This window comes from Mobula birostris, chromosome 30 (assembly GCF_030028105.1).
Source record: "Mobula birostris isolate sMobBir1 chromosome 30, sMobBir1.hap1, whole genome shotgun sequence".
Taxonomy (NCBI): domain Eukaryota; kingdom Metazoa; phylum Chordata; class Chondrichthyes; order Myliobatiformes; family Myliobatidae; genus Mobula; species Mobula birostris.
This window is the reverse complement of record NC_092399.1, coordinates 28,562,551-29,592,880: the sequence shown is the minus strand read 5'-3', so window position 1 is coordinate 29,592,880 and position 1,030,330 is coordinate 28,562,551. Positions and strand designations below refer to the sequence as shown.

General features: G+C 43.6%; 2 protein-coding genes across 2 annotated transcripts; one reads left to right on the top strand and one right to left on the bottom strand.

Annotated features, from left to right (window-relative positions):
- Positions 1–59,167: 59,167 nt before the first annotated feature.
- On the top strand, positions 59,168–886,248 carry LOC140190419 (ephrin type-A receptor 7-like). The gene is made up of 17 exons (XM_072246980.1): positions 59,168–59,364; positions 197,456–197,520; positions 211,060–211,729; positions 491,328–491,483; positions 503,642–503,977; positions 716,735–716,859; positions 739,672–739,834; positions 780,906–781,014; positions 790,463–790,518; positions 823,017–823,142; positions 827,442–827,627; positions 833,293–833,354; positions 853,433–853,636; positions 863,512–863,661; positions 864,035–864,228; positions 872,530–872,697; positions 886,134–886,248. Exons 1-17 carry the CDS (start codon positions 59,274–59,276, stop codon positions 886,246–886,248), a joined length of 2,976 nt encoding a protein of 991 aa, XP_072103081.1. The 5' UTR covers positions 59,168–59,273.
- A 32,711-nt stretch (positions 886,249–918,959) lies between these two features.
- LOC140190582 (zona pellucida-binding protein 1-like) lies at positions 918,960–919,985 on the bottom strand. Its single transcript, XM_072247267.1, has one exon. The coding sequence runs from the start codon at positions 919,983–919,985 to the stop codon at positions 918,960–918,962; it is 1,026 nt and encodes a 341-aa protein (XP_072103368.1).
- Positions 919,986–1,030,330: the final 110,345 nt, after the last annotated feature.

Here is a 1,030,330-nt window from a genome sequence, read left to right as displayed (position 1 = left end):
GATAAAGGTACAGGAGCCTCAGAACCCGCTCCAGAAGGTTCAGGAACGGCTATTACCTCCCAGCCATCAGGACCAGTGGGGATAACTACATTCAACTTCACTTGCCCCATCGCTAAAATGCTCCCACAAGCTATGGATCCACTTCATCTCACGTTCTCGATATTTATTGCCTCTTTATTTACAATTATAATTTTTTTCTCATTTATACTTGCACAGTCTGTTGGCTTTTGCACATTGGTTGTTTGTGTGCCCTGCTGGATGCAGTCTTTCATTGATTCCATTATGGTTCTTGAATTTACTGAAACTCCTGCAGGAAAGTGAATCTCAAGATTGTATATGGTGACATACAGTATACGTGCTGTGATAACAAATTTACTTTGAACTTTGTACTTGGAACCTACAATATGTTTCTTGAACATTGTGTATGTATTGCTTGATGCTATGGTTATATTTATCCACCTTGTCCTTGATAGCTTTTTTTTAACTTTGTACAAGGATTTTGACATTTTAGTTATTACAAAGTCTAAGTTACTCTTTGACCTCCTGCTTTGAGTATGCAGTCATTGTAAACACAATCTCTTTTCACTTTCATTCAGAGACAGAAAGACTGAATTTCTCTGTGGCTTTACCTGAAGTAATTTCTTCTGACCTCTAGTGTATAGTGGCTTACCGCTCAGAGCTAGTGGCACACTAGGTCAGAGAGTATTGGAGTTATAGATCATACAGCACAGATTCAGACCCTTTGGCATATCACATACACGCCGCAACAGGAATTCTGCAGATGCTGGAAATTCAAGCAACACACATCAAAGTTGCTGGTGAACGCAGCAGGCCAGGCAGTATCTCTAGGAAGAGGTACAGTCGATGTTTCAGGCCGAGACCTTTCGTCAGGACTCAAGTGACGAAGGGTCTCAGCCTGAATCGTCGACTGTACCTCTTCCTAGAGATGCTGCCTGGCCTGCTGCGTTCACCAGCAACTTCGATGTGTGTTGCTCACATACACGCCCTTTTCTTTGCCGATTTATGCAAATTCCATTTGCCACCATTAGGTCCCAGCCTTGTTTGTCTTGCTAATTTGCGTGTACCTAAATGTCTCTTAAAAGCAGCAATTGTATTTGTTTCTGCCATTTCCGCCACCAATCTCTGTGTGAAAAAAACCTCCTCTTTTCCCCTTTAAAACACCTTCCTCTTACCTTAAGCCAAAGTCCTCTTGCTCTTTATACCCTCAACATGAGAAAAGGATTCTGACTCTTTACCCTATCTATACCTCTTAGAAATATAGAAATCTACAGCACAGTACAGGCCCTTCAGCCCACAATGTTGTGCTAACCATGTAACCTACTCTAGAAGCTGTCTAGAATTTCCCTACTGCATAGCCCTCTATTTTCCTAAGCTCCATGTACCTATCTAAGAGTCTCTTAAAAGACCCTATTGTATCTGCTTACACCACCGCCACCAACAGTGCTTTCAACACACCCACCACTCTCTGAGTGAAAAACTTACCACTGACATCCCTTCAGTACCTACTTCCAAGCACCTTTAAACTATGCCCCCTTGTGTTAACCATTTCAGCCCTGGGAAAAAGCCTCTGGCTAACCACATTATCAATCTTATACACCTCTATCAGGACACCTCTCATCATCCGTCACTCCAAGCAGAAAAGGTCAAGTTCACTCAACCTATGTTCAAAGGCATGCTCCAATCCAGGCAACATCCTTGTAATTCTCCTCTGCATTCTCTCTATAGTATCCACATCCTTCTTGTAGTGAGGTGACCAGAACTGAACACAGTACTCTAAGTGGGATATAACGAAGGTCTTATACAGCTGTAATACTACCTCACGGCTCTTGAATTCAACCTCTAATCTTACATTCTTCAACAGGTCACTCCTCAGCCTCCTTCCCACCAGGGAAAACAAGCATAGTCTGCTCTATCACTCTTCAAAAATAACATTCTTCAATCCAGTCAACACCACCGGTGAATCTTATCTACACTTTCTCCGACCCAAGGAGCTGTTCTCCAAGGCCATACTAAGGACAGGCGCAATGGTCTATGATATCCCCATTTTCTTTCTAAATCACTTTTGTTGAGGTTGGTGACTCTGGATTTACACCATAATTAAAATCTTCAGATACGTTGGCTAATGATAAGAACAGGGATTAATATGCTGGAAACATTCAGCACATCAGGTGCCATGGGTGGAAAGAGAAACAGAGTGAACTTCTCTGGTCAAAGACTCTTCATCAGATCAGATGCAAGTAGCAATCTCACTCTCAAACTCTCAAATTCTGGTGCAATGGAACAGAAGTAGCAGCTGTGGTAACCAGAGGACTTATAATATTCACAATAGAACATGGTAAAGATTGAGTACCAGAGCTAAAGAGATACAAAGGAATTTGTCTCTGGAAATGTCAGTTTCTCTGAAGAATAGAAATTGTTCTTAAGCCTCTCGTTATCCAAACCAAATCTACTTGTCTTCTTTCATCTCATTTGCAGTCTTGGAATTCAAACCATGAACAAACTAGTTTTGTACAGCTTGGTTAAAATTTATATCCATCACAGGTTAAAATAGCTCTATGTGTCTGTGTTAACTCTCCAGAAAGAAAAGGAACAAATGTGCACTTGCAAAGCGAAAATTAAGATATGTTTGAGGCACAGTGACTTCTTAAAAGAAGGCACATAGAAATGACTTTGACAAAGCAATCTAGCTTCCATGTAATAAAGATGGGATCATTCCTTTTAGTGATTCTGACTGATCAGCATCAGGTGTGGTTATCTGGTTTTTCATGAAATAGTGGATTAGGATTATTCATAATGGTTCCACACAATGATGAAGTTCTCCATCACTGTGGTGTTGTATCAGCCTAGAAACCACTTACAAATCCCTAGAGTGTGACTTAAATACCTAACCTGTGACTCATTGGCAAGCATGCTATCACTTGACCTCAGATGTATCTATCCACATTTCAATTAACACCTGCGCTTTCAAATCTGACCCTTTACGTTCTCAACCGATCATGAAAGCAACAGCTGAAGTGTTTTATCTTAATACAAAGGTAATCCATTTTGCTTCCTTAAGGCACTTCAGACAACCTTCGTGCTTCAAATTAAAATAATCGTCAAACCTTTAAATACAATACCATTAGTCAGATAATCAATGTTTATTTTAAATGCTGCCTACCTTGGAAAAATGACAACATCTGACTGTCAGTACATTTCTCTGTCACCTCCAATACAGATTTTGCATTAAAATTGAGAATTATAGAGGATTTCCGAGTTGGGCTTGTAGAGAGATGTTATGAGGTAATAAAAGGGTATAATTGAGACACATAAATGGAGACACTGTTAAAACTCCCAATGAGTCTATTGTCAACATCTGCTGGTTAAGGAAGTTGGAGCAGTAGTCACTGTCAAAAGTAATTGAACTCAGTACTGAGCTCAGTACTGGAAGGTTGTCAAGTGTCTAATGGCTGTTCCTGTGAGTGAAGTTATCTGTTGCTTCTCTTTTAGGATTTAATAGCTGTTTGTGTTAGAAATGTGAAGTAAAATGCATCCAGCTATTGAAGCCAAGGCAGTCTGTTACAGATGGTTTGATTTTTTTTGTGTTAACTGTGTTTTTCTCTGTCAGCTGCTGACTTCCCTTCTGCAAAGCCACATTTATTGTTGAATGAATGCATTGGGATAAGCCTATGATTCCCAACTGACTGTCAACAGGGATTTTGAAGAATCAGGGTGAGCAGAACTTTATAATGAATAAATTCTACAAATAACACAAACAAAGCACAACTCTCACAACTTCTTGCTTTTAAAATTCTCATTCCTGTTTATAATCCCATTCATGTCCCTGCCTCCAGTCTAATGCTTTTATTACCTCTCACTATACAATCATATTTTCCAGCTCTCTGCAATAACCACTGTTAGGTAGTTAATCTCAGGAATTTCCATTGCTCTGTGCTTTCAACCTCCTTTTTTTAAAATTAATTTTTATTCTCCCTCTCAGCTTTATGCTTCCCCTTAACGCTTCCACAATGTGCTTGGAAGCTTCCAACAGGTTCTTCTTAACTGGCTCAGTTTAGAATTAAGTTTTGATAAAGGCCCCTGTAAGGTGCCTTGAAACATTAACAAAAGGTTGAAACATTGATGTACCTTCATTATGATTTATTTATAGGCATCCGTTAGTCTCGTGAGACCATGGATTTGCGCCTTGGAAGGTTTCCAGGGCGCAGGCCTGGGCAAGGTTGTATGAAAGACTGGCAGTTGCCCATGCTGCAAGTCTCCCCTCTCCACGCCACCAATGTTGTCCAAGGGAAGGGCATTAGGACCCATACAGCTTGGCACCAGTGTCGTCGCAGAGTAATGTGTGGTTAAGTGCCTTGCTCAAGGACACGCACGCTGCTTCAGCCAAGGCTCGAACTAATGACCTTCAGATCACTAGACGAACGCCTTAACCACTTGGCCACGCGCCAACACCTTCATATGATATAAGCCAATATTAATTAGAACTCCAGTTCATTGTTAGATTCCAACCATAACAAAGATATTGACTTTTCAAACCAATTAGATACCAAATACACTACCTGGCTCCTGTGTCGTTGAGTTAAGGGCAATCTAAGAGGTACTGTTATTAAATAGGATGGGGCTGAAAAGGCCAAAGTTAGCAATTTGGAATTGTAATGTGGGAGGTGAAATTGGGTTTGGTCTGCTTGTGGTGGTCTCAAAGTCAGTGAGCCCTGAATAGTTCTGCATGGGACATCTTTGAGCTACTAAAAGGTAGCCTCATCTGACAGAATTGCCCGCCCTCAGCAGAGGAGTTAACCCATTCAAGCTACTTTTTGAGAGGGGTGTAGATGGTGCTGCATTAGAGTAGGAAAGGTGGACAAGATGGAAAGATGACAGGTGAAAGAATGAAGGAAAAGTACCTCCCACATTAAAACTGACTGTGGAAGCATCTATGTTCAAGCATCATCCAAAACTGATCGTATACAGAGTCTTAGCCAAGCTGATGACAATAACGAGCAACTGCTTTAAACCATCACTGGTGACCCATTCCAGTACTGGGCACTGTTGCAAACTTGATTCACTTGAGATTATGTGAAACACCTTGGATGTTTTGTGACCTTATATCAAGCTCTTGCTTCAGTATTAAAAGATTAGAGAATTATTGACAGGTATGTGGGAGGAGTGGTTAAAGGTGACTGGGAATGGTCAGTTGGCAATATTATAAGAAAGACTGGCTTTCTTGCTTGGTTTGTGCTTGCCATCATTCTGTTGCAACAGAAAGTAGATCAACAGGTAAAGAAGCGTCTTGATTTCATTGAGACTCGCATACAAAGCTGAATGCCCAGATATTAACAGAAGTGTATACTTAGACCATGCAAAGGAGAATAGAGATTCCAAACTGGGAACAGGGATGTATAGTTTGACACAGCCTTTATATTTTGCCTGCAGCCTTTACATGTTCCTCAACAATTCCATCCATTGGCATCCAGTTTGACAGAATGGCTTTCTGCAAGAAAGGAAGGCCTTTGAACAGAACGTGTCTGGAGTTTGGAAGTAGTTTGGGTGGTGACAGGATATCTAATGAAGGTGGAGAAGTCTCAGGGTAATCAGACTGTGTTCTTAGCATCAGATGAAAGGAATAGATAGAGTAGATCATGGGGTGCTTTGCTGTGTAGCTTGCTGGCTGTTTCTGGCTCACAACCATTCCTATAAGACCGGAGATAATGACGAACATTCTAGCTGGAAAACTAAACTGCGTCACCAGAGGTCTGCCCTTTTATACCCGTGGTGAACATGTCATCACGTGACCTCACATCGGTGGGAAAATTACATCAGGTGACCTCCAAAAGATCATTACATCATTCTCACAAGATCTCCTTGAGGTATGTAACACATGTAATTGTCATTAATATATTCCCCCTTAAAAGTCCTCTCTCTCATTTTATGGAGATCAGCATTTACTTTTGCAGATCTTTCCCCTTTTCACACTTTGATGCTGTTTCAAATTATTCACTGATTTCATATTTTATTTTATCCACCTTTGTCAATTTTAATCACCTGTTGCTGGTTTATATAATTTTCTCAATTCGCAGATCAGCAGCTATTCTTGCAACTTTAAAAATGTTCCCTTTCATTCTTAACTTCTTGATTCAGGATTGGAAGAATAATTCCTTTGGTATTATTTCTCAGTAGATTGTGATTTAATTGAGAGTTACTATAATACTTTTGAAGTGTTTTCCACTACTTACCTACATTTGAATACCTTTTAATAAAATTCCCCATCTACATTCACACAATTAGCCCTCATATGCATGCCATTTCGTTGAGATAATTTTAAAACTAATTTCAGACATCAATTTATGACATTTAAACTGAATGTAAGATACTGTCATATTATGGGGGTTACTCTCCTCCTTAAGAAAGTTAAGAAACTTAAAGTAATCCAGTTCTGTTCATCCGAAACATAAAACTTATGGAAAGGAGATCACACAGCCGGGAATACATGTCTACACTTTTTTCCTTACTTTTAGTGAGGCTTGCACTTATGACATAGTGACCCAGGAACAGCATAGCTTCTGATTTGTTGGTTGTGGAGTGTGTTGCATTGCGATATGCAAGGAGTAAGTTGGCGAACTTCTGATTCAGTGTTAGTGTGGTGTGTTTTGCTGATACTGCTCACAGTGCCTTCTTTAGACTCTGGATAAATTTTTTCCGTTAAGCCACTTGTAGCTGAGTGGTACCGTGCAGATGTAATAGATCTAAATCCATTCATTCTCAGGAATGACTGAAACTTTTCCACAACGAACTGTGGTTCACTGTCACTGACTAAGTGTTCTGGAACACCAGTCCTTGAAAAGAAGCTTTCTAGCTCACCAACCGTGTGCAAGCCTGCAGTGGAAGCTATTGGTAACACTTCTGGCTACAGTGCAGCTGCATCTGCTACCACCAAGAAATTTGTGCCCGTGAATAGTCTGGCAAAATATACATGAATCCTCTGCCAGGGAAATGAAGGCTGTTTCCAAGGATGGCGAGGCGCTGCTCTTGGCATCACCTGGACCTGTTGGCATCCTGAGCAGTGCACGGCGAGCTGCTCAATCTACTGATCTATCCCAGGCCACCAGATAAATCTTTGAGCTATCACTTTCATTTTGATGACCAGCATGTAGCTCACCCAACACTTTAGCTCTCAGCTTGGATGGTACAACTATTTGCAATCCCCATATAAGGCAATCGCTGTCAACAGCAAGTTTATCCTGGTCCTGGTAAAAATGGGGGAGCTGGAATTTCTGATGCACATTCCATATTAGGTTGCCATGTAGACCTGAGACTGTGTGGAGCCTTTTCTGGTTTCCCTTTGTGTCATTTCTGCCATAATAAGGAGGCATTCAGTTTGCATTAGGGAAACTACGTTAAGAAGAGAATCCTCTTTTATAAATTTTCATGTATTCCCTTTTCCAAGAGTAAGCAGGACAATCCATTAGTATTTCCATTATTAGTCATCCTCTGGAATTTGATCTTGTAATTGTGTACTCCAAGAAATAGAGGCCCTTTGTGTTTGTGCTGCCTCTATTAGTACACCACCCTGCTATGGATTGAAAATAAACACTAGTGGTTGATGATCAGTCATGGGGGTAAATCCCCTCCCAAGCAAGTACTGGTTGAAACGTTTTACACCCCAAACCAGAATCAAGGCCTCTCTGCCAATCTGTGCATAATTTTTCTCTGCAGCAGTAATGAAACATAACGCAAAGAGTATGAGGCATTCACTTCCATCACTCACAACATGTGACAAGCAAGCTTCACTGGACAAAGTCGAACATAATGTGTGAGTACAGTGTCTGGCATCATCATTTCCTTTGTCTTTTGGAAAGTCAACCTCACATTGCTTTGCCCATTGGCATTTCTTCCTGATCTGTAGTAATGAGTTCAAGGGGTAGTCAGATTTGGCAGAAACCTGATACAGCAATTGACAAATCCTAAAAAGGATCTCTACTATGACACATCCTTTAACCTCAGGACAAAAACCACTGTTTGAAATTTCTCAGCACACCTGAAAAATCCTTGTGTGTCAATAGAGTGCCCATAGTTGGTAATGCTTGATTTAAAGAATTCACACTTGTTGCGTTGTGCTCTGAGCCTATAATCTACTAATCTTTTTAACACTGACTGAAGTTTTGGAGATGTTCCTTGTCATCCCTACCAGTAACAATGATGTCACTCAGGTAACACTGAGTGTCTGGGTAGTCCTTTAGCACTGGTTCATACTTTCTGCCAAAATGCAGGTGCAGCAGTGATTCCAAAAGTAAGGCTACGTCCACACTACACCGGATAATTTTGAAAACAAAGCTTTTTCTCTTCGTTTTGACCTTCTGTCCACACTGAAACAGCGTTTTCAGTGAATAAATCTGAAAACGCCTAATATCCGTTGCAGTGTGTACGGGGTAACCGGAGCTTTTTAAAACCGCTGTCATGACGTGCCGGAACAGATGGCGACAGCACGGCATTTCATTGTTTTCTTCTTATTATTCTTATTATTATTACTACTTTATTGTCGCCAAAGAATTGATACTAGAGTGTACAATCATCACAGCGATATTTGATTCTGCGCTTCACAGAACCTGACAATTTCAGAACAGACAGCAACGAGACTGAAGCCAGAAGAGTTAGAAATGTACTCACCAAATACTTTGACCCATAGCTTACTGAATAAATAAGTATACTCACTTTGCCCCGTTTTCTGTCCTTGCTTGTATGAAGGTGGTTTACCTATTTTTGCAAGTACTTCTCTGACAATAAATGTGTAACAGCCTAATGTAACATTGTATGGAAATACAAGATAACACTGATGCAGGCATGTTTTATACATTTAACAAGGTGCTTTATTAATTCAACAGAGTTAGTCAGTTTTTCAATGTTCGTCATCAGCCGGGTCATACTGTCTGTGAACTCCCTGTCAGTTGCCTCCATACGCTCCAGTATTTGTTTTTTTTTCAGTTTTAAGTCCTCCTGCGCGAGAGCCAAGAGCAATTTCTTTAAAGTTTTTCTACTCTGGAACTGGGCAAACGCGCACCAAGTATACAGTTTCCTCTTTGCTTGTTTTCTGTGTGTCCTGCGTGTGCCCAGTAGGAGGAGATTCACCCAAGTATTTGTGTTAGTGTGGACAGAGATATTTTGAAAAACACTGAGTGTGTACGCCTGTCGTTTTTACTCGAAACCAGCGTTTTCAAAATTATCCGGCGTACTGTGGACGCTACGTCTATTATGGTGAAAAAGCCCTCTTTGAGTGTTTATGGTGAGAAACAATTTGGACTCTTCTTCCAACTCCATCTTCAGATAAGCCTCAGCTAAACCTACTTTGCTGAAGTATTTTCACTTAAGAAAGGTTTGCAAAAATATCTGCTACCCTGGGCAGAGGGTATTGATCTACTTTCAATATCAGGTTTATGGTGACCTTAAAATCACCACAGATCCTGAGAGACCCATCTGTCTTGGCGATTCGGACCACTGGCATTGCCCATGAACTTCAACTATTCTTTGAAAGAATTCCTCCAGCCTCCATGTGGTCTTGCTCACTGGCTCCTTTATCATGGATGGTACAAGGAATTGGGCAGGTTTTGTAAACTCATTTAATACTATTTTACCCTTGATATGTTTGAGCTTTCCGATGCCATCCTTGAACACTACTGTGGCATCATCCAGTACCTGAGACCTCACTTGGAGTACTGTGGGCAGTTTTGGGCTCGTTATTTAAGAAAAGATGTGCTGACGTTGGAGAGGGTTCAGAGAAGATTCACTACAATGATTCTGGGAATGAGAGGGTTAACGTATGAGGAACGTTTGTCCGCTCTTGGACTGTGTTCCTTGGAGTTTAGAAGAATGAGGGGGGACCTCATAGAAACATTTTGAATGTTGAAAGGCACGGACAGAGTGGATGTGGCAAAGTTGTTTCCCATGATGGGGGAGTCTAGTACGAGAGGGCATGACTTAAGGATTGAAGGGCACCCATTCAGAACAGAGATGCGAAGAAATTTTTTTAGCCAGAGGCTGGTGAATCTGTGGAATTTGTTGCCACGGGCGGCAGCGGAGTTCAAGTCATTGGGTGTATTTAAGGCAGAGATTGATAGGTATCTGAGTAGCCAGGGCATCAAAGGTCATGGTGAGAAGGCGGGGGAGTGGGACTAAATAGGAGAATGAATCAGCTCATGATAAAATGGCAGAGAAGACTAGATGGGCCAAATGGCCGACTTCTGTTCCTTTGTCTTATGGTCTTATTGTCACAATGGCGGGGCATTGGAAGCAAGGGTAGACCCAAATGCAAGACACATCTTGTGAGGTTACTTCGATTTAGTTTATTGTTTGATACCAGGAGAGCAAGGCAGGAGCAGGAAATAGCGAACTGGACAAGGACTCAGGACTACGACTAGGCTGGGACCAAGGGTCTGGTCTTGGACTCGGAATCGGCTCCCAGAACTAGAGGAGACATGAAGAGGCTAGGGTATGGACTCCGAGCCAGAGACTGGGCAAGGACCCAGTACCTGGGTCTTGCCTCAGGCTCGGACCCCAGACCCAGGCAAGGACATGACATGGGCTAGGGAGAGAAGGAACATGGGAATACAGAGCCTCAGTCTCGGGGAGCAGGTACATGGAACCATGGACACATACACAGAACACAGAGTCAGGACCCCTCCTTGGGTACAGGACATAGGGCCGGGACTCACACACAGAGCAGAGAGCTGGGACCCCTCCTTGGGTACAGGACATAGGGCCGGGATTCATGACCCTCCGTGGAGCAATGACAAGACGGCCTGACTTACCCCCACAGAGGCAAGGACCAGACAAGACAAGACATGATCCCCCACGGGGCAACGACAAGACAGCCTGACTTACCCCATGGAGGTGAGGACAAGACAAGACAAGACCAACACGAATGAACACCAGACACCTGTCTAGCTCCGGTGATGGAACTAGGCCGAACTGCAGGCGGGGGCTGCAGACGAGGGCTAGAGGCGAGAGGGGCAGAGAAGGGATTCAGACAAGAGGGTAGGACAGGAATCACAGACCGCCAGGGCCAGGACTTGACTTGGCGCTTGAATGCCGCCAGAGCCAGGACTTGACTTGGAGCCTCCGGGTAGTGACGAGCTCTCGACTTGACCCGGGAACAGTAGACAGCGGCTCCTGATTCTCTCCGGTGGGTTAACTGTCGGACCCACCGTGATGAGGAAATTCTGCAGGCTCGCTTCGGCGAGGTAACTGGACAGGGTTGCTCCGGTGAGGAGAGACGAATTACTGACACTCGCTTCGGCAGAGACTAGGCTTGCTCTGGCCAGATGATATCAGCACACCGTGCCTTTGATGACTTTGCAGACGCTCCCGCGCCGAACGGCTGAAAGCCGGAGACTATAAACTACCGGTTCAGCTGAGCGTTAATTCCCTCTAATCACCAAAGTCGAAGGACACGGGAAAACAGGGAATCAACGGTCTGGATCGTAACATAAACAAGGTAAATTTAAAGGGACCCCGATCCGGACCATGACAGTATCCCCCTCCCAATGGGAGCCTCCAGGCGACCAACAGAATTGCCTGTATTATCGATGACCCGGGTGGGTGGGGGGGATTTGGCCGGCAGGCAAAACAGAACAACAACACCTTGACTTTCAGGCTGACAAGAGTTTGGAAAAACAGTTTGTGTCTGCTGAGTCCATGTTTGGTGAGAGCGTTCTGTCACATTGGCGGAGGCATTGGGCGCAAGGGTGGACCCAAATGCAAGACACATCTTGTGAGGTTACTTCGATTTAGTTTATTGTTTGATACCAGGAGAACTAGGCAGGAGCAGGAAATAGCGAACTGGACAAGGACTCAGGACTACGACTAGGTTGGGAACAAAAGTCTGGGCTTGGACTCGGAATCGACTCCCAGAACTAGAGGAGACATGAAGAGGCTAGGGTATGGACTCCGAGCCCGAGACTGGACAAGGACCCAGTACCTGGGTCTTGCCTTGGGCTTGAACCTCAGAACTAGGCATGGACGTGACATGGGCTAGGGAGAGGAGGAACAAGGGAACACAAAGCCTCAGTCTCGGGGAACAGGTACATGGAACTATGGACACATACACAGAACACAGAGTCAGGACCCGCCTTGGGTACAGGACATAGGGCTGGGACTCACACACAGAGCAGAGAGCCGGGACCCCTCCTTAGGTACAGGACATAGGGCCAGGGCTCATGACCCTCTGCGGGGCAACGGCAAGGCAGCCTGACTTACCCCACGGAGGTGATTACAAGACAGGACAAGACACGACTCCCCGCGGGGCAATGGCAAGATGGCCAGACTTACCCCCACGGAGGCGAGGACCAGACAAGACGAGACATGATCCCCTGCAGAGCAACGGCAAGATGGCCTGATTTACCCCACGGAGGCGAGGACAAGACAAGACAAGACAAGACCAACATGAATGAACACCAGACAGTACCTATCTAGCTCCGGTGATGGAATTGGACCGAAGTGCAGGCGGGGGCTGCAGACGAGGGCTAGAGGTGAGAGGGGCAGAGAAGGGATTCAGACAAGGGGACAGGAATCATGGCCCACCAGGGCCAGGACTCAGCTTGAATGTTGCCAGGGCCGGGACTCGACTTGGTGCTTGAATGCCGCCAGGGCCAGGACTCAACTTGGCGCTAGAATGTCACCGGAGCTAGGACTTGACTTGGAGCCTCTGGGTAGTGACGAGCTCTCGACTCGGCCCGGGAACAGTAGACAGCGGCTTCTGATTCTCTCCGGCGGATTAACTGACAGACCAATGGTGATGAGGAAACTTTGCAGACTCACTTCGGCAAGGTAACTGGACAGGGTTGCTCCGGTGAGGAAGGGCGAATTACCGGCTCTCGCTTCGGCAGAGACTAGGCTTGCTCCTGCCAGATGACATCGGCACACCGTGCCTTTGATGACTTTGCAGGCACTCCCGCGCCGAACGGCTGAAAGCCGGAGACTATAAACTACCGGTTCAGCTGAGCGTTAATTGCCTCTAATCACCAAAGCCGAGGGACACGGGAAAACAGGGAATCAACGGTCTGGATCGTAACATAAACAAGCTAAATTTAAAGGGACCCCAGTCCGGACCATGACACTTATGGTCTTATGGACTCAATTTCAGGGCATGTGACATGTAAATAGAGGATAAACCTCCAATCAAGTTGTAGTGGTCTCGGGCAATCAAAACCCCACTATGTTTGCCATTCTAATTTACCACATACTAGCCCAATGTTGCTTGTTGGTTATTGTATTTCACTGTTATTATTGTCATTTCCATAGAAGTTATCTTTTCTCCAGCATAAATTCTTAATTGGATATCTGCAGGCTTCAGTTTAGAATCTTTGTAATGCCATTCAAGCTCGTTTTGTGGAATGATGAAATATCCAAGCCAGTGTCAGAATCCATTTTAATTAATTTGCTGTTCACTTCTGGTGTCTCATGTTATTTTTCACATGGTAAATCTCAAGGTTTTCAGTCCTGGGTCACCCTCATCATAATTTTTTTCCCCTCAACAGTACGCAGATTAGTGCTCTTTTTGAAACTGCATCTTGACTTTAAACCTTCTTCTCTTTGCTGTGCAGTCCATTTATTTTTGTGTGGCAATCATGCTTTTTATACGTGTCCTAGTTGGTTACATTTTCTGCAAGATCCACCCTTAAACCTGCATTGGTCTGGTGTATGTGAGCCCCTGCCACAATGGTAACACAATTTGTTTGGCAAGGCAGTTTTCAGTTTGGACATTGCAATTTTGTTCACACTCACTTTCACTCCTGACTACAATTCAATTGAGTCTCTGCCTGCAGTTTCCATTGATACAGTGATTTCAACTGCTCTTTTAAATCTGAGTTGAGCTTCAGTTAAGAGCCATTTGTGAATGCTTTCTCTTAAGAGTCCACAAATTAAACAAACCCTCAGTGCATCATTAAGCCCATCACTGAACTGACAATGCTCAGCAATTTCTTCAATTCTGCCACATAAACTGAAATGGACACCCCTTCCTTTTGATTCTGCAAATGAAATCTAAAGTGTCTACAATCAACAATGGTTTTGATTCTAAATGCCCCTGCATAACTTTCATGATATTAGCAAAGCTCATTTCGGCTGGTTTGGTTGGAGCAATTAAACTTCTAAGCAAACTGTATGCTCTTCCACCAATTACACTCAGTAACACTGTCACTCATTTTGTATTGGCTATTTCGGTTGCTTCAAAGTATTGCTCAATTCGTTCAGTATATATATTCAAGTTGTGTGTTGTGCAATTGAATGCACTGGTCTTTCTGATGTAGCCAGCCATGTCCGCTTTTTTCAAATTTTAAATATATTATTATTATCATCCAGTATTCACTGTTTATGAACCTGTGAATTTCATCTGCTTTCTCTCTTTTTCTTTAACTTGATTGTCTCTCTCTTTTTCAGAAGAAACCCCATGCTATGTTTTTATAAAAATGGCAATTCTCACTGTACTTTATCAGGAACGCTGTTATCTTAGGTTTGTTTTAAATCTTACTCATCACTACTGTAATGTCTTGTAACTCCAAAACATAAATCTAATTGAAGGAAAACACAGAGCCAGGAATATGTGCTTACTCTTCATTGTTACTTTTAGTGAGATGTGTACTTATGATGTAGTGGTGTAATGATGAATACCATTCATGTACCTCTTAAAAATAACACATAATGAATCATGTAAACAAACAGCGAATGCTTAATCAAACAACATATTTACAATATTACCCCAGCATTATTTAAATGTTAAATACACAACAAGCTGCGCATGACCACATCCTGTATTCCATGCTTGTATGGCGTCAAAACATTTGTTGCGATGCACCTAGTGTGGCAGTGTAGTGGGTAGTGTGTGTCACTCTCACTGGCTAGCAGTCATGTGAAAAGTAGGGCTGAATGTGTAAGTCCTCCCTGCAGGACTCTCCAATGACAAGCCTCATGTCGTGCTTCCTCACTGGCAAAACATGGAAACTGAACTCCTTTTGGACTCAGGCTGAACTAAAGAGGACAGGGAGGAGGTTTGGCCTCTGCACACATAGCACGGAGGCCCACCAGTGTGTGGGCATGTCCTGGTGCTCGTGAACTAGATCCCCAGTAAATAGCCCCACTGCCTTGTGGCAGCCTCAGGAGAGATGAAGGCTATGTGTCATAAGGGGGCGCTGATTGAGGACCCAAATGCAAGACACAGACACTGAAGTACTAGGAACAGGACTAGGTGAGTCAAGCAAGCAAGATAAGTGGGGAAGAAACGATGCTGGACAAGACACAGGCCCTGGACGAGGCTAGTATACAGGGCCTGGGCTAGGACTAGACTAGGAAAGCGGGACCTGGACAAGGAACTAGTAACTTGGAACCTGGACAAGGACTTCGAGCCAGAGACTGGGCAGGGACCCAGAACATGGGTCTTGAATTGAGCTCGGACCCTGGATCTAGGCAAGGACAGGACGTGGCAAGGCAATAGGACTGGACGTGGTGGCAGAACGCAGGACCAGAAATGGATGAGGACACGAAGTTAAGACTTGGACTTGGGAGACTGGAACACAGAGCCTTGGTCTTGGGAGACAGGAATGCAGAACACAGAGCTAGGACCCTACTTGGGAACAGGATGTAGGGCCGGGTCTCATATACAGAATGCTGGATATGACAAGATGGTTCCAAACACAAGGTAGCGGCAAACGGCTAGACCCACCTAGCGAAGGTGTGAACACAGAGGCAGTTCCCAACACAAGGTAGTGGCAAATGGCCAGACCTACTCAGCAAAGGCACGGCCACAGAGACAGTTCCAACTCAAGGTAGCGGCAAACAGCCGGACCTACCTAGTGAAGGCGAGAACAGAGAGAGACAATTCTAAACAACGAAAGACAGTTCCTCATCTAGACACAGCAAGGCTGTAATTTTGCTCTGGCAGTAGAACTTGACAGCGATACAGATGAGGATGCAGATGAGGTTGCAGGCAAGGCTTGAGGCCAAGGCTTCAGGCAGAGGCTTCAGGTGAGGCTTCAGGTGAAGGTAGCAGGCGAGGGCTACAGAAGGAAGGGGAAGGGAAGGGAAGGGAACAGTCCCACCCAAAATGGGAATCATGTGCCTCAATTAAGCCACACAACAGGACAAGGGAAAACTGGAAAACCTGGAATAAGGAACGATGGACCGGATCGTGAACCGGAATGCGAACTTCGCAGACCAGACCATGACACTACAGGAGTAAATCCAGACAGAAAATCCGAAGTGGAGCCCCTACGGTGGCTGGATGTCATTGAACATCCTTTTGGCAGCTCCTGCAGCCAAGCTGGTGCCAAATGTATTGCGTCATAAGCTTTCCTTCGGATGACACTGGTGAGGCTGAGAGGGGAATCTTGATGACCGGGCATCTCAGTATCTCCATACCTTCCACCCAGGCTTGTGATGATGATCATCATCACCAATTGTCCTTTGAGACAGACGGATGCCAACCAGTTAAAACAAAGGCATTGCCTCTTATAAGCTATTTCAACAGAATGCAGGCTGAAGAGTGGGTTGATTATCATGCCTTAAATAAACAGAAAATGCTGGAAAAACTCAGTAGGACAAGTCAGGTCATTTTATGGAGAAAGAAAAGCAGATAATGTCTCAGATAAATGAGCATTATTTATGTTACCTCTTAACTCATTACAAATAGTAGAGGATCTTTTTGTGGTTTGTTGACTTTGTTTTTTTTTTAATTTTAACCACTGAAGTTATAAGGTACTTGTTTTAGATATTAAATTATTTTCAAGGAATCATTTAAAGAAAATCAGTTTATACAGGAGCAGCACAACCAAAGATCACACTTGAAGGTACCTGCAAGGCTTCCATCTAGCACAGCCCTCCATTTTGTTTCACAGCTACTTTCTGTGGTCAAAGATAGCAGCTAATCTTTCAGACTGACATCAGACAAGCCTCGAAGGAGGAAACGTTATCAGCAAATCTGATGAGACTGAGTGTAGGATAAATGGGTCAGTGTACTGAAAAATCTCTCTTGCTCTTGAACTTGTAATGGTAGGCCAAAATTTACATTTACTGTACCTGAGCAGGCCCCTGAACTGGCTTAGTGTCTCAGTATCAACACAGTACACGTCCTGTCCCCAAAGACATCAAGGAGCAAGCTCTCAAAGAATATTTTCCATTAGGTCACAATGTTCCTAAAGAAGAATTTAACGTGTTCACTGTTGAAGTGTTTGGAAAGGAGACCATGTAGAGAGTGAGCATGCGTGAAGTGAAATAGGCATGCTCCTTAGTCCTGAGATGCTGGAGGAATCCAGCGCAGAGTTGGATCTGGTGGGAAATGACTGTGGAGATCACATCCCAGAGTGACTAATCTGGGAAGAGCAGAGAAAGTACACGCTGTGACTTGATATGATAAGTCATTCATAACAAAGGTTCTACTGTTTTCCTGGCATACATGGCGAATAAACTCTTCTCGGGCTTCAATTCGAGAACCGGTTTCATCTTTAACCGATGTTTCCATGACAAACTCCACCACGTTCATATGGGATGATGCCTAGGCACGTCTAGTCCGGTGGTATACATACTAAACTCCCGTCGACCGTCCCTCCTTGTTGGTTAGTCCTCAACCAATCAGGTTCCCATGGTCCCTCTGATTCCAGTTCTTACTTAGAGCGAGACCTTCGTCTTTGTTAAAATGCTCATTCGCTCGTCTTATTTCAATGGCCTCATTCACCAGGAGGTCCCAAAAGCCAGCGGCGCGGCACAGCAGTTTTGTGCCGTCGAAGTCAATTCTGTGCTCATTGTATACGCAATGTTATGATAGCACCGATTTCTCCGAGTAACCCGAACCGGTTCACCTCCTTGTACTCTTTGATGTGGGGTTCCGGTGTACAAAGCCCGCTATACTGGGCTGCTGTAAACTGCTCCGCGTTCCTCACGGGGTTTCCCGTAAGGAAGCTCAAATCCCAGGTTATGCGGGTCAAAGGTGACCCGGGACTCAGGACGGCTGGCGTATACAGGCTTCCCTGTGAATGCGGAGCGGCGTATATTGTCAGGGAAACGTCATTTGAAATACCCGGCGGGAAGCCCGATAAGAGTTCATGCGTCGGGGATAACCTTCTGGTTCAGAACTGTACTTCTCATGTGTAGCCACAAAACAGGCACGTCAGCGCCACTCACATCCTCAGAAGCCTCGCCACACTTAAACACACACACACACACACACACACACACACACACACACACAGACACGCACCCAGAACGCATGCCTGCGCTCAGACACATACCCCGCTCACCCCGCTGCCGCTGCTATTTGCCCAGCTTCCCGTTTACACCACTCACCTCACCACCCTGTTTCTTCAGGGAGGATGCCACCTCTCTCCAACAATGACAGCTCTGCTACTGAACCATTAAAATCAACTTACAAGAACAAAGCTGCAACATCCCAAAAGACCCACCGGGAGAGAGGGGTCTTCCTTATGGGTTACCAAGACCATTCCGCACCTCCAGCTGAGCATGTAAAAGCTGGCATGTGAAAATCTTGAACACACTTTAATTGATTACAGCAATGAAAGTTACATATATTATACAACACAGTGGATTCCAGTTAATTGGGACACATAGGAACCAGTACATTTTAGTCCAATTAAGCAGCTGCCCCAATGGGCCAAAGTTTCATGGAAATAGTGTACAAAGGTATAAAATAACTCAGTAACACATTATGTATTTAAATGAAATAAAACACTCAGAAACCTTCCTGAATGTTTTGCAGCAGACTGCAATAAGCAGAACTAAATGGACAGAAGCACTTTTGGAAATCCATGTTCACTCCTGGCTTTAGCTTGATGAAGTCTGCGCGCCCTCTCCGTGACTGTGTGCATTTCATCAGCCACTCCTGTTTCCTTCCACATGCCACAGTCAGCGGATTGGTAAGTTAGCTGGCTTCTGAAAATTACATGAATGAGTTAGTGGAAGGTAGAGTCTGGGGGGAATTGATGGGAGCATGGGGAAAATAAAATAATATTGGATTAATGTAAATGAAAACTTGATGGTCAGCACAGCCAGTACATTGAGGGGTATATTTCTGTGCTAGAGATATCTGTGAGATTGAATGGAATATTCGAAAACAGGCTGTTAAGCTGACAAATTTTCTTCCCGATATGCCACCTGCTAATGTGGACATCCTTAACTTGCTTGCTGCCCTCCGTAAAGATTTTGTCAACTGTACTCCGGTGTTAGACTCCTCAGGGGTTCTTGTATCAAAGTATAAACTTGCAGTGGTTACCCAGCTCTTACACGGGACGGGCAAAAAGCACAAATAATAAACAGGTTTCATTTGATTAAGTAAGCTCATTTAAATGTTTATAATTGTTTAAGACAGAGTTTATGTGTTAGAGTTTAATATTCAAAAACTGAAAATGTTAAATTGTTTCAAAAGTGTTAGCATTATTTGAATGCAAAGGTACTTCTGGTTGAACGTTTGTTGAGCCTTGGGTGTGGCTTACTTGGCTGTCCGAGAATATAGAACTTACAAGATAGAACAGTATAACACAGTACAGTCTCTTTGGCCCAAGATACTGTGCCAACCCTTTAGTCTACTCTAAAATCAATCTAACTCTTCCTTCCCACATAGCCCTCCATTTTCCTACCATCCATGTACCTATCTAAGAGTCTCATTAATGTCCCCAGCGGTTCTGCCTTGATCACTGTGCATTCCTCATAGCTACCACTCTCTATGTAAAAAAAACTAACATGTCAGCAGCTTCATGGCAGGGCTCCTTCTATCCCACCAACACTTCTCTACATCTAGACTGCTATGACAACAAGTAGTAAGGTGACACCAGCAAATTTTTTTTTAGATTATGAGAACACTCAGTCCTCTTTTATTGTCATTTAGAAATGCATACATGCATTAAGAAATGATACAATGTTTCTCCGGAGTGATATCACAGAAAACAGGACAGACCAAAGACCAACACTGACAAAACCACATAATGATAACATATAGTTACAAAGCAATACCATAATTTGATAAAGAACAGACCATAGGCACAGTAAAAAAAAGTTCTCGAAGTCCCGAGTCGATCGACTCCCGAATCCCCGATAGCAGGCGGCAAAAGGGAGAAATTGGAAAGTGTTCAGTGTATAGCTACAACATGGTTCAGTGTTGAGTTTGGAAAACTCACTGCTGGAAACAAGTTGTGAGCACTCTGTCCCCTTGACTTCCCAATTATTTTTTCTAAAGCAGGAAACCTTTTGCTCTCAACGTAACCTAGCATTGAATGATAAATGACAATACCTAGCAAGACCTACAAGTGAATACACTCAATGACCACTTTATTGTGCACCTCTGGTACATAATAAAGTAGCCAGTGAGTGTATGCTTGTGGTTTTCGGCTTCTGCAGCCCATCCACTTCAAGGTTCAATGTGTTGTGCATTCAGAGATGCTCTTCTGCACGCCGATGTTATAATGCATGTTTATTTGAGTTACAGTCGCTTTCCTGTCAGCTTAAACCAATCTGTACATTCTCCTCTGACGTCTCTCATTAACAAGGCGTGTTTGCCTACAGAACGTGTTTTTCACACCATTCTCTGTAAACTCTAGAGACTGTTGTCCATGAAAATCCCAAGAGATTAGCAGTTCCTGAAATACTTAAACCACCCCATCTGGCACCAGCAATCACTTCATGGTCAAAGTCACTGAAATCACATTTCCTCCCCATTCTGATGCTTCATTTGAAAAACAACTAAACCTTTTGACCATGTCTGCACGCTTTCATGCATTGACTTGCTGCCACATGACTGGCTGATTAGTTGTTTGCATTAATGAGCAGATGTACAGGTGTACTTAATGAAGTGGTCACTGAGTGTTACTTAACAGTTGTAGCATTTTCTAAAGTGTGCAACTCTCACCAAATAGCCCTGTTTTTAGTGATTTCATCTCAAGATCATTCCAGGTTCAATTGCGTTAAGACAAGGGTGATTAAACTTGTCGGCAAGCACCGATAATCATGCATAACATTCTCAGTGCTACATTGCAATAGCAGCCAAGATTATGCCTGTAATGGGGATTGAATTGATTCAGATATGAGAGTATTACCACTGAGTTAAACCATCACTTATTACTTCTCAGTATGTCTGTATGATGCTGGTGGGTTGTGGTAGCAGATGGATTTCATGCTTCACAGTCATTCTGTTCGATTTTAGGTGGAATAATCTCACTGTTAATTTAATTACTGCAAAATAATTCTATTCGATATTTCACAGGAGGATGTAATGAGGATAGTGCTTTGAAGTGTTAAAGTAAAACTGAACATGATTTAAGAGGCTTTTTATATGTTTTACATTTAATAACCAAGAGAGTGGAAGCAGCAGGTCTCTTCTCCATCCAGCCAAAAACCCATTGCCGCTCGCTCACACCCACTGAGCTCCTGAATCATATGTCTTTTATTACTTGTGAAGAGAACCACAGTGAGTCACTATCATAGGTGATACAGCCTCTATTTTTCCCCAACAGAGCGATTGATATGTTCATTGTGTGGGAAGGTGGGAAGGTGATTGGGTGAAAAGTACAAAAGCTGAAGCAACAAATGGAATGAAATAAAAATTATGAAAGCAGGAGATCATAACTAAATGCACACTCTGTGTCAGCAGGATCTCCTCATCTTCTCCCTAATGCTTTGTTCCATCTCCCCAGCATTATTTAGTTCTGCCCATCTCCCTCTGAAGCACTAATCAGCTTTTTAATCATCCTCACCCTTGACCGCTCAGTGCTCTTCTGGTTCACATTTCACACCGAAGACCTTAGTGTGTAAAGCCAGCTAACACAGCAGTGCCTTCCTGATGGACTAGAGCTCTCTCAGAAATGCTTTCTTCTGGGCTCTGTTCATCTCCCTGTGGATAAAACTTTCCTTGTAGTGTTTTATAGAATAATGTGAGATTTGTCCTTAATCTTGGTTGACATGCGTCATACAATTGATATTACAAGAAACCGATTGTTTTTCAGAGTTTGCTACGCACAAACTATATCCAACTGTGCTGACAGTCGACACTGGTGCACCTCAGGGATGTGTGCTTAGCTCACAGCTCTACTCTCTCTACACCCTTGAACATGTGACCAGGCACAGCCCAAATGCCATCTATAAATTTGCTGATGGTACAACCATTGCTGGCAGAGTCTCAGATGGTGATGGGCGGGCGTACAGGAGTGAGATATACCAGCTAGCTGAGCGGTGCCACAGAAATAACGTTGCACTCAACGTCAGTAAGATCACTGTGGACTTCAGAAAGGGTAATACGAGGGAACACACACCAATCCTCATAGAGGGATCAGTAATGGAGAGTTGCTGCTGTAATGCAAGTGGAGAGTAGTGAAGTTCCTGGGTGACGAGATCTCTGAGGATGTAACCTGGACCCAATACACCAATGCAGTCATAAAGGAGGCAAGACAGAGACTATACTTTATTTGGAGTTTGAGAAGATTTGGTATGTCACCAAAAACACTTGCAAATTTCATATGGATATACCATGGAGAGCATTCTAAGTGGCTGGATCATGTCCGTTATGTGGGTGCTACTGCACAAGATCAAAGTAAACTGCGGAGAGTTGTAAAATAAGTTAGCTCCATCATAGGCATTAGCTTCCATAGTATCCTGGTCATCTTCCAGGAGCAGTGCCTCAAAAAGATGGCGTCCGCCACCCAGAGCATGTCCTCATCCCATTCCCATCATCAGGAAGGAGGTACAGAAGCCTGAAGGCACACACTCAGTAATTCAGGAACAGCTTCTTGCCCTCTGCCATCCAATTTCTGAATGGGCATTGAACCCATAAACACTACCTTACTGCTTTTTTTATTCCCATTTTTTTGCACTACGTACGTAATTTAACTATTTTATATATATATATATTTATATACTTACAATATTCAATGTTTTTTCTCTCTATTATGTGTTGTATTGTACTGCTATTGCAAAGTTGACAAATTTCATGACATATGCAGATGATATTAAACCTGATACTGATTCTACAATGCATTTGCCCAATCTCTCATTGCCCACCCCCCTCTTTTCAATGTCGTAGTATCCAGCAGAACCCCTTCTCTTGCCTTGTTTACAACTATTCCCGTTTCTCCTGTGTTCATTTTCGTTTGCCCATTTTCAAAGGGATGTTTTATGACATTGAAAAAGTCTATATAAATACAAGCTGTCATTATGCAGAAGGTAGCTAAAGGTTAATCTGAAAGTTCAGGTAAAGATGTCTTTTCACACTCAAGGTTTATTTAATAAATTGCTCCATAGTTCCATCAATAGATGAGAAATCATGCCTTCGCTACTTTGTAGGTTCTGCCTCTTCAGGCAAAGGCTGCACCCTACGAGGACGCCGGCAGCAGGGGGTCCGATGGTGTCTGTGGCAGATGAATCTGAAAGGGTCGATGGTACAGCCATTTTGGTGGGGTGCGGAGGAACCAGAGTGCTGGTCAACAGATGGTATCACTAGACTAGTTAGTTGTCACTGCGGGGCAATTTCCTTATCCGCTAAGTCTGTTGCACTCCTGTGTACCACTTAGCAGCCAGAGAGACTGCATGGTGGGGGCACAACACCGTCTGTCTTATTACTGTGCAAGGCATCAGTCAGCATCGAAATCGATGGACAGCCGAAGAAGAAGAAGAAGAAGATTAGATGAGTAGCTGCACATTAAGCTTGTGACAGGTGGTGAAGGGCTTGCATTACAGGAGCAACTGAAATCTATTGTTAAAAGAATTAATAGCAAAACAAATTTAAATTTCCATCTCAGAATTATACAGGGACTGCTTTTGCAGACCAATCTCTTCTTTGGGATTCACTGGTTACTCTCACTCTGTTCGAGCTTCATTTTAACCTGAATCCCTGTTGAGATCATCATCATTTAATTATCGATAACTGTTACTAATTCTATTAGTAACCTCTATTAATGAACAATCAATTGACCTTCTCACTGTGTTGATCAGTGGGAGTGGGTAAAAGGGAAGTCAATGGAGTATGCTGTTGTTCTTCTAGGGTGTAGCTGAAGAACTTCATCTTGAATCTAATTCCACAAGATCTATACTTAAGCATGTTTAACAGTGATAGTGGGACCGGACGTGGTCCAGCCATCAGCAACTGCTTCTCTTGTTTCCCTTTCATTATAATTTCTTTCAGCTCTGCAGCCATGTTGCCCTCCTTCAGAAGACGAGGTGAACATTCAGAGTATAATCCCAGCAAAAGTGGACAGTTAATAAAAGAGAAATTTTGTCAGATATATTTCAAAGAGAGGCAGCTTCAATAGAATGGAGTTAAAGCACAATAGATATATTTTCAAAAGTGAATGTCAGCATCCCGTTCTCCCTCTCTGCAGCTCCCCAAGGTGAAGATGTATTGTAACAAAGATTAATGACCATCTGGATGTATCTTCAATTGATCTGTGCAATCTCTCATCCCCAGTTTTCAATGCTGTGGTACCCAATGGAACCCTTTTTCTTGGCTTGCTTACAATTCTTCCCTTATCCCGCTGTGCTGTCCATTTTGTCTGATCGTGTTCAGGAAAGTTTTATGGTGTTTGAGGCTATATACCTATAAGTACAAGCTGTCTTCATGCAGAAGGCAGCTGAAGTTTAATCTGAAGATTCACACAAAATGACTTTGCACTCTCAGTAAATTTTCCATCTTTCCTGATCAAATAGGAGGAGATCATTTGGCCTTTCAAGTCTATACATTAATTATTTCTGTCCTATATGGGGGGGAATGTTCGCAGTTAGCGATCATAAGGTCAGGTGTCACGGTGTCAGGTGCCAGAGGACTTGACCCAAGGGCAGAGGAATGGCAGGCTTTCTCTATCACGGGGGTCACTGGCACTGGCTCCACGCAGGAAGAGCAGACAGCAGGTTTGTAACTCAACCCAAGAGCAGGCATGACAGAATACAAGATGGAAACAAGAGATTATAGGAACAGTAACACCAAAAGAGCTCTGGACGAATGTCTGAGTGAAACTGTGAGACTAACCATTCTCTCCAACACAATGACTCTGCTAAGGAAACCAAACAGGAGTCCTTTTTAATTAATCATAGAATGCAGGAAACACATGCCAGTCACAATTAACTTGACAAGATTAAAGCAAAAAGACAAGGGCTTAACCGCTCCAGTTAAGGTTGTGATTAGCAAATACAGGTGCTCAGGAACCGTGGAAGCTGAGCGCTCTACAGGAAGCCACAGAGGTTGCAGGGCTCGTGACATTGGGATTTAATTTCTGCCACGATCTATAGGAGTTTGTACATTCCGACCATGTGACCATGTGGGTTTTCTCTGAATGCTTTAGCTTCCTTCCATGTTCTAAAGACGTACGGGTTAGGGTCACTAAGTTGTGTGGCCATGCTGTGTGGGCACTGGAAGCATGGCGACTCAAGCAATTGCCTCCAGCGCAACCTCGGACTGTGTTGGTCATTGACGCAAATGATGCATTTCACTGTGTGTTTCAATGCTAATGTTTATATTTATCGTTATAAAACTGCCTTTGCACTCTCAAGGTTTATTACATGAGTTGTTCCATCTTTTCAGTTCACATGGAAGGAGACCATTTGGCCTAGACTGGCTTACAAAGCAATTACCTTTTTTTCTGAAACATATTCTCCCTTTCTCCATCTATTAACCCCACCTACACACTTTGGGAAATTTACAGGAGGAGATAACCAATCAATTCACAGCTTTTTGGGACGTGAGAGGAATAACCAATTAATTCACAATTTTTCGGAATGTAAGCGAAGTAACCAATCAATTCACAGCTTCTTGGGATGTGAGCGGAAGCCACAACACCTGGAGGCAACTCTTGCAGCTAAAGAGAGAAGATGAAAATTGTGATCTGAGAGAACTTGAAGTCAGGATTGAACTGGGCTGACTGGAGCTGGGAGATACCACTCTAACTGTAAACAGATCAAAGCTCTCAGCTGAATTGCATGCTCAGAGTTTGATGCCGGGTAATGGGTCCGACTCACTTTTGCATATTTAGGTACAGGGAACTTTATCTATTATGTATAAATTGTCAAATTAAACAATAATATTAAATTTGACATTGAGCCACACAGGGGATATTTGGGTAGATAAACACAAAAATAGATTTATCTGTCACATGTACACTGAAACCTACAGTGAAATGCATAATTTTGCGTTAAATAACATCAGCGAGAATTGTGCTGGGCAGCCCGCAGGTGTTGGCACGCTTCCGCATGCACACCACTCACTAGCCTTAACCTTACATCCTTGGAATGTGGGAGGAAATCTCAGCACACAGGAGGAAATCCACTTGGTAATGGGAAGAACATACAAACTCCTTCCAGACAGCGGCCAGAACGGAACCCCGATCAGTGAAAACTGACATTGTAAAGGGATGTGCTGGTAGATTTCAAGGAATGTTTTAAAAAAAGATGTGGAGTGGTGTCAACATTATCAGAGGTTGAGACAGAAGCAGCTGAAAGCACAGCTACCCTTGTGGGATTGCAGAACGCTGCTCCTGCTTTTCAGTTCGGCATCCAACACGATCGTCCCACAGACCCTGGTCCACTCCTACTCCACAGTCCAAATACTCTACTGTGCAACTGGGTGTTGGACTTCCTAACCAACAGATCTCATATAAGTCAGGATGTGGGACCACTTCTCTCATCATCCTCAACACAGGTGCCCTCCAGGGCTCTTTGTGCCCAGCCCCCTGCTGTACACTCTGCCCACACACAACTACACGGCCAAACACCCGAGTAATCACATTGTCAAGTTTGCCAATGACATGGCAGTGGTGGGGATCATCACCAACAACGATGAGATGGCCTGGGGAGAGGAGGTGGTAGAGCTCGAGCCTGGGTGCCAGGCAAATAACATCTTCCCTGATGTCAACAAGACAAAGCAGATGGTATTCAGCTTCAGGACAAGTCGCACCACTTACACACCTCTTTATATTGGGGGCACAGCAGTGGAAACTGCAAACATGAGGAATTCTGCAGATGCTGGAAATCCAAGCAACACACATCAAAGTGGCTGGTGAACGCAGCAGGCCAGGCAGCATCTCTAGGAAGAGGTACAGCCGACGTTTTGGGCTGAGACCCTTCGTCAGGACTAACTGAAGGAAGAGCTAGTAAGAGATTTGAAAGTGGGAGGGGGAGGGGGAGATCCAAAATGATGGGAGAAGACAGGAGGGGGAGGGATGGAGCCAAGAGCTGGACAGGTGATTGGCAAAAGGAATATGAGAGGATCATGGGACAGGAGGCCTATGGAGAAAGAAAAGGCGGAGGGGGGAAACCCAGAGGATGGGCAAGGGGTATAGTGAGAGGGACAGAGGGAGAAAAAGGAGAGAGAGAAAAAGAATGTGTGTACGTAAATAAATAACAGATGGGGTATGAAGGGGAGGTGGGGCATTAGTGGAAGTTTGAGAAGTCAATGTTCATGCCATCAGGTTGGAGGCTACCCAGACGGAATATAAGGTGTTGTTTCTCTAACCCGAGTGTGGCTTCATCTTTACAGTAGAGGAGGCCATGGAGGCCCAGTGGCCACACATTTTAATTCCACGTCCCATTCCCATTCTGATATGTCTAACCACGGCCTCCTCTACTCCCCCTTTTCTTTCTCCCTGGGTCTCCTGTCCCATGATCCTCTCATATCCCTTTTGCCAATCAACTGTCCAGCTCTTGGCTCCATCCCTCCCCCTCCTGTCTTCTCCTATCATTTCAGATCTCCCCCTCCCCCTCCCACTTTCAAATCTTTTACTAGCTCTTCCTTCAGTTAGTCCTGACGAAAGGTCTCTTCCTGAACCGTCGACTGTACCTCTTCCTATAGATGCTGCCTGGCCTGCTGCGTTCACCAGCAACTTTGATGTGTGTTGCTGGAAACTGCAAGCAGCTTTAATCTCCTGGGACTGCACATCACGCACAACCTCTCATGGTCTTGGAACACATCCCACACAATTAAGAAAGCTATGTTTTCTGAGGAGGCTGAGGAAAGCTGGACTAAGCATATCAATCTTCACTTTCTTCTACCAGATGTATCCTGACAAGCTGCATCACTGCATGGTACGGAAATTGCACTGTGGCGGACAGGAAGGCACCAAAACGAGGAGACGAAACTGCCCAGTGTATCACAGGCTCCAGCCTACCTGCCATTAAGGACTTATATACAGAGAAATGCCAGTAATATCATAAAGGATACCTCCCACCCTGCCCACGGACTGTTTGCCCCACTCCCATCAGGGAGGAGGCTCTGCAGCATCTACGCCAGAACCATGCTTTGTAAGATGCGCTGATTTAATCAATTCATCAATGACCTGAGTCTCTGTACAAGAAGATGCATCAAAATGGCAGCAGGAGAAGGAAGTGGGGTGGGGAGAGAGCGGGACCGGAATAGACCTGATTTGTAACCGTGTTGGCAACTGAAGCAGGATGCTCCACTGGCAGTGAGCCCCCAAGTAAGCAGGGTAATTAAGTGTTCATTCCGGTGAAACATCTAACTAACTCATTAAATGATGCCTATACTCACCGCAGAGTATTTCCAAGGATATTATGGCTTAATTCCCAGAGAATTTGGTGGCAAGTTTTGCAATTGATTGCCAGTTGCTGAAGCTGCTCCAGCAAATAGCCTAAATTCCCATCTTTGCAGCCGCATGTCAATAAGCGCGCACACAACGTTAACCTGCTTGTCTTTAGGCATACCCCTCTAATCATGCTCACACCACTAAACAAACATCACTAAATATACTGACATCACTGAATATACTCACACCACTAAACTTACACCACTGGACTTCCCACACCATCAGATACACTCATACCACCAAACATACATCACTAAAGATACCCACATTGCTGAACATACATCAGTGGCCACTTTATTAAGTACCTCCTATACTGTATGTTCATACCTTCTACTGCTGGAGACCAACCACTTCAAGATTCAGCGACGCTGCACTTCATGTCACTGTTGTAACACCCATTTGAGTAACTGTCACCTTCCAGTCTGGCTATTTTCCTCCGACCTCTCTCATTAACAAGGCCCTTTTGCCCACGGAAATGACGCTTGCTGGACGAGTTTTGTTTCTGGCACCATTCTCTCGAGAGACTGCTTTACGTGAAAATCCCAGGAGATCTGCAGTTTGTGTGACACTCAAACCTCCCCATCTGACACCAACAATCATTCCACGGCCAAAGTCACTCAGATCACATTTACTCCCCATTCTGATGTTTGGTCTGAACCTCTTGACCATGTCTGCATGCTTTTATGCATTGAGCTGCTGCCGTACAATTGATTGATTAGTTATTTGCGTTAACGAGTAGGTGTACAGATCTACCTAATAAAGTGGCCACTGAGCACAGATTCAGGTCTCACAAAGGACACTTATAAATCTTGAACAGCATCTTTCACTAAATACACGTGCAAAATAAACATACTGAAATGAACATATTCAAGAAATACTGAACGCTTACAAATCACTGAACACATTCACATGTATCAACTTCATTTCACACAACACTGCCGGATGTGCTCATTTATCACAAATACTCACAAGTAACTGAACAACAATGTGCATCTCTAGTTGTAGACTATTGCAACGAAGCACTCACTCAGGGCTAAATATACCGGCATGTCATAAAGCATGCACCACAAAATATAATAACAATAAAACTCATGTATACATTTCCAAAAAAGACTTTAAAAAATCATTACATGCACAGAGCTGAGCATATTCAGATTAAATGCAGCCATCCATGTTTAGACTGACCATATTCTGCTTACTCCAGCACAAGTAAGATGGTGCTGGATCGTGGTATCTCATTGCAAGCTGGTTGCTACAGATCTACTCACGTTCACACACGACAAGGTCAGCCAAATTACACCCGCTATCTCACACCAAGCACCCTCACTCAATACCATACACACTCAAATTCATTAAATATACTGACACAACCAATAACCTCACACACACATTGGAAAGTACACTCGCGTCTCACAAAACATACAAAGAAATAAGAATGCACGTTCTGACTGGGTAAGAAAGTCCTCTCCTTAATGCGGTTCACAAATCTGGCACATTGGTAGGTCAACTGCTCCTGTGCAGAGACAGGAGAAACTGCAGATGCTGGGAGCTAGAGCAATGCAAAAGAGGCACTGCAGGAACTTAACAGGTCAGGTACCATCAATAGGGGGAAGTGGACAGTCACTGTTTCAGGTGGAGATCTTATAGTGCAGATGAAATTCTCAACATTGATGGCCCATTTCCCTGCATAGATGCTACCTGACTTGTTCTATTCCTCCAGCATCTCTTTTAAGATCTTAATACCGTAAGACATAGGAGCAGAATTAGACTATTTGCCGACTTATTCTGGCCTACCATTAATCGTCAATTTATTTTTCCTCTCACTCAATTCTCCTGCCTTTTGTATTGCCACTGATGTTCATCCTGGTCTCACTGATTGTCATCACATTCCCAGTTTTAACCTGGGTGTGCATATTCCTTGAGCAGTAAATGCTTTGTCTATTACCAGATGTTGAATACCTGTTGGTGAGTTAACACTGTACATGCATGAATCCTGTTATATCTCAGCAGGATCTGTTATATTTTTAATTATGCTCTATATTTATTGCTATTTATTTATATCTTCATTAGCACCATTTGTTTACAGTTTACAGTTATTGCTCTATAGATTTGTTAAGTATACCCGCAAAAAAAGAAAGAAACTCAGGGTTGTATGTGGCGACATATATGTACTCTATTAATAAATTTTACTATGTACTTTGTGCTAATTGACTCTGCAGTGTTACTAATGAGGGGAAGAGTCAGAATACCCTTTACTAAAGTCAGTATATCTATTTTAATGGCAGTGCCTGGTACGATAATTTATCAAAGATCACATCTTAGTTTAGTCAGGTCTTAACGAACCACTTAAAGGTTGTCCCAGTTTGTGACCATATTCCGTTTTAACAGATGTCCATATCGACTTTGTCCGTAAGTGAGAGAATGCACAAATGATACAGTGATAAAGTTTTGCTGTGAATGGTGCTGATGAGAGTCAACTAATATGAATATTTATTTACTGCATTGTCCTGTTCTGCCTCATTACAGTTGTACGGAATCAGGATGTTCCACGCTCACAGGATGGGCTTGAGATATCAGAGCATGCTAGAAACATAGAAACATCGAAAACCTACAGTGCAATACAGGCCTTTCAGCCCACAAAGCTGTGCTGAACATGACCTTACCTGAGAAATTACCTAGGGTTACACATAGCCCTCTATTTTTCTGAGCTCCATATTATTTGCCCAGAAATCATACAGGGTAGCAGGAATATAGGGTAGGAATATAAGCTAGCAAGAAAGGAGCTTAAGGAGGGGCTGAGGAGAACAAGAAGGGGGATGAGAAGGCCTTGGCGAGTAGGGTAAAGGAAAACCCCAAGGCATTCTTCAATTATGTGAAGAACAAAAGGATGACAGGAGTGAAGGTAGGACCGATTAGAGATAAAGGTGGGAAAATGAGCCTAAAGGCTGTGGAAGTGAGCGAGGTCCTCAATGAATACTTCTCTTCGGTATTCACCAATGAGAGGGAACTTGATGAAGGTGAGGACAATATGAGTGAGGTTGATGTTCTGGAGCATGCTGATATTAAGAGAGAGGAGGTGTTGGAGTTGTTAAGATACATTAGGATGGATAAGTCGCCGGGGCCTGATGGAATATTCCCCAGGCTGCTTCATGAGGTGAGGGAAGAGATTGCTGAGCCCCTGGCTAGGATCTTTATGTCTTCGTTGTCCATGGGAATGGTACCGGAGGATTGTAGGGAGGCGAATGTTGTCCCCTTGTTCAAAAAAGGTAGTAGGGATAGTCCGGGTAGTTATAGACCAGTGAGCCTTACATCTGTGGTGAGAAAGCTGTTGGAAAAGATTCTTAGAAATAGGATCTCTGGGCATTTAGAGAAACATGGTCTGATCAGGGACAGTCAGCATGGTTTTGTGAAGGGCAGAACATGTATAACAAGCCTGATAGAGTTCCTTCAGGAGGTGATCAGGCATATAGATGAGGGTAGTGCAGTGGATGTGATCTACATGGATTTTAGTAAGGCATTTGACAAGGTTCCACATGGTAGAATTATTCAGAAAGTCAGAAGGCATGGGATCCAGGGAAGTTTGGCCAGATGGATTCAGAATTGGCTTGCCTGCAGAAAGCAAAGGGTCATGGTGGAGGGAATACATTCGGATTGGAGGATTGTGACTAGTGGTGTCCCACAAGGATCGGTTCTGGGACCTCTACGTTTCATGATTTTATTAATGACCTCGATGTGGGGGTAGAAGGGTGGGTTGGCAAGTTTGCAGGTTGGTGGTGTTGTGGATAGTGTAGAGGATTGTGGAAGATTGCAGAGAGACATTGATGGGATGCAGAAGTGGGCTGAGAATTGGCAGATGGAGTTCAACCCGGAGAAGTGTGAGATGGTACATTTTGGAAGGACAAACTCGGGGTAAGGCAGAGTACAAAGTAAATGGCAGGATACTTGGTAGTGTGGAGGAGCAGAGGGATCTGGGGGTACATGTCCACAGATCCCTGAAAGTTGCCTCACAGGTGGATAGGGTAGTTAAGAAGCCTTATGGGGTGTTAGCTTTCATAAGTCGAGGGATAGCATTTAGGAATCATGAGGTAATGATGCCGCTCTATAAAACTCTGGTTAGGCCACACTTGGAGTACTGTGTCCAGTTCTGGTCACCTCACTATAGGAAGGATGTGGAAGCATTGGAAAGGGTACAGATGAGATTTTTCCAGGATGCTGCCTGGTTTAGAGAGTATGCATTATGATCAGAGATTAAGGAAGCAAGGGCTTTACTCTTTGGAGAGAAGGAGGATGAGAGGAGACATGATAGAGGTGTACAAGATAATAAGAGGAATAGATAGAGTGGATAGCCAGCGCCTCTTCCCCAGGGCACCACTGCTCAATACAAGAGGACATGGCTTTAAGGTAAGGGGTGGGAAGTTCAAGGGGGATATTAGAGGAAGGTTTTTTACTCAGTGAGTGGTTGGTGCGTGGAATGCACTGCCTGAGTCAGTGGTGGAGGCAGATACACTAGTGAAATTTAAGAGACTACTAGACAGGTATACAGAGGAATTTAAGGTGGGGGGTTATATGGGAGGCAGGGTTTAAGGGTCGGCACAACATTGTGGGCTGAAGGGCCAGTATTTTGCTGTACTATTCAATGTTCTATATTCTATGAGTCTCTTAAAAGACCCCATCGTATTCGCCTTCACCACCGTTGCCAGCAGCCCGTTCCATGCACTCACCACTCTCTGCATAAAAAACTTACCCCGACATCTCCTCTGTACCTACTTCCAAGCACCTTAAAATTGTGCCCTTTCATGCTAGCCATTTCAAGCCTGGGGAAAAGCCTCTGACTGTCCACACAATCAATGCCTTTCATCATCTTATACACCTCTATCAGGTCACCTCTCATCCTCCGTCGTTCCAAGGAGAAAAGGCCAAGTTCACTCAATCTGTTTTCATAAGGCATGCACCCCAATCCAGGCAACATCCTTGTAAACCTCCTCCGTACCCTTTCTATGGTTTCCACATCCTTCCTGATGTGAGGCGACCAGAACTGAGCACAGTACTCTGGGTGGGGTCTGACTAGGGCCCTATATAGCTGCAACATTACCTCTTGGTTCCTAAACTCAATCCCACGATTGATGAAACAACGTTACATTGTTCAATAGAGTATTTGTTGCACAAGCAGCAATAGTAGCAATGGCTTGTTAATTTCTAAAGCAGCTCTCTTAACTGGTCCCTGTGGTGAAATTGGCTGCCTGTGTTCTTAAGAGATAATGGTGCCTGATTACTGCAGGCAGGTTACACGTAAAAGTTTTTGTTCCAGGCTGGTTCTTGTTTAAATTTAATAATAATTACAGGACCTCATTGTTAATTTAGCTATTTGTAACTCAGGAAGGGCATGTATATAGCTTTGCCTTCAAAACAAAAACTTATACAAATTAATTATCTACCATTTGAGATTAGGCAGTCAACTGTTCACATTAGAACTTCAGTAATCATGGACACTTGAGACTTTGGTTCTGCTGGATGTGCAAATTTTCCAAATTGCTGAATACCCCAACACATTTTCGATTCAGTTTTCGTTGGGTGCTGCATAGCATTATAATAAGTTTCCCAGCGAGCTACACAAGATGAAAGGAAGCACAGGAAACAGTATGCTGTCAGTTGAACTGAAAACCCAGTGACCTGTAAGTGAAGGTGGGAGCCAGGGCCGGTGTGTGGGAAAGGAGCACAGGAACTAGAGCCCTAGAAAGTTGGAAGGGAAAGAAAGAGCCCGGGCCTTGGTGAGTGGAAACGATCACAACTACCACTACCTGGTGATATGGATGCCAAAGCACCAGGGCTTCTCAATGGCCAGGTAGTAGGAGAGTTTTACTGTCTGCACCTCCGTTGGTTAGGGTCGGCCATAGACGTTGTGCCCTAGATCCACAAGCCCGGCCAGTGCAATACAGAGAGCAAGTGGTTGCCCACGAAGCAAGCTCCTCCTCTCCACACTTCGGATGAACCCAAAGGACCGGCAGAGCCCAATACATTTTTGGCACCAGCAGCGTTGCAAGAGTTGCCAGTTAGCATTGAACTCAACGTAGGACTGCTTTAGGGACTCCAGCTCTGGATTTTTCCCTCAGGGTTTATGCCCAGAGCCTTCCTCATGAATGGGTACAGGAGCAAGGCAGTGGAGGTTTGAGATCAGAGTTTCCCTTCTCCAAGATGAGCTTCCAACATAGCTGAAAACCCTATCTACCCAAAGCGACTGGCTTAAAGGCACCAGTAACCCGTCTTTGCCCCTTCTTATCTCAGTAGAAATGGTTCTTGTGTGCTTAGTAGCTAAGCCACATGTGAAGGAAAGGAGCTGGACTTGGTTTTTAGAGGCTATTTGAGGCATACATCATCGGGAGCATTTAATAGGTAGTGGGAGCTTGTCCCCATTACCACCCCCCGACTATAACAACCATAGTAACTAGTTCTACTGTACATCTTGTAATAATCATAAATTCAATTAATTCAATTACTTGATTTCTTTGTCCATTTAATTCTTCAAAGAGAACTAAAAGGTCAAATGGAACGTCGACGCAGACCATGAGAGCCCTGCATCGGGCATTTTCATGCTTTACAGGGCGCAGATTGGAAGTCTGTGTGGGGCGCCACTCCTCACACAGACACTAGAGCAAGGTGTGGTTAAGTGCCTTGCTCCAGGACACAAACATACTGCCCCAGCTGAGGCTCGAACTAGCGACCTTCAGATCACTGGATGAACGCCTTAACCACTTGGCCATGTGCCCAACACAAAGGTCAAATGTCAAGTTTATTCTCATTACTGGGGATTTCATAAAACCCTTACGTTGTGGTTAGTTTCTGACACCTAGTTAATGTAAAGTGAATAATATTGTATGATATTAATAAGGTACAGGTAACACAGTTATAACACAGGTCTGATAGTCATGGGTACTTCTCAAAGAAACTTACAAAAGATATCCTGAATATCAAATTCTCTCTTAGTCAGGCAAAGATAATGCAAATAATGACTCACATCTCATTTAAGGGTTCAAGCTATGGCTAAGGCTGTAAGAATCAAGGGTGAGAGTGAAGTGTTTTGTGAATGGAATGTTGAAAAGAAGGTCCATCTGAAAAGACGAAGTCAGAGAGACATTTACTGCCACGTACGCAAGTACATGTTTGCACAGGTGCAATGAAAAACTTACCTGAAGCAGCATCACAGGAAAATACATCATATAAGCTGCATTCACATCAAAGGTTTCAAAGGTGCATTTAATGTCAGAGAAATATACTGTAGACAATATACATCCTGAAATGCTTGTTCTTCACAACCATCCATGAAAAACAGAGAAGTGCCCCCAAAGAATGAATGATAGTTAAATGTTCGAACCTCAAAGTCACCCCCAGCTCCCCTCTCTCCCACACGTAAGCAGCAGCAAGCAACAATCCCCCCTCCCCCCCACCGGCAAAAAAAAGCATCGACACCCACCACCCAGCACTCAAGAGTGAAGCAAAGCAACAGCAAAGACACAGACTTGCAGTACCCCAAAGACTACTCATTCACCCGGTATTCAACATACCACAGGCTCTCTAATAAGGGAGAAAGAGGTGTCTCTGTTTCACAGCGAGAGGGGAGACATAACAAACAACTCGCTGGTTTACGATGTTAAAACTCCGTTGTGTCACTTTTTCCGAGCTCTGTGCCCAAAGGTCTCAGGTCTCTGGGCACACAGCCGTAGATCTTCTGACTCCCATGACACACTGATCTCCTGCTGGGACACTGACCTATGATCCAACCGTCTGCAGAAAGAACCCTTAAAGGGAAAAATAGAGATATTAAAGATGGAAATAGAGCTGTTTCCAAAGTTGCAAGCAAAAGAGTCGCCATTTAGAGCCTTCATGACTAAGTTCTGATTACAAGTTCACAATTATACACATTTTTACAAGAAAGAACACAATTAGAATGAAAATCACATAAAGTCCATTTCAATGCAAAGTAACCTAAGTGGCCATGGTGTTGCTAAACTGTAGTCATTAGGGATATCACCAACAATTATCATCTCCAAAGTATCCACCCCTTTGATAATTCCTGTGATTCACTTTTCCAAATAGACACCATACATGCCTGTTCTGCAATTCTAATTCAATATTTAATGTCTTCATAGCTATGTAAAAATATAATCTGCATTACATTACATATTCATACAGCTCTGGACATCTTAAATGCAGACATGATGTTCCCAATGGAGGGGGAGGTCCCAAACCAGATGTATTTCTCTATGGACAAGGAGCAAGCCATCTAAGAATGAAATCAGGAGAAACTTTCAACCAGGGAAAGCAGAATGTAAGTTCAAAAATTAGTAGATTGAAGTACACATATGCCACCACAAACAATCCTGAAATTCATTTTCTTGTGGGCATTCGCAGCAAATACAAAGAAACACAATAAAATCAGTGAAAGACTACACCCAACAAGGCAGACAAATAACAATGCACAAAAGACAGAAAAACTTTGCCAATACAGAAAGATAAAATAATAATAATGCTAATAAACAAATAAGCAATAAATATTCCTTAAACAAATTTGGGATACTTAGAGGCACATGATAAAGCAAGCCACAGCCAACATGGTTTCATCAAGAGAAAATCCTGCCAGACAAATCTGTTGGAATTCTTTGAAGAAATAATGAGTGGGATAGACAAAGGAAAATCGATGGTTGTGTACTTAGATTTTCAGAGGGCCTTTGACAAGATGCAACACATGAGACTGCTTAACAAGCCACGAGCCAATGGTTTTACAGGAGAGATCCTGGCATGGATAAAGCAGTGGCAGATTGGCAGGAAGCAAGGAGTGGGAATAAAGGAAGACTGGTGTTGCACAGAGTTCTGGATTGGGATCAATACTTTTTAGGTTATATGTCAATGATTGGATGATAGAATTGATGGCTTTGTTGCAAAGTTTACAAATGATATGGAGATAGGTGGAAGGGCAGGTAGTTTTAAGGAAGTAGAGAGGCTACAGAAGGGCTCAGACAGATTAGGAGAATGGACAATGAGGTGGCAGATAGAATACAGTGTCGGGAAGTGTATAGGCATGCCCCCTGGTAGAAAAAAATGAAAGGGTTGACTATTTTCTAAATGGAGAGAAAATACAAAAAAACTGAAGAGCATAAGGATTTGAGAGTCCTTGTGCAGGATTCCCAAAGATTAATTTGCAATTTGAGTCTGCGGTGAGGAAGGCAAACACAATTTTAGCATTCATTTCAAGAGCACTAAAATATAAAAACAAGGATGTAATGTTGAAACTTTATAAGCCACTGGTGAGGTCTCACTTGGAGTATTGACAGCAGCTTTGAGCTCCTTATCTGAAAAAGGATATGCTGAAACAGGAGAAGGTTCAAAGGAGGTTTATGAAAATGATTTCAGGATTAAATGGCTTGACATATGAAGGGCATTTGATGACTCTGAGCCTGTATTCACTAGAACTCAGAAGAATGAGGGGTGACATCATTGAAACCTATCGAATGCTGAAAGGCCTTTATAGAGTGGATGTTGAGAGGATGCTTTGTGTGATGGGAGGGGCATCCTTTTATAATAGAGATGAGGAGGAATTTCTTTAGCCAAAGAGTGGTGAATCTGTGGAATTCTTTGCCACAGGCAGCTGTGGAGCCCAAGTCCTTATGTATATTTAAGGCAGAGGTTGATAGATTCTTGATTGGTCAGGGCATGAAGGGATATGGGGGAAAGACAGGAGATTGGGGCTGAGAGAAAAAAATGGATCAGCCACGATGAAATGGCAGAGCAGACTCGATGGGCCAAATGGCCTAATTCTGCTTCTATATCTTATGGTCTTATTGTTTAAGTATCAAGAACATGTGTTGAAGTGTCCTTGAAAGTAAGTCCATAGGTTGAGGGAACAATTCAGGTTGAGGTGAGTGAAGTTGAACCTCTGATTCAAGAACCTAATGGCTGAGGAGTTATAACTCTTCCTGAACCTGGTGGTGTGGGTCTTGTGGCTCCTATACTTTCTTCCTGATGGTAACAGCAAGAAGAGAGCATGCCCTGCATGATAGGGGTCCTTGATGATGGATGCTGCTTTCTGGCGACAGCACTCCATGTGAGTGGTGGAGAGGGCTTCACCCATGATGGACCAGGCTATAACCATTACCTTTCGTAGGTTTTTGTGTTCAAAGGTATTAGTGTTCCTATTCCTATTGAATTCTCTACCACAGAAAGCAGTTTTTAAAAAGTGATTAAACAACTCAAAGAAAAATTTGTTCTTGTGTCAGAGGGATCAAGGAATATGGGGAGACAGCTAAAACAGGCCGCTGATTTTGGATGATCAGCCGTGATGATGTTGAATGGTGGAGCAAGCTCCAAGGGCCAAATTGACTCCTTTTTGCTGTGTTCCAATGTTTTTAGTGACCAAGAGTGAGTATTATGAGCAGTTTTGGGCCCATTATCTAAGAAAGCTATTTCTTAGATTGGAGAGCACCCAGAGGAGGTTTACGAGAATGAACCCAGAAATGAAATTTGAAGGCTCTGGGCCTGTACTGCCTCGAGTTAAGAAGAATGAGAAGAGTGTTCATTGAAACCTGCTGAATATTGAAATGACTAGGTAGAGTGGAGGAACAGATGTTTCCAATAGTGGGGGAGTCTTGTACCAGAGGACACAACCTCAGAATAGAAGGACGTCCCTTTAAAACAGAGACGAAAGGGAATATTAAAAGTCAGAAGGTGATGAATCTGTGGAATTCATTGCCTCAGATGGCAGTGAAGACTAAATCATTTGGTATACTTAAAGCGGAAATTGATAGGTTCTTGATTGATAAGGACATCAGAGGTTATGAGGAGAAGGCAAGAGAAAGGGTTTGAGAAAGAAAGTTAATCAGCCATGAGTTAACGGCAGTGTAGATTCAATGGGCTGATTAGCCTAAATTCTGCTCTTACACCTTATAGTCTTATTGTCTTATTATCACCATAAGCTATTGGAACCGAATTAAACCATTTGGCCCATCGAGTCTGCACCTCCATTTGCTTATGGCTGATCCATTTTCCTTGATAAGTTCATAAGACATAACGGTCTTTGACTCAACTCATCCTGACCAACCAAGGTGGCTACCTAAGCTAGACCAATATGCCTGCTGACATCCCATAAACTTTTCCTATTCACTTACCTGTCAAAATGCCTTTTAAATGTTGTAGTGGTACCTGCCTCTGCCTCTGGCAGCTCATTCATCACCCATGATCCTGCCCCTCAGACTCTTTTTAAATCCCCTTTCTATCATTCTTTTCTCAACTTACATCTATGCCTTCTAATTTTAGACTTCCCCAACCAGGGGAAAAAGACTGTGGCCATTCACCTTATCCACACTCCACTTGATTTTAAAAATCCCTCTCAGGTCACTACTCGGCCTCCTTCACTCCCAGCCTATCCAGTCTTTATAACTCAAGACCTCCAGTCCATTCAATATCCTCAGGAATCGTTACTGCACCCACTCCAGTGTAATCACAGTGTAAGTTCATGTCGTTCCCTTAGATCATCTTGTAAGTTTTGGGATTGCAAAAGCGTCTCTTTCACCTAATTGATGATTTTCCAGCAGCACAATATAGTCATAGTCATAGTCATACTTTATTGATCCTGGGGGAAATTGGTTTTCGTTACAGTTGCACCATAAATAATAAATAGTAATAAAACCATAACTCACAACACGCTGGAGGAACTCAGCAGGTCAGGCAGCATCAGTGGAAAAGATCGGTTGACGTTTCGGGCTGGAACCCTTCGTCAGGACTGTTGTGTGCTGGGACAGCAGGCTGGGGCAGCAGACACTAACAGAATCAACAAACTCATTCGTAAGGCCAGTGATGTTGTGAGGATGGAACTGGACTCTCTTCCGGCCTGAAACATCGACTGATCTTTTCCACTGATGCTGCCCGACCTGCTGAGTTCCTCCAGTGTGTTGTGAGTGTTGCTTTGACCCCAGCATCTGCAGATTATTTTGTGTTTAATAAAACCATAAATAGTTAAATAGTTAAATATTAATATGTAAATTATTTATGCAGGAATTAAGTCCAGGACCAGCCTATTGGCTCAGGGTGTCTGACCCTCCAAGGGAGGAGTTGTAAAGTTTGATGGCCACAGGCAGGAATGACTTCCTATGACGCTCTGTTTTGCATCTCAGTAGAATGAGTCTCTGGCTGGATGTACTCCTGTGCCCAACCAGTACATTATGTAGTGGATGGGAGACATTGTCCAAGATGGCATGCAACTTGGACAGCATCCTCTTTTCACACACCACCGTCAGAGAGTCCAGTTCCATCCCCACAACATCACTGGCCTTACGAATGAGTTTGTTGATTCTGTTGGTGTCTGCTACCCTCAGCCTGCTGCCCCAGCACACAGCAGCAAACATGATAGCACTGGCAACCACAGATTCCTAGAACATCCTCAGCATCATCCGGCAGATGTTAAAGGACCTCAGTCTCCTCAGGAAATAGAGATGGCTCTGACCCTTCTTGTAGGCAGCCTCAGTGTTCTTTGACCAGTCCAGCTTATTGTCAATTCGTATTCGTATCCCCAGGTATTTGTAATCCTCCACCATGATATATTTGTCTCAGGATATGTCCTTGGGAACAACCGATAAATTATGGATCTCTTCATGGTCCTTAGCACCCTTTTCTACAACTCCTTGGCAAACACGGTCCACAAAGAGATGGATGGTTGTCTCATTACCATCTTGAGGCCAGTGCTTGTGGGAGTAAAAATCCAAATATGCACAAAGGATCTGACGGGGAATGCAACTCTCACTGCCAGCCAAAAGACGTGTTAGTACTCATCCATAAATTCTGGCAATGGCACTTTTTATTTAAAAAATAGATTTTATTCATAGTAAAAAAAAACTTTATATTAAGGAAGAAAAGTGCAAAGGAAAGCTTCTATATTCATGGTCGATACATACAGAATGGATTCAGGTGGGTGGGAGGGAGGGAAGGGTCTTGTTTTGTTGCTTGCTCTGTTCTGTTTTCTTGACGAACATTGTGTGTTTGCTATGTTGGTGCTGGAATGCGTGCCGACACTCATGGGGTTCCTCCAGCACATTCCCCAGGTATGTTGGCTGTTGAAACAAATGATGCTTTTCACCGTATGTTTCCATTTTCATGTGGCAAATAAATATGAATCTGAATATGAATTGGTGGTGCAACTTATTTTTTAGAAGGGAAAAAAATGCGTAAACATAGCACCATGCCATTCATGAGTCCCCCGGGAGTGATACGCCCTTTGCAGCGTTCAAGGTCTCTCGAAACATCGCTGCTCCTCCATGTCTGGTGGTGGTAGTCTTTCCCCACGGAGCCTTTCCATTGGCTGCACAAAGCTTTAGTGCCCCTCTCAGCAGGTGCTCCTGCAGCCTGGATTGTCCCAGTTGGCAGCATTCCCTGATGGACATCTTGTTATGTTGGAAGACCAGTAAGTCTTGGGTAGACCAAAGGGTTTCTATCACCATGTTGAAGACCTTCCAGCAGCACCTGAAGTTTGTCCTTGTGTGTTTCTCTGGGAACAGCTCTTGAAATAGTGTGGCTGCTGGAGATGAACTGGGACATGGGCTTTTGCATCCTTCTCCACAGCTTCTAGACAAACCCACAATCTGCAAGGAGATGAGTCACTATCCCTTCCCCACCCCAACCTTCCTGATGACAATGGACAATGAGGTGATATGTCTCCTGAAGAGAAAGGCTCTGACTGGGAGGGTACCTCTCACTGCCAGTCAAGTGCTCGATGGTCAGATCTGTCGATGAGGCATTCTCCCAGGTGGTTTGGATGATTTTCTCAATGAACAAACACACAGATTCAATAGTGTTCCTACCACACAGTATATACAGTAGGTTTCACACTGACCACTGCCTGATATATTTGTGGTCAGAAGTGTTTAATGAAGAACTCTTCCACAAAGGATAGATACTGAGGCGACACCAGATGACAGGGGCATTGCATGGCAGAAAGACAAGGTCTATCTTCCACAACATCAGGGACAGGTAGAAACTCAGTATGCAGTGACACCTTTTGCCCATGTACTCTATTTTTAGTCCATACATCGTCTGATATATCCACACACAAAGATGATCATCAGGATGAGGGCAGTGTTGGGTATGGTTTAACCCCTCATTTTCTAAGGACTTGTACAATATAACCTGATGGACTCCCTCTATCCTGGACCCCTAGATAAACTGGAAGACATATTACCAAGCTAGGGGAGCAAGGGGTACAGGCCCCACCTGCACCAAGTACAACGTCCCCAAGATCACATTGCACCTGATGATAAAGTTCTCCCAGTTTACGCCAGAAATCAGCGTTTCCACAGACCCAGGTTTTGTTTTACCTTCCCAATCTGCTCCGGTTCATTCTCTTACACACCTTAGCCCCTCAGAACCAGCTCCCCAGCACCTGTTTATAGCAGAACATGATGGTAAAGAAGACATTGGATCATTCCTGTCAGTTACCAAAGAGCAAACTCCTCACGCTCCTTGCAGCTGACTCTGGTTTCCATTCCCAACTCAAACTGGTTATAGATGCTGATCACTCTGTGAACTGACCATGGATCCAGGCAGAAGACAGTGACATTGTCCATGTCGAGCAGGTGCCCCCAACCTTGCCTCCCCAGACCCCTCGGTTAATGGTAGGGGTCCACGGGATAAAAAAGGGTGTAGAGGAAGATTTTGACCTGGGTGCTTCCACCACTTGATATCATCACCCTTCTTATGTCTCATCCTTCCTGATGAATGTGGCAAAAGATTTACTGCAACACAAAAGAAAGGCAGGGGAGAGTAGATAACCCTGTCTGATACCAGACTTGATGAGGAATCTATGTGTTCTCCACCCATTGATTGGGACTGCACTATCAATATTAGTGTACAGCAGTTTACTCCAATTCCTGATTCCCTCCCAAAAGCCTTTTTGGAGACCATGTCCATCATGTATATCTGTGATGTCCTGTCAAAAGACTTCTTCTGGTCCAAGCTGACCAAGCAGACATCCACTTCTCTGAACATAGAGGGATGATATCCCAGAGCTTAGTACAGCACAGGTTTGATCTACGTGGATCACTGATCCCAGAGGGGACTAGACCCAGATGGTAGTGGCCTCAAACATTTGACATAGAAGTGAGTCTTCAATTCCTGAAGTCCCCCCTCTCCCCCTTTGCTTGTTGATGAGGATGATTGTGCCCTTCCTCATGGAGTTGACATATCACCTACCAGAAGCAGAGCATTGGCCACTTCCAGCAGATCCATGCCCATCCAATTCCACAGATCTGAGTTCAACTCTGTCGGTAAGCAGTGCTCCCAGGAGTTTTATTTGTGCAAAGAGAGTGGATGGAGCCTCCTGGCTCAGCATTAGATCAAGGTTATCTTGCTTGCTATTGTCTAAGACCTCTGTGACAGAAGACAGGAAATCCTCAGAGGCTGTTCTGGTTATGGACTTCCTGCCATTTTTTTTAATGGTACATTATGGAGTAGGTCCTTCCAGCTCTTTGAGCCACACTGCCCCAGCAACCCCACAACCCTAATGAAATCATGGGGCAATTTTCAGTGACCAGTTAACCTATGCAGTAGGTGTTTGGACTGTGAGAGGAAATCGGAGGACCCGGACAAAATCTACACATTCCACTGGGAGAGCAGATAGAGACTCCTCACAGGACGGTGCCAGAATTGAACTCGGAGCACTGGAATGGCCCCGAGCTGTAACAGCACCGCTCCAACCGCTACGCTACCGCGGTGCGCCAACACAGATCGGCACAGAGGGACCTGCCGGTTCTCAGCACTTCTGTCTGTGAGGATACTGAGATATCCTCTTCCTTCAGGCTGTGGAATACAGGGCTCCCCATGTGAACGCAACAACACACCTTACAGCATTTGTGCTGGTCCACCTACCCTTAGGTCATGCTGGGCTAAATTGCATAGCGGTCCCCATTGAAGAAACCGAGAGACATCAGCTCTGCTGAAATTGGTGGGTAGTTATACACTTTCTGTTTAATTAAGATTGATTCAATGATGCTAAACGAACTCAAGTGTCTGAGTGTGCTTTTTAACTTATCAAATGTACAAAACTGCTTTAATGATATTTAGGTACTGTATCTCTCGAATGTTAGCAAGTGGGAATAGCAAAGCTTCACAAACTCTCTTTGGCAGCAACTTCTCCGGCTCCTTTGAAGCAAGGGATGGAGCCTCAATGGTTATTAATGCAGCTGCATGTCCTCTGACAGTGCCTATGCTGTGCGCAGCCTACCAGCATTGGAAGGCTCCACTGGCAAACACACAGGAGCAATATTTCATGTGAGATTCAGGCAGCATCTTTGAGACAATGGGAGGGTTCACATAACTTTTTATATAACTAGGCATCATGAGCTCAGTCACAGCAACTTGTACCTTAAATTCTTCTTGTGGCTCTCCATCTTTGTGCCTGTGCTTTTAGATTAGATTAGATTAGATTATGAGAACACTTAGTCCTCTTTTATTGTCATTTAGAAATACATACATGCATTAAGAAATGATACAATGTTTCTCCGGAGTGATACCACAGAAAACAGGACAAATCAAAGACTAAAAATGACAGAACCACATAATTATAACATATAGTTACAGCAGTGCAAAGCAATACCATAATTTGATGAAGAACAAACCATGGGCACAGTAAAAAAAAGTCTCAAAGTCCCCGAGACGATCGACTCCCGAGTCCCCCATAGCAGGTGGCAAAAGGGAGAAACTCCCTGCCACAAACCTCCAGGCACCGTCAACTTGCCGATGCCTTGGAAGCAGCCGACCACAGCCGACGCTGAGTCCGTCCATCCAAAAACTTCCAGCCTCCGACCAGCCTCTCTGATACGGACTCTGGAGCACCATCCTCTGCTGAGCGCCTTCGACCTCGGCTGGCCGCCAAAACAAGCAAAGTCGAGGATTTGGGGCCTTCTGCTCCAGAGATTCCAGTTACCACACAGTAGCAGTGGCAGTGAAGCAGGCATTTCAGAAGTTTTCCAGATGTTCCTCCATACTCTCATGTCTGTCTCCATCAAATCAGAATTGTGCACGGTCCCCTACTTGACAGATTACAGATATCATTCAGCAGAGAGGCCGCGCACGCTGCCGTTGCGCCGCCATGTTCTCCTCCTATCTTGAAATTTTGACTCGTACCCTGCACATTTCTTCCTTCCTGCTGCCCCTTCCGGTCACCAAGTTATCGTGCCTGTCTTTCCCTTTTACATTACTTCTAAAGTTTAGTTCGGCCACGGCTACCTGCGGTCTTTTAATACTCTGTAAATTCACACCTCCTCTGCAGTTCCTGAGATCGTCAGAGCTTCGACCTACCTCCACGTTTCAACACAGTCCTTTCTTAATGCATTCAAATCAATATGGGTTCAGTCAGTATTTCTTTTAAACAGCTGAAGGGTCGGAGCTCCACCCCAACATAGTCTCAGCTTCTCCATTAGTGTTGTCTGTGCCATCTCCAACTCATATTACCACATTGCAACTAAACTTTTTGTTTCTTGACTAGCTTGCTGATCCTTATAATCATACGGCCATTGTCTTGAAACTACAGTGAACTGGCTGTCGCATATTGCTCATCCTCACTGAGGATGGCCACCTTGTCATAGTGGAGAGACTTGTGAGTTCCTGAAATCCCAGGAGTGATGATGCCCAGAGTTTAGCTATCTGGTGCTTAGTTCCTGTTAGGATTATCCATGGTGGTAAGGTCAAGGGAGAGCTTCCAGACAAAGAGAGGTCCAACTAAGAACCCAACGGTGAAGCATCACAATGGCAATGACAGCAGAGGAAGGCTACAGCAGAGAAGGGTCACCAGTCATCTTGCATTGATGCCACTGCATCCTGACCCTGATATCAAGGCCTGTGCATCAGGCTCCCCACACTGAACAAAGTCACGTACCAGCATTGTCCATTGATGGAATCCACCCTAACACCCTAGATTAAATCCCAAATGTGGACCAAGCTGGACTGTGAGGTCTGGAAAGCTCTTTCCCACACTGCTTCAGGAGATGTGGATCCTAGACTGGCTTCTACAAACACCTGAGGATTCACCAATAGACAACCCCCTGAGGAGAATACCGTACTCGACTCGAGTGATTGCACTACGACTACTACACTCTTTCTCTAAGTTGCTTGTCATCAATGTTATTGAATAGTCCCACTCTTCTGAAAATGCTGTCAACTGTACAGGTGATGCTCTCAACAGATTGAACTTCAGTCAAGGGGTCTTACTCGAGTCTAATTCTGTGACCAGCTCATTATTTTGCGTTGTGGGTCTGTTTCTCAGCCTTGATGCTTGGGGTTTTGTAATTGACCCTTTCAGCTCTATATGCCCCAGCATTGTGACGCAACATCTGCTTCGCTCCTAACCTGTTGGGAAATAGGCAAGTGTTGAGTCCTTACTACCATGGGCCAAATGATCAGTATTGTGAGTCCATCACTCTCAGAGAATGTTCCTCATATTCTCGTTATTTCCTTATGAAATAGAAAGAAGACATTCAGCCCATCAAGTGTGTATGGGCTCACAGAGTAATCCCCATAACCCCATTAATTTTCCTTGTAACCTTGCATTCCCTTCAGTCCAATCACTCACCTACAGTACTGTGCAAAAGTCTTAGGCACTTGTAAAAATGTCTGTAAAGCAAAGATGCTTTCAAAAATAATGAAATGAAAAGTTTCAAAATATCAAAAAAAAAATTACTACAGAATTAGTAAACAGTAAATCGCATCAATATTTGGTGCAACCACCCTTTGCCTTTAAGGTTGTATCAATTCTCTTAGTACACCGTTGTGCAGTTTTATAAGAAAATCAGCTGGTAGGCTTTCTCAAGCATCTTGAAGAACTTGCCACAGTTCTTCTGCTGACATTGGCTGTTTTGGTTGCTTCTGTCTCTTCAGCAATTCCCAGACAGGTTTTATGATGTTGAGATCAGGGCTGTGCGGAAGGCAAACCATTTGAAGCTATACAAGGGGTGGTTGATAAGTTTGTGGCCTAAGGTAGAAGGAGTCGGTTTTCGAAAACCTAGCACATTTATTTTTCAACATAGTCCCCTCCTGCGTGTACACGCTTAGTCCAGCAGTCGTGGAGCATACTTTGTATGCTTAGTCCAGCAGTCGTGGACTCCTTCTTTGTAGAAGTGGTCCACAGCAGGGGTGATTGATAATTTTGTGGCCTAAGGTAGAAGGAGATGAGTTATACAGCTCTTGTTACAACACACATGCAGTTCAACTCTTTGAGTGAAAATGCAGAAAGTTTGAAGTTAATAACTTATCTCCTTTTACCTTTGGCCACGAACTTATCAACCACCCCTGCTGTGGACCACTGCTGGAAGTTCAAGATGCCGACTTCTACAAAGAAGGGATCTGTGTGCTCCACAACCGCTGGACTGAGTGTGCAAATGTAGGAAAAATAAATGTGCTAGGTTTTCTAAAATTGACTCCTTCTACCTTAGGCTACAAACTTATCGATCACCCCTCATACATGAAGTCCAGGGTGCCTAAGACTTTTGCACAGTACGGTATACCATGGGCAATTTATATTGGCTAATTAATTTAACAACTAAAATATATAGATATTTTAGAAGAAGAGGCACCAGGAGAAGAATGACACGGTCAGAAGAAGAACGTAGAAACAACATACAACACCGTTTGAATTTGATTGAGGCAGTGGCCCAAGCAGTGATATCTCTTTGCATCTGTAAAGCCCTGGTTAAGATTTTTACTGTTATGCTGTAGGTGTTTCATTTTAGCAGTTCTGTAAGAGCAGTCTGTTCTGCTTTCAGCTTGTTTGAGTTTGAGCTAAAGATAAGAGGCTTGTTATTCGATTTAGAAATGTGTTGTCAGCCAATCAGGGTAGTGGAATTGGGAGAAGGTTCTGCAGAATGCTGGGTTGGAGGTCTTGGTTGGCAGGATCTGGAAGAAGACAGGGGGAAAAGGTGGCTGATGAGGCCATTCCTGTTCCACAAGGTACTTTTTGCAGATAAATGGCTTCAAGAAGGAAGAACCAATACTCCCGTGGGTGACCCGTTTGTTCGAGATGGATTTCAAGCGACACTCGGAAGGTGGTGTGTGCTTTCCTGCAGACAAAGGGTCCACTGTGTGAGTGACAGACAAGTTCAAGATGAGCTCCAATTTAAGTGCACATTTGATTGTGAAAACCCAGTTTCCTTGGGCTGCGTACGTCTAGGGAATACACACTCCGGTCCTCCTAATCTGTGAGATTGGAATGACCTCTCCCGCCCCAAACCCCAGCTTCTGCGAATGCTGTGTAATTTACTAGCCTTTTGCAACTCGGTGCCAAGAAATGACAGACAGCACACTGCGTGCGACTAAAGGAATAGACAGCACACTGCATGTGACTGAAGGAATTATAGTTATGAGCGTTAATTTAGCTAAAGGGTTAGTAAAGAAAAGAAGTGGGGGGGGGAACAGAAAAGGCCGCATTATAATTAAACAGTCAAAAATATGCACAAGTTGGAGCTCAACTGTTCCAAAAGTCATATTCTCAAAAGTAGACCTCTGCTTGCTCCTTTGAATCGCGGTCCCCCGCTGGGTTGAATCCTACAATCAATTTTCTCCACAGTCTTCTCTCGTCATCTTTTGCCAAACAAAGACCCCAACTCACACTGGTGTCAGGCACGCAGAAAAAAATCTCACCTGACAGGATGGTCCACATTCTAAAACACCCGATATCTCTAACCATAACCTAAAGGCTGCTTCTACAGGAAGACCATTACGTTCTCAGTGAAACCTTTACCAGGGCATTACAACTGTTTAAAAGTACTTGGCCCTTTTTGTTTTTTCTTTCATTTACTAACTGTTTGCTTAAATTAACTTTCTTAAATATACTTCTTTTTAATTGCATGCAGTGTACGATCTGTTAATCCGTGCTAGGGCCAGTAAATCACACAGCATTCACACAAACCAGGGTTTGGGTGGACAAGATATCCCAACGCCACAGATTTGGCAGGCCCAAAGTTGCATACACCCTGGATGTACGAAGCTGGAGGAAGGTGGGTTTATCACTGCTGTTAGTGAAAGGGTTTCCTGTGTGAGGGGGTTTTACATTTTATCTATGTCACAGAAATTATTTTTCTTTGTGTGGATGTTGCTCATTCTCCGTATCTCAGGGAATGCCTTCTTTCTCATTCACTACCATTTGCCTTTACCAGTGGCCTTTTTCCTCAGTTTTCTCAGGAAAAATCATCATTAGAACCCCCAAAAAATCCTCCTTTGCATTCTTTGGTATCCTAGGATCGATCCCATTCAGTCCTAGGGATTATCCAGGTTGATCTGCTCCAAAATTCCCAGCACTTTTCTGTCCTGATACAGACATACTCCAGAATATAGAATACCTTTCCTTGAACTCTCCAATCTCCACATCTTTCTCCATGGTGAACACAGATGAGAAGTATTGGATGAAAGAAAAATAGAGGGCTACGTAGGAAGGAAGGGTTAGATTAATCTTAAAGTAGGCTATAGGGTTGACTATTCTGTTATCTGTCTTCTGGTGCCCATTATCTATGAGCTGAAGACACATGGTCTCTCATGTTTGTCCAGCGGCTTGTTTGGGTGCTGCTGGAAGTTTTTCCCAGCAGCACCCAAACAAGCTGCTGGACAAACATGAGAGACCATGTGTCTTCAGCTCATAGATAATTTTTCATAGAACTTAGAATAGTACAGTACAGGCCTTTTGGCCCACAATGTTGTGCAGACCTTTTAACCTACTTTAAGATTAATGTAACTAACCCTTCGCTCCTATATAGCCCACCATTTTTTCTATCATCCGCGTGCCTAAGACTTTCTGAAATGCCTCTAATGTATCTGCCTCTACCACTGTCCCTGGCAGGGTGTTCCATGCACTCACTACTCTGTGTGTACAAAGAAACAGACCTCTCACATCCCCCTTGTACTTTCTTCCAACCACCTTAAAATTATGGCCCTTCATAATATAAATTTCAGTCATCGAGGAATGTCTCATTGCACCCATGCAGACATGTGCTTGGTGCATATGACAATAAACTTGACTTTGACGTTGCAATATCCTTCATGCTAGAATTTCCACTGATCTACTGGTTAATGCAGAGACCTCCAGCACTTCAAAAACTCTACAATTAGTGCAGTTGTAGAAGAACTCCAGCAGTCCAACGCTGTGACTTCTGCAGTTTCCCAGTCCAGTGTACCTGGGTAGCAATTGAAAGTGGTAACATGTAGTACTTTTAGTTCTTAAAGACACACTTACACCTGGGGACACCACATTTTTTGTGCAAATCAGATCTTCAGCTCCTGCCTCAAGTTGTTCTGGCTTGTTATGGTGTAACATCTATGAGGAAAATTCAGTTCAGCAAATATCAGACCCCCCCCCCCGCCCCCGCAATATGTGGGCTGCATAAAAGAGCATAGTTTTACTGTGTTTATGCAATTTACTCATAGAAATATTAAAATCCTCACATCACATAAATGGACTTTTAGCCCAATATGTCTCCAGTGGGCTAAAAATAATTGGTTCTCAGAAGACATAAATTTATGGTAATTAGAGAGAAAAAACCTGAAGTGACAGGAGGAAAGAAAAATTATAGGGCGAGTTATTTTGAACAGGAAGGGCTGCCTGGAAGTACAACGGATATTTCAATAACATTTTTCAAACAGTAATTTAAACATTTGGAAAGGGGATGTTTGCTTGTTTCTGTCTGTTTAAAGATTTGGAGAGAGCTGGTAACATGATGGTGCATTAACAAACTAACCCCTGGTGCATGGGCTCTCTCTGTGCCGTATTAGAACAATATCACAAACAAAATCACAAGCATAGAGGCACAGGCAATCCATTATTTTCACACACCACTAAACTCCCTCTTACACAGGTTTAATATATTCACATGCTGATAAACACGCACGTTATTTATTATACTCCATTAAACATACACAGATAATTTACTGACACAGATTTTTGGAGGAAAACATCAGTAATTCTTGGAGTAACTGCCAATATTTTCTCCTGAACAATGTGCAATTTTAGAATTTCCACTCAAGCACAAAGGTTCCAGAGACGTAGTTAATAGTTCGCCAGTGTTTCTTTTATAGCTTACAGTCATTTGTGTGGGAGCAACAAGGTGATCACTTCACTTAGCCCTTGAGTTCCCCTCAAAACACTTGTGCCAGGATGAATTTTACACCAGGAGGTACTTGGGCTAGGATGAATTTTACACCCTGAGATGATACTTGCAGTGGGATGAATTTTACACCGGGAGATACTTGCATTTGCATGTGAACTTTACACTGGGAGAGATTGGCATGAGGATGAGATTTGCGTTGGCTGCTGGTTTTTTAACCCCAATGATGGGCAAAGGTTAAAACACCAATGTAATTTATGACTTTTGAATTTATTTAAAGTTCCTAAAATGTATTTGAAAATTTGAACTGAGAAAAGGGCAATGACCCAGATGCACAGGAACTGCCAGAACTTTCTCCTCCCCGCACTCCCACAACTGTTCCCTCTAAGCTGCGCGGGTATGCGGCCGCGCAGTAACTGAAATACTCCGCACACATAGCCTTTGTTGCATCGCAGCTGGAACTTTCTTAATGTTTAAACATTTGAAGTGCTGCACTGTTTTCAGTCCGTGAGAGAGGAACGTTCATTCCCAGCTCTGCCGTTTCGCCGTTATATATTGTCGCACGGCTTTCAGTCCTTGATATAACCGTGAGAAGTTCAGGGATGTTTGTGGATGTTGGAAACATTGAGCATGATCTTAGTGTTGTCCCTGGCCGTCAGTCTGCCGGAGGTGTGGTGGATATTTTGCAGTACTGCCCATGCTCTCATGGCGATGAGGAAAGAGAAGATCCCACCACAGTGCATGAGTAGAGCCACCTCTCCCTGTGTTCTTTTGAGGGAACCACATGAGGCAATTTTGGACCTATTTTGGAGACCAGCAACTGTGACGGATCTTGCCTTCGAACTCCACGAAATACACACACAGGTGATTATATGCATATTTCATGACATACAGGCTGCTGTGTTGAAGGCTGTGCAAGAATCCTTGAACCTAGTTGCACGCCATTCTCCGTTTCCTGCACTAATTGTAGAGTTTTCGAAGTGCGGGTGATGATATTGGAGGTATCTGCATTAACTAGTTTTGCAGTGTGAAAATGAGAGAAGATTCTGGGATGAGAGACATTTCAATGTCGAAGTCAAATTTATTGTGCGTGTCTACACAGGTGCAATGGAAAGTTTACCTGCAGCAGCATTTCGGGCACATAGCATTAGAGACAAGTTATTCACCAGAAAAACATAAATTAAACATAAACTGCACAAAATTACACAGGGAGAAACATATTAAGATGGAAAGAATGCAAAGGAGATCCAGGAGCATGTTGCAGGAGCTCAGTGCTCAAAGTAATAGAGAAAAGTGAAGAAGCGAGACTTTATTCTTTGGACCATAGAAAACTGAGGGGGGTGAAAAAGTCATAAAGAGCATAGGTAGGTGGAATGCACATAGTCTTTTACAAAGGGAAAGGGAGTCAAAAATAACCACTTTTATTACCTCTTATCACGGCCCCTTGAATTCCTGCCTGTGGAAGGAGGACCACTCCCCTCCTTCCCGACCTGTTTAATAAAGCCTCTAAAGTGGTGCCTGATCTTACCCTTGATCAGTCAGGTCTCTATACAAACTCGAGTCAGGGGCTTTACTTGCACAAATAATTTCAGCCACAGCATCTCTTCTTTACGAGTCACCAGTTTGGCTTGAGTCAGTGCCCATGACTTGAACTGGTGCGATCTGCTCACAAAAATAGGCCTTGTGGATATAGGTTGCTTGCTTGCTGAACAAACCCAAATGAAGTCTCAACATGAATTTTGTCTTAGCTGCCCCAAATTAAGTGTGGAGCTTATTCTCAATAGAATATTATGGCTCACACTTTACAGCACTATCGCATTTTGCCCCTCAGAAATGCCACTAAATATATAACACACATGGAAGTACAGTTATAGAGCACTACAGCACAGAAACAGACCCTTTGGCCCATCTAGTCCATACTAAACTATTATACTGCTTGGTCCCATTGACCTACACCTGGAACACAATCCTCCATACCCCTTCCATCCATGTACTTATCTAAACTTCTCTCAAATGTTGAAAGTGAACCTACATTCACCACATCTGCCAGTGGCTCATTCCACACTCACACCACCCTCGAAGTAAAGAATTCATGATATTAACAAGAAACTAACAACAAATTAGTATATTCACGTAACTCCAAGCACATACTTTCACAATGTATTAAATTCAGAATACTAAAATTTATTATAATCATGTGCTAAATGTACACTCAGTGACCACTTTACCAGGTACATCTGTACACCTGCTCATTAATGTGAATATCTAATCAGCCAATCATGTGGCAGCAGCTCAATACATAAAATCATGCAGACACAGTCATGGTTCATTTGTTGTTTATGCCAAACATCAGAACGGGGAAGAAATGTGATCTAAGTGACTTTGATTGTGGAATGATTGTTGGTGCCAGATGGGGTGGTTTGAGTATCTCAGAAACTGCTGATCTCCTGGGACTTTCATGTACAATAGTCTCTAGAGTTTAAGGGAATGGTGTGAATAATAAAAAAAGAACCTCCAGTGAACAGGTGTTCTGTAGGAGTTCTGAGGGGTCAGGAGAGAATGGCCAGGCTGGTTGAAGCTGACATCAAATAAGCACGCATTACAACAGTGGTGCGCAGAAAAGCATCTCTGAATGCACAACATGTTGAACCTTGAAGTGGATGGGCGACAGCAGCAGAAAACCACAAATATGCACTCAGTGGCAACTTTATTAGGTACATGAGATACCGATTAAAGTGGCCACTGACTGTATGAGGTCACACAGCACTATTATTCTGTTACAACCGAAGCAATCATGTGTTGAACATATATCACTAAGTAAACAGTATGCTTAACTATAACAAAAATATATTCAATGTTCAACAGTTTAATACACTAATACTTCACACATAATTAAAACAAAATCACCTTTAGCTATATCGATCCTTGGACAAGATGACAAATTAAGGTAAATGCTTAGATGTGCTTAAATATAAACACACACTTGTTTAAATGTGTGCACACACTATCAGAACTAGTCGAGTTTATTCCACTGCAAATATGTGGCATAGCAAAGCAAACAAAGCCACTTTTGAAAGATGTTAGCCTAACGTTAATCAGACAGAAGCTTTCTGGACATTTTACCTCTTTCTTAAGCTAAATAACTAGCTCAAAACCACATGAGTACTTCATTACGCTCTGTATTTAGAAAGCTGTCACATAGCTATTAAAAAAGAGCGGTGAATAGAAAACACAGCTTGAGAGCGTTGGGCCATTTTTGTAGTAGGGGTTCTGAATGTCATTTATCACAATGCCAATTTCATGTGACAGCATCAGCAATCGTTCTGTGCCTGGGGGGTACGGCCACACCTGCTTCACCCCTAATTCCTGCACCTATGACACAGCTTGCCACAATTTAGCAAGTGATACATCAAGCTATCAGTGTGGAGCCGACAGAGTGGAAATCTGATAAAACAGCTCTTTATGGGCTATGTTAATTAACCACTACCCCAAGCAGTGAACGCCTTTACTCTGGCCCCGTTCCTTCAGTGACTCCAAATCTATTTACATTGGCCTTTAGCCTTTTGATCTTCTGCTGCTTTGAATATTTTATTTAGAAGATTAATGTCTGTAAAGGTAAACAGAAAAGATTCTGCAGATGCTGGAGATCCAGAGCAGCACATACGAAATGCCGGAAGAACTCGTAGTAACTAGTCCGACACTATGACAGCTCAGGGCATTGGAGTTTGGAGTTCAATTCTGACACCATCTGTAAGGAGTTTGTATGTCCTCCCCACACAATGCGCGGGCTTTCATCTGAGTGCTCCAGCTTCCTCCCACAGTCCACAGACATACCGGTTAGTAGGTTAATTGGTGATTGTAAATTGCCCCGTGATTAGGCTAAAGTTAAATCGGGGGTTGCTGGGCGGAATGGCTCAATGGGCCAGAAGGGCCTGTTCAGCACTCTATCTCAATAAAATCCGGTAAATAAATAAGCTTAGCCACCCAAATATATTGTCGACATTCTGTGCCGAGGCCCTTCGGAAAGCTAGTGGGAAGAAGCCAGAATAAGGAAGTGGGGGGAGGGGAAGGAGTACAAGCTGCAACGTGATGGGTGGAAAAGGTAAGGGGCTGGAGAAGACGGAATCTGAGAGGAGAAGAGGGCGGATTATGGGAGAAAGGGAAGTGGGGGTGGCGCCAGGAGGAGGAGATTGGCAGATGAGGAGAAGAGAACGGGTGAGAGGGAGACCAGGGTGGAGAATTGAAGAAGAGGGAAGGGGGAAGGGGAAATCTTCCAGAAGTTACAGAAATCAGTGTTCAGATTGGAGGCTACCCGGCCGGAATATGAGGCATTGCTCCTCCAATCAGAGTGGCTTCATCGTGGCAGTGGAGGAAGCTGTGGACCAGCAGGTCGGAATGGCAACGAGGGCTGGAATTAAAATTGTTGGCCACCAGGAAATCCTGCTTTTTGTGGATGGAATGTGCTCCACAAAGTGGTTCCCCAATCTATGTGGAGACTCACCAATGTAGAAGAGGCTGCACTGTGAGCACCGGAAACAGCAGACGACCTCAACGGATTCGTAGATTGCTTCACCTACCATCTTCTATCTTACACTATTTCCCCTCCCAGGGTCTCGGCGTGAAATGTCAACTGTGTATTCAATTCCATAGGTGCTGCCTGACCTGCTGAGTTCCTCCAGCATTTTGTATCTAGAAAGATCATTTTGGTTTTTGGAGCATCCTATTCTTTAGATTGGCTTTTACATTTCCTACCTGTTATCTGACAATTAGCTCCAAATTTTGGAAGAAGAGAACAACTCATTGCTAATATGAAACACTTACTTATCACTATTGGGTGGCCATGAAATTATCGGCAATATTCTTTCCCTAGTCATTCCCTAAAATAGTTATTTCTAGTTATATTAAAAACTTCTGTGAATTGTTGCTTTCAAATCACAGCTATATCTCATCTTTCAAAACAAATAACTAATACAAAATAAGTATTTATAATATTACATCACTGGTGTAATTCTGCATGCTGTCAAATATGTAAAGACAAACATGCATCACTATAGCAATATAAGATGTCCCTAAATGCAACTAATGAAGAACCAATATCAAAATGTTGGAAACAAGAAAACATTCACAGCAGAATTCCAAAGAAGGCTATGTGATAATGAGTGATTTTGTTTGTTATGAGATTGTCAGAGAAATAGTTCAGACTATTCAAAATAACTCTTGATTTTATTTCAATTGAAATTCAGCACCTTTAACGATTTAGTACTTTCTAATTGTGGACTTTAGATGTCAGCCAATGTTGTGTTTTGAAAGTGCATTTGAAGCTTGAAACTTCCAGTTTAGAGGTGAGAGTGTTCCAAACTGGTCCAGAGCTAAGGCAAAAACTTTTAAAGTGCAGTCATTGCCGTTGTGGTTCTGATTCCACTTTAAAGATTTGAGAATCAGAATCAGGTTTAATGTCTCCTGACATATGTCATGAAGTTTGTTAACTTGGCGGCAGCGGTACAATGAAACAGAGAAAAAGGAAACATTGAATTACAGTATATATATATAGTAGTGCAAAACAAAGGAAATAAAAAAAGTAGTGAGGTAGTGTTCATGGGTTCAATGTCCATTCAGAAATCGGATGGTAGAGAGGAAGAAGTTGTTACTGAGTAATCGAGAGTGTCTTCAGGCTTGTGTACTACCTTCCTAAAGGTAGGAATGAGAAGAGCGTGGTGGGGTTCCTTAATGATGGATACCGCCTTTCTGAGCACTGCTCCTTGAGGATGACCTGGATACTACGGAGGCTAGTGCCCATGATGGAGCTGGCTAAGTTTACAACTCTCTAAACTCTCTAAGTTTACAAGCCTCTTAATCTAGGTTATACTGACATCGGTGATATAATTCTGCATTCTGTCAAAAGAGTTAAAACAAACATACATCAATATAGCATTATTCATAATCTAAGATTGTCACTAACTGCAGCTAACGAAAAATCAATGTTAAAATGTAGGAAAGAAAACTAATATTCACAGCGAACTTACATCGGTGGTATAATGGAAGTAGAGCTTTGCTGGTCATACCTTTTTTAAGATAGGATGAAAAGCTATGGCTTAATCCGTTCCTTAAAGTGGACACGAAATACCCCAGGCTAACAGTTTAAAGAGCAAAGATATTACCAAATTTCAGTCTCTCAATCATTGTTACCGGGCCATTGTCATATGGTACTTGTGAGAGTTTATTATGTACAAATTGCTTTCCATGTTGCTAACATTTCAGCAGTAGGAATTTAATTCACCTTCAAGCTTTTGTGAAAGACATATAAAAGTACAAGCGTTTCTGTTCCTATTTTAAGTCACTTTTCGAAAACCTATTTGCCAAGCGTTTAGTCAACCTCGCTTTGCTTACAGTCAGTTACTTTCCTGCATCCATCCATGACATTTCACTCAGCTAAAACACAATATAAGCTTGTTGTTAATCAGCTCCCTTCAATGTCTTTTCATGTATCCCTTCTTCTAAATCACAGCTGCCAACAAAACGTTGCTTGCTTTCTTATTGCATTTTATTGCCAACTCTTTATCAAATGCCGATTTCACCCATTCCAAACGCTAAACGCCGATTCACCAAAGTCGAAAGCACCTCACACTTGACCAGTTTTTCGCCATATCCCATTTACCACAACTTCCCAAGCCGTCAGCTAAATTTCCATTCACTCTGTTCCATTTTTCTAATGCGTTCTGGCCTTTTCAAGCAATCCTGTTGTGAAATACTTTACGGAACCGTTTCGAGAATTTATTTATTCTAGATCTACTGATTTCTCTTTATATATTCGATTGAAAACCCTCAATTAGCAAAACCTAGTTGTTTTTAAGAGGTGGGAGCTTTTAAATATTTACAGTCCATGCACCGAGAATCTTCAACATGAGTGTGACATAATATTACTCTTTCTGCAACCGTGATCTTCATTTATCTGAGTTCGACTCATATATTTTCCATTTAATCCGCGTGAAGTGTTGCAGTTTCCTAACGTTTGTATTAAACTGTGAAATGACAGTTTTCCCAACTCATTTTTTTTTGTTATTTGAAGATTGCATGGTGTAAATTAGCTGGATGGAATTAAATTCAACAGCTTGAATGCAAAGCGGTTAACAGCAATCATAATAATAATTATTATCAATTTGTGCTCCTGGGGTGGCTAAAATCACTACGAAAGGGGCGAGCCCGGCTGTCAAACTTCCCACACCCACTGTGAATTATTGGCCGGGTAAGCTGGAGGCCCCGCCTTAATTAACACAGAGAGCTGTATCATTGGATAATATGGTGTCAATCAAAGTTCCAGTGGCCTCGGCGACCGCCTTCTTTAGGTTACAATTGGCCAAAAGAGCTGCCAATCAGGTCCCGACGCCCTTTCTCCGGGGCGCCAGGCATCCACCTGGGTTGATGATATGGGAGCAGAAGCCGGAATATAATAAAAGATAGGATCAAGGAAAGAGAGAGGGGTAACTGTGGCGATCCCGAGTTACCAGCATCAAGTACAGCAAGTCATTAGACTGGCGGGAGCTGGCGAAGGAGACAAGGGTCCGGGCAGGAATTTAGAATGACTTTTGTGTGGAGCGCTCGCCTGCGCTTCAGCCGGCTCGTCCTGCTCAACTTTCTCCTGCATAGTGGCCACAGCGCCGCGAACGAAGGTGAGCGACCGGCCGGGAGTGTGAACAGAGGGGAGGGGAAGACAAGGAAAGAGCGGGCGGGGGTGGCAGGGCCGGCAGAGCGGACAGAACCTGTGCCCTCTCCGGTCGCCCAGGTTAGGCACTCACTTACCTGCCCAGGGTGGGCTGACAGAGTGTGAGAGGGTGGGAGAGGGTCCGAATGTCCAGTATCAAGTCTGTGCGGTCCAAGATCCGACAGAGAGAGAGAGAGAGAGAGAGAGAGAGAGAGAGAGAGAGAGAGAGAGAGAGAGAGAGAGTGAGAGAGAGTGAGTGAGAGAGAGAGAGTGTGTGTGAAGGGAGAGAGATGTACATTGTGGTATGCGTGTGAGTGTCAATTTTGTCTGAGAGAACGTGAAAGAACAGTCAGTTTATGGGTGAATGGTGTGTATGCGAGCGTGCAAATTTGATTTTGTTTGTACGAGGGAATAAGAGAGAATGAATCTTGTGAATCTGTGTGTGTTTGTGTGTGAGAATGATGTTTCTATGTTAGAGAGTGAATGGTAGGTTTGTGTGTGAGAGCGGATAGAGTGGGATGCGCGCGTGTGGGAGAGAGGGAGTTGGTGATGTACACTGTGCGAAGGGAAAGCGTGTAATGTGTGCGTGAGAGAGCATGAATGGTCTGTACAGTGTGTGTGAGAGAGGGAGTGTGGGGATGGTATTGTGTTTGAGATGGGGAATGAAAGGTGTGTGAGGGAGAATGAATGGCGTGTATAGTCTGTGCCAGAGAGGAGAATGCATGGTGCAAACAGTGTAAGAGAGAGTGAATGAATGGGGCGTACTGTGTGTATGGAAGGAAGGAGAATGCATAGCGTGTGCAGTGTGTGAAATTAGTGTCAATTACAAGGTTTATTTTTCTCAATCTTTAAAAAAATAAATGCCGGACAGATGGGGAATGGAGTTGCTTAGAACACATTCTCTTAGTATATATAGAATGAAACTTTTTGGATTTGTGAATACTGTACTCCAATTAACTGCTGGTCAGAATCCAGCCCAGACAGAAGTGCACCTGACAGTTCTTCTTCGGTTTCTCTTTGCCAACATGCTCATTTCCACAGATTGCTTTTGATATATATCGCAGGCGAGAATCTTTTTTTTTACACGCTGTCCAAGAATTGTATCGCTATCTGTGTTGGCTTGATGGAATATTTTCAGCTTGTAAAATAAAACTGAGTGAGAGATGGACAGAGGTGCGATGGTCGGAGAGGTGGTAATGAGAAGGATTACATCGGAAACTTCACCTGTCTCTCTCCGGTCAGAGGTTACCTTGTATCCTGTCAAAAGCAACGTGATGTAAATAAGTTGTCCTTTGTCTCTGAACACCCATTATAATTGAGTCATGATAGATGAACAGGTGAGAAGGGAAACGTTAGTCGTTTTTTTCTCTCCGCAGCTTATATACAGTACTCGTTTTTATCAATATAACGGTTTCTTTAACAATTCTCATTACTCTGCAATGCGAGCAAGTCCTCCTCACAAAGGCAGATGCCCTGTCGATTCGGTACTTTATTAAGACGTCATATTCTGAATATAGTTGCTGATTTTGCCCGACATCTCTGTGATGTTTGGGTTAAGCCTTTCGTCCCATGGCGATTGGAAGCTGTTATTGACAATAGCGGCGATCAGTCAGTGTGCTCAGAGAAGGCGCGGAATGAGGAACAACCCTGAAGATTGTTGCCGGGGATGCTTTAGGAACAATCGGCGAAAGAGGTTCGAGAACGGTTTTCCCAACAAAACCAGAAAATGCTGGAAATGGTCAGTGGGTCAGGCAGCGTCCGTGGGCCATCAACCTGAAATGTTAACGATGTTTTATTTTTCTCTGCCGCTGCTGCCTAACCTGCTAAATTATTTCCAACATATTCTATTTCTTTCAGGTTTCCAGCATCAGCAGTTTTGTTCTAAATGTCCCTCACTACCTTTCGAAGATAATTTTCTGTTCATTATTATTGAAGTGCAGGATAGGCTGCTGAGGGTATCTTCCAGGAAACAACGATTTGAGAAGGAGGGAGGAAAGTGAGTTTCCTTCAGATCTTGGTTATTGCAGTAAACAACCTGTAAGCCTCATTGTCTTGTCTCGATCTTACAGTTGGAAGAATACCCTGTGAAACACAACATAAACCTATTCCAGTTTAGGCTCACATTGCGTGCTTCCCATTTGATGCACCTGGCTGTGTTTCTGACCTGCACTTCCTGAAGATTTGGAGAACCTTATTGCAGGCTACTTTTCTGCACAGGTGCCATGAAAGGATTATGCTCCTGACTTGTAAGAAGACCACAACCTTGTTGTGGGGTTTGGAGTCTTGCGTGCCTCAATGATCTGGAAGTCTATTTTGGCTGGAGTTGGGCCCTTGTGCTTTGGCTTTTGGTGTGATCACCCATGCCAAACAGGTCAAAATGTAGGGGCCAGTCTAAGAGTGGTCTACTAGTCCTCCAGGTTCAAGGGCTCAGCTCAGGGCTAACAACCCTGACTGGTCAAAAAACAATCGTTACAGAAACAGCAATGAAGAATCCTTCTACACAGAAAGAAATGAAGACTTTCATTGCTGACCTAAACACCAGCAGTGTAATGGGCAGTAAGTAAGAAGCGTTAGATATGCTGGTCAAAATATGGACGCTTTATCATAAAAAAGGTGAGCCCTAATATCTCTTCAGGTGTCACAGATGATAAACACTTAGTAGATGTGACCATTACACATTTCCATACCTTTAGCTATACACTGTGCTAGAGGAACCATTGTGTTGGGTTGCATCTGTGGGAGGAAAGGAACTGTTAATGTTTTGGGTCAAAATCCTGCATTACAACTGCAATAGAATGTCCTGATACAGAGTTTCGAAACAAAACATCAAAAACTCCTTTCCTGCCACAGATGCAGCCTGACACAATGAATTCCTCCAATAGCTTGTTGCTCAATATTCCAGCGTCTGCAGTCTCTAGTGTCTTCTGCAGCTCTATAGTTTGACTACAGTAGAACAGGAATGTTTTGAAGGTAGTGCTGGTGCCATGGAGATACACAGCCTGCAGCCATTTTAAGGCATACAGGAGTCTTGCACCAGAATACCCACTGCCCCAGCCATATCTGTGAGTTTGCACTCACAGCCATGTTCAGAAGCTTTGAAACTCCAATGCCTCCTGCCCACCTTAGTTACCAGTCTCCAACTGTGGGTTATGTTTTTTCCATTAGGAATGGGTTGATTTTCCCTTCAGCTCCTAACAATCTTTACCCATGAAACAAAGAGAAAATACTCTTCCATATTTAGTTTCATGCTCACTTTCAACCATGTTAATCTGACAAAATATAAATTCAGTTATGAAATGTTTCATCATTATAGTATTTACATTAGATTAGTATTAGCCAGCCTTTGCCCACTGTTAATGCACCTTGAATTGTAGATAGGGCGTTTATTCTTTACTGCACAAGAACCTCTTCCATCTTGCTTTGTTGGTTCACCTTCATGGTAAATCCACCTGCTTCTTCAACATATCTTTAGTTGGATGAGTAAAGTAACAGTGTGCATATAGAGACCATTTTCTGAGTTAATGACATTTCTTCTGAATACTTTATCACATTCATTAGTGATCATCTGTTTTTATGTTCTCCCCACAATGAGCAACATCACTACTACATTTACCTTATCCAACAACACATTATTATCTTGAAGACACTTATTAGAAGTAAATGACTAAGCATGAAAGTTATAACCTCTTTGACTTGATGTTACTGGAGAGCAAACACAGATAGATTACATTACTCCTTGTTTCTGTGGATGATATTAGTTTATAATAATCTTTTTACTTTCGACCAGATGGTCTTAATAGACCTTAAATCTCCGCTGATTCATACTCACATCATTCGGTTCCTGATGGGTTGATGCTGACTGAACCTTACAACCCAATGGCTGCCTTTCCTTGCTTGCAGCTTCCTTCTAAATATACACAACACTTACTCTGAATCATTATTCTGAGCATTGCATGTTTGAGACTGCTTTGCATCTGTGATATTTACTCATTGTTCCAATAATGTGTTCCTTTATCCCATCAGGCAGTGTTTATACAAATTGTCAGCTCTGCTTGCATAGTTTATTTTCATATGAAATTTATATCTTCCTTCAATCTTGTATTTTAAGCTGTTTGCTCTTTGCAAGTAATTACAGTGAATAAATGATACATAACCTGCTGGAATATTGTCATTGTGTCACCACCAGTAATGCTTCTGAGCTGGCCATTTTTCTAAACCCAGTTTTTCTGCCATTTCCACGTCCTTAAACAAATCAACAGAGAGAGAGAGAGATGTTACTCTGAATTCTCATTCAGTGTTGAAGATGGCTGGACTGGTACCATTCCTGTTACTGAATCAAAAGATCAGGAGTTCAAGTTCCATTCCAGAAACGCGAATATTAAATCTCATAAATTCATATGTAGTGTTGCTTATTGGACAAATCGTAAGCCTGGTATTTGAGTGAATGTTAATTTTCCCAATGCAATACTTAAAGAAGAGCAGCAACCTGAAATCCTCTATTTCTTAATGAATGTGTTTATTGTATCTCTGTAGGTCGCTGATCAGTGAGCATGCTGTGTTTCTTACTTAGTCACTATGCTTAAAGTACCTCATTAGCTATTAGATCCATTGGAAGGTCCTGAAGTTTCTCAATAGCTGCTTTGGACATAATCAAAATCCAATATTCAGTTAAATGTTATTATTCAAGGCAGAAATGCAATAAATAATTGAATTTTAACCTACGTCATGTCTCTGGTGACCCAGGTTTGATCCTGACCTTTGGTGCTGTTTGTGCAGAGTTGTACCTTCTCTCTGTGATGCGTGAGCTTCTCCTGGGTGTTACTCCCACATCTCAAAGATGGACAGTTTAATAGAGCACCCCTAATCTGGGTAGAGTTAAATGAATCAGAGTGAAGTTGCGAAACATAAGAGGGAATGGGTTGCAGGGAATAGTATTGATGGGCATGCTGTGAGAGCCAGTGCAGAGCTGATGGGCAGAATAGCCTCCTTCTATGTTTGAATGAGATTTCAAAGCAATCCCTGTGACAGTTGAAAGAGATACTTAAAACACAGGAAGAGGATATTCAGCTGATCTGGCCCATGCCATCTCCCAGCAGAAAATTCCATCAATCCCTTTCACCCAATCAATTTCCCTGTAGTTTGTGAATTTATTTTCTTTTACATGTGTGTAAACTTCTCTTTGCTTCCCAATGGTATTTCTCAGAGTTTGGGTTCCCGTGTGTGGATTTTGTTTTGATGGATATCAGTACAAGAGGGCGAGAGTATAACTACATTATAAGTCCCGCTGACATATTCAGCAATTGCCCTGATGAGTGTGGACTCATTCAGTGCAAATCATGACAATGTTATCTGATTCCTAGTAACTGTGGTTCACACTGATCTGTGCCAGAGTACTAGTTATGCCTCTCTGGTGGAAAGTTTTTGTCCTTGATCTTTACCAAACAACTGTGGGTTACTTGGAGAAGTAACTCTTTGAGGGCAGGAACACTCACACTTGGCTTAACACCTTCAACTGAGTATTCTGCCAGAAGTGACAGGCAAGCTTGCATAACGGTCAAGGAATGATACACTGTAATTAGGTTTCTTCTAGTGGAAGAGTGGTTTCAGCCGTGGTCTGCCGGATGAAAATAAGAATCACGTAATTCTTAAGTTGCTCTATAATATAGGGATATTTAATTAATGTGTGTAATCCATTTTGTAACATAACGCTCATGAAATTGCTGCAGATGTTGCAAATCTGAAATTCAAATGGACGGTTGAAAGCATACAGCAAGTCAGCAAGCATCAGGGGGAGGAAAGATTCATGGCCAATGGCAAACAAATAGTGCTCGCTCTTCACTGCCTTTGCCCACAAACTCTCCGTGGAACTTTTGTCCACATTTCACCAAAGCACCTGTCCTCCTCTATATGGGACTGGGACAAGAAACACAGTGACTGTGTCCCTCTTAACTAATCGGAATGACAAATCCTTTTAGATAATGTAGTATGCAGAAAGTATAAGTTAGAATATTTAACTCTGATGTTAAGTTGGTGATCAAAAACATAAGAGAGGAAAAGATGTGATTGAAGTAGAGAAGAGGCAGACAGATGGTTAAATCTTCAACAGTAGTTTGTCTGAAGGTACAATATTCTTATAAAGTTAAGCTTCCTGTGCAGCGGAGGTGGATCATAATTTTTAGCAAGCAGCTATAAGTTTTCTCCAGAATAAGTGGACAAGCACCAAGATTTTCTGCCGGTTAACTAATCCAATTTCATGCTCTTCCTATATTTGAACGTTGAATCTGTGTATGCGAGCTCATGGAAGAGCTTGGCAAACTGAGTATCAAACCTCTCAATTTCCTTGCTTAGCTGTTCAATTTCAGTCATCAGAAGGCGCTGCACGGTTAATTCTTCCGTGACAGTAAGGGCTGATTGTCTCGCGATTGTTGTGACTGCAGAATCCAGTCTGGCATTCTCTCAGGATGACCTTTTTTTTTATCAAAACCATCAGGCAGACACTGTGCCATGGTGCCAGTGGGCGTATAATTGCCCTCCTGCCCTCTGTCAGTGCCAGTTTGCTGTCAGATGCTCCGTGAGGTGCGAGAGTGAATTGGCAGCTGGCTGTCTTTTAACCACCACGCCAAAGATTGAGCAAAGTGACAGTGTGAGGCGATTTCTGTCTTAACTGATGCTGCATTACACCATGTCATTGCACTGCCCTGAGGAGACATTTAAGTGCACATTAAAGTCACAAGTTCTGGCATTTTATTTTGCCACATAGTGGAGGACAGCAGCTTTAACTTTATTGTGACTTTTAATTGAATATTTAAAGTTTAATTCTGTAAATTTGACTAACAAAATCTTTAGGAAACCTCTCATAATCATAAAAGGTACATCGGGTGGACGTAAGTTTTAAGATTTTAAGTTATGTTCATTTTACTACAGATTAGTTTGCACTATTGAGACTGTCCTGACAAGCTGCATCACCATCTGGTATGGGAGCAGCCGAGCACCAGACTGGAGGCCCCTGCAAAAGAGTGCGAGAGTGGCTGAGAGGATCATAGTGGCTCCCTATCACCCATTGGAGACTTTTATCAGAAGCGTTGCACACACAGGGCCCTTAGTGTTATCAAGAGTCCTACATACCCATTCAGCATTCTTTTTGACTTTCTACCATCAGGCAGGAGATTCTGACGGATAAAAACAAGGAGATTCAGTATGGGAAACAATTTCTTCCCTCAGCCCATAAGGCTTCTGAACTCCCTGCCACATCATATTCAAAAGGTCACCGGTAAATCTGTTATGTACTTTACAATATTTAATTTATGCACTTTAACTTGTTTATTAATGCGAAATTCATCTGTAGATTTTATCCTTACTTTCTTAAATTATCGTGTGCTATGTGTACTACTGTGCGTTATACCCTGGTTCGGAGATACATTGTCTCATTTGATGGTATACATATATGTAGTTAGGTGACGATAATCTTGACAAAAGCAAAATATATGCTTTAAGCACCGTGTTGAAGAGTTCATGATCAAGTTTATCGAAAAAATTAAAACGCTACTTTAGATTGTGAATTAAATGCACTGACGTAAATTGTAAAATAAAAATATATCTGAGTGTGATTCCGTCTCACAGAACCCCAAGTAACTTATCAACACAATCACCTTGCATCGTGGTTTGTCAGATGTCAACCTATCACCTTAGACTTCAGTGTTCAATTTAAAATGTTGATTGAAAATAAATACTCATTTGGACAGCATGTTATAAAACGAAGGCATTGCCAGGTTTCATTATGTTGTATTGACAGTGAACCCTCGAATAAGGTTGTGTTGGGGATTTATTAGGATGTAATTTCTGCCATCCTTGCACTGCAGTAATCCTGCCAGGAATGTTAGCATAAAATTAACTCCCAGTGCAATGGGATACACTTCTTCGTTTTGAAAGTTACGATGGTCAGGTAGAATCTACTTGAGCCATGTGGCCTGAATTACTTCTGAGGGTCACCACCACGTCCTCAGCTGTTGCTATCGATGAAGTCACAGTTTAAAACTCTATATTATTTTACTGTGGATTCTGTGTACTCGGGTGTGGTTGGCTATTTAGTCACTGGCTGCTTCAAATCTATTTCCTCGGTAAGAGTTCCTATTCTTCGCTACACAGTTCAAGAGGAAAAAGGGCAGCGAGACAATAAAATCTATCTGTTTTTTTTAAAATTCTTCACCAGCACAGCACACGTCCCTCATTTGGATTTGAAACCAAAATCTGATTTGATCATGGCTGCAGATGGAATCAGGCTGAGGATGATTCAAAGCCTTGGATTAGATACCGGTGACCAGACCTTTTTTGCTTGTTATTGAGCAGTGAGATAGGCTGAAGGGCCTGAACTGCCTGTCACTGTTCATACGTTGAATTGCAAGAGGGATTGTTAAAATTTATTTTATGTTAGAGATACAATGCGGAACAGCCTCACCTATTTAACCCTAGCCTAGTTGTAAGACAATTTATAATGACCAATTAACCTACTAAATGTTACGGCTTTGGACTGTGGGAGGAATCCCACCCATTCATGGGGAGATGGTACAAACTCCTTACAGAGGACGCCAGAATTGAACTCCAAACTCTGACGCCCCCGAGCTGCAAACACGCCCTCTAACTGCTGTTCTATTGTGGCACCCCATGATGCCACTTTCCCTGTGCTCCTTAGGAAATGTGCTTATTCCATATGGCCACCACTGCCTGGAGTGCAATTCCACACACTTGCTTTATAGTCATCTGTTTGTTGTTGTTACTGATGGCCTGTGCACGTGTTTGTTTTTGGGCATGATTTCGGCTGAATGCTGAATGGAGGAAGAGGACTCAGAGTGCTTGTGTAACCCACCAACTGTTCTTCAATAAGTCAAGGAATTAATTACTTTATTCAGAATTAATCTGTGCAACATCTTTCCATAAGCGCTGCTTGAAAGAACCTGATCTTCCTATTGAGAACTGTGATCCATTCTGGGTTGAGAGGCATACTAAATGATACAGCAGTAAGTAAGAGGCTGTAGGAAGTTGCTGACCCCTGTTAAGAAAGTCTAGTCCCAAGGTGGGAGCACTCAGTGCAATAGGTGTTGCTATGTTACATGGCAGAGCCGTAGGGTGAAGGTTGGTCCAGATAACTGCCATGAGGGTCAGGCCATTGTGAGAGAGTCTTCATTCCCTATGCAGGGAAGGAAGGTCAACATGAGAAACACTGTCTGCTCCATCATCACCTGCTGGGCATTACCGTGATAATCCAAGATTTTACTCATCTTGTATCTTCCTGGACAAACTCTGCAGAAGTTATAGTCACTTTGTGTTTTTGGTTCTGCCATTCCTCTGCCATTCACGTCTCTCCTGTTGCACAGCCGAGGCTGCACATGACTTCTTCCCAGGTCACGGGCCTTCTCTCAGCCCCTTTCCACCACATTCTCTTCTGCTGTCCCTTTCCATTAGCTGCCTTCTCAGATCCAGTACAACCCAGAGATCCTTCTGTGTGAGCACTCCGTTCTGATGTCCTACCCCACCCAGCTCCTTGGGCATCTAATTTTTTTTATATATGCTGAATACCCACCCATTCTATCATTTCCTGCCAGTCTATACAACAGAATCAAAGCCAATTATCACTGCTTTTCCATTTCCTTTGTCTTCCATGAGAGGCTATTGAAGTTCAATGTGTTTCACAAATATGAAGAGAAGAAAAGCTTCTAGCTTTCTCTAACTCCTTTCCTTCATTTTGCTCATTGATCCCCTGTCTGACTGGTTGTGTCCATCACCTCTCTCTTTCTCTATTGGCCTCTTTCCAAAACTTTGCATCATGATCAGCCGGTCAGCTGTGCCAATTTCCACCAAGCCAAGCCTCTTTACAACACAGTGCTGCTGCTTCTATTCTCCATCACAGATCCGACCTCTGACCTCTGGATAAGCTCACCTAGGAGCTTCAACTTTTGGGTCTCTATCTCCACATTTGTTGACTTCAGTCATCAACCTTCCTGCTTTTACCTCCAGACTCGCCGACCTCTGGATGATGACCTTTGGCCTTCCCTCTGGTCCTCACTGACCTCTGGATATCAAATCCAGGACTCACTAATCAAGGTACTTTGAACTTTGGGCCTTGATCCCAGGACTCACCAGTCATGGTTTTGAGATTCAACTTCCAAATTCACACAGACTGGCAAACCTGATGTCTCCCACCCCACTTATTGACCTTTCTCCCAGGACTCTTCAACCTTGAGGTGACTGGTCTCCTCAGCACCTGCCTACCCCATATTTGGGATCACTGACCTTTGACCATGGAGCACTGCAACCTGGACTCCAAACACAAACTCTTGACCCTGACTCTTCATACACTGCCCCTGATCTCTCACTCGCCTCATCCCTGTCCCAAAAGCCTAACCTAACCCCTAACTCCCTGCACCCCAAAATCATCCCTACAAACCTAAATATCAACTGTCTGAGTCACAACCTCAATGGGCATTACAGCTCGGTGCCATCTTGTCCTCTGGGACTTTAACACAACCCCATTTCATATTCATCATGAACAGCCAACCTTTCTACATCTCAGTTCCCCACCAAGACAGCACAAGCCTTTATTCCTTCCTTGACTTGGGTCTGAACCTGTCCTGTTCTCTTCCCCCACCCTCCTTTGCCACCATCCCTGCTCTTCACCACTGCTTCTCATTATCACCACCCCTGCTCTCCAGCTCCCTCTTCACCCTATCTCCCTCCTCCCTGTCCTCCTCCAGCTGACCAAGCATGTTCTCACATTGATCTGCTTCTCCTTTGACTGACTTTTATTACATTGCTTTCTCATCCTTTAATCTTGCTCGCCTTCCATCCAATCATGGCTTCCTTTTCTTCCCTCCATTCTCTCCTTTCTCTGATCCTTAAACCCAATTGTTATCTCCAGTTTTCCCAGTTCAGGTATCAGATCAGAGAGTTGAATGATAATTTCCCCTCTGCCTAACATGAGTATTCCCAGTGTATTTTTGTATTTCTCTGGGTTACTAGTACCGACAGTATTTTCAATATGTACACTTCATAAAGAACACTGAGAGAAGTTACATTTGAGTACTCAGGACACTTGTGCACTTTCACCTACTTTTAAAGTGGTCAAGATAATCTCGGTAGGGCTTTTGAAATATGGTCCTTTTGTATTTTTGTTGGAAGACAGTTGTAAAGCAGATGTTTTCTGGCATGGATAGTGGCTTCTGGAAATTAGGGAAACTGAACCTATCAGATCTGCGGAATCTAAAATTCAGCTTAAGGGCTATCTAACTCCATGGCTGGTGGGATAAAACATGGGCAATAATGGGGCCATCCACTTGAAACCTGGAAGCATAAATTCTCAAATATAATAGAGGCACTTGTCCCAGGGAGGCTGCCGAGTCTAGATCAATTAAACCTTTCAGCACAGAACTCTTAAAAGGCAAGGATAAGAAGAGATATGGAACAAGCAAAAATGGTCCAGATGAAGTGTGAGAGGAAAAATAGCATTAACAGTTTATATAAACAAATTTTAGAATGTATATAAAAATATATTCTAGTTAAAATCCCACCCCGACCACTTTTGTAGCAAATTGAAGCATTTTCAGAATGTGTTTTTTACAGAGGTCAACTAGCATTATCTGATATGCTGTAGTTATAAAAGAGATGTGTGTGGCATCTTTATAATGAAATTATCTATTGTGGCACCACCTAAAGGAGCAATAGGTATTGCAGGCACAGTTGTTAAATGTATTTTAAATACCCTTAAAGAGTTAAACTGGAAGCTACCCTCTATGGAATGAAGGCAAGGTTAAGAATGTAATGGATATCATTATGCAGAACTACAATAGATTCAGTTGATTCAATGGCATAATTGAAATGTTAGTGTTTGCAAGTTGGCAGATTAACCTGAGCTATTCCATTCATTTGAAACATTAAACATCAAATGCCTTCAAAGGTATCTCCATCATGCCGAGGCAGAATAAGTTCTGATAGTACCAGTTAGCAGAAGACGCAAGAAATGCCAAACTGTTTGTCACATAACAGTAATGTCCAGGACATAACATGTTAGCCAGTTTTTAAAGTACAGTACTGCATGGCTAAATTGGGGTATGGAATTCGGGAACCAAACCTCTGATTACTCAGCTCAGAATCAGAATCGGGTTTATTAACACTGACCTGTGTCGTGAAATGTGCTGTTTGTTGGAAGCAGGAGACATAAAATGTACAATAAATTGCAACACGTATACTGTATGCGTGGTGCAAAAAGGAGGAAAAATAGTGAGATTGTGTTCAATATCTGTTCAGAGATCTGATGGCAGATGGGATAAAGCTACTCCTAAAAAGGTTGAGTGTGTGTATTCAGGATCGTGTACTTCCCCTCTGGTAGTAATCAGAGAGGTAATCACCTAAAGGTTAGTAATAAGATCGTATTATCCATCGTTAATTACTTGCTTATAATAATTGCCCCCTCACAGAGCAAACATTAAATCCTTATAGATGAATATTTTTAAATGCGTGTAGTCGGGTTATCTTGCCTGTAAGATGCAGATAAAAATTTTTAAATATGTTCTCCCTCCCTGTTGTTGCCGTGGGTCATTTTCTGCTTTTCCACAAGTGATGGGCTGAATGGGGTAAAAGGGTTTTCAAGGACTGGAATCAAATAGAAAGTCACAGAGTTGGAAGTCTAAAGGTGGGGAACTCCAGAATGTAAAGTGGATTAATTAACATGTAGGAGAGTTAACACAATGGAGCAGATTCACGACTGATTGCCATCTGATTCCTGTTTCTCCTTTTAGGTTTTGACTGTTTTTGCACCTTTCTCCTATCTCCTCCCTCACTCTATCGTAAGTCTGCACTGATTTAATACCTGCTTCAGTTCAGTTCATTTTAAGCTGAATCTGGCAGAAATGGAAATTCTGGTTCCTTCCAACATTCTGTTGGGAACAAGCTGGTGGTGGGTATCTCGTTCCACAGCTAACATAAGAAGGAGAGGATGTGTTTCTGAAGCCAATCTATTTTGTGCAAAAGTAGGAGATTTTTTGGTGGGACGCTATGACAATAAGCTTCAAAAGGCTTTTCGGTGTAGAGGAAGCAAACTTACCTAGTATTTGCTTAACTGGCCTTATCAAGGGAGGAATTTTCAGTACGTGAAATAAGTGAAGGAAGAGTGAGACATTTTAGGTCTGAAAGCAAAATACCGCAGACGCTGTAACTCAGACATAAAAAAGCTCCTAATAACTAGTGGGTCAAGCAGCATCGATTGCAGGACAAAGATAGTTGGCCTGTCTACCTGAAACATTAACTGTTCCACCACAGATACAGCCCTACCTGCTGAGACATTTTGAGTAGCTATTTCTGATTGATCTCATCAGCTTAAGCTTCAGAGGTTTCTGTGGTACTGTCAAAAAGACAAACCCTTTTAAAGGTCCTACTGGCCTTGTTGATTGAGACCATGTGTTCCTGCTCCACGTGGGGAATCATATGTCTTTAACAAGCAACTCATTTCTTATTTCTACAACTCCTCTTCCTACCACCTCATACCAAAGAAACTGTGCAATCTATAGCTTAATCATCTCCTGCTCTTGGTTTTATTTGGGGGAGAAAATTTAGCAACTCCCCATTCCAGTACCTGGATCATTCCTTTGAAATCCCCAGGAAAAGGAGTGTGCAGACATTGAACCAGAACCAGATGGTTGTAATGTACTCTTTCATGGTGTTGTAGCCTACTGACATTTTCCTTTGGGGATTCAAGGTGATTAATGGTTTCGCGAATAACAAGTGGACAATAATTCTGCAAGGGTTAGAGGCAAAAGCAATATTGGCTGACCTGAGTAGCTTTCCTCATTTTAAATTAGAAATGCTAAATATAATTGCCTGACCTGCTGCATTCCTCCAGCATTTTGTGTGTGTTGCTTTGGATTACCAGCATCTGCAGGACCTTTTGTGTTTAGGGGGAATGAAGTTTAAGGAGAGGTTGGACAACATTTGGGTTGTTTTCTCTGGTGTGTTAGAACCTAAGGGGGAAACTTGATAGAAGTTTATATAATCAAGGGAGGCATAGATAGAGTTAACATTCAAAACTTTCTTCCCAGAGAGAAAGGCCAAATGCTGGGGTACGTTTAAGATAATAGAGCAAGGGTTTAAATGCGATATGTGGGACAAGTTTTTAAACACCTACTGGTTGGTGTCTGGAACATGCTGCCAGGAGAGGTCATAGAATCGTAGACTAATAGAGCACTGAAAAAGGCTCATTGGCTAGTCCTATTTGCCTTTATTTGGCCCATATCCCTCCAAGTCTTTCCTATGCATTCACTTAGCCAAATATCTTTTGAAGGTGGTAGATGCAGATAGGAAGATAGTGTTCAAGGAAAAGGTTCGAAGGTTCATTTATTATCAAAGAACGTATACAGTAAACAACTCTGAGATTCTTCTTCTCCAGATAGCCATGAAGCTTAGAAAACCATGGAGGTCATTCAAAGAGAAACAATAAACCCATCCCCACCCGTGGTCTGCCCAAAGAGAACGGCAATACGATTAGCAAACCCCAATCCCCCCTCTTCCTGCATGAAATGTAACAAGAACATTGGCCCCCAAATCCCCCTCTCCTGGTATAAAAAAAAACAACACAAAATGCAACAAGAGCATCGACCCAGGACCCTCCCTGCCACCCCTGAACAAATGCCACAAGAACAGTGATCCCTAAATCCCCCTCCCCGCTGCGCACAAAAAAATGAGAAAGTACAACTGAAAACACAAAGTGTAAAAACTATGAATCTGAATAGAAAAGTTCTTTCCAAGAATCTTTCAGAAAGACAGATGAATATGCAGGGAATGGAGGGATCTGATCATGCACAGGCTGAGGAGATTTCGTTTGACTGAACAGCGTGTTTGGCACAAACTTTGTGGGCCAAGTACCGATCCTATTCTGTACCATGCACTATGTTCTTTCTTGGAGGGAATATTGCTCTCAGAACCTTAATGAGTTTATTAATTAATCATTTTTTTTGTGAACAGTAGTTGAATGTTAATATTTGGGGAAGTTACTGAACATATTGCAAGGAAGCTAGAATAGCAGGTGTGACAGGAATACACATAGATTAAGATGTTAGCTGTCCTGTGTGATCAGCAGTTGGTCTGCCACCTGTCTTCAGGAGAGAGAGAGATAAGGAAAACAATGGAGCAGCATTTGGAGATGTGTAATGAAGGGACGGGAGAGAGAGCTGTCAAGAGCGGCTCCTCCTTTGAACCCTGAACTGTTTGAAGTGATGGACAGGCGATACCCCAGCAGGGGGATAAAAAGGGACAGGTTCGCTAAGGCAGGACACACATGACACCCGAGGTAACAAGACCCTGGAAGCGGTGCGTCTCTCACAAGTCAGTGGGAAGTACCGGGCCATAAACGCACAGGGTGGAAAGGCACGATCAGCGGGAACCTAGTGTGTGTCCACCCTTGCTGGGTGCCAGGTTCAGCGCAGGGAAATGATCGTATCTGGAAACGGAGGGGTCACGGTCCTTGACCTCAGATGACATCACAAAGGACTCGCCCGAAAGCTGACTGCGAAGGTCTGTCTGGAAGCCTTGAATATTCATTCGTTTTTGCTCTCTCTCTCCCCCCCCCCCCACTGTCCATCGCCACAGCAGCGATTACTGTGAACTGAACTGAACTAAATTGAACTGAACTTTGCGTCACTTTGAAACTGGTCATTTACCCCTAGACAACGATAGAGCTTGATTAATTCTGTTATCTTAATTCTGTGTACATGTGTGTTTATCATTGCTGAACTGTTGCATTTATTATCCTTTTTGATTAGAGTACTGTGTTGCTTGTTTCTTTAATAAAACTTTCTTAGTTCTAGTAATCCAGACTCCAACTGAGTGATCCATTTCTGCTGGTTTGGCAACCCAGTTATGGGGTACGTAACATAAGTGGGGGCTCGTCCGAGATTTTGAATGTTAAATTTGGGACGGAGTAAATTGATTGGGACAAAATTCCCGAAAGAAAGAAAAGACAAACAGCAAAAATGGAGGCTGAGGAATTTATAAAGGTGCCGACCTTGGAGGCATTAGAGGATGCCAGGAAATCGGAATTGGTAGCTGTGGCCAAACTGTTGAATCTTGCTAAGGGGAAGTCGACAATGAGGAGAGAGCAGATACACAGAGCTATCGCAGAGCACTATGTATCTAAAGGTGTGTTTCCCCAAGGCGAGCTGGAGGTGGTGTCTATTGAAAAACCTGCTGGAGACGCGGTACAGGTACAGCTTGAAAAACTGAGATTCGAGCACGAGTTCCGGGTACGGCAGTTGGAGCGAGAAGAGAAAGAGAGGGACAGACAGTTGGAGCGAGAAGAGAGAGAGAGGGACAGACAGTTGGAGAGAGAAGAGTTAGAAAGGCGGGAGAGAGAGAGAGACAGCTGGAGCGAGAGGAGAAACAGAGGGAAAGGGAATTTGAGCTGGAGAAGTTAAGGATAAGGGCAGAGCAGGGGCTTGTGCCGAACCAAGGTGGTGGGTTCTGGGCGACCCAGGAGGTTAGGCTGGTTCCTCCATTTGATGATACCGACGTGGATCAGTACTTTCTCCATTTCGAAAAAGTGGCTATAAGTCAGGACTGGCCGAGGGATAAGTGGGCTGTTTTGCTTCAGAGTGTACTGAAAGGCAAAGTCCAAGAAGCTTACTCAGCTTTGTCCGCGGAAGATGCCCAGAGGTATGAGGTGGTGAAAGAGGCCATCCTCAGGATTTAACAGTTGGTCCCGGAGGCATACCGGCAGAGGTTCTGGAATGCAAGGAAGCAGTGGGACTGCACGTATTTAGAGTTTGCCCGTGAGATGCAGACATATTGTGAACGTTGGTGCGCCTCGAAGAGAGTAGAGGGGGATTATGACAGACTGCTATAGCTGATCCTGATTGAGCAGTTTAAAGGTTGTGTCCCTGAGGGTATGAGACCCTACCTAGATGAGAAAGAGGCAGCCACGTTAGCCGCAACTGCTAAGTTAGCGGATGAGTATGCGTTGACGCATAAAATGAAGTTTGCCCCGAGTAAAGGCTACCAGAAGGGTAGTCAGGACGGCGGGGAGAGTCCGCCAGAAAAGTCAGAAAGTAAGCCGGGGACTAACGAGAAGGATAAGGTAGACCGGGAGCAGTCTGGTAGGAAGTCTCCTGGGGTCGTCCGTTATAATTGCGGGAAAGTCGGACACTTTGCGTCCAGGTGCTTTGCCCCAAAGAAGGAGACGGGAAAAGGAAAAACGGCGATTTTGACTGGCTGTATTGAGCTGGTAAACGAACCGCTAGGGAAGGACAGGTCTGCCAAAGTTCAGGAAGGGCGCGAGAGGTTTATCTCGGCCGGATTGGTGTCAGTGAAGGAGGGGTTCAAACCAGTTCCAGTGCGGATCTGGAGAGACACGGGAGCGTGTCAGTCACTAATACTGAAGAGTGTATTAGAGTTTAGCTCAGAGACCCAGACTGGGGAGGTCAAGGTCTAAGGTGTTGGGGAAGGGACAGAGTCAGTCCCTTTGCACCAGATACACTTACAAAGCAACCTGGTCTCTGGACTAGTCACGATCGGGGTGAGGTCCGAATTACCGATGAAAGGTGTGGAAGTCTTGCTTGGTAATGACATCACCGGGGGAATCGTGTTCCCAGCAGTGAGATTGACAGGTCAGCCTGCCAGCATTGAGGCCCCGCCCATGGACTCACAGGTTCATCACGGGACCGCGGTAGTAAATTTAGCTGAGACGTTTCTGCCAGCCTTGTACGAGAAGGGGGTAGAAAGTGAAAAGAAAGAGTGTAGTGAGGCAAGAGGTAGTGAGGGAGCTGGGACAGACGTAGCATTAGCCAGGAAAGAATTTGTGCAGACGCAGGAGCGAGACGAGGGGCTGATGGTTTTGGCAGAGACAGCTCTCTCTGACACAGACTTGACAAGGGAACTAGTAGGCTATTGTGTGGAGGAGGAAGTGCTAAGGAAGCAAGGGAGACCAAGTACCGTGCCCGCAGATGAGGAATGGGGGGTGGTGCAAAAGAGTTATGGGGATGAGGTTTTTAACCTGGCCCACAAGGTACCCCCCAGTGGACATTTTGCGGTACTGGAGGGAACAGTTGGTGGAACCATGAAAGAGGTTTACCGGCTGCCCAGGGGGAAGGATGTTATTGATTAAGACCGACGCGAACTGAGACGGTCACACGCTTTTGATATGCTAACAAACCTAGTCGTGTTAGCACGGAAATCAATGAAGCTAGGGTCCCCCCGATAAGAGAAAAAAAACATTTTGAAAAGATGAGTATGGTATCGACCAGATGGGAGAAGGCTATTGTTTTGGCCAGCTCTGCTGATAAGGTCTCTCCCTTAATCTCCGAACAAAGCGACTCTTTAGGAGAAGTAATTAAACAACTTGCACCCGTGTGTTTGGTTGTCCCGAGGCGATGCAAAGAACTGGGATGTTGGGTGGTGTCAGGTACAATCGGTCAGCCTAGCAAGCAACATCCATATAGAATGAGTAATTCAGTGACTAAAGGGCTGACGAACACAGAGGTGTGTATTGGCAATTTAATACGGCTGTCTGAAGCCAGCTTGATAGTGAACCTTGAAAAAAATGAGTTTGGCCACACGAAGGTCACTTACCTGGGAATTGTGGTGACACAGGGGCAGCTGGCAGTGATACAAGCTACAGAGCAGGCTATCTCTGACCTCCCAACCCCGACAGACAAGAGGGCCCTCAGAAGGCCCTTGGAGATGGTGGAGTACTATAGGAAGTTTTGCAATAACTCTGCGGTCACTACCCCTCCCCCTCCTACTAAGCCCTTGCGAGAGAAAACTAAGTCGGAATGGGACGACCCTTGTTATTGTGGTCCAGGACAAAACCAAGTGAGAGGTTACATTGATCGCAATTCATCAGTGTTTTTGGCCACTATGAAGTTTGCTAAGTTGGAGCCTGGTCTAAGGGATTATTAATAACACATATAAAAGGAACAGAAAATGTGATGGCTGACTGTCTGTCAGGTGTTGACAACTTCAAACTTGCTGTATTAACCAAATAGCTGATAAAGATGTATATTTGTGTGTGTATCAAATAATGTATTCATGTTTGTAATTTTTACACCCCGGTAAAAATCCTTAAAGGGGGGAAGTGTGACAAGAATACACATAGATTAAGATGTAGCTGTCCTGTGTGATCAGCAGTTGGTCTGCCACCTGTCTTCAGGAGAGAGAGAGATAAGGAAAACAATGGAGCAGCATTTGGAGATGTGTAATGAAGGGACGGGAGAGAGAGCTGTCAAGAGCGGCTCCTCCTTTGAACCCTGAACTGTTTGAAGTGATGGACAGGCGATACCCCAGCAGGGGAATAAAAAGGGATAGGTTCGCTAAGGTAGGGCACACACATGACACCTGAGGTAACAAGACCCTGGAAGCGGTGCGTCTCTCACAAGTCGGTGGGAAGTACCGGGCCATAAACGCACAGGGTGGAAAGGCACGATCGGCGGGAACCTGGTGTGTGTCCACCCTTGCCTGGGTGCCAGGTTCAGCGCAGGGCAACGATCGTATCTGGAAACGGAGGGGTCACGGTCGGTGACCTCAGATGACATCACAAAGGACTCGCCGGAAAGCTGACTGCGAAGTCTGTCTGGAAGCCTTGAATATTCATTCGTTTTTGCTCTCTCTCTCCTCCCCTCCACTGTCCATCGCCACAGCAGCGATTACTGCGAACTGAACTGAACTAAATTGAACTGAACTTTGCGTCACTTTGAAACTGGTCATTTACCCCTAGACAACGATAGAGCTTGATTGATCCTGTTATCTTAATTCTGTGTACATGTGTGTTTATCATTGCTGAACTGTTGCATTTATTATCCTTTTTGATTAGAGTACTGTGTTGCTTGTTTCTTTAATAAAACTTTCTTAGTTCTAGTAATCCAGACTCCAACTGAGTGATCCACTTCTGCTGGTTTGGCAACCCAGTTACGGGGTACATAACATAAGCGTTTAATATAGAAGAGATAATCATTGAAATTTAACGCCTCCCCTCTGCCAAGCTCGTTAATAACCAACTACATTAAGCAAGTGCACAACCAGTTTCTCTGAAACTGTCATCAATTAACATTTAGCAATGTTCTCATTGTATGTGTTATTAATTATACACCTCTTGAGACCCAAGTGCAGTCCTGAAGCTTTGGGAATTAAAATGCAGTTCAGAGATGACAGAACTTGCTTCAAAATTCCCCACCTTTGGCTGGGATTGCCATTCCTCAGACATTCCTGATGGGAGGACATACCATGGACTCAGAGTTCTCTCCGGGATAGAACATAGAGCATAGGATAGTACAGCACAGTACAGGCCCTTCGGCCCACAATGTTGTGCCGACCCTCAGACCCTGCCTCCCATATAACCCCCCTCCTTAAATTCCTCCATATACCTGTCTAGTAATCTCTTAAACTTCACTAGTGTATCTGCCTCCACCACTGACTCAGGCACAGCATTCCACGCACCAACCACTCTCTGAATAAATAACCTTCCTCTAATATCCCCCTTGAACTTCCCACCCCATACCTTAAAGCCATGTCCTCTTGTATTGAGCAGTGGTGCCCTGGGGAAGAGGCACTGGCTATCCATTCTGTCTATTCCTCTCATTATCTTGTACACCTCTATCATGTCTCCTCTCATCCTCCTTCTCTCCAAAGAGTAAAGCCCTAGCTCCCTTAATCTCTGATCGGGATAGCTTGCTATTTCTGATAGTAGCAAGCGAGAGACTATTTATAAAGAGGACATCAGTTCTGTTCTCTCATACATTTTCAGGATCTGTTTCTGTCTGTATAGAGGTTAATTTACTGGACTGATATACAAACTATTGATCTGAAAATGAATTTAAATCCACAATGGCAACAAGGGAATTCAAATACAAGTGGCTAAATAAAACTAGAATGAAAAGTTAGTCTGTGCGATGATGATCGTGGAATGACTGGAGTGTTGTAAAAAGTGCATCTGGTTCAAATAACATTGTAGGAAGAGCTGTTGCTCCTACTCAGTAGGGGCAGTTTGTATTCATTCCTTTATTTGATGTTACTTGATGAGATGGGCCCGCTTATGGTGACCACATCTTGTGAGTAAGGAATATTGTCATTTACTAACATGACTTTCCGGCAGGATTTTCTGGCAAGCTATTGGAAAAGGATGCTGACAGTTCTTTTCTTTACCCTACCCACAAGGTACTGAGGCCAATTAGAGAGGAGGAAGGTAAGCATAGGTAACTTGAGAAAAATTAGCGCTAGAAATCATCGAATTCCTGGTTGCCGATGCCAGACACCAGATGTGGGATGTGCTTACCCGCTGAGCCACTAGAGGGGCCAAGTGGTTGGTTCTTTGCTGGCTTGTGTTAATCTTCACAGTACCTCAGGCACAGTGGGTGTGCTCTTTGTGGATTTAAATCAGGGTGTTATGTAAAGAACCGACATATCTTTCAGTCTGAAATGCTTTTTGCAAACATTCCATTTATTGAAGGTCACTTGCTTCCAAGCATACCCCAGGACACAGATAGACAATGATGTGCTTCTCCCATCACTCCTACTGGGAAAGTACTGAGATTCTGCTCATCATCCCTGATGAACCTGCTGTTTGCTCTCAGTGCCACTGCAGATCCTGTGTGTTTTAAGAACGTAAGAAACAGGAGCAGAGGTAAACCATCTGGCCCACTGAACCTGCTCCACCAGCCAATAAGATCACGACTCACTTCCTACCTCTCTTTTCCCCATAACCTTCATATATCCTACTATATAAAAATCTATCTAACTGTATCTTAAATGTATTTAATGAGGTAGCCTTCACTGCTTGCCTGGACAGAGAATTTCATAGTGTCATCATTCCTTGGGAGAAGCCATTTCTTCTCATCTTCATCCTAAAAGTCCTCCCCAAAACTTGCGGCTATGTTCCCTAGTTCCCTAGTGGAAATAACTTTTCTGCCTCTATCTTATCTATCTCCTTCTAAAAGATCCCTTCTCATTCTTCTGAATTCCAGCAAGTATACAGTAGTACAAGGCGATTTGATCTCTCCTCATAAGCTAACCCTCTCATCTCCAGAATCAAACTGGTAAACCTTCTCTGAACAACCTCCAAGTCCAGTATATCTTTCCTCAAGTAAGGAAACCAGAATAGCACGCAATATTCCAGGTGCAACCTCAGTAGAACTTTGCAGCACCTTTCTATAAGATTCTATAAGATTCTTCTGAAAATCTACCATTATTTTTTTAAAACAATACTCTTTTGTTTCTGAATTATGAAAAAATCAGAGGTTGGGGACAGGGGAGAAAGATATATTTCCTTCAACCCATATTATGTTTGTGCTCAAGCAACAAACAAGAAGCTGGAGGAAAATAGATAGTTGATGTTTGGAGTTAAGACACTTCATCTGGATTGAAAATGTCAGTTGTTCATTTATCCCCACAGATGCTAGCTGAACTTTTGCATTTCTACAACATATTGTTTTGTTGCTCCAGATTACAGTATCAGCCTTCTCTTGTTCTTGTTTATGTTTGTACTTGAAAAATCTTCCTGGTTACAGCCTGAGCTGTGTTAAATACAACTTCTAGTAAAATGCAGCAATGTTCATCATCTTCTGGTTCATACGCAATGAACTGGAATTGTGCAATGAACCAGAATTGATTAGAGAGCTTAAGGTAAAAGAACCCTAAGGGGACAAGTGATCATAATATGATCAAATTCACCCTGAAGTTTAAGAAGAAGCTAAAGTCAAAGGTATCAGTATTACAGTGGGGTAAAGGAAATTACAGAGGCATGAGAGACGAGTTCGCCAGAATTGATTGGAAAAGAACATTGGCAGGGATAATGGCAGAGCAGCAATGGCTGAAATTTCTGGAAGCAACTTGGAAGGCACAGGATATATACATCCCAAAGGTGAAGAAGTATTCTAAAGAAAAGATGACACAACTATGGCTAACAAGAGAAGTCAAAGCTGACATAAAAGCCAAAGAGAGGGCATATAACAGCACAAAAGTTAGTGGGAAGTTAGAGGATTAGGAAGCTTTTAAATACCAACAGAAGGCAACTAAACAAGTCATTAAGAAGGTAAAGATGAAATATGAAAGTAAGCTAGCAATAATATTAAAGAGGATACCAAAACTTTCTTCAGATACATAAAGTGTATAAGAGATGCGAGAGTGGATATCAGATGCTGGAAAAGTATGCTGGAGAGGTAGACAAGGAAATGGCGGACGAATTGAATAAGTATATTGCATCAGTCTTCACTGTGGAAGACACTAGCAGTATGCTGGAAGTTCCAGGTCTCGGGGGTCATGAAGTGTGGGAAGTTACCATTACTATGGAGAAGGTTCTTGGGAAACTGAAAAGTCTGATGGTAAGTAACACACCTGGACCAAATGGTGTACACCAAGGGTTCAGAAACAGGTGACTGAAGAGATTGTGGAAGCATTAGTAATGATCTTTCAAGAATCATTTGATTCCAGAACGGTTCCAGAAAACAGGAAAATTGCAAATTTTGTTCCACTCTTCAAGAAGGGAGAGAGACAGAAGAAAGGAAATTCCAGGCCTGTTAGTCTGACCTTAGTGGTTGGGAAGATGTCGGAGTTGATCCTTAAGGATATAGTTTCAAGGCACTTGGAGGCACATGCAGGACAAAAGGAAAACCTTGCCTGATATATATGTTGGAATACTTTGAAGAAATAACAAGCAGGATGGACAAAGGAGATTTGCTTGATGTTGTGTACTTGGATTTTCAGAAGGTCTTTGACAAGGTGCCACACACGAGGCTGTCTAATAAGCTATGAGTCCATAGTATAACAGGGAAGATTCTCGTATGGATAAAGCAGTGGTTGATTTGCAGGAGGCAACGAGTAGGAATAAAGGGAACCTTTTCTAATTGGCTCCCAGTGACTAATGGTGTTCCACAGGGTTATGTGTTCGGACCGCTTCTTTTTGCGTTATATGTCAATACTTTGAATGATGGAATTGATAGCATTGTTGCAAAGTTTGCAGATGATACAAAGTTAAGTGGAGGAGCAGGTAGTTTTGGAGAAGAAGAGAGGCTACTGAAGGATTTAGACAGATTAGGAGAATGGGCAGATGGAATATAGTGATGGGAAGTGTATGGTCATGAACTTTGGTAGAAGAAGTGAAAGGGTTGACTATTTTCTAAATGGAGAGAAAATGCAAAAATCTGAGGCAGGATTCCCTAAAAGTTAATTTGAAGGATGAGTCTGTGGTGAGGAAAACAAATGCGATGTTAGCATTGATTTCAAGAGGACTAGAATATAAAAGCAAGATCGTTATGTTGAGACTTTATAAAGCACTGGTAAGGCCTCACTTGGAGAACTGAGAGCAGTTTTGGGACACTAATCTGAGCAAGGATGTGCTGAAATTGGAGAGAGTTCAAAGGAAGATCATGAAAATGATTCAAGAATTGAATGGCTTGTCATATGAAGAGCATTTAATGATTCTGTGACTGTATTCACTGGAATTCAGAAGAATGCGGGATGACCTCATTGAAACCTATCAAATGGTGAAAGGACTTGATACAGTGGATGTGGAGAGGATGTTTCCTATGGTGGAAGAGTGTAAGACCAGAGGACACAGCCTCAGAATAGAGGAGTGTCCTTTCAGAATAGAGATGAGAAAGAATTTCTTTAGCCAGAGAGTTGTGAACCTGTGGAATTCTTTGCCACAGGCAGCTGTGGAGGCCAAGTCTTTATGTATATTTAAGGCAGAGTCTGATAGATTCTTGATTGGTCAGGGCATAAATGGATATGGGGAGAAGGCAGGCAATTGGGGCTGAGAGGGAAAACGGAACAGCCATGATGAAATTTTGATCTAAATCTGCTCCTATATCTTATGGTCTTATCTTTCTCCTCTTCCATGTCCCAAAATTTAGCTCAAGACTGGCTCCAAAAACAAAGTTTAAAAATGAGCCAACAAAATAACTTGCAAACCACAACGCTTCCAGCTTCCTGTTACCTTAAGTTTCTGCCCCACTCCCAGTTTCAGATCAGGCTCAGGCTTGCTACTTTATGCGAGATGTCTCTAGCAGAAGCCTACAATGTGTTGGAGGTATTCAACAGGCCACTGAGCATCTATGGAGAGAAATGGACATTCTCGATGCAGGGTCTTGATCCAAAATGTTGACCGTTCAACTTCCCTCTGTGCAAGCTGCCTGACCCACTGAAGTGTTGGTACAGGTTCTATAATCTGCAGTCTCTTTTGTCTGCAGCAGAAGCTCCGCGTGTTCTGGTTGGGCACTTAGAACCTTCGTGTTTAACAATGACAGGTAAATGTGTCACCTGGTTTGGATATGGCCCAATTGCAGAGTGTCTCTCAATTGCGAGAGACACTGAAGCAGGTCGATAGTTCACAGACTTTAATGCAAACGTGTTAATAATAATAAACGCTAGGCTGAACAGGGCCATTAACTAAAACACTCAAATGGAAAATGAAGCCTGCACTGCGGCTAAAAAGAGCAGCTAACAATAAAACGAATACTGCTAGTCTTCACAGGCAGTTGACTTGACAGTCCAATTTCTCATGCAAGGCAGAATGCAAGCAAGCAGCGAAGCGTTGCTGTGTCCAAGTCTCGACAGAATTTATGGAGTTGAATGTTATCGCAATGTTATTATAATTCGCTGACATGTGCATATTCACGAGTGCAATTGCCGAATCTAATGCGCTGCTGAATCTGTGGTTGTGACAAAATGTCTCTTAAATTTACTTGTGTGGCTGAACCTTCCTGTTTCAATTTTTTAAAAGGCTATTCATAACCATCCATCGACACCAGTCCTACATAGATCCAGATGTTTATATTCCCCACAATCTCGTCAACTACTTGAATCTACCACTCGCCTATACACTATGGGAAATGTATAGAAGTCTATCAATTCACACATTTCTGGGATGTGGGAGTAAAACATGTGCACTTGGAGGAATCCCACTCAGTCACAGGGAGAACATGTAAACTCCAGACCTGGTTGAACCCAGGTCTCTGGCGCAGTGAGGCAGCAACTCTGTTAGTTGTGCCACTGTGCAACCAAATTTTGTTAGGTTTATAGAAGTTTCTGCATCATTTTGTTCCAACTATTGGCCATTTAAAGTAAATTTTACCTTGACTACTTTGGTTTGCAACTACCCTGTGTTCTCTCCACCTCCCCTGCTCTGCATCTTCAGTAATCCTTGTCTTCTCACTTCCACAGTTGTGATGAGAGGTCACTGATGTGAAATGGTGACTTCTTCCCATGTACACTGCATGACCTGCTGTGCATTTCCATCATTCCTTGATTTTGTTTCAGGGAGAAATTTACCTGCTTGTGCCTGGACTCCTTTACCACTGACCTGTTGCTTTAACCTCTCAAAAACCATATACAAAGATCCCTGCATGCAGCATCAGTTTTAAAAATATATATAGTTCAGTCCTTCATGAAGTTATTTTTCGTGCAACCCTTAAGAATGCCACCATACTGTTACTCATACGGATTTTGAAAGAGTGAGTTCCCTACAGTTACTGATTTATTGGACAAACTTAAACACCTTCCATTACTTACTTGCCCAGTTTCAGTTGCGGGAATAAGGTTAAAATTTCCTGCTAACTTCAATGCAAGTTGTAGACCCTCTTGAAAACCAGAAGGATCTAGACTGCCGCTCACAATTGCTGCTGCAGTTACTAATGAATACTTAGGGGAACCACAAGTCCTGCAGATTTAAACAACTTCTCAAAGCAGGGCACAATTTAAGTGCTGATGTGTTGTCTTGTACTGTTGTTAATGTTTGAGTGTGGACTGATCTAAGTCGAGCTGTGCAAATGTAATGGAAAAAAATCTTTGTATAGAGTATCTCAAGCAAGGGGAATTGCTGCAGGGTGAAGAACTCTTTACTGTTTATGCAGTCAGTGCTGGTGTCAGCAGCTCCTGCCCAGTTGCAACATAAGTAAATTGAAGGTGAATTTTGAGTGTCTGCCTCAACCACAATCTCAGGACCAGGACCACCATTGAGACGTGGCTAAAGGATGCATGTCTCTGGGAGCTGAATGTCCAAGGATACACGGTGTATCGGAAGGATAGAAAGGTAGGCAGAGGGGGAGGCATGGCTTTATTGGTAAGAAATGATATTAAATCATTAGAAAGAGGTGATATAGGATCAGAAGGTGCAGAATCTTTATGGGTTGAGCTAAGAAATTGCTGGGGTAAAAGGACCCTGACAGCAGTTATTTATAGGCCTCCAAACAGCTGCAGGGATGTGGACTACAAATTACAACTGGAAGTAGAAAAGGCTTGTCAGAAGGGCAGTGTTATGATAATTGTGGGGGATTTTAAAATGCAAGTGGATTGGGAAAATCAGGTCGGCACTGGATCTCAAGAGAGAGAATTTGTAGAATGCCTGCAAGATAACTTTGTAGAATAGCTTGTTGTTGAGCCCACTAGGGGATCGGCTGTACTGAATTGGGTATTGTGTAATGCACCGGAGGTGATTAGAGAGATTGAGGTGAAGGAACCCTTAGGAGGCAGTGATCATAACATGATTGAGTTCACTGTGAAATTTGAAAAAGAGAAGCCGAAATCTGATATGTCGTTATTTCAGTGGAGTAAAGGAAATTACAGTGGCATGAGAGAGGAACTGGCCAAAGTTGACTGGAAAGAGACACTGGCGGGAAAGACGGCAGAGCAGCAGTGGCTGGAGTTTATGCGAGAAGTGAGGAAGGTGCAAGACAGGTATATTCCAAAAAAGAAGAAATTTTTGAACGGAAAAAGGATGCAACCGTGGTTGACAAGAGAAGTCAAAGCCAAGGTTAAAGCAAAGGAGAGGGCATACAAGGAAGCAAAAATTAGTGGGAAGACAGAGGATTGGGAAGTTTTTAAAAGCTTACAAAAGGAAACTAAGAAGGTCATTAAGAGGGAAAAGATTAACTATGAAAAGAAGCTAACAAATAATATCAAAGAGGATACTAAAAGCTTTTTCAAGTATATAAAGAGTAAAAGACAGGTAAGAGTAGATATAGGACCCATAGAAAAAGATGCTGGAGAAATTGTAATGGGAGATAGGAAGATGGCAGAGGAACTGAACAAGTATTTTGCATCAGTCTTCACTAAGGAAGGCATCAGCGGTATACAGGACACTCAAGGGTGGCAGGGAAGAGAAGTGTGCGCAGTCACAATTACGACAGAGAAAGTACTCAGAAAGCTGGATAGGCTAAAGGTAGATAAATCACTTGGACCAGATGGAATGCACCCTCGTGTTCTGAAGTAAGTAGCTGTGGAGATTGCAGAGGCATTAGCGATGATCTTTCAAAAGTCGATAGATCCTGGCATGGTTCTGGAGGACTGGAAAATTGCAAATGTCACTCCGTTATTTAAGAAGGGGGCAAGGAAGCAAAAAGGAAATTATAGACCTGTTAGCTTGACATTGGTGGTTGGGAAGTTGTTGGAGTTGATTGTCAAGGATGAGGTTACAGAGTACCTGGAGGCATATGACAAGATAGTCAGAACTCAGCATGGATTCCTTAAAGGAAAATCCTGCCTGACAAACCTATTACAATTTTTTGAGGAAATTACCAGTAGGCTAGACAAGGGAGATGCAGTGGATTTCGATTTTCAGAAGGCCTTTGACAAGGTGCACACATGGGGCTACTTAGCAAGATAAGAGCCCATGGAATTACGGGAAAGTTACATACGTGGATAGAGCGTTGGCTGATTGGCAGGAAGCAGAGAGTGGGAATAAAGGGATCCTATTCTGGTTGGCTGCCGGTTACCAGTGGTGTTCCACAGAGATCCGTGTTGGGGCCGCTTCTTTTTACATTGTACATCAACGATTTGGATTATGGAATACACAAGATCACAAGACAAAGGAGCAGAAGTAGGCCATTCGGCCCATCAAGTCTTCTCCGCAGCTCCCCCATAAGCTAAACTATTCACCCATCTAGTTCCACTCTTCGGCTTTTTCCCCATATCCCTTGATACCCTGACTAATTAGATACTTGTCAATCTCCTCCTTAAACACCCTCAATGATTGGGCCTCCACAGCTGTATGTGGCAACGAATTCCACAAATCCACGACCCTCTGGCTAAAAAAATTTCTCCTCATCTCTGTTTTAACTGGGTACCCTCTAATTCTAAGACTATGGCCTCTTGTCCCGGACTCACCCACCAAGGGAAACAACCTTTCCACATCTACTCTGTTCAACCCTTTCAACATTCGAAACGTTTCTATGAGATCCCCTCTCATTCTTCTATACTCTAATGAATACAATCCAAGAGCCGACAGACTCTCCTCATATGTTAGCCCCTGCATTCCAGGAATCATCTTCGTAAATCTTCTCTGAACTCTGTCCAACATCAGTATATCCTTTCTAAGGTAGGGGGCCCAAAACTGCACACAGTATTCCAAATGAGGTCTCACTAATGCCCCATAGAGCCTCATCAACACCTCCTTACTCTTATACACTATTCCTCTTGAAATGAATGCCAACATAGCATTTGCTTTCCTTACCGCCAATCCAACTTGGTGGTTAACCTTTAGGGTATCCTGCACGAGGACCCCCAAGTCCCTTTGCACTTCCGATTTTTGAATTTTCTCCCCATCTAAATAATAATCTGCCCGATTATTTCTTCTTCCGAAATGTACAACCGTACATTTGTCAACGTTGTATCTCATCTGCCATTTCTTTGCTCACTCTCCTAAACTGACTAAGTCTCTCTGCAACCTTTCCGTTTCTTCAACATTTCCTGCTCCTCCACCTATCTTGGTGTCATCCGCAAGCTTGGCCACAAAACCATTTAATCCATAATCCAAATCATCGATATACATTGTAAAAAGAAGTGGCCCCAACACCGACCCCTGCGGAACACCACTAGTAACCGGCAACCAATCAGAATAAGATCCCTTTATTCCCACCCTTTGCTTTCTGCCTATCAGCCAATGCTCCACCCATTTCAATATCTTTCCTATAATTCCATGGGCTCTCATCTTATTAAGCAGCCTCATATGCGGCACCTTATCAAAGGCCTTTTGAAAATCCAAATACACAGCATCCACAGCCTCTCCCTTGTCAATCTTATTCGAGATTACCTCAAAAGATTCCAATAATTTGGTAAGGCAGGATCTTCCCTTCATGAAACCATGTTGGCTTCGGCCTATCTTGTCTTGCACCTCGAGGTATTTCATAACCTTGTCCTTGAGGATTGACTCCAATATCTTTCCAACCACCGATGTCAGACTAATAGGTCTGTAATTTTCTTTTTGCTGCCTCCTTCCTTTCTTAAATAGCAGAACTACATTTGCGACCTTCCAGTCCTCCGGAACCATGCCAGAGTCTATTGATTCCTGGAAGATCATTTCCAATGCTTCCACAATCTCCAAAGCCACCTCCTTCAGAACCCTTGGGTGCACCTCATCCGGACCGGGAGACTTATCTATTCTTAGTCCACTTAGCTTTCCAAGCACTTTCTCCCTAGTTATCTTGACTGTACCTAATTCTATTCCCTGATACCTCCGGCTATCAGGTATATTGCTCATGTCTTCCACTGTGAAGACTGATGCAAAATACTCATTCAGTTCCTCCGTCATCTCTTTGTTATCCATTATAATTACTCCGGCATCATTTTCAATCCGTCCCATATCTACCCTTGTCACTCTTTTACTCTTCATATATTTAAAAAAAACTCTTAGTATCCTTTTTTATGTTAATCGCCAACTTCCTTTCATAATTCATCTTTTCTTTCCTAATGACTTTCTTAGTTTCTTTCTGTAAGTTTTTAAAGGTCTTCCAGTCCTCATTTTTCCCACTAATTTTTGCTTCCTTGTACGCCGTTCCTTTAGGTTTTATTTTTGCCTTAACCTCTCTCGTTAGCCACATTTGTGCCATTTTTCCATTCACGATTTTCTTTTTTCTTGGAATATATTTTTCCTGCATTTTCCTTATTTCTTGTAGGAACTTCATCCAATTCTGCTCTGCCGTCCCTCCACTTAGTTTACTTTTCCGACTGACTTGGGCCAGTTCCTCTCTCATACCACTGTAATTTCCTCTGTTCTACTGAAATATCGGTATACCTGATACCAGCTTCTCCTTTTCAATTTTGAAACTGAACTCAGTCATATTATGATCACTACTTCCAAGAGGTTCCTTTACCTCCAGCTCCCTAATCGCCTCAGGTTCATTACACAGCACCCAATCCAAAACAGCCGGTCCCCTGGTGGGCTTCTGGACAAGCTGCTCCAAAAAGCCATCCCATAGGCATTCTACAAACTCCCTCTCCTGAGATCCATTACCTTCCCGACTTTCCCAATCCACTTTCATATTAAAATCCCCCATAATTATCTTGACATTGTCCTTCTGACATGCTTTTTCTATTTCCAGCTGCAAATTGTAGTCCACATCCCGACTGCTGTTTGGAGGCCTGTATATAACTGCTATTAGTGTCTTTTTACCCTTGCCATTTCTTAATTCTACCCATAAGGATTCTACCCCTTCTGATCCTATGTCCCTTCTTTCTATTGATTTGATATTGTTACTTACCATCAGGGCCACGCCACCCCCTTTACCTACCTTCCTATCTTTCCTATACACTGTGTATCCTGATATATTGAACTCCCAATCACATCCATCATTTAGCCATGACTCGGTGATGGCCACAATGTCATACCTTTTAACCTGCAGCTGTGCAGCAAGGTCAGATGGCTTTGTGGCTAAGTTTGCTGATGATACGAAGATAGGTGGAGGGGCTGGTAGTGCTGAGGAAATGGAGGGTCTGCAGAGAGACTTGGATAGATTGGAAGAATGGGAAAAGAAGTGGCAAATGAAATACAATGTTGGAAAGTGTATGGTTATGCACTTTTGCAGAAGAAATAAACGGGCAGACTATTATTTAAATGGGGAAAGCATTCAAAGTTCTCAGATGCAACGGGACTTGGGAGTCCTCGTACAGGATACCCTTAAGGTTAACCTTCAGGTTGAGTCGGTAGTGAAGAAGGCGAATGCAATGTTGGCATTCATTTCTAGAGGAATAGAGTATAGGAGCAGGGATGTGATGTTGAGGCTCTATAAGGTGCTGGTGAGACCTCACTTGGAGTACTGTGGGCAGTTTTGGTTATTTAAGAAAGGACGTGCTGACATTGGAGAAGGTACAGAAAAAATTCACTAGAATGATTCCGGGAATGAGAGGGTTAACATGTGAGGAACGTTTGTCCGCTCTTGGACTGTGTGCCTTGGAGTTTAGAAGAATGAGGGGAAACCTCATAGAAACATTTCGAATGTTGAAAGGCATGGACAGAGTGGACGTGGCAAAGTTGTTTCCCATGATGAGGGAGTCTAGTACGAGAGGGCATGACTTAAGGATTGAAGGGCGCCCATTCATTATTATGAGAAGATTATGAGAGAAAACTGGCAGGGAACATAAAAACTGACTGTAAAAGCTTTTATAGGTATGTAAAAAGGAAAAGACTGGTAAAGACAAATGTAGGTCCCCTACAGACAGAAACAGGTGAATTGATTATGGGGAGCAAGGACATGGCAGACCAATTGAATAATTACTTTGGTTCAGTCTTCACTAAGGAGGACATAAATAATCTTCCAGAAATAGTAGGGGACAGAGGGTCCAGTGAGATGGAGGAATTGAGCGAAATACTTGTTAGTAGGGAAGTGGTGTTAGGTAAATTGAAGGGATTGAAGGCAGATAAATCCCCAGGGCCAGATGGTCTGCATCCTAGAATGCTTAAGGAAGTAGCCCAAGAAATAGTGGATGCATTAGTGATAATTTTTCAAAACTTGTTAGATTCTGGACTAGTTCCTGAGGATTGGAGGGTGGCTAATGTAACCCCACTTTTTAAAAAAGGAGGGAGAGAGAAACCGGGGAATTATAGACTGGTTAGCCTAACGTCGGTGGTGGGGAAACTGCTGGAGTCAGTTATCAAGGATGTGATAACAGCACATTTGGAAAGCGGTGAAATCATCGGACAAAGTCAACAAGGATTTGTGAAGGGAAAATCATGTCTGACGAATCTCATTGAATTTTTTGAGGATGTAACTAGTAGAGTGGATAGGGGAGAACCAGTGGATGTGGTATATTTGGATTTTCAAAAGGCTTTTGACAAGGTCCCACAGAGGAGATTAGTGTGCAAACTTAAAGCACATGGTATTGGGGGTAAGGTATTGATGTGGATGGAGAATTGGTTAGCAGACAGGAAGCAAAGAGTGGGAATAAACGGGACCTTTTCAGAATGGCAGGCGGTGACTAGTGGGGTACCGCAAGGCTCAGTGCTGGGACCCCAGTTGTTTACAATATATATTAATGACTTGGATGAGGGAATTAAATGCAGCATCTCCAAGTTTGCGGATGACACGAAGCTGGGTGGCAGTGTTAGCTGTGAGGAGGATGCTAAGAGGATGCAGAGTGACTTGGATAGGTTGGGTGAGTGGGCAAATTCATGGCAGATGCAATTTAATGTGGATAAATGTGAAGTTATCCACTTTGGTAGCAAAAATAGGAAAACAGATTATTATCTGAATGGTGGCCGATTAGGAAAAGGGGAGATGCAACGGGACCTGGGTGTCATTATACACCAGTCATTGAAAGTGGGCATGCAGGTACAGCAGGCGGTGAAAAAGGCGAATGGTATGCTGGCATTTATAGTGAGAGGATTTGAGTACAGGAGCAGGGAGGTACTACTGCAGTTGTACAAGGCCTTGGTGAGACCACATCTGGAGAATTGTGTGCAGTTTTGGTCCCCTAATCTGAGGAAAGACATCCTTGCCATAGAGGGAGTACAAAGAAGGTTCACCAGATTGATTCCTGGGATGGCAGGACTTTCATATGAAGAAAGACTGGATGAACTGGGCTTGTACTCGTTGGAATTTAGAAAATTGAGGGGGGATCTGATTGAAACGTATAAAATCCGAAAGGGATTGGACAGGCTAGATGCAGGAAGATTGTTCCCGATGTTGGGGAAGTCCAGAATGAGGAGTCACAGTTTGAGGATAAAGGGGAAGCCTTTTAGGTCCGAGATTAGGAAAAACTTCTTCACTCAGAGAGTGGTGAATCTGTGGAATTCTCTGCCACAGGAAGCAGTTGAGGCCAGTACATTGGCTATATTTAAGAGGGAGTTAGATATGGCCCTTGTGGCTACGGGGATCAGGGCGTATGGAGGGAAAGCTGGGGCGGGGTTCTGAGTTGGATGATCAGCCATGATCATAATAAATGGCGGTGCAGGCTCGAAGGGCCGAATGGCCTACTCCTGCACCTATTTTCTATGTTTCTATGTTTCATTCAGAACAGAAATGCGAAGAAATTTTTTTAGTCAGAGGGTGGTGAATCTATGGAATTTGTTGCCACGGGCAGCAGTGGAGGCCAAGTCATTGGGTGTATTTAAGGCAGAGATTGATAGGTATCTGAGTAGCCAGGGCATCAAAGGTTATGGTGAGAAGGCGGGGGATTGGGACTAAATGGGAGAATGGATCAGCTCATGATAAAATGGCGACGCAGACTCGATGGGCCAAACCGCCTACTTCTGCTCCTTTGTCGTATGGTCTATGACATTTATCTTTCACACACGGGTAAAACAGATTGTTTTATTTTTCAACACGGTTTGATTATTTATTTAATACCTGTTCTGATGAATTCTAAGCCAACATTGATGAGCCAGTTCTTGGTGGTCTGCATCAGATGCAAGAAGGTTGGGTTTCAAGTCCAAATCTAGTGACTTGCACACAAAATCTGGGCAGTGCAGGAGGAGGTGACTGAACTGTGGGTCCAGATGTCATAGAGTCATCGAGTTATAGAAAAGTATAGCACAGAAATAGGCCGTCGAGTCCATGCTGAACCATTTACATAGCCTAGTTCCATTGACCTGTAACCAGACCATAGCCTTCCGTACCCAGGCCATCCATGCATCTATCGCATGTACCATGTTCTCATAGATAGTGAAACAATCCTGTAATGTAATTTCAAACTAATATAGAAACCTGACCAAATTCTTAAGAGGATTTTTTTGCCTCCTAAATAATTTGATATCTATAGAAACCAGTTATGAGCAAATTAGTGCCATGCTTAAACCATTGAGCACACTCCCAAAACACTTCGTTGTCTTTGGAGTGACTTGGAATACCATGAAAGGCGTTATATAGAATACAATTGTTTATTTACTAGCTTGTAACATCTTACTGACTGGTGTCTTAACGCACAACTTTTGTAGAACTAGGGTTTTCATTTAATGAAGTTGGTTGTTTTGAAGAAGGGATGGTGTGGGAACCAGTCTGACACAAAGTTGATACTTGGATGTGCACTTCTGCCCTTGAGAAACAGATTTCAATTGCATATTACCAAAACAGTGTATTCTTGATGTTCCCTGGAGCAGGGCATCATAGCTGAGGCTTTTCAGGATTGGTTATTTTCTGCATATCCTTTGCCTTGGGAACTGTCCAGGCTGACGAACAAAAGCAGCAAGAAACCGATATGTCCTCAGTCTGTTGGGTTAAGGAGAAAAGGAACCATATTTTCCAATAGAGTTTTAAATTGTACTTCCTCCACCACTTTGTAGGAGCGTGGTGTAGTCTGAACCATTCAGAAGATAAACCTGTCCAGAAGCTCTATGTTGTACATAGTTAAAGTATCTAAGTGTTCAGTGTTGTTGCTCCTTGCAATTCAAAACTTGGATATCTTGTGATGAGTTCTGGACCAATTCCACTCACCATAAAAGCTGCTGATTCTCTCCTCCCCTCCCTTACCTAAACTTGCCTGCTTCTAAAACCCACATCCAACATTTCTCTGCTCATTTTTGGCCTTCCTCAGGCTCTCATTATCTCAGTCTATCCCACTCACACATCATATTGGTTCCTGCTTAAAATAAGTAAACTTATAAATCTCATACCTATTTAAATCCCTCCACTGCCCTACTTTCAGTATCTCTGTAACCTCCCCTGATCATGCTACTCTCCAGGATACCTGTGCTCCTCTAATCCACCATTTTATACCCCCTGGCTTCAAATTTCATTTCCATCTACAACATTGAAGATCCCTCTTCAAACATTCAATGTCTCTAAGTTCCTCTAAAATGCTCATTAAAGCCTTAATGCTCTACCACATTTTAGGACATCTTCAGATTCAGGTTTATTTTTCACATGTACATGGAAATACACAGTGAAATGCTTTGTTTGTGTTAACAACCAAAACACCTAAGGATGTGCAGGAGGCAGCCCTCAAGTATCATCACACATTCTGACTCCAACATAACATGCCCCCGATGCTCAGCAGAATAGCATAGAACACGAAAGGGCAGAACACAGCGAGCAATAAGACGTCAGCAGAAAAACAAACCCCCTCCCTCCTACCCACCACCCACACACACACACACACACACACACATACACACACACACACACACACACACACACACACACACACACACACACACACACACACACACACATACACAGGACTCCAACTCCAGGATAGGCTTCTGGGCCTCCACTCTCCATTCTCTGGCTTCATCCAGTCTCCAGTCTCCAGGCTTTCACTTCCCGACTTCCAATTTGTCCCAATTGCTTTTTTAATACTCATTTTAAAGGCTGGCCCCTGCCAGCATTGTCTGATTTCCCTGGAGGGGATTGTGATGGGATGCCTTATTGAACTCCTGCAGTCCTTCTGGTGACCATTCTCTTCAGAATATTGGTGTGGAAGGTGTTCTGGTTGAGATCCAGTAATGATGGAGAACTAGCAATATATTCCCAAGACAGGATGGTGTGTGATTTGGTGTAGGGGAAGGTGGAGAAAGAACCAGAAACCCGTTGCTTCTGTTCTTACTGTTAGAGGTGTTGTGATAGGCAGGTGGCTTTGGAGAAGCCTGGGCAAGTAAGGACAATACATTTTGTAGCTAATGCACACTAGGGTCCGTATGTTGGTGGTGAAAGGAATAAATGTTTTAGGGTAGCTTTACTTAATTAGATTAGATTAAATTAGATTCAACTTTATTGTCATTGTGCCGAGTACAGATACAAAGCCAATGAAATGCATTCAGCATCTGACCAGAAATGCAAAGAATAGTGTTATTTACAAATTAACTGCGAATAAAGAAGTGCTACAGCACACAAATATAAAAGTACTGAGACAGTACAATACGGATGCAGTACTGCTTAGCGCTGTGATGAGAAGTTCAGCAGCGTCAACTTAAGTGGCTGTGTCCAACTTTGCTTAACACCACCCCTGTGTTTCAACTTGGAAGGTCTTACTATACTGAAAATGCTGAATGAATACAGATCATCACTCTCACTACTGCCCCATTTTTCATTTCTGACAGTGTCACGTCTCCCTTAATACACAAATGTGTGGGTGACTGCCTGAGGATATGATCAAGTTTGATAGTGAAGCCCTCCTTCATTTAATAGCTTGCTGGGCTTGAATTTCAAGGGACAAACCTAGATCCTAGGAGGATCTGAGAGCTGTTGTTTTCGCTCATGCAGTGATAGCACAGTGACCTGAGCTACCATTCATGAGGAGACATTATTGTGGCTTCCAGCTTCCTCCCAATCTATCCCAATTAATTTCTATTTAGAATTAAAAGTCTTGCATCTAACATCAATGCAAAAACTTTTGGAAATGTTATCTTGGGTATACCATATGTGAAATGGGATAGCCCTGGATGTAAATATGCACCATATTGGGAGTTATCCAATTTGTAGATGTTTGGTTTACAAATGTTTAATATAACACCAGAGACTCTTCGCTAAATGTCCCCTCAAATGTGGCACAGCCTCAGTCAATGCCAGTGACTCACTGCTCCAGCGACCTGGGTTGACTCTGACCTCTAACGCTGTCTGTGTTCTGTCCCTGCAACTGTGTGGGTGTCCTTTAGGTGCTGTGCTTTCCTCCACATTCCTAAGACATGATGATCAGTGAGTTAATGGTTAACGTGACACTGTAAGTTATCGCTGATGTAGCTGGAGAGAAAGTTGATGGGCACATGACAGAGAGTGCATTGCAGGGAAATGGAATGGGTGGGGAGCAAGATTACTCTGAAAGCTGGCAAACTCATAATGGACTGAATAATTTGTTATGTCATCAGGAAATCTTAAAATTTGCACTTTTTTTGTAATAAATAGCAAGCCATTTCTGCAACACACATCAAAGTTGCTGGTGAACGTAGCAGGTCAGGCAGCATCTCTAGGAAGAGGTACAGTCGACATTTCAGGCCGAGACCCTTCGTCAGGACTAACTGAAGGAAGAGCTAGTAAGAGATTTGAAAGTGGGAGTGGGAGGGGGAGATCCAAAATGATAGAAGACAGGAGGGGGAGGGATGGAGCCAAGAACTGGACAGGTGAATGGCAAAGGGGATATGAGAGGGTCATGGGACAGGTGGCCCAGGGAGAAGGAAAAGGGAGTGGGGGGAAAAACCCAGAGGATGGGCAAGGGGTATAGTCAGAGGGACAGAGGGAGAAAAAGGAGAGAGAGAGAAAGAATATGTGTATATAAATAAATAACGGATGGGGTACGAGGGGGAGATGGGACAGTAACGGAAGTTAGAGAAGTCAATGTTCATGCCATCAGGTTGGAGGCTACCCAGACGGAATATAAGGTGTTGTTCCTCCAACCTGAGTGTGGCTTCATCTTTACAGTAGAGGAGGCCGTGGATAGACATATCAGAATGGGAATGGGACGTGGAACTAAAATGTGTGACATATCAGAATGGGAATGGATTTTAATTCACAATTTACGACAACTCAAACACGGTTAAATGCTTTTATTAGTAAGAATATAATTTCCTTTTAAAAAGTATTTACAAACGGTTAATATAAACTATGCCAAGTCATTGAAAGGCATTTGATAAATTCTTCATTTCTTCACTGATGTTGCTCACAGTGTGTCCTTTCAGTCTTTAAATTTTGTTCTTCACAGAGGCATCTGGTAAAGCCTCTTCACCACTCTCGTTACCTTGACTCGATGCACATAACGTCGGAGAAGCTCACCAGCTGCTGCTTTTCAAAGTAAACACTCTCCAATGAATTGGGTAGTGGATTTTGAGTGGAGCTGTACTGTTCAGTACCTGTACGATAATATCTCAGAACCTGCGATCCATCCTTGACACAGGTGTATGGGCTGCCATTCTCTATTCCAAAAAATTGATGGTCTAGGAGAACACAGATTATCTTCTGCACCATCATGAACACCAACCAACCTGGAACTCTCATGGTGTTGATTTCCAGCACTCAGGAGTGATATTGCTGAGTCTGACTGCAGAAACTGGAGTTGTTGCTGCTATTTATAGGGGGAAGATAAACACCGTGCTCAAATATGGTCGTTGTAACGATGGCTTCATCATATTAGGACATGAACATTATATCTGCCCATATTTAGTCATTTGGTTCATCTAGTTGTCAACCATTGTTGATGTGTAACTATGTCACACAATTTATCTTTCCCCTATAAATAGCAGTAACAACTCCAGTTTCTGTAGTCAGACTCAGCAATACCACTCCTGAGTGCTAGAAATCAACACCATGAGAGTTCCAGGTTGGTTGGTGTTCATGATGGTGCAGAAGACAATCTGTGTTCTCCCAGACCTTCATCAATTTTCTGGAATAGAGAATGGCAGCCCATACACCTGTGTCAAGGATGGATCGCAGGTTCTGAGATATTATCGTACAGGTACTGAACAGTACCACTCCAATCAAAATCCACTACCCAATTCATTGGAGAGTGTTTACTTTGAAAAGCAGCAGCTGGTGAGCTTCTCCGACGTTATGTGCATCGAGTCAAGGTGACGAGAGTGGTGAAGAGGCTTTACCAGATGCCTCTGTGAAGAACAAAATTTAAAGACTGAAAGGACACACTGTGAGCAACTTCAGTGAAGAAATGAAGAATTTATCAAGTGCCTTTCAATGACTTGGCATAGTTTATATTAACCATTTGTAAATACTTTTTAAAAGGAAATTATATTCTTACAATAAAAGCATTTAACCGTGCTTGAGTTGTCGTAATGTGTGAATTAAAATCCATTCCCATTCTGATATGTCACACATTTTAATTCCATGTCTCATTCCCATTCTGAATATGTCTATCCACGGCCTCCTCTAGTGTCAAGATGAAGCCACACTCAGGTTGGACGAACAACACCTTATATTCCATCTGGGTAGCCTCCAACCTGATGGCATGAACATTGACTTCTCTAACTTCCGCTACTGCCCCACCTCCCCCTCGTACCCCATCCATTATTTATTTATATACACACATTCTTTCTCTCTCTCTCCTTTTCTCCCTCTGTCCCTCTGACTGTACCCCTTGCCCATCTGGGTTTTCCCCCTCTTCCCCTTTTCCTTCTCCCTGGGATCCTGTCCCATGATCCTCTCATATCCCTTTTGCCAATCACCTGTCCAGCTCTTGGCTGCATCCCTCCCCCTCCTGTCTTCTCCTATCATTTTGGATCTCCCCCTCCCTCTCCCACTTTCAAATCTCTTACTAGCTCTTCCTTCAGTTAGTCCTGACAAGGAGTCTCGGCCCGAAACGTCGACTGTACCTCTTCCTAGAGATGCTGCCTGGCCTGCTGCGTTCACCAGCAACTTTGATGTGTGTTGTTTGAATTCCTAGCACCTGCAGAATTCCTCGTGTTTAAGCCATTTCTGCCGTTAGTTCATCTTTGTCCACCTCTGCCCGTTTCACCTATCGTATACAACCTTGTACTTCTTCCTCTTCTGCCCCCACCTTCTTACTCTGAGTTGTCATCTCTCTCTTTTCCAGTCCTGCCGAAGAGTCTTGGCCCAAAACATTGACTGCTTATGATTTTCCACAGATGCTTCCTTGCCTGCTTAGTTCCTTCATCCCTTTGGGTGTACAATTACAGCCTTCACACTTCATGGAATGTGAATGAAGTTCTTAAAATACTTTGTCCCCACTGTACAGTACACAATGCCTCTAGATGTAATATTAAACTGTCATGATCACACGAAAGTCCTGAACATGTCAGGCCAAATCTGGAGCTGGAATTATTATAAGTAGTTGAGATGCATTTGACTTAATGCACAGCAGTAGAAGCCCTCTCAGGTCATGCTCTCTTCTCACTGCTGCCATCAGGTAGAAGGCACAAGAACCTAAGGGCTCGCACCACCCGGTTCTAGAACAGTTACTACCCCTTAACCATCAGGCTCTTGAATGAAAGGGGATTACTACATTCATTTGCCCCATCATTGAAATGTTCCCACAGCAATTACCTCACTTTAAGTACTCTTTATCTCATTATCTCATGTCCTCATTATTTATTGCTAGTTATTTATATTTGCATTTGCGCACTTTGCTGTCATCTGCACTCTTGTTGATCTTTCATTGATTCTGTTATAATTACTATTCTATAGATTTGCTGAACATGCCCACAGGAAATTAAATCTCAGGGTTGTATATGGTGACATATATGTACTTAGATGATAAATATACATTGAACTTTTAAATTTGAACTTTAGAAAAGATCAAAAAAGCTCAGATGCAGGGCAATGTGTCTGACATACTTGGGCCTGATGTACTTAAGTCCTTTAGTGTCTGGGTGCAGGAGGTTTCTGCCCCTTCAAACTCAGTTTGCACAAATGACAGAAATAATGAAACTATAAGACCATAAGATATAGGATTAGGATTAAGCCATTTGGCCCATTGAGTCTGCTCTGCCATTTCATTGTGGCTGATCCAATTTTCCTCTCAGCCCCAATCTCGTGCCTTCTCTCCACTTCTCTTCATGCTCTGACCTATCAAGAATCTATCAATCTCTGCCTTAAATATACATAAAGACTTGGACACCGCAGCTGTCTGTGGCAACACATTCCACAGATTCACCTCTCTGGCTAAAGAAATTCCTCCTTATCTCCATTCTAAAAGGATACCCCTCTATTCTGAGGCTGTGTCCTCTGGTCTTAGATTCTCCCACCATAGGAAGCATCCTCTCCACATCCACTCTGTCAAGGCCTTTCACCATTCCATAGGTTTCAATTCATTCTTCTGAATTCTAGTGAATACAGGTCCAGAGTTATCCAATGGTCTTCATATGACAAACCATTCAAACCTGGAATCATTTTCATGAACCTCCTTTGAACCCTCTCCAGTTTCAGCACACCCTTCCTAAGGTAAGGGGCCCAAAACTGCTCACGCTACTCCAAGTGGGGCCTCACTGGTGTTTTATAAAGTCTCAACATTACATCCTTGCTTTTATATTCTAGTCCTCTTGAAATGAGTGCTAACATCACATTTGCCTTCTTTACCACAGGCTCAACCTGCAAATTAACCTTTAGGGAACCTTGCACAAGGACTCCCAAATCGTATTGCACCTTATTTTTTCATATTTTCTCTCCATTTAGAAAATGATTAATCCTTCCATTTCTTCTATCAAAGTGCATGACCATACACTTCCCAACATTATAGTCCATCTGTCACTTCATTGCCCAATCTCCTAATCTAAGTCCTTCTTTAGCCCCTCTACTTTCTCAAAACTATTGCCACTCCACCTACCTTCATGTTATCTGCAAACTTTGCACCAAAGTCATCAATGACTATAAAGCGATTCTTTATGATATAATGATTATAAAGAGGGTAGCATAGTTTAACCATCTATAGTTTGGCTTGAAGAGCTTTTGTGCACAGCAACTAAGGTTGGAATGCTGTGTGATAAGTTAACATTGGATGGCAGTTTAGAAGCTGAGGCATTTGGACCCTGATGTCTTTTGGCTTTGATGAAAAAATTACACATTGTGTGTTCCTGAATGGTACCAGGATGGACTTGGGAAATTCTGAGCTGCGCTAGGAGGTTCCTGACATCTATAGTCTGCTGGCAATCAGTCCAAGTAACTGGTTGCAGAACCAGTGAAGGATATCAGACTTGAAAGATGAAAAGGAATCTGTTTTGTGGGGGTGGTGGAGGATCTAATCCATGGGTGTAGGACAAATGGAATCTTTTGGTTGTTTAGAGCGACACATACAAAAAGCTGGAGTAACTCAGCAGGTCTGGCAGTATCCATAGAAATGAATAAACAGTTGTTTTTAATGGACCAAATCCCTTCATCAGGATTTGCGAGTCTTGATGAAGGGTCTCAGCCCAAAACATTAACTTTTATTCCCCTCGATAAATGCTTACTGTCCTGAGGCGCTCATCCAGCATTTTGTGTGTGTGTGCTCTGGATTTCCAGTATCTGCAGAAACTTGTTTGTGTAGGTTTGGCTTGGGGTAGCTGTGCCTTTAAATCCACTCTACACCCATAAATAATTTAAAACCTGTTATGACTTCTTTTGAAAAAAAATCAAACTTGCTACCCTAGTTAATTTTATCTTTACATGTGCCATGAACAGTTTAATCTCTGTTTTTGAACCAAGAACTGAAGGAGTAGAATCGAAGCTCTTTGCAGCAGATAGAGCCAGTATGATTTGTTCAGTTCAATGTACTGAAGGGAGAAAGGAAGTAGGAAAGTAAAAATGTATTTCAGAATCTCCTAATGTCAGAAAGGATTCCACAGCCAATTTATAATTTTTTGAAATTATGATGTTGGAAGGTACACCCTCCAATTTGCACATAAATTAAAGTGGGATAAATGATCAGTTATGATATCACAGAGATACTGGATAAAGGATATACCTTGGAAGGATACCAGAACAAAGCCTTGGCCTATTGAAGTGATGTTGTGTGGATATTTACACTACACCTCCCACCCCCCTGAGAAGGCAGAGGGGCCTTGAATTTACATTTCATTCAAGGGAAGGCATCTCCAGCTTGATAGCTCAGGGTTGGAAAAGCTATAAAAGCATCTACCCAACATGTCGGAGCCATCATGAACTGGGCTGTACTTGTTGGCGGATGTTTCAGCTCCTTTTTGTTGTACAACCGAGTTTCAGGTGTGGATTCACTCAGTGCTACATCCTGGGTATGTCTGGGTTTATTACAATCACTTACTTCTTGACAGTTATATTAAGTACAAGTACCACTTCTGGTGAAAATGACTTCTGTATTTGATTGAAAATAAAATGAAATAGAGATTGAAAAACATCTGGGTGCCTATTTGGAGAACCAACTAATGTCTTCTATTAGAACCCACTGTGGCAAAATGGAGTAAGAGCCAAAGTTCAAGAGTCACGATAAGATTTGACATCTGAAAGGGCTCCTCTGGAGGCTCACTCAAAGAGGGAGAGAGTCTGAGTATAACAGTAGAAGCTGATTGCTGCCATTTCTAGTAATTTTATTGGACAATGATTAGAAAGAAGCTGTTTTCTTTTCTCTCGGTCTCTCTTACACTACAGAATCAAAGGCAATTGTACTGACTGAATATCCAATTTCCCTTGTGTGTATTTCCGGGATTTTTCTTTTCTCTGCATTGATGCAGTAAGACCGCCCTCAAACATATGGGGATTGAAGCAAAACAATTTACCTGGTTTAACTTGTTGGGACAAAATCAGAATTCCAGGTTTGACAAGCAATTCAGATCATGAAGTATATTGGGCATCGAGAGATACAGCATGGAAATAGTCTTTTAGTTCACCAGCTCCATGCTGAGCATCCAGAATTAGAATCAGAATCAGGTTTATTATCAGGGGCATGTGTCATGAATTTTGTTAACTTAGTAGCAGCAGTTCAATGCAATACATGATAACATAGAAGGGAAAAAATAAATAAATAAATCAATTACAGTAAGTATATATACATTTGTATTTCAAATAGTTAGATTAAAAATAGTGCAAAACAGAAATTATATAGCTTCTGTACCTGCTTCCTGATGGTAACAATGAGAAGAGGGTATGTCCTGGGTGATGGGGGTCCTTAATGATGGATGCCACCTTTCTGAGGCACTGGTCCTTGAAGATGTCTTGGATACTATGGAGGCTAGTACTCAAGATGGAGCTGACTAATTTGACAACTTTCTGTAGCTTCTTTTGGTCCTGTGCAGTAGCCCCACCCCCATACCAGACAGTGATGCAGCCTGTCAGAATGTCTCTGTGGTACATGTATAGAAGTTTTTGACTGTTTTAGGTAAGGAACCAACTCTCTTCAAACACTTCATGAAATGTAGCCGCTGCCTTGCCTCCCTTATAGCTGCTTCGATATGTTGAGACCAGATTAGATCCTCAGAGACGTTGACACACAGAAACATGAAATTGCTCACTCTCTCCACTACTGATCCCTCTGTGAGGACTAGTTCATGTTCCCTCGTCTCACCCTTTCTTGAAGTCCACAATCAGCTCTTTCTCTTACTGATGCTGAATGCGAGGTTGTTGTTGCGACACCACATAAGTAACTGGTATATCTCACTCCTGTACGCCCTCTCACCTCCATCTGAGATTCTACCAATAATGGTTTTATCATTAGTAAAACTTATAGATGATGTTTGAGCAGAACCAAGCCGCATAGTCATGGGTATAGAGAGAATGGAGCAGTGGGCTAAGCACACACCCCTGAGGTGTGCCACTGTTGATCATCAGCGAGAAGGAGATATTATTACCAATCCGCACAGATTGTGGTCTTCCAGTTAGGAAGTTGAAGATCCAGTTGCAGAGGGAAGTACAGAGGCCCAGATTCTGTAGCTTATTGATCAGGACTGTAGGAATGATGGTGTTAAACACTGCGCTATAGTCAATGAACAGCATCCTGACATAGTTGTTTGTGTTGTCCAGGTGATCTAAGGCCATGTGAAGAGCCATTGAGATTGCATCTCAATAATCCACCACCCATTTGCATTAATTCTACTCTAATTCCATTTTATTCTCAGCCTCACTACTTTTAGACCAACTCTCCCCAGCACAAACATTGGGCAAGTTACACTGATCACTTAATTTACCTTTGGACAAGTCTTTGGGATGCGAGAGGATACTAGAGCACCTCGAATAAACCACTCAGTCGCACACCATCAAAGTCAGGAATTCCTAGTGGCCACCCATTTTATTTTGACTTCACATTCCTAGTTGGACATGTCTGTCCACAGCCTCCTTTAAAGCTATGATGAGACCTCACTCAGGTTGGAGGAGCAACACCTCATATTCTATTTGGGTCGTCTCCAATCTGATGGCATGAACTTCAATTTCTCCAATTTCCTCTAATTTCTTCACTCACTTTCCTTCTCTTGTTTTCCATTCCTCATTCTGGTTACCCTCTCATTCTTTTTTCTCTTCTCCCTATCGTTCCTCTCCTCCTTCATTTCCCACCATGGTCCACTAACCTCTCCTGTTAAATTATTTCTTCCTCATCCCTGTGCTTCACCACATACTTCAGGCTTCTTTATCACCCCTCCCCTCCCATCTACCTTCCTCACCTATCACCTGCAATCTTGTACTAACTCCATCTACAATATCTTTCTCAAGGTTCTGCCCTCTTCCTTTTCAGTTCTGAAGAAGGGCCTCGGCCATTGATCGACTGTTTATTCCCCTCCATAGAAGCTGCCTGACTTGCTTAGTTGCTCCTGAATTTTGTGCGTGTTTCTCAGTCGGAAGAGTAAGCTGCAAACTCCACGCAGACAGCAATTGAGACAAGAACCAAACCCAGGTCTCTGGAGCTCAGAATCAGGATTATTAGCACTGATATATGTTGTAAAATTTGTTATTTTGTGGCGACAGTGCAGTGCAATACATTAAAGTTACTATAAATTACAGTAAGATTATATATAGCAAAATATTAGTGCAAAAAAGAGTGAAATAGTGTTCAAGGGTTGATGGACCATTCAGACATCAGATGGCAGGGGAAAGAAGCTGTTTCTAAAACTTTAAGTGTGCATCTTGAACTTCCTGTAACTCATTGAAGGTAGCAATGAGAAAAGGGCAAGTCTTGGATGGGGAGGGTCCTAAATGTGAATGCCTTGAGACATCACTTTTTGAAGACGTTCTCGATCGTGGGAGGCTTAGCGCCCATGATGGAGCTGAGTTGGCAGCCCTCTGCAGCTTTTCCTGATCCTGTGTGTTGGTGCCTCTAGAACAGACAGTGATGCAACCAGTCAGAATGCTCTCCACAGTACATGTGAAGAAATTTGCCAGAGTCTCTGGTGACATACCAAATCTCCTCAAGCCTCTAATGAAATATAGTTGCTGATGTGCCTTCTTCATAATTGTATCAATACGTTGAGCCATGAGTAGGTCTTCAGAGGTGTTGACCCTCAGGAACTTGAAGCTGCTCACTCTTTCCACTGCTGACCCTCAATAAAGACTATTGTGTGTTCCCTCAACTTCCCCTTTATAAAGACCAAAATGGATTGGTCTGCTGCTTGTTGTTATTGTGATTCCGTTCAACCAGCCAATCTTTCTCACTCCTGTATGCATCCTTGTCACCAACTGAAATTCTGCCGACAGACGTTGTGTCATCAGAGAATTTATAGATGCCTTTCGTGCCACAGTCATGAATGCAAAGAGAGCGGGCCGGTGGACTGAGGCCTTGAGGTGCACCTGCGTTGATTGTCAGTGAGGAAGAGAGGTGTTACTTACAATTTGCAATGCCTGTGATCTCCCAACGAGGAAGTCAAGGATTCAGTTCCAGAAGGAGGTACAGAGGCCCAGGTTTTGAAGCTTACTGATAAGTACAGAGGGGATGGTGGTGTTGGATGTTGAGCTATAATCAATAAGTAGCAGCCTGGTGTAGGTATTGCTGTTTTCCAGATGGTTCAAAGCCGACAGGAGAGCCGATGAAATTGCATCCACTGTAGATCTGTTGTGGCAGGAGGCAAATTACAGTGGATACAGGCCCTTGCTCAGGCAGGAGTTAATTCTAGCCATGAACAACCTCTCAAACCACCTAATCACAATAGCTGTAAGCATTCGTCCTGACGAAGGGTCTCGGTCCGAAACATCGACTGTACGTCTTCCTAGAGATGCTGCCTGGCCTACTGCATTCACCAGGAACTTTTATGTGTGTTGCTTGACATTCCAGCATCTGAAGGTTTCCTTGTGTTTGAGCTGTAAGCATTACCTGGCGATAGTCATGCAGAGAGCTCACCTTGTTCATCCGGGCTCTAATATAATTGACATCAAAGTTGCTGGTGAACGCAGCAGGCCAGGCAGCATCTCTTGGAAGAGGTACAGTCGACATTTCAGGCCGAGACCCTTCGTCAGGACTAACTGAAGGAAGAGTTAGTAAGAGGTTTGAAAGTGGGAGGGGGAGGGGGAGATCCAAAATAATAGGAGAAGACAGGAGGGGGAGGGATGGAGCCAAGAGCTGGACAGGTGATTGGCAAAAGGGATAGGAGAGTATCATGGGACAGGAGGCCCGGGGAGAAAGACAAGGGGAGGGGAACCCAGAGGATGGGCAAGGGGTATAGTCAGAGGGACAGAGAGAGAAAAAGGAGAGTGAGAGAAAGAATGTGTGTATAAAAATAAATAACGGATGGGGTACAACGGGGAGGTGGGGCATTAGCGGAAGTTAGAGAAGTTGATGTTCATGCCATCAGGTTGGAGGCTACCCAGACGGAATATAAGGTGTTGTTCCTCCAACCTGAGTGTGGCTTCATCTTTACAGTAGAGGAGGCCATGGATAGACATGTCAGAATGGGAATGGGATGTGGAATTAAAATGTGTGGCCACTGGGAGATCCTGCTTTCTCTGGCGGACAGAGCGTAGATGTTCAGCAAAGCGGTCTCCCAGTCTGCGTCGGGTCTCGCCAATATATAAAAGGCCACATCGGGAGCACTGGACGCAGTGTATCACCCCAGCCGACTCACAGGTGAAGTGTCGCCTCACCTGGAAGGACTGTCTGGGGCCCTGAATGGTGGTAAGGGAGGAAGTGTAAGGGCATGTGTAGCACTTGTTCCGCTTACAAGGATAAGTGCCAGGAGGGAGATCAGTGGGGAGGGATGGGGGGGATGAATGGACGAGGGAGTCGTGTAGGGAGCGATCCCTGCGGAAAGCAGAGGGGGGGGAGGGAAAGATGTGCTTAGTTGTGAGATCCCATTGGAGGAGGTGGAAGTTACGAAGAATAATACGTTGGACCCGAAGGCTGGTGGGGTGGTAGGTGAGGACCAGGGGATCCCTATTCCTAGTGGGGTGGAGGGAGGATGGAGTGAGAGCAGACGTGCGTGAAATGGGGGAGATGCGTTTGAGAGCAGAGTTGATAGTGGAGGAAGGGAAGCCCCTTTCTTTAAAAAAGGAGGACATCTCCCTCATCCTGGAATGAAAAGCCTCATCCTGAGAGCAGATGCCGCGGAGATGGAGGAATTGTGAGAAGGGGATGGCGTTTTTGCAAGAGACAGGGTGAGAAGAGGAATAGTCCAGATAGCTGTGAGAGTCAGTAGGCTTATAGTAGACATCAGTGGATAAGCTGTCTCCAGAGACAGAGACAGAAAGATCTAGAAAGGGGAGGGAGGTGTCGGAAATGGACCAGGTAAACTTGAGGGCAGGGTGAAAATTGGAGGCAAAGTTAATAAAGTCAACGAGCTCAGCATGCGTGCAGGAAGCAGCGCCAATGCAGTCGTCGATGTAGCGAAGGAAAAGTGGGGGACAGATACCAGAATAGGTTTGGAGCATAGATTGTTCCACAAAGCCAACAAAAAGGCAGGCATAGCTAGGATCCATACGGGTACCCATAGCTACACCTTTAGTTTGGAGGAAGTGGGAGGAGCCAAAGGAGAAATTATTAAGAGTAAGGACTAATTCCGCTAGACGGAGCAGGGTGGTGGTAGAGGGGAGCTGATTAGTTCTGGAATCCTGAGATCCTATCGTCAGCTCCTGGGTCCTCAGAGGCTCCATCTTCCTCTCACCCCAACCCTCCCCTCTCCATTGACACCCCCAGCCTCCCCCCTCCCCCCTCTGATCCCAGCTCTCATCCATGCCGGGTCTTTACCATCCCCTCTGACCTTCAACTGTTGGAGGCAGAACGCTCTGTCCTCAGTAAGGGCCTCACCTTAGTCCCCCTTCGCCCACACCTCAGCGAGTTCCGTGTTCGCCATGATGCAGAACTCTTCTTCCGCCGTCTCCGTCTCCGAGCCTACTTCTTCGGCAAGGACTCTTCCACCCCCACCGATGACCCCTTCTCCCGTCTTTAACCCTCCTCTTCTTCATGGACACCCCGCTCTGGTCTTCTGCCTGCTCTGGATCTCTTTATCGCTAACTGCTGACGGGACATCAACCGTCTCGACTTCACCGCACCTTGTTCCCATTCCAACCTCACTCTTTCGGAACACTCTGCTCTCCACTCCCTCCGCACTAATCCTAACCTTACTGTTAAACCCGCCGATAAGGGGGGTGCTGTTGTAGTTTGGCGTACTGACCTCTACCTTGCTGAGGCACAGCGACAACTCACGGATACCTCTTCTTATTTACCCCTCGATCGTGACCCCACTAAGGAGCACCAGGCCATTGTCTCCCACACCATCACCGACTTTATCCGCTCAGAGGATCTCCCATCCACTGCTACCAACCTTATAGTTCCCACACCTCGCACTTCCCGTTTGTACCTCCTACCCAAGATCCACAAACCTGCCTGTCCTTGCCGACCTATTGTCTCAGCTTGCTCCTGCCCCACTGAACTCGTTTCTGCATACCTTGACACGGTTTTATCCCTCCTTGTTCAATCCCTTCCTACCTATGTTCGTGATACTTCTCATGCTCTTAAACTTTTCGATGATTTTAAATTCCCTGGCTCCCACCGCTTTATTTTCACCATGGATGTCCAGTCCCTATATACTTCCATCCCCCACCAGGAAGGTCTTGAAATTCTCCGCTTCTTTTTGGATTCCAGACTTAATCAGTTCCCCTCTACCACCACTCTGCTCCGTCTAGCGGAATTAGTCCTTAATCTTAATAATTTCTCCCTTGGCTCCTCCCACTTCCTCCAAACTAAAGGTGTAGCTATGGGCACCCGTATGGGTCCTAGCTATGCCTGCCTTTTTGTTGGCTTTGTGGAACAATCTATGTTCCATGCCTATTCTGGTATCTGTCCCCTACTTTTCCTTCGCCACATCGACGACTGCATTGGCGCTGCTTCCTGCACGCATGCTGAGCTTGTTGACTTTACTAACTTTGCCTCCAACTTTCACCCTGCCCTCATGTTTACCTGGTCCATTTCCGACACCTCCCTCCCCTTTCTAGATCTTTCTGTCTCTGTCTCTGGAGACAGCTTATCCACTGATGTCTACTATAAGCCTACTAACTCACAGCTATCTGGACTATTCCCCTCCTCACCCTGTCTCTTGCAAAAATGCCATCCCCTTCTCACAATTCCTCCGTCTCTGCCGCATCTGCTCTCAGGATGAGGCTTTTCATTCCAGGACGAGAGAAATGTCCTTTTTTAAAGAAAGAGGCTTCTCTTCCTCCACTATCAACTCTGCTCTCAAATGCATCTCCCCCATTTCACGCACACCTGCTTTCACTCCATCATCCCACCACCCCACTAGTAATAGGGTTCCCCTGTTCCTCACCTACCACCCCACCAGCCTCCGGGTCCAACGTATTATTCTCCGTAACTTATGCCAACTCCAACAGGATCCCACCACTAAGCACATCTTTCCCTCCCCCCTCTCTCTGCATTCCGCAAGGATCGCTCCCTACGCGACTCTCTCGTCCATTCGTCCCCCCCATCCCTCCTCACTGATCTCCCTCCTGGCACTTATCCTTGTAAGCGGAACAAGTGCTACACATGCCCTTACACTTCCTCCCTTACCACCATTCAGGGCCCTAGACAGTCCTTCCAGGTGAGGCGACACTTCACCTGTGAGTCGGCTGGGGTGATATACTGCGTCCGGTGCTCCTGATGTGGCCTTCTATATATTGGCGAGACCCAACACAGACTGGGGGATCATTTTGCTGAACATCTACGCTCTGTCCGCCAGAGAAAGCAGGATCTCCCAGTGGCCACACATTTTAATTCCACATCCCATTCCCAATCTGACATGTCTATTCACGGCCTCCTCTACTGTAAAGATGAAGCCACACCCAGGTTGGAGGAACAACACCTTATATTCCGTCTGGGTAGCCTCCAACCTGATGGCATGAACATCGACTTCTCTAACTTCCGCTAATGCCCCACCTCCCCGTTGTACCCCATCCGTTATTTATTTTTATACACACATTCTTTCTCTCACTCTCCTTTTTCTCCCTCTGTCCCTCTGACTATACCCCTTGCCCATCCTCTGGGATCCCCCCCCCCGCTTGTCTTTCTCCCCAGATCTCCTGTCCCATGATCCTCTCATATCCTCTTTGCCAATCACCTGTCCAGCTCTTGGCTCCATCCCTCCCCCTTGGACAGGTATAATAGGGTCACTAGATACTGCAGGGATTTTCACAAGTATTATTCTCCCTTTCAAAACATTCACAAAAGGCATTGAGCTCATCTGGGAATGAAGCATCACAGCTGTTTGGTTTTGCCCTGTAGAACAAGATGGCCTGCAAACCTTACCAGGGTTGACATATATCCAAATCCTTTTCTAACTTCCCTCTGAACTGCATTATTGTTCTTAACAGAGCTTACCATACGTCATACCTAAACTTCTTGTAGAGTTCCGGGTCCTCAGTCTTAAATACCACAGATTTATCCCGCAGTAGACTGTGAATATCCTGATTCTTACATGGCTTCTCTTTGGGCATATGTGGTATGTTCTGGAGGCCACATATTCATCCGCATAGGCTCAGGCAGTGTGCGGTACCCACTTGCTTCATACCGGTGCCCAAGAAGAATGTGGTAACCTGCCTCAGTGACTATCACCCAGTGGCATTTACATCCACAGTGATGAAGTGTTTTGAGAGGCTGGTGTTGAAGCAGATCAGCTCCTATCTGAGCGACAACTTGGATCCGCTCCAGTTTGCCTACCGAAGCAATAGGGCTGCAGCAAATGCCATCTCATTGGCTCTTCACACAACCCTAGAACATCTGGACAGCAAAGATGCTCACATCAGGGTGCTCCTTATGAATTACAGCTCAACATTTAAGACCATCATCTCCTCGAAACTAATCAGTAAACTCCAAGACCTGGGCCTCAATACCCCCTTGTGCAATTGGATCCTGGATGTTCCACTTGCAGACCCCAGTCAAAAACTGGCAAAAACATCTCCTCCACAATCTCTATCAGCACAGGAGCACCACAGGGATGTGTGCTTAGCCCCCTGCTCTACTCTACTCGCTTCACACCTGTGACTGTATGGCTAAGTACAGCTCTAACACCATAGGCAAGTTAGCTGATGACACCACTGTTATTGGCGGCTGTATCGCAGTTAGAGAGAGACTGAAAATCTGGCTGAGTGGTGTAAGAACAATAACCTCCCACTCAATTTCCATATGACCAAGGAACTGCTTGTAGACTTCCAGAGATCCATGAGCCAGTAATCATTGGAGTATCAGAAGTGGAGAGGGTCAGTACCGTTAAATTCCTGTGTGTCACTATTTCAGAGGACTTGTCCTGGACCCGTCATATAAATATAATTGCAAAGAAAACACAACAGAACCTCTACTTCGACAGGAGTCTGCAGAGATTCAGCATGTCATCAAGAACCTTGGTAAACTTCTTTTAGATGTGTGGTGGAAAGTGTGCCAGCCTGGCATGGGAACACCAATGTCTTTGAGCGGAAATCCTACAAAAGGTGGTGGATTTGGCCCAGTGCATCATGGGTAAAACCCTCCCAACTATTGAGCACATCTGTATGAAACATTGCCATAGAACAGCAGTATCCACCATCAAAGATCTTCACCACCCAGACCATGCTCTTTTCTCACTAGTGTATCAGATAGAAGGTCCAGGTATCTCAGGACTTGCACCACCATGTTCAAGACTAGTTACTGCCCCTCAACCATCAGGCTCTTGAACAATAGGGGATAACTACTCTCATTCTACTTTTGGTGTTCTCACAACTGATGGTCTCACTTTAAAGACTCCTTACCTTGTTATTTCATTCTCTCGTTATTTATTGCTATTTATTTATATTTGCATTTGCACAGTTCTTCATTGATCCTGTTTACAGTTACTGTTCTATAGATTTGCTAAGTATGCCCACAGAGAAAAAAAAATCTCAGGGGATAAGGCAGGAACTGGATACTAATAGTAGATGATCAACCATGATCACAGTGAATGGTGGTGCTGGCTCGAAGGGCCGAATGGCCTACTCCTGCACCTATTGTCTATTGTGTGGTGGACTGTATGTACTTTGATAAATTTTACTTTGAACTTTGATGAAGTCGGTGCCATCTGTGGCATGTTCATTCAAATCTGAAGATGAATCACTGAATATGGTCCGGTCCACCATTTTGAAGCATTCCTGTAAGGCTCCTCCACCTCACTAGACCATACCTTTGTGGCCCTCATCACTTTTGCTGTAGCATTCAGTCTCTGCCTATACTCTGGAAGTAGAAGTACAGCCAGCTGATTGGACTTGCCTATGTGCAGTTGTGGAATGGCGTGGAAAGCATTCTTGATGGTGGTGTAAGAGTGTGTTGGTTCATTGGGTTCCACAGCTGTCATGTTGGTGGTAGTTGGTCAGAGAATTTTTCCAGGGTGTGCTCTTCAGAGTTCAGGAAGGCATCAGGTTGTGCTGTCTTGTGACAGCTGATCATGGTGCTTAGCTACTCTGATGTCAGTATGACATTGTCCAGGGGTTGAATATACACTCATAACCAGGATGATGGCAGAAAATTCCCTCAGGGGGTAGAATGGGTGACATTTGATCACCAGATCACTGTTTGGGGGAACTGGAACATTTGAGATAGACCCACCATATCTGTGCACCGTCTTGAGTTAGCCATGAAGCAAGCATCACTTCACTGCCTCTGTTTTTACCTGACACCACTGTCCATTCCATGTGGTGTAAGGTGAGGCTCTCAGGCTGAAGCACTGAGTCCAAGGTGCTGGGGATGAAACATATCTCTGTGAAGCAAAGTACACAGCCATTCCTGATGTCCTTCTGATACTGCAATCTTGTTCTAACATCTTCAATTTTTAACTTCCAGAGATTTTCCAAAGGCATAGTTTGAACTTCAAGGTACTGTTGAATATTTAGGAATCTCAAGGTGATGTGGTGCTGCCAATGAATTGGTACTCTACAAATTCATCAATAAAATATATTTAGTAGTCTGAGAAGTATTTTCCATATTTAATATTTTTTAAGAATTGGGGCAGAATGTGAAAGAATGAATATATTATGTCACGTTTCTGTAAAATTTTAAACATACTAGTAATCTTGTGTGGTGAAAATTAACATGGATTTTTATTTCTTACACTTCAATGTAAATAGCAAAGAGGGTTTTAGCCAGAGGGTGTATTTAGGGCAGAGATTGATAGGTATCTGAGTAGCCAGGGCTTCAAAGGTTATGGTGAGAAGGAGGGGGAGTGGGACTAAATGGGAGAATGGATCAGCTCATGATAAAATGGCGGAGCAGATTCGATGGGCCAAATGGCCGACTTCTGCTCCTTTGTCTTATGGTCTTAAACAAATCACACTTCAAACATTAATGTTGCTTTTGTTATCTTTTTCATTTATAGCTCTTCGTCTATTAGGTACACCTGTACACTTGCTCATTAGGGCAAGTATCTAATCAGCCAATCACATGGCAGCAGCTCAATGCATAAAATCATACAGACATGGTCAAGAGGTTTCCTTGTTATTCAGACCAAACATCAGAATGGGGAAGAACTACGATCCATGTGACTTTGACTGTTGGTGCCAGATGGGGTAGTTTGTGTATCTTAGAAACTCTTAATCTCCTGAAGTTTTCACACACAGCTATCTCCAGAGTTTACAGAGGAGAGTGTGAAAGACAAGAATCATCTGTGCACATTGTTCATGAGTGAGGTCACAGGGGAATTGCCAGACTGGTTCAAGCTGATGAGAAGGCGCCAGTAACTCAAATAACCACATGTTACAACGGTGGTGTGCAGAAGAGCATCGCTGAATACACAACATGTTGAATCTTGATGTGGATGGGGTACAGCTGCAGCAGATCACTGGCTTCTTTATCAGGTACATGAGGTACATAATAAAGTGGCTGCTGAGTGCCTGTTTCAAGACAAGGATTTGATCATTTATCTTTTGGTATTTTTCTCACTCCGCAAGGACCAGGACAATTCCGGTACTTCCCTTTTTTAAAGATAAATACTGGATAAATCATCATGCTAATTTATGGGCAGATTTCACTGACTTCCCATCATTATATCTGCAGGTTTGATTTAACATTGTGCAAATAAATTTCTGCTGTTATTTTAGTGCATTCCAAAAAATTGTGGTAGTAACTTAGAGACTCAGGATGAGAACAGGGGAGGGGAAACGAAGTTGAATGAGGGCTCTGGCATAAAGCAGTCAGAGTGACTTTTACCAGCTGTTATCTAACAAGCTTGCATTTCATCTCAATGGAGCTAAATATTTGGCAGATATGTAAGTGTGAGTCATGTAACATATAACAGTGACTTGGGCATCACTGCCTGTGGCTGCTGTTCGGTTTCATTCCTGGCATCTTGCATTTCTCCCCGGCAAGTGCAGCTCTGCTTTGAGCTGTCAAATTGCCGTGTCTCCAGCCTTCAGAAAATGTTGCTTTCCATTTGTCCTGGGAGATTTGCAGAGTATTCTGCCAGAGCAAAACAAACACAATTCAAAATTCACTCAATTATACGCAGGCTGCTCTACCTTCTAGGAACTACTTGTCTTGAGATTTTCATTCTCCATACCCTTTGGTTCCTTCCATTAATCAGCTCCATTTTTGTCAGTGTCTCATCATAATCACTTCTTGTTTTGCAGCCTTTATATTTCTGAAAGAGCTATTGATTATCGATGTTTGTACTGCTTCAACAATTTTTCTATTGCACTATTGTAATTTCTGAGTTGAATCAAACATATAGTTTTTATGTCCTTTGTGTGATGATAACCCCTATTAAATCTGGTGACTTCTCTTCACTCTGATTCTCTTGGCTGTCAATTAGTAGCTTTAAGGACGAGGATTTAACGTTCTTTTCTAATTTTCGAAGGCCAAACTTATTTGGAACCAGAATTGAATGCAGACTGAACTACAAGGTGGAATACAAAGTAAATTGAGATGCAAGTGATCCCAAAGTACATCTTGGAAAGTCAGGAATATGTGGGATTTTCTCCACTTGCTGGTTGGGTACAGCTTCAACAGCATTTAGGAGGATCAGTACCATTCACCCTATCCACCCTCAGTGATTGTGAACTACCTATTGCACATTGTACTGAAATTATTCACCTACGTTTCTTTGACGGCTGCACCCAAATCGAAGATCTCTAACACAGAGGAAGCCAGTATTTGGAAATAGCACTGTCTACCATTTCCCCTCCAAGTCACCAGCCAACCTATCTTGGACAAGTATCACCAGTCTGTCATTTTAAATCCTTAAAATCTCTCACTGGCAGCTTTGTAGAAGCATTTCAGCTGAGCGACTACGGTGGTTCAAGATGGTGACTCATCTTTGACATCTCAGAGATACTTATGGTTAAGCATAAGTGCCGTGTAAGGAGTTTGTACGTTCTCCCCTTGATTGCATAAGTTTCCTCCAGGTACTCTGCTTTCCTCCCACATTCCAAAGATGTAGGTTAACAGAATAATTGGTCACATGGGTGTAACTGGGTGGTGGGAACTCGTTGGCGCAGAACAGCCTGTGACTGCGCTGCATCTCTAAATAAATAAAATAGAGTGGTAGAGAAGTTAGCACAGGAACAGGCCCTTCAGCCCATCTAGTCCATGCCAAAACCATTTAAACTGCCTACTCCCATCGACTTGCACCAGGAATATAGCCCTCCATATCTCCACTATCTATGTACTTATCCAAACTTCTCTTAAACATTGGAGAGTGAATATTCACTGATGGAGAGTGAATACGTGTTAACATCTCAACTCAATGGCTTTCCATCTGTCTGACTTTCCAGCTGTTCTGACATAGCATTGAAACATTAACTCTCACTTCAGATGCTGCCTGATCTGCTGTGAATCATATCCATCATCTGTTTTTGTTTTAGATATGCAGCATTTGTTGCCCTTCATTTATCACTTGAGGATAATTTGGTTCTTCAAAACACTCATGCAAATATCTGCTTATTCTGAAAGACTGAAATAAATTGGAAAGTTACGATTATTTGGCAAGCCGTGTAACATCGGCTAGAGAGGGAAATAGAGCTATGTTTGAGGTTATTATCTTTTCATCAGGATGTTTTGCATTGGTTCTACAAATTACTGCAACTAGTTGAAATGCTGGCTCACTCTACCTATTCTGCTGGACAGCAGAGTCCATTGAGGCATGTTATAATGCCCACTGGATCAGAAAGGATCTCTGCAGCACTGAGACACTAGAGCGCACCTGTTGCTCTGAGTGTGTGCTGAGAAGATGTGTAATTTTCTGGAGGTGATTCAACATAAATTAACCTGTACAGATCAGGAATCTAATCTCAGTCCCACACAAACTGTGTAAGGTAGGTTCCACAGGCAAGCTCCCTAGAAAAGGCTTAAGAGACATGTTGTCCTTTTCATTCCTGGTACAGGGCTCAGATTGGGTAAGCGCTTTTTCTGCTGTCATTTAGAATCACTGGTTGGCTACTTCATGCACTGATTACAAAATCTAAGACCTCAAATCAAATTTTCTTCTAAATTGCCTCTGTTCTTGGCAATATAGCAGTTTGGCAATCACTGGTTTATTTTAGAAAGAACATTTTGAACATTTAACCTGTCTGTGCAGAACCTAATTTTATTTGTGTTTCACCTGCCTTATATCACGATTATAGTGGGATGTTAAAAGCTTAAATGCTATTAATAATAATGGTGTGAATCTCACATCTGCTCAAATTTCTTTGCTGCCAGCGCTGGTGAATAGTTCATATTTGTTTGCCTTGATGCTGAATCTTGCACTTTGGCAGAAATTCCACAACATCATGTGGAGAGAATACTAATGAGACGATCTGTATATCCACATATTATTATCAACTGGTTCAGTATTGTGTAATTCTTCACTGTCTTCTGCATCTGATTTTTATTAAAGCAGATTTCTTGGTCGCATTTTTCAAAGCAGCATTTATGAACTGCTTTTAAAACTCTATCAGGAGATGAGCTTAACTGAATTTTGTTCCATAAAGCTGGCAATTTTTCATGTGATGTTTGATTTTCTCTATATGGATATTATAGGGAGAAGAACTATAGTGAAAGTAAGTACAAGAAAAGAATCCAGACTTTTGGGTGGGTTTTATTGCAGAATAGCCTAGAAAGGACAGCAGTTGCGTGGAACCATAAACCCTTCCAAGTCACTCACTATCCTGGATTGGATTAACGTTGCTTCTCTTCATAAGACCATAGGATATAGGAGCAGAACTAGGCTACTTGGTCCCTCAAGTTTGTTCCTCCATTTCATCATGGCTGGTCCAATTTTCCTCTCAGCCCAATCTCCGGCCTTCTCCCCTTTGCTGAAATGTGTGGATGAAAAGCAAAGCTGTGGCTGTAGTTCAGTCACCCAGTAGTCCACGTGGCGCAAGATGCCAGGAGCCATCTTATACCCTTTTATTCAGCAACCTTTTGCACATTTAAGGGGGAAAGACAGGGGATCTATTTTAGAAACATTGTTGGTTATCAGATGTTGGGTAACGGATGGGAAAATGATTTTGCCTCAGACATCCAGAGAAGAATGAATCACATTCATTCTCTCTCTCTTTTTCAGAGACACTCATAATTTACAAAACTTTTCCAGTGGATTATGTTTGTTGTTTCATTAGTTGCTCACCCATGTATTATATTGGGGGGGGGTGTTTTGATAATTAGATTGTTAACTTTTTCAAATAATGGAATTACAGTACTGTGCGAAAGCCTTTGGTGTGTGTGTGTGTGTGTATAATATATATATATAAAATATGGAATATATCTAGGGTGCCCAAGACTTTGCACAGTACTGTAGTAATTTTATATATTGCACTGAACTGTTGCCACATAAAAAACAAAACTTCTGACTTACGTGCATGATAGTTCTGATATTAGTCTCTGTTGTGAAATGAGACTAGGAAGAGGGCAGGGAGAGGGGAGTCATGGTCGGGAAAAGGGAAAGAAAGGGGAGGGTGCAATCTGTAATCATCAATAAACCAATTGTTTGGAATCAAATGACCTTACTTGGTGCCTTAGGGTGGGTGTGTCTGCACCCATGCCAACCCCCACCCCAGCACTCATTTTCTGCCACCTGTTGGACACCCCATACCCCCCCCCCCGGCACTCCACTCACACCATTCCCAACATCCTTTATTCCCACTAGATTTACAAACTCGCTCCTCATTCCACATTGACAAATACAGTACTGTGCTAAGCTCTTAAACATCCTAGTTATATATATGAGCCTAAGACTTTTGCATAGTATTGTATGTGTCTTCATATTCAAAACCTGAGTTATCTGCAATAAAAAAAGTATTGTTAGTTGGATGACTGGAGGTACTCTGTCCCTTCTCCTGTTGATATGGTGATTCAGATTTGAAGTAGTCTAAGAGTGAGAAAGTACATCACAATTTCAGCTTGCACCAGGTCAGAGGATCTGGTTGACAAGGGAATGAGATGAACAAGGTGCGGTATGAAGACATTATTTGCTTATGCTCACTGGTTGAGCTGGCAGGGCTTCTTTTTCAAATGTTTTTACATAAAATTATAATTGATTAATAAGGAAGTGGCTTGATGCGAACACTGGGCCACTTCAGAAGTCAAGTGAGAATCAGCTCAGTGGTGAATGAAGCAGTTTGTATTTTATATGCATCAAGACTGGCCTTGGGCTGAGAAACAGTCAGTGATATTTGTATAATGCAATTCCCAGACACTAACCTTCTCCAGATAATAGAAGTACTTTAGAACTGGGGACACAGGGGAGGGAGACTAGAATAAAAATCTCCATTAACAAAGCAACTTACTAGGTTGAATGTCCTGCAATGTAATTAACAAAAAAATATTGAATTATAGAAAAGGTATGGTTGAGGTACGGAATAATAACTTGCAGTCAGGGCCGGGAAAATATAAAGGAGAGGTGGAGACTGCATTTGCTGAACTTAAAGGACTTTCTCTTTTGGGAAGTTTGTGGGGGAATGGTGGAAATGTAAATGTATTGGAAATGCAAAGTAGCCCACCAAAGAGAAGAATATGTTCCAAAACCTGGTGGACTTGGCATCTGTGCCGGAACCCTAGGGAGGTTACACACAGATGCCTAACTGCCATTTCTTCAGAGCTGCGTCCCCAGCATTGCCCGTACTCCCTACATCTTGATGTAACTACTTCACAGTGTTGCAATGTAGGTTAATGCTAAGGCATTCCACATGTCCTATTGCAGAGTCCGAAAGGAACGATAATCCTGTTAAACTCTAGTTTGTAAGAGCTTCAGATTAAATCATTTACATTAATCACTAACAAATAAGTCATCGTTGTGGCTATCCCTCGGGGTCGAGGATAATGGTCTTTGTTCTGAAGTGGGCCACAGAGTGAAGACGCCTGTGCGTGTATTTGTTTAATGTGTACTTGATGTTGCACTCCAAGAAGCACACGATACTTCACAAATCAACCAACTGATTCCAATGGCATGGAAACCACGACGATTGGAGCTGATGGATTTGTTGCAGCCTTCATCCGCCTTCACAGCCGTTGAGTTCGAAGTAACTTTGTTCACCTGTTCCACCGTTGAGGTCTTGGTTGGATTGTTCTTTGTCAGGGACCTCACCCTTGACCATGGATGACCCTACCAGAAGCATAGCTCCAGAGGGCATTGCTCTCAGGGATCACAGGACTACTCAAGCTTCTCCACTGCGACAAGGTGACAATCCACGGAGAAGTCACAAGTAAGTACAACACGTTCGGACATAGTTTTTTTCTTAAATGGAAGTAAATAAAAATAAGAGTTCTTAAAGCTTGTTGGTTGAGTAGCATACCAGCTTTGCACTTTCCTTTCCCTTCAATCAGAGGTCATTGATTGTTTTTCTATCAACCTGCTGGAGGATGGCTGGTGAGGGAGGGGAGAGGTGGAAGATGGTAGCTCCAGTAACACACGTTTTATAGTGTACTTTTCTTGTGTAGCCTCTACTTTTAGAATAGTGTATTAGTCAGGCAACCTGGCTGCAATTCTTATCTGGAGAAACTTGCCTGGAAACACAACTAAATCTTTTGGGAAGGGGTTGACTGCTCAATCAGACCACCTGTGTGCTTCAGAAATAACTCCAGGCAAAATGAGGTAGATTTTGGACATCTGAAATAAAATGGAAAATGCTGGATATGATCAGTTCAGGCAGCATCTGGGGAGAGAGAAAAAAATGTTAACATATAATTACTTTGAAATTTTAACTCTTTCTCTTTCTCCAGAGATTTGGCATGACTTGCTCTTTCATTGAAATATGGAAACATAGCTAGATAGACCATTCACCACCCCAGGCCTGTGCCATCAAGTGAGGCAATCAAGGGGTATCTTCATTCTAAATACTGTATTGCTGTTCCTTCCCCATGCCCCTTGGTACTATCCTGTGTCAGTAGATCTACCTACCTCCTTCGTAAATACATTCAACGTCTTGGCCTCAAACTTTAAAGATTAAAGAATCAGAATCAGGTTTAATATCACTGCCAGGTGTCGTGAAATTTGTTAACTTTGAGGCAGCCGTACAATGCAATATGTAATAGTAGAAAAGGAGAAAAAAATCTGTGAAATATATTAATTAAATAGTTAAATAACTAGTGCATAAATAGAAATTTTTAAAAAAGTAGTGAGGTAGTGTTCAGTGTCAATTCAGGATGGCAGAAGGGAAGAAGCTGTTCCTGAATCGTTGAGTGTGTGCCTTCACACTTTTGTACCTCCCTCCTGATGGTAGCAATGAGAAGAGGGCATGTCCTGGGTAATGTGTGACCTTAACGATGGATGCTACCTACTTGATGTATCGCTGCCTGAAGATGTCCTGGATACTGCAGAGGCTAGCTCCCATGATGGAGCCGGCTAAGTTTCCAGCTCTCTGCGGATTACTTTGGCCCTATGCAGTAACAACACCCCCAACTCCCCATACCAGGTGGTGATGCAGCCAGTTAGAATGCTCTTCACGGTACATCTGTAGAAATTTGCAAGCGTTATAGATGGCATACCAAAACTCCTCAAACTTTATTCATTACATATACATGAAAGCATTAAAACATACAGTGTGCGCATCATCTGCGTCATTGACCAACGCATTCTGAGGATGTGCTAGGGACAGCCTGTAAATGCTGCCATGCTTCCAGTGCCAACATAACATGCCCCTCGTCCCATTGACTAACTGCTTGGCACTGCCTTAGCTCAATGGTTGCTTGCTGGCTGCAGGAGTTTCTGTCCGCCAGTCAATATTAACAACATTTGTTCATCTGACTCAAAGTAGTAGCAAGTTTTCCTGTGGCAACGTGCCAGTGGTCTCCCGTGTGTGAGATTTTGCTGAAAACTAGATCCCCTCCCATTGTTAATGAGTGGAATCACATATGACTAGAGTTCACTTTATCTGAGTGTAATCATCTCAAATTGTTTTCATAAATTGAACTGAATTGTTGAGGTAGAGTTGTAGTCATTGTATCAAATGCCTGTTTGGTTTGTAGCGTATTGGGACTCTTGCCCTCTTGTGAATCATTATTGGACCTAATTGGTGTCATTAGGGTCAAGCAGAAGGAAGCTGTCACATCTGCACGGCTGTTAATCACTTTATCTGTAATATGTAATGAAAGCACTTAATCTACAGGCAGAATGAGCTTATTTAGCAGTTGGGTGGTAAAATTCATGTTGCAGCGTAATAAGAGGATAGCCAATTCAGTCACAAATAATCTTTTCATTTCTGTTCTCACAGCTTTGGTTCAGACGACAAGTGTTCGGTGGGCTCTCCACGTTTACATTGTTTAAACCCAGTCATTCAGTGGACAGCAAAGGTAGCACAGCAGCTAGTGTAACGCCTTACAGTGCCAAGTACAGTATCAGAGTAAAGTTCTGCCATTATGTGTAAGAAGTTTGTCTGTTCTTCCTGTGGACCATGTGGATGCTTTGGTTTCCTCCCACGTTCCAATGGCGTACATATTAGTAAGATGTGGGCATGCTATGTTGCCACCAGATTGTGTTGGCTGTTGGCACAAAACAATGCATCTCTCCATACTTCAACATTATGATTCAGATTTAATATCACCGGCACATGTCATAAAATTTGTTAACTTTACAGCAGCAAGACATGATAATATAGAAAAAAGATCTGAATTACAGTAAAGTATATATTAGTTAAAGTAAATAAGTAGTGCAAAACTAAAAATAAAAAAGTAGTGAGGTAGTGTTCATGGGTTCAATGTCCATTCAGAAATTGGATAGCTGGGTGGGGGATGGGAGAAGCAGTTCCTGTATCGTTGAGTGTGTGTCTTCAAACCTCTGTACCTCCTTCCTGATGAGGTGAGAGCATGTCCTCGGTGGAGGGGTTATGAAATTACCTTTTCTCTTCTCCCATTTTAGATGTAACTATAGACCAAGTTGCATGCGATTCCAAAATACAGTGCTGTATATCACCAATGATTCCTGGTTGTTGGGTCGAAATCTCGGAACAACCTCACTAGCAACGGTAACTTCACCAGAAGGACTACAGAGATTTGAAAAGGCAGTGTACCCCTATTTCTCAAGGTCAGTTAAGAATGAGAAATAACCACCAGTTTGTCAGCGTCAACCACATTCAGAAAAATGAATAAATGAGAAAAATCCTCCTTACGCTCTCTTAATTCCAGCCTCCTATGTATTGCTCCACCATCAGCAAACTTGTTTTGATAAGATGGACCTTTGGAACTGCAGTTTCATCTTAAGTACCACTTACTTTTCTTTTCCATGAGATGTACTGTAAAACCTACCACGTGTTTAAGGTCAGGAGCTGAAATATCACCCAAATTTAATTCAATGCGCACATAGTGCTGGAAGAACTCAACGAGTCGTGCAACATCTATGGAGGAAAATGAACATTTCAGACTGAAGCCTTTCATTATTCTTGCACTGACAAAGGGTGTTGAGACTGATTCAGGATATTCAGTGATGAGAGGTCTTAACTTGAACCATTGACTTTTCGTTTTGTGTGTGTTTATTTAAAATAACGCGCAACAAGCCCTTCTGGCCCAAAATTTAAAATAACCAACTTACTAATCAGTACTTCTTTGGAATGTGGGAAGAAACCGAAGCACCCGAAGAAATCCCACACATTCACAGGGAGGACGTACAAACTCTTTACAGATGCCATTGGATTTTAACTCTGATCTCTGACTCCTTGGGCTATAATAACATCACACTGAACACTATTGGAGTACTGTGCTCAGTTCTGGTCACTGAATTATAGGAAAGATGTCAATAAAATTGAGAGAGTACAGAGGGGATTGACTAAAATGTTGCCTGGGTTTCATCTCCTAAGTTACAGAGAAAGGTTGAACAAGTTAGGTCTTTATTCTTTGGAGCGTAGAAGGTTGAGGGGGGACTTGATAGAGGTGTTTAAATTTATGATGGGGATAGATAGAGTTGACGTGGATAGGCTTTTTCCATTGAGAATGGGGGAGATTCAAACAAGAGGACATGAGTTAAGAGTTAAAGGGCAAAATTTAGGGGTAACACGAGGGGAAACTTCTTTACTCAGAGAGTGGTAGCTGTGTGGAACGAGCTTCCAGCAGAAGTGGTTGAGGCAGGTTTAATGTTGTTTAAAGTTAAATTGGATAGATGTATGGACAGCAAATGAATGGAGGGTTATGGGCTGAGTGCAAGTCAGTGGGACTAGGTGAGAGTAAGAGTTCGGCAGGGACTAGAAGGGCCGAGATGGCCTGTTTCAGTTCTGTAATTGTTATGTGGTTATATGTTACATGGTTACTCTGCTACTGAGGTGCCCAGATCTGATGTTAATCCAGATTTCCAGCAACTATAGAATCTCTAGTGCCAACTTCTTTTGATTGGCGCTTTGGTGAAGCACCTTGCGATATGTGGGTGCATAAAAGGGACAAGTTGTTGCAGTGCCTGTCTACTTATTACTCTCCTTTCACCGTTTCACAGGAGATGTTCCAGAGACTACATTTCATGCTGAGGTTTTTTTACAGCCACCTCCTGCAAGGATTATTGCTCATGTAGATGTTTTAACAGAGTATGTCAGTGCACTGCTCAATTACTGAAACAGTGAGATTCAATTACTATCTTGTAGAGAAATTAATTGTGATAGCATTAATTACATGACAGAACACTATTCTGCAAGCAGCGTGTGTGTTAAAGTACGAATAAACTTAGACATTAAGGGAATTGAGGAATGTGTCAGATTTACTTGGTCTATTCTGATGCCTCTCTCCCCTTTCTCAATTTCTTCATAACTGGGGAAAGACTATTTGACAGCATGGTGGTATAGCGGTTAGTGCAGTCACTTTATAATATAGGACATAGAATAGTACAGCACAATACAGGCCCTTCGGCCCACAATGTTGTGCCGACTCTCAAACCCTGCCTCCCATATAAGCCCCCACCTTAAATTCCTCCATATACCTTTCTAGTAGTCACTTAAACTTCACTAGTGTATCTGCCTCCACCACTGACTTGGGCAGTGCATTCCACGCACCAACCACTCTCTGAGTAAAAAACCTTCCTCTAATATCCCCCTTGAACTCCCCACCCCTTACCTTAAAGCCATGTCCTCTTGTATTGAGCAGTGGTGCCCTGGGGAAGAGGCGCTGGCTATCCACTCTATCTATTCCTCTTAATATCTTGTACACCTCTATCATGTCTCCTCTCATCCTCCTTCTCTCCAAAGAGTAAAGCCCTAGCTCCCTTAATCTCTGATCATAATGTATACTTTCTAAACCAGGCAGCATCCTGGTAAATCTCCTCTGTACCCTTTCCAATGCTTCCACATCTTTCCTATAGTGAGGTGACCAGAACTGGACACAGTACTCCAAGTGTGGCCTAACCAGAGTTTTATAGAGCTGCATCGTTACATCGCGACTCTTAAACTCTATCCCTCAACTTATGAAAGCTAACACCCCATAAGCTTTCTTAACTACCCTATCCAACTGTGAGGCAACTTTTAGGGATCTGTGGACATGTACCCCGAGATCCCTCTGCTCCTCTACACTGCCAAGTATCCTGCCATTTACTTTGTACTCTGCCTTGGAGTTTGTCCTTCCAAAGTGTACCACCTCACACTTCTCCGGGTTGAACTCCATCTGCCACATATCAGCCCACTCTTGCATCCTACCAATGTCTCTCTGCAATCTTTGACAATCCTCTACACTATCTACAACACCATCAACCTTTATGTCGTCTGCAAACTTGCCAACCCACCTTTCTACCCCAACATCCAGGTCGTTAATAAAAATCACGAAAAGTAGAGGTCCTAGAACAGATCCTTGTAGGATGCCACTGGTCACAATCCTCCAATCTGAATGTACTCCCTCCACCACCACCCTCTGCCTTCTGCAGGCAAGCCAATTCTGAATCCACCTGGCCAAACTTCCCTGGATCCTATGCCTTCTAACTTTCTGAATAAGCCTACCATGTGGAACCTTGTCAAATGCCTTACTAAAATCCATATAGATCATATCCACTGCACTACCCTCATCTATATGTCTGGTCACCTCCTCAAAGAACTCTATCAGGCTTGTTAGACACAATCTGCCCTTCACAAAGCCATGCTGACTGTCCCTGATCATGATTCTCTAAATGCCTATAGATCCTATCTCTAAGAATCTTTTCCAACAGCTTTCCCACCACAGATGTAAGGCTCACTGGTCTATAATTACCTGGACTATCCCTACTACCTTTTTCGAACAAGGGAACAACATTCGCCTCCCTCCAATCCTCCGGTACCATTCCCATGGACAACGAGGACATAAAGATCCTAGCCAGAGGCTCAGCAATCTCTTCTCTCACCTCGTGGAGCAGCCTGGGGAATATTCCGTCAGGCCCCGGGGACTTATCTGTCCTAATGTATTTTAACAACTCCAACACCTCCTCTCCCTTAATATCAACATGCTCCAGAACATCAACCTCACTCATATTGTCCTCACCATCATCAAGTTCCCTCTCATTGGTGAATACCGAAGAGAAGTATTCATTGAGGACCTCACTCACTTCCACAGCCTCCAGGCACATCTTCCCATCTTTATCTCTAACCGGTCCTACCTTCACTCCTGTCATCCTTTTTTTCTTCACATAATTGAAGAATGCCTTGGGGTTTTCCTTTACCCTACTCGCCAAGGCCTTCTCATGCCCCCTTCTTGCTCTTCTCAGCCCCTTCTTAAGCTCCTTTCTTGCTTCCCTATATTCCTCAATAGACCCATCTGATCCTTGCTTCCTAAACCTCATGTATGCTGCCTTCTTCCACCTGACTAGATTTTCCACCTCACTTGTCACCCATGGTTCCTTTCACCCTACCATTCTTTATCTTCCTCACCGGGACAAATTTATCCCTAACATCCCGCAAGAGGTCTCTAAACATTGACCACATGTCCATAGTACATTTCCCTGCAAAAACATCATCCCAATTCACACCCGCAAGTTCTCGCCTTATAGCCTCATAATTTGTCCTTTCCCAATTAAAAATTTTCCTGTCCTCTCTGATTCGATCCTTTTCCATGATAATGCTAAAGGCCAGGGAGCGGTGGTCACTGTCCCCCAGATGCTCACACACTGAGAGATCTGTGACCTGACCCGGTTCATTACCTAGTACTAGATCTAGTATGGCATTCCTCCTGGTCGGCCTGTCCACATACTGTGACAGGAATCCATCCTGGACAAACTCTGCCCCATCTGAACCCTTGGAACTAATCAGGTGCCAATCAATATTAGGGAAGTTAAAGTCACCCATGATAACAACCCTGTTATCTTTGCACCTTTCCAAAATCTGCCTCCCAATCTTCTCCTCTGTATCTCTGCTGCTACCAGGGGGCCTATAAAATACCCCCAATAGAGTAACTGCTCCCTTCCTGTTCCCGACTTCCACCCATATTGACTCAAAAGAGGATCCTGCTACATTACCTACCCTTTCTGTAGCTGTAATAGTATCTCTAATAGTATCTCTAATAATAATCTCTAATAGTATCTCAGTAATGCCACCCCTCCTCCCCTTTTTCCGCCCTGTCTATCCCTTTTAAAGCACTGAAATCCAGGAATATTGAGAATCCATTCCAGCAATCATCGAGCGGCATTTGATTCTTGCTGCTGTCTGTAATGAGTTTGTCTATTCTCCCTATGATCATGTGGGTTTCTTCTTGGTGCTCCAGGTTGCTCCCATATTCCAAAGGTATATGGTTAGGGTGGGTTTATTAAGTGGGCATGCTATGTTGGCACTGAAAAAATGCTGACACTTGTGGGCTGCCCCTCGCAAAATCCTCACTGATTTGATGCAAGCAAAGCTTTTCACAACATGTTTCAATGTTTTGATGTACATGTTGCAAACAGAGTCATTCTTTTCCTTATCTTTGACTTCTTCTACAAGCCTACTGGCTCTCATAACTATCTTAACTATTTATCTTTCTACCCTGTCATTTGTAAAAATGCTATTCCTTCTCTCAGTTCATCTGTCTCTGTCGCATCAGTTCTTAGGATGAGGCATCTGAGAAGTTATCTTTTCTCAAAGTATGGGGTTTCTCTTCCACTACCATTGATGCTGCCCTCACCTGTATCCCCTTCATTTCCTGCGCATCTGCTTTCACCCCATCCTCCATCAGAGCGGGGACAATCCTTACCTACCACCATACAAGCCTTTATATCCATCATAAGATCTGCCATCTCCAGTGGGATTCCACCACCAACATGCCCTTTTCCCACCTCCACCCTCCCTGTCTGTAAGTGACCCACTTTTCCACTCGTCTTTCCCACTGATCTCTTTGCTGGTACTTATCCCTGTAAGCAGGACAAATGCTACACCTGCTCCTACACAGCCCCCTTCACCCCCAATAAGGGCTCCAAACAGGCTTTCCCAGTGAGATGGCACCTCACCTGCGAGTTTCGCAGTGCCATCTATGTACCTGGTGTCCTTAGTGAGACCAGATGCAGACTGGGGGACCACTCAGTTGAGCACTTTTGTTTTGTCTGCCGCAAAAGACAAGATCTCCCAGTAGCGACCCATTCCAATTCAATTTCTCATTCTTGTTCTACGGCCTCTTCTATTACCATGATCAGGCCAAATTCAAATTGGAGGATCAACACCTCATTCCATCTGGGTACCTCCAGCATGATGGTATAAACATTTATTTCTCTAACTTATGGTAATTACTCCATCTCCACTTCCTCTCTTTTTTTCATTCCTAAATTGCCTCTCATCCCTTCTCTTCTCCTCACCCATGCATCATGTCCTGCTGGTTCCCTTCCTCCCGCCATTTCTTCTCTGGTCCACTGTCCACTCCTCTCAGATTCCTTCATCTTCGGCCCCTTACCTCTTCCACCTATCACCCCCCCCCCCAGCTTTTTACTTCATCCTCCCTTTCCCTACCCACCCACCTTCCCACTTACCTGGTCATATCTATCAGCTGCCAGCATGTACTCCTTCCCCTCCGCCAAGCTTCTGTTTGGCTTCTGCCCACTTCCTTTCCAGTCCTGATGAAGGGTCCAGCCTGAAACGCTGGCAGTTTATCCTCCTCCATAGATGCTGCCTGACTTACTGAGTTCCTCCAGCATGTCAAGGAATATGTGGTCAGGAAAGAAAGCAACAGCAAGATAAAAGATCAACCATGTTCTTAATAAATGGCAGAGCAGCCAAGAACATATTCTGGCTTTTATTTCTAGTTCTTTAATAAATCTCTAGTAAAACTAAAAAGCTGACTGTTAACTTCAGGAAAGGTGTAGAAGGGTGAGCATGAACAGTCTACATTGGTCATGGAGTGGATAAACACTGTAAATTCCTGTAAATTACCAGCTCCAATATCCTGTCCTGAAGCCAGCATATAGATGCAATTACAAAGAAGGCATGACAATATCCTTACTTTCTTCAGAAGTTGAGGGGTTTCAGCTTATCGCTAAGCTCTCTAACAAACTTCTACAGGTAACCTATTCAAAGTATTGTGACTGGTTGCATAGCTTTTTTTTCTGGTGTGGCAATTTAAATGAGCAGACTCAACCCAGTACATAATAGTGGACACAGCCCAATACGTCAGGCCCTCATCTTTCTCCATGATTTAAGATGCCTATAGGAGGTGCTGTGTCATGAAAGGAACATCCATCCTCAAAGTTCCCCACAATCCAGGTCATACCATCTTCTCAAAGCTACATCAAGGACGAAGTACAGAAGCCCGAATTCCCCACAACCAGGTTCAACAATAGGTACTTCCCTTCAATTATTTGGTTCTTGAACCAATCTGCATAACTCTATTCATTGCCTCAGTTATAGCAAGGCTATGACCACTTTGAATACTTTGCACCGCAAATGGACTTTTACTTTCTTCTGATTGTGTTCTTTCTTGTAAAAATTGTGTACAAATTATGTTTCATTTATGCTTTTTTTTTAATGCTGCTTATCTGATGCCGTGACCCAATTACGTTTTTAAGCTGCAATTAAGTTTTCCATTGCATCTGTGCATGCATGCAGTTGTGCATATTACCACGAACTTGACTAGACAATGTCTCTAATCTAGAGTTTTGCATCAGATTTTTGTTCTTTTAACCTATAATGCTATGTTGATTTGTTTATTTATTCTTTATTGGGAGATACAGTGCAGAACAGGCACTTCCAGCTCAATGAACCGCATCACACAGCAACCCATCTATTTAACCTTAATCTAATCACAGGACAATATACAATGGCCAATTAACCTGCCTACCGATATGTCTTTGGCATGTGGGAGGAAACAGGAGCATCTGGAGGAAACCTACATGTTCATGGGGACAAACAAGCTTCTTATAGACGGTGTCAGAATTGAGCTCCGATCTCCGCGGCCCCTGAGCTGTAAAAGCATCGAGCTGCCCTCTGCGCTATCATTGTGCTCTTGTTCGCTGTCCGTGGTACCCAGTGTACATCTTGTTCTCTGTAGAATGAGGTCCTCCCATTGACCTTCAAAATGTGCCTTTTAGCCTGAGCTGTTAAATCATGGAGAAAGCAATTGTGAGCTTGTAAAGAAGGTTCCTTGTTGCATACTGGAGTTAATGGTTCTGTAAAGACCTGCTCCCAACATGTAGCATGAACAGGTGGTTTCATATATTTGAGACTAGTGTCCAAATATATGATCATGTAAAACTTTATGGCATGTTGCCAGTAAAAACTGTGAATATATACAGATTAACTATTCAGCCACAGTTTAACAGTTTCTCCAGTCCTGCCGAAGGGTTTCAGCTCATATGTTTCTCTTTTCCCTCCCCCACCTTTTAAAGCTACTCCTCTTCTGTTTATTCTCCAGTCCTGCTGAAACGTCAACTGGACTTTATTCCATTGATGCTGTCTGGCCTGCTGAGTCCCACCAGCGGTATGTGTGTGTTGCTCAGATTTCCAGCCTCTGCAGACTTTCCCTTGTTAGCTACAGTTTAACAGAGGCTTCTTTTGAATGAAAAATGATAAAGCAAATAAGCATTTAAAGAACATGCCACATTAAGCCTTTGAGAATAATACCTGCTGATGGAGAAGCAGAGTAACCCAGCATAGGGATGTGGTGAGAGCACAGTTTAAATCTGCTTTGCTGACTTCTGAACGTTTGCTACTTTTGTGGATGTTCTGTTGTTCACCCTAAGGAGATAGTCACGATTACTTAGAAGAAGTTGCCTCAGAAGCTGGAGAGTCAATGTCACCTGGGCCAGATGGCCTACACCCCAGGGTTCTGAAAGAGGTAGCTGACGAGATTGTGGAGGCTTCAGCAGTGATCTTTCAAGAATCACTAGATTCTGGAATGATTCCAGAGGACTGGAAAATTATAAATATATCTCTCTGTACTTTGAGGAGTGAGGGAGGCAAAAGCCAGTTAATCTGACTTCAGTGGTTGGCAAGATACTAGAGTCCATTATTAAGGATGAGTTTTTTGGCTGCTTGAAGGCACACGATAAAGCAGGCCAAAGCCAGCATGGTTTACTTAAGGGGAATTCTTGCCCGACAAATCTGTTGAAGTTCTCTGAGGAGGAAATAGGCAGGATAGGCAGGAAAGGCAGGAAAGGTCAGGTAATAGGGAGTACCCCGGTGGCTGTGCCCCTTAACAACAGGTACTCCTGTTTGAGTACTGTTGGGGGGGACGGCTTACCCGGGGAAAGCGACAGTGGCCGTGCCTCCGGCACAGAGTCCGGCCCTGTAGTTCAGAAGGGTAGGGCAAGGAAGAGGAGGGCAGTTGTGATAGGGGACTCGATAGTAAGGGGGTCAGATAGGCCATTCTGTGGACGCAGTCCAGAGACCCGGATGGTAGTTTGCCTCCCTGGTGCCAGGGTCCGGGATATTTCTGATCGTGTCCAAGATATCCTGAAGTGGGAGGGTGAGGAGCCAGAGGTCGTGGTACATATAGGTACCAATGACATAGGTAGGAAAAGGGATGAGGTCCTGAAAGGAGAATATAGGGAGCTAGGAAGGGAGTTGAGAAAAAGGACCGCAAAGGTAGTAATCTCGGGATTGCTGCCTGTGCCACGCGACAGTGAGAGTAGGAATGAGATGAGGTGGAGGATAAATGCATGGCTGAGGGATTGGAGCAGGGGGCAGGGATTCAAGTTTTTGGATCATTGGGACCTCTTTTGGCGCAGGCGTGACCTGTACAAAAAGGACGGGTTGCACTTGAATCCTAGGGGTACCAATATCCTGGCAGGGAGATTAGCGGGGGCTACTGAGGTGACTTTAAACTAGAATGGTTGGGGGGTGGGAATCAAATTAAAGAGGCTAGGCGTGAGGAGGTTAGTTCACTACAGGGGGATGGGAACCAGTGCAGAGAGACAGAGGGGTGTAAAGTGAGGGTAGAAACTAAAAGTACTATGGAGAAAAGTAAAAGTGGCAGGCCGACAAATCCAGGGCAAGCATTAAAAAGGGCCACTTTTCAGCATAATTGTATAAGGACTAAGAGAATTGTGAAAGAGCGCCTGAAGGCTTTGTGTGTCAATGCAAGGAGCATTCGTAATAAGGTGGATGAATTGAAAGTGCAGATTGTTGTTAATGATTATGATATAGTTGGGATCACAGAGACATGGCTCCAGGGTGACCAGGGATGGGAGCTCAACGTTCAGGGATATTCAATATTCAGGAGGGATAGACATGGAGGAAGGGGAGGTGGGGTGGCATTGCTGGTTAAAGAAGAGATTAACACAATAGAAAGGAAGGACATAAGCCAGGAAGATGTGGAATCGATATGGGTAGAGCTGCGTAACACTAAGGGGCAGAAGACGCTGGTGGGAGTTGTGTACATGCCACCTAACAGTAGTAGTGAGGTTGGGGATGGTATTAAACAGGAAATTAGAAATGTGTGCAATAAAGTAACAGCAGTTATAATGGGTGACTTCAATCTACATGTAGATTGGGTGAACCAAATTGGTAAAGGTGCTGAGGAAGAGGATTTCTTGGAATGTATGCGGGATGGTTTTTTGAACCAACATGTCGAGGAACCAACTAGAGAGCAGGCTATTCTAGACTGGGTTTTGAGCAATGAGGAAGGGTTAATTAGCAATCTTGTCGTGAGAGGCCCCTTGGGTAAGAGTGACCATAATATGGTGGAATTCTTCATTAAGATAGAGAGTGACATAGTTAATTCAGAAACAAAAGTTCTGAACTTAAAGAGGGGTAACTTTGAAGGTATGAGACGTGAATTAGCTAAGATAGACTGGCAAATGACACTTAAAGGATTGACGGTGGATATGCAATGGCAAGCATTTAAAGGTTGCATGGATGAATTACAACAATTGTTCATCCCAGTTTGGCAAAAGAATAAATCAAGGAAGGTAGTGCACTCGTGGCTGACAAGAGAAATTAGGGATAGTATCAATTCCAAAGAAGAAGCATACAAATTAGCCAGAGAAAGTGGCTCACCTGAGGACTGGGAGAAATTCAGAGTTCAGCAGAGGAGGACAAAGGGCTTAATTAGGAAGGGGAAAAAAGATTATGAGAGAAAACTGGCAGGGAACATAAAAACGGACTGTAAAAGCTTTTATAGATATGTAAAAAGGAAAAGACTGGTAAAGACAAATGTAGGTCCCCTGCAGACAGAAACAGGTGAATTGATTATGGGGAGCAAGGACATGGCAGACCAATTGAATAATTACTTTGGTTCTGTCTTCACTAAGGAGGACATAAATAATCTTCCAGAAATAGTAGGGGACAGAGGGTCCAATGAGATGGAGGAACTGAGCGAAATACATGTTAGTAGGGAAGTGGTGTTAGGTAAATTGAAGGGATTGAAGGCAGATAAATCCCCAGGGCCAGATGGTCTGCATCCCAGGGTGCTTAAGGAAGTAGCCCAGGAAATAGTGGATGCATTAGTGATAATTTTTCAAAACTCGTTAGATTCTGGACTAGTTCCTGAGGATTGGAGGGTGGCTAATGTAACTCCACTTTTTAAAAAAGGAGGGAGAGAGAAACCGGGGACCGGATAGCCTAACGTCGGTGGTGGGGAAACTGCTGGAGTCAGTTATCAAGGATGTGATAACAGCACATTTGGAAAGCGGTGAAATGATCGGACAAAGTCAGCCTGGATTTGTGAAAGGAAAATCATGTCTGACGAATCTCATAGAATTTTTTGAGGATGTAACTAGTAGAGTGGATAGGGGAGAACCAGTGGATGTGGTATATTTGGATTTTCAGAAGGCTTTTGACAAGGTCCCACACAGGAGATTAGTGTGCAAACTTAAAGCACACGGTATTGGGGGTAAGGTATTGGTGTGGGTGGAGAGTTGGTTAGCAGACAGGAAGCAAAGAGTGGGAATAAACGGGACCTTTTCAGAATGGCAGGTGGTGACTAGTGGGGTACTGCAAGGCTCAGTGCTGGGACCCCAGTTGTTTACAATATATATTAATGACTTGGATGAGGGAATTAAATGCAGCATCTCCGAGTTTGCGGATGACACGAAGCTGGGCGGCAGTGTTAGCTGTGAGGAGGATGCTAAGAGGATGCAGGGTGACTTGGATAGGTTGGGTGAGTGGGCAAATTCATGGCAGATGCAATTTAATGTGGATAAATGTGAAGTTATCCACTTTGGTGGCAAAAATAGGAAAACAGATTATTATCTGAATGGTGGCCGATTAGGAAAAGGGGAGGTGCAACGAGACCTGGGTGTCATTATACACCAGTCATTGAAAGTGGGCATGCAGGTACAGCAGGCGGTGAAAAAGGCAAATGGTATGCTGGCATTTATAGCAAGAGGATTCGAGTACAGGAGCAGGGAGGTACTACTGCAGTTGTACAAGGCCTTGGTGAGACCACACCTGGAGTATTGTGTGCAGTTTTGGTCCCCTAATCTGAGGAAAGACATCCTTGCCATAGAGGGAGTACAAAGAAGGTTCACCAGATTGATTCCTGGGATGGCAGGACTTTCATATGAAGAAAGACTGGATGAACTGGGCTTGTACTCGTTGGAATTCAGAAGATTGAGGGGGGATCTGATTGAAACGTATAAGATCCTAAAGGGATTGGACAGGCTAGATGCAGGAAGATTGTTCCCGATGTTGGGGAAGTCCAGAACGAGGGGCCACAGTTTGAGGATAGAGGGGAAGCCTTTTAGGACCGAGATTAGGAAAAACTTCTTCACACAGAGAGTGGTGAATCTGTGGAATTCTCTGCCACAGGAAACAGTTGAGGGCAGTTCATTGGCTATATTTACGAGGGAGTTAGATATGGCCCTTGTGGCTACGGGGGTCAGGGGGTATGGAGGGAAGGCTGGGGCGGGGTTCTGAGTTGGATGATCAGCCATGATCATAATAAATGGCGGTGCAGGCTCGAAGGGACGACTGGCCTACTCCTGCACCTATTTTCTATGTTTCTATGTTTCTAAGAGTCTGTGGGTGTTGTTTACTTGGATTTCCAGAAGCCTTTGACAATGTGCCACACAAAGCTACTAAATAAGACATGAGCCACTGGCATTACACAAAATATACCAGCGTGGCAGGAGTTTGGCTGACCAGCAGGAGGCAGAGAGGGGATAAAGGGGCCTCTTTCTGGTTGGCTGCCAGTGACTACTGGTGCTCTGCAGAGGCTGGTGTTGGTTCTGCTACTTATCATGTTAAATTGTGGCGACCCACTTTCTGCACAAGCGAACCGGCTCACAAAATAGCCCGTGTGTGGGGAGAGACCTTTGTAATGCACCTCTGACGAGATTTCCGCCCGGAGAGGGCTGGAAGGGAACTGCTTAAAAGCCAGTGCTGTGAAGTTTGAATAAACGAGTCTCCAGTGCGACTTACAGACTGTGTGTCGTTATTTCTAGCTCTGTGTGTAGCACATTGCTACATTGGTGACCCCGACGGTCCAAACGAGATTTGGACCAAAGATGATCGACTCATCTGTTCACGCAGTTTCGCTAAAACTGCCAACTTTCTGGACGCTGCGACCATGTGTGTGGTTTGACCAAGCAGAAGCCCAGTTCCAGATTCAGGGGATATCTTTGGATTCCACACGTTACTATTACGTGGACCAGGAGACAGCCGCATGGGTTGGGGATTTCATACAGTCACCCCCGAAGAAGGCAAATATTCAGCATTCAAAGCGCTGCTCGTAGAGACCTTTGGCCTCTCACGGCGTGAGTGAGGTGCCCGTTTGCTGCACCTGGACGGTTTGGGAGACAGGCCACCGTCAGAGCTGCTGGCCCTGGCTGAAGGACACAAGCCCTGCCTCATGTTTGAGCAGGAGTTCCTAGAACAACTGCCCGAGGACATACATCTGCTGCTGACCGACGCAGATTTCAGTGACACCCGGAAGGTGGTGGCCCAGGCAGACATGCTCTGGAAAACCAAGAAGGAGAGAGGGGCATCCGTCGGACAGATTACCAAGCCACATGCCCAACAGCAGCCCAGACCAGGCCCGGCAATGGAGCGCACACAACCCAGAGGCAGGAGTGAGGAGGCCAATGAACAGTGGTGTTTCTACCACCAGCGGTGGGGCACAGAAACCCGCCGTTGTCGCCCGCGCTGCAAGTTCCCGGGAAACGCCAGGGCGAGCTGACGCTAATGGCTACGGCGGCTGGCCACCAGGACAGCCTCCTGTACGTCTGGGACAAACAGTCGGGATGCCACTTCTTGGTCGACACCTGAGCGGAGATCAGCGTCTTACTCCCGACGGGGTATGACACCTGCAACAGGGAGACGGGACCAACCCTGTGGTCCGCAAACAGCAGCACGATTCGGACCTACGGCACCCGCACAGTGCAGCTACAGTTCGGCGCCAGCTGGTTCACGTGGGACTTCACACTGGCCACCGTGGCCCAACCGCTCCTGGGGGCGGACTTCTTGCGAGCCCACAGCCTGCTGGTTGACTTGCAAGGGAAAAGACTGGTCCATGCCAAGACTTTACAGACATTCTCCCTGGGTGAAGCCAAGTTTCCGGCCCCACACCCGGACTCCATCACGCTGTCTGACAACAAATTCACCAGAATCCTGGTGGACTTTTCATTGGCTCTGCCACCGCAGTTCATGGCAGCCATGCCTAGACACCGAGCACAGCACCACATTCTGACCCAGGGATCACCCCTCCATGCCCGCGCACGAAGGCTCCCCCCGGACAAGCTCCGCCTGGCGAAGGAGGAGTTCAAGAGGATGGAGGAATTAGGGATTGTACGGCAGTCCGACAGCCAATGGGCCTCCCCCTTGCACATGGTGCCCAAAGCAGCCGGGGGCTGGAGACCATGCGGTGACTACCGTAGACCGAACGAGGCTACAACGCCAGACCGCTACCCCGTGCCACACATACAGGACTTTGCAGCAAACCTGCATGGTGCAAGCATCTTTACCAAAGTAGACCTCGTCCGGGGGTACCATCAAATTCCGGTACACCCTGAAGACATCCGCAAAACAGCACTCATCACCCCGTTTGGCCTGTTCGAATTCCTCTGAATGTCATTCGGCCTGAAGAATGCCGCACAGATGTTCCAGCGACTAATGGATGCAGTGGGACGCGACCTGGACTTTGCGTTCATCTATTTGGACAGCATCCTCATAGCCAACAGTAGTCGTCAGGAGCATCTGTCCCACCTCCGCCAGCTCTACTCCCGCCTGAGTGATCTCGGCCTCACGATCAACCCAGCGAAATGTCAGTTCGGACTCGACACCATCGACTTCTGGGCCACAGGATTACCAAAGACGGGCAACACCTCTGCCTGCCAAGGTAGACACGATCCGCTACTTCGCCCGGCCCAACACAGTCAAAGGCCTGTAGGAGTTCATTGGTATGGTGAACTTCTACCACCGCTTCCTCCCCTCAGCAGCTCGTATCATGCGCCCATTGTTCACTCTGATGTCGGGTAAAGGCAAGGACATTACTTGGGACAAAGAGGCCTCGGCTGCTTTCATTAAAGCCAAGGAAACCTTGGCAGGCGCCACGATTCTGGTGCACCCTAGAATGGATGTTCCAACCACCCTCACAGTGGACGCATCCAACACAGCAGTCGGTGGGGTACTGGAGCAACTCATTGAGGGGCGCTGGCAACCCTGGTGTTCTTCAGCAGGCACCTACGGCCATCCGAACTCAAATACAGTGCCTTCGAACGGGAGCTGTTGGCACTATATCTGGCAATCTGGCATTTCAGGTACTTCTTAGAAGGCAGGCCGTTTACCGCGTTCACGGACCACAAACCGTTGACCTTCGCATTCACGAAGGTGTCCGATCCCTGGTCGGCCCACCAGCAGCGACATCTGTCCTATATCTCCAAGTACACGACAGACATCCAGCATGTCTCGGGAAAGGACAACATCGTGGTGGACGTACTCTCCAGACCAGCTATCCAGGCCCTGTCCCAGGGGGTGGACTATGCAGCACTGGCAGAGGCGCAGCAGGCAGACGTCGAGATGCCCAGCTACAGGACCGCAGTCTCCGGTTTGCAGCTGCAAGACTTCCTCGTAGGCCCAGGTGAGAGGACCCTCCTGTGTGACGTGGCTATCGGCCAACCTCGCCCCATCGTCCCGGCAGCCTGGCGGCGGCGAGTTTTCAACTCCATACATGGCTTGGTGCACCCATCTATCAGGACAACTGTCCGGATGGTCTCCAGCAAGTTCGTGTGGCATGGGCTTCGTAAGCAGGTCAGTGAATGGGCCAAAACGTGCATGTAGTGCCAAACAGCCAAGGTGCAGCGGCACACCAAAGCCCCGCCGCAGCAGTTCGAACCCACCCGCCGGAGGTTTGACCACATTCATGTGGATATCGTGGGGCACCTGCCAGTGTTGCAAGGAGTGCGATACCTCCTAACTATGGTAGACCGGTTCATGAGATGGCCAGAGTTGGTCCCGCTTAATGAAACAACTGCCGATTCCTGCGCCCGAGCGCTGATTGCAACCTGGGTAGCACACTTCAGGGTACCAGCCCACATTACCTCCGACAGAGGCACCCAGTTCACCTCCAGCCTGTGGTCGGCTGTGGCCATCCTGTTGGGAACGTAATTACACCACACAACTGCCTACCACCCACAGTCGAACGCACTAGTGGAACGCTCCCACCGTCATTAACGTCGGCTCTTGTGGTCCACCTGAAAGGGCCTAACTGGGTGGACGAGCTTCTCTGGGTCCTGCTTGGAATCCGCAGAGCACCCAAAGAGGATCTGCACACCTCGTTGGCCAAGCTGGTTAAAGGCATACCCCTGGTTGTCCCAGGAGAGTTCATACCAGCCTCAAGGGGGCAAGAGGAAGAACCCGCAGCAGTCCTGGACAGACTACGTGAGAGGCTCGGCAACCTGGCCCCTGTACCGACTTCACAGCACGGACAGATCCCGACCTGCGTACTCAAAGACCTGCAGAATTGTAAGTTTATATTCATACGAAGGGGTGCACAGTGGCCGTACGAGGGGCCGTTCAAGGTGATCAGTAACAACGGGTCCATGTACATTCTGGACATTGGGGGGAAAGAGGTTTTCATGGTGGACCGACTCAAACCGGGCCACGTGGACTTGACGCAGCCGGTTGAGGTTCAGGCACCGCGGCGCAGAGGCAGACCGCCCAAACAGAGACTGATCCAGACTGTGGACGTTGGGGGTGTATCGCCGGTTCTGGCGGGGGGTGGGTGTTATGTGGCAACGCACTTTCTACATAAGCGAACCAGCTCACAAAATAGCTCGCGCATGGGGAGAGACTTTTGTAATGCACCTCTGACGTCATTGCTGCCCGGAGAGTGTTGGAAGGGAACTGCTTAAAAGCCAGTGCCGCGAGGTTTGAATAAACGAGTCTCGAGTGCGACTTACCAACTGTGCGTCGTTATTTCTAGCTCTGTGTGTAGCACATCGCTGCAATGGGCTAATAAACCGGATGATGGAATTAATGGTTCTGTGACCAGGTTTGAAGATGATACAAAGGGAGGTGGAAGAGCAATAGTGTTCAGGAAATAGCGAGCATTCAGGAGGACAAATTAGGACAGTGGGCAAAGGAGTGGCAGATGGATGCCAGTGTCAGAAAGTGAAAACCTAATGCCCTCACACTGCATTGTGCGCAAAGCTAGTCAGGGAGTTAAGCACCTTCTTAAAAGTCACACGAGCTGGAATCTTTCTTCAGCATTCTTAATGAGAAAACTTTGTGAAACTGTGGAAAGTTAAGTACTAGATTCAATGCAGAATCATTGCGCACCTGAATATACTAATATTATCGATTATTCTCATGATAAGCGTAAACAAGGTATACACACATGCAACATTTTATAGCTTCGCTATTCAGGACATGCCCTCCTTTCATTTCTACCATCAGGGAGGAGGTGTGAAAGCCTGAAGACCTATACTCAACATTCTATGAACAACATCTTCCCCTCCGCCATCTAGTTTCTGATGGACAATGAATACTTCTTCACTTTTTTTTGCACTCTTTTTGCACTACTTTTTTTTTATATTTCTTCTTGTAACTTACAGTAATCATTTATGTGTTGAATTGTATTACTGCTGCGAAACAACTTTCATAAACCTAACTGATTCTGACTTTGCTTCAACAAGCACTCCTTTCTGGATCTGAACTGGCAATATCTTCTTTGTTAGTGCAGCACTAGAAACAGCTGGACTCGTACACTTTTGTATAGCAAAGGAAATCCAACACCCTTTCCCAGTATAGATTTTATGCGTCCTCAGCCCCACACTGGTGATGCCTCCAAAGTATCCTTCGAGAAGCAAGGGCAGGCAATATATGCCATGTTTCCAGTGATGTCAGACCCCAGGGAATTATTTTGGCCTTGGCCAACAACTGTGCAAATTTGACTCAAGCTTATTCTCAGTGAACATCACAATGGAAGGCAAGGACAAGATTGCTGGTGCATCTGCAGAAACTGCAGATTATTGTTGACAGGTCACTTCATCAACCAGGTATAAATTAATATTTAATGTACATCCTTGCCATGTTAAATAATTGAAGCTGGAACTCCGAGAATTTCAATGAACCTCACTTCCTGCACCCAATTTTGCATTTGAATCTGCAACAAAGCTATTACTAGCCTTTGTCATTACAAATATGCACAGTTTCTGAAGAAATTACAATATAAATTTTTTTTTGCTCATTTTTGAAAGCCTCAGTCTCTATGCAGATAAACAATTAGCATTTGGACCTCGAACAAAGTAATAAAATAAATGAATCACGGTGTCTGACAGTGAGGATTCATTATGTTGGATACAATGATGACATAATACAAATAGGATGTCAAATATCTGGTAAATATTGTTCTCTGCTTCTCCTTCTGTACAAGACCATGTTATCTTCCTTACCATGTCAGGAAATGATGACTGACTGTCAGGAGCTCTAGTTCTCATTCAGAATGTCTGAGCTTTCCAAAAGCCTGCCGAAGAAGATGTCTAGTAGTCCAACTGTTACAGTAGTGCTCAAACAAAGAATTCATTGTCAGTTCTTGTCATAAGGGGGGTGCTGAGAGCAGACCCAAATGCAAGGCACAGACACTGAAGTTCTAGGAACAGGACTAGGACTAGAGTTTGGGATGCAACAGGACACAGACTTGGGCTAGAACTTGGCTAGGCAAGCAGGACATGGACGAGGTACTAGGAACTAGGAGCCTGGGCTTGGACTCCGAGCCAGAGACTGGACAAGGACCCAGAACCTGGGTCTTGACTCGGGCTCGGACTCCAGACCTAGGTGAGGACAAGACATGACTATAGGACTGGACGTGGAACTCCTGCACAGGACGAGAACACAAAGCCTGGGCTTGAACTAGTTGAGGTACTCCTGGGCTGGATGAGGCACAAGGACGGGATGAGATCCCGAAGCCTTGACTTGGTCTTGAGAGACAGGAACGCAGAACACAGAGCTGAGACCCCTCCTTGGGAACAGGACGTAGGGTTGGGACTCATACACAGAACACAGAGAGACAGTTCCCAACACAAAGTAGCGGCAAACGGCTGGACCTACCTAGCAAAGGCGTGGACACAGAGACAGTTTCCAGCACAAGGTAGTGGCAAATGACTGGACCTACCTAGCAAAGGCATGGACTCCGAATCAGTTCCCAACACAAGGTAGCGGCAAACGGCCGGACCTACCTAACGAAGGTGTGGACACAGAGATGGTTCCCAACACAAGGTAGCGGGAAATGGCCAGACCTACCTAGCAAAGGCATGGACACAGAGACAGTTCCAAACAACAATAGACAGTTCCTTATCTAGACACAGCAAGGCTCCGGTCTCACTCCAGTGGTAGAACTTGACAGCGATACAGGCGAGGACGCACCTGAGGTTGCAGGCAAGGCTTCAGGCCAAGGCTTCAGGCAGAGGTTGCAGCCAAGGCTTCAGGAGGAAGGGGAAGGGAACAGTCCAGCAACTGAAGCTGAACCAAGGAGCTATTTATGTAGCCAGCCCAAAATGTGAATCATATGCCTCAATTAGAGCACCCAACAGAACAAGGGAAAACCGGAAAACCTGGAATAAGGAGCGATGGACTGGACTGTGAAATGGAATGCGGACTTCACGGACTGGACCATGACAGTTCTAGTCCAACCAGGACTATTGTGGAACTAGTTTGGAATAAACACATGTTGTGTTTAAAAATAAAACCCACCAAATCTGTCAGGAAACCTGTCTTATGAACCCTGTTCACTCATTACTGATTTTGCCTCCTACATCCTCATCCAAAACATTCAGATGTTACAGTAAAGGCTCCCAGCAAAATTTCTTGAGGAACAGCACGAGTCACAGGTATCCAAAAATATAAGCAACCCTCTATCGTCATTTTATGTCTTCTCTTATCAAGCCAGTTTTTGAATCCAGTTTCGATCTTACAGGTGCTAACCTTTACGATCAAATATCCCGTATAGGACCTTGTCAAAGACCTTATTAAGTCCATGTGAACCACATTCATTGCATTGCCCTCATTAATACACTTCCCCACTTCATTGTATATCAATATCATGATTCAAATGGGATGCCTCTCTTTGCCTTTTGACAGAACTTACTTGCTCACTATTAACATTAAGCAGATCCTTGTCAGGTGACTTAAGGAAACTCTGTGTTATTTATCTATGCCTTTAGAACAGGCCTAAATATTATCACACATTAAACACTGCAACCAAAACTGCAACAAGACTGTGACTTTTTTGCCTCTAATGTATGTTTATTTTATGTTTTGCTTTCTCTTCTCTGACGCTATGTGCCTGTGACGCTGCTACAACTGTCCATGCATGTGCTTCTGCATTTGACAATAAATTCATCTTTGACTTTAACTTTAACACTTAAAACACTCGGTACTAGATTATATTTAACTTCTGACCCTTCAATAATAAATTAGTCTGAAAACTGTTCAGGGAAAGGATCTTAAATACAAACAAAAGCAGAGTGTACTAGGTAATGTTCAAACAGACACTACATCCAGGCAAGTCCAGCCATTCTCGATCCATCACAGTTATTTATGCAAGATCTTGTTTAGCATTAAGTGAGCTTCTGAATATATGGATCTGGTGTTTCTTTCCTCTAACTGCACCGGAGAGATTAAGGTGACAACAAGGGACCAATAGGCTTTCCTGAACTCGGCTACAGATCTTGGCTGCACTGTAATAATCAGAGTACTGTAAATGCTAAAGACATAAAGATTAGCTTTATTTGTCCCTGACCTCCATGTATTTGGAATGTGTGTGGAAGCTGGAGCACCCAGAGTGAACCCATGTAGTTTAGAGAGATTGTACGAACTTACAGATGGCAGAGAGAGTCGAATCCTGATCAGTGATCACAGGCATTGTAATGTGATTGTGTTCATCTCTATGCCAGCATGTCACCCCAAAATATCAAGAGCTCCCCATTGGGACATTGAACTCCTGCATGACAGGTGGGGATACTAACAACTATACCAACAAGGAAGAATATGACATAAATGGAAGTTATGCAGAGCAAGTTAGGGAGATGCATGAAGGAAAAGAAGATTAAATGCAATCTTCCCATCTACAAGAAGACTGGGATATTATTTAGCTGACTCATGACTAATTTACTGCAACTTCTGAAATCAGTAATAGTGTAGAGACGTCACTGGCCAACCTTGTCGATCCATTGACTACTCTGTTAGCAGCATGCAATGTTTAAAAGAGGGGAAAGTAAGTATATTTACTCATACTGAACAGTACTCAGAAATCAAGTATTCATGATGTTTGCAATGTTGTTTTGCCAAAATATCAATGGTCAGTGTATATAAAACAGGGTGGCCTGCAAAGTTGATTGAGTGACATTCTTTTTCTGTGTTCTACACATGAACTTCTGGTGTGGGATGTGATTAAAACCATGTCTAGGTTGAATTACAATGTGCTGGAAGTCTGCCAGTGATGAATTATACTTCTGCAGAGGTCCTGTCATCTACTTCAATTGATGTTAGGTGCTTCTCCTAGTTGGCCCACGTGGTTGTGATGTACACCTTTGTCAACACTTCAGGTTGTGGAGGTGCAGCCACTTACATTTCTAAGATCTACTCTCTCCACCATTCCGGAGCAGGTCCTACCCAGTCACCAGAAGCCTCAATTAATTTGCCCATATGCTGATGTTGAGGCTTCCCATCTGCAGCTCGCCACCCTGGCTATCAAACCCCTGCTCAGTGACTAGTTCCCGGACCCGACCCCAACTCATAACCCAGGACTTCTCCTGTGCCCCAAGTGCCCATCAGTTTTTGTGTCAATGATCTCCTCCTTCCCCCCACCCCTGACTCCGTGCACTATTTCAGCCCCAACCAGCAATCTCCTGCCATTACCAGCAGTCGACTCTTTCCCCCGTTGACCCACAGCACCTCACAGGACCGCCTCCACTCCTAGCCCATCACTCATCTCTTTCCCTCAAAAATAAAAGAAGAAGAGTATGAATGGAAACATCTTCCAGCCATTGAGGTCTCAGTCCTTGGACACACTGAACTTTTAAGTGGCATCTCTGTTAGATGAATGAGTCTCTTTTACCGATCCTGGCAGATGATAGATTTCCGGGTATTAAGGGATATAGATTTAGTGCAGGAAATTGGTTTCAATGTGTTTCATCAGCCATGACCTTATTGAATGATCAAACGGAGATGAAGGATCAAATAGCTGACAAGTATTTTTCAACTTACGACAGTTCCATTTTAAAATCTTTGCTGTGACTTTGTTGACTGTTTAAGGTGTATATCTTTGACTTATAAGTCTATTTTTCACTAAAATGAATAACATCCTACCCTTTATCCATGAAGAAGTGCCATACTGAAATACCCACAATGCATTTCTCTCAGTTCTTTTCTACTGGCTTTTTGAAATATTCCAGGAATGCATCCCTTTCATAAGTCAAGGAATGTATGTTTTTGTTTCTCTGATCTTGAAGCTCTCTGTAGTCTTTCTCCAGTGAAGGGTTGTGCGGTTTCTGTGCTGTAGCACACCATAAGGTACTGGCCTTTACTTTCCACCAGCTCAGCCTTCTGTTGTCATTAACTGTTTGATGTGAAGTTTCCTCACTCACCCTCTTGTCTTGGTCCCACTCATTGATTTCAGCCTTCTCCCTGAAAACTAGCCGAAACTGAACCTGACAACGTTTGGTTTTGGCCTTGTACTTGACCTCTGTGGTGTTCAGCTGGAACATCCACACTGACACTACTAATGCCTCTTTCTACTTTGTCACACTGTCTGACTCTGCTCAAGTATTGCTGCCACATATTCATGTCCCTGTTATCTCTGGCTGTTGTTGATGGTCGTCCTCCTTCCCAGTTTAATTAAATAAACTCAGCCGTCTATTTCCCAACTCTCACAGACTCTCAGCCGATGTCCAGTGGTTCCTGGTTTCTAATTCCTCTGATACATTTGCTGTAGTATCTCTATACACTTCTCTGGCTGTACCAGAGCTTCACTCTGCCAGTTTGGACCTCCTGATTGTCACTGAATTAAGCTGCTCAGACCTTGGCAACCTTACCTACTGTAACCTAAACATCTCTCTATTGCCATCTCTCACCCCTCCTTGTAAGGTGCTCCATAAATGCTATTAATCAAGCATTTAGTTATCCACTGGACTATTTCCTTCTGTGGATCAAAATCAGATTTTGAAAGATAATGTTAGTGTGCAACATCTTTTGCGATATCTTTGCCTGTTATTGGGAAAACTTAATAAAAGTGATTTTATGAACTTTTCTGTAACCTTCAGATGGGTCCAGTCCCTTACTGCATAACCAAGCCTATGTATATTTGTGACCCAAAACACATAGATTCATGATAGTAGAGTCACATGTTGGAAAGTTACTGGACTAGTATTCAGAAGTATGAATCATTGTTTAGAAATGGGAAGTTATTCACTCCTGTGGCACCTGGAAATCTCCTCAATTACCACATTACCATAATTTCATACAACAGACAGTCACAGTATACTCTCAGAGAACTGTACTCAAGTGTGGAGGAACAACAGGCTTTCTCTGTCACGGGAGGTCGCTGGCTCTGACTCAATGAAGAATTAGCAGGTGGCAGGCTCACGACTCAACCCAGGAGCGGAGGGCAGCAGATTCCCCATGAAGAGACAAGAAACAAGAGATTTGATACAGGAATACCAACAGACTCTCGGAGGAGTGACTACGCAATACTACAAGACAACTTCTTCTCCAACACAATGACTCTGCTCGTGCACTAAACGAGAGTCCTCTTCAAATATCATAGAATGCAGGAAACAGGTGGCAGTCACAATTAGCTTGATAAGATTAAACCAAGAGTACAGCTCTCGTTAAGATAACGATTAGAAAATACAGGTGCTCAAGAACCCTAGAAGCTCAATGCTCTATTCAAACCACAGAGGCCGCTGGGGTCAGGACACTGAGAAGGAAGCTATTTTGATCCCTTGAGTCTGTACTGGTTAACAGATCAATCCTAATTTTCCCTGCAACTAGTTTTCCTCAGTTTTCCATCTGCACATCCCTACCACTCACCTACATATTTAAACAATTTACTGTGGACAATTAAACCACAAACCAGCACGTCTTTACGATGTGGTGGGGGGGGAGCAGAGCATCTGAAAGACATTCATGTTGTTACAGGAAGAACATACAAACTTCACACAGACAGCACTGGAGGTCGGAATTGAACGCAGGTCACTGGAGCTGTGAGACACCAGCACTGAGTGACATTGTGCCAGCCGAGAGGATACATTTAGCAGAGTCGTTGGTGTTATAGAAACCCAGCCTGCCCGTATGTGGCTTCAGAACCACCAATGTGATTGACTCTTAATTGCCTCTCCTGCTGAGGACCATTAGGAATGAATAATAAATGCTGCCATTTACAGTGGTGTCCACATCTTATAAAAGAACAAATAAAGCAAGAAAATAATAAAGCAACTGCAATCCCCCAATGTACAATGCACTCAATATTCCCACAGTATTGAAATAATTTGTTCCATGTTGTTTTAAACAAAGGACATATTTTTGCAATGTTTATTCTCAGGAAGTTTCCATTCCTAGAAAACCTGAAAGGTTGATGTCTCCATCCAGTTTCTCTTGAACAACATTGTAGTCTGTTAAGGAGCTCTGTCTAGATGAGGGCACACACTGTAGATTATGACCAAAGGGGAAAAAAAAATGGCTGGAGTCACTTAGCATTGTTTTGCAAGACTGTTTATTAGGTGTGTCAAAAGTCAAACTTTCAAAAATTGGTGAAAATAGTGAAAAGAAAACTGCCAATATTTACAAAAAGATATCTAGCAGAAAACACAATAATAGCTTTGTACTTTGTTGGAGGAAGGAGGAGAAGATGGTGGCGTGATGCAGCGCACACGGCCGTTCTGAATGAATATCAATATGTGTAACTAAGGGTGCCATGCACAATCCGGATTTGATAGGGACAGCTGTGAAGCGCAGAGGAACATCTGGAGAAACTTCTGAAATGCCTGCTTCGCTGCTGCTGCTACTGTGTGATCGAGAATCTCCAGAGATGAAGGCCCCAAATCCTCGGCTTCGCATATCACCTGTTGCCGAGGCTGGCGTCGAAACGCTCGGTATAGATGGTGCTTGGTGCTCGGAGGCTCGGAGTTTTTTGGACGGACTCGGAGTCGGACTGTGGTCGGATGCTTCAGGGATGCTGCATCGGCAAGTTGGCGGCGCTGGAGGTTTGCCGTCTGCGTGAGATGATGGGACTTTCGAGAGACTTTGAGACTTTTACTGTGTCATGGTCTGTTCTTATCAAATTACGGTATTGCTTTGCACTGTTGTAACTATATGTTATAATTATGTGGTTTTTGTTAGTTTTTAAGTCGGTTTGTCATGAGTTTTGGTGATATCATTCTGGAAAACATTTTTATCATTTCTTAATGCATGCATTACTAAATAACAATAAAAGGGGACTGCGTGTCCTCACAATCATAATCATAATCATGGTTAACTTAAGACTGTACAAGCATTAGAATATGATGCACCCCACAGTGTAGTTACAATCATATTACAAAATAAACAGAGGTATCGACCTTAAATCCCGTATACAAACAACATTTATGTATTTATACAACCTCATTACTAAAGGAATGGAATATTCTGCTGGGTATGACAGGAAAGGCACCATAGAGCCAACCTGAGCATGTCAGCTCATTTTAGAGCCCTTTGTGAGAATATAGTGGGGAAGATATTGAAGTGCGTGCACTCACCGCAATGACAGCAGGATGACAAGATAATGTCTGTGTGTGTATGTACCAAGTGCTGTCCATTACAGGTTGAATTCTGAATATCCACATGTGTGAACTTTCAGTGAACCCATTGAATGTTATGTGGCCGCTCTGTAATACCAACTGGAATACCCGATCTGTAGCAGGAGCTAAAAACTGGAAAAAAGAAATATATATCTATATCTGTCTGTCTCTATATATAATCTCCCTAATTTCCTGCCTCAGTGCATTTGTCAAGGATTTAGACCCAGTAACAATGAAGGAAAGTTAAGTGTAGTCTCAGTCTGCACCTTTTCCTGTGAATGGAAGGGAACATGGTGAATGAGGTACTCTGTCAATGTGCTCCTTAATTTTATTATTAGGCAGACAGGATTACAATGCTTCTGGGGGAGAAATGGATAAGAAATAGGAACAAGTAAGAATATCCTCTCCAGGAAACAGAGCAGTTTGAAGACTCTACCACAAATGTCCATTTCCACAATGGGGTGTCACTATATTTATCTGGAGCCAGACTCTTTATACTTCCTTATGCCGTAGAATGATGCCATTAGGTCTATACACACAAAATGCTGGAGGAACTCTGCGGGCCAGGGTTGATCACTTTCCTCCATAGATGCTGCCTAACCTTCCGAGTTCCTCCAGCATTTTGAGTGCTGATCCAGATTTACAGCAACTCTCAGTAGTCTCTCTTATGTCTTGGCCATTAGATTAAGCCCATTCTAGCTCGCTAAGCAATCTAATGACGATTCTCCCACTTATTTCCTCATGAGCTGGTCTCCCTCACATGCTCACTCAGAAGGCATTATTTACACTGGCCTGCACGTCTTTGATATGGGAGGGAACCAGAGCACCCAAAGGAGATTCATGCAGTCATAGGGAGAACCTGCAAAGTCTATGCAGCTGGAACCCATGGTCAGGATTGGCCCTGTGACACTAGAGCTATGAGGCAACCTCCAGCGACAATGGTAGAGGTGGATACAATAGGGTCTTTAAAGAGACTCTTAAATAGATACTTGGAATTTGGAAAAATAGAGGGCTCTGCGGTAGGGTAACTCTAGCGTAGGTTACATGGTTGGCACAATATTGTGGATCAAAGGGCCTGTTATGAGCTGTAGGTTTCTGTGTTTCTATGTAAATGCAGTATCGGTTTGTCTTGCTTCTAAGTGAACTTCCTGTCACAATCAGCGGGTAGTTGCACTGGGTATTCCCATATCAACTTAAAATCCGAAAACAGTCTTCTCTGCATGATCTTATAGCATGTTGTTATGACTGTATCAAACCAGTAAGCTGCACTACCTTGGGTCTAGCTTAATTTTACTGGAAAATATTGCCTAGAGAGAAACTTCGCTCCTAGTTGTAACTTGGGTTCGGTGCTTCAGATTACAAAGCACATTCTCTCATGTCCAGCATTTAAAGAAATTGCCTTCTGAGGTTTTAATTTATGCAAAGAGAGATTCAGTTGTCAATCCTGATGAGAGAAAGTTAACTCACTCATCAAGAGAGATCTTCTAGGGGTTTGTGTAAGAACCAGGAGAAGGTTCTTCTTTGGGGATATGTTGAGTTAGAGTGACGTAAGAAGAAAAATAAATAATGACCTGGAACAATACACACAAAATGCTGGAGGAACTCAGCAGGTCGGGCAGCATCCATGGAGATGAATAAACAATCAATTTTTCAGGCCGAGACCGTCATCTGGAATGGAAAAGAAGAGGGAAGATGGCAGAATAACAAGTTGTGGGGAGGGGAAGGAGGACAATCCAGAAGGTGATAGGTAAAGCCAGGAGGGGCAGGGGTGGTAGAGGACATGAAGTAAGAAACTGGGAGATGATAACCGGAAAAGTCACGTGGAGAAGAAAGAAATCTGACTGGACCATGAGTGGAAAGGGAAGGATGAGAGGCACCAGGGGGAGGTGATAGGCACGTGAAAAGAAAAGGTGAGATGCCAGAGTGCGGATAGAAGAAGAAGAAAGGGGGATGAGGGAAAATTACTGGAAGGAGAAATCAATCTTCATGCCATCAGACTGGGGGCTACTTAGACAGAATATGAGGTTTCTCTCCTCCACCCCAAGAGTGGCTCCATCATAGCAGAAGAGGAGGCCATGGACTGACTTGTCAGAATGGGAATGGGGATAGGAATTAAAATGGTTGGCTTCTGGGAAATTTCACCTTTTGCAGATTGACAAAGAGTGATCTGGAAAGGTTATGGCCAATTTAATTTCAATTTAATGGCTCTTTCTGTTATCCCAGCTTGCAGAAAACTACTGTTCATTCGACTCTTTGATACTATAGTGCAGGGGTTATCTGATATAGTTTTGTGTTCAGTAGTATTTATTAACTACATTGTACTTTCCCAGGCAACCTGATTTCCAGTAGTGATTTGCAGAAATGATAATTAGAAATATTGGTCACCTGGTCATGTTGATGTCCCTGAAGATGGTAAGCAGATCTCTCAGCTTGAATTTGCTGCTTTTGAGGTAAAAAAACAATTCCCATTTCTGCAAGAGTAGTACCAGGTGATTGGAGGATGGCAAAAGTTATTTCTTCATTCAGAAAGGGAGTTGGGATAACCCTGGGAATTAAAGACTAGTGATTCTTACTTCAGTGGTGGGAAAATTATTGGAGAAGATTCTTAGAAAGAGAATTCATGAGCATTTGGAGAAGCATAGTCTGATTAGGAAGTTATGGCTTTGAAGGAGGCAGATCATGCTTCATAAACCTGATCGAACTGAAGACATGACAAGGCACATTGATGAAATTAGAGCAGCGGATGTGGTATATATGGATTTTAGTAAGCCATTTGATAAAGTTTCCCATTGTATACTCATTCAGAAATTCAGGAGTCATGGGATCTAGGGAAACCTGACTTTGTGGCTTCAGAATTATCTTGCCCTTAGAGGGCAGTTGGGGGATATTCTGCCCAGAGGTCAGTGACCAGTGGTATTTTGCAGAAGCCTGTTCTGAGTCCCCTGCTCTTGGTGATTTTTATAAATGACTCGAATTAAGAAATGTAAGGGCGGGCTAGTAACATTGCAGATGACATGGAAGTTGGTGGAGCTGTAGATAGTGTAGAAGGACATTGTATGAAACAATGGGCTATTGGCAGAATCCAGAGCTGTGCTGAGAAGTGGCAGATGGAGTTCAATTTGGAGAAGTTTGAAGTGATTCTCTTAGGTAGGTTGAATTTGAAGGCAAAATACAGGGTTAATGGCAGGATTCCTGGCAGGGTAACCTGCTTGAATCCACATGCACAGATCCCTTAAAGTTGTGTGCAAATGGATCGGGTGGTTCAGAAAGTGTATGGTGTGCTGTCCTTCATTAGTTGGGGGATTGAGTTCAAAAGCCACAAGGTAATATGCAGCTCTCTCGAACCCAGGTTAGACCACAGATACAATATTGGTCCTGGTCACCTCATTTTAGGAAGGATGTAGAAGTTTTAGAGAGCATGCAGAGGAGATTTACCAGGATGCTGCCTGGATTAGAGAGAGAGCGTCTCTAATAGGTTGAGACAGCTGAGGCTTTTCTCTTTGGAGTGAAGGAGGATGAGAGGTGACTTGATGGAGGTGTACAAGATGGGAAGAAGCATAGATTGAGTGGATAGTCACAAACTTTTTCCCAGGGTGGAAATGGGTAATACCAGGGGGCATAATTTTATGGTGACTGGAGGAACGTATAGGGGGATGTCAGAGGTTAAGTTTTCTTTTCCACACAGAGGGATAAGTATATAGAACAGACTGTCAAGAGTTGTGTTAGAGTCAGATAGATTAGGCCTATTTAAGAAACTCTTTAATAGGCACATGAATGATAGAAAAATAGAGGCCTTTGTAGAAGGGAAGGTCTAGGTTAATCTGAGAGTAGGTTGAGAGTCAGCACAATGCTTTGGGACAAAGGGCTTGTACTATGCTCTAGTGTTCTATGTTCTATATACAGAAAACTCCCAAGTGTCTTCTGAGTTTGTAGAGTGAGATTATGTTCTTAATTGGTTTCCCAGTCCTGTAGATGTTTGCATCCTCATTTGGATTGTAAGTACATATGATATAGTGGGGTCCAGCAGTGTAATGAAGAAAATGTAGCCTGATGTTATTCCTGACATCTTGGAGGAAAGTGGCACATTGGTTAATAACAGGGACTTGACTGGATTCAGCTCAGACATGAAGTATTGTGGCCCTGAGCTACATTTCAACACTTGGGTTAGTCTTCAGACTGGCAACAAACGGGCAGCATTTTCTCCCAGGATTATTTATGGTCTGAGCAAGCTAATAGGGTGAGGAAGCCAGGAGAACGTCCCCACCCTTGGTGATAACAGGGCCTAACATGTAAGTACTGAAGTCAAGAATGAAGTACTGACAGTCATGTTTTCCTTGAAGTGCAGAAGCAAAGCCAGGACTATTTCAGCTTCCTTCGAAGGTCCTACCATCATAGAAGCTGGTCTACAACAAATTTGACTTATATCACATACAGTACCTTCAAAGCAAGGGCAGAGAGCAGTGGACTTGCATTTTGTACTAATTATTCCCCTAACCTGTCCCAGAACAGTTGCACCCTAGCATCTACCCAGCTAAGTGGAACATTGCCCAGGAGTGCCATGTCCACATTAAGCAGGGAAAATCCAATCTAGCTAATCATCTGAAAATTAGTCTAACCTCAAATATTAGCAAAGTGATGAAAGTGTTGTTACTGGAGCAATCATATGGAATGTACTCACTCTTGTGAAGTGACAAGAATAAAATGGATTGGGTTTAGTAATTTGACTCATCAGACAGCCAAGACAGTAACTCAGGGGCATACTCCCAGCTGTCATCATCAGTGCACTCTTTCTGAAATGAAATTGCAAAGAAAGTTCTTTGAAATTTGAAAAAAGTGTACAATTACTTGCAAAAGAGTTGTTTTCAGATATCAGATGTCTAAATTGGTAGCAATTAGAGATGAGGCAGAGTTGGATGCTCCATTTTACTGAGAAAAGCAGCATCCATGTACAAATGCCCAGATACTGTAAAATAAGTATTTTTAAGTAACACAAACACAAAATGCTTCTGCAGGGTCTCAGCCTGAAATGTTGACTGTACTTCTTTCCATAGAGGCTGCCTGGCCTGCTGAGTTCCTCCAGCATTTTGTGTATATTGCCTAGATTTCCAGCATCTGCAGGTTCTCTCTTGTTTGTGATTTTTAAGTAGGTAATTGAATACGAGCCGGACATTTTTTGACCTGTGTGTTGTTTTCCCTGTGATATCTTTTCAATGTATACAGAATGTGACATTAATTTTTTTATCTTCCTAATGTCAACTGTTCATTCCCCTGCATAGATGCTGCTTGACCTGCTGAGTTTCTCCATCATTTTTTTTTTTAGATTGTGAGGACGCTCAGTCCTTGTTTATTGTCATTTAGAAATGCATGCATTAGAAAATGATACAATGTTCCTCCGGTATGCTATCACAGAAACACAAGACAGACCAAGACTAAAACTGACAAAGACCACATAATTATAACATATAGTTACAACAGTGCAAAGCAATACCGTAATTTGATAAGAGCAGACCATGGGCACGGTAAAAAAAAAAGTCTCAAAGGCCCTATAGCCCCAACATCTCACGCAGACGGTAGAAGAGAGAAACTCTCCCTGCCATGAGCTTCCAGAGCCGCAAACTTGCTGATGCAGCACCATTGGAAGCACCCGACGGCAGCGGACTCTAAGTCCGTCCGAAAACTTCGAGCCTCCGACACCGAGCACTGAGCACCATCCTCTGCCGAGCGCTTCGAACCCACCCCGGCCGCCGAGCAACAAGCAAAGCCGAGGATTCAGGGCCTTCTCCTTTAGAGATTTCGGATCACACAGTAGCAGCAGCAGCGAAACTGGGATTTCAGAAGTTTCTCCAGATGTCCCTCCGTGCTCTCACGTCTGCCTCCATCAAATCAGAATTGTGCACGGCATCCTACTTGACAAATAACAGATATTCATCACCGGAGAGGCCCCACGCGCTGTGTCTCATCGCCATCTTCTCCTCCTCCATTTTGTGTATGTTGCTCTGGATTTCCAGCATCTGAAGAATGTGTTTGCTTATTTAGCCAGCATTTTAATAAACACACCTTATTAAAGAAAAATCCTTCACAAACGCTTGTCTATGTTGGAGCGAGCACAGAAATCAAACACTGAGCTGCACTGAGATTAACTGTGAGTGGTGAGAGGTAGCGAGTGGTCTATGTGTGGATGCCTGTTTTCTCAAAATTGTAACATCTAATTTTGTCTCATCTCTAAGTGTGACTGTTAGACATTCAATTTCTGCCAATAACTCTTCCAAATAATTGGACATTTTTAAAAGTTCAAAAGATTTTGTGTGCAACATTTGTTTGTAGAAAATGTGCACTGTTGATGCCAGTGGGGTATATGCCCCTGCGTTACTGTCTCTGCTGTCTGATGAGTCTAATTGCTATTTGCCAATTCATGTTGCTCTCTACTTGTCATGTAACTCTAGCTCATGCTACTAGAAACCATGACTCCTTCAAGCAGATTTCTCTGATATTGTTGTGAATGATTACAGGAATACACAGAGATGAAGCCCTTGTGTCATGTTATTTTTAGATTTAAAATGTCCATTGGGTGAGCAGTACTGATCAAAAGTAATCCCATTTCTTGCACATCACCAAAGCATTAGAAAAAGCACCATCAGCCACTAGCAAAAAGAAATGTCCCAGAGCATGTTCTCAGATAAAAGTCAAGCCTGATTAAGGCAGATGATCATGAGGTTGATCAAAAAGGTAAGCTGGGAGGCATATTTTAATGGTAGAAAAAGAGGTTCAGAGTCTTGGAGAGGGGAATTAGAGAGTTTGAGGTCTTGGCATGAGCACCTGTGCAGAAATAATACCTCTGGGAATTTTTAAGCTTAAATATTGCAGATATTTCAGAGAATAGTGGTGCTGATTTAGATCTCGGAGGCGAAACTGTGGGGAGTTTGAGAGCTCTGAAGTTCAAGGTTGTGCTTAAAATCAGACTCATTGTCACTTACAGAGTGCAGGAGTGACAGGGGAATTGTTCTCTTCTGAGAGAATCTCTAACATTCTATCACGAAATGGGCCATGGTTAAACAACAAATCCATTGAATGAATGACTGAGCTGAGTTTTCCAGGTAATTAGCTTTTAACCTCTTGTATGGGTATAGATGATCCCAAATTAAAAGTTGTGTAAAACGCTAGTTTTCCTCAGACCATCTGCTGCTTATGCCTCAACTAAGGACCGATTATCTACTCATTATCTTACCGTTGCTCCAACCTCATGTGGCATGTAATTAGGCTGCTCTCTTTTTCTATATTGTAACAATGACTTCAGATGTCTTTAGTTGTGAAGCACTCGGAGTGTCTGGTGACTGTGCAGGGGTTGTTGTGTAAGGTCAGGTCTTCACCTACTTATGAATATGAAGGGGAACATAAAGGGATGCCAAACGCAAAGAAGTGTTGATTCCTTCGATGGACATTTGCAGATGAAGATTACCCATTTTGATTTTGTTCTTCAGTACAGGCATCTATTCTTTTTCTTCACTGGGTTGTTTGCTTCTCCGTCAGAAGCAGATGGTGATGTGCCGTGCCACACGGTGAAAACTATGACATGTAACCCCAGCACATATACACAAACCTACAATGCAGTGCATACCAGCTACTCTATCATTAGCTCCAACCCAGATTTAGTGTCCCAGTTGGCAGCAAGCTTGCATGTTGCTGAACATGTTGCTTGCAACCATCTGGAACAGGGTGTGAGAAAAATTGCACCATTACCATGTGAACAAGTGTTGCTCAAAATGCTTGGTTTCTGCGTCTGTCTCCCCTAACTCTACATTGCTTTAAACACAAGGAAGTCTACAGGTGCTGCAAATCCAAAGCAACACGTGCAAAATGCTGGAAGAACTCAGCAGGTCAGGCAGCATCTGTGGAAAAAAAGTGAACTGTCAAAGTTTCAGGCCGAGACCCTTCTTCAGGAATGAGAAGGAAGGGAGGAGATGCCAGAATAAAGAAGTGGGGGAAGGGGAAGGAGGCTAACTGGAAGGTGGTAGGTGAAGCCAGGTGGATGGGAAAGGTCAAGGGCTGGAGGAGAAAGAATCTGATAGCAGAGGAGAGTGGACCATAGGAGAAGCAGAAGCAGAAGGAAGAGGGGACTCGGGGGAAGTAATAGACAGGTGAGCAGAAGTGAAAGGTCAGAGTGGAGAGTAGAGGAAGGGGTGGGGAAATTTGTTCACCAGAAGTAAAAATCGATATTCATGCCATCTTGTTTGATTTCCCAAAGCAACACGTGCAAAATTCTGTCCATCATTCACCTTCAAGTTTTGACTTGCCCTTTTAGACTCTCCTTCTGTATTTCAAGCCATTATTTCCACCATTGACCTGGCTGGTGGCGTAGTGGCATCGACGTCGGACTTCGGGACAAAAGGTCCCGAGTTCAAATCCAGCCGGCTCCCCAGCACGCTTTCCATCCGTGCTGGGTTACGAGCTGGTGATCTCGCTGGAAACTCACCCGGCAGAAGGCAATGGCAAACCACTGCTGTAACTTGCCTTGTACGTGGTTCCCCACTACGTCAGAGAGGCGTGGAGGGAAATCTTCTGCTAACCGGAGAAACTCCGAATGCAACGTACCTTTCCTTTCCTTTTCCACCATTGCTCTGTGACAGTTTAAACGATTAAAGGTTCCACAAAAACACACGTTGTTTCTATCAGTGATGGCACTTCAAATTAATATGTATCCATGTGTGCCCGTCTCATTGCCATGCACACAGCTAGCAATTCATTCAATTAGAGGAGCACCCAACACCTTTTATTTGTAACATATCACAGTTGTCGTCTTCCTGAGTCAACAAGCAAAGTCATATTTCAAGGGGCAATGCTCTGTAGTTGTTAGCGGACTTATTCTGCTTTTACTGATCTGCTCCATAGTTCCAGTGATACCACCTGTGAATATTCAGGATGGAACTCAATATGGTAGTATACAGGATAAAAATTGAACTAAATTTTATTGTCTTTTTATCTTGATTATCCTTTAATGTGTTTGATTCAGGCATTAGGTACTGCCCTGAAATATCCACCCAGATTATTATTTTATAATTGTTCAAGAGTTTGAAATAACTGTAAAAAAACCTGTACGTTATCTACCGTACAAATAAAATATTGGCAGTGAAGACACAAAACCGAATTTGTCCTGAAGAAGCTTCTTGGCTTGAAATGTCAACTGTTTGTTCCTCTCCGTAAATGCTACATGGCCTGCTGAATTCCTCCAACACCTTGTGTGTGTTGCAACTGATTTTGGAAATTTCTTCCATTGTTCATGAAGATTCATTGAATATTCTTCATTTTATAACTTTCCAAACGGGAGTTTCCAAGTGAAGAAATTACTTTCTGAATACTCTGCATGCGGGTGATGAAAGCCAGATTGATTCACTCTTGTTATTAATGGTGTCATTTATAAACTCCCATTTATTAATGGCTCTATTAATCAGTTTGATTAGCTGGACGCTTAACAGCAGGAGCTGTCACTGATTACATTGTGGAATCTACAAGAGGGCACAGGTACAGATTTCTTGGAGTGTGAAAGGGCTGGATGAGATTAGACAAAGAAAAGTAAGATGGCTTTGAAAAGACATGGAAATTTCAAAACTGAGGCTTTGCTTAAATGGAAACCAACGCACACACAGTGGCCACTTTATTAGGTACATCTGTACACCTGCTCATTAATGCAAATATCTAATCAGCCAATCATGTGTTGGGTCAAGAGATTCAGTTGCTGTTCAGACCAAACATCAGAATGGGGAAGAAATGTGATCCAAGTGACTTTGACTGTGGAATGATTGCTGGTGCCAGACAGGGTGGTTTGAGTGTCTCAGAGACTGCTGATCTCCTGGGATTTTCATGCACAACAGTCTCTAGAGATTACAGAGAGTGGCACACAAGACAAAAAAAAAGACAGCCAGTGGGCAGCAGTTCTGTGGCTGCAAATGCCTTGTTAATGAGACAAGTCAGAGGAGAATGGCCAGACTGATTCAAACTGACAGGAAGGTGACAGTAACTCAAATCACCATGCATTACAACAGAATACACAACACTTTGAACCTTGAAGTAGATGAACTACAGTAACAAAAGAACACAAACATCGATTCAGTTGGCATTGCATTAGGTACCTAATAAAATAGCCGCTGAGTGTATATTCACAATTACATGGGAGGCGGGCAAGCAGACTTAATGAGTTATGTAGTGGGCAGCAGAGTTTTAGATGAGCTAAAGTTTACAGTGTGAAACACTTCGAGGCTAGTCATGTATGCTTTGAAATATGCAAAACTGTAGGAAACTGATTTGCAGGTAACTGTCAGGTTGGTTGGAACTAGACCATGTCTTTGATGGGGGTGATGTGGTCTGTGATTCATCATGGTGTCAAATATGACTCAGTTGTTGCAAACAGTCCATTTCAGACATGTTGTCAGAAATTGAAATGAATCAGCAGAAAGAAAGGCAAATTGGGTGACCAGGGAATGGAATTCGTGACTGGATCTGAAGGTGATGGTGATGGCTTTCATCTTCTCATCATTGACTTTTCAAATTCCACTTCAATCAAATAATGACTAGTTAGAGATGGAAGAGTCAAAAGAAGTGATTGTGAGATTAAGCAGGGGGTTCCTCAGTGCTCATATAGAAATTAACATTATGTTCATGGTCGATGTTGGTAACGTAGCTACACTGTAAGAAGGAGTAGATAAAGATAGTAGTGACAGTGGGCACTGAAGGGGGTGATCTCGGAATGGGGTGGGAAGCTGGGGATGTGTCTTATGTAAATGTATAGACTGTTGGAAATGATTGGACTAATTTGAACAAATTTGCTCTGACCTGCATGCTTACCAATGGAATGTGAAGGAAATGCCAAAACTATCTACATATTGCAAATTGGATCTCAATACAGTGTTCTGAATTTGGGGAACAAAACATTTCACTGTATGTTTTGATGTACATGTGATAAATAACATGAATCTTTAAACACGAAGAGTCAACATTTGTTGGTATTTGTGAGGGGAGGAATGAGAATAGAAGGGATGGGATGTTAGAGAAAGGAAATTAGGCTATTCTGGGGATAATTTGAGAGAATGGAGAAGCATTCAGATCATGACCGAGGGTCCAGAGCAGTAGATGAGGCATTGAATGTAAGATGAGAGGCTGGGATAGGTTTGAGTTAGTAGGGAACTTGGGAGTGAGTGCCATTTGATGAAGCAGAGGGTGAAGCTTGAGCAAGAGGAATCTGGTAGTAATGGCTGAGGTAACTAGAGGTGAAATCAGGCGGCTCTTCACAATATTTTATGAAAAATACAAAGCAATGTTATAGAACTAGTCAGTCATAGTTACTTACTGGTAAAACATATACAGTGGGTTCAGGTTAATTGGGTAATCGGGTTAATCAGAACAGCCACTTATTAGGATCATCCTTAAAGAAAAAAACTAAATTGTTAAGATATCTGGGAGATGCTTCATTTACTTGGGGCACTACGCACTTAATTGGGGCAGGACACTGCTTCTGAACGTATTCTAACTCGTGTCACTTGCGTGTAGTTGTGTGCCTATTAGATCCTACAGATTTTCTCGTGTTTGTACTTCACTGTGCTAAGTGCGAATAATTTTTAAATGGCATCAATCTTGTGTGTTTGTGTTCAAAGACAGTGATTTTTGTCACCGTTAGTTGGCAAGAAACAAACAGTAAGACAATTCAGAACCGTTTTGCTCACTGTGGTTTCAAGCATTCAGGCTTAGAATTGCCAGAAATCACCAGGAATGAAAATTAAACTATTTCACTACTTCAAAAAGTTCGGAACTACAAGGAATTTGAAGGTGTCAACAATCATCTCGAATGTTACCATGAAAATGAAGATTTGGAAGATGCAATCGTCTAAAGCATTCTATGAAGGCAGTCCATTATCAGCACTGATTTTGTTCATTATAGTCAAGCAAAACAACACAACAAGTGAATTCCTCTATTGATAACTACTTGGAACCAATGCACAGTTTTAAAGTTATGTAAAGTTATTGCAAGTGATCTAATTTGTTCTGTGTTTCATTTAAGTACCTAATTCTCAGTGAAATGGTAGTTTGTCTTTTTTACACCTTTTAACTATTTCCGTGAAATTTCAACCAGTTGGAGCATCCGCTTAATTGGGCCAAAGTGTACTTGTTCTGGTGTGTCCCAATTAATCGGAATCCACCATACGTTCTGAATTTCAGAGGATCAGAGTGTGAAGTTCAAAGTAAATTTATTATCAAAGTGTATATATATGTCACTGAGATTCTCTTTTACTTGTGGGCATACTCAGTAAATCTCGCAATCTTAATAGAGTCAATGAAAGAACACATCCAACAGCGCAGACAAAAAAAAACAATGTGCAGAAGACAACAAACCATGCAAACAGAAAAGAGAAAAAAAGATATAAATAAATAAGCAATAATTATGAGATGAAAAGCCCTTGAAAGTGAGTCTATAGGTTGTGGAAACAGTGCAGTGATGGGGCAAATGAATTTGAGTGAAGAACCTGATAGTTGAGGGGTAATAACTGTCCCTGAACTTGGTAGTGCGAACCATGAGGCTCTCTTACCTCCTTCCTGATGGCATCAGCAAGAAGAGAGCATAACCTGGATGGTGGGGGTCCCTGATGATGGATGTTGCTTTCCTGTGATGTCGATCCATTCGCTCAATGGAGGGGAGGGCTTTACCAGTGATAGAGTGGGCCACATCCATTACTTTCTGCAAAATATTCCATTCTAGGGGATTGTTGTTCCCTATACTAGGCTGTGATGTAACCAGTCAATATACTTTCCTCCACATGTGTACAGAAGTTTGCCATTGTCACTAGATTACTGAACCATTGTTCCATGCTGGTAAAATGTACTTAACAAACTTAATGGGAGCTCACAACTTCCATATTTTTGTGACTGAACAAATTGGTCCCCAGAACACCAAATCTTCAGTTCTATATCATTTTATGATGTGTGTATCTTACCATGTGAATTTGGCTTTTATGAACTTAAAGACTATTTAATTCAGCATGATGCGTATCAGACGATTTATGTGCAGTGTAATTATTGAGGCTGTCTCTGTAATTGGCTTTGAAACCCAGCTGTGTGTCATCCATTTCTCATTAAAGTCTCCTTAAATTTATAAGGCACTTACAAATTAGTTAAAGAAATAATGGTATTAGAGACTGATGACTTGCTAACCGTTCAGAGATTTACCTAATTCCAAATGTTGGTTTATACATCAGTGTATTTAAATTTGGATTATTTCTTCTGTTTACCGTTTGCTTCTGTCTCATTGTCACTGCAATACGTTGAGCAGAGATATTAGTTTCCTAGATCAGTATTTTGGTATTTCAGTGGTGTTCTTGGAGTCACATTCCACAATAGTATATGTCATACTGAATGTATATCTGCTTCTGTCCTGTATGAAGTACCATGTGCTAGTGAGTCCAGAAGTAGGAAGACTATAAAGTTTAGCACATGGCTAAGGAGTTGGTGTAGGAGGGAGGGCATTAGATTTTTGTACCACTGGGCTCTGTTCCAGGGAAGGTGGGGCCTGTAAGGAAGAGATGGTTTGCACCCGAACTGGAAGGGGACTAATATCCTAGCGGGAAGGTTTGCTGGTGCTGCACGTTGGGGTTCAAACTAGAGTTGCAGGGGGATGGGAACCAAAGTGCCAGAACAGATAGTGGATGGGCTGTAGATACAGATGTTGTCAGACAACGTTAGGAATCAAAAGGTTGAGCATGGTGCGACTAATGTCCTGAGCTGCGTATATTTCAATGCAAGAAGTAATGGAGGAAAGGCAGATGAGCTGAGGGCATGGATCAACACCTGGAGTTATGATATTGTAGCCATTAGTGAGAGTTTGTTGCAGGAGGGGCAGGGCTAGCAGCTCAATATTCTGGGCTTCCGAAGTTTTAAGCATTGCAGAGCAGGAGGGATTAAAGGAGGAGTGGAGTTACTAGTCAGGGAAAATGCTCAGTCGGGACAGACTGGAGAACTCACCTAGTGAGGCATTATAGGTTGGACTGAGTAATAAGAAAGCCTTGACCACATTAACAGCTCTATATAATAGACCACCCAACAGTCCTAAGGATTTGGAGGAACAAATTTATAGAGAGCTCGCAGACTGTTACAAGAAATGTAAAGTTATTATAGTCGCTGATTTTAACTTTCCATATTGATTGGGAATCCAATACTGTAAAAGAACTAGATGGGATGGAGTTTGTCAAATGTGTTCAGGGAAGTTTTCTTAATTAGTACGTAGATGTCCCCATGAGAAGCTGTGTGATACTTGATCTGCTATTAGGGAATGAGACAGGGAAGGTGACAGAAGTTTGTGTAGGGAAATACTTTGCATCTAGTGATCATAATGCCATTAGTTTCAAAGTAAATATGGAAAAAGGTAAGTCTGGTCTGCAGATTCAGATTCTAAATTGGAGAAAGACCAATTTTGATTGTATCAGAAAGGACCTGGTAAGTGTGGATTGAGACAGGCTGTTTTCTGGCAAAGGTGTACTTGGTAAGATGGGAGGCCTTCAAAAGTGAAGTTTTGAAAGTACAAAGCCTGTCAGAATAAAAGATAACGATAACAAGTGTAGGGAACCTTGGTGTTCAAGAGATATTGAGGCCGTGGTTAAGGAAAAAAAAGGTGACATAGGCAGGTGGGAACAAATGAGGTGCTTATGGTGTATAAGAGATACAAGAGAACACTTAAGAAAGATATCAGGAGGGCTAAAAGAAGACATGAAGTTGCCTTAGCAGACAAAGTGAAGGAGAATCATAAGGGATTCTACCAATATGTAAAGAGCAAGAGGATTGCAAAGGAGAAAATTGGTCTTCTAGAAAATCAGAATGGTAATCCATGTGTGGAACAAAGAAAGAGATAAAGGAGATCTAAAATGATTATTTTTTGCATAGGTGTTTACTCAGGAGATGGATACAGAGTGTATAGAAGTGAGGCAAGATGGCATCAACTTCATAGATCCTATACAGATTACAAAGGAGGAGTTATTTGCTGTCTTAAGGCAAATTATGGTGGATAAATCCCTTCGACCCTGTGAGAGGCAAATGTAGAAATTGCCAGGACACAAGCAGAGATATTTAAATCATCCTTCGCAACAGGTGAGGCACCAAAAGTTGTCCTGCTGTCTAAGAAATGCTCTAAAAATAAACCAGGAAAGTATAGGTCGGTGAGCTTAACATCACAGTGGGAAAGTTATTGAAATATATTCTAAGGGACTGGATATATGAGATTTTGGATAGACATGGACTGATTAAAGATATTTAGCATGGCTTTGTGCATAGTAGGTCATGTCTAACCAATTTTATAGAGCTTTTGAGGAAGTTACCAGGATAATTGAAGAAGGCAAGATAGTGGATGTTATCTATATGGACTTTAGCAAGGCAGTTGACAAGGACCAGCATGGGAGATTGGTCAGCAAGGTTCAGTTGCTCAGCATTCAAGATGAGGTAGTAAATTAGATTAGACATTGGCTTCGTGAGAGAAGTCAGAGAGCAGTAGTATATGTTTGTATCTCTGACTGGAGACCTGTGACTAGTGGTGTGCCACGTAGATTGGTGCTGGACCCATTGTTGTTTGTCATTTATATCAACGATCTGGATGACAATGTGGTTAATTGAATCAGCAAATTTGTGGATGACACCAAGACTGGGGGTGTAATGAACAGCGAAGAAGGCTATCACAGCTTGCAGCAGGATCTGGGCCAGCTGGAAAAATGGCAGATGGAATTTAATTCAGACAAGTGCGAGGTCTTGCACTTCAGTAGAACCAACCAGTCAGTCTCACACAGTGAACGGTAGGGCACTGAGGAATGTAGTAGAACAAATGGATCTAGGAATACAGGTCCATAATTCATTGAAATTACAGATTGATAAGGTGGTAAAGAAAACTTGAATTGAATTGAATTGACTTTATTTCTTACATCTTTCACATACATGAGGAATAAAAATCTTCATGTTACATCTCTGTATAATTGTGCAATGTACAATCACAGTAATTTATAATAATTTATAGTAAATAGAGCAGTCAATGTAACATAGAAATACACTCAAATCAGTGTGAGTTAATCGGTCTGGTGGCCTGGTGGAAGAAGCTGTCCCAGGCCTGTTGGTTCTGGCTTTTATGCTGCGGTACTGTTTCCCTGATAGTAGCCGCTGGAACAGCTTGTGGTTGGGGTGACTCGGATCCCCAATAATCCTTCAGACCCTTTTTACACACCTGTCTTTGTAAGTGTCCTGAATCATGGGAAGTTCACAACTACATATGCACTGGGTGGTCCGCACCACTCTCTGCAGAGTCCTGTGATTAAGGGAGGTATAGTTCCCGTACCAGGCAATGATGCAACCAGTAAGGATGCTCTCAATTATGACCCAGTAGGATCTGGGGGTCCACACCAAACTTCCTCAACCGTCTGAAGTGAAAGAGGCGCTGTTGTGCCTTTTTCACCACACAGCTGGTGTGTACAGACCATGTGAGGTCTTCGGTGATGTGGATGCTGAGGAACTTGAAGCTGTTTACCCTCTCAACCCCGGATCCATTGCTGTCAATAGGGGTTAGCCAATCTCCATTCCTCCTGTAACCCACAACCAGCTCCTTTGTTTTTGCAACATTGAGGGAGAAGTTGTTTTCTTGACCCCACTGTGTCAGAGAGATATGACTTCTTCCCTGTAGGCCACCTCGTTATTGTTTGAGATAAGGCCAATCAATGTAGTGTCGTCGGCAAATTTAATTAGCAGATTAGAGCTGTGGGTGGCGACACAGTCATGGGTATACAGGGGGTAAAGGAGGGGACTTCATACACAGGCCTGAGGGGCTCCTGTGTTGAGAGTCAAAAGGGTGAAGGTGAGGAAGTCCACTCTTACCACCTACTGGCGATCTGACAGGAAGTCCAGGATCCAGCTGCACAAGACAGCGTCAAGGCCGAGGTCTCTGAGCTTCCTGTCAAGCCTGGATGGAATTATGGGGTTGAATGCTGAACTGTAGTCCAAGAATAGCATTCTCACATAAGCATTCTTCTTCTCCAGATGTGTAAGGATGCTATGTAGAGCAGTGGCTATTGCGTCATCTGTCAATCGGTTGTGTCGGTGGGTGAATTGTAGGCGGTCCAGTTTAGGTGGTAGCAAGCTACAGATGTTGTCCTTGACCAGCTTCTCAAAACATTTGCTTATTATTGAGGTGAGTGTGACAGGACGCCAGTCATTCTGGCATGTCACCTTGGTTTTATTTGGTACAGGGACAATGGTGGATAATTTGAAGCAGGAGGGCATATGTAGGTCCCCTACAGACAGAAACAGGTGAATTGATTATGGGGAGCAAGGACATGGCAGACCAATTGAATAATTACTTTGGTTCTGTCTTCACTAAGGAGGACATAAATAATCTTCCAGAAATAGTAGGGGACAGAGGGTCCAGTGAGATGGAGGAACTGAGCAAAATACATGTTAGTAGGGAAGTGGTGTTAGGTAAATTGAAGGGATTAAAGGCAGATAAATCCCCAGGGCCAGATGGTCTGCATCCCAGAGTGCTTAAGGAAAGAAATAGTGGATGCATTAGTGATAATTTTTCAAAACTTGTTAGATTCTGGACTAGTTCCTGAGGATTGGAGGGTGGCTAATGTAACCCCACTTTTTAAAAAAGGAGGGAGAGAGAAACCGGGTAATTATAGACCGGTTAGCCTAACGTTGGTGGTGGGGAAACTGCTGGAGTCAGTTATCAAAGATGTGATAACAGCACATTTGGAAAGCGGTGAAATCATCGGACAAAGTCAGCATGGATTTGTGAAAGGAAAATCATGTCTGACGAATCTCATAGAATTTTTTGAGGATGTAACTAGTAGAGTGGATAGGGGAGAACCAGTGGATGTGGTATATTTGGATTTTCAAAAGGCTTTTGACAAGGTCCCACACAGGAGATTAGTGTGCAAACTTAAAGCACACGGTATTGGGGGTAAGGTATTGATGTGGATAGAGAATTGGTTAGCAGACAGGAAGCAAAGAGTGGGAATAAAAGGGACCTTTTCAGAATGGCAGGCGGTGACTAGTGGGGTACCGCAAGGCTCCGTGCTGGGACCCCAGTTGTTTACAATATATATTAATGACTTGGATGAGGGAATTAAATGCAGCATCTCCAGGTTTGCGGATGACACGAAGCTGGGTGGCAGTGTTAGCTGTGAGGAGGATGCTAAGAGGATGCAGGGTGACTTGGATAGGTTGGGTGAGTGGGCAAATTCATGGCAGATGCAATTTAATGTGGATAAATGTGAAGTTATCCACTTTGGTGGCAAAAACAGGAAAACAGATTATTATCTGAATGGTGGCCGATTAGGAAAAGGGGAGGTGCAACGAGACCTGGGTGTCATTATACACCAGTCATTGAAAGTGGGCATGCAGGTACAGCAGGCGGTGAAAAAGGCGAATGGTATGCTGGCATTTATAGCGAGAGGATTCGAGTACAGGAACAGGGAGGTACTACTGCAGTTGTACAAGGCCTTGGTGAGACCACACCTGGAGTATTGTGTGCAGTTTTGGTCCCCTAATCTGAGGAATGACATCCTTGCCATAGAGGGAGTACAAAGAAGGCTCACCAGATTTATTCCTGGGATGGCAGGACTTTCATATGAAGAAAGACTGGATGAACTAGGCTTGTACTCGTTGGAATTTAGAAGATTGAGGGGGGATCTGATTGAGACGTATAAAATCCTAAAGGGATTGGACAGGCTAGATGCAGGAAGATTGTTCCCGATGTTGGGGAAGTCCAGAACGAGAGGTCACAGTTTGAGGATAAGGGGGAAGCCTATTAGGACTGAGATTAGGAAAAACTTCTTCACACAGAGAGTGGTGAATCTGTGGAATTCTCTGCCACAGGAAACAGTTGAGGCCAGTTCATTGGCTATATTTAAGAGGGAGTTAGATATGGCCCTTGTGGCTACAGGGATCAGGGGGTATGGAGGGAAGGCTGGTGCAGGGTTCTGAGTTGGATGATCGGCCATGATCATAATAAATGGCGGTGCAGGCTCGAAGAGCCGAATGGCCTACTCCTGCACCTATTTTCTATGTTTCTATGTTTCTATGTTTCTATACCGGTAGTGGGAGAGATTAAAAATGTCTGTAAACACACCTGCCAGTTGTGCTGTGCACATCCTAAGTACTCGCCTTGGGATGCCATCCGGTCCCGCAGCCTTGTGACTGTCCACTCGTTGGAAACATCTGTGTACCTCAGCCTCAGAGATGACCAGGTTGCAGGTTGTAGACATGGCTTTCCTTGGAGGCTCAGAGTTAGCGACATTGAATTGAGCATAAAAGCGATTGTGCTCATCTGGGAGAGGGGCCGCGATGTTGATGGTACCACTACGTTTGGCTTTGAAGTCTGCGATGGTATGCATCCCTTGCCGTATTGGCATTCATAAATCTATGTATTAATTACAGGAGATGGGATGCTATGTTGAAGTTGTGTAAGACATTGCTGAATTCTAATTTGGAGTATTGTGTGCAGTAGGGTTAGTAAAAATGTAAATAATGTTGAAAGAGTACAGAGAAGATTTACAAGTTTGTTGCCAGGTCTGGAGGACCTGAATCATAAGGGAAGACTGAATGGGTTAGGACTTTATTCCTTGGAACATAGAGAGGAGATTTGATAGAGGTATACAACATTATTGAAGGGTATCGATTGGCTAAATACAAGCAGGCTTTTCCACTAAGGTTGGATGGTAATACAACTAGAGATTGCGGTTTAGGGATGAAAGGTGAAATGTTTAAGGGAACATGAGGGGAAACTTCTTTACTCAGAGGGTCGTGGGAGGGTGGAATGAGCTGCCAGCATAAATAGTGCATGGGGGCTCAATTTCAAAGTTTAAGGAGAGGCTTGGATAGTTGCATGAATGGTAAGGGATATGGAGGGCTATGGTCCCAGTACAGGTCGATGGCAGTAGGCAATTTAAATGGTTTGGCTAAATGGGCTAAGGGCCTGTTTCTGTAAGTGAGTCTGGAGGTTGTTGTAGTTCAGAGTCGAGGTGAGTGAAGTTATCCATGCTGATTCAGGAGCCTGGTGGTTGTAGGATAATAACCTAGTGATGTGGGACCTAAGACTTCAGTATCTCCTTGGTACTGATGGTAGCAGTGAGAAGAGAGTATGTCCTGGATGGTAGGGGGCTTTCATGATATATGCTGCTTTCCTGTGACAATGCTCTGTGTAGATGTGCTCAATGCATTGCATACTTTTTAAGTTTTGAAACTTGTGCCAATAAATTTTAGTCCCTTGAATATAAAGTCAATCCTTTAAATAGTAGTGATTATGAAATAGAATTGGAGATTGGAACGTAGCGTACATTTTAAAGTTTACATTGCAAATAGTACATGACTATACTCCCATTGTACATGGATGCTCCTTCCTTCCCATCATCCTCAACACAGATGCCCTCGAGGGCTGTGAGCTGAGTCTAGCATCACTTTATGGAGCAACACCAACCTGTGTGTATAAGCTGCCTTATGTCTATCTATTGATGTGTTTATTCTTCTGTCTTATTGTGGCTTTTTGTGCTGCGTCAATTCCAAAGTAACAATTATTTCATCCTCCTTTATACTCCTGTGCTGAAAATGACATTAAATCACCTTGAATTTTGAATCTCGAAATGGTACTCTCCTGTTAGAATATGTCAGCATGCATTCCACTCTAACAGAGGTTGTGTCAGTTTTAATGTGGATTTCTTGTGGAATGCAGCACAATGTTTGAATTTTGGATTTAGATTTATTGCTGCTGTGATTGTTTTCTCATATATCAATCAGAATGAGAACGAGAATGAAAATCAGAGTCAGGTTGAAGATCACTGGCATATGTCGTGAAATTTATTACCTTTGCAGCAACAGTACAATGAAATACATGATGAAGAAAAACTGTGAAGTACAGGAAGTATGTACGTGTGTGTGTGTGTGTGTGTGTGTGTGTGTGTATACGCACACATACAGTATATATATATAAAATAGTTTAACTCAATAAGTAGTGCAAAAATGTAGTGAAGTAGTGTTGGTGGGTCTAATATCCGTTCAGTTATCTGATGGCAGAGGGGAAGAAGCAGTTCTTGAAATGCTGAGTGTATGTTTCCCAGCTCCTGTACCTCCTCCTTGAGGATAGCAATGAGAAGAGGGCATGTCCTGGGTGATGGGGCCTTGAATGATGGATGCTGCCTTTCTGAGGCATTGGCCTTTTGAAGGTTTCCTTGATGCTGGGGAGGCCAGTGCCCACGATGGAGCTGGCTGAGTTTGCAACTTTCTGCAGCTCATTCTGATCCTATGCAGTCATCCCTCCATTCCAGACTGGGAAAGCAGGGAGGTGATAGGTGGAAAAGGTCAGGGGCGGAAGAGGGAGGAATCTGAAAGTAGAGCAGGGTGGATCAAGGAAGGGAGAAAAGGAAGGAGGAGGGGAACTGATGGGCAGGTGAGGAGGAGAGAAGCGGGGAGAGGGGAACCAGAATGGGGAGTGGAAGAAGAGGGAAGATGATGTTGTACGGTGATTATTCTAACTTCTCTACTACCGTACTGTCCCACCAAAATGTGTCTCAGTGTCAGAAAACTAGCTGAGCCCAGTGACAGACAGCAGCCTGCTAATCTCCTACCTCCCTGTGCACAAATCAGGAAACGCTACAGAGATGGTCAATTCCACTTCAATTTTAAATCACAGTGAACAATTGAAACAATATTGTGGGTGACGTGTTCTGTGATCACTCTCTCCGTCGGTGCTCAGGGTCTGGTCTCAATGGTCTCCAGTCCCATCCCTCGATCAGCAACCAGACAGAACCTTGACACTCATCGATGGCCTGAACCCTCCCTCATCCTGTCCTACAGTGCTAACTGTGACAGCCGGTGATTGGCTGAGAGCTGATGCCATTCCTTTAGGGCAGGATACTCTGATTGGAATGGAACTCCAGGGCCAGCTCTGATTGGATGAAATATCAGCCCTCAGTGATTGGTGGGTGGGATGGTGGGGGAAGGGAAGCATCGGCACAGTTTGTGGAAAATGTCTTCAGGTATGACCTCCATGTGTTCTTCCTTTGGAGGCCATGCCCTGGTGGTTTCCCCCTCCCTCCCCAACTCTTGTCAGCTCAGCTTGTTGACACCCAAAGACAACTCAGAAAGAGGAACAAACAGACCAATCACTCTCCAGTCTCCACAGTAACCCAGGGGACAGACAGGGGGTGGAAAATGTCACATTGCCTGATGAATGAAGAGGAGCTCACAGGGGAACAGCAAACAAAGGACCAGATTACAATGGAGCTGATCTTCACCCCAGACATTCTCCACACAGTTCTGGTGACTAACCAAGCAGCCCGGAGGATGAGGAAAGAGGAGGGGCTTGGCTGAGAAGAGAAGCTTAGAGTGCCCTGGACAGACACAATGAAAGTGAGCGTTTCCCATGAACATCACACAGCTGGATACCCGATCTGATGAACATTCTGTCTGCAAACACCCAGAGCAACAGTCAGAAGCTGGAAGGTCCAGGTCCACATCCTGACCGTTTGGTTTCTGTTTGGATCTGGCGATGGTACTCTGGAATAACCCTCTCATTGACCAATTTGTCCCAGGAGCTGGAATCCGTTGCCTCACAGGGTCCACCCTCCTCATTCTGAGGTCCAGTTAGACAGAGTCCAGCAGTGTGTGGATGTAATCATGACCACCATTGGCTGCAACTTTCAGCAGCTTCTCAGAGATTAGGCAACCCTGAGCAGCAGGAGCATGTAGAGAACCTCAGGAGCTAGAGAAGTGCCTCCATCCCATCTGCCCAAGTTCCAGGCGGAGTGATGGTTGTCCAGTGATGCGAGCAGCTCGCTCGGCCTGGTAACCCTTCCCGAGTCCAGAGAGGATCTGGACTGTCTCCGTGTGGATCATCCACTCACGAGGGTGGAGCTCAGAGCAGATGAGGGAGCCACTATTGGATTGTCCGACCCCAGCAAAGGGTCACCCTGTCATGCGAGCACTAATGGGAAACAGTGTGTTACTGAGATTGACAGACCCAGGAGAAGGTCCAAGTCTCTCTGCAGAGCCCCGGACTCTGGATATTCTGTCTCACAGTTCTGTAACTGGACAATGTATATTGTACCCTTCAATCTCCGAGCCCGTGGAAGTGCCAGGAGAACATATCCATGTCCAGTAGCCCAGAAGACCATTGGTCCTGAATGTGGACCGCTATGCCCAGGTGTCAGAGCATAAGGGGGGGCACTGAGGGCCACAGTACTGAGCCCAGAAAAGGCTGGGCACCCGGGACTCTGGCTCATTCAGATCCATGGATACCATCCTGGTGGAGGGAAGGGCATCCCAAGACCTCAGGATGACTCCCATTGGGTGTGGATGGTCAGAGACGATCACCTCTCCTGTTGGAGTGTGCACCAGAAGGGGGTCTTGCTTTGGGCAACATGGGAGAGTGAGGGCACAAAACCAGAGGTCCTCACTACCTTAGATCTCCTCAACCCAAGCGCTGGACCGTGCCACCACTAGTGCTTCCGCATAGGACCACCAGCAGTAGCCCACTCCGCTTGCTCGGTGCTGGGTGACCAAGGCTGGATCAGTGCTTGGGTAGGTGCAACAGACAGGGTTTTGGAGGAGACTGGCTGCAAAAGTTTGCCCCTCATTCCAGCGTGGCACAAAGGATATTGGGGTTCAGACAGAGCCTCAGGGAGGCTGGTGGAGGGGTCATGGATAGGGGTCAAAGCTACAGGTACGCCATCTCCCCGCTCCTTCAGAACCAGTGAGGGATCTTTTGAAAGTTCTGCTGCTGCACCCGTGACCCGGAGGAGACCCAAGGTGGAAGGGCAGGAGGAGTGGAGACCTTGTTCATTCACCGAGGCTCCCACAGCCTGCTGCCGCAGCGAATGCTCTCCATACGTGGACCTCACTCTGGCAGCAGTTGTTGCCTCAATTTACCTGTAAGGTATGAGCTGCTGAAGGATGCAGACCTGGCGGGGGGGGAGGTGAGAGAAAGAAACATTGGGAGGACGGTTGGAAGGACTTCTGGACCCTCAGTTCCAGACTCGTATCACCCTTATGTTCAATATATCAGCCAAAATGATAGTAGGTCATGACCGACTCAGGCTATCACTGGGCTTTCGGAGACAGAGAGCCCCCAGAATGCTTCCTTTGGGTGAACCAGTAGGGAGGTTAAAAGGAATCCATAAGAACAGGAATCAGGGTGTCTATCCAGTTCCAAGCTCATAGCCACAGGGGCTGAAGGAGTTCAACACTTGCCGTGAGCCCCTGCCAGTCTGCTGAGGTGCCACTGGGGCCCATATACCCTCCCTGGGTGTGCGAGCCTTAGAACCCCATAGGAATTGTGGAGAGCGGCTGGGAGTGGGTCTATGTTGGGGAGGGGGTAGTTCCATATAGTGCCAATCGAGATCTGTGACTGCCCTCCCTCACAGCCTAACCCACACACAACAGAGTTCTGCTGAGTGGGGTGCTGTCCAAGAGGATGGTTCCTCCAAATAATCTGGTGCAAACTGAAGGCCAGGGTCTCGGGGTTGGGCTGATGCCACCAGAGAGCATGACGTGTGGCCTTGGTGAAGGTAGCTGTTGGTGCTTGGGGGAACCAGCATAATACTGGTACCAGTGGGCTGAGACTCCTCAGAGACAGCTGCTGCTGGACAAGGACGCTTCCCCGGAAAAAGTGGGATCTCCCAGTGGCCACCCATTTTAATTCTGCTTCCCTCCCATTTCCATTCCGATATGTCCATTCATGGCCCCCTCCACTGTTGTGATGAGGCCACACTAAGGTTGAACAGCGCCTTATATTCCGCCTGGGTAGCTTCCAACCTGATGGCATGAACATCGATTTCACTAGCCTCCGGTAAAGCCCCCTCCCCCTTCACCATTCCCTATCCCCTTTTCCCACTCTCACCTTATCTCCTTGTCTGCCCATCACCTCACCCTGCTGCTCCTCCCCCCTTTTTCTTTCTTCCATGGCCTTCTGTCCTCTTCTATCAGACTCCCCCCTTCTCCAGCCCAGTATATCTTTCCCCAATCAGCTTCCCTGCTCTTTACTTCATCCCTCCCCCTTCAGATTTCGCCTAAAATCGCCTCCTGCTTCTCTCTCCCCCCCAACCTTTCCCCAGTCCTGCTGAAGAGTCTTGGCCCCAAACGTCAACTGTACTCTTTTCCATAGATGCTGCCTGGTTTGCTGAGTTCCTCCAGCATTTTGTGTGTGTTCTCTATCATTCACTCAATGGTTTAACTTCCCAAAATCTATCATGTCACACTTGTCGCAGTTAAGTTCCACCTGGCATTCCTTGGCCCACTTTCCCAACCCGCCTCCATCCCATTGTAACCATAGACAACCCTCACTTTCACCACACACCAACGTGGATGTCATTCACTAACTCCTTTATTAGGCCGCCTATATTCTCCTACAAGTCATTAACATATGGCAAACAACAGATTGTGGCCAGACGACTACAAGACCGTAATGCAACGGATTTCCCAGTCTCCAGTTGGACATTGGGTATCATCTGACATCTCAGAAGGGCCTTTGTTGACATCACTCTGGCTGGATGAGCTGGAGCATGGACATACAGAAATGGCAACTTTTAAAATTAGAGCAACATACACAAAATGCTGGAGGAACTCAGCAGGTCAGGGAGCTTCTACGGAAAAAAGTACAGTCGATGTTTCATCCCATCATGGCATCACAGTCCGAGGATCAGTGAAATATGCTGGCCAGAAGTAGGGATTTGAATGCACCTGCCTCCAGATCAGCAAAAGATCTTCAAGCCACACTGAGGGAGGTCGTTTTGCCCCTGGTCCCCTGTTGACCAGAGTGTAAATTCTGTAATGATGCTGCATCTCATGGTGATGTGTCTTCCTGGTGTCCCAATGGCTTTATGTTGTTAGTGTTTGACCTCTTTTTGAGTGGGGGGCGGGGGGTCACACCTCGACATCTCGATATTGTGAATCAGAGTCAGGCTATATCATTGGTAGCTTTTGACACAAAGTTTGTTGTTTTGCTCCAGCAGTATGTTGCATAATAATAAAAAAATCTATAAATTACAATAATAAATATACGTTTTAAAGATTAAATGAAATAAATAGTGCAAACAGAATAAAGAAAATAGTGAGGTAGTGTACATTGGCTCCCTGTCCATTCAGAAATCTGATGACAGAGGGGAAGAAGCTGTTCCTAAAAAGTTCCTAAATGACTCTATGAGTCTAAGTTGGAATTTCCAGTACAGGCGCTGGTAAATCTATTTGTTTGTTTTCTTGACAACCTCAAAGCATCACCTTGATTACGAATGATCTTGACAAGGTGGATGCTGAGAGCAGTTTTCTCCCGGTAGGTGTTTCTAGAAGGAGAGCACATTCAGAATCAGAGGTCTCTCTGCTAAGAGGAAGCTGAGGAGGAATTCCTTTCCTCAAAGTATTGTCACCCTTTGGGATTCCCCTCCCCAGAAAGCCATAAAGGTGAAGGTATTGAATAATCTCACAGTCAGACTGGCTGACATTTGAGTACAAGGGTGCCATGGGGCATAGGAAGTGAGCAGATAGCGGTGTTGAGGCCAAGATGAGAAAAGTCATGGTACTATTGCATGCAGAGTAGGGTCAAGGGGCTGATTGGCCCATCCCTGCTCTTATTTTTCTGATGTATATATATTCTTGGCTATTCAAAACCCCATTAGCTCAGCACTGATCAGTGTAAACTGCAACTGTTTAATGGGTGAGAGATGATCTTATCTGGGACAAAATCAGGTCATGTGTTCCCTTCATGGACTGGACACCAACAAGAAAATCTGGATAAATGTGTTCATACGATGACTCCCACTAAGATGATCCTTCATATCACAATGATGTCAAAGTGAAATAAATTTTGGCTTTTCGTCTCTCCCCCCAAAACCCCTATTCGACTCCCCCCCCCACACACCACTACTTCCTCATGTTTCAGATGGAAAGGATTTGAAAGGATATGTCAGGCTTAGTTTTATGCCAAGAATGTTTTGAATGGGAGTCTTACAACTGCAAAGAATGGTTGTGCTGAATGCTCTAAGTCCAAAAGGGTTAGTTACAGGTGTTTGGGGGAGAAAGCAGAAAACACTTGAGGTAGGAATAGCTGGATTAAGTTAGGTAGAGACTTGTGCGGTGTGTAAATATCAGCAAGAAACAAGAATCTAGAAGCTGCAGATGCTGACAATCTGAAATAAAAACAGGAAATGCGGGAACCACACAGCATATTGGGCAGCAGCTGTGGGAAGAATGTTTCAAGAAGAAAACCCTTTGTCGTGATAAAGGGCCGTGGAGTTGGAGAGTAATACAGCAAAGAAATAGTCCGGATAGCACAATGATCCGAGCCAAACAATTGTCACGCTGAGTTAGGTGCACTTGCCTGCATTTACCAATTATTTCTTTCCAAATTTCAAATCCGCAAACGCATCGAAGTCTCTTTCAAATGTTGCAACTGTGCCCATCCGTAGCAGGTTGTTCCTTACACTCATCATCCTCCGTGTGAAAAACCTGCCTCTCAGGTCTCCTTTAAACCTTCCCCTTTTAAGTTGCAATGTTAGATCTGTTTCTCTTTCCACACTCTGCTGAATGTCTTCAGCATTTTCAAAGTTCAAAGTAAATTTTATTATCAAAGTACATAGATGTCACAATATACAAACCTGAGATTCATTTTCTTGTGGGCATACTCAGCAAATTTATGGAATGACAATCATAACAGGATCAATAAAAGAACAACCAGAGTGCAGAAGACAACAAACTATGCAAACACAAATATAAATAAATAGCAATGAATAATGAGGACATGCGATAAAGAGTCCTTGAAAGTGAGATCATTGGCTATGGGGACGTTTCAGTGATGGCAAGTGAATTTGAGTGCAGTTATCCCCATTTATCCAATAGTCTAATGTCCGAGGGTTAGTAACTGTTCCTGAACCTGCTGGTGTGTGTCCTGAGATGTTGCACTTTCTACCTGATGGCAGCAGCGAGAAGAGAGGATCTTTGATGATGATGCTGCTTTCCTACAACAGTGTTTCACGTAGATGTGTTCAGTGATTGGCAGGGCTTTACTGTGATGTATTGGGCTGAATCCACTACCTTTTGTTGGATTTTCTGTTCAAAGACATTGGTGTTCCCATACCAGGCTGTAATGGAGCCAGTCAATATACTCGTCAATATTTTCTGTCAGCAAGAAGTAGCTGGGCTGAATAGCCCATTCCTGTGCTATAAGTTGTATGCAAATACTCAGAATAAATCATTTGTCTTTCATGGTAATGTTTCTGCTCTGGTGTAAACTCTACACCATTCACTGCATTACAATGCACAGGAAAACCCGGGATAACACACAGATGAAAAGGTCTCTTCAATCGTCCGCTCCGCTCCTGTATTATTCACTCTCTTAATCCATTGCCAAACATCTCCACATCAGGAAATGCACACTGAGCTCATGGTGCAGAGTTGGAATCAGTTTGTGGTAGATCAGAACACTGCTCAAACTCGTGGCTTATTATGATGTTACAGGATCTGTTTCTGGATCGGTAAGTTCTCAGTGCAATGTGATTGAGTTTTTTCCAAAACATTATTGAGTTAATGACACGTTAAGAACATAATGCACACTTGCTGGAAAATAGTAATTCATGTTAATGTCTTCTACATTTTCTTCTTACGTTATTAGAATCATGAACAGATACAGTATGGGAACAAATCCCACTAAGTTCACACTGACGAACAGGCACCCAGTTTTACACTAATCCAGCCCAAACTTATTTTATTCTCCCCTACATTTCCATTAGAGCTTTTGAGGTTCCAGCTCATCTGTACACTGGATTCAACTTACAATGGCCAGTTAACCAACTAAACAGCAAGTCTTTGCAATATGGACGGAGACCAGAAAGCCCAGAGAAATCTCATATGGTCACAGGGAGAAAGTGTAAATTTCACACACGTCGCTGCATCATAGCCTGGTATGAAAACCCCAATGCTCAGGAATGGAAAAGCCGACAAGAAGTGGAGTATACCTCCCAGTCCATCACAAGAAAAGCTCTCCCCATCACTGAGCTCGTCTACAAGTGAGTGCTGCCACAAAAAAGCAACATCCATCTTCCGGGACCCCCAGCAACCAGGCCATGCTCTCTTCTCTCTGCTGCCTTCAGGAAGGACGTACAGGTGCTTGAAGTCCCACACCACCAGGTTCAGGAACGTTTACTACCTTTCAGCCATCAGGGTACTGAACCAGCATAGATAACGTCACTCTCCTCAAACAATCTGATTCCAGAACCTGTGAACTCACTTTCAAGGATTCTGGAACTCTTGTTCTCAGTGTTATTTAGATTACGAGGACTCGCAGTCCTCTTTTATTGTCATTTAGTAATGCATGCATTAAGAAATGATATAATGTTCCTCCAGAAAGATTTCACAGAAACACAAGACAAACCAAGACTAAAATAACTGACAAAGGCCACATAATTATAACATATAGTTACAACAGTGCAACGCAATACCGTAATTTGATGAAGAACAGACCATGGGCACAGTAAAAAAAAGTCTCAAAGTCTCTCGAAAGTCCCATCATCTCACACAGATGGTAGAAGGAAGAGAAACTCTCTTCCTGCCATGAGCTTGCAGCGCCGCAAACTTGCCAATGCAGCATCCTGGAAGCACCCGACCACAGCCGACTCTTGAGTCCGCCTGAAAACTTCGAGCCTCCGACCAGCCCTCCGACACAGAGCACCGAGCACTTCAACCCTGGCCCCGGCAACAGGCAATAGGCAAAGCCGAGGATTTGGGGCCTTCCCTTCCGGAGATTCTCGATCACATAGTAGCAGTGGCAGCGAAGCGGGCATTTCAGAAGTTTCTCCAGATGTTCCTCTGTGCTTCTCACGTCCGTCTCTATCAAATCAGGATTGTGCACAGCATCTTACTTCACAAATACGATATCATTTCGGAGTGGCCGCGTATTGTGCGTCGCGATGCCATCTTCTCCTCCCGCTTATTTTCCCCCCTTACTTATTTATGTTTACTTTTGTATTTGCTCAATTTGCTCTCTTTTGCTCACCGGTTGTTTGCCAGTCTTAGAGTGTCGTTTTTCATTGATTCTATTGTATTTCTTTGTTCTACTGTGGATGCCTGCAGGAAAATGAATCAGGGTAGTATATGATGATATATGCAACACACATCAAGGTTGCTGGTGAACACAGCAGGCCAGACAGCATCTCTAGGAAGAGGTACAGTCCATGTTTCGGGCCGAGACCCTTCGTCAGGACTAACTGAAAGAAGAGTTAGTAAGAGTTTGAAAGTGGGGGGGGAGGGGGAGATCCAAAATGATAGGAGAAGACAGGAGGGGGAGGGATAGAGCCAAGAGCTGGACAGGTGATTGGCAAAAGGGATACGAGAGGATCATGGGACAGGAGGCCCAGGGAGAAGGAAAAGGGGGAGGGGAGGATGGGCAAGGGGTATAGTCAGAGGGACAGAGGGAGAAAATGGAGAGAGAGAGAAAGAATGTGTGTATATAAATAAGTAACAGATGGGGTACGAGGAGGAGGTGGGGCATTAGTGGAAGTTAGAGAAGTCAATGTTCATGCCATCAGGTTGGAGGCTACCCAGATGGAATATAAGGTGTTGTTCCTCCAACCTGAGTGTGGCTTCATCTTTACAGTAGAGGAGGCCGTGGATAGACATATCAGAATGGGAATGGGATGTGGAATTAAAATGTGTGGCCACTAGAAGATCCTGCTTTCTCTGGTGGACAGAGCGTAGGTGTTGAGCAAAACAATCTCCCAGTCTGCGTTGGGTCTCGCCAATATATAGAAGGCCACATCGGGAGCACCAGACACAGTATATCACCCCAGCCGACTCACAGGTGAAGGGTCGTCTCACCTGGAAGAACTGTCTGGGGCTCTGAATGGTGGAGGAAGTGTAAGGGCATGTGTAGCACTTGTTCCGCTTACAAGGATAAGTGCCAGGAGGGAGATTATTGGGGAGGGATTGGGGGGACGAATGGACAAGGGAGTCGCATAGGGAGCAATCCCTGCAGAAAGCAGGGGTGGTGAGGGAAAGATGTGCTTAGTGGTGGGATCCCGTTGGAGGTGGTGGAAGTTACGTAGGATAATACGTTGGACCCGGAGGCTGGTGGGGTGGTAGGTGAGGACCAGGGGAACCCTATTCCTAGTGGGGTGGCGGGAGGGTGGATTGAGGGCAGATGTCCATGAAATGGGGGAGATGCATTTGAGAGCAGGGTTGATGGTGAAGGAAAGGAAGCCCCTTTCTTTAAAAAACGTGGACATCTCCCTCGTCCCGGAATGAAAAGCCTCATCCTGAGAGCAGATGCGGCGGAGACGGAGGGATTGCAAGAAGGGGATGGCATTTTTGCAAGAGACAGGGTGAGAAGAGGAATAATCCAGATAGCTGTGAGAGTCAGTTGGCTTATAGTAGACATCAGTAGATAAGCTGTCTCCAGAGATAGAGACAGAAAGATCTAGAAAGGGGAGGGAGGTGTCGGAAATGGACCAGGTAAACTTGAGGGCAGGGTGAAAGTTGGAGACAAAGTTAATGAAGTCAACGAGCTCAGCATGCGTGCAGGAAGCAGCACCAATGCAGTCGTCGATGTAGCGAAGGAAAAGTCGGGGATGGACACCATAATAGGTACGGAACATAGATTGTTCCACAAAGCCAACAAAAAGACAGGCATAGCTGGGACCCATACGGGTGCCCATGGCTACACCTTTAGTTTGGAGGAAGTGGGAGGAGCCAAAGGAGAAATTATTAAGGGTAAAGGCCAAAGGAGAAATTATTAAGAGTAAGGACTTCTCTAACTTCCGCTAATGCCCCACCTCCCCCTCGTATCCCATCCATTATTTATTTATGTACAAACATTCTTTCTCTCTCTCTCCTTTTTCTCCCTCTGCCCCTCTGACTATACCCCTTGCCCATCCTCTGGGTTTTTCCCCCCTTCCCCTTTTCCTTCTCCCTGGGCCTCCTGTCCCATGATCCTCTCATATCCCTTTTGCCAATCAACTGTCCAGCTCTTGGCTCCATCCCTCCCCCTCCTGTCTTCTCCTATCATTTTGGATCTCCCCCTGCCCCTCCCACTTTCAAATCTTTTACTAGCTCTTCTTTCAGTTAGTGCTGACGAAGGGTCTCAGCCTGAAAAGTCGACTGTACCTTTTCCTAGAGATGCTGCCTGGCCTGTTGCGTTCACTAGCAACTTTGATGTGCGTTGCTTGAATTTCCAGCATCTGCACAATTCCTCGTGTATATGATGATATATACCTACTGTGACAGTAAATTTACTTTAGCTTTAAACTTTGGTGATACCCAAGGTCAGGGTTCAACCAAGAACACTGGAACTATGATGCATCACCTCTATTAACTGCACAGTGTACTGGCCTGTAATGTGAATAAACTGATCATTCTCCGTCACTGGGCACAGTCACTATTTTATCTGAGACTTGTTTAATTTTAGATGCTACCGAAAAGATTGGCTGTAATGTTGGATATTATCTTTTGCCAATTTGAGTTCCTTCATGCGATTTTTAATCTGTCCCATCTTGATAAAAGTGCGCAATAAATTATGAATTATCTTATAAATAGTGGGGATACTAACAATGGCAGCTCAAAGTTAGGACACTTGATTGGTTCCATCCAAGATATAACTGCAGAAATCTTCATTCTATTTACTTTTCAATTGAACTGGGAAGATTTGCTGGTTTAAAGATAAACTGTCTTCACAGCTGTTCGTGTACAGGATACATCCCACAGTCAGTCACACAGGAAGCAATGTGCCTCTTCAATGCAACAAGGCCATTGAGCAAATATTTAAACTGAGTCCATTTTATTTTCTAGAAATCCCTATCAACTCCATCCGCCCGAGTTGTCAATAGTGGAGTGCGGTTGACAACTAACAAACTAACTTGGAAGTCTTTGTGAGCTGGGAAGTATCAGAACACACGGGGAAAATCCTTGTGATTATAAATAGAAAGTGCCTTAAAGAGGTTAGGATTGCCAGATCTGCGGGACAGTGGCTGTGGGTGTGGGACAGACAGCTGGCTACTAGCTGTGCTGTTTCCATTTCACAGGCTCTGCCCGTGACGCAAGGTAACTAATTATTTAGTGTTAGTGAACAGTGAAAGGAAAACGCAGGGTGATTTTGGCGGGAAGTTCCTTGTGACTCATTAACCCGCTCCTGCAGATCAAAGGCATCATACTTGGAAATGAGTGATAGTATCTGGGTGGAGTTGTTCAGCATAAGATGGGTGCTCAATGGTCAAGGTGGGGGCTTACATGTTAAGTAACTCTTTGTCTGTAGTATGCGTTACCTGTGACTGAATTTAATGCCTCTTGAAAAGAAGATATCCCAAGGTTCATTCCTCCATTTCTAGAGGTCAATGTCATTGGATACGAAATACTGACTAGCCATGGCAATCAGTTATTGGCCAATAATATCTCCATATGTCAAATCAAAATAATCTCTGTGTCTAGTTTACTAACATTTAAAATCTTCCAATGATCTAGACAACAAAATTTCTAACAATCAAAAACAGTCACAAGCTTTATAATTCATGGTGCCAATAATTGATTTAGTCAGGTTGTGACAAGCTCTCTGAAGCCATCCTTAATAGTCCTGCTGAAGGATCTCAGTCTGAAACGTCGACTGTACTCTTTTCCATAGATGCTGCCTGGCCTGCTGAGTTCCTCCAGCATTCTGTGTGCGTTGCTTGGATTTCCAGCATCTGCAGATTTCCTCTTGTGTGTGAAGCCATCCCTTGACAGTGTTTATAATGATTTTGGTATGATGCCACTTAATGTTAGGAGCAGAGTTTCTGGTGGCAATGAGCAACTTGGGCGAGAAGCAGAAGACCATCACCAGATGTATGTGCATTGCCCATAAAGAAATATGTTCTTATCCTCTCTACCCAATGTTTGATGATGTCACTGCAATCAGCCAGAGCTACCCTCTGGTAAAAAGAATAAGAAAAGCTGGATTTCAAGGCTAGCAAATGAGCAGGTGAGGAGTCAATGCCTCCCCTCTCACCCTGCTCCATTAGCATTTGGAAGCTGGAACATATGGAACATGAGCTTAATTCAGCAGCTGAGGCTTTCCCATTAAATTCTGGGATTTTAGAACATAGAACAGTACAGCACAGTACAAGCTCTTCAGCCCACAATGTTGTGTCAATCCAGTAATCTTCTCCAAGCTCAATCTAACCCACATAGCCCTCCCTTTTCATTTCATCCATGGGCCTAACTCGGAGTCTCTTAAACATCCCATATATCAGATGGCAGTCATCTGCTTCTTGCCAAAGTTGGTCATTACCACCGAAGCTTTCCTCCTAATTTTTGGTGGAATCATACCAGAGTGGTTACAATTAATGCATCTGGTTTCTGTGTTGTGTCAGGAGAAGTAACTAATGGGCCTTGACTGTAAATACTTTGCAGCACATTATGCCCTGCATGAGTTTTGGCAACACTACGCACTAAGGCAGTGCGTAAGACTTGAAAAAATATTTGGAGAAGATTAGAGGGAAAGGTTGGGGGTGGTGTAGAACACATGACAAAGAAGCAGAAATATTCAAAGATTCAAAGTACATTTTTTATTAAAATATGCATACAGTGTACAACCCTAAAATTCATCTTCCCACAGAGAGCCACAAAACAAAGAAAACCATGGATCCCAAAGAAAAACATCAAACTACCAATGTGCAAATAAAAGAACACATTTTGCAAATGGCAAAATAAATGAGGAAAAAAGACACAGAATATTAAATACCAAAACAGAAAGTCTTCAAAAGAGTCCAGATATATTCAGTTCAGTTCAATCTATTCTGTGTCATTCATTATCTGCAGGCTACAGAGCTAATCTGCCCCGATCAAAATCACTCAAAATAGCAGCTAAAAAAAAGGAGTGAACAGAAACCAAAAACACATCATAAAATATACTACAGAAACCAGAATAAAGAAAAGCACGTGAAGAATATATGTGCGTGCATAGAAAAGAGCATTATGATTACATGCACAACAATGTCTTTCGGACTCCATAATGGTGCTGATTCAAAACATGAGGGAAGAAAACTTGCAAGAGTGGGAGTTGTCAGTAAGTGCGAAGCATTAATCATACTGTGGAAGTCATTTGGCAAACAATAAGAGTTGTAGCTTACTGGAACAAATTATGAAATTTAAAGCAGTTTTGCACATTAAAGACCTGAACATAAGATGGATAAGAGTAAATTTTGATACTTTTAGGGAGCAGGAATACCAAAAAGAAATGTGGGCTCTTTGTAGCCAGCCTGATTTTGCATTGTTAAGAAATGCATCCTGCTCTGTGTTCGAAGTCTTAATGGGTGGTGCGGAAATCAAATTTCATCAAAATTGAAGAGTTTGTTGAATACTTCTGAAATCCATTGAAAATTTGATCAGTGTTTTGAAAGTGCGGTGTTCTGTTCAGCTGCACATCGTACTTTTCAAGTTTGATTAGGAAGAACCTATCTTGATTTGAGCAGACTGAACAAGAAGCTGACTGTGAATCGTTAGTCAAAGAAATGTGGAAACGTACAATCTGTGTGGATTGTTTAAAAGGGCAAATTGAGACTGATTTTGAAGGATGCTTTCCAAGTGAACACAGGAAAATAAGAGCGGGGTAGACTACCTAGTCCCTCAAGCCTGCCCCACCATTCAAAATTATCATGGTTGATTTGCCCCAGGCCTTAACTCCTCTACTCTGCAAGTTTCACAGAATTATCAGTTCACTGCTTTTTAAATAATTTACTTCAACCCTCTCCAATGATATCATTTTCATTATCTTCTGAGTACTTCATTCCAGAGTTTCATTATGGGACCTCTTTTCCACATCACTGAGGACATCTTCAAAAGGCAATGGCTCAAGAAGACGACACCCATTGTTAAGGACCTTCATCATCCAGGATTTGCCCTCTTCTCATTACTACCATTAGTGAGGAGGTAGTGGAGTTTGAAGACACACACTCAACATTTTACAAACAGCTTCTTCCCCTCTGTCATCAGATTTCTGAGGGGACCATGAGCCCATGAACATGACTTCTATATTTTGTTCTTCTTGCACTACCTTTTTATATTCCTTATTGTAACATAGATTTTTTGTATGTATTGTACTGTACTGCTGATGTAAAACAACAGTTTTCATGATATGCCAGTGATAATTAGCCTGATTGTTTTCTGAGATTCATAGCCCTCTGTATGAAGAAATATTTCTACAACTCAAGTTTTACATTGCTGTTCTTATCTTAGAATTACGTCCTGGCATACCAGTTTCTTCCAACGGAGGAAACAAATGGAAGAAATCAAGAAAAATGCATATTTTGCTCAAGCAAAGGCCACAAGTGTGGACTGGGGCAACACTACAACAGAAATGGAAATTGTAATTACATCCCACGGCTACCCAGTTTGGGATTTGTAGTATACAGTTAGATCAGGAACACTGAGTGCAGCGAATTACACATTCCAACATCACCCAGGCATAATGACCTGGAACGTTATGGTTACACTGATGGCAAAATGGCTAACGATTGTTAATGTTACTGAACAAAACTAGCAGTTAAGTACAATAACACCTTTTAATGACAGTTGGATATACACGGATTAGTTTTATGTAGAAGTTGTGAAACTGCTGTGAGTGGTTGTGTTGTTCAAAACCTTTTGCATCCGTCTGTAAAAATCCTGCTCTTTCTTCCTTGAGGTCTCTGTGAGATTTTTAATGTTCCTCTAAGTGCAATTTAACAAAGATATCAATCATAAAACAAAACTAATTCCATTCAAGAGGAATTCTGCAGATGCTGGAAATTCAAGCAACCTGACGAAGGATCTCAGCCTGAAATGTCGACTGTACCTCTTCCTAGAGATGCTGCCTGGCCTGCTAATTCCATTCATTTATGTAACCCTCAGGCTCGGCCAGCACATGTTTGTCTAGGGGAAAACAGCCTCTGGCCCAACCAAACTGAGAAATCTCGTTTGTGTGGATGCTGCGTGATGTGTTGCCTGGTTACAAATCCGAACTGCAAAATATCAGACGATTGAACTTCATAAATCTTAATTTGACTATAGGGTTAGTAAAGAAAATAAAAAAGAAAAAAAGGGCCCATTTTAATGAAACAGTCTAATGTGCATGTTGGAGCTCACAGATTCGTCCATTCATTCCCCATCGACTTCTTCCGAGCGTCACTGACCTTCAGACCCTCGCTCCCGGTCCACTCCGTCCAGCGGTCTACTAACTCTCTCCACTCGCGTCTTCCCTCTTCATCTCTCGCCGACAAAAGACTGCGAAATCCCTGCTCCCAGACCCACGAGAAAGAACAACATGCCTCTCATTGGTTAGCTCACATTCCAAAGCCTCCGTTATCTCTAGTCATAACCCAAACATTGATGCTACAGAGAAACTATTACCTTAGCAGTGAAACCTCACAGCGTGTTACATGTATATTATAGTTCACTTAAACTAGTATTTCAATATGAGCAAGTTTTAAATATAACAATCCATCTCAACCTTTGCCTTCTTCATCTGCTTTTATGATTTTTAAAGTTAAATAAAAATTGATTTTTTTGCTTCCTGGTTTGCTGTTTGCATGAGCTCTTGAGTATTGTTGCTAAATATTTTGGAGGAGTCAAAGTTCAAAGTAAATCTTATTATCAGAGTACATCTATGTCATCACATACAACTCTGAGTCTTATTTGAGGTCATCAGTTACTTACTGAAAGAAAGAGAACAAGTATATGCAAAAGTTTAGGAATTTGATCGTCGCTGGATTTGTTGCTAAGGAAGCAGTGATTTGCATTGGTTTCACTGTTCAGTTTACCAATGCCAGTGAATAAAAAAGCTGAAGTTCAGGGCATAGTAGCCAAGCAAAGCAGATAATACAGATTCAAAGTACGGGATCACTATCAAAGAAATGTTAAATTAATTATATTTCAGGCAAACATATAGATATTTTCTAGTAAATGTACACAGGAAAATGAATCTCAATGTAGTATATGGTGATATACACGTACTTTGATAATAAATTTACTTTGACCTTCTTATTGGAATCTTTGATGCACTTATGTATAAGTTAATATATTTAAATACACGAGAATAAATAATTCTGTTTGCAGTTTTATGTAATTTACCCCCGTTGAAATCGAACTTTTCTTAAATGAACAAAAATAGGTGAAGAATAAATCCGAATCTTATAAGGGTTAATGTCACCTGTGGGATGGAATTGATAAGCTTTGAAATATTGCCTATATTTGCCTGTTGCCTGTCATCTCCCCAGATTTAGGGAATCAAAAACCTGAGGGCATAGGTTTAAAATGAGCAAGGAGAGATTTAAAAGGAACTTGAGAGGCAACTTTTTTATACCTTGATTGGTGTGGGTGTGGAATGTGCTGCCAGTGGAATTGGTTGTGGCAGGTACAATAACAACTTTTAAAGGCAGTTGGATATACATTGATTAGAAAGATTCAGAAGATTATAGACCAAACTTTAGCTTGGACGGGGCATCTTAGAAATGACCAATAAGGCCAAAAGGCCTGATTCTGTTCTGTGTAACTCTATGGATCTCTATGTAGTTGGCAACAAATTTGGGGAAAATGTTGTTACTTTACACTTCTAAAGGAGAAAAACAGTGCTCTAGATATTGAAGTCAATTGATTATTTGTCCCATTTTGCTGGAGAGATTGTAAACCAGAGCTCCTTCTGTTTTCTTGTGAGTACACAAAATATCACAATAGATTTTAAAGAAAACAAGGGTGTTTAGTCAGATAGTTACATAGTCAGATTTTTCTCTTCAGCTAAAGCAGTTTTATGGAACAGTTTTCTGAACAGAGGAATCTTTCCCACATTCGAATAATGGCCATAACACAAATATACCTGTTTTAAATGCTCATTGCCTCCCGAGGTCATAGAATTCTTTGTACTGATATAAATTTGAACATCAAACTTTATAATGAAGATATAAAAGTAGGATTCTTTGAACTTCAATTTGACCCTGAATTGCATTTGATCTGCACTCTGTTAATATATTATTTACAGTTTGCTCAATGTAACTAGACTTTATCTTCACTGTGGGCTGTGCCTTAACATGTACGGTATAACTGATGCACCTTCCACAATTGGCGGACACTTTCTTCATCAACGGAGATTTAGATCTCCTTTTCCACACTGGGAGGCTCGAGCAGTTTTTTAAAATTTTGGCCAGGTGTTTACCAGAAAGGCTTCAGGAGATCCACCAGGAGGTTAGAGCAGTTCCTCGCCTAACTTGCCTTGCATCACTCGAGACTGTGCATTCTTCACTGTACATTTTGCCTAAGACTCGAGGAGATACAGTAGGCTTAGCTGAGGGGATCTGAGAGAACTTTTTCACCAAGAGCGTGGTTGAAATCTGGAATGTGCCGCACGAGGTGGTGGAGGAGGCAGCTGCTTTCATAACATATTAAAACATTCAAATACCACTTGAATCAGCACAACATTGCAGGCTAGGGTTGACGTGCTGTTGAATAGAATTGGTAGAGCTACATTTTTGATTGTTGCTCGCCATAATGGGCTGAGAGCCCTGCTTTAGTAATGTATGACCCTGTGACTCCATGACTTTATTTTCAAATATGTTCTCCCCAAGTGCAAAGTCCTGCTATTACTGAGCTCAGTCTAGTTGCTCCAGACTGACTGTTGAATGGGGACTGTCAAGTTGTCTTGATTATGAGTGACAATGATTAAGTATATCTTTCCTGTGTAAAGTGCAGGTTAGAACACGCTTTAACATTGAGGTGTACCTTAAATTGGCTGTTGAATTGCTCATCCCAACTGATTATGGTTTCCATTGGAGTGAATTTAGAGGCAAACTGGCTGAGAGATATCAAACTGGATATCTGCACAGTATAGTAGCAGTTAGCACAAAAATTTACAGAAATGCCACTATCTGTGAAGTGTTTATACCTTCTCTACATGGATTTCCTCCGGGTGCTCCGGTTTCCTCATACATTCCAAAGCCACACGGTTAGGGTTTGTGCATTGTGGGCATGTTATGTTGGTGTCAGAATCACAGCAATACTTGCAGACTGCCTCACGCAGTCCTTACTGATTTGATTTGATGTAAATGATGCATTTCATTGAATGCTTCAACGTTTGCTCGGTATGTGCCGTGTCGTATGATGTGGGCAATCATGGCCTTTCCATGACCATGATTGTTCTTGGCAAATTTTTCTACAGAAGTGGTTTGCCATTGCCTTTTCTGGGCGGTGTCTTTAAAAGACAGGTGACCCCAGCCATTATCAGTACATTTCAGAGACTGTCTGCCTGGTGTCGGTGGTCAAATAACCAGGACTTGTGATATGCACCAGCTGCTCGACGACCATTCACCACCTGCTCCCATGGCTTCATGTGACCCTGATCTGCGGTGGAGGGTTAAGTGGGTGCGACATTTTACCTTACCTGAAGGCTAGCGGAGGAAAGGAGATTTCCCTTCACCCCGCTCCCCCCTACCCAGGTAGAGATTTTTCTCTACCCTGCCATCCAGATGTTTCAATGTACATGTGGCACATAAAGCTAATCTAATCTGAGAGTTCAACACTGACCATCTTGGTCATTACATAGTGGTTAGTCATGTGTTTAGGATTCTGCCAGAAAAATGCACTATCTGGTGTTCGCAATGCAAATGCGAAATGTTCATGCTCTATATCAGCCTCCCTAGCCGGGATGCAGCTTTATGTCCAACAACATAGGTATGGAGCTCATGCCTTACGCAAAAAATGCTCAGAATTTTACTTTGTCATAGGAAATGCTTATAAGGCTGCTCTATGGCGGTGGATACGTGAGCATGTTCCTAGGTGCTGGGAGTAGCATGAATAGTCAATAGACAATAGGTGGAGGAGTAGGCCATTTGGCCCTTCGAGCCAGCACCGCCATTCACTGTGATCATGGCTGATCATCCACAATCAGTATCCAGTTCCTGCCTTATCCCCATAACCTTTGATTCCGCTATCTTTAAGAGCTCTAACCATCTCTTTCTTGAAAGCATCCAGAGACTTGGCCTCCACAGCCTACTGGGGCAGAGCATTCCATATATCCACCACTCTCTGGGTGAAAAAGTTTTTCCTCAACTCTGTTCTAAATGGCCTACCCCTTATTCTTATACTGTGGCCTCTGGTTCTGGATTCACCCATCAGCGGGAACATGCTTCCTGCCTCCAGTGTGTCCAATCCCTTAATAATCTTATATATTTCAATAAGATACCCTCTCAGCCTCCTAAATTCCAGAGTATACAAGCCCAGTCGCTCCAATCTTTCAAGATATGACAGTCCCGCCATCCCGGGAATTAACCTTGTGAACCTATGCTGCACTCCCTCAATAGCAAGAATGTCCTTCCTCAAATTTGGAGACCAAAACTGCACACAGTACTCCAGGTGTGGTCTCACCAGGGCCCTGTACAGCTGCAGAAGGACCTCTTTGCTCTTATACTCAATTCTCCTTGTTATGAAGGCCAGCATGCCATTAGCTTTCTTCGCTGCCTGCTGTACTTGCATGCTTGCTTTCAGTGGCAGATGTAACAAGAACACCTAGATCTAGAATGTAAAATTATTACCCAAAATGCCAGAAGTGAGGAGCAACATTTGACCCATTACCAGCAAATTCACTTCTCTCTTCTCCAGCAATCCTCCTCCTGATCCCTAGCCATCAAGCCCATCCAAATCCCAATTCTGAAAAGCAGAAGGACTCTCCTTTAAGGAGAGATTGAAAGTTAAACTTCACCCTTCCCCATGATTACAAAACATACTGTGTTAGATGATTGGTGTGTCCTCACTTGGAGGTTGTACTGTGATGGGGTTTACACTGTGGTCGCACCATCAGCATGTTTGTGTGTGTGCATCTCTGCGGAATGACCCACCTGGTACATCAGTTAACCAGATACCTGCCACCTAACCAGATACAGGAATGTTACAGTCTTGCTCAGTGCAGGTGTCAGACCTGACCAACTCTACTGCGTTCATCTCTTGGTCAGAAGCTCGTGGCTTCATTCCGTCCAAGAAAGACAGAAGCATAGAAACATGTGAACTATGAGCTGGAATAGACTGTCAGTCCCTTCAACTCTGCTCTGACAATCAATTACAACCCTGGCTGATTCTCAGTCTCAATACTAGATCCTTACACTCTCTCCATACCACAGGATGCCTTTTGAATCTAGAAATCTATTGATTCCTTGTTAATATATTCAGTGACTTGGTTATTACAGCCTTCTGGGAGTACATTCACCCTCTTCTCAATTAGCACCAGTGAATAAATATCTCCTCCTAAATGCCTCAGGGTTACCCAAACTTTATTATGCCATAGGCCAATACGGTTAAGCAAGGGATCTGTAGACCTCAGGTTGGGAATCCCCACCCCTGTATCATGAAACTATAACTCCTCATTCAAGACATGCCAGCCGGGAAAAAGATCCTCTCCAAATCCAGTCCCTCATTCTCTCAGAATTACACAAGTTTTCATGTGGATCCCCTCACGTTCTCACAGCTGATGAGGAGCCGCGCTATTATGGACACCTTCTTTGAGATGAGGCATTAACTCAAAGTCCTGTCTGCCCTTTGCTTGAGTCAACAGGTCACACGACATGTTGGAAGAGCAGCAGGGAGGCTTGGCCTTGTACCCTGGCCAAGTTTTACCTTGTAATCAGCACTTAAGCAGACCATCTGCTCATTATCTCATTGTTGATTGTGGAGTTTACTCCATGCAAGCTGGCAAGTTCACTTTATTACAACCGCAATTACACCTCCAAAGTATTTAATTGACTTTGGGAAATCCCAGGGTATTGAAAGGTAATTTATAAATATAAAGCAGTACAGTGCAGGAAGAGGCCCTCAAGCCCATGATGGCTGGCCTGACGAGCTTTGCCAAATCAAACTAATTCCATCTGCATGCACATGATCCATGTCCTTCATAGTCGTGCGTCTGCCTGCCCAAGTTCCCTTTAAATACCACAATCATTTCCATTTCCACAGGCACTCACCAGTCGCAGGGTTAAAAAAAAACTTGCCCTGCACATCTCCTTTAGCAAACCCCCTTTCACCTTAAACCACCTCACCACATGTTCCCTAGTATTTGACGTATTACTTTCAGAAGGAGACTCTGACTGTCTGCCCTATGTATGTCTCTCATAATTTTATAATCTTTTAAACTCCAGCAGTCTGGAGGAATCAGTTGAAGCTTATCCAAGCTCTCCTTATAACCGACATAAACTCTTCTTGGGCTTCCTGCCAGATCCAGGCGTCAATTTTAACCGATGTTTCGATGACAAACTCCACCATCTTCATCACTAGGTGTGTCTAGTCCAATGGTATACGTACTCACCTCCTGTCGTCCATCTCTCCTGATTGTCAAGTCCTCAACCAATTAGGTTTCCATTGTCCCACTTTATTTAAAATCATATTTGAGTCTTACTTAGAGCAAAACATTCATCCTTGTTGAAATCCTTATTCTCTAATCTTATTTCAGTATCCTCCTTCACCAGATGGTCCCTAAAGCCGATGGCGCGGCACAGTAGTTTGGCATTGTCGAAGTCAATCCCGTGGTCATTGCCGGTTTCTCCGGGTAACCCAAACAGATACACCTCCTGTGCTCCTCAATGCGGGTTTCTACCGTGCGCCCCATCTTGCCGATGCGTGCTGCTCTGCATTCACGGGGAATCCTGTAAACACCAGCCACCCTGAGTAAAAGGTTATCTTTGACCCGCATAAACTGGGATTCGAGCTTCCTTACATGTTAGTGGATGGTATTTATCTGCTATTTCTTCAGGATCCTGGCGATTCTTGCAGAAACTGTGGAAATATAGGGAAGACAGGCAGTGGCTACGGGTTCCTCCTCATTGTTAGATTTCCTGGTTTTCTCATTGGCCATTTCAAGGGCCCAATTGATTTCCTTCACCTTGTAACCATTCTGTAGGATCATCATGCATAATCTTCTTATTTCCTTGTGGAGACCGTCCAGATGCAAAATAGTTTTTGCACAGTTAATCAAAGTAGGCGGTATGGTGTGTGGCCAAGTGGTTAGGGCGTTGGACTAGTGATCTGAAGGTCGTGGGTTTGAGCCTCGGCCGAGGCAGCGTGTGTGTCCTTGAGCAAGACACGTAAGCACACAATGTTCCAGTCTGCCCAGCTGAGAACGGGTACCGGCAAAAATACTGGGGGTTAACCTCGTGATAGACTGGTGTCCTATCCGGGGAGGAGTCTCGTACTCTCAGTCGCTTCACGCCACGGAAACCGGCATAAGCACCGGTCTGATGGGCCACGAGGCTCGTGACAGACCTTAATCTTTTAATCAAAGTAGACGTAACGTTGAGGTATAAGTCCATGGTGAGTGGGCTTCTGATAGGTGCCATTCAGTTTCTGTCGTATTAGAATGTCCAGGAATGGTAGGCAACCGTACTTCTCCATCTCCATCATCAATTGAATGTTTGGATGTATGCTGTTCAGATGATTGTGAAGCTGTAGATGATTGGGAAACTGTTGGAGCGCCTGGACTCCGTGTGGCCACACTACAAAGGTGTCATTGACACATCTGAAGAAGCGTTTGGGACATAAGGGCAAAGAGCTCAACACCGTCTCCTCAAAGTCCTCCATGTAGATCCTTCTCCCCTTTAGCTAATAATCTCTGATCCAGGCAGCATCCTGGTAAACCTCCACATCCTTACTGTAACTGGGTGAGCAGAACAGCACTCAGCATTCTAAATGTGATCAACCAGAGTTTTATACAGCTGCAACATTACTTCCTGGCTCTTATACTCATTGCCCTGACCGATGAAGGCTAGCTGCCATTTACCTTCTTTACCACCTTTAGATCCTTCAGGAGGCAATGGATATAAATGCTCTGAAGGATTCTCTGATTTACTATATATTTTCCCTTACACTTGACCTCCTAAAATAGAACTCTTCACATTTATCTGGATTAAACTCCATTTACCATTTCTGTGCCCCTACATACAACTGATCAATATTCTGCTGTATAATTCTTCAACATATACTTCCTACAATTTTTGTGTCATCCGCAATCTTATTATTCAGCCTATGTACATTCTGTTATGTACAGTCAGTAGCTACTTTACAGGTACAGGATTGGACCCAGTGTAGTCTTCTGCTGCTGTAGCGCATCCACTTCAAGGTTCGACGTGCTGTGGATTCAGAGAAGCTCTTCTGCACACTACTGTTGCAATGTGTGGTTATTTGAGCCACTGACGCTTTCCTGTCAGCTTGAATCGGTCTGGACATCCTCCTCTGACCCCTGTCTGGCAAGGCATCTTCGCTCACCAAACTGCTGCTGACTGGATGTTTTGTTTTGTTATGCGCAGCTTTTTCTGAAAATTCTAGAGAATGAAAATCAGCAGAGATCAGCAGTTTCTGAGATACACAGACAACCCGACCTGGCAGCAGCAATCATTCCACGGTCAAAGTCACTTTGATCATATTTCTACCCCATTCTGATGTTTAGTATGAATAACTGAACTTCTTGATCTTCTTCTCCTTCTTCTGACTTCTAATAGCGATTGGCAGTCCAACTTAAAGGTGCATTACTGCCACCAACTGGACTGGAGTGTAGTGTAGAGATTTGGGAAATAAAACTCTTACCAGAACTTAATCAAATGAGAACTAAATTACCCCAAAAGCCCTATAGATTGTAAATAATGAAAGACAATATTGTGAATTAAAGTCACTTCTATAAATTAGTAAAGTTTTTAAATGAAAACTATTAATCATGAAAGATAGTGGTGTAGCCTGAATTTGCTTTCTTTCAAACTTATATGCTTCGCATTGTGAAACGATGTGTTCAACTGCTTCATAATGATGACAGCTACACACCCCAGAGTAATTTTATCCAACAAGGTAGAAGGAATAATTAAGAACACACATAAAAGTTGCAGGTGTACGCAGCATCTCTAGGAAGAGGCACAGTCGACGTTTCGGGCCGAGACCCTTCGTCAGGACTAACTGCTTCTTTCAGTTAGTCCTGTCGAAGGGTCTGGGCCCGAAACGTCGACTGTACCTCTTCCTATAGATGCTGCTTGGCCTGCTGAGTACACCAGCAACTTTTATCTGTGTTGCTTGAAATTCCAGCATCTGCAGATTTCCTCGTGTTTGAGGAATAATTAAGTATAGTATGCCCAGGTCTAAGTTGATTCAATATAATTCCTTCCCTTCTTGTTTTACCCCCTTCTCCTATCGATGCAATGGTTTTATGTACTCCGTAAAGGTGCTTCTCCTTTTGCAATGCTTGACCTTGACTGCATGCTTTCATGCATTGTGCTGCTGCCACATGATTGACTGATTAGATATTTAGGTCAATGAGCAGATGTACAGGTCTACCTAATAAAGTAGCCACATATACATGCACACCACAGACATGCATGGCTTCTCTGATTTTGCCTTTCCTGCCTTCGTTCCCTGTTTAATCTCTTGCCTTCTACCTTTGTCACACTTCTATCCCCTCGCACTCACTCACTCTGTGAAGAGGATGGCTTCTCTATACAGAATGTCATTAGCTCTCATTTTACGGACGTCTGTAACTTAGTTCCACGTCAGCTGGGCCAACTTAAACTTTAAAAAAAAACTTTAACTGTTTGCTGTGCCTTTTTTTACCGGCATTCCGACACGGTCTTGGAAGGTGCATGAGTGCAGCTGTAACTTCCCAGCTATGCCTCTAATAGAGACTGAGAAGCTGCTTCGATTTATTTCGCCCTGCTTAAAGTCCAACTGCATCTGCTGCTATAGGCTGTTTTTCAAACGGATTTTAAATTTGGGAGGTAGTGGAGAGAAATCACTCACCACACCGCACATTGGGCTTGAGCACACATTTACTACCCTATTGCCACTGGTGCTTGATTCTGTCTGAAGCTGAAACACAGTGTGGTATCTCAGCAGCAGTTTGACCCTGCTAGAATGAATGGCTGCCGTTACAAAATCCTTTTTCAGAAATTGTTCCAAACTGTCTCCTTGCATATCGTTTTGCCATGAAGTGCTTACACTTACAGACCTGTGGACAATATGCGAAAAGGCTCTTGTTGCAATAATATCACTCCACGTATTCATTCATATATTACACAGTTAAGGCAAAGTGCCTACTCCATTTGGATAGCAATATAATTCCTGAAATACATTCTCAGTGTTCTTATATAGGTGGAGCAAGCCATAAACAGAACAAAGCTGCAGAGTTTATATTGCCAGGAATTATTTCTCAAGTCTAAGCCAGTATGATGATTTGTACAAGGGAATTACACTTGGGAGTAATTTTGAGCAGGCAATTAGTCACCAGCTGCAGTACTGTGCAAAAGATTTTGGCTCCTACAATCTATATAGCTAGGGTGCCTAGTACTTTTGCACAGTACTGTAGTAATTTTATGTATTGCAGTGTACTGCTGCCACAAAAAAAAGTAGCAAATTTCATGACACATGTGAATGATGGTAAACCTGATTGTATTGTGGGTCTCTGTTGTGGACTGAGAATGAGAATGGGGCAGGGAGAGGGGAAACATGGTGAGATAGAAAGAGAAGTGAATGGGAAGCACCAGAGGTATATTGTGTAATGATCAATCAACCAGTTGTTTGGAATGAAATGGCCTTGCCAGGTGTCTCAGGGTTGGGTGTGTCTGTCCTGAGACACCAGCCCCTGACATTCCTTCCCTGCCACCTGTCCCGCAACTCTCCTGCGGTGCTCCATTCCCTACATCCTTTGTTCCCACCCGATCTGCAAACTCTCTCTCTGCTCCATGTCAACAAATACAGTACTGTGCAAAAGTCCTAGGCACCCTAGCTATATATATGCACCTAAGACTTTTGCACAGTACTCTATATACCACACTGTTCCAATATTTCTGTGTGTTGAACTACAGTTTAGCAACTGGAGCATTGTTAAGGAAAATAAAAACACTCAAATTACCGTCTCTCCTACCCGCTCTTTTCCCCTTTGTCTTATTCCTACTCTCAAATTGTGGAAGTCCTCCATGATGTGATTAAGTGTTAGAAGGCCATTTCAATATATAAAAAAACAATCGATTGACTTTTGTGGGTTTTACTAATTTTTCTTTTTTTTTCTATGTTTAAACTTTAGTTGTTTTGTTGGATTCTAAGGAGTCACAAGCTGAACTGGGATGGACGGCTCACCCATCTGATGGCGTAAGTAATGAACTATTTCCTTCGTAGTTTCCTGGTTTGACGACCTTGCACTTTGGTATCTCCTGAAAGACAAAATCTTACAAGCTGCTATCATCACCATCAACCCTGGAAAAGTAAACAGGGTTATTAATTACTGACTGAAGCCAGAGGCACCCCGTGCCCTTCTGATAGGATAGCAAGTCCTATATGACCAATGTAACACATACATAATGCTGGGGAAACTCAACAAGTCAGGCCACATCTATGGAAAGGAATAACCATTCGACGTATTGGAGCGAGACCCTTCATCAGGATTGGAGAGGAAGGGGGAAGAAACCAGAATAAGAAAGGTAATAAGCTAGAAGGTGATAGATAAAGCCAGAGGGTTGGGGGAGGGGGTGGTAATGAAGTGAAAAGGTAATGGGCTGAAGAAGAAGGAATCTGATAGGACAGGAGAGTGGACCATGGGAGAAAGGGAAGAATGAAGGGCACCAGTGTGAGGTGATAGGCAGGCGAGGGGAAGAGGTAAGGGGGAGCCAGAGTAGGGAATTAAAGAAGAGGGAAGGAGAAGGGACGAAAATTACTGGAAGTTAGAGAAACCTATGTTTTTGCCATCAGGTTGGAGGATACCCAGACGGAATATGAGGTGTTCCCCCTCCAACCTGAGAGTGGCGTCGTCACAGCAGTAGAGGAGGCCATTAACTGACATGTCAGGATGGGAATGGGGTTTGGAATAAACACGGTGGGCTACTAGAAAACCCTACTTGTTTTGGATAGAGGGAAGGTGCTCGACGAAGTTGTCCTCCAATCTTCATTGGGTCTCTCCAATGTTGGGGAGGTGCCATTGGGAACACTGGATACAGTTGATGACCCTAACAGATTTGCAGCTGACGTGTTACCTGGAAGGATTGTCTGGGGCCGTGAATGGACGCAAGATGCAGGAGGTGAATAAGCAGGTACACTTCCTCTGCTTGCAAGGATAACTCCCAGGAAGGAGAAAAGTGAGAATGGATGAATTGACAAGGGAATTATGGAGAGACCAACGCCTGCAGAAGGCAGAGAGTGGGGAGGGAAGGTAAAGGTGTGCTTGGTGGTATGATCCCATTAAAGCTGGTGGAAGATGCACAGAAACTATATGACCAACGATATGTGTCAATTTTTGTGTTCTTCAGTTAATTTAAATCAAGTTTTTTAGTGGGCAAAATAAAGCTTACTAGCTAATGTTGTCATGCTATGATTTATTGCGACAGTTTATTAATGCTTGAGGCCATATGTGTTGCAAACCAATAGTCCAGTAAGTAAGTTTAAAATGAAACAAAAGCTGCTGAAAATGGAGTCAATGTTTTGGCTCAATGACCTTTCATCTGAGATAGAAACATCAGGAGATAAAAATGGATTAATGAGTAGAGAAAGTTAGAGTAGGGGAGTTTTTGATGAAAGGAATCTACCTGAGATGTTATCTTAACTCTGTAACTCTCTTCACGGATGCTACCAATCTGATGAATATTTTATTTTAGAATTCCAGCATCCATATCATTTTCCTTTTGGAAATAGGAAATAGTGAATGCTGGGAATATTATGTCACACAGGACTCATACCAGGATTCAGATTCTGAGAATTCACATTTACAGTACAGTGTCTTCGACAAATGTTTATATTCAATTTAGAAACTCTTGCCATTCTTGGTATCCATGGACTGAAATGATGCAAGTACTCTTATAACAATATAGTTTAGTAGTACATTTTAACAGCTTTTCACAAGAATATAATCAAGCCGCACACACAAGATGCTGGAAGAACTCAGCAGGCCAGTCAGCATCCATGGAAAAAAGTAAACAGGCGACGTTTTGGGCTGAGACACTTCATCACTCCTGATGACAATAATGAACCACAATACTACAGGGCTGCAGGTGTAGGTATCCGTATTAATATGGCACATTTCTTTCTTGCAGAACATAATTAAACCAGGTGGGGTTTTACTACTTTGGTAGATTAGTGGTCATGTAATCATAGAGGTCTACAGCGCAGGTTCACAACATTCAGCCCAACTCTTCATGCCAACCAAAATGTCTATCTGAGCATTTACCATTTGCTTGCAATTGGTACATATCCCTTTAATCTTTCTATCCATGTGCTTATCTAAATATCCTATAAACTGTGTGATTGTACTCACTTCTACAGCTTTGACCATAACCACCACCCTCTAGGTGAAGGAGTTTTGCCTCAGATCCTTTTTGAATATCTTTCTTACCTTGAGCATTTGTTGACTGTTCTATCATCCTCATGATATTATATACCTCTATAATGTCTCCCAAATTATAAATCATTACCCCAAAATCCAAGACAGGGAATAAAATTTGCACTTGTGGAATTTAGCTGGGGAAAATGAGACAATTAACTTTGTATATATGTACATATATATTTTTCAATTTACATTTCTTGAGGCATGCTCAGATAAGGTGGTGTTACTTAGCATAATCAGTTAATTTTGCTCTCCAGCAGTTTTTTTTAAAGTTTTCCCTATTATTTATCCTCAAAATATCTGAAATAAGCCCCAGTAAGTTTAAGTGCACATTGAAAACCTAAACAATCACCGTTATTTGTCGCGTTATATCATTAAACTAACTTACCTGCATTTGGTTTGCAATTAAAAGTGTACATCACCATTTAAGGTGCAGGCTGGAAGACAATAAGCATCCACTGTACTTTGTGCCTCCAACCTCAGCTACCGGCCACTGAAGAGATTTGCTTTGGAAATTGACAATGCAATCTCTAAAGTGGCCCATGCCATGACCAGCCGTCATTACTGTTGAGAGGACTATGGGAACAATTCTCTCCTTGTATTACTGTGATGTCATGGTGATACTTGAATTGTCTCTGTGTTATTGTGCAAATTTCTGTATCACTCATCATATAAGATAATCATCCGCTACTTTACCACATGAATATATCTCATCCACAATCCATTTTTCCATTTGTCACTCAGAAACCTTGAATCCTCTCTCACATATGAGCCGTTTCTATATTGTAGCTCCATTTCTGTTATCATTTGTTCAACCTATTGCAGAGGCCTTTCAATAGCACCATAATTACTTTTTTTTTAAACAACCTCCTTGAATTTTCTGAGAAATCTTTGCCATAATAATTACTTATCACCTTTATACATTTACTTTTAAGGATTACATTTTTATTGATTTTCACATCATTAAATAAATCCTGTTGTTTACTTAGGTATCCTGTTTGATTGAATAGTTTTGACCTGGGCACTAATGGCAAGAATAATGTTGTGGTTAAGCTAGAGCTGTTTAATGTCTCTTTGTAATGTGGTTGACAAACCCATTTAAGCTGCACATAAAAGCTACAAGCCATTGTCCTCAAGCCTATTTTGCTAGCAGTGTAAAACAGATGAACCAAATCCATTTTACTGTATCTCACTCAGTTTAATAGCAAATTTACAAATGCACCATCAGTGGGCCACCCCTGCTGATCGGTGGGATTTCTTTTTTTTTTGGCGTGTGCGTGCGTGCACGATGTTGGCGGGGCGATATCTTTTCTCATGCCTTTACGAGAGAGAGAGACTGTGTGGGGCACCACTCCTCATACGGTCATTTCGCAGTATTTTTCCCTTTATTTTTACGAGGTTGAGCTACGATCTCGACACTCGACCCGGCACGGCTGGAAAGCGTGCTCGGGAGCGGCCCCGGCTGGATTCGACCCGGGAACCTCCGTTCCAGAGTCCGGCGCTGATGTCCTTGTGCCACCAGCCACCAGATTGGTGGGATTTCTAAGGCAGGAGGTGGAGCAGGGCATTGCAGCAATTGGATTTGCTAATTGGGAGATCCAACTGAGATGTTGGATCCGGATACTCCTGTGATCCAAAAGTTTTGCAGAAGACAAGACTTGGCATAAGACTCAACGCTTGCGATTATTTTGTTAAGTGTTACAAGAATGAAGAATGAAAAAGGAAAGAGCTGAGAGAACAAAGAAAATGAAAGGCAAAAGCAATCATGATCATCTCATGCTCAGACTGGAAATAAAAGAAAATCCATTGAAAATCCATTGTATGAGGTGTGATTGATAAGTTTGTGGCCTTAGGTAGAAGGAGTCAATTTTAGAAAACCTAGCATATTTATCTTTCAACATAGTCCCTCTTACATTTACACACTTAGTCCAGCAGTCGTGGAGCATACAGATCCCTAGGTCGGCGTCTTGGACCTCCAGAAAGTGGTCCACGGCAGGGGTGATTGATAAGTTCGTGGCCTAATGTAAAAGGAGATGTTACTAACTTCAAAATTTCTGCATAATCACTCAAAGAGTTGAACTGCACTTTCATGTAACGAGAGCTGTATAACTGATCTGTGTAAATGTAGGAGGGGACTATGTTGAAAAATAAATGTGCTAGGTTTTCTAAAATTGACTCCTTCTACCTTAGGCCACGAACTTTTCAATCACCCCTCGTATAAAATGGCCTGATTCAGGTAGCAGAACATTTAGAAGGAGATAAGAATTTAACTTCCTGCGGGATACGGATGACTTTGAGAAGGGAGGCAATGGATATATTGACTGATGGTGTATATGAATATGTGCAGTAGACACTATAAGGTAAATTATCTGGCAGTTTAGATTGAAATTGGTGAGTACGATTTTGTGGGCATTACCGATGCACGGCTACAAGATGATCAGAGCTGGGAGCTAAATAGTCAAGGATAAGACAGGCAGGTGGGCAGAGAAAGTGTGGTAATCTTGCTGGTAAAACATGAAAGTAAATCGATAGCAAGAAGTGATATGCAGTCAGAAGTTGTTGAATCTTTGGGGGTGGACTTGAGGAACTGCAAAAGTAAAGACTACTTTGGGAGTTCTGGACAGACACCTGAATGGTACTCAGGGTATGGAGAACAAAATACACCAGGAGGTAGAAAAGGCTTTTGAGCAAGGAAATGTTTCAGCGATTATGGTGGAACTTTCGACTATATGTGGAACAGTGGGCTCTCGTGTTCAGCAGCCTCCTTTGAAATTCCCTCCATCCCCTCCCCACCCTGCTGCTCTCAATCCCTGGGAAACCTAGACTCTCTACTGCTCCAATAGTGCTTTTATACACTGAGTCCCTGCTTGTGGTGTTCCATGGATAAAACCCAGCCAGACGAGACTTTGTTCGAAGGAGTCAGTGGGGTGGGGTTGTACAGATGGCAGAGCCGCTGCGTCACTAAATTCAATTCTCATCTCGGATGCTGCCAGAGAGGAGGTTGTACATTCATATGTGTTTTCCTTTGGTTGATACAGTTTCTTCCCACTTTCCCAAAGACATTATTGGTGGTTTAATTAGCTGCTGTAAATTACTCCTAGTGTGCCGGTGAGTGATTGAACCTGACAGACCCCCCTGGGCGAGGGGTGGTTGGGGAAGTGGGGTTTGCTAGGAATATATGGAGAATAGGTTACGTTGAAAATCACTGGAGTAAAGCCCTGCTTTGAGCTGGCATAAACTCCAGCAGCCAAAGTAACGTTTTTCTATATTTTCAGGTAATTGAGAAACTGGAGCTCCAATGGTGCTTTTGCAAATTCAGAATAGTCTGGTACTCTGCAGACTACAAGACTGCATCCCAGAGCATTAACACATTAATGTATTAACACTCCCGAAGTAGACAAGAATTAACAGATAGACCATTGATACTGCCCTTAGTTTAGACACTTTCGATTTCGCCAAATTTAGTGACCAAAGAACAGTTAAAATTTAATGAAATCGGAGCCTACTTTCACCAGCAGTTAGACTTTCTTAACTGATGGCAATATAGCTGGACCATAGTTGAATAACATAATCCATTATACAGTGTCAAATAATTTATTTCTGTTTCAATGTATCATCTGACTCAATCTTGAAAAGTGAATACAATGTAAGAAAGTTCATTGAATACATTATTGTCATAGTTAAAGCTACTTTGAAGTTGTAAATTTGTAATGGAAGAAAAAACTAATTTCATGGAGGGAGAATAGAAGTGCTTCAGTGAAGCAAAGTACCACAAAACCTTTGTAACTATCATTCTATGACAATGGTCTGTTTTTGTGATTTACTTCTCAAGCAACTTGGTGAAAGAAATTGCCACTAAGTAAGTTGTGAAATAATGGGTGAGGAACTAACAAAGGGAACTTTTAGAAGTGAGCCATTAGCAGAAGAGAATTTTAGAGTTCATGGTCATGATAGTAGTCGATTTTGGTTTTGCTGTGATTGAGGCTTCACAGACTGATTATAGGGAAAAGCATTTACAGCCAGTAAAACTTTATTTCATTTGATTGTAATCACACTTTTTCCACACCGGAGCACAGAATGGGTAGGTGCAATGTCATGCTCCCTCCACTCAATCCTAATAATGCTTCTCATGGGATTCAGACTCTAATGCAATACCCTGCCCAAGTCCCAATATGTAAAAATTACAGAGCTTATCCATCTGAGTATCAAATAAGAAAATTTTGCATGGAAAAAAATGAAAACAAAAAAAAATAACTAACAATGTAGAAAATGTGGACAAAAGGAATTTGAATACAGAGCACTCTATCTCATGGAAAGTTTATTGGAGGAATTCTGTAGTAAGTATACACAGAGATGAGATTAGAGACATGATTTTGGGGGGAGAGGGGAGGGGAATAGTTCTTGACTCCAGTTTCCCCCATAATGAGATTATGCTCATTCTACTGTATAAATGTAGCTTCATCAATTTTCCCCATTCCATAATCCTAATTGACCTTGCAGAACAACAACCTGTCAATTGTGTTTGAGCTTATCAATTGGTTTATGCTCTGAGTGAAATCCTTTCCCACATCGTCTCTTCAATTCTTTGCCTCCCTCCTCCACTTACAGCAGTAATTGCTCCCAATGTGATTCCATCATCCGTTCGTCCCTGTCCACTAATCTCCCTCCCAGTGCTTAACCCCTGCAAGCGCTACACCTGCCCACACACCTCCTCCCTCACCTCCATTCAGACCCCAAACAATCTTTCCAGGTGAGGCAACACTTCACCTGCAAACCTGCTGGGGCTGTCTGTTGTGTGCACTTTTCCCGATGTGATCTCCTCCACATTGGTGAGACCCGTTGTAAACTGGGAGACCACCTCGTTGAGCAAGTCCGCACCGTATGCCAAAAGTGGACCTTCTTGGTGGCCGTAATTTTAATTCTGATTCCCATCCCTGTTCCAACATGTCAGTCCATAGCCTCCTCATGCACCATGGTGGACGAGCAACAACCTTATATTCCATCTGGGTACCCTCCAACCTGATGGCATGAATATCAAATTTTCCTTCTGGTAAACAAGTTCTACTTCTCCCCTACTTCCTCTATTCCCCACTCTGACTTCTTACTTCTTATCAGCCTATTTCTTTCCCCAGGTCCCCTCCTCTTTCCCTTCTTCCTATGGTCCAGTCTCCTCTTCTCCAGCCCCTGACCTTTCCCACCCACCTGAGTTCACCTATCACCTTCCAGCTAGCCTCCTTCCCCTTTCCCCCACCTTTTGATTTTGGAAGCTTCCCCCTTCCTTCTCACTCCTGAAGAAGGGTCTTGGCCCATTCATTTCCACAGATGTTGCCTGACCTGCTGAGTTCCTCCAGTCTTTTATGTGTGTCACCTCTTCAGAGGCTAGCTCTAATATTAACGATTTGTCTAACTGCTTTACTCTCCCTGGTCAAAGTAAAACATTCCCTGCAGACCTAACAAAACCTTTCATTGAAAGTGTTTTCATTGGATCATTCCTTCAATCCTGGACATGTGTCTCAATGTGGACACAAGAATATGATAGCAATATCCAGGGCTTGAATCTTTCAGTTCTTATTATTGAATTGCATTTATTGTTTTATATTAGTGTTCACAAAGTTAGATATTATTGGTTACTTAAACCAAAAACAGATGCATTAACCTTTGGTCTCTATAAAGCACTATTACATTGAAATTCAAGTTAAAATGAATTTGGGCTTTATATTTATTATTATTTTGATAAGACCTTCATTTTTGTTCATGTGATCATGTACTCTTTTGCCTTGTGTCTTAATGGCAACCATACCTTCTCTCCTTGATTTGATTATACATCTGTTAAACAACAGAGCAGCTCATCCGACAAACCAATGAGGTCAGTTATCAGTCTAAAGAAACATTTTGAATGCCATATGCTGCGTTATCAAAAGAAAATCAATGGGACTGTCTGATTGAGCAGAAGGCCTAAAAATAAGAACTGCAGATGCAGGAAATCTGAAATAAAAATAGAAAATGCTGGAAGCACTCAGTTGGTCAGGCAGCATCTGTGGAGAGAGAAACAGAGTTAACATTTTTGGTTAACTCTGTTTCTTCATCGTGTCTTTGACCTGAAAATTTCATTCCTTTCCTGCAGATGCTGACTGACTTGCGGTGTTTCTCAGACATTTTCTGTTTCTATACAAAGTTCCACACAGCTTTATCATTAAAAAATGACGGTTTTACAGACATTGCTCTATGTTTTTTTTGTTAGCTAAAACACAAATACTTGACTATGATGCTCTGTTAAAAACTTTAAGTGTGACAAAGGAGGCAGGAGAATTGCTGATGATTAGGTGAGCACTTGCTGAGCACGTGCAATCTGTCTACAATGACAATCTGGACCTTCAGCTTGCTAATCAATGTAATTTCCCTTCCCATTCCTACACTAACCCGCCTGTCCTCGGCCTCCTCTACTTCCAGTGTGAGGCCAAATGCAAGCTAGAAGAACAGCGCCTCTATACTGCTTGGGTAGTCTGTAACCTAATTAATTCTCCAACTTAAATTAACCTGCTCTGCCTCTGTCCCTCTTTCCTTCCTTCTGATTTGCCCAGGCCCTCTCATACACACCCTTCCTCCTGCCACCACCCCCTCCCCCTCTAAATTTCCCCGTTTCTTAATTTATTTTTCTTGCAACAACGGCTCAATCTACCATCACCCGCACAATCCTTTGACTGTGCCCCCTCCCCTTCCATTCCCAGCTGCCCACCATACCTTCATTATTTAGTTCCAATTGTCAACTTCCTTTCTTAGCAGATTGCATCATCTGCAGCCCTTTACCACCTACACCTCTCATCTCTAAGCCTCTGTCTCTATCTTCACTTGTTTGCTCCTACCTGACTTCATCCTCACCTGGATCCATCATCACTTGTTAGCTCTTACACCTTAAGACATAGGAGCAGAAGCAAGTTATTCAGCCCGTCAAGTATGTTCTACCATTTGCTTATTATTCCCTCTCACCCCCATTCGGTCCCTACTCCCCATAACCTATAACTTCTTGCTAATCAAGAAGTTATCGACCTCTGCTTTCAATATATTCAATGACAGCCTCCATAACGTCTGTGGCAATGAGCTCCACGGATTCACTATCTTTAGCTAAAGCAATTCCTCCTCAGCTCTGTGCTAAAGGGATGTCCCTGTGTTCTCTGGTCCTAAACTTCTCCAATGTAGGAAGCATCTGTCCCATGCCCACTCTATCTAGGTTGTTTTAATATTTGATAAGCTTCAATGAGATACCCTCTCATTCTTCTAAACTGCTGTGAATATCGGCCCAGAGCCATCAAATGCTCCTCATACGTTAACAATTTCATTCCCAGGAACATTCTCCTTAGCCCTGACTGGACCCTCTACAATGCCAGCACATCCTTTCTTAGATAAGGGACCCAAAACTGCTCACAATACTCCATGTGTGGCCTGACTAATGCCTTATAAGTCCTCAGCATTACAAAATTGCTCTTATACTCTAGTCCCCACAAAATGGAGGCCAGTGTTGTATTTGCCTTCCTGGCTATCAACTCAACCTGCAAGCTAACCTATAGAGAATCCTGCACTGCGACTCCTAAGTCTCCTTGCACTCTAACTTCTGAATTTGCTCCCTGTTTAGAAAATAGCTTACACCTTCATTCCTTCTGTTGAAGTTCATCATACATTTCCCTAAGATGCATTCCATCTGCCGTTTCTTTGCCCGCTCTCCCAGCTTGTCCAACTCCTGCAGACTCCCTGCTTCCTCACACTACCTGCCCCTCCATCTAATTTTGTATCTAACGTATCATCAATTCTGTCATCCAGATTATTAACATATCCTTTTGGTTTGCACCTGAGCTGGATGAGGGCTTATATCCTAGCAGAGAGATTTGTTAGTAGGGCGTAGGGGTGTTTAAACTACAGTTGAAGGAGGATGAGAACCACAGCATCAGACAGATAGTGGAGAGAGGCTGCATACAAAGTCAGGAATGAAAAGATTGAGCATAGTAGGACTAATGTTCAAAGATATATACCTTTTAATGCAAGGAGTATTGTAGGAAAATCAGATGAGCTTAGGGCATCGATCAGCACATGGAATTATGACATTGTGGGCGTTCGTGAGACGTGGTTGCAGGAGGAGCAGGACAGGCAGCTCAGTGTTCCAGGGTTCCATTGTTTTAGATGTGATTGAACGGCAGGGATTAAAAGGGGAGGGGTGACATTACTAGCCAGGGAAAATTTCACGCCCGTAGTCAGAAAGGACAGACAGGAGAGCCCACTTAATGAGGCTGTATGGGTAGAGCTGATAAGTAAGAAAATTAAGACCATGTTAATGGGATTATATTATAGATCACCCAACAGACTGTGAGATTTAAAGCAGCAAATTTCTAGAGATCACAGACTGCAGTAAGAAACATAAGGTTGTGATAGTAGGTGATTTTAACATTCCACGTATTGACTGGGACTCCCATACCATAAAAAGACTGAATGGGAAAGACTTGTCAAATGTGCCATGGGGAGTTTCCTTAATCAGTACACAGAAGTTCTAATGAGAGAGAATGTGATACTAGATCTCTTATTAGGGAATGAGACTGAGCAGGTGACAGAAGTTTGTATAGGGCAACACTTGCACCCAGTGACCATAATGCCATTAGTTTCAAAGTAATTATGGAAAAGGATAGGTCTGGTCCTTGGTTTGAGATTCTGTATTGGAGAAAGGCCAATTTTGATGGTATTAGCAATGATCTGGCATGTGAGAATTGGGAGAGGTTGCTTTCTGGCAAAGGTGTGAGCCCTTGAAAAGTGAATTTTGAGGGAATAGAGCTTATATGTTTCTATTAGAATAAAAGGCAAGGATAACAGGTTTAGGGAACATTGGGTTTTGAGAGATATGAGGCCCTGGTTAAAAAAAAGGAGATGCATGGTAGGTGAGAACAAATGAGGTACTTGAGGAGTATAAGAAATGCAAGAAAACATAGAAGGAAATCAGAAGGGATAAAACAAGGCATCAGGTTGCTCCAGCAGACAAGGTGAAGGAGAATCCGAAGGGCTTCTACAGGTATATTAACATCAAATGGATACCAGAGGACAAAATTGGTCCTCTGGAAGTTCAAAATGGTAAATTGTGTGTCGAGCCAAAAAGCGATCTTAAATGGATTTTTGCAGCTATATTTACCCGGGCCATGGACATGGAGTCTATAGAAGTGAGGCAAAGCAACAGGGGCCGATACAGATTACAGAGGAGGAGGTGTTTGCAGTTCTGAGGCAAATTAGGGTGGATAAATCGCCAGGGTCTCACAAGATGTTCCCTTGGACCCTGTGTGAGACTAGTGCGGAAATAGCAAGGGCCCAAGCAAAGATATTCAAAACACCCTTCACTATGGCTGAGATGCTGGAGGATTGGAGGATAGATAATGTTGTTCCATTGTTTAAGAAAGACTCTAGGAATAAATCAGCAAATTATAGGCTGATCAGACTGATGTCAGTAGTGGGAAAATTATTAGAAGGTATTCTTTAGGACGGGATATATAAGTTATTGGAGAGACAGGGTCTGATTAGGGATAGTCGATGTTACTTTGTGCATGGGTAGGCTATACCTACCCAACCTTATAGAGTTTTTGAGAAAGTTACCAGGAAAGTTGATGAAGGCAAGGCAGTGGGTGTTGTCTACATGGACCTTACCAAGGCCTTTTATAAGGTCTCGCATGGGAAGTTGCTTGAGAAGTTTCAACCTCCTGGCAGTCAAGATGAGGTAGTAAATTGGATTAGGCTTTGGCAGTGCAGGAGATGCCAGAGAGTGGTAGTAGATGTTTGCCTCTCTGGCTCAACGCCTGTGACTAGTGGTGTTCCGCAGGGATTGGTGCAGTGCCGTTGTTGTTTGACATCTATGTCAACGATCTGGATTATAATGTGGAAAACGACCGGTAAATTTGTAGATAAGACTAAGAATGGGATTTGTACAAGAAAGATGATCAAAGCTTGCTGTGGGATTTGAACCAGCTGGGGAAATGGGCTGAAAAATGACAAATGGAATTTAATGTAGACAGTTGTAAAATGTTGCACTTTGGAAGGACCAGCTAGAGTAGGGCTTACATGGTGAATAACAGGACACTAAGGAGCGGAGTAGAGCAGAGGGATCTAGGAATACAGATCCATAATTCCTTGAAAGTGGTGTCACAGGTAGATAGGGGTGTAAAGAAATCTTTTGGCACATTGGCCTTCATGTATCAAGGAAATGAATGCAGGATTTGGGATGTATTGTTGAAATTGGATGAGATGTTGGTGAGTCCTAATTTGGAGTATCGTGTACCGTTTTAGTGACTTACCTACATGAAATATGTAAATAAAATTGAAGAAGTTTAGATGAAATTTACAAGGATGTAGCAGGACTTGAGAACCTGAGTTATAAGAAAAGATTGAACTGCTAAGGGCTTAATTCCCTCAAACATAGAAGATTGAGGGGAATTTTGATGGAGGTATACAAAATTATTAGTGGTATGGATAGGGTAAGTACAAGCAGGCCTTTTCCACTGAGATAGGGTGAGACTACAAGTAGAGATCATGGTTTAATGGTGAAAGGTGAAATGTATAAGGGGAACATGAGAGGGAACTTCTTCACTCAGAGGGTGGTAAGAGTATGTAATGTGGTGGATGAGGGTTCAATTTCAAGAGAAATTTGAATGGTATGTGGATGGGAGGGATATGGAGGACTATGGTCCAGGTGCAGGTTGATGGTACTAGGCAAGTTAATGGTTTAGCACAGACTAGATGGGCCAACAGGCTTGTTTCTGTGTTGCAGCTTTTAAAAACTCCATGACTCTATACAACATGAAAAGTAGTGGACCCAACACTGATACTTTTGGAACACAATTAGTCACCAGCAGTCAACCAGACAAGGCCCCTTTTATTCCCAATTTACCTTCTGCCAATCATCTATCCATTTGCTCCACCTCTCCCCCTTACCTCTTTATACAGGCTATTTCCCCTCTACCTCTTCCATCCAGGTGAAGGATGCTGATTGGTCATGTCAACTGTCCATGTCTTTCCGTACTTGCTCCTCAACCAGCTGAGTTCCTTCAGCAGCTCGTTCCTGCTGCAGATTCTAGCATCTGGTTGTTTGTCAGCCTTTCTCTGTGTATAGTTTTTTTATTGATTCTATTGTATTTATTTCCTGCAAGTAAATTAATCTCAAGTAGTTTATGGTGAGATTTGCGTACTTTGATAATAAATCGACTTTGAACTTTAAACTTTGACCTGCAGCCTCTTGTGTCTTCAAACTGCTGATTGTCTTGTTTCATGAGAATTATTTGTTTGTCTTCTCTCCTCAGTGGGAAGAGATCAGTGGGGTAGATGAAAATTATAAACCAATTCGCACTTATCAAGTCTGTAATGTCATGTCTTCCAATCAAAACAACTGGCTTCAGACGGGATGGATTACACGGCGGAACGGACAGAGGATCTTCATTGAACTGAAGTTCACTTTGAGAGACTGCAACAGCATCCCAGGCGTGGTTGGGACATGCAAAGAGACATTCAATCTCTACTATATTGAGTCAGACAAGGACATTGGCAGAAACATTATGGAGACCAAGTATGTGAAAATTGACACCATAGCCGCAGATGAGAGCTTCACACAAGGAGACCTCGGCGAACGCAAAATGAAACTTAATACTGAAGTTCGAGAGATAGAGCACCTTGTTAGGAAAGGATTTCATCTCGGGTTCCAGGACGTGGGAGCTTGTGTGGCCCTCGTTTCAGTGAGAGTCTATTACAAAACCTGTCTCTCTACAGTGCAAAGTTTGGCTGTCTTCCCAGACACTGTGGCAGAAGCTGCCTTTTCGACCCTGGTTGAGGTGCGAGGATCATGTATCAATGACTCTGAAGCGGAAATGGATAACCCTCCGAGGATGCACTGCAGTGCAGAAGGCGACTGGCTGGTACCGATTGGGAAATGTACTTGCAGTGCTGGGTATCAGGAGAAAGCTGGCAGGTGTGAAGGTAAGCTCCGCTGGTGTCTGTCATGGTGACCATCTCAGAGCATGCAAGCTTTGAATTAATAACGTAGAAATTTAGCAATTAAACCTGTCCAACTAGGATTTGTGGTAACACTGCTAGATCTGTTTTAATGCTGGATTCGAATACAGTTAAAGCTGTGTTTATTGTGCGTTTCCAGCTGCCTAAGTCTGCTCTGGTGGAACGTGGTCTTATGGGACTGAAGCTCTCTGAATGTTGAACACACAACCCTGCTTGAGTGGCAAGGAACACAGAAGAGATGCTGATGTAGCAATGGTGCTTTTGGGTCCTTGACAGTAGAAATGTAACAAATTTGGAACATAAAACCTGTTGGTCCTCACCTTGTATTTGAGTCTCCAATGTATTTGAGACCATCATAGTCTCATTCTGCTGGCCACTTAAGTTCAAAACATCAAAGTATGCTGGCTTTAGAGGTTACGTGATAAGCTAGCAAAGACTGACGGAGTTGTACTGTGGTTTATAATGTAGTTCACTTCCTGCTTTCTAGTCCACAGGTGTACGTGAGAGAAGGTTTAACTTTCCACTGGTTGAGAAGGTGGCATTCGCTTCCGTGGGATTCACATGTTGCCATTTTCACTGTGTCAGGGTGGGTCTGAGACTGGAGACAGTTCTGTGCGATCAGTTGTGAGCTTCTTCCTTGGGTCATTCCAAGTATTCCTTCTGTAGGATCACCATTGAAAACTGGAGGATATGCACCATCAACTCAAACCCTATATGGATTCTCATTTATGTCAAAGCTGCAGAGGCCTATTGATAGATAATGTTGTGAATGTGGAGGGCCAGATTCTCTCATGAATTTCATTATTCAGACTCTGTGGGTCTCTGCAGACCTGTTAAAGTACAATATTTTGCAGGCTGGTCGCTACTCAGTGAGGTCAGTTTCAGTATTCTCCCATAGAAGAAAAACAAAAAATCCACAGACACCTGAAATGCGAGGTAAAAGCAGAAAATGCTGTGAACATAGAGCAGGTCCGAAAACATCTGTGGAAAGATAAGCAGTTAATGAATTGCTTCTGGATCCTTTGTCAGAAACTGCTTCCTGTTGCTATTTGCTCAAGGATTAAGCAATGGATAAGGCACCTCACCAATTGTACAAACAGTAAGGTAGGCAAATGAGAGTGATTTTTCCCCCTCAGTGGTCTGATATGGTCTTCAGTCAGTGAGGTACCATTATACCTCCCCACTCCGTATGGGAGATAGATTTGTCTTTGTCTGCTTCTCGAGCAGTAAACAGCATATCAAAAAGAGATGTTACAGCTAACTCGTCCCAATATCATCATTAATTACACACTGGGGAGTGTTGGAGAAAACAGCATTGTTGTTATTTTTCCTTTCTTTTATTGCTCCAGTGTGCTTCCAGGTGAATTCAAAGAATACAACTATGATATTCTATATCCCCAGCCTATTGAATCAAAGGAAATACATAAACATATATTCATTATTCACCACTTGGAACCAATGCACACAAAATCAAATTCTACAAAAAAAAGCAGAAACCGTAAATGAATGAACAGTGAACCCTTTTTGATGTTACCTCTGTGGAAAATGCTGAACTGGAATCTCTTAACATCTTATTTAGCTATTTTAAGGAGAGACTGGATAGGCTGGGACTCTTTTTCCCCTGAAGCAAAGGAAGCTGATGGGGTGAACTTATATAGAAAATGACAAAGAGCAAGGATAATATGGATGGTAGCAGTCTTTTCTCTGAAGAAGGGGAGGCTAAACCTGGAGGGCATAGATTTATGCTTCGAGGTGAATGATGTAAAGGAACTTGAAAGTCAGTTTTATTTCCCAGAAGTTGGTGGGTTTACGGAGAACAGGCTACCAGAGGCGGTAATAGAGGTGGGTGCAATTACAACACTTTAAGGACGTTTGGACAGGCACGTGGATGGGAAAGTCTTAGAAGGATATTGGCCAAAATATTGCAGGCAAACCAGACTAGCTCAAGAAGGCACCTTCACGGCATGGATGAGCTGGGCCAAAAGACCTGTTTCTGTGTTTATGTCCTTGTGACTTTATTAACCAAAAACTTTTACTGCCAACATGTTTGAACAAAGTGGGCAAAAGCAGTTTGGCTAGGACTACTGGAAAATTCATCAGATTAATGCACTTCAGGCCACTTTGGTGTCATAATCTCTGGGATCATCACATGTTCTTTGAAGAGGTGATGGATATGTAGAAAATGGGTTGCATCTTGTTCTCACCAGTTTCGTTCTTGTGTTCCAAGCCAGAATTTATGTGCACAGCCTTCGTTCACTCAGAGATGATATGTTTTTTGTAACTCCAGAAGCAAATTGAAAGAAAAACACAGGAGGAGGGCGATAGTCGTGTACATAATTCATTTTACTTCAGTGAGGTATGCATATATGAAACATCCGGTGCCAAGCTGTATGGGACCTAATACCCTCCCTTGGACAAAATCGGTGGCGTGGAGAGGGGAGACTTGCAGCATGGGCAACTGCTGGTCTTCCATACAACCTTGCCCAGGCCTGCACCCTGGAAACTTTCCAAGGCACAAATCCATGGTCTCATGAGACTAACGGATGCCTATAATAATGACACATGCTATTTACATACTTCCTACATATGACCATAATGAATTATGTAAGCAAATGAGGAATGCCATTCAAACAATATATTTACAAGATTACTCATATATTATTGTAAAATTAAATACACAACATTCCTCCCTTCTTAGCTATAAATTCCAACTCAATATAGAATGTATCTCAACTCAAATATATAACCAATTACTCACACAGGTACACACACATACACACATATGTATGTTTGTGTATGTATGTACGTTTGTATATATGTATGTGTGTGCGTGTGTGTGTGTGTAATATTATATATTATTATATATTATATAGTAGTGCCTTTGCTGGCAAGGAGGGGGATGGGGTCACTCTGCTTGGCAGGTGAGACTTGTGACCGTGAAACAATCTGAGGTTCTGGGACCTACTCCGTGGTGGTTGTAGGAGCTGACTCTAAGACTGCAGGAGGTGGTTCTGACAGCTCTGGATGTCTTTATTGCCCAACAATTGACACTTCTCTCCTCATCTGATCTTTGTGTCATCTCCAGATGACATCAAACTCAATCTCCACTGTGTAGGAGAGTGGTTCAGTTCAGACTTTAATCTTTCTGGTACCCAATTTTGATCACCTCTTGGTCCCTTGCGAGGACTGTCAGGAGTGAAACATTGAAACCCCTTACTTGAGGAGCCCTCAGTTTCTCTCAGCTGTTTGTCTGGAAGACTCCTTCTGAGATTGGGTTTGAGCAGATCATTTGCCCGAGAGGGGTAACACAGGAACGGCATAGCTGGTGAGTTGGTGGTTACGGAGAGTGCCACATTGTCATATGCAAGGAAGAAATTGGCGAGATTCCGATTCAGTGTTAGTGTTGTGTGTTTCGTTGATGTAGTTCGCAGTGTGTTGCTTTGACTCTGGACAAACATTTCCAACAAGCCATTCATAGCTGGATGGTACAGTGCTGATATAATATGTTTAATCCATGCATTTTCAGGGATGACTGAAACTGTTCTGCAACAAACTATCGTCCATTGTCACTAACTAATTGTTCTGGAAAACTGCTTCTTAAGAAGAGTTTTCTCAACACTTCAACAGTGTGCAAGGCTATAGTGGAGGCTATTGGGAACACTTTTGGCCACTTTAGCTGCACCCACCACTACTAAGAAATTTGTGCCCATGAATGGTCCAGCAAAATCTACGTGAATCCTCTGCCAGGGCAATGCAGGCCATTCCCAGGGTTGGAGATGCTCTTGGCATCTTCTAGACTTGCAGGAATCTCAAACAGTGCATGGCAAGCTGCTTGATCTGCAGATCTATCCCAATTAATCAGACAAACTTCAAGCCAAACCTTTCATTCAGACCACTCCTACACTACCAGCATGTAGCTCCTCCAATACTTTAGCTATCAGTTTGGATGGTACAACAGCTCTCAATCTACACATAAGGCAACCCCTGTCAAAGACAAGTTCATCCGAGTGATGCTAAAAATGGTTGAACTGGAGTTTCTATTGAACATTCCAGCTATTTTAGTTGACCATGTAGACTTGAGACAGTATGGGATCTTTTCTGGTTTCCCTTTGGATCATCTCTGTTGTAAGAGGGAGACTTTTGATTTGTTTTAAGGAGAATACATCAAGAGGAGGGTCTTTGTTTTGTAATTTTTTCCAGTACATCCCTTTCCAAAGGTAAATGGGACAATCAATCAGCTTTTCCATGATTAGTTGTCCTCTTGAATTTGATCTTGTAATTGTGTCCTGCAAGAAACAGAGCCCATTTCTACGTTCATATTGTTGCTTTTAATAGAACACCCTTCTGTAGATTGAAAATAGACACTAGTGGATGATGATCAGTAACAAGAGTAAACTCTTTCCCATACAAGCCAGGAAAGTTTCTGTTTAGATGTTGCAATTTTGTTTTGCCTTTCATTCCTGACTGCGCTTCTGGCTGCTGTTTCCATTGATACAGCAATTTCAACTGTTCTTTTAAATGTGAATTGTGCTTCAGTTGGGATCCATTTTTGAATGCTTTCTTGTAAGATTCCACAACTAAACAATCTCTCAATGCATCATTATGTCCATTACTGAACTGACAATGCTCAAGCAATCTCTTCAATTTAGCCACATATGTTGAAATGGACTCCCTTTTCTTTTGATTCTGCTTATGAAATCTAAAACATTCAGCAATCAACAATGATTTTTGTTCTAATTGTTCCTGCATTACTTTCATGATATCAGAAAAGCTCATTTCTGCTTGCTTGGTTGGTGCAGTTAACTTTCTATGCAAACTGTATGTTTTTCCACCAACTGCACTCAGTATTATTGACACTTGTTTTGCATTGGCTAGTTAATTTGCTTCAAAATACTGCTCAATGTGTTCAGTGTCCATCATCCAGTTATCTGTTTGCAATCAATAACATCTATCTCTCTGATGTAGCCAGTGTTTTCTTAAATTTATTATTATCACCTGATACTCACTGTTTATTAACCTGTGAACTTAGTTTGTTTTCTGCCTTTTTTATCTCAACTGTCTTTCTTCCCTTTCGAAGAAACATGCGCAGTACTTTTTTTTAACTTGATGGTCTCTCACCCCTTCCTGAAGAAAAATCGTGCTGCACTTCAGCAGGTAGGTAGTCATCTCAGGTTCATTTTAAAACTACCTCATCATTACTGCTATGTTTTATAACTCAGGAAACTAATTGAAAGAAAAACGGGAAGAGCCGGGAGATATTTGTGCACTTAGTTCATTTTACTTTAGTGAGGTGCTCATATGTGACCTGGTGGCATAATGACACATGTCATTCTTATAACCATAACAAATTATGTAAACAAACAAAGAATGCTCAGTCAAACAATATTACTCAATTATTACAGAAATATTAAATACGCAAGAGTCAGAACTTTTCTGGGTGTTCTAGGTATTGTTCTTTTTTCACTCAGGATACCAAACCCAGATAAGCAGCACATTTACTCTGAGTAAGGTTGCCTTCACAACTCAGTTTCCTTCCCTAATTTATAAGTGAGGAACTTGGGTATCTTATTCCTGTGAAAAGGCACGACGTGATGCAAGTTTTACAACGGAATATCAGTGAGAATTTATCATTTTAATTAACTGGCACCCCACTCCTTTACCGTAGTAGCTTGTCTGGTCTGTACAATCTTTGGGATGGATGAATGCGGCAGACTGGGGTTTGATACTCATTGGATACACCTCTGACTGTACACTTCTCAAGGTCACAGACATTCAGGTTAAAATTCCTACTGTGCATGATCCTGGTGAATTCAAAGAATGCAAATTAAAATTTCAAACTGCCAGCCTACTATTTTGTACCCATGGGAATATATACATTTGCAGTTTTCACAAACTGTAATATCTAACTCTTTATGAATTGGAAGTCATTCTGCTTTGATGCTATTTTTGGCCATGCAGAATACTTAATCTCCATCTTTTGTGTATTTTTGATAACGTGTAATTCTTTTGTATGATGAGTTTGGTGGTTCCAGGGCAGACTGTTGCAACTGCAGAGATGAAAGAACAAACTAGAACAAACTATTGTGTCTCTTACAGTCATGGATATCTCAGTGCTTTCAAGTCAATTACGCAGCTTTGACTTCTAGTAAATGTAAAGCAGGATGCAATTGAAATAAATGAAAGGCCACTTCTTTTAGGCTTTAACTAACGTTGTTTGGATAAATGTTGTTCTTTTCTTCTCCAGAACTTCTGAAGGGTCTTGGCCCAAAACATCGACTGTACCCTTCTCTATAGACACTGCCTGGCCTGTTAAGTTACTCCAGCATTTTGTGTGTGTTGCTTGGATTTCCAGTGTCTGCAGATTTTCTCTTGTAAATGTTGAACATGACACTGGTCACAACTTTCCTGTTCTTAGAAATAAAGTCACAGGATTTTTGCATCCTCCAATGAATGGAAGTTGGTTTCTCCAATTAAGAAGTTGGCTCTTCAGACAGTGCATTTTCTGCACGATACTGAAATTTTGGTCTGGAGTACCAACTCACCTGCGTACTAAGGATTAAACCCATGATCTTCAGACCCTAGGAAGAATGTTACTCTGATGACTGTATCCTAATATTTAAATGTTAACTCGAGTCAGCACATTCCAAGGTGCTGTGGGTGCCTATCTCTATGAAAGCCCCTTGAGGAGCTGATTATTCCACAATTCCATACACTACTCAGTTTTTCCATTGGTTCACTGGAGGCTGACTTCGTCTTCAGTGTTCACTCTGAGGTGACTTACTTCTCTTGTAGTACTATCGACTCCAAGGTGAGTGACAAGGCAAATTTTGGCACCACTGATGCTTCTATTGAGGAAGGATGAGGTTGATTCAGATTCAGACTAGTTTATCATATACACGAGGGTGTAGTGAAACTCCGTACATGTGTGCTGACAGAATAAACAGTATATACAGTAATAATAGACTAATATTGGTTGTGTAAGCAACAGTCCCTACTCAACAGTACTGACAGAGCGTTTTCAAGGCCTCAACATTGAAAGTTCTGGCCTGGGCGAGAATATTGACACTGGTTCCTTATCCTTCCAGTGGAATTTGAGTATGTTGTGGAAATAGTGCTTTGAAATGCCTGTCGTAGGTACATCAGAAGAACATAGGAAGGCAGAAATCACCGCTGCCTGGCAGATCAAGAGTCTTGCCAGGTTTACCAGCTTTCAAGTTTCCTTTTCCTCAGACGGCTAAAGGCACTCTGATATCCCATAAGTTGCATTTGGATCTTTGAATGATATGGAAAACTTTGCTCAATTTAATGACAGATTTTTTTTGAGTATAATGAATATGAATTCACACAATTTCAGTTAAGACAGAAAATAGGGATTTCAGCAGTAGTATTTGATGCTGTTGCTCCAGTGTGTCTGCTCAAGTGCTCCCAACTGGTTTTCTTCAATATTTACTGATTACAGGCAATGCAAAACTCACACCGGATCACAATCTATTTCAGAACCATTGATCTTTCAAATAGAGCAGTTGCAATAATGTTATCAAATTGTTTTTCCAGTTTCTTCTGGACTATGAGTAATTGAATCTTTCACCAATCAATATAGTGGAGAATTAAGCATGATGCTCTAAAAATTGTGAAGTTCACCCCTGCTTAATGTTTTGGGAACCTTCCCCTTTGTTCCATGCAGCAAAGTAGGTTTTATTTCGTAAGACTTAAGTCTGTGTCTTTATAAGATTATTTACTCCATTTATATAGTGTATGAAACCATATTTCCACAGGCTGAATTGGGAGACTGTAGTTCACTTTCTTCTGCTGTTTTTGATTAATTGAGTTATTCAAACACTTGGTGTCGGCTGTATGCAGAACTGCATATAGTCTGTAGTGTCCTTCAACAGATACAATACTGGCATTGAAATGCTGTTGAGTAACTTGACTGGAACCTCTCAGTTTTAAAAATCCTCAACTTTAAGGGAGTCATTAGATTGTGAAATCTGCCTCTACATTTCTATCATAAACAATCCTTATCCTTCTATGCCCCAAGGATACAGATGTTGAACTGAATTCCAGCTTGAGTTGAGCATTTGTTGAAACTCGCTATTGCTATCTATGTTATTCTGCAAGTTTTGTGTTAGCCCTGAAATGTGCTGGAGGAATCAGTTAGGACCTAATGTTGAGAACAACTTTTCTGTTAAGAGTTTAATTTACTTTGTAACTGTACTAGAAATTAAAAAAGATCAATAGTTCTTGCAAGCAGTAAGCAAATATTTTGTTGCAAATGCCTTCTAGTCTCCAAAAACTAATTTGTAAAACAAAGTGAGTTCACTTAAAATATTCTTTAGTACGAAGCGCGAAGTGTTGTTATTTGGATTTGTTTTACACTCAGTGGCCACTTTATTAGGTTCAGGATTTACCTAAAATAGTGGCCACTGAGTGTACAATCAAGAAGATCAGTAGCTTTGAATTCCTTGGTGTTATATGTCAGAGGATCTGTCTGGGGACCAGCACATAAGCACCTTCACAAAGTGTGGAACAACAGTGTCTCTACTTTGCGTAGATTCAGTTATCACTTAGAACTTAGACAGACCTCTATAGATGCACAGTGGAGGGTATCCTGACTGGTTGCACCATAGACTGGTATGGAAACACCAATGCCCAGGAATAGAAAAATCTCCAGAAAGTGGTGGATACAGTTCCAGTTCATCACAGGCAAAGCCATCTGCACCATTGAGCACATTTACAAGGAGTGCTGTCACAAGAAAGCAGCATTCACCCCTTGCCATTGGGCAGGGAGTACAAAAGCCTTATGTCTCCCACCACCAGTTTCAGGAACAGTTATTATCCTAGAACCATGAGGCTCCTAAACCGGCAGGGATAACTTCACTCACTACAACTCCAAACCGATGCCACAACCTATAGACTCACGTTCAAGGACTCCATAAATCATGTTCTCAGTACTTTTATTTAATTTGTAAATTTTTTCTTCGTTTGCATGTTGTTTTTTAGTTATGCATAGATCTTCATATATTCTATTGTATTATCTATTTTCCTGTAAATGCCTGCAAGAAAATGAATCTCAAGGTAATATGTGGTGACATATGTGTCCTTTGATAATAAATTTACTTTGACTTAACTTTGATTAAAACACAATGTACTTTAAACTCTGATATGGGTGCAGAGTGTCTATTCATCCCAGTAAGATTGTTATAGTTTCTGAGGATAATAACCCTTGACTCTTTCAATTTCAATCAAGGGAATCTCCTTACTTTCATTTAGTTCATTCCTCACACCACTCCTAGAGTGAGAAATGGGGAGAGTGGAGAAGATTGTACTGCTGCTGAAGGCTCGGATATTTAGAACCATTCCCCTGTCCATTTTGTCAGCATTTGTCTGTATTTTTGCTAGTCATTGAAATTGAAGAGACATTCACAAGCATTAGGAGCTCTCAACTAGACCTCTGTTCCCCAGATGAAAGCACAATAAGTACAAACTATTGGCAGTACATTGTCAGTCTTCGGTAGATGGCATTAAGGAAATTGTGAAGTTTTTCTTCCTCATGTCAAGTGGTTGAGGCAGATTGTGCATTTTGCAGCGTGGTAAATTGCTGGAGCCTCTGTTGCAATTATCCAGTTTTGATAATACAAAGCAAAAAATACCACATATGAAAGATGCCAAAATCAATGATTGCATTCATTGAAACCTGCTCAGTTCCTCAAAGTTGTACTGTCAAGCTAAACTACACAATCAATTGCAGTAACAATGGGAGAGTCTGATTACCTCTCCCTGACAAGCTCTGAGTCCCTTATCATCACCATCTCTGAGCAAACACTCACACAGACCAACACATAAATACTGTGACTGCAAAAGACTTCATCATGATCATTACGACTCCAGCATTTCTACTATTTTTTAATGTTTCTTAATTGTACGTATGATTTTTTTGTGTTCTATCGCCGAGCAGCGGTGAACCATCTGATTGGCCTATCAGAGTTCTCTTTGGGAACTAGTTGACTTGATCAGCATTTCTGATCTGGCTATTGTTCACGATTTCACTTAATAAAAAAAGCAGTTCAGAGGCCGGATATCCTGCTAAAAAGTGAAACAGCTCCTAACCCTGAGGTCTTTTCCTATCCGTAAGACATGGGTCAGGAGTACGATAGAATACTTCCAACTTGCCTTAATGTGTTCAATTCCAGGAACACTTATGGAGCCTTGGCACCATTTGGGACAAAGCAATCCCTTTGATGTGCACTCAACCACCCTATTCTTCCCCTCCTCCACTGTAGCATCATGGCTGCAGTGTGTCGTTTACAGAATGTAGTGTAGTTACTCTGGTAAGCTACACCAAAAATTACCTTCCAAACCCCTGAACTCAACATAGATGATCTTGGACAGTGGGCACATTGGGAACATCACCATATACAGAATCCCCCCTAAGCTACCTACTATCCTGACTTAGAATATATTGTCAGCCATTGACTGTTACTGAATCCCAATCCTGGAATTCCCTCCCCAGCAGGTGTGTAGGAATATCTTCACTAGAAGGACTGCGCAGTTCAAAAAGGCAGCTCCCTGTCAACTTCTAAAAGGACAACTAGGAATGGACAAAAAATATTAACAATGCCCTAAACCTTAGAAATGAAAGGAATAGCTTAGCCTGCTCTTTACTCACAATTCTTAAATAGAGCTCTTGACAAAATACATGTCCCTAATCACAATCCTGAAGTTCCACACCAGCAGTTTCGAAAATGGTGACTTCCCTTTTGAGATCCAACTCTCAAACTATTCTGTAAAACCCTAATCACTACCTCAGTATAGCAAAACTATGAGCACTTTGCACTTCAATGGACTTTGTCGCCATTGGTTCTAATTGTGCTCCGTTTTGCATAATCTTGTGTAATCTCTGTTTAACTTATATTTCTCTTGTGAGTGTTGTGCCTGTAATACCAAACGCCAGTGTTGCTACTGCAGATAACTTTTTAACTCTATATCTTAAACTCGACTTTAATGCCACTAAAAATAAAGCCAGATCTATCTTTTGAGAAAATGTCATTCAAACAATCATGAGTTCATAGTTGAGAAAAAAATGCATTACTAAGTGTTTTCTGTTGGTTTAAAAATATAAATTCCCCAAGCAGTTCTGTAAGGGTGCTTTCCATTGTGTTTCACTTCGTTTGAAGAATCCGGAGTTTGTCTCAAGAAAACAGCTTGGTTATTTAGGGCTGAGGTGAGAAGAAGCTCCTTCGTGCAGAGGTTTATAAATTATTGTAACCCTCTCAGTCAGAGGGTTGTGAATGCTCCAGCTGAGACTGTTTCTTGGACACAAAGCCATCAGGGGTACGGAGATCAGGCAGGAAAGTGCACTTGAGATGCAGGATCAGTGAGGATTCTACTGAATCATTTTTAGATTATGAGGACACTCAGTCCTCATTTATTGTCATTTAGTATTGTCATTTAGTTTGTGTTGGCGCGTGGCCAAGTGATTAAGGCACTCATCTAGTGATTTGAAGGTCGCTAGTTCGAGCCTCAGCTGAGGCAGCCAGTGTGTCCTTGAACAAGGCACTTAACCACACATTGCTCTGCGATGACACCGGTGCCAAGCTGTATGGGTCCTAATACCCTTCCCTTGGACAACATCGGTGGTGTGGAGAGGGGAGACTTGCAGCATGGGCAACTGCTAGTCTTCCATACAACCTTGCCCAGACCTGCACCCCGGAAACCTTTCAAGATGCAAATCCATGGTCTCATGAGACTAAGGAATGCCTATTATTAGTAATGCATGCATTAAGAAATGGTACAATATTCCTCCAGTATGATATCACAGAAACACAAGACAGACCTAGACTAAAACTGACAAAAACCACATAATTATAACATGTAGTTACAACAGTGCAAAGCAATACCGTAATTTGATAAAGAACAGACCATGGGCACGGTACAAAAAAAGTCTCAAAGTCCCGATAGCCCCATCATCTCACGCAGACGGTAGAAGGAAGAAAAACTCTCCCTGCCATGAACTTCCAGCGCCGCAAACTTGCCAATGCAGCACCCTGGAAGCACTCGACTATAGCCGACTCTGAGTCCATCCGAAAACTTCGAGCCTCCGACCAGCCCTCCGACACCGAGCACCGAGCACCATCCTCTGCCGAGTGCAAGCTAAGAGGGCCTTCTCCTTTTATTTCATATGTTCTGTGTCTTTTACATATATATGTTGATTGGTACCCAGATTGTTTCACTTAGCTTGTAAATTCTGTGCACGATCACATGATAGTATTTTAACCCCAGCCTCTGATGGGCTGTCTTTGCCAGCTATTGTACCTACTGCCCTTCATAGGCCATCTGCTGCTGTGTTCTGTGCTTTAAACTCTCAGTCTGGTGTATTAGTTTAAACTGATTAATGAATAAGAGATTTTGAATAGCTTTGAGCAATTAATGAGCTCATTCTTTATTCTACTTTTGGATTTTGTTTCTAAATTATGAATGATGATAAATTACTTAGGTAGAAACCTGGTCAGTGATATTAAATTGTAAGTGTTTTGAAATAACACTCCAATTCATTCATTTGGAGAGGGGTACGTTTAATTGGCTGGCATTCTTATTATACCCTCTAACTTTTCACAACATTCTTCAAAATGAACATTGCTACCAGATATTGGAAAACCATACTATTATCTAAGCTACCTTTGCAGATACCCACGGATCTGAAGCCAACAGTAATGCAAATTATAGTCCGATAATACACAGACTGTCTTGTTTAGGTCTTGTGCAATTTGAAGGAACAAGCCAGAGCTGCTGTTCACTGACATTGCTTGTTCACAAGTAATGAAGGACAGAAAGAGACCTCCAAATCGGGGGACATTGAGAGGCAATCAATCATAAAGATAGATTTACATTTATAGTGCCTTTCTCGACCTCAGGGGGTCACCTGAAATACTTCAGTCAATGAAATAATTTCAACTCATTGTCTGTATTACAACAGTGACAATTTGTACATGGCAAACACCTACAAATACATTGCAATAATGGCTAGATTATCTGTTTTTGTGGTGCTCTTCATGAGGTAATTATTTGCCTGGACACCAGAAGGCACTCCTCTGTACTTGTTCAAAATAATGCTGTTCAATTTTTATTTGTCCAGCCAAGATGGCATAGAGAGCCTTGATAAATTTTTGACTACACTGCAACACTTTCTTGATCCTCCAGTGTAACATCAGTCTGTCTTTTTGCCCTTGGATCTCAAATAGGATTTTAATCAAAAGTTTCTGAATTGAAATTGTGTGTTTATTGTCTGAACACAAGAAGTCTTCAATGTCTCTTGCCTTGTCCAAAAAGGTTGTTTGTATGATGTGAGGTGTTGTATTCTGTTTCTTGGCAAAAAAAAAACACTTTCAGTGTCTGCATTTTGTCTACCATTTCTTCTGAATGAAGATCCCTACAGGTTCAGTGTTAAAGACTTTACCTGATGTGATCTGCTTTCCTGATATTGTCAAACCTTCCTGCTGCTCTGCAGTTTCTTCAATACCCACTATCACTGCATTCACAGCTGATGGAATAGTTGTAAAATTTGTCAATACATGAACATGTTAATCCCAGGAAACATTTTATAACTGTTCCTGGAATTCTCATTCATGTAAACCAAAGCACTTTATACATTTTCCTGACTTGCCTAGTAGGGCTGCATCAGAAAAAATAGGAAGTTTATCTCCCAGTTCCTTAAGTTTCCCATATAAACCTTATTGATTTTGAGTATGAATCACCAAGCCTAATCAATACAGAATCCACAGAACTTCAAGGGAATGCAGATGCTGGAAACTGGAACAACACACAAAATGCTGGAGGAGCACAGCGGGGCAGGAGGGAAATAGACATTCAGCATTTCGGCTGGAGACTCTTCATCCGGACTGATAGATAGAGGGGAGATAATGGTATTAAAGAGGTGAGGGGAAGGGATGGAACAAGAGCTGACAGATGATGTAGAGGACACTACATGGAGGACAGAAAAGTAGAATTAGCCACAGTGGCTAGGAGGTGATAGGTAAAGGCGACAAAGAGCCACATATCTGATAGGAAAGAAAGGTGGAGCAAATTTGGAAGGTGCAGAAGGCAGATGGAAACAGCAGGAAAAGGATGTGCGGGTGAAAGAGTTGGAGTGGATGGAGATGGGGAGAAAACAGATAATGGTGGTTCTAAGAGGAACAGGCAATCTCAGGAGAAGAGAAGAGCATTTTCTCTGAAATTGGAGAATTCTAACATTGTTAATAACCTCCTGGTGAGGATGCAAGGAGGCTGCAGGAGCTGGAAAGTGGAGCAACTAGTGAGATCAGAAAACTGACCTCCCCCCCCCCCCACCACTCAGCCTTCAACGGAAGGTCAAAACTCCACCGATATCTGAGTTAAGGCACACATGGTACCGCTCCATTTTAGGTTCATGACATTTTTATAGGACTTGTTTCTAATAAAATGGAATATTATATAGCAGGGAAGGATTATATTGATCTCAGAGAAGGTTAAATGGTCAGTACAGCATCGTGGGCTGAAGGACCTGTACTGTGCCGTAATGTTCTATGTTCTATGTTCCTGATTAGTGCGCCAGTTCTTTGGACTATATGGAATACTTTTGGTAGCACGTTCCCTTAACTTGACTGATGTAGTAACAGATTATAGATTTATACATGTGGTGGCTTAATGAGTTTGCAAGAGGGTAAGCATGAGTTCATAGAGACTTGTAGGACAGAAACAGTCCTTTCAGCCCACTATGTCAATCTGTCATCAAGTATCATCAATCTATCATCAAGTATCATCAATCTGTCATCAAGTATCATCAATCTATCATCAAGTATCATCAAGTATCATCATTCTATCACCAAGTATCAATCTATTTGGCAGCTTTGGACCAAGGCAAGGCATGTATGTTCCTTCTTTCTCTAACCATTCCATTGGAAAGATGATGAAGTCAGTTGTAATATCGCTACCATCTACTGCACTGCGTCAGTATGATTTAGGCCTTGAGCATTCCGCCTGCCTGGGATGGTATTTCACAAACCTATACAGCTATCCACTCAGTAACTCAACTAGACCTCTTGTTGCATCTCATTGTACCTTGCAAACTGAGAATTCAAAAAAACTCTGAGATTCCTGATTTAATTTGTCTGTTTATGTTATTGCATGTGTTACCTTATTGAACTCTCTTGTGCACAATGCACCGTAATAGTATTTATTTAATAAATAAAAACAGCTTTCTATCTTGTTATCATTTTCAACAGCCAACACTCGCTTGGCAGGCAGCCTTCGGCAGCCATCTGTTTCAGAAGGATTTATGTGTTGTCCCTTGAGACCTTCTGTAATGCTTCCACAGCTCTTTGTATTGGATGTAAATAATCATATTCTCCTGAGGAAAATATTAGCAATAATTTATTTGATATAATTAACTTTTCTGCTTTAAAGGAGCTATGTTTACCTATGGGGACTAAAATTCAGAAGCAATCAGGTTAGAAATGTCTTGCCAAAATGTTTGACACATCTTTTGAAATGAACAATTTGGGATGGGATCTTTTCTTTAAAATTATATTCTGTACTTAAATCGTGGTTGAAATTCATCCCAAACTGAAGTAAAAAGGTTCTTGTTTTCATTGGATTCCAAACCAGCATTCACTTGGGTATTGGCAGAATATTTGCCCATGGGTATGTGTCAGCAGCACTGAGTATATCCACCATTTGTTACGAATTTGGCAGAAAAAAGCATGCCAGTCTGCCAGTGAGAATTATTGGAGTTTTACACAATTGTAGCTTAGAAAGATCCAAACCAAAAACTTGATTGTAGATGTGCTGTATCTTCGTTTTGTACGTTAGGAAAACAGATTTTTATTTGCATTTCTTTTTGTTTTCGCCCTACGAGAAGTATGTCTGCGTGAAAATCTTGAGTCTTGGCACTGGTTGGTACCTCAGGCTGGTGCCTCGCCTGGTGGCAGTTGTTTATGTGTGAACAATGACACTGACTGTCAACAGCGTTTTTGATCAGTGTCGTTGCCAAGTTCTCTCTGTCACCATCTTCTGTCTGTGTGTGTATGCTTTCAAAATGACAGTGGCTACAGGTCAAGGTGGAACTCTAGGAGCACTGAGGTCTGCTGTGGTTCTCCAGCACCGTCCTGGCAGAGAACAACTAACTCAGAGCAGATGGGGAATTTTACCTGGTGCCATACTATGTTGTCTGCTTCACTGGATAAACCTGCTGAGCCTTTGGGAGAGGTTTGCATTTCCTAATTGTTCTCTGTTTGTTTTGTCTGCTCGCTAATCTTCCTCCATTTGGAGAAAAAAAACTGATACGGGCTAAGCCTGTGCAGTGGAGTTGTTTGGCTAACACCTTTTCCAAGATCTATATATAGACCTTGTAACAGTGAGGAACTTTGGGAGCTGCATTCATTGGGCTGCATTGATGGATAAAAGCCTTGAGACTTGATCATGTCTGCCGGCTACTTAGAAGTTAAATTGGCAAAATCTATTCTACCTGGAGAAATTGCTGATCATTTACAGGTGAAATCATGCCAATTTTGATAGTGAACTGCTGTCAGTGTGCCTTATCATTGCCTGACATCAGGCACACACTTACTGGCATCAGTATTCATACAGCACCCATTTCTGCTCAAATGTTGTCAGCTGGAGTGAATAGTGTGGCATTGAAAATTCTCATCTGAACTAGGAGCACATTGTTGCTTTTCCAGTGGGTTAAAGTGGGTGCCATGGTGACCAGGTGGTCAGCATGATGCAATTACAGGTCAGGCCTTCCAGAGTTCAGAGTTCAGTCCTGGTGTCCTCTGTAAGGAGTCTGTACGTCCTCCCCACGAAACGTGTGGGTTTTCTCCAGGTGTTCCAGTTTCTTCTTGTATTGGTTAGTAGGTTAATTGGCCATTGCTAATTGTCCTGTGATTAGGCTGGGATTAACTGAGGTGGGAGTTGTTGCTAGGCAGCTCGAAAGGCTGGAAGGGGCCTATTTCATGCGATGTCTCCAGATAAATAAATAAAGCTACACTCAGCCAATTGTAGAAAATTCCTGATTGGTCAGCTTCAGAACTCAGAACCTGATTGGTCAGCTACCTCAACAATTACTAAAGCTAAGCTAACAGGGGACTGCTTCTCCATGGTTGAGCTGCAGACATAACCATCTCGTGGGCTGCTCACTGGAGGAATATATTGCACCGGAGTTGCCAGCTGCAGCCCTGGAACAGAAAACCGGTTCTCTAACTGGCTCAGTGCAAGACCACGTCGAAACAAGAAGACTCAGGGTGACCTTCATCGGCAGAATAGTCACCTGCAGCAGTGGATTCAGTGTGATTATTGCCAAAGTGCCCGCAAGGAAGTCTGCATCAATTCCAGACTGAAAGTCAATGTCTCCTGGCTCCACGCAACATCCTGTGAGAGCTTGGGGATAGATTCCTCCCTCCTCTCCTCCTCTGGGGTTCTCAAGAGGCGAAGAATTTTTATCCCTATGCCAGCTCTCAGATTAATCCTATCAATCCCATCCCATCCAATCATTTCCTTATATCCTATTTCTCCAAGCACTTTACTCACCTTCACTTAGGGTAACTTAATGTAACCGATTACCCTACCAGCCAGAGTATTGAAACCCTGAGCAGTCACAACTCAACTTGCAATGAAGTCACAGTGCATTAAAAACTGGTGAAATCCAGGACTTTTAAAAGATATTTTGAGATATATCAGTGTAACTTTCCCTTCTGGCACAGTGAGCCTGTGTCACCCAATTCCACCCATGTGTCTCTTTAACTACTACCTGTAAACCTTTGGAATGTGGGGTCTTTGGAATTTGAAGGTTTATGACTGAAGTTTTGTGCTTAAGAAGTCATCTTAAAATAGCACAGATACTCATGGCGTTGGCCATTGACACACTTTTGGGTGCATGGTTTAGCTTGGTAATCCTGATTTGCTTGTGGGAACTATTTATGACTTTCGAAAGCAGCCTTCTCAGACATGTTCAGGGAAAATCCATTGAACTGGTGTGGATTTAAACTCCATACAAACCAAACCTGTAGTAAAGTGCCCTGAAAATTTTACACTTTGTCATGTGAGATGTGTGCATTTTTATTAATTTACTTAGCCATGATTATAGCTGAGTAAATGACCCGTCTATTCAAGAGCAGCACTGTAGCACAATGGTTAGCACTGCTGTCTCACAGCTTTAGCGCCTTGGTTTGTTCCAGCCCTTGGTCATATGCACACTTTCCTTGTGATCATGTCGACTTCTACTGGATCCTCTGTTTTTCTCCCATGTCCCAGAAATGAACGGCTGTAAATTGTCTGTTGTGTCAGTCAGCGGCTTGAGAATCGAAAGAGTAAAATTGTGCGGGACTAGAGGGGAATAAGATTAGGGGGAATGGAATTGAGAGGTTTCTTCTGATAGGGGCCAAATATTAGATGCATTGGAAGTTGCTGTTAATCCCACTGATTGTCTGAGTCTCCCCAACACGTGTCTATGTGACAACAAGTTTGTCAGTTGGCACATCTTCCATCACATTCAGGAGGAAGTGGTTAGGAGCAAGTTCTGCCAGTCCTCAACCATGGTCCACACTCACCGTGCAGTCAGGAGACAGCCCTGAACCCCTCACCTAGGTGCTGAGCATCCACACCACCCACCACAACCAAAACCAACCCTCATAGACGGCTTCTCCACAGAAGGCCTTGGTAATGGGGAGGGGGTGGAGTTCAACTGAAGGCTGATATTCATGTGAGGTTCCCAGCACAGCACCTCAGAGCCTTTTGAAAGTATAGGCTAGTACATTCCTGTGAGTGTAGAGGATCAAGTGTAGAGATCCAAGAGGATCAAGAGTGTTGTAATGAATTGTGGGGTGTCAATTGATGGGACCAACTTCATCTTGCTGGGCCAAGGCAAAATGCGGTGAATTTCTGCAGGCCGTTGGTCACAGAATACAGTAGTCAATGGTCTGAGCCCAAAATATCGACTCTTTCTTCCTCTCCACAGTTCTGCCTGGTCTGCTGAGTTCCTCCAGCACTTTCTGCATGCTCCACTGCACTTAGCTGTGTGGCCATGAAGAGGGAGACAAAGGAGATTGATTCTATTCAAACTGTTTAATCAGTTTAGTAGCTGACACTGACAATGATCAATGAATTTTAATATTGATATGTGTTAAAATTTTCTGCACAGTATTTTAATCTGTGAGGAACGGGGATAGAAATAAAATGTTTTCAATGACTGAGCCTCTTCAGCCCTCCAGAAAAGTCGAATGATTCACACCTTCTGATTAAAGAAATTTCTTCTCACACTAGCCCTGAATATCCTACTTTTTATTCTAAGACCATAATCTTTGGTTCAAGACTCCTAAACAGGGAAGCATCATACCTGTATCCACCATGTTGAGCCCTGTGAGAATTTTTTTACCTTTCATTGAGGTTAGATTTCATTCTTATGTAAGGGGGTTTCGACTTTTATGTTACTGCGGAGGCTAATTAAAATGGCGTTTTTGTTATGTTAATCTGGGGAATGGGGCTTTGTTGTGTTAAACGCTGAGAAAGTTTGCGCTAGCAGCTTGTTGTGGTTTAGAGGGTGATAAGAGGGTGCTATTAACCAATTGGGATAGTTGTTATGGTTTTGGTGTATTTGAAGATACTGTATGCGCGGGGTTTTGGGGCAGAAGGCGGGAGAGCGAGACAGAGGATGGACCAGGTGCTGTGAGTCCGCTAACGGGGTCGGACCCCGAGCGGGACGTTCGGCGAGGAGACGGAGACGGACTCGCGTGGAGCGTCTGGTCGACCACCATTGTTGGTCCCAGGCGGCCGGTCGAGGTGGTCCGAGGGGGTCACAGGGTGAAGAAGAAGGTCCTTGAGCTCCAACGGTTTTTGTGCACGAAGAGATTGAACTTTGATAAGTGTGGCGCCTTTTATTTTCCTTTTATATTTTATTCTCTTTTAATTATATAGTTCCAGTTATATCTATAAACTGTAAATCATTTAATTGCATCTGGTGTATTGTCTGTTATTTGGGCGGGGTGGGGTACTTCACACAGCATCCACACAAACGAATTACCCAGTTTGGCGGGGCCGAGGCTGTTTCCCTAGACGACAGTGAGCCGAGCGACCCTGAGGGTGGCCAGGGGGGCTACATTGATAAAGCCTGGGCAATTCAGTCCCAATCTTCTTAATCTCTCTTCATTAGGCTTACCATCTGTCCTCAGAACCAGTCTGGTGAAACATTGCCGTACTCTCTTTGTGGCAAGTACATCCTTTCTAATGAAACCATTACTTCAAGGCTGATATGGAATGAACTTACCCAGCGCCATCATGGGCTCCAGCCTCCCCACCATCGAGGACTTCTGCAAAAAGGTGATGCTTCAAAAAGGTGGCATCCATCATTAAGGACCCCCACCACCCAAGACATGCCCACTCCTCATTACTACCATCAGAGAGGAGGTATAGGAGCCTAAAGACACACATGTAATGTTTCAGGAACAACTTCTTCCCATCCACCATCAGATTTCTGAAGGATAATGAACCCATGGACACTACCTCACAATTTTTGCTATCTTTTTATTCACTGCGTTGGTGCGTGTCCAGGTGGATAAGGCATTGGTCTAGTGATCTGAAGATCACTAGTTCGAGCATCAGCTGAGGCAGCGTGTTGTGTCCTTGAGCAAGGCACTTAACCACACATTGCTCTGTGACAACACTGGTGCCAAGCTGTATTAGCCCTTGTGCCCTTCCCTTGGACAACATCGGTGGCATGGAGAGGGGAGACTTGCAGCATGGGCAACTGCCGGTCCTCCATACAACCTTGCCCAGGCCTGCACCTTGGAAAGTTTCCAGGGCTCAAATCCATGGTCTCATGAGACTAACGGATGCCTATATATATAATTATTCACTATTTATTTATCTTTTTAATATAATTCTTACTATAATTTATAGTATATCTTATGTATTGCACTGTACTGCTGCAGCAAGACAACAAATTTTGTGACATTCTGGATGTTAATGAGAATAAACCTGAATCTGATGTTTATAAGACAGCTGAATGGTTACAGAGGTTATTGGTAATTGAAGTAATGGTGCATTGCTGCTGTATTCAGGAGTTGTGCTTGCCGATTCCTTTATGACAGTACCTAACTGCAATCCAATATTGGGGTCTGGGCCCACCAGTGGAGCAGAGTGCAGCACCTCATCTGCACTTAATGCTGGGCCATCTGCTGACTGCTCCTGTGCCAGGTTAAATCTGCTGCAGGAGCAATTCAGACAAAGAGACATAGGCTAATGTACGAGCATGGTATGAAGTATTTTTACATCATCAATTTTGGTTCATTTTTAATTTCTTAAAAGTGCTTTAAGTTTTAGGCTTCAGTCATTTTAATATTTTAACTTATGTAAGTTTATGAGCTAGAAAGAGGACATTCAGCCCATAGTCTTTGCAGTTCACTAAAACCACTAGCATATTTATCCCACTGACCAATGACCCCGACTAGGGGACATTGCCTCAAGATTCAGGGGAGAAGGTTTAGGACGGAGATGAGGCGAAACTGTTTTTCCCAGGGAGTGGTGAATCTGTGGAATTCTCTGCCCAGGGAAGCAGTTGAGGCTGCCTCACTAAATATAGTTAAGATATAGTTAGATAGGTTTTTACATAGTAGGGGAATTAAGGGTTATGGGGAAAAGACAGGTAGATGGAACTGAGTTTATGGACAGATCAGCCATGATCTTATTGAATAGCGGGGCAGGCTCGATGGGCCAGATGGCCTACTCCTGCTTCTATTTCTTATGTTCTTATGTTCTTATGACCAACAATATGTCCTTAATCCTGCAGGTCATTGTTCACCAAGTCTACATCCAGGTACTGTTTAAATATGATGAGTTCTATTTCCCACATCTCTCTGGGAGAAAAAAGTTTTCCCTCACTTCTCCATTAATCTTTCTTCACTCAATCTGTCCCCCCCACCGCCGAGCTTTTTGAACCCTCTGTTAAGGGAAATACTCAAACTGTATTTGGAGTATTATGAGCAGTTTTGGACCCCATATCTAAGGAAGGTTTCAGAAGAGGTTTACGAGAATAATTGAGGGAACAAAAAGATAATGTATGAGGAGAACTTGATGGCTCTGGGTTGGTACTCACTGGAGTTTAGAAGAATGAGGACAGATTTCATTGAAACCTATCAAATATTAAAAGGCAGAGTGGATGTAGAGAGGGTGATTCCAACAGTGGGGAACTTAGGACCAGAGGTAACAGCCTCAGAACAGAAGGATATCTGGGGTTGAGAGGGAAAATAAATCAGCCATGATTAAATTATAGAGTAGCCTCAATGGCCAAATGCCCTAATTCTGCTCCTATATCTCATGATATTATGATCTTCTTTACTGTGTTGAGGCTTCATCATTTTATGCAGCTCATTTAAAGCTCCCTTCAGCCTCTGTTGAAGAGAAACTCAGCATGTTAAATCTTTGCTCATCAGCTATGATTTTCTATTTAGTGTGACAATGTCACTGTGAGATACAGCAGCAAAATTATATTCAGTGGCTCATTGAATCTGTGCTGGCCATCAACCACTAATCACACTCGAACCTATTTTAATATCCTCATATTCCAGGCCTGAGGTACAAAGAGAAGTCCGCTAGAATGGGATGTTCCTCCTGGAGCTTAGTAACCTGAGGGGTGACCTCAGAGGAGTATATAAAATTATGAGGGTCAAAGATAAGGTGGATGGTCACCCTATATTTTTTCCAGAGTGGAGGCACCTAAAACTAGACAGTACGGGCTTAATCTGAGGGAGGAAAGATCTGAGGCACATTCTTTTCACACAGGTGGCGGTGGGTATGTGAAACAAGCTACCAGACGCAGTGATAGAGGCAGGTGCAATTGCTCACTTTACAAGACATTCATGCTGGTTTGTGTAGGAATGGTACAGAGCAATGTTGGCTAAACACAGGGGAAAGAAAGTAGGCAACTTCAGCAGAGTGGGGTGGAGGACTGAGCTTTGTGGCTCTTAACCTATGAACTCCTCTGCTGCCCACCTTTGGCCTCCCCCTACCACTCATCTGCACACCCGAGGAAATTTATCTTGGGCAATTAGTCGACCACTTTGGGATGAGGGAGGAAATCGGAGCATTTGGGACAGACCTGCACAGTCACGAGGGGATTGTGCTTCGACAGCAACCAAGGACAGGATTGAACATGGATGTCTGGAGTTGCATGGGAGCCATTCGACTAACTCTGCCACACCTGGTAAATCCACGTAACCTGCCTTTGCACCCTCTCCTGTCCATCACACCGCTCCTGTATTTAAAAAGTTCCACACTGAGCCAAAACGGGCAAACTATTTTTGATGGCTGTTGAACATACTACATACTTAGAACATAGAACAGCACAGCACTGTACAAGCCCCTTGACCCATGATGTGCTGACATTTCAATTTAACGCTTTCTTCCCACATAGCCCTTTGTTTTCCTTTCATCCATGTGCCTATCTAAAGTTTCTTAAATGTCCCTAATGTATCTGCCTTTGCCACCGCTCTAGCAACACATTCCGTGCACCACTACTCTCCCTGTGTAAAAAAAACCTCGAACACCTCCTTTATATTTCCCTCCAGTGACCCTACAATGATGCTCTCTCGTATTAGCCATTTGCTCCCTGAGATATGGCTAAATATTTAGGGGTGCTTTGTGTTATTGTAAGGACAACTACCTGAATAGTTTTGACAGTAATATTAAATGTCTGGAAGGGGAGGCAATCAGAGAGTTGTGATGAGGAGTGTGGTAGTTCTGACTCAATGAATAGTTTTATTAAATGGGCTGAATGGCCTCTCTGGTGAACATTCTCTAACACGACACAGTGAGGGAAGCCGGAGTCTAATAAAACTTCCATTTTAGTCGCATTTATGCACAGCAAAACACAGAGAATTCTTCAGGATAAGCACTGCGTGAGAAGTCGATAATTCCTTTCCCATTTCACCACAGAACAGCAGAGTAAAATTTGCCATAATGTTAAGAGGATTATGGCATGGTTTCTTAAACTCTGGAATAAGAGAGAGAAAGCTCTTTAAATGTTGCTATTATCCTTCTTTGACAAAAAAAGGAAATATTCCCCAGAAGTATAGGAAGGAGTTTAGGGCGCTCTCTCATTTTCTATCTTCATTGGCTTGTAGCCTGTGTCACCCTGTGAGTGTGAGGAATTGCCAAATGTGCTATAGGTCAGGCTATGCTATGCTCTGTTTAACTTGCAAGGATTAAGGACACAGTGCAGCTGGTGTGACGCTTATCTGTGCAATAGATTTCTCGGATATGCTGTCCCAGCAATTATCTAACTACCTTCTTTAGCATAATGTGAAATCCATTTTATATTTGCATAGCTGTAATTTAACAATATGGGTGCAGTTTAAACCAGCGGATGGCTGGAAGTGTGCAGCTTGTGAAGAGTTTCAGATGATTAATTCATGGTCACAATTATGAATGTCTCCAGGTGCAGGCTTGAATGAGTTCCCAGAGCAGGCCAGTGGTGGAGAGGAAGCTAAATGTAAGTGAGCTCCAACGGGGAGTGGTGCCAGTGAAGTAGAACAAATTGCAAAGCCTTGGAGAGGGGAAAACAAAAGCTCAAAAGGTGTCACAGTCCATTAGAATCTTTCAGCAGAGCCAAAAGTGCAGGCCATGAAACGGCAAGAATTGCCCAAAGCCTGTTAGTGTGGAGATTCAGGAGGAAAGGCTGCCGTATGAGAAAGGTCACATGCTCGGCTACACTTTGCCAGTTACCATTGGGACCACAGTGACCTTTCAGAGTACAGCTGACCATTGCAGTTCATTGATGTACCAGTCCTGTACCTCAACATAATTTCAGATGTCCTTGTCGTGATTGCAACTAATTGGCATTTCTCTGATAGTTTGGACACTGATTGAAAGCTCCGTGCAATCATTGCTAACCGAGCTTCCAAAAACCTGCACTTCTAGAGTTAGACCCGTCAGTCTGTGCTGTTATTAGTCCCTCTGAGAGCCTTGCTTCACACAATGGCTGTGAATATGACTTTCTGACTCTTGCATTTATATTTTAATATATAAGGAGGAGACTCCCTACACTTAATAATTTGTTCAGAGAAACAGAGTAAGTTGATATTTTGATATAACCATATAACAATTAAGGCACGGAAACAGGCCTTCTCGGCCCTTCTAGTCCATGCCGAGCTCTTACTCTCACCTAGTCCCACCGCCCTGCACTCAGCCCATAACCCTCCATTCCTTTCCTGTCCGTATATCTATCCAATTTAACTTTAAATGACAACATCGAACCTGCCTCAACCACTTCTGCTGGAAGCTCGTTCCACACAGCCACCACTCTCTGAGTAAAGAAGTTCCCCCTCATGTTACCCCTAAACTTTTGCCCTTTAACTCTCAACTCATGGCCTCTTATTTGAATTTCCCCCACTCTCAATGGAAAAAGCCTATCTATCCCCCTCATAATTTTAAATACCTCTATCAAGTTCCCCCTCAACCTACTACGCTCCAAAGAATAAAGACCCAACTTGTTCAACCTTTCTCTGTAACTTAGGAGATGAAACCCAGGCAACATTCTAGTAAATCTCCTCTGTACTCTCTCAATTTTATTGACATCTTTCCTATAATTCGGTGACCAGAACTGTACACAATACTCCAAATGATAATACAGAGTTTCCACCACTGACAACCTAGACTTTGGAACAATTATGTAGTGATGAACAGTTTGAGGGTGATGTTGAAATAAACAGAAATTGATGCATTTACCAGTTGTGGGAGAATTGAATTGCTTAATTTAGACACTTTGAATAAAATGCCCTCCTTGTTGCTGTCAATAAAACTGCAATGATATTGGGATCACTGTCCACAAAAACCCTGAACTCAAATGGAGATTGTAAATTCAAGTTCGTTTGCTATTCAACCAGACACGTGAATACAGCCAGACAAAACAGTGTTTCTCCGGGGCCATGGTACAAAAACACAGTCCCAACAGTCACACACAACACAAGCAATGTAGCACATATAATTAGGAGAGCAGTAAAACATGCACTCACAAGAAGGAAATAATATCACCCAAGTCCCGGAGTGTCATGGCCTATGGATTGATGGTGCATGGGATATTTTCCAAGAGTTACGTTTCTGCAAGAACAAGCATGCAACAGTTCTTCATCACATGCCAGTGCAGTCACAGATGAGCATGATCCAGCTTGTCTTCTACCAAGTGAACATTGGAGGGTAGCAATGACAGGAGGGGAAAAATCCCAACCCAGCCATGCCACACCGCCTCCGGCAGGTGCAACAAGCGAATCTCCTCCCCCCCCCCCCCCCCGCCCCGCCACAACCCCCGGCGAGGGTGCCTGGTCCACGCAACAACCAATGCCACACAGCCCCCTTGCCGTCGGTCTCAGTAATGAACTGGTGAACCTGGCTTGCAGTATTCTACATGACCAATGTCTGACAGGGTCTTGCGATCACAAGAAAAGCACACCAGAGAATCATTTGTTGGACTGCACACGACCACTGATGCTTTCCTCCTTGGGTGGCTGTAGCAGGCGACAGGGTATAGGACAAGTCCAAATCCACTGCTATCAAGCAGCAGGCTGATGGTGTAGACCTGCAGTACCTGGTGTCCTTAATATCCAGCAGTACCTTGCGATCATTCAAAAGACATAAAGGATGAAAAATTGCACCTTTGTTTTGCACCCCAAGAAGCCACTGCAATTAAGTGTACCACTGTAACCAATATAGCCCTATTCGAAATAGATATCTAAGGGTACCCTCACGATAGAAATGTGATCCTGTATCCACGTACACTTCAAGGGCAAGTTTACTTGCCTGTCTGGTTTCTGCAATGAGGTCTAGCTGCCCACACCCACTGCTTGAGTGGTGGGTCCCCTCTACGTTCCTAAGGAGAACATACTTCCAGCTAACAAAGTAGTTTAAATGCAGTTTGTTTTATTTTTAATGATACACATTTAAATTTTATCACACATTTACAACTCACAGAGGAATTCTGATTTATAAAAGATTTTTGAGTTACAAAAGATTTATGAACTGCAAAGGAGTTCCAGACTCAAGTGCAATTCTTACAAACTAAAATATACTAATGAGTTGCAGATGAACGAGTCATCCATTGTAGAAACTGAATGTTGAGGAATGAATTCTAGTTCTTCTTTCTGTCATCCCATCTTTCTGTCATTCTCCTTGTCATCCCTAACAATCCCCAATGCATCTAACATTTATACCGTTTTGCTACTAGTTGACATTATCTGCAAGTGATGTTTTTCAGATACCTTTGCTATGACAAAGTAATTCTCGATGATGCTCTAAAAGCTTCTGGGGATAGAGATCCCAAACACCCAAAATTAATTCTGTTAGAGCTAACTCTCTGGGTAAACAAAAATCCCAACCATTGTTTAATCTTAACTGTGGCCATGTTTGATGTGCTAAATAATGTGTATCTCATGTTCTCGATATATATTGCTTATTTATCTATTATTGTTATTACTATTTCTTTTTTCTCTCTTTTTGTCTTTGCACAGTGCATTATTTTTGCACACTGGCTGTTTGTCTGTCCTGTTGGGTGTGGTCTTTCATTGATTCTATTGTGTTTCTTGTACTTACTGTGATTGCTGGCAAGAAAATGAATCTCAGGGTTGTATATGGTGACATATATGTGCTTTGATAATAAATTTATTTTGAACTTTGAACTTTGACACAACCCAATTGCCTTGATTTGGATAATGCATACAAGAAGTCTCACGCTCATGTCACTTTGCAAACCACATCTCTTAGCAGCCATCCCCTGCTGTTGGCCAGCATCCTGTGCATTGAAACAAGGCAAAATTGTGCTTTTATCATTGAACTAACTGACATTAAGTACTGAAGACTGCTTCTTGTTTACAACAAGAAGCTGATTAAGGAATACTTGTTAGAAGTTTTACTTTGTCATGATAATAAACTTTGATCCTTTAGAAAGGTAATGCTGCTCGCCTAGAAAGCTTGGCTAGTAATAAACCTCTCAGGCCCTGTAAAGGGTTAATATCAGCCACAAAGCTTGCATCCTAAGTACTTGTTGCATCAATATTCAAAGTATAGGGAACATAAAAAGATATGACAATGATGTAGTTATTGTTTAATTGCTGAATTCTCTCCCATAAACCATGAATTTATGTTGGTAAAGGTACAGTGAAATAGCTATTTCTGATTTCTTGAGGGTTAACTTTAAGAATATGTTGAAACCTGTGTCACCGAGTCTGAAAGAAAGTGTGCCAGCCGACTGCATTTGATTCATTCTAACACATCAGAAATTACGATCTGGACTAGAATCATAGACAATTACATCAAGAAATAGGTCATTCAGGCCATTTTGCATTTGCATGCTGTCTGCAATCTCCTCTTCAATGACAAGTTGATTTCATTTTGAAAATGAAGATTAATTTGGGTGTATCACTTCAACAAGTTTCCTACATCACTGCGTAAATTCCTTCAACACTTTTACTACAAATTGGGAATTGAAATCTTGTTAACAGTCTCCTTATTTAGATTCCCTCCATGGCCAGCATATTGAATGCTATTTCACCCGATAGGCATGAGTTAACGAGAAATTAGCTCACTAATTCACATGTGCCTGCTGTGTTTCCCAAGTCATCAGAAAGCACACTTAGAGATTGTGCAAGTTAAAAGCATAAAGTGTGAAATTCTCACTTGGTTTCAGAAATTCTTTTCTTGGGTCCCAAAATAATGAGACATCACAGGTCGCTCTTATCAAAACAAAGCGTGGGCTGTTTGCTGCCATGCAGTTTATCTGAGAGACCAACACAATCTCCACTTCATGCACTTGAAAGAAATGGTATCTGGGAGCACACAGCTTTGCCCTGACTCCTTTAACCTTTCACATAATCACAAGATGTTGAACAAAATATCAAATGGATGGTTTCCTAAACTCCACCCAGAACTCAGGCAAAACTCATTTGCATGAAAGACCAGGCTTTTCACCTTCAATTGATTGATTTCAGAATAAAGTGGGAAGTCAGAGTTAAGTGGTTTCTACTTGATTTACAATCAAAGGATAATTGCATATGAATTATACTTTGTCTCTTGAGTGAATAAGGAAGCCCATTTATTGAGACAGTGATTTCTATCTGTTGTTGAAGAGACAGTTCCATATTAGACAGCATTGCCTATCTACTCTGACATAAACAGATCACTTCCAAGAAAGAGAAGTACAGGTTGCTAAGTATTCTCCAGTGATACTAACCAAATTTAAAAGTGATTAGACAAATTTGATAAATAAAGTCAAAAATTAGAAAGATCTTATAAAAATCCAAAATGTAAGTGAGCTCTCTACTTATCACTGTTTGTTTGTGGTTAAATGATAAACAAGGGCAATAAGCTTTCTTGTTAACGTTTGATGAATACTGATCGAGATGTAGAAGTACAGCTCAGAAACAGCTCCTTCGGCCCATCTAGTCTAGTCAATGCCGAAAAACCTTTTAAACTGCCTACTCCTGACGTCAGAATGTTTATCAGCATCTAAAATTCTCTGGTGTGTTGGCTGTAGTTTCTGCTCTCCATGCTTCCTATCACTGATACAATGTGCTAAGCTGCTACAGTGAAAAGCACTGGCGTATAAAAATACCATTGAATGCCAATCTTGATGTAAACTTATCAAAAGGATTCCAACTTATCTTCTTCGATGTGGATGAGTAAGTATTAAAGGATGTTTTTTAAGAAAAATCCAATTGATCATGATAGCCAGAAGGTTTTGTTCTTTGATTTAAGAGACTTGATATTGATGTGTGTGGAATTCATTGTACTCAGAATCTCCACATCAAGATATAAAGAAATTAACACACACTTTTGGTTTTCTGTATATTGGGAAATTCTTACAGAAGCTTAAAGCTTTCAGTGGGAAGAAATTCACGAAATTAACTAATATTGTATTTTCTACTGACCTCAAAGAAACCGAGATAATTCCTCTTTTTATCTCTGGAAATGCCTCTGGACTGCGTATATGGGTATTGTTTGTATTGATTCAGTAAAGTCCCTTTGAGTATAAATTGGGTCAGTCTTACCTCACAACTCCACTAACCCAGGTTCAATTTTGACCTTGGGTGCCATAGGAATGGAGTACATGCTCTCCCTGTGACCATGTTGGTTTCCCCAAGTTCTCCAGTTTCTTCCCACATCCCAACGGTGTAGGTCGTTTAGTTAATTGATCACTGTAAATTGCCAATAGCACGTAAGTGAATGGTAAAAACCGGGTGGAGTCAATGGAAACAGAGGGAGAGCAAATAGGATTAGTATCATTGTAAGATCAGTGTAAATGGATTCTTGGAGTGGGACATGTATTTATTTGTTGAGTTACAGCGTCGAGTAGGCCTGTCTGGCTCTTTGAGCTACGCCTCTCAGCAATCCCCCAATTTTTAATCCTAGCCTAATCACAAGACAATCTACAATGACCAATTATCCTACCATCTGGAATGCCTTTGGACTGTAGGAGGAAACCAGAGCACCTGGACGAAACCCCCGCGGACACGGGACAAATGTCCAATCTTCTTATAAACAGTGGTGGGAACTGAACCCAGGTGGCTGGTACTGTAAAGCATTGTGCTAACCACTACACGACGGTGCCGCCCAGAGTTTCCATGCTCGATAAAGTATAGCTCACTTCAAGGTACGGGTTAAGCTCCTGGTTCAATGCAATGTCTTCAGTGCAACATTGAGGGAGTACTGCATTTCTGAAGGTTCCATCTTTAAGGTGTGACATTAATACATAATGGTATTAATACACTTATGCACACTTTTATTTCATATCCATGCTTTAACCTCTAACTTTTTAATATAATTCATTATTCCTATAATTGTTGACCACCGTTGTTTTTAGTTGCATGTCGCACCAACATAAGACAGAAAACTCCTAACACATTTAAATATATGTCATAAACACATAAAATTCTGCAGACGCTGGAAACATAAAGCAACACAAGCAAAACGCTGAGGGAAGACTTCTTCCCCTTCTTTTCCAGTCCTGAAGAAGGGTCTCGGCCCGAAACGTGGACTGCTTATTAATTTCCACAGATGCCACTTGACCTGCTGAGTTCCTCCAGCATTTTGCGGTGCGTTGCTTTAAGTGTGTATGGTCAAAAAAGTTGATCCTTGATCCTTGTAACTGTGAGCCCACATGTAGCACCATTCTCTACGACACATTAAATCTCTGTCTCATCCTCTAACCACCTTTGATCTAATTACTATTACTTTTGGAAATGTACAGAAGCAAGAGCAAATCTGTTTATATTTTTCATTTTTTTCTTTCTCTGTTGTATTATTTTTGGACATCCTCAGTTTTTTTTCTTGAAAACCCTCCCAGTGATTGTGCTCTCTTCTCTTTCTTTTTGGCAACATTGTAAGGCTTTCCCGTCCACTGTTTTTTTTTAACTCCATTAGCAAGTGATTGCTTTTCTCTTGCTTTTATTTCTCAGAGGATTGCATATTCTTGATGGATTTGTTGATCAAGTGATTTACCTTTTAATCTGCAGAAAGTGCTGGGAACACTCAGCAGGCCAGGCAGCAATCTGTGAAATGAGAAACGGAGTTAATATTTCAGGTCAGTGACCCTTTGGATCTGGAGAAGTGAGAATAGAAGTGTGAATTCTCATGCAGAGAGGTGGGGGAATAAGGCAAGGAAAGAAAATGTTTTCCTAGAGCAGAATCCATCACTGTAAGCGTTAAGGGACAGAGTAGTAGTGTAGTGGTTAGCACAGTGTTTTACAGTACCAGTGACCCAGGTTCAATTCCCATTGCTGTCTATAAGGAGTTTGAATCTTCTCCCCGTGGCAGCATGGGTTTCCTCCGAGTGCTCCGGTTTCCTCCCATAGCCCAAAGACGTTCCAGTTGGTAGCTTAATTGGTCTTTGTAAATTGTCACGTGATTAGGCAGGGTTAAATCAGGGGTTTGCTGGGCAGAGTGGCTCAAAGGGCCAGAAGGACCTGTTCTTTACCTTATCTCAACAGCAAACAAAATGCTCAACACACACAAGATGTTCTGCAGATGCTGGAAATCTCGAGCAACACACACAAGATGCTGGAGGAGCTCAGCAAGTTAAGCAACCTCTGTGGAGTAGAACAGAACTAATGAAGGGTCTCAGCCTGAAATATTGACTGTTCCCTCCATAGATGTTGCCTAACCTGCTGAGTTCCTCCAGAATTTTGTGTATGTTACCCACTATGCTGAATATACAATCTAATGGAGGACATCAGCAGGTCCAGCAGCATCTGTGGAGAAAAGGTATTCCTGATATTTATTACAAACAAGAGAAAATCTGCAGATGCTGGAAATCCAAGCAACGTGCACAAAATGCTGCAGAAACTCAGCAGGCCAGGCAGCGTCTATGGAAAAGAGTACTTAAGGCATCCGTTAGTCTTGCGAGACCATGGATCTGCGCTTGGAAAGTCTTCACTCTCCAGGGCGCAGGCCTGGGCAAGGTTGTATGGAAGACCAGCAGTTGCCCATGCTGCAAGTCTCCTCTCTCCACGCTACCGATGTTGTCCAAGGGAAGGACAAGGGCCGATACAGCTTGGCACCAGTGTCGTCGCAGAGCACTCTGTGGTTAAGTGCCTTGCTCAAGGACACAACACGTTGCCTCGGCTGGGGCTTGAACTCATGACCTTCAGGTCGCTAGTCCAGTGCCTTAACCACTTGGCCACGTGCCCACACGTTGGAAAAGAGTACTGTTGCCATTTCAGGCTGAGATCTTTCAGTAGGACTGGAGAAAAAAAAACTGAGGAATAGATTTAAAAGGAGGGGGAAGGGGAGAGAGAGAAAAACACAAGGTGATAGGTGAAACCTGAAGGGGGAAGGATGAAGTAAAGAACCGGGAAATTGATTGGTGAAAGAGATACAGGGCTGGAGAAGGAGGAGTCTGATAGAAGAGGTCAGAAGGTCATAGAGAAAAGAGAAGGAGGAGGAACATCAGAGAGAGGCAAGTGTGTTTGAAAAATCGATGGTCATGCCATCAGGTTGGAGGCTACCCAGACAGAGAATAAGGTGTTGTTCCCCCAACTTGAGTATGGCCTCATCATGACAGTGGAGGAGGCCATGGACAGACATATTGGAATTGGAATGGGAAGTGGAATTAAAATAGGTGGCCACTGGGAGATCCCACTTTTTTGGGGGGACCGAGTGTAAGTTTGCACCGAAGCAGTCTCCCAGTCTACATCCGATCTATACATCCCTTCCCTCCACAAATATTGCTTGACTCATTGAGTTCATCCAGAATATTGTTTGTTGCTCCAGGTTTTCAACGTCAGCAGTCTCTTGTGTGCCAACTATACTCACTTACCTGGCTGAACTCTTCTTTGCATTAAATGCCTTCTTCAGTTTCTCCAAATCAATAAGTGTAGTTACAGGAACTTGCATCGCGTGAATTATACCTGTCTCCTTCTGGGATATGTGAAGCAGTTCTTGATTTATTCACACTCAGAGCCCCTTCCCCAATTGGTTTTCCTGGTAGATTGATCTCGGAAATGGAGCAGTTGTGTCATCACTTTTGCTTTCAGTTTCTACCCTGCTCTTACCTCCACATGTGAGACCTTCTAGATGTTACATTGGAAGTGCCATAAAAGAGAAGTAGCCAATGGAGATGGTTGCTGCTGAGTTCCTTCAGCATTTTGTCTGTGTTGCTCTGGAGTTCCAGCTTTTGCAGAATCCCTTGTGTTTGAGACTCTTCCTTTTTGTCTTCCATCTTCATCGTTGGGCATAGCCATGAGACCATCCATTATGAACACTCCAATATGCATGGCTCGGATAGCTTTTCCCACCCTGCACCCTGTAAGGACCCATATTCTTTTCCACTTGAACTTGTGCCTCTGTCCTATCTCCATGACTTTCTACACCAGTTCATTTAAGATGTGTATATTTTTCCTTAATCAGGCTATCCCCTCTGCCATAGTTGATTGGGCTTTCTTGTTTTTCTTGCACTTTTGATCTCCTCCACACAGAGTAAGGATAAAATTCCCATGTCCTCTCCTTAAAAGTCATAGAGAGATACAGTATGGGATCAGGCACTTTAGCTCACCAAGTCTGTATCGATCTCCAATTTACACTAATCTTATACCAATCCCATTTCTTATTCTTCCCACATTCTCTACCGCTGCCCCCCACCCCCAAATTCTATCGCTCACCTACATGCTAGGAGCAATTTGTAGTGGCCAGTCAACCTACCATCCTACCAACCTGCACATTTTTAGGATGTGAGAGGAAGTAGTTCATCTGGAGGAAGCCCACAAGGTCACAGGGAGAAAGTCTAAGCTCCATACAGACAGTACTGAAGGACAGGATATAACCCAGGATTCAACAAGCCTGGCCAGCACAATTATACAGCTATCTTTAATTTCCATCTCCTGCAACAGATTGCACCGGAGAGATCTTCTCCTTCTGTCCCTCTCAATGATTCCCTGTATCACTCTTCCATCTCCACTAGCTACTCCCTTTCATGACATGTTCCACTGCAACATTTGTCCTTTCACCTCTTCCTTTTCCATCAAGCAGGGATCCAAACAGCCCCTCCAGGTGAAGGCAGCAAGTCATTTTCATTACTTGCAATCCAGTGTGATAGTACTCATTATGTGGTACCTTTCACCCTCGTACTTCACGTTATCGTGTACCCTCTTGTGACAAAGAAGGGGGCCATTTGGCCCATTGTCCATGCTGATTCTCAGATTCTCAATCCCATTACCCACCCCAACCTAATTCTCTACAATTTCACCTCTGCTGCTCACCACTGGAGTAATGCGCTGTAGGCAATCAACTCACCAGCATGTCTTTGAGGCGTGGAAGAAAACCAAAATGTCCAGTGGAGGCCCACACAGTCACAGGGAGTACAATGGTCAAGATGTAACCAAGTTAGTAGAATTGGGAGGTATATTGAAGAAACTAAATATAAACTGGGTTGCTATTTCATCTTGTTCAGTATGCAAGGGTGACCCAGAGCTTCCAGTTACTTTAATTCTCCATCTCATTCACACCCTGATGTTCTGTCCTTGTCCTCCTACACTGTTCCAGTGAAGTCCGAAGTAAGCTTGAGGAACACATCCACTCACCCACAGTCTTTCATTTATATGCAAATAACTGAGCTATTTCAAACCACTAGCCTTTCCTGTTTATGTCTGAATTGGCCATTAACGCATTCTCTCTCTGCAGATGCTGGTTGACGTGGAATTTTTCCAGCATTCCCTTTTATTTTATATTTCCTGTGGCTCACAGCTCCAGCACGTTCTCTTATTTTCTCATCTCTCATTAATTGCCCCATTTATCTATTGACTAGACGGCTTGTATAACCTGTATGTTCTTGGTCTCCAGCCCTTTGTTCTCTCCACTTCTCCCCATCTCTGCAACTTAAATGTTTTCCCACTCCTCAGTTCTATCTTTGACCTTTGTGTCTCCCTCCAGTGATGCTGCCTGAAGTGTTGATACTTCCTAGAATCTCTGCAGCCTTTGCTATATTTTCAAGTACCTTTAACTTTCCCAATCTAAGCAATTTGCAATTTGTACATGCGTAGCTGTCTTTATTTAATATCTAATTTCAAACACCATCAAGTTTAAGGTAACATTCTGCCTACCTTGATGAAAGTTTCCTCGTAATGAGCTCACTTATTAATCAAGTACATCACACACTAAAAGATCTGGATCCCTGATCGGCTTTCTCCTATATTGTAGTGCAGCAACTTTTCAACAATTCTTTATATTTTTTTTCTCCAAACTATGTTGCCAACAAGTTGTTTCTCTACGTTTTCCCCATTTCATTCTTGGTTGAAGTTCCCCATATGGAGCATTTATCATTCAAAAGCTGTGTCCACAATTATTTCAATCCCTTGTCTATTATCTCCATCTATTTTGAGCAGAGAACCATAGGGCACTGCTGCACAGAAGCAGCTCGTTTGACCCAACTAGTCAGTGCCAAATTGTCATTCTGCCTATTCCCATCCACTCACACCTTTACCATAGCCCTCCATATTTCTCCTCCCCTTTCATCCATATACGTATGTACTGATCCGCCATCCTTACTCTGTCCATCCGCACTGAGAGCGGTAAGCGTAAAGGAGCTGGGGGTTTCCTGTTCTGGTTAACAACGGATGGTGCAATCCTGGTCATATTACGATCGAGGAACGTGTTTGTAGCCCGGATATTGAACTTTTTACTGTTGGACTCTGGCCATATTCCACCGAGATACAACACTGGGCGTCACGGGAGGTTGTTCCTGCCTGTGGCCATCGAACTTTGCAGCTCCTCCTGTGGAGGGTCAGGCACCCTGAGCCAATAGGCTGGTCCTGGACTTATTTCCATCTGGCATAGTTTGCATATTGTTGTTTGATTGTTTGTGGTTTTTGTATTGCTATATTTATGCTCTATTATAGGTTGGTGCAGCTGTACCGAAACCCAATTTCCCTCGGGATCAATAAAGTATATCTATCTATCTATCTAACTTCTGAGCCTGCATCCTTCAACATTACAGCCTCTATATTATCCAGTATTACGAAGGCACTTACTGTGTTTTTTTCCTTCATTTTTCATCATTCTGGATTTAGTTTCCAAACTAATCTGCAATTCAAACATATCTCTGTAATGGCTTTTAGATGAAACCAATTCATTTGTATTTGTTCCTTACAATGATCTGTCTTGTAATGAATGTTTCATGAAGCTCCTGTAACATCAGCCTTTTGACATTTTGACTTGGTTTTAAGTTTTTCTCTGATGCACTGTTGCCATAATACTGCTTCGTTCTCTTTGTTTGGACTCTACTTACAATAATGTGAATTCCTGCAAGTGGTGGTCTTCTTGGGCATCCGTTGCCCTTGTCCCTGGTGGGTTTGGGAGTACCCTAGATGAGTAACTGTGGTGCATGTTGTACACTGCAGCCATAGTTGTGTGCTGGTGGCGAAGAGGCCGGTGTTTCTGGTCGCCGTGGAATGAGTTGCTTTGACGTGGTTGGTGTTGAGCACCTTGAGAGTGGTGAACAACAGGAATTCGGCAGAAGGACACAAGTGGTTGTGGTGCAAACTGAATTGATTTTTAATGAGTACTGGGTAGAGTACGGCTCCAATAACTGGGCAACAGTAGGTTTTACGGACTATTAGATCCCTTCAATTTCTTTTACGTGTAGCCTGGGGAAAAATACACACGCAGGACAACAAATACTTTTTCAGGTCCTAAATTCCTTTATCTGTTTTAGATGTTTTATTTCAGAAAGAGGGAATCAAAATAAAAATGACAAAATAAATTAAAAGAAGTTTCCGCTATTACAAATCTCAGCTTAGCTTCAGACCATACTCTTGTTACGTATGCAGTATGAAAAAAAATAAAACAATATATACAAAATCAATACGGTAGTGACAATTCTAAAAAAAACAATACAAACAATGTTAGAATCCCACCAACCCTGTACCTTATAAACAACATCGAAAATATGAATAAATACAACTCACCTTAACTAAGAGATATGCTCACATTTGGCACACATGTGCTTAACTTCCAAACATATACAGGCTCGAACTTGAAATGAGTTCTCCTAGTTCACGCTAGTAGGCTGATTAAGGAACTTCGTAATCACGCTATTCCAGCACCGATCAATTTTACTTGCGAAAATCTTTCCTCACCAAATCTGAGAAAATCATTGGAATGTTGTTCTTTCTAGAACATGACAACTCTTTGTTCTACTCCACCCATGCAAATTGACATCACTGTTTTCCCTTAAAGGCAGGCAGCTATTTTAGCGTTACCAAGGTGAATATATAAGTGCACTCGAACAATAAAAAAAATGATATTCAATAGTTACCTGGTTACATATGATAATGAAATTTCCGATGAATTAGTTAAGTTTAAATAGAGTCCAGGAACTGGGGCTTTGGTGACCTTAAAGGGAGCCCAGTAACTGAGGCTCCTGTGTTTAGAGGAATGTAGGAACCAGGGCCTGCTAAACCAGAAAGGCTTGTGGTAACCAAAGACCTGGTGAATGAGAAGGGAGAGCTTGACAAGAGTCATTTGGTGAGCCAGATGCTAAACCAACAGAATTTGTCGGATGGCAGAATATTGGAGTTTTACTGTATTCTGTAAACTTTATATGCACCAAAGACCAGCTAATGCTCTGTTTTACTCGTCTCCATAAGAAAGTAATAAACAGTGAGGCAGGGCTGAACATGCTGGCTCTGCACCTTCATCTATTGCATCCTAATCTTTACATCTGGAATTTAGCAGCTTGTTTTTATGATTCCATTCATTTAGTTAAGTGAAATCAAAACTTGCCACAAATCAATAAAATGTCTTCTTTAAGATATGTCAGCATTTCCATCGCTGCAATGAAAAATATTTTCTTTTACAACTGTCAATTCACAATGAATTGTTTTGCTGAAAAATAATTTTTGTTAAGTAGAGATGCTTGCTAGAGTGACCACAGAGCTAAACGCTCCATTCATTCGTACAAACTAGCGAACATGATCGATACCGACTAACTTATAAACAACTAATTTACACTTGTAGCTACTGTGTGGATGAGACTATCTAATTAACCCTTGCCCTGACATTTACGCGACCCAACCCCAAGTGGCACCAAACTTCAGGGCCTGGAACAGAAGAGTTTGTAAGGTGCTAAAGATACCTGTAATAATCAAAATATTACCATTTTTTGAAGAATTCCAATTGGTTGATTTTATGAAGTTCTACGGAAAAAATCACAGATAAGATTCCAAACTATTTCTTCATTTGAATGTCCCTCATTGGTGCCAGCTGGGCTTCAATCAGAATAAAGCTACTGGTTATTCTTGTAGAGTGGAGTGAGACAAGAGGGAGTAGGTCACATTGCCGCTGATGTTATTGGTGTCATGGTCTCCCTTACCACTCATTTTTATTCAAACGCTTAAAGCTGAAATTATTCCACTTAAGCAGGCAGTCACATTCATGAAAGCCACATAATAACAGGTGATGCCAATAACGCACCTTTTATGGAGCCATCGGATCATTCAGTAAGAAGACAGGTCCTTTGGCTCAACTCATCCATGCTGACCAAGATGGCTTCCTGAGCTGGTCACACTTGCCTAAATTTGGCCCATGTTCCTCTAAACCAGGGGTTCCTAACCTTTTCTATGCCATGGACCAATACTATTAAGCCAGGGGTCTGTGAACCCCAGGATGGAAACCCCTGAAAAGCCTTTCCTATACATGAACCCATCTTTTAAATGTTGCAACTGTGCATGCCACAGCTGTTCCCTCCAGCACCTGGGTAACATAGTCTATTTAATCCAGTAATATTGACTGCAGCTGATTTCCTGTGGGGATCCTGTGATTAGGAATTGAGCTAGAATTATAGCCCACTTTACCTATGTCATCAGAAATTATTTCACTTTAATCGATCTACAGACATGGCCATACACCCTTTGACCCATCATGTTCATGTCAACCATCAAGCATCCATCTGCACTAACCCCATTTACTTGGTCCATAGTTTCCTACTCCTTCGTGGTTCAACTGTTCATTAAGGAAATTTATTTTCCTTTTTAAATCTTTTTATTAATTTTCCAAAATTATAAACAGAATAACAATGTTGATACAGAGAGATTGGAATAATCTTATTGTTGATAAGCATATATAAAAAGGATTTCAAATAATACAAGTATAATAGACTTCCAAACTCTTAATATAATTAATCATAGAGAAAAAAGAAATAAAAAGAAAAAAAAAACAAAGAAGAACCCCAAAAGAAACAAAAAAAACCTAAATGCTAAACCCAAAAAAAAGCAAATGGAGCAAAACAAGGCTAGACCATTATCTTAAATTGAACACGTTCAGTAATGTCGTCAACTCTGCTCCTCTATTCATATATTTTAAGTTAATAAGAAGGATTCGGAAAGGTCAAATTACATCATATGAAAATGTTGAATAAATGGTTTCCAAGTCTCTTCAAATTTAGCCGAAGGATCAAAAACGTCACTTCTGATTTTTTCTAAATTTAAACATAATATAGTTTGGAAAAACCACTGAAATGTAGTAGGAGGATTGGTCTCTTTCCAGTTCAATAAAATGGATCTCCTGGCCATTAAAGTAACAAATGCGATCATCCGACAGGCTGAAGAGAATAAAAATCTATGTTCTACCATTGGCGAACCAAAGATTGCCATAATAGGATGGGGTTGTAAATCAAAACGCAAAACTGTTGAGATAATATCAAAAATATCTTTCCAGAATTTTTCCAAAAGAGGACAGGACCAAAACATATGAGTTAAAGAAGCCTCCTCAGAGTGACATCTGTCACAAATAGGGTTTATATGGGAATAAAAATGGGCTAATTTATCTTTAGACATATGGGCCCTGTGCACTACTTTAAATTGTGTTAGTGTATGTTTAGCACATATAGAGGAAGAACTAACTAATTGAAAAATTTTAGGAACTTTCTAAATGCTGTGAGAGTCACTGCCGCCAACACCCTCTCAGGCAATGCTTTCCAGACTGCAGCCACCCTTGGAATATAAAATGTCTGTCCTTATACCCCTCAAAACATCTGATTCCTTAGTAGTAGTGCGATCACTCAAATCCAGTGTGATGTTCTCTTCAGGGGGTTGTGTTTCGGTAGGTCACCTGTCGAGGCCAATCCACGATTGACATATTCTGGTGCGGTGTGGGCAGGTGGTGGTTGGTTCGCGGTCGGGTCCTTTGGTGGTTCAGCCTCTCCTTTCACAGCTGCTGCTTGCTCTCCGCGGCACAATGGAGGTTGCTGTCCCCTGGCGCAGCTCCTTGTGAACAGATTTTCTCCAGGTGCATCTATTAAGTGCAGTTTTTAGATGTAATGTTGAGCTAATTCAGGCTGATTTTGATGTTGTCTTTGAAACGTTTCATTTTCCCACCAAGGGCTCACTGACCTTCCTTCCACTGGGAGTAAAATCTGCTTGGGGATACTCCTTACCCTCATCTTATACCCAAAAGCTGCCTGGCCTGCTGAGTTCCTCCAGCATTTTGTGTGCGTCATGTGGTATTAGTATTCTTTGGAGTTAAGATCCCAAGTGTGATGTAGCAGGTTTACGATTCAGTCCCAAATTAACACTTCTTGCTTTAACCTACATTGTCAACTGCTTAGATGCTGCACTAAAATGTCTGCAGACTGTGTTACCTGTCACCGTGATCTTGTTACATTCCTTGACTACAATCCCTGACATATCTCAGAGTGCCAAATGTCTAAGGATGTGCTTTCTCGGCAATAAGCTGTAATCAATATAATTTGAAAGAGATTGAAAACAGAATTTGTATTCACCTGCCTTACACTAGCATAATGTCAACTCCACTTGTGTTGACTAAAGGTCATGAGGTGTTTCTGTAATAATATCTTTGGTTTCAGTTTCTCTCCACTAATCTTTTGCATTCTCGTTCACACGCATTTGCCATTAATTTGGAGTAGAGGCACCAGTGTCTCCCCCTAGTGGTCAGGATTCATGGAGGAGTCTGAACCAGTCAGTTGCCAACAACCTATGCTCTTTTGATGGATGGTGAGAAGAAATAACATTGTGCCACAGTAACTGCAAGATGACCACCTTCAAGAAAGGAGACAAATGTGATAGGGCCAACTACAGAGGGGTCTTCCCTGCTGTCTGCTATCTAAAAATGTCATTGCCAGAGTCCTCCTCAATTGTATGCTCCCAGTATTGTGTGGAATACACTTTCTGCGGTGTTACCACATAACAATGCCAATGAAAATCTGTGAACAACACCAATCATTGTCCATGGCAATTTTCAAACTCACTAAAATCATTTATTCTATCAGCTAGGGATTAATGGAGTGCCAACTTCAAGTTTGATTTGTCTCTTTATAGTGGTTACTTCGTGAACTATGACCCTAATCAGTGGTTAATAATACAGCCAAGCTCAGTAGCAACCTGAGTCAATCATTCTTCCAACACTTCAAGTCTTCTGCTGTACAACGTTCAGCCTCACTTTCAACAAGGTTTTTGCTGGAGTGAAGCGAATCTATAGAACTAACAGAAAAATTTTCAGAATGTATCACCTTCAATTCAGAATCGAGGTTCACTGAGAAAATGAAAGCTGTGCTTAACATGCTCAAAATAAAGATCCTCTCTCATCCTGGCTACACGGTCCAACAATAAGACACAGGAACCTAATGTGTCTGCATTTGGCCCATATCGCTCTAAACCCATTCCCTCCACCTATCTGTCCAAATGTCCTCTAAATGTTGTTATTGTGGCTGCTTCTTCTGCCAGCTCGTTCCATGTACAGACACCCTTTGTGTGAAGAAGTTGCCTTTTAAGTCTTTCCCCTCTCATCTCAGACTTGTGAACTCTAGTTCTTGGTTTCCTTTCCCTGGGAGAAAGTGTGTGCATTCACCCTATCTATGCCCCTGATGACTTCATACACCTCATTTTCTTTTGTTCCAAGGAATAAGCCCTAGCCTGCCCAATCTCTCCCTATAATTCAGGCTCTCGGGTCCAGACAACCAGGGCTGTAGAGAGTGGGTATTGCTCGTCGTCCTGGTTTCATTTTGCTGTTGATAATTGCTGGGATGTGACGGTAGCATAGTCGTTAGCACGATGATGTTACAGCTCGGAGCATCAGAGTTCAGAGTTCAGAGTTCAGGAGTCCATACATCCTGCCCGTAGAATGTGTGGGTTTACTCCGGGTGCTCCGATTCCTCCTACAGTCCAAAGACATACAGATCAGTAGGTTAGTTGGTCGTTGTAAATTGTCCTGTGATTAGGCTAGGGTTAAATCGTGGCTTGCTGGCACCGCGGCTCGGAGGGCCTATTCCACAGTTATAATGGCATCTGTTAGTCTGGTGAGACCATGGATCTGCGCCTGGAAAGTCTTCACTCTCCAGGGCGCAGGCCTGGGCAAGGTTGTTCCTGGATACTGATGAGTATTGTTGACCCAGCTAACTTTTTTGCCTTTTCATCACCTAAATCCTGGGCTAATTTTAAGCATCTTCCTTTGGGTTTCAACATCAAGTTTATTTTCACGGGCATGTATGATGCCTGTCCACTGTGTCTGATGATGATGGTTGTTTCTGTGCGGCTCAGCTATATGGACCCGGAGGTGGCTGTGGAGTCCAAGTCTTGAGCGCAAACTCGGTTGCACTGAGGGCAGGGGAACTATCTTGAGTCAGCTGGAGGAATTCCTGCTGTAGCTATATATACTCAGGGTATAAGGCAATGAAAAATTAGCTTTTCATAGCAGCTGCACAGTGTGTAATTGTCCATCCTTAGTAAGGTCAGTGGACGTAACCCAGACAACAAAATTAATGAGTTTCCTGTTTTGCACGTCTCATTGGCCCAATCTTAAATGGTGTCTCTCTGATTTTCAATCTGATACTGATTGTTCTCCTGGTCATCAGATGCTTATTAACAGATAGAAACAAAGACGGAAAAGGTTGAGAGTACTGGAAAGAATTGTCTGTTCATTTAACAGTTTCTTGCGGTAGTAGCTTGTGAATTTTGAAAACTACCTGTTTTGCCCGTCTCCTGTATTCAAGAGCTTTGCCTTCATTTTCTCCACCTCTACACCCATTCCTAAATGGGTGTCCTTAACTGAACTTCATTAGAGTAATCCAGGGGTCAGTACTTTTAGTGAGCTGTGAGCAAATATGAGTATGGGATCTTGGCTGTATCAGTAAAATTATGCTGTTTCGAAGGCAGCTCCATTTAACCACTACTCAGTGAGACAAGTTGGTTTGGGCTATTGAAAGATAGTAATGTAACTGCAAGAAAAGCTTTTGTACTTGTTCGTTTCATAAACGGCGATTACAGCATCAGAGAAATGGGGAGACCAGTTAATACAGAGATAAAGAGAAAGTTCCCCACACAAAGGGTAATGAATTCAGCGGACTCCATCAGGTGATTAAGTTGTCAGGATGTCAAACATCAGCCTCTCTTCTGAACTTTAGCAGGAACACTGAGGAAAGGATTCAGGAATGTTCTCGAAGGTTTTTTTTTTGACTTCTTGACTTGTAGGACTCTGATGTCAAAATGGAGGTCACTAGATTTTTAGATATTAAGGAAACTGATGAATAGGTGAATTATATAGGGAAATGGTAGAAGATCAGCAATGATCTAGATGAATGGTGGGATTTTAGACTTGCTGTGTTATTCTAGCGTCTCCTTAAATTAATGATTAATCCTTGCTGACAGGAACTTGAGGTGGATGAACACATAAAACAAAAGACATTGTAACCATGTATCAACGATCCTGCATTCATCACCATCATCATTACGCGCCGTGTCGTGTGACATAGGTGACCATGGTCTATCCATGACCATGATTGTTCTTTGCAAACTTTTCTCCAGAAGTGGGTTGCCATTACCTTCTTCTGGGTGTTGTCCTTACAGGATGAGAGACCCCAGCAGTTATCAACACTCTCTGGAGATTGTCTGCCTGGCGTCAATGGTCTTATAACCAGCTGCTTATCTAACCATTTACCACCTGCTCCCATGGCTTTACATGACCCTGATCAGGGGGAGGGGGCGAAGCAGGTGTATGACCTGCAAGCTAGTGGAGGGTAGAGATGTATCTCTACCCCACAACCCAATTGTCTCATGTGTTAGAAGGTGAGGTACTTAATAGTAACCAAGGCACCGGGCCATCTAAAACTGACTGGCATTTCCAGTGCCCCTTACACCTGGTTTGTTCCAACAGTGCACTGGCACATCACTATTTTCAGCAACAGTTTGACTTCAACTCTTCCCTGATTCTCAGCAATGTGCTTCCTGCTTAGGAGTGCTTCTAGGCAACAGTTGATAGGTTTACAATCATGAGTGGGTTGGTGGCCAGTGATCTGCTTTTAGCGTACTTTCATATCATGCACCTGTCACACAGCTCCAACAGCTGGGGTTTGATCCTGACCTCAGATGCTGGTGTATTGCCCCTATGACCACATGGATTTCCTCCAAGAGGTCTCTCAAAGACGCTCTACTTAGTAGGTTAATTGGCCGCTGTAAATTGTTCTTAATGAAGGTGATGAGACAGGATCGGGGGTGTGTTATGGGACATGCATAGAGAAATAGAAGGCCAGGAAAGGGATTGTAAGGACAGTTGGCATTGCCTCAAGAGGATTTGTCAAAAGGAAATGGGAGACATAAGAAATTACAGCCACTAAAAAATTACAATAGATTTACATAGTTGGATTCAATATCATATGGTTCTTCCGTTCTACCTTTTTGATCAATGTATCTGCAAACTGAGTCATTAAGGTTGATTAGTTGTTGTGTCAGACCTGCACTAGAGCCTAGTGTTTAGCCAAGACCTTTCTGTCATCCATTGAGAAGCGCCTCTCTCTCACCAGTGTAAAGGTTTCCTTCTTCAGACAAACGATGTTTTATCATTTCTTTGTTTGCCTCAGTTGGGGACCCCTTTGTGCTCTGCATCTACTCAGTAAGAAGAGAAACAATCCACCCCTATCAGGCCTAGCTACATTCTACAACAAGGGCAGGTCATAGATCAAAAGCAACCTATGGTTTGAGCCCAAACAACAGGAATCCTGCAGATGCTGGAAATTCAAGCAACACACATCAAAGTTGCTGGTGAACGCAGCAGGCCAGGCAGCATCTCTAGGAAGAGGTACAGTCAATGTTTCGGGCCGAGACCCTTCGTCAGGACTAACTGAAGGAAGAGTTAGTAAGAGATTTGAAAGTGGGAGGGGGAGGGGGAGATCCAAAATGATAGGAGAAGACAGGAGGGGGAGGAATGGTTTGAGTCGATAGAGAGAAAGTTGGTAATCTGGGCTCTGGCATTGGTGCAACGGACATGCAAATTTGTTCTTTCAGAGTCATAGTAAATTTAATGCAAAAATTAGAATATGTGAAAAGAAAACTTATTCGGCAGAAATTGTCAAGTATTGGAGTATTGTGCTCCGTTCTGGTCTCCACATTATAGGAAGGATATGAAAGCTTTAGAGGGGGTGCAGAGGAGATGTAGCAGTATGATGCCTGGATTAGAAGGCATGTCTTATGAGAATTGGTTGAATGAGATAGTGCTTTTTTGGAGAGAAGGAGGATGAAAGATGACTTTGATGAAGGTGCATGAGATGATAAGAGGCATAGATCGAGTGGACAGCCAGAGACCTTTTTCCCAGTGTGGAAATGAGGAGGCATACTCTTAATGTGTTGGAAGGAATGTATAGGGAGGTGTCAGAGATAAAAATCTACACAGAAAGTATTAGGTACATAGAATGCGCTGCTAGGGGTGATGGGGGCAGATACATGAGGGACAGTTAAGAGACTCTTAGATGGGCACATAGGTGATAGAAAAATGGAAGGCTATGTGATAGGAAAGGGTTGGATTGATCTTGAATTAGGTTAGAGGGTCAGCACTACATTGTAAGGCCTGAAAGGCCTGTACTGCCCTGTACTGTTCAATTGTCCATGTTCTATTTCCAGCTGTGAACTCATCCTCTTGCGTGAGTGGACTGGTGTCAGCCGTTTGATTGTATTTGTACATCCTAACTCTCCAGCATTGCCTCAGAGTCTTTAGGAAATCTCCTGGGCCTACTGCAAGCTGCAGGGAGAAAAATCAAAAATGAAAGCAAAAATATTTAATTTTGTTATGATGTTAAACAGATTCATTGGTCATTAAAATATTAGATGAGAGTAAAGTCATCTTCTGATATGTATTACTTCATGAACATAGAACCATTCGGCTCATGAACAGGCCACTCTGCCCACCATTTCAACCTAAACTAATCCTACCTGTCTAGGCATGGTTCAATCCCCTCTGATTGTTCTTGAGTTTGTTTAAATGTTTCTAAAACAATGTTTTTGTACCTGTTTCCATCACCTCAGAAGGCCAGTGGAGGCCAATTCTCTGGATGCTTTCAAGAAAGAGTTAGATAGAGCTCTTAAAGATAGTGGAGTCAAGGGATATGGGGAGAAGGCAGGAACAGGGTGCTGATTGTGGATGATCGGCCATGATCACGTGGATGGTGGTGCTGGCTCGAAGGGCTGAATGGCCTACTCCTGTACCTATTGTCTATTGTCTATTGTCTCTCCTGACAGTGCATTCCAGGCACAGGTCATGTTAAAAATAACACGTCCCTCCAATGTTCCAGACTAAACAATGCAAGATTGGACAACCTCTACTTATAGTTCATACTTTCTAATTCAGGCGATGTCCTGGTGAACCGGTTCTGTGCCCTCTCCAAAGCCTCTAAATCCTTCCCATGATGTGGCAATCAGAACTGAATGTGCTCTAATTCAAAGTTTTACGCAGCTGCAGCGTGACATCCCACTTTACATTCAATGCCCTGCCTTGCTTTTTGACAAGAATGAATTGCAGATGTCAAACTCTGGAAAGCTGCTGATGTTATGTGGTGCATACATTCTTTGAGCACTTTAATATAGGTATACAAAGCCCTAACCTTCCAAAGCTTTTGGCCTTTCAGTGGTGCAATTCTAGATGTGGAAACCGGTCTGATGATCTCTTTCTGTGGCAAAGGTGAATAGAACACAAAGAGACTGACCTATTGACCAGTGTTATCCTTATTGCAAGCATTTTAATCTTCAGTACTAGATCACATTTTGCAATATGTGGTGACCTCAGCCCCAGCGGTTTATATGGCATAGTGTGATATTTATAAGCCTGGTTCTTTATCGGTTGTCAGCTTGTCTTTGTTTATTCACGTTGAAGATTCACTCCTGTCCTTAACCTTGTGCAGTTCCAAGCCAATCAGTTCCATGACAGGCTAACCAGTTTCAGGTGATGATAGTATTGCCATTAGATTAGATTATGAGAACACTCAGTCCTCTTTTATTGTCATTTAAAAATGCATACATGCATTAAGAAATGATACAATGTTCCTCCAGAGTTATATCACAGAAAACAGGACAAACCAAAGACTAACACTGACAGAACCACATGATTATAACATATAGTTACAGCAGTGCAAAGCAATGCCATAATTTGAAAAAGAACAGACCATGGGCACGGTAAAAAAAAGTCTCAAGTCCCGATCGACTGCCGGGTCCCCGATAGCAGGCGGCAAAAGGGAGAAACTCTCTGCCATAAACCTCCAAGGCATCGGCAACTGCTGATGAATTGGAAGGAGCCGACCACAGCCGACACCGAGTCCGTCCATCCGAAAACTTCGAGCCTCCGACCAGCCCCTCTGGTACAGCCTCCCGAGCGCCTTCGACCTCGCCCCAGCTGCCGAAACAAGCAAAGCCGAGGATTCAGGGCCTTCTGCTCTGGAGATTCCGGTTACCACACAGTAGCAGCGGCAGCGAAGTGGGCATTCCAGAAGTTTCTCCAGATGTTCCTCCGTACTCTCATGTATGTCTCCATCAAATCAGAAATGTGCACGGTCCCCTACTTGACAGATTACAGATATCATTCACCCGAGAGGCCGCGTGCGCTGCCACCTTCTCCTCCTCCCATTGCCATGAAATGATCATCTCAACAACAGTCTTGAGACTGAATGGCATTGCCATCACAACCCACATCCTGAGGGACAGAGGTTACTATTGACCAGAAACTCAGCTGGACCAGCCACATCTGCACTACAGCTACAAGAGCAGGTCAATGTCTGGATATTGTGACTTACCTCTTGCCACCATCATCATGCTGGAATCATCGCTCTTTGCCGACAACTCTCGGGAAGCTCAGCACCGTCAATGCTAAAATAATCCACTTGATTGGGTCCATATCAACACCTCAATAACCTGCTTAAGCATACTCTTTACTGACGGTGTACAGTGACTGCAATGTTCAGCATCTACAGATTAACTGCTGCTTCTCATCCAGGCTTTTCCAAAAGCATCTTCCAAGCCCACAGCCTATACCACCAAGGACATGAGCAGTAGTTTCACAGAAACACCAACACTTGTAGGTGGTGTTCCCTTCTGTCTAATTAGCCTGACTTGGAAACACCGTATACCATCAGTTCCTTGTCATTGCTGGATCAAAATTCTGGAACGCACTGCCCAGCCGTTCTGTCAGAGAGGCTTCGCTGGAAGGAATGCTACAGTTCAAGATGGAAGTTCTCCAACACGTTCTCAAGGGCAATTAGAAACAGTCAAAAGATGCTGGCATCGCAGTACTGACCAGCTTCTGAAGAAAGTATGGTCGGGGATGCATGATGTAACCTGCCATCAAGGACCTGATTGATGATTGTCACCTCTGAATACTCAGAGCTAATAAAGAGTTCATTTGCATTAATACAGCACCTTTCATAACTTTAGCATTTTCATCCAATGACGTCCTTGGAAAAGCAGTCTTTCTTGTCAAGGAGGAGACATAGCAAACAATTTGCATTCAGTAAGTGCCCCTAGATAGTGAGATGATGTGTTTTAGGAGTCAATTGGCCAATCTAGGAGCTCTGGGGAAAATTCATCTCTAAACCAAGGATAATAAAAAGGATAACTTGCAAGGAAGTCAGAATGATTTCAACAATACACTTCTAAGTCCTGCAGTTCACAAATTTTGCTTGGGTTAAAGTACAACATGTTAGTGACTCCAGAGTCAGGTGTATTTGTTTTCTTACTCTTTTTGCTGCCTGGGCTGCTGGATCACACAGAGCACCATTTATTCTTTGAGTTGTGTCCATTCATTCAAACTGCTTTGACTGGATTTCTTACTGATCTACAATCTGAGTGCAAATTGTGGCAGCTTTATTCAGTGGGAAATGAATTTGAAGATTCTTTTCTAATTCCTGTCTCCAGATACGACACTCAACGGCCGCCTTATTAGATACCAATGGTCACCGAGTGTATGATTGTGGTCTTCTGCTGCTGCGGACCACCCACTTCTAGCTTCGACATGTCGTGCATTCAGAGTTGCTCTTCTGCACAGCACCTTTGGAACACGTGGTTATTTGAGTTACTGCCACTTTCCTGTCAGCTTGTCACTCAGGTCAAGTTCTCTTCTCGCTGCTGCCATCAGGAAGATGGTACAGGAGCTTCAGGACTCACACTAACAAGTTCAGGAACAATTATTACCCCTCAACTATCAGACTCCTGAACCAGAGGAGATAACCTGCCTCCTGCCCCATCACTAATCTGGTCACACTTTCAAAGACTCTTCATCTCATGTTGATATTTATTTTTTTATTATTATTATTATTATTTTATTTTTGTATTTAAACAGCTTATTCCCTTCTGCACACTTGGTGTCAGCCCTGTTGGTGCCATCTTTCATTGATTCTGTTATGCTTATTGGATTTATTGAGTATGCCCGCAAGAAAATGAATCACATGGTTGTTTGTATATAGTGACATAGCATCTTCTTTGATAATAAATTGACTTTCAACTTTGAACCAGTCTTTTCAGGTAAGGACATGTTTGGCACAGCTTTGTGGGCCGAAGGGCCTGTGCTGTAGGTTTTCTATGTTCTATGTTCCATGGCCATACTTTTCTGACCTCTCTCATTAGCAAGGCATTTTTGCTCACAGAAATGCCGCTCATTGGATGTTTAAAAAATTTTTCACACCGTTCTCTGTAAATTCTAGAGACTGTTGTGTGTGAAAATCCCAAGAGATCAGCAGTTTCTGAGATACTCAAATCACCCCATCTGGCACCAACAATCATTGCACAGTTAAAGTCACTTAGTTCACATTTCTTCCCCATTCTGACATGCGGTCTGAACAACTACTGAACCTCTTGACCAAGTCTGCTTTTATATATTAAGTTGCTGCCACATGATTGGCTGATTAGATATTTGCATTAATAAGCAGGTGTAATGCAGGTGTAGCTAATAAAGTGGCCACTGAGTGTATATTGCTACACAGACCGCTATTGCCCACATGCCTGGAGATTTTTTCTCTAGACAGCAGGGAGATTCTCCTCCAGTGACTAACAGACTCTTAAAATGGCTACTACCCTTTTTCCCCCAAGATTCATTTTTAAATCTGACCATCACCAATAATTGCCCTTGGGCAGAGATGAAGAGCTTCTAGTGAAAGTATCTCCCGACAGTAAATGCTTCTGGTTCGGGAGTTCCACGTCTTAGGCCTAATAACAATGAAGGATCAGTGAGTGATATACTTCTGAGTCAGGGTGGTGTGTGACTTAGAGGGGAACGTGAGGGAGCCAATGTTCCTGTTGCCTTGGTCTATCTAGGTGATTGAGGTTGTAGGTATAGGGGGTGCTGTTAGAGTACATGCAGTGTATTTTGTAGATGGTACAGACTATGGCTTTTGTGTACTACTGGTGGAAGGATGAATTTTAGGGTTATGTGTGTGGGGGAGGGGGGCAGTCAAATGAACTACGTTGTCCTGGAAGGTGTAAAGTTTCTCCAGAGTTATTGGAGCTGGACTCCTCCAGGTAAGTAGAGAATATTCCTGCACATTACTGACTTGTGCCTTGCAGATCTTGGAAAGGATTTAAGGTGTCAGCATATAGATTTCTGTTGCAGGATACCCAGTGTCTTGTAGCTTTGTGTTTATGCATTATCCCCATGGTGTTGATGGTGAAGGACTTGATGCTAACAATGCCTTTGGGTGTGAAGTGTAGGTATTCAGACTCTTTCTTGTTGGAAATTACCATTGCCTGGCATGAAACTTACTTGCCACTTGTCCATACATGTCCAGGATTTGCTGGGTACAGTTGTCATTTCTTCATTTGATGAAGGGTTAATTAGCAATCTTGTCGTGAGGGGCCCCTTGGATAAGAGTGACCATAATATGGTGGAATTCTTCATTAAGATGGAGAGTGACATAGTTAATTCAGAAACAAAGGTTCTGAACTTAAAGAAGGGTAACTTTGAAGGTATGAGACGTGAATTAGCTAAAATAGACTGGCAAATGACACTTAAAGGATTGACGGTGGATATGCAATGGCAAGCATTTAAAGGTTGCATGGATGAACTACAACAATTGTTCATCCCAGTTTGGCAAAAGAATAAATCAAGGAAGGTAGTGCATCCGTGGCTGAAAAGGGAAATTAGGGATAGTATCAATTCCAAAGAAGAAGCATACAAATTAGCCAGAAAATGTGGCTCACCTGAGGACTGGGAGAAATTCAGAGTTCAGCAGAGGAGGACAAAGGGCTTAATTAGGAAGGGGAAAAAAGATTATGAGAGAAAACTGGCAAGGAACATAAAAGCTGACTGTAAAAGCTTTTATAGATATGTGAAAAGAAAAAGATTGGTTAAGACAAATGTAGGTCCCCTACAGACAGAAACAGGTGAATTGATGATTGGGAGCAAGGACATGGCAGACCAATTGAATAATTACTTTGGTTCTGTCTTCACTAAGGAGGACATAAATAATCTTCCAGAAATAGTAGGGGACAGAGGGTCCAGTGAGATGGAGGAACTGAGGGAAATACATGTTAGCAGGGAAGTGGTGTTAGGTAAATTGAAGGGATTAAAGGTGGATAAATCCCCAGGGCCAGATGGTCTGCATCTCAGAGTGCTTAAGGATTAGCCCAAGAAATAGTGGATGCATTAGTGATAATTTTTCAAAACTCTTTAGATTCTGGACTAGTTCCTGAGAATTGGAGGGTGGCTAATATAACCCCACTTTTTAAAAAAGGAAGGAGAGAGAAACCAGGGAATTATAGACCGGTTAGCCTAACATCGGCGGTGGGGAAACTGCTAGAGTCAGTTTTCAAAGATGTGATAACAGCACATTTGGAAAGTGGTGTAATCATCGGACAAAGTCAGCATGGATTTGTGAAAGGAAAATCATGTCTGACGAATCTCATAGAATTTTTTGAGGATATAACTAGTAGAGTGGATAGGGGAGAACCGGTGGATGTGGTATATTTGGATTTTCAAAAGGCTTTTGACGAGGTCCCACACAGGAGATTAGTGTGCAAACTTAAAGCACACGGTATTGGGGGTAAGGTATTGATGTGGATAGAGAATTGGTTGGCAGACAGGAAGCAAAGAGTGGGAATAAATGGGACCTTTTCAGAATGGCAGGCAGTGACTAGTGGGGTACCGCAAGGCTCAGTGCTGGGGCCCCAGTTGTTTACAATATATATTAATGACTTGGATAAGGGAATTAAATGCAGCATCTCCAAGTTTGCGGATGACACGAAGCTGGGCGGCAGTGTTAGCTGTGAGGAGGATGCTAAGAGGATGCAGGATGACTTGGATAGGTTAGGTGAGTGGGCAAATTCATGGCAGATGCAATTTAATGTGGATAAATGTGAAGTTATCCACTTTGGTGGCAAAAACAGGAAAACAGATTATTATCTGAATGGTGGCCGATTAGGAAAAGGGGAGATGCAACGAGACTGGTGTCATTATACACCAGTCATTGAAAGTGGGCATGCAGGTGCAGCAGGCGGTGAAAAAGGGGAATGGTATGCTGGCATTTATAGCAAGAAGATTCGAGTACAGGAGCAGGGAGGTACTACTGCAGTTGTACAAGGCCTTGGTGAGACCACACCTGGAGTATTATGTGCAGTTTTGGTCCGCTAATCTGAGGAAAGACATCCTTGCCATAGAGGGAGTACTAAGAAGGCTCACCAGATTGATTCCTGGGATGGCAGGACTTTCATATGATGAAAGACTGGATGAACTAGGCTTATACTCGTTGGAATTTAGAAGATTGAGGGGGGATCTGATTGAAACGTATAAAATCCTAAAAGGATTGGACAGGCTAGATGCAGAAAGATTGTTCCTGATGTTGGGAAGTCCAGAACGAGGGGTCACAGTTTAACGATAAGGGGGAAGCCTTTTAGGACCGAGATTAGGAAAAACTTCTTCACACAGAGAGTGGTGAATCTGTGGAATTCTCTGCCACAGGAAACAGTTGAGGCCAGTTCATTGGCTATATTTAAGAGGGAGTTAGATATGGCCCTTGTAGCTAAAGGGATCTGTGGGTATGGAGGGAAGGCTGGTGCAGGGTTCTGAGTTGGATGATCAGCCATGATCATACTGAATGGTGGTGCAGGCTCGAAGGGCCGAATGGCCTACTCCTGCACCTATTTTCTATGTTTCTATGTTTCTAGAACTGAACATTGTGTTATAATCAGTGAGCATTATTGCTTTGAAACTTTCTGACGGAAGGAAGCCTAGCACACTGCTCTAAGCTACTTGTACGTTGGTGTCTGAATATTGGGGTGATGACCTCCAATAACTACCTCTATATTCTACTGTGTGAGTTTTGACTCCAGCCATCGGAAGTGGTATATGGTAGAACTTTGATCTGATATATTGATGGACGAGTGTGTTCGCACACAGTCATTCGGAGTCTCCCCCAATAACATCTCCATTTTGCTGACAATTAACACCGGCGCACCTCAAGGATGCATGCTTAGCCCAGTGCTCTACCCTCTTTACACCCATGACTGTGTGGCTTGGCACAGCTCAAACATCATCTGCAAAATTGCCGATGACACAACTGTTGGCAGAATTTCGGATGGTGACGGAGAGGCATACAGGAGCAAAACAGATCAGCTGGTCGAGTGGTGTCACATCAACAGTCTTGCACTCAACATCAGTAAGACCAAGCAATTGATTGTGAACTTCAGGAAAAGGAAGTCGTGGGAACTCACACCATTCCTCGTCGAGTGATCAGCAGTGGAAAGGCTGAGTAGCTTCTAGTTCCTCGGTGTCAACATCTCTGAAGGTTTATCCTGAGCTCAACATATTGATGCAATTACGAAGAAGGCACAACAGCAGCTATATTTCATTAGGAGTTTGAGGAGACTTGGTATTGTATGTCACCAAAGACTCTCCCAACTTTCTACAGATGTACTGTGGAGAACAATCTTATTGATTGCATCACCATCTGGTATGGAGGGGCCACTGCACAGCATGGACAAAACTGCAGAAATTTATAAACTCAGCCAGTTCCATCATGGGCACTAGCCTTCCCAGCATCGAGGCAATGCCCCAAGAAAGGAGGATCCATAATTAAGGGTCCCCATCACCCAGGACATGCCGTCTTCTCATTGCCACCACTGAGGAAGAGGTACAGGAGTCTGAGGACACACACTCAATGTTTCAGGAACAGCTTCTTCCCACCCTCCCTCAGATTTGTGAATGGACAATAAACACCTCCTCACTACTTTTTTTTCTCATTTTGCACTATTTACTTTATTTATTTATATATTTCTTATTGTATTTTCTTATCATGTATTGCAATGTACTGCTGCTGCGAAACAACAAGTTTCATGACATAGGCCAATGACATTAAACCTCATTCTGACTGTGAACCAGAAGTCCTACTGTATATGAACCAAAAGATCTGCAACCTGCTGTGGACTAGGTCAGCGGCATTCAGGATTGGTGACTCAGTGAAGTACAGCAGGTCCAGGTATGGCCTCCACAAAGCCACCTCACATGTGAAGTGGCAATTCCAGACCAAACTTGAATCACAGAAAGATGCTCGACAGCTGTGTCAAGGCTCGGAAGCTAGCATCTCCTACAAAGCAACAATAAGCAAATATAGTAGGTGACAGATTCACACCCGGATGAGCTCAAAGCCTTTTATGCTCACTTTGACTGACAGAACATGGACGCAACTTCATGAACTCCCACAGCCCCCGACAACCCGGTGATTCTGTCTCTGAGGCTAATTGAGAGCATCCTTCACAAGAGTAACCCACAGAAACCATCTGGCCCAGATTGTGTGCCTGGCCAAGTACTGCAGACCTGTGCTAATCAACTGGCTGCAGTGTTTGCTGAAATCTTTAACCTCTCTTTTTCTGACAGGCTTCAGTCATACCATTGTCCAAGAACAACATGGCAACCTGCCTCCATGATTACCATCTAGTGGCATTTACATCCACTGTGATGAAGTGCTTTGAGAAGCTGGTCATGTAGTGTATGAACTCCTGCTTGGATCCACTCCAATTCAGCTATCACCACCACAAGGAAGAAAGCAGCTTCCATCATCAAGGACCCCCACTATCCAGGCCATGCTCTCCTCTCACTGCTGCCATCGGGAAAGGGGTCCAGAAACCTTAGGTCCCACACCGCCTGGTTCAAGAAAAGTTATTACCCTTCAAGCATCAGACTTCTGAACCAGTGTGGATAACTTCACTCACCTCAACTCTAAACTGATTCCACAACCGATGGACTAACTTTCAAGGACTGACCAGCTCATGTTCTCAGTGTTATCTATCTGCCTGCCTGCCTGTCTATGTATGCACCTACACAGCTTGTCTTCGTTTGCACATTGGTTGTCACCCAGTCTTTGCGTATAGTTTTTCATTAATTCTATTGCACCTCTGTTCTACGGTGAATGCTTGCAAGAAATTAATCTCAGGCAGCATATTGTAACATTTATGTATTTTGATAATAAATTTATTTCAAGCTTTGAACTTTGTAAGATCGCAGATCAGTTTATTGTATACTATTTTTGCTGTTTCATATTAATATAACCCTATATTCAGCATTAATTGGCTGGTATCTCATCTTTTTTAGATATTCTAGGTGCTGCTTTCAGCATGCTAATCAAAGCACTCAATGAATGAAGGTTGCTCCCCTCGCTCAGTATTAATAGTGGAGAGAGAAATATCCTGGTACATGAGATTGTGCTGGTGGACGTTGTGGGCCATCTGCTGCACCTGACAGGTGATGGTGAGTTCAGTGGTGAGGAGATTATTTCTTGTATTGGTTCACTCACTGCCTGCCACAGATCTAGACTGGCAGCTATGTTCTTCAGGAATCAGCCAGCTTGGTTCGTGCTGGTGCTACCAAGTCTCTGCTGGTAAATGACACTGAAGCCTGTCCACAGTCTATTCTCTGCTTTTTCTACTTCTGTTGCTTCTTCCAGGCATTTTTCAGTATCATGGAGTGCTGGTTCATCAGTTGAAGAAGTTGATAATCAGGAGAATTCTTTGCCATGTTTGACTTGATGCCATGGAAGTTCTGGGTTTGCAGTCACCGTTGAGAAGCCAATCTCCAAATTCCTCTACATTTCTGTTTTTCACTCTTCTTCTAATATCGACCTTAACACCCACCAGTCTGACCGAGCTTTTAGCCACCAACCACAGCTTTTCTTCTGCCAGCAATTACTTTTTACACTTTGAAACTTCGTGAAGTACAAACTTTGTTGCCGATATCTGTGGGACCATGTTTCAGAGCCAGCTGTGTGATGTTAATAAATTTGAAATTTTTTAAAATTTTGTTTTCATTTCTGTACTCTTTACAGCTTTATGATGCCATTAAGCTGTAAAGAGTAGAGAATCTTATCGTGTGAACAATGTTACCAGAGAGATGTAGGTGGTAGATATCATGTAGTCTCTTTATTTGACAAAATGAGACATAGCAGGCATCGTACTGAGACCTTTTGGGAGGAAGAGGCCTGCTTGACCCAATATTACATGATACGTTATGTGCTAAAGATCAGAGGACAACTCTATATTTACAATACATCTACATTGTTTCCCTTGAAATGTGTGTAACTTTCACACCTCCTTCTTTGCACTCACACTACAGACACCCAAACATTGTCTGGTCTTTCAGTTAACTGTGGTTCACGGCTCTTAGGAACCTAATGTCCAGAGCTGCATTTTCAATTTAACCTACAGTACATATTCAGATCTGAATATTGGTGGCTGAAGTTATTTGCTGAAGTTAAGTGTTTTCCTAGACACCCTAAATCCAAAATACGTTCTGAAAACATAGGGAATTTAGGAGGATGTTTCTGGGTCTCCAGGGATTGAATGATGGAGAGAGGTCGATCAGGTTGGGACGTTATCCGTTGGAGCATAGGAGAAAGAGGGGTGATATTATTGAGGTGTACATAATCATGAAGGGCAACATGCACAGTGTGGTAGTCAGCCTGGTGAGATTTGAAATCATTCTTTTCAGGCAGCATTGGAGCAAAAAATGGAATTGGTATACATGCATAGGAAATGGCTGCTATGAGCAGAGGGAAGGGTTAATGCCATTGCTTCTGTCCTTGGGTTTCTCTTCTTACTGCAGCCATTGCTAAATTGAAGGTGGTCCAGTCCAAGTTAACATCAGCATTAAGCTCAGACAGTGTACCATTTGTCAACACACTGAAGCTATCTTTGTTGCATTTTTTATTTGTTTTAATGAATGTTAACGCTGAACCGTGGTTGAGATGTCAAGGTCTAGGTACAATGTCATTTTGATTTGGTTGTGTTTTGTTTTAAAAACAAAATTTAACATTTAGGCATCAAACTTCTCATGAAGCCAAATTGTGCAACTGCTGTGCAGTGTTTTACGGCCACCATTGAAACAAGATGCAGTTATCACTGAGCATCTGTCCAGCATTGAGTGTGATGCCTTGGGTTTCACATTGCTTCGGAATTTCTTGTTAATGAGATCACTAACAAAATTGCCATTAAAGTCTATCCTTTTAAGTAGTGGTGAGCCATCTTCCTTGACATTTGCAGTTGGGATGATCAAGGTCTTGGTGTTTAAGCCCAAAAGAATGATGTGATAGACTATCTTAATGAGCAATTAGAAACAAATTATTGTGGATCTGGAATCATATATCGCCCTAACATAGTGAGGATAGATACTTTTCCCCTTCAGGGGCAATAGTGAACTGGATGGGTTACTATGGCAATTCTATCCATTCGTTAGCAGTGATATCAACCTAATAAGGACATAAGAACGTAAGAAATAGGAGCAGGAGCGGGCCATCCGGCCCATCGAGTCTTCTCCACCATTCAATAAGATCATGGCTGATCTGTCCATAAACTCAGCCCCATCTACCTGCCTTTTCCCCAGAACCCTTAATTCCCTTACTATGTAAAAACCTATCTAACTGTATCTTAAATATACTTACTGAGGAAGCCTCAACTGCTTCCCTGGGCAGAGAATTCCACAAATTCAGCACTCTCTGGGGAAAAACAGTTTCTCCTCATCTCTGTCCTAAATCTTCTCTCCTGAATCTTGAGGCAATGTCCCCTAGTTCTAGTCTCACCTACCAATGGAAACAACTTTCCTACTTCTATCTTGTCTATTCCTTTCAAAATTTTGTATATTTCTGACCTTCTGGTGGCAGATTATTTAACCTACTGAATTTAAGTTCCTTAGGTGCTGTTGCGGGACTTAAACTTGCATCTCCAGAATCTTAATCTGGCTGCAATATTGTTACTCAATTTACTTTACCGTTGGAGGAGCTCAGCCGTATCGGTGGAGGTGCGGAGGAAGATGTTGCCGACAATTCATGTTGAAACCCGTCCTGATGCAGGCAATTGACCTGAAACATCAATAATTCCATTCCCCCCACCGCACATCCCACAAAACACCCCCCCCCCACATAACCTTCACCACCCCACAGTTGTTGTCCAACCCACCTGTGTCCCTCCAACAGAATGTTTTAAATACTGGGAGTATTTCTCTAAGTAAAGTCATTTTGATGTCTACTGTGATACAGCTGTTCCTCTTCTTTGTGGTGGATGTAACGAGAGATGTTAGTGGTGGGTGTGCATTTGTTTTTGCAGGGGTGAAAGTTTATCACAGGACAGCTGCTGCTGTAAACTCTCCGTAGTTCTGTGTACATTTTGACCTTGGCGATTGTGTTGAGTCAGCAGACCCTCAATTTGCATATTTAATTTTGGAGTCGCATTTACACCGATTAAATGACAAAACAGCTGTTTTATTGTTGCGCAATGATGTCTGGAGACATTCAATGTGTTTGGCAGATATCACATCTCTCTTTAGAGCACTGCAATCTTTATATTCATGAATAGAACAATGTAATCAGGTACAATAAATAACTATAATTATAATATTTCACCCCAAAGTGACTGAAGTTTGTAAGGAGCTTCAGTTTATCTGTTCAGGTGACTTGCTTGCACATAACTGTCGTACAATTAAATAGAGATGAAATGACTGAACTCGTCAGAGTAAATGCTCAGGATGTTTCCTTTGTGTTCCCCCGGCACCTCTTCTCATTAACACCGTTTGTATTGTTGTGAAATATGAGTCTTTTTTTCATTTGCAAGGAGAATTTCAATGAGGCACAAGGTTAATATTTGCAGACCTGCCATTTTGTAAATGAGAGGACTGGAAGCAGACCTTGAATTAATGTGATGGAAGCTTTATTGGTTTCTGACAACCGTACTTTTGACAGCAACATATGGATTTCTTTTAACATCTGCCTTCACAGGTATGCAATTCTAAAGCATAATCTTTTCTTTCTCTTTTACAGTATTGAAGCAAGCCAAGTACTTTCCAAGTGGCATGTATTATTTAGTGGTTGAATAAACAATCGTTCTTCTGTTATTCATGATGACTTCTCCTGCAACCTGGCAAAACGCTGTCCTTATTAATCCTTATCCAGAAATCACTTCCCCTTGTGCTTTTTTTTATTTGTGAGCATTAAAGGAATTCAATGCACTTGTCAGGGAAAATGCCAGAAATTCTCCAAAGGTCAGGCGGCATCTGTGAAGAAAGTGACTGAACGTTTTTGGTCAAGGACCCATCATAAGAATGGGGTAACTTCAGAGAGATACTGGGTTTAAAGGAGAAAAAGTGAGGTGGAAGGGAGGAGAGAATGGTGGGGAAGGTATGATTCAGTCAGGGTCAGGAAAGGTTAATAGGCAAGGAATGACTGCAGAAGGTGAAAAAAAGGAACAGCAACACAGTCACAGGAAAAGTTAATGGAGAGTAATTATCTGCAGTTTCCAGAGTAATGTTGAAAATCTGAAATATAAAATAACAGAGCTGTTGGATATCTATAATTTATGAATTTGGTATTGCATCTGGAAGATTACAATGTGCCCATCTGGAATGTAAGGTTCTATTTACAGAACTAAAATTGAAATTCACTAGATATCAGGGGAAGCAGAGGGTGAAGAGGCTGCAATGGGACTGTGGCAGAGGATTATGGTAATGGACAAATGGAAACTTGGGGTAAAACTTGCACCTGAATTGATGGAGGATGGAGTCTGCTCCGTCTGCAAATGTGAACAAACAAATAAAAAACAAAAAAAAATGTTGGAAATATTCAGCAGGTCAGGCTGCTTCTGTGGGAAGAGAAACAGTCGATATTTCAGGTTGATGACACATGTGGTCATCAATGCAAAATGTATTAATCTGCAGGGAAAAACTGAGCTATAAACAAGGTTATCCAGTCAGTGAGTGAATGGGAGTAGTCAGGAAGTAAGAACATGAACAGAAGAATGAGGGGCTTGTGAAACACAGAGCAGGAAGACACACCCAGCAGATTGGATTTGGCATGACCTCCATTCCCAGAGAGAAATATAGGCAACGTGTGATCTATGCTAATACCACAGATAGACAACTGATAGAGACCAAGAAATCAAGTTGTCAAGTGCTGTAGAATTCAGTACTGAGATCAGAAGGCTGCAATGTTCCCAGATGGAAGGCAAGATGTTGTCCCTCAAGCTTGCATTGGGACTGACTATGACAGTACAGGAGGTGACAGACTGACGGGTCAGAATGGGAGTGGGATGGAGAATTACAGTGGCAGGGAACACAGGACACTAGATTAATAGAAGTGGACTCATTGACCAGGTGACCTTATCCCATGGTCTCCCCAGTTTTGCTCGATCAGGGACATTCTCCTCCTCATTGCCCTCACCTGAAGCTTTACAACCTCCTTTTGACTCCTTCCCATTCCTGAAATATTTCCCTTCTCACAGATGTGATCCGACCTGCTACGTATTTCCAGCAGGTTGAGTTTTATTTCATATTTCCAGCATCTGCACTTTTCTAACCTTCCAATGGCCATGCTAAACATCTGTCTCAGTCCTGCCTGATCTCATTGACTTTACCCTATACCTATTTCACAATTCAGCCTCTCATTCTCCAGTCTATCACGGACATACACTTTGGTTTCCTCTTCCCACTCTCCACACCTTAAAACAAATCTAGCTAGTCGCAGTTCAGCAGCCTGAAATGTTAACTCCACTTCCCCTCCCACCTCTGCTGCCTGTCCTGAATGTCTTCAGGATTTTCTGTCTGTATTTCGCATTTTCAGCAGCTGCAATATTTTACTTTGCAGCCAATTTAATGCCCGCCTTGAGAATTCATACCTGCTACAGGGAACTGAGCGCCAACATATGGAACAGTACAATACAGTACGGGCCCTCCAGCCCCCAAAGTTGTGCTGATCTTTTAACCTGCTCTAAGATCAGTCTAACCCTGCTCTCCTACATAGTTCCATATTTTTCTTTCATCCATGTCCCCCTAATATATCTGCCACTACCACCTCCACTGACAACATTTTCCACACATCTACCACTTGCTGTATAAAATAAAAACCTACCTCATATACTTCCCTCCAACCGCATTAAAATTACACTCCCTCATATTAACTGTTTCCACTCTGGGGGGTGGGTGGGGGAGTCTCTGGTTGCCCATTCTATCTCTGCTTCTTCTCACCTTGTATACCCCTATCAAGTAAATTCTCATTGTCCTTTGCTGAAAGAGAATAGTCCTAGCTCACTCAACCTACCCTAATAAGACATCCTCTGGATCCAAGCTGCATCCTTGTCAATTTCCTCTGCAGCCGTTCAAAATCTTCCACATCCTTCCTATAATGAGTTGGCCAGAACTCCAAGCATTGTCTAACCAGAGATACAGTATATGGAGATATAACTGCTATCAACTTGCCAATCACCATTCCATTGTCCAGCCATTAGAGAGCCGTACAACATGGAGAAAGGTTATTCAGCTCAACCTAGACAGAACTGATTCTACAGATGCTGGAAGTGATTTGGGAACAGCTTCTTTTCAACTGTGGTAAGACTGCTGAACGGATCCTGACCCGGATCTGGGCCGTATCCTCCAAACATCCAGACCTGCCTCTCGGTTTTTTTTTTTGCACTACCTTACTTACCCTTTTCTATTTTCTATTTATGATATATAATTTAAATTTTTAATATTCACTATTGATTTATACTCCAGGGAGCACGAAGCGCAGAATCGAATATCGCTGTAATGATTGTACGCTCTAGTATCAATTGTTTGGTGACAATAAAGTAAAGTAAATGTTGAGCAACACACACAAAATGCTGGAGGAACTCGACGAGTCAAGCAGCATCTATGAGCTGTGGACATTTCAGGCCAAGGCCCTTCATCAGGGCTGGAAACAAAGAGAACAGAAGCTAAAATAAGAAGGCGGTGGGAGCGGTAAGAATACGAGCTGGCAGGCGTTAGGTGAAACGAGATGACGGGAGAGTTGTGTGTGTGGAGAGGGGGCGTGAATTAAGAAGCTGGAAGGTAATATTGTAACGATAAAAAGGCTAAAGCAGAAGGAATCTGATTGGAGGAGACAGTGAACCAGGGAAGAAATGAAGGGAGGAGGAGCACCAATGGAGGTAATGCGCAGGTGAGAAGAAAAGGGGTGAGAGTGTAACCAGAATGGGGAATGGAAAAAAGAGAGATGGAAGGAGGGAGTAGTAATTACAGGACGTTAGAAAAATCGATGTTCCTACCATCAGGTTGGAGGTTACCCAGATGGAATATGAGGTGCTACTCCTTCACTCCGAGTTTGTCCTCATCACGGTGTCCAAGAGGGCATGTTCGGCACGGCTTTGTGGGCTGAAGGGCCTGTATTGTGCTGTGGGTTTTCTATGTTTCCATGCCGACACTTACACATTAATTTCATCGCCCAGCATTGGTCCATGGCCCGCTATGCCCTAACCCAGGGGTTCCCAACCTGGGGTCCATGGATCTCTTGCTTAATGGTACTGGTCCATGGTATAAAAGAGATTGGAAACTCATTCAATTGATCCCCTGGGCACTTCAGCAATGCTGTCGGTGATCCAGGGTGGAACAGGTCTTGTTTTATTGTGCTCTCTGTTGTCCTGCCAAACATGCTGGGCATGCTTTGCTGGTGCCAGAATGTCTGGTGACACTTGCGGGCTGACCTATCATGTCCTTAAGTGTGCTGATTGTTAACATGAGCAACATGTGTCACTGTACATGGGATAAGTAAATCTGAACCTAAATCTGGCCACAACTCACTAACCCTAACCATACTTCTTAGGAATGAGGGAAGAAATCAGAGCACCCGAAGGAAACCCACACAGTCACGGGGAGAACATATAAACTCCTTACGGACTGCTGCAGTAATTGAATCCCAATCAGTGATCACTGGCACTGCAATAGTGTTAGCTAACCGCTATGCTACTGTGTTGCCCTGTGGTATGGAGAGAAAGATGATACACAGAGCTAGAACAGAAGTCTCCAAAGAGGGGACAACTTTGCCACTCCACAATCCTTTAAGTTAACACTTCCTGTTTATATTTAGCCTTTTTTTGATCTGGACATTTATTAGCCATCTCATATTGCCTAGATGAACCTGTTGCTCTACTTGTCCCTGAGAACCTATTGGTGGTTGTTATCTGGTGAAGGTACTTGCACAGAGCTGTTAGGGAGGGAGTTCCAAGATTTACATCCAGCCAGAATGAAGGAATTTGACATGTTCGTTAGAGGAGAAAACAAAATGCAGGTAATCCTTTCTCCTGGCTAACTGTATGGCTTATCTTGCTGTAGCCAGAATATTAGCATTAAGTTTCAAAAACAGAAAATCCGGAGGAACTCAGGTAATCAGGCAGCATGTGTAGAAAGAGGAACCAATCAATATTTACTTCTTTCAGTGTTCATAATGTAGCCTCCTCTACATTGAAGAAAGGAATTGCAGTTTGGCTGATCTCTTTGAGGGGCACTTGTACCCAATCCACTTTCTGTTGCATGCCACTGTAACTCTGAGTCATAGTCCCAACCACTATGTCTGCAGTCTCTGCCACTGCCATAGTGAAGGCCAACCTCAGTGAGACAAACAATAGCTTAACTTCCATTTAGCACTCCAACCCTCTGAAATGAACATTGAATTTTCCAACTTCCAACAGAAAGCCTCTGGCTCAGATGCCATACCTGGCCAAGTAGTGAAGACCTGTGCTAATCAACTGGCTGGAGTGTTTATAGATATCTTCAAACTCTCGATTTGTCAGTCTGAGGTACTCGCCTGCTTCAAACAGGCTTCAATCATACTGGTGCCCAAGAAGAACATGGTAACCTTCCTCAATGACTATCGACCAGTATCACTTATATCTACTGCGATGTTCATGATTGTTCATGATTGTTCAGAGATTGTTCATGAAGTAGATCATCTCCTGCCCGAGTAGTGGCTTGGATCTACTCCAATCTGCCTACCATCACAACAGGTCAACAGCGGACACCATCTTCTTGGCCCTTCACTCCGCTCTGGACAATGAAGATACATACATCAGGATGCTCTTCACTGACTGCAGCTCAGCCTTCAACATGATCATCCCCTTGAAACTAATCACTAAGCTCCAAGAACTGAGCCCCAGTACGTCCCTGTGCACCTGGATCCTCAATTTCCTCACATGAAGACCCTAGTCAGTTCAGATTGGCACCCACATCTCCTCCACAATCACTATCAGCACGGGTGTATCACAAGGTTGTGAGCTTAGCCCCCTGCTCTACTCACTTTATACTTGTGATTGTGAGGCTAAGCACAGCTCCAATGCTATATTTAACTTTGCTGATGACAACATTCTTGTAGGCCAAATCAGAGGTGGTGACAAATCGGCATACAGGAGGGAGATTGAAAATCTAGTTGAACAACTTCATCTGCAAAACCAAAGAGCTGATTGTTGGCTGCAGGAGAGGAAACCGGAGATCCCTGAGCCAGTCCTCACTGGGGGAATCAAAGGCGGAGAGGGTCAGAAACTTTAAATTCCTTTTTGTTATCTGTCCTAGAACCAGTGCATGAATTCCATCACAAAGAAGGCATGACAACACCTCTACCTACTAGAAGATTGCTTAGATCTGACATGTTATCTAAAACATTGATGAACTTCTATGGATGCAGAGTGAAGAGTGTATTAACTGGTAGCATCAAGGCTGGTATGGAAACACCAATGCCCAGATAGGCTACAGAAAGTGGTAAATTTTGCCCAGTCCATCACAAGCAAATCCTTCTGCACCATTGAATACAATAACGTTGAACCTTGCTGCAAGAAAGCAGTATTCTCCATCAAAGACCCTCACCATCCAAGTCATGCTCTCTTCTCACTATAAACATTGGGCAAGAGTTACAGAAGGCTCAGGTCCCACACCAGCAGAGTCAGAAACAGATTTTACTCATCAGCCATCAGGCGCCTGAACTGTTACGCATAAGTTCACTCACCTCAACTCGGAGAAACCTATGAACTCTTTCAAGGACTCTTGGTATTATTATTTTTATTTCCACAATTTGTCCTCTTTGTCAGGTTGTTTTAAAAATTGACTGTTTGTCAGTTTTTATTTGTGTATAGGTTTTCTTAAATGATATTCTACTTCTTTATACTCCTGTAAATATCTGCTAGAAAATGTATCTCAAAGTATTATGTGGTGAAATATACGTACTTTGATAATAAATTTACTTTGACTGTAAATATTCTCTCACCAATTACCAATCATACTTGTGTTTCTTTCTCATTGCTTCTTTAAAATACCTCACTAACAGACAGTTACCCTGCTCCATATCATGTAACATGTCTTAACCTATCACCATATAGATTTTTGTCTTCTACCACGCTTCTCCGCTACACCTCTCCCTAGTTCTGAGGAAGGGGAGCTGACCTGAAACATTAATTGGTTTTTCTTTCTACAGATGCTGCTAACTGGCTGAGTTCCTCCTGCATTTGTGTTTTGACCTCAGGTTCCTGCATCTGCACTTTTGTTTGTTTCACATTAACTTAGGTTTGTTGTCTTCATCCTTCCCTATCTTCTGGTTAAATGGGGGGAGGTGGAATTGGTTTATACATCCAGATAATCAACAGCATAAGCTTCACAATGAAATAATGAGCCATTACACCTCGCAAATGTTTCTTTCTCTATTAGCCACAGTTCCAGTGCAGACAGTGGGTTGTGCAAGAGCCTCTTACTTTCTTCCTACTCAAAATTATGTGTTATTATGGATTATTAATTGGAAAGCGTGCATGAAATTGAGAGTGTCTGTAATTTAGCCAGCATGTAGAGAGGAGCAATATTTCAGAAGGCAATCCATCTAACTAAACGATCTTACAGGGTTTTGGATGTGAGAGCCATGGGCAGAACTCCACCAGAGAGAGTTTTAAAATACTGTCTCAGCCCTACAAAGAATTTTATATCCTTGTTTTACTTAGTGTCGGAAAAGGAACCGTTTAAGAATTTTAGTGGTCAAGTTTTTAGGGACAATTTAGCGTTTCCATCTGAAGCACTGAAAATTCTTTTCCTCCCACAGATGCTGCTTGACCTGCTGGGTTTTTCCAGCAGATTTTCCATTGCTACTAAAGATTAGTCACAGATTTCCTTTCTTCAACGCACTCGGGTCAATTATATTCTTTAAAAAATGTGATCTTCTGCTTGCTAATGACTTACTTATCCACCAGAAGATTATTTTAGGTCAGGTGTGCTGTTTTGGTCTGCTTTTGGTTGCTGTTGATGAAAAAAATAAGCAAGCAGTTCAAACAGATCCATGCGGCCCATCCCACAAAACTGGAGTCCGAGCATTGGCAGGTTGGAACAATATGAACATCAAAGCTGAAAGGAATTTCTTTATTCAGCCCTGCTAAGATAAATACCTGAGTGGGCAGGCTAATTCATTGCTCTAAACTATTTATTGTAAATTACAGGTTAATAGTAGAGTGGTTCCCACTCCACACTTCTCACTCAGCTTCCTGCAGTGGCACTCAGCATGGCTGTGTTTCTTTGTTACTCTGAGTGCTATTGTTTCCCGGTTCACAAGTTCACCAGCCAAACATCCCCCCTTTGTCGAGGGACAAGTCTGCAAGTGGCAATATCGTGCCTGTCAATAAAAATCGAATCAGGCAGAGCCCCTTCGTGGTGCATATTACAGTTCTGGGGATTTAATGCGATCTTGATAGCGCTGAAGTGTTTTGGATTCTAATTACAGTGTAACAAGGAATTGTAAAGGTGAAAGGGGCAAATGGAGATTATAGGCTGTGATTTTTTTTCTTAATCTTCATCTTGAAAATGGAACATTTGCATGGTTATTCACAAGTTTCAGCAGCTGTCTCATTAGCCTGGGAATTGCTACATCTGTAGCTGTGCAAGTAACTAAAGTACTTGAGCTGATTTGCAAAGATTTTGTGTTGTTTTTGCTGTTTGAAATATTCAGTGGCACATGACTACTATTAGTTCCAGAAAGCAAAGAAATTTGATGCAAAATTGTTGCTTTAAGCGAAAGATCTCTAAGACATATCATTCCCATTTACTTATCAGACAAGCAATATCTAAGGATGCAAGGATGCAGTTGATTTAGTTAACAATAACAATGTTTAGAATCCACAGGTGTTTGGTTGAAGAGTCTGCATTGGACATCAAGAAGATGGTCGATCTTGCCATTCTGTGCCTTGGTTCGTTTTTTGCATCTTTTTCTTGGTTTGGAGAAGGGGATCTGTATTGGTTTCTACAGCAGTTATTGTTTCATGGCAAGCCAGTAAGATATCTGTGAACACGAGGAAATCTGCAGATGCTGGAATTTCAAGCAACACACATAAAAGTTGCTGGTGAACGCAGCAGGCCAGGCAGCATCTATTGGAAGAGGTACAGTCGAAGTTTCAGGTCGAGACCCTTCGTCAGGACTACGAAGAAGAGCTAGTAAGAGATTTGAAAGTGGGAGGGGGAGGGGGAGATCCAAAATGATAGGAGAAGACAGGAGGGGGAGGGATGGAGCTAAGAGCTGTACAGATGATTGGCAAAGGGATATGAGAGGATCATGGGACAGGATCTGTGAACATTTGAGCTAGACCATCCTTGCAGTTTTCCGATCTGAAGAGCTAAAATGCACTCTGCCCCAGAATGTAAAACTTTTTCAATTGTGAAGCACCAGGAGAAAAAAAAATGAAACATGAGGTAATCTTCGATTTTATTTCCTCTTGAAATAAAGTGCCAGTGTCAAAGTCTGTGCTCTAAATGTAATTGGAAATGAATTTAGAGATGAATAGTAGATTGTTTAAGTACTAGCCACCTACAGCCATCAAGCCCCTGAACTGCAGGAATAACTTCACTCACCTCAAATCTGAGCTGATTCCACAACTGAGGGACTCACTCTCAAGGATTCTACAACTCGTTGTCGCAGTATCGTTTATTTACTTATTTTTATTTCACAATTTGTCTTCTTTTGCACATTGATTTTTTTTCAGTCTTTATGTACAGTTTTTCACAAATTCTATTGTATTTCTTTATTTTCCTGTAAGTGCCTGCAACATAATAAATTTCCAGGTAGTATATTTAATTATTTATCGAAATACAGTGGAAAATAAGCCCTTCCGGCTCTTCGAGCCATGCTGCCCAGCAATCTCCTGATTTAAACCAAGCCTAATCACAGGACGATTGACAATGACCAACTAACCTGCCAACCCGTACGTCTTTGGACTGTGGGAGGAAACTGGAGCAGCTAGAGGAAAGCCATGCGATCATGGGGAGAATGTGCAAATTCCTCACAGGCTGCAGTGTATAGTGACATATAGTTATTTTGATAATAAATTTATTTTGACTTCGAGCTAAGCTTGTGGAATGGCCAACATCATGTACAGTGGGAAACAGTGGAGCAAGTAAGTCTGATCCTGTTATCACCATGCGCTCATTACTTTTAAGGGTTGAAATAGGAATAACATCACTTGTGGGAGGTTGTTGTGGACGAATAAGAAGACAATAATATTACAATTCTTTCCTGGGAGTTTTGACAAAGCCTCTAACTGGAAAACCTCGACTACACCACCTACAATGTTATATTCATGATTGTCAAAAATGTTAATGTGTTTTGTTTTTGTCTTTCTTACTATCCACAATCATCCACATTGTGTACTGTTGCTCCATTACAATTTGTTTAAAATTATACACACAGCTGGTTTCTATTCCATGGATAATATGTTTAAGCATGTCAATTTAATAATGTAAATTTACTATAAAGACCAATTTATTGTAATTTTGTTTTAAGACCATAAGACGTAGGAGCAGAGTTAGGCCATTCAGCCCATCGATTCCACTCTGCTATTTCATCATGGCTGATCCCGGATCCTATTCAACCCCAAACACCTGCCCCCTCACCATGTACCCCAACCGATCAGGAATCCATCAACTTCTGCTTTGAATATGTCCACAGACTTGGCCTCCACTGCAGACTGTGGCAGAGCATTCCACAGATTCACCACTCTTTGTCTAAACAAAATTCCTCCTTACTTCTGTTCTAAAAGATCGCCCCTCAGTTTTGAGGCTGTACCCTCTAGTTCTGAATACCCCCACCACAGAAAACATCCTCTCCACATCCACCCTATCTAGCCCTTTAAACATTCGGTAGGTTTCAATGAGAATACCCTGTATTCTTCTAATTTCTAGTGAGTGCAGGCCCAAAGCTGCTAAACGCTCCTCATATGCTAACCACTACATTCCTGGAGTCATCCTCATGAACCGCCTCTGGAATCTCTCCAATGACAATACATCCTTTCTGAGATAAAGGGATGAAAACTGGTCCAAGTGCAGCCTGACCAGTGTCTTATAAAGCTTCAGCATTATCTCCTTGATTTTATATTCTATTCCCCTTGAAATACATGCCAACATTGCATTTGCCTTCTTTACCACAGACTCAATCTGTGAATTAACCTTCTGGGAGTGTTGCACGAGGGCTCCTAAGTCCCTTTGCACCTCTGATGCTTGAATTTTCTCCCCATTTAGGAAATAATCTGCACTATTGTTCCTTTTACCAAAATGCATTATCATGCATTTCCCAACGCTGTATTCCACCTGCCACTTTTTTGCCCATTCTTCCAATTTGTCGAAGTCCTGTGACAATCAGATTGCTTCCTCAGCACTACCTACCCCTCCACCGATCTTCATATCATCCGCAAGCTTTGCCAGAAAGCCATCAATTCCACTATCTAAATCACTGACAAACAATGTGAAAAGGAGCAGTCCCAATACTGACCCCTGCGGAACACCATAGTCTCTGGTTTTCTTCTGGTTGTGTGCATGACTCTAATTGCACGAAAATTTGTTGTTCCTGTCCACGATTGTGGCACATCGGGAGGCAACCTTACCACTTCTTTAGCATTTGTCTGTCTTTATGAGGTTGAATTGCTAACTCGATGCTCAACCCTGCACCGATGCAAAGCATGCAAGGAGGGGGCTAGGTTCGGACCCAGGATCATTTGCCTCAAAGTCTAGTGCAGATGCCACTACACCACTGGCAGGCAATTGCACTAAAAGCACAAGCAGAAATCCTGGCTTTGGCAGGAAACAGACTTGGGATTCACTATCAAGTATACAAGCTGCTATTTCATCTCCTGTTTACTCTGTGGGTTAATATTAGTTCTGAGAGGGTGCAGAGGATTTTTACCGAGATGTTGCTTGCGATGGTGTGTCTCACTTATAACAAAAGTCTGAAACGTCTAGGTTTGCTTTCCTTCAGGCAGAAGAGGCTGAAGGGTAGACCGAATGCAATGAGAAGCTTATGTAAGGAAGACCGTGATAACTTTTCTCCATAGCAGCGGTCTCTATAAGTAGAAGGCATTGGTTTAAGAAGTAAGGGATTGAGAGGGGATACAAGGAAGAATTATTTCACCCAGAGGGTGTTTGGAGTTTGAAATTTGGAATGCAGTGCCCGAGAGGATGGTGGGGACAGGCACTGTCACAACATTTAAGAAATATCTAAATGAACACTTGAATCATTAAGGTATAAAAGGCTGCAGACCACATGGGATTAACATGGTTGGTACTTGATGGTCTGTGTGAGCTCAAGGGCTCATTTTTATGCTCTATGACACCAGGCTTTGTAGTCAAATTGGAAGAGCTGATCCTAATTGTGGCCTACACAATAAAAATCTGAACAAACAACTTATCAAGTGAGGTTTCATGGAATATTTGAGGAGGAGAAGATGATGACGCCATGGCAGCGCGCGTGGCCTCTCCGGTGAATGATATCTGTAATCTGTCAAGTAGGGTACGGTGCACAATTCTGATTTGATGGAGACAGATGTGAGAATACGGAGGAACATCAGGAGAAACTTCTGAAATGCCCATTTTGCTGCCGCTGCTACTGTGTGGTAACCGGATTCTCCAGAGCAGAAGGCCCGAATCCTCAGCTTTGCTTGTTTCAGCGGCTGGGGCGAGGTCAAAGGCGCTCGGCAGAGGATGGCGCTCAGGAGGCTGTATCGGAGGGGCTGATCGGAGGCTCGAAGTTTTTGGACAGATGGGCTCAGTGTCGGCTGTGGCCGGCTGCTTCCAAGGCATCGGCAAGTTGAAGGTGCCTGGAGGTTTATGGCAGGGAGTTTCTCCCTTTTACTGCCTGCTATCAGGGACTCGGGAGTTGATCGTCTCGGGGACTTTTGGTTTGTTCTTCATCAAATTATGGTATTGCTTTGCACTGCTGTAACTATATGTTATAATTATATGGTTCTGTCAGTGTTAGTCTTTGGTTTGTCCTGTTTTTCTGTGATATCACACTGGAGAAACATTGTATCATTTCTTAACGCATGTATGCATTTCTAAATGGCAATAAAAGAGGACTGAGTGTTCTCATAATCTAAATCTAAAATGTAACTCAGTCATATAACCAAATTGAGAGAATGATGTGGTAGAGAAATAACAGAAACTAAGTTTCCAGGTTAACATTTCCGGCTAATGAACCTTTGTCAGAACTGAAGAAGTGAGAAAATAAGCACATTGTACTTTATGTTGTGAGAAAGGAAGGAGTGGAGAGAACCAAGGGAATGTTTGTGACAGAATAGAGATCAAGGGTCTCCAGCAATCACAAGTTATTGACTCTCTTTCAATCATCATTTGGGAGAGAGAGATAAACACTTGTACATCATAGTAGATTAGTCTGGAGTAGAAAAAAAGTAAGATGATGGTCATTAGGGAGAGAGAAAATAATGTTCTGGCAACGTGAGGTATAGGACATAACTGTTGCTGTAAATATGAAATAAAAGAAATGCAAATAATCTGCAGGATGAACTTAGCATCTCGAGCAGCATCCATGTGGGGAAGGAATTGCTGGCATTTGGGTCAAAACCCTGCATCAAGTCTGCTGGAAATACCCAGCAGACTGAGCAGCATCTGTGCAGAGAGAAGAACAAAGTGATTGTTACAGTTGATGACTTTGTATCATTACTCTCCTCCAGCCACATCAGGTCCTACAATTTAAAACCATTCATTTTCCTCTCCTAGACAGCTATCAAACATTAGCATATCACCTCAGCAATCTTGATCACCCTGTCATATACGTTCCCTTTGTCCTCGTCATCCCTTCCCCTCTCTGCACCTTAAAACATGCTTGTATACTCATTTCATTTCATCTCTTCTCTTTCATACTTGTATACTCTTCTGATAAAGAGTCACTGACCTGAAACATTAACACGGTTTCTGTCAAGGCAATTTCTGCCTAATCCACTGAGTATCTCCAGCATGTTCTGCTTTTATTCCCAGCAAATATTGACTTTATAAGCTTGTTCACAAGGTTAGCTTATAGCTGCAATACTTAATGTTCTAATTTTTTATTCTAGTTTCCTTTTGTTATATAGACATTTCTCAAGGGTTAAATGATACCAAAAGATACCACGAGCAGAAGGTACGAACTTTCTGACACCTGCTGTTGGTGACGTATAAAAAGCCCAGATGCTTGAGACAAGCCAAAGATCCACTGTGAGTTGTGAATCAGCACACAGCTGAATGCACTGCGCCACTCCAGCGTTAGCCCTGTAAAAACAGCAGCTAAATGCCAGCTCCTCCCTTGAGCTTCAAGAAATCTCTGGATTTGCTTTGTAATTTCAACTGAATCCCACCGCAGATATTTACTGCTGCTTCTCCATGTTGTAAGAAGTCTATTAATGACCTGATTTATGGTCTTGACATGAAACACAACCTCGCTGACCCAGGAAAGTAATAGTTCTGACTGCGGAATGTCAGACCTGCAGGCAGTAATTTTTCTTCCTGGAGGTTTTAAAAAATGTTATTTGTTTTGTCTCTTGCTTTCTCTTTACATTCGATCTGTGTCGATTTGCCTAATTTCTGCCTCACTCCCTTTTCTGTCCGCAGTGTCCGTTCCTTTATCATTGGAGTGTTATTGGCAAAGGAAACTGGTTATTCGTCCTCATTGTGGCATTTACTAATTCACAATAAATTTATGACATGGAAGTAATAGGGCCTGCGGGCAAAGTGAAAGATGAAACTCATTGTATGTTTGGACGATCGTATTGGATGTTCTATACTGCAAGTACTAACATTGTGAATATGTACAAAGAGATACAGCTTTAATGTTCTTCCCTGCTCTAACTTCAAACATGGCTTTGCGTTCATTGTGCAATTACTCTTCACTTGCCCACACACATTTTACTGCTATGACATATTAGGTATCGCACTCTTGTATTAACAGGTTGCATGTAGTTTGGCAATTTGCATTTTGGCAGGTTTTTATTGTTAAGCTACAGCACGATATTAAATTTTATTGCAGTCTTCTTGGAAAATTATTGCAGGTCCTCAGTCCCCAGCAGAAAATAATACTTCATGTTGAAGTTCAAGCTTAATGCATGTAGTGTGCAGCACAGGTAAACAGTAAACCATAAAACAGAGCAGGAAACTGCTCATTGTCCTAGTGATGAGATCTCAGTGTATTCATTAGTCTCACACCCTGAGGAAAGAAGCTGTTTCTCAGTCTGGCAGTCCAAATCCTGATGCTCCTGTACCTCCTTCCACATGGTAGTGAGGCAATGAGATGTTGGGATGGGTGGTAGGGTGCCTCAACAATGCTTTGTGCCCTTTGTCCACAACAGTAAGTGCGACAAATAGGAGGGGAGGGAGGCCCTATTGATTGGTCTCGGTAGTTGTTATTTATTAGTATTGAAAATTAATGATTGATTAGTACATAGAAGAATGCAGGATAGGAACAGGCTATTCAGTCCATCTTTTCTGTGCCAAACATGATGCCAATCTAACTACCCCATCTCCGTTCTTCCTCTACCTGTTCCTGTGTCTAACGATATGCCCCTTACTATTGTATCTGCTTCTACACCTACCCTGGCAGTGCACTTCAGGTACCTAATACATTCAACGTAAAACAAAACTTGCCTGCTACATTTCCATGAATTCCCCCCACCCCCATTTCACCATGAGGAAAAAAACACTATCGGCCCTATCTCTGCCTCTCATGATTTAATATTCTTCAAGTTAACCACTCAGCCTCTGATAGATTCATGGAGTCACAGAACACTACAGCTCAGAGTCAGACCCTCTGGTCCATCTAGTTCATGCTGAACCATTAGTCTCTCTAGTCCCATCAACCCACAACTGGACTATAATACTCCATAACCCATGTACCTATCCAAATTTCTTTTTTTTAATATAATTTTTATTAAGTTTTCAAAATGAATACATGGAAAGATAATATCTACCCTCCCCGCTCCCCTTAACCCTCCCCCCCATATATAGTCCTACCTAAAAAAGAAAAGAAAGAAAGAAAAAAAGAAGAACTGCCTGGGTGTTGGAAGGTTTCCACATGCTTCATGGGATTCAAAATAAATTTAATATACTTATTCGTTAGTTTCCCCAAGGGACCAAGATCTTTATCGAAGCAATTAAATATGCCATCCTATCTTTTGTAAATAAGGGTGCCAAATATTCAAAAATGTTTCATATTTATCTCTTAAATTATAAGTAAATTTTTCAAGTGGAATAGAACTAGCCATTTCATTGTTCCAACAATTCATACTTAAATACGAATCAGATTTCCAAGTAACTGCTATAGTCTTCTCAGCTACTGCCAATGCAATTTTTATAAATTCTTTCTGATATTTATTCAATTTAAGTTTCGGCTTTATCCCTTCAATATCATCTAGTAGAAATAATACAGGGTTATGTGGAAGTTGAGTTCCAGTAATTCTATCCAAATTTCTTGAAATCAACCCCACATCCGCCACTTACAGTGGCAACTTGTTCAACGTTCCCACCACACTCTGAGTGAAGAAGTCCCCCCTCATGTTCCCATTAAACATCTCACCTTTCACCCTTAACCCATGACCTCTACTTGAAGTCTTACCCAACCTCAGTGCAAAACGCCTGCTTACATTTCCTTTATCCATACCTCTCATAATCTTGTATACTTCTATCAGATCTCCCCTCAACTTCTACATTCTAGAGACTTGAGTCTGAACCTATTCAACCTATTTCTATAGCTCAGGTCATCAAGTCCTGGCCACATTCTTGTAAATTTTCCCTGCGCTCCTTCAATCTTATTGACATCTTTCCTGTAGGTAGGTGACCAAAACTGCACACAATACTCCAAATTAGACCTCACTAATGTCTTGTACAGCTTCAACATAACATCCCAACTCAGTATATTGTTTTATGAAGGCCAATGTGCCTAAAGCTTTCTTTATGACCCTATCTACCTGTGACACCACTTTAAAGGAATGATGGATCTATATTGCCTGATCCCTCTGTTCTACCACACTCCTCAGTATCCTACTGCTTTGGATGGTCCTCCCAAAGTACCACACCTCACAGATGTCAGCATTAAATTCCATCTGCCATTTTTTCAGCTGGTCCAGATACCCCTGCAAGGTTTGATAGTCTTCCTTGCTGTTCACTACATCCCTAATCTTAGTGTCATTTGGACATTTGCTGATCCAGTTTACAACATTATCATCTAGGTCATTGATATAGATGACAAACAGCAATGGATCAAACACCAATCCCTGCGGCACACCACTCATCACAGGCCGCCAGTCAGGGAGGCAACCATTTACAACCACTCTGTCTTCACCCGCGAAGCCAATATCCAATCCAATTTACTACTTCATCTTGAATGTCAAGTGACTGGACCTTCTTGACCAACCTCCCATGCGGGACCTTGTCAAAGGCATTGCTGAGGTCCATGTGGACAACATCCACTGCCTTGCCTTCATCAACTTTCCTGATAACTTACTGGAAAAAACTCTATAAGTGTGGTTAAACATGACTTACCATACACAAAGTCATGTTGACTATCCCTAATCAGTCCCTGTCTATCCAAATACTTATATATATATATTCAGTCCCTTTGAACACCTTCCAATAACTTTACCACTAGAGATGTCTGGTTCAGAAGCCTATAATTTCCTGGCTTATTCTGAGAACCTTTCTTAAACAATGGAACAAGACAAGCCATCCTTCAATCCTCCCATCCCTCTCCTGTGGATAAGGATTTTTTAAATATCTCAGCTAGGTCCCCTGCAATTTCTACACCAGTCTCTCACAGTTCCTGAGGGAACATCTTGTCAGGCCCAAGGGATTTATCCATCTTAATTTGCCTTGAGACAGCAAAAGTCTCCTCCTCTGCAATCTGTATAGAGTCCATGACCTCACTGCTGCTTTGCCTGATATCTGTAGAGTCTGTGTCTCCCGAGTAAACACAGATACAAACATCCATTTAAGATCTCCTCCATCTCTTTCAGCTCCACCCTCATCTTCCAGAAAACCAGTTTTGTCTATTGCTATCCTTTCGCTCTTAACATTTCTGTAAAAGCTCTTAGGTTCTCCCTCACCTTGACCGATACCTTCTTTCAGCCCTCCTGATTTCTTTCTTAAGTGTTCTCCTGTATTTCTTAAACTCCTCCAATACCTCCTTTGTTCCTACCTGCCCATACCAGTTGTGCAGCTCCTTCGTTTTCCTAACCAGGGCCTTAATATCTCTCGAAAACTAATGTACCCTGAAACTATTATCCTTGCCTTTTATTCTGATGGGAACATACAAACACAGTATTCTCAAAATTTCAATTCTGAAGGCCTCCCACTTACCTAATACATCTTAGCCAGAAAACAACTGGTCTCAATCCACACTTGCCAGATCCTTTCTGATACCATCAAAATAGGCTTTTCTCCAGTTTAGAATTTTAACCCAAGGACCAGGCTTATCCTTTTCCATAATTACTTTGAAACTAATGGCATTATGATCACTCAATGCAAAGTGCTCCCCTACACAAACTTCTGTCACCAGGGTGCCTCATTCCCTGATAGGTGATCTAGTATGGCACGCTCTCTAGTTGGAATGTCTATGAACTGATTAAGGAAACCTTCCTGAACACATTTGACAAATTCTTTCCCATCCAGCCCTTTCACAGTATGGGAGTCCCAGTCAGTATGTGGAAAGTTAAATCACCTACAATTACAATCTTATGTTTCTTGCAACAGTCTGCATTCTCCCTACAATTTTGCTCCTCTAAATTCCTGCAGTCTGTTGGGTTATCTATGATATAATCCATTAATATGGCCATACCTTTCTTATATCTGAGTTCTACCCGTAAAGCCTCATTTCACAAGCTCTCCAGTTTGTTCTGACTGAGCACTGCTATGGCCTGACCAGTAATGCCATTCCTCCCCTTCATTCCCTTCCGTTCTATCACATCTAAAACAACGGAATCATTGAGCTGCCAGTCCTGCCCCTCCTGCAGCCAAGTCTCACTCTTGGCTACAATGTCATAGTTCCCAATGCTGGTCCATGCTCTAAGCTCATCCGCCTGTCCTATAATAAAGTACCGTTTGCATTGCAATATACAGAACGTTAGCCCCACCTTGCTCAGCCTTTTGATTCCTGACTTTGTACATAGGCTTAACAAGATCTTTCTCCACAGCCACTCCACGATCTGTCCTGGCAGTTTGGTTCCCATCCCCCTGAAACTCACCATTCAGATATTTCAGAGAAAACAACCCAAGTTTGTCCAGCCTCTCTTTGTAGCTAGTACTCTCCAGTCCAGGCAGCATCCTGGCAGACCTGCACCTTCTCATATGTGGAAATGACTTTGGTCTGTTGTTTCAATGTGTTCTGTGTGCTCAATACCAGAGTATATATTAGTAGCCTCTCAATGAAAATACTTCAATATTTATTAATGACTAACGGGGAATTTGAAACTTGTATCTTCTGCTTTCATCTTCTTATGATTGTTTATAAAATTACCTGGAGCTGTCAAATCATGATGTAGGAATAACTACACACTGAGCAATGAGAAGAAAACTTAATTTTACTGCTGCTTGCTTCAAACACTGAGAAACTAGTTTTTAGAATTCTAAAATTTTTGTCATCATCCCTTTAATAAATCATTGTTATGTTTATTCTCTTAAAAGAGTTACTAAAACCCAACAAGTGAGTTCCAGCGGGTTGCTGCTTCCGAGCTCCCAGATCCCAGCTCATCCACACTCTGATTGTGAGGAAGCAGGTTGACGCTGTTAAAGGGAACTCTTTGTGGCAATCATGCCGTGGAGATGGGAAGAAGTGGGGCAGGGAGATAGTGATGGTGGAGGAAGGCAGGAGGAGGGAAATCAATGTAGGGAGGGGCGCCTTGACAATGGTGGCCCCACCCTTTTTACTGGAGCAGTTCAATGCCATGACCTAGCACCACTGCACTATCAGAGACATCAGAAAATCTGCAGACACTAGAAATCTTGAGCAATGCACATAACAACAACTTGCTGTAGGAACTCAGCAGGTCAGCCAGCATCTATGGAGGGGAATAGTCGACATTCCTGGATGAACCCTTCAACCAGTCCTGATGAAGATGAAGGTCCTTGGCCCAAAATATTTCTCTCCATAGATGCTGCTGTAGATGGTGTCTGTTGTAGATAGTGTAGAGGATTGTCGAAGATTGCAGAGAGACATTGATAGGATGCAGAAGTGGGCTGAGAAGTGGCAGATGGAGTTCAACCCGGAGAAGTGTGAGGTGGTACACGGTAGATGGGGTAGTTAAGAAGGCTTATGGGGTGTTAGCTTTCATAAGTCGAGGGATAGAGTTTAAGAGTCGCGATGTAATGATGCAGCTCTTTAAAACTCTGGTTAGGCCACATGGAGTACTGTGTTCAGTTCTGGTTGCCTCACTATAGGAAGGATGTGGAAGCATTGGAAAGGGTACAGAGGAGATTTACCAGGATGCTTCCTGGTTTAGAGAGCATGCATTACAATCAGAGATTAAGGGAGTTAGGGCTTTACTCTTTGGAGAGAAGGAGGATGAGATGAGACATGATAGAGGTGTACAAGATAATAAGAGGAATAGATAGAGTGGATAGCCAGCGCCTTTTCCCCAGGACACCACTGCTCAATACAAGAGGACATGGCTTTAAGGTAAGGGGTGGGAAGTTCAAGGGGGATATTAGAGAAAGGTTTTTTATTCAGAGAGTGGTTGGTGCGTGGAATGCACTGCCTGAGTCAGTGGTGGAGGCAGATACACTTGTGAAGTTTAAGAGACTGCTAGACAGGCATATGGAGCAATTTAAGGTGGGGGATTATATGGGAGGCAGGGTTTGAGGGTTGGCACAACATTGTGGGCCGAAGGGCCTGTAATGTGCTGTACTATTCTATGTTCTATGTTCTATGCCGCCTGACCTGCTGAGTTCCTCCAGCATTTTGTGTGTGTTATCACTGTAGTGTCATCCTGTCACACTACTGCACAACATCATTGGTGCTACAAATCTGGCTGTCTATGGCTGAAGTAAAATAGTGAGCTCAAACCACCCTGGCTAGCAACTTTTGCAGATTTGTTGCTTGTCAGACTTTGCTTGTGTGTAGTTTTTCATTGATTTTAATTCATTCAATGATTTTCATTCATTCTTTGCAGTTCTTTGTTCTATTGTGAGTGTCGGCAGGAAAATTAATCTCAGGGTGATAAATACTTACATCGATAATTAACTTACATTGAACTTTGAACAAAATCAGAGCTAAGACAACAGTGCATTTAAGATATCAGTGGCATTCCAATGCCCAGCCCAGCATGCAGTGAAGTTTAATGTGCTTCAAAGTCAAAGTAAAAATGATTATCAAAATATGTGTATGTTAACACTAACTACTTTGAGATTTGTTTTCTTGCAACCATTTACAGGGAATTAAAGAAATACAATAGAATTTACACAAAAGCTATATAAAAACAAAGACTGACAGATAACCAATGTGCAAAAGAAGAACAATTTTCGCAAATACAGTATATAGAAAACAGTTGTCAGAACATGAGTTGTAAAAAGTCCTTGAAAGTGAGTCAGTAGGTTGTAGAATCAGTTCAGAGTGGTGGTGAGTGTAGTAATCTACTCCGGTTCAAGAGTAGGTTAATAACTTTTCCTGATCCTGGTAATGTGGGATCTAAGACTCCTGTACATCCTGCCCAATGGAAGTTGTGAAATGACCTGGGTTATGGAGTTGGCGGGGAAGTATTTATAAACTGTTAAATGATGTCTCACACATGACAGTGTAAATCAAGTATGATTCATTATATTCAGCTTGACAAGTTCCTAGGTTCATGAAAGTTAAAAATCATGGTCTGGTTATCCTCTCCTGTTGTTAATTATTTCATGAACTCGTTGGAGATGTCATCGCCCACAGGAAATGCAGTGGAGAGCAGACACCCGTGCTGCCTGCCCAAACTAATAACAGGTAACACCAACAGAAATGAGTGCAACTAGTTCAAATTCATGATATTTCCAAAGCAGCCTGTGCATTTAAAAACAGCGCCAATGTGCTCATTTGCAGGAAATGATTTGGATACCATAAATTTCAATATGCAAGGAAACTTCATCTAATTATCATTAATCACAATAAAATGGACCCTTGGCCTCACAACCAGCTGTATGTCCTTGCAATTTAATATTTTCCTGCACTGCACTTTTTCAGTAGCTTTTACACTTCATTCTGCACTGGGACACATATCACTCCTCACAGAGGGATCAGAAGTGGAGAGAGTGAGCAGTTTCAAGTTCCTGGGTGTCAGGATCTCTGTGGATCTAACCCGATCCCAACACATTAATGCAGTCATAAAGAAGGCAAGACAGCGGCTATACTTTATTAGGAGTTTGAAGAGATTTGGCATGTCAACAAATATACGTACTCAAAAACTTCTATAGTTGTAAACACAAAATACTCTGCAGATGCTGGGGTCAAAGCAACACTCACAACAAGCTGGAGGAACTCAGCAGGTCGGGCAGCATCCATGGGAAAGATCGGCCTGACGAAGGGTTCCAGCCCGAAACTTCGACCGATCTTTTCCACGGATGCTGCCCGACCTGCTGAGTTCCTCCAGCTTGTTGTGAGTGTTGCTTCTATGGTTGTACCTTGGAGAGCATTCTGACAGACTGCATCACGGTCTGGTATGGAGGGGCTACTGCACAGGACCAAAAGAAGCTGCAGAAAGTTGTAAATCTAGTCAGCTCCATCTTGGGTACTAGCCTACAAAGTACCCAGGACATCTCCAGGAAGCAGTGTCTCAGAAAGGCAGCGTCCATTATTAAGGATCTCCAGCACCCAGGACATGCCCTTTTCTCACTGTTACCATCAGGGAGGAGGTACAGAAGCCTGAAGGCACTCACTCAGTGATTCAGGAACAGCTTCTTCCCCTCTGCCATCCGATTCCTAAATGGACATTGAACTCTTGGACACCACCTCACTTTTTTTTAATATACAGTATTTCTGTTTTTGCACTTTTTTAAATCTATTCAATGTACGTAATTGATTTACTTGTTTATTTATTATTATTATTATTTTCATTTTATTTATTATATTTTTCTCTGCTAGATTATGTATTGCATTGAACTGCTGCTGCTAAGTTAACAAATTTCACGTTACATGCTGGTGATAGTAAACCTGATTCTGATTCTGATTTTTGTGTTACCTTAATCTAGCTCTGTGATCTAGAGAGATAGAAATCTCTTGCAAGAAACAGATTGTTATAGAAGGTGATTTTTAAATTTCCACATATTGACTGGGACACCCATACTGCAAAAGGGCTGGATGGGATGGAGCTTTTCGAATGTGTTCAGGCAAGTTTCCTTAATCAGTACATAGATGTTCCAATGAGAGTGAGTGCAATACTCAATACTCCATTAGGAAGTGAGACAAGGCAGGTGACAGAAGCTTAAGTAGGAGCACACTTTGAAAACTCATGATCTTGATGCCATTAGTTTCAAGATAATTATGGAGAGGGATAGATCTGGTCCTTGGGTTGGAGAAAGGCCAATTTTTATCATTTGAGAAAAGCTGTGGCAAATGTAGATTGGGTTGTTTTCTGGAAAAGGCCTTCAAAATTGAAATTTTGATAGTACAGAGTTTATACATTCCTTTCAGAATAAAAGACAACGATAACAGGTTGAGGGAACTTTGGTTTTCAAGAGGTTTCAAGGCCCTGGATAAGAAAAAGAAGGAGGTGCACAACAGATATAGGCAGGAAAGAGCATATGAGGTACTTGAGGAATATAAGCATTGCAAGTTAACATTTAAGAAAGAACTTGGCGGAGGAAAAAGAAGGTTGCTTTAGCATACAAAATGAAGGAGAATCCCAAGGATTTCTACAAATGTATTAAGAGCAAAAGAGATCAGAGTGGTCATCCATGCATGGAGTTGAAAGAGATGGGGTGATTTTAAATGATTTTTTTTTGCATCTAGATTGGAATGCTGCACCTTGGAAGGACAAACAAGAGTAGGTCTTACACAGTTAACAGTAGGGCATTGAGGATGTGGTACAATGGAGGGATCTGGGAATACAGAGCCATAATTCCTTGAAAGTAGCGTCACTGGTAGAAAGGGTCATAAAGAGAACTTTCAAAGTTTCAAAGGTTCATTTTATTGTAAAAGTATGCATGTACAATACAACTCTGATACTCGTCTTCTCCAGATAGCCATACATCAAATCACCCCGCACAAAAAAGAAAAATAAACAAAACTCGCAGACCCCAAAATCCCCCACCGCTCCACCACTGAAAAAACAGCAACAATAGCAACAAACCTCCATCCCCTCCCCCGCAGAAAAAAAACAGCGACAATAACAAACTCCAAACCCGTCACCTGCAGAGAAAACGATCAGTGACAATACAATCCCCGATCCCGTCAATCGCAGAAAAAAAGACAGTGACAATAGCAACACACCCCAAACCTTTTCCCCTCAAAAAAAAACAGCAACAGTGACAGTAACCCCAACCCTCCCCCGAGCATTCACACACAAGGAACAGATTGCCCACCCGCCAATCGGCCTCAAGAAAAGAAAGCTGAAAATCTTAAGGAAAACAATATAAAGTACATCCTAATCACATAAATCTCAGAACACCGAATAGTCCTTCCGTGACTCAGAACTCCCAGCTAGTACGAACGCTCTGGTGGCCTCCATTGGGAGTGATCACTGACTGGGTCTGAACACTGCAGTTGTGTATGTGGCCTGGTTACACAACAATGCTATTAATAAAAATGATGGAGACGGGAGCTAAGGTTTATGGTTCTTTACTGGCATAATCCAAACTCGGCACTCACGTACAGATTAATATGTGCATAATAGCGCATTCAACGACGTGTTACTAAAACATAAAGTAGTCCCTTATTATACTGTAGGCTATACGGTACACTCCTCCTCTTTTATTTTAATAGTGTATCAACTGTTTTTTTTCTGCTGGGATACTATGCTAAACAAATATATTTACCCTTAACGTACAAATGCCTACCATTTGTTTATTTAGTAACCTAATAATATCAAATTATAACAAAGTAACAAAATAATATCAGACTATAACAGCCCTTTTTTTTACTTTTGGTCTAAGACCCATTTATAACTCAATTTTCTGGGGGGGGGGGAGTCTTCTCTAGATTGTCCAACACTGAATAGGCAAATAGGCCTTCACTCTGGAATAGGTCTGGAATAAATTGAACAATCCACAAAATGGCAGGTTCCAGCCATAAAGAATAGTCACCTCCATCTTGCAAAGATGGTGAAAGCAAAGAGAAATCCGTGAAAAGGTGAATGTTATTCTTAAAAATATGTACAATCATCAAAACTGAGATGGCATTGGAAAGTGTCTTCAAATAGTGTGTTCTTCAGTCTGTCAATAAACTTGTTTGTTTTAATACAGATTTCCATATAAAAGTCATGAAAAGTTGACCTCTGAGCATAGGGAGTTAAGAAGATGTGCGCCTCCAGCTTGCTAAGAGTTCTAGGCAGCAGATTGCCTCTGTATAATGAAGACTCCTCTGTGCATCTGTCCTAGATATATACGCATCTTTGTGCTATCACTTGTCTTCCTTACCCATATCTCATTTATTCCAGCTGACCTAATTACACAGCCAATCTTCGTATTCTGCTTAGATTCCAAGTAGGTAGCCTGACCTTTATGATACCATCTCTTATCGTAATATAACTTTCCATCTTCTATCCATGCTTCTTATCTTTTGTTGGTGATTCAGCAGGAGTGTTGGGAAGTTGCTCAGGAGAAGATGGAGATGCTGGCCTTTTCGGAGATTTAAGCTTATTGAGAGTTCGCCGATCTTTCATTATCTGTTCATCTGTTAACAAGTATTTTAACTGCGCAGGTTCAGGTCTTTGTCTTTTGTCTGTAATTGGAACAAGGTCATTAGGTCTCCTCCTTAGTTTCCTAGTCATTATTGGCTTTACCTCCATAGAATCTCCTGGGAGTTCCATTGTTAGCCTCTCATTCTCAATCATCTTTTTCTTTTCTTCTAACTCAATCTTTTTATCTTCAAATTCCTTCACTGCTGCTTTCTTCTCTTTAATATAATTCCTTTCCACTTGTTCTGTCTCCAGTTTCAGAAAAAGCTCTGCATTTCATATTCCTTCCTTGTATTGTTGATCTCGTTTCTTCATCCTTTTCTGATACTCCTGCAAAGTGCCTTCCTGTAACTGCTGTAGCTGTCTTTCGAGAGATGTCAATTTCTTCTGGTACGTCTGCTCTTTTACTTCACCATCCTGCTTATTGGCAATATCTGTCTCCCTTGCATCCTCTGTATCTTCATCCAAGTTGTGCCCACGGATACTGCATTCGTCCTCATCGTCGACGCTGTCTAGCTCCTCCTCATCATTGTAATAGTCGACAATGAGTGAGAGGAGAGCTGCAGACGTCTTCCCCGTCGAGCTGCCCTCCTTTGTTGACACATCCAGTGCCCTGATGGTGTGCCAATCCAACTGGATTTTCCTTAGCCATTCACGTCCCGGCAACAGTGGTCCTCCATTTTTCAGTACATAGAGGTTCAACTGCTGTGTTTTGTCTCCATGGGTCACTGTCACTTTAATTTTACCTTTGGGATGCACTTTCTGTCCTGTGTAAGTCTTCAGCAGTAGTTTAGTTCGTTTCAGAGGTAAGTGAGAAAACAGTCGTTTGTAGTCGTGTACAGAGATCACTGTTAAAGCTGAGCCTGTGTCCAACTCCATTTTCAGTCTCATGCCTGCCACTTGTGGAGTGATCCATATTACTCTTCGATCATCTGCCTCTTTCACCCTGTTAAGTTGCAGACAAGTCGTTTTCATCAGAACTGCTTTCTTCCATTTTGTGTACATTGTTGTATTTTCCATTCTGAGGTTTCTTGTTTCTCTGTATTTTGTCCTTTTTCTGCTGTTTACTAGCTTTGCATACTCTGCCAATATGGCCCTGTTTGCCACAGTTTTTGCATTCTTCGTCTTTAAACCAACAGTCATCAGGGTCACGTGACATGTTCCTACCACAGTAACATTTCTTTCCTTCATTTCTGTTCAGTGGCATTTTATTCATAGCATATTCCAGAGATTTTTGTTGTATCTCTGAAGCACCTCGTGCTGCTGTCTCCGTTGATATTGCAATGTTCAGCACCTTCTCTAATGTAAGTTCTTTTTCACCCAGGAGCTTCTTCTGTGTGATTTCGCAGTACATGTCACACACTAACCTGTCCCTCAATGCGTCCGATAGACCAGCTCCAAATTGACAATGTTCTGATAATTTGCGCAATTCAGCACAATATTCAGAAATGCTTTCATTTTTGCTCTGATTCCGATTGTGAAATTTTAATCTTTCAGCAATGACCAGTGTTTTGGGGTTTAAATGCTGTTGGAGAGTGTCTACTATTTGCTTGAACGTTTTGTCAGCTGGTTTTTCAGGGGTTAACAAGCTCCATAGCAGACCGTATGTTTTTGCTCCCATAATACTGAATTAGACGCTGGCTTTCTTTTCATCAATAACACTATTAGCCTCACAATATAACTCCACTCTCAATGTAAGCTGCCCAGTCTTCAATGCCACTATCAAATGCTGTAATGGTTCCAATCATTGCCATCTTTTTTATGTTAATTAAGCTCTGTTCTCCTTTTATTTTCCTTTTTGACTCATGTGTCCTTTTGGTAGCGCCACGAGCGCACTCCATCTGGATGTGTGTGTGTGTGTGTGTGTGTCGCTCTTTTTTATTTCCCTTCTGGGGCAGTCAGACCCTCAGCCCCTGAGGGTCAGCGCCAGCTGTGGTCTCGGCTGGATGTGCTGCAGCTCTGACTGTGTCTCTTGGTCTTCCGACGTTCCCGACCCCTTTCAGACTCGCGGCCTCGCTCTGCCTCCTTCTCCCGCTCCTTGGCTCATTCCTTGTGCTCTTCTTCCGAGTGTCGTCATCGATTAAAACATGACGTCCTAATATGATGTAGGTTCATTAACCTCGTCACCAATTTGTTGTGTATGTGGCCTGGTTACACAACAACGCTATTAATAAAAACGCTGGAGACAGGAGCTAAGGTTCATGGTTCCTTACTGGCATAATCTGAACTCGGCACACACGTACAGATCAATACGTGCATAATAGCACATTCAACGACGTGTTACTGAAACATAAAGTAGTCCCCTATTATACTGTAGGCTATACGGTACACTCCTCCTCTTTTATTTTAATAGTGTATCAACTTCTTGTTTTGCTGGGGCACAATGCTAAACAAATATATTTACCCTCAACATACAAACACCTACCATTTGTTTCTTAGTAACTTAATAATATCAAATTATTACAAAGTAATGTAATAATATCAAATTATAGCAGCCTTTTTTTAAACTTTTGGTCTAAGACCCATTTATATCTCAATTCTCGGCGGGGGAGTCTTCTCTAGATTGTCCAGCACTGAATAGGCAAATAGGGCTAGATGTTAATAAAGATTGATAAGTGTGTAGAAAAAAATTTACAAGACTGTTGCCAGGGAAAGGCAAAATAGACCAGGACTTTATTCTCTAGACTGTAAATGAATGAGGTATGATTTGATAGAAGTATACAAAATTAGACAGGGAAAATACATTCATTCTTTTTCCACTGAGGGTGGGTGAGATTACAACTAGAGGTCATGGGTTAGGGGTGAAAGGTGAAATGTTTTTCAGTAAAATATGAGTAGAAACTTCACTCAGCATGTGGTGAGGTTGTGGAATGAACGGTGGGCAGAAATGGTGGATGTGGGTTCACTTTTAACACAAGAAATTTGCATAGGTACATGGATGAGAGGCATACGGAGGGCTATGGTCTGGATGGAGATTGAATGGACTTAGGCAGATTAATAGTTTGGCATGGACTAGATGGGCTGAAGGGCCTGTTTTTTTGTCCTGTAGTGTTTTATGACTCAATGACTCTATCTCAACGCATTGCATAATGATTTGATCCATATAAAAAGTATGCCAGCCAAGCTTTACGGTGTATCAATAATGAACCAATACCAATAATCAGGAAAGGTTCACCCTCAACACACTCGGTATGAACAAGCCAGAGGGAAGCCTTTGATTTCCACTGGCTCACAAAGCAGGAGGGGAGGGAATCTCCTCTTGAGCACTGGAGTAACACAGATAACTCCCTTGCAGGAACTATGAACGTCATGAATGCAGAAGGTGTGTGAGTTTCTACAGACTCTTCAGAATCAGGTTTAATATCATCGGCATATGTTGTGAAGTTTGATAACTTTATGGCAGCAGTACAATGAATTACATAATAATAAAGCGGTGAAATGATCGGACAAAGTCAGCATGGATTTGTGAAAGGAAAATCATGTCTGACGAATCTCATAGAATTTTTTGAGGATGTAACTAGTAGAGTGGATAGGGGAGAACCAGTGGATGTGGTATATTTGGATTTTCAGAAGGCTTTTGACAAGGTCCCACACAGGAGATTAGTGTGCAAACTTAAAGCACACGGTATTGGGGGTAAGGTATTGGTGTGGGTGGAGAGTTGGTTAGCAGACAGGAAGCAAAGAGTGGGAATAAACGGGACCTTTTCAGAATGGCAGGCGGTGACTAGTGGGGTACCGCAAGGCTCAGTGCTGGGACCCCAGTTGTTTACAATATATATTAATGACTTGGATGAGGGAATTAAATGCAGCATCTCCAAGTTTGTGGATGACACGAAGCTGGATGGCAGTGTTAGCTGTGAGGAGGATGCTAAGAGGATGCAGGATGACTTGGATAGGTTGGGTGAGTGGGCAAATTCATGGCAGATGCAATTTAATGTGGATAAATGTGAAGTTATCCACTTTGGTGGCAAAAATAGGAAAACAGATTATTATCTGAATGGTGGCCGATTAGGAAAAGGGGAGGTGCAACGTGACCTGGGTGTCATTATACACCAGTCATTGAAAGTGGGCATGCAGGTACAGCAGGTGGTGAAAAAGGCAAATGGAATGCTGGCATTTATAGCGAGAAGATTTGAGTACAGGAACAGGGAGGTACTACTGCAGTTGTACAAGGCCTTGGTGAGACCACACCTGGAGTATTGTGTGCAGTTTTGGTCCCCTAATCTGAGGAAAGACATCCTTGCCATAGAGGGAGTATAGAGGAGGTTCACCAGATTGATTCCTGGGATGGCAGGACTTTCATATGAAGAAAGAATGGATGAACTGGGCTTGTACTCATTGGAATTTAGAAGATTGAGGGGGGATCTGATTGAAACGTATAAGATCCTAAAGGGATTGGACAGGCTAGATGCAGGAAGATTGTTCCCGATGTTGGGGAAGTCCAGAACGAGGGGTCACAGTTTGAGGATAGAGGGGAAGCCTTTTAGGACCGAGATTAGGAAAAACTTCTTCACACAGAGAGTGGTGAATCTGTGGAATTCTCTGCCACAGGAAACAGTTGAGGCCAGTTCATTGGCTATATTTAAGAGGGAGTTAGATATGGCCCTTGTGGCTACGGGGGTCAGGGGGTATGGAGGAAAGGCTGGGGCGGTGTTCTGAGTTGGATGATCAGACATGATCATAATAAATGGTGGTGCAGGTTCGAAGGGCCGAATGGCCTACTCCTGCACCTATTTTCTATGTTTCTATAATAAATAAATATAGAGAAAAAAACTGAATTACAATGAGTACATTCGTCTATAACTTTTTCACCCAGAGAGTGGTGGATATATGGAATGCTCCTGCACCTATTGTCTATTAAATAGTTACGTTATAATAAATAGTGCAAAAAAAAACAGAAATAAAATTTAGTCACCTATTGTCTATTAAATAGTTACGTTACAACAAATAGTGCAAAAAAAACAGAAATAAAAATTAGTGAGGTGGTGTTCATGGGTTCAGTGTCCATTTAAAAATCGGATGGCAGAGGGAAGAAGCTGTTTCTAAATTGTCGAGTGTATGCCTTCAGGCTTCTGTACCTCCTTCCCAGCAACGGGAAGAGGGCACGTCCTGGGTGGTGAGGGTCCTTAATGATGGACGCCACCTTCCTAAGTCACCGCTCCTTGAAGATGTCTTGGATACTATGGAAGCTAGTACCCATGATGGAGCTGACTAATTTTACAACTTTCTGCAACTTACTTCGATTTTGTGCAGTAGCCCCCTACCTCACCCCCCCCATACTAGACAGTGATGCAGCCAATCAGAATGCTCTCCACGGTCTTGAGCAAGCTTTCCCTGAATTTCAGTGAACAGTTTGTTTTTATGTATCTACATGTCTGCTAGGTATCCTTCCTCCCAGCATCAAGTGCTCACTGTCAGAAGGTACTTACCTAAGGAAACGTTAAGGATCTGATGCTCGCCAGCATCGTCAAGTTGCTGTAGATGGTATAAACTGCTGCTACTGTACGTTGATGGTGGAGTGAATGAATGGTTGCGGTGAGATTGCTATCAGGTCCGCTGCCAAGTCCTGTATGGCACCAAATTCCTTGAGCATTATTAGTGTTTCCTTTTTGATGTTAATGCTCTGACATTGATTTTCATGTCAGCCTTTACTCTAAATCTCTCCTTTGATGAAACATATGCGTCTGGTAGGGAGGAAAGTGTAAGAACGATTGAGTATCATATTGTGGAATGATCATTTATCTGCATTCTTTTGCATTTATGCAAGATCAGATGGGGCATGGAGGCAAGTGTCATGCTAGATGTTCAAATGGCAGATAGATCTTCGAAGTACGCGTAGGCCACCATATATTGAGATTCATTTTCTTGCAAACATTTACAGGAAAATAAAGAAATACAATAGAATTTATGATAAACATTACATAATGACTAACAACCAATGTTAGTGCATGGGGTGCATGGGGTGCATGGGAGGGGTAGCACCTCCAGATGGGGGACTTGTCACACTCCTTGGAGCGGCTCGTCATCTATTGGTCCCTACCAACGCCCAGCTCTCACCTGTGGCTCCTCGTAGCTGTTTGCATGCGACAGCGGCCACACCCTGGGCAACGGCTTCGATAGGCCGGCTAAACCAGGTGAGGGTAGCCAACGGGTCTGAAACCCTTGGTGAGATAGGAATTTGCTCATCCCAGCATGTGAAGACTGCTTCGGTGGATCAAGCGGAGCAAACCCCGGGGGTTCAAAGCTGAGAAGACGTTGCAGTAGCGCATTGTGGAGTGCGTAGGGCGCGGCAGAGCACTTAAGAAGACGTGGCCATCCAATGCAGCCAAGGAAGTTGCCAGAGGTAACAATCCTTTGTGCCACTGGATCCTGACTTCTGAGGCTGAGAGAGTGGGATCTTCTCTGTGCAAGGCTCTTCCACTTTAATATCTTTCACGCACTGGTTACATTGTGCAAAGGTTGGCTGGTGGCGCAGTGAGATCAGTGCTGGTCTCGAGAACGGAGGTTCCCGAGTTCGATCCAGTGACAGACCGCCCCCGAGCGTGCTCTCCATCCGTGATGGGTGGATGTCGAGCTCGCAACTCGGCCTCATAAAATAAAACACTGCCACTCTGCACAATGTAGTCTTCCTCAGACCCTGAGAGACAACCAATGTGCAAAGGGAGACAAGTTGTACAAATAAAAAATAATACTGGGAACAATGAATTGTGGAGTCCTTGAAATGGAGACTACAGTTTGTGGCATAGGTTATCGTTAAGGTGAATGAATTTAACCACACTGGTCCATGAGCCTGATGGTTGTAGGGTAAGTTTGTTTACCAACATACTTAGCATTCCCCTTTAACTAGAATGGACGCTGGAGTTAAATTAGTTCTCCGGTAGTTGTGTGAGGTGGTCACTGTTGGGAAGCATTACACTGAGTGGCCACTTTATTTGGTAACTGCTGTACCTAATACTTTATACTTTATTGTCGCCAAGCAATTGATACTAGAACGTACAATCATCACAGTGATATTTGATTCTGCACTTCCCGTTCCCTGGAGCACAAATCAATAGTAAATATTAAAAATTGAGATCATAAATCATAAATAGAAAATAGAAATGGAAAGTAAGGTAGTGCAAAAAAACCGAGAGGCAGGTCCGGATATTTGGAAGGTACGGCCCAGATCCGGGTCAGGATCCGTTCAGCAGTCTTATCACAGTTGGAAAGAAGCTGTTCCCAAATCTGGCCGTACGAGTCTTCAAGCCCCTGAGCCTTCTCCCTGAGGGAAGAGCGACGAAAAGTGTGTTGGCTGAGTGGGTTGTGTCCTTGATTATCCTGGCAGCACTGCTCTGACAGCGTGCGGTGTAAAGCGAGTCCAAGGACGAAAGATTGGTTTGTGTGATGTGCTGCGCCGTGTTCATGATCTTCTGCAGCTTCTTCCAGTCTTGGACAGGACAACTTCTATACCAGGTTGTGATGCACCCTGGAAGAATGCTTTCTACGATGCATCTATAAAAATTAGTGAGGGTTTCAGTGGACAGGCCAAATTTCTTTAGCTTTCTCAGGAAGCAAAGGCGCTGGTGGGCCTTCCTGGCAGTGAACTCTGCTTGGTTGGACCAAGTCAAGTCATTTGTGATAAAATGCCCACTGAGCATATGTTTGCGGCCTTCTGCGGCTGTGCACTATACATCTAAAGGTTCGACATGTTGTGCATTCAGAGTTGCTCTAGTGGCGTAATGCATGATTATTTGAGCAATACACACAAAATGCTGGAGGAACTCGGCAGGCCAGGTAGCATCTATGATGAAGGGGCTCGGCCTGAAATGGCAACTGTACTCTTTTCCATAGATGCTGCCTGGCCTGCTGAGTTCCTCCAGCATTTTGTGCGTGTTGCTTGGATTTCCAGCCTCTGCAGATTTTCTCTTGTACATGATTGTTTGAGCTACTGTCACCTTTCTGTCAGCTTGAACCAGCCTGGCCATTCCCTTCCAACCCCTCTCACTAACAAGGTACTTTTGCCTTCATAACTCCTGCTCACTGGATGTCTTTTTATTTTTTTGCACCACTCACTGTAATCTCTAGCGACTGTTGTAGATGAAAATCCCAGGAAGTCAGAAGTTTCTAAAACATATTCAAACCACACCATCTGGCACCAACAATCATCCCACAGTCAAAGTCACTTAGATCACATTTCTTCCCCATTTTGATGCTTGGTCTGAGCAATATCTGAACCTGTTTACCATATATGGGTGCTGTTATGCACTGAGTTGCTGCATGATTGGATGATTAGATATTTGCATTAACAGGCAGGTGTACAGATGACCTAATGTAGTGGACACCGAGTGTAACACGGTAGTTAAAAACAAAGAATGCTGGAAGCACTCAACTGGTCAAGAAGTGTCAGTCAGGAAAGAAATAGAGTTGTCAACCGGGCCACAGGTCTTCAGTTCTTTGGCCTGACATTCGGAAGTAATGGACAGACTTTCCTCCTATCCTTAAGGGGCAGAATTCTCAGCATCTGTCGAACGAAATGCATGTTGTAAATGGTCCAGATGACAGATGACGTTATTGCAAACCAGACTGACGTGCATTAATGCAAACCAAGGCCAGACGTACCCTGACAAATGTTGTAAGCTCTGTTACTGCTTACACATAAAGCACTGAAGTTTAATAGCAAGGCACAATAAAACACAATCATTCAGTCGGTAATCTGAAAGTAATATTGGAAGCCGTTCATACATTAAACTAAATATGCCTTATATCAAATCAATTTTACTTTTGCCTTGTCTGTGCAAAGTCAATGAAGGACCACTATGGGAAATGGGTTGCTCCATTGCCATGTTAAGCAGGCTTCTATACAATACCCCATTGACCTTTTCTGTGTAGTAATTATCACTTGGTTTTTGGAAAACAACATATTAATGGATTCTCACTCAGGCTGTAATATGGGTTGGCATGTTACCATAGTTGGAGGGACTGATGCTTCTGTGTTCAACCCTGAACTCAGGTGAAGTCTGTGAGAAATTTACACTTTCTCCCTGGGATTGACTAGAGCTAAAGGTTCAAAGGTGGTGTAGTGGCATCAGCACTGGACTTCAAGGCAGATGGTCGTGAGTTCAAACCCAGGTGGGTCCCAACCTGCGTGGAAGAAAGGCCTAGCCATCTGCTTCCGTATCTTGCCATGTGGACCCTATGGTCCATGAGGTCACGAAGAGTCGGACTCAACCTAACGACTAAACAACAAAGGTTCAAAATTCAAAGTAAATTTATTATCAAACTACATATATATTACCATATACACCTCTGAGATTCATTTTCTTGTGGGCATACTCAATAAATCCAATACCCATAACAGAATCAATGAAAGACCACACCAACAGGATGGAAACCAGTGTACAAAAAAACAACAAACTATGCAAATACAAAAAGAAAAGAAAATAATAAATAAGAAAGCAATAAATATCGAGAACATGAGATAAGTGCCCTTGAAATGAATCGATAGGATGAGGGAACAGTTCAGTGATAGGGCAAGTGAAGTTGAGTGAAGTTATCCCCTATGGTTCAAGAGCCTGATAATTGAGGGGTAGTAACTGTTCCTGAACCTGTTGAGTCTTGAGGCTCCTGTACTTTCTTCCCAATGACAGCAGTGAGAACAGAGCATGATCTGGCTGGTGGAGGTCCCTGATGATGGATGCTGCTTTCCTATGACACGCTCCATGTAGATGTGCTCAATAATGGGGAGGGCTTCACCCGTGATGGGCCCTATCTACTACTTTTGTAGGATTTTATGTTCACGGGCATTGGTGCTTCCTTATCAGGCTGTGATGCAGCCAGTCAATACACTCTCCACCAAACATCCAGAGGTTTTCAAAGTTTTAGATGTTACGCCAAATCTTTGCAAACTTCTAAGGAAGTAGAGGTGCTGCTGTGCTTTCTACATAATTGCACTTATGTGATGAGCCCAAGACAGATCCTCTGAAATGATAACACTAAGGAATTTAAAGTTGTGACTCTCTCCACCTCAGACCCCTGATGAGGACTGGGTTATAGACGTCTGGTTTCCTCCTCCTGAAGATAATAATCATCTCCTTGGTGCTGCTGACACTGAGTAAGAGGTTGTTGTTGTTGAACCAATGCAACCAGATTTTCAATCTCCCTCTTGTATGTTGATTCATCACTATTTTGATTCAGCCTATAACAACGTTGTTGTCAGCAAACTTAAATATAGCACTGAAGCTGTGCTTAGCCATACAGTTGTAAGTGTAAAGTGAGTAGAGCAGGGCATTAATCACACAGCATCGTGGTGTACTGGTGCTGATGGAGATTGTGGAGGAGATGGTGTTGCCAATCCGAAATGACTGGGGTCTGCAAGTGAGGGAATTGAGGGTCCAATTGCACAAGGAGGTTTTGAGGTCAAGATCTTGAAGCTTATTGATTAGTTTTGAGGGGATGATGACTTTGAATGCCAAGCTGTAGTCGACAGAGCATCCTGATGCATGCATTTTCACTGTCCAGATGTTTCAGGGTTGAATGAAGAGTAAATGAACTGGCATCTGCTGTAGACCTGTTGTGCCAGTAGGCAAAATGAAGGTAATCCAAATCACTGCTCAAGCAGGAGCTCGTATGTTTCATCATCAACTTCTCAAAACTCTTCATCCCTCTGGGTGTAAGTGCTACTGAACGATAGTCATTATCACATTCTTCTTAGGCACAGATATAATTGAAGTCTGCTTGAAGCAGGTAGGTACCTCATCTTCTTGCAGGCAACCAAAATTCAAAAAAGCACAATAGAATTCACAAGAAACCTCACACTCCTGAATTTAACAATCAGTTCCTTGGTCTTATTGACATTGAGTGAGAGGTTGCTGTAATTACACCACTCAGCTGGATTTCCCATCTCCCTCCTGTATGCTGATGCATCACCACCTTTGATACAGCCCACAACAGTGGTGTCATCCGCAAATCTGAATATGGTACTGGAGCTTTACTTAGCCACACAGTCATCGGTGTAAAGCAAGCAGAGCAGGGGGCTAAGTACACTTCCCTGTGGTGCTCCTGTGCTGATGGAGATTGTGGAGGAGATGTCAACTTTATTCACAACCACACGATAACTTGTAGTCTCTTGCCACCCTAATACTTGCAGCGAAGCATCTGACAACATCTTGCCACCCTGTGAACTGTCCATTAATTGGCTTTGTGGTTGTAGCACCCCTGAACAGGGGAGACAAATGAAACATAAACGCTGTAATATTCATGCATCAGTAACTTTTGTAAACCAAAATAAATTACAGCACATCCAGTTAACTGTATAACAATAGACAATGAGACGAGCATTAAATCAAATTCAATCCTTTTCCCGTTTATTCTGTTTAACATTCAGGCCTTTTTTTGGTTTAACTATCATTTCTGTTATTCCATGGGAACGTATCACTTTAATTCTAATTGATCAAAAACATAACACAAAATAGAGAAGTACTCCAATACGCTATCATCTTCTCAGAATCAGAATCAGGATCAGGTTGATTATCACCGGTCGTGTGGTATGAAATTTGTTGACTTAGCAGTTCAATGCAATACGTAATATAGAAGAAGAAGAAGAAAAAAATAAACAAGTAAATCAATTACAGTATACGTATATCGAATAGATTAAAAATCGTGCAAAAAGCAGAAATACTATATATATTAAAAAAGTGAGGTAGTGTTCATGGGTTCAATATTCATTTAGGAATTGGATTCCTGAAAGCTGTTCCTGAATCACTGACTGTGTGCCTTCAGGCTTCTGTACCTCCTACCTGATGGTAACAGTGAGAAAAGGGCATGCCCTGGGTGCTGGAGGCCCCTAGTAATAGATGCTGCCCTTCTGAGACACTGCTCCTTGAAGATGTCCTGGGTCCTTTGTAGGCTAGTACCCAAGATGGAGCTAACTAGATTACAACCCTCTCCTGTGCAGTAACATGCGCCCCCCCCCCCACACCAGACAGTGATGCAACCTCCATGGTACATCTATAGAATTTATTGAGTATATTTGTTGAATACAAAATCTCTTCAAACTCCTAATGAAGTATAGATGCTGTCTTGCCTTCCTTACAACTACATCGATATGTTGGAACCAGACTAGGTCCTCAGAGATCTTGACACCCAGGAACTTGAAACTGCTCACTCTCTCCCCTTCTAAACCCTCAATGAGAATTGGTATGTGTTCCTTTGTCTTACCCATCCTGAAGTCCACAATCAGCTCTTTCGTTTTACTGACATTGAGTGCCAGGTTGTTGCTGTGGCACCATTCCACTAGTTGGCCTATCTCGCTCCTGTACGCCCTCTCGATACCACCTGAGATTCTACCAACAATGGTTGTATCGTCTGCAAATTTATAGATGGCATTTGAGCTATGCCTAGCCACACAGTCACGGGTACAGAGAGAGTAGAGCAGTGAGCTCAGCACTCACAGCAATACTATGCATCCGAACAGTTACATTGCCTGCTTATGGCACTGTCTCCTTGCAAATTAAACGCTTCACTCATACAAGCCACGTGGGTGAAAACAGTCTTTTTCCCACGGTTTCAAACAAACATACAACTCAAAGAATTATACAAAACTTGGAGAAAAAAGTAATTAAGATACTTAACAATGTCTCAGTTCGCTTAAAATTCTGATTATTTTCTATATTTCTTTCCCAACCTGAAAAGGGGAGACAAATGGAACAGAAACACTGTCATGTTCAATCATCGGTCACTTTGTGGTGAATGAGTACGTACGGCGTGGACTGCCCCTCCGCGTTCTGGCAGGCATGAACAATCCATCACGATTGAATTTGAGCCCTTACAAGTCAATTGTGGAGTCAGTGCTCAATACTAAAAGTGAATACCTTGCACACAGATTCTCAGAATTTTCAACTAAACACATTTTCATGTCTTTAAAGTAATATCTAACTTTTCCTCAACATGAAATGATATTCACATTCAATGAATTAATTTAACTCTTTATAAAGATTATTTGAACAACTATTTATAACTAAATTGAACAGATTTCAGCCTTGCTACATAGGCATCATTAAGTTTCCAGCAGTCTGGACATCTGAGGCTTGAGGAAGGTACATTCTCATCCATTTACATCTTCACTGTACTGCATCAGACTCGAGGGACCCTCCGCTGCCGATTCTAACACTTGAATTGTACAGCCGAAACCCTGACAAAGCTTGGCTCTGCTTCCATTTGTTTATCTTAACCAGCTTACATCCTGTAATGGATGAAGAAGGTGCTAAGTGCCATATCATTCCTCTCCCCAACAGCACCTGCCCCTTATTCCTCCTCACTTCCATTGGATTAACCATCCAGCGTCAAGGTCCGGAGGTGAAAATGTTACCCGAGGTGAAGAGCCTTGAACATCTCACCTCTTGTGCCTCATTCTAATTTCAACAGCAAGAAAAATAAAGGAACAATGTTTATTGCTATTTTGAAGGAACAGGGATCACCATTCTGTAGTTTTGACATGTGGTAGAAAAATAGGCTTTTACTTCAAATGCAAACTATTGTGGATAGAACATAGAGCAGCACAATACAGACTCATTGGCTCATGGCACTGTGCCAATCTTTCAATCTACTTAAAGATCAATCTAACCTTCCCTTCTATGTGGAACTCCATTTTCCTTTCATCTATGTCCCCATATAAGACTGACTTAAATGCCCATAATGTATCTGCCTCTACCACCACTCCTGACAGCACGTTCCATTCGCTTACCCCCCTCTGTGTAAAAAACCTTCCTCTGATATCCCCGCTGTACTTTCCTCCAATCATCTTAAAATTATGCTCTTTCATATTAGCCATTTCTGCCCTGGGAACAAAAGTCGCTGGCTGTCCACAATATCCTCACCTCTTATCATCTTCTAAACCTCCATCACGTTACCTCTCATCCTCCTCCATTCCATAGTCAAGAGCCGTAGTTCACTCACTTATCCTCATAGGACAGGCTGTCTAATCCAGGCAGCATCCTGGTGAAACTCTTCTGCAACTTCTTTAAAGTTCATATTAAGAGGGAACCAGAAGTGAACACAATATTCCAAAGTATGGTTTAACCAGAATTTTATCGAACCATGAGATTACCTCGCAGCTGTTGAACTCAACCCACTGCCTGATGAAGGACAATGCATATGCCACCTTAACCACCCTAGTGTTGGCACATGGCCAAGTGGTTAAGGCGTTCGTCTAGTGATTTAAAGGTCGCTAGTTCGAGCCTTGGCTGAGGCAGCCTGTGTGTCCTTGAGCAAGGCACTTAACCACACATTGCTCTGCGACGACACCGGTGCCAAGCTGTATGGGTCCTAATGCCCTTCCCTTGGACAACATCAGTGGCATGGAGAGGGGAGACTTGCAACATGGGCAACTGCTGATCTTCCATACAACCTTGCCCAGGCCTGCGCCCTGGAAACCTTCCAAGGCACAAATCCATGGTCTCATGAGACTAACGGATGCCTAGAAATCACCCTATCAACTTGCGTGACAACTTTGAGTGGTCGATGGACTTAGTCCCCAACGTACCTCTATTTCTCACACTGCCAAGCATCCTGCCATTAAACTTGTACCCTGCCTTCAATTTCAACCTTCCAATTTGCATCACCATACCTTTACAGTAAAATAAAGTTCTAAGAATACTCAATGCTATATCCTAAATGCCATATACTGGAGGACATAATCTAAAGGCGAGAGGGGAAAAGCTTAAGGGGAATATTTTTTTTAAGTTTTAGGTGCCAGGAACACAGTACCAGGGGTGGGTGTAGAGCAGATACTGCAGGGGCGTTTAAGGTGCACGTCGACATGAAGGGAGTTGGTGATATGATGTACAGACAGATGGAATTAGCTTCAGTTGACATTGTGGTCAACGTAGCCTCTATGGGACAAAGGGCCTGTTCCTGGGCTATACAGTTCTATTTTTCCAAGTTCAACTACAACAGCTTCTATGAAAAGAGGGAGGGGGATCCTTTAGCAGAAGTAACACCATCACGTTCTGATTTATACAGAAATTGAACTCCCCTGTGACTGGATTGAAGTTGGGGTTGCGTTCTCTCCTGATAAGTGTGTTACCGCGCTCGTCTAAAACATGTTTAGTAGTATTGATTCTGCTTATAGTCTAAAGCTGTGAAGTATTAGTTGTGAAAGTTATTGTGCACATACTGAGGAGACCAGTTTTCTATAGCTCCAGGCTATAAGCTGAAATAAAGAGGCATAGCGCCTGGAAATACAACTATTATTTACTTGGCACTGCGTGTGTGATCAGAGAAAGTTATTTGTGAAAGGCTCCACGAAATTCAGCCGGCTATAACTGTTCAATTAGTGACATTAAATCTGTGAAATAACTTCCTTTCTTTTCAAAACTTCGTGAAATTGCTTTGGTGCTCAGTGGGTTGCTAAAGAGAAATTGCCTTTTAAAGGGAGCTGGGCATCCCAGCAAGTGGTAGGGAATAGATTGAGGATTAGGTGGGATTACTTGGACTGACATTTCCAATCAGGCCTGGCCTGCTATTTACTTATTTATAGTTTAGAACTTTTGATGCCAACAGAGTCTACTGTTGTTCAGGGAGACAGTGTGACAGATACTGGGTATCATGGTGAATATCATTAACCCTCTAATTACTGATACAAGTTCACTCGCTGCATCAGAGATATAGGTTAATCTGCCTGATACCAGAGTTACCAACTTTATACATAAAACACCATTACCTTAACAGCCTGGAGATAGTTTTACACTGGCAAAATTCAGACATGAGTCCTATACTTATACCAGACCAATTTTAATTCCACCTTTTAATACGTTAAGTGCTTTCTTTTAAGGTGTTAGGAGGGCAGTGATTTTATTTTTTCAAGTGGGTTTAGAGGGAATGTGGGAAGTGGATCCCTAGTGGATTTAAAGGGAGAATAGGAAACATCACGCCAAGTCATTCGGACTTCGTAATCATTGGACAGCAAAATGTCAAGTACTGTTTGGTTCACTCAGGAGAAGGAACTTTTCTCTGTCAGTTAGAAAAATGTCAGATGAGGTGAAGGGGGTTTACAGAGTTGTTCAAAGAAAATCTAATTTGGTTATTATATCCTTCTCTTTCTCTTACGTTCCACTCTTCTCTCCTATCCTACCAAATTCTGTCTTCTCCAGCCCTTGATCTTTCCCACACATCGGGCTTCACCTGTCACCTATCACCTCCCAGCTAGCCTCTTTCCTCTCCCCCAACCTTTTTATTCTGGCGTCTTCCCCCTTCTTTCTCAGTCCTGAAGAAGGGTGCCTGTCCGAAACGTCGACTATCTATTCATTTCCATAGATGCTGCCTGAACTGTTGTGTTCTTCCAGCATTTGGTCTGTATTAAGAGTGTTTCCTTTCTGATTGGTTAGGAGGATGATGCATCATGATGACTGAAATCTCAAATGACCAATGATGAGTGGGGGAGGGGGCAATTTTTTTTCACTTCCAGGAAGTGATGATCACTGAGTGGGTTGCTGGATCACTTTAGGGAATAGTTTTACTCCTGTGGGTCAGGAGGTATGTGAAGGCAAGACCACTAGAGACTTCATCTTGAAGGATTTTGGCGTTATTTATAGCAACCCAATGGATTGATATTTGCCAGTTCAGCCTGTAAAAGCTAGCTCAATAACATAACCACTGTGCTGCTATTATCCCCTCAGATTAGTAGCCTAAAAGTGTACCTCCAGGTGTAGGTCTAGTCATGGCAATGTTCCATCAGAAACCCAGTGCATCCGTCTAACCTTCAATCTGTTAGAACATCACTGAATATCCTTAAAACCACCAGAGCTTACTAAAATAATGTTTTCACTCAACACTGCGAGCCTATAATTTATTGCCAAGGCCCCTGTGGAGTTTTTTTCCTGGCGGTAGCAAGTTGATTTTATTTTTGATTAGACGAGAATCAGTCCGTGTTTCTTTATCAGTGGAGTTGCAGGCAACACAGTAATGAAAGACGACCTGAAGTAATTCCACCCTAATTCCCCACTGAAATAATATTAAACATTTAGCTAGTAATAAAATGAAGATTTCTGGAGTCCTAAATGGCAGAATGAGGTGTTTAAGCAATTGTACAATGTTTGATGAAGTCATTACAAGATTAAAAGTATTATTTAAACCTGTAACGGGCATCTTTAAATGCAAATAAAGACTTTTTAATTGAGCTGTAGTTTCAAAGTACTGCCAATGAGTCATAAAGTACTTGAACCTAGCGGGTAAATAAAACCCAGAACCAGGTTATCTTCATCCATGATGATCATATGTGTAAATTTTATTTCTTCAGTGATCACTCAGTGGGATTGTGTGCAAGTAGATTCCAGAGATTTTGTTTGCAGTCAACAGGAATTCTGCAGATGCTGGAGTTTCAAGCAACACACATAAAAGTTGCTGGTGAATGCAGCAGGCCATTCGCAGTAGTGAATTTAAATGCAAACAACAGGTTTGGCCTGCTGCATTCACCATCAACTTTTATGTGTGTTGCTTGATTTTGTTTGCAGTTTAGTGTTTTGGCATTTGTTCCCTGCCAGTGCATCATTATGCTGATAGTGCCGTGTCCATTAAGTAATTTGTTTCTGCCAAGCCCTTGCTGAGTTTCTTCGAGTGATTTTGTGTGCTCAGGTTGCACGCAGTGTTAGAGGATGCTGAGGATCGACGGGGTGAATTCACTTGAAGATGTCAGGGCTTGCAAAAAGGAAAGGATGTGCTGGTGGGGTGAAGTGAACATGGGTGTGACGCGGGCCATAGAACATAGAACAGTACAGCACAGGGGACGAGCCCTTTGGTCCAAAATGTTGTGCCAAACCCGCTAAAAAGTAAATCAAAAACGCCCAAAAACTAATATCTATATCTGTTCACCTTCCTCACGTTCATGTGCCTATCAAAACGTCTCTTAAAAGCCCCTAATGTATTTTTGCCTCTACCACCATACCTGGCAGTGTATTCCAGGCATCCACCACTCTTTGAATGAAAAAAAAAACTCCATAGACCAGTTGGACCAAGCTCTAAGCTACAGACTCTGTAATTCTGTATAAGAATTAGATGCCGTTATCTAGGCCTGTGGTTGGAGCCCAAAGAATGCCACTGACCTGCTGCAAGGAAGTTTTTCACTGCACCTGTGCGTACATATGCTTGTGCACGTGGCAATAAATTTGATATTGACGTTGACTTTTCTTGGCTCATTAGTCACTCTCTTAAATGCTTCTGGGGCCTGCCCAGACCTACCTATTTCTGCAGCAAACAGGCAATGGGCATAGCGGGTGTTACTGCGGGCGTAGCTCCATTAACCCAGGTTCAGTCTCGACCTCGGGTGGTGCCTTTGTGAAGTTTGTACATTACCTCTGAGACTGAGTGATCTTTCTCTGTCTCCCACCTACGTGCTCCTGCTCCCTTCCATAATCCAAGGGGACTCGCATTGGTACGTTAGTTAGCCTCTGTAAGTATAGGTAATTGGTAGAATTGGAGATGGGGAGTTGATAGGAATGTTGAGGGACTGATCGGTGTAAATGGGTTATGACAGTCGGCATGGACATGAGGAGCCAAGGGGACTGTACCACTCTGATTTAGATAAACGTCAGCTTCAAAAAAACTATTCAGATTGTAGTCATGAACCACAATTCATTTTGGGATCTGCAGAGGAAAAGTAACAGCATTATTCATGAAATAGATGAAATATTGCACATATTGTAGTTATTGAATAGGGAGCTGTCTGTGTCATCTTATAACTTTCAAGTGCTTTAATTCAGTCCGTTTTGATGAGAGCAGGATGCACTTGTGGCCCTGGAGAAAATCCTCCTATTCTTATTAGTTCTCTGTTTTACGAAGTATCTGTCATCATGTTTATGAGCTTTGAAAGCCACGAAACCAGCAGTAAGAGCAAAGCTAACAGTATCTACATAGAATGTACTTTGTCCAGCCACTTCAACATCCCCTGTGGTACTGAGGCTCACACACTCACCACCCAAGGGTAAGTTCGTTTCTCCTAAATGGTGTCTCAGTGACTTAGCCGTAATTTTAGCCAATACTTTTTCTTCTTTATGAAAATGGGAACGTGTTCCATTTGTTTGCAAAATGTGCAGCTTTCTCCGTTATGTCATTCCTTGCAAAATTGTGGGAATATGGGGCGTAGGGAGAATCATTCTGCCTATCTTTTTCATGCCTTTTCATGAAAAAATATCAGCTATGAATGCTGTTTGGACAGAAATCAAGACCAAATGTGATTATTACACCTGGTTAGTATGGAGATCTGTATTCTCAGTTGCCATCTCATCGAGTGCATTTTTTTGTGTGTAGGAGAGCTCATTTGAATGCATTTCTTGACTGGTGTGTCTTTTGACAAAAATTAGAGGTGTGCACAAATACTATGAGAACAGGAAGGTTCGCTTGATGGAGGAGACTTGTCCCCGACCAGCCAAATTTGAGAGCTTCAAAACTGGCTCAGTTTGCTGATTCTGCAATGTGTTGTCCAGCCTCTCTCCCCCATTCCCAGTCACCATTCTCCCTTGCAACAGTTTCTATGGTCTTTGCCCTCCTCCCAGCATTTTTCACAGTTTTAGCCTTTCCTCTCCTCAGTTCTCAAGGCTTGATGTTTATCCATCCAATCAGGTTTTACAATTAATCCCATCAGCCAAACCAGTCTCATCCCTCAATAGGAGGAATGAATCAATCAAGTTCTGTGCAATGAAACATAAACATTAGCTGCTGAAATAGACTGTTATTGTTTGATGGCATAGCTTAAAGGTTTTAAAGAAGAAGCTTTTTATATAAAGTTTAAACTGTTCTCCTCCCCAGAAATGAATATGCTTAATAACTTCTGAAAATTACTGTATTTTGTAATAAGGCTATTATCTGTAATGTTGCTTGTCTTGTCCACTATCCAGCCATGATATTTTGAAGTTTATCTCACTGTTCAGGTAGTTCCTTAGCCATCTTGAAATGTGAGGGCATGAATGAGGGAAGCAGCAGTGACCATGTGAAAAAAAATTGTTTAGTAACTACCATCTCTTCCTGAACTCAAATGCTAGATTGATAACTCATAATAAGGATGCTGTTATTTACTTAGCTGATGTAGTCAAATTCACATCCACAGTAATGACACAGAGATTTGGATGGAAAGTCAACACATTTTTAAACTTTATCTGCACTGCAGTTTGGGATTGGTTAACTAAAACCTCAGCTGTTTGGACCAAGGTAGGACAAGTTTCAGCTGGATGAATGGATACCAAGGCACTCATTCTCTCGTAACCATGACAACTGTTATAGATCCAGATACATTGAAATATCGCAGATAAGTGAATAATCCAAAACATTAGAAGGAGGATCAACTAGTGTAGTTAAAGGATTTAAGACTAAGATAGATAGATTGATTCTTTATAAATTGCAAAGGAAATTAGTGTCACAGTAGCATTACAAGTGTACAGATATATGAATATTAGAAGAGAAGTAAAAAGAGTAAAAGTTGTTACCTCTAACAGGAGGGGGGTTATCACTTTCCCTGCTATTGGTTGACTCATTATAGAGCCTCATGGCCGAAGGAAAGAATGACCTCTTACAGCACTCTTTGGAGCAGCAGTAGGTTAGCAGTGGTATTGAGGATGTTGCAGACTTCCCAGCTCTGATTGTTCCTCCTTCCTGAAGGGCTGCTACTGTGTTAATTCTGGAGTTTCTGGCCACTGTTCCCGCTGTCATTGCATGGAGTCTGAGTTGAGATGGACCACAGTCCAAAGATCGGCAAGGTGGATTTCCATCGACTGGCAGATTCCATCAGCACCTACCTCAGAGTGTGCACTTCTTGGAGTTAGTGCTCAGGTGCTTTCATCTGGATGGCTGCCTGCTCAGCTATTCAAGAAAAAACAGTTGATGGACATGGGAGAGGGCACATTTTGAAAAAATTAGATTCACATAGACAGATTTGTACAGCATAGAAACAGGCCTTTGGCTCATTGTATCCATGCTGATCTTTTTTTCCCATCTACACTAATCCCATTTGCTCACATCAGGCCTAAGTACCTAAATATTGTCTAAATGACTTTAAAACATAGTTCACCACCTCTTCTGATATAAACCACCTTTAAAAAAAAAGAAACATTCTTCCATTTAGAACACCTTTAAAACTCTTTCCTCTCGCCTTAAACCTATGCTGTCTTGATTTTGATGCTCCTATCATGTGAAAAAAAGTTTTGAATACAACTTGAACAGTGTCTCTCTAATCAGGTTGCCTTTTGGCTCCTTTGCTCTATGTAAACACGCCTAACCTATCCGATCTCTCTCTATAACTCCTGCAATGCAGGCAACAGCCTGGTAAATGTGCAGTGTCCTTTATAGTGTAATAACATCCTCCTTATAGTGTGGCACCAGCAACCACAGACAATACTCTGCATGTTTTGTAAAGTTACAATATACTGTTGATTGCTTATATTTTAGGTTCTGACCTAAGAAGCCAAGTATGATGCATGAGGCCAAACCAAGTGCAATCACTCATGTAAGGTACAATGTTCTCGTAAGAGATTGTCTATTAGTGAGTCTTCAGGTGGCTTTAAAGTCTGATCTGGGCAAGTGGTTGGGTCTTTTGGTTGTTCAGTTCCTCTTTTGCATCTGCTGCTTGTTCCCTGTGGCATAGCAGAGGTCGTTGTCATGTAGCACAGTTTGCTCTTGAATAGCTTTCTTCCAGGTGTACTTACTGAGTGCAGTGTACAACATTCTACTGACCGGTGTCGTCACTTTCACCATTGGTTAGACCTCTAGCTCACTCATAAGATGATGACAGTGGCTGGCAAAGAACAATCATCCCAGCCTTGGGATATCATTGCAGGAGTTCCTCGTGGCCATTTTTTTGGCCCAACTTTCTTGAACCGTTTCAATATTTACTTTCCTCAAGACCAGATTTTGGAATGTTCACTGATTGCACAATGTTCAACTCAATTTCTAACTCCCCAGCAAATAAAATAGCCAGACGTACACAACTTTCAGACGTGGGCTGATGAGGGGTGCTTATATTTAGTGCTATACAGTAAGTTGCCAGGCAATGACCATCTCCATCAAATGAAAGTCTAACTATCTACTCTGGTCATGAAATGGAATCATTATTGCTGAGTCCTTGACTGTTGACCAGAAACTCATTTGAACAGACACGTAAAGACCATGGCCACGTGAGCATCTCAATAGCTTGGTGTCCTGTGATGAGTGACTCCTCTGCTGGCACCAGGTGTTTTCACTATCTTCCAGGCACAAATCAGGAGCATGACAGCACGGTCTTCACATGTGTGGATGAGAGCAGCTTCAATGTCTTCCAAAAAGCTGGACACCATCTGGGACAAAGCAGCAGGTTTGCTTGGTGTCCCATTGATTGCCCTAAACATTCATTCTTTTCATACCAGCACACAGTGATTGCAATGTGTATCAGTAAAGGCACTAGATCCTTTTTTTTAAAAAAACTTTGTAGTTACTCAGTGATGGTCCACCAATATCACCTTCCCTACTCATCAAAAAGGACAAAGGCAGAAGGCATACGGGCACACCGTCACTTGGAGATCCCCTTCCATGTCACACAGCACCTTGACTTGGAAATATGTCTTTAGGTCTCCAGTGTTGCTCTGTCTAAATCCTGGAGCTTGTGACCTAACAGTAATGTGGGAGCATCGTCACCAAAGGACTATAGTAGTTCAGGAAGATGCTGGTCTCACCAGTGATACCCAGATCCTGACATTGAATTCCTTTAAAAAAAAACAAAAATCCTTTGTAAAGCAGGGTACCATTAAACGTAAGTGAGAGGCTCTGAGCACCCATTCCATACCTTGGGATTGGCTGGACTACTGCTAAGTCTCATCCAAATGCCAGAGATGTCATTGTGATTATCTGCAACATTAGCTAACTTTCCATAGCACTCAAAGTAAATTCAGCATTACTCTTATTAATAAAACATACAAATGTGCAATTCGAAAACATAATAAAGACAATTATTACACACTTAAATCAATAGTTAAACTCAGAAGGAAGTTACCTAGTACCTGCCCTTCTTCCCCCATAACCATTTCAATCAATAGCCCTCTGGATATGAGCCAGCTTAATCTAAAGCGAGATCAGAAGTTTATTTCCCAGGTTAAATGGTGGTATTCTGAGGAATTTGTCTTGTTGAGTTCACCTATGCAGCACACATGCCCTGGGATCACCAAACAGCTGAGTAAAATGTAGAATTTAATCCTTGGACCTGGAATACTAAATGTGCACTTAATTAAGAAGGGGAAACAACCGTCAGATCAGTTTTTGTGGCGTAAAATGCAAATTCTAATCATCGCTCTTTTACAAACAAGGAGTAGGAAGGTGCATAGAGCTGAAAATGAAGAGAGCTGTTGTGACTTTGGATGTAACTTGAAGGCGCGAGCAGCTTCGGAGAATAGTTAATAACATACTAAACATCAACAAAGCTGTCAAATTCAGCTGCCCTTCTCCAGACACATCCGTTAACACATTTCAACACTGGTCGTTGGAGTATCTTGTTTTTCTCTTTCTGCAATCAGGTTTGGACTTGGGAATAAAACCAAATGCAAAAATTTCAGATTGATTTATTTATTTATGGTAGTAATTTTTTTTAAAAATTCCAACTTAGTGCTTTATGTTTTAAAGTTGGTACAGACCGAGCTATTGGATTTAATTCAAAATTTAAATAAAACAAAATATGCTTGCAGTCTGAAACGAAATAGATGCTAGAAATCCGTGGGATGCATATGAGGATAAAATTGATGTATTTCATCAGAACTGGTAAAAGCTTGGAGATAAACCAGGAATTACGATCCTGTGAAAGGGTGGCATGTAGAGGTGGGTAAAAGCATCTTGGAGGGTGGAAGCCGGAAACGATTAAATTGGAAAGGGCTAAGGCTGTACAAGCCAAAGGCTTTGTAATGGGATGAGAATCAAAGTAACTTGGTGTGGAGGAGATGTAAATGGGAAAAGTAGCATCATTAACCAGAATGTTTGAATGTAGAAAACTGAAACAATTTGATGCTTGTTCCTGAACTTGCATTGGAACAGGGCACATAGGAATATAAGAAATTATGGTACTGTGGCAGCACAGTAGCTTAGCGGTTAGCGTTAACACCACTACTCTGCCAGCGACACAGGTTCAATTCCGTGGCTGTCTATGAGAAGTTTGCATGTAAGAAAGTACAAACGAATAGCTAACTCAGCCCCTCAGTCCCACCCTACCACTTAATATGATCTGTCACAAGCCTTAGCTTCTCCTCGGTGCTTGTTCTCCACAGCCCTCAATCCTTGATCTTTCAAGAGTGTATTCCCCTATTCAAATACTGCTGATAGTCCAGCACCATCTCGGATGGAGGATTCCAAATGTTGCTCCCTTCTGTGTGTAAGAGGCTGAAGTTAGGGTGGCATAAAGAAGATAACAATGTTATGAAGATCCCACCACTAAGCACATCTTTCCCTCCCCCCCCCCGCTTTCCACAGGGATCGCTCCCTACGCGACTCCCTTGTCCATTCGTCCCCCCCCATCCCTCCCCACTGATCTCCCTCCTGGCACTTATCCTCGGAAGCAGAACAAGTGCTACACATGCCCTTACACTTCCTCCCTCACTGCCATTCAGGGCCCCAGACAGTCCTTCCCGGTGAGGCGACACTTCACCTATGAGTTGGCTGGGGTGATATACTGCGTCCGGTGCTCCCGATGCGGCCTTTTATATATTGGCGAGACCCGACGCAGACTGGGAGACCGTTTCGCTGAACACCTACGCTCTGTCCACCAGAGAAAGCAGGATCTCCCAGTGGCCACACATTTTAATTCCATGTCCCATTCCCATTCTGATATGTCTATCCACGGCCTCCTCTACTGTCAAGATGAAACCACTCTCAGGTTGGAGGAACAACATCTTATATTCCGTCTGGGTAGCCTCCAACCTGATGGCATGAACATTGACTTCTCTAACTTTTGCTAATGCCCCACCTCCCCCTTGTACCCCATCCAGTATTTATTTATTTATATACACACATTATTTTTCTCTCTCTCCTTTTTCTCTCTCTGTCCCTCTCAACCCCTTGCCCAACCTGTGGGCTTCCCCCCCTCCCCCTTTTCCTTCTCCCTGGGCCTCCTGTCCCATGATCCTCTCATACCCCTTTTGCCAATCAACTGTCCAGCTCTTGGCTCCATCCCTCCCCCTCCTGTCTTCTCCTATCATTTTGGATCTCCCCCTCCCCCTCCCACTTTCAAATCTCTTACTAGCTCTTCTTTCAGTTAGTCCTGACGAAGGGTCTCGGCCCGAAACGTCGACTGTACCTCTTCATAGAGATGCTGCCTGGCCTGCTGCGTTCACCAGCAACTTTGATGTGTGTTGCTTGAAATTCCAGCATCTGCAGATTTCCTCGTGTTAACAATGTGGCTGGAAGCTTGGTGAGAAAAGAAGCATTATAAGAGCAGATTTTTTCAAGAGATGGTTCTTCAGCCTACTGAATACCCTCTACAGTGGAATTGCCAATAGATTGTAAGGAGCTATTTGTGTTTTAATGGAGAAACAGCTGAACTATCTGAGGGCAAAAAGGAAAATCCCTGGCTCACAACTTTCTTGGCCCATTGCACCAACTGTAAAGGTGGAATCCCACGCCAAGAGAGGAACAGTAAGCTGAATTTAGAGTTGGTTGAGAGAACAGAGATCCTTGAGCGTGAGAGATAATGGAAACTGGGTGGGCAATGATTCCCCCACTAGGGTGTCTTAAATCAGCTCATTGAGACACAACCCATACTCTAGGCTACAATTTCCTGGCAATAGCATAGTGATTGACTGGGTTCCGGACGTGATCTAACACAGCAATCACTGGCGTTTAATGCTGGCCAGAGAACTATAGTGGTAGAAAGAATTCAAGGTACATTTATTATCAAATTATGTATACATTATACAACCCGGAGATTCATCTCCTAACAGGCAGCCACAAACAGTCCTGTCCGTGGACCCTTACTCCAGAGCAGAGTGGTTCAGGGAGCTGAACCAGTCTCTTTCTCACCTTCGGTCCCGGCACCCTGACCTTTTCATTCTGGCCCAATGTCTAAATTGTTCAAATATCGGGTTCAGTTGCTTCAATACTCTCTGGGATCAGGACCCCACCACCTTAATTTGGCCTTTCCCCCGACACTTTCCGATCCGGCCCAGTGCTTAAATCAATCAAACCTTGGGCCTTCCTTGCCCTCAGCAACAGATCCCCAGCCTCGCCTCGGTTCTCCCTCATCGAGTTACCTCCAAGCCTGAAGGGACGTTGCAGACTATTGTTTGTGGTGACTGTTTGCCAGAAAAAAGATAAAGTTAACTAAGTATTTAATTGTTTTCCTTGCCTCATCAGCCAGCAGCTAAAAGCCACTGAGATTCACCAGCGCTGTCTTAAACAGGAAGGAGGGAAGGGAGGGTGAGAAAAGGGATCTTTGGAAGGCAAGTGCAGTGTAAAAGTGAAGAACTCTGCCTCAATGTTAGTGATGTCTTGCCTGGAGCACTTCGTACAGTTTTGGGCTTCTTACTTAAGAAAGGATATACCTGCAGTGATAACAGTCCAAAGAAGATTAATTTGGTTGATTCCTGGAATAAAGGGACTAAAGGGAAGTTTGAAGGGGCTGGGCATTTACTCATTTGGAGTTCAGCTGATCCTGTTGAAGCCTTTGAAATGCTCAGGGGGAATGAACAGAGAGGATGCTCTGATCATGTTTCCCTTTCTTGTAGGGGAAGGGGTAGAATTTAGAACAAGGACATTCACCCAGTGGCCACTTTATTAGGTACACTTGTACACCTATTCGTTAATGTAAATATCTAATTAGCCAAACATGTGGCAGTAACCCAATGCATTAAAAGCACACAGACGTTGTCAAGAGGTTCAATAATTGTTCAGATTGGGGGAAGAAATGAGATCTAAGTGGTTTTGACTGTGGAATGATTGTTGGTGCCAGACGGGGTGGTTTGAGTATCTCAGAAACCGCTGATCTCCTGGAATTTCCCACCTAACAGTGTCTAGAGTTTACAGAAATGGTACAAAAAACAAACAAAAAAACAATGAGTAGCAGTTCCATGGGCAAGAACAGGTAGTTATTGAGAGAGGTCAGAGGAGAATGGCCAGTCTGGTTCAAGTTGACAGGAAAGCAACAGTAACTCAAGTGACCATGCAGAAGAGCATCTCTGAATGTACGTCATGTCGAAAGTCGAAGTGACTGAGCAACAGCAGCAGACCACAATGGATTCCACTCCTTTTAGCTAAGGACAGGAAACTGAGGGCTGCAGTGGGCACAGACTCACCAAAAACTGAACAGTTGAAGATCGGGGTCCGGTGTGACAAATCTCGATTTCTGCTGCGATATGCAAATAGTAGAGTTGGAATTTGGCATAAGCAGTATGGATCTATGAACCTAATAAATTGTTCTCGGAGTGTATATTCAGAGTGAGGGGATCACTCATGAGGGATGGTGGTGAAGACGAACTTCCTCTCTGAGGGTCTCACATCTTTGGAGTCATTGATCCAAGGGAGTTGTGGAGACTGAGTCATCAAATGCTTGGACAGAGATGTGGGTTGCAGGAGAGGGCACATAATAGGGAGCAGGGAGGAGAGCAGACCTTAGTCACGATTTGATTAAATGGCAGAGCAGACTTGAATGTTTGTGCTTTTGTACTCTTGTGGGAGAGAAGAGGAAACAAGAAATGTGGGATTGGAGAGATAAGATGGGTAAGAGTTGCATGATTGGCATATTTGGGGTTCCCTGTTCAAGACCAAATGGCTGCTGTGCACAATGTACAACAAATGTATTTAGCTATACATAAACAATATGTATAAAATGAATATTATAAAGGAAATGTTTTCAAACTGGGAATATAATGTACAAGAATCACGTTCCCAGATTATTCTGAGCAGAAGTTCTGTGGGGTGCAACCAACAGCACCAGAGTGGTTACAATCAGCAACAAGCCCCACTGGTCAACTGCTGAGTTTGAGTTAATTAAAAATTAGCTGGGAGCATGCCTACCACCGGGTTGCAGGACCTGCTACAATCCTTCCTCGTTGAGGCAGAAGAACACCTGTCCATGGCAGCAGACCCCACCCGCATCCTACCCCTGATGTATTACACACCCTGTAGGCAGCCTTAGGCTTGCTTTCTTTCCCACTGATTGATGGTTTCTCAAAGTTCTCCACAGAGCTGCTCACATGATTATCCTCTCACTTCAGAGTCTAGTGGCCAATTCAGCAAGGTATTAAGGTCCCCAGTATTTAACGGGAATGCTTAATACAGCTTGTAACTGTAAGACAAATTATGATGATGGATCTCCAGATTACAAAAGTATTTCAGAAATTATAATATAATTTATAATTTACTCCTGAACTCGCCCTATGTATTTACCTTAATTTTCTTTTGGAAAAGACATGCTGCTAATCGTAGAATAGCTGTAAAAAAAATTAAAAGACATGGAAAGAAAGCAAATTAAGTGGAAAAGGAATCATAGGATCTTGTGGCACTGAGGGTCAACCAACCCTTAGTGTCTGGTCTTGATACCATTACAGAAAACTACTTGACAATGTTTAACTTGCAAGTTAAATAAGCTTTGGATTTACATTAGCAAAAGATAAATGTAGGATTGAGAACAATAAGTGATTCTTCACTTTGGAGTGAATATGAAGATAAGTATGGATTAAAATCATGGCAAAATGACTTGATACCATGCTGGCGGAAATCGGTGTATTTGTGAATGAGCTCAAGTGTATTAAATAGGGCATTGATGGTGAAATCATTAACGAAAATGTCTAGTTATGAATGTTAAACTGTGGGTTAAGCTGCCTGGAAGATTAACAATGCTCATTGTCCCAATGATCTGCAGTGATATTTGAGCAGGAAGCTATATAAAAAAAGTCAGAACAGGCATTGTCACTCCCAAGAGACCAGTGTCTTAAGGGAGATTACAATTAATATTTATTCATAGCATCCATACATTCATCTAGTGTGACTGCTGAAGCTCTGATTACATTTTATGTAAGCTAATGACTTCAAGGTAATATTTATTTAGTGTGTTCAAACTTACAGTATGTTGTCCTAATCACATTGAATTTAATGGAACTCCATTTTCAGAGTGTTGATTGAAGGGCTTGTGTGAAATCAGTGTCAGGATGACTTATCGTTTAGTAAATATTTTCCTTTGTATTCTAACATGTAGGATTCTAGTTTTCCTAGCAAAACAGTCATCACGTCTACGGTTCATTTCCCCTCCATAAATTGCAGTTGTTTTAACGGTATGGAACCCGGTGTCAGTGGCAAGTCTAGTGCGTAATGTGCATCTCTGATGATCCTTAAGAAGGTGACTCACCTCTTTGAATATATTTTTCAAATAAATTAAATTATTCATAAAAACTGTGGCTTTAAAACAGCACCTATATTATCACTCTCACTACAAGCGATTTAATTCTTTGATATTACATCAGCATGACATCAGTTTTCATTTGCATAAACAGTCCAAGGTATCTTGTATTGGGTTCCACCACCTCAATTTCCTTTGGTGGGAGGGCTTTCCAGTGGAGCTTTAGTAGTAACTGCATCAATCTTCAGTGTGTTCCTCTGCCTTATAGAACGTGCTCACCTATAATTCTTCCAATATGGTTTGCTCACTGAATGAAAAACCACTGCGTTTTGGCAGCTGTCAGTGTACTTAATTTTTATTGAGTTGATGATCCACCAGCTGCTGATGGGGTCCACTTTGCTGAGGGTCCGTAGAGCAGAGTCCTGATTACACAACTATTCAGGGTGAACCTCAACAATACCACTGCTTCACTCCTCAGCTCATATTGAATACACATTCCGGAAGAACTCAGCTAACCAGCATAGCAATTAGCGTAATAGTAAGCTGACCAACAATATTACAGTTCCAGTAACCCAAAATCAATTCTACCACAGTCTGTAAGGAGTTTGTACATCCTCCCTTTGACTATATGGGTTTCCTCCTTTATTCCAAAGAAATACAGGTTAGTAGTTTAATTAGTCTTATGGGGATAATTGGGTGGTGTGGACTTGCTGGGTCAGCAGGGCCTGTTACTCTGCTGTATGTCTAAATAAATAGAATTTTACAGTTACCACAGCTGGACTGATGGTAGAATGTGATAACACTGTGTCTCTGTTTATACTTTATACTTTATTGTCGCCAAACAATTGGTACTAGAACATACAATCATCACAGCAATATTTGATTCTGCACTTCACACTCCCTGGATTACAAATATTAAATATTAAAAATGTTAAAAATAGTTAAAATTAGTAAATATTAAAAAAATAAATTATAAATCATAAATAGAAAATAGAAAAATGGGAAGTAAGGTAGTGCAAAAAAACTGAGAGGCAGATCCGGGTCAGGATCTGTTCAGCAGTCTTATCACAGTTTGAAAGAAGCTGTTCCCAAATCTGGCTGTGCGAGTCTTCAAGCTCCTGAGCCTTCTCCCGGAGGGAAGAGGGACGAAAAGTCTGTTGGCTGGGTGGGTCGTGTCCTTGATTATCCTGGCAGCACTGCTCCGACAGTGTGTGGTGTTAAGTGAGTCCACGGATGGAAGATCGGTTTGTGTGATGTGCTGTGCCGTGTTCACGATCTTCTGCAGCTTCTTTCGGTCTTGGACAGGACAACTTCCATATGTTTGTGTATGAATGGAGGTCCCTGCCTATCACCAGTGATACCAGGGCTTGGTGCTTTTTTGAAAGCACTGGATATAGGGCGTTTTGTGTAATTTTGTACGATCTGCTTAGAGAACTACCCGATAGGACACATTGTCTCCTTTCCCCTCAGGTTGGTGGCTTGGCTAGGCAGTAGACAACAGAGCGTATTGGCAGACGGTTGTGATGTTATTGGATGTCTCTAACTTGTGGTGTTCCTCAGTGGTCAGTGCTCAGACTCTTGATGTTTGATGTGGATTTGGGACGCAACATCAGTAAGTTTGGAAATGGTATAAACATTGGCAGAACTGTTGATGGTGTCAGGGTTGTTTGGAGAGAGTTCAATGTTTGTGTTTAATGAGTTTAAAATGGCTGATGGAGTTTGATCCATAAAAATGTGGGGTGATGCAGTTTGGGAGTACTAAAAAGGCTAGGACATACACCATCAATGTTAGGGTCTTGGGGAGAACCTTGGAGTGGAGTACATTGATCCTTGAAATGGGAATGCAGGCATACTACATGGTTATGGCGACAGAATATGAGCTACTGGACTTCAGGAGTCAGTACATTGAATACAGGAGTAGGGAGATCATGCTCCAGCTTTATAAAACCCTGGTCAGGCTTCAGCCGGAATACTGGTTACAGTTCTGGTCACCAAGATACCAGAAGCACGTGATAGCTCTGGAGGGAGTGAGAGGTGATTCACCGGGATATTGACTGGGGAAGCCGTTCAGTTATGAGAGAGTGGACAATCTAGGTCTGTTCACCCTAAGTGAGGGAGCTTAAGGGATGGACACAATTAGGCTTTAAAAAATTATGAGGGATTAGATAGGGAAAACCGTTCTTCTTATACAAGGTAACTAAAACCAGAGGACATTGTTTTAAAGGAAGAGATTAAGAGCGAACGTAAGGGGGGTCACCTTCACGTAGAACATGCCTGAGAATGCCTGAGAAGAGTGGTTGAAGCTGGACAGCATTTAAGTGACTAGATCAGGGGTTCCCAACCTTTTTTATACCTTGACCAATACTGTCAAGGGTCTGTGGACCCCAGGTTGGCAACCCCTGGTTTGGATGAGCACATGAATCACTTATGTCTAGAACGTTATTAACCAAATGCTGTGTGATGGGTTTATTAGGATTAGGTGCTCACTGGTTAGTGTGAATGAATGGGACGAAGTAATTCAAGGGCTGTATGTAGTGTTACAGCTTTTAACATACGCGACTAATGCACATATGGCCTGGTACATTATGGTATGTTATTGTCATGCTGTACAATTCTATGATCGAGCACGTTCTGTTCAGACCACTGCCTGGTTGACATGGTCAAAGGTGCTTCTCTGCACGAGTTTTCCTGAGGCTTGAGGTGAAGAGTATGCCACAGTGCAACTGAAGGGAGGTTCCACCAAATCTTGTCTTTGAAAAGATGGAGGTATACAGGACCTCAACACGCTGCCGCACCTGGTGTTTCTGTACCCGTGGTCCTGCACAGTTTGGTGAAATCACACATAATAACAGGATGAGGTCAAGTTGTCTTCACTTGCTCCTCTTTTAGATAGGCGAAGATTTCCACACTGTGTATCTGCAGGCATGTCTCATTATTGACCTCCAGACAGTGGAGTTTGGCTCTGGTAGCCAGCAGTTCAGGTAGGCCACACCAGTTCTAAATCCCTGAGCACTTCAAGCCGAGCGACCAGGTCTTTTCTGCAAGCTGGAGAGGCTTTGCATCCACAATCCCGGTTTCTACCTCATCCTGGCACCATACTCCATCTTGACTTCTCGAAAATAACTTCACAACTGCTTCGCAAGATTGGATCTGACACAAAGGAATTAAAAGACCAGTCTGCTCAGTCGCAAATGAGCACGTTCTCCCTTTTGGAGTGAGACCCCCAGCTCCGAGGTAGCAAAGTGCAAATGGTAGATATAGTGCAGAGTGAGCCACGAGTTACTCAATGATGCATTTTTATACATAATTTTCCCAGAATTGTCTGCATAATGAATCAGCAGATGGTATCTCGTCCGCAAGAAACCGCCCTCCTCTGTACACACCTCTGACTTTTGATTTTACTTAAGGCTCCTTTGTGTCCTGGTGGAACTGTGGTAGAAGTTTGTGTCCTTTCATATAGTGACTGTAACTTAATATTTTGCATTTACCCTATGTCCCTCAAATAAAAAAAAAATGCAAGTAGGTTTTTTCTCACTGAGGGAGCTACGGTCCAGGTACAGGTTTGGATAACTGTGTGGATGAGAGGGATATGGGAGGGTGGGATACGGTCCAGGTGCAGGTTTGGATAATTGTGTGGATGAGAGGGATATGGGAGGGTGGGATACGGTCCAGATGCAGGTTTGGATAATTGTGTGGATGACAGGGATATGGGAGGGTGGGATACGGTCCAGGTACAGGTTTGGATAACTGTGTGGATGAGAGGGATATGGGAGGGTGGGATACGGTCCAGGTGCAGGTTTGGATAACTGTGTGGATGAGAGGGATATGGGAGGGTGGGATACGGTCCAGGTGCAGGTTTGGATAATTGTGTGGATGAGAGGGATATGGGAGGGTGGGATACGGTCCAGGTACAGGTTTGGATAACTGTGTGGATGAGAGGGATATGGGAGGGTGGGATACGGTCCAGGTGCAGGTTTGGATAACTGTGTGGATGAGAGGGATATGGGAGGGTGGGATACGGTCCAGGTACAGGTTTGGATAACTGTGTGGATGAGAGGGATATGGGAGGGTGGGATACGGTCCAGGTGCAGGTTTGGATAATTGTGTGGATGAGAGGGATATGGGAGGGTGGGATACGGTCCAGGTGCAGGTTTGGATAACTGTGTGGATGAGAGGGATATGGGAGGGTGGGATACGGTCCAGGTGCAGGTTTGGATAACTGTGTGGATGAGAGGGATATGGGAGGGTGGGATACGGTCCAGGTGCAGGTTTGGATAACTGTGTGGATGAGAGGGATATGGGAGGGTGGGATACGGTCCAGGTGCAGGTTTGGATAATTGTGTGGATGAGAGGGATATGGGAGGGTGGGATACGGTCCAGGTGCAGGTTTGGATAACTGTGTGGATGAGAGGGATATGGGAGGGTGGGATACGGTCCAGGTGCAGGTTTGGATAACTGTGTGGATGAGAGGGAAATGGGAGGGTGGGATACGGTCCAGGTACAGGTTTGGATAACTGTGTGGATGAGAGGGATATGGGAGGGTGGGATACGGTCCAGGTGCAGGTTTGGATAATTGTGTGGATGAGAGGGATATGGGAGGGTGGGATACGGTCCAGGTGCAGGTTTGGATAACTGTGTGGATGAGAGGGATATGGGAGGGTGGGATACGGTCCAGGTGCAGGTTTGGATAACTGTGTGGATGAGAGGGATATGGGAGGGTGGGATACGGTCCAGGTGCAGGTTTGGATAACTGTGTGGATGAGAGGGATATGGGAGGGTGGGATACGGTCCAGGTGCAGGTTTGGATAATTGTGTGGATGAGAGGGATATGGGAGGGTGGGATACGGTCCAGGTACAGGTTTGGATAACTGTGTGGATGAGAGGGGTATGGGAGGGTGGGATACGGTCCAGGTACAGGTTTGGATAACTGTGTGGATGAGAGGGATATGGGAGGGTGGGATACGGTCCAGGTACAGGTTTGGATAACTGTGTGGATGAGAGGGATATGGGAGGGGGGAATATGGTCCAGGTGCAGGTTTGGATAATTGTGTGGATGAGAGGGGTATGGGAGGGGGGAATACGGTCCAGGTACAGGTTTGGATAATTGTGTGGATGAGAGGGATATGGGAGGGTGGGATACGGTCCAGGTGCAGGTTTGGATAATTGTGTGGATGAGAGGGATATGGGAGGGTGGGATACGGTCCAGGTACAGGTTTGGATAACTGTGTGGATGAGAGGGATATGGGAGGGTGGGATACGGTCCAGGTGCAGGTTTGGATAATTGTGTGGATGAGAGGGGTATGGGAGGGTGGGATACGGTCCAGGTACAGGTTTGGATAACTGTGTGGATGAGAGGGATATGGGAGGGTGGGATACGGTCCAGGTACAGGTTTGGATAACTGTGTGGATGAGAGGGATATGGGAGGGTGGGATACGGTCCAGGTACAGGTTTGGATAATTGTGTGGATGAGAGGGATATGGGAGGGTGGGATACGGTCCAGGTGCAGGTTTGGATAACTGTGTGGATGAGAGGGATATGGGAGGGTGGGATACGGTCCAGGTGCAGGTTTGGATAATTGTGTGGATGAGAGGGATATGGGAGGGTGGGATACGGTCCAGGTGCAGGTTTGGATAATTGTGTGGATGAGAGGGATATGGGAGGGTGGGATACGGTCCAGGTGCAGGTTTGGATAATTGTGTGGATGAGAGGGATATGGGAGGGTGGGATACGGTCCAGGTACAGATTTGGATAACTGTGTGGATGAGAGGGGTATGGGAGGGTGGGATACGGTCCAGGTGCAGGTTTGGATAACTGTGTGGATGAGAGGGATATGGGAGGGTGGGATACGGTCCAGGTGCAGGTTTGGATAACTGTGTGGATGAGAGGGATATGGGAGGGTGGGATACGGTCCAGGTACAGGTTTGGATAATTGTGTGGATGAGAGGGATATGGGAGGGTGGGATACGGTCCAGGTACAGGTTTGGATAATTGTGTGGATGAGAGGGATATGGGAGGGTGGGATACGGTCCAGGTGCAGGTTTGGATAATTGTGTGGATGAGAGGGATATGGGAGGGTGGGATACGGTCCAGGTGCAGGTTTGGATAATTGTGTGGATGAGAGGGATATGGGAGGGTGGGATACGGTCCAGGTGCAGGTTTGGATAATTGTGTGGATGAGAGGGATATGGGAGGGTGGGATACGGTCCAGGTGCAGGTTTGGATAACTGTGTGGATGAGAGGGATATGGGAGGGTGGGATACGGTCCAGATGCAGGTTTGGATAACTGTGTGGATGAGAGGGATATGGGAGGGTGGGATACGGTCCAGGTGCAGGTTTGGATAATTGTGTGGATGAGAGGGATATGGGAGGGTGGGATACGGTCCAGGTACAGGTTTGGATAACTGTGTGGATGAGAGGGATATGGGAGGGTGGGATACGGTCCAGGTACAGGTTTGGATAACTGTGTGGATGAGAGGGATATGGGAGGGTGGGATACGGTCCAGGTGCAGGTTTGGATAATTGTGTGGATGAGAGGGATATGGGAGGGTGGGATACGGTCCAGGTGCAGGTTTGGATAATTGTGTGGATGAGAGGGGTATGGGAGGGGGGAATACGGTCCAGGTACAGGTTTGGATAACTGTGTGGATGAGAGGGATATGGGAGGGTGGGATACGGTCCAGGTGCAGGTTTGGATAATTGTGTGGATGAGAGGGATATGGGAGGGGGGAATACGGTCCAGGTACAGGTTTGGATAACTGTGTGGATGAGAGGGATATGGGAGGGTGGGATACGGTCCAGGTGCAGGTTTGGATAATTGTGTGGATGAGAGGGATATGGGAGGGTGGGATACGGTCCAGGTACAGGTTTGGATAACTGTGTGGATGAGAGGGGTATGGGAGGGTGGGATACGGTCCAGGTGCAGGTTTGGATAACTGTGTGGATGAGAGGGATATGGGAGGGTGGGATACGGTCCAGGTGCAGGTTTGGATAACTGTATGGATGAGAGGGATATGGGAGGGTGGGATACGGTCCAGGTGCAGGTTTGGATAATTGTGTGGATGAGAGGGATATGGGAGGGTGGGATACGGTCCAGGTGCAGGTTTGGATAACTGTGTGGATGAGAGGGATATGGGAGGGTGGGATACGGTCCAGGTGCAGGTTTGGATAACTGTGTGGATGAGAGGGAAATGGGAGGGTGGGATACGGTCCAGGTACAGGTTTGGATAACTGTGTGGATGAGAGGGATATGGGAGGGTGGGATACGGTCCAGGTGCAGGTTTGGATAATTGTGTGGATGAGAGGGATATGGGAGGGTGGGATACGGTCCAGGTGCAGGTTTGGATAACTGTGTGGATGAGAGGGATATGGGAGGGTGGGATACGGTCCAGGTGCAGGTTTGGATAACTGTGTGGATGAGAGGGATATGGGAGGGTGGGATACGGTCCAGGTGCAGGTTTGGATAACTGTGTGGATGAGAGGGATATGGGAGGGTGGGATACGGTCCAGGTGCAGGTTTGGATAATTGTGTGGATGAGAGGGATATGGGAGGGTGGGATACGGTCCAGGTACAGGTTTGGATAACTGTGTGGATGAGAGGGGTATGGGAGGGTGGGATACGGTCCAGGTACAGGTTTGGATAACTGTGTGGATGAGAGGGATATGGGAGGGTGGGATACGGTCCAGGTACAGGTTTGGATAACTGTGTGGATGAGAGGGATATGGGAGGGGGGAATATGGTCCAGGTGCAGGTTTGGATAATTGTGTGGATGAGAGGGGTATGGGAGGGGGGAATACGGTCCAGGTACAGGTTTGGATAATTGTGTGGATGAGAGGGATATGGGAGGGTGGGATACGGTCCAGGTGCAGGTTTGGATAATTGTGTGGATGAGAGGGATATGGGAGGGTGGGATACGGTCCAGGTGCAGGTTTGGATAACTGTGTGGATGAGAGGGATATGGGAGGGTGGGATACGGTCCAGATGCAGGTTTGGATAACTGTGTGGATGAGAGGGATATGGGAGGGTGGGATACGGTCCAGGTGCAGGTTTGGATAATTGTGTGGATGAGAGGGATATGGGAGGGTGGGATACGGTCCAGGTGCAGGTTTGGATAATTGTGTGGATGAGAGGGATATGGGAGGGTGGGATACGGTCCAGGTGCAGGTTTGGATAACTGTGTGGATGAGAGGGATATGGGAGGGTGGGATACGGTCCAGGTACAGGTTTGGATAACTGTGTGGATGAGAGGGATATGGGAGGGTGGGATACGGTCCAGGTGCAGGTTTGGATAATTGTGTGGATGAGAGGGATATGGGAGGGTGGGATACGGTCCAGGTACAGGTTTGGATAACTGTGTGGATGAGAGGGGTATGGGAGGGTGGGATACGGTCCAGGTACAGGTTTGGATAATTGTGTGGATGAGAGGGATATGGGAGGGTGGGATACGGTCCAGGTGCAGGTTTGGATAATTGTGTGGATGAGAGGGATATGGGAGGGTGGGATACGGTCCAGGTGCAGGTTTGGATAATTGTGTGGATGAGAGGGATATGGGAGGGTGGGATACGGTCCAGGTGCAGGTTTGGATAACTGTGTGGATGAGAGGGGTATGGGAGGGTGGGATACGGTCCAGGTGCAGGTTTGGATAACTGTGTGGATGAGAGGGATATGGGAGGGTGGGATACGGTCCAGGTACAGGTTTGGATAACTGTGTGGATGAGAGGGGTATGGGAGGGTGGGATACCGTCCAGGTGCAGGTTTGGATAATTGTGTGGATGAGAGGGATATGGGAGGGTGGGATACGGTCCAGGTACAGGTTTGGATAACTGTGTGGATGAGAGGGATATGGGAGGGTGGGATACGGTCCAGGTACAGGTTTGGATAACTGTGTGGATGAGAGGGATATGGGAGGGTGGGATACGGTCCAGGTACAGGTTTGGATAACTGTGTGGATGAGAGGGGTATGGGAGGGTGGGATACGGTCCAGGTGCAGGTTTGGATAACTGTGTGGATGAGAGGGATATGGGAGGGTGGGATACGGTCCAGGTACAGGTTTGGATAACTGTGTGGATGAGAGGGATATGGGAGGGTGGGATACGGTCCAGGTACAGGTTTGGATAACTGTGTGGATGAGAGGGATATGGGAGGGTGGGATACGGTCCAGGTGCAGGTTTGGATAATTGTGTGGATGAGAGGGATATGGGAGGGTGGGATACGGTCCAGGTACATGTTTGGATAACTGTGTGGATGAGAGGGATATGGGAGGGTGGGATACGGTCCAGGTGCAGGTTTGGATAATTGTGTGGATGAGAGGGGTATGGGAGGGTGGGATACCGTCCAGGTGCAGGTTTGGATAACTGTGTGGATGAGAGGGATATGGGAGGGTGGGATACGGTCCAGGTACAGGTTTGGATAACTGTGTGGATGAGAGGGATATGGGAGGGGGGAATATGGTCCAGGTGCAGGTTTGGATAATTGTGTGGATGAGAGGGGTATGGGAGGGTGGGATACGGTCCAGGTACAGGTTTGGATAACTGTGTGGATGAGAGGGATATGGGAGGGTGGGATACGGTCCAGGTACAGGTTTGGATAACTGTGTGGATGAGAGGGATATGGGAGGGTGGGATACGGTCCAGGTGCAGGTTTGGATAATTGTGTGGATGAGAGGGGTATGGGAGGGTGGGATTCGGTCCAGGTACAGGTTTGGATAACTGTGTGGATGAGAGGGATATGGGAGGGTGGGATACGGTCCAGATGCAGGTTTGGATAATTGTGTGGATGAGAGGGATATGGGAGGGTGGGATACGGTCCAGGTACAGGTTTGGATAATTGTGTGGATGAGAGGGATATGGGAGGGGGGAATACGGTCCAGGTACAGGTTTGGATAACTGTGTGGATGAGAGGGATATGGGAGGGTGGGATACGGTCCAGGTGCAGGTTTGGATAATTGTGTGGATGAGAGGGATATGGGAGGGTGGGATACGGTCCAGGTACAGGTTTGGATAACTGTGTGGATGAGAGGGGTATGGGAGGGTGGGATACGGTCCAGGTGCAGGTTTGGATAACTGTGTGGATGAGAGGGATATGGGAGGGTGGGATACGGTCCAGGTGCAGGTTTGGATATCTGTGTGGATGAGAGGGATATGGGAGGGTGGGATACGGTCCAGGTACAGGTTTGGATAACTGTGTGGATGAGAGGGATATGGGAGGGTGGGATACGGTCCAGATGCAGGTTTGGATAACTGTGTGGATGAGAGGGATATGGGAGGGTGGGATACGGTCCAGGTGCAGGTTTGGATAATTGTGTGGATGAGAGGGATATGGGAGGGTGGGATACGGTCCAGGTGCAGGTTTGGATAATTGTGTGGATGAGAGGGATATGGGAGGGTGGGATACGGTCCAGGTGCAGGTTTGGATAATTGTGTGGATGAGAGGGATATGGGAGGGTGGGATATGGTCCAGGTGCAGGTTTGGATAATTGTGTGGATGAGAGGGGTATGGGAGGGTGGGATACGGTCCAGGTACAGGTTTGGATAATTGTGTGGATGAGAGGGATATGGGAGGGTGGGATATGGTCCAGGTGCAGGTTTGGATAATTGTGTGGATGAGAGGGGTATGGGAGGGTGGGATACGGTCCAGGTGCAGGTTTGGATAACTGTGTGGATGAGAGGGATATGGGAGGGTGGGATACGGTCCAGGTACAGGTTTGGATAACTGTGTGGATGAGAGGGATATGGGAGGGTGGGATACGGTCCAGGTACAGGTTTGGATAACTGTGTGGATGAGAGGGATATGGGAGGGTGGGATACGGTCCAGGTGCAGGTTTGGATAACTGTGTGGATGAGAGGGGTATGGGAGGGTGGGATACGGTCCAGGTACAGGTTTGGATAATTGTGTGGATGAGAGGGATATGGGAGGGTGGGATACGGTCCAGGTGCAGGTTTGGATAACTGTGTGGATGAGAGGGATATGGGAGGGTGGGATACGGTCCAGGTGCAGGTTTGGATAACTGTGTGGATGAGAGGGATATGGGAGGGTGGGATACGGTCCAGGTGCAGGTTTGGATAATTGTGTGGATGAGAGGGATATGGGAGGGTGGGATACGGTCCAGGTACAGGTTTGGATAACTGTGTGGATGAGAGGGGTATGGGAGGGTGGGATACCGTCCAGGTACAGGTTTGGATAACTGTGTGGATGAGAGGGATATGGGAGGGTGGGATACGGTCCAGGTACAGGTTTGGATAACTGTGTGGATGAGAGGGGTATGGGAGGGTGGGATACGGTCCAGGTACAGGTTTGGATAACTGTGTGGATGAGAGGGGTATGGGAGGGTGGGATACGGTCCAGGTACAGGTTTGGATAACTGTGTGGATGAGAGGGATATGGGAGGGTGGGATACGGTCCAGGTACAGGTTTGGATAATTGTGTGGATGAGAGGGATATGGGAGGGTGGGATACGGTCCAGGTACAGGTTTGGATAATTGTGTGGATGAGAGGGATATGGGAGGGTGGGATACGGTCCAGGTGCAGGTTTGGATAATTGTGTGGATGAGAGGGATATGGGAGGGGGGAATACGGTCCAGGTGCAGGTTTGGATAACTGTGTGGATGAGAGGGATATGGGAGGGTGGGATACGGTCCAGGTGCAGGTTTGGATAATTGTGTGGATGAGAGGGATATGGGAGGGTGGGATACGGTCCAGGTGCAGGTTTGGATAACTGTGTGGATGAGAGGGATATGGGAGGGTTGGATACGGTCCAGGTGCAGGTTTGGATAATTGTGTGGATGAGAGGGATATGGGAGGGGGGAATACGGTCCAGGTACAGGTTTGGATAACTGTGTGGATGAGAGGGATATGGGAGGGTGGGATACGGTCCAGGTGCAGGTTTGGATAATTGTGTGGATGAGAGGGATATGGGAGGGTGGGATACGGTCCAGGTGCAGGTTTGGATAACTGTGTGGATGAGAGGGATATGGGAGGGTGGGATACGGTCCAGGTGCAGGTTTGGATAACTGTGTGGATGAGAGGGATATGGGAGGGTGGGATACGGTCCAGGTGCAGGTTTGGATAACTGTGTGGATGAGAGGGATATGGGAGGGTGGGATACGGTCCAGGTGCAGGTTTGGATAATTGTGTGGATGAGAGGGATATGGGAGGGTGGGATACGGTCCAGGTACAGGTTTGGATAACTGTGTGGATGAGAGGGGTATGGGAGGGTGGGATGCGGTCCAGGTACAGGTTTGGATAACTGTGTGGATGAGAGGGATATGGGAGGGGGGAATATGGTCCAGGTGCAGGTTTGGATAATTGTGTGGATGAGAGGGGTATGGGAGGGGGGAATACGGTCCAGGTACAGGTTTGGATAATTGTGTGGATGAGAGGGATATGGGAGGGTGGGATACGGTCCAGGTGCAGGTTTGGATAACTGTGTGGATGAGAGGGATATGGGAGGGTGGGATACGGTCCAGGTACAGGTTTGGATAACTGTGTGGATGAGAGGGATATGGGAGGGTGGGATACGGTCCAGGTACAGGTTTGGATAACTGTGTGGATGAGAGGGATATGGGAGGGGGGAATACGGTCCAGGTGCAGGTTTGGATAATTGTGTGGATGAGAGGGATATGGGAGGGTGGGATACGGTCCAGGTGCAGGTTTGGATAACTGTGTGGATGAGAGGGATATGGGAGGGTGGGATACGGTCCAGGTACATGTTTGGATAATTGTGTGGATGAGAGGGATATGGGAGGGTGGGATACGGTCCAGGTGCAGGTTTGGATAATTGTGTGGATGAGAGGGATATGGGAGGGTGGGATACGGTCCAGGTACAGGTTTGGATAACTGTGTGGATGAGAGGGATATGGGAGGGTGGGATACGGTCCAGGTGCAGGTTTGGATAATTGTGTGGATGAGAGGGGTATGGGAGGGTGGGATACGGTCCAGGTGCAGGTTTGGATAACTGTGTGGATGAGAGGGATATGGGAGGGTGGGATACGGTCCAGGTACAGGTTTGGATAATTGTGTGGATGAGAGGGATATGGGAGGGTGGGATATGGTCCAGGTGCAGGTTTGGATAATTGTGTGGATGAGAGGGATATGGGAGGGTGGGATACGGTCCAGGTGCAGGTTTGGATAATTGTGTGGATGAGAGGGATATGGGAGGGTGGGATACGGTCCAGGTACAGGTTTGGATAACTGTGTGGATGAGAGGGGTATGGGAGGGTGGGATACGGTCCAGGTGCAGGTTTGGATAACTGTGTGGATGAGAGGGATATGGGAGGGTGGGATACGGTCCAGGTGCAGGTTTGGATAACTGTGTGGATGAGAGGGATATGGGAGGGTGGGATACGGTCCAGGTGCAGGTTTGGATAACTGTGTGGATGAGAGGGGTATGGGAGGGTGGGATACGGTCCAGGTGCAGGTTTGGATAACTGTGTGGATGAGAGGGATATGGGAGGGTGGGATACGGTCCAGGTGCAGGTTTGGATAACTGTGTGGATGAGAGGGATATGGGAGGGTGGGATACGGTCCAGGTGCAGGTTTGGATAATTGTGTGGATGAGAGGGATATGGGAGGGTGGGATACGGTCCAGGTGCAGGTTTGGATAACTGTGTGGATGAGAGGGATATGGGAGGGGGGAATATGGTCCAGGTGCAGGTTTGGATAATTGTGTGGATGAGAGGGATATGGGAGGGTGGGATACGGTCCAGGTACAGGTTTGGATAACTGTGTGGATGAGAGGGATATGGGAGGGTGGGATACGGTCCAGGTGCAGGTTTGGATAATTGTGTGGATGAGAGGGATATGGGAGGGTGGGATACGGTCCAGGTGCAGGTTTGGATAACTGTGTGGATGAGAGGGATATGGAGGGTGGGATATGGTCCAGGTGCAGGTTTGGATAACTGTGTGGATGAGAGGGGTATGGGAGGGTGGGATACCGTCCAGGTGCAGGTTTGGATAACTGTGTGGATGAGAGGGATATGGGAGGGTGGGATACGGTCCAGGTGCAGGTTTGGATAATTGTGTGGATGAGAGGGGTATGGGAGGGTGGGATACGGTCCAGGTGCAGGTTTGGATAATTGTGTGGATGAGAGGGATATGGGAGGGTGGGATACGGTCCAGGTGCAGGTTTGGATACTGTGTGGATGAGAGGGATATGGGAGGGGGGAATACGGTCCAGGTACAGGTTTGGATAATTGTGTGGATGAGAGGGATATGGGAGGGTGGGATACGGTCCAGGTACAGGTTTGGATAATTGTGTGGATGAGAGGGATATGGGAGGGTGGGATACGGTCAGGTGCAGGTTTGGATAATTGTGTGGATGAGAGGGATATGGGAGGGTGGGATACGGTCCAGGTACAGGTTTGGATAATTGTGTGGATGAGAGGGATATGGGAGGGGGGAATACGGTCCAGGTACAGGTTTGGATAACTGTGTGGATGAGAGGGATATGGGAGGGTGGGATACGGTCCAGGTGCAGGTTTGGATAATTGTGTGGATGAGAGGGATATGGGAGGGTGGGATACGGTCCAGGTGCAGGTTTGGATAATTGTGTGGATGAGAGGGATATGGAGGGTGGGATACGGTCCAGGTACAGGTTTGGATAACTGTGTGGATGAGAGGGATATGGGAGGGGGGATACGGTCCAGGTACAGGTTTGGATAACTGTGTGGATGAGAGGGATATGGGAGGGTGGGATACGGTCCAGGTACAGGTTTGGATAACTGTGTGGATGAGAGGGGTATGGGAGGGTGGGATACGGTCCAGGTGCAGGTTTGGATAACTGTGTGGATGAGAGGGATATGGGAGGGTGGGATACGGTCCAGTGCAGGTTTGGATAACTGTGTGGATGAGAGGGGTATGGGAGGGTGGGATACGGTCCAGGTACAGGTTTGGATAATTGTGTGGATGAGAGGGATATGGGAGGGGGGATACGGTCCAGGTACAGGTTTGGATAATTGTGTGGATGAGAGGGATATGGGAGGGTGGGATACGGTCCAGGTGCAGGTTTGGATAACTGTGTGGATGAGAGGGATATGGGAGGGTGGGATACGGTCCAGGTGCAGGTTTGGATAACTGTGTGGATGAGAGGGATATGGGAGGGTGGGATACGGTCCAGGTGCAGGTTTGGATAACTGTGTGGATGAGAGGGAGATGGGAGGGTGGGATACGGTCCAGGTACAGGTTTGGATAACTGTGTGGATGAGAGGGATATGGGAGGGGTGGGATACGGTCCAGGTGCAGGTTTGGATAATTGTGTGGATGAGAGGGATATGGGAGGGTGGGATACGGTCCAGGTACAGGTTTGGATAACTGTGTGGATGAGAGGGATATGGGAGGGTGGGATACGGTCCAGGTGCAGGTTTGGATAATTGTGTGGATGAGAGGGATATGGGAGGGTGGGATACGGTCCAGATGCAGGTTGGATAACTGTGTGGATGAGAGGGATATGGGAGGGGGGAATACGGTCCAGGTTACAGGTTTGGATAACTGTGTGGATGAGAGGGATATGGGAGGGTGGGATACGGTCCAGGTGCAGGTTTGGATAACTGTGTGGATGAGAGGGATATGGGAGGGTGGGATACGGTCCAGGTGCAGGTTTGGATAACTGTGTGGATGAGAGGGATATGGGAGGGTGGGATACGGTCCAGGTGCAGGTTTGGATAACTGTGTGGATGAGAGGGATATGGGAGGGTGGGATACGGTCCAGGTGCAGGTTTGGATAATTGTGTGGATGAGAGGGATATGGGAGGGTGGGATACGGTCCAGGTACAGGTTTGGATAATTGTGTGGATGAGAGGGATATGGGAGGGGGGAATACGGTCCAGGTACAGGTTTGGATAATTGTGTGGATGAGAGGGATATGGGAGGGTGGGATACGGTCCAGGTGCAGGTTTGGATAACTGTGTGGATGAGAGGGATATGGGAGGGTGGGATACGGTCCAGGTGCAGGTTTGGATAATTGTGTGGATGAGAGGGATATGGGAGGGTGGGATACGGTCCAGGTACAGGTTTGGATAACTGTGTGGATGAGAGGGATATGGGAGGGTGGGATACGGTCCAGGTGCAGGTTTGGATAATTGTGTGGATGAGAGGGATATGGGAGGGTGGGATACGGTCCAGGTACAGGTTTGGATAACTGTGTGGATGAGAGGGATATGGGAGGGTGGGATACGGTCCAGGTGCAGGTTTGGATAATTGTGTGGATGAGAGGGATATGGGAGGGTGGGATACGGTCCAGATGCAGGTTTGGATAACTGTGTGGATGAGAGGGATATGGGAGGGGGGAATACGGTCCAGGTACAGGTTTGGATAACTGTGTGGATGAGAGGGATATGGGAGGGTGGGATACGGTCCAGATGCAGGTTTGGATAACTGTGTGGATGAGAGGGGTATGGGAGGGTGGGATACGGTCCAGGTGCAGGTTTGGATAACTGTGTGGATGAGAGGGATATGGGAGGGTGGGATACGGTCCAGGTGCAGGTTTGGATAACTGTGTGGATGAGAGGGATATGGGAGGGTGGGATACGGTCCAGGTGCAGGTTTGGATAACTGTGTGGATGAGAGGGATATGGGAGGGTGGGATACGGTCCAGGTGCAGGTTTGGATAATTGTGTGGATGAGAGGGATATGGGAGGGTGGGATACGGTCCAGGTACAGGTTTGGATAACTGTGTGGATGAGAGGGGTATGGGAGGGTGGGATACGGTCCAGGTACAGGTTTGGATAACTGTGTGGATGAGAGGGATATGGGAGGGTGGGATACGGTCCAGATGCAGGTTTGGATAACTGTGTGGATGAGAGGGGTATGGGAGGGTGGGATACGGTCCAGGTGCAGGTTTGGATAACTGTGTGGATGAGAGGGATATGGGAGGGTGGGATACGGTCCAGGTGCAGGTTTGGATAACTGTGTGGATGAGAGGGATATGGGAGGGGGGAATACGGTCCAGGTGCAGGTTTGGATAACTGTGTGGATGAGAGGGGTATGGGAGGGTGGGATACGGTCCAGGTACAGGTTTGGATAATTGTGTGGATGAGAGGGGTATGGGAGGGTGGGATACGGTCCAGGTGCAGGTTTGGATAACTGTGTGGATGAGAGGGATATGGGAGGGTGGGATACGGTCCAGGTGCAGGTTTGGATAACTGTGTGGATGAGAGGGATATGGGAGGGTGGGATACGGTCCAGGTGCAGGTTTGGATAACTGTGTGGATGAGAGGGATATGGGAGGGTGGGATACGGTCCAGGTGCAGGTTTGGATAATTGTGTGGATGAGAGGGATATGGGAGGGTGGGATACGGTCCAGGTACAGGTTTGGATAATTGTGTGGATGAGAGGGATATGGGAGGGGGGAATACGGTCCAGGTACAGGTTTGGATAATTGTGTGGATGAGAGGGATATGGGAGGGTGGGATACGGTCCAGGTGCAGGTTTGGATAACTGTGTGGATGAGAGGGATATGGGAGGGTGGGATACGGTCCAGGTGCAGGTTTGGATAATTGTGTGGATGAGAGGGATATGGGAGGGTGGGATACGGTCCAGGTACAGGTTTGGATAACTGTGTGGATGAGAGGGATATGGGAGGGTGGGATACGGTCCAGGTGCAGGTTTGGATAATTGTGTGGATGAGAGGGATATGGGAGGGTGGGATACGGTCCAGGTACAGGTTTGGATAACTGTGTGGATGAGAGGGATATGGGAGGGTGGGATACGGTCCAGGTGCAGGTTTGGATAATTGTGTGGATGAGAGGGATATGGGAGGGTGGGATACGGTCCAGATGCAGGTTTGGATAACTGTGTGGATGAGAGGGATATGGGAGGGGGGAATACGGTCCAGGTACAGGTTTGGATAACTGTGTGGATGAGAGGGATATGGGAGGGTGGGATACGGTCCAGATGCAGGTTTGGATAACTGTGTGGATGAGAGGGGTATGGGAGGGTGGGATACGGTCCAGGTGCAGGTTTGGATAACTGTGTGGATGAGAGGGATATGGGAGGGTGGGATACGGTCCAGGTGCAGGTTTGGATAACTGTGTGGATGAGAGGGATATGGGAGGGTGGGATACGGTCCAGGTGCAGGTTTGGATAACTGTGTGGATGAGAGGGATATGGGAGGGTGGGATACGGTCCAGGTGCAGGTTTGGATAATTGTGTGGATGAGAGGGATATGGGAGGGTGGGATACGGTCCAGGTACAGGTTTGGATAACTGTGTGGATGAGAGGGGTATGGGAGGGTGGGATACGGTCCAGGTACAGGTTTGGATAACTGTGTGGATGAGTGGGATATGGGAGGGTGGGATACGGTCCAGGTACAGGTTTGGATAACTGTGTGGATGAGAGGGATATGGGAGGGGGGAATATGGTCCAGGTGCAGGTTTGGATAATTGTGTGGATGAGAGGGGTATGGGAGGGGGGAATACGGTCCAGGTACAGGTTTGGATAATTGTGTGGATGAGAGGGATATGGGAGGGTGGGATACGGTCCAGGTGCAGGTTTGGATAATTGTGTGGATGAGAGGGATATGGGAGGGTGGGATACGGTCCAGGTGCAGGTTTGGATAACTGTGTGGATGAGAGGGATATGGGAGGGTGGGATACGGTCCAGATGCAGGTTTGGATAACTGTGTGGATGAGAGGGATATGGGAGGGTGGGATACGGTCCAGGTGCAGGTTTGGATAATTGTGTGGATGAGAGGGATATGGGAGGGTGGGATACGGTCCAGGTGCAGGTTTGGATAATTGTGTGGATGAGAGGGATATGGGAGGGTGGGATACGGTCCAGGTGCAGGTTTGGATAACTGTGTGGATGAGAGGGATATGGGAGGGTGGGATACGGTCCAGGTACAGGTTTGGATAACTGTGTGGATGAGAGGGATATGGGAGGGTGGGATACGGTCCAGGTGCAGGTTTGGATAATTGTGTGGATGAGAGGGATATGGGAGGGTGGGATACGGTCCAGGTACAGGTTTGGATAACTGTGTGGATGAGAGGGGTATGGGAGGGTGGGATACGGTCCAGGTACAGGTTTGGATAATTGTGTGGATGAGAGGGATATGGGAGGGTGGGATACGGTCCAGGTGCAGGTTTGGATAATTGTGTGGATGAGAGGGATATGGGAGGGTGGGATACGGTCCAGGTGCAGGTTTGGATAATTGTGTGGATGAGAGGGATATGGGAGGGTGGGATACGGTCCAGGTGCAGGTTTGGATAACTGTGTGGATGAGAGGGATATGGGAGGGTGGGATACGGTCCAGGTACAGGTTTGGATAACTGTGTGGATGAGAGGGATATGGGAGGGTGGGATACGGTCCAGGTGCAGGTTTGGATAACTGTGTGGATGAGAGGGATATGGGAGGGTGGGATACGGTCCAGGTACAGGTTTGGATAACTGTGTGGATGAGAGGGGTATGGGAGGGTGGGATACCGTCCAGGTGCAGGTTTGGATAATTGTGTGGATGAGAGGGATATGGGAGGGTGGGATACGGTCCAGGTACAGGTTTGGATAACTGTGTGGATGAGAGGGATATGGGAGGGTGGGATACGGTCCAGGTACAGGTTTGGATAACTGTGTGGATGAGAGGGATATGGGAGGGTGGGATACGGTCCAGGTACAGGTTTGGATAACTGTGTGGATGAGAGGGGTATGGGAGGGTGGGATACCGTCCAGGTGCAGGTTTGGATAACTGTGTGGATGAGAGGGATATGGGAGGGTGGGATACGGTCCAGGTACAGGTTTGGATAACTGTGTGGATGAGAGGGATATGGGAGGGGGGAATATGGTCCAGGTGCAGGTTTGGATAATTGTGTGGATGAGAGGGGTATGGGAGGGTGGGATACGGTCCAGGTACAGGTTTGGATAACTGTGTGGATGAGAGGGATATGGGAGGGTGGGATACGGTCCAGGTACAGGTTTGGATAACTGTGTGGATGAGAGGGATATGGGAGGGTGGGATACGGTCCAGGTGCAGGTTTGGATAATTGTGTGGATGAGAGGGGTATGGGAGGGTGGGATACGGTCCAGGTACAGGTTTGGATAACTGTGTGGATGAGAGGGATATGGGAGGGTGGGATACGGTCCAGATGCAGGTTTGGATAATTGTGTGGATGAGAGGGATATGGGAGGGTGGGATACGGTCCAGGTACAGGTTTGGATAATTGTGTGGATGAGAGGGATATGGGAGGGGGGAATACGGTCCAGGTACAGGTTTGGATAACTGTGTGGATGAGAGGGATATGGGAGGGTGGGATACGGTCCAGGTGCAGGTTTGGATAATTGTGTGGATGAGAGGGATATGGGAGGGTGGGATACGGTCCAGGTACAGGTTTGGATAACTGTGTGGATGAGAGGGGTATGGGAGGGTGGGATACGGTCCAGGTGCAGGTTTGGATAACTGTGTGGATGAGAGGGATATGGGAGGGTGGGATACGGTCCAGGTGCAGGTTTGGATATCTGTGTGGATGAGAGGGATATGGGAGGGTGGGATACGGTCCAGGTACAGGTTTGGATAACTGTGTGGATGAGAGGGATATGGGAGGGTGGGATACGGTCCAGATGCAGGTTTGGATAACTGTGTGGATGAGAGGGATATGGGAGGGTGGGATACGGTCCAGGTGCAGGTTTGGATAATTGTGTGGATGAGAGGGATATGGGAGGGTGGGATACGGTCCAGGTGCAGGTTTGGATAATTGTGTGGATGAGAGGGATATGGGAGGGTGGGATACGGTCCAGGTGCAGGTTTGGATAATTGTGTGGATGAGAGGGATATGGGAGGGTGGGATATGGTCCAGGTGCAGGTTTGGATAATTGTGTGGATGAGAGGGGTATGGGAGGGTGGGATACGGTCCAGGTGCAGGTTTGGATAACTGTGTGGATGAGAGGGATATGGGAGGGTGGGATACGGTCCAGGTACAGGTTTGGATAACTGTGTGGATGAGAGGGATATGGGAGGGTGGGATACGGTCCAGGTACAGGTTTGGATAACTGTGTGGATGAGAGGGATATGGGAGGGTGGGATACGGTCCAGGTGCAGGTTTGGATAACTGTGTGGATGAGAGGGATATGGGAGGGTGGGATACGGTCCAGGTACAGGTTTGGATAACTGTGTGGATGAGAGGGGTATGGGAGGGTGGGATACGGTCCAGGTACAGGTTTGGATAATTGTGTGGATGAGAGGGATATGGGAGGGTGGGATACGGTCCAGGTGCAGGTTTGGATAACTGTGTGGATGAGAGGGATATGGGAGGGTGGGATACGGTCCAGGTGCAGGTTTGGATAACTGTGTGGATGAGAGGGATATGGGAGGGTGGGATACGGTCCAGGTGCAGGTTTGGATAATTGTGTGGATGAGAGGGATATGGGAGGGTGGGATACGGTCCAGGTACAGGTTTGGATAACTGTGTGGATGAGAGGGGTATGGGAGGGTGGGATACCGTCCAGGTACAGGTTTGGATAATTGTGTGGATGAGAGGGATATGGGAGGGTGGGATACGGTCCAGGTACAGGTTTGGATAACTGTGTGGATGAGAGGGGTATGGGAGGGTGGGATACGGTCCAGGTACAGGTTTGGATAACTGTGTGGATGAGAGGGGTATGGGAGGGTGGGATACGGTCCAGGTACAGGTTTGGATAACTGTGTGGATGAGAGGGATATGGGAGGGTGGGATACGGTCCAGGTACAGGTTTGGATAATTGTGTGGATGAGAGGGATATGGGAGGGTGGGATACGGTCCAGGTGCAGGTTTGGATAACTGTGTGGATGAGAGGGATATGGGAGGGTGGGATACGGTCCAGGTGCAGGTTTGGATAATTGTGTGGATGAGAGGGATATGGGAGGGTGGGATACGGTCCAGGTGCAGGTTTGGATAACTGTGTGGATGAGAGGGATATGGGAGGGTGGGATACGGTCCAGGTGCAGGTTTGGATAATTGTGTGGATGAGAGGGATATGGGAGGGGGGAATACGGTCCAGGTACAGGTTTGGATAACTGTGTGGATGAGAGGGATATGGGAGGGTGGGATACGGTCCAGGTGCAGGTTTGGATAATTGTGTGGATGAGAGGGATATGGGAGGGTGGGATACGGTCCAGGTGCAGGTTTGGATAACTGTGTGGATGAGAGGGATATGGGAGGGTGGGATACGGTCCAGGTGCAGGTTTGGATAACTGTGTGGATGAGAGGGATATGGGAGGGTGGGATACGGTCCAGGTGCAGGTTTGGATAACTGTGTGGATGAGAGGGATATGGGAGGGTGGGATACGGTCCAGGTGCAGGTTTGGATAATTGTGTGGATGAGAGGGATATGGGAGGGTGGGATACGGTCCAGGTACAGGTTTGGATAACTGTGTGGATGAGAGGGGTATGGGAGGGTGGGATACGGTCCAGGTACAGGTTTGGATAACTGTGTGGATGAGAGGGATATGGGAGGGGGGAATATGGTCCAGGTGCAGGTTTGGATAATTGTGTGGATGAGAGGGGTATGGGAGGGGGGAATACGGTCCAGGTACAGGTTTGGATAATTGTGTGGATGAGAGGGATATGGGAGGGTGGGATACGGTCCAGGTGCAGGTTTGGATAACTGTGTGGATGAGAGGGATATGGGAGGGTGGGATACGGTCCAGGTACAGGTTTGGATAACTGTGTGGATGAGAGGGATATGGGAGGGTGGGATACGGTCCAGGTACAGGTTTGGATAACTGTGTGGATGAGAGGGATATGGGAGGGGGGAATACGGTCCAGGTGCAGGTTTGGATAATTGTGTGGATGAGAGGGATATGGGAGGGTGGGATACGGTCCAGGTGCAGGTTTGGATAACTGTGTGGATGAGAGGGATATGGGAGGGTGGGATACGGTCCAGGTACATGTTTGGATAATTGTGTGGATGAGAGGGATATGGGAGGGTGGGATACGGTCCAGGTGCAGGTTTGGATAATTGTGTGGATGAGAGGGATATGGGAGGGTGGGATACGGTCCAGGTACAGGTTTGGATAACTGTGTGGATGAGAGGGATATGGGAGGGTGGGATACGGTCCAGGTGCAGGTTTGGATAACTGTGTGGATGAGAGGGGTATGGGAGGGTGGGATACGGTCCAGGTGCAGGTTTGGATAACTGTGTGGATGAGAGGGATATGGGAGGGTGGGATACGGTCCAGGTGCAGGTTTGGATAACTGTGTGGATGAGAGGGATATGGGAGGGTGGGATACGGTCCAGGTGCAGGTTTGGATAACTGTGTGGATGAGAGGGGTATGGGAGGGTGGGATACGGTCCAGGTGCAGGTTTGGATAACTGTGTGGATGAGAGGGGTATGGGAGGGTGGGATACGGTCCAGGTGCAGGTTTGGATAACTGTGTGGATGAGAGGGATATGGGAGGGTGGGATACGGTCCAGGTACAGGTTTGGATAATTGTGTGGATGAGAGGGATATGGGAGGGTGGGATATGGTCCAGGTGCAGGTTTGGATAATTGTGTGGATGAGAGGGATATGGGAGGGTGGGATACGGTCCAGGTGCAGGTTTGGATAATTGTGTGGATGAGAGGGATATGGGAGGGTGGGATACGGTCCAGGTACAGGTTTGGATAACTGTGTGGATGAGAGGGGTATGGGAGGGTGGGATACGGTCCAGGTGCAGGTTTGGATAACTGTGTGGATGAGAGGGATATGGGAGGGTGGGATACGGTCCAGGTGCAGGTTTGGATAACTGTGTGGATGAGAGGGGTATGGGAGGGTGGGATACGGTCCAGGTGCAGGTTTGGATAACTGTGTGGATGAGAGGGATATGGGAGGGTGGGATACGGTCCAGGTGCAGGTTTGGATAACTGTGTGGATGAGAGGGATATGGGAGGGTGGGATACGGTCCAGGTGCAGGTTTGGATAATTGTGTGGATGAGAGGGGTATGGGAGGGTGGGATACCGTCCAGGTGCAGGTTTGGATAACTGTGTGGATGAGAGGGATATGGGAGGGTGGGATACGGTCCAGGTGCAGGTTTGGATAATTGTGTGGATGAGAGGGGTATGGGAGGGTGGGATACGGTCCAGGTGCAGGTTTGGATAATTGTGTGGATGAGAGGGATATGGGAGGGTGGGATACGGTCCAGGTGCAGGTTTGGATAACTGTGTGGATGAGAGGGATATGGGAGGGGGGAATACGGTCCAGGTACAGGTTTGGATAATTGTGTGGATGAGAGGGATATGGGAGGGTGGGATACGGTCCAGGTGCAGGTTTGGATAATTGTGTGGATGAGAGGGATATGGGAGGGTGGGATACGGTCCAGGTGCAGGTTTGGATAATTGTGTGGATGAGAGGGATATGGGAGGGGGGAATACGGTCCAGGTGCAGGTTTGGATAACTGTGTGGATGAGAGGGATATGGGAGGGTGGGATACGGTCCAGGTGCAGGTTTGGATAACTGTGTGGATGAGAGGGATATGGGAGGGTGGGATACGGTCCAGGTGCAGGTTTGGATAACTGTGTGGATGAGAGGGATATGGGAGGGTGGGATACGGTCCAGATGGAGGTTTGGATAACTGTGTGGATGAGAGGGGTATGGGAGGGTGGGATACGGTCCAGGTACAGGTTTGGATAATTGTGTGGATGAGAGGGATATGGGAGGGGGGAATACGGTCCAGGTACAGGTTTGGATAATTGTGTGGATGAGAGGGATATGGGAGGGTGGGATACGGTCCAGGTGCAGGTTTGGATAACTGTGTGGATGAGAGGGATATGGGAGGGTGGGATACGGTCCAGGTGCAGGTTTGGATAATTGTGTGGATGAGAGGGATATGGGAGGGTGGGATACGGTCCAGGTACAGGTTTGGATAACTGTGTGGATGAGAGGGATATGGGAGGGTGGGATACGGTCCAGGTGCAGGTTTGGATAATTGTGTGGATGAGAGGGATATGGGAGGGTGGGATACGGTCCAGGTACAGGTTTGGATAACTGTGTGGATGAGAGGGATATGGGAGGGTGGGATACGGTCCAGGTGCAGGTTTGGATAATTGTGTGGATGAGAGGGATATGGGAGGGTGGGATACGGTCCAGATGCAGGTTTGGATAACTGTGTGGATGAGAGGGATATGGGAGGGGGGAATACGGTCCAGGTACAGGTTTGGATAACTGTGTGGATGAGAGGGATATGGGAGGGTGGGATACGGTCCAGATGCAGGTTTGGATAACTGTGTGGATGAGAGGGGTATGGGAGGGTGGGATACGGTCCAGGTGCAGGTTTGGATAACTGTGTGGATGAGAGGGATATGGGAGGGTGGGATACGGTCCAGGTACAGGTTTGGATAACTGTGTGGATGAGAGGGATATGGGAGGGTGGGATACGGTCCAGGTGCAGGTTTGGATAATTGTGTGGATGAGAGGGATATGGGAGGGTGGGATACGGTCCAGATGCAGGTTTGGATAACTGTGTGGATGAGAGGGATATGGGAGGGTGGGATACGGTCCAGGTACAGGTTTGGATAATTGTGTGGATGAGAGGGATATGGGAGGGTGGGATACGGTCCAGGTGCAGGTTTGGATAATTGTGTGGATGAGAGGGATATGGGAGGGTGGGATACGGTCCAGGTACAGGTTTGGATAACTGTGTGGATGAGAGGGATATGGGAGGGTGGGATACGGTCCAGATGCAGGTTTGGATAACTGTGTGGATGAGAGGGGTATGGGAGGGTGGGATACGGTCCAGGTGCAGGTTTGGATAATTGTGTGGATGAGAGGGATATGGGAGGGTGGGATACGGTCCAGGTACAGGTTTGGATAATTGTGTGGATGAGAGGGATATGGGAGGGTGGGATATGGTCCAGGTGCAGGTTTGGATAACTGTGTGGATGAGAGGGATATGGGAGGGTGGGATACGGTCCAGGTGCAGGTTTGGATAACTGTGTGGATGAGAGGGATATGGGAGGGTGGGATACGGTCCAGGTGCAGGTTTGGATAACTGTATGGATGAGAGGGATATGGGAGGGTGGGATACGGTCCAGGTACAGGTTTGGATAACTGTGTGGATGAGAGGGGTATGGGAGGGTGGGATACGGTCCAGGTGCAGGTTTGGATAATTGTGTGGATGAGAGGGATATGGGAGGGTGGGATACGGTCCAGGTGCAGGTTTGGATAATTGTGTGGATGAGAGGGATATGGGAAGGGGGTCTATGGTCCAGGTGCAGGTTTGGATAATTGTGTGGATGAGAGGGATATGGGAGGGTGGGATACCGTCCAGGTACAGGTTTGGATAACTGTGTGGATGAGAGGGATATGGGAGGGTGGGATACGGTCCAGGTGCAGGTTTGGATAACTGTGTGGATGAGAGGGATATGGGAGGGTGGGATACGGTCCAGGTGCAGGTTTGGATAACTGTGTGGATGAGAGGGATATGGGAGGGTGGGATACGGTCCAGGTGCAGGTTTGGATAATTGTGTGGATGAGAGGGATATGGGAGGGTGGGATACGGTCCAGGTGCAGGTTTGGATAACTGTGTGGATGAGAGGGATATGGGAGGGTGGGATACGGTCCAGGTGCAGGTTTGGATAACTGTGTGGATGAGAGGGATATGGGAGGGTGGGATACGGTCCAGGTGCAGGTTTGGATAATTGTGTGGATGAGAGGGATATGGGAGGGTGGGATACGGTCCAGGTGCAGGTTTGGATAACTGCGTGGATGAGAGGGATATGGGAGGGTGGGATACGGTCCAGATGCAGGTTTGGATAACTGTGTGGATGAGAGGGATATGGGAGGGTGGGATACGGTCCAGATGCAGGTTTGGATAACTGTGTGGATGAGAGGGGCATGGGAAGGGGGTCTATGGTCCAGGTGCAGACCAATGGGATGAGGCAGAATTATAGCTTGCACAGACTAGATGGGCTGGAGGGCCTATTTCTGTGCTGTAGTGCTCTCTGACTCTATTAAGAAATGCTTCCAGTTAGCATTCACTAAGTCATACCTGTTGTGTTTAAAAATGTTATTAATTAGTAAGCCGGCTAAGAGTCTTTGTTATTTTGTATAATATCAGTTCAGCATTTACTTTTTAATCAAACTTTGTGGTTCAGTGTTGAGAATATCTCAGTTGTGAGGAATACCGTCGATATTAATATAGAAGCCGGCTTTGCAGCTGCTCTTTCGATCAAAGTGAAGATGCTTCTCTCTCTCCCGAGCTTTCTCTCGAAGTATAATAGGAATTGACTTCCTGCTGACCAATCCATTAACTACAGCAACCTGAATCGAACACATTTCAGCTTCTATTTTCTGGAGTTTGCTTTTTCTTTGGCTGACCTTCTCTCCTTTTATAAAGCTGTTGATTCCTTTCAGAGGTCCACTTCACTGTGAACAATATGGCACCCTTATGCAACCGGTATATTATTAAATGTGTATGTGTTAATGACAAGAGTTAGGAAACTAACTTATAGCAGCGGGTCAATCTCCTGTAAACCTTAATGTTTGCCAACCAAAAGCGAAACCTTTTATTCAATGTTTCCTCAGAGCCTTGTGAGACCCCAAACTGTATCTGCAAACATCTAACTCGGGCCAGAACTGTGATCAAATTGGGGTCTAACCTGGTCAGTTGGTTAAGCAAATTTTCAGGTAAATTTAACAGAAGGGAGCTGTATCCCTTCAAGTGAATGGAGACACAGTACCATTACAGGTGCTTGGGTTGATCCGTCATGTTGGGTATAGTTCCCACAGAAGGAACTGTGCCCAATATGACAGATTGATTGGATAGAATGCGATATGACTCTAATGAATGCTTCAATTTAGTATTCTCATAATGCTACCTGTTGTGTTTAATAATTTTATTAGTCATTCCAATGGTTTTTGTTATTTTCTATAATATCATTTGTTAAGTTGGATATTTGCTTTCTGCAAAAGCAAAGGAACAAAATGAAAAGCAAAGGGCGGAGGCATGATTTACAATTTTAAATAGATAAAAAGTTATCTTTATTTGTCATACTGTATGTACATTGAATCGTACAGTGAAGTGTGTTGTTCTGCTTTAACGGACAACACAGTCCAAAGATTGTGCTGGATGTCTTCACGCTTTTGTGCCTTTTCTAAATAAGCAAATAAGAAGCACTGGGTCATCTTAATGCCGTTAAACAAAAAGCCATAAAACTGGTGCCTGTTTTTAAGAGCAGCACACGATTATAAGAACAAAAGCATTTTTTAAAGAAAGAAAGATATTAAAATGAATAAATGTTGTTGGTTTTCCACGTGCTCTCTTGTACTTCTCTGTTCACTGGTCTCACAAGACTTCAGGCATATTCAAGGACAGACTGTGCTCCTTCAGGCCCACCTGTCTGGAGAAGAGGCAGCCAAGTGTCCAACTCCATGGCTGCTTTCAGTCTTTGCCTCTGCTGAAGAATAGACCTATGGTGAGTCCTTCAACATGTCCTGCAGCTATTTAACATGGAATGTGAAGTGTTACTCCTCCAACCTGAGTGTGGTGTCATTGTGGCAATAGAAGAGGCCATGGACCGACATGTCGGAATGGGAATGGAAATCGAATTGAAATGAGTGGCAGAAAGGAAATCGCCCCTTTTGTAGCAGACTGAGTGAATTTACTAAATGAAGCAGTCCCCCAATCTATGTCGGGTCTCACCGATGTAGAGGAGACTGCATTGGGAACTCTGGATACAGTAGCCGACCCCGACATTGCCTTGAAGGTCAAGATCCTTCACCTACAGCAAATGATGAAAGGTCCGATGTTTGTGCACAAAATATTTAATTTTGTTTAACTTCCAAAACTGACTGACCATGGATTTACAATCTTGACTTTGAAAGAATTAAGGAATTCCGCTGGGCGGGCAGATGCAACCAATGTAGGTTTTATGCAAGACAGTCCAGTGGATGTACATCCTGAACTGCTAATGACTGGAAGAATTTCAATTATTCAGTCATTTGGCAAAAGTTATTTATTCATTACATCTGTTCTTTTTACCACTTCCCTTTCCAACACTTGGGGACCCAAACTGTCTTTCCAGATGAAACAGTGACTCACTTCAAATCTAGTGTGCTGTATTCATGTGATCTCCTCTGCAATAGCAAAATGGATCACTGTTGCTTTGCAAAATGTTCAATTCACAGGGTTGACCTTGGCCTTCAGTTGACTTTCAGTTTTGCTACACCATCCCATTTCAACTCTCACCTGTTCCTCTGTGGGCTCCTCTGCTGTTGAAAGGCTCAATGTTAGCTTGAGAAACAATAACTCATCTTCCATCTGTGCACATTGCAGCCTTTCTGATTCTATATTCAATTCATCTCCTGCAGGTAATGTAATTCATCTTTTTTTATGAGAACAGTACAGAAGATGAACTATGTATAAAACTGGCTCAACTTTGCTTTTGCTCTCCATTAACACAACATGATATGCCAGGCACTTCATAACTCATATAACGTTGTGTGTGTGTGTGTGTGTGTGTGTGTGTGCAGCTCTCTGCCTCTCTCATAGTTTCTTTTGTTTGTGTTTTCCCCCATAGCTTCATCAAAACTTATGCCTTCTTCACTTTCAGAGAAAAGCCCTTGTCCTGTCCACCACTCCCATGCCCTCTTAAAACTAACTTATTGTCTTGCTTCCCCAATTCTGCAAAGGGTTTTTATTTTACATGGAACGTTGTCACTGTTTCTTTCTGCAGATGTTGCCTGACCAGAGTTAACAGCACTTGCTGTTTTTATTCCAGATTTCCGGCATCTGTAGGTTTTTATTTTTCATTCTCAGCTTTCAGCCTTCCTGAACTGAGCTGTGGAATTACATTAATGTGCAGTGGGAATGTCCAGCTTCTAATTTTTATTATTTGTTATAAAATGTGCAGGAACAGGTGATAGACTTGTTGGTCAATGTAAATGTGGTCCTGGTAAGGATGTATCCTCTCATCTTAAACTAGTCAAGATGGCATGAGCTGAAATCTCATTCCTGTTGTGGCTCAGGTGTAATTGTCTTTTAGGTTTGTAGGAATGCTTTTGGGGACAGGAGGTGATTTTGGGGTCAGGTCAGGGTTTAGGGACAGTGATGTAGAGGAGTTTGAATTCAGGCTGGAGTCTAGGCCTCCGATCTGTGTTCAAAGGCTAGTGATGTCGATATGTAATGAAGGACATCTGTTGGGTCAGCAGTCCAATGAGGACAAGCGCTGGCAGCCCTCAGGTCAATGAGTCACTGGCGGGTTCCGGGATTGGAGTTCCTTGCGGGAAGAAAGCATGAGAGATGGTGTCCCTCTACGTACGCGAATCAGTAGAGACTGCTGTTCGTGGCCAAGTGTTTGGAGACCCAGTCACTGAAAAGCCTGATGTTTGAGGCCTGGACTTCAGGATGCTAATCCAGGGTTCTAATCTGGCATCATTAGTGTGTCCTGGATTGACACCAAAGATCAAAAATCAACCGGGTAGCAAGGCCCGACGCTGGAATCCTGGAACTGCAAAGTCCGCCAGAAAAGATAAAGGCCAAAAGTCTGTGAATGTGAGTCTACTGGAGCCCCAAAACAGCCTGTCCTGGGGTTGGAGGATGGTCTATGTGTGTGAGTGGGTGGGAGGGAGGAATGGGGCTTGTTTTACTGCTGTTTGTTGTCCTGGTGAACATGGTGGACATGCTATGTTGGCACTGGAATTTGCACAACACTTGTGCACATCCTTAGGTTGTGTTGATTGTTAACTCAAATGATACATTTCACTATATGTTCCAATGTACATATGATGAATAAATGAATCTGAATCTTTAATGACCGATCGGTGAAGACCAGACTACTTCACGGTGTGACATGGTGCTGAAGAGAATAAGATGCTGTTGAAATTCAGGTTCTTGGCGCTAATCCAATATTAAAGGACAAGAAGTAAAATTCACCATTTTGGTGCACTGACCAACACTCCGTTTGTTAATCCACAAAAGAACTTGCAGTAAAAAAAGCAAGGCTGACACGCTCTGTGAAAACTTTTTATTTACTTCTTTTCTGAGGGCAGCAACCAATTATTGCCCACTGGGAGATAAGTCTTAACAAGGTCTCAACATTGACAGCCACAGGAGGAGGTGATAGGAGATGAGGCAGGGGAGGGAGGGAGGGGGAAGTGGTTTAGAAGGAGCTAGAAGTGATGGGGTGTAAGCAAGTCATAGGACTGAAAATGGTATAAATTTCTCTGCACTATGGTGACCGTTTAACTTGCAGCTTTACCAACTGCTTGTTCTGTACCCTATTTTATCAGGTGGAAAGTGCAGGTCATGGGGCACATGTTCAGCAGCTTCTTCCATTGCATGTGCTGGACAAAGTCACGAAACGCATCATTGTGATGAAAGATCATTAAACTGAAATATTAACTTCATGACTCATAGAACATAGAATAGTACAGCACAGTACAGGCCCTTCGGCCCACAATGTTGTGCCGACCCTTAAACCCTGCCTCCCATATAACCCCCCACCTTAAATTCCTCTATATACCTGTCTAGTCATCTCTTAAATTTCACTTGTGTATCTGCCTCCACCACTGACTCAGGCAGTGCATTCCACGCACCAACCACTCTCTGACTCTTTCCATAGATGCTGCCTGACCTTGCTAGGTGTTTCCATCACCTCCGTTGTTGATTTCTCATTAAACACATGTTTGTCAACAGGTAACTTGCACACTCAGGTGAACTCTGCTTGATTTAAAAAAAAATCAAAAATAGACTTTATTCCTAATAAGAAGATACAGAAAAAGAAGAAACAGTGCAAAAAAAAACATTTTGTATTCATTGTTCTCACATTCATTGGAGTAAACTTTTAAAGAGAAAATAACAAAAGCAAACACAACACCCCTGCCACTCATGCGGCTCTCTGAGGTGAAACTCTTTTTTGTTAAAAACAATTCAGTTCAAAGTACATTTATTATCAAAGTATGTATACTATATACCACCTTGAGGTTTATCCCCTTACAAGCGGCCACAAAACAAAGAAACCCAACAGAATCCATCAAAAAAGAAGATTGTCAAACATCCAAAAAAAGAGCAAATCATGCAAATAATAAAAGGTAACAAATAATATTCAGAATTAAAGTTCACAAAATTGAGTTCACAGCCATGAAGCCAGTTGACACTGCCATCTGATCGGTCCAGGAGCCTGTTAGTCTCCATTCAGTACGGAGATGAGTAAACCCTGCAGAGCAGTGAACAGAATGCCAGCCCATCCCCTCGACTCTGGCCCGACACGCTGACTTTTACAATCTGGCCCCACCCAAACACAAGAGGTTCTGCCATTGAAGCTGCCCGTCTTGCTGAGTTCCTCCAGCATTTTGTGTGTGCGCTTCCTACCCAAGTCTGCCCCTCCTTGTGCAGTGCAGGGAGAAGCCTATGCTGTGGTCCTTTCCCACAGAGACCTCACAGAGGATGCATCGAGCTTCAGTGCATCCTTCGGTATGTACTCCTGCAGCCTGGATTGTGTCAGTCTGTGCATTCCCTCACAGACACCTGGCTTTACCAGAGGACCAAGTTCTGGGTGGACCAAAGGGCATTCTTCACCGAGTTGATGACCTTCCAGTAGCATCTGATGTTTGTCACGGTGTGTGTCCTCCGGGTACGGCCGGCAGATCAGAGAGGTGCGTGCTACGTAGCTGCTGCTGGTGAACTGTGATGTGGACTCTTACACCTGTCTTCATATCCAGTCTGAAAAACTGATGGTAACAAGCTCTTTCCCACCACAGCCACCCTGAGGGCAATATTCACTGCATCACCAAGAGAGGAAGACACTGGTTCACTGACAGCCGAGCGAGGTTCTGGTGGTTATTAATCAGGTCAATGTCTGGCATTGAGGCACTCTGCCAGATGGTTTGGAATGGTTTGCCCAGGGAACAAACCCACAGAATCCAGAGTGCTCCTCTCCCGCTGTATCCGCAGGATGTCCCTACGGACCACTGATTGACGGATTTGCAGTCAAAGATGACTACTTGGAAGAACTCTTCCATAGAGGACAGGTAGTGAGGCAACATCCAGCTGACTGGAGCTTTGCATGGTGGAAGGCCAGCCCTATCATCCAAAGCACCACAGCCAGGTAGAATCACAGCAGGCTGTGACACATGCTCCCCATGTACTTTGAGTCCACACATCGACTAATGGGTCGACACATCAATTGATACGGCCACACACAAGGCTGAATACACTTTTGCCCCCATTTTCTGAGGACTCACAGTATGCATCATGACCCATCGGATTTGCCCTGTCTTGGACCAGCAGGTGAACCGGAAGATGGCTTAAATGATTACTGAGGTGAGGAAGCAGAGGGTAGCCCTGATGGCATATCACACCCAATGATTGAATTATTCCCAGTTGATTACAGAGAAAGCTGTTCCCACAGACCTAGGTTTTTGTTTCCTCTTCCCAGTGCTCTCCAGTCAATTTTTGTTACACATCTCAGTATCTTCACGTGGTCTGACCACACGGCGAAGGGGGCATTAGATTGGTCAGGCCAGTAACCGAAGAATATGACCTCACATCCTTCCTGCTGTTGACTCTGGCCCCCGATGCCAATTCCGATTAGTCACAGATACTGACCTGTCTGAGAATTGTCCACGGATTTAAGCAGACAATGGTAACATTGTCCACGTACAGGGAGGTTTTGACTTGAGTGTCTACACTGCCTGGAAACAACACCCGTCTTCTCCTCTCATCCTACCTAATGATGTGGCAAAGGATTCTGTGCAACACACGAACAGGATGGGAGAGTGGGCAACCTCTGCCCAAACGCAGATTTGATGGGAGAATTTGTTTGGTTTCACCCATTGATTCAGGCTGCACTGTTTGGAGATTACGTCCAACAAATTGTTGTTGTTGGCGCTCGTCTGTCTCGAAGGACAATGGGTGATGATCATCATTGTCACAAGCCCGGGCGGAAAGTGTGGAGATCCTGAGATACCCGGTTATCAAGATCCCCTTTTTGGCCTCAACAGTGTAGTCCAAAGGAAAGCTTATGAAGCAATACATCTGGCACCAGCTCAGCTTCAGGAGCTGCCGGAAGGATGTTTGATGACATCCAGCTGCCGTAGGGGCTCCACTCCGGATTTGCTGTCTGGGTTTACTCCTGTAGCCTTCGTCTCTCCTGAGGCTGCCCACAAGGCAGTGGGGTTATTTACCTATAGTTAGGAATCTGATTCACAAGCACCAGGGCACGTCCACACACCGGTGGGCCTGCGTACTACCTGTGCAGGGGCCAGACTTCCTCCCCGTCCTCTGTAGTTCACCCTGAATCCAAAGGAGTTCAGTTTCTGTGTGTCACCAGCAAGGAGGCCCGACACGAGGCTTGCTGTTGGAGAGGCTCTGTACTGGCAGGGAGAGACTCACACATTCAGCTCTCCTTTTCGCAAGACTGCTAGCCAGTGGTGGAAGCTGTAAGTGAGAGCGACAAGCACTACCCACTACACTACCACGCTAGGTGATTCACAACAGCCATTTTGACATCAACACCCAACAAGTACATGTGTGATATCCTGCCAAAGGCCTTTTCCTGGTCCAAGCTGACCAGTCAGGCATTAACTCCTCTATCCTGTGCGTAGGCGACAGTAATTGGTGGTCGTCGATCCCAGGGGATTATCGGTTTGTGCCTCTGGTGGACTGTGTCCTCTCCAGGACGCAAGCCTGGGTGGGAAGATTTGAAGAACTGGCTGTTGCCCATGCAGCGAATTCCCCCTCTCCACGTCACTGATGTAGTCCAAGGGATGGGCAAGTGCCGATACAGCTTGGCACCAGTGTCATCGCAGAGGTTGCCAGAGTGAAGTTGTAAACATCAAACTGCCTTAGGGAATCCAGCTCTGGATTTCTTCCTCGGGGTTTGCTCCCAAAGTCTTTCCCATGGATGGGTATGGCTGCAAGGCAGTGGAGGTTTAAAATCAGAGTTTTCCTTCGCCTAGACGGGCTGCCGTTCAAGGCTGACGAGCCCCACCTGCCTGAAAGGCATCCCAGAGCAAAGCTTGCTGCCTGGTACCCCACAGGTTTGACCCAAGCAGATCACCAATCCCAGAGCAGACTTGGCCCGGCTGGACAGGATCTTATTCAACATTCAACAGTGAAATGGGTCCCCAGTTCCTGATGTCATCCATCACTCCTTCTGCTTGTTCAGAAGGAGGGAGAAGATGGCCTTCAGCATGGAGTTTGAGATACTGCCACAGCCAGAAGCACAATGTTGTGCAGTCCCAGCAGGTCTGGGCTCATCCAATCCCACAGAGCTGAGTACAACTCTGTTGGTATGCTACTGCTGGGAGTTTCATTTGTGCCAAGGGAAAGGGTAGATGCAGCTATCTCTTCCAGGGTGTGACGACAATACACATAAATTAAGATGTTTGCTGGCCTGGGCTAGCACCAGTGGCATCAGCAGTTGGTCTGCCACCTGTCCTCAGGGGAAGGAGAGATAAGGAACAATGAAGCAGCATCTGGAGATGTGTAATGAAGGGACGAGAGAGAGAGCTGTCTAGAGCGGCTCCCCCTTTGAACCCTGAACTGTTTGAAGTGATGGACAGGCGACCTGGAGATGTGTAATGAAGGGATGGGAGAGAGAACTGTCTACAGCGGCTCCCCCTTTGAACCCTGAACTCTTTGAAGTGATGGACAGGCGATACCCCAGCAGGGGGATAAAAAGGGACAGGTTCGCTAAGGCAGGACACACACGACACTCGAGGTAACGAGACCCTGGAAGCGGTGCACCTCTCCCGAGTCGGTGGGAAGCTCTTGGACGGCTGATCGGGGGATCAGCCTTAAACGCACAGGGTGGAAAGATACGATCAGCGGGAACCCGGTGTGTGTTCGCCCTTGCTTGGGTGCCGGGTTCACTGCAGAGGATCGACCGCACCTGGAGGAGGGGTCACAGTCGGTGACCTCAGGTGACATCACCAAGGACCTGCCCGAAAGCTGCTTGTGAGCAATATCGCCAGTCTGTGAGTGGAAGCTGTTTCTGAATGATCAGTCGTTCCTGTTCTCTCTCTCCCTCCCCCCCCCGACGTTGTCCATCGCCATGGCAACGATTACTGCGAACTGAACTAAATCGAACTGAACTTTTGTGTCACTTTGAAACTGGTCATTTACCCCTATACAACGATAGAGCTTGATTGATGCTGTTATCTTAATTCTGTGCACATGTGTGTTTATCATTGCTGAACTGTTGCATTTATTATCCTTTCGATTACTGCGTTGCTTGTTTCTTTAATAAAACTTTCTTAGTTCTAGTAATCCAGACTCCAACTGAGTGATCCATTTCTGCTGGTTTGGCAACCCAGTTACAGGGTACGTAACAAGGGTCAGTGGCTGATCCAGACACACCCGCTTGCTGTCATTTAACACCTTTGTGATGCAAGCTGGGAGGCTGTGTTTATCTGTAGGCTTTCTTTCAAACAGTCCTGCATGGAAGGACCCGCAGAGCCTTAGTATATCTGTCTCCGAGAATGTTACGGAGCCAGTCTGTTCCTTGAGACTGTGGATCACAAAGCTCTGCGAACCCTTTGGAAGAAACAGCATGAACCCACCTTGATCTGCTCCACAAAGCAAACTCCAGATTTGAACAAAGACAAGAAAATCTTCAGATGTTAGAAATCTAAGCAACACCCACACACAAAACACTGGAGGAACTCAGCAGGCCAGGCAGCATCTATGAAAAGAGCAAACAATTGACATTTTAGGCCGCTAAATTTAAAGATGATTTTGGATCTTCTCCACTTGATTGTTCTCTCTCAGATCCACCTCCTCTAAATGCAGAAGGGGAGGTTTTCTGGAGTTCACACAATTCTCCTCAATATTTTCTGAATATCTTTGCTGATGAAGTCCTGTTGATGTTCTCCTTGGGTTGCTTCCCATCAGTGAATCAGAGGGTCAAAGAGGGGCTTCTGTTCTTGGGCAGGTTTCCCAAAGGTTTCAAATCAGTCTGGAAATGAACACATGGCTGACCCAGTGAGTGCTGAACACTCTTGTACATGTCATACACCAGATTCCAATCTGCAGCCCAGCCACAACTACTTTTATCCAACCCCACATCACGAGCGTTTTGTTCGTGATAACCTTCAACACAGCAGATTACTGAATGATTCAATGAAAAATATATACTTGTTTGCAAAATAACAGAAAACAGCATCATGCAATTGAATTTCTAAGCGTATATCACGCCCTCAGTGGAGGAGGAAATCAATGCTTGCAGTTCATCTCATGGAGGATTGGTGACATCTTGTTAAGTGCTAAATCAGATATAGTACTGTGCAAAAGTCTTAGCTGGGGTACCTGGGACTTTTGTGTAGTACTCTGCAGTAATTTTATGTATTGCACTGTACTGCTGCCACAAAAAAAAGCAAATTTCATGACTTATGTGAGTGACGATAAACCAGATTCTGATATGGGTCTCTGTTGTGGGAAGGGGAGCAGAGAGAGGGGAATCATGGTTGGGAAAAGGGGAAGGAACAAGCAAAAGAGTGCCAAGAGAACAATGAAAAGAAGAAAGCAGTTGTGCCCATTACATACTCAGACTATGGATAAACAAAAATTCCACAGATAACAATTAACCTATAAAATAGTTAGATTAAAGTGCCACTGTGCCCCCTCCCCCAGCTGCCTCTCACCTCCCTCATGGTTCCGCCTCCTTCTACTACCCATTGTGTTTTCCCCTATTCCTTCTTCACCTTTCCTGCCTATCCCCTCCCTGCTCCCCCTCCCCCACCCCTTTATCTTTCCCCTTACTGGTTTTTAACCTGGAACCTACCAGCCTTCTCCTTCCCGCCCTCCCCCCACCTCCTTTATCGGGCCTCTGCCCCTTCCCTCTTCAGTCCTGACGAAGGGTTCCGGCCCAAAACATAGACTGATCGTTTCCAAGGATGCTGCCCGACCTGCTGAGTTCCTCCAGCGTGTTGTGAGTGTTGCTTTGACCCCAGCATCTGCAGAGTATTTTGTGTTCAGATTAAAGTGGTATGATACCTGCTTAAGAAAATTAAGAAATTTCGAGAAAAAAATACAGAAGCAACTCTTACCATAATGGCCAGAAAATTCACTGAGCCTTTACACGTATATAGGTAATTTTATAAAACTACAAGTGAGCAAAGGAAAGTTAAACTCTATGGAAAATACAAGACAAATAACAATTTCACTCCCTCATCCAGGGAGATAATTACCAAATTTGTAAATGTGGTAATATGTGTAATTAGGATAGGGTGTGGTGCCGTGTCTAGGTAACAGAGGCTCTGATCTAATGATCCAGGGATTGGAAATCAAATCCTCCATTGCAGCCATGAAAAATGAACTAGTCTCAGTGACTGTTGTGGTGATCCATGTGGCTCACTCACCTTCAGCGAAGGAAATCCGATATCCAGTCTGGCCTATAACTCTAGCCTCCCGATGTAGCAGGCCACGCAGTTCAAGGGCAATCCGCAGGGTGTGATAAGTGAATGCTAGAGGGAAAAAAACAGCGTTTGTTTCCTTGGCGGGATACCTCTGGCTAATGTTGACGTTAATTAAATCCTGCTGGTGCAGCAGTATATATCTCAGAGCCACTCTCTCCCAACAATGAGGAAGGTAACGGGGAGTTCTGGTCCAAATTCCCTCCCCAGGGTGCGTCACCCTTTGTGCTGCACTGCTCTGTCAATCTGGCCTGGGTGCACATATATTCTACTGGGCCTTGACCCTATTACTATTTGACTGAGATGAAGAAATGCTACTGTTTGAGCCTAGCATGAGCCCAAACACAAAGGGAGCAGATTGCTTTCCTCCTGATATCATTGTTGGCTCACTATCATATATAACCATATAACAATTACAGCACGGAAACAGGCCATCTCGGCCCTTCTAGTCCGTGCCGAACTCTTACCCTATCCTAGTCCCACCGACCTGCACTCAGCCCATAACCCTCCATTCCTTTCCTGTCCATATATCTACCCTATTTAACTTTAAGCAACAACATAGAACCTGCCTCAAACTATCATCAACACTATTAAAGGAGAAGGGCACTTGCTCAGAGAGTGCTGGCTGAAAAATATGGGTGTCACTCCTGTATTCACCATAATTCATCGTAAACTGAAGGATACTTTTATAATTGTTTAAAATTCACTGCCTTTCTCAAAAGTTGTATAAGTTGGCAGGGAGTAAAAGTATGTGTTCTAAATAATCCAGCCAGAGCTAACATGGCAGTGGTCAGTTTAAATTATATATTTTGATTTCTTTTTACAGCTATTTGGAGGGTATTGCACAAATTAAACTCAAAAAGGTTCTCTTCTCCTCTTTGTCTTCTCACCAAGCTGTTGACGTTTTACGGCTCCAGGATGAAACAATGTGAGACCGTTTGCCAAAGGATATTTCTTTGACCTCATGGCATTTGAATTATTCCCAATGTAAATTTTGCTGTCAGTGCAAAACAGCACAACATATGGGAACTCAGTTCATTTTTTAAGCAACCTGTATCAAGTCATGTGTAATTGAATAAGTATTGGCTTCACAAGGTAGGTATATACAGTCTGCTGTATATGTTAACTATATACATAGCATTAACAATATACGAAGTTTAGAATTATGCTTTACTGATGTTGCTTACTGAAATTTAATCCCATATTTTCCATCAGTATTCTAACTGTGATAAGACTGCTGAACAGATCCTGACCTGGATCTGGGCCGTACCCTCCAAATATCCGGACCTGCCTCTCGGTTTTTTTGCACTACCTTACTTTCCATTTTTCTATTTTCTATTTATGATTTATAATTTAAATTTTTAATATTTACTATCAACTTGTAATCCAGGGAGCGGGAAGCGCAGAATCAAATATCACTGTGATGATTGTACGCTCTAGTATCAATTGTTTGACGACAATAAAGTATAAAGTATTCATATTTATTTTGTGGATGAGTAGTATGGATTGTGATCTGTCCCAGTCAGGAGGAAATCACGCTTGATTTTCCTGGCATGATATCAGGTGTGGAGATCAAGAATGAGTAATCAGATTGACTCTCATTTTGGTTGAATGGTAACTTAATCAAAATTTCAAAAGTTATGAAGATTTTTGATGGAGTACTTCTGAAAAACAGCTGTGGGACATGAACAACTCACTATCAATGCAAGTCCGTCACTCTTGTGTATCTGTAGATGAAAGAGCCTTCCACAGATTGTTGGGCTGTTGGAAAGAAACAACATATCATAGTACATAGAACATAGAAATCTACAGCACATTACAGGACCTTTGGCTCACAATGTTGTGCTGACCATGTAACCTACTCTAGAAACTGCCTAGGAATAGGAATTCGAGAAAAAAGTATTCTCTAGGTTATGAATCACCTGACTTATGGAAATCTGACTTTACACAGATTTTCCCAGACTTTTTAAATGTATTTGTTAGTAATAATGAGACGTTTTGTGTTATAGATTAAGGACCAGATCCAATATATATTCCATTATGTTTCATTATGGACAGTGTTCAGCAGATTATTCAATAAAATTAATGAATCAGACTGATATGATATGGGTTACTGTGGAAAATAGAGTTCAGACTCGCAGGGAAATCACCCTTGAGACACCTCTCAGGAATGGAGCCCTTACATAATCAAACTCCTTATCTTAACTTCTTTGCTACAAATGAATGAGATGAAAGGAAGGTACAGTCTGTGATTTCTACAGGACTGACATGTATTTCACAGTTCTGAACTTCAAACTAATTATTTCCAAAGTCACTGTTGTTATCGCTGTGAAGTTCTGCTGTTGATTCAGTGACTCACTTTGTACAGTGTTCTGAACAAAACCCTGTTTGAGTGAGCATAATTATTTTATACCTGGATTGGCAATGATAGATCCTAAGCCGTTCACTAGCCCAGTGCTTGTTTGAGGCTTTGAGGGTGCAGAGAGTTACATGGGGCTGAGTATGCCAGTACACATCAGAAGTTCCCAGATGAAGTTGTCCAATCTTATTCAATATCACCTATCGGGACAGACCTGCTATATATTTCTTACTTGCTATAGGACATAGAACATTGCAGCACAGTGCAGGACTTCCGAATCACGATGTTGTGCTGATCTTTTAATCTACTCTGAGGATCAATCTAAACCTTCCTTCTGCATAGCCCTCCATGTTTTTATCATTCATGTGGTTATCAAAGAGTTTTTTAATTGCCCCTAATGTATCTGCTCTACTACCAACCCTGGCAGGGCCTCCCATGTGCCCATCACTGTCTGCATAAAGATCTTACCTCTGATATATTCCCAACAGGTTTCGCCAATTACCCAAAAAAATATGCCCCCTTGTATTAGCCATTTTCACTTAGGGAAAAAGCCTCTGGCTTATCCACTGGATCTATGCCTCTTATCATCTTGCACACCTCCACCAAGTCACCTCTCATTCTCTTTGGCTCCAGAGACTAAAGCTCATACTCAGTCAGTCTATCTTCATAAGACATGTCCTCTAGTTCTGGCAGCAACTTGGTGGAGGGAGGAGAAGATGGCGGCGCGACGCAGCACGCACAGCTGTTCCAAATGATATCGATATGTGTTAACTAGGGGGCCATGCACAATCCTGATTTGATGGAGACAGCTGTGAGAAGCACGGAGGAACACCTGGGGAAACTTCTGAAATGCCCACTTCGCTGCCGCTGCTACTGTGCGATCGAGAATCTCCAGAGGGGAAGGCCCCCAGTCCTCGGCTTTGCCTATTGCCTGTTGCCGGGGCCGGGGTCGAAGCGCTCGGCAGGGGTGGTGCTCGGTGCTCGGTGTCGGAGAGCTGGTCGGAGGCTCGGAGTTTTCGGACGGACTTGGAGTCGGACTGTGGTCAGATGCTTCCAGGATGCTGCATCGGCAAGTTTGCGGCGCTGGAGGTTCACCGCCTGCGTGAGATGATGGGACTTTCGAGAGACTTTGAGACTTTTACCATGCCATGGTCTGTTCTTATCGAATTACGGTATTGCTTTGCACTGTTGTAACTATATGTTATAATTATGTGTTTTTTTATTCGTTTTTCAGTTGGTTTGTCATGTGTTTCTGTGATATCATTCTGGAAAAACATTGTATCATTTCTTCATGCATGCATTACTAAATGACAATAAAAGAGGACTGCGTGTCCTCATAATCTAATCTAATCTAATCCCCTTTGAGTATTCTCTAAAGTTTCCAGTATTGGGTAATATTGTTATATCGGACAATTTCACCTTGTAATGTTCGGCTTTCTCTGCACTATGGATGCCAAAAGTATGTGTTTTGTAGCAGTTCACATAAATGAAGGCTGCAAATGTGAACAGAGAATACTGTTAACTGAGCAGCGACAGCTATTATCCGTATGAGCTGACGCAGAAATCAGTTAGGGGTGAGTCGGTGGTTCAGTAGGATTATGGACATGATGCAGTTGGTCAAATGGGTTCTGACAGACAATGGCAGCAGAGTGGCACACAGAGCCTCTCAGCTCTAGAGATCCGGGTTCAGTCCTGATCCTGGGTGCGGTCTGCACGGAATTTGTGACCGAGTGGATTTCCTCTCGGCACTCTAGTTCCCTCCTATGTCCTAAAGACTCGGGGTTTTAGTGGATTAATTGTCACTGTAAAATTTCCCCAATATGTAGCAGGGGAGGGGTAGAATCAAGGTGTAGTTGAAGAGAACGTGAGGAGAATAAAGTTTGTGAGGGTTGGTGTCACAAGGCTCAATGTCAGCTTATATCCCGCTGTTATCAGAATCTTCAACAGCCTTCTTATTGATAAGTTGACCTCACAACCTACCTTATCAAGATCTTGTATTTTAGCTTCATTGTTAATATTTCACCTTATTCTGCCTCAATGCACTGTGTAATGATTTGATCTCGATGAACAGCATGCAAGTCAAGCTTTCCACTGTATCTTGCTATATGTGACAGTATTAAACCAGAAGAGTAAAAGAGCATAACGGCAGAGAAAGAGGCCCTTCAGCCCATTCAATCCATGCTGACCTTATTTTCTGGCTTGTCATAGAGTCATACCAAGACCTTTAGTATGAAATGGGTGGGTTGGAGGATAATGGTCAAAGAGCCTGCTTCCAAGCTGTATCTCTCTCTGACCCTATGACAAACACAAGCTGAATTTGGAGAGGGCTTAACTTAGTACTTATTTTTAATTTAGAGCTGAAGCTCGGAATAAGCCCTTCCAGCCATTCGAGCCGCACCGCTAGCGACCCCTGATTTAACCCTAGCCTAATCATGGGACAATTAACCCACTGATCGCTACGTCTTTGAACTGTGGAGGGGGAACCAGAGCACTTGGAGGAAACCCACACATTCTGCAGGGAGGACATAAAAGCTCCTTACAAGTGACATCAGGATTGAACTCCAAACTTCAGTTCCCAAGCTGTAATGGCGTTGCGCTCACTGCTACATGACCATGGCTCGGTGGTTATGGAAGAGAAGTAAGAAAGATGCTGGCGAAAATGGTGAGGCAGCTGGTGGCTGTAGAAGGGAGATAAGTTTTAGTCCGTCCGCATCCTGATAACACACCAGCAGCTCCAGCCTTGGGTGGGTGAAGGTAGGGAGGTGAATTCAATTTTGAAAGTTCAGTCTTTTGATTTAATGACAGCTCTGAATCTCCAGGTTTCTAGGATTGTGTTTATGTCGGAAGCTGGCCATCAGGGCAGACGGTAATTGTTGAATGAGGTACATGGATTTTTATAATGACAATGGATTGTGACCCTCTGTTCTGTGATTCCTGAAGGTCTAATGATCTGCTTAATCAGCTTTATTTATGTCCTAGGAGCATTTTTGGTCATTGCTGAATGAAGATTGTACTCCTCTGAGGACTGAGTAAGAAAGTAACTAATGCTCAGTAAATAATTTAGACGCAAATTAATTGATGACTTAGAACGTATGTTTTAAGTACAGGGAGATACTCTTGCTGACTGTTTCTTGATGTAATCATTCAAAGGAGCATTAATTAACAGAGGGCAATTGCTAATAGACCAAAACATTCATCACTGGCTTGTTAATGCTTCTGTTTAGCAATACGGTTGTTAGAAACTCACAGTGAAGTGTCTCTGTTCTGTAGCTGAGTCTTAGTAGTTACAATTAGTCTAGGCTCATATGTTCAGTATTGCCTGTATACAATGGGCGCAGGTAAAAATGCTTTGCATTCATTTGCAGTGGCTGCACATAATCATATTGTGAGCTCCGCATCACCACTTCAGATCTGCTGCAGAGCACTCTACATAAATTTAGAAACTTACTTGGGTCCTTACCTCCCATCATCAATGACCTCCCAACTCCATCATCCCCTGAGGTCGATGGTATGGTTGGAGTTCATTAACACTTTTGCAGTCCATTGTATCCCCTGTACAGCTTCACCAGAGCCCTGTTGGCTGGCCTCACCCATTCCCACCTCTTACAAAGTTGGACTTTGAGAGGCTGGAGACTTAGAAAGCAGTGGAATTTTCCCATGCACCCAAACCCCCCATGCTTTGTTGATAGACATCCAAAAGTTCAACAATTATCTCTCTTTTCTCTGATAAATTCATGAATGTTTAGGACTTCGCAAGAGTCCTCCCAGAATCCTATTGTACCATAGATCCAGCAAGCAACTTGAAATTTAATTTTCTGTGCCGTGAGTCTTCATGAAGACAAAAACGGTAGGAGTATTCCTCACTCCAAAGCAAAATTAATTGAACACCATGCCTAAACCCTTTAAGAAAAGAGCAGGGCCTGAGGCTCACCCAGTGAACACATGTTGATGGCTGTATGATCTTAGTCGTGTTTGATGTCAGACTTAGGCTAATGGCCAATGTTAGAAGAAATGGAAACCAAGTTTACATCTGAATATTGGTAGCTAATGAGGAGGAGAAGATAGCAGCACGACGGCAGCCACTTTGGTGCTGATGTCTGTTATCTGTCAAGTAGGGGACCGTGCACAATCCTGATTTGATGGAGACGGACGTGAGAGTACGGAGGAACATCTGAAAAACTTCTGAAATGCCTGCTTCGCTGCTGCTGCTACTGTGTGGTAACTGGAATCTCTGGAGCAGAAGGCCCAAAAATCCTCAGCTTTGTGTGTTTCAGCGGCCGGCCCGAGGTCGAAGGCGCTCGGCAGAGGATGGCACTCGGGAGGCTGTATCGGAGAGGCTGGTCGGAAGCTCTACGTTTTTGGACGGATGGACTCAGTGTCGGCTGTGGTCGGCTGCTTTTGAGGCATCAGGAAGTTGACGGTGCCTAGAGGTTTATGGCAAGGAGTTTCTCCCTTTTGCCGCTGCTATCAGGGACTCGGGAGTCGATCGACTTGGGGACTTTTGAGACTTTATTTACCGTGCCCATAGTTTGCTCTTCATCAAATTATGGTATTGCTTTGCACTGCTGTAACTATTTGTTATAATTATATGGTTCTGACAGTGTTAGTCTTTGGTTTGTCCTGTTTTCTGTGATATCACTCCGGAGAAACATTGTATCATTTTTTAATGCATGTATGCATTTCTAAATGACAATAAAAGAGGACTGAGTGTTCTCATAATCTAAGGATGGGGGAAACAGAGACAGGAGTGGGTTATTTAACTGTTTCTGGTGTCTCCCCTCTTCCATTTCAGTCTTGAAGAAGGATCTCAGCCCGAAAATTCGATTGATTATTCATTTCCATAGATGTGCCTGACCTGCTGAGTTCCTCCAGCATTTGTGCCTGTTGCTTTGGATTTCCTACATCTGCAGTCTTTCTTGTGTTTATATTTAATCACTCACGCCTGCTTCATAATTCAACCAAATGATGGCTGATATTTTATCTCAATGCCACTTTCCTGGTCTACAATACATCTATTGATTCTCTGAATATCTAATATCATCACCTCTGACAGCTCTGAAGACTAAATGGGGGCCACATTTTACAGTAATAAAAACTTCTGTTCAAAAATTCAATTAAGCACAATTACCATTTCATGCTTACGTCTTTTATTCAGCAGCACAGTGAATCATCTTTGATAGGCTACCACAGGGATCAATTATAGTGCAAAGCTCCAAACAATTGCTGTGAAAAGCAGTAGTCACAGAAACATTTTCATGTTACTAACCTTAGGATAACTGTCCAATTCAGACCAAATTGTGTTCTGTCCTGTATGATTGACTTATTTCTATTGGGATCTAAGCCAATGTGTTTTTCCAAGACTTGTTTAGTTTGTTGCTTACAATGGCCTTTGGTGGGAGATGTCTCTTACCCTGTCCAAAATGTCTAGATCCAATCATTAGCGACTGAACTCATTCATTTCCTATATTCCATCTCGTTCAATTAAATTACCTGTTGGCCTGGTTGAAATGTGCACTGGTTGGCAAAAATTGGGCTTGAAGGTGCAAATATTGAAACTTCTGACACGGCTGTGGAGATTCATTTATTTAGTTCCTCCAGCATTTAGTGTTTAGCCTTGGAATTCCATCATCTGCAGTATTTCTCGTGTTTGTGAGGATTCATAATAACTGGCGCTTGTTATCATTGATCCTATTCTAAGTCACAAATAGCCTCCAAAGGATGTGTGGTTTGTTTACATTTTGTTTCTCCAGAAATATTGATTTTAAAGCAGTTTAAATCAATATTTGAAATCCACAAATTCTTCTTTTGTATTTTGACGTGCTGATTTTCATTAGCAAAGCATCGACATTCAAACTTTTTAACAAAAATTAATTCATGCAACTAGCTCCTTAATTATTAACTGCAAACTATTTAGGAAACAGGTACTCCAGCTATTTTAAACTGAGAGGCAGTAATTCGACCAGATTGTTGTATTCAATATTTCAATGATATTTGAGTAATCTTGCAAACATTTTGATTAATTGTTCTTGTTTGTTTAAATAATTAGTTAAGAGTATTATGTAAAAATGCGTTAAATTTTATGCATCATTGCATTACCACATGATACATGTACGCCAACCACCGGGCCGCAAAGCATGTGCTACCGGGCCACGAGGAAAAGATATGATTTGGTGATACGAAGCGATATGAATCAGCTGCACCTTTCCTCATTCCCTGTCACGAACTGTTGAACTTGAAATAACCTACCAAATCATACCAAGTAACACATAAAACCTAAAATAGCATTAACATATAGTAAAAGCAGGAATGATATGATAAATACACAGCCTATATGAAGTAGAAATAATGTATGTACGGTGCAGTTTCACTTAACAGAATCGGGAAGATTAAGCCAAAACCGATTTGTAGAAATAAAATCGGCACGTACATGTATGCGCACGTCACGCATGCGCACACAGGTGCCCGTGCAAGGCTTCATGGTCATGGTAGTCTTTCTCGGGGTAAACACAAGTGTCCCGTATTTGACTGCTACTTTTGTCCCTTATTTGGGAGTAATAAAGTTGGCAACCCTACTTGAACACCACCCCCCACCCCCTGTAGCCGGTCCACAAGAACGTTGTCAATATTAAACCGGTCCGCGGTGCAAAAAGGGTTGGGGACCCCTGATGTACGCCAAGTTAAACCTCCATCATCACAGCAGCCGTGGTCTAAGTGGATCAAGTCAGAGTGCTGATCTTGAGGCTTTAGCTCTTCAAGGCTTCAATGAAGAAAGGCTTCAGTCAGAGAAATCAAAGAAAAGGGAAGCTTTAGGTGAAGTTCCTTTTCCCCTCCTTTCTTCATCTCTGCTCAGCTAGGACAGTAGAGCTGCCAGGCAGGAGAGTGGAATGCTCCTCTTGCGGGATGTGGGAAAGCAAGGAGACCGCCGGTGTCCTTGACGACTACAACTGTGAGAAGTGCATCCAGCTGCAGCTTCTAACAATCTGCATTAAGGAGTTGGAGCTGGAAGTGGATGAACTCTGGATCATTTGGGAGGCTGAAGGGGTGATAGGTATGACAGATAGAGAGTTAGTTACACCTAAGGAGCAGAACACAGGAAAAGGGAAAGGATTAAGGAACCATTGCAGAGTACTTCTGTGGCCATCCCCTCAACAGGTATATCACTTTGGATACTATTTGGAGGGGGCTGGGGTGGTGTTGACCTAACAGAACAAATTCACAGAGGTCGTGTTTCTGGCACAGAATCTTGCTCTGTGACTCGGAAGGGAAGGTGGGGAGAATAGGCACGCCGTGATGATGGGGGGGGGGGAGGGCGGGTTCATTAGTTAGGGGAACGGACAGGAGGGTCTGTGGGCGAGAACAAGATTGCCGGATGGTGTGTTGCCTCCCAGGTGCCAGGGTCTGGCCTATCTCAGATCGAGTCCCCAGCATTCTTAAGTGGGAATGTGAACAGCCAGAAGTCATGGTCCATGTAGACACCAATGACAGAGATAGGATGAGTGACAAGGTTCTGCATAGGAAGTTCAGGGAGTTAGGTTCTCTGTTAAAGGACAGGACCTCGAGGGTTGAGATCCCAGGATTTCTACTCATTCCGCATGTTAGTGAGGCCAGAACCTGGAAGTTTAACACATGGCTAAGGAGTGGTATAGGGGGGAGGGCACAAGATTTTTGGATCATTGGGCTCTCTTTAAGGGAAAGTGGGACCTGTACAGAAGGGACAGTTTGTACCTGAACTGGAGGAGGACTAATATCCTGGTGAGAAGGTTTGTAAATGCTGCACGGTGGGGTTTAAATGATAGTTTCAGGGTGATGGGAACCAGAGTGCCAGAACAGCTAGTGGAGGCAGATGATGGTAAGACCTCAGACAAAGTTAGAAATCGAATGGTTGAGCATGGTGTGGCTGGTATCCGAAGCTGCGTATATTTCAATGCAAGAAGTATCGTAAGAAAGGCAGATGAGCTCAGGGCATGAATCAACACCTGGAATTCTCATGTTGTAGCCATTAGTGAGATGTGGTTGCAGGAGGAGCAGGACTGGGAACTCAGTATTGCAGGGTTCTATTGCTTTCGTCGTGACAGAGCGGGAGGGACTAAAGGAGGAGGGGTGACATTACTAGACAGGGAAACCGTCACGGCAGTACTCCATCAGGATATACTGGAGAACTCAACTAGTGAGGTGTTATGGATGGAACTGAGAAATAAGAAAGGTATGATCATGATAATGAGGTTATATTATAGACACCCAACAGTCCTAGGCATATAGAGGAACACATTTGTAAAAAGGTCACAGGCTGTTGCAGGAAACATAAGGTTGTTATAGTAGGTGATTTTAGATTTCCACATAATTGACTGGGAATCCCATGTTGTAAAAGGAAAGATGGGAAACAGGTTTTCAAATATGTTCAGGAAAGTTTCCTTAATCAGTACGTACAAGCTCCAATGAGAGAGCGTGTGATACTGGATCTGTTATTAGGGAAGGAGACAAGGCAGGTGACAAAAGTTTGTCTAGGGGAAAACTTTACATCTAGTGACCACAATGCCATTAGTTTCAAAGTAAATATGGAGATGGGTCTGGTCTGTGGGTTGAGATTCTAAATTGGAGAAGGGCCAATGTTGATGGTATCAGAAATGGCAAATGTGGATTGGGACAGGCTGCTTTTTGGCAAGGTATACTTGGAAAGTGGGAGGCCTTCAAAATGAAATTTTGAGAGTACAAAGCTTGTATGTGCCTGTCAGAATAAAAGGTAAAGATAACAGTTTAAGAAGCCTCAGTTTTCAAGAGATTTTGAGGCCCTGTTTAAGAGAGAGAAGGAGGTACATAGCAGATATAGACAAGTAGGAACAAATGATGTGCTTATGGTGTACAAGAAATGCAAGAGAACACTTAAGAAAGAGATCAGGAAGGCTAAAGGAAGAAATGAAGTTGCACCAGCAGACAACATAAAGGAGAATCCCAAAGGATTCTGCAGATATGTTAAGAGCAAAAGGATTGCTAGGAACAAAATTGGTTCTCTGGAAGACCAGAATGGTAATCCATGTGTGGAACTAAAAAAGATGGGGGAGATCTTAAATGCATTCTTTGCATCTGTATTTACCCGGGAGATGGATACTGGGTATATAGAAGTGAAGCAAAATGGCATCAACAGCATGGATCCTGTACAGATTACAAAGGAGGAAGTGTTTGCTACCCTGACAAGGTGCTCCTCCCTTGGATCCTACAGGAGGCAAGTGCAAAAATTGCGGGGTTTCTAGCAGAGATATTTAAAACATATTTAGCGACAGGTGAGGAAGCAGAGGATTGGAGGATAGCCAATGTTGTTCTGCTGTTTAAAAAAGATTCTAAACATAAACCAATAAATTATAGGTCGGCAAGTCTGACATCAGTTGTGGGAAAGTTATTGGAAGGTATTCTAAGGGACTGTATAGATAAGTATTTGGATAGGGACATGGACTGATTAAGTATAGTTAGCATGGTTTTGTTCATGGTAGGTCATGTCTAACCAGTCTTATAGAGCTTTTTCCAGGAAGTTGATGAAGACAAGACAGTGGATGTTGTGTACATGGACTTTAGCAAGGCATTTGACAAGGACCTGTGTGGGCGGCTGATCAAAAGGTTCAGTCACTCAGCATTCAAGATGAGGTAGTAATCTTGACTAGATATTGGCTTTGTGTGAGAAGCCAAAGAGTAGTAGTAGAGGGTTGCATCTCTTACTGGAGGCCTGTGACTGGTGGTGTACTTCAGGGATGAGTGTTGGGTCTTTTGTTCTTTAGTCATCTATATCAATGATTTGGATGATAATGTGGTCAACTGGATCTGCAAATTTGCAGGTGACACAAAGTGTAGGAGCGTAGCGGACAGTGGGAAAGGCTGTCTGCATCAGCTGAAAAAATTACTTAAAAATGGCGGATGGAATTTAATGAAGACAAGTGCAAGGTTTTGCACTTCGGTAGGACTGACAAGGGTAGGTCTTACACAGTGAACGGTAGGGCACTGAGGAGTGTGATTAAACAAAGGGATCTGGGAATGCAGGTACATAATTAATTGAAAGTGGTGTCACAGGTAGACAGGCTCATAAAGAAATCTTTTGGCACGTTGGCCTTCATAAATCAATGTATTGAGTACAGGAGATGAGATGTTATGCTGAGGTTGTATAAGATGGTGAGGCATAATTGGGAGTATTGTGTGCAGTTTTGGTCACCTACCTACAAGAAAGATGTAAACAAGGTTGGACGAGTACGGAGAAAATTTACAAGGATTCTCTCAGGTCTAGAGGACCTGAGTTATAAGGAAAGATTGAATAGCTCAGGACTGTATTCATTAGAATGTAGAAGATAGAGAGGAGATTTGGTAGAAGTATACAAAATTATAAGGGGTATACCAGGTATTTTCCACTGAACTTGGGTGGAACTGCAATCAGAGGCCATGGGTTAAGGGTGAAAGGTGAGAAATTTAAAGGGAACATGAGGGGAGACTTCTTTTCTCATAGGGCAGTGGCAGTCGTTCAATTCTGCAAACCTTCCCTTTGCTCTCTTCACTCTTCTGCTGTAAAACAAGCTTGTTCTCCATTTTTCCCCCTTGTTCTGATGTGAGGGCTTTATATGAAATGTTCCCTCTGTTTCTTTGCAAACATACTGCCTGATCTGATGAGTATTTCTAGCACTCTCCGTTTTTAACTTGGACATTGGAAGTAGCTGTTCAAGAACAGCTTCTTCCCTTCAACTATTCAGTTCCTGAAAGAACTGGCACAACCTTAATCGCTAGAAAAATAATCACCAGTCCCGATGAAGGCTCTCAGCCCAAAGCATCAACTATTTATTCATTTCCTTTGATGCTACCTGACCTGCTGAGTTCCTCCAGCATTCTGTGTGTGTTGCTTAATCACTAGAGTTTTACAGTCATTTCAGAATTTGCTTTTCTGTCTTGTTAAAGATTTTTAATTTATACTTAAGTTGTTATTCTTCTGAATGCTGATTATTTGATGCTGTGTTCCTGCGCCAATACAGCACGTGCATACACATACTTCTGCAGAAGACAGGAAACTTAAACTTTTCTGTTTAAAGTCCGAACCACAAAACACTAGCTGTAGTTGATACAATCTTAGCTAGAGCTTATATGTTTAGGTAAGATGAGAGTTATATTTTGCGTTAGTTTTGCCTCACTAACTGAAAATTCAATATTCAGGATGTCCCTCATGGGCGTTTGTTCCTGATTCTTTGAGAAGTACTCATGAGTAAGACCTGTGTTATACAGGCTCTCCCAGTCTGTACCTCATTAACATTGCACAATATGAAACACAACTCTTCGTGTTAACTAGATGTCAGAAATTAAATCCTTTTAACTACAGCACAAAGTTCTAGTGAAATCCTCAATAATTATCAACATTAATTATGTTCCTGCGCTATGGGCCATCAGAAGAAATACAATAAAAGAAGACTTGTTTGTGTGCTGAAATCACATGCCTTCAACTGCCCAGGGGGCCTGTTAGAAGACCTTTTGGCTTTATCCTATATTAGTAGAATTGTTTCAATTATACTGACAATAATAGCTGTACAGTGCTTTGCACCAGAGGCACTTTACAACCAATGTATTGGTTCATTTTTGTCTTGTCACATAAAGGAAAAATGACTCTTATTGATGATAGCTAATTTAAGCTTGTTAAAAGTGAAGCCTGAGAAATATCTAGAATGGAGATCAGACTTTCCGGAGAATTCTAGCTTCTTTCTCTTTCCAATTTGTCTGTGAGTCAACCATGCAGAAAGCACAAGGCAGCTTGCTTTTGTTTCCACCGAGTGAAATTGGTTTAATGTACAGAATGGGAGAAATGTTTTTCCACAGCAAGATCCTTGGTACCTTCTAAGGACATTCAGTTGTACAGCACAGAGGTTTGTGATTCTGGTTTTATAACTCAATGCTATGTGCCTGTCAATAATGGTTATATAACACTCTTCAGCTAAGTTACATTTGAACTGGAATGCAAGGAGATCTTGGACTGAAAAACAATTATGCTTCAAGGGTTGGAAACAAACAGATTGACGGGTATCTGAATAGCAATAAAGACCAGAGCAGGCAATCGCTCAGAAGGGTAGGGAAAAAGAGAGGGTGGCAGCAGTGATAGGGGACTCTATAGTTAGGGGGTCGGACAGGCGATTCTGTGGACTCAGGAAAGAAACACGGATGGTAGTTTGCTTCCCAGGTGCCAGGGTCCAGGATGTTTCTGATCATGTCCACGATATCCTGAAGTGGAAAAGAGAACAGCCAGCGGTCGTATTACATATTGATACCAACGACATATGCAGGAAAAGGGAGGAGGCCCTGAAAGCAGACTACAAGGAGCTAGGAAGGAAGTTGAGAAGCAGGACCACAAAGGTAGTCATCTTGGGATTGCTGCCCATGCCACGTGACAGTGAGTATAGGAATACAGTGAGGTGGAGGATAAATGCGTGGCTAAGGGATTGGAGCAGGGGGCAAGGATTTAGATTTCTGGATCACTGGGACCTCTTTTGGGGCAGGAGTGACCTGTACAAAAAGGACGGGTTGCACTTGAATCCCAGGGGGGCCAATATCCTGGCGGGGAAGTTTGCTAAGGCTACTTGGGAGAGTTTAAACCAGGATTTCTGGGGGGTGGGAACCAAACTGAAGAGACGGAGGAAGAGGCAGTTGGATCACAAATAGAGAAGGCTTGGAGACAGTGCGAGAGGGAGGATAGGCAAGTGATAGAGAAAGAACGCGCTCAGACCGATGGTTTGAGATGTGTCTATTTTAATGCAAGAAGTATTATGAACAAAGCAGGTGAGCTTAGAGCATGGATCAGTACTTGGAGCTATGATGTTGTGGCCATTACAGAGACTTGGATGGCTCAGGGGCAGGAATGGTTACTTTGAGTGCCAGGCTTTAGATATTCCAGAAAGGACAGGGAGGGAGGCAAAAGAGGTGGGGGTGTGGCACTGTTGATCAGAGATAGTGTCAGGGCTACAGAAAAGGAGGAAGACATGGAGGGATTGTCTATGGAGTCTCTGTGGGTGGAAGTTAGAAACAGGAAGAGGTCAATAACTCCACTGGGTGTTTTTTATAGACCACCCAATAGTAACAGGGTCATTGAGGAACAGATAGGGAGACAGATTTTGGAAAGGGGTAATAATAACAGGGTTGTTGTGGTGGGAGATTTTAACTTCCCAAATATCAATGGACATGTCCCTAGAGCATGGGGTTTAGATAGGGTGCAGTTTGTTAGGTGTGTTAGAAGGTTTCTTGATACAATATGCAGATAAGCCTACAAGAAGAGAGGCTGTACTTGATCTGGTATTGGGAAATGAACCTGGTCAGGTGTCAGATCTCTCAGTGGGAGAGCATTTTGAGATAGTGATCACAACTCTATCTCCTTTACCATAGCATTGGAGAGGGATAGGAACAGACAAGTTCGGAAAGTGTTTAATTGGAGTAAGGGGAAATATGAGGCTATCAAGCAGGAACTTGGAATCATAAATTGGAAACAGATGTTCTGAGGGAAATATACGGAAGGAATGTGGCAAATATTCAGGGGATATTTGCGTGGAGTTCTGCATAGGTACATTCCAATGAGACGGGAAGGATGGTAGGGTACAGGAACCATGGTGTACAAAGGCTGTTGTAAATCTAGTCAAGAAGAAAAGAAGAGCTTATAAAAGATTCAAAAATGTAGGTCATGATAGAGATCTAGAACATTATAAGGCCAGCAGGCGGGAGTTCACAAAAGAAATTAGGAGAGCCAGAAGGAGCCATGAGAAGGCTTTGGTGGACAGGATTAAGGGAAATCCCAAGGCATCCTACAAGTATGTGAAGAGCAAGAGGATAAGACATGAGAGGATAGGACCAATCAAGTGTGACAGTGGAAAAGTGTGTATGGAACCGGAGGAGATAGCAGAGGTACTTAATGAGTACTTTGCTTCAGTATTCAGTATGGAAAAAGATCATGGTGTTTCTAGGGATGACTTACAGTGGACTGAAAAAATTGAGTATGTAGATATTAAGGAAGAGGATGTGATGGAGCTTTTGGAAAGCATCAAGTTGGATAAGTCACCGGGACTGGACGAGATATGTACCCCAAGCTACTGAGGGAGGCGAGGGGGGAGATTGCTGAGCCTCTGGCGATGATCTTTGCATCATCAATGGGGACGGGAGAGGTTCCAGAGGATTGGAGGGTTGTGAATGTTGTTCCATTATTCAAGAAAGGGAGTGGAGATAGCCCAGGAAATTATAGACCAGTGAGTCTTACTTCAGTGGTTGGTAAGTTGATGGAAAAGATCCTGAGAGGCAGGATTTATGAACATTTGGAGAGGCATAATATGATCACGAATAGTCAGCATGGCTTTGAGAAAGGCAGGTCATGTCTTACGAGCATGATTGAATTTTTTGAGGATGTGACTAAACACATTGATGAAGGAAGAGCAGTAGATGTAGTGTATATGGATTTCAGCAAGGCATTTGATAAGGTACCCCATGCAAGGTTCATTGAGAAAGTAAGGAGGCATGGGATCCAAGGGGACCTTGCTTTGTTGATCCAGAACTGGCTTTCCCACAGCAGGCAAAATGTGGTTGTAGACGGGTCATATTCTGCATGGAGGTTGGTGACCAGTGGTGTGCCTCAGGGATCTGTTCTGGGACCCCTACTCTTTGTGATTTTTATAAATGACCTGGATAAGGAAGTGGAGGGATGGGTTAGTAAATTTGCTGATGACACAAAGGTTGGAGGTGTTGTGGATAGTGTGGATGGCTGTCAGAGGTTACAAGAGGACATTGATAGGATGCAAAACTGGGCTGAGAAGTGGCAGATCGAGTTCAGCCCAGGTAAGTGTGAGGTAGTTCATTTTGGTAGGTCAAATATGATGGCAGAATATATTATTAATGGTAAGACCCCTGGCAGTGTGGAGGATCAGAGGGATCTTGGGGTCCAAATCCATAGGACACTCAAAGCTGCTGCACAGGTTGACTCTGTGGTTATGAAAGCATACGGTGCATTGGCCTTCATAGATCATGGGATTGAGTTTAAGAGCTGAGAGGTAATGTTGCAGCTATATAGGACCCTGGTCAGACCCCACTTGGAGTACTGTGCTCAGTTCTGGACGCCTCACTATAGGAAGGATGTGGAAACCATAGTAAAGGTGCGGAGGAGATTTACAAGGATGTTGCCTGGATTGGGGAGCATGCCTTATAAGAATAGGTTGAGTGAACTCAGTAGTTTTTTCCTTGGAGCGACAGAGGATGAGAACTGACCTGATACAGGTGTATAAGATGATGAGAGACATTGATCGTGTGGATAGTCAGAGGCTTTTTCCCAGGGTTGAAATAACAATCATGAGAGGGCATAGTTTTAAGATGCTAGGAAGTAGGTACAGAGGAAATATCAGGGGTAAGTTTTTTATGCAGAGAGTGGTAAGTGCGTAGAATGGGCTGCCGGCGACAGTGGTGGAGGCGGATACGATAGGATCTTTTAAGGTACTCCTGGACAGATACATGGAGTTCAGAAAAATAGAGGGCTATGGGTAACCCTAAGTAATTTCTAAGGTAAGGACATGTTCGGCACAGCTTTGTGGGCCAAAGGGCCTGTATTGTGCTGTAGGTTTTCTATGTTTCTGAGTTTCTATTCAACATCTCACTAGTGATCATGACAACCACATGAACCATCAAAACAATCTATGTCCTGAATGACTCATGTTCCTCTTCTGTTATTAGGCAAGAATTGGAGGACAGCTTATCAAGGACAGAGATACCGTCAATGGCTTTCTTAATTGAGCAATCTGTGTGAGTGTCCTTGATTCGATCTCAAAACATACCGTTCACCTTCATTCAGCAGGCAGTTGTAAAAGCTGAGATTTCTGTGAAAAAGTAAGGCCACTGGACCAGGAAAGATTCTAGATGAGTTAATATAATGTGGCAGAAATATGCATTTGCATGAATCTACTTCTTTCATTCTGGAAGAAAGTATGCCAGGAGTGCTCAGAGAAAGTGTGATGATGACCATCATCAAGGATCCTTCCTGCGCCTTGTAGAACTATCATCACTCTAATCCTCCTCTGTCACAGCAATGCAAGGTGAATTCAACCCCTCCAAGCTCAGAATGAACGTGGCAACTCGTGGCAAAAGGTATGGCGTACTATATGCTATATGCGTACTGCTATCCTCACACAAGTTTACGACTCTATCAACAGGAAGGTGCTATGGAGAATTCTTTTTTTCTTTTTTTTTTCAAATTTGTCTCTCTCTCTGTTCCTCATTATCATTCTCTACTTGTTACTCCGTGACCTGAACTGATCGCAGGACAAATTGGGAAGTTGTGGTGCTTTTGTCGCTGAACCACAATTGAGCCAGTTTCAGTCACTGAATTATATGTGCGCACACAGAAAGAGCTTCAGATTGCTTTTGACTCCCTCACTGAAGCCAGGGTTTTGGTGAACCTGTTGCTGCTTGATGTTTTGAGGATCTCCAGATCCACAGCGGAAGATCTGGGGAAATTGTGAACTCCTTTTCTTATCTCAGGAGCCAACTCCCGGCCAATGGAACATCAGTAAAATACTCAACATCACCTCTGGTGGAAGCTAGTGTGTGAAAATCAAGATGTGCAAAACTCAGCATCCTCAAGTCAGTACTGGTCCTCAATGTGCTAGGTGGTTTGCAGTCATTGTCTTTCATAGGCAGTTCTTTGGGATTTAGTGACTTGGCTTAACTCCGGTTCTGTGGAGTCTGAGGTGACTGAGGTCTCTGTGAGAACCTTGGTGGTCCCAGAGGTGGAGAGAGGAAGTGCCAAACAGGGTGTGAAGGTGTGTTGTGTAGTTATGACAGGCTGTGCTTCTTCTGCTGTTCATGCAGGGCATCCCAACTTCACTTTGAGTGGCCGACAGTTTCAAGAGTTAGTGGGAATGTTGCATTTTCTCAGTGAAGCACCTGAAGATATCAACATGACATTTGTGCCAAGGCAATCAAACTTCTGTTCCCAGGATGTGGTATGCCTTTCTAGGACATCAGTGATGTCCTCCTTCTTCAAAGAATTAAGTTAACCTTCATCCACCATTGATGCTACCCTCAACTGCATCTCCTCCATTTCCTGAACATCCATGCTCACCCCATCTCCCCACCACCTTAACAGAGATCGAGTTCCTCTTGTCCTTACCTACCACCCCATGAGTCTCAGCATCCAACACAATGTTTTCTACAACATCTGCCATCTCCAAAGTGATGCTACCACCAAACATAACTATACCTCCCGCTTTCCTCTCTCTGCTTTCCGCAAGGGTCGCTCCCTCCGTAATTCCTTTGTCTATTAATCCGTCCCCACTAATCTCCCTCCAGGATCTAATCCCTGCAAGTGGCCAAACTGCTATGTCTGCTCATTCACCTCCTCCCTCATTAACATTTGGAGCTTATAAACAGTCCTTCCAGGTGAGGCAACATTTCACCTGTGAACATGCTGGGGTAATTCATTGTTTCCAGCTCTCCCAATACATTGGTGAGAACAGTCAGAAATTGGGGGACTGCTTCGTCGAGTGCCTCCTCTCCAACAACTAAAAACAGAACTTCCCAGTGGCCAAACATTTTGATTCCAATTTCCATTTCCGTTCTGACATGTCGGTCCATAGCCTCCTTTTATGCTTCAATAAGGCCACCCTCAGTAGAGGAGCAACACCTCGTATTCAGTATGGATAACCTCCAACTTGATGGCATGGATATTGATTTCTCCTTCCAGTAAAAATTTTCCCTTCACCTCTGCTCATCTTCTATTCCCCACTCTGGCCTCTTACCTCTTCTCACCTGCCTATCACCTCCCCCAAGGTCCTCTTTTCCTTCCCATTCTCCTATAGTCCACTCTGCTCTCCTAACAGATTCCTTCCTCTCCAGCTCTTCACAGTTCCTACCCTCTTATCTTCACCTATCACCTTCCCGCCAGCCTCCTTCCACTCCCCCCACCTTTTTATTCTGACATCTTCCCCCTTCCTTTTCAGTACTGATGAAGGGTCCTGTCCCGAAATATTGACTGTTTATTAATCTCCATAGACGCTGCCTGACCTGTTGAGTTCCTTCAGCATTTTGTATGTGAAACTTCTTCTGGTAATCTGTTCCGAAGAAGGGCCTGCAATTACATGACTATTTGGGATTCTGACATTGAACATACAGCAAGGCACTGAACTCCTTGAGTTCCCTACAGTAGACACATAGCAGGAAACAGTTGCCCACCTGCCTAAACAATCAGACATTTGTCCTACAAGTGGCAGAAACTGAGATTCTTACACTGTTTTTTTTTTCCCAGCCATTTTTGGAACCCCAGAATTAGAGTTGAAGCAAGTCATCCTCTATCCCTAAGGACAGCCGAAGAATTCGATGAAATCTGAGCATAAAGCAGTTCACATCTGGCGGGCATAGTAGGTGAAAGTACAACTCCAACCCTTCCTTCCAGAGCTAGAGATCTTATATCACCTTACTGTCTGTTTGTCATGCTTGCAATGTACTTCGCCGCTGCTGCAAAGAAGATATTTTTTATGGTATTTACAGTACTGTGCAAAAGTCTTGGGTATCCTAGCTAAGACTTTTGCACAGTACTGTAAATGCCATAAAAAATATCTTCTTTGCAGCAGCCTTGCGGAAGTCTTGGGCTAGAATATATATAGCTCGAGTGCCTAAGGTTTTGCACAGTACTGCATTTGTCATCGTGGAGCACAGAGTGGGTTTGTAAGTCTGGCGGGAGCAAAGGATATTGGGAATGCAAGATGGATCGCTGTGTGAGGAGTGTGGGACAGGCGGCAGGGAAAGTGTGCCAGGGGCTGAGTACAGACTCACGCTGCCTTGAGACTCCAGGCAAGGTCATGTGATTCCAAACAATTGGTTTATTGATCATTACAGAATGTATCTCCGGTGATTCCCACTCCGCCCCTTTCCCTTCTCCATTTCCCAACCATAATTCCACTCTCCCGGTCCCCTTTCCACTCTCAGTCCACAACAGAGACCCTATCAGAATCAGGTTTATCATCACTCACATAGGTCATGAAATTTGTTATATTTTGTCACAACAATAGAGTGTAATATGTAAAATTACTACAGTACCGTGCGTAAGTCTTGAGGCACTCTAACAATATATATGTGCCTAAGATTTTTGCACAATACTGTATATACACTGTGTATGTTTGCATGTGACAATAAACTTTAACCTTAGAATAAAATTGGATTAAAGTTTAGGATTGAATCTTGACATGTTTAGACCATTGTGTTCAATTGGTATTTAAAGCTGTGCTTCCCAACAAAGCAATTTTGGATTTGTACTCATACAAACTATGGAGCAAGAATTTTCCTGATCCAATTCACACCGTAAGACATAGTTGCTGAATGAGGCCGTTCAGCCTATTGAGTCTGCTCAACCACTCTATCGTTGCTGATTTATTATCCCCCTCAACCCCTTCTCCTGCCTTCTCCCGGTAATCTTTGTCATCCTTACCAATCAAGAACCTATCAACTTCAGCAATAAATATACCCAATGACTTGGCTTCCACATTCATTCGTTGCTGTGTCTGCCACAGAATCACTCCTCTCTGGCTAAAGAAATTCCCCCTTATCTCTGTTCAAAAGTGACGACCTTGTAATCTGAGGCTGTGCCCTCCGGTCGTAGACTCCTGCACAATAAGAAACATCCACCCCACATCCACTCCATCCAGGCCTTTCACCATTCGGTAGGTCTCAGTGAGGTCACCCTCATTTTACTAAACTCCAGTCAGTCTAGGCCTACAGACATCAAATCCTCCTCATATGTTAACCCTTTCGTTCCTGGGATCATTCTTGTGAACCTTCTCTATAGCCTCTGCAATGGCAGCACATCCTTTCTTCAATAAGGGGCCAAAACTACTTTACACTGCAAAGAGTAAGAGTGGTACATCTAACAGAGCCACTGTGTTCTTAAATTCCTTGGAGTTACCATATCAGAGGATCTGACCACATCACTCACCATATCCCTGAACTCATTCCACAACTACAGATTCACTTTCAAGTGTAATGCCCTGGTTAAGAACATGTTTAATTGTGTTCCTACTGCTATACTGTTAGGTATTTTATTTCTGCAAAACACAGTGTGTTCATAGTCTAGTGTTTTGGTTTCTGCTAAAACAAGGGGTCCTTTGCTCAGCTTAAGAATGTTGTGTAAGCCAGTCGGGTTGGGCCTCATTACATTCTGTCCAGTCGGAGACCATGGAACATTCGGGAGAGATCGGCAGGATCGGATTTCTAAGGGACAGTGGGTTGGTATTGGGTCTTTGGTTCGCAGGTCTTGAATGAAAGAGAGGGTGCAGAGAAGAGCATGGGGGAAGATGCTTGCCGTCTCCCGCTCGGAGGAGAGACCCCGTTGTAAGAAGTGTTTTGTGCAGACAAATGGTTCCAAGGAGGAAGTGCCAGTACTCCTGAGTTAGCCAGTTTGTTCATGGCAGTCTTTGAGGAAAGTTGGGACTCTGGGTTCAGCACAATGAGTAATTAAAGCAAAGCACCTGACTATTCAGAAATGAGCTCCAAAGCTTATGTGCACATTTAGACTGGTTTAACTGTAACTGGGCCTTTTCTTTTTCTATTATCTGTTTGTTAAAATTGAAATATCTGTAAATATCATCATCATCGTCATCAGGTTCCATGCCCAGTTTGAGCTTTGACTGCCATGGCCCATGCACTCTTTTTTCGAGTCAAGTGGATCAACCTTTGGTATTCATTTCCAGTTCTCTGGCTGCTGTCTCCATTATCATTTGTCTTTGTCTTCCTCTTGCTTTCTTCCCTTCAATCTTTCCCATAATTACCGTGCATTCTAACTCCTCTTTCCTAATCACATGTCCAATGAAGTTACGTTGCCTTTTCTTTTTTTTGCCATGTGCTTGCGTGTGTGCAAGTCTATGCATGCGTCCATGCGTGTATCCGTGATGATGTCTTTTTCATGGCTTTTTTACAAGGCGCCGAGCAAGAGAGAGACTGTGTGGCGCGCCACTCCTCACACAGACATTCTCGCAGTATTTTTCTCTTTATTTTACAAGGTCGAGTTGCGATCTCGACACTCAACCTGGCATGGATGGAAAGTGTACTCGGGAGTGGAGCCGACTGGTTTCGAACCCAGGAACCTCCGCTCCCGGGTCCCGCACCGATGTCATTGCGCCACCAGCTGGCCCCCACATTGCCTTTTCATGATCTCATGCATTATTTCTCTTTTTGTATCTGAAAATGTACTTCCTCTTAAAGTTTCTGCCAGTGTAAGTTGTGTTATTACCTGTTGAATGATAATTTCACATGGGACAGTATTTGTACAACATTTATTATAGTCTCCATTCTCTCAACGGAACATTCCAACTTTCCTGTTTGGTTGAACCTGAATCATACCGACCCTAGACGTGTGTTGCTTATTGAAGATGGCTTTCTCACTGTTGCCCATGCAATGCTGAGTCACATGGCTGTTAGCCAGAGTTAGCAAGTGAGCCTAGTTTATTACGAGCCACGGTGAGAGAGTTACACAAGGACTCTACAACTCATGTTCTCTGTATTAATTATTTACTTATTTATTTTATTTGCACAGTTTGTCTTCTTTTGCTCATTGGTTGATTGTCAGTCTTTGTTTATGTTTTATCGATGAATCCAATTATATTTCTTTTTTCTTGTAAATGTCTGCAAGGAAATGAATCTCAGTAGATATGTAGAGCTACTAGGACTTGATGTTTCAATCCCTATGGTAAGTCGGCACTCTCGATGTTGGCAGTGGGTTTGCAGTGGTGACAAGGAGGGAGGGTAGGTACGTCATCGAGGTCATCAGGTGGGCACCCTCCTTCTTTGACGTTTCGTTGATAAGCCCATGACGTCTCCAGAGAGCTCAACGGTGCTACCTGGCATCCTAGATACACCCCCCTCGGTTCCATACCCTCCTGTCTTCATCTTGCAGCCCAGTTGTTGTCTTTCCTTTTAATCCAAATCCAATTGCTGCTTTCTTCTGCTGCATTTGACAAGGACTTAATTGCTTGTTGGAGGGAGTGACAAGATAGTACACAGCAGCATATGTGTACTTTGATGATAAATTTACTTTGGCTTTTCTCATTTCAGTAATAAGCAAACTGCAGGGCGAGCTCCTGAGATCAGGTAGCATCTGTGGGGAAACGGGATGTAAGTGTTTCGGGTTTAGGCTAGTCCAGATGTGAAGTCCCAACTACCCATTTCTTTCTAATGATTCTGCCTAATCCACTGAGATCCTCTAGCAATTTGTTATTTTATATTTATCATCCAACATCTACAGCCTCTTATGACTCCATAATAGTCCCAGCAGCCTGTCTTTAATCCTAGTCTAACATACAAAATGCTGGAGGAGCTCAACAGGTCAGGCAGCATCTATGGAAATAAAAAGAAATAGCCAATGTTTCGGGCTGAGACCTTTCATCAATTCTGCAAAGGAAGGGGAAAGGTGTCAGAATAAGAAGGTTGGGAGAAGGAAAGGAGTGCAAACTAAAGGGCAATAGGTGAAATCAGGGGGGTGGGGAGCAGGTAAGAAGCAGGGAGGATATAGGGTGAAATATAAAGAATTGGAGAAGATGGAATCTGATAGGAGAAGAGTGGATCATAAGACATAGGGGCAGAATTAGGCCATTCAGCCCATTGAGTCTGCTCCACCATTCCTTCATGGCTGATCTGGATCCCACTCAGCTTCATACACCTGCCTTCTTGCCATATCCTTTGATGCCCTGACCAATCAAGAAACTATCAACTTCCGCTTTAAGTATACCCACGGACTTTGCCTCCAACCCAATCCATGGCAGAGCATAACTTGCATTAGCGATGAACCAATCGATTCAGAGAGAGAGAGGGAGCTTTGCACAGGTCGGGGAGAAATTTAATCAATGAGCATTATGCAGGGCTCAGCGCATTAGCAGTGGGCCGATCGATTCGAAGAGAGTGAGAGCTTCGCACACGATGGGGAGAAGAGTTTAAATCAGGAGCGTTTTGCGGGGATCGGCCCATTAGAGGCAGACCAATCGATTTGTGATTCCTTAAGAGGAGCAAATAAAAGTAAAGCAGGGTCAAGGCAGAGCAGCCATTGTGTGAGGGGAACAGAGTAGGAGTGGGAACTTGAGGCTTTGGCGAGGAGGCACAGGTAAGTAGCAGGTAAGGCTTTAGTAGTGGTTGAATAAAAAGTCACTAAATTACAGCTAATTAAATAAAGTTGGGATAATGCAGGATCAGGTGATGCGCTGTAGCTACATGATGTTTGAACTAGTGGACCCCAATGTGGTTCCTGGTGATCACATCTGCAGCAAGTGTTGGCTACTCGAGGAACTCAGGCTCAAAGTTAATGACCTGGAGTCTGAGCTTCAAACTTTGTGACACATCAGGGAAGAGGAGAGTTACCTGTATTCTCTGTTTCAGGAGGTAGTCACAGCCATTGGATTAGCTGCCTCAAATTCGGTCTGTGGTCAGGGACAAGAGGCAGATAGTGGGATCCAAGAGAGGTGGGTACTGTGATCCAAGAGACAGTGCTGGAGGAGCCTCAGCCCTTGAGCTTGTCCAACAAGTCTGAAATTCTTGCTCCCTGTGTGGATGAGAGTGGGGGCTCTCAGAAAGATGAACAAACTAACTGTGGGACTGTAGTTCAGGGAGCCATTTAGGAGGTGGGGCAGGGGAAGAAGAGAAATGTAGTGATAATTGGGCATAGATAGTCAGGAGAATAGACAGAGTTCTCTGTCATAGGGATAGAGTGTCCTGAAGGCTGTTTTGCCTGCCTGGTGTCTGAGCTTGGGACATCTTATCTGACTTGCAGAGAATTTGCTGTGGTAGGGGAATGATCTAGTTGTCATGGCCCATGTGGGTACCAACAACATAGATGGAAAGAGAATCATCTGAGGGAATTTGAATGGCTAGGAACTAAATTAAAAAGCTGAACCAAAAAGGTAGTAATCTCTGGATTACCACCTGAACTAAATGCAAAATGGCATAGGGTTAAGAGGTTAGAGAGTTAAATGCCTGGCTCAAGGATTGGTTGGGAGAGGTGTTTGGATTCATGGGAAATTGGCACCATTAATGGGGAAGGAGGGAGCTGTACCAATGGGACGGGCTCCACTTGAACCCTGATCCTAGTGAATCACACAACTAGGACTGTGGATAGGGCTTTAAACTAAATAGTCGGGGGGTGGGTTCAACAGATTGGAGAAGTACGGATAAAGTAAAAAAGAAAAGTGTGGATAAAGAAAAAGCAAAAGATAAAAAAGAGAAACATAAGAGTGGAGTGAAGAAAAGTCAAGTGCAGAAGAGTAAAAGATTACAAGATTTTAAAAGCACAATGAGTGTAAGGGCACTTTATTTGAATGCCCGTAGTATTCAAAACAAGGTTAGTGAACTTGTGGCACAAATCTGTACAAAGAGCTATGGTTTGGTGGCCATTATAGAGACGTGGTTGCCGGGTGGAGAAGATTGAGAATTAAATATCCAAGGATATCGGGTAACACAGAACGACAGGCAGGAAGGTGAGGGAAGTGGGGTAGTGCTCTTAATTAAAGATGAGTTCAGGGCGATAGTGAGAGACGATGTAAGATCTAAGGAGCAGAATGTTGAATCCATCTGGGTAGAGATTAAGAATAGTAAATGGAAAAAATCACTGGTGGGAGTTGTCTATCGGCCATCGAATAATAATATTACAGTGGCACAGGCAATAAACAGAGAAATCCTTGAGGCATGTAAGAATGGAACAGCAGTTATCATGGCAGACATTGACCTGAATCACGTTGGTCGAGGCAGTCTCAAGGAGGACTTCATAGAATGCATCCATGATGGCTTTCTTGAACAGCATGTTACTAAACCTACAAGGGAACGTGTTACCTTGGATCTGGTCCTGTGCAATGAGACAGCTAAAATCAGTGATCTTGTAGTTGGGATCCTATTGGAAAGAGTGATCACAGTATGACTGAGTTTCTCATACAAATGGAGGGTGCAATCGTTTGATCTAGAACCAGTGTATTATGCCTAAACAGTGGAGACTACAATGGGATGAGGGAGGATTTGGCTAGTGTAGTCTGGGAACACAGGCTACATGGTGAGACAGTTGAGGAACAGTGGAAGACTTTCATAGAGATTTTTCACAGTGCTCAACAAAAGTATATTCCAGTTAAAAGCAAGGACAGTAAGGGTGGGAAGAGCCAGCTTTGGATAACTAAGGAAATAAAAGAAAGTATCAAACTAAAAGCTCATGCATACAGAGAACCTATCTATCTCTGCCTTAAGTGTACCCAATGACTTGGCCTCCACAGTAACAAACTTAATGGAGTTCTTTGAGGATATAACAAGCGCAGTGGATAGAGGGGAACAGATAGAGATTATTTACTTGGATTTTTAGAAGGCGTTTGATAAGATGCCACATAAAAGACTTATCCATAAGATAAAGATGCATAGAGTTGGGGGTGATATAGCATGGATAGAGGATTGGTTAACTAATAGAAAGCAGAGAGTTGGGATACATGGGTGTTACTCTTGTTGGCAATCAGTGGAGAGCGTTGTGCTGCTGGAGTTGCTGCTGGGCCTGCAACTGTTCACAATATACATTAACGATCTGGAAGAGGGGACCAAGTGCAGTGTATCTAAGTTTGCTGATAATACCAAATTGAATGGAAAAGCAAATTGTGCAGAAAATATGGAGAGTCTGCAGAAAGATATAGATAAGTTAAGTGAGTGGGCAAGAGGCTGGCAGATGGAGTACAATGTTGGTAAATGCAAGGTCATCCGCTTTGGAAGGAATAATGAAAGAGCAGATTATTAATTAAATGGTAAAAAATTACAGCATGCTGCTGTGCAGAGGGACTTGGGAGAGCTTGTGCATGAATCACAAAAGGTTGGTGTGCAGGTTCAGCAGGCTATCAAGAAGGCAAATGGAATGTTGGCCGTCATTGCTAAGGGATTGAATTTAAGAGCAGGGAGGTTATGCTGCAACTGTACAGGGTACTGGTGAGGCCACACATGGAGTACTGCGTGCAGTTCTGGTGTCCTTACTTAAGAAAGGATAGATTGGCTTTGGAGGCATTGCGTAAGAGGTTCACCAGGTTGATTCCGGAGATGAGGGTGTTAGACTATGAGGAGAGATTGAGCTTGGGACTGTACTCACTGGAATTCAGAAGAATGAGAGGAGATATTATAGAAACATATAAAATTATGAAAGGGATAGATAAGATAGAGGCAGAAAAGTTGTTTCCACTGGTAGGTGAGACTAGAACTAGGGGACATAGCCTCAAGATTTGGGAAAGTAGATTTGAGATAGCAATGAGGAGGAACTGCTTCTTCCAGAAAGTGGTAAATCTCTGGAATTCTCAGCCCAATGAAGCAGTGGAGGCTACCTCAGTAAATATACTTAAAATAAGGTTGGATAGATTGGAGGAGGGGAGGAGAAGATGGCGGCGCGATGCAGTGCGTGTGGCTGCTCCGAATTGATATCGTATTTGTTAAATAGGGGCTGTGCACAATCCTGATTTGATGGAGATGGACTTGAGAAGCATTGAGGAAAATCTGGAGAAACTTCTGAAATGCCTGCTTCGCTGCCGTTGCTACTGTGTGATCGAGAATCTCCAGAGGGGAAGGCCCCCAGTCCTCGGCTTTGCCTATTGCCTGTTGCTGGGATCGGAGTCAAAGCAGTCGGCAGAGATGGTGCTCGGTGCTCGGTGTCAGAGGGCTGATCGGAGGCTCGAAGTTTTCGGACGGACTCGGAGTGGGACTGTGGTCGGGTGCTTCCAGGATGCTGCATCGGCAAGTTTCTGGCGCTGGAAGCTCATGGCAGGGAGAGTTTCTCCCTTCAACCATCTGCGTGAGATGATGGGACTTTCGAGAGACTTTGAGACTATTTTTTTTTACCGTGCCCATAGTCTGTTCTTCATCAAATTACGGTATTGCTTTACACTGTTGTAACTATATGTTACAATTATGTGGTTTTTGTCAGTTTTTTTTTAGTCTTGGTTTGTCTTGTGTTTCTGTGATATCATTCTGGAGGAACAAATTGTATCATTTCTTAATGCATGCATTACTAAATGACAATAAAAGAGGACTGCGTGTCCTCATAATCTAATCTAATCTAATCTAATTTTTTCATAGTAGGAGAATTAAGGGTTATGGGGAAAAGGCAGATAAGTGGCAATGAGTCCATTGCCAGATCAGCCATGATCTTATTGAATGGCAGAGCAGGCTCGACGGGCCAGATGGCTGACTCCTGCTCCTATTCCTTATGTTCTTATGTTCTTATTTCACAGACTCACTACCCTCTGACTGAAAAAATCCTCCTTACCTCTGTTCTAAAGGATCACCCCTCATTTTTAAGGTTGTGCTCTCCAGTTCTGGATACCCCCACCATAGGAAATATCCTCTCCACATCCACCCTATCTATTCCTGTCAACATTTCAACAATTGGTAGATTTCAATTAGACCCCCGCACAGTCTTCTAAATTCCAATGAGTACAGGCCCTAAGCTGCCAAATTCTCCTCATATGTTACCCCTTTATTCTCGGAATCATCCTCGTGAACCTCCTCTGGACTCTCTCCAATGACAACATATCCTTTCTGAGATATGGAGCCCAAAACTGTTGACAATATTCCAAGTGTGGGGAAAGGGAAGGAGGAGGTGGACCAGAGGAGGTTATAGCAGCTGAAGATTTGAGGTAAGGGGGGGGGGTAGAGAGTAGGGAATTGAAGAAGAGCAAAGAGAGAGGGGAAAAGAATTACTAGAAGTCAGAAAATTTGATGTTCATGCCATCCATCAGGTTGTAAGCTACCTAAATGGAATATGAGGTGAGAATAGCCTCATTGCGGCAGTACAGGAGACCATGGACTGATATGTTAGAATGGAAATTGAAACTAAAATGGTTTGCAACTGGAAAATGCTGCTTTTGCAGATGGAGCGAAGGTACTCGATGAAGAGGTCCCCCAATCTACATCAGTTCTCATCAGCATTGAGGAGGCAGCATCGGGAGCTTTGGGCAGAATAGATGACCCCAACAGATTTGCGGGTGACATGTTGGCTAACCTGGGAAGACTGGTTGGTTCCCTGAACAGAAGTGAGGGAGGAGGTGAACGGGCAGATGTAGCACCACTTCTGCTTGCAGGGATAAGTGTCAGGAGGGAGATTAGAGGCGACGGATGAACAGATGGTCCACTCCGAAATGTCGGCTGTTTAAAAATTTCCATAGATGCTGCCTGACCTGCTAAAGTCCCTCCAACATTTTGTGTGTGTTGCTCCAGATTTCAAGCGTCTGCTAAATCTCTAGAGTTCAATATTGTGTGGAGTTTGCTGATTTTCCTGGTGAATATATGAGTCTTTAGGGACTCCAGTTTCTTCCCACATCCCAAAAGCCATGGAGATTGGTGGATTAGTTGGCCATTGTTAGTTGCCTCGAGGATGGAGGGAGTAGTCAAATCTGGGGAAGTTGAGAGAATAAATGTATATTTGGTGGCCAGTACAGACCATAGACCAAAGGGCCTATTTTCATGTTGTAGGACGCGCTATGAAATGATACCACTGCTAATCCCATCACCAGCAGCTGGTGCCAAAATTTACCATTAGCCTACATGGAAATTGGTGTGAAGCATGCAAAAATGGTAAATAAATCATGAGGGTTATAGTGAAGTACAGCACAATGCCAACTTACTGATGCTAAGAAATATGGTTTAAGACCATCTTTTAGTCACTTGATGAATTGTGTGTTTACTAAAAAAAAGTAAACATTATGGAAGATTATCTCCTTATTAGGATGTAAATAAGCTTGCTAAATACAGCATCTCTGCAAACGTGCTTTTAAAAACCACTCTACATCACCAACAACAGTGACCTCAAATCCTGCTGTGCCTGAAACATTAGGAGTAATTAGCATCTGTTCAGATCTGGTGTTGGAGGAGTTGGCAGGGCTGTATAATGAGGCCAGTAGGATTATGATGTATATTAATGTAAATTTTTCATGCATTACTTTCCTCCAGGACACGGTGGGGGAGGAAGGGGGACCCGGGGGGAGGTGGAGGAAGAAACTCTTCTTTTTAATCGGAGCAGTTCCAAAGCATCCTCGGAAGCTGCAGCCACGAACGCAGTGTAAAGGATCAATGACTTTATTTTCGATGCAACTCTCAGTTAGTTGCAGACTGTGCACAGTGTGACTGTTCATGTCTCTCAGTCTGTCAGCCACAACTGTGATGTCTTCACTTGAGGACTCGTGCACAAGTAATTATTGTCCTCTTATATGCTGTTCCTCAAATGTTAGAGGATCGTTTCCTTTTTTCTGTTTGAAATTGCAGTTTGCTAGAGTCCCAGCACTTAGAGAAACTAAACTGATGACTTGGAAATTGACCTCCCCATCTGGTCGCTTGGGTTCCTGGGGCTTCATGGAATTGCACCAGCTGTCAAATAGGTCTGAATTTACAAGAACTATTGGGCTTTCCTGCAATGCTTGGGGGCAGTCATCTAGTGGCCAAGGGTGGAAGAAGACTTGACTCTTGAGACGCCATAAGTCTGAGACAAATAAGTGCTTTCAGTATCTTCTTCCTTCCCACCCTTAATGTCCAACCACCTTAACAGACACATTAGGAAGCGGACAAAATTTTGAGGCTTTATTTTGACGTGACATTACTCTGAAAGCTTTTGCAGTAGCACAGGAGTGGAGGGATATGGATCACCTGCAAGCCAAAGAGATTCAATTTATTTTGGCACTGTGTTTGGCACAGACATTGTGTGCTGAAGGCTTGTTCCTGTGCTGTACTGCTCTACATAAATGTTTTCTTCCCATGACAGTGAAAGTATTTATATCCTACCACTTTTAATAGTTGGGTTTTCATAATTATGAAGTTACTCTTGGAAAAGATCTTAAACTATAGCACCGTTGTCTTACTGAACTGTAAATTTTTGCCGTAATTAATCCAATAATGGTAAGTGAGACAAGGTGACCTTCATACAATTAACTATTGATTTCATCTGCTTTATTTTGTGTCTGTACACCTGCCGTAATGCTCTATGACTCCACCACTGTTGACGTCAGACTGGATAAAGTCTGCCTGCAGTTTCATTCTTAATAGAGGTGGGAGGAGAAGATGGCAGCGCGACGCAGCGCACGCAGCGCTCCAGTGAAATGATATCGTATCTGTTAAATAGGGGCCGTGGACAATTCTGATTTGATGGAGACAGATGTGAAAGCACAGAGGAACGTCTGGAGAAATTTCTGAAATGCCGGTTCGCTGCTGCTGTTACTGTGCGATCGAGAATCTCCGGAGGGAAGGCCTCAAAATCCCCGGCTTTGCCTGCTGCTGGCGACTGAGGTCGAAGCATTCAGATAGACATGGTGCTCGGTACTCGGTGTCAGAGGGCTGATCAGAGCTCAAAGTTTTCGGACGACTCAGAGTCAGACTGTGGTCAGGCATGACATGGAGAGTTTTTCTTCCTTCTCCCGTCTGTGTGAGATGTGGGACATTCAAGAGACTTTGAACTTTTTTACTGTGCCATGGCCTGTTCTTCATCAAGTTATGATATTGTTGCACAGTTGTAACTATATGTTATAATTATGTGGTTTTTGTTAGTTTTTCAGTCTTGGTCTGTTCTGTGTTTCTGTGATATCGCACCGGAGGAATATTGTATCATTTCTTAATGCATGTATTACTAAATCACAGTAAAAGAGGACTGAGTGTCCTCATAATCTAATCTAATCTAATATTTACACTTAACATCCACCTTCCACCCAGTTTTCGGTCACGGGCTTCACTGCAGTGAAGCTTCATGACTGGTGAAGCTACTTCCTCATGGCTCCACAAATCCAAGTTCAATTTTGCCCTCTGTCTGTGTGGAGACTGCAGCTTCCCCTACATCTGTGTGGGTTTCCTCCAGGTGCTCTGATTTCCTACCACATCACAAAGGTGGAAGATGGTGCTGTGCAATGGTCTCTGTTGAGATCGTTAATCAGACTGAGTTGATTTTTTAGGTATGTGGGAATAGTTTTGGGAACAGGAGGGTTTGTTAGAGGTAAGATTATAGGGTTTGGGGACAGAGACGTGGAGGAGTTAGAGGTCCAGCCTCCGCTTCGCACTCCGCATTCAAAGTCCAGTGATGTGGATGAGATCACGGTAGACACCCATGGTGTCGAGATGTCCCAGGTTAGTGGGTTCTGAGAAGCTGGGAGGCCGATGAGTTGGCGGGCCCAGAGTTCGAGCCTGGAGATCGGGGTCCCATTGTTGGCTAGTCTGAGGGCGAATACCAAAGATCGAAGCTTGAAAGTCCATAAGATCATAAGACATAGAAACAGAATCAGGCCATTCAGCCCATCTAGTTTTCTCCACAATTCCATCATGGCTGATCCATTGGAAGTCAAAGCTCAGTCGCTGAAGCACGGAGACTGGAGGCTGGACTCCTATCCTGGAGGTGGAGGACTGTCCGTGTGGGTGGGAGGGAGCGAGAGGAGTTTATTTTGCTGTTGCTTTGTTCCTTGTTGTGTTCTGTGTCGTCCAGCCGAGGATCGTGGGCGTGCTCTGTTGGCACCATAATGTGTGGCGACACTTGCGGGCTGCCCCCAGCACATCCTTAAGTGTGCTGGCTGTTAACACAAATGATGCATTTCACTGTATGTTTTAATGCACATGTGGTAAATAAATCCGGATGTCAGTCTGACAGTGTGGGTCTGCAGATTAATGCGCCCACAGTTTGTAGATGAGTGATTAAAATATGGGGGGAGTATCAGGAATGTTGGCACACTAAGTTACAGGGTAAAGTAGGAACAAGATTGTTCTGTGAGCTGGCACAGACTCAATCGGCCAGGATTGCTTCCTCCTCCACAGAGAGCTGCTCTCTCTACTGGTTGACAGTGGAGCATATCACGTTAGAACGCAGGATGATCACAAAACCTTGATATTTTCTTTTCCCTAAATTTGCAAGTTTTGAGGATTGTAAAGCAGGGAAGCAACAATGAAACTAGGAACTACTCAGGGAATTTACTACTCCTGGTAATCAAATGTGTTTTGGGGAGAGGTGGGAGTATGGATCATTGTGTTGGTAGCTCTTCCCAATATCTGTGATGTGTTCTTGGTGGGGGAAAGTTTATCGAGAAATAGAGCAGCACAGTTCAGAACACTTTTTGAAACTTAGTGACATTGTACTAATATAATAATATACGTATTCTACAAATATAGCATCAATAGATTAGGTTTGTAAAGGCAAATGAGAAGCAATCCAATGTAAGGAAAAGAATTAAAGGAAGTTGAGTCTCAATGGGATGGGAGTGAATCTAGAGCAACACACACAAAATGCTGGAGGAAATCAGCAGGTCAGGCAGCACCTAAGGGGAAGAATGAACAATTGATATTTTGGGCCGAGACCTTTCATCCAAATCTCAACTATTATGTCAACTGTTGAATTGTGCAACAACTGCCCATTCACCTCCTTCTTCACCTCCATACAAGGCCCTAATTGAGGCAACACTTCACCTGTGAATCTGCTGGTGTCACCTATCGTGTCCTGTGCTCCCGAGTTGGCCTCTTCTACATTGGTAAGACCCATCATAAATTCATCAAGCATCTCTGCTTCAACCGCCAAAAACAGAACTTTGCAGTGGATATTTTAATTCTGATTCCCATTCCTGTTCTGACATGTTGGTCCATGGTCTCCTCTTATGACACAATGAAACCATGGAACCAACATGTTGGAATATTCCATCTGGGTAGCCTCCAACCTGATGGTGTGAGTATTGATTTCTCCTTCTGGTAAAAAAAAATGTTTCTCTCCCCTTCCCCCCATCATTTGTTCCCCACTCTTACCTCTTCTCACCTCTCCTAGGTCCCCTCCTCCTCCTCTTTCTCCTATGGTCCACTCTCCTCTCTTATCAGATTCTTTCCTCGCCAGCCCTTGACCTTTCCCACCCACCTGGGCTTCACCTATCACCTTCTAGCTAGTCTTCTTCCCCTCCTCTGACTTTTATATTCTGGCATTTTTCCCCTTCCTTTCCAGTGCTGAAGAAGGGTCTTTGCCTGAAACATCAACTGTTCATTCATCTCCACAGATGCTGCCTGACCTGTTGAGTTCCATCAACATTTTGAGTGTCGACGTGCAGAATCATTTGTGTCCATGGGAGTGAATCTAGTCCAGGATTGGAACTGGAACCGAAAGCTGACTGGCAAAACTGAAGCGGATCAATGGGCTGCCTTTAAGAAATAGCTGATTCAGATAGAGTTTACAGTTCCATGTGGGGCAAAGGAAGAACAAGCAATGATTTTTCTTGTGGTTTCTTCAAATTACAGCCTACTTCTTTTCATATCACCTCACTTAGAGCCTTCATAAATTTCTGTCCAGCAGAATATATTTCTTCCTTCAGGTTTTGCCAACTCATGTTTTAACAGGAAGGAATGAGAGAGAAAAATTCTGGGGAACAGCAAACACAAAATAATCTGCAGATGCTGGGGTCGGAGCAACACTCACAACACGCTGGAGGTGCTCAGCAGGTCGGGCAGCATCCGTGGAAAAGATCGGTCGACATTTCGGGCCGGAACCCTTTGTCTGGACTGAAGAAGGAAGGGGCAGAGACCCTATAAAGAAGGTGGGGGGAGGGTGGGAAGGAGAAGGCTGGTAGGTTCCAGGTGAAAAACCAGTAAGGGGAAAGATAAAGGGGTGAGGGAGGGGAGGCAGGGAGGTGATAGGCAGGAAAGGTGAAGAAAGAATAGGGGAAAACACAATGGGTAGTAGAAGGAGGTGGAACCATGAGGGAGGTGATAGGCAGCTGGGAGAGGGGGCAGAGTGAAATAGGGATAGGGGAAAGGAGGGGGAGGGAGTTACCGTAAGTTGGAGAATTCTATGTTCATACCAAGGATCTGGAGACTACCTAGACTCGAGGAAGGAGAAGAAACAATGGTTGGAGGTGTGAATCCAGCGGAAAATGAAGTGTAGGAGAGATCCATGGCAGACGGTAGAGAGTGCGACCTGGGGTGGTGGCAGAGAGAGGGACAGGGCCCGTAGGTATCTCCGCTTGGCAGCGAGTGTGGCGCGATCTTTTCCACGGATGCTGCCTGACCTGCTGAGTTCCTCCAGCGTGTTGTGAGTATTGCTGGCGAACAGCAGTTTTTTAGAAGCTGCTGTAGCAAGAACTGGTTGATCATATTCAACCCAATGATTCTCTTTGTTCCAGGTGCCTCTGGTAATGAACTGTTTGCTAACTTCAGATCACACAGCAAGAATCCTGCAGACTTTGTACTGTTCAGCAGGCATTGAATCTCCCACTAGCTATTTATTGACCACTTTGATTACATGGCAGTAGGAAGCAAGATGTAAGATCTCTCCGAGTTCTCCCCAGTCTGGTGCTAGTGCATTTGTTTCCAGTTGTAATTCCTACATTTTACAAATGTAAGGATAGAGCCCCCCAGAATCAGTATATCTTAATTAAGTCTTCATTGACTTCAAGAGAACTGTATGTCCGAAGTGGATTACCAAACCCATCAATTAGCGCAAGAGGCTGAGATGTATTTTTACGCTATGGACATGCTGTAAACTTTCCAAATCAGAGGCTGCGTGAAGATCAGTGACTTTTGCAGTGGGGAGTGAAATCATTATTTCACCTGCTTGCTCCAGACAAACTTCCTAGTGTTGGAACCTTGGTGGGCTCTTGCTTATAGGGTTTAAATAATGACAGAAAATGCTGAAGAGACTCAGCATATGCGGCAGCATCTATGGAGAGACAGAAAACCAGAAATGATGACCTTCCTTTGGAACTGGGGAAAGACAGAAATACAGCATACTTTTACTTGTTGGAAAGGGTGGTGGAGGGATGCGAATATCTCTGACGGGGTACAAGAGACTAAAGGTGATAAGCAATGGTGTGGCCTGCAGTGACTAGGTAGGAAAGACGTTAAATGTATTCTGCTGTTAAAATCCTATCTGGATCAGTATGGCAACTGCTTGGCAGGAGACTACACAAAATTACTGAAAGTAATGGTCGCAGCTGAGCATATCACGGAACTAAGCCTCCCCTCCATGAACTCTGTCTACACTTCTCACTGCCCTAGCAAAGCAGCCAACATAGTCAAAGGCCCCACACAGCCTGGGCATTCTCTCTTCCCCCTTCTCCCAGCGGGCAGAAGATAGAAAAGTCTGAAACACGTACACACGAGATTCTGCACATGCTGAAATTCCAGTGCAACACGCACAAAACGCTGGAGGAACTCAAAAGGTCAGGCAGCATCAATGGAAAAGAATAAACAGTTGACTTGTTGGGCTGAGACCCTTCTTCAGGACTGGAAAGGAAGGGGAAAGACAGCAAAATAAGAAGATGGAGGAGGAGAAGGAGGGCTAGCTAGAAAGTGATAGGTGAAGCCAGCTGGATGGGAAAGATTAAGGGCTGGTGAAGAAGGTATCTGATAGGAGGGCAGAGTGGACCATGGGAGAAAGGGAGGAAGGAGGGGCACATGGAGGAGGAGATGGGCAGGTGAGGAGAAGAGCTAAGAGGCCAGAGTGGGGAGTAGAAAAAGCAGGACGAGGGAAGAAAAAATACTGGAAGGAGAAATCAATGTTCATGCCAATAGGTTGCAGGCTAACCAGATGGAATATGAGGTGTTGGTGCTCCATCCGAGAATGGCTTCATCATGGAAAAGAGGAGGCCGTATCAGAATGGAAATGGATACAGGAATTAAAATGGTTGATCACCAGGAAATTCCGCTTTGGGCAGATGGAGCAGAGGTTCTCAATGAAGCGGTCACCCAACTTACGCCGGATCTCACCAGTGTAGAGGAGTCCACATCAGGAGCACCGGATACAAGAAGCAACTCCAACAGATACGCAGGTGAAGTGTTGCCTTACCTGGAAGGACTGTTTGAGACCCTGAGTAGAGGTAAGCGGGGGAGGTGTAGCATTTGTGTCACGCAGTGATATGTGCCAGGAGGGGGATTAATCGGGAGGAATAAATAGACAAGGGAACCATGGAGGGAGTGATCACTGCAGAAAGCAGTGAGTAGAGGGGAGGTAAGGATGTGTTTGGTGGTAAGATCCCATTGGAGGTGATGGAAGATGTGGAGGCCCATGGCATGGTACGTGAGCACAAGACGAACATTATCCCTGTTAAGGCAATGGGAAGATGAGGTGAGTGAGGATGACCAGAAAATGGAGGAGAAATGGGTGAAGGCAGCATCAATAGTGAAGGAAGGGAAGCCCTGTTCTTTGAAGAAGGAGGGCACCTCTAATGTCCTGGAAAGGAAAGCCTCATCTTGGAACAGATGCAGGCACAAAGGAACTGAGAAAAGGGAATAGCATTTTTACAGGAGACTGAGTGTGATGAGGTATGGTCAAGATAGCTGTGGGAATTGGTAGGTTTATAAAAGATATGTGTAGAGAGATCGAGAAAGGGGAGAAAGGTGTCAGAAATGGACCAAGTGAATTTAGGGGCAGGATGGAGGTTGATGGCATTGATTAGTCATCATGGGTACACGTAGCAGCACCAATGCAGTCAGCAATATAGCACAGGATGAGTTGGGGAGCATTACCAGGGATGGCATGGAACATGGACAGTTCTGCATAGCCAGTGAAAAGGCAGGCATAGCTGGGCCCTCTGTAGGTGTCCATGGCTACCCCTTGAGTTTGAAGAAAGTGGAATGAGCCAAAGGAGAAATATTGAGGGTGAGGATCAGTTCTGACAGATGGAGGAGAGTGGTATTTGAGAGGGGTTCTGCTTGGATCTTTTGTTGAGAAAGAAGCAGGCTCGAGAATAGCTTCTGATATCAGAGTACTGAACAATCGACTAGTACAAGATAGGCTCTTGATCTCATAACCTACCTTAATATAGCCGAGTTTGGCTTGAACCCTCAGATTTTTACTCTATTCTCTAAGTGTAGCAAACTCCATTCGGAAACACATCTACTGCTCCATGTGTGTGAGAGGGTGGATCTGTGAGGGAATTTGGTGGGAATGGGGTTGCCATACAAAATTGCTTGAACTACCTACATCAGTGGTTTTCAACCATTTTTATGCCATGGACCAATACCATTAAGCAAGGGGTCTGTGGACCCCTGATCTGGACGGTAGGTGGCATGTGGATCTTTGATTCCTCCCTTCCATCAATGCTGATAATTGGTAGGCCATTCATTTACCAGGCTCTGATTTACAACTGTCTGATTAGCTAATACAGTACATCATCAAATGCCCCTGCTGGTCTCTGGACAGGCTGATCCACTAGTTGAATACAGTCGGAAGGGAAAGGGTGGGGGTTGTGGTCTGTGTGTACACAGGAATAAGTTTGTTGGCAGATCTGTTACCTAAATCCAAGTTTTCCAATGGTTGAGAAGGAAGGGATGTCTTCTGGACAATATTACACCCTTGCTCAGAGCTGTATTCCATGCCATGATTATCTGATGTGAAGTAAAAGTTTAAAGAAATAAATCTTACTATTTTCTTGCTTTTATGACTTTTTAAAGTGTTTTTTTTATTGCATTTGATACTTCGGAAATGCTTAATGTTTCTCATTAAACGAATGGAAGCTGACTGTGAAGATCAAGGTCAACAGGATCCGGTTTCTTTCACATCATAATAATCTGAGCAGGAGGAACAGCTGTTTGCTGTCCTTGATTTTTCGTGTGACTGCTTGAGCAATCTTCTTGCGTGATTCAGACTGAATAAAAATTCAAGATCACTCAAATGAAACGAATTCCTGGTAGGGCTGAGGGAGTGTGAAACTATTACAAGTTTGAGCCTCTTTAACAAAAGTTAATCTGGCTTCATGCAACAAGACAATTTCTCCCGCTTTTAACCAAATTGATTAATACCCTTGCTTTATGCTTTCAAATAGTACATTCCAATAAACATTCAGATCATTCTCAAGTTTATTGATCAAATGTATAACATTTTATTCATATTATTCATTGATACACATTTCTTTGAGCTTTACACATCATTTTATTTATATTGATTATTTCAAAATGTAAGATGATTGATGTTGCTTTGGAGATAATTGATGATGAGGATGGGAGAGAACCTTCTCAACTGTTACCTGGTGATAGTTTTCACAATAAATCTTAACTTTGCAACATAGCGCTAGTGAATCATGGTAATGTTCTGAGGGCTACGTACAATACTTCTCAGTATTCCTCTTTTGAATTACTCTCACTGCAATCTGTAGCGTATAATTTATCTTTAAGCAATGTACTTTTAAATATACTTATTTTACTCACTTTACACTTATGAGTGACTATGTGGACTTGCTTTACACAAATAAGTGTGGTTTAGCACAGCTCCAATGCCAAACTTAAGTTTGCTGACGACACCACTGTCGTAGGCTGAATCAAAGGTAGTGATAAATCAGCACCGAGGAGGGAGGTTGAAAATCTGGTTGAGTAGAGTCACAATAAGAACCTGTCACTCAATGTTAACAAGATCCAGAAGCTGATTATTGACCTCAGGAGGTGGAAATCAGAGGCCCATGAGCCAGTCCTCATTGGGGGATCAGGTGGAGAGGATTAGTAATTTTAAATTCCTCGTTGATATCATTTCAAAGGACCTGTCCTGAGCCCAGCACATAAGTTCAATTGTGAAGAAAGGAACATAGAGCGTCTATATCATTAGGAATTTGCGAAAGTTTGGCATGACATCTAAAACTTTGAAAGACTTTTATAGATGTATAGTGGAGAGTACGAGGGGTGATTAATAAGTTTGTGGCCTAAGGTAGAAGGAGTCAATTTTAGAAAACCTAGCACATTTATTTTTCAACATAGTCCCCTCCTACATGTACACACTTAGTCTAGCTGTCTTTGTAGAAGTCATCCACAGCAGGTGTGATTGATAAGTTCGTGGCCTAAGGTAGAAGGGGATGAGTTATTAACTTCAAACTTTCTGCTTTATCACTCAAAGAGTTGAACTGCATGTGTATGTAACGAGAGCATTTTGGACCTCCAGGTGCTCCACAGCAGAGGTGTTTGATAAGTTTGTGGCCTAAGGTAGAAAGAGATACAGCTTTTGTTACACGCACGCACAGTTCAACTCTTTGAGTGAAAATGCAGAAAGTTTGAAGTTAATAACTCATGCCCTTCTACTTTAGGCCTCAAACTTATCAAGCACCCCTGCTGTGGACCACTTCTGGAGGTCCAAGACACCGACTTCTACAAAGAAGGGATCCGTATGCTCCACGACAGCTGGACTAAGTGTGTAAATGTAGCAAAAATAAATGTACTAGGTTTTCTAAAATTGACTCCTTCTACCTTAGGTCACGAACTTCTCTATCACCCCTCGTATATTGACTGAATCACAACCTAGTATGGAAACACCAATGTCCTTGAATGAAGAATCTTACAGAAAGTCATGGTTATGGACACAGGTAAATTCCCCCCTCCCCCACCATTGAGCAGATCTACTTGGAGCGTTGTCACAGGAAAGCGGCATCCATCATCAGGGAGCCCCACCGTCTTGCTGCTACTATCAGGCGGAAGGTACAGTCGCCTCAGGACTCACACCAGCTGGTTCAGAAACAGTTATTACCCCTCAACCATCAGGCTCCTTAACCAGAGGCCTAACTTTGCTCAGCTTCACTTGCGCTTTGACTGAACTGTTCCTACGCTTATGGATCCACCTTCAAGGACTCTGCATCTCTTTGCTATCAATATTTATTGCTTATTGGTTTATTAATTATTATTATTTCCTTTTCCTTTCTTTCTTTTTGTATTTGCACAGTTTGTTGGTTTTTGCACACTAGTTGACTGCACTGTTGGTCTGGTCTTTCACTGATTCTTTCTTGGTTGTTGGATTTATTAAGTATGCCCATGCGAACAGTTACACTACCATTTGCCACAGTAGTGCAACGCTGTTAGGGCTTGGGGCATCCTGGAGCTTGGAGTTCAAGGAGTTTGTACATTCTCCTATGAGTGCGTGGGTTTCCTCCAGGTGCTCTGGTTTCCTCCCACAGTCCGAAGACGTACCAGTTAGTAGGTTAATTGGTCATTGTAAAATGTCCTGTGATGAAGCTGCTGTTCAATGCATGGGTTGCTGGGTACTATGATTTATTGGGCTGGAAGCACCTGTTCTGCACTGAATCTCGAACTAAAATAAGACTGAATCTCAGGGCTGCATATGGTGACATGTATGTACTTTGATAATAAACTTACTTAGAACGTTGAACTCAGCTTTGGCTGCTGTTGGTTTACTCTTTATGTTTGACACCTCACATCAGGTTTCATTTGGTTTCTTTCACATTTTTAACCCTCTGCTTTTGCTCGACTGGCTTGACTTATTGGGTTCCATTGTGAGAGTCCCACTGACTTGTTATGAGGCTGGAGCTGAACTGAACATAGAACATTGAACATTACAGCACAGTGCAGCCACTTTGGCCCAGGATGTTGTCCTGACATTTTAACCTCCTTTGAGATCAGCGTAAACATTTCCTCACACACTGCCCTCCATTTTTATATCAATCATGTGCCTATCTAAGGGTCTCTTAAATGGCCCCTAATGTATATGCTCCTACCACCACCCCTGGCCATATGATCCACACACCCATTACTTCTGATATAAAAACAGTGCTTAGATTTATTTCTCCAGCTGGAGTACGTTAAATCAATTTGTGCTGACATTGGAGTATCTACACTCTAGATGTATGGCTGATTCAAGGAGGCTTTACTGAATACTTTGATTTCTTTATTAGGTCTGTTCTACAATTCTATCATTACTGGATGTCACTTCTCTACTTCTAAAGAGGCAAAAGTACTGAGTTCAGTTTTGAGTGCAGAATCAGGTTAATATTCGCATACCGCCTTTGCTCGCAGTGTTAACCCTTTCCACAACTACCATCCAATCTGCTGAAGCATGAAGCATTTTTGCTTCAAATTTCCTTTCTTCTTTTTAAATCTTTTTATTAATTTTTCCAAGATTATAAGCAAAATAACAATGTTGATACAAAGAGAATGGAATAATCTTATTGTTAATAAACATATACAGAAAAAATTTCAGATAACACAGGTAGACTTCCAAACTCACGATATAATTAATCATTAAAAAAAAGAAATAAAAAGAAAGAAAATACAAAGAAAAACCCCCCAAAAAACAAAAAAAAGAACTAAGTACTAAACCCCCCCTAAAAAGAAAACAAATGGAACAAAACAAGGCTAGACAAATATCTTAAATTGAACAGGTTCAGTAATGTCGTCAACTCTGCTCCTCTATTCATATATTTTAAGTTAATACAAAGGATTCGGAAAGGTCAAATTACATCATATGGAAGTGTTGAATAAATGATTTCCAAGTCTCTTCAAACTTAACCGAAGGATCGAAAATATCACTTCTAATTTTTTCTAAATTTAAACATAATATAGTTTGGGAAAACCATTGGAATGTAGTAGGAGGATTGGTCTCCTTCCAGTTCAATAAAATAGATCTTCTGGCCATTAAAGTAACAAATGCAATCATCTGACAGGCTGACGAAGATAAAGATCTATGTTCTACCACTGGCAATCCAAAAATTGTCGTAATAGGATGAGGTTGTAAATCAAAACGCAGAACTGTTGAGATAATATCAAAAATATCTTTCCAATATTTTTCCAAAAGAGGACAGGACCAAAACATATGAGTTAAAGAAGCCACCTCAGAGTGACATCTGTCACAAATAGGGTTTATATGGGAATAAAAACAGGCTAATTTATCTTTAGACATATGGGCTCTGTGCACTACTTTAAATTGTATTAGTGTATGTTTAGCACATATAGAGGAAGAACTGACTAATTGAAAAATTTTATCCCATTTCTCTATAGGTAGGCAAAGTTGAAATTCCCTTTCCCATTCATTTTTAATTTTATCAGATATATCCGGCTGTAATTTCATAATTATATCACAGATAGATGCTATTAATCCCTACTGAAGAGGGTTTAAACCTAAAATTTTATCGATAATATCAGTAGGGTATGAGGTCGGAAAGGTAGGCAACATAGTATTTAAAAAATTTCTTATTTGTAAATATCTAAAAAATGGAATCTAGGCAAATCAAATTTCTTAGATAACTGCTCAAAAGACATGAAACAGTTATCCAGAAATAAGTCATGAAAACATGTTAGACTTTTCGTTTTCCATATCAAAAAGACTTGGTCCATAACCGAGGGTTGAAAAAAAATTAGATATAATAGGGCTTGGTAATATAAATTTGTTCAAACCAAAAAAATTATGAAATTGAAGCCATATTCGCAATGTATGTTTAATTATTGGATTATTGAGGAACAGATTAACTTTTTTTTCAAAACAAATTCTACAGAGGATATTTCCAGTGGGACACTATGGGATACTTTTAAAGCATATATTTGTGGACAAATTATTTCATATACTGCTGGATTAAAAAAGCGGACTAATAATGAAATACTTAAACTGGTTGACAAGATTAAAGAAATTGACAAGAAGTATTCTATAGCCCCTAATCAGGAGCTTTACAAACAGAGAGTTGAACTTCAAATGAAATATAATCTATTACTATCATCTTCGATTGAAAGTCAATTAACCATAACTAAGAGTCAATTCTATATACATGGTGATAAAACTGGGAAACTATTGGCTAATCTATTGAAATCGGCCTCGGTTAAGCGACAGATTGTTAAAATTCGTAAACAAGATGGCACTTTGATGGTTGACCATGATGAGATAAATAAATTCTTTCAAGAATTTTATACCTCCTTATATCAATCCGAATTTCCTGATGACTCCACTATAATGCATGAATTTTTAAAGAAATTGAATATTCCAGAATTATCATCTAATGAATGTTTAAAACTAGATGTACCTATTACGGTAGAGGAAATAAAAAATGCTATTCTTTTGATGAACTCAGGTAAAGCACCTGGCCCAGATGGATATACAGTAGAATTTTTTTAAATTTTTCTCTACTACACTGACTCCTTGGCTATGTGGAATTTTTAGGGATGCAGTATCTATAGGTAAATTACCACAATCTTTTTATTGAGCTTCTATTTCCCTAATTCTCAAAAAAGATAAGGATCCTACTGAATGTGCATCTTATAGGCTTATTTCTTTGTTGAATGTGGATTCTAAGATTTTTTCTAAAATATTGGGAATGAAATTGGAGAATGTATTACCTCAAATTATTTCTGCTGATTAGACTGGATTTATTAAAAATCTTTGCTCTTTTTGTAATATTAGGAGATTAATGAATATTGTTTATACTCCTTCACCCAGAATTCCAGAACGTGTTATTTCATTGGATGCTGAGAAAGCCTTTGACAGAGTTGAATGGACATATTTATTTAATACCCTTGAGAAATTTAATTTTAGTCCGATATTTATATCTTGGATTAAACTGATATATCTTACTCCTTTGGCTTCAGTATTTACTAATAATCAAAGATCTCCCCTTTTCCATCTATTCTGTGGTACTAGGCAGGGCTGCCCTCTTAGTCCACTACTATTCGATATTGTCTTGGAACCGCTAGCTATTGCTATTCGTGACTCCCCTAATATATTTGGCATTACCCGTGGAAATGAGACTCATAAACTATCATTATATGCAGATGATTTACTATTATATATTTCTAACCTGGGGAAATCCATTCCGGCAATATTAACTTTGCTTGCTCAGTTTAGTAGTTTCTGTGGTTATAAGTTGAATCTAGGTAAGAATGAACTTTTTCCATTAAATACGCAGGTTCCTATTTATAGATATTCTCCATTCAGAGTGACTACTGACTATTTTACTTATTTGGGAGTTAAAATTACTAAGAGACATAAAGATCTATTCAAGTTCAACCTTTTACCGTTAATTAATCAGGTTAAACAACTGATTACTAAGTGATCCCCACTGTCTCTATCACTGATTGGCTGAATTAATGCTATTAAGATTATTATTTTACCTAATTTTTTATATTTATTTCAAACGATACCAATTTTTATTCCTAAATCCTTTTTTGATACTATTGATTCTAAAATTTCCTTTTATATATGGCAGAAGAAAAATCTCAGGTTAAGTAAAAAAATATTTACAGAAGTCCAAGAAAGATGGTGGTTTAGCACTGCCTAACCTAACGTTTTACTATTGGGTAATTAATATTCAACATTTAATATTTTGGACACAAGATTGGAATATAATTCCAAGCCCATATTGGGTAAACCTTGAAGGCTACTCTGTACAAGTGTTCTCTTTAGCTTCCATTTTAGGAACTTCACTTCCTTTTGTATTATCTAAATTGAACAAATGGTTAATCCAATAGTTAAACAGACATTGCCTCAGATTTCCATCTTCTGCCATGTTTTAACTAACATTCCTGTGAGGAACCCATTTTATGACAACAGTTGATGGCTTCACAGGGATACATGCTCATCTCTAATGTCCACTGTAATTCCATTCACACAGGGTGGTAAATACTCCAGTTCTCCACATGTAAATCACAACAAGAAACACTAAACATACTTACTAATTAAGCACGTGGGAACTATACCACATATTTATAGAAACACACAGAAAATACCCAAGGAACTCAGCAGACCAGGCAGCATTTATGGAAAAAAGTACTTGCTGAAGGGTCAACTGCACTTTTTCCAATAACTCTTGTTAAATGTCCCCGATGGATGGTAGGGAGACCCCTATGATCCTCTCAACTGTTCTCACAGCCCTTTGTAAGGACTTACAGTCTGATGCTTGTCAGCTCCCATTCCAGATGGAAATGCAACTTGTCAGCGCGTTCTCAATGATGCTCCTGTAAAATACAGTTAAGATGGCGGTATGGGGGAGCCTTGCTTGTCTCAATCTCCTTAGGAAGTGGAGGTGCTGCTTTGCCTTCTTGTTCAGGGAGATGATATTAAGGCACAACTATTGTGATTATGATTAAACATATCTTGTAAAATGCGGCAATTATAAGTACCCAGATCAAATAAAGCTCTTGCAAGTCTCAGAGGGATCCAATAAAAATAGAAAATGCTAAAAGCACTCATCAGATCAGACAGCATCTGTAGAAAGAGAAATGGAGTTATCGTATCAATTCATAAAGAATCTCAAATCTGTTATAGTTAACTCTGTTTTTCTTTCTACGGATGCTGCCTGATCCAAGAAGTGCTTCCAGCACTTTTGTTTTATTTCTGATTTCTAATCTCAGCAGTATTTTTCATTTTTTTGCTCAATGGACTGCAAGTTAGCTTCATGAATTGTAGTCTCATTTGTACGTAAATGGTAGTGATTCAGTTTTCCTTTGTTTGCAATTTGCTGCAAACATTGCCAGGAGTACTGCATGCTTCGGACTCAGGAACGTTATTAGCAATCGTAACTGTTATATTGTGAAAGAATCTGCTGAGTGGGTATGAGCAATGTCATTAATTTTATAAATGCCACAATGACTAATGTTTATATAAACACATGCAAAATTTTTTGTGTGAACATTGTGACATATCAAGTAATATTTGACAACTGAAAGGTTTTTGCTGCAGGAAATGATTTGATTTTTATTGTGGCTGAACACCTGAAATCAATATTTCAATCATAAATGTTTTAGCAGAACTCATTATGTAATAATCTGCCATGCCGTTGCTTGGCAACAAGAATTTTATATTGGAAGGGGTGGACGGGGTAGGGCATTGGGCAGCTATTGCTTTCTTCTAATTGAGTGAAATAATTCTGCTATCAAATTGGAACCTTTGGATGTTTGCAATGTACTGAATGTAACAGGTACCACCTTAAGCTTGGTTACCCTTACCTGAGAAAGAAATTTGTGGAATTAAATCCCATTCCGAAGATAAGAATGCCAAATCTCTGCCAACATGTTATAAGAAAGGACAGCATTGTCAGTGAGGTGCTCTTAAGTGAATGAGTTGTTAAAATGAGTCTTTCAATTTGTCCTGTTGAGTGAACGGAAAAGCATCCATCGGACAAAATGAATTACAACAGGGGAGCTCTTCTCATTACCTGAGCCAATATATATCTCACGAGCACCCTCTTTAAAGTACGTTTTACCTGCAATATGCAATTCCTTTCCCATATCCAATAAAGGAAGGGATTCTGCTCAAAGTTCTGAGTACATTTTATCATCAGAGTACATATATGTCACCACATCCAGCCCTGAGGTTCTTTCTCCTGCGGGCATACTCAGCAAATCTTAGAATAGAAACTATAACAAGATTTAATGAGAGATCAAGTAGAGTGCAGATGGAAATGTCAATCAATAACAATAAATAACGAGTACATAAAATAATAAGATAATAAGTCCTTAAAGTGAGATCACTTGTTATGGGAACATCTCAATAGATGAGCTGGTGAGTGTAGATAACCCCTTTGGTTCACGAGTTTGATGGTTGAGGGTGTAGTAACTGTCCTTGAACCTGGTGGTGTGAGTCCTGAAGCACTGGTACCTTCCACCTAATGACAGCTGTGAGAAAAGAGCATTGCCTGGGTGGTGAGGGTCTTTGATGATGGATGTTGCTTTCCCATGGCGGGATTTCATGTGGATGTCTGAAACCTTTCATTGACTTTAAAATGCTTCGGGACAACCAGAGAGTGGGCTTTATTTATTAATTATAGTTATCGAAGTTCCGCTGACTAAGGAAGCAAATTTGCAGGTCCAGGTATAGACCAGTTAGCTTATCACCTTTGTATTCATGGAGGCTCCATGGATTCACAGCCACATTAACCTGGCACGCTGGAATATTAACTGAGCTCAGGTTTATCTGTAGAACATAACACCTGAGGGGTGGAGTCGGGATCTCCACTCAGTTGGTTAGCACGTAGACTCCCTGTCTTGTGTAGGGGAGGCTGTGCCGTTGAGATCTTTTGTTATCCTGTAGGTGCTTCAGATTTTGAACATAAAACAATCCAATCCAACTCCAACAGCAGAGAAGCCGCCAAGAGGACTGAACCTATCAATGCCGATGAAGGGTCATAGCCTGAAACATCATGTGTTTATTCCCTTCCATAGATGCTGCCTGGCCTGTGGAGTTCCTTCAGCATTTTGTGTGAGTTCCTCTGGATTTCCAGCATTTGCAGAATCTCTTCTGGTTATGAACCCATTCGATATGTTATTCAAAAAGAGGCGGGAAGAGAGAGAGCAGTGCGCCTGCGCGTGCGCAGCCCTCCGGTGAAAAATGATATCGTATCTGTTAAATAGGGGCCGTGGACAATTCTGATTTGATGGAGAATGGACGTGAAAGCACAGAGGAATATCTGGAGAAACTTCTGAAACGCTCGTTCGCTGCTGTTGTTACTGTGTGGAAGGGAATCTTTCGGAGGGTAGACCTCAAAATCCCCGGCTTTTCCTGCTGTTGGCGACGGAGGTTGAGGTCGAATCGTTTGGACAGAGATGGCGCTCAGTACTCCGTGTTGGAGAGCTGATCAGAGCTCGAAGTTTTCGGATGACTCAGAGTTGGACTGTAGTTGGCATGGCAGGGAGAGTTTTTCTTCCTTCTCCCGTCTGCATGAGATTGGGGACATTTGAGAGACTTTGAACTTTTACTGTGCTCACGGACTTCTTCATCAAGTTATGGTATTGTTGCACTGTTGTAACTGTATGTTATAATTATGTGGTTTTGTCAGTTTTTTCAGTCTTGGTCTGTCCTGTGTTTTGTGATATCACACCAGAGGAAATATTGTATCGTTTCTTAATGCATGCATTACTAAATGACAATAAAAAGAGGACTACGTGTCTTCATAATCTAAAAAAAATATCTTGGGAATGTTCGCAAGAGTACAATAATGCTAACCCCCTATATAGTCCCAGCTGATTTTGTATATCTGTTAAATAGGGAATGAACTGCAAACTCCACACTATCCCCTGTGCATGCCAGATCCCACCACCCCAGTTTGCTCTGCCCCTCCACACATTTGCAATACAGTGGGCTGGGACTGTATGAGTCGGCTGTAAATGCAACAAGTTTACATGTTGGGGATTGAGGGATTTTAAATTCTGGGTCTCAATGAAGTATCCAGGATCAAACTGAGCTCAACATAATCTGCAGATGGCTGGGTCATGAACTAGATTCGGGGCACACGCAGCTGGAGCAAGGATCTGAGACCATCTTTCCCACCTCAGAAGTTACACCTTAGTTTCTTATGTTCAAGTTTATTTGTCATTCAACCATATGCGTGTATACAGCTGAAAGAAACAGAGTTCTTCCAGGGCCAATGTGTAAAACACAAAGTTCAAAGTTCAAAGTACATTTGTTATCAAAGTTTATGTATCTTATACAACCTTGAGATTCTGATCCTTTCAGGAAACCATGGTAAAAATACACCCAATAAAACCTGTTAAAAACAAAAGGCAAATACCCATTGTGCAGAGAGAGAGGTAACAATAAAAATAAGCAAATAGCATTCATAACTGAAGTTTCTCAAAGCCAGGCACCACTGCAATCACACACAAACAGACAAAATACATACAATCACACAAAACACAGCACATGTACTTATAACAGCATATACAGTCACAAAAATCATTAGCCTAAGTTACAGAGTGGCATGGCCTTTAGATTAATGGTGCAGGGTATATTGTCCTGTAGCCATGTTTCCGCAAGAATAAATACGCAGCAGTTCCTCATCATGCACCAGTGCAGTTGCAGGTGAACACTATCCAGCTTGTTCTTCTTCTGAGTGAACACTAGAGAGCAGCACCAACAGGAGAGGCCCACTCTCAACCCGGCAAGGATTCTAGCATGCCCACTGTGCCTCTGTACTTTCCTGCGTTACCTCTAGTGCCTCCTCCCTTGGATGATGCGTCATGAAGGCTTGGTCTGCGTAACAACTGAGGCCATGCAGTTTTTGGGCCTTTGGGTTTGCTAATGAATCTCTGAACTGGACTTGCCCAATGTCCAACGGGGTCAGGCAATCACAAGAATAATATCCAAGTCTTTCTATGCACTGTTTGTAGACTTTTTGATCAGCTTAAGGCAGAGATTTCCTTTTGTGGAGGCCATCTGGTTCTCTTCATGGGCCTCATATTAAGATAGGACATGTTGCCCAGTGATGTAATAATCTTTCTTTTAGAGGAAATTGGCCTATTAACATCTTACAAAGTGAACTTGATACCTTCAAATTAAAGATATCTGATGTCAAGTCAGCATCATACAGGAATGCCTCATCTCATTGGTACCAATTTCTCCAGCCTGGCTTCGGCCAAGTGAAAGGAACTAGAAACTGAATATGTGAAAACTACAGATGGTGCAAATCTAATATAAAAGCAGGAGGTACTGGAAATATTCAACCATTCAGACATTAGCCCTCTCTTTTCATCAGAACTGAAGAAAGGGAAGCAGTGCCTAATAAACTGAATTGGAAGCTGTCAGTTGTGCTCAGTGTGAAGATGGTCACATTGGTGAGCTGTTTTGAGTTATACTGACGGACATTGCATGAGGTGCTACTCCTTGTTCAAGACACTTATTAAAGTCTTGCTTTATTCCGTTAGTGTTTTTTTTAATTATGGAAGGATCTGGAGTTGTATTCCTGCAGTTTTATGAATTCCTCCTCTTTCATGTTTTGCAGAATTAAAAGCTGACTGATTGCTAGCTGGCTTTCTCTCTTCCTCTTCTTGAATAGTATAGGAGCCAAATATTATGAAAAAGAAGCAAGAGAATAGGGTTTAGAGGGATAATAAATCAGCTATGATCAAATGCCGGCTGGTGGCACAGAGATATCAGAACCGGACTCCGAAGCGAAGGCTCCCGAGTTCAAATCCAGTCGGGCCGCTCCCGGGCACGCTTTCTATCCGTGCCGGGTTGAGTGTCGAGCTCGGAACTCGGCCTCGTGAAAAAAACTGTGCTGTGAGAAGGACGTGGGGGACCACTCACAGAATCTTTCCTCCAAGACAACCACTTGAAAAGTAGTCGCCAAGGCTCCGGAAGAGTATGGCACACAAAAAAAAAGATCAAATGGTAGAGCAGATTTGATGGTCCAAGTGGCCTAATTCTGTGCCCGTGTCTTATGATTTTAAATTCCAATTCCCCAAGAGCTCAATCTGGTTTGCCTTCACTTTTACCATTTCTGCACCTACACTGTAATGAAAGACATTAGCATCAACCCTGCAAAAGAAGGAGCAACACCTTGTATTCTGTCTGGGTAACCTCCAACCTGATGAACATCGATTTCTCTTTCCAGTAGAAATAATTCCTTCCCCTTCTCCTCTTCTTCTGTTCCCCACTCTGGCTTCTTAACTCTTCTCACTTGCCGATCGTCTCCCCCGGCCGTCACTCTTTTCCTTTCTCCTATGATCCACTATCCTGTTAGATTTGTTCCTCTCCAGCTGTTCACCTTTCCCACCCACCTGGCTTCACCTTGCCCCTTCGAACTATCCTCCTTCCCCTCCCCCCAACTTTTTGTTCTGGTGTCTTCCCCTTCCTTTCCAGCCTTGAAGGAAGGGTCTCAGCCTGAAAGATCGACTGTTCATTTCCATGACTGAGTTCCTCCAGCACTTTCTGTGTGTTGCTTTGGATTTTGGCCATCTGCAGAATTTGTGTTCATTTTTTATTATTTTTATCTTGTCCTAAAACAAAATTTTGGGTATAAAATAATGGAAAAAAATAGTGACTGGAGTGATTGGGTCCTGCAGTACTGGAAGAGGAAGCAAACAATACAATTGCTGGCTATTTGTTTGGATTGAATTAGGTGACTTTGACAGGGGAGTATGCCTGAGGGTTTATGCTGGCCACAGTCCAGGTAACTGGGAACCATCCTCTGCTGAGTTTCAGACACAATACGTAGTAAACAGGTGCATCAGATAGCCTTTTTACTGCCATATCTCAATATAGATAATCTCAAATCAAATCCATTAAAATCGCACTGAGTACTATTCATAATCACGTCATCCATTTTTTGGTAATTATTTTGTTTGTTAACTTGTTATTTGAGGTTATTAATTACCTGACCAATTTAGATGAATATTTCAAATAAATAATTCATCTGTTTAGATGTGCAAAGCAATACCGTAATTTGATGAAGAGCAGACCAAGGGCGCAGTAAAAGAAGTCTCAAAGTCCCGATAGCCCCATCATCTCATGCAGACGGTAGAAGGAAGAAAAACTCTCCCTGCCATGAACCTCCAGCACCACAAACTTGCCGATGCAGCACCCTGGAAGCACCCGACCACAGCCGACTCTGAGTCCGTCCGAAAACTTCGAGCCTCTGACCAGTCCTCCGACACTGAGCACCGAGCACCATCTCTGCCGAGCACTTCGACCCTGGCCCCGGCTGCCAAGCCACAGGCAAAGCCGAGGATTTGGGGTCTTCCCCTCCGGAGATTCTGGATCGCACAGTAGCAGCGGCAGCAAAACAGGCATTTCAGAAGTTTCACCAGATATTCCTCCGTGCTTCTCACGTCCGTGTCCATCAAATCAGGATTGTGCATGGCATCCTACTTGACAGATAACAGATATTCATTCCAGAGTGGTCGCTGCGCGCTGCGTCGCGCCACCATCTTCTCTTCTTGAAAAGAAGATGGCATTTATAATTGTGTTTATAACTCAACACAATTATTAGATAATTTGGGGCCGATATTCACCCTTAATTGTATGTGGAATGTACACTTTTACAGGAAAGGTGTGAACTTCAAGCTGATTCTAAAATCCTGTTCCTTTGACTTCTTTGGAAATGAAGTCTGCAACCAGTGTATGACACGCAGCTGCTTGATCTCAAACTCATAACAATTGCTGCAGCTGCACTTGTCCTGGCAAGTGGAGAGTATTCCGTTACCCTCCGAGCTTGCGCCTTGTAGATTCTACAAAGGCTTTTAGCATGTCAAGGGGTGAAACACTTGTCTTGCATTTGTAGCTGGTCCACTTGAGCCCTGGTCAAAAATGAGTCCCAGTCAAAAAGGATGGTGGCCAATTCAGTGAATGTAGGTGGTTAGACCTTCTCTTGGCCAGTGTCTGGCACATTTCTGGCATGAATTTCAATTGCCCCTTGTCAGCCCATGCCAGAATGCAACTTAGGTCCCGCTACATGCAGGCATTGGCTGATAGACAAATACCTTTATGCAGGTGATAATTCAGATGGATATTCCACTGATATGCTGGGAACCACTTATCTAAGTTCTCAGGCTGTTTATCCAGCATCAGGTCTTGGATTGGCAATGGGCACATTGACTTTGATTCCTTGCTTTTAGTTCATCCCACTTCATGGTCATTTTCTCGGATGGATTGCTTCCCATTGATGCAGATCTGTGAGGATCAGTACAACGTTGTGGGCCGAAGGTCACTGTGCTCTACTGTTCTGTCATATCCTGGGGGCTCATTATTGACCCAAATCCAAATAGACCGGTTAAAAAGCAAGTCAGAGAGAAGGTACTGGGGCAAGACTCCGCTTCTGACATACCAAAACCTCCCTATGAAAAGTAGGCACAAGTCAGGAAGCTGATGGAATACTTCCGACTTCCGAGAGGACCTTGTTGCGGTTTGGTGGCTTGCATACCTCAATGACCCGGATAGCAATGTTGGCCGGAGTCGGGGTTTTATGCCCTTGGTAGGGTCACCCATGTCAAACAGGTCAAAGGGTAGACGCTAGTGTAAGACTGGTCCACTGGTCCTCAAGGTTCAGGGTTCAGGGCTAACAACCCTGACTGTTAAAGCAAAATTGTTACGGAAGCAGCAATGAAGAATCCTTCTACATCCGAGTGCCATGTCTCCACCCAGGACTTGCATGACTGACAGAAGTGAAAACCAAGCTACTGACATGATGAAGGAAGCCCTGAACACCACCAGAGATGAAGGACCTTCATTGCCATGTTAAACGCAAGCAGCACACTGTTTCCCTTGATGAATGCAGCTACAACAACTTACAAGAAGTTTTGTACCATCAGCACAAATCAGTTTGTTTGATTGACACTCCATCAACCTTTCTAAACATTCATTCTCTTCACCATTAGTAGACAATAGTTTCACTGTGTACAATTTATAAAGTGCACTGTAGTTACTTGTTCAGGTTGTTCTAACAGCACCTCCTAAACCTACAATTTTTGCTGCCAACTAGGAAGAGTTGCAGGTGTATGGGAACACCGCTCTCAAGAGATTCTCCTGACCTTTTAAAAAAATATATCTGGTCTTTCATTGTGGCAGGGCTTAAATCCTGGAATTTCCTCCTCCCCACCGTCCCAAAGGTACTGTGGGAGTGCCTTCACCACAGGGAATGCAGAAAGCATATCACTGCCAGTTGAAGGTAATTAAGGATAGGCAAAAATAATAGTTTGTAATTGGCTTATTATTGTCACATGTTCTAGGAAACAGTGGTGACACTCAGATCCTGCAAGTTAATTTAATAAGCTTTTCAAGGTTCTTAGATGTGCTGTATGGGACGTATTGAAATTAGGTATGACAGAAGTTGGAGATTTTTCAGCAGGGTTAGGCTTCAGCAGCCCACAGGAAGGTTTTGGATCTATTTAGAAATTCCCATCCTTTCCTGGGAGGGTTGATATCAATATGTTTAATATTTCAGAATCATAATCAAAGTCAAGTTTATTTTCACTGATACGCATTGTGAAATTTGTTGTTTTGCGGTGGCAGTACATTGCAATACATAAAAAATATATAAATCACAATCAGAATAAATAAAATAAATCAAATGCTATAAAATGACAATTAAATCTGTGGCACAACGTTTATTTTAAATGGTTGCAAGACCACGCATGATGTGATGAACAAAATAAATTGGAGGGAGAAACAGCTGAGATGATGGTCATTCAAGGAAAAAATGCCAATTGAAGCAGAGAAAACTGAGAAATATACATTAGCTCTGTCCTTGAAAAGATTAAAGGAACCGTGGTGAAGGTTGGGATGATTCTAGGTTCCGATCTAAACATCCGCACTAAGCTCCTGATATGGAATCCTTTCCTATACTCTGATCAATCTACCCAACAACTAGAGAAGCCAGAAGAAAATCAGAAGTTATTAAGGTTAAATTTAAGAGCAGCTAGGGGGTATCAAGGCATGAGATTAGCTATTACCCCACTAGCAGGAAAATAAGAATGCATTTGGACATCCAATAGGAATGTGTAGTAGAAAAGTTCTACTGTACTTTTGAATATGAATCCTGAATAAAGTTCTCTGGAGGGTCTGGCTTGTAGCTTAGTGGTTGGAGAATACTGAAATTAGAGGCAGAAGGGATATAGCTTAATGTAAGAGGGGTCACTGTGACAGTGGCAAAGCATTGAAGAGTGGAGCACAGAAACAGACCCTATGTCTCTGCCAACCATGATGTCAATATAAACTCCACTCAAAGCTTTTAAATGGTGCATTCACAATTTGTAACGGTACACCATGAAGATCATGTGACTTTCCCATTCGTGTCCCTCTAGCTGCAAAGATAATTTTCTTTGTTGCTGGGATTCTTGAGGTCTGCATTACGATTTGTTGTTACAGATGATCGGAGCCTGTTATTGTTCCAACTTGGCCTCACACTTCCAAAAGGATCAGTGTGATGGTAAATACAACACAACTTCCTTAAAATAACATTACAGAAAACTGAATTATAAATCATAGAGAAACAAGCAATACCCTTGAGTGCGATAGACTGTCATGTATTTTTGGAAGTCCTGTGATGATACGTCACTTACACTTTTCATTTTTGTGATCCTTGATGATATTTGAACCCCTGGAGTCCATTGTTCCTGTGTAATCACTTCCAGCTGCTGTTCATTTTCTATAATGGTGATAGGATTTCTGAGTAATTGATTGGAAATTATTTCTGAGGATAATGAGAAGTGATATCATAATAGCCATCCCTTGCATTAACCCTGTACGTCGGTGACAGAAACATTGACAGCTCATGTCTTTACAGTATAGCCATTGATCCAAACAAGCCACATGCATTTAGCAGCCAGTTTGATTTTCCTTTCAGGAAAGTAAATGCAAGGGAGCCATTTAATCTTGGGGCTCGAGCGGAAAGCAAGAATGTGCCATGATAATTATTCAGGCTAGGCTGGATGTATCAGGAGGCCATTTCTCACTTATCATTGTTTGCATGTTTGCATTTCCTTGGAGAACGTAAGTTGATAGAACAGTATGGCAGCCAAGATTCAGACACTGTCTGAGTGGAGCGTTCGGATTGTTAGTCGTTCAGTGTGCTCTGAGATCCAACTTACACTTGTTGCACTCTACAATTAGAAAGGGTATACGACTTACATTCCCAGCAGTAGAATTCTAAATGGCATCTTCTGAGCTTGATCAGAGGAAGAAATCAACAGACAGACAGCTCAAGGTTCAAGATCATGCTCAAAGGCTCTGTGAAAATATGTAACGGCCTCACAGATCCCTGGGAATCCCCGTCCCACGACGCTCAGGAAGAGATTGAAAAGGAGGAGAAGATTGATTCTTCCAAAAGCCCTTCTATGCTTAACAACTTAGAGTTGCTTCATAAACAACCTGACCTAGAGGAAAGTAAGTTTCCTATTAAACATCCAGCCTCCCTGTTGAGGGTGTGTTCTTTTTCAACAGCTTGCGCTGTTAACATCCATTCAAGGGGGATTCCTGTCACCAGCCAATAGGATGTGATGAAGGTGACTGAGCAGCCGATCACATCAAAGAAGTCTCTTGCATTGGAAGCAATTTTTAATTTTTTTAGTCTACTAAATGTTCAAAAAGTGTTCTTGATTAAAGTGGAAGTAGTAGTATCATGAAAGTCATTGGCTCAGGGAACAAACGCATTTAATCAACACATGATGAAATAAGACGATTACACATGATGTTCCTACAGAATGGCTACAAGGTGAAGGAAATCAACTGGGCCCTTAAAAAGTCTGATAGAAAAACCAGGAAACTTAACAGCGAGGAGGAACCCATCACTACTGCCTGTCTTCCCTCTATTTCCACAGTTTCTGGAAGGATCGCCAAGATCACGAAGAAATACCAGATATACTTCACTTTATTGTCACCAAACAAACGATACTAGAGCGTACAATCATCACAGTGATATTTGATTCTGCGCTTCACCCTCCCTGGAGTACAAATCGATAGTAAATATTAAAAATTTAAATTATAAATCATAAATAGAAAATAGAAAAGGGAAAGTAAGGTAGTGCAAAATAAGCCGCAGCGGTCCGGGTATTTGGAGGGTACGGCCCAGATCCGGGTCAGGATCCGTTCAGCAGTCTTATCACAGTTGGAAAGAAGCTGTTCCCAAATCTGGCCATACGAGTCTTCAAGCTCCTGAGCCTTCTCCCGGAGGGAAGAGGGATAAAAAGTGTGTTGACTGGGTGGGTCGTGTCCTTGATTATCCTGGCAGCACTGCTCCGACAGCATGCGGTGTAAAGTGAGTCCAAGGACGGAAGATTAGTTTGTGTGATGTGCTGGGCTGTGTTCACAATCTTCTGCAGCTTCTTTCAGTCTTGGACAGGACAACTTCCATACCAGGTTGTGATGCACCCTAGAAGAATGCTTTCTACACTGCATCGATAAAAATTAGTGAGGGTTTTAGGGGACAGACCAAATTTCTTTAGCTTTCTCAGGAAGTAAAGGTGCTGGTGAGCCTTCTTAGCAGCGGACTCTGCTTGGTTGGACCAAGTCAGGTCATTTCTACAGTAATCTGTTTGGATTACTCGGAGAAATCGGTGGTAGCAGAACATTGGATACACAATGACCACAGGATTGACTTGATGGTACAAAACTACTGTGCCACGCCAATGATTTTTGGGACTGCCTGATGAAGGAAGCCATTGAAATAAGACCAAAGGATATGAATTTCAATAAAGATGAAGGTCTTGCTCAAAGTAAGGATATGATTTTACACAACATGGGACAGTGAAAACCTGATTGATTGAGGACTAATCAGGAGGGACAGTCAACAGGAGTTGAGTATATATATCACCAGACAAGACATGTCCAGGTATTATCCCTGATGAAGGTGGCAGAGTTTGTCTTTGAAATATCACTTAAAATCAACACCTGGACCTTTTGGAAGCATGAGAAAAGCTTGTGCATCACAAATTGCAGGAAAGCACTAGACCTTTTTCATTTATTCAATCCTGTTTCCCTGCAAGTGTTCAAAGGTATGATTAATCGTTAGTTGGGATATCTGTGTACTCAGAGAGTCATCCCTCACAGCCTTAATTTTGGATGTCTAGGATCTCTGTCCCTAAAAGCTTTTAGACCATCAGTGTGAATTATTTTGTCCCAATAGAAGTATTTACATCTTTTGCAAATAATGTCAACTAGTAGCAAAACAGTATAATTGTTAAAAAGCATCAGGGATAGTTGGGAATGACAAGGAGAATGACAGAAAGAAGGGATGACAGAAAGGAGAACTAGAATTAATTTCTCAACCTTTGGTTTCTGCAATGGACACCTCATTCATCTGCAACCCATTAGTATGTTCTTTTACTTCATAAGAATTGTATCGGTGTTTGGAAATCCTTTGTAGTTTATAAATCTTTTATAATTTGGAAATCTTTTATAAATCAGAAATCTTCTGAGAGTTTTAAATGTGTATTAGGAACTATTTGTCTTTAAGTTTTAAAAATAACATTAACTTTGTTTAATCTACTTTGTTAACTGGAAGGCTCTGCTGCTTGGTTGGACGGGGGAAACCACCACTCAAATAGTTGATATTGGCTGCTAGACCTTGCCAGAGAGACTAGACAAGAAAGTCTTTGAAGTGTAGGTTGATACAGCATAACCTCTGTACAGTTAAGTTACCCATAAATACCTATGTCAGATAGGGCTTAAAATCTTTTTTGGAGTTCAGGGCTTTGCAGATGGAGAAATCACACTATCATCATTTTGTATCCCACATGTAGGTAGCTTAATTGGCCATAAAAAGTTGTCCCTAATGTGTAGGTGTATGCTGGGATTTGTGGGTGTGGGGAGGGAGTTCTTGGGAACTTAGGGAGAAGAAATTCTGTTCAGCATAAATAGGCACTTTAAATGATAGTGGAAGAGCTCCAGTTTATGTGCTGAATTGGTTTGCAGCATGGATTCAGAAAGGGCAGGTCCTGTTTGACAAACTTACTGGAGTTCTTTGAGGACATAATGAGTGCAGTGGATAGAGGGGAACAGGTGGATGTCATATACTTGGATTTTCAGAAGGCATTTGATAAGTTGCCGCACAAGAGACTTATAAATAAGATACGGATGCTTGGAGTCGGAGGAAGTGTATTGGCATGGATAGTGGATTGATTAATCAATAGAAGGCAGAGAGTTGATATAAATGGGTGTTTCTCTGGTTGGCAGTCAGTGGTGAGTGGGGTGCCGCAGGGGTCGGTGCTGGGCCCGCAGCTGTTTACCATTTACATTGATGATTTGGAAGAGGGGAACTGAGTGTAGCGAATCAAAATTAGCTGATGGCACTAAACTGAGTGGAAAAGCAAATTGTACAGAGGATGTGGAGAGTCTGCAGAGGGATATAGATAGGTTAAGTGCATGGGCCAAGGTCTGGCAGATGGAATACAGCGCTGGTAAATGCGAGATCATCCACTTTGGAAGAAATAATAGAAGAGCAGAATATTATTTAAATAGTGAAAGATTGCAGCATGCTGTTGTTCAGAGGGACTTGGGAGTGCTTGTTGATGAATTGCAAAAGGTTGGCTTGCAGGTACAACAGGTTATTAAGAAGGCAAACGGAATGTTGGCCATTGCTAGAGGGATTGAATTCAAGAGCAGGGAGGCTATGCTGCAACTATATAGGGTACTGATGAGGCCGTACCTGGAGTACTGTGTGCAGTACTGGTCTCCATACTTGAGGAAGGATATACTGGCTTTGGAGACAGTGCAAAGGAGGTTCACCAGGTTGATTCCAGGGATGAAGGGGTTAACCTATGAGGAGAGATTGAGTTGCCTGGGACTATACTCTCTGGAGTTCAGAAGAATGAGAGGGGATCTCATAGAAACATACAAAATTTTCAAAGGGATAAATAAGATAGAAGTAGGAAAGTTGTTTCCATTGGTAGGTGAGACTAGAACTAGGGGATATTGCCTAAACATTCAGGGGAGAAGATTTAGGATGGAGATGAGGAAAACTGTTTTTTCCCAGAGAGTGGTGAATCTGTGGAATTCTCTGACCAGGGAAGCAGTTGAGGCTTCTTCACTAACTGTATTTAAGATTCAGTTAGATAGGTTTTTACATAGTAAGGGAATTAAGGGTTATAGGGAAAAGGCAGGTGGATGGAGCTGAGTTTACGGACAGATCAGCCATGATCTTAGTGAATGGTGGAGCAGGCTCCATGGGCCGGATGGCCTACTCCTGCTCCTATTTCTTATGTTCTTATGTTCTTTTTAATCTATTGGTTATATTTTATTTTCCAAGTGTCATTCACCATGATATATGTTAAGACGGCAGATGTTTAATTTGATCTATTAGTTATGAGATTGGTATGCTCTTTTACATGTTGCTTAGCAAACATCTAATCCAGCATTGAAGTGCTACCACATTGCCACCTGAATTGGAACGGTGTCAGCTGTGGCTGTTAGCATGGACTTTCACACTCCTCATTAAACCAGGGATCATCCCTTAGCTTGATTGCATTGGAAAAGTGAGGAAATTACTGATCAATAACTGTACATCTTGCTGCAGCTCGTGGATGCTCAGCTTCTACCTGTCATACCTGGCCCACTGCAACGTTGTCTTTTCCCTGCAAATGCTGTGCCGCGATTACTTCTATTGCCATGTACATCAGCTACAGTTTAAACAGGTGAGACCCACATCGAGTAGCTTTATCCCTTCAAATGTTTAGTTTAAACAAAAATATCCAAGCCATTAACAGAATTTGAACTGAACAGGCTTGGATTTGGACCATGTTGCTGGTTTACAGACAATTTAACAGAGAAAGAGGACAGCGGTCTCACAATAACCCACAATCAATCCAGACCTCAGGCACTGTCTGTCTGAAGTTGGCCCGTTCTGCCTATGACCAGGTGCATTTAACCCTCTTTGGTGCTCTGTTTTTTCCCCACGTTCTAAAGACAAACTCACTGGTAAGTTAGTTGTCCTTCGTAAATTGTTGCAGCATGTAGATAGGATGGGAATCTGAAGGGAGCTGATGCAAATATTGGGAGAAAGGATAACAGGGAGAATGAATTGGGGAATTGGGGTGGGGAGGTGGAACAGTGATGGTGGTGGTATGAGACCATACTGAAAAGTGCCACAGAATTGATGAGCAGAAACAGTCTTTATGTTGTAAAGAACTATGAACAAATATTCCGTACAAGTGTAACCAATGACACATAACGGGCTAACATAACTTCCATCATTTAGGCTTGTTGATTCTATAGAAGTATATAACTGCATATCAATCCAAGGTGGATTGTCACCTTGTCGTGGTGGAGAAGCTTGTGTGGTCCTGTGATCCCGAGAGCGATACCGTCTGGAGCTATGCTCCTGGTAGGGTCACCCATGGCGGTAAGGTCGAGAGTGAGGTCCCTGACAAAGAATAATCCAACCAAGACCTCAACGGTGGAGCAGGTGGACAAAGTTACTTAGAACTCAATGGCTGTGAAGGCGGATGAAGGCTGCAACAAATCCATCAGCTCCAATTGTCGTGGTTTCCATGCCATTGGAATCAGTTCGTTGATTTGTGAAGTATCGTGTGCTTCTTGGAGTGCAACATCAAGTACACGTTAAACAAATACACGCACAGGCGTCTTCACTCTGTGGGCCACTTCTTCAGAATGAAGACCATCATCCTCGACCTCGAGGGATAGCCATGATGACAATAACTGCATAATTAAATGGGAGATATTCCTTGAATACCTGCGCTCTGCCCCCCACCTTCCTGTTGCTTTTGTGCACTTTTACACTTTGTCACATTGTTTACATCCTTTTCTCCCTTCTGGGATAATAGATAATGGAACTTCTTGTGAGAAATTCTAGCAAAGTCTCTTTTTGATAGGATGATATTGCATATAATGAGATTTCCAGTGAAAATGACAAAAAAAAAGATTGTGATACGTATTAATAAAGTAAACTGCAAGTTCTGCCAACGGCAGAAAGGTTTTCCTGCACTGAAATTGTTGAGGCAGGCAATTAGTCGTGGCTGTGTGCCTACAGTCAGTAACACTCTCTCCTACCTTTGAGATGTCTGACATTCAGTTAAAAAGGTATTTGGTAAAGTATTAGAGAAAATAATTCTGCTTCTTGTTTAATGCAATGTCTAATATAATTAGGGACTTCAGCAGCTTTTTCCATGCTGAGATTTATTAACTTTAAAGCATCTGCTCCATAGGCTCTGCCTCTGCTGTTGAGAATAAATTGATGTTAATGGCTTAATAATATTTACTGACTGAGAGGTGGAAATTGGGATTCGTTTGGTTAGTCCTAGAGGTGATCTCATTGAACTGTTTCGTACCAGGAGACTTTATAGGTAAGTGCTGACAGATGTCCCCCTTCTGGGGAAATCGACACCTCAGGGTCAGAGCATCAGGTTAAAAGATTTCCCTTTTATTATTGAGATGATTCACATTTCCTTTTCATTTTATAGTTTCAAATCTTTTGGGTTTTCCATTTCTGAGACCTGTGGATGCAAAGTTGTCAAATATTTACAAGACTGAGGTGAAGAGACATTTAGGGTACAAGGTTTCGGGGAACAGTGAGAAAGTTGCACTCAGACCTAGGTCTGTTTATCTCCAGATATCCAGTATCTGCAATTTTGTTTTCTGAATCCGATGCTTTCTTCTCTCTTCTTGCCGCTACCATCGGCAGCAGGTTCGGGAACGGTTATTACCCCACAACCATCAGGTTCCTGAACCAGTGTGGATAACTTCATTCACCTCAACTTGGTATTGATTTCATAACCTATGGACCCAGTTTCAAGGACTCTACAACTCAAGTTCTCAGTGTCAATTATTTACACAAATTTGCCCAATTTGTCTTCTTTTGTACATTGTTTGTTTATTAGTCTTTATTTACGTGCAGTTTTCATAAATTCTATTTTATATCTTTATTTTCCTGTAAAAGCCTGCAAGAAAATGAATCTCAAGGTCGTATATGGTACTTTACTAATGAATTTAATTTGACCTTGAAGATGAGTAAGTCTGGAATTTTATTTTCGAGAAAGGTAGCAAGCCATGATCTTAGCACACTGTACTAAAAAACCCATTGGGTCCCTCGTGCTGTTCGGTGAAGATAACCTGCCATTTTGCCTGATCTGACCTATATTCAGTGTATGTTTGTGGACTTCTGTTGCTGTAGCCATCCACTTCAATGTTCTATGTGTTATATGCTCAGAGATGTTCTGCACACCACTATTATAATGCATGGTTATTTGAGTTACTGTTGCCTTCCTGTCATCTTGAACCAGTCTGGCCATTCTCCTCTGACCTCTCTCAACAAGGTGTTTTTGCCCACAGAACTGCCGCTCACTGGATTTTTTTAGTTTATCATACCATTCTCTATAAATTCTAGAGATTGTCGTGTTTTGAAAATTCCAGGAGATCAGTTTCTGAGATACACAAACCACTCTGTATGTCACCAGCAAGCATTGCATGATCAAAGTCACTTAGATCACATTTCTTCTCCATCCTGATGTTTGGTCAGAACAACTGGACCAGTTGACCATGTTGGCATGCTTTTATGCATTGAGCTGCTGCCACATGATTCGCTGTTTAGATATTTGTATTAACAAGCAAGTATGCAGGTGTAGCTAATAAAGTGGCCACTGAGTGCCCAAGTGACTTGCAGCCCATCAATATGTTTGAGTCCTAACCACCTTCTAAGTTCAAAGAACACTGAGGCTGTCTACAAGAAGGGTCAGAGCCGTCTCTATTTCCTGAGGAGACTGAGGTCCTTTAACATCTGTCGGACGATGCTGAGGATGTTCTACAAGTCTGTGGTGGCCAGTGCGATCATGTTTACAGTTGTGTGCTGGGGCAGCAGGCTGAGGGTAGCAGACACCAACAGAATCAACAAACTCATTCGTAAGGCCAGTGATGTTGTGGGGATGGATCTGGACTCTCTGACGGTGGTGTCTAAAAAGAGGATGCTGTCCAAGTTGCATGCCATCTTGCACAATGTCTCCCATCCACTACATAATGTACTGGATGGGCAGAGGAGTACATTCAGCCAGAGACTCATTCCACCGAGATGCAACACAGAGCATCAAAGGAAGTCATTCCTGCCTGTGGCCATCAAACTTTACAACTCCTCCCTTGGAGGGTCAGACACCCTGAGCCAATAGGCTGGTCCTGGACTTATTTCCTGGCATAATTTACATATTACTATTTAACCATTTATGGTTTTATTACTATTTATTATTTATGGTGCAACTGTAACAAAAACCAATTTCCCCCGGGATCAATAAAGTATGACTATGACATAATTAGGAATGGCCGATAAGAGCCAGCAGTGTTACCGGTGTCCGCGTCCTATGAATAAATTGATAAAAGAGGATGTGATTATCTCAGATGGTTGTAGAGATAGTGAGGGTGAAGTTAATGGAGGTTAATGAAGACAAGTGAGAATTTTTGAAATTTGAAAGCAAGACTTTGCCCATCTGTTTGAAGTTTGGGTCAGTATGGAAGAGAAACTTGGGGACAATGCATGTTTCTACAATAGCAGCTGAAATTTTGATGTGCAAATTTCGCTAGAAGAGTGCTGGATCAGACAGATTTAGAGGTTGCATGTTAATCTTGTTTGGTAGTACATTCAGAATTATGCCAGTTGGCTGCAATTGCAATACATTTTGTAATAATATTTTGGGTAAAATTATACAGAAACTCTGTTTAACTTCTGTAGAGAAGCTGACTGCCTTCAGGCACACAGTAGAATAGCTGTGCCCATGTCTCTAAGCTCCATTGTTTAAATAACCAGTCATTCCCTGTATCTGAAGATGTAGAGCATTGTGATAGCAAAGGTTTATGTGAGGGCTTTAGCAAACAATAAACCAAGAGATGGTCTATGTTATGAAAGTGAGAAGATGCAGTTTCTGTGATGTCTATAACTCCATTTAGTAAATTAAGATTTCCCAGTTGCAAACAATTTAGTTTTAGTTTTGAACAGTGCATTGTTCCTATAATAATGATGTTTCAGGAAATAAAAAGCTAACTTCTTAAATATACACATAAATAGTCTGACAGGGAGTCTTTATAGAACATAGACCACTAAGTATAGTATAGACCCTTTGGCCCACAATGTTGTGCTGACCATATACAGTGGCTATAAAAAGTATTTGCCTTCCCCACCCCCCCCCCCCCACCTCCGGATGTTTTCATGTTTTATTCCATGCTTATTTGTTCTACAATATTGAATCGTAATGGATTTAATTTAATTTGGCTTTTTTGACAATACTCAATGGAAAAATAATTTTGTGTCAAAGTGAAAACAGATCTCTATTAAATGATCTAAATTAATTACAAATATAAAACACAATATCATTGATTGCATAAGTATTCATCCCCATCAAGTTAGTATTTAATAGCTGCACCATTGAGTCTGTGTGGATAGGTCTCTATCAGCTTTGCACATCTGGACACTGCAGTTTTTCCCCATTCCTCTTTACAAAACTGCTCAAGCTCTGTCAGATCGCATGGGGATCATGAGTGAACAGCCCTTTTCATGTTCAGCCACAAGTTCTCAATTGGATTGAGGTTTGGACTCTGACTTAGCCACTCCGGGACATTAACTGTTGTTTTTAAGCCATTCCTGTGTAGCTTTGTCTTTATGCTTGGGGTCATTGTCTTGCTGGAAAAGAAATCTTCTCCCCAGAAGCCGCAGTTCTCTTGCAGACTGCATTAGGTTTTCCTCCAGGATTTCCCTGAATTTGCTGCATTCATTTTATCCTCTACCTTCACAAGCCTTCCAGGACCTGCTGCAGTGAAACATCCCCAAAGCATGATGCAGCCACAGCCATGTTTCACGATAGGGATGGTGTGTTTTTGGTGATGTGCGATGTTTGGCTTACGCCAAATATAGTGTTTAGTCTGATGGCTAAAAAACTCAATTTTGGTTTCATCTGACCATAGAACCTTCTTCCAGCTGACTTCGGCAAAGCCTAGCTGAGATTTCATGTGAGTCTTTTTCAGCAGTGGTTCTCTCTTTGCCACTCTCCAATAAAGCTGCAACTGGTGAAGCACCCAGGAAACAATTGTCGCATGAACAGTTTCTCCCACCTCAGCCACTGAAGCTTTAGCTCCTCCAGTGTTGTCATAGGTCTCTTGGTGGCCTCCCTCACTAGTCCCCTTCTTGCACAGTCACTCAGTTATTGAGGATGGCCAGCTATAGGCAGATTTATGGCTGTGCCATATTCTTTCCATTTCTTGATAACCGACTTAACTGTACTCCAAGGATATTCAGTGACTTGGAAATTTTCGGGTTACTACTTCAGCATTATGTGCTCGTCATTCCCTCCTACAATTTAAAGTGTTCCATAGGACTTCTATGACCATGGATAAGTTATCTCGTTTTTATATGGGTATATCTCCCTATTGTGATCGGTGTAACAATGAAGAAGCTTCATTTATTCATATGTTTTGGACATGTCTAAGTGTTGAAAAATATTGGAAGGAAGCATTCCAAACTTTTTCTGTACTCTATAAAGTAAATTTTAAGCCTCATCCTTTGACGGCCCTGTTTGGTATTGTTGGAGGGAAAGATATCATTTTGAAGACATCTGATGTGCACATTCTGGCATTTATCTCTCTTATGGCTAGGAGGGAGCTTTTATTTAAATGGAAGCATTCTGTTCCGCCTAACCATGCTCAGAGGTTACGGGATGTTATGGCATGCTTAAATTTAGAAAAGATTTGTCGCTCAATTTCTGAATCTAACCAAGATTTTCAAAATTTGTGGGAGCCGTTTTTAAATTATTTTCATAATCTTTGATTTTTTGTTAAAGTATAGAAGTACTTTTATAGCATATTTTATTACCTGATGAGGTTTCTTTTTCCTTTTTTTTCTTTACCAAACAGCTTCGACTTTGGTAGTGGGTATAGATTTTTTTATATAAAATTGTTTATATTCTAACATACAAACTAATCTAATCTATGTGAATATAGGGTAAGGAGTTCATTAATATGATTCAATATAATGTATCTGGTATTCTTATATTTTTTTCTTTTTTTATAATATGTATTTTCTTGGACTCTGTATTCTTCTACGTAGAAATTAATAAAAATATTGAAAAAGAAAGAAGGGAAATTTTCTTGTATCCATCACTTGACTTATGCTTTTCAATAACCTTTTTTGTGGAGTTGCTTGGAGTGTTCTTTTGTCTTCGTGGTGCAGTTTTTGTAGGATACTGACTCAGCAGCAGTTGACCCTTCCAGATGCAGCTGTATTTTTACTACAATCAGTGGAAACACCTTGACTTCACACAGGTCTCCAAAAACAGAACTCCATTTAACTAATTATGTGACTTGTGAAACTAATCGGCTGCACCAGTGATGATTTGGTGTGTCATTTTAAAGGGGGTGAATACTCATGCAATCAGTTATTTTGTGGTTTATATTTGTAATTAATTTAGAGCACTTTGTAGAGATCTGTTTTCACTTTGACACAAAAAATTCTTTTTCTGTTGATCAGTGTCAGAAAAGCTAAAATAAATCCACTGTGGTTCAATGTTGTAAAACACTAAATATGAAAACTTCTGAGGGGGGGGGGTGGTGAATACTTTTTATAGGCACTGTAACATACTCTAAGATCAATCTAACTCTTTCTTCTACACAGCCCTCCATTTTTCTTTCATCTAAGAGCCTACCTAAGAGTTTCTTAAGTGCCCCTGATGTATCTGCCTTTACCATCCACTGTGTGTGAAAAAAACCTATACTTCCCTCCAAATACCTTAAAATTATTCCCCCTCACATCAGCCATTTCTGCCCTGGGAAAAAGTCTCTGGCTATCTGCACAATCTACGCCTCTTATCAAGAATGCCTCTATGAATTTACTTGAAAGTCTTCAGCCTGAAATCTGCAGATGCTCCCTGATCCGCTGAGTCTTTGCAAGATCTTATGTTTGGATTAAAGATTCCAGCATCTACTGCTTTTTCAACAAAATATTTTAATGTGCAAGCTACGTCAGCTCAGCAAACTGCTTATGGGAGCTTGCTGCACCCAAACTGGCAGTAATTTCTTTTAATATAGCAATAACTATTTCAAACACAATACAGTGAATCTGATATATTGATACATCCTGAGACTGTTCAAAGTACAATCTCATTTATAACACTAGATCCTCACTTTGCTAAACTTTTTTTTCCCAGTACTGCAAGTGTTCTGCACAACTTTTATGCACAAGTCAGCTATCCACAGAAAACAATAGTTTTGTGTCCATTATTGGGGTGCGAAATCAACACACTGTGCCAATATTCTCATGTCATTGCACATGAATTTATGCTGCTCCTGGACTGGGAGGAAGAATAAATAATGGATAGAAAGAACAGGGAAAGTCACAATAAAAAAACATTTTCTTTCATTTTCCTGTGCATTGAACATTGAAGTGAGAACCAATGCTGTATTCTGTGCCTTGAACCTGCTATTCATTATTTCACATCAATGTTGTTGAAGGCAAGGTCACATTGAATTTCAGTTTTTTCAGATGTTTGTTATATTAAAAATGTCTCCTGAAGCATATTCATTGATAACCCTATACCAGGCTGAAACACACCTGAGTGACCAATTCCATCTGAAAACCATGCATACCTAGGTGGCAGTCATGGAAGTGACATTTATTTGTGCTTTGGATATCCCCATCCACACTGAAATGCCTGAAAATTGTGTCAATGAAACATCGTGTTGTGCTTTCTGGATAGTGTAATTCCAATTGCTTTGCGTCTTCAGGAGACAAACTGAGAAACACTTCAAAAATGTTTGTTGTGCTTTGGAATGCTTCTGCATAATTAAGTTCAGTTTAAATTATTTATTGGCAGCATGTCTCATCTTGAACTTGAAATGACTCTTCCAGTTATCAGAAATTAGGAAATCACATGAAACGTGAATTCAAGATTCAAGATATTTGCAAGTGTATGGGATGAAATGTTGAGCTGAGGGTTGGTCTCCGTTTCAGCTACGTTGAACTATTATGACAAGGCATCCACCTTGGTGTTCTTAGAACCGGGTCAGTTGTATTCTGGCTGGTAACCTGGAGGGCTCACTCCACAAGGCACTTGTCAATTCGGAGGTCTCAGAGTGCTGAGGCTTTCGAGGTCGGTGGCCATCTTTCAGGTAGACAGCTCATCTTTCGAGCACTTTGAGAGTTGGTGATGGTGGTGGGCCAGCAGCGCTTCCGCATTCCAAACACACTCTATTGCAAAGGTCCTGATTTCTATGGTGTAATCCAAAACCGAGCCCCATCTACTTCCCAGATGGTTGATACCCCGGCACAGCTCAGTGATGTATTCTTTATATTTTTTGCAGATGGTGGTGTTATTGTCCCATTTAGCAGCGAAGAAGCTCAGTGCTCCACTAGTCAGGAGAGATATGCCTCAGTCCTTGGAATACAGAAAGTGAGTGTGTGTAGGGTGTGAGTGGTGCGGGTTCTCCTGAAATCAATAACCATCTCTTTCGTCTTGTTCACATTAAAGAAGTTATTTGCCTAGCAACAGGCCTTGAGCTCTTCCACTTCCTCTCTGTAGGCCGTCTCTTCTTCGTTGGTGATGAGCACCACCACTGTTGTGTCATTAGCAAACCGGACGATGTGATTGCTCGGGTGGCTGGCCGTACAGTCATGTGTGAACAGAGTGTACAGCAATTGGTGTAGCTTGCAGCACTGGCAACAGATTTACGCTATGCTCCTTTGGTTTACCCAACATAGTGAGCAACAACTTTACTTTAAGTCTACAGATATTGAGATCCAGAAGATGAATATTTGCAGCAATACCTTACTGCCTCATTGGGTAGATCCTTAGCAGCCCATATTTCACGGTAATTATTTGTAACTAAAACTTGCAATGAAACCACTGTACGGAAACTTTTAAGGGATATGTTGTATAACAGCTGAGTAGTATATACTTCTGCCGTTTATCTGAAGTGTTGACTTTGTGCTATGGAGCCTCAAGTATCCACTCTGTAGTAACCAGACATCATTGATCTCTTCAGACCTTTGTGTTTAGTCTTGATATCTGTAAACAAAAAAACACACTGAAATGTATTAGGAGAATCACCAGTTGGGATCATGTGGTACTTGTCACAGGATCTCAGCTCCAAAGTTCGGCGATGGAGTCTAAATTCTTGGTTAAGCAGGTCGGTTGCTATTGGAAGTTATTCTTCTCGGTCAGTTGAGCTTTGTTCTGTAAATTGATTTTTCATGTAGCAGTTTGCTCTTTTAAACTTCAGCTTTATTGGCAATCTCAACACTGAGTGGAAGGGGCAGAAGAAAAGGAATCTTCCTCTACCATTTTATTGCAATCTTATTTAAGATACTTCCTCACGTACTTTGTTCCTCCTGCCATTTCACTGATCCCCTGACCCCTCAGTTGCTGCAAACGTCTCACCAGCACAACACCTGAACTAAGCTCAGAAGATGCTCACTTCTTGCTAACTTGGTAAAGCCGCCAGAATAATCAAAGAACAGGAATTCTGCAGATGCTGGAAATTCAAGCAACACACATCAAAGTTGCTGGTGAACGCAGCAGGCCAGGCAGCATCTCTAGGAAGAGGTGTAGTCGACGTTTCAGGCCGAGACCCCTCATCAGGACTAACTGAAGGAAGAGTGAGTAAGGGATTTGAAAGTTGGAGGGGGAGGAGGAGATCCAAAATGATAGGAGAAGACAGGAGGGGGAGGGATGGAGCCAAGAGCTGAAAAGGTGATTGGCAAAAGGGGATATGAGAGGATCATGGGACAGGAGATCCAGGAAGAAAGACAAGGGGGGGGTCCCAGAGGATGGGCAAGAGGTATATTCAGAGGGACAGAGGGAGAAAAAGGAGAGTGAGAGAAAGAACGTGTGCCTAAAAATAAGTAACAGATGGGGTACAAGGGGGAGGTGGGGCCTAGCGGAAGTTAGAGAAGTCGATGTTCATGCCATCAGGTTGGAGGCTACCTAGACGGAATATAAGGTGTTCCTCCAACCTGAGTGTGGCTTCATCTTTACAGTAGAGGAGGCCGTGGATAGACATGTCAGAATGGGAATGGGATGTGGAATTAAAATGTGTGGCCACTGGGAGATCCTGCTTTCTCTGGCGGACAGAGCGTAGATGTTCAGCAAAACGGTCTCCCAGTCTGCGTCGGGTCTCGCCAATATATAAAAGGCCACATCGGGAGCACCGGACACAGTATATCACCCCAGTCGACTCACAGGTGAAGTGTTGCCTCACCTGGAAGGACTGTTTGGGGCCCTGAATGGTGGTAAGGGAGGAAGTGTAAGGGCATGTGTAGCACTTGTTCCGTTTACACGGATAAGTGCCAGGAGGGAGATCAGTGGGGAGGGATGGGGGGGACGAATGGACAAGGGAGTTGTGTAGGGAGCGATCCCTGCGGATTGCAGAGAGAGTGGTGGAGGGAAAGGTGTGCTTAGTGGTGGGATCCTGTTGGAGGTGGCGGAAGTTACGGAGAATAATATGTTGGACCCGGAGGCTGGTAGGGTGGTAGGTGAGGACCAGGGGAACCCTATTCCTAGTGGGGTGGCGGGAGGATGGAGTGAGAGCAGATGTACGTGAAATGGGGGAGATGCGTTTAAGAGCATAGTTGATAGTGGAGGAAAGGAAGCCCCTTTCTTTAAAAAATGAAGACATCTCTCTCGTCCTAGAATGAAAAGCCTCATCCTGAGAGCAGATGCGGCGGAGACGGAGGAATTGCGAGAAGGGGATGGCGTTTTTGCAAGAGACAGGGTGAGAAGAGGAATAGTCCAGATAGCTGTGAGAGTCAGTAGGCTTATAGTAGACATCAGTGGATAAGCTGTCTCCAGAGACAGAGACAGAAAGATCTAGAAAGGGGAGGGAAGTGTCGGAAGTGGACCAGGTAAACTTGAGGGCAGGGTCAAAGTTGGAGGCAAAGTTAATAAAGTCAACGAGTTCTGCATGCGTGCAGGAAGCAGCGCCAATGCAGTCGTCGATGTAGCGAAGGAAAAGTGGGGGACAGATACCAGAATAGGCACGGAACATAGATTGTTCCACAAAGCCAACAAAAAGGCAGGCATAGCTAGGACCCATACGGGTGCCCATAGCTACACCTTTAGTTTGGAGGAAGTGGGAGGAGCCGAAGGAGAAATTATTAAGAGTAAGGACTAATTCCGCTAGACGGAGCAGAGTGGTGGTAGAGGGGAACTGATTAGGTCTGGAATCCAAAAAGAAGCGTAGAGCTTTGAGACCTTCCTGATGGGGGATGGAAGTATACAAGGACTGGACATCCATGGTGAAAATAAAGCAGTGAGGGCCAGGGAACTTAAAATCATCGAAAAGTTTAAGAGCGTGAGAAATGTCACGAACATAGGTCAGAAGGGGTTGAACAAGGGGTGATAAAACAGTGTCGAGGTATGCAGAAATGAGTTCGGTGGGGCAGGAGCAAGCTGAGACAATAGGTCGGCCAGGACAGGCAGGTTTGTGGATCTTGGGTAGGAGGTAGAAACGGGAAGTGCGGGGTGTGGGAACTATAAGGTTGGTAGCAGTGGATGGGAGATCCCTTGAGCGGATAAAGTCGGTGATGGTGTGGGAGACAATGGCCTGGTGCTCCTTAGTGGGGTCACGATCGAGGGGTAAATAAGAGGAGGTATCCGCGAGTTGTCGCTGTACCTCGGCAAGGTAGAGGTCAGTACGCCAGACTACAGCAGCACCCCCCTTATCGGCGGGTTTAATAATAAGGTTAGGATTAGTGCGGAGGAAGTGGAGAGCAGAGCGTTCGGAAGAAGTGAGGTTGGAATGGGGACAAGGTGAGGTGAAGTCGAGACGGTTGATGTCCCGTCGGCAATTAGCGATAAAGAGATTCAGAGCAGGCAGAAGACCAGAGCGGGGTGTCCATGAAGAAGAGGAGGGTTGAAGACGGGAGAAGAGGTCATCGGTGGGGGTGGAAGAGTCCTTGCCGAAGAAGTAGGCTCGGAGACGGAGACGGTGGAAGAAAAGTTCCGCATCGTGGCGAACACGGAACTCGCTGAGGTGTGGGCGAAGGGGGACAAAGGTGAGGCCCTTACTGAGGACCGAGCGTTCTGCCTCCGACAGTTGAAGGTCGGAGGGGATGGTAAAGACCCAGCATGGATGAGAGCTGGGATCAGAGGGGGGAGGGGGGAGGCTGGGGGTGTCAATGGAGAGGGGAGGGTTGGGGTGAGAGAAAGATGGAGCCTCTGAGGACCCAGGAGTTGACGATGGGATCTGAAGGAGACGGGGTTGCAGAGCATTGGTGGGGGAAGAGGAGACGGGAGTCACAACAGCAGCACATAAAGACCCGGCCTGGAGTTCAAGGCTGGAGTCGCAGTTGGTGGTTGCGCAATCGCTGTGAAGGTGTCCATGGTCGTTGCTGGAGTCCGGGTTTTGAATATGCCCTGAGGTGTTGGAGCCGCTGAGATCAGTGGCTGGGGCCGCAATCTGAAGTTCATGCCTGCTAGCGTCGGGGCCGGCAGGCAAAGGGGCTTCCCTTCCTCCACTATCAACTCTGCTCTTAAACGCATCTCCCCCATTTCACGTACATCTGCTCTCACTCCATCCTCCTGCTACCCCACTAGGAATAGGGTTCCCCTGGTCCTCACCTACCACTCCACCAGCCTCCGGGTCCAACATATTATTCTCCGTAACTTCCGCCACCTCCAACGGGATCCCACCACTAAGCACATCTTTCCCTCCCCCACTCTCTCTGCATTCTGCAGGGATCGCTCCCTACACAACTCCCTTGTCCATTCGTTCCCCCCATCCCTCCCCACTGATCTCCCTCCTGGCACTTATCCGTGTAAGCGGAACAAGTGCTACACATGCCCTTACACTTCCTCCCTTACCACCATTCAGGGCCCTAAACAGTCCTTCCAGGTGAGGCAACACTTCACCTGTGAGGCGACTGGGGTGATATACTGCGTCCGGTGCTCCCGATGTGGCCTTTTATATATTGGCGAGACGCGACGCAGACTGGGAGACCGCTTTGCTGAACATCTACGCTCTGTCCGCCAGAGAAAGCAGGATCTCCCAGTGGCCACACATTTTAATTCCACATCCCATTCCCATTCTGACATGTCTATCCACGGCCTCCTCTACTGTAAAGATGAAGCCACACTCAGGTTGGAGGAACAACACCTTATATTCCGTCTGGCTAGCCTCCAACCTGATGGCATAAACATCGACTTCTTTAACTTCCACTAGGCCCCAACTCCCCCTGGTACCCCATCTGTTACTTATTTTTATGCACACATTCTTTCTCTCACTCTCCTTTTTCTCCCTCTGTCCCTCTGAATATACCTCTTGCCCATCCTCTGGGTCCCTCCCCCCCGTCTTTCTTCCCAGACCTCCTGTCCCATGATCCTCTCATATCCCTTTTGCCAATCACCTGTCCAGCTCTTGGCTCCATCCCTCCCCCTCCTGTCTTCTCCTATCATTTTGGATCTCCCCCTCCCACTCCAACTTTCAAATCCCTTACTCACTCTTCCTTCAGTTAGTCCTGACGAAGGGTCTCGGCCTGAAACGTCGACTGCACCTCTTCTTAGAGAATAATCAAAGACCCCAGCCACCCTGTACATACTGTCTTTTAACCTCTTCCGTCCGGCAGAAGATACAAATGGATGAAGGCACGTGGTGTCAAGCTCAACGACGGCTTCTGCTTCGTTGTTACAAGACTATTGACTTATTCCTTAGTGCGATACATTGGATTCTGACTTCAAAATCTATCACTTGGTGTGATTGTACCTTATTGTTTACCTGCACTGCATTTTCTCTGTAGCAGTTACATGTTATTCTGCATTGTTATTGTATTACCTTGTCCTACCTCAATGCACTTGATCAGTATGAAGAATAAACAAGAGAGGCTTTTAGCTACATTTTGGTACATGTGACTATAATAAGCAAAGAAGCAATTTCAGTTCTAATTGATTGACCGATTCTTCCCCTTCAAATCAGAGGGGTTTGAGCAAATCTCAAAGAGCACAACCTGAGTTTGATAAAACGGAGCATGGCATGTACAGCCATGTAGCCATGACTCTTCAGAGAAAAATGGCTTAGTTACCAATGCATTGGGGGTTTGTTCCATTCCGTTTTCCATCCTTGTTCCACCTGCCGATAAAAGCAGAGAGGGTATGCTGCCAATGGTTGGAGTACTGGTGAGGCCTCACCTAGAGCTCTGCGTGAATTTCTGGTCTCCTTACTTGAGGAAAAATGTACTGGTTTTGGAGTTGGTGCAGAAGAGATTAACGAGATTGATTCTGGAGATGAGCTGAGGTTAACCTATGTGGAGAGATTGAGTCACTCGGGTCTATACTCGCTGGAATTCAGAAGATCAAGAAGGCATCTTCAAGAAACATCTAAAATTGTGAAAAGGTAGAAGCTGGAAAGCTGTTTCAACTAATAAAGCGAGACTAGAATAGGGGACATGGCCTCAAGCTTCATGGGAATGGATTTAAGATGGAGATGGGAAGAAACTGCTTTTCCAAGCGAGGAATGAACCTATGGAGTTTTCTGCCCAGGGAAGCAGCAGCAGTTACTTCATTAAACATATAGTTAGATATATTTTTGCATGGCATGGGAATTAAAGGTTTTGGGGAAAAGGTAGGGATATGGACCTGATTCAATGGACATATCAGCCATGATCATGTTGAATGATGGAGCGTGCTCACCAGGGCAAATGGTCCCTTTTCCTTTTTCTTGTGTAATGTTCTCACTAGCTTCTCATTGTTTTCCCAAAATGTAATCATATGACTAATCTCATTCAGATTACTCTTAAATAATTTCATTTCACGTCCAACCTCTGTAATTGCCATGTGAATACTTGTAATCTTCCAAAATCACTCAATGTTTCCACCTCCTTCACAAAATGTGTCCTTGAAAACCATCTCTCATGCTCAACTTTATCTCCACCTTTGGCTCCAGACACATTTTCCCCCTTCATCCCCATCAAAACTAAGAATGCTTTCTTTTTGGCAAACGTTGCCTGTAAATATGTTGCTACTATCTTTGATCACCAACAGTTCAGCAACAATCTTTATCAGTTGGATTCGAGCTTTATGACTAATTTCTCTTCCTTTCTTGCTGCTGCCAACAGCTGAACGGTAGTTTATTCAAAATTAAAGGTGCTACATATAATTCGTGTCAAGTGCAAAGAATGTTACTATGTCTAGTGTGTTTCCCTATCAGTGCAGGGAACATTTCCTTCCATGAGGTTAAATGCAAAATCTGTTAATATCGAAGTGCCAGTTGTTGAGAGTTGTTATGCATTTGGTCAACTGTAGATCATCAATCTTTAAAAGACCATAAGAAAGAGTGTAACCACTTGAAGAATATTGCTGTCCACAGGATTCTGTCTAGTGAATGTAACTTTGAATCCAGTCATGATCTGGAGATGCTTCTTGCCAACAATGCTACCTTGAATTGAGAAGGTGCTTAGTTTGACCAAATATGAGCAAATTAATATGGGCATCTGGGTCAGTACAGTTGTGAAGCTTGTAGAGTTGCTGTCTTACTTCTCCTGACCTTTGCTGTCTGTGTGCAGGTTTCACATTCTCCCTGTGTTCGTGAGGGTTTCCTCTGAAAGCTCTGGTTTCCCTCCCACGTACTATAGGCTGTGCAGGTTGTAGGTTAATTGCCCTAAGTATGTAGATAAATGATAGAAATTCATTGGGACTTGTTGAGAACGTCAGGAGAATACAGTTGGATAGAGAGGATTGGTATAATAAAGCATAATGGTTGGTATGGGTTTGTTTGTCTTGAAGGAGCTGTATCTATGCTTTACCTCACTATAATAACAAATGTCCAGTCCACCAGTCTAGGGGGTCAGTTTCGTCATGGTCTCCACTGATAAGGCTGATCTTGCCCTCATTTGTCATTGATTTACAAAGACCATGAGCAGAATTTAAATACAAGAGATTCTTCAGATGCTGAAAATCCAGAACAACACACACAAAATGGGAGAGTCTAGGACCAGAGGACATAGCATCAGAATTGAAGGACGATCTTTTAGAATGGAGATGATTTCTTTAGACAGAGTGTGGTGAATCTGTGGAATTCATAGCTGAAAGTGACTGTGGAGGCCAAGTAATTATATATATTTAAGGCATGGGTTGATAGATTCTTGATTGGTGAAGGCATGAAGAGATAAGGGAAGAAGGCAGGAGATTGGGGCTGAGAGGAAAATTGGATCAGCCATGATGGAATGGCGGAGGAGACTCAATGGGCCAAATGGCCTAATTCTGCTCTTATTTTTTGTGATCTTATGGTCTAAAATGCTGGAGCAGGTCAGGCAGTGCCCATGAAGAGAAATAAACAGCCAATGTGATGGGTTGTGTACAAATGCCGAGTTCCTCCAGCACGAGCAGACGTGGCGAGATTGAAAAGAGCAAAACATTTCGATCACTTCTCTTGCCCTCTCCCAAAGTGTTGAGGACGTTTATGTGGACCCTTCGTCAGCCTGACTGACTTTGCTGGCCAGGCATGAGAAACAGAATCACAACAGGTAGCTGTTTAACTACCTTCACTTATTGCAGTTGCGTCACAAATGTTCGAGGCAGGTGCAGCAAGCAGTTAAGATGAAAGTGACATATTGACCTTTGTTAGTGATTAGAAACAGGAGCATTTTGTTACAATTACTGCATACAGAATGTTGTTCGGTCATACCTGCAGCACTATAGAGTTTTGAATGGATATGAACACATGAGATTCTGCAGATGCTTCAAATCCAGAGCAACACACACAATGGATACAGTAGTGTTGGAGGCAGTCCAGTGGAAAATTATCTGACGAATTTCTGAGATGAGGGAGTTATTCTGTCGAGGAAGGTTAGTCAGGCTGCGTCTGTTTTCTTTGGAGTTTAGTAAATTGAGGGGTGATCTTACAGAAACTTATAAGATCCAAAAAGGGAGTAACGGAAAATGTTAAGATGTTTTCAGTAGTGGGGGAGACTTGAATGACGGACATAGTTTTAAGATGTGGAGGCAGTCATTTAAAAGGGAGTATATAGAAATTGCATCTTGTGACTGTCTGGAATTCTCAACCCCAGAGAACTGTGGAGGTTGGATCATTAGTTGTATTTACAGTGGGGATAGGTTAAATTTTTGAAAGGTTGGGGAATTGGAGACTGTAGAGACCCGGCACCAAAGGAGAACTGAGGCCTAGGCCAGATCAGTCATGATTAGTGGGAGGCCAGAGCTGAGGTGCTGAGTGGCCTACTCTTGCTCCTATTTTGTCATGTTCTTGAACCAAATTCATATTTATTTAACACATCAGAGAAGTAATCAGTAGCATAGCTAAAATTTCCAGACAGCCCAAAATTGGATTACTTTGGAATAGCAGTCCACAAGCACAGCAGCCACTGTTATTTCCAACAAACAACACAAGAAAATTGACCACATCTAAGATTACCCCGACTTCCAGGTGAACCTCACTGCTCCTCTATACATGTTAGTAATGGGCCTTCGGTATCTTCTTGAGAGACTGGCTAGAGCTCTGTTTTAATATCTTTGTAACAACATTCCCATGCCTATTTTATCAAGTCCCAGTCACAGTAACACTGGAATACTCAGTGTCATGTCAAGTAACAAGCTCCTGGAGGAACCCACTGGGTCAAGTAGTGGGAAAGGAATCATTGTTTTTTTTTGCAGGGGGGGCGGGTTTGAAATCCTGCATCAGGACTGAAACTCCTTGAAAATTGACAATTGCTTTCACCCATAGATACTGCTCGAACCATAGAGTATCTCCAACAGAACGTTTACGGCTCCAGATTCCAGCACCTGTCCTCATGCTTGTGAGACTGCTCTTACTAGAGGGAATGTGTGTGTGTGTGTGTGTGTGTGTGTGTGTGTGTGTGTGTGTGTGTGTGTGCGTGTGTGTGTGTGTGTGTGTGCACATGCATGCATGCGTATATGCACACGCAGGGTTGTGAGGGATTAACTCCGACTTCAGATTTTCTTTCAGTGAGTTAAGAACAGAATTTATCTTTTTTATTCCAGTTAATTTTGCACTAATTTTTATAACGTTCATCTCCTGGGGGGATAGGCATCAGCTGCCATACTCACGACAGAGCAGGCGATCGTCGGATATAATTAGAAGAAAACTGACGTTTTCTTTGCAACTTTATGTCACAATGATCCTTATTCAATACTTGCCTTGTCAGTTGCTAAATCTGTTGTTCGAAATGTGATGACAGAATTTGGAACTGTATGTACTACACTTGGGTTATGGTGGCGCAGATGGATAATCAAAATCTCAGCCAAACACAGAAAGAGGAATTAGCTCCTTGAAAGCATCCTACCATTTAGTCCTCTCCAAGCTGCATTTTTAGAGGGATCGTTGTGATTCCTGACTGGAAGGGTACATTTATCTGCAACAGAGGTGAAGGAATTGTAAGACGAGAAGTCGAGGTGTGCTCTGTAGGTAAAGATGACTGATGAATCAATTTCACGAAACTGAGCTTGTATATAACAGAGCCATGGAGAATAAAAAATATGGACTGAAATAAATAGGAATCTTGTGAGGAAGAATGAAATTGCAGGTTGAAGTATAATGAGATTGAGTTTTCTTGAGACTGCTCTGTTTGGTGACTGGCCTTCACAGTAGGTTGTTTCGGAGGAAAGCAAAGCTCTTTCTACTTGTTCACTTCACGAAAGGCTCCCTGAGATGAAGGTGTGATTGCCATTTAAGACTTGCTGTGTCTTCCATTCTGGACAGTGATTGGAATTTTGTTTTTCTTCCAGGTTATCATTTGATTGTACTTCCAGAACAGTCTTAATACATACACTGTAAGGAATTATTATAAGCTCTTGTCATGCCAAGAATTTTTTATGATGAGTTTATTGCAGGTTTTATTGACTACAGATGTTTAAACTTTAAAGGATGATTGGAACTACCGTGATTTCTTGACCTAAAATGTTTATTTTTCATATACACCTTCAGGGGCCACTTTATTAGGTACAGCTACTCATTAATGCAACTATCTTAGCAGCCAATCATATGGCAGCAACTCAGTGCATAAAAGCATGCAGACATGGTCAAGAGGTTCAGTTGTTGTTCTGATCAAACATCAGAATGGGGAAGAAATGTCATCTAAGTGATTTTCAAATTTCAAAATAAGTTTATTATCAAAGTACATATTTGTCACGTGTCACCATATACAACTCGGAGATTTATTTTCCTATGGACAAACACAGTAAGTCTTAAGAAACATGATTGAATCAAAGAAAGACCATATCCAACTGGATGGACAAACAACCAATCTGCAGAAGACATCAAATTGTGAAAATACAAAAGAAAAAAATAATGATAATAAATAAATATTCCTTGAAAGTGAGTCCATGGGCTATGGGAACAGTTCAGTGTCTGTAGAATTACTATGGAATGATGGTGCCAGATGGGGTGGTTTGACTATCTCAGAAACTGCTGATCTCCTGGAACTTCCATGCACAACAGTCTCTAGAGTTCACAGAGAATGGTGTGAAAAACAAACAAACTTCCAGTGAGCAGCAGTTCTATGGGGGGAAACACCTTGCTAATGAGAAAGGTCTGAGGTGAATGGACAGACTGGTTCAAGCTGACAGGAAAGCGACAGTATGTGGTCCCCAATCTCCAGGCCGCGAAGAATGCAGCAGTACAGCGGTGGCCGGGACGCACCCAGCACATCTTTAAGAGAAAAGCCGAAAGAAACAAGCTAATTAATTAGGTGCCACCCGGCACGTAAATGTCGGCCCAGATCAGAGGCGATTGCCAATTTCACTACACAATCGGCGATCGCCTCCGATCCTGGCCGACATTTACGTGCTGGGCGGCACCTAATTAATTAGCTTGTTTATATATATGGGTGCGTCCTGGCCACTGCTGTACTGCTGCATTCTTCGCGGCCCGGTATCGGTCCGCGGCCCAGAGGTTGGGGACCACTGAGTTACACCACTGAGTGCCAGTTGTCACAAGAATGATTAAATGTTAATGAGCTTGATGACTGCATTGTTGACAGCTGAATTGTTCTTCTCTCATTTGGCTAATAAGGTGACCTGATGATCTGGTATTTCACAGGAATAGTGCTAGTATTATCCATAAACTACTTGCAATGTAATAAAGTCAGTAATGCTGGAAAATCTCAGCGGGTCAGATAGCATTGGTGGAAAGTGAAGCAGAGTGAATGGTTTGGAGGGAAGACCCTTCGTCAAACCTTCAAAAACTATTATCAGTTACAGGAGCATTGAGCATAAAAGGACACATCGACAAATGGCAGATCTCTGATAGGATGTGTCAGGGCTGTCATGAGAATAAACTGGTTGATTGAGTGAGATTGGAAGTTAAAGATAAAATAAGCTTGTAAGCCATGAGGGCAGACAGAGGAAGAAAACAAGCAAAAAAAAAATGTAAAATCTGTGAAATACCGTTTTGTAGGAATGCAGGTAGGTGAGGCCATGATGTCGAAGAACAAAAATGGAATTGGTGTCAGAGATGGAAGAGCCATGCCATAACTGGTCAGGTCTGATGCATACAAACACGGTATCTGAAGCTGTTGAAGATAATAGTAAATCTGGGGAGTTGCAATATGCCCAGACAATATAAGGAGGTTCTGTTCATCAAGTTTCTTACTTGAGTATAAGAAATAAAAAGAAAACATCTAAGAGGGAAATCAGGAAGGCGAAAAGAAGGCGTGCGATTGCTCTGGCGGACAAGGTGAAAGAGAATCCCAAGGGCTTATGCAGATATATTTAGACCAAAAGGATAACGAGGGACAAAATTGGTCTTCTTCAAGATCAGGATGGTCATCTATGCATGGAGCCTAAAGAGATGGCGGAGGTCTTAAATAGATTATTTCCATCTGCATTTACTCAGGAAGTGGACGCAAAGTCTATAGAAGTGACGCAAAACAGAAGTGAAATCGTAGACTGTATAGAGATTATAGAGGAGGAGTGTTTGATATCTTGAGGCAAGTAAGGGAGAATAAATACATGGGGTCTGACAAGATGTTCCCTTGGACCTCTGCAGAAATTGCAGAGACCCTAGCAAGGATATTTGAAATGTCCTTAGCAGTGGGTGAGGGGCTGGAGGATTGGAGAATAGCTGATGTTGTTCTGTTATTCTGTCTAAAAATAAGCCAAGAAATTATACTCTGGTCAGCCTGACATCAGTAGTGGGTAAGTTTTTGGAAGATATTCTAAGGGACTGGATAAATAAGTACTTGGATAGATGGGAACTGATTAGGGAAGTCAACATAGCTTTGTGTGTGGTAGTTCGTGTCTAACTAATCTTATAGACATTTCTAAGAAGTTACCAGGAAAGTTGATGAAGGCAAGGACATGGATGTTGTCTACATGGATTTTAGCAAGGCCTTTGACAAGGTCCCACGTGGGAGGTTAGTCAACAAGTTCAGTTGTCTGTCATTCTCAATGAGGTAGGAAATTTAATTAGATGTTGGCCTCATGGGAGAAGCCAGAGAATGCTAGTAGATGATTGCTTTGTTGACTGGAGGCCTGTGACTAGTGGAGTGCTGCATAGACTGGTGTTGGATCTGTTGTTTTTTTGTCATCTATATTAACACTAATGTATTAAAACAGATCAGCAAATTTGTAGGTGACACCAAGATTGGGGGTGTAGTGGACAGTGAAGAAGACTATCAAAGCTTAGAGTGGGATCTGGACCAGCTGGAAAACTAGGCTGAGAAATGGCAGACAGAGTTTTATGCTGTGAATTGTGAGGTGTTACACTTTGGCAGGACAGATCGGAGTAGGACTCACACAGTGAGTGGTAGGGCCCTGACGATTTTGGTAAAACAGAGGGATCTGGGAAGGTAATGCATAATTGCTTGAAAGTGTCATCACAAGTAGATGGAGTCATAAAGAAAGCTTTTAGTGCATTGGCCTTCATAAATCAAAGTATTGAGTACTGGAGTTGAAATGTTAGGTTGCTGTTGTATAAAATGTTGGTGAGGAACAATTTTGAGTATTGTGTGCCTTTTTGGTCACCCACCTAGAGAAAACATATCTAAGTGTTTGAAAGCTCGCAGAGAAAACTCACAAGGATGTTGCCAGGATTAGAGGACCTGAGTTATAGCGTGAGGACTTTATTCCCTGGAGTGTAGGAGAATGAGGGGAGATTTGATGGGGATATACAAAATTATGAGCGGTACAGCTAGGGTAAATGCAAGTTGTTTTTTTTCAACTGGGATTGGGAAAGGCTAGAAATAGAGGTCATGGGTTAAGGGTAAAAGGTGGTCTGATTAAGGGGAACATGTGTGTGTAAGTCTGGAATAAGGTGTCAGCGAAAGTGGTTGATTCGGGGTTGATAGAGAAATTTGGATAGGTACGTCGGTGGGAGGGGTATGGAGGGTATATTCTAGGGCAACATCAATGGGACGAGGCAGATCAATAGTCCAACATAGACTAGATGGGCCAAAAGGCCTGTCTCTGACCTCTAGTGTTCTATGTTTCTATGATGCTTCTTTGAGTGTAAGCTTGCCTGCAGAACAGGGTTTTCACTGTCCATTATTTTAGAAATTAGAATTAGAATTGAATTAAATCTTACATCCATCCCACAATGTGAGGGGGTAAAAATCTTTGCGTTATGACTTCGTTGCATTGTGCAGACATGTGAATTTAAAAGTCTAATAGCTTAAAGAAAGAAGCTCTACCGTAGCCTGTTAGTCCTGTCCTCAATGTTGCGGTAGTGTTTGCCAAACGGAAGCAACTGAAACAGTTTATGGTTATCAGTATACCATGACCCTGCTATACGAATGCAGCCAGGTACATTTTATATGCACCCTGGTAATAACTTTCTCTCATAATTAGATACCTTTACAAAATCATAAATAATTTGATTTAAACAGAATTGGAGATGATTGCACTTGCTAGAAACAAGGGAAAATGAAATAGTCACTGAAAATTCAACTAAAGTGTGTGGGTGGCATGTAGGTGAACAGCATGTTTCCACTTAAAAGGAGCCAGACGAACGTGAGTGGAAAGGTAAAGAAAGATGTATTTGACAGTTGATAAGAATTTAAGTTTTAGCCGGCCGGTGGTGTAGTGGCATCCACACCAGACCTCAAGGCGAGTGGTCCCGGGTTCGAATTTGGCTGCCTCCTTGCATAGTTTCCATCCACGCTGGGTTGAGCATCAAGCTAGCAACTCTGCCTCATAAAAACAGATATAAATGCTGAAGAAACAGCAAGGTTGCCACAAGGCACAGAGAGAAACAACTACAATGAATTAAGCTAAGAGTAAGTTTGTGTGGAGCATTAAGATTGGCACTGGCACATTGGTTTGAACAAGCTATTTCTGTGCTGTAATAAGTCTGTGAGATTCCCTAACAACACTCTTATCTTTTGTTTTATCCAATGATTGCTTTTGTTATTGCTAAAACTCTGTCCTAATTGTGCACCTGACACCAAGTGATGCTGGCTTTCTCTCTTGCTGTTTAGCGAGTGTGAGAGCTTGTCTTGCAGATACAAGGTTGCTCTGCTCTGCCTCCGGTCAGGTTCAGACTGTAGATGACACGGTTGTTGTTTTATTTAACACTTAAAGGGTTAAAGAGTTTGTGTGTGAGGAGTGTTTGCTGGCACTGGGCCTGTACTTGTTGGAGTTTAGAAAAATGAGAGGGGGCCAAATTGAAGACTCCGCTCATTGGAAGGCCAAGATAAAGAGGACATGGGGAGGATATTTTCAATAGTGGGAGAGTCTAGGACAAGAGGGCACATCCTTGGAACAGAAGGGTGTCCCTTTGCAACAGAGATTAGGAAGAATTTCTTTAGCCAGAGGGTGCTGAATCTGTGGAATTCATTGCCACAGATGACTGTGGAGGCCAATTCATTAGGTATATTTGAAGTGGAGGTTGATGGGGGTCTTGATTAGTCAGGGTGTCAAAGGTTTTGGGGAGAAGACAGGAGAATGGGGCTGAGAGGGAAATTAAATCAGCCATGGTGTGTTCACAATTGTCGACTACAGGAAAATGCAAGTTAATGTGATAGAAAGCAGATCTGACATCAGAGTACTAATGTTGTTGCTGCCTTACATCACGTTTACTTGGTTTTCAGTAAGTGACGCCAAGCTTATCTGCTGCCTTCCTTTATTGTCATGCCAGAAGCAACCAGCTGACTCTGATTAATTAGAGCTGCAGAAATATTTGACTTGTCTTCAATCTATGATGGATGAAATATATATATTCACTTTGTCTTTTGCAAGTGCACTGAAAAGTGAATCAATTATTCACTATGTCCCTGTAGAAAGCGCCACTTGTTATTGTTGTAAGAAGAGCATCCTTTAAACTCCACACCAAATGTGTGTTAGATTATTTAGTGAGATCCAAAGCACATCGATTCAGTTTCCAATAGAATGTCTAATGATAAACACGAGATTCTGCAGATGTTTGAAATCTTGATCAAAACACACACATCTCCAGACCGCAACCCCTGCCGACCCCAGGGACTCTAATGATCCCAAGCAGATTCACAACCCAGACTCCATCGCCATCAATGCGGGCTCCAATGACTTCGGACACCTTCAAAGTGTCAATTGTTCAACCTTCAACTCTGACTCCAGCCTTGACCGACTCGACCTCTCCGCTCGTTTCTCCAATTCCAACTTCACTCCTTCCGAATTCTCTGCTCTCCACTCCCCCTGCATTAATCCTAACCTCACCATCAAACCCGCAAATGGTTGGAGGCTCAAACAATATTCCACTAAGGAGCACCAGGCCATTGTCTCCCACACCATCACCAACCTTATTAGCTCTGGGGACTCCCATACACTGCCACCAACCTCATAGTTCCAGCACCATGCACCTCCCATTTCTACCTCCTACCTCAGATTCACAAACTTGCCTGTCCAGATAGACCCTTTGTTTCAGCTTATCCCTGCTCCAGTGAACTTACACCTGCATACCTCAACTCAGCTTTATCCCCACGGTTCAGTCGCCTCCTACCTATATCCATGACACTTCACACACACTGGAACTTTTCAATGATTTCAAGTTCCCTGGCTACGTTGAACAGTCTATGTGACAAGCCTACACTGGAATCACTCCACCACTTTTCCTACATTACATCAACGACTGCATTGGTGCTGCATCCTGCATCAATACAGAGCTCGTTGACTTCATCAACTTTGCCTCAAATTCCACCCTTTCCTCAAATTTACCTGGTCCACTTATTACACCTCCTTCCCCATTCTCAACCTCCATGTTACTATTTCTAAAGACAGCTTATCTACTGATGTCTATTATAGACCCACTGCTACCTGAACTATACCTCTTTCCACCCCACCATTCCCTTCTCTCAATTCCTCCATCTCTGCCGCATCTGCTATCAGAATGAGGCCTTTCATTGCAGAACAAAGGAAATGTCCTCCTTCTTCAAAGAAGGGGGCTTCCCTTCCTCCAATATCAATGCTGCCCTCAACTGCATCTCTTTCATTTTGCGCACGTCTGTCCTCACCCCATCTTCCCACCACTCCATCAGGAATAGAGTTCCTCTTGTCCTCACCTACAACCCCACCAGCCTCTGCATCCTGTACATAATTCTCTAACATCCGCCATCTCCAACGGGATCCCACCACAAAGCACATCTTTCCCTCCCCCTCACTTTCTGCTTTCCGCAGGGATCTATCCCTACATAACTCCCTTGTCCATTCGTCCCTCCCTAATGATCTCACTACAGGCACTTAACCTTGCAAGCGGAACAAGTGCTACACCTGCCCCTACACCCCCTCGCTCACTACCATTCAGGGCCCAAAACAGTCCTTTCAGGTGAGACGACACATCACCTGTGAATATGTTAGGGTCATCTACTGTATTTGTTGTTCCTGGGGTGGCCTCCGGTATATCGATGATACCTGACTTAGATTGGGAGACCGCTTTGCCGAGCGAGCACCTGTGCTCCATCCACCAGAAAAAAGTGATATCCCCCAGTGGCCATCCATTATAATTCCACTTCTCATTCCCGTTCCAATATGTCAATTCATGGCCTCCTCTACTGTTGCAATGAGGCCACACTCAGGTTGGAGGAGCAACATCTTATGTTCCACTTGGGTAGCCTCCATCCTGATGGCATGAATGTCGATTTCTCAAACTTCTGGTAATGCACATCCCCCCTTCTCTATTCCCCATCACCTTTTCCCTCTATCACCTGAACTCTTTGCCTGCCCATCGCCTCCCTCTGGTGCTCCTCCCCTTCTTTCTTTCTTCCATGGCCTTTTATCCTCTCCTATTAGATTCCTCCTTCTCCAGCCCTGTATCTCTTTACCAATGAACTTCCCAGCTCTTTACTTCCCCCTCCTCCCTGCCACTTTCACTTGTCGCCTTGTGTCTCTTTCTCCCCTCACCACCCATTTTCTAACTCTGCTCATCTGTTTTCCTCCAGTCCTGAGGAAAAATCTCGTCCTGAAATGTTGACTGTACTCTTTTCCATAGATGCTGCCTGGCTTGCTGAGTTTCTCCAGCAGTCTGTGTGTGAAACAATGCTGGAGGTACCCAGCAAGGCAGGCAGCATCTATGGAGGGGAATTTACAGGCAATGTTTTGATCTGAAATCCTTCATCAGGACTGAAAGGAAGCGGGCAGAAGCTAGAATAAGAAGGACGAGAGAGGGGAGGGAATACAAGCTGGTAGGTTATAGGTGAACCTAAGTGAGGAGAAAGGTAGGTGATTGGGGACAAGGGATGAAGTAGAAAGCTGGGAAGTGATAGGAGGAAGAGGTTTTAGGCTGTGATCTTTCATCAGGACTGAAGTTCATCAATGTTCATACCCATAATGAATATGATGTGTTGCTCTTCCGATCTGTGTGTTGCCTCATTGTGCAGCAGAGGAGGCTATGGAATGAAAGGTCAGAATGGGAATGAGTGGCCACCAGTAAACCCCGCCCTTTGTGGAAGACAGAACAAAGGTTCTCGCAAACTGGTCCCCCAACCTACTTTCAGTCTCACTGATGTAGAAGAAGCCACACCAGGAACATCAGATACAGTGTATGACCCCTAAAAACTTGCAGTTGAAGCGTTGCTTCACCTGGAAGGACTACTTGTGTCCCGGAATGGTGGTGGGGGAGGTGTTGTAGGGGTAGGTGCAGCACTTGTCCCACTGTCAGGGATGAGAGCCAGGAGGGAGATCAGTGGAGAGGGACAAGGACAAGTGGACAAGGGGGTCATGTAGAGAACATTCCCTATGTGAAGTTGAGGCAGAGGTAGTAAAGATGTGCTAAGTGGTAGGATCCCATTGTAAGCAGCAGACTGATGTGCTAGACATGGAAGTTCATGGAAAGCTATGCAAGGACAAGGAGAACCTCCTCCCCTTATTGCAACAGAAAAATGGGATGAGGGTGATGTGTGGGAATTGATGCCAGTGGGGGCAACTTTGAATTTGGTTGAAGGGAAGCCCCATCCTTTGAAAGAGGAGAGCACGTATTTATTTTGGCAATATAGAATGGAGTAGTCCCTTCCAGTCCTTCGAGCCATGACACCCCATCCACCCCACAGCCTCAATTCATCCCAACCTCAATTCATCCCAACCTAATCACTAGGCAATTTACAATGACCAATTAACCTATCCTGTGTTTGGACTGTGGGAGGAAACCAGAGCACCTGGGGAAAACCCACACATTCCAAGGGGAAGATGCATGGAGACTCCTTACAGAATGGCGCTAGAATCGAACTCTAAACTCTGGCGTGCTCCTAGCTGTAATAGCATCCTACTAACTGCTACGCTGCTGTGGTGCCTCATCTCAGATATTCCAGACTGTAAAGTCTTGTCCTGTGAACAGATGCAGCAGGGATGGTGGAACTGAGAAAAGGAATAGCATTTTCACAAATAACAAAGTAGGAAGTTCAGTCAAGATAGTCAAAATAGCTGTGAGATTCAGCAGTTTTTTAAAAAAGTATCAATAGACTGTGTTTCTCCAGAGATGGAGATAGGGGGAGAGAGAAGTCTGAAATGGACCAAGTAAATTTGAGGGCGGGGTGGAAGTTGGAAGCAAAGTGCTGAAATTCACGAGCTCAGCATGGATGCAGGAAACAGCATCAATGTAGCAAAGAAAAATTTGAGAAGCATTACCAGTGTAGCTCGGATCGTGGACTGTTTTGAGATGGTGACAAAAAAGCAGGCACAGCTGGAGCCCATGCAAGTACCGATGATATTTTTCTTGTAATTGAATCGATGTTTCTGTGAAATCGATGTTGAAGACCAACATGGAAAACAAAACAGTCTTGCACAACACAAATTTCAAGCAAATTAAAAGGCAACTTATTGCTACCAAAATGTAATTCAACTGTTCAATTAACCTTTGAGGACCTTATATTGAAGATTATAGGGGCTCTCATCCTTGGTGATTGAGACCACAGTTTTGCCTAGCCTTCCAACAAGCTGTCCAGGAGTATTGAGACTGGTTCTGGTTTTTATCATTGCTTGCACTGTACTTTAAAGATGTGTCCACTTTGTGAGAGCTCCCAGTAGTTATCCACACTAAACAAAATGCCTTATTGAGTTAATCCCCTTTTGGATGCTCTTGGTTCATATCACTCTAAAACTTTCCTATGCATGAACCTATTGAAATGCCCTTTAAGCATACTAATTATACCCACGTCTATCATTTCCTCTAGCAGCTCATTCCATATACTTGCAACCGTCTCTGTAAGACGTATTGCTCCTCAATCCCCATTTAAATCTTTCCCCTTTCACCTTAAACCCATGCCTTCTAGTTTTAGACTTCCCTACCATGAGAAAACACCATGACCATCTACTTTTGTAATATATCGAAATTATCTCAAGACAAATGTAAACATGACAAGATACCAGATGAACAAAGATGCAATAGCTCCAGCTGGATTCCAGTGCACCAAAGGGCAATAGAAAGATGGGTCAAAAATGGGTTATTTCCCTGCAATATCCTTATATTCCATTATCCCCTTAAAATCTAGAGATTTTTCCCTTTTTGAATGAACTTAATGACTGAACTACCAATTGCTTATTGAGCACATCTACATGAAATGCTGTCAAGGAAGGCAGCATCCATCATCAGGGACCCCCACCACCCAGGACATGCTCTCTTCTTGCTGCTGCCATCCGGAAGCAGGTACAGGAGCCTCAGGATTCATACCACTAGGTTCAGGAACTGTTATTACCCCTCAACCACCAGGCTCTTGAACCAAAGGGGATAAATTCACTCAACTTCATTTGTCCCATCATTGAAATATTCCCACAACCAACGGACTCACTTTCAAGGACTCTTCATCTCAGGTTCTCAATATTTATAGCCTTATTTGTTTATTTATTGAGTGTATTTGTGTGGTTTGTTGTCTTCTGGTCTCTGGATGAACATCCAAGTTGGGTGGTTTTTCATTGATTCTGTTGTGGTTATTATTCTGTACGTTTATTGTGTATGCAGGCAAGAAAATGAATCTTGGGTTTGTATACGGTGACATAGATGTACTTTGATAATAAGTTTACTTTGAACATAGCCCTGAGGAGTAGAGGTTTCCAAATTTCACCATTGCTACATGATGCGTTTAACTTATCTCAGTCCTAAATTGCTTAGACTATTTTTGAGACCAAGGTCCCTGGTCCCAGGCTTCATAGCCAGTGGACACAACATCCCTACATCTGGACTGTTCAGTCAAGCATTTGCAAGTTTCAATAAGATTTCCTCTCTTTTTTAAAAAAATTCTAAGGAATAAAGACCTAAATCTACTCGATCTTTCTCCATATAGCAAGCCTACCTCCCCTAAACCAGCCTAGTGAATCTTTGCTGCATTCCCTGCACTATGGTAGATAAATTTTCTCCCGTATTGTATTGTATTTGCCATGTTTTACCACTCACTTGGCTGAGGAATGTCCCCCAGAAGCCTCACTAAGCAAAATACCCTTGAGTTCTGCACCATCAGCACATGTGAAAATGAAACATCAAGCCTCTTTTAGACAAATCATTGATCAAGACTGCCACCCAAACAAGCATTGATCCCACTAGACAGGGCCATCCAATCGGAGGTACACTTGTATATTCACATCCGTCGCTTTTGTCTGATATAACAAATTCTCAGTCTCTGTTGTTATTTTGCTGCCAACTCCATATGCTTAACATTATCGGCCAACTTCCTTTAAGGGAACTTATTAAAAGCTTCCAGAAATCTAAATCTAATGGTTTCCCTTTATTAATTTTAAGAGTTACATCATCAAAGAATTCATGTAACAAATGAGACAAGTAATTTTCTTTTCAGAAATAGAATCTGACCCTTCTTGGTCCTGTTATTGTTTCTAGGGATTCTGTGATTACATTCCTCAGTCCAGACTCCTGGACTTCCCTACTACTGATGTTAAACTAACAAGCTAGTAATTCGATGATTTCCCTCTACCTTCCGTAAATAGTAGGGTCAGGTTTAATTATCTCAAATGCACAGGATTAATTCTAGAATCAATAGAAATATCTATGTTGATAACCAGAGCACTCACTACCTTCTGAACTCTGGGATGTTGATCATTACATCCTAGGGATTAATCGACATTTAGTCTCACCAGCTTTTCGAGTGCTTTTTTAAAAAACTAATAGTAATTCCTTCAGTTGATTATTTTTCCTAGATTCCACATTCTCCGGTATTTCTGACACTTTTTGAGTTGTCTGTGAAGAACAGGCATTTAATTCCTCTGTGAATTCTTTATTTCTCATCATAAATTTCCCTTCTTGGACTGGAAAGAACTCTCATTTGCATTCTATATTTTATTTTACATTTCTTTAACAGTTAATACAGTCATTTTCTGGCCAAATTACACTTATTGTTTCGTCTTCCTTTATTTAGTCTTTCCTTTGCAGAGTTAAAAATGCTCCCTATCCTCTAGTATATTGCTAATTCTATCAACTTTAAAAGCCTCTTCCTTGTATTTTTAATATAATTGCTCCAGTCACCCAATGGATAAACCACTTTTCCTGGTGCAAGTGCAAAAGTCTTTGGTGAGACCACACTGTGCACTTCTGGTCACTCAGCTATAGGAAGTATATCATTAAATTCAAATAGCGCTAAATATATTTTTTTAGAGATGCAGTACAGTAACAAGCTCTTTGGGCTTAACGAGCCATTGCCTCCCAGTTGGACCCATGTGACCAATTAACCTGCTAACCGGGACGAGGGAATGAAAGGTCTCACTTTAAGGAGGATCCAGGATTTCATTCCCTGGAGTGAGGGGTGACCATTCTGAGGTATATGAGGTCATGAGGAGCATGGCTAAGGTGAATGGTCACAGTCTTTCTCCCAGGGCAGGTGAAACTAAAACTAAAAGGCAGGGATTTAACGTGAGCGGGGGAAGATTTAAACGGGAGCTGATGGATAAAATCTTACACACAGATGGTGGTAGGCTTATGGAATTTTTTGCCAGGGGAAGTAGTAGAAACAGGTGTAATTGCAACATTTGGATAGCTTTATCGATAGGAAAAGTTTAGAGGGACATGGGCCAAGTACAGAGAACTTGGACTAACTCAGAAAGACATCTTGGGCTGGCATGGCTGAGTTAGGCTGCTGTGCTGATTCCATGACGGGCAGATCTATGATTCTATCACTCTTACTGCAAATCTATAATTGAGTTCGCATTTCATGTGGAAAAATACATCAGGTGATTATAATGTCTGCCTACAATTGATTTGGCCTCTTCTCTGCCTCTGATTTAACAACCTCCATTGTTAGCTGTAATAAAAGCAGAGCTCTGATGGGAATTGCTTTGAGTTCAAGTTCTCTACAAGCTGATTCGACGTGGTCCAGACGGGGTCCTTACTCCTCGCATCATCGTGCCCTATTGGCACTGCTTTCCATCCCTTCATCCCAGAATTCAGTTAGCATCAGCTTATGTCTACCAGTGCTCTTCACCTCAATGATTCCTCTATGCTTTTGCTTTCAGATTCTTCCTACTAGGTCATGAGGGCAGCACGATAGTGGCTCTAAAGTGCCAGCGAACGCCGATCAGGGTTCAATTCCCGCCACTGCCAGTAAGGAGTTTGCACACTTTGCCTGTCGCCGTGTGGGTTTCGCCTGGGTGCTCCAGTCTCCTCTCACGTTCCAAAGCTGTATCGTTAGGGTTAGCGAGTTGTGGGCGTGCTACGTTGGACAATAGACAATAGACAATAGGTGCAGGAGTAGGCCATTCAGCCCTTCGAGCCAGCACCACCATTTACCGTGATCATGGCTGATCATCCACAATCAGTACCCTTTTCCTGCCTTCTCCCCATATCCGTTCACTCCGCTATCCTAACTCTTTTTTGAAAGAATCCAGAGAATTGGCCTCCACTGCCTTCTGAGGCAGAGCATTCCACTGGTGACACTTGTGGGCTGCCTTGCTGATTTGAATTGACACAAGCAACACATTTCACTGTCGTTCGATGTTTCGATGTACATATGACAGATAGAGCTAATCTTTGTCTTCATTGTTCCCAGTTGGATTTATTAATCCTCAGCTTCTATCTATAGCTCTCTTTAGCAAGATTTTTATGTGTGATATTGTGTACAGTTCTGGTCACCAAATTATAGGAAAGATGTCAACAAAATAGAGAGAGTACAGAGGAGATTTACTAGAATGTTATGTGGGTTTCAGCACCTAAGTTGCAGAGAAAGGTTGAACAAGTTAGGTCTTTATTCTTTGGAGCATAGAAGGTTGAGGGGGGACTTGATAGAGATATTTAAAATTATGAGGGGAATAGATAGAGTTGACGTGGATAGGCTTTTTCCATTGAGAGTTGGGGAGATTCAAACAAGAGGACATGAGTTGAGAGTTAAGGGGCAAAAGTTTAGGGGTAACATGAGGGGGAACTTCTTTACTGAGAGAGTGGTAGATGTGTGGAACGAGCTTCCAGTAGAAGTGGTAGAAGCAGGTTCGATTTTGTCATTTAAAAAAAAATTGGATAGGTATATGGACAGGAAAGGAATGGAGGGTTATGGGCTGAGTGCAGGTAGATGGGACTAGTTGATAGTAAGCATTTGGCACAGACTAGAAGGGCCAAGATGGCCTGTTTCTGTGCTGTAATTGTTATATGGTTATATGGTTATATGATATATGGGAAAACAAATGGATCACATTGTGGTAAACCATATAGATATAGGTTGCAACTGGGTTACCTGTCTGGACACGCTCCTCTGCTGACTGCTCCTGTGGCTCCTCCCACAGAGCCCTGAATAAAGGCGATTGTGTCACTGCTCCTCCCTCAGTCCAGGACAGATACCCAGCATGGACTTTGGTCCATTTACTGTTAATAAAAGCCTTTCGGTATTTACTCTACTTCCAATCTTTTGGAGTAATTGATAGTGCATCACACATATTGTAAATTGTTGGAAAATTAACCTGTCTCCCATTTCATTTTGCTAATTTGGGTTACACTGTTATCTGTGAAACAAAAGAGATTTCTTGTTCTTCATTTGTATGAATAACACTTCTTAAGAAGTTTTAAATTGGCTGTGTTTTAAGTTGAAAAGCAATTTGTAACAACATTGCTGATGGGGGGGTGGTGTTTGATGAGAGAAGCATTACTTCGACTGTCCAATCACAAGTAAGGGAAATCCTGAAGATGCTGGAAATCCAAACAAAACACAGAAAATGTTGAAGGAATGTCAGCTTGCCTGGCCTGCCGAGTTCCTCCAGCATTTTGTGTGTGTTACTTAGAAGGTATCAGTTTTGGATTTTACCACAGTATTATGCAAGGGGTGAAGAGCTTTAAACAATGACTTGTGCTCTTTGCATAGGGGGTTTTGGTGCTGTTGTAAGGGTTTTTAGTTTGCAGTGCAATGGAATGCAATGCTTAAGCTAAAAACTGTGATGTTGAGCTGAGAATTCAGCTTGCTGCATACCTCCACAACTACACATTGTTCCATTTGCCCTCTAACCAAAAATAGAATTACACAGCAAATCTGCCGAAGTTAATTGTCTTCTTTTCAGAAGTATATTTTGCTGAAACTTGCCAGTAGAGAGTGTTATTTGTTCATTGGTCTATTAAAGGGAGAGGACACTCCCTGGGAAAGGCAAGAGTCGTTAATAAATGTTGCCCACTCACCTTTGGGATGTGGGTTTGAACCCAGCCTAGTTTTGCCTTCATCAGTCAATGTAAACACTGGAAATAAAATTAACCAAGCAACATGTAGGTATCTAACAGGCCAGACAGTATCTGTGAAGAGGAAAACAGTCAACATTTCTGCTCATATCTTGAAATGTTGATTCTATTTCTTTCCAATGATGTTGCCTGATCTGCTGAATCCCCAATTGTTTTATCTTGATTACCAGTACCTGTGGAATTGTTTCTGTTGTTTTCCATGATCTCAGACCCCTTTAAGCTGAAGCTATTTTGAAGTAGTATGTAAAGTAAGTAAGTAAAGGTATCCGTTAGTCTTGCGAGACCATGGATCTGCGCCTGGAAAGTCCTCACTCTCCAGGGCGCAGGCCTGGGCAAGGTTGTATGGAAGACCAGCAGTTGCCCATGCTGCAAGATTCCTCTCTCCACAACACCGATGTTGTCCAAGGGAAGGGCATTAGGACCCATACAGCTTGGCACTGGTGTCGTTGCAGAGCAATGTGTGATTAAGTGACTTGCTCAAGGACACAACATGTTGCCTCGGCTGGGGCTCGAACTCACGACCTTCAGGTCACTAGTCCAATGCCTTAACTACTTGGCCACATGCCCACTTTTGAAATAGATTGTACATTAATTATTCCTCAAAGCCTGGACTGAGAAATATCGGATTGTAATATACATTTTCTCTCTGTAACACCAGGAAATAATGAACTTGTTAGCTAACGTGATGCTTTTGGTTTGGCAGTGATTTTTATGGAGAACATGTTGTTTCTAAATTTCATTCCTTTTTCCTTCAATGTATAGCATGAATTCTGATAATAAGTATTATTCCCAACACCTAGCTTAATACCAGATTCAAACAGAAGAAAGCTTGTTGTAAAAGTTTCTAATTTTCTGCCTGGTCCCTCAAGCATTTGACCTGTCACTTGATCTAATGCAGGAAACTCAGTAGCTGATTAGCACACCACAGAATAAATCCACTGATGTTTCCTGCTTTCTTTTTATAAATATATTTTGCTGAAATATGTAACGTTTCCTAATTTTGGATGAGGGGTAATTACAGACCAGGGCACTTCTGAGAATTTCCCCATAACTCAAAGTGTTTTGGTATCTTCTCAAGTATTGAAAAAATTCAACATCCTCACAAGCTCCTGGCTGTTCTTGTCCTATGGCTGCTCAAGGTGGAGAAAGAACATTCATGATGGTATTGAGAACCTGCATTCCACGTTTTGCGATCAAATGGAAGCCCAGCTTAGATGGCAGCAACACTGCATCTCATAAGCTACCCGCCAATCCATCAGACATCTCATGCCATAACTGTGGAAGAGTCTGTGGTTGCTACATTGGCCTGAGCAGAATATAAGCAATACATGTTTGATCCTGAGAGACTACCAGCAAACGGAAAATACAAAAGGAGAAGAGGATGTCTTCCAAAATCTAGCCAGTAGTGAAAATTTCTCACCAGAGTTGATGTCTAGTACTGGAGTAGGTCCTGAACTTTCATTGTCCTAAAACAGATGTAAGCATGCTTCTATTTAAGCCTTATTGGATGCATGCAGTGTTATTGTACTGCTGAGGTACACTTTTGGTTGGATAAGGAAACTTTACTTGGATCATAAGTATTAAGTTTATTTTCTGGAATTTGAATTCAAAGGGGGAAGTGCATGGTGGCTCTCTATTAATGCAGCAAAAGGAGATTTTGGAACCTTGCTTTGACCTGTTCCCATACCCAAAGGGACCGTTGGAACAGAGCTGGAAAGATTATTATAGACTTTCACAGTAGCAGGAAGTCTTGCAAAATGGGACATTCTTCTGGGATATGAGTGATGATGAAGAACATTACCTGGTTTATCTTTTCTCGTCCCTGTAGGAGCAAAGGATGAAACTCTTAAGGTTCCTCTGTAGGGTGCTTTGTTTCATCATTTGCGAGGAAGTCAATACCTGGTAACACACACAAGTAGTGGAGGAACTCAGCAAGTTAGGCAGCATCTACAAAAAGGAATAAACAGTTAATGTTTTGGGCCATGACCCTTCCACAGGTGAAGATGAAGGTGTCTCGGCCTGAAACGTCAACTGCTTAATCCTCTCGCCATGTATGCTGCCTGACCTGCTGAGTTCCTCCAGCATTCTGTGTGTGTTCTTCTGGATTTTCAGCATCTGCACAGTCTCTTGTGTTTAAGTCAATACTTGATTTTAATTGCTTCAGTTCCTTTGGGCCTAATTGGGTGAAATGAGTGACATTTGTAAGGAAGCTTCAGAACATTTCTCCACAGTTTTCAGAGAAGCAGTCAACCTGAACCTCAAACAAAGCTTAACTGAAGCATGCACATCTGAGTTGCTGCCCTGAACTGAAGACTTTCTTCTGATGGAATTGTGCCCGTTTCATCTCTCTTTTCAAAATATAGAACCAAATTATAAGGCAGAGTGGCAGAGGGAATGGAGTTAAAGGGATTTAAATATCTGGTCTATCTTGCTGTATGCTTCTGAAACAGAACACCAGAACTCCAAAGAAACTTAGAAGCAACAGAAATGTGGTTTCTTAGAAGAATGCTGAAAATATCATATAGAGATGGGGTAATTAATGAGACAGTACTCCAACGTGCCCATACAAAAAGATCTTTAATAAGAACATTAAATGAGAGGAAACTTAAATTCTTGGGCCAAGTCATCAGAAAGGGAGAAATAGAATGCCTTACATTACAAGGCCGTATGCCTGGAAAACGTGGTAGAAGAAGGCAAAGAAGAAAATATATGGACACTGTGAAGAACTAGCAGATCTAAGTGTGCGAGATATCGTTGACGCTGTGAGAGATCGTTCGATGTGGAGAGTCGTGATCGCCCAAGCGTGTAACGCGCAAGGCACATGAAGAAGAAGAAGAAGCTGTTTCAAACAATGATCACAGAAATGATGGGCCAAATAACTTGCTGTACAATATAATGTTATATCAGTGATACGCTGTCTGAGGGAACCATGTCAGTAGAAGTAAAGTGCATGATGTAGTATGGAAAGTGTTCTAGAACCTGAAGTAGATGAAGCAAGAATATTTGAATCTTGGTAATTATGACATGGTGAAAATATTCAGCAGCTTTGCTTCAGGAATTTCTTTAGGATAACCTTCTGCTTGTCCTCTGATAGAATTATCATTAATTATTCTGCAATAAAATACATTAAGCAAATGCAAAACGGAATAATTGCTACTGCAGAACAAATTACACTGAGGTGAATATGGAAGAAAATGAATGTTAGGGTTGTAAATGGTGACATATGTACTTTGATAATATATTTGCTTTGAACTTTGATTTATCAATACCTGATCTATCGACTGCTTGTAGTCGCCTGCCTTATTTACTGTTTGAAGGAACAAAAATCATAGAGTAATATCAGGAATATTTCAGATGATTCAATATAATATCAGAGGATGTATACAGTATACAGCCTGAAATTCTTACTCTTCACAGAGACATCCATGAAACAAGAAACCCCAAAGAATGAACAATAGGAAAGGAATTTTACATAGGATAGGAATTTAGAATGTTGAAGCTTAGTTGCTGTCAGCTCAATGTGCTTTTGTCGAGTGTTTACCATTTTAATTACAACTTGGGGCAGGTTATGTTTGACGTGTTATAACACACAGTTCTTTTCACTGGTACACCATTCACTTATTGTTTGTTGGCTTCAGGAATTTCCAATCTCATTATCTCCAGCATGACCTGGGAAAGTGTGAAGTCTGGGGAAAGTTGTATGTAAAAATATTAGGAATATGGAAAGGCTGAATTTGCGGAAGGTCCTTTGTGATGTATTACATAACTGCACTATTTCAATGACTCTAAGTGACTTAGAATGCTGAGCATGCTTAGAATGTGGAGAGAGGAAAAGGAATTAGCACTTTAGGTTACTGATCTTTTACCAGAGGAATAAGCATTACTCCATAATTGCTTTCTTGCAATATTCAGCACTTCTATTTTTATTTATTTTTACTAAGATAAGGTGCGGAACAGGCTCTTCCAGCCCTACGGCCCGTGCCACCCAAAAATCCCCCAATTTAATCCTAGCCCAATCACGGAACAATTCACAATGACCAATTAACCTACCAGCCGGTATGTCTTTGGGCTGTTGGAGGAAACCAGAGCACCCGGAGGAAACCCATGCGGGAAGAAGGTACAAACCCCTCACAGGCAGTTTCGGGAATTGAACTCGGGTTGCCAGTACAGTAAAGCATTGTGTTAAACACTACGCCACCATGCTGCCCTTTCTGTCAGTAGCTGTCACCCGGAATAGAAAAGCAATCATTTTTTTCAAGGTCCCTAGCATTTGCAGTTTCTTTTTCTCTCTGAGTGATTGAACATTTTTTTGATGTAATACTGTATAACTAAAGTACTTGAATCCAGTTTTGCAGTCTTGCTTTATGAGGCCATTATTTCCTCATTGCTGTGACTTTGAACCTGTGGAAATTTCAGACTCGAGAATGATGTAATATGTGTACATCAGTTCGGGCAGTATATTGGCATTCTATCATAATGAGGGTCGATGCAATTCCTGCCTCTTTTTCACCCAGCAATTCCACAGTGACCTCCAAACTACTGACATTTTGAAATAAAATAAATTATCAGCAATGACTTCTGCTTATTATAGAAAATGGAAAGCCAAAACAAAAGGTGATTTTAGAATCTGAAATAAAAACCAAGATTGCTGGAAATGCTTATCAAGTTGGGCAGTATTTGTGGAGGAAATGGAGTAAATATTTCAGATTTCAATGAAAAATCTGTTCTCCTCTCCACAGAAGCTGCCTGACCTGCTGAGTTGCAGAACCTAAGGAAATATTATACAAAAGAGAATGCAGCCTTTCTGGCAGAGGTAGAAGATAAAATGGAGACAGAGCAATTCTAGTGGCTATGGAAATGGAGAAAGAAAATCAGAGTTCATTTCATGCCTTTTGTTAAGACACAGAAATGAAAGATGGGTAAAGGGAATTAGGCACATCTGCTTCCTCAAAAAGATCAAATACAGATTACTTGCTAAGCTGTCTCAGAAATCGATAAATATCTCACATCTAATATGTGAGGAAATCCTTTGTCCCGCACATTCCATTAAAGGCTGTTTCCTACTGTGAACAGCAGGAGGTAAAAGGGAGACAGAGAAACACACTAACTCTTCATGCATCCTTGCACTCAGACCCTCCATCCTAGGTTGAATAGTTAGAAAATAACCTTCTTCATAACCCAAGCTGTACCGCATTTCAGATGAGGGGAGGGGTCAATATATAGTGGATACATTATTTTTGTATTATTACAAACAATCCAACTCTAAACTGGAAATATTCTTTTTAGAAGAATGAAGGGGATAAGTGGAGAGGAGTTGTTCTTCGGCAATAGCACAACATGTTTGATTGGAACTGCCTATTTTACACCACGCCTGATTTTTATTTTAGATTTTCACAGAGACATAGAAAACCTACAGCACAACACAGGCCCTTTGGCCCACAAATCTGTGTCGAACATGTCCTACCTTAGAAATTACCTTGGGTTACCCATAGCTCTCTATTTTTCTAAGCTCCATCTACCTGTCCAGCAGTCTCTTAAAAGACCCTATCGAATCTGCCTCCACCACCATCGCGGGCAGCCCATTCCACACTCTCACCACTCTCTGCATAAAAAACTTACCCTGACGTCTCCTCTGTACCTACTTCCAAGCACCTTAAAACTATGCCCTCTCGTGCTAGCCATTTCAGCCCTGGGAAAAAAGCTTCTGACCATCCACATGATCAATGCCTCTCATCGTCTTGTACACCTCTATCAGGTCACCTCTCATCCTCCGTTACTCCAAGGAGAAAAGGCCGACTTCACTCAACCTATTCTCATAAGGCACACTCTCCAATCCAGGCAACATCCTTGTAAATCTCCCCTGCACCCTTTCTATGGTTTCCACATCCTTCCCTGAATTTACATGGAAATCACCCACCAGAGTTTAAAACCATTTATTAATTGAATACTGTCCATTTTATACTAACAGCCCTTGTTTCATCTTGCTTGGCTAAGTATTTATTAAGCATCTCAATTGAAGATTTGGGAAAGTATGCCTAAGAACCTGTGACAGCATGCTTTATCTGCGTGTCAAAGAAGTTGTGTGAGATGATGCCAGTCCTGTGAATTTAGTCAATCATTTCTGATTCTGTTTTTGGATTTTTAGCATCTGCAACATTTGGCACACCCCATGAAGAATATTCAAGGATGGTTCTATATTAATAGAAACTTGGAATCTACTTTTTACATTTCAAATTCAAATTTCAAAGTAAATTTATGATCAAAGTACATATATGTTCACATATACACCCGAGTGAAAATTCAAATAAAACCTGCATAGATTGGAAGTCTGAAATTAAAATAAAACCACGCAAACACTGGAAACTCTCAGCAGGTCAGGCAGCATCTTTGGAGGGAGAAACAGAATTAAAGTTCCAGGTCAAGTAGCCTTCATCCGTATAGTGGAAAAGGACAGTGGAACAGGCGGATAAAGTTACTTCGAACTCAACGGCTGTGAAGGCGGATGAAGGCTGCAACAAATCCGCCAGCTCCAATCGTCATGGTTTCCATGCCGCTGGAATCAGTTGGTTGATTTGTGAAGTATCACAACTGCAACATCAAGTACACGTTAAACAAATACACGCACAGGCATTTTCGTTTTCGTGGAAAAGTGAGGAATGGTTAAGCCATTGAATGAGAAGCTATTTACAGCATATCCAGGCTTGTAGAAGATGATTAGGGTGTTTGACAACATTAGGGTGTCAATGAGTCAAGGAGAATGGAAAAAAGATTGCAAATTTAACTTTCTACCCGTAAACTACAAGGAAAGATTTTGTTCAGTGACAAAGAAGAGATGAAAGTTTCTTCGTTTTTCTTCATGGAAGCAGCACATCCAAAATAGTTCAATGACTGCGCTGCCCCATGGTTATGGAAGAACTAGCTAAGTGGAAATTTGTACATTTGTTCTTTTTTTTTGCCTCATGTATTTAGAGAGGACGACTCATTACCCACTAATCGCTTCCGTACAATATACAGCACTTCTGGCAGCCGCTCTCACCTGGAATAGGAAAAATAAACTGGACCACCTTTGGAGTGTCTACAATTGCCATTTACAGTTCAATTTTCTTTTGAATTGCACAGTGTGGGACTGCGTTGCAGGAAACTACAGAAACACAGAGGCCGATAGCTCGCAATTCCCTCCAGGTGGACAGGGCACAACACGAAATGAAGGCGAAAGCATCAACTTCTGAGGAGATCATCTTTACGCTGTTTGGTTCACCCTTGATAAGGTGGGGCTGAAGGACAGATCAGCTACAGAATGGATTTAAAGGTTTCCCACCGCACGTTGTAACTCACTTCCGTTCTGGGAGCCAATTAGTGGTTTCAAAGGATTAACAGGATTACTAGTCTTGTAACCCGTGCACATCACTTCCTGATTTGTCCTTTTGTTGTTTCAATGGGAACCAGTCAAAAAGTGATGAATTTAATGAAGTTTCCTGCTCTGTAGAGGCCCTGTGCACATGATGCACACTCTGGTGCTGCACCAAGCAACCTTTAACATGGGATAATTATCATGAGGTCTTGAACTTCTGCCTTGAAAGTAGTGTTATCCTTGTTCTTTGCTTTAATAGTGAGAATGTGAAGACTATTTGAACTTCTGCCTTGATAGCTGTGCAAACCTTGTTCTGTGCCGTAATGGTGAATGTGTGGTAACTATTTGAATCTTTGTCTTGAGAGCAGTGGTAATCCTTGTTCTTTGCTTTAAACGTGTGTGGTGACTAGCTGCTCTTGTCTCTCTTAATCCTGGACTCAAATCATTCTCAGTTGGTTTTATCTTTATAAGTCAGTATTTCTTTGGAGCTTCCATGCTGCATATTGCAGCCCCCAAAAATTACTTTGGAAAAGTAAACAGTGGTGTGCAGATGAAAATTCAGCTGAACTGAGCAGACCATTGCCGCATCCATTTCTCGACATCTTGGTTCCCTTCAGGAAATTCAACTTCTGCCTTTTTGGCAGGATTATCAAGGATCAAGAAACAACTTGATTTGCTATATACATATATTAGGAATTTGCTCTGGTGTGTTGGCATGACATACAACAAAAAAGAGCATCGAACAATTATATAAAAATAAACTTAGAGGTTAAAGAACAGATATGGAATAAATACCTGTTGTATTTACAATTTAGACAGCTTTATAAAAAGTTTTTTAATGTCTTTGCAGTGCAGTGATTGAGGTAGTAGATTGGGGTGGAGGTTCAATAACCCTCATAACTTTTCTCTGGAGTAAAACTCCTCCAAACAAGGTACATCTTAGTGCAAAAAGCAAAACTCATCTCTGTTGTGACAATTGACCTCACTGGGCCAGCAGCTTTTAGTAACCCTGAAACCAAGCTGTTTAAATGAGGAACCCTCAATATGCATTCCTTGGCCTCACTCAGATCTGTGATATACTTTGATCTCAGATGTGCCTGGTCTGCTTTGCCCAAGGAGGGCAGAGTTACTGGTGATTTTCTAAACTCCGCATCGTTGAAGGCATGTGTGCTATGCCTCACCATTTGCTGCTTTTCCCAAATTCCGTATTCAAAGAGAGAAAGACAGATCGTCTTTTGCCATACCTCATGTGGGCATAGGTATCTACTCGGATTGCATCGATAGCACTCATGTATTGAAGGAAAGGTACGTCGCATCCGGAATTTTTCCAGTTAGCGAACGACTTCCTCCCACGCCACTCTGACATAACTGGGAATTGCGTATTAGGCAAGATACAGCAGTGGTTTTCCATTGCCTTCTGCCGGGTGAGTTTTTCAAAGAGATCACCAGCTCTTAACCCAGCACGGATGAAAGGCGTGCAGGGGAGCCGGCTGGCTTCGAACTCGGGACCTCCCGCCCCGCAGCCCTGCGCTGATGCCACTGCACCACCAGCCAGGTTACTCATGTATAATTAGCCCTTAAAGACATCTCTCTAATTGAACTCCTGCCTGAAGCAACTCACTGTAGCCCAAAAAAGTCTCTGTGGCCCCGTTACTTAATGAACCCTTCTCCTAACCTTTGATCTTTGCTAGATTTGTCCAGATCCCTCTAACCAAAAATCACTCCCCTTACCAGCTCAATGCTCTCCCCTACCTCCTCCCATCTTTGCAGTATCAATTTATTAAACAGCATTATTTGTCTTTAGGTTGAAGTTGGTTGCTTGCATTGTGATTTCTCTCTTTGCAGTCTGAATGGAGAGTTCTTGCCTGCAAGGCCAAACACTAACTGCTTTGAATGCTTGCAACAAATCAAGAGGACAAGGTATTGATAAAGCAGACACAGCGGTGAGTTACGCTGGAACATCATTGTTCTGTGAACTTATAGAAGGAGATCTCTATCTTTATGGGGCATAAACAACCTTAACATTATCTCTATTGTTGCTTTAACACCTTAAAGTTTGTAGTGTCTAGAAAAGGGTCTCCCTGATGTTAACTATCAACTCCCAGGTGGCTGGAAATGTGCTCTTGAATCACAGTGGCTGTTCAGTCTATCAAAAGGACCAATGGATATGATCTTCACCACTTGATATCTCCAAGAGAAAATCAGGAAGCAGGACCTGCCACTATACTTGACTACTACTACCAACCTATCAACAACAGTCAACAACAATACAAACATGCAAGAATAGAAATCAGAGGTTATAATCATGACATTGTGACTGGGCTCAGCTCAAAAGCCATCTATAAATTTGCTGATGACACCACTGTATGTAGAATCTCAGATGGTGATGAGGAGGTGTACAGGATTTAAGATTCGGGTTTATTAATCACATGTATATCAAAATGTAGAGTGGAATGGGTGTGCCAGGGCAGCTCAGAAGTGTCACCACATGTTCCAGTGCCAATGTAGCATGTCCAGGGTGCTTGGCAAGGGAGAGAAGGGAGGGGAGGTAACTTCGACTCAAACCAAGAGAGACCTGTGTCGGGCATTTTCATGCCTTACAAGGTGCAGATTGGAAGTCTGTGTGGGGCGCCACTCCTCATACAGACACTAGAGCAATGTGTGGTTAAGTGCCTTGCTCAAGGACACAAACACGCTGCCACAGCTGAGTCTTGAACTAGTGACCTTCAGATCACTAGACGAATACCTTAACCACCTGACAAACGCCTTAACCACTTGGCCACATACTCAACAAGAGTGAAGTAAATTGGACGGTTGAAAGCTGTCACAACAACAACCTTGCCCTCAATTTCAGCATGACCAAGGAATTGATTGTGAGCTTCAGGAAGGAGAAGTCAGGGAAAAAAAAAAACACAGCAAAGCCCTTTCAAGGGTCAGTGGTGGAAAGAATGAACAGTTTCAAATTCCGGGGCATCAACATTTTAGAAGATCTATCCAAGGCCCAACATATTGATGCCATTAGGGAAAAGGCACGCCAACAGCTATATTTCATTAGGACTTGAGGAGATTTGATATGTCACCAAGGATTCGAGAAAACCTTGACAGATGTATGGTGGAACTCATTCTGACTAGTTGCTTCACCACCTGGCACCGGATCAAAAGAGACTGGAGAATTTTGTAGACTCTGCAAAACTCCTTTATAGGCACAATCCTCCTCACCATCGAGGTCATCTTCAAAAGGTGGTACCACAAGAAGGAGCTAGATATCGTTAAGGACCCTCACTGTACACAACGTGCCCTCATCTCTTTACTACCATCAAGGAGAAGGTACAGAAGCCTGAAGATGCACACTCAACATTTTAGAAACAGTTTCTTTCCTTCTACTAGCAGATTTCTGAACAATCCATGAACAACACCTCACAATTCCTCTTTTGCACTATTTATATAATAATTTATAATAATTTTCTTTTATCTTGCACTGTACTACTGCCATAAAACAACTTTCCTGGCATATGCTTGTTTCTACTCTTGATTCTGAACAGCCATGCAGCTCCTTGACCTTTCTACACCATTTATGGCTGATGTGATTGCTGTCTCAGCTCCACATTCCCACCTTCCTGCAGTAGCCTTTCTCCTTCTTGCTTGTCAATAATCAAATGTTGCCCAAAAAGTATTCAAAGATTTTGTCTTCACTGCCCTTCGAGGCAGGGAATTCCAAATGCCGTGACAGGCAGACTAAAATTTTGTGGCTTCATCTCCCTTTTATGTGATTGGTTAGATATTTTTAAGCAGCGACCATTGGTTCTAGATTTTTCCACAAGAGGAAGCATCCTCTCTACATCCAACCTAACCAGATTCTTACAGGGTTTTACATGTTTTCATTCAAGTTTCCTGCTGTTCTTCTAAACTGCAGCTGCCAAACATTCCTCATGAGGCAACTGATCCATCTGAGATGAAAATCTAATAAACCTTCTCTGAATTGTGTCTAGTGCATTAACATTCTCACTTTAAATAAGCTGCAATACAGTTCACCGTTCCAATATTTAGTTATCGCATAATCTTCCTACTTTTTAATTTGATTCCCTAAAACATTCATTTACTTTTCCAGATTAATTGTAATGTTTGCTTGCTGGCCTTTTGGGAACCATGTGCTAGGTTATCCAGATGTGTCTGCATTCTAGAGCATTCAAATCTTTCACCATTTAGAGAATATTGCTTTTTTTTAAAAATATTATTCCCGCCAAAATGTATAATTTTACATTTTTTCTTCATTATGCACCATCTGGCAGATCTTTGCCTACTCGACCAATGTATATCTTTTGAAAGAAACTAATCCAGCGCAGGTACAAATTCAGGCTCGGAGGTACTTATCACACGCATATCAAAACATACAGTAAAATGGATGGATCGTGTTAACAGCCAGAACAACCAAAACCAGGGGCAGCTCACAAGTATCACCACACATTCTGGTGCCAGCATAGCATGACCTCAATGTAAGAAAGTAACTGTGATGAGCAGAGCAAAAATTAACCATTCTTTTGATGCTTTCATCCAACTGATTTTTAAAAATTATAAGAACTTAAGGTCTCACCACTAATCTGTAGAGCATACCACTTGTTACCTATTGCCCTGACCAATTTATGCATCTTTTGCTCCTTTATGCCAGCAAGTCTTTTATCTGTGCCAATATGTAATCTCCTACATCATAAGCTTTCATATTTTGGCACAACCTACAAGTTTCAGAAGGTATGTGAAGTGGTCCCATTTCAAAGTAAATTTGAAGACCCTGACCTGGAGTTACACACTTGACTTCACTTCTTAGCAGAAATGGGATCCGCTCTCAGGCTCACATGATTGGCTGCTTTTCGACATGGCAAGGATGTGCCCTGAAGACTAGCACGTCTTCAGGGTGCTGGATTTTGTGGCTCTGGAGGTGGGTGGATTCAAGGCTGGTGCTGCCGCCTGATGCGTCATTGGAGCTGGAAGACGCTGGCTGTGTGCCCAGAGATTCAAGTTCTTTGGGCACAGAGCTCGGAAAAAGCAACGCAGCAGACTTTTAACACATAGCGAGTTGCTTTGTTATGTCTCCCCTCTTGCATTGAAACATGAACACCTCTTTTTCCCTTATTTGGGATAGAGAGAGCCTGTGGTACGTCAAGTTACCAGGTGAACGAGTAGTCTTTGGACTACTGCAAGTCTGTGTCTTTATTAATGCTTTGTTGCATGCTGGAGTGTTCAGTGGGAGGCGCCGTTGCTTTTTTTCTGGTGAGGGGGCGTCGTTGCTTTGCTGCTGCTTATGCGTGGGAGCGAAGAGTTGGGGGGGCTTTGGGATTCTAACATTTAAATATCATTCATTCTTTAGGACATTCCTCTGTTTTTGTGGATGTTTGTGACGAAAAAGAATTTCAGGATGTATATTATATACATTTCTCTGACGTTAAATGTATCTTTGAAATTATAGCGAATCCACTGGGGGCTTGGGAGGGGTCCCTCTTTATCCACAGCAGGTTACTTCAAAGAACCTACAATAAATTGGTCAAACATATTCTCAAATTGTGTGGTCTTTCTATTTACCTTGGATGTTCCTAAATACCCAGCTTTATTGTCTTTGATAATAACATCTAACACCTTTCTGATGTATCTTAAACCAACTGGTCTCTGAATTCCTCCTATTTCCCTGCCATTTATGGACCTTACCCAAATCCATGGAAAACAGGAATATAGAAAATCTCAGGCCTGTAGAACATCCTTGTCAACTTTTGCATTTGTCAGAATAGGGACCTGACCATTTCACATCTGCTACATGATCACATGCAAGCCATGATCTTGGTCAAAGTTCAAAGTTCAAAGTAAAGTTTATTATCAGAGTACATATATGTCACCACATACAACCCTGAGATTCTTTTTTTCCCTGCGAGCATACTCAGCAAATCTATAGAATAGTAACTACAAACAAGATCAGTGAAAGAACAAGTAGAGCATAGAAGATAACAAACAGTGCAAATGCAAATATAAATAAATAACAATCCATAAAGATAGCATGAAATAATAAGATAAAGAGTCCTTAAAGTGAGATTATTGACTGTAGAAACATGTTAGTAGATGAGTATAGTTATTCTTGTTTGTTCAGGAGCCTGATTGTTGAGAGGTAGTAACTGTTCTTGAGCCTGGTGGTGTGAGTCCTGAGGCTCTGATGGCAGCAGTGAGAAAAGAGCATGGACTGCTTGGTGAAAGGTTTTGCTGATGGATGCTGCTTTCTTACGGCAGCTTTTCATGTTGGTGTGCTCAGTATATGGGAGGGCCTACTGGGCCGAGTCCACTGCCTTTTGTGGGATCTTCTGGTCAAAGGCTTTGGTGTTCCCATACCAGGCCATAATGCAGCCAGCCAAATACACTTTCCACTTCACATCTATAGAAATTTGCCAAGGTTTTTGATGACATGCTGAATCTCCTCAGACTCCTGAGGAAGTAGACCAGCAGTTGTGCTTTCTTTGCAATTACGTTTACATGATGGGCCCAGGACAGGTCCTTGGAGATAGCAACACCCAACAATCTAATTTTATTGACCCTGCCCACTTCTGATCCTCTGATGATTACTGGCTCATGGACCTCCGGTTCCCCTCTCCTCAAGTCTACAATCAGTTCCTTGGTCTTGGTAGCAGATCAACCAGTCTGCATCACATTTGCAGCTTGTTAGACCACTTTAATCCAGTGGTGACTTCTCTTTACTGTGTTACAACTTGCTTTTTTGGAATGATTATCATTTAGGGTTGAGCTACTTGTGATTTTCAAAGAACACCTACAACCTTAAAAAAAGGTGCATGTAATTTGGTAAAAATAATATCCCTATAACAAATTAATGATAATTTTCCTTGATTAATCTGGCATTTCTAAGTGCTTATTCATTTTACTTATGGAATTAAATAGTAGTGGGTACAGACTGCAGTTCTGAATAGAATATACTATCTGGTTAACTTAATTGGATCTTTTGAGGAGGCAGCTAATGAAATTTAGAACTTTAGCTGCACAGAACAGAAACCGGCCCTTTGACCTGCTATATCCAGACTGACCATTTTGTGCCTGTGATGGAGCTGGCTAAATCTACAACATCTGTAGTCTCTTGTGCTCCTCAGTGTGAACACTTGTGGGATGTGAAGAAGAGAGACATATCCCTTTGTGGAAGCTGCATCTTTGGAGGTGTTTGAGTGTTAAAAAAATTTAGAGGATTGCAGGATGTATGGAACTGACACAAAAGAGGCATCAAGGTCAAGGGAAGATTGGCTTTCATCATATTGAGTTCTGCAGCACATGTAAGAGGCTGGTGTCCACTGCTAATCCTGATTTTATTTTAACCATATAACAATTACAGCACAGAAACAGGCCGTCTCGGCCCTTCTAGTCCATGCTGAACTCTTACTCTCACCTAGTCCCACCGACCTGCACTCAGCCCATAACCCTCCATTCCTTTCCTGTCCATATATCTAAAATATTTAACTTTAAACAACAATATCAAACCTGCCTCAACCACTTCTACTGGAAGCCCGTTCCACACAGCTACCACTCTCTGAGTAAAGAAGTTCCCCCTCATCTTACCCCTAAACTTTTGCCCTTTAACTCTCAACTCATGTCCTGTTGTTTGAATCTCCCCCACTCTCAATGGAAAAAGCCTATCCACGTCAACTCTATCAATCCCCCTCATAATTTTAAACACCTCTATTAAGTCCCCACTCAACCTTCCACGCTCCAAAGAATAAAGACCTAACCTGTTCAACCTTTCTCTGTAACTCAGGTAATGAAACCCAGACAACATTTTAGTAAACCTCCTCTGTACTCTCTTAATTTTATTGACATCTTTCCTATAATTCGGTGACCAGAACATTTACACAATACTCCAAATTTGGCCTTACCAATGCCTTATACAATTTCAACATTACATCCCAACTCCTATACTCAATGCTCTGATTAATAAAGGCCAGCATACCAAAAGCTTTCTTCACCACCCTGTCCACATGAGATTCACCTTCAGGGAACTATTCACCATTATTCCTAGATCCCACTGTTCTACAGCATTCTTCAATGCCCTACCATTTACCATGTATGTCCTATTTTGATTAGTCCTACCAAAATATAGCACTTCACACTTTTCAGCATTAAACTCCATCTACCATCTTTCAGCCCACTCTTCTAATTGGCCTAAATCTCTCTGCAAGCCTTGAAAACCTACTTCATTATCCACAATGCCACCTATCTTAGTATCATCTGCATACTTACTAATCCAATTTACCATCCCATCATCCAGATCATTAATATATATGACAAACAATGTTGGACCCAGTACAGATCCCTGATGCACACCGCTACACACCGTCCTCCAATCTGACACACAGTTATCCACCACTACTCTCTGGCGACTCCCATCCAGCCACTGCTGCATCCATTTTACTACTTCGATATTAATGCCTAATGATTGAACCTTCCTAACTAACCTTCCGTGTGGACCCTTGTCAAAGGCCTTACTGAAGTCCACATAGCCAGCATCCACCACTTTACCCTCGTCGACTTTCTTAGTAACTGTATCAAAAAATTCTATAGGATATGTCAAACATGACCTTCCACGCACAAATCCATGTTGACTGTTCCTAATCAGACTCTGTCTATCCAGATTATTATATATACCATCTCTAAGGATACCTTCCATCAATTTACCCACCACTGACGTCAAGCTCACAGGCTGATAATTGCTAGGTTTACTCTTAGAACCCTTTTTAAACAATGGAACCACATGAACAATACGCCAATCCTCCGGCTCCATCCCCGTTTCTAATGACGTTTGAAATATTTCTGTCAGAGCCCCTGCTATTTCCACACTAACTTCCCTCAAGGTCCTAGGGAATATCTTGTCCAAACCCGGAGACTTTTCCACTTTTATATTCCTTAAAAGCGCCAGTACTTCCTCTTCTTTAATCGTCATACTTTCCATAACTACCCTTCTTGTTTCCTTTACCTTACACAATTCAATATCCTTCTCCTTAGTGAATACCGAAGAAAATAAATTGTTCAAAATCTCCCCCACCTCTTTTGGCTCCGCACATAGCCGTCCACTCTGATTCTCTAAGGGACCAATTTTATCCCACACTATCCTTTTGCTATTAACATAATTGTAGAAACTCTTTGGATTTATTTTCACCTTACTTGCCAAAGCAGCCTCATATCTTCTTCTAGCTTTTCTAATTTCTTTCTTAAGATTCTTTTTACATTCTTTATATTCTTCGAGCACCTCATTAACTCCTAGCTGCCTATATTTATTGAAGATCCCTCTATTTTTCCAAACCAGGTTTCCAATATCCCTTGAAAACTATGGCTCTCTCAAACTTTTAACCTTTCCTTTCATCCTAACAGGAACATAAAGATCCTGTACCCTCAAAATTTCACCTTTAAGTGACCTCCATTTCTCTATTATGTCCTTCTCATAAAATAAATTGTCCAAATCCACTCCTTCTAAATCCTTTCGCATCTCCTCAAAGTTAGCCTTTCTCCAATCAAAACCCTCAACCCTGGGTCCAGTCCTATCCTTCTCCATAATTATATTGAAACTAATGGTATTGTGATCACTGGACCCGAAGTGCTTCCCAACACATACCTCCGTCACCTGCCCTATCTCATTCCCTAACAGGAGATCCAACACTGCCCCTTCTCTAGTTGGTACCTCTATGTATTGCCGCAAAAAACTATCTTGCACACATTTGACAAACTCCAAACCATCCAGCCCTTTTACAGAATGGGCTTCCCAGTCTATGTGTGGAAAATTAAAATCTCCCACAATCACAACCTTGTGCTTACTACAAATATGTGCTATCTCCTTACAAATTTGCTCTTCCAGTTCTTCGTCCCCATTACGTGGTCTATAATGCACCCCTATAAGCATCACAACACCTTTCCTATTCCTCAATTCCACCCAAATAACCTCTCTAGACGAGTCCACTAATCTATCCTGCCAGAACACCACTGTTATATTTTCTCTGACGAGCAATGCAACACCTCCCCCCTCTTGCCCCTCCTATTCTATCACACCTGAAGCAGCGAAATCCAGGAATATTTAGTTGCCAATCACACCCCTCTTGCAACCACGTTTCACTAATAGCTACAACATCATATTTCCAGGTATCAATCCATGCTCTAAGCTCATCCACCTTTCTTACAATGCTCCTAGCATTAAAATAGATGCATTTAAGAAACTCTCCATCTCCTACTCTCTGTTTATCCTTAATGGAGCAAACAACTTTGTTATCTTTTTGTTCCTTGTCCCCTACATCTTTGGTCTGAGTGCTCCTGATCTCTGTCCCCTGCCTATCCTCCCTCACACACTGTCTATTAGCTTTCTCTGTTTGTGAACTAACCTCCTCTCTCCTAGTCTCTTTAATTTGATTCCCACCCCCAACCATTCTAGTTAGCCCTTGCAAATCTCCCCGCCAGGATATTGGTCCCTCGGATTCAAGTGTAACCCGTCCTTTCTGTACAGGTCACGCCTGCGCCAAAAGAGGTCCCAATGATCCAAAAACTTGAATCCATGCCCCTGCTCCAATCCCTCAGCCACGCATTTATCCTCCACCTCATTGCATTCCTACTCTCACTGTCGCGTGGCACAGGCAGTAATCCCGAGATTACTACCTTTGCGGTCCTTTTTCTCAACTCCCTGTACTCCCCTTTCAGGACCTCTCCCCTTTTCCTACCTATGTCATTGGTACCTATGTGTACCACGACCTCTGGCTTCTCTCCCTCCCACTTCAGGATCTCTTGGATGCGATCAGAAACATCCCAGACCCTGGCACCAGGGAGGTAAACTACCATCCTGGTCTCTGGACTGCGTCCACAGAATCGTCTATCTGACTCCCTAACTTCCTCCGCACTCCTGCTCCGATTCTTAGACTTCCTTCTCCGAATTAAAGCTGAATCAGGATTTCTGTCCTTTTAAATCTTCCGCGCTTCACTCCCCGGCGTCACATGCCTGTGCAGTCCCGCCTCTCTGTGAATCTTGTGCTTCTGTGAATTACCAGTCTAGTCATTTAACCCCTGTGTCATCTCCGTATGAGACAGGATGCATTGTCAAGCTAATCACCGCATCAGCAGTATAATACACAGGAGAAGTAGGTCCATTATTTTACCCTGATATTGGCATTCCACCCATTGATAAAGAACCTCAACTCAAAGCATTGACTGTCCATGCCAGTCCTCAGATGCTACTCGTCCTGGTGAGTTCTTTAAGCACTTTGTTATTGATTGCCCCAGAGACAACTAGGGATAAGTAATAAATGCTGGCCCTGATCATGAAAAGTAAATGAATAATGTTATTCGGGTAAACAGATTAACAGTAGGACTTGATGGCAAGAGGGAGGTTTTCAAGGGAGATTTTCAGGGATGCTTGTGTTGGAGTAAAGATTGATGAGACCTAGCTGGTGACCTTCGGTACAGGATCAGCGGACAGAAAATGTAATTTGAATCTAATAGTTCTGATTGTCCCAGTTGGGAAAGATAAAAAGGGCGGATTTCACTTTGTCGGGTGATCAAAAATCCTAGTGCTTAGATTTAAGGACTGAGTTGAAAGATTAGACAGGTGTTGATTTTTCTCCCCACCCGAAAAACAGTAGAGTTCTGAACATACTGTTCAATCGTTCAATGGTTCCATTTAATATCAGAGAATCTATGCAATATACTACCTGAAATTCACTCTCTGCAGACATCCTCAAAACAGAAGGAAAAATCTCAAAGAATGAATGACAGAAAAATATGTAAGAACCCCCAAACCCCCTACCCCCTCCCACACGCAAGCAGCATCAACCCCACCTCCCCCCCCCACTTATTCTAGCATAAAGTACTAGCATTCCCCCCACAAACCATGTGAGCAACTGCAAAGCCCCCAAAGAGAGACCTTTGTCTGTAGTACATCAAAAGCTAACTGTTGACTCCAACATTTTGCCATCCCGCAGGCTCTCACTCTCACTAACAAGGGAGAGACAGTTTTCGTTCCTTCCACAGCGAGAGGGTAGGCAGACCATCACTATTTCAATGTTGCACTCAGTCTGTGAAGCATTGCTTTTTATATTGAGTTCCCTGACTCAATTATCAGCAGCAATCTCTCACTCACCTTTGATGGAGAGAGAGAGCGAGAGGGATCAATCACTGACTGCAGAGCACTCTGACAGCCACGCCCGCTGTCTTCGATGTTCCGGGTCCTGCTACATTTCAGTTCGTGACACCGGTAAGAAATCACGTCCACAGGGCCGTGCAAGGCCATACCCCGAAGGCCCCCGACTTCAAGTCGAACTTGGACACACCGAAATGCGGCCAAACAGTGAGCTTCAAGAACGGGAGTTTGCTGTCATGCAGAGCTGCAGTTTGAATGCCTCCGTAGATCAAAGGTCCCGACAGGACACCAGCCACTCTGTAAAGGAAAATAGTGTGGGAATAGTAACAATTCAACTGCTCTGCTGATGAGCTATCTTTAACTCTGTCCACTGTCTGAAATTATGTAAAGGCAACAATACAGGAACAGCAGATCCACGGCAGATGCCATCTCTCTGGCTCTTCACTCACCCCTGGAACATCTGGACAGCAAAGATGCATACATCAGGATGCTCCTCAGTGACTACAGTTTAGCATTCAATACTATCATCCCCTCAAAACTAATCAATAAGCTTCAAGACGTAGGCCTCAGTGCCTCCTTGTGCAACTAGATCCTCAATTCCTTCACTTACAGCAGCGGTCCCCAGCCACCGGGCCGTGGACTGGTACTAGGCTGCAAAGCATGTGCTACTGGGCCGGAAGGATCGATATGATTTGGCGATATGAAACGATATGAGTCAGCTGCACCTTTCCTCATTCCCTGCCACGCACTGTTGAACTTGAAATAACCTACCAAACCATACCAAATAACACATAAAACCTAAAACAATACTAACATATAGTAAAAGCAGGAATGATATGATAAATACACAACCTATATAAAGTAGAAATAATGTATGTACAGTGTAGTTTCACTTAACAGAATCGGGAAGATTAAGCCAAAACCGATTTGTAGAAAAAAAATCGGCACGTACACGCATGCGCACGTCATGTATGCGCATGTCACGCATGCGCACATGGGTGCCCACGCAAGGCTTCATGGTCATGGTAGTCTTTCCTGGGGTAAACACAAGGGTCCCATATTTGACTGCTACTTTTGTCCCTTATTTGGGAGTGAGAAAGTTGGCAACCCTACTTGAACACCACCCCCCTTCCCTCCACCGGCCGGTCCGCAAGAATATTGTCAATATTAAACCGGTCCGCAGTGCAATAAAAGTTGAGGACCCCTGACATACAGACCTCAGTTCAGATTGCAAAAACATCTCCTTCAGCACAGTTGCATCAAAAGGTTGTGTGCATAGCCCTCTGCTCTTGCCACTTTATACTTATGACTGTGAGACTGAGCACAGCTCAAGGGTGGTGACAAATCAGCACATAGGAGGGTGATTGAAAGTCTGGCTGAGAGGTGCCACAACAACAACCCCTCAGTTAATGTTAGCAAGATCAAGGAGATGATTATTGACTTCAAGAGGAGGACACTGAAGATCCATGAGCCTCCATTGAGGACCAGAGCTGGAGATGGTCAGCAAATTTAAATTTCCCAGCGTTATCATTTGAGGATCTGTCCCGCGTCCAGCACGCAAGTGCCGCTATGAAGAAACCACGGCAGCTCTTCTATTTTCTTAGACTCTTGTGAAGGTTCAGCATGTCATCTGAAACTTTGACAAACTTCTATAGATGAGCGGTGGAGAATATACTGACTGGTTGCATCACAGCCTGGAATGGACACATCCAATGCCCTTAAACAAAGAGTAGTGGATATAGCCACGTTCATCACGGGTGAAGCCCTTCACTCCATTGAGCAGATCTACATGGAGCGCTGTTGCAGGAAAGCAGCATCCATCATCAGCGACCCCCACCACCCAGGCCATACTCTATTCTCACTGACGTCGTCAGGAAGAAGGTACAGGGCTCACACCACCAGTTCAGAAACAATTATTACCCTACAGCCACCAGGCTCTTGAATCAGAGTGGAGAACTTCACTAAACCTCACCGAACTGTTCCTCCAACTTAGGAACGCACTTTATCTGACTCTACAGCTCACTTTCTTGATGTTTATTGCTTATATATTAATTATTATTCTTTTTTTGTTTTGTATTTGCAGAGTTAGTTGTCTTTTGCACATTGGTCGTTGTCTGGCCTATTGGGGGCATTCTTTTATTGATTCTAATGTGTTACTTGTATTCACTGTGAATACCCGCAGGAAAATAAATCCCAGGGTTGTGTAAAGTGACATATGTGTACTTTGACAATAAATTTGCTTTGAACTTTGAAGTGTAAGGTTATTATTAAAAGTCTTTTTGGCAGATTTGAGCAAGCTGGGCTGAGCAGTCTCCCTCTGTGTTCTAAACTTCAGTGGCACTATTTTCTATATTGTAGTAATGTGAGGCAGAAGTGTGAGGTGTATTGTTATATCACTTAGCATTATTGTATCACATAGCCACTCTAATTAGCTTTAAAATACTGTCACCTTATAAAATATGTATAGCACTTCTTAAAAGGATATACAATTGGAGCTGCCTGGATTTTCATGGGAGCAGAATTTAATGCACAGATTAAGATTCTAGTATTGACAAGCTGACATACAGTCTAACATTCCATTGTCACTTTGTTGTAGAGAACTGCTCATTCCTATGTCCCAGAAGGCTTTACTTTATTTCTTTGTGTTTCATTATATAAATGAGAATTATGTAAATGTGACAAGAATAACATTTGTTCAACATATTAACGTTCTTCCCTTTGTCAGTCAAGGTAAGTATTTTGAAAATCCTTTCATGCTTTAAGCATTAACCAAACTAAATGGCAGTCAACATGGATTGCCGATTTCTGAGAAAAACTCAGGGAAAAGCCAACGTTTTACTGCAGAGTTATTGAAGGCAACTTTGATAGATTGCTATATAAAACACATTTACTGATTGTAAAAGTACATTTCAAAGCATCAAAAATCCACATGTCATCACCAAATGTCCCCTTTACTTCAAATCTGGCTGTAGATGGTTTTGAAAACTAAGATAAATAGAATGTCATCTGAAAAGTTCCAGAAGAGATGTTCTGGACTTACTGCAAAATGATTTCAGCACTGAAGTTGGCCTTTCGTTCCAGAGAACAATACCTGGTGTTTTCATAAAAGCATCCTCTACTCTTCATCTAGTCTTATGTCCTGGCTCGCCCTGATCTACATTCAAGCACATCATCCAACTACAGATTGTTTTACAGAATTTCATAGAGAAACACTTGAATTATAAAAATAACTATCCTTACTTTTCTTGTCATATATATTCACGACCTTTTTAAAACGTATTTGCACTTGTTTTGTTTGCAATAGAATCTCTAGAATGGGGAAAAGCTGGAAAAGAGATGGAGCCTGATAAGATGAGTTTAAGAAACTGGAAAAGAGAACTGCAAAGGTGTACATGAAATATAGACCTCTACAACACATTACGGGGCCTACTGCCAATGATGTTCTGCCGACCTTTTATCTTACTATCCCTTCAATCTGACCCTTCCCTCCAACATAGCCCTTTATTTTTCTATCATCTCTCTGCCTATCTGAGAGCTTTTTAAATGACCCGAATATATCTGCCTCTACCACCGCCCCTGCAGGTTATTCCACCCACCCACCACTCTCTGCGTGAAGAACCTCATACTTTCCTCCAGTCACCTTAAAATTATGAGCAACACCCACATAATGCTGGAGAAACTGACCAGGTCAGGCAGCATCTATGGAAAAGAATAAATAGTCGACGTTTCGGGCTGAGACCCTTCTTCAGGACTGGAATGAAGGGGGAAGAGGTCAGAATAAAAAGGTGAGGGAGGGGAAGGAGGATAGCTACAAGGTGATAGCTAAAGCCAGGTGGGTTGTAAAGATAAAGGGCTGGAGAAGAAGGAATCTGATAGGAGAGGAGAGAGGACCATAGGAGAAAAGGAACAAGCAGGGGACCCAGGAAGAGGTATGAGGCAAGTGAGATAAGGTAAGAGACCACAGTGGGGAAGAGGAGGAGAAATTTTTTTATATATCAGAAGGAGAAATCTATATTCATGCCATCAGCTTGGAGGTTACCCAAATGGGATATACGGTGTTGCTCCTCCACCCTGAGGGTGGCCTCATCTTGGCATAAGAAGAGACCTTGGAGCATCATGTGGGAACAGGAGTGGGAATCAGAATTAAAATGTTTGACCACTGGAAAGTTTCACTTTTGGCAGATGGGGTGGAGATGCCCAACGAAGTGGTACCCCAGTTTTCAATGGGTCTCACCGATGTATAGGAGTCTGCATTAAGAGCACTGCAGACAATACATAACCCCAGCATATTCACAGGTGAAGTGTTGCCTCACCTGGAGGGACTGTTTGGGGCCCTGAATGGAGGTGAAGAGTCAGGTGTTGCACTTGAACCATTTGCAGGGATGAGTGCTGGGTGGGAGACTAGTGGGGAGGGCAAATGCACAAGAGAATCATAGAGGGAGTGATCCCTGCAGAAGCTGAGGAAAGGGGGCGGAGGTATGGATATGTTTAGTTGTAGGATCCTATTGGAGATGGCAGAAGTTGTTGGATATGAAGGCTCATGGGCCAAGAGGAACTCTCTGATTGTTAACATGACGTGAAGATGGAGTGAGTGCAGATGTACATGAATTGGTGGAGATACAGGTGAAGACACCATTAATAGTGAAATAGTGAAACCTAGTTGTTTGAAGGAGAATATCTCTGATGTTCTGGAAAGGGAGGACATCTTCTGAGAACAGATGCTGCAGAGGGGAAGGAACTGAGTAAAGGAAATAGGATTTTTATAAGAGATAGGTTGGGAAGAGATATAGTCAAGATAACCATGGGAATTAGTAGTTTTACAGTGCCTATAAAAGAATTCACCCCCCCCCGGAAGTTTTCATGTTTTATTGTTTTACAGCATTGAATCACAGTCAAATTTAATTTGTTTTTTTTTACACTGATCAACAGGAAAAGACTCTTTTTTTGTCAGAGTGAAAACAAATCTCTACAAAGTGATCTAAATTAATTACAAATATAAAACACAAAATAACTGATTACTTAAGTATTCACCCCCTTTAATTTGACACACCAAATTATCACTGGTGCAGCCAATTGGTTTTAGAAATCATATAATTAGCTAAGGTGTCCCAACTATATACAAACCTGTGTGTAGTTAAGGTGTTTCAATTGATTGTAGTAAAAGTACGGCTTTATCTGGAAGATCCAACTGCTGGTGAGTCAGTATCTAGCAAAAACTGTAGCATAAAGACAAAAGAACACTCCCAGCAAGGTTATTGAAAAGCACAAGTCAGGAGATGGATACAAGAAAAGTTCCAAATCACTGGCGATCCCTTGGAGTACAGTTGAGACAATCATCAAGAAATGGAAGAATATGGTACAGCTGTAAATCTGCCTAGAGCAGGTCATCCTCAAAATCTGAGTGACTGTGCAAGAAGGGGACTAGTGAGGGAGGCCACCAAGAGATCTATGACAACTCTGGAGGAGTTACAAGCTTCAGTGGCTGAGATGGGAGAGACTGCGCACACAACAACTGTTGCCCTTTTCTTCTCTTCTCATCTGCCTATCACTGCCCTCTAGTGTCTCTCCTCCATCCCCTTCTTCCATGGTGACCTCTCCTCTCCTACCAGGTTACTTCTTAGTTAGCTCTTTACCTCTTCTACTTATTACCAACCAGCTTCACCATCAACCCCCTCACCCGCCCACTTTCCATTTCCCCTCACCTAGCATGTGCCAGCTTATATTCCTTCCTCTCCCACCCCTTCTTTCTCGGGCTTCTTCCTCCTTCCTTTCCAGTCTTGATGAAGGGTCTTGGCCAGAAATAAAGCCAACTGTTTATTTCGCTCTAAAGGTGCTGCCTGACCTGCTGAGTTCCTCCAGCATGCTGTGTTTGTTGCTTTGGATTTCCAGCATCTGTAGTATCTTTTGTGTTTCTGTTAAATCTGATTCAACAATGCACAACAATGTAAGTTTTTTTTCAGCAACAATAATCGTTTTAAGATGCATAATCACATCAGGAAACATTGCAGCCTTCAGAAGAGCAGGGAGTTGTTGACAGCAGCCATTAACTATTCATCTGTGAACTTCGGAATTTCTCCAACGTAATGATGAATGTCGATGTCTTTCTGCTCATGAAGAACATTGCACATTCCGAACAATCACTTTTTGTTTACATTTTCAGTGATGCTTTGGGCTGTTGATCAACCTGTCAGCAGCAAATGGCCCTGGATTTGATCTGGGTGCTGACTATAAGAAGTTTTGCATGTTCTTCCTGTGATCACCTGGGTTTCCCCCCTGCGCTCCCATTTCCTCAATGAGCTCAACAAAGACCTGTTGGTGGGCTAATTCGCTTCTGAAATTTGTCCCTCATGTAGGTGGGGGGGAGGGGGGAAGAATCAGCAGAGTATTGATAGGAAGTTGAATGGGACTAGTTGCAGGAGAATAAGAAGGGCAGTGGGATTGCGAGGAATGCTCTGAGAACAGGTGTGGATCGATGGGTCGAATGGCCTCCGCCAGTGTTGTAAGACGAGATGAAAAGAGTGGCTGAAGTGATTTCATTGATATATTTCTGGGAACTGTGGATCATCGTGGCCCTCCACCATGCAGGCCATGCTCTCTTCTTGCAGCTGTCATTGGGAAGAAGGTACAGAAGCTTTCGATCCCACACCATCAGGATCAGGAACTGTTATTACGCTTCAACCACCAGGCTCCTGAACCAGTGTGGAGAATTTTACTCATGTCAACGCAGAACTGATTGCACAAACTATGGACTCTACAACTCATGATCTCAGTATTACTTATTTATAGATTCGTTGTTATTATCATTTCGTATTTGCACAGATTGTCTATTTCTGCACATTAGCTGTTTGGCTGTCTTTGTGCATAGCTTTTCATTGATTCTATTGGATTCCTTTGTTCTACTGTGCATGGCTGCAAGAAAAATGAACCTCAGGGTAGTGTATGGTGATATATACATGCTTTAATAATAAATTTACTTTGAACTTTGAACTTCTAAATAACAGAATTTAAAAGGATCTCTCTCAGGGACGTGAAGGACAAACTTTCCTTTAAGGGAGGGAAAACCTAAAACCCCTTAGCGTGCAGAAGTGAACCAACTTTTCCATTTTAAATAAGATAGTTTTCAGTGTCAGTAAGAGACACCATAAAGTTATTGTAAAAGTACAGTTAGCTCATAGAGGTCCATTAGGGAAGGGAAAATGCCATCTCTACCTTATTGTGGCTCCTATACATTTGGCTCTTGCCTCACTGAAATGAGGAGATGATGGTTGCACTCTGACGATGAAAATCTCAGGAAGTTGCTCGCTCATAGAATTACGCAACGTGGAAACAAAGGCTCTTCAGCCCAACTTATCCATGCCAATAAGATGCTTATCTAAGCTTGCCCTGCTGCAATATGACAGCCTCCTTCGGGCTATTTGGGGAGCAAGTTTGCTTCTAGTGGTTGAGATCGCTTCTGCATATTAATTCAATATCTGTCCAATGTCCATTAGAGGTATTGTCAATGGTTGATACCAATACAGCAGCTGAATCGGGACATGGACTGACATGTTTTATTTTTCTGACTGAATCCAAAACTACTGCTCCCTTTCCCTCCACCTCCCCTTGCCCCCTTCTCTCTTCCTCCATCACAACTCTCTATTCTTCACTTCCTCCCCTCCTTCCTCACCATCCCCCACCACCTCACCCAACTCACCTCCTCTCTACCCGCCATGTCTCTCCTCTCCTTTCCTGCCATCCTGCACTTCATCTCTCATCTTTCTTCATCTGTCTCCTTCAAAATCCTTCTCCTTCCTGTCCCCATCTCTCATGCCACCCCTGTCCTCATCCTTAATTCCACCTTCTGTCCTCACCATCTCTCCATCCTTCACCCACTCCCTCAGCCCATCCCATGGACTGGTACAGGATTTTGTACCTGGCAATATCTGGAAGAAGCAGGTCCTCGAGAAATGCCTTCAAGGAAGGCTGGTCCGGAAAATTTAAAAACATTCCTTTCTTTCAACCTTATCTTCATCCAGCTGTCAGTGAGCATCACCTGATAGATGCACGAAGGAGGTGGAGAGGCTAATGGAGGGAATTTCAGAGCTTGAGGCTGAGGCAGTTGAGAGCATATTGTCCAGTGCTACAATAAAGGAAGGCTTAGGAAAATGGGCTAGACTGGGAGTAGAGCAACAAGGAATATTCTGAGATAATATATCATAATTTTAGATGTTTAGATTATGAGGACACTCAGTCCTCGTTTATTACCGTTTAGAAATGCATGCATTAAAAAATGTTACAACGTTTGTCCGGAATGATATCACAAGAAAACACAGGACAAACCAAGACTAAAACTGACAAAACACTGACAAAACTACATAATTATAATATATAGTTACAACAGTGCAAAGCAATACCATAATTTGATAAAGAGCAGACCATGGGCACGGTAAAAAAAAGTCTCAAAGTCCTGATAGACTCATCATCTTACGCAGACGGCAGAAGGGAGGAACTCTCCCCGCCATGAACCTCCAAGCGCCGCCAACTTGCCGATGCAGCACCATTGGAAGCACCCGACCGCAGCAGACTCTGAGTCCGTCTGAAAACTTCGAGACTCCGACCAGCCCCTCCGACACAGCTTCTCCGAGCACCAATCTTCTGCCGAACGCTTCGATCCCGCCCCGGCCGCCGAGCAACAAGCAAAGCTGAGGACTCAAGGCCTTCTCCTCCAGAGATTCTGGACCACACAGTAGCAGCAGCAGCAAAGCAGGCATTTCAGAAGTTTCACCAGATGTTCCTCCGTGCTCTCACGTCCATCTCGATCAAATCAGGATTGTGCACGGCGCCCTACTTGACAAATAACAGACATCGCCACCAGAGTGGCCGCTCGGAGCTGCATATTGCCTGTGTATTTCAGTGTGTATTTTTTTTATAACCTAGTATTGCATTTTGGTTCTGAAAGCAAATTTAGGGTTGTGGAAGTTGACAGGAAACTGGAAAGACTGTAGATGCATTGGTACAATACAGGTTACAAACTGTATCTTGCAAAAACAGCAGTATAGTTGTTTCCATTGGAGCTGGGTTTTCAACTGGGAGTCCACAGACCACTTGCTTAATGGTATTGGTCTATGGCATAAAAACAGTTGCACTAAAGATTACTGGCCACTCCGAGTCTTTGGAATTTGTGGTCTGCGTGCTTCGAAAGTTATCTAATATTAGATAACACCACGTTCACCCATTCTGCCCCACCGTCATTGTACGACCACATCTTACGCAAAACCCCTCAACTGCTGTGATGAGCAGAGTCCACAAAATAACCCTGGTGTGCCCTCTGTGTTTTGGTCACTGGATATAATCTGAGATTGGCAACTGTTGCATAACCAAAAAAGCAGCTTGTGAGATCTGCTATGAACCTTTGCTGGGATTTCAAGAAATAATTGGTGCACAGCTAGATTTAAGCCGAACCCTCTATAGACATCATTATATGCTCTTGGTCGCTCTAATCACCATGCTGTATGCCATTTACTGAGTGAACTGTTTTAACCCAGTCTTTAATAAAGAACAACGCACTTGCTCAGGTTTCTAAGAAAACTTCACACACAGCCCTGACTTGCTGCATTCTGTTGTATTCAGGACTGTCATAAGCTGCGAATGAATTGTTGTCCACACCGGTGCTCTTGTCATTTTCAACAAGCACATTTCCCCAGATATTCATCAGTAAATACAGACCATGTTTCTTTGAAGATAGACATGCTGGGAGCCGTCTGCCTAAGGGTCCAGACACAGTTACAACTGAATAGGTCGTTACCCACTAAATGATACTTTTTTTTAGTTCAGATCGATTTCAGGGAGACAATATATTTCCAGCTCATCTTGAGTTATCAGAGTGAAGCTTCAGCAATTCTTGTGGCCTTTTCAGTCAATAAAAGGCAAGGATCTAATTGTTGATGAGGGGAGAAAAGGGGACCAGCCGTCAAGGAATTATTACAGTTGAGTCAGATATTATTTTTTTCTTTGAGAGTACATTCAAAAGTGTTTGATCTTGCTCTGACATTTTTCTTTATTGTTTAATTTACAGAGCCTGTGTTGTAACGCTGTTAAGATTCTCTTTATGAATCTTTCTTATTTTAGTTGTATTCTTCTCATCGTTCCCTTGACCTTCGTTTATTTCCAGTTCTTCTTTATTGCATGGGGATTTGGTTCTGCAAGCACAAAAGATTTGCCAGCTCTTTGCCTTACTCCATGCTGTGAGGAAGCAGTGCTGAAACAGCATTTGTTTATTAAAATGGGAGTCGACCAGTTGTATTTTGGGACATTACAGGAAGGGCTGCTTGAAATCCACTGGCATCTGGTGCTGAAGCAACAAACCTTGGCATCGATGGGGCAAAATGAACACGGTCCTTCCGTAAAGCCAGCATGATATTCAGCATCAGTGATTTCTACAAAGCATTAAACTAATCAGCCAATACCTGTTTCGCAGTAGTGTCCATAGTGAATTTTTTCCCCTCATGTTTGATATTAGTTCTCCCAGTCAAGTCATTGTGTACTCCTAGACCCTTGAGATTCCTCAATGTTTGAAGGAATTACAATCACTTTTACTATCTGTACCTAAAAGCACAGAGCAATCTCTTCACTTCCATTTCCCCCTTTGTTTTCCTTGCGACTCTCTTGCTCTCACTCTCATATTCTGAACAAATCCCCTTTGACACTTCTGTCACATACCGACAATAAGGGATTATTTCCCAGCAGACGGTTAACTGACCCACACTCCTTCGGGGTGCAGGAGGAAACCAGAGCACCCAGTGGAAACACATGTAGTCATGGAGTGAATGTGAAAAAAAAACTCCATATTTTCAGCATTGATAGAGCTTGGAGTCAGCAGTTCGAACGGTTGTGACATGGTGCCGCTCCTAGCTGCTTGAGATTTCTCAATGGTTTGAAGGATTTAAGATTCCTTTTGTCACATACCTGAGATGGGGATGTCGTGGAGGGTTTTGGGGCATGGTGCATGGGTAAGTGGAGTTAAAAAGTATGCACTTGCTTTAAACCCTGAGGTATCTGACAGGCCCCCTTCAATGTGTCAACTTTGTTTTCAGCATGTCCACCAGGGTCCTATAAGTCGTCCGTTCAAGAAACTGAATGCTCCTGGTGTCCTGAGCATAGCTACACTGAAGAAGCAGGATCAGTCCAGTGTTACTGTAAGGCAGACTACTACAAGCTGACCTCGGACCCGGCAGCAGCCCCTTGCACCAGTAAGTCTGCCTGCTTTTGTTATCTCTTGCATGCGTTGATGTATTGAGAAATAAACCTTGAGTACAAGAGATTCTGCAGATGCTGGCAATCTTCAGCAGCATGCACAAAATGGTGGAAGAGCTCAGCAATTCAGGCAGCAGCTGTGGAAAGGAATAAAGAGTCAAATGTTTTTCATCTGGACTCACGATTCATGATGAAGGGTCTCAGTCCAAAACAACGACTGTTATCCCCCTCCATCGATGCTGCCTGGCCTGCTGAGCCCTCCAGCACTTTGTATGTGTTGCTATAGAAACAGATCTGATTACTTTTCCAGTCATGATGATTAAAGTCAGAGTCAAATAGCATGGACACAGCAGCGTCTGCACACCGAGTTGGTTCTGACCATCAAGCATTTATTTTTGCACTCATCGAGCATTACCGTAATCCTATTTCATTCTCCTCACATGCACATCATCTTCCATCAGATTTTATCATTCATCTGTACATTAGGCACAATTTACATTGGTCAATTGACCTACCAACCTGCGTAAGTTTGGTTTGGCAGAGTGGGGGAGCTGGAACATCTGGAGTCAAAGCAAGAACTTGCAAACTCCACACGGATGGTAACAGAGATCAGGTTAGAACCCATGTCTCTGGAACTGTGAGACAGCAACTCCACAAATTAACCCTCCATGTTCTTGGCTATTTTCCCACCCTGTCTCCTCTAGCAATGCTATTTTCTTTCCTCTGCCGGCATCAGCTCCCAGGATGAGGCTTTCCTTTTCAGGATGTCAGAGGTGTTCCTCTTCAAAGAATGGGGTTTTCTTTCCTGCTCCATTGATGTGGTCCTCACCCTCATCTCTTTTACTTCCTAGACATCCACACTCTCCCCATTTTCCCACCACCTTAGCAGGGTTAGAATCCCTCTTGTTCTCACGTACCACCTCATGAGCGTCTCCATTCAACGCATCATTCTCCACAAATTCCACTGTCTTCATCGGGATCCTACCACCAAGCACATTTTTTACCTCCTCCCCACACTTACTGCTTTCCGCAGGGATCACTTCCTCCGTGATTCCCTTGTCCATTCATCCCTCCCCACTAATCTCCCTTCTGGCACATATCCCTGCAAGTGATGAAAAAGTTACACCTGCCTATTCATCTCCTCCCTTACCTCCACTCAGGGCCCCAAACTGTCCTTCCAGGTGAGGCAACACTTCACCTACGAAACTGATGGGGTCATCTATTGTATCTGTTGCTCCTGATGTGGCCTCCTCTACATTGCATGCCATCTTGGACAATGTCTCCCATCCACTACATAATGTACTGGTTGGGCACAGGAGTACATTCAGCCAGAGACTCATTCCACTGAGATGCAGCACAGAGCGTCATAGGAAGTCATTCCTGCCTGTGGCCATCAAACTTTATAACTCCTCCCTTGGAGGGTCAGAAACCCTGAGCTGGTCCTGGACTTATTTCCTGGCATAATTAACATATTACTATTTAACTATTTATGGTTTTATTACTATTTATTAATTATGGTGCAACTGTAACAAAAACCAATTTCCCCCGGGATCAATAAAGTGTGACTATGACTATGACTATTGGTGACAGCCAGTGTAAATTGGGTGACTACTTTGTTGAGCACCCCTGCTCCATCCAGCAAAAGCAGAATTTCCCGGTGGCTAACCATTTTAATTCTTATCCTCATTCCTGTATGACATGTCAGCCCGTGACCTTCTCTTTTGCCGCAGTGAGGCCACCCTCAGAGTGGAGGAGCAACATATCATATTCCGTCTAGGTAGCCTCCAACCTGATGGCATGAACATTGATTTCCCCTTCCAATAAGTATTTCCCTTCCACTTCCCTCTTCTTCTATTCCCCTCTCTGGCCTTTTACCTCTTCACTTCACCTTCCTATCAGGTTTCCCAATAGCCCCCCTTTCTTCCCTTTCTCCCATGGTTCACTCTCCTCTCCTATCCGATCACTTAGGATTCTCCAACCCTTGACCTTTCCCACCCACCTGGCTTCACCTGTCATCTTCCAGCTAGTTCTCCTTCCCCTACCCCCAGCTTTTTATTCTGATGTCTTCCCCCTTCCTATCCAATCCTGAAGAACACTCTCAGCCTGAAACATCAACTGTTTTTTCATTTCCAGGAGATGCTGCCTGACCTGTTGAGTTCCGCCAACACTTTGTGCGTGTGTTAATCAAAATCTATCAGTATTTCAGTCAGGGTATAAACGTTTGGGTTGAGCTTAGTTTGTTGTCAGATGGAGTCTGTGCTTTCTCCTCCTGCTGTTTGGCAGGGAGAGGTGTGTTTTAAGATGACTCTAAAATGAATACTTTGTGTATCATTTAATATAATGCCAATAGGTTGTCTTCTTGAGAAAGCTGCTATGGTAAAGCACGAAAGTAGAAGTTAAAAACACCAGAAAGAAGGAGGGAGGACAGAGAAATGAATAAAATTCTTTACAATTTTTATTACAAACACTTACCTTCTGTTGCGGAGATGAATTGGCCTGTTTTGCAAAACTTTCCTTGTAGTTCATTGAAATTACAGACATTCAGAACCAGCGTGGATAACTTCACTCACCGCAACTCTGAACTGATTCCACAACCTACTGACTCAACTTTCAAAGACCCCACAATTCATGTTCTCAGAATTACGTATTTATTTTTATTCTCGGATTTTAACCACTGCACGTTTATATTAGTTGTCAAAAAACAGCTCAAAATAAGGCGAAATGATAGGGACCATTAAATAGGGAAGTTGGAGCATATTTGTCTTCTTTTGCACATTGGTTGTTTGTCAGTCTTTATTAATAAATTCTACTGCATTTATATTTGTGTAAGTGCCTGTAAAAATGAATCTTAAGGTAGTATACAATGACATGCATACTCTGATAATAAATTTACTTAGAACTCTGAACTTCATTCAAGTTTGTGTTACGTGCCCACCCTCCTTTTGCTTCATACTGACGACCCAGGGTGTTAAGGCCAAACCTGCTCTGTTTGCCTCTCCCCACTAACACAACCTTCTGCATCGAAGTAGCGCAGGTCCACATTCTTCGGTGCTTTCTCACTCACCATTCTATTAGCTTTATGTTAATAGGCAGCAAGGGTTGTCCACAGCTAACACCTTGAAGGGTTCCTGAGCCAACTGCAAACTGAAAGAGAATACACTGCAGGAGATGTACGAAAATGGTTGGTAAAAGTCCTTTAACAGTTCAGGTGCCTCAATGGGCCCTGCACCTCTTTGCCAATGCAGAAAGACTGAGAGTCCACCTCCTCTGTTCCATTTCTTAGTCCCAATCCACCCTTACCAAAACCTTTCCATGGTCCAAGATGTCTTTTAGGTTATTCCAGATGTATGAGAACTTCTCTTCACCAGCTTTCCTATTTAAATTGTCTCTATCGCCTCACCTTATCTTGAGCTGCTTTTTGACAACAAATATAAATGTGCAATTGCGAAAGTCTGAGAATGGTTACACAGGAAAATCCTGCATTTTGCATTTTGGTATGTTTTTGTATCAGAAGTTGCCTTGCAAGCAAAGACTGATGTATGTTCTGGCAATTACAGTATTTAGGTTACAATAATTTCCGCAGGCAAAGATAAACCGATAATTATCTTATTGAGTTTTCCAATTCTCGGACTTCTGGCTCCGAACATTGGGAATTTGAAAAAGAGCAGCTTGTCTGTGCCCTTTGTTTTACTGAACCTGAGTCTGTGAAACTTCAGCATTCGATCTTTCTACTATTCGATAGCTTGAATAATTACCTGCATGAATTATTCAAGTCCTCTCAGTCACCTAGAAAGAACCCTTCCAGTAACGACAATCACAACATGCTTCACAGAAATCAAACCGCAAAGACTATTACAAGCTAAGTCAACCTGTTAAATGCCTTACTTCATTCTCGACGTGCTCTTTTGAAAATAGTTGGGAAGGGGGCCCTTTAGTGCCCCTTCACCTCCTTACCAATGTAAAAAGACCGAGACCTGTGCTACTTAGATGAAGAAGGTTGTGTTATGGGAGAAAAGCAAAGAAAACCTTCTTTACTACAATGGTTACCTAATGAGGATGTGCATAACTGTATACAGCAATGGAGCCAGATGAGTTTTATTTATTTACTTGTAATATGTCCATCAAAACATACAGCGAAATGTGTCTTCGGCATCAAATCAAATCAGCCAGGATTGTGCTGGGAACAGCCTGCAATCGCATGCTCAAAGCTCACTAACTCGAACTGCGTGTTTTTGGAAAGGAAGCTGAAGCACCCAGAAGACGCACATGCAGTCAGGAAGAGAAGACTTAAACTCCTTACAGACAGCAGAGCGAATCGAATCCTGATCCTACAGCTAACGCTGTAAAGTAATATGCTAACCATTACGTTACTGTGCCCACAATGGGCTGGCTGATGAATGCAGCATTGTACAATGTATTCTTCAACTGTTTGAGGGATATGCATATTGACAGTTCATGCTACACTTGACCTTGAATATTGTGCCCGACATAGCTCAGTGGGATACAGTGATGGAACTTTTACAGAAATCATTTGACCTCTACAATATTGATTTAAGATTAAATGACAAAATTGCTGAGAAGAATTAAATATTTATTGCATGCATAAATATTTCACTTCCTTACACTTTATGACCATGAACAAATATTAATCTCTTTATACTACAGCTGATTTGATTTAATTTTATCAGCTGGATGTTAAATAAAATATTAACAAACGTGGCTGCCAGAAACCCATCATCTGTAGTGTCTACAAACCTTAGCAATAGAGCAATAAGATTATTCTAACTGCTCAAACCCTCCAACCTCTCCCCAACGTAATATAAATGCTGAAATACATTATCTGATATATGTTGAATCCAGTCAGTCTTTAGGACTGGATATTCTTGTACTGACCTGAGGTGACAGGTTGTACAAAGAATTGATATGTTTGACTGGAGAGTGTGAATGCTGAGTTAAACCCTGAGAGAAGTAATGTACTATATGAATAGAAATAAGACATTGGTGAGTGTGCACACAGGTGCTTGAGTGAGAATGGATAATGTGCACACTAAATCTATGTGTGAAGAAAGTGAGTGTGAACCCATGGCAGAATCTCTTTGCCATTTAGGGCAGCAATGAAGCTCCTCCTTCACTCGCAGTGTCCAGGGCTTCCTTCATTGGGTCAGTAACTCGGTTTTCACTGTCAGTCCTGCAAGTCCCGGGTGGAGACTCGGGAATACCGTTGCACTCAGATCCGGAAGGATTCTTCATTGCTGTTTCCATAACAGTTTTTCTGTAACCTGTCAGAGTTGTTAGCCCAGAGCTGAACCCCCAAACCTGGAGGGCCAGTGGACCACTCTTACTCTGGCCTGTACCCTTTGACCTGTTGGGCATGAGTGAACCTACCAAGAGACAGAGGCACAAAGCCCTGCCACCAGACAACATAACTCTCGGAGTCATTGAGGCACGCAAGCTTCCAAACCCAACGGCGAGGTTGTGGGAATGGAGAGTGGACATATTGTACCAGTGAGCAAGACTGGCGTGGGAAAAGTACATGAGAGAATGTAGAGTATGTACACTGAAACAACATGTGACAGGGGAGATTGCAGTACTGTGCAAAAGTCTTCAGCACACATATATAGCGAGGGTGTCTAACACTTCTGCATAGTACTGTATGCACTCTGAGTCTACGTGTGGGTCTAGAGGGTCTGCACAATAAATATGCATAACAATGAAGCTTCACTCCCAGATGAGCTCAACCCTTTTTGGAAGGGGAACTTTGAAAGGGAAAACAAAAATACACCTTGTGCGAATCCCTGCAACATCTGGTGATGCTGTAATCTCTGTCTTGGCGGCCCACAGCAGCATGCTTTTCAAGAAGGTGAACTCTCACAAGGCATCAGGCCCTGACCAGGGCACTGAAAACCTGTGCCAATCAACTGGCACTTTTTGTTCAAGGATATCTTCAGTCTCTTACTGCTGCAGTTGGAGATTCCCGCTTGCTTCAAAAGGGCGACAAACATGCCAGTGCCCAAGAAAAGCAGCGTGAGCTGTCTCAATGACTGTTGCCCACTTGCACTCACATCTACTCTGATGAAGTGCTTTCAGAGGTTGGTCTTGGCCAGAATCAGCTTTTGACTAAGCAAAGACTTGGACCTGCTGTACTTTGCCTATCACCACAATGGGTCTACCGCAGATGTAATCTCACTGGCTCTCCACTCAGCCTTTGATCACCTGGACAACAACAGCTGCAGTTTATTGATTACAGCTCAGCGGTCAATGCAATCGTACCCTCAGTTCTAATCAACAAGCTCCAAAACCTGGGCCTCTGTACCACCCTTTGCAACAAGGTCCTTGACTTTCTCACTGGGAGACCACAGTCTATGTTTCAGGAACAGCTTCTGCCCTCTGCCAGGTTTCTGAATGGACAATGAACCCACGAACACTACCTCACTTTTTTTTTGTTCTCTATTCGCACTATTTACTTAATTTAATTTTTATGTTTGTTTCTTATTGTAAGTAATATTTTTAAATTATGTATTGCAATGTACTGCTGCCACAAAGCAACAAATTTCACGGCATGCCAATGATATTGAATCTGACTCTGAGTGTTCACACACTGAGTGAGTGAGTGTTTATACTGAATGAATGCTTGAAGGCTTAGAGTACATGTTGAATATTGTGAGACTGGGGAATGTGCACAGTAATTGTGTGTGTGTGTGTGTACTAGATCCAGTGTACAACTGCAGAGTGAGCACACTGCATTAATTTTTGAACGTGGAAATTCTCACCCTGAGTCGAGCATCATGAGTGTGTAAGACAATGGAATTGTCTGATTGGAGATGCGAGTGCTGAGGGTGTGCACACTGAATCCATGTGCAGAGGTGGAGGAATTGGTGTGTGACACTGAACGGGCACTGAATGGAACTGTGAGGCACTGTATCCATTGGTGAGACTGGCAGGTATGAGCACAGAATCCTTATGTGAGGATGGAAAAGTGTGTACATATTTTACAGCCTCTTTAGAAATGAGTGATCATACTTCTGGGATCACTGGACCTTCAGTGACAGCTGATAAGGTCTGCAGTGAACACCATCATGTCACCCACTAGCCGCGCTCCCCCCCCCAAAGTTTTTCGAATGGAAGTGTAAGATGCCTGTCAGTCACACCACAACTGATCAGTGTCATATGCTTTCAGAGTCTATTTCCTGTTTAATGAAAGCTGCATTTGTTCTGAAGGGAGGACTGTTATCTAAATTATGTAAAAGAATATTAAAAGACAATAGGTAAAATGTTGACCCCAGACATTTGTGGCTACTCTCTTACCAGAGAGCACACGTCTGTGTTTGTGTATTTGCAGATATGCACGTGTAGGTGTCCCCAACATCCAGCTGCATACCTTCACTTTGCCTGCCTAGTACTCCCAGAATATTGTTATCCAATATGCCCTCGGTTTTCCCTGTGTCCGCATTATTTCCAAGACCCAAAGAACTCCACACTTCAATCCTCCATGTAAGCAGCTATCCATACGTCTACTTTCCTGAACCAGACGGTGTGATGAAACCCAGCTTCCGTAAGGGGCAGTTTAGCAACATCCTGTAGGTCTAGTTGCTTCCCCTCCACAGGATCAGGTATGAGTACTGTGCAGTCTTTGCTAGCTAACATTCGTGTAAGTGTAAAAAATTCTATCCTGTAATCAATATAAGATCATAACAAACATTGATCAAACTTTTTCTTCCAATGAATGAATTCAGCTTTAAAGCAGTACTCGAGTAAATGGAATTAAATTGTGATTAAACAAAGGAGCTCAAGACTATAGAAAGTTTTGCATATGAAAGGTAAGGCAAAGCTTTTTCCCTTGGAGAAAGGCTGAGTAACCAGAGGGCATTTGAAGGGAACTGGAGTGGTGGTGTGGACGATACTTTTCACCCAGAAATGGAGTGCATGGAGTGAGATTCAAGGAAACCAGTAGAGGTGCTGTGGAAGTTGTTTTTCTTAATTGTGTAGTGGCAGAATACAACTGTACAGTTAATTGCCTGCGTAATGTTTCCAACATCATATTTCATTTGCTACTTTCTTGCTCATTCTCCTAATCTGTCTAAATCCTTCTACAATCTACCTGTTTCCTCAACATTACATGCCCCTCCACCAATCTTTGTGTCATCTACAAACTTGGCAACAAGGCCATCTATTTCATCATCTAAGTCATTTATATACAGTATAAAAAGAAGTGGTCCCAACACCGACCCCTGCGGAACACCACTAGTCACTGGCAGCCAACCAGACAAGGATCCTTTTATTCCTACTCGCTGCCTTCTTCCGATCAGCCAATGCTCTATCCATCTTACTAACTTTGCTGTAATACGATGGGCTCTTAACTTAGTAGACAGCCTCATGTACGTGGCCTATCAGTGGTGTCAACAGAGCTCTACCAAGAGGTATTTCTCGCAAGTCGGCAGCAGTTACTTAAAAAGGGAGCTTCGAGGGTGTTTGTCCATTGTCAACCACGTCAACTCTATCAGCCACGTCAACAGAGCTCTACGAACTAAATAAAAGTTCAGAAGGGATAAGTGGAGCAGCCATTGTCGGGGCAACCATTGTTGAGAGTAGGCCAGTGGTGAGAGTAGAAGCGACAGGCTTTGGTTCAATGGAGGTTTCAGCTAGGAAGTGGTGTTGGCTCTGTATAAAGCATCTGTTAAGGTTTCCTTTTTATTTTGTTTTCCTCCCTTACTGTTCCATTTAAATGACGGTGGTGTGCTCTTCGTGCTGGATGTTGGTGAACTGGGAGACCCAGAGTCTCCTGGGGAACTACATCTGCATGGTGCATCCGGCTGCAGCTCCTTGAAGACCGTGTCAGGGATCTGGAGCAGCAACTGGATAATCTTTGGCTTGTATGGGAGAGTGAGGACATAATTGATCAAATTTACAGGGAGGTAGTCACTCTGAAGTTGCAGTAGACGAGTAGCTGGGTGACTATCAGGAGAAATGGAAACAGGCAGTTAGAGCAGAGCACCCCTGTGGCCATTCCCCTCAAAAACAAATATACTGCTTTGGATAGTTTTGTGAGGGATGACCTCCCGGGAGAATGCCATGGCAACCAGGTTACAGGCACTAAGCATGGGTCCGTGGTGCAGAAGGGAAAGAGAGAGAAGAAGGGATTGGTAGTGATAGGGGACTTGATAGTGAGAGGAACAGACAGGAGGCTCTGTGGACGTGAACGGGACACCCAGATGGTATGTTGCTTCCCAGGTGCCAGGGTCAGGCACATCTCAGATTGCATTCACAACATTTTGGAGGGCGGGGGGGAGAAGCGAGATATCTTGGTACATATTGGTATTAATGACATAGGACGGAAAAGCAATGAGGTCCCGAAAAGAGAATTTAGAGAGCTAGGTAGTACGCTGAGAAGCAGGACCTCCCAGGTAGTAATTTCTGTGCCACGCACTAGTGAGGGTAGGAACTTCATGTTGGTAACTTTCCTGTAATACCATGGACTCTTAACTTGGTAAGCAGTCTCATGTGTGGCACCTTATCAAAGGCCTTCTGAAAGCCCAAATATACAACATCCACTGCATTCCCTTTATCTATCCTACTTGTAATCTCCTCAAAGGATTCCAACAGGTTTGTCAGGCAAGATTTTCCCTTACGGAAACCATGCTGACTTAGTTCTATCTTGTCCTGCATCACCAAGCACTTAATCACCTCGTCCTCAACAATTGATTCTAACATCTTCCCAACCATTGAGGTCAAGCTAATTGATCTATAAATTTCCTTTCTGCTGCCTTCCTCCATTCTTAAAGAGTAGAGTGACATTTGCAATTTTCCAGTCCTCTGGCACCATGCCTGAGTTCAATGATTTTTGAAAGATCATTTCTAATGCCACCACAATCTCTAACATTACCTCTTTCAGAGCCCTAGGGCGCAGTTCATCTAGTTCGGATGACTTATGTACTTTTAGGTCTTCCAGCTTTTACTCCCTTGTAATGGTAACTGTGCCCACTTCTCTTCCTTCACAGACTGCAACAGCAGGCACACTGCTAATGTCTTCCACAGTGAAGACTGATGCAAAATACTCATTTAGTTCACCTGCCATCTTCTTGTCCCTCATTATTATTTCTCCTGAATCATTTTCTAGCGGTCCTATATCCACTCTCATCTCTCTTTTATTTTATACATACTTGAACATTTTTCACATGGTGTCTGGACGTATTCACTTATTACCAATTAAGTATGAACATTTAACATGATTTTGAGCCAAACATCCTTATTTTCTTTTCATTTTCCTAACTAGTCAAGTATCTCAGGCACAGCCCTCCCCCACGGGTCCCTTTCTACATGTTAGGCACCTAAGTCGTGGGCTCGTGCAATTGTTACTGCTTCAGTTGCAATGAGGATTGGGAGAGTAGAGTCATCAGTTCTGGTTCAACAATTTCTTGAAGGTCTCACACCTGACCTTTGCCTTCATTTGCTCCACCTAGCGCTTCCAACACTGCTCTTTTGAGATGTCCCTCTTGGAACTGTGTGCTCCCCGCAACACACACCACTGTGCAAAGACTTCCCAAGCCAATACACAGGCAGATGCTGATTTTCAGTTTTAATACTGGAAACTAAATTCACATTAACTCAGTTCTAAAAAACTTTCATGTAACTAAATGGACAATTACAAAAGCTTTCATGCAACTAATTGGATAGAAGCATTCAAAGATTATTTTTAAGAAATGAAGTGTTTACCATCCCCATGGATGTGATGGTGTTTGAGAGATCCCCTACTTTCTAGGGCCCCGAGGGCTACCCCTGAAGGTTACTCACTGAGAGGTCTCAATTTGGAGGACTCAGCCTGAATTTAAAATTGCTAATCATTCCAAACTGCACCTCCACTCCATTTCTCCTGAGCCTTGCTTTGGGCATATGGATTTTTCTCTTTCCCAGATCTGGGAATCCAGCATAACCCATAATTATGTTTCTCTTCCAGTCCAAAAAATTGTAAATAGGAGAGCCATTTACCTGCACTGACCTAATTTGGAAGACACGTTCTTCCTTCACATTACCACAGCACGTCAAGTCACAAAGGACTGTTCTGGAGGAACTCAACAGGTCCGACAGCATTTATGGAGAGGAATGAACAGTCGGCATTTTGGGCCTAGAGCTTTCTTCAGGACCTCAGCCTGAAACTTCAGCTGTTTATTCCTCTCCATAGATAGTGCCTGACCTGTAGAGTTCCTTCGGCATTCTGTGTGTGTTACTCTGAATTTCCAACATCTGCAGAATCTATGTTTGTTTGAGTAAACAGCTGTTTTCTGCATTGAGCGTGCAAGCTGTTTCATGGGTTATGTGATCGATTTCCTTTCAATGGAAGCAGTAGGATCAGCAGCAAAGTCTCACCACCTTGGCCTTTCACCTTGTACTACAACCTATAAAGGGTTACGCAGTTAACATAAGAACATAAGAAATAGGAGCAGGAGTAGGCCATCCGGCCCAACGAGCCTGCCCCGCCATTCAATAAGATCATGCCTGATCTGTCCGTAAACTCAGCTCCATCTACCTGCCTTTTCCTCATTATGTTCCCTCACTATGTAAAAACTTATCTAACTGTATCTTGAATATATTTAGTGAGGAAGCCTCAACTGCTTCCCTGGGCAGAGAATTCCACAGATTCACCACTCTCTAGGAAAAACAGTTTCTCCCCATCTCTGTCCTAAATCTTCTCCCCTGAATCTTGAGGCAATGTCCCCTAGTTCTAGTCTCACCTACCAATGGAAACAACTTTCCTACTTCTATCTTATCTATCCCTTTCAAAATTTTGTATATTTCTATAAGATCCCCTCTCATTCTTCTGAACTCCAGAGAGTACAGTCCCAGGCGACTCAATCTCTCCTCACAGGTTAACCCCTTCATCCCTGGAATCAACCTGGTGAACCTCCTCTGCACTGCCTCCAAAGCCAGTATATCCTTTCTCAAGTATAGAGACCAGAACTGCACACAGTACTCCAGGTACAGCCTCATCAGTACCCTGTATAGTTGCAGCATCACCTCCCTTACTATACAAGTTAATATAAGTGAAGTGGGTTGTGTATCAAGTCGGTACTTTGTAAAGAGTGCCATGGAGATTTTGAAAGGAAAGAAAGAGGACCAGTCTGTGTACTAACACAGTTGCTCTGTCTCATTTCTCTCGCAGAGCCTCCTTCCGCTCCCCGAGCCCTGGGTTACAGCACGAGACAGTCAGCAGTGCGCCTGGACTGGAACCCCCCTGAGGACAGTGGGGGTCGGACGGACATCACCTACAACGTTCTGTGCAGTGTGTGTGCACTGGCACCGCAGACCTGTGAGCCGTGTGACAGCCGAGTTGGGTATGTACCCCAGCAGCTGGGGTTGGCTGACACTACCGTCACTGTGGTTAACCTGATGCCCTACGTCAACTACACCTTCAGAATAGAAGCGGTGAATGGAGTGTCCAGCCTGAGCCTGTCTCCACGGCGATATGTGGAGATCACACTCATCCTTAGCCAAGGAGGTAAGTGCTGGCATTTTCTCCTGAGCATACACCATTTGGTATTCTTTAAATACACAAGCATAATGCTCCTTAAAGGACTGTTGTTTCCAGACAACATTAAGACCAGGGTTCCAATCAGCTCACTGATTGTACTATGTCTCTTTTGCACCAGTTACACATCCAGAATTTATCATATTCTTCACAGAAATGCTGTGGATGAACATCTGAAGGATTTCTTGAGGTTAGGAATTATGTATGCTTAACCATGACAAGTGGTTCCTTGAAGTTAACTACAAGCTGTTACCCTGAGGTATTTAGATAAGACGTGTGATGACTTGAAGACTGGATTCTTCTGGTTAAGACATTGTGTTTCAGATATGTTACGTGTGGCCAGTAATTGACAACAACATGCTCGTCAGTCTTTTGTGGAATTGCAGTGATTCTGGGAGACTTTGTACTGATCGCCCTTGGGTATGTCAGCATCAAATGACGAGACACATCATTGATTCTCACCTTATGTTCTGGGAAACCACCATCCGGCTCTCTCTGTCCACTGCTGGGAGGCTGTTGGTGTCTCAGTTTTCCTCCATTCTACCGATGGACCCTGATGTCCATAGGCAGCCAGTAGCCTGCTGCAGAGCAGAAGCTGTAAAATTAGTGTAAAATGTTGCCACGGCAATGCAGCTCATTGGTTAGAGCCCATGTCCAGTATCCAGTTTAGGGTTTTCTTCAGGAGGGATGTGGAGGCATTGAATGCTTACGAAGGAGAGCAGTTAAAACACCAGTGGTACGTGGCTCCTACAAATGGGCCTCTGTTATCATCTGTCAGATTTAGAAACCATAGTGTTGCTCCATTCTCTGACCTGAAACTCTTCTTTGACGGAGACAGTTACATAGTTTATGAGCTTCAGTGTTAAAAAGCACGCACTCTTCAGGATTATCTTTCCTCTTTAATCGTGGTGCCTGTTTCTTCAGCAAAACAGTTCAATGGATCAATGATTCAATTTGATATTGGAGAATATGTACAATATACAACCTGAATTTCTTACTCTTCACAGACATCTATGAAGCAGAGAAAACCCCCCAAAAATGAATGACAGAAGCATTAGAAACCCAAACACCCCTCCCCCCACTCACAAACAGAAGCAAAAGCATCAACCCTTCCCCCCCCACCATTTGCTCCAACAAAAGCACAGGCCCGCACCCACCACCCCACTATGCACCATGCAAGCAATAGCAAAGCCCCCAAAGAGACCATGATCTAGAATGCGTCAAAAAACTACTGCCTTTCCCAACACTTTGACATATCATACAGGCTCTCTCACACTTGCAAAGGAGAGAGATATCGCATCAGCCACGAGCAAGAGCGGGAAACCAGCAGCTCGCTATTTTGATGACCACCGTGTCCCTTGTCCGAGTCCCGACAGTCTCTCGCTCACCAGCAAAAGAGAGAGAGAAGGAGGGAGGGATCGCTTGAGCGCAGGGGACTTCTTTTAGCAGCAAGCGCACACCACTTGCGGTCTCAACATTTCTTCCAGTCTCCCGTGATGCTTCAGTTGGTGACATTGGCAAGGAACTGGGTTGTCCTCGGGGCCTGCACCCCAAAGGCGCACGTTTTCCAGGCTGCACTTGGAGATATTGAAATGCCAGGCCACACGGCGAGTCTGAAAAAGAACCCACCGTCTGTGGAGGACCATAGTTTGAGCTGCAGCTGTAGATTATGGACTCCGAAAGGACCCCAGCCACCTTGAAATGAAAAGAGAGACCTTAGAAAAGAAGAAAAAATACAAGTAAAAATCTGCAGATGCTGGAAATCTGAGCAACACACCCAAAATGCTGGAGGGACTCACCAGGCCAAGCATCATCGAGGAAAAGAGTCCAGTTGACGTTTCGGGTCCTGCGAAGGGTTTTGGCCCGAAATGTTGACTGTACTCTTTTCCTAGATGCTGCCCGGCCAGAAAAGAAGAAGAAGCTGTTTCATGGACAAACTGGAAGAAGTCACCTGGGTTTGCCTTCAGGGAATTCAGATTCTGCAGAGTTGGATTCCATCTTAGTGACTGTAAACAGACCAGGCCCTGACCCAGAGAAACAAAACCTGACTTGGAAAGCCCACTCTAAGCCACTTTGCGGATTCAAAGCAAGCTTTCAAAATCAATGCAGCCTTTATAACAGTAATAAAGTTCTTATCTATAAAAACACTTTGAATGAACTAGTGTATTTTTATATTTAATTTACTCCAAATGTATTACTCTTATTGTAAAAGTATGTTGAAAAAGAGAACGGGAAATTACAATTAATTGGAGAGAGATTAGTACCATGAGGAAAATATGTGAAATGTAATACCCAAAAATGTGACAGGAAATTTAAAAATGAGTTAGGTTAGTCGAAGCATTTGATGCACATCATCATAAGAATGATAGGAAATATTGATAGATTTGTTAAATAATAAAGCATGCAAGTTCCTAATTTCTGTTCCTGAGGTAGTTGAGGACAAAATGTATGCTGATAGAGGGAGGAAGAGACCTGATGATGTACAGTATAAATGCTGATATGGGCCTGTAGAATCAAATGCCCTGTTTTGGTGTTGTAAGAACGTTGTATAAAGATAATGCTAAGCCAGCTTGACGATTGTGTTCCGTTTATGTTGGTATTCTTCAGAAAGAGGGTGGAGCCGTGAAGTGTGTACAGAGGTGGTATGAGGGACTCAGTTGAATGGCTTTTCCAGCACAGTTGTGGTTTATCTTTTAGAAAGTAGTATATCCATGACCATCAATGGATGGGTGGAGACTAATCGGCACCAAGAAGTGGATTCAAGTGGACACAAATCACTGCACTACAGTTCAGTTGGCAGCTGTCCAGTTTGCCATTTTGCTAATGAAACTGAAGAGCCAACTTGCTACTGACATGCTTATTCTAAGTTTTCCAAATTTTGTGGAATTTCAGAGTCAGTTCCAAGGGGAGATGGAATGAAGTAATGAAATATATAAAATAGCACACTGCTGTACAGATATTCTTACAGTACAGTAAAAAGAATTTAAGATCATTGAGCACTTGGTTATGACTGTATTGAAAGTTCAAGTTCAAATTTAATTGTCATTCAACCATGCATGAATACAGCGATACTCCGGGGCCAAGGTGCAAGACCCAGCACCAATGGTCACACACAGCACAAGGCACATACAGCACAGAGAAGATATCAGTAATATTCAGGCACACAAACAAAGATATAGTCCAAGGGCCTGAGCCTAGATCCTTTTTCAATGTTGTAGGAGTCTGCATTTGAACACAATACAGCTTGTCTTCTGCTGATCTAACACTTGGTGGCAGCACTGACTCCAGTTTGGATGCATAAGACCATAAGACAAAGGAGCAGAAGCAGGCCATTCAGCCCATCGAGTCTGCTCCGCCATTTTATCATGAGCTGATCCATTCTCCTATTTAGTCCCACTCCCCCCGCCTTCTCACCATAACCTTTGATGCCCTGGCTACTCAGATACCTATCAATCTCTGCCTTAAATACACCCAATGACTTGGCCTCCACTGCTGCCCGTGGCAACAAATTCCATAGATTCACCACCCTCTGACTAAAAAAATTTCTTCACATTTCTGTTCTGAATGGGTGCCCTTCAATCCTTAAGTCATGCCCTCTCGTACTAGACTCCCCCATCATGGGAAACAACTTTGCCACATCCACTCTGTCCATGCCTTTTAACATTCGAAATGTTTCTATGAGGTCTCCCCTCATTCTTCTAAACTCCAAGGAATACAGTCCAAGAGCGGACAAACATTCCTCATATGTTAACCCTCTCATTCCCGGAATCATTCTAGTGAATCTTCTCTGTACCCTCTCCAACGTCAGCACATCCTTTCTTAAATAAGGAGACCAAAACTGCCCACAGTACTCCAAGTGAGGTCCCACCAGTGCCTTATAGAGCCTCAACATCACATCCCTGCTCCTATACTCTATTCCCCTAGAAATGAATGCCAACATTGCATTCGCCTTCTTCACTACTGACTCAACCTGGAGGTTAACTTTAAGGGTATCCTGTGCGAGGACTCCCAAACCCCGTTGCAACTCAGAACTTTGAATTCTTTCCCCATTTAAATAACAGTCTGCCCGTTTATTTTTTCTGCCAAAGTGCATAACCATAAGCGACAGTGGCCGTGCCTCCGGCACAGAGTCTGGCCCTGTAGCTCAGAAGGGTAGGGCAAGGAAGAGGAGGGCAGTTGTGATAGGGGACTCGATAGTAAGGCGGTCAGATAGGCGATTCTGTGGACGCAGTCCAGAGACCCGGATGGTAGTTTGCCTCCCTGGTGCCAGGGTCCGGGATATTTCTGATCGTGTCCAAGATATCCTGAAGTGGGAGGGTGAGGAGCCAGAGGTCGTGGTACATATAGGTACCAATGACATAGGTAGGAAAAGGGGTGAGGTCCTGAAAGGAGAATATAGGGAGCTAGGAAGGGAGTTGAGAAAAAGGACCGCAAAGGTAGTAATCTCGGGATTACTGCCTGTGCCACGCGACAGTGAGGGTAGGAATGCGATGAGGTGGAGGATAAATGCATGGCTGAGGGATTGGAGCAGAGGGCAGGGATTCAAGTTTTTGGATCATTGGGACCTCTTTTGGCGCAGGCGTGACCTGTACAAAAAGGACGGGTTACACTTGAATCCTAGGGGGACCAATATCCTGGCAGGGAGATTAGCGGGGGCTACTGAGGTGACTTTAAACTAGAATGGTTGGGGGGTGGGAATCAAATTAAAGAGGCTGGGCGTGAGGAGGTTAGTTCACAACAGGGGGATGGGAACCAGTGCAGAGAGACAGAGGGGTGTAAAGTGAGGGTAGAAGCAAAAAGTACTAAGGAGAAAAGTAAAAGTGGCAGGCCGACAAATCCAGGGCAAGCATTAAAAAGGGCCACTTTTCAGCATAATTGTATAAGGGCTAAGAGAGTTGTAAAAGAGCGCCTGAAGGCTTTGTGTGTCAATGCAAGGAGCATTCGTAATAAGGTGGATGAATTGAAAGTGCAGATTGTTATTAATGATTATGATATAGTTGGGATCACAGAGACATGGCTCCAGGGTGACCAGGGATGGGAGCTCAACATTCAGGGATATTCAATATTCAGGAGGGATAGACATGAAGGAAGGGGAGTTGGGGTGGCGTTGCTGGTTAAAGAAGAGATTAACACAATAGAAAGGAAGGACATAAGCTGGGAAGATGTGGAATCGATATGGGTAGAGCTGCGTAACACTAAGGGGCAGAAGACGCTGGTGGGAGTTGTGTACAGGCCACCTAACAGTAGTAGTGAGGTCGGAGATGGTATTAAACAGGAAATTAGAAATGTGTGCAATAAAGGAACAGCAGTTATAATGGGTGACTTCAATCTACATGTAGATTGGGTGAACCAAATTGGTAAAGGTGCTGAGGAAGAGGATTTCTTGGAATGTATGCGGGATGGTTTTTTGAACCAACATGTCGAGGAACCAACTAGAGAGCAGGCTATTCTGGACTGGGTTTTGAGCAATGAGGAAGGGTTAATTAGCAATCTTGTCGTGAGAGGCCCCTTGGGTAAGAGTGACCATAATATGGTGGAATTCTTCATTAAGATGGAGAGTGACATAGTTAATTCAGAAACAAAGGTTCTGAACTTAAAGAGGGGTAACTTTGAAGGTATGAGACGTGAATTAGCTAAGATAGACTGGCAAATGACACTTAAAGGATTGACGGTAGATATGCAATGGCAAGCATTTAAAGGTTGCATGGATGAACTACAACAATTGTTCATCCCAGTTTGGCAAAAGAATGAATCAAGGAAGGTAGTGCACCCGTGGCTGACAAGAGAAATTAGGGATAGTATCAATTCCAAAGAAGAAGCATACAAATTAGCCAGAGAAAGTGGCTCACCTGAGGACTGGGAGAAATTCAGAGTTCAGCAGAGGAGGACAAAGGGCTTAATTAGGAAGGAGAAAAAAGATTATGAGAGAAAACTAGCAGGGAACATAAAAACTGACTGTAAAAGCTTTTATAGATATGTAAAAAGGAAAAGACTGGTAAAGACAAATGTAGGTCCCCTGCAGACAGAAACAGGTGAATTGATTATGGGGAACAAGGACATGGCAGACCAATTGAATAATTACTTTGGTTCTGTCTTCACTAAGGAGGACATAAATAATCTTCCAGAAATAGTAGGGGACAGAGGGTCCAGTGAGATGGAGGAACTGAGCGAAATACATGTTAGTAGGGAAGTGGTGTTAGGTAAATTGAAGGGATTGAAAGCAGATAAATCCCCAGGGCCAGATGGTCTGCATCCTAGAGTGCTTAAGGAAGTAGCCCAAGAAATAGTGGATGCATTAGTGATAATTTTTCAAAACTTGTTAGATTCTGGACTAGTTCCTGAGGATTAGAGGGTGGCTAATGTAACTCCACTTTTTAAAAAAGGAGGGAGAGAGCAACCGGGGAATTATAGACCGGTTAGCCTAACGTCGGTGGTGGGGAAACTGCTGGAGTCAGTTATCAAGGATGTGATAACAGCACATTTGGAAAGCGGTGAAATCATCGGACAAAGTCAGCATGGATTTGTGAAAGGAAAATCATGTCTGACGAATCTCATGGAATTTTTTGAGGATGTAACTAGTAGAGTGGATAGGGGAGAACCAGTGGATGTGGTATATTTGGATTTTCAAAAGGCTTTTGACAAGGTCCCACACAGGAGATTAGTGTGCAAACTTAAAGCACAGGGTATTGGGGGTAAGATATTGGTGTGGGTGGAGAATTGGTTAGCAGACAGGAAGCAAAGAGTGGGAATAAACGGGACCTTTTCAGAATGGCAGGCGGTGACTAGTGGGGTACCGCAAGGCTCAGTGCTGGGACCCCAGTTGTTTACAATATATATTAATGACTTGGATGAGGGAATTAAATGCAGAATCTCCAAGTTTGCGGATGACACGAAGCTGGGTGGCAGTGTTAGCTGTGAGGAGGATGCTAAGAGGATGCAGGGTGACTTGGATAGGTTGGGTGAGTGGGCAAATTCATGGCAGATGCAATTTAATGTGGATAAATGTGAAGCTATCCACTTTGGTGGCAAAAATAGGAAAACAGATTATTATCTGAATGGTGGCCGATTAGGAAAAGGGCAGGTGCAACGAGACCTGGGTGTCATTATACACCAGTCATTGAAAGTGGGCATGCAGGTACAGCAGGCGGTGAAAAAGGCAAATGGTATGCTGGCATTTATAGCGAGAGGATTCGAGTACAGGAGCAGGGAGGTACTACTGCAGTTGTACAAGGCCTTGGTGAGACCACACCTGGAGTATTGTGTGCAGTTTTGGTCCCCTAATCTGAGGAAAGACATCCTTGCCATAGAGGGAGTACAAAGAAGGTTCACCAGATTGATTCCTGGGATGGCATGACTTTCATATGAAGAAAGTCTGGATGAACTGGGCTTGTACTCGTTGGAATTTAGAAGATTGAGGGGGGATCTGATTGAAACATATAAGATCCTAAAGGGATTGGACAGGCTAGATGCAGGAAGATTGTTCCCGATGTTGGGGAAGTCCAGAACGAGGGGCCACAGTTTGAGGATAGAGGGGAAGCCTTTTAGGACCGAGATTAGGAAAAACTTCTTCACACAGAGAGTGGCGAATCTGTGGAATTCTCTGCCACAGGAAACAGTTGAGGCCAGTTCATTGGCTATATTTAAGAGGGAGTTAGATATGGCCCTTGTGGCTATGGGGGTCAGGGGGTATGGAGGGAAGGCTGGGGCAGGGTTCTGAGTTGGATGATCAGCCATGATCATAATAAATGGCGGTGCAGGCTCGAAGGGCCGAATGGCCTACTCCTGCACCTATTTTCTATGTTTCTATGTTTCTATACACTTTCCAACATTGTACTTCATTTGCCACTTCTCTTCCCATTCTTCCAATCTATCCAAGTCTCTCTGCAGACTCTCCATTTCCTCAGCACTACCGGCCCCTCCACCTATCTTCGTATCATCAGCAAACTTAGCCACAAAGCCATCTATTCCATAATCCAAATCGTTGATGTACAATGTAAAAAGAAGCGGCCCCAACACTGATCCCTGTGGAACACCACTGGTAACCGGCAGCCAACCAGAATAGGATCCCTTTATTCCCACTCTCTGTTTCCTGCCAATTAGCCAACGCTCTATCCACGTATGTAACTTTCCCGTCATTCCATGGGCTCTTATCTTGTTAAGTAACCTCATGTGCGGCACCTTGTCAAAGGCCTTCTGAAAATCCAAATATACAACATCCACTGCATCTCCCTTGTCTAGCCTACTGGTAATTTCCTCAAAATATTGTAATAGGTTTGTCAGGCAGGATTTTCCTTTAAGGAATCCATGCTGAGTTCTGCCTATCTTGTCATATGCCTCCAAGTACTCTGTAACCTCATCCTTGACAATTAACTCCAACAACTTCCCAACCACCGATGTCAAGCTAACAGGTCTATAATTTCCTTTTTGCTTCCTTGCCCCCTTCTTAAATAGCGGAGTGACATTTGCAATCTTCCGTCTTCCGGAACCATCCCAGAATCTATCGACTTTTGAAAGATCATTGCTAATGCCTCCGCAATCTCCACAGCTACTTCCTTCAGAACATGAGGGTGTATTCCATCTGGTCCAGGAGATTTATCTACCTTTAGCCTATTCAGCTTCCTGAGTACTTTCTCTGTCATAATTGTGACTGTGCACACTTCTCTTCCCTGCCACCCTTGAGTGTCCGGTATACTGCAGATGTCTTCCTCAGTGAAGACTGATGCAAAATACTCGTTCAGTTCCTCTGCCATCTCCTTATCTCCCATTACAAATTTCTCCAGCATCATTTTCTATCGGTCCTGTATCTACTCTCACCTGTCTTTTACTCTTTATATACTTGAAAAAGCTTTTAGTATCCTCTTTGATATCATTTGCTAGCTTCCTTTCATAGTTAATCTTTTCTCTCTTAATGACCTTCTTGGTTTCTGTTTGTAAGGTTTTAAAAACTTCCCAATCCTCTGTCTTCCCACTAATTTTTGCTTCCTCGTATGCCCTCTCCTTTGCTTTAACTTTGGCTTTGACTTCTCTTGTCAACCACGGTTGCATCCTTTTTCCACTGGAAAATTTCTTCTTTTTTGGAATATACCTGTCTTACACATTCCTCATTTCTCGCATAAACTCCAGCCACTGCTGCTCTGCTGTCTTTCCCGTCAGTGTCCCTTTCCAGTCAACTTTGGCCAGTTCCTCTCTCATGCCGCTGTAATTTCCTTTACTCCACTGAAATACCGACACATCAGATTTCGGCTTCTCTTTTTCTAATTTCACAGTGAACTCAATCATGTTATGATCACTGCCTCCTAAGGGTTCCTTCACCTCAATCTCTCTAATCACCTCCGGTTCATTACACAATAACCAATCCAGTACAGCCGATCCCCTAGTGGGCTCAACAACAAGCTGTTCTAAAAAGCCATCTCGCAAACATTCTACAAATTCTCTCTCTTGAGATCCAGTGCCGACCTGATTTTCCCAATCTACTCGCATGTTAAAATCCCCCACAATTATCATAACACTGCCCTTCTGACAAGCCTTTTCTATTTCCAGTTGTAATTTGTAGTCCACATCCCTGCAGCTGTTTGGAAGCCTATAAATAACTGCCATCAGGGTCCTTTTACCCCTGCTATTTCTTAGCTCAACCCATAAAGATATTGCACCTTCTGATCCTATATCACCTCTTTCTAATGATTTAATATCATTTCTTACCAATAAAGCCACACCTCCCCCTCTGCCTACCTTCCTATCCTTCCGATACACCGTGTATCCTTGGACGTTCAGCTCACAGAGACATGCATCCTTTTGCCAGGTCTCAGTGATGGCCACAATATTATACCTGCCAATCTGTAGCTGTACGACAAGATCATCCACCTTATTCCTTATGCTGCGTGCAACATCACATTTTCTCTGATGGAGTGCACTGGCTCTGCTGCCTCCCTCCAGGCAGTTGTAAACAGGCGACACCACGGCTTCAGGCCTAGTCCTTACTCCACCCAAGGCTATGCAGCTCCCACACTGGCCAATCCTAACAACCGCTAATAGATCAGCGAATCGGACGTGCAGCATTCCACATTAACAATGTTCAATAGGTCATTGCGATCACAAGAAAAGCTAAGACGATCACTCATTGTTAGACTGCACTCCACCTTCGTGTACCAACTCCTCCGATACCTCTGTCATGCAGCAAGTCCAATTCCTTCACTTACGCCGCCAACAAGCAACTCTCTTTTCAATGGAAGACTTCTGGTAAGATGTCGGTGCGTTCAATCACAGCAGTTTCCACAGGGTCAATCAAAAGTGTTATTGTCCTTTTTGTGAATGTGAACTTCCCACTATTCAGGACATTTACAGTGACAGGTGTATAGAAAGAGCCTGAAGAATCATTGCGGACCCAAGTCACCCCAACCATACCCAGCTGCTATCATCTGGGTAATGGTACCACAGCATAAAAGCCAGGACCAACAGGCTATGGGACAGATTCTTCCACCAGGCCATCAGACTGATTAATTCACGCTGACTCAATTGTATTTCTAAGCTATATTGGCTGTTCTGTTGTATATTTTACTGTATCTACTATTTATTAGAAATTACTATAATTTACACATTGCATTTTCAGCCAGAGACATTACATAAAGATTTTTACTCCTCATGTACGTGAAGGATGTAACATATAAAGTCAATTCAAATCAATTCATTTTTTAAAGTTTTTTTAAAATCTCTAGACCCTACTGTACATTAAGAAATAAGCCTGTTTACTGACACAGAAATCATGCTGGTAAGAACACTGAAGTAATCTTTTGAAAGCAGCATCCCATAGAATTTCATATAGTGGGATAATTGAAAAAATCATTGGTTAAATTCAAGAGAACAAAGAGCTTGTAACCAGCGATTGGGAAGTGTATTTGCCATGAATTGCTTATATATATAAAAAAACAACTATACGCTAAGGGTTAAAAGAAGCAATATATTATATAAGAAAGAATAAACTGAGAGTTCCTGTGAGTCAATGTCAGCTGGGTGCCAGAGATGTCTCTCAATTCAGGTATGTTGCTACTTTTGAAGACCAATCTAAATGAACTGGTTTCTACATTCTCCTTCAGTAAGTATAGAGCAACCTGAAGGAAAAAACAAAGCATCGACAACTTTGTCAACGTTCCCTCAGCATGGAATTGTAGTTGCCAATCCATTATCATCTCATCTGTTGGAACGAGGCTTCACCTGGAATTTTCTTTGTGGACTCTACTTGGAAATCGGAGCTAAAAATGCAGCCATACATCTGATGGCAATTTCTACCCAAATATCCTGTCAAACCCAACAGAATGCTACTTGAACGGAAAGTGAGCCTAGGCTGGTAGAACCAGTCAGGTCCAAGTGGGGTGTCGAACTGACATCATATATTTTCTTTGCAGTATACAAAGCAAAGTTTGCACCTCTTTGGAACCTCAATCAACAATCAGGGATGATTTGGAATATTTAGCATGAATTACACTCAGCTGAGAAAATTGCTAAATAAAGCAAAATTTTGTGCTGACATAAATAAAAGATGCAGGAGATGCTCAAGTGGCTCTTGTGCCTGTGCCCCCACTCAATAAGATCATGGCTGATTCTTTCGCAAACACAAGGAATTCTGCAGATGCTGGAAATTCAAGCAACACACATCAAAGTTGTTGGTGAATGAAAGAGTCTCGGTCCGAAACGTCGACTGTACCTCTTCCTAGAGATGCTGCCTGGTCTGCTGCGTTCACCAGCAGCTTTGATGTGTGTTGGCTGATTCTTTATCTGACCACCACTTTCTTACTCTATTTACCCTTTATTTCTCTTAATACTTAAAAAAATACTGAAAAAAGCCTCCAGCTAAACGATTGATATTCTAGCCTTAATTTGAATTGAAGTGTGATTGTAGCAATCTCTGATACGGAGTTTTTAGTACAGGGATGAGCCAATTCCAAAGTAATATTACATTCAGAGAGGGGGTAGGTTTACTTGCTGTCGTATTGTGGTGAGGTAGGCACATTTAATTTGTGTCTGACCAAAACTCACTGCTAGCTGGATTGAACTGAATTGAATATGCCTGGACTCTTTCAATATTGTGTTTTATATTCTGCGTCTTTCGCTCATTTTTTGGCCATTTGCATGATTTTTTTTGCGCTGGGGGTGGGAGTTGATGTTTTTCTTTGAATATGTTCCATGTTTTTCTTTGTTTTGTGACTATCTGCGGGAAGACAAATCTCAGGGTTGTATAATACGTACATACTTTGATAAATAAATGTACTTTGAACCTAGTTGATGCCTCATCACCATTTGCCATTTGGATGTATTGTTTAAGCAGAAACGCGGGTGATTTTCAAAAAGTAGTTTTCTGCTGTCTTAGTCAGAGACTGGAGTTAAAATGACATTGATAATTGGACAAGGTGACTTGGATTACTAATCTACTTAAATAGGTTTAGCTATGTTTATTTTTAAGATCTGATGTGCAGTGAGTCATTGCTACTTCCTGTGATACATTGTCATTTGCAGGTCCTAAATTAGTTTAGAGCGGTTGTTAAAGCATAGATGGTCTAATGTCTCATGCATGTTTCTCTTGACAGGGGCTAAGTCTGGTGTAATGTCAGGAGATATACAGTAATATTCCAGACTGAAACTTTAGGGTGTGCAGCACTGTATTAATGACTTACTTTAGATGAAGGGTAATGATTGGAGACTCAGTGGTATCTTTTGAGAGTTGAAATGGGAGTTAAGCTTGTTTATACTTCTGCGTCAACGCGACGCCGTAAGTACTGCGTCGCCGCAAACCCTCCGCAGAACTGACTCGGATCCCTACGCCAGAGCCTAATGTACACCTCTCCAAAAATGTAACTGTGCGTCGCGGCAGCGCAGAATACAACAGCTGTGATTGGTCTGCTTGGGAGCATCGCATTTCATCCTACGCTGCAATAGCTGCCCATTGGGCGACTGAAGAGCAGGGAAGGAACTCTGGCTGCAATGCTTTCCATAAAGCTTTACAGACCTCCGAAAATATGGAGGACACATTTCGCTTTTACGAAAAAAGACGCACGCTTCTTGTTTACCCCGAGAAAGACTACCATGACCATGAAGCCTTGCACGGGCAGGTGAGTGCGCATGCGTGACTTGCGCAAATTGCAGAGCGACGCAGACACACCAACGCACAAGTATAAATGCTCACAACACGCGTAAGTCACTTGTGTAGGTTACGGCGTCAAGTTAACACAGAAGTATAAATCAGGCTTTAGAGAGTCACAGGAAAGTACAGCGCAGAAGTGGACAATTCGGCCCATCTAGTCCATGGCAAGACATTTAACATGCCTATTCCCATCTAACTGCACTGGGACCAAAGCCCTCCATTTCCCTACCATCATGATCTTGCATGCAGCACTTGGGCTGTCAGCTCATTCCACACTCTCATGATCATCTGAATGAAGTTTCCCCCTCATGTTCCCCTTAAACTTTTCACTTTTCACCCTTAACCAATGACCTTTAGTTGTAATCATAATAATAATATGACCTCGGGTCAAGAATGATGAGTTCGGAGAAGGACATAAAGATACAGAAGGCGCTGGCGTAGCGGGCTATGAACAATATGAAGGAAATCTGGAAGTTGAACCTGACCAGAGGGCTTAAAAAGAGGATTTTCATACAGTCATAGAATCCATTCTCACGTACGGATGTGAGACGTGGACACTCACTAAGACGATGCGAAAGTCTCTAGATGGCTGCTATACACGAATGCTCCGGATGGCTCTTGATGTGAGTTGGCAACAGCACATGATGAACGTCGAGCTCTGTAACAACCTACCGATGCTCTCCACTAAAATCGAGGCGAGAAGACTGCAACTAGTGGAGCACTGTCTACGCCACCCCGAGCTACCTGCCAGACTAGTCATCATATGGGAGCCCAAGCACGGGAAGATGATCCTGGGCGCCCTCCCAAGACTATGGTCAACACGCTCCTAGAAGACAGCAGCGCGGCTAATGTAGGTGCACTGAACACACTGATGAGGGAGAGGGAGAAGTGGAGAGTCCGTCATCGTGCCAGATGCCGGCCCCCTAGGCCTGAGTCGATGTAGTAGTAGTTTAGTTGTAGTCCCACCCAACCTCAGTAGAAAAAGCCTGCTTGCATTTACCCTATCTATACACCTCATAGTTTTGTATACCTCTATCAAATCTCCTCTCAATCTTCTACGTTCCAAGGACTAAAGTCCTAACCTATTCAATGTTTCCCTATTACTCAGGTCCTCCAGACTTAGCAATAACTTTGTTCTTCTCTCGTGACGTATCAGTTGACATGACTAAAATGGATTCAGAGGAAACTTGGCTGTAGTATGTCATAGTGCATGGAAACCAGGCCCGATGGCCCACATCAAGAACCCATTTACACTAATCCTACATTAATCCCAATTTATCCTCATCAACTCCCCCCGATTTTATCTCCTACACACGAGGAGTTACTTAAGGTGGCCAATTAACCTCCCCTCCTGCGTGTCTTTGGCTTCTCTAGTTAAAGCTTTGCTCTCGGATTGCTGATAGTTCAGCAGGAGATGGGCAGAGAAATGGCTTGATGCATGGGAGTGTGAGGTGTTGCACTTTGGGAGGTCAAATGCAAGGGAAAGTATCAGTTAATGGAAGGAACTTTAACAGCACTGATGTACAGAGGGATCTTGGGGCCCAAGTCTGTAGCTTCCAGAAGGTGGCTATACAAGTAGATAAAGTAATTAAGAAGGTGCATGATATGCTGGCTTCCTCAGGTTGGGGTGCTGACTATGAGAGGCAGGAAGTCATGTTGCAGCTACTGTACAGCATGTAAAAATTTGCCTAAGCCACACAGGATGTTGTGTCTAATAATGTTGCCCCATTACCGGAAGAATGTGAAGGCTTTGGAAATGCTGCAGAACAGGTCTACCAGGATACTGCCTGGATTAGAGGGTATGAGCTAAAAGTATTTGGACAAGTGTGGGTTATTTCCTTCAGATCGTCAGAGGATGAGGGGAGACATGATAGAGTTTATAAAGTTAAGGAAGGCACAGACAGGGTAATCAGAATCTTTTTCCTACGGCCATCGTCACCATCATCATTTTATGCCATATCGAATGACATAGGCAATTATGGTCTATGACCATGATAGTTCTTGGCAAATTTTTTTACAGAAGTGGATTGCCATTGCCTTCTTCTGGAAAGTGGCTTTACAAGATGGGTGACCTCAACCATTGTCTATACTGTACTCTTCAGAGATTGTCTGCCTGGCATCAATCATCACATAACCAGGACTTGAGATATGCACCAGCTACTCACACGACCATCCACCACCTGCTCCCATGGCTTCACGTGACCCTGACCGGGGTGGGGCAGGCGGGGCTAAGTAGGTACTACTCCTTGCCCAAGGGTGACCTGCAGGCTAGCAGAGGGAAGGACCGCCTTACACCTCCTTTGGTAGAAACTTACCTCCACCCTGCCACCCATTTCCTGGAGTAGAAATTTCAAATGCAAGGCGACACACATTAAGGAGATGAGGGAAAGTTTTGAAGGGATGTATGGACAAGTTTTTTCACACGGGGAGTGGACTGCCAAAGGTAATGGTGGAAACAGGTATGATTGTGGTGAGATGATAGGCTTTTCATTGACACACAAATATGCAGGGAATGGACGAATATGGATTTGTTTAATTTGGCACTGTGTCTGTTGCAGACTTTGTGAGCTGAAGGGGCTCTTCCTATGCTGTACTATCCTGTGTTCTGTTTCACCCTGGGTAAAACACTTTTACTATCTATCCTATCTCTGCCTCTCATAAATTTAAATATTTCTATCAAGTTTCTATTGATATACAAGATGTCCAGGTTCTGTAAGAAGCCAGTTTTCAGACCTGCTTACAGTAGTTCATCCAATAAAAGAGGACTTTAGAACCTTAGGACTTCCAATGAAACCTGCTCTCTCAATCGAAATGGTTAAAAAAGTTTGATTCTGACTTTTTGCTAAACAAGTTCAGACCCACACGCTTCCAATGCAGGCTGCAAAAGGCGAGGAGCCTCTGTGAATTGCTCAGCATCTCCATATATCTTGGTTCGAAAGTGGGTTATTGATCCGAGCCGGAATGATTACATAAATTGCTGCTGAAAATAATTAAAGGAGAGGTTTTGTGCTGCCAGGTGGTTAATGGTCTATTAAAGGTGAATTGACTAGTTTCTATCCTGTGGGCATTGTAATCAGGAGACCAAACAGAGCCCCGACTTGTATTGCTGTTGAAACAAAACGAGAAAGCATTTCCTCAAACTGAAAACAGGCACTCGTGATTTTGCACAGTCTTTTTCTTCAATAGATGCTTTTGTTGAACTTCAAGCTAAAAAGCATTTGGTCCACCCCCAGTGTCTGCCTGAATTGGGCTCACCAAAGCTGTGACCTTTTAAGCTTCAGGTGCAACAACACTGATCATCTTCTCTCAAGTCTTTGTTTGTTCTATATATTGAAATAAGTATCCTTATCAGACATAGATGTGCCGTGATGCTCATGAAACTGAAATAGTCTGTCAACAGTGAATAGCTAAAACCATTCATATCTTGTCACCAGTAAACACTAGTTACATTGAACAGGAAACCAGTTACTTCCCCCATTACAGAATGCAATCATTGGTAACTAATTCATAAGCAAATTAGGCTATGAATTCTTCTGTTCACTTACGCTTCTGGACAATAATAACTGTTATTCATTTCTGGATTTTCCAGTGCAAATCTAGCAGTTAAATAATTCTTTCCACACATGCACAAGACCAATATTTAAATAATAGCTTTTAAACAGGCAGTCAGATAAATGATCAGGCAATTGAGTGCCTGAAGATTCAATATGTCATTAAATTGTTCATCTCCATGTTTCTTAAAGCCAGAGTTTGCACACAATTGCATTGTCTTAGTCAGTAGGTCCAAAATCAATTGCAAGAGACTGAAGGATCACTGGAAATAAAAATTCCTTGTCAAGTTCCTTGAATCTTTCAATAGAGATTGGTGCTGTCTGTAGATCCTGTAGTTGCTGCCAGCTATACCCCAACATCAAACATACATTACATTGTTCTGGTGTCTTAAGGTTCATGTTAGTTATTTTAAATTGAGTAACTCATAGATGCTGCACCAGATATTGTGCTAAGATAATAACATTTTCAGCCATACTTCTAGCAAGTTATCATGTTTAAATATACTAAGAAGTTCTTTTAAAGAAAAATATATTTCTAAGTGGTGTCTGTTGGTGTCTTACAACAGTTTATGTCTTGTGGGAACCAAATCAATTTGAAAAGTAAACTCGGGATAGACTCCAGACTTCAGGAAGGGTAAGTCAAGGGAACATGCATCAGTCCTCACAGAGCGATCAGAAATGGAAAAGAGTGAACAATTTCACGTTCCTGGGTGTCATCATCTCCGACAACCTACCTTGGGCCTGACATATTGATGCAGTTGCAAAGAAAGCACAACAGCAGCTATATTTCATTAGGAGTTTGAGGAGATTCATTATGTCACCAAAGACACATGCAAATTTCTACAGATGTACCATGGAGAGCATTCTAACTGGCTGCATCACTGCCAGGTATTGGGGGGCGGGGGTGGGAGAGAAGTAGAATGCACAGGATCAAAGTAAGCTACAGAGAATTGTAAACTCAGTCATCTAGCATCGAGGACATATTTAAGGAGCAACGCCTTAAAAAGGTGGCACCCATCGTTAAGGACGCCCATCACATAGGACATGCCCCCTTCTCATTGCTACCATCAGGGAGGAGGTACAGAAGCCTGAAGGCACACACTCAATGATTCAGAAACAGCTTGATCCCTTTGCCATCAGATTTCTGAATGGACATTGAACCCATGAACACTACCTCACTACTTGTTTTTTTGCACTAGTTATTTAATTTAACTATTATATATATAGTTTTTATTATTTAGTATTTCATTGTACCGCGGCCAAAAAACAACAACAAATTTCATGACATATGCAGGTAATATTAAAACTGATTCTAATTCTGAAAGAAAAACAATGCAGATCACAAAAGCCTTACCTTTATGGCAAAATTGCCAAATATACCCCCCCCCCAAAAAAAAAGAAATTATGCACATGTGATGTTCTCTTTTAATCTTGGGACGATAGCTCAGAGTGAAGCACTTCAAAATGTTAAGGAGATACATCAGAAACAGGAATGAAAGAATGCAGGGTGGGATTGGCTTGCTGACGTACAACCTTTCTCTGTGTGATGTGCTGTATGTGTTCCAGTCAGCACACTTTTGCAGTCCACGTGATTACATTCTATGAAAAGATACCCAGCAAGAAGTTGTGCTGCAGCCCACGTGAGAGATGGAAGAATATGGGCAGGTATAACAAATTGGGAATCATTGGAGAAGATGGAGGAAGCAAGACAGAGAAGGATCAGTTGGATAGAAGGGTCTGTTCCTGGTTTGTTCATTTAGTGTGTTGTTTCCAGGAAGAGAAGAGAATCTTGCTTCTTCCTTGTTAAAGTGCAACCCTACAGATAAAACTGCCTTAACTTTGGCCAGATTCTGTAAAACCTTTGGATGAAAGATAATTAGAGCGTGATTTGAGAGGAAATGGTTAGGCTGATCTTGGAGAAGGTAAAGGGTCAACACCCCATTGTGGGCTGAATGGCTTGTACTGTGCTGTACTATTCTACATAGAGTCTGTTGCATTATGTCAATGGGACTGTACCATATAGACAGAAATAATCATTGCTTCTTCTCCCTGCTTCACCTTTCCAAGAAAATGTTCTCTGATCTTAATGCCTGCTACAAGGGGGCAGTACACTATATCTTGTTGTCATCCATTATATTCTGTTGTTTGCCATTTGAGGCTGTTAATTCAGCAATATTTATGTGAGGCTGAGCTCAGGACATTGATTAAGCCACATTTATTACCTGTCCCAGCTGCCTAGAGAATAGATGATTGCTGTAAAATATGTTGCAGGAGCATATGTTGTGGTTCACAATTTCACTTTATTCTCTGCAGCAAAGACCACATTTCATTGCTCTTGTTCACTTATTCACGTTCTTTAGAGACAGTACAGCACTGGATGGGCAATTTGACCCATGATGTTCTGCTGATCTCGATATCAATTTATACTAAACATTCTCCTCCCATTTATTACCCATATCCCTTCGTTCATAGAAACATAGAAACATAGAAAATAGGTGCAGGAGTAGGCCATTCGGCCCTTCGAGCTGCACCGCCATTCAGTACGATCATGGCTGATCATCCAACTCAGAACCCTGTATCTGCCTTCTCTCCATACCCCCTGATCCCTTCAGCCACAAGGGCCATAGAGCCAATGAACTGGCCTCAACTTTTTCCTGTGGCAGAGAATTCCACAGATTCACCACTCTCTGTGTGAAGAAGTTTTTCCTCATCTCGGTCCTAAAAGGCTTCCCCTTTATCCTCAAACTGTGACCCCTCGTTCTGGACTTCCCCAACATCGGGAACAATCTTCCTGCATCTAGCCTGTCCAATCCCTTTAGAATTTTATACATTTCAATCAGATCCTCCCTCAATCTTCTAAATTCCAACGAGTATAAGCCTAGTTCATCCAGTCTTTCATCCTATGAAAGTCCTGCCATCCCAGGAATCAATCTGGTAAACCTTCTTTGTACTCCCTCTATGGCAAGAACATCTTTCCTCAGATTAGGGGACCAAAACTGCACAAAATACTCTAGTGTGGTCTCACCAAGGCCTTGTACAACTGTAGTAGTACCTCCCTGCTCCTGTACTCGAATCCTCTTGCTATGAATGTCAACATACCATTCGCCGTTTTCACCGCCTGCTGTACCCGCATGCCCACTTTCAATGACTGGTGTACAATGACACCCAGGTCTCGTTGCCCCTCCCCTTTTCCTAAATGGCCACCATTCATATAATAACCTGTTTTCCTGTTCTTGCCACCAAAGTGGATAACCTCACATTTATCCACATTAAATTGCATCTGCCATGAATTTGCCCACTCACCTAACCTGTCCAAGTCACCCTGCATCCTCTTAGCATCCTCCTCACAGGTAACACTGCCACCCAGCTTTGTGTCATCCGCAAACTTGGAGATGCTGCATTTAATTCCCTCGTCTAAGTCATTAATATATATTGTAAACAACTGGGGTCCCAGCACTGAGCCTTGCTACCCCACTCGTTACTGCCTGCCATTCTGAAAATGTCCCGTTTATTCCCACTCTTTGCTTCCTGTCTGCCAACCAGTTCCCTATCCACATCAATACCATACCCCCAATACTGTGTGCTTTAAGTTTGCACACTAATCTCCTGTGTGGGACCTTGTCAAAAGCCTTCTGAAAATCCAAATATACCACATCCACTGGTTCTTCCCTATCCACACTACTAGTTACATCCTCAAAAAATTCTATGAGATTTGTCAGACATGATTTTCCTTTCACAAATCCATGCTGGCTTTGTCCGATGATTTCACCGCTTTCCAAATGTGCTGTTATCACATCTTTGATAACTGACTCTAGCATTTTCCCCACCAATGTCAGGCTTACCACTCTATAATTCCCCGGTTTCTCTCTCACTTCTTTTTTAAAAAGCGGGGTTACATTAGCCACCCTCCAATCCTCAGGAACTAATCCAGAATCTAAAGAGTTTTGAAAAATTATCACTAATGCATCCACTATTTCTTGTACTACTTCCTTAAGCACTCTGGGATGCAGACCATCTGGCCCTGGGGATTTATCTGCCTTTAATCCCTTCAATTTACCTAACACCACTTCCCTACTAACATAAATTTCCCTCAGTTCCTCCATCTCACTGGATCCTCTGTCCCCTACTATTTCTGGAAGATTATTTATGTCCTCCTTAGTGAAGGCAGAACCAAAGTAGTTATTCAATTGGTCTACCATGTCCTTGTTCCCCATGATCAATTCACCTGTTTCTGACTGTAGGGGACCTACATTTGTCTTAACCAATCTTTTTCTTTTCATATATCTATAAAAGCTTTTACAGTCAGTTTTTATGTTCCCTGCCAGTTTTCTCTCATAATCTTTTTTCCCTTTCCTAATTCAACCCTTTTTCCTCCTCTGCTGAACTCTGAATTTCTCCCAGTCCTCAGGTGTGCCGCTTTTTCTGGCTAATTTGTATGCTTCTTCTTTGGAATTGATACTATCCCTAATTTCCCTTGTCAGCCACGGGTGAACTACCTTCCCTGGTTTATTCTTTTGCCAAACTGGGATGAACAATTGTTGTAGTTCATCCATGCGATCTTTAAATGCTTGCCATTGCACATCCACTGTCAACCCTTTAAGTATCATTTGCCAGTCTATCTTAGCTAATTCATGTCTCATACCTTCAAGGTTACCCTTCTTTAAGTTCAGAACCTTTGTTACTGAATTAACTATGTCACTCTCCATCTTAATGAAGAATTCCACCATATTATGGTCACTCTTACCCAAAGGGCCTCGCACGACAAGATTGCTAACTAACCCTTCCTCATTGCTCAATACCCAGTCTAGAATGGCCTGCTCTGTAGTTGGTTCCTCAACATGTTGGTTCAGAAAACTATCCCGCATACATTCTAAGAAACTCTCTTCCTCAGCACCCTTACCAATGTGGCTCACCCAATCTATATGTAGGTTGAAGTCGCCATTATAACTGCTGTTCCTTTATTGCACGCATTTCTAATTTCCTGTTTAATACCATCCCCAACCTCACTACTACTGGTAAGTGGCCTGTACACAACTCCCACCAGCGTTTTCTGACCCTTAGTGTTATGCAGGTCTACCCATATTGATTCCACATCCTTCCGGCTAATGTCCTCCCTTTCTATCGCGTTAATCTCCTCTCTAACCAGCAATGCCACCCCACCTCCTTTTCTTTCATGTCTATCCCTCCTGAATATTGAATATCCCTGAATGTTGAGCTCCCATCTTTGGTCACCCTGGTTCACTTCAGCTGTGTGGAGAAAAAGACACAACAGCACCTCTTTCATCTCAGATGGTCGAGGAAGTTTGGTATGGGCCCCCAAGTCCTAAGAGCTTTCTGCAGGGACACAATTGAGAGCATCCTGACTGGCTGTATCACTGCCTGGTATGGGAACTGTACCTCCTTTAATCTCAGGATTCTGCAGAGAGTGTTGCTGACAGCCCAGCGCGTCTGTAGATGTGAACTTCAATGATTCAGGACATTTACAGAGACAGGTGTGTAACAAGGGCCCAAAGGGTCATTGGTGGCCTGAGTCACGCCAACCTAGCTGATACCAACCGGGAAATGATACCGCAGCATAAAAGCCAGGATCGACAGGCTCCGGGACAGCTTCTTCCACCGGGCCATCAGACTGCTTAACTCATGCTGACACGACTGTGTATTTCTATGTTATATTGATCCTGTTGAACATACAACTTATTATAAATTACTATAAATTGCACACTGTGCATTTAGACAGAGACATAATGTAAACATTTTTACTCCTCATGTATTTGAAGGATGTAAGTAATAAAGTCAATTCAAGAACATACAAACTCCTTGCAGACAGTGGCGGGAATTGAACCCAGGTCATGCTGCTGTAAGGCGATATTCAAACCATTATGCTACCGTGCTTAGCTGTTCCTGCAAACAGTGGTATGATAATGACCGGATCATCTGAGCTACATATTAATCAGCACAGCTCTTGAGTGTTAGCCTGAATTTTTAAACTGGAGTGGACCTGAAGTCGTAGCTTGAGAAGCCAGGCATGCGAGCAGTGAATCTCAATGTGATAGCAGTTAACCCAGATTTGTATTTATAGCACACTGGTTGGTTCCTTATACCAGATAATAAAGCAGCATATTTATGTAAGTCACTTTCATAACTTCAATTTCTCAGCAGGTTAGCTAAGGAAACCATCTGCCTGGCATATCCATAACTTCGAAAACCTCAATTATGTGACATGCTTTTGACAAGAACACATATTCTGCTTCTGTACTGCCTGCCAGCATTGTCTAGTATTTTTGTGCCAATTGTTTAATATTCATTGAACTTGAGCAGCAGACGTCGACTGCAGATAGCAGAGAAATGTGGCTCAGGACTATACCTGCAACCAGAGCTGAAAAAGCATGGCATACTGCTTTGACCATCACAAGCTCATTGTGAATTTAAGCCCTAATTTGACTTTCTGCCCACCCACCCTGCGACCCCTTGTAATCTCCTTGGAGATGAATTTGGCAGAGCTGCCTCAGGAGACGTGGCACAGCCTGGCCAAATGAAGCATTTATTAAATCAAGGCCCTAGGGACAATTTTGCAAATTACTTGGACTGACCTGTCTGTGGGGAACGTGTGCTCAGAATTGGGCCTCTTGTCAGCTACTCATCAATATTTATTTATTGACATACAGCGCCGAACAGGCCCTTCCAGCATTTCGAGTCACACTGCCCAGCAATCCCCCAATTTAATCCTGGCCTAACCACAGGACAACTTACAATGACCAATTAACCTACCAACCGGAGAGTCTTTGCACCGTGGGAGGAAACTGGAGCACCCCGAGGAAAGCCATGCCTTCACGGGGGAGACATGCAAACTCCTTACGGGCAGCGGCGGGTATTGAACCCGTGTCACCTGTACTGTAAAGTGTGGTGCCAACAACTATGCTACCGCCCTGCCTCACAATGCTTTATGTGCTCAATAAGCACCGGATATGTAAAATTCTGCAGTGGCTACTAAACGTAATCTGATTTCTGTTGTAATCTCAAGGAGACCACAATCAAATCAGAGGCATGAGTTTGCATTATCTATGCATTAAACAAAGTAAAGACCAGACAGAGGCATCAAGCTTGTATGTGCATGCTAAAGAATTGGCCAGTTTGCTCTTTTCTTCCCAAAGGGGAAACAGCTGTTTCTGGTGTTAAACCTGTCACTTTGTCCTGCGATGTTTCATTATTCTGTGAGATTAGGCAGGAGCGGGAATAGAACTGGGACTGTAAGGAACTATACCAGTGACAACTGTGTTTGCATTCCAGTCTCCAGTTTGGGTTGAGGGAAACCCTTGAACAATGCAGTGTTGGAGACGACGTCCTTCATGCAAAGTGTCACACCTAGCTTCCTCACTCATTTGGATGCCAAAGATCCCATGGCATTGTGTTGAAGAGCAGGACAGATCTCCCCAGTGCCTCTCAGCTCAGTATCAGGCTTGTTATCTCTGACAAATGGTACGTTGCTAAATTTGTTGTTTTAGTCATAGTAGACATAGTCATACTTTATTGATCCCGGGGGAAATTGGTTTTCGTTACAGTTGTACCATAAATAATAAATAGTAATAGAACCATAAATAATTAAATAGTAATATGTAAATTATGCCAGTAAATTATGAAATAAGTCCTATGTGTTGTGGCAGCAGTAAAGTGCAAATACATAAATATAATTTCAATAAGAAATGAATATTAAAATATAGCACAAGTGAGGTGAAACTTACCGAAGGACCGGTGGCTGTGACTCTGGATTTCGGTTGTATTCCCTAAATTGGTATATTTGATCATTCCCTTCGGAGTTGCACGCAATCACCGCTTTTCGGCTCCACCTTGTTAGGACCCAGTTCTAAGTGAGCGGCTTGCTTCCAAGCCACTTAATAGGCAGTCAGACATCGTGGGTCAGTCAGAACTGTTCAATGGATTGTAAAAATAGGAAGTTATTGTTCTCCTTAATTCTCAGTCTCTGTCGCACGCTCCGAGCATACAGAGCTCCTCTATGTTGCAAGTGGTGGCAAATCATTGCAATAAAAGTTATGCTAGTAGTTTCTTTATGGAGAGGTCAAGAGTAAATTGAGCTTTAAAAATTATTGTGGGAATATAAAGACAAGGGATTCTGCAGTTGCTGGAAATGCAGAGAAACACAAAAAATGCAGGAGGAACTCAGCAGGTCAGGCAGCGCCTATGGAGAGGAATAAATGGTAGATTTTTCGGGCTGATATCCTAATGAAGGGGTCACCCTAAGTGTTGACTGTTTATTCCTCTCCATAGATGCGGAGATCCTCCAGCATTTTGTGTGCGTTGCACCAGGTGTCAGTAAAAGTGACTGTCGAGCTGATGAGATGCAGGAAAAGGAACGGCTAATTCATTAATTAGAATAAACTTGAATAAAAGAAATTGGAGCAGAGTTGAGCCTATGTACTGAGGCCTCCAGCATTCTAGAAAAGGCAACTTGTCTTTTCACAAAGGTTTGGACAAGGTCGGCTCATTTCCACTGGAATTTAAGAAAATGACAGAAGATTGAAATGTTTAAGATCCCGAGGGACCTTGATATTGTGTGTAGCCCCCCTGGCCACCCTCAGGGTCGCTCGGCTCGCTGTCGTCTAGGGAAACAGCCTCGGCCCCACCAAACTGGGTAATTCGTTTGTGTGGATGCTGTGTGAGGTACCCCACCCCTCCCAAATAACAGACAATACACCAGATGCAATTAAATGATTTACAGTTTATAGATATTACTAATTCTATGACATTAATATGCATTTGATACAGAGAGGAAAGTAATGGGAAAAAAAAGGCGCCAACACTTATCAAAGTTCAATCTCTTCGTGCACAAAAACTGTTGGAGCTCAAGGACCTTCTTCTTCACCCTGTGACGCCCTCGGACCACCTCGACCGGCCGCCTGGGACCAACAACGGTGGTCGACCAGACGCTCCACACGGGGTCCGACCCCGTTAGCGGACTCACAGCACCTGGTCCATCCTCTGTCTCGCTCTCCCGCCTTCTGCCCCCAAACCCCCTCGCAAACAGTATCTTCAAATACACCAAAACCATAACAACTATCCCAATTGGTTAATAGCACCCTCTTATCACCCTCTAAACCACAACAAGCTGCTAGCGCAAACTTTCTCAGCGTTAAAGCACAACAAAGCCGCATTCCCCAGATTAACATAACAAAAACGCCATTTTAATTAGCCTCCGCAGTAACATAAAAGTCGAAACCCCCTTACATGTGGACATGGAGAAGATATTTTCTTTCATGGGAGAATCTAAAACAAATGGTAAATGGTAAATTTAAAACATAAGGAGTTCTCTCCTTTATAGCAGAGATTACCTGACCTTTTCTCCTCAGAGGATCATAAGACTTTGGAACTCTTATCCTCAATAGAAGCAGATTTCTTTCATATAAGCAAGGGTTGAGGGGTGGTGGTCAGAATCTACCATGAGTAAGCAAGATTGTGGAATTGCGATTACAAACCGATCAGGCATAATCTTACTGAATGGCAGAGTGAGAGGGAGAAAGTGCACCTAATCCTGCACCTAATTACAAGGGGTGATTGATAAGTTTGTGACCTAAGGTAGAAGGAGTCAATTTTAGAAAACCTAGCACATTTATTTTTCCTACACTTACACACTTAGTCCAGCAGTCATAGAGCATACGGATCCCTTCTTTGTAGAAGTTGGCGTCTTGGACATCCAGAAAGTGGTCCACAGCAGGGGTGATTGATAAGTTTGTGGCCTAAGGTAGAAGGAGATGTTATTAACTTCCAACTTTCTGCATTCTCACTCAAAGAGTTGTACTGCACATGCACGTAACGAGAGCTGTATAACTCATCTCCTTCTACCTAAGGCCATGTACTTATCAATCACCCCTGCCATGGACCACCTGGAGGTCCAAGACACTCTTGTTACATGCATGTGCAGTTTAACTCTTTGAGTGATAATGCATAAGGAGTTGGAAGTTATCTCATCTCTTTCTATCTTAGGCCACAAACTTATCAATCACCCCTGCAGTGGACCACTTCTACAAAGAAGAGATCCATATGCTCCACGACCGCTGGACGAAGTGTGTACATGTAGGAGGGGACTATGTTGAAAAATAAATGTGCTAGGTTTTCTAAAATTGACTCCTTTTACCTTAGGCCATGAACTTATCGATCACCCCTCATATGTTCATATCATGGTTGATCTGGTCATTGCCCTCAACTCCACTTTTTCTTCCTAATTTTCAGAACCCTGTACTTTTTAAAAATCTATCCATATCGACTCAGAATTACAGCTCTCGGGCACTGTTGGGAGTACGGCTACATTTTGCTTGAGTTATGTAAGAACAGTCCGAAAAAGAACATCGGCCAAAAGTGGAACTTGGTGGAGAGATATTGAAAAGGGCTTGGTGTCTGTGTTAATGGCAGCAGAAAAGTCTGGGAGGTGAGGGGCGGTAGCTGTTGGGTGTTGGTCATGCAGTAATTGAGAAGCACAGTTCTGCACATGCACAATTTGTGCATGGAGCTCGATAGTGTCAGTTCTTCAAGTAGCTGACGAGAATAGACCAAACTGAATGAAAATACCACTTGTAAATGTTTTGTGACTGTCTGAACATGATGATTCAGCATCATTGAATCTTTTCATACAAACAATCATTGAGGGATACATGAGGGACTAGTGCTACACCAATCTTTCCATCATCTTTGTGATTTAGCAGGAAATTATGAGCTTTAATAAAGAGGTTATTGAGGTGTTGTGCTACACCTTATAGGATGTTACTTTTTTCACTGTGGCAAATCAGTTAAACTATTTCCAAATCACTATCAAATCAAAGATCCGTAACTTGGCTGATAGTCGCTGTTTATGAGCCTTCCTCATGGAGTCTGTGGGCTGTCAGGGTTGACTCCTTTTCTGACTGCAGCCCCTGCTGTCCAATCCTTCCATTTTTCATCCTCATGTGCAGTGTTGTAGGTGTAGATGGGATGGCTATCAAGATCCTGGCCTTCTGTTTGATTACAAGACCATAATTCACGTATTTACTGTTACCTTGTCCTGTAAGCATTTACTTCCAGCAGTAATGGATTAAATGGTTCCCCAGGTCTTACCCCAGATTATGCAGATTTTTGGATCTAGACTGACTTCATCAAATAACTTTTTATTGTATCTCCCTTAAAAGTGAAAGCGATATTCATATTTATATATATTATAGTAATTTATAGGTTTTTTAATAGTTTTTGCTATAGCAATGATTCAGGAGGCTGTTCCTGAATCATTGAGTGTGTGCCTTCAGGCTTCTGTACCTCTCTGCTGATGGCAGCAATGAGAACAAGGCATGGCCTGGGTGATGGGGATCCTTAATGATGGATGCCACCCTCTTGAGGCATCGTGCCTTGAAGATGCACTCACAACAGGCTGGAGGAGCACAGCAGGTCGGGCAGCATCCGTGGAAATGTTGACTAATTGTTTCCACGGATGCTGCCCGATCTGCTGAGTTCCTCCAGCGTGCTGTGAGTGTCGCTTTGACCCCAGCAATTGCAGAGTATTTTGTGTTCCTTGAAGATGTCCTGGATACCACGGAGGCTAGTTTCCATGACAGAACTGACTGAGTTTACAACTCTCTGCAGCTTACTCCGATCCTGTGCAGTAGCCCGCCTCCCCAGCCCATACCAGACAGTGATGCAGCCAGTTAGAGTGCACTCCATAGTACATTTGTAGAAACTTGCAAGTGTCTTTGGTGGCATACCAAATCTCCTCAAACTCCTAATGAAATATAGCTGCTAAGGTGCCGTCTCTGTCACCGCATTGATCTGGCAGTGAATCTGATTCTGATTCTATGTCAGTTTGCTCTCTTGCCCCTTCTCACCACTCCCAAGCAGCAAAATGTGAATCGTTTGCGTATTATTTTGTATGTCAGTGATTAGGAGTTTACAAAATGGCATGGAGATGTTAGCGTGGAAGGCAAAAGTTCTTTGATCATTACATTTCCTTAATTTGTTTCATAACGATCCACTAAATACTCAACTAATTAGCAAATGTTGAATGACAAAAACCCAAATTTAATAAGGAATGTTTGAATCTGCAATAAGACCTAGTACATTAACCTTGTTTAGACATCTGAAGTCAAGTCTTTTACAGAGTAAGTGATTGAGTGGGCAGTTTGTAATTTTCCATAATATTGTGTTTAATGTACCATCTGAGGAAGAAGCAGGTTTGAATCCCTATCTTTATTCTCAATTACTGCGTTATTTCTATTCATCAAGATAAGGTATGTTAGTGCTGTAGAACACAATTGTCTATTTAAGCCTTCACCTAGCCGTATTGAGATTGTAGCCAACTTCTGATGGCTTGGAGTAATTTTTTTCCATTAAAATATATATGAGAGACTCAAATGTTTGAACTAAGCAACATAAAACATGTAAAATGGAACCTGCACCGCATAAAATAAAAAATTATCAGATAATATAAACTGTGATTTTTGAATTAAGGGTAGATTGTAGCATAAATTAAACATAAAAGCATTGCAAACTAGCTGCAAATTGCATGCTATAATCGTTAGCACAGATGTTAAAGTAGAGCCATAACATATAGTACCACATTATGGGTGTTCTTTATCAAAATCAGAAGATAATCAAGGTTATGGTATAGGAACTGGTCGTTTGGTCCAAATGGCGCATACCAGTATCATACTCTTCATTACAGTCATATCACCCCACTTCAACCAACTCCGCCCACATTGCTTTTCTCCTGTCTACTTGCATTTCACGGTCAGTGCATCTTAATGTGAGCAAATTACATAGATTATTCACTCCCCCAAGGAAGGAGGGTCCCAACTCCTGATCTCGGATTTACTGCTATCCCATAAACCAAAATAATTTCTGCGAATGAACCTAGTAAAACCTTCATTCGAGCAGACTTATTTTTTGAATGATGTGCTGTAGTATGTGCAGCCTTTAGTTTTTAATTACAGAAGTATTTTATTTTATTTGTAAATATTGCAAATAAGTAATTAAGACTATTTATATGTTTCCAGTGCATATCATTCTATTTGCAGTACATTAACATGAGATCAGTTTTATTTCATGAACATTCCTTGAGCCAAATTTACAGGGTTCCAGCCTTTGAGGTACAATGGCGGGAAGGTGCCAACAGAACCAGGCTTCAGCATACCCTCAGCATGTATTCCTGCATTTTGGAACTACCATTTGTCTACTATCACTCAAAGGCAGCTCTTTGCACTGAAGATCTGCAAGTTCTAGGCCAATCATATTTCACGGCTGATGACACTCTAACAATAAAGGGTGCTTGCTTCGGTGTGTGTCCCTTGGAAAAGGCCATGGAGAAAAGAGTGCCACAAGGTGCACGTTTGCAGTGAGCCTCAACAAAAAACACTGCATCTCCCTTCCAGACCGTATGGCAAAACAGAAGAAAAAGGATGATCATCTCATCTGCAACAGAGCCATCGCAAGAGCAGCGTGTGGTGGGGTTTAACAAGATCTGACAGTGAGACCCCTCATGCTGCCAGCCAGTCAAGATCTACATGTGTTTAAATGTTCTGGTGATGAGGCATTTTGCCGAATCTTTGCAAAATCTTCTCAGGGAAACCAGCCTACAGGATTCTCCTCCTGCAGGGCCTCTTGGACATGCCCGTGGGACCACCTCCTGAACGAGAAACAGAATCAATATGTCAGGTTGGAGAACTTTTGTCAAAATTGAGCAAAAATAGCAAAGGTAATTTCAATTTACTGAGAAAATGTGGTGAGGTGGATATACAAAGCATAGGACAGCATACCATAATACAGGCCTGTAATGTTGTGCTGACTTTTATCGTCCTCCAAGATAACTCTAACCCTCCTAAGTACCCATCCCACCTTCCTCAACACAAAACTCAGCCCTAAACCCCCAACCCAACTCCCCAATTCAACCCTAGGCCCTCAATCCCAACCCCAGCTACTCACAGCCTTAACAGCTAGACTGCCTCCACTAACTGCTCCAACAGCACCAGCTCCCAGACCACTTCTGCCATTCGCTAGACAGAGAACCATCCTGGTCTGTCCCACTATCTCTGGCTCGCCTTCCATTTTGAGAAGAACAGTATTTAAGGTGAGACTAATTAGTGTTGGTGCGTGACCAAGTGGTTAAGGCATTTGTCTAGTGATCTGAAGGTCACTAGTTCAATTCTTGGCTGAGGCAGCGTATTGTGTCCTTGAGCAAGGCACTTAACCACACATTGGTCTGCGACAACACCGGTGCCAAGCTGTATGGGTCCTAATGCCCTTCCCTTGGACAACATTGGTAGCATGGAGAGGGGAGACTTGCAGCATGGGCAACTGCCGGTCTTCCATACAACCTTGCCCAGGCCTGCGCCCTGGAAACCTTCCAAGGTGCAAATCTGTGGTCTCACGAGACTAACAGATGCCTATAAAAAAACAAGTTAAATGAGTTAATGGGGCAGATAGGAGGGGACTAAGCCTCTTTGTCTGTGTTATGCATTGCTTATAGCACGACCATAGGACCTACTCAGTGATGGCTGAGATTCAAGATTAAAGATAGTTTAATGTCATTTTCCATATGCAAGTATAAAGGAAAACAAAATAATTATTACCTCAGATCTGATGCAGTACAGAAAAAAAACACAAAAGATGAAGAACACAATAATAATAAAAACACAAATAATATGTAAGTACGTAAGATAGCTTAAATAGTTAGACTGTGCATCCATAAAGTGACGCTAGGCACAGGAGTGTCTGTACGTAAGGTGACTGACAGAAAATAATGAAGTAGTGGTGGTTGGAGGCATGGAGAGGTGGGTTAGTAGGTGGTGGTGCTGAGCACCCTTACTGCCTGGGGAAAGTAACTGTTTTTGGTCTGGTGGCCCTGGTGTGGAATCTACTGTATGTAGCTTCCTTCCTGATAGAAGTCCATGAGCAGAGAGGGTGGGGTCCTTCATGACATCACTCACCCTTTTCCGGCAGCATCCTGCATATATGTCCTTGATGGTGGGTAGGCTAGTGCTGGTGATGCATTGGATAGTTCTGACTATCCGTTGTAGAGGCTTCCTGACAGCCGCAGTGCAGTTTCCAGACAAAGCAAGGATGCAGTTTGTTAGGATGCTCTCCTCTGGATATCCTTAGAATGGCGTGAGTATGGATGTGCATCGTCCAGCTCTCTTCAGCCTTCTCAGAAAGTAGAGGTGTTGGTGAGCTTTCCAGATTGTGTATGATGTGTTCCGGGACCATAAGAGATTGAGTGAGATGTGCACTCGTAGGAGTTTGAAACTGTGCGCAATTTCCGCTGCTGGGCTGCCGATGAAAAGAGGGTGTGAGGTGTCCTGAAGCTGATAACCAGCTCCTTTGTCTTGTTGACATTAAGGAAGAGGTTATTTGCCTGGCAGTAGGCCTCCAGCTCGAGAGTAAGAAAAATTGAGCCAAATTCATAGATAGATGGCTTACAACAGAAAATTGCCAGTTCTGAAACTAGTGGCTAGTTCTGATACAGACTGAAAAAAAGTGACTTACCTAAGGCTGGAGAGTTCAACGTTGAGTCAGGAAGGCTGCAATTTGTCCAGACAGAAGATGAGCCTCATGAAAGCAATGCAGAGGTCACAGACAGGTAGGTCAGAGTGGGATGGAGAATTAAAGTATGGAAATCTTAAGAAATCCTATTGAAACGTCTCAGCCCACAACGACGGCTGTTCATTCCCCTCCACTGGTTTCTGCCTGACTTGCTGCGTTGCTCCAGCATTTTGTATGTGTTGCTGAAGCCTATAAGTGTTTCTTTCTCTTTTATCACAACCTGACCAGATAGCATTTCACTCAGCCTTGCAATTAGCAACATGCAGCACAGACAAGAAAGAACATAATCACCCGCTAACTGCCTCGTTCCACTTGATCCCACCCAATCATGGATGTTTCACTTGTCCCGTCCATCCCTCCCACCATCTTCTTTGCAATTTAATATTGCCTGTTCTATCTTTCCAGTTTTGATGAAAGATCGCTGTTTCTATTTCCCTTTTCACAAATGCCACACGACGCACAGGCTGTCCAAGATCTGCTGTTTTTGCTTCAGCTAATCAGACCTGACAATGAAGAAGAGAGAGAGAGAGAGAGAGAGAATTAGTTGAAATAGTTGCCAAGGAACAAGGCCTTGATGTTGCTGCAATTAACCCTGCCCTGAGACACCAGTACGAACTGATCGCTGACGCTCATCAATCTGCAGTGGTCCAGGAATAACATTGTTCAATCTTTCCTGGTGGATATATCAGAAAAAAGATATAGCTGTGCGTTTAGCATTATCCTGGCCACTTAATAAGATTTGATCCTCTTTGTGATAGTGGTTATGGCATGGATTGTGTTGATTTTAACATCTAATGGCATTGTCTAATGAGTTTTAATTTTTATTGTACTCATTCCAGGAGAATATCCTTGCCTCTTTCAAAAAAAAAGTAGTCTGTTTCAAAACAGTGTCTCTTTAGTCCTTTGTGAGCTTGAATCCACAGCATAAAACTGCTACTGTTTTGGTTCAAGTTGCCAACAGCAACACTATTTGGAGACTCCAAATCTGTTACCAGAAAGACAAGAGTCCAGTGCAGTAGGCGAACACCTCTGCACCATCCACCGCAAACAGGATTCCCAGTGGCCAAATATTTTAATTCCAATTGCCATTCCCGTGCCAGCGTGTTGATCCATGGCCTCCTCTTATTCCAAGATGAGGCCACCTTCAGGATGTGGGAGCAACACCAGATATTCTGTCTGGGTACCCTCCAATCTGATGGCATGAACATCGATTTCTATGTCTGGTGAACAGTTCTGCCCTCCCTCCCGCCATTCCCCACTCTGACCCTTTTATTTCTTCTCACCTGCCTATAACTACAGTCCTGCTGAAGAGCTTCAACCTGAAATGTCGACTGTACTTTTTTCCATAGATGCTGCCTGGCCTGCTGAGTTCCTCCAGCATTTTGTGTGTGTGTCGCTCGGATTTCCAGCATCTGCAGATTTCACTTTGTTTGCCTATTACTTCCCCCTGGGTCCTCTTTTCCTTCCATTTCACCTATGATCCACTCTCCTCTCCTATCAGATTCCTTCTTCTCCAGCTCTTGACTGTACCCACCCACCTGGCTTCATTTATCATCTTTTAGCCAAGCCCTCTCAACTCCCACCCCACCCCACCTTTTTATTCTGGCGTCTTCCCCAGTCCTTCTCAGTCCTGAAGAAGGGTCCAGGCCTGAAGTGTTGACTCTTTACTCTTTTCCATAGATGCTGCTTGACCTGTTGAGTGTCTGCTGTATTTTATGTGTGTTGCTCAGTAACATTTCCTCTGCACCTTGCCTACAACAGATTAATTTTTTTTGAATTACTGAGGCACAATCAATGCTGTTCCATAAGCAACTGCACTCATTTAAATCTCATCAGTGACTTAAGTTGGCAAAGCACAGTTAACATTTTGTGTTTCATGCTTGACATAACATTAGCATTGGTAATATAAAAGTGTAGTCACATGGAAGCAATGTACCTGTAGATTGAGCTATATTTCTTTTCCTGATTAGTGTAAAGATACAAAGATTAAAGCAAAGGCTCAAAATGAAAGATCGCACCGTTTTGCACATCATTACTCATGACGACACACTGCCTCAAATGTGCCCAGTGTTGACAGGTAACCTTACTTCAGCTGTGATTGGAAACTGAGGGTACTTAAAATGGTTTAGTGGCATAGAACAGTGGACCCATCTAACACTTATCTACTCAATTTATTTTGAAGAATGAAAACTCTTGAAGTTTGTGTTATAAATGTTATTGGCTTCCTTTTCATACAATCAAAATAATCTGTTTTCCAACTGAATTATGATGTTGATTGGAAAGAGTAAGTTAGACATTATAACCATTGCCTCTGTACTTTGGATAGCATTTATAGAGTTACACAGCATAGAAAGAGGCTCTCCAGGCCAACTTGCCCATTCCCACTAACACGCCTACGTGAGTTAGACCCACTTTATTGCACTTGGTTCTTCGACTCTTTCCTATTCATGTACCCATCATTTCAAAGCCATTTTGTTGGTGTTGCAATTAGGTTTCCCTAGTCTCATCTTTTGTTTACTTTCATCCAAATAAAACACTTACTGCCTTGCAATGTAACCCCATCTTTTCTTGCCTTCCACCCTGCTGCAGACCTTTCATTTTATTCCTCCTACTCCCATCAACATGTTCCCTGTGTTCTTTGGAACCTGAAGCATCTTTTGATATCTCTATCTCTGGTAAAAAAGTAACTGATTGAAACATTAATTCTGCCTCACTCTTCATAACAATTGCCTTATCAACGTCAACCATCATGTCAATCCCAAAGCAGTCAGAGGTAACATGCCTCAGTGGCTACAGGCCAATTGCACACCTTCCCCCATAGTCGCCAAGGGCCTGGCAAGACTAGTTATGTCCCGCATTAAGGGCACCATCCCTGCTACTCTAAAATAGCACCACTTTGCGTAGAAGGTAAACAGATCAACTGAGGACATCATCTCCATCGCTCTCCACATCATACTGGAGCATAGGATACCAACATCAGAATGCTTTTTATCAACTACAGCTCTGCATTCAACACAATATTCACCAGCAAGAAGACTACTGATCTACACAATCCGGGACCCAATACATCAATTTGAATTGAATTGAATTGACTTTATTTCTTACATCCTTCACATACGTGAGGAGTAAAAATCTTTACGTTGCGTCACCATTTGAATGTGCAATGAGCAATTTATAGTAATTTGTAATAAATAGTATGTACAAAAGGACAGTCAATATAGCATAGAAATACAATTGTAGCTGCATGAATTTATCAATCTGACGGCCTGGTGGAAGAAGTTGTCCCGGAGCCTGTTGGTCCTGGCTTTTAAGCTGTGGTACCGTTGCCCAAATGATAGTACCTGGAACAGTTTGTGGTTGGGGTGACTCGGGTCGCCAATGATCCTTTGGGCCCTTTTTACACACCTGTCTTTGTAAATGTCCTGAATAGTGGGACGTTCACATCTACAGATGCGCTGGGCTGTCCGCACCACTCTCTGCAGAGTCCTGTGATTGAGGGAAATATAGTTCCCATACCAGGCAGTGATACAGTCGGTCAGGATGCTCTCAATTGTGCCCCTTTGGAAAGTCCTTAGGATTTGGGGACTCATGCCAAACGTCTTCAACCATCTGAGGTGAAAGAGGCTCTGTTGTGCTTTTTTCACCACACAGCCAGTATGTACAGACCAAGTGAGATACTCAGTGATGAGTATACCATGTACTTGAAGCTGTTCACCCTCTCAGCCCCAGGTGCATTGATGTCAATAGCGGTGAACCTGTCTTCATTCCTCCTGTAGTCCACAACCAGCTCCTTTGTTTTTGCGACATTAAGGGAGAGGTTGTTTCCTTGACACCACTGTGTCAGGGTGATGACTTCCTCTCTGTAGGCTGCCTCGTTATTATTTGAGGTAAGGCCAATCAACGTAGTATCATCTGCAAATTTAATTAGCAGATCGGCAACACAGTCATGGGTGTACAGAGAGTAAAGGAGGGGGCTTAGAACACAACCCTGGAGGTCTCCTGTGTTGAGGGTCAGAGGGGCAGGGGTGAGGGAACCCAATCTTACCACCTGCCAGCGATCTGACAGGGAGACCAGGATCCAGCTGCACAAGGCAGGGTGAAGGCAATGTGCAACTAGGTTCTGGGCTTTCTTATCAATTGCAATCAGACAGTCAGACCAGGTAAGCACACATCAATCTCCCTGATCCTGAACACCAGTGCACCGCAGGGACGTGGATTGAGGCCACTCCTTTACAATCTGTTCACCCGTGACTGTGCCCCTGCCAATGCTGCCAACTCCATCTTCGAATTTGTGGATGGCACCACAGTGATTGGATTAATTATAAATAATAACTGAAGAGCAATGCAGAGAGGAGATGCAGAACACTCTTCACTCAATATCAAACAAGACAAAGAAATGACTATCAATTTCAGGAAATCTAAAACGTACGAACAATCTTTATACTTCATACTTTATACTTCATTGTCGCCAAACAATTGGCACTAGAACATATAATCATCACAGCGATATTTGATTCTGCGCTTCCCACTCCCTGGATTACAAATATTAAAAACTAAAAATACTAAAAATAGTAAAAGTTAGTAAATATTAAACATTTAAATTATAAATCATAAATAAAAAATAGAAAAGGGAAAGTAAGGTAGTGCAAAATAAGCCGCAGCAGGTCTGGGTATTTGGAGGGTACGGCCCAGATCCGGGTCAGGATCTGTTCAGCAGTCTTATCACAGTTGGAAAGAAGCTGTTCCCAAATCTGGCCATACGAGTCTTCAAGCTCCTGAGCCTTCTCCTGGAGGGAAGAGGGATAAAAAGTGTGTTGGCTGGGTGGGACGTGTCCTTGATTATCCTGGCAGCACTGCTCCAACAGTGTGTGGTGTAAAGTGAGTCCAAGGACGGAAGATTAGTTTGTGTGATGTTCTGGGCTGTGTTCACGATCTTCTGCAGCTTCTTTCAGTCTTGTATAGGACAACTTCCATACCAGGTTATGATGCACCCTTGAAGAATGCTTTCTACGGTGCATCTATAAAAATTAGTGAGGGTTTTGGGGGACAGTCCAAATTTCTTTAGTTTTCTCAGGAAGTAAAGGTGCTGGTGGGCCTTCTTGGCAGTGAACTCTGCTTGGTTGGACCAAGTCAGGTCATTTGTGACATTGACCCCGAGGAACTTAAAGCTTTTGACCTGTTCCACTTGCACACCACCGATGTAAATTAGGTCGTTCAGTCTGCTACTCCTTCTGAAGTCAACAACCAATTCCTTCATCTTGCTGATGTTGAAGGATAGGTTATTGTCTTTGCACCATGCCACCAGGTTCTTAATTTCCTCTCTGTACTCAAGCTCATCATTACCTGAGATACGGCCTAGAATTGTTGTGTCATCAGCAAACTTATATATTGAGTTTGATGGAAATTTGGCTGTACAATCATGGGTGTACAGTGAGTACAGCAGGGGTCTGAGTACACAGCCTTGTGGGGCACCGGTGCTCAGAGTAATTGTAGAGGAGAGCTTGTCCCCTATTTTTACAGCCCTGGGTCCTGTCTGTGAGGGAGTTGAAGATCCAGCTGCAGATCTGAGTGCTAAGGCCCAGGTTCCAGAGCTTAGGAATCAGTTTATTTGGAATGATGATATTAAACGCAGACCTGCAGTCAATGAAAAGGAGCCTTCCGTATGCATCTTTATTCTCCAGGTGTTCTAAAGAGGAACGTAGGGCCAGAGAGATGGCATCTCCACTACGCATAAATGCTGAATCTGTGGAAACAGTCTCCAGCTTTAATTTATCGGGAGTACTGCATGCAGTTCTGGTATCTTTACTTGAGGAAGGATATACTGGCTGCAGAGGTGGTTCAGAGGAGGTTCACCAGGTTGATTCCAGAGATGAGGGGGTTAGACTATGAGGAGAGATTGAGTTGCCTAGGACTGTACTCACTGGAATTCAGAAGAATGAGAGGAGATCTGATGGAGGCATATAAAATTATGAAAGGGATAGAAAAGATAGAGACAATAGACAATAGGTGTAGGAGTAGGCCATTCGGCCCTTCAAGCCAGCACTGCCATTCACTGTGATCATGGCTGATCATCCACAATCAGTACCCTGTTCCTGCCTTCTCCCCATATCCCTTGACTCCGCTATCCTTAAGAGCTCTATCTAACTCTTTCTTGAAAGAATCTAGACAATTGGCCTCCACTGCCTTCTGAGGCAGAGCATTCCACAGATCCACAACCCTCTGTGTGAAAATTTTTTTCCTCAACTCCGTTCTAAATGGTCTATCCATTATTCTTAAACTGTGGCCTCTGGTTCTGGACTCCCCCAACATCGGGAACATGCTTCCTGCCTCTAGCATGTCTAATCCCTTAATAGTCTTGTATGTTTCAATCAGAACCCCTCTCATCCTTCTAAATTCCAGTGCATACAAGCCCAGTCGCTCCAATCTTTCAACGTATGACATTCCTTCCATCCCTGGAATTAACCCAGTGAACCAACCCTGCACTCCCTTCATAGCAAGAATGTCCTTCCTCAAATTTGGAGACCAAAACTGCACATGATACTCCAGGTGAGGTCTCACCAGGGCCTTGTACAACTGCAGAAGGACCTCTTTGCTCCTATACTCAACTCCCCTTGTTATGAAGGCCAACATGCTATTAGCTTTCGTCACTGCCTGCTGTACCTGTATGCTTACTTTCAGTGACTGATGAACAAGGACACCCAGATCTCATTGTACTTCCCCTTTTCCTAACTTCACACCATTCAGATAGTAATCTGTCTTCCTGTTCTTGCCACCAAAGTGGATAACCTCACATTTATCCACATTAAACTACATCTGCCATCCATCTGCCCACTCACCCAACCTGTCCAAGTCACCCTGCATTCTCATATCATCCCCCTCACTTATCACACTGTCACCCAGCTTTGTGTCATCTGCAAATTTGCTAATGTTACTTTTAATCGCTTCATCTCAATCATTAATGTATATTGTAAATAGCTGCGGTCCCAGCATCGAGCCTTGCGGTACCCCACTAGTTGCTGCCTGCCATCCTGAAAAGGACCTGTTAATCCCAACTCTTTGTTTCCTGTCTACCAACCATGTCAGTACCCTACCCCCAATACCATGTGCTCTAATTTTGCCCACTAACCTCCTATTTTGGACCTTATCAAAGGCTTTCCGAAGGTCCAGGTACACTACATCCATTGGCTTTCCCATGTCCATTTTCATAGTTACATCCTCAAAAAATTCCAGGAGATTAGTCAAGCATGATATCCCCTTCGTAAATCCATGCTGACTCGGACCTATCTTGCTACTGCTATCCAAATATGCCGCTATTTCATCTTTTATAATTGATTCCAGCATCTTCCCACCACTGATGTCAGGCCAACTGGTCTATAATTGCCTGTTTTCTCTCTCCCTCCTTTCTTAAAAAGTGGGATAACATTAGCTACCCTCCAATCTGCAGGAACTGATTCTCAATCTATAGAACATTGGAAAATGATTACCAATGCGTCCATGATTTCTAGAGCCACCTCCTTAAGTACCCTGGGATGCAGACCATCAGGCCCTGGGGATTTATCAGCCTTCAGTCCCATCAGTTGACCCAACACCATTTTCTGTCAAATGCGAATTTCCTTCAGTTCCTCCGTTACCCTAGGTCCTCTGGCCACTATTACATCTGGGAGATTGTTTGTGTCTTCCCTCGTGAAGACAGATCCAAAGTACTTGTTCAGCTCGTCTGCCATTTCCTTGTTCCCCATAATAATTTCACCCGTTTCTGTCTTCAAGGGCCCAACTTTGGTCTTAACTATTTTTTTTCCTTTTCACATACCTAAAGAAGATTTTACTATCCTCCTTTATAGCTTACCTTCGTACCACATCTTTTCTCCTGTATTGCCTTTTTAGTTCTCTTCTGTTGCTCCCTAAAACTCTCCCAATCTTCTGGCTTCCCGCTCATCTTTGCTATGTTATACTTCCTCTCTTTTATTTTTATACGGTCCTTGACTTCCCTTGTCATCCACGGTCGCCCCTTACTCCCCTTAGAATCTTTCTTCCTCTTTGGAATGAACTGATCCTGCACCTTCTGTATTATTCCCAGAAATACCTGCCATTGTTGTTCCACTCTCATCCCTGCTAGGGTATTTTTCCAGTCAACTTTGGCCAGCTCCTTCCTCATGTGTCCATAGTCCCCTTTGTTCAACTGTAATACTGACACTTCCGATTTTCCCTTCTCCCTCTCAAATTGTAGATTAAAACTTATCATATTATGGTCACTACCTCCTAATGGCTCCTTTACCTCAAATTCCCTGATCAAATCTGGCTTATTACACAACACTAAATCCAGAATTGCCTTCTCCTTGGTAGGCTCTAATACAAGCTGCTCTAAGAATCCATCTCTGAGGCATTCCACAAACTCCCTTTCTTGGGGTCCAGTACCAACCTGATTTTCCCAGTCTATCTGCTTGTTGAAATCCCCCATAACAACCGTAGTATTACCTTTGCGACATGCCAATTTTAACTTTTGATTTAACTTGCACCGTATATCCAGGCTACTGTTTGAGGGCCCGTAGATAACTCCCGTTAGGATCCTTTTGCCCTTACATTTTCTCAGTTCTATCCATACTGACTCCACATCTCCTGATTCTATGTCCCCCCTTGCAAGTGACTGAATTTCATTCTTCACCAACAGAGCCACTCCACCCCCTCTGCCAACCTGTCTGTCCTTTTGATAGGACGTATACCCTTGAATATTCATTTCCCAACCCTGGTCCTCTTGTAGCCATGTCTCTGTTATTCCCACAACATCATACTTGCCAATTTCTAACTGAGCCTCAAGCTCATCCTCTTTATTTCTTACACTCCGTGCATTCATATATAATACTTTTAATCCATTTAAAGCAATACTTTTACTCCCCTCACCTTCCACATCGATTTCTATTGCACTTGGCCATACTCTCTGATACCTTCCTGAGCTTTCTGCCCCGTTAATTCTGTTGTCTTTCTTAACTTTTCTTATTCTCTGTTCCCCTTTAACTCCATCCTTATATTTCCAGTTCATCCCCTCCCCGCCACTACTTAGTTTAAACACACCCGTGTAGCAGCGGCAAACTTGCCTTCCAGAATGCTGGTCCCCCATCTGTTAAGATGCAACCCATCCCTTCTGTACAATTCATCCTTACCCCAAAACAGATCCCAGTGGTCCAAGAATCTAAATCCCTGCCTCCCATACCAGCTCCTCAGCCACACATTCAGATCCCCTATCTCCCTGTTCCTGCCCTCATCAGCACAAGGAACTGGAAGCAAACCAGAGATAACCTCGCTGGAGGTCCTGCTTTTCAGCCTTCTTCTGAGTTCTCTGATAGAGACAGGAAAGTTGTTTCCATCGGTAGGTGAGATTAGAACTAGGGAACATAGCCTCAAGATTTGGGGGAGCAAATTTAGGACAGAGATGAGGAGGAACTGGTTTTCCCAAAGAGTTGTGAATCTGTGAAATTCTTTGCCCAATGAAGCAGTGGAGACTAACTCAGTAAATATATTTAAGACAAGATTGGATAGACTTTTGCACAGTAGGGGAATTAAGGTTTATGGGGAAAAGGCAGGTAGGTGGAGATGAGTTCATGGCCAGATCAGCTTGATCTTATTGAATGGCGGAGCAGGATCGACGGGCCAGATGGCCGACTCCTGCTTCTATTTCTTATGTTCTTAAATCACAGACGAGCTCTCTCGGACCACCGGCACCTGCTTTATAGTAGGGAAGGCTCAGCATAGCTCATACTAGCTTAGGAGTTTAAAGAGAGCAAATCTGCCTGCCCCAAGAGCTGCTGGTAAACCTTTATTGGTGTGTCATTGAGAATATACACAACCACCAGATATGGAAACCATTTACATCTCACAATGTCTACGGCGGGATCCTCCCACCCCATTAATCACCTGTTCAATCTTCTACCATCCAGCAGGAGATGGAGAAACATCTCTGCACGGACATCTGGACTGAAAAGTAGCATTTCCCCAGGGTTATTGTGCAACTGAACAATCCTCCAATTTAGAGCTGTTTGTTTTTAATTCAGTTGTAATTTAGATGTCATTCTAAATAACGCAGACATTCTTTTAAATTTAGGCTTTGTAGTTTGAGTAATTGAATTGCCAGTGTCCTGTTTTGCACCAAATAGAGAAGCACTGCAATCTTGTTATCCTCAGCAATGGCAATAAAACTAACTGATCTACTGTACAGTTCAATGATTCAATGGCTCCATTCTGTATCAGAGGATGTATACAATACACAACCTGGTTCTTAAATCTTCTCAGACGTCCACAAAGCAGAAGAAAAACTCCAAAGAATGAAAGGCAGAAAAATGCCTGAACCCCAAAGCCTCTTCCCGCTTCCCTCGCAGAAGCACAAGCAAAAGCTTCAGCTGCCCCCTTCCCCCAACTTGCTTCAGCGAAAAGCATCAGCTGCCCACCACACACCATAGAAGCAATAGCAAAGAGCCCCGAAGAGACTGTGATCTAGAGTCCATCTCAACACTTCGATATTCCACGGGTTCCCTCTCTCACTACGAGGGAGAGAGAGGTAGCACTACTGCCACAGCGAGAGTGGGGGCAAACAGCTGGCTGTGTCAGTGTTACAGTCTGTAGCATTGCTTATTTCGACCGCGGCGCGCGCTGCTGATCTCCCGTGACGCTCCGGTCAGCAGCACTGGTGAGGAATCGGGTCGCACGCAGGTCCGCAGGGCTGCAGCCTGAAGGTGCACGTCTTCCAGGCCACTCCTGTAGATATCAAATATACGAGGCCACTCAGCGAGCTCTGAGAGTGGAAACCCACCGTTGTAAAGAACTGCAGCTTGATTGCAGCTGCAGATCATGGATTCCGACAGGACCCCAGCCACCTTGAAGGGAAAGAAGTGATATTAAAGAAAATAAATTAGTTCGCGGATGAGCTGGAAGAAGTTGCCTCTGGTGCCGTCTTTAGCTCCACTTCTTTACAAGTCCATGAGTTGGTCAATCTCATGAAGCCTGCCCTGCTGGGCGAGTTAGATCATGGCTGATCCAATCTTGGCCTCAGCAGCACTTTATTAGTTTTTCCTTACCTTGTATTTTAAATATCTTTTCATCTTTACCTTCAATAGGTATTAATTGACTCTCCCAGCACAAATTCTTGAGATAAAGAATTCCAAGAATTCATAATCCTCTGTGAGAAGAACTTTCTCCCCATCCTTTAAAGGGAACTTACTTTGGGCCATCCAATAAAAACAGAGCAAGTAGAACCACATTACAGAGAACAATGTCCTGTGCTGACAGTTAATGGCAAAATCATTTGATACTTATGGATACTTCAGTCAGTATGGCAGATTTTAACAGCATTTAACCTGTAATTTCATTTAGGCAGTAAAATGGGAAAGAACGCAACAAATCATACAATCATATTGCATATCTGGCACAGATATGGTAAGGTTCGGCATTTGGTCCAACCAGTCTAAGCTATCTTCCCTTCATTCCTCATCTGAATCTAAGCAAGGCTTTCATTTGTTCACACCTCCTAATAACACAGAACAACTGGGTGTTGTGAGGTTTGATGTTAAGCTATGGCCAGTAAGTAAACCAGACATAGATGTGGTTAAGTGTATTTAGTTTTATATTGCTGCACAGTTTTAATATAGACTGGTGTTAAGATGAAAATTATGATTTTCAAACTAAGCTTATGGATATACTGTATGACCCAGTTTCAGTGGTGTCTGGGGAACATGAATACACAGAGTTGTTGAATAGTATTGAGTTACATAGATGCATGCAGGCAAAGCCCAAGTGTCCTCCTCCTTGGATCGAAATAAGCCGCAGAAGGTTATAAACCTAGTCGGCTCCAGCATAGGCACTAGCCTCCCCAGCATCCAGGGCATCGTCAAGGAGCGATGTCCTAAAATAATGATGCATCCATCATTAAGGACCCCCATCACCCAGGACATGCTCTCTTCTCATTGTTACCACTGGGGAGGAGGTACAGGAGGTTGAAGGCATTCACTCAACTATTCTTGCCCTCCGCAATCAGATTTCTGGATCGGCATTGAACCCATGAACACTACCTCACTACTTTCTTTTCCTCTTTTTGCACCACTTACTTAATTTGATTTTTATTATATCTATATATACACACACTGTTGTTCTTGTTTTTTTAATTATTATATATTATAGTATACTGCTGCCACATAAGAACAAATTTCACAACATTTGCCAGTGATATTAAACCTGGTTCTGATTAACCTGACCTATAACAGCGGTCCCCAACCATCGGGCTGCAAAGCATGTGCTACCGGGCTGCGAGAAAACGATACGAGTCAGCTGCACCTTTCCTCATTCCCTGTCACGCACTGTTGAACTTGAACATAGGGTTGCCGACTGTCCCTTATTTGCCGGGACATCCCGTATATTGGGCTAAATTGGTTTGTCCCATACGGGACTGCCATTGTCCCATATTTCCCCCGCTGAGGTAGAGCGTTCCTATGAAACCGTTCGTGCCAAAATGGCGTAAAGCGAAGAACCAATTACCATTAATTTATATGGGAAAAATTTTTGAGTGTTCCCAGAGCCAAAAAATAACCTACCAAATCATGCCGAATAACATATAAAATCTAAAATAACGCTACCATATAGTAAAAGCAGGAATGATATGATAAATACACAGCCTATATAAAATAGAAATAATGTATGTGCAGTATAGTCAGGAAGATTCAGGCAAAACCAATTTGTGGGGGAAAAAATCGGCACGTCATGCATGCGCACACAGGTGCCCGTGCAAGGCTTCATGGTCATGGTAGTCTTTCCTTGGGTAAACACAAGAGTCCCGGGCTTTGACAGCTACTTTTGTCCCTTATTTGGGAGTGAGAAAGTTGGCAAACCTAACAGTAAAAGACATGTTGAGTTGAGTTTAACCCCACTGGAACACCGGGGGAGTGGGGGGAGGTCGGCCGGTCCGTAAGAATATTGTCAATATTAAACCGGTCCGCGGTGCAAAAAAGATTGGGGACCCCTGACCTATAATGTGCTTGAAGGTGTAGGGCAAAAAAAACAACAGGAATTAATTATATAAGGTTCGTCCATCGTCACCGATGAAGATCTCAACACCACTGGTAATTTTATGAGGTCGAGTTGCTAGCTCGACACTCAACCCAGCACGGATGGTAAGCGTGCACAGGAGTGGCCCGACTGGATTCGAACTCAAGAACCTTCGCTCTGGAGTCCGGCGCTGATGTCACTGCACCACCAGCCGGTTTGGTGTCGAGAATAGCGCGTGATTTGGATTTAAGTGGGGGAGAGTTGCGCAGCGTCAGCCTCACTCTCTCTTCCTAATTCCCATCTGGATCCAGTGGCAAGACAGAGTCGAGACGGCTGGAGATGGGACTAGGCGCAGCGGATGACCAGGACGTCTTCTGTGTCTTGTCCTGCTCTACACGTTCCAGGATGCTTGCAGAGACCGCCTTCTTGACCGTTTGACCCTCCATTGGTCTCGTCCGCTCAATCCGCCAGAGTCTGTCGTCCCATGCTGGGATAGACAACTCCCTGTCTCACCGAGGGTTTGAGACCCGTCGGCTACCCTCACCTGGTTTAGCCGGCTTGTCGAAGCCGTTGCCCAGGGTGTGGCCGCTTTCGCATGCAAACAGCTACGGGGAGCCACAGGTGAGAGCTGAGTGCCAGGTGGGGACCAAAGGTGGACTAACCGCCCTGAAAAGGACGCGACATGTTACCCCACCAGAGGTGCTACCCCTCCCTGACGCCCCATACACTCCATCGATAATAAGAGGGAATATTTTTGTTGGCCATTTGACAGCAGGGACAGCAGTTTAGCAGAGGCGGGCCCCTCTTTGGCTGATAAGACCAATTAGAGGCAGAGTGAGCCACTCTTGGTCAGAATCTCACCAGTCAGCTAAGGTCTGGTCTCTCTTGGAAGATTTGCAAGCTGGAAGGAACAGGACTGCCCCCTGTAATCAAGCAATCCAGTCTGTTAATGGTATTTTAATCACAAGGGACAGTAAGTACATTCGCTTATAATGTTTCCTTTTGTTTCAATAGATAGCAATTATAACTGTCTAAGTGAAAGAAAACTGGAACCATGGAGCAATTCAGCACAGATGCAGACCCTTCGGACTAACCAGTCTGGCCCAGCCATGTTGTCTATCTGGCTGGTTTCAATTTCCTGCTTATGGCCCCTCTTCCTCCAGGCCTGCCCTCTCCATGTACCTCTCCAATTGCTTCTGAAATGATACCCTTCTCTCAGCCACTTCCTGTGGCAGCTCATGGTGGCAAGGACTCTGGAAAGAAAACAGAAAATGCTTAAAATACTCGGCAGGTCCCACAGAATCTGGGGAAAGTGAAGAGTTGATGTTTCAGGCCAAAGACCCTTTATCTGAATATCGTCCTGGATTCTAATTCACTGGCTCAAGACATTAACTCTGTTCCTGTTTCCACAGATGTTGCCTGACCTGTTGAGCATTTTCAGCATTTTCTACTTCCATAAGAGTTATAAGTGACTTTGTAAGCCAATAGGTTTTAAACTAGTAGGGTAATATAAATCTATTTACTGGCTTATGTAAGCCTGTGTTCTGGATTTACCTAAAATAATCGCATAATTTATACATTCCCAGATTTATACCGCTGCTCTGCAGTATAAACCATCAGATAATGCTTACTAGAGGATATGCTTACTGCTGATATGGTTTTCCCATTGCATTCTGCATTTACCAAAGGATGGTGCCACAGTAAAGCTAGCAATCTATCTTTGATAAACAAAGCAATGAACTTTAAGGACTGTGTGCACTCTACTGAGAGTCACAGGTAATTTTGATGTTCTCACAACATGGAAAACAGCCCCTCAGCTTAACCTCTCTGTGCCAATTATCAAGTGTCCAGAGGATTAATAATAGGCTACACACCACACGGAGTGCTGGAAGGACTCAGAGGGTTAAGTAGTACCTACGGAGAGGAATAAACAGTTGACGTTTCGGGCTGAGACCCTTAAAGTTTCTCCAGCTATTTGTGTTTGTTTTTTTTTTAAAGATTCCCAGCATCTACAGAACCTCATGTGTTTAAGAATTGGCTTCTCCCTTTGCTCATAGCTGGGGAATGAAGGTTAAATCAGAATGTCCAAAAGGGGAGGAAAAAAAGGCAAAAAGAAACTAAAAACTTTGACTTTTTGTAAACAATTTTGATCTTTAATAGCAAAGCAACCATAGCCAGATCATTTTATTTGACTGATTAAGCATGAGATTTTCCCACTCTTCCAGTGAGCTCCAGGTACCCTCTAGTAAGCATTATCTGATGCCCCTTGGCGCACTTTGCAGCTATTGTTACAGGTGTCTGGAAAACATCTCCTCATTGCACTAACTGAACAGCTATAGTGTCTTGAGGGATCATTGTGATGTTCGCTGTTCCATTTTTCATTGTCATATTCCCCTGTTAAAGTTATGAATCAAATATGCATGCTGCTACCAGTTATGTGAACAATTACTGACCGTAATTATTAGCAAACCCTGTTACCAGAACAGACATGGAGAACTGTTGAAGCTGGATTTAACTTGCATGGCTAAGGAAGCATCATTCAATGATGTACAGAGGATACTGAAGGGCAAACTGCAGAATGTAATTTATAACCCTCAATGTGCTATGTAGGCTTTCTGTGCTGATGTTTTACACAGTGTATCCATCGGTACATTTAGTGTTTTATTGACATTAAGAAAATGTTAGAAGTCCTTTTGTTTAATGCCACTACATGCGTAATTCTGCCAACAGTTAGTGCATTGAGTCAGAAGTACTAATGGCATATGCCCTTTTTGATGTTGTCCTATTTACCCTGGAAAGCCCTATAAATTCTGGGTTTTAAACACCAAAATTTTAAGGTATAAACACACAATGTGTGGCTTGTGGCCAAGTGGTTAAGGCGTCGGTCTAGTAATCTGAAGGTTGCTAGTTCGAGCCTCAGTTGAAGCAGCATGTTGTGTCCTTGAGCAAGGCTGCTCTGCGACGACACCAGTGCCAAGCTGTATGGGTCCTAATGCCCTTCCCTTGGACAACATTGGTGGCGTGGAGAGGGGAGACTTGCAGCATGGGCAACTGCTGGTCTTGCCCACACCTGTGGCCTGGAAACCTTCCAAGGCACAAATCCATGGTCTCATGAAACTAATGGATGCCTATAAAAAAACACACACAATGTGGAAGCACCTAGCAGGTAATTCTGCATCTCTGGAGAGGGAGACTGAGTTAACAACCTTGTCTTTGATGCGCGCTGTTTCCATACAAGGACAGAGATGGGGAGAAGAGGAGAAAGCCTTATAAAGGTGTTGAGTACAGGAATCATTATAAATAATGACAACAATGTGAATAGAAGCAGACCTGCTGGAAAGTCTCAGCAGGTCAAGCAGCATCTATGGGGAGAAAAACTGAGTTAAGTTACAGATAAATGACCCACCAGTCCTGGTGAGGGATTTCAACCCAGGACGCTGACAGATTATTCCTCTCCATAGATGCTGCCAGACCTGCTGAGTTCCTTGAACAGCTTGTGTTTGTTGCTTTGGACTTGTGCTTAAAATGAGAGGTAAATGTTCTTTAAAGAGCAGAAGGGTGGAAGGGAGGTGCAAACAAAATGAATGACTGTGAAAGGATACAGGCAAAAGTCGTCCAGCTAACATGCGTTTTTGATGCTCTCGAAGAGAAGGAGCTGAATGCACTTAAGTTTTAGCTGATCCATCAAAGAATTAAAAGTTGCAGATGAAAGTTGATTGTAGATGTGGGGGAGGAGTGTGTGGAGAACAGTGACAGGAGAGTACAGCATCTGAGAGAAGTAATAGAGAACATTGTAAACATTCAGCAGATGTACCTGTGGGAGAGTAAACTGAGTGGATAGCTTTAAATTAGGATATTAGAACTGGCTGGTTCAAACACAAACAAAAATGCTTGATTATCTAAAATAGCTGTATTTAATATTGAATTCTGAGAGCTACAACAAAACAGTGATGGACACACTGTGTAAAACCTCAGACTCTAGATACTGATGGACACGTGTGGAAATAAAAGTTAGGTCCTAAGAGGACATGAATATCTTCCAAAGGAAACCAGAGAGAAAGGGAAAATTTGAGAAGCGGAGCAAAGTGCAGAGAGTCTGCCCTTAAGTGAGGTGGGAGCAAGGCAGGGAGATTCTAGGTGTGCACACCACCCTTTCGGCGCTGTGCTGCTGAGATATCCCACCAAAAACAGCCCCTGATATTCTGAAGTGTCAAAAATTGCCTGTCACCCTCTCTGGCAGATGCAGCATTGAGAATACCCAGGAGCCTGTGTGTCCACAATGTGACTCCGGAAGATCCAACCCATTACATTTATGGAAGTTTGGATGATTGTTATATTTGTCACATAAAGGAAATAAATATAAAATATGCATTTCAGAGCATTTTGACAAACTCAGGGCATCCTGAGGTACATATTAAATGCCCTCTTTGCTTAAATGCAGGGAACTTCATCAGCCAATTTACTGTTAGCAAGATCCCAAAGTGGGAATGAGAGCACAGGCAAATTATCTGCTTTAATGTTGGTGCATGACGCACAACCTCAGATGACAATGTGCAGGACCAGGAGATCTAATACAGCATGTACTTCTTCAAAATAGTGGTGTTAAGATCAAAATAGGATCACCTAAGCATGAATGGAAGAAACAAAGCAAAGAATTTGCCAATTGTTCCTCATGTATAATGTTTGATTCAGGTAGATCATGGCTAATCCACTCAACACCACTTTCTTGCTCTTTTCCCATACTTTTCACCTCTCAGTAGTTCAAGTATCTGCCAGTGTATGTCTTGAATATAATCAATAACTCTGCCTTTGCAACTTTCTAGGGGAAAATATTCCAAAACTTGAATGGGAGAAAGAAATCCCTCCTTAACTCCGTCTTAAATAGTGGAGTGGTTAGCAGAACAAACTGGCAGCTCCTTGTTGTGATCACAGGGTCTGGTTAGTACCAGTGACCTGGATTCAATTCAGGTTGCACTGTCAGGGGTTTTGTATGTTCTTCCCATGATGATATGGGTTTCCTCCGGGTGCTCTGGTTTCCTCCCACAGTCCAAAGATGTACTAGTTGGTAGGTTAATTGGTCATTGTAAATTGTTCAGTGATTAGACTAGGGTTAAATCGGGTGTTGCAGGGCAGCGCAGCTCAAAGGAGGGGAGGGCCTATTCCATTTATTCCTCAATAAATAAATATATTAAATGGGTAACATCTTATTTTGAAACTCTCTAAATTTTCCTTTCTAGGGGAAACATCCTCTCATCATCCCCCCTGTAAATACCCTGCAGAATCTATATAATTCCATGAGATTGCCTCTCATTCTACTAAGTTCCAGTAAGCATAGAGCTAATATACTTATCGTGTATGTCCATATTTATCATCCTGGAATTGATTATATCTTCTGACTTCTGCAGGCATAGTCTCGCCAACATTCTGAAAGTTGTATCAGAGCTCTCTAGGTTTACACTCCATATTCCTTGCAATAATGTCCAATAATCCATTACCTTTATTGATCACTGCATGCTAAGGTTTTGTGTTTCATGCACCACAGCCTTTTTAAATTATCGCTCCATTTAAATAATATTTTTCCTCTCTTTCTTCTAAATTGAATAACTTCACATATTTCCTACATCATTCTAAAAAGGGTATCTACGCGAGGTAGTGGATTCAGCCCAGTATATCACGGGTAACCATTGAGCACATCTCCATGAAATGCTCTTGTAGGAAAGCAGCATCCGTCATCAGAGATTCCCACCACACAGGCCGTGCTCTTTCTCGCTGCCACAATCAGGTAGAAGGTACACAAGCTTCAGGACTCGCACTACCAGGTTCCAGAACAGTTATTGCCCCTCTGCCATCAGGATCTTGAACAAGGGGTTAACTACACTCACTTACCCATTCCTGGAGATGATCCCACACCTAATGATCTCATTTTAAGGACTCTTTATCTCATTATTTATTGATATTTATTTATATTTGCAATTCCACAGTTCATGGTCATCTGTACTCTGGTTGATCTTTCATGGATCCTGTTATAGTTACTATTCTATAGATTTGCTGAGTACGTCCGCAGAAAAATAAATCTCAGGGTTGTATATGGTGACATATAGATATTTTGATAATGAAATTTACTTTGAACTTTGAATATTCCATCTGTCAACTTCTGGTCCGCTCACTTTAACTATCTATATCCCTCTCTGTATCCTTCTCACAATTTGCTATTTATCACCAGAATCCAATTTGGTTACAAAACACTTAGACACTTTATCATTGGTAACCCCTTAGTCATTAATATATGGCGTAATTAATTGAGCCTCAGCAGTAATCACTGTGGCAACTTTGATATTGATTGCCAATAGTCCAGTTATCCCACCTCTTTGTTGTTTGTTAGTTATAAGCATCCGATCTCTATGCCAGTATATTACTCCCAATCTCATGCTCTGTTATTTTGTGCCATGACATTTTATGTAGCACCATATCATCATCTGGAAATACAAATGCACTTCATCTACTGGATCCCCTGTCTATTACGTTCTCAATGAACTTCAGGCAAATTTGTCAAGCACAATTTTCCTTTCAGAAAACCATTTTAGGTCAGTATGATTCTCTTAGGATTTTCCAAATACTCCTCAACTACCCATTTATTGATGGATTCCAGCATTTTTCCAAAGAAATATGTTAGACCCTTCAGTTAGTCCTGACGAAGGGTCTCGGCCTGAAACGTCGACTGCACCTCTTCCTACAGATGCTGCCTGGCCTGCTGCGTTCACCAGCAACTTTGATGTGTGTTGCTTGAATTTCCAGCATCTGCAGAATTCCTGTTGTTTGACAAATATTTTGCTGCTTTCTGTCCTTTTTTTTAATGATAAAATTACATTTGCATTTTTCCAATCTTCTGGACCCTCTTCAGAGTCCAAGGGATTTTAATAGGTTACAAGCAACACCTGCTGTTTCTGCAAAAAACTTCCTTTAAGTCCCTGGGATTCAGATTGTTGGGACCAGAGAATATTTCAGTCTTTAGTCTGACTTGTGTCTATTTCTCTTGTTGATGGATATTTTAGGCCCTCTGTAAAGCCCCTTGATTATATGCTATTACTAGAATGAAAAACAGTGAAAAACAATCCAAACACGAGGAAATCTGCAGATGCTGGAACTTCAAGCAACACACACAAAAAATGCTGGTGAACGCAGCAGGCCAGGCAGCATCTATAGGAAGAGGTACAGTCGACGTTTCGGGCTGAGACCCTCCATCAGGACTCACGAAGGTTCTCGGCCCAAAACATCGACTGTACCTCTTCCTATAGATGCTGCCTGGCCTGCTGCGTTCAAAAACAATCTAATATGGATTTAGAAACTGTTATGTTTCCATTTCCAAACGTCATTATTCCATCCAAGTGCGGGTGGAGTGAATTAATGCCTTACCTAAAAATTACATCTTTGATAGTGTCAATATAAATGTCAGTGTCATTTTATTTTAAGTCTCTGGAGTGTTTGGCAGAAGGTTATTCATTGACTCAGGGGCGTGTAGATCTGAAGGATGTGTTGGAGTGGCAGTCTCTTGTTGTTCTCGGGCATCAAAACTTCACCTGCATATTTTATCCAGTTTTTTATTCCATATTAGCCTCAAGAATGAGTTGCCGGAGGAAGCGGTGGAGGCAGAAACAATAACAATGTTCAAGAAGTTGTTGAATGAGTAAGGCATGGAGGGATATAGAGGTAACTTAAGCCAGTGGGATTAGTAAAGGTAGACATGATGACTACAATAGGTCATGTGAAGGGTCAAAAGGCCTGTTTCTATGTTGTGCAAACATACTACTCTCCTTTGCTTTAACAGTCAGTGCCCACATTAATAAAAGCAGAAATCGCAATGCTTTATAAAACCCTTCAGCTTATCTTACCACATTCAGTAAGTCCAGGTTTACATTGTGGTTGTTCTTCAATCAAAATGTGTGGTAAACTGGTGGTAAATCTGTGGAATTTGTTGCCACGAGCGGCTGTGGAGGCCAAGTCATTGGGTGCATTTAAGGCAGAGTTTGAGTAGCCAGGCCAACAAATGGCATGGGGAGAAGGCAGGGGAGTGGGGATGACTGGAAAAATTGGATCAGCCCATGGTTAAATGGCAGAACAGACTCGATGGGCCAAATGGCCTACTTCTGCTCCTATATCTTATGGTCTTCTGGTCTAAAAATACATCAACAGCCTCCTGCGTGAAGACTATCTACAAGTTACCTTATTAGTTCTTCAATTGCCTTTTACTTCATGTCAGTGGTTATCATCTTCTTCTTCACTTACTGTTTTGAGTTTTGTGTCATTTCCAAGCATTGAAACTCTGTGCTGTACATGCACCTGCAGATCCTTTATACAGTGAGTGGCCACTTTATTAGGTACACCTGCTCATTAATGACTAATCACCCAATCATGTGGCATCAACTCAATGCTTAAAATCATGCAGACATGGTCAAGAGGTTCAGTTATTGTTCAGACCAAACATCACCATGGGGAAGAAATGTGATATAACTGACTTTGACTGTGGAATGATTGTTGATGCCTGAAGGGATGGTTTGAGTATCTCGAAAACTGCTGATCGCCTGGCATATTCAAACCCAACAGTCTCTAGAGTTTAGTAAGAATGGTGTGAAAAAAAACAAAAAAAAATCCAGTGAGCAGCAAGTCTATGGGTGTAAAAAGCCTTGTTAATGAGAGAGCTCAGAGGAGAATGGCCAAACTGGTTCAAGCTGACAGGAAGGCAACAGTAATTCAAATAGTCACTTGTTACAACAGTGGAGTACAGAAGAAGATCTCTAAACACACAACGTATCGAACCTTGAAGTGGATGGACCACAACAGCAGAAGACCACAAACATACACTCAATAGCCACTTTATTAGCTACCTCCTGTACCTAATAAAGCAGCCAGTGAGTTTGTTTTTCAAACAGGAAATATAGCTATTGTGACATTGGCCCCTGGAGAATCCCAGACAATTTGCTCTCCCAGTCTGTGAAACAACCAGTACTACCATCATTCTCACACCTCCTCACATTTCTTTAATCTTTAGTTCCCCTTCTATTATCAATTCACTGGTCTCTTGTGAATGTGCTAACCTGTCTCAATGACTATAGTCTAGAAGCACTTATATCCATGCATTTCGTCTATATGGCCACGAACCATATCAACTTCTACCTAAAGATTGACTTGGATCCACTCCAATTCGCCTACCATCACAACAAATCAACAGCATATCCCTTTTCATCGGCTCTCCACTCAGCCTTGGAACATCTAGACACCAGGATGCTCTTCATCGACTACAGCTATCATCCCCTCGAAGCTAGCCAAGAAACTCTGAAACCTCAATGCCACCTTATGCAGCTGGATCCTCTATTTCCACACTTTCAGACCCCAGCCGGTTCGGATTGGCAACAACATCTGTTCCACAATCACCAGCTGTACAGATGTGTGCTTAGCCTCCCGCTCTACTCACCTTGTACTTATGACTGTGAGGCTAAGTACAGCTCCAATGTCATATTTAACTTTGCTGATGACACCACTGTTGTCGGCCGTACCAATGGTGGTGACAAAGGGAGATCGAAAGCCTGGCTGGATGGTGCCACAACAACTTCTCGCCTAATGTCGACAAGACCAAAGAGCTGACAATAGGAGGAAGAAACCATTGGTCCATGAGTCAATCCTCATGAGGGGATTGGAGGTGGAGGGGGTCAATGATTTTAAATTCCTTGGCATTATCATTTCAGAGGATCTGTTCCGGGATCAGCACAAAAATGCTATTACAAAGAAGGTATGACAGTAGCTCTGCTTTCTTAGATGTTTGCACAGATAAACTTCTAAAAATGCACAGTTGCGATTATCCTGACTGGTTGCATCATGGACTGTTATGAAAACACCAATGCCCAAAATGAAAAAAAGCCTACAAAAAGTACAGGATACAGCTTATTCTATCACATGGAAAACCCTCCCCGTCATTGAGCACATCTGCAAAGAGCACTGCCACAGGAAAGCAGCATCCATCGTCACCACCCAGGCCATGTTCTCTTCTCGCTGCTGCCATTGGGAAGGAGTACAGGAAGCCTTAGTCCCACAACACCAGGTTCAGGAGCAGTTATTACTCTTCATCCATCAGGCTCCTGAACCAGAGTGGATAAATTTACTCAACACTGAAATGATTCCACAACCTATGGACTCCCTTTCAGGTACTCTACAACTCATGTTTTCAGACTCATTTATTTGCTTATTCGTTTATCATTATTATTATCGCACAGTTTGTCTTCGTTTGCACATTGATTGTTTGTCAGTCTTTGTGTGTAGTTTTTCATTGATTCCATTGTATTTATCTGTGAATGCCTGCAAGAAAATGAATCTCAGGGTGGTATATAGTGACGTATACAGTACTGTGCAAAAGTCTTAGGCACATATTTATACCTAGGGTGACTAAGACTTTTGCACATCCTGTACTTATCAACATGGAGTGGAGAATGAGTTTGTAAATCTGCAGAAAGATGTTGGGAATGGCAGGGGTGGAGCACCACTTGAGGTGTGGGACGGGTGGCAGAGAAGGAGAGCCAAGGGTGAATACACTCAACCCTGAGACACTAGACAAGGTCAGTTGATTCCAAGCAATTGGTTTATTGATCTTTGCAGTATATCTTTCTGGTGCTTCCCACTCTTCACCTCTCCCTTCCCCTTTGCTTAAGCATCATTCCCTTCTCCCTGCCCTCTTGCCACTCGCCGTCCATGATAATGACCCATATCAGAATCAAGTTTACCATCACTCACATATGTCATGAAATTTGCTTTTTTTTTGCCACTACGGTACTGTGCAAAAGTCTTAGGCACCCTAGTTATATATAGTTTCAGTACGCTGGATGAACTAAGCAGGTCGGGCAGCATCAGTCAGAAACGATGAGTCATCGTTCCGGAACCCTTTGTCCGGCCCGAAACGTCGACTCATCGTTTCTGACTGATGCTGCCCGACCTGCCGATTTCATCCAAGGCTCCAGTGCTCTGACACTGCCCTTAGCTAATGGGGTTTAGAAACTCATAACCTGAGCCTCAGCAATTTCTAGCATGAATTATCTTAGTTGTCTAGAATGCTTCTCAGCTAGACTATTGCTGCCTGCCAGACTCTGGAGTGAATTTATCTATTTTTATCCAGTTCCATATGGAAATTATCTCTGTATTTACTACTGCATCAGCAGCATTCTCTTCTCCAATTAAGTCAATTGTCAACTACTTACCTTTTCAGGCACAAGGTAAGGAATAGGAATAGGCCACTTGACCTCTTCAGCCGATATTTAATAAAATTGTGGCTGATCCCATTGCTTTCTCCTGCTATAACTTCCAAACCACCCACCTCTTGATGATAACACAAAGGTTGCAGGTGTTGTGGATAGTATGGAGGGCTGTCAGAGGTTACAGCAGGACATTGATTGAATGCAAAACTGGGCTGAGAAATGGCAAATGGAGCTCAACCCAGATAAGTGTGAAGTGGTTCATTTTGGTGGGTGAAATATGATGGCAGAATATAGTATTAATGGTAAGACCCTTGGCAGTGTGGAGGGATCTTGGGGTCCGAGTTCATAGGATGCTCAAAGCAGCTGTGCAGGTTGACTCTGTGGTTAAGAAGGTGTACGGTGTATTGGCCTTCATCAGTGGTGGAATTGAATTTAGGAGCCGAGAGGTAACGTTGCAGCTATATAGGACCCTGGTCAGACCCCACTTGAAGGACTGTGCTCAGTTCTGGTCGCCTCACTACAGGAAGGATGTGGAAACCATAGAAAGGATGCAGAGGAAATTTACAAGGATGTTGCCTGGATTGGTGAGCATACCTTATGAGAATAGGTTGAGTGAACTCGGCCTTTTGTCCTTGGAGTGACGGAGGATGAGAAGTGACCTGATAGAGGTGTATAAGATGATGAGAGGCATTGACCATGTGGATAGTCAGAGGCTTTTTCCCAGGGCTGAAATGGTTGCCATAAGAGGACACAGGTTTAAGGTGCTGAGGAGTAGGTACAGATAAGATGTCAGGGTTAAGTTTTTTACTCAGAGAGTGGTGAGTGCATGGAATGGGCTGCCGGCAACAGTGGTGGAGACGGATACAATAGGGTCTTTTAAGAAATATTTAGATAGGTACATGGAGCTTAGAAAAAATAGAGAGCTATGGGTAAGCCTAGTAATTTCTAAGGTAGGGTCATGTTCGGCACAACTTTGTGGGCCGAAGGGCCTGTATTGTGCTGTAGGTTTTCTATGTTTCTATGTTTCCTGTTATTGTGCCTCCGTACCTATATGATTTTGAAAAATTTAAACAATGAGCGTGCTTAGCAGAATAAAATGTGGAGGTGCTGTTTCCCTTCACGGGACAGTCAGGGCTGGAGTCATAGTTTCAGAGTAAGGGTTTACCACACAATGAGGCAGAATTTCTGAAGCACTGTATATATTCAAGCCTGACACAAACTGTTGATTTGTAGGGGAGTTCGTGGTTAAAGGTAAATGTCCAGAGAAGGAGAAATCAGATCAACTGCAATCTCATTGACAGCGGGGAACAAAGATGAGGGGAATGCGGATTTCAGGACTATAATCAGATCAGATAGGCAAGTGCAAGTTGAAATGCAAGTTCAAGGACCCAGTGCCTTCTCCGATTTCTTATGTTCTTACATTCTGTGGTTCCACATGATAATTATAGTCTCGGTCTCAAATCACTCCACTGTTTGCTTTGATAAAAGACTGATGGGTCCACATTCAAGTCAGCTCCTATTATATTCTTATATTCCCTCTTTCTTTGTTTTCTCTTTATCTAAACTACCCTTTATTTAAGCTGCTTCTTGTATTATAAGCTGTAACAAAAGCCTTTTATTTAACTCCTTCTATATTTTATCAACAAAAAGCCTCAGAGAATCAAATAGGATGCGACATAGAAACAGACTATGTCAGTAATCAAACAAGCATTTATGCTAATCTTGTGTCAAAATAATTTTATTCTCATAAATCCTTCCAGATCCTGTCACTCACCCACGCATTATGGACAGTTTACCGCATAACCTACCACCCAGACATCTTTGGAATGTGGGAGGAAGGCAGAGCACAGGAGGGAAACCCACGCTGTCATACAGAGACGTGCACATTCTACTCAGACCGAGGTCAGGACTGAACCTGGGCTGCTGGTGCTGTGAAGCACAGGCCTGCGTTCATCTTCCACAGAGTTCCTCATTAGAATTGCACATACAATTACCTCAGAGCTTCAGTAAGTCGGCTGCGCCTACCAACCTGTGAGAGGCAAACATTTTTATAAAGAAGACACTTCTATCGATGCTGTCTCCCTCTACTGTGGCCACTGTGTTTTTCCTCAAAGGTCTGGTTTTAAATTTAATTACTCCATCTCACCATTTATTTTTCCCCCACTGCTCAAAAATACTTCTTTTTTCTAAGCTAACCAAAAACATTTTTTACAGCTTTTCCGACCTACTTAACTCCCTTCTTTGGCCGTCCTCTTGTTACAAGTTGAGAGTCACTGAAGGATAAAAATCTGGCTTGGAAGTACGGACTTTAATCATTAAAATAGTTTTAGAGCTTTTTTTTGAACATGTGAATGTCCTGGGACAGCTGTGGTGCTTTGTAAACGGACTTTCCTGCTGAGATGCAATTATAAACCTGACAGCAAATGATCTGCAAAATAGTCCGTGCATTAGGCTAATATGGAATGCAGTCCCTATGCCTTTGAGCTGACACTGATTCAGCACTTTAGCCATTCACTAAGGTTTATAATACTTAAAGCCTTGCATGGGCTGTGTTATAAATGATAACAAATATCACACAATAATCCATGTACTTTAAAACAGTACCCCATCCGTTATTTATTTTTATACACACATTCTTTCTCTCTCTCTTCTTTTTCTCCCTCTGTCCCTCTGACTATACCCCTTGCCCATCCTCTGGTTCCCCACCCCCCCCTTGTCTTTCTTCCCGGACCTCCTGTCCCATGATCCTCTCATATCCCTTTTGCCAATCACCTGTCCAGCTCTTGGCTCTATCCCTCCCCCTCCTGTCTTCTCCTATCATTTTGGATCTCCCCCTCCCCCTCCCACTTTCAAATCTCTTACTAGCTCCTCCTTCAGTTTGTCCTGACGAAGGGTCTCGGCCTGAAACGTCGACTGTACCTCTTCCTAGAGATGCTGCCTGGCCTGCTGCGTTCACCAGCAACTTTGATGTGTGTTACTTTAAAACAGTGTTCAGTAGCTTTGTCTACGTTTCTCACTGTCTCAGGAAAGCAGCTGACATAATCAAAGACCCCTCCCACCCCAGACAGTCTCCTTTTTCCCCACTTTCCATCAGGCAGAAGATACAGAAGGATGAAAACATTCTTTGCCAGGCTCAAGGACAGCTCTATTCCACTGTTATAAAACAAGAACAGACCTCTTGTACAGTATGATAAAAGTGATCTCTTGACTTGCTCTCTACGTCTTCATCAACCTTGTACAATATTGTGTGCCTGCACTGCACTTTAACACTGTGCGGCATTCAGTTATTGCTGTTCCCTTTGTGCTTCCTGTACAACTTGTACACATGGCAAGCAAAACCAAGAATATCAGAATCAGATTTATTATCACCGGCATGTGACATGAAATTTGTTAACTTAGCAGCAGCAGTTCAATGTAATACATGATAATATGGAAAAATGAATAAATGGATTACTGTAAGTATATATATGTGTGTATTAAGTCATTAAATTAAAAAATAGTGCAAAACAGAAATAATAAAGTGAGGTAGTGTTCACGGGTTTAATGTCCATTTAGGAATTGGATGGCAGAGGGGAAGAAGCTGTTCCTGAATCGCTGGGTGTGTGCCTTCAGGCTCCTGTACCTCCTACCTGATGGTAACAGTGAGAAGGGAGCTTGTCCTGGGTGCTGGGGGTTTCACTGTATATTGGTACATGTGATCCTCCCCACTGCTTTCTCTCCTGGCACTTATCCTTCCAAGCGGAACAAGTGCTCCACCTGCCCCTACACCTCCTCCCTCGCTACCATCCAGGGCCCCGAACAGTCCTTCCAGGTGAGGCGACACTTCACCCGTGAGTCTGTTGGGGTCATATTCTGTGTCTGATGTTCCTGTATATCAGACAGACCTGACATAGATTGGGAGACTGCTTCGCCGAGCACCTATGCTGCATTTGCCAGAAGTAATAGGATCTTCCAGTAGCCATCCATTTTAATTCCACTTTCCATTTCCAGTCTGATGTGACTATCCATGGCCCCCACCACTGTTGTGACGAGGCCTCACTCAGGTTGGAGGAACAACACCTTACATGCCGCTTGTGTAGCCTCCAACCTGAGGGCTTGAACATAGATTTCTCAAACTTCTGGTCATGGCCCCCACTTCACCATTCCCCATCCCCTCTCTCTCTCTCTCACCTTATCTCCTTGTCTGCCTATCGCCTCCCTCTGGTGCTCCTCCCCCCTTTTCTTTCTTCCATGGCCTTCTGTCCTCTCCTATCAGACTCCCCCTTCTCCAGTCCTGTATTTCTTTCACCAATCAACTTCCCAGCTCTTTACTTCACCTATCAACTTGTGTGTCTCCCTCCTCTCACTCCCCCTCCCCACTTTTTAACTCTACTCCTCATCTTTTTTTTCCTTCAGTCCTGCCAGAGGGTTTTGGCCTGAAATGTCGACTGTACTCTTTTCCATAGATGCCGCCTAGCCTGCTGAGTTCCTCCAGCATTTTGTGTGTGTTGCTTGGACTTGCAGCATCTGCAGATTTTTGCTTGTTTGTGATAGAATTGTAGAGCATTGAAACAGGCATTTTGACTCATTGCATCTAAGCTGGCCATTCTGGCCACCTACACCAATCCACTCTACTGAATTAATTCCATATCCCTGCATGCCTAGCTCATGCAACACCTTCTTAAATGTTATTGCTATGTCTCCACACCTCCTTTGGCAGGTCATTCCAGATGCCAACTCCTCAAAGTGTGAAAGATCTACCGATTAGATTCGTTTTATACCTCCTCTATCTTACCTTAAACCTATGCCCGCTAGTTTTAGGCAATGCTACCATGGAAAAGTGACTCTGGCTATTTATTCTTACTGTGCCTTTCATAATTTTCTACCTCTATACGTCACCTCTGAACCTTCTACAGGAAAAACAGACCCAGTCTATCTAATCTTACTTTACTTAAACCCTCCAATCCAGTCGACGTCCTGCGAATCTATTCAGCACTCTCTCTAGCTTGATCATATCTTTCCTGTTGTCTAGTAACAAGCACAACACACAATACTTCAATGATTTGTACAATTGTGACATGCTGCCTAAACTCATTGCTTTGGACAATAAGGCCAAATATGCCATGCGTTTTAATCATCACTCTTTTTGCATGTGTGGCCACTTTTAGGGAACTATGTACTTGTTCTGAGGTAAATTCTGTTAAATTATCGCTGCAAGCTGTGAAGGGGTGAGCAATGACAAGGCGAGTTCGGGGAGTGAGCCAAGATGGTGTGCTGCAGGTTGAATTCCAATGCCTATACAACTGGCTGGGTATCAGGTTGGATCGCTCTGGGCACTGAGCTAACTTAAAAAGCTTGAGAGCGGCTTTGGGCGAGTGGTGAAATCTGGGCCTGGAGCAAGTCGCCGGGTGGTGTGGTCTAGGCCCCGGGCCCTTCGCAGCAGCCAAATCCTAGTGCGAGGTACGATCTGCTGTTCAGACAATTTAAATGCCGGCTCAGAATAGAGGCGAGAAGTGATTTCACTCACTCTCCGTAATGTTCACTCCTTGCTCCAGGGCACTGGGGCCTTTTGCTGTTCTGTTGTTTAGTCAATTTAAACACCAGCCAAAGCAGACTGATAAAACATGGTGTCGGGATCTGAGGCGACAGCCAATTTTGCCCGTTCTCCGTGATGATCATTCCTCTCTCCATGGTGCTGAGGCTATGAAGGGTACCTTGGCTGCTATGCTTCATGCCCACTAATATGATGAACTGATAAACTAGGCTCTGGGCCTATTCTGGGCTGCTGCGGGGTTCATCTGAGGACTCAATTTGGTTTGGAACGTTGTTGTTCACTTCAATTGTTTGCGTGATTTGTGTTATTTTTCTTTCTCTTGTGCGTTGGGTGTTGGTCTTTTATTTTTTTCTTTAATTCAGGTTTCTTGCTCTGTGGCTAGCTGTGAGGAAACAAATCTCAAAGTTGTGTAATTGATACGTCGTTTAATAATAAGCGTGCTTTGAATCTTTGAACACTATAGAAGAATTCAGCTCCTACGATCTTCCAGCTTATATGTACATCAGAAGTACTTGTAGATTGCCCTTTTATCTTTAGAAAACCTACTTTAGGAGAGTCAGTCATAAAAAGCAAAAGATATATGCTTGGAATACAAATCAGACAGTATCCATGGAAGAAGAAACAGCTACTGTTGCAGCATGTTGACCTTTCAACAGAAACAGTTAAGTGTTAAAGCTGGCAATCTGTTCAAAAGATGAAGACGAGCTTTCCTTGTTACATGGGCATTGAAGCATACTGTGAAATGTGTCATTTGCATCAATGACCAGCAATGTCTGAGGATGTGCTGGGGGCACCTGGCAAGTGTGCGGCGCCAACGTAGCATGCCCACAACTTACTGGTCATAACCCATATGTTTGTGAAATGTGGGAGGAAACTGCAGCAACTGGAGGAAACCCACATGGTCATGGGGGGAACGTACAAACTCCTTACAGTCAGCAGAGGGATTTGAGCCCAAACTGCTGGCGCTGTGAAGTGCTGTGCTAACTGCTATGCTGCCATGCCATCTGAAGTTGCAGCACTGCAAAAACAGCCCTGTCCACTGGCACTAAGAAGATTCTTTTCCTGCCGCAGGACCTGCATTGAGGTTATGTAATCAAGGCCCCTTAGAGACTTGTTGAAATTAACTGAGATTGCTGATCACAAGCTTGACCTTCTACAAGTGTGGGTGTACAATAAATACTAATGAAATGACATAAGAAGCTAGGTTAATTATAGGGGACTGGTGAACAGACATGAACAAGGAATTCACCTAGATTGAACTCGGTGTCTGTATCAGTTATGAAAAGAACAAAAAGTAATGCTGAAAATTACAATTAAGCATTAATCCCAAGAACCTGCTCAACGGCTATAACCTAGAACCTGCCCAGACCTTGCAAAATACTTTTTAGTACCATGGGTGTTGGATTTAGGACAAGCAAAGGTTCATGAGCTAAAGTTCACGTAGCTTAGCTTTAGATCTAATTTCAAGAGATCAGACACAAGAAATTCTGCAGATGCTGGAAATCTTGAGCAACAGACACAAAATGATGGAGGAACTCAGCAGGTCAGGCAATGGTAGGGGGTGCGGAAATGAACAGAAATAGAATCAGGTTTAATATCATCGGCATATGTCGTGGAATTTGTAGTTTTTGCAGCAGCAGAGATATTGACAAACAGGAACCTGAAATTGTTCACTCTCTGCACTTCTGATCCCCCTCTGAGGACTGGTGTGTGTTCCCTCATCTTACCCTTTCTGAAGTCCACAATCAGTTCTTCGGTCTTACCGACGTTGAATGCAATGCAAGATTGTTGCTGTGACACCGCTCAACTAGCTGATATATGTTGCTCCTGTACGGCCTCTCATTACCATCTGAAATTCTACCAACAGTAGACGTAACATCAGCAAATTTACGTCTGATGGCATTTGAGCTGTGCCTAGCTGTAAAATCATGGGTGTGGAGAGAATAGAGACTACATTTGGGGCCAATTCCCCTCCAAAGATGCTGTCTGACTTACTGAGTTCCTCCAGCATGTGTTGCTTTTCTGGCGATCAACAAGTTTGTTTTAAAAATGCTTATTTTAATTTTTGATGATTCAGTCAATATTAAAATATTTCCAATACCAAATATTTGGAGATACAGTATATATACCATTTGCAATAAAGCATCTTGTGGATATGTATATACCATTTGTAGTATGTACATGCAATATACATATTGCAGATATGTATATATGTATATACAATTTGAAATAAAGTTTTGCGTTTAATGCATCTTCAGTGGTGTCCACTTCCATCATTTTTCTGTTATATTTCTAATATGGGAATATCACGTAGGAAGTAACTTTGTTGAACTAAATCTGCAATACAGAAAATTTTCTCTTCCTCTTTGATATATACATTAAGCTTTTATAGCACATGTTGTATTTCATTTGTTATACTGCAGCTATTCAGCATCATATTGACTTTGGTGGCAGTTGTAATGGCCCAATTCTTTCATTTCCGAGAAAAATCTCACCAACTAGGCTATGCACAGAAATGGTTCCAAGCTTATAAATTAAACTAGGCTTAATGTGCTGGTTTATTGCTCAATCTTAGCTCCTCAGTGATTAGCTGGCTTTCAACAGCTCGTAAATATTTAGAGTTCTTGATGTCTCAGTGTGCTGTTTGTGCAATTGTATAGTTCTTTAGGAAATATCCTTTAAAGTGTTCTCACTCAATCCAATCCAAGTCTGTTATTAGTTCATTACTTACATTGGTGCCTTGGACTAATTCAGTATTTACCACAGGATCCTCGAACTTGCTCTGAATCTACGTAAATCATCAGTCTGTCTGGTTCCACCACAGGTGGAACGTGAACCACTGAGAGAGGGCAATGTTGAAACATTTCCCATATGCTCTGGCCAGTTTCATTGTGAATAATGAGCAGAAGACTAAACTGAAATATGTAGCATCCTGAGTTTGGTTATTTTGCAGTTCCTTCGCCTTCCACCCTTCTAGTCCCCTTTTTAAGTGTCACTGATAGTATTGTGTGTTGATTATTACCTGTCACGCCCAGAAGAAATTAAGAGGACTTTGAGTCACAGAGCATAGAAGCAGTTCCTTCAGCCCAAATTGCCATCCTGGCTGATCAAGATGTCCTTGTGAGCCAGCCCATTCTACTGCATTTCGTTCATGTACATCTCAGTCTTGCTTATCCATATACCTGTCTAAATGTTTCCTAAACATTGTAATTGTACCATTTTCTCCAGCACCTTGCTCCACATACCACCACCCTATGCCCCTTGGGTTTCTGTTAAATCTTTCCCCTCTCACTTAATTTTTTTTTATTATTTCACAATATACTTTATTCACAAGTAATATTATGTACAATAAATCATTCAATGACTCTCAATCCTTTACAGATGTTTCCATTACGGGCTTTACATTTCCACACTTTTAGCCACCCACGTGGCACTCTGTTGTTTCACCTTCCCACACCACTGTTGAGGGGTATTCTCCCCGCCACCCGACCCCTCCTACTTCCGCGAGAGAAGAGCCCTAAACTGTGGTCCTCCCCACTGGGCTGCACCAAGTTTCAGCACGTACTCCTGCAGCCAAGAACGTGCCAGTCAGCAGCATTCTCCCACGGACATCCCCATGTGCTGGTAGATCATCAAGTTTCGGGTCGACCACAGAGCGTCTTTCACCGAGTTGATGATCTGCCAGCCAGTGGAGCCACAGGTCGATGATCTTTGGCTGCAGAAATTATGGATCGGAGCTAAGGGAGATAGTCACCTCTAAGTTGCAGGAGGCAGGTAACTGGGTAACTGTTAGGGAAATGGGAAGCCGGTATAGAGGTATTTCCCTCTAAGTATACCTGGGGGAGCTGCATCAATCAGGTCTCTGGCACTAAGTCTGGTGCTGGATCCCAAGAGGTGGGATTTGTAGAATGCTTATGAAATGGCTTTATAGAGCAGCTCAAGGTTGAGCACACTATGGGATCAGATATTCTGGCCTGGGTGTCGTGCAGTGGACCAGAATTGATTTGAGACTTGAAGGTAAAGGAACCCTTAGGGACCAGTGATCATAATATGATAGAATTCACCCTGCAATCTGAGAGGGAGAAGCTGAAGTCAGATTCATCAGTGTAACAGTGGAGTAAAGTAAATTACAGAGGCATGAGAGAGAAGCTAACCAAAGTTGATTGGAAGGAGATACTGGTAAAGATGATTGCAAAGCAGCAAGGGCTTGAGTTTCTGGGAACAATTGAGAAGGTGCAGAATAAATACACCCCAAAGAAGAAGAATTTTAAAGGTAGCATGACGTAAGCATGGCTGGCAAGAGAAGTCAAAGTCGAAGTCAACATAAAAACCAAAGAGAGGGCATATAACAGAGCAAAAATTAGTGGGAAATTAGAGGATTAGGAAGCATTAAATACACAACAGAAGGCATCTAAACAGTCATAAAGAGAGAAAAGATGGAATACAAAGGTAAGCTAATTAGTTATATTGAAGAGGATAGCAGCTCTCTCTCTCTCTCTCTGGCTATCCATCCCATAGGATGATGATGGTTCCTTTCAGTCAGTTAGTGGGGTTTATACCCCACTCCTCAGAAAGGAACAGCGTGTGCATGACTGGATTTTAGGTGAGTAGGGGATTGCACAGGTCCAGACCCACCCTCTCGGCATCTCCCCCCGGATCCAGCAGCATGGTGGGGTCCAAGACGGTTGAGTGGAGTTCTGTTGCAGTGAATGGCCAGACCAAGCTTCGAAGCAAGGGATGCCCTTTCCACGCTTCTCAGCACGTGTTTGCTAGATGGCCGTTGACCCTACGAGAGGGTTCATCCGCCCTTTGACAGGTCTTGTTTTTCATCCTGCAGGGTGTCTAGCCACCCTCCTCACAGGCGAGCCTGGTGGGGGAGGCAGTTTAGTCATATAGCAAGTATATAAAGTGTAAAAGAAATGCGAGAATAGGTATCAGACTGCGGAGAAATTATTCTTGAAAGGTCGTAATAGGGGTCAGGAAAATCATGTGGCATCATCTCAATATATAGAAGTATAAATTACAATAAAATGAACACAGTTCAGATTGGCAACAACATTTCGTCCACAATCTCCATCAGCACAGGTGCATCACAAGCTGTGTGCTTAGCTCCCTGCTCTACTTGCTTTCCACTTATGATTGTAGCTAAGTACAATTCCAATACTGTACCATATTCAGTTTTGTTGGGGACGCCACTGCCGTTAGCCAAATCAAAGGTGGTGATGAAGAGGCATATGGGTGTGAGATTGAAAATCTTGCTGAATGATGCTATTACAACAACCTCTTACTCAATGTCAACAAGACCAAGGAGCTGATTATTGACGTCAGGAGAAGGAAACCAGAGGTCCATGAGCCAGGCCTCATTGGAGGATCAGAGATGGTGCGGGTGAGCAACATTAAATTCCTCGGTGTTATCACTTCAGAGGACCTGTACTGGGCTCACCATGTAAATACAATTATGAAGAAAGCTCAGCAGTGTAGAACATCGATAAACTTCTGTAGATGTGTGCTGGAGAATATATTAATAGGCTACATCACAGCCTGGTTTGGAAACTCCAATGCTTTTGAACAGAGAATCTTGCAGAAAGCAGTGGATATGGCCCAGTCCATCACGAGTAAAGCCTTCCCCACCATTGAGCACATCTGCGTGGAGTGTTGTCGCAGAAAAATAACATCTGTCATCAAGGACCCCTACCATCCAGGTCATACTCTCTTCTCACTGCTTCCATCATGTAAAGGTACAGGAGCCTCCCAACTCACCACCACTAGGGTCAGGAACAGTTATCACACCTCAACAATCAAGGCTCTTGAACCAAAAGGGATAACTTCACTCAACTTCATTTGCATCTTCACTGAAATATTCCCACCACTTATGAAATCACTTTCAAGGACTCTTCATCAAACTTTCTCAATATTTATTGCTTAGTTCAGGGGTCCCCAACCTTTTGCGCACCACAGACCGGTTTAATATTGACGATATTCTTGCGGACCGGCCGATGGGGGGTGTGGGGGGGTGGTGTTCAAGTTCAACAGTGTGTGACAGGGAATGAGGAAAGGTGCAGCCGACTCATGTCATTTCATATCGCCAAATCATATCGTTTCCGCATGGCCCGGTAGCACATGCTCGCGGCCCGGTGGTTGGGGACCACTGGCTTAGTTATTAATTATTATTTATTTTGTTTTGTATTTGCATAGCCTGTGGTGTTTTGCATGCTGGTTGAATGCCCAGGTTGGTGCAGTTTTTCAATGGTTCCATTATGGTTATTATTCTAAGATAGATTTACTGAGTGTACCTGCAAGAAAATCAATCACAGGGTTGTATATGGTGACATATATGTGCTTTGATAATAAATTTACTTTGAACTTTGAAAAGCATGGAGACATGGTCAAGAGGCTCTATAGTTGTTCAGACCAAATAACAAAATGGGGAAGAAATGCGATCAAAGTGACTTTGACTATGCAATGTTTGTTGGTGCCAGACAGGGTAGTTTGAGTATCTCAGAAACTGCTGGTCTCTTAGGATTTTCATGCACAACGGTCTCCAGAGTTTACAGAGAATGTTGTGAAAGGCAACAGAACATCCAGTGACGAGCAGTTCTGTGGGTAAAAAATGCTTTGTTAATGAGAGAGGAGAATAGCCAGACTGGTTCAAGCTGATATCAAGGCGACAGTAATTCAAATAAGCACGCATTATAACAGTTGATTGCAGAAGAGCATCTCTGAATGCACAACACTCAACTCTCAACCCAGGCTAAACATGTGAAAAGGTAGTAGGCAGATTAAGAGTGGTCCACTAATCTCCCAGGTTCGGGGGGTGTGGGGGGGGGGGCGGGTTCATCTCAGGGTTAACAACCCTGACTCGTAAAACACAATTGTCTCAAAAACAGCGATGAAGATTCCTTCCACATCCGAATTTGGCAGTATTCCTGAGTCTCCACCAGGTCTTGCATGACTGGACAGTAGTGAAAACGGAGAGGAAGCTACTGACATGATGAAAGAAGCTCTGAACATCGCCAGAGATAGAGAAGCTGCATTGATGTCCTGTACACCAGTGGCATAACAGGCAATGAGAAGGCAGTCGTGGTGAAGGGTCTCGGCCCGAAATGTCAACTCTACTCTTTTCCATAGATGCTGCCTGGCCGGCTGAGTTCCTCCAGCCTTTCGTGTGTGTTGCTTGGATTCCCAACATGTGAAGATTTTCTTTTGTTAGTGAAAAAGCAGATGTCATACACAACAGAACTAAAAAAAAAGTGTGATATTTTTTATCCTACCATTCCTTGTGTTTATTTATAATACACCGAATAACAAAGTAGGCACATTTAGAAGTTCGACACCTCTCCAACTTTCGGTGCCCCTGTCAGCTGGATGGTCTAATTTTCAACTCTGTAGAATTACTCCTACTGAATAAGTGATACGTGTGATTTAATGAAATGTATCAAGCCGCCGCTTTTGTGAAATCTGATAAAGCTGATGGGAATTACTCCACAAACCCCATCTATTCTTCACTGGACGAATGTGGTATATTTATTATTAAAATTTCACTCTGTGAAAGTAACTCCCGTCTGTCAGCTTCACAATCAGGAAATGTATCTGTGAAATTTTAAATCCCTGTGCAATTTGAGAGTTGTGTTGCGATTTTTCCATTCCATTTACAATAGGATATGAAATGTTGATATTGCTTTGCCTCTGCCTTCTATTCAAATGCATTTAAAATGAAAAGTTAATATACTATCGAAGTTGTGATGAGAGAAGAATATGCTCGTTCTCCTACAATATCTTGAGCGAGGATAAAGGTGCCTTTTGCAGTAAATTGCTTTGTAGCTGGAGGGGACTGTGTGTCTGAAAGTTAGCTACTCCCTGCATTGTTACTCTCGCTCATTGCTCCCTATTCTAAGAGTCTTGTGCATACCAGTGTCTGTTGTTATATGTGCTCATCCTCCTGGATCCAGGCTTAGGTTGACAATCATAGGATCATTGAGAGAAAATGGGGTAAGACAATTTGAGCTTGTTTTGATCACTTCAGATAGTGATCCAGTGAATCTCGCTTCCCCTTCTTTCTCTGTGGTTCTATGAATGTTCCCTTTAAAAATTAAGTTTATTGTCTTTTAACTGTATCGTCATATATACCGTCAAATGAGACATTTCTTCAGGATCAGAATCAGAATCAGAATCCTTTGTTATCACCAGGTATGTGGATACATACAGGGAATTCAATGCTGGTTTCCCTGAGCTCTCGCTTTACAGAGTCAAAAAGCAAACAAAACAATAGTGCAAATAATAGTCATAGTCATACTTTATTGATCCCGAGGGAAATTGGTTTTTGTTACAGTTGCACCATAAATAATAAATAGTAATAAAACCATAAATAGTTAAATAGTAATATGTAAATTATGCCAGGAAATAAGTCCAGGACCAGCCTATTGGCTCAGGGTGTCTGACGCTCCAAGGGAGGGGAGTTGTAAAGTTTGATGGCCACAGGCAGGAATGACTTCCTATGACGCTCTGTGTTGCATCTCGGTGAAATGAGTCTCTGGCTGAATGTACTCCTGTGCCCAACCAATACATTATGTAGTGGATGGGAGACATTGTCCAAGATGGCATGCAACTTGAACAGCATCCTCTTTTCAGACACACACCGTCAGAGAGTTCAGTTCCATCCCCACAACATCACTGGCCTTACGAATGAGTTTGTTGATTCTGTTGGTGTCTGCAACCCTCAGCCTGCTGCCCCAGCACACAATAGCAAACATGATAGCACTGGCCACCACAGACTCGTAACACATCCTCAGCATCATCCGGCAGATGTTAAAAGACCTCAGTCTTCTCAGGAAATAGAGACGGCTCTGACTCTTGTAGACAGCCTCAGTGTTCTTTGACCAGTCCAGTTTATTGTCAATTCATATCCCCAGCTATTTGTAATCCTCCACCATGTCCACACTGACCCCCTGGATGGAAACAGCTTAGCTCTCCTCAGGTCTACCACCAGCTCCTTAGTCTTTTTCACTGTGAACTATAATCGTGAACTATATACAATATGGTATAGCTGTGTATGTACAGGTGGACTTAGTTTATAATAGACTAAAATTCAAGTGTTCATAAGACTGATGGTGTACGGAAAGAAACTGTTCTTGTACCTATTTGTCCTGGCGTACAGTGATCTAAAGCACCTACCAGAAGGAAGGAGTTGGAACAGGTGATGTCCAGGGTGTGATGGGTCTACAATGATGCTGCTTGCTCGCTTCCTGACTCTAGATGCATATAAGTCCTGGATCGAGGGCAGCTTCACACCAATAATCCTTTCCACAGCCCTGACGGTTCTTTGGAGTCTATTCTTGTCTTGTTTGGTAGCTGATCCAAACCAGACGGTGATGGACGAACAGAGAACAGACGGGATTATTCCTGAATAGAATTGAATCAGCAGCTCCTGAAGCAGGTTGTACTTCCTGAGTTGACGTAGGAAGTACACCCTCTGCTGAGCCTTTTTGATAGGAGTGTCTGCGTTGGGTGTCCACTTCAGGTCCTGGGAGATTGTGACACCCAGAAACCTGAAGGTCTCCACAGCAGACACAATACTGTTGAGTATAGTGAGTGGGGGGAGTATTGGGGGGGGCTCCTCCTGAAGTCAAATCAGGGTGTAAAGCACAGTAGTACCCATAGCACACATATAACATGGGAAAATATGGATAAGCCCTACAGTTGAATTACGCATAAATAAACAAAGTAAGTAAATTAGATATTGTAGCGTACATATTAACCAGTGACACTTCAAACGTTCTGCAGCAAGGAACTTGGAAGCCTAATGGCCTGAGGGTAGAAACTGTTTCCCATCCTGACCGTTCTTGCTTTTATACATTGGAAGCTCCTGCCTGATGGTAGAAAGTCAAAGAGGACGCTGGATGGATGGGAGAGATCCTTGTTACTCCTGATAAATGCCCCTGACAGATGTTAGGGAGACCCCCATAGTCCTCTTAGCCATTCTCACAGTCCTTTGTAGGGACTTACCCCGCCCAATGCTTGGCTGCTCGCATGCCAGAAGGAGATGCTGCTTGTCAGGATGCTCTCTTTTTACTAAATTTCCTTTCAAAAATTATAAATGACAGTGCATTCCCGAACCTTATTGTTTTGCTGTGTACAAAAGAAATTCTGATTCTATAAATTCTGATCTTAAAATCTGCAGCCATTCAGTAGTATCGATTCTTAGCAGATTGTGAATACTTCCTCATAAGAAATGTAAAACATATTTAAAAAATTAATGATGGCAAGAGATTCTGCAGATGCTGGAAATCGAGAGTTACACACACAAAATGCTGGAGGAACTCAGCAGATCAAGTATCATCTATGGGAGGAATAAAGCGGAAATTAATTTAACAAATTAATTTCCTTCACATTCAGCCCCTCACATCACCTCCACTATTTACAACCATCATAGAGATGGAGTAATTGCAGCACAGAGAGTGGCATTTCAGCCAAACAAATATATACAGTATTGATGGGATTAATCCCATTTTATTCTCATCACCTTCCACTAGTTGCACCTCAGCTCCATCCACAGAGTGAGGCCCCTCTCAGGTTGGGGTAGCAACACCAAGGAGGATCAACATTGATTTCTCCAATATCTAGCCCTTTGTCTTTTCCACTTACCACCTCTCAGCTTCTTACTTCATCTTGCCGCCCCCCCCCCCACCCCCGAGCTGCCTTCACTGCCCAGCTCGTCCTCCACCACTACCGCCACCTTCTTATTCTGGCCTCATCATCCCTTACATTCCAGTCCTGGTGAAGGGGTTTGGCTCAAAACATTGACTTTATTCTTTTCCATTGATGTTGCCTGACTTGCTAAGTTCCTGCAATACTTTGTGTGTTGCTACAGATAGCAAGAGGGCTCTACTTTTCTAATCAAATGCTCTTGCTATAAAAGGTCGATGTACCATTTACCTTCCCTGTTGTATCTGCACATTAATTTTGAGCAATTTGAGTTCATGGACACCCAGGACTTTTTGAACGTCAGTACGTTTTAATGCCTCATTTAAAAATTACTCCAACTTTCTGTTTTTGCCTTTTTTTAAAAAAATTCTTTCACTTATTCTATCAAATGCCCTCAGTTTTGAACTCCTAGTAATTCTCCCATAATCTTCTCTGCTTCAAGAATAGTCCTGATTCTTTCCATTAGAAACAACTAGATGACAGCTTTCCAACCCTGTTGTTGTGAGGCCCTCTGCTGGTCAGAGTCAGACATGGATGTTGCATCTTGGCTGTCTACGTGATACGCAGGTCGGGACAATACGATAGAGCCTGAAAGAGCTCAAGCAGCAGGCTCCCCATCTCCACAAAGCTGATGAATCCAAAGGAACAGCAGAGACACACAGTTTGACCACCAGCAGTTGCCAATCAGCCTTAAATTCTGTGCAGGATTGCTCCGTTTCTTATCCCTCGCGGTTTCCTCCTAAAGCCTTCCCCATAAGTTGGTCTACTCCCAGCTTAAAGAGGCGGACAACAGAAGAGATTCAAAGACGTCTTAAAAGCCGACATGAAGAAACGATTGAAGAAATCGACGTAAATGATTGGGAAACCAAGACCAAGGACGGGAAACTCTGGCAAGCCATCACCTGAGAAGGAACAGCAACTTTCAAAGCCAACAGATGTGCAGAATTAGAAGAAAAGAGAAGAAAATGGAAAGAGAGGCAGCAACAACCAAAGCCCGATCTGCCATCTGGAACTACCTGTCCTGAATGCGGAAGAACTTTCAAAGCCAAGATTGGACTCATAAGCCACTTGAGAGCCCATAAGTAGATCCACAGAATGAAGACCATCATCCTCGACCTCGAGGGGTAGCCACGACGATGATAGCACCAAGGCAGCAGAGGTTTGGGATCAGAGTTTTCCTTCTCGTAGATGAGCTTCCAGCCACGGCTGACGAACCCCATCTGCCTGAAGTGACTGGTTTTGAGGTGCCAGTAACCCACCTTTGCCACTCCTTCTGTCAGTAGAAACAGTTCTGCCAGGGTTAGTAATTAAGCCACACGTGAAGGCCAGGAGCTGGACTTGGTTGTCAGAGGCTATTTATGACACGCCATTGGGAGTATTTACCTAACAGCTGAAGTTTATCCTCACTACACCCCCCCCCCAACCCTGCAACTGCTCCCCCACCCCGCTATAGCAACCTTGATGCTGTAATAGAAATATAAAGTTGAGATGGAGTGAGAATAAAAGCATTTTTTACGTATCTGACCCTGGCACCAGAAAGGTCAGTCTGCGTATCAGGGCAAGACCGCTTAGATATTACCTAAACATGACAGAGAAATCACTCAAGAAATTACTATAATGAAAGATTTAATGCCCTTCCCTTGGACAACATCGGTGATGTGGAGAGGGGAGACTTGCAGCATGGGCAACTGCCAGTCTTCCATACAGCCTTGCCCAGGCCTGCGCCCTGGAAACGTTCCAAGGTGCAAATCCATGGTCTCATGAGACTAACGGATGCCAAAATAATAAAAGATGCAATCACTTAAGTGCAGCACTAAACTAAAGCCCCAAGTGCTGGATGTAAAAGATTATCTGGCACCAGCTTGCAGGTGAGGGTTTTCACTGGCTTCTTATGTGATATCAATCCCTCAAACAGCATTTTATTTTATGAAAGCAATGCTTAATTGTCAATGTTATGTTGCCCTTTGTGGGACCTTGCTAAGTGAAAATTCGTTGTTGTGTGATCTAGGTTACCACTCTTCAGAAAGTACTTCATTTAAATGGACATCCCTCTATCCTGAGGCTGTGCCCTCTTGTCCAAGACTCCCACACCGTGGGAGATATCCTTTCCACATCTACTCTGTCTAGGCCTTTCAACATTCAATAGGTTTCAACGAGATCCACCTTTATCTTCTAAATTCCAGTGAGCACAGGCCCAGAGCCATCAAACGTTCCTCATTTGATAACTATATAGGACCCTGGTCAGACCCCACCTGGAATACTGTGTTCAGTTCTGGTCGCCTCACGATTGGAAGGATGTGGAAACCATAGAAAAGGAGCAAAGGAGATTTACAAGGATGTTGCCTGGATTGGGGAGCATGCCTTATGAGAAATAGGTTGAGCGAACTCGGCCTTCTCTCCTTGGAGCGATGGAGGATGAGAGGTGACCTGACAGAGGTGTATAAGATGAGGAGAGGCATTGGTTGTGTGGCTAGTCAGAGGCTTTTTCCCAGGGCTAGCACGAGAGGGCACAGTTTTAAGGTGCTTGGAAGTAGGTACAGAGGAGATGTTAGGTGTAATTATTATCTTTTTTTTAAAACGCAGTGTGTGGTGAGTGCGCTGAATGGGCTGCCGGCAATGGTAGTAGAGGTGGATACGATAGGGTCTTTTAAGAGACTCCTGGACAGGTATATGGAGCTCAGAAAAATAGAGGGCTATGGGTAACCCTAGGTAATTTATAAGGTCAGGACATGTTCGGCACAGCTTTGTGGGCTGAAGGGCCTGTATTGTGCTGTAGGTTTTCTATGTTTCTATGTTCCATGTTTCTAAATCTTTCATTCCCAGAATCATCCTTGTGAAACCCCTCTGAACCCTCTCCTATGCCAGCATATCTTTTCTTAGATAAGGAGTCCTAAACTTAAAAAGCCTCAGGGTCACATCCCTGCTCTTACATTCTAGTCCTCTTCAAATGAATGTCCTCTTCACAACTGACTCAACCTGCAAGTTAACCTTTACGGTATTCTGCACAAAGACACCCAAGTTCCACTGTATCTCAGATTTTTGGATTTTCTTCCTGTTTAGAAAATAGTCTGCACATTTATTCCTTCTACCAAAGTGCATTACCATGCATTTTCCAACATTTGTATTTCTAGCTATTGAGGGAGTGCTACATAGGTTCACGAGGTTAATTCCCAGAATGGTGGGACTGTCATATGTTGAAAGATTGGAGCAACTAGGCTTGTATACACTGGAATTTAGAAGGATGAGATGGGATCTGATTGAAACATAAAAGATTATTAAGGGACTGGACATGCTAGAGGCAGGAAACATGTTCCCGATGTTGGGGGAGTCCAGAACAAGAGGCCACAGTTTAAGAATAAGGGGTAGACCATTTAGAACGGAGTTGAGGAAAAACTTTTTCACACAGAGGGTTGTGGTTCTGTGGAATACTCTGTCTCAGAAGGCCGTGGAGGCCAATTCTCTGGATTCTTTCAAGAAAGAGTTAGATAGAGCTCTTAAAGATAGCGTAGTCAAGGGATATGGGGAGAAGGCAGGAGAGGGGTACTGATTGTGGATGATCAGCCATGATCACAGTGAATGGTAATGCTGGTTCAAGGGGCTGAATGGCCTACTGCTGCACCTATTGTCTGTTGTCCTATTGTCTATGGCCACTTCCTTGGCCAACTTCCTAACCTGTCCAAGTCCTTCTGCAGCCTTTCTGTTTCCTCAACACTACCTGCCTCTCCACCCGTCTCCGTATCAACTGTAATCTTGGCAACAAAGCCATCTATTCCATCTAAGTTATTGATATACAGCATAAAAAGAAGTGGTCCCAACACCGACCCATGTGGAACACCACTAGTCACTGGCAGCCAACCAGACAAGGATCCTATCATTCCTACTTGCTGCCTCCTACCAATCAGACAATCCTCTAACCATGTTAGTAATCCTCCTGTAATGCCATGAGCTGTTAACTTGGTAAGCAGCTTCAGTATAGCACCTTGTCAAAGGCCTCCTGAAAATCCAAATGTATCCCTTTTATCCATCCTACTTGTAATCTCCTCAAAGAATTCCAACAGGTTCATCAGGCAGGATTTTCCCTGAAGGAAACCATACTGACTTTGACCTATCTTGTCCTCTGTCACTAAGTACTTTATAACCTCATCCTTAACAATTGGCTCTAACATCTTCCCAACCACTGAGGCCCATAACTGGTCTACAATTTCTTTTCTACTACCTCTCTCCTTTCTTAACGAGTGGAGTGACATTTGCAATTTTCCAGTCTTCTGCAACCATGGCAGAGTTTAATGATTCTTGAAAGATCATTACTAATGCCTCTACGATCTCTACTGCTACCTTTCAGAACCCTAGGGTGCAGTTCATCTGATTCGGGTGACTTATGCACCTTTAGGTCTTTCAGCTTTTTGAGCACCTTCCCCTTTGTAATAGTAACTTCACTCATTTCTCTTCCCTCACACTCTTCAACACATGGCACTAGTCTTTTCCACAGTGAAGACTGATGCAAAGTATTCATTTAGTTCATCTGCCATCTCCTTGTCCCCCGTTATTATTTCTCCAGCTCATTTTCTAGCAGTCCTATATCCACCCCCATCTCTCTTTTATTTTCTTATAACTTGAAAAGGCTTTTTCTATCCACCTTGATATTGTTTGGTAGCTTTCTTTCATATTTATTCTTTTCCTTCCTAATGATTCTTTTAGTTGCTTTCTGGAGGTTTTTAAAAGCTTCCAAATTCTCTCTCTTCACTCTGTTTTTTGCTTTGTTGTATGTCCTCTCTTTTGCTTTTATATTAGTTTTGACTCCCCTTGTCAGCCACGGTTGTACTATTTTGCCAATTGTGTATTTCTTCATTTTTGGCACACATCTATCCTGTACCTTCCTCATTTTTCCCAGAAACTCACGCCAATGCTGCTTTACTATGTTCCCTGCCAGCATCTCCTTCCAATTTACTTTGGCCAACTCCTCTCTCATACCTATAACATTTCCTTTACTCCACTGAAATACTGCTGTGACAGACATTACTTTCTCCCTATTAGGTTTCAAGTTGAACCCAATGATGTTGTGATCACTGCCTCTTAAGGGTTCCTTTACCTTAAGCTCTCTCGTCACCTCAGATTCATTACATAGCACCCAATCCAGCCAGTATAGCTGATCCCCTAGTAGGCTCAATGACAAACTGCTCTAAAAAGCTATCTTTTAGGCATTCAACAAATTCTCTCGAGATCCATTTTCGACCTGATTTTCCCAATCTACCTGCATGTTAAAATTTGCCATGACTATCAAAACATTGCCCTTTTGACAGTTTCCCATTGCAATCTATGGCCCACATCCCAGCTGCTGTTTGGAGGCCTGTATATAACTGCCATCAGGGTCCTTTTACCCTTGCATTTTCTTAACTCAACCCACAAGGATTCAACATCTTCCAGTCCTATGTCACATCCTCCTAATGATTTGATGTCATTCTTTACCAGCAGAGCCACTCCACGCCCTCTGCCTACCTCCTTTTCCCTCCAATACAGTGTGTAACCTTGCACATTCAGATCCTAACTACAACCATCCTTCAGCCACGATTTAGTTATGGACGCGTCATCATACCGACAACCTGTAAAAGTGCAACAAGATCATCCACCTTATTTCTTGTACTCCGTGCATTGAGGTATAACACTTTGAGTACCATATTTGCTACTCTTTTTGATTCTGTATCCTTAAAGCACCGATACTCACCCTGCTGGCTGCAGTTTTGTCCTATCATCTGCCTGCCCTTCCTGACAGCCTGACTGCATGCTATCTTTGCCTTTTTACCATCCATCCTATCCTGAATCCCTTCACTCCAATTCCCACACCCCCCCCCCACCAAATTAGTTTAAACCCTCCCCATCAGCTCTAACAAACCTGCCCCTGAGAATATTGGTCCCCCTCTTTCTGTTTCTGTATACTACTGAGGGAACAGTGCTCTATCACAACTCTGTCCAAGGCATTTTAAGTAAGATAGCCTACCTTAAAGTATCAAACGGAATTATGATCTCAGAAATATTATGACATTCTGATTCAAAGTGGGATTAAAGTAGGATTAGATTAAATTTGGTCTCTATCCTGCCACCTATAAACTCCAATTATAGGCATTCCTTCTGGAGAAATTCTTTGATCATTTATACCTGTGAGTTGGAGCAGATCGGTGGAACAGCAGTCATAAAGCATGGAAACATGCCTTTCGTCCCATTGAGTCTACACTGATCATCAGGCACCCATTTTATTAATCCTACTTTAATCCCACTTTGAATCAGGATGTCAGGGATCGCAATTCTGTTCTGAAAGGTAGGCTATCTTATTAAAAATGCATTGGACATAGCGGCGAAAGAGCACTGTTCTTTCAGTCATATACAGACTCAGAAATTTTATGCAGTAGTACATGATACACAGTACTACAGATTGTACAGTACATCAGATATTTTTCTGTTACTTACGTCATGTACCTTATGGCTCAAAATCTACATGATGCCTTGGTTGAATTGCATTCAGTACAAGAATGTGGCATTAGCATGCTTCTAATAAGTCAGCCCTGGATATGTGGACTTACTGTGAGAAGAGACGTGCTTTGTTGGTGAATCTGCTGCCCAGCTCTTGTTGCTGGACTAGAGGTAGATCCAATCCTGGCCCTTGCCTTGCTGTGACCTGCCTCTCCAGTCCTGCACCAGTTGGATCTGACTCTCAGTCAGGGCCCACATCCATCTGAATGAAGAATGCTGACAATTAGCATGATATAGATGTTATTTTTAATGTAACTTTTATTATTTCATAATGACTTAAATAAAGGCATCCATTAGTCTTGCGAGACCATGGATCTGCACCTGGAAAGTCTTCACTCTCCAGGGCACAGGCCTGGGCAAGGTTGTATGGAAGACCAGCAGTTGCCCATGCTGCAAGTCTCCCCTCTCCACGACACCGATGTTGTCCAAGGGCAAGGGCAAGGGCCGATACAGCTTGACACCAGTGTCGTCGCAGAGCACTGTGTGGTTAAGTGCCTTGCTCAGGGACACAACATGCTGCCTTGGCTGGGGTTCGAACTCACGACCTTCAGTTCACTAGTCGAATGCCTTAACCACTTGGCCATGTGCCCACACTTTATTATTTCATAATGACTTAATGTTATAATTTTTGAAAATAATGTTAATTTTATTAATTTAAAATTATCTTGCAGTCTTTCATGAACATCAGACATGTTTAAAATGTTACAATAGCATGGCAAAACAATGCTCCATGCTAAGACTGGCTAGATATGACCTCAATGTTGATGGCCCTCTGTGCTGTGATAAATGTCTTCTGGATGGGGGCTCCATGGGTCCCCTGCAGCTGGACTTGGTCTGAGTGGGCACCATATACTGCAGTCGAGTAGATCCACCACAGCCCAATGAGAAACAGAACCAAGACCAACTGAGCAGCAAGTGCCGATTATTCTCAGTAGATCTTTCTGTGTTAGAAGAAATGGTCTTGAGCAGTTTCCATGAAATTTACCAAATGGTGTTGAGACTTACTTTTTACACCATAGAAGGAAACCATTTGGCACATCAGATTCATGGCGCCTCCTAGCACTGCATTCCCAAAGTGATTATTCTTTTGAGAGCAAGGCCTAGGAAGATGGCCCAATGGGTTATTGAGCCAGTCCCACATTGGCAAAATGTGAACCATTTGAATGAAGCACCTACCCCCATCTGCTCTATGAGGTATTAAGGAAGATAGAGAAAGTTTTCTCCATCGTCCTGAGGAATATTTATTCCTCAGCTAACGATGCATAAAGAATCCAGCCATCAGTTCAGTATCACATTGGCATGTAGTAGCTGCTGTGTTTCCTGAAACATTGTGTATTGTCTTCACTGGTGGGAAAAAGCCATAGGGGCCTTGAAGTTGTAAAGGTGCCAAAAACCAATGTGTTTTTACATTTTTTGATGTTTCCTTTATGAGGAAACACTTTTTTACAGAAATAACCAGGTTTTTATATTTGTATGTGAAAATTAGAGTATATTGCCAACAACAATTTAAAGTGCATTGGCCAGCTGATAATCTAAAAATTCTTGAACCTTATAATAAACTACCTTCTGGAGTAAATGTGAGATTTCATTTGGACAAATGTGAGTCCTGATTAAGAATCTATCAGGTGGAAGGGACTGTCAAATTTTCAGGCTGAAGCCCTGCATGTGACGTGGCAACTGATATCTCCTAATGCAAGGTTTCACACAGAAACTTTGACAGTCTTTTGCCTTTTACAGATGCTGCTAAATCCACCGAATTCCTCGAGACGACAACCTGGTGTCCATGGATCCCTTGCTGAATGGTATTGTCCCACAGCTTTAAAAGTGTAGGGAAACCCCGTCCCGGCAGATTGTTGCTCTTGAACTTCACTCTCTAGTTCAGATCTCAATGTTAGCTCAATGGTGCTGACACTGATTGCTGTTGATATGTAGTGTAATTGTGCCTTAAAGTTAAAATGGGCGAATGTGGCAAGTACAACGTATCTTTTCATCAGCAGATGTTGGAAACCCCCGAAATAAAAACTGAGAATGTTGGAAGAAGTCAACAGAGTAGGCAGCATCTGTGGAAAGAGAAAGAAAGTTAAAGATTCAGGTCAAAGACTTTTCATCAGAGCCTCCTGCTGTATTCTGATCTGCTGAGTGTTTCCAGCACTTCCTGGCTTTAAGTTTGGTTGTAAAACAACACTGAGTTTTTACTTCACTTTTGTTTTTGTCCATAAATTTGCCAATGACATACCTGCCATTGGCAGAATCTCAGAGGGTGGTGAGGTGCAGACAAGAGTGAGATAGGTCAGCTGGTTGAGTGGTGTCCCAACAATAACCTTGCACTCAACATCAGTAGGACAAAGTAATTGAGTATGAACTTGGGAAAGTGGAAATCAGGAGGATACACCAATCCCGACTGAGGGGTCAGCAATGGAAAGGGTGAGCTGTTTCAGGTTCCCGGCTGCCGACAGGTCTGAAGATCTACTCTGTGTCTAACCTATTGATGCAAATATGAAGAAGGGATGCCAACAGATATATTTCATTAGGAGCAACACACATAAAAGTTGCTGGTGAACGCAGCAGGCCAGGCAGCATCTCTAGGAAGAGGTACAGTCAACGTTTCGGGCCGAGACCCTTCGTCAGGACTAACTGAAAGAAGAGCTAGTAAGAGATTTGGAAGTGGGAGGGGGAGGGGGAGATCTGAAATGATAGGAGAAGACAGGAGGGGGAGGGATGGAGCCAAGAGCTGGACAGTTGATTGGCAAAAGGGATATGAGAGGATCCTGGGACAGGAGGCCTAGGGAGAAAGAAAAGGGGGAGGGGGGAGGCCCAGAGGATGGGCAAGGGGTATAGTGAGAGTATAGTATCGAGTCTTCTCCTATCATTTCAGACCTCCTCCTCCCCCTTTCAAATCTCTTACTAGCTCTTCTTTCAGTTAGTCCTAACGAAGGGTCTCGGCCCGAAACGTCGACTGTACCTCTTCCTAGAGATGCTGCCTGGTCTGCTGCATTCACCAGCAACTTTTATGTGTGTTGCTTGAAATTCCAGCATCTGCAGATTTCCTCGTGTTTGCGTACTTCATTAGGAGTTTGAGGAGATTTGGTACGTCACCGAAGATGCTAGCAAATTTCTACAAACGTACTTTGGAGAGCATTCTAATTGGTATGGAGGGGCCACTGCGCAGATCAGAAAAAGCTACAGAGGGTTGTAAACTCAGTCAGCCCCATCATGGGCGCTAGCCTCCCCGCCACCGAAGACACCCTCAACAGACGACGCAGCAAATGTTACAACACGTCAGTGATAATAAACGTGATTTTCTGATTCTGCAAATTAACAGGTTATTGGGAAACAAAAGCAGCCCCCTGTTTAATAGATCTGCTGGGTGAGAAGAACTACACTTTAACATGGTGCAAAGCTTTAGAGTCTGATTTAGGAAGGTGAGTGAGCAAATAACTGCTGGCAGTGTTAGTGCTTCTGTTTTAATAGATTCAATGTTTAGTTGCATTTGAAATGGTGTGCTGGATGGAAATCTTCAAATTAAGTCTTTATAGGTTATAGAGGGTGTTGGAATTCTGAATTCCTTATTAATAATCAGAGTGATTGTGATCTTGTTGTATTGGCACAGCAGGAAACCTCGAGGCAAAGTTAATGATTATTAGCTCATAAATTATACAGTTCATGAATAGTTGATTACAGCTAATATTCAGCGCATCCCTGTTGGAAACTGTGCGCGTCTGTGAGTGGGGCAGCGGCGGGAGGGTGGGGGATGGTGGTGACTGGAGCACAGTCCCAGGGTGGATGGGAAGCTGCTCAGCTCCATCGAGGGAGGGCGAGGATGATGAATGAGATTGAAGCGAGGTGTTGTGAAGACAGAGTGAGAACAAAAGGCAGACAGGGAAACATGAATGCTCATCTGATGCATTGGGGCTGGTGATGGATGTTGAGGCCAGGCAGCCTTAGCAGCGAGCTTGTGGCTGTGTCGGGGATCTGGAGAATGGTAACTTATAATCAATTAAATGGGACATAACATGTTTCAACTCTCTGGTCACCTCATATCCCTCGGTATTTATATCTTTGTCTTGTGATGTATTGCACATCAGCACGCAAGCACATTACTCTGCTCAGGCTTTAAAGTGCTTAATTCTCAAGATGATCCACATCTGGGACACACCGTGACCTGAACTTGCTCACACTGCAGTGGCTGCATCCTGAGGTTACAATAACACAAATCCCCAATTAATAATGGGCACCTCTGTAATTATAGAGGCTCACTTCTTTGGTTAAATTGTGTTCACTTATATTAGGGCCTTTCCTTCCCTCCTAACTGTTCTGTCTAGGAAAGAACGAGAATAAAATGAGTGTTCTGCATTGTTGTTTTGCCCTTGGTCCTTGGAGTGATACCAGGTTTCCCCCGCCATCCGAAGGTAGAGCGTTCCTATGAAACGGTTCGTAAGCCGGAATGTCGTAAAGCAAAAAAACAATTACCATTTATTTATACGGGGAAAATTTGTGAGCGGTTGCAGACCCAAAAAATAACTTACCAAATCATGCCAAATAACACATAAAACCCAAAATAATAGTAACATATAGTAAAAGCAGGAATGATATAAATACACCGCCTAGATAAAGTAGAAATAATGTATGTACACTGTAGTATCACTTACCGGAATTGGGAAGACAGCGCCGAACACACTGATGATGGTGTGTTAGGCTGAGTGGTCGGAGGTTGGGGTGGTGCGGTGGTCCCAACCTCCGGGCCGCTGACTGATACCGATCCGCGAAGCATGCAGGGGTACAGCGGTAGCCGGGACGCACCCAGCACATCTTTAAGAAAAAAGCCAAAATAAACAAGCTAATTAATTAGGTGCCTCCTGGCACGTAAATGTCGACCCAGATCAGATGCAATCGCTTCTGATCTGGGCCGACATTTATCTGCCAGGTGGCACCTAATTAATTAGCTTGTTTCTTTCGGCTTTTTTCTTAAAGATGTGCTGTGTGCGTCCTGGCTACTGCTGCACCGCTGCATTCTTCGCGGCAATGTATTGGACGGTAGCCCAGAGGTTGGGGTGGTGGGACACTGGGGTGTCATCTCATCGTCGTCTGTTTCCATCAGGGCAGGCAGGTCATCTTCTTCTATGTCTGCCTGCCTCGATGTTGAAGGTCGAGGTTCGACGTCTGCTGTGGCTGATGTGGAAGGCTTGAAAAACGACAGTATGCTTGACTGCTTAACCTCTCGCATTTTTCTATCATACAGTTCTTTGTAAGCACTCAAACCATCCTGCAAATATGCCCTAAACCTACATACCTTTTCAAAATTGAAGTCATACTTTTCTGCAATCCTTGCAGTGAAAATCTCACGCAGTTGCTTCACGTTCAGTTCCTGGACGACTTCACTTTCGGTCCGTTTGCTATTGCATTCGGTTTCGATTGTTATTCTTTCCTCTTCCAATTGCATCAGCTCTTCATCTATCAGCTCTTGGTCACTGGATGCCAAAACCTCTTCAACATCATCTTCATCAACTTCCACAAGCCAAACTCACTTTGTCCTTACTTCGTTCACCACATTCGAAACGCTTAATTATGTCTAGTTTTACGCTAAGTGTAACACCCTTATGAGCTCTTTTAGGCTTTTCTGATACCTTAGAACTCATCTTGCAAAGGGATGCTCAAAATAAACCGACATAAAGCACAGATGCTCACCGGCACGTATTTAAGCAATGCCGGCTAGAATGCAGTTCTGGGGGAGGAGCTTGGCTGCTCGGGGCATGCGCTGCCTTTTATTGCGCGCTGCCCTTTTTTCGGAACAATGAAAACACCTTCTGTTAGCGAAAACAGATAACTAATGCAGGTCTTTCGTAACAGCGAGGTTTCGTAAAGCGAACGTTCGAAAAGCGGGGGACACCTGTATAGGAAAACTGCCCCTTCAACCTAACTTATCCATACTGACCAATTGCCTAACTGAGCTAACCCCACTTGTCTGTTTTTGGCCCATATCCCTCTGAACGTCCCCTATCCATGCAAATACCTGGACAGGCATTGATGGCTGTTAGACATTATCAAAGTGCATATATGTCACCATATACAGTCTTGAGATTCAAATCAATCAAATCAAGTTTAATTGTCATTCAAACCATACATGGATACAGGTGAATGAGACAGCGTTTCTCTGAGACCAAGGTGCAAAAACATACACGCACATTCAAAATAACGGGAATGGGACAAAATAGAACATAGCCGCATAAGAAAGCACATTTTTAGTCCAAGACCCCGAGTGACAAGCCCAGCAAATTGACCGTTCCCAACCTGTAATTCCACTGATCCGACACTGGAGGGCAGCACCAAAGGGGGAGGCCAACACCCCCCACCCCGCACCCTCAACCGAGCACAGACACTACGATGACAACCTGAGGATTGAGAACAAGGCCTCCCTAGAACTGAGGCATCACAGCTACCTTGCCGCCTGTCTCACCACCAAACAAGAGAAGCAGGTCTGCAGCAATCAATATCCAACAGAGCCTTGTGATCACAAAAGAAACATCCAAGACAGCCACTCACAGTTTCACTGTATGCCGCCTTCACGCCAACCTGAAGGCACCATCTCCGGTGCCTTCGAGTAGCACGCAGCAGTATAATCTGCTCCCAGGTCAGCTCTTCCATACCCAGTCTGGCTTTTCCTATGACCCGACGGCCCAACTCAAATCCTCAGGCCTGACGGCCCCACTCGAACCTCCCGGCCCGATGGCCCAACTCAAATCTCCCGGCCCAGCAGCCTGGCTTGTATCCCCAGGCCCGATGGCCCAACTCGAATCTCCCAGCCTGATAGCCCAACTCGAATCTCCCAGCCCAACGGCCCAACTCAAATCCTTAGGCCTGACGGCCCCACTTGAATCCCCAGGCCCGATGGCCCAGTTCGAATCGCTTGGCCTGACAGTCCATCTCGACGGATGACACGAAGCTGGGCGGCAGTGTTAGCTGTGAGGAGGATGCTAAGAGGATACAGGGTGACTTGGATAGGTTGGGTGAGTGGGCAAATTCATGGCAGATGCAATTTAATGTGGATAAATGTGAAGTTATCCACTTTGGTGGCAAAAATAGGAAAACAGATTATTATCTGAATGGTGGCCAATTAGGAAAAGGGGAGGTGCAACGAGACCTGGATGTCATTATACACCAGTCATTGAAAGTGGGCATGCAGGTACAGCAGGCGGTGAAAAAGGCGAATGGTATGCTGGCATTTATAGTGAGAGGATTCGAGTACAGGAGCAGGGAGGTACTACTGCAGTTGTACAAGGCCTTGGTGAGACCACACCTGGAGTATTGTGTGCAGTTTTGGTCCCCTAATCTGAGGAAAGATATCCTTGCCATAGAGGGAGTACAAAGAAGGTCCCCTAATCTGAGGAAAGATATCCTTGCCATAGAGGGAGTACAAAGAAGGTTCACCAAATTGATTCCTGGGATGGCAGGACTTTCATATGAAGAAAGACTGGATGAACTGGGCTTGTACTCGTTGGAATTTAGAAGATTGAGGGGGGATCTGATTGAAACGTATAAAATCCTAAAGGGATTGGACAGGCTAGATGCAGGAAGATTGTTCCCGATGTTGGGGAAGTCCAGAACGAGGGGTCACAGTTTGAGGATAAAGGGGAAGCCTTTTAGGACCGAGATTAGGAAAAACTTCTTCACACAGAGAGTGGTGAATCTGTGGAATTCTCTGCCACAGGAAACAGTTGAGGCCAGTTCATTGGCTATATTTAAGAGGGAGTTAGATATGGCCCTTGTGGCTACGGGGATCAGGGGGTATGGAGGGAAGGCTGGTGCAGGGTTCTGAGTTGGATGATCGGCCATGATCATAATAAATGGCAGTGCAGGCTCGAAGGACCGAATGGCCTACTCCTGCACCTATTTTCTATGTTTCAATTTTCTATGACCTCCCTGGCCTGACATGACTCTCTCGGCCCAATGAGCCCTCCTGCCTGCTCTGAACTGCCGGCCAACTCGTGTGACACCCCAGCCAGCTACCCCAAACAATAAGCAGCTCACTGATCCCGTGGACCTGCTGTAGAGATAGTTATTGGAGTGAAGAATCGTTTTACTATGTACAAAAACATATTGAACAAAGAAAAAGCACTTTTGGTTGGCCCCCGAGAGGCTACTGCCATCTTACCGGAAGTATTTTCTTCGGGGCTTACTAAATAAATTCATTAACCATTATAGAATCAATGAAAGATGGCATCAAAAGGTTGGAGGCAACCAATGTGCAAAAGATAACAGACTAAGCAAACACAAAAAGAAAGGGAAAAAGAGAAATAATTATAATAAATAAAAAAACAATAAATATCAAGAACATGAGATGAAGAGTCCTTCCTCGAAAGTGAGTCCATAGATTATAGGAAAAGTCCAGTGGTGGGGCAACTGAAGTTATCCCCTCTGGTTCAAGAGCATTATGGTTGAAGGATAATAATTTTTCCTGAATGTGGTATTATGCGTCCAGAGGCTCCTGTACCTTCTTTCAGGTGGCAGCAGTGAGAAGAGGATGCAACCTGAGTGGTGGGGGTCCCTGAGGATGGTTTCTGCTTTCCTGCAAAAACGTCCCATGTCGATGTGTTCAATAATGGGGAGGGCTTTACTGGTGCTGGACTGGGCTGTATCCACTACTTTTCATAGGATTTTCTTTTCAAGAGCAATGGTGTTTCCATACCAGGTGGTGGTGCAGCCAGTCTATATATTCTCCACTAAACAATGAGAGAAGTTTGTCAAAGTTTTAGATGTCATGCCAAATCTTCACAAACCCCTAAGGAAGCAGAGGCATTGTTGTGTTTTGTCTGCAATTGCTCTTACAGTGCTGGTCCTTTGAAATGATATTTAAAGTTGCTGACCCTTTCCACCTCTGATCTTTTGTTGAGCACTGGCCTCAGGGACATTCAGTTTCCTCCTACTGAAGTCAATAATCAGCTCCTTGGTCTTGCTGACATTGAGTGAGAGATTGTTATAGCATCACTCAGCCAGATTTTCAATCTCTCCCCTTTCTGCTGGTACGACACCACTTTTCGTTCAGCCTTCAACAGTGGTGTCGTCAGCAAAATTAAATATGACATTAGAGCTGTGCTTAGCGGCACAGTCTTTAGTGTAAAATGAGTAGAGCAGGGGGCTAAGCACACAGTTTTGTGGTGCAACTGTGCCGATGAAGATTGTGGAGGATGTTGTTACCAATCCGAACTGACAGGAGTCTGCAAGTGAGGAAATCAAAGATCTAGTTGCACAGGGATGTCATTGAGGTCAAGGTCTCAGGGTTTTTTTTTGAGGGGATGATTATATTGAATGCCAAGCTATGGTCGATAATGAGCATCCTGGTGTTTGCATCTTTGCTTCCAGGGTCGAGTGAAGAGCCAATGAAGTGGTATCTGCTGTAGACCTGTTGTGCTGGTAGGCAAACTGGAGTGGAGCCAAGTTGCTTCTCAGGCAGGAGTTGATACGTTTATTTCCAACCTCTCAAAGCACCTCATCACTGTGGATGCAAGCGTTACTGGATGATAGTTACTGAGGCAGGTTATTGCCTTCTTCCTGTGCACGGGTATATTTGAAACCTGCTTGAAGCAGCTGGGTAGTTCAGATGGCCCAAGTGAGGGTTTAAAGATCTCAGTGCACACTCCAGCCAGTTGATTTGTACAGATCCTTAGTATTTGGCCAGGTACCCCATCTGGGCTGGATGCTTTCCACGAGTTCACCCTCCTGAGAGGTGCTCTCACATCAGCCTCGGAGACCAAGACCACAGCATCACGGGGGGCAGTGGGAGGTCATGATGCTTCCTCCATGTTTTGATGGCTAAAATGAGACAGAAAGGTAGTGTGCTCCTCTGCAAGCAAAGCCCTGTTGTCACTGGATGTCACGTTGTTGGAGGTGATAGCACTGAAGCTCTGCCATAGCTGCTGAGCACCCTTCAGTGGTTCAAGTTCAGTCACATGAGTTCACGTGGCGAGGAGGGGAGCAATTGGAGGAGGGAGAGGTCTGTGAAGAAAATACTAAATATCCTCATAGTAGTAAAGGTTAAAACTCTCGTCCAACATTCAGTGGTCCATTGGCTCCCATGGTCCTGATTGTTTTCAATCTATATTACAGAACTATACTATAATGAGCTTCAAAGCACTATAAGGTAAAGCTGGGCAGTTTTGCCGAATACACATACATCTCTGATGACTTCATGCAGTCTATGCACGTTTCAAACATAAGAGGATTTGAATGTTTCCACCCACCCCGGTAGTCTCCAGTACACCTGTATCCACAAATCTCTAGTACAGATGTCATATCTATCTTCCAGAGCATCAATCTGAGAAAAATATTGAAATGAATTGCTTTAAATTGACTATTTCTTACATCCTTCCCAAACATGAGGAGTAAAAATCTTTATGTTACGTCTCCACCTGAATGTTCAACGTGCAATTTGTAATAAATAGTATGTAGAACAGGACAGTCAATATAGCATAGAAATACAATTGTATCAGAGTGAACTAATCAGTCTGATGGCCGAGTGGAAGAAGCTGTCCCAGAGCCTGTTGGTCCTGGCTTTTATGCTGCGGTACCGTTTCCCGTTGGTAGCAACTGGAACAGTTTGTGGTTGGGATGACTTGGGCCCCAGTGATCCTTCGGGCCCTTTTTATGCACCTGCCTCCATAAATGTCTTGAATAATGGGAAGTTCATATCTACAGATGCGCTGGGCTGTCCTCACCACTCTCTGCGGAATCCTGCGATTGAGGGAAGTACTTTTCCCATAGCAGACAGTGATGCAGCCAGTCAGAATGCTCTCAATTGTGCCCCGGTAGAAAGTTCTTAGGATTTGGGAACTCATACCAAAATTTTTCAACTGCCCAAGGTGAAAGAGATGCTGTTGTGCTTTTTTCACCACACTGCCCAGTATGTACCGACCATACAGACCATGTGAGATCCTCGGTGATGTGTATGCCGAGAAACTTAAAGCTGTTCACCCTCTCAACCCCAGATCCATTGATGTTAATAGGGTTAGCCTGTCACCATTCCTCCTGTAGCCCACACCCAGCTACGTTGTGTTTGCAACATTGAGGGAGAGGTTGTTTTCTTGACAGCACTGTGTCAGAGTAATGACCTCTTCTCTTTAGGCTGCCGCATTATAATTTGAAATAAGGTCAATCAATGTAGTATCATCAGCAATTAGTATATTGGAGCTGTGGGATGGTGTCCCTGGCTGCATCCTTAAATCCTGCACAAATCAGCAGGCAGGGGTATTTTTGCAGGCATGTCTAATGTCTCCTTACATCAGACTGAGAATTCCACCAGCTTTCGGAAGATCACTATTATCTCAGTAACCAAGAAAATTCAGGTCTTGCGCCTGAATGACTACTGCCCAGTTGCTCTGACATGCACCATCATGCATCACAAAGTACTTCAAGAGGCTGGTCATGGCACACATTAACTCCAGACTCCCAGACAACCTCATCGCACTGCTATTTGCCTACCACCAAATCAAGTCCACAGCAGAAACAATCTCCCTGACCCTATACTGGACAGTAAATACACCTACATTAGACTATTGTTCATTGGCTATTAGGTTAACCATAGAAACCATAGAAACCATAGAAACTACAGCACAGAAACAGGCCTTTTGGCCCTTCTTGGCTGTGCCGAACCATTTTCTGCCTAGTCCCACTGACCTGCACACGGACCATATCCCTCCATACACCTCCCATCCATGTATCTGTCCAATTTATTCTCAAATGTTAAAAAAGAACCCGCATTTACCACCTCGTCTGGCAGCTCATTCCATACTCCCACCATTCTCTGTGTGAAGAAGCCCCCCCTAATGTTCCCTTTAAACTTTTCCCCCCTCACCCTTAACCCATGTCCTCTGATTTTTTTCTCCCCTTGCCTCAGTGGAAAAAGCCTGCTTGCATTCACTCTATCTATACCCATCATAATTTTATATACCTCTATCAAATCTCCCCTCATTCTTCTACACTCCAGGGAATAAAGTCCCAACCTATTCAACCTTTCTCCGTAACTAAGTTTCTCAAGTCCCGGCAACATCCTTGTAAACCTTCTCTGCACTCTTTCAACCTTATTTATATCCTTCCTGTAATTTGGTGACCAAAACTGAACACAATACTCCAGATTCGGCCTCACCAATGCCTTATACAACCTCACCAATGCCTTATACAACCTCATCATAACATTCCAGCTCTTATACTCAATACTTTGATTAATAAAGGCCAATGTACCAAAAGCTCTCTTTACGACCCTATCTACCTGTGACGCCACTTTTAGGGAATTTTGTATCTGTATTCCCAGATCCCTCTGTTCCACTGCACTCCTCAGTGCCTTACCATTAACCCTGTATGTTCTACGTTGGTTTGTCCTTCCAACGTGCAATACCTCACACTTGTCAGTATTAAACTCCATCTGCCATTTTTCAGCCCATTTTTCCAGCTGGTCCAAGTCCCTCTGCAGGCTCTGAAAACCTTCCTCACTGTCTACTACACCTCCAATCTTTGTATCATCAGCAAACTTGCTGATCCAATTTACCACATTATCATCCAGATCATTGATATAGATGACAAATAACAATGGACCCAGCACTGATCCCTGTGGCACACCACTAGTCACAGGCCTCCTGAGGAGAAGCAATTCTCTACTACCACTCTTTGGCTTCTTCCATTGAGCCAATGTCTAATCCAATTTACCACCTCTCCATGTATACCTAGCGACTGAATTTTCCTAACTAACCTCCCATGCGGGACCTTGTCAAAGGCCTTACTGAAGTCCATGTAGACAATATTCACTGCCTTCCCTTCATCCACTTTCCTGGTAACCTCCTCGAAAAACTCCAATAGATTGGTCAAACATGACCTACCACGCACAAAGCCATGTTGACTCTCCCTAATAAGTCCCTGTCTATCCAAATGCTTGTAGATCCTGTCTCTTAGTACTCCCCCCAATAACTTACCTACTACCGACATTAAGCTTACTGGCCTATAATTTCCCGGATTACTTTTCGATCCTTTTTTAAACAACGGAACAATGTGAACCACTCTCCAATCCTCCGGCACCTCACCTGTAGACAGCGACATTTTAAATATTTCAGCCAGGGCCCCTGCAATTTCAACACTAGTCTCCTTCAAGGTCCGAGGGAACACCCTGTCAGGTCCCGGGGATTTATCCACTTTAATTTTCCTCAAGACAGCAAGGACCTCCTCCTTTTCGATCTGTGCAGTTTCCATGATCTCACTACTTGTTTCCCTTAATTCCATAGACTTCATGCCAGTTTCCTTAGTAAATACAGACGCAAAAAACCTATTTAAGATCTCCCCCAATCCTTTGGTTCTGCACATAGCCGACCACTCTGATCTCCAAGAGGACCAATTTTATCCCTTACAATCCTTTTGCTCTTAATATACCTGTAAAAGCTCTTTGGATTATCCTTCACTTTGACTGCTAAGGCAACCTCATGTCTTCTTTTAGCCCTCCTGATTTCTTTCTTAAGTATTTTCTTGCACTTCTTATACTCCTCAAGCACCTTAAGGCTGGAGACTAGAGGCGAGGCTGGAGGCTGGAGGCTGGAGACTAGAGGCGAGGCTGGAGGCTGGAGGCTGGAGACTAGAGGCGAGGCTGGAGGCTGGAGGCTGGAGACTAGAGGCGAGGCTGGAGGCTGGAGACTAGAGGCGAGGCTGGAGGCTGGAGGCTGGAGACTAGAGGCGAGGCTGGAGGCAGGAGACTAGAGGCGAGGCTGGAGGCTGGAGGCAGGAGACTTGATGCGAGGCTGGAAGCTGGAGGCTGGAGACCAGAGGTGAGGCTGGAGGCTGGAGACTAGAGGCGAGGCTGGAGGCTGGAGACTAGAGGCGAGGCTGGAGGCAGGAGACTAGAGGCGAGGCTGGAGGCAGGAGACTAGAGGCGAGGCTGGAGGCTGGAGGCAGGAGACCTGATGCGAGGCTGGAAGCTGGAGGCTGGAGACCAGAGGTGAGGCTGGAGGCTGGAGACCAGGGGAGAGGCTGGAGGCTGGAGACTAGAGGCGAGGCTGGAGGCTGGAGACTAGAGGCGAGGCTGGAGTCTGGAGGCTGGAGACTAGAGGTGAGGCTGGAGTCTGGAGACTAGAGGTGAGGCGAGGCTAGCGGTGAGGCAAGGCGAGACTGGAGGCTGGAGACTAGAGGTGAGGCTGGAGGCTGGAGACTAGAGGCGAGGCTGGAGGCTGGAGGCTGGAGACTAGAGGCGAGGCTGGAGGCTGGAGACTAGAGGCGAAGCTGGAGGCTGGAGACTAGGTGCGAGGCTGGAGGCTGGAGGCTGGCGGCGAGGCGTTGCGAGGCTGGAGGCAGGAGACTTGAGGAGAGGCTGCAGGCTGGAAGCAGGAGACTTGAGGCGAGGCTGGAGGCTGGAGGCTGGAGACCAGAGGCGAGGCTGGAGTCTGGAGACCAGAGGCGAGGCTGGAGTCTGGAGACTAGAGGCGAGGCTGGAAGCTGGAGACCAGAGGCGAGGCTGGAGGCAGGAGACCTGAGGCGAGGCTGGAAGCTGGAGGCTGGAGACCAGAGGCGAGGCTGGAAGCTGGAGGCTGGAGACCAGAGGCGAGGCTGGAGGCTGGAGGCTGGAGACCAGAGGCGAGGCTGGAGGCTGGAGACTGGAGACTAGAGGCGAGGCTGGAGGCTGGAGACTAGAGGCGAGGCTGGAGGCTGGAGTCTGGAGACCAGAGGCAAGGCTGGAAGCTGGAGGCAGGAGACCTGGGCGAGGCTGGAAGCTGGAGGCTGGAGACTAGGCGCAAGGCTGGAGGCTGGAGGCTGGAGACTAGAGGCGAGGCTGGAGGCTGGAGGTTGGAGACTAGAGGCGAGGCTGGAGGCTGGAGACTAGAGGCGAGGCTGGAGGCTGGAGACTAGTGGTGAGGCTTGAGGCTGGAGACTAGTGGTGAGGCTTGAGGCTGGAGACTAGAGGTGAGGCGAGGCTAGCGGCGAGGCAAGGCGAGACTGGAGGCTGGAGACTAGAGGTGAGGCTGGAGGCTGGAGACTAGAGGCGAGGCTGGAGGCTGGAGACTAGAGGCGAGGCTGGAGGCTGGAGACTAGAGGCGAGGCTGGAGGCTGGAGACTAGAGGCGAGGCTGGAGGCTGGAGGTTGGAGACTAGAGGCGAGGCTGGAGGCTGGAGACTAGAGGCGAGGCTGGAGGCTGGAGACTAGTGGTGAGGCTTGAGGCTGGAGACTAGTGGTGAGGCTTGAGGCTGGAGACTAGAGGTGAGGCGAGGCTAGCGGCGAGGCAAGGCGAGACTGGAGGCTGGAGACTAGAGGTGAGGCTGGAGGCTGGAGACTAGAGGCGAGGCTGGAGGCTGGAGACTAGAGGCGAGGCTGGAGGCTGGAGACTAGAGGCGAGGCTGGAGGCTGGAGACTAGAGGCGAGGCTGGAAGCTGGAGACCGGAGACGAGGCGAGGCTGGAGGCTGGAGGCAGGAGACGAGGCGAGGCTGGAGGCTGGAGGCAGGAGACGAGGCGAGGCTGGAGGCTGGAGGCAGGAGACTAGAGGCGAGGCTGGAGGCTGGAGGCTGGAGACTAGAGGCGAGGCTGGAGGCTGGAGGCTGGAGACTAGAGGCTGGAGGCAGGAGACGAGGCGAGGCTGGAGGCAGGAGACGAGGCGAGGCTGGAGGCTGGAGGCAGGAGACTTAAGGCGAGGCTGGAGGCTGGAGGCAGGAGACCAGAGGCGAGGCTGGAGACTGGAGGCAGGAGACCAGAGGCGAGGCTGGAGGCTGGAGGCTGGAGACCAGAGGTGAGGCGATGCTGGTGGCGAGGCAAGGCGAGGCTGGAGGCTGGAGACCAGAGGTGAGGCGATGCTGGTGGCGAGGCAAGGCGAGGCTGGAGGCTGGAGACTGGAGGTGAGGCTGGAGGCTGGAGGCAGGAGACTAGAGGCGAGGCTGGAGGCTGGAGGTTGGAGTCCAGAGGCGATGCTGGAGACTGGAGGCAGGAGACCTGAGGCGAGGCTGGAGACCAGAGGCGAGGTTGGGGGCTGGAGACTAGAGGTGAGGCTGAAGGCTTGAGGCTGGAGACCAGAGGCGAGGCGAGGCGAGGCTGGAGGCTGGAAGCAGGAGACTTAAGGCGAGGCTGGAGGCTGGAGACGAGAGGCGAGGCAAAGCTGGCAGCAAGGCGAGGCGAGACTGGAGGCTGGAGACTAGAGGCGAGGCTGGAGGCTGGAGACTAGAGGCGAGGCGAGGCTGGAGGCTGGAGGCTGGAGGCAGGAGACCTGAGGCGAGGCTGGAGGCTGGAGGCGAGGCTGGAACCTGGAGACTAGAGGGGAGGCTGGAGGCTGGAGGCTAGAGGCGAGGGTGGAGGCTGGAGGCTAGGGGCAAGGGTGGAGGCTGGAGGCTAGGGGCAAGGGTGGAGGCTGGAGACTAGGGGCAAGGGTGGAGGCTGGAGACTAGGGGCGAGGGTGGAGGCTGGAGACTAGGGGCGAGGGTGGAGGCTGGAGACTAGGGGCGAGGGTGGAGGCTGGAGACTAGGGGCGAGGGTGGAGGCGAGGCTGGTGGCTGGAGACTAGAGGCGAGGCGAGGCTGGCGGTGAGGCAAGGCGAGGCTGGAGGCTGGAGACCAGAGGTGAGGCGATGCTGGTGGCGAGGCAAGGCGAGGCTGGAGGCTGGAGACTGGAGGTGAGGCTGGAGGCTGGAGGCAGGAGACTAGAGGCGAGGCTGGAGGCTGGAGGTTGGAGTCCAGAGGCGATGCTGGAGACTGGAGGCAGGAGACCTGAGGCGAGGCTGGAGACCAGAGGCGAGGTTGGGGGCTGGAGACTAGAGGTGAGGCTGAAGGCTTGAGGCTGGAGACCAGAGGCGAGGCGAGGCGAGGCTGGAGGCTGGAGACGAGAGGCGAGGCTGGAGGCTGGAGACTAGAGACGAGGCGAGGCTGGAGGCAGGAGACTAGAGACGAGGCGAGGCTGGAGGCAGGAGACGAGGCGAGGCTGGAGGCTGGAGGCAGGAGACTTAAGGCGAGGCTGGAGGCTGGAGGCAGGAGACCAGAGGCGAGGCTGGAGACTGGAGGCTGGAGGCAGGAGACCAGAGGCGAGGCTGGAGGCTGGAGGCTGGAGACCAGAGGTGAGGCGATGCTGGTGGCGAGGCAAGGCGAGGCTGGAGGCTGGAGACCAGAGGTAAGGCGATGCTGGTGGCGAGGCAAGGCGAGGCTGGAGTCTGGAGACTGGAGGTGAGGCTGGAGGCTGGAGGCAGGAGACTAGAGGCGAGGCTGGAGGCTGGAGGTTGGAGTCCAGAGGCGATGCTGGAGACTGGAGGCAGGAGACCTGAGGCGAGGCTGGAGACCAGAGGCGAGGTTGGGGGCTGGAGACTAGAGGTGAGGCTGAAGGCTTGAGGCTGGAGACCAGAGGCGAGGCGAGGCGAGGCTGGAGGCTGGAAGCAGGAGACTTAAGGCGAGGCTGGAGGGTGGAGACGAGAGGCGAGGCAAAGCTGGCAGCAAGGCGAGGCGAGACTGGAGGCTGGAGACGAGAGGCGAGGCTGGAGGCTGGAGACTAGAGGCGAGGCTGGAGGCTGGAGACTAGAGGCTGGAGGCTGGAGGCAGGAGACGAGGCGAGGCTGGAGGCAGGAGACGAGGCGAGGCTGGAGGCAGGAGACGAGGCGAGGCTGGAGGCTGGAGGCAGGAGACTTAAGGCGAGGCTGGAGGCTGGAGGCAGGAGACCAGAGGCGAGGCTGGAGACTGGAGGCAGGAGACCAGAGGCGAGGCTGGAGGCTGGAGGCTGGAGACCAGAGGTGAGGCGATGCTGGTGGCGAGGCAAGGCGAGGCTGGAGGCTGGAGACCAGAGGTGAGGCGATGCTGGTGGCGAGGCAAGGCGAGGCTGGAGGCTGGAGACTGGAGGTGAGGCTGGAGGCTGGAGGTTGGAGTCCAGAGGCGATGCTGGAGACTGGAGGCAGGAGACCTGAGGCGAGGCTGGAGACCAGAGGCGAGGTTGGGGGCTGGAGACTAGAGGTGAGGCTGAAGGCTTGAGGCTGGAGACCAGAGGCGAGGCGAGGCGAGGCTGGAGGCTGGAAGCAGGAGACTTAAGGCGAGGCTGGAGGCTGGAGACGAGAGGCGAGGCAAAGCTGGCAGCAAGGCGAGGGGAGACTGGAGGCTGGAGACTAGAGGCGAGGCGAGGCTGGAGGCTGGAGACTAGAGGCGAAGCTGGAGGCTGGAGGCTGGAGACTAGAGGTGAGGCTGGTTGCTGGAGGCTAGAGACTAGAGGCGAGGCTGGAGGCTGGAGACTAGAGGCGAGGCTGGAGGCTGGAGACCAGAGGCGAGGCTGGAGTCTGGAGACCAGAGGCGAGGCTGGAGTCTGGAGACCAGAGGCGAGGCTGGAGTCTGGAGACTAGAGGCGAGGCTGGAAGCTGGAGACCAGAGGCGAGGCTGGAGGCAGGAGACCTGAGGCGAGGCTGGAAGCTGGAGGCTGGAGACCAGAGGCGAGGCTGGAAGCTGGAGGCTGGAGACCAGAGGCGAGGCTGGAAGCTGGAGGCTGGAGACCAGAGGCGAGGCTGGAGGCTGGAGACTGGAGACTAGAGGCGATGCTGGAGACTGGAGGCAGGAGACCTGAGGCGAGGCTGGAGACCAGAGGCGAGGTTGGGGGCTGGAGACTAGAGGTGAGGCTGAAGGCTTGAGGCTGGAGACCAGAGGCGAGGCGAGGCGAGGCTGGAGGCTGGAAGCAGGAGACTTAAGGCGAGGCTGGAGGCTGGAGACGAGAGGCGAGGCTGGAGGCTGGAGACTAGAGGCGAGGCGAGGCTGGAGGCAGGAGACGAGGCGAGGCTGGAGGCTGGAGGCAGGAGACTTAAGGCGAGGCTGGAGGCTGGAGGCAGGAGACCAGAGGCGAGGCTGGAGACTGGAGGCTGGAGGCAGGAGACCAGAGGCGAGGCTGGAGGCTGGAGGCTGGAGACCAGAGGTGAGGCGATGCTGGTGGCGAGGCAAGGCGAGGCTGGAGGCTGGAGACCAGAGGTGAGGCGATGCTGGTGGCGAGGCAAGGCGAGGCTGGAGTCTGGAGACTGGAGGTGAGGCTGGAGGCTGGAGGCAGGAGACTAGAGGCGAGGCTGGAGGCTGGAGGTTGGAGTCCAGAGGCGATGCTGGAGACTGGAGGCAGGAGACCTGAGGCGAGGCTGGAGACCAGAGGCGAGGTTGGGGGCTGGAGACTAGAGGTGAGGCTGAAGGCTTGAGGCTGGAGACCAGAGGCGAGGCGAGGCGAGGCTGGAGGCTGGAAGCAGGAGACTTAAGGCGAGGCTGGAGGGTGGAGACGAGAGGCGAGGCAAAACTGGCAGCAAGGCGAGGCGAGACTGGAGGCTGGAGACGAGAGGCGAGGCTGGAGGCTGGAGACTAGAGGCGAGGCGAAGCTGGAGGCTGGAGACTAGAGGCGAGGCTGGAGGCTGGAGACTAGAGGCTGGAGGCTGGAGGCTGGAGGCAGGAGACGAGGCGAGGCTGGAGGCTGGAGGCAGGAGACTTAAGGCGAGGCTGGAGGCTGGAGGCAGGAGACCAGAGGCGAGGCTGGAGACTGGAGGCAGGAGACCAGAGGCGAGGCTGGAGGCTGGAGGCTGGAGACCAGAGGTGAGGCGATGCTGGTGGCGAGGCAAGGCGAGGCTGGAGGCTGGAGACGAGAGGCGAGGCAAAGCTGGCAGCAAGGCGAGACGAGACTGGAGGCTGGAGACTAGAGGCGAGGCGAGGCTGGAGGCTGGAGACTAGAGGCGAAGCTGGAGGCTGGAGGCTGGAGACTAGAGGTGAGGCTGGTTGCTGGAGGCTGGAGACTAGAGGCGAGGCTGGAGGCTGGAGACTAGAGGCGAGGCTGGAGGCTGGAGACCAGAGGCGAGGCTGGAGTCTGGAGACCAGAGGCGAGGCTGGAGTCTGGAGACCAGAGGCGAGGCTGGAAGCTGGAGACCAGAGGCGAGGCTGGAGGCAGGAGACCTGAGGCGAGGCTGGAAGCTGGAGGCTGGAGACCAGAGGCGAGGCTGGAAGCTGGAGGCTGGAGACCAGAGGCGAGGCTGGAAGCTGGAGGCTGGAGACCAGAGGCGAGGCTGGAGGCTGGAGACTGGAGAATAGAGGCGAGGCTGGAGGCTGGAGGCTGGAGACTAGAGGCGAGGCTGGAGGCTGGAGTCTGGAGACTAGAGGCAAGGCTGGAAGCTGGAGGCAGGAGACCTGGGCGAGGCTGGAAGCTGGAGGCTGGAGACTAGGCGCAAGGCTGGAGGCTGGAGACTAGAGGCGAGGCTGGAGGCTGGAGGCTGGAGACTAGAGGCGAGGCTGGAGGCTGGAGGCTGGAGACTAGAGGCGAGGCTGGAGGCTGGAGACTAGTGGTGAGGTTTGAGGCTGGAGACTAGTGGTGAGGCTGGAGGCTGGAGACCAGAGGTGAGGCGATGCTGGTGGCGAGGCAAGGCGAGGCTGGAGGCTGGAGACTGGAGGTGAGGCTGGAGGCTGGAGGCAGGAGACTAGAGGCGAGGCTGGAGGCTGGAGGTTGGAGTCCAGAGGCGATGCTGGAGACTGGAGGCAGGAGACCTGAGGCGAGGCTGGAGACCAGAGGCGAGGTTGGGGGCTGGAGACTAGAGGTGAGGCTGAAGGCTTGAGGCTGGAGACCAGAGGCGAGGCGAGGCGAGGCTGGAGGCTGGAAGCAGGAGACTTAAGGCGAGGCTGGAGGGTGGAGACGAGAGGCGAGGCAAAGCTGGCAGCAAGGCGAGGCGAGACTGGAGGCTGGAGACGAGAGGCGAGGCTGGAGGCTGGAGACTAGAGGCGAGGCGAGGCTGGAGGCTGGAGACTAGAGGCGAGGCTGGAGGCTGGAGACTAGAGGCTGGAGGCTGGAGGCTGGAGGCAGGAGACGAGGCGAGGCTGGAGGCTGGAGGCAGGAGACTTAAGGCGAGGCTGGAGGCTGGAGGCTGGAGGCAGGAGACCTGAGGCGAGGCTGGAGGCTGGAGGCGAGGCTGGAACCTGGAGACTAGAGGGGAGGCTGGAGGCTGGAGGCTAGAGGCGAGGGTGGAGGCTGGAGGCTAGGGGCAAGGGTGGAGGCTGGAGGCTAGGGGCAAGGGTGGAGGCTGGAGACTAGGGGCAAGGGTGGAGGCTGGAGACTAGGGGCGAGGGTGGAGGCTGGAGACTAGGGGCGAGGGTGGAGGCTGGAGACTAGGGGCGAGGGTGGAGGCTGGAGACTAGGGGCGAGGGTGGAGGCGAGGCTGGTGGCTGGAGACTAGAGGCGAGGCGAGGCTGGCGGTGAGGCAAGGCGAGGCTGGAGGCTGGAGACCAGAGGTGAGGCGATGCTGGTGGCGAGGCAAGGCGAGGCTGGAGGCTGGAGACTGGAGGTGAGGCTGGAGGCTGGAGGCAGGAGACTAGAGGCGAGGCTGGAGGCTGGAGGTTGGAGTCCAGAGGCGATGCTGGAGACTGGAGGCAGGAGACCTGAGGCGAGGCTGGAGACCAGAGGCGAGGTTGGGGGCTGGAGACTAGAGGTGAGGCTGAAGGCTTGAGGCTGGAGACCAGAGGCGAGGCGAGGCGAGGCTGGAGGCTGGAGACGAGAGGCGAGGCTGGAGGCTGGAGACTAGAGACGAGGCGAGGCTGGAGGCAGGAGACTAGAGACGAGGCGAGGCTGGAGGCAGGAGACGAGGCGAGGCTGGAGGCTGGAGGCAGGAGACTTAAGGCGAGGCTGGAGGCTGGAGGCAGGAGACCAGAGGCGAGGCTGGAGACTGGAGGCTGGAGGCAGGAGACCAGAGGCGAGGCTGGAGGCTGGAGGCTGGAGACCAGAGGTGAGGCGATGCTGGTGGCGAGGCAAGGCGAGGCTGGAGGCTGGAGACCAGAGGTAAGGCGATGCTGGTGGCGAGGCAAGGCGAGGCTGGAGTCTGGAGACTGGAGGTGAGGCTGGAGGCTGGAGGCAGGAGACTAGAGGCGAGGCTGGAGGCTGGAGGTTGGAGTCCAGAGGCGATGCTGGAGACTGGAGGCAGGAGACCTGAGGCGAGGCTGGAGACCAGAGGCGAGGTTGGGGGCTGGAGACTAGAGGTGAGGCTGAAGGCTTGAGGCTGGAGACCAGAGGCGAGGCGAGGCGAGGCTGGAGGCTGGAAGCAGGAGACTTAAGGCGAGGCTGGAGGGTGGAGACGAGAGGCGAGGCAAAGCTGGCAGCAAGGCGAGGCGAGACTGGAGGCTGGAGACGAGAGGCGAGGCTGGAGGCTGGAGACTAGAGGCGAGGCTGGAGGCTGGAGACTAGAGGCTGGAGGCTGGAGGCAGGAGACGAGGCGAGGCTGGAGGCAGGAGACGAGGCGAGGCTGGAGGCAGGAGACGAGGCGAGGCTGGAGGCTGGAGGCAGGAGACTTAAGGCGAGGCTGGAGGCTGGAGGCAGGAGACCAGAGGCGAGGCTGGAGACTGGAGGCAGGAGACCAGAGGCGAGGCTGGAGGCTGGAGGCTGGAGACCAGAGGTGAGGCGATGCTGGTGGCGAGGCAAGGCGAGGCTGGAGGCTGGAGACCAGAGGTGAGGCGATGCTGGTGGCGAGGCAAGGCGAGGCTGGAGGCTGGAGACTGGAGGTGAGGCTGGAGGCTGGAGGTTGGAGTCCAGAGGCGATGCTGGAGACTGGAGGCAGGAGACCTGAGGCGAGGCTGGAGACCAGAGGCGAGGTTGGGGGCTGGAGACTAGAGGTGAGGCTGAAGGCTTGAGGCTGGAGACCAGAGGCGAGGCGAGGCGAGGCTGGAGGCTGGAAGCAGGAGACTTAAGGCGAGGCTGGAGGCTGGAGACGAGAGGCGAGGCAAAGCTGGCAGCAAGGCGAGGGGAGACTGGAGGCTGGAGACTAGAGGCGAGGCGAGGCTGGAGGCTGGAGACTAGAGGCGAAGCTGGAGGCTGGAGGCTGGAGACTAGAGGTGAGGCTGGTTGCTGGAGGCTAGAGACTAGAGGCGAGGCTGGAGGCTGGAGACTAGAGGCGAGGCTGGAGGCTGGAGACCAGAGGCGAGGCTGGAGTCTGGAGACCAGAGGCGAGGCTGGAGTCTGGAGACCAGAGGCGAGGCTGGAGTCTGGAGACTAGAGGCGAGGCTGGAAGCTGGAGACCAGAGGCGAGGCTGGAGGCAGGAGACCTGAGGCGAGGCTGGAAGCTGGAGGCTGGAGACCAGAGGCGAGGCTGGAAGCTGGAGGCTGGAGACCAGAGGCGAGGCTGGAAGCTGGAGGCTGGAGACCAGAGGCGAGGCTGGAGGCTGGAGACTGGAGACTAGAGGCGATGCTGGAGACTGGAGGCAGGAGACCTGAGGCGAGGCTGGAGACCAGAGGCGAGGTTGGGGGCTGGAGACTAGAGGTGAGGCTGAAGGCTTGAGGCTGGAGACCAGAGGCGAGGCGAGGCGAGGCTGGAGGCTGGAAGCAGGAGACTTAAGGCGAGGCTGGAGGCTGGAGACGAGAGGCGAGGCTGGAGGCTGGAGACTAGAGGCGAGGCGAGGCTGGAGGCAGGAGACGAGGCGAGGCTGGAGGCTGGAGGCAGGAGACTTAAGGCGAGGCTGGAGGCTGGAGGCAGGAGACCAGAGGCGAGGCTGGAGACTGGAGGCTGGAGGCAGGAGACCAGAGGCGAGGCTGGAGGCTGGAGGCTGGAGACCAGAGGTGAGGCGATGCTGGTGGCGAGGCAAGGCGAGGCTGGAGGCTGGAGACCAGAGGTGAGGCGATGCTGGTGGCGAGGCAAGGCGAGGCTGGAGTCTGGAGACTGGAGGTGAGGCTGGAGGCTGGAGGCAGGAGACTAGAGGCGAGGCTGGAGGCTGGAGGTTGGAGTCCAGAGGCGATGCTGGAGACTGGAGGCAGGAGACCTGAGGCGAGGCTGGAGACCAGAGGCGAGGTTGGGGGCTGGAGACTAGAGGTGAGGCTGAAGGCTTGAGGCTGGAGACCAGAGGCGAGGCGAGGCGAGGCTGGAGGCTGGAAGCAGGAGACTTAAGGCGAGGCTGGAGGGTGGAGACGAGAGGCGAGGCAAAACTGGCAGCAAGGCGAGGCGAGACTGGAGGCTGGAGACGAGAGGCGAGGCTGGAGGCTGGAGACTAGAGGCGAGGCGAAGCTGGAGGCTGGAGACTAGAGGCGAGGCTGGAGGCTGGAGACTAGAGGCTGGAGGCTGGAGGCTGGAGGCAGGAGACGAGGCGAGGCTGGAGGCTGGAGGCAGGAGACTTAAGGCGAGGCTGGAGGCTGGAGGCAGGAGACCAGAGGCGAGGCTGGAGACTGGAGGCAGGAGACCAGAGGCGAGGCTGGAGGCTGGAGGCTGGAGACCAGAGGTGAGGCGATGCTGGTGGCGAGGCAAGGCGAGGCTGGAGGCTGGAGACGAGAGGCGAGGCAAAGCTGGCAGCAAGGCGAGACGAGACTGGAGGCTGGAGACTAGAGGCGAGGCGAGGCTGGAGGCTGGAGACTAGAGGCGAAGCTGGAGGCTGGAGGCTGGAGACTAGAGGTGAGGCTGGTTGCTGGAGGCTGGAGACTAGAGGCGAGGCTGGAGGCTGGAGACTAGAGGCGAGGCTGGAGGCTGGAGACCAGAGGCGAGGCTGGAGTCTGGAGACCAGAGGCGAGGCTGGAGTCTGGAGACCAGAGGCGAGGCTGGAAGCTGGAGACCAGAGGCGAGGCTGGAGGCAGGAGACCTGAGGCGAGGCTGGAAGCTGGAGGCTGGAGACCAGAGGCGAGGCTGGAAGCTGGAGGCTGGAGACCAGAGGCGAGGCTGGAAGCTGGAGGCTGGAGACCAGAGGCGAGGCTGGAGGCTGGAGACTGGAGAATAGAGGCGAGGCTGGAGGCTGGAGGCTGGAGACTAGAGGCGAGGCTGGAGGCTGGAGTCTGGAGACTAGAGGCAAGGCTGGAAGCTGGAGGCAGGAGACCTGGGCGAGGCTGGAAGCTGGAGGCTGGAGACTAGGCGCAAGGCTGGAGGCTGGAGACTAGAGGCGAGGCTGGAGGCTGGAGGCTGGAGACTAGAGGCGAGGCTGGAGGCTGGAGGCTGGAGACTAGAGGCGAGGCTGGAGGCTGGAGACTAGTGGTGAGGTTTGAGGCTGGAGACTAGTGGTGAGGCTGGAGGCTGGAGACCAGAGGTGAGGCGATGCTGGTGGCGAGGCAAGGCGAGGCTGGAGGCTGGAGACTGGAGGTGAGGCTGGAGGCTGGAGGCAGGAGACTAGAGGCGAGGCTGGAGGCTGGAGGTTGGAGTCCAGAGGCGATGCTGGAGACTGGAGGCAGGAGACCTGAGGCGAGGCTGGAGACCAGAGGCGAGGTTGGGGGCTGGAGACTAGAGGTGAGGCTGAAGGCTTGAGGCTGGAGACCAGAGGCGAGGCGAGGCGAGGCTGGAGGCTGGAAGCAGGAGACTTAAGGCGAGGCTGGAGGGTGGAGACGAGAGGCGAGGCAAAGCTGGCAGCAAGGCGAGGCGAGACTGGAGGCTGGAGACGAGAGGCGAGGCTGGAGGCTGGAGACTAGAGGCGAGGCGAGGCTGGAGGCTGGAGACTAGAGGCGAGGCTGGAGGCTGGAGACTAGAGGCTGGAGGCTGGAGGCTGGAGGCAGGAGACGAGGCGAGGCTGGAGGCTGGAGGCAGGAGACTTAAGGCGAGGCTGGAGGCTGGAGGCAGGAGACCAGAGGCGAGGCTGGAGACTGGAGGCAGGAGACCAGAGGCGAGGCTGGAGGCTGGAGGCTGGAGACCAGAGGTGAGGCGATGCTGGTGGCGAGGCAAGGCGAGGCTGGAGGCTGGAGACGAGAGGCGAGGCAAAGCTGGCAGCAAGGCGAGACGAGACTGGAGGCTGGAGACTAGAGGCGAGGCGAGGCTGGAGGCTGGAGACTAGAGGCGAAGCTGGAGGCTGGAGGCTGGAGACTAGAGGTGAGGCTGGTTGCTGGAGGCTGGAGACTAGAGGCGAGGCTGGAGGCTGGAGACTAGAGGCGAGGCTGGAGGCTGGAGACCAGAGGCGAGGCTGGAGTCTGGAGACCAGAGGCGAGGCTGGAGTCTGGAGACCAGAGGCGAGGCTGGAAGCTGGAGACCAGAGGCGAGGCTGGAGGCAGGAGACCTGAGGCGAGGCTGGAAGCTGGAGGCTGGAGACCAGAGGCGAGGCTGGAAGCTGGAGGCTGGAGACCAGAGGCGAGGCTGGAAGCTGGAGGCTGGAGACCAGAGGCGAGGCTGGAGGCTGGAGACTGGAGAATAGAGGCGAGGCTGGAGGCTGGAGGCTGGAGACTAGAGGCGAGGCTGGAGGCTGGAGTCTGGAGACTAGAGGCAAGGCTGGAAGCTGGAGGCAGGAGACCTGGGCGAGGCTGGAAGCTGGAGGCTGGAGACTAGGCGCAAGGCTGGAGGCTGGAGACTAGAGGCGAGGCTGGAGGCTGGAGGCTGGAGACTAGAGGCGAGGCTGGAGGCTGGAGGCTGGAGACTAGAGGCGAGGCTGGAGGCTGGAGACTAGTGGTGAGGTTTGAGGCTGGAGACTAGTGGTGAGGCTTGAGGCTGGAGACTAGAGGTGAGGCGAGGCTAGCGGCGAGGCAAGGCGAGACTGGAGGCTGGAGACTAGAGGTGAGGCTGGAGGCTGGAGACTAGAGGCGAGGCTGGAGGCTGGAGACTAGGTGCGAGACTGGAGACTGGAGGCTGGATACTAGAGGCGAGGCTGGAGGCTGGAGACTAGAGGCGAGGCTGGAGGCTGGAGGCTGGAGACTAGAGGCTGGAGGCTGGAGGCCGGAGACGAGGCGAGGCTGGAGGCTGGAGGCAGGAGACGAGGCGAGGCTGGAGGCTGGAGGCAGGAGACGAGGCGAGGCTGGAGGCTGGAGGCAGGAGACGAGGCGAGGCTGGAGGCTGGAGGCAGGAGACTAGAGGCGAGGCTGGAGGCTGGAGGCTGGAGACTAGAGGCGAGGCTGGAGGCTGGAGGCTGGAGAATAGAGGCTGGAGGCTGGAGGCAGGAGACGAGGCGAGGCTGGAGGCAGGAGACGAGGCGAGGCTGGAGGCTGGAGGCAGGAGACTTAAGGCGAGGCTGGAGGCTGGAGGCAGGAGACCAGAGGCGAGGCTGGAGGCTGGAGGCTGGAGACCAGAGGTGAGGCGATGCTGGTGGCGAGGCAAGGCGAGGCTGGAGGCTGGAGACTGGAGGTGAGGCTGGAGGCTGGAGGCAGGAGACTAGAGGCGAGGCTGGAGGCTGGAGGTTGGAGTCCAGAGGCGATGCTGGAGACTGGAGGCAGGAGACCTGAGGCGAGGCTGGAGACCAGAGGCGAGGTTGGGGGCTGGAGACTAGAGGTGAGGCTGAAGGCTTGAGGCTGGAGACCAGAGGCGAGGCGAGGCGAGGCTGGAGGCTGGAAGCAGGAGACTTAAGGCGAGGCTGGAGGCTGGAGACGAGAGGCGAGGCAAAGCTGGCAGCAAGGCGAGGCGAGACTGGAGGCTGGAGACTAGAGGCGAGGCTGGAGGCTGGAGACTAGAGGCGAGGCGAGGCTGGAGGCTGGAGACTAGAGGCGAAGCTGGAGGCTGGAGGCTGGAGACTAGAGGTGAGGCTGGTTGCTGGAGGCTGGAGACTAGAGGCGAGGCTGGAGGCTGGAGACTAGAGGCGAGGCTGGAGGCTGGAGGCAGGAGACCTGAGGCGAGGCTGGAGGCTGGAGGCGAGGCTGGAACCTGGAGACTAGAGGGGAGGCTGGAGGCTGGAGGCTAGAGGCGAGGGTGGAGGCTGGAGGCTAGGGGCAAGGGTGGAGGCTGGAGACTAGGGGCAAGGGTGGAGGCTGGAGACTAGGGGCAAGGGTGGAGGCTGGAGACTAGGGGCGAGGGTGGAGGCGAGGCTGGTGGCTGGAGACTAGAGGCGAGGCGAGGCTGGCGGTGAGGCAAGGCGAGGCTGGAGGCTGGAGACCAGAGGTGAGGCTGGACGCTGGAGGCAGGAGACCTGAGGCGAGGCTGGAAGCTGGAGGCTGGAGACCAGAGGCGAGGTTGGGGGCTGGAGACTAGAGGTGAGGCTGAAGGCTTGAGGCTGGAGACCAGAGGCGAGGCGAGGCTGGAGGCTAGAGGCGAGGCTGGAGGCTGGAGGCTGGAGACTAGAGGCGAGGCTGGAGGCTGGAGACTAGAGGCGAGGCTGGAGGCTGGAGACTAGAGGCGAGGCTGGAGACTAGCGGCGAGGCTGGAGGCTGGAGGCAGGAGACTAGAGGCGAGGCTGGAGGCTGGAGGCAGGAGACCTGAGGCGAGGCTAGAGGCTGGAGGCAGGAGACCTGAGGCGAGGCTGGAGGCTGGAGACTAGAGGCGAGGCTGGAGGCTGGACCCTGGAGACCAGAGGCGAGGCTGGAGGCTGGAGACTAGAGGCGAGGCTGGAGGCTGGAGCCTGGAGACTAGAGGTGAGGCTGGAGGCTGGAGGCAGGAGACTAGAGGCGAGGCTGGAGGTTGGAGTCCAGAGGCGATGCTGGAGACTGGAGGCAGGAGACCTGAGGCGAGGCTGGAGACCAGAGGCGAGGTTGGGGGCTGGAGACTAGAGGTGAGGCTGAAGGCTTGAGGCTGGAGACCAGAGGCGAGGCGAGGCGAGGCGAGGCTGGAGGCTGGAAGCAGGAGACTTAAGGCGAGGCTGGAGGCTGGAGACGAGAGACGAGGCAAAGCTGGCAGCAAGGCGAGGCGAGGCTGGAGGCTGGAGACTAGAGGCGAGGCTGGAGGCTGGAGACTAGAGGCGAGGCGAGGCTGGAGGCTGGAGGCAGGAGACCTGAGGCGAGGCTGGAGGCTGGAGGCGAGGCTGGAACCTGGAGACCAGAGGGGAGGCTGGAGGCTGGAGGCTAGAGGCGAGGGTGGAGGCTGGAGGCTAGGGGCAAGGGTGGAGGCTGGAGGCTAGGGGCAAGGTTGGAGGCTGGAGACTAGGGGCGAGGGTGGAGGCTGGAGACTAGGGGCGAGGGTGGAGGCTGGAGACTAGGGGCGAGGGTGGAGGCTGGAGACTAGGGGCGAGGGTGGAGGCTGGAGACTAGGGGCGAGGGTGGAGGCGAGGCTGGTGGCTGGAGACTAGAGGCGAGGCGAGGCTGGCGGTGAGGCAAGGCGAGGCTGGAGGCTGGAGACCAGAGGTGAGGCTGGACGCTGGAGGCAGGAGACCTGAGGCGAGGCTGGAAGCTGGAGGCTGGAGACCAGAGGCGAGGTTGGGAGCTGGAGACTAGAGGTGAGGCTGAAGGCTTGAGGCTGGAGACCAGAGGCGAGGCGAGGCTGGAGGCTAGAGGCGAGGCTGGAGGCTGGAGGCTGGAGACTAGAGGCGAGGCTGGAGGCTGGAGACTAGAGGCGAGGCTGGAGACTAGCGGCGAGGCTGGAGGCTGGAGACTAGCGGCGAGGCTGGAGGCTGGAGACTAGCGACGAGGCTGGAGGCTGGAGGCAGGTGACTAGAGGCGAGGCTGGAGGCTGGAGGCAGGAGACCTGAGGCGAGGCTAGAGGCTGGAGGCAGGAGACCTGAGGCGAGGCTGGAGGCTGGAGACTAGAGGCGAGGCTGGAGGCTGGACCCTGGAGACCAGAGGCGAGGCTGGAGGCTGGAGACTAGAGGCGAGGCTGGAGGCTGGAGACTAGAGGCGAGGCTGGAGCCTGGAGACTAGAGGTGAGGCTGGAGGCTGGACACTAGAGGCGAGGCGAGTCTGGAGGCTGGACACTAGAGGCGAGGCTGGAGGCTGGAGAGTAGAGGCGAGTCTGGAGGCTGGAGACTAGAGGTGAGGCTGGAGGCTGGAGGCTGGAGACTAGAGGCGAGGCGAGGCTGGAGGCTGGAGACTAGAGGCGAGGCTGGAGGCTGGAGGCTGGAGACTAGAGGCGAGGCTGGAGGCTGGAGGCTGGAGACTGGAGACTAGCGGCGAAGCTGGAGGCTGGAGGCTGGAGACGAGGCGAGGCGAGGCTGGAGGCTGGAGACTAGAGGCGAGGCGAGGCTGGAGACTAGAGGCGAGGCGAGGCTGGAGGCTGGAGACTAGAGGCGAGGCTGGAGGCTGGAGACTAGAGGCGAGGCTGGAAGCTGGAGGCTGGAGGCAGGAGACTTAAGGCGAGGCTGGAGGCTGGAGGCAGGAGACCAGAGGCGAGGCTGGAGGCTGGAGACCAGAGCTGAGGCTGGAGGCTGGAGACCAGAGGTGAGGCGATGCTGGTGGCGAGGCAAGGCGAGGCTGGAGGCTGGAGACCAGAGGTGAGGCGATGCTGGTGGCGAGGCAAGGCGAGGCTGGAGGCTGGAGACTGGAGGTGAGACTGGAACCTGGAGACTAGAGGCTGGAGACCTGAGGCGAGGCTGGTGGCTGGAGACTAGAGGCGAGGCGAGGCTGGCGGTGAGGCAAGGTGAGGCTGGAGGCTGGAGACTAGAGGCGAGGCTGGAGGCTGGAGGCTGGAGACTAGCGGCGAGGCTGGAGGCTGGAGACTGGAGGCGAGGCGAGGCTGGCGGTGAGGCAAGGCGAGGCTGGAGGCTGGAGACTAGCGGCGAGGCTGGAGGCTGGAGACTAGAGGTGAGGCTGGAGACTGGAGGCAGGAGACCTGAGGCGAGGCTGGAACCTGGAGACTAGAGGGGAGGCTGGAGGCTGGAAGCTGGAGACTAGCGGCGAGGCTGGAGGCTGGAGGCTGGAGACTAGCGGTGAGGCTGGAGGCTGGAGACTAGAGGCAAGGCGAGGCTGGAGGCTGGAGACTAGAGGCGAGGCTGGAGGCTGGAGGCTGGAGACTAGCGGCGAGGCTGGAGGCTGGAGACTAGCGGCGAGGCTGGAGGCTGGAGACTAGAGGTGAGGCTGGAGGCTGGAACCTGGAGACTAGAGGGGAGGCTGGAGGCTGGAGGCTGGAGACTAGAGGCTGGAGACTAGAGGCGAGGCTGGTGGCTGGAGACTAGAGGCGAGGCGGGCGGTGAGGCAAGGCGAGGCTGGAGGCTGGAGACGAGAGGTGAGGCTGGACGCTGGAGGCAGGAGACCTGAGGCGAGGCTGAAAGCTGGAGGCTGGAGACCAGAGGCAAGGTTGGGGGCTGGAGACTAGAGGTGAGGCTGAAGGCTTGAGGCTGGAGACCAGAGGCGAGGCGAGGCTGGAGGCTGGAGACTAGAGGCGAGGCTGGAGGCTGGAGGCTGGAGACTAGAGGCGAGGCTGGAGGCTGGAGGCTGGAGACTAGAGGCGAGGCTGGAGGCTGGAGGCTGGAGACTGGAGACTAGCGGCGAAGCTGGAGGCTGGAGGCTGGAGACGAGGCGAGGCTGGAGGCAGGAGACGAGGCGAGGCTGGAGGCTGGAGGCAGGAGACTTAAGGCGAGGCTGGAGGCTGGAGGCAGGAGACCAGAGGCGAGGCTGGAGGCTGGAGGCAGGAGACCAGAGGCGAGGCTGGAGACTGGAGGCAGGAGACCAGAGGCGAGGCTGGAGGCTGGAGGCTGGAGACCAGAGGTGAGGCGATGCTGGTGGCGAGGCAAGGCGAGGCTGGAGGCTGGAGGTGAGGCTGGAGGCTGGAGGCAGGAGACTAGAGGCGAGGCTGGAGGCTGGAGGTTGGAGTCCAGAGGCCATGCTGGAGACTGGAGGCAGGAGACCTGAGGCGAGGCTGGAGACCAGAGGCGAGGTTGGGGGCTGGAGACTAGAGGTGAGGCTGAAGGCTTGAGGCTGGAGACCAGAGGCGAGGCGAGGCGAGGCTGGAGGCTGGAAGCAGGAGACTTAAGGCGAGGCTGGAGGCTGGAGACGAGAGGCGAGGCAAAGCTGGCAGCAAGGCGAGGCGAGACTGGAGGCTGGAGACTAGAGGCGAGGCTGGAGGCTGGAGACTAGAGGCGAGGCGAGGCTGGAGGCTGGAGACTAGAGGCGAAGCTGGAGGCTGGAGGCTGGAGACTAGAGGCGAGGCTGGTTGCTGGAGGCTGGAGACTAGAGGCGAGGCTGGAGGCTGGAGACTAGAGGCGAGGCTGGAGGCTGGAGGCAGGAGACCTGAGGCGAGGCTGGAGGCTGGAGGCGAGGCTGGAACCTGGAGACTAGAGGGGAGGCTGGAGGCTGGAGGCTAGAGGCGAGGGTGGAGGCTGGAGGCTAGGGGCAAGGGTGGAGGCTGGAGACTAGGGGCAAGGGTGGAGGCTGGAGACTAGGGGCAAGGGTGGAGGCTGGAGAATAGGGGCAAGGGTGGAGGCTGGAGGCTAGGGGCAAGGGTGGAGGCTGGAGACTAGGGGCAAGGGTGGAGGCTGGAGACTAGGGGCAAGGGTGGAGGCTGGAGAATAGGGGCAAGGGTGGAGGCTGGAGACTAGGGGCGAGGGTGGAGGCGAGGCTGGTGGCTGGAGACTAGAGGCGAGGCGAGGCTGGCGGTGAGGCAAGGCGAGGCTGGAGGCTGGAGACCAGAGGTGAGGCTGGACGCTGGAGGCAGGAGACCTGAGGTGAGGCTGGAAGCTGGAGGCTGGAGACCAGAGGCGAGGTTGGGGGCTGGAGACTAGAGGTGAGGCTGAAGGCTTGAGGCTGGAGACCAGAGGCGAGGCGAGGCTGGAGGCTAGAGGCGAGGCTGGAGGCTGGAGGCTGGAGACTAGAGGCGAGGCTGGAGGCTGGAGACTAGAGGCGAGGCTGGAGGCTAGAGACTAGAGGCGAGGCTGGAGACTAGCGGCGAGGCTGGAGGCTGGAGGCAGGAGACTAGAGGCGAGGCTGGAGGCTGGAGGCAGGAGACCTGAGGCGAGGCTAGAGGCTGGAGGCAGGAGACCTGAGGCGAGGCTGGAGGCTGGAGACTAGAGGCGAGGCTGGAGGCTGGACCCTGGAGACCAGAGGCGAGGCTGGAGGCTGGAGACTAGAGGCGAGGCTGGAGGCTGGAGCCTGGAGACTAGAGGTGAGGCTGGAGGCTGGAGGCAGGAGACTAGAGGCGAGGCTGGAGGTTGGAGTCCAGAGGCGATGCTGGAGACTGGAGGCAGGAGACCTGAGGCGAGGCTGGAGACCAGAGGCGAGGTTGGGGGCTGGAGACTAGAGGTGAGGCTGAAGGCTTGAGGCTGGAGACCAGAGGCGAGGCGAGGCGAGGCGAGGCTGGAGGCTGGAAGCAGGAGACTTAAGGCGAGGCTGGAGGCTGGAGACGAGAGACGAGGCAAAGCTGGCAGCAAGGCGAGGCGAGGCTGGAGGCTGGAGACTAGAGGCGAGGCTGGAGGCTGGAGACTAGAGGCGAGGCGAGGCTGGAGGCTGGAGGCTGGAGACTAGAGGCTGGAGGCTGGAGGCAGGAGACCTGAGGCGAGGCTGGAGGCTGGAGGCGAGGCTGGAACCTGGAGACTAGAGGGGAGGCTGGAGGCTGGAGGCTAGAGGCGAGGGTGGAGGCTGGAGGCTAGGGGCAAGGGTGGAGGCTGGAGGCTAGGGGCAAGGTTGGAGGCTGGAGACTAGGGGCGAGGGTGGAGGCTGGAGACTAGGGGCGAGGGTGGAGGCTGGAGACTAGGGGCGAGGGTGGAGGCTGGAGACTAGGGGCGAGGGTGGAGGCGAGGCTGGTGGCTGGAGACTAGAGGCGAGGCGAGGCTGGCGGTGAGGCAAGGCGAGGCTGGAGGCTGGAGACCAGAGGTGAGGCTGGACGCTGGAGGCAGGAGACCTGAGGCGAGGCTGGAAGCTGGAGGCTGGAGACCAGAGGCGAGGTTGGGAGCTGGAGACTAGAGGTGAGGCTGAAGGCTTGAGGCTGGAGACCAGAGGCGAGGCGAGGCTGGAGGCTAGAGGCGAGGCTGGAGGCTGGAGGCTGGAGACTAGAGGCGAGGCTGGAGGCTGGAGACTAGAGGCGAGGCTGGAGACTAGCGGCGAGGCTGGAGGCTGGAGACTAGCGGCGAGGCTGGAGGCTGGAGACTAGCGGCGAGGCTGGAGGCTGGAGGCAGGTGACTAGAGGCGAGGCTGGAGGCTGGAGGCAGGAGACCTGAGGCGAGGCTAGAGGCTGGAGGCAGGAGACCTGAGGCGAGGCTGGAGGCTGGAGACTAGAGGCGAGGCTGGAGGCTGGACCCTGGAGACCAGAGGCGAGGCTGGAGGCTGGAGACTAGAGGCGAGGCTGGAGGCTGGAGACTAGAGGCGAGGCTGGAGCCTGGAGACTAGAGGTGAGGCTGGAGGCTGGACACTAGAGGCGAGGCGAGGCTGGAGGCTGGACACTAGAGGCGAGGCTGGAGGCTGGAGAGTAGAGGCGAGTCTGGAGGCTGGAGACTAGAGGTGAGGCTGGAGGCTGGAGGCTGGAGACTAGAGGCGAGGCGAGGCTGGAGGCTGGAGACTAGAGGCGAGGCGAGGCTGGAGACTAGAGGCGAGGCGAGGCTGGAGGCTGGAGGCAGGAGACCAGAGGCGAGGCTGGAGGCTGGAGACCAGAGGCGAGGCTGGAGGCTGGAGACCAGAGGTGAGGCGATGCTGGTGGCGAGGCAAGGCGAGGCTGGAGGCTGGAGACCAGAGGTGAGGCGATGCTGGTGGCGAGGCAAGGCGAGGCTGGAGGCTGGAGACTGGAGGTGAGACTGGAACCTGGAGACTAGAGGCTGGAGACCTGAGGCGAGGCTGGTGGCTGGAGACTAGAGGCGAGGCGAGGCTGGCGGTGAGGCAAGGCGAGGCTGGAGGCTGGAGACTAGAGGCGAGGCTGGAGGCTGGAGGCTGGAGACTAGCGGCGAGGCTGGAGGCTGGAGACTGGAGGCGAGGCGAGGCTGGCGGTGAGGCAAGGCGAGGCTGGAGGCTGGAGACTAGCGGCGAGGCTGGAGGCTGGAGACTAGAGGTGAGGCTGGAGACTGGAGGCAGGAGACCTGAGGCGAGGCTGGAACCTGGAGACTAGAGGGGAGGCTGGAGGCTGGAGGCTGGAGACTAGCGGCGAGGCTGGAGGCTGGAGGCTGGAGACTAGCGGTGAGGCTGGAGGCTGGAGACTAGAGGCAAGGCGAGGCTGGAGGCTGGAGACTAGAGGCGAGGCTGGAGGCTGGAGGCTGGAGACTAGCGGCGAGGCTGGAGGCTGGAGGCTGGAGACTAGCGGCGAGGCTGGAGGCTGGAGACTAGAGGTGAGGCTGGAGGCTGGAACCTGGAGACTAGAGGGGAGGCTGGAGGCTGGAGGCTGGAGACTAGAGGCTGGAGACTAGAGGCGAGGCTGGTGGCTGGAGACTAGAGGCGAGGCGAGGCTGGCGGTGAGGCAAGGCGAGGCTGGAGGCTGGAGACGAGAGGTGAGGCTGGACGCTGGAGGCAGGAGACCTGAGGCGAGGCTGAAAGCTGGAGGCTGGAGACCAGAGGCAAGGTTGGGGGCTGGAGACTAGAGGTGAGGCTGAAGGCTTGAGGCTGGAGACCAGAGGCGAGGCGAGGCTGGAGGCTGGAGACTAGAGGCGAGGCTGGAGGCTGGAGGCTGGAGACTAGAGGCGAGGCTGGAGGCTGGAGGCTGGAGACTAGAGGCGAGGCTGGAGGCTGGAGACTAGAGGTGAGGCTGGAGGCTGGAACCTGGAGACTAGAGGGGAGGCTGGAGGCTGGAGGCTGGAGACTAGAGGCTGGAGACTAGAGGCGAGGCTGGTGGCTGGAGACTAGAGGCGAGGCGAGGCTGGCGGTGAGGCAAGGCGAGGCTGGAGGCTGGAGACGAGAGGTGAGGCTGGACGCTGGAGGCAGGAGACCTGAGGCGAGGCTGAAAGCTGGAGGCTGGAGACCAGAGGCAAGGTTGGGGGCTGGAGACTAGAGGTGAGGCTGAAGGCTGGAGGCAGGAAACCTGAGGCGAGGCTGAAAGCTGGAGGCTGGAGACCAGAGGCAAGGTTGGGGGCTGGAGACTAGAGGTGAGGCTGAAGGCTTGAGGCTGGAGACCAGAGGCGAGGCGAGGCTGGAGGCTGGAGACTAGAGGCGATGCTGGAGGCTGGAGGCTGGAGACTAGAGGCGAGGCTGGAGGCTGGAGGCTGGAGACTAGAGGCGAGGCTGGAGGCTGGAGGCTGGAGACTGGAGACTAGCGGCGAGGCTGGAGGCTGGAGGCTGGAGACGAGGCGAGGCTGGAGGCAGGAGACGAGGCGAGGCTGGAGGCTGGAGGCAGGAGACTTAAGGCGAGGCTGGAGGCTGGAGGCAGGAGACCAGAGGCGAGGCTGGAGGCTGGAGGCAGGAGACCAGAGGCGAGGCTGGAGACTGGAGGCAGGAGACCAGAGGCGAGGCTGGAGGCTGGAGGCTGGAGACCAGAGGTGAGGCGATGCTGGTGGCGAGGCAAGGCGAGGCTGGAGGCTGGAGGTGAGGCTGGAGGCTGGAGGCAGGAGACCAGAGGCGAGGCTGGAGGCAGGAGGTTGGAGTCCAGAGGCGAGGCTGGAGACTGGAGGCAGGAGACCTGAGGCGAGGCTGGAGACCAGAGGCGAGGTTGGGGGCTGGAGACTAGAGGTGAGGCTGAAGGCTTGAGGCTGGAGACCAGAGGCGAGGCGAGGCGAGGCTGGAGGCTGGAAGCAGGAGACTTAAGGCGAGGCTGGAGGCTGGAGACGAGAGGCGAGGCAAAGCTGGCAGCAAGGCGAGGCGAGACTGGAGGCTGGAGACTAGAGGCGAGGCTGGAGGCTGGAGACTAGAGGCGAGGCGAGGCTGGAGGCTGGAGACTAGAGGCGAAGCTGGAGGCTGGAGGCTGGAGACTAGAGGTGAGGCTGGTTGCTGGAGGCTGGAGACTAGAGGCGAGGCTGGAGGCTGGAGACTAGAGGCGAGGCTGGAGGCTGGAGGCAGGAGACCTGAGGCGAGGCTGGAGGCTGGAGGCGAGGCTGGAACCTGGAGACTAGAGGGGAGGCTGGAGGCTGGAGGCTAGAGGCGAGGGTGGAGGCTGGAGGCTAGGGGCAAGGGTGGAGGCTGGAGACTAGGGGCAAGGGTGGAGGCTGGAGACTAGGGGCAAGGGTGGAGGCTGGAGACTAGGGGCGAGGGTGGAGGCGAGGCTGGTGGCTGGAGACTAGAGGCGAGGCGAGGCTGGCGGTGAGGCAAGGCGAGGCTGGAGGCTGGAGACCAGAGGTGAGGCTGGACGCTGGAGGCAGGAGACCTGAGGCGAGGCTGGAAGCTGGAGGCTGGAGACCAGAGGCGAGGTTGGGGGCTGGAGACTAGAGGTGAGGCTGAAGGCTTGAGGCTGGAGACCAGAGGCGAGGCGAGGCTGGAGGCTAGAGGCGAGGCTGGAGGCTGGAGACTAGAGGCGAGGCTGGAGGCTGGAGACTAGAGGCGAGGCTGGAGGCTAGAGACTAGAGGCGAGGCTGGAGACTAGCGGCGAGGCTGGAGGCTGGAGGCAGGAGACTAGAGGCGAGGCTGGAGGCTGGAGGCAGGAGACCTGAGGCGAGGCTAGAGGCTGGAGGCAGGAGACCTGAGGCGAGGCTGGAGGCTGGAGACTAGAGGCGAGGCTGGAGGCTGGACCCTGGAGACCAGAGGCGAGGCTGGAGGCTGGAGACTAGAGGCGAGGCTGGAGGCTGGAGCCTGGAGACTAGAGGTGAGGCTGGAGGCTGGAGGCAGGAGACTAGAGGCGAGGCTGGAGGTTGGAGTCCAGAGGCGATGCTGGAGACTGGAGGCAGGAGACCTGAGGCGAGGCTGGAGACCAGAGGCGAGGTTGGGGGCTGGAGACTAGAGGTGAGGCTGAAGGCTTGAGGCTGGAGACCAGAGGCGAGGCGAGGCGAGGCGAGGCTGGAGGCTGGAAGCAGGAGACTTAAGGCGAGGCTGGAGGCTGGAGACGAGAGACGAGGCAAAGCTGGCAGCAAGGCGAGGCGAGGCTGGAGGCTGGAGACTAGAGGCGAGGCTGGAGGCTGGAGACTAGAGGCGAGGCGAGGCTGGAGGCTGGAGGCTGGAGACTAGAGGCTGGAGGCTGGAGGCAGGAGACCTGAGGCGAGGTTGGAGGCTGGAGGCGAGGCTGGAACCTGGAGACTAGAGGGGAGGCTGGAGGCTGGAGGCTAGAGGCGAGGGTGGAGGCTGGAGGCTAGGGGCAAGGGTGGAGGCTGGAGACTAGGGGCGAGGGTGGAGGCTGGAGACTAGGGGCGAGGGTGGAGGCTGGAGACTAGGGGCGAGGGTGGAGGCTGGAGACTAGGGGCGAGGGTGGAGGCGAGGCTGGTGGCTGGAGACTAGAGGCGAGGCGAGGCTGGCGGTGAGGCAAGGCGAGGCTGGAGGCTGGAGACCAGAGGTGAGGCTGGACGCTGGAGGCAGGAGACCTGAGGCGAGGCTGGAAGCTGGAGGCTGGAGACCAGAGGCGAGGTTGGGAGCTGGAGACTAGAGGTGAGGCTGAAGGCTTGAGGCTGGAGACCAGAGGCGAGGCGAGGCTGGAGGCTAGAGGCGAGGCTGGAGGCTGGAGGCTGGAGACTAGAGGCGAGGCTGGAGGCTGGAGACTAGAGGCGAGGCTGGAGACTAGCGGCGAGGCTGGAGGCTGGAGACTAGCGGCGAGGCTGGAGGCTGGAGACTAGCGGCGAGGCTGGAGGCTGGAGACTAGCGGCGAGGCTGGAGGCTGGAGACTAGCGGCGAGGCTGGAGGCTGGAGGCAGGTGACTAGAGGCGAGGCTGGAGGCTGGAGGCAGGAGACCTGAGGCGAGGCTAGAGGCTGGAGGCAGGAGACCTGAGGCGAGGCTGGAGGCTGGAGACTAGAGGCGAGGCTGGAGGCTGGACCCTGGAGACCAGAGGCGAGGCTGGAGGCTGGAGACTAGAGGCGAGGCTGGAGGCTGGAGTCTAGAGGCGAGGCTGGAGCCTGGAGACTAGAGGTGAGGCTGGAGGCTGGACACTAGAGGCGAGGCGAGGCTGGAGGCTGGACACTAGAGGCGAGGCTGGAGGCTGGAGAGTAGAGGCGAGTCTGGAGGCTGGAGACTAGAGGTGAGGCTGGAGGCTGGAGGCTGGAGACTAGAGGCGAGGCGAGGCTGGAGGCTGGAGACTAGAGGCGAGGCGAGGCTGGAGACTAGAGGCGAGGCGAGGCTGGAGGCTGGAGACTAGAGGCGAGGCTGGAGGCTGGAGACTAGAGGCGAGGCTGGAAGCTGGAGGCTGGAGGCAGGAGACTTAAGGCGAGGCTGGAGGCTGGAGGCAGGAGACCAGAGGCGAGGCTGGAGGCTGGAGACCAGAGGCGAGGCTGGAGGCTGGAGACCAGAGGTGAGGCGATGCTGGTGGCGAGGCAAGGCGAGGCTGGAGGCTGGAGACCAGAGGTGAGGCGATGCTGGTGGCGAGGCAAGGCGAGGCTGGAGGCTGGAGACTGGAGGTGAGACTGGAACCTGGAGACTAGAGGCTGGAGACCTGAGGCGAGGCTGGTGGCTGGAGACTAGAGGCGAGGCGAGGCTGGCGGTGAGGCAAGGCGAGGCTGGAGGCTGGAGACTAGAGGCGAGGCTGGAGGCTGGAGGCTGGAGACTAGCGGCGAGGCTGGAGGCTGGAGACTGGAGGCGAGGCGAGGCTGGCGGTGAGGCAAGGCGAGGCTGGAGGCTGGAGACTAGCGGCGAGGCTGGAGGCTGGAGACTAGAGGTGAGGCTGGAGACTGGAGGCAGGAGACCTGAGGCGAGGCTGGAACCTGGAGACTAGAGGGGAGGCTGGAGGCTGGAGGCTGGAGACTAGCGGCGAGGCTGGAGGCTGGAGGCTGGAGACTAGCGGTGAGGCTGGAGGCTGGAGACTAGAGGCAAGGCGAGGCTGGAGGCTGGAGACTAGAGGCGAGGCTGGAGGCTGGAGGCTGGAGACTAGCGGCGAGGCTGGAGGCTGGAGGCTGGAGACTAGCGGCGAGGCTGGAGGCTGGAGACTAGAGGTGAGGCTGGAGGCTGGAACCTGGAGACTAGAGGGGAGGCTGGAGGCTGGAGGCTGGAGACTAGAGGCTGGAGACTAGAGGCGAGGCTGGTGGCTGGAGACTAGAGGCGAGGCGAGGCTGGCGGTGAGGCAAGGCGAGGCTGGAGGCTGGAGACGAGAGGTGAGGCTGGACGCTGGAGGCAGGAGACCTGAGGCGAGGCTGAAAGCTGGAGGCTGGAGACCAGAGGCAAGGTTGGGGGCTGGAGACTAGAGGTGAGGCTGAAGGCTTGAGGCTGGAGACCAGAGGCGAGGCGAGGCTGGAGGCTGGAGACTAGAGGCGAGGCTGGAGGCTGGAGGCTGGAGACTAGAGGCGAGGCTGGAGGCTGGAGGCTGGAGACTAGAGGCGAGGCTGGAGGCTGGAGGCTGGAGACTGGAGACTAGCGGCGAGGCTGGAGGCTGGAGGCTGGAGACTAGAGGCGAGGCTGGAGGCTGGAGGCTGGAGACTAGAGGCGAGGCTGGAGGCTGGAGACTAGAGGCGAGGCAAAGCTGGCGGCAAGGCGAGGCGAGGCTGGAGGGTGGAGCCTGGAGACTGGAGGTGAGGCTGGAGGCTGGAAGCTGGAGACTAGAGGCGAGGCGAGGCTGGAGGCTGGACACTAGAGGCGAGGCTGGAGGCTGGAGAGTAGAGGCGAGTCTGGAGGCTGGAGACTAGAGGTGAGGCTGGAGGCTGGAGGCTGGAGACTAGAGGCGAGGCGAGGCTGGAGGCTGGACACTAGAGGCGAGGCTGGAGGCTGGAGGCTGGAGAGTAGAGGCGAGTCTGGAGGCTGGAGACTAGAGGTGAGGCTGGAGGCTGGAGGCTGGAGACTAGAGGCGAGGCGAGGCTGGAGGCTGGACACTAGAGGCGAGGCGAGGCTGGAGACTAGAGGCGAGGCGAGGCTGGAGACTAGAGGCGAGGCGAGACTGGAGACAGGAGACGCGAGGCGAGGGTGGAGGCAGGAGGCAGGAGACGCGAGGCGAGGCTAGAGGCTGGAGGCAGGACACTAGAGGCGAGTCTGGAGGCTGGAGAGTAGAGGCGAGGCTGGAGGCTGGACACTAGAGGCGAGGCGAGGCTGGAGACTGGTGGCAGGAGACGCGAGGCGAGACTGGAGGCAGGAGACGCGAGGCGAGACTGGAGGCAGGAGACGCGAGGCGAGACTGGAGGCAGGAGACGCGAGGCGAGACTGGAGGCAGGAGACGCGAGGCGAGACTGGAGGCAGGAGACGCGAGGCGAGACTGGAGGCAGGAGACGCGAGGCGAGACTGGAGGCAGGAGACGCGAGGCGAGACTGGAGGCAGGAGACGCGAGGCGAGACTGGAGGCAGGAGACGCGAGGCGAGGCTGGAAGCTGGAGACTAGAGGTGAGGCTGGAGGCAGGAGTCTTGAGGCGAGGATTGAGGCGAGGCTGGAGGCTGGAGGCAGGAGACGCAAGGCGAGGCTGGAGGCAGGAGACGCAAGGCGAGGCTGGAGGCTGGAGACTAGAGGCGAGGCTGGAGGCAGGCGACTTGAGGCGAGGATTGAGGCGAGGCTGGAGGCTGGAGGCAGGAGACGCAAGGCGAGGCTGGAGGCAGGAGACGCAAGGCGAGGCTGGAGGCAGGAGACGCAAGGCGAGGCTGGAGGCAGGAGACGCAAGGCGAGGCTGGAGGCTGGAGACTAGAGGTGAGGCTGGAGGCAGGAGATGCAAGGCGAGGCTGGAGGCTGGAGACTAGAGGTGAGGCTGGAGGCAGGAGTCTTGAGGCGAGGATTGAGGCGAGGCTGGAGGCTGGAGGCAGGAGACGCGAGGCGAGGCTGGAGGCTGGAGACTAGAGGTGAGGCTGGAGGCAGGCGACTTGAGGCGAGGATTGAGGCGAGGCTGGAGGCAGGAGGCAGGAGACGCGAGGTGGGGCTGGAGGCTGGAGGCAGGAGACGCGAGGCGAGGCTGGAGGCAGGAGACGCGAGGCGAGGCTGGAGGCAGGAGACGCGAGGCGAGGCTGGAGGCAGGAGATGCGAGGCGAGGCTGGAGGCTGGAGGCTGGAGACTAGCGGTGAGGCTGGAGGCTGGAGACTAGAGGCAAGGCGAGGCTGGAGGCTGGAGGCTGGAGACTAGCGGCGAGGCTGGAGGCTGGAGGCTGGAGACTAGCGGCGAGGCTGGAGGCTGGAGGCTGGAGACTAGCGGCGAGGCTGGAGGCTGGAGGCTGGAGACTAGCGGCGAGGCTGGAGGCTGGAGACTAGAGGTGAGGCTGGAGGCTGGAGGCAGGAGACCTGAGGCGAGGCTGGAACCTGGAGACTAGAGGGGAGGCTGGAGGCTGGAGACTAGAGGCGAGGGTGGAGGCTGGAGACTAGAGGCGAGGCTGGTGGCTGGAGACTAGAGGCTGGAGACTAGAGGCGAGGCTGGTGGCTGGAGACTAGAGGCGAGGCGAGGCTGGCGGTGAGGCTGGACGCTGGAGGCTGGAGACTAGAGGTGAGGCTGGACGCTGGAGGCAGGAGACCTGAGGCGAGGCTGAAAGCTGGAGGCTGGAGACCTGAGGCAAGGTTGGGGGCTGGAGACTAGAGGCGAGGCTGAAGGCTGGAGACTAGAGGCGAGGCAAAGCTGGCGGCAAGGCGAGGCGAGGCTGGAGGCTGGAGACTGGAGACTAGCGGCGAGGCTGGAGGCTGGAGGCTGGAGACTAGCGGCGAGGCTGGAGGCTGGAGGCTGGAGACTAGCGGCGAGGCTGGAGGCTGGAGGCTGGAGACTAGAGGCGAGGCTGGAGACTAGAGGCGAGGCAAAGCTGGCGGCAAGGCGAGGCGAGGCTGGAGGCTGGAGCCTGGAGACTAGAGGTGAGGCTGGAGGCTGGAGGCTGGAGACTAGAGGCGAGGCGAGGCTGGAGGCTGGACACTAGAGGCGAGGCTGGAGGCTGGAGGCTGGAGAGTAGAGGCGAGTCTGGAGGCTGGAGACTAGAGGTGAGGCTGGAGGCTGGAGGCTGGAGAGTAGAGGCGAGGCTGGAGGCTGGACACTAGAGGCGAGGCGAGGCTGGAGACTAGAGGTGAGGCTGGAGGCAGGAGTCTTGAGGCGAGGATTGAGGCGAGGCTGGAGGCTGGAGGCAGGAGACGCAAGGCGAGGCTGGAGGCAGGAGACGCAAGGCGAGGCTGGAGACTAGAGGTGAGGCTGGAGGCAGGCGACTTGAGGCGAGGATTGAGGCGAGGCTGGAGGCAGGAGGCAGGAGACGCGAGGCGAGGCTGGGGGCTGGAGGCAGGAGACGCGAGGCGAGGCTGGAGGCAGGAGATGCGAGGCGAGGCTGGAGGCAGGAGACGCGAGGCGAGGCTTGTCAGGAGGCAAGAGACTTGAGACTTGAGGCAAAGCTTGGGAGGGGGCAGGAGACTTGAGACTTGAGGCGAGGCTTGGCTCCTCCTGGGCAGGGCGCAGATCACCACCTGACAGAGGCAAGGGTCAGGAAGGGACAGAACCAACCCCAGGTAACAGCAAGACGGCCTGGTTTACCTGGGCGGAGGCAAGGGACAGGAAGGGACAGAAACAGCCCTAGGTAACGGCAAGACAGCCTGGCTTCCCTGGGCGGAGGCAAGGGACAGGAAAGGAGCTAGGTACAGGGTGGCTCCAGGACCAGACAACAAGACAAGTCTACTGGCAAAGCAAGACAAGACAGAACTTCAGGCAAGGCGAGAGTTACCAGCAAGACAAGGCAGGGGAAGTGATACAAGGAGTAAGGACAAGAACAATCCAGCAGCCACACCCTGGTCTCTGGAGGTATTTATGCAGTCAGCCCCAACTAGCACCAGCTGACTCAATTAGAGCTGAACAAGACAGAAACAGGGTGGATAGGAAAACCTGGAGCAAGGGTCGATGGACCGGACCGTGAACCAGAATATGGACTTCACGGACCGGACTATGAAAGATTTTTTTCACGTGCTGATTTTCCCTGCACGCTGCCTTTCTTTGTAACAATGAAAACACCTTCTGAAAGCGAAAACAGGGTACTAATGTAGGTCTTTTGTAACAGTGAAGTTTCATAAAGCGAACTTTCAAAAAGCGGGGGACACCTGTATAGGGATGGCTTCTTCGCTGTACTTTGGTACATGTTACAATAATAAACCACTTCACTGATTCCATGACTTAGAGAAACTTTGGATACTTGAAACCCTTCCATGATCTTCCCACTATATAAAACATTTTGGACCAGTGGAAATGGTCCAGAAGGGTTATATGGAAACTATTATTACCATTTTTCTTAACAACTAATACCATTACTTAGCCTAATAGGTTAGATTTACCACAGTACATAATTATCTATTTAAGTGTTTATTTTCCTTTTATATCATCTCAATGTGTACTTAAGAATGTATAAATAATTGTAGTTTTATACATATAAAAAAATGGAAAAGGTTATATGTGTGAAAAAAGTACATGATATTTGTGAATTCCTTATCCAAATAAAAATTAAAAAAAAGGAAACACTACTATAATGGGACATCAGAGTTAGCAACTGCAGAATATTGTAATGCTGAAACTGCACTGAGGTGCATGGTACAGGATTCTGGGATTCATAATTGTTTTGTTTTGGTCTGTATATAGAGTAAAGATTTTGAATTATGGAATACTTGGTTCCATGATAAATGATTGACATTAAAAAAAAGAAAACAACTAAATGCTTTGTTAATCGGTCTTCTTCTGGTCCTTGATCATCACAAGCAATAGCCTGTAACTTCCCTTTGAACTCGGAGGCAATCCGAAGTGGCAGAACCAAGGCAGTGGGCCCATTGCCAACAGCGAGGAAGACCCCAGTTTCAATCGACTCAGGCGCCGGGCTGAATTGGAAATGCCGAGTGCAGGCCAGATGGAGGCGACGGGGTCCAGGCCCCAGAGCGTATTGAAGCAACTGAACCGGATGCTTAGATGATGATTTAGGCACCGGACCAGGTTGACGAGGTCAGGCTGTCGAGGCCTGAGGCGAGAGCCGGGCCGGTTCGGCTCACTGCTCCACTCTGCGTTGAACTTAGGGTCTGCGGACAGACTCTCTTTGTGGACTGCAGTTCAGAATGCTCCTTGCTTGCGTTTATTGTTTGCGTGATTTGTGTTTTTTTCTCTGCTCACCAGGTATTTCTCAGTCATCTTATTTCTTAATGGGTTCTTCTGGGTTTCTTTGTTTCGTGGCTGCCTGTTAGGAGACGAATCTCGAGGTTGTGTAATGTATACACACTTTGATAATAAATGTAGTTTGAACTTTGACCTAGAGGTATCTATACTTAAAAAGAACAGATCTCCTGCTGCTGTGAAGATGAGCAGGTCCAAGACTGCTGAACTAGAGAGTAATAGCAAGAAAAGTAATCAGTTAAGTTAAATCCCACTCTTTTGGTTTGTGTGTTAAGAGTAATGGTGAGACATTCATCCACCGACAAGTTGGATCACACACAGGAATATTTTGTCAAGCTTGTCATTAATCTTGTTATGATTACTGTTTCAGGTTATTGCTCAAGCTTTGCATATACATAAAATGTTCCCTAGGTTGACTTAATTTGTTGGTGCTCTCTTGTATTCCGTTCCCATACACCACCTGCACGAGCAGTGCCCTTTCTCATTAGTTTTACTTTTCTCTCTTCCCCAGCTCTGACAAACAGCCAATGAATCAATCTATCTGAATTAATTAATTAATTTAATGAGATACAGTGTGGAATAGGCCCTTTCAGACCTTCAAGCCGTGCTGCTCTGAAATCCCTCCACTTAATCTATAGCTAACCACCAGGACAATTTCCAATGACCAACCAACTGTGTCCTTGGGCTGTGGGAGAAAACCAAAGCACCCGGAGGAAACCCGCGCAGTCACGTGGAGAACGTACAAACTTGTCGGTGGATGAATGTCTCACCATTACTGTTAACACGCAAACCAAAACAGTGGGATTTAACTCAACTGATTACAGGCAGCAGCGGGAATTGAACCTGGGTCTCTGCGACCGTAGACTGTTGTGCTAACCACTACGCTATTGTGCCACCCCTATTTCACTTTCCACAGATTTAGCCTGAACTGCAGAGTGCCCTTGCTATTTTCTGTTCCCTTTTTTGTTTCAGCTGCTCACAATCCGCAGTTCCATTTTACTTCTGTTTCCCTCTCACCCAAACCAGCCTCCTCACTATCTAGTTCTAAGCTAAAACTACAGCCCCATTTATTTGATTTGCCATGGCATTAATTCCATTTCGGATCATCAAAACAATCTTTATTGTTCTGCATGGGTTAAAAATGATTCATGTTATCTTCAATATCCCTGATGTCAAAGTGGATTCATTAATTCCAAAGCTGACCCTCTGAAATTTCATAAGTGCTGTAAAAAGAAAATAATGGGCACTCTTTGTTGATTGCAGCTCGTGTCTAGTTTGCCCTGCTTCAGTCTGTGTCTATATGTCAGCGCTTTGTGAATACATCAGCTTCCTAATATCACACACTGACACTGACAGATGGACCATACATATTCAATCATCATACAAATATTGTAGCGAATGGATCATTAGATGTTATAGCCTCATGTGTGATGGGCCTAGCTGCAATTTTAATCCAAGGAACATATGTCACAATTACTGGATTGAGTCTGTTTTTTTTTCAGATAGATGCTTTGTTCAGGAGTTAAGCAGAGATGGAAAAAGTATGGCACTGCTTATAAATCGGCAGGAAGCTGAAAATATGGTCCTAAGGTCATTGTTACCATTTAGATAATAATGTTTCACGATTCTTTCTATTAGCTTGCAATGTACTGACTATTTAGTAGACTCTATGCACATCAATGTGACAAGATTACACCCTGAAATTTTCATAAAAGTTCTTCCCACCCCCCCAAAAAAATCAAGCTGTTGTTTTTCTGCAGATATTAGCTCACTTATTTTTTTGTTTTAGGATGATTTTTTTTTCCAATTAATTCAGATTTTCAACTCCTCTCAGTGGTCACATGCCAAGTGCCAAGTTATTTTCTATGTGGTTGGCGACTATAATTGAGTATCAGGTGTCTGCTGAGAATGAACACTGTGGCCACTTTAATCTGATTGTTTTAAATGATTTTGATTTATATGCCAATCAATCCTTCTGATATTAATTATTTTTCTGCATTACGAGCTTTAATTATTTGTATTGTTACTATCTATCTGGGTAATTAATTTCTAGCATTATATCACTGACTCTTTGACAGTCAGCAACATTTCCAGAAAAATAATTGTGGATGCTGAGGGAGCCTCTGGTACGATTTTAATGTTAAATTTATAAAATATATGCATATTTTTCTGTAGTATGTTTACATTTGTTGGTCTAGGTAATCAATGTGAAGCAAAGTATACATAGTAGGAATACACCACTCTATATACAACATCTGGAATCTGCACGTTATGTTCTTATCTCTCCCTCTGCAATGTATTTTATTAATTTGCATAGAAATCTATTTTCTATCCAAGGTTAATAGAAATGAATAATTTTTGAAAGGAACTTAAAACACCATTTAATTATAACGAGCAAGGCTTTCCTATTGGTGTTTGAAATGAAAATGGGCTTCCCGCAATTTTCTTAATCATTTCCCCCTCGGCCTAGCCTACTCCGGCTTTAATGTTTCCACAGCAGCTAAAAGCCCAATCACAGTAATCACCTCTTTTTCTGATGACATGGGATATGGAGACTCCAGAGTGTGTTGGGAGGGTGTGGGGGGATGGGGGGGTGTAGTTACTGGAATTGTGCCATGCGTAAGGAACTTCATTATAACTCAAACAGCTGGAATTGTTCTCTTTTGAGCAGAGATTTAATAAACGTGTTGAAAACCATGGGAAGATTTACGATGTAAACAGGGAGAAATTGCTTCTTTTGATGGGTGAATCAATAAATGGTGAATGCTGAATTAAGGCAGTTGGGCAAAGGACTGCTGTGTGGGAAGAGCAAAATAGAATTCTTTTACATGATGTGCTGTCTGAATGCCGTAGCTGGAAGCACAAAGGCAGAAGATTCAATTGCAACCTCAAAAGAAATTTATATATACATTGGAAAAGGTTTGAAAGAACAATGTTGGTTGTTTCAATGAGCTGGCACCAATGTCCAAATCCTTTTATCTATGAAAAATCAAAATTGAATGACATATACTGGAACTCTAAAATAAAGACACAAAATGCTGAAAATACTCAGCAGGTCTGGCAGCATCTGCGGAGAGAGAAACAGAGCCAATGTTTCTTTGTTCTGACAGAGTGTCTCAAACATGAGATGTTAACTCTGTTTCTCTTTCCAATGTTGCTGCCTGGCCTGCTGAATATTTCCAGCATTTTCTTGTTTTTGGTATTTCTCCTTTTTCTGTTCTGGGATATTTTCTGATTTTATATTTTGTTTCCTGGCACCTTTGCAAACAGCGATAGAAACAGTCCGATCAGCTGGCACAGTTGAGACTTCAGTAGTGCTGTGCTGGCTGAGTTTCCATACTATCAGATGTTATTTCTTCAAATTCACCTTTTCAAGATATTACACAGTGACATCATAAATTTCCCAGTGGACCATATAAGTTCAAAGGAAGCACAGGAACTGGGACCTCAGTAAATTGATAGGAAGAGCAGCAAACATCACGTGGTGAGCCAGATCTGGAACCAATGGAATTTCCAAATAGTCAGGTAGAAGATTATCAGTGTACAACTGAAGTTTCTAGCCTCTGAACTAACAGGTTTGCAATATAGCATTGGATAACCTGGCAAGAATCAGTTACTTGTTCAAGAACTCCAGGACATGCCTGCATGGATAAACAGTCAACATTTCGGGCTCTGAGAGACTGTTTAGTCTTTTAATACTCGCATTGGCTCTTGAAAGTCCTACCTTAGCCAGTTAAAAATCAGGCAATGCATCAATACTAATTTTAAAAATCTGCATAGAAATTAATTCCTGTCCAATAGTGTTATGTGCAGGAATCTGCTTGAAATACTAATATTGCCACCAGCTGAAATTCTATTGCCCTCAAGCATTCACAGTGCATCCTGTAGTAAAATGCTTTGACAATTCAAATGTTGTGCAAACAATGAATACATAGATCAAGTGCTTTCAGTTCAAAATAATATTTTCCCAGAGTGATCCGCAATAACAATCACTTCCTCGTTATAGCCTCTCACGGTAGGAATGCACAATTTGATGGGTGCTTTCCATGCAACCATCTATTTAGAGCACTGGAAGAGAGAGGGATGGAGTGAAAGAGAGATGGTAGGGAAGAATTGCTGAGGGGAAGGGATGGGGAGAAAGAATAGAATGAAGGAGTGATGAATTAGCAGCCAAAAACTGGCAAGACCCTTTCATGAAGGAGGTAGAATGCCTGCTATACAAACTGTATTTTAATGCCACTTTTGTTAAGTTTTACACATCACAGAAGTATCATTAATGGAAATATTGGGGTTTTAAATTATTACTCCTCATTTAATATTTAAGATATCATTGTAAATTCTGTGTGTAAATAGAGAAACTATATATTGTCCTGATTTCAGATTATTCACTTCTTTAATAAACAATAATCTGGAATCAGCGTGTTTCCTTGTTATAGAGATGTGAACTATACTTAATGGAGTTTGTTAAATGAGGGTCTCTTGCACTTAAATATTTGTTTATGCATTAACCTTCTTCTGTATATATTATGTGAGATAAGTTTCATTTACACACTGTGGCAGTAGCGGAATCAGGTAACTTGGTGGAATTTATGATACTTTTAGATAGACATGTAAATATGAAGCAAAATTGAGGCATAGGGATGATCCGCAGGAAGAGGACATTTCGTACAAATTTGCATCAAGATGGGCACAATGTTTTGGGCCGAATAAACTGTCCATTTCTGTATTGTTTTATGTATATTGGGCTGAAAATTCTATCTTTATTGTTGACGGAGGAGCTTGTATATCACTTTAAAATGAGCGGTAGAGTAAATAATAATCAAATTACCATTTTACATTCAATATTCTCCTGGACGCAAAGAATGTCTGGAGTGTAAAGGCTCCAACTGGGATTCCCAGGTAACCTTCAGATTCGTCAACCAACGCCAGAGAAGGGTCTTGACCCAAAATATCAACCGCCCATTTCCCTCTAGAGATGCTGCCAGACTCGCAGAGCTCCCCCAGCAGATTGCATTTTGCTTCAGATTCCAGTCTCTGCAGTCTGTTCTGCCTCCACTGAAACAGATTAGTTGGTCATTATCACTTTTGTTTGTTGTGCACAAGTTGGCTGCCTTGTTTCCTAGTAAATTTATGCCCTACAAGAAATGATTAAATGGGCTTGGCTTGTATCTGCTAAATAAGGAAGGACTAACAAACCGTTTTGAGAACACATTGGTGATAATCTGAATAATTTTCTCGTGTGCTATGGTAATTTTGAACAGAAATTATCATTGATTAATGAATTAGTAACAATAATTATGAACCTTTTGTAAGGAATAGCGATGAACCCTATTGCTTATTAATGTGTATTCATTGTTTTACTATTAATAAAAGTGTACAGAGACAGATTAAAATAACTGAAGCATTTTAGAAAACCTGTTCATATATATTATTACATTTAATCTTTTTAAAAAGGCAATTGAAAAATATCATAATTTCTAAACAATATTGTTATTGTAACTATTGACTGTCTAAATACCGATGTGTACACCAGGTCTGTGAGGATATCTAAACATGTCATCCAATGTCACGTGTTCTCAAAGCAGTCTAGCTGGCACCAAGCTGGCGTAAGACATTTCCCGTTTAAACATCCCACTTATTTCTGGATGTGGTAAATCAATCGCAGCTTCACTTGCCAGTAAAGATAATCATTATGTATCTTTCCGTTATGAGTGGAGTTTAAAGATTCAAGGGGCGACACTGCATGCCACATGCGGACAGAATTTTTGTGTGTGCCGTCTTGGGCATGTGTGCCATTGGTTCATCCACCCCCTCCTTAGTGCTGGATTTTACACGTTTGTGGATGAGTGAGAGAGGCTTGGATTGGGATGTATAAAAAGGTCTTGATAAGTTGGTTATGGAGAGGGTGTTTCCATTTATGGGAGAGTCTCGAACCAAAGATCACTAGAAGTAACTCAGAAAATGTGTAGCTCAGGTGTCCTCACCGACCACTCCACCAGCCTCCGGGTCCAACATATAATTCTCCATAACTTCTGCCACCTCCAACGGGACCCCACCACCAAGCACATCTTTCCCTCTCCCCCTCTTTCTGCTTTCCGCAGAAATCGCTCCCTACACGACTATCATCCCCCCCCCCCCATCCCTTCCCACCGATCTCCCTCCTGGCATTTATCCTTGTAAGTGGAACAAGTGCTACACATGCCCTTACACTTCCTCCCTCACCACCATTCAGGGCCCCAGACAGTCCTTCCAGGTGAGGCGACACTTCACCTGTGAGTTGGCTGGGGTGATATACTGCGTCTGGTGCTCCCGATGTGGCCTTCTATATATTGGCGAGACCCGACGCAGGCTGGGAGATCATTTTGCTGAACACTTACACTCTGTCCACCAGAGAAAGCAGGATCTCCCAGTGGCCACACATTTTAATTCCACATCCCATTCCCATTCTGACATGTCTATCCACGGCCTCCTCTACTGTAAAGATGAAGCCACACTCAAGTTGGAGGAACAACACCTTATATTCCGTCTAGGTAGCCTCCAACCTGATGGCATGAACATTGACTTCTCTAACTTCCGCTAATGCCCCACCTCCACTTCGTACCCCATCCGTTATTTATTTATTATATTTTATTTTTTCCCCTTTCTTTATCTCTTTTTTCTCTCTCTGTCCCTCTCACTATATCTTCCTCTGATGCTCCCATCCCCCTTTCTTTCTCCCTAGGCCTCCTGTCCCATGATCCTCTCCCTTCTCCAGTCTTGTATCCCTTTTTGCCAATCACCTGTCCAGCTCTTGGCTCCATCCCTCCCCCTCCTGTCTTCTATCATTTCGGATCTCCCCCTCCCACTTTCAAGTCTCTTACTAGCTCTTCTTTCAGTTCATCCTGACGAAGGGTCTCAGCCCGAAACGTCGACTGTACCTCTTCCTATAGATGCTGCCTGGCCTGCTGCGTTCCACCAGCATTTTGTATGTGATGCTTGAATTTCCGGCACCTGCAGACTTCCTCGTGTTTGCATTTTTAAGCTCAGGTGGTTGACGGTTGGGCTGAGTTGTCCTCCAATCTCGGTAATTCATCTGCAAACATTTCATCAGCTTTACAGGAGACGTCATCAGTGCCCTGCCATAAATTAACAGCCCACTGATGATGTCCCCTCGTATGGTGAGGAAGTGTTGGCAAATCAGAGAAGAGATCAGAGAACAACTCAACATAACCGAGATATCACTGTTTAAAAATAAGGGCTGACCCACTTAAGAGTCAAGGCAAATTTCTTCTCTCAGAAAATCATGAGTCTTTGGAACTCACTCCATGAAAGGTGATGAAAGGACTGAATATTTTTAAGGCAGTGCTGGACAGATAGGTGAAAGCTGATCGTGTGTTGGCAGGAATATGGTTACATTTAGATCAGCTATGAACTTATTAAATGGTGGAATGGGTCTAATGAAACAAATGGCTCTGACAGACTGTTGCTCTGTACATACCAAAGTCAGAAAGCTACTTGGGAGGCATTGAAGTTGTGACAGATGCTCAATAAATTCATGCCTTTCTTCTTTCGCTGCCCTGAAGGTATCTATTCTCACTTGCATTCTTTTCCGCCAGCCCCTCATGGGGTGTTATGTGAATAAGCCTTTTATTTCCACACAGATTAATTGTTATAGTTAAAACCACACATTCATCACTTGAATTAGATTAAGTAAAAACTGCTGCAAAAAGAAAAGATTATTTATCGTATTCCAGACCGATAATAATCTAAAGTTCAAGGCTAATCGTGTAGATCATTAACAGGTGTGAAAAGAGAAAGCAGCCTGCCTCCAAAATGCATTCTCCTGTTTGAGAAAAATGTCAATATTTTGTAAATTTAAACGAAGTTGTATATCTATATAGAACTTAAGGTTGTTTTAGCCGGGGGTGGTATTGCAGAAAAGATCCCACTACCTATTAAATGCTCGCAATGGCGTGCACCTGAAATACCCTCCGACAATCAAGTCCACCTCCTGGCCTTCATATGTGGCTTAACTACTAAACCTGCGAAACCATTTTTACTAACAGGAGAAGTGGCAAAGATGGGTTACTGGCCCCTCTAAACCAATTGCTTTCTGTATATGGTGCTTGTCAGCCGTGGTTGAGAAGGAAAGCTCTGATCTGAAACCGCTGCCTTGCGGTTATACCCACTCATGAGGAAGGCTTCAGGAGTAAACCCCGAGGGAAAAATCTAGAGCTGCGGTCCCTGAGGCAGTCCTACTTTGACTTCAATGGTGACCGGCAACTTCAATGCTGCTGGTACCAAACTGTATCGATCTCTACCATTCCTTTGGGTTCATCAGTTGCTTTGAGAGGCGGTGCTTGCTACATGGGCAACAGCCTGCTCTCCGTATCGTACTGCCTAGCTTACGTATCTAGACAGCTAGGACACAATATCCATGGCTAACTCTGACCGACAGAGGTCCTCACTCACTCATATCTATTTTGGCACCATTGCTTTGTAAGGTCTTACCAGTGTGTTATTAGATACTGGAAGTTTTGGAGCTCAAGGTCTTAGCAAAAAGGGAGCTCTGAAAGATGTGGTAAGGAAGATGTGGAAAACCGTGACTGCTCAATAAGTGTGGGAGATAGAAACCAAGAATCTATAGACCACTGAATTTAATTTCAGCTGTTGGAAATACGCTGGAGTCTATAATCAAGGAGGAGATGGCTTAATATCTAAAAGATCTTATTGCAATCAAACCAAGTCAATGAAGACCCAACGGAATTTGCAGTGACACACAATCTGTTGAAGGAACTCGGAGGGTTGAGCAGCATTAGTGGGAGGAAATAAAATGTTCGATTTTTCAGGTCAAAAACTTGCAACACAACTGAGAGTGGAGAGGCAAGGTGCCAGTTCCTTTCCTCCCACTGATGCTGTTTTGCCCGTTGAATGCCTCCAGCAGATAATCTGTCAAGCAAGTCAATACGCCTGATGAAATGGAAAAAAAATTATATGACAAATGTGCTTGAGTTCTTCAAGAACTTAACAAGTCAAATCAAAAGAAGGAAATATGTTGATATAGTATATTTGGATTTCCAGAAGGTATTCAAGAAGGTGTATCATTAAACAGTTAGTGAACAAAAGAGTAGCTCACAGTATAGAGGAAAGTGTGTGAATATGACGGCTGTAGGACTTATTCCTGTGATGCACTGTTCTAATAGAGGATAGGGAACTGGAATAAATGACTCTTTTTTACCGATGGAGTACCTTGAGGATTAGTAGTGGACTCTATTTACTGCCTACATAAATGACCTGGATGATGGCAAAGATTCAAAGTACCTGATTTCTCTGATGATAAGGAAATAGTTTAATAGTTCCATTTGATGTCAGAGAAACGTATACAATATACAACCTGAAATTCTTGTTCATCACAGACATCCATGAAAACAGAAGAGTGCCCCCGAGAATGAGTGACAATAAAAATGTCAGAGCGCCAAACCTCCCCCACCCCCCCCTCCCACGCACAAGCAGCAGCAAAACAACTACCCTCCCCCTCTCCCACTGACTACAGCGAAGAAAAAGCATCAACACCCTCCACCCACCAAGCAAGCAACAGCAAAGCCCCCAAGAAAGACCATGATCTGCAGTACAACAAAAACTAATCATTCACCCAACAATTTGACGTACCGCAGGCTCTCCCTCTCTCTCCCTAAGAGAGGTGTTTCCTTTCACAGCAAGAAGGGAGACATAACAAAACAACTAACAGATTTGTGATGATAAAGTCTGACATGTTGTTTTGCTCCCCCCGATTTCTCCAACTGGAGAATCGGCAACAAACTCTCCCCTACCAACGAGAGGGAGCGATTCACAGAGCTCCCAACAGCTGATCCACTGTACCCGATGTATTGTTTTTCCCTCCATGCTTCAGGTGGCTGCACCAGCTTAGAATCAGCCCGTCCAGAGGACCACACAGCTTCAGAACCCCAAAGGCATGCTCATCTTCTAGGCTGCGTCCTTGGGATGCTGAAAAGCCATTGGATGTGAACCCAGGGAGCGGGTCCCACCGTGGCGAAGAACGAAGTCTGACTGTAACTTTTGGGAGGGTCTCTGACAGAACCCCGTCCTCCTTGAAAAGGTCGGATCAGTGAGTGGGCAAAAACTAGGCAAATGGAGTTTATTCTGGGAAAGTGTAAGATCACGCACTTTATTAAGAAGAATGAAGAAGTAAGCTGATATCTAAACGGAGATAAATTATAGATGAGAAAAACAAAGAGCGATTTGAGTATTCTTGAGCATGAAATACAAAAGATTAGCTTGAAAGTGAAAGAAGTCATTAAGAAGACAAGTGGCATGTTGCTAGGGAGTTGGAGTCTGAAAATAAAAAAAAGTTTTGTTACAGCTCTATAGGGTGTTAGTAAGGCAACAATGGGAATACAAGATGCAGTTTATTATTTAAGAAATGACATACCAGCAAGTGAGGAAAAACGGAAAATGTTCAGTCAGCAAAATTCTGGGATGAAACTGCTGTTCAGAAGATTGAAGGTTGATTTTATTGAAACACACACAACCCGAAGAAGCGAGAGAGGTTGGATATTGAGATGTTTCTACTTGTTGGGAAGGCTCAAGTGAAGGGATATAGTTACAAGGTAATGGGGCCCCCAATAAAGGTGGGTCGCATAAGAATTCCTCACTAGAGTAAGCTAAATTGTTGGCATTCTCTACATTGGAGAGTTTTGGAGGCTAAACCATTGGGTATTCAAAGAGAAAGTAGCCAGGTTTCTGAATGTTTGGCAATGAAGGGGGTATGGGTGTGGCACAGAAGAGGAGTTGAAGCCTGGGGCAGTTTAAAGATGACGATATTGAACCAAGGAGCAGCTTTGAAAGGTCATCTCACCTAATCCTGATCCGGAGTGTATTCCTGCAAAAAGTCAGTAAGTAGTGGCTACATGGACATCTTCATTTAATTTAACAGATCTCTTGATTGTGGTTGTAGTTCTGAGTGGTTGCTTGTTAATGCCAGCTTCAAAAGTTTGGAGAGATTAAAATCATTCGCTTTGGACACACTATAAACTCCAGTCCCTGGCCACCTACTGCATTCTCTGGCTACTAGTAACTAACCCTTCTTTTCCTGGCCATGACTTCTTTCCAGCCACCTCCCTCAGTATCGCTAGCATGGGCTGAAGATTGAACCTTGGGTGTTACATTCTTAAATTTAACCCTTAAGTGAATTTTAAGCCATGTATGCACCAAACCAAAACAAATACATCCCCAGCCCCCCTCCCCAATAACATTATCTAACACAACCCTGCCTCTGCTGAAACCTTCTTACATACCTCTGGGTTTGACACTTGTAGCTGATTCCTGGTGGTTTTCCAGCTTTTATTCTCTGCCAACACAAATTCAACCAGACATTGCGACTTTCTCTGATGCCTTGCCTGACAACACTGTGATTGCTGATTTTCACTAGTGCTTTAAACAATTATCTAATTTTAATATTTCCATTGCGGTGACCGGGATCAAAGTCACTAGAGAGTCACTGAAGTTGGTGATATAGAAGTCTTTATTTGTCACAACAAGCAGGCATTCTCATGGAGACCCTCCCGGCAAGTTTGCAGCGCTTGGAGGTTCATGGCAGGGAAAGTTTCTCCCTTCCACCGTCTGCGTGAGATGATGGGGCTATCGGGACTTGAGACTTCTTTTTTTACCGTGCCCATGGTCTGCTCTTTATGAAATTACGGTATTGCTTTGCACTGTTGTAACTACATGTTATAATCATGTGGTTTTGTCAGTTTTAGTCTTGGTTTGTCCTGTGATTCTGTGATATCACTCTGGAGGAACATTGTATCATTTTTTAATGCATGCATTTCTAAATTACAATAAATGAGGACTGAGGGTCCTCCTAATCTAATCTAATCAGTAGAGGTTCACAAACTCAAGGGTAGAACACAATTATATATCCTTAAGATCAAAAGTAACAGTAGCTGATACAATAACATTTCAGTAGTTACAATTGTTATGTTACTTCTGTTTAAATGTACCTTGGGTTAACAGTAAGGAATCATACTCTGGAAGAATTAGAGAACTTTTATTTACAGTAATAAACAAACACGTCTTAACTCAGCCATGTGCTGGAACATTCTGGCAATCCCGCACATGCTCAGTGCTCTGTCCAATCATGTACTGGCACATCATTGCATGTGATATTACCATATCTTCCTTTCCTTAAAAAGACAAACAATTAACAACGTTAATCAAAGCAAATGCATTATTTAACCACAAAACAAATCTGCATCAGTTAACTGAAACTCCGAAGTTGGCTTCTTCTTCTTTCATTTGGGATTTCTTTTTAACACTGCTCCTTCCTCTGTTTGGACCATGTATCTGGGTTGTACTTCTTCAAGTACTGTAGCTTTCTTAACTCCTTCCATTTGTAATGAAATACGAATCTTCTTTCCTTCACCTAATTCATTCATTAACTGTGTAATCTCTTTTTTAAGCTGAGACTTCATCATTTCAATAAAACTTATCAATTCCGTTACTTGTGCTTTCATTTCTTCCTTATACTGTGCCCACTGTGAGCGTTCTTGCTCTAGACGGTGATTAGACTGAATCTCATATTCTCTCAGTGACTCTTTCATTATCGCTTGCATTGAAGTAACTTCCTCCTGCCATTGCTTTTTCACATCATCAATTTCCTCCTGTTTGGTCGTCTCAGACACTGCAGCTGCTGCTTTTATACTCTCCATGTCAGCATTTTCACAAAGCGCATCTATATAAAATTCCTCACGTTCATCTTCAATCACTGCATTTACTTGTTTCATTTTATTTTCCTTCTTTCTACTTCTACAACAGCACGAGAAATGATAAATCTTACCGCAGTTGTAGCAGATTTTGCCATATGCAAAACACTGATTTGGGCGATGTTCCTGCACACAGCAATCACATGACTTTTTTCTTTCAAATGCCGTCTTGCTCCCTGTCAGTTTTGTTGACATATTATTATATTTCTTGATATATTTGCACTTTTTTTTACAGTGTTTACATTGCAGTTTTCAACAAAAAGCTCTTCAACCTGCGACATTAGTCTCAGAAGCCTTGCAGAGCACGAAAGCTTTTTCAAAATTCAAATCTTACTTCCTCAACAGCCTTTCTCTCAGAATATTATCTCGAATGCCACAAACTAGTCTATCTTTAATAAAAGAGTCTGTGAGCAATCCAAACTCACATGTTCTACTACACTTTCTTTCTTATCCTTGTAAGCGGAACAAGTGCTACACATGCCCTTACACTTCCTCCCTTACCACTATTCAGGACCCCAGACAGTTCTTCCAGGTGAGGCGACACTTCACCTGTGAGTTGCCTGGTGTGATATACTGCGTCCAGTGCTCCCGGTGCGGCCTTCTATATATTGGCGAGACCCGACGCAGGCTGGGAGACCATTTCGCTGAACACCTACACTCTGTCCGTCAGAGAAAGCAGGATCTCCCAGTGGCCACACATTTTAATTCCATGTCCCATTCCCATTCTGATATGTCTATCCATGGCCTCCTCTACTGTCAAGATGAAGCCACACTCAGGTTGGAGGAACAACACCTTATATTCCATCTAGGTAGCCTCCAACCTGATGGCATGAACATTGACTTCTCTAACTTCCATAATGCCCCTTCTCCCCTTCTTACTCCATCCCTTATCTATTTGTTTATTTATTTCCCCTTTCTTTCTCTCTGTCTTTTTTCTCCCTCTGTCCCTCTCACTATAACTTCTTGCCTGCTCTCCATCTTCCTCTGGTGCTCCTCTCCTCCCTGTCCCATGATCCTCTCCCTTCTCCAGCCTTGTATCCCTTTTGCCAATCAACATTCCAGCTCTTAGCTCCATCCCTCCCTTCCTGTCTTCTCCTGTCATTTTGTATCCCCTATCCCCCTCCCACTTTCAAATCTCTTACTATCTCTTCTTTCAGTTAGTCCTGACGAAGGGTCTCAGCCTGAAACATCAACTGTACCTCTTCCTAGAGATGCTAATTGGCCTGCTGCATTCCACCAGCATTTTGTGTGTGTTGCTTGAATTTCCAGCATCTGCAGATTTCCTCGTGTTTACACTTTCTTAACTCAATAACATACTGATCAATTGTTTCAGTGGCTCTCTGCGCACATGTGAAGAATTTATATCGCTCTTACACTAAATTACGCTTAGGTATACAAAATACTTCAAATCTGTCCATTATCGACTTTAAATTGAAATTATCTCCATCTTCAAATACCAAATTATTAGATATCTCTACTGTGTCATTCCCAATTACATGGAGCAAAATTGCAGCTTTGTTTTTTTCCGATTTTTCTTCATAATCGATTGCTGATAAGTACAGTTCAAACTATTGCTTGAATATCCTTCAATTCTCAGCTACATTGCCAGTCAGCTGAAGTTTTGTTGGGGGTTGTAAACCTTCCATTTTACTGTTTACAGTCCGAACTTTTTTCTTCTTCTCTTTTTTTCCCTGATTATCTTCGATTCTCGATTCTCCATTCTCCCGTGGGTTAACAGTAAAGAATCATAATCTGGAAGAATTAGAGAACTTTTATTAACAGTAATAAACAAACATGTCTTAACCCAGCCACATGTTGGAATATTCTGGCAATCCTGCGCATGCTCATGCTGTGTCCATTCATGTACTGGCACATCATTGCACATGATATCACCACAACAATGACATTGTTTCCTTCAATATTTTGGTTTACAATGCTTCCTTTGAATTAGATATCTACAGTGACAGATGCCTCAATGTTCAAACACTTTTGTCATAAACTCATTCATACAAATAGTCTAAAATCTCCTGGGGTCAGAAATCCCACACACCCAAAATTAATGTTGCCAGGGCTGTCCCTGAGTACATGAATACCATATGTAATCAAAAACTATTGATTGACTATGGTTGTGAAGATGTTTGTTTGCTAAGTGGCAACATCCCTCTGGTCTGCCAGTTTGAACTTAATCTCAATGGTGCAAATAATTTAGCCCATGTTGCCTGGTTTGATGTAGGACAATTAACACAACCCCATTGCCTTAATGCTTAGCTGATGCATATGCAGTCTCTTAGTCTGTCAAGCAGTCTGTGCTTTTAACTTCAATTTACTCTTGCAATTTACTGAAGGCTAATTGGAATCTTCCTGAACTTACTTACATTTGCAATAAAGACTGAAGCTTGGTTCTTGTTTGAATTTATATCTGCTATATTCACATAATCCAGAACACTCCCTAACACTGATCCTTGTGCTTAACTCCCTCTTTGTCTTCACCTTTTTATCCCTAATGTCTTGCTAATGTCATATGTCGTACACCTCCATATCTGACCACCTGCCATGTTTTACTTTTATTATTCCCTCTCAAATCCCTTCACATCCTTTGCTCCTTCAAGATGTTACTGAAAAATTGACCTTGTGCCAAGTTCATGATTATCATCCCCAATATCTCCAGTTCATTTGTAAATGCTTCTGTGAAGCACCTTGGAAAATGTTATTAGTGCCACCATATTGTTGAGGATCTTTAAATGGATTGATTGGCAATCAGCTATGCCAATTTCCAAAGTGATCTATCTTTCTTTTGTTTTTACCATGCTATGTGAATTGATTGATTTTTGTCCACTACATAGCTAATTACATACCACTCAAAGTCCCCTTTAGTTTATTCCTATAATCATCTGTTGTTAAAAGCTGGGTCCAATATCTATTGTAAACCAAATGTTGCATATAAAAGTACATTTTCCTGCAAGCATTCTGCAACATTGAGTGAATTAGCCCATTCCCTAGGAACACCAAGGTCATTTCTTTTATAAATTTACTGTGATTTTACTGAGGAAAGCAACTTAACAGAGAATATAAATCAAATCTGATATCTTTCTGGTCTACCTGACTACTACACCTTGTAATTCATTACTTCTCATGCTTTTGTGTAGGTAACAATATCCTGTAACATGATTTGCTAATGTAATAGGGCTATGTGTTTTCTAATTGTGTTAGTGTCATCTTGATTCATAATGCCTTCAACGCTTTGATGAACCATCTAATTTGCACACCTTTCATACTGTCGCTGATGTCTAATTAGCAAGTAAGTTGTCCACTGATCTTCAGGAGCCGGGCCTCTCTCTGACACAGGCTGTGGTGACAATGCCTTTCTTTTTCATTTCAGAATTTTATCACAGCCAATGACTTTGTTTTCTCTCAATAAAACACAATAAAAAGTGTTTTAAAAGCTTTAATGAGAAAAAGGGAGAACATTTGAAGGACAGTTCAATAACACAAGCTGAAGTTATTTCTTTGGCTTCATAACTTCCAAAGGTTCCACATCCTGACTTGTTTGAAACCACAAAATCTCATCCCTTAAACAAGCTCCTACCTTTAGTTTTTTTTTTGTTTTTTTTCCTCTTTATTTTTTTTGGAATTCAGGAGAATCAGGAGTAATCTTGTAAGAATATTCAAAGTCATGAGAGACAAAGGCGAATAGAAACAGTCTTTTCCCCAGGATAGGGGAGTCCAAAACTTAGAGGGTATGGAATTAGGGCGAGGGTGAAAATTTTAAAATGGATTGAAAGACGGGTTTTTCATGCAGAGAGCGATGAGCATATGGACAAATTAGCAAAGGAAGTAGTTAAGGCAAGTACATTTGTGTTGTTTAAGAAATACTTGGATAGGTATATGGAGGAGCAGGGCTTGTAGCCAATCCAGGAAATTGGGATTAGCTGGTTGGGTACCATAGTTAGCATGAATTTGTTCAGCAGGAGGGCCTATTTCTGTGCTATATTGCTCTATGACTCTGTAATTAAAACATTTAGGATGATATGACCATAGAAATTTAGTTTTATTGCTAGCCACACAGAGATTGTTCTTGAGATATTAACATACTGTATTTCTGTAAATACGTAAAAGAAGTATAACGCCCTGGTTATGAATTCTTCTGCTATGCCGTGAGGTAGTTTATATCAGCAGTTTTCTCTAAAAGCACTGTGCCATGCCAGGAAGTGTGCTTTGGTTTTGGCTAAGATAAGGATACATATTGTCTAACTTAAGAATGTGAGTCAGCCAATAAGGATTTTGGAGAAGAGTTTTCTGAAGGACAGTAGTCTGGTCTGGGGGCTTTTGGCAGGAGCTGTGAAGGAGGACGGAAGGGAAGATGCCCTTGGAAGGAGAGCTTCTGTTGCACAAAGTGCTTTGTGCAGACGAATGGCTCCGAGGGGGAAGGGTCAATACTCCTGAGAGGGAGCAGTTTGTTCCAGCTGGACTTTGAGGGAAGTTCGGAATATGGAGTGTGCTTTCACACAGACCATAGGTCCAGCACTTGAGTGAAAGCTGACTCCAGTATGAGCTCCAACGATCTTGTGCACATTGGACTGGTTTAACTGTAATGAGCCCTTTGATTCTTTTTTTCTTTTTCTTATTAACCATTTGCTAAAACTTAAATTTGTAAATATACTTTCTTTATAATTTCATGCAGTGTACGATCGGTTATTTCTGCCGGCCCGATAATTCTGTATGGCCAGCATTTACACAGCTTTCACTCAAATCATTGTTTCTTTAATCAGCACATCACAATGTTCCTGTCTGGTTGAACCCCAAGTCAGACAGACCCCAGGCAAATATTGTTTTCAAAGTTGGCCTTCCTATCGCTGAGTCCTGCTGGTGGAGCCAGCTGGTGAGCCAGGTTTGAGTACTAGCCTGGTGACAGGGTTACAGCTGTATTACCAAATGCCTAGGAGTTGAATAACTATGGTTTGATTAAGCGAGAGACCAAAATAATAATAAAATAATGAACAGGAATTTTCCAGGTTAGTGAAATCCTGATTTATGGAAATCTGATCTTATGCAAATTCTCCCATAATCTTTTAAAGAAATTTCCACAATAGGAATGTTAGCTACAGAGGTGCAAGTATTTTCAAGAGTTGTGGAATAAGAGTGTAGGTTAATTCAATGAAACTTGAAGTACATTTATTATCACTGTATACTATGTACAACCTTGAGATTTGTCTCCTTACAGGCAGCCACAGAATAAAGAAACCCAATAGGACCCATTAAATAAAGAAGGACGTCAAACAGGGGGAAAAAAAAACAAATCTTGCAAGTAACAGAAGTAAGCAATTAACATTGACGAAACTTAGTTCACAGCCATGAAACCAATCATCACTGCAGCTGATTCAAGAGCCCATCAGTTGCAGGCCGCAGCCTTAGTTCAGTGTAGAGACAAGTAAAAATCACAGAGCAGCAAGCTGAAACCGGTCCAGCCCTCTGGTGCTGACATCCTGACCATTTCAATCTGGGCTGGCACTTAGATCAGCCAAACCTTGAATGGTTCCTTGCTCTCTAACCTGGGCCTTCCCACTTCGATATGCTTTCAGGCCTGTGCACAACCTCATATCCACTCTTCCCAATTCGGCCCAGTGCTTATAAAGTTCAAACCTTAAGCCTCTCCTCACTCTCAGGGCTGGGCCCAGGCTCCGCTGCCTAGACTCTGCATTGCCTCCACTCGCCTCGACTCGGTTCTGCTGCAGCGAATCACCTCCAAGTCTGCTCTAGCAAAGGCCAACATTGGTTTGCTCCCCACCCTCGGGTCTGGGATCCATTGCCTCAATTCGACCTCTGCACGCTACACCACAATCGTCCTGCACCTTTGAGACTTCTGTTCACACTGCTAAAATGCCAAGTGGTACAGGAGGTTCAAAAGCTCATCTCCAAAAGGAAAGTTACAGGGTACTGATTGCAGTGATCATATCTGAGAAAAAGTGTGATTAATACAGTAATTTATAGTTTTATTTGTTTTGTTTGCTACCAGCAAATCGTCACTATGCAACCAGTCTTCAACAAAAACTGTTTAACCTCCCCACAATAATTAAAAATAGCAGTGTGTTAAGAACAGAGGTGTTGATTCACAGTGGGAGGCCACTTGAGATATTTGTTTTGGAAATTACCAGGGAAAATCTGTTATATTAACATTTATAAAATACTCTATCAAGCAAAGTAAAATCCATTGATACTCTACACCATTGAAACTAATCACTGGATGCGGGACATTCTGATTCTGTCCTATTGAGACTACACAGAGGAAGACATATTACTGTTCATGTTAACCAACTGTAACTTAAAATGTTCATTTCTGACTAATGGAAAAAATGGATTGCCGGGAGTTCTCAGGAATGGAACTCTTATGTAAACCGGGAACTACCTGTTTACAAAAATAAATGTTGGTTTGATTAGTTCAGTGGAGAAATACACTTAGTGGCTACTTTATAAGGTACACCTGTTTACTTGCTCATTAATGTATCTATCTAGTCAGCCAGTCATGTGGCAGCAAACCAATGCATAAAAGCATGCAGACTTGGTCGAGAGCTTTAGTTGTTGTTCAGCCCAAACATTAGAATGCGGAAGAAATGTGATCTAATTGACTTTGAACGTGGAATAATTGTAGGTGCCAGATGGGGTGGTTTGAGTATCTCAGGAACTGTTGATCTACTGGGATTTTCATGCAGAGCAGCCTCCAGAATTCACAGAGAAGCAAAAGAGTGAGAAAAAAAAACATGCCCAATGTGCAGCAGTTCTGTGGGCAAAAGCACCTTGTTCTTGAGAGAGGTAAGAGGAGATGTTCAAGCTGGTAGGAAGGCGACAGTAACTCAAATAAACACGCATTGCAACAGTAGTGTGCAGAAGAGCATCTCTGAGCACACCACGTTGAACCTTGAAGTGGATGGTCTACAGGAGATGAAGAACATACACTCAGAGGACACTTTATTTGGTACAGGAAGTACCTAACAACATGGCCATTGAGTGTATAATGGGTAGTATTGAAAATAAAAGTGGGTCAACTCCATTCAACAAATTGTTTTAAACTTTGGTGTTCTTCTAATGAATCTACAGGAAGTATGCTAATTTTAAGAATTTATTATCCTCTCTTTTTAAGCAATGATTGGTCCAGAGTTTTATGGCTTGTAATTTATAACGGATACAAAGATTTGGAAGTGTTATTGGCTAATTGCACATTAATATACTTAAGATTTTGCCCTGCTTGATTTTTATATGTTTTATACTTTTGAAATTATCCACTCAACTAGTTTTAAACTGCTATGGATTGTGCAGCAGCAGTTTACAATTCAGAAAGCACAATTTTAGCAAATAACCCAAATTTGAGTGCTGTACTGTCAATAGGAGAACAACAACAATGCAGGAAAGTGGAGATGTTTCACTTCCAATGCGTTCCTCAAATTCTTGTTGGGTACATGTAGAGATATGATGGCAGCTTACAATACGAAAGGCCATTTATCCCTTGTCAGGAAATGCAGAGAAGGCTTGACCGAAACACAGGGCAGCAATGATGATTTACAATGAGTTATAACTTTAATAATAAACTATAAAATAATAAGAAACAAGGGGCCACAAAACAAGAGAGTACAGATTCTAAATTTTCAGGTAACTAAGTAATTGGAGCAACTGGTTGAGGCTGTGTGGTTCATATGAGTGAACAAGGATTGTGGATGGGAGCTGGGTTTAAATAGGCTGCAGGTGGTGAGATGGAAATGAGTGGCAGGTGACTTCTGTTAGCTGGTGGGAGACTGGGCCGTGCCTGCCTGTGCAGCCCTGACAAGACCACCCCCTTCCTACTTCCAGCACCCGATTGCCAAGGATGATCAAGTCAAGTCAAGTCAAATCACTTTTTATTGTCATTTCGACCATAACTGCTGGTACAGTACACAGTAAAAACGAGACAATGTTTTTCAGGACCATGGTGCTACATGAACAATACAAAAGCTACACTAAACTATGTAAAAAACAATACAAAACTACACTAGACTACAGACCTACCCAGGACTGCATAAAGTGCACAAAACAGTGCAGGCATTACAATAAATAATAAACAAGACAATATGCACAGTAGAGGGCAGTAGGTTGGTGTCAGTCCAGGCTCTGGGTATTGAGGAGTCTGATGACTTGGGGGAAGAAACTGTTACACAGTCTGGTCGTGAAAGCCTGAATGCTTTGGTGCCTTTTGCCAGATGGCAGAAGGGAGAAGAGTTTGTATGAGGGGTGCGTGGGGTCCTTCACAATGCTGTTCGTTTTACGGATGCAGCGTGTGGTGTAAATGTCTCTAATGGCGGGAAGAGACACCCCAATGATCTTCTCAGCTGACCTCACTATCCACTGAAGGTTCTTGCAATCTGAGATGGTGCAATTTCCGAACCAGGCAGTGATGCAGCTGCTCAGGATGCTCTCAATACCTCTGTAGAATGTGGTAAGGATGGGGGTGTGGGGTGGGATATGGACTTTTCTCAGCCTTTGCAGAAAGTAGAGATGCTGCTGGGCTTTTTTTGCTATGGAGTTGGTGTTGATGGACCAGGTGAGGTTCTCCGTCAGGTGAACACCAAGAAGTTTGGTGCTCTTAACGATCTCTACAGACGGAGGTGTCGTTGATGTTCAGTGGAGAGTGGTTGGATCAGTCCAGTGGAACTCCTCGATACTGTATCCTGGATCCAAGATGAAACTGGACAGCACCCAAAACCTCTCTTCCAGGCCATACCCCTCCCAGTCGACCAGGTACCTGCACATCATGTGCTATTTCCATCTGTCTATTTTTGTTTCCCATCATCTAACGTCTCCATAGCTCCAAGGCCCATTTGATGGCAAGTAGCTCCCTATCTTCTACTCCAGAGCAACGCTGAGTAGAGTTGAACATTCACAAGAAGAAGGCATGATTGTGTACATTTCCATTCAGCCCTCACTGGGAGAGGATGGCCCTGGTGCACACGTCAGATGTGTCCACTTCTACCAGAAAATATCCAGCATGGTTTAGATGGCAGAGAATAGGATTGGCAGTGAGGCCCCTCAAAAACATGGTCTGCGCAGCTACGACATGTGTTGTAGCCAGATAAAGATTTTAAAAGAAAAATTAAACATTATCTATTTTTGTTACATGTATATTGAAGCCTTCAGTGAGATGTGTTGTTGGCACCAAAGAACAGCATCGTCCGGGGATGTCCTGGGGCCAGCCTACAAGTGTCACCGTGCTTCTGGCACCAGCATAGCATGCCCACAACTTACTAACCCTAGCCTCTACGTCTTTGGAATGTGGGAGGAAAATGGAGCAAGTGGAAGAAATTCACACAGACATAGGGAGAATGTACACACTTCTCACAGACAGCCGCAGGAGCCGAAACTGACTGCCGATAAATGGCTTCGTAAAACATTGCGCCAACCGCCACACGCCTGTGTCACGCAGAGTAACGTTTCGGTTAGATAAAGTGGTGCTGTGTTGGATTTCCGTGTGAATAATAAGGCAGAGAGCAGGCTGGAACTCATGGCCATAGAGATGGGAAGGAATGGATGGAAACAAAGACAAAAAGTGAACCTGCTCAGGGGCTGCGTTTGGAGAATGAGTCTTGGTTACAAGATGAGGCTCGGTTCAACAGAGAGGCGGAGTTGTCTGCCTGCTGGCCGCTATTGACCCAGAGACAGCTCTGAGTCCTGAGGGTGAACCAAGCATCAGATTCAGATTTACTTATTTATTTATCATGTACAATGAAATATACAGTGATAAGTGTCATTTGCATTAACAACCAACACAGCCTCAGGATGTGCTGGTGAGAGCCCACAAGTGTCATCGCATATCCCGGCACTAACACAGCATGATCAGCAGAGCAACAGCAGCAAAAACAAGCCCCTTTCCTCCATCCCGCCTACTCAAACAATGCAGACAGACCTCCAGTCCCAGCACAGGCTGCCTTCAGACGTCCTGCCTCCATCGGACTCCCTGTCTCACGGACATCGGGGCTGTGACTCCTACAGTGGACTTACAGGCTCGCAGATAGATAGATAGATATACTTTATAGATCCCGAGGGATCCCAGGGCCTTGGCCATCGAGACTCGTCTTCTATCATCATTTCTTTACCCCTCCCCTGCAATTGAGCTCTCTGGGATTGAGTGAGCCGAAATACTTCTGCCCATTCTGTGTAGCACAGAATCAAACACTCATTGAATGTGATATAAGCTCTGCTGAATCTTGTTGAGCTTGCTATTTGTCTTGTGACCTGCCTTTTGAAGGTTGAGATTGAGCCCAGAATATCGAGGAGCCCACGTATAGGATTGTCGTTTAATTGCTGATAGCATGCATGATTAACCTGAATGAGAATTAATATGACGCTCCAGCTCCTCAACATTAATCAGACATCCACTTCTGTGGGACCTCCCATTAATTCCATGGCCAACTCTGTCCTATTTTCCTTGAGTTCTCATAAAAACACCCTTCCTAGTGATGAACGTTTTTATCAATCGAAAGTTAATGTTAGATTTCTGTTATGCTTTATTCACTCATGTTAATACAGCTATTTACATCGAAAGATAACCATAATGATATCAGCAGGGCACTTTTGACCCAGTCACTGCCACAAAGGTCAGGGTCCCTGCCGGGTTGCTGGTTGTGGCTCCCTCGTTCTTCTCCTTCCAGTCCCATGAAAGCACAGCTCAGCTCGACAGGACTTGCTGACAGTCCAGGATATCAGGGAGCAACCCTTGTCCTGATTCCTTCCTCATGCTCTCCTGGGCAGTAGGAACACTGGAAAGACAGGAAAGAGAGAGAGAATGGAATGGAGATGGGAGAAAGAGGGGTGAGGAGGAAGAAGAGACTATAAAACTGATGAAAATTCTCCTTTCTCTCCTTTCCCCCTCTCTCTCCCTTCATGTTTTCCTTCCCTCCCCCCTTCTTTCTTCACATTTCTCCTTCCCCGTCCTCTCTCATGCTTCTGTAATTTCCTTTACTCCACTGTAATACTCACACATCTGAATTTAGCTTCTCCTACTCAAATCTCAGGGTGAAGTTGATCATATTATGATCACTTGCTCTTAAGGGTCCTTTTACCTTAAGGTCTGGTTCAGTGCACAACACCCAGTCCAGAATAGCTGCTCTCCTAGTGGGCTCAACCATGAGCTCCTCTAAAAAGCCAACTCCTAGCCACTAGAAATTTTCCCCTCCTCTAATCCAGCACCAACATGATTTTCTCAGTCTATCCGTATATTGAAATCCCCCTGACTATTGTAATATTGCCCTTTTGGCAAGCATTTTCTATCAATCATTGTAATTTATATACCACATCCAGACTACTTTTTGGGGCTTTGTATACAGCTCCCTTCAGGGTGTTTTCACCCTTGTCCTATCCAGAAAGACATTCAACACTTTCTGACCCTATGTCATCTCATTCTAATAATTCGGTTTCATTTTTTACCAACAGAGCAACACCGCCCCCTCTGCCTTCCTGCCTGTCCTTTCAATACAATGTGTATCCTTGGACTTTAAGCTCCCAGCTATAATCTTCTTTCAGCCATGATTCAGTGACGCCTACAACATCATGCGTGCCAATCTGCCACTGTGCTACAAGCTTGACTAGCTTATTCAGTATACCGTGTACATTCAAATATAACACCTTCCCGCAAGAGGAGCATTCCACTATCCTGCCAGACAGCTCTACTGTCCCAGCTGAGCAGATTTCAAGAAGGGAAGGAAAAAACTTTACCGAGATCTTTTCGTCTGTTTCTCTAACTGAAGCCTGGAGGAGCTGAAGCCTCAAGACGACCACGTTGACTCTGTCCACTCGGACGACGGCTGCTGCACTTGCTACTGTTCTTGCTGATCAATCCCAGATGCCGATTGGTCGCTGGTCAAAGCTCTTTTTTGTAAATTGTTGTGAAACTCTGTCTTTAAGATCTTGATTGCCACCCTGATTGAAAAGTAGCTCCCTACCAATGGATTGTCCAAATCAGAGAAAACTAGCATCAAACAACGCTTTTAAATCTTGAATGCGGACCTGACTGAAAGGTAGCTCACCCGGTGTATTCCACATCCGATGGTCACTTGTGCTGTTGGTTTTCAGTTAGCTTCTAGCATAGGCCTCTAGCATGGCCCATTAAGTTCTTGGTGAAGGTCCTTAGTGCTTTGTTGACTTTGTACAGAGACAGGCATCCCAGGATCGATGCGTGAGGCATTGAGTTATATACTTTCTGGTGGTCGATCCAGGCTGTATTTAGGTCAGTTTGCCTGACTTCTTTGTCTACCAAAAGATGGTGCTTAGAGCCTCTAGTTCCGTTACCAATTCCCCTCTGAGCAGGGCTCAGGAATTTACACACATGTTCCTTCAGCCTGGTGGCTATGATGCCTGATAGGAGTTTCCATGTTGTTGATAGGCAGGTTATAGGCCAGTAGTTTGATGTTGTTGCTCCCTTGTGAGGACCCTTCATTGTGAGTACTGTCCTTCCTTGAGTTAGGCAGTCAGGGTGGGAGCCTGCTTCAAACAGCTGGTTCATTTGAGCTGCCAGCTGTGTATGTAATGCTGTTAGTTTCTTCACCCAATAGAACTGGATCACGTCAGGACCTGGTGATGTCCATTTCCGCATACTTGCTACCTGTTGCTGGACATCTACTGCGGTCGTGGTGATTGGTTCTTCCTCTGGGAGATTGCAGAGGCCTGCTTGTAGGTCATTCAGCCATTAGGCACTGCTGTTATGTGATGCTTCTTTCATAGAAACATAGAAACATAGAAAATAGGTGCAGGAGTAGGCCATTCGGCTCTTCGAGCCTGCACCGCCATTCAGTATGATCATGGCTGATCATCCAACTCAGAACCCTGTACCAGCCTTCCCTCCATACCCCCTGATCCCTTTAGCTACAAGGGCCATATCTAACTCCCTCTTAAATATAGCCAATGAACTGGCCTCAATTGTTTCCTGTGGCAGAGAATTCCACAGATTCACCACTCTCTGTGTGAAGAAGTTTTTCCTAATCTCGGTCCTAAAAGGCTTCCCCTTTATCCTCAAACTGTGGCCCCTCATTCTGGACTTCCCCAACATCGGGAACAATCTTCCTGCATCTAGCCTGTCCAATCCCTTTAGGATTTTATATGTTTCAATAAGATCCCCCCTCAATCTTCTAAATTCCAGAGAGTATAAGCCTAGTCGATCCAGTCTTTCATCATATGAAAGTCCTGCCATCCCAGGAATCAATCTGGTGAACCTTCTTTGTACTCCCTCTATGGCAAGAATGTCTTTCCTCAGATTAGGGGACCAAAACTGCACACAATACTCCAGGTGTGGTCTCACCAAGGCCATATATTCCCATATACACTTCCAGTACCCCTCAGTTGCTGTTTAGGTTGGTTCAGGTGCTGGCATGTTGTTGCTTTGGAACATTGCAAATACTTTTCCTGGTTCTTTGGAGAAAAGTGCATTTATTCGCTTGGCCTCTGCATCCTCGTTGTACCTCTGCAGTCTGGTAGCCAGAGCTGTTAACTGTTGCTTGTCAGTTTCCAGGGCTTTAGCTATGGACTTCAGCTACTCTAGACTTCCTGAGTAGCCGAGATGAGTCTGTGGTCTTCCCACTTTTCTGCAGCTCAGTCCGTCTGCTGACCTCCACCCTTGTCGATTTCATTTTGGTTTCCAATCATTGTCTCCAGAGGGTTATAACAGTACTCACCACTGTATTTCATTTTGTAGCCTAGTATTTCTAGGACTGCTGCTGCTGATGCATGTATCAGGTTACAATTACATTACTCCTCAGCTACTACATCACCGCAGAACACAGCTGATTGGGAACTGAGAGCTCAAACCCCACCTCCACTGCTCACTGATGGTGCAAAAGTAATAGCATTCCCTTGTACATGGGAAATGCAAGTTCAGACCTCACCTTGGGACATATCCATGCTGCCTGCTGCAATCAGAGAGAAGATCACAGCTAAACTGGTGACTGTCCATCAACAAGCTAGGCTGCCCAGACTTAGTGAAAACATTCCATCAGGCAACATGCTAGAAGCAGCCAATGAAGTACTCCTCGCAATTGCAACCTCCAACACGACTGAAATAAGCAATGCAAAAAGAAAGCAAAAAAAAAGTGAAGTATTCTACGTGGGTTCATTCTGAAATCTGATGGCAGCAGGGAAGAAGCTGAAGAAGGTGTTCCTAAAACACTTGACTGTGTGACTTCAGGCTCCCCTACTCCCTCTCTGATGGCAGCAATGAGAAGAGGGCACGTCCTGGGTGATGGGGGTCCTTAATAATGACAGAAGACTCCTTTTTCGGTCATCACCTTTTGAAGATGTCCTCAGTCCTGGGGAGGCTGGTGCCCATGATGGCAGAGTTTGCAACTTCCTGCAGCTTTTTATGACCCTGTGCAGTGGCCCCTCCATGCCAGATGATGCAACCAGTTAGAATGATCTCCATGGTGTATCTGTAGAAACTTGTGAGTGTCTTTGGTGATATACCAAGTCTCCTCAAACTCCTAATGAAACGTAGCCACAGTCATACCTTCTTTGTAATTACATCAATATGTTGGGCCCAAGATATGTCTTTTGAGACGTTGACACCCAATAATTTGAAACTGCTTACCCTTTCTACTGCTGATCCCTCAATGAGGACTGATGTATTTCCCTCAACTTCCCCTCCCTGAAGTCCACAATCAATTCCTTACTCTCACTGATGTTGATTACAAGGATGTTATTTTGACATCACTCAACCAGCTGATCTATCCTATCCGCCTTCTTGTCAACATCTGACATTCTGCAGATTTATAGATGGCATTTGAGTAATGCCTAGCACACAGGCATAGAAAGAGTAGAGCAGTGGGCTAAGCACACATCCTTGAGGTGAGCCAGTGTTGGGTGACAGCGAGGAGGAGATGTTATTTCCAATTCAGACTGACTGTCATGTCCTGATGAGGAAGACAAGGATTCATCTGCAAATGGAGGTACAGAGACCCAAGATTTGGAGCTTGTTGGTTAGTACTGATGTTACAATGGTGTTGAACCCTGAACTGTAATCAATAAACAGCAGCCTGATGTAGGTATTGTCAACGTCAAGGGAATCCAAGGCCAGGTGGAGAGCCAGTGAGATTGCATCTGCAGTAGACCTTTTGTAGCAATAGGCAAATTGTAGCAGGTCCAGCTCCTTGTTTAGGCAGGAGTTGACTCTGGCCATGACCAACCTCTCAAAGCACTTCATCACAGTAGACTTGAGTGCAACTGGGTGACAGACATTGAGTTAGCCACCCTGCTCATCTTGGGCGTTGGTATGAATGCTGCCCTTTTGAAACAGATGGTAACCTCTGACTGCAGCAGTGAAAGATTGAAGATGGCTTTGAACACTCCTGCCAGTTAGTTGTTACAGGTTTACAATGCCCTACTAGGTACAGCATCAGGGCCTGACTCCTTGCAAGGGTTCACCCTCATGAAAGATGTTCTGACATCAGCCTCTGAGACAGGGATTAGAAAGTCACCAGATGTTACTGGGATTCATGCAGGTGTCATTTTATTTTCCCTTTCAATGTGCTTTAAAAGGCATTTGGCTCATCCGGGAGTAAAGCTTCACAGCCATTCATGAATGTTCAGTTTTGCCTTGTAAGAAGCAATGGCCTGTAAACCCTGCAACACACATAAAAACTGCTGGTGAACGCAGCAGGCCAGGCAGCATCCATAGGAAGAGGTACAGTCGGCCGCACCTCTTCCTATGGATGCTGTCTGGCCTGCTGCGTTCACCAGCATTTTTTATGTGTGTTGCTTGAACTTCCAGCATCGGCAGATTTTCTCGGGCCTGTAAAGCCTGCCAGAGCTGGTGTGCATCCGATTCTATCTCTAACTTCAATCGGAATTGTTTTGACGCTCTTAAAATAGCCTCCTCTAGGTCATAGCTGGACTTCTTGTGTAGTTCTAGATCTCCAGTCTTGAATGCCACAGATCTAGCCCTCAGCAGACTATGAATCTCCTGGTTTATCCACAGATTTTGTTTTGGGTATGTATAACATGTTCTCGAAGGCATACACTCATCCACACGGGTCTTGAAGTTGGTGACAACTGTGGCATATTCATTCAGATCCAAAGATGAATCCCTGAATATCATCCAGTCCACCAACACAAAGCAGTCCTGTCAGCACTCCTCTGCCTCTCTTGACTGTAGCTTCTTAGCTCTTGTCGCTGGTTTTGCAGGCTTTATGCCAGGAGTAGAAGTACAACCAGAGATTGGACTTTCCAAAGTGCGGACATGGGAAGGCATGGTATGTGCTCTTGATGGCGATATAACATTGGCCAAGTGTTTTAGCACCTCTGCTTCCTCAAATGATATGTTGGTCATTGTTATTCAGAGACTTCTTCTAGCTGTCCTGGTTGAAATCTAGTAGGCATCAGGGTGTTGATGGCTGCTGATCATGGTGCTTAGCTCCTCCAGAGCCTGCCTGATGTTGGCCTGAGGTGGAATGTACACCCACTACCTAGACAATGGCAGGAAACCCCCTCGGCAAATAAAATGGCTGACACTTGATTCAGTTGTTATTTGACGAAACTTAAGGTCTCCAGTCATTCACACTTCCACTTCAGCTGTCACTGGGAGCTTCGCTTTGTTTACTCATCATCTATTTCCAGAAGGATGAGAATGGCTTAAGCATGGCTCGTCCTCCTTCAGTGACAGAATATATACAGGAAGCGATGTTGCCATGGAGATTGTGTGAGCAGTGAAAATCATAGAGCAGGAACAACGGCACAATTGGCAGAATCCCAATGTGTGAAGTAACCCACTTTATTAAACTGTAATCTTACCTGATAGGACATTGTCTCTCAAGTTATTAAAAATAATTTGAGAGGCAGCAATGTGTTGTAATTTAAAATAAATTCCAATGCTCTTTCTGTTGAGTGGATAACTTCATTTAGGTAATTAGAGACAAACAAGAGGAGTATTTAATAACTTAGCCAATGTGTTCCAAGTTGTATTTACTCAGTTTCAATACATATACTTCAATAATTATACCTGAGTCATGCAGTGAGTAAAGCAACTACCAGATTGTGCCAGAGAGCTGGGTTCAAACCTGACTTCAGGTGCTGCCTATGTGGACTTTTTTGTTCCGCCGGAGACTACATAGCTTTCCTCTGGGTGTTCAAGTTTCCCCTCACACACCCCAAAGGCATTCAGATGCGTAGGTTAATTGACCACTAGAAACTGCCGGCTGTGTAGCTGAATGGGAATAAAAAGATGGGATTAGTGTATGATTGGTATAAATGGGCAGTTGATGGCTGGCCTTGATTCAGCGCACCTCAAAATCCATTTCCATGCTGTATCCTTTCTATCGCTCAGCATTTTGGTCAAAGCACAACTGGCAAACACGAGGAAATCTGAAGATACTGGAATTTCAAGCAACACACATTAAAGTTGCTGGTGAACGCAGCAGGCCAGGCAGCATCCATAGGAAGAGGTACAGTGGACATTTCGGGCCGAGACCCTTCGTCAGGACTAACTGAAAGAAGAGCTAGTAAGAGATTTGAAAGTGGGAGGGGGAGGGGGAGATCCAAAATGATAGGAGAAGACAGGAGGGGGAGGGATGGAGCCAAGAGCTGGACAGGTAAGTGGCAAAAGGGATATGAGAGGATCATGGGACAGGAGGCCTAGGGAGAAAGAAAGGGGGAGGGGGGAAGCCCAGAGGATGGGAAATAATGGATGGGGTATGAGGGGGAGGTGGGGCATTAACAGAAGTTAGAGAAGTCAATGTTCATGCCATCAGGTTGGAGGCTACCCAGATGGAATATAAGGTGTTGTTCCTCTAACCTGAGTGTGACTTCATCCTTACAATACAGGAGGCCATGGATAGACATATCAGAATGGGAATGGGATGTGGAATTAAAATGTGTGGCTACTGGAAGATCCTGCTTTCTCTGGATATGATACTACAATTGGTTCTGAAGACAAGTCAAATCAAGTCAAGTTTATTGCCATTTAACTATATACATGTATACTGTCAAACAAGACAATGTTTCTCTGAACCAGGGTGTAAAGCACAGTGGTACACATAACACACAATAACTTAGGGAAGTAAGGATAAAATCTACAGATATGAATTATGCATAAATAAAGAAAGTAAAATAAATAGCCACAACTCTACACACTGTACTTACACTTCTGAAGAAGAAGGATGCTTATGTAAGAATGCTGTTCTTGGACTACAGTTCAGCATTCAACACCATAATTCCCTCCAGGCTCGACAAGAAGCTTAGAGACCTCTGCCTTTACCGTGCCTTGTGCAGCTGGATCCTGAACTTCTTGTCAGATGGAAGTGAGCTGCCTTATCTCTGCCCCTCTGACCCTCAACACAGGAGCCCCTCAGCTCTGTGTCCTAAGCCTCCTCTTTTACACTCTTTATACCCATGACTGTGTCGCCATCCACAGTTCCAATCTGCTAATTAAATTTTCTGATGATACCTCATCAATTGGCCTTATCTGAAATAATAATGAGACAGTGTGCAGAGAAGAAGTCATCACCCTGACACAGTGGTGTCCAGAAAACAACCTCTCCCTCAATGTTGCAAAAACAAAGGAGCTGGTTGTGGACTACAGAGGGAATGGAGTGAGGCTAACCCCTATTGACATCAATGGATCCAGGGTTGAGAGGGTGAACAGCTTTAAGTTCCTCGGCATACACATCACTGAGGATCTCATGTGGTCTGTACATACTGGGTGTGTGGTGAAAAAAGCACAACAGCGCCTCTTTCACCTCAGATGGTTGAAGAAGTTTGGCATGAGTCCCCAGATCTCAAGGACTTTTTACAGGGGTGCAACTGAGAGCATCCTGACTGGCTGTATCACTGCCTGGTACGGGAACTGTACTTCCCTCAATCGTAGGACTCTGCAGGGAGTGGTGCGGACAATCCAGCCTTCTATAGATGTGAACTTCCCACTATTCAGGACATTTACAGAGACAGGTGTGTAAAAAGGGTCCAAAGGATCATTGGGAACCCGAGTCACCCCAAACACAAACTGTTCCAGCTGCTACCATCCAGGAAATGGTATCGCAGCAATAAAAGCCAGGACCAACAGGCTCTGGGATAGTTACTTCCACCAGGCCATCAGACTGATTAATTCTCGCTGACACAATTGTATCTCTAAGCTATACTGACTATCCTGTTGTACATACTATTTATTATAAATTACTATAAATTCCACATTGTACACTTAGGCAGAGATGTAACGTAAAAGATTTTTAGTCCTCGTGTATGTGAAGGATGTAAGAAATAAAGTCAATTCATAAATTAAATATTGTCAAGTACAGAGCAGATTAACCGGTGTCATTTCGAAAGCGATGTGGCAAGGTGTTCAGAAGCTTAATTGCCCGAGTGAAGAAACTGTTTCTCATTCTGACCATTCTTGTCTTTGTGCATCAGAGTCTCCTGCCTGATGGTAGAAAGTCAAAGAGGGTGCTTGAAAGCATCTTGGTGCAAAGGAAACATTCAGATATAGTGGCAGAATAATCATTACTCAGTTTATCTAATAAGTTTACAACAGTGTGAGTTTATTCAGATATTTTAAGCAAAAGCATTCCTACAAACAAATGAGTCATTTACGGCTGAAAGAAACACATCCTTGGTCCAGGTGTATATGGCACAAGTAACAAGTTTGCTGATGATACTAAATTAAGTGCACAGTTCACTGAAAGTGTGGTGGTATTGGTTTTGCTGTCTGTGAAGTCCTGAATTTAAACAAAGATCATAAGCCCTATCCGATATAGATAGATACAAGTATCCTCACTAAAGGAAGATTATACTGTAGCCACCCAATTGCCAAAGACTACATCACTTCCTTGTTTATCCTCCATGGTGAGTTTAGCTGCCAATACCCACTATTTGAGTGGTGGTTCTCCCCTCCCTACTAAGGAAGCGGTACTTTCAGCTAGCAAAGTCATTCAACCAGTGTTCATATATTTTTAGTGATGCATGTTTAAACTTAGATAAAAATATTAAAGCACATTTAAAACCCACAGAAGATTTCTATCTTAAGCAATATTTCCAAATTACAGATGATTTCTAAATCACAAAAAATTACCAGAACACAGATACAGGTGTCCCCCGCTTTTCGAATGTTCGCTTTACGAAACCTCACTGTTACGAAAGACCTACATTAGTACCCTGTTTTCGCTTTCAGAAGGTGTTTTCACTGTTACGAAAAGAATCAGCGCGTGATAAAAAGCCGCGCGCGCCCCGAGCAGCCGCTCTCCCCCGGATTCGGAACGGGATTGCTTTAACACGTTGCATTGAGCAGCCATTTGCAAGATGAGTTCTAAGGTATCGGAAAAGCCCGAAAGAGCTCGTAAGGGTGTTACATTTAGCGTAAAACTAGACATAATTAAGTGTTTTGATCATGGTGAACGAAGTAAGGACAAAATGAGTTTGACTTGTGGAAGCTGACGAAGATGATGTTGAAGAGGTTTTGGCATCCCATGACCAAGAACTGATAGATGAAGAGCTGATGCAATTGGAAGAGGAAAGGATAACAATCGAAACTGAATGCAGTAGCGAACTGAACGTGAAGCCACTGCATGAGATTTTTGCTGCAATGATAAAGTACGACTTTAATTTTGAAAGGGTACGTCGGTTTAGGGGATATTTGCAAGATGGTTTCAGTCCTTACAAAGAACTGTATGATAGAAAAATGCGCGAGGCTCAGCAGTCAAGCAAACCTTCCACATCAGCCATAGCAGATGACAAACCTCAACCTTCCAACATCAAGGCGGGCAGTCATAGGAGAAGATGAGCCACCTGTTCTAATGGAAACAGACGACGAGATGACACCCCAGTGTCCCACCACCCCAACACCCAGGCCGCGAACAGATACTGTACCGATTCGCGGAGAATGCAGCAGTAGCCGGGAGACACACAGCACATCTTTAAGAAAAAAGCCGAAATAAACATTCTAATTAATTAGGTGCTGCCCCACACGTAAATGTGGGCCCAGATCAGAGACGATGCAATTGGCAATCGGCACAGGTCTGAGCCGATAATTACGTGTCGGGTGGCACCTAATTAATGAGCATGTTTATTTCAGCTTTTTTCTTAAATATGTGCTGTGTGCCTCCCGGCTACCGCTGGACTCCGGCGTGCCTCGCGGCAACGTATCAGTCGGCGGCCTGGAGAGTGGGGGCCACTGCACCACCCAACCTGCGACGACTCAGTCTAACACACCATCAGCAGGCTGCCTTCCTGATTCCGGTAAGTGATACTACACTGTACATACATTATTTCTACTTTATATCGGCTGTGTACTTTTACGTGTTATTTGGTATGATTTGGCAGCTTCATAGCTTAAAGGTTACTGGAGAGCGCTTGCCCCGTGTTTCTGCCAACAGCGCTTGTGTGAGATTTTCTGCCAAGAGAGCTTGCATGAGATTTTCGCTTCGGCGAACAGTGCCAGCAGTGATTGTGGAAAACTATTTCTACTTTATATAGGCCGTGTATTAATCATATCATTCATGCTTTTACTATATGTTACTTTTATTTTAGGTTTTATGTGTTATTTGGCATGATTTGGGTCTGTGAACGCTCACAAAATTTTCCCATATAAATAAATGGTAATTGCTTCTTTGCTTTATGACATTCTGGCTTACGAGCCATTTCATAGGAACGCTCTACCTTCGGATGGCGGGAGAAACTTGTACAATTACAATGAGCTAAAAAGACATACCAACGAGTTGCAGCTGAACAAGTCATCTGTTGCAGAAATCGAAAGCAGAGGAATGGATTCTAGTCACCCCACCTTTCTGTCATTTTTTTGATCATTCACTGGCCATTCCTGACAAGTCTGACTGCCCTCTTACACTAATACCTTTTTTTATTTACAGGACTTCACACAGGTGTGATATTCTTTCAGATATCTTTTTTTGGGAAATTCACAGGTGGTCAAATGGCTTCTGGGGACAGGGATCCCAGAAACCCCAAATATATGCTGTGAGGGCTGTAGTACACTGATCTCCCAATTATTGGTATGAGCTATTTGATATGCTGAGTGAGACTATCAGTCTGGTATACAAACTCTTTTAAACTAAGTAACATACTTTGATGCAGGCCCAATTGATATAATCCCATTGTTGTACACTGTATCTGTTGAAAGGCCAGCCATGTTCTGTAGGTCAGCAGCCTATGCTCTAGACACAAAATACTCTGCAGATGCTGGGGTCAAATCAACACTCACAACACACTGGAGGAACTCAGCAGGTTGGGCAGCATCTGTGGAAATGATCAGTCAACGTTTCGCCCAGTCCTGACGAAGGGTTCCGGCCCGAAACGCTGACTGATCATTTCCACGAATGCTGCCCGACCTGCTGAGTTCCTCCATTGTGTTGTGAGTGTTGCCTATGCTCTAGACAGTGCTGTTTGTTTGAAAAGCTGTCCTTTTAACTTCAGACTGATTATTGGTTTCAATTTACTTTAAGAACTGAAGACTGGTTGTTGTTTATGACGAGAAGCTGAACAAGGAAGATTGGCTGGGAATTTAACTTACTCAAAAACAACTCTTTGATTCCTGGAAGTGTCAGCTGCTGAGTTTGGCAAGAAGGATCCCTGGCCTTGGACAGTAAATATCCATTACAAAAGCAGCCACGCAAGTGACAGGGTGTTGGAGAAGGTGCTTAACATGCTGGTTTTATTCAGTCAGGGTATTGAGTGTAGGATTAAGAATATTATGTTTCAGATATGTATTCAAGTCGTTGATAAGGCTGCAATTGGAATATCGTGTACAGTTTTGGTCATCCTGCTATAGAAAAGACATTGTTAAGCTGGAGAGATTTATAGAATCCTGCCTGAACTAGAGGGAGAGGATGGCCACATCAGATCTTTGTTCCTTGGAGCAGAGAAGAGAGAGAGAGGTAACCTTATAAATGCTTTTAAAATTGTGAAAGGTATGGATAAATGGACAGTCATTGTCGTTTTCCAGAGTCTGAAGAGTCCAAGACAATACAAGGTAAGAGTGGGGAGATGTTAAAAAAGATCTGAGAGGTGTTATCTTTACACAGGGGGTGGTGAGTACCTGGAATGAGCTGCCAGACAAAGTGGTCGAGATAGGAGCAATTGCAATATTTGTGTAAGTCTTGTGGAGGGGGGGGATGAGATTGGAGATTTATAGGCTGAATGTTAACAGGGAGGATGCCGTGGTTGGACGGACTAGTTCAGCCAAAGGGCTTGTTTCTGTGCTGACTTTGTGACTCAGGTGCACTTTGTGACTTCTCTTTGATGGCAGACTGGGATGGGCTGGCTTTCTGTGGTGTTCAATGTGCTGGGAAGGTAGGTGTGGAAAGAAAGGTGGAAGCAGTGAATGTCGTACTCCAACTGCACAAGATCCAGAAGTGTACCACAGTGGCAAGTGTACTCCTGAACCTGTGCCTGGTTATGCAGTGTTTCCCTTGACATACTTAAGTTTTCAGAGTGAAGAATCTTCCCCATTATATTGGCTCACTATTCCCATTAAAAAGAAATTCTTTCCCATCCACTCTACCTGCTTGCAAAGCATCCATTAATCTTTTATGTCAGATGTGTTCTGATCACTTGTGAAGCATAGAAGCATTCTGTTCTTCATTTGACTTGCCCACTCATAAATCATTCTTAAATCAAGTATTTTGTTCTGTGTTGCATTTCTGACTCTAAAACAGAGCCCTTTCTTGCAGAATTTCCTATCCACCTTCTTTCATTCTCTCCGTGAATTCCAGCTGTAAATTCACCAAATACCTGCCAATCCCTTCTGATTGTGCCTTGGATTTGTTTACTCTTACAGATGTAGCTCCCAGTTTCAACATCTGTTCCTTGTCCGCATTTCTCTTTGTACGTCAACCCACGTGCTCCAGTATTTGTTAATATCAGTTGTTCTATATGGTTCATTCTCCATCTTTGATCAGTTTGTTCTTATTTTATTTTGCCCTTGTACTTATATTCTCCCAGAGACCTATAAAAATGGCTTTAAATATGCTTTTATATGAAGAAGTTCTTTAATAACTTTACCTTTTTCAAAGGTTTGAAAGGTACATTTAATGTCAGAGAAGTGTATACAATATTCATCCTGAAATGCTTTTTCTTCACAACCATCCACAAAAACAGAGGAGTGCCCCCAAACAATGAATGACAGTTAAATGTTAGAACCTCAAAGTCACCCCCAGCTCCCCTCCCTCCCATGCGTAAGCGGCAGAAAGCAACAATCCCCCTCCCCCCACCTGCAAAATAATGCATCGGCACCCACCACCGAGCACTCAAGCGTGAGCAAAGCAACAGCAAAGACACAGACTTGCAGTACTCCAAAGACTACATTGTTCATTCCACATACCACAGGCTCTCTCTCTTCCTAATAAGGGAGAAAGAGGTGTCTCCGTTTCACAGCGAGAGGGGAGACATAACAAACAACTCTGCTGGTTTACGATGTTAAAAGTCCGTTGCGTCACTTTTTCCGCGCTCTGTGCCCAAAGATCTTAGGCCTCGGGGCACACAGCCTTAGATCTTCCATCTCCCATGACACACTGGTCTTCTGCACGGACACTGACCTCCGATTCTCCCCTCGTCTCCAGAGCCATGAAAACTCAGTCCTCCAAAGGCGAGAAGAGCTCTTAGGCCGAGGCCTTGGCGTGCCGAACAACGGCCAGTTATGAAACGCTGAGAGTGGGTCCCATTCCTGCAGAGAACCGTAGTCAGCATTTAACTCCAGGTCAGGATCTTCAAAAGAACCCTGAAAGGGAAAAATAGAGATATTAAAGATGGAAATTGAGCTGTTTCCGAAGATGCAGGCAAAGGAGTCGCCATTAGGAGCCATTAACCCTGCTAAGCTCCACCTTCTTTAATTGTAATTTCACCTTTACATGCTTATCTTTTACTTCATTGCAACATAGAATGATGTTCTTCTATCACCGTTTGGCATTTCCTGGATGACTATTAATAAATATCTCATTTTATGAGAAAATATATATTTGCAATCTGTAGCACATTACATATTATATTTTTTGAGATGTGTAGTCTATGCATTCATGAATTTTAGTTCATGCTTCATATTATTACTCTAAGCTGCATTCTAATTATTAAATTGCATATTGAAATCCGAGTGCGATTTAAAAACAAAGAGTTAAATTTATGTGTGGCTGCACAACAAGGTAATTCTGGGAGAAAACTATTATTTGTTGATTTTGGTCCTGAGTTTAGTTTTTATCTAGGTGCCATGAAGACACTGACTATCGATACACATACATACTCAAATGTAGTGCGGACTACCACCAGGGGACGCTCCTTTTTACCCCGGCTCTGCCCAGCTCACAAGACATCCCTGACTTGTCATTCTGGGTCCCACACCAGCATTCATTGCGAACTGACTGAATGAATGATCATTGTTCCTTTAGCCTGCATCCAAACTGAGCAGACAGACATCCCGTAGTAAGATAGAAATCTGTCATGCAGGTGTAACACTCCGGTTGGGTCAGCTGCATAGGTCCAGGAAAGATAATCTCCGGTCCGCCAAACGTGGGAGACTGAAGTGCAAGCCCCCTGTTCCTGTGGATGCTGCATGATTTGTTACCCTGTTACAAACAAGTACTACAAAAGAACAGACAGCACTCCGCATGCAACTAAAAGATTTAGCTTTATAATTCTTAATTTGACGAGAGGGTTAGTAACGGGAAAGCAAAAGAAAAGGAAAGGGACCCATTTTAATGTAACAGTCTAATGTGCACAAGTTGGAGCTCACAGTTTCCTCTTCGCCGATCCTCCTTCGATCTCCCCGGGCTTCATCGAATCATGGCCCCACTCCAGGTCGACTCCTATGACCTCTTCTCTCCGGCATCTTCTCTATTCTCCCCCAACAAATCCCAACCTTAGTGTCCCTCCCCAGAGAATCCTCCCCTAAATCTAGCCATTCTAATTGGATAGAATACAATTCTCCTATCTCTTATCTTCAACAGTAATCCAAACAAGCAGTGTACACAGAACAGAACAGCATACCAGAGAAACAAATATGAACCATCTGAACCAGACCAGGGCATCACACGGGGAAGTCTGCCTACTCATTGGCTGGGAAACTCATGGGGAAAAGGACAATGATAAAGACATCTTCTGTGGGTTTTAAACTCATTGTGATGAGTTTAGAAACTTCAATTTCATGAAAATGTAGAAGTGGTTATATTCAATTAAAGTTGCATGTTGAGAGGAATGATCTCTGATTCAGGTGGTATCAGAAGGGTTACCAAGTGAAGTACGGATAACTGGAATGTAGAATCCTTGCATAGCTTGAGAAAACTGCTTTTAGAATTCAGTGTGGTAAATTATCCAACCACATGAAGATATCTTAATCAGGATAAAGAATCTGCAGCAAGTTACTGCAGGATGGAAGAGGGGAAGATGCACCCATAGAGTACTGTAGTTTATTGAGACTTTTGACCCTCCAAAGTGTAAAGTAAATTTATTATCAAATATATAAATTTGATAATATAGTTAGAGACTTTTAGATAGGTTCATGGAGCTTAGAAAAATAGAGGGGAAGCCTAGTAATTTCTAAGGTAGGGACATGTTCGGCACAAATTTGTGGGTTGAAGGGCTTGTATTGTGCTGTAGGTTTTCTATGTTTCTAGATCCTGCAGATGCTGGAAATCCAGAGTAACACACCTAAAATGCTGGAGGAATGCTGAGGTCGTGATGAAGGGTCTCGGTCTGAAATGTTGACTCTTCATTCCTTTCCGTTGATGCTGCCTGTCCTGTTGAGTTCCTCCAGCATTTTGTGTGTGTTAGCAAAGACAATAATGCAACTCACCTCAACATCCAGATGTTCCCAGTTTCTTTTCCAAAGGTTTGCTATTTTAAATCATAAACTATATAACCCACCCTTAAGTACAAGTATTGTAGGATTCAGGTATAATGAAAAAATCTACAGCAGCGTCAGAGGCAAAGAGGCACAGAGAGCATACTGCCTTGTATAATTTATGTATAATTTATATTCTGTATATTGTCTGTACCCAAATGAAGGTGCGGGGGGCGGGGGGATAACACTGTGCAACGACAAGACTTCAGTTAAATTATTTGGTGATAAATCAAATCTCCTTAATGTAAGGAAGTGGAGGTGCATCTAATTACTGGGCTCAGGATACGACAATGAGGAAGTTAACACACGGGAATTTGAAGCTGTTTTCTTCCCCCACCTCTGACCTATCAGTGAGGACTAGCATATAATCTTCCACCTTCCGAAAAGTTCTGAGGAAATGACTTGGCCCAAAACGTCGACTGTTCACTCCTTTCCATAGACACCGCCTGAACTGCGGAGTTCCTCCAGCATTTTGTGTGTATTGCTTTGGATTCCCAGCATCTACAGATTTTCTCCTGGTTCCCCAAAACCCAGCAGGTTTTTTTTTGCTGCAAGTTTAAATAATTTAAACAACTTTGGTTTGACCACTGCAATTTTCTCTCTAGAAGAGGAGAAAAATGTGCCAGTTGTTTTAAGTTTTCTCAGTTGTAAAGTCATGGTGATTGATAGCCAATGTCAAAAGTAGAAATGGAATTATGCACCTCAATTAGAAATAATTTTCTCAGCTCTGGGACTGCAAGGGGATTCAATACATAACAATTTATTCTTCAAGGCTTTGAACTGAGAGGCCCATTGTACCGTTGATGCATAAATGCAAAGTGGAAATCAGTTCTCCCTCTGAAATCAATAGTTTCAGTGCAGTCGGCTAAACATTAGCAACATATTGGTTAATAATGATCCAGCATGAAGATACAATGCTGGATTAACCATGCCATATTTAACCCTATGAATGATTCGTGGTGTAAGTAAGATTGTTAAATATTCGTTGCAATCATTTTGTTGTTACTTCTGGTTTTTATTGCCCAGTCACCTCTTTGAATGGCAGTCTGTTACAGTACTGATTGCCAGTGCTTTCATCCAGCGTCAGAGAACAAACAGACACTGGGGCTGGTTGAGCTTGGTGTACCATACCTGCACACTTGCTCTGTTGCTCCAGGTGGTGAAGGTTTAGGAAGTGTTGTTGAAACAGATAATGGTGAATATCACAGTAGGTCTTTCTTCTGCCTCATAGCTCCAGTGACCTAAGTTTGATTCTGAGCTCTGGCGCCATCTGTGCAATATCTGGCGCTATCCGTGATTTTCCTAAGGATTCCTTCCCTTCCAAGAAATGTGCTTCTCGGTAAATTAATTGAGTATTGTAATTTACCCTTGGTATACAGAAGGACAGTAAAGATGGATTTGACTGAGAGCTAAAAGCAAGTAAGTTACAGAGATATAAATTAAGGAGTGGGACTAATGGGATGGCTCTGAAGGCAAGCATAAACTTGAGTGCCGAATGGGTTTTTTGTGTAAAGTAGTTCGAGGAATATGTGAAACATAGCCTGAGACAGAATAAGTGAGTGTGTGTTTATTTAGAGAATTATCTCATGTTGCATGCTTGTCCAAATCACACACCTTGAATTACAAACCAGAAAGAAATTGGTATCCTCCTTGGGAATTGCAAAACAAGCAGTTTACATTGTAGGGAGCTCATAATAGATATTTCAAGGTACACAAATACGTCAGCTTCAAGCAGTTGTAACTGTTGTAATTTGTTAATATGTCAAAAGAGTTGTTGTTTTATGAAGTTTAGTGGTGATTCAGACTTGTGTACAAGAAATATATCAAAAATAATTGCTGAACTGTCATAAGAGCTTGGTTGTGATCTTTTACGTTGAGCAGGATATCACCACTGGACCTTGGGGTTCTGAGTACATTACCACACTCAGTGCTAAGGGATCTCATTTGATTTCATTCCCACTGTGCTGGGGCTGAGGTATGGTTTGAAATCCTTTGATATACTTGCACACACCGGGTGAGAGCCACAATGTGGCATCGACATATAAGACGACTTAAATCCAGATGCTTCTTTCCTTTTGATATTTATTTCTCGTGCAACACAAAATGATACAATGGCGGTTTTAGATACATCAAGTATGGAACAATCTTTCTCATTAGATGATATCAGTCAGTGCACCTGACTCTTAGCTGCACTTCCTGGGAGTTGAAAGCGTGATGCCTATGATTTTTCATCCATGAGTTCTAATCTCTCGCTTGGCAGCTGGGAATCATGTAATATCATGGGCAGCACTTTTCAATTACAGAGCAAATAACTATAAGTAATATGGTGCCTTCCTGGCTGGGCAGGCGATGGAAACCTTAATACCTTGCACCAGCATTTAATAAATGAAGACATCATTTCTTTCTTGAAGCTGAAAGCAGCTTTGTCTGTAAGTTAGGCATATGCCACAGGCAACAAATCCAAACGTGTTAAATTATAATTTTGATAAATAAATTCAGATTAATAATAGATATAGGTTTTGGGCCTCAGATTATGATATTGACAATTACGTACTGTGTGCACGTAAGCGTCAAATGCACAAAGACGAATGTGTAAAAGTGTGTTATGATCTTTGTGACTGCATTACTTTTGCATTTACTGAACAAAAATAAAATGCTTTAGCAAATAAAAAGGAATGCGAAGTGGCCCTCACAGCTGTTCTGGCTAGCTCCATTCCTTAATTTGATTTTTATTGATCCTTTACTTCATTTTTTCAGCTGATCCACAAATTCATTAATCTCCTTAATGTCCACAAATCTATCAACATCTTTCAAACATACTCAGGGATTGATAGCCCATAAACAAGAGAAAATTTGCAGATACTGGAAATTAGAGCAACGCACACAAAATGCTGGAGGAACTCAGCAGGCCAGGCAGCATCTGAAGAAAGCAATACAGTTGACGTTTCGGGCCTTCAGTCCTGCCGAAGGGTTTCGGCCGGAAACGTCGGCTGTACTTTTTCCCATGGATGCTGCCTGGCCTGCTGAGTTCCTCCAGCATTTTGTGTGTGTTGCTCATCCATAGATCTCTAAGCTAGAGAATTCCAAAGACGTACAATTCTTACTTCTGTCACCATATCGTGCCCACTAATTCTGGATTCTCCAGCCAGAGGAAGATGTCTCTCCCATACACTGCTAATCCCTCTCAGAAGCTCATATTTCAATTTTCTCGACTCTGCTCCTTCCCAATCCATCCATTCCTACAGGATAGCCCTTCATCCCAGGAATCAATCTAAAGAATTTCTTCTGCATTGCCTCAAAGAAAGTAATTGGATAAATACTATTCTTCAATTGTGCAAGGATTTACAAGTTGGTTTTCTACTGAAGCTTAGCCGTGGCAACCGTCCAATCCAATAGTTGTTCTTAAGTTATTGACTCAGACCAACCAAGCGGAGTCAGCACCTTTACTTCCTGAGAAAACTAAAGAAATTTGGCCTGTTCCCTAAAACCTTTACTAATTTTTATAGATTCACCGTAGGAAGCATTCTTCGAGGGTGCATCACAACCTGGTATGGAAGTTGTCCTGTCCAAGACCAGAAGAAGCTGCAGAAGATCATGAACACAGCGCAGCACATCACACAAACCAATCTTCCGTCCTTGGATTCACTTTACACCGCACGCTGTCGGAGCAGCACTGCCAGGATAATCAAGGACACGACCCACCCAGCCAACATACTTTTCTTCCCTCTTCCCTCCGGGAGAAGGCTCGGGAGCTTGAAGACTCGTACAGCCAGATTTGAGAACAGCTTCTTTCCAACTGTGATAAGACTGCTGAACGGGTCCTGACCCGGATCTGGGCCGTACCCTCCAAATATCCGGACCTGCCTCTCGGTTTTTTTGCACTACCTTACTTTCCAATTTTCTACTTTCTATTTATGATTTATAATTTAAATTTTTAATATTTACTATCGATTTGTAATCCAGGGAGCGGGAAGCGCAGAATCAGGTACCGCTGTGATGATTGTATGTTCTGGTATCAATGGTTTGGCAACAATAAAGTGTAAAGTATAAAGTGAGTGAATGATTAATTGAGATACAGTGGTGAAAAAGCCCTTCTGGCCCTTTGAACCACACCACCCAGCAATCCCCTGATTTAACCCTAGCCTAAACACAGGACAATTTACAATGACAAGTTAACCTACCAGCCGGTGCATGTTCTTTCTGTGGGAGGAATCCGGAGCACCCGGAGGAAACCCACGCAGTCACATGGAGGACATAGGAGGTGGTGGGAACTGAACCCAGGTTGCCTGTACTGTAAAGCATCGTGCTAACCACTATTTTTTTGTGGCAAGCATTTGTTCCAGTCAGTCATGTTCTCACATATTGGGCAATGTTGCTTTAAAAGACTGAGATTTGTTATTTGTTAATGGAACATTGCAGCTTTGCAATTGATGAGATTAAGCCTATGAATCCTATCACTCACATGGGGCGTTTTCACATAGCCTCTCTCTTTCTCTCCATCTCTCTCCATCTCCCACATTACCTCCTTTTCCCTCTTGGTATCCTACTCTACCTCTCTCTGTTCCCTTCATCTCTCTCTCTCTTTCTTCACACATCTCAGTTTTTGTTTCTCCATTTCCACTTTATTTCTGTTTGTATATTTTCTATATTGCCTGATTGACTCATCAGCAACTTCTATTGTGCAGCATTAGAAACATAGAAAACCTACAGCACAATACAGGCCCTTCAGCCCACAAAGCTGTGCCAAACATGTCTTTACCTTAGAACTACCTAGGCTTACCCAGAGCCCTCTATTTTTCTAACCTCCATGTATCCATCCAGAAGTCTCTTAAAAGACCCTATCGTTTTCGCCTCCACCACCACTGCTGGCAGCCCATTCCACGCATTCACCACCCTCTGCGTAAAAAACTTACCCCTGACACCTCCTCTGTACCTACTTTCAAGCACCTTAAAACTATGCTCTCTCATGTTAGCCATTTAGCCCTGGGAAAAAGCCTCTGACTATCCACACGATCAATGCCTCTCATTGTCTTGTACCCCTCTATTAGGTCACCTCTCATCCCCTCCATCACTCCGAGAAGAAAAGGCCGAGTTCACTCAACCTGTTTTCATAAGGCATGCTCCCCAATCTAAGCAACATCCTTGTAGATCTCCTCTGCACCCTTTCTATGGTTTCCATGTCCTCCCTGCAGTGAGGTGACTAGAATTGAGCACAGTACTCCAAGTGGGGTCTGACCAGGGTCCTATATAGCTGCAACATTACCTCTCGGCTCTTAAACTCAATCCCACGATTGATGAAGGCCAATGCACCGTGTGCCTTCTTAACCACAGAGTCAACCTGCGAACTGTAGCACCTTTGAATGTCCTATGGACTGGGACCCCAAGATCCCTCTGATCCTCCACACTGCCAAGAGTCTTGCCATTAATGCTATATTCTGCCATCACATTTGACCTACCAAAATGAACCACCTCACACTTATCTGGGTTGAATTCCATCTGCCATGTATAAAGTAAAGGCTAGACACAAGAGGTTCTGAAGATGCTGTAAACCTAGAGCAATACACACAGTGTATTGGAGGAGCTCAGGCAGGTCACACAGCATCTATGGGTGGGAATTAACAGTAGCCCTTTTGGGCCAAAACCTTTCATCAGGACTGGCTATTTCAGTTTACAGTTTAGTGGAGCATTCTGGTCCATATTAGCAGTGTTAATCTCAGAGGAATAGGTTTAAATATTATTCTGACCTGTTAAAATTATAATGGATATTATATTAAGTAATCGGGTTTTGTTTGACACGATACTTTCAGCTATGAATTCTGTCTGGTGAAAAATTTCGACTGGTGCAATTTGGAAGCAGAAAACTTCTCAGCATAACATGGAAGGAAGGGGATGGGGCTCCAGATTATGTTACCATTACAGTTTTGAAAATTGCTGTTCATTCTCCTCACGCATGACTGCATGGCCAAACATCCGAGCAATCACATCGTCAAGCTCACAGATGACACGCTAGTGGACGCTGATGACACAACAATGATGAGACAGCCTGCGGAGAGCAGGTGGAAGAGCTCGAGGCCTGGTAGCATGTCATGTCACCAAGGCAAAAGGATAAGGTTATCGACTTTAAGAGAACTCAAAACCACTGACAACCCCCTTTACATTGACAGTACAGCAGTGGAAGCTGCAAACAGTTTCAAACTCCTGGGAGTGTACATCTCGCACAACCTCTCATGGTCCCAGAACACATCCTACACCGTCAAGAAAGCTCACCAATGCTTTTATTCTCTGAGGAGGCTGAGAAGAGCCAGACGTTGCGTGTCCATACTCGTATATAGAGAAAGGTGCCGGAAAAGGGCCAGTAACATCATGATTGATTCCACACACCCTGCTCTTGGACTGTATGTCCCACCCCCATCAGGGAGGAGGCTATAGAGCATCCACTCCAGGACCATTAGACTCAAAAACAGTTACAATCCTGAAGCAATCAGACTGATCAACACCTCTACACACTAACTCCACCACTACTTTATTATTGCTTGTCAGTCACCTTATGTACAGCCTAGATCACTATATGGACATACAATAAGCTGTCTGATGTATTTATATTTGTTGTGTGATTTATTATTATTATTATTATATTCTTTATTCTTTATCTTTTGTGATTTTTTCGTGCTGCATTAGATGTGGAGTAACAATTATTTCATTCTCCTTACACTTGTGTACCGGAAATGACATTAAACAATCTTGAATCTGAAAATCAGAAATGACACTCATCTACCCGAGGCAAATGGAAAACTGAAAAGGAAACTAAGATTTTCCCTTCAGTTGGAACTGGGACATTGTAATCTTGATAAATCCGGGCAGGTGCAGCCAAGGATCGCTCAATGTGCTATGGTTCCAATTAGTATCAATTTAAGTCGTCAGTGACACTAGATGTTGAGAACGCAGAGGCAAAATAGATGTCAGTAAGGAAGGCCAATATAGCAAGCATCTTTCTGTCCTATGTGTAGACTCTTGGTAGAGAATTTCATTGGAAAATACTGAACAGCTCTGGATACCAACAGGAATTAAATGCAGAACATGATAAAACACACCAAGCAATGACTTTACCTCCAATATTACTTTTATTGATCACAATTAATAAAACAATTTAAAAGTTTTATTATAAATACGAGAAATTCTGCAGATGCTGGAAATCCAAAGCGACACACTCAAAATACTAAAGGAACTCAGCAGGTTAGGCAGCACATGAGGAAATGAAAATACAGTCGACGTTTAGAGCTGAGACACTTCTTCAGGACTGAAAAGGAAGGGGGAAGATGCCAGAATAAAAAGGTGGTGGGAGGGGAAGGAGGATAGCTGTAAGGTGATAAGTAAAGTCAGTAGGAAAGGTAAAGGGCTGGGGAGGAAGGAATCTGATAGGAGAGGAGAGTGGACCGTGGGAGAAAGGGAAAGAAGAATGGACCCAGGGGAAGGTGATAGGTAGGTGAGAAGATGTAAGAGTCCAGGGTGAGGACTAGAAGAAGAGGGGAGGGGGAAGGATTTTTTTTACCAGAAGGAGAATTCAATATTCATGCCATCAGGTTGGTAGCTATCCAGACAGAAAATAAAGTGTTGCTCCTCCACCCTGAGGGTGGCCTCATCTTGGCATAAGAGGAGTCCATGGACTGGCAAGTTGGAACAGGAATGGGAATCAGAATTAAAATCTACCAGGAAGTTCCGCTTTTGGCGGATGGAGCGGAGGCGCTCGGTGAAGTGGTCTCCCAACTTACGACGGGTCTCACCAGTGTAGAGAAGGCCACATCGGGAGCACCGGACACAAAACGCAACCCCCGCAGATATGCAAGTGAAGTGCTGCCTCACCTGGAAGGGGCCCTGAATAGAGGTGAATGTGCAAGTGTAGCACTTTGGATGCTTGTAGGGATAAGTGCTGGGAGGGAATCACGACGGGAGTGATCCCAGAAGAAAGTGGAGAGAGGGGGAGAGGAAAAGATATGTCTGGTGGCAGGATCCCTTTGGAAACAGCGTAAGCTGCAGAGAATGATGTGTTGAATTCAAAGTCTAGTAGGGTGGTAGGTAAGGCCAAGAGGAACTCTATCACTGTTAAAGGTGACAGGAAGAAAACTGAGAACTCTAAGAACACTGAGGCTGTCTACAAGAAGGGTCAGAGCCATCTCTATTTCCTGAGGAGACTGAGGTCCTTTAACATCTGCCGGACGATGCTGAGGATGTTCTACGAGTCTGTGGTGGCCAGTGCTATCATGTTTGCTGTTGTGTGCTGGGGCAGCAGGCTGAGGGTAGCAGACATCAACAGAATCAACAAACTCATTCGTAAGACCAGTGATGTTGTGGGGATGGAACTGGACTCTCTCACAGTGGTGTCTGAAAAGAGGATGCTGTCTAAGTTGCATGCCATCTTGGTCAATGTCTCCCATTCACTACATAATGTACTGGGTGGGCACAGGAGTACGTTCAGCCAGAGACTCATTCCACCGAGATGCAACACAGGGCGTCATAGGAAGTCATTCCTGCCTGTGGCCATCAAACTTTACAACTCCCCCTTTGGAGGGTCAGACACCCTGAGCCAATAGGCTGGTCCTGGACTTAATCCATAATTTCCTGGCATAATTTACATATTACTATTTGACTATTTATGGTTCTATTACTATTTATTATTTATGGTGCAACTGTAACGAAAACCAATTTTCCCCCGGGATCAATAAAGTATGACTATGACTATGAAGATGGGATGAGTGCAGATGTTTGTGAAATGGAGGAAGTGAGTGTGAAAGAAGTATCAATGATGGAGGAAGGGAAATCCCATTCTCTGAAGAAGGAGGACATCTCTGATGTCCTGGAAAGGGAATCAGCATCCTGGGAACAGATGAAGGAACTGAGAAAAGAAAATAGCGTTTTGACAAAGATTTATTCTGTACGTTGAAATGGGATTGACTACTTTTTAGTTTCAATCTGTTTTAATTACACACCTCTTCAGTTTATTTTCACAGTACCATGCTGCTTATTTTCAAATAGTAACCCTCTTGATGAACTTGGGCAGGGTTTGACCTTGGTAAGTTTTTCCTAGGTCCCTGACTTAGGGTTTTTTTAAAATTTGGTGGCTGGTCTCTGGAGTTGTTGTTGCTTGTCATCTTATAAGACACCGTTTTTTTCACTTCTTTGCATGTCTTCCAAACCTGGCTTGGTTCTTCATTGCCATTTGCAAAGCTGTAGTTCCAGTCCCTTTGGAAACAGGTATAAGTTTCTGCAGGTGTCATCCCACAATTAGTTAATTATTTTTTCTTGCACTCTTTTGAAATTGGTCAAACTGTCCCTTCCCCAAGATGTCAGAGCTCAAATGCTTCCACTGGCTTGCTGTGTTTCCCGGATAACTCTTAGTGGGATCATAATCACAAGAGATTCTACAGATGCTGGAAATCTAGAGCAACACGCATAAAATACCAGAGGAACTCAGCAGGTCAGGCACCTATGGAAGAGAATAAACAAGCAACGTTTTGGGCTGAGACCTGTCATTAGGACTGGAAAGGAAGAGGGAAGAAGCTAGAATATGTAGTTGGAGCAGGAGAGGGTGTACGAGCTGCCAGGTGGCAGGTGAAACCAGGTAAGTATGTAGGTTGGTGGGTGGAGGAGGAGGAGGAGGCATAAGTAAGAAGCTGGGAAATGATAGGTGGAAGAGGTAAAGGGTTGAAGAAGAAGGAATCTGGTAGAAGAGAAGAGTGGATCATGGGAAAAAGAGAAGGAGGTGAACCACCAGATGGAGGTGATGGTCAAGTGAGGATAAGAGATGGGGTAAGAGGGGATCCAGAATAGGGAATGGAAAAAAAGAGAAGGGGACAGAACTAAAATGGGATAAAATTTTTCAATTAGTTAGTTCTTCCTCTATATGTGCCAAACATACGCTAATACAATTTAAAGTAGTGCATAGGGCCCATATGACTAAAGATAAACCAGCTCGTTTTTATTCCCATATAAACCCTATTTGTGACAGATGTCACTCTGAGGTGGCTTCCTTGATTCATATGTTTTGGTCGTGTCCTGTCTTGGAAAAATACTGGAAAGATATTTTTGATATTATTTCAACAGTTTTGCATTTTGACTTACAACCCCATCCTATTACGGCAATTTTTGGTTTGCTAATGAAGGAACATAGATCTTTATCCCCTTCAGCCTGTCGGATGATCACATTTGTTACTTTAATGGCCAGAAAATCCATTTTATTGAACTGGAAGGAGACCAATCCTCCTACCACATTTCAATGGTTTTCCCAAACTATATCATGTTTAAATTTAGAAAAAATTGGAAGTGACATTTTTGATCCTTCGGTTAAATTTGAAGAGACTTGGAAACCATTTATTCAACATTGTCATATGATGTAACTTGACCTTTTCTGAATCCTTCTTATTAACTTAAAATGTATGAATAGAGGAGCGGAGTTGACGACATTACTGAATACATTCGATTTAAGATATTGGTCCAGCCTTGTTTTGTTCTGTTTGCTTTCTTTTTGGGTATAGTATTTAGTTTTTTTTTGTTTTTTTGGGGGGGGGGGGGTCTTTGCATTTTTTTTTATTTTTATTTCTTTTTTCTCTATGATTAACTATATTAAGAGTTTGTAAGTCTATTACACCTGTATCATTTGAAGTCTTTTTTGTACGTGTTTATGAACAATAAGATTATTCCAATCTCTCTGTATCAATACTATCATTCTGTTTATAATTTTGGAAATTTAATAAAAAGATTTAAAAAGAAAGAAAGGAGGGTTTGGCTGCTTTCAGTGGATAGAGTCCATGGAGGGGAGGCTGGTTTCTGTTATGGACTGAGCTACGTTTATAACTCTCTGCAGTTTCTTGCAGTCTTGGGCAGAACAGTTGCCACATAAAGCCATAATGCGTCTATGGTGCATTGATAAAAATTGGTGAGGGTCAAAGGGGACATGCTAAAGTTCTTTCAGCCTCCTGAGGAAGTCTGGAGAATTTTCTTGGCCGTGGCATTGTCATGGTTGGATCAGGACAGGCTGTTGGTGATGCTTTCAACCCTGTCTACCACGATATATATAGGAGAACACGTGCTGCCCCAACCCTTCCTGAAGTCAATGACTGGTTCTTTTGTTTTATTACCCCAATTTTAGGCATTGCCAGCTTAAACCTACCTTCCAGCATTGTGTCTATAGGCCTGGAGACCAGAGCTTTTCAAAAACACATCTGCCATCTTCTCCTCTCAGCGGGAGGAGAAGATGGCAGCGCGCCGCGCGTGCGCAGCTCTCCGGTGAAAAATGATGTCGTATCTGTTAAGTAGAGGCCGTGGACAATTCTGATTTGATGGAGAATGGACGTGAAAGTACAGAGGAACATCTGGAGAAATTTATGAAACGCCCGTCCGCTGCTGTCGTTACTGTGTGGTCAGGGATCTTTCGAAGGGTAGGCCTCAAAATCCCCGGCCTTGCCTGCTTTTGGCAACCAAGAAGGAGGTGGAATCGTTGGGCAGAGATGGCGCTCAGTACTCGGTGTCGGAGAGCTGATCAGAGCGCGAAGTTTTCGGATGACTCAAAGTCGGATTGTGTTAGGCATGGCAGGGAGAGTTTTTCTTCCTTCTCTGGTCTGCGTGAGATGTGGGACATTTGAGAAACTTCGAACTTTACTGTGCTCATGGACTTCTTCATCAAGTTGTGGTATTGTTGCACTGTTTGTAACTATATGTATAATTATGTGGTTTTGTCAGTTTTTTCAGTCTTGGTTTGTCCTGTGTTTAGTGATATCACACCGGAGGAAATAATGTATCATTTCTTAATGCATTACTAAATGACAATAAAAGGGGACTATGTATTTTCATAATGTAAAAATCTGCATCCTGTATAAATACAATGAAGGTTTCCACCTTCCTCACTTTTTCAGGCTGTGTGATCCAGACCCCAAACACCCTCAGGGTTGGGGGTTCCATCCTGGGGCCCACAGACCCCTTGCTTAATGCTATTGGTCTATGGCATAATGTAAATTGGGCATCCCGGCTATGGATGAAAGGTTCCAGTCTGTCCTTTATTCTGTGCTCAGAAAATGCAGGCTGGGGTGCTGCGACTAATATACATAAATACGAGTGGATTTTATCTTTGTCATGAGGTGTGGCTAACACGATCTCACTGAACTCTCCCTCGCTGCTGTAGATGAGCAGGTTTTGGCCACGGCGTCACTCACTATCAGCAACATGCTCCTCTCAGAGGAATCTCGGTGGTGGCCACCACTTTGTGCCGTTGTCTTCCTCCTTTCCTACCTTTCAGATTAAAATTACTTGCTTGAACACATGAACGATATAAGCAGAAGAGAAATACAATCCAGAGTCTTTTAAACAACACCAAAAATCCTGCCTTTTGGAGTAAGTGTGCTTTCTGGCATTTATTTCCATTTTGCAACCAGGGGATAGTGGGCCCCATATGTATCAAATCTATTTTATCTCATTTTATTGATCAGCTAGCAGATTGAACAGGTTAAGATGGCAGTCCACTCACAGAACAGAAATTTATAACATCAATAGACCTCATTATCACTAGAGAGAAGTTGTATTAGTTTAGTTTTTATTACTTTATTTACCACACCATGTATTCCCCTTCTTGCCACTGTTTGCTGTTCAGTTGTAGAATGATCTGTTTTTAATGGTTCTCACTCTAAACCAAGTAGTAAGACTTCCTAAGGGTTATGTAAGACAATAATAGGTTTTCAATAACCAGGCTCTTGACCAGAATCACCAGCCCTCAGTGCTGGGGTGTTGTTTCCAAATCATCTCCTCCTTTGTAAGTCTTGAGGCTGCCCATTGGTCAGTGTCGACCATGGATGTTGTATCCCGACTACCTGCCTGACGTGCAAGTCAGGGCAGTACGATATGGAGAGCAAGCTGATGCCCATGTAGCAAGCTCCCCCTCCCCACACTGCAGATGAATTCAAAAGAACGGCGGAGACTGATACAGATCGGTACCAGCGGTGTTGCAGGAGTTTTCAGTCAGCGTTGAACTTAGAATAGGTCTGCCCTAGAATCCACAGCTCTGGATTTTGTCTTGGGAGTTAACACTCAAAACCTTCCCCAGAAGCCACATGGCAGCAGAGGTTTGAGATCAGAGTTTTCCTTCCCCTAGATGAGCTGCCAACTGTGGCTGATGGGCCCATCTGCCCGAAGTGACTGGTTTTAAGGCACCAGTGACCTGCCCTTACCCCTTCACTTGTCAGGAGAAATGGTTCCAGCATACTTAGTGGCTAAGCCACACGTGAAGGGCAGGAGCTGAACTTGGTTGCCAGAGACTACTTGAGACACCTGCCATTGGGAGCATTTAAAAGGTAGTGGGAGCTTATCCCCACAACCACACCCCGGCTATATCAAATTTAAGAACAGTCAGATCTTAGATTCATTGAGAGTTTTTGTAATTGGAAACAAAAATGGTTTATTTTCATTTAATCATCTTGTTATACTTTATACTTTATACTTTATACTTTATTGTCGCCAAACCATTGATACTAGAATGTACAATCATCACAGCGATATTTGGTTCTGCGCTTTCTGCTCCCTGGATTACAAATATTAAATATTAAAAATAGTAAAAATTAGTAAATATTAAAAAAAATAAATTATAAATCATAAATAGAAAATAGAAAAAAGGAAAGTAAGGTAGTGCAAAAAAAACCCAAGAGGCAGGTCCGGATATTTGGAGGATACGGCCCAGATCCGGGAGAGGATCCGTTCAACAGTCTTATCACAGTTGGAAAGGATCTGTTCCCAAATCTGGCCGTATGAGTCTTCAAGCTCCTGAGCCTTCTCCCAGAGGGAAGAGGGACGAAAAGTGTGTTGGCTGGGTGGGTCGTGTCCTTGATTATCCTGGCAGCACTGCTCCGACAGCGTGCGGTGTAAAGTGAGTCTAAGGACGGAAGATTGGTTTGTGTGATGTGCTGCGCCGTGTTCACGATCTTCTGCAGCTTCTTCCGGTCTTGGACAGGACAACTTCCATACCAGGTTGTGATGCACCCTAGAAAAATGCTTTCTACGGTGCATCTATAAAAATTAGTGAGGGTTTTAGGGGACAAGCCAAATTTCTTTAGTTTTCTCAGGAAGTAAAGGTGCTGGTGGGCCTTCTTGGCAGTGAACTCTGCTTGGTTGGACCAAGTCAGGTCATTTGTGATATTGACCCCGAGGAACTTAAAGCTTTTGACCTGTTCCACTTGCGCACCACCGATGTAAATTGGGTCGTGCGGTCCGCTACTCCTTCTGAAGTCAACAACCAATTCCTTCATCTTGCTGACGTTGAGGGATAAGTTATTGTCTTGGCACCACGTCACCAGGTTCTTAATTTCCTCTCTGTACTCAAACTCATCATTACCACCTTCTTTTGAGGAAGGGCAGATTAGCATGAAATATGGATCTTCAATATTTTGATGTTCCCTTCCTAAAACCCACCAGTATCTGCTTATGTTTGTCAGGTACACTGAGGACAAAATTATTATACTCATTTTAAATCTATCTGTTTCACCTGGCTTTTTTTACTTGGAGAGATGACACGGATAATTAGCCCTGGTGGGTTATACACTGGTGCTGATTGGTATTTTCTGCATGAAGCATTTTTCTGCTTGGAGACTCTTGACTCCAGAGCCTACATATTCAAACTCAACAACTGGCTCTGGTCTATAACCTCGGAAATGCATTTGGAAAGAACATGATTCTGCCTTTGCTGCACTCACAGATTTCTACAGGTATACCATGGAAAGCATTCTAGCCGATACGTTGGGGCCCGGGGTTACTGCATAGGATCGAAGTAAGCTGCAGAGAGTTGTAAAATTAGTTAGCTCCATCATGGACACTAGCCTTTGTAGTATCAAAGGCATCTTCAAGGAGTGGTGTCTCAGAAAGGCACCATCCATTGTTAAGCATCCTCACCACTCAGGACATGCCTTGTTAGTCACAGTAGCCATAGTCATAGTCATACTTTATTGATCCCGAGGGAAATTGGTTTTCGTTACAGTTGCACCATAAATAATTAGGTAGTAATAAAACCATAAATAGTTAAATAACAATATGTAAATTATGCCAGGAAATAAGTCCAGGCCCAGCCTATTGGCTCAGGGTATCTGACCCTCCAAGGGAGGAGTTGTGAAGTTTGATGGCCACAGGCAGGAATGACTTCCTATGACACTCTGTGCTGCATCTCGGTGCAATGAGTCTCTGGCTGAATGTATTCCTGTGCCCAACCAGTACATTATGTAGTGGATGGGAGACGTTGTCCAAGATGGCATGCAACTTGGACAGCATCCTCTTTTCAGATACCACCGTCAGAGAGTCCAGTTCCATCCCCACAACATCACTGGCCTTACGAATGAGTTTGTTGATTCTGCTGGTGCCTGCTGCCCTCAGCCTGCTGCCCCAGCACCTAACAGCAAACATGATAGCACTGGCCATCACAGACTCGTAGAACATCCTCAGGATCGTCCGGCAGATGTTAAAGGACCTCAGTCTCCTCAGGAAATAGAGACGGCTCTGACCCTTCTTGTAGACAGCCTCAGTGTTCTTTGACCAGTACAGTTTATTGTCAATTCGTATCCCCAGGTATTTGTAATCCTCCACCATGTCCACACTGACCCCCTGGATGGAAACAGGGGTCACCGGTACCTTAGCTCTCCTCAGGTCTACCACCAGCTCCTTAGTCTTTTTCACATTAAGCTGCAGATAATTCTGCTCACACCATGCTCATTGTTAGCACCAGGAAGGAGGTACAGAAGCCTGAAGCATATGCTGGAGATGTTAAACCTGATTCTGATTCTGACATAATTCTCAGAAATATATATTTTTTTACCATTGGCTTTAACAGCTTACTGATTAATGTAATCTGTATATTCTTTTTTCTTATCCAGCCAAAAAAGTAGCTTGTTTCTTAGCGACTGCAGTTCTAATAGCAGTTTAATTTGTTGCAGTGGTTTTTAATGTGGTGTCCCGCTATTGATTGGCTACTATCAACATCGGTTCACCACAAAACTCATTCCTCTCTTAAGTCTGAACTGTATAATCTTCAGCAAAGTCAAGTTTATGGATCCAAACTGCATTGAAAGCTAAGACATCAATGATGAAAGTTCAATGTATTGGTGCTCTAACTTAGCAACTATTTCAAAACAATAGTAGCAAAATATAATAATCCCTCCACTTTATCCTGCACAGATTCTTGATTTCTACACAATAACCAAGAAATCCATAAGCTTTGTTTTAATTAATTTAGAGTGACTTTTCTTCTTGAAGTTAAGCTTGTTCTTACAGCATGAACTGATAAAATTGGAGGACTTCTTCCCGGTCACTATTTGTATAATAAAACAATAGTTCGTTTAAGATTTGTGATGTTCTGTAATTACTTGGTTTCAAGGAATTATTTGTTATTTGAGCAATGCATATTATAGGCAGTGTAATTGTAGTATTACTTAATAGAAATCGATTCTAATCGTCCAGCACTCTTTTGGTGAAACGTGACTAAATCCAGAGTTTATCACACGTCCAGCAGTTTCCAGTTACTGTGAAGTATGACAGGCACATCCAGTCGGAGCCTTCCCTTGTGTGGCTGCACATTCCTCCATTTCCACTAATCTTCGAATGGAGCAAGTTTGTGCTGATGGGTCCGCAAAAAGGTCTTTGTCTGTCTGTCACTAAAGAAGCTTGTTTGCAGTTCTTTGCCTTGTTCACTTGAATACAAGTTGGCATTGGAAAGTTGTTGTAAATTTCACTGTGCTCACATCTTCTAAAGGGTTCAGAGTCATCTGAAGCTTCTGTGCAGTGTTTTTGTTCTGCTGAATGTAATGTTAGATAACAGTTTTTTGAATGGGGACTTCAGCTAGATGCTCCGGGTTGATCCTTAAGGAGAGGGGTGCATAGGTGCACACAGGAGGAGGTCCTGTCTATGGAGAAATTTCAGAAATACAAGATCATAACATGTTTCCAGAAAGCTGGTTTACAGAGCCAGTTGTCACTGCCATCCTGTGGAATAGCTTCCAGATATGTTCTATGTTCCATTAGGAGGGATAAGTTTTTGGATTTTCTTACTTACCTTCTAGCTGGGTCAGCACAACATTGTGGGCCGAAGGGCCTGTTGCTGTTTTGTATTGTTCTATGTTTAACTATTGTTCTATGTGTCTGGATCGCCCTTACTTAGAGGACAGCTAGATTTACCCAGTAACTTCCCCAAGGGCAGGCTACAGTCACTGCACTGCAGATTCCTTTGAAGAGCCTTATACTGCTTGTAAACAGGAAGGACATATCCCTTCCCAAATCTAAGTAGCCATACATCATTACAAAAAAATTATATCATTGTCAGTTCAATGTTCTGTGGAAACTCAAATGACTCTTTCATTCTTATGAAGCCAGCATGGCTCAATGCCTGCAGTGCCTTTGTCTGTTTGGCCATTCAGTAAGTTACTTTTTTACCTCAGCACCTCTTTCAAACAACAACTATAGATCCTTTAGATTCGTTTACTATCTGACACAGGTTGCTGGGTGGAGGTATGTCTCCATCACAGGAGGTGTAAGGCGCTCCTTCCCTCCACTAGCCTGCAAGTCACTCTTGGGCAAAGCGTAGCACCCGCTTAGTCCGCGATCGGGGTCACGTGAAGCATGGGAGCAGGTGGTGGATGGTCGTATGAGCAGCCGGTGCATATCACAAGTCCTGGTTATGCGACCACTGACACCAGGTAGACAACATCTGAAGAGTATTAATAATGGCTAGAGACAACCATCTCGTAAAGACACTGCCCAGAACAAAACACTTCTGTAGAAAAATTTGCCAGGAACAATCATGATCATGGAAAAACTACGATTGCCGACGTCATACGATACAGCACAAAATGAACAAACAAGCTACAGTATCTGACAAGTTATTGACCCCTGCCTCGACTGAACTGAGTGACTGAGTTTCCATTGCTCTTGGGTTGAGAATTCACGAAGTTCGGCATCCTCTGGATGAAAGTTTCTCTTTGCGTCTCTCCACAGCAGCAGAACGTATGTGAGACAGAGCACCAGTGGAGGATGCAACTGAGGGAGGGGCACTGTAACTTGGTGACTTCCCACTGGGATATAAATTGGCACATCTTGTGGCACTGTGCAGTGTGCAGGTTGCACGAAGGTCTGTCGCAATGTGTTGCAGACTCCTCATCTCCTTGTCCCTCCCCACACCCATACAATGAGCCAATCCAGCACACAACACCTGTAAATTGCCACACATTGACACAACACAGTTACAAAAAAGAAACTATCCCAGATCCATTGTCTCACTTTATTGTTACCTGTGGACCACTCACGCATCCTTGTCAGTCCGCCTTGAGAACCCTCACAGCTAAATTGCTCTGCAATTGAATCCAGTGGTCGAATACCTTTTGTTATTTGTCAGACATCTTTCTATAGCTTTGAGGCTCACCCACTTGGTGGCAGAAGCTGGGAGCAATGAAAGGAATTTATAATATTCATTATGCTATCTCTAATAGATAACGTTATAGAGTCAAAGAGGATCACAGCATAGAAGCAGGTCTATACTAATCAGCACCCACCCAATTGCACTCAACCTACACTAGAACTATTTTATTCCCTAGGCTCCTGTCAACTTTCCACAGATTCTACCCATCACCTGCACATTTGGAGAAACTTACAGTTAACAATTAACCTACCAACCCGCACGTCTTTGTGATGTGGGAGGAAATTTGAGGACATGAGGGGAAACTCGTGCAGTCACCGGGAGAACGTGCAAACTCCACACGGAGAGCACGCCAGGTCAGGACTGGACCTGGGCTGCAGCAGCTGTGCCACTGTGTCATCAATCACCATTGAAATATCATATCTAAATGCATCAAGGCTTGGTACGGCAACTGTTCTGCAAGTGACTGCAAGAAGCCACAGAGAGTTGTAGACACAGCTCAGTGCATCACGAAAACCAACCTCCGCTCGATGGACTCTTCCTACATTTCTGGTTGCCAGCATGATCAAAGACTCCACCCACACGGGACGTTTTTTGCTTCTCTCCTCTTCCATCAGGCAGAAGATACAGAAGCCTGAAAGTTAGTACCACCAGGCTCAAAGACAGATTCTACCCCACTGCTGTAAGAATATTAAATAGTTCCCTTGTACAATAGGTTGGACTCTTGCCCTCACAATCTACCCAAAATGCTGGAGGAACTCAGCAGGTCAGGCATCATCTATGGAAAAGAGTAAAACAGGTATTCCCATTCCTACATGTCAGCCTATGGCTTCCTCTACTGCTGCAATGAGGTCACAGTCAGGTTGGAGAGCAACACCTTATGTTCCATCTGGGTAGCCTCCAATCTGATGGCATGAACATCGATTTCTCAAACTTCCAGCACTTGCCACGCACCCCCCCCCCACCCTTCACCATTCGCCATTCCCATTTCCCTCGCTCACCTATCTCCTTACCTGCCCATCACCTCCCTCTGGTGCTCCATCCCCTTCCCTTTCTTATGTGGCCTCTCGTCTTTCCTATCAGATTCCCCCTTCTCCAGCCCTCTATCTACTTCACCAATCAACTTCCCACCTCTTTACTTCACCCCCTCCCCCTCTCCCGGTTTCACCCATCACCTACTACCTTGTTATCTCTTCTTCCCCTCCTCCACCTTCCCACTCTGAATCTTCATCTTTTTTTCTCCAGTCCTGATGAAGAGTTTCGGCCCAAAACTTCGACTGTACTCCTTTCCATCGATCCTGAGCTCCCCCAGCATTTTGTGTGCATTGCATGGATTTCCAGCGTCTGCAGATTATCTCGTGTTTGTGACCTCACAATCTACTTCGTTGTGATTTTGTATCTTATTGTTTACCTGCAATACACTTTCTCCTTACCTGTTCTGCATGTTATTGTTTTGCCTTGCTCTACTTCAATGCACTTTATAATGAACAAATCCATATGAAGAGTTTCAAGCTTTTCACTGTATGTTGGTACATGTTACAGTAATAAATGATTTCCCAATTTCAATTCTAATCCAAATCCAAATGAAATTTCTGCTCAAATATTGAAGTGAGAGTCCTCTAGTCAGTGAGATGAAGTTAATGTCATCAATCTAACTGAATCCCCCAAAAATAATGGTTGGGGAATAATCCATGCTAACAGAGAAACATTATCAATTTCCACTGTTCTGTCATTAATGAGACATTATTACTCACTCAGCAAGAAATCCTTGTGATAGATGTTTACTTTTAGCTCTCTCGGGCAGAATTCCTCATTCTGCAATGAAAGCCGTGCAGAGATCCGACGTTCCCTCACTCCATGAGGAAAAGGAGCTGCAACGCCTCATGCTGAAGCCTCATCCACAGCACAGAGCCTTTCCCTGGAAGTGTCTTGTTCAGGCAACCTCATATCGAGGCTTTGCAGACCCCAACCTGTAGAGAGCCAATAGGGGCATGGTAGTGGAGCAGTTAACGCCTCAGTGATCACCGACGGAGGTTCAACTCCTGCTGCTGTCTATAAGGAGTTTATATGTGCTCCCCGTGAGCCTGTGCAGTGGTTTCCCCCAACATTCCATGAGGATGTAAGGGTTAGGGTTAGTAAGTTCTGAGCATTCCATAATGGCCCTGGAAATGTGGCTGCAATTGAAGGCTAATCCCCAGTATAATCTTCGGACTATGTTGGTTGTTGGTGCAAAGCACGTATTTCACTGTATCTTTTGATATGGACAAATAAATTTGATCTTTAAGAGATGGACCTCACCCATGTTTTACCCGCACAGTTACTGGCCAGGTTTGGAAACCATTTAAAGCCGAGGACCCGACACTTGTGCAGTGTTATTGGAGCCACAGAGAAGTTCATTGTCATGCACCTTTAAGGGGGAAGGTGCTTCCAAGAGACAAATCCAGTTGGGTTTAATTTGATGAACAGAAAAGTTTGATGTGAATCTTGAGCATAATTCAATTAACCTGGGGATCTGTAGCCCTCTGTCCTGGTCTCCCGGCTTGTGAGACGCAGAGCAGAGAGAGAGTCTCCCACCCCATTCCAGCACCCCACACTCCCCGTGAGTGCAGAGGTGGAACGTTGTGACAGTGGAGGTGATGATATCCTGAACTTTAGTGGTTAAGTAATATGTCTATGTGTGTGCATGGAAATGTGTGTGAGAGAGAGCGTGATGAAAGAGGGGTTTGTACAGTGCAGCATAGTAGCACAGCAGTTAGCACCCCACTTCACAGCGCTGGCAATCACCGATTGGCGGTCAATTCCTGCCGCTGTCTGCCGTGAGCTTACACATTCTCCCCGGAACCCTGTGGGTTTCCTCCAGGAGCTTCGGAAGTCTCCCGCATTCCAAAGATGTACAGCTTAGTGTTAGTGAGTTGTGGGAAAGCAATACTGGCACTGGAAGTGTGGTGGAACTTGAGGGCTGCCCAGCATAATTTCCGCTTATTTGAACTGACGCAAATGACAGATTTCACTGTGCGTTTTGATGTACGTGGGGCAAATGAAACTAACCTTTAAAAAGAAAATCTTTCTGTATGCGATTAATTTAGTGCCAGTATAAATGGGTTGCCTTCGACAGATATTTTTCCAATATTGCTGCACGATGCAGGAAATGTCACTCCAGAAGTGTGCGTGAGCCATCTCCTGCCAAGAGTCACAGTGGTTGCCCAGCAGGTTTTCCTGCCTGCCTGGCACAGAGAGCACCCCTCTGAGCAATGATCTTATCCATCAAGATGTTTAAGAATCAAGAGATTCTCCCTTTTGCACACCATGTTCCCAGCTCTCAAGTATAACACCTATAATGTTGTCTAGCTGCCATGGTGAGTTTGTCTTTAAGGCTGAAGCCCCTCTTCATGCTGGTAGTGTAGTCGCCAGTTACTGTGTAGGGCTACTTTCAATGTCAAAAACGTAATAGTACCAGTACACATTGACTGGGAATCAACACTTTACACTATCCGTACAGGGTGTTTTCGGTGCCATCTGAACAGAACAACATTGTGAGTTACACAAACAGGAGAAGATCTGCAGACACTGGAAATCCAACACACACACACACACAAACACACAAAAACAAAATGCTGGAGGAACTCAGCAGGTCAGGCAGCATCTATGGAAAAAAAGTGAACAGTCGACATTTCAGGCCGAGACCCTTAATCAGGACTGCGAAAGGAAGGCAGTGGGAGTCAGACTAAGGAGATGGAGGGAGTGGAGGAAGAAGTACAAGGTGGTAGGTGGTAGGTGAAACCAGGAGAGGGGGAGGGGTGAAGAATAGAGCTGGAAAGTCGGTTGGTGAAAGAGATAAAGGACTGGAGAAGGAGGAGCCTGATGGGAGAGGATATAAGACCGTGGAAGAAAGGGAAGGGGGAAGAGCTCCAGAGGGAGGTAAGGAGTCAAGGTGATGGAAGGAGACAGGAATGGGGAATAGTGAAGTGGGGCAATTACCAGAAGTTTGAGAAATTGATGTTAATGCCATCAGGTTACAAGCTACCCAGATAGAATATTTAGATTTAGATTTTTAGATTTAGATTACGAAGACAAGCAGTCCTCTTTTATTGTCATTTAGTAATGCATGCATTAAGAAATGATACAATGTTCCTCCAGAATGATATCACAGAAACACAAGACAAACTGACTGAAAAGCTGACAAAAACCACATAATTATAACATATAGTTACAACAGTGCAAAGCAATACCGTAATTTGATGAAGAAGAAACCATGGACACGGTAAAAAAAAGTCTCAAAGTCTCTCGAAAGTCCCATCATCTCACGCAGACGGTAGAAGGAAGAAAAAAAACTCTTCCTGCCATGAGCTTCCAGTGCCGCAAACTTGCCGATGCAACATCCTGGAAGCACCTGACCACAGCCAACTCTTGAGTCCGTCCAAAAACTTGGAGCCTCCGACCAGCCCTCCGACACCGAGCACCGAGCACCATCTCTGCCAAGCGCTTCGACCCTGGCCCCGGCAACAGGCAATAGGCAAAGCTGAGGATTTGGGGCCTTCCCCTCCGGAGATTCTGGATCGCACAGTAACAGCGGCAGCGAAGCGGGCATTTCAGAAGTTACATGGTTATTATGTTTCAATTAGTTTTACCCTGGCTCAGTGGAGTGGGTTTAATGTTATAGGGTGTTGCTCCTCCAACCTGAGTGTGGCCTCATCGCCGCATACTAAGTTTGTTTTTTTACATTTGGGCTCTGCAAATAAAATAACATTATACCTGCTCCATTGAGCCACAGTAAAACTAATTGAAACATAATAACTACGTGACTGCCAGCTTCAAAGAAATGTTTGAACTGATTTATTTCTTCAAACTAAGTAATACACATTTCTTTTCTGGAGTGTGAGCAGTGATGCCCTTTATATATCTTGCATTGATGCTGAATCCAGCAAATCTCAAACTCTTTAATGAGTTACTTTGAGTTGAATATAATGGTTCTCTGTATGTATCATTGGATGGTAATCCAGGGAGATTGACTAAATCATTAATGAGCAATGTGTTTTGGAGTTTAATCTTGAGCTGGGGAGTGCATCATTTGCTCGTTCCATCTTGGTCCTTCGCTGGTTGAGCGTGCTGAAAAATATATTCGTCTCTGGAAAGAACTCTTGGGGTTTTGCAAATTGATGCTATATGAAGCATGTTTAGTGCAATATTGATCGTACAATGCAATCATTTTTTATTGGGGAAATGCTGACTGCTGTATACAAATTGATTTGTAATACAAGACTCTTTGTTGCCAAATTACATTGTCCTTTGTATTTATGTCCTTCACCTTATCGACAGAACCACAAATTAATGCCCGCGTGTTGTAAACGCTCTCTGAAAGTGCATGCTTACGGGGATCAGTCATGACAAGGTTAAACCTCTTTTGTTAAAGTTCTCAACCCTTTGCAGATTTCAAAGTTGGCTACTCTTTGCCAATTGGAACTTAGTGTGTGACCAAATGTTTCTTGTTTATACTCGTACCTAGAGAAAGTGTTTATTTAGAATGCAGGGATATTGCTCTTCTGGACAGTAAAATCATTGTTAGCTTTGAGTGTTGTTGCGTTGGCATGAAGATAATGCACTCCTGCACTTCTTCATTAGGTTGCTTTGTCACCTTTCATCTCCTGAGACCCTTTCCTCTGAATATGCGAAGTGCTGATAGTGATAGTGATAAACTTGGACCCAGCCTACTGGTTATTGAGTGACTGCAACCCATCTTGTAAGCAGACAGGAGGTATGTCCACGTCAGTGCCAATGACTTAGATTAAAATAGCTGAAGCCTGGAGATTGGGCACTGGACACCTTTCATTCAGTTGGAGGACTGCTCACATCTTTTGCTGTTATCTTGTTGCTTGTGGTGTTCTGTATTGTTCTGCTGACCATTGTGGGCATGTTATGTTGCTGTTGGCGACCCTTGTGGGCCACCCCCAGCCCATCCTTAGCTGTGTTGTTAACGCAAACATCACATTTCGCTGTATGTTTCGATGTACATGTAATAATATAAACTTAAAACTTTCTCTGGTGATAAAGAGATCTGAATCTGAAGAAAGGATGATGTCCTGCAGGTAGTTTTAAGCAGCTAGGAGAAAAGTTGAAGAAGTCAAATCTCAAGGACAGTAATCTCTGGGTACTCCTGGTGCAATGTACACAGACATTCAGTGTCAATCAGTCTGTGGCTGATAGATGATACAGGAGGGATAGCTTTAGGTTTCTGGGGAAGGTGATATAGACGGAACCTGGTTATGCTTAATTACATATCGCTAAATACACAGTTTCATGAACAAAGCAAATAAAATGAGAGATCATGAAAATATATTACAAACATTGTATAGCTATGGCTTAAAGATGCATAAGATTGAAAGATGAACTGCTTATAGGATTTCCAGACATAGTAGAGAGGAGATTAATCCAGGGTAGAAGGTGGCAATATTGGTTAAAGAATCAATCAAGGCTTTGAGAACTGACAATATCAAATGAAGCTCCATTGGTTGAACTATAGTTCAAAAAAACGAGGTAATCTCTGCACTGAGAGTCTAGCATCGATCTGTAAACAGTCTAAGGAACACAGATGAGCCGATTGGTAAGCACATTTCTTATAAGTGCAACAGCATTACTGGAAAAGCAATTGGGAGAATTCAATTATGGGCAGACAAATAGTCAGAATAAAAGGTATGGATGATCTAATATTCAAAAACTGCATTCAAGTGAACTTTTGTTTGATGTAGCATGTCCCACAAGCTGAGAGTGGTTGCAATTCAGATTAGAGGTTGAGATGATTAAACTGGACACATGGAAGTAGTGTTAATTGGTATTTTTGAGCCCATGATCACAATCTGAATATATTTAGCATAATTTGAGGAAAAGGATAAAAAATTATGTAAATTCTAACTTTTGTTAAGTCCAATGTTATGAAGTGAGAGGTGATGTAGCAGAATTGTGTGGAAATGGCTGCTTGAAGGAACATTAGTCTCCGATCAGCAGGAGGCAAAGAAAGAGATTTGACAGGCTAAGCATGATTCCATAGGGGAAAATAATGAGCTGTGATATTTAGACCCCCAGGATTGCAAAGGGGCAGGATAAGGCCAACAAGGCAAGCTTAGGCAAGATAGTGAGAGCTCAGAATCTAGAAGAAAAGAGAAAGTGTGTACATGAAATGACAGGGGGAGTTGCAAAAAAAAAGCCAGATGTTATGGAAAATATAGTAACAAGTAAAATTAAATAAGATTTAAATATGGCTTATGAGCACATAATGAGCAAGGGTCGCTAAGAATGACTGAGAGTGTATCCTGTGTATGGAGGCAGAGGGTGAGGGTAGGAATGAGTCATAAAGGAGAGCGCAGAATACTTTGTGGAGATGGATAATGCTGTAATTGTACTGGGATGAATGAGTGTGAACTAGTTGACGGAATTCACTGTTGTGAAGTGAAAGGTAATGCATGTAGGAAGCAACAACTAGGCAAGAGAATATACATAATACATGGGAGGAAATCGTGCAAATAAACAAGAGTTTTTGGAACCGATGTCTTACTTACTGCCCAATACACTGTTGGTGTTTAGGGTAACAATGAAGGTACTACATCTCTGGTAGTGTTCAGGGTTTCCTTTATTATGTCAGTAGCTTTCTCTCGGTTTTCACTACTGTAAATCATATAAGTCAGGAATACCATCGCCCTCTGATGTAGAAGGATTCCTTCATTGCTGTTTCTGTAACAGTTTTGTTTTACCGTTCAGGGTTGTTAGCCCTGAGCTGCATCCGAAACTGGAGGGACTGATGGACCACTCTTAGTCTGGCTTCTAACCTTTGACCTGTTTGGCATGGTTGACCCTATCAAGAGGTGAAACACAAGGCCCTGACTCCAGCGAACATAGTTCTCTGGGTCACTGAGGCACGCACACCTCCAAACCCTATGTGGTCCTCTTGGAGGGGAATTCATCAATCCATAAAGATAGTAAGATAGGTCAAATGAGTTTAAAAAAGCATATCCGATGTTTTTCTCTAATAGCTAGGCATTAAGGAAGGTACAACTTACTGTGTTTGTTTCTGGCCCTCATACCATCATTATCATCAGGTGCCGTGCCCAGTTTGAGCTTTGACTGCCATGGCCCACACACTTCTGTTATGGGTCAAGTGGATCAAATCATAGGTATTCATTTCCAGTTCTCTGGCTGCGGTCTCCATCATCATTTGTCTTTGCCTTCCTTTTGCTTTCTTCCCTTCAATCTTTCCCATAATTACCATGCATTCTAACTCCTCTTTTCTCATCACATGTCCAATGAAGTTACATTGCTTTTTCATTATCTCAAACATTATTGTGGGCCATCACACTACAGGAAGGAGGTGATCGTACATGAGTAAGTGTTGCCAAGACTGTAAAATTGTCGCTGTTGCTATGGTGCCTGGGGCTGGGATTGTTTTCCTCAGGACACAGGAGACTGAGAGGGGTCTTAATGTAGATGTTTAATATTAGGAGGGGCCTTATGAGGGACTCTTTCCCTGAGTAGAAGGGTCAAAACCAAGGAGGGTAGACTTACAGTGTTTGATAGAAGAAATCGAGGGTAGATAAGGAAATATTGGTTGTTTGTCAGTGGGTGCTGAGGTCACTTCTTGAGAAGATGGTAGGTGCAGAAACTTAAACAGCGTGGAGAGGTGTACTTGAGAAACCGTGATCTACAGGACGACAGTGAGGTCAGAATAGGTGCTTCTACTCAGACCAGCAAAGGCAGAGTGAGCTGAATGGCCTCGGTGTGTGTTGCTACCATTTTGCTGATGTAATGATTCCGTGAGATAAGGGGTTGTGCCTGAACTGTGTAACCACTGACACCTCCACCACTAATTCTACCCTCCTCTCTGCAGTCCCAGAACCCGCAAGCTATCTGAAGTAAACACAGGCTCTTTTCTGCATGGCTCGGCACCATTGAAAAAGCCACAGATCCATCACCAACCAGTTAGACGAACTCCAGCCGTTTTGGTCTGCGGAAGGGCCCAGCAGGAGAACACTGAGATTCACAGAGCAAGAAAAAGCATGAATAATTCATTTAGCTGCCTCCAAACAGTGATCTGTAGACAGCAGAAGACATACATGGGAAATTAGCTGTTCATATGGCTCCTCAGCGATTTTCCCACTTTCCCTTTCCCTAAGGACTCAGAGTGGCATTTATAGAATGTCAGGACTGTAACTGCACGGTATGCCTGGAACTCCTCTGTCTTTCCTGCCTATTACAATGTTTGTACAAAAAATAATATAGTTTGCACTATTATAAAGTGTCTATCACAGCCCTGGCATGGCCAAAGTTTTGATGCAAAGACACCTGCATGATGTGATGTAGTCTGTACTGCACTTGACTTGCTCAGATTCCACCTGCAGATAGCAGTAAAAGTAGCCCAGCTAGGCATACAATATGTGTGGCTAATTAAAGGTTAAAGATTAGCTTTATTTGTCACATGCACTTGGAGACATACAATGAAATGGTTAGTGACCAACACAATCCGAGGATTGTTCTGAAGGTAGCCCAGAAGTGTCGGAACATTTTCAGCACCAAAACAGATTGCCCAGAGCTCCCGCAAATGTATTTGGAATATGGAAGGAAACCAGAGAACCTAGAGGAAGCTCCCATGGTCAAAGCGAGTACGTAAAATTCCCTTACAGATTGACGTATTTTTCCCTTTATTCTGCTCTTCAAGTAATACTATGGATGACATGGTCTTAGTTTAATGCTGCCCTTGTCCATATGTGACCAGGGAGATGATGCATTTGAAGCATCAGCCTGGAGTTTGCAATGGTCCCCAGGTCAAGCAACATGAGTTAACGTTTCAGGTGAGTGATCTTTCATCAGAGGTAAGTTTTTCACACAGAGGTTGGTGGGTGCATGGAACACCCTGCCCATGGCGGTGGTAGAGGCAGATACTTTAGGGACATTTAAGGAAGTCTTCGATTGGCACACAGATTATAGAAAACTGAGGGCTACTTTATGTAACACATGCAAAAAATGCATCATAGATGCTGCCTGGCCTGTTGCGTTCAGCAGCATTTTTTGTGTGTGTTGCTTGGAATTCTAGCATCTGCAGATTTCCTTGTGTTTGCTACTTTATGTTGGAAGGAAGGATTAGGTTGATCTTAGAGTAGGTTAAAAGGTCTAACTCAACACTGAAGGACCTGTACTATGCTGTAACATGCTATGTTGTAGAGTTATTGGAATGGAAATTTCACATATTCTGAGGTAAAAACAAAAACAAAAAAATGCTGGAAACAGTCAGCAGATCAATTTTTTCAGGTCCAGAACCTTCTATCAGTTCCAGCAGTTTGTACGTTCTCCCTGTGACTGTGTGGGTTTCCTTTCCTCTGCGTGTTCTGGTTTCATCCCACGTTCCAAAGACATATGGGTCAGCAGGTTAATTGGTCACATGAGTGTAATTCCCACCACTGACCGTAAAGAGTTTGTTCATTGTCCCTGTGGGTTTCCTCCAGGTGCTTTGGTTTCCTCCCATAGGCTAAAGATGTACCGGTTGTTAGATTAATTGGTTATTGTAAGTTAGCCCATGATTAGATCAGGATTAAATTAGCAGATTTCTGGGTAGTGTGGCTCGAAGGACTGGAAGGGACAATTCCACACTATATATAAGTTTTAAAATAAATAATTATTGGGTGATATGAGCTCATTGCACCAGGAGGGACTATTAATGTTCCTTATTCCTAAATAAAAAAGCTAAAAATAAAAATGGAAGCTCATGGTGTGGGATGTAAATTATTGCTGCTGTTAATAATTCGCTGACTATCAGGGAATATGGATAAGCCTTCTTCTGGTTGGCAAGCATACAAGTCATGTCACAGGGTGTGAATTTGGGGTTTTATATAAATAACTTGGATGAAGGCACCAGTGGTATGTTTGCTAAATTTGCAGATGCTACCAGATAGGTCAGAAAGTAAGTCGTGAGCAGGATATAAAATGGTTCCAAGTCGATCTGGAATTTAGTGGTTAAAAGGGAATATGTGAAGTTAGCAGGAAAGTTTTAAAAAATCTGAATGGTGTGAGGTTACAGAGCTCCAAGATGTAAAGGGATCCCAGTGACCTAATACAAATAATTGGAGAAGCTAAAATAAGATTCTTGTTCATTGCAAAGATGTTAAATATAAAAATGAGGAGGATTATATTCAGTTATTTATAGTGTTGTTGAGACCACTGCCTGATGTACTGTTCACAGAATGGGTCCTCTTATTAGAGGAAGGAGGGAAGATAAGCCATTTAGAGAAGGTTTCTTAGTCTAATCAGAGTAAGAATCAGGTTTGATATCACTGTCAAACAGTATGTCATGAAATTTGTTGTTCTACAGCAGTACCAAAAAAAATCCATAAATTACAAGAAATACAAATATAAAAATTAAATTACATAAGTGGTGCAAAAAGAGAGCAATGATAGTGAGATAGTATTCATGGTTTGGTTCATTGTCCATTCAGAAAATTGATAGTAGAGGGGAAGATACTGTTCCTGAAACATTGAGTCTTCAGGCTCCTGTACCTCTGCTCTGATGATAAGAACAGAGCTCATCCTAGGTGATAAGGGTCCTTAATGATAAATGCTACCGTTTGAAGATGCCCTCAGTGCTGGGGAGGCTGGTGCCCAACATGGAGCTGGCTGGATTTGCAAATCTGCAACTTTTTTTGATCCTGTTCAGTGGCTTTCTATACCAGCCGGTGATGCAACCAGTCAGAATGCTCTCCACGGTACGCCTGTAGAAATTTGCTAGGTGTGCTAATAACTGGAATGGGTGGGTTTGCTTATAAGGGATGTTTGGACAGGCTAACCTTGTTGGATTTCACAAGAGCATGAAGTGGCTTGTTTGAAATGTATAGCATCTTGATAGGCTGGTTGTGGAAAGGATGTTTTTACCATGAGGGAATTAGAATACAAGTTCATTATTTAAAATGAGAGATACCTAGTTATGAATGAGTCATAGAGTCATAGATCAATATGGCACAGAAACAGGCCCTTTGGCCCATCTAGGCCATGCCAAACTGTTATTCTGCATAGTTTTATCAATCCACACCCGGACCAAGGTCTTCCACATGCCTCCTGTCCTTGTACTTATCCAAACTTCTCTTAAATATTGAAATTGAGCCCGCATTCACCTCTTCACCTGGCAATTTGTGACACACACACACACACACACACCCTCTAAATGAAGAAGATTCCCCTTCAGGTTCTCGTTAAATATTTAACTTTTCACCCTTAACCAATAGCCTCTAGTTCAAGTTTTGCTAAACTCGGTAGAAAAAGCCTGTTTGCATTAACCTTATCTATATCCCTCATAATTTTGTGAGCCATCATGTTTTCTGTCAGAGAGATGTCTTTCGATCTCATTTCCTCAAAGGGCAGTGGTAACAGAGTTGTTGAATATTTTTAATACAGAAGTCCACAGATATTTGGATGAAACATGTTTGTGAGTAGACATCAATGTGAGAGTTGTGGTTACAGGCAGATCTGCCATGACATTGTTAAATGGAGGAGCTCTTGGCTTGGAGTTGAGTGGCTGACTCCTACTCCTAATTTGTAGGCTTGTGTAAGTAACATCATTAAGGCAAGTAGAATGTGTCTTTCTTTCGAATTTTTGTGGAATACATTTTATTAGCTATAAATTATTGTGAAGTAAAGGCTATTGACTATGAGTCAACCAACTGGAAAATGAAGAGTCCATCAGCATTCAATTGGCTATTGGAAGGTGGTGTAAGTGGACTTAACAGGAGTGAGGGGTTTGAGCAGATGGTTAGTGAATGAAACCTCCAGAAATAACTGGCAACCCAAAGTGATACTATGAGATTAGGGGAATCTTTAACAGAAACTTGCTGGGTGAATTTGGTCATTTTGTATGTTCTAGGTAACTCTTGTACTGAAATCTCAGATACGTAATGAAAATCCGTTAACATGGAAACAGACAGCAGTAAAAGCAAATAACGAATCCCAGCCAGAGATCCAGCTTTGGCAGCTGGAGACTCTTGTGAATTTGAGCTGCAGTTGTTCATGTTCTTCTTCTAACTGAAATATTTCACTTATTTTCATTTTTAACAAGAAGACAAAATGGCTAATTAGATAATGATTCGGTTGATTTCCTGCTCAATGATAGCTTGAAAGGATGTTCATAAGAAGGCTTAACATGTTGCATCTCCACACAAAATGTAATTAAATTCTTTATTAATTGGTGAAAGGTGGTTTGTTAAATTAACCGAATACTATAATGACCACAAGGATGATAACGAAGAGAAGCATCATTGTGCAAATGTTTTAACTACACTTTTGCCTTTGCAGCTGCATTTTCTCAGCTCATTTGCTGACAGTTGGCTGCGTCTCAAAGGTTGGTTGGACAAAATCTTTCCTCTGAACATAACCTTGTGGGTAGTCAGCACGCAAACACCATCTGTGCCTCAGTGCCACTTATATCCACTTTTGAGTGTATTGCGAGGGGCACGCCTGATGCAGCTCTGCAACATTCCCATGGTGTGGAGGGCCTTGTGGGCCCTCCTTTGTGACCTATGCAGCAAGTCTGAGGAGGAAGAAGGAAGCAGCCTTGGGTATACTAAGCAACAAATTGCTCTCAAAATTAATGCATGAATTATTAAACTAATTTCACCGTAGCATGAGGATTTTTTTTAATATCTAAGGCATCTGCACAGACATCAACACAACCTCATATGCCTATCTTCAACTAGATAAATTGTTGGCTCTTTTCAGTGAAGTGAATCATCTCACCTTACTTGAGGGAGGACAGCAGCAGCTGATGTCTCAGTGATAGCAATGGCAATATTAATGTTAAGACTCTTGGCAGTGTAGAAGATCAGCAAGATCTTGGAGTCCATGTCCATAGGCAACTCAAAGATGCTGCGCAGGTTGATAGTGTTGTTAAGAAGGTGTATGGTGTGTTGGCCTTCATCAACTGTGGGATTGAGTTCAAGAGCCGTGAAGTAATGTTACAGCTACATAAGACCTTAGTTAGACCTCACTTGGAATACTGTGTTCAGTTCTGGTCACCTCACTACAGGAAGGATGTAGATACTACAGAGAGAGCGCAGAGGAGATTTACAAGGATGTCGCCGGGATTGGAGAGCATGCTTTACGAGATTAGGTTGAGTGAACTTTGCCTTTTCTCCCTGGAGCAACGGAGAATAAGGGGTGACCTGATAGAGGTGTAAAAGATGATGAGAGGCATTGATCATGTGGATAGCCAGAGGCGTTTTTCCCAGGGCTGAAATAGCTAACATGAGAGGGCGTAGTTTTAAGGTGCTTGGAAGTAGGTACAGAGGGGATGTCAGAGGTAAGTTTTTCATACAGAGAATGGTGGGTGCTGGAATGCAATGCCAGCGAAGGTGGTAGAGGCGGATAAAATAGGGTCTTTTAAGAGACTCTTAGACAGGTACATGGAGCTTAAAAAATAGAGGGCTATGTGGTAGGGGAAATTCTAGGTAGTTTCTCAAGTAGGCAGAACATTGTGGGCCAAAAGGCCCGTAATGTGCTGTAGATTTTCTGTTTTTATGTGTCTGTGACAAAACCAATTCACCTGAACTGACACTGAATTCCTCAAACTGACGCTCTAGCCTCCTCACACATCACAAAGGTATTCCAAGCACCTATTGCCCTTCCTGTAAAGAAATGCACTTGCTCTATAAAGTTTCTTTAAACTTCCCCTTCTTAATTTCAGCCTATCATATTTGATGCACTCCTGTGAAGAAGTCTCTGTCTGCCCAATCTATGCTTCTCATAATTTCAGAGACTCACATGCAAAATACTGGAGGCACTCAGCAGGTCATGCGGAATCTATGGAAATGAATAAACAGTCGACGTTTCAGGCCAAGACCCTTCATCAGGACTGGAGGAGAAGGGGGGAAGATGCCAGAATGATTTTGTTTAATTCTATAAGACTCATAATTCTATGTAATTCTATAACGTTGCCCCACACCCTCCTATGAATAATGCAAGTTTTTCCAAATTCTCCTAATCCAGGCAACATTCTGGTGAAATACTTCTGCACCCTCCAGCCTCTCCACGTCCTTCCCGTAGTGCAATGTCAGAACTGCATGCAATTCTGTGAATGTAGCACAACCAAAGCTTTATGAAACTGCAACTTGAGTTGCCAACATTTCTATTCAAACTACTCTGAGATTGTTTTGGGTCCTTTACAACACTTGACGGGCTCATCGGTTTCCTTCTATTTCATAATATAACATGACTTGAAGATACTGCAGCCTTATCATTTTCAGTTGTCTTCAGTAGTAGTTGTGTAGTGGAGTCATTATCATGATTATCATTATGCGCTGTGTCGTATGACATGGGCGATCATGGTCTTTGACTATAATTGTTCTTGGCAAGTTTTTCTACAGAAATGGTTTGCCATTGCCCTCTTCTGGGTCTTTACAATATGGGTGACTCCAGCCATGATTAACGCTCTTCAGAGATTGCTTAGTGTCAGTGGTCGCATAACCAGGACTTGTAGTATGCACCAGATGCTCATACGACCAGCTCAGGATATAATGGTTAGATTACCAGATGAGTAATCAGAATCTGGGAACAAACATATGACTTTAAATTCCACCATGGAATTCAAATTTAGAGCAGCATGGTTGCCTAACGTTATTACAGTGGCGGTGATCTGGGTACAGTCCTGCCGCTATACTCCCTGTAATCACATGCGTTCCCTCTGGCTGCTTCAGTTTTCTACCATATTTCAAAGACGTACAGGTTTGTAAGTTCACAAAAATAAGAAAATCTGCAGACGTTGGAAATCCAAAGCAACCTACACAAGATGCTGGAGGAACTCAGCAGGCCAGGCAGCATCTATGGAGAAGAGTAAACAGTTGACGTTTCGGACCGAGACCTTTCTTCAGGACAATCGGTCAGGGAGCATTTATGGAAATAAAGAATCTCAGCCTGAAACGCCAACTGTTTACTCTTTTCCATAGATGCTGCCTGGCCTGCTGAGTTGCTCCAGCATTTTGTGTGTGTTGCCCAGGTTAGTAAGTTAATTGGATACATGAGTGCAATTGGGTATTGTGGGCTCGTTAGGGTGGAAGAACCTGTTGCCATGCTGGATCTCTAATAAATAATAAATAATGTACATGTCCATGGACACACCTCCCTGTCTGTTCTCTTTTAAGCATGAATATTACCTACCCTAAATTATGAAGGATGAATTTGAGGCATATATTGCAGTATTGTATCAACAGGGTCCATTTAGTTATATATATATCAAGATTGGTGGATGGGTACTTACGAGTTATTCTCTTAACATCATGTAGACTAGTTTGCCAGAACCTTTTCTTCTAAACCATATTGGCTTTTGTTTATGAGGTCATTTTAATATAGATCTTTTTGATAATCAGTTCCATTAGATTTTCTGTTACTGATGTTCGATCATTGCATTTTTGCTTGCTGAGATTTCTTTTATTGACTGATTTGACAATTATTACAACGTTGGCTCATTTTCAAGGCAGTGAGATGTACCTGTGATCATTAGCACCATCCTGATGACGATAGGCCTGTGCCGTTTGTTCTTGATACTTTGTAGAGCAGTCATTTGATGACATCATTCACCTAGAGTCGTGGCCTGGACTTCAAGATGAAGCGAGCTGAATAAATGCTGGTGATCAAAGAGCTCTGGATGTCCTTGTACATACAGTACAACACAGAAAGTTAGTATGCAAGTAGAGCAAGTAATTAGGAAGGCAAATGGAATGTGTGTCTTTTTTGTGAGTGGATGGAAGGCTTGTTATAGCTATATGTTCAGCTTTGATAAGATTGGCTGTGATAAGACTAAGATTGACTAATAGTCTTCAATTCCATTTTTAAGGAAGGGAATTCATTCCTTGAAAGTTGTGCAGAGAGGGTGCAGTAGATTGATTGATGGGATAGAAGACATTGAGAAAAGATTGTGCATATGAGGCCCTTTCCTCCTGCAGTCTGTAAGAATGAGAGGTGATCTTTCTCAGGCATTTATGATTGTGGGGGAGCTTAAAAAGGTAGATGCTGTTACCTTCCTTGCTACAGGGATCTAGAAAAGGAGGTTTACCTCAGGATAAAGATCCTAATTTTAAACGAGATGAGGAGTTTCATCTCTCAGGATGTGTGGATGTTTGGAACTTTCTATCTCAGAGTGTAATGAATGTTGATGCTGAGATATATACCAGGATGCATTGTGACACATCACCAGTAATGTATCCTGGTGTCATCGGGTGTTTCAGGTCTTTCAACATGAGACAGCCTTGTCCAGGCGACCCAGCCAGGGTTGATCAAGCCCTAGGTTTTAGCCCAGCAGAATTGGTCCGTGGATCACAACTCTTGATCCATTACTATCTGGAGGCACGCTAGCTGCCTCTGTGATGGTGCTGATGGTTCTTTTTTTGCAAAGCCTGTAATGCCAAGGAGAGAGTAGGTCCTGCACAGTGAGCAGCCGACAAATCCCCACCTCAACAGATTTCCATCATTAAGGGTAAATCAGGGGTCCCCAACCAATTTTGCACCACGGACCAGTTTAATATTGACAATATTCTTGCAGACTGGCCGACCGGGGGGTGGGGGGCGGGGGGGGGTGTTCAAGTAGGGTTAAACTCACCTCAACATGTCTTTTACAGTTAGGGTTGCCAACTTTCTCACTCCCAAATAAGGGACAAAAGTAGCAGTCAAATCCTGACGAAGGGTCCCGGCCTGAAACGTTGACTGTACCTCTTCCTATAGATGCTGCCTGGCCTGCTACATTCACCAGCATTTTTTGTGTGTGTTGACGGGACACTTGTGTTTACCCCAAGAAAGACGACCATGACCATGAAGCCTTGTGTGGGCACCTGTGTGCGCATGCGTGACGTGCGCATATGTGACGTGCGCATGAGTGACGTGCGCATATGTGATGTGCGCATATGTGATGTGCACATGCGTGATGTGTGCATGCGCATACGTGCCAATTTTTTTCCACAAATTGGTTTTGGCTTAATCTTCCCGACTACACTGTACATACATTATTTCTACTTTATATAGACTGTGTATTTATCATATCATTCCTGCTTTTACTATATGGTAGTGTTATTTTAGGTTTTATGTGTTATTTGGTATGATTTGGTAGGTTATTTTTTGGCTCTGGGAACACTCAAAAATTTTTCCCATATAAATTAATGGTAATTGCTTCTTCGCTTTACGCCATTTCGGCACGAACGGTTTCATAGGAACGCTTTACCTCAGCGGGGGAAATACGGGACAAGAGCAGTCCTGTATGGGACAAACCAATTTAGCCCAATATACAGGATGTCCCGGCAAATAACGGACAGTTGGTAACCCTATGTTCAAGTTCAACAGTGCGTGACAGGGAATGAGGAAAGGTGCAGCTGGCTCATATCATTTTCTCGCGGCCTGGTAGCACATGCTTTGCGGCCTGGTGGTTGGGGACCGCTAGGGTAAATGACTGAGAAGTAGGCAGATTTTTAAACTGTAGAAGCAGTAAATGTGCAATATTTGCTCAGTTTCAATCTTTAATGTAACATTTCATTATACAATTAAAACCTTTTAGAAACGTATACATTTTAATTTTCTTACATATGAACAAACACAGATTATAGCATTAATTCCTCCTCCTCCTCAAATGAATACAGTCTACTTGCGTGATATAGCTACTAGGGCTGCTGACTCAAAGCTTTAAGTCCCTGAGACCATAAGACATAGGAGCAGAATTAGGCCATTTAGCCCATCAGGTCTCCTTCGCCATTCCATCATGGCTGATCCTGGTCATGGGGATTCAGCAGAGAAGTTGTCAAAGATTAGATCAGCCATGATCTTACCTGTGAAACTGAATGGCCGACTTCTTCTCCTGTTTCTATGTTCTTGTATTCCAACCCTGTGGAGCTCAGTATACCAATGGTCTAAAGCTTATTTGGATTTTATTTCCTTAAAGTTATGGAAGAATATGATAGGTTAAAAAAAAGGCTTACCTTTTCTAAGTGATCTAAACAAAATAATGCAGAAAGGAGCTTATTCTCAATAATTCCGGCAAGGAATTAGGATAAATTCCACCATTCAGAGTGTGTGAAGATTGAGGAAATTGTTGCTACAAGATGTAGCTGAGACAAATTAAGCCTTAGAGGTATATAGCACAGAAATGGGCGATTCAGCCCACTGGCCATCAAGTGCCCATTTACACTACTCTGAGCTATTTCATTCTCCTCACATTCCCATCAACTCACCCTAGGTTCTAATACTGATCTGTACACCAGGCACAGATTCATTAGTTCATTGTGTGCTGTGTCATATGACATGGGCCATCATGGGCTTTCTATGACCATGATTGCTCTTGGCAAACCCTTCTACAGAAGTGGTTTGCCATCGCCTTCTTCTGGGCAGTGTCTTTGCGAAACAGCTGACCACAGCCGTTATCAATACTCTTCAGAGATGGTCTGCTCTGCATCAATGGTTGCATAACCAGGACTTGTGACATGCACCAGCCGCTCATGTGACCACTCACCACCTGCGGCCAAGACTTCATGTGACCCTGATTAGGACCTAAGGGAGTGCTACACCTTGCCCAAGTGTAACCTACAGGTTAGCAGAGGGAAGGAGCACCTTACACCTCCTTTGGTAAAGATGTATTTCTACCCTGCCACCGAAGGAATAAATTACAGTGCCCAATTAACCCACAACCCACACATTTTTTGGTATGTGGGGGGAAACTGGAACAGCCAGAGGAAATCCATGCAGTCACAGGAGGAATATGCAGACTCCACACAGGTAAAGCTAGAGATCAGGATTGAACCTAAGTCATTGGATCTATGAGGCAGCAGCGAGCAGTTCCACTGTCACTCAGGTAGACCGGATATATTTAAAGGGGAAGGTTTCAATGAACTTACCATGTTGCAAAGTCTAATTCCATGTTTGCTTCAAATTTTCAAAAATGAGGTGTTTACCAAGGGTTTAATTACATAACCTAATGTTATTTTGTGCTGAAACTGCTCAAATATTGTACAGTTTATGTTCGCATCAAATTATCAATCAATTTGTAAAATTGTAAATCAATTTACTTTTACAAAAGGATTAGCAAATGTTTTTGACAATAATTTAATGGGGTAGAAGTAGAGAATGGAGATTCAAAAGACTGCAAATGCTGTTATTTAGAAGAAAGCACAAAGTACTGGTGGAACTCAAAGCATCAGGCTGTATATATGAAGCTAAGTGGACAGTCAGTATTTGCTTTGAGACCCCTCATCTGGACTGAAAGAAGGGAGATAGCCAATATAAAGAGGTGGAGAGGAAGGGGTAGATCAAGAAATAACGGGTGGATCCAAGTTGGGAGGATGGCTGACAGACGGATAAGGGGTGTGGAGAGTAGGAAGGATGTCAGAAGCCAGGGGGTGAAAAGTAGAAGTGACAAAGGGCCAAATAGATTGGAATCTAACAGTTAGATGGAGCAGGGAATAAAGTGAAAGAAGTTAGGAGGGGGAACAAATGGGAGGAGTGGGTGGGTGATGGGCAGATGAAGAGTGTTGGGGGAGGGTTAGAGAGATGCAGTGATGGGTTTCTCTGGAATCAGGAGGGAGAGAGAGGGAGTGGTTACAGGAAGTCTGAGAATTTAATGTTAATGTCAGAGATGGAGAAGCAGAGAATGACAGCTTTGTATTTTATGGGAAGCAAAAATGTTAAAAAATATATACATGAACTTTACCTGCCCCAAAGCAAAGGTTTTTCTAACAGATTCAAGGAGTAATTCTCCTCAGGTGGAAGATTGGTCGTGACCATTTCAAAGAAGCAAACTGATTCCATTTTATCAAAGTTTCCATTTTCAAGTCATGTTAACTAGACGTCTTAGGCTGCATAATAAACCCATCAGGTGAAAGGAAAAGTGTGCATGCCCTTACAGTTCAGGAGGACTGGGGGAAGGAATATTTCCTCCTGGTCCAACAAGCCAAACATTTAAGCTCTCTGAGACTATGGGCTCATTCGCTCTGTCCTCCCAATTTATTTGATACCATCCACTCCTGATGTCTCCATTATCTCTGTGCTAATGATCAAAATCCCCTACTAAATGACAGCCAAAGCTTCGCTAACCACCCCTCCCTCAACCATCATTCCACCAACAACTCTGATTTTACTTCTTGTCATAAGGCGGTGGCTGGGAACGGACCCAAGTGCAAGACACAGACACTGAGGTACTAGGGACAGGACTAGGATACAGAGTGAGGGCTAGGACATGGACACGAAAACTGGGAACCTGGAACAGGACTGGACAAGAGAGCTAGGAGCCTGGGTTTGGGCTCCGAGCCAGAGGCTGGACAAGGACCCGGAACCTGGGTCTTACCTCTGGCTCGGACCATAGAACTAGGCAAGGACTTGACTTGGTTGGCAGGCAGGACGAGGCTGGAGTCTTCAGGCTTGAGGCGAGGCTCGAAGCTTGGGGTCTTGAAGCTCCTCCTGGGCAGGGCGCCGTACCCCTGGGCAGGACACGGTACTCCACCTGACGGAGGCAAGAGACAGGAAGGAACAGAACCAACCGCAACGTAACGGCAATATGTCCTGGCTTACCCGACAGAGGCAAGGAACAGGAAGGGACAGAACCAACCGTAAGTAACGGCAAGACGGCCTGGCTTACCCGATGGAGGCAAGGGACAGGAAGGGACAGAACCAACTGTAGGTAACTGCAAGATGGCCTGGCTTACCCGACTGAGGCAAGGGACAGAACAAACCTAAGGGTGCTTCTTTCAATTAGTCGTGACGAAGGGTCTCGGCCCGAAACATCGACCGTACCTCTTCCTAAAGGTGATGCCTGGCCTGCTGCGTTCACCAGCAACTTTGATGTGGGACAGGAAGGAAGCTAGGTACAGAGTGGCTCCAGGACAAGGCTTCAGGCGAGATGAGGAGAGAGTTACCACCAAGACAAGACAAGGCTTCAGGCAATGCAAGGTGAGACAAGAACTTCAGGCAAAGCGAGAGTTACTGGCAAGACAAGGCAGGGCTTCAGGTGAGGAAACAGAAGGCAGAGGAAGGGATACAAGGAATAAGGACAAGAACAATCCAGCAGCCACGCCCTGGTCTCTGAAGTTATTTATGCAGCCAGCCCCAACGAGCATCAGCTGCCTCAATTAGTGCTCAACAGGAACAGAAATAGGGTAGACAGGAAAACCTGGAGCAAAGGTCGATGGACCGGACCACGAACTAGAATGCAGACCTCACGGACCGGACCATGACACTTCTAGAGTGTTAAACTTTGTTAACGGTCATACTTAGTGTATTTTCTCATCGGGCCTGATATGCATATTTTGTCTTTGAAATATTGCCACTAGCTCTGCATTTTGGAGAGTGTTTGCTAATGTATATCATTGACTGAGGATTTCCTTTAGTTTTGACAATTAACGTTCAATAGAACAATATGGTGCTTCATATAGACCTGGAGCTGTGTGTGATTTGTCTTTTATAAATTGTAGAGAAATATAACTGTGCATGTAAGCAAAGGATCTATTGATGTGCATAATTCACCCTATGAGAGCTTATCAAGTTGGTGCTTCTCTATGTCACAGTGGAAAGCTGTAAATAAATCTGTTGATGAATATCTACAAAAGAACATACTCCAGTGAAAGAATGGTAAACAGGTGGAGCAGGTTTTCGATGGAAATGGTGGACACAGATTCATCATTCAAATTTAATTCATAAAATGATACTTTGTATTACATGGTGTGGGTAATTGGTGACACGAGATGTTGCAAATGTATGGGAAAAATAAGTGACTTTGGACCTATGCTACCCAAAGCCATTAACCCACTGGGATTTTCCTTGGATTTTGCCTCAACTAATTGATAGAGATTGATTGTCGTGCTTAGTCAACAGCCTTATTAGATGGACTTTGATCTTCATTCACTGAGTAACTCTGCATTCTAAAAACCAACTGGCAATTATAGCATTAAAAAAGCTATAAATTCTACCAGTCAGCCACATTAAGTAGTGCATTTATGGATTTTAAATACCATTGATCACCAGGCCATTGTCTCCCACACCATCACCGACTTTATCCGCTCAGGGGATCTCCCATCCACTGCTACCAACCTTATGGTTCCCACACCCCGCACTTCCCGTTTCTACCTCCTACCCAAGATCCACAAACCTGCCTGTCCTGGCCGACCTATTGTCTCAGCTTGCTCCTGCCCCACCGAACTCGTTTCTGCATACCTCGACACAGTTTTATCACCTCTTGTTCAATCCCTTCCGACTTATGTTCCTGACACTCCTCATGCTCTTAAACTTTTCGATGATTTTAAGTTCCCTGGCCCCCACCGCTTTACTTTCACCATGGATGTCCAGTCCTTATATACTTCCATCCCCCATCAGGAAGGTCTCAAAGCTCTACGCTTCTTTTTGGGTTCCAGACCTAATCAGTTCCCCTCTACCACCACTCTGCTCCGTCTAGTGGAATTAGTCCTTACTCTTAATAATTTCTCCTTTGGCTCCTCCCACTTCCTCCAAACTAAAGGTGTAGCTATGGGCACCCGTATGGGTCCTAGCTATGCCTGCCTTTTTGTTGGCTTTGTGGAACAATCTATGTTCCGTGCCTATTCTGGTATCTGTCCCCCACTTTTCCTTCGCTACATCGACGACTGCATTGGCGCTGCTTCCTGCACGCATGCAGAACTCGTTGACTTTATTAACTTTGCCTCCAACTTTCACCCTGCCCTCAAGTTTACCTGGTCCATTTCTGACACCTCCCTCCCCTTTCTAGATCTTTCTGTCTCTGTCTCTGGAGACAGCTTATCCACTGATGTCTACTATAAGCCTACTGACTCTCACAGCTATCTGGACTATTCCTCTTCTCACCCTGTCTCTTGCAAAAACGCCATCCCCTTCTCGCAATTCCTCCGTCTCTGCCGTATCTGCTCTCAGGATGAGGCTTTTCATTCTAGGAAGAGGGAGATATCTTCCTTTCTTAAAGAAAGAGGCTTCCCTTCCTCCACTATCAACTCTGCTCTTAAACGCATCTCCCCCATTTCACGTACATCTGCTCTCACTCCATCCTCCCGCCACCCCACTAGGAATAGGGTTCCCCTGGTCCCCACCTACCACCCCACCAGCCTCTGGGTCCAACATATTATTCTCCGTAACTTCCGCCACCTCCAACGGGATCCCACCACTAAGCACATCTTTCCCTCCCCCCCTCTCTCTGCATTCCGCAGGGATCACTCCCTACGCAACTCCCTTGTCCATTTGTCCCCCCCATGCCTCCCCACTGATCTCCCTCCTGGCACTTATCCTTGTAAGCGGAACAAGTGCTACACATGCCCTTACACTTCCTCCCTTACCACCATTCAGGGCCCCAAACAGTCCTTCCAGGTGAGGCAACACTTCACCTGTGAGTCGACTGGGGTGATATACTGCGTCCGGTGCTCCCGATGTGGCCTTTTATATATTGGCGAGACCCGACGCAGACTGGGAGACTGCTTTGCTGAACATCTACGCTCTGTCCGCCAGAGAAGGCAGGATCTCCCAGTGGCCACACATTTTAATTCTACATCCCATTCCCATTCTGACATGTCTATCCACGGCCTCCTCTACTGTAAAGATGAAGCCACACTCAGGTTGGAGGAACAACACCTTATATTCCGTCTGCGTAGCCTCCAACCTGATGGTATGAATATCGACTTCTCTAACTTCCGCTAAGGCCCCACCTCCCCCCGTACCCCATCTGTTACTTATTTTTATGCACACATTCTTTCTCTCTCTCTCCTTTTTCTCTCTCTGTCCCTCTGAATATACCTCTTCCCCCCCCGTCTTTCTTCCCGGACCTCCTGTCCCATGATCCTCTCGTATCCCCTTTTACCTATCACCTGTCCAGCTCTTGGCTCTATCCCTCCCCCTCCTGTCTTCTCCTATCATTTTGGATCTTCCCCTCCCCCTCCAACTTTCAAATCCCTTACTCACTCTTCCTTTAGTTAGTCCTGACGAAGGGTCTCGGCCTGAAACGTCGACTGTACCTCTTCCTAGAGATGCTGCCTGGCCTGCTGCGTTCACCAGCAACTTTGATGTGTGTTACTTGAATTTCCAGCATCTGCAGAATTCCTGTTTACCATTGATACTTTTAAGTTTCCATTAAGCTGAATTGTAGGTTATTTTGTCTTTTCCCTGTGTAATGGTATTTTTTTATTAGCTGAAACAGCTTTTCATTCAGGATGACATTTAGTTCAATGCTCTTTCAATAAAATGTTAAACTTAGAACTTTACTTCCCTCTGAGGTAAATATAAAATATCCATGTAGCATTACTTGGCAGTTCTGTCTAACGACCAGCAATTGATTTGTCTTTCAACTGAAATTAATAAAAGATTAGGTTATCGAGTTATGAGCCAAATCTTAAGTTTGTCTCAGATTTACAACATTTCAGCAGGTACTATAAATCAGAAGATTTTCATTGGGTGCATTATAAATCGTGATGGTGTAAGATTGTGGAAGTTTTCCAAGTTTAGTTGTTGCTCCTGCTGTTCTGGAGTATTAGCCTTGTTTATGCTCAAGTGCAGCACTAACCATTCAGTTCTAACTGAAGCAAGAGTGTGTGCAACTGCAGGAAACAGGAATCTATCCAGTCCAAGAATTGCCGTGTTATTGTGGATACAAGGTCAGTGTGGGAATCCATAATTGCATACTACAGACCTGAACAAAACTCATCATTACATTTTTTAAACAATTTAATAACCTTTTTATTTCTACCTAATGACTATAAAGTTTTTAATGTTCCAACAAAGATTTTGATTCACATTGAAATCAGTAACGTTGATGATGGTAGTAATGAGGTGAGGCATGCCCTCTTCTCATTATTACCATCAGAGAGGAGGTAGAAGAACCTGAAGACAGACAGATAGACACACGCACACACACAAAACATTTTAGCAACAGCTTCTTCATCAGATTTCTGAATGGTGAATGAACCCATGAGCATTTTCTCACCATCTTGATCACTTATATATTTCTTATCAGAAGTTACGGTATAGTTTATGTTTTTATGTATTGCATTTTACTGCAGCTGTAAAACAACTAATGTCGTGACATACATCAGTGATAATAAATTTGATTCAGATTCTGATAGTTCTATTGCAGTCGAGAGGCTTCTAGATCTATACCAGAAGATTTGAAAGAAGTTGGTTTTTCATTTCTTTTCTCACACTGGCCTTCAATTTCCAACTATTTGTTGGAAATTATGTGAGAGTATACAACATAAGATATGTGTAATTTTTTAGTTGTTTCAGAAAAGAAGTTGTAGTTGCACTGTACAAGCAAGAGAAAATCTGCTGATGCTGGAAATCCAAGTAACGCACACAAGATGCTGGAGGAACTCAGCAGGCCAGGCTGCATCTATGGAAGCAGAGTTCAGTTGGCGATTCTCCCCACCTTCTAATTCTGACTCATCTTTTCTTTCCTCCAGTCCTGATGAAGGGTCTGGGCCCAAAACATTGACTGTACTTTCTTCTACAGATGCTGCCTGGCCTGCTGAGTTCCTCCAGGATTTTGTGCGTGTATTTGCAGTTTACAGGGAATGGGGGAATGGGGGAATGGTGTGAAAAGCAAAAATAAAATCAGTGAGTGCCAGTGGGAAGAAACATCTTGTTAATGTGAGAGGTCAGAGGAGAATGGCCTGACTGGTACAGGCTGACAACAAGTAACTCAAAATGGCTGCATGTTACAACGGTGGCTTGCAGAAGAACATCTTTAGTTGCACAATACATCAAAACTTTAAGTGTCCATGAACATACACTCAGTGGCCACTTAACTTGGTGCAGTAGGTGTCTAATAAAGTGGCCACTGATTGTGCATGCACAATTGCAATGAAAAACTCAGCTGCAGCAGCATCACAGGCACATGGCATCATATAAGCAGAAATCACAATAAAAACATAAATTAATTATAAAATATTTAAAAATATTTTACTAAAGAAGAACACAATTACAAGATCACAAATATAACAAAAAATAGTCCACTTGATTGAGGGATCAAGGTAGCCATAGTGTTGCTATGCTGAAGTCTTAATTTGGTCCGTGCCATTTGGTTCAAGAACAGATTGGTTGATGGGAAGTAGCTGTTCTCGAGCCTGGTGTTGGGGGACTTAAGGCTTCTGTACCTACTGCTCAATGGTAACTGCAAGAAGATAGCATGGTGTAGATGATGGTGATGAAAGTTGCCTTCCTGAGGTAGCATCTCCTGTAGATAAAACTGATGCTGGGGAGGCATGTGCAGGAGATGCATTGGATTACGAGGATAGACCCGCTAAAAGAGTAGTAAAAGACAAGGAAAGTTTATTAGCTGTGTCTTGTTTAGCTTTACTGATACCTCTGAGTCTGGAAATTGTAGGCTTAAGGACCCCTTCAGCTATTCTTGTCCTGTACTGATTTCTACAGCATAATTGATGCTGACCTGTAGATAGAAACAAACCTGCATATCACACAAACCAATCTTCCGTCCTTGGACTCACTTTACACCACATGCTGTCGGAGTAGTGCTGCCAGGATAATCAAGGACACGACCCACTCAGCCAACACACTTTTCGTCCCTCTTCCCTCCGGGAGAAGGCTCAGGAGCTTGAAGACTCGTACGGCCAGATTTCGGAACAGCTTCTTTCCAACTCTGATAAGACTACTGAATGGATCCTGACCCGGATCTGGGCCGTACCCTCCAAATATCCGAACCTGCCTCTCAGTTTTTTTTTTGCACTACCTTACTGTCCCTTCTCTATTTTCTATTTATGATTTATAATTTAAATTTTTAATATTTACTATTGATTTGCAATACAGGGAGCACGAAGCGCAGAATCAAATATCGCTGTGATGATTGTACGCTCTAGTATCAATTGTTTGGCAACAATAAAGTAAAGTAATGAATATTAAGATGAGATCTTATTTATCACCTCAATGGGTACAAAAACATAGGGATCTCATTGTCAAATCACTTGCTGCATTTTGTACATTTTGACATGACAGCAGTTCAGAAATATTTCATTAGTTTTAATGTGTTCATTGGTATCCTGAAAAGGCCATTAAAATGCCATATTTATGGAAGCCATTTTCAAAAGTTCTTCCTAATAAATCCATTTTAATTTACTATAATTGTAACAGTGCCAGATAGGATAAATCAAACCAAATAGTTTAATGATTCATGTAAATCTTGAGATATTTATTTTATTGCTTTTTTGAAAAGAATTACCAGCAATTTATGTAATTTTGATGGCAACCAGCTCCCCTGAATAGCACTTTGGTGCCCAGGTTCTACATTTCTACTTATAAAATCATTTATTTGATTACAACAGCTTTTAAAAGGTTATTCCTCTATTTAGTAAAGGATGCATTTCTGGAAAATGTGTTTTGAGGGCTAGATAATATGCATTTTAGGCATTTAGTACAGTATATTCTCGTTGGTAGAGACTGGTGTGTTATCTGTTATAGCCAAAGGTAGATTTGTAAACTCAGGACTCATGCCCCAAAATGTCAATTCGATTGCAGCAAAAAAATGCATGAAGAGAATGTTTATGATTCTGGATTTCCCATCTTTATTTCTCTCTTAAGTGTTACTATGTAATTTCTGAGACTGGAGCAGAAATTAACCAGCTGTGAGTCACCCTGAGCACCCAGTGTAATTGCCTTCATAAAATGCAATATAAGATCATTCTAGATCATTGACCTGTCTCCCAATGGACCCCTGACCCTACCGACCGTCAGCAGTCGACAGGCAAACCCATCATAGTTTTGTTCGGAGTGGCAGATATCAAGACGGCTAGTGGGTTAAATAGACTCCCATTTAGAACACAGTGATCACATCCTTGAGTTATCCGAGTTGATTAATTATTTGTTTAAATCTGATCAGAAGCAGAATCAGTTCTAATATCACTGACGTATGTCATGAAATTCGTTGTTTCGCAGCAGAAATGTGATGCATAAAAATACTAGGAATTACATTAAGTATAAAAATGTTTACTTAAATACATAGTGGAAAAGAGAACAACAGAGTGAGGTAACACAGACACATCAGCAGGCTTTCTCATGTTTAAAATGGTAAGGTAGTGTTTTTGGGTTGGTTCTTTTACCGTTCATAAGTCTGATGGCAGAGGTCACTGTTCTCCAGTCATCACTCACAACCATTTGCAAGCAACACGCTTACATAAGAGGCATTGATCAGCTTTCTGTACGTATGGTGCGGTTGACTAAATTACTAATATTTGCCACAGAGCTCATGGGAAGAACTGGTGATACAGCTGGCGAGTTCAAACCTGACTTCCGAGGCTGTGTGGTGTATGCACACAGTCATTGCCATTTTCATGAGTGTTTTGGTTACAACCCACATAGGTGTAAGATTGTGAGAGGCATAGAGAGAGTGGACACCTAGCGCCTTTTTTTAATCCCCCAGGGTGGTAATGGCCAATACCAGAAGACACCCACTTAAGGTGAATGGAGGAAAGTTTAGGGAGATGTCAGAGGTGTTTTTTTTTAACACGAGGGAGTAATGGGTTCCTGGAATGCAATGGAGGTGGTGGTGGTAGAGGCTGATACAACAGGGACTTTTAAAAGACTCTTAGATAGACACATTGATATAAGAAAAAAATGGAAGGTTATGGGCTGTGTAGAAGGGAAGGGTTAGATTGACTGTAAAGTAGGTTGATATACGTTAGCACAACATTGTGTTCTGAAGGGTTGGAAATGTGCTGTACGGTTCTATATTTCTTGTTGCTAGTTTAATAGGCCATTGTAAGTTGCCCTGAGTGTCTGAGTGTGTAATCTGGAGAGTTGATGGAAATGTAGGATTTTTTTTAAATAGAGATTTTTATGTTACTAATGTGTTTGCTTGTCACTGTGGGATTGTTGGGGGTGGAGAGACTCTCAAAAGGCCTGTATCTGCACCGTGCGACATTACGCCTCTATAAACACACAAGATTCTTGTTTCTAATTATCGTCCATTGACCTTCTCAGGAATTAATGTCAAGAGAAGGTCACTAATGGTCAGGCAGCGTGCTGATGGCTGTTGTCTGGGCCACTTGCGGTGCAGAGAGAGCTTCACAGTTCATGTGACTTACTGAAAACATCAAAGGCAGCAAAACAAAGTGGGGTATCTCACAGTGAAAGGAACCAATACACAGGTGCTCAAACTACTCCTGAGTTCTATATTTCCCACCTGCCTTTCTTCTAATAGGTCAAAGGTTATGGAGTTCCAGAGGCCACAAATGTAACAGCAATGAGTAACAGGTTATTGGAAGTTTAATATGATAAATATTCTGTCCTTTTGCATGATGTGCTTACAGCAAGTAGGTAGGTATAAAACATGAATATTAATAGTTCACCAGTTTGTGAATGTCCTCCAGAAATTATTGTGTATCCCAGCAATGTGCAAAGTAGACAGAGAAAATTGTTTTCTATCTGTTAATTATTTGATCACAAAAGAATCTTGCTTTACATTTAGAGTACTGCAGCTTGGATTTATTTATCAAAGTATGAGATTTCACCCTCTTAAAGTATTTGGAAATGCAACAAAAGCAAATTTTGTTATAGATAATTATTAACATCTTTAATTTAATATCAGAGAATGTATACAATATACAGTCTGAAATTCTTACTCTTCTCAGATATCCACAAAACAGAAGAAAAACCATAAAAAATGAATGACAGGAAAATGTTAAAACCCCAAAACACACCCTCCTCCCCTCTCCTATGCACATGCATCAGCAAAGCATCAAGCCACTCGCTCCCACTCAGCAAAAGCATCAGCTCCCCCACCACTCGGCATGCAGGCAATAGCCCATGATCTAGAGTCTGTCAAAAACCACTGCTCACCCAACAAGTCACAGGCTCTGTCTCTCACTCACAAGGGAGAGAGAGGAATTAATCCTGCCACAGCAAGAGGGGACACCAACAGCTCACTGTCTTAAAGGCTTTCTAACTTCTATATCCTCATGTCTCATGTTGCTAATTTTTTTTTTATTTGTCTCCTCCTATTCCCAGGGAACTTACATGTGGCTGATATCAGGGCAGAGCACGTCGAACAGAAGAGTATCACCTTAGCGTGGCAGGAATCAGACTACCCCAGCAGCAACGGCACGGAGTACGAGATCAAGTTTTACGAAAAGGTGCTCTATGATGAACTAGGTAGAATGATACATGTCTGAAAGTAGGACTTTTTTAATAATTATGAAACCAGTTTACTTTGGGCGTGAGAGGAAAGAGAAGAATTACTTTGCTATCAAAAAAATTCTGCCCCATCAAAGGATTTCTTTGAATCTTAAAAAATAATTCATTAAACAGAATGTGGTTACTGACAAATTCAGCATTGGCATTGAGGGACTGAATGACGGTGACATATAAGGGATTGCTTGCTTGTTATAAGCCCCGATGAAATCTCATCTCCATCATATAAAAGTCAAAGTGGTTGTTTCATAAATGATTTCATAATTTTGCCACACAACAACAAGGAAAGATTGAACAATAAATGTTTTCCCTTCATATCCAACATATAAGTGGAAAAATGTCCTTCACCCACCCACCACACTCCATTCTGTAGAATGTGTACCCACTGTCAGAAAAAGAAATGGACACTGTAACACCCTGACATACTGCTAATTGTTGCAATATAATCTGCAGCTAAACCTCATAGTGGGTAATTTGACATGGAACATTTGGAGTTGTTGAGCTGCAAGAAAAATACTAAAAAAAAATAATACTACACCCTAATCCAGTTTTCTCCCTCAGATTCTCTCCTGTCCTTGTTTAACTGGAAGGAGTTAATAAGTGTTGATGATACTTTGAACGGCAGCTTGAAAAAATTGGGTCATTCAGGACAGAAGCCATCACAGGTTCATCCACGACAGTGAAACCGAGGAAGAGGTTGATAGCAAATAATGAATTCAGTGATGTGTGGTAAATCATGTCTAAGCCACCACTTTGTATTGAAAAATCCCAGCACCTAGTTTCTGTTCCGGAGTGATAGCAGATTAAATCTTCTTTCCTCGCCTACTTAAACTAATGTATATAATCCAAGAAAGAAATTGCAAATTATCTCTTTGTGTGAAGGGTTTAACATGTAATTATTTTACTCATGACTGCCTTCGAAAACCTATTCGAAAGGTAACTATTTTGACCAATTCAAATGAACTGACGGTGTCTGCATTGTAACAACGAATAGAGAGCAACTTAATACTTGGTGCAAACATCAATTCCTATGAATAGGATTACTGGATACCAGGTTTATGCATGCTAAATGATGCATTTTCTCTGAAAAGCTAACTGTTATTGTAATTCAAAGGTTTTACCACGTGATTCTACACCCTAATCCAGCTTTCTCCCTCAGATTCTCTCCTGTCCTTGTTTAACTGGAAGGAGTTAATAAGTGTTAATGATACTTTGAACCGGCCAAGTCATTGGGTGTATTTAAGGCAGATATTGATAAGTATCTGAGTAGCCAGGGCATCAAAGGTTATGGTGAGAAGGCGGGGGAGTGGGACTAAATGGGAGAATGGATCAGCTCATGATAAAATGGCGGAGCAGACTCGATGGGCCGAATGGCCGACTTCTGCTCCTTTGTCTTATGGTGTTATGATTCTTAAAGTTTGCAGTTTTCATTGTAGATCCTTCGTGCAGTAACAAATGGAAATACACAGTGAGGTCCAGGGATATCAAAAGCATATAAACACTACTAACATAACTTGCAGATGCTCCAGGCAGTCTGTGGGCAAATCATGCAAAGCAGGTTTTCAGAAAACCTGTGAACCCATTTCTGCTTGGCTTATTCAGACATGCATGTTGACAGCACTGTTATTACCAAATCAAAAGTGGTGATAAATCACCACATAGAAGGGACAGTGAAAATCTGATTGAATGGTGCCACAATAACTACAACTCAGTGTCAGCAGCACCGAAAAGCTGATTATTCACTGCAGAAAGAAGAAGCTGGAGATCCATGAGCCAGTACTGGATAGGGGATCTAAGGTGGAGAGAGTCAGTAACTTTACATTCCTTAGTGTTATCATATCAGAAGATCTATCCTGGGACCATCACACAAGTGTCATCACAAAGAAGGCATGACAGTGCATCTACTTTCTTAAAAGTTTGTACAGGATCGACATGTCGTCTAAAACTTTGACAAACTTCTGCAGATGTGCAGTGGAGAGCATCCTGACTGGTTGCAGCACAGCCTAGTATGGAAACACCAATGGCCAAGAATGGAAAAGTCTACAAAAAGTGGTGGAGACAGCTAAGTCCATCACAGGCAAAGCCCTCCCCACCATTGAGCACACCTACAAAGAGCACTGCTACAAGAAAGAAGCATTCATAATCGGGAACCACCACCATTCAAGACACTGCTGCCATCGGGAAGAAGGTACAGGAGCCTTAGGTCCCACACCAACAAATTCAGGAACAGGCCCTTCTACCTTCAGGCTCCTGAACCAGTGTGGATAACTTCAGTCATCTCAACGCTGCAGAATTCCACATCCTATGGACTCACTTTCAAGGACTCTACAACTCATGTTGTCAGCATTTTATATTTACTTATTTATGTATTTAAGCAGTTTGTCTTCCTTCATGCATTGGTTGTTTGTCTTTCTTTGTGAGTAGTTTTTCATCAATTCTGTTGTGTCTTATTGTGAATGCCTGCAAGAAAATGAATCCAAGATTGTATATAGTGACATATACATACTTTGATAAGATGAGTGATATTTGAACTTTGAACTTTGAAGTTGTTGTGTTTATCTTGCCGCCTCTGCCATCTTATCCTCCCATAGCAGCTTTGTCTAATAATTCCCCACTGCTGATTTCCATCTTCCAATGCCCGTTCACTCTGCGACTACTGACCCTCCATCCCTTTGATAGAAAATTTCCACCTGTGACTGCACGACCTTGACATATCCAAGCAAACACACTCTTCTTCAGTGTTTGAGCTGAAGCTCTCCTGCTGTGGTAACTCTAGTCAAGTGTCACAAAGCAGGACAACTTCCCTTTTAAAAATGTTTTTTTTAAAGAAACTGAGCAAGTGCTGCAATAAAATATCAAAGTAAATACAGTGAGTGATGTGATATAACATGTTATCTAAAATTACCAAAGATTTGAGATAAAGCCCAGCAAACAATTGATAATAGTGTGATTGGTGTATTCATTGTCTTAACTTGTAATTGTGACATATGGCATATATTTTAATAATTCTCACTCTAACTCTGCAGAGATGATTAACTGTGCTGACTACTCTCCTGCAAGCTTTTCTTTAATTTTAAATATCCATCACTGTTTTATATGAGATTATTTTGGACAGGACTCACACTGCAATCAGATGTGGTACAGTTTTGCCTATAGCTTCAGACAATTTGCCCGAGTGTATTCTTTACTTTAAAATCCACGATCGCACCCATGGCATTTTGATTGACTTGAGTTTTGAATATAGAATTTTCATCCTGTTTCCCAACTATCTGAGAATGAACTGTCCAATCTAAAAGTGTTTGGTGTCCTGTTATTAGCACAACAAAGGTGCTTTTGATCAAAGAAAGATTTGATATTATCAGCATTAATAAGGCTGCTTATGGGTCTTACTCAAGTGATGTCAACAGAATCAGACTCACTGGGTCCATCTTGTTATTTAAGCATGGCTTGAAGCTTTTGGTGATGTTACCACAGTAGGAGCCCAGAAGATAAATATGTGTTTGTACTGACAGATTCCCCAGGATTTACTTTCTGCTTACAGTCTGTTTGAAAAAAAATAAAGAGCGTTGACACTGCTCTCCCCGCAGCATGGGATAAGAATTTCAGTCAATTTTGGTTCATCATGAGGTGTGCGTTCCTGCTGTAAGCATGTGACTACACTGTTAACTTCCACTCTGTCCTCTGATCCCTGACAACCAACACTCACCCTGACCCCTCTCTTCTTCAACCTGATCTCTGATACAGTAGCACAGGGCAGCCTGGACTTCACGCCCGCCAGAATCTTCAAAGTGACAAGCCAAGGAGCAAGATACTCACGAACCAATTAAAGTGCATTCTAGGTGCTTAGGCTGGAATATTTGGCGGGTGCTGTTTAGTTCACCTAAACAATATTAGTACATCTTGACTTCATTAAAAGCATATATGTTGCTACTAAAATCGTAAATAAATTCTACAAAAAATTTATCTGGTCTTTGTTTCATAACAAGATAACAGAATTACATATAGCAGGTGGACAATATTATGAACATCAGTGAGATGGGTTATTGTGGTTTCTGAGGCTCATGCCAGGTTTCTGACCTGAATCTGGTGATCGTGCTCCACTCCCGACATATAGCACAAAATCCATTGCTGTATGTCAGGAGGGGTTGATTTCCCGTCCCTTCAGGGAAATGTTAAGAATGGAGAGCTATGCCATTTTAAAGAAAAGAAGTGGATTTTTTGTCCTCCACTGAGCCAACATCAAAAGATAAAGATAATGTATGTATTTGTCAGATCTACATCAAACCATTGAACACACATAGTCGCTGGTGTCAACAACAAACACAGTCAGACGATGTGTTGGAGGAAGCCTACAAACGTTGTGGTACTTCCAATAACAACATATAACGCTTACAACTTACTAACCCTCCCCTTTGAAATGTGGGTGGAAACCGGAGCACCCAGAGGAAACCCACACGGTCACAGCGGTGAACATACAAACTCCTTACGCAGAGTGGAGGGAATTGAACCCCAGTTGAAATTACTAGTGCTGTAACATGTTACAGTAACTTCTACGCACACCATACCATGTGAAAAAAATCACTACCTACTGTATTTCTTCATGCTGAACCTTGCCATCCAAATATTGGCTGCCATGTTGCATACTTTACAAACGTAATCACATTTGAAAAATAGTACTATTTGACTACCAGCCCGTGTTGGATAGGGCTGCTGACTTCTGGTTCTTGTTGAGTCCATTGACCTGAAATCTTAACTTTCACTTCACAGGTGCTGCCTGACATATTGAGCGTCACCAGACTTCTCAGTTTTCAATTCAGATTTTGATCACCTTTTGAATTTTGTTTTTCTGTGTTGTGACATTATACACGTATTTTTAAAATTTATTACAGAAGTATGTATATGTTACTATATACTATCTTGACATTAATTTTCTTGCAAACATTTACAGGAGAAAGAAGTAAATACATTAGAATTCACGAAGAACTATGCTTAAAACTGTGTGGTGAAAAAGGCACTGCAGTGTCTCTTTCACCTCAGACGGTTGAAGAAGTCCTTAGAACTTTCTACAGGGGCACAACTGAGAGCATCCTGACTGGCTGTATCACTGCCTGGTATGGGAACCGTACCTCCCTTAATCACAGGGCTCTGCAGAGAGTGGGGCAGACAGCCCAGCACATCTGTAGATGTGAACTTCCCATGATTCAGAACATTTACAAGGATGGGTGTGTAAAAAGGATCACTGGGGACCCAAGCCACCCCAACCACAATCTATTCCAGCTGCTAACACCAAGGAAGTGGTACCTCAGCATAAAAGCCAGGACCAACAGGCTCCGGGACAGCTTCTTCCACCGGGCCATCAGACGGATGAACTCACACTGATCTGAGTGTACCCTATATTATATTGACTGTTCTATTTATTATGTAATTAGAAATTACTATGATTGCACATTGCACATTTAACATAACATAAAGAGTTTTACTCCTCATGTATGTGAAGGATGTAAGAAATAGTCAATTCAGTTCAAAATTCAATAAACAATGATGGTCAAACAGCTAATGTGCAGAAGAAAGCGAACCGTACAAATTAATAATAAATAATACTGAGAGCACAGTGTGGTGCTGCAGGTGATGAGCTGGTGGTTGGTTGTTGGGCAGGGATTTGTTCAAGCTATCCTGATTGGTCAGGATATGGATGTGAGAGGCATCAGGGTGAGCAGTTTCCTGTCTGTTAATCACAGCATTCAATATATCGAGTACTTGCTTGACATATGCCTTTGGCGGTTTGTAAACTGCAGTCAGGATAACAGTGAAGAAGTAGGACGGTCAGCACTTAATCACTAGATGTCCCAGGTCAGGAGAGCAACAGTGAGACAAGGCTGTTATGTCCACACACCATGACGAGTAAATCGTAAAGCAGAATACACAACCTCTGCCCTTTCCTGATGCTGCTCCATTGAGAACCCTTCAGGCTGGAGCTTGGGTTCGGAGTCTGGGGATTGAGACATATCTCAGCGAAGCAGAGAGCGTAGCATTCTCTCATTTCCCTCCAATACAGTAATCTTGCCCTGAGGTCCTCTGTCTGGCTCTCCATTGGCCACGGGGATGCTAGGGAGAAGTGGTTGTGATTCCTGTCGTACTAGTCTGGTCTGAAGGACCCACGGGACCTGTTTTTCAAGGAGTGGTGGCGGACATCCAGTGGCATCCAGGTGCCATTCCTGTATTCGTGAATCGAATTTGTTGAGTCCTTCATACTAATCAGGGGACTGCAAGATTGTGAGTGCATTTAATATATACAAAAGTTTTTAAAGGGAAATTGCTGGCTGCAAGTTGCAACGATGATAGTTCAGAAGATGCCATGTGCTGCTGATTTTGCTTTCGCATCACTTGGTTTACTTTACTTTATTATACAAGTTTTCCATGTCGGGTAGCTTTCTCTCTTGGCTTTCTCATCGACTTCTTAGCCATTGATTCTTAAATCTCTTGTCAACCTTGAAAGACTCTTCAACTTCAAAATGCTTTCCAACAAAAGATTGTAAAGACTTCTGCTGATTTTAAGTACCTTAATACAACATAAGGAATTCTGACTTTAAGGGTCAAACCGTTCGGAAGCAATTCAGATTACATTGATCTTTCCCTAAGCAGGTGTCACCAACCTGCTGTATGAAAATATAAGAGTGGAAGCTCTGGCCAGGATATGTGACACATGATCAAAGCTAAGAAGGTTCAGTAGTGTAAAATGCTCTCAGTTACTTGTTCTTGATCATAATCCAGAGCCCAAGCCTACTTCAGCAACTGAGGAAAATGACGTTGTTTGATGTAGGCCGCTCTGTGTGTGAGAAAAACATTCAATTTTATTTGATAAATCAATTACTTAGGGAGAAGGAAGCAACATATTAAGCATCTGTGAACTGACTTCTTTTTCCAGGCTTCCAAATGGTGCAGTGGTAATTGAGTGTATCTATCCGACAATAAACGCATGGGGGGCACCTCCCATCTGCGTTTAAACAGTATCCTCTGGGGTTAAGGTGTGAGCATTTTCCTTCTATGAGCTAGTGTGCAAGCAGCAACCACATTTCTTACTTGAAGCCTTCTGAGGTATTAGCGAGCACAAATTAAATTACAGTCAGCACTCAGAGTTAGAGGGGTACAGTTAACGTGGAAAAATGCACGTGAATTCTTTGATATTTCTTATTTTCAGTGCCAAATGTACATCTATTGTCCCGCCTGCCATGTGGCTGTCTTTTCAGAGGATATATGAAAGTTAAACAAGAGCTGCCTGCTTGTCCTTCAATTCCCACAGCAGCTGTCTGTTGCAGTGACAGCCGAACTGAGGATCTGCCCGATCAGTTCTCTCAAAAGCCACAAACCTGGGAAAACAAATACCCTCATGTGGCACACAGCTATTGCCCTTCAACAACATACAGTTGTCCAAATGGATGAGGGCAGTGCCTCTGATAAAGTATATAGCAGGACTCGTTGAGATGATATAATTGTTCCTGACAATTGACCAATATCCCAGGGAGTATGCTTAGATGTCCCCAAGTAGATGGTGATTAATAACTCGAGTAAACCAAGGAAGAAGCAAATCAAACAACAGGAATTCTGCAGATGCTGGAAATTCAAGCAACACATATCAAAGTTGCTGGTGAACGCAGCAGGCCAGGCAGCATCTGTAGGAAGAGGTACAGTCGATGTTTCGGGCCGAGACCCTTCGTCAGGTCTAACTGAAGGAAGAGCTAGTAAGAGATTTGAAAGTGGGAGGGGGAGGGGGAGATCCAAAATGATAGGAGAAGACAGGAGGGAGAGGGATGGAGCCAAGAGCTGGACAGGTGATTGGCAAAAGGGATATGAGAGGATCATGGGACAGGACACCCAGGGAGAAGGAAAGGGGGAGGGGGAAACCTCAGAGGATGGGCAAGGGGTATAGTCAGAGGGACAGAGGGAGAAAAAGGAGAAAGAGAGAAAGAATGTGTGTATAAAAATAAATAACGAATGGGGTACGAGGGGGAGGTGGGACATTAGCGGAAGTTAGAGAAATCAATGTTCATGCCATCAGGTTGGAGGCTACCCAGACGGAATATAAGGTGTTGTTCCTCCAACCTGAATGTGGCTTCATCTTTACAGTAGAGGAGGCCGTGGATAGACATGTCAGAATGGGAATGGGATGTGGAATTAAAATGTGTGGCCACTGGGAGATCCTGCTTTCTCTGGCGGACAAAGCGTAAGTGTTCAGCAAAGCGATCTCCCAGTCTGCTTCGGGTCTCGCCAATATATAGAAGGCCACATCGGGAGCACCGGACGCAGTATGTCACCCCAGCCGACTCACAGGTAAAGTGTCGCCTCACATGGAAGGACTGTTTGGGGCCCTGAATGGTGGTAAGGGAGGAAGTGTAAGGGCATGTGTAGCACTTGTTCCGTTTACAAGGATAAGTGCCAGGAGGGAGATCAGTGGGGAGGGATGGGGGGGACGAATGGACAAGGGAGTCGCGTAGGGAGCGATCCCTGCGGAAAGCAGTGGGGGGGGAGGGAAAGATGTGCTTAGTGGTGGGATCCCGTTGGAGGTGGCGGAAGTTACGGAGAATAATATGTTGGACCCGGAGGCTGGTGGGGTGGTAGGTGAGGACCAGGGGAACCCTATTCCTAGTGGGGTGGCGGGAGGATGGAGTGAGAGCAGATGTGCGTGAAATAGGGGAGATGCGTTTGAGAGCAGAGTTGATAGTGGATAAAGGGAAGCCACTTTCTTTGAAAAAGGAGGACATCTCCGTCGTCCTGGAATGAAAAGCCTCATCCTGAGAGCAGATGCAGCGGAGACGGAGGAATTGTGAGAAGAGGATGGTATTTTTGCAAGAGACAGGGTGAGAAGAGGAATAGTCCAGATAGCTGTGAGAGTCAGTAGGCTTATAGTAGACATCAGTGGATAAGCTGTCTCCAGAGACAGAGACAGAAAGATCTAGAAAGGGGAGGAAGGTGTCAGAAACGGACCAGGTAAACTTGAGGGCAGGGTGAAAGTTGGAGGCAAAGTTCATAAAGTCAAAGAGCTCAGCATGCGTGCAGGAAGCAGCGCCAATGCAGTCGTCGATGTAGCGAAGGAAAAGTGGGGGACAGATACCAGAATAGGCACGGAACATAGATTGTTCCACAAAGCCAACAAAAAGGCAGGCATAGCTAGGACCCATACGGGTGCCCATAGCTACACCTTTAGTTTGGAGGAAGTGGGAGGAGCCAAAGGAGAAATTATTAAGAGTAAGGACTAACTCCGCTAGATGGAGCAGAGTGGTGGTAGAGGGGAACTGATTAGGTCTGGAATCCAAAAAGAAGTGGAGAGCTTTGAGACTTTCCTGATGGGGGATGGAAGTATATAGGGACTGGACATCCATGGTGAAAATCAACTTGTTGTGCTGTTTTGGTTTTTGGCTTCATGACACACAGTCAGAAAGGGTTGTAATGAATATTTCTGTTCGTTCTCCCTTATTCAGTAGTGTTAAAAGGACTGACAAAGTACAGTATCCCCATGGTTGGCTTAAATCTGACCAGCTTCACTACACCTGTTGTTGGAATCTTCTTCCACCTCTGATCGACTCACAGACTGACAATTCTAAGCTCCCTCATTGGTCGCCAGATGAGTAAATTGTTGAAACCTGGTGCTGATCGGCATCGTATTCAAATCAAGTGATGGCTTGATTTTCATACTCTCATCCTCGTTTACAGGCTTATACATGGTGTCAGCCTTCTAATCTCTGCCAGTACCAGTTTCCAGCCCAATAATCCTTGCTCATCTGATTCTGGTCATGTTTCCTTGTCCCACTACTATGGATTGTGCTATTTTGGATTTCCTTCCCTTTGTACCTCGGGATAAACCTTTGGTTGTTAGCCCTAATATTTCCTTAAGTGGAGAATCTCAGGAGCCATTCACCACATAATAGTGTTCTATCAATCCAATGACTCGTGTGATTATATGTAATTGACTGCCATCAAATTACTTCATACATGTGCACGTCCTTAATGTATTCAGTGATTACTGAGTCCATGTGTCCTGGCTGGACACCTCCCTTGCCAAAGGATGCCCCCATATCAATGAAAGCCGCTGTTGTGCACCATTTTATAACAGGTAACTTCTGCGTATGTGGCTGATTGCTCCCACAGTCAATGGAAGATAGGCAATGTTACAAGTGTACTTTTTTTATAAAAATGGTTAGGTTGGCACAGTTAGGTCAGCCAGGTCCTGGGAGAGCTCGAACACTGCTGTAAAATCTGGCTGCGAGTTTCTCTCAGCTTACCCTGCAACCCAAGCATCCTCAGTTGAGGTGGGTGTGCAGTGATGCCAGAAAGCTGCTGACACACATGTTATACAAATTGCCTCTCAAAGGGACAATAAGAAGTTCCCAGTCTGATTTCCAATCTCTGTTTTCTAAATGGAGAGAAAATTGAGGTGGAAGGGGACTTAGTAATTGTCGTGCAAGATTCCCAGTGGCGTATCTAAGGTATGGCAGGTATGGCACATGCCCTGGGAGCCACTTGAAGGGGGGTGCCGCTGAGCAGTTTCTATTAAAGCCATCCTCAGATAGTAAAAAAAGAATTTTCTTCAAGTGTATGATCTGTCTTTGATTATTATGGGTGAGAAGCACTAAGATAGCCTTATTTCAGAGCATTGTGTAAGTAGACCATGAAACGTTTCTTCATAAAGAAGAAGGAAAGTGGAGCTGAAGGACGGAAGAGATGAAAGTTGGAGGCGAAAGAAGCCAAGCAGTCAAGCAAGTTCTTAATGCCCTTCTTTGAAAAGCCCGGAACAAGTAGTTCGACACGTTCCATGGAGTCGCCTATACCTACTACAAGTTTGTTAGAATCCGAAGGTGGATCACGTACAAATGCGTCACAATCCGAGAAGGAAGTCAAGTCAGATAAATTCGAGTATGATGAGATTAAGAGTGAGGCTGCCACAGAGAACGTGGACATGACAGGAGGGGAAGATGATGGTGGTGGTGGTGATGTTGAGTTAATTGACGAGATTTTACCTGACGAGTTGAACCTGACAACACTGAACCAAGTGAACTGGATAGTGTCAAAGAGCCTCCAACTGTCATAACAGAAGTGATTGAACAACATGACATTGGACTTCTGAAGTTCAACAAGGATACTGGAAAAGCAATTCTGCCTGACACATTGAGAACAGAAATAATAAAGCTGGGTTTGAAGTATTTCCAGAACAGTGAGGGGCCTTTCCTACCAACAAATAACCGCTCAATGAACAAAACTTGGTTCAGGAGGAAATTGGGAAATGGTCGTGGTGAGGAAGTGACTCGCTCATGGCTGGTCTATTCCCCTTCTAAAAAGTCTGCATTTTGTATCAGTTGTCTTCTCTATTCCCGGTCAGACCATCAATCCTCATTGGAGCAGAAAAGTGGATTCAACCAGTGGAAAGCACCTGAAAGGATTAGTGTTCATGAAAATGCCAAGAATCATCAGGAATGCTTCACACAGTGGAAAGAAATGGAAAAAAAAAATTAGCTGGAAACAGAGGAGTTATTGACGCGGTATTTCAGTCGCAGATTGAGAAGGAAAAGCAGAAGTGGCGTGATATCTTGACAAGAATCCTTCACTGCACAAAATTCTTTGCGACTCATTACCTGGCTTTGCAAGGACACAGGGAGTCACTTCAGCTAGATGATGACTCCAATGTGGGAAATATCCTCGGCTTACTGAAACTACTGGCCATCTTTGACCCAGTCTTAAAAGAACACCTCACTCATTTGGAAAGTCATCCTGAATCCAAGTCCTATCGTTCACCGCATGTCCAGAACGAATTCATCTACATGATGGCATCCACTGTTCACCAGAATTTACTGAGAAGCATTCGTAAAGCCAAGTACTATGGTCTCATGTTCAACTCGACTCCTGATCAGGCACACCGTGAGCAGATATCAGAAGTAGTGAGGTATGTGGAAGTTGATTTTGAGAGGAAAACAATCTGTATTAGAGAGTCCTTTCTTGGTTTTATCCAGATAAGCCAGAAGGATGCTGAGAGCTTGGTTGAAGACATCTTGAAACAGCTGGAGAAGCTTGAAATGGAGCTGGAAGATTATCGGTCACAGTGCTATGACAATGCTGCTGTGATGGCTGGACACAGAAGTAACGTTCATCAAAGAATAAGTGAGAAAAACAACCTGGCAGTGTTTCTGAATTGCGACAAACACTCACTCAACTTGAAGGGTGTACAGGCAGCCAGGCTGGATACAATGATGGTCACGTGTTTTGGAACCTTCGAAGCTCTGTACGTGTTTTTCTCTCGTTCTACACAGCGCTGGGAAAAACTCAAAAACACCGTGCCTGTGGTTGTTAAGTCAGAGTCCGAAACCAGGTGGAGTGCAAGGACAGAAGCAGTGAAGCCTGTCAACAAGTAACTTGAGGAGATACTTCAAGTTCTCCAGGACATGATAGATGATGAAAACAAGACCAGTGAAACAAGAAGCAAGGCAGCTGTACAACCACATGTTGAGTTACGATTTTCTGATTTTGCCAGGATTTTGGAACAAAGTACTCACTTGCATTGACTGTTTTCAAAAGAGGCTGCAGGATCCTAGTATGAACTTCCACAATGCTGCCCTGGATTTGAAAGCCCTCCGAGATCATTTTTATGATGAAAGAGAAGTGTTGGTCAATGAGTCACTCGAAGAAGGGGTCAGTCTCTGTCAAGAATGGAATATTGAAGTTGAAAGACGTCAGAGACGAAAGAAACGAATGGCTGATGGGAACTCGAGAGATGCTGGGTTAACAGCTAAGGAGGAAATGGAAAGAGTCATGAAGGGAACACTTGATCGTCTTCACAGAGAAATGGACGAAAGGTTCACTCATTTGCACGACACTGACGCCAAGTTTGGGTTCCTTCTCGATGTCGAAGGACTGTGTTACGGCACCGACTGTAACGACCTAAAGAAGAAGTGCGAAAATTTGGGTGAATTGTACAGCTCTGATGTTGATGGACAGCAGCTATATGAAGAAATTTTGGATTGCAGAATGTTGCTATCAAGGTGGGTCAACATGAAAGTATCAAGACCTGAAGAGCTTCTTGAATTTATTGTTCAGTATGGAGATGAGAGCATCTTCCCCAATCTTCGCATTGCTATTCAGATAATGCTAACCATCGCAGTTTCCATCGCCAGCTGTGAGAGATCATTCAGCAAGTTAAGACTAATACTTTTGTATTTGAGAGCCTCCATGGGTCAAGGCAGACTCTGTGATCTTGCTCTGCTGAGTGTAGAAAGAGAAGAAACTGAAAAAACTGACTTTGTTCACATCATAGACCAATTTGCATCAGTGAAAGCAAGGAAGGTGCAGGTATAATTTTCATGTAGTGCCATAATTTGTTAATTAAAAGATTATCAAGCTTGACTTGTATTTTTGAGCTGATATTATGGTAAAGTTATCTAAAAGATAGGTGTCAGATGTTTGGACAGGGGCGCAATCTCAGTGCTTGCCATAGGTGCTATTTTCCGTAGATACGCCCCTGAGGATTCCCTAAAGGTTAATTCGCAGGTTGAGTTGGTGGTGAGGAAGGCAAGCACAATGTTATCATTCATTTTGAGAGGGCTGGAATATAAAAGCAAAGATATAATGTTAAGGCTTTCTATGGCACTGGTGAGGCCTCACTTGGAGTATTTTGTGCAGTTTTGGGCCTCTTAGAAAGCATGTGTTGACATTGGAAAGGGATCAAAGGAAGTTCACTGAAATTATTCCAGAATTGAAAAGCTTGTCTTATGAGGAGTGTTTGATGGTTCTGAGCCTGTATTCACTGGAATTCAGAAGAATGGCGGGCAGGGGCAGTGTCTCATTGAAACTACTCAAATTTTGAAATCCCTCTCTAGAGTGGAGGTGCAGAGGATGTTTCTTATGGTGGAGGAGTCTAAGACCAGAGGACACAGCCTCAGTATAGAGGAACATCCATTTTGAACAGAGATGAGGAGGAATTTCTTTGGCCAGAGAGTGGTGTGAATCTCTGGAATTCATTGTCACAGGCAGCCGTGGAGGTCAAGACTTCATGTATATTTAGGCAGAAGTTGATAGATTCTTGATTGGTCACAGCATGAAGGGATACGCGGAAAATGCAAGAGGTTCGGGTGAGAGCGAAATGGGTCAGCTGTGATGAAATGGTGGAGCAGACAAGATGGGCCAAGTAGCCCAGTTTTGCTCGTATATCTAATGGTCTTATGACTCTGAAAAGATGTTTCAGTGTTCCTGTTTCAAATTCCATGTTCCAAAGCTTCTTGTCGATATCCTGGTCCCTTATCGTAATTCCCGTGGGAGACGATTAGCAGCTTCCCTTACACACAAAAATAACATCTCCTGTCTTCCTCAGTCTTTTACCAAAGGCAGCTATTAGGACTAGTAAGAGACTTTCAAAGCCTTGTAGAAATATATCTCTGGGGACCTTAGACTGTTTAGAAAAAAATCAGAGCAAAGCATTACTCTGATGTTAGGTTTGTACAAATTGATGGTGTAATTCCTGGTGTTGTACAGCTTTTTACCATTCACAATGGAGACCGAGTTTACTTGCATCTGCTGCTGAACCTGATATTAAGTACACTGTGCATGGTGATCTCAGTGGCCAAAGTCAAAATTGACTTTATTACTGTATACACCAATACATGCATGGTGTAATGCAACAAAAAATACTTGCAGCAGCATCATAATCACATAAGCATCAAATATGCAATTTTCACAATAAATCGTATACTAATCATAAAATATAACACAATTTTTACGAGTAAACAATTGGAACAAAAAGTCCAACGTGATCTAAGTGCACATAGTGTTGCTATATTGAAGTAGTGGCTTGGGCTACTGCTGCCACAAAACAACAAATTTCACGCCATATAAGAAAGAAATGATAAACCTAGCTCTGATTCAGGTTGTGCCAATTGGTTCAAGAGCTGAATGGTTGAAGGGAAATAGCTATTCTTGAATGTGATGGTGTGTACCTCCTGAGAGGAGGGCACAGCCCAGATGATGGAGGTCTTTGATGATTAATATTGCCCTCGAAGCAGCACTTTCTGTAGATATTACCAGTGTGAGGGCACTAACTTCTACTTGTAAGAATTTGCACCATTCTCATCTTAACACAATTACCTTGAAGAAAAAAACACGTGCTAAAATTCTATTCTTGCCTCCTATTTGTGAACAAGATGAACCTAGTCTGAATCACAATCTTTACTACTACAACTGTGCTGTTGTCTGAAACTAATAGATTAATGGAAGAACAGGCAATTTAGACTCATTTTCATGTACCAGGCAATAAGACAATAGGCTAATGCCTGGTCCTTAGAAGCTATTGAATGGTTCCCTAGTACAATAAGATGGACTCTTACATTCATAATCCATCTAGTTACGATCTTTCTTTTCCACTACTTCCCATTCACATTCAGTCCATGGCCTCCTCTACTGTCAGGATGAGGCCACACTCAGGTTGGAGGAGCAACACCTTGCATTCTGCCTCCAACCTGATGGCATGGACATTGATTTCTCAGACTTCCGGGAACTGTACCCCACTTTCACCATTCACCATTCCAATTTCCCTTATCTCCTTACCTCTGGTGCTTCTCCCCTTTCCCTTTCTTCCATAGTTTTCTGTCCTCTCCTATCAGGTTCCCCTTTTTCCAGCCCTTTATCTCTTCCACCATTCAACTTCCCAGCTCTTTACTTCACACCCTCCTCCTCTCCTGATTTCACCTATCACCTACCACCTTGTGCTTCTTCCTCTCATTGCCCCACCTGCTTACTCTGACTTTTTCCCCTCTTTTCTAGTCCTGACGTAGGGTCTCAGCCCGAAACGTTGACCGTTTATTCTTTTGCATAGATGCTGCCTGGCCTGCTGAGTTCATCCAGCATTTTGTGTGTGGCATTATGGTATGTCGCATCCGGAGTTTCTCCAGTTAGCGGACGATTTCCCTCCACGCCTCTCTGACGTAGTGGGGAACCGCGTACGAGGCAAGTTACAGCAGTGGTTTGCCATTGCCTTCTGCCGGGTGAGTTGCCAAAGAGATCACCAGCTCATAACCCAGCACGGATGGAATGCGTGCAGGGGAGCCGGCTGGATTTGAGCTCGGGACCTTTCGTCCCTAAGTCCGGCACTGATGACAATACACCACCAGCATTATGATCTCCCCACTTATTGTTTACCTGCACTTTCTCTGTAGCTGTTATATTTCATTGTGCATTGTTATTGTTTAACTCTGTTCCATTTCAATGTATTGTGTAATGATCTGATCTGTGTGAACAGTATGCAACATTTCACTGTATCTCAGAACATGTGAAATGATAAACCAATTCTAATTCCAATATCAGCCATGTTCATACCAGGCCAAGTGGCCTGGTCCTTCTGTTATTTTACTGTCTTCTTGTGACTGAGGTAGAAGGATCAACTTCTGTGGACTGAGCTGCAGAACCCAGTGATTGTAACGAGGCCAGCCATTCACAAACTGGGCATCTGCTCTGCAGTAAATACTTTTGTTGGAACTCTGTAAATGAAGGTTACTTGTTCAGAATCTAGCTGCAATTAAAATAGAAGCTCCCACCCCTAGAGGGCTCATTAGTTTATAAGCCAAAAACAGTTGAACTCAATAGACCAAAGAGGCCTTTGGTTCCATCACTTACTCAGCCTGTAGATTAATCTCACCTTGAAGGAACATACTCGAAGCTCCAGTTCCTGAATTCCCCACACATTGACCACTGAGCTCAGTGCCTGACTAAGTGAACAATTGTGGAGCACCGACAAGAGAGAATCTGCAGATGCTGGAAATCCAAGCAACACATACAAAATGCTGGAGGAACTCAGCAGGCCAGGCAGCATCTATGGAAAAGTGTGCAGTCGACATTTCGGGATTAGACCCTTCATCAGGACTCATGAAGGGTCTCGGCCTGAAAAGCCTCCTGTTCTCTTTTCCATAGATGCTGCCTGGTCTGCTGAGTTCCTCCAGCATTTTGTGTTAATTGTGGAGCATCTATCCTTTGTCCACAATGGTCAGCTTGAGCTTCCAGTTGCATGTTATTTTAACTTTCCTTCTCATTTCTGCAATGACATGCCTGTTCTCAGTCTTCTCCACTGCCATGCTGAGGCCAAATACAAACTAGAACAGCATCTCATATCCTTTGTGGTAGTATACAGCACAGTGGTATGAACAGTGAATTTTCCCTATTCAGGAAGGCTGATCTTCAAAGTAGTCATCCCATCTTCTTTTGGTATCACTGTAACAAATTCACTCCATTAAGTGTATAGAGCACAAGTAGTTTGCTACCTTACCTGGAAAGGGTATTTGAACTGGCATGAAGAGATAAGCAGGACAGCGTACCAACTGCTGTGGTTGCACGGAAAATGAACATACCATCAACACATAAACTCACTTCAAGGACGTGGGAAAAAGGTTGAAAATACTGTACGGAAAGAAAGGATCAGCTATGATCATATTGCATGATGGAACAGACTTAAGAGAACCACAAATGATCTAACCCTCTTCCAATTTCTCCACATTTTCACATTCTTATGATCGTTTCCCTTGGAGATGAAGATGATATTGCTCATGATATTTGCATAATGAACACCAGTCACAGGATTTTGAGGAATGGATTCAAGAGCATTAAGCTGAGAAGATTGGAAGTGTTCGCAGAAGGGAAAATGGGATGCCAGATTACATAGGATGAAGCTACTTAGACCAATGAGCATGAACAAGGAAGAAATAGCAATTATAATCTTGCATTAGAGATACACTTGGGTCTGGCATCAGGATGGGGAGGGATGGGTGAAAAGGAATGAAGAACTACTAGAAGAGTTACTCAATGGTTCAAGCAGCATCTGAAGAGGGAAATGGGCAGCTGATGTTTCAGATCGCGAGCCTCCGTCTGAACATCTTGACCCAAAACTTTGATTGTCCATTTTCCCTCTACAGATGCTGCCTGACACATCGAATTCCTTTAGCAGCTTGTGTTCTCAATTCCATCACCTGTAGTCTTTTGTTTCTCTTCTAGAAGAGTCATTCTGGGCTACTATGGGATGGAATCACAGGAAAAAGTTAATAGATGATATAGTAGGAAGTAACTTCTTGTCTTCTCTTTAGTATCTGATGTTGCTTCCTGAAACAGCTAGCTACTTTTTTAATAATTAATTTGTGGAATGAGGCAGGTGCTGGTTAGTGCATCATTTATTGCTCACTCTTAATTATCCTTTATCTGATTGACTTGCCAATTAAGGAAAATGTTAGAACCATATTGGCTACCATCTGGGTTCACAGACAGGGCATGGATGGCAGATTTTCTTTCCAGAAAGGTGATAGAGAACCAAATGGGTTTTAAGCAACATTCCAATAGCTTTACAAATTCAGAATGAAGATTACTGCCTTTTTATATGAGATATTTACTTTTATTGCTAGAATGTGAATTCCCCTGCACCATAGTAGAACTTAAGCTCCATCGTCAGATTTGTAACTAGGATCTGATACAAAGGAATGTATTTAGATTGGTGCTTTCACAACCTCAACACTTTCCAATTTGCATCATAGTGAGTGAAACAGTTCAGGAAAGTGGTCAATCCCCTGATATAGGAAATACCAGCTTTCACAGTGCAAGTAGCAGAGTTTTAGTAATCAGGTGAACTGTTTTAGTGACATTGGATGAGGGATAAATTTTGGTCAATGCAGAAAATTCCGTGCGCTGTTTTAAAATTATGCCACAGGCTGAGAGACCAACTGTTCAATGAGTTGTCCAAGCGCTGGCAATATCCATCAATGCACATCCACAGTGATGACAGGATAGTTTAACAGGTACCATGCCCAATTCCAGCCTCTAATTCTTATTGTTGATCAATTAACCAAATTCAAATTCCCTATCTATCAAGAAAGAACATGAACTTATTTCTTCAAGCTTCTGTTTGAAATTTTGGTTTATGAGGAAAAACCTGGAGGCATTTGGGTCTTGTAACTTTGAATGCAAACCATTTTATTCACAGTTTGCAAAGATAATCCGAGACCATCCTTTAATTGAAATTGTGAGCATGGATAAGTGAAATTTAGAGTTGGTATCAACAGCTATTGTTCACAGAATGTGCAACCAATGATTGGAATGGTTTTCTCAAGGATTAGTGATGAAACCTTTCGAATTGTACCAGAACAGTATGAATGCTGCAGTGTAGGATTTAAAAGTTATTTTAGTCAGATGAGTCAAAGTGAATATATAATTGTTTGAATGGAGGCATTGTCATTATTACTTCAAAGACTTTAATTCAGAGAGCGATATGCTGGATTGAGCTTCGGCTGGGAAGTGAATAAAGCAGGGAAATATGTTTCAGAAAGTTTGCAAAAAACTTCATTGGGTCAGCGCCTTCAATTGATTCTTCAAGACCCAGAATTCGCAAGTTATTTCTCCTGTTTCTATTTTCGAAACTGATGATCCTTTTCAGCATTTTATCATTGGATAACGATAACCCTTTGCGGAGTTTAACTGTATCGTCAACGTCCTCTTCAAGTGTCATCAGCTTCACAGTATCTTCCTGAATTCGGTTCTCATGCTCAGATAAAGTTTGTTGAATTGCATCCAATTTGCAGTTAAGTCGTTGAAACTCCTCAGAAAATTCTGATTTTTGACATTTAAGGAAGTCACTCATTGAATCCAAAGTGACTGGGGATTCATCCTCTGTTTCCCTTTCTTTTGCAGACGCTTTGGTTTTTTTCCCAGCCACAGTGAAGCAGTATTAAAATATTAGAATGAGTTTTAAAAGAAGAAGACTGGTAGAAGACAATTAAGTAAACAGGGTAGGAGCAATCTAAAAATGAAGTTACTCCATCAGCTGCCAACAGGGAGCTAAACAATCCATCGTTAAGGACCCTCACCGCCCAGGACATGCCCCCTTCTCACTGTTACCATCAGGGAGGAGGCAGACACTCAGTGATTCAGAAACGGCTTCGTCCCCTCTGCCATCCGATTTCTGAATGGACATTGAACCCTTGAAAACTACCTCAATCTTTTTTTACTTTCTTCTGTTCTGCACTACTTATTTAAACTTACTATTTAACTTACTATATAGCTATAAATATATATATATATATATATATATATATACATACACACACACACACACACACACACACACATATATACACACACACACATAGACACACACTTGTGGTAATTCTTTTTTTCTATATTTATTATGTATTGCATTGTACTGCTGCCACAAAGTTAACAAATTTCACAACATATGCCAGCGATATTAAACCCCATTCTGATTCTGATTCTGATAAACAAACTCAAAACAGGTGACTAAGCGACATTTTTCATTGATGTATGGGCCCAGTTAAAAAATGCTGGATAAATATTCAAATGATTAAAAAACTGTTTTCTTTGATGAACCTTTTGATGAAGAATGGTCAGCATTCAAATCCACTCTACAATAGAGGAGCAATTGACTTTACAAGTCATGGCAGATAACTTTTGCTAAAGTGACCTGAAGTTAAGCTATCTGAATAATTAATTACCTTCCCCACCTCCAACTTCATAATTCAAATGCTCCTTTACAGAGTCTCCATCCCTTCAAACAATTAACTTTCAGTTCCTGGTGTGTAACAGTAACATCAGTTCAGGTCATTCTTAAAAATTTCATTCTCTTTCAAAGAACAGATGTTAATGAAATGAGCACTGATGTTGTTATGGTACTGATCTCAATACTTCAATGTTCAATTGGTGTCATAGAGCTAAAATGTGCTTGACCACTGAACCACTGTTGATTGAATTTACAACACTGTCCAGGGTATGAATTGCTGTAAAATCTACATGTTGCATACATTTAGTACCCTTAATGTAGGAAAATATGTCTAAGCACTCCACAGAAATGAAATCAGGCACAAAATTTTGTCATGAGCCAATAAAAACAGACTTTCAAGAAGAGTAATTAAAATTTTGGTTGCAGCGTTAGCCCCGCAGTCATGTGTGGAGGAGACAGATGGAACGCTCCATGCCTTTAAAAGAAAGCAAGCAAAGATAAAGGGAGCAATCTGCAATAGGCCGGGGTTTGAAGAATGTTATTGGGGCTAATATATTTTATCTCGTCCTCCCCTGTCCAATGTAGTGACAAGATCTGAATCCTATTAATTTAATTGAAATGTAATCCAATTTTCATTAAGATAAAAGCATACTAACCAAATTCATCTTTAGGAATCAATTGCATAAGTATATTCAGTGGCCACTTTATTGAGCACCTCCTGGCCACTGAGTATTTTCATGGTCAACGGCTGCTGTGGCAAATCCACTTCAGTGTTCAACATGTTGTGCATTCAGAGATGCCTTTCTGCACACCTCTGTTGTAACGCGTGAGTTATTGTTGCATTCCTGTCAGCTCCAGTGAGTCTGGCCATTCTCTGACTTTCCTTATTAACAAGGCATTTTCACCCACAGAACAGCTGCTCACTGGATATTGCTTTTTTTTCTCTCAAATATTTTCTGTGAAGTCTAGAGACTGTTGTGTGTGAAAATCCTTGGAAATTAGCAGTTTCTGAGATACTCAAACTACCCCGTCTGGCACTAACAATCACTCCACAATCAAAGTCACTTAGCTCACACTTCTTCCCCATTATGATGTTTGGTCTGAACAATAACTGAACTTGTTTACCATGTCTGCATGCTTTTATGCATTGAATTGGTACCACATGATTGGCCGATTAGATTTTTGCGTTAACGAGCACGTGTACAGGTGTAACTAATACAGTGGACACTGAGTGTACATTGACAATTGCTAAAACTGATGCAATAGATAAGTAGGACTTTGTAAAACTATAGTGAGTATTGCCCTTACCACAGAGAAGTACTGTCAGTTTTGATGCTTACGTGCTCCATGTGAATCTCTTCCTACTAACTGCTTAACTGTGCCAGGGTTTCTTTCCTTTCTCTTTCATTTGCTTCTCATCGTAGTTTACATTCATCCATTCATGACTGTGGAATTGTCTTACTGACTTCTACTTTTACCATTTTGCAATTGCATCCAGTGCAAAATAATTCTGTTTTTTAGGAAGGTCACCAAAATAGACGTCATTGTTCATTTCTTACCCTCTGTAAGTTAACTATTTTATATTGTTGATGAACTAGGAAAGCCTACTTAACCATTACAATCTACTTTTAATCACTTAGCCTCTGTTATAGTATTTTTCTGTTCCATATCGGTCTGCCACACCACAAATTGAACCGACTAAGTTTTAAGTCCTTCTTCTGAATGAGTGATATTTTCCCAAATACAAAAATGTTCCATCACAGAATATTTTAAATATTCTTCTTGCCTTTGGTGTCTTTTGAACCTGTCAATGCACCGTCAACTTCTGTGCCTAGATAATCTATTTGCTTCAGTGCTGACATGACCTACACCCTCAGACTATTGTTTTTCTGTCCAGTTAGCATCTGTGTATCTCCTTTCCCATTCCATCATGGGATCTCTCCAACCTTTAATGGCACACTTGGGAGATCCCTTGTTTTTCAAACACTTTAAGGTTAAGAGGAAAGGCGCAGGCAAGTTTTTGGAAGAGATGGTTTCAGAGTTCCACTAACCTTGGTGCTTTCTGACATCATACCTATATGGTTTAAGCATGATCACAAATATATGTGTGCATGGATGTTCTCATATGTGCCTTGATAAGTACCCAGAAGCCTGATTATTTATTATTATTTATTATTATTGTCATTGATCTTTAATGTGGAATACCTGTCATTGAAACTGTGCGCTTTCCTGGCAGGAGCAAAGTGATCAGAGTTACTCGACTGTGAAAACTTCATCAACAACCGTGACCATCAACAACCTGAAGCCTGGAACTCTCTACGTATTCCAAGTCCGAGCTTTCTCAACCACTAACTATGGGAACTACAGCCCCAGTATTGAGGTGCAGACATTAGGGGAGCGTAAGTAGTATTGAATGTAAAAAAAAAGAGCGTTTCTCAAATAGAATAGTTCTTTTTCCTTTATCTGGTCTTGTTACAATAAAGCTGCCTTACATATGAATCTTGTCGCTTTAAATTCTGCCTTGTCCACCCATCCTTGCCCCTGTGATTTTTCACCAGCCCAGTTAAATTCTCTTCCAATTCAGACTTTCTGATCATCCCTAATATTTGTCACTCCCAATTATCAACAAGTACCAAGACATATTTTTTTAAAATGTTCTCCTTAAATCTCGCCACCTCCCTCTCTTCTTTGAAGACCTGCCTTAAAATATATGCGTGCACAAGCTTTCGGTCATTTACCTAATTTATTCCTTATGTGGCTTAATGCAATTTTGACTGGTAACATTACTGTGAAGTACTTTTGCTGTACAAGTGAGTAATATCTGTCTATCTTCCCTTGGCTTCTGTTCTCTAGTTAGATCAGTATTACATCATGTGTTGTATCTAGTGGATAATTGTCCTTTTTAAACACAAGAGAAAAACATAATTTTATATAAAATGCTAATTTTATAAAAACAAAATAATAAGGCATTGCGACATTTTTTGTGCTCTAGATCTGCACTATAATTAGTTCCTATTGTAATTCTAATGAGGACTTCAAAGGGGGGCATATCTTCATTATATCAACTTCAGCAAATAAAATGCTTTAGCCTTTTCAAAATCAGTAATTTCAGATCTGCAGTCTAGCTGTGCTCAGAGGAGATGCTTCTGGCTGTCGCACTTTAAACAGTAAATGAAGTCACCTCATACACTCAGCTAATTAGTTCAGTGAAACCTTTTGCACTTATGCCTGATGAGACATGCACAGACGTAGCATACATCCAGATTTGCATTCTGTGCGTGCTTAAATTCTGAGTACATAAACATTATTATTCCCTATTTGTTTGGCTGATTTGCATGTTGCAAAGTCTATAATGCTAAATTTTATTCTAAAAACCCTCGAGAAGGAAGTCTATATCCTGTTGATAAAACCTCTTCTTTCTCAGGAAGAGCTGTTTATAATGTGCAAGATTTTAAATATGAAGTTGCTTGGTTCTGTTATTTGCAAAGGCATGGTTAGGCAAACTGTATGCTTGTATTTTTGTTTTACTTATCTTCAAGCCTTGTGGAAGGCTGTTACCATAAATTCACATGTAATGGCCTTCAGGGTGCTTATAGTTTTCCGGACTCTGGGGAAACTCAGGGTTCTTTTATTCACAAGCAAAGCAAAGGCTAAGGGGTGACCTTATAGAGAGCAATACAATTATGAAGAGATGATTGTTACACTCATAGAATAATCCATTACCGAGGGCCAGATCATGCCATGATTGCATAAATCAGACACAATGGGATGGCGGAGCAGACTCAATGGGCCAAATGAACCAGTTCTGTTCCTACGTCTTATGGTCAGATGTATAATATATTTTGTATATGTGTCAGAGAATGTTTCAAATAAAGTTTGATACCAGACTTCAAGTGGCGAACCATTTACTTCAGTATGATATGGTGGAGAAGTCACAGCCATGTGTAGAGCTCTGAGTTGCAAGGAAATCAGAAGCAGACAAGTGTGTGTGACCTTAGCAGAACAAAGGTGTCAGTTCAGAACGTCCTTTCTTGGGAATTGTGGCTCATCCATTCACACATATCTTATTTGTGCAGAGGGATTATTGCTCTAAGGAGAGGTTGCGGTCAGCACAATTATCTTAGTTATGCAAACTTGCAGCTTAATTGGAAAAACACAGGATATTGACAAGGTCACAAAGTTTAAGCAACAAACAGCACTTTTAACCCCATATTGGAAATTTTCTTCCACAATTTGATAGTTTGAATACCTGTTCAAACTACTACATGCTCAATGTCGTATGTGGGTTTGAACACTACCCTATAGTAGAGGAGTAGTGACAGTGAAAATTGGAATCTAGGTAAGGACACGGAGGGAACTGATATGCCAGTAGATGGCAAGGAGGCATCTGCAAAACAATCATTGGGACAGTATTCCCTTTATTGATGCTCCAGAGTCAACTTAATTTCATCACATCAATGTACAACCCTTTAGGTCAATTGAAGTCCGTGGTCTTTTGAAGGTGGAACTGTTACTCACCACATAAAAGGACACTTTGTATGAATTGCACTATTCTGCTTTCAGAGACTGAAGTAAGTTCCAAATATAGCAGTATCAATTAGAGAAATATCTCTAAGTACAAAATAATGGCAATTAGGTTGACAGTACATCTTCTAGGAGTGTGAGTGCCTTTTCCATTTACTCAGAGTTGGGGTACTGCTTTTAGCCATATATTCGGGAGATTTGTATATATTGTTGGGAACACAAGCTGAGGCATGGGATCTCAGGATTTTCCAGAGAGCTTTGAATTATCTGTGTACCAAAGCCTTCATATTAGCGGTGGGGCTGAAACAGCAGCTAGTGTAGAGCAAGTATGCAAATGACTTGGAGAGATTCTTTCAAACAGATCTGGGATCAGAAGGGAAGGGGAAGGTGTGGAGTGAGGAGGTGAAAAGGGGCATTCTGGATCCTCGTGAAGTAGTCTACCTCCTGAAAATCCTAGTAATTGCCATAGAAACTAAAGGTCCTTTCTATCCCAACCTCTCTTCTCCACTCCTCTAGATTTAGCAGGCAGTTTTTGTGTCATGCGGGGAGGCCTCAGCAATGGTGTCATGACTTTTGATCACTGGGCTCTCCTTCAATGCTAGAATGCATTGTGAATCGACAGATAGTTTTGCTCAGGGGATGAAATGACATTAGAAAGAAGTATACAAAATTATGAGGGGAATAGATAGGGTAAATGCAAGCAAGCTATTTCCATCGAGCTTGGATGGGACACAACTAGAGGTCATGGTTTAAGGGTGAAAGGTGAAACATTTAAGGGCATTATGAGCAAACAACAGGAATTCTGCAGATGCTGGAAATTCAAGCAACACACATCAAAGTTACTGGTGAACGCAGCAGGCCAGGCAGCATCTGTAGGAAGAGTTGCAGTCGACGTTTCAGACCGAGACCCTTCATCAGGACTAACTGAAGGAAGAGTGAGTAAGGGATTTGAAAGTTGCAGGGGGAGGGGGAGATCCAAAATGATAGAAGAAGACAGGAGGGGGAGGGATAGAGCCAAGAGCTGGACAGGTGATAGGCAAAAGGAGATACGAGAGGATCATGGGACAGGAGGTCTGGGAAGAAAGACAAGGGGGGGGGACCCAGCGGATGGGCAAGAGGTATATTCAGAGGGACAGAGAGAGAAAAAGGAGAGTGAGAGAAAGAATGTGTGCATAAAAATAAGTAACAGATGGGGTACGAGGGGGAGGTGGAGCATTAGCGGAAGTTAGAGAAGTCGATGTTCATGCCATCAGGTTGGAGGCTACCCAGACGGAATGTAAGGTGTTGTTCCTCCAACCTGAGTGTGGCTTCATCTTTACAGTAGAGGAGGCCGTGGATAGACATGTCAGAATGGGAATGGGATGTGGAATTAAAATGTGTGGCCACTGGGAGATCCTGCTTTCTCTGGCGGACAGAGCGTAGATGTTCAGCAAAGCGGTCTCCCAGTCTGCGTCGGGTCTCGCCAATATATAAAAGGCCACATTGGGAGCACCGGACGCAGTATATCACCCCAGTCGACTCACAGGTGAAGTGTTGCCTCACCTGGAAGGACTGTTTGGGGCCCTGAATGGTGGTAAGGGAGGAACTGTAAGGGCATGTGTAGCACTTGTTCCGCTTACACGGATAAGTGCCAGGAGGGAGATCAGTGGGGAGGGATGGGGGGGGATGAATGGACAAGGGGGTTGCGTAGGGAGCGATCCCTGCAGAATGCAGAGCGAGGGGGGGAGGGAAAGATGTGCTTAGTGGTGGGATCCCGTTGGAGGTGGCGGAAGTTATGGAGAATAATATGTTGGACCCGGAGGCTGGTGGGGTGATAGGTGAGGACCAGGGGAACCTTATTACTAGTGGGGTGGCGGGAGGATGGAGTGAAAGCAGATGTACGTGAAATGGGGGAGATGTGTTTAAGAGCAGAGTTGATAGTGGAGGAAGGGAAGCCCCTTTCTTTAAAAAAGGAAGATATCTCCCTCGTCCTAGAATGAAAAGCCTCATCCTGAGAGCAGATGCAGTGGAGACGGAGGAATTGCAAGAAGAGGATGGCATTTTTCCAAGAGACAGGGTGAGAAGAGGAATAGTCCAGATAGCTGTGAGAGTCAGTAGGCTTATAGTAGACATCAATGGATAAGCTGTCTCCAGAGACAGAGACAGAAAGATCTAGAAAGGGGAGGGAGGTGTCGGAAATGGACCAGGTAAACATGAGGGCAGGGTGAAAGTTGGAGGCAAAGTTAATAAAGTCAACGAGTTCTGCATGCGTGCAGGAAGCAGCGCCAATGCAGTCGTCGATGTAGCGAAGGAAAAGTGGGGGACAGATACCAGAATAGGCACGGAACATAGATTGTTCCATAAAGCCAACAAAAAGGCAGGCATAGCTAGGACCCATACGGGTGCCCATAGCTACACCTTTAGTTTGGAGGAAGTGGGAGGAGCCAAAGGAGAAATTATTAAGAGTATGGACTAATTCCGCTAGACGGAGCAGAGTGGTGGTAGAGGGGAACTGATTAGGTCTGGAATCCAAAAAGAAGTGTAGAGCTTTGAGACCTTCCTGATGGGGGATGGAAGTATATAAGGACTGGACATCCATGGTGAAAATAAAGCGGTGGGGGCCAGGGAACTTAAAATCATCGAAAAGTTTAAGAGCGTGAGAAGTGTCATGAACATAGGTCGGAAGGGATTGGACAAGGGGTGATGAAACAGTGTCGAGGTATGCAGAAATGAGTTCGGTGGGGCAGGAGCAAGCTGAGACAATAGGTCGGCCAGGACAGGCAGGTTTGTGGATCTTGGGTAGGAGGTAGAAACGGGAAGTGTGGGGTGTGGGAACCATAAGGTTGGTAGCAGTGGATGGGAGATCTCCTGAGCGGATAAAGTAGGTTTATAGTAGTCTGGCAAAAAAAAAAAAAAAAAAAAAAAACGCACCTTGTCCCCATTCCAACCTCACTCCTTCGGAACGCTCTGCTCTCCACTCCCTCCGCACTAATCCTAACCTTATTATTAAACCTGCCGATAAGGGACATGCTGTTGTAGTCTGGCGTACTGACCTCTACCTTGCCGAGGCACAGCGACAACTCGCGGATACCTCCTCTTACTTACCCCTCGATCGTGACCCCACTAAGGAGCACCAGGCCATTGTCTCCCACACCATCACCGACTTTATCCGCTCAGGGGATCTCCCATCCACTGCTACCAACCTTATAGTTCCCACACCTCGCACTTCCCGTTTCTACCTCCTACCCAAGATCCACAAACCTGCCTGTCCTGGCCGACCTATTGTCTCAGCTTGCTCCTGCCCCACCGAACTCATTTCTGCATACCTCGACACTGTTTTATCACCCCTTGTTCAACCCCTTCTGACCTATGTTCGTGACATTTCTCACGCTCTTAAACTTTTCGATGATTTTAAGTTCCCTGGCCCCCACCGCTTTATTTTCACCATGGATGTCCAGTCCCTATATACTTCCATCCCCCATCAGGAAGGTCTCGAAATTCTCCGCTTCTTTTTGGATTCCAGACCTAATCAGTTCCCCTCTGCCACCATTCTGCTCCGTCTAGCGGAATTAGTCCTTAATCTTAATAATTTCTCCTTTGGCTCCTCCCACTTCCTCCAAACTAAAGGTGTAGCTATGGGCCCCCGTATGGGTCCTAGCTATGCCTGCCTTTTTGTTGGCTTTGTGGAACAATCTATGTTCCGTGCCTATTCTGGTATCTGTCCCCCACTTTTCCTTCGCTACATCGACGACTGCATTGGCGCTGCTTCCTGCACGCATGCAGAACTCGTTGACTTTATTAACTTTGCCTCCAACTTTCACCCTGCCCTCAAGTTTACCTGGTCCATTTCCGACACCTCCCTCCCCTTTCTAGATCTTTCTGTCTCTGTCTCTGGAGACAGCTTATCCACTGATGTCTACTATGAGCCTACTGACTCTCACAGCTATCTGGACTATTCCTCTTCTCACCATGTCTCTTGCAAAAACGCCATCCCCTTCTCGCAATTCCTCCGTCTCCACCACATCTGCTCTCAGGATGAGGCTTTTCATTCTAGGACGAGGGAGATGTCTTCCTTTTTTAAAGAAAGGGGTTTCCCTTCCTCCACTATCAACTCTGCTCTTAAATGCATCTCCCCCATTTCACGTACATCTGCTCTCACTCCATCCTCCCGCCACCCCACTAGGAATAGGGTTCCCCTGGTCCTCACCTACCACCCCACCAGCCTCCGGGTCCAACATATTATTCTCCGTAACTTCCGCCACCTCCAACGGGATCCCACCACTAAGCACATCTTTCCCTCCCCAACTCTCTCTGCATTCCGCAGGGATCGCTCCCTACGCAACTCCCTTGTCCATTCGTCCCCCCCATCCCTCCCCACTGATCTCCCTCCTGGCACTTATCCGTGTAAGCGGAACAAGTGCTACACATGCCCTTACACTTCCTCCCTTACCACCATTCAGGGCCCCAAACAGTCCTTCCAGGTGAGGCAACACTTCACCTGTGAGTCGACTGGGGTGATATACTGCGTCCGGTGCTCCCGATGTGGCCTTTTATATATTGGCGAGACCCGACGCAGACTGGGAGACCGCTTTGCTGAACATCTACGCTCTGTCCGCCAGAGAAAGCAGGATCTCCCAGTGGCCACACATTTTAATTCCACATCCCATTCGCATTCTGACATGTCTATCCACGGCCTCCTCTACTGTAAAGATGAAGCCACACTCAGGTTGGAGGAACAACACCTTATATTCCGTCTGGGTAGCCTCCAACCTGATGGCATGAACATTGACTTCTCTAACTTCCGCTAGGCCCCACCTCCCCCTTGTACCCCATCCGTTATTTATTTATATACACACACTCTTTCTCTCATTCTCCTTTTTCTCCCTCTGTCCCTCTGAATATACCTCTTGCCCATCCTCTGGGTCCCCCCCCCCCCCCGCTCCTTGTCTTTCTTCCCGGACCTCCTGTCCCATGATCCTCTCGTATCCCCTTTTGCCAATCACCTGTCCAGCTCTTGGCTCCATCCCTCCCCCTCCTGTCTTCTCCTATCATTTTGGATCTCCCCCTCCCCCTCCCACTTTCAAATCCCTTACTCACTCTTCCTTCAGTTAGTCCTGACGAAGGGTCTCGGCCTGAAACGTCGACTGCACCTCTTCCTATAGATGCTGCTTGGCCTGCTGCGTTCACCAGCAACTTTGATGTGTGTTGAGGGCATTTTGAGGGTAAGTTTCTTCACTCAGAGTATCGTGAGGGTGTGGAACGAGCTGCCAGCGCAAGTGGTGCATGCGAGCTCCTTTTCAATGTTTAAGAGAATTTTGGATAGGTACATAGATGGTAAGGCTGCAGTCCTGGTGCAGGTCAATGGGAGTGGACAGTTTAAATGGTTCGGCTGAAGGGCCTTTTCCTGTGTTGTACTATGAGCATGAAGGGAAACGTTCTCATAAGACCACCCATCCTCACCCCATGCCAATCAATGGTTCTACTAGCAGAATGACCTCCTCACAGTTGCAGTGACCAGGCTGCAATCCTGACGTTCAGTGAAGTCTGTGCGTGGAGTTTGCTCCTTCCCTCTGTAACAGCGTGCATTTGCTTCGGGTGTTCAGGTATCTCCCTGCACCACAAAGGCAGGCAGGTTGGGAGGTAATGGGTCATACCAGTGTGTAGGTGAGTGTTAGCATTTGAGAGGATTACAGGAGAACATGAGTGAGGAGAATAGGAGAATGCAATTGCTCTACGTTTGATGTGGTACCTGAAGAAGGAGGTATGCAGCATAAGGACCTCAACTTTCCAGGATATTTATTTATTTATTTCTTCAGACACAGCACAGTCCCACACTCCCCCCACCTTCTTTATAGGGCCTCTGCCCCTTCCCTCTACAGTCCTGACGAAGGGTTCCGGCCCGAAATGTCGACTCATCGTTTCCACGGATGCTGCCCGACCTGCTGCGTTCCTCCAGCGGGTTGTGAGTGTTACAGTACAGACTCTTCTGGCCCTTCGAGTTAACCCTATCCTAATGACAGGGCAATTAACAATGACCAGTTAACTGACCAACCTGTATGACTTTGGGCTGTGGGACGAAACCCGCACTGTCACGGGGAGAATGTGCAAACTCTTTACAGACACTGGCGGGAATTGAATCCGAAGTAAAAGAATTTCAGGATGTATATTGTATACATTTCTCTGTCATTAAATGTACTGATTGAAACCTACCTATTGGGTCACACTGGTACAGTAACCCGTTGTGCTAACCACTATTTGACCCATCAAATCCAGAGCAACCTTTTGGATTCAAGTGATCATCTTTTACATCCTAATGAAAAATGGGGAAAAGTGTGTAATATGAAGTATTCCCTCAGCTTGTTAGTATGTTCTGTGTAGACAGCCACCTGCATTGAAAGACAAGAGAAATCTCAGATTGGTAAGAGAGAACTTTCTTTACTTTATTTCAAGTGTCTATTCAAGTATGTGCACACACGCATTCAGGAAAATTGACCAGTATGCATTGTTCATTCTCTTCAGTGTGCTATTAAATCAATTCCCTCTTACCATGCATCAGATGCCACTCACGATTCCCCTTTCAGCAGTACATTCATTAAGATGCCCACCTCTCATGTGCAGTGGCAAAGGACCCGAGGTCATGGTCCTTCCCTGCATCTTTCACCGAGATGATGATCTTCCAGTGTCACTGGATGTACTCTTTTGGTTTGCTGGCCTTTATGAATCACAGCATTGAGTATAGGAGTTGGGATGTAATATTGAAATTGTAAAAAGCATTGGTAAGGCCAAATTTGGAGTATTGTGTACAGTTCTGGTCACCGAATTATAGGAAAGATGTCAATAAAATTGAGAGAGTACAGAGGAGGTTTACTAAAATGTTACCTGGGTTTCATCTCCTAAGTTACAGAGAAAGGTTGAACAAGTTAGCTCTTTATTCTTTGGAGCATAGAAGGTTGACAGGGGACTTGATAGAGGTGTTTAAAATTATGAGGGGGATAGACGTGGATAGGCTTTTTCCATTGAGAGTGGGGGAGATTCAAACAAGAGGACATGAGTTGAGAGTTGAAGGGTAAAAGTTGAGGGGTAACATGAGGGGGAACTTCTTTACTCAGAGAGTGGTAGCTGTGTGGAACAAGCTTCCAGCAGAAGTGGCTGAGGCAGGTTCGATGTTGTCACTTAAAGTTAAATTGGACGGCTATATGGACAGGAAAGGAATGGAGGCTTATAGGCTGAGTGCAGGTCAGTGGGACTAGGTGAGAGTAAGAGTTTTGCACGGACCAGAGGGGCGGAGATGGCCTGTTTCTGTGCTGTAATTGTTATATGGTTATATGCAGCAACTGTGGTTATAAGGATAGGAGGGAATAGTGCTCTCCTGTGCGATGGAAACTATTCCGACAGTGACGTCTTAATCTAATGCTGACTGGATACGCTGTGAGCTGTCTTCCGTGAAAGCCTTCATCTACATTGTGCAAATAGTTTGCAATTCAAATTTGAAAATGTATTATATGTATTTTGGAAATCAGGGGTAAATGTAGTTTATTCTCATGGTGATTAAAGATTATGCATAATGGAATTGGTTAATTATGAAGATAATGAAGCTAAACAAATTAAGTTGAAATACATATATGGTTTCACATTCACATCATTCCTGTAAAGATCATGAAAGGGAAATAACTGTGTACTAGGTGCTGATACATTCTGATAACATTGTCCAACATTGCCACTGGGGAGAGGATGCTGATAGGAGGTAGGGTGCAGGAATTATGCAAGGATTATCAGAGTACAAATGTCAGCATGAGGTGGAAATTCATTCAATTACAGTTCCTTTTTTTAAAGCATTTGAATCAGACTTCAGCAGAAGATAGTTAACTCTAAATGTACTTGGTTCTGTTATGTATTGGCCTTTTACTGATACTATCAGTGTTAAAATGCCAGTCGTGTTAAAGCAATGTGTTCAGGTCACGGCAGCATTAAAAGCTTCATTGCATTTAAAATCTGCTTTATGCAGTATACAGTCTTTAACTATTTCTTGGCAATTTAGATGGAGATAAGTTTCTGTTCTTTGCAATTTAGTGAGCTATGGGGATAGGTGCATGTTCCAGCAGTTTAGACAAAGTATTTCATCTTTTGATGGAGGGCTAGAAAAATAATCAAATAGCTATAACTTAAACTTTATTAAAAATAAAAGCAATATATTTCAGCATATGTATAAAGAGTTATTTGAAATAAAGCTACCATGCTAAAAATAGGAATAAGAATAAATAGTAGTGAAAAAGAGGAATTTGACACAAGGGCAACAAGAGATATATATTTTACATAATTTATATTTTGACTTGTTTTTCTTAGTAAAAGAAGACTTTGACAACTTTATTGATTATAATTGATGGGTTATTAGGCACAGATTTGAAACGTGGCTCCTCCACTTTGCCAGTGGCTATGGAAGTTAGCAGCCAATCTCACTTTGAGCAGTACGGCTTTGATAGCGTGGATTTGGAGAGGATGTTTCCTATAGTGGGGGAGTCTAGGACCAGAGGACACAACCTCAGAATAGAGGGGGTTCCTTTTAGAAGGGAGATGAGGGGGAATTTCTTTAGCCAGAGGGTGGTGAATCTATGGAGGTGGCTGTGAAGGCCAAGTCATCGGGTATATTTAAGGCAGAGGTTGATAGATTCTTGATTGGTCAGGGCATGAAGGGATAGGAGAAGAAAACAGGAGATTGGGGCTGAGAGGGAACATAGATAAGCCATGATGAAATGGCGGAGCAGACTCGATAGGCCAGATGGCTATATCCTTTGGTCTATAAGGTTTGTCAAGCAGCTCCAGAGCAGAGACATTGAAAATCGTAGTAGTGTTATCACTCAAGTCGAGTATAATGTTCTCTTCAGGGGGTTGTCTATCGCTGGGTCCTCAGGTGGCTATAGAGGCTTTTCCAGGATCCTCGTACTCTGGTGCACTGTGGACATGGGTAAGTGCTGGATGCAGTTAGTGATTGGGTCATATGGTTGGGGCATTATCTCCTTTCACAGCTGCTGCTTGCTCTCTGCTGCCTAGTGGAGGCTGCTGTCATGTAGAACAGCTCCCTGTTGAACAGATTTCTTCCAGGTGCATCTATTGAGAAAAATATCATCCCAGTTCTTAGATGTAATGTTGAATGTCTTCAGGCAGATTTTGATGTTATCTTTGAAACGTTTCCTTTGACCGCCAGAGGCTCACTGACCTTCCTTCAACTAGGGGTAAAGGATGCGTTTGGGGAGACGTGAGTTGAGCATTCAGATGGCATGACCTATCCATCAGAGTTGGTATCGCTTTACCATTGTGGGAATGCTGTACATGTTCACCTGTTCCATTATGCTGGTGTTAGTGCATCTGTCCTTACAGGTGATCCTCAAAACCTTTCATAATCTTCTTCAGTGGCATTATTCCAGGACTTTGAGTCATCTGCTCTGGGTAATTCAACTCCATATGGTAACATAGGAAGGATGACCACTCTCTAGATCAAAAGTTTTGTTTGGATCTGCAGCATCGTAGACTTTGAACTCTTTTCCTCTACCTTGGCAACAAGCAGGGACAGTGGTCTATTTTTTCAAGGGTTATAATATCAACTTTTATGGAGGGCTAGATAAGTGGCTGGTTAGGCGGTGGCTAGGACCTGTACGAGAATGAAGAGTATACTGACCAACACTAAACTAGGCATGGCAACCCGCCTCAAGGTACTGAAATGTTATGTTTATCCAGTTATGTTATATGGATCAGAATGTTGGACAATATCTAGTAACATGAGGAAACGAATTGAAGCAGCATGAGATGTGGTTTTTGAGGAGGATGCAAAGAATATCATGGATGAAACGAGTATCTAATGAGGATGTCATGAACAGAGCAAGCACAAAAAGAGAAATAATGTATGAGATCATGGAAAGGCAATGTAACGTCATTGGACATGTGATTAGGAAAGAGGAGTTAGAATGCACGGTAATTATGGGAAAGATTGAAGGGAAGAAAGCAAAAGGAAGGCAAAGAAAAATGATGATGGAGGCAGCAGCCAAAGAACTGGAAATGAATACCAATGAATTGATCCACTTGACCCGAAACAGGAGTGTGTGGGCCACGGCAGTCAAAGCTCAAACTAGACATGGCACCTGATGATGATGATGATCATTTTTACATTCAAAACAAGACCCAGGGCTCTATATGCCTTGGCAAAGACATTCAGAACACACTGGAGGTCTTATTCAGAGTGTGCTGCAATAGTGTTATGAGATATAAGATCATAAGGCCATAAGACATATAAGCATTAGGCTATTCACGACTGCTCCATCACTCCATCATGGCTAATTTAATATGGGACCCTCTCAACCCCATTCTCCTGCTTTCTCCCCATAACCTTCCATGCCCTAACTAATCAAGAACCAATCAACATCCACCTTAAGTATACCCAGTGAACTTTTGGTTTAAGATTGTGCAACCGAAGATGTGTGACAGCTTGCTTGTTGTTCGAAAGCTAAGGAATTTGATTAAAAACATTATTAATAACACATTTTTTTCAAGTAAATTGTGGTAAACTGTCACAGCAAAGAGGCGAGTGAGAGCAAAGCGAGCTCAAGAGATGTGCCCTGTGGACATGCTGCAAAATCAATGCACTTGGAACTGGAGCCACACTGGTTGGTGTAGGTGATTCAGAGGGGAGAAGACAGGATGGAGGAGTTCCAACGCCTGTCCATCTTACTCAGGTGCAAGACTGGTTTGCTCTAAGCACTGAGCCGATTTGGGTGAGGTCGAGAATGGCTTCTATGGCAGTGAAATCCAAGTCCAAAACAAATCGCTGGGTGTTATGTTCTAGACCTGGAGCAATTCACCACTGCAGGTCCTGGGTCAAAATGCGAGGTACAATGTGCACTTTAGACAATCTAAACGGCGGCCCACATAGTTAGGAAAGGCAGGGTGTTGAGAGTCGGTTGAGGTTGGATTGCTCTAAATATTGACCCAATTTGGAGAGGTTGAGAACGCCTTCTCCGGCAGTGAAATATAGGGCTAGAGCGATTTGTTGTGGTGGGGCCTAGTTCCTAGTGTGAGGTTTGGACAATTTAAATGCTTGCCCAGATAGTCTGAGGGCTCCTCTCTCCACGATGCTAAGGCTGTGAAACTATTACTGCCTGCTGTGCTTCATGGCTGCAAACTTTGTGGTGACTTGCCCCGCTGATATGATGAACTGAAAACCGAGGCTTTGGGCCTATTCCGAGCTGTTCTGGGGATTTGGATCTAAGGACTCAATTTGGTTCAGAATGTTGTTGTTGTTGCTCGCTTCTATTGTCTGCATGATTTGTTTTGTTTTTGTTTCTCTTTCTCTGTGGGCACTGAGGGTTGGTCTATTTTTCTTTTATGGGTACTTTCAAGTTCCTTGCTTTACAACTGCCTGGCAGCAAATAAATCTCAAGGCTGTATAATTTAAACATAAATTGATAATAAATGCACTTCAAATCTTTGAATCTTTGACTTTGTCTCCACAGCCATCTGTGGCAATGAATTCCACAGATTCACTACCCATGGTGAAAGATATTCCTCCTCATCTATGTGATAAATTGACATATTTCTATTCTGAGGCTCTGCCCTCTGGTCCTAGACTCACTCACCTTTGGAAACATCCTCTCCATATCCACCCTATCTAGGCCTTTCAATATCCGATAGGTTCCAATGAACTCTTCCCTCATTCTTCTAAACTCCAATGAGTACAGGACCAGAGCCATTAAACACTCCTCATTTGTTAACCCTTTAATTCCTGAGATCATTTTCATGAACCTCCTCTGCTAGAACATCTTTCTTAGATAAGAGGCCCAAAACTGTTCACAATACTCCACATGCAGTTTGACCATTGCCTTATGAAGCCTCAGCATTACATCCTTGCTTTTGTATTCTAGTCCTCTCGAAAAAAATGCTAACATTGCATTTGCCTTCCTCACCACAGACTGAACCTGCAAGTTAAACTTTAGGGAATACTGTGTGAGGTCTCCCAAGTTCATGTGCACCTGTGATTTTTAAAATTTTCACATCATTTATGAAATAGTCCACACCTCTATTCCTTATACCGAAGTGCACGATCATACACTTCACTACACTAGATTCCATCTGCCACTTATTTATCCATTCTCCCGATCTGTCCAAGTCCGTCTGCAGCCTCCCTGCTTTCTCAACACTGCCTGCCCATCCACTTATCTTTGTATCATCCGCAAACCTGGCCACAATGCCACCAATTCCTTCATCCAAACAAGAGAAAATTTGCAGATATGGGAAATCCAAGCAACACACATAAAATGCTGGAGGAACTCAGCAGGCCAGGCAGTGTCTATGGAAAAGAGTATAGTCAGTGTTCTGGGACGAGATCCTTCATCAGGACTTATCCAAATCATTGACATATAGCATGAAAAGAAGCAACACTGACCTCAGTGACAGAACAGCAGTCACTGGCAGCCAACCAGAAAAGTTCCCTTTATTCCACTCTTTATCATCTACATCTTCAGTATGCATAATTATGGTGGTGATGTTCTTGTTCTTGGGCTTAAACTGGTTGAGGATGAAAAGCCTGTTGTCTATTCTATACACGATTTGGATTCCTTGTGGCAGGTCTTGGCCAATAAGGTGAAGAAAGGCAGGGATAAAAATGGAAAATAGTTTGTGTGCAATGATACAGCTCTGTTTGACTCCTGTCTTGACAGTAAAGGGTTGTGATTCAGCCCCAGTTTTGATGCGTGCCATGGCTGACATGATATCATGCTGTATCCTCAGTATTCCATATAACTATATAACCGTATAACAATTATAGCATGGAAACAGGCCATCTCGGCCCTTCTAGTCCGTGCTGAATTCTTACTCTCACCTAGTCCCACCGACTTGCATTCAGCCCATAACCCTCCATTCCTTTCCTGTCCATATAGCTATCCAATTTAACTTTAAATGACAACATCGAACCTGCCTCAACCACTTCTGCTGGAAGCTCATTCCACACAGCTACCACTCTCTGAGTAAAGAAGTTCCCCCCCATGTTACCCCTAAACTTTTGCCCTTTAACTCTCAACTCATGTCCTCTTGTTTGAATCTCCCCTACTCTCAATGGAAAAAGCCTATCCACGTCAACGCTATCTATCCCCCTCATAATTTTAAATACCTCTATCAAGTCCCCCCTTCAACTTTCTACGCTCCAAAGAATAAAGACCTAACTTGTTCAACCTTTCTCTGTAACTTAGGTGAAACCCAGCACTTGTCAGGACTGTATTGTCTTGATGGTATACGTCAGAGCGCTGAGCTGTCTACTGTATCAAATGCCTTTTTCTAATCAATGAAAACCAAGTACAAGGGTTGTCTTTGTTCATGGCATTTTCTTGCAATTGACGAACTGTGAAGATCATGTCTGTGGTATCTCTAGATGGATGGAAACCACACAATGATTCAGGGAATACTTCTTCAGATAGCGGAAGGAGTCGGTTGATGAGTATACGTGAAAGCACTTTGCCTGTTGTTGACAGGAGGGAGATGCTTCTGTAATTGCTATAATCTGCCTTGTCTCCCTTCTTTAATATGGTCACCATTTGATTATCCCTGAGCTCTGAGGACTGTTGTTCCTTTTCTCAGACTCTCAAGAGCAGGGCTTATGTGTAGTGCAGGAGTGCTGGTCCACTTTCCTTGAGGATCTATACTGGGATCCTTTCAGGCCCCATGGCTCCTGATGGCATCATGGACCTCTTTCGTACCATGAAGTGCACCCAGTCCCTCCTGCAGCAAAGCACCCCCACAACCTGATGCTGCCACCCCCATGCTTCACGGTTGGGATGGTGTTCTTTGGTTTTCAAGCCTCACCCTTTTTCCTCCAAACATAACGATGGTCATCATGGCCAAACAGTTCAATTTTTGTTTCATCAGACCAGAGTACATTTCTCCAAAAGGTAAGATCTTTGTCCCCATGTGCACTTGCAAACTGTAGTCTGGCTTTTTTATGGTGGTTTTGGAGCAGTGGCTTCTTCCTTGCTGATCAGCCTTTTAGGTTACGTCGATATACCATCCCAACCGTGAAGCTTGGCGGTGGCACCATCAGATTTTAGGGTTGCTTTGCTGCAGGAGGGACTGGCACACTTCGCAAACTAGATGACATCATGAGGAAGGAAAATTATGTGAATATATTGAAGCAACATCTCAAGACATCAGCCAGGAAGTTAAAGCTCGGTCGCAAACGGGTCTTCCTAATGGACAATGACTCCAAGCATAACTCCAAAGTTGTGGCAAAATTGCTTAAGGACAACAAAGTCAAGGTATTGGAGTGGCCATTACAAAGCTCTGACCTCAATCCGATAGAAAATTTGTGGGCAGAACTGAAAAAGCATTTGTGAGCAAGGAGGTTTACAAAACTGACTCAGTTACACCAGTTCTGTCTGGAGGAATGGAACAAAATTCCAGCAAATTATTGTGAGAATCTTGTGGAAGGCTACCCAAAATGTTTGACCCAAGTTAAACAAATTAAAGGCAATGCTACCAAATACTTACAAAGTGTATGTAAACTTCTGACCCACTGGGAAAGTGATGAAAGAAATAAAAACTGAAAAAAATCATTCCCTCCACTATTATTCTGACATTTCACTTTCTTAAAATAAAGTAGTGATCCTAACTGACCTAAGACAGGCAACACACGTCAAAGTTGCTGGTGAATGCAGCAGGCCAGGCAGCATCTCTAGCAAGAGGTACATTCAAAATTTCGGGCCGAGACCCTTCGTCAGGACTAACTGAAGGAAGAGCTAGTAAGAGATTTGAAAGTGGGAGAGGGAGGGGGAGATCCAAAATGATAGAAGAAGACAGGAGGGGGAGGGATGGAGCCAAGAGCTGGACAGTTGATTGGCAAAAGGGATATGAGAGGATCATGGGACAGGAGGCCCAGGGAGAAGGAAAAGGTGGGGGGAACCCAGAGGATGGGCAAGGGGTATAGTCAGAGGGTCAGAAGGAGGAAAAGGAGAGAGAGAGAAAGAATGTGTGTATATAAATAAATAACGGATGGGGTACGAGGGGGAGGTGGGGCATTAGCGGAAGTTAGAGAAGTCAATGTTCATGCCATCAGGTTGGAGGCTGCCGAGACAGAATATAAGGTGTTGTTCCTCCAACCTGAGTGTGGCTTCATCTTTACAGTAGAGGAGGCCGTGGATAGACATATCAGAATGGGAATCGGACGTGGAATTAAAATGTGTGACATATCAGAATGGGAATGGATTTTAATTCACACATTACGACAACTCAAGCACGGTTAAATGCTTTTATTAGTAAGAATATAATTTCCTTTTTAAAAGTATTTACAAATGGTTAATATAAACTATGCCAAGTCATTGAAAGGCACTTGATAAATTCTTCATTTCTTCACTGATGTTGCTCACAGTGTGTCCTTTCAGTCTTTAAATTTTGTTCTTCACAGAGGCATCTGGTAAAGCCTCTTCACCACTCTCGTCACCTTGACTCGATGCACATAACGTCGGAGAAGCTCACCAGCTGCTGCTTTTCAAAGTAAACACTCTCCAATGAATTGGGGAGTGGATTTTGAGTGGAGTGGTACTGTTCAGTACCTGTACGATCATATCTCAGAACCTGCGATCCATCCTCGACACAGGTATATGGGCTGCCATTCTCGATTCCAAAAAATTGATGAAGGTCTGGGAGAACACAGATTATCTTCTGCACCATCATGAACACCAACCAACCTGGAACTCTCATGGTGTTGATTTCCAGCACTCAGGAGTGATATTGCTGAGTCTGACTGCAGAAACTGGAGTTGTTGCTGCTATTTATAGGGGGAAGATGAATTGTGTGACATAGTTACACATCAACAATGGTTGACAACTAGATGAACCAAATGACTAAATATGGGCAGATATAATGTTCATGTCCTAATATGATGAAGCCATCGTTACAACGACCATATTTGAGCACGGTGTTTATCGTCCCCCTATAAATAGCAGCAACAACTCCAGTTTCTGCAGTCAGACTCAGAAATATCACTCCTGAGTGCTAGAAATCAACACCATGACAGTTCCAGGCTGGTTGGTGTTCATGATGGTGCAGAAGATAATCTGTGTTCTCCCAGACCTTCATCAATGTTTTGGAATAGGGAATGGCAGCCCATACACCTGTGTCAAGGATGGATTGCAGGTTCTGAGATATGATTGTACAGGTTCTGAACAGTACCACTCCACTCAAAATCCACTCCCCAATTCATTGGAGAGTGTTTACTTTGAAAAGCAGCAGCTGGTGAGCTTCTCCGACGTTATGTGCATCGAGTCAAGGTGATGAGAGTGGTGAAGAGGCTTTACCAGATGCCTCTGTGAAGAACAAAATTTAAAGACTGAAAGGACACACTGTGAGCAACATCAGTGAAGAAATGAAGAATTTATCAAGTGCCTTTCAATGACTTGGCATAGTTTATATTAACCATTTGTAAATACTTTTAAAAAGGAAATTATATTCTTACTAATAAAAGCATTTAACCGTGCTTGAGTTGTTGTAATGTGTGAATTAAAATCCATTCCCATTCTGATATGTCACACATTTTAATTCCATGTCCATTCCCATTCTGTTATGTCTATCCACGGCCTCCTCTACTGTAAAGATGAAGCCACACTCAGGTTGGAGGAACAACACCTTATATTCCGTCTGGGTAGCCTCCAACCTGATGGCATGATCATTGACTTCTCTAACTTACGGCCAATGCCCCACCTCCCCCTCGTACCCCATCCATTATTTATTTATATACACACATTCTTTTTCTCTCTCTCCTTTTTCTTCCTCTGTCCCTCTAACTATACCCCTTGTCCATCCTCTGAGTTTTTCCCCCCTCCCCCTTTTCCTTCTCCCTGGGCCTCCTGTCCCATGATCCTCTCATATCCCTTTTGCCAATCAGCTGTCCAGCTCTTGGCTCCATCCCTCCCCCTCCTGTCTTCTCCTATCATTTTGGATCTCCCCCTCCCCTTCCAACTTTCAAATCTCTTACTAGCTCTTCTTTCAGTTAGTCCTGACGAAGGGTCTCGGCCCGAAACGTCGACTGTACCTCTTCCTAGAGATGCTGCCTGGCCTGCTGCGTTCACCAGCAACTTTGATGTGTGTTGCTTGAATTTCCAACATCTGCAGAATTCCTCGCGTTTGACCCAAGACAGGGAATGTTTTCTGGGATTAAATGTAAGGAATTGTGAAAAACTGAGTTTAAATGTATTTGGCTATGATGTATTTAAACTTCTGACTTCAACTGTACATACTTTATTGATCCCAAAGGAAATTACAGCATCACGGTAGTACTACAAGTGCACATATATATAAATATACAAATATTGGAAGAGAAGTAAGAAAGAATAAAAAATAAGTTACCTCAAACAGTCTAACAGGAGGGTGTCATCACTTCCTTGGCTATCGGTTGACTCATTATAAAGACAAATGTCCGAGGGTAAGAATGACCCCATATAGTGTTCTTTGGAGCAGCACAGTTGTGTTAGTCTATTACCAAAAATGCTCCTCTGTTCAGCTAAGGTGGCTTGCAGAAGGTGAGAAACATTGTCCAGAATTGCCAGGATTTTCTGTAGGGTCCTTTGTTCTTCCACAGCCTCTAGTATGTTCAGTTTGACCCCTGTAGCAATGCCAGCATTTCTAATCAGCCTATTGAGCCCATTGGCATCACCCATGTCAATGCCATTGCCCCATTACACCACCGCATAGAAGATTGTACCGGTGACAACAGATTGGGTAGAAGGTGGTGTTGGGTTCAACTAGAATGGTTAATCAGATTAACTGCCTGGGGGAAGAAACTTTTAAGATGCCATGAAGATTTTATTTTAATAGCTCTGTAGTGTTTCCCAGAAGAGAGTCTTTGGAAAAGTCAGTTTGCAGGGTGGTTAGTGTCCACACTGATTTCACCATTGTCCTGGACACATACAAGTCCTGCAGTGATGGTAGAAGATCATCACTGAGTCTGAGTATAATGGAAGAAATATATAATGTGTGCATCGTACTGATGCAATTACTAAGAAAGCATGGCCAGTAGCTAGATTTCATTAGAAATTTGAGGATATTTGATACTTCACCAAAGACTCCAGTAAATTTCTACAAGTGTGTGGTGGAGAGCATTCTAACTGGTTGCATCATTGACTGGTATGGAGGGGCCACTGCATAGGATTGGAAAAAGCTGCAGAGGGTTATAAACTTATCCAACTTCATCATGGGCACTACCTTCCCTACCATTGAAGACGTCTTCAAAATGTAATGCATCAAAAAAGCAGCATCCATCATTCTGGACCCCCACCACCCAGGGCATGCCCTTTCCCTTTATTACCATTAGGTGTAGGAGCCTGAAGACACACATTCACCACCTTAGCAACAGCTTCTTCACCTCCACCATCAGAATTCTGAATGGACAATGAATCCATGAACACTACCTCACTATCTCTGATCACCTTTTGTCCCACTTATTTAGTTATCGACGCTCAGAGACCACTGAGTGTAGGTTTGTCATCGTCTGCTGCTGTAGCCCATCCATTTCAAGATTCATTGTGTGTTTGGAGACGCTCTTCTGCACACCACTGTTGTAACACATGATTATTTGAGTTGCTGCCGTCTTCCTGTCAGCCCGAACCAGGCTGGCCATTCTCCTCTGTCCTCTCTCATTAGCGAGGTTTTTTTTTGCCACTCACAGAATATTTGTTTATACCTCTTTCTGTAAACTCTATGCATGCCATCCAACGAGATCAGCAGTTACTGAGATAATCAAACCAAATTTTCAACTGGTTACCCCTGAGCTGCCGAGTTCCTCCAGTATTTTGTACATGTTGTTCGATTCCTTTGCTGAAACACTGTGCAAGAGACAAAGCAAGCAAGATGGTAGCAGGTCAAATAGATGGGTACATTGTCCTGTTTGTAAAGAAAACACATTCAACAAAAAATCTCCATGAGTTTCAGAGCATTGGTTTGGATGTGCTACGGTGGTCAGAAATCATTCTAATGTAATTATCTGCTGTAGATGTTTTGATGTATTACTGTGTGTTCAAGTATAAAGATTAGCTTTCACCTGCCATAACGCAGCATCTAAAATATGCTTGTGCTTTCCACTTGTTTTCTTCTTTGATGAAGAAAAAAACAAATGGCAACTCTAAATGTCATCATTCCTCATGTGAATCACATCCAAACCTAGATATACTGCCTGTGGCGGAGGGAGAGCTCAGTGAAATGAAAAGTAAACACAGGATAAGACAGCCAAGATCACTTTGTAAGGCAGCCACTTTGTATAACATGGAGGTTCACCATCCTGAGCTGCATGGGCCCACCTACACTTACACTTCCTCAGGAGGACAAAGAAATTCAACACGTCCCCTTTGAATCTTACCAGTTTTTATTGATCCACCATAGAAAGCATTCTCTCTGAATGCACAGTGGCTTGGTAGGCTAACTGCTATGCCATGTCCACAAGAAACTGCAGAGAGTTGTGGACGCACTTCAGCACCTCACAGGAACCAGCCTCCCAACTATGTCTATCAGCAGCCACCATCATCACTCGCCTAGAACATTCTCTCTTCTCCCCTCTCCCATCTTGCGGAAGATACAAAAGTCTGAAAGTACATACCACCAAGCTCAAGGACAGATTCTATCAGACTCAGGAGTGGGTCACTTGCACAATAAGATGGACTCATGGCCTCACAACCTACCTCGTTATGATCCTGCACTTTATCGCTTACCTCCATAGATATTTTTTAAACCTGCATAGAATTTTTTGATAGCTTTTTCATTTTATTCTGCATTGTTATTGTTTTTACTTATTCCATTCAATGTAGTGTGTCATGATTTGATCTGTACAAGCAGTTTGTCTTGGCACATGTGACAATAACAAACCGCTACTAATATATTTCCGTGTCAGGATGCTGCGGAACTTGAAGTTGGTGGTGTTCCAAATACCTGTCACTTTTGTTCGTTTTGGCATTTGAGGTCACTGGTTCAGGAGATGCAGTAGGAGTAGTCTAGATAATTAAGTGCTATCCCTTTTGTACAAGGCACACATTACACTCTACAACCATGGAGTTCTGGTTATGGAGGGGGGAACAGAGTGTATAGGTTGGTGAGTGGGCTGTTTGATCTGAATGTTGTTCAGCCCAGTAGAACTGACCTGATTCAACTAAAAGGGGAGAACGCCCTTCACTCATCTGACGTAGAGCACAGAAACCTGCATTTTGCTCAACTAGCAGGCCAGGAGTATCTCCGCAGTACAGTGCACGACACAGCACAGGCTTCCAACTGCACCACCCTCTCTCTCCTATCACCATGATGGTTACTGTCACACTGCCAGCCTGCAGTTCTCCAACTCTGCTCATGTTCTCCATCTCCAGGATGATGCTGACAATATAACCCATTTCGTTTTAGAGCAGTGGTTCCCGACCTTTTATAAGCCATGGACCAATACCGTTAAACAAGTGGTCTGTGGACCCTAGGTTAGTAACCCCTGTTGTACATGGACATAAAAGATCACCATTACTCCCTGGTTGTTATATTTTGTAACTCCAAAACATCAAACTAATTAAAAAGCAAAAACACGCAGCTGGGAATGTGTGTCTTACTTTTGTTTTTACTTTAAGCGAGATGCATGCTTCTGACATAGCTAGACATTGGTGTAGTGGCATCTGCACTGGACTTTGAGGTGAGTGGTCCTGGGTTCGAATCCGGCCGGTTCTTTGTATGCTTTCCATCAGTGCTGGGCTGAGCGTCGAGCTAGCAACTCAGCCTCATAGAAAACAGAAAAACATGCTGAAGAAACAGCAAGGTTGCTGCCTGATGTGCCACAAGACGCAGAAAGGAACATCTACTACTATACTCCTGACGTGGTAGGGTAATGATGTATGTGATTCACATACTTTTATATATGACCAGCAATGAATTATATAAGCAACAAAGAAAGCTTAATCAAACAATATATTTACAATATTAATTAACTATTACTGAAATATTAACTACACAACACAGGGCATATAAGAACTTTTTTACCAATGACATCCCACTTATTATTCTTCCCTTGCCTTCTCTTCAAACTTACGAACAATAGAAGTACAAGGCCTTCGGTAAATCATTTCAGAGCCTTGGTGTTGGAACTTCTCATGTTAAAATTGTGAAAAAAGAGAGACACTCAACAGATCTACAGTGTCTCTCCTCCAGCGTAATACGGTCTTTGTGATGCAGTAATTAAATTGGACATTCCACTTAATATCTAAGATCAGATCAATCTGGCAACATGCTAACTTGGACAGCCTTGAGCATGTTAACTCCCTAGTCTTATTTAAGTTAACTCCACATGATAACAATATCTGGGACACCAATGACTGGAATCAGATAGGAGTGACTCTATCTACAGCCAGCCTCGAGAGTCCATTGCTTGTAAGGCAATGTTGCAGACCAGTCAATCAAGAATGAGGCCAATGTAAACCAAGACATATCCTTGTAGGAGTGGCCTAAATTTTCAAAATGAACAGAATATGTATATGATGCAACCTAAAGCAACCTTCCTTCTCAGTACGGGCGGAGGAAGGGGAGGGATAAAATCCAGATTTTCTAAAGTGTCGTTTTGTTTCTCATTTTAATAAATATTGACAGTGTTGTGGAGAGGCTTTTATCAATTTCCATTATATTGCACAGGCCGTCATGCATATCTCCCCAGAGCAGACAATTTGCTGCCTCAGATATCCCTGAAACAAGGATTAGATAGTAAATTGACATGGTTTTCTGAGCTCCATTAGAAGGAAATGGAGAAACAAAACTGTGCAGCATCTGAACACAGATGCAGCATATTCAGATTAACGTTTCTAACTTGTATGACAGGAGAAATCTGGCAACTCTTCTCAATTCATCGTTTAAGTAAGACAGATTTGTAAGGCTGTGAAAGCACCAGAAATAGCACATCTGGTTGAGTCGCTATGAACCTGGTAAAATGCTTGTGTTGTTCAAACTACAATCAAATTTGTCAACTTAATTAATGGAGGAGCAGAGGGACTTGGATCAAGATGAGGGGTTACGTTAATTAGGCACGTTATCACTGAGACTCAAAAAGACAAGTTGAAGATTGATATGATTGCAGTTTTGTGGATTCCGAAGGGATCTAGTGAGCTGTCAAATCTTGTCTGGAGAATTAGAGGAAATTACCTGCAGTTTTCCTCCCTGATCAAGGTCACGTAAAGCCATGGGAGAAGTTGGTGGATGGTTGTATGAGCAGCTGGTGCATATCACAAGTCCTGGTTACACTTCCACTGATGCCAGGCAGCCAATCTCGGAAGAGTATTGATGATGGCTGGGGTCACCTGTCTTGTAAAGACTCTGCCCAGAAGAAGGCAAAATACTCCTCTGTAGAAAAGTTTACCAAGAACAATCCTGGTCATGGAGACGATGATTGTTCATGTCATACGACACAACACATAATGATGATGATGATGATGATTATTCTGTAGTTGAAGGGATATTTTGAGGACCCAATAATAAATCAGAACAAGATTCCTGGTGGGACCATGAAAGCCAGTTGTATTGATTCATTGGAATTCAAATTTCATTCCAAAGATAACAATTTGAGGTGCAGTTTATGACTAATTTAAGAACATTACCATAGTCTAGCCATTTTAGAAAGGACAGGTTGCTTTGGATCTTGATCACAAACCTAAGAAAATCTGCAGATGCTTTAAATCCAAGCAACACTCACAAAATGCTGAAGGAGTTCAGGAGGTCTTGGTGCGAATCGTTGACTGTACTCTTTTCCATAGATACTGCCTGGCCTGCTGACCTCCTCCAGCATTTTGTGTGTGTTGCTTTGGATCTTGATTTCACTCTCTAAGGAGTTTGTGCATTGAAGGCAAGACCTAATTAACTTCCCACCGTAAGTGGCGGTTAGCCATTTTCTTGATCCACCTCTTGTGTCTTTGTGATGGTGCTCCCACTGCGTTGTTGAGGAGTGAATTCCAGAGTTTTGATCAATGAAGGATTAGCAACATATCTCCTGGTCAGAACCTGCTGGCGGCGGTGTTCCCATGTGCCTACTGCCCTTCTCCTCCTTGATGGTACGAACTGTGGAGTTGGAGATTGCTGTTGGAGAAGCTGGGTTAGCATCTGCAGGGCATTTTGTAGATGCTGCATCTGTAGTGTAGCAAAGGACGATTGGGTAGTGGATTGGCTGCTAGTCAAGCAGACTGGGTGGTGTTGAGTTATTAAGTGTTCCTAATGCCATATGCATCCAGACAAGCAGAGACTATGCCATTGCATTCTTGACTTGTATTGTGTAGATGATGGGAAGTGTCTCCTCACAGATATCCATATACTTTGGCTCTAGTCTTTATGTGATGGGTCCTATTAAACTTCTCTTCATTAGGTGTCCTGATTATGTGATGGCAGAGAATTCAGTGATGGTAAGTGCCACTGAACATCAAGAGTGAGTGGTTAAACTCTCCTTAGCTTGAGATAATAATCGCTTGACACTTATCAACCCTTGCATGAATTTTGTCCAAGTCTTGACAGATGCAGGAAGGGACAACTTTATCTACTAAGGAAACACAAGTGGATTTTAACTTTACGTGCTAATCAACAATTGTCCCCACTTCTGACCTTGAGGTGGAAGAAAGGTTGTTGGTGAAACTGCAGAAGTTGATTGGTACTCTGAACACCAGAAGCAAAATTGCCATTACTAAGATAGTTGCTTCTAAGTGGTAGATGATGGCAGCCACAAGTTCATTACTTACAGTCCCAAATTAAGGTGGACTTCCTCGTGGCAGACAAAATGTCAAGAGCCTTCTTTCATTCCTCAATTCTTGAAACCCTCTGAAAGGGTCCACTCTGCAAATTACAGGGGCTTATATGCTGTTTGATAGCTCTCATGTTCCTTAAAACTTTCCACTTGTTTTTGAGTCAAAAGACCTGCCTCGTCCTATTCAATATAATACTTTCTGATCCGTCCATGTCACCAGGACTTGACCACATTGATGTTCATATCCAGAATTGCTTTGATAATGTTCCTGGGTGCAGTGCATGTAAAGGCGCTATAAGTTGACTTATTATTCAATGTAATGATTGCATCTGAGTGTTATTAAAAGTTTCCTTAAATGTAATCCACAGTGTTGTCTCATCACCTCCATAATGTAAGAGTTAACTGAGTGCCTTTATACTTGGGGTATGTAGGGTGAAGGGTTTGATGACTGAGTTGATCAGGTCATTTACTACAAGGGCTGTTGTTACTTTATCGGAAGAAGGTGGAGTTACACAGCTCACCTGTAGCCTCTCATCTCCCCCAGCTTTGCTCAACTGTTCCTCGTCAGAACTTGAGTCTTAACGTGTTCTCCTTAAGTTCCAGACCTACTGAGTGTAGTATAGGATGTAACTGGCTGTTAATAGTCAGGACACTGTGTTGAGAGTATAGCGCATAACACAAGGTACCTCCCCTGACACAGCAAGGCACATGGAGAATTGATTGCAGAGCTTGAAGATGAATGATTATGTTCCTTAAGGCACCAATGTTATTATAGCTACTGAGGGCATGGTGAAGTTATAAAGCATGACCCATTGTTATGATTAAAGTGGTCAGAGGATTCTTTCCTTCTCATTATTTGTTCAAAATTTCTTCTTCTGGACGAGGAACAGAATGACAGTGGCCTGAGGGGTCAGCGGAGACTTGCACAATGGATTGGTTGAGAAGAGGAATATTGATGGAGTAAAACCTTCTGAGGCTCCTGACTTTCTGCAGGGTTGTCTCTACCACTCCCTGAAGTTCAGTTAATGACACTTGTTGCATATGCGCAGAGGAAGAACTGCAATAGAAACCATAGAAACCAGAGAAACTACAGCACAGAAACAGGCCTTTTGGCCCTTCTTGGCTGTGCCGAACCATTTACTGCCTAGTCCCACTGACCTGCACACGGACCATATCCCTCCATACACCTCCCATCCATGTATCTGTCCAATTTATTCTTAAATGTTAAAAAAGGACCTGCATTTACCACCTCATCTGGCAGCTCATTCCATACTTCCACCACTCTCTGTGTGAAGAAGCCCCCCCTAATGTTCCCTTTAAACTTTTCCCCCCTCACCCTTAACCCATGTCCTCTGGTTTTTTTCTCCCCTTGCCTCAGTGGAAAAAGCCTGCTTGCATTCACTCTATCTATACCCATCATAATTTTATATACTTCTATCAAATCTCCCCTCATTCTTCTACGCTCCAAGGAATAAAGTCCTAACCTATTCAACCTTTCTCTGTAACTGAGTTTCTCAAGTCCCGGCAACATCCTTGTAAACCTTCTCTGCACTCTTTCAACCTTATTTATACCCTTCCTGTAATTTGGTGATCAAAACTGAACACAATACTCCAGATTCGGCCTCACCAATGCCTTATACAACCTCATCATAACATTCCAGCTCTTATACTCAATACTTTGATTAATAAAGGCAATGTACCAAAAGCTCTCTTTACGACCCTATCTACCTGTGACGTCACTTTTAGGGAATTTTGTATCTGTATTCCCAGATCCCTTTGTTCTACTGAAGTAAAATAGTTAAACACTTTTCGTAGCAGTAAACTTTGGACAACTTACAGTGCGGGATCGACAAAGCAAGCTCACCAACTTGAAAAACCAGTGCATTTGAAAGTCTGCTCCAAAAAGAGAGTGCCTCCAACATCTAGGAAGCCCAATCTATTCACTGTGCAGTTCACACTCACCACAATCTCACTATCGATCTGATATGGTGATATAGTTGGAAGCACAGAGGAAGGGAATAAGTGAGGTTAACTGAGGAAAATGATGAAATATCTATCCCACTTGGTACTGATCAAGTAGCTGCTACACCTTCATGGACCACTGCAGGGGGGCAGCTCTCTCTCTGTGCCTTCCTGGTTAGCTGATGTCAAGTTCAGTGGGCTGTGAATCTCCTCTTCTCTTCATGAAACGTCCATTGATTCATCTGCTGGGTTTCTGGCTTCATCAGCAGAGGATGCTTCCATAACTTCCCTGGGTTCCCCTGAAGTTCAGCGGCGTATTTGATTCAAATATCGCGTAGCAATTCATCCTTCTGTCAGCTCCAGTTCTGGGACTTGACTGTGACAACGCCGCATGACAGCTGATTGCCAGTTTTCTTCCTGAGTGATACGTATGTAGACTTTGTCTCTGACATCAAGTATTTGTGGTCTGGTGTACATATCATATTTTTTGTTTCATGGCCTCTGCCTTTCTGTAAATCTGATCCTGTACAGTTGGCTGTAGGAGATCCAATCTGGTGTGTAATGTGTGTTTAAAGATTAATTCAGCAGGTGATGCACTTGTAAGTTCATTTGGGGTTACTCTATGCTTGCTTGGAAAGGCCTTGTTTCACTGCTTGCACAGCTTGCTCCGATTGGCCATTTGATGTTGCATCATATGAAGCCATTTTTAGCTGTCTATTGCCATTCCTCTTGACAACCTTCTTAAATTCTGCCCTTGTGAAGGCCAGGTCATTGTCAGATACAATCATTTCCAGGATACCAAACGTGGTGAAGACCCGCTGTAGCTTGTCGATGCTGGTTGTAGAGGAACATGATGAATTAAAGGGTAACATCTCTATCCGCTTCCAATGGTCATACGTAGTAACTAGAAACATGTGCCCCAAGTATGGTTGATAGTAATCAACATGGACATGCTTCCAGAGGGAATGAAGACATGCCTATGTTTTAAGGGGGTCTTCGGCAATGCTTATTGTGTCTGCTAACAAATAGGGCTGATGTGCACCACGCGTTTTTCAATATCAGTGTCCATTTTAGACCAACACACGTAGTTTCTTGCGAGTGCCTTCATTCTCACTACACCTGGATGGAGATCATGCAGATCACTGAGTACGCACTTGTGGTCTTGTGAGGGAATCTCGCACAACTGCCCCATAAATATGCAGCCATCTTGAAGGCTCAGTTCACGGTTGGAAGACTGGTGGACCAGTTGACCTGTGACAGCAGACCTATTTTCACCTGTGGTGGGAGTTTTCTCTAGGCTTTGTAACAACTTCAAATGGTGGAGTGATGGATGCAGTATCGTTGTAATCTGTGTAAGGCGTCTGCAACTATGATTTCTTTCCTGGGGGTACACTTCACTGTGTAGGTGTAGAAGATGAGGTCAATACCCATTGTTGCATTCTGGGTGTTGACATCTGCCGCATCTCCCTCATTAATCCTAGGAGAGGCTTATGATCTATATGGATTTTGAGTGGATGCCCAAATAGTACAAATGCAAGCCAGACATAAGGGCTTCTCATTCAAGCTGTGATAATAATTTGTCTCAGCCTGAGACATTGTCCTTGAAGCAAAAGCAATAGGCATTTCTGTTCCACAGGGCATTCAATGTTGGACTACAGCCCAACCCCATATGAAGAGCCATCACATTTCATCACTATATTTTTGCTTGGATCGTAATGCATCAACACAGATGAAGAACTGAGTTCAGTTTTTATTTGTTTGAATGTCTTCTGCTCATTTCCTGACCATACCCAGCATTGGTCCTTCTGGAGTAATCACTAGAGGGATTTAACAGGGTAGATGATTGACTCAGGAACCAGTGAATGACTAGTCCTAGGAATGAGCATAACTGCACTACATTTTGGGGACGTGGGGCCTCTTTTAAGGCTTTGATTTTGTGGATAAAGAACCACTTTGTCGATTAAGCCCAGGTAATCTACTGAATCAGCCAAAAATATACATCTCTCCTTCTTGAGAATAAAACTGTCCTTCTCCAACGGGAAAAGTACTTTGTACAGTGTTGCGAGTTGATGGGCCACTGATGTCCTAGTTTATTAAAGTATCATCAGGATAGGTGCAGAAGTAGGGGAGATCTTTAACCAAGTTATCAATAAGGCACTAGAATATACCCGGGGCCGAACTCACCCTGAATGGCAACTACTTGTATTGAAACAGTCCTCTGAGTATGTTTGTTGTTGTAACCTCCTTAGAGTGGTTTTCCAGCGTGACCTGATTGTAGGCATGTTTCAAGTCTAGTGTTGAGAACTGTTGACCTTCTGACAGCGTTGCGTAGATCCTTGATCCAAGCTAAAGGATATACATGTTCAGTTTTATAGTGGGGTCTGCAATCAATTTGAGTTTGCAGCAGATACGAACTGCGCTGTCGTACTCGAGGACAGGTACGTTCGGAGCTGCCCACTCCAAGTACTGCACTAGCTCTACCACATCAGCTTTCTGTAGTTGAGCAAGTTCTCCTTCCACCTTTGGGCCCACCACATCAGCACTGGGCAGGCCTAGTAAAACTTCAGCTGGCAGTTCTTCTTAAACTTGAACTTAGCTTGATGGACCACTTATTGTCCTGAAGCGTCAGCTTGGAAAATCAATCTGCTGGTGCTTTTATAATCGAGAATTCAACGGGGAGTCCACACCAATACAGGACAGCACTGACGGCATCTTCTTAATTCGAGTTCTGCCCTGCAAATTAGGCTGTAAGCCTCCTCTGACCCCGTGTACAGGTAAGTGAAACAAGCCCTGTGGGTGAAACACTTCTACCGTAAAGACGCCACACATGCCCACGTCATCACTAAGCGGCAGAACACCAAGTTCAGTGGAAGAAATTTTGGAATCTGGCATAAGGTGACAACTGACCCCGTATCCAGCTCAAATTTCATGGGCTGATAATCTACTGTGAGTGCAATCAAGGAAGGAGGCTGGTTTCAGTTGCCCACACCATGGATTTGGAAAATAATGGCTACTTCTTCACTCCGGCTGTCTCCTTGCGTGGAATTGATAGCTGAATTCTGCCATTTTCTTGCGGTGATTTGCATAGCGAAGCACACCTTTTCGAGGTACCCTACCTTCCGATGGAGCAGGCCGACTGTCTTTTGATGCTTGCAGTCAGATCATTGAGCAAGACGTTCCCCACAGTGGTGGCATCTCTGTGGCTGCTTATGTGATGTTGGCTGTGAGCTGCAGGTCAGTATCTGCTGGTAAATATTGATGTTTTATGGAGGGGGATGAATCTGTGTAAGGCCTGTCTTGACAGTGATCTGTGGAGTATGCTTTGTCCTAGGACAAATCATGCTCTTCAGGCAGGAGACTCTCCAGCGTTCTCCCATCTTGTACCTCAACAGTCAACGATTGGATAAACATCGCTTCATCAGGTTTGCTCGGGGGAATATCTTTGTACTTGCATTCCTGCGCTGCCGGGGTCAGTCTTGTGATGAAATCATCGACATTCTCATCGGGAGTCTGCCACAGCTGTGAGAACCTGAAATGTGCCATAAAGGCATTGTCCTGCATCCTCTAAACATTGCCCAAAGCCTCGAGTGCACCTGTTAGTTCAGATTCATTCTGTAGTCACGGAGCATTAAAGTATTTCTGCCTGAGTTCTTCATGAGGAGCAACCTGAGTTTCATTGTTTCCTTCAGCTTTTCTGCTAGTGTTTAAATTGGGAGGAGTTTGACGTAGTCTAGGATGGTTGTCTTCCATTGCAATCAGGTTCCAGCAGTTGGTTTTGCTATAGCTGCTGCACAAAATGGATAGGATGCTTGGAGTAGAGAGGCCATTCATGTTTTGATCAAGACTGGAATAGCAGGAGCTATGAAACAGCCCTGCCAAGATGAAAAACAAGTGCATTTGAAAGCCCTCATGCCAAAGAGAATGCCTTCCGCATGTAGAAGGCCCAATTTGTTCACTGCATGAGTGATCGGCTGTATGCTTACTTGTCACATTCTCACAATTGATCTGATACAGTATAACTCCTGGCACACCCATTTATCAAAGTTCTGTTATTCACCAAAAAGTTGAAGAAATAGCAGAACTAGAAATATTATGTGGTAGGATATCATACTCCATGGAGACGTGGAAGATAAATGTGAAGTCTTTGAAACATTCCAGTTGTGCCTTGGAAGGGTTCTGAAGTAATTAATGGTGGGGTAATCATTGCACTCAAATGGTCTCCAGAAAGATGCCAGAAGGTTCTTAGGGGATGGACCATCTGGTTCTGACATCAGAGGCTTGTCCTTCTCCTTTCTGCTTCCAGAAGTAGTACAGCTCCCGAACCCCTCACTACCCATTCCCCCCAATCCTGTCTGCTCTAACTCTTGAGGTCGTCTTGGAGTAGTCGGCACAGTGGTGCAGCAGGTAGTGCCATTGCTGCGCAGTGGCAGAGACCCGTGTTCAGTCCTGATCTCGGGTGTTGTCTGTGTGGAGTTTGCTCAGTCGTCCCATGGTCACATTGGTGTTCTCTCACTGCTTCTTTTCCACCACCTCCCAAAGATGTGGGGTTGTTGCCCACTATAAGTTGCCTCTAGATTGTAGCTGAGTGGTGGAATGTGAGAGGAGGCGATGAGAATATAGGGAATGTAAAAAATGCGATGGATACAAGTTTAGTGTATATGAGTGGAGCTAAGAGCCAGTTTTGAGTCAGAGTAACTAATCATAAACACGAGAAGGTCTAAGACTGCTGGAAATCCAAAGCAGCACATCCAAAATGCTGAAGGAACTCAGCAGATCAGGCAGCATCTATATGGAAATCAATTAGTAGTTGAATGTAGCATCTATGGAAATAAATAGTTCCCATTCCTATTTCAACATATGGCTCCTCTTGTGCCAAGATGAGGACACCCTCAAGGTGGAGGTGCAACACCTTATTTTCCGTTTGGGTAGCCTTCAACCTGAAGGTTTGAATATTGATTTCTCATTCCCCCTCCCCTCTTCTTCTATTCCCCACTCTTACCCCTTCTCACCTGCCTATCACCTCCCCTTGGGTCCCCTCCTCCTTCCCTTTCTCCTACAGTCCACTCTCCTCTCCTATCAGATTCCTTCCTTGCCAGGCCTTTATCTTTCCCACCCACCTGGCTTTACCCATCACCTTCTAGGCACCCTCCTTCCCCTCCGCCCACCTTTTTATTTGGGCTCCTTCCCAGCCCTGAGGAATGGTTTCGGCCTGAAATGTCGACTATTTACACTCTTCCATAGATGTTGCCTGGACTGCAGAATTCCTCCATCATTTTGTGTGTGTGTTGATAGAGAACATAAGAGTTCTTGCAAGTGAGTCCATAGGTTGTGGAATCAGTGCAGTGTTGAGGCGAGTGACGTTATCCACACGAGTTCAGGAGCTTGATGCTTGAAGGGTAATAACTGTTCCTGAAGTAATTTCAGTGGTCAGAGCTAGAGAGAGTAGGCGACTTCAAAATGCTGGGCAGCAGCATACCAGATGAGCTGTCCTGTGGGCAGCACATAGATGCAATCGAGGTGAAGACACTCCAGTGCCTTTACTCTCTTAGAAGCTTAATGAAATCTGCCATGTGGGCAAAAAAGATCTGAAGGTTTCTTGATGGTTGCGTCAAGGCCTGTTACTGCAATTCTAATGCACAGCAGAGTAGTGGATATAGCTCAGTCTACCATTGATAGCATCTACAGGAGGTACTGCCTCGTTCAGGATCTTGGCCATCCATATCATGCCTCTCTCTTGGTGCTGTCATTGGGCAAGAAATACAGAAGCCCAACCAGTTTCAGATCTTTTCCTGTACCCAGCCTGCAAGCCATAATCATACCCCAGCAGTGGAACGCCACAGGCCACCTCTTGCACCGCCATGCCCTCACCTCTGTTGGTGGGCTGTCTTTTTGAAAATTTTTAACGATTAGCTTTATTCGTCGCATGTATGTTGAAATATCGAAACATACAGTGAACAGCATCAGTTGCATCATATCGAATCAGCAAGGATTGTGCTGGAGGCTGCCTGCAAGTTTTGCCTTGATTCCAACACTAACCTTGCATGTCCACTAACCCTAACCATGTGTCTTTGGAACCTGGGAACGTGGGAGGAGCCTAAAGCACCCGGACGAAACCCACGCTGTCGTGGGGAGAATGTACAAACGCCTCACAGACAGTGGGGGGAGGGGGGAATCGAACAGAGCTACCCCCAAACTTCTGCTTCTTCACTTGTCTTGGATAATTTATGGACCATTTACATTCTGTGTGTTGGAACCTACATGTGATGCTGGAAGCAAGTTTTCAATGTACTTGTACCTCACCATCTGTGTGCACAGGACAATGACATGTCTTAATAGAAATCATACACAGGCATCTTCGACTCCTCAGAACAGTGGAGTGGAAAGAAGATACCTGTAATGGAGAGGATCTGCCCCAGAAGGAAGAGACCCACTTGATAACAGCTAAAAGTTATCAGGCAATTCACTCAGATTCTGCCTTTAATGCGATGCCATAGCAAATTGTACTTAACAAATTATAGTCCATGCAGTCTCGAAGTTTTGGTCACAACAAGCTGAACAGAAATGAGTTTAAAAATTAAAATAGATTTTTTTTACTCCATTGCCTACATGATTATTAAAAACTATAATAAGCATCAAATTGAATCATTAGTGATGTGTTATTTTATAGATGCCTATTAAAATCAAAACAATATATCAGCTTGCATTTTAATAATTTTTTCTTTCAATCAGGTCAGTTAGCAATTCAATGTTATAAAGCAAATCAGGACAACTTGAAGGCTTATTAACGTCTATCTCCAAATGGCAGATCAGAAATTGTGCTGTGTGTTTTTCAGGAAGATGAAATTTAGTTTAATGTATTTATTGAGATACAGCACAGACCAGGCCATTCTGGCCCTTCCAGCCATACTGCCCAGCAACCCCCGATGTAATCCTAGGGACAGTTTACAATGACCAATTAAGCTATCATCCATATGACTATGGACTGTGGCAGGAAATGAAAGCACCAGAGTATAAAAAGAGCAGACTTGGGTAAAGCCGGTCTTTTATCAATGGCTCCAGTGCAAGGAATATGTATTCGGTCAGAGCCCTACGGGAGTCGGGAGAAAAGATAAAAGGAGCAGATTCAGGCCAGGCCAGTCTTTTTTGAACTGCACAGGCATGGGAAGTGTCAACATCAGAGGCCTAACCTCAGATGCAAATAAAAGAAGGGGTGGGCTCAAGTGGAGCGGCCATTGTGGGAGTGTACCAGTGATAGAGTGCAAAAGCTTTGGCTCAACGAGCTTCGGCATGAAGGCACAGTTAAGAAGAGGCAAGTCTTTTTCTTTATTGGTATAGAGTAGTCAGGATGGAATGCGCGTCCCGTCAGATGTGAGAATTCGGGATATCTGTTAAGTTTACATGATGACTGTATCTGTGAGAAGTGTACCCAACTTCAGTGCCCGACTGACCGGGTCAAGGAGTTGGAGCTGGAGTTTGATATACACAGGATAATTCAGGAGGCTGAAGATATTGTAGAGGAGACTTTTGAAAAGGAGGTCACACCCAGAGTACAGGCTTCAGACAGTGAATGGGTGACTATCAGGAGAAGTAAGGGGATTAAGAAGTCAGTGCAGGGGTCCTCTGTGGTGATTCCCCTGGGCATCAAGTATACCCCTTTGGATACTGCTGTGGGGATGGCCTATCCGATGACAGCAGCTCCTGCCAGGCTGGTGGCACTGTGGCCAGTTCTGAGCTTCAATACGGAAGGATAAATTCAGGCAGTGTAGTAGTTATAGGGGATTTGATAAGGGGACAGAAAGGAGATTCCGTGGTCACAAAAGAGACACCAGAATGGTGTGTTACCTCCTCAGTTCTAGGATCCATGCTGTTTTGGAGCGGCTGCAGGATAGTCTCGAGGGGGAGGGGGAACAACCAGGGGTCTTGGTGCATATTGACACCAATGGCAGAGGCAGAAAAGGGGAGGAGGTCCTGCACAGTGAGTTTATAGAGGCTGAAGAGAAGGTCCTCCAAGGTTGTAATCTCCAGATTACTCCCTGTGCCGTGGGCTAGTGCAGGTAGGAATGGAGTGATAGCACAGATGAATGAGTGGCTGTGAAGATGGTGCAGGGACATGGTCTCAAGTTCTTTGATCATTGGAACCTTTCATGGGGAAGCCTGAACAGAAGGGACAGGTTGCTCCTGAACTAGAGGGAAGCCAATATCCTGGCTGGGAGGTTTGCTGATGCTACTCGGGAGAGTTTAAACTAGTTTTGCAGGGGGCAGGGAACCAGATCCCCTGGTCAGTACAGGAAATATAAGTTCTACGTTGTGCTACCTTGATTGAAACCACCTCAAGAAGGAATATTTTTATAGGTGGGGGAATCATTGGAGAAGATGAAGTCACAGAAGAGGCTCACAGTAATTCCCACAACCAGAAAAGAAGAAGGAATTTCATCAACCAGAGGATGGTGAATCTGTAGAATTCATTGCCGCTGATATCTTTGGAGGCCAGGTTAATGGGTATATTTAAAGTGGAGGTTGATAGTTTTCTTGATTAGTCAGGGTGTTGAAGGTTACAGAGAGAAGGCAAGAGAATGGGATGAAAGAGATGATAAATCACTCAAGATGGAATGGCCAAGTAGACTTAATGGTCTGAATGTTTAATTCTGCTCCTCTGTCTTATAGTCTTCCCATTTATCGGCAGTTCTGGTCCTCAGCATCGTTACATACTCCTCCCACCCTCCTTCAACTGAGCACACCAAGGGGCTTCAATTCCTTGTCTACTTCCTACCCATCAGCTGTATCCTTAACTTCAACTGCCTTCACTCCTTCTTTCCCCCGGCTGACCTTATAGATATACACAAAGGCCTGACAGGGCTGTTAGCTGCCACTCTTCTGACCATCACATCCCTACGCCTTCCCTTTCCTGAAAACCAGTGCCAGCTCTAACTGATATGTGGGACACTTTTCAAGTTGAAGTTCAAGTTCAAATTTATTATCATTCAACCATTAATATGTATAACACCAAAAGGAACACTTTTCCTTCAGACCAAAATCTACAACACAGTACATATAACTCACATCAGAATCAGAATCCTTTATTATCGCCAAGTATGTGGACACATACAGGGAACTTGATGCCGGTTTCCCTGAGCTCTCGCTGTTCGGAATCAAAAAGCAAACAAAACAATAGTGCAAATAATCGTGAACTATATACAATAAGGTATACCTGTGTATGTACAGGTGGACTTGGTTTATAATAGACTAAAATTCACGTGTTTATAAGACTGATGGCATGCGGAAAGAAACTGTTCTTGTACCTATTTGTCCTGGCCAGTGATCTAAAATGCCTACCAGAAGGTGATACAACATATAAAGTAATATTACCGAAAAATATTAACAAATAATATACTTCAGAAGATTGACGTTTAGCATAAGGTACTAAGTTAAAAAGTAATCTGTAAAATGCTACTGGTGGTTCATATGTAATGAAACCTGGGTGGTGAGAGGGAGTTCAGTACTTTCCCATCCTCACAGTCCTTGTCCTAATGATATGGCAAGGGTCAAAGAGATGGAGGGATCTTTGACATTGCTAAGGGCCCAGTGTACGCTGTGTTGCTGAAAAATATTTTGGATGGATGGAAGAGAGACCCCGATGATTATCTCAGCAGTCCTTGCAATCATCTGTAGGGTCTTGTGGCCACATGCCTTGCAATTCCCATACCAGATAGTGATGCAGATGATCAGGATAATCTTAATGGTGCTCCTGTAAAAATTAATTGAAATGTGGGAAGGGAGATGGAACTTTGCTCACCTCAATCTCCTCAGGAATTGGAGACGCTGCTATGTTTTCTTGACTAAAGAGTTGGTGTTGAGGGACCAGGTGATTAAATGCCTCTTACGTTGCTCTATAAGGCCCAGCTTTTAGTGGGGGGAAAAGTGTTGATGCTCGTTACCCCATTGTTGCATTTGCCAACTAATCAATCCTTCTGTATGTGCCAGGTTTCTGGGTGGTAGCCAAGAAACAAAAGGCTAGCAGCAAAGACTAAGAACCAAACTTTAAGGAATATTTGAAACATTTTCACCAAGTAGCACTGGATCTCAAGCATACGACCAATATTGTGAAATCAGCTTCTGTCCAGTTAGACATGCATATGTTAATAGAAAAGGAATTTATACTTATTTCAGCAATATAGTGAAAAATTTTCCAGCCAATTTTACACTAAATTCTTGTCCTTTTTATGAAGGTGTGGTCCTGGTTAGCCTCTGCTTCTTAGAGCAGAGAACATAGAATATAGAACATTAGAGCACAGTACCGGCACTCTGCCCATGTTGTTCCCTGGAAGACCCCTTAGTAACTCACTCAGTTACTAATTTGAGCTAATACTGCGCAGAGTGCCAGACTGGATCTGTGATGTGTACTAAGTTATCTGCTATCAGGTAGTGAGAGGTACAGTGCGCTCAAGAGGGGCAAATCACCCAGGGTTCCATCACCATTAAACATTAGACACAATAGCGCAGACCGTGACTAAAAGTGTGATGTTCTATTTTATAATTATTGTAATTTCACCAAGAAAATAGAGTAAAATCTTTACTTGGTTTCATCAAATTTGGAATGTATTATGCTGGGAAAATGTAGTCTGTGTCATCTAGTCTCTAGTTTTAAAAAAATCTATTGGACCATTCATCTCGTTATGTAACAAACCACTCCTTAGTGTACCACAAACATGAGAAATTCTGGAGATGCTGGAAATCCAAAGCAACACCCGCAGATTGCTGGAGGAACTCAGCAGGTCAAGTAGCATCTATGGAACAGACTAAGCAGTCAAACAGTTTCGGGCTGAGACCCTTCATCAAGACTGAAAAGGAAGGGGGAAGAAGACTGTATAAAAAGGTGGGTGAAGGGAAAAGGGCTAGCTGGAAGGTGATAGGTGAAGTCAGGTGGGTGGGAAAGGTCAACAGCAGGAGAAGAAAGAATTTGATTGGAGAGGAGAGTGGACAGTCAGAGAAATGGAAGGGAGAGGGGATCCAGAGAGAAGTGTTAGGCAGGTGAGAAGAAATGAAAGGTCAGAGTCGGAAACAGAGGCGGGAGGGGGGTGGATTTGCTCACCAAAAGGAGAAATCGATATTCATGCCATCAGGTTGTAGGGTATCCAGGTGGAACATAAGGTGTTGTTCCTCCACCCTGAGGGTGGCCTCATCTTGACACAAGAGGAGGCTACAACCTAGTGTACAGCCTAGCTTGGGTCCTGATTCTAAAATGGCAGCATTGTAGAGTGAGGAGATGGATGAATTTATTTTCGAAGGAAACATATAATTAAATATTAGGGTTTTTTAATGGTTGAGGACATTAATTAGTTAACATTTAAACAGTTTTAACAGTGGGATAATTCTACAGCCTTGCAACCCCAGTGGAGGTACTGAATTTGAGGAAGTGTGACAAGGTAAGGTAATTTCACAGATTTAATAATGTAAGGTGTTCTTTCTAGAAAGATGGAGTTGTGACATAAAATCTGTAGCTATGACATCTGGAATTAAACAATAAATTGTCAAAATGAAGGAAAAACGTCTGATGAACGTTTCGGCAGAATTCAGATCTGACAAAGCCACTCCCAGAAAGTTGCTTTGGATGAGGAGGTGGAGGAATCCACCCTCCCATTGGTTGGAAGCAGAGAAGAAAGACCTTGCTTCAGCTTGTCCTGTGTATTAGCAACAATAGTTAAATCATTATTTTAGCATTATCGCTAATTGACAAGCTCAACTGACATTGCTATACTTTTAGTTTTTATTTTAATCCGATGTGAAAGGTGTTAGGTAGCAGAATGGTGGTAGTGCTGGGGCTGGGAAATGAGTTCAAATCCCTTTATGGTAGCACTGGAATTTAAGTTTCAGGATGGCACAGTAGTGCAGTTCCAATGATCCGGATTCAGTCCTGATCTCCTGTGCTGTCTGTGTGGAGTTTGCACGTTCTTCCTGTGACTGTATGGGTTTTCTCCGAGTCAGCTGGTTTCCTTTCACATTCCAAAGATGTGTGAGGTAGCCAGTTAATTTTCCACTATGAATTGCCCCGGTAGTGAGAGGTAGAATCTCTAACGTGGGTGTGGGGGGTGTGAGTGAGCTAGTTGATGCGAATGAGGGAGAATAAAATGGGATTAATACAGTAATCCCATGTTTATGATGAGGTAGGTTTTCAAAACTTGAAGAGAGATTTAGGACAGTTAGAAGAGTGTGCTGAAAGATGGCAGATGGAGTTTAATATTGAAAAATGTGAGGTGCTACATTTTGGTAGAACTAATCAAAATAGGACATACATGGTAAATGGTAGGGCATTAAAGAATGCTTTAGAACAGAGGGATCTAGGAATAATGGTGCATAGTTCCCTGAAGATGGAATCTCATGTGGATAGGGTGGTGAAGAAAGCTTTTGGTTTACTGGCCTTTATTAATCAGAGCATTGAGTATAGGAGTTGGGATGTAATGTTGAATTTGTATAAGGCATTGGTAAAGCCAAATCTGGAGTATTGTTTACAGTTCTGGTCGCCGAATTATAGGAAAGATGTCAATAAAATTGAGAGAGTACAGAGGAGGTTTACTAAAATGTTGCCTGGGTTTCATCTCCTAAGTTACAGAGAAAGGTTGAACAAGTTAGGTCTTTATTCTTTGGAGCATAGAAGGTTGAGGGGGGACTTGATAGAGCTGTTTAAAATTATGAGGGGGATAGATAGAGTTGACGTGAATAGGCTTTTTCCATTGAGAGTGGGGAAGATTCAAACAAGAGGACATGAGTTGAGAGTTAAAGGGCAAAAGTTTAGGGGTAACATGAGGGGGAACTTCTTTACTCAGAGAGTGGTAGCTGTGTGGAATGAGCTTCCAGCAGAAGTGGTTGAGGCAGGTTCTATGTTGTCGTTTAAAGTTAAATTGGATAGATATATGGACAGGAAAGGAATGGAGGGTTATGGGCTGAGTGCAGGTCGGTGGGACTAGGTGAGAGTAAGAGTTCGGCACGGACTAGAAGGGCCGAGATGGCCTGTTTCCGTGCTGTAATTGTTATATGGTTATATGGTTATATGTTCATGTAAAATGAGGGCTTGATGATTGGCAGGAATGCACTGGGCTGAAGAGCATTCATCCATGCTGTATGAATCACTGATTCCATGTTTTGCAACGAACTCTATTTCTCTAGCTATTCCGCCATTTTGTTACTCAAGTTAATGCCTGTGCATGTTGAATACTGTATATCACTCTGCTTTCATTTTTTCTTTCCCATAGTCGCCATGGTATCCAGTGAGCAAAATCCGGTGATTGTCATTGCTGTGGTTTCGGTGGCTGGCCTGATCGTTCTGTTCTCAATGGTCTTTGGATTCATCATTTGGAGAAGGTAAATACAGACAGGTATGAAAAGGTTGTTGAGTGGCCACACTAATGTACAAGGTACTGCAGAAACCCCCATCAGAGTTTTACCCCCTCTCATTAACTAGATGCCCCCTATGAAGAGAAAAGCAATTTTGACCTTCTGCTAGCCAGCCTTTTTATTTTCATAGGGAATATGCTAAACCTGATAGTGCAGGCGCTGATACTGTTAGCTCCCAAGTATGAGAGTCATGGGTGGGAGAGTTAGTCTCATCAGACCCGATTGATAAACTACGTACTTGCTTGACTAATGAAATCTCTAAGATCTGGGAGTGCAATATCTGAGGAATTTAATAGCATTGCTTTCAGTGTGTTGTTATCGAATTCTTTGCTTTTCCTCTCCGTGTTAGAAAGTATGAAGATTGACACTGCATGTTTTTGTTAATTTACTTGGCCCCGTAATGTCATGAATTGTAATGCTAGTTCATTCTGAATCTAACAGAGCTATTACAAGCAAGCAATTTAAGGTGACATGGCTCCCTGTCGACTTGTGAAAACTGATCAGGCCTTTCTGTCTGCAAAACTTAGTTAACAATTGGAGAGCACTTGAGGAAAGAGCTAGCGCAGGCTATGTGGACAAAACAACCTCCTGCTGTGACACACCATTATGCAGCCCCAGAGATCCCATCATATCAAAGAGTAAAAGTTATCCTATAGGGCACTTAGGGAAAATGAGGTGGGTTCCTTTCTCTGCTACTAGTGTTGTGTCTACTAAGTCCTGTCTAGGAACAGCAGAAGATTTAAGGGAGGAAGATTATAGTTGAATCTTCAAACAAGAAGAGAAATGACATCACAAGTTTGAAGTCGAACCTTGTTCTCTCCTACTGTCTTCTCTTGCTCAATGCTAGGTGGGAGTTTTTCCAGCAAATGTCATCTCCTACACTGCCATAAGGATCTCTGCTCAGACAATGTCCAGCATTGTTGTGTTGGCAGAACTTAGCCCAGCAATAAGACAGAGCTGCATAATCAATGGTAACAAGGCTAGGAGTTGGGGAGAGAAGAGGTGGTTCATGATCCTGGCCTTGATTCTTATTCTGTTGAAAGGTGTAGAATGTTCAAAAGCACATTATTTCCTGAAAATTGTACATTCTGTAGATGGTAGAAAACTTGAGCAACACACACACAAGTTGCTGGAGGAACTCAGCAGGTCAGGCAGCATCTCATCATGGCTCCGTCTGTCTAAGTAAACAATGGATGCGCCCATCCGGTGCGCAGACCTGGACGATGAATATGGAGATCCTGGGCTGCCCAGACATCAAGATCCCCCTCTCGGCCTCGCGGATGTGGTCTGAAGGAATGTGAAGCAGTACATTTGGCATCAGCTTGGCTGCAGGAGCTGCCGGGAGGTGACGTGATACGTCATCCAATCGCCTCAGGGGATTCCACTCGGATTTGTGTAGGGTGTACTCCTTAGCCTTCTCTTCTCCCGAAGGTACCCACAAGGCAGTGGGATCCGTAACCCTGGATAGAGGCCCGTACCGGGTACTGTCAGCCGGAGCCAGCTGAGCCCAGGACTCGTGTAAGGCAGGGTCTATGGAGAGGAATAAACAGTCAATGTTTTGGGATGAGACCCTTCATCAGGACTTGAGAGCCTTTACTGAACCTCAGGTAGCTGATGAGATCAGTTGGATCAAGTAATAAAAGACAGCCACCTTATTGCTCAACAAAACAACTATGAAAAGGGAATTGAGAAATCTATAGTTAATGATTGAACTTGTGAACAGCATCAAATTAACAGGTAGCAAATCATCTGGGTGACTATCATACATCATAAAATATCCGTTATCAGTAATGATGACCTCCAAGAGGACCACAACCTCATTGTAGGATTTGGAGGTTTATGTGCTGCAAGAGGACCACAACCTCATTGTAGGATTTGGAGGTTTATGTGCTGCAAGAGGACCACAACCTCATTGTAGGATTTGGAGGCTTGCGTGCCTCAGTGACCCGCAGAGCTACGTTGGCTGGAGTCAGGGCCTTGTGCTTTGGCTCTTGGTAAGGTCACCCATGCTAAACAGGTCAAAGGGTAGAGGAAAGACTAAGAGCAGTCTCTGGTCCTCCCCGTTTTTGGGATCCAATTCAAGACTAACAACCCTGACTGGTTGAAAAATAATTGCTACGGAAACAACAATGAAAAATTCTTTTATACAGACAGAGATGGAGGACCTGCATTACTGCCCTGAAAGTCAGCGGGGTAACAGGCAGTAAGTAGGAAGTAATGATAAACTTAATTGGCAATATAATGAAAGGAGATGTTCGAATTTGGAAAGAAGTAAGAAAAGGATATAACTGTAGTAGAGGAGCTGGGGAATCCAAGTACAGTACAGATAAGAATGCAATCAAAATAATAATTCCAGTTCAATTAGGCCTTTAAAAAAAAAGCTCCAAGGCTCTTGAAAAGGATAAAGCACAGAGAACTTATACTAAACTTGTTACTAGCCCAAACTTAGAGCGTTGTTTCCATGTATCGAAATGAATTGGATGCACTGGAACTGGTGCAGAAGCAAGTATGATAACAGAGCTAGCAGCTTTCAGCAAAGCTTGAGCGGACAGGCAAGAGAAAACTGAGAGGTGATCTGATTGTGATTAAGATTATGAGAGACTTTGATGGAATGGTTATGGAGATATGGATCCAGAAATTCTATCGCACAGTGTAATTTTTGTGTATAGTGCATGACAGAACTTAATTGGAAAATCAATTGCTGAAAAGTGATCAGCAACTTCTTGAATGTTTCTCAAAGGTAGGCAATTTGCTTATGGATCCGCACGTGTGACTTTCTTACACACCAAAGTTGTATTAGCATTGAATGGGAAGCAGTCGCACTTGCCTACCATCTCACTGAGCTGGAGTCACAAATAGTGGGCATCACACATTCAGAAACAAACTTGACAGTGAATGTGAGGCTCCTGTTAAAGAGGCAGAGGGCAGGTGTCTTATCAGGTCTGTGGGATCCAGTATCTGCTACCATTTACGAGTTACAGATGCAATGCCTGCCCTTTTATTTCTTTTCATCTCTCCATCCAGGGACCCAAACACTCCTCCCATATTAAACAGTGAGCCTTTTGAACTTCCCACCAATATGTTGTATTGCATTCGATGTTCACGTTAGAGAAAGCAAATGCAATTGGGTGACCTGAACTGAAAACAGAAAACATTGGGTGTCCTGACAAATGTTCATTGACCTGAAATGTTAGTTCTACTTTTCTATCCACACATTCTGCCTGGCCTGCTGAGTATTTCCTGTGCATACAGTTACTATTTTCAATTTCCAGCCACGGACTACGTGAACTGTTTTGCAGAATGCAAGGGCAGCTGCAAGGGCAATCCAATCTTGTCACTTTAATTCTGCTTTCCAATCTTTCTGCATGATGCCTCTGTTCTAATGAAGCCCGACATAAGTTTGAAGAATGTCCATTCATCTTGCCACATTAAAAATCTCTCTGACTCATTATTCAATTCAATACTTTCACGTGTGACATTTACCAAGTTTCCTTTCAATTTCTGGAGGACACTTTGACCCATCAGGCAAATGCTGGTTCACAAAACAATGCCACTCCCCTCCTAATTTCTCCTGTGTCTTGTTCTTGTCTCATTTTCATCAATTCCTTCGATACGACCAGTTGCCTAAACAATCAGGTCAATTTGCAGTGGCCAATAAACTAACCAGCTCTCAGATTTTAGGGAGGAAACCAGAGTACCAGGAGGAAACCCTTGTGGTCACAGTGATACTGTGTAGACAGCAGCACAGATCAGGATTGAACAGTGCCTGCAAATGATCAGAAACTGAAATATATTAAAATAAAACAGGAAATGCTGGAGATACTTAGTCAGTCAGGCAGCATCTGGAGAGGGGAACAGAGTTAACGCTTCAAGTTGAAGATCATTCACCAGAACTAAAATAAGTTAGAAACTGAATATGTTTTAAATGGAGTATAGAAATAATATCTATGATTAGGTGGGACCAAGAGAGACTAAATGACAAGATGGAGATAACACTGGGTGAGATAGTATGGTGAAGGTTGGTCATAAAGTCATAGAGCATGGAAACAAGCCCTTCAGCCTGAATGCTCCATGCCAGCCAAGATTCCCATCTAAGCAAGTCCCAATTGTCTACATTGACTTGTTTCCTCAGTCTACTAAGGTGAAGAGAGAAGAGAAGAAGGAGGGAGGGAAATTGTACACAATTTTGCAGTGAGGGCTTTCACAAGAAACTTGAATTAATCTGACAGATATCACCAGCTTGAAGCATCTTTCCTGTCTTGGAGGAGATCTTACATTAGTGTTTCAATTGTTTCAGGAAACCAGAGTAAGACCATAAGACCATAAGACATAGGAGCAGAATTAGGCCATTTGGCCCATCGAGTCTGCTCCACCATTTAATCATGGCTGATCCTTTTTTTCTCCTCCTCAACAATATTTTCCAGCCTTCTCCCGTAACCTTTGATGCCATGTCCAATCAAGAACCTATCAATCTCTGCCTTAATTACGCCCAATTACCTGGCCTCCACAGCTGCATGTGGCAACAAATTCCACAAGTTCACCACCCTCAGGCTAAAGAAATTTCTCAGTATCTCTGTTTTCAATGGACGACCCGCTATCCTGAGGCTATGCCCTCTTGTCCTAGATTCTCCCACCATGGGAAACATTTTTCCCACATCTACTCTGGCTGGGCCTTTCAACATTCAAAAGGTTTCAATGAGATTCCCTCTCATCCTTCTAAATTCCAGCAAATACAGACCCAGAGCCATCAAACATTCATCATATGATAACCCTTTTATTTCTGGAATTATCTTTGTGAACCTCCTCTGTGCCCTCTTCAATGCCAGCACATCTCTTCTAAGATGAGAGCCCAAAACTGTACAGAGTTCTCAAGGTGAGGCCTCAGCATCACATCCCTGCTCTTGTATTCTAAACTTCTTGAAATGAATGCTAACATTGCATTTGCCTTCCTCACCACCGACAACGAATTATAAAGAAGTATGAAGATTTCAATAAATTTAATAAGAATAATTATTGCATTTTATTGTTAAATATTAAATAATAAATTTAATAATCATGAAATGACTCTTCATTACCGTGAGTGTGAGAGAATGTTAACCAGTTTCCCCACTTTGTAGTTTCTGGATGTAATATTTATGTTCCGAGGGGATCACAGATAATCAAATGAGCTTGAAAGGCATTGGAGATGATACTAAAGTGGTAACTCAGAGAGGAATGGAGGAGGCCTTTGTGAGCTATAAACAGCACCATTCATGATCCAGTTCAGTGAATCATCTGTATGTTCCACTTATCTAATTAGAGCCCTGTTTCAACTGTATCTGTACGCCTGAACCAAGGTCTGAGCACTGCATCCAAGAAAAGATGCATTAGGCTTATAGTCAGTAGACTGCAAATGAATGTGGCGCAGTGGCCCAGTGAACAGAGCTGCTGTCTCACAGTTTCAGCAGCCTAGGTTTGAGCCTGAACCCAATTGGGTCCTGTCTCCATGAAGTTCGCGTGCTTTCTCAGTGACTATGTCAGCTTCCTCCAAGGGTGCTGTGTTACCTCCCAATCCCAAAGACATGTTGTTTGATGGGTTAATTCAGAGCTGCAGTAAATTGATTCAAGTGTTTAGGTGAGAGGTAGATTTAAGGAGGGAGTTGACAGGAATATAGGAACAATGAAATGGCATTAATGTAGGATTAATATAAATGCTTGCTCGATGATTAGCATGGGCATGGTAGGTTGAAGGGCTCGGTTCTGTGCTGTAGAGTCAGATTCCATAATTCTAATGGTACCAAGCCGAAATTATTAAAAGCCAGTTACACGATGTGGCCTAGAAGACTAGTGTGCCTTCAGGGTTCCCAGATTTCGTGGCTCTGGAGGTGGGCAAACTTGAGGTCGGTGCCGCCGCAGGAAATCGGTGTGTCGTGGGAGATGGAAGATCGAAAGCAGCAAGCTGTCTACTGGCTGTGTACCCAGAGACCCGAGTTCTTGGGGCACAGAGCTCGGAAGAAGTGAAGCAACAGACTTTTAACATCATAAATCAGAGAGCCGTTTGTTATGTTTCCCCTTTCTCTTATTAGAGAGAGAGAGAGAGAGAGAGAGAGGGAGGGAGCCTGTAGTATGTCGAATTACCAGGTGAACAAGTAGTCTTTGGGGTACTGCAAGTCTATGTCTTTATTGATGCTTTGCTGAATGCTTGAGTGCCTGGTGGGGGAGTGCAGATGCTTTTTTGCTGGTGGGGAGAGGGTATTGTTGCTTTGCTGCTGCTTGTGCATGGGAGGGGGGAGCTGGGGGGACTTTGGGGTTCTAACATTTAACTGTCATTCATTCTTTGGGATGCATCTTTTTTTGTGGATGTTTGCAAAGAAAAGGAATTTCAAGATGCATATTGAATACATTTCTCTGACATTAAATGTACCTTTGAAAACCTTTGAAACCTTTCAAACATAACTTGGCCTTGGATCCATCCATTTAAGGAAGATTAGAGGTTAGGTTAGTGCTAGTGCTGTTCCACAGGGGCCTGTGTTGTGATCAATTCTTTCCATGTTATATGTCAGTGATTTGGATGATGGAATTGATGGCCTTGTTGCAAAGTTTGCAGATAATATGAAGATAGGTGGAGGAGCAAGTAGTTTTGAGGAAGTAGAGAGACTAACGAAGGACTTAAACAGATTAAGAGAATGGACAAAGAAGTGGCAGATGGAAATAGTTTGTTAGCTTAGTCTGAGAGGCATTAATAGCCCTGGGCGTAAAATACACAGCAAAGAGACATAACCTTCTCATTAGGCTCAGCCTATCATGAACCGAAAGTTATGGTTTCTAATCCAAACATGCTGGGAACTTCAACTCTCTCCCTAAAACATGTAAGGCTGTACTAAATCAAAAATTGGATTGATTAATTTTTGTTCAGGGAAACAGTAAAGGTTATGGAACCAAGGTGGGCAAATGGATCTGCCACTAGCTAATGAAATGGCAGATCTGTCTTGAGGAACTGGCAGGCTCATTCCTGTTCCCATGCAACAAAACTTCAATATGAAGGTAGATTGGGAAAATCAGGCTGGTGCTGGACTCCAGGATAGAGGATTTCTAGAGTGCCTATGAGATGGCTTTTCAGAGCAGCTCATGGCTGAGCCCACTAGAGGATCAGCTATTCTGGACTGGGTGGTGTGCAAAGAACCAGAATTGATTAGAAAGCTTATGGTGAGAAAACCCTGAGGGGACAAGTGATCATAATATGATTGAATTCCTCCTGAAATTTGAGAAGGAGAAGCTAAAGGCAGATGTATCAGTATTACAGTGGAGTAAAGGGAATCACAGAGGCATGAGAGAGGAGTTGGCCAGAATTGATTGTAAAAGAACATTTGTAGGGATGATGGAAGAGCACCAATTTCTGGAATTTCTGGAAACAGTTCAAAAGGCACAGGATATATACATCCCAAAGAGGAAAAGTATTCTAAAGGAAAGATGATACAACTGTGACTAACGAGAAGTCAAAGCCAAAATAAAAGCCAAAAATCAGTGGGAAGTTAGATGATTGGAAACTTTTAAAAACCAACAGAAGGCAACTAAAAAATCATTAAGGATGTAAAGATGGAATATAAATGTAAGTTAGCCAGCAATATTAAAGAGGATACCAAAAGATTCTTCATAAATCTAAAGTGGAAAAGAGACTCAAGAGCGGATGTCAGACCAATGAAAAATGATGCTGGAGAGGGAGTAATGGGGGACAAGGAAATGGCAGACAAACTGAATAAGTATTTTGCATCAGTCTTCATTATGGAAGACACTAACAGTATGGAGAAGTCCCATGTATCATGGGTCACGAAATATGTGAAGTTACCATTACTAGAGAGAAAGTTCTTGGGAACTTCAAAGTTCTGAAGGTAGATAAGTCACCTGGACCAGATGGTGTACACCCTCAGGGTTCTGAAAGAGGTGGCTGAAGAGATAGTGGAGGTATTAGTAGTGATCTTTCAAGTATCTCCAGATTCTGGAATTCAAATATCACTCCACTCTTCAAGAAGGGTTAGAGGCAGAAGAAAGGAAACTATAGGCCAGTTAGTCTGACCTCAGTGTTTGGGAAGATGTTGGAGTCAATTATTAAGGATGAGGTCACAGGGTACTTGGAGGCACAGGATAAAATAGGTTGTAGTCACCCTAACCCTAACCCTCAAGGGAAATATTCTGCCTGACAAATCTGTTGGAGTTCTTTGAAGAAATAACAAGGAGGATAAAGAAAGAACAACCGGTTGATAGTGTTACTTCGATTTTCAGAAGGCCTTTGACAAGGTTCTGCACATGAGGCTGCTTGACAAGCTACAAGTCCATGGTATTACAGGAAAGATCCTCGCATGGATAATGCAACAGCAGATTGGCAGGAGGCAAAGTGTGGAAATAAAAGGAGCCTTTTCTGGTTGGCTGCCCGTGATTGGTGCTGTTCTACAGGGGTCTGTGTTGGGACCAATTCTTTTCACGTTATATGTCAATAATTTGGGTGATGGAAATGATGGCTTTGTTGTAAAGTTTGCAGATAATATGAAGATAGGTGGAGGAGCAGGTAGTTTTGAGGAAGTAGAGAGGCTACCAAAGGACTTAGACAATTAACAGAATGGGCAAAGAAGTGGAAGATGGAAAACAGTGTTGGGAAGTGCATGGTCATGCACTTCGGTAGAAGAAATAAAAGCGTTGACTAGTTTCTCAATATAAAGAGAAAATACAAAAAACTGAGGTGCAAGAGGACTTGAAAGTCCTTGTGCAGGATTCCCTAAAGATTAATTTGCAGGTTGAGTCAGTGGTGAGGAAGGCAAATGTGATGTAATTCATTTCAAGAGGACGAGAATAGCGTAATGTTGAGTCTTTATAAAGCTCAGGTGAGGCCTCAATCGGAATATTGTGAGCACTTTTGGGCCCGTTATCTTAGAAAGGATGTGCTGAAACAGGAGCGGGTTCAAAGGAGGCTCATGAAAATGATTCCATGATTGAACGGCTTGTCATACGAAGAGCGTTTGATGGCTCTGAGTCTGTATTCACTAGAATTCAGAAAATGAGGGGCGACCTCATTGAAACCTATTGAATGGTACAGTGCCTTTATAGAGTGGATGTGGAGAGGATGTTTCCTGTGGTGGGAGCACATCCTTTTGGAATGGAGGTGAGGAGCAATTTCTTTAGCCAGAGAGTGGTGAATCTGTGGAATTCTTTGCCACAGGTTGATAGATTCTTGATTATTCAGGGCATGAAGGGAGAAGGCAGGAGATTGGGGCTGAGAGGAAATTTGGATCAGCCATAATGAAATCATGAAGCAGACTCAATGGGCCAAATGGCCTAATTCGGTTTATATATCTTTTGGTTTCATTGTCTAAAAATAAATTGTCTGGAAACTCGTCCATAATCAGTAACACTTAACATGAACTGTGAAATTCATCTCTTTCAGGCATTGTGGGTACAGCAAGGCCAGTCAAGATGGAGATGAAGAGCTTTATTTCCACTGTAAGTAACGTTATGTAAACATTCAGAGTCATACACACTGTGTTTTACAATCTTAATATTGTTTTGATAATGTGTTTCCCAGGATAGGAGTTTCTGTGTGCTTTGGACACTGTTGCTTCTTCTGAAGTGTGTTATCTGGGTGGGCCTGTAATGAAGAGCTCCAGACTGCATTGCATTAACAACTTCATAGCTCCAGGAGCCATGGTTTCTGTACATGAACCACAGAGAGGGCATTCATACAACTAAATGCAATAGATGTTGGAGATTATCTGAGCCAGTGGTAGACCTGTTTATGTGCTCAGTCTTCATGTTCTTCAAACATTTGGGTGTTTTTGTCTGCTTTCTTTTACAATCTGCAACTTCTTATTCTTAATTCTTGATAATTGTGAAACAATTCTTGGGAATATGTTTTCACTTGGATTACAGATATTTAACTGTAATTATGAGGAATGGATGCTTGATAAAATAGATTCTGTGCCAGTCCTTCCCCAGTTCCTTCTCTCTCAGTTTAATGCATGCGACCTTTGTGCAGTGCCAGGTATCAAACACATTGATCTTGAAATTACATGAATGTTGCAGCATATATTGACATGAATAGTTTGTGGTGTTCTTTACCTGTCAGGAGTGCCTTTAATGTCTAACCCATCAGCTTATTCTTCCATTTCTTCTTGGATTACTTTTTTCTGGGTTCACTTTGGAAGAGCTGGTTATTTGTTTCGTTAACTCTTTGGTTATGGGTTTCACACTCTTAACAATCCGTGTGCAGCTTTCTCCTGCATTCTTTTTTTGGAATTATAATTGCTAATTTTAAAATTATGTCCCTTTGTTTTGGATAATCTGAAAAAAGTAAGAACCTCCTCTTCATAATCAATAAGATCTGATCATCCCTTTAACTTTTATATTCTAGATGAAAGACCCCAATTCTTCAATCTTACTTAATAGATATAGAAGTATAAAATTGAAGTTGCTCTTCCATTCATCTCTTCTCCTTCCCCACTCTTCACCACTGAGTCCTGGAACCAAGAATAAAGGGTGTCAGTCATAAAGGAGTAAAGCTAAGTCAGAGATGTATTCCAGTGGTGAATAGAGAGATGGTCATCATTCTAGCCTATCCTGCAGTTAAGCACAAAGGAGAAAGAAATTAGAATTATTCTAACCCTACCCTAAGCACAAGAAGGTACATGAAATTATTTAATTTTGTGAGTTATTGCTCACCATTAAGGCCCCCACCATGCAGGACATGCCCTCTTCTCAGCGTTACCATCACAAGCCTGAAGGCAGACACAATGATCCAGGAACAGTTTCTTCCCCACTGCCCTCCGATTTCTAAATGGACATTGAATCCGTGAACATTACCTCACGACTTCGTTAAAATTTCCGTTTTTGCACGACTTATTTAATTAAACAATTTAATATGCATATATATACTTACTGTAATTCACTTGTATTGCATTGTACCGCTGCTGCAAAGTTAACACATTTCACAACATATGCTGGTGACACTAAATCTGATTCTGATTAGTCTGAAGTTGAAGCATGAGAGAGCTTCCCATGGCCACTTTCACTCCGGCATCTGACAAGATGCAGTAAGGCCTCAGTGTGAAGATTTCAAGCATCTGAACTAAAACCAACCATAGCAAAAATGGGTATTGTAGCAGAGTGATTCAGGGTTATATTTCATCTTTTGTTAGTTCTTTCAGAGGTGTATAAAATCCCTCACCTCGACACATTCAGTTCCACTTACTTTAGCACACTGTAATGCGAGGGCTTAAATAGGCAACTGATCAGCTCTTATACTGTTCATACCAGTAATCAAAGATAAAGTCTGATAATCTGTGAATATTTCCACTGGCTGGATATTCAGTAATCAGAGGTCAACGATTTAAGATATTCACAAATTATATCCAAAAGAGAACTACAAATAACTCTTTTTTTTACATATAATTAGATATTATATTCTAGAATGAGCTTTATAAAATATCAGCGAAAGAAGATTCAGAAACGAATTTCCAAAGGGGTATGCTTGTATATTTGTAGAGGAGATATTTTCAGTGCAGTAGGACTAATTGGATAACTCTTCCAACCAGCTGAAACTGAAATGGTCCGGGTACCTTCCTCCTCTGCTGTAACATTCTTTGGTTCTGTTGCAAAATGCTGAATAAAACTATTCAAAAAGACACATCATTCAGTAGTTGGTATTTGAAGAATACTATTTCTGTTAGGACTGATGGAAAGTGGAATTTAAATGACCTGCCAGTTGTAAGTGGCATAACCAGTAGGAACACAATGCTTAGAATGACAGAGGTCAGGAATATAATTGGTAGTACTAAGAGTGAAGAAAATGCAAGACGATATGGTACTTCCAATGTGATTTTGTTTTAAAAAATAGCTTTATTTGTCATCAACACGTAAAGTGACATGCGCTTTTTTTGCATCAAATCAAACTAGCACGGGTTTTGCTTGGCAGCCTGTAAGTGTCACCACATGTCCGGCACCAACACAGCATACCCACAGCTCACTGATCCTAACTTGTATGTCTTTGGACTGGGCAAAGAAACCGGAACATTTCAGAGGAAACCCATGTGGCAAAAGGGAAAACGTACAAATTCCTTACAGATAATGGCAGGAATCGACCCCATTCTTACAGCTGCCTGCGATAAAGCATTGCGCTAACCGATCTACCACTGCGCCGCCCCTTAACCTGATGGGGAGTGATGTGTTTAGATTGTATTTTCATTGCTGACAGTTGAATCGGCCTCTAGCTGTATTAGAAGTGTAAAATATGTCCAGTCATGACAAGTTTTCAACTGCCTTATAATATTACACTAATTGATATTTTCCCCAATTACTGGTCCAAAGGATGTCGACAACCAGAATGTTTACTGGCATCTTGATCAAGCTGAGAAGATAATTTCATATTATCCTTGTGTGGATGGAAATTTTTTACAGAGATCATCACCTCAGTTAGATCTCTAGCTGCCATTTTCGTTTCAAGTTGCAACTCATGTCGAGGTCTAACATGCAGGAACTTAAACTGTGAACATTATATCTTAACAAGGTCTGAAGCACATTGTCAGCTCCAGTTTCTGAAAAAAATAGGTATTGGGAAGATTTAATATAGAAACACGGAAGCTGCCTGATAGGGGGAGAGGCTGAGTGGGAGGAGACTTTTTGTTTGATCTATGAAGATTAAGAGGATATATGGATGTATTATTAATGATACAGGAAGCCGAGATCATTATAGATGAGACTTTTAATGAGGTGGTCGCACACAAGGCACAGGCTTCAGACAGGAACAGTAAGGGGATGAGGTAGTTAGTGCAGGCTTCCCATGTGGCCATTTCCCAAACTAATAGCTATATCCCTTGAGGGCTATGATCTTTCAGGGGCTAACAGCCATTGTCGGGTCTTTGGCACTGTAACCATCTCTGAGGCTCAGGGGGAAACAGAGCAGTCAGAAGTTGTGATACTGCTGGAGGATTTGACAATGAGGGGGACAAGCATGAGATTCTGTGGCCAGGGTGGTACATTGCCTCCTGGATGCCAGGGTCAGGAATATGGAGTGAAGTCTAGTCATGTTTATGGTCAGTTAACTATATACATGTAGAAAACATATATAATCATATAACGTATAGAGAAATGAGACAATGTTTCTCTGAACCAGTATGTAATGCACAGTAGCACACTGTAACTTATGAAGGTAAGGATAAAGTCTACAGATGAATCACACATAAATATCAAACTAAAATGCATTAATATTAAATATTTTAAGGTTTGGAACAGATTAACCAGTTTTCAAATGTGATGCGGCAGGGAGCACAGAAGCCTAATGGCCCGAGGGAAGAACCTGTTTCCCATCCTGACAGTATTTGTTTTCATGCATCATTGTCTCCTGCCTGATGGTAGAACGTTAAAGGGGATGCTAGCTGGATGGGTGGAATCATTAATAACACTAAGGACTCTGTGTACGCAGGGATCCTGATAAATGTCCCCATTGGAGGATAGGGAGACCCCTTATGATATTCTCATCTGTCCTCACAGTCCTTTGTAGGGACTTGCAGTCCGATACTTGGCTGCTCCCATACAAGATGGAGATGCAACTGCTTCAATCTTCTTTGGAAATGGAGGTGCTGTTGTGCTTTCCTGGTCAAGGAGCTGATATTAAGGAACCAGGCGAGGGCATCTGTGATATGACCTCCCAGGAACTTGGTGCACTTAACTCACTACGAAGGAGCCATATAACCATATAACCATATAACAATTACAGTACGGAAACAGGCCATCTCGGCTCTTCTATTCCGTGCCGAACTCTTACTCTCACCTAGTCCCACCGACCTGCACTCAGCCCATAACACTCCATTCCTTTCCTGTCCATATATCTATCCAATTTAACTTTAAATGACAACATCGATCCTGCCTCAACCACTTCTGCTGGAAGCTTGTTCCACACAGCTACCACTCTCTGAGTGAAGAAGTTCCCCCTCATGATACTCCTAAACTTTTTCCCTTTAACCCTCAACTCACGTCCTCTTGTTTGAATCTCCCCCACTCTCAATGGAAAAAGCCTGTCCACGTCAACTCTATCTATTCCCCTCATAATTTTAAACACCTCTATCAAATCCCCCCTCAACCTTCTACACTCCAAAGAATAAAGACCCAACTTGTTTAACCTTTCTCTGTAACTTAGGAGATGAAACCCAGGAAACATTCTAGTAAATTTCCTCTGTACTCTCTCAATTTTATTAACATCTTTCCTATAATTTGGTGACCAGAACTGTACACAATACTCCAAACTTGGCCTTACCAATGCCTTATACAATTTCAACATTGCATCCCAACTCCGATACTCAATGCTCTGATTAATAAAGGCCAGCATACCAAAAGCTTTCTTCACCACCCTATCCACATGAGATTCCACCTTCAGGGAACTATGCACCATTATTGCAACACACATCAAAGTTGCTGGTGAACGCAGACGGCCAGGCAGCATCTCTGGGAAGAGGTACAGTCAACGTTTCCTCTTCCGTACCTCTTCCTAGAGATGTTGCCTGGCCTGCTGTGTTCACCAGCAACTTTGATGTGTGTTGCTTGAATTTCCAGCATCTGCAGAATTCCTCGTGGTTATGCATCATTATTCCTAGATCCCTCTGTTCTACTGCATTCTTCAATGCCCTACCATTTACCATGTATGTCCTATTTTGATTAGTCCTACCAAAATGTAGCACCTCACATTTATCAGCATTAAACTCCATCTGCCATCTTTCAGCCCACTCTTCTAACTGGTCTAAATCTCTCTGCAAGCATTGAAAACCTACTTCATTATCCACAACTCCACCTATCTTAGTATCATCTGCATACTTACTAATCCAATTTACCATCCCATCATCCAGATCATTAATATATATGACAAACAACTCTGGACCCAGTACAGATCCCTGAGGCACACCACTAGACATCGTCCTCCAATCTGACACATAGTTATCCACCACTACTCTCTGCCATCTCCCATCCAACCACTGCTGAATCCATTTCACTACTTTGATATTAATACCTAACGATTGAACCTTCCTAACTAACCTTCCATGTGGAACCTTGTCAAAGTTCCAGAGGGGGATGGTTCATCTGCACCTTCCTGAAGTTCACAATGATTTCCTTGGTCTTCTTCACGTTCTGGCAAAGGTTGTTCTTCTCACACCAATCCACCAGCTGCTCCACTTCCTCTCTGTACTCCATCTCCTCGTTGTTGATGAGGCCAACCACTGTTGGGTCATCTTGTCATCCACAAACTTGACAACACGGTTTGAGCTGAATCCTGCAACACAGTCATGGATCAACAGTGTGAGTGTGAGCAGCTGAAGAAAATTTTCAGGGAGAGTGCGACCAGCCAGAGGTCATTGTGCACCTTGGTCTAAATGATATCGTAGGTAGAACAAGGGATGAGATTCTGCAGAATGAGTATAGAGAGTTAGGTAAGTAGTTGAGAAGTAGGACCTTGAGGCTCGTTAGCTCCAGCAAGGATAGGATGGATGACTGAGAAGCTGGTGCAGGGGACAATGATTCAGGTTTTAGGACTTACGGGATTTTCTTTGGGTTAGCGGTGAGGGCGGCAAAGGGATGAGTTGCCCTTGAACCATTTTTGCCGGGAAATTTGCTGTTTGTGGCATGTATAATATGAATAATCAGTCACCTCTTCATCAGGAAAGGAAGGAGCAGAAGATGCCAGAATTAGAATGTGGAGAAAAAGCTAAAAGGTGACAGGTGAAGTCAGATGGGTGGGGGAAGTGGGGTGAAGTAAAAAGTTGGACATTGATAGGTAGAAAAGGCAAAGGGCTGAAGAAGAAGGAATCTGGAAGGAGAGGAGAGTCAACCATGGGACGAAGAGAAGGAGGTGAGGTACCAGGGGAGGTGATAGACAGGTGAAGAGAAGAGGTAGGAGTTCAGAGTGGGAAATAGAAGAAGAGGGAAGGGGAGGGAGAAAAATACTAAACAGATTATGAGATGTTGCTCCTCCAACTTCAGAGTGGCCTCATTATGACAGAAGAGGAAGCTATGGACCAACATATCTGAATGGGAATGGAGATAGGAAATAAAATGGTTGATCCATTTTTTGCAGGTGGAGTGGTGATGCTTGACCCCAATTTACACGGGGTCTCAGCAATATAGAGGATGTCTCATCAGGAACATCAGATACAGAGGACAACCCCTACAGATTTGAAGGTGAAGTGTTGCCTCACCTGGAAGGAGTGCATGGGTCCCTGAATGGAGTTAAGAGAGGAGATGAATAGGCAGGTGTTATATTTCTGTCACTTGCAAGGATATGTGCCAAGAGGGAGATTACTGGGGAGGGATGAATGGACAAGGGAATCATGGAGGGACCGATCCCTGCTGAAAGCAAAGAGTGGGTGGAGGGGGAGGTGAAGATGTGTTTGGTAGTGGGATCCCTTTGAAGATGGGGGGAGTTGCAGAAAATGATGTGCTGCATGCGGAGGGTCATATGGTGGTTGGTGAGGAGAAGAGAAACACTGTTCCTGTTAAGGCAGTGGGAAGATGGAGAGACCATGGATATCCAGGGTATGGAGGAGATGCAGGTGAAGGCAGAATCAATGGTGCAGGAAGGGAAACTGTATTCTTTGAAGAAGGAGGACATCTCTGATGAGCCAGGGAACAACAGGCCAGCCAGCCTAGCATCAGTGGTGGAGAAGATACTGGAGGGAATTCTGAGGGACTGGATCTACCAGCACATGGATAGACAGTCTGATTCCTGATTAGGATGAGTCAGCACAATTTTGTGCACTTAAAGACCTACTGGGCAAACCCTGTCGTGTTTTTGAAGAGTTAACCAGAAAGATGGATATTATTTGCTTTGATGTTAGCAAGCTTTTGACAAGGTCTCACATACTAGTCTTGTCTGGTAGGTTAGGTCACAAGAAATACGGGGAGAACTAGTTAGATGTATTCAAATTAATTCAGAGGTTCAAAGCTGCGAAAGGTGGTTCAAGATTGTTTCTCAGAATGGAGGCCGGTGACCAGTGGTGTTCCTCAGAGGTCAGTGTTTGGTTCTTGTATTTCATTATTTGTATAAATAACTTGGATGTGAATACACACAACTTAATAGGGAAATTTGCAGATGACAGAATTAGGAGGAGTTATTGATAGTGAATAAGCCTATCATAGATTTTAGGGGGACCTTGACCAGTTAGGGAAATGGACTGAGAAATGGCCATCTGATTTCAATACAGATAAGTGTGAAGTGATGCATTTTTGGAAAGTCAAACCAGTATTATAAATGTCAGGACATCTAGGGAGTTTAACGGAACAGAGGGAAATAGGAATACAAGTGCACAAGTTGTTGAAAGTGGCATCACACCTAGACATGGTGTTGCAAAAAGTACGCTGGCCTTCATTAGTTAGTTTATTGAGAAAAGGAGCAGAGACCTTATGGTGCAGGTATACAGGTCATTGGTAGGACCGCACTTGAAGCACCGTGTGCAGTTTTGGACACTATTATATGAAAGATTTTGTTAAACTGCAAAAAGTTTGTTGACAACACCACTGTCATTTGCTGAATCAAGGGTGGTGATGAATCAGCATGTAGGGGAGAGATTAGAAATCTTCCTGAGTGGTGCCACAACAACCTCTCACTCAACGTCAGCAAGAACAAGGAGCCGATTATTGACTTCAGGAGGAGGAAACCGGAGGTCCATGAGCCAGTGCTCATCAGGGGATCAGAGGTGGAGAGGGTCAGCAACATTAAATTCCTTAGAGCTATCATTTCAGAGGATCTGTCCTGGGCCCAGTATGTAGGTGCAATTCCTTAGAAATTTATGAAGATTCAACATGATATCTAAAACTTTGACAAACTTCTTTAGATGTGTGGTGGAGAGTATATTAATTGGTTGCATTGCAGCCTGGTATGGAAACACCAATGCCCTTTAAAAAGAAAATCCTACCCTGTCTATCGCAGGTAAAACCCTCCCCACCATTGAGCACATCTATATGGGTCGCCATCACAGGAGATCAGCATCCATCATCAAGAGCTCCATCATCCAGGCCATGCTTTCTTATCACTGCTGCCATCAGAAAAAATAAAGGTACAGGATCCTCAGGACCCATATCACCATGCTTAGGAACAGTTGTTACCCCTCAACCATCAGGCTGTTGAACCAGAGCGGATAACTTCACTCAACCTCACTCAGCCCACCATTGAACTGTCCCCACAACTCACTTTCAACAATTCCATCTCATGTTCTCGATATTCATTGCTTATCTATTTAATGCTATTTCTTTTCGCATTTGCACAGTCTGTTGTCTTTTGCACATTGATTGTTTGTCCATCCTGTTGGGTGTGGTCTTCCACTGATTGTATTATGTTTCTTGGATTTACTATGTATGCCCGCAAGAACACCACGTATGCATCTCATATGGTGACATGTGTGTACTTTGATAATAAATTTACTTAGAACTTTGAAAAGATTTAAAAGGGTTTCGCCAGGACTAGAGTGCTTGAGTTATAGTGAGAGGTCTTTATTCTTTGAAATGGAGGAGATTGGGGGGTGACCTTAAAACATATTTAGAAGTATGAGGTGCACAGACAAGGTGGATGGTAGCAGTCTTTTACCCAGGGTAGGAGAGTCCAAAACCAGCAGGCATAGAGGGTGAGAGGGGAAAGATTAAATGGAGATACAGGGTTAATGGTAAGGCACTGAGGAGTGCAGTGGAACAGAGGGATCTGGGAATACAGATACAAAATTCCCCAAAAGTGGTGTCACAGGTAGATAGGGTCGTAAAGAGAGCTTTTGGTACATTGGTCTTTATTAATCAAAGTATTGAGTATAAGAGCTGGAATGTTATGATGAGGTTGTATAAGGCATTGGTGAGGCCGAATCTGGAGTATTGTGCTCAGTTTTGGTCACCAAATTACAGGAAGGATATAAATAAGGTTGAAAGAGTGCAAAGAAGGTTTACAAGGATGTTGCCGGGACTTGAGAAACTCAGTTACAGAGAAAGGTTAAATAGGTTAGGACTTTATTCCTTGGAGCGTAGAAGAATGAGGGGAGATTTGATAGAGGTATATAAAATTATGATGGGTATTGATAGAGTGAGTACAAGCAGGCTTTTTCCACTGAGGCAAGGAGAGAAAAAAACCAGAGGACATGGGTTAAGGGTGAGGGGGGAAAAGTTTAAAGGGAACATTAGGCGGGGCTTCTTCACACAGAGAGTGGTGGGAGTATGGAATGAGCTGCCAGACGAGGTGGTAAATGCGGGTTCTTTTTTAACATTTAAGAATAAATTGGACAGATACATGGATGGGAGGTGTATGGAGGGATATGGTCCGTGTGCAGGTCAGTGGGACTAGGCAGAAAATGGTTCAGCACAGCCAAGAAGGGCCAAAAGGCCTGTTTCTGTGCTATAGTTTCTATGGTTCTATGGAGATCCGAGGGCAACAGTTTCACACAGAATGGGGGGTGGGGGGGTAGTATATGAAAAGAGCTATGACAGGAAGTGGTTGAGGTAGGTCCAATAGTATCATTTAAGGAGAACTTATATAAGTACATGGAGGAATGAGGCTTAGGGGGATGTGGGCCAAACACAGGAAATTATGGTTCTGTAGGCTGCATGGACTTTATAGACCGAAGATCATGTATCTGTGTTGTATTACCTGATGAGTCTATGTGAATGAAGGTTTGAAAATCACAGAAGGATGTAACTAGCAGCAGAATGCTTTGTGTAGCTAAATGATAGTGAATACAGAATTAACATCAGAAATTTCAGACTAAGAGCAACAGAAAACATGACACCGAGAGTTGTAGAGCTCTACGATTAGTTGGTTTTAATGTTGAGGGAGATACAGTTAATATTCCAGATTAGATTGGATGGAAGAGATAAGGTGATGGAATGCATTTATAATTGAGACAATCTATTCATATTACATACTAACTGGGAAAAGTGGTGTGTCTTTTCAAATTCAATGTCTTCAGTGCTGCTGGATTATCGTTTGTGTGCTGATTCCAGTAAAAATGAAGCCATGACCAACAATGAAAATTTAAACAAAATACATACAGGAGCTGTTATAAATTGTAAACTTCCCAACTGGAATGTCAGGGAAAGTGTTGTATTGCAATATCTAATGGTAACGTCATTGTGTCTGGTATAAGATTTCAGAGTATTGATCACCATCTCGGCAATATTGATTTGGCTTTGTAGACCTTATGAGAAGGTATTAAGAGAGCATTTGCAGGTGAATAGTCTGGGTAATCCTAAAGTACATACTTAGAGACAAGCAAGAGATCTTACACACTTGATTTGAAATAGATAGTTAAATCCAGGCTTAGCATTGTTCATAGCTGCAATTTATTCTTTCTCTCTGACGTTCATCCATGCATTCCACTTTTGCTTCATTACATCATTTCTGTGCTATTGTTTCTGCCTACATATTGTGTTGGTACCTTTTTATCTGTTTGTCTATCTTTGTCTCTTTATTTAATTTGTGCTTGTCTCCCAATTACTCTACCTCTCTCTTGTTAACACCTTCTGAGTTCCAAATTAATGTGAACACCTGCAAAACTATTTATTCTTTCTACACAGTTTTTTAAAAGAAGCCAGAGCAGTTTGTGCATTGTCTTGTTGAGAAAGTGAAAGTTATTAATCTTAAATGCTACCGGTCTCATAGGAACACCGACATGATTTGTCAATCCATAGTATTGAATGGTGAAGATGGAGCACTGTTTAATCTGCCATGTTGCATTAAATGTCTCACGATTAATTAGTGACCAGTTGTTGAGAGATATTACTGTAAATAGCAGGACAGCTACGTGACGATTTTTGTAGTAGAAGTGCTAGAACTCAGCAGGTCAGGCAGCATCGTTGGAGGAGAATAAACAATCAACATTTCAGTCCAAGGTCCTTCATTAGGATTGGAAAGGAAGGGAGCAGAAGCTAGAATAATGAGGTGGTGGGAGAGAGGGAGGGCAAGCTGGCAGGTAGTAGGTGAGTCCAAGCGAGGGAGAAGGTGGGCAGGTGGGGGATGATGTAAAATCTGGGAGATGATAGATGGGAGAGGTAAAGGGCTGGGGAAGATGGAAAGAACAGGGAACCATGGAATAAAGAGAAGGGTGTGGGGAACCACAGCAAGGTGATGGATAGTAGGTCAGTTTACCTCGTGTCAGTTGTGGGGACAATGACAGAATCTACCATTAAGAACATGGTAACAAGGCATAAGAGGTTTTTTTGTCAAGGGATACATGCAGTGCCGAGAAGACCCAATGCAAATGCTGGAACCTAGAGCAACACAAAGGGTGTTGGAGGATCTCAACAGATCAGGCGGCATCGATGGAGGGAAATGGACATTTGACATTTTGGGGTCAAGACCCTTCACCTGGACATGTAATCTTAAGGATCATGTACAGTTTTAATTATAGTTAAGGAGGAATATACCTGCATTAGAGGCAAATCAGAGGTTCCTGGGAAGAAGAACTTGTATGGAAAAGTTCAGCAGCTTACATCTGTGCTCATTACAATTTAGAACAATGAGAGATTCATAAGGAATCATATGCATCTTACGAAAACATAGGTTCTGGCAAAACTTGTCATAACAGATGCTGGAAGGACGCTTCGTCTTTTAATGGGAATTAAGAATCAGGGCCTGTAATGAGGGATCACCCATTTAAACCGAAATGATGATAGTTTAGTGCATGTCGAATGAGTTGTGGAGATTGAACCACTGGATGGATTTAAGCTTGAAGTGGAGCAGTTAGAGGTTATGTGGAATAGCAAAATAACACAACTGAAACCAAGACCAGGTCAGATGTCATCTTATTAACATTGGAACAGAAAGAATGGCTAGATGGTCTCCAACTGCTTCTCTTTATTGTATATTCTTATGTTCCCATGGAAAATCATTGCCTAGATATTCTGATACAAAACCCTGGTTTTGCTTTTGTTACTTTGTAATTGGATGCTTTTTCTCTCCTCAAATGAAATAAGTAAGATAACAATTATTACTGGAAGCTTCAGTAACTCAACCAGGCAGATTGTGGTGTGCATCCAGCTTGCTTTCCTGATGAAATTTGCATGCCAATCTCACACAGGACTCTGTACCTCCCCGTGTAATTCACCCTCTCCGATAATGTTCCCCAAGCTAGTACGTGAATCAGTTACTAACAATTCCACCCACTGCCCCTCCTTCCCTCCTACTTATGTACAACTCTCGAACTCAGTTCATGGTGCTTCGGGTCAGCTATCAGCATGCATTAAACATTGAATGTGTAGGGATAAATAATCCATTTTAGAATAGTGAACAGCAATTTGTGGATTACTACTGGAGTAAGTGCTTGCTCCTGAGCTGTTTGCAATTCATATCAATACTTGGGTTAGGAGCCAGAGTAAGTTTACTAACAATGCAGAACTTGGGAGGGGAAATAAACAGTGAGATGCACAGCAAGAGTGTGTGCCTTCAGGCTCCTGTACCTCCTCTCTGATAACAGCAATGAAAAGAGGGTACGTCCTGGTGTATAGTATAATTAGGAAGCTGTTGCTGTGCTTGCAATATTCTGCAGAGTTTTGATCATCCTACCAGGTAATATGTGCTGCCTTCAAAAAGGATTGCAACAGATGTTCACTGGATTGATTTCTGGAAGGGAAGTGCCTTACAAAGGATGAAAATAAATAGAATGGCCTTCTATTCTCTGGAATTAGATGATGGATGAACTGTTTGTAAGGTGTAAACTTTCCAGAGACTGTGATAGGAAGGGGAATTGTAATCTTCTCTCTCTGAAACAACTATGCATCAATTCAGGATAATGGGTTACCCTGTTAGGATTAAAGCAAGGAGCAATGTTGAGGACTGTTGATCCTATTCCAGTATGCTGTGCAAGATTGGCCACATTGCATTTTAAAGGATATGGACGTGGGGGGGGGGGAAGCAGGAGAAAGACAATATAAAGTTAGATATCATCCATCATTTTGTTAACTGATATAGGAAATTCCAAAGTTTTTTTTCAAGTTCTGCTTCTGCTGCAATGTCTTGCATTTTGGGTGGTATGGTAGTGCAGCTAGTAGAATTGCTACCTCACGGCTCCAGGGATTGGGGTAAATCCTAACCTCTTTGCTGTGGAGTTGGCTTGTTCTTCTCGTGACCACGTGGGTTTCCCCAGAGTGCTCCAGTTTCTTCTCACATCCTGAAGACTGTGTGGGCTGCTAGGGGAATTACCACTGTAAATTGCCTTACTGTGTAGGTGAGTAGCAGAACTTGGGTGCAAAGTTACCGGAGAGATACTGAAGCTAGTGAATACAGAAGTGTTTTATTCAACAAAGTGAGACACCCTCAGAGGAAGAGGCTTGTTTGACCCAATATTACATGCTAAGGATCAAAGGTAACAGCAGGACAATTCTATAGTTACATTGTGTCTACAATGCTTCCTTTGAATTATACATAGTTTTCACACCTCCTTCTTCGCACACTCAAACTGAGGCTACGTCCACACTAGACCGGATAAATCCATAACCGAAGCTCTTTCTCTTCGTTTTGACCAGAAAACGGAGATTTTCTAAAACGCCCTCCAGAATGTGTAAATTTGAAACCGCCAGTTGGGCAGAGTAATATGGACGGGGTAAACGGATATTTTTTAAAACGCTGTCATGACGTGCCGGAACAGACGGCGGCAGTGCAGCATTTCATGGTTTTCTTGAACGCAACCCCCCACACACAACCTAACAATTTCGGAACAGATGGCAACGAGACTGAAGCCAGAAGACTTAGAAATGTACTCACCAAATACTTTGACCCATAGCTTACTGAATAAATAAGTATACTCACTTTGCCCTGTTTTCTGTCCTTGCTTGTATGAAGGTGGTTTACCTATTTATGCAAGTACTTCTCTGACATTAGATGTGTAACAGCCTAATGTGACATTGTATGGAAATACAAGATAACGCTGATGCAGACATGTTTTATACATTTAAACAGGTGCTTTATTAATGCAACAGAGTTAGTCAGTTTTTCAATGTTTGTCGTCAGCCGGGTCATACTGTCCGTGAACTCCCTGTCGATTGTCTCCATACGCTCCAGTTTTTGTTTATTTTTAGTTTTAACTCCTCCTGCGCCAGAGCCAGCGGCTGTCCGTCGTTGGCAATTTCCTTTCAAGTTTTTCTAGTCTGTAACTGCACAAACGCGCACTTTCACAGCGAGATTTGACAACAAACATGTCGCTTGTTTTCTGTAGATGTATCCTGCGCATGCCCAGTAGGAGGAGGTTCGGCCAAATACCCGTTTTAATGTGGATGGATGTATTTTCAAAAACACTTGGTGTGGACACCTATCGTTTTTACACAAAACTGGCGCTTTCAAATTTATCAGGTCTAGTGTGTATGTAGCCTGAATGTTAATCAGCACTGTCTGCTTTTCAATTAACTGATGTCCACAGCTCCAGGGCTGCATTTGTCTAGGGCTGCATTTTACATTTAACTTGCAATCCACATTTGCGTCTAAAGATTGGTTATTGAAGTTAATATTTTGCTATATAACCTAACTTCAGAATATGTCCTAACATACAAAGAATGTTTGATGACTTTGGATCTGTACTCGCTGAAATTCAGAAGGGTAAAGGGGGAACCTCATTGAAACCTTTCGAATTTTGAAAGGCCTAGACGGAGTAGATGTGGAAAGGATGTTTCCCGTGGTGGGAGAGTCCAGGACAAGAGGGTATAGTCTCAGGATAGAGGGGCGCCCTTTCAAAACAGAGATGCGGAGAAATTTCTTTAGACAAAGGGTGGTGAATGCGTGGAATGTGTTGCCACATGCAGCTGTGAAGGCCAGGTTATTGGGTGTATTTAAGGTCGAGATTGATTGGACATGGCATCAAAGGTTACAGGGAGAAGGCCGAGAAATGGGGTTGAGGAGGAGATGAAGAAAAGGATCAGCCATGATTGAGTGGCAGAGCAGACTCGGTGGGCCAGATGGCCTAATTCTGCTCCTGTGTCTTATGGTCTAACATGGTGTAACTAATAGCATGGACTTCATAAGCTGAAGGCCTCTTTGACTTTTAACACAGAACATAGAATTTACAGAAAACATCCCTCAATGTTGCTTTAATGAACTAGAAACACATTTTCCAAAATTCACTTAAGAAGCATTTTACTCTCTTTAAAATCTTCCTGAATTATTTATTTACTGCAGAATGACAGTCTAAGAATACTTTATATGTCCTACCACAACCTCACGAGTGCACTAAATTGAGTAGCAGAATAGCACCTGTGTTAAGCTGCCATCTTGTGACATTTACACTGCTTCATTGGCCATTTCCTTGCCCATCCTCTTCTCATCAGAAGTGAAATTATAAACGCATCCAATGGAGACTTCTAGGAATGGTTATTGTATCAATCCTTTATATTGCCAGGCAACATTGTAGTCTTGGTACTTTGCACTCAACTTGATCCTATTGTGCAACCAATTCCAGTGTAAAAGCTAGTTGAACAAATGTGTGGGGGAAATCTGGTTGCCTGGAACATGCTTTGATGAGCGAAGGGCGCTGAATCAGCACTTTGGTTTGTTTTAAATAGTTTTAGCTCCACAAGGGATTTTTACTGTCAGGTTAATCCTTTCAATTTTAAGTACTGTCTCAAACTTTTCAGTACTTTCCTGTATTGTGCAAACCACAGATAAGAAATGATAATGAAGGCTCAGCAGATTTAGAAGCCACTCAACATAGGTGGTCCTTTAGAAAGAGGTTCTATTAAAAAAATCGATAACCAATGCAGAGCATCTTGATGGAGTATTCTTCTGCAATGTCATTTTGCATATGAATAGAAGACAGAAGAGACTGCAGCTGCTAGAATCTGGAGCAAGGAGTAAAGATTGCTGGAAGATCTCGGCAGATCAAGCAGAATCCATGGAGAGAAGAATCAAGACCCTGCATCAGGACTGAGACTGTATGTGAAAATTACTAGTATTGGGGTGAAGGTACAGGAGCCCAAAGACACATATTCAGCATTTTAGGAACAGCTTCTCCCCGCCCCCCCCCCACCATCAGATTTCCTGCCTCACTACCTCACTATTTGTACTACTTTTAAAAATTGTTAGTTTATGTTTCATAAAGCGCGGCCACTTCAGTGGTGATGTCTGTTATTTGTTAAGTAGGGGACCGTGCACAATTCTGGTTTGATGGAGACAGACGTCAGAGTACGGAGGAACATCTGGAGAAACTTCGGAAATGCCCGCTTCGCCGCCACTGTTACTGTGTGGTCTCCGGAGGAGAAGGCCCCGAATCCTCGGCTTTACTTGTTTTGGTGGCCGGGGACGAGGTCAAAGATATGTGCAGGAAAGTTATGAGATGTGCAGGGAGCAGGACTGGAGAGTTTGGATGTTTAACCATGAGTGCTCTGAAAAATGTGGATGTGATTCAGAAATAAAAGAAAAGTGCAGTAAATGACTGCCAATAGAGTATGGAAATGCTGTCACATTTGCTGCGACTTACTCTTAAAATGTTTACCCATTTGGAGCTAGGCAGGACTTGATATAAAATTCTCAGATGTGATGTTTATGATTTTGTATCACTTTGATGTACAGTACCTAATAATGAAAATCAATGTTTGCAATCTTGCATTATTTTCATTTCTCTCATTTTGAATGACACCATGATGAATTTATTATTAGAGCTGAGGGAACAGGAAAATGTTGTGGATAGGCAGTTTCAAGCCAAAAACCCAATACAAGTTTTCAAATCTTACTTTGACTACTTCAAAGCGGTCTTTCATTTTTGTACATCCTATGGAATTGCTGTGTACCGTTCAGCTAGGTCTTCAAACTATGAGAAATTCATAGTGGATCAAATTATAAGTATGTTTATCACTTGCAAAGGAAAGTGTCTCCCTCCATATGTTAAGTTGTTGGTAGGTAGCTTCAATCTTACAGCAGAAAACAAACCATTTTTATACGTTTACAAAGTCCAATAATTCATGAACTTCATGTATTTGAGGTCATTCCATCCCATAATTGTGTTCTTTCCATATCTGCATCTGTGCATTTGTCTTTAATCAGTTCATTTATCTTTTGAAGCATCTTCCCCTGAAGACGGCTGTGTGTTGTTTTTCTCTCTTGCCTCTCCCTACCATAAACACACACCCTGCTATAACGCACCTTCACACTTCTTGAAAGTGCCCATCCAAACCAGCAAAGCACTCTGGGATCACAGAGATTCCATTTTGTCACATTACATTTTACAAAAGTTATAAATTCATTAAGACTTCAGGGTTACAGATATATTTCTACAGAATAGTCCAAATGCTATCAAATTATAGCTTGTCTCAAAAAATTATGTAAAGGAATAAGACATTTTTGCAAGAGAAAATCTGCTGATGCAGGAAATACAAGCAACACATACAAAATGCTGGAGGAACTCAGCAGGCCAGGCAGCATCAATGGAAAAGAGAACAGTTGACGATTTAGGCCGAAACTCTTCCTCAGGATTGGAAAAAAAGATGAGAAGTCAGAGTAAGAAAGTGGGGTGAGGGGAGGAAGAAGAACAAGGTGATAGGTGAAACCGGGAAAGGGGGACGGGTGATGAAAAGAACTGGGAAGTTGATTAGTGAAAAAGATACAGGGCTGGGGAAGGGGATAGGAGAGACAGAAGGCCAAGGGAAAAGGAAAAGGGAGAGGAACACCAGAGGGAGGTGATAGGCAGATAAGGAGATAAGGTGAGCGAGGGAAAGGGGAATGGGGAATGGTGAAGGGGGGGGACATTACCGGAAGTTCAAGAAATTGATGTTCATGCCTTCACGTTGGAGGCTACCCAGATGGAATATAAGCTGTTGCTCCTCCAACCGTGTGTGGCCTCATTGCGACAGTAGTAATTTAAACCTTCATTCTCTGACTCTTCCACTCATTGCCATGATCCAATAAGGTGAATCACAACTTTCTGAAGTAAAGAGGAACATATCTTTAGGAAAGCCTCAATGGAGAACGTTGGAGCAGTTTCCCTGAGTATGGTATGCACAGCAGCATTCTTTACCAATGATCCCATCTCTAATAACAAGTGGTAACATGATTACTGACCCCTTCTCTGAAGTTTATGCCTTGGTGTTGCAGCCTAGTTGTAAGGTTTAGTGGTAGAGAAGACAGGTGGAGTATATGGAAAGGTGTGTTGTACATGAATCCTAGAAAGGACAACACTACGAGTTGTGAAGAGAGTTTGGATAGACTGGTCAGAGCAGTGGAAGCTGACCAAAGTCCCAATAGCTGTGTACCGAATTATGAAACATAGATAATGTGTCACAATCATGGATTTGGCAGCACAGTAGATATGGAAATTGTGCTTGTGAATATGCACATGTCAGCTAATTATTATTTAATAGTGATAGTATTTAACTCCAAACTTGTTGTCGTAGTGCTTGTCGAGACTTGGACAGAGCACAGCAACGCTTCACTGCCTGTTTGCTTTCAGCCTTCCCTAAGAAACTGGACTTTCGAATCAACTGACTCTGAAGACTAGTGGTATTCGTTTAATGTTTAGATTTTCTTTTCAGCTGCAGTATAGGCTTTGTTTTCCATTTGAGAGTTTTAGTTAATGGCCCTACTTGGCCTAGTGTTTATTGTTTTATTTTCCCTTTAACACTGATCGCATTAAAGTTTGTGAATTATCGACCTGCTTCAGTGTCTCTCGCTCTGCACTTGGGCCGTATCCGAACCTGGTAACATAATCCGGTGCTCCCGATGTGGCCTTCTATATATTGGCGAGACCCGACGCAGACTGGGAGATTGTTTTGCTGAACACACACACTTTGTCCGCCAGAGAAAGCAGGATCTCCCAGTGGCCACACATTTTAATTCCACATCCCATTCCCATTCTGACATGTCTATCCACGGCCTCCTCTACTGTAAAGATGAAGCCACACTCAGGTTGGAGGAACAACACCTTATATTCTGTCTGGGTAGCCTCCAACCTGATGGCATGAACATCAACTTCTCTAACTTCCGCTAATTCCACACCTCCCCCTCGTACCCCATCCGTTATTTATTTATATACACACATTCTTTCTCTCTCTCTCCTTTTTCTCCCTCTGTCCCTCTGACTATACCCCTTGCCCATCCTCTGCATTTTTCCCCCCTCCCCCTTTTCCTTCTCCCTGGGCCTCCTGTCCCATGATCCTCTCATATCCCTTTTGCCAATCACCTGTCCATCTCTTGGCTCCATCCCTCCCCCTCCTGTCTTTTCCTATCATTTCGGATCTCCCCCTCCCCCTCCCACTTTCAAATCTCTTACTAGCTCTTCTTTCAGTTAGTCCTGACGAAGGGTCTCGGCCCGAAACGTCGACTGTACCTCTTCCTAGAGATGCTGCCTGGCCTGCTGCGTTCACCAGCAACTCTGATGTGAGTAACATAATGTAGTTGTAAGAAGCCATTCCCCATGGCGGAGGAGTCTAAAACTAAATGGCTATCAGTTTAAGGCGAAAAGTAAGAGGTTTAGAGGGGATCTGAGGAAGAATTTCTTTCACCTAGTGGATGGTTGCTGGGGAGGTGGCAGAGGCAGGCACTCTGAAACATTTAGGAAGCATCTGAACAATCATAGAACATAGAAATCTACAGCGCATTACGGGCACATTGGCCAACAGTGTTGTGCCATCCATGTAATCTACTCCAGAGACTGCCTAGAATCTCCTTACCGCATAGCCCTCTATTTTTCTAAGCTCGCTGTACCTATTCAAGAGTCTCTGAAAAGACCCTATCGTATCCACTATCACCGGCGGTGCATTCCATGCACCCACAGCTCTCTGTGTGAAAAACCTACCCCTGGCATCCCCTCTTTACCTACTCCCAAGCAAATTAAAACTACGCCTCCTCATGTTAGTCCTGTGGAAAAGTCTCTAGCTATCCACACGATTGATGCCTCTCATCATCTTATACACCTCTACCAGGTCACCTCTCATCCTCCGTCGCTCCAAGGAGAAAAGGCCAGGTTCACTCAACCTATTCTCGTAAGGCACACTCTCCAATCTAGGCAGCATCCTTGGAAACCTCCTCTGCACTTTCTCAATAGCATCCACATCCTTCCTGTAGTGAGGTGACCAGAACACTGAATTGTAAAGGCATAGCAGGCTAAGGATCAAGTGCTTATCGATAGGATTAGTACAGGTAGGCTCTGAACAGTTGGTTTGAAGCCAATGAGCTGACGTGTCTATATCTATGAGACATGAATACAATCCCTTGATTGCTTTTGTGCTGATCATTTAGTTCAGCACTGGCACAATAAATTCTACTGTAGTAGCTACCGTCCAAGAGTGACCTGGATTGTTGCTCTAATTCTTTCCACATCTTAACAGAAATGTGTAGCTTCCAATGTGCATTTTACTAGGATGGTGTAGAGGCTGGAAGCCGAAGATAGCCCTGCCCTGGGGTTGGAGGTCCGTGCATGTGTTAGGACGGGTCAATGTTAGAGAGGAATGAGGCTTACTTTGCTGTTGCTGTGTTGTTCTGTTTTATCGTGTTCTGGGTTCTGCCAAGCATGGATGACATCCTATGTTGGTTCTGGAATGTGTGGCAACACTTGCAGGCTGCCACCAGCATATCCTTGGGTGTTAGCGCTAACAGCGCATTGTCAACGTGTATCGAAATCTGAATCTAAATCCAGAGAAAGGCATCTATGTCTTATTCCTCTGGGACAACACATTCACTACAATGCATTGAGCCACTGTCCTGTCACAGCAACTTGACGGTAATTAATGAGATGTAATTATAAATAGCTAAAAATTTGCATCAATAACAAAACAGCTCTAATTAATCACTTTTTCAAACTAGGGTGACATTTAGTACATTCATCTCGGTCTTTCAAATGAGTTTATTTAGTCTTTTGTAATTGGTGGTGTTCATGTACACAGCTCCAAGGGATAGGAGTTCTATTTGCTAAATGAAAGATCCACAGTAAATAAAGGAGGTGAGTGGTACCGTAAAATTAAAGAAGAAAGCATTGCAAGTATGCAGAGAGCAGCATAATTCAGAGAGGTATAGTACATATAAAAATGATAGTACAAACTACAAATGTAAATACAAATGGTATGAGAAAAATTATAAAATTATATTAAAAAAAGAAAGGTTCTAAAAGAAATCATTCCTGAAGGACCTGGTGGGTAAATTTTTAGTAAACAAAAATGAAGCGATCAGGAATGGTTTATGCATACACTTATAAAGATTTCTTGTTTTCTAAATTATTCCTTTAGACTGGAACATTGTAAATACAGTTAGTTAATTACAGAAGTATGAACCGAAGACTAATCAGCTGAATATCAACTGAAGACTGTAATTAAAGGCAGACTAATTCAGCACTTAGAGCATGTTACAGTGCTCAGAAAAGGCACTTATAAGGGTGGGTCATGTGTTCCAAATCTAATTGAAATTTTGAAGAAGTATAAGTAATAAACAGGGGAATATCTATGGATCTAATTTATATGGTCTGTCAAAATGCATTCAATATGGTCCCTCAGAAGAGACTATGAGCTATAATTGAAGTTCATGGAATTGAACAAAAATTATTGACCTGGTTAGAAGAGTGGCTGGGATAATGGAAAGGGGAGTAGGGAAAATGAATATGAACATGAATTGAAAGACAATGTCTCGGAGTGATCCATGTGGACATGTGCTGAAACTTCAATTATTCATTATTTTTATTAATAACTTAGAGAGTACAATCGAAGTTTGTCAATAATTGGAGTCATGATACGTAAAGCAGAAATAGTCAAGTTATGAATTGAGGAGCAGGGAGATGCAGTGTTTCAATAGAAATCGTGCATTCAGATTAAAATTAGGTAGATTAGAGTTTTTTTTTTAATTGATGCAAATTTAGAACAAATACAACAAAACATAGAGATTTGCAAGTTGTCGAGTCAGCCAACTAATCAGAAGACATTTTGGACCAGACATATTTCTAACCGGAGAGCCTGATCATAAGGTGGTGTACAGATTTACCAGAATGTTATCAGGAGTTGCTCTAACAGGAGAAATTACGTAAACTGACCTTATACAGAATGCAGAAATTTAAGAGGTGATTTAATTGCATTTTAAGAATACTTAACTATGGTGTAGACAGAGCAAAAAAATAAGACATCCCCTGAAAATCAGTGCTTAAGCATTCAAGGAAGGGAATTATTCCTTGAGCACTGAATGATATAGCAATCTTTCTCATATAAGTTTGGCTGATAAGTAATTCTAACTCTGATGAATAATAATAATAATAACTTTCAGTGAGTGGTGGGTTTTTGCTAGGCAATAGGCAATATAGCACTGTCAGAGCAGTGCTGGCAGGATAATCAAGAACACGGCCCACCCAGCCAACACACTTTTCGTCCCTCTTCCCTCCGGGAGAAGGCTCAGGAGCTTGAAGACTCATATGGCCAGATTTGGGAACAGCTTCTTTCCAACTGTGATAAGACTGCTGAACGAATCCTGACCCAGATCTGGGCCGTACCCTCCAAGAATCCGGACCTGCCTCTTGGTTTTTTTGCACTACCTTACTTTCCATTTTTCTATTTTCTACTTATGATTTATAATTTAAATTTTTACTATATACTAATTTTTACTATTTCTAATATTTTTAATATTTAATATTTGTAATCCAGGGAGCGGGAAGCGCAGAACCAAATATGGCTGTGATGATTGTACGTTCTAGTATCAATTGTTTGCTGTCAATAAGGTATAAAGTTATAGTGGACATAGGGTTAGGTGGATGAAGTTTGGTTATAGATCAGTCATAGAATGGCAAAGCAGACTCGAGAGATTAAATGCAGAGCAATACACACAGAATGCTGGAGGAACTCAGCAGGTCAGGCAGCATCTATAGAAATGAATAAACAGTCAACATTTTGGGCCGAGACCCTTCATCAGGACTGGAAAGGAAGGGGTGGAAGTCAGAATACAAAGTTGGCGGGAGTGCAAGCTAGAAGTTGACAAGTGAAGCCAGGCGGGTGGGGAGGTAGGATGAAGTAGGAAGCTAGGAGGTGATAGGTGGAAAAGGGGTGGAGAGGAAGGAATCTGATAGGAGAGGAGAGTGGACCATGGAACAAAAGGAAGGAGGAGGTGCATCAAGCAGAAGCGATAGTCAGGTGAAGAGAAGAAGTAAGAGTAGGGCCAGAGTGGGAAATTGAAGAAGTGGGAAAGGAGAGGGGAAAATGTTATTGGAAGTTAGAGAGGTCCCTGTCAATGCCATCAAGTTGGAAGCATTAGATGACATATGAGGTGCTGTTCCTCCAAACCAAGAGTGGCCTCATTGTGGCAGAAAAGGAGACCATGATCTGACATGTTGGAAAGGGAATGGAAATTTGAATTTAAATGTTTGGCCAGCAAGAACTTCTGCTATTTGCAGATATAGTGAAGGTGGTCACCAAGGCTATCCACCAATCTAAATTGGGTCTCACCAATCTAAAATAGACCATATCAAGAGCACAGAATGCAGTAGACGACCCCAAAAGTTTCGCAGGTGAGTTGTTGTATCACCTGGAAGGACCTGTTTGGAGCCCTGAATGGAGGTGAGGGAGAAGGTGAATGGACTGGAGTAGCAGCTCTTCCTGGCCCTGAGAGGGGTCCTTTCAGGGGGCAAGTAAGAGGAGTTATCTGAGAGTTGCTGTCTGGCCTTGGCAAGGTAGATGTCAGAGTGCAAGTCTTCAACAGCACCCCCTTTGCCTGCAGGTTTAATGGTGAAATTTGGATTAGTGCTGAGAGAGTGGACAAAAATGCATTCAGAGGGGTTAACGTTTGAAGAGGAGAGAGAAGTGCTGAAGTCAAGCCGGTTGGTGTCTTATCAGCAATTAGAGATGAAAAGGTACAGAGCAGGCAGAAAACTGGAGTGGGTTGTCCAGGAAGAGGAGGAGGGTTGGAGACAAGAGAAGGGGTGATCAGTTTGGGATGGGGAATCCTCATCAAAGAAGTGGGCTTGGAGATGGAGGCATCAAAAGTTCTTCTTCGTGACTGACGTGAAACTCAGTGACGTGCGGGAGAAGGGGACAAAGGTAAAGCCACTGCTGAAGACAGAACATTCTACTACAGAGAGGAAAAGGCAAAAGGGGGTGATGAAGACACGACAAGGATTAGAGCTGGCATCAGAGAAAGGGGAAGAGAGTTTGTAGCATCAGAGGAGGGGAGGCTTAAGTTGTTCAAAGAAGGTAGGGTGGAAGGAAGATGGAGGCTCTGAAGACCCAAGGAATGACAGGGGTGCCTGAAAGACCTGGGAATGGGGAGCAGATGTATGGCAAGTGGAGCCCAGGAGCCTTGCAGCAGAGAGAAAGGTTTCAGTCTGGGGGTGGAGGTGCCAAGGTCAGGGCTGGAGCTGGAGGCTGTGTAACTTGTGATCTGAAGGCACCTGGGGTCATTGGAACCAAAGCTGGTAATGGTGGTATATGTGGTCTGGAGCTGTCGGGGTCAATGGATTGTTTGTCTTGGAAGAGAAGAGTTGGGAGTTCTTGAAAGGGTTTACCTAAAATGAAATACCAATGTGGTGAAGCCATTCTAGCTTCTGGTTTCTTCTCCCTTCCTTTCCTCTTGCTAGAGGGTATTGGCCTGAAATGTCTGCTGTCTATTCATTTCCGTAGATGCAGCCTGACCTGCTGAGTTTCTCCAGCATTTCGTGTATCTGACTCTGGAGCTCCAGCATTTTCAGACACTCTTGTGCTTATAACAGGCATTTGGTTTTCCTTCTGATTGAATGGAACCTGCATCACAAAATATCAGAAAGTGGATGGTATTTCAAAACTAGCCCTTTGAGCATTCCTTTCTTTCATTCTCAGTACAGACCCACTCCAATAATCCTGCTTGGGATAACAAAGGGACATACATGAAGCAAATTAGGAAAGATTAAATCCTAAGTAACTTGACATGCCACACCTTATGCATTATATTGGCACGCTGAAAGTCTGGGATTTTTATGAGGCACCTATGAGTCTCTTTAATTGAAACCAGTTGAATTTGGCTCTCTGGACATTAGTCTTGCCTCCTTGCTCAGAAAGAAGGTCAATTATTGGAATCATAAGGAATTTATCTGAAATTTCTTTAAACTGCTGCAAATCTAACTGTCCACTATTAATCACCTTGATTTAATTAAAATTTGGGAAGAGTGCATGACAGTTTTTTGCATCCAGTCATTTTGAAATATTATGGATTAGTATGAACACACAGTACTTTGGGAAAACTCTGAAATTAATGCTTTCAGCTTCAGGATAAATTAAAGAGTAATCCACTTAATAATCAGACTATCTTTTTTTAAAATAAAACTGATATGCCAATAACTTATTTTGAGCAGCATGTTACGTGGAATGAGAACTTTTGCTTCATATAAGAAGCCTGAGTAGTTTATTTAGTGAAAATAAAAAAAACTCAGTAAAGTGGCGCAGTGAAGCTAATGAAATTATGAGGTATCATTTCTTTGCAAGTTCAATCTTTGATGCTGCAGTTCTCGTCTTAATTGAGTTTATTATCACAGGCTGCTGGGAAAGAGTTTTGAGATCATATGATGAATCAGACAAATTTTTTAAAAAACATTTCAAATAGGCACTGCAAAGTGTTGTTATAATGACAACAAAGGGTTGACGAAGAAAGGGCGTTTGTTTTGGTGCAGATGAGATCATTGTGATTTAGTTTGATTTCAATTGAAACACTTTCCATTCTCTGGTGCCTTTTGGTGAGCTCAACATTGATTGCACTGTTATTCAAAGATTGATTGGATGTGACATGGATGATATGGATGGAGCATTGATCTAATCAACACAATTAAAGTAGGAAGATGAAAGGAACGGTATTGCACTGGTTCACCATCATTAATACAGACATGCTTTTGAAAGATTAGGGAACTTTATACTGGACATTACACCATAATATTTTGATATAACTCAGCAAGCTTTATCATGGATCATGCAGAGAAATGGGGAGATGCTATCAGTCTGTGTAAATTAATAGCAGAATTCCAATTGGCATAAATGTCAACTCTAAAACTTAAATTCCATTTGAACCACATTTCAACACTCCTTCTTTCTTCTTTATTGATTATATCAGGCGGGATCTTATAGCATTTTTCTTTGTAGTTTGTGTATGGCTATAATCTTAATTACATAGGAAGCAGAATTGATAGAACATTCAACCTCTTTTGCATATGACACAATTTGATAAGGCAATACCTAATCTTTTACCTCAGTGCCATTTAACTGCACCAAATCTATTGTTGCTGACTTTCTAAATAAATTTAAAAAATGATGGCTTACTTTCTTGAATGTCTTTCTCAGTGACTGAGCCCCAAATGTCCATTTGGGTAAAGAATTCCAAACATTCACTACTTCTGGGTGAAGAACTTACTTCCCCTCATAGTCCTGAATGGCTGACCCATCATTTTGCGACGGTGAACCCTAGTTCTGGACATTACAACCATGGGAAACATTATCCCTGCATCGACACTCACAAGTGCTGTGAAAGAACTTTGTATATGAAAACCATATTTCATCTTTCAAAATTCAAAAGAGTTAGGTCCAGTCTTCTTAATCCTTTAAAATATGAAAGACTCAGCATCCTCAGAATCATTCTGGTGAGGCTTTGCCTCATGTAGCTAGTAAGATACAGATACTTTAGCCAATATTGAACATGGGTTGGATGCAAGAAAGAACTCTATTGGCTACTTTCTATAGAATACACTCTGAATGCAATTTTATTGAAGGCAAAGGAGCTAAATATCAAGTGTCATATCACATATGTATGTTGACAATATGATATCATTAACTTACTTCTTAACTATGTCTGGTTTTCATTTTGAAATTGCCACATTAGAATGCCTTTCAAAAAAATCTTCAATTAGTGCAAAAGAGTATTAATTGGTGGCATTTTTAATGAGCAGTGGCTATTTATATATCCCTACCCTGCCATATTGTGATTATTCTGTCTATTTCTAAATAAATCAGCTGGAATCATCTTCAATGGTGGTGTCACCTATGCCTACTTTGATTTCTTGCTCTTATCATGAGGGAAGTGAGCTTGAAAATTCAACATGCTGGTCCAAAGACACACATGCATACCTGTTTCCCTCAGTTTTACTCATGTAGAATGGAGGAAATGTACAATAATAGGCACATTGCCTGATATGTAAAGACTCCATCTGTATGGATATGATGGGGGGAGGGGTTGCTACGGAAGGTTTGTTGGAGCATTTTCCGTTTCTTCTTTTTCCAAGACAGATGCTTTTGTCAGTGTATATTAATGTGAAAGGGCCCAGCATGTTTCAAGCAGTTACAGGTTTCTTAAGCCTCTTTTGGAGCTTTCAAATACCAATAAGAGGAACTTAAGGCAAATTCAGCTCATTAGTGCCAAATGAAAAGATGAAAGGCAGAAAATGGTTCGGCAGAGCCAAGAAGGGCCAAAGGGCCTGTTTCTGTGCTGTAGTTTCTATGGTTCTATGGAATCCTTTATAAATATGTATAGATAATTTCTTACTGCAATATTATAAATAAAGGCATCCGTTAGTCTTGCGAGACCATGGATCTGCACCTGGAAAGTCTTCACTCTCCAGGGCGCAGGCCTGGGCAAGGTTGTATGGAAGACCGGCAGTTGCCCATGCTGCAAGTCTCCCCTCTCCACGACACCGATGTTGTCCAAGAGAAGGACAAGGGCCGATACAGCTTGGCCCCAGTGTCATCGCAGAGCACTGTGTGGTTAAGTGCCTTGCTCAAGGACACAACATGCTGCCTCAGCTGGGGCTCAAACTCACGACCTTCAGGTCGCTAGTCCAAATGCCTTAACCACTTGGCCACATACCCAACACACTGCAATATTATTTATTTATTTACACACACACACACACACACACACACACACACACACACACACACACACACACACACACCCACATATATATATATATGTATATATATATAATTTTTTTTGTGATGCTCTGGGGTGGGGTTGGAGGGGGAGTGGTCAACAGCCCACCCCTGCATTTCTAATGACCAACACTGTTTATTGTTCGTGAGTTAAAATCATTTCATGGAATTATGCTGGGAGGTTCCAGTTCATTTATTGATACATTTTAGCTTAGGTTTTACTTGTATGTTTGTGGGTCACCCTAATTGTAGCTGGGGTGTGTGATGGTCACTTTCCCGGTCTATATGAGACTGAGCTGTTCTCTCTCCTGGCCACAGTGCCCGGTCTGTTATAACAATTAAATGGTTGTTGAATTAACAAGCTTCCTCGTCTATCATTATGGATCAAGTGCTCACCACAATATATTCTTTTTTTAAGACTTGGATGTATCTGTTGCTCACCATCCTCTCAAAATTGTCAAGCACTTGCTGCCGTGCTTTTTTTCTCCACTTAGTCCTCCAATATCATCCACACCACTCTGGCCACTTCTGTGGTGTGGCTCTCTGTGAACCCTGGAAACCTTTGATAAGGAACAGAACCCTTCCTGCCCTCTGGTCAATTCAGTGGAGTTGGTGCCAATGTACTACTTCTTAATGTGTAATGGCTGCTTAGTGCAGAGGTTGGAAGTGGGAAATTTTGCAGGTGACATTGAAGCAAAGACTAGATAGTTATTCTGGGTTTAATTTGTAACTTCAGCTTGGAGATAAATATTGAACAAGCACAATGATTTAAGATTCAAAATTCTTTCTCGTACCTTGCTGATGCAGCACAGGACAGTCAGGGTAGATGGGACACTTTGATATTTCTTTGCTAATCCCTGCAAAGACTCAAAGTCTGTTTCTTATCAAAGAATGTATCAATTATACAACCTTAAGATTTGCTTGCTCACGGGTAGCCACAAAGCAAGAAACCTGAAAAAAAAAATTAAAGAAAAAAAAGAATAAAACTAAAAATAAAAGACTAACAGCCAATGTGCAGGAGAAAGAAGAAAAAAACACAAATAATGCAAACAATTGAAGCGACCACGAACAATCTGAACCAAAACTGAGTCCTCAGATCCGAACTCTGGTGCAGCTTGGTGTAGCCAAAAGCCTCGCTTATTATTTCATCATATTAGCAGGCATGGAGCACAGCAGCCGAGGCAGTCTTCATAGCCTCAGCGCCTTGGAGAGAAGAGTAACCTATGTGAAAAATGAGCAAAATTGGCTTTCTCCCCAGATCTATCTAGGCCAACCAAACACCAAAACAGCAAAAGCCTCCAGCGCCCTTGAAGAGAGGAGTGCATTTTCATCTCCAATCTGGCCCGGCATTTCATTTTGTCCAGGGAGGGGGTTTCACTTTGCAGGGATTATGGTGAAGAAAAATCAGTTATGTCCCTGTGGACAATGAAGAAATTCAGACTCATCAAATGAGCTCAATGCTTAAAGATATCTCCTTTCAGTTTTTTTTAACCAATATAGTATTCTTATAAACAACATGACACTGGAAAGTAAATCTAACAGAATACATTGGCAATAAGTATTCTTTATTCTTCCAGTTTTCTCTGCTAATTTCTCTCTTTCCTCCTGGCATCTAATGTAGTTCAGATACATGACTGTAAATCGATCCAGCCCAAGTTTAGTGGCTAGTTGTCCAAGTATAATATAGACTATTTCCAATCTGTGATTGCCTGTGAATTATGTTAAGGTGAGAAACCGGATCATTTACAATCTGAGGTAAGTAAAGACTCGCTTCCATAGTTAAGATTGTAGGTGGACCTTACTGGCTTGAGGTCATATGTAGAGGTAAAATTATTAGACTTGCATTTGTTATGATAACTGCATTTATCACAATTTTTCAGTTCCTGTGCAAATTCTGGTCATTGATCTTATTCAGTGATTTGGAAAGTAATCTAAACTTTATCCACATACAAGATTAACTCTACATGTACATGACATGGTTATTTGGTTTTTTTTTCAAATAATAAGTAAAATTGGTTTATGTATGTCTGGCATATATAAAGGTGAATCTGCGGAATTTGCTGCCACAAGTGACCGTGGAGGCTAAGCCTTTACGTATATTTAAGTCAGAGTTTGATAGATTCTTGATTGGTCTGCACATGAAGGGATACTGGGAGAAGGCAGGAGATTGGGGCTGAGAGGGAAAATGGAGCAGCCATGATGAAATGGTGGAGCAGACTTAATGGGCCAATGGCCTACTTCTTCTCCTATATCTTGTGGTCATATTGATAGACTACAAGTAAAAAGATATTTAAATTATTTCTGCATTATATGGGATGTTGAGCAGGAAACCAACGGATATCCATTTTAAAAAGTCACCTTCTGTTCTGAGTAAAAAATTTCAGCTGTTGCAATTATTTTTGGCACTGTAAATATTGACTCAATTTCTAATGAAATTCCTACCTTTTGAATAACGTCTTTACAGGGAACATAATAAATACTTGTTCTTTGAATCTGAACCTGCCATCAAGCCGATCACCATTCTTGCCACTGTAGTCTCTAATGACATGATCAGGTTTGGCAGGCAGGGATGATTGGAAGATGCACAGGAAATAACCTTGGGTGTTGTGAATGCTAAAACCCATTTCTGTAGCAACAGTGAGGAAGCAAAATAAAGAATCACAAATAACTTGCCAATGTCCATTCTACTTCAAGCAACAATCCCAAAATAAGCAGATGAAAGATGAGTTGGGTGTCATGGAGAAGTGAGGATCAGCTACAATTGTCCCTCAACTAAAAGGACCTGCATAGCAGCTACTTCTTTCTCATTAGAAACAATATGAGGCTCAATCACACACTAAGGAATGTAGGATTATGATGTTTTTAGTGATTTGGAAGTCAAGAAAGAGGCATAAAACCTGTTGCTCCACATTCATTTTATTAAGCACTAACAGAACAAAGAGAATTAGAAATGCAGGACTGCAAAGGTCTAGTATCTAAGAACAAAGAAAACGAATAAAGACTAAAGACAGTGGGGCAACATGTTCAGTCATTCTTATACCCCATAGATCCAATGATTCTACTCAATTTTGTAGATAAGAATTAACCAATCTGGGTAACACTTATTCAAATAATGCAATGCCTGAGAAGCTTCCAAAATCATACAGAGAATTAAGGGACATGCAGAACAATTCTGTGACCACTAGGAAGCATACTGAACAGTTACATGCATATAAGTGATTATATAAAATATAAGCAGGCATAAATAATTCATTGATCAAGGTCAACCACGGATGTTGTGTCCTAGCTATATATGCAAGCCAGGGCAGCATGATATGGAGAGAAAGCTGTTACCCATGCAGCAAGCTCACCCTCTCCATGCAGCTGATGAATCCAAAGGAAGAGGACAAACCAACACAGTTTAGCACCAGTGGCATCACAGGAGTAGCCAGTCTGCGTTGAGTTCAACACAGGACTGCCTCAGGGATTTCAGCTCCAGGCATTTCCTCGGGGTTTACTCCCAAAGCCTTCTCCTTGAGTGTGTATAGCCGCAAGACTGTGGAAGTTTGAAATCAGAGTTGTCCTTCTACTAGATGAGCTGCCAACCATAGCTGATGAGCCCCACTTGCCTGAGGCGACTTGTTTTAAAGCACCAGGAACTCTCCTTTGTCCCTTCTCCTGTCAGTAGAAGTCATTTTGCCAGGCTTAGTAACTAAGTCCCACATGAAGGCCAGGAGTTCGACTTGATTGTCAGAGGCTATTTGAGGTGCATGCTATTGGGAGCATTAAATAGATAGTGGGAGCTTATCCCCAGCTATGACAACACAAATAACCATAACTGCTATTATACAGTCTAATCCAACAGGAGGGACGTGAGGAGAGGACTGAATAGCAGGCATTATGTAGACAACGATGTTCATTGAATGAAAAAAGTCTGCAGTTATAACACGAGGTCATTTGCTTGGGCACCTCTAGTCTTTTACAGCCAATTGATTAATTTATTCAGTTCCTATACATGGTGGCAATAAAGCACGAGTATCAGTGGCAACTTATTCTGGGTAAGTGACGACTGAGGGATGTTCATTGTCCAGGATACTTCAAGATCCCTTTGGGAGCCAGTTACAGTATTTTGATGATGTTGGAAACTTGTGTTTACAGCTCTGTAAACGTGGATTATCTTTCTATTACAGTTAAGATCCCAAGTCGAAGAACCTACATTGATCCAGACACCTATGAAGACCCTGTACAAGCAGTGCATCTTTTTGCCAAAGAACTGGACCTTTCCTGTATCAAAATTGAGAGAGTTATTGGAGGAGGTATTGAACATTTTACTTACATCCAGCGCATAGAGAAAGGGAGTAATGGACATATTGTATCTTTCAAATTGCGTTTGGAGCAATGGTCATGACAAACGGACATTGGCATTGAGTAGAGTGCATCAAGCAGTAAGGTAACAAGTTACCTGAACATGCTAATACTCCCTGACACTTGACACTCAAAAGACAATTTCAGCACCCCAAACTACCTGCCCATCAGCAGCCTAGAATTTAAGAGCATAGAAAGTTGGAAAAGCTTCAATAAATACAGAACAATCTGAGGACTAATTACAAAATAAGGCCATGTGAATCAGATGAAAACAGAGTTGTAGGGAAACCAGCCATTGAGTCCACACCAAACATCATCCATCAATTTACACTAATCCTACATTAATCCTATATTTTTATTCTCCCCACACCCTTATCAAATCCCCCACCCAGTTTCTACTCATTTAGCTACACAATGGGGGTGATTTAGAGTGACCAGTAACCCTACCAAACTGCATGTCTTTGGGTTGTGTGGAGAACCCAAAGCAAGGTACAGTTGTGGCACGGAACAGGTATCCAAAATGGATGGAAAATAGATGCTTGAAATCTGAAACAAAATCACAAAGGTGCTGGAAAATTTAAGCAGGCCAGACAACATCTGCGGAAAGAGAATGTAATGAGTTGTTAATGGTAAGGTTTTGCCTCCTTAACCGTCAGAAGTTTTGGGCCTCTTTCCTCAGAAATGATATATTGTCACTAAAGAGAGTACAAAGGAGTATGATTCCGGGAATGAAGTGTATGCAGAGTGTTTGGCAACTTTGGGCCTGTACTCACTGGAATTTAGAAGAATGCGTGGGGATCTTACTGAAACCTACTGAATGTTGAAAGGACTACATAAGTAGATGTGGAGAGGAAGTTTCCCCTGGTGGGGGTATCCAGAACTAGAGGGCACAGCCTCACAATTGAGGAGCGAGCTTTTAGAACAGAAGTAAGAGGGAATTTTTTTAGCCAATGAGTGGTGAATCTGTGGAATGCCCTGTCACAGACTGTGGTGGACGCCAAGTCTGTGGATATAGTTAAAGCAGAAGTTTATAGATTCCTGATTGGTCAGAGCGATATGGTGAGAGAGCAGGTAGATGGTGTTGAACATGATACGGGATCAGCCATGATGAAATGGCGCAGCGGACTTGATGGGCCAAATGGACTAATTCTGCTCGTATGTCTTATAGTCTTATGGACACTGCTCAACGTGCCAGGCTAAATGAATGGGGTATGAAGAACTGTGATAAAATTAGTAAAAAGGAACACAAAGTGAAACATGTTAGAAAAAGCTAAGCAGGCCAAGCATCACTTATGAAAAGAGGAACCCTTCGTGAGTGAAGGTTTTACCTTGTTTGATCAACAGGAAATGAATGAGAATGACAAATGGTGCACCCTGGACGTGTGTCCTCCCAATTTCCCATCCGTGAGATCTTTCAACTCTTCCAACTTATTACAGGACATCATTGACTATGGGCTGAATACTTGTGCGCTGAGAGGAGAAGTAGTAATCCTTCAGATCTTTCTGACACATATTCATGGTTGCTCATGGTTTGCAGGACTAATTTCCTGGCATAATTTACATATTACTGTTTAACTATTTATGGTTTTATTACTATTTAATTATTTATGGTGCAACTGTAACAAAAACCAATTTCCCCCGGGATCAATGAAGTATGACTATGACTATGATACCAGATTGACAGATATCTAATGTAAGGTTGCTCGTTTAGGATTTTGGCTGGGGAAGAAATATATCGTCAGGAAAAGAAGCTCCTGACTCAATTAACTGCATGCACAAATTTTTGCATAATTTGTAACCTTACCTATAAACCAGGGGTTTCCAACCTGGGGTCCACAGACTCCTCAGTTAATGGTAGGGATCTATAGCATAAAAAGGTTGGGAACCCCTGCTTTATATTAATGGTTGCTGCTCTTATGTTACTATCCTGAGACGCTCAACTTGCAATGGGCTGTGCACCTAGAAGTGGTGTTAGGACAACGCTGAACTGCCTGTCACCAGGAAATGGCAGGTTGTCCCACTAGAATATCATATTGCTGGTCTTGATGCACCCACTGCTCTGCCTCAAATCCTCATTGTCCAAACATTTACCACCCAGCACTCCTCCTTCCTTGCTCTTTCCATAGGAAATTTTGCAGATTTCCTTGTGTTATGTGTGTTGTCTTTTACCTGTACATTATGCAACCCCTATGAATATTTAGAGTACTGGATTTTGCTTAGAAAGCTACTTAGCTTTTAGAGTTTAGAACTGCATACCCTATATTGCCTTTGAAGCCCAATTTGTCATTGAATTCAAAGGTTTGCAATGATTATTCTGTAAATTGCAAGGTTTTAAGCAGACAAAACAAAGGACAAGTAGCTAGCTACTGTGATAATGGGGCAGGGATTATTGCTATTTGCTTTCATTGATAAACTCCCTTGAAATATAACCCATTATCATTAAATGGACCAGTAATGCCACAGTAGGAGAGAAACCCACTTAGACTATCTTCTCCACTGAAACTCATGCAAAATATCACTACTCTCCTTATTGTGAATATCGCTATAAATAAATGTTGTTCATTTGTAGTTCTAATTCATTTTAAAATTAGCCTTATCTTATTTTTCTAAATGTTCCTTAATTTTCTAAATGTTTTTTTTTAAATTAGAATTCTAGATTTGCAATTAGAAAGTGCCTATTTACATCAATGTGATTTCAGAATGAGATGGGAAAGGACACATGATTGTGTGTTCTCTACAAAATTAGTTCCAAATCACATTCTTGTTGCATTTTATTTCTGTGCTTTGAACATTCCCTTGTCATGAAGCATTCTCTTTCGCCAAGAACATCACAATATGTTGTGCTAAATAATGGTCCTCATCCCCCTTTAAAAGTCATTAGCAACAGCAACCTCTTCATCCAAATCAATTCATAGAAACGTGTCCCTGCACCCAAGTATCTAAAAATTGACATTCCCTGTTCTGCAAAATTGTAGAATTTTAAATTTCTCCCTCTCTTCTGCAAATAAGGATAAATTCCTTTGGCATTTTTTATTTATATCTCAGAAAATGTGCCTCACCGGGCAAAGTCTGCATTTAATAACTAATCTCCATGCCCCTGAGTATGTGGAGGGGAAATTCCATCTTGAGTCATCATTGCCGATTAGGTGAAGGCTCTTCCACGGTGGTGTTGGGTTGAGAGTTCTGGGATTTAAATTCAGAATAATGAGGGAAGAACAAAAGATTTTCAAGTTAGGATGGTGTGTGACTTGGAGGAGAAGCCACTGGTGGCAGTGTTTTCATTTGTCTTGTTCATATTGGATAGCTGTAAGTTTGCAAGGTGCTGTTGGAATAGCCTAGATAACCAACTGCATTTTTTGTAGTATACATTGTAGATACACTGAGCTGGTAATGGAGGGAAAGAATGTAGAAAAATGAGGGGCTACAAGCCAAGAGGCCACTTTGTTCCATATGGTGCCTGGCTTCCCGTGTGTTACATAGAACATAGAACATAGAAACCCTACAGCACAATACAGGCCCTTCGGCCCACAAAGCTGTGCCGAACGCGTCCTTACATTAGAAATTTGAACCACACTTATTTAAGCAAGATGAAATTATTCAAAGGGTGAAGATTAGCTTTATTTGTCGCATGCTCAACATGTAGTGAAACGTGTCGTTTGCGTGGATGACCAACACAGTCCGAGGATTGTGCTGGGAGCCCCCAGCAAGTGTTGCCATACTTACAGTGCCGACATAACAGGCCCACAGCTTACTAACCCTAACCATATGCCTTGGAAATCTTGAGAAAACCGGACCAACTGGAGGAAACCCAGATGGTCCCAGGGAGCAAGTACAAACTCCTTACAGACAGTGGAGGGAATCAAACTCTGACATCTGTAATTGGTGGTGCTGTATCGCATTACGTTATCTGCTATGCTATCAGGCCGCCCTACGATCCATCATGTCCTGACCTTTCCGTTTCTGGGTGGTGGATCTGCTTGTGAAGTCAGGAAGTCAATGCAAAGTGATAGGTTTTACCCTAACATATAGAATAAAGAAGTAGTAACACTCATACAGGGTGATTCTCGATTCCTTAACCAGCATTGCATTTTGATTTCTGTCTCTCTTCTCTCTCTCTCTCAAACACACACAGACAGTCATAGTTATGCTAACTTCTCCTCTTGCCTCCCAAGACCATACTGAGAGCCAGCTTCGACAGAAAGAAGTGAGACCGGTGTTCAGATGCTAACAGTGTTTCCTGTCTTCTGTAGGGGAATTTGGGGAAGTTTGCAAGGGGTGTCTGAAGCTCCCCAGTAAGAGGGAGCTGCCAGTGGCCATCAAGACACTGAAAGTTGGTTGCTCTGAAAAGCAAAGGCGCACCTTCCTGACAGAAGCAAGTATAATGGGACAATTTGACCATTCAAATGTCATCCGTCTCGAAGGAGTCATTACAAGAGGTAGGCATGTCAGCATGAGTGAATATATGACAATTCTCGGCCACTAGGTACTAACGTTTACTTTTCCAAAACAAAATTTTAAAAACACTTAAAGAAAATATTTCACAAAACCTTTAGCTGGTTTAAATTTATTCCAGTTTTCTTACATTATCTATATTTAACTTTAGATGTGTGAAATTATTTGAATTGAATCAGTTGAATAAGTAATCAACTGCTTAATTCTGTGAACACGAGGAAATCTGCAGATGCTGAAAATTCAAGCAACACACACAGAGTGCTGGTGAACGCAGCAGGCCAGGCAGCATCTATAGGAAGAGGTACAGTCGATGTTTCAGGCCAAGACCCTTCGTCAGGACAAAAGGTCTCGGCCCGAAACGTCAACTGTACCTCTTCCTATAGATGCTGCCTGGCCTGCTGCGTTCCACCAGCATTCTGTGCTTAATTCTGTGTATCTTTTTCCTGGTGGATCCAGGAACAAATCCTGTGAAGCCGAGCACAGCTCCAATGCCGTGTTTAACTTTGCCGACGACAGCACTGTCGTTGGCTGAATCAAGGGTGGTGACGAATCAGCATGTAGGAGGGAGACTGAAAATCTGATTGAGTGGTGTCACAACAACAATCTCTCAGTCAATGTCAGCAAGATCAAGAAAATGATTATTGACTTCAAGAGGAGGAGACTGGAAGTCGATGAGCCAGTCCTCATCAGGGCATCAGAGGGTGGAGAGAGTCAGCAACTTTAAATTCCTCGGTGTACTCATTTCAGTGTTTCTGTCCTGGGTCCAGCATTTACATACTCTTATGAATAAAGCAGGGCAGCTCCCCCACTTTCTTAGAAATTTGGCATGACATCTAAAACTATGAAAAACTTCTATAGATGTTAAGGAGGAGAATATATTGACTGGTTGAATCACAGTTTGATGTGGAAACACTATTGCCCTTGTATAGAAAAGACTACAAAAAGTAACGGATGTGGCCCAGTTCAACACAGGCAAAGCTCTTCCCACCATTGAGCACATCTACACGGAGTGCTGTCACAGAAAAGCAGCATCCATCATTGAGGACCTCCAGCATTTCGGCCATGCTGTCTTCTCGCTGCTGCTAGCAGGAGGATAGTGCAGGAGCCTCATGAATCACACTACTGGAATCAGGAACAGTCCAGAGGGGACAACTTCACTCACTCCACCACTGAACTGTTCCAACATCCCATAGACTCACTTTCAACGACTCTTCATCTCATGTTCTCGATAGTTATTGCTTTTTATTGATTATTATTATTTCCTCTTTTCTTTCTTTTTGTATTTGCACCGTTTGTTATGTTTTTGTTTGCACATTGTTTGTTGTCTGCCCTGTTGGGTATGATCTTTCACTGTGTTTCTTGTACTTACTCTGATTACCTGCAAGAAAATGAATTTCAGGTTTGTACATGGTGATATATATGTATTTTGATAATCAATTTTCTTTGGACTTTGAACCTTGGAGCTGGGAAAATTAGATATCTAGATATACTTTGTGGCTACTTCACTGGAATTACTGCTGCTGAACAAGTTGCCTTCTTGTATGATGCAGCTCAGTCCACTCTTCTTGGTTGCACCTTCATGAACACTTGTCAATTTTAGTACCACTTCACCTTTATACACTCCAGGCCTTACACGACCGGCATTCCCCCTCACCTCCACCCCACTGAATGGTTCAACTTTCCACCCCTTATTTCCTGGTCACTCCTGCTGAGCTTTAAACACTGTGATATTACCTAACTTAAAGTGGTGATCATTATGTAGTCTTGAGGAGGTAAATGAGAAATTTATCGAAGAAGCTAAAGGAATGCTTCTCACGGAATTATCCTTGGGAAAACTTGTGTATTACCAAAGATCCAACTCTTCAGTAACAATGCAAAGCATCCTATTGGGAACAAAGAAGTTATTTAATGTGAAAGGTCTCAAAAATGTGGCCCATATGCAATGTTTTGGAACAGTTCAAAACTCTCCTTGTTTCCATTATCATCAGTGGAACATTTTGAACAGTTTGTAGTAAATGCATCTTAGAAATACTCCATTGGATGTAAAGTACTTATGAGCAGCCTACATAATTGTGTTTTTTTTATTTTCTCCCCAACGTGGGCCACACCTTCTAACATGAAGTGGCAAGTATTGAACTCCCAGGGGTGCTCTGTTCTCAGCTGTTGAGATGTGAGGTCTTTAATGTTAGCAGACACAACCTTTTATCTGAGATTGCAATGGGTGAAACAACAAGTTAGAGATCTGTGCCTCCATGGAGAAATACATTTTAATTTAGGAGGGGAATTATAGATGTTCAATTATGGAACTACAATATTACACACTCAAAATTCCGGAGGAACTCTGTGGTCAGACAGCATTAAAGGAGAAGAATAAAGTGCTGACATTTCTGGCTGAGACTCTTCATCAGGACATAATGAGGAAGTGTCAACACTTCACTCCTTTCCACAGATGCTGCCCGACCTGCTGAGTTCCTCCAGCCTTCTGTATGTGTCACTCTGGATTTTCAGCATCCACAGAATCTCTTGTCTTTATGAGGAACTACATTAAGTAGTGCAATTAGAATGGCATCAAGAAATTCTACTATGCGTGCAGGAGGGCAAAGAAACACAGCAAACTGGATTTAATTTGAGTAGATAAATATCACTCAACAACAACCATATTAAATATGTTCCTCCAACTCAAAACTTCTTTCAGCAAGTGAACAAGAGAAAAAGAATGACAAATGAGAATGCTACTGCGATTCCCCTACCTCCTCTACAGCAAGAGAGAGATGGGACTATATACTTTAATATTGTTCTCTTTATTGCAGTAGTCTACAAAATGCATTCATGGAAAGTATTCGGTCTGGATAGATAATGGCTTGGTACAGCTATCACTCTGCATGTAACAAAAAGCTTCAGAGAGTGTGTGGACACAGCTCAACCATCACAGTAACCAATCTTCCCTTTATGGAGTCCGTCTACACTTCTCACTACCTCAGTAAAGCAGCCAGTATAATCAAAGACCCCACTCACCTCAGACGTTCTCTCTTCTCCCCTCTCCTATCAGGCAGAAGATACAAAAGCCTGAAAGCACAAACCACCAGGCACAAAGACAGTTTCTATCCCACTGTAATCAGACCCAAAACAGACGCTTGGCCTCATAATCTACCAAATTATGATCTTGCACTTTATCATTTCCCTGCGCTGGACTTTATTCTTCAGCGTTACTGTTTTAATATTCTAGCTCAATACACTGTGTAATGATTTGATTTGTATATACAATACGTAAATTTAGATTATGAGGACACGCAGTCCTCTTTTATTGTCATTTAGTAATGCACGCATTAAGAAATGATACAATGTTTTTCCAGGATGATATCACAGAAGCACATGACAAACCAACTGAAAAACTGACAAAAACCACATAATTATAACGTGTAGTTACAACAGTGCAGAGCAATACCGTAATTTGATAAGAACAGACCATGGCATGGTAAAAGTCTCAAAGTCTCTCGAAAGTCCCATCATCTCACACAGACGGTGAATCTCCAGCACCGCAAACTTGCCGATGCAGCATCCTGGAAGCATCCGACCACAGTCCGACTCCGAGTCCGTCCGAAAACTCCGAGCCTCTGGCCAGCTCTCTGACACCGAACACCAAGCACCATCTCTGCCGAGCACTTGGACCCCGGCCCTGGCAACATGCAATAGGCAAAGCTGAGGATATGGGGCCTTCCACTCTGGAGGTTCTCGATCGCACAGTAGCAGCAGTGAAGCGGGCATTTCAGAAGTTTCTCCAGGTGTTCCTCCGTGCTTCTCACGGCTGTCTCCATCAAATCCAGATTGTGCATGGCCCCCTAGTTAATACATACAATATTCATTCTGAACGGCCACGCGGGCTGCATCGCGCCATCATCTTCTCCTCCGTTCTTAAATTTTCACTCTATCTTGGTAAATGTGACAATAATAAACCAAAACCAATACCAGTACTTAAAATATGGTTTTAGTTTCATCTGATGACTTCCCTGTTGTGCTTGAAATCACTGCATGTGCAGTAGGCTGTTGTTCTTTTTTTAAAATCTCCAGTCATCTGGTAATGTTTGCAGTATTAATGTTTACAGAATTCATGTTAGTCTTTTCTGAAAATAAATGATTGTTCTGCATCAGCACTATTCAAGAGTGAAAGCAATGATGGATCTTATAGGGACAAAAGATAGTGCTACAAATGTTTATTCAGGAACAAAAGAACTTTGATTTATATGAAGCCTTTCAGTGATTCGGTTCATTCCAAAATGATTCTCAGTCAATTCAATACATTTTATGTGTAAATCACAAAGACGAGAAAGTCTGCAGATGCTGGAAATCCAAAGGAACACGCACAAAATGCTGGAGGAACTCAGCAGGTCAGGCAGCATCTGTGGAAAAGAGTAATAGGATACACTTTTTATATGTAAACACTCTAGAAAGCATGACAGGCAGTTTGCAAAAATCCTACTTAAGGAGGGTTAACTGCTGGCTCGATCAGCTGGGTGAGCCACTCTGCATCAAAGTTGTTCCTTAGTAAAGAGAGGCGCTGGCACACTGTAAAGTTTCTTTGGAAACAGTGAAACATTGCCTCAGTATGACACCTTAGATTATAGAGTTGTACAGCTCAGAAGCAGGCCCTGCAGGCCACCAGTCTCATGCTGACCATCCACACTTGCCCTCATTTGGACTGTATCCTACATACAGTATTGCCTGGTTAATTAGCTATTTAGGTTGCTGTTATGTGGAGTAATTGTATCTGATTTCACCATGTCCACTTGCAGTGCAATCCAGATATCAACCACCCTATGTGCAAAAAAGAAGTTACCCCAAAAATACCCTTAAAACTCCTCCAGCCACCTTAAAGCCATGCCTTTTGTTTTGGTATATGGACTGTGATCACCTACCAATCTATTGTACTCTGACCTCTGGAGTGGGTATTGGCCCATCCATGCTGGCATGGAGGTGTGATTGCTGTTGTTGATGGGTTGGATTATTCATTACCTAAATTAAATTAAAGGCATCCGTTAGTCTTGCAAGACCATGGATCCGCGCTTGGAAAGTCTTCACTCTCCAGGGCGCAGGCCTGGGCAAGGTTGTATGGAGGACCAGCAGTTGCCCATGCTGCAAGTCTCCCCTCTCCACGACACCGATGTTGTCCAAGGGAAGGGCATTAGGACCCATACAGCTTGGCACCAGTGTTGTCGCAGAGCAATGTGTGATTAAGCGCCTTGCTCAAGGACACAACACATGTTGCCTCTTTGGGGCTCGAACTCACGACCTTCAGGTTGCTAATCCAATACCTTAACCACTTGGCCAGGTGCCCACACTTCATTACCTAAAACCATCAACAAATACACCAAACGTTATTAGAATCCAAACTTATACTGGATACAGACTTTACTATCGTGACACTCAGCTTTGGGTATTGTTGCAAGCCCCAGAGAAATGAGTGAAAGTGAATCATTTGTATTATTATGCTCTCCAGGGCACAATGCACAAAATATTGGAATTTACCTAGCTTGCATTTATTTACCTTTGTGTCTCTGAAGCAAGTGCAGCAATGCAGATGATTGACAGCTGAACACCGCAGTTTTCAGTTTCCACACCTCCAATGTTAACACTCTGATTTCCTATTTGCAGGTAAACCCATGATGATTGTAATTGAATACATGGGAAACGCAGTGTTGGATTCCTTCCTGAGGGTAAACCATTGGTTTTATTTAACTTGTTTGTAAAATAGCTTATTTATGGTTGGCATCTCCATCCAAGCTGTCATCTTCAGTACCTTGTGTTTGTGAAACACACACAAAATATTGGAAGATCTCTACAGGGCAGGCAGCATCCATGGAGGAGAGTGAACAGTTGATGTTTCAAGCTGAGAACCTTCATCAGAATCGTGTTAATGAGATGTCTTACACACTTGGATATCCTGAGAAAAACATGTAGATAAAGAAAAATTCCCACTCACGTGGGTGGAGGGACGAGGGACGTCCATGAGAAATTGTAATTTTGGGAATGAATCTCTATGGTTAAGTCTTGTGAGAGAGCACTGGGCTAGCTATCCCATCAAAACAGAACCATGGTTGGTCTAGATGTATCTGACCTCCATACATCAGCATTCTTTCACAGTACAAACACCAAACAGACTCAACATAATAAATATGTGGAAGCTCTTCTTTTATGGCATAGTGTTCACCAGTGAGCAGCTGGCCTGTTAATTCCAGGAATGTCATAGAAGAGTCATAGAAAACTACAGCACAGAAATAGGCCCTTTAGCGCATCTAGTCTAGCCCCATCGACCTGAACCTGGACCATAGCCCTCCATAACCGTCCCATCCATGTACCTATCCAAATTTCTCATAAATGCTGTGATTGAACTCGAATCCACCACCTCCATTGGTAGCTTGTTCCACACCCTCACCAAGCTTCAAGTCTTGATCTTAAATCATATCATATGTGCAGATGTTGTGGGCCAAACTGTGCTGTACTGTTCAAGTTCAAGATTTTTGTCATTCGGACCTATATATACATACCGTCAAATAAAGCAATGTTCCCCTGGACCAGGGTGAACAACACAGTCAATATAACTCACACACAAAACATAAAGTAATATTGCCATAAATATTTCATATTCTAGTCCTCTTGAAATGAATGCTAACATTGCATTCATGTTCCTCACCACAGACTCAACCAGCAAATTAACCTTTTTGGGAATTCTGCTCAGGGACTCCCAAGTTCTATGCAGCCTCAGTTATTTGTATTTTTTCTCCATTTTGAAAATAGTTTAAAATGTCATTTGTTCTACCAAAGTGCATGAACGCATACTTCCCAACACTGTATTTCATCTGCCATTTCTTTGCCCATTCTCCTAATCTAAGTCCTTCTGTAACCTCTCTACTTCCTCACAACTACCTGCCCTCCACCTATCTTCATATAGTCTGCAGAATTTGCAACAAAGCCATCATTTCCATCACCCAAATCATTGACATATAATGTATAAAGGATCGGCACCAACACAGATCCATGTGGAGCACCACAATTCACCGGCAGCCAAGCAGAAAAGGCTCCCTTTATTTCCACTCCTTGCCTCCTGATCAGCCTCTGCTTTATCCATGCTAGAATCTTTCCTGTAGAAACAATGGGTCCGTAGCCTGTTGAGCAGCCTCACGTGTGGCACCTTGTCAAAGGACTTCTGTAAATCCAAGTACACAACATCAACCGATTCTCCTTTGTCTTTCCTGCTTGTTGTTTCTTCAAAGAATTCCAACATATTTGCCAGGCAAGATTTTCCCTTGAGGAAACCATGCTGACTACGGCCTATTTTATCATGTGCCTCCGAGTACCCTGAGACCTCAGCTTTAATAGTCAACTCCATCAATTCCATCATCCAAATTATCGACATATAATGTAAAGAGAATCGGCGCCAACACAGATCCATCCTTTTCTGGTTGGCTGCCGGTGACTTGTGAGTGGAGTGACATTATTATTCCAGACTCTGCTAATTCTTGAAAGATCATTACTAATGCCTCCACAGTTTATTCAACCTCCTCTTTCAGAACCCTTGGGTGTACATCATCTGGTCCAGATGACTTATCTACCTTCAGACCTTTCAGTTTTCCAAGAACCTTCGCCCTAGTAATGGTAACTACACACACTTCATAACCCCTGACACCTGAAACTTCCACTATACTGTTGGTGTCTGTTGTTCCACAGTGAAGAAAGACACAAAATACTTATTCAGTTCGTCCACCATTTCCTTGTCCCCCATTACTACCTCTCTAGCATCATTTGCAACAGTCCAATATCCACTCTTGCCTCTCATACGCATCTAAAGAAACTTTTGGTATTCTCTTCAATATTATTGGCTAACTTACTCTTCTTTTGCATCTCTACCTTCTTAATGACTTCTTTAGTTCTCTTCTGTTGATTTTAAAAGCATCACAATCATCTCACTTCCCACTAATTTTTGCTCTATTAAATGCCCTCTCTTTGGCCTTTATGTTGGCTTTGCCTTCCCTTTTTTTGTCATCTTTCCTTTAGGATACTTTTCCGCTTTGGGATGTATAAATTCTGTGACTTTTGACTTGCTTCCAGAAATTCCAGACATTGCTGCTCTGCCATCATCCCTGCAAGTGTTCCTTTCCAATCAAGTCTGGCCATCTCCTCTCTCATGGCGCTGTAATTCCTTTTACTCCACTGTAATACTGATACATCTGCCTTCTGCTTCTCCTTCTCAAATTTCAGGATGATTTCAATTATATTATAATCACCTGGCCCCCAAGGGTTCTTTTACCTTAAGCTTGCTAATTAATTCTGGTTCTTTGCACACCACCCAATCCAGAATAGCTGATCCTCTAGTGGGCTCAGCCATGAGCTGCTCTGAAAAGCCATCTCATAGGCACTCTAGAAATTCCTGCTTCTGGAATCCAGCACCAACCTGATTTTCCAAATCTACCTGCATATTGATGCCTCCCCCATGACTATAGTAACATGCATTTTCCACATCATGTTGTAATTTTTAGGCCACATCTTACTACTGTTTCGGGCTCTGTATACAACTCCCATCAGGGTCTTTGTAACGTTGTAGTTCCTTAGCTCTATCCACAATGATTCAACTCCTTCCGACCCTATGTCACTTCTTTCTAATGATTTGATTTAATTCTTTAACCAACAGAGCAACGGCGCCCCTCTGCCTTCCTGCCTGTCCTTTCGATAAAATGTGTATACTTGGACATTAAACTCTGAGCTACATCTTCTTCTGGCCATGGTTCAGTGATGCCTACAGCATCATACCTGCCAAACTGCAACCTTGCTACAATTTCATCTATCTTATTCCATATACAGCACGCATTCAGATAGAACACTTTCAGTCTTGCATTCAACTTTTTCAATTTTGACCGCCTTTTCGTTGCAATTCATCCTGTTGACTGCAACTTTTCCCTATCAACTGCCTCTCCTCAGTAAACATTACCTCAGTTTGTAAACCAGCTACCTCATCTTCAGCATTATTATCTGACTTTCTTAATATGCCTCTGGCGTTGAAATATGGGCAGCTGAGGACACCCGTTGCAGTGTGATCAAACTTTTGATTCCTAACTTTGTCTGAGGTCTTACCAATATCTGCCTCTGCAACCTCTCCATGAACTGCTCTGGCACCCTTTTAACTCTAGTTTTGTCTCCACTGTGTGACATTAACAAACCTTCCTGCTAGAGTATTAGTTCCCCTCCTGTTAAGGTGTAAATCATTCCTTCTGTACAGATCTCTTCCTCCCTGGAAGTGAGCCCAATGATCCATATGCAGTGTCCCTGATAAGTATCTGAGATGGGTGTAAGAGAGACCCCGGTGAACCTCTCAGCAGTCCTCACAATCCTTTGTAGCACCTTGGGGGTGCCTTGCAATTTCCATACCAGATGGTGTTCATATCTAGGCTCATATCTTCTTACATTACAGAAACCGACCATTGCAAATGACCTAGGTCTCAGAGCATTTTTATCAGTCCTATTCCCTTCTTCTTTTAGTCTATTTCCTCTTGCAAGTCAATCAGGATAAGGAGTAAGAGATTCAGACGGACTTTGAGAAAGAGTTTCAAACAAGAGAAAGTCTGCAGATGCAGGAAATCAAGAAAATACACACAAAATGCTGGAGGAACTTAGCAGGCCGGGCAGCATCTACGGAAAACAGTAAACAGTAGACATTTCAGGCTGAGCACCTTCAGCAGGTCTGGAAAAAAGAGATGAGGAGTAAGAAATTGGCGGGAGAGGAGGAAGAAGTACAACGTAGTAGGTGATAGGTGAAACCGGAAGAGGGAGAGTGGTGAAGTAAGGAGCTGGGATGTCAATTAGTGAAGGAGATAAAGGGCTGGAGAAGGTCATGGAAGAAAGGACTGGGCAGGTGCACCAGAGGGAAGTGATGGCCAGGTCAGGAGAGAAGTTGAGAGAGGGAAATAGGAATCAGGATTGGTGAAGGAGGGTTGGGGGTTGGGGGATTTACCATAAGTTCAAGAAATCAATGTTCATGCCATCAGGTTGGAGGTTGCCCAGACGGAATATAAGGTGTTTCTCCTCCAATCTGAGTATAGCCTCATCATGGTAGAATTGGAGGCCATGGACTGACATGTCGGAATTGAAATGGGAAGCAGAATTGAAATAGGTGGCCACCAGAAGATACTGCTTTTTTTTTGGCGGATGGAGCATAGCTGCTTGGTGAAGCTGCCTCCCATTCTGCTTTAGGTCTTACCGATATACAGGAGACAAAACCAGGAGCACTGGATGTGTTTAAAAAGAAAGTTTATTTATCTACCTGGTAGCTGGATCTGGAATGCAACTACCTGAGGGGTTGGTAAAGAAAGCTACTCTCACAATACTTAAGGACCTGGGCAGGCAGTTAAATCACAAAGACATAAAATACATATAAATCAAGTTTTTCTGCAGTGGAGGATGAAGATAGTCAGCAACATGAACCACGCCTTCAGTTCTATAACTCCCTGATACATGGATGTGCTTCTAGAAGATCATCGACATGGTCAAAGATGCTCTTTGATCTGCCCAAAACATGTTGACCTGCCAGCATATTCAGATGTCTGTAAAGAAATGCTGCCGACTGACACAATCCAGGCTGAAGGAGTACGTGCTGAGGGACTCACTGAATCTTGACGCAGACACTGCAAGGTCTCGGTGGAGAGGGACCACAGTATAGGGTTGTCCTGCTACTGGACAGAGAGGGCCAGGTTGAGTGATAAAGTCCCTCAATTATTATGTTGATGTACTACCCTGGAGGGCCAGATGTGCAGCAACACTGGTTTTAAGCAATGTAATAGAACACTACAAAATACATTATCTGTCGACGTACCAATGAAAAGGCATTGCACATTTTATTCTTGTATTATGAACAAAGTAAATTTTGATTAAAAAGTAAGTCAGTGCCCAGACTGGGGAAAGCTAAATCAGTGAATAGAGATGAAACAGCTCCAACAAACTGGGCTTAATTCCAATTCCCACTGCTGTCTGTGCGGTGTTTACAAGTTCTTCCTATTACCCAGTGGGATGCCGCTGAGGCACCAGTTTCCTCTTAAATCACAAAAATGTTGTTGATAGATTAATTGGCCACTGTAAATTACCAATTTGTGTACAGCAGGTGGACGGTAGGAGAATCAGGGAGAAGTCAGGGTCATGCAACACAGAAATCAAGAATTAATCTGTATTAATCCCACTGCCAGAACTTTAATGTTCAAAGTAAATTTATTATCAAAGTACATACAGTATATGACACCATATGCAACCCTGAGAGTCATTTCCTTGCGGACAATCACAGTAAATAAAAATTACACAATAGAATCAATGAAAGACTACACCCAAAGGATAGACAATAACCAATGTGCAAAAGAAAAATAACAAACAGTGCAACTACAAATAGAAAGAGAAAAAGGATTGCTGCAAGTGTTTCCCAGGGGAGCAGTCCACTTCAAACCAACACCACTCAAACAGTTAAGAGAAGAACGACATGCATGAAATGGTCATTAGAAGTAAACACATTCATAATGTGTGTATACTACCAAGCAATGGAGCCTGAGACTGATGTGACAGGATACAGAGACAAACTTCATCCACAGTTTATAACACAATATCCCTTCAAACAGCGGAGGAGATCAACGTAGAGTGATAGTAAAAAATAACTTAATCCCTATAGACGTGTTAAACTGAATAAAACATGAAATTCCACAAGAGCTAGAAAGAAACCAAACTAAAGACCACGACAATACTACACAAGAAAATAATGAAGATGCAACCCCCCCCCCAAAGCACTGATGAAAATACAATTATTTCAACTGCTTCACAATCAGACGTTAACAGCAATAACACAGATCCAGAGCCTCTGCAGAATAACCATGTAACCATATAGCAATTACAGCGCGGAAACAGGCCATCTTGGCCCTTCTAGTCCATGCTGAACTCTTACTCTCACCTAGTCCCACTGACCTGCACTCAGCCCATAACCCTCCATTCCCTTCCTGTCGATATATCTATCCAATTTAACTTTAAATGACAACATCGAACCTGCCTCAACCACTTCTGCTGGAAGCTCGTTCCACACAGCTACCACTCTCTGAGTAATGAAGTTCCCCCTCATGTTACCCCTGAACTTTTGCCCTTTAACTCTGAACTCATGTCCTTTTGTTTGAATCTCCCCCACTCTCAATGGAAAAAGCCTATCCATGTTAACTCTATCTATCCCCCTCAAAATTTTAAATACCTTTATCAAGTCCCCCCTCAACCTTCTACGTTCCAAAGAACAAAGACCCAACTTGTTCAACCTTTCTCTGTAACTTAGGTAATGAAACCCAGGTAACATTCTAGTAAATCTTCTCTGTACTCTCTCTAATTTGTTTTATACTGAGGAAAAAACTGAGCTTACACACAAAATTATCCTAATATTTAACAAAATATATGGATATTGACCCAACAAAAAGACCCTACATACCAACACAAAACATGTAATCAAAATTTGCAAAGGAAGTTAATACTCTCAACAATATTATATACCACAATATTTAGGAAAACTTGAAACATTTGAAGAACTACACACAATAACATACTGTGCAGCATTAAAGGCAGTGCAGTGCAGTGCAGTGGGTCCAAAATAGGGGCACTCATTAAAAGAAACTCAAAACTGAGTAATGAAGTGAAAACACTGAAATGGAAGAAGAGTTTAAAAAGTAAAATTGAAACCTTTAGATCAGAAATAGCCTCCTAATGGAGTATTAAAAGGATAACCCAAGCAAGAAATCTAAGAGAAAATCTAAGGAAATATGAGGTCCATAAAAGATATGATCAACCTAACAAAAGCACTGTAGAAGTTATAGATAAATTAAAACAAAAGCTTGGTGCACCAAAATGTCATAACCCCAGAATAGAATTACCAACAAACACAGAAAGAGTGAACTTTTGGTCTAATATCTGGTCAAACAGGGTGACACACAATCAAGAAGCAAGCTTGATTAGGGAGAAAAAAGAGCGCACACAAACAATTGAGGAAATACAAATACCTGAATTTACAATGGATATGCGAAAGAAGGTTATAAAAAATACCCACAACTGGAAAGGTACCGGCAGTGATAACATTTATAATTATTGGTATAAAAATTTATTGCCTTCATCCATATCTATTAATGCATATCAACAAGTTTCTTAAAAATCCTGAAAAGTCGCCCAAATTTTTGACAGAAGTTAAAACATACCTTTTACCTAAAGGAAAAATCACAAAAGATCCATCAAAATATCATCCTATTACTTTTTTACAAACTATATATAAAATTGTAACATCATGTATCTCAAAACTAATCACCACTCATTTAGGTAACCACAAGATACTTACAGAAGAGCAGAGAGGATGCTGTCAAGGTAGGAAAGGAAGTAAAGAGCAACTGATAATAAACTTTGTAATTTTAAATCAAGCCCAGTGGAAAAGTAGAAATCTTTCATGTTGCTATATTGACTACCAAAAGGCATGTAACTCTGTCCCACACTTGTGGTTAACAGAAGTTCTTAATATGTACAAACTACACCCAATACTTGTAAAATTCCTTCAACATCTGATGAAGCATTGGCATACTATAATCACCTAATCTATTAACAACCTAAAAAGAACAACCACCGTTATGAAAATAAACCGAGACATTTCCCAAGGCAACTCTCTAACTATGGTTCTGTCCAGCTTTAAACCCATTCTCTAATTTACAGAATCGGATAAAAATTGGATATCAAATCAGAAGCAATGAAATGAGTTATACCTTAGGGAGGGAGGGAATATCGACTCAGACCATGAGAGGCCTGCATCAGGCATTTTCATGCCTTACAAGGTGCAGATTGGAAGTCTGTGTGGGGCGCCACTCCTCGCACAGACACTAGAGCAATGTGTGATTAAGTGCCTTGCTCAAGGACACAAACACACTGCCACAGCTGAGACTCAAACTAGTGACCTTCAGCTCACTAGACGATCACCTTAACCACTTGGCCACATGCCCAACACACCTTAACTCACCCTCTAAACATGGATGATTTGAAATTATATGCACCTTCATCAGCTGAACTAAAGCAATTAATTTAAATAGTAGAACTATTTTCGAAAGATATAAACATGAACTTTGGTCTGGATAAATGCAGAGCTTCAAACATAAAGAAAGGTGCAATAGAGCTAATAGAATACAAAATAGAGCAGCAGGATACAGTACAATGGATGGACGAATGTGAAATATTTATGTATCTGGGATATCAACAAGGACAGAAAATAGATCATAGTGTGATAAACAAAAAAACTTTGGACAGAATTTACTTCTAGGCTTAAGAAAGTCTGCCAAACAGAGCTCAACAGTAGAAATACAACAAAATCAATGAGCACTTTTGCTATACCTATATTAATATATTCTTTTGGTATAATATCTTGGATTGAAACCGATCAAGAAAATTTACAAAGAAAGGTAAGAACTAAAATGACAAATTTCAGAAAACATTATGTACACTTGAATGCACTTAGATTAACACTACCTAGGACAACAGGGGGAGAGGAATAACAGACATTCAGCATCTAACAACAGTCAGATAAAACTTCTAAGGATATACATTCATCCACAAAAACAGGAATCAGCACTCTATGCAAGCATATACAATTCTGCTAAGAAGTACACACCACTAAACTTAAACGAGAGCACAACCCAGAAAAATGAAGACTTTATCATTATTGAAAAAGTTAACTGATGGAAGAACATGACCCTCATGGAAGACATCCCCACAATCTAAGCAGTATATTTGTCAACAAGGAAGCATCAAACGCCTAGTCCAAAGTTGAAGACCCCTTCCCAGAAATAGAAGGGTTCCTTGTGGCAATACAGGACTAGGTGGTTAACATAAAGAGTGATCAAACGTACATAATAAAGACCAAGAAGTTCAAGGTGATAAATGCAGATGATCCCCCCCAGATAATTTTTGTTCATTGCCAAATGTAGATAAGAAAACCCAGAAACAATCCAACACATTACAGGATCCTGTAGCAGTTTAACACAGTCTCATTACTTACACAGGCACAATCGAGTGCCAAATATTATTCAGCAAAATCTTGCTTTAAAATACAAAATCATAAAAGTAATCACACCTTACTATAAATGCAAGCCTGATCCAGTTTTAAAGTCAGAATACCACAAATTATATTATCACCGATCAGTTATTATAGATAGGACAATTCAAAATAACTGTCTGGATTTAATAATACAGGATAAACAAGCAACAACAATTTATTTAATAGATGTAGCCATTCCAAGCACCCAAAACTTACAGAAATCAATAAGTGAAAACCACCAGAAATATGCTGAATTAAAAGAGGAAATTGAAGGACTTTGGGACATGAACAAGGCATACCTTGTCCTGATGTAATATCTACAACTGGTATCATCCCAAAGGCACTACACAATAGCGTTAAACAATTAACCTGGTTGTTATCCAGGTTGCAATATCTAGGTAAATCTTCAGAAATCCACAATATTAAACACCATTAGAACACTAGCGATTGAGAAATGAATGTGCTTGGCTATGCCTGTACCTTAGGTTTTACCAGCTTGAGCTGAGAAAAAAAAATCAAAATGATGCTCCTGTACCTTCTTCTTAATGGCAGCAGCAAGAAGAGACCATGGACTGGATGGTAGGGGTCCTTGATGATGGATGCTGCTTTTCTGCAACAGCACTCTGTGTAAATGCACTCAATGCTGCAGAGGGCTTTTCCCCGATGGACTGGGCCACATGGACTACTTTATATTGCCTTTTCTGTACAGGGGCATTGGTGTTTCCGTACCAGTCTGTGATGCAACCAGTCAACAGCTCTCCACCACACATCTTTGCAAGTTCATCAAAGTTTAAATGGCATGCCAAATCATCGCAAGCTTCTAAGAAAGGAAGGGTGCTGCTGTGCTTTCTTTATAATTGTTCTGACGTATTGGATCCAGGACAGATTCTCTGCAATGATAACACTGAGGAATTTTAATTTGCTGATCCTCTCCAGCTCTGATCTCCTGATAAGGACTAGCTCATCTACCTCCAGTTTTCTCCATCTGAAGCCAGTGATCATCTCCTTGGTCTTGCTGACGTTGAATGACAGGTTGATGAATAAACACTTGGGCTCCCAGACGGTAACAGGTATCGATTATAACTAACATTTCGATGACAAACTCTGCCATATTCATCAGGGATGACGCCTAGGCATGCCTAACCTGGTGGTATATATACCCCCTGTCGTCTGTCCCTCCTGATTGGTTAGTCCTCTTCCAATCAGGTTTTCACCCTCCCACCTTGTTTGCAATTGAAGCACTAGTTCCTTTTTGAGAGGTTGTTATTGTGGCACCAGTCAGCCAGGATTTCAATCTCCCTCCTATACACTGATTTGTCACCACTTTTGCTTGGTCAACAACAGTGATGTCATCAGTAAACTTAATATGGCATTGGTTTTGTACTTCGACTCACAGTCATAAGTATAAAGTGAATGGAGCTGGGTGCTAAGCACAAGGCCTGTGGTGCATCTGTGCTGATGGAGATTTTGGAGGAGATGTTGTTGCCAAACAGAACTCACTGGGAAATCAAGGATCTAATTGCGCAAGAAGTTATTGAGGCCCAGGTTATGAAGCTTATTGATTAGTCTTGAGGAATGATATTATTGAAGGCTGAGCTGCAGTCAGTGAAGACCATCCTGATGTATACATCTTCACTGTCCAGATGTTTCAGGGTTGAGTGAACAGCCAATGAAATGCATCTGCTGTTGAGATGTTGTGATGGTAGCAAAACTGGAGTGGATCAAGTTTCTGGTTTCATAACTTTCTGTACCTTGGCAATCCAACTGCTCACCCAGATACTTCTTAAACATTGTGAGAGTTTCTACAATCTATTATCAAGCAATGGGTTCCAGGTTCCAACCACCCTCCGGGTGAAAAAGCTCTTCTTCGGTTCCCCTCTAAACATTTTACTGATTTGCATGGAAGAAAAAATATTATGTTACTGAAAAAGAAGTTTGGGAATGAGACTGATGGGATTGTTCTGAGAGCTAGTATTGACTGAGTGGGCTGAGTTGCTGCTTCCTGTGTCTTAAGAATATAGAAATATGATATCGTTCAAACTATAAGATTTCCTTGAAATCTACAGCCGAGCTGATCACTAGATAATCACTTCGCCACAAAAGCAGCTGCTGTTTATAAACTCGGTCATGATTGTATTGTGCAGGAATACTGATACTTCCAAGTGCTATCATGTCTGCTGTGCGGGATAGCAGATTAATGGTAGACAATGCCAAGTATGCATAATTGAACATGATATGAGAAGATAGCGAGACACACTAATGAAAGAACAGATCTGCTTCTTTTCACTGGTTTTAGCTTTGCCAATTAAATAAGTGGAACGGAAACAAGAGTCTTTAGAAGGATGTTAAATATCATTAAAGTATAAAGGAAAGCAAGTGAAAGGCTTGCTTTTGTACAGCAGCTGCAGAGTTTCAGAAATCCAACATGCTTTGCAATCAATGGTTAACTCTTGAACAAAGTGTGCTCAGCAAGATCTCCCAAGCAACATTCGAGCAAATGACTGGGTAATCTGCTTCCCTTGGAATACAGGGAGCAATGTTGTCTGTACTTCTGGGAGTACTCATTACTTCTCAATAGTACCACCTGCGCAGGCAGGCAGGGCTCGGTTTAACATCTGCTTGTTTGCAGAAGCGCCTCATCCTCTTTTGCGTTCTCTAATGGAGTTAGCTTCCCCTCATTAGGCTGAAAGATAATTCTGACAAAGAAACTTGGATCAAGTGTTGACACCAGTTGACAGCTTCATTCTTTCTCACTGATGTTCAGCTCCGTGTTTCACTCAGGCCCAAATATTTTAGGCAGGATTCAGTTTGCTTGAAGCGTGCCAGCAGACTGCTAAAATATGAAAGATGAGATTTTCCTTCTTATTAATTAATTACTTCAACTCGATTCACATTTTTTCTTCAGTTTGTCTTTGTATACCTTCAATTCTTTTCTGTGCCAAATGGACACAAGATTTTCTGTCACCTATCCATCAAGGCTAATGGAATGTCTCAATAAGTTTCCTGGATGGTGGCTGGAAAGCAGAGCTAACATGGTGCATCAGCTGTGTGGAACCTCGGTATGATCCCATCTGTAGTAACGTACGGGGGACACCACACTCAGGGAGGAAGTACTGGCCTTGGAGGAAGTGTATTCCTGCACCACAGATTAACCAGAATAGTACCAGGGCTTTATAAAATAAATTATGATTACAGGTAATATAAAGTTAGCTTGTATTCCCTGATGGGCAGACTGAGGGAAGGCAGAGGGTCTGAGATAAGGGAGCTACAAAGAAACTGTTTCCTCTGGTGAGTGGGAGGGATGTTCTGAAGTTTGAAGTGGGCCACAACCAACAAAATGGAAGTCATCAAATTGGCAGAGGCATCTCAGGTGGAGTACAGTGTGGAGAAGGTTGAGGTGTGGTCGGACTAACACAGAACATCAGTCATAAGAACTTAAGAGATAGGAGCAAGGGTTAACCATCTCACTTGCTGACCCTGCTCCTCCATTCAATAAGGTCATGGCTGGTATGGCTGTAAACTTAGTTCCATTTATATCCCTTTTTCTCCCATAACCCTTAATTCCCCTGCTTTGCAAATATCTATTTAATTGTGTCTTGAGTATCTTTAATGAGAGAGCAACTACTGCTTCAATGGGCAGAGAATTCTAGATTCTCTCCTCTCAGGGAAAAGCACTTTATCCTCTTCTCTATCCTAAATCTATTCCCCTGAATCTTAAGGCGATTTACACTTTAGTTCTAGTCTCACCCACCAGTAGAAACCACTTTCCTGCCTCTCTTATCTATCTCTTTAATCATGCTATATGTTTCAACACATATACAAATGTTTCATTCTTCTGAATTCCAGCAAGTATAATCCCAGGCAACCCAGTCTCTGTGGAATAATGTGGTGAGCCTCCTCTGCATCACCTCCAAAACCAGTATATCTTTCCTCAAGTGGGGAAACAAAACTTCCTGCAGCCCTCCAGTTGCAGCCTCAGCCTACCCTGTAAAGTTGTAGGATATCCTCCCTGCTCTTAAACTTGGTCACTCTCACGAAGACCAACGTTCCATTTGCCTTTTTGATAACCTGTTGCACCTGCCAACCAACCTTGTGCGATTCATTAACAAGCACTCCCAAGTCCCTCTGCACGACAGATTTCAGTATTTAAATGATAATCAGATCTTCTACTTTTCCCTCCAGTGTGGATTACCAGCTTTGTACTCCATCTGCCAGACTTTTCTACTCACTTAACCAATCAATAACTCTCTGCAGACTCTCCGCATCCTCTGCATAATTTGTTTTTCCACTCAGTTTAGTGTCGTTCGAACATAGGTATGCCACATCTTCTCTTCTGAATCATCCCTCTTCTGAATAATTAATATATATCATCAACAATTGTACATCCAACACTGACCCTGCAGGACTCCATTCTCCACTGATAGACAATCAGAGAAACACCCATGTATCCCAGCTCTTTGCCTTCCATTAGTTAATCAATCGTCCGTCCATGCTAATATAGTGCCCTCAAGTCCATACGCAGTTTCCTTATCTTAAGGATAAGTTATTTAAGCTGCACCCTTTTTGACACCTTTCGGAAATTTAAGTATACAGGATCCACCTGTTCCCCACTATCGATTGTGCTCATTACATCCTCAAAGAGCTCCTATAACTTTGTCACACAGGACCTGCCCTTTGTGAATCCATGCTATCTCTACCATTTCTTCCTTAATGATAGCTTCAAGCTTTTTCCTGACTACAGAGTAATGAAAAAGGAGGATAGTGCATTTGCATACAACACATTATGCTCCGCAACTTCTGCCATTTTAAAAGGGATCCTAGTACTAAACATATCTTTATCTTCCTTCACCCCGCCCCCCCCCAGCTTTCTTCAGTGATCACCCCCTCCACAATTCCTTGTCTACTCATCCTTCCCCACTAATCTCCCTCCAGGCACTTACCCCTGCAACTGCCTAAGTGCTACACCTGCCCATACATCTCCTCTCACACCTCCATTCAGAGCCCCAGACAGTCCTTACAACTGAGGCAACACTTCACCTGTGAATCTGCTGTGGACATCTATTGTGATATGGCCTCTTCTACATTGGTGAGACCTGTTGTAAATTGGGGGAATGTTTCATTGAGCTCCTCTGTTTCATCCACCTCAAGCAGGACTTCCCAGAGTCCAAGCATTTTAATTCCAATTACAATTCCCATTCTGACATGTCAGTCTATGGCTTTCTTTTGTGCCTAGATAAAGATATTCTCAGGGTGGAGGAGCAACACCTTATATTCCATTTGGGTAGCCTCCAACCTGACAGCATGAATATTGATTTCTCCTTCCAATAAACAAATTCCGCCCCCTCCCTTCTTCTATTCTCCGCTCTAACCTTCTCACCTGCCTATTATTTTCCCCTGGATTCCCTTCTCCTTCCCTTTCTCCCATAGTCCACTCTCCTCTCCTATAAGATTCTTCCTTCTCCAGTCTTCCACCTTTCCCACTTACCCCCGTTCACCTACCAGCTCGCCTTCCTCCCTGGACTCCACCTTTTCATTCGAGCATCTTCCCCCTTCCTTCTCAGACTTGAAGAAAGACCTCAGCCTGAATCGTCCACTGTTTATTACTTCCTGTAGATGCTGCCTGACCTGTTATATTCCTCCAATATTTTCGGTGTTGCTTTGGATTTCCACCATCTACAGACTTTCTCATGTTTATACAGACATTAAGCTAAATCCCTCTTGGTCTCCACCTTTTGCCCACGTCTTGTTTTAAACAGTACCATAATAGTCACTGTTTTCCAATCAATGGTGACTGGAATCCAGAGAATTTTGTTAAATTATTACAGGGGCATCTGCTATAACTTCTGCCATTTCTTTCAGTACCTTGAGATGCAACCCATCAGGACCAGAGGGCTTCGCTACCTTTAGGCCCACTAGTGTGATCATCACTGCCTCTTTAGAGACAACGATTGTACTGAGGTTGTCATCTCCAATTCCATTCATAACCTCTCTGTCATGTCAGATGTGTCCGCCAACGTGAGGGCTGACACAAAATCAAGTCTTCAGCATTTCTACATTGCCCAGTATTTCCACATTCCCCTCTTTTCACCTTCCAGGGGACATTCTCTTTGACTGTCCTCTTCTGCTTTATATAATTATAAAGATGTTTACTACCTGCTTTTATATTTTGTGCTAGTATACTTCCATAATCTACCTTCCCTTTCTTTATTACTTATGTATAGTCGATTATATAGAAGTGGCACAATTTTGAAAATTGAACAGGTCCATATACTCAAGTCCTTAAAGGTGCCACAGCAAGTTGATAAGGTGATCAAATAAGCGAATGAGTTACTTACGTTTTTGAGCAGCGAAATAGAATATAAGACAACTCAGACTATATGATTAGATCAGCTTTCTTTGTCAAACGTACATCAAAGCATACAGCGTGTGAACGGCGCAAGTGTGGCCATGCTTCCAGCACCAGTACAGCCTACCCATAATTTACTCATCCATATATTTCTGGAACTTGGGAGGAAACTGGAACACTCGGAGGTAACCCAGTCAATCATGGAGAGAACGTAATTACCCCTTACAGACGACGTTGGCAATTGAACCCTGATCGCTGGTGTGGTAGAGCTTCATGTGACTGTATGAATCACCATTGTGGCCTCAGTTGGAGTACTGTGGGCAACTGTTGGCACCACCTTTCAGCTCCTGGAAAGGTGCAGAGACAAATGAGTATTTGGCAAGAGTGATAATCTTCAGTTATAATGAAAGGCTGAAAAAGTTAGGACTGAAACAGAAAGAACGAAGGCGTAACTGATAAATGTTCTCAATGTGTTGAGAGAACTATAGACAGCTGGTCTTTTAAAACTCACAATGAGACGCATGAACTGCATTCTATATTCAACACTGGGCTGCTTGTTCAGATTGCCTTTCTCTACTGAGACATTTTGGAACCTTCTTATTGCAGCATTGCTATGGCCAGGAATTAGTACATGATTTAATTGCAGATAGTGGACTTATCTACTAGCAATACAAAATACCACAAAACCATGAGATACAGAAGCAGAATCAGGCCATTTGGCCCATCAAGTCTGCTCTGCCATTTCATCATGGCTGATGCATTTTCCTTCTCATCACCAATCTCCTGCTTTCTCCTTGTATCCTCTCATGCCCTGACTAATCAAGAATCTAACAACCTCTGCTTTAAGTATTCCACAGATTCACCACTCTCTGGCTAAGGAAATAAGGAAATTCCTCCTCATCTCCATTCTAAAAGGACGCCGCTCTATTCTGAGTCTGTGTCATCTGGTCTGAGAATCCCCCACCATAGGAAACATTCTCTCCACATTCACTCTATCAAGACCTTTCTATATTCAATAGGTTTCATTGAGATTACCCCTCACTCTTCTGAATTCCAATGAGCAGAAGCCCAGAGCCATCAAACGTTCCTCATATGACAAGCTTTTCAATCCCAGAATCAATTTCCTGAACCTCCTTTGAACCCTTTCCAATGTCAGCACATCCTTTCTTAGATAAGGGGTTCAAAGCTGCTCCCAGTACTCCAGTTGAGGCCTCACCAGTACTTTAGAAAGCCTCAACATTATACCTTTGCTTTTACATCCTCTCGAAATGAATGTTAACATCACATTTATCTTCCTCATCACTGACTCAATCTGCAAATTAACTTTTAGGGAATCCTACGTGATGACTCCTAAGCCCCTTTACACCTCAGATTTTTGAATTTTCTGTCCATTTTGAAAATAATCTACCCCCTGTATTTCATCCACCAAAGTGCATGACCATACACTTCTTGACACTGTATTCCATCTACCACTTCTTTACCCATTCTCCTAATCTGTCTCAGTCCTTCTGTAGCCTCTCTACTTCCTCAAAACTACTTGCCCCTCCACCTATCTTCACATCACCTGCAAAGCCATCGATTCCATCATCCAAGTCATTGAAATATTACATAAAAAGAAATGATTCTAACACAGACCCCTGTGGAATGCTGCTAGTTACTGGCAGCCCACCAGAAAAGGCTCCCTTTCGTCACACCCTTTTCCACCTGCCAATCAGCCACTGCTTTATCTTCGCTAGTATCTTTCCTGTAATACCATGGGCTCGTAGCTTGTTAAGCAGCTTCATATGAGACACCTATTGAAAGGTTTTCTGAAAATCCAAGTATACAGCACAGTGAAGACTGATGCAAAATTCTTATTGTGTTCATCTGCCATTTCCTTGTCCCCCATTACTACCTCTCCAGCATCATTTTCCAGTGGTTCTACATCTACCATCGCCTCTCTTTTACACTTTAAATATCTGAAGAAATATTTGGCATCTTCTTTAATATTATTGGCTAGCTTATCTTCATATTCCATCTTTTCCTTCTTTATGACTTTTTGGTTTCTGTTGGTTTTTAAATGCTTCCCAGTAATTTTTGCCTTCTCTTTGGCTTTTAGGTTGGTTTTGACTTCTCTTGTTAGCCATGGTTATGCCATCCTGCCTTTAGAATACTTCTTTCTGTTTGGGATGTATATATTCCGCGCCTTCCGAATTGCTTCCAGAAATTCCAGCCATTGCATCATCCCTGCTAGTGTTCTTTTCCAACCAATTTTCGACAGCTCCTCTCTCAGGACTCTGTAATTCCTTTTACTCCACTGTAATACTGATACATCTGACTTTATCTTCTCTTTCTCAAATTGCAGAGTAAATTCTATCATATTATGACCACTTGTCTCTCAGGGTTCATTGACCTTAAGCTCTCTACTCAATTCTGGTTCATTGCACAACACCCATTCCAGAAAAGCTGATCCCCTAGTGGGCTCAAACTCGAGCTGCTCTAAAAAAGCCATCCAGTAGGCATTCTAGGAATTCCCCCTCTAGCGATCCAGCATCAAACTGATTTTCCTAGTCTACCTGCATATTGAAATCCTCCATGCCGACCACAACATTGCCCTTTTGGCAAGCATTTTGTGTCTCCCATTGCAATTTGTAAACCAGATCTTTACTACTGTCTGGGGGTCTGTATGTAACTCCCATCGGGGTCTTTTATCCTTGCAGTTGCTTAGCTCTATCTACGAGTCAACTCCTTCCGACCTTGTAGCATCTCTTTTCAATGATTTGATTTCATTTTTCTTACCAACGGAGCCATGCCATCCCCTCTGCCTACCTGCCTGCCCTTTTGATACAATGTGTATCCTTGGATGTTCAGTTCCCAGCGATAATGTTCTTTCAGCCACAATTCAGTGATGCCTACAACATGCCAACTAACTTGTGCTACAAGTTAATTTGCCTTATTCCCTATACAGCGATCATTCGAATATAAAGCTTTCAGTCCTGTATTCACCCTTTCTGATTTTGTCCTCCTTTTACTTTGCAACCCATCCTGTTGACTGCAATTTTGCCCTATCAGCAGCCTGTCCTTGCTAGCCATCCTACTGCACAGTGCTTGTTTGAAACCAATCACCTCCTCAGTCCTATCACTCTGGTTTACAGAATCCTACAGAATCTCAATCTATTTGCTCCAGTGTTTAAACAGTTGTTAAGGGGACCCATGGCATTATCTTAGAAAAGATGAGAGAACCCTCAGCTGCCCTCACCCACACTTGCCTTTTAGTCAACACCTCTAACATTAGATTGACTGAGCATTCAATACATTGATTTCCTTCCGCATTTAGACTGCAGATATTGATGATGAGATTGTATTACTGGCTGTTGCAGGAAGGGCTGGGTTTCTTCTGGAACCACAGGGGTGTGTGATGCAGTCACTTTCTGCTGTCTGTGTGTGGGGGCATCTAGGAATTTAAACCAGTGACGATGAAGGAAATATTTTAAGTAAGTGTAGTGCTTGTGTTGAAGGTCAGGCTCTTGGGAAACTTTGCTCTGTGTAAAGACAATGTAGCAGTTATATATGGAAACAGTTAATGGGAAATATTTTGAAGTGTTGTGAAAGATATGAAATATATCTTACTCTCCACTTTCTATAAATATGGCTATACACATTCTAGAAGGTAGTATTATCCTGGAATGCACACACCTGCAGTTTTACAAAGAATTCCTCTATTCAGTTCAAAACATTGCCAAAGCTTTCCTCTCCATGGTCAAAAGGTAGAGATGGCCGACAAGATCTGCAATTATTCTCCTCCAGATGTACGCGATCCTTAGGCAAGACAATGACAATGTGGTGCACATGGCCATCTCCTGAATAAGGTAGAGTTCATAGATCTGAGGATCCATTTTGCTTAAATCCGTACCAGTATATTTACTACCAAGATCTCTATTTCAGCCTGTGAAGGGTAACACTTGGAAGTGCTTTTGATGTTCCAAACTTAATGTTCCGAACGATTCCGCTTCGTATGTCCCGTCTAATCTGTTGAGTGCATCCCACCTGAATTTCTGAGGCAGCTGCCTCCTTAAATTTTTGGTTGCTGCTCAAGAAGTTTTGCTGCTTGTTTTATTCTGAAATTAGTTGTGGAAAGTAATGTAAAACTACGTTTGTAATTTTCCACCACGTGTTCCGCCACAGCAGCAACTTAACCCTTAGGTGCTATCTCTGGCCAAGACTAATTAGAAGACATGTAGAATATAATAGCTGAAAGAAAGCTGTGTCTATCATGTTCTGTCTACTCTTACTGATGTGCTTGTATAATGTTTGTGATGTTGAGAAATGATGGATTGTCCCCTCAGAAACACGAAGGCCAGTTCACAGTCATTCAGCTGATCGGGATGCTGTACGGAATAGCTTCTGGAATGAAGTACCTCTCCGAGATGGGCTACATTCACAAAATGTTGGCAGCGCACAAAATCCTGGTCAACAGCAACCTGGTGTGTAAAGTGTCCGGCTTCAGACAGGCACATGAAGAGAAAGTGGACTCTGTGTTCACCACCATGGTGAGTGGAACCATACACCAAGCTGTTGGCTTGCACATTTAGTAGTGCAGTGGGCACATTGTAAAATGTACTTTAACTGGTTGACATTGAAATACAATCAGGATTAACTTCATAAGTGCATGAACATTCCATGGTACTTATTTAAAAGTAAGGAGTTCATGTCTGTTATCTTGCTGATGGTTCCTATCCTGTATTCACACATTCTGCCTCTGTAAATGTTGCTATTAAGCAAAGTATATCAAAGTTATATCTACCACCAGCACATTTATGCTCCCTCATCTCACTATCCCTCATCTTGCCTTCCACATACCTGTTTCCTAGAGCCTATACCTCCTCATTTTTCTCTCTCCATCTCTTTCCTCTCTCTCTCTTTATCTCATTCTTCCTCAACACACTATCTCCTCCCATCTAACTCACTCCTTACTTATTTTCTCCTCTCTTCCACGTTTCTTATTCTTCCTATTCCCAGTGAGTAATGTGCCGTATTCAATGGAAATCCTGTTTCTTTTCGCTTAATAAATGAATGGCATTGGCTTGTAAAAAGAATGACATCTACTTTATAAGAATGAATGGAACAAGTTGAAACATCAGTGTTTATGAATGCTTGTTACATGTACTTCTGATCTGTTGCCTCAGTCAATGACTCTGAATTCGCTATATTAGTCAGTTCATATTAACTATATTGACTAGAAAATAATATATACTGTATGGTGCTGATTTATTCAGCACTAGGTCATTGGAAAACATTAATTTTCAGAGTGGAAAGCCATTACATCCATTATAAGACTGAATTGGCCATTCTAGAAATTCAACCAAGCACTTGTGCTTTCAGAGAACCCTTGCACCAATGGCATCATCTTCGTGTCAGCAAAACATGGGATTTTATTGACTTTATTATCCTCTGCCTAAGGAACATTGCCAGGAAAAAACATGTCTTGTTGCTTCAAGAATAAACCATTGTTTTTCATTCTGAAATCAACCATGTTTAAGGCGGGGAGGGGGTGGGCTTTGAGGACTAGATTGCAAACTCTCCCAAGGAGATCCTCATTAACATATATAAATTTAACTGCTCTGCTTGGACTTTGTCTCCCCCCTCCTCACGTGCTGACCACCACCATTATCTTCACCACTATATCCTGGCTTCTGTTCACGACCTCCAACCCCAACAGGCCACCCTCCCAGCTACTGTGGGTAATCTCTACCACACACCCTATCCCCTCACAGATTCCAGTCAGACAAGTGAGGGCCCGAGTTATATGGAGAGATTTGGCAGACTTGCATTTTCTTCCTTAGAAGTAGGAAGCTCACAAATATCATGCATAAAATCATGAAGACATAAAGAGGATGAAGGAGTTGCCCCTCCAGACCATTATAAATGTTTCCCCAAATGTTACCCCCCCAGGGAATGAGAATCAAAAACTAGAGTGTATAGGCTTATGGTGAGAGGGGAAACATTTAAAAAAGACCTGAGGTTCAACTTCTTCATACAGAAGGAGGTGTACATATGGAACAAGCTGCTAGATGATGTGGTGGAGGCAGATTTGATGACAGCATTTAAAAGATGTTTGCATAGGTACATGGATAGAGAGCTGCAGGGATATCATTAGATTAGATTCAACTTTATTGTCATTGTGCCGAGTACAGATACAAAGCCAATGAAATGCAGTTAGCATCTAACCAGAAATGCAAAGAATAGTGTTATTTACAAAATATGTAACTGCGAATAAGAAGTAAGTGCTACAGCGCAAAAATATGAAAGTACTGAGACAGTACAATATGGGTGCAATACTGCTTAGTGCTGTGATGTGAGGTTCAGCAGGGTCACAGCCTCAGGGAAGAAGCTCTTCCTGTGCCTGCTGGTGTGGGAGCAGAGGCTCCTGTAGTGCCTACTGGATGGGAGGAGAGTAAAAAGTCCATGGTTAGGGTGAGATGCATCCTTGATAATGTTTCTCACTCTGCCCAGGCAGCGTTTACGGTAGCTGTTCTCCATGGTGGGCAATTGAGTGCTGATAAACTGCTGGGCAGTTTTCACCACATGCTGGAGTGCTTTGCGGTCCGATACGGGACAATTGCCATACCACACTGAGATTCAGTTGGTGAGTATGCTCTCAATGGTGCAGTGGTAAAAGTCTGTCAGTATCCTGGGACAGAGGTGAGTTTTCTTGATGCTCCACAGGAAATAAAGGCGCTGTTGCATCTTTTTGATATGGATGGAGGAGTTCAGGGACCAGGTGAGATCCTTGGAAATGTGGACACCAAGGAATTTGAAGCTTGATACACGCTCCACTACAGCTCTGTTGATGTAGATGGGGATGTGAGTGTGGCTCCTAGCATGTCTGAAGTTCACAATGATCTCCTTGGTCTTCTGGGTGCTAAGGGCCAGGTTGTTGTCGGAACACCACGCGTTCAGGTGCTGGACCTTGTCCCTGTAGGCCATCTCGTCATCCCCTCTGACCAGGCCAACCACCGTGGTGTCATCTGCGAACTTGATTATGGAGTTAGAACCATGTATAGGAATGCAGTCATAGGTGAAAAGGGAGTACAGAAGAGGGCTCAGAACACAGCCTTGAGGCACGCTGGTGTTCAGGGTGAGAGTGGAGTAGGGGAGGTTGTCTAACTTAACTGATTGGGGTCTGTTAGTCAGAAAATCCAAGGTCCAGTTGCAGATGGATGAACTAATACCAAGCTGGCAAAATTTGGCGATCAGCTTGGAGGGGATCACAGTATTGAATGCCGAACTAAAGTCAATGAACAGCATTCTGATGTAAGAATTGGGGCTGTCCAGGTGGATCAGGGCAGAGTGAAGTGCTGTGGAGATGGCGTCCTCTGTTGACTTGTGGGTGTGATAGGCAAATTGATGGGGGTCCAGGGTAGCAGGCAAACAGTATTTCAGATGTGATAGAGCCAGTCTCTCAAAGCACTTTGCAATGATGGGGGTGAATGCAACTGGGCGGAAGTCATTCAGGCCCGTGGCAGTGGAATGCTTCGGCACTGGCACGATGGTAGCGATCTTGGCCAAACACGAGCAAGTGAGAAGGGGCATCTTGGTCAACATTGATGAGTTGGGCCGAAGGGACTGTATCCCTACAGTATTCCTCCAACTCTATGACTCTCCACATTTCAGCCCAAGTCCTGGACTTGAATTTTCCTCCAGCTGCTTTGCAAGCTGGAGGAAAAGTGAACATTCCCTTTTCATTGGGTACCATGAGACTAATAGTGTCCTGTGTTTTGCAGCAGCAAGCTCTCAAGTGAAGTAGTCATGATTATACCACACAAAGACCCTTTAACTGCACCAAAGAGATAGTACAACATCATTGAAATTTAATTTCTATTCCAACCGAAGTGATAGAAAGTAGGTGTATATGAGAACAAATTTTTGATTATTTTGTAATTTATAGTAATTTTATACCTTTGCTCTGTACTGATGCACCAAAACAACAAATTTCATATCATATACAACAGTGATAATAAACCAGCTTCTGACTCTGATATGGGAAACAGATTCAGGATTTGTGTCACACATCTTGAACCACGTTGATAATGTCTTGCTGTTCGCAAAACCCACGGTTCCTTAAAGTCTGAAAATATTTGCAAGTTTGGCCTTGAATATAATCAAAGAGATGGAGCATCTACAGCCATCTGAGCTGGAACATATCAAAGATTTACATGCCTCTGAGTAAAGACATTTCTCCAACATGAATCCAAAATGATTCGATTTTTTCCACTTAGACCAGTGTCTCCTTGTTCTTATCTCCAGCAACAGGCAACAGATGCTTGATATCTCTTTGGTTAGTCCCTGTCAAAATCTTGCATATCTCAATCTCATGTAACTCAAATGAGCAGAGGCTAATCTTCCTCAGCCTCTCCTCGCAGAACAAATCACTCATCCCAGGAGACAATCCAATGAAGGGGAAGGCCAACGGCTCCAAGGCTGCTCTATCCTTTTATGGGTGTGGAGATCAAAACCTCACACAGATGTGATCTCAGAAAAGTCACATACAATTATTACAGGACTTTTTTTTTGCTTCAACAGGCTTGCAATAGATACCAGTGTATGATTAGCCTATCCACTTTGTATACCTGCAGGTTTCGTTTCTAACTGTAACTCAGTTAGAAGATCTCTCTTACATCAAACTCTTTTGTTTCACCGCATTTAAATATACTTTCCTTCTGCATGTTTCGTATACTTAACCTAGTCCATGCAGCTTACTTTTCACTCCATCTCTCTTTGTTCTGTTCATAGACATTAAATGTTTTGGCTGAAATTAGCATGATGCCTCAGACTTCAGTCTGGCTGTTGCTATTTGCAATATACTAGTGGAAAAAGAAAAGGTCATTTGGAGACACTGTAAACACAAGAAATTCTGCAGATTCTGGAAATCCAAAGTAACATGCACAAAATGCTGGAGGAACTCAGCAGTCAAGCAGCATCTGTGGAAGTTAATAAACAGATGACCCTTCTTCGGGACTGAGAAGGAAGGGGGAAGGTACCAGAATAAAAAGGTGGGCAAAGGGGAAGGAGGAGAGCTCGAAGGTGATAGGTGAAGCCAGGTGTGTGGGAGAAGTCAATGGCTGGAGGAAAAGGTATGCTATAGGAGAGGAGAGTGGACCACAGGAGAAAGGGAAGGGGGAGGGGACCCGCAGGAAGTGATAGGCAGGGGAAAAGAAGTGAAAGGTCAGGGTAGGGGAGTAGGGAATAGAGGAAGAGGGGGAGAACTAGAGGGATGTATTTTCAGAGAGGAGGCTAAACAAATACAGATGGACTTAGAGAGCGTAGTTAGAAGGTGCCTCAATCCAACATATTGTCACTTAGTCCTGATAAGGGGTGCCAGCCCAAAACTTATACTATTTAATCATTTCGGTAGACTCTGCCTGACCTGCTGAATTCCTCCAGTATTTTGCCTGCGTTGTACTGGATTTCCAACATCTGCAGAATTTCTGGTGTTAATGATGACATTAAGACAGGATCGCCCCCATGGCAGTGTAAGCCAAATCCTGTTATCCTCTCTTTGAAGAATTTGCATTAAACCTCTGACAGTAGAATTGCATTTTAGCAACTGGGAGAGAGGAGGAACATGGATCGTATGACAAAGAGAAATGTCATACTAAATCCTAGTCTAGCTCTCATGATGGCTTGTGTATAAAATTGATAGGAAGCAAACGAGGATATCTGACCTAGGAAGGATGTGCAGGGGTATGATCAGTAGCCGGAGGAGCTAGCCACCCCTTTTTTTTATTTTATCCAATTTAGTTATATCTTGCCTGCATCACATTACTGTATCATTATTCTCTGCTCCTTCAAGTGGATACCTAATCCAAGCTGTTAATCATAGCTTTGAATGTTTCAGTTAATCATTTCAGCCTTTTGAGAAAGAAGTTTGAAACTTCCATTACCCACTTAATGCTTTCAATTTAACATTGCGCTCCCAGATTTTACTTAACCTTAATTCTATTTTTGTATAGCGTTATTTACTGGTGCCAGAAGCAGAGTCTCAATTAGTTAGGTGATCAGATACAACTGTCTACATGGTAATTACTGACAGCTGAGACATGGACTGTTAAACTTGTCCATAATGTGTGCAATGTGATATGAGTGCAACTTCAAGCATCGGAAAGATTAGGCAAGCAAGGGTATTGGAAAGATGGGCAACTTGAGTGAAGGGGATAAAGAAGACTGCTTCAGTATAATAAACAAGTCTAATTAAATTTGAATTGTCGTTGTTCAGTAAGCACAGACAAAGTGCGAGTAAATGAAATTAGTGCAGATGGGTACTTGTTGGTCAGTATAGATATAGTAAGCCAAAGGGACAGTTTCGATCTTTGTGAGCCTGTAGAACTCCAGTTGCAAAGAGTTGCTCACAGTTCAGATTTCTAGCTGGGTATAGATACGAACAGTGCTTATTCTGGGCATGTGGTCAGAATGGGAAGGTGTTGCTGCTTTCTAATTAGCCTTTGGAAAGCAAAGCACATGAAGTGATAGGAGAGATAATTAATAGGGTGAAAATTGCTAAGGAAAATTGCTGGCTCTGTTTGAAGTAAACAGTTTGCAAGGTCTGAGTGTGAAGCTTCCAAAATTCATGAGGGAGAGAAGGAGTGGCTGTTGTGCAAGAGCTTGTCATAACTTTTTAACCTTCTCTAGACACCAGACATGTGTAGAAAATGACAGAAGTAACACATCATTCAAAAAGAGAGTCAAGGACATGTCAGACAAACTGTAGGCCAAGTTCTGAGGAAGCTTTTAGAAATAATAATCGGGAAAGATAATAGTGGCCGTTTTGAGAAGTTTGAGTTGATAAAGGAATTTCAGCATGATTTGTTGATGGTAAATGAACTTCAAGAAACTTAGCTGAATGTTTTTGATGAGGTAAGAAGGAAGGTTGATGAAGGGGAGGCAGTAGGTCTTGCCTGCTTGCACTTGTAGACGGTGTTTGATAAATCCCAATGGTCAAGACTTTTTAGCAAAATTGCAACCAAAGGAATCGAAAAAGAGTTGAAGCATAACAAGTGGTAGGTGATATTTAATGTAAAGGTCAGTGATATAATGTTCTTTGGAAAAAAGAAATAAGGGGAGGGAATAAAGATTGTATGGCCTAGTTCTGAAGGGCATGCATGAATAGTGGGATCTGGATACATAAGTGCTTAAGATGGCAGAGTACATTGTTAGATTGGCCACAAGGCACATGGGATGCTGGAATGAGAAAAAAGTCGAAGTTATGTTTAACCAGTACAAAACATAGTTTAGGGAACATCAATAGTTTTGCTTCCTGGTCTTATTACCATCTCTTAGGAAAGATGTGAAGGTCCCATTGAGAGAACAGAAAAGATTTACCTGATTAATTCCAGGAATAAGGGGCTTCATCAATAATGTTAGACAGGAGATGCCAAGAAAAGAGTTTGTTCCTCTATTCCTGACTTTTCTCTACTTTTTTGAATCTTTTTGGTATGATTTTCTTCCTGCTAAGCTTCTTAAATAGTTACCTACCTCATCAAATTCATAACTTTAAGCACCTCATTTAAGTCAAATTTCAGCTTTCTAAACTTAAGGAAATATGAACATTATTCAAATGAAGGAGAATTCAATTAAAATAGCTTTTTCAATGATTGCTTTTATAGAGTTACGCCAACTATTGCCGGTTCTGTGGCTGAATTTGCAGATTTCATGGCTAATTACTTAATCCAGAAATGTTAATGGATCATCTGGTTGTTGATTGACCACAAGTTTTAATTGACGCCAACAAATTACTTATCATTTGGTTTAAGGGCACTTGGTGATTGCGCACTGTTAATTGAGCGGCATTTCTCCTTGATCTCTCATAAAGACGAATGTTAAATCCAAAGTAGATTAACCAGAGGAGACATGCTTTGAGACTGTCGGTTATTCCTGTAAGGAGAGACGCTTGTTGCTGGAAAATGTTCCTATTCAAATGCTATTCTAAAAGCAATCATTTCTGTCAAAGGACATAATCAGAGCCACAGGAAATAAAGGCTCAACATTATGCCAAGAATTTATAAACTAGAAAGAGCCTGCTCTATTTTTAAAAATAATGATTCCTGCAACCAAATAACAACTGTTCATGTAACTTGTGCACAATGTTGACCAGCTCTTCTGAAGTATCTCCTATTGTTCGATCGTTATGTGCCATTTCATATGACATGGATAATCACGGTCTTTCCTTGACCATGATTGTTCCTGGCAATTTTTTCTACAGAAGTGGTTTGCCATTACCTTCTTCTAGGCAGTGGCTTTACAAGATTGATGACTCCAGCCATTATCAATACTCTTCAGAGTTTGTCTGCTTGGCGTCAATGGTCACATAACATGGACTTGTAATATGCGCCTGCTGCTCATATGACTATTCACCACCTGCTCTCATGGCTTCACATGACCCTGGTCGGGGGTGGGGGGGTGGAAACGGGGACTACGCAGGTACTAAACCTTGGGAACCTTGGCCAAGGGTAACCTGCAGGCTAGCGGAGGGAAGAAGCACCTTACTCTTCCTTTGGTAGAGACATATCTCCACCCCGCAAACAAGTCATGTTGACATCATTTTCAAATCCAACTTTGTTGTGCTTGTGAAAATTTTGGTTCCAGCTTGTAAAGAATATTGCTTTGAAAATAGACTAATCATGGAACATTGCTCAAGAGGTAAGTAACCATAAATAAAACACAAGCATTGGCATTTATTTTCAAAGCAAAAAAATAGAAAAATAGGTTAGTTATGCTAAATCTGCATTGATTCTTGGTTAGAATACACATAGAGTATTACAAACAGTTTTGCTCATCCTAACTTAAAACATAGAGGCAAAGGAAAACTAACAGTGAATGACACCAGGATTGAGAGGGCATTCATTTTAGGAAAGGATGGACAGATGTAGAATAAAAAGGTTGAGGGATGAGTGAACAGAGGGATTTTAAACTATGGAATCTGTTGACAGTGAAGACAAAGTGAGTGATTCTATTTGTGGAGAAGAAGGCATCAAGATAAAGCTGTCACCCAGAACTCGAACAGGGAATTGAAAGGAAATTTCTGTACCCAAAAAAAGTGGAACTTGTGACTTTAAGGGGAGGATGGACAAGTATGTGAGGGAGAAAGGAAATAGAAGGTTACATGGATAGATTTAGATGAGAAAAGATGGGAAGAGGCTTGAGTAGAACATTAACATATTTTCAGTGCCATACATACTACACAATGAGAAAAGTATCTTGTGAAGTGGAACTTCTTTGGTCTCTGTAACAATACAAAAATATATTTACCTTGAAAGCTCCCTGGCACTACACTGATGGAAATGTCCTATGAGGAGAGTATGAAGAAAATAAGCTATATCCTTTAGAGTTTGAAGATTAAGAGGAGATTTATAGCAATATTTAAACGTTCTCAAGGATTTGACAGGATAGCAGATGCTTCCCCTACTAGCAGGTCTAAAACAAGGGATATGATCCAAGATTTGGTTCTCGATCACTAAGGATTTGGCAGGAAAGTGGAGCTCTTGCCCTTTTTAAGATGTGAAGTGGCACTGAGGCAAACCTGCCACCTCCTCAACCTCCTGTTTCTTGTGCCCTTGTTGCTTTGTTTTTTTATCTGTTTTTTCTATATCAGTTCCATGAAGAGCCAAGCATTGGTACATGTTTTCTCAGAACAATTTATAGAACATATAAAAGTAATGGAGTAAACAAACCATTTCTTCTCCTGAAGGTAGTTCTTCCTGACTAATTCACTCTACTCACATTCTCATCGGTTTTTTTTTGTAAAACAGCTACAGGGATTGCTCTGAATCTCAGGTACAGAAGGAAGCTGAGGAGTCCTCTCAAAGTCCTTTTGTGTTTCTGTTAGATCTTGGCCATTGTAAATTTTAACTCTAACACTCTTTATCTCTCATCCCTGAATCTCTCATTTAACAAACTCAGTTTTGGTTTCAGAATGTTCAATTAACTCAAGGATGTATTCCATACCTTTACTATACCATGTGATCAATCACTTCCTGACATCATTCAAAAACCTTACACCCCAGTTTTTAGGTAAACCCTTGTTGTATTAACCCCTTTAACCATCTAAACACTTCAGTGAGATCATTGTTTGTTCTTCTATTTCTGGAGAATACAAGCTTAGTCTTGACAATCTTTTTAGTCATGGTGTTGTTCTGCTGAATCTCTATCACTCCCAGATCAATATATGCTTCCAAGAGAGTGGTGCTCAGAACTGACTGCAATACTCATCCTCCCCAGGTAAAATAAGTTAAGAAACCCTCTCAGTGAGCTTGAGCATTTTCAAGTTTCCTCTGCATCCAAGTTAAAAGACGTTTGAGTGCAGGATCTGCTATTCACCAGGTGTTGGAGATTTCAATGGCTTAGAATCTGGCAACTCTTTCTGAAATAGGGCGGGAAGACCTTGGTCCTATGGGGAGCTCCTGAAGCCATCCAATACCACAGATACAGCCCAGCAAGCGATGTGTGGAGCTTTGGGATTGTTATGTGGGAGGTGATGTCCTACGGAGAACGACCTTACTGGGACATGTCCAATCAAGACGTGAGTTTAATGTTGTAATTGTAAATATTCAATTCAGGCATGTATTCAACAAAAAGTGTTATGGGAATTTTTTAAACTCAGTGACAGAACATAATATTTCATCATTCGTGGATTTGCTTGCTATCCTTAAATATTTCTTGCATAATCTAATTTTCTGTTGCCATCTTCCAAACTAATTATGATCCATAATTAATTATTAACATTACTAAATATATTTTGGTCTGGAGTCTTGTAACATTACAGCAGCATTAAAATTGTGGAATTATTGTTGATTTGACAGAGGTTAAACGTTATATGACAGTTTGTAAAGTTTTACAACTCTTGGGTGCCCACCTTGAAGCAATGGCTCACTCTTGCTGTATTGCCTTTGTAGGTGATCAAAGCAGTGGAGGAAGGGTTCCGTCTCTCTGCGCCGATGAACTGCCCATCTCGGCTGCACCAGCTCATGCTGGAGTGTTGGCAGAAGGATCGCAATGACAGGCCCAAATTTGCACAGATCGTCAGCATCCTAAACAAGATGGGGCGCAGTCCTGACACCCTGAAAAACATCCCAAATGGCTGCGTCAGGTAAGTGCCAACTAGGGCCTTGGGATTTTCCACTGAGTTTCTAGTTTACCACTCAATCCAAGAAGAGTTGTCCTGTTGATTCACAGCCTTGGGCTGGAGATTGTAGAACTACTTTTGGAAATTGAACTACATTCAGAGATTGCCATTAATGTCCTATTGTGAATCCCTAATCAGGGTGGCACGGTAGTGCAGTGGTTAGCACAACACTTTACATTTCAGGCAACCTGAGTTCAATTCCCACCACTGCCTGTAAGGAGTTTGTCCTTTCTCCCTGTGTCCGCATGGGTTATTCCGGTTTCCTCCCACAGTATCAGTTGACAGGTTAATTGGTCATTGTAAATTCTCCCATGATTATAATAATAAAGGCATCCGTCAGTCTTGCGAGACCATGGATTTGCGCCTGGAAAGTCTTCACTCTCCAGGGCACAGGCCTGGGCAAGGTTGTATCGAAGACCAGTAGTTGCCCATGCTGCAAGCCTCCCTTCTCCACGACACCAATGTTGTCCAAGGGAAAGGCATTAGGACCCATACAGCTTGGCACCAGTGTCGTCGCAGAGCAATGTGTGTTTAAGTGCCTTGCTCAAGGACGCAACATGTTGCCTCGGCTGGGGCTCAAACTCACGTCCTTCAGGTAGCTAGTCCAATGCCTTAACCACTTTGGCCACGTGCCCACACATGACTAGGCTAGGGTTAAATCAAGAGTTGCTGGGCAGTGAAGCTCAGAGGGCTGAAAGGGTCTCCTCCATGCCATATCTCGATAAATAAATAAATAAATTTACCATTAGCTTCAGCTTGACAGCATCTGAGCTGGCACTTGCAAGCGTGCAAATGAGAAAGTCTGCTGATGCTGGAAGTCTACGAGTCTGTGTCTCCCATCCACTACATAATGTACTGGGTGGGCACAGGAGTACATTCAGCCAGAGACTCATTCCTCCGAGATGCAGCACAGAGCGTCATAGGAAGTCATTCCTGCCCGTAGCCATCAAACTTTACAACTCCTCCCTTGGAGGGTCAGACACCCTGAGCCAATAGGCTGGTCCTGGACTATTTCCTGGCATAACTTACATATTACTATTTAACTATTTATGGTTCTATTACTATTTATTATTTATGGTGCAACTGTAACGAAAACCAATTTCCCCCAGGATCAATAAAGTATGACTATGACTATGACTATGACTAAAGCAATACAAGCAAACGCTGGAGCAACTCATCAGGCCAGGCAGCGCCAATGAAGGGTCTTGGCCCGAAATGTCGACTGTTTACCCTTTTCCACAGGTACCGCCTGGCCTGCTGAGTTCCTCCACAATTTTGCATGTGTTGACTTGCAAGTGTAACGTCTGCCTCAGAAATGACAAAATGCACATTATGCCAATTGAAGCTAATTTGGAAACATCTTCCTACCTTTTATTCAAAGTCATTTGTAGAAATATAAATCAGTCAACATGTAGAATATTGCTTTGAGTTTCTTAATCACTTGAGATTTTTCAATTGCTGCTTGATTTCTGGGAGTTTTAATTTAGCCTTGAATGAACTGATCTGAGCGATCACTGTTTGTGAAGCAGAAAGTTCTGCTCTGGAGTTAAATTGGACAGTGTTTGGAGAATTTCCCATCATCATCAACGCAATTAAACATGCAGTAAACTGACCACATCTTAGCGACTACAGAAGTCTTTCATTCAGCAGCCTCAATGAATCAGTATTATTCCAATTTTGGGTGTGAGAAAGGCCGTGTATTTTGCTTATCTGCAGTGTAGTTCTGTGGATTTCTACCTTGGATTGCAACAAAGCACTACCCGATCTTGGGGTGACTGATGGTTAAGTCACCCACATCCGAAAATCAAACTGCCAAGGAGCAATATAGATAGAAAGAATAGTCCATTCCCAGCAATGTTATCTTACATCTTGGGCACCAGTTTTTTCAAGAGATTAAATATGACCTAAGATCAGTCTGAAAAACAATGGGTCAGAAGTGTATTCTGACAGCCCAATGTTTTTAAGAGGTTCGATTAAAAGTTGATTGCTAACCATAAGTACTTGATGTTCACATCGTCTCTTATCAGATATGCATTGGTGGTCCTAAATGCTTAATCAATGCTCATTCACAAAGGTTGTTAGATGATGTCAGTCAACATGCACCAAATCAACAGATGGTGAAGTCTTGCTGTGCTCTTGGTCAAATGTCTAGTGAAAAGGGCTACATGGATGGGTCTTGGAGAGATGCATCATGGAAAGAGGCCATTCAGCCCTTTGAGCCCACAGTAGCCATCAATCATATATTTTACATTAACCCATTCTACATTAAGCCATTTTACAAAAATGTTACAATATTCCAATATTGGTTCAACCCCACTCAGATCTTATCATTCACCTACACACTAGGAGCAATTTACAGTGGCCAATTTACATGCTAAAATGCATATCTGTGGATTGTGTGAGGAAACCAGAGCACACAGCAGAAAAGCACATAGTCAAGGAGAGAATGTGCAAACTGTACACAGACAGCATTAGAAATGAGGATTGAACATGGGTTTCTGGGACTGCAAAGCAATACTTTAACTGGCTGCAACTTATACCTATTGAATGTTGAAAGGCCTTGATAGAGGCGATGTTTCCCCTGTGGGAGAGTCTAAGACCAGAGGACACAGCCTCGGAATAGAGGGGCGTCCTTTTAGAATGGAGATGAGGAGCAATTTCTTCAGCCAGAAAGTGGTGAATCTGTGAAATTCTTTGGCACAGGCAACTGTGGAAGCCAAGTCTTTATGTATATTTAAGACAGAGGTTGATAGATTCTTGATTGGTCAGGGCATGAGATGATATGGGATTCGAGCTGAGAGGAAAATTGGATCAGCTGTGATGAAATGGCAGAGCAGACTCGATGGGCCAAATGACCTAATTCTGCTCCTATACCTTATGGTCTTATAACTTTATGCTGCTGTATAGTATTCCAACAAAGTCATTATTCCTGGTGGTCAATTCAAGGTGTCCATTTTCTCCCTTGGCAATTTCTGCCCCAGATGCTCACCTCCAATAATAAATATTGCAGGCATATTGTGTTCTTTCCCTCTCCCATGACAATCAAAAACATTGCGGTCCTTAAGATGCTGCAGCTCAAACAGAGATTGCCAGCGGGGGCACCCAAAGATTGCCACTTGCAACACTCTCTGTGCTTTTTTGGTGCTGGTGTCAGCAGAGGGTTAATATGTGATGAACAGCAGAATGCTGGACAAGAAGTTTAGTATTGATTGCAAAGTAACAACTGATGTGGTTGTTCATGATTTATTTAGTGTAATACTTGAAATTTTCTTGTTTACCCTTTGTAGGAAGTCTTAGTATCTCTTGCAGTTTTTAAGCCTTTCAACTTGTTTGACTAACTTCAGGGGTATGCTGGTCAATTTGAGAAATGTCCTAGAAGTCCTAATGTTTATGATGATGCTTATGTACCTCTCAAGCCTTCTCCAGTTCTTCATCATCCAGATCTATAAGTGTAATCCTTTCTTTCTCTTGTATGTGACCCAGCTTCCTTTGAATTCTTCTGTCTAAATCTTAACAACTGCTCTGTTGAACAGCGAGTAAAGTAATTCAGCTGCTCGTGGGATTTAACAGTGCTCTATTTATTATGGTTCCGAACATCCGATCTTCAAATTGAAACACAAAAAAATGTTATTGAGTTAATTTCTCTCTGATGTCTGCAAGCATGATCCTAAAGCTCTGAATTTAGGTTTCTGGCCAGCTGAGGCACTCTCCTTTGAAAGGTTTTTGTACAATATTGCTTGCTAGTGTTTCTCATCATTCTGAGTGGTCCTCATTGCCACTATGATCTGCAGGACTGTTCAAAGCCATAAGACAGAGTAGCAGAATTAAGCCACTCGACCCATTTATTCTGCTCTGCAATTCCATCATGGCTGATTTATTACCCTCTCAACTCCATTCTCCTGCCTTCTCCACACAATATTCAAGAACCTTTAACCCGCTGGCTAAAGATATTCATTCTCATTGTATCTGAGACTGTTCCCTCTGGTCCTAGACTCCTCTACTGTAGGAAACATCCTCTCTACATCCACCTCCATATCTAGGCCTTTCTACATTTGATCAATTTCAATGAGATGCCCACCCCCCCCATTCTTCTAAATTCCAGTGAGTACAGATCCAGAGCCATCAAGTTCCCTTCGTATGTTAACTCTTTCATTCCTGGGATAATTCTTATGAACTTCCTCTGGATCCTCTCCAATGCTGGCACATCCTTTCTTAGATAAAGGGCCTAAAACTGCTCACCATATTCCAACTGCAGATGAAACCCTTCTGCTTTCAAAGATACTTTGGATAACTAAGACCAAATTTCTCAATATTATTTCAATGCAAATGTGGAAGGGAACAATGGTTAATGTTATTACATTTACTATCTGTGTCATGTTATTCTAAAGCAGAGCATTAATCGTCATACAACAGGAATTCTGCAGATGCTGGAAATTCAAGCAACACACATCAAAGTTGCTGGTGAACGCAGCAGGCCAGGCAGCATCTGTAGGAAGAGGTGCAGTCGACGTTTCAGGCCGAGACCCTTCGTCAGGACTAACTGAAGGAAGAGTGAGTAAGGGATTTGAAAGTTGGAGGGGGAGGGGGAGATCCAAAATGATAGGAGAAGACAGGAGGGGGAGGGATAGAGCCAAGAGCTGGACAGGTGATTGGCAAAAGGGATACGAGAGGATCATGGGACAGGAGGTCCAGGAAGAAAGACAGGTGGGGGGGGGGGACCCAGAAGATGGGAAAGAGGTATATTCAGAGGGACAGAGAAAAAGGAGAGTGAGAGAAAGAATGTGTGTATAAAAATAAGTAACAGATGGAGTACTAGGGGGAGGTGGGGCCTTAGCGGAAGTTAGAGAAGTCGATGTTCATGGCATCAGGTTAGAGGCTATCCAGACGGAATATAAGGTGTTGTTCCTCCAACCTGAGTGTGGCTTCATCTTTACGTGTCTATCCATGGCCTCTTCTACTGTAAAGATGAAGCCACACTCAGGTTGGAGGAACAACACCTTATATTCCGTCTGGGTAGCCTCCAACCTGATGGCATGAACATCGACTTCTCTAACTTCCGCTAAGGCCCCACCTCCCCCTCGTACCCCATCTGTTACTTATTTTTATACACACATTCTTTCTCTCACTCTCCTTTTTCTCCCTCTGTCCCTCTGAATATACCTCTTGCCCATCCCCTGGGTCGCCCCCCCCACCTGTCTTTCTTCCTGGACCTCCTGTCCCATGATCCTCTCGTATCCCTTTTGCCAATCACCTGTCCAGCTCTTGGCTCTATCCCTCCCCCTCCTGTCTTCTCCTATCATTTTGGATCTCCCCCTCCCCCTCCAACTTTCAAATCCCTTACTCACTCTTCCTTCAGTTAGTCCTGACGAAGGGTCTGGGCCTGAAACGTCGACTGCACCTCTTCCTACAGATGCTGCCTGGCGGGCTGCATTCACCAGCAACTTTTATGTGTGTTGCATTAATCCTCATGCCCATTTGTCAATGTGATCAACTTACTCCTGACCTCAACATTGTCCTCGTCTCGCTCCTCCTCCTCCTCTTCCCCTCATCCTCAACGATGTGCGGCTGTAATGGGCTGGATTTATTAGACCCAATATTTTGAGTGACCAGGAGATGTGGTAATAAAATAACAAGCATAGCAACGTAACTTAAGCCTAATTTATCACCATAGAAACAGAAAGCACTAGATACTACATAGCAATTCACAAAGATTTCAGGGCTCTCGATTTTTAGTCACCACTTGATTGTGGCTGTTGTTGAGGGTACTCCAAATCCCTACTCACTCGTGAAACCTCCCTTGAGTCTTTGGCACCAATCGCGATTTCTGGTCTGGGCGAAGTCCAATGAAACCGGCAAGGTACCCCAATAAATACAAGTTTCACGAACATAGAGCAAACTTGAGACAGACAAACTCTTTGACGTTTTGACTCAACACAGCCTGTCTTTATTCAATTATTACCCAGTCATTACCCGCTACAAATTCCTTTGGGAAGATGCAATGCAGAAGGTGTTTAAGAGTCAATCGCAAAGATGCAACTGGAGGTCCTCAGGAGCTTGGCTATTAGTGAACCAGTTGTGTGTTTGAGGTATTCAAGTCGAAGGTGCTGCAGGAAGAGCAACTGGCTCACACCTCCAGCAAACAGGTTAACTTCTGGCCTTGCCAGTGTGAAGTTTGCATGGTCCCCCTATGATTGCGTGGGTTTCTCCTGGTCCTCCATTTCCACCCATGTTCTAAGTAGTGTAGATTGTCTCCAGTGTGCATGCTTTTGGCAGGAGAGTCAATGTAATGTTCATAAGCATATTTGACAAAATAGGTGGGAACGGATTGATGGAATTACTTTAAAATTAAGCTTCGACTCAATAGGCCGAACGTCCCGTGTCCTGAGGAAATATTTGAAATAGGTTGCTGACACTTTGACAAAAACTGATTTGGGAGTTTGTTAGGCATCATCTCTACGAAGAGGTACAGTCGACATTTTGGGCCGGGACCCTTCGTCAGGACTAACTGAAAGAGGACTAACCTCTTCCTAGAGATGCTGCCTGGCCAGCTGTGTTCGCCAGCAACTTTTATGTATGTTGCTTGAAATTCCAGCGTCTGCAGATTTCCTCGTGTTTGAGAGTTTGTGGTTACTTTTCTTTTGTATGATTCCCCTCGTATCAGCATAAGCAACTCAAAAGCTCACCAAATTGTAGGTGCTTATTGTCTTTAACAAAGCTTGAGGTTTCAGGGTCTTTGCGATAACTTTTGGGCCACATCAGAAGCTAGCTTGTTCATGGCATTGTCTAAGCACCTCAGAATAAATTATTCTCTTTTGGCTTCTGCAGTTTGCACTCATTAAATTGAGGAGGCATTAAAGAAAAGGGGAGTTTTTCAGTATAGTTATTTAATTTTTAAAAATTGAATATTTTATCTTGCAGTTGCTTAGAGCAGATGACTGCACCACATTCTAACCCGAAAATAGGTCCATTTTACTTGAATATATATTAAAATAGGATTTCTCACAGATGGTGGATTCCTGCTCTGGTATAAAACGCTTATCATTTTGCAATAATCCCATCTTGAACGGTGTTAATCAAACGTTAACAAGCCATCACTTTTAATATATCATGAAATATTTCTTCTGAAGCAAATTTCTTCCAAATTACATTTTAGGATATTTCCCAATTGAGTGGATCAGTGCAGATTTTCTGTGTGACCAATGTACAATTGCAGAACATTTTTTTAAAATGGGACTAATTTTCAGCTGGAGTCATCAATGTAACCAAAGCAAAGAATCTGCATGTATATTTTTTAAATTTCCAAACTTTTGCAAGTTTAAAATTTAGGCTTCATTTGAGTGATCTCTTTTTCTTTTTCAGGCTTATTAGGCGAGATAATTACCACCCCAGCAACGTAACCACATAAAGCAAATAAGGGTCTCAGCCCTTATACGGGCCAGTCCTGGGGTGGTTGGCAGATTCCCCCCGGAAGGCCATTAGCGAACCAGTTGAGTGTTTGTGGCGTTCAAATTGAAGGTGCTGCAGATAGAACAACTGTCTCACATCCCCAGCAAACATGTTCCCTTCTGACCTTGTCTCTGTGAAGTTTGCGCATTCTTCCTGTGACCGCATGGGTTTCTCCTGGTCCTCTGTTTTCCTCCTACCTTAGTGTGGACTGTTTATTCCCCTCCATAAATTCTACCTGACCTGCTGAGTTCCTCCAGCATTCCGTGTGTTGCTCTGAATTCCTGGCATCTGCAGAATCTCTTGTGTTTAACATAACCACGTTGTTGACTTAAAGCAGCAAACAAGATACTGGAAGATCTCAGCAAATTAGCTTGTATCTGTGGAGGGAAATGGAGAGTCAGTAGTTCAGGTTGGTACTCATCATCTAGACCAGGGGTTCCCAACCTTATTTGTGCCATGGAACCTGACCATTAACAAAGGTTGGGAACCTTTGATCTTGACCTACATTCTGAGGGAAGATAGTCAGGTGTGGTGCAAGAGATGGCAAGTGGTAAGTTGAATCCAGGTGAGGAGGCAGATGGAGGAGGAACGAGCGAAAATAGCTACAGAGGCCAGGAGATCATAAGTGGAGGCAAAATAGGACAGTAGATGATGGAATATTTTAAACCAGAACCTACAAGCAACACTGCTGGGAATGGAAGAGTTACAAATGGCAGAAATTATTGCACTATCCTCTTTGCAATGTTCAGGGACCACTGAAAAACTCTCCTCTCTATTACAGGGATTCATTATTGATCTCACCTCTTTTGTTTTGACCAGCAGACCTCAAAACTTGCATATTCCCCTCATGGACCAAAACTTTGCAGCATTCCCATGCTTTGACTCGGTGGGAGAGTGGCTAGAAGCCATTGAGATGAGCAGGTATAAAGACAACTTCACCGCTGCAGGGTACTGTTACCTGGAGTCCGTCGCAAGAATGACAGTGCAGTAAGTGACTCTGTCATCCGCCTGTGTATTTCCTCATTGGTGTGAGTGTGCAAGTGTATAGTGTGACTCAACCTGTGCAACATATTCCTTGTGTTTGAAACTTATTTATGTATATGCCCAAAATACTTTTCGATCTACATAGGAGATGATGTGGACTTCATTCTTCTAATCAAATCTGCCTTCTCCACTCCACGGTTTGAAGCTGTAAACATAAAACATAATACACTAAGGCACTGCACAGGCCCTTCGGTCCATGGTGTTATACTGACCTTTTTATCTACTATCAGATCAATCTAACCTTCCCTCCTACAAAGCCTTCTATATTTCTAACATCCATGTGCCTGTTTAAAAGTTTGGGAGTTTGCCTGTAAGTTGAACACTTTCCACGAACATCTTCAGTGATTGTAGAGTAATTAAGAATTTCAAAGTACATTTGTTATCAAAGCATGTATACTATGTACAACCTTACAGGCAGCCACAAAGCAAAAGTTCAAAGGTTCATTTATTATCAAAGTATAGAACTCTGAAATTGTTCTTCTCCAGATAGCCACAAAACCCAAGAAAGAAAAGAACGGCAGCACGATCATTAACCCCCAAATCCCCTTCTCCCCGTACAAAGAAAATGAACAAAATGGAACAGGCACGTCGATCCCCCCCCTCCAACAAATCCCCTCCCCTGCACATAAAAATCAGAAAGATCAAGCGAAAAGCAAAGAATATAAAAAGACCACATCTGAAAAAGAATGTCAATAGTCCAAGTCCATATTCAAAATGCAGAAAAGCTAGGTAACGTAGTCCAGGCACAGCAGCAGGCCTTTCCCTCTCCGGAGCAGAGCAATCCCACCAGCGATCAAAAGGCAGCCTTCCCTCTCCATAGCAGAGCGATCCCACCAGCGATCAAAAGGCAGCCTTTCCCTCTCCATAGCAAAGCAATCCCACCAGAGATCAAAAGGCATTCTTCCCTTTCCGTAGCAAAGCAATCCCACCAGAGGTCAAAAGGCAGCCTCTCCTCTCCATAGCAGAGCAATCCCACCAGCGATCAAAAGGCAGTCTTCCCTCTCCAGCAGCAGAGTGGTCTCCCAGCAATCAAATGGCAGTCTCCCCCCTCCGATAGCAGAGCAATCCCACCAGCAAACGATAAGCAGGCAGCTGGCACTTACCTTCCACATTTGCCTCGATGTCTCTATCTCCCTCAACGTTTTAATCGGTAAACAAAGGAAGCTTTAATCAGTGAAATAGGGTTGAACATAAGCTTTCAGCCTTCCCTTCATGAGGTTTGCACACACTGCCTCTGTCTCCTGAAAACCTCATGAAGACTGCAGAGTGCTGGAAACGATCTCCAAACTGCAAAATCACAGCCTTCAACAGTTCCAGAGTCACATTCAAGTTGAGGAACAAATGTAAAAGACGTAAAAGAAGTGAAATATATGGTTTCATAATCTATCCAGAAGATGTTGACCAAAGGAGCATTGGACACAGACCAGAAGTCCTTGACTAAAGAAACCCAGTAGAACACATTACAGAAAGACTGTCAAACACCCAGTATGCAGAGAGAGAAAAAAAACAAATTGTGCAAACAATAAAAGTAAGCAAATATCATCCAGAACTGAAGTTCACAAAGATGAGTTTACAGCCACGAAGCCAGTCACAGCCAATCCAAGAGCCTTTTAGTTGCAGGCTGCAGCCTCAGTTCAGGGCATAGATGAGTAAGCCTCATGATCAGCAAGCTGCCCGTCCCTCTCCTGAGAGCTCTAAGTGAAGATATTATTTAGAAGTGTCGGCCTTGCCAACCCAATCAGCCTGCAACACCCAATTTCACCCATGTGATCAATTAACCTAACTCCCTGTACACCTTTGAAATGTGGGAGCAAACCAGATGCCATGCGGTCACGGGGAGAGTGTACAAACTCTTTACAGACAGCAGCAGAATTGAACCTGGTTGCTGATGCTATAACAGTGTTACACTAACTCATACACTACCAAGCCAACCCCTAATGATTGTCACTCTTTGTACACCTACTTGCTCTGCAATTTGAGAATGGCATAATGTAAGCACTACATACTTTTAGGCCAGTACAGCACAGAGAGACAGCAGGTTCACCAGATCTGTTGAGTAGTTCGTCCCAACCCCATCCGAGCTAAATGCCCACTCCTACATACAGTGAGATTTTAGTTTGTGTTATCAGTCTCTTATTCAGTTAGCATTTCTGACTTGCAGTGTATACACTACCTGGTGCATGACTCTGAAGGCTTTGACTGCTCTTCACGTCACCATACTGTGACATTTTTATTCAGATTTTAGAGGACAGCACATCTGGCAGTTAATTATATTATAAAACCACTATAAGATATGGGAGCAGAATTAGGCCATTTGATCCACTGGGACTGATCCACCATTTCATCATGGTTGTTCCGATTTTCCTCTCAGCCTCAATCACCTGCCCCCTCCCCATATCCCTTCATGCCCTGACCAATCAAGAATCTATCAACCTCTGCCTTAAATATACATAGAGGCTTGGCCTCCATAGCTGCCTGTGGCAAATACTTCCATACATTCAACACTCTCCGGCTAAAGAAATTCCTCATCTCTGTTCTGAAAGGAAATCCCTGAGTTCTGAGGCTGTGTTGTCTGGTGTTAGAACCTCGCACCATAGGAAACATCCCTTCAGCATCCACTCTGTCAAGGCCTTTTACCATTCGAATAGGTCACCTCTCATTCTTCCGAATTCCAGTGAATACAGGTCCAGAGCCATTAAACCCGCTTCATATGACAAGCCATTCAGTCCCGGAATCATTTTTGTGAAACTCCTTTGAACCCACTTCAGTTTCAGCATATCCTTTCTAGGATAAGGGGCCCAAAACTGCTTAAAATATTCCAAGTGAGGCCTCGTCAGTGCTTTATAAAGTCTCAGTATTACATCCTACTTGTATATTCTAGTTCTCTTGAAATGAATGCTAACATTGCACTTCTGTTCCTCACCGCAGACTCCACCTACAAATTAACCTTTAGAGAATCCTGCACAAGGACTCCGAAATCACATTTGTCTCCGACTCCGATTCTCCTTTGTCTATCCTGCGTGATATTTCTTCAAAGAATTCCAACAGATTTGTCAGACAAGATTTTCCGTTGAGGAAACCGTGCTGACATCAGCCTATTTTACTAAATCTGTCCAAGCAACCTGAGACCTCATCCTTAATAATCAACTCCAACATCTTCCCATCCACTGAGGTCAGACTAACAGGACTATAGTTTCCTTTCTTCTGCTTCTCTCTCTTCTTGAAGAGTGGACTGACACTTGTAAATTTCCTGTGTTCCAGAACCATTGCAGATCTAGTGATTCTTTGAAAGTTCATTACTAATGCCACCACAATCTCTTTAGCCACCTCTTTCAGAACCCTGGTTTGTACACCAGCTGGTCCAGGTGATTTATCTATCTTCAGACCTTGCAGTTTGCCAAGAACCTTCTCTCTAGAAATGTTAACTTCTCACACTTCATGACCCCTGATACTTCGAACCTCCACCATACTGCTAGTATCTTCCTCAGTGAAGCCAGATGCAAAATACTGATTCAGTACATCCACCATTTCCTTGTCCCCCATTACTACCTCTCCAATATCGTTTTCCAGTGGTCCGATATCCACTCTTGCCTCTCTTTTACACTTTAGGTGTCTGAAGAAACTTTTGGTGTCCTCTTTAATATTTTTTGGCTATTTTACTTTTATATTTCATCTTCTCCTCTTAATGACTTTTCTTAGTTGCCTTCTGTTGGTTTTTAGAAGCTTCCTAATCCTCTAAATTCCCACTAATATTTTCTTTATAATATGCCCGCTCTTTAGCACTTATGTTGGCTTTGACTTCTCTTGTTAGCCACAGTTGTGTCATTTTTCCTTTAGAATATGTCTTCCTCTTTAGTATGTATATATTCTGTAGCTTTTGAATTGTTTCCAGAAATTCCAGCCATTACTGTTCTACCATCATCCCTGCCAGTGTTCTTTTGCAATCAATTCTGGCCAACATTAACTTCTCCTTCTCATATTTCAGGGGGAATTCAATCATGTTATGATCACTTTCCCCTTCAGGTTCTCTTACCTTAAGCTCTCTAACAAATTCAAATTCCTTACACAAGATCCAATCCATAAAAGCTGATCCGCTAGTGGGCTCAACCATGAGCTGCTCTAAAAAGCCATCTTGTAGGCATTTTAAGAACTCCCCCTCTTCATATTCAGCACTAAACTGAGTTTCCCAATCTACCTGCAAATTGAAAACCCCCATAACTATTGTAACATTGCCTTTTTGGCATGCATTTTCTATCTCCCATTGTAATTTGTAGATTTTATCCTTACTACTGTTTCAACTCCCATCAGGGTCTTTTTATTCTTACAGTTACTTAGTTCTTTTTTTTAAAGGCATCCGTTAGTCTCATGAGATCATGGATTTGCGCCTTGGAAGTTTTCCAGGGTGCAGGCCTGGGCAAGGTTGTATGGAAGACCAGCAGTTGCCCATGCTGCAAGTCTCCCCTCTCCATCCCACTGATGTTGTCCAAGCAAAGGGCATTAGGACCCATACAGCTTGGCACCAGTGTCGTCGCAGAGCAATGTGTGGTTAAATGCCTTGCTCAAGGACACACACGCTGCCTGAGCCAAGGCTCGAACTAGTGAACTTCAAATCACTAGACGAACGCCTTAACCACTTGGCCACGCGCCAACACTTAGCTCTGTCCACAATGATTCAGCACCTTCTAACCCCTTGTCACCGCTTTCTAATGATCTGATTTCAGTTTTTACCATCAGAGCAAAGCCCACCCGCCCTCTGGCTTCCTGTCTGTTCTTTCGATACAATCGGTATCATTGGACTTCAAGCTCCCAACTTAAATCTTCTTTCAGTCATGGTTCAGTGAGGCCTGCAACTTTATACAAGCCATCCTGTAACTGTGCTAGAAGTTTATCTACCTTATTGTGTATACAGTGTGTATTCAAATATGACACCTTCAGTCCTGTATTCACCTTTTTTGGTTCTGTCTACCTTTTACGTTGCAACTTATCATGTTGACTGCAATTTTGCCCCATCAACAGCCTCTCCCTCACCACATGTTGCATCTGTTTGTGAACCAGCTACCTCATCTTCAGCATTATCACTGCAGTTCCCACCCGCTGCCAAATTAGTTTAAATACTCCCAAACAGCACTAGCCAACCCGAGGAGAGGCAAGGATATTGGTTACTGCTTACCTATAGGAAATCAGGTTCAGAAATGGTCTCGTATTTTCTCCGCATAAAGTCAAACCAGAAAATTTTAACATATTACTCCGGTATTATCAACAAAACAGCCATAATATCACATTCAAAATATAATCTTAGCGCAAGCTAGCTTCATAATATTATTTATAGCTAGTGATACCTTGGTGGTACAGTGCTATTTCAAGCTATAATTTGAATAGGCGTTATTTTGTAGTGTTCTGGCACACAATTTGGATATTTTTACCGCGAAATAGCTTGCAAATATTCTTTGATCATTGAAGCCTCCTTGTAATACAAATCACCACTGAGAGGTGTGAATGTTCTGTGTGTGAAGTATGCAAATTTTTGGTTGTTATGCATATGAACCTTGCCTCACTAGACTTTACATCTCCTAGGTTTAGCGATGTTCTGAAAACTTATTAAGATTTATTAACTCATAGTTATGATGAATTTACATAAAAAGCTGAGATTTGAAAGCAGGTAAAAGGCAATTGTTCATTTTTAAAATCAATTTCATGTTGTTACTTAGACAATAAGACACTAGTGACTTACCTTATTAAGAGCCTCATTCGTAACGTTATTAGAAAAGTCCTATGTGGTGCGCAGTATCTTATAGCCAAAGAATGAATTCCCTGCAGAACTGAACTAGGATGCAGTGCTTGTGGAAAAACCTATCTAACTGTTGCTGTTCAAAGGAAAAGGGCCCTGCCGAACTGAGCTGCTTGATGTGGTACTAGCTCGACCTATAACCCCTGAGATCGAATGCAAGGAAGCAGTAACGCTAAAGGAGGACGTGACCTTGATTGCCACAGCAATAAGGTTGGCTGCCCCAGCCAGGCGTCTAACAGATGGCACAGGTCTGCACTTGGCTTCCTGAAACCCACAGGGGCCAGGTCTCAACAGTCGTAGGTAGGCTGATGCCAAAACCCGCAGGCATGGCTGCTGGCTTTAATGGCAGTTTGGCCTTGGCGTCTATTGACAAACCATGACATCCTCCATTAAGGCAGTTTCCCAAACAGCCTCTGAGTGTTTTAAAACCACCTCTGTACATCCAGTAGTTTAGCACATTAACAGAATGAAAGGATACTTGCAAACCAAAGTCAAATCATCCAGACATGACCCATTAATTGACCATTTAAATCAATAAATGTTGAATGATAATTTTTGAGACAAGATTGCAATGGGAGTCAATTAAAATAAAACTTTATGAAGAATGAAGCCTACTAATTGCAAGAAATTACATTCTGCCGCAGCACAGAAACTGGCCATTTGTTTCATGAAGCCTGTGTTCCACCTGAGGCTGTTCTCCACTGCTGATCCTCTCCCATCAGCATTGATTCCTTCCTCCCTTTTGCTTCTGGTTTAAGATGGCACTACTGAAGGTGGGCGACAGCTTAATGATGGTTTTCAAAGCATGCAGTTTGAGTAAATACTCTATTAATAACATGTTTTATGTAGAAGATTGTGGTAAATGATCACCGCAAACAGTGAAGAGCCAAGTGAAGCATATCTGAGGGTTGAGGTATGCAGGAGTTGGAGCGAGGTCGAATCATGTTCCAGGAGAATTTGGAGATAAGTGGAGGAGTTGAAACTTCAGAAACAAAGTTAGAGCAAGTGAAGTGGAGTTGTTTCAGAGAGCGCCCACCTAAACTTGGAGCAAGGTTTGATCCATCTAGGCACCGCGGCATTTTGGAAAGGTTGAGTACAGGCAGGAAGGCAGAGGGGGCTGCATTGCTCTGTTGGTAAAATATGAAATCATTAGAAAGAGGTGACATAGGATCAGAAGGTGTTGAATCTTTGTGGATAGAGCTAAGGAACTGCAAGAGTATAAAGACCCTGACAGGACATACACAGAACCCCAAACAGTAGCAAAGATGTGGTCTACAAGTTACAGTAGGAAATAGAAAATGCATGCCATAAGGGCAATGTTACAATAGTCATGTGTGATTTCAATATGCAGCTAGACTGGGAAAATCAAGTTGGTGCTGAATTCCAAGAGGAGCAATTTCTAGAGTGCATATGAGATGGCTTTTTAGAGCAGCTCATAGTTGAGCCCACTAGGGAAAAGCTATTCTGGATTGGGTGTTGTGCAATGAACCAGAATTGATCAGAGACCTTAAGGTAAAAGAACATTTGGGAGCAAGTGATCATAATATGATTGAATTCACCCTGAAATTTGAGAAGGAGAAGCTGAAGTCAGATGTATCAATATTACAGTGGAGTAAAGGGAATTACAGAAGTATGAGAGAGGAGTTAGCCAGAATTGATTGGAAAAGAACACTGGCAGGGATGACAGTAGAGCAGCAATGGCTGAAATTTCTGGAAACAATTTGGAAGGCACAGGATATGTACACATCCCAATGAGGAAGAAGTACTATAAAGGAAAGATGACACAACCGTGGTTAACAAAATAAGTCAAAGCCAACATAAGAGCCAGAGGGGGCATGTAATAGAGGAAAAAATATTGGGAATCTTTTAAAAACCAACAGAATGTAACTAAAAAAGTCAATAAGAAGATAAAAATGGAATATGAAAGTAAGCTAGCCAATAATATTAAAGATGATACCAAAAATTTCATTCAGCTTAATAAAGTGTAAAAGAGAGGCGACAGTGGATATTGGGCCAATGGGAATCAATGCTGGGGAGATAGTATTGGGGAACAATGAAATAGCGGATGAACTGAATAAGTATTTTGCATTAATCTTCACTGTGGAAGATATTAGCAGTATGGTGGAAGTTCCAGGTATCAGGGGGCATGTAGTGTGTGAAGTTGCCACACACTACATGCCATAAATAGAGAGAAGGTCCTTGGGAAACTGAACGGGTTGAAGGTGGATAAGTCACTTGGACCAGATGGTCTACACCCTAGAGTTCTGAAAGAGTGGCTGAAGAGATTGTGGGGCATTAGTAATGATCTTCCAAGAATCACTAGATTCTGGAATTGTTCCAGAAAACTGGAACATTGCAAATGGTCACTCTACCCTTCAAGAAGGGAGAGAAGCAGAAGGATATAAATTATAGGCCAGTTAGTTTGACCCCCAGTGGTCGGAAAGGTCTTGGAGTCGATTATTAACAATGAGGTCTCAGGGTACCTGGAGGCACATTATAAAATAGGCTGTAGTCAGCACGATTTTCTCAAGGGAAAATCTTGCCTGACAAATCTATTAGAATTCTTTGAAGACAGAACAAGCTGGATAGACAAAGGGAATCGGTTGATGTTGTGCACTTGGATTTTCAGAAGGCCTTTGACAAGGGGCTCCACATGAAACTGCTTACAAGCGATGAGCCCATGATATTAGAGGAAAGATTCTAGCATACATAAAGCAGTGGCTGGTTGGCAGGAGGCAAAGGGTGGGGATAAATGGAGCCTTTGCTGTTGGCTGTTGACTTATTAGGGGTGTTCCACAGGCGTCTGCGTTGGGACAAATTCTTTTTACGTTACGTGTCAATGACTTGAATGATGAAATTGATCGCTTTCTTGCAAAATTTCCAGATGATATGAGGATAGGTGGAGGGGCAGATAGTTTTGAGGAAATAGAGAGGCTACAGAAGGACTTAGACAGATTAGGAGAATGGCAGATGGAATATAGTGTCAGGAAGTGTATAGGCATGCACTTTGGTAGAAGAAATGAAAGGGTTAACTATTTTCTAAATGGAGAGAAAATATGAAAAACTGAGGTGCAATGGGACTTGGGATTCCCTTTGTAGGATTCCTGAGAGGTTAATTTGCAGGTTCAGTCTGTGGTGAGGAAGGCAAATGCAATGTTCGCATTCATTTCAAGAGGACGAGAATGTGAAAGCAAAGATGTAATGCTCAGACTTTATAAAGCACTGGTGAGGCCTCACTTGGAGTATTGTGAGCAGGTTTGGGCCCCTTATCTTGGGAAGGATGAGCTGAAACTGGAGAGAGTTCAAAGAATTTTCACAAGAATGATTCCAGTATTGAATGGCTTGTTACATGAAGAGCGTTTGATGGCTCTAGACCCATATTCACTGGAATTCAGAAGTATGAGGGGTGATCTTTGAAACCTATCGAATGGTGAAAGGCCCATGGACGGGATGTTTTCGATGATGGGTGCGTCTAAGGCCAGAGGACACATCCTTTTAGAATGGAGCTGAGGTGGAATTTCTTTAGCCAGAGAGTGGTGAACCTGTGGAATTCTTTGCCACAGAAAGCTGTGGAGGTCGAGTCTTTGTGATCAGTCAGGAATGAAGGGATACAGGGAGGAGCAGGAGTTTGGCACTGAGAGGAAAATTAAATCAGCCACTGTGAAACAGCGGAGCAGCCTCAATGGGCCAAATGGCCTAATGCTGCTCCTATCTTATGGTCTTATGGAAGGTGACCTAGACTATATCGTCATGTCGTGGGAACGGGTCTGAATGCAGAGGACAACCCAGAGCTGGGACACTTTAAATGCCTGGCTGATGGACTGAAACGGCAAGTTATCGAGCCGGTTCTGCTCCATGATGTTTTACTCCACCTTCCGTGGCACTGAGGCTGAGGCTGTGAGACTGCTCCAGCCGCTATGTGCTTTGTGTCCGTGAGCTTCGCAGTGATTTGTCCCCCCTATATGATGAACTGAGACCGAGGCTATGGGCCTACTCTGGCTGCTTCGGGATTCGGATCCATGGACTCAGTTTGGTTCGAAATGCTGTTGCTTGCTTTTACTGTTTGCATGATTTGTGTTTTTTTTTTTTACCTCTCTTCCTCTGCACATTGGGTGTTGGTCTTTTTTTTTAATTTGGTTCTTTCAAGTTTCTTGCTTTGTGGCTGCCTGTAAGTTGATGAATCTGAAGGTTGTATAATTGAAATGTATTTTAATAAATGGACTTTGAACTCTTTGATTCCTTTGAATCTATTCAGCTTCTCCTGTGCTGTTTCTCTCCAACTTATGATTCCTTCCACATACTGTAACTGGGCAATATACGTAGATCTGTGTAAATGTATGGTGCAAAAGGAAGTAATTGGACCCAACAAGTATTCTTACTTTATTTGGAGAAATACAACATGGAGCAGGCTCGTCCAACCCTTCTTGCCATGCCTTCCAGCAACCCACTGATTTAACCCCTGCCTAATCATGGGACAATTTACGATGGCCAATTAACCTACTAACTGTCTGTGAACTGTGGGAAGAGACCAGAGCACCCGGAGGAATCCTACGCGCACACTGGAAGCAAAGTACAAACCTGCTTACGGAGAGGGCCAGAATTGAACTCTGAACTCCAACGCCCCGAGCTGTCAGCGTTGCTCCAACCGCTATGCTACTGTGGTGGCAAAACCAAAAAGTACTGGAAAATCTCAGCTGATCAGGCAGCCCCTGTGAAAAGAGGAACAGGGTTCATGTTGCAGGTCAGAATCCCTTATTTGAGCCATCAGGCCTGAATCATTAACTCTGTTTCTCTTTCCAAATAATCTGCTGAATCTGCTGAATGTTTCTGGCATTTTCTGACTTGGTTTCAAATTTCCTGCATTTATAGTTCATTTAGACATCCATTTGGTTCATGGTTGTCTGAAATGGCAAGGAATAATGTAAGCTCATCATACTTTGATAATTGGACTGTGGACTTCAATGTAATTGTTCAACCTCAGTTAATAGAATGAGACTTTCTATCTTTACGTACCTTGCAGGGAGAACATTTCCCCCCTCCTCCATACCGTCACCTCACCAAAATACACTGACTGAACAACATTCTGCTCAACTTCCTTTTAAATGTTCCATCAATAGCTTTAAATCCTGGCCTCCAGTTATTCTGCTAACATAATTAAATCGCCCCAAACCTCCCTGTCCAGCTTTCCATAATTTTAAGCCTCCACTTACTGTACATCTCCTCCTTCCAAACAAACAAAAAAGTCTATCAAATCTTTCCTTGTGGCCAAAAGTCTCCCACTAATGGTGCTGAAGAAAATATAATTCATGATTTCCATACTTTTTAAACACAAGAGATTCTGCAGATGCTGGAAATCCAGGGCAACCCACGCGAAATGCTGGATGGAATCAGCAGATCAGAGAGCATCTGTGGAGAGGCAAAAACATTCAACCTTTCGGGCTGAGACCCTTCTTCAGGACTAGAAAAGAAGGGGGAAGAAGACAGAAAAAGAAAGTGGGGCAAGGGGGAAAGAGTACAAGCTGGCAGGCAGGTGATAGGTAAAACCAGGTGAGGGGGAAGGTGGGTTGAAGTAAGAAGCTGGAGGTGATAGATGGAGAAGGAACAGGGTTGAAGAAGAAGGGATCTGATAGGAAAGGACAGTGGACCATGGAAGAAAGGGAAGGAGGAGAGGCATCAGAGGGAGGAGTTGGTCAGGTAGGGTGAATGGTTAAGAGTGCAGCCAGAATAGAGAATGGAAAAAGAAAGAAGTGTGGCAGGGGGAGAACTTACTGGAAGTTCGAGAATTCAGTGTTCTTGCATCAGGTTGGAGGCTACCAAATTGAATCCGAGGTGTTGCTCCTCCAATGGGAGTGTAGCCTCATCGTGGCCTCTCTTCTACCATTTATTCCTCTCCACATTTCTTATCTTTCTCTTCTCCTAACTCAAACACAAATATCTTATGTTCTTCTTACACAACAAGTACATAAAGTTCAGGAGGAACTCAGCAGGTCAGGGGGCACGTATGATTTGAAATAAAGAGTTAATGTTTCAGGCCAAGACCCCTCGTCAGGATTCTCGATGAAGGTCTCGGCCTGAAATGTCAACTGTATATTTCCTTCCATATACGCTGCCAGACCTGCTGGCTTTCCCGAGCATTTTACCTTATAGTTTACTTTATACTTTATACTTTATTGTCACCAAACGATTGATACTGGAACGTACAATCATCACAGTGATATTTGATTCTGTGCTTCCTGCTCCCTGGATTACAAATCGATAGTAAATATTAAAAATTTAAATTATAAATCATGAATAGAAAATAGAAAAATGGAAAGTAAGGTAGTGCAAAAAAACCGAGAGGCAGGTCCGGATATTTGGAGGGTACGGCCCAGATCTGGGTCAGGATCCGTTCAGCAGTCTTATCACAGTTGGAAAGAAGCTGTTGCGTGTGCTGCTCACGTTTTCCAGCATATACAGAGTCTCTTGTGTTTCTTGTTAAAGACTTGTAATTTATCAAACAGTGTCATGATATTTAAAAACATTTACAGTTTTATAAATTAATGACTGGTTGCCCTAGTGCCTTGATTCTTCCACTGTTAGTAACAATTTATCTGTATAGATCACCCTGCATGAAGTTAAAGTTGAATGCTAACTGGTTATCAGATCACCAAGCTTTTCAAAGATGATTGATTACACTGTGGCACAACTAGAGCCAGTGCCTCACCACACTGGTGGCCTGAGTTTGATACTGACCTCATGTGCTGTCTTTGTGGAGTTTGCACATTCTTCCTGTGATCACATCCACATCTTCTGGGTGCTCTGTAGGGTGGAAAAATCCGGGAAGAGTTTACGAGAATCTTGGATTAGCACAAATGACCAATGATTGGCATGGAGTCAGTCAGGTGAAGAGACCAAATCTGTATTGTGTCTCTCTCTGACTATATGTGGAGAGGGATTTAGAATGTTATCACTGTTCACATTGTTGATTGTTAACGATGTGTCCCAATGTGTCCCAATGACAGGTAAAACCAGAAAGTAATCTTTCTAACATTATTGTGAACGTCCACTAGTGTTGGAACTTCAGTGGTGGATGATAAGTTAGAGAGAATGGAACTTTAGGAAGAACAAATTTCATGAAGGAATACTAAGGGTTTGGAGTACAGTATTTGAAAACAGGAGGAAAGAAGTACGTGATCACTAGCAATAAATCTCATTCAAATCAGATTGACCTTGATGGAACATATCAGACCACTCTCCCCCCACCCCTACCACCTCACTTAAATGCCTGGGTTGCCTCATCAATCTCAATTGAAGCCATCAACCAACTAACAGCCTTTAAGCGTCAGTCTTTTGGGATGGGATTTGAGTCGATTCTGATCTTTCAGCTTTGGTCATTTGTGAGAGATTTCAATAAGAAAGTTGTGGCAGGTAATTTAATGGACGAAATGCCACCAGGAGAGGGAACAAGTACAAGCTGATTATGTTGGTATGATCATTATACTTAGCTGGCCTTTTCATTCAATCACCTGGTAAAGTCCCCTTTCCCAGCAACAGTAATAGGCACGAGCACATGGGCAGCCAGCACTAAATTCTGTTTGATTTTCTTCCACAGAGATGTAATGAGCCTGGGGATTACATGTGTTGAACATCAGAAACAAATCCTGAGCAGCATTCAGACTCTACGAGCACAGGTTATACAAATGCACGGCCGGGGCGTTCAGGTTTGACAAAGGCATCCAACTGGATCTTCCCTGCGAGTTATATTCGTGACGAGATGTCGACAAAAACTGCTTGGTTGAAAGCAGTGTGTTTGCAAGATGAGGCCTGTGTGTGGGGTGGCCGACGGAGAGAACCAGAGGGCCAGTCTTTATTATAATATTTTTTTAAAAAAGTGATTTCAGCAAGGGGCATTTCCGAATGGGTTGTTAGTACAACTGGATACATGGCGTTCCTATAACTCAAAATAAAATAGGAAAAGTACAGGAGGCAGGCAAGGGTGCTGGGTTACCTTTCTTTTTTATTGGCTCGGTTTTTGTTTGGTCATTGTGGTTCAGTAAACATTGCTCGCTATGATAAGCGGGAGACTCGGTGTCAACAGACTGTGAACTAGAAACATAAGCTTGGACTTGAGATTTTTGTTTGAGCCTTTTGTTTGGCATTCTTTGAATGTGCAGGATTATGTTATATAATCACCTATGGAGATATCTTCAGTCATATATCTCTCAAGTGCCCGACAAGCTGCATGTGGGATTTAACTTCTGGTCAAGTCTTTACACCTTGTCACAACAGGCATTTGGAGAACCACTGGCAGCCTGAAGGTTTAACTGGATCATTTGAGCATGTGCCTGAATTGGACCATTTTCATTTGATTGGATAATTTAACATTGTGGCCACAGCCGATAGGTCATTAAACAATAAACCTTATGACCTTCAATGCAGAAAAGTCCGAATGTTATACAGTATTCAGAATGTGGAAGTATACCTCATATCTCCTGTTTCTAAAACAATAACTCAAGAAAAAATTAAATGGAAAATCCAATACTTTTCGAAAGATGAAGAGAAAGTATTCCATCTTTCCCCTTATTTTTCTCCCCACACTCATCTGCCACAAAACCTGGGCCTATCCTAAGAGTATAGTGTATACTACATGAACTAGTAGAGCCTGCATTAGAAGTACTGAACTTTAATGTCATTCAGGCTCTGTTCAGTAGCAATTTTTGAGCCCTTTAACATTAAGCTTCATGATATGCTGTCGACAAACAGCAACATCACTCCAAAGGTGACTGGGATGGGCAGAGCCAATAATCGTATTTGTATAAAGGAATAAAAAAGTATCGTTAAACATAGAAGCATTACTCCATATATTTAATGGAAACAGAGAGCATTTGCCCCAAGGAGGAAGAATTAATAAATTATTTTAATTATATTTTAGATTTATGCTAATTGCATACTTAGAAAATCCATGGTTTTGCTTTACCTCTGGTATCACACTTCAGTAGTGGAAACGTATTTGCCAGCTCTCCATTACAATGCTTGGATATTCTGGCAATTAAGATTTCCTTTCATTTTCACCATCTGCTCCACTGCCTAGTGATTTGCTCCTTTGCCCCGCACGAGACCGACTGCTGACACCAGTGTGAACCAGAGTTGACGGGAAGTTGCTCCCGTTGATACTGAACCTGAATCAGAATTTTCTTTTCGTTGGTCTTTTGCTTACAAGTTTTAGAATATCTGACTGGTCTGACTTGTTGAATCCCACCAGCACTTTGTGTGTGTGTGCTGGTTTGAGATACCAGTTTCATTTCCACTCTTGATCCTATTGTTACCCTGGCCTGAACCTTACTACTTGTAGCTGGTTCCGTTTAACATGTGAGGGTATCTCAGGCAGGAAAAACACCAATTAAAAATGCTTAAGCTTAATTTTATTAGTTGCTCCCAACAGACTTGATTATTCACTGGGCGAGTACAAATTCTCTAAAATGACTAATCGGTGAGAAGTGCAACCATTGATAAGATTTACTAACCAGCTGATGAGTATTAGTAAGCTTCGCACATTAGTCCTGTTCCTAATGTTTCCAGAATAGTTTATTTTATCTGTATAATAATATAAATCACATTCTATTGCTGTATGATATGAATCACAAGGCCAGTGTAATAACTTGATCTAAGTTCTCAATTGGTTTAAGAAGGATAGTATTTTACATGTTCTAGAAAGCTGGTCAATCTGGGCAAAGCAAATAATATCAAAGTTATGTTTCACAGTGAATCGCCCCAGCAGGAATGAAAAGATCTTACCATTGCTAAGTGAGGGCATGGACTCTTATTGCATTGGTTTAAGTAAAAAAGATTTGTATTGGAGTGATCTCCAGTATTACGGTAACAGTCTATATCTTGACTTAGAGTAGCAACAAGTTTCATCTTCCTTTGTTCAACTGTCTGGGAGTTGGAGATTCTATTCCAATTAGGCTCAAAGTGAAAAACTATTGTATGGTGCACATTACTGCCTATCATCTACTGCTCATCAAATTATACCAATATTATATGCATTTATATTGCAGATTTTCTGAATATCAAATGTTAATATAGCACAATGATCCTCTTCCTAACCTGTTCCCTTTTCTGTTGCAAATGCACATTATTAAGAAAATGTTCAGAGGAGTTCTCAGTATAAGTAGCAGTTGTGGGCAGTGTTACACTAATCCCATTTTATAGTGATTAGAACAAGGATAACTAATAGCTTTCTTTCCAGGTGAAAGCAGTGATTTATCAAAACTAAAGAGCTCTGCGGGTGGAGAGAAGCACTTTTTAATTATTGATGGCACTTGGTTTGGATTATCATATCTTGATGTATGCTGATAGTGGACGTTAAGTGACTTTAAAGCTTCTGATTCTCTACCCACTCTTTCCCAAGACACCTTCATCCAGCATCATCTGCAATTTTCACCAGATTTGTCTTTGTGCCTTCTCAGCCTCTTTATCAATTCAAGAGAAATACGTTTTCCTCAGCTGCCCAAGTACTCAATCAGATACAATGAAAATTCCTGCTCCTTCCTGCTGTTAATTGGTCCTATGATTCATTTTGTCCCTTTCTGTAACATTACACTGGGTTTCTGTGTGGGTCTTGATGGCCCACAAGATGGTGGAAAGTAAAGGCTCCCGCGACAATTTCTCTCACCGATTATCCTTTCAGATTGTTGCACGCAACAAGACCAGTAGTTTTTGTGAAGCTTGACCAGAATTTGGCGGGTGTTGTTGGTTCTAGCAAGGAGTTAGCTGACTTGGCACCATCCAGCTCAGCTCCTATTCTGGTTGCTAAGCACACAGGGTATATGACTGAAAGAAAAAAGTATGTTTTCTAAGGGGAGTTTTCTAAAAGAATTGTGATGCCTTGGAATACAATACCATTCAACTTTTGTTTAGAGGCTGAACCAAATTGATTGCCACAGCATCTGCATATTAACCCTTTGCTTCCTGAGCTGTCATTAGAATTGTATGAACAATTGGTTTGTTAACCTCTTCTCAGGTTAACCAGGTCTGGGCCCCTATATCTGGTGTCAAAGAGGCAAGTCAAGCAGCAGTAATTAGGTGTCACCATAGTTGCTTTACAAATGCCTGTGAGTGCAGTCTTTATATTGCCATAAATGGGATATAATGTTTTATTTCATTTCTTTGCAGTGTATAACAGTCCACTTCAAAGCTAACTGATTAAATATATTTACACTAGCAGTCAATTTGAGCAGCAAAGCCCCACAAATGTAATGACTGACCAGTTGAAGGATAATTGGTCAGACATTGACCTTTACTTTCACTGCTGATCTTCCAGGTCTGTCCAAGTGGGTAGCAGTAAAGATACTCTGCTAATGTCCCCAAAAGATGACATCTCCAGTGGTGTAGCTTTCTCTCATTCGGCGACTGAAATGGAAAGACTAGATTAAGTTCCCAATGCTACACCTCCTCATTTACCTCCACTCAGGGGCCCAAGCAGTCCTTCCAGGTAAGGCAATGCTTCACCTGTGAATCTTTTGGGGTTGTCTATTATATCCGGCGTTCCCGATGTGGCCTCCCCTATATTGGTGAGACCTGACAGAAGTTGTGGAACTGCTTTGTTGCCCCATCCGTCAAAAGTGGGAATTTCCCGGTGGCCAACCATTTTAACTCCCGTCCCCCATTCCCATTCCGACATGTCAGTCCATGGCCTCCTCTTTTGCCGTGATGAGACCACACTCAGAGTGTTGGAGCAGCACCTCATATTCCGTCTAGGCAACCTCCAACCAAGCAAAATGCAGTTTCCTCTCTCCTTTTCTTTTAGCATTTCATCAGAACCATACCTTTTGTAAATCCCTGGTTCTCTTGTCCAATCCCATCAACCACCTCCTTTCTTATGTCACTTCCCTTGCAACCACTTGCTGCTTGTCTTTTCACCCCGTTTTCTCCCAGCAGCCAGGTCTTTCCAGAGATCCAGTTACACCCCATCCAGTCTGGAGCGATCCCAGCTCATTCCTCGCAATGCCGTCTGCTTTGCGTTGGAGAAACCAAATCCAGCTGGGGGAGACCTGCACTCACCTCACCTCCCTGAGCTTCCCATATCGTTAATTCCCCCTTTCACTCCCACTCTGACTTATCTGTCTACGTTGTTATGGTGAAGAGCAGACCTTAGCTTCTGCCGGGGCACATTACATTCCCTTGGACTTAACATTCAACTCTAACTTATTTTGTTTGAGTTTGTAACAATCATCCATCAGTGGTACTACTCTAGCTTGATTGCTTTGTTTTCCTTTGGGATTGGACAAGGTGTCCAGCCTGACCTGACCAGCATGTCTTCCTGTTCTGCATTTTCTAGCTTTGTGCAGGTTCTTCTGCCTATGTTCTTGCTTTCCTTTTGCTCCCATTTACTCACTGACCAAATAATCTTGCTTACAGCTTATCCCCATGGCTACCCTGATTCTACCCTATCAGAGACATGCCCAAACCCCACCTGCAGCTAGAAAATGTTCTTCCCAGTCCCAATGAAAGGTCTTCATCCGGAAATGTAAACCTTTCTTCTCACCAATGCAGAAACCTGCTGAGTGTTTTCAGCATCAGTTTTTTATCATTACTGATATTCGTCTTTGAAGGAACCTTATCCACACTTGGCAACTTCCAGCTAAGATTTTGTCAACATTGAGGGTGAAGGGAGGTACACTGAGGATCAGAGTGAAAGCACTGAAGGAAATTCTGGAGGAACTCAGCAGATCAGGCAGTATCTATGGAGGTTGATGTTTCAGGTCGAGATACTGGTGAAAAGATTTGCTACCAACCATTGTACATCCAAGCTCATACTTTGCATTCACACTTTATCTAAGACTACCAACCAGAGAATAATTTAAATGTAGATTAAAAATTCTGCTTGCAGATGAGATCCAGGTGTTCAGTTTTTCTTTACAACACTTCCTTTCCTCCTCAGGATTTTCCTTTAGAAAAGAGATGAGGAGGAATTTCCTGAGCCAGAGGGTGGTGAATTATGGAATTCATTGCCACAGACAGTTATGGAAGTCCAGTCCTTTATTATATTTAAAGCAGAGGTGGATAGTTTCTTAATTAGTAAGGTTGTCAAAGGTTACACAGAGATGGCAGAAGAATGAGGCTGAGAAGGAAAATACATCAGCCATGATCAAATAGCAGAGCAGAATCGATGGGCTGAATGGCCTCATTCTGCTCCTATGTTTTATGGTCTGAGGCAGCATCTTCACTGCTTGGCTTGGAAAGGCTAGTTATTTTCAGGCACTATTATTTGGTTTTCTAAACACAAATCTGAGTTGCATTGTCAAACACAAACAGAGCATTGGTGTCTGCTTAAATTACCCAGATGACTACACAGGACTACCACGAGTTGTCCAATGCCATCACGGGAAGTGATTGATGACACATGGGCACCCCAGGCCATGGTTTCATCAAAGCAAATTTCCAACTTTACAGCCAAGTGTTGTTTAGTCTGAGCAGTTCATTCGTCTTTATTAATGGGACCTCACCTCTGGGGGCAGCTGCATTTCTGATGGCAGTGGCTTTCCCCCTGTGGTGACTCAGAAGCTTATACACAGCACAAAGATCTCCAAGGTTATCACTGGAAATAATTAGCGCTCTGCATATGGGATCAGTGACCCGTGTGACATTTGCTACGTCCCACACAGAGATTAAACTTTATTTCGGCAGAGAAATAACACGCTGATGCTGCAAATCAGATTGGTTCAGATTCCCTTGTTTTTTTTAAATATTCATTGCCTTTATCTGAAACAATGTAATATATATTTAAAAATGCAATATATTTTTCTAATTTGATGATGGATTAAAACAAATAAATTGTGGTGGAGTCAGTGATAAAAATAATATCTGGGTGGAGCTTGGGTAATGACCTTGGGAAAAATATGAAGTGTGAGATGCATTACTCTGAAAATGTGCCAAGAGTTTGCAACAGCGAGGAGTGAGGGAGGCAGAGCTGGTAATAAAAATCAGATACGATAGCGATTGCAGCTGAAATTATGCAGGTCCGATATACAATAAAAACAGTGCACGGGGTGTGGATTTTAAGTCTGTGCGAGTGTGTATGTGGAAGTTCATTGTTAATTGTGTTTGCTTTGTAGTTAGAATTGTTTTAACTCTGCAGTGATCTCCTACCTGTGTAGGACATGAGGAATGATTTCTTCCGTCTGTCATCTACAACATCAAGAAAACTTTATCACATTCACTGCAGACGTGCCTCAATCAAATCTTCTGCTCTGTATTTAATAAATATATTATCAAGGGACTTATTAACAATAGGATGAAATTATGTTATTGCACATTTTTGTTCATTCCTTTTCTAAGTTTTCATTTCATGTTAATAAACATGAGAGATTCAAAAATTGAGAAACAAACATGTTCTTTTTCAAGGACCCATCATCAGAACTCCCAGGTCATGAAATGTGCACTCCATGGTATCCCAGTGAAGTGCCAAGCTGCATCCAGCGAAACCCTCCCTTAACTGAATCGCAATAAACTTTATGGAAACATTAGGAAGAAATATGATCTCATGAGTAGTCTAAAAACAGAATCCTGTCAAAGCTTCTATTCTCTGAAAGTCAGAGGAACAGAAGATAGCATTTAAAAAGGTTTGACAATTCATAATACTGAGATTAAGTTTTACTCTTCTTGGGCAGAAGTTTCCAGGAAAAGCCCCAGCTGAGCTCCCCACAGCCTTTGGGAGAATGACAAGGGATGTTTTGCTGATGCTTTCGTTGATAGTAACTTGGATGTTGTAACATGATGTACAATAACAAGTAAAACAAGGAATAAGTTACAACTGACAGTGAGATCTCACAGTTTTACATGGCTGCGTTAGAACAGTTTTCAAAGGCAGCATTTGGTGACATTGCCAATTTCCCATCTTGCCTTCTAATCAATGAAAAACCTGTGAACTGTGTACAAAAATGTCATTTAATTATTCAAATCAATTAATTGTGAAAAATTGGATTCAGAAATACCATCAAAATGTGATGTTAAAGTAGATACATCATCAGAGTTATAAACTAGAATTAATATCCCATCAACGAGGTTTGGAACTTTAAGATTGGTCCTTACTGTGTCTGCTCTCTATGTGACTCCAGTCTCATGTCAATGTGATTTCCTTCTAACCATATTCAGAGGTGACCTAACCAGCTGCTCAGGTATGTGTGAAGATGTTAGAAGAATGCCAACATAATCTTCTCTGGAAATGTAGGAATGGCCAATGCATAAGTGAGTGGTGCAAATGAATGACAAAGAGCTGATTTATTTCCACAATGTTCTTTTTAGTTGCCATTAAATGGACTCATCACTGAAAATGCCATTTTTCATTTCTCTATGTAAGTCTTGATTTTGGAAATAGATTAGCCAAGAAATAATATGGTGTCAAAGCGACCTACGTAATTCAATTCCATTGAAGAAAACAATTGGTTTAAAAAAATGCAAACTAATCAGAGTTTACTCTTCTCCCGTAGTCTTCATCTGATCATAATTGCCCCTCATCCCCAGCTGCTGATTTGCACACTTTCCTGACCCAACCTTGCTCATGAGGTCCTAATCTCCCCAATTAACCAATTGCAAGGCCACCTCACCCTATCCCCTCTATGAACTTCGAGCCAGAATTATGACTTATTTGCTGCATCTGCACAGTCTAGCGGGAACTGACAATGTTTGCAACTTGACTCTATATCTAAAATGCAGTACAGGACAGTAAGCTCTCAGAGACTGAGATAGAATTATGCATTATGGGAGTAGGAAACCTCAACATTAGTGCTTGTGTAAAAAAAAACAAATGCAGCACCCTTGATTCCTGGTGTAATTGTAGGCTGAGTTGAACTGTTTCCTTTCTTCTGATCCTGACATCTCTGGGTTGATCTGCTGCCAAGACTAATTCAAACAAATCATTCTCCCTGATTGTTCATGAGCTGAACAATGCCTGCTGCATTTGGCAGATGGTGGATGCAGTGTTTTTTATATCTTCAGGAGGCTGGAAAAGAGTGCAGAAGGACAAGGGAATTATCTAATTACAGTGATGGAAGTCTATGCAGTTTGACAACAGGTGAACTCAGAAACTTTATGCCTGTTTCTGATGTGGCCCTGCTGTGATTATTAGACAATTAAAGAGATCACCCTGGAACTACCTAAGTAATGACATGCCTGATTCCTGAGACGGAGAGAGTAAGGTAGACTCTACATTTCTAGTTTGATGAATAAGCTAGTGATCTCATTGGAACATAATAAATTCTCCCCCAAAAAAGATGCAGTGAAATTGTTTGTCATAGACAAGGTGTCTAGAACCATAAATCACTGCCTTAAAATAAGGGAGAGGGCATTTAGGACAAGGATGCAAAGACATTGCTTCACCCAGTGTTTGGTGAATCTTTGGATTTTCAATCCAAAAATCTGAAGGCTCAGTTGTGGAGTACATTAAAATTTGAGATATTAGTCTTGATGTGAAGGGAATTAAAGGATATGGAAATAATATAGGAATACAGAGCTGTGGTCAACAGTCAGTCATTTTATGTGTCATGCATGCATCAAGGCAGAGGCGGCACAAGGAATCAAAGGGCTCCTGTCTTTTGCCCTTACAACGATGATATCAGCATTTGCACTCAATCAACAGAAACACAATCTGGATTGGAATTGCAGGGGTAACTGCTGGAAGGCAAGGGGGAGTAGTATTGGTCCATCCAGAGAAAACTGAGTTCTGTTGATTGCTTGAAGTATCTGTTATAGGTTCATAGATTGTTGCAGTGCAGAAACAGACCCGTTGAGCCACCTAGTCCATGCCGAACTGTCATTCTGCCTAGTCCCATCTACCCACAGCCGGACCACAGACCTCCACAGTGGTGACTATACTGGCAACAATCAAGAGTTAGGAAAGAGAAAATGGTCACAATTTGGGCCAATCAAAGGAAATTAGGAAAATGCAGGCAGAAAGAAATTTCTGTGGAGTTGGCGAAAAGAAAGACTCAAGGTGAGGTGGAAGGGGTGGTTGGAAAAAAAAGATGCAGCCATTACGGCGCCAAGAACTGAACCAGCAAGCCTGCTTCCATGAGACAAGTAAGTGAACAGATGAGGTGAGATTTTGATTGTGCTTAATCTCCTAATCTTTCCAATTCATTTCCAAATAAGTTAGTGGGAATAAGATGTCAAAACTCTCTTTGGAAATAAAATGATCAAATTGATGGATAGGTCATTGTACATTGAAAGAAAGATAAATGCAGCAACCAAAGAACTTTCAGCTGAATGTCAGTACTGGGGTGAGATACATAGAAAGTAATGTAGAGCACAACTAATTATTACTTGGAAAAGTATGGGTGAAAAGTATGGGTGAGCAGATAAAAGTATGCACAGGAATATTAAAGACAAATAATGTTTTATTAACTTTATGACATTACAGGGCATTGAAGATGATACCAATGTTAATGGGTGTTAGGTGCCACATAATAACATCTGTAACATTGAGGTCCATGGTTTTAAATGAAAATGGATTTGAAATGATTCATGTTACTAGAAAAAAAATGAAAGATAATATCAACCCATATGTGAAATTTTAAAAGTGGTGCAGAAATATTACCGATGGAGTTGTGTCCAACTATCATTGTTGACTGCTTTAAAAAAAATAAAAAGGTAGCATAGTGGTTAGCACAACACTTTACAGTACAAGCAACCCGGGTTCAATTCCCACCTCTGTCTGTCAGAAGTTTGTATGTTCTCCCCGCGACTACGTGGGCTTCCTCCAGATGCTCTGGGTTCCTCCCTCTCTCAAAGATGAGCTGGTTCATAGGTTAATCGGTCATTGTAAATTGCCCCGTGATTAGGCTAAGGTTAAATCAGGGGTCGCTGGGTGGTGCAGGCATATCCTACACAGTATCTCATTTAATTAATTAATTGATTAAATTAGTTATGGCTAATAAAACATAATACATGGGTAAGACACTATGGAGAACATAGGATTTTTGGCCTTTCCCTGTAAAGGGTCATAAAGCACAATGCAATAATGTTATGCTAAGCATTCATAAAATACTGGTTAAAATCAAGTTAGGTTATTGTCTTAAATTCTAAGCTCTGTCCTTTAGAAGGGGCAGCATGATCTTGGGGAGGATATACTGCAGGTCTCCCTGAATGGTAGGAAGGATGAGGGGTTTCAGTTCTCCAGTTAGACTTATGAAATTGTCATTGATGTCCTTAGAGATTTAAGGGATGTTTTGTGAATAGTTTTGAGAGCAGAGCTATTTCCAGTGATGGATAGGTTAATAACTGAAAGACACGGATTATTGATAATTGACAAAACCACGGATTCTGTGAAGAGACATTTTTTATCCAGTAACTGTCATAATTTCCTATGCACCGATTGAAAGGGTTTGAAAACTAATTCAAAGGCAGCACTCTAAAATTCCACAACTCTGGAGAAAGAGAATTCCACAAATGCTTCAGTTGAAAATATTTACAGAGTTATTGGAACGCCAGAGATGTAGGATAAATTAACTAGCTTAATCAGGTAGTCAGGAGTGTGATAGTCCAAGTCATTATCTTCCTGCTATATTATCCCATGGTTCTCAGTCCTTTTTATCTTCTATTCAAGGTCAACCCATTGATCTCCAAAAATTCTTTGCTATCTCTTTATCTGCATTTCATAGATTTATTCAGAAATTATCCCTGTTCGTTCGTCGCTAAGAGTTAAGGAGAATTCAACTTCCATCAAAATTCACTCTCTTAAGCCACTTAGCACTTGCAAACCTCTTGACAGGGCGTTATTTGGTGCATTACTAAATGAATTAGCATTTTACAGTCTCCCATCAAAGCCATGTTCATGACTATCCATTTTGTTCTCGATTTACTTTGTATTATAGTCAATGACTCATCCCTGACTCATATTCCATTAGCTTAGGGGTTCCCCTGAGACTTGCCTTCTCGTTTATTCTTACTCCAAATCACTGACCTCTTCAATTCATCATCCAACCCTGGCTGCAATTATTCCAATAACTCCACTTTGCATGCATTATCTTCCTTCCCGTTGTCAGCCTGCACTTTGATCAGCAGCCTTTGATAGCCGTAAGATCTGACCTTCATCTACCAGGACACTTGGCCTGTATTTCTTCTCTAATGTGCTGTAGAGCTCCTATATCATCCATGCCCTCACAACTGTTTTAACCTAACAGCAACAGAAAACAGAAGGCATAGCTCTGACTAATCTCGCCTTAAGATACGTTGTTTATCCCACAATACTGCTCTTTCCCATAGTTCTGTAACTATTTTCCTGTGAAGCTTTCTGCCCAATTCCCTTTTGAATCCTATCATTCAAAGTGTTTCCAAACCCCCTCAAACTGAAGCCAAGAGCTCTTAAATGGCAACTTGTACCAAGATTAACAACTGATCCAATGATCAAAATGATTCCTTCTTCTCTCATATGTTTTTAAACAAGATACAGTTAAAAGCTGCTCAGAGAGTCCTAGAGCTGTACAGCATGAAACAGGCCCTTCAGACCACTGGGTCAGGCCTGACCATCTGACACACCTTTATGTTAATGCTACTTTTACTCTGCCCTCATTCACCACAGTTTTGTCACTCACCCGCACACTTGAAGCAAAGTACAGAGACCAGCTAATCTACCAACCCACATGTCTGTGTGTGGCGCGTGGCCAAGTGGTTAAGGCGTTGGACTAGCAATCTGAAGGTTGTGAGTTCGAAATCCCAGCCAAGGCAATGTGTTGTGTCCTTGAGCAAGGCACTTAACCTCACACTGCTCCAGTCCACACAGTTGAAAATGGTTAACCTCACGATAGACTAGCGTTCTATCCAGGGGGGAAGTCTTGTACTCTCAGTCGCTTCACGCCACAGAAAGTGGCATAAGCACCGGGCTGATGAGCCTATAAGGTCTGTATATATATACATATATATATATGTCTGTGGAGGCACCCAGAAAAACCAAGATAGTCACATGGAGATAGTTTGCAAACTCCACGCAGACAGCCCTGGAGATCAGGACTGAACCCTGGTCATTGGGTGCTTGTAGCAGCAGCACCAACACCAAATACACCACCGCACTATTAGCTATTTCATGATAGCCAGATTTTATCTCAATTCCCTGTCTTTAGTACACCAAAAGCTCTAACTGAATTGAGTGATGAATTATGCTAACTACCAGGGATTCCTTTACTCTCCTCTGCCTTTGTCTCTTCTATAGTCTTAAGACTTTTACAACATAAGCTTGACATCACCAAATAAAAATTGTCTGCCTCCCATCAGAGAACAAAGAACATTACAGCACAATACAAATCATTTAGTCCAGAATGTTGCGCCAACCTTTTAATATACTCTTAAGATCAATATAACCCTTTCTTCCTACATTGCCCTCTATTGTTCTATTATCCATTTGCCTATCTAAGCAATTCCTTGAATGACCTTGATGTATCTGCCTCTGGCAGGCATGCATCCATCACACTCTGTAAAAAAGACTTATTTCTGACACCCCCCCACCCCCCCAATACTTTCTACCATTTACTTTAAAATTATGCACCCTGTATTAACCATTTCCACCCTGGGAAAATGTCTCTGGCTATCCACTAGATCGGTACCTTATATTATCTCGTACATTCAGGATCAGAATCAGAATCAGAATTCTTTATTATCGCCAAGTATGTGGACACATACAGGGAATTTGATGCCAGTTTCCCTGAGCTCTCGCTGTACAGAATCAAAAAGCAAACAAAACAATAGTGCAAATAATCGTGAACTATATACAATGCGGTATAGCTGTGTATGTACAGGTGGACTTGGTTTATAATAGACTAAAATTCAAGTGTTCATAAGGCCGATGGCATACGGAAAGAAACTGTTCTTGTACCTATTTGTTCTGGCATACAGTGATCTAAAATGCCTACCAGAAGGAAGGAGTTGGAACAGGTGATGTCCAGGGTGTGATGGGTCTACAATGATGCTGCTTGCTCGCTTCCTGACTCTAGATGCATATAAGTCCTGGATCGAGGGCAACTTCACACCAGTAATCCTTTCCGCAGCCCTGACGGTTCTTTGGAGTCTATTCTTGTCTTGTTTGGTAGCTGATCCAAACCAGACAGTGATGGATGAACAGAGAACAGACTGGATTATTCCTGAATAGAATTGAGTCATCAGCTCCTGAGGCAGGTTGTACTTCCTGAGCTGACGTAGGAAATACAACCTCTGCTGAGCCTTTTTGATAGGAGTGTCCTCATTGGGTGTCCACTTCAGGTCCTGGGAGATTGTGACACCCAGAAACCTGAAGGTCTCCACAGCAGACACAATACTGTTGAGTACACCTCTGTAAAGTTATCTCTGATCCTCAATCGTTCCAAAAAGAAAAGCCCTAGCTTGCTCAGTCTATCCTCATTAGACACGCTATCTAGTGTAGTGGTGTCCTTTGCTGCTGCCTCTGTCTCCTGAGCTTCTGAACTGTATTGGTTCCCCATCCATCGATGCTAGCTGGCTTGCTTCCTCAAGCATTTTGTGTATGCTGGTAAGTTAATTCCTCTATATTCTCTCTGTAACGAATGACTGGGCAAAGTTTTGCTGTGAATATCCAGCTAGAAAGACATTCTTTGCTTTAGAAGTGAGAAAAATCAGGCAGAATTTGAGGAAGTTTTAACCAAGAATCCTAAATAGGAACTGGGGCCTTTAGCACTGTTATTAACCTCTTAATTATACTTGACCCTTACAAAACCGACCAACTCTGGCTGTCTGCTCATCTGCATTAATTTAACGAGTACCTGAGGTGGGTGTTGCCAGATGACTCTTTGTGCCCTGAGCGTTGTGTGATTTTCTTCCCCTTCTGAAACTTTAATGACTTGCGATAATAAAAATAAATGGAATATTGAATACAACATAAACTATTGAAACTTCATGGTTGACTTGACATATTGAAACCATTTTCCCTCTCCAGCAGCTGTTTTTCTGTCATTTTGAATCTAATATTATGATGTGGTCCTGTGATATAATGCATCGGCTTGAAAGTTACTCAAAAATTGCTTGCCTTCAGTGGGTTGTAGCCTGTGACAAGAGGTGTTTTCCCTTGTCCCAAGTACGAAAATGTGATGCTTAGCACAAACTGATGGACGGCTGTTTGAACGTTTTGTGGTGTCTATGAGATGCCCACATGGTGGAGTATTTTTTTAATGAAGGACAGGAATACATGCTTTCCTAACTATTATGAAGGAGCAAAGGCAGCAATGAGTATATCTTAGACAATAGTTGTCTGTAATTTGCATTTATTTAAGTTGCATTTCTATTTTGTAAAATATTATAAGAGGAGAGTTTATCAGTTTAATCTATTTTCGTACCGTGTTGAGAATGACCCATCATAACTCAACCTACCTTTCTGCTTCCTGCTCACCCTGACACCTATTGGATACAATAGGGTATTTTAAGAGCCTCTTAGGTAGGTACATACGTGCAGCTTAGGAAAATAGAGGGCGAAGCGGTCGGGTAATTCCAGGCAGTTTCTAGAGTAGGTTACATTGTCGGCACAACATTGTGTGGGCTCAAGGGCCTGTAACGTGCTGTAGATTTCTAAGTTCTATGTTCTATGTTCTAACCACAACAAGTCGACGTCTATAACATTCAGCAGCCAGGAATTTATATGACGGTAGATGTGTAATTTCCCAATGCATGCATCAAGGTAGAAAAATTGACTATGGATTGTATATCATTTTATTTTATTTTAGTTTGCCAGCAGGATGTTGGCATCATTGTCTAGCCCATCAGTTCAGGCCCATTGCTGATTGCCCTTAAACTGCGTACTTTGCTAAGAGAACGACTGGAGTCACATGGAGCCAGTTTGGGCTATGTATGCACGGCTGGCTTTTTCCCTGAAGGACATTAGTGAACTAAAATACAGGGTTTGTGCAATAAACCCATATTTTATTAAGGTGCTTTTTCTTTTACATTTCAGAATTTAGAACCGAGCCTAAATTTTCGAGCTGCACTGGTGGGTTTTGAATTTATATTTCTGACTCGGAACAGCTTAGCCATTGCATTTCCATTTTCTATACTTTAAAATGGGATAGTGTGTAAGAATTGAGAATGTTCTAGAAAAGCAAGTGCTTCTGAGGGAGTGTCCTATTAAATCTAAAAGGCTAACTAGGATTCTTTCGTAAGTACCCTAACTGGAAAAGTGATCAATTCAATAGCATTTTAATCAAAGCCATTATTTACCTGGGGGGGAAAAAACAAATTTAAATGAAATTTTAGTTGTTAGTTGATAGCCTTCAGTATTTTTAACTTTGAAATTCAATGTTGTGGTTACTCTGAAGTGCAGAGATAGAAAAGAAACTTCTTCATTGACCTTCATGCAAATATAATCATTTAAAACATGCAGGAACAAGTCAATTATTTTAGCTGAAATTTCTCTTTTTGTTTTCCCACTGGGTTTGGGTGATTTATCTGTTGATATTTTTGTTACCATGACAGTGATATCATAGTAACAAAAATATCAGAATATGCAGGATATCAAAACAAGAATAAAACTGAAAGCCGATTAAATATTTTTCACCTGCTGATAATTTTAAATCAGAGGATTTTTTTTTAAGCAGAAGTAGAACACAGTTGAGTATGAGTGAAAAGAGAGAAAGAGTTTCAGATCTTTGTTTTTGAATGTTTTAACAATGTTTCCAAATACAGACAGGCTTAAGTATATATTATTTGCAAGTCTATGCCTTTTTTAAAAGATAAGGTGAACAAATTTGGGATGTTCAATAAGGAGTGGCACAAAATGTTTTGTAGTTTTCTTGTGGGTCATTGTACATGGGATAACAGATGTTTTCAGATGCAATGCCTGTATTCTGTTACCAAAAATATTGCCTAACTAATATTGGTAAGAGTACGCTGGTACCCTGAGGCACAGTAGACACCTGCATCAGCGCAAAAGAACTTTGCCTCACTGAAGTTACCTGGTCAAGGAACCTCTTGGTAGCGTGGAAATTGGTTAGCTGAGGAATCCACAAATAAATTGACACTGGAAGTACTCTCCAGGCTGGTTAATGAAGGATATAATGAAGGTGAAGTGTGGATTGCTGAACTTTTAGTTCTACAGCTATCAGTTAATCAAAACCAGCGGTTCAAGTAGGGAGCATTACCTTCAGGAGAACAGCACATATAAATCTGGAGGTACAACACGCCAAGATCACATTCTGTGCATTATTACTGAGGGCCATTGTTAGTTCAACTCTACTTGGAATTATTTTTTTCTAATTTACTTTCAAAAGTGTACAAATGTGTTAATGACTACTATGTAAGTTTTTTTTTGTTAATCACATTTAGCTCTGGTGATAGTTACAACTGGATCAGCTGTGTTTCCAAATAATAAAATGGGAACTTATTTTGACATTTATTTCATATTTATTAACTGTGTGTCAAAGCTAGATATTGCTTTGAATGTTAATAAAGAAAATTAGTCAAACGAACTAAATATTTTAATTGCTCTGTGTATTCTTTCTTTTGAGTGTGCAGAGAGAGAGAGAGGGGCTGAGAGAGTGACAGACAGAGACGGAGAGAGAAAGAAAGAGATAGAGAGGGAGAGAGATTGTGTGTGTGTGTGTGTGAGAGAGAGAGAGAGAGAGAGAGAGAGAGAGAGAGAAAGCATGTTGAGTAAAGGAAGGTCTCAGACTTAATACTAACCATTGGTTTCTGGTTAAAGATACAGAATTTAAGGTGTTCTGTTGCTTAGTGCATAAGATTATTGCATAGGTGCAAGCAACATCATGCATTATGCTGGCACAGGGAAATTTTAAAACAGCAAAACGGAAATAAAATCCAAATTCACAGGTAAAAACACAGGATACAACTAAAATAAGTTTCAAATATCTGGCAGGGTATTTTATTGACTACCGCTTAAATGCCTGATCTGATTATAATGTCAAATCTACTTCCCTGTCTACCTTTAGTAACCTTTTACTGCACTGCTTGTCAAGAATTCTTTGCCTTAATGCACTTTCCTGTCACCACCCTTTGAGAAAAGTGCGTTCAGTATCAGAAGCAGGTTTAATATCATCAACATATGTCGTGAAATTTGTTGACATTGCAATGCATGATAATAGAAGAAGCTTGTGAATCACAGGAAATATATATATATTTACTGTAATTCATTATTTTATTGTATGTATTAAATAAAATAATTAATTTAAGTAAATAGTGCAAAAATATAAATAAAAAAGTAGTGAGGTAGAGTTCATGGGTTCAATGGCCATTCAGAAATCAGATGGCAGAGAGGAAGAAGCTGTTCCTGAATCATTGAGCGTGTACCATCACACTTCTGTACCTTCTTCCTGATGGTGGCAAAGAGAACAAGGCATGACCTGGGTGATGGGGGTCCTGAGTGATGGACGCCGCCTTTCTGAGGCACCACTGCTTGAAGAAGTTCTGGATAATGTGGAGGCTAGTGCTAAGTTAACAACTCTCAGAGAAAATCCTACGCATACCTGTTTTAAATGGATGACCCTTTAGGTTTTCCACTAGCTCTACAGTTTCCTGTAGGAGAAAACATCCATCTGGTCAACACCCATTAAAGTGTTCAGACATATGCCATTATTTCCATATAGCACAATAGAAACAATCAAACCCCTGAATCCATCCCATTGCCTCTTTGGTCTACCCTATAACCTGCTGTCCCCACATTCCCATCAATTCGCCAACATAATCTGCCACCAACCTACACACTAGAGGAAATTTACAGTGGCAAATTAACCTACCAACCTACAGAGACAGGAGAGGAAACCAGAGCATTTGGGACAAATCCACACGTTGACATGGAGAACAGGCAAACTCCTACAGAGAGCACCAATGGTCAGCAATGACCCCATATCACTAGAGCCATAGGGCAGCAACTCTATTAGCTGCAATACTTTGCTGGATTGGGCCACGGACTGTGAGACCCTTCTTTGTGGACAGTTATGAAATGAAAGGCTGGCAACTTGGCTTGGACACGGGCACATTCAGGGGTACAAATAGCATAAACCACCTGGTTCAAAGCTGTGGACATTCAGTTGCATTGATGGGAGTGGGAGAGAGAAAGAGTGAGAGGAAGGCTGGGTGGGGCATAGAGAAAGAGAGATAGAAGGAGAAAGATTCAATATTTTCCTGAAGTCATTAAGAGAATACTGAAGAGACAATACAAGAGATAAATACTGTTTCAATAAATTCACTGAGGCAGATAGAAAGAGGCAGACTTGAATCCTTGTTAACCTATTGTTAATCTATTAAGGTTAACAAGAGATTTCCAGGCAGAGTGTATTCAATGTAAAACCTAGTGCTGCAGAAGCATCAACAGAAGGTCAAAGGATCTTATTCCTGGGAGAAGAAGTATCTTCGTCTAGACAGCATACGAAGTTGTGTGGTGAAAGCGGAAGCCACAGGGTCAATCAACCTTCGTCCTAGGACAGAGGACCCTGGCAAGCTGATGCCAATAGCCTGTGCTATTCCAATAATGGGCTTAAGAAGAAGAAGATGTGGGATGGAATGGTAGATTGATTGTAGAGTAAGCTTTAAGGTCAGCACAATATTGTGGGCCAAAGGGCCTGTAAGGTGCTGTAAACTTCTTTGTTCCATGTTCTTCTGAAGTCAATTAATGTGCAAACGCACACTGACAATAATTCAGTTTTATTGAAATAAATGAGAAACAGTGTCAGAATCAATTCCACAGAAGTTATTGAGAATAGAAAGATAAGACATAAGGGGATATTCGGCCCTCTACCCATACTGGTTCCTTGAGTATCTACAACAATATCTTAGATTAATTTCACTTGTAATATCGAAGAGCATCATAAAATGCCTCACAAGCATTGTTAACAGACATCAGTACAAATGATTAAAATTGTCAAGAAAGTAGGATTTGAAGAAGGGATGTAAAAGGAGATTCAAGGGAAGTATTCTAGAAGTAGGGCAACAACAACTGATGGTGCAAACAATAATTGGGAAGGAATTTAAGTTTGAAAATGATCCAGTGGTCAGAATGTGAGGAATTTAAAATATTGAAGGTTGATATGACTGGATCGCTTTACAAAGGAAGGTCAAGGGTAGATTTTAAGACAAGGTAAAGAATTTGAAAATTAGTTTCGACATGAAAAAGCACTATCATTAAGTGTAAGGTTAAAGGTTTTTTGCAATGAAAATGGAGAGCCAAAGCCTATTATTGACGATGGAGCACAATAGATTTCAAGAGGGGAACTCTGTCCCTGAGGAGACAAAACCATCACACAGGATGGAATGCAGAGTTGTCCCTAGTCCACTTTGAATAAAATGGGAGAGGGAGCACAAAGGGAGACAGGGGCAAAAATCTCTTCAACTGCACATATTCAAGAGCAGATCAGATGCCAAGCTGGATGGTTTCAGCCAATGGACTAAGGAAAGTTTTTTCTCGGCGGTTGATTGGGACAGGACTGCGCAAGCACGTGCAAGTCAGTCCATGAGTCAGCAGGAGTATTTAAAAGAGAGCAGTTTGACGGAGCAGGCGACGGAGTAGAGGGAGACAGAGTAGGAAGGCTTTGGCTCGAGAGGCTTTGGCAAGCAGAGGCTGAGGATGAGCTTCACTCCAAGTGAGGACCCCTCGAGAGTCCTCGGCGAGGAGGCTGAGAGAGGAGACTACGCCACAGTTGGAGAGGGTGAGAAGTGGTGAAGAGATGACTGCTAGGCTGATTCAGCGTGCTGCATGCATGATGTGGGAGGTCAGGGACACTGATAGTGCCTCTGGCTCCTACACCTGTGGAAAATGTGTCCAGTTTCAGCTTCTGAAGGACCGTGTTGCAGCACTGGAGGGGCAACTGGAAGACCTTAGCTCATCCGGGAAAACGAGAGTTTTCTGGACAGGACCTACAGTGAGGTCGTTACACCGAGGATACCGGAAGAGAGAAAGGGGGCGACGATGAGCAAGGAAAAGATGCTTGAAGTACAGGAGACCCCAGGAGATGTGCCTCTCTTAAACAGGTTCTCCCTCTTGGAAGCTGTCGGGACAGAAGATGATGCCAGCCTGAGAGGCGGTCAGGTTTGCGAGTCAACAATTGGCGCTGAAGCAAAGCCGAGGAGACAGACGTCAGGCAGAGCCATGGTAGTAGGGGACTCCATAGTGAGAGATACAGAAAGGGGTTTCTGTGGCAACAGGCGAGATTTAGGGATGGTGTGTTGCCTCCCTGGTGCCGGGATCCAGGATGTCACGGACCGATTGCAGGGAATCCTCAAGAGTGAAGGTGAACATCCGGAAGTGGTGGTGCATGTTGGCACAAATGACGTGGGGAAGAACGGGAAAGACATTCTACAGCATGACTTCAGAGAACTCGGAAGAAGGCTGAAAAGCAGGACTTCCAGGGTGGTTATCTCCGGTTTGCTTCCAGTTCCTCGTGCTGGAGTGGGCAAGAACAGGGAGGTAATGGATCTGAATGTGTGGCTGAGGAACTAGTGCAGGAAGCAAGAATTTACATTCTTGGACCACTGGGGTATGTTTCGGGGTAAGGATGAATTGTACAAAAGGGACGGGTTGCACCTTAATAAGCGGGGCACCAGCATTCTGGCAGCCAGGTTTGCCTCTGCAACACGGGTGTGTTTAAACTAAGTAGTGGGGGGGAGGGGATGAACTGGAAACATAAGGATGGAGATAAAGGGAAAGTGAGAATAAGAAAAGTTAAGAAAGACAGCAGAATCAACAGAGCAGAAAGCTCAAGAAGGGATCGTACAGTATGACCAAGTGAAATAGGAATTGATATGGGAGGTGAGGGAAGTAATGAAATAAAAGTATTGTATATGAATGCACGGAGTATAAGAAATAAAGTGGATGGGCTTGAGGCACAGTTGGAAATTGGTAAGTGTGATGTTGTGGGAATAACAGAGACATGGCTTCAAGTGGACAGGGCCTGGGAAATGAATATTCAAGGGTATACGTCCTATCAAAAGGACAGACTGATGGGCAGAGGGGGTGGGGTGGCTCTGTTGGTGAGGAATGATATTCAGTCCCTTGCGAGGGGGGACATAGAATCAGGAGACGTAGAGTCAGTATGGATAGAACTGAGAAATTCTAAGGGTAGAAAGACCCTAATGGGAGTTATCTACAGGCCCCCAAACAGTAGTCTGGATGTAGGGTGTAAGTTGAATCAAGAGTTAAAATTGGCATGTCACAAAGGTACTGCTACAGTTGCTATGGGGGATTTCAACATGCAGGTAGACTGGAGGAATCAGGTTGGTGCTGGACCCCAAGAAAGGGAGTTTGTGGAGTCCCTCCGAGATGGATTCTTAGAACAGCTTGTACTGGAGCCTACCAGAGAGAATGCAATTCTAGATTTAGTGTTGTGCAATGAACTGGATTTGATCAGGGACCTTGAGGTAAAGGAGCCATTAGGAGGTAGTGACCATAATATGATAAGTTTTAATCTACAATTTGAGAGGGAGAAGGGAAACTCGGAAGTGTCAGTATTACAGTTGAACAAAGGAAACTATGGTGCTATGAGGGAGGAGCTGGCCAAAGTTCAATGGAACAATACCCTAGCAGGGATGACAGTGGAACAGCAATGACAAGTGTTTCTTGGAATAATGTGGAAGGTGCAGGATCAGTTCATTCCAAAGAGGAAGAAAGATCCTAAGGGGAGTAAGAGGAGGCCGTGGCTGAAAAGGGAAGTAATGGACACTATAAAAATAAAAGAGAAAAAGTATAACATAGCAAAGACGAGTGGGAAGCCGGAGGATTGGGAAACTTTTAAAGAGCAACAGAAGGTAACTAAAAAGGCAATACGTGGAGAAAAAATGAGGTACGAAGGTAAACTAGCCAAGAATATAAAGGAGTATAGTAAAAGCTTCTTTAGGTATGTGAAAAGGAAAAAAATAGTTAAGACCAAAATTGGGCCCTTGAAGACAGAAATGAGTGAATTTATTATGGGGAATAAGGAAATGGCAGATGAGTTGTACAGGTACTTTGGATTTGTCTTCACTAGGGAAGACATAAACAATCTCCCAGATATTATAGTGGCCAAAGGACCTAGGGTAATGGATGAACTGAAGGAAATTTATATTAGGCAGGAAATGGTGTTGGATAGACTGTTGGGTCTGAAGGCTGATAAGTCCCCAGGACCTGATGGTCTGCATCCCAGGATACTTAAGGAGGTGGCTTTAGAAATCGTGGACGCATTGGTAATCATTTTCCAATGTTCTATAGATTCAGGATCAGTTCCTGTGGATTGGAGGGTGGCGAATGTTGTCCCTCTCTTCAAGAAGGGAGGAAGAGAGTAAACAGGGAATTATTGACCGGTTAGCCTGATGTTGGTGGTGGAAAAGATGCTGGAGTCAATTATAAAAGATGAAATTACGACACATCTGGATAGTAGTAACAGGATCGGTCCAAGTCAGCAGGGATTTACGAAGGGGAAATCGTGCTTGACTAATCTTCTGGAATTTTTTGAGGATGTAAGTATGAAAATGGACAAGGGAAAGCCAGTGGATGTAGTGTACCTGGACTTTCAGAAGGCCTTTGATAAAGTCCCACATAGGAGATTAGTGGGCAAAATTAGGGCACATGGTATTGGGGGCAGAGTATTGACAGATTGAAAATTGGCTGGCTGACAGAAAACAAAGAGTAGCGATTAATGGGTCCCTTTCGGAATGGCAGGCGGTGCCAATGGGGTACCGCAGGGTTCAGTGCTGGGACAGCAGCTGTTTACGATATATATTAATGATTTAGATGAGGGAATTAAAAGTAACATTAGCAAATTTGCCAATAGCACAAAGCTGGGTGGCAGTGTGAAATGTGAGGAGGATGTTATGAGAATGCAGGGTGACTCGGACAGGCTGGGTGAGTGGGCAGATGCATGGCAGATGCAGTTTAATGTGGATAAATGTGAGGTTATCCACTATGGTGGTAAGAACAGGAAAGCAGATTATTATCTAAATGGAGTCAAGTTAGGAAAAGGGGAAGTACAACGAGATCTAGGTGTTCTTGTACATCAGTCACTGAAAGCAATCATGCAAGTACAGCAGGCAGTGAAGAAAGCTAATGGCATGCTGGCCTTCATAACAAGGGGAATTGAGTATAAGAGCAAAGAGGTCCTTTTGCAGCCGTACAGGGCCCTGGTGAGACCACACCTGGAGTACTGTGTGCAGTTTTGGTCTCCAAATTTGAGGAAGGACATTCTTGCTATTGAGGGGGTGCAGCGTAGGTTCACAAGGTTAATTCCCGGGATGGTGGGACTGTCATATGTCGAAAGATTGGAGCGACTGGGCTTGTATACTTTGGAATTTAGAAGGCTGAGCGGGGATTTTATTGTAATTTATAAGATTATTAAGGGATTGGACACGTTGCAGGCAGGAAGCATGTTCCCGCTGATGGGTGAGTTCAGAACCAGAGGCCACAGTTTAAGAATAAAGGGTAGGTCATTTAGAACGAAGTTGAGGAAAACCTTTTTCACTGAGAGAGTGGTGGATGTACGGAATGCTCTGCCCCAGAAGGCTGTGGAGGCCAAGTCTCTGGATGCTTTCAAGAAAGAGATGGATAGAGCTCTTAAAGATAGCGGAATCAAAGGTCATGGGGATAAGGCAGGAACTGGATACTGATTGTGGATGATCAGCTATGATCACAGTGAATGGCGGTGCTGGCTTGAAGGGCCGAATGGCCTACTCCTGCACCTATTGTCTATTGTCTATTGTCTATTGAATGGATGGGAACCTCTGAGCCAACGTCTCAGTCTTAGGGGCACAAGAAGTTCCAATATTTCTTGGAAATGAGGCTGGAGGAAAGAGAGGGAGGGGCTTAAGAAGATAAGTTTAGCTTTATTTGTCACACTGTACATCAAAACATATTGTGTTGTGTTGCTTCAAACCAAATCAGTGAGGATCATGCTGGTTAGCCCAGAAGTGTCACCACACTACCAGTGCTAATGTAGCATGCTGACAATTCACTAATTAGTACGTGTTTCGAATATGGGAGGGAATCGGAGCACATAGTTACAGGGAGAATGTACAAACGCCTTACAGGCAGCAACAGGAATCGAACCCTGATCTTACACCTGGCTCACAGCCAAGAGGGTGGTGAATGGGCACATCAGTTCTCCACCATCCTCTCTTACCTAACTTCGATGTACTGAGGAGAGCATGGATGATATCCATGCAAGGGGAAGCAACTGTAAGGCCAAGAATGAGTGATGGCTTTAAATGTAACCAGAGTACCAAAGGTGAACAGACCGGTGAATGACAAAACGTTCCAATTCCATCCAGTGTTCCAGAGGTTTTCCATGATGCTGTAATGTAGTCATCTTCTGATACAACTCAGCTGCAGAAATACACTCACTGGCCACTTTATTAGGTACCCCTGCACATCTGCTCATTAATGCAAATATCTAATCAGCCAATCATGTAACAGCAACTCCATGCATAAAAACATGCACACATGGTCAAGAGGTTCTGTTGTTGTTCGGACCAAACATCAGAATTTGAAAGAAGTGTGATCTAAGTGACTTTGACCGCGTAGTGGAATGATTGTTGGTGCCAGCTGGGGTTACCTGAGTATCTCAGAGATTGCCGATGTCCTGGGGTTTTCATGCACAATAGTTTCTGGACTTCACAAAGAATGGTGCGAAAGCAAAACAAAACATCCAGTGAGCAGCAGTTCTGTTGGTGAAAATGCCTTCTCAATGAGAGAGAGTAGAAGAGAACGGCCAGTGTGTTCAAGCTGACAGTAACTCAAATAACCATGTATTACAACAGTGGTGTGCGGAAGAGCATCCTTGAATGCACAACATGTCGCACCTTGAACTGGATGTACTATAGCAGCAGAAGACCACAAACGTAAACTCAGTAGCCATTTTATTATGTACAAGGAGTACCTAATAAAGTGCCCACTGAGTGTAGATGACAACATAGGTATAACTCAGAATTCACCAGTTCACAAACTGCATCCTCTAAAGACTTCTAGTAAACAATTGCTGTTCCTGTATTGATGTTCTCACTAGTACATTGTTGATGAGGTTCCTCCCAGAGAAGTGCAGACCCTCCTACAGCTGCCATTTTGAAGTTCTATAGATAACTCCAGTACCCACAAAAATAGCTAGCACCAAGCCAAATGTTGCTTTAGGTGCTGCTTGGAATAGGGGTAAGAACCATAAAATCTGAGGAGGGCTATTTTGTGGAAATGTTAAAATTAGCGCCCAGTTGTCTATCACTTTAATTCTCCATCTTGATCCGGTACTGACCTTTCTTTCAACCTGAAACGTTAACAGTTCCTTTCCCATCATAGATGCCATTTGGCCCCTTGTTTGTTGCTCTTGATTCTAGCACCTACAGACTCTCAGGGCTCACGTTTTGGTCTCTTACACCTCCCCCAACAAAGCACATTGCAAACATAATGGGCAGCATCTTATCTTCCAGTAAGTCATGTTATGTCTTCCAAAACTCAACTATTTAACATAACCAACCCTTCCAGTCTGTATGCAAGGTCACCAAGTGTAATGTTAACAGAGGGTTTTCCTTCTACAAATGTTGTCTGACAGGCTGGGTTTTTTTAAAATTATTTATTTCAGATTCCCAGCCACAGCAGGTTTTTCTTCAATAATGTCATATGCCTTACCTTTTTATTTTATCTTTCGCTCTCTTCTGTTCTTAGTGAAAACGAAGGTGTAATGTTGAGGCTTTATAAAGCACTAGTGAGTCCTCTCTTGCAGCATTGATGAGAGGGTTTGGGCACCCTTATCTAAGAAAGCATGTGCTGACGTTGGAGAGGTTTTATAGGAGATTCACGAAAATAATTCTGAGATTGAAAAGGTTGCCATATGAGGAGTGTTTGGTGGCTCTGGGCCTGTACTCACTGGAATTCAGAAGAATGAGGGGTGACCTCATTGAAACCTATCAAATGTTGAAAGGGCTTGATAGAGTGGAAGTGGAGAGGATGTTTCCTATGGTGGGAGAGTCGAAGGCCAGAGGACATAGACTCAGGATAGAGAGATGTTCTTTTAGAATGGAGATGAGGAGGAATTTCTTTAGTCAGAGCATGACGAATCTGTGGAATGCATTGCCACAGACAGCTGTGAAGGCCCAGTCATTGGGTATATTTAAGGCAGAGGTTAATCAATTCTTGATTATTCAGGGCATGAAGGGATATGGGAAGAAGTGAGTAGATTGGGGCTGAAAGGGAAAATGGATTAGTTATGATGAAGTGGCGGAGGAGACTTGTTGGGCCAGATGGCCTAATTTTGTTCCTCTCTCTTATGGTCTTATCTTCCTTTTGCTTTCACTTTCTCTCAGTCAGATATCTCCAAATGTAAGTCTTCACCACCCGCTCTCACCAGACATTAATACTATTGGGGTCATCTTTTCTCTTTTGGTCTCCGTCCTATCAGAGACAGATAGAGTCCTCAAGAAGGGTCTCAGCATGAAGCAGTTACTGTTTATTCCTCTCCATGGATGCTGCCTGAACTGCTGAGTTCCTCCAGCATTTATTGCGTGTTGCTCTGGATTTCCAGCATCTGAAGGATTTCTTGTATTTATCATTGTGACCTTACAGAGTCCTAATGAAAGATATTGATCTGAAATATTTCATTTCTTTCTCAACATACGTTGCTGGACTTACTGAGTAGTTCCAGTATTTTCTGTTTTACTTTTTTATACAAAGCGCCTTGTTAGAATGCAGTTCCTGAATTAAACAAAAGGTGTCAGATCAATTAATCACTTAAAATCCAACATCAGTATTTTTGCCAGACAAGGTGGGGGCAGATTCACTTACAATGACTGATAAGCATCTGCACAAACACTTAAACTACCAAAGCATGGAAGCCACTGACCGAGTGCTGATAGGTGGGGCTAGTAAAGGTGTCTGGTATGGACGTAATGAGCCAAAGAACCTATTTCTCTGTTATATGACTCCATAACACTAAGGATATGAAAGAAAAATCAAAAGACAGTTGCTGAAAATATAAAGTGAAAAAAGAGGGGCAAAAAAGCTCAACAGATCAGGCAGCATCTGTGGAGAGAGAATATTTCAGGTTAAAGAATATAAAAGGATTTGGAGCCAAACAAGGCAGATAGAATTAAGAAGCTGATCATCTGATTGTATAAGATGTAATGGGGCTGACTCTGTTGATAACAAAACGGTGTTTCACTATCTTCAGCTGGTTTCTTCAAGTGCCCCATGGCCAACTTCGCAGATGACAAGCATAGTGGGAGCATCAGAGTTAAATGGTCATCAGCGCTTCTAAGAATAGGTTTGCTAGCCAGGAAGTCCCCACCCATCACCCTATCTCTAGCTCACCGGCTGCGGGAGTGGTTAATGAAACCAAATACATAGAGTCACAGCAGCAATAAAATATGCAAAAATGAAAATTACTGGAATGTATTTTTAAAAAGTGAAATATTTAAGAAATGGTGAACACTTTAAAAAGGTTCACTAGCTTAATCTAAATCAAAGAGTCCACCCACTGCTCCATGGGCCAACATTTCTTCTCAATGGTTTCAATGGGACCTGTGTACACACAGCCGAGTGCAGTCACATCTGACTTCCCAGCCAGAGCTCTGAGGTGGTCTGTTCTGCTCCACTGCATTCCAGTTGGAACCTGCAGGACAGCACAATGTCCAGGGACAAGGACTTCGATGTGATAAATTGGTTTTTGGGCGTCACGATGGTATAGCAGTTAGCACGATGCTATTAAACTTGCGGGGGGGGGCCGCCGTTGGAGTCCACAGTTCAATTCTGATACATACAGTAAGGAGTTTGTACATTCTCCCCATGAACGCACGGGTTTCCTATCACATTACAAAGATGTACTGGTTGGTAGGTTAATTCGTCATTTTGAATTGAACTGTGATTAGGCTGGGCTTGGGTTCATATACTGTGTCCGGTGCTCCTGGTGTCACCTCCCGTATATTGGTGAGACCCAACGTAGATTAGGAGACAGCTTCGCCGAGCACCTATGCTCTATCGACCAGAAGAAGCGGGATCTGCAATTCCACTTCCCATTCGCATTCCGACATGTCCATCCCTGGCCTCCTCTACTGTTGTGATGAGGCCACACTCAGGTTGGAGGAACAACACCTTATATTCCGTCTGGGTAGCCTCAAACCTGATAGCAAGAAAATCGATTTCTCAAACTTCCAATAATTCCCCCCCTTCATTATTCCCCATCCCCTTTTCCCTCTCTCACCTTATCTCTTTGCATGCCCATTGCTTTGGTGCTCCTCCCCCCTTTTCTGTCTTCCACGGCCTTCTGACTTCTTTTAGATTCCCCCTTCTCCAGCCCCATATCTCTTTTCACTAATCAACTTCCCAGCTCTTTACTTCATCTATTACCTTGCGTTTCTCTCTCCTCTCCCTTGACCTTTTAAATCTATCCCTCATCTTTTTTTTCTCCAGTCCTGCTGAAGGGTCTTGGCCCAAAACGTCATCTGTACTTTTTTTCATAGATGCTGCTTGGCCTGCTGAATCTCTGCAGCCTTTTGTGGGTGCTCTCTTGTTTGTGATTAGCCTGGGTTTAAAAAGGTGGGTTGTTGGGTGGCGAAGCTCGTTGGGCTGGAAGGGCTGTATCACTAGATAAATAAATAAAGATTTTGCTTTAGTCCATGCTCAGGAATATTCTGTTCAATCACATTAATCGCATATTGCTTTCCTTCAATAATGTCTAGTCAACATTACTCTTAGTGCATTTTGATTGACATTGGTATCCAACATCTTTTCCTCACTCACTGCAACCTGGCTATATACTGCCTAACTACTTCCATTTATATCTTTCTTATACCAGTATATAAAATTTGCAAACATCCATACCTTCAGTGGCATCTGATTGTAGTTATAGTTCTTATTATCTGCTCCAGTTTGCTTATTGACCTAGAATGCAACTTCTGCGGATTGAGTGTCTTGCTGACATTGTATAATACCAAATTTATTTGTCAATCTCTTTCTGCTTGTTTTGATCCCAGCCAATACCTCTACTCAGTGATTTTTTTTACAGTGTTATTATGTTAGTCCTCTCATGGGACAAGGATTAAACTTCCTTGAAGTCATTGGGAGAAAGAGATCTTCAGAAAAATGAACATCTCAGCTGGAATTGTAAAACTGAATGTTATGTTCCTTTTACATTTTGGCATCAGAACATTGCTGGCAAGGAGAGCCCATCACTAATTGTGCTTGATTAGATCGCGGTGAGCTGCTTTCCTTGTTCTGCTGAAATACCCTCACAGTGCTGTGAGAGAGAGATTTATCAGTTTTCGAATGAGCGATGATAAAGAACTGTCAATGGATTACCAGTCCTAGCCACCTTAACAGCATTATGGGTTTACCAACAGCTCAAGGGATGCTATACCTCAAGAAGGCAATTCAAGGGCAGTTATGAGCATCAATTCTAGTTCTGGTCACTTATTAGAGAAGGGAAGAGACTGCTTTGACCAGTGGAGGTTGGAGAGTGAGCAGGGGAATCATCTGATGCAATGTAGAACATAGAACGTTCAGCACAGTGCAGGACCTTTGTCCCAATGCTTTGCTAACATTTTCACCTGTCTAATCTAAACATTCCCTCCTACGTAGCCCTCCATTTTTCTATCATCTATGTGTCCATCTAACAGTTTCTCAGATGCCCTTAATGTATCTTGGAAACACTTCTCATTTGGCAACTGGTGATAGCAGACATGGGCTAATGAACATCTGTGCTCCAACAAATCAATTAAGATGAAGTAGATAGTTCAGACTGATGAAATGGCTTGAAACGGATCATTCACCTTCTTCTAGATTTATAGTTATACAACAGAGAAACAGGCACTTTGGCACAACTTCCTTGGATATACACTTGGTGCCCACTTTATTAGGTATACCTGAACACCTGCTTGTTAGTGCAGATATCTAATCAGCCAACATGTGGCAGCAACACACATCAAAGTTGTTGGTGAACGCAGCAGGCCAGGCATCATCTCTAGGAAGAGGTACAGTCGACGTTTCGGGCCGAGACCCTTCGTCAGGACTAACTGAAAGAAGAGCTAGTAAGAGACTTGAAAGTGGGAGGGGGAAGGGGAGATCCAAAATGATAGGAGAAGACAGGAGGGGGAGGGATGGAGCCAAGAGCTGGACAGTTGACCATGGGACGGGAGGCCTGGGGAGAAAGAAAGGGGGAAGCCCAGAGGATGGGCAAGGGGTATAGTGAGATGGACAGAGGGAGAAAAAGAAGAGAGAGAAAAAGAATGTGTGTATATAAATAAATAATGGATGGGGTACGAGGGGGAGGTGGGGCATTAGCGGAAGTTTGAGAAGTCAATTTTCATGCCATCAGGTTGGAGGCTACCCAGACTCTTCCTAGAGCTGCAACTTTTATGTGTGTTAGTTGAAATTCCAGCATCTGCAGATTTCCTCGTTTTAACATGTGGCAGTAACTCAGTTCATAAAAGCATACAGGCATGGTCAGATATTCAGTTGTTGTTCAGACCAAACATCAAAATGGGGAAGAGATGTGATCTAAGTGACTTTGGCTGTGGAGTGGAATGATTGTTGGTGCCAGACAGGGTAGTTTGACGATCTCCTGGGATGTTCGTGCACAACAGTCTCTATTTTACTGAGAATGGTGCAGAAAACAAACAGGAAAAATCCAGTGAGCAGCAGTTCTGTGGGCAAAGCCACTTAGTTAATGAGAGAGGTAGGGAACTTCTACAGATGTGTGGTGATGTATTGATTGGCATTTATGTTCACAGCCTTGTATGGAACCACCAATAACATTGAATGAAAAAACCCTGCATAAAAGTACTGGATACTGCCCAGTCCGTCACAGGTAAAGCCCTTCCCATCACTGAGTTCATTTACTCAGAGCGTTGTTGCAGGAAAGCAGCATCCATCATAAGGGAACCCCACCACCCAAGTTATGCTTTCTATTCACTGTTGCCATCCAGAAAAAGATACTGGGGCCTCAGGACTCACACCACCAGGTCAGGAACAGCTATTACCCCTCAGTTATCAGGCTGCTGAACCAGAGGGAATAACTTCACTCAATTTCACTTGCCCCATCACTGAACTGTTCCCACAATATATGGGCCCACTTTCAAGGACACTTCATTTCATGTTCTTGATATTTATTATTATTATTATTTCTTTTTCTTTTGGATTTGCACAGTTTGATGCTTTTTGCACTTTGGTTGTTTGCCCATCTTGTTGGGTGCGGTCTTTCATTGACTCTATTGTGCTTCTTGTATTTACTGTGAATTCCCAGAAGAAAATTAATCTCAGGGTTGTATATGGTCATAGTCATAGTCATAGTCATACTTTATTAACCCCGGGGGAAATTGGTTTTCGTTCCAGTTGCTCCATAAATAATAAATAGTAATAGAACCATAAATAGTTAAACAGTAATATGTAAATTATGCCAGTAAATTATGAAATAAGTCCAGGACCAGCCTATTGGCTCAGGGTGTCTGACCCTCCAAGGGAGGAGTTGTAAAGTTTGATGGCCACAGGCAGGAATGGCTTCATATGACACTCAGTGCTGCATATCGGTGGGATGAGTCTCTGGCTGAATGTACTCCTGTGCCCACCCAGTACATTATGTAGTGGATGGGAGACATTGACCAAGATGGCATGCAACTTAAACAGCACCCTCTTTTCAGACACCACCGTGAGAGAGTCCAGTTCCATCCCCACAACATCACTGGCCTTACGAATGAGTTTGTTGATTCTGTTGGTGTCTGCTACCCTCAGCCTGCTGCCCCAGCACACAACAGCAAACATGATCGCACTGGCCACCACAGACTCGTAGAATATCCTCAGCATCGTCCAGCAGATGTTAAAGGACCTCAGTCTCCTCAGGAAATAGAGACGGCTCTGGTACATATGGTGACCTATATGTACTTTGATAATGAATTTATTTCGAACTTTTAAATTTGAACCCTATGGACAATGGCCAGACTGGTTCAAGCTGACATGAAGTCAACAGTAACTCACTTAACCACAAGTTACTACAGTGGTGTGCAGAAGAGCATCTCCGAACCCACAACGTGTAAAATTTTGAGGTGGATGGGCTACATCAGCAGGAGACCATGAACATACAGTCATACCTCCTGTGCCTAATAAAGTGGTCACTGAGTGCAACTTGAGACTTTGTGAACTCTGTGGAAAAACTCCATCCAACTAACATTATATTCCAAAGTTTTATTAACAAAACATTATTGTTTCATCAGGAATAAGAGACAGATTGAATAATTTCAACAATAAACATAAATTCATATCAATTTCTCTTTAAAATAAATTCACCCCCCTCTTCCATCCCAATATGGAATCCTACAACAGACCTTATAGAAGCAAGCAACTTGCACGTTACTTTTATTGAAAATACAGCATGCCACCTTTCTGTACTCATGGCCTGGGTCTTTTTTCCTGATCCTTGCTTGTCCAAAGTTTTTTTTTAAGTAGTCATCTCTAATGACTGGGCAAGCTTTTAATGATTCCTAAAGTGCACTGGAAAATCACTCAATCCATATCACACTCAGACTCTCCGTAACGAAGGGCTTCACTGCACGGCAGGCAGCTCACGTGATAGCCAGTACCATAGGTGCCTGGGCTGCACACCACACAGCACTCTGGGCACATTGGGTGCTTCTTGTGGTCCTTGCCGAAGCCAGGCTTGCAGCGGTCGACACGGATCACCTGCAGCGTCCCGTCAATGTAGTAGACAAAAGGCAGCAGGCCAAAGATCTGGTGGTATGTTTCTGCCTGCTTGGCGAAGAACGTCTCCACCCTGTGCCGCACTTTCTCCAGCCGGAAGTTGTGATCACACTCCTTCAAGTTCTTTTCGCAGATGCTGTCTAACTCTTCCATGTCAAGATGCAACTTGAAGGTGAGAAACAGCTCGTATTGTATGCCAGCAAAAGGCACTTTGAGTGTGTGGCACCTTGCCTTATGTATACTAATTGTATAGGCCAAATCTGTGGTCAGCTGGTTCAGAGCGGTATTCAACCTCTTTAAGTAAAGGCTATTGTATGCATTGTGGCAGTCCGCTGAGTGATACTGAGCCTGAAATTCATAGGTATAGTTAGGGTCCCGGTATGCGTACAAGAAATATTTAAGATTCAACGACTGCAATGACTTAGTACTGGGACTGTAGAAATATATAGTGCATTCGTATACTCCTGATAATTCCTTATGGAAGTTTTCAATGGTCAGTGTCCCTGTCAGTGATATTTTCACATCTGCTCTGTTGGAGAGTTGCTTCCCCCTTGGTCCTTTCCAACTGAAGTTGGGGTCCATCAGTTCCATGTTCCGGAGCTGCGTTGTTGCACAAAGAATTGGTGGGCTGCTCTCGTGTACCTTGATGTAGACTTTCACAGGACCGTCATCAGAGCCAATCACTTTTTGTTTCAAGGAGCGGTCATCCAGCAGTGGGCTTCCTGGGAAGTGATTTGCTCGCTGCCGTACTTCACTGGTGCGGACAGTCATTCTCAGCAAGCCTCCTAAAATTACCCCATACACAAAGAGGTATTTGAGGGTGGGAGTCATTTCCTCCTTTCACCATCCTGCCTCCCCTTTGCCGCCACCGTCCCTGCTGGTGATTCACGTACCAATTTTCTGATTTCAACATCTCCCCTTTGTCACAATTACCACAACTGTGAAGTCATCGTCTGAACTTCAATCGCCTTGTGACATCAAATGACTGTCACAGTCATGGCTGAATTCTGAAGCCATTGAGGATTAGAATTGTCCCACTTTTGCCTAGTTTTCAGGTCACTGCTGTAAACTGAAGAACCAAACTTATATACCAAGATAAACTTAGCTATATCAAGAGCTTAGCACACTGGCATAACTGAAACTGGTTTATATGGATAAGGAAGACCTGCTTTCCCATGGGGTGGATCAGTAGCCCTTGGAGGTATGGGCAGGGTGGGGGGTGAGGTTGGCAGGGGCAAAGATTCCTGGTTTTGACCCATGGAGAATTCCAGATAGCAAATCTGAAGCAGAAATAAGGAATGATTGGCAGGGGGATGGGGGGGGGGTGGAAGTGAGGTCTGCACCATGGCTATCCATTCCTAGGGGACAAACTGACATATTCTCCTACTACTGGGGTCCTGGAACACACTCCTTGAGTGCCTGAAGATGGTTTGATTTTATTGACTCTTTTTAGCTAATTATTAAGGCCAATGGTTGATTTTGTCATTAGCTGTCAATGTCTTTATCAGAGACTTCTGTGATCTATCCCGTGACCTTGGCTTTTTGAATATTTCTTGCTACCTTGGCTCTCTTCTTTCTCGTCTTGTCTATTCTGTTCCCATTTACACCTGAAACGCCTCTGTCCCAGTCTGACAGCTTTTAGTTTTCTGGCCCCATCTGGCTCATTTTCATGGCTGCCCAGTCCCTTTGCACCTCCATCCCCACACCAGGATGACTTGTGAGCCCTTCAAGGCTTCCTTTAACAGGGTCCAAGTCATTCCCGCTGCTCCCACCATCTTCCTTTGCCTGGTAGAATTCCTGCTAGACAATTTCTTCTTTGGCTCCACTCATAACTCCAAATGAAATGTGTAGCCATGGGAATGTGCATCAGTTCAAGCTATACAAATCAAAGAAAGATCAACAAATTCTGAGATTTGAAATAACAAGAGAAAATAACAATGAGTTCTTAGTCACCACTAATGATACCACCATTTTGTTCCAGATTTCCTGTAATTAATTGAATGGAAATTCTACAATATTATTAGAAAATCATTAACTGAGATCACATTATCTTGTTATCTGTTAATATTGTTTGGTTGTTGATGGTGAATGGCTGTACAAAGCTATGCTTTGTTAAATGAAGTGTAAAATTGTTGACAGTGATATTTGGTGTATAGCTCACTGTGGCCTAACTTGTCTGTCTGTATCTGACATGTTTTGTAATAATTTGCACTCCATTGAGCACAGTCCTCTAATTGTAGTTTGTACGCTTATTCTTTGAGCTTATGAATTGGAAATGTTACATGAAACTTCTGTTTGTTACCACAAACTACATGAATCCACTTGTTTAATTTGCAAAACTTTTCCAAGTTCCAAAACCTTCCAACTTTTGGGAACTGACGATGTCACGCCTTGGTGTAAGTGACATCATGGATTGTAACACGAATCAATATTGACTGAAGCATGAGAAATTCAAAGTTCAAAGTACATTTAATATCAAAGTATGCATACATGATACAACCTTGAGATTTGTCTCCTAACAGGCAGCCAGGAGACAAAGACGCTCAATATAAAGAAGACCGTTTAACATTTAGTGTGCAGAGAATAAAAACTGCATCATGCTGATAAAAAAAGAACCCATAAAAAAGAATGAAATAACCCATAAAAACAGTACACCGTCCAATACCCAATGTACAATGAAAAAAAAACATGCAAACAGTAACTGCAAGCAAATAGTGTTTCTGAAATGAGGTCTGCAAGAGAGACCCACAGTTCAGCCAAAGCTGAGTAAACGCCATGGAGCAGCAAACTGAACCAGTCCCCACCTTGCCTAGGGCCCCCACGCCATGAAGTTTTCAACCTGGCCCAACGCTTAACTCTCCGTCCAAACATTGGGTTCTGCCGCTTTGAGCTGCGACATGAACCATCCCGTACCTCGCCTCAGGCCTCGACACCCTGACCCTTTCAATCTGGCAATTGCTTAAATCTCTGTCCGTGCAACAGATCTGCTGCTTGGAAAATCCTGATTTTACTGCTTCGATTCAGCGTGTAAATCTCTGTTTGAACAACAGGTTCTGCCACCTGGATACGCTGGACTTCACCGCCTCAATTCAGCCTCTAAATATCCGTCCAAACATTGTGTTCAGTAGCATCAACACACGCTGGGGTCTGGACCCTGCAGCTTCAATTCGAAATATACCAGGCCTTTCATGCTCTCTACGCTCTTAGCAATGGGCCCATTGCCTTGCCTTGCCTCATTCTGCCACATGGAATTGCCTCCAAGTCCAAACAGAATTTACAGAATTGAAGGTACCATCTATGAAATGAATTCACCAATGTCCATCAGCAAAAGGCAACCATATACATAATTCCTCAAGACTTCAACCATCTGTGAAATTCAAAGGCTCGAAGCACATTTATTATGAAAGTAGGTATCCAGTATACACACAGAGGTTTGCCCCCACAGACAACCATGAAACAAAGAAAAGCACGGAACCCGTTCAAAGAAAAAGCATCAAACACTTCCCCCACCCCCCCACACACACACACACACACAAACACACACACACAACATACAAAAATAATCGTGTAAACAGCAACAAAAAAAACTAACAAAATACTCAGAATATGAAACACAGCGCACACAAAATGCTGGAGGAACTCAGCAGCCCAGGCAGCATCTATGGTAAAGAGTACAGGTGACGTGTCGGTTGAAATGTTGACTGTACTTTTTTTCTTCCACAGATGCTGCCTGGCCCGCTGAGCTCCTCCGGCATTTTGTTTCTTCCAGCATCTGCAGATTTTCTCTTGTTTGTGATATAAAACACAAAATTGAAGGAATTCAAGCATATTCAGTTCTGCTCAGTGTTCTTTATCTTGCAAGACACCCTGATTCGAAATCGCCCAAAATAAGAACAAAATAAGGAATAACTAGAAAGTAAAAACACATCACAATGTGAACTACAGAATCCAGTTCACAAACTTGAGAACTGCTAAAATTTCACCTTAGAATTTCTAGGTTTAGTACATTCCCATTTCTATAGTAAACTTCCTTGCTTCAATAGATATTTGGACAGGTACATTGGTAGGAAATACTTAGAATGATATTGGTCAAACAGAGACAAATGAGACCAGCTTTGACAGGCTGACAGGGAAATGAGTCAAAGTGCCTGTTTGACTCTGCGAAAGTGTGGAAGTTAAGGGAGCTAAGGCTTTACTCTTTGGAGAGAAGGAGGATGAGAAGAGACATGATAGAGGTGTACAAGATAATAAGAGGAATAGATAGAGTGAACAGCCAGCACCTCTTCCCCAGGGCACCACTGCTCAATACAAGACGACATGGCTTTAAGGTAAGGGGTGGGAAGTTCAAGGGGGATATTAGAGGAAGGTTTTTTACTCAGAAAGTGGTTGGTGCATGGAATGCACTGCCTGAGTCAGTGGTGGAGGCAGATACACTAGTGAAGTTTAAGAGGCTACTAGACAGGTATATGGAGGAATTTAAGGTGGGGGCTTATATGGGAGGCAGGGTTTGAGGGTCGTCACAACATTGTGGGCCGAAGGGCCTGTACTGGGCTGTACTATTCTATGTTCTATATGTTCTATGTTAAGTTAGAATGCATCAATGCATTTCAATATAAGATTGGGCTTTCAGAAAAGCCTTGAATGTTGATATTATGTTGAAGGCGCTAATAGATTTTGACCAAAGTTATTGTAAATGTTAATGGCATCAGAATTTGTTTAAGAACATAAGACAAGACAAAGGAGCAGAATTGGGCCATTTGGCCCATTGAGTCTGCCTCACTGTTCCATCATGACTGATTTATTATTCCTCTCAATCCCATTCTCCTGCTTTCTCCCAGTAACTTTTAATGCCCTGACTAATCCTGAACCTATCAATTTCTGCTAAAAATATACCCAATGAATTGGCCTCCACAGAAATCCATGGCAAAAAATTCCACCCATTCACCAGCCTCTGGATAAAGAAACACCCCCTCATCTCAGTTCTAAATGGAGATCCTTCTATTCTGAGGCTTTCCACCTCCATTCTATCTCGGCCTAGTCCTTTGATAGGATACAATGAGATTTCCCCACTCCATTCTCTAAGCTCTTGGGAGTATGGGCCCAGAGCCATTAAACCCTTTCATCCCTGGAGTCATTCTCCTGAGCATCCTTTGAACCCTCTCCAATGCCAGCATATACTCTAATAGATAAGAGGCCCAAAACTGCTTACAATACTTCACGCAGTCTGACCAATGCCTTGTAGAGCTTCAGCATTACATTTTCTCACTTATATTCTAGTTGTCTCAAAATGAATCATCCTCTGGAATTCAGAAGAATGAGGGGCGACCTCATTGAAACCTATCGAATGTTGAAAGGCCTCGACAGAGTGTATGTGTAGAGGATGTTTCCTGTGATGGGTGAGTCTAAGACAAGGGAACACTACCTCAGAATAGAGGAGCATCCTTTTAATGGAGATGAGAAGGAATTTCTTTAGCCAGAGAGTGGTGGATCTGTGGAATCCGTTGCCACATGAGGCTGTGGAGGCCAAGTCATTGGCTATATATAAGGTAGAGGTTGATAATTCGTGATGCTTCAGGACATGAAGGGATATAGGGAGAAGGCAGGAGATTGGGGTTGAGAGGGAAAATAGATCAGCCATGATGAAATGGTGGAGTAGACTCAATGGGCCAATGGCCTCAGCTTGTTCCTTTGTCTTATGGTCTTATGGTCAATCCAATCCAAAATTGCCTTTCCCCTAGTGGGCTCAACCACAAGCTGCTCTAAAAGGCCACCTCATGGGAATTCTACAAATTCCTCTCTTAGGATCCAGCGCCTACCTTACTCACCAAACCTACCCACATATTGAAGTTTCCCATGACTAATATTGACATTATATGAGTTTTCTATCACATGTTGTAATCTACCGTATATCCCACATCCTGGCTACTGTTCCGAGGCCAGTATTGAACTTCCATCAGGGTCTTCTTTTTTAGCCTCACAATCTTTTAACTCTACCCGCAATGATTCTACATCTTCCAATCCTATGTCACTTCTTTCTAAGGATTTGGTTTCATTTTTCACAAACAGAGCCACCCCACTACTTCTGCCTACCTGCTATCCATTTTGATACAACGTATATCCTTGGATGTTCAGCTCCCCACTGTGACCATCTTTCAGCCTTGACTCAGTGACGCCCACAACGTCCTACTTGCCAATCTCTAATTGCGCTAACTTATAGGTCATGTACAAGGTCTGGTCATTTACAAGCCACAGCTGCAGGATAGTAATGTGTGGTTTTAAATAACTTTTGAAGAATTTGGTTTTATTTAGAAAAGAGTTAACAATAGCTTGTAGGAAGAGTATGGTGTCTTCAATAAATCTGAATTTTAACTGAGGTTTTTATTCTGTTTTTGTATTTAAAGATACTGCTTAGTAACAGGCCCTTCCAGCTCAACGAGACCACACCGTCCAATTGCATCCATGTGACCAATTAACTTACTAACCTATACATCTTTGCAGTGTGGAAGGAAACCCATGCAGTCATAGGGAGAAAGTACAAAGTACTTACACACTGCAGCTGAATTGAACCCGCATATTGCTAATCACTGCACTACAGTGACACCCTAAAACTGGATCAGCCCACGCGGTCAACGTACAAATGATGTGAACGTCCCCAATCCCAAATGGTTTACTATCACATATCAAAATTGTCTGCTTTGAATTTCTAACAGGTTTTGTGGATGACATTGAAATTTCAAAAAAAAAATTGAGATTATTCAGTTTGTTTAAACATCATGACTGTGTTTGAAAGTCTGGGGGTTGGTAATCACTTTATATTACCAAGTGTTTAAAAACATTAGTATTTAATCCGACTGGTTGACAAGAGGAGTTAAGGACTGCATAAAAGCCAAGGCTGGTGGCGCAATGACATCGGCACCGGACTCGGGAGCGGAGGTTCGCGGGTTCAAAACCAGTCGGGTCCGCTCCCCAGTATGCTTTCCATCCGTGCCTGGTTGAGTGTCGAGGTCGCAACTCGACCTTGTAAAAATAAAGGGAAAAATACTGCGAAAATGTCTGTGTGGAAAGTAGCGCGCCACACAGTCTCTCTCTCACTCTGTGACTTGTAAAAAGCCATGAAAAAAAGACATCATTACGGGCACACGCAGACACACATGCACAGACGCACACACGCACAGACTCGCACGCACGCAGGTACATGCCAAAAAAGAAAGTCAAGGAAAGGGCATATAAGGTAACAAAAGTGAGTGGGAAGTTGGATGATTGAAAAGCATTAAAAATCCAACAAAAGGCAACTAAAGAAGCTATAAGAAGGGAAAAGATGAAATATGAGGCCAAACTAGCCAAGAGTATAATGCAGGATACTAAAAGTTTTTTTCAGTTATATAAAGAGTAATTGGGAGGTGAGAGTTGATATTGGACCATTGGAAAATGATGCCAGTGAGGAAGTAATGAGGGATAAAGAAGTGACAGATGAACTCTATGAGTACTTTGCATCAGCCTTCACTGTGGAAGACACTTGCAATGTGTCAGAGGTCTGTAAGTGTCAGGGAGCAGGAGTGAATGCCATTGCTATGTCAAAGGCAAAGTGACTAGACAAACTAACAGGTCTTAAGGTGAATAAGTCACCTAGACTAGATGGACTACATCCCAGAGTCCTGAGATAAGTTGCTGAAGAGATACCAGATGTATTGGTCACAATCTTTCAAGATCACTTGATTCTGGCACCGTCCTAGAGGACTGGAAAACTGCAAATGTCACTCCACTCTTTAAGAAGGGAGGAAAGCAAAACAAGGGAAATTATAGGCCAGTTAGCCTAACCTCAGTGGTTGGGAAAGTGCTGGAGTCTATTATTAAGGATGAGGTTTCAGGGTATTTGGAGACTAATAATAAAATAGGTCAAAGTCAGCATGGTTTCTGTGAAGGGAAATCTTGCCTGACAAGTCTGTCAGAGTTCTTCGAGGACGTAACAAGCAGGGTGGACAAAGGAGAGGCAGTGGATGTCATTTACTTGAATTTTCAAAAGCCATTTTATAAGGTGCCATGCATGAGGCTGCTTAACAAGATAAAATCTTATGGTGTTACAGAAAAGATACTGGCATGAATAGAGGAACGCTGACAGGTGGGAGGCAGCGAGTGGGAATAAAGGGGCTTTTTCTGGTTGGCTGCCAGTGACTAGTGGTGTTCCTCAGGGGTCAGTATTGGGATCACTACTTTTAACATTGTTTGTCGTTGATTTGGATAATGGAATTCGTGGTTTTGTGGCAAGATTTGCAGGATGATACGAAGACAGGCAGAGGGGGAGGTAGTGCTGAGGAAGCAATGCGATTGCAGCAGGACTTAGACAAATTGAAAGAATGGGCAAAAAGTGGCAGAAGGAATACAGTGTTGGGAAATGTATGATAATGCATTTTGGTAAAAGGAACAATAGTGCAGACTATTATCTAAACGGGGAGAAAATTCAAACATCAGAGGTGCAGAGGGAATTAGGAGTCCTTGTGTAAGACTCCTAGAAAGTTAATTTATAGGTTGAGTCTGTGGTAAAGAAGGCAAATGCAATGTTGGCATTTATTTCAAGGGGAATAGAATATAAAAGCAAGGAGATAGTGCTGAGGCTTTATAAGACACTGGTCAGGCTGCACTAGGAGTATTGTTCACAGATTTGGGCCCCATTTCTCAGAAAGAATGTGCTGTCATTGGACAGAGTCTAGAAGAGGTTAACAAGGATGATTTTGGGAATGAAGTGGTTAACGTAATGAGGCGCGTTTGGCAGCTTTCGGCCTGTACTTACTGGACTTTAGAAGAAAGCAGTGGGGGAGGGGATCTTATTGAAAGGACTAGATAAGGTGGCTGTGAAGGGGATGTTTCCTATGGTAGGGGTATCCAGAACTAGAGGGCACAGACTCAAAATTGAGGAGGGGGGGAGGACAGAGATAAAGAGGAATTTTTTTAGCCAGAGATTAGTGAATCTGAGGAATACTCTGTCACAGACTGCAGAGGAGGCCAAAACTGTGGGCATATTTAAGGTGGAAGCTGATCATTTCCTGATTGGTCAGAACATCAAAGGATATGACGAGAAGGCAGGTGTATGAGGTTGAGAGGGATCTGGGATCTACCATGATGGAATGGCACAGCAGACTCGATGGGCTGAAAGGCTTAATTCTGCTCCTATGTCTTATAGTCTTAAATCTTATGAAGTGTTAAGCTTCTTAATTTCAATGGTTTATTTCTCCAAAGTGAGGGTAGAATAGTTTGAATAGCCAATTACTTCCTTGCATGCTTGAAATGACCTACAATTGATTTTTCTTGAGCTAAGCAATTGATTAATATCAAAGGGAATTTTCTTTTAAAATTGTTTTCTTAGATAGATTATATATTAACTTGCAATAAAGTAACAGAAGGTAACAGCTTGGTATTAATGTGTGTGCCATTGAAATTCAGAGAAGTGTAAATGACCATCATTAATTGATAGTTCTTATTTGGAGATACAGTATTATTTCTTTGCTTAATCCAATAAAATTAATTTTATAGCCTGTGACATTTAGGGGAAGGGAGCAGTGGTGAAAGACCAACATATACAGCATACCCATACCACGCTGATAAATAGTCATGAAAGAAACGGAAGTATTCCATCATCCAGAGCTAATCTGATCTGGTCCTCAGCTTTGTTTTCTTCTCTACTTTTCTGCATTGACTCTACTATAGTCCGAAATTCTACCCCTCTGAACGTAGAGTGTAAAACACTACAATGCCCATAGAGACCCTTCAGCCCGTGATGTTCTCCTGACCTTATAACCTACTCTAAGATAAATCTAAACCTTCACTCCTTCACTGCCCTCCATTTAAAAATCAGTTATGTGCCTAAGAGTCTCTGAAATGCCCCTAATGTGTCCACTTCCATCACCGCCACTGGCAGGGGCATTCCATGCACCCACAGCTCTCAGTGTAAAAAAACTAACACCCTTCTTATACTTTCCTCTAATCCCCTTAAAATTATGTCCCTTGGTATTAGCCATTACTGCCCTAGGAAAATGTCCTTGCCTATCCATATATCTGAGCTAGGAATATATTCAATGATTCAATAATTCTGTAGAATAAGAAATTGCAAATCCTCCAGGAAAATAATTTGTTTACATGGGAGACTCTTACTCTTTGAATAAGATCACCTGAAGCCCAAGAATGGGGAACATCAGAGAACAGGTGCAGAAAGATATTAGGAGACTGGTAGGAGAGGAAGATAACCATCATATGAAAATGCAGGGTGAAATCACATTAAGAACTGAGTCCTGGATATGCTCAGGTATTTGGAAGCAGCATACTGTTTAATGGTCAATGTAGTTCAAAAGGATTCAACAACTATTTAAATCATAGCAATGGCACATCACCCATTGAGAAACTATCCAATTAACAGATGCATCAGAGAAGAGTTGAGCACATTCACACTTTACCAAAGGAATGAAATTGAAATTAGATTGGAAAGAGATGTTGAATTCTGATTAAGTTAGATGAGAACATTACTGTGCTCTTGCTGAATGGGGGCATATGTTTCTGTTCAACTGATTATAAAACTATGAGAGTGCAGATTCAGTTGACACTTTGAAACACCAGCACAAAACCTCTTTGTTTTAACTTTGCTTTTAACTGACATTTTTTTGTATTTTATTTTCACATTTATTTTTGCTGTTATTTTTTATTTTATTTTCATGTCTGTACCTTATCCCATTGTAAAGCTGTTTGGACTACCTCATTTGTATGAAAAGTGCTCTGAAAATAAGTTATTATTATTTCTAGGTCACTATCAAACCACTGTTTATTGAAGCTCTCTATGTATTATTCAGCTGCAATTTTTCTACATTATATTGGCTGTTCAGACCGTAAACTTCACTGCAGACTGAAGAAAGAGAGGACTTCAAAACTGTCATCTTTCAATGCCAATTTTAAGAAGTACCTAAAATGGCTGAAAACCACTACACATGTCCACTCTGAACCAATCTTTGAAATATGCATTTAGGTTATACAAACCTTTTTGATAATGATCTAATTACACTCAGTGGCCACTTTATTAGGTACACCTGTACACCTATTTGTTAATGCAAATATCTAATCAGCCAACTTAAAGCATAAAGGTGTGCAGACATGGTCAAGAGGTTCAGCTGTTGTTCAAACCAAGCATCAGAATGGGGAAGAAATGTGATCTAAGTGACTTTTACCATGGAATGATTGTTCGTGTCAGACAGTGTGGTTTTAGTATCTCAGAAACTGCTGGCCACAAAGCATGAACTTCTTCATTACCTGCCTCAACCATAATAAACATGATGTATTCAGCACCCTGAAGGAGGGTTCAATAACCCTGGAACCTACAGTTTGATCAGCTCACAACATAAACTGTGTCAAGCACCATAATCTCTCTTTCTAAAACTTACGGATAGTTAATGAGGAAACAGTAGACAGAAAATTAACATTTCACCTTATTCTGTGCTGTTGATAAACTTACCAAAAGTACTTTAACTATTTTCTTCAAGCTGTGGAAAAGAAAATTCTCAGTTATGACCTATTAAATGTAAGCATCCTGTAAGATGCATGAAAAAATATGTCTGCATAAAATTTATGTCCTGCAGTAATATAGTTTACAGTATACAGTATTTTTAAGTTTAAGTTTATTGTCATAGACAACAACAGGATATAAATGCTGTGAAAATGTATGTTTTTCAGCAGCAACCGCAGCAGGAGTACATTATAACAAGACAAATGTAAGTTAACATGAATTTACGTATTCTACGAAAAGACTGTGCACTCAGCAGGCACTTCACTAAATTCAGCTATACACATGCTTGTTGGTGCAAATATCTAATCAGCCAATCATGTGGTAGAAACTCAATGTATAAAAGCATGCAGATATTGTCAAGAGGTTCAGTTGTTGTTCAGACCAAACATCAGAATGGGAAGAAACGTGACCTCAAGTGACTTCGGCCGTGGAATGATTGTTAGGGCTAGATGGAGTGGTACGGCAATTTCCGAAACTGCTGACCTCCTGGGATCTTCACACACAACAGTCTCTAGAGTTCACAGAGAATGGTGCAAAAAGTATAGAAAAAGCTAGTTAGTGGCAGTTCTGTGGGCAAAAACATCTTGATAATGAGAGAGGAAAATGGCCAGAATGGTTCAAGCTGACAGGAAGGCAACAGTAACTCACATAACTATGCATTTCAACAGTAGTGTGCAGAAGAGATCATAAGACATAGGAGCAGAATTAGGCCATTTGGCCCATTGAGGCTGCTCCTCCACTCAATCATGGCTGATCCTATTTTCCCTTCCTCAGCCCCACTCCCCAGCCTTCTCCCCATAAGCTCTGATGCCATGTCCGATCAATACACCTTAAGTACACCCAACGACCAGGCTACCACAGCTGCCTGTGGTAACAAATTCCACAAATTAACCAAAATCCGGTTAAAGAAATTTCTCTGCATCTCTGTTTTAAGTGGACACCCCTCTACCCTGAGGCTGTGCCATCTTGCCCTAGACTACCCCACCATGGGAAACATCCTTTCCACATCTACACTGTCTAGACTGTTCAACATTCGAAAGGTTTCAATGAGATCCCCCCTCATCCTTCTAAACTCCGGCAAATACAGAACGAGAGCTGTCAAATGTTCCTTGTATGATAACCCTTTCATTGCTGGAATCATCCTTGTGAACCTCCTCTGAACCCCCTCCAATGCACACATCTTTTTTTAAGTGAGGAGCCCAAGACTGTACACAATACTCAAGGTGAGGCCTCACCAGTGCCTGAGAAAGCCTGAGCATCACATCCCTGCTAAGCATCTCTAGATGCACAAGACGTTGAACTTTGAGGTGGATGGGCTACAGCAGAAGTCCGCGAATGTGGACTGTGTGGCCACTTTATTGGGTAGAGAGGTACCTCATAAAGTGGTCACTGAGTACACTACCCCATTTGTTGCATCAATTGCTACTAAATCAGAAGCACATTTAAATCAAATTGTAAGTCTGTTAAGCATGAACAAGTGAAAATACAATACTGTGCAAAAGTCTTAGGCACATATATATAGCTAGGGTGCCTAAGGCTTTTGCATAGTATTATAGTAATTTTATATATTGCACTGTACTGCTACCACCAAAAAAAAAAATTCATAACATATGTGTGATGATGAATTGATTCTATTATGAGTCTCTATTCTGGACTGAAGGTGGGAAGGGAGCAGGGAGAGGGGAATCATAGTTGGAAAAAGGGGAAGGGAGAGGATAGGGAATAGGAAGCACCAGAGAAAAATTCTGTAATGTTCAATAAACCATTTGTTTGGAACCAAATGACCTTTCCTGGTGTCTCAGTGCTGGTGTCCCTGCACCCTCACCACCCTCCATTCCTTCTCTGCCACCTGTCCTACATCTCCCATAGCATTCCTTTCTTACCATCTCTGTCTGAAAAAAAAACTTCCTCTGAACATTCCCCCTCTCGCCCTAAATGCATGCCCTCCAGTATTAGGCATTTCTATCCAGCAGAAAAGATACTCTGACTCTGCTTCTCATAACATTATAAACTTCAATCCATTCTTCCACCCACTTCAGAGGAAATAGCCCTTTGTAATGCAGGACTAACAGCACACTTTTATCTCACTTTTATCTACATTAGCCATGGCGTGATAGCAACCTATTCGTGGCTCTCGCCCAAAGCTTCTGGGCCCCAGCTCTGGCATGCCCCGGCACCAAATTTCCTTTTTCAGCCTTCAGCCTGTTGTTGCTCACTACATTTACCAATGGCACGCATCTCTCTGACCAAATCCACTCATCTCTCATGCTACTAGTCTCTGTATGATTAGCAATGATGTAGTGGGGATATTGTGCTGTCCCTGCACTCTTTAGGAAAGAAGAAAGACGGGGCCAGTCCTCATATCTGCACAGGGTAGTATAAACTCTAGCAATTACAATGTCATGCCGAGGATATACCAATAGAAATTTGTGGAAGTACTCAGCAGCAACTGTGAAAAAAGAAATGGAGTTTTTATTTCAGCTCGGTCAAGACATCCTTCCTACATTAAGACTATGTAGTTCCACACATTGACTTTTAGGAATCCTATGCTTCGTTTCCCCCTCCATCTCTTTCCTCCCTGGCAGCCAGCGTGTGCTGTTTGGTTGTGCGTCTTTAAGGGGTGAGTGCGGGCATCTGTGTTGGACTGAGTGCCATCCCATCAATAATAGCACGTTCCATTTTCAATGCTTTCCTCTGGGTGCGAAAGCCATCTTAACATCCTCTTGAGCACCCTTTTGGCCACTTTCATTGGTTTTTGCAGGAGATTCAGTTGCAGCAAGCAAAGGTGAAGTCCAATTTACAGATATATAAATTCTCACGCATTAACAGATGCAACCTCTTCACACCTTAGGGCCAACTTCCTCAGGTTGTAGCTGTCTGTAGGAGGAGGAATCGCAGGTTTTACACTATGCTTACTTTGATAATGAATGTACTTTGAACCTTTGTGCTGACAGTGGAGACTCTTTGCTGACTGAATTCATGTGTCAGCATTTAGCCCATGGGAACTGTTATGTGTCTTCTGTTTATAAGAACCGTGGGTTAACAGTAAAGAATCATATTCTGGAAGAATTAGAGAACTTTTATTTACAGTAATAAACAAACATGTCTTCACCCAGCCACGTGCTGGAACATTCTTGGTAATCTCGCACATGCTCAGTGCTCTGTCCAATCATGTACTGGCACATCATTGCACGTGATATCACCACATCTTCCTTTCCTTAAAAAGAAAAACAATTAACAACGTTAATCAAAACACATCTATATCAGATAGCTGAAACTCTGAAGTTGGCTCTTTCTAAAAGCCTTTATGATTCTTTCTTTACACTGCTCCCTCCTCTGTTTGGACCATATATGATCTGGTCTGGGTCCATCTACTTCTTTTATCTTGTATCCTCACTTTGTCTCCTTGTCCTTCAGACAAACGTTTCCTTAGATCAGTCAATTCACGTTTCCACTTCCATTTGTAATAAAATACAAATCTTCTTTTCTTCATCTAATTCATTCATTAACTGTGTAATCTCTTTTTTATGCTGAGACTTCATCATTTCAATAATACTTCTCAATTCCTTCACTTGTGCTTTCACTTCTTCCTTATACTGTGCCCACTGTGAGCGTTCTTGCTCTAGACGGTGATGAAACTGAATCTCATATTCTCTCAGTGACTCTTTCATTATCGCTTGCATTGAAGCAACTTCCTCCTGCCATTGCTTTTTCACATCATCAGTTGCCTCCTGTTTGGTCGTCTCAGACACTGCAGCTACTGCTTGTATATTCTCCATGTCAGCATTTGCCTCCATGAGCTGGACCTGCAGTCGAGTTACATCATCTTCTGCCGACTGTAATACAACATTCTGTCCTAATATGATGAAGCCATCGTTACAACGACCATATTTGAGCACGGTGTTTATCTTCCCCCTATAAATGGCAGCAACAACTCCAGTTTCTGTAGTCAGACTCAGAAATATCACTCCTGAGTGCTAGAAATCAACACCATGAGAGTTCCAGGTTGGTTGGTGTTCATGATGGTGCAGACGATAATCTGTGTTCTCCCAGACCTTCATCAATGTTTTGGAATAGAGAATGGCAGCCCATACACCTGTGTCGAGGATGGATCGCAGGTTCTGAGATATGATCGTACAGGTACTGGCCAGTACCACTCCACTCAAAATCCACTACCCAATTCATTGGAGAGTGTTTACTTTGAAAAGCAGCAGCTGGTGAGCTTCTCCGACGTTATGTGCATCGAGTCAAGGTGACGAGAGTGGTGAAGAGGCTTTACCAGATGCCTCTGTGAAGAACAAAATTTAAAGACTGGAAGGACACACTGTGAGCAACATCAGTGAAGAAATGAAGAATTTATCAAGTGCCTTTCAATGACTTGGCATACATAGTAACCATTTGTAAATACTTTTAAAAAGGAAATTATATTCTTACTAATAAAAGCATTTAACTGTGCTTGAGTTGTCGTAATGTGTGAATTAAAATCCATTCCCATTCTGATATGTCACACATTTTAATTCCACGTCCCATTCCCATTCTGACATGTCTATCCACGGCCTCCTCTACTGTAAAGATGAAGCCACACTCAGATTGGAGGAACAACACCTTGTATTCCGTCTGGGTAGCCTCCAACCTGATGGCATGAACATTGACTTCTCTAACTTCCGCTAATGCCCCACCTCCCCCTCGTACCCCATCCGTTATTTATTTATATACACACATTCTTTCTCGCTCTCTCCTTTTCCTCCTTCTGACCCTCTGACTATACCCCTTGCCCATCCTCTGGGTCCCCCCCCCCCCTTGTCTTTCTCCCTGGGCCTCCTGTCCCATGATCCTCTCATATCCCTTTTGCCAATCACCTGTCCAGCTCTTGGCTCCATCCCTCCCCCTCCTGTCTTCTCCTATCATTTTGGATCTCCCCCTCCCCCTCCCACTTTCAAATCTCATACTAGCTCTTCCTTCAGTCAGTGACGAAGGGTCTCGGCCCGAAACGTCGATTGTTACCTCTTCCTAGAGATGCTGCCTGGCCTGCTACGTTCACCAGCAACTTTGATTTGTGTTACATGGAGCAAAAGCGCAGCTTTGTTTTTTTCCGATTTTAATCAATCGCTGATAAGTAGAGTTCAAACTGTTGCTTGGATATCCTCCAATTCTCAGCTACATTGTCAGTCAGCTGAAGTTTTGGTGGGGGTTGTAACCCTTCCATTTTACCATTTACAGTTCGAACTTTTTTCTCTTTTATTCGATTATCTTCGATTCTCGATTCTCCCGTATTATTCTTCCAGAACCACTTCTGACACCATGTTATGTTACTTCTGTTTAAACGTACCATGGGTTAACAGTAAAGATTAATATCTGGAAGAATTAGAAAACTTTTATTTACAGTAATATCAAACACGTCTTAACCCAGCCACGTGCCGGAACGTTCTGGCACCTGCACATGCTCAGTGCTCTGTCCAATCGTGTACTGGCACATCACTGCACGTGATATCACTACAGGAACTTTCTGTTGCTTTGAGTGACTCGGCATCAACTGCTGAGTAGGAAAGGGGAATTGCATTTGATCATTCTACTATTTTCTTTAACATCTCTAATATAAAGTTATGTTACTCTGCTACCACTAAAGGATCATTCCACCTTGTCAAGTTTGTACGTTACTCAACCCTATCTCTGAGTTATTTTACCACATAAGCAATTTACTTTAGTTCGTGGATTGTGACTGCCTTTCCAAAAGGAATACACACTGGCAACAGGAATCGTGTTCTTTTCTCTTCTATCAACCAGTCGCTCGTAAGCTTCGTTGTGGTATTCATAAGGACCGATGAATTATCCCTCACTAGCCTTAAAATGTTATTTCTATAACTGCACAATCCTTCAGATTTTAATTGTTTATTAGAAAATGTCCAGTCTTCTGCTCAACGTGATGAACATGAGCTCTTGTATCTATTTGTCCCAATATTCTCATGCCAAGGTGGCTTTCTAAACCCTGAGAATAATTCATCTTCTGCTATCCTTATTATATTAACATATAAAGAGCTTCAGGCATGGCTGCACGTGAGCCAAAGAAAAATGGTACACTTCACTGTAGAATCTGTTTCATGTTCTGGTATGAATAGCATTTTCATTGCCCAGTGAAGTGGCAAATGCAAACAGAGCAAAAACTCCCCAGGAAGCATCATTTCATATTTTAAAATAATGTGTATTATCTTTTTTTATCTTGCCTTGCATTAAACAAATTCAAAGTTGAGGAGCCAGAGCATTGACTCTTATTCCTGCCACTAGAAGCAACCTGTTTCATATCAGTGGTTCCTTCTCCTGTATACTTTCTGATTCTGTGTAAATGTGATTGGATCTTTCTTAGCTGAGGATGTATAGATGTATATCACAATCTGACCTTCTATGCTGCGTTTTCCATGTATTCACTTACAGATATTGTTAGCAAGGCTAACATTTAATAGACATCGCTGATGTTAAGAAGGTGGTGGAGAGCAAGTTTCTTGATCAGCAGCTGACATGGTGTTGAGATGTAGGCAATTCTGAGGTATAGACCCAGTGGTAATGGAGAAACTGTATTGTTTCCAAGTCAGTGTAGGAACGTGCGGGTGGTGCTCATAATCATCACGGGGATGGTGTTTATGGTGTAGTGTAGCAGTTACTGCAGTGCATTGCAGCATCGGCTGTAAGATCAGGGTTCAGTTCCTGCTGTAGTCTGTAAAGAGTTGGTACATTGTCCTCATGGGTTTCCTCTGGGTGCCCTGGCTTCCTCCCACACTCCAAAGATGTAGCTGAGTTCCCAGCTGAATCCTCACTTGGCGTGATCTAATGCAAAATGATTTTATTTCATTGTTCCAATGTATACAGGACAGACAAAGGTGTTATCTTTAAGTACTCTATAGGTGGTAGAGGCTGCGTGTTTGGGGGAAAAAAAGGGCTGAGGAAGACTTGGTATTTTGCTAACGGCTCACAATTCTATCACGTTGTGCCAGAGGCAAAGGAGTTAAATACTTAGGTTTGTGGGTGAACTGCCAATCCAGTGGGAACTTCCTGAATGTAGTTGAAAATCAATCTGTTAGGAAAATGGAAATAACTTAGTCGTATTCTCACTGAGTTGTAGATGCTGGAAAGATTCTGGGGGTGCTCAGAAGTTGAGTCATATGACAAATAATAGGCAACCTTGGACCTGCTCATGAAGTCACTAAGGAGACGCAATAGACTGCAGATGCTGGAGTGAGGAGCAATAAACAATCTTTTAGAGACTGCTGTTGCCTGTAGTTTGTGTGTGATGCAAATAGTGAGTTCACCCTTTACTTGCCCATGGAGATGTAAAGGCAGGCGCTGAAATCTGGAGCAACAAACTGCTGAGGGAGCTCAGGAAATCAAGCAGCTTCTGTGGAGACACAAGGGCAGCTGATACTTCAGATCGAGAACCTGCATCAGAAGTGGAAGTCATGCAAGCTGTCCCAGATGTAGAAGGGAAAGGGTTGGACAAGGGCAGACATGATAGAGTTCAGATAGGAGGATAAAGTTCACTGAAACGTGGACCATCCCTCTGCCTTCCCAACTGCTGCTAGATCCCCTGAGTTCATCTAGAAGGATTTCCTTCACTAACCCCTGCCTAACCGTGATCCAAACTTTTCTGCATGTCACATAGACTGCTTAATTAGTTTAGAATCTGAATATTAAACTAACCATCTTCAAACATCTCATCTTAAGTTGGAAGGAAAGAATTTAACATGATTGTGTCTAGAACACTACATTGTGAATTAACAGTATAGGCCCGAAATATCGACTGTTTATTAATTTCCATAGATGTTGCCTGACCTGCTGAATTCCTCCAACATTTCATGTGTGTTGCTTTGGATTTCCAGCAACTGCAGGATTTCTTGTGCTGCTTTCACTTCCTGTAGCAGTTTCCTGAGCCTAGCCTTCCAAAAATATGAACAATCTTTTTATTCATAAGTGTGACCCCAGTCAGTGAAGATCATTCCCAACAATTCCCATAGATAGATTTCAATTTTACTCAGTCAAGTGCTATCTTGATAGCAAGAACCATCACAGACAGCCTAATTAGTTTAGGAGCTCCCACTGAAAATACTCAGTGCATAATCATCATCAAACATTTCTCCATCCAACCTTAAACCATGAGAAAGGTCACTGACTAGGTTGCTTAAAATGGTGGTGTCATGAGCCACTGGGGGCCTTTGAGGCATGCCATAGATCGTTGGGTTTCTAGATTTCTTGAGCACCTGTATTTACAAACTGTTATCATAACTAGAGTCATTAAGCTCCTGTGTTTTCTGTTTAATTTTGTCAAGGTAGTTGTTACTGGTATGGGGTTTCTACATTCTGTGGTGATTTAAAGCGGATGCCCAATTAGAACTCATCACGGGGTCCTTGTTTGGAGAATGATTTGTCTTGCGGTGAAACTCAGTCATCTTTCTAAAGTTCTGTTGGACTTCCTATGTATAACCTCTTGTTTCCTTCTCTATATGGGAGTCTGCCGTACCTCTACAGCTGGATTCAGCCATTGCCAGCGCTCTCCATACAGGTTGAGTCTCGGCACTGTCCTGCAATTTCCAATAACGTTATGACTGTGGAATTTAATTTTTTAATCCACATTGGAACCAAAGCTATTGTGTGACTAAAAATAGAAACTGCTGGATAGAGCCAAGGGTCAGACTGCATCTGTAAAATGAGAAACTGGAGCCATATAGTTCTGGTGAAACCCAAAGTAAACAGCAGTGAACAAGGTACCAGCCAACAAGGACTACAAGTGCAAACTTACAAAGATGCAAATCTCTAACATTATACAATTAACATTAACATTATGCAACCTCTCCCCTCAAAGTCCAAAAACACAAAAGAGCTGATTGTGGATTACAAGAGGAACTGAGACAGGCTCGGCCCGATCAACATCAATTGGTCTGCAGTTGAGAGGGTGAGTAGTTTAAAGTTCCTCGGTAAACACATCACGGAAGATCTCACCTGGACCGTACACACCAGCTGTGTGGCAAAAAAAGCACAACAGCGTCTCTTCCACCTCAGGGGACTGAAGAAGTTCAGTATTGGTCCCCAAATCCTCAAGACCTTCTACAGGGGCACCATTGTGAGCCGACTGACTGGCTGTATCACTGCCTGATACAGGAACTGTATCAACCTTGATCGCTGGGCATTTCAGAGAGTGGTACGGACGGCCCAGCACATATATGGATGTGAACTTCCTTCCATTGAGGACGTTTACAGCAGCAGGTGCAGAAAGAAGTCCTGGAATATCACCAAGGACCCCAGTCACCCCAACCATAAACTGCTTCAGCTGCTTCCCTCTGGCAAATGCTACCGCAGCATTAAAGCCAGAACCAATAGGCTACGGGACAGCTTCTTTCTACAAGCCTTCAGACTTTTAAATTCACATGTCTGTACGTTGCAACAGAGTCATGACGCAAAGATATTTACTCCCTCACATTGTGGGATAGATGCAAGATTTTAAATAAATTCTAAATTCTAAATTGTCATCTGATTTTGCATAGACTTCACCTGGAGCACACTGCTGGTAAAGCAGAGTCAGTAACAGTATTTAAGAGGTATCTTGAATTTTTAGATATAGAGGGCTATGAGCCAAGTGCTGGAAGATGGGATTAATACAGATGGGTGCCCACTGCTTGGCATGGACATGGTGTACTGCATGGATTGTTTCTATGCCATATTAACATACCAAATAATAGAGAAGTAACAGACTGGGTAAATGACATCATATGAATATCAGTGGTTGGTTGGTTGGTTGGCATCCGTCTGTCTCAAAGGACAATGGGTGATGATGATCATCATCACAAGCCTGGGCAGAAGGTATGGAGACCCTGAGATGCCCAGTCGTCAAGATCCCCCTCTCAGCTTCACCAGTGTAGTCCAAAGGAAAGCTTATGAAGCAATATGTTTGGCACCAGCTTGGCTGCAGGAGCCGCTGGAAGGATGTTCAATGATGTCCAACCCCCTTAGGGGCTCCACTTCAGATTTTCTGTCTGAGTTTATTCTCGTAGCCTTTGTCTCTCCCAAAGCTGCCCACAAGGCAGTGGGGCTATTTACCAATAGCTGGGGATCTGGTTCACGAACACTAGGGCACGTCCACACACTGGTGGGCCTGCGTGCTACGTGTGCGAGGGCCAGATCTCCTCCCCATCCTCTATAGTTCAGCCTGACTATATCATTATGACATGCTTAATCCTATACACATTTTCAATTATTTTGTTAATCATAATGCAGGGAGTAAAGAAAGAGAATAAAAAGCAGCTCTTCAAAAGGAGTAATTCCTGAATTACTTATGTTGTCATATACAAACGGATGTGGAAATAGGATATTGAACGTGTGGAGGGAATGGTGGGGACAACTTTAAACTCTGAGTGTTGGAACAATATTGAAGAACACAGGATCTAAAGAACACCACTAAAAAACACCATAAGTAGAGAAAATATTAAAAGTGAAAGTAAGGTAACCAATAATATCAAAGAGGATACCAAAAGGTTTTCTTTTCCAGATATATAAAGAATAAGAGAGAGATGAGAGCTGTTATTGGTCTGCTGGAAAATTATGCTGGAGAGGTAGTAATGGAAGACAAAGAAATGACAGGCAAACTTATTATTATGATTATGAGGACACGCAGTCCCCTTTTATTATCATTTAGTAATGCATGCATTAAGAAATGATAAAAATGTTTTTCCAGAATGATGTTACGAAAACACATGACAAACCGACTTGAAAACTAACAAAAACCACATAACTATAACATATAGTTACAACAGTCCAAAACAATACCGTAATTTGATAAGAACAGACCATGGCACAGTAAAGATCTCAGAGCCTCTCGAAAGTCCCAACATCTCACGCAGACGGTAAACCTTCAACGCTGCCAACTTGCCAATGCAGCATCCCAGAAGCATCCGACCGCAGTCCAAAAAACTCCAGGTCTCCGACCCACCTCTTCGGCACCGTGCACCATCTCTGCCGAGCGTTTTGACCTCGGCCCTGGCAACAGGCAATAGGCAAAGCCGAGGATTTGGGGCCTTCCCCTCCGGAGATTCTCGATCGCACAGTAGCAGCAGCAGTGAAGCAGGCATTTCAGAAGTTAATCCAGATGTTCCTCTGCGCTTTCTCACGGCTGTCTCCGTCAAAATCCAGATTGAGCACGGCACCCCCAGTTACACATAGTAATAAACCTAATAAGTATTCTGTGCTATTCTTCATTGTGGAAAACACTAGCAGAATACCAGAAATATGAGAATATTAGGGGGCAGAAATGAGTGTACTTACTATTATTAAAGAGATGATGCCTTGGAAGCTGAAAGGGCTAAAAATAGATAAGTCACGTGGACCAGATGGACTACTCGCCAGGGTTTTGAAAGAGGTAGCTGAAGAGATTCTACAGGCATTAGTAATGATCTTTCAAGAATCACTAGACTCTGGAATGACTCCAGAGGACTGGAAGATTGCAAATGTCATTCCACTCTTTACGACAGGAGGGAGGCAAAAGACTAGAAATTATAGGCTAGTTAGGCTGAATTCAGTGGTTGGGAAGATGTTGGGGTCTATTATTGAGGATGCTGTTTCGAGACACTTGGGGGCACATGATAAAGCAGGCCAAAATTAGCATTGTTTCCTTAAGGGGAAATATTGCCTGGCATAACTTTTGGAATTCTTTGAGAAAATAACAGGCTAGATAGACAAAGGAGAGCCAGTGATTATAGTTTACTTTTATCTTCAGAAGGTCTTTGACAAGGTGCTGCACATGACGCTGCTTAGCAAGATAAGAGCTCATGGTGTTACATGAAAGGTATTGTAATGGATAGAAGATTGGCTGATTAGCGGGAGGCAGGGTCAGAATAAAGGGGTCTATTCTGGTGTTACATGTGGTGTTCCACCGGGTTGGTATTGGGACTGCTACTTTTAATGTTATATGTTAATGATTTGGATGATGAATAGATGACTTCGTAGCTACCTTTGCAGAGAATACAAAGAAAGGTGGAGGGGCGGGTGGTGAGATAGTTTTGAGAAGAAGAAGAATATCTTTATTGTCATTGTTGTGGAGCAATGAAACACAGTTTAGCAGCTCAACGTTTTGCAGCATGACAAAGAATATATACATAAAATAAACTCTAAAACCTCAGGAGTGCAGTCCAAAATTAATAATATATGGATGGGGGGCGGGGTAGGACTATTGCACACCTGCTATTCCTGGAAGTGTGATGCATTTAGCTGCTGCCGTCTTAGGAGGGGGGCAGGAGAAGGGAAGGGGGTGTTATACATTTCACTGCTTGTGAGTAGAAGCTGTTAAGGAGTCTCTTTGTTTTCATCCTTAATGCTCTGTATCTCTTCCCAGAAGGTAGAGGGGGAAACAGGTGATGTCCAGGATGAGTGGGATCCTTTGAAATACAAGCAGCCTTCTTTTGAAGTCTGCCAGTATAAATGTCTCTGAGGGAGGGTAATGTTGTGCCAATAACCCGCTCTGCTACCCTCACCACCCACTGCAAGTCCTTCTCGTTCTGTTCTGTGCAGCTGACAAACAACACTGCACAGCAATACATCAGGAGGCTCTCTATAGTTGTTCGATAGAAGTTGATGAGCAGGTGATGAGGGAGGAGAGCGTGCTTTAGGAAGTAGAGCCTCTGTTGGGCCTTCCCCACCTGATAAGAGATATGGGCAGTCCAGGTGAAGTCAGCTGAGATGTGGACGCCGAGGAACTTGAAACTCTCTACTCTCTCCACCTCTTTCCCGTATATGTGCAGAGCAGAGTGCTCGACGCGCTTTGATTTCCTGAAGTCTACTATCAGCTCCTTGGTTTTTGTGATGTTCAAGTCCAGGTTATTATGACAACACCATTCTGTCAAATGCTGTACCTCCTCCCTATAGGTTGTCTCATCACAGTCTGATATGATACCTATTAGGGTGTATTGTCAGCAAATTTGACAATGGTGTTGGTGGAGGGAGGGAGTCTGAAGAAAAGCAGAAAGATTGGGAGAACGGGCAAAGAAGTGGCTGATGAAATATAGCATAAGGAAATGTATGATCATGGACTTTGTTAGAGGGAATAAAGGTGTAGACTATTTTCTAAATGGGGAGAAAATTCAAAGTTTCAAAAGTTCATTTATTATAGAATTATATAACTTTGAAATTATTCTTCTCCAGATAGCCACGAAACCAAGAAAGAAAAGAACAGCAGCATGATCATTAACCCTGAAATCCCTCCTCCATGCACAAAAAATGAACAAAAATGGATCAGGCACATGGATCCTCAATTTCTCCTCCCCGACACAAAAGAAAACGAGAACGATCTGGTGAAAACTACAGAATGCAAAAAAAAGCAGTAAGACTGAAAGAAGTGCACATCCAAGACACAGAAAACTTGGATAACATTCTCTCATTCCATAGCAGAGCAATCTCATCAGTGATAAAACAGCAGTCTCTCTTCCCCGTAGCAAAGTGATCCACCGGTGAAAAAAAGGAGATAGCCAATCTCCCTTGTTGTTTCAATTGGCAAACAATGGAAACTAATCAGTGAAATTGAGTAGAACTTTGGCACCATAAGGGTCCTGCATGTTGCCTCTGCTTCCTGGAATTTCCTTGGAGACTGCAGAGCACTGAAACACCCAAACAACCTTCAAGCTGCAGATCACAGGTTCCAACAGTTCCAGAATCACATTCAAGACAAAAAAACTAATGTAAAAGACATAAAAGAAGTGAAATAAGTGGTTTTCTTATCTGTCCGGAAGATGTTGACTGAAGGAATGTTGTACACAGACTGGAAAATGGTTCAAAAATCAGAGATACAAAGAGATTTGGGAGTCCTTGTGCAAGATTCCCTGACGGTTAACTTGCAGGTTTAGTTAGTGGTAAGGAAGGCAAATGCAATGTTAGCATTCATTTCAAGAGGATTAGAATAAAAGACTAAGGATGCAATGCTGAGGCTTTATAAGGCAATGGTCAGACCTCACTTGGAGTATTGTAAGCAGTTTTGGTTCCGTTATCTAGAAAAGATGTGCTGGCATTGGAGAAGGTCCAGAGGAGATTCACGAGAATGATGGGTATATGAGGAATACTTGATGGTCTGAGCTTGTACGTGCTGGTGTTTAAAAGAAGGAGAGGGGCTCTCATTGAAACCTATTGTATATTGAAAGGCCTAGATATGTGGAGAGGATGTTTCCAATAGTGGGGGAGTCTAGGACCAGAGGACACAGCCTTAAAATTAAGAGATGTCTTTTTAGAACAGAGATGAGGAGGAATTTCTTTATCCAGAAGGTGGTGAATCTGTGGAATACATTGCTATGCATGTTGTGGAGGCCACGTCAATAAATGTATTTAAGCAGATGTTGATAGGTTCTTGGTTAGTCAGGGTGCCAAGAGATCTGGGAGACGGCAGGAAAATGAGGTTAAGAGGGATAATAAATTAGCCATGATAGAATGATGGAGCATTCTTGACAGGCCGAGTAGCTAATTCTGATCCTATATCTTATGGTCTTATGGATCTATACGGGCAGAGAAGTTTCAGGCCAGATGATACACATCCTAGCAGGCTGATTTGAGAGTGCAAGAGGAAAGGGTTTAAACTGAATTGGCAAAGTATGGGAAAATGAGCAAAGGTAAAACTTTTTTTTAAATGGATTTTTTAAAAAAAAGTAGGTGGCACTAATGAGAAGAATTGAAAGACACAGCAAACTTAATTTGGAGAATAGGTGGGAAGAAGTAAATCTGCATGCAGTGGGTATGAAGCACATTAGTTGAAGGCACTGAAAGGGACGTGCCAGAATGGCATTGTAGATTGTATTGAAATTTGGCTTAAAGAGGTGCAAATCAGAAACTGAATGTCATGATGCAGGGTTTCAACTCAAAATGTCGACAATTCTTTTCCTCCCACGGATGCTGCTCAACAAGCTGAGTTTCTCCAACACGAGGAAATCTGCAGGTGCTGGAAATTCAAGCAACACACACAAACTGCTGGTGGAACACAGCAGGCCAGGCAGCATCTATAGGAAGAGGTACAGTCGACGTTTCGGGCCGAGACCCTTCGTCAGGACTAACTGAAAGAAGAGCTAGTAAGAGATTTGAAAGTGGGAGGGGGAGGGGGAGATCCAAAATGATAAGAGAAGATAGGAGGGGGAGGGATGGAGCTAAGAGCTGGAAAGTTGATTGGCAAAAGGGATACAAGGCTGGAGAAGGGAGAGGATCATGGGACGGGAGGCCTAGTGAGAAAGAAACGGGGAGAGGAGCATGAGAGGAAGGTATAGTTTTTTTTAGATTATGAGGACATGCAGTCCTCTTTTATGGTCATTTAGTAATGCATGCATTAAGAAATGATACATTATTTCCTCCGATGTGATATCATAAAACACAGGACAAACCAGGACTGAAAAAACTGACAAAATCACATAATTATAACATATAGTTACAACAGTGCAACAATACCAAAATTTGATGAAGAAGTCCATGAGCACAGTAAAAGTTCAAAGTCTCTCAAATGTCCCACATCTCACGCAGGCGGGAGAAGGAAGAAAAACTCTCCCTGCCAGGCCGACCACAATCCGACTCTGAGTCATCCGAAAACTTCGAGCTCTGATCAGCTTTCCGACACCGAGTACTGAGCGCCATCTCTGTCTGAACGATTCGACCTCCTTCTCGGTCGCCAAAAGCAGGCAAGGCCGGTGATTTTGAGGCCTACCCTCTGAAAGATCCCCGACCACACAGTAAGGACAGCAGCGAACGGGTGTTTCAGAAATTTCTCCAGATGTTCTTCTTTGCTTTCACGTCCATCTCCATCAAATCAGAATTGTCCACGGCCCCTATTTAACAGATACGATATCACTTTTCACCGGAGGGCTGCGCACACGCAGGCGTGCCGCCATCTTCTCCTCCCACCAGGAGTGGGAGGAGAAGTGAGAGGGACAGAGGGAGAAAAAAGAGAGAAAGAAAGGGGAAAAATATATATATATATAAATAAATAAATAAATAAGGGATGGGGTAAGAAGGAGACGAGGGGCATTAATAGAAGTTAGAGAAGTCGATGTTCATGCCATCAGGTTGGAGGCTACCCAGACGGAATATAAGGTGTTGCTCCTCCCACCTGAATGTGGCTTCATCTTGACAGTAGAGGAGGCCGTAGATAGACACATCAGAATGGGAATGGGACGTGGAATTAAAATGTGTGGCCACTGGGAGATCCTGCTTTCTCTGGTGGACAGAGCGTAGGTGTTCAGCAAAACGATCTCCCAGTCTGCATCAGGTCTCGCCAATATATAGAAGGCCGCACCGGGAGCACCGGACGCAGTATATCACCCCACTAGCCTCCGGGTCCAACATATAATTCTCCGTAACTTCCGCCACCTCCAACAGGATCCCACCACCAAGCACATCTTTCCCTCCCCCTAACCTTCTGCTTTCCACAGGGATCACTCCCTACGCGACTCCCTTGTCCACTCATCCCTCCCCACTGATCTCCCTCCCGACAGTTATCCTTGTAAGCGGAACAAGTGCTACACATGCCCTTACACTTCCTCCCTCACCACCATTCAGGGCCCCAGACAGTCCTTCCAGGTGAGGCGACTCTTCATCTGTGAGTGGCCTGGTATGATATACTGCGTCTGGTGCTCCTGGTGTGGCCTTCTATATATTGGCGAGACCCGACACAGACTGGGAGACAATTTCGCTGAACACCTACGCTCTGTCCACCAGAGAAAGCAGGATCTCCCAGTGGCCACACATTTTAATTCCACGTCCCATTCCCATTCTGATATGTCTATCCACGGCCTCCTCTACTGTCAAAATGAAGCCACACTCAGTGTTGTTCCTCCAACACACCTTATATACCGTCTGGGTAGCCTCTAACCTGATGGAATGAACGTTGACTTCTCTAACTTACATTAATGCCCCTCCTTACCCCATTCCTTATTTATTATTTTTTCCCCTTTCTTTCTCTCTTTTTTCTTCCTCTGTCCTTCTCACTATATCTTCCTCTCATGCTTCCCTCCCCCTTTCTTTCTCTCTAGGCCTCCCGTCCTATGATCCTCTCCCTTCTCCAGCCTTATATCCCTTTTGCCAATCAACTTTCCAGCTCTTAGCTCCATCCCTCCCCCTCCTGTCCTCTCCTATCATTTTGGATCTCCCCTCCTCCTTTCACTTTCAAATCTCTTACTATCTCTTCTTTCGGTTTATCCTGACAAAGGGTTTTGGTCCGAAACGTCGACTGTACCTCTTCCTATAAATGCTGCTTGGCCTTCTGAGTTTCTCCAGCAGCTTGTTCATTGCACCTGATTCTAGTACCTGCTGTCTCTTGTGTCTCAGAAGCTGAATGTCACTCGTTAGAGGGTTTCGAGACATGGTGTTTCTTGGTTCAAGAAGCAACGTGAGGAGAAATGATGTGTTAAGATCATTAAGTAAAATTATAAGTGTGGAATCAAAAAGCACAAATAAATGGTGGAAGTAGACAATAGATCTCCAAACGCCAAAGGAAATGCTAAAGTGAAGATGCAGGCAAACCTTCAATAAATATAAGAATACTAGGGTGGTAATTGTGATTGAATTTAATTCATTTAATTCATAATATATTCAGTAAAAGTATACAAGACACAGAATTGTGACTTCTGATCATCATTAGTTTCTGAGATCCAGGAAGAACCTTCAGCTCACCTTGGATTTAAATTGTATGTCACATGATAAGCTATTAATTCAAGCTATTTGATTCCTTGCCAGAACCTTTGCACAAACTTTATAATGAGATTAAGTAAGCATTTTTTGCTACATGAATAGTTTATATCTTAAATAAAGCACGAGTGGAAGTGAGAGAACAGAGGGAACCCTACATAATTGAATAAGCACTTTTCTCTCCTCACTGCAACAAGACCATGTTGAGACAAATGCATGAAATCCTGATAGTGACTACAATCACAGAGACAGTGAGACTGCTGCTGGCCACAATTCAGATAAATGAATTTGAAGCAGGAGCAGGTTACAGCCTTTTGTCCTTGCTCAGCCATTCCATAATATCACGGCTGGTATAATTGTAGTACCTAATCTGCATTGCCATCTACTGCAAATGGATATTCACCTACTTCCTTATTAAGAACCTATCCACTACTGCCTGAAAGGTATTAATTGAATCTGCTTTTATGTCATCTTTTGAGGAAGTGTTCCAAAACCTCTTATCCTGAGAGACTGAATCTGCACAGGCATCAATTACCTACTTACATTAATCCAACATAAATCCTATTTTCTTTCTCTCCACATTTCTCTCAACTCCTACCAGATTCCACCTCTCATGTGCAGCTCTAGTGGAAATTTGCAGTGCCCAATTAGCCTACGGACTCGCACATCTTTTAGGGCATGGAGGTAAACTGGAGCATCCAGAGAAACCACATGTGGTCACAGGGAGAACATTGAATCCCCACACGGCACCAGAGGTCAAAATCGACCCCGTATCAAAGGAAATGTAAAGGAGCAGCTGAACCATGCAGGAACACTAACCTTGTTAAATTTTTCTGGATATCTCTTATTTCTGTGAGTTTAAAGAAATATACTCCTCAATTCTGATAAGAAGTGGAATAGTTTTCCAACTCTTAGATTCAGCAGAGGCTAGATGCTGAAGAAAGTATATTTTGAAGTGGTTATAATATTTGTGTCACTGAGTATTTGGATCTGGGTTGTAGGTAGGTAGCGCCAGCCTTGAAAATGTCTGCAGTTGGCAGACGTCCTTTAAATATTTTCCCATGTTTTGCTCTGGTGGTCAGGTTGGAAGAGTGCAGATCCCAGCAGAGCACCAGGTGAGATTATATCTGGTGGAAAGTGGGAGAGGATCCATAGAGGCCGGGGGGGGGGGGGTGTAGTGAGAAGTCATGGTTAGTGGGGGAAGCTGGGGGAGCACATGGCCAAGTGGTTAAGGCATTCGCCTAGTGATGTGAAGGTCGCTAGTTTGAGCCTCAGCTGTGGTGGCATGTTTGTGTCAAGGCACTTAACCACACATTGCTCTAGTTGCCTGTGCAAGGAGTGGCACCCCACACAGACTTCCAATCTGCACCTTGTAAGGCATGAAAATGCCCGACGCAGGCCTCTCATGGTCTGAATCGACGTTCCCTACACCCATCCCCCATAGTTGGTGACTGAATATAATATTGGGTGAAAGGTCAGTGCAGAGATTCCAGTTGTAGCTTGAGTTGGGTAGGGCAGCTTTCTGGTAGAATTACACAGTGCTTTGAAAGGTAGGACACATCCCTGACTTGCCAGACCCTCAGCTAGACTTGTTGGAGTCATGTCCCTTTAATCTGCTAGATTCCGGAAAAACTGTAAACGCATTATGAAATGCACACAAGTTTGGCGAAAGGGTGGCTAACTAGCTCATCTTCTGTGAGAAGACTGGTTATCAAATCTCCACTCCAATTGCCTTCTCAAGTAGCAAGCACACACTCTGCTAAGACCACCCCTGCTTTAGATTTTAACTTCCTACTTAATCTAATTGGAATTGTGTTGAGAATTGCGATGAATCGGAACTATCTTGAGAACGTCACCCAGCAGCATGTAGATGACTCCTGCTCACCCTCTGCCCGCTTCCATTCTCCTCATCTGTCACATGTGTATCTCCTTGGTGAAGGAGAGATCATTCCGGTGTAGTTAATCAGATCTGAGGCAGAGTGATGAATGCATTAATTTTTCATCCTGTGCCCTTCTGAACCACGGGAATCTGTCAACAGCACAATCTTGTACATTTTGTACTTTGACAAAAAACATTTTAAGCTGTAAAGCACTCAGGTGGGTCACTCAGTGAGTGAAGCTGGAGCTACTTGAGTTGATGAATGTTTTCATAGAAGTGCATTATACATCATTAAGCCACATCATTGTGGAATTTTTCAACTGTAGTACTGCTACATGTCTCCTTTACCTGATGGCACACAGGGAAATCCATTTCCAATGCTGGTCTTTGCCTGCAGCAAAACCTTAGTCTCAAACTGAACTTGCTGTTGGCTGCCATCCACAAAGGCAACTAATTACAGGCTGAGCAGACAGAAGGAGGATTTGTGTTTGCGTAGCGCCTTTCGCAACCTCTTGATGCTGCTGAGTGCTTTTTCAGCCAGTTAAGTTCCCTCGAAGTGTTATTGCAGTTGTAGTGGCTAATCTAAGCACATTGAGGTCCCACTAGCAATTGTCTGATAGTTGTCATTGCCTATTGTTAATGCAATAATATATTGATAGGACACCTGGAACAACTTCCTGGCTCTACTTTCAATAATGCCATGGTACCTTCAATGCTTGCCTGAGAAGACAGCCATGCTCTTGGTTTAACAGATTAAAGTGGAACTTTTTATGGTGTAGCACTTTTCGAATCACACACTGGACTGCCAACCAGGAGCTTATACTCCAGATATCTTAGTTGCTTCCAAACTAAAATATATATACTTTTTGTGAAAATCAAGACAACTTCGGGTGCCAAAAACACAAAGTAAGAATAGGAAATGCTGGTCAGGTGGCATATATGAATTAATAACTGTTTCTCCTTCCTTAGATGCTGCCTGGCCTGCTACAGGCATGTGCCATTTATTCTCATAGTCTAAATATTTTGCCATTTTCAGTTTACACTCACGGCTTCTGTTGTATCTTTGACAGTAACTCGTATAGTCTCAGCCAGGTACTTGTGGTTCTGCCTTTGAATTTCTACTATAGGCGTTAACCATCATATTTGCATCTCACATTGGACAAAGGTGTTTGCCACAGATATTTTAATCTACTACCTATTACACCGCTGATGTTTAGGGCAGCAGGAAGGTTCTCCATCTCTGGCAGTGGTCCGGGCTTCCTTCATCATGTCAGTAGCCCGGTTTTCACTACTATCAGTCTTGCAAGTTGTGGGTTGAGACTCAGATGTAGAAGGATTCTGTAACAGTTTTGCTTTTACCAGTCAGGACTGTTAGTCCTGAGCTGAACCCCAGAACTGGAGGACTGGTGGACCACTCTTAGTCTGGCCTTTACCCTTTGACCTGTTTGGCATGGGTGACCCTACCAACAGCCAAAGCACAAAGCTCTGACTCCAGCCAACAGAGCTCTTCAGATCATTGAGGCATGCAGGCCTCCAAAACCTACGACAAAGTTGTGGTCCTCTTGGAGGAGACATTTCAATATTCCACAATAAGCAACCATCAGGCAGCAAATGATATTAAAGAGTAGCAGTGCCCAGACAGGTTGTTCAAGACTCACAGACAGTCTTAACTAATTTCTAATTCCTCTTCCAAGTATGTAGTTCTCTACAATCATGTTACTACTTATTCAATTTGGTTATAAAACTTCTCCTTTAATACATTATTCTATGCAAGCATGTTCCATTAGAGCCATTAATTCCAATATTTTATTTATGATAGGGGGAAGATAAACACCGTGCTCAAATATGGTCGTTGTAACGATGGCTTCAACATATTAGGACATGAACATTATATCTGCCCATATTTAGTCATTTGGTTCATCTAGTTGTCAACCATTGTTGAGGTGTAACTATGTCACACAATTTATCTTCCCCCTATAAATAGCAGCAACAACTCCAGTTTCTGTAGTCAGACTCAGCAATATCACTCCTGAGTGCTGGAAATCAACACCATGAGAGTTCCAGGTTGGTTGGTGTTCATGATGGTGCAGAAGATAATCTGTGTTCTCCCAGACCTTCATCAATGTTTTGGAATAGAGAATGGCAGCCCATACACCTGTGTCGAGGATGGATCGCTGGTTCTGAGATATGATCGTACAGGTACTGAACAGTACCACTCCACTCAAAATCCACTACCCAATTCATTGGAGAGTGTTTACTTTGAAAAGCAGCAGCTGGTGAGCTTCTCCGACGTTATGTGCATCGAGTCAAGGTGACGAGAGTGGTGAAGAGGCTTTACCAGATGCCTCTGTGAAGAACAAAATTTAAAGACTGGAAGGACACACTGTGAGCAACATCAGTGAAGAAATGAAGAATTTATCAAGTGCCTTTCAATGACTTGGCATAGTTTATATTAACTATTTGTAAATACTTTTAAAAAGGAAATTATATTCTTACTAATAAAAGCATTTAACCGTATTTGAGTTGTCGTAATGTGTGAATTAGTATCCATTCCCATTCTGATATGTCACACATTTTAATTCCACTTTCCATTCCCATTCTGATATGTCTGTCCACGGCCTCCTCTACTGTAAAGATGAAGCCACACTCAGGTTGGAGGAACAACACCTTATATTCCGTCTGAGTAGTGTTACGTACCCCGTAACTGGGTTGCCAAACCAGCAGAAATGGATCACTCAGTTGGAGTCTGGATTACTAGAACTAAGAAAGTTTTATTAAAGAAACAAGCAACAGAGTATTCTAATCAAAAGGATAATAAATGCAACAGTTCAGCAATGATAAACACACATGTACACAGAATTAAGATAACAGGATCAGATAACAGGATCAATCAAGCTCTATCGTTGTCTAGGGGTAAATGATCAGTTTCAAAGTGACGCAAAGTTCAGTTCAATTTAGTTCAGTTCACTTCGCAGTAATCGCTGCCGTGGGAGATGGACAGTGGGGGGAAGGAAGGAGAGAGCGAGCAAAACGAATGAATATTCAAACGGCTTTCACACAGACCTTCGATATTCTTCGCAGTCAGCTTTCGGGCGAGCCCTTTGTGATGTCATCTGAGGTCACCGTCCGTGAACCCTCCGCTTCCAGATTTGATCGTTTCTCTGTGGTGAACCTGGCACCCAGGCAAGGGCGGACACACACCAGGTTCCCGCTGATCGTGCCTTTCCACCCTGTACGTCTATGGCTTGGTCCCACGACCAGCCTTCCAAAACTTCCCACCGACTTGTGGGAGACGCACCGCTTTCAGGGTCTTGTTACCTCGGGGTGTCGTGTGTGTCTTGCCTTAGCGAACCTGTCCCTTTTTATCCCCCTGCTGGGGTATCGCCTGTCCATCACTTCAAACAGTTCAAGGTTCAAAGGGGGAGCCGATCTTGACAGCTCTCCTTCCGTTAAACTCTCCCGTCCCTTCATTAACATCTCCAAATGCTGCTCCATTGTTTTCCTTATCTCTTTCTCTCCTGAAGACAGGTGGCAGACCAACTGCTGATCCCACTGGTGCCAGCACAGGCCAGTTAACATCTTAATCTATGTGTATTCTCGTCACCTTTAAGGATTTTTACCGGGGCAAAAATTACAAACATCAATACATTATTTGATACACACAAATACACATCTTTATCAGCTATTTGGCTAATACAGTGAATTTGAAGTTGTCAACACCTGACAGACAGTCAGCCATCACATTTTCTGTTCCTTTTATATGTGTTATTAATAATCCCTTAGACCAGGCTCCAACTTAGCAAACTTCATAGTGGCCAAAAACACTGATGAATTGTGATCAATGTTACCTCTCATTGGGTTTCATCCCGGACCACAATAACAAGAGTCGTCCCATTCCGACTTAGTTTTCTCTCGCAAGGGCTTAGTAGGAGGGGGAGGGGTAGTAACCGCAGAGTTACTGCAAAACTTCCTACAGTACCCCACCATCTCCAAGAGCCTTCTGAGGGCCCTCTTGTCTGTTGGGGTTGGGATGACAGAGATAGCTCGCACTTTAGCTTGCATCGCTGCCAGCTGCCCCTGGGTCACCACAATTCCCAGGTAAGTGACCTTCGTGTGGCCGAACTCATTTTTTTCAAGGTTCACTATCAAGCTGGCTTCAGACAGCCGTATTACATCGCCAATACACACCTCTGTGTTCGTCAGCCCTTTCGTCACCTAGGGATATTGCTCGCTAGGCTACCTAGCGTAACAAACACCACCCAACATCCCAGTTCTTTGCATCGCCTCGGGACAATCAAACACACATGTGCGAGTCGTTTAATTACTTCTCCTAAAGAGTCGCTTTGTTCGGGGATTAAGGGAGAGACCTTATCAGCAGAGCTGGCCAAAACAATAGCCTTCTCCCATCTGGTCGATACCATACTCATCTTTTCAAAATGCTTTTTTTGTCTTATCAGGGGGACCCTAGCTTCATTGATTTCCGCGCTAACACCGACTAGGTTTGTTAGCATATCAAAAGCCTGTGACCGTCTCAGTCCGCACTAGCCATAATCAATAACATCCTTCCTCCGTTGCAGCCGGTAAACCTTCAAGACTAATGTATGCCAATCATTTTGAGTTCTTTGTGTTTTTCTTGAGCGACTCAGTCTTTGTAATGTGGTCCCCTGGTGGGTTCTGTTTAAACTTGTTAAGTTTTATTTTGATAGGCTTAGGGATTCTGTATTATTGGTATTATTGAAACAGATGCCTGATTAGCGCTAATCGGGAGTTGTGGTATTGAGAATGTCTTGTGGTGTTGCTTGATCGATCTACAGATGTTCCGTTGGAAATCTTCTGGATAAACACTGGCTTCTGTCTCTGCATTGGAGTCTGTCTTTCCTCCTCACTGGATTCCAACATTGCCAGCATATGTCGTGACATTATGTTATTCTTCTTCCCAATGGAGGCAGACCCAAATGCAAGACACAGACACTGAAGTACAAGGAACAGGACTTGACTAGAGTAGGGACGTGACAAGATACAGACAAGGAGCAGGGACAAGAACGCACACTAGGGCTTGGACCCCGAGCCAGAGACTGGACAGGGACCCAGAATCTGGGTCATGCATTGGGCTCGGGTGCCAGAACCAGGCATGGACATGATATGACTACAGGACTGGAGGCTGGAGTCTTGAGGATTGAGGCTTGAGCCTGGGGTCTTGGTCTTGAGGCTTGAGCTTGGAGGCAGGCTGGGGACTTGCTCTTGAGGACTGAGTTTGGAGGCAGGCTGGGGCTCTTGAGGCCTGCAGGCTTGGGGTCTTTCTTGAGTCTTGAGGCTTGCAGGCTGGGGTCTTGGTCTTGAAATGCGGAGGCTTGGGTATGGATTCTGAGCCAGAGACTGGGCAAGGACCCAGAACCTGGGACTTGACTCGGGCTCGGACTCCAGAACTAGGCGAGGACAAGACGGGGCTATAGGACTGGACATGGCTAGGGTGAGGAACTCCTAGGTAAAAGGACAGGTAAAGGCACATGGACAGGACTCGGATAGGACTGGACTGGGCACAGACTGGACGAGGGCCTTCCGGAGCACGGAGCCTTGGATTAAAAGAGAGAGCATGGAACACAAAGCCGGGACCCCTTCTTGGGAACAGGACATAGGGCCGGGACTCACACACATAACACAGAGCCAGGACCCCTCTTTGGGAACAGGACGTGGGGCCGGGACTCACTCACAGAACACTAAACATGAAGAGACAGATCCCAACACAAGGTGGCAGCAAACAGCCGGACCCATCTAACAAAGGTGTGGACACAGAGACAGATCCCAACACTAGGTGGCGGCAAATGGTCGAACCCACCTAGTGAAGATGTGGGCACAGAGAGACATTTCCACACAACGAAAGACAGTTCCTAATCTTGACCTAACACGGCTCCGGTCTTGCTCCGGCGGAAAGATTTCAGTGATATAGGCGGGGTATCCAGACTAGGTGAGCAGGCAGAGAGTCAGGCAAGGGGGGAAAGACAAGGAGGGGAACAGAACAGTCCAGCACGGAATCTCTAGTTTGCAGAGGTATTTACGTCTCAGCCCCAAAACGAGAAACGTGCCACAACTGAAACTGGGGAAAATCAGAAACCCCAGAACAAGGAAACATGGACCGGACCGTGAACCGGAACACGGACTTCATGGACCGGACCATGACACCCAAGGCTTCATCCACTAATCTCCTAAATCTTGTGAAAGATTAGAATGGGTGGTTCATGGTCAGTATAGACTCATTGGATCAAAGGGTTTGTTTTTATACTGTACCTCTTAGTGGTCCATCATTCCAAATGCTCTTAGAAGAACTATGTTTCAGTTTATTTCATTGCCATATACAACAGGGTGTAATGAAGGTTGGGTTGAGCTGTTCTCAGATCTTGGCAATTTACTTGTAAACGTTCATCACCGTGCAAGGAGACATTGTCAGTGTGATTGATTGTGGTCTGTTCTCCGAATGCTTGGCCTCTAAATACTTTTCAACCAGCTGATTGGGAGTCATTTTGGAAATTCATTTCTGACATGGTGAGAAAGCTCTGCCGCTGATTGGCTGTGTGGTGAATTTTGTGCATTGAGGCTTGGAATTTTGCCTGCATCGACTCATAAGTAGGATTGAGGTTTACGTGTTTGTTTGCAGAATCCTTTACAGAAAATCATGCTTCTAGGAATTCTCTTGCATGCCACATATTTGTTTATGCCATGACTTTCACTGATGCCCAGTGTCGAACTTATGCCCCTCTTGATCTTCAAAATTCCAGAACGCAGTGCAAGAGGTTCACCACACAGCCAGTCAGTGACAAGATTTCCTCCACACATCACAACCGAGTTTCTGAAATGACGACCAAACAGCTGACTGAAACGTATATAAAGGCCAAGCATTCAGAGGACACACCACAATCAACAGCACACTGACAATGCCTCCTCACATGGTGACAAAATGTTTGCAAGTAAATTGGCACCATCGGAGAACAACTCAACCCAACCATCTACCACCCAAGCAATACGTCTTCCAAATTATTTCCAGGGTGCAATGGAGTTCATTGTTTGTATGAAACTCTTATCCTTGCTTCCAAGTATCTCCTCCAAGTTATGCACCATTCCAAAATGCAAATACGTTTCTGATCCTTTCATTTCACAGGCTTACTTTTTGTTATTATTCCCCCATGTACCTTAATTGGGTATCCTTTAGCTGTCCACCTGCACCTCAGGAACGGCGAGAGGTGGGCAATAAATAGTGGTCTTACTGATGATACCACACTTTGAACATGCATTCATAGGACACTCATTAGTTTATTTGCATTAAGTGGAAATACACGGAGAAAGGAATTTAATGCAGTTCATTGATAGCATCACTAAAAGTAGTTTCATCTACAGGGCACGCCTTGACTGTGTTGCTGAATTTAACCAAGCATTTTCTTTCTCTGTTGACCTCAGGGATGACATGTTAAAATCAGGATGGGGTGAAAGTTGGACTAAACTTGCCTACTTACCATTTGTGTTTGTGGCTAACAGACAGCCAGACCAGGAGTACACAGAGTAACCACTTCTGTTCTCTCAGTGGGATATCTCCTGTTTTCATAAATAGATGCTTCACCTGCTTTCATAAAGCTCCAAGACAAAGATAACTCATTGTTTGAGGTATCTGGAATCATTCATGAGAGAAGTGACAAGGTACTAAATAATCAGAAGATGATTTTATCCTCATAGAAGAATTAGAACACATTTAGTATTTCCTTTAAGACATTACTTTTATGAACTTTTCACCTCACTGTTTCATACAATGAGTTACACATTTTCCCCTACTTTCTTGAAGAGTTGCCTGATTATGAAACCTATCAAAATACTCAACTCGTTAGGATTCTGAGTAACTGCACCCACATGGATGAAGAAAGATTCAGTGTAGATCTCTCTTCCCTGGTCCCAATCCAGTTTACAGAACCTCCTTAAGAGGGATGATTGGACTCAGCCAAAACTCCTTCTATAGCTGATTATCTTTTAGAGTCATTTAAGTCATAGACCACTACTGCACAGGAAGAGGCCTTTCGGCCCATCTAGTCCATGCCTAGTGTCATCAACCTTTGTATCCTTGCCACCCATGTACCTATTTGAATTTCTCCTAAGTGCTGAAATTGAAGCAATATCCAACATTTCCATTCATTAGCAGTTCATCTTCCAGTGGAAAAATAGGTTGTCTCTTTTCACTGTATTTTCCTTGTATTGCTGGGAATGACAAATTGTGCTATGAATGTTCACCTTCCTGAAAGGTCTTTCATGCTCATGAGTACTAAGCATTTCATTTCATTTTGTCAGTCCGTCCCATTGACTGCAGATGTTATGGAAATCAATGCAGTGCCCACTCGGTTTCAATGATAAGCTATCTAGTGCCTGTGTATCAGAGGCAGGATTGACAGAGAGAGATACTGAGCTTCTTAAGAAGTCACAGCCTGCGATGTGCTAGTTTTGCTCATTTTGATTGAGGTCTGTACAATAGTAGACTCAGCTGAATCCTTGAATAAAATTGTACTGCAAACAATTCCTCTGCCACGTTGACAATTATTTAGGGAGTAAAGAGCGAATGAATGCTATTACCCTCTCCCTTCCTGACAGTGAAGTATGAAATGTTGTTTCTGCTCTCAAATCTCCCCATTGTGTAGCTTTCAGGTTTATGGAAGAAAATATCACATTGAAATGTCCCTAATTTACATAGCAAGGGGGAGACGACATGTTGCAGGTTTTAGTGACAAAATGAGATTAAAATGGATTTGATAATAACACGGGCACCTGAGATTTTACCATACTTCAAGATGAGCACAGAGAAAATGTATAAATTTCTAGGCTCAACTAAAACTGGAGGTTAGGGAAAGATACATAATCACTAATAAATCCAGCTAGAAATTCAGATTAACACACACAAAATGCTGGAGGAACTCAGCAGGTCAGGCAGCATCTCTGAAAGGAGTAAAGAGTCGAGGCTCGCCACCAGAAAGTCATATGTTGTTTTCTTTACCTGTGGAAGAGATGGGAATGTGAGACCTGTTAGCACACAGACCATTTGAAGTGAGTGGTTTAGATCCATTGAAATGGAGATAAGTTATCTGTGTGGATGAAGGAGAAAGATAAGGAAGATATGCTGATAAGGGGAGGTAGATTGGAGTGATCTGATTTGGAGCACATTGACCAGCATGTGTTGAACTTTTATAGGCATCCGTTAGTCTCATGAGACCATGGATTTGCGCCTTGGAAAGTTTCCAATGTGCAGGCCTGGGCAAGGTTGTATGGAAGACCAACAGTTGCCCATGCTGCAAGTCTCCCCTCTCCACGCCACCGATGTTGTCCAAGGGAAGGGCATTAGGACCCATACAGCTTGGCACCAGTGTCGTCGCAGAGCAATGTGTGGTTAAGTGCCTTGCTCAAGGACACACACGCTGCCTCAGCCAAGGCTCGAACGAGTGACCTTCAAATCACTAGACGAACACCTTAAACACTTGGCCACGCGCCAGCACCCTCCAACTCTCCACACTCACCAACACTTGCGCCATGTATGTTAGGGACATTTCAATGTGATATTTTCTTCCATAAACCTGAAAGCTACACAATGGGGAGATTTGAGAGCAGAAACTGCATTTCATTCTTTTCTGTCAGGAAAGGAGAGGGTGTGGAACTTTAAACTCCAAATAAACGCAGTCTATTGTCCCACGAAGGACAGGCCAGGTTTCGCACTATGGAAACACTCAGCTCACTATGCAAGGGCCTCAAGCAGATGAAGCCTTGGGTGCATCAGCCATGATCAAACTGCATGCCAGCTGGGAGGGGTGGAGTGGCCTACTCCTGTTCCAGTTTTCTCTAGTGGGGTCAATGTCTCACCAGCCATGGCCCAGCTGGTCTTTCAGATTCACTTGTCTCGGAGAGCTCATCTGCTCTTATTCAAAAACCACAGCACGAGGTTTGTACCTGAAAGGGATGCAGCAGGGAAAGATCCAATGGCAAGAATACCAAGACACACTAAAGCCCATCACTTCAACATTGGTACAAATATGGCTTCTGTGAAAGAAGTGAGCTGAGGAGATGTAATGTACTTAACGCTATGCTTTGTAACTTCAAACTAATTCAAATGAAGAAGGGAGTCTGAAAATACGGGTCTAACTTCGAGTTTATTTTAAGCAAGTGCTCAAGTATCATGTGGAGGCGTCATGATCTAGGTACTTCACGTATTTATACATATTACCTGTAATGAATCATTCAAACAATCAAGAATGCTTAATCAAACAATATAAATGCAAGCTTACTCAAATATTACTGTGATATTAAATATGCAACACTCAAGAAACAGCATTTGGGCACAACTCAATCCTATATCATTTTAAAAGTATTTTCTCCATCTCTTGTCCTCAGAAGACCATTACTGACTCCAGTCCTGCAGTGCCAGGGTACTTGTAAAATACCATTCCTCATTTATAGAAATGAATGAGTTTCACTGGGCTATTTATCGACTGAAAGTGTCTTAAGCACCTTCTTTTAAAAAGTACTGTCTTGATGGCTGTTCCTCTGAGCCAGAGCCAATGAACAGCTGAGGTTACAATTTCACATCGACCAAGATTCAAACTTGCACAGGTCGGGGTTATTGTTTCCCTTTGAACAAAAGCTTTAAAAATGAGTGAGGATTGGCTCCAGATTTATGGCCCAAGATCTCCAGAGTACACCTCCAAAATACACGGTAGAAGCAATTGCTTTACTCAGACTGGGAACGCGTAACCACAGGAAGTAGTTCAGGTGAACATTACAGATGTATGTAATTGAAGACTGGAGAACTATGTGAGGGAGGGACTAGGAGATAGAAGGAGAGAAAGAATGAGGAAAGATAGGAGGCTTGAGTGGAGTATTGCCACAAGAATGAACTCTCCCCAATACAAGAGCACCTGCACTCCCACTTATTGATCAAGAACCTATCAATTTCTGCCTTAAATACACCCACGGGCCTCTGTGGCAATGAATTCCACAGATTCACCACCCTCTAGCTAATGATGTTGCTAACCGTATCCTGATTTCTACAACCCATTCCTTCACTGTATGAACTCCAATGGTGGTAAGTATTTGATGTACTCCGTTGCTTCAATGACTTCTTGATTCATTAACCTGTTACTGGGTGTAGTCACTGTGGTAACTTCTACTTTGAAAAGGCACACTCGACAACTTCATGTCCCAAAGAAACAACTTTATCTCGAATGTCAAAACCGTATATACAGAGGCTTTCACAAACCATACGGCATGGCAGGAACACTATATACAGAGAACACTGGAAGTAAAAAGAATGGAAGTAAACTCCCCCCCCATTGTCCTAATTAGTATTAACTTACTTTTCATAATGCTCACATTACAACACCTCTCCCCCTTTAAAATCCAACAGTCCCCAAATGTAAAAACTAGGAAATAAAAAAAAGTGGTGTTATTAACTTGCGTACCCCTGTAAACTTATACTAGTATCTCAGCAACAGTTTATCAATACAAAACATCTGGAAAACATGACAGATTTAACATTCAACCTAACAACAACATAAAAAACTGTCCTGTCAAAGATTCAGTCTGTCAGGAGGTTTACGAGTGCGCTGTGATCTGCGCACTACCCCCCGGTGACCCAGCAGGCACCGCTGGTGAGGGTGTTTTGGGTGGGTCTGGTGTTGGGGACATGAGAGGGGTCTGTGTGTCTGCGTGAGAATGTCCATCCTCCTTAGGGGACCCAACCCCTCTGCCAGCATCTCGCCCTCTGGCAAAGTCACTGGTGGACATGCTTCCACCGTAGACTGTCTCACAAACGGAAACTCCATGGAACTGTCTGCCTCTGAGCTGGTATCATGACGCAAGCGCACATGGTCCTGATGTCTGTGGAAAACACGCCCATCAGTCAGTTTAACAACATAGGAGATGGGACCACTCTGTTTAAGAATAACCCAGGCAGCCATTGATGATTGTTTCTCACATAGACATTGTCATCCGGTTTTAACAGTCTCTCTCGCGCATGTCCATCATGTCCCTCCTTCTGCTTTTCCTGTTTTCTCTTCACTTTTGCCTTCATGTCCGGGGAAAGCGGGTCCAATCTTGACTTGGGCCTATTCCCCATCAACATCTCTGTGGGAGTGTGGGCAGTCATAGTCTGTGGCATGAGGCGGTAGTTAAACAGGAAACGTGAAAGCCGAATGCTAAGAGAGTCCCCTGTCATCCGCTTCAGGCCTTCCTTCACTGTCTGAACAGCCCGCTCAGCCAAACCATTTGAGGCTGGGTGGAAAGGGGTCGTTCGAATGTGACGAGTCTCATTCTGCTGCATGAACTCACTGAACAGCTCGCTGGTGAACGTCGGGCCATTATCAGTGACCAGAGTTTCAGGCAACCCGTGGACCACAAACACTTGTCTGAGTTTGTCTATGGTTGAGGGTAGGGTTGCCAACATTCTCACTCCCAAATAAGGGACAAAAGTAGCAGTCAAATACGGGACCCTTGTGTTTACCCGAGAAGGACTACCATGACAATGAAGCCTTGTGCGGGCACCTGTGTGTGCATGTGTGACGTGCGCAAGCGTGTACGTGCCAGATTTTTTCTACAAATCGGTTTTGGTTTAATCTTCCCAATTCTATTAAGTGAAACTACACTGTACATACATTATTTCTACTTTATATAGGCTATGTATTTATCATATCACTCCTGTTTTTACTATATGTTAGTGTTATTTTAGGTTTTATGTGTTATTTGGTAGGTTATTTTTTGGGTCTGGGAACGCTCAAAAATGTTTCCCATATAAATTAATGGTAATTGCTTCTTCGCTTTACACTATTTCAGCTTATGAAAGGTTTCATAGGAACGCTCTACCTTAGTGGAGGAAATACGGGACAAGGACGGTCCCGTATAGGACAAACCATTTTAGCCCAATATACCGGATGTCGCGGCAAATAAGGGACAGTTGGCAACCCTAGTTGATGTTGCTCATGATGTGAGCTTCGATCCATTTAGAATGCATCTACCATTACAAGAAACATCTGCCCCTTAAAAGAGCCAGCAAATTCCAAATGTAGCCTAGACCAGGGGTGGTCTGGCCACTCCCATGGGTGCAAAGGAGCTGGTGGTGGCATATTCTGATTGGTCTGATATTGTGTGCATGATTTTACCTTGTTCTCCAGATCCTGATCCATTCTTGGCCACCAAACGTAGGATCTTGCAAGGCTTTTCATTGGAGACACCCCTGGAAGAGTCTCAGTGAATTTACTCCACAATCTGTGAACGGCCAGGGGGAGGCACGATGACCCTCGCCCCCCTCAGAAAATGCAGCCATCCTACAGACTGAGTTCTGTCTTGCGTTTGGCATAAGGCCTCAGTTCCTCTTCTTCCACGACTCTGGGCCAACCTTGTAAAAGAAAAGTCTTGACTTGGGACAGGACTGGGTCCCTCTCTGTCCACTGCTTGATCTGGGTCGCCTTGACAGGCGTCTCTGACAGCCTCTCCAATGAAAACACAGTCTCTAGAGGCACATATGTAGTAACAGGCGACTCAGGAAAAGGTAGTCGACTCAGTGCATCAATGTTTGCATTATCCCCACCCGCTCTGTGCACTATAGTGTACCGGTAGGCTGACAGTGTAAGAGCCCAACGCTGTATCCTGGCTGAGGCTAGTGGTGGGATGCATCTGGTCTCACTGAACAGGCTCATCAGTGGTTTATGGTCCGTATAAATTGTAAATACGCGTCCATAAAGGTACTGGTGAAAGCATTTGACTGCAAAAGCAATGGCCAGACCTTCTTTGTCTTGCTGTGAATATCCCTTCTCAGCAGCTGCCAGGGTACGTGAAGCAAAACCAACAGGCTTCTCTGAACAGTCCTCCATTACATGTGAGAGAACTGCCCCGACTCCATAGGGCAAGGCATCGCATGCCAGGGTGATCTCCTTGTCTGGGTCATAGTGAACAAGCAGCTTCGCTGAGTGGAGGAGTTCTTTCACTTCCTTGAAAGCTTTCTCCTGCTCTTCATCCCACTGCCACTTCGTGTCACTGTGAAGCAACTTATACAGTGGGGTCAAAACCCTTGAGAGGTCAGGAAGAAAGTTGCTATGATAATTCACCGTGCCCAAAATGGATCTGAGTTCCATGACGGTCTTAGGTCTTGGTTCTCCTTAATAGCTCTCACTTTGTCCTCCACGTGGCAAAACCCCTCAGCTGTGATCTTGTGTCCCAGGTAAGTCACATTCGATGCCAGGAACACACATTTTCCGTGTTTCAACCACAGCCCTGTGTCTGAGAGCCTCTTCAGCACCCGTTCTAAGTTAGCCAAATGCTCTGCCTCTGTAGCCCCCGTGATCAAAATATCATCAAGGTACACTGCTATGTGCGGAATCCCCTGCAGCAAAGTGTCCATTGTCCTTTGAAAAATGGCAGGGCTGGACGCCACTCCAAACACCAGGCAATTGTACTTGAATAAGCCCCTGTGCGTATTAATTGTGACGTACTCCTTTGAATCCTCATCGAGCAGCAGCTGTTGGTAGGCGTGGCTCATGTCCAGCTTTGTGAACAGCTTACCCCCTGACAGGGTCGCAAACAGGTCATCCACCCGTGGCAATGGGTACTCCTCCAGCCTAGAGACCTGATTCACTGTAGGCTTATAATCCCAACATATCCTCACCGTCTTGTCTGCCTTCAAAACTCGAACAATGGGAGCCGCCCACCTTGAAAATTGGACGGGTTCAATAACGTCCAGCCTCTATAAACGTTCCAGCTCCTCCTTGACTTTACCTTTCATGGCATAGGGTACCGACCTGGGCTTAAAAAAAACGTGGTGTAGCCTCAGGGTCGACATAGAGTTTCACTGTCACGCCCCTCAGGGTTTCTAGCTCATCCCTGAAAACGTCACTGTACCACTGCAGAATGTCCTCCGTCGTGTGTGCATGCTTAATTTCATGCCAGTTTAGCCAGATTTTGCAGAGCCAATCACGAACCAAATGACTGGGCCCCCTGCCCTTAGCTATCACTAGCCTGGTTTCTGACCCCCGGCTGAAATGTCCACATATAACACCCCTAAATGAGGTATGGGCTGCCCCGTATAGGTCCTAAGTTTGAGCTTTGACAGTCTGATGGGAGGCAGGTTGGACCCCCATGTCCTCCTGTAGGTCTCCTCACTAATGACCGATGCAGTAGCTCCTGAATCAATCTCAAACTTGATCTCCTTTCCCCTGATAGTGACTGTGGCATAATATGGTTCAGGTGGTTCCTCATCTGTTTCCACTCCAAACATGTTGTAGGCACACCCTGCCTCTTCATCTGCATCTTCTAGATGGTGTGTGGCTGCCTGTGCCTGCTGAGCTTTCCCCTGCCCAGGCTTAACTTTGAACTTCTGCACTTTTTAGCTAAATGTCCCTTTTTGCTATAAGCATGGCAGACAGTGTCTTTGAATTTGCAATTATTTGCATAGTGCGTCCCTCCACACCAGAAACATTCCACTCGCTTTGCCTGTTTACCAGTCTCCCTCCTGACTTGGTGCACTGCCTCCGACTGTGACCCCCCCTTGTCCATTCTACATTATTAGCAGCCACCTCCATGGCTTGGGCAATCTCTAAGGCTTTCTTGAACGTCAATAGTGGGGTTTCCCCTAACCCGCGGCATTATTAATGCCACATACCAATTGATCATGGAGCATGTCATCCAACACTGCTCCGAAATCACAATGCTCGACAGCTGCCAAAGCTCGGCCACAAAATTGGTCACAGACTGACCTGGCTTCCTGAAACAGCTGTGAAACTTACACCATTGGACTAACACAGAAGGTTTCGGATTGTAGTGGTTCCCCACGAGCTTGACCAGTCTGTCATATGGAATGTCCCCCAGTTTCCACGGTGTGGCTAAATTCCTTATTAGCTTGTAAGTCTTTGCTCCATACACACTCAGGAGAATAGAGCACTTCTTAGCCTCCTCAGTAATTCCATTAGCAGAGAAGAAGTGTCCCAACCTTTCCTCATACTCCAGCCAGTCCTCCGTTAACTCCACAAATTCAATGATAGTCCCAAATGTAGCCATCTGAACGCGAGGCCCCTTATCGGCACTGCTGCTCCCGTTCAAAACGTGCCAACACGTCCACAAAACCAGTTTACCTTTCACAAAAATATGTGGTAACTTCTACTTTGAAAAGGGCACACTTGACAACTTCATGTCCCAAAGAAACAACTTTATCTTGAACGTCAAAACCAATATGTATATACAGAGGCTTTTGCAACCCGTATGGCATGGCAGGAACACTATATACAGAGCCCACCGGAAGTAAAAAGAACGGAAGTAAACTCTCCCCCCCCCCCCCCACATTATCCTAATTAGTATTAACTTACTTTTAATAATGCTTACATTACAACAGTCACCTTAATGGAATTTTTAACATAATCCATTCTCTATTAACCAAACATCAATGATTCTTAGTGTTAATGCATTGCAAAGATGACAGTGTCTGTGCTCAAAGTTTTTCTTTGAATAAGAACTTTAAATATGAGTGAGGATTGGCTCCAAATTTATGGCCCAATTTTCATTGTCTGCTTTTTCATTGGATTTGTTTCATGGTTGGTATTTCTACAACCTTCAGAAGTATGAGATGACAAAACTGCGAAGAGGAACTTAATGGGAATAAGTGCCAAGAGGAAAAAGATACAGTACTCAATGTCTAAGCATTTGGATGTACATTGATTCTATTGGATATGAGAGTCATGTAACGTGTTTGCTCTGTAACAATGAAACTGACTAGAACATGGCGAAGCTTGAAGATTCAGCAGCTACGGTACTCTAAGTATCTACCCCAGCAAATAAAACACCACCACCTTCTTTGATGTGTGTATACTTAAACATATTTGAGTTCAGACACCTCCAAAGTGAGAATCAATTTGTTATAACCATATAACCATATAACAATTACAGCACGGTAACAGGCCATCTTGGCCCTTCTAGTCTGTGCTGAACTCTTACTCTCACCTAGTCCCACTGACCTGCACTCAGCCCATAACCCTCCATTCCTTTCCTGTCCATATATCTAATATAACCCAAATATAAAGATTATAAAGGTTATAAAGATTAGAAATGAAATTAAATGGGATACCAAGTTCCAAGTATTTGGGAGACGCTGTCAGAGAAAACTTAACACCAAAACAGGTGAATGAAGAGACAATGAACCCAATGTACCAAATGCAGTTGACCTGTTCATTAACTCCAATTACCTAATTCATGTCTGCAACCACATTAGTGTTTTACACCTTTACCAAAGTGAACTTCCTCAAGGTATTTCACAAGGCTACCATCAACCAATTTTGACACCATTCGCATAAGAGGGTATCAGGATAGACCATCACTAGATTGATGTGAGGAGACTCATAAATGAGGAAAGAGAAAGTTGGAAGTCTGAAAGGTCTGGAAGAGAATTCCTGTGGTAAAGTTGGGGCAACTGAATGACTATGCACCACAGCTGAGGCAATGAAAATATAGGACATAAAAGCTGACAAAAAGAATGCAGGTTGAGGGGGCTTACCGAGACTGAAAGAGGCTAGAGGAATGTGAAAACATAGTGAATATTTTGAAAATGATTTATTGATATTATAGCCTTATCCAACAGCATGGTAACCCAGCTCATGCCACTTTATTCCGTTGGTCCAGGAGTTTTGACTTTAAGACAACCAAAACTGTTGTGTATTTAATATATCAGTAATATTTAAGTAATATTGCAAATATCTTGTTTGATTAAGCACTCCTTTTTGTTTAAATAATCATTATGATTATATGTATGAAGTAAGTAAATGGCATACGTCATCACGCCACTGCGTGTAAAGGTAAAAATGAAGTTTGACTCACATTCTGGACACCCCGTGTTTTCCTTCCAATCAATTTAACGTTTTGGAGTTACAAAACATAACAGTGGTGACAAAGAAGTTTTAAATGAATCCGAGTGGACTACCTACCTGTTGAAACACAACGATAAATGATCCAGCAAAAAAAAAAGCAGCCCAGCAAGAAACGGTTGAGTTAAAAAAGAAGCAGTGCAGCACTTTTTTTCTTTCCGAGGGGAGAGGGGAGTTTTAAAAAAAGGCAGGGAATGGACAAATTCACAGGTTCATAAACAGTGAGTACTGGATAATAATAATCATAAATTTAAAAGAAAGGGCAGAAATGGCTGGCTACATCTGAAAGATAGACATGTTTAATTGCACAAGAGATAACTGGATTTTATATACTGAATGGACTGAGTAGGATTTGAAGCAAATGGAATTGCCAATGAGAAGCGAGTGCCAGTTTTGCTGAGTGCATTGAACTTAAAGGCATACAGTTTTCATAGAAGGTTAGTTGCTCTAACCAAGTCAGCCGAAATTAACTTTGCTGATATTGTGAAAGTAATGCAGGAACATTTAGAAGTGAAAAAATATTGTTGATTGCAGAGCAATCAACACATCTAAGAATATGCTGGGGGCAGCCTGCAAGGGTCACTACACATTCTGGCTCCAATATAATATGCCCACAATGCTGAGCAGAACACCGCAGAGCACAAAAATACAGAACATACCAAGCAACAAAGTAGCAAAAGTAAAACAATGCTCTACACGTCATGCAAAAATTTGTGGAGAGAAAATGTTAATGTTTCAGGTCAATGAATTTCATCAGAATCAGTATTTGCAACATTTTCTGCCTCTGTGTATCTTTGGTGCTGACTTCAAGTTCAACCATATACAAGGCAATTAGTTCCAAAATCCTTTACTTGTCATGAGGTGCATCTAAAAGGGAGTCTAAAAGAGGATGCTGTCCAAGTTGCATGCCATCTTGGACAATGTCTCCCATCCACTACATAATGGACTGGTTGGGCACAGGAATACATTCAGCCAGAGACTCATTCCACTGAGATGCAACACTGAGTGTCATAGGAAGTCATTCCTGCCTGTGGCCATCAAACTTTACAACTCCTTCCTTGGAGGGTCAGACACCCTGAGCCAATAGGCTGGTCCTGGACTTATTTCCTGACATAGTTTACATATTACTATTTAATTATTTATGGTGCAACTGTAACAAAAAACAATTTCCCTCGGGATCAATAAAGTATGACTATGACTATGACTAATACGCTAAGGCCAGGATATCTTGAAAATAATCTCATACAGCTATGAGGGGTGTTAGTAATTGGACAATTCTTTCAAAGAGCTAACAAAGGCACAGATGGCCTTGTGTGCTTTGTAACTTTCTCACTCCACAAATTGTGTGAATTCACTTGTTGCCAAGAGAATGAAAATTGCCAAATATGGGAGGAGACAGAGCATCTCTATTAATAATGGCTACTTGATAAATATTTACATATTTATTTGCTATTGGACAATTAGAAGGTGTTTACTTCATACGTTTTCATTACCATATGATCTAGAGTTGTTGTGATTCAACATCACAACGTACTCTATCTCCATAAGTCCTCAAGTGTCCCCACAAAAGACAAAATCTGTGAACTTAACTTCATGAAACACCTATGAGGCTGCGAAAATGCTCCATAATGTTGGAGGGTTCACAAATAAATGTAAAATGTGAGAATTGCATCTGGAGGTGAAGCTTAGGAGGATGATGGCACCTAACAGCGACTGCTTTGCTTGCATCTTTGGAAACAGCTCTATTTCTACATTTAATATCTTTATTAGTGTACATACGCCAGTTGTTCATGCAGCCTGGTACAGCCGTTCTGATCTATTCTTTTACTTTCTTCTTCCTACTTTTAATTTACGTTATTTCTTGTACTTTTTTCTCAGCGTAACACGTTGAAGCTGTACCCTCTCTAATGTGCTGGTAGAGAGAGTTTGATTTGGGTTTTCTTTAGTGCTGGAAATGGTTACATCCCGACACGTGGGACAGAAGCAAGGTCGCATTGTGTATTCCACGGGCAAGCAAATTCCAGCCAGCTTAGCGAACAGAGCAGTGGACACCCCTGCTGAAATCTGGAAGAAAACACACAGAGGATGCAGAGGGGGATCACAAACCTGAGCAAAGAGGACCGGGTCGAGACAACAGAGACTTTTGGAGAAGAGGAGTTGGTGGGTAATACCGTTCTGCCTGACCGGAAGTGCACTGAGAAAGGTAAGCATGAAGAATTGGGGTGCTTACTGTTCTGGCTAACAACAGATGGTGCAATCCGGGTCATATTACGATCGAGGAACGTGTTTGCAGACTGGATATTGAACTTTTTACTGTTGGACTTAGGCCACATTCCACCGTGATACGACACTTGGCGGCACGGGAGGTCGTTCCTGCCTGTGGCCATCGAACGTGCAGCTCCTCCCATGGAGGGTCAGACACCCTGAGCCAATAGACTGGTCCTGGACTTATTCTCCATCTGGCATAGTTTGCATTTTGTTGTTTGATTGTTTGTGGTTCTTGTATTGCTATATTTATGCTCTATTCTTGGTTGGTGCAGCTGTAATGAAACCAATTTTCCCCCGGGATTAATAAGGTATATCTATCTATCCATCTATTTATTTTTTCCTTTTAAGGTTCTTTTGAAGACCCTGATTTGGAGTTGCATGTAAGCTTCGGTTCTTAGTGGGAATGGGACCCGTTCTCGGGGTCCCATGACTGGCTGCTATTCGACATGCCACGGGTTTGGCCTGAGAGTCTCAATCATGTTCGGAAGCCTAAGATCTCAGGGCTCTGGAGACGGGTGGATCGAGGGTCGTTGTCACGGCAGGAGACTCATGTGTCATTGGGGAGGCTGGAAAACCTTTTGCTGTGGGCCCGAAGACCCGAGGTCTTTGCGATCTTCGGACACAGAGCTCAAAAAAAGCGATGAAAAGGACTTTTAATATTGTAAACCAGCGGATTGTTGTTATGTCTCCCGTTCGCTGTGAAAATGGGGGACACCTCCCTCTCCCTTGCCAGGGAGAGAGAGAACCTGTGGTTTACCAGATTCAGATGAAATGCAAAGCTTTTGGGGTAACTGCAGGATCTGTGTCTTTGCTATCGCTTAGCACACACTTGGGCTCGGTGATTGTACTGATGCGCATTTATTTTTGCTGGTGGGGGGAGAGGGAATTGTTGCTCGCTGCCGCTTACCCGTGGGGAGCGGGGAGTTGGGGGGGGACTTTGGGGTTCTCACGCTTAACTATCATTCATTCTTTGGGGCACTTCTGTTTTCATGGATGTTTTGTGAAGAAAAAGCATTTCAGGATGTATATTGTATACTTCTCTGTGACATTACACTTGACCTTTGAACCTTTGAACTCTTTGAACCTTTGTTCTAGGCCCGAATGACATGGTGTCATGACATGACAACAAACTTTTCCCTCAATGTCAGCAAATCAGAAGAGCTGGTCTATAACTTCAGGAAGTGGGGTGTGGTGCACATGCTCCTGTTTACATCAGTGGTACTGAGGTTGAGAGGGTTGAGAGTTTCAAGTTACTAGGAGTGAACATTGCCATTAGCCTGTTCTGGTTCATATCACTGGCTAGAAAGCTTCCAGCACCTCTACTCCCTCAGGAAATTTGACAAGTCCATTTGACCATCAACGATCAATGCACCACAGAAAGCATTTTATCCAGACGCATTCTAGGCTTGGTATGACAACCACTCTGCTTGTGACTACATGAAACTGCAGAGTGCTGAGCACATAAGTCAGTCCCTCTCAGAGACCAGCCTCCCCTCCCTGAACTTTACACGCCTTGCTGCCTTGGTAAAGCAGCGAGAGCATTATCAAAGGTCCCATCCACCCTGGGCATTTTCTATTCCACCCCCCCCCATCGGGCAGAAGACATAAAAGCCTGAAAGATTCTGCCACCAGACTTGAGTACAGCTCCTAACCCACTGTTTTAAGCCTTGAGTAGCTCGCTAGTCTAAGATGGACTCCGGACTGTACAATCTACCTTGCTATGATCTTTCACCCTACATTTCACTGCACTGCACTTTCTATGTTGCTGTTACTATTTATTTTCCACTCTGTTATTGCTTTCCTTCATACTATCACATGCACTATGTAATGAATTTGTATATATACAGTTGACAAGTTTTTCACTGTACTTCAGTATGTGACTATAATAAACTAATTAATTATTGCAGTCTCCGAGCTGAAAGCTGAGTTAGGTAACTTTTCATCAGTGCTGTTACGGGTAGCAATTCACATGAAGTCTTTCATGGTTCAGTGAGTTTGCATTAATTATGTGTTCTGCTTGCCTTGTTCTTGGAGAAACAAGGATCACCAAAAGGTTTTACAATAACTTGACCGTGATCCAGGGTTCAATTTGATTATAACTGACCTGTAGTTCAACTTCAAATACCAATCTGCATTAAACAGAACACGACAATGAAACTCGGAATGTCATGCAGCATCTATATGAAGAGAAACACAATCAGTATTGCAGCAAGTCCATTCAATGGAACTCTTTTTTACCTAAATCTGTAACAGTTACTTTATTTTCACTTGTTGTATGGCCTGCAGTATGTTTTTAGCATTTTCTGCTTCCTTGTTTCAGATCTCCAGCACTTTCTTTAATTAACTAGTTTGTTGAAAGGCTCATATTACATTCCTATTTTTGAGGGAAGGATTCTGAACAAGTACACTATTAGTTGCTCAAATGTTTCATAATATCATTTCACAGATTTTTTTTCCTCCCTGATTTCACTTGAAATTTCTTTTTTTAAGCTATGACAGCAAATGGTATTGTGTTGAAATAACACTGGGTCATGTTGTGATATATTTGTTTAAAAAAACTGTGTTAAATGAGATTTCACTCATCTATTTAGGGCAGCATGTTTGTTGACCCATGGTTTATGTCCAGTGTCCAGAATACCACTCCCACTTTTTTAGAGATTTCCTCATATTTACTTTGGTTCTTTGAGATCTTTGGGAATGAGGAACTGTTTGAAAACAAGGACTAAACTTCAACATAGTCATGGAAAAAGATAAAGCTGGTGCTCGAGTTTGGTCCTAAACTGTGAGAATACCGATTTTGATAGTGTCAGGCAGAAGCTAGTAGAGGTAGACTGGGAGTATCTTCCAGGTGGGAGAACAGAATCTGATAAATGGGAAGTATTTAAAAGCGAGTTAGTAAGAATCAACATGTCCCTGTGAGGATAAGAGGCAAATATACACAAAATGCTGGAGCAACTCAGCAGGCCAGGCAGCATCTATGGAAAAGAGTACAGTTGACGTTTCGGGCCGAGATCCTTCGGCCTCCTCTACTGTCAAGATGAAGCCACACTCAGGTTGGAGGAACATCACCTTATATTCCGTCTGGGTAGCCTCCAACCTGACAGCATGAATGTTGACTTCTCTAACTTCTGCTAATGCCCCTCCTCCCGTTCTCACCCCATCCCTTATTTATTTATTTATTTGTTTGTTTGTTTGTTTATTTATTTATTTCCTTTTTTCTCTCTCTCTCTCTCTCTCTCTCTTTTTTTCTCTCTCTATCGCTCTCACAATTACTCCTTACCTGCTCTCCATCTTCCTCTGGCACTCTCCATCTTCCTCTGGTGCTCCCCTCCCCCTTTCTTTCTCCCTAGGCCTCCCGTCCCATGATTCTCTCCCTTCTCCAGCCTTGTATCCCTTTTGCCAATCAACTGTCCAGCTCTTGGCTCCATCCCTCCCCCTCCTGTCTTCTCCTATGATTTTGTATCCCCCATCCCCCTCCCACTTTCAAATCTCTTACTAGCTCTTCTTTCAGTTAGTCCTGACGAAGGGTCTCAACCTGAAACGTTGATTGTGCTTCTTCCTATGGACAATGTCTCAGCTGGTTTTACCGGAAAATGAAACATCACTTGACACCTGAGTGTGGCACTAGAAGCCTTGTGGTTGTTGTTCTCATGGGTATCCTCGGAGGGATTGCGAAGAAAATTCTAAAGGAATATTCAAAGTGGTTTTAGTCTCATGGCACACTAGGACTCTGCACTTAAGTGTCACTAATACTTGAATCTTCTGGTCTGTTGTAGATCCCCAGTATGGTACTACACAAGGATGAATTGTACAGAATATTGTCAGGCCAATTAGCCAGCCTTCCTCCATATTCTGGGTCTTTTGGGCATTTTCTACAGCCCCATCTTTATTTCATAGCATTTGTCTTCTCTGCCACGATTTCTACCTGTCTACCCTTCTACCCCATCGGCCTTCCTCTCTCACCCTCTCTCTCTCTCTCTCCTCCCCCCTCTCATTTTCTCCCATTCCCTCCTCCCTCTCTCCCTCCACTCTCTCTCTTCCCCTCTCTCCCTCACACTCTACATTAATCTATCAGCCAGATGGATTCTTCATTTCTTAACTCCATGGCCTGACTCTGTTAAGGGCATTCCCTCTTTCCTAACCATCCATCGTCCCCCAAAGCCATTTCCAGCTCTGTCAAGGGGTACTCAACCTGAAATATTATTCCCTACTTTTCTTTCTTCAGATGCTACCTGACTTGCTCAGATTTCCCAGTGTTTTCTAAGTTTATGTTTCTAGCTTCCTACTGATAAGTTATGGGGGACCTTGTGCATTTTCCACAGATTCAATAAATCTCAAATATTCCTTCCTAGCTTGTAATTTCCTGTTAGACTTTGTTCAAGTGTGAAAGAATTGCTTTGAAATGAAATCTGTACACCTTCAAACTTTGAGAAGGCTTGCTCAATCTTCATTTTGTACAAAGTGAGACTGTTCAAAGTCGAGACTCGGAACAGGATTTCAGGCTCTGGCCTCAACTCTCATTTTCAAATCCCGATTTGATTTGCTGGTTGTAAATTCTGTTCTGCTCAACTTTAAAGTGCAGATGAATTCGTCCTGCTAGTGGAAAAAAATCAAAATTATGAAGTAAAATTAGACTTTGATGGTTTCCCTTTTTAAAAAAAGGACAAATAGGAACACTTCAACAATGATTCGAATCCAAATCATTCAGCCGCCTTTCCTTCAGTAAGCTTTGCCTGGCTTGCCGACTATTTCTGGAAACTTATTTCATTTTGATGTTCATAAACTTACCTTCATGCCAGTAAAAATTTGAAATTTCACTTTTACAAGTTCCTGTGGAATGGAGCATTGAAACGAAATCTATACACTTTCAAACTTTTGTTAAAATGAGGCCACCACTCTTTATTGGGCTGAGAAGCTACCTATCCATAGAAATTAATTATATTAAAAGACACTGAAAGTGCTTTGACGACATATCTAAATAGTGATAATTAGCAGCAAGACGCAAACCAGTCTGCCTTTTCACTCTACAGTTCAGGCAGGAATAATGCAGAGCTTCTTTTATTGAACTGTTGATACATAGATTTTATCTCATGAATGCATTTGTAAGAAATATGCTTGATCACATCCTCATTCCATAATCTCTATATCTTTGCAATTGACAATAATGATCTGCCTACGGTGTCTACTGTGGGGAGACGATCAGTACATTTCATCAGAGCCTTGGCATGGAAGCAAAAAGTAGGGAATACAAATCCTAAGTCTGCCTATTATTTGAACTTATTTGGCATGCTTGGGTGAGTTTCCATCAACTCCCGAACATGTCATCACATGCTGTGTCATGCCAGAAGCAAGGTTTCCGATCAGGGAGAGGGACAGTCTGATGGCGTCTAGTATGCTTTAGTTCAATCATCTGTCTGCTGACAGCTTGGAGATTACTGTTAATATCCTCTCAGAAGTGCCTAGGGTGAAAATAGAAAAAAATATGTTTGTCTAAAATTGCCTTCTGCTGCAGAGCATTAAACAGGCCATGTAGCTGGTACTACCCCCAAGCATGGCGATGAAAAGGAATTTGCTCTCTCAAGGCTTATGAATTTTTGGAATTCTTGAAGTTGGAGAGAAGAGGAGACTGAGTCCCTGGGCTGAGGCTTGCTGGTGATTTCGTGGAGAATATAATGAGCTGCATTGTGGGTTCAATGCATTCTTGTCTTCTTCAAAAAATGAACAATGGAGTCTGCTATGGCAGATATGTCCTCTTGCTCTGTCCCTATTTTCACCATTAAAGCCAAAGGACCCTATAGTTTACTGTGCTGAGAGGCTGGAAATATTTTACACCCTGTCCCTCAGTTTTAGTTCATCTATTTATGGTACATTTAGTACAACCTTAATCATTTTATTATGAAGGCATGTCTGACTGCACTTCTTGTTTGCTCTTTCCTTTATTAGAATCAGAATCAGGTTTAATATCATCGGCATATGTCATAAAATTTGTTGTCTTTGCAGCAGCAGAATAAATCCAATTCATAATAATAGAGAAAAAAAGTGAATTACAGTTAGTATATATATTAAATAGTTAAATTATTTTGTCCTTTCTGTTATTAATTATTTACTAGTAGTTTTAATTTAACTTAAATTCAGTTCTTTCAACACTTGTAGTAACCTTTAAGGTTATTCCAATCAGTATCAAACACCTCCTATTGTCTCTGATTGTCAGAGAAGTGTAAAAGCACTGAAGCAGGTTTTTGGCAGCACAAACTCCGAGAGGTTTCAGGATGAGGACTCTGAATGGGTTGTCTTCTGACCAGAACATTGAACGGTTTTGGCAAGGGTAGGCTCTTGGAAAATGTACGTGGACTTGAGAAATAAAGCTTGTGATTCTCCTAGACACTGCAGCTACAACACTCGGGCCAGACATGGTCCTGTGTCCACAACAGCCAAGCTGGCATATGTTGTGGAATTGACAGTACCATGGGAAGATGGTGTCGAAGAAGCTTATAAGAGGAAAAAGACCAAGTACTCTGAACTGGCAACTGAAGCTGCCCAGAATGGCTGGAAGACCAACATTTTCCCTGTAGATGTGGGATGCAGGGGATTCGTTGCTACATCTACGACCAGTCTATTGAAAAAGATGGAGGTGAAGGGTCACTCCCTCCAACAAGCAATCAAGTCCTTGTCAAACGCAGCAGAAGAAAGCAGCAATTGGATTTGGATTAAAAGGAAAGACAACAACTGGGCTGCAAGATGAAGACAGGAGGGTATGGAACTGAAGGGGGTGGATCTGAGACGTCAGGTAGCACCGTTGAGCCCTCTGGAGACATTGTGGGCTTATCAACGAAATGTCAAAGAAGGAGGGTGCCCACCTGATGACCCCGATGACGTACCTACCCTCCCTCCTTGTCACCACTCCAAACCCACTGCCAACATCGAGAGTGCCGACTTACCATAGGGATTGAAACATCAAGTCCTAGTAGCTCTACTAATTCACCCCACAGTGCCTGTACCAACATGATGCCAAATTAAACTGCACTGTTTGCCACTAGGAGGCCAATTCTCCTGCCAGAGACGACATGCTGCCTATGCCAGCAGGATCACAGCAAAATGTTAACGTGGCCCAGGGCTACCTCAGCTTTTTCAAACCTGACATAGAAAATAATCTTGGATAATACAAACAAAGTGCTGGAGGAACTCAGCAGGTCAGGCAGCATCTATTGTTGCTGTTCCCGTCCGCGCCTAGTGCCACGTCGGGCAGGCAACCATGCCATTTCCTTAGCATCTGTCTGTTTTTTACAAGGCTGAGTTGCTAGCTCGATGCTCAACTCAGCATGGTTGGAAAGGTGCAAGGAACCAGCCAGATTCAAACCTAGGGCCATTTGCCTCAAAGTCCTGTGTGGATGCCACTACACCAGCGACCAAGGCTGCATCTTTGGAGAGGAATAAACCGTCGACATTTTAGGGTGGGATCATTCAACAGGACTGGAAAGGAAGGGGGCAGAAGCCAGAATAAGAAGGTTGGGGCATGGAGAGTACAAGCCGGCAGGTGCTAGATGAGAACAGGTGAAGGGCAAAGTGGATGAGGGAGAATGAAATAAGAAGCTAGAGGTAATAGGTGGAAGAGGTAAAGGGATGATGAAGAAGGAGTCTGATAGGAGAGAAGAGTGGACCAGGGAAGAAAGAGGAGAAGGGTCACCACAGGGAGGTGGTGGGTAGGTGAGGAGAAGAGAAGATGGGAGAGAGGAACCAGCGATACAGAAGGAGAAGGGGAAGAACTTACTTGAAGTTAGAGAAATCAATGTTCATGCAATCAGGTTGGAGGCTACCCTGATGGAATATGTTGTGTTGTTCTCCAAGCTTGTGAGGTCTTGTCATGCCGGTCGGGAAGGTCATGGACCAATATGTCATAATGGGAATGGGAAACTGAATTGAAATGGATGACCACCAGGAAATCCTGCCTTTTGAGATGGACAGAACAAAGACAGGGCTGGATTTCTGGAGCAAAAAATAATCTACTGGAGGAACTCAACAGGTGGAGCAGCATATGTGGGAGGAAAGGCATTGTCAATACTTCAGATCAAAACCTTCCAATTTTTGAGTAATATTGTAAATACATAGTTTAACTAAGCATTCTCTGTTTGTTTACAAAATTCATCATGGGTTATATGTGCAGCCCTCCTGGCCACCCTCGCTGTCGTCTAGGGAAACAGCCTCGGCCCCGCCAAACTGGGTAATTCGTTTGTGTGGATGCTGTGTGAGGTACCCCACCCCGCCCAAATAACAGACATTACACCAGATGCAATTAAATGATTTACAGTTTATAGATATTACTGGAACTATATAATTAAAAGAGAATAAAATATAAAAGGAAAATAAAAGGCGCCACACTTATCAAAGTTCAATCTCTTCGTGCACAAAACCGTTGGAGCTCAAGGACCTTCTTCTTCACCCTGTGACCACTCGGACCACCTCGACCGGCCGCCTGGGACCAACAACGGTGGTCGACCAGACGCTCCACACGAGTTCGTCTCCGTCTCCTCGCCGAACGTCCCGCTCGGGGTCCAACCCCGTTAGCGGACTCACAGCACCTGGTCCATCCTCTGTCTCGCTCTCCCGCCTTCTGCCCCAAAACCCCGCGCATACAGTATCTTCAAATACACCAAAACCATAACAACTATCCCAATTGGTTAATAGCACCCTCTTATCACCCTCTAAACCACAATAAGCTGCTAGCGCAAACTTTCTCAGCGTTAAAGCACAACAAAGCCGCATTCCCCAGATTAACATAACAAAAACGCCATTTTAATTAGCCTCTGCAGTAACATAAAAATCGAAACCCCCTTACATATGTAACAAGTACATGACTGGTATACATCATTACACCACCGTGCCGTATGTGAGCATCTCACAAGTGGACATTTATGCTGACTGTTGGGTTTTTCTTTCTGAAGTTACAAAATATAATGCTCCTACCTTCCAAGGATGTATGGGCTAGGGTTAACAAGTTGTGGGCATACTATATTGTCACCAGGAGCATGGCAAGACCAATGGGCTGCCCCCAGCACAATCCTCAGAATGTGTTGGTCGTTGACATAGAGATCATATTTCACTATGTGTCGATGTACATGTGACAAATAAAGCTAATCTTTATAGTGTAACAAATGCGTGTACTGATACCCATCAGTGTGTGTACGTGTGCGTGCACACAGACATGCACACGCACGCGCACGCACACACACACACACACACACACACACACACACACACACACACACACATACACACACACACACACACACACACACACACACACACACACACACATACAGATTTCTTACTCAATTTTTGGCATTACCTCTTGCTCTTTGTCTTTCAGTCTTCTGCACTGAATTTCGTCTCTTTCCGTGTCCACCCGCTCTCTAACCCGATCCCCATCCTCCCTCAGTCAGTTGTCCTCTCCCTCCATCCTGCCATGGCCTCCTCTTTCCTTCCAGATACTCTTTCATTCCTTTCCTGAGTTATTTTACTCTTCCTCCTCTGCACGTTCTCCCCTCACTATTGCAGCCTCTGCCACATACAACACCTCCTCAGTAAACTCATTAAGAATCCCACCCAGCACTTATGGTTCAGGGCATATGCAGATATGTTGATCTTTCAAAGGACCTACACTCTCCCTGGCCACCAGTTTAATATAGCCTTGGAGTCTATAATGCAACATACCCAATTCATCTCATACCCCCTCGTTACCCTCCTGATTTCCCATTTACGAGTATTCTTAATCTTTTCATGGTCATCATAAAAACACAATATATTCTTCTTTCCTTTTCTTGACCAGAGCCTTAATATCTGTCATCAGCCAAGGTTCCCAAAACTTGCCAGGTTTATCCCTCGCCCTAAAGGACCATGCCGTTCCAGAACATTTGCTATCATACTCATATTGCTATTTGTTTACTTCTCTTCCATTCGTCCAATCTCCCCAAAATTAGTCCTGCTCCAGTTTAAGTCCTTAATCCGTAGACCTGTCCTATCCTTTTCCATCGCTGTGTTCAAACTAATCGAATTCTAGTCGTCAGAGTTGAAGTGCACCCTGATTGCCACTTTAGTTACTTAAGCTGCCTTGTTCCCTAAGCAATGGCAGCAATGAGAAGCGATCCTGGCCTGGTTGATGGGGTCTTTAATGATGGAGGTCACTTATCTATGATATAATCTCTGGTAGTATAGATGTTCTCGATAGGGGTAGGAGGGAAAGTTATACCCCTGATGGAAATGGCTGCGTCCATCACTCTCTATCGCCTTTTGTATTCCTGTGCATTTGAGTTTCCATGGCAGCTGTGATGTAACTAGTCACAATAGTTCCAGAATCAATACATGGTTTAATATCACAAGTATATCTCACGGAATTTGTTACCTTAGTGGCAACAGTGCAATAAAATACATGATAATATAGGGAAAAAATTAAATCTATTACAGTAAGTATATGCATATTAATTAAAAAAGAAAACTCAAGACAAAAATTTACAACTGAAGAATGGAATAGATTTCAAAGTCTAGAGATAGAATCTGTTGAAGATGATAGCAATCATGCAGAAATGAAATTTAACTATCTAAAGAATGCCTTGGTAGAATCAGCAAAGTCACTGATTCCTAAAAGAGAAAAAAAGAACAAAGAATAAACAGATGACAGATGAAATCAAAAATCTAATGGAAGGAAGGAGACAGAAGAAAGCAAATCCTATAGAATATAAGTCCTTAGATAAAAAAGTTAAAAACTTATGTCAAAAACCCCCAAAAAAATGGTTAAACCAGGAATGCGAGCAAATAGAAAGAATCCCTATTACTGATCAAAAAAGGTTACATCAACAAATCAAGAATATCACTGGTAAAAAGCTCCTCTGTTCTTCAGGTGGATGTTTGAAAGCAAAGGAGGGTACCATTATCATGGAAAAAGATGAGATTATGAACAGATGGACTGAGTATATTCAGGGATTGCTTGAAGATGATCGAGGCGAAAAACCAGAAATTAAGAAAAACATTGAAGGTCCAAAATCTGAAGTTCGTAATGCAATAAATAAGATGAAGAAAGGAAAGGCAGCAGGTCCTGATGAATTAGTAATAGAACAAATTATCACCCTTGAAGTTTATGGAATTGAAAAACTTACTGATTTAATCAATGACATTTATGAGACTGGAAAATACCAGAAGAGATGAAAAAATCAGTATTTATCACTGATCCTAAGAAACCTGGAGCAATAGAATGTGAATTACATAGGACCATAAGTTTAATAAGTCATATCACCAAGATACTTCTAAGAATTTTTATGACAAGAGCTAAAAGTAAGATACAAGCTGAAATAGGCAAAGAACAATGTGGTTTTGTGAAAGACAAAGGTACAAGAAACGCAATATTGATGTTAAGGATACTATCAGAACGAGCTATCCAAGTGCAAAAAGATTTGTTTGTTTGTTTTATCGAATACACAAAAGTATTTGATAAAGTGAAACACAGTAAGTTATTTGAATTATTACAAAAAACTCTAGATCTAGATTCAAAAGACCTCCACCTAATCAGAAATGTGTACTGGGAACAAACTGCCGCTGTAAGAATAGATGGAGAAGTGAGTCAGTTTATGAAAATCAGGAGAGGCATTAGACAAGGGTGTGTTTTCTCCCCTGATTTATTTAATCTGTACAGTGAGACAATATCACAAAAAATAAGAGACATCTTGGGAATCAAAGTTGGCGGTGAAAACATCAATAATTTCAGATATGCAGATGACACTGTGTTAATTGCAAGTACGGAGGAAGAACTACAAAATTTAATTGATATAATTGTTGAAGAAAGTGCAAAAATGATTCTATCTATCAATTGCAAAAAGACAGAATGTATGGTGATATCCGAAAAGAAGGAGAATCCTATCTGCAGGCTGAGAATAAACGGGGAAGACATAAAACAAGTACAGAACTTTTGCTACTTAGGAAGCTGGGTGACATCAGATGGCAGGTGCGACTTGGACATTAAAAGAAAAATAGGGATGGCAAAAGACACCTTTACGAGAATGAAGAGTATACTGAACAATACCGAACTAGGGAAGAAAGAAAGAAGAAGACAAAGACAAATGATGATGGAGACAGCAGTGAGAGAATTGGAACTGAATACCAATGAATTGATCCACTTGACCCAAAACAGGAGTGTGTGGGCCATGTCAGTCAAAGCTCAAACTGGGCACGGCACCTGATGATGATGATGATATGCATATTAAATAGTTAAATTAAAAATAGTGCAGAAACAGGAATAATAAAAGTGAGGTAGTATTCATGGGTTCAATATCCATATAGGAATTGGATGGCAGAGGGGAAGAAGCTATTCCTGTATCACCGAGTGTGTACCTTCATCTTTTTGGACCTCCTTCTTGATGGTAACAATGAGAAGAGAGCATGTCCTAAGTGATGGGGGTCCTTAATGATGGACGCTGCATTTCGAAAGGCACGGCTCCTTGGATACTACTGAGGCTAGTAGCCAGGATGGAGCTACTAATTTTACAACTTGCTGTGACTTCTTTCGATCCTGTGCAGTGGCATCCCACCCCCCACCATACCAGACGGTGATGCAGCCTGTCAGAATGCTTTCCATGGCACACCTGTAGAAGTTTTTGAGTGTTTTAGGTGATAAACCAAAACTCCTCAAACTCCAAATGAAATATTGCCACAGTCTTGCTTTCTTTATACCTGCATTGAAATGTTGGGACCAGGTTAGGTCCTCAGAGATCTTGACACACAGGAACTTGAAATTGCACGCTCTCTTCACTTCTGATCCTCTGTGAGGATTGGTTCATGATCCCTTGACTTACTCTTTCTGAAGTCCACAATCTGCTCTTTGGTCTTATTGACATTGAGAGCAAGGTTGTTTCTGCAACATCATTCAACTAATTTGTATATCTCACTCCTGTATGCACTCTCATCTCCATCTGAGATTCTACCAACAATGGTCGTATCATTAGCAAATATATAGTTCGTATTTGAGCTATACCTAGCCACACAATCATGGGTATAGAGAGAGTAGAGCAGTGGGCACAGCACACATCCCTGAGGTGTGCCAGTGTTGATTGTCAGTGAGGAGGAGTTGTTAATACTAATCTGCACAGATTGTGGTCTTCTGGTTAGGAAATCAAGTATTCAATTGCAGAGGCGGGTACAGAGACCCAGGTTCTGTAGCTTTTCGATCGGTACTGTAGGAATGATGGTGTTAAACGCTGAGCTACAGTCAATGAACATCTTGTTGACATAGGGGTGTGTATTGTCCAGGTGATCTAAGACCGTGTGAAGAGCCATTGGGTTTGTGTCTACTGAGACCTACTGTGGCGATAGGCAAATTGTTGTGGGTCCAAGTCCTTGCTGAGGCTGGCGTTAATTCTGGCCATGACTAATCTTTCAATGCATTTCATCACCACAGATGTGAGTGCTGGACAATAGTACAATAGCTCACACTACTCTTCTTGGGTACTGGTATAATTGTTACCCTTTTGAAGCAAGTGGTAACTTGAATCCATAGCAATGAGAGGCTGAAGATATCCTTGATCATTCCCGCCAGTTGGCTGACCCAAGTTTTCAGAGCCTTACTAGGTGCTCCATTGGAGCCTGCTGCCTTATGAGGGCTTACCCTCCTGAAAAATAGCCTGACATCAGCCTCCATGACAGAGATATAGGGTCTGGGCAGAGGAGAATGAGAGGTTACCTCATAGAGGTATATGGGACCATATGATGCGTAGACAATGTGAAAGCTCCTAAAAGCAAGAGGTGTAAGATCAGAGGCAAGAGATTTAAAAGGGGCACCAGGCAGCTTCTTCTTATAAAGGGCGTGGAGTATTTGGAACGGGTTGCCAAAAATAGTGTTTGACAAGTGCCATTAGCAACATTTAAAAGCCACGGATAAGAGAGATTTAGAGGGATATACGCAGATGAAACTAGCTCTTTCGGTCACGCAGTTGGTTTAGATAAGTTCAGCAAAGGGCCTGTTTCCATGCTGCCAAACTCTTATAATCTAGAACTATAAACCTTAGATTTGGAAATACCCTTAGAGAGTAAGACCATACATTTTGGGTATATACCTGAAGAATGGTTGAAAGGAGATAAATATTTAATGAATATACTGCTGGTGGCTGATAAAAAGATCCTTACCAGGAAATGGTTATCACAGGAGAGCCCAACTTTAAATGTGTGGATGGAAAGTACGATGGACATTTACATAACGGAGAAGGAAACAGCATCTGTTCATCATAAGTTGGAACAAATTGATTCATACTGGGAAAAATGGTTTAACTACATAACACCTCATAGGCCTGATTTTATTCTCACAAGTCAATGAATATGTTGTAAAAAAAAAATCACTCCCTGCTTTGTACATAGTTTTCATCTTTTGATTGTTCTTTCTTTCCTCTCCTTTCTGTAAGTGTATACCTCAGATAAATATTATGTGGAGATTTGTGACAAATATGACTATATGATATATATGTACAGTATCTGAAGTACATTTTATGGAAAGTTTTGTCTAATAATGAACTTCAATAAAAATAAATTGCCAAAAAAAAAAATCTTAGATTTGTCCTCCCAAATGCAACACCTCATTGTCCAGATTAACTTCCAAATGCCAATACCCTGGAAAATTTACAACTGATCTATATACTGCTCTATATTTTGACAAACTTCTTCACCATCCACATCTCCACCATTATTCATGTTGTCTGCAAACTTACTAATCAGCTCACCACAAACGACAGAGGTCCAAGTATAGCACAGACCTCTAATTCTACCTTAATCAACCCACCTGTTAAAAGCTGTACTAAAGTCCATGTATACAATATCTACTTTTCTACACTGATCAGTCAGCTGTTACATTCTCAAAAAACTCAATTATGTTTACACAAAATACTCTGCAGATGCTGGGGTCAAAGCAACAATCACAACATGCTGGAGGAACTCAGCAGGTCAGGCAGCATCCGTGGAAACCATCAATCAACGTTTTGGGCCGGAACCCTTCGTCAGGACTGAAGAGGGAAAGGGCAGAGACCCTATAAAGAAGGTCGGGGGGAGGGTGGGAAGGAGAAGGCTGGTAGGTTCCAGGTGAAAAACCAGTAATGGGAAAGATAAAGAGGTGGGGAAGGGAAAGCAGGGAGGTGATAGGTAGGAAAGATGAAGAAGGAATAGGGGAAAGCACAATGGGTAGTAGAAGGAGGTGGAACCACAAGGGAGGTAGTAGGCAGCTGGGGGAGGGGGCAGAGTGACGTAGGGATAGGGGGAGCAAATTACCAGAAGTTGGAGAATTCAATATTCATACTAAGGGGCTGGAGACTACCTAGCCGGTATATGAGGTGTTGCTCCTCCAACCTGAGTTTAGTCTCATCATGGCAGTAGAGGAGGCCATGTATGGACATATCCAAATGGGAATGTGAAGCAGGGTTGAAGTGGGTAGCAACCAGGAGATCCTGTCTTTTGTGGCGGACGGAGCGGAGGTGCTCAATTATGTTTGTAAGACCTGTACTGGTCAGCATGCCTCTGACCTTAGGAATGGTCAGAGGCATGCTGACCATTCCTAAGAATCAAGTCTTTACAAATACAAGCAAATATAATTGCTAACAACTTTTCTATACATTTTCCTAATACCAATGTAAGGATTTCCAAGTTACAATTTTCCGGATTATCCCTATCACCATACTTCAATAAAGGAACAAAACTCACTTTTCTTGAGTACTCTGGGACATGTCCTGTGGACTAAAGAGGAGATGAAGATCTCAGTCGAAGACCCAGAAATCTCCCCTCTTATATCACTCAATGAAATGGCATAGATTTCATTATGCTTTGTGGATCAGGCACCAGTTCTCATTGAGGGGTCTGTGCTGGAAAGCTGGAGCAGCTTCAAGTGCAACGTACGCAAAACACTGGAGCAACTCGATAGGCCAAGCAGCATCTACAGAGATCAAAAAAAAACAATCCATGTTTCAGGCCAAGACCCCTCATCAGGACTGGAAAGTAAGGGGGAAGATGTTAGGTGGAGGGGGAGGGGAAGGAAGACAAAAGGTGATAGGTGAAGCCAGGTGAAGGGGAAGGTGGAAATGGCAACAGGGCTGGAGAAGAAAAAATCTGACAAGAGAAGAGAGTGGACCATGAGAGAAAGAGAAAGAGGAGGGTCACCAGGAGGAGGTGAGGAGAAGAGGTAAGAGGCCAGAGTGGGGAAAAGAAGAAGAGAGAGAAGGGGGAAATTACCGGAAGGAGAAATTGATGTTCGTGCTATCAGGTTGGAGGCTACCTGGATGGACTATTAGGTGTTGCTCCTCTGCCCTGAGCAGCTTCATCGTGGCAGAAGAGGAAGCCATGGACGGACATTTTGGAACAGGAATGGGGATACAAATTAAAATGGTTGGCCTCTGGGAAATTCTGCTTTTTGCTAATGGAGCGAAGGTACTCGACAAAGAGGTTGCCTAGTTTACGTTGGGGCTCATCAGTGTACAAGAGGCCATATTGGGAGCACAGGATACAGTAAATGACCTCAATGAATGTACAGGTGAAGCATTGATTCATCTGAAAGGGCTGTTTGCAGCCCTGAATGAAGGTGAGGGAAGAGATGAAGGGGCAGGTGCAGCATTTCTGTCATTCACAGGGACACATACTAGGAGGGAGGTTAGTGGGGAAGGACAAATGGACAAGGGAATCATGGAAGGAGCAATCCCTGTGGAAAGCAGAGATTGGAGGGGAGGTGAATATGCATTTGGTGATAAGCCCCCCTTGAAGATGGCAGAAGTTGCGAAGAATGTGTCGGATTGGGTGGCTCATGGGGTGGAATGTGAGGACAAGAGGAGCTCCATCGTTATTGAGGTAGAGGGAAGATGGCGTGAGTGAGGACGTCTGGGAAGTGGAGGAGAGGCAGCGTCAATGGTGGAGGAAATGAAACCCTGTACTTTAAATAAGGAGGACATCTCTGATGTCCATTCTGGGAACAGATGCAGTGGAGATGAAGGAAATGGGCAAAGGAAATAGCACTTTTATGGAAGTCAGAGTGAGAAGAGGTATAGCCAATGTACCTGTGGGGATTAGTAGGTTTATAAAAAATAACTGTAGGCAATTGGTCTCCATAGAGAGAACAAGAAAGGGAAAAGAGGTGTCAGAAATGGTCCAAGTGAATTTAAGGGCATGGTGGAAGTTGGAGGCAAAGTTGATGAAATTGATGAGCTCCACGTGGGTGCATGAAGCAGCACCAATGCAGTTGTCTATATAAAACAGAAACAGCTGGGGATCATTGCCAGGGAAGGCTTGGAACGTGGACTGTTCCACATAAACAACAAACAGGCAGGGATGGCTGAGGACCATACAAGTACCCATGGCTACCCCTCAAGTCGTGGAGAGGGTGGGAGGAGCCAAAGGAGAAATTGTTGAGTTTGAGGTCCTGTTTCACTAGATGGAGGAGGATGGTGGTGGAGGGAAACTGGTTGGGTCTTTTATTGAGAAAGAAGCAAAGACCTTTAAGGATTTCTTTGGTTGAGAAAGAAGCAGAAATTTAAGGGTTTATGGATTTTTTGATGAGGAAATGGAAGTGTATGAGGACTGGACATCCATGGTGAAAATGAAACAGTCAGGGCCAGGGAATTGAAAGTTGCTGAGGAGATCAAGAACATACAAAATGACATGGATGTAAATGGGAAGGAACTGAACCAAGGAGGATGGAACGGAGATGAGGTATGTAGACATGAGTTCAGTGGGACAGGAGCAGACCAAGACAATGGGCCTACCTGAACAGTCAGGTTTGTGGATCCTGGGTGGGAGGGAGAAGTGAGCAGTGCGGGCAAGGGAACTAAGAGGTTGGTGTCAGTGGATGGGAAATCTCCAGAGTTGATGAGGTTAGTGATGGTGCAGATGGTGCAGAGTGGGGTCCTTTTCAAGAGCGAATTTAAAGATCTAGATCAAGCCCTCAGCAGACGACAAACCTCCTGGTTCAATGGCTTTTGGTTTTGAAATGTACATCAAATTTTTGTAAGCACATACTCATTCACACAAGTTTTAATGAAGTCAGTAACAACTGCAGCATACTGATCCAGATTTGAAGATGAATCCGTGAATACAGTCCAGTCCACGGATTCAAAGCAGTTCTGTAATCGTTCCCGTGCTTCCCTAGTCCATACCTTCTTGGTCCTCACTACTGGTGCTGCAGTCTTCAGTCTCTGCCTATACTCAGGAAGTAGAAGTACAGCCAGGTGATCAGACTTCCTGAAGTGAGAGTATGGAATAACACAGAAGGCATTCTTGATCTTAGTGTAACAGTGATCCAATGTGTTGTTTCCTCTGGTATTACAAGTGATTTGTTGATGATAGTTGTTTAGTAACTTTTCAAGCAGGCCTGGTTAAAATCCCCCAAAATGATGGGGAAGCGTCAGGGTGTGCTGTTTCATTCAGGTTGCTCAGATCATCTAGATCCTGTTTGACGTTGGCCTGAGGTGGAATGTAAACCGCTACCAAAAAGATCACTGAAATCTCCATGGCAGATAATATGGACAGCACTACACACACCATACATCTATAGAAGTATGCCAAAGTCTTTGATGAAATGCTGAATCTCCTTAAATTTCTATGAAAGAAGAGATTCTGGTGTGCCTTACACATGGTTCTGTGTGCCATGCCCAGGAACCATCACTGGCTGTGCACATCTTGGAGGACTGATCCATCACTAACTTCATCAACTCTGGAGGCCTTCTCAGAAACCTGGGTGGGAGGCAGAAGTGAGCAGTGCGGGTAAGGGATCTAAGAGGTTGGTGTCAGTGGATGGAAGATCTCCAGACTTGGTGAGGTTAGTGATGGTGCAGATAGTGCAGAGTGGGGTCCTTTTCAAGTGCAAATTTAAAGGAAGTTTCTGAGAAGATCTCCAAAGTTGATGAAGTCAGTGATGGATCAGTCCTCCAAACCTGGAGGAGTATGGTGCAGTTGTTACTGACTTCATTAAAACCAGTGTGAATGAGTATGTGTTTACAAAGACTTGATGTACATTCCAAAACCAAAAGCTATTGATGAACTGGGAGGTTTTGTTGTCTACTGAGGGCTTGATCTGTGGCACTTAAATCTCGTGACCCATATCTGTACAAGAAAACCAAGTAAGGTGTGCGCAGGGCTACTTCAAGAGTGAAGAGCCAACTCTGAGCAAGGTTGGAGGTGACATTGGATGCACGTCAACTCTGGGTCTGGCCGGGTTTGCAAGACATTATTTCCCAGATTGATGTGTGGTGTTATGTTTTGTAGCTTTAATACATTAAATTATTCGAAGGAAGGCACATCAATCTTTGTTTAAGCAAGGTGACCACATACCACATGGTAGCATGATGGTGTATGCAATTAACATATTTTTACATACTGTATAACCCATAATTAACTAAGTAATTAATTAAATGAAAACGAATGCTTAATAAAATATATAAATATACAATAAATGTAATTGAAATATTAAATACACAACACTCCTTCCTGCTTAGCTATAAACTTCAACAATAGAGAATGCCTCTCAACTGTATGCACAGTGTACTGTATAATACAGCTACTATATACAGTCATCCACAGCATAGTCAATTTTCAATTGTCCCATTCAGGACTAAAGATTTAGTCGCTGTGGTGAATTTCTCACTCTTGTGGGATAATGTCTTTCCTGACAAGGGAGGTCACTCTGTGCGCCAGGTGAGACTTGTAGCTGTGAATACGATCTCAGTTTCTGGGACGTCCTCCACGGTGGTTGTAGGAGTTGACTCTGAGACTGCAAGAAGTGGTTATGACAGCAGTAGCCAGGTTTACTTCTTCTTCTTCCTTTTTCTTCTTCTGGTTTGTGCATCTTGATCTTAGGAAGGTGCATTTAGTTCACTAGAGTTTTCTGTTATTGATCCTTATATTACTCCCTTTATGATCTGATCTCTCCTCTTGGCTTTTCTCTTCCACAAACTCATCTGATAAATCTGTTGTTTTCATATTGCCTTTCTTTCTGGCCTTCCATTCATCCAACTGGGCTTTGGTCTTTGCATCTACTTTTACGAGCAGCTTTTTGTCTCCCACTTGAAGTTCATGCAATAACCTTAATGCACGCAGAGATGCATTCTATACTTACAAAAGCCGAATGCTTACAACTTTTCTGAAGTACCTTGAATTCTCTTCCAGCTTAAAACCAAGCCACGTTTCGCAGGAAAGTGACTCATTAGCATATTAGAAGCTTTCTCAGATACATTGCCTTCAAAAACTGTTGTAGTCATCCACTGCTTTCATTACTATACTTTATACTTTATACTTTATTGTCGCCAACCAGTTGATTCTAGAACATACAATCATCACAGCGATATTTGATTCTGCGCTTCCCACTCCCTGGATTACAAATATTAAATATTAAAAATAGTAAAAATTAGTAAATATTAAAATTTTAAATTATAAATCATAAATAGAAAGTAGAAAAATAGAAAGTAAGGTAGTGCAAAAAAAACAAGAGGCAGGTCTGGATATTTGGAGGGTACGGCCCAGATCCGGGTCAGGATCCTATCAACAATCTTATCACAGTTGGAAAGGAGCTGTTCCCAAATCTGGCCATACGAGTCTTCAAGCTCCTGAGCCTTCTCCCGGAGGGAAGAGGAACAAAAAGTGTGTTGGCTGTGTGGGTCATGTCCTTGATTATCCTGGCAGCACTGCTCCAACAGCGTGCGGTGTAAAGTGAGTCCACGGACAGAAGGTTGGTTTGTGTGATGTGCTGCGCCGTGTTCACAATCTTCTGCGCTTCTTTTGGTCTTGGACAGGACAACTTCCATACCAGGTTGTGATGCACCCTAGAAGAATGCTTTCTACAGAGCATCTATAAAAATAGTGAGGGTTTTAGGGGACAGGCCAAATTTTGTTAGTTTTCTCAGGAAGTAAAGGCGCTGGTGGGCCTTCTTGGCAGTGAACTCTGCTTGGTTGGACTAAGCCAGGTCATTTCCTCACACTTCTTCTGAGCAGCATGGTCCTTCCTTGATCCAAAATGCTTTCCAACCAGAGGCACAGAGGTTGGCAATAATAGATGTTTGTCCTCCGTTGGGCAACAGTTCGTGGTGTTTGACATGGAGACAGTTGTGGCATCATTCAGTAGTATCTTTCTCAATTCACTTCCAGATGGTATCATTGCAGGGGATGTTGTGTGCATAGAGCGGATGGATCTCCAACCAAGTTGTGTATGTTTCAGCCTATGCTGGTCTCCTTTTCTTTTAAACCACATTCAAGCTTAATTTGGCTTGTTGCTTGTTGTATTTATCTGTTATGAATGTCATTCCTCCAAGAGTTGTATTTTATCTAGTATAAATTCTTAGTTGAATATCTGCAGGCTACAGTTTAGTATCTTTGAAATGCCATTCAAACTCATTTTGTGGAATGACTGAACCAGATGAACCAGTGTCCAATTCCATTTTAATTGATTTGCTGATCACTTCTAGTATAAGCCATATTGCTTGTCTACTGTTAGTTTCCAGATTGTAAATCTCAAGTCTAGCCAGTACCGTGTCATAAGACATAGGAGCAGAATTAGGCCATTCGCTCCATCCAGTCTGTTCTGCCATTCCATCAGGTTTGATTTATTATATACTATCTCTCTCAACTGCATTTTCCTGCCAAAGGCTCTCTCCGTAACATTGGATGCCCTTGTTAATCAAGAACCTATCCACTCTGATGACCTTCTGCTCTGCCCCAGAATTAACATCTGGCTCTTTAGGTTTGCACCAACCATTGAAGGCATATGTAGAGTGGTCTTCATTCAAAGATAAATGAATATCAACCTACCGTCTCTTAATTTCACCCCTTCCCCTCCCAGTTTCACCTTTCACCTTGTATTTTTCCCTTCCCCCCTCCAACTTTTAAATCTACACCTCATCTTTTTTTTCTCCAGTCCTGATGAAGGGTCTCGGCCTGAAACATCGACTGTTTACTCTTTTCCATCGATGCTGCCTGGCCTGCTGAGTTCCTCCAGCATTTTGTGTGCTTTGCTTAGCATCCCTATAACCTACCTTTCACCTTTGACCTCTCCTATTTTCCCGAGCAGACCATGAACAAAGACTAGTGTTTGAAGTGACAGGTTCACAGCCAAAATGATTCTTGCGTTACCACATAATGATCATGTAGTTGCCTATAATAGTGGAATATATGGTCATTATGTGGTAATGATATTGATTTTGGTTTACTATTGTCACATGTGTGAGATAAAGTGAGAAGATTGTCTTGCATATTGCCCATACAGATCAATCATTACCCAGTGCATTGAGCTAGAATAAGGTAAAACAACACTGCAGAATAAAGGGTCAAATCTACCAAAAAAGTGCAAAACGTAAAGTGATAAATTGGAGTAATAATATATGATGCTATCTAATATTATATTTGATATATATAATAACATAATAATAGTAATGTAATCCTATGAGCACACTACAACTCAAGGCCAGAATGTGACTTTAGAAGTGCCTTTATGTGTACAATGGATCAGATTGGTTGACATTTCAAGTTGACCTTTACTAATCGCACGGTGCAGCCATTTTTCATGGAATTAGTGGTTAGATCTAATTGTTTTGATACACTGACAATAATAAACTCAGACTCACACAGAGATGACCTTAGGTGATACAATATCTCCCCGAGTAATAAGGGAACAAACTGACTGCTCAAAGCGGCCCACTCAAAATGGAACACACTATAATCAGTTCCAGACTTCAGTAAATTGGATTCAATTGGTCATAGAGTCGTAGTCATAGAGAAGTACAGCACAGAAGTAGACTCCTTGGCTCATCTGTCCATGCCGAACTATTTAAACTGCCTGCTCCCACAGGACAATAGCCGTCCATACCTCTGCCATCCATGTACCTATCCAAACTTCTCTTAAACGTTGAAATTGATCCTGCATGCACCACTTGTGCTGGAAGCTTGTTCCACACTCTCAAGACCCTCTGAGTGAAGAAGTTTCCCCTCATGTTCCCCTTAAATATTTCACCTTTTACCCTTAACCCATAACCTCTAGTTCCAGTCTCACCCAACCTCAGTGGAAAAAGCCTGTTTGCATTTTCCTGATTTATACCCCCTCAGGGTGGCAATAAATCAAATAATTCTTTAGGAAGTGAAATTTCCTAACTACAACAGTTCTTGTCAGAGAATCTTAACAGGGTGTTAGCTTAACTCAAACACCAAAAAGAGGGAGCTAGTTCCGATGACAACTTCACACTTACCCACGATAGTTTTATCTGCAGAATTAATTTTCAATCCCTTAAACTGCACAAACTTCTCTGCAGCATTTTTGTTTGTTCCTCAGAGCTTATGTTAGTCGGAGAAAACTACAGCATAGACACAGGCTATTCAGCCCATCTATTCCATGCCCAATTATTCATCTGCCTCATCCCGTTGACGTGCAACCAGACAATGGCCCTCCATACCCTTTCCCTCCATGTACCTATCCAAATTTCTCTTAAATATTGAAATTGAACGTCCATGCACCATTTGCACCAGCAGCTTGTTACCCATTCTCACTATCCTCTGAGTGAAGAAGTTTCCCCTTAAACATTTAACCTTTCACACTTAACCTCTAGTTCCAGTCTCACTCAATCTCAGTGGAAAACAACCTGCTTGCATTTCCCCTTATAATTTTGTACACCTCTATCAAATCTCCCCTCAGTCTTCTACGTTTCCAGGAATAAAGTCGTAATCTATTCAATCTTTCCTCATAATTCAGGTCCTCCAATCTCGCCAAAATTCTTGTAAATTTTCTTTGTGCTCTTTGCAATGTATTTACATCTTTCCTGTAGGTAGTTACCAAAACTGTGCACAGTACTTCAAATTGGGCCTCGCCAATGCCATGTACAACTTCAACATAGCATCCCATCTCCTGTACATAATACATTGATTTATGAAGGCCAATGTGTTAAAAGCTTTCTTTACGTTGCTATCTACCTGTGCTGCCACTTTCAAAGAATTATGGACCTGCATTCCCAGATCCCTTTGTTCTACCGCACTCCTCAGTGCCCTACTGTTCACTCCATAAGACCTACCTTGTTGGTCCTACCAAAGCGCAAAACTTCGCACTTGTCTGCATTAAATTCCGTCTGCTATTTTTCAGCCCATTTTTCCATCTGGTCCAGATCCCGCTGCAAGCTATCATAGTCTCCCTCGCTAGCCACTACACCTGCAATCCTGCTGTCACCTGCAAATTTCCTGATCCAGTTAACCACATTATCATCCAGATCGTTGATATAGATGACGACCAACAAAGATCCCAGCACCACAGCGACACTCCACTGACCAACCTTCCAGGCTGGACTGTATCAAATGCCTTGATAAAGCCCAAGTAGACAACGTCAGCTGCCTTGCCTTCATCAACTTTCCTGGCTAACTTCCTCAAAACCTCTATAAGATTGGATAGACACAATCTACCACACACAAAGCCCTGCTGACTATTCCTAATTGTACCCCATCTATCCAAATACTCATATATCCAGTCCCTTAGAATACCTTCCAATAACTTTCCTACTTCTGATGTTAGGCTCTCCGTCCTATAATTTCCTGGTTTATTTTTAAATCCCTTCTGAAACAGTGGAACAACATTGGCTACCCTCCAATCCTCCAGTACCTCACCTGTCACTAAGGATGATTTAAATATCTCTGCTAGGGCCCCTGCAACTTCTGCACTTGCATCCCACAGGGTCCATGGGAACACCTTGTCAGGCCCTAGGGATTTATCCACCTTGATATGCCTCAAGACAGCGAACACCTCCTCCTCCAGAATCTGTACCGATTCCATGACCTTGCTGCTGCTTTGCCTTTCTTCTATAGACTCTCCCAAGTAAATACAGACACAAAAATCCATTTAAGATCTCTCACATCTCACTTGTCTCCTACAGTTGTTCCAGTAATCTGCTGCACCTAATATGACACAGCAACGCTGTGCATCCATCCTTTAGTAATAATCTCCAATATGTACCGAATCTATAGCTGGCTTTTCATCGGTGTTAGAACTCACTGGAGAGAAGGTAGCTTCTGGGATTGTGTCCTTTATAATTGCATTTGGGAAGGAGGATCCTGCTGTGGCCTTTGTGTTACCCAAGAACCAGAGATTTTGCATTCACGTAACAAATTCAATAAATGCATTCATTTCTGACCAAGTTGTTGAATCATTATGATACCTCAACTTGTCCTTTATGGAAAAGAACTTTGTTCTCGTATTCCTCCTACTCCCTCATTGTTGACTATGTACCCTTAGTTCTGGACTTTGAGATCCAACTTGTTTTGCCTCTGGAGCTAATCCCACAAGATGCCCAGCTACTAAAATGATGAGACAATAGTATATAGTGGGGCTTTATCAATATTATCCTCATTTTGAGACAATATTAATAAAATGATCCAGTAACAAAGGGGTAATGAGTGTGAAAATCATAAATGCCACAGTGAAACATTGTGGGCACTTGTTTCTCTCCCAGCCTAGTGTTCTACTGAAGGGTTCATTACCAACACCAGATGCCTGAAATAGAAAACTGCCCTGTCCCTGGAAATGACTGAGTAAGATGCACATTGAAAACAAAATAGAATTTCAGGGCACAGACATTGAAAGCTGCAGATCATGAGCGGAGACCTATTTATCCTGCCTACAATTATTTTCCGAAGGTGTCATTATCATGCGAGGTAGTTTTCTTTCTAGCTTGGAGTTGCTCTGCATTAAATCACTGCCCATTCATTCTTAAAAAAAATGTCTTGACACCATCTGAGAGATTGATTGATTTTATTTTACGAAATGGGAAACGTGAGTTCCAATTCTAGTCATCATTATCTCTGGCTGCCTGGGTTTATTTATCTAGGATATGTGATTGCCACTCTGACAGCAATTTCACTTGTAATGAGGTCTCTCCTTTTATGCTCCGCATTGGTTTGACCAATGATGTTGATGCTATGCAGATAACAAATGTTTCGATGTACGCATGGGGCAAAGCCAAGGATGGAAAAGAGAAGAGGCTTACTGAGTGAGACTTCCAATAAATTAGTAATCTGATATGAATGGGAACCAAGATGGTAACAATAGAGTAATTTATTTAGTCTTGCAAATTTAAATCAACATGTGCTCCTTCCTTGCAAACTATGCTCTCCCAAATAATCTGCAACCCACTTCCTGACTTGGTCCAAGTCTCATACAAGTGATGCCTTTATACTCATTTCCTTGTTTTGGTATCCTGTCCATTTACCTTGTTCCTCCTGTGGAAGGCTTTATAGATACTCTTTAGGTCTGCATTGTCAGCCATTGGCCCTGAGTTCTAGAAATTCCTCCATAAACAGGTCTGCCTATTCTCACCTTTGGGAAGCCTCTTAACACCTGGTCCTTTGTCCAATATGCTTTAACGTTTGCTTATGTGTTTGGAAACAAATGTACTACTTACAACCACTGTGTACACTCCACATATGCCGATGAGTATTTGGGAGACTGACAGGATGGATTTGTTAGCTGTTGACGGTTTACAGGTGTCTTCTGCAATGGGTTTGTAGCAATATATGAATGGCTGGGTTAAGCACCCCAGGTTTAACCACACACTGCCCTTTCGGGGGTAATTTATGTTTTATTTAAGTATACCACTGAAACATTTAGGGAGCATTCTAAGACTTTGACAAAGCACTATATATGAAAGACCAACACTATATTTTGTTGTCAGGATAGTTTGTGAACTGGAGGGGAACCTGCTGGGATGGCACAGCCATACACCTGAAGCTCACCTTGCTGATGTAAATGAAGATTAGGGAGATGCTCTAGGATTAGCCCAGAGGATCAATTCAAAAGCATTTTGAAGATGTACTGCAAGCATTCTAAATTAGAGGTGGAGTGAATAAGTTTAGTGTGCCGGATGGGTTGCATTGTACTGGATGTTGTCTAGATTCCTGAGGGTTGCTAGATCTGCTCTCATCCAGACAAGTGAATAACATTGAGGATAACAGAAAGGGTGTCAGGATGTGAGTTGTTCCCAGGGAGCATTTATCTTTACAAGACACAGGAGCAGAATTAAGCCATTTAGTCTATTGAGTCTGGCATACTATTCCATCATGGCTGATTTACTATTCTACTATCCCTCTCAACCCCATTCTTCTGCCTTCTCCACGTAACCTTTGAGGCCCTCACTAATCAAGAACTTATCAACCTCTGCTTTAAATATACCATTGACGTGACTTCCACATCCATCTATGACAATGAATTCCACAGATTCACTACCTTCTAGCTAAAGAATTCCTCCTCATCTGTGTTCTTTCATTAGTCTATTCAAAGGCTGTGTCCTCTGGTCCTAGACTCTGCCACTATAGGAAACATCCTCTTCACAACCACTCTTTCTAGCCTTTCAACATTCAATAAGTTGCAATGAGATTTGCCATTACTCTTCTAAACTGCAGTGAGTACAGACCTAGAACCATTAAATATTACACACACATTAACTCTTTCATCCCCAGAATCATTCTCGTGTACATCCATACACTTTCCTGCACTATATTCCACTGCTACTTCTTCGCCCATTCTCCCAATCTGTCCTGCTTGCTATTTCCTCAAAGAATTCCAACAGACGTGTCATGCAAGATCTCTCCTTGGGAAACCATGATGGCTTTGGCCTATTTTACCATGTGTCTCCAAGGATCACAAAAACTCTTCTTTAATAATGGACTCCAACATCCTCCTAAACACTGAAGTCAGACTAAGTGGCTTATAATTTCCTTTCCTCTGCTGCCCTCTCTTCTTAAAGAGTGGCATGGCATTTGCAATTTTCCAGTCCTCTGCAACCATTGCAGAATCTAATGATTCTTGAAAGATCATTACTAATGTCTCCGCAATCTCTTCAGCTACCTATTTCAGAACCCTGGGGTGCAGTCCATCTGGGCCAGGTGATTTATTTACCTTTAGACCTTTCAGCTTTCCAGCAGCTTTAGACCTTTCAGCAATTTCTCCTTAGTAATACTAACTACATGCACTTCTGTCTCCTGACATGCTCGAATTTCTGACATATTGCTAGTATCTTCCACAGTGAAGATTGACGCAAAATACGAATTGTTTGCCTGCTATTTCTTAGTCCCCAGTTATTACCTCTGCAATGTCATTTTCCAGTAGTCCGATATCCACTCTCACCTCTGTTTTACTCATTATATATCAGAAAAGACTTTTGGTATCCCCTTTTATGTTATTGGCTAGCTTATGTTCATATTTATTCTTTTCTCTCCTTATGGTTTTTTTAAGGTGTCTTCCGTTGGTTTTCAAAAGCTTCACAATCCCCTAACTTCCCACTAATTTTCTGTTATACTATATGCCCTCTCTTTTGCTTTTAATGTCCATTTGTGAGATTGTTCAATGTTGATTTTAGGATACTGAGGATGCAAGACAGTTGGGTGGATAATTACGGACTCTCATAGGAATAGGCTTATTGTTATTGTCACATGTACCGAGTAATGGTGAAAAGCTAATCTTGTATACTGTTCTTAGAAATTAAACAATTACACGATGCATTGAGGTAGAACAAGGTGAAACAATAACAATGCAGAATAAAGTGCAACAGCTACACTTCTCTGGCATGAACGTTACTTTCCATTTATCATCTAGTGTCTGATGTTGTCTCAGCCCTTCTACATTCATGCATGAACTTCTTCGATTGCTCAGGACCTGCAAATTAAAGAGAGCAGTGTGCATTTATCATGGATGGAAGTAAAGAGGACGATGACCAAATTGTGGAAGGTTGAACACAAGAACATAAGAAATAGAAGCAGGAGTCGGCCATCTGGCCCGTCGAGCCTGCTCCACCATTCAATAAGATCATGGCTGATCTGGCCATGGACTCATCTCCACCTACCTGCTTTTTCCCCATAACCCTTAATTTGCCTACTATGCAAAAATCTGTCCAATCTTGTCTTAATTGTACTTACTGAGGAAGCCTCCACTGCTTCATTGGGTAGAGAATTCCACAGATTCACCACTCTCAGGGAAAAGCAGTTCCTCCTCATCTCCATCTTAAATCTGCTCCCCTAAATCTTCAGCCTATGTCCTCTAGATTTAGTCTCACCCAACAATGGAAACAAGTACCTCACTGATACCCTATACGGTTGCAGCATAACCTCCCTGTTCTTAAATGCAATCCCTCAAGCAATGAAGGCTAACATCTCATTTTCCTTCTTGATAGCCTGCTGCACCAGTAAGCCAACCTTTTGTGATTCATGCGCAGGCACTCCCAAGTCCCTCTGCACAGCACCATGCTGCAATTTTTTTTTTACCATTCAAATAAAAATTTTCTCTTCCATTTTTCCTTCCAAAGTGGATGACCTCACATTTACCAACATTGTACTCTATCTGCCAGAGCCTCGTCCACTTTCTTAACCTATCTATATCTTTCAGCAGACTCTCCATATCTGCACAATTTGCTTTTCCATTCAATTCAGTATCGTCAGCAAACTTAGATACGTTACACTCGTCGCCTCTTCCAGATTGTTAATGTATATTGTGAACAGTTGCAGGCCCAGCACCGACCCCTGCAGCACACCGCTCATCACTGATTGCCAGCCAGAGTATCCCAACGCTGCTTTCTATTGGTTAACCAATCCTCTATCCATGCCAATACATCACCCCCAACTTTATGCATCCATATCTTATAGATAAGCCTTTTATGCGGCACCTTATCGAACACCTTCTGGAAATCCAAGTAAATAATGTCCATCTGTTCCCCTTTATCCACTGCGCTCGTTATATCTGCAAAGAACTCCAGCAAGTTTATCAAACGGGACCAGCCTTTGTTTGATGGATCCATTTCTTTCCAGATGCCTCACTATTTCTTCTTTAATGATAGCTTCAATCATTTTCCGAACTGGCCTATAGTCACCTGCCTTTTGCTTGCATCCTTTTTGGAACAGTGGTGTGAAATTCACTGTCTTCCAGTCTGCTGGAACCTGCCCAGAGTCTAGATAATTTTGGTAAATTATCACCAAAGCCACTACTATAACTTTGACCATTTCTTTCAGTACCCTGCAATGCATTCCATCAGGACCAGGGGACTTATCTGTCTTCAGGCCCACAAGTCTGCTCAGCACTACCTCTTTAGTGATAGACATCGTATTGAGGTCCTCACCTCCCATCGCATCCATAACATCTCTCTCTGCTATGTTAGACATGTCCTCCACCGTAAAGACTGACACAAAATAGTCATTCAAATCCTTGGCCATTACCTCATTACCCAATATCATTTCCCCTTTCTTGTCCTCCAAGGGACTTACATTCACTTTAGCCACCCTTTTCTGTTTTATATAATTATAAAAACCTTTACAATCCACTTTTATATTTTATGCTAGTTTCATAATGTAGCCTCCCTTTCTTTATTGCTCGCTTAGTGGTTCTTTGTTACTTTTTAAAGTTTTCCCAATCTTCCAGTTTCCCGCTACTTTTGGCGACTTCATATGCATGAGCTTTTAGTTTGATGTCTTCTTTTATTTCCTTAGTTATCCAAGGCTGGCCCTCCCCACCCTTACTGTTCTTGCTTTTAACTGGAATATACTTTTGTAGAGCACAGTGAAAAATCTCTTTGAATGTCTTCTGCTTTTCCTCAACCATCCCGCCATAGAACCTGTGTTCCCAGCCTACTCTTGCCAAGTCCTCCTTAATCCCATTGTAGCCTCCATTGTTTAGGTATAATACACTGGTTTTAGATCGAACTATTGTACTCTCCATTTATATGACAAACTTAGTCATACTGTGATCACTCTTTCCAAGAGGATCCCTAACTACAAGATCACTAATTTTACCTGTCTCGCAGCACAGGACCAGATCTAAGATAACTCGTTCCCTTGTAGGTCCAGTAAAATGCTGTTCAAGAAAGCCATCATGGATGCATTCTATGAAGTCCTCCTTAAGGTTGTGCCGACCAACTTGATTCACCCAGTCTATGTACAAGTTAAAGTCCCCCATGATAACTGCTGTTCCATTCTTACGTGCCTCAGATATTTCTCTGTTTATTATATGTGCCACTGTAATGTTATTATTCGATTGCCAATAGACAACTCCCACCGGTGATTTTTTTTTCCTTTACTATTCCTAGACTCTACCCAGATGGATTCAAAATTCTGCTCCTAGGATCTTATATCGTCTCTCACTATCGCCCTGATTCCATCTTTAATTAAGAGTGCTACCTCACCTCCCTTACCTTCCTGCTTATCCTTCCATATTACCTGATTTCCTTGGATATTAATTCCCAATCCACTCCGCCCTGCAACCATGGCCACTAAATCATACCTCTTTGTACAGATTTGTGCCACAAGTTCACTGACCTTGTTTCAAATACTATGGGTATTCAAATAAAGTGCCCTTACACTCATTGTGCTTTTAAAATCTTGTAATCTTTTACTCTTTTGTGCTTGACTTTTCTTTACTCCACTCTTATTTTTCTCTTCTTTATCTTTTTCTTTTTCTTTATCCACACTTTTCTTTTTTACTTTATCTATACTTCTCCAATCTGTTGAACCACCCCCCTACTATTTAGTTTAAAGCCCTATCCACAGCCCTAGTTATGCGATTCATTAGGATCCCAGTCCCATCACGGTTCAAGTGGAGCCCATCCCATTGGTACAGCTCCCTCCTTCCCCGATACTGGTGCCAATTTCCCATGAATTCAAACCCCCTTCTCCCACACCAATCCTTGAGCCACACATTTAACTCTCTAACCTTCTTGACCCTATGCCATTTTGCACGTGGCTCAGGTAGTAATCCAGAGATTACTAACTTCTTGGTTCAGCTTTTTAATTTAGTCCCTAGCTGCTCAAATTCCCTCAGTAGAATTTCTTTCCTCATTCTACCTATGTCGTTGGTACCAACATGGTCCATGACAACTAGATCTTGCCCCTTCCACTGCAAATTCCACTGCAGGTCAGATAAGTTGTCCCAAACCCAGGCAACAAGCAGGCAACACAGCTTTCAGGATGCTCTATCCTCGCAACAGAGAACTCTGTCTATTGTCCTGACTATACTATCCCAAATTACCACTACATTTCTCTTTTCTTCCCCATCTTGAATGGCTCTCGGAGCTGTGGTGTCACAGTCTGGTTCCCCATCCTTCCTACAGCCCCCACTCTTATCCACACAGAGCAATGATCTCAGACCTGTTGGACAAGCTCAAGGGCTGAGGCTCCTCCAGCACTGTCTTGGATCCCACTACCCGCCTCACTCACAGTCACACCTTCTTGTCCCTGACCAGACTGAATTTGAGGCAGCTAATCTAAAGGGTGTGACTACTTCCTGAAACAGAGAATCCAGTAACTCTCCTCCTCCCTGGAATGCCACAGTGCTTGAAGCTCAGAGCCCAAATCATTAACTTTGAGCCTGAGCTCCTCGAGTAGCCAACACTTGCTGCAGATGTGGTCACCAGGAACCACATTGGGGTCCACTAGCTCAACCATCATGCAGCTACAGCGCATCACCTGATCCTGCATAACCCCCACTTTATTTAATTAGCTGTAATTTGGTGACTTTTTATTCAACCACTACAATGGCCTTACCTGCTACTTACCTGTGCCTCCTCACTAAAGTCTCTTGAGCCTTTTTTAAACTCTGCTCCCCGACCTGTGTGAAGCTCTCTTTCTCTCTCTCTCTGCAAATCGATTGGTCTGCCACTTTGGGGCTCAGGGCATTGGAGTAAAGATCCTCAAAAATCTTACTTTGAGGCTTTGATATTCGATCTCCAACAGAATCCCAAAGTTTTAATGGAAGTTAAACTCCACAGCTGTCACATACAGATTTTAACTGTGTCCTGAATATCAGGCCTGATCTTACACTACTACCATGCCCAGTACCAAACCAATCATGTCTGTCATGTCTGGAAGTAACTACCTTCTGAGGTAAGTGACTCAGTTGTAGCTTACTACCAATTGTTTGAAAATCTCCCACCACAGCAACCACATTTTCATGTAGAGCTGCTCTGTAAATCCAAGCCCTGCCAATAATGGTCTCACCCTTTGAGGGGGCAGATAAAAATCAATCAAGGATTCTTCTCCTGGTCTTTGTAGAAGTTCAAGTGGTGAAATATGTTTTAGAGAAGGCAAACACCTGTCTTTTACTTGTTAGAACTATTGTTAAATATTTAGATTATGTTTGGCCATTAATTTTCTTGTTTAATTAACTTCCCGAGTCTGTGACTTGGCCCAGTATCAGCTGACAGGGCAAGGATATCTTCTCCCTATTGAAAGCAACACACTAGGGGAGTGTCTGACTATAGACTATAGGACTGATGTCTTGCCCTGCCATCAGCAACTTTTACGACTGGCACTAGTACACACTTCTGTTTCTCTCTATCTTTCCACACCATGAATTGTGCACTTATAACTCTTCTAGAGATCAATCTATTGACTATCCAGTGAGGCATGTCTTCTGGTGACTGATCAGATATTCCCTGACCTGTACCATCTTTAGGGCTGAGGGATTTACTTTTAAGGTAAAACCCCACATGCCACAAACAACTATAATTGCTGGCTCTCCTTTGTTTTAAAAGTAAACCCCATACTCTCCCTGTCCCATTCCATCTCCCCCAATGGACTCTGCAAAGGAGGTTTCAGTTATTTTCCTCTGTCATGCCTGCTATTGGTGTCAGCCATTTGAAAATGACAATATCAGAATTCTAATTGTAGTCCACATGGTCAAATGCAACTTTCATAGCTATAACAAGGATGCACTTTCCACTTCAAAAGTTTTCAGATGGGAAAATAGTTTCATTAGATTTACACATTTACAATAAAACTACATGCCAGGTTGGGGGAGAATAAAACTTTTAAACAATTTTTCAGCACCTGTTCTTGGTTCAAACAAAACTCGTCACATATTCATATGAAATGCCCTGTGTAACCAAACACTCCCATTGGCATCTTTTTCCAGACGATTTAAATTTACTCGATAATATTTGTCTATTAGCTTTTGTATAAGTTCTAGGACAGAACTCCAGCCATGGATAGAAACATAGAAACATAGAAACATAGAAAATAGGTGCAGGAGTAGGCCATTCGGCCCCTCGAGCCTGCACCGCCATTTATTATGATCATGGCTGATCATCCAACTCAGAACACCGCCCCAGCCTTCCCTCCATACCCCCTGACCCCCGTAGCCACAAGGGCCATATCTAACTCCCTCTTAAATATAGCCAATGAACTGGCCTCAACTGTTTCCTGTGGCAGAGAATTCCACAGATTCACCACTCTCTGTGTGAAGAAGTTTTTCCTAATCTCGGTCCTAAAAGGCTTCCCCTCTATCCTCAAACTGTGGCCCCTCATTCTGGACTTCCCCAACATCGGGAACAATCTTCCTGCATCTAGCCTGTCCAATCCCTTTAGGATCTTATACGTTTCAATCAGATTCCCCCTCAATCTTCTAAATTCCAACGAGTACAAGCCCAGTTCATCCAGTCTTTCTTCATATGAAAGTCCTGCCATCCCAGGAATCAATCTGGTGAACCTTCTTTGTACTCCCTCTACGGCAAGGATGTCATTCCTCAGATTAGGGGACCAAATCTGCACACAATACTCCAGGTGTGGTCTCACCAAGGCATTGTACAACTGCAGTAGTACCTCCCTGCTCCTGTACTCAAATCCTCTCGCTATAAATGCCAGCATACCATTCGCCTTTTTCACCACCTGCTGTACCTGCATGCCCACTTTCAATGACTGGTGTATAATGACACCCAGGTCTCGTTGCACCTCCCCTTTTCCTAATCGGCCACCATTCAGATAATAATCTGTTTTCCTATTTTTGCCACCAAAGTGGACAACTTCACATTTATCCACATTAAATTGCATCTGCCATGAATTTGCCCACTCACCCAACCTATCCAAGTCACCCTGCATCCTCTTAGCATCCTCCTCACAGCTAACACTGCCACCCAGCTTCGTGTCATCCGCAAACTTGGAGATGCTGCATTTAATTCCCTCATCCAAGTCATTAATATATATTGTAAACAACTGGGGTCCCAGCACTGAGCATTGCGGTACCCCACTAGTCACCGCCTGCCATTCTGAAAAGGTCCTTTTTATTCCCACTCTTTGCTTCCTGTCTGCTAACCAATTCTCCACCCACACCAATACCTTACCCCCAATACCATGTGCTTTAAGTTTGCACACTAATCTCCTGTGTGGGACCTTTTGAAAATCCAAATATACCACATCCACTGTTTCTCCCCTATCCACTCTACTAGTTACATCCTCAAAAAATTCTATGAGATTCGTCAGACATGATTTTCCTTTCACAAATCCATGCTGACTTTGTCCGATCATTTCACCGCTTTCCAAATGTGCTGTTATCACATCCTTGATAACTGACTCCAGCAGTTTCCCCACCACCGACATTAGGCTAACCGGTCTATAATTCCCCGGCTTCTCTCTCCCTCCTTTTTTAAAAAGTGGAGTTACATTAGCCACCCTCCAATCCTCAGGAACTAGTCCAGAATCTAACGAGTTTTGAAAAATTATCACTAATGCATCCACTATTTCTTGGGCTACTTCCTTAAGCACTCTAGGATGCAGACCATCTGGCCCTGGGGATTTATCTGCCTTCAATCCCTTCAATTTACCTAACACCACTTCCCTACTAACATGTATTCTGCTCAGTTCCTCCACCTCAGTTGACCCTCTGTCCCCTACTATTTCTGGAAGATTATTTATGTCCTCCTTAGTGAAGACAGAACCAAAGTAATTATTCAATTGGTCTGCCATGTCCTTGCTCCCCATAATCAATTCACCTGTTTCTGTCTGCAGGGGACCTACATTTGTCTTTACCAGTCTTTTCCTTTTTACATATCTATAAAAGCTTTTACGGTCCGTTTTTATGTTCCCTGCCAGTTTTCTCTCATAATCTTTTTTCTCCTTCCTAATTAAGCCCTTTGTCCTCCTCTGCTGAACTCTGAATTTCTCCCAGTCCTCAGGTGAGCCACTTTCTGTGGCTAATTTGTATGCTTCTTCTTTGGAATTGATACTATCCCTAATTTCTCTTGTCAGCCACGGGTGCACTACCTTCCTTGATTTATTCTTTTGCCAAACTGGGATGAACAATTGTTGTAGTTCATCCATGCAACCTTTAAATGCTTGCCATTGCATATCCACCGTCAATCCTTTAAGTGTCATTTGCCAGTCTATCTTAGCTAATTCATGTCTCATACCTTCAAAGTTACCCCTCTTTAAGTTCAGAACCTTTGTTTCTGAATTAACTATGTCACTCTCCATCTTAATGAAGAATTCCACCATATTATGGTCACTCTTACCCAAGGGGTCTCTCACGACAAGATTGCTAATTAACCCTTCCTCATTGCTCAAAACCCAGTCCAGAATAGCCTGCTCTCTAGTTGGTTCCTCCACATGTTGGTTCAAAAAACCATCCCGCATACATTCCAAGAAATTCTCTTCCTCAGCACCTTTACCAATTTGGTTCACCCAATCCACATGTAGATTGAAGTCACCCATTATAACTGCTGTTCCTTTATTGCACACATTTCTAATTTCCTGTTTAATACCATCTCCGACCTCACTACTACTGTTAGGTGGCCTGTACACAACTCCCACCAGCGTCTTCTGCCCCTTAGTGTTACACAGCTCTACCCATATCGATTCCACATCTTCCCGGCTTACGTCCTTCCTTTCTATTGCGTTAATCTCTTCTTTAACCAGCAACGCCACCCCACCTCCCCTTCCTTCATGTCTATCCCTCCTGAATATTGAATATCCCTGAACGTTGAGCTCCCATCCCTGGTCACCCTGGAGCCATGTCTCTGTGATCCCAACTATATCATAATCATTAATAACAATCTGCACTTTCAATTCATCCACCTTATTACGAATGCTCCTTGCATTGACACGCAAAGCTTTCAGGCATTCTTTTACAACTCTCTTAGCCCTTATACAATTATGCTGAAAAGTGGCCCTTTTTAATGCTTGCCCTGGATTTGTCGGCCTGCCACTTTTACTTTTCTCCTTAGTACTTTTTGCTTCTACCCTCACTTTACATCCCTCTGTCTCTCTGCACTGGTTCCCATCCCCCTGTTGTGAACTAACCTCCTCACGCCTAGCCTCTTTAATTTGATTCCCACCCCACAAACATTCTAGTTTAAAGTCACCTCAGTAGCCCCCGCTAATCTCCCTGCCAGGATATTGGTCCCCCTAGGATTCAAGTGTAACCCGTCCTTTTTGTAAAGGTCACGCCTGCGCCAAAAGAGGTCCCAATGATCCAAAAACTTGAATCCCTGCCCCCTGCTCCAATCCCTCAGCCATGCATTTATCCTCCACCTCATCGCATTCCTACTCTCACTGCCGCGTGGCACAGGCAGTAATCCCGAGATTACTACCTTTGCAGTCCTTTTTCTCAACTCCCTTCCTAGCTCCCTGTATTCTCCTTTCAGGACCTCATCCCTTTTCCTACCTATGTCATTGGTACCTATATGTACCACGACCTCTGGCTTCTCACCCTCCCACTTCAGGATATCTTGGACACAATCAGAAATATCCTGGACCCTGGCACCAGGGAGGCAAACTACCATCCGGGTCTCTGGACTGCGTCCACAGAATCGCCTATCTGACCCCCTTACTATCGAGTCCCCTATCACAACTGCCCTCCTCTTCCTTGCGCTACCCTTCTGAGCTACAGGGCCAGACTCTGTGCCGGAGGCATGGACACTGTCGCTACCCCCGGGTAAGCTGTCCCCCCCAACAGTACTCAAACAGGAGTACCTGTTGTTAAGGGGCACAGCCACCGGGGTACTCCCTATTACCTGACTTTTCCCTTTCCCCCTCCTAACCGTGACCCACTTGTCTGCCTCCCGTGGTCTCGGCGTGACCACCTGCCTGCAATTCCTCTCTATCACCTCCTCACTCTCCCTGACCAGACGAAGGTCATCGAGCTGCAGCTCCAGTTCCGTAACGCGGTCCCTTAGGAGCTGCATCTCGATGCACTTGGCGCAGATGTAGACGTCCGGGAGGCTTGGAGACTCCAGGGCCTCCCACATCCGACACCGAGAACAGCAAACTGCCCTCACACTCATACTGCCCCTCTCCTCAAATAACAACAGAAAATGAATGCCAAACCTCCCTCGCCTCGCCTGTTTCCGCCTAAGCCCGTTGAGCTGAAGCCCTTAAGTCTTCACTCTGCTCCCGGCTCACTCCGCAGCCCGCAAACTACGCTGCCCGCTCTATGAGGCTCTGTTCCTTTTAAATCTGCTGCGCTGCACAGCCCGACGTCACACGCCTGCACAGTCCCGCCTCTCAGAACGCCGTTGGAGAAAAAAAATAACGAAAATTTCAAAAATGTCTTTCTCGGCACTCCCACTCAGACTCTTAGACTCCTTCTTCGAATCAAACCCGAAGGATGTGTGATGTTGCAGTGTATTGTGGATATTACAGCCTCCATCAATAGCTACTCTCTAGTCCTGTTCTCACAGTTCCTGTACACAGAAGCTTAGTTCACTTAGAGCACGCTGGAGAATCAGATCTTTGGTCTGTTATCAAGTATGTGGGCCATGGTCATTTATTAGCTTGCAGCTGTCCAGCCCCATTAATAGAGGCACAATTAGCCTTCCTACAGGTTTTACTACAAATCCCTTGGACTTATCCATTATAGTTTCCTTTTTAAGTTATGATAAACTTCCATTTAGGATGTTAAATCTTTATCAAAGACTGCTTAAGATTTGGGTGACATTTCTGGAATGTTTCCTAGTTATAGAGAAGTGCATTTGTGTGTTTAATCATGAACTCTTCAGTCATTCCTAGATTTCATTTCCCATAGATATTCAGTGGACGCTTTAAGTGCAGTTTAAGTTTTATGAACATTTGACCCAGGGGAGTAGTCTTTGCCCACCGGCTCCAAAAATATCAAATTAGAATGCCCAGGTTGACATTTTGTCATCTGGTCAAGATGGCACCAAACTGTGGTTTCTGTGAAGGCTGTGGCTCAGATTTAGTTGTTTTTTAGGTTCATAGGGATGGTTTTGGTGACAGCGAGAGGAGCTGGGGGTTAGGTTAGGGTTTAGGGACAAGCCAGAGTCTAGGCTGCCACTCTGCACTCCATGTTCTGTGTTCAAAGGCCAGTGATGTAGACATGGGGCAAAAGGTATTCATGGTTGGATGTCAGACCAGCAGACCAGCGAGAACAGGAGTTGGTGCTCCCTTCTAGTCAAGGCCTAATGGCCAGAGAGTGCAGCTATGAGTTCGCTGAGGAAGTTGAAGGCTCAATGTCTGCACATCTGCAACTCCGTTGGAGGCTGGAGGCCGTAGAATGCCTCTACTGGGCTGAAGGACTGTCTGTGTGTGAGTGGGAGGGAAGAACAGGGCTTGTTTGACTGTTGTTATTTTGTTGCTGTTGTTCTGTTGTTGTTGCTTGCGTTGTTCTGTGAACATTGTGGATGTTGGCACCGCAATGTGTGGCAAAACTTGCGGGCTGCCCTCAGCACATCCTTGGGTTCTGATGGATGTTAATGTAAACATCACATCCCACTGTATATTGTGATGCATATGTGCTAAATACTGTAAATCCAAATCTGTATCTGAATTTGACATTTCAAGCCAAGATTCTTCACCCGAGGTCGTGAGGTTCAAAATATTGACAGTTCATTACCACCACAGATGCTGCTCAACTTGCTGGGCTCCCCCACCATTTTCTGTGTGTTGCTCAAGATTTCCAGCAACTAAGGAATCTCTTGTGTTTATCAAAATGGAAGGAGTGCTTTCTATTTGTTAGAGTATTAGTCAGATTGACATTATGTTGAGATTAGTAGAAGTGAAATTCAGCTAGTTTCCATTTCAAGCAGCAGATCCTCAGTTGCCTGTTTTACACTGGAGCATTACATTGCAAATCCATTGCACAGCAAGATATTTAAGGAGAGATTCACATCAGTTTTGTAATTGCTATTAAATTCTGGTCATGAAGTGAATTAACATAGTCTGGCTCTTCTTTCTATTAATGAAGTTAGTTTTGCAGTCCTTAACACAAGCTGTCTTGTAGAACAACAGATTAAGATAGCCTGAGAGAAATAATTTCTGCTAATTTTTCAGCTATCTGTTCTATTAGGCATATTAACATACATTTGGCTAACAAGGTGGAATGTCATCCAAGCTCTTGTTGAAAATTCATACTGAATAAATCAATGAATAAATTCGTTTATGTGCAAAGGATTCTGTTCACTGCCTTGCAGCTCAATCAAAGATTAAATCTGTAATGTTCTTTTCAAAGCACCACCATGATTAATGGACAAAGCCAAAGGTCAGGACTATCTGTTCTTCAACACATCATCTCTGCAGGCCAGAAATAAAGACTTTTTCCACAGTTTACTCAAAATCTTAGTCAATTTTTATGCTGTAGTTTCAGTCTCATTGCTTGAAAACCTTTTTCTTGGCAACATTTTTTAAATCTGATTTTCCTTTATGTCAAGGGTGATTCAAACTTGCAACTTAGACGAGGCAGTAGACCACTCAGCTCCTCAGGCCTGCTCCACAATGTATTAAGATCACAGTTAATCTGACTGTAACCTTAACTCTGCATTCTTCTCTCCCGTGGTAACATTTCACACCCTTTGCTCATTGCATATCCATCTACCATAGCCTTAAAGATGCTTAACGTAACTTTTGAGGAAGAGAATTGCAAAGCCCTGTGACATTGTGAGAATAAGGATTTATTTCAAGTGTGTAAAATGGGTGACCTCCCCTCATTTTTATATTTCCTTTGCCATACTGAGTTACAATGTCTTTACAACACAGGAATAGCAAAATGTGATGGCACCTAAGGAGAAATAAGTTAAAATCTGCCAGTGCTCTAAATCTGGGATTTAAAAAAACAATAAATTATGGAAATAAGAAAAAAAAATGAGAAAAGAAGAAAAAAGATAACCAGAAATAATTCTAAACAAAACACACAAGAAAATGCTGGAAATTCAAAGCAACACACACACAGGATGCTGGAGGAACTCAGCAGATCAGGCAACATTCCTGGAAATGAACAAGCAGTCAATGTTTCAGGGTGAGTTCTTCTTCAGGACTGGAAAGGAAAGGGTAAATTGCCGGATGATAGCTAGAAAGTGATAGGTGAAGCCAGGTGGGTGGGAAAGATCAAGGAATCTGATAGGAGAGGAGGGTGGACAACTCGAGAAAGGAAAGGAGGAGGGGCACCAGAGGAGGTGATAGGCAGGTATAGAAGAGGTAAGAGACTAGAATGAAAATGGAATGACAGAGTTGAGGAAAGGAATTTTTTTTTACCGGAAGTAGTAACCGATATTCCTGCCATCAGATTGAAGGCTACCCAGACAGAATATAAGGTGGCCTCATCGTGGTACAAGAGGATGCCATGGAGCAACATGTCAGAACCGGAATGGGAATTGAAATTAAAATGTTGGGCTACAGGGAAGTTCCACTTTTGGCAGATGGAGTGGAGGTCCTCGACGAAACGGTCCCCCAGTTTACAAGGGGTCCCCCCAATGTAGGGGTGGCTGCATCGGGAGCACCAGGTACAATAGACAACTCCAGCAAACTTGCAGGTGAAGTGTTGCCTCAGCATTTCGTGTATGTTATTCGAAACAAACCCTGCCCATGTTGCAAATCTGAGAAATGGAAAAATATTGGAAAATCTCAACAGGTCAGGAACATCTGTGGATAGAGAAAAGGAGTTAACATTTTAGATAGGTGAACATCAGTATTCTCTGTGTTTATGTAAGGAAATAATATCCAATTTGTAACATTTTCCTTGGAAAAGAAGAGGGGAGCTTTTAGAAACCTTCATTTACAACCCGCTGAACAAAAAGGGCAAAGGCAATTTAGGCTGGTGCTTGAATATTGACTTAGTACATTTACCAATTGACTGCCATCAATGGATGAACTATGTGGGTGAAATAAAGGGAGAAGAAGCTTGTACAAGAGCATCTTCAACCTCCAGTTGTAGCATGTGGGGCTTTTGAGGCCGCCTGCTATAAAATAGAAGTTAGACTCCCCATGGAAAGTTTGAAGGAGGTGGGTGTTGCTAGTGAGCCAGCAGGATGTAGGTACTGAGTAGGCAGTACACAGTTGGGTGACAACATGTAAGTGAAGTGAGTCAAGCCTTCTGAGAAGAAACTTATGAATATTGGAAATTTCATTTAGGCCAATAAAGTCAAGAGGCCTATCTGCTGAATCCTTTATGGCATTTTGCCCACTATTGCAAAGCTACACTTCATTTAGTGTCTCAAATTTGAATTTATTTCAATCAATGTTAATTGCAATTCATTGTTATAAAATGAAGTTTCTAACTTCCACAGACATTGTACACCCATGGGCTTGTGAATATCAGCCAGCACATATTGAGGTCGGTGCCAAATGACAGCCTTGCCAGCGAGAAGGGATGATTGAGCCTGCATCTGATAGAGATTTAAATTAAATGCCTCAGATTAACGGAAATTTCAAATGTTGGATCACTTTTAATCAACCACTTTTGCGGGCTATCAGTCCAGCTTTTTCAATTTTGTTTCATTATCTGCTCATTTGTTTCAACTCATGTCAGGATATAGTCACCTGTGGGTCCAAGGAACTCCAAGTAGCTTCTCCAAGCAGGCATTCAGTGCACACAAGACGAGTAAGACTTTCAGACACCGAAATATCTCATTAAAAAAACTGTCAAAATGCAGCTCATTCACACATCCTTTGAGTGAAGAAGTTCCGCCTCAGATTCCCCTTAAATATTTCACCTTTCACCCTTAACCTTTGATCTCTAGTTCTGGTCTCACCTAACTTCAGTGGAAAAGCCCATTGCATTTATCCCATCTATACCCTCATAAGTGACAAGTTGGTCATTTCCAGCACCTTTGTTGGTACTGATTAATCTATTAAACACTGGAGATGAATTATGGTAGGGCCCTAGGGAATGTGTATTGAGGAATGGAGGGACCTTGGTGTAGAAATCCAATGATCCCTGAGGATATGAACACACTAGACAAGGTGGTGAAAGGGGGAGATGGGAGACCTGCTTCATTTAGTAAGGCATAGAATATAAGAGCAGGGAAGTAATGGTAGTTAGGCCACAACTGCAGTAATGTGTACTTTTCTTGTCACTGTGATATAGGAAAGATGTGATTGCACTGGAGAAGGATTCACCTCAATGTTGCCTGGGGTGGAATATTTTACCTACAGGGAGAGACTGGATAGCAACACACATCAAAGTTGCTGGTGAATGCAGCAGGCCAGGCAGCATCTCTAGGAAGAGGTACAGTCGACGTTTCAGGCCAAGACCCTTCGTCAGGACTAACTGAAGAAAGAGCTAGTAAGAGATTTGAAAGTGGGAGGGAGAGGGGGAGATCCAAAATGATAGGAGAAGACAGGAGGGGGAGGGATGGAGCCAAGAGCTGGACAGGTGACTGGCAAAAGGAGTATGAGAGGATCATGGGACAAGAGGCCCAGGGAGAAGGAAAGGGGGGAGGGAACCCAGAGGATGGGAAGGGGTATAGTCAGAGGGACAGAGAGAGAAAAAGGAGAGAGAGAAAGAAAGAATGTGTGTATATAAATAACGGATGGGGTACGAGGGGGAGGTGGGGCATTAGTGGAAGTTAGAGAAGTCAATGTTCATGCCATCAGGTTGGAGGCTACCCAGACGGAATATAAGGTGTCGTTCCTCCACCTTATAGAGACTGGATAGGCTGTGTTTGCTTTCACTAGAGTCGTCGAGCTCCAAAGCACAGGAATTTGGCCCATCTGATCTGTGCTGAACTGTTATCCTGTCTAGTCCCATCAACCTGCACTTGGATCATACCCCTCCAGACCGTTCCATATAACAACTAACAACAATTACAGCATTGAAACAGGCCATCTCGACCCTTCTAGTCCGTGCCGAAACATGTAATTCCCATACATGTAATTATCCAATTTTCTCTTAAATATTGAAATCAACCCTACATCCACCACAGACACTGGCAGCTCGCTCCACATTGGTACTGCCCTCAAAATGAAAAAGATTCCCCCTCATGGTCCCCTTAAACGCTTCACCTTTCACCCTTAACCTGTGACCTCTAATTTGAGTCTCACCCAAACTCAGTGGAAAATGCCTACTTGCATTTACCCTGTCTATACCCCTCATAAATTTGTACACCTCGATCAAATCTCCGCTATTCCAGGGAGTAAAGACCCCGGACTGGAAAAGGCTGACTAATGTTGACACAATTCTTGGGGAAAATTGACAGGGTTGGTAGTTGTAAACTTGTCCATATAACATGAGTACAAAAGCTTAGAATAACGGAAAAAAGAAGTTTTAGAAGTTCTCTGATGGAGACTTTTTGTTCATTCAGAGAGTGTTTACAGTGCCTGAGTGGGTGAATAAGATAACTCAATTTAGGAATACTGTGGGTCTAGAATCACTCCTGAATCACCAAGGCATAGGAAGGTAAAGTCCAAGTGCTAGTAAATGGGACTAATGTGGATGAGTATTTACTGGTTGGCATAGACAAGGTTATTCTTTGAGATTGACCATTGGTCATTACTGGCCTGTATGTTCTGCTTTGATCAGATACTAGCTGATACAATACGGGACAACTTTACCAATGAGTTCCTATTCTCGAACAGGTAGCTAGAACTGGCTGCATTCCCAAGAATCTAGCGGTAAATTTGATCCGAAACAAAAACAACACAATTGTCGCCAGCCAGCAATTACAACACGGAGTTGTTACACTTATGTGACATACCCACAGCTCTAATGATTGCTCCAAAGAGTCAAATTCCCTATTCCTTGATTAGAAGTAAACAAACATACAGTTAAGCGTTATTGAGCGTTATCTCAGCAGTCAAAAAAGATATGACTTCTGCGGTCCCATGCTACAAACTGTCATGAAAACAGATATGAACACGTAACTTAATCCCTTCGCTTTTACCACGCACCCACTACTGTGACTAGTTACTGTAATGCACACAACAAATGCACAGCACAGAATACATGACTCCAACAAAGAGTAGTCAGACAAAGTGTCAAATTCATCAGTATTGGTCATAGCTTCAAAGAGAGAGATACAGCATGGACACAGATCTTTCAGGCCACTGAATCCAGTGCTGACTATCAACCATCCATTCTCATTGATCCTATATTAGTCCCATTTCAACCCCACCCCCCCATTCTCAGCAACTCTGCCTCGACTCTACCATCACCTGCACAACAGCAGCAGATCAACCTGCCAGGCGGAATGGTGGCACTGTGGTTAGCACAATCGCTTTTCAGCGCCAGCAGTTGGAAGACAGGGGTTCAATTCCCATCGTTGTCTCTGAGAAGCTTTTATGTTCTCACAGTGGCCGTGAGGGTTTCCTCCAAGTGCTCCAGTGTTCTCCCACATTCCTAAAAACTGACAGGAGCACACCGGGAAAACCCACCTGGTCACAGAACTTTGCACAGGCAACACCTGAGGTCAGGATTCAACCCGGATTGGCAGTTATGTGAGGCAGCTCCTAAACAGGCTACACCACTGTGTTTGGTCCTTGGAGGTATTTTCCCCTGAAGAATATATCCAGATATTAATTATTTAATCATTCCCACAATGAGTACACAATTAATGGTTCGTCATTGTCATCATCGTGGCTATCCCTCGAGGTCAAGGATGATGGTCTTCGTTCTGTAGAAGTGGCCCACAGAGTGAAGATGCCTGTGCGTGTATTTGTTTAATGTGTACTTGATGCTGCACACCAAGAAGCACACGATTCTTCACAAATCAACCAACTGATTCCAATGGCATGGAAACCACGACAATTGGAGCTGATGGATTTGTTGCAGCCTTCATCCGTCTTCACAGCCATTAAGTTCGAAGTAACTTCGTCCGCCTGTTCCACCGTTGAGGTCTTGGTTGGATTGTTCTTTGTCAGGGACCTCACCCTCAATCGTCCTGCCATGGGTGACCCTACCAGGAGCATAGCTCCAGACGGCATCACCCTTGGGATCACAGGACCACACAAGCTTCTCCACTGCGACAAGGTGACAATCCACTGAGAAGAATTAATGGTTAGGGCTTACACTGAGTTGGCAAACCTGCCAGAGAGAAGGCAGGATTCAACAATGACATATGCTGGAAACCCCTTCAGAAACATCTGAGCACCATGCATGATCCCCTCACCAACTTCCTAAAACAAAGTGACTGATCTGCCAATGCAAAGTTGGAGTTTTACGGTTTACTTTGTTAGTCAAGCTCTGCCCCTAGTGTGGCATTATTCACTCTTGTAGAAAGAAACTGATACATTTTGCCTGCTGAAGACTTCATCTCAATCTTCTGAGAAACTTCTCCGAATCTCCTTATCTACCTGCAGCATTCATTTGATCGGAGGATGGGAGGAAGGAAGGAGCAGACACAAAGCAACCAGAGAACTTGTACGAGCAGTAAACTCCATCTGCACTGTTCCTTGGAATAACTTTATCAATTGCCTGGCAATGTCACAATAGGAAAATCTTAAACAGATTGGATGGTGTTATTCCTATCCTTCAAAGGTACTCAGTTAAGAAGTCCCAAGTTCACAATTCTGTGTGTGTGGTGTGTGTGTGTGTGTGTGTGTGTGTGTGTGTGTGTGTGTGTGTGTGTGTGTGTGTATATATGCCCATCGCGAACAATAATGACCACTGACATCCATGGGTGGGTGTGATTGTTATTTGTGTGTCCGGAGATGACTGAGATGTTGTGACTTCTGCATAACTTTGATTAAAGTAAGGGAGGGTTACGCAGGTCGTCAACCTCACTCTCTCGTCCTGGTCTATCTGGATCCAGTGGCAAGACAAGAGTCAAGGTGACTGGAGATGGGTCAGGATGCAGTGGATGACCAGAGCGATCTATGTGCCATGCCATGCTCTTCAGGCTTCACAAAACGTACTGGGAAATGCATTCCTGCCCTTGAACCAGCTGGTGGTTTCCTCCACGCAGTCCGCTGACTCCAGTCCTCACATGCTTTGGGTAGACAAGCCTGAAGTCACCAAGGGTTCTAAAAAAACCCCGATGGCTACTCTGACCTGGTTTAGCCGGCTTGTTAAAGCTGTGGCCTGGGGTACGGCCACCGTCGCATGCAAATTGCTTACTTGGAGCCATAGGTGAGAGCTGGGTACCTGGTGAAGACCAAAGATGGAAGACCTACCTCGGAAGGTAAGCAGATCTTCACACTAGAGGTGCTACAACACCCCAGACACCCCAGACATCAGGGGTTCACAACAGGTGCTATGTAAATGCATAATTTTTTCTTCCTTTCTCTTCCAAGGTAAGAATGATGCAGAAGCTCACTTGGCTCCATCTCAGACATCCAGGGGAGCACACAGAATATGGGAACAGCCCTTTTATTTCCTATACTAGCCTCCCCTAGGCAGCCCAAGTGAGACCTCTGCTTCATCGACTAATTGCAGTCAAGAAGGAAACATATATCTTTTAAAAACTGCCATTGCCAAAAAATTGATAGAAAATTTTAGAAACATTCAGCAAGACAGTAGTTTCTTTGGAAAGAGAAATAATCAACACTTCAAGTCAAAGTTTTGATGGAGGGTCCCCAACCTGAAAGTTTAACAGTTCCACTCTTTCAGACGCTGACTAATCTGCTGAGTGTTTTTATTATTTGCTGTTTGTATTTAATAAAATGGCTATGGATAGCAGTAGAGTGTGTGATAACGTCAAGGGGCACATGTTTTCAAGTAGAATATTTTCAATGGGACTGATGTGAATACTGCTGATAAGTGTACAGTATGTGTCCATTGTTGTCTGACACTATAGTTTGAGGGAATATTCCTTTAATTATAAACTATCACAGGGGTCGGCAACATTTTTGCCTCTGTGGGCCAGATTGTGTATTAATGAGCCAGATAAATGCCATAAAAAACTTGAAATATGGGAATTATCCATTTAAATACATTTAGTTATGTTTTGCCTCAAATTATGCCAGAAAATCATTTGTGCTAAACCTAGGATGCCAGTTAGTACTCAAAGAAATCAGTTTAATTGCAATTTACTTCAATCAAGGCATCTTTTGAATCTATTAAACGGACACAAGGAATCTTTAAACATAAAACACATGAACATGATGCATTGAATGGTGGTAAATTAAGTATAATAAAAAGGAAAATTTTAATGCAAACAGTCGATAAGTCAACATTGCAGAACTAAGCCAGATCCCCATAATCTGCCTCTGTATCCAACAAAGACTGCTGAAGCTGGCGATGATTCTACCCAAGAGATAGGATCAGATTCACTGCCTTCACAACAATGTCCATAACATCCTTTGATTTTAAAGACTTGGCACATAATGCCACTTGATGGATAATGCAATGAATTTTAACCAGTTTCTGTGCGATTCCAAGGTTTTCCATTTGTCCTTGCAGCAATGCGATGATGCCATTTTTCTGTCCCACCATTGCTGGTGCCCCATCAGTTGTGCTGCCAATTAGCTTTGACACATTAAGTTTCATTTCTGACATTATTTTCAACAAAGCTTCAAAAATGTCTGCTCCAGTAACCGTGTCCTTCATAGGAATTAATTGAATAAACTCTTCAAAAATTTGAAAAGTTGAGGTCACTCCTCGCACAAACACTGCAAGTTGAGCAGTGTCTCTCAAGTCTGTGCTCTCATCAAGCGCAATTGAAAAAAATTGCAAATCGTTGCAGGCAACCCTTAAACAACTTCTAATATCTGCTGACATTACTTCAACTCACTCTTGCTGATTGTTCTTTCTGACAGGCTGATAGATGCAAATAAAGATTTCTTTTCAGGACAAACAATATCCACCACTGCCAGTAAACATTCTTTGACAAACTCTCCATCTGTAAAAGGCTTCATCTTTTCTGCAACGCGTTTTGAGACGTCGTAGCTGGTGCGGGTATTTCCTTCATTTTCACTGCTTTTCTTGGCAAAAAATGACGTTTTGTTTCCCAAAACAACTTCATTCGCTCAACTTCATCTTTCCTTGCTTGCCCAGCAAACTTGTTAAAACTTCCACTATGGTGGGTCTCGTAATGTCGCCTGATATTTGCCACCTTCTTCAGAGCAACATTTTCTATGCAAATGAGACAAACTGGTTTCCCAGCCTTCTCGATGAAGTAGTAGTCTAGTGTCCAAATTTCGACACTCAGTGTCTACCTACCTGTGTTTTGCATTCGTTGCCATTGGAATTTCTTTCTTCTATTTTATTTCAAAACGTGAGTTATTCAACAAGTATCGTAACACATGTAAATATCTGGATACTTGGTGTGGATTTCTTGTTAAAACACAGTGACGCTGTTTCTGTTTACAAATTTGAACAACCCCATATGAAAACCTGCACGTGCACGGAGAGTATCTAATACATATTAATAAGGTAGTCTGCCTTCCCATCAGTCATATATACCAGTGTTTTGTTGGGAACAAAACGGAACCTGGGGCCAGTGTAACAAGACGTCATGCTTGTCCATCAGTGTGGTCGCATGAAACACTCAGAATAAGGAAAAATCGCTCACGGGCCAGAGAAGCATTGTATCCCAATATTTGCTCGTGGGCCAGTCAAAACACATCCAGCCCACGGGCCGTAAGTTGCCCACCCCTGAACTAGATCTTTAGTCTACAAAGCACAACCAGCTGTATTGATTTAGTAAGTATTTAGTAAGTGTATGGGGTATCAGGGATGGGTAGCACCTCTGGTGGGGGAACATGTCGCGTCTTTTTCAAGGCGGTTAGACCACCTTTGGTCCCCACCTGGCACTTAGTTCTCACCTGTGGCTCCTCGTAGCTGTTTGCATGTGACAGCGGCCACACCCCGGGCAATGGCTTTGACAAGCCGGCTAAACCAGGTGAGGGACGCCGACAGGTCTCAAACCCTCGGTGAGATAGGAAGATATCTATCCCAGCGTGTGAAGACAGACCCCGGCGAATTGAGCGGATGGAAGGTCCAACGGTCAGGAAGGCGGTCCCTGCAAGCGTCGTGGAACGTATAGAGCAGGACAAGGCACAGAAGACGTCCTGGTCATCCACTGCGCCTAGTCCCAACTCCAGCCGTCTCGACTCTGTCTTGCCACTGGATCCAGATGGGAATTGGGAAGAGAGAGTGAGGCTGACGCTGCACAACTCTCCCTCACTTAAATCCAAATCACGCACTAGTCTCGACATCATCAATGGTGTCAAGGTCTTCATCGACGATGACGATGGATGAACATGAAGTATTCAGTCAAAACATTAAGAACATGAACTGACAAGACAAATAACCATGCAGCAGCAATAGTTCCTTCATTCAGTGGCATAATATAACATCACTCTTATACAGCAAGTAGTTGCTGCCGGGAGAGAGGCGTTGGAACCGATGTGCTCCACTGGGGACGGTGTGGCGTGGTGTTCCGACTGGAGTTGGTGCTCGGTGGAAGAGAAGCTCTGTTTTGGTCATCTGCAGATTTTGGCAGCACAGGATGTCTTGAGTTTGGACTCTTTTATTGAGTGGCTGTATCTTTCTATCTTATACGTGCTACGTGTGCTTTGTGCTGTGTATGACTGTTGGTACTACGTTTTGTACCTTGACCCCGGAGTAACACCATCCCATTTGGCTGTATTCATGGGCATTCATGTATGGTTGAATGACAATCAAAATTGAGTTGAATTGAAATCCATGTGGTCAGAGGGAGAATGAACAGGCAGAACCAGAGAGTAGGATTGAGCCCATCTCACCGCAGCAGCTTGAGAGGTTGTCCCTCTCCACTGCCTAGATGGACAGGATAATTGGCCCTGGTATCTGGGTGCATGATAGACTAGTAATAAGATTGTGGGGATGATACAGTAGGAATAATGTGGGATTAATTTCAATTTGTTCTTGATGGTCAGTGAGGATTCAGTGGACTGAAGTTTCTGATTCTGTGCTGTTCGACTCAATGACTCTATAAACAAGTCAACTTTGGTGTGTCAAGAGGCAATGCATGTTTAAGCACAAGTTAGGTAAAAACCCGGGGAGATTGTTCAATCCTTATTGATTGGTTGAAATGAATTCATCTACACATCAGGAATGGGTGCCTCGAAGACTGCTTCCCTTGCAAGAGCAGTTTAATTTCATAATTAGAAAGCCAGTTCAGCTTTTATCTCACTTATGCTGGCAGATGCCCTGGACATCAGACAAAGCACTGCCTTATCACTTCCAAACACAGCTTCAATTTACCAACCATTTAACTGATCCAAATATATCCCTGACGGAAACAAAACAAAAAGAAGTTAAAGAAATTGAAGCTCTTTTGTATTCACAGGACATGGACAATGACTTTAAAAAAAACAAATCAAGTAGATTGAAAAGTCAGCAAAGAAATAAAACTCCTTATGAATTATGACCTAAATTTTGGCATTTAACAGATGTGGATTCTCTTGTTCCACCTGAATTATAAGGCAATCACAAGAATAAGGAGAGGATTATAGGCTGATGAAAAGAAATGTATTGCACACATGAGGTATTATGAGATCTAGTCTGCATTTTTATGACCATGGAGCTACTTTTGAGCAATGGTACAAAAATATTTTGTTGAAGGGCATAAAAATATAAAAATCCATTCTGTTGATTTGTGCTGTTTAAAGGTTAACGCTCTTGAATTTACTTTGGCTTACTTTGAGAGGACACAGCTACAGCACAATTGAAACACCATGCTGAGCCCTAAATATTTTTTTTTCTCTCACAATCGCATAATGTACGAAAACTCTTCATGGCTTTTAGTCTGAATGGAGAATGTGCCAAGGTCATTTTATGCACAGCAAGATCACGGAAGCAGCCATGTGAAAAAAAAGCCAAATCATCCGTTTTTGCAGAAGACTTACATTCCTCTTCCTTTCAGTTTGAAAATGACGATGGCATCAACAGTTGGTTTGCTTTCTCTGAGCACACATATAGCTGATCGGAATAATTTGAACTTTCAATTGTGTTTAATGAATTGTATACATCGATGCATCTCTGCAGATATACTTCTGTTGTGAGGTTTGGCCAGCTCCCCCTCCTGTTCTAACTTCGGATTACAGACCACAGCTTCCTGTATAAATGGAGTTTTGCCAGATAAATGAGATGATCCTAAGGATCAACACTAATGTCAAAAACATTCAAGTTTGACTTGAAGGAGACATTTTAAGCATGAATCCTTTGCAGATCAAGGAGGAAATATATCATTTATAATGTTCCTTGTCAGTCCATTTTGAATATCCTCCTCTCTGAATCTGAGGAGTGAGATTTTAACACAGAGAGCGGTGGGTATCTGGAATGCAGTGCTAGAGGAATTGGTGGAAACAGATACAATGAAATGGAGGCATACAAAATTTTCCTTAGAGCCTGATAAGTTTTAAGGAAGTGTGAGAAATGGGGTGCCAGTAAATTTAAAGGGATCGTGGAAAACAAGGCTCTGGTGATTTCAAACAGGGAGGGAAATAAGGAAGTTTAAGTGGAACATGGAAACAGGGCCCTGCTGATATGCACAGTGAGTGTGGGAAAATGCATCACTACAGAATTCAACAGAGTTTTGGAAATGGGACCAAAGTATGATACAGGGAAATGAGTCCTTGTTGTGCTTAAGGAGAGCAAGGAAAATAGAACCTGTTTTTGTAAGATGAGCCAGATACAAACCATGGGGATTGCCAAACAATCAGAGGGTGGATTATCAGTATGACAAGCATGAGGACATGAAAACAGAGCTGGCTATAGAGCACTTGCAAATTGGATTAAGGAATCAAACAGGTGAAATGACCTGTCTGATTCCATAATCTGATTTAGGGCAGACATTTGAGGGAATATTTCAAAATATCTGGGATAGATAGACTGCAGCAAGAAAAAAATATGGAAAACCAGAAAATATGAACCAAGAAACGTTGGAAGCTATTATTAGAAATATTATTTTAGGGCATTCAAAGTAAACAGGTAAAGTCAATGTGAATTTTGTGAAGGAGAAATCATGTCTGCTCTATCTTTTGGAGTTTTCTCAAAAAGTAACACGTACTGTGGATAGAGGGGAGGTGGGTGGAGTATACTTGGAAATCTAAAAGACTTTTGATAAGGTACCATATCAAAAGATAATGAAAAATAAAAAAAACTGATAGTCTAGGAGGATAAGCGATTAGCTAGCTAACAGGGAAACAGAGACTACAGGTTAACAAGTCACTTTTCTGGTTTCAAGATGCAATATGTGGCACAACACAATGAATAGTACTGTACCCTCAGCTTTTTACAATTTATGTGAGGTATCAAAAGTGTGATGGCACAAAGATCAGTAGGAGTATTGAATTGAATTGACTTTATTACTTATATCCTTCAAGTACATGAGGAGTAAAAATCTTTACGTTATGCCCCCGTTCAAATGTGCAATGTGCAATTATAGTAACATAAGAACATAAGAAAGATACAAAGTGATATGGATAAAATTAAATGAACAGCAAAAGGAGAAAAGTAAAATGGTCCATTTTGGCAAGAAAACTAAAAGAAGTATTATTTTAAATTATGAAAGAGTGCAGATTTCTGAGATACAGAGAAGCCTATGTGTCTAGAGCATTATTCACAAAAGACAAAGACCTACGGGCTTTGTTATGAAAGGCACTTGGCAAAGCTAGGCTTATTAGCACTTGAATTTAGAGGTATGAGGGGGAGCTTGATTGAAACATATAAGATTCACAGAGTGAATGTTGAGAAGATGTTCTGCAGGAGGTGTAGACACAGCCAGTTCCATCATGGGCACGGTACTCCCCAGTATTGAGAACATTTTCAAAAGGCAGTGCCTTAAGAAAGCAGCATCCATTACTAAGGGCCCTCATTGTCTGGGCTGCTGCTCGTTACTGGCATCAGGGAAGAGGTACAGGAACCCAGAGACACACAGACAATGATTCAGTGACATATTCTACCCCTCCAACATCAGATTTCTGAATAGTCCATAAACACAACCTTATTACTCATTTCAATACTAATTTATTTTGTAATGTCTTGCCCATTTGCTGAAAAGCCATAACATGGTTTCTTACACTCCTTTATCAGAGAATTAGTCTATTTTCATCTCATCCTATCTGACATTTGTTTACCACCATTTTGAGAAGAAAGTAATGGAGAGTCTGCCGATGCTTCTGATATTAGTGTTTGCAGAAGCTGTGGAAGAAGATCCAGCCATTGTGGGACCAACTGTCACTGGTCATGTTGAACCACAGGTCCAGTTAATAGCCAGACTATAGGAAACTGATGCATTGGAGAACTTGATCTGCATCAGCTCAGCCTTCAATACCATCATCCCCTCAGAACTAATCAATAAACGCCAAGATCTTGGCCTCAATACTTCTTTGTGCAATTGTATCCTGGATTTCCTTACTTGTAGACCCCAGACAGTTCGGATTGGCAACAAAATCTTCTCCATGATCTCTATCAACACAAGTACAACACAGGACTGTGTGCTTAAGCCCCTGCTCTACTTGCTTTGCACCTATGACTGTGCGACTAAGCACAGCTCCATGCAATATTTAAGTTTGATAATATCAATACTGTTGTGGGCTGAATCAAAGGTTGTGATAAATCAGCATACAGGAGGGAGACTAAAAATCTGGCCACAACTTCTCACTCAGCATCAGCAAGAAGAATGTACTGATAATAGACTTCAAGAGAGGGAAACCAGAATCTATGAGCCAGTCCTCATCAGGGAATCAGAGATGGAGAGAGCTAGCAGCTTTAAATTCCAGGGTGTTACTATTTCAGAGCATCCCTCCTAGACCAAGCACATAAGTGCGATTGTGAAGAAAGCACAGCAGTACCTCTAATTTATTCTGCAGAGATCTGACATGACATCTAAAACTTTGACAATCTGCTATAGATGTGTGGTGGAGAGTATATTGACTTGCTGCATCACAGCCTGGAATAGAAACACCAATGCCCTTGATTGGAAAATACTACAAAAGATAGTGGATTCAGCCTAGTACATCACAGACAAAGCCTTCCCAACCAATGAGCACATTTACACAAAACATCATTGCAGGAAAGTACCATCCCTCATCAGAGATCCCCACCACCCAGGTTTTACTCTCATCTCGCTGCTGCCATCAGGTAGAAGGTGCAGGAGCCTCAGGACTTGCATCACCATGTTCAAGAACAGTTACTACCCTCAACCATCAGGCTCTTAAATAGAAGGAAATAACTGCACTCACTTGCCCCATCATTGAAATGTTCCTACAACCAAAGATCTCACTTTGAGGACTCTTTATCTCATTATCTCGTGTTCCCACCATTTATTGCTATTTATTTATATTTGTATTTGTACAGTTTGTTGTCTTCTGCACTCTGGATGATCTTTTGTCGATCCTGTTATAGTTACTATTCTATAGGTTTCCTGAGTATGCCCACAGGAAAATGAATTTCAGGGTTGTATATGGTGACATATAAGTACTTTGATAATAAAATTAACTTTGAACTTTGAACATCATCATATGAGATTAGCACTGTTTTTGTTATTATTTTAAGATAATTTCATCATCTCTCTCTATAACAATTACATCTCCCAGATTTCTGTCATCTCTCAGCATGTGTTAATAATTCATTTAGAAGTCCCTATGTTTCCTCGTAACAAGTAGAGATATGAAGCTCAAACTCAATACCTTTGAGTGAAGCACTTCCTTACTGTCAATGTGGCTGCAACACTGAACATTGAAAACTGAAGCTGGGAGAGGCTTTGTGCACAATTGTGGTGCCAGAGAGCACTTTCATTGCCAACTTACTCCTGATCCCTGTGTGATGTAGTCCTGGTTTTTCTGTCAGTGAGCAATGATAGCTTTGGCCCGAAGATGCTTTGGTTTATGCCAAATTTATGAAAGCATGTGTGCTGCTACTCTGATATCATAATCCAAATCCGTTTATATACAATTTATAACAAATAAACTTGCACAAATATGTCGATGTCTAGGTTTATATCTGGCAAGTGTAAGTCCACAGTTTTATTAAGTTAATCAAAGAATGTCCAGCTGCTTGGGACTATTCTTGCAATGCTGATCTAAATAGCAATTAGATTATGAGGACGCGCAGTCCTCTTTTATTGTCATTTAGTAATTCATGCATTAAGAAATGATACAATATTCCTCCGGTGTGATATCACAGAAATACAGGACAGACCAAGACTGAAAAACTAACAAAAACCACATAATTATAACATATAGTTACAACAGTGCAACAATACTATAACTTGATGAAGAACAGGCCATGGCACAGTAAAAAAGTTCAAAGTCTGTCGAATGTCCCACATCTCACTCAGACTGGAGAAGGAAGAAAAACTCTCCCTGCCATGCCCGACCACAATCCGACTCTGGGTCGTCTGAAAACTTCGAGCCTCCGATCAGCCCTCCGACACCGAGTACCGAGCACCATCTCTATCCAAACGCTTTGACCTCAGCCTCGGTTGCCAGCAGCAGGCAAAGCTGGGGATTTTGGGGCCTTCGCTCCGGAGATTCTCGGTCGCCCAGTAACAGCAGCAGCGAACCAGCATTTCAGAAATTTCTCCAGATGTTCCTCTGTGCTTTCACATCTGTCTCCATCAGATCAGAATGGTCCACGGCCTCTATTTAACAGATACGATATCATTTCACCGGAGAGCTGCGCACGCTGCGTCGCGCTGCCATCTTCTCCTCCTGCCAATCTTTGGGAGATGAAGTATTTTCTTAGTTTATATCTAAATGTGGAAAACAAAAGTGGTTACCCAATGGCAATACAATAGAAACTAATGGATTTGAATTTTGTAAGAGTAACACAATGTTTAAGCGCCAATCAGTTGTGGGAAGTTGAATCTATAGTCAGTGTTTTGAATTGTTCCTTTCAAAGCTTTGAAGCTGATTTTGTAAACGCAAACACGAGGAAATCTGCAGATGCTGGACTTTCAAGCAACACACACAAAAAATGCTGGTGAACGCAGCAGGCCAGGCAGCATCTACAGGAAGAGGTACAGTCAATGTCCTGACTTAGTCCTGAAGAAGGGTCTCGGCCCGAAACGTCGACTGTACCTCTTCCTATAGATGCCGCCAGGCCTGCTGCGTTCCACCAGCATTTTTTGTGGGTGTTGCTGATTTTGTGTCAGGCATACAATGATTGGATGTACTTTTATTACATGAGCTCCCGAGGCAATGTAATTTTTTTTCAGCTTGAAGGAGATTTTTAAGTTGGAGTAAAAGATACTGGTTTGTAATTGCTGCTAACATGTAATTGACCAGCACTCAATTAATGTTACTTGGAGAAAATTCTAACAAATACACAGGTTTCCATCACGGAAGTGGATTTCAAATGAAGGGTTGAGGATTTTTTTTTTTAGTTTTTCTTTAAATTTATTCATTTATGGGACGTGGGCATTGCCAGCTAAGCCAGCATTAATTGCCCATCCCTATTTGTCCTTGAGAAGGTGGTGATGAGCTGCCTTTCTGAACCACTGCAGTCCCTTGTTTTTTAGTGGGTTGTAAGTCCACACTTTCCTCCAAGAGGACCACAAGCTTGTTGTAGGGTTTGGAGGCTTGTATGCCCTTATGACCTGGAAAGCTATGTTGGCTGCAGTTAGGGTCTTATGCTTTAGCTCTTGGTAGGGTCACCCATGTCAAACAAGTCAAAGGGTAGAAGCCAGACTAAGAGTGGTCCACCGGTCCTCCAGGTTTGGGGATTCAGCTCAGGGCTAATAACCCTGACTGGTAAAACAAAATTGTTATGGAAACAGCAATGAAGAATCCTTCTACATCTGAGTGTGATGGCATCCCTGTGTCTCCAGCTGGGACTTGCATGACTGGCGGTAGTGGAAACTGAGAGAAAACTTCTGACATGATGAAGGAAGCCCTGAACACCACCAGAGATGGAGGAGTTTCATTGCTGCCCTAAATGCCAGCAGCATAATGGGCAATAAGTAAGGCTACGCTTTGCCCTGGTTATTGCCAGAGATTCTGAGGTATTCATCTTCCTCCAGGTGGAAGCCACCTTTACTTCTTCATCATTTCCTGTCCTCCACCTCTCCTGGATGCCTCAATCTTCAGCCAACAGCACACCACTATCATCAACCTGGTCACCACCACCAATCCCATGATCTGCTTTCTATCCTCCTTCAGCAGCCCAGGCCAGACTATACACACCTTCACCACACTTTGTTCCACTCATCAGCTCCCACCTCATTCCACTTTAGCAACCCCACTTCATCCGGTTCCTTCTATCATCCTCCCTTGCTGCTGTTTTCCATTTACCCACCATTCCTCTACCACCCATCCCCTAGCAGATCCTGCCTCACACCTCTCTCTCCTTTACACTGGTTATCTTCTCTCCGTGTGGTCCTGTGATTCCGAGAGCAATGCTGTCTGGAGCTGTGCTCCTGGTAGGGTCCCCCATGGCGGTACAGTCGAGGGTGAGATCTGTGACAAAGAACAATCCAACCAAGACCTCAACGGTGGAACAGGCGGACGAAGTTACTTCAAACTCAACGGCTGTGAAGGCGGATGAAGGCTGCAACAAATCCATCAGCTCCAGTCGTCGTGGTTTCCATGCCACTGGAATCAGTCGGTTGATTTGTGAAGTATTGTGTGCTTCTTGGAGTGCAACATTAAGTACACGTTAAACAAATACACGAACAGGCATCTTCACTCTGTTGGCTACTTCAGAACGAAGACCATCATCCTCATCCTCCTTCCCTCTACATTCTCTAATGGAGGTCTAGACTCAAATCCACTACTAAGCCTTTGCCTCCACAAATGTTGCCTGCCCTATTGATTTCCTCCAATAGTTTGCTTAAACCAACACCTTGATTCATCATCATCTGTCTGAGAACGCCACCAAGAATCTGCTTGTTCCTCTATCTGAGATCACTACCTTCTGTCCAACCAAATCATCACTCAGCCTCATGGACCACAAATGTCCAAGTGCCAAGTGCCATTATGCCCACCCCTGTACTGGCATCAAGCTCTGCCTTCCCTTCAGCTCTCCATCCCCAAATAATCTCTCAGCAATGCTGAAATTCTTCCTCAGTGTTAACGCTGAACATTATCGCTTACCTCTTCAGGAGCAAATTAATGCAAGGTAGGATACAATAGGGGTATTTACAATGTATCTGCAAAAAAATGGTAAACTCTTAATTAAAGATTAAAGATTAGCCGTATTTGTTACATGTTACAAAGCATTCAGTGAGATGCAGATAAAGGGAAATTATCCTGTACCTACCCAATCTTCAAAGACTAGTTTACTTCTGTTTATTCTCCATGGTGAGTTTAGCTGCCAATACTTTCTCTCCCTGCCAAGGAGAAGATACTTCCAGCTAAGAAAGTAGCTTAAAACACAGTTCATGTATTTTCAGTGATACATGTTTAAATCCAAACAACATTCTTAAAACACATTTAAAACTCACAGAGGATTTCTAAGTTAAATAATTTCAAATTGAATACCATTTCTAACACACGAAGAATTTCCAAAACACAGGAACAATTCCTATAAACTAAAAAAATGCAAATGAACGAATCAACCATCGCAGAAATCGAAGCCAGAGGAATGGATTCTAATTCACCCCATGTTTCTCTCAAGTTGTTGATGATCCTTGCCCCATTCCTGAATTGCTGCTTGAACTGCTTTCTATACTTATACTGTTTCTTTGCCACTTGGACAATTTCGCACGCACATAGAGTATGATATTTCGTAATGCTTCTTAAAGACACAGTTCTCAGCTAATGCTGTAAAGCTAACTTCTTTGAGTACATAAAACTCCCATATATAAACACCAGTTATTGATACACTAAATGTTATAATCTAGCAGATCTGCAAGCTTCCTTGAACTAAAGCAACTTAGTCAGCTTGTCTACTTTGAAACAAGCCAAATTATAGTCTTATACTGCATACTTGAACAGCATCAAATTAAGTGCAGTGAGCTAACAGTTTTCTTTCCACAGACAGAGTTTCTGCTATATACAGAGCTTGTTTGCAAAGCTCTGTTTTTAATCTTTAAACTGA

Bases quoted from the DNA above. Each gene is read 5' to 3' on its own strand.
- LOC140190582 (XM_072247267.1), bottom strand. From the start codon at position 919,985: ATGACTCCCACCCTCAAATACCTCTTTGTGTATGGGGTAATTTTAGGA.
- LOC140190419 (XM_072246980.1), top strand. From the start codon at position 59,274: ATGACTTTTGTGTGGAGCGCTCGCCTGCGCTTCAGCCGGCTCGTCCTG. The intron at 197,521-211,059 runs GTAAGTAATGAA...TTCTCTCCTCAG, and splicing joins CGGCTCACCCATCTGATGGC to TGGGAAGAGATCAGTGGGGT. The intron at 503,978-716,734 runs GTAAGTGCTGGC...TCCTATTCCCAG, and splicing joins ACTCATCCTTAGCCAAGGAG to GGAACTTACATGTGGCTGAT.